A 1,153,433-nucleotide genomic window follows, 5' to 3' on the forward strand; every position below is an offset into this window, starting at 1 on the left:
ATTTGTTGCATAATATTCAAACTATTCCCTGGTTTGAAGTAGGGCTTCTTTGCCTTGGCGCTTTGGAGTATTTGATACAGGTTCAGCACTTCATAGTTAATTTTTTTTGTTTTATATTTTTATACTGTATGCAGGCTGGTATCACCATAGCAAGAAAGTGGCAAGAATGAACACTTCTTTCATGCTGTTCGTCATGTCCTTTAACACTGAGGGGTACTTTGAGAGGGGTTCTCATAAAGCAGGGGGCTCCAAACTTTCTAAATAAAGGGTCAGTTTACTGTCCTTCAGGCTTTAGAGGGGCCAAACTGTGACCAGTGGGCGTAGAAAATGGCTTGGCTAAGTGGGAGTAAGCAATGCCTCAGGCTTGGTGGTCTAAGAGTCTAAAACAATTTACATAGCACCTGTGGTCGGTTAGAGGAGGAATAGTGCCCTATCACTGGTATCTTGTCTGGTGATGCAGCTGGGTGGCCATTCTGGGCTAATCAAAAAGCAGGTTCCTGTTATCCTCTACTGCTTAACTTCTCCTCCACTCTGTTTTTTTTGGGCCACTTTAGCCCTATTCTTTTTGGGAAATAAGATGGCTTGCCAGTTTGGGGCTTGTATTTTTCTTCTCCAACACTTTTGAGAGATACAAACATATAACCTTGGGATTTTACAATCATCTCAGGGTGGCCTTCTATATCCCTTGTGCTTTGGACATATGGAAAATTTTCATGGCATTGCTGCCCTTTCCCTTGGGGACCTCCAACATATCTAGATGCGTGTCTTGATTTAATATAGATCCCTCAATATACTATCAGCTGCCATCCCCCTGAGGAAGACTTAACCAGTCAAAACGCGTCGGTGCTCTGGAGCCATGCATTCAGCATCATTGCGCTTATCTATGCTGTCAATCAATTTTCAGTATTCAATGGATATGTTCTAGTCTTTTTATATACGTGTGTGGTATTTTGTACACTGTCTCTCTGTTCACAAGGGGTTATTTTAATGCTATTCCAATAAACATTGTATTTTAGTCGTTATATCTTTTGGGTATTGTAAAGTCCTCCTTTCCCCCTTTTAGCATTTAATATAAGGAATTATTCTGAGTTGGATTGGTATACAAAAACACAATTGCTGTAGGAATAGCATTCCTTCTTTTAAATCAGGGGGAAGACTGCTGCTCCAGGGACCTGAACATTTTTTTGGGGTAAAAAGTTTAAGATAGCAAAAACAGTTAAAAATATCTAGCACACACTCTACCAATCAATATAGAGGATATGATGAATCCTTATTCTACTTTCAAATCAAAATAAGTTGTATATGCTTGAAGACAGCTTATTTTGTGTACACTGGTTCAATACAACAACCACTGCACACTGCCCTTGTAAGTTTTACATTGATTGAATAGCTGCCATGCTTTATGACAGTCTTACTGGACATTTATTTTTTCTGTTGTTTAGCATTTTGTAGTTGTGTTTTAGCTATGCGGCTCCTTTCTTTTGAGGGGTTTACTGCCTCCCTCCTTTGTATTTTCTCTGGGCTTGGATGAATACCAGGGGGCTTGAGTTAGTAAAGCTTTTAAAGAATGTAGAGGGTAGAGTTGCCCTTTTTATTTCTGCTCTATTCCAGTGTGCCACCCATAACCTATTATATTCAGATTTACAGTATACTAAATATGGAAGTCCTCAGCATACATGTTTAGGAGAAGAGAGAGAGAGTGAGCTAGGACTTTTAGGCACAAACCTCCCTTTTGAGGGTCTGCAAGAGCTTTAAAAAGTATATAGTCATACGATTAGGTTTATTAACATTACATTTGTTAATGCAGTCATATAAACCAGTTGGTAATTATATTCACAAGATTGTCACTGAATAAAAAATATTTATTTGAATTAGTCTTAGCAAAGCTGACTCAGAAATGCAATACTGTTTTTAGCAAGCTGATCCAGATTTGGAAAGATAAAAAAGAAACGTATTAGTATTATTTTTATTCTTGATCTTTTCTTTCTGTAGATATGTAGCAAAACTTGGATATGTGAACATAAATTTGACATGTACTGGAATGTAATCAAAATGTCTAAACTTTATCTAGCATTTTTTGAATCTGTGCTAAACCTGAAGGTTCTGTCTTATCGAGAACACAGATGGGATGACTCTGAAACAGATGGGCCCAAACAGTCTTGGCAATAGACGTGGACTCCTGAAAGATAACATTACTCATTTCTAACACAGTGATACAATGTCATTTTTTAATTGGAAAATTATTGCTCTAAGGTGAGAACAGGATGGGGATAGAAGTCAACTGAGCTTTAAAAAAAAACCTGTGCTACTGCTTAAGGGACAAGCCAAGTCCTGTCCTATAGCCTAGAACTAACCATTCAGAGCTGGTGGTAATTTGCCTGAATTAGAGATAACAGATGGGAACACCCAAACTAATTGGTCCCTAAAATGCTAATTCATAAGATAGCTTATATGACTGACACAGACAGAAGGCTGCACCATCTTGGCTACTGACCAGAATAGACATCCGTGACAACAGCATCACGGGCCACCAACTTAGGCCTTTCTTTGCATTATCCTTTATTATGTATTTGTTATTGGAGTTTCAGTTACATTAAACTGTGTTATATAATTGAGTCCCTGACAAAGTCTACCTGTTACGCCATACTTGTGTCCTAATTAAAATAAATAGTAAATACAGTAAAGAGATAGGAGGCAAGCAGGTGTTTCTGCCATAAATTCCTCTATGTGTCTTCCAGCAGAATAATTAATCCCAGTGACAGGAAGCTATACCCAAAATTTAGACACTTATTTAGTTCGTTTAGACTTGTATACCGTCATCTAGAGATGCACCAATACCAGTTTTTTAAGACTGAGTACGAGTTATCATACTTTTTCTCAAGTACTCGCTGATACCAATTACTGATACCTAGTCTGCGTTCACATATGTGCTCAGTCGATTTGCAGTGTGTTTTCAAGCCCTGTCTGGTGTGACTTAGTTCAGCGGTTCAGGTGCAAATTGTTAAAGTGTATGACATTGGAAATTGCACCTGAACTGGGCCAAAACTCGTATTAAACGCAGTGCAATTTTAAAAAGACGGTTTTCCATTTTCATACACTGTAAAAATTTGCACCTAAATCACTGAACGAAATCGCACTGGACTCTTGAATCAGTTTTAGTATTGGGGCATTTGCATCAGTACAAGTACTTGTGCAAATGCTTGGCATCAGTGCAATGCTGTTGTCATCCATTGTGAACATGGAGTCGAGATGGACTATAGTAGTGGTCTGGATGGTGAATGCTTAGTATCGGCACCGATACCGGTATCGGTGCAACGCTGTTGTCATCCATTGTGAACATGAAGCTGAGATGGACTATAGTGGTGGTCTGAAAGGTGACTGAAGTATATTTTTCTACAAATCCAACAAGACTTTGGTAGGGTAGTGGAGTTTGATTACTCTCAGATTGTCACTTTTTTTTTTTAGCCTTGGCTTGCACAATAGTATAGTACAATATTATAGTGTAAACAATGAAGAAAATATTATATGAAAATAAGTTTACTGGGTATGCCCTGAAAATAAACCTTTTCATCAGATGCAAAGTATAAAAATAAGACCTATTTACAGTGCACTCATACAGTATTTAGACCCCCTTCACTTTTTTCAATTTTGTTATGTTACAGCCTGATATACAGTAGTCTAAATTCATTTTTTTTTCTTAATCTACACTCAGTACCCCATAATGACAAAGTGAAAACAAAATCTTAGAAATGTTTGCAAGTGTATGAAAAAGGATAAACTGAAATATCACTTTGGCATTAGTATACAGACCCTTTGAAATTTAGCTTAAGTGCCCCACATTTTTCTTGATCGTTGCTGAGATGTTTCTGTGAGTCCACCTGTGGTAAATTGCACAAATTGATTGGACATGATTTGGAAAGGCACACACCAGGGCTCTTCCAAGAGCTGGTCACCTGGCCAAACTGAGCAACCGGGGGGGAAGGGCCACAAGAAGAGAGGTTCTCTGGGCTTGGATGAATACCAGGGCACACACCAGGACTCTTCCAAGAGCTGGTCACCTGGCCAAACTGAGCAACCGGGGGGGAAGGGCCATAAGAAGAGAGGTGACCAAGAACCTGATGATCACTCTGACTGCTGAGCTCCAGTGTCGAGATGGTACAAAGATCCGGAAGGTCAACCATCACTGCAAACCTTCACTGATCTGGGCTTTATGGCAGAGTGGCTAGACGGAAGCCTCACCTCAGTGCAAAACACATAAAAGCCAGTTTGGAGTTTGCAAAAAAAGCACCTGAAGGACTCTCAGGCTGAGGAAGATTCTCTGGGCTCATAAAACCAAGACTGAACTGTTTGGCCTGTCTGGGGGAAACCAGGCAGTGCTCATCACTTGCCCAATACCATCCCAACAGTGAAGCACGGTGGTAGCATCACCATGTTGTAGGGGTGTTTTACAACAGCAGGGACTTAGAGACTGGTCTGGGTAAAGGGAAAGCTGAATGGAGTACAAAGTACAGAGATATCCTCAATGAAAACCTATTCCACAGTGCTCAGGACATCAGACTGGGCTGAAGGTCCACCTTCCAACATGGTGATCCTAAGCACACAGCCAAGACAACACAGGAGTGGCTAAGAGACAATTCTGTGAATGCCCTAGAGTAGCCCAGCCAGAGACCTGACTTGAACCCTATTAAACATCTCTGGAGAGACCTAAAAAGGGCTGTTCCCCGGCGGTCCCAATCCAACCTGACTGAGCTTAAAAGGATTTGCAAAGAAGAAGGGCAGAAATTCCCCCAATCCAGGTACGCAAAGCTTGTTGCGTCATACCCAAAAAGAGTCGAGGCTGTAATTACTGAATTACTGCCAAAGATGCTTCAACAAAGTACTGAATAAAGGGTCTGAATACTTAAGTACATGGGATATTCCGTTTTTTCTTTTTAATAAATTCACATCTCTAAAATTCTGTTTTCACTTTGTCATTGCAGGGGTACTGAATGTAGATTATTGAAAAAAAAATGTATTTAAACAACTGTAGTAGCAGGCTGCAACATAACAAAATTGAAAAAGTTATGGGGTCTGAATACTTTAGGAACGCACTGTATATGCATGTTTATATCACAAAATTTCTACTCAGGTGTCTTAAGATTCCCAAAATCCAGGACACCTCGATATAAAAATACCTTGTCTTGCTTAGGTGCTCTGTACCATGTTTGACTAATCACATCCCCAGATATACAGAGAGAGCAGAGTATTTAAAAAACTGAATATGACATCTAATTTCCAAAAATATAAAAAGCACACAAAATTACGTATTTTCAGCTAACTGATGAAAAAAAAATACACTACAGTACATCAATACTAACTTGGGTAACTGTTAACTAATGTACTCTTCAGATTCCCTTTAAAACACTGTGTATAGATGTTGGAAAATGTCTTCCAATTATGAAACTTTGTCTCTTTTTGTTATGTGTATGATGTGCTGTCATCATCAAGTAGTACAAACTGTGGGCACAGATACAATATTTGTGGACTTCACAGCGATACACTGAGTCACTGATTTGGAACAAGTTCTGACATTATTCTAGCTTTCGTGATCTGCCTACTTTTCCAGGTCATTGACTCAAAAAAGTAAAAAAGCCAGAGGGCAGAGGGTTAGCATTACAACCAGATAATCAGCATTTCTAGAAGTCAACAATAGCAGCCTTCATATTTATTCTCTGATCAGTTTCTTTAAATTGTTATATTTAGGAATCATAACAGTTCCTCATTTACAATTATAGCTTGCTTTCCTTCTCAGTTAGACCAAAGTTCATTTTTAAATGGATGAAAATGTAATCTTAAATTTCCACATACAGTAATAGGATGCTCCCCAACAGAAAACACAGATACTGGTCCCAAGCAGTGCCGGGATGAGGTCATACGGTGCCCAGGGCGAAGAGTGTCATTCCTTTGCTCTCCTCCTGCCTCGACTCATGGAGCCAACCTGAGTAAAGGTAACCAATCTGATTTAAAGTGTCATATTGTGCTTTATTTACCATTTAAGTGTGCTTCTGCTCTTGGGGACATTCTCAGGTTTGGAATCCCCTGAAAGCAGCGTGAATATAGGATTGAGAGCTATATTGCTCCTAAATCTCAGTTATTGCTCTTTAGTTGATTACTTGAATATATACTGTTACTGTCTATTATTCTTCCACAGAAATATCGCAGTAAAGACAATTTCTGTGTTTTATCATAACGTGTGTGTTTCTCATTGGTCATTGCACTTACACTATTGCCAGGTGTGCCAGAGGGGACTGAGGCTGTTATTAGGCTTGAGAGGCAGAGTACCGGACTGAACAAACATAAGCAGCTCCTTCGGGGGTATCGCTACACATGGGGGCTCGTCCGGGATATTATCACTACTCTGCAATTAACTCCTCAAGACAGCACCCCTAAAGACACTAAAGATCTGGGCCAAAGAGTAAACATTCTGGATTTGAAGGCAGATCCTAGCTCTGATAGTACCTCTGTTTTGATGGAGTGGAAGAAAGGAGTTCCTGACACCTTAAAGGGGGTTATCCTTCAACTAACGGCAAATGTCAATGCCTTGTTGATCCATCCAGACGGACAAATGTCTAACCCAGGGAGCTCAGGACATATCCAACCAGATCCAGAGACTATCACCTCTATGCCAACTACATCCTCTGAAGACCCTTTTTCCCCTTTAGTATCCGAGTTTGGGAGACTGGTCGAAGGACTCCTCAAGAAGCCAGCTATGCTGACCTATTATGGTTATCACAAGCTACAGTCCTTCTCAGGGAAAGTCCCCACACCCTAAGGAGAGGATGACTTTGACACCTGGATTGACAAAGCTATCCAAGCGGTTGAAGAGTGGGAAGTGACTGACATAGAGAAGAGGCAAACAGTGGTCAAAAGTCTGTGGGCTCCAGCTCTGGATGTGATTAGGAACCTGAAATGGGATAAACCCAGTTGCACTGTTTGGGAGCGCTCAGTGAGGTCTATGGGAGAATTGAAGATGGTGCAGAGTTGATCTATCTCTTTAGCTACACTTATCAGATGGAGGGTGAGAAGATATCAGCCTATGTTGTGCGGCTAGATCAGATTCTGCACCAAGTCACAATAAAGGGTGGAGTGGAAGCCAAAGCCGCAAGTAGAACTCTTATGCGACAAATGCAAAGGGGAGCCCAGCCGCTGGATCCTACCATACTGCAACTTCGAGCCCAGGATCTAAGTGACTCCCTCACCTACTCTAAACTAATGAAGGTCATTAGAGAGGAGGAGATCCTGCAAGAAAACAAGAAGAAGGGCCGAAGGTTGGAATCTGCTGTTGGAGTCAGGGTGGCCAGTACAGTCGACAGTGACTCAGAGACCCAGCTCCAAAAGACTCAGATGTCCCAGTTAAGAGAGATGATGACCGGATCATCAACCCAAGTCGTCAAAGTAAAAATGGCTGCTACCTTCAGGTTGTGCCCAGAAGCAGAACAGCTGGACATCACGTCTGAGATAGCTGCATTGAAGTTACAAATGGTTCAGATGATGGACATGGTAAACATGTTGGCAGCAAAGTTCACAGATTCATCTGATGGGGTGTTGTGGGTCGGAATGTGTCCCCGGACTCGCCTGCTGCACCTGGCCAGAGGCCAACGAGTCAAGACGTCTGTCTAAACTGGGGAGGTGTGGCTCGTTACCAGAGAGTATTACCCACAGAGGGTAAAAGACTGGCGTGGACCACAGAGAGGTGAACCAAGAATGGAGAGAAGGCCTGGGCCTTCAAGAAGAACTTCCACTGAACCTGCAAGGGAACAGTGGAGGGCACCTGCAGTTTATGCTGTCTCAGTGAGAAATTATTCTCAGCCTCCAAGATGTCGACAGAAACAGAATTCCCAATCCCAAGAGGAAGGAAGCAGGAGTCCAGCCATGAAAATCTGCTGTTCTAAATGCTTCCACCAAACCTCCCACTCAGTTGGTAGGCCCTCTGCCTGTAGAGCCTGTTCTGTTGGAAGGAATTTATACAAGAGCTATTCTTGATTCAGGTGCTCAGGTTACCCTGCTGACCAGAGACTTTTATGAGAGGTATTTGTCATACATACCCCTGCAAAAGTTGGAAGATATAGAAATTCAGGGTATTCAGATGGAGGATTACCCTTGTGATGGATATTTGCGGATCAAGTTGTCGTATGATCCATTGAGGACTGGGAAGCCTCAGAACTTTGAGATCCTGGCCATTGTGTGCTCTTGGCCGCCGGGGTCCACAGGAAGTTTGTTGATCATTGGGATCAACACAGATCTGTTAAGGCTGTTGTCAGTTCTTGTTGTCCATAGATGTGATCCCTCACCTTCTCTGTCAGCAGAAAAGTGAAAAGTGTCTCCGTCCTCTACAGTGGATGAAGAGGGATCCACAGCAGAAGTGAAAGAAACTGATCTGCAGGAGGCAGAAACAGTTAAATGGGAAGATGGGGCTAGTGAACCTACCGGGCCTGAACTAAAGGTACAGAAAGGGCGAAGAGTTATGCGCCATCCCCAGAGATCGACCTGTGATCAGAAGCAGTCATACTCACCCACAAAAAAGATTCTTGACATGCCTGACCTGTTCACCACATCCTGTGTCAAAAAATAAGTTTGTTGAGTCATATAATGTTAACAGTTGTTTGTTGTTATGCTAACCTGCTTCTTTCCACGTGTATTCTACAAGCATGTACCAGGTCAAGTACTGTTACTTCCTTTGGAGGATCAAATGTTCTTTGGTGGGGGGAGTGTGTAACGGGTGCCTCACTCTGTCACCCATGACCCCGCCAAGCTAATCGCTGTGATGTACACAGGATTTCCAGCCTGAAAGAGGTAGAGAACTGCCTGTCAGTTCCTGCATGGGCTGTTCACCTCCTCCCTCTCTTCACTGACTCACACAGAGCTGTTCACTCTGCAGCCTCCCATGTGCTCCTATTGGCAGGAGAGGAGCCAATTAAAGACACAGTTACAGCAGCCAATCAGAGGGACTGTACTAAGCTGCAGGAAGCAGCTACAAAGGAGTGTGGAATAGGAAGTCTCTTCACAGAGCGGCCTCACTGGACTGGTGCGGTCTGTCTAGGCTTGTGCCTGGTGCAGGAGCGCACTTGGCACATCGTTACAGTATAAGGTGCAGATGACTACAGTACAGCTATTAGTGACACCGGCTAGCGTGTACTGTGAAGCACACTGCCGGCATTTCACCTGCGCCCCCCCCTCCCTCCAGCAAATTGTACCGCCCAGGGCATCCGCCCCTGCCTTGTACCGGCCCTGGTCCCAAGGCCTTTGTGTGATTATTGAGATGCAATCTCTTATGTCAAGTCAGCTTTGTAGTAAATGAAGAAAGTGCTTGTCTGAAATCCAATAGAGTGAGAACAAATATAGCTTTAACTTCTAGTTACTTTTAGGATGTATGAGTAATAACGTATTTTCTGTAGGATACAGTTGTTGTTACAGTTGTGATTAAAGACATGATTTGATTTACGGGATGATTGGAATGTGGAACAATTTTCTTCCCATTTTTTTTAGCAGCTGATGTCTCCCCAGAGCTAGAATCTGCTAACAAACTAGTGAAGTGTCAAAAGGCAGCTGTGCTGAGATTACACAATCAAGGGTTATTTCAGGCACAATTCCAGCCTAATACGCCACTTGAAGTAAAACTTTCAAATTTGTAAATAACTAAAGTAAAAAAAAAAGACATTCAGTTTAGGGAGGGTAAGTACAAACACTTGTAAACTAATACTCCATCTAATGTTCCTCCTGCACACTGCTGGAAAAGGTTCTCTTTCACAGGAATAAAAGATTCCTAAAAATAAAAATAAAATAAAAGATTATACTCAAAAAGACTTGAGGCTCTAATTGGTGTCAAAGGTGCTTCAACAAAGGAAGGCCAACAGACGTGGTGTATCTGGATTTTGCAAAAGCATTTGACACAGTTCCCCATAAACGTTGACTGTACAAAATAAGGTCCATTGGCATGGACCAAAGGGTGAGTACCTGGATTGAAAACTGGCTACAAGAGAGAGTTCAGAGGGTGGTGATAAATGGGGAGTGGGGTCCCCCAGGGTTCTGTGCTGGGCCCAATCCTATTTATTTTGTTTATAAACAACCTGGAGGATGGGATAAACAGTTCAATCTCTGTATTTGCAGACAATACTAAACAGGGCAATAATTTCTCCGCAGGATGTGGAAACCTTGCAAAAAGACCTGAACAAATGAGGGTGGGCAACTACATGGCAAATGAGGTTTAATGTAGAAAAATGTAAAATAATGCATTTGGGTGGCTAAAATATGAATGCAATCTATACACTGGGAAGAGAACCTCTGGGGAATCTAGGATGGAAAAGGACATGGGGGTCCTAGTAGATGATAGGGCATGCAATGCCAAGCTGCTGCTAACAAAGCAAACAGAATATTGGCATGCATTAAAAAGGGGATCAACTCCAGAGATAAAACGATAATTCTCCCGCTCTACAAGACTCTGGTCCGGCCGCTCCTAGAGTATGCTATCCAGTTCTGGGCACCAGTTCTCAGGAAGGATGTACTGGAAATGGAGCGAGTACAAAGAAGGGCAACAAAGCTAATAAAGGGTCTGGAGGATCTTAGTTATGAGGAAAGTTTGCGAGCACGGAACTTATTCTATCTGGAGAAGAGACGCTTGAGAGGGGATATGATTTCAATTTATAAATACCGTAATGGTGACCCCACAATAGAGATAAAACTTTTTTGCGGAAGGGAGTTTAACAAGACACGTAGCCACTCATTAAAATTAAAGAAAAGAGGTTTAACCTTTAACTACATAGAGGATTCTTTACTGTAAGAGCGGCAAGGATGTGGAATTCCCTTCCACAGGCGGGAGGCGGGAGCAACAATAGTTTCAAAAAACTATTAGATAAGCACCTGAACGACCGCAACATACAGGGATATACAATGTAATACTGACATACAATCACACACATCGGTTGGACTTGATGAACTTGTATCTCTTTTTACCTCACCTACTATGTAACTATTGAGCAAAGGCTGTGAATACTTATGTACATTTTTTTCGTTTATTAATTTTAATAAATTTGCAAATATTTCAAACAAACTTCATTCACATTGTCATTATGGGGTATTGTTTGTAGAATTTTGAGGAAAATAAAGAAATAAGGCTGTAACATAACAAAATGTGGAAAAAGTGAAGTGCTGTGAATATTTTCCGGATGCACTTTATATTCACCTTTCTTTACTGCTTGTCTTAGCTGGGGGGTATAATGCAGAGGAACACTTATTTCTTAAACCCATGACAGCCAATGGTCATCCTGGCTCTTGCCTCAGCCTCAGAACGTGGGCAGCCCTCAACATCAGCATGTGCAAAGCAGGACCAAGACCATCACTGTGAAATGAATGCAAAAGTGAGTCTGGGTAAAAGAGCAGCTACAGAGTGTCTATTCGCACACAACTGACTTGTCTCACACTGTTTGAAGGATAAGGTTGCCTAAGTTTTGGTCCTCTTTAATAGGCAATCAGATGCTCTCACTAAATCACTTTTGTGTGCTCAATATAACTTTAGCTATTGAGCTTACTAACCAGTTCCGGACCAGCCGCCGAAGTTGTACTGCGGCAGGTTGGCTCCCCCGGGTGAGCCGCCGTAACTGTACGTCGGTCCTTTAAGGCTCGGTAGGAGGCGCGCCCGCTCATGACAAAGTGAGAACCAGGATCTGTGTGTGTGAACACACACATCCCGGTTCTCTCAGGGGAGAGGAGAGAGATTGTGTGTTCATACTAAGTATGAACAACAATCTCTCTCCTCCCCTAGTCAGTCCCATCCCTCCTACAGTTAGAACACATCTAGGGAACACAGTTAACCCCTTGATCGCCCCTGGTGTTAACCCCTTCCCTGCCAGTGACATTTATACAGTAATCAGTGCATTTTTATAGCACTGATTGCTGTAAAATTGGCAATGGTCTCAAAAATGTGTCAAAAGTGTCCAATTTGTCCGCCGCAATATCACAGTCCCGATAAAAATCGCAGATTTATTATAGCAAAAAGTAAAATATATTGTGTTTTTTGTCGCTCTTCTTTTGTTTATAGCGCAAAAAATAAAAACCGCAGAGGTGATCAAATACCACCAAAAGAAACCTCTATTTGTGGGAAAAAAGGATATTAATTTTGTTTGGGTACAACGATGCACGACGCAGTGCCGTATCACAAAAAAATGGCCTGGTCATTGAGCAGCCGAATCTTCCGGGGCTGAAGTGGTTAGACAACAGGCTTTTTAGAACCATGCAAGACAAGGTATGTAAAAAAAACATAAAGCTTTTTAATCTACTCTAATCTACCGATTAAAAATGAAATTACAAATAATAATGTGCAATATTTCATAATTTTTGGAGGAAAATTTTTTTTATTAGAGTTTTGCACCGATGTACAGGAGGTAAACACCAAAAGTACAAAAGGTACAAAATGTACAGTTATAAAAGTGCAAAAAGCAAAAATAACAATAGAAGTATCAACATACTGGGGTTGATTTACTAAAGGCCAATAGACTATGCACCTTAGAAAGTGCAATTGCACTCTGCAAGTGCAGCTGCTCCAGAGCTTAGTAAATGGGGTAAAGCTTCACTTTGCAAAGAATATCCAATCACATGCAAGGAAAATAAAAAAAACAGCATTTTTGCTTGCACATGATTGGTTGATGAAAGTCAGCAGAGCTTCTGCTCATTTACTAAGCTCTGGAGCAATTGCTCTTGCAGTGTGCATCTGCACTTTCCAAAGTGCACAGTCTTTTTGCCTTTAGTAAATCAACCCCACAGATGGAACCAAGACTATGTAGTTTGTTTTGGCAAGCTCAACTACCTTACAGTCATTGTTTCATAATCAGAGAAGGAAATATTTTGTAAATGTTTTTTTTTAGTCTGAAGCAAATAAAAATAGAAAAAATAGAACTATGTATACAGTATATATACAGTATCTCAGAAAAGTGAGTACACCCCTCACATTTTTGTAAATATTTTATTATATCTTTTCATGTGACAACACTGAAGAAATGACACTTTGCTACAATGTAAAGTAGTGAGTGTACAGCTTGTATAACAGTGTAAATTTGCTGTCCCCTCAAAATAACTCAACACACAGCCATTAATGTCTAAACTGCTGGCAACAAAAGTGAGTACACCCCTAAGTGAAAATGTCCAAATTGGGCCCAGTTAGCCATTTTCCCTCCCCGGCGTCATGTGACTCTTTAGTTTTTAAAGCTCTCAGGTGTGAATGGGGAGCAGGTGTGTTAAATTTGGTGTTATCACTCTCACTCTCTCATAGTGGTCAATGGAAGTTCAATATGGCACCTCATGGAAAAGAACTATCTGGAAAAAAGAATTGTTGCTTAACATAAAGATGGCCTAGGCTATACGAAGGTTGCCAAGACCCTGAAACTGAGCTTCAGCACGGTGGCCAAGACCATACAGCAATTTAACAGGACAGGTTCCACCCAGAACAGGCCTCGCCATGGTCGACCAAAGAAGTTGAGTGCACGTGCTCAGCGTCATATCCAGAGGTTGTCTTTGGGACATAGACCTATGCGTGTGGCCAGCATGGCTGCAGAGGTTGAAGGGGTGGGGGGTCAGCCTGTCAGTGCTCAGACCATACACGGCACACTGCATCAAATTGGTCAGCATTGCTATCCTCCCAGAAGGAAGCCTCTTCTAAAGATGATGCACAAGAAAGCCCACAAACAGTTTTGAAGAAAAGTAGACTAAGGACATGGATTACTGGAACCATGTCCTGTGGTCTGATGAGACCAAGATAAACGTATTTGGTTCAGATGGTGTCAAGCGTGTGTAGCGGCAACCAGGTGAGGGGTACAAAGACAATTGTGTCTTGCCTACATTCAGGCATGGTAGTGGGAATATCATGGTCTGGGGCTGCATGAGTGCTGCCGGCACTGGGGAGCTACAGTTCATTGAGGGAACCATGAATGCCAACATGTACTGTGACATACTGAAGCAGAGCATGATCCCCTCCCTTCAGGGACTGGGCTGCAGCCCAGTGATGTCATGGAGGAGTGGAAGAGGACTCCAGTGGCAACCTATGAAGCTCTGGTGAACTCCATGCCCAAGAGGGTTAAGACAGTGCTGAAAAATAATGGTGGCCACACAAAATATTGACACTTTGGGCCCAATTTGGACATTTTCACTTAGGGGTGTACTCACTTTTGTTGCCAGTGGTTTAGACATAAATGGCTGTGTGTTGAGTTATTTTGAGGGGACAGCAAATTTACACTGTTATACAAGCTGTACACTGACTACTTTACATTGTAGCAAAGTGTCATTTCTTCAGTGTTGTCACATGAAAAGATATAATACAATATTTACAAAAATGTGAGGGGTGTACTCACTTTTGTGAGATACTGTATATGCATATAAGAAACCACTATAATTCCATTTGAAAGCATTATAAACCTTCCTACCTGCACCTTGTGCTTCCTACCTGCATAAGATGTGCATTGATCGTGTAGTTTCATGGTGTCATTTGTTGTCTTGTACACACCAGGACAGGGCCGTCTTTCCGAGCGGGCACACCTAGGCACAGCCCAGGGGCCCAGGATGGGATGTGTTCTGTCTATCACAGGCGGAGGTAGGGGGCACAGTGAGGCTGCAAGGGGCACAGTGAGTCTGCAATGGGGGCACAGTGAGGCTGCAATGGGGGCACAGTGAGGCTGCATGGGGCACAGTGAGGCTGCAATGGGGACACGGTGAGGCTGCAATGGGGGCACAGTGAGGCTGCAAGGGGCTCAGTGAGGCTGCAATGGGGGCACGATGAGGCTGCAATGTTGGCACAGTGAGGCTGCAAGGGCCACAGTGAGGCTGCAATGGGGGCACAGTGAGGCTGCAAGGGGCACAGTGAGTTTGCAATGGGGGCACGATGAGGCTTCAAGGGGCACAGTGAGGCTGCAATGGGGGCACGGTGAGGCTGTAATGTTGACACGGTGAGGCTGCAATGGGGGCACGGTGAGGCTGCAATGTTGGGCACTGTGAGGCTGCAATGTTGGCACAGTGAGGCTACAATGTTGGGCACAGTGAGGCTGCAATGTTGGGCACAGTGAGGCTGCAATGTTGGGCACAGTGAGGCTGCAATGGGGGCACGGTGAGGCTGCAATGGGGGCATGGTGATGCTGCAATTTTGGCACAGTGAGGCTGCAATTTGGCACAGTGCGGCTGCAATGTTGGGCACAGTAAAGAATTATACTTTAATTCTTGAGAGTAGGTGGGAAAATTGGGACAGGCTTGTAGGGGCCCCAGTGCATTTCTTTGCCCAGGGGCCAATGATGCTGTTAAGATGGCCCTGACACCAGGGGCACAGTGAGGCTGCAATGGGGGCACGGTGAGGCTGCAATGGGGGCACAGTGAGGCTGCAAGGGGCTCAGTGAGGCTGCAAGGGGCTCAGTGAGGCTGCAATGGGGGCATGATGAGGCTGCAATGTTGGCACAGTGAGGCTGCAAGGGGCACAGTGAGTCTGCAATGGGGGCACGGTGAGGCTACAAGGGGCACAGTGAGGCTGCAATGGGGGCACGGTGAGGCTGTAATGTTGACACAGTGAGGCTGCAATGGGGGCACGGTGAGGCTGCAATGTTGGGCACAGTGAGGCTGCAATGTTGGCACAGTGAGGCTACAATGTTGGGCACAGTGAGGCTGCAATGTTGGGCACAGTGAGGCTGCAATGTTGGGCACAGTGAGGCTGCAATGGGGGCACCGTGAGGCTGCAATGGGGGCAAGGTGAGGCTGCAATTTTGGCACAGTGAGGCTGCAATTTGGCACAGTGAGGCTGCAATGTTGGGCACAGTAAAGAATTATACTTTAATTCTTGAGAGTAGGTGCGAAAATTGGGACAGGCTTGTAGGGGCCCCAGTGCATTTCTTTGCCCAGGGGCCAATGATGCTGTTAAATTAAACTAAGGGCAATCAGCGCAAACTATAATATGTATAAAAGAGAAGAAAAATATGCAAGCTGAACACATTAGGATTCACCAACCTAAAAATACAATATTAAAACAAAATAAGTGCAGCGCAAATGATGAAATGTCCACTTCTAGGAAGTACAGGCGACAGCGAGCTATTTATCCTCTGCGGCTCGACGGTAGGATCGTTATCTGTACTGTGCGGAGGAGTCACACTTTTCTACCTACACTCCTTCCTAGATATCAGTCTACTCACCAGTGTGTGCGGAAGGGATGTACAGCACCCTGTTGGCTCCTCCCACCAGCCAATATCTGCCTGCAACAGAGCGAGAAATACAGAGTCCCAGTGAGGATGGAACCAAGGGGTCTAAATAGGCCCCCCCAGGCTCCCATCTAAAAACACTAAGTTAAAGCAGCAACAATATAGAACACTGAAATCAAAAAGTTTTCTTTGTGTGTTTGTTGGGTATATATAGAGGAGTTGATCAACTAGAAAGATGTGCCAGTGGAGGGTATCATCCCTATAGTAAATATATTGCAACAAAAGGATTTGATTATGAAACCCACAGAGCGTTACTATTAACTAGTTGCAGTCTCTATGTGATCATTGGTGGATGTTGATGTTCGGTGCCCTCAAGAGATCCAGGTTGTAATTAGTTCCTGAAGGAACCCAGGCTCTTATGACCTCCTATAATTAAGGGGTCCACCTAGTCTGGTAAGCGCATTTTACTACTGGTTTAGCGATTATTGATGCTTGTGGGAACGACATCAGCATTTTCCTTCCGGGACCAGTGCATTTGTTTCATGAGTTTTAAAGGACATTTCATCATTTGCGCTGCACTTATTTTGTTTTAATAATGATGCTGTAAAGATGGCCCTGACACCAGGGGCGGATCCAGAGTCTAGTCTCGGGAGGGGCACTGCCAGAAAATGTTTTCTTGCGGGCAACTTATCAGGGCAATGGCTGGTGTTGGCGCTTAAATCATCCCGGCACCGTGGTTGTTATGGTGTCAGGATGATTGAAGCATATTATTTATCTTATTACATTGTAATATAGGATGAAATATCCACACTATATGCTCAGTATATGGCAAACACCATCCACCACTTAAAATATATGGAGGCAAGAATGCCCCCCAGATCTTTTAAAATGTTCCCCAGAATTCTAAAACATACCATATACAACTTAGATATTATCACATACTAGAATTCAGGATCCATCTTCATCATATGTTTTTAGATATATTTTTTTCATTTTATCATTCTTTTATACTATGGTTGCCAGAAATAAATATTAAAAATTATCCCCTACCTATACATATCAAACATCCCCCAGCAGGAATTTAATCTCAAATGTTCCATTTATTTCACTCTTTTTTCCTCAATTAATTTTTAATTTTTAATTTTCATTTTCCAATTTTTATTTCGAAGTTATTCTCCAATCCCCACTTTTCACATTTTATTTATTTTTATTTTTATTTCTATTCTTATTTAATCTCATTAAAATTAATTTAATTTCTCATAGTTTTACAACATACTGATTTGGTTCGTAGCACTCATACAATAGCATGGTCCCGAAAAAAACATCATATACCAGGGTTCCACTAAATAGTAAGAATATATACTTACAATTGCATAATCCTTTTAGTAATTTCTTTTTATTTATACAGAGCCTATTCATTTCGCATTTCTATTGTGTAATTTGGCACTTCATATCTAATTTCACAAGCATTTGTTGTGCAATTTGGTACTGCATATTTAATTTTATATGTTATTTCATATTCTATTTTTTATTTTTATTTTTATCAAACCGTTGTTTCTGTACTGTTTTTATAGTGTACCTTGTGCGTGCATAGACATTGAATTCTTTTAGATATATGGGCACCTTTTGACTATTCAACAAACATAACGACATATGGGTTGTGTCACCAATCCGGATGTCAGTCTAATCTCTAGTGGGGAGAAAAAGACTGATAAAACGCAGCCGATCACTGCTGTTTTTTACCCTTTTTGTGAGCGGCTCAGACTTCGGTCTGCAATATCCACACTAAGATGGCCGTTGTATAACACCAGTGCGCAACCACACCAAACACACATCACACTATTTAACCACTTGCTTACTGGGCACTTAAACCCCCCTCCTGCCCAGACCAATTTTCAGCTTTCAGTGCTCTCACACTTTGAATGACAATTACTCAGTCATGCAACGCTGTACCCAAATTATTTTTTTGTCCTTTTTTTCATACACATAGAGCTTTCATTTGGTGGTATTTGATCACCTCTGGGTTTTTTAATTTTTGCGCTATAAATGAAAAAAGACCGAAAATTTTGAAAAAAAATGCTTTTTTCTTCGTTTCTGTGATAAAATTTTGCAAATTAGCAATTTTTCTTCATAAATGTTGGCCACAATTTATACTGCTACATATCTTTGGTAAAAATAACCAAAATTAGTGGGTATTATGTGGTCTGTGTGAAATGTATAGAGTCTACAAGCTATGGTGCAAATCGTAAAAAAAGGATCACATCTGATCACACCTGATGTACTGAGGCCCATCTCATTTCTTGAGACCCTAACAAGCCAGAAAAGTACAAATGCCCCCCAAATGACCCCTTTTTGGAAAGTGCACATTCCAGGGTATTTAGTAAGAGGCATGGTGAGTTATTTGAAGTTGTCATTTTTTCCCACAATTCTTTGCAAATTAAGGTTTTTTTTTTATTTTTTATATTTTTTTCAGAAAATTGTCATTGTAATAGCTTATTTCTCTCACATGGAATGTGCATACCACAAATTACACCCCACAATACATTCGGCTACTCCTCCTGAGTATTACAATACCACATGTGTGGGACTTTTTCACTAACTGGCCACATACAGAGGCCCAACATGCAGGGAGCATCATCAGGTGTTCTAGGAGCATAAATTACACATCTCATTTCTCACCCACCTATTACATTTTTGAAGGCCCTAGAGCACCAGGACAATGAAAACACCCACAAAATGACCACATTTTGGAAAGCTAACACCCCAACGTATAATCTATGAGGCATAATGAGTCTTTTAAACAATTCATTTTTTTCCAGAAGTTTTTGGAAAATGTGGAAAAAAATGAAAACGCATTTTTTTTTTTACACAAGTTGTCTGTTTATAAGATATTTCCAACACATAGCATTTACATAGCAAAAATAACACCCCAAAATACATTCTGCTACTCCTCCTGAGTAAAACAATACCACATGTGTGAGACTTTTACACAGCTTGACCACATACAGAGATCCAACATGCAAGGAACACCATCAGGTGTTCCAGGGACACATAGCATGCACATACCAAGAATTACACCCCAAAATACATTATGCTGAGCAAAGAGAAACAAAAGATTACCTGTGGTTTTAGTAGTACAGTTGTCCACAGGAGGATAGCACTGGTCCAGGCAGCAGGCAGGGACTCGGTCAGCAACAGCGCACACAATTTTTCAGGCAGCAGGCAGAAATACTGTCCATAGTCAGTACAGGCAGCAGGCAGGGATACTGTCCATAGGTCAGTGCAGTGCAGGGTCAGTGCAGGCAGAGATTGTCAGCAGTGCCAAAATATTGGTCTTGGTAGTAGGCAGGAACATGGTCCATGTGCTGTGGTCAGTGCGACAAACAGAGGCATGACGGCAGTAAGTCTTACAGGCAGCAGGCAGAAGTAGGGCCTCGTTCAGGACAGAATGGGGACAGGGGTAGAGGCTTCTCCCACCCAAATCTCTTTGAAGCCTCCGAGTCTCCAGACCCTAATCTAGGAATGAGAAAACAAAGAAAATTGTTTTCTTCATCCAGAAAAACTATTCTGGAGCCCCTCACATATGTGAGACCCTTGTGTTGAATCCCACTAGTCCAGTTGCAGGGTACAAGATCAGTCCAAGAGGCAGGCAAGAGGCATGGTCAAACAGTCCAAGGTCAGTTCCAGATCAGGCAGAGGTATGTACAGAATCGTTAGGCAGAAGCATGGTCGAATAACAGTCCAGGGTCAGTTCCAGATCAGGCAGCGGTATGTACAAAATCGGCAGGCAGAAGCGTGGTCGAATAACAAGCCAGGGTCGGTTACAGAGCAGGCAGTGGCATAAGGGGTATGAAGGCAGGAACTGAGGATTACGTTTACCATCCTTCACTAATAATTTAGTGAAGTATGGTAACGGCGGAAACATTCACCTTTACAGAGGCCTGGTTGGGAAGGACATTGTGCACAATAATAAGATGTGTCTCTTCTGACTCCTGCTCTGGTACACACCTTACATCTTTTTTGACGTCTTTGGCCTGTTGGTTTGGGAGGGAGTTTATCTGGAAAGTGGCGTTCGGAGAGTCGACTAACAACATCTGATCGGATGTTTTCTGGGGGGCCGTTCGGGAATATAAGGGCAGTGTAAATTTCCTCCTGGTAGCCAAGGAAGGGTTGGGGGTTTTGGGTGGAGTTGCGGTAAATGATATAGGAGTTGTATATGGCCAATTGAAAAAAATAAATTGCTACTTTTTTGTACCAATGGTATGTCCTTCTTGTAGCAAGGTATGGTTCCAACATTTGATCGTTGAAGTCGACTCCCCCCATAAACGAATTGTATTCATGGATGCATGTGGGTTTCTGGATGGGGCCATTCCTTCTGGGGATTTCCACATAGGTGTTATTGTGGATAGAAGACAACATATACACATCCCTTCTGTCCCTCCACTTCACTGCCAGAATCTCTTTGTTATGCAGACTTGCCGTTTCTCCTTTTCTCAACTTCTTATTAGCAAGACTTTGAGGAAAGCCCTTCCAATTCTTTTTTACGGTGCCACATACTGGCGTCTTCTTCCGATGAAGGTTGTGGAACAGGGGCAGAGAAGTGTAGAAATTGTCTACATACAGGTGGTATCCTTTGTCGAGTAGGGGGTATATGAGGTCCCAAACAACTTTCCCGCTGGTTCCCAAGTAGTCCGGGCAATTAGGGGGCTGTAGCTGGGTGTCCTTCCCTTCGTACACTATGAAGGAATATGTGTACCCTGTGGCTCGGTCACATAGTTTGTACACCTTCACCCCATAGCGGGCCCTTTTGCTGGGGATAAATTGCTTAATTTTAAGCCTGCCGCTAAATTTCACAAGGGACTCATCCACACATATGTGTTGGCCGGGGGTGAACAGCTGGGGGAATACTTCAGAAAAATAATTTAATATTGGCCGAATTTTGTAAAGCCTGTCATAATTTGGATCATTTCGGGGAGGGCACTGGGTATTGTCGCTGAAATGTAGGAACCTCATTATCATCAGATACCTGGTTCTGGGCAATACCGCAGAGAAGAGCGGCATGTGGTGGAGGGGGTGGGTTGACCAATAGGAACGGAATTCATTTTTTTTGGTGAGCCCCATAGTAAATGTGAGGCCCAAAAAAACCTTGAACTCCTCCACTGTCAGGTCTCTCCACTCATAGGGACGGGCATAATATGATGTGGGATTTTGCAAAATAAATTGCTGTGCATACAGGTTGCACTGGGTAACAATTGACACCAACATGTCCTCCGTAAAAATTAAATTAAAAAAATTAATTGGGGTAAAGTTTTCTGTATCCACCTGGACTCCTGGCTGGGCAGTGAAAGGGGGAACGCTAGCTTCTCCTGAATTAGGAGGAAGCCACAAGGGGTTCTGGAGGGCATAGGGAAGGCTGGCATGGGACCTAACCCTTTGGGGCTGAGGTGACACCCCACTGGTACTTGGCCTTTCTTGCCGAGGTACTGCAGTGCTGGTGGATGCCACTGCCTCCTCACTAGAACGCCTTCATTTGGCGGGCCGAGTTTCTTCCGCCTCTGAGTCTGTTAGTGTTCCGCTACTGAGGACTGGCTCATAATTTACGTCAGAATCCGAATTGGAAAGGGAATCCAAAAAAGAGAGCTCTCCGTTGCTCTCGTCGGCCGTGGAAAGAATGTGGTATGCCTCCTCGGCTGAAAAGCTTTTTTTGGACATGGCTGCTGGTGGTTATGAGATTGCACAGGTGTGTGCTAAGCCTGCACTGATGAGGTGGCACTGATTGATGGCACAGATTGATGGCACAGATGTGCACTGATGAGGCGGCACAGATGGGCACTGATCGCATAGATGGGCACTGATCGCACAGATGGGCACTGATGAGGCGGCACAAATGGGTACTGAGGAAGCAGCACAGATGTGCACTGATTGATTGCACAGATTTACACTAATGAGGCGGCACAGGTGGGCACAGATATGCACTGATGTGGCACTGGTGAGGCGGCACAGATGGGCACTGATAAGGCGGCACAGATGGGCACTGATGAGGCGGCACAGATGTGCAATGATTGCACAGATGTGCACTGAGGCAGCACAAATGGGCACTGATTGGTACAGATGGGCACTGATGAGGTGGCACAGATGGGCACTGATGAGATGGCACCGATGGGCACTGATGAGGTGGCACAGATGGGCACTGATGAGTTGGCACAGATGCGCACTGATTGCACAGATGCGCACTGATGGGCACTAATGGGCACAGACGGGCACTGATGGGCACAGACAGGCACTGATGGGCACTGATGGGCACAGACGGGCACTGATAGGCACAGACAGGCACAAGTGGGCACTGATGCGCACAGGTGGGCACAGATGGCACTAGATGGATGTCACTGTGGGCACTGTTGCGCTTTTTGGGCACACTTTTACTTTCTGTCACAAATTTACTCACAGAAGCTCTCTCTCTCCTCACACGCTGTCTCTGTGTGAGGAGAGAGAGCCGGCAATGAGAGATGATCTCAATTGTTTACATTTCAGATCATCTCTCATTGGAGGCGGCGATCGCGCTGTAAATGGCCGCTGTGATTGGCCGTTTACAGCGATCTGTAATTGGCTGTGTCCAAGGGACACGGCCAACACAGATTTTCCCCGAGGCGCGCTCATGAGAGCGTGCTGGGAACGAGGAAAGGGGACGACGTCAAAAGACGTCGTCCCGGTATTTTAGATCCGCGCTGTTGCCGTCATTTGGCAATGGCCTGGATCTGAAGTGGTTAAGCATAAGAGGTGTAGCAAGATGGATGCCCCAGTAGACATCTGATGACGAAATGCGTAGGGCAGGACTTACGAACGTCTTGCGTCACCTCCGGCTAGACGAACACAGGCTTTTCATGACGGAACTTACTCTTTCTTTCATGCTAAACTTACCTTGTAAAATGTGAGTACAATATCTTATTAGTTATAATAAAGTTTCTACATACGGTTTTACACTATGAGCATTCCTCCTCTCTTTTATGATTAATACATGTAAACCGATAAACAACATTTAAAAGCACAGACTGGAGATATCCAGAGCTGCTACACAGTGGCAGATACTGTGACTGCTCGCACCCCTGCAGGGGAAAGATTATCCGGTGAGTGCAAGCACAATAAGAGCACGTTGTAGAAGCACCATCACCAAGCCTGCACCTGGACAAGAAGTTTCCCATACAATTTTGTTTTCCAAAGAGGGGTTATCCCTCGGAACCATCTAAAAAGACTTCTGAAACAGATGAAATTTTCTTTTCCAAAAAAGCACTGGTTTATAACACATAAGTCACTTTATTATATGTAAGCACAAGTCACTTTGATGTACACCAGCACTTTCCTAAGCACCATTTGCACCTTGTTATTTTCGTATATATGACATGTAATATAGGATTGCGGTGTTCTATTTGAAAAATTAGCACGGTAATTTAAACATAATAATATAATAATAATAACTTACACTAACCTTGGGCAAAATCACGCACAGGAGTGCGGACAGGATTATATACACAAAAAAACTTTTCTTTATTGGTAAACAATTGCCAGAGACTCTAACACAATAAAATTGGATTTTAGGGGCCAAAAAACAAAAATTAGGTACAACACATTCCTATTTTCAATTTATTTATTCACGTATTTGGTTTTGAAACATATTTTGTCAAGAAACTATTATTTATTATTAGCACAACACTAGAACGTATGTTCACATTTTCGCTATTCATACACATTACTTAGGATTTACGCAAATAAGGAGACCACACCAAGCACAAAACGGTGGTTCACCACCAAAAAGTTTCACTCCACAAGGGCAGCACCATATCTACTCCTGCTTTCCATACACATAGAATGAAATAGTTCAACTCACCATAATGCAGAATCAGTGGGAGCCCTGAGCGTGTCCCACCAGATGCGGATTGTCACTTGCCACACCACCTGCCACACGTTGCGGACTGTCACTTACCACCGTCGCCTGCCACCAGATGCGGATTGTCACTTGCCACGTCACCTGCCACAAGTTGCGTACTGAAGGTAAGTACGGATGGTGTGTCTCACGGACCCCCTGAACACAGTCGGAACAAACGACAGTGGATCTCTTATTGCAGCCATACTACTAATAGAGGATTTTGACATGAATCCTGAACCTATTGCTACTGTGAGATCCTTTGTTCATGACTATAAGTCTGATATCTATACCCACCTTAAATCACTATCCAGAGAGTTTAGGACTATATATCCTCCCCACAGGGTGGACCAATATTTGAACCGTCCAGGTTTAATCTAAACCTTTTCAGGGGCCATCCTCTGACGGCGCCATCAGTTACTCTTGCTGCAATATTAACACCCTTGCTTGAATATGATGCCACTCGTCCCATTTTTGAATATAAATCCTCCTATATAATTACCCCTGATGAAAGGAATCTAAAACCTGAAACACATTGGGTACCGCTAGAACTTATCCCGGATGTTGGACACCGGACAATGGAGTGATATTTAATCTATATATGTATCATACAATTTATTGCAAGATACTATATCTTTGTGTTTTTTATTTTTATGGTAATCAAGTCTTTGTCAATGTCTGTTTTCACAATCATCATGTTTAGATGATTTTTTATAGAATCTACATGTTATTTGTACAATAAATTCAGATCTTTTAATCAATTTTCAGTGTCTTTGCCAATTTAAAGTCACACATTTTTTTTTTTGGGGGGGGGGGGTACAAACTATTATTCCAAAACAGACATAGGTTAAAAAGGTTATTTTATTGATACAAAAATCATAAAAAATTTATTAGGGATAATATACCCCTTAAAACCATTGGAGACTCTCAAATATTTAACTAGCTCATTATTCAAACCCCAACACCCCTGAAGGTCGTGATTCCTCCCTCTATGTGTGTATAGTGTAAATATTACTGCTTAGAAACCAAATGACAAAATTAAATAAATTGTAACAATGTTAAGATATCACACTGGGGAGGATGATCACAATCCCGATGCGTTTCGGCTTGTCAGCTTCTTCAACGGCTCAGAGGAGTGCGGTTTCATACAGTTTTAATAATTTTTGTATCAATAAAATAACCTTTTTCAACCTATGTCTTTGTTGGAATAATCATTTTGAAAGGAGGTTGCCAACCCCTTTTTTCTTTTTTTTCTGTATGTTTTTAAGTAGACCATAAATAAAGGCACTTATTGTGAATGTTTTTATCTTTCTCTGTATATAGAATGTACGGTATATTTTTAGCTGTGCATTATGCCATTTGACGTGTACAAAGGTATACAGCTCTAAACCTAGGCATTTTACTGTCATACAGAATGAGCATGTTATTTGTCACTAATCTGATCGACTGCAAGGAGAATTTAAATCAGCTCGGCAGCTAGCTCTCAACAACCGTAGAATTACTGTACTTACTGTAATAGATGGAAAGGAATCCATCTACTGTGGCCATAGAAAACATTATTCATGATGGGGGAAGAAAGTCATCATTTCTTTTTAGAGCACCTATAATGTGAGAAAATAGTTTATTTGCAAAGATATACAGTATGGTTATTTTTACTTTAACACAATTTTGTCTGAGGATCTATAAAGTTTCTGTGAATACATGAAGGCACCATTTTGTTATACCTTGTTTGTCAACCTACCATTTCCTAAAGAGAACTTATAACCAACTTTCTTGTATCAGAAATTGTAGGAACAGGCATAGAAATGTAGCCAGGAACTGGCTAATATTGCCTGCATTATCAGGAGACACTCTGCAGCATTGCTACAGTGAGACTGTTATCTCCTTGTGCTCAGCTCAGACTCTATTGCCCTATACACACGATCGGACATTGATTGGACATTCCGACAACAAAATCCATGGATTTTTTCTGACAGATGTTGGCTCAAACTTGTTTTGCATACACACGGTCGCACAAAGTTGTCGGAATTTCTGAACGCCAAGAACGTGGTCACGTACACCACGTATGACGAGACTATAAAAGGGCAGTTCAGAACCAAGCGCGGCACCCTTTGGGCTCCTTTTGCTAATCTCGTGTTAGTAAAAGTTTGGTGAGAGACGATTCACGCTTTTTCAGACTCATGGTTTTCAGATCGTATTTTTGCTGTTCAGTTTGTGCTTGTGGGTTTGTATCTGGTCTTCAGTGCGTGCAGCGAGTTACCCTTGACTTGTCATTGTGTTCTTGTTCGTTCGTTACTGATTTTCAGGTCGCTCTTCACAGGCCTTGCTGTTCTTCAGTGCGTTCTGTTACTTCATTCTGAGCAGCCGACTGTTTTCTAGCCATGTTGCGTATATGTACTCATCGTAGAGTTCATGCTGTGCGGGGGCTTGGTGTTGGGGTCCTTACTTTGACACAAGTCCAGTCCATGAACAGGGTGGGGAGGAGTTCATGGACCAAGAATTGGTTGCTCCAGCGTGACCAGTTCTGTCACATGCCTTTGCTCCGTGAGATCCTTGAGAATAATCCTGACAATTTAAGGAACTTTCTCAGGATGACGGACCCCGTATTTCACCGTTTGTTGGCTTTGCTGACCCCCTATATCAGCAGGCAGAATACCTGCATGAGGCAAGCCATCACTCTGGAGCAGAGGCTCTGGGGATCATTATCCTGGAGACCTGTTCTGCCATCATCCAGGTCCTGCAGAAGGAATATATTAAGGTAAGATTTTTATCCTTTAACATTACATTTTATTGTATATAATGTTTGCTAAGGTATTGTATTTCTTTCCTCATTCCTTAATTACCATGATTGTAATATGCTGTGAATGTCCCCTTTGTAGTCATGCTGGATTTTTATGTAATTTTTTTTTGTCCTTACATACATATTTGCCTTCACTTACCTCCCCAGAATGTTCTGCTGGGCCTATATTCACCTCATCTAGTCACTTAACAATGTATTTTGTCAGCTCCATAGTAGTGCTTTACCCTAAATACCCCCTAAAATGTTTAAAATTGTGATGTGTGCTTTAAATTCAGGCAGAGTGCCAGAGGCTTGTTTTTTTGGGTCCCAAAATCATTTGGAACCCTCCCCCCAACTGCTAACTCAGCTGATACCAATTCTCTATCTATCCTCAATCCTCTATCTGCTGACTTTGCCAAACCCATAGACACTATACACTCTTTTGTGGTAAGATTTATGGATGAATTCCCCAAAGCATGTAGTGCAAGGGCCTGCCAGAATACTTTCAAATGGTACTGTTTAAAGTTTTTGTATCCTAATATTATCTTGATAGGTAATTGCAGAATGTAAAAATGTGCTCAAATGTGTACAATGTGTATTTATCTCTTTGTATTATGACACTTCTTACCTGTCCATTGGGCTGCCAATAGTGTAAGTAAGGAGGGTCTGGCCAAAGTAATACACATTATTTAGGCATTCATCTCTCAATGAATTGGAGAGGGTTACCTGTCCAACCCCCCCCCCCCCATAAAATTTCTAAAATGGCCCATGAGAGGGGGTGGGGGGAATCTGATAGGTGGACCTTATACCTTTGTCTTTAAATAGTCCCTAAAATAAATGTTATACTGATGTTGGCCAAGAATGTTTGTGTCTAATCTGCTTTCCATGTTTATGGGCAAAATTAATTATTTTTTATTCTTGTTTGACTCCACAGTTTCCTTCCAACCCACAGAAATGGCAGACTGTGGCCTCCCACTTCGCCCAGCGGTGGGGCTTTCCTAACTGCGGAGGGACAATTGATGGCAAACACATCCACATCGTCCCACCACCCAACTCGGGGTCATACTATTACAACTACAAGGGGTTCTGAATCCAGAATTAATCTAAATGAACCAACCCTGACGGGGCTTGAAGCTGGCCATCCTGGCTTGCCCCCCCTGAGTACCTGCGAGGTCCGTCTAAGATACATGGAATACTTTGCGGGTAGGGGGGCCATCAATATGCCAGACAATGTCTGAGCCTTTTTTAAAATAAAAAAAAATGTAACTTAAAAAATATTTGCTTACATTTACTGCTTGTGTTTCTTTTAGCTGACCATGACCTAAATTTGGGCAGTCCTGAAAATGGCGTGATTGTGTAAAATTAAAAAGCACTGTTGGGTGTTATTTACTAAAGGCAAAGACACTTTGCACTACAAGTGCACTTGAGACTGCACTGAAACTGCACTTGTAGTGCAAAGTGGATTTGCCCTTAGAAAATAGCCCCCATTGTCACTGAAAACACCAATTTTCACACAAAAAAAGTTTAGGAGCATTGAAAGAAGAAGCCACACATTTTTGATTCTCAATATTTTTAATCCAAGCACAATCACATGTGCATTTATAAAAGCTTTTTAAAACAAACCAACATGTTTGTTGTATACAATATTTCTAGGTGACATTAATAAAAGTAGAAATGTCCTTTTAAGGTAAAACAGGCATGTTTAAAACCAACAATAAATACACAAATCTGGAACTTACAAAGTTCAACTTTTGTAGAAATTGAAGGCAATATCAGACATGAGTATTTATAAACTGTGTTTGATATTGCGTTCAGATGAGTTGAAGTCACCCCTAGAAAAGCCAAATTTTGAAGATGCACATAAATTGCCGAATGTCAACATGTGCTAGCTGCCATCTCGGGGGATCAAGGGACGTGTTTTGTGGGTGCAACCCCTTCCTCTCAGCTACTTTATTATTGAGGAAGGGGTTGCACCCCCAAAATGCATACATTGATCTCCCGTGATGGCAGATAGCACATGTTGACACAGTGTGTGCATCTTCAAAATTTGATTTTTCGAGAATATTTCAAAAAAGGTCCAAAAAATTTTAGGAAAAAAAAGCCAACTAAATTAGAGATTTTGAGGGGTTTTAAACTCTCCCTAAAACATCATTGATGTTCTTCATTTTTTTTGAACATCATTGATGTTTTGATTGATGTTTTCCAAGTCCCTATTACCCCCCATGATCTCCCCGATCAGGATCTGGGCACTTTCACTGGTGAAATTACCTTCATCCACAACATCACGATCACCTAAAAATATAGAAAAAACAAAAACACCATGTATTTAAATATGCCAGCATCCATCTCTTACCTGAGCCTGTGGTCGCAGACACTCACCTGTTGTGGTGACTATTTCGATAACGTCCCCCTCCTCCTCCTCCTGTTGGCTTTGGGGGATTTCTCCTTCTTCCTGAGGTGGGGGGTCTGTTGTCTCCTCTGATGAGTGGTGTCCTCCGAGTCTTTTCTCCCCTATGTAAAAAAAAAAATAGGTATACTTAGCACACAGATATTTGATGGCAGAAATATGAATATGAAACATTGCTTGGAAGTGGGGTACAATTGTCTGGTCAGAGTTCCAAGATGAATAAATATTTTTTTCCTTTGTCAAGCTTGAATACTAACCTGTTTTGTACAAGCTTCACAGATGGAGTCACCCCTATAGTATACACTGGAGCACCTGTGTGTGCACCTGTTCTGGTGTCCCACACTAGTGCTCCAGCGTCCAGATGTGTAAACAGCTGCTGAGTGTCCTCTCCTTACACAGAATCTAGTTTGCATTTCATTCTAGTTACAAACCCATCTAACAACAAAATTATTTTAAGAGAAGTAGGCTAGCAAAAATTTATTGAAATGCATCTGGCCAAAACATGGTGTTTTCTAGGCCGAACGAACAATGTTTCCTACGAACGAATAATGTGTGCATGAACATGAAAGTTGCCATTTTAAACTGTACAACAGTAAAGAAAAGCAGCAGGTGTGGCTGGATGGTTGTGTTAGATACAGCACCTCATCCCAAAGTGATTGAATAACTAATAGATAAAGGAGCAGGGGATTATAACGGTGCTAGAGTAAAAGGTATGATAATAAGAAAGAGATATAAAATTACAAATATTTTATTTCACAATGAATACACAGATAGAGCAATAAAATAATTTACAACAAAAAAAGCGTAAATATTGCGTGTGACCCAAATGCAGTAGGGTGGGCCAGATGGAGAAGGCCTTTAAAGTAAGGGCTCGGTTTCCTACATGTTTCGCCAAGACATTGGCTTCCTCAGGGAACAAGAGCTCTAATGCAATATCAAAAAAATCTATACATTGGGATACAAAAAACATCATGTAAATAAATAGGAACACTAGAATGGACAGTTATAAATGTTACTAGATAATGGAATGTTGTGGCTGGACACTTTCACACAGGGAGGCAACCGCGTACAAGCCCCTGGGATCCCAAACATACCTGAGCAACAGACACCCAGGGGACGCGTGGCAGGAGGCCCCCGGAAGGGGGGGAGGGCAGGCTGCACCGTATTTGTGCTTGCAGGGGGCACACTTTCTGCACCGTATTTGTGCTTGCCCCTGCAAGCACAAATACGGTGCAGCCTGCCCTCCCCCCTTCCGGGGGCCTCTTGCCGCGCGTCCCCTGGGTGTCTGTTGCTCAGGTATGTTTGGGATCCCGGGGCTTGTACGCGGTTGCCTCCCTGTGTGAGAGTGTCCAGCCACAACATTCCATTATCTAGTAACATTTATAACTGTCCATTCTAGTGTTCCTATTTATTTACATGATGTTTTTTGTATCCCAATGTATAGATTTTTTTGATATTGCATTAGAGCTCTTGTTCCCTGAGGAAGCCAATGTCTTGGCGAAACATGTAGGAAACCGAGCCCTTACTTCAAAGGCCTTCTCCATCTGGCCCACCCTACTGCATTTGGGTCACACGCAATATTTATCCTTTTTTTGTTGTTAATTATTTTATTGCTCTATCTATGTATTTATTGTGAAATAAAATATTTGTAATTTTATATCTCTTTCTTATTATCATACCTTTTACTCTAGCACCGTTATAATTCCCTGCTCCTTTATCTATTAGTAAAGAAAAGCACATGGAGCAGCACGAACGTTATAAAAATAAAGAATAGGAACACAGGACAACTACTTACTTTTTTGCAGCACTCTCCTGATCCTTCTATACTGATTAATTGAGGTTCGACCACCATTTCCGGAGTTGATCTTTGGATCGCCGTACCCCAAAATTCTTTTGCAGACTCTTCACAACTTTCGCCATGATCTTGGCCTTTCTGACATTGGGGTTGGAGCAATTTCCATACTTCCCGCCATAGTCGGCCCTTTCCAGTATGTCGACCATCTCCAACATCTCCCCAAAGGACATATTTGAGGCCTTAAATGTCTCCTCCGGGATTGGGACGTTTCTGGCTCCGAGCTTTCCTCCTCTTCCTCCTCATTGCTGTAATTAGCACGCACCTGCTGTGTCTCCTCCATGTGCTCTTCCCCCACTGCGCCGAACGAGAAGGGACGGGGAATAGACTAGAAAGAACGTCAGGGGTGGGCGGAGTTTCACGCATGCGCAGTGTATATAAAGCGTAACACGCGTGCGTAGTACGTACGATCTGTGAGCGGAGGAAGGAGTATCGGAAGCGCCGATCGTGATAACGAAGGTAACATACTGCTTAGGCCTATATTGGGACAAGATTAGTAGACTTTAGCCTGACATTAGGGTTTGTCTTGTGTATTGCAGATAAAATGGATGGCTTTAATGATCACAACTTCCTTCCCCTGTTCATAGACAAATACAGGGAGCTGCCCTGTCTGTGGCAGGTGAAACATCCACAGTATAATCATAAACAAAAGAGGCAGGCAGTGCTGGAGAAACTGCTGGAGTTGGTGAAGCCGGTGGTCCCCACGGCAACCATCCCCTATTTAAAAGCCAAAATTGGTGGCCTGAGGAGCACTTATCTTAGGGAGCGCAAGAAGGTCCAGGATTCCCAGAGATCCGGTGCTACAGCAGATGACGTTTATGTCCCCAATACCCACCTGAGTGAGTTGGACCATCCTCCTCCTCTTCCTCCTGCCACAACTCCACCACCACAGACACAGTGTGGAAGGAAGCGTGGAAGGAAGACCAGAGAGTGATGGCCTGGGTTCAGTCTGGTCTGACAAAAGATGCAGGCTCTTGTATGACCACAGCCTGGGGACATATATGTCATCTGCTGCTGTTCATGATTATGTTGGACTTGTGGACCAGATTGTACTCCCTTATATATGGACTCCTCGGGCCACCAATTTTGCATGGAAATAGTTGATGTGTGCCCTGGGGGCCAAAGGCTTCACCAATTTCTGCTGTTTCTCTAGCGTTGCCTCCCTCTTTGTTTGGTTATGAGCCCTTAATAAAGGAATTTTTGGTTTGATTTATTATACTCGCCTATGTGTGTTTTCCTTCAAAAAGGACAGTTTGTTTGTGAGGAGGCAGGTACATTTCAAAAATACAATGTGAAATTAACAAGAGACACCAACACCAAGCAATCTCCTTGAGATTAAATAATACAAGATAATAATCGTGTTGTGGTAACTTGACACACAAAACACACCCACAACTATTCTGGAGTAAAAAAAATTAACAAATAAAAAAAGCACAAGATCAGGCTTTAAAAAAATACAAACAAAAAAATAAAAATAAATAAAACATCCCAAAATTATAATTTTTTAGTCAGATGTGACAAATAAAAATATTATATTGATGAAATCACGATAAATAATAAAGAAAGAAGTTTGTGAGAAGTCTGTGTGAATATGAGCAGCAAAACAACTTAATTCTTCTAGCATTATAAAGAAGAAGAGAGTGCGCTGCATTAAACCATTTAAAACATTGCAGCGTGACTAAAGTGCTAGATCCATTCTGAACGCTAATTTTACCAGACCGAGCAGTTCCGTCTCGGAATTTATTCTGAGCATGTGTGGCACTTTGTGCGCCGGAATTGTCCACACACGGTCGGAATTGACGCGATCTGATTTTGTTGTCGGAAAATTATATAGCCTGCTCTCAAATTTTGTGTGTCGAAAATTCCGATGGAAAATGTCCGATAGAGCCCACACACGGTCAGAATTTCCGACAACAAGCTCCGATTGCACATTCTCCGTCGGAAAATCCGACCGTGTGTACATGACATAAGTCATCACATCCTGAAGACAGAGGGAAAGAGAGCTAAGAGTGGAGCAAAGCATCTTGGGACATGTAGTCCAAAAAGCCAAGTTTTACATTCAGTCAGACTGTTATGGACCACAAAGCCCAGCTGGCTGGGGAGTAGAATAGAATGCTGGGAGAGATAATACAAAGCTTGTGTGTGATGGAATCGCTCTCTCGGGACCAAGGCCTGGATCTGCAAGCAGTGACTCGGTGCTAGACTGTGCTGCGGCCGAGTCGCGGCCTGTGTTACAGAGAGGGAGAGTCATCGTGAGAAGGTGTGGGAGTATCCACTGCCAGTTACTTCTGATCGCTCGGCAGCAGCCTGGAAGCCCCTTTTATCACATCCACGTAGGGTTGCCACCTCTTCCCTTTAAAACCGAACACATATTAATTACACAGATTCTGAGGCTAATTTAATGCAGATAAGGCAAGTAAGTTTATTTACCACCTTAATCAGCCACAGAACCTGTGTAATTATAATGTGTTTGGGTTTAAAGGGATGAGGTGGCAACCCTACATCCATGCCAGATCTAGCTGGACAGTAGCGTGATGCGACACAGGGTTAGAGTTGCCACCTCATCCCTTTAAAACAGAACACATATTAATTACACAGGTTCTGTGGCTGATTAAGGTGGTAATTAAACGTCTCAGGGCTCAGTCTGAGGCTGTGGAACTCTGTGTAAGTGGAACTGGTATAAGTGGTGAGTTAAAAACCAGAGGGAGAGTGAACAAGTCTTGCTTTTTGTTTGCTGGGTTGCATTTTTGGGGCTTTTCCTTTTAGTTTTTCAATCACCTTTTTCTGTCACTTTTTAAATAGCTTTTTTTTTTTTCTGGTTTCTTCAGGCTATCAATTAAGGGGGGTGGTTAATTGCTTACAGGTGCTTATATAACTGTGTGTAGGACTCATTCTGAGCGTGCTCAGTCTGAGGCTGTGGAACTCTGTGTAAGTGGAACTGGTATAAGTGGTGAGTTAAAAACCAGAGGTAGAGTGAACAAGTCTTGCTTTTTGTTTGCTGGGTTGCATTTTTGGGGCTTTTCCTTTTAGTTTTTCAATCACCTTTTTCTGTCACTTTTTAAATAGCTTTTTTTTTTTCTGGTTCCTTCAGGCTATCAATTAAGGGGGGTGGTTAATTGCTCACAGGTGCCTATATAACTGTGTGTAGGACTCATTCTGAGCGTGCTCAGTCTGAGTCTGTGGAACTCTGTGTAAGTGGAACTGGTATAAGTGGTGAGTTAAAAAACAGAGTTTAAAACAGGAGGTTATAACAGGGGTCATAGTACCTGTGTAGTGTGAGTACATGAGTGTTTTCTGAGTAGTGTGTGTGGATCGTTAGTACTTGTGTATTGTGTACTGTATACTTGAGTATTGCGAGTGCACGTAGGTCTGCGACTGTTCTGCGATTGCACGTAGGTCTGTGAGTAACTGGGTATTGTCTTGTTGTGTACCTGTGTATTGTCTTGAGTATTAGTGCCAGGAAGCTAGCTGTTAGGTAATTTGGACAGGGTAAAATCCCCAAATCCTCACTAAATTTAATAGGTATGATGCCTGGCGGGTGTGGAGAGGCGACTCTTTGTACATCTTGCTGCATGTATGCGTTCCTTGATCATCCAATCGAGGGCGAATACTGCTGTGCAAAATGTAAGCACATTATTTCCCTGGAAGCCCAGGTTCTGAATCTGGGGAAGCAACTGTCAGCACTGAGAAGTCCCTCCATACTAAAGGAGAGCCAGGAACGTACACGGCAGGTGCCGGCAGGGGCCAGCACAGAGGCGGGTGGAGACAAATAGGTGCAGGCACTAGCAAAGAGTAGATGGGTGACAGTCAGGAGGGGTAGAGGGGGAAGTGCCAGGGAGGCCGATCCAGGACTGGAGCATCCCAATAAGTACGCTCCATTGAGTGACATTGGTGAAACCAGTCAGGGACCAGCACTACTGGAGCTGAGGGACTCTCCTAGCTGCCGGGGGAAGAACTCCTCCAGTGAGAGTGGAGGGGCAGCAAAGGGAAAGGAAAGACAGATTCTGGTGGTAGGGGACTCAATTCTTACAAGGACAGACAGGGCAATCTGTAACCAAGACCTGAAGCGCCGAACAGTATGTTGTCTACCGGGCGCTCGGGTTCGGCACATCACGGATCTTGTGGACAGATAACTGGGAGGGGCTGGGGAAGACCCGGCTGTCATGGTGCACGTTGGCACCAATGACAAAGTCAGAGGCAGATGGAGTGTCCTAAAGAACGAGTTTAGGGACTTAGGAGCTAAATTGAGGAAAAGGACCTCCAAGGTAGTATTCTCAGGAATACTACCGGTACATCGAGCCACACCAGAAAGGCAGAGGGAGATTAGGGAAGTAAACAAGTGGCTGAAGAGCTGGTGTAGCAAGGAGGGGTTTGGGTTCCTGGAGGACTGGGCCGACTTCTCAGTCGGTAACCGGTACTATAGAAGGGACGGACTGCACCTAAATGAGGAGGGTGCAGATCTGCTGGGAATGAAGATGGCCAAAAAGTTAGAGGGGTTTTTAAACTAGGCGATGGGGGGGAGGGTCCAGAGACAGAGATAGCCAGCGTGGAAGATATTCCAGAGGGTAGTATTGGGGGCATTAGTGGTAGGTTAACCAAAGCACAAAAACACAAGGTGAGTATAGTAGCAAGTCCTAGTTGCAATCTTGAAACACCCAATACAAGGACAATATGCGACCGGTCTAAACTATGTGGCATGTTCACCAATGCCAGGAGCATGGCGGACAAGATGGGTGAACTAGAGATACTGTTGTACAAGGAGGATTTGGATTTTGTGGGAATTTCAGAGACCTGGTTCAACAGCTCTCATGATTGGCTGGCAAACATTCAAGGGTATACCGTATACCGCAAGGATAGAGAGGGTAAAAAAGGGGGAGGGGTATGCCTATATATCAAGAATAATGTACAAGCGAATGTGAGAGATGACATCACTGAGGGAGCTAGAGAGGAGGTGGAATCCTTATGGGTAGAGCTCCAAAGGGATGAAGCTAAGGGGAAAATAATACTGGGAGTATGCTATAGGCCCCCTAACCTGAGGGAGGAAGTGGAGACGGATCTCCTATCACAAATTAGATTAGCAGCAAGGATGGGAAGTGTTATCATAATGGGGGATTTTAATTATCCAGACATAGACTGGGCGGAGGGAACCGCGCATTCATTTAAGGCTCGCCAGTTCCTTAATGTCTTGCAGGACAATTTTATGGGTCAGATGGTAGACGCACCAACTAGAAATAAAACATTACTGGATCTACTGATTACCAACAATACAGACCTGATCACGGATGTGGAAATACGGGGCAATTTGGGCAACAGCGATCACAGGTCAATTAGTTTCAGTATAAATAACACAAATAGGAAACATAAAGGGAACACAAAGACACAGAATTTCAAAAGAGCCAACTTCCCTAAACTACAAACCTTGCTAAAAAGCATAAATTGGGATAAAATATTAGGAACAAAGAATACGGAGGAGAGATGGGTTTGCTTTAAGAGCATATTAAATAAGGGCATTAGCCAATGTATCCCATTGGGTAATAAATTTAAAAGAGCGAACAAAAATCCTGGATGGCTTAACTCCAATGAAAAAATGCATATAAAAGCAAAGGAGAAGGCCTTCAAAAAATACAAGGTTGAGGGATCATCCTCAGCATTCAGACTTTATAAAGAATGCAACAAGAAATGTAAGGGTGCAATTAGGACGGCTAAGATAGAACATGAAAGACACATAGCGGAGGAGAGCAAAAAAAATCCCAAGAAATTCTTTAAGTATGTAAACAGTAAAAAAGGGAGGACAGACCATATTGGCCCCATAAAGAATGAGGAAGAACATCTGGTTACAAAGGATGGGGAGATGGCGAAGGTATTGAATTTATTCTTCTCCTCAGTCTTCACGAGTGAATCAGGGGGCTTCAGTAACCAAAACTGCAGTGTTTATCCTCATGACACAACACAGGAAGCACCTCGCTGGTTAACAGAGGACAGAATTAAAATTAGACTTGAGAAACTTAACATTAATAAATCACCGGGACCAGATGGCTTGCATCCGAGGGTACTTAGGGAACTCAGTCAAGTGATTGCCAGACCGTTGTTCCTAATTTTTACAGACAGTCTACTGACTGGAATGTTACCAGCTGATTGGAGAAAAGCCAACGTAGCACCAATATTTAAAAAGGGCCCAAAATACATCCCTGGGAATTACAGACCAGTTAGCCTAACATCAATAGTATGTAAACTCTAGGAGGGGATGATAAGGGACTATATAAGATAATAATAAATAAGATTTTAGTAATAAGAACGATATCATTAGCAGTAATCAGCATGGATTCATGAAGAATCATTCTTGCCAAACCAATCTATTAACCTTCTATGAGGAGGTGAGTTGCCATCTAGATAAAGGAAGGCCCATAGACGTGGTGTATCTGGATTTTGCAAAAGCATTTGACACAGTTCCCATAAACGTTTACTGTATAAAATGAGGTCCGTTGGCATGGACCATAGGGTCAGTACATGGATTGAAAACTGGCTACAAAGGCGAGTTCAGAGGGTGGTGATAAATGGGGAGTACTCGGAATGGTCAGGGGTGGGTAGTGGGGTTCCCCAGGGTTCTGTGCTGGGACCAATCCTATTTAATTTGTTTATAAACGACCTAGTGGATGGGATAAACAGTTCAATCTCTGTATTTGCAGACGATACTAAGCTAAGCAGGGCAATAACTTCTCCGCAGGATGTGGAAACCTTGCAAAAAGACCTGAACAAATTAATGGGGTGGGCGACTACATGGCAAATGAGGTTCAATGTAGAAAAATGTAAACTAATGCATTTGGGTGGCAAAAATATGAATGCGATCTATACACTGGGGGGAGAACCTCTGGGGGAATCTAGGACGGAAAAGGACCTGGGGGTCCTAGTAGATGATAGGCTCAGCAATGGCATGCAATGCCAAGCTGCTGCTAATAAAGCAAACAGAATATTGGCATGCATTAAAAGGGGGATCAACGCAAGAGATAAAACGATAATTCTCCCACTCTACAAGGCTCTGGTCCGGCCGCACCTGGAGTATGCTGTCCAGTTCTGGGCACCAGTCCTCAGGAAGGATGTACTGGAAATGGAGCGAGTACAAAGAAGGGCAACAAAGCTAATAAAGGGTCTGGAGGATCTTAGTTATGAGGAAAGGTTGCAAGCACTGAACTTCTCTCTGGAGAAGAGACGCTTGAGAGGGGATATGATTTCAATTTACAAATACTGTACTGGTGACCCCACAATAGGGATAAAACTTTTTCGCAGAAGAGAGTTTAATAAGACTCGTGGCCACTCATTACAATTAGAAGAAAAGAGGTTTAACCTTAAGCTACGTAGAGGGTTCTTTACTGTAAGAGCGGCAAGGATGTGGAATTCCCTTCCACAGGCGGTGGTCTCAGCGGGGAGCATTGATAGCTTCAAGAAACTATTAGATAATCACCTGAATGACCGCAACATACAGGGATATACAATGCAATACTGACACATAATCACACACATAGGTTGGACTTGATGAACTTGTATCTCTTTTTACCTCACCTACTATGTAACTATGTAACTATGTAAACTCACTTGGTGCCTTATCTGCAATAAATTATTCTCAGAACCTGTGTAATTCATATGTGTTCAGTTTTAAAGGGCAGAGGTGGCAACCCTACACAGGGTCGAGCGCTGTCCCTCAAGCCAGACTCTGCAGAGGCCTGCTGCGGAGCCCTCAAGCCACTCTTCCACACAGAAGGTTGCAGGGATTGGTAAACAGGCAATTGCCCATGCTTTGAACCCTTAAGGACACTGCATGCAGAGACCGTTGCTTCTGTCATTCCACTAAGCTTGCAAGGGGACCCTTGTTACACTCATATCCACACTGAGAAGGAATTTAGTGTGCACCTTGTTTGCCAAGATACATTGTGTACCTTCTAAAGAGCTAGCTGAAGACTCAAGCCTCTGAGAATATTCCCCCCCCACAACAGGTAAAAGAACCATCAGTGCCTACCAAGGCCTACACATTAACCAAGGACTTTTGCTTAGTGTGAATTTAGAGTTTGCGCATTACTGGGACTGTGGTGTCTGGGGATTAAAGGGAGAGGTTTGACAGCAGCCTAGTCACTCCTCTTTCCTTTTTTGGCCTGTAGCCGTAGACTCTGTACAGGGTTAAATTCAGCTAATTTGTATGTTTTGACGTGTTCCCACTACCTATTCCTTAAGTGGCTTTTCCACCAAGTTTATTGATTGTGTCTTACCTGTTGCTTCTTCTTTATTGCTGAACTCATTATCTCTAATCTGCCAGTAAACAAATCTAACTGGTTTACTTTACATGTGTGTGGGCCTTTGTCAGGTCACCTGAGACCAGGTGACAGGTGCACTCCATAGGAGTCGGAAGTGCACTGCTAAGATAATGGACCCTAGGACTGACTGCTGCGGATAGTACCCAGGGAGGTTCAAGAAGCAGGTCTACTGGATCACTAACACAGATCCCAGTAGGAGCTAGAGCATAGATTCCCCAGGGCGTGGAGTCTAAGAGCCAGTAGGTGTTCACCGGAGCCTCTAGTGGTGAGGATGGACTGCGCTGCAGTCTGGCTCCAGGTCGAGGCCCCTAGGGTCTCACAGCTCACGCTCACGGTAGACTACAGGAAAAGGAAGCAGCAGGCTGGAACAACAAGGATAGTAAAGGAATAAGGCAGAGGTCAGGGCAACTAGCAAACAGGAACAACAGAGTACATGCCAAAGGTACAGGGTCACAGACAAACAGGGATAGTCGGGGACACGCCAAAAGGTCAGGGTCACGAGCAGACAGGAATAGTCGGGAACACGCCAAGGTCGGTAACAGAGACAAACGAAGAGCACACGGCAAGCAGGAAACAGGAAGCCAAACACACAATGAATACAAAATGGTTGATCAGCACCGCTGGCTTGCAGTGCACAGGTTAATATAGGGTTCCCTGATAGGGCCTGGGGTGGAGCCAGGTAAGAGTGGCTGACCTGTTAGTCTGAACATATGAGATGAGGTAAGCTGACAGAGAAAGATTACTGCATAACCATGACAGTACCCCCCCTTTTACGAGGCCTCCCCGCCTGGGCCCAGGCTTAAAGGGAAACTCCAGATGAAACCTCAACAGATGAGGTGCAAAGACCTCAGATGCAGTGATCCAAGACCTCTCCTCAGGAACAAACCCTTTCCAATGTACGAGGAACTGAAGAATGCCTCTATGGCGCCGGGAATCCAGAACTTGACTAACCTCGTACTTTAGATTAGCCTTCAGGAAATCAAACGAATGGTGACATAATCCCTCCTCGGGAAAATATAAATCTGACCTATAGCAGATAAACGAGAACAACCACACAACTATAGTGGATTCAACCAAGCACCCCCACCTTCTTACCAGCCACAGACATGCCCTGTGTTTGTTCCCAGTAAATGCCCACCTGATTCAGCAGGAGCCACAGATGTGACAAAATACTTGACACGCCGTGAAATGGTGAGCTCTGGTCTCCTGAAGTTTGATGACCGTCCAGAAAACTATTGGGCCTGGAAGTCATCTTTTCTAAGCAGCACCCAGGACTTAAATCTGACAGACAGGGAAAAGCTTGACCTACTCTCCAAATGGCTCGGACCAGAGTCCACTGAGCAAGCCAAAAGAATCAGGTCAGTACATGTTCATGATGCGACAGCAGGGCTTACAATGGTTGGCAGAGATTGGAAGACTGCCATGGGTAATTGAAGATGCACTTCTGAAGAAAATTGAAAATTATCCAAAAATAACAAACAAAGACAATCAGAAGCTGAGAGAGCTTGGTGACCTACTTTTAGAGCTGGAGGCGGCAAAGGCTGGTGGGTACCTGCCAGGCCTCTCATATTTGGATACAGCACGTGGAGTCAAACCGGTAATCGAGAAGCTTCCTTACAGCTTACAAGAAAGATGAATCATGCAAGCATCAAAATACAAGGAAGATCATCAGGTGACATTTCCACCTTTCTCTTTCCCCGCTAAATTCATTGTGAATCATGCTAAAATACGCAATGACCCAAGCTTCGCCTTTTTGAACGTGGGAGGCTCCACTTCTGTAAAGACAGAGAAACAACCTTCAGTGAACAATAAAGAACGCAGAGCAACAGTGTCTGTACGGAAGACAGAAGTACCGACTGAGTTTGAAGCCAACCAGGATAAAAGGTAAGGAATGCAAATTGAGGACCCAGATAAGCAGTGTCCACTACATAACAAGCCTCATCCACTGAGAAAATCTTGCAGTTTCAGAAGCAAGACAATAGAGGAGCGCAAATCTTATCTTAAGGACAAGCGCATTTGTTTCAGATGCTGTGGTTCAACTCAACATCTTGCTAACTAAAGACTGTGTGAAAACAATTCGGTGGAAAGAATGCAATAATGACAACCATCTGTCTGCTTTACACCCAGGACCAGCACCATGGAAAACAGAGAATCCGGTAACCCAAGAAGATCATGGTGGGGAGCAAAAAGAGAGTGCATTACTAGCAATAACCTCAAAGTGCACTGAGATCTGCACAAACACATTTAGCTCTAGATCATGCTCCAAGATATGTTTAGTCAAGGTGTATCCTGCAGGCCTCAGAGAGAGGGAAATCAGAATGTATACAGTCTTAGATGAACAAAGTAACAGATCTTTGGCAAGAACAGAGTTCTTTGACCTCTTCGGTGACAGAGGAAGTCCAACTCCGTATACTTTGAAGACATGTTCAGGAGTTGTGGAGACATCAGGGAGGAGAGCAAACAACTACATCATTGAGTCATTAGATGGGAAAACGCAGCTGACTCTGCCCACTCTCATAGAATGTGATATGATACCAGATGATAGATCAGAGATATCCACACCTGAAATTGCACGTCACTACCCTCATCTGATGCAAATATCAGACACGATTCCAGCACTGGACTCAGGTGCTGCAATTATTCTTCTACTTGGAAGAGACATACTGAGAGTGCACAAGGTCAGAGAGCAATACAATGGGCCACACAATGCACCATTTGCACAATGTCTTGACCTTGGATGGGTCATCATTGGTGATGTATGTCACAAGCTGGCAAAAGTGAATGTCTACAAAACAAATTCAAAAAATCCAAAGAATAGAAAAATGTTTTTTTAAAATACAAAATACAGTTCACTTAGAAAGCAATAATGAAATGAGTTGATATATAACATACAGAGCATATAATAAATATCACCCACAGCTACAAACCCAATGGGCCATCTCAATTCAAATTGGGCACGGGTTTGGGTTGGCAGCTAAAGTGTACATCCCGACATGTTTCGGAAATAATCGGAGATGTATATATTCCTTCTTCAGGGGAGTTTACACAGTTGGGTAAAGATATTTCTTGTAGCTGATACACAAGTTCCGCGCTCCTGAACTCAATGTGTCACCACTGCGCTCATGAAAAAATGTGTAATAATAACCCCTAAAAGCTGCCAACTTAAATACAAATACATAAATCAATAAAGTGTTTTAAAGAAAAAACTGTGGCGCTGCATATGTAAATCCGAAACAAAACTTCAAAATAATGAGTAAAACAATACATAAATAAATTGTCTAAAAAAAAAAATCTCCACGTGTGAAAGTGTCCAAATATGAATCAAGTACAAAATCCATGCATAGTGATGAAGTCCATATGCCAAGTATAAAAATCTTCTCAAATAATATATATAAATTTCTTCCACCACACCAAATGTGATTGTGTTCCACTCCCTGTTGAAATCGCACTCATCAGAAGAATATGCCTTGCATTCTCATGCTCGGCAGACAAGCTGTTAAAAACCACCAGGGTTTAATCATACCTTGGCTCTCAGCAGCATTCAATAAGGGAGGAAATCCCCACCAGTGGACATGAAATGATAAAAGCTTCTAATAGTGTAATATTGCAAACCATTTATTTTAAAATCAAACAAATCTTCAATTATTGCACTCACATGTTTCACATTGTAAAAGAGCTTGCCAAGAGTTCAGATAGGTAGTCACAGAGCTTAGAGCGATGTGTTGTGATCAAGCGGATGCTATGCGCTAGATATCCCTCCTCGCTGTCTCGCTCACCTCTCCTGTTCGTAACACCGTCTCGTCAGACTCAGAAGCAGCATGAACTCAGACTTAGATTCTCAGTTGGTTGCCGTACAGCCACGCTCCCGACATGTTTCGTCGGTCCAACTTACTCATGGGGTTGGCTGTACGGCATGGCAACCCTCCCCTTTGTACCTCTCCTATCAGCTAATGGCGGAAGCAATACTGGAGCGCATGCGTGTGTCCCGTGTCCCCCGGACCGCAACACAGCGGCTTCATCACTCTCAATATTATAGTAAGAGGTGACATAATCCCTCCTCGGGAAAATATAAATCTGACCTATAGCAGATAAACGAGAACAACCACACAACTATAGTGGATTCAACCAAGCACCCCCACCTTCTTACCAGCCACAGACATGCCCTGTGTTTGTTCCCAGTAAATGCCCACCTGAGGCAGCAGGAGCCACAGATGTGACAAAATACTTGATACGCCGTGAAATGGTGAGCTCTGGTCTCCTGAAGTTTGATGACCGTCCAGAAAACTATTGGGCCTGGAAGTTATCTTTTCTAAGCAGCACCCAGGACTTAAATCTGACAGACAGGGAAAAGCTTGACCTACTCTCCAAATGGCTCGGACCAGAGTCCACTGAGCAAGCCAAAAGAATCAGGTCAGTACATGTTCATGATGCGACAGCAGGGCTTACAATGGTTGGCAGAGATTGGAAGACTGCCATGGGTAAATGAAGATGCACTTCTGAAGAAAATTGAAAATTATCCAAAAATAACAAACAAAGACAATCAGAAGCTGAGAGAGCTTGGTGACCTACTTTTAGAGCTGGAGGCGGCAAAGGCTGGTGGGTACCTGCCAGGCCTCTCATATTTGGATACAGCACGTGGAGTCAAACCGGTAATCGAGAAGCTTCCTTACAGCTTACAAGAAAGATGGATCATGCAAGCATCAAAATACAAGGAAGATCATCAGGTGACATTTCCACCTTTCTCCTTCCTCGCTAAATTCATTGTGAATCAAGCTAAAATACGCAATGACCCAAGCTTCGCCTTTTTGAACGTGGGAGGCTCCACTTCTGTAAAGACAGAGAAACAACCTTCAGTGAACAATAAAGAACGGAGAGCAACAGTGTCTGTACGGAAGACAGAAGTACCGACTGAGTTTGAAGCCAACCAGGATAAAAGGTAAGGAATGCAAATTGAGGACCCAGATAAGCAGTGTCCACTACATAACAAGCCTCATCCACTGAGAAAATGTTGCAGTTTCAGAAGCAAGACAATAGAGGAGCGCAAATCTTATCTTAAGGACAAGCGCATTTGTTTCAGATGCTGTGGTTCAACTCAACATCTTGCTAAAGACTGTGTGAAGACAATTCGGTGCAAAGAATGCAATAATGACAACCATCTGTCTGCTTTACACCCAGGACCAGCACCATGGAAAACAGAGAATCCGGTAACCCAAGAAGATCATGGTGGGGAGCAAAAAGAGAGTGCATTACTAGCAATAACCTCAAAGTGCACTGAGATCTGCACAAACACATTTAGCTCTAGATCATGCTCCAAGATATGTTTAGTCAAGGTGTATCCTGCAGGCCTCAGAGAGAGGGCAATCAGAATGTATACAGTCTTAGATGAACAAAGTAACAGATCTTTGGCAAGAACAGAGTTCTTTGACCTCTTCGGTGACAGAGGAAGTCCAACTCCGTATACTTTGAAGATATGTTCAGGAGTTGTGGAGACATCAGGGAGGAGAGCAAACAACTACATCATTGAGTCATTAGATGGGAAAGCGCAGCTGACTCTGCCCACTCTCATAGAATGTGATATGACACCAGATGATAGATCAGAGATACGCACACCTGAAATTGCATGTCACTACCCTCATCTGATGCAAATATCAGACACTGGACCCAGGTGCTGCAATTATTCTTCTACTTGGAAGAGACATACTGAGAGTGCACAAGGTCAGAGAGCAATACAATGGGCCACACAATGCACCATTTGCACAATGTCTTGACCTTGGATGGGTCATCATTGGTGATGTATGTCACAAGCTGGCAAAAGTGAATGTCTACAAAACAAATTAAAAAAATCCAAAGAATAGAAAAATGTTTTTTTAAAATACAAAATACAGTTCACTTAGAAAGCAATAATGAAATGAGTTGATATATAACATACAGAGCATATAATGAATATCACCCACAGCTACAAACCCAATGGGCCATCTCAATTCAAATTGGGCACGGGTTTGGGTTGGCAGCTAAAGTGTACATCCCGACATGTTTCGGAAATAATCGGATGTATATATTCCTTCTTCAGGGGAGTTTACACAGTTGGGTAAAGATATTTCTTGTAGCTGATACACAAGTTCCGCGCTCCTGAACTCAATGTGTCACCACTGCGCTCATTAAAAAATGTGTAATAATAACCCCTAAAAGCTGCTAATACATAAATCAATAAAGTGTTTTAAAGAAAAAACAGTATGCATATGTAAATCCGTAACAAAACTTCAAAATAATGAGTAAAACAATACATAAATAAATTGTCTAAAAAAAAAAAACCTCCACGTGTGAAAGTGTCCAAATATGAATCAAGTACAAAATCCATGCATAGTGATGAAGTCCATATGCCAAGTATAAAAATCTTCTCAAATAATATAAATAAATATCTTCCACCACACCAAATGTGATTGTGTTCCACTCCCTGTTGAAATCGCACTCATCAGAAGAATATGCCTTGCATTCTCATGCTTGGCAGACAAGCTGTTAAAAACCACCAGGGTTTAATCATATCTCGGCTCTCAGCAGCATTCAATAAGGGAGGAAATCCCCACCAGTGGACATGAAATGATAAAAGCTTCTAATAGTGTAATATTGCAAACCATTTATTTTAAAATCAAACAAATCTTCAATTATTGCACTCACATGTTTCACATTGTAAAAGAGCTTGCCAAGAGTTCAGATAGGTAGTCACAGAGCTTAGAGCGGTGTGTTGTGATCAAGCGGACGCTATGCGCTAGATATCTCTCCTCGCTGTCTCGCTCACCTCTCCTGTTCGTAACACCGTCTCGTCAGACTCAGAAGCAGCATGAACTCAGACTTAGATTCTCAGTTGGTTGCCGTACAGCCACGCTGCCGACATGTTTCGTCGGTCCAACTTACTCATAGGGTTGGCTGTACGGCATGGCAACCCTCCCCTTTGTACCTCTCCTATCAGCTAATGGCGGAAGCGACACTGGAGCGCATGCGCGTGTCCCGTGTCCCCCGGACCACAACACAGCGGCTTCATCACTCTCAATATTATAGTAAGAGGTGTTACCACTCTGCGCAAACTTTAAAATCCAATAAAACATAGATAATGCATGTGACACATCAATAGCTTTCACAAAACGTCCATTAGCTAGGGATAACATTTAATACCGATATATTATAGAACCGAACAAAGCTGTGTATATACAATTTAACTATGATATAGTCGCTCTAAACCTAAGTAAGGCCCAGAATGAACTCATGTATTGCACATCTATGATTTATAAAATATTAGACTAATCATAATAAGAATAGAAAATAAATAAAAATAAAAAAAATAAAATAAAGATAAAAAAAAGGACAGTGGTTGGAGTCAATAGACAGCCCTATAAGCATAATGATGATGAAATTCAGGACAAATATACTAAAAATTGCTGATAAAACAATTGAGATCTAACTCAATGTTTAACCCTCTCGGATAAAGACTCTTTAAAAGAAAGATCCATTTTGTTTCTCTTTGGGACAAATCCCTGATCCGATTGGAACCCCTCCATGATGAAAAACCTGATCAATTCCACAAAATTGAAGTAGAGATGGATCCTGATTATGTCTTTCCTTAAAGTGCAAAGATACACTATGAAATTTGAATCCACTCCTAATATTCGCCAAATGCTCAGCTATCCATACCTTCTAAAGTCGCTTAGTTCTTCCTACGTAATATAACCCACAAGGGCACCACATCAGGTAGACCACATAAGAAGAGTTGCACGTAATGAATTTATCAATCTCAAATACTTCATGATCCGAATTAGTGACATTAGTCAGACCCCTGTTAATTCTATTCACAGTTCTGCAGCAGATACATTTTCTACAAGAGAAAAAACCTTTTAGATCTATTCCAATGGTTCGTTCACTGAGTGGGTCCAGAATCTTTCAAACTACCTGATCCCCAAAGTTGGGGGCCCTTCTGTAGATGAATTTAGGTTTGCTGGGTAAAGCTTCTCCCAAATGTCTATCCCTGCATAAGATATGCCAATGTTTAATAAAAATATTCTCTATCTCCTTATACTGAAAATGGAAATTAGATATGAACCCCCATTGGTGTTGATCATTAGCAGGCTTGGTCTCTTTACTTCCCAAACATTGCTCTCTCGGTATTTGTGCAATTTCTGTGATGATCTTATTCAAACCCTCCTCCCTATATCCTTTCTGCACAAACTTATCCTTCAATGTATCAGCTTGTGTAAAGAAGTCATCTAGTTCAGTACAATTGCATCTGACTCTTAATATTTGTCCATTAGGGATATTCTTAATCCAGGCTGGATGATGCCCACTTTTAATAGACAAATAGCTGTTTCTATCAGTAGGTTTCAAATAAACCTTGGTGCTTAATCTTGTCTCAGCTTCAGTGATGGTAATATCCAGAAAGTTCACACTACTGTCACTGATGGTATGATCCAATACTATATTATTTCCATTAGTATTAAGATGATTTATAAACTGTAACGCAGATTCCTCCGACCCTTCCCATATGATCAGGAGGTCATCAGTGAACCTGCGGTACAGCCTAAGCTGAGGTCTCTCCTGATTGAATACATGTCTATCCTCCCATTCTGCCATGAACAGGTTGGCGAGGCTCGGAGCATACTTAGATCCCATAGCTACGCCAACCTGTTGGGAGAAAAATTGGTCATAGTACCAAAAATAATTGTGCGCCATGCTAAAATCAAGAGCCTTCCCAAGAAAGATCTGCCTATGTGGGATATCATCACGTTTGCTAAAAGCCCAATTTAGCGCCAATAGCGCATCATCGTGTTGTATGATCGTGTATAATGATCGAACATCTGCAGTTATAAGGTAGGTAGTAGCCATTGTGTTTAATCCAATCCCATGCAATAACCGTAGAACATCCATGGTGTTCCTAAGGTAGGCATTTTTGATGCTTGGTTGGAGGAACTTATCCAGGTATTCGCCCAATCTGGCAGTCACTGATCCAATCCCGTTAACAATTGGACGTGCCGGTGGATTATCCACACTTTTATGAATTTTTGGTAGTGTGTATATCACCGGTATTCTGCAAGAACTTGGATTTAAGTATCTACTTTCCTTAGGACTTAGAGCATTATTCCTCAAGCCCCATTGGACTAACAGGTTTAGCTGATCCTTATATGGGGCCGTTGGATCCGAAAGTTAATTTTTTTGTATGTAACCTGGTCTCCCAGCATTTCTGTAAGTTGGTTATGGTAGAAGGATTTATCCATAACCACAACCCCTCCTCCCTTGTCCGCCGGACGGATTATGATATCCTTCTGATCTTCCAAAGATTTAATCCCTTCCCTAATGTAGTCTGGAATCTTTTTTAGGGGTAACTCTTCAATATCGTTGAGTACCAAATTTTTAAAAACTTCGATAAAGTGGTTATTTGAATTTTGAGGGTTGAAAATAGATCTATTACGTAAGCCACTATCAATTCTGTCTGAAACAGGCACTATTTAATTTAGCCAGCTTAATCCGTTTTCTTCTTAAAACCAAATCCTGTAGTTCCCTTCCCACCCTTTTAAAAAACTCCAACTACTCATCCATGTATTTTTGGTCAGTTAAACCATCCTGGGGGGAAACTTCCCATCTCAGACTCCTGAATATCAATCCCTCCTTTTCATAGTGTTCAAATGTGAATATGTCCAACCAGGTCTTGACCTGATTTTCAAGGAGGTTCTCTAGTGCTTTAAACATCCCTGTGTAATCGTCATCATGGTCTAACATTTCCTGATTAGAGGAGAAGACACATTGTGGGTCCATCTGTCTGCTAGATAGAAAATTAATAGCTTTCATGGCTGCAAATGGTTAATAAATGTAAAGATTATGTAGCTGATACACAAGTTCCGCGCTCCTGAACTCAATGTGTCACCACTGCGCTCATGAAAAAAATGTGTAATAATAACCCCTAAAAGCTGCCAAATTAAATACAAATACATAAATCAATAAAGTGTTTTAAAGAAAAAATGCAAGGCATATTCTTCTGGTGAGTGCGATTTCAACAGGGAGTGGAACACAATCACATTTGGTGTGGTGGAAGATATTTATATATATTATTTGAGAAGATTTTTATACTTGGCATATGGACTTCATCACTATGCATGGATTTTGTACTTGCTCTATTTTTGGACACTTTCACACGTGGATGGAGATTTTTTTTATTAGACAATTTATTTATGTATTGTTCTACTCATTATTTTGAAGTTTTATTACGGATTTACATATGCAGCGCCCCTGTTTTTTCTTTAAAACACTTTATTGATTTATGTATTTGTATTTAAGTGGGCAGCTTTTAGGGGTTATTATTATACATTTTTTCATGAGCGCAGTGGTGACACATTGAGTTCAGGAGCGCGGAACTTGTGTATCAGCTACATAATCTTTACATTTATTAACCATTTGCAGCCATGGAAGCTATTAATTTTCTATCTAGCAGACAGATGGACCCACAATGTGTCTTCTCCTCTAATCAGGAAATGACAGACCATGATGACGATTACACAGGAATGTTCAAAGCACTAGAGAACCTCCTTGAAAAACAGGTCAAGACCTGGTGGGACATATTCACATTTGAACACTATGAAAAGGAGGGATTGATATTCAAGAGTCTGACATGGGAAGCTTCCCCCCAGGATGGTTTAACTGACCAAAAATACATGGATGAGTGGTTGGAGTTTTTTAATAGGGTGGGAAGGGAACTACAGGATTTGGTTTTAAGAAGAAAACAGATTAAGCTGGCTAAATTAAATGATAACATCAATTCAATACAGATTAAATTAGAACCTATCAAAGAATCCACACAATTTAAGGAATGAAATGCTAATATGCGGAAAAGGTTAGAAAAAGTGGACAGGGGTGCGCATGCGCGGCGCTCTGTGATGGCTGACTGAACACAGAGCTCCGCACCGCTCCGTCCATTAGGTGCACCCTGCAGCGCTTTTATCAGCCCCCACAACGGCAGACCGGGACCGGAGGGGACCGCGATCACACGGCCACGATTGGATGCCGGTGGGAGCAACAAGGAGAGGACTCAAAGCTCAATTTACAGCGCTCACAGGGGCAGACAAAATTTCCAAGATGGCGGCTGAACGGCCGCCTCACGAGACTCTCACAGGGAGCTCAGGCTCTCATACATGGCGGGACGCTTTGCATGAGGAGGTATGTGGAGTAGCCCCCTCACCCACAACCAGCGAAGGTCCTCTCTCACGGGCCACCACAGTATCCCTCCTGGACCAGACCCTGGATGGGATGCACAAGCTACTGTCCCCCTCAGGCGCCCATCATCCCAGGCCTAATGTCTCATATCAGGAGACAGACCCTCCTGCCCCACAGCCCCAGGACATTACCTTCATATTCTCTAAATTTGAAGAAATGCTGGATAGGGGCCTTGCTCAGACTGCTTCCAGAATCACCTCTGACATTAAGGCGGACCTCCAACTCCTAGGCTCCCGCATTGAAAACACTGAAAACAAAGTTGACGTTACGATCGATCGAGTTAATCAAAACACCGATCGCTTTCAGGATCTGCATGACCAATTTGAGGGCGCCATGGCGAAATTAGATGACCTGGAGAACAGATCCAGAAGACTAAATTTTAGGATCAGGGGTCTGCCTGAGTCCGTCACAGACGTCCCGGATGCAGTCCATTCCCTAATTAAACATCTTATCCCTGACATCCGAAGACACAGATTGGAGCTCAATCGTGCGCATAGGGCACTGGGACCTCCCCTCCAGGATGGCCTGCCACACGACATTGTGGTCAAACCACACTACTACAGTGCCCGTACCACCCCACAGATCCAGCTGATGGGACACCAGATGCAAATCTACGCGGATATCTCACCCTTCACTATCCAGAAAAGGTGGGCGCTCAAACCCCTCCTGACGGTTCTTACACAAAGGAATATCAAGTATTGGTGGCTCTTCCCCTTCAGCCTGAAATTTGATTTCAACGGCAAGCCTTTTCGATTCTCCTCATTCCAAGAAGGTGAACAACTACTGCACAAATTGGGACTTCTTCCGAAGGATCCGCCTTCCCCTATGCAGACCGCATCCTCCGGCATGACCAAACGTCCACCTCCGTCTAGCCCATTGTCCTCTCTCTGGATGACACCCAAAAACAAGAAGGATAAGGAAGGCCTCCCCCCATGATCGTGAGGGAATCCCTCCCTTCCACCATACACTTCCTACTTTTGTTCTGGTCGGAATCCTCCTTGACCCGTGGCATTTATGCCCAACTGACTCTTCTCATTTGTCTGATTTTTTTTTTTTTTTTTGGGACTGTTACTACCCAGGCCGTACTGGCTATTCCCCCTTTCTGAACACCTTGCCATTCTGTGCTGTCTCGGGACTTCCATTGTGCAGGCGTTATTTATTTCCCCTCGCCTTCTACATTTTTCTTTTTTTTAAAAACCCCCCCCCCCTTTTTTTTTTCTCAGAACCTGCACGGACTTCCAACTGGACTTTAGGATCTTTCTGCTCCAAGTGCAGGTCTGAACGACCAGACACGCCTCTAATGACGCTGCCAGAGGGAACTATCATTGCCCCTCTCCCCAAAGTTAGGCTGGGGTCTGGTCGGGCCCAATAGGCTCCTTTCTTCTCCTTCCCCCTCCTCCTTCCCTTCTCCCCCAGTCTGCGCTTCTGACCCAGATATCCTGAGCTAGCGCTTTTGATATTCCCCCCATTCTCCTCTCATCTCCCATTATACCCCTAGTCTCGGTCATTGACTTTTTTTTATTCTATAAGGGACTTTTTTTTTCTGATATATATATTCATATATGTATGTATATATTCTATTTCTGGTTTATTTGGAGATATTAGTTTAGGGTGCGCAGGACGGAGCGGGTCCAATGCGCCTGCTCCCGCACTCGGAGTGGTTAACCATAGTGGTCTTGCTACTCCTGGTTCGGGACTCCCCCCCTCATTGGGGGGTCAAAGTGTTTGTTTCTCTGAGAGGGGTGGTATTGTTCTCACCTCTATCTCGGAGCTCACTTCTCCTTATTTTTCGAACTGTCTTCTTCTTCTTTCCTCTCTTCCTCACCTCTCGACTTTTTCTTGCAGCGACGGATGTGGTCTTGCTCCTTCACGATAAGCAGCTTGAAGTCCTAGTGTTTTCTCCTGAGGCATGCATACTGAGACCGGCCACTACATCAAAGGTAAGTGCTCGGGGATCGCCCGCTTTCTCACTTAAGCTGCTCCATGGCTGACCACTCCTCACAATGACCTGCTCTACGCATTGCCACCCACAACCTTCAGGGACTCAATTCCCCTATGAAACGTAGGAAAGTATTCCAACATTATCACGCACAAAAAATAGATATACTATTCTTACAGGAAACACATTTCCCTAAATCATATTCTCCTTCATTCATTCATGCCAAATTCCCCAGATTTTATTTAGCTAACTCTGACAATAAAACCAAGGGCGTAGGCCTGTTCTTCTCTCGCAGGACTCTATTCTCCCTGGTCTCTGAATTCAAGGACCCGGAGGGTAGATTTTTGTTGGTAAAGGTACGCATTGACAAACAACTTTACATCCTTATTTCATATTATGCGCCAAACCAGGGGCAGGCAAAGTTCTTTAAGTCCCTTTTCCAAACCCTCTCCCCTTTAACTGAAGGCCTAGTCATTTTTGGGGGAGACTCCAACATAGCATTTGATGTGGGAATTGATAAATCACGCCCCCCCCCGGCAAAAACCGGGTACGTCCCACCAGGCAGAGTCTGAATGTGACCAGACAGATTTTCCATCATGGCTTGGTTGATGTCTGGCGGGAAATGAACCCGAAGGCACGGGATTACACGCACTACTCCAACCCGCATCAATCTTTTTCTAGAATAGATCACTTTTTTATTCTTAAACAACATGTTCCACTGATACAAAGGTCAGATATTAAGAACTCTGCCTGATCGGACCATTCCCTTCTCCTAATGACTCTGAATGGAGGTCCGCCTCAACACTCAGGATTCCACTGGAGATTAAACGCTTCCATCCTTAGCAATCCCACTCACGTGTGTGAAATTGAAAAACACATTCAGGAATACTTCCGTTTGAATGACGTGGACTGCATCTCCCCTTCCACCCTGTGGGCATCCCACAAGGCAGCAATCAGGGGTAGCTTAATCCAGATCTCGTCTAGAATTCGCAAAGCTCGCAAATTGGAAATTGATAGGCTGGAAGGGGAGTTTGCATCTCTCAGCTTATTGCACAAATCCAAACCCTCCTCGGACTCCGCAAATAGGCTGGAATCATCCCGCACGGCCCTGAACCTGGCTCTCACTGCAATAGCAGAAAAGAACCTCAGATGGGAGGGGGGTAGGTTTTACTACCAAACTGACAAAATTGGTTCTAGATTAGCCAGACGGTTGACCCCTACAATTAGAACACATGCGCTCCCTAAAATAAAATTAAGTAACGGTTCCCTCACACAGAATCCTAAAAAAATTATGGAAGCCTTTCACAACTTTTATTGCTCTCTATATAGCAAGGTAAAGAAGGAACCCTCCCCAGACATTATAGACTCTTTTCTGGAATCAGTAAAGATCCCACGGATCACGACACAGCATAGGGATGAATTAGAGGCTCCGATCTCAATAGAAGAGGTAGCACGGGTCATTAAAAACCTCAAAAATAATTCAGCTCCGAGCCCAGATGGCTTCTCGGTCCCATATTATAAGCACTTCTCCCCATTACTCTCCCCATACTTGGCTCGATTTTTTAATCAGCTTCGATCTGGTTCGCCCCTTGACAAGGCTTCTAATTCGGCGTTCATAACAGTGATTCCTAAGCCAGGAAAGGACCCCAGTTGCATCTCCAATTATAGGCCTATATCATTACTTAATAATGATCTTAAAATCCTAACAAACATTATAGCGGACAGAATTTCCAACTTCATTGGCCTTTATATACATAGGGATCAAGTGGGCTTTATTCCCGGGCGACAGGGGCCGGATCAGATCAGGAGGGCAATCAACATCGTTTCCTTGTTGGGATCGGGTTGGGACGGGGGCCCCCAACAAAAGGGTTTCCTGCTCTCACTTGGTCTCATGAAGGCATTCGATTCCATCTCCTGGTCCTTTCTGGTCCCTACCCTGCAAAAATGGGGATTTGGTGAAACCTTTATGAACATTATCGGTGTACTCTATTCTTCTCCGGAAGCAAAAATTAAAATGCAGGGATACCACTCGAATTCCTTCCAGATTCTCCGCGGCACGAGACAGGGATGTCCCTTATCTCCTTTAATCTTTGCCTTGATCATCGAGACCCTGGTCATTTCCATCAGAGACAACCCTAACATACAAGGGGTACAATGCGGACCTCATGCGCACAAATGCGCATTGTTCGCTGACGACATCTTATTTTTTATATCTTCACCGCTTACCTCCCTTCCTTCTTTATGCAGGGTGCTGGATGATTTTGGCAAAGTATCGGCACTTACGGTCAATTATTCCAAATCTCTAGCTCTCAACATTAACATACCAGACCAGTTGGTTTCTCAGCTTAAAAACAACTTTAGGTTTATGGACAGAGACAGCGCTCCCCTATTTAGGGATTAACTTGACCGCGACCGTAGACAAACTCTACTCAGCCAACTTTCCTGCGATTTTTCGTAAACTGGAGGATGATTTATCCACATGGGACAAACTGGGCCTTTCCTGGCTAGGCAGGGTGAATTCAGTGAAAATGACCCTTCTGCCCTGCCTCCTGTATCTCTTCAGATCTTTACCTATCCCCATCCCTAAGAACCGTCTACGGAATTTCCAATCGAAAATCATGAAGTTTATATAGGGATCCAAGGGGCATGGAATTGCCAAAGGGACTCTCTTCCACTGTAGAGATCAAGGAGGGGTGGGCGTGCCAAACATACTCTGGTACTATCAAGCAGCACAGCTATCTCAATTATCCACTATATATTCTAAAATTGCTCACCCTGATTGGGTTCATATGGAAAGACAAGCTATTCCTCACTACACTCTAGATTACATACTTTGGTGCGCTACTAAGACCAGACCGGCCATACTTGCACCCACACTTTCTCACTCCTTGACACTATGGGATTCCCTTAGACTCAACTCACACTTGATCTCCCATTGGTGCCCCTTATCCCACATCTTCAGAAATCCCCTTTTCCCGCCTGGTCAAGACATTAAAGCCTTTCAATGGTGGTTAGATAAGGGGCTTTATAGGATTGGCCACTTTGTTCACCCGACAGGCCCCCTCACCTTTTCTTACTGCACCAGTAAACTTTCCGGCGGACTACCTGAACGGACGGACTTGCCTACACACGACCGGACTTTCCGGCAGGCTAGGTCCGCCCGTCTTTCCGACGGACTCTCACCGAAGTTACGGCAGACTTTCAGAATGAACGGACTTGCCCACACACGGACAAGTCCGTTCATTTTGAACGTGACTCGGATACGACGGGACTAGAAAAGGAAGTGAATTTCGCCGCTTTTATTGGCGAGATTGACACCTTGTGAGCCCCGTCGCGGGGCATACCAGGCCCTTAAGTCTGGTATGGATTTTAAAGGGAACCCCCTACACCGAAAAAACGGCATGGGGTCCTCCCTAGAATCCATACCAGACCCCGATCCGAGCACGCAGCCCGGCCGGTCAGGAAAGGGGGTGGGGATGAGAAAGCGCCCCCCCTCCTGAACCATACCAGGCCGCATGCTCTCAACATGGGGGGGTGGGTGCTTTGGCACCCTGCGGGGCCCCCCCACCACAAAGCACCTTGTCTCCATGTTGATGAGGACAAGGGCCTCTTCCCGACAACCCTGGCCGTTGGTTGTTGGGGTCTGCGGGCGGGGGGCTTATCCGAATCCGGGAGCCCCCTTTAATAAGAGGGCCCCCAGATCCCGGCCCCCCACCCTATGTGAATGAGTATGGGGTACATGGTACCCCTACCCATTTACCTAGGGAAAAAGTGTCAATAATAAAACACACTACACAGGTTTTTAAAGTAATTTATTAGACAGCTCCGGGGGGGTCTTCTTCAGGCTTCGGGGGTCTTCTTCTGACTTTGGGGGTCCCTCCGTTTCCTCTTCTCCCGGCGTCCGGTGTTCCAATTCTTCTGCCGGCTCCTCCGCTATCTTCATGCCGCTCTTTTGCCAGCGTGGGCCCGGACTTCTGGCTTCTTGGCTTCTTCTCTTCTTCTCTTCTTCTGATGTTGACACGACGGTCTCTCAGGCTGGAATGCTCTCTGAGTGCTCCGATGTGACTTATAGGTGGAGACCCCGCCCCCTTATGCCATCACAGTCCCTGGGACTGTGACGTTTTAGGGGGCGTGGTCAACATCACCCAGTGACCACGCCCCCCTCGGAAGAAGACCCCCGAAGCCGGAAGAAGACCCCCCCGGAGCTGTCTAATAAATTACTTTAAAAACCTGTGTAGTGTGTTTCATTATTGACACTTTTTCCCTATGTAAATGGGTAGGGGTACCATGTACCCCATACTCATTCACATAGGGTGGGGGGTTGGGATCTGGGGGCCCTCTTATTAAAGGGGATTCCGATAAGCCCCCCGCCCGTAGACCCCGACAACCAACGGCCAGGGTTGTCGGGAAGAGGCCCTTGTCCTCATCAACATGGGGACAAGGTGCTTTGTGGCGGGGGGGCCCCTCCCCCAAAGCACCCACCCCCCATGTTGAGGGCATGTAGCCTGGTACGGTTCAGGAGGGGGGGCGCTCGCTCGTCCCTGGTACGGTTCAGGAGGGGGGGGGCGCTCGTTTGGCACGAACGATATGGGCCCTTCGTGCCAAATTCGAGTGGCGCGTCATGGCCCAAAATTCACTGCGGCATCGCAGTGCATTACTGGCTGATGATTGGCCAAGCATGCACTATGACCTGCATGCTTGGCCAATAACAGCACCGTCTGTACAGAGAGCCGTAATTGGCCAAAGCCAAGGTGGCTTTGGCCAATTATGGCTCAGGGGGTTTAGTACACGCCCCACACTATATAAGGCCGCCTGCACGGTGGCCCTGTGTAGTGTGTTCCGGCGTTGAGAGAGAGATAGATAGAGAGAGAGACAGTGTCATTTGATTTTAGTTAGGTTAGAGTAGGCAGGCAAGTCAATTAGCTGCACTTACAGTGTATTGTGTATATATATATATACATCCTAGGTGTTGTGTATATATATATATATATATATATATATATATATATATATATACTGTATTCAGTTTAGCTAGGTCCGTTCCTGTTATTCTCTTCCTACTACTGACAGGCAGGCAGGTGTTTTTACAGTATTTACAGCTACTTGAAGAAAATTGCTGGTGTTCTTCTGATCCTTTTAGTTCTATTAGCTACAGTATTTACAGTTAGTGTAGTGCGTCCTCTGCACAGTGTGTACCTAAAGCTACCTGAAGAAAATTAGTGTTCTTCTGATCCTATTAGTACAGTACCGCAGGCAGCTGCAGTATTTACAGTTAGTGTAGTGCGTCCTTTGCACAGTGTGTACCTAAAGCTACCTGAAGAAAATTAGTGTTCTTCTGATCCTATTAGTACAGTACCGCAGGCAGCTGCAGTATTTACAAGTTAGTGTAGTGTGTCCTCTGCACGGTGTGCACCTAAAGCTACCTGAAGAAAATTAGTGGTGTTCTTCTGATCCTATTAGTACAGTACTGCAGGCAGCTGCAGTATTTACAAGTTAGTGTAGTGAATCCTCTGCACAGTGTGCACCTAAAGCTACCTGAAGAAAATTAGTGGTGTTCTTCTGATACTATTAGTACAGTACCACAGGCAGCTGTAGTTTACAAGTTAGTGTAGTGCGTCCTTTGCACAGTGTGCACCTAAAGCTACCTGAAGAAAATTAGTGGTGTTCTTCTGATCCTATTAGTACAGTACCACAGGCAGCTGTAGTATTTACAAGTTAGTGTAGTGCGTCCTCTGCACAGTGTGCACCTAAAGCTACCTGAAGAAAATTAGTGGTGTTCTTCTGATCCTATTAATACCACAGGCAGGCAGCTACAGCATTTACAGTTAGTGTAGTGTATCCTTTGCACAGTGTGCACCTAAAGCTACCTGAAGAAAATTTTTGGTGTTCTTCTGAACCTATTAGTACAGTACCACAGACAGCTGTAGTATTTACAAGTTAGTGTAGTGCGTCCTTTGCACAGTGTGCACCTAAAGCTACCCGAAGAAAATTTGTGGTGTTCTTCTGAACCTATTAGTACAGTACCACAGACAGCTGTAGTATTTACAAGTTAGTGTAGTGCGTCCTTTGCACAGTGTGCACCTAAAGCTACCTGAAGAAATTAGTGGTGTTCTTCTGATCCTATTAATACCACAGGCAGGCAGCTACAGCATTTACAGTTAGTGCAGTGCATCCTTTGCACAGTGTGCACCTAAAGCTACCTGAAGAAAATTAGTGGTGTTCTTCTGATCCTATTAGTACAGTACCACAGGCAGCTGCAGTATTTACAAGTTAGTTCAGTGCATCCTCTGCACAGTGTGCACCTAAAGCTACCTGAAGAAAATTAGTGGTGTTCTTCTGATCCTATTAGTACAGTACCACAGGCAGCTGCAGTATTTACAAGTTAGTTCAGTGCATCCTCTGCACAGTGTGCACCTAAAGCTACCTGAAGAAAATTAGTGGTGTTCTTCTGATCCTATTAGTACAGTACCGCAGGCAGCTGCAGTATTTACAAGTTAGTTTAGTGCATCCTCTGCACAGTGTGCACCTAAAGCAACCTAAACAAAATTAGTGGTGTTCTTCTGATCCTATTAGTACAGTACCGCAGGCACCTGCAGTATTTACAAGTTATTGTAGTGCATCCTCTGCACAGTGTGCACCTAAAGCTACCTGAAGAAAATTAGCGGTGTTCTTCTAATCCTATTAGCACAGTACCACAGGCAGCTGTAGTATTTACAAGTTAGTGTAGTGCGTCCTCTGCACAGAGTGCACCTAAAGCTACCTGAAGAAAATTAGTGGTGTTCTTCTGATCCTATTAGTACAGTACCACAGGCAGCTGTAGTATTTACAAGTTAGTGTAGTGCGTCCTCTGCACGGTGTGCACCTAAAGCTACCTGAAGAAAATTAGTGGTGTTCTTCTGATCCTATTAGTACAGTACCTTAGGCAGCTGTAGTATTTACAAGTTAGTGTAGTGCGTCCTCTGCACATTGTGCACCTAAAGCTACCTGAAGAAAATGAATGGTGTTCTTTTGATCCTATTAGTACAGTACCACAGGCAGCTGTAGTATTTACGAGTTAGTTTAGTGTGTCCTCTGCACAGTGTGCACCTAAAGCTACTTAAACAAAATTAGTGGTGTTCTTCTGATCCTATCAGTACAGTACCGCAGGTAGCTGCAGTATTTACAAGTTAGTGTAGTGCGTCCTCTGCACAGTGTGCACCTAAAGCAACCTAACTGATGGGATTAGTCCGTCAGACAATCGGATCGTGCGTGGGGTAGTCCGATCGTTTTTGGGGAAAAAATCAAGGACAGTCTCTCTCCATGTCAGGTGGTCCCTCCAGTCGACTCCAGTCCAAACAGCACTGACAGTCCCAGTCCCGGCTTGCCTTGCTCATGTCCCACAGACCCGCACGCGAAGTTCCAGTCACTCTGCTCGGCTCCCTTGCACCATGACATCACACGACATGCTCAGGTGCCACCTCTGCCAGACCCAGCCCCCTCAGCTGGCACTGCCCGAACACACTGTAGCAGGCTCTCGGATGGTCTCAGCTGGCTCTGGACTGGAACTGCGCATGTTCATTTCCGAGTCAAGTGTTACAGCCATATTTTTAACTGACAAACTTTTCCTGTCACTGGCATTTGCTGGCAGGCGAAAAGTGCAGTTTTTTACTGGCTGCCAGTAAAATTACTGACGGTTGGCAACACTGCTTTACATCAGAGTCCGCAGAGTTCCCCCTTTACATCAGAGTCCGCAGAGTTCCCTTTCACTGTAAGGGGGGACTCTGACATAAAGGATGCTCTGGTGTACGGAGAGGACTCTGATGTAAGGGGGAACACTATGGCCCCTAGTATAAAGGGGAGCTCTGATGTACTGAGTGCTCTGGGAACCCTGATTTACCCTAGCGTACTCAATTAGAGGCAAGAGAGAGAATGGGGGAGGGGTGATACTTCAGTCACAGACAGGGAGGGATGGTGAGCTCACTCACCCCTTGGCAGTCAGCACCTCTCATCCAGATGTATCTGAGGCTGCTGGGCTTCAAATTTCCCATCCCCACTTTCCTTTTTCTGAGGTACAGCGCTGGGGATTGGAGTGTGGGCAGACAAAGAGGGGTAGGGGTGGGAGAAAGGGGTGCAGATCAAGCCCTCTCTCCTTTCCCATCTGTGTGTGTGTGTTTGGGGGGATTGATAGTACTGGCTTTGGGCAGTGTGAAAGAGAGTGTAACAGACACAACTGCAGCCAGCAACCCTGTTGGGAAGCCATAGTCCGGTCTGAATAATGTGTCCGGGTCTCAGACAGTCTGAAACCCGGATGCATGATTCCAAACCCGAACTGTCCGAGTGAATCCCAAACAGGTGGCAACCCTAGGTAAAGAGTGTTGCTGCATCGAGAGGTGCTGTTTAGCTGCCTCTGAATACAGCAAATTATCAGCCCCTGCATGCCCATGTGAATGTAGTGTGAGCTGTAGAAGAGACTGAAGGACAGCAGCCCTCACAATCATTTATGTGCCTGTGTCAGTGAGGTTGAATTATTCCTATTAAGTGATGGCACTGGTATGTTATTCTCTTGCCCTCCAACAGACATGTTCTCTTTCTCTGTCCCCTCCTATAAAGTTATGCTTGTAAACATCTTCCCTGCTTTGGCCCTGGCTTTGACAACTTTTAAATACAGCCTGTTGCTGTGAGGCTCAACTGTGTTCTTCTCCTTGTAAACCGAGACAGAGCCCCATACAGTAGAAGGCAGGATTTACTACAGAGTGGAGGAGAGATGTTCGCAGAAGCAGCTTGATGGGAGGGGGAAGGATTGGAGGCGGGAAGGTGGAAGTAGCAGCATCCTGACACAGACAGTGAGTACTCCGTGCTCAGCCAATCAAGAATCGGCTTAAGCATAGCTGCACATGCAGGAAGATTGGGAAACTGACCTTACTGGAGCTTGTTCCCGCCCACTGACAATTATGGGCGGGAGCATGGTGCCCTGTTTTTTTACACACCCTCCCTTTTGGACAGTTAGTAACTCTGCTCTGGGGGGTTCAGACACCCCAAACCCCCCCTTATCTACGTCCCTGGAGGAGAGGAGAGCTGGTAACTGGCAAGTGTGAAAGGGGACATCTACACTGATAATTAGGGCACTGATCATCAATGTCCTGATTATCAGTGCAGCCCCAACAGTGCCAATTATTGCTGCCTATCAGTGCCGCCTATCAGTGTAGCCTCATCAGTGCCCATCAGTGCAGCCTCATTAGCGCACATCAGTGAAGCAGAAAAATTACCTGTTTGCAAAATTTTATAACAGAAACTTATAACAGAAAAAGAAAAACGTTTTTTTTTAATCAAAATATTTTTGGTCTTTTTTCATTTGTTTAGCAAAAAAAAAAAACAGTGGTAATTTAATACCACCAAAAGAAAGGTCTATTTGTGTGAAAAAAAAAAAGATAAAAATGTCATATGAGTACAGTGTTGCATGTCATTCAAAGTGCAACAGCGCTAGAAGATGAAAATTGGCCTGGGCAGAAAGGTAGTCAAAGTGCCCAGTAGGGAAGTAGTTAATAGCAAAATGCAAGTGCAATGAAATGAATGAAATGCAAAGCACCCCAAAGCTTTGAATTCATTTTACAATAGGCAGACATTTAAAGAGAACCTGCTGTGAACAAAGTTGATGAAAGGGGCTACAAACTTACCTTAAGCTGTAACAAGGTTATTTTTCAGTAAAGTAAAACCAGGTGTTAAAACATTGGTCACTGATCATTGCTGGAGGATTTGGGGCGACAGATTGCCAGATACAACCAGTGTGTCTCTGCCTAAAAAATATCCTAACATTAATCACCAAAAGAAACCAAAACACTTTATCAGAGACAATATAATGGCTTCCACAACAAACAATGGCTTGTCATAGCAACACTGCTCTACATCACTGAAGACCACCTAGTTCTGAGGAAGAGGTGAGGAGGAAGAGGATCCTGTGCATCACATAACTGGCCAGAAGACATGTGCAAAAGGTAAAGTATGTATAAAAAAAAATCTCAAAAAGCCATGGGGGGCAGGAGGATGGTACTGTAATTATGCTTTAAAACAACTGGGCTTTACATTTCTGTGGTAACTCTCCAGGCTATAAGAAGTCATTAAAGTGGAATTAAACTCAATCAACATTAACTATTTTAACCCCTATGCTACTAGCTTTGGTAAAAAAAATAGAAAAGTATAGTATATTCACTTGTTTAAAACTTTTTTTTTAGCTAATTTTGCAATGAAATACAGGAAATTTTAGTTCACACATTTTGCAATACATGTTTAGGCTGGCCAACTGCGTCAAATGAATCCCTCTTATGGCCAATCCTACTCTGCTCTGCCAATGCAAACGCTACAGTCGACACAATGCCAACATTGGGGAAACAGACACAAATTGGGGAAGAGCTGTGGTGTTCTTCTGATCCTATTAGTACAGGTCTGGTCACTGACCTGCAATGCAACAGAAACAAGATATACCTGTGCTCAAATCCCAATAGCTTGTACAGGTATATAATCCATCAGGTGCTAAAGGGGTGTGACCACATCTAACGCTAGAAATTCTGGATAACCCTCTGCACGCTGCTATATACACTTTATAGCAAAATTTGCAATGAAATACAGGGATTTTTAGTTCACACATATTGCAATACATGTTTAAGCTGGCCAACTGCGTCAAAGTAACCCCTCTTATGGCCAGTCCTACTCTGCTCTGTGTCCACTGTAGCATTTGCATTGGCAGAGCAGAGTAGGACTGACCATATGAGACCACTGGCGTATCATATCATACTGTATATCTGTATTTAAAGCACAGCATATTGATTAAGATCATCCTGTGGCAGGGCCAGACTGGGCAGAAAAAACAGCCCTGGAAATAATTTCATAGCAGCCCCAGTGGCAAAGCGTGGGTTGTCAGCACCCAAGGCAAGCGATTTGCTCCCCTAATCTGCAGACATTTAGCGCTCCCCGAGTTCCTTCCACACGTACAGTATTAAACCCCTTATGGTACATTTTAGGATGTACCACGTTACCACTCTCTTTGTTCTCCTTTCTTTCCCTTTTATCTCTCTGTATATCCTAATTTGTTTTGTTTTTTTCCCCCCATCTCTCTCTCCATTTATCTTTCTTGTTCTTTCTCGTATTCTTTCTCACCCGTTTTCTTTGTTCTTTCTCCTCTTTTCCTCTCTCTTTTTATTCCTTCTCTTACTCCTTGTTTTTTTCTCTCTCTCTCACCTCCTTTCTTGCCCCCCTCCCTCTGTCCCTCTTTCTTTCCAGGAAGTGAATGAACATTTATTGCATTATTGAATAAAATGCTAACAATATATATACACACACACATATACATACACACTGTATATATTTACACCTATATGTACTGTATATTGCACCCAATGAATGATTGCCTTTGGGGGAGGGGGGATTCCAATGTGGAATGTGCCTTGGTCATTGCCAATGTGGAATGTGCCTTGGTCATTGCCAATGTGGAATGTGCTTTGGTCATTGCCTATGTGGAATGTGCCTTGGTCATTGCCAATATGGAATTGGCCTTGGTCATTGCCAATATGGAATGGGCCTTGGTCATTGCCAGGGTGGAATGTGCCTTGGTCATTGCCAATGTGGAATGTGTCTTGTGCCTTGGACATACTACAGGAGACGGTCAGAGACTGCAGACATAGTACAGGGGACGGTTAGGGATTGCAGACATTATTGATGCAGGAGATGGTCAGAGACTGCATTTATGGCTGAACTCAGTGTACAGGTATATAGTATCGCAGAGCTGCTCCACTCTATTTAAACCAGCTCTGCAAGATCAAGTCAGTCATTTTCCTTTGAAAGTACAAGCAAGTGACAGAAGACCGCATCACATCCAATTTCCAAAATACAAATTTTCTTACAAAAAGTAAACTGCTCAAGATTAGTGTAGGACAGTAACCAGTTAATGGGTCTGTGAAGCTTTTAGCCTGATCCAGCAGTAAATCCTCCAAAAAAAAAAAAAAAACATCAAACAAACTGTGCACACAGAGGTCTGGCTAAATAGCTGATTATAAGCTAAATAGTTAACAGCCAGGTGTCCCTGGTCTCATAGAATGCTGCTGCAGCGTCTTCCAGAGATGTTATCAGTGTGATCAGGCAATGTGCAGGTCAGGTTAGGCAGATTAAAAAAAAAAAAAGGAACCAGTGAGACAAGATGGGGGGGAGAGGCTGATCGGTAACCTGCACACTGCCTGATCACATAGATATCTGGAAGACGTTGCAGCTGGCCAGCAACATGTAACTGTGCTCCAGACGATCCTGTTCTTTCCATTTAGCCAGAGTTGTGTGTCTTGCAGAACTTGATAGGTCACACTGAGGGACACTTATAGGTAGCACTGATGGGCACTGATAGGCGCACTGATGAGGAGGCACTGACAGGCATTACTGATGGGCACTGATTCCCATCCTTGATGGGCATGGGTTGGCATCCCTGGTGGGCACGAGTTGGCATCCCCGGTGGGCTCTAGTGGGCATTCATTGATGGGTCTGCACTGATAATCAATGTGCTAATTATCAGCACAGACCACCAGTTAGGAGAGCCACCGATCAGCTCTCCTCTACTCGCGCCTTGTCAGTGTGATTAGAGAAAAAGATGATAAACAGCACTTCCTAGTTACGGTGTGATCAGCTGTGATTGGACACAGCTGATCACATGGTAAAGAGCCTACGTCATAGGCTATTTACCGGGATCGGAGATGCGGTGTGTCAGAGCGACACACCACACTACAGATCGCCGCACGCGAGCGGCTTATCCTGCTGGACATCATATGATGCCCAGTCAGGATAATAGAGCCACTCTGCGGCCATCATTCTGCATACGGCGGGCGGAAAGTGGTTACATTTCATTTTTGGCTGGGTGGTAGGCCCAGACTGATTGTGTAGTTTTACACTAGGTCTTTCCCTAAGCTTCAGTTGGGCTGTGAATTCTTACTGATGGCATTTCCTTCAGCCAGCCCAATAGGAGGTTCAGGCCATTGGTGCATTCTGGGGGAGAATATAAATATTTGGGACTGGCCATTTGCTCGTCTCGCTCTCTAACTCCAGGCTGAGGCCTGGGATGGTGCTACTGGATGGAGTTCTGCTGTTAGGCCCCATAGCCTGCATGGGGACTAACAGGTGCTGAATGTGGTCCTGGAGTTGTCCAGCCTAGTGATGGGGAAAGCTATGGACCTGGGCTGACAGTGGTCCTGGAGCTGACCTGCTTGTGATCGAGGAAGTTTTGCCAAGAGGAAGACCCAGGGGGAGGGCCCTTGCTGAAGAGTGCTGTTATGGTTATGGTATCTGGGAACCCATAGTTGGCAACATTGTAAAAAAAAAATGTGGGACACTTTTGTGGCTGTAGGCGGAGCCGTACAATAATTAGGGGGCGGGGCATTCATTTGTAGGCGTGGCTTAGTAAAAATATACAAGTAAAAATATGTGTATTCTAGAAAGTTTAACAATCAGCAGATAAAGATACTCCAAACACCTGGTGTTAGCACTTCAATCATCCCGGCACCATGGTTGTTATGGTGTCAGGATGATTGAAGTGCATTATTTCTATTATTACATTGTAATATAAAATGAAATCATTCAACTCACCATAATGCCGAATCAGTGGGATCCCTGAGCGTGTCACTAGCCACGTCGCCTGCCACCAGCCGTCCGTCCTTGCGTCAGATGTCCCAGCAGAGTTCGTCCTTGCATTAGGTGTCCCCAGCGGAGCCCCCCTTACATCAGATGTCCCCAGCGGAGCCCCCCTCACACCAGGAGTCCCCAGCGGAGCTCACCCTCACATCAGGTGTCCCCGGCAGAGCCCCCCCTCACATCAGGTGTCCCCAGCGGAGCTCCCCCTCACATCAGGTGTCCCCGGCGGAGCTCCCCCTCACATCAGGTGTCCCCGGCGGAGCTCCCCCTCACATCAGGTGTCCCCGGCGGAGCTCCCCCTCACATCAGGTGTCCTCGGCGGTGCCCCCCTTCACATCAGGTGTCCCCAGTGGAGCCCCCCTTGCATCAGGTTTCCCCAATGGAGGCCCCCTTGCATCAGGTGTGTGTCCCAAAGGAGCCCCCCTCACATCAGGAGTCCCACAGAGTTGCCCCCCCCACCTCAGAGGTGTCCTGGTGGTGTCCGGCTAGAACCCCCGCCCCTTTCCATATCAGACAGGAAGACGGCTGGGGGGGTAGACGGAGCTCCTGCGTCGCTGCCCACCCTCCGCCTCACCCCACCTACCCCCCGCTCCGCTGCCAGTCTGATATGGAATGGGGCGGGGGGTAGGCGGGCGAGGCGGGGTGAGGCGGAGCGGGGCGGAGGGTGGGCGGTGACGCAGAAGCTCCGTCTACCCCCTCCCCAGCTGTCTACCTGAACTACATCAAAATGGTGGCCGGCAGAGACATTGTCTCCGCCGGCCGCTGACCTCTAGCGGCGAACCGGATTTCTCGGGACATTTCCCGGGACACCAGAAATTCGGGAATGGCGTTCAAGTCCCGGGAATGTCCCGGGAAATCCGGGACAGTTGGCAAGTATGGGAACCACAAACCTCATTTTCTTACAATAAATCTTTCAAAAGACAAAAGTGACTGGTGCTCAATGTCCTTCTCATTCCCTCATTTTAGCCATGGTCTCAGCCCTGGGGTGAAATGCTAGCCCGCCCCTGTCTCTGGGATGTCATTAGCTTTAAACATTAGCAATAAATTTCAGCAATAACAGAGCTAAAGCATTAGCGACATCATGGACAGGCTATTGGATGTCATATAATGTTTCACCTTACTTTTCTAGGTATGACCCTCATATTTCTAACTTGACAGCACATAGTCAGAGAAGATGTTTGGTTTATTTGGTTGTGATAAAATGAATATAATTTGGACAGAGTGGAAGAGGGTTTGAACCCTTGACAGATTCTAATTGTTGTTGATGCAGCCGTTGGAGGGAGTTTCTGTCACCCCCTGTGTGGTGGTCACCAATGCAAGTGAGGAAAATCTCTCTAATGAGGGAAATGCAAAATATGCACTCCCCGTTACCCGTTTACTATATTTGAGATTTAATATCTCTCAGATATGATCTGGGTTAAATGAGAGTTCTTTGACCATGAGTGAAAGCTTTAACACAATAACAAAAATGTATTGGTTTATAGTAAAGTAGGCCTAGACTAATACACACAATCTATATATTTGTACAGAGAAAGGGTAAAAATCATGTATTACATGAAGGAATACAGAGTTTATTTCGTAACAACTTGCCGACCAGCCGCAGTCATTATACTGCAGCAGGTTAGCACGATCCCATGAGCCGTCATAGCTGTACGTCGGCTCCTTTAAACGAGATAGCAGGCGCGCGCACGCACCGCGGGAGTCACGTGCCTGCACCCGCTGCACTGCAGAGGTGCCAATACTCGTGACCGGTGACCGTGAACACACAAATCCCTGTTCTGTTCTGAGAGGAGATGCAGATCGTGAGTTCCTGATAGCTAGGATCCACAATCTGTTATTTCCTATAGTCAGTCCCCTACCCCTACAGTTAGAGTAAGGGAACACAGTTAACCTCTTGATCACCCCTTAGTGTTAACCCCTTCCCTGCCAGTGACATTTTTACAGTAATCAGTGCCTTTTTATAGCACTGATCGCTGTATGATTGTCAATCATCCCAAAAATGTGTCAAAAGTGTCCGATGTGTCCGCCATAATGTTGCAGTCACGATAAAAATCGCAGATCGCCGCCATTACTAGTATAAAAAAAAAATGCCATAAATCTATCCCCTATTTTGTAGACGCTATAACTTTTAACGCAAACCAATTAATATCAATATACGCTTATTGCGATTTTTATTACCAAAATTATGTAGAAGAATACATATCGGCCTAAACTGAGAAAAACATGTGCTTTTTTTAAAAAATTGGGGATATTTATTATAGCAAAAAGTACAAAATAGTGTGTTTTTTTCAAAATTGTCACTATTTTTTTGTTTATAGCGCAAAAAATAAAAACCACAGAGATGATCAAATACCACCAAAAGAAAGCTCTATTTGTGGGGAAAAAAAGGACATCAATTTTGTTTGGGTACAACATTGCACGACCGCGCAATTGTCAGTTAAAGCAATGCAGTGCCGTATCGCAAAAAGTGCTCTGGTCATTGAGCAGCCAAATCTTCTGGGGCTGAAGTGGTTAAAACATTAATCTACAAACAGTAGGGCAGAAAATACATAAGACCAACATATTAAGATACACGTATATGGGAGATTTCCCATATTTACCATTCCCATAAAGGTTCCATTCATGTGACTGCTCTGCCATAGAGTGTGTGTGTTTCCCTCCTATCTAGTCTGTGTATATCATTACAGGCTGATGCCTCATTGGTTGATATGGCGTGGCTCTGATTGGTGGGCTTCCTTATTCCTGGTTAAGGACTGGCTACATCTCCATTCCCTATACTTTGCATAAGTCAGCCCCTTTTAATGCAAATCCTTGTCCCAGACTATTTTGAGTAGGAAACGTAAGCTTGTAAGTAGATTACATTTTCAGGTAAATGAAGTATAAATTACAGACTGGCCTCCTTTCAGTGCATATCCAAACATGGGATCCTTTGAAGTGAATATGTGTAGAGCAATGAGGTTTGGGTCCCATTGTTTAGATCAGTGGTTCTCAACTCCTGTCCCCAGGACCCACTAACAGGCCAGGTTTACAAGATAACTGAAATACATCACAGGTGATATCATTTGCTGCTCAGTGATTGCAGTATTCTAGTCTTCATCTCCCCAAGGTAATATTTAAAATCTGGCCTGTTGGTGGGTCCTGAGGACTGGAGTTGAGAACCACTGGTTTAGATACATAAACTTAGACACCGAAATGTCTAATCTAACAGACACTTCTGTGAAGCTATGTTGCACGCCCTCCATAGATACAAGCTAAATGAAATATATTCATAATTACAATATTTTATAGCTATTAATGGAGATTTCACTCACAAGGCAACATTCCATACTTTATTGTATGAATATAAACTTTTGTCACCTGCTTAGTGCCTGCTGTGTTAGTTTGTTGATCTACTTTGCAGTCATGTAATCATTAAATAACTGTAAGGTAATTGAATAGACACACATAGCAGGCACTAGGCAGGTGACACATCTATCCATCTGTAGATCACTTACCAGCGCTAGGTGTGTGTCATTCAGTGTAGGTCAGTGTGGGAAGCACACAGTAAATATGCTACAATTACATTGGGGGTTATTTACTAAAAGCAAATCCACTTTGCACTACAAGTGCACTGCAAGTGCACTTGAAAGTACATTGAAAGTGCACTTGGAAGCGCAGTCGCTGTAGATCTGAGGGGGACATGCAAGGAAAGTAAAAAACAGCATTTTAGCTTGCACATGATTAGATGATAAAATCAGCAGAGCTTACCCTCATTTCAGATCTACCCCTCAGATTTACAGCGACTGCACTTCCAAGTGCAATGACAATGTGTTTGCAGAGCGAACACATCCCCCCGAGACGAACGCCTGTGCATCGCACAGGGGCCCTTTCGCCGGCAGACATATCCTCACTCTGCAAACACCTCTCTCTAACTTCAGGAAGTTTTCCACTACCTAACGGATCTCAACCAGTGTCAGTCTGCCCCAGTCAGCTCTTTAGAGCAGGTTGTGGGAGAACTAACACTGGGAGACACTTTGACAATACATATTAAAATGCATTTTCATAAAATTTCCACAACAGTCCCTCCTCTTGTAGACATGTAGACTCTGGTCTTCAGGAAAGATGACCTAGAGGAGGACATGAAGGCCGGTCGTTCTGGGATCCTCTGTCTTGTACGTGAGTTGGGCTTCAGGGCGTTGTCATCTGCTCAGGCTCTGTTCACTCGTTCAATCAGGCAACAGTAGCAATTCTTCACGGCATATAGAAGGAATAGAAACAAAAATAACATGAGTATATATACCCCTACTTCCTTCACCTATGATCCGCTGCAAAATAAAAAATGAAATCCCCAAAGATTCCCAGACCCTTAAAAGGACTTCAACCTTCACTAGCTATAGCTCTTGCTTTGCCTTGCAGGGATCTAAACCTTATCCATATGGGCCTGAACTTTGTCACTAGTATACCCGATCCAGGTATAACGATCTTTTCCTATGGTTTCACAGAAACCCCCCTTGGATATCAACAAATAATCATGGGCCATCTTTTAATAAAAAGGTCTATATTTGCTGTTATTCCTGTGGGAACTTCCTTGTAGCTTCAACAGTTACATGAAACATCCCATCCTCAATGGATGAGAAATTGTTCAATCGTTTCATAAGCTCAAGCCCCCACCGTGTACAAGCAAGAAACCATGCCCAGACCTGGTCGGGGTTGGTGAGCAATCCCCCTACAGCTGTCCCTGCCATTCCTACCTTCTCTTGCGCCATCAGATCCTCACGATCGGCTGCGACATAAGATGCTGGGATGAGTTTCACCCGGACGCATGAACCTTTTGCCTTAGGGGGAATTACCTTATAAGCTGTAGATCTGCATTAATACCAAACTAAAGTTGAAGCACACTTGTGGGCTACCTAGTTGTCCCGATACCCAAACTGGCAAGAACCAGAGCGATTGTTAAAATTATACTTAATTTTACGCTCTAGAAATGTATCATTCTATATATTTTATTCTATTGACAAGTGTCTGTTTGGATTTTACTAGTTTGTCAAAACTCCTCATACCAATATGAACATCACATATAGCATGTACCGCTGTCATTTCTGGGGCACTAGAGCTCGGTGGAGACTCAAAGTAGACCCAACCATGTGTCCTGTTCGCTTTCTTAGCTAGTTGGAAAATACACTTTAAAAAAATAAAGAAAGAAGGATACTCCTCATCCTTTTGTGTAGTTGAGCAGCTTCTTGCAGTGGCTGGCGTGGATCCAATTGTCTCGTCCCTCAAGCTTCTTTACAATGACCCAGTCACCTGGCTGGAAAGAATGTAAACCGGTTATTGTGTCAGGGTCCAGGAGGGACTCATGAACCCTGTGGTGGACCTTTTGAAGTTCATGTTACAGTGACTGCACCCACCCTATCAGCTGAGAATGTACTGTAGGTGACAGCTGCTGAGGAAAGTACAACTCTTGTTTTGGTTGACCTCCAAACAAACCTCATATGGCAATAACCCAGACATGTGGGAACTTAATGACTGTGGTCACTGCATCTTACCATCTGGGGTGTAATACCTGGAACCATTGACAAAAAGGTTCTTATGGGAGCGTCCTTCACCAGATTGCTGATTCAAATTCCATCAAAGAAAGTCGTGGAACCTGTCGTTCCTACTAGGTCACGAACTTGGCTAGAATTAGAGCGGTTAGTATTATTGTTTGAAAATTTGTCATTCTAACCACTATCATCCCCCCTTTTCCTCCTCATTACAAACTGGAGGAAGATATGCAGGGTTTAGAATGGTGCAGAAAAAAACAATGAAAACAGTGAAATAGCTTATGAAACTTTTACCTTCTTAGGTGTGTGTATTTATGCATGTGTACAGCTATCTACATACACCTGCTTTCTATGTACATACATTTTCAGAAACTCCTTGGACTTGAAAAGATACTTATAAACAAAAGTTATTACTCTATCCTTCATATTTAACCTGCAAAGAATGGTAAACAATACAACATTTGTCTACATTGGTAAATTGTCACTGACATTCCTCAAAACCGATAATAACGAAACCTTCTGTAACCCTTACTTTCACGTTCCTACTAAAATACAAAAGCCACGACATGTAAGAGGGCTGTCGCGGTAGGTTCAAACATATTCTTGTTACCACATACAAACATGAGACAAACATTTAGATACAAATGTGGGGGAGATATTTCATAGTTCCCAAAACAAAAAAGAAAAAACAAAACAGCCAGATGGAATGCCACTCTTTTAGCGATAGAAAAAAAATACAATGGGAAAGACACAAGAGCATCTCGGAATCTTGTATGGGCCAGCCACACAAAGTTCAAAAACAGGCATGAGAATTTTAATCCCACAAATGTTTACTACACATCCATCAACTCACTCATCAATACAGATTTCTGAAGCCACAACCGATCTACTTCCAAGGCCTTTTTATTCTGGGGTCTCGTACCTCCAGACATCAAAAGTACCTTCCAAAGGAATACACCTTACTGTACACTCTGACAATATATGCCAATCTTTAAGGGGTCTCATGTCCGGAGCCCCAAACCCAGACCTCATGTACTATGCAGCTGTCTGACTGGTGTGGAGCCTCATTTTTTTTCTCCAACGCATGGATGGCAACATTACCCATGACGATTCCAATCGCTTATGACGGGTCCCTGAGGCACCCTCGCACTTACTTTCGGAGCAGTACTGCCTAGTGACTATTTTTACAGTACTGGCACCCGGCGTATTCCGATTATTATACACGGCCTCCTGGTATGCTAGCGTACTACTGCTCACATTTACATACTCTACAACCATTTATCGACAGCCCTGTAAATGTGTTGTCAGACAAACTACAAAACACCATGAAGATCCTCCGCTATTCAAAACAATCTTATGGCTTCTATCTGTACCTTGATATTACAACAATAACTTGGAGGCCTTCTGTTTGCTCTCTACCCAAAATTGTATTACAGTATAAAACAACTGGAATTAAATTTAAAAATCAAAAATGGTTTTCATCATACTTCCAAACATAAGTCAAAAGACCCCAAGCTCCTCCCAACAACTTCCTGTTGTATGGACAGGAAGAGGGAGGGGGAGGGGAAGCCTTGTTTCATATTATGTCTATCAAGACATTAAAAAATATCTATGGTGCAACAAAAGCCAAAAACTAAAACTCCTGCAAAAAGATGGCTCAAGGAGGTCCACCAAAGCCTTTCTTTTCTACTGCAGGCTATAGACAATTAAAAATAAAAATAACACTCACAGCTAAAAAGTACAAAAACTCAGTTAAAGCTAGTAAATTCACTTAAACCCAAAACTCAATACAAACAAGGCAACGGTTTCACTGAAAAGTATGTAAAAAGTACAAAAACAGCCAATTGAATTCACTCAAAAGGAAACGGTGCCCAGAGACAAGATGCCAAGACCACATGGCTATACACACAAAGGAATTGAAGCAGCTTCCACTCTGGGATGAATCACAGACCAAAAAGCACAAAATCCTTAAACTGCGCCTCTACAAACCAACAACAAACGAACATCAAGCCACAGACACACGGTGAAAATGGCAGACAACAATGGCTGCATGGTGACAACAACAAAAGAAAAGAAAATGGCCGAGGAAAGGCAGGCCAGGACAAAATGGTGCCATTAACACATGAAATGCAGTTGTTGATCCCGCCAAAACAAGATTTCTTCACTAGAAACATAAACTTCTCCCCACAAAACTACACATTTGAGACACCACATGGACACTTACAAACATTTTAGGCTACATACCACTAGAGACCCTGGCCAACCGAACAACACAGGCTCTCCAATCACACAACAACGTTACATAAAACACAAAAAAACATGGCTCAAACATACACTCTTGTTCCAAACAAAGTTCATACACTTTCTGGCATAAGCAACCCAAAGGAACAAGACATTTCAGCAGTGATGCTTGCATGCATGATCTTTTCATCTCAAAACAAAAGAGCTCCCCCCATGCTATTGTCCACAGGGAGTAGCCAACTTTCCCCATTGTAAGTGATGGGACAGCCATGCCTGGCCGCCCCTCCCCCTGCTAAACCTCATAGCACTTACAAACAATCATCAGTTACTTACAAACTGCTCAGTCACACACACATTCCAGGTTGCATCAAATGGGTCCCATAGCAGAGGCAAATAATCCCAATCAATACTGACAAATCATACACAACATACGGTTACTTACACATAACAAACATACAATTAAAATCCCAGCATTATACCAAAAGACGAAAAATGTGTTCTTTTGCAAAGCAGAACCTACCTAACACATCAGACAGCCTACTGATCCGATTGTGAAGGAGGTTCTGTTCACTCTTACCATGGCCCGCCAAAAACTGTCTTGGATATTCCACTATACTCTTGCGCTAATAAGCGCCCATTTCATCTAATGGTATAATACATCTTACCTATCACTCTATTTCCCGCATATCCCCAATGAAACAGACATGACCACAACTTATGTCCTCATCTCAGCACGACTTTCTCCTGAGCAGTGCACTGGCTCTTTTATTCACACACACAAAGGAAGTCACAAACAGGAAGCCCTGCCCCAACAGCCAATCGCTTCCTTCACAGGATGTGACAACACAGTTTGTGAATGTCAACACAGGATATGAGTTTATACAACAAGCAATGACTACTGTTCCTGCCGATGGGAGCTTATCTGCAGGTGTACGTCATGGCACCTCAAATATGTTGATCAGGCATACAGGGGTGACACGAGCGCACATCCGCTGAACCGATAAATTGTTTTTTAGAGAAAACACATCCCTTCGCCGGCAGACATATTCTCACTCTGCAAACACCTCTCTCCAACCTCAGGAAGTTTTCCACTACCTAACGGATCTCAACCAGTGTCAGTCTTCCCTAGTCAGCTCTTCAGAGCGGGTTGCGGAAGAACTAACACTGGGAGACACTATGACAATACATATTAAAATACATCTTCATAAAATTTCCACAACAGAACACCATGGCACACTTAACAATATGAGAACATCTGGGCTGATCGATGCAAGAGGAGGATCTTCCAAATCTCTGTTCAGAACTATTTTGTGTAAGGTTACAAGGGCCAAGCAAAAAAATTCAAATTAAATATGTTTCATGAATTACATGAATCCTCTATTAAAATAAAAGCTATGTGCACCTATATAATTCCCACAACTTTGCAAATCTGATAACTTCTAGAGTTATGTTTTTATGGTAATAAAATCAGTACAAGCACTGAATAACGGATAACATAAACACTTTAATTCCTAATAAATAGTTTTGCATTAGGAGTACCAGTGCAATGCAGCACGCGGACTGCTTTATTTCTCCTGAGTATTGTCAGAATCTCCTCTGTGAAAACAGAACAACTCTGCGGCTTATGGTATTATAGTCGGCTTTGTTATTAACATGGGCAGATTAATCAGTTCTCCACTTTACACATTCATTCAGCCTTTTGCAATGTTTTTTTTGCTTTTTGTTAGACATGCTGACTTCATACTGTTTTTTTTTTTTGCTGTAGTCCTATTGGTTTTATTATTATTATTTTTTTTTTATTAGCACCTAATAAATTCTATGCATTCAATTGATAGCAATGCTCCTAGAAGTGGCAAGATATTATTCTCCAGCTCCTCACACCAGTATTGGCCATCCTTACTTTAATTCCAGCCCTTGCTGCTAGTTTGTAGCTAGGTTTAGATTATTATTATTATATAGGATGTATATAGCGCCAACAGTTTCAGCAGCGCTTTACAACATGAGAGCAGACAGTATAGTTGCAATACAATTCAATACAGAGAGCCCTGCTCGTTAGAGCTTAAAATCTAGGAATGTTAATAAAAGCGCATTTGTGCCTCTGTCACCATTAAATAAAACTGTCTGAGAGATGGATGCAATTCTTAGCTTAGCAGATGGGACTTGTCCTCCCTTCATTGATCCATTAGCTTGGATCAATGAATGGATGACACGGCTGTAAGAGCGGAGCCACACAACTATATGGAATTTAAAAATTCCAGATGCTGGTGGCAAAGGGATACCACGATTCATCTTATGCCCTAGATATGAGTGTAACATGAAACATTGTCAGGAAGGGGGAATTAACCTTTAATTCATGCATAATAGCATGAAATGCTAGAATCAAACACTGTCCATATTTGTTTGAACCTTTTAACAAAATATCTGATCACTTTTAAAGAAAGAAAAATATTGAATTAATATAATATACAGGATTTTTGAAAGACAGGACATCCAGAAAACTTGGAAGTGTTCCTATTACATCCAATTTCACTCCACACTGACTTTCAATAACTAACGAAACTCAACTCACCTGTCTGACAGTAGATACTGTAAATTGCCAATTGGTTAGTGTAAAAAAAGTAATAATGTGTATTGGCTGCTGTAGTACTGTATAACAATGTACTGTTGATGTCCTGAGAATGATGGTGAGTTAGAGCAGAAGAAGAAGCCACATTCTACAAGTTGTGGTAGGACTTTGAACAATAGTAATGCAACACACTGATGATGTGTGAGTAGGAATTAAAGAACTATAGGCAAAACTTTTTTTTTTCATTTTGTAGTACTGAGATTAAATTACACACAGGTGGACTCTATTTACTAATTAGGTTCCTTCTGAAGGCAGTTGGTTCCACTAGATTTTAGTTAGGGGTATCAGAGTAAAGGGGGCTGAATACAAATTCTAAACCACACTTTTCAGATATTTGTAAAAAAAATTTGAAAACCATTTATCATTTTCCTTCCACTTAACAATTATGTGCCACTTTGTGTTTTGCTCTATCACATAAAATCCCAATAAAATACATTTACGTTTTTGGTTGTAACATGACAAAATGTGGAACATTGCAAGGGATGTGAATACTTTTTCAAGGCACTGTAGCTGGGCCCCTGAACATGGACATTCTCCAGACCTTAGGATTCTACCTAGGTTGCCTTGTGGAGAAAAAAAAAATCTATCTTCAGCAGTAGGGATGAGCCGAACACTCCCCTATTCGGTTCGCACCAGAACATGCGAACAGGAAAAAAGTTCGTTCGAACACGGGAACACCGTTAAAGTCTATGGGACACGAACATGAATAATCAAAAGTGCTAATTTTAAAGGCTTATATGCAAGTTATTGTCATAAAAAGTGTTTGGGGACCTGGGTCCTGCCCCAGGGGACATGGATCAATGCAAAAAAAAGTTTTAAAAACGGACGTTTTTTCAGGAGCAGTGATTTTAATAATGCTTAAAGTCAAACAATAAAAGTGTAATATCCCTTTAAATTTCGTACCTGGGGGGTGTCTATAGTATGCCTGTAAAGGGGCGCATGTTTCCTGTGTTTAGAACAGTCTGACAGCAAAATGACATTTTGAAGGAAAAAACTCATTTAAAACTACCTGCGGCTATTGCATTGCCGACAATACACATAGAAGTTCATTGATAAAAAACGCATGGGAATTCCCCAAAGGGGAACCCCGAACCAAAATTAAAAAAAAAAATGACGTGGGAGTCCCCCTAAATTCCATACCAGGCCCTTCAGGTCTGGTATGGATATTAAGGGGGAACCCCGGCCAAAATTTAAAAAAAAAAAATGACGTGGGGTTCCCCCTAAATTCCATACCAGACCCCTCAGGTCTGGTATGGATTTTAAGGGGAACCCCGCGCCAAAAAAAAAAAAAAAAACGGCGTGGGGTCCCCCCAAAAATCCATACCAGACCCTTATCCGAGCACGCAACCTGGCAGGCCACAGGAAAAGAGGGGGGGGGACGAGAGTGTGGCCCCCCCTCCTGAACCGTACCAGGCCACATGCCCTCAACATTGGGAGGGTGCTTTGGGGTAGCCCCCCAAAACACCTTGTCCCCATGTTGATGAGGACAAGGGCCTCATCCCCACAACCCTGGCCGGTGGTTGTGGGGGTCTGCGGGCGGGGGGCTTATTGGAATCTGGAAGCCCCCTTTAACAAGGGGACCCCCAGATCCCGGCCCCCCCTGTGTGAAATGGTAAGGGGGTACAAAAGTACCCCTACCATTTCACTAAAAAAACTGTCAAAAATGTTAAAAATGACAAGAAACAGTTTTTGACAATTCCTTTATTTAAATACTTCTTCTTTCTTCTATCTTCCTTCATCTTCTGGTTCTTCTGGTTCTTCTGGCTCTTCTGGTTCTTCCTCCGGCGTTCTCGTCCAGCATCTCCTCGCGGCGTCTTCTATCTTCTTCTCCTCGGGCCGCTCCGCACCCATGGCATGGGGGGAGGCTCCTGCTCTTCTCTTCATCTTCTTCATCTTCTTCTCTTCTTCTTTTCTTCTCTTCTTCTCTTCTTCATTTTCTTCTCCGGGCCGCTCCGCACCCATGCTGGCATGGAGGGAGACTCCCGCTGTGTGACGGCGCTCCTTGTCTGACAGTTCTTAAATAACGGGGGGCGGGGCCACCCAGTGATCCCGCCCCCCTCTGACGCACGGGACATGACGGGACTTCCCTGTGGCATTCCCCGTGACGTCACAGGGAAGTCCCGTCAAGTCACCGTGCGTCAGAGGGGGGCGGGGTCACCGGGTGGCCCCGCCCCCCGTTATTTAAGAACTGTCAGACGAGGAGCGCCGTTGTTCTGACATATACTGTCCTCCTATCGGATAGTGTCCGCTCCGTACTGCGCAGGCGCAGCGCTTGCGCAGTACGGAGCAGAAGGAGATGCCGAAAATGCCCGAAGTTGATCAGCTGACCATCAGCTGTACACGGCGCTTCGGCACTTGTTAGCGATGGCAGTGTAAGAGGGCCCCTCGCGGGCTCGCTTCGCTCGCCACGCTTCGGGCACGGCCTCGCTGCGCTCGGCAACTATTTATTCTCACTCTATGTCCACTTGGATAGTAGGGAATGAACCTGGACATAGGGTGAGAATAACAGCGCAGGCGCCGTGTACAGCTGATGATCAGCTGTTAAACTTCGAAGACTTTCGGCGTCTCGTTTGTCCTCCGTACTGCGCCTGCGCAGTACAGGGCGGACACTATATGATAGGGGACTGTATTTGACAAGACACCGTCACACAGCGGGAGCCTCCCTCCATGCCAGCATGGCTGCGGAGCGGCCCGGAGAAGAAAATGAAGAAGAGAAGAAAAGAAGAAGAGAAGAAGAGAAGAAGATGAAGAAGAAGAGAAGAGCGGGAGCCTCCCCCCATGGCATGGGTGCGGAGCGGCCCGAGGAGAAGAAGATAGAAGAGGCCGCGGAGCAGATGCTGGACGAGAACGCCGGAGGAAGAACCAGAAGAGCCAGAAGAACCAGAAGATGAAGGAAGATAGAAGAAAGAAAAAGTATTTAAATAAAGGAATTGTCAAAAACTGTCTCTTGTCATTTTTAACATTTTTGACAGTTTTTTAGTGAAATGGTAGGGGTACTTTTGTACCCCCTTACCATTTCACACAGGGGGGGGCCGGGATCTGGGGGTCCCCTTGTTAAAGGGGGCTTCCAGATTCCGATAAGCCCCCCGCCCGCAGACCCCAACAACCACCGGCCAGGGTTGTGGGGATGAGGCCCTTGTCCTCATCCACATGGGGACAAGGTGTTTTGGGGGGCTACCCCAAAGCACCCTCCCAATGTTGAGGGCATGTGGCCTGGTACGGTTCAGGAGGGGGGGGGGCGCACTCTCGTCCCCCCCTCTTTTCCTGCGGCCTGCCAGGTTGCGTGCTCGGATAAGGGTCTGGTATGGATTTTTGGGGGGACCCCACGACGTTTTTTTTTTTTTGGTGCGGGGTTCCCCTTAAAATCCATACCAGACCTGAAGGGTCTGGTATGGAATTTAGGGGGAACCCCACGTCATTTTTTTTTTAAAATTTTGGCCGGGGTTCCCCTTAATATCCATATCAGACCTGAAGGGCCTGGTATGGAATTTAGGGGGACTACCACGTCATTTTTTTTTTTTAATTTTGGTTCGGGGTTCCCCTTTGGGGAATTCCCATGCTGTTTTTATCAATGAACTTCTATGTGTATTGTCGGCAATGCAATAGCCGCGGGTAGTTTTAAATGAGTTTTTTCCTTCAAAATGTCATTTTGCTGTCAGACTGTTCTAAACACAGGAAACATGCGCCCCTTTACAGGCATACTATAGACACCCCCCAGGTACGAAATTTAAAGGGATATTACACTTTTATTGTTTGACTTTAAGCATTATTAAAATCACTGCTCCTGAAAAAACGGCCGTTTTTCAAACTTTTTTTTGCATTGATCCATGTCCCCTGGGGCAGGACCTGGGTCCCCAAACACTTTTTATGACAATAACTTGCATATTAGCCTTTAAAATTAGCACTTTTGATTTCTCCCATAGACTTTTAAAGGGTGTTCCGCGGCATTCGAATTTGCCACGAACACCCCAAATTGTTCGCTGTTCGGCGAACTTGCGAACAGCCAATGTTCGAGTCGAACATGAGTTCGACTCGAACTTGAAGCTCATCCCTATTCAGCAGTGATGATACATTATTAAAATGTCTGACACACCACAACACCGATCTTGGTAAAGAGTCTCTGACAGAGACTCTATACCACATGATCAGCTGTGTCCAATCACAGCTGATCACGGTGTAAACAGGCAGAGCCGTGTATCAGCTTTTCCTTACTCGTGTCTGACAGACGCGAGTAGAGGAGAGCCGATCGGCTGCTCTCCTGACAGGGGGGGTCTGCGCTGATTGATTATCAGCACAGCCCCCCCCCCCAGGATGCCCACCCAGGAACACCATGGGTGCTCACCACTGATGGACACCAGGTATGCCACCCATGGCCACCAGAGATGCCAGTCTGTGCCCAAAAATAATGCCAATCTGTGCCCATCAGTAATGCCTGCCAGTGCCTCCTTTACAGTGATGCCCATGATTGCCACCCATCAGTGTCACCTATCAGTGCCCATCAGTGCAGCCTTTCAGTGCCCATCAGTGTTGCCTATCAGTGCCCATTAATGCCCATCAGTGCCGCATATCAATGCTCATCATCAGTGCCACCTCATTGGTGCCACCTTATCAGTGCCCGTCAGTGCAGCCTCATCAGTTCCCATCAGGGAAGGACAAAACGTACTTATTTACAAAATTTTATAACAAAAAACGAAGAAAAACTTTTTTTTTCAAAATGTTTGGTCTTTTTTTTATTTGTTTAGCAAAAATAAAAACTGCAGAGGTGATCAAATACCACTAAAAGAAAACTCTATTTGTGGGAACATAATGATAAAAATTTCGTTTGGGTACAGTGTAGCATGAGCGTGCAATTTTCATCTAAAAAGCGACAGCGCTGAAATCTGAAAATTGGCCTGGGCAGGAAGGGGGTAAAGTGCCTGGTATTGAAGTGGTTAATGTAGTAGCATCTCTATACAAGACACCTTATATGTCAATCTTACCAGCACAACAATGATAAAATATTGCACCCAACACCACTTCTGATCAATGGCACGTACAATAATTTTACAGTTACGGTTATACGATATGGATTTCACTAAGAACATCAATATAGCTTACACAAATTGCCATCAGTAAAATATGGGTCAGAAACTGGACAAATTGACTCTAAAATTCCACGGAAAGAACTGCACACTGACACTGAGATACCAGACTTTCTCCTGTGACCTAGTTCTTCATCCGGCTGCTTCTGTCATCTCTACTCTTGCCTTTGATACAGTTTGACTTTTCCTTACTGTACGCTCTCCACAGGGATTTGTGAGAAGATCTGTCTTGTTAGTTTGTCTCATCAGCCAATGAACCTGTGTTTTCTGCACTTACAGATGTCATGCTGTGTGTCAGAAGCTGTTGAGAGCAGTGCCTCATGAGGATAGCTATGTTTGATGGTATGATAGTCAGGGATTCATGGTAAATACTGTCTACTTGGCTGTTGTATTCCAATGCTGAATACTTCTAAACATAAACATTTAAGCAAAAGATCCGTAAGGATCCAAACGTTCAACTGTGTTTAACTGCAACTGTGCAGTGACAATGAACTGTAAAAATCATGACAATTTTTTTAACACTTTAAAAAAAGTGTTTTTTATATATATATATATATATATATATATATATATATATATATATATATATATATATATATACATATATACCCTGTTTCCCTGAAAATAAAACCTAGCGTGATTGTCGGTGATGGCTGCAATATAAGCCCTAGCCCCCAAATAAGCCCTAGTTAAAGTCCTTGTGGGTCTTATTTTCAGGGTAGGGCTTATTTTCGGGGAAACAGGGTAGGGCTTATTTGGGGGGTAGGGCTTATATTGCAGCCATCACTGACAATCACGCTAGGTCATATTTTCGGGGAAACGGGGTATATACATATATAAGAGGAAAAAAAAATATATATATATATATATATATATATATATATATATATTTATTTATTTATTTTCTTTTTCTTTTTCTTTCTAGCAGATTAGATCTGTGTAAGATTTAGAGTAACCCTAAGATTATATTTATTAAAAAAAATTTGGAGGACATCTCATGTTTTTGCACACATCATTGGGACAAGTGTAAGATGATGTTTTTTTATGATTCTAATACTGCGCAACTAATGATAAATAATAAAGCTATCCTTGCTGGCCTCTGGAAACCTCTGGCTAAGTAGCAGCTGTTAAAGAGGGTAATAATTAATCTAGCATTGTTATCGCAGAAAAGTCATTACATTTATTTTATACAAAAAGAAACATTTAGGTTACAGCAGTGCAAAGACTGAGGCAATAAGGTTTCTGCCGGGTATCATGGACACATGCACACAATTCTGCAGACTCTGTGACATACCACACATGAAGGAAACAGTTTAGATTAAATAGTAGCATAATTACAATACATAGTCAGGTTTATGATTTAAAAAAATCTGTTTATCAGGCATTGCTGGGCTTTGTAACTAGAAAACTAAAGTTCAAAAGTGTATTGAAATTACCCTGTATGAAATGCTTATTTCTAGAAAAGAAAATGATACAACACTGAAAATATATAACATATCAGTTATATATCAGTGTATAAATGTGTACTATATTAATGTATAAACATTCCAAAAACTGTAAATAACATTGATAAAACCCTGGTATAGTTTCCCTTTACCCTGGTATAGTTTCCCTTTAAAGCCCAGTTGAACACTGTTTATTTATTATTGTAAGGCTACATTTACATTAGCGGCCAGGGGTGGCCACAAGCGAGAATCAATAGTGCCAGGAAGCTAGTTATTAGTGCCAGGAAGCTAGTTGTTAGGTAATTTGGACAGGGTAAAATCCCCAAATCCTCACCAAATTTAATAGGTACGATGCCCGGCGGGTGTGGAGAGGCGACTCTTTGTACATCTTGCCGCATGTATGCGTTCCTTGATCATCCGATCGAGGGCGAATACTGCTGTGCAAAATGTAAGCACATTGTTTCCCTGGAAGCCCAGGTTCTGAATCTGGGGAAGCAACTGTCAGCACTGAGAAGTCCCTCCATACTAAAGGTGAGCCAGGAACGTACACGGCAGGTGCCGGCAGGGGCCAGCACAGAGGCGGGTGGAGACAAAGAGGTGCAGGCACTAGCAAAGAGTAGATGGGTGACAGTCAGGAGGGGTAGAGGGGGAAGTGCCAGGGAGGCCGATCCAGGACTGGAGCATCCCAATAAGTACGCTCCATTGAGTGACATTGGTGTAACCAGTCAGGGACCAGCACTGCTGGAGATGAGGGACTCTCCTAGCTGCCAGGGGAAGAACTCCTCCAGTGAGAGTGGGGGGGCAGCAAAGGGAAAGGAAAGACAGATTCTGGTGGTAGGGGACTCAATTCTTAGAAGGACAGAGAGGGCAATCTGTAACCAAGACCTGAAGCGCCGAACAGTATGTTGTCTACCGGGCGCTCGGGTTCGGCACATCACGGATCTTGTGGACAGATTACTGGGAGGGGCTGGGGAAGACCCGGCTGTCATGGTGCACGTTGGCACCAATGACAAAGTCAGAGGCAGAAGGAGTGTCCTAAAGAACGATTTTAGGGACTTAAGAGCTAAATTGAGGAAAAGGACCTCCAAGGTAGTGTTCTCAGGAATACTACCGGTACATCGAGCCACACCAGAGAGGCAGAGGGAGATTAGGGAAGTAAACAAGTGGCTGAAGAGCTGGTGTAGTAAGGAGGGGTTTGGGTTCCTGGAGGACTGGGCCGACTTCTCAGTCAGTAACCGGTACTATAGAAGGGACGGACTGCACCTAAATGAGGAGGGTGCAGATCTGCTGGGAATGAAGATGGCCAAAAAGTTAGAGGGGTTTTTAAACTAGGCGATGAGGGGGAGGGTCCAGAGACAGTGATAGCCAGCGCGGAAGATATTCCAGAGGGTAGTATTGGGGGCATTAGTGGTAGGTTAACCAAAGCACAAAAACACAAGGTGAGTATAGTAGCAAGTCCAAGTTGCAATCTTGAAACACCCAATACGAGGACAATATGCGACCGGTCTAAACTATGTGGCATGTTCACCAATGCCAGGAGCCTGGCGGACAAGATGGGTGAACTAGAGATACTGTTGTACAAGGAGGATTTGGATTTTGTGGGAATTTCAGAGACCTGGTTCAACAGCTCTCATGATTGGCTGGCAAACATTCAAGGGTATACCCTATACCGCAAGGACAGAGAGGGTAAAAAAGGGGGAGGGGTATGCCTATATATCAAGAATAATGTACAAGTGAATGTGAGAGATGACATCACTGAGGGGGCTAGGGAGGAGGTGGAATCTTTATGGGTAGAGCTCCAAAGGGATGAAGCTAAGGGGAAAATAATACTGGGAGTATGCTATAGGCCCCCTAACCTGAGGGAGGAAGTGGAGACGGATCTCCTATCACAAATTGGATTAGCAGCAAGGATGGGAAGTGTTATCATAATGGGGGATTTTAATTATCCAGACATAGACTGGGCGGAGGGAACCGCGCATTCATTTAAGGCTCGCCAGTTCCTTAGTGTCTTGCAGGACAATTTTATGGGTCAGATGGTAGACGCACCAATTAGAAATAAAACATTACTAGATCTACTGATTACCAACAATACAGACCTGATAACAGATGTGGAAATACGGGGCAATTTAGGTAACAGCGATCACAGGTCAATTAGTTTCAGTATAAATCACACAAATAGGAGACATGAAGGGAACACAAAGACACTGAATTTCAAAAGAGCCAACTTCCCTAAACTACAAACCTTGCTAAAAGACATAAATTGGGATAAAATATTAGGAACAAAGAATACAGAGGAGAGATGGGTCTGCTTTAAGAGCATATTAAATAAGGGCATTAGCCAATGTATCCCATTGGGTAATAAATTTAAAAGAGCAAACAAACATCCTGGATGGCTTAACTCCAATGTAAAAATGCATATAAAAGCAAAGGAGAAGGCCTTCAAAAAATACAAGGTTGAGGGATCATCCACAGCATTCAGAATTTATAAAGAATGCAATAAGAAATGTAAGGGTGCAATTAGGATGGCTAAGATAGAACATGAAAGACACATAGCGGAGGAGAGCAAAAAAAATCCCAAGAAATTCTTTAAGTATGTAAACAGTAAAAAAGGGAGGACAGACCATATTGGCCCCATAAAGAATGAGGAAGGACATCTGGTTACAAAGGATGGGGAGATGGCAAAGGTATTGAATTTATTCTTCTCCTCAGTCTTCACGAGTGAATCGGGGGGCTTCAGTAACCAAAACTGCAGTGTTTATCCTCATGACACAACACAGGAAGCACCTACATGGTTAACAGAGGACGGAATTAAAATTAGACTTGAGAAACTTAACATTAATAAATCACCGGGACCAGATGGCTTGCATCCGAGGGTACTTAGGGAACTCAGTCAGGTGATTGCCAGACCGTTGTTCCTAATTTTTACAGACAGTCTATTGACTGGAATGGTACCAGCTGATTGGAGAAAAGCCAATGTAGCACCAATATTTAAAAAGGGCCTAAAAAACATCCCTGGGAATTACAGACCAGTTAGCCTAACATCAATAGTATGTAAACTCTTGGAGGGGATGATAAGGGACTATATACAAGATTTTAGTAATAAGAATGATATCATTAGCAGTAATCAGCATGGATTCATGAAGAATCGTTCTTGCCAAACCAATCTATTAACCTTCTATGAGGAGGTGAGTTGCCATCTAGATAAAGGAAAGCCCGTAGACGTGGTGTATCTGGATTTTGCAAAAGCATTTGACACAGTTCCCCATAAACGTTTACTGTACAAAATAAGGTGCATTGGCATGGACTATAGGGTGAGTACATGGATTGAAAACTGGCTACAAGGGCGTGTTCAGAGGGTGGTGATAAATGGGGAGTACTCAGAATGGTCAGGGGTGGGTAGTGGGGTTCCCCAGGGTTCTGTGCTGGGACCAATCCTATTTAATTTGTTCATAAACGACCTGGAGGATGGGATAAACAGTTCAATCTCTGTATTTGCAGACGATACTAAGCTAAGCAGGGCAATAACTTCTCCGCAGGATGTGGAAATCTTGCAAAAAGACCTGAACAAATTAATGGGGTGGGCGACTACATGGCAAATGAGGTTCAATGTAGAAAAATGTAAAATAATGCATTTGGGTGGCAAAAATATGAATGCAATCTATACACTGGGGGGAGAACCTCTGGGGGAATCTAGGATGGAAAAGGACCTGGGGGTCCTAGTGGATGATAGGCTCAGCAATGGCATGCAATGCCAAGCTGCTGCTAATAAAGCAAACAGAATATTGGCATGCATTAAAAGGGGGATCAACTGCAGAGATAAAACGATAATTCTCCCGCTCTACAAGACTCTGGTCAGCCCGCACCTGGAGTATGCTGTCCAGTTCTGGGCACCAGTCCTCAGGAGGGACGTACTGGAAATGGAGCGAGTACAAAGAAGGGCAACAAAGCTAATAAAGGGTCTGGAGGATCTTAGTTATGAGGAAAGGTTGCGAGCACTGAACTTATTCTCTCTGGAGAAGAAACGCTTGAGAGGGGATATGATTTCAATTTACAAATACTGTACTGGTGACCCCACAATAGGGATAAAACTTTTTCGCAGAAGTGAGTTTAATAAGACTCGTGGCCACTCATTACAATTAGAAGAAAAGAGGTTTAACCTTAAACTACGTAGAGGGTTCTTTACTGTAAGAGCGGCAAGGATGTGGAATTCCCTTTCACAGGCGGTGGTCTCAGCGGGGAGCATTGATAGCTTCAAGGAACTATTAGATAATCACCTGAATGACCGCAATATACAGAGATATGTAATGTAATACTGACACATAATCACACACATAGGTTGGACTTGATGGACTTGTGTCTTTTTTCAACCTCACCTACTATGTAACTATGTAACTACTAATAGATCTTGCGTGGAGTGGAGTGATGCTTTGTGTGTAAAAAAGCAACAGCTGTCAACAGTGGCTGTCAGATTTGTACCACCACTGTTTGCATGTAATCGTTTAAACTGAGCAGGTATATGGGAATAGAGCCTCTGACCAACCCTCGCTTCTGACAGTGTGGGGATAATTTACTAATACTCTAGAGTGCAAAATCTGGTGTAGCTGTGCATGGTAGCCAATCAGCTTCTAACTTCAGCTTGTTCAGTTAAGCTTTGACAAAAAAATCTGGAAGCTTATTGGCTATCATGCACAGCTGCACCAGGTTTTGCACTTTTCAGTTTTAGTAAATCAACCTCTTAGGCCCCTTTCACACTAAGGGAATTTTCAGGCGTTTTAGCGCTAAAATTACCGCCTAAATACCGCACGAAAAACGCCCCCCATGTATCTCAGTGTAACTTTTCACATTGAGGCGTTGCGCTGGCTGTGCGTTGGAAAAAATCCTGCAAACAGCTTTTTTGGAGCATCTTTTGGGCGCATAAAATAGCGCTGTAAAAACGTCCATACCAATTGAAATGAATGAGAAACGCTGTAAAACCGCGGTAATATCGCTTTAAATCGCCCAGAAACTGTGGGGAAGGTCACATGACCGCATGGTTACATGGTCACATGGTCAGGTTTGCTGACGTTAACGCTTAAAAAACGCTATAACACGATTAAAACGCATGGGCGTTAGCACTATTTTTAACGCTAATGTGGCAAAAACGCTGTAAAACCACACTGATAACGCTCATCGTTTTTACCGCGGTTTTGCAACGCCTCAGTGTGAAAGGGGCCTACGGATGGCGTTTCTTAAGAGTTTTCCGCACAGCTAATCAGCCAGTTTATATACAGTAAATAAATAACAAACAGAAGGAGCTTCTAAATGCAGTAACACAAGACTATTTATTGCCAAAGGATAAAAACACACTTATTAGAAGTAAGAAGGGGAACGGTTCATCATATCCATCACTGTAAAGTTCAGAGATAGGCTGTCCTACAGGTAGTCCGGTGTGTAGCCAGTTGATACGGATCCCAGCCGTTCAGCAGAGGGGGGCCACAAGGAAAACCACCAGAAAGATCTGCCGCGCTGCTGGAACCAACATATCACACCTGTTTTATCAGATAGACCTAAGTTTGCTTATAGAAAAGCCCCCAGTATTAAAAGCAAGCTGGCACCCAGCAAACTTGAAAATAAGCCGCCACCACCACCTGGGCGCCACCTCCTTATCTTCCTGGCCATAATTGGCATGTATCAATGCCATAAGTCCCTCTGTAAAACCTGTCGGTTTGTCCAGCAAGGACAAAAAGAATTCTGCGTTAAGGGCAAGACCTATTCCATAAAGGAGAAAAAAGTGTCCAAAAAACTCTGTTAACATGTGCATTAAATTCTTCTTGAAAAACACAATATGAGATGTGAGTGGTGATTGTGATTCGGGAAGGAATCCTTATGCATTCGGATCAACATAAAAGTGGTAGAAGTGGGTACTCTTACTGGAGGGGGTGGACACAGGTACCATACGGTGGAGTGTCATGCGAGCTTTAGGGATTAAACAATCCCAGGGATACTATGCTGGAAGACGCTGCTGAAAGGTTCCATCCAGGGCCACCGTGGTTGTAGAATGGTGTATGGATCCGCAGCAGGTGGAGGAATGATTCTTAAAGGAGAACGACTTCCGCTCTATATAGGTTCAATTCATGGGAGGAAAAGAAAGTCTCCACATAGGGCATGAATCCGATAAAAAATGATTTTATTTTTTTTAAAAAGTGCCAAAAAATATTTTTTGACAAGCACTGGATAAAACGTGATCACAGAATAAAGATAAAAATTGTGTGGTAACAAGACATCGAAAGCTTCAGCAACCCGACATGTTTCGGACGATGGTCCTTCAACTGGGGCATATAGCTTGATGTCTGGTTCCACGCTATAATATATGTGCACAGAAATCTATGAAATGACAATCAGCTGTGTATAATATTGCTGAGCGAACCCAACAGCCAATCAACAATAAGAGCTGTGTCTGCAGCCTCCACTGCTGACACAGGAAATGGTGTCCTCCAATTGCGACCCTGAAAGCGGTGTCACGTGACCATATTAATGCGCGTGATGTCATCGCGCACCGGCCGCTGCGCTCCACGCCTCTCATTCGTTCAAGGAAGCGGCTTCTGGATGGATAGAGCCAGGGGGTGAGATAACCACACCCACTAGTCACAGAGGGCTGTCATTGCGCACTGACGTGAAGCGCTCAGATGAACACAGCTTCTGGTGTCTACAGAAGAGGGAAACGAGCGCTGTAAGGTGGCAAGAGGAGGAAGAAAACCCATAGAGAGGAAAAAACTAAAACAACTTAGAAGAACATTTATTATATGTGTACTGGATAGGAAATATTCCACTCGCTAGTGCATACAATACATACAAGGAGGGATGTCTCCCATATCTGAACCCAGAGCACAGGTGCACATATGGGCAACATCATAATTGTGCAATTATGTCTTAATCCCTAGATGAAATGGGGAGAACCCATCAGAAGAATACTACTCCAAAATGTGGATATATATGTAAATAGATGGCTATACTGTAATCAGGTGGAATATTAAGTTAATAAACCATGTAAGGTATTAAAGGTGTGGCATTGTGCAAACCTAATACCAAGAAGCAGCAACTAGCAACCGCATATGATAAAGTGCTATCTCCCTAAAGACTGCGCAGATTGGGACTTCAAATGGTAAGGGGAAAGAACACATATTAGGGACTATTTCAGCCTAGTTAAGATTTGTTTATAAACGCATTTATGTCCAATTCCACGTTTAACCCATAGGGGGAGTAGCTTTTCAACTGGTAAATCCAGAATGTGTTGAGCTTCGATACCCCTCTAGTACGTGGACCCCCTCTCCATGATGGGACAAATTTGTCTATAACTTGGAATTTGGAACCCCTAGGGTTCTTATTGTGGAACTGTAAAAAATGCAGAGGGACACTGTGATTAGTACGACCTTTTAAAATAGAGGTGATGTGTTCATTTACCCGGGTACTGAATGTTCTTATAGTACAGCCCACGTACTGCATATTGCAGGGGCACGTAATGAGGTACACTATGTACTGGGTGGTCCATGTAGCAAAGTATCTCATTTGGTAGATGGTAGAAGTGACGGCAGACTGGAAAGATTCAGATTTTTTGTTACCACAAAGGTTATATGTGCACACCCTACATTTTCTGCAAGGATAGTACCCTTTGGTCTCTAGGAAGAAAGATGGCTTAGTAGGTGCTTCAATAACATTGTGGGAGATACGATTCCGTAAGGAAGGAGCCCCTCTAAAGGTGACACCTGCTCTGGTGGGGAGCACTGGGCCTAAAATAGGGTCGTTTTTCAGAATATTCCAATGGCGGTTCAATATTTGTTTGACTTGTTTGTGTTGAACAGAAAATTGGGTAAACAAGGACCACTTGAATTTATCATTAGGGGTTGGCTTAGGTCGCACAGTCGTGAGTGTCTTCCGGTCAATAAGAGCGGTCCTTGTTATTTCTTGGTCTATCTGGGATGGTTGATAGCCTTTTTCCACAAAGCGTTCTTTCAAGAACTTGTTTAACAAAATCTGAGGAATTTGTACAGTTTCTACGGATTCGCAGCAGTTGGCTGTGAGGGGCAGACTCCAGCCAAGGGCCATAATGGCAGCTATCCAGAGGGATATAGCCATTTCTGTCCGTGGGCTTGAAGAAAGTGGTGGTCACAATACGACGGTCAGAAATGGAAATCTCCAGATCCAAAAAATGGATCGAGGTGGTACTTAACTCATATGTAAGAACAATGCCCCTGTCGTTATGGTTGAGGGTGGCCATAAAATCATGGAGGGTTTCCTTGTCGCCTTTCCATAGGAGGAGGATGTCGTCTATATATCTAGCCCATAGGCACAGCTCAGGTCGCTGAGCAGGATAGACGACATCCTCCTCCCACAGGGCCATAAAAAGATTGGCGAGGCTGGGGGCAAACTTAGCCCCCATTGCCACGCCCTTCTTCTGTAAAAAGAATTGGTTGTTATACCAAAAGTAGTTTGTTTGTGTAACAAACTGGAGAAGTTCCATAATATAGCGTTGCTGCGATGACGGAATATTCTCACTGGTATTTAAATAGTGCTCTACGGCTGCCAGGCCTAATTCGTGTGGGATGCAGGTGTACAATGCTGTAACATCCGCGGTCACAAGGATAAGATTATCTTGGTATTCAATACGCTCTAAGCGACGGATGGTGTCACCTGTGTCCTTAAGGTATGATGGGACCTTGCACACAAGGGGTTGGAGGAAAAAATCTAAATAGCGGCCGACTCTGGAAGTTACAGAATCGATACCGCTTATGATAGGTCTGCCGGGGGGGTTTGTGCTATTTTTATGCACCTTTGGAAGATAATACATCCCCGGGATGCGCGGTCCTACCGGAACCAAATAATCCTTCTCTTTTTTGGTCAAAATTCCCCGATGAAAACCACGTGTGACTAAGTCAACTAAATATTTTTTAAAATTCCTAGTTGGGTCTCTTGAAAGGGGCATATAAGTTTTTTCATCACTGAGGATACGACACATCTCCAAATGATAATCCCTTTTATCCAAAATGACCAGACCCCCCCCTTTGTCAGCGGGGCGGATCACAATGTCCTTATGTTCACATAGGGATTTTAAACCGGTCTTAATGTTAGGATTGTCGAATATACGTTTGTCAGGTAACCTTTCCAGGTCACTTAAAACTAGATCACAGAACACTTTAATAGAGGGCGCTGTGGGATTAGGGGGGTTAAACGGGGAAGGGCTCGCTAGCCCAGTGTGAAGGGCCACTTTGCTACTGGTTATATTAGGCATATCTTGTGTACCTTCCGAGCTATTAGGATAGGCTAAAAAGTGTCTCTGTACATTAAGTTTCCTTTTGAATTTTTGGACGTCTATAAAGGTCTCAAATCTATTCAGTTTCTTGGAGGGGGCAAACTTGAGACCCTTATCTAATACATAGAGTTCGGCAGTGGAAAAACTTTTCTGGCTCAGATTAAAAATGCCACTAGTTTTTAATGTCGTCTTCTTTTTCCTGGCCCGCCATCCCCCTCTGGAGCCTCGTTGGCGTCCACTCTTCTTTTGGGCCCAAAAAGTCCCCGGGGAAAATCCTCATTACGTGGGGGGTCTGGATATGCATGATTGTATGTATAGGGTGATCTATCAAGCTGATTGAATTCTCTAGTGTAAGGATCCTCTCTGAGGGGTGAAAATCTATTATGGGTGCGGATAAGAGTACAATATGTGTAATGTTGTTCTGCATAATCCCTCGTGTGATAATCGCGTTGGGGAGATCTGGTGTAATTATGTGGGTCTGGTTGAACATACCCTTTACCCCTCCCCTGGGGGGTGACCCCTCCCTCTCTGGGTATTTCCTTTACCCCTATTAGGATGTTGATAGCCGTATTCGGGAAGGTTGTTAGGAATGTGATTCCTATCACGTGGTCCGTTACGGTTTCTAGGGGTGGTGGGATGCTGAACATTTTTCCGTGCAGTCACATGGGTGTCATGTGCCACAGGAACTGCAGGGGCCATAGCATTGCCCAAATCTAGAGGGGGTGAGATGTCCATCTCCGCCGAACCTGAAGTGTCAGCGGGGGGACCTCCATCTTTTTTCTGCCAGTTAAACACAAGGTTGTTTCTATAGTCATTAGCATCACATGCATATTTTTTTTGTTTTTTGGTAGGTTGGTCCTTTACCTCTTTTTCTAAGTGACTGTTAAGGTTGGCAGAGAGAGAAAGGTACTCAGGTGTGGACTTATGAGGAAGAAGTTTGTCTTTTATTTCCTTGATTTCCTTGTCAATCGACAGCAATCTATTCCTTTTTCTGTCGACAAGGAGACTAATGCCTGCTTCATTGAAGTAGCGAAACCAAGTCTCTACTTCAACCTCATCCTGCTGGGGGTGGATGTCCCACCTTAGGCCTCTGGGGACCCTGCGATCCTTAGAGTATTGTTCCAGGAATGCAATGTCCCATAAGAGATGGATCTCTGAGACCATAAGGTTCTTAAGTCGCATAAATAGATCACCCATTTCTGTGTTGGTGTTTAAAGCGACAAAGACTCTGTCACGGGCATGGCCAGAGCGTGTTTTCCATTGTCTCTGAAGCAGCCCCGGAAATTCTGATGCCAGGTCCATATCTCCGCTGGGGTGACTGAAGTCTGCTATGTTGATCTTGGATCCAGTTGGAGGTTTGGATGTCCCAGACTTCAGACTTCAGGAAGCTTTCCCGCTGCTTGCCACCAATGTCACGGAACGTCCCACACTCCGCTTGAGTGCTTCCGTCATATACCGCTTCCTAAGTTCTGGAACACGAGTCCAATGGATCTGGCTATAGGAACCCCAAGAACTAGACAACACTAGTCTTGGAGTACATCAGAACTACCTTTATTTTGAGATCTCACAGACCTTTATACAGCAGGGATGACTCAAAGCTAACCTAATTAACATGACCTAATTTACTACAAAATGTACCCAGACCAGATGACAGTCTTGTGGGCACCGAGCTTCACACATTAATACAATTAACAATACAAACAACAATCTCCCCCCTCCTCAGCCTAGACCATTCTTCCTGTGCCCAGTGCACTTCCGAAATGTTCAGTAGCCCTTCTCTGAAATCCATGATTTCGTCCACCCGCCGCTCCAAATCACTCCCAAAGTTAGGGTCCCCTGTCAGCTTCACAAACAACAGTCCCAAGCCGCCGTAGCTTAAGCCTTCCGTTGGGCTGTCATCCGCTATCCAGGGACATGCTTGGGATACATGCCACCGGAGGGCTCTGTAGCTCTCATCCAGCTTCATCTCTGCCCAGACCAGCCTGCTTAATTCAGCTGTCTGCTTCTTGTGTGGTTTTTCTCCCAAAAACCGCACCCGCAGTCCGTACTGCGACCAGTACCTTTCCTCGATGGAGGGGAGAACTTTTCCCTGGTGTTGCTGCTCACGGGCTAGCGCTTCCTTCCAGAGTTTGCAGCGAATAGAATCACACCATCCCAGCAGGACCTGCTCCGATACTGGTCCTCTGTGCTGTATCTGCATCTCTCGCAACCTCCTTCTGAATTCCTCATCCATGGCTGCTGGTATCTGTACCTCTCCTCTTCTGCTATCTGGACCTTGGATCCAGATGGAAGTTTGGATGTCCCAGACTTCAGGAAGCTTTCCCGCTGCTTGCCACCAATGTCACGGAACGCCCCACACTCCGCTTGAGTGCTTCCGTCATATACCGCTTCCTAAGTTCTGGAACACGAGTCCAATGGATCTGGCCATAGGAACCCCAAGAACTAGACAACACCAGTCTTGGAGTACATCAGAACTACCTTTATTTTGAGATCTCACAGACCTTTATACAGCAGGGATGACTCAAAGCTAACCTAATTAACATGACCTAATTTACTACAAAATGTACCCAGACCAGATGACAGTCTTGTGGGCACCGAGCTTCACACATTAATACAATTAACAATACAAACAACAATCTCCCCCCTCCTCAGCCTAGACCATTCGTCTATTAGCCAGTGCTGGTGGCTAATGTGATCAGCTCTCTCAATTAACATAAACACATGTTGATAACACCAGCATCTCCTCACAGGATGTGTCCCAGCAGAATGAATCAGTCTTATCAGCAGGGGGCTGCTGGAGGAATCCCCCCTCCCTCTTCAGGAACACAAATATACAGTAAGGAGTCCCCATACAATATATACATGACTGAGTCCGATTAATACAGTTCAGACTGGATTTCTCATTCACCTTAAATGCTAGGGCCCATAATCGGTGGGCAACAGGCTTGCACACAGTCCTCTCCAACAGCCTCCGCTCTGGCCATGCCCGTGACAGACTCCTTCTGTTATAATAGAACGAGTGATACGATATTCAAAAACGTCCATATTGTACTATCGACCAAAGTAAAAGCAGCAACTATAATCCGCTCTTTTTGACCGGAAGACACTCACGACTGTGCGACCTAAGCCAACCCCTAATGATAAATTCAAGTGGTCCCTGTTTACCCAATTTTCTGTTCAACACAAACAAGTCAAACAAATATTGAACCGCCATTGGAATATTCTGAAAAACTACCCTATTCTAGGCCCAGTGCTCCCCACCAGAGCAGGTGTCACCTTTAGAGGGGCTCCTTCCTTACGGAATCATATCTCCCACAATGTTATTGAAGCACCCACTAAGCCATCTTTCTTCCCAGAGACCAAAGGGTACTATCCTTGCAGAAAATGTAGGGTGTGCACATATATCCTTTGTGGTAACAAAAAATCTGAATCTTTCCAGTCTGCCGTCACTTCTACCATCTACCAAATGAGACACTTTGCTACATGCAACACCCAGTACATAGTGTACCTCATTACGTGCCCCTGCAATATGCAGTACGTGGGCCGTACTATAAGAACATTCAGTACCCGGGTAAATGAACATATCACCTCTATTTTAAAAGGTCGTACTAATCACAGTGTCCCTCTGCATTTTTTACAGTTCCACAATGAGAACCCTAGGGGTTCCAAATTCCAAGTTATAGACAAATTTGTCCCATCATGGAGAGGGGGTCCAAGTACTAGGGGGGTATCGAAGCTCAAAACATTCTGGATTTACCAGTTGAAAAACATGGAATGGTACATAAATGCATTTATAAACAAATCTTAACTAGGCTAGAATAGTCCCTAATGTGTGTTTTTTCCCCTTATCATTTGAAGTCCCCATCTGCGCAGTCTTTAGGGAGATAGCACCGTATTATATGCGGTTTCTAGTTGCTGCTTCTTGGTATTAGGTTTGCACAATGCCACACCTTTAATACCTTACATGGTTTATTAAATTATTATTCCACCTGATTACAGTATAGCCATCTATTTACATATATATCCACATTTTGGAGTAGTATTCATCTGATGGGTTCTCCCCATTTCATCTAGGGATTAAGACATAATTGCACAATTATGATGTTGCCCATATGTGCACCTGTGCTCTGGGTTCAGATATGGGAGACATCCCTCCTTGTATGTACTGTATGCACTAGCGAGTGGAATATTTCCTATCTAGTACACATATAATAAATGTTCTTCTAAGTTGTTTTAGTTTTTTCCTCTCTATGGGTTTTCTTCCTCCTCTTGCCACCTTACAGCGCTCGTTTCACTCTTCCGTAGACACCGGAAGCTGTGTACATCTGAGCACTTCACGTTGGTGCGCAATGACAGCCCTCTGTGACTAGTGGGTGTGGTTATCTCACCCCCCGGCTCTATCCATCCAGAAGCTGCTTCCTTGAACGAATGAGAGGCATGGAGCGCAGCGGCCGGTGCGCGATGACGTCACGCGCATTAATACGGTCACATGACACCGCTTTCAGGGTCGCAATTGGAGGACACCATTTCCTGCTATATGCCCCAGTTGAAGGACCATCGTACGAAACATGTCGGGTTGCTGAAGCTTTCGATGTCTTGTTACCACGCAATTTTTATCTTTATTCTGTGATCACGTTTTATCCAGTGCTTGTCAAAAAGTATTTTCTGACACTTTTTTAAAAATAAAATAATTTTTTATCGGATTCATGCCCTATATGGAGACTTTCTTTTCCTCCCATGAATTGAACCTATATGGAGCGGAAGTCGTTCTCCTTTAAGAATCATTCCTCCACCTGCTGTGGATCCATACACCATTCTACAACCACGGTGGCCCTGGATGGAACCTTTCAGCAGCGTCTCCCAGCATAGTATCCCTGGGATTGTTTAATCCCTAAAGCTCGCATGACACTCCACCATATGGTGCCTGTGTCCACCCCCTCCAGTAAGAGTACCCACTTCTACCACTTTTATGTTGATCCGAATGCATAAGGATTCCTTCCCGAATTACAATCACCACTCACATCCCATATTGTGTTTTTCAAGAAGAATTTAATGCACATATTAATGGAGTTTTTTGGACACTTTTAGTTATTTGTGATTGATCATTTTTGCTCAATTTTAGTTCACGAACATTATCTGTTATATTCACTATTTATCTTTATATAGGATGTGAGCACATCATCCTGGCACTTATTATATTTAGCGCTGCATTTTTAATTATTTATACACATTGTTTGATGCTGGCAGCTATTTTTCTCCTTTTTTTGTAATAGCGCAATTATTTATGAGCTTTATTTGTTATCCCATAAAGGAGTTCCACACATGCTCATCTGACTATGTAGTCTATTGCCTTACGTGTCCATGTAGTCTTTTTTTTGTTGGTCGCACCATAAGTTCACTACGCCAGCAATTTGGTGAGCACCGCCGGTACATTACCAAGGGCAAAGACATACATAGTGTACCCAAACATTTTCTGGAACATCACAACAAGTCAACTGAAGGTCTGAGGGTCTGGGTCATTGAGGCCATATCTAGAGATCTCCTCCTGGCCCAGTGATTCCGTAAAACTGTGCCAGAGGCAGACCTACTGGATTTATTCTTGATGTTTTGTCTCCCGGGGGGTTGAATGAGGAGTTATAAATTAACACGCTGCTCTAAATTTCATATACATGGTTTTGATAAATAATTTCTCCCTTTATGTTTTCAGGTTCAGAAACATCTCTAAATACACACATTGTGGGAGAATCACGCCATGCACCTATAACTGTAAGTTTACATAGTATATAGAGTTACACACATAACTATACTATGTACAGGGGTGTTAATTCTGTCTTAATATTGCCAAGTACATTTGTTACTTGCTATCATCAGCATCCTCTGTTGCACATTTGTATGTATAGTATACTACTATTGTCTACACACACACTATATATATGTATATATATATATATATATATATATATATATATATATACACACACACACACACACACACACACACATACATATATGTGCACTCTCTCTCTCTTACGTTGCTTGACATACCATGTGGGATGCCGATTCACTTTATTCCAGCCGGTTCCCAGAGATATATATGTGTGTATTGCTAGTATTTGTAGTTCAGCTGATCCTCTGTTTCCACTCTTATTATCACGTAGAAAGCTGGCCCTTGACCATATGTACGGATGTTGTCCATACATTTATGCTATTATTAAAATCACATGGAATGCTGGTAGTTGTAGTCTTCCCACTTTATGTTCTTTCCCTGGTTTATGTTTTCAGTTTTTTGTCCAGCTGTAATGTTATCTTCATTATTTATTTTTTATTTTTGTTGACGTCACTTCTGGGTCCTGCATTCCAGTAGTGCGGCTGGTCTTCCTGGTGGTTTTCTCAGCGGCTCCCCTCTGCTGGACGGCTGGGATCCGTGTCAACTGGCTGCACACCGGACTACCTGTAGGACTGCCTATCACTCAACTTTACTATGATGGATAGGATGAGCCTTTCCCCTTCTTACTTCTAATAAGTGTGTTTTTATCCTTTGGCAATAAGTCTTGTGTTACTGCACTTAGAAGCGCCTTATGTTTGTTTTTTATTTTCAGCACTCCAGAGATTTGCTTCCATCTTGGAGTGCTGCTCAAGTGCCATCCTAATCATCTGTTGCCTGATCCACACCACCATCCCTGTGGACAATTATCTCTGGTTTGTCCTGTCATCCAGAGTGCCCTTCTTCTCACCACTTTGTATATACAGTAAATGGCCATAGCACAGAGTGCAAATGCATCCAGAGGCTGTGTTTAGCCACCTCTAAACACAGCAAATTATCTGCCCCTGGCAGCCCATGTAAATGTAGCCTTATGCAGTCAGTCTGCATATACAGTAATAAATATGGGACTCTTTTTTATAATTAAGTAATGTGTATAACAGCACCACAACTCTCACTAAAAAACCTAAAAAATCCCAAAACTAAACCGGACAGCAGCTACCCTTATTTTGATTAAATATCAAACTTTATTAGTGTATAGAAAAAGGCAGTTCTACTCCAACCCCTTATTATCCATATCCTCCCCAAATATTATATAATTACGAAATAACAACTTAACTGGCCTGCACAGAGTCCTGACCTCAACCCGATAGGACACTGTTGGGATGAATTACAGCGGAGACTGCGAGCCAGGCCTTCTCATCCAACATCAGTGCCTGACATCATAAATGTGCTTCTGGAAGAATGTCCAAACTTTCCCATAGACACACTTCTAAACCTTGTGGACAGCCTTCCCAAAAGAGTTGAAGCTGTTATAGCTGCAAAGGGTGGGCCAACTCAATATTGAACCCTACGGACTAGGACTGGGATGCCTTTAAAATTCATGTGCATGTAAAGGCAGGCGTCCCAATAAATTGTCAACATAGTGTGTGTGTGTGTCTATATATATATATATATATATATATATATATATATATATATATATATATATATATATATATATATATATTGTGAAGGGGTTAGCTCGGCAGCGGGTGTGCGACCCCCTGGAAGAGTTCACTACACAAAAATTAGGCACAGCAAACAGCAGTGAAGGTGTGGGTTTTTTTTTTACACTATATACAATGGTCAACAACAGCAAAACAAAAAGAAACAGGAAAATAAGTCCTTGCCAACCTGGCCACTTACTACATAAACAGGTTCCCTGGCTATCAGCTAGGTGCAGCCTTGTGCTGCCCCTAGCACCTATCTCCCTGTTAAAGAGGCTTGCCAAACAGGCGTTGTCTCACTGCACAGACAGGGATCACGCTCCTCAGTCTAAACAGGCACAACGCTGGTTCCAGGATGGAGCGACTCCCTAAGCACGCTGGGAGTTCTTGTAGAGGTCTTAATGAGCAAACTTACTTCAGCTGGGCTTATTACCTCTACCCCTGCAAGACTCTCAGCACTTCCCCCTAGTGGTACAAATCTGCATAGAGCCTGAATCTAGGACACACATACCTGCCATGCTGGATGCAACCAGGCGATTTTTACCTGACTGCTGTCACAATATATACTGTATATGTAGCAACTCCTATTTAGGTACTAGGAAAGTTAGACAAATGTTAGTGTTTGTTTTTGACAGGTAAATTTAGCTGCCACACTGTAGTCAGTTAGCATAGTTTGGCTCACTGTATTTAGTAAGCTGCAATTGTTTAGTATTGCCTGATCTGTGTACTCTGCTGCTGCCAGTCCCTCTGTATACAGGCAACTTGAGAAGTTTCTGGATGATAGATGTGGAGCTATGCAGATAGTATCCCAGAGAAACAGGCTCTAAAGGTGGGTTGGGAGACTGTATTTATTCTTAGAGTACACAGAGCTCTGGGTCTTGTCCTAAAGTGGAGGAGTCCATCCTGAGGGGGGCACACTGCCCTTCTCAGGCACAGCCTGCCATTTGGAGGCCTCAGGTGGGCAACAGGAGGGAGGAATGCTGAGGCACTTAGAAGAAGCTGACTGAGGGGTGCTGTCTGCCACAGAACTGTCTGTTATCATTGGAGGGCATCGCTTAGAAGAAGGCATCCATCTGTCCTTGGACCTTGCGAGTGTAGACATTGGAAAGATCTTGTGCTCTAGCCTTCCCTCTGGTGCCTAGTTATAGGTGTAGAATAAGTCTTGCGAGCTATCACATAAATTCCACTAGTGTATCAAAATGTGATATATATACACATGTGTGCCCACACGTTTATATACAAATATCAGCCACTGACACTGTTCAGTCTCATAATGTGCAAAAAATGGCAATATAACAAAAAAGTGTTGCGCTATATCAGTGAATCAATACTAAATATCATGCAATTAATACATACATATAAATCCAGATATCATAAAAATAAAGTGCTATTGTGCTCAAATATTCCATAATATTCTGTGTAAAAACATGCTTAATAGTGACAGTCCATAATGAACAATGTGTTGACAGAATCCATATAAAATATCGTCCTGTCCCCTCCCCAATGCTATTGGATGGCTGGCTCAGCTAATAGAACTAGGAAATTAGAATTAGAACAGGAGTGTTATAGACCCACCCATGCACTCGTTTAATACATGTAGGTTAAATATGAAATAATTTACATTTTACTTGGTTTTATTTTTTATAATAATTTTATATTTGATCGTCCTATATCCCACTTTGGTTTATTTGGGATGTATTTAGATATGGCTGTTATTCCCATTCCATCACCATTGTGCTGGTCCCGTTTATTACGGAGCGCCTATTAAGTTATGCTGAGCATTCATTGGTCACAAATGAGTGGTCACATATGGGCATTTATGTATAGAATTGTTCATATATATATATATATATAGCTTGTATATAACACGTTGTGTGTTATATTAATCAAATAATCAAGGGGTTATGTTCATTTAAGAGTTATTATTATGATTGTTTATTGGGTGTAATGAATGGTGCATATGGGTTTTACCCACTATTGTATAGCAGTTCGTCCATTTCTCTATTTGAAGTTGCATAGAGGACTTAATGTATGTTTAGGATTATGTACTGTATGTATTTGTCATCTGTGTTCTGTATTATTTGGATTAATATGTATTGACATGTATTGTGTGTAAAGGACCTGTGGTGACATTGCTCGGTGTAATACACCGTTCTGATTAGTAGCAAATAGCAGTTGTTGCATGTTGATCACCATTGTTTATAATGTCTTCATTTTCAGGGCTTTGAACTACAACAATTTCCTATATCTATTCGCTGAGCCAACTGTCCAATAGCATTCCCCTGAGGAAGACACATGATTCCCTGTGTCGACACGTGTTGGGGAGGGGACAGGATGGTGTTGGTAGCAGCAGCAACTCTAGTACTGTCTGTGGAGACCACAAAACGGAATCATATCTTCACGGGTTTACACAGTTTTGCCTGTTACAGTTTGGTGCACTGTCAGCACCTTGAATATGTGAGTACCCCTTTTTGTGTTTTTTTTTTGATAAAGGATTTTAAATGGTATTACACTATGCAGTTTGTTTCTTTCTCTATTAGTATGAGGACACCACTCTAGAAGGGTCCAGGACATCTGAGCAGCCTTACCTATAGAGCCCAGGGGTGGTTCATCAGCGTGTTTAGACCAAACTTAATTGTGCGGTCACATGCTTGGAGGTGAGGGCAATCACAAAGGGGGGAGCACGGGAGTGTCGGCACCCACTATTAAGTTTGGAGCACTTTTGCACAAGGATCTTCACTTTATACTTATTTTATATGGATTCTGTCAACACATTGTTCATTATGGACTGTCACCATCACCATTAAGCATGTTTTTACATGGAATGTTATGGAATATTTGAGCACAATAGCATCTTATTTTTATATGATATCTAGATTTATATGTATGTATTAGTTGCATGATATTATGGTGCCTAGTTATAGCCAGCTGTGGTTGACTTGGGAGGGCCTGGGTAGCAGGGTGAATCTGCACCACACGGAGTGATTAGGGTATGCCCAGGCCAAAATTTGCAGAAGCATTGGATATTTGACTTGCATTCATTGTCAAGTGCCACACAAGAAGCACTGAAGTTGTTGAAGTCCAATCTCTCAACAGCTCAGCCTGCTCCCTTATCCTAGAGCACCTGCTCTGGGTTTTCCTTGGAGAGTAGGATACTGGAAGGCTGCCGGATTACTGCTAGAAGGAGGGAGCAGAGGAAGAGGAGTTTGCTTAGAGAAATGCTTTTGCTGAGAACTTTGAAGATAAATTCCACCACAGTGGCTGAAAGCAGTGTGGCACAGAAATAATATAGGTGGTTCTTATTTAAGGATGCCCTATTTGAATAAAGAATTTTTGAATCAAACACATTCATCCATCTATTTCTCCATAAGGTTTTGACCATCCAGATTTTCTATTCCATTGTACATAAGGCCTATTTGAGCCATGATGTATTAAGTATGTGAGCAGCCTATACCCTACAACTCATGATGGTCCCTAGTTTGTGTACAGGTTCTTTGCCTTCTCCAGTGTAGCTACATAGGTTAATGTACTGCTTGTTAAGAATATGTAAATATTTTAATGCTTATTAGCTTGGCCACAGGTTGAGCTAAATTTTTCAGATGTATTTTAGAAGTAGTTCTTAGCTTGTTCCTGTTACAGATTTATCGTATTCTTCTTTCTGAGTGTGAATCAATCAAAGCTCTGGCTTTGTATATTCCAAGTAAAAGAAGCTGATTAGGACTCATTAACATTCGCTCATGTTCCACTTTAAAACACATTGGACTTTCATTCAATATTCCTATATTATGTGCTATAGTAGTTTGTTTTCAAATTAATCTAATCACTAACAACATTCCAAATAGATACATATGGTATTTATTAGTTACAAGACAGTGTTAAACTTGATTTCCATCGTTTACCACATGACTTTTTTCTACAGGCTTGCAGATATGTTTTTCCATGACGCTGAAAGTTAAATGGTAAGAATCATAAACACAAATAGCAAAATGGATCAATGAGCATAATAATAGGGACCTGATAAAGAAAGTGGGGCAGAATTTGCCTTCAGAACACCTGCACTACCTTTTGGAAGAAGGAAGTGGAATTCTAATTGGTAGTCTTTGCTCTATACCCAAATAATGTCAAATATTAAACTTATAATTTTGAGTGCAAGGTACCTTAAACCTCATATCACCCTTAATCTAGGCTCATTGAGGCAAAATGGGTATATGATCCTTCCCTGGCACCACGACAAAGGTATTCCCCGAGAGGCCCCTTGCCTGGCTGGCATCACCCAGTAGCTCATTCCATACCTTCCTCAGGTCTTACAGCAATGAATTCCAGCAGCAGCCCTGGAAGCATATTCCAGCATCTTTTGTTCCCAGAAGATGTTTCCATTGTACGTTAGGAGAAGGAAGAGTCCAAACAATGGCAGCCTTTAAAATCTTTATTGGAACACAGCTGATTACATATTTAAACACTTCAGTCATTCTGAATGATGATGCAATCCTTCACTGCAACCTGTTCTAGCTTGAAGTGCCATACTACACTGATGGCACGATCCTTCAGTTAAAACACATGTCAAACACAAGGCATGTGGGCCAAATACAGTCCACCAGGCCTTGCCATCTCATCCAGTTTTTCGGTTAGAAAATGGTGGAACTCCATTCCCCCAGCTCTGGCTCTCACGCTCCTGCTTCCGGCTGTCACTTGTCAACATAGAAGCCTTCTGTGTTGACAAGGGACAGCTTTGCTCTTAGTGGTTTCCACAACTAACAGATCCCTACACGCACTCATGGTGGGGAAAGATCATGAGAATCTGAGAGATATTTGAGGAAGCTTTGGTTGGTGGTTGGGGTAGCACACTGTGCATCGCGCACCCCTAAACACTGCACTCTGTACACAGCATACTCCTGAACTCTGTACATAACACACACACATCTGAACCCTGCACTCTGCGTAGTGCACCTCTGAACTCTGCACCTATGCATAGGGCACCCCTGGAACTGCCCTCTGTACATAGCACACCCCTGAACCCTAAACTCTATACATAACACACTTCTGAACTCTGCACTCTGTACATAGCACACTTCTAAAGTGTGCACTATGTACGTATTGTAATCTTCAACTTTGCAGTCTGTACATAGCGCGCCCCATATATGAATAGCCCTTTATGCGCAACCATACTGCTGATGTGGGCTGCAATAAAAATTGTGTTTGACACCCCTTAGTTACAATAAGGTGAAAGCAGAGCAGAGACACAAGATTAGGAGCAGTCTATACCTTTAGAGGTTTTGCTAGGGTCCTACATCCCATGCCCAAGGAATGTGACTTATCCCATAAGTCCTGTACTTCTCCTTTCTTGCTTTTCTCCTAATAAGAAGCACTTCCTAGCTATCTATGGCACACCCCACTCACTACTCTAGGGACCTCTAGCTACTATATAGGTACCTACACTGTCTACTCCCACTGCAGCATTCCCAACCCTAACTATGACTAGGTCTAGTGGCCAGTTTGGGGAACTACACCGAGCACCACAATGCACCTATGGTATTACAATCTTAAAATTGGAGTGGAATCCCCCAAGGGGCCAGTTGCATGTAGCACCATGTCCCATTTTGATTTGTTGCACTGTTGTGTGATAAAAGACAATTTTTTAAAAAATTCTTTCTGTACTGGCTGAAGCTCCACTCCAAGCTGAAGCCAAATTTGTGGGCTTTCCTATGGGTGAGCTACAGCCATAACTGTAGCTACGCCTTATCTCTTGCAGTGTTCCAACTTACCCTGCCAACATTGACCATGACTGTGTGCTGAATGATACAGCACCAGCTCTTATTATATATGCATCATCTTCTAAGCAGTGTGGTCGGACAACAGTAGTGAAGGGGGGCACTGCCTGACCACACTGCTCAATATCTACAGCATAGATCAGAATGGGTCCAAGTGCCACAAGCACTTGGTCCCTTGAGGAATTCAGTTTGGATTTTTAGAATGTAGTGATACTTCTTTAACTCCGTCAGCTATTTATCGCATGATAATTTTCTCCTTAAAATGTTTAATTCACAAGCATAAATATTGCTTAAGTGTGCTTTTATGCATGAATGGACATTTTCCCATAAATCATTTTTTTCTCTCAATTAATTAAGCTATAAAGTAGACTTTGTCCACCACTGACAGTAGCTATACTGCCCAGAATTTTGCTATCCAGTAACTTTAAAGTACCATTCCACAACATTACTAAACACAAAACTGTCCTTTTGTGATTAATAAGGTATTCCTTGACCTGTAAAATTGTATACTAGATGTACAATGTTCATTGATGGTGCTTCACAGAACAGAATCATGTGACAAGAGGCTACAGCCTGACTCAGAAAACACATACGAGAGCTTGGTTAAGCCCATGTAAATGTATTACATAAATTATAAAGTAAAGTTGAGTAGACTTTCTGACATTAGCAGAGCTGTGGTGATTCATGAATGACATTAGCAGTTCACTTACTCTTTAAACATAACATTGCTAATGCATGCTACAGTTCTGATAAATTCATGAAATTCTAATAAAAAAAAAAAACTCAGTATGAGCTTCAGCTGGCTTTGCTTTCCACCATCACAAGACTCATGAGAGTGATCTTCAATTAAGAAAATCGCAGTGAGCTAAAGCATGTTACATAGTCCATCTGACCTTGTGCCTGGTACAGTTACTTAATACCATGTCAATAAAAGTATATGTATATTTTGAAAGTTCTAACAGTAATCAATAGTTATGATGAGATACATCAATCTATAAGTTATCTTAAATAGAATGCATCATAAATGCTATCACAAGCTAATGAAATGCTAATGTATACAAAGTGCAAGGTTAATGCGATATTACGGTGTACGCAGGCTGATAAAATGTCTTATAGCTGCATTGAAAAGCTTTGTATCATGGTTTGTAATGATTTAGTACTGGTACCAAAGGAACATTCTCTTTAGCTTTGAAAAAAAAAATATTAAACGTTCATATTAGGTAGAAGGACAATCACACAAAAACGGTGTTTGAGATCTGGATATCACAGCCTCGAAGTCTACTGATTGTGGCAGGAATCTCCAGCAGCGGTTCTGGATTCTGTGATTAGTGTGGGGTTGAAATCTTATTTTTCATCATTTTAATGAGGAAACATTGGGGTTTATTTACTAATGTCAAATCCACTTTGACTACAAGTCCACTTGGAAGTGTAGTTGCTGTAGATCTGAGGGGGACATGCAAGGAAAATGAAAAATAGCATTTTTGCTTGTACATGATTGGATGATACAATCAGCAGAGCTTCTACTCATTTCAGATCTTCCCCTCAGATTTACAGCGACTGTACTTCCAAGTGCACTTGTACTGCAGAGTGGATTTGCCTTTAGTAAAGCAACCCCATTGTCTCCTGGAATTAAGTTTATCCGGTTTCAAAACAGCAGTGTCACCTAGTATTTTCTCAAGTGAAGTCCTGGCATCTGTAGTGATAGTACGTTTCATACTCCCTCTTCCTTTTCGCAGTGCCAACCTATGACCCAATTGAGCTAGATCAGTGGTCTCAACTCCGGTCCTCAGGACCCACTAACAGGCCAGAATTTAAGTATTGGGGAGATGCGGACTAGAATACTGCAATCACTGAGCAGCAAATGATATCACCTGTGATGTATTTCAGTTATCCTGCAAACCTGGCATGTTAGACCCCATTCACACAGGGGCAACACGACTTGCCGGTCGCCTCAGCGAGGCGACCTGCAAACGAATGGCCGGGCGACTTGCAAAACGACTTCTGCATAGAAGTCTATGCAAGTCGCCCCAAGTCGCCCCCGAAGTCGTACAGGAACCTTTTTCTAAGTCGGAGCGACTTGCGTCGCTCCCCTTAGAACGGCTCCATAGTACAGAACGGGAGGCGACTTGTCAGGCGACTAGGTCGCCTGACAAGTCGTCCCTGTGTGAATGGGGTCTTAGGGAGTCCCGAGGACAGGAGTTGAGAACCAATGAGATAGATAATACATAATCTATTACATTTTTTTTATTTTGCAAACAAAGACTTTACCTGTAATGATAGAAATATATAGCAACAATTGCTGACCTTTTCTTTTATAAAATTAGTAGGCTGTGGGTTTGGTATTGACCTCTGCATGCCTCTTCCAGGTTCCAAGCAAATGACCCACTCCCACTATGTAGTTCTGCCTGCAGACGGCTATATGACTGCTACAGCAGATGTAGAGGCATGCGTTTTTTTTTTTTTTTTTTTAATTAAAGTGAAACTAAACTCTAGTTAAAAAAAAAAAAAAATCTATTGAAGCATATATTCTTCTATTTCTTTCAGTCTGCTGCTGTGATTGGACTTCCTGTTAGGGGGTGGCTACATTCATCCTCTATGATCCAACTGTATGTAGGAACGCAGCCACCTCCTCCTGTTTGCTCCTGAGATGGACTATACACAATAGGATTTGTAGCATGTAGAGAGCAGCACAAAATAGAGTACAAAGCCATTAGGTAAGGGATGTGTATGGATTATTTTGGGAGAATACGGATATTGTTTTGACACTTTAAATTGTCCATCTGATGAACACATCAGTTGTTGACTTGCCTATCTGTTTTCATTGTCTTTCCACCATGTGTTCTAAGAGTGGTGCAGTGTGCTCCAAATTCCAGTACTTGTCTAGAACTTTGATTTAAAATTTTGGCACATGCACTTTACAAACGCACGTGAGACACCTTCACAAAATCTGTCTCTGTACGCCAAATGAGAGCTGGTCTTAATTTGCTCCACTTTCGTATAATACGAGTTGTCCCTATTTTATTTAGAATTTGGTGCAGGTGTAGAAGTGGAGCAAATTACTTGAATTTGGTACATGAGTCGCTGTCAGAACCAAAACAGTTGCAGATGTTTTTTCAGTTATGTGCAACACATTAACAAAAGCAATTAACACCAGAAAAGCAGCACAACAGCTTTATTGAATTCCCCCCTACATGCTTACTTTCAGTACATGCAAACCAGCGTTAGTCAACTGGTAGTCAGCACAGCACGGAGCAACTGACAATATCTGAACGCAAAATGGTATAACAACGCCATCCTTCTAATTCATATCTTGACTGACCAGGTACTGTGCCCCAAAAAACTTGAATAGACTTCCAGCTGGTCCAAGTGTTTATTCTGCATGATGCACTCATGTCAGTAAATCAACACATCAGTTAGAATTATTCACATGAACAGTGAAAAGCTGTGAAGCCAGTTGTAACACTTGCTCTGTCCTATGTTAAGGCACCCGACCAGAAGGGTAATGTCAATTTCCTTGTTACAGTCTTAGACTGAAGAATAAATACATTGGTATCTTCCCTCCATTCCCAGCCTACTAATTGTGCTGTAAAGGAGGAGCAGCAGACTGATGAGGCTATCCCTCTGCTCACTACACCTATCATTATGCTCCCTGACAGTAGGGATGAGGTTCGAGTTCACTGCAATTCAGGGTTTGCAGCAAACTTTCCCTGCGGCAAATGAAATGGCCAGATTCTGCCTGTTTGCACCTCTGGGTGCTACTGCAGCCAAAAGTCAGTCATTTAGTCTTAGGATTACAATGGCCACTAAATGACAGCTTCCCCCTGTGTGGGCTGCAAGTGTCTTTTAAGATGCAAGCAGCTGCCCAGTGTCTGCCCTCTAGTCCTATTCTGGAGACAACCCATACATTTGGTATTTTTTTAAACTTTTTTGATAATGCTAAACAGGACAAATAGAGAGGATGAATTTCCCATACAGGGGTACAGACACCAAAAAAAATTGACAGGTGTTCTAATCCCTCACCACTCTGTCCAAAACTAAGAAAAAGTTTTGTCTTTAGGTATACTTTAAGTCTGAGTTCTGCTGTACAGGATATTGCAAGAAGCTGAGATCTAGTCAAATTCAGGCACTAGTTGCATTCAAAAAATACATTTAGCAATGTTTTCATAAATCCATAGTGTATTTTAGGGACATTGGAAAAAAACCCATCCATATTCACCTCGGTGATGATGCGGTTGCCCAGACATCTTAAGTCTCCCGGAAAGTGCGGGAGACTCCCGCATTTCTGAGGTGGCTCCCGCACACCCGCAAGCGCCTCCCGATCTTCCGGGAATGAACGGTGCAGCGGGGGATCAGCTGTGATCGCGATCTCCTTAGTATAGATTTTTAGCTGACAGCCACTTCTCCTTCTCTCCCTCCCGTGGCTGACGGCTAAAAAGCTATGCAGGGAGATCAGTGATCACAGCTGTCCCTCCAGCTGCACCGATCATGCCCAGCTGCTCTGTGTACTCCTCCCCCGACCCCATCCGTGTCCTTCCCGCCCTCTGTTCTCTTCCGCCCCCTCTCGTCCCCCGCAGCCGGCTCCCCTCCTCTCCTATCCAGCCAGCTGTGGGGGGAACTAGTAATAGGACACAGTGCGCGAGATCGCTCCTTTGTCCTGTGATTGCTGAACAGAGTAAACTGTGTTTACTCTGCTCAGTTTATGAATCGACAGGAGCCTCTGCCTCCTGTTCATTCATCTTAAGTGCTGAAAAAGGGACTGGGGAATGTGTCCTCAGTCCCTTTGTCTGTCTTAAAGGGGAGATGTCAAGGGTCTGTTTAGACCCCTGACATCTCACCAAAGCCCCCCAAAAATATAAAAAAACATATTGTAAAAAAAAAAAAGCTAAACAATGAAAACGTGTAAAAAAATAAAAATAAACTACTGACACCACCCTCCCCTGCCCTATCAACACTGTCCACTGCCCCAACCCCCTCCCCCCCAAAAAGCATTGTGAAAAAAAATTAAAAACAAATTAAATTGTAAAAAAATTAATTATTAAGAATAAAAAAAAAAACTACTGACACCGTCCACTGCCAAATACCACCCACTCCCTTCCCCAGAAGCACTGCAAAAAAATATTGAGAAAGTGATTTAAAAAATATTTTGCAGCGGGGTGGGGTTGGGGGGCGTTTGCGGGCATGAAGCGCCCCCTCCCTGAAATTAGTTTTTGCCGGTTGGGATGTCTGAGTTGTCTCATATCAGCTCCAGGACAGAGAACTGAGTGATCACATGACCACTGATCGTTCAGCTCTCGGTCTTCTGACAGTCACTGCCTTCTGCTATGCCCCTTGATGTGGTCACTGGCGCACCAGGTTGGAGAGGGGGCAGGCACAGCTGGCTTCAGCTCTCAGCCGTGTGCCAGGAGCCAGAGCCAGCTGTCAATCAGGCAGCTGGATGGATCCTGACAATATAGTTGGGATCCTTCCAGAGCCTGGAGCGATTCTGTGACATCAGCTGACAGCAGGCTTTATCCCACTACAAACTGACTCTGAGCCAAAGGACAACAAAAGTAAGTGCACTCTCACAACCCAGAAGAGAAGTATGGCTATACTTCTTTTAAATATGCGTCTTGTATATCTGCTTAAAGTTCAGCTTTAAGATAGACCTTTGACTAATTTTGAGCAATTGTTTATACAAGAGCAGAAAACAATACATAGTTTGTTAACTGTATATAAGCTTTTGCTCCCTACTAGTAGTCCCCTTGATGATTTAATATATATGAAAAAATGGGAATTGGAGATAGAGAGGTTGATTTCATTATCAGAATAGGAAAAGGCATTTATCTTGATAAATAAACTTTCTGCTAAACATCAAGAAAGAAAATACAAAATTATGCTAAGGTGGTATCTGTGCCCAGTGGATCTGCATAATATAAATAGGGACAATCCGGAGACATGTTTGAGATGTTTTAAGGATAGGAGGTACAATGGCCCATAATTGGTATTATTGTCCAATGGTGATAGACTTCTGGTCAAAGATATTTTGTATTTATCAGAAGATAACACAATCTAACATACAATTAAGTATTTGTACTTCGGTACTATCAATTATTCCAGGGTCAATGAAATTCATCAAGGGAGACATCTTACACCATATGTTAAAAGCAGCACGGACAATAATAGTTTGAAATTGGTGAAAGGTCCCACAATAACAGAGTGGGTATGTGAGATTTGTACCAATATAATGGTGCGCTATCCAAATGTAATCATATGGTAACCGTACTAAATCATAATATTACTTGCTGCAGTTCAATAGTGGTGATGAGATATTCTATTCCTATATAAAAAATTTAGTGAATATAATAATGCAATCTTATTCAATTTTTAAGTTGCGATCATGAACAATAAAAATTGCAATCCTCCCAATGTCAACCTGTGTAGCATACACACCTCTATATACACATGTAGCATTCATATGCAATAGAGAAATTTGCAACCTTGTGCGATAATTGCAATACTGCGATAATTGCAGTGACAACCTGTAATTTACATAAATCTATATAAAGTGCATCAATATACAATATAGAAATAAAGTGAACCGTGTTTAAAGTGCTCTTGTGCCAGACTAATTCATGCATTAATCTGTGTCCATAAAAATCGCAGCATAAATTCCATTCATAACTACTCCAGTCTTCTGGTGCTCATTGCAGATGATAAAAAAGATGATATAACAGTAAAGTGCTCGTGTCCACTCTTGTTCTCCCCCTTTGGTGTACGCGTCCACCTTAGAGTGTGTGACCTTGCACCTAAGCTCAGTCAAAACACGCTTTTAAACCACCTCTGGGTTTATGGTCAGCTTTTAGATCCTTGGATGGTTGCTTGCAGCAATATTCATATGGAAAACGGAGGAAACGGGATAGTGTATTGCCTTTTTAAAAGATTTAAAACGACAATTTTCCCTATATTAGGGTACTCACATTTAATAGGTGCTATGAGCGCCTCCCCAACATGTGTCGATACCGGGAAATGTCATATCTTCCTCAGGGAGAATTCCCCCTGAGGAAGATACGACATTTCCCGGTATCGACACATGTTGGGGAGGGGACAGGACAGTTTGTGAGACAGTGGAGTGATCTCAGAGTGGGAGAGGACACATCAGCACAACGCCTTTATATTTGTTTAGCTCGATATAGAGTGGTGTGCTCATAGCACCTATTAAATATGAGTAACCTAATATAGGGAATATTGTCATTTTGTTGTATATTTCCTGAATATTTTGTTTAAAATGGAAAATTAATAAAAAAAGAGATTTAAAACAAAGTTCAGCTTTAAATGAATATGATATCATAATTGGTAAAATACCATAGCTTGCTGGGACTGTTGCTTGAATATAACCTTGGTAATTTGCTGGTCTGGCCTTGTTGAAGATCATTGAAGACACTGCAATTTTCCATAAAGACAAGCTTTGGGACAAAGTCATCCTTCACAAAACTCTGATCTGGTCAGATATTGACTACAAGAGGAGGTTGTGCATGATATTATGTTTGGAAAGAGATGGAAAATGATGGATTTCAAAAGCACGTAGAAGATAGTAACACAAAAAAGTCATTACTAAAAGCAGTAACAAATCTAATTTACTCCATCTTGCCATCTGATTAACTGAATAAGCTTTGCAATCTTAAAGTACCAACAAGTTTAAAAACTGACACACACACTTCTACATATTTGTTTACAGAATTTTAATTAAAGGAATTTTGACCAACACATTATACATTCGGAATCCGCTCAAAACTTTTTGTTTGGATTATTCCCTTTAACAATCCCTGAATTTTAGTGATTTGCTTTTGATTTTTGGCTGAAGACAATGAACCAGCTGGAGTTTGTAGGCCCAGTAGGATAATATGGGAAATAAGAAACTGGAAAGTAATCCACACCAAAAAAAATATGTTCTATATTTGAACAGATTTTCATAAGGATATAGATGATAGGCAAAAGTAAGACAACACAAGAGGCAGGGATTTTACGCTGAAAGAAAAGTGAGGACTTTCAGTGCAGTTCTGATTTGACAGGTAGATTTGTAGGCGATTTTCAAGGCATTGCATCTTCATTCACACCATCTTGAAGTTAACAATGGCAGCAGCTTGGCTTAGGAGTGCATTCTGGGTTACAACATGGTCTTAGCGAAGGATCTTTGCCTTTGTTGGTCTCACTTGGTGCATAATTCATAATCGTATTGAATCGGTCACGCTCGTTAAGGATTTTTGTCAAGATGGGTTCCATGTCTTTGGGGATGAACGGCTTTAACAAGTTGTAGTTCTCTGCAGGATCCACATCAAGATCAAACAGGAGAGGTGGGTCATGTTTAGTCAACAGTGCTGTTATGTGGCAGTCTGGATCTGCAGTTGTCTCACTATGAAATGCTCCTTTTGGAACACAATAAAAAAATAAAAATAAATAATAATTATAATAATGTGTAGAATTGACACAACAATTAGAAAATGTGGTATCTAATTTGATTACAAGCACAAGATTTTTTGTAAATATTTTAAATGCCAATTATGTTGTTCATACTTTTAAGACCACTGCCTTTTGTAATGCTTAAGCCAAGGCCAACATTTTGCCCATTTGGCATGGCTTCTTAACGTGGAACTAAATTGAGCTCTATAAACTAAAAAGTAATATTTAATTCTTTTAACATTCAAAGCATGCTCACCCATTCCTCCATGTCTCCATGGTTTATGTTGAGAAATTATTTTAAAAAACATGGTATGGAGATATGCGTGTGTGCTTATTTTTGCTTGGGGTTGGCTTTGTGTATTTTTCTATAAAAGGGGAAGAGGGTGCAATTATTTTCCAAAATACCTGGTTTTAAAGCTACCTCTTTTTACAGACAGTTGACCATTTAGCTGAGATACAGACCTATGATTTATTACAGTTTTACCCCTTTTACCTTTATCTTACTTGTGTCTTCTTTATAAACTACCTTTATCCCTCCTAACAATGCTGCTAATTTTTTGATTAAAAAAAATTACACCATTGGGGACTTCCTCCAGCCCCTTACCCCCTCTCTTCACTATCAGGCAAGCCCCCGCTACCATCCTTCCTCTTCCTTGCTTTCCTCAGTTACCTCTTTTTTCTTTTTCCACTTTCTCACCCATCCTGGCACTCCAGTGAGTGCCATCAGACTCTCTCTTCTCCTCCTTCTTCCAAATTTTACACCTGTGTTTACTACTCACAGTGAAGAGCAACCCATGTTGGTGCACTACGCTAGACATTCTCACTAGATTGTTTTGCAGCACCATGTAATTACCTTTGCTAATGTAACATTCTGACATTGGGATCTCTTTCATATAGTCTCTTTTACCTGTACTTTTGATTTGCTTTATCCTCCATTTACATGGTCTTATAAAGCCTAATCAAACTTTTTGTGAAACAAAAACATTACGCTGCTGTTACCTCAACACTTATGTCCTACTCATTATCATGTAACTTATTCATCCATTGTTCTGGCTCACAAAATGCCCCCTTTAAGTGGATTTTTTATTTAATCCAAAATGGTTTTTATTAGTAATAAAATGAGCATAAAATCAATTCTGACAAAGACATGACATGTACATGTCAGTCTAAGTAATAAAAAAAACATAATTCATGCAAGGCAAATAGGCGGTTCACATTGTATGGGAAGTTGCACTTTACATTGAAATTTTCTCCAGAGACTAGTGAATTGGGTGCAATTTCACTTGGCAAAGAATCCCCAATAATGCTCTAGGGGGAAAAAAATGCATTTTTTGCTAGAACGAGATTGGATGATCGAAACTTCACCTAATTCACTAAGCCCATGGAAAGTCCAACTTCCCTTGCATAGTGGACCATCAAGTTGCCTTTAGTAAGATCAACCTCAATCTCTGCAATATTGCATACACATAAGGAATATATTACACAGGTAATTGGCAACTTATCAAATCACAAATTAAATGAGACCTGATCAAAACCTGTTCACAGCAAATATAGCAAACCTGATTGGTTGAGAAATTATGAAAACCCCGAAAGGGTCATGTGCAATTTGAAATAAAGGGATATTTGGAACTTAGTAGTACCCTTAGCTATAACAGATCACAAATGAGTATATGGCACTGCAGCCTAAGTACATTAGTCCTAAACACAGAAGACTCACTGTTCAAAATCAAGTAGAGATGACATCTAATGCACAGCAAGTAGAAGATTCTGCCTGCCACTTACCCTGAATTTTCTGAAATGTTTTTGGGTAACCTCTACGGTTATAGATCAGATTTTTATTTGGGAACCTTTTAATAACCTCTGCTTTCCATTGCTGCAACGTAGGCACCCCAACTTAGATCCACACCTTGGCTATCAGCTTCTTGGCAGTAAACAATACTACATACAAAAAAGTGCACAGATAAATGTTTAATTCCAAAGTTTCAGGTGGAGGACCCAGCATGCATAGCCGAGGGTACAAAAATACCCAGGAATCATGACATCATGCAAAAAGGTTATTTCCTTCCAGTAAGCCTGTATTCTATGAAAAATGAGCCAGGAGCCCCTTGACACTTCAGGCATAATGGGTTATAAGAATTTATATCTTGCTAACCAAATTTGCTTCAAACAGGTATGCTGAGATATAGATGTGTGAGCTTATCAGTAAGTTTTAGGGTGACTAAACAGTGGCTGGTTAGTCCCAGGTTTCATCATCAATAGAACCTGAATCAGCCTCCCACAAAATCTTTCCATTATAAGCCTGGGCTTGTGTCATGGGATCCTGGAAGGCTGTCGGGAGAAGTTCTAACCAAAGCGGCAGTCAAAACATGATCTACAAGTACAGGGAATTCGGGCCCAAACTGCCTGGTGACCGCATGTCTAATTTGAGGGTATAGGAAGAGCATAGAATTTGATGACTGAAAGGATTCTTGATTCATTGATTAGTCCATACATAACTTTTTTCAGAGACCCTTAAATTAGGTAATCACTGACACTTCATTAAAACTAAAAAAAAAAAAAAAAAAAAAAAAAAAGGGAAATAGCAGTGAACCAATATTTTGATTGGAATTAGCACAAGTCATAAGCAGCTGATGGTCATGGAAAGCTGCCAGACATGTCTGAGTGACTGTCTGCATGTGTACTATTCTATTCACTTGCAATTAAAAATGTGTAGTGACCAGCTGGCAGGCAGTCTCAATACCTACCAACACTGTCCAACAATGTAGTCATGGATTCAAAATAAAGAAGCCTATACTCACCCTGAGTATAGAAGTGAGCCTTGTAGTTCCCCATTCTCAGAGCATAAATGCCTTGATTTGGATCAATACTAGGTGGGTAGTAATAAAAAGTGTTCCTTGGACTCTAAAAAGGAAAAAGATACAAGGAAAAAACATGTTGGCAGAATTCATGTTCACCTAATACTGCATCACATGACTTCAAATCCTAATCGTGGTAATCTAGTAATATGCAAAAGAAAACTAGAAAGGATTATATTAAAGAGTCCCATTATACCTTCTTTCACATCTACTGGAGCTGTCCGGCAATCAGCTCTTTTTGGAAATCAGTACAGAACCTGCTAGCCTACCTTTTTGAGGCGCACATCCCACTTACCCCCATTTTTTTTTATTGGGCTTGTCTCCCCTGAAACTTGCTAAACCCTACAAAAAGTTGTTGCACACTGCCTTATAGCACTTAATTGGAAAAAAGCCACTCCCCCTCTTCAGCTGCCTTATTTGCTAGAATCAAGTATGTAGAATCAATGGAGAAATTAACAGCCAGTACAGGATAAGCTAGAGGCCCATAAATCACATCTGGGAATTGTGGCATCTTAAGGAAGACCAACCTTGATGGCCCCCTATAGTCTTCACCCCCCCTCAGGTCGATGGATCCCCATTGAGGAAATGGGATGTCATGGTAGTCCTCTATCTTTTCCCTGATCTTTTCTTTAAGCCTACTCTGGGTATTTTTCTCATTTTCTATGTCATTTTGTGATACTTTGCACTAACATGCTTAAAGTGGATGTAAACCCGATTCATGAAATTTGAGCTGGGCACATATCTGCAGTGTTTTCTTATCTCTCTTCAAAGCACTATGTCCCGTAGCTGTCTCCTGCTCCGTTCTTCTGTTATCAGCCTGATAACTTCTGACAAGTTCTCCGTCACATATGATAAAAGCAGCCTGAGTTTTGTTTTGGGGAGGATGCTATAATAAGATTAGCAGAGTGCTGAACCATTCAATGACCAGTTCTGAAAGTCTATTTATGAGGAGAGGGTGTGTGCGCCTTTCCTCCAATCAGCTGTCTTGGCTGTATGCCCAGGCTTCACTGCATTGCTGAACAGGAAGAGAAAATCTCCTAACACGATGTGCACTTTCTATATGTGAGGTTTTACATCCACTTAAAGTTGTTAAAGTATGCTGAAGTCATAGCAGTGAGCTTTTCTTTGCTATTTCAACTCTTGCCTATTAGGTATTACAAGTAGTCCATATGTGCCTTATGTTTCCCTTATTAATGGCCTCTGTTAAGGGCCTTTTTTACTGTTCAGGCTTTTTGCTTTTATATGGTTAATGCCAGCCAGCATGTTTTTGTTGTGCTATGATTGTAATTTGTTCACTACATGTATAGTGCCTGTATTTTATCATTTCTTTTTATAAAATGAAACAATGTTAATAAAAATGTTGTTGGAAAAAAAAAAAGGGGGGGAGGAGGAGGAGAAGGAAGAAAGAAGAAGGAAGAAGGAAGAAAAAAAGACCCATTATGGCGGTTTAAGGGAAAAAAAAAAAGGAAGGAGGAGGAAAAAAAAACCCCAGTATGGGCATTTAAATCCTGCATGCATGTTAAGGAATGTAACCCTTGTCTCTACAGAGATTTGCCCTTTGTGTTCCTGTTGAAAAGACTGCCCCTCATATTCTGTTCACATGACACACACACACACACACACACACACTGAGAAAAGTCTCCCCAAAGAACACACATAACCTGGACAGAGGTTCCACCTCTTCCTCAGTGAATCAAAAAGAAAACATATATCAGTGTCAAGATGTTTCAGTATGGCTCAAGTCTGTCTTAAATCACAGAATATCAATTTGCATTTCTACATTTGCTTTGAAACCAGCTAAATGGCAAGTAGAAAGTTATTTGGATAATTAAATGGAAAAGCCAGCCACATTTCTACTGATGAGGAGGCAGTAGGATCTTTGTGTATCACAAATATTGTAAATGTCATTCACTGAACAAAGTTGCAACACTGCTAAAATCCATGAACCTCAAGCTATCATATATATTTTCCTCCCCTTTAAGGAATTACATATTATATTGCATGTATGCCTGACAATTTTATAAAAAAGGACTTAGCATTGCTAAGAATATTCCATCACAGAGGATGGCTCTCTAATATTTTAGATATTGGTACATTACTGTTGAATTCATATATACAGTGCCTTGAAAAAGTATCCACACCCCTTGAAATTTTCCACATTTTGTAATGTTACAACCAAACACGTAAATGTATTTTATTGGGATTTTATGTGACAGACCAACACAAAGTGGCACATAATTTTGAAGTGGAAGGAAAAATGATAATGGTTTTCAACATTTTTACAAATAAATATCTGTAATATAATGTTTCTTCCACTTCACAATTATGTGCCACTTTGTGTTGGTCCATCACATAAAATCCATTTACGCTTTTGGTTGTAACATGACAAATTGTGGAAAATGTCAAGGGGTATGAATAGTTTTTCAAGGCACTGTAAAGGGACTTGGAGCCTACTGTTGAATTAATAAGACAATCCAAATAAAAGCAAACAATAGTGGGAAGCCAGGTAATATGCCTCCATATAATTAAATAAAAAAACAAGTTAGGCACCAACTGTAATTATTTTATGGCATATTGTCTACCTGTCCCAATGTAATGCCACAACTATCCAGGACTGTGCATGCATGGCCTTCCCAAAGATGTATTCCTGCACAACCAGTAACGTTTTCATATGAAGATCAGTATCTCTTGTACTATATATTACTATTATTCATCTGCTATTTGGAATCCACCTAGTATGAATTATACTATTGTTTCAGACTCTGATTTCTTTGCATAAACTGACATTTCAACAGATATTGTAGTAACCTGCAGTTCCCAAGTTTTTCAATTTGTTTTGTTGTGGATTTTTTTTTTGTTAATAACAACTATTACTTAATTTTTTGAAAAGTCTAATAGGAGAATAATTTGTATTAAAATAAGCAAACCACTGAACCAGCTTTTTTTAATAGCTGGCACTGAATAAACCACCCCCATCACATGCCTGTACAATTATGTCTTCTGCAAGAAGCACCATTCAGCTTTACATGTCATGCCTTTGTTCTTATACAAAATTGCTTGAGTTATGCAAAGCCATAATGTGGACATTAGTAGTAATTCAGATTCTTTGTTTGTAGTGGACTAAGTGCAATTTTGTTTGTAGTGGACAAAGAATTTAGGCATCATACACAAAAGCACACTAGTGTTCACATGTTTGGAGTCACCCAGAAATGTTCATGTCTTCTATATAAACTGATACGGATATTCACCAAGGTAACAATTTGCTCAGAAATGATCTAAAATGATAATGTGATAAGATACCTTTAAAGAACAGAGCAGTGGTTACTGATACAAATATTATTTGTGGTCACTTATCCAAATTCATGATGGTCTCACTATGTGGGATGGAAATATGTCTGTGCAACACAATGTACATTGCTGCTGGTAAAAGTACGTTTAGGAGCAGTTGGGCGTTTTTTTTCAGCTGCCCCTGAACTCTCCTCTATGTTATCTTATCAGTACATGTACACAGGGTCGTTTATAGGCTGTTGAGTTTAGAAGCATTTTTTGGTAAGCAAAAAAAAAAAAAAAATGCATTCAGAACAGATGTTCAGAGGCATTTGAAATGCCAAATGCCTGCAACAGCTTGTAAATGCGTGTAAACGCAGTAACTTGCATTTAGCCTTGTTAAGTTTACAGGCTTTTTTCATTTTTGACAATTTAAAAAAAAAAAACAAAAAACACACCACACGCTTCTAAATGCAAATACGGCATGTAAATGCAGCAAATCGGACGTTTTTAAACGTCAGTTACCATCTGTCAAGTTAAATCGTTCAGGAGAGGTTTTAAAACGTCCCGTGTACATTAAGCCTTACAGAGTTAAAGTAGAGTTTAGGCATGTCATGAGTAAGTTTAGGGCATGCCCTCTGAATAACTGTCTAGGTCTTTCTAGTAAAGCAGCGCAGAAACAGAGAAATGAAAGATTTTACAGGTAGGCCATGGCCATTATAATGTGTTTATATATGTGTTTTTTTATGGGGGGGGGGGGATGCTATGAAAAATGACCCACCCTCCCACTTCGCTAAGTGGAAGATTGGGTCTGATAATACAGTTGGCAGTGCCTTCATCCAGGGTGCGACAGAGTGGATTCCCTCCCTGGGAAAACAGAAAGTGATTCAAAACAAAAAAGGAGCTACTACTGCAACCAGCATATAACATTAACCACAAGTATATACTGTACATGCAAACCAGTATGGCAATACAAAGATAAGCAAAGATTAATAATAGTACAGACACTGCCATTAATGTCTAAACAGCTGGCAACAAAAGTGAGTACACCCCTAAGTAAAAATGTCCAAATTTGGCCCAAAGTGTCAATATTTTGTGTGGCCACCATTATTTTACAGCACTGTCTTAACCTTCTTGGGTATGGAGTTCGCCAGAGCTTCACAGGTTGCAGCAAAGTCCAGTTGCAGGGGCCCTTGAGGATGATGTGGCATCTGTTGTGTCAGGGACCTGAAGACCAGATCAACGCTGATGAGGAGATCCCCCTACTGTTGTCCAACCAGCCTGGAACACAGCTCCTTGCACACAGAAGCTAGGGTGCGGCACTGGAACTCGGATTCAGCTTATCTACTCTGTGCTTTAGTCCCTCCCTAGTAGTTTATAATCTGACATGCAACTGGACCGCTATCTACTAGACCCGGCCACTGGATGCCTAACCTGGCTCTAAACTACACTTGTTATCGAGTGTTAAGCTAAAACTAGTTAGTTATAGAATCCCAGATCAGAAGGGAAAGGATTACTTAAAATAACAGGAGCTGCATATAGACTATATTGCAATAAACGGGTTCACCTACTAATATACTGGAACCACTAGTGACCACTACACACAGTAGCACAGACCTAGCCATCTTGTACTGTGCATGTGAGATAACAATAGGACAGGGACTTGTCTGTCATTAGAATTCAAAACAAGAAGTTATGGGCGGCTACAGCTAAACAGCCAAAACACTGGAATGATTATCCAAGAATCTCTGCTTCTGGTCTGGATAAAATACAGTAGTGCAGTAATGCTCCTTTATGTGGACATGTGGTGTCAGCTCGTCTCTTTCTCTACACTTCCACCTTTGGGTTTTTTAAGCCATCCCACCAGAGACAGGAAGTGCGAATACATAGCAAAGTGGCATTAGTAGCCAATTGTATTGGGAAGCAGATCCCTACAAGTGTCTCTCTACTATGGACTAAGGAAAACAAAAAAAATAATTAATAATAATCATCAAGATCGCTGACTTCAGAAATGCTTCCATACAGGGTCATTCCCTCAGCGCAATTTTCAAATTACATCTGGTCTTCTCAGTATGTTGCATGCTAAATATAGATGTAACAGGTTGCTAAAGCTAGAGATAGCCATTGAGGTAACATTTCCTGCAAGGTCACTTCCTTCTTTTACAGACTTCTCATTGCCAGTTTGCCACCTATGTGTAATCCCTGTGGAGAATCTTTTTTGTTTGGTTACAATGTCTATTCTAACATGCATTATTGTCTTAGTACTCGCCATTGCAATTTTAAAACGATGTATTCAGCAAGGGTGTTGTTTCTGGGTGCATCCTTGATGAAAGAAAGAGAAAGTAAGGTACCATTTTGGACCTTGTACAATGACCTTCGTTCTCATCCAGAGAAGTTTTTTTTTACTATTCCCAAATGTCATTTGAAAGGTAATTCAATATATAGTCAGTTTGTTTGCTTGCATGTTTTTTTAGTGGGTAATAAGGATTAGCAAATGTTCAAAGATACATTTCAGTCATGTTGACCCTTTCGTGACCAGATTATTTTTAACCACTTGACCCTCAGGCAAATTTTGTAATTTCTCACATACATGTAAAAATCAGCTTTTTGCTAGAAAATAGATACCAAACATGTCACACTTTAAAATGGTGTACACCCATGGAACGACAACAAAGTTACGATACCTAGAAATCTTTATAGACAACATTTGTTTAAAGGATTTATATAACCAACAGTTTGCACAGCACTTTACAATATAAAGGCAGGCTATACAGTAAAATACAAGAGGGTTAAGAGGGCCCTGCTTATAAGAGCTTACAATCTTGTGTGGGCAAGTGGTACAAAAAAGGTATTGTGAGGGATGAGCTGATGGAAGAATTACAAGTTCGGTTGTTAGGTGGCATAGGCTTCCCTGAAGAGATGAGTTTTCAGGGATCGCCTATAATGTAGGCAGCGTGGGACATAGTTGGACAGATTGAGGTGGCGAGTTCCAGAGGATGGGAGATGATCTATAGAAGTCCTGAAGGCAAGGTAGCAGGAGAAGACAACGGAACTAGAGAGCAGGAAGTCTTGGGAGGAGTGGAGAGGATGGTTTGGGTGATATTTTGAGACAAGATTGGTGATGTAGTTTGGGGCGGAGTTGTGAAAGCCTTTGTATGTTAGTATTTTGAATTTATCCACTTCAATACCTTAGGGCATCATATGACATCCTTGACTTTGTGTGGGGATATCTAAATGATGCCTGCAGCTACAGGCATCATTCAAATATCATTCTTTCCAGCCGGCGATTCTGTGCACGATAAGAATGATCATAGCGGCAGTTCCGCCACCTGATCGTTCTTAAAGGCGACGGGAGGGGACGTTCCCCCCCTCCCGCCGCCATCCGGTGCTTCTACGGCTCTCCCGTGCCATCGGGGGCACAGAGAAAAATTCGTCCGGCGCCGGGTGACGATGATAGAGATTTCAAATGACCACATGGTCACCAGTCATCTCTATGACCGTCGAGGCCCGGGCGCGACGTTATGACATCACGTTCCCGGAAGTAAACAAAGCCACGACCGCGGCTGTCAGTATGAGATCGGTGAATTTTTTTTTTGATCTCATGCTTTCCAGCCTGGAGGAGAGATATGGGGTCTTATTGACCCCGCATCTCTCCATAAAGAGGACCTGCCACAATAGATTCCTATTACAAGGGATGTTTACATTCCTTGTAATAGGAATAAAAGTGATCAAAAAAAAAAATGTAAAAAAAAAAAAAAGTGTAAAAATAAAAAAAAATAATAAAAATGTAAAACACCACTGTCGCAGTAGCTCGCGTTCAGAAGCAAACACATGCATAAGCCACGCCCACATATGTAAACGCTGTTTAAACCACACATGTGAGGTATCGCCGCGTGTGTTAGATTGTGTGCAACAATTCTAGCACTAGACCTCCTCTGTAACTCTAAACTGGTAATCTGTAAAAATTTTCAAAGCGTCGCCTATGGAGATTTTTAAGTACCGAAGTTTGGTGCCATTCCATGAGTGTTCGCAATTTTAAAGCGTGACATGTTAGGTATCTATTTACTCGGCGTAACATCATCTTTCACATTATACAAAAAAATTGGGCTAACTTTACTGTTTTGTTATTTAATTTAATTTTCCAAAAAAAAGGAGTTTGAAAAATTATTGCGCAAATACTGTACAAGATAAAAAGTTGCAATGGCCGCCATTTTATTCCCTAGGGTGTTTGCTAAAAAAACATATATAATGTTTGGGGGTTCTGAGTAATTTTCTAGCAAAAAAATTATGATTTTTACATGTAGGAGAGAAGTGCCAGAATATTGAAGTATTGAAGTGGTTAATTTGCTGGGCAAATGGAAGCCAGTGGAGGGATTGGCAGATAGGGGTGGCATACACTGAGCAGTTGGTAAGGTAGAGGATAAGGTAGAGGAGTCTGGCAGCAGCATTCATATGCATCCATGCATTTGGAGATCCACTTGTTTATATAAACCATCTATTGCACTGTATCATGTTTGCTCCTGCCCAAGATTGTTGCACAGCTCAATCTAAAAGCAGCAAATTTCAACATGTGTGGGCACCTAAACTAATAAAGGATCTAGAAATGATACTGACTTACAACAGATGGCAATATTGAAACTTGCCAGGGTAAACCAATAATAAAAGATACAAAATTTTGTTCATTTAGTAATGGTTTTGGATACAAGATACACTGCTGGTAGCACGTTGAGTATTCATGCATCATAATAACACATCTAACTGGAACCTTTATTATAGTGTTAAACCTGTGGTGAATAGAGCTTACTTCAAACAAAGCTACCAGGCATCTCATATCTTAGGTGTACTGTATACTGGAGAGGTTTGGCAAATTATAATATGCTGGTGCACATAAACTGAAATAATGCTCTATAGTATATTTGCATGTATTTAGAATTACTCACCTTCCCATTTTTAAAAAGCAGTTTACTCAGATCATATCCATCCAATGTGACATTGGGAAGGCTGGCTCCTGCCAAGGTTGCTACTGTGGGCAAAATGTCCAGTGTGCTGGCCAGCTCAGAGGTAACTCCTGCAATGGAATTACACAATGCATTGAATGCTTATAATTTTTTAGGATAAGCCATTTCACATGATCGCAAACTAGTGATGTACCAGAACAGTTAGGTGGGTATTAGATTTAAAAAAAATAAAAATAAAATAATATATTATATATATAGGGCCATTTCACGGCACCCTATGTTGTTACAGGCTAGGGTAGTTGCCATTTGTTTGTACTGTTGGTTATTTGGTGCGGGGCGCACTGGATACCTTTGCTGCCATTGTGCTATTGCTGGGTGTCCGGTGCATCCCTGTGCCTTTCTGGAGGGTTGGGCTCCCCAGGGACACCTGCCCTCAATCTATCCATTATTATATATGGCCTACGATTTTGGAGACTCTCAAAATTTATAGGGTTAGGACTGCAGTACACTAGGGTGCCGTGAGGTGGCGCTACAGCTTATGCATATTTTTGTAAATGTGTGCAAACTAAACCTCTGGTTTCAAAGTGAACGGTTAGACAGGACAATTTGGTTCTTTTGCAGGCTGGCTTGTAAATGAGCTTGGATTTTTCTTTGTTTTTGTTAAAAGATCAAAAATAACACTTCTGCATGAGAATTCAAAAAGATATGCTAATTGTTTATAGGGTAGGAGACGCTGCCCACATCACTAAGGTCAGACAAGCTACATAAGAAGTTACCTTTAATGGGACTTTTTAGGGCAAAGGCTCATTTTGGATAGCAACATGGTTTAATATCATACTTCTGGTATTTCATTTCCTGGTTGATACAGCAAGGTGGCCTAAGATCAGAATTTGGGCTCAAGCCCACCTGCTGTGATATGTGTAATTACAGGCCTCAAAGAGAATAAGAGCTAGATAAGACGGCCCGGGGCTAATAGAGATGATTCATGGACAAACACTGCCCCTAGTGAACAATACAGCATGCTTCCTGGAATGGGCAGACATTTGAAGGACTACATCTTGGCAATATCTATTGGATGGAAGGCAAATGGGGATGGCTATGAGTGGGCCTGTATGTTTTGAGTAAAAAAGGAGCACACACACAGGCAATCTCTCTCTTTCTTCTGATGCTGGTCTTTGTATGAGCCTGCTGGCTCTGCCTTCTTGAGACCTTGCTCTGAATGCTGGCTTGGACCTAAGCCATGCAGCACAGAGCTCTTTCTTTCAACATCTTGAGACCAGCCAAGAAGTCTAGCTAGAGGATGTGATAAGTATATTCTTGTATTGCGTTCTGATTGTAAGCTTTGTAACATTGTAATTCCTTTTAATACTTTTATGTTAGTTTCGTAATTCTGCTGTTTAATATATTCCTATTTTGTTTTTGTAACATTGTTTACTAAGCAGATGTGTTTGGTATATCATTGTGCTTATCAGACTCTTATAGACTAGCTAATTTATGGGGATAGGCAATATACTACATGTATGCAATAGTTATATAGGATATATTAGATTGTATAATATTGCATATATTTCTTCAGCTCCTCAAAAAACAAACAGTTTTGAAAATTAGTACATTTTATTAGAAAAGTTAAAAAGCAGGTAGGAAAGACATGATAAAACCACAATTGATGCAATTACAAACATGGATGCACAAAGCAAGACATACAGTAAACCACTTGCTCTGTCCAGTAATGTATGTGACAGAGGGTACCCAGCGTGTTTCAAGTTACAGCATTGGTCCTCTTCATCAGGGTTCAGTGGTTATGAAAAAAGCGTTGTGTCTATAATCGACAAGAACAAATAATATAAGGATTTATCCTACATTAAATATACATTTGTAAAAGATATTCAAACAGTATACTCACCATACGGTTTGTGTAGAATATCATGGGTATTGTATCATAATAAAAAAACAGGGAATAGTTGCTGCCATAAGCCATTCAGAGAAGTCCAAAGGGTGGAGGCATGCGGCGGATCTGACCAAGACCACCCACAGAGGGCACTCAACTTCAGCCCCAAAGGGGAAAGGCACCACACCAAGGACTGGTGCAACTGGTGTCTCTGAAGAAAAGAGTATCTCTATCTATTATAATAGGTGGATGAAGTAAAATGTAAGCATCCCAACTGTGCTCTGAATTATGGGTTTATTGGTCAGCCACTGTACAGACCTTTGTTGCTTGGTGGACTGAAGCAGTGAAGATGGGATCCTCAGAGTCACACCGTGTGGAGTAGAGTGTTCTTACTAAACATCAATAACACACTATCGGCCTAGAGAGGACAGCATACATATTACTGGGGAGACAGAAAACGAATGGGCATAGCTAAGTGATTGCAGTCCATTTTGTATGGACGGCAACTATTTTCTTTCCTTCAGAGACACCAGTTGTACCAGTCCTTGGTGTGGTGATTTCCCCCTTTGGGGCTGAAGCTGAGTGGTCTTGGTCGGATCTGCCACATGCCTCCACCCTTCGGACTTCTTTGAATGGCTTATGGCAGCAACTATTCCCTGGTTTTTATTATGATGCAATACCCATGATATTATGATGCAATACCCATGATATTCTACCCAAACTTTATGGTCAACATATATTTATATTGTTGTTTGAATATCTTTTTCAAATGTATATTTAATGTAGGATAAATTCTTATATTTGCTCTCGTCAATTAGAGACAACACTTTTTTCATAACCACTTACCCCTGATGAAGAGGATCAATGCTGTAACTTGAAACGCCCTGGGTACCCTCTGTCACATACATTACTGGAGAGAGCAAGTGGTTTACTGTATGTCATGCTTTGTGCACCCATGTTTGTAACCGCATCAATTTAGTTTTTTTCATCACGTCTTTCCTACCTGCTTTTTAACTTTTCTAATAAAAGTTACTTATCTTTAAAACTGTTTTTTGAGGAGCCTTTGCCCTAAAAAGTCCCATTAGAGGAAACTTTTTTCGTAGCTTGTAACACTTCTGTATGAGGCCATTTCCTGTGATTTTCACATGATGGTTTGGTTTGGTTCACATGATGGTTACCTGCTTGTGACACATGTCTGTCTGTGCCAAGGTTAATCATTTTATTTATAAAGCCAACATTGTATCCAGAACTTTATAATGCAGAGAAAAAAATACACAGAGGAACAAAGTAACAAGATAAAAACAAGTGGTAGGGAAGCCCTACTTGCAAAAGTGTACAACAAAAAGACAATCGATAAATAAGACTGAACACAATGCCCTTTTGGTACAGACAGGGATAAGCTGAGAAGCGATCAGTATGGAGCTGTTAAATCTGCAGGTTTTCGAAACATAACTGCAGTGCCAAACATCACTTAACAAGCTTACCAGGGTGCCCCTCACACCAAAATAGCAAGTCTTGGATGGATGCCTAGATAGATCTTAGTTTTATCACAAGCATTCTTTAATTCATTTAGAGATACCTTCCATGCTACACTCCCTGGGGGCCTGTGCCAAGTACAGACATCTCTTAATCAGTAAACAAATCTCTTTTTTTACATTGAAACTAGCTTCAAACTGCATTACCCATCTTAAAATCCTTTATGTGTTTGCAACAGATCTATTTCTTTCTATTTTTATAGGCAAGCTGTACCCAACTTTGTTGTGTATATATATATATATATATCTCATGATCAGTTTTTAAGAGGAACTGCAGTCTGCTTACAATTTATAATAAAAACAATCTTTGCCATTCTGAAGCTTCCCTCCAACCACTTTGCATATTATTTTATATATACTGTGATTCTGTACTTGCCAAATATGCTGCAGAAATCCCCCTCCACTGAGTCTGGCTGCAACCATTTTAACTGTGGGCAGCTGAAGCTGCTTCCTGTTCACTTCCTGGATCCAGGCACACTTCCAGCTCTGCAGCTCTCATTGGCCCTCTTATGACTCACCCCCCTTCCCTTCCTGGCAAACTCTCATGAGAGTGAGAGAGAGAGAGAGAGCTGTGCATGATGTCACACGCCTAGGCATTTTACCAGACAAGAACGAGGAAGTGGGCTGTATAAGGTATTTACTGGCAGAAAAAAAATGTTTTACCATCTAATGTTAAAACAAGGGCAGAGGATTTAATAGATGGAAAGTTGAAAAAATTGACTGAAGGTCCGCTTTAATCTAGATTTGAACAAAGTCTGGCCTAACAAAGGGTTGAATATTCAGAAGCTGGACTTCTCTCATTGTTGGTTTATGACAGGTAGTAAAATCATGCTTTGCTAGTTTTTTTGCCTTCCTCTGAATCAACTGTGGGTATAGGTTTGTGTATATGGGATTGTATTATTTTTATTTTTTTTTTGGTTGAACTAGATGGACTTGTGTCTTTTTTCAACCTGACTATGTAAGCGGCAGTCTTTGTGAAAATTGATATTTGTGTCATTCTCAAAACTTTTGGCCACGACTGTACCTTTATCTGTCTAGTTCCCTTATTTCTGTACTAACTATAAAAGTGTTATTTGTGCTTCCTGTAAAAGTATGAAGTATGCTTGCAGTAATACATTTACTACAGGTGCAGTATACACACCCACAATTCATCTACTGGACTGCTTTCCTCACCCGTTATAACTGAAAGGAGAAGTAGAGTGAAAGCTCCTCTGGTCCTACCTTTCCTAGAGATCACAGGAGTGCACTTAGTTCTGCACTCCTGTTACCTGTATTCAGTCGACAGCGGGCTAAAGTCTACTGTCGGATGAGGTCACTCAGCTGGTCCAGACTCTGGAGAGATCCCGAGGCAGGATGCCTGGACTGGCTAGCTGAGAGTCTGAACCAGTTGCACCCACCCCTCCACAGCTGAGCACACCGGTGCTCAGTGAAGACCCAGAACTGAGCAACCAGCGGTCTTTGACTGCACAGTTTCAGAATTGGATCGATGCTTCATCAACCTAGGAGAGTATAAATTAATGTTTATTTTTTTTTTATTCCAAACTTCTCTTTGAACACTTTAACAAGTGTATACATGTATATCATCTGGAAGAAAATACATCAAAATTACCCTACAAGTAGAATATATCGAATAAACAAGCTTGTGAATATTATGTTTACTGACTAAATTACGATCACATTTGTAAAAGGTGTTGCCACTAAACAAAGAAGAGTTCTCATTCCTTTTTTTATTGCAATGTCCGTTCCTTGGGGGAGGGGGGGGGGGGGGGACAAAAGTAAATGTAGTACTTTGTCCTATCTTCCTATGTGTTGTGGATGGCTAGTCATTTGGTTGGACAGTAGGCCCTCTCTTCGCCATGGCTATCTGACAACGTAGCTAGCAACAAGATGGCTGCATTGATAGCCAGTATATGCCTCCAGTTCTTAACAGTTTTCTCAGGATGAGCCACAGCAAGAGGAATGCTAGAGGAGGTTGTTAGCCGTGCCTCTCTCTGCGTTCCTTTTGCCAGTGCTGGTCTCAGGAGAGTGCTTGGAGCCATCTCTGTGTTAGTTGCACTGACAGATGGCTGTGGGGAAGGGAGAGCGCCCTGCCCGACCACATAGCTAACCATCCACAGCAAATAACAAAAAGTGAGACAAAGTACAACATGTACTTTATCCCCTGGAGGAGAACATTGTAAAATGAAATATATAGTAAATCAAGGTGGTGTTAAGAGCACTGTTCACAGATTAATTTCCTTGTCAAAAGAAGTTTATTGAGTATACAATGTTATAAAGATACATAAAGTAAGTTTACAAGGATCTATAAAGTAAGCTCATTGTTTTACAGTAGGGTTTATATAGGTAAATATCATGAAATTTCAAATATTAAACATTGGGTTCACGTAAACCTAAATTAAAGATATATATCTTTTCCTTAGTTACTTTTGTAGGTATTTAAATGATTTATACCTACTATACATATTGTTTACAAGTAGAGTGTATATAGGTCAAATAAATTCTGATAATGAGCTTTAATCGTAAGGTGGAGAAAAGGAAAGAGAAAAGAAGAAAAAGGGTTGAAAGGTAGAGGTATGGTCCACAAGGTTGTCCCGCTCGTCAGTTTATTATTCTTTTTAGTTCTCTTTGATACCTTAGAATGGGTGTCTCTGTAAGTCATTTAATCTGTTACCATGGCAACAGGACAGAGTCATTGAAGTTTGACAGGAACTGTTGTTTTATCCAAGGATGCCAAAGTTTTTCAAATTTTGGAATTTGATTTTGATCGATGGCTACCATCTTAGCATGGGACATTGTATTATTCATTCTGTGAATTGTTTCTGCTAGTACCAATGTAGGAGATTTCCATGCCTTGGCCACTGTTTGTTTTGCAGCCGTTATTAGTTGGATCATAAGTTTGAATTGAGAGAGTGTTAACCATTCCGGTTTTAGATTAAGTAAAGTTAAATATGGATCTGGTTGTATTATTTTTTAAAATATTTTAGATGCAATCACGAAGACTTCCTTCCAGAAGGTTTGGATTACTGGGCACGTCCACCATATGTGTAAATATGTGCCTATTTCTGGGCATCCTCGAAAACAAAGAGCTGAGGTATTAGGTGAATATTTTGCCACTCTAGCGGGTACAAGGTACCAGCGAGTTAGGACTTTATAATTTGTCTCCAGTGCTAAGATGTTGGGTGAAGATGACTTAGATGTGAGCCATATGTTAGACCAGTCCGTGTCTTCTAAAGTTCGTCCCAGGTCCTCCTCCCACCTCTGAACGTAAGAGGGTCTATTAAGATTTGCTACTCCATATAATTGATTATAAAGTGATGAAATTGTACCTTTAGCAAATGGATCTTTTGTACAGATTGATTCAAAAATGGATAAATGGGATAATGGTGTATCCCCCTTTAGGAATGGTGTATAGAAATTTTTGATTTGGAGATATCTAAATATCTCAGAGTTTGGTAGATCATATTTTTCTCTAAGCGATGGGAATGAAAGGAATGATTTAGATGCTATGAAGTCATTTAGTGTCTGAATGCCTGATGTTGTCCAAGCTTTAAAAGAATTTGGGTAGATCCATGCCGGATAAAAGGCCGGATTTCTGATAAAAGAAAGGAGAGGATTGTGTGGAGATTGTAACTGATATTTGGTTTTTAGTTTATCCCAGAGAGATAAGAAGTGTTTAGTTATGGGATTATCAATTTTAAAGCGGTCTTTAGGATCAAGCCACAATAAATTTGATATTAATAGAGGGTCATTTTCTGAAGCCTCTATAAAATACCCATAATGGGATTTCCTGTTTTGCATGGTATTTGGACAGACTGGCCAAATGTGCTGCTCTGTAGTAGTTAGTAAAATTAGGGTATCCCAGGCCTCCTTTATTTTTGGGAAGATGTAGTGTGTGTATAGGTATACGTGGTTTAGAAGAGCCCCATATAAACGAATTTGCTCTATTTTGTACTATTCTCAAAAAATAGGAAGGAATTGGAATAGGGAGGACTCTGAATAGATAAAGCAATTTGGGTAGAATAGTCATTTTGATTGCATTAATCTTCCCCATCCAGGATAAAGGAAGTTGCGACCATTGTTTTATTAGATTTGTGATCTGTCTTAATACAGGAGGATAATTGGTTGAGAATAAGTCAGAATGAGATGCTGTTAAATGAATTCCAAGATATGGGATTGATTTTTCTGCCCATGTGAATGGGAGTGCAGCCCTAGCCGGGATCAATTCCATGTTTGTGAGTGAAATATTAAGCACTAGGCATTTCTTAGGATTAATCATAAGGCCGGATAGGGCTGCAAATCCATCAGGAGCTGGTATTAAGTTAGGACCAGAGACCTGTGGTGATGATAGAAAAAGTAATATATCGTCTGCAAATATACATAATTTGTGTGTAATACCTCCTACTTCAATGCCAGTTATAGTTTGGTTTGTTCTGATGTATTGGGCCATGGGTTCGAGTATAAGGGCAAATAATAAGGGAGATAATGGGCAACCCTGTCGGGTACCTCTTTCGATATTAAAGGCTTCAGATTTGTATCCATCATATTTTATATAGGCTTTGGGTTTATTATATAATGCTTTGATCCATGTTAAAAAGTGGGGTCCAAAACCCCATTTTTGTAATGAATATTGCATATATTGCCAGGATACTGTGTCAAATGATTCACAGATTAATTTCAACTCAAAAAAGGGGCCCTCAACCTTACCTTGATGCTAGAACTATCATCAAACTCCTGGGAGTATCGCTCATTTTGTTACCTGGTTTTATTGTTCCCTCCCAGTACATTATTGCAGGTTCTCTTAGGCCTCCCTCGTAGGTTGTACTTTTGCCACATTTCAAGAGTCCAGAGGTACCACCCCTCTCCTTGCGCATTGTTTCAGGCCTTGAGAAGAAACAAAGGTTAATCAATACGACTTGTACATATATACAGTAACTTAAATAACTGAGCTTAACAGTCATACTCTCTGCATCCATTATTAATACCCAACAAAGTCATACACATCCTTGGACCACAAGCAAAAATATGACGAGGGACAAATTGGCTTGCCCAGTAGAGTCCAATAGATTCCTTTTCAAACTTAACTGACTCCTATGGACAACACAGATCATCCTTCCCTCACGCATACAGGGTCTGATTTGTGTAAGGTGAAAGCATGATAAAGTGATTAAGACAGTATTTTCTTCAAGTATCCAATCAAATTCTTGAGAAATACCTATTGTTATTAAAATTCAATGTAGGACTAAATGTTAGAAAACAGAAGTATAAGCAGAGTTCCACCCAAAAATGGAACTTCCGCTTTAAGTGAAGGTGACCCCCTGACATGCCACATTTGGCATGTCATTTTTTTTGGGGGGGAGGGAGTGGATACCCTGTTTATAAAAGGCATCCAGCTCCCTCCCTCCCTGTAATCTTCTGGGACACATCACAGGTCCCAGAAGATTGCCCGGCCATTCACTGCGTGCAGCGCGGCTTGCGCAGTAAGAATGCCAGCGCCATGGAGAGGAAGGGGAGAGCAGTGGGGCTTCGTACGCCTGCATCGCTGGACCGTGGGACAGGTGAGAGTGTGGGGTTATTAAAAGTCAGCAGCTACACTTTTTGTAGCTGCTGACTTTTAATTTATTTTTCGGCGGAACATCGCTTTAATTTGTGCTTTAGTAAATCAGGTCCACGGACATTTGTGGCTCACAATCACTGGGTGTGATGTTTTGTAAACCACAAGAGCACTGCTATTACGCTTAAAACATTAGGGCAACTACACTGCTTCCGAGCGATTATTTACGGAGGTCTTTTTGTAAGGAATACTGATCTAGGGGGATCCATCTTAACCTCCATATTTCACAGAATGCCTAAAGTACACTATGTAGGATTGGCTCCCTAATCTGATTTTTGGAGACCTGATGGGACACATTCCAACCCTTTTGGATCCATGATATGGAGATTGTGGGCTGTAATGCCTTGTTGCTTTTACTAAATAACCTATTCATCTACAACCTATTCTATTCTATTTACTAAATAACTTATTCATCATTGTTATTGCTGGTCTTCCTGATGAAGAGGGCCTATAATGCCGCGTACACACGGTCGGACTTTTCGTCTACAAAAGTCCAACGGACGCCGACGGACTAAAGCTGGCTGGTAATCCGATCGTGTGTGGGCTTCTCCGGACTTTCAGCAGACTTTTTCAGCCTCAAATCCGACGGACTTTAGATTTGAAACATGCTTCAAATCTTTACGTCGTAACTACGACGGACCCCGAAATCCGCTCGTCTGTGTGCTAGTCCGACGGACAAAAACCCATGCTAGGGCAGCTATTGGCTACTGGCTATGAACTTCCTTATTTTAGTCCGGTGTACGTCATCACGTACGAATCCGTCGGACTTTTGTGTGGTCGTGTGTAGGCAAGTCCGTTCGTTAGAAAGTCTGCTGCAAGTCCGCCGAAAGTCCGCCGGAAGTCTGTCGGACAGGCTGTCGGACTTTTGTAGACGAAAAGTCCGACCGTGTGTACGCGGCATTATCCTTGAAAAGCGTTAAAGAAATGGCAAGTGACCGATCACGCTACTTCTATTATGGATGATGGGAAGAATAAAATGTAAAAATTGTAGGAGATGACAGTGGTATCTTTAATAGGTTACTATATGCATTTGTGATTTTAAACATATTCATTTTAACACTTGTACAAATAAAATTTGATATTTTGTATACTTTCTTTTTGTTTGGCGGTACCGTTAATGTCCGGATTTTGTTTTGTGCTTAAAGCGGATGTAAACCCTCATTTTTTTTTTTTTTGATGTCATAATGTAGAGTATAGATTTCCTATCATTTGAGCCCAGTCTTGCCACAAAGAGTTAATCCTCTTTTATTGTTCAGTGAGAAAAAACTTGACAAACAGAGAAAAACTTTGTCAAATCCTTCCCCTTGTTGTGAGTGACAGGTGATTAACATATCTCGTGCACTAGCCTAAGACACAGGCATTATTTTTTAATTCCCACCCCCACTCCTTTCTTCAGCAGCTCTGCAAGGATTGGCTATTCCACACCTCAGCATGATTTGGCATGCTGAAGTCATGTGGTTACTTTCCTGTCTTTTCACTGGATTTTAGAGATCATAGCAGAAGTTCAGTGTAAGAAATACACAGGAGAAAATGCATATTGACAAGGGGAGTGTAGAGGTGGGCGGGGAGTCTACTGACATCACGACTCCACCCACCGAGCTCCAGACAACAGACCCACCCACAGAATCTGCAGTTTTTTGGGTCTCATAACAGACAGAGGGGAGACATTTGACAGGTAAAGGTACATGCAGGAGACATGCATATTCTTATAGATAACCCCTATGGCTGTAGTTTAGGAAGGATGACATTGGGTTTACATCCACTTTAAAACATTACTCAGACACATTGGTATATTGTTCATCAAATCAAATGATCCCACCATGTCAAAATACCAGATTCAGGTGTTTCTAGAGTGGCCATAGGAATAAAAAGACACAACGCATCACATTTGTAAACAAGAATAGTCCCCTTCCCTACCCACATGTGTGACTCACCCATTGTCAGAGGTAAAGATGAAAAGTGTGTTGTTTTGAATTCCCAAATCCCACACAGTCTTTAGAAGATCTCCTACTGTTCCATCAAATTCCAGTAATGCGTCACCATATTTTCCTCTTATAGATTGCCCTGTATATCGAGTGCTTGCAAACTGCGGATAATGAGTGTGCTGTGGAAAAAGATCAAAGTTCCAGTGCCTAGGCTGACTATATGGGATATTATGGAGAATGTTACAGTCCCATTGTTCTCATTTTATCCTAGTTGTTTTGAAAGTACATTGATATCTATTTTTTAAAGTGTCATTAAACTAAAATCAAACTGTTAATACATGCTGTATTACATTGTGTACATACTCACTTTGCCACTAGAGTGGGCAGGCTACAGGTAGATTGTGCCCCTTCCTTGCTAACCCCCAAACTGTTCCACCCACATATGCAAAGCGGCATAGGGAATGCCTCGATGCATTCGAAATAAATTTCACATTAGGATTACTAGTCATAGTAGTGTTCACCGATCCTAGTTCTCAAGGACCAGGTGGTATATCCTACCTACTGCAAATTGCATAAAGTGCAGATAATTAAACACACAACATAACTTGTACCAGTTTATATTATTGTTTTAACCTGAACTGTTCACCAGTGACCTGACAGCTAAACAATTTTGCACGTAGATTCAAATGACAGTTCCTATAAAGAATTCGGCCACATGGGTAACGTTCCGGATACAACAGTCACATTGGTGGTGCCTTTTCTGCAAATGTAAAAAGCTTGGAAAGAGGACGGTACCCAAAGTGGGTGCACGGTGGCCAAAAAAATCGACAACGTTTTTGCAAAAGAATCCTTATCAGAGTACAAGGCAAGTAAATTCTTCTTTAGAATTGCTAGAACTTGATGATATTCTTTAGAAAAAAAATGTGGTTACAAAAGTGACAGCTTGATCCTCAGGTGTATTTCTAAATCTGTTGCCAGCTCTACCTCTACTCCCTTTCAAAAGATCTTCCTTGTTTTTATTACTAACCAGTCACATTCATCTCCATATACTTCATCTCTGGAAACCTATTTGTGCTAAATTAGGTGCTAATGATGTTACATTCCTTATAAAGCAAGATCCATTAGAACAATTTCTACATAGAAAATTCTCCAACTGGTATCGGCCTGCTGGTGTTGGAGGGATGACACTTTGTGGCATATTAAGTGACATTACCTTAACAGAGTTTGCAATATGTACAGGAAGGAATATCTCGCATTTCAAAATTACCCTGGTAACATCTTAAAAAAAAAAAAAAAAAATCAATAGTGATAGGATGACATGTGCTAGTAAAGTGAAGATTACATTGACGGTTATTCAAATAGTTCAAAAAAAAAAAAAGCTCTCAAGTGAGCTAGACTCTCCATCCCACACCACCAGAACATCATCAATACAGAGCTCATACCAGTGGATGTGTCTGGTAAAGGGCTTGGTACGAGAGAACAAACACCTCCCACCGCCCCATATACAAATTCGCCATGGAGGGAGAGAATTTGGCACCCATCGACACCCCATAACACTGGATGTAAAAACAGCCGTCAAAGAAAATTATGTGCAAGTAAAAAATCTACACAAAAGTAAGAACTTCTGATGTTTCTGGGAACAGAACTATATTTATACAAATGATATTTGACGACCTGTAGTCCACTGTTGTGGGGAATCAATGAACAGGGAGCTTTAATATCTAGAGTCACCCACAAAAAGTTAGAAATCCAATGTAAAGTCTAAATATAGCCCAGTAATTACAAAACCAGCTGGCTGAAAATGGAAGTCTACCCCCCCAAACACTCTAAAAGTGATCCAATGGCTGCCAAAATTGGGTAGCCCTGAACAGGATAGTCTGATTTGTAGCTCTTAGGCAGATTGTGAAAATCTGGAAACACTGGGTTCTCCACAGAGATCGATACTCTGCGTGTTAAAGGTTAAAACCTCTATTGACTTGCCTCTATGCAAGAGGTTTGACACGGCTATCTTAAAAGATGTAGTGGGTTTAGTTGAAAGGGGAGATAGGTGGTGGGGTCATATACAGTATCTCACAAAAAGTGAGTACACCCCTCACATTTTTTGTAAACATTTTATTATATCTTTTCATATGACAACACTGAAGAAATTACACTTTGCTACAATGTAAAGTAGTCAGTGTGCAGCTTGTATAACAGTGTAAATTTGCTGTCCCCTCAAAAGAACTCAACACACGGCCATTAATGTCTAAACCGCTGGCAACAAAAGTGAGTACACCGTTAAGTGGAAATGTCCAAATTGGGCCCAATTAGCTATTTTCACCCCCCCAAGGTCATGTGACTCGGTGTTCCAAGGTCTCAGGTGTGAATGGGGAGCAGGTGTGTTAAATTTGGTGTTATCGCTCTCACTCTCTCATACTGGTCACTGGAAGTTCAACATGGCGCCTCATGGCAAAGAACTCTCTAAGGATCTGAAAAAAAGAATTGTTGCTCTACATAAAGATGGCCTAGGCTATAACAAGATTACCAAGACGCTGAAACTGAGCTGCAGCACGGTGACCAAGACCATACAGTGGTTTACAGGACAGGTTCCATTCAGAACAGGCCTCCCCATGGTCGACCAAAGAAGTTGAGTGCACGTGCTCAGTGTCATATCTAGAGGTTGGCTTTGGGGAAATAGACGTATGAGTGCTGCCAACATTGCTGCAGAAGTTGAAGGGGTGGGGTGGGGGGTCAGCCTGTCAGTGTTCAGACCATATGCCGCACACTGCATCAAATTGGTCTGCATGGCTGTCGTCCCAGAAGGAAGCCTGTTCTAAATATGAACAAGAAAGCCAGCAAACAGTTTGCTGAAGACAAGCAGACTAAGGACATGGATTACTGGAACCATGTAATGTGGTCTGATGAGACCAAGATAAACTTATTTGGTTTAGATGATGTCAAGCATGTGTGGCACCAACCAGGTGAGGAGTACAAAGACAAGCGTGTCTTGCCTACAGTCAAGCATGGTGGTGGGAGTGTCATGGTTTAGGGCTGCATGAGTGCTGCCGGCACTGGGGAGCTACAGTTCACTGAGGGAACCATGAATGCCAACATGTACTGTGACATACTGAAGCAGAGCATGATCCCCTCCCTTCAGAGACTGGGCCGCAGGGCAGTATTCCAACAAGATAAACGACCCCAAACACACCTCCAAGACAACCACTGCCTTGCTAAAGAAGCTGAAGGTAAAGGTGATGAACTGGCCAAACATGTCTCCAGACCTAAGCCCTATTGAGCATCTGTGGGGCATTCTCAAACGAAAGGTGGAGGAGCGCAAGGTCTCTAGCATCCACCAGCTCCATGGAGCTCATGAAGATTAAGAAGGAGAAGGAGAAGGAGGAGAAGGAGAATTTTTGGGTGTTTTAATCACTAAAACAGTGTAGATGGGACCCTTGGTGTTAATCTATGAACATTTGTGGTGAAGCACAAGTGACAAAACTTTATTATGTATTACTTCATTTTGCGATTTTGTATTATAGGTTTTTGGAAATTTTTTAAGCTGCTCCTAGGGGCGTTAAGAAGTAGGCAAAAAAAAAAAAAAAAAAAAAAAAAAAAGCTAAACGCCCCTGTAAGTTAGCCTACATGTCCATGCACACATAGGCTTTTAGAGACGTTTAGAGGCCAAGGCGTTTAGAAGCAGGGAATAAAAACCACTGCCAGTGTGTTCATGAGCAACGAGCAGCAGAGTTTTGGCAGAAAAATGCTAGACGCTTCTAAATGCGTGAAAATGCATGTTAACATTAGGTGTGGCCACTTTGGCACAGCCTGTGATTTATAGAACCTCCTCCAGTTATCTTGAAGTGAAAGCTATTGTCAGTCAACTTAAAGTGTCACCTACACCATGTTACATAGTTACATAGTAGGTGAGGTCGAAAAGACACAAGTCCATCAAGTCCACCCTAAGTGTGATTATGTGCCAGTATTACATTGTATATCCCTGTATGTTGCGGTCATTCAGGTGCTTATCTAATAGTTTCTTGAAGCTATCGATGCTCCCCGCTGAGACCACCGCCTGTTGAAGGGAATTCCACATCCTTGCCGCTCTTATGCCGCGTACACACGGTCGGACTTTTCGTCTACAAAAGTCCAACGGACGCTGACGGACTAAAGCTGGCTGGTAATCCGATCGTGTGTGGGCTTCTCCGGACTTTCAACGTACTTTTTTAGCCTCAAATCCGACGGACTTTAGATTTGAAACATGCTTCAAATCTTTACGTCGTAACTACGACGGACCCCGAAGTCCGCTCGTCTGTATGCTAGTCCGACGGACAAAAAAACGACGCATGCTCATAAGCAAAAACTAAACGGAAGCACTCGGTCTAGTAAAACTAGTGTTCGTATTGTAGGTAGCACATTCATCACGCTGCAAAATCTGTGATCGTTGAATGCAGCGCATTTTATTTCTTCTTTACGAATGCTCTAAAGAACGAAGGTGTTTTGCTGTTCATAATCAGAGTTCTCCCAAACTGATTTCTGGATTCTTTTTCTCTTTGATCTCATGAATGATATAGTATGCTTTTTAAAAACAATGTTTCCATACTAATAATACTTTTTCCCTTTTTTTTTTTTTAGGTTTGTAAAGTTACCACAAAGAACCCATTATTCTATTTTTTTTTTTCTAGTGATTATTTTTTAGTTTTTAGATAAAGTTAACCCAAAGCACCGTTTTTGGTTATGTAGATTTTTTTATTTTCAAGACTTACCACTTGAACATTATTAACATTAGTAATGTATTTTTGGTGTGTTTTTTTCAAACTCAATGAGATTGTTGTCCCTTGTTAATTTAACATTGTGTGTAAAATCAATGATTTAAAAGAAAACACATAAAGTCTTTTGCTAAACTCAAAAAAGATCCATTTATTCATGGTCAAAATAAAATAAAGAGGAAGTCAACGCTGGCAAAAGTCGGTGTACAAGAAAATTGGGATCTTGCGGAGTCCATATAAGAGGGAGCACAATCTGGTCCAAGAATCCCAGAGATCAACAGCACCAGCAGATGATCTAGATGTCCCCAGACTGTGGTCCTACAACAGCCTGCGTCTTCTGTCAGACCAGACTGAACCCAGGTCATCACTTTCTTCTCTTCCCTGCAGCCTTTCCTCCACGCTGCCCTGCAGCCTTCCCTGTAGCCTTCTTTTGAGGCTGTGGCTCTGGTGTTTCAGTTGTGGCAGGAGGAGGAGGAGGAGGGGGGGCTGCCTCATGTAGTTGGGTGTTTCGTGTTAGCGTGCCCTGCAGCCCCTTATGGATTGTTTCCCCAAATAGGCGCTCACAAATGAGGCGCTGCTCCCAATCCATCTGAAGAAGCCTGCTGGCTAAGTAGCAGCCATAGGATTCTTCCACTTCGTGGGGGCTCCTTAAAAAACGGGTGGCCTCTTGCATGAGGCGCAGGGATGCGTCCTGTGTGACCATCCCCTTCCTGGCCCTTTTTTTGGGAAGGTGGAGGGGAGGCACTTGGGATTCGGTCAGGCTCCTACTGGGCCCAGCCACCTCACTTGGCCCAGCCACCTCACTGGGAGCAGCCACCTCACTGGGAGCAGCCACCTCCTGCCTGACACTGGGCCCAGCCTCCTCCAGGATGATGGTGAATCCGGCCTCCTCCAGGCTGTCCATGGGCCCGGTCTCCTCCTGCCTGCCACTTTCCCCACATTCCTCCTGGATGGACTCATCCTGTGTATAAAAAAAGGACAATAGTTTGAGTATATTTTTTTGGGTTCATCAATGACACACAGTTTGCTTCTCATGAATAGCAAATTCAATGTGAATACATCTCTTTAATAAAAGAGTCTAATCAGACACCCTAATTATTTCAAGCAGGTGCCAAACATATTTAGCCACTACTGTCAATTGATATGTATACACAATTTTGAGTGCAAAATTATTTTAGACAATTATAACATCCAGTTAACATCATTAATATTAGTACAGTAAATATTTGTTAAAATAATTTACCTGACTCCAGATGGTCATATCCGGTTCATCCAGGATGGAAGACCCAGCTTGCTCCTCATCAGCCTCTGCTGGGGTGGAGGGAAGGGTGGAGGGAAAGGTGGAGGGAAGGGTTGAAAGTGATGGCCTGGCTTCATTCTGGTCATCAAGAAAACGGAGTTGATTGTAGTACCACAGCCTGGGTACATAAACATCATCTGCTGATGCTCCTGATCTCCTTGATTCCTGGATCTTCTTATGCTCCCTCTTATACATGTTCCTCAAGACCCCAATTTTCTTGAGCAATGTCTCCATTGTTGCTTCCGGGATGGTCGCCTGGACAAAGGACAGAAGTCTCTCCAGCGTTGACTTCCTCACATGCTTTGCATAATACTGAGGGTGTTTCACCTCCCACAAATTCCTCATCTCTCGATATTTAGAAATAAAAGCTGTAAGGAACTCTGGATCCTTAAATAGGGGATTCATTATATCTGGAAAAGATAAAGTCACAAGACAAAAAACACTTATTATAGGTTTCTGCTAACCCCTCATCATCTTCTCCCTATGTAGGCCTCATCAATCTATCAAGCCATATAGGCCGCTTGCTACAAAGTCATGACCATAAAACCCAAAAAAAAATATATTTAAAATTACCTTCGTTTTGTAACGTCCTGGTCCACTATCACCTACGCACAGAACGTACGTACGACACGTGCGCAAGGGCCCTCTTTATACACTACGCATGTGTGAAACTCCGCCTGCGTCGCCCGCCCCTGACGTTCGAAATTAACTCATGTTCTCCGCCCCCTAATTCTACGCACAGAACGTACGTACGACATGTGCGCAAGGGCCCTCTTTATACACTACGCATGTGTGAAACTCCGCCTGCGTCGCCCGCCCCTGACGTTCAATTTTAACTCATGTTCTCCGCCCATTTTTTGTTACGGCGCGTAGTGGGGTAAATAATGGCGGAGACACCTGATATGTTGACGACCTCAGGTAGTGGAGACAGCCCGGAGGCCGGAACGTCAAGATCTGTGAGGCCTAGATTTAAGGCCTCTAATATGAGTTTTAAAGAGATGGTGGAGATGGTGGCCATTCTTCACAAAGACGACTATGATGGGAAGTATGGGCCGTACGCACGGCCAAATTTGCGCAAGGCCAAAATAATGGCGAAGGTCGTGGACACTTTGCAGGCATCTTTTGGGGTCCAGCGCTCCAGAGATCAACTTAGAAAAAGATGGTCTGACCTGAAACTCAGGGAGCCGGATCAATACAGACGTATCCGGAAAGTTCTTAAAAAAAGTAAGTACTTGTCGTGTTTTTCTCTTGTGTTTATTACCTTGTATACTGCTCCATGTGCTTTTCCTTCCTATACGATTTTTTTGTTCATCGGCTTAAACGATCTTTTACTAAACCTCGTTACATATCTATAGATAGATCGATCTATCTATCTATCTATCTATCTATCTATCTATCTATCTATCTATCTATCTATCTATCTATCTATCTATCCATCTATAGAGATATATATAGAGATAGAGATATATATATCTATAGATATATATAGATATATATCTATATATATATATATATATATATATATATATATATATATATATATATAGAGATAGAGATATATATTAATTATATATAGATAGAGAGAGAGAGAGAGAGAGAGAGAGAGAGAGAGAGAGAGAGAGAGAGAGAGAGAGAGAGAGAGAGAGAGAGAAATATATATAGAGAGAGAGAAATATAGAGATAGGTAGATAGATAGATATAGAAATGTAAAACATTCTTTTGGAATATTTTAAGTTATCTTTTTTTTTTCTTTACATTTAGTTAGATATTTAGAGATTTTGTTCCAGATATAGAGAGAGAGAGAGAGAGATCAAAAGATTATTAACTATATTTTGAGATATTGATATCTAGATATCTATCTATACGATATGTCTTTATAATTTTAAATATTGAGGTAAAATAGGAACTCTACACAAACCACTTCACTACAAATGTTGGAAAATTACTATGTACTAAAATATCTGTGTGCTAAGTAGATTAATAATTTTTTGTTTCACATAGGGGAAAAATCACTCAGCCAACAAGAAGACAGTCCACCCCAAGCCAAACATGATTGGGAAATCAGCCCAAGTCCCACTGAGGATGTGGAGGAAGGAGAGGTGGGCGACATGGGCACCCCACCAGGTGAGTGTGACACACCAGCTTACGGTAATCTATGCATGGCTGCCTTTTGTTTAATGTAATTTGTCTACTCTATTTTAGGGGATCTGGTTGTGCTTGATTCAAGCAACAGTGCCACCCCCGAGGATGTGGAGGAATTATGCTACATGGGCACCCCACCAGGTCAGTGTCTGAGACAACAGCTTTATTATGGTAAGGTAAACTATGTATGTGTGCATATTTCTAAATACATTTTTTGGTTTCATTCCACTTTAGGTACAAGAAGTGACTATTTCACCTCAGAAAGTGCCCAACGGCTAATTGGTCAAATAATGGCCTGGAATAAGGACATTGATGAAATGCGTAATCGGCTGGATCGTATGCAGCAGGAAATGAAGGACATGATTGATGTTTTGGGTCGAATCTAAATGCCCTTTTTGAAACCCCAAAACATCAATCATGTCCTTCATTTCCTGTTTTGCTGACCCCATTCTGGGCCTTCTCTTTATTTTTTTTGGCTGAACAGAAATGGCTGTTTAACCTAATTTAAAAAAGGAGGGCTGTTTCTCGTAAATACCTAAAAAATCCACAAAAAAATAAAACTTGATTTTCTCAAAAACCAAAAAAAAAAAAAAACTTGATTTTAAAAAACACAAAAAAAAAAAAAAAAAATTGATTTAAAAAAAAAAAAAAAAAAAAAATTTGATTTTCTCAAAAACCCAAAAAAAAAAATAAAACTTGATTTAAAAAAACCAAAAAAAAAAAAAAAACTTGATTTGAAAAAAACCAAAAAAAATACTAAACTTGATTTTAAAAAAAAAAACAAAAAAAAAAAAAACTTGATTTTAAAACAAAAAAAAAAAAAATTTGATTTTCTGTAAAACCCCAAAAAAAAAATAAAACTTGATTTAAAAAAACCCAAAAAAAGAAAAAAACTTGATTTGAAAAAAACCAAAAAAAATAAAAAACTTGATTTTAAAAAAAAAAAAAAAAAAAAAAAAAAGCCTGTTTGCGAAAATCAAAAAGCCAAAAATATTTTTTTGTGGATTAGGGAGAAATATTTAAATATAATTATATTTTGCAAAATTATTAAGAGATCATTATATTTTTGTCTATGAACATTTTATACTAAATGCAGAACTGAATGCATAACAACCATTAATAAAAACATCTCCTTATAGGAATTAAATAAATGTGTGGTTTGTTATTTCAATGCTCAGTATCAGTTTGGTTATAATTGTAAAAAAGTTGTTTACAGTGGCAATGGAGCTTATTTAGACATTTAAAATTAAAATACAGTTGGCACTACAACTGCTCGACCATAACCTAGGAGACAGCCCAAAAGAAAGGCAAGCAATAAATATAATGCAAGATTTCATCAATATTTTTTTTATTGTAAAAAATTAAATATCCTGGCCCATTGCAATGGCCCCCCTACCCATAAAATAATTAACATATTTCTGTCTAACTTGACGGGCATTTTGGGGGGCCAAGCCAGTACGGACAGTATCCAGGCCCGTAAGGTTGGCATCTATTTGTCCGGCCTCAGGCCCAACTGTGCCTATATAATTCTGAGAATGTTTGTTTAAAAAGTTGTGCAGAATGCAGCACGATAAAATTATAAAATTAAGTTTGTATTCCGCCAAATTAATGGCTGTTTGAAACAGGCGGAACCGGCTGGCCAGAATTCCAAACGCATTCTCAACCACTCTTCTAGCTCTGGCCAGCCGGAAATTAAAAACCCTCCTCTCCGGGGTGAGGGTTCTTTGGGGGAATGGCCTCATGAGGTGCTTGCTGAGAGCGAAGGCTTCATCGGCAATGAAGACAAAGGGGAGTCCTTCCACGTTATCCGCATCAGGTGGCAATCCCAGGCCACCACTCTGGAGACGCTGGCAGAACTCCGTCTGGGCAAATACTCCTCCATCCGACATCCGGCCATTCTTCCCCACGTCCACATATAAAAATTCATAGTGTGCCGACACCACCGCCATTAAAACAATACTGTGGAACCCCTTATAATTAAAATAGTATGACCCCGAATGGGGTGGTGGCACGATGTGGACATGTTTCCCATCTATAGCCCCTCCACAATTGGGAAAGTCCCAACGGCTGGCAAAATGGGATGCCACAGTCTGCCATTCCTGTGGCGTTGAAGGAAACTGGGGAATCAAACAAGAAAACCAAAATCAATTAATTTGTAAGCTAACATTGCAAGAAAATTAGACAATTAAAAACATTAGTCCCCAGCATCAGTATAACATTAAATAATTTAATTCTTCTGGAATAACTAATATGGAAAGGCACACTTATCAGATTGCTCACCCCCTCTGATGGAACATTGATTACATTTTAGGGGGTTGTGAAATCCCTAAAAAAGATTACTTTTAGGACACGCAGGAATTTAGGGACTAAAAAGGCTACAAGACTGCAGTTGTCGCACTCTGCAGGTGCAGTTGCTAACCAGCTTACAGTAAATGAGGTAATGTAAAAAGGCATTCATGTTGCAAGGAGTACACAATCACAGGCAAGGGCAATTAATGAAAACACTTTGAGGCTTGCATATGATTTGATGATGGAAATCAGCAGAGCTTCTGCTCATTTACTAAAGCACTGGAACAAATGCACTTGTAGAGTGCACATGCATTTAGCAAAGTGCAACATATATTTGCTTTAGACAAATCAACACCACAGAACATTCAAGCAAATTTTTACGAGGGTGGGGGGGGGGGGGGTTGTGAAATCTAGCTAATTGCTAATTAGCAGCACACTATTTGGAGTGAGTTTAGGTGGGGGGGGGGGGGGGTTGTGAAATCTAGCTAATTGCTAATTATAAGCACACTAAATACACTCAAACAAAATACATTCAAAATGAGTAGACTAGGTGGATATGTTCACATCACTGCATGCTGGGGAGGTTATTGAAGGAAAATATACATGCATGATAAAAAATAACAGGAAAAAAATCCAGCATGTGTGAGGATAAAAAGGGGACATTCACACTATATTGCAATGATGGTAAGTAGTGTTTGAAGCAAGAAATACATTACATTATCAAAGATTACATAAAAGAACATGTGATGCTAATAAAAGAAAAATATCTTACCTTAATATAGTCCTTCTGCAGGACCTGGATGATGGCAGAACAGGTCTCTGGGATAATGATACCCAGAGCCTGGGGGGAGATGCCTGTCGAGAACTTAAGGTCCTGCAGGCTTCTCCCTGTCGCCAAGTACCGCAACGTGGCAACTAGCCTCTGCTCCGGAGTGATGGCTTGCCTCATGCAGGTATCCTGCCTGCTGATATAGGGGGTCAGCAAAACCAACAAACGGTCAAAAACGGGGTCCGTCATCCGGAGAATGTTCCTGAAATCCTCAGGATTATTCTCACGGATCTCACGGAGCAAAGGCATGTGACAGAACTGGTCACGCTGAAGCAACCAATTCTTGGTCCATGAACTCCTCCTCGCCCTGTTCATGGACTGGTCTTGGGCTGAAGAATAAACTACAGCACCAAACACATACAATGCACGAGCTCGACGACGAGTACGTACAGGTAACATGGTTTCAAAACGGTCGGCTGGTCAGAACGCACTTAACAGAACGCACTGAAGAACAGCAAGGCCTGTGAAGAACGACCTGAAAATCAGGAACGAGCGGCCAATAAAACAAAGATTTCTCAATGCCAACTGACCAAACGCACTGAAAAGCAGATACAAACCTCACAAGCACAGACTGAACAACAGTTAAAACGAACTGAAAAATACGAGTCTCACAAGCGCGAATCGTCTCTCACCAAACTTCTACTAACACGAGATAAACACGAGATTAGCAGAAGGAGCCCAAAGGGTGTCGTACGGGCTATTGAACTTCCGTTTTATAGTCTCGTTGGACTTGGTGTACGTCACCGCGTACTAGGCTGTCGTACTTTTGTGTGGTCGTGTGTAGGCAAGGCCGTTCGTAAGAAAGTCTGCCGCAAGTCCGCCGAAGGTACGCCGGAAGTATGTCGGACAGGCTGTCGGACTTTTGTAGGTGAAAAGTCCGACCGTGTGTACGCGGCATTACAGTAAAGAACCCTCTACGTAGTTTAAGGTTAAACCTCTTTTCTTCTAATTTTAATGAATGGTCACCAGTCTTGTTAAACTCTCTTCTGCGAAAAAGTTTTATTTCTATTGTAGGGTCACCAGTACGGTATTTGTATATTGAAATCATATCCCCTCTCAAGCGTCTCTTCTCCAGAGAGAATAAGTTCAGTGCTCGCAACCTTTCCTCATAACTAAGATCCTCCAGACCCTTTATTAGCTTTGTTGCCCTTCTTTGTACTCGCTCCATTTCCAGTACATCCTTCCTGAGGACTGGTGCCCAGAACTGGACAGCATACTCTAGGTGCGGCCGGACCAGAGTCTTGTAGAGTGGGAGAATTATCGTTTTATCTCTGGAGTTGATCCCCTTTTTAATGCATGCCAATATTCTGTTTGCTTTGTTAGCAGCAGCTTGGCATTGCATGCCATTGCTGAGCCTATCTACTAGGACCCCCAGGTCCTTTTCCATCCTAGATTCCACCAGAGGTTCTCCCCCCCAGTGTATAGTTTGCATTCATATTTTTGCCACCCAAATGCATTATTTTACATTTTTCTACATTGAACCTCATTTGCCATGTAGTTGCCCACCCCATTAATTTGTTCAGATCTTTTTGCAAGGTTTCCACATCCTGTGGAGAAGTTATTGCCCTGCTTAGCTTAGTATCGTCTGCAAATATAGAGATTGGACTGTTTATCCCATCCTCCAGGTCGTTTATGAACAAATTAAATAGGATTGGTCCCAGCACAGAACCCTGGGGAACCCCACTACCCACCCCTGATCATTCCGAGTACTCCCCATTTATCTCCACCCTCTGAACTCGCCCTTGTAGCCAGTTTTCAATCCATGTACTCAGGGCCGATCCCAGACGGGGTGCACGGGGTGCAGTGCACCCCAGCGCCAGAGAGGTGGGGGCGCTGTAGCGCCAGAGTGCTCCCTTCCCTCCTCCTCCTCCTCTTGTTTGTGTCCTGCGGCGCCTCTCCGCTGGTGTTCTAAGAAGAAAGGCGCCGCTGTATTCAGTGCTCAAGCCCCTCCCTCCTTCAACCAGCCGAAGATAAGAAGGGAGGCAGAGCGACTGGTCTCTGTGTGGAGAGAGACCAGCCGTGCAGTGAGTGATGTCGCGCGCGGGGGGGAGCGGAGCGGTCCGTGCTTACACATTCTCCTCCTCTCTGTGTCTCTCACTCCTGCTGTGTAATCTTCTGTTCTCCACCCGGGCAGGGCGGCTGCACACTCTCCTCTCCAGCTGCCGCCCGGGTGTTTTTATGTACTGTACCCTAATGGAGGGGGGGGGGGTCCTGCCCTGGGGGGTCATTACTAATAGAGGGGGGCTCTGTCCTGGGGGGTCTGTAGTAATGGAGGGGGGGGCTCTGTCCTGGGGGGGGTCTGTACTAATGGAGGGGGGTCCTGTCCTGGGGGGTCTGTAGTAATGGAGGAGGCTCTGTCCTGGGGGGTCTGTAGTAATGGAGGGGGCTCTGTCCTGGGGGGTCTGTACTAATGGAGGGGGGTCCTGTCCTGGGGGGTCTGTACTAATGGAGGGGGCTCTGTCCTGGGGGGTCTGTACTAATGGAGGGGGCTCTGTCCTGGGGGGTCTGTAGTAATGGAGGGGGCTCTGTCCTGGGGGGGTCTGTACTAATGGAGGGGGGTCCTGTCCTGGGGGGTCTGTAGTAATGGAGGGGGCTCTGTCCTGGGGGGTCTGTAGTAATGGAGGGGGGCTCTATCCTGGGGGGTCTGTAGTAATGGAGGGGGCTCTATCCTGGGGGGTCTGTAGTAATGGAGGGGGCTCTATCCTGGGGGGTCTGTAGTAATGGAGGGGGCTCTATCCTGGGGGGTCTGTAGTAATGGAGGGGGCTCTATCCTGGGGGGTCTGTAGTAATGGAGGGGGCTCTGTCCTGGGGGGTCTGTAGTAATGGAGGGGGCTCTGTCCTGGGGGGTCTGTAGTAATGGAGGGGGGGCTCTATCCTGGGGGGTCTGTAGTAATGGAGGGGGCTCTATCCTGGGGGGTCTGTAGTAATGGAGGGGGCTCTATCCTGGGGGGTCTGTAGTAATGGAGGGGGGTCTGTAGTAATGGAGGGGGGCTCTATCCTGGGGGGTCTGTAGTAATGGAGGGGGCTCTATCCTGGGGGATCTGTAGTAATGGAGGGGGCTCTATCCTGGGGGGTCTGTAGTAATGGAGGGGGCTCTGTCCTGGGGGGTCTGTGGTAATGGAGGGGGCTCTACTCTATCCTGGGGGATCTGTAGTAATGGAGGGGGGTCTGTCCTGGGGGGTCTGTAGTAATGGAGGGGGGCTCTATCCTGGGGGGTCTGTAGTAATGGAGGGGGGCTCTATCCTGGGGGGTCTGTAGTAATGGAGGGGGGCTCTATCCTGGGGGGTCTGTAGTAATGGAGGGGGGTCTGTCCTGGGGGGGTCTGTACTAATGGAGGGGGGTCTGTCCTGGGGGGTCTGTAGTAATGGAGGGGGGCTCTATCCTGGGGGGTCTGTAGTAATGGAGGGGGCTCTATCCTGGGGGGTCTGTAGTAATGGAGGGGGCTCTATCCTGGGGGGTCTGTAGTAATGGAGGGGGCTCTGTCCTGGGGGGTCTGTAGTAATGGAGGGGGGTCTGTCCTGGGGGGTCTGTAGTAATGGAGGGGGGCTCTGTCCTGGGGGGTCTGTAGTAATGGAGGGGGGTCCTGCCCTGGGGGGTCTGTAGTAATGGAGGGGGGCTCTGTCCTGGGGGGTCTGTAGTAATGGAGGGGGGTCTGTAGTAATGGAGGGGGGTCTGTCCTGGGGGGTCTGTAGTAATGCAGGGGGGCTCTGTCCTGGGGGGGTCTGTACTAATGGAGGGGGGTCCTGCCCTGGGGGGTCTGTAGTAATGGAGGGGGTCTGTCCTGGGGGGTCTGTAGTAATGGAGGGGGGTCTGTAGTAATGGAGGGGGCTCTGTCCTGGGGGGTCTGTAGTAATGGAGGGGGGCTCTGTCCTGGGGGGTCTGTAGTAATGGAGGGGGGCTCTGTCCTGGGGGGTCTGTAGTATTGGAGGGGGGCTCTGTCCTGGGGGGTCTGTAGTATTGGAGGGGGGCTCTGTCCTGGGGGGTCTGTAGTAATGGAGGGAGGTCTGTCCTGGGGGGTCTGTAGTAATGGAGGGGGGCTCTGTCCTGGGGGGTCTGTAGTAATGGAGGGGGGCTCTGTCCTGGGGGGTCTGTAGTAATGGAGGGGGGCTCTGTCCTGGGGGGTCTGTAGTAATGGAGGGGGGCTCTGTCCTGGGGGGTCTGTAGTAATGGAGGGGGTCTGTCCTGGGGGATCTGTAGTAATGGAGGGGGGCTCTGTCCTGGGGGGTCTGTAGTAATGGAGGGGGGCTCTGTCCTGGGGGGTCTGTACTAATGGAGGGGGTTCTGTCCTGGGGGTCTGTACTAATGGAGGGGGGCTCTGTCCTGGGGGTGTCTGTACTAATGGAGGGGGGTCTGTCCTGGGGGGTCTGTACTAATGGAGGGGGGTCTGTCCTGGGGGGTCTGTACTAATGGAGGGGGGTCTGTCCTGGGGGGTCTGTACTAATGGAGGGGGCTCTGTCCTGGGGGATCTGTACTAATGGAGGGGGGGCTCTGTCTTGGGGGCGTCTGTACTATTGGAGGGGGGTCTGTCCTGGGGGGTCTGTAGTAATGGAGGGGGCTCTGTCCTGGGGGGTCTGTAGTAATGGAGGGGGGTCTGTAGTAATGGAGGGGGGTCTGTCCTGGGGGTCTGTAGTAATGCAGGAGGGCTCTGTCCTGGGGGGGTCTGTACTAATGGAGGGGGGGTCCTGCCCTGGGGGGTCTGTAGTAATGGAGGGGGTCTGTCCTGGGGGGGTCTGTAGTAATAGAGGGGGGGTCTGTAGTAATGGAGGGGGGTCTGTCGTAATGGAGGGGGGTCTGTCCTGGGGGGTCTGTAGTAATGGAGGGGGGCTCTGTCCTGGGGGTCTGTAGTAATGGAGGGGGCTTTGTCCTGGGGGTCTGTAGTAATGGAGGGGGGCTCTGTCCTGGGGGGTCTGTAGTAATGGAGGGGGTCTCTGTCCTGGGGGGTCTGTAGTAATGGAGGGGGGCTCTGTCCTGGGGGGTCTGTAGTAATGGAGGGGGGCTCTGTCCTGGGGGGTCTGTAGTAATGGAGGGGGGCTCTGTCCTGGGGGGTCTGTAGTAATGGAGGGGGGCTCTGTCCTGGGGGGTCTGTAGTAATGGAGGGGGGCTCTGTCCTGGGGGGTCTGTAGTAATGGAGGGGGGCTCTGTCCTGGGGGGTCTGTAGTAATGGAGGGGGGCTCTGTCCTGGGGGGTCTGCAGTAATGGAGGGGGATCTATCCTGGGGGGTCTGTAGTAATGGAGGGGGCTCTATCCTGGGGGGTCTGTAGTAATGGAGGGGGCTCTATCCTGGGGGGTCTGTAGTAATGGAGGGGGGTCTGTCCTGGGGGGTCTGTAGTAATGGAGGGGGGCTCTATCCTGGGGGGTCTGTAGTAATGGAGGGGGCTCTGTCCTGGGGGGTCTGTAGTAATGGAGGGGGGCTCTGTCCTGGGGAGTCTGTAGTAATGGAGGGGGGCTCTGTCCTGGGGGGTCTGTAGTAATGGAGGGAGGTCTGTCCTGGGGGGTCTGTAGTAATGGAGGGGGGCCTGTCCTGGGGGGTCTGTAGTAATGGAGGGGGGCTCTGTCCTGGGGGGTCTGTAGTAATGGAGGGGGGTCTGTCCTGGGGGGTCTGTAGTAATGGAGGGGGGCTCTGTCCTGGGGGGTCTGTACTAATGGAGGGGGGGCTCTGTCCTGGGGGCGTCTGTACTATTGGAGGGGGGTCTGTCCTGGGGGGTCTGTACTAATGGAGGGGGGTCTGTCCTGGGGGGTCTGTACTAATGGAGGGGGGTCTGTCCTGGGGGGTCTGTACTAATGGAGGGGGCTCTGTCCTGGGGGATCTGTACTAATGGAGGGGGCTCTGTCCTGGGGGATCTGTACTAATGGAGGGGGGGCTCTGTCTTGGGGGCGTCTGTACTATTGGAGGGGGGTCTGTCCTGGGGGGTCTGTAGTAATGGAGGGGAGCTCTGTCCTGGGGGGTCTGTAGTAATGGAGGGGGGTCTGTCCTGGGGGTCTGTAGTAATGCAGGAGGGCTCTGTCCTGGGGGGGTCTGTACTAATGGAGGGGGGGTCCTGCCCTGGGGGGTCTGTAGTAATGGAGGGGGTCTGTCCTGGGGGGGTCTGTAGTAATGGAGGGGGTCTGTCCTGGGGGGGTCTGTAGTAATAGAGGGGGGGTCTGTAGTAATGGAGGGGGGTCTGTCCTGGGGGGTCTGTAGTAATGGAGGGGGCTCTGTCCTGGGGGTCTGTAGTAATGGAGGGGGGCTCTGTCCTGGGGGGTCTGTAGTAATGGAGGGGGGCTCTGTCCTGGGGGGTCTGTAGTAATGGAGTGGGGCTCTGTCCTGGGGGGTCTGTAGTAATGGAGTGGGGCTCTGTCCTTGGGGGTCTGTAGTAATGGAGGGGGGGTCTGTAGTAATGGAGGGGGGCTCTGTCCTGGGGGGTCTGTAGTAATGGAGGGAGGTCTGTCCTGGGGGGTCTGTAGTAATGGAGGGGGGCTCTGTCCTGGGGGGTCTGTAGTAATGGAGGGGGGCTCTGTCCTGGGGGGTCTGTAGTAATGGAGGGGGGTCTGTAGTAATGGAGGGGGGTCTGTCCTGGGGGTCTGTAGTAATGCAGGAGGGCTCTGTCCTGGGGGGGTCTGTACTAATGGAGGGGGGGTCCTGCCCTGGGGGGTCTGTAGTAATGGAGGGGGTCTGTCCTGGGGGGGTCTGTAGTAATAGAGGGGGGGTCTGTAGTAATGGAGGGGGGTCTGTCGTAATGGAGGGGGGTCTGTCCTGGGGGGTCTGTAGTAATGGAGGGGGGCTCTGTCCTGGGGGTCTGTAGTAATGGAGGGGGCTTTGTCCTGGGGGTCTGTAGTAATGGAGGGGGGGCTCTGTCCTGGGGGGTCTGTAGTAATGGAGGGGGGCTCTGTCCTGGGGGGTCTGTAGTAATGGAAGGGGGGTCTGTCCTGGGGGGGTCTGTAGTAATGGAGGGGGGGTCTGTCCTGGGGGGTCTGTAGTAATGGAGGGGGGCTCTGTCCTGGGGGGTCTGTAGTAATGGAGGGAGGTCTGTCCTGGGGGGTCTGTAGTAATGGAGGGGGGCTCTGTCCTGGGGGGTCTGTAGTAATGGAGGGGGGCTCTGTCCTGGGGGGTCTGTAGTAATGGAGGGGGGCTCTGTCCTGGGGGGTCTGTAGTAATGGAGGGGGGCTCTGTCCTGGGGGGTCTGTAGTAATGGAGGGGGCTCTGTCCTGGGGGGTCTGTAGTAATGGAGGGGGCTCTATCCTGGGGGGTCTGTAGTAATGGAGGGGGGTCTGTCCTGGGGGGTCTGTAGTAATGGAGGGGGGCTCTATCCTGGGGGGTCTGTAGTAATGGAGGGGGCTCTGTCCTGGGGGGTCTGTAGTAATGGAGGGGGGCTCTGTCCTGGGGGGTCTGTAGTAATGGAGGGGGGCTCTGTCCTGGGGGGTCTGTAGTAATGGAGGGGGGTCTGTCCTGGGGGGTCTGTAGTAATGGAGGGGGGCTCTGTCCTGGGGGGTCGGTAGTAATGGAGGGGGGCTCTGTCCTGGGGGGTCTGTACTAATGGAGGGGGGGCTCTGTCCTGGGGGCGTCTGTACTATTGGAGGGGGGTCTGTCCTGGGGGGTCTGTAGTAATGGAGGGGGGTCTGTACTAATGGAGGGGGGTCTGTCCTGGGGGGTCTGTACTAATGGAGGGGGGTCTGTCCTGGGGGGGTCTGTACTAATGGAGGGGGCTCTGTCCTGGGGGCGTCTGTACTATTGGAGGGGGGTCTGTCCTGGGGGGTCTGTAGTAATGGAGGGGGGCTCTGTCCTGGGGGGTCTGTACTAATGGAGGGGGGTCTGTCCTGGGGGGTCTGTACTAATGGAGGGGGGTCTGTCCTGGGGGGTCTGTACTAATGGAGGGGGGTCTGTCTTGGGGGGGTCTATACTAATGGAGGGGGGGTCTGTCCTGGGGGTCGTTACTAATGGAGGGGGGGTCTGTCCTGGGGGGGGTCTGTACTAATGGAGGGTGGGGTCTGTCCTGGGGGGGTCTGTACTAATGGAGGGGGGTTTTCCTGGGGGGGTCTGCACTGAGTAAGGTCTGTACTGAGGGAGGGGTTTATACTTAGTGCGGGTTCTGCACTGATGGAGGGGGTCTATACTTGGTGGAGGGGGGTCTGTACTGAGGGGCGACTATAGTTGGTGGAAGGGGGGTGACCCCAACCCTAGTGATGCCAATGCAGCTGCGGGCTCTTCTTTCCCCCCTCCTGCGCACGCTGCTGTACTAGTGAGCAGCGCTTGCCAGCACAGCTGCCCACTATGTATCTTCCACTGCCTTCATATACCCAGGAAAGAAACAGAATAGAAAAAGGAGCAGAGAAGAGGATTGTGGGACATGTAGTCCCGAGGACTAGCAGCCCCACTGTAACACGGAAACTGCAGCTCACACAGCATGCTCAGCTAAATGGGAGAGAGAGAGAGAGAGCCAGGAGTCGGGAAAGTTTTCAGGGAAGTACACCCAGGACTCCAGAGGGAGCGGACAGTGCTGAGGGAACACCATCAGAGAGAGTACCCTGCTGACCTGCGCCACCAGAGGGAAAGCCACACAGCCTAGCACCATCCCTGGCAGAGAAAGGAATGGAGTCATTGCCGGAATATAGATCTGGGCTCTACCCAGCGGAGTCAACACGGGCAATTCAGAGTGAGCTGACTCCTGATTAGAGGAACCATCGCTGTATCGCTGGGTCAGGTGAGAGGGCCAATCGGCCATTATCTACTAACGTTCATAGGAAATGCAGTCTCTGATCATCTCCTGTATTGTCTGCAGTCTCTGACCGTCTCCTGTACTATGTCTGCAGTCTCTGACCGTCTCCTGTATTATGTCTGCAGTCTCTGACCGTCTCCTGTATTATGCCTGCAGTCTCTGACCGTCTCCTGTATTATGCCTGCAGTCTCTGACCGTCTCCTGTACTATGTCTGCAGTCTCTGATCGTCTCCTGTACTATGTCTGCAGTCTCTGACCGTCTCCTGTACTATGTCTGCAGTCTCTGATCGTCTGTAGTAATGGAGGGAGGTCTGTCCTGGGGGGTCTGTAGTAATGGAGGGGGGCCTGTCCTGGGGGGTCTGTAGTAATGGAGGGGGGCTCTGTCCTGGGGGGTCTGTAGTAATGGAGGGGGGTCTGTCCTGGGGGGTCTGTAGTAATGGAGGGGGGCTCTGTCCTGGGGGGTCTGTAGTAATGGAGGGGGGCTCTGTCCTGGGGGGTCTGTACTAATGGAGGGGGTTCTGTCCTGGGGGGTCTGTACTAATGGAGGGGGGGCTCTGTCCTGGGGGCATCTGTACTATTGGAGGGGGGTCTGTCCTGGGGGGTCTGTACTAATGGAGGGGGCTCTGTCCTGGGGGTCTGTAGTAATGGAGGGGGGCTCTGTCCTGGAGGGTCTGTAGTAATGGAGGGGGGCTCTGTCCTGGGGGGTCTGTAGTAATGGAGGGGGGCTCTGTCCTGGGGGGTCTGTAGTAATGGAGGGGGGCTCTGTCCTGGGGGGTCTGTAGTAATGGAGGGGGGCTCTGTCCTGGGGGGTCTGTAGTAATGGAGGGGGGCTCTGTCCTGGGGGTCTGTAGTAATGGAGGGGGGTCTGTCCTGGGGGGTCTGTAGTAATGGAGGGGGTCTCTGTCCTGGGGGGTCTGTAGTAATGGAGGGAGGTCTGTCCTGGGGGGTCTGTAGTAATGGAGGGGGGCTCTGTCCTGGGGGGTCTGTAGTAATGGAGGGGGGCTCTATCCTGGGGGGTCTGTAGTAATGGAGGGGGCTCTGTCCTGGGGGGTCTGTAGTAATGGAGGGGGGCTCTGTCCTCGGGGGTCTGTAGTAATGGAGGGGGGCTCTGTCCTGGGGGGTCTGTAGTAATGGAGGGGGGCTCTGTCCTGGGGGGTCTGTGGTAATGGAGTGGGGCTCTGTCCTGGGGGGTCTGTACTAATGGAGGGGGCTCTCTGTCCTGGGGGCGTCTGTACTATTGGAGGGGGGTCTGTCCTGGGGGGTCTGTACTAATGGAGGGGGGTCTGTCCTGGGGGGGTCTGTACTAATGGAGGGGGGTCTGTCCTGGGGGGTCTGTACTAATGGAGGGGGGTCTGTCCTGGGGGGTCTGTACTAATGGAGGGGGGTCTGTCCTGGGGGGGTCTGTACTAATGGAGGGGGCTCTGTCCTGGGGGCGTCTGTACTATTGGAGGGGGGTCTGTCCTGGGGGGTCTGTAGTAATGGAGGGGGGCTCTGTCCTGGGGGGTCTGTACTAATGGAGGGGGGTCTGTCCTGGGGGGTCTGTACTAATGGAGGGGGGTCTGTCTTGGGGGGGTCTATACTAATGGAGGGGGGGTCTGTCCTGGGGGTCATTACTAATGGAGGGGGGTCTGTCCTGGGGGGGGTCTGTACTAATGGAGGGTGGGGTCTGTCCTGGGGGGGTCTGTACTAATGGAGGGGGGTTTTCCTGGGGGGGTCTGCACTGAGTAAGGTCTGTACTGAGGGAGGGGTTTATACTTAGTGCGGGTTCTGTACTGATGGAGAGGGTCTATACTTGGTGGAGGGGGGTCTGTACTGAGGGGCGACTATAATTGGTGGAAGGGGGGTGACCCCAACCCTAGTGATGCCAATGCAGCTGCGGGCTCTTCTTTCCCCCCTCCTGCGCACGCTGCTGTACTAGTGAGCAGCGCTTGCCAGCACAGCTGCCCACTATGTATCTTCCCCTGCCTTCATATACCCAGGGAAGAAACAGAATAGAAAAAGGAGCAGAGAAGAGGATTGTGGGACATGTAGTCCCAAGGACTAGCAGCCCCACTGTAACACGGAAACTGCAGCTCACACAGCATGCTCAGCTAAATGGGAGAGAGAGAGAGAGCCAGGAGTCGGGAAAGTTTTCAGGGAAGTACACCCAGGACTCCAGAGGGAGCGGACAGTGCTGAGGGAACACCATCAGAGAGAGTACCCTGCTGACCTGCGCCACCAGAGGGAAAGCCACACAGCCTAGCACCATCCCTGGCAGAGAAAGGAATGGAGTCATTGCCGGAATATAGATCTGGGCTCTACCCAGCGGACAATTCAGAGTGAGCTGACTCCTGATTAGAGGAACCATCGCTGTATCGCTGGGTCAGGTGAGAGGGCCAATCGGCCATTATCTACTAACGTTCATAGGAAATGCAGTCTCTGATCATCTCCTGTATTGTCTGCAGTCTCTGAACGTCTCCTGTACCATGTCTGCAGTCTCTGACCGTCTCCTGTACCATGTCTGCAGTCTCTGACCGTCTCCTGTACCATGTCTGCAGTCTCTGACCGTCTCCTGTACCATGTCTGCAGTCTCTGACCGTCTCCTGTACCATGTCTGCAGTCTCTGACCGTCTCCTGTACCATGTCTGCAGTCTCTGACCGTCTCCTGTACCATGTCTGCAGTCTCTGACCGTCTCCTGTACCATGTCTGCAGTCTCTGACCGTCTCCTGTACCATGTCTGCAGTCTCTGACCGTCTCCTGTACCATGTCTGCAGTCTCTGACCGTCTCCTGTACTATGTCTGCAGTCTCTGACCGTCTCCTGTACTATGTCTGCAGTCTCTGACCGTCTCCTGTACTATGTCTGCAGTCTCTGACCGTCTCCTGTACTATGTCTGCAGTCTCTGACCGTCTCCTGTACTATGTCTGCAGTCTCTGACCGTCTCCTGTACTATGTCTGCAGTCTCTGACCGTCTCCTGTACTATGTCTGCAGTCTCTGACCGTCTCCTGTACTATGTCTGCAGTCTCTGACCGTCTCCTGTACCATGTCTGCAGTCTCTGACCGTCTCCTGTAGTATGTCTGCAGTCTCTGGTCGTCTCCTGTAGTATGTCTGCAGTCTCTGATCATCTCCTGTAGTATGTCTGCAGTCTTTGATCATCTCTTATATCCTGTCTGCAGTCTCTGATCATCTCCTGTAGTATGTCTGCAGTCTCTGATCATCTCCTGTAGTATGTCTGCAGTCTCTGATCATCTCCTGTAGTATGTCTGCAGTCTCTGATCATCTCCTGTATTATGTCTGCAGTCTCTGATCATCTCCCGTACTATGTCTGCAGTCTCTGACCATCTCCTGTACTATGTCTGCAGTCTCTGACCATCTCCTCTACTATGTCTGCAGTCTCTGATCATCTCCTGTACTATGTCTGCAGTCTCTGATCATCTCCTGTACTATGTCTGCAGTCTCTGATCATCTCCTGTACTATGTCTGCAGTTTCTGATCATCTCCTGTAGTATGTCTGCAGTCTCTGATCATCTCCTGTATTATGTCTGCAGTTTCTGATCATTTCCTGTACTATGTCTGCAGTCTCTGATCATCTCCTGTACTATGTCTGCAGTCTCTGACCATCTTCTGTATTATGTCTGCAGTCTCTGATCATCTCCTGTATTATGTCTGCAGTCTCTAATCATCTCCTGTATTATGTCTGCAGTCTCTGACCATCTTCTGTATTATGTCTGGGGGCTCTTTCTAACAGACTCTCTAACAGAAGCCCTCTCTGTGTGCATCAGAGAGACTCCCCTCCAGGTCTAATTAGTGTACCCTCTTCCTGTATTTTCTTTATTAAAAGATCACAGGAGGATCCCAGGGTAACAAAGACTTCTTAGGGGAGCATCTCTGTGTTTGAGTCGTTGCCATAGAAACATTTGTAAAGGGGAGGAGTTGGTAAGATGACCACACCCATGTGGGGGCGCCAGAAATATTTCTGCACCCAGGCGCCGGTGACCCTAGGATCGGCTCTGCATGTACTCACCCTATGGTCCATGCCAACGGACCTTATTTTGTACAGTAAATGTTTATGGGGAACTGCATCAAATGCTTTTGCAAAAACCAGATACACCACGTCTACGGGCCTTCCTTTATCTAGATGGCAACTCATGTCCTCATAGAAGGTTAGTAGATTGGTTTGGCAAGAACGATTCTTCATGAATCCATGCTGATTACTGCTAATGATACCTTTCTCGTTACTAAAATCTTGTATATAGTCCCTTATCATCCCCTCCAAGAGTTTACATACTATTGATGTTAGGCTAACTGGTAATTCCCAGGGATGTATTTTGGGCTCTTTTTAAATATTAGTGCTACATTGGCTTTTTTCCAATCAGCTGGTACCATTCCAGTCAGTAGACTGTCTGTAAAAATTAGGAACAACGCTCTGGCAATCACTTGACTGAGTTCCCTAAGTACCCTCGGATGCAAGCCATCTGGTCCCGGTGATTTATTAATGTTAAGTTTCTCAAGTCTAATTTTAATTCTGTCCTCTGTTAACCATGGAGGTGCTTCCTGTGTTGTGTCATGAGGATAAACATTGCAGTTTTGGTTACTGAAGCCCCCCGATTCACTCGTGAAGACTGAGGAGAAGAATAAATTCAATACCTTCGCCATCTCCCCATCCTTTGCAACCAGATGCCCTTCCTTATTCTTTATGGGGCCAATATAGTCTGTCCTTCCTTTTTTACTGTTTACATACTTAAAGAATTTCTTGGGATTTTTTTTGCTCTCCTCCGCTATGTGTCTTTCATGTTCTATCTTAGCCGTCCTAATTGCACCCTTAAATTTCTTGTTGCATTCTTTATAAAGTCTGAATGCTGAGGATGATCCCTCAACCTTGTATTTTTTGAAGGCCTTCTACTTTGCTTTTATATGCATTTTTACATTACAAAAAAAAAAAAAAATTTGAAACAGAGATTTGTAATAAGCTTTAACACTTTGTTGCTATTGTTTATTTTGATTCTCTATTTTAAAAAGCCATTTTTTTAATGTAATTTGACCAACACAGCACAAAGCAGCACTGTACAGACACAGATTCATAGTCCTAGACATCCTCTACTGCTATAAAGCATACATCAGCAGAGTACTAGAAACTCCTTCCTCAGATCTTTCCCGGAGCATGGGGAAAAACCTGGGAAACGTCATATGTCTGCTGAACATCAATGGTTAAAAGGAGTTGTAAAGTCTCAAGGATTTTTAACCTTAATGTATTTTGTGCATTAGGGTGAAAGACCCTTGCACAGAGGAGGCAAGTATAACATGTTTGTTATTTAAAAAAACAAAAAAACCCGAATCTCTACAATCACTTTAGGGTAGTCAGATGCTTTTTTTTTTATAAATAAGCTAAATACAGTGTCATGCTCTTTATACATACATAGAAGGGTTAATGGCAAATAAACATTGCATGTTTAGTATCACTTTATCAAAAATATTCAAAACACAAAGAATATAATTTATATGAAAGAAACTAAGTTACACATTGGGACCAAAATTAAAATTGTATCTTCAGTCTGTAGATCCACAATTTTGGTTTTCTCCTATACCCCTGCCTCATATCTTTGTCACTCTCTACGTCTATGTGCCAGTTACATCACTGCAATAGGAAAGCTGATCAGTCAGTTTAAAGCAGAACTTCAAAAGGGGAGGTTCCGCTTATTTGCACTCTCCCCCACCTCTTTGATAATTGGCACTTTGGGGGGTGGGGGTTTCTGACAGGTACACGCTCCCACTTTAGGTGGGATGGCAGCAGTTTGGCCCCCCCTCTTTCCCCTGGCATCCTTCTGCACACATCACAGGTCCCAGAAAACCATGGTACCATTCACAAAGCGCAGTGCACTTGTGCATATGCAGTGGAAAACCGGCTGTGAAGCCCCAAGACTTTACTGTCGGTATTCCCTTAATTAAGATGCCGGCGTCTGGATCTGAAGTCGATTGAAGAATTGGCTCGAGTGAGGACAGCGCTGGAGGCCTGAACACGTATGTGTCCTTATATTAAAAGTAAGCAGCTACAGTATTTGTAGCTGCTGACTTATATTTTTTGGGGGAGGCTGCAGTTTCTCTTTAAGCACATTAAAAATGAAACATAGTAGGGAGCATTAGGATTATGAAAAAAAAAAAATAATAATAATAATAATAATATTATTAATAATAATATTATGTGGGTTTGGCAAAGTGAACTTTATTTTAGAAGGATCAACTAGTCAGTTGTTTTCTACCCAACCATAAAATGCTATAAAAAAAAAAAAAAAAAAAAAAAAAAAGGGAGGGACACTTTCATGGAATATACAATACATAGAGATTTTTCAACGATAGGTTTCCTTATATTGCAGGTATTATGAATAGCAGGCTTCTTCACATATAGAGGGAACCCTATTATAAAGGCTTATGTGACCTTTCTGGCTGCTAGTGTGTGTAAAGCCCCTGCTGCTGTGAATGTATAACATACGTTGGTGAGCGCAAAAGGATTAAAGTGGACATTTCCCCCATTTCACTATAAATCACAACAGCATGCTGATATGAAATCATCTTCCATGCATTAAATTTTTTTTTTGCTTTTACTTCTACTTCTTGGAAAGGCACTGATGATGTAACCAGGGTCTCACAAATGCATCTTGGGGAAGCAAAATCACCAGCGCCTTGCACCTCAGATGATGTGCACTGTCACATGCTCCAGGGGGCAGACCCAAAGTTACAAAGTTAGTCAGGTTGAAAAAAGACACAAGTCCATCCAGTTCAAGCATAAAAATAAAAAATAATATCACACAATCCCATATACACAAGCCTATACCCACAGTTGATCCAGAGGAAGGCAAAAAAACCCAGCAAAGCATGATCCAATTTGCTACAGCAGGGTAAAAAAATTCCTTCCTGATCCCTAAGAGGCAATCAGATTTTCCCTGGATCAACTTTACCTATAAATGTTAGTACCCAGTTATATTTTGTACATTTAGGAAAGAATCCAGGCCTTTTTTTTAAATCTACTGAGCTGGCCAGAACTACCTCTGGAGGGAGTCTATTCCACATTTTCACAGCTCTTACTGTGAAGAAGCCTTTCGGTATTTGGAGATGAAAATAAGATTTTTATAACAGCTTACCTGTAAAATCCTTTTCTTGGAGTACATCAAGGGACACAGAGCCATAGTAGTTACTATGTGGGTTATATAGGCCACCTTTAGGTGATGGACACTGGCACACCCTAAGACAGGAAGTTCACTCCCTATATAACCCCTCCCATTACTGGGAGTACCTCAGTTTTTGTAGCAAAGCATTATACATGTATCGAAGGGGAGGGACCTCTGTGTCCAGTGATGTACTCCAAGAAAATAATTTTACAGGTAAGCTGTTATAAAAATCCCATTTTCTTTATCGTACATCACGGGACACAGAGCCATAATAGTTACTATGTGGGATGTCCCAGAGCAATGCTATCTGAGGGGAGGGAGACACAAACAAAAAGTAGGGCGCCATCAGACCTGAGGACCTATACTGCTGCCTGTAGTACACTGCGCCCAAAGGCAATATCCTCATGCTTTTTTACATCCACCTGATAGAATCTTTAAATATATGGACTGAAGATCAAGTTGCGGCCTTGCAGATTTGAGCCATGGAGGCTTGGTGATGCACTGCCCATGAAGCACTAAGAGCCTTGGTGGAGTGTGCTTTGATTTGAAAAAGGTGGAATCTTCCTCCTCAAACCATAAGCTTGAACAATTACTTGCCGAATCCACTTAGAAATAGTAGATTTTGATGCTGCCTGTCCTTTTTTAGGACCTTCAGGCAACACAAACAAAACATCCGTTTTTCGAACCTGAGCAGTCGCCTTCAAGTAGACTTTGACTACTCTCACTACATCAAGAGAATGTAGCGACTATTCTTCCGTAGAACAGGGTTCTGGAAAAAATGAAGGTAGAACAATATCCTGGTTTAGATTAAAACCTGACACTACCTTCGGTAGAAAGTTAGGATGAGGACGCAATACTACCCTAATCATGTGAATAATTAAATATGGCTCTTTACAAGAAAGAGCAGCCAACTCTGATACCCTTCTTGCAGAAGAAAGGACCAATGGAATATGTCGTATCGGCTCAAAAGGCTGTTTCTGTAATGCCGACAGAACTAAATTCAAGTCCCAAGGGTTCAGGGGTGACCTAACCGGTGGATTAAGCAGCGTTACCCCCTGTATAAAGCTACAAACCAAAGACTGCGAAGAAAGTGGTCGTTGAAACAATACTGATAAGGCCGAGACCTGGCCTTTGATAGTACTCAAGGCCAGCTTCATCTCTAATCCCATTTGCAGAAAGGCAAGGATTCTACTTATGACATAATTTCTGGGATGCCAACCCCTAGATTCACACCAGGAAACATATGCCTTCCAGACTCTATAATATATGACTCTGGAGGCCGGCTTCCTTGCATTAATCTAGTTAGATACCACTGAACCTGACAGCCCACGCTTCTTCAGAATGTGGGTCTCAATAGCCAAACCGTTAAATTTAGCGTTTGTAAGGTAGGATGGAATACCGGACCTTGCGAGAGTAGGTCCGGATGTGGTGGTAGGGTCCATGGGCCCCCTACTGCCATCTTTATGATCTCTGCATACCAAGATCTTCTGGGCCACAAAAATCTGACTTCCCTTCCTGCTTGATCCTGCAAAGAAGTCGTGAAAGCAGCAGAATAGGATGGAATGCATAAATCAGTAAAAACTGATCCCACGGGGCCACCAAGGCATCTGTTCCGCATGCTAGTGGTTCCTTTGTTCTTGACACAAAGTTGTCGATCTTTTTGTTGGATCTGGACGCAAATAGGTCTACGTCCGGGATCCCCCATCTCCGGCATATTGCCAGGTAGATATCGGGGTGAAGGGACCATTCTCCCAGGAACAACTGCTGGGGACTCAAGTAGTCCGCTTGCCAATTTTCTATTCCTGGAATGAAGACTGCCGATAGGCATTGTACATGGTTTTCTACCCAAGTTAGGATATGATTCACCTCTCTCTGGGCCGCGTGCCCCCCTGGTGATTGATATAGGCCCCTGCATTGGCATTGTCGGATTGGATCCTGACGGGACAATTCTGCAACCTTAATGTCCAGGCCCTCAGGGCCAAGCGCGCTGCCCGAATCTCTAGAATGTTGATGGGCAAGGTCCTTTCGGTTCTGGACCATTTCCCTTGGACAGTCGCCTCTTCCTGGACTGCTCCCCAACCCGAAAGGCTGGCATCTGTTGTTACTTTACAGGTAACTGGTAAGAAGGATTTTCCCTTCTGCAGATTTTTGGTTATCCACCACCAACGGAGGCTCCAGCGCACCTTTGGAGGCAGACGCATTGGGAAATCTAGAGCTTGGACGTTCTTGTTCCAAGCCGATAGAATGCTGTTTTGCAGCAGTCTCGAACAAAACTGAGCATAAGGAACGGCATTGAATGAAGCCACCATCTTTCCCAATAACCTCATGAAAAGCTGAATAGAAGAATTCTTCTTTGCTCTGACCATCAGAATCAGCTCCTTTATGGTGCTGATCTTAGCCTGGGGCAAGAATACCCTTTTCTGGGCTGTATCTATGATCAGACCCAAGTATTCTAATCTCCTTGATGGATTTAAAGAAGATTTCTCTAGGTTGAGAATCCAACCTAGGTATTCCAGGTAGTTGACTGTGGTGACCATACTTTGGTCTAAGAGGGCTACCGAGCAGGTCGTCTAGGTAAGCTATAATCGTTATACCTTGAGCCCTTAATCTGGCCAGAGGAGGGGCCAGGACCTTTGTAAACACCGAGGTGCAGTAGCTAGACTGAAAGGCAGAGCTACAAACTGAAAATGGATCTTTTCTACCTCGAAATATAGATATTTCTGGTGAGTGGGGAAAATAGGCACATGCAGGTATGCATCCTTGATGTCGATTGACGCCAGAAGTTCTCCTCCTTGCAGGATGGAGACTACTGATCTGATTGATTCCATGCAAAATGAGCGGATATTTAGGAATCAGTTCAGATCCTTGAGATCTAGAATGGGTCTCACAAATCCATTTGGTTTTGGCACCGTGAAGAGGTTTGAATAAAACCCCAACCCCTGCTCTTCCATGTAAACCGCCATGATCACTGTTTGAGACAAAAGCTGGTCTAATGCTTGAAAGAGAGATTTCTTTTTCTCTGGGTCTTTGGGAACGTTTGATCTGAGAAAACGAGGAGACGGGAGCTCTCAGAACTCTAGTTTGTAACCTGGAGCTATTGTGGAGATTACCCATCTGTCTCGAAACTCCTCCTGCCAGATCCTTGAGAATTGCAGAAGTCTTCCCCCCACTCGAGCAAGCAGGGGAGCCCCTTCATAAAGAGGCTTTAGTATTTTGTTTTGTAGGTTTCCTTCCCCAGGACTTCTTTTGTCTCTGGGGTTGACCCTGAGGTTTACCTCTTGAACCTGACGGCGGAGGCCGTCGTGACTGGCTGGAGGCTGATGCCCCTGGCCCTGGATAAGGAGCCCGTTTAAATGAGGGACGTTTACTCCTTTTTTAACTGGCAAAAAGGGTACTTTTTCCACTTGAAATTTTTTGGATATATTTATCCAAATAGCCGTTCACCCTGGAAAGGAAAACTAACCAGGGGTTTTTTGCATAGTGCTTCGGCTGACCAATTTTTCAACCATAGGATTCTACGCATATGCATCAGCCCAAGCGTAAGGCTTGAAGAATAGAATCTCTCATTGCGTCAATTGCAAAACATAAAGCCCCTGGCAGCCCGGCTAAATCCTGGGCCTGCTGATCAGGGATAACCTTGAGCACCTGTCTCAACTGGTCTTTCAAGGATTGACATACACCAATTGCTGCCACTGGAGGTTGAGTCACTGAACCTGCCAAAGAAAATGCATTTATCAACAGGAATTCCAATTTCTTATCAGTTGGATCCCTAAGCATTTGAGCGTTGCCAACTGGACAAGTCAAACTTTTATTCACAGAGGATATAGCAGCGTCAATTGCTGGTATCTACCACTTTTTAGTGAATTTTTCCTCCATGGGATAAAGTGCTGAAATTTTGAGGAAAAAAAAATGCTTATCTGGATGATCCCACTCAGAATACATAAGCTGTTCCATCAATGAATGGACAGGAAAGGCATGCACAGCTTGAGGAGGCTTTAGCGAACCCAAACAAGAAATGGGCTTACCAACCGACTCCGTTAAGGGTAGCATAAATGTGGAGTGGACCATTTCAGTAAGAGCTTGCACCAGCAATCTTTCAGATTGTCCTTCTGCAAATTGACCCCTCAGAAGAGGAGTCATCGGCCTCTTCATGGTCCCCTGAGGGGAATTCATCTTCTCCCGCCCCCAGTTCCTCTGTTTGAAGGTCCTGGGTAGTAGAAGGGGACCTGTCGTGTTTTCTCCCACTCTGGGAAGATGCAATTAAAGCTGCTAACCTTTCTTCCAATCCCACCAAAGCTGAGGAAAAAACCTCCTCAGTAATATAGACAGGGGCTGCAATGTTGGAAACAGTTGCAACACTTGACGGCCCCGATGGCTCACCCTGACCAGCCACCCCAGATCTCTCAGGGGAGGATGGCATTGTAGAGGTGAGAGTAGGGTCCTCAGAGCCTGAGGGAAACACCTTTGGGCCCTTTTTTGGGGTGTTTACACCTCCCCTTCTGACCATAGTCCAATGCACAAACGCAGAGGTACTGCCAGAAAACAATGCACCCACTGCTGAGAAAAATAGTCCAGCAACTGCCGCAGCTATTTAATGCTCAGCCTGATGCTTAGTAAACGTGCCTTGGGAATGCCTGTGTCACCACTTACATGCCCACATCTGCTCGTGTCCTTCCGTCAGCCTGCAAATGGGGCTTTTTATTATGCACCCGCGCTGTGGACGTTGAGGCACGGCAACGCCGTGCCAAGCTATGCCCCCTCCGTCTTCCTACCGCACCCCCCTCTCTTTTAAAAAAGATCATTTCCCAAGCACGAGCGGGCCTCCGATCCGACGGGATCGGCGTGTATGGGAGCAGGTGGTGGAGAGGAGGAAAGCAGATGAAGAACCGCCGTGCTGAGGTGGTGGAAGAGGGAGCAGAGCGGCATCCGCCGATCGTTCTGGGCTCCCCCTGCCTAATCTGGGAGAGGGGAGAGAAATTCCTGTCCAGGTGGGGGGTGTTTTTAGTAAAAAAAAACCCCTCGAACATCTTACCGGAAGCTTGGGACTGGTTAGCCAGAGGAAGCCTGCAGCTACTGCTGACACAGAGCGAAATATAGGAAACATGAACAAGGTACGTGCTTTTTACAGCCCCCGGTGGCGACTTTAGGCATGGCAACATTTACTACAAGGAGAAAATCCATAAGAAAATGTAAAATTCTTTAGGAATCACCACTTACCTTATCCCGCTGCAGGGATTCTGTGGTAAAACCAAACAGACGCAATCTTCACCCCTCACGGCGGGCTCCGTTAAAAAACCTTTAAGGACCAGGGCCCCTTTTTATTGGGGTTTCACTCTCTTGGACCCGTATAGCACCCCGCCTGGAAGTTTTATGGCTGAAAAAACCAAAGCACTGGATCCCTGGGTTCCAGCTCTCAAAAAAAGAGAAGCGTTATGGGCTAAACCTCATTTCTTCTGCCACGGGGCCCGGGTACCATTCAATTTGGCCTGAAAAGATACTTTGAATGGATTGGGCTGCATAGCTTGCCCCAGCAAAGATTAATCCAGTGGAGCTCAGCACGTAAGGACGTTATTCCACTGCATAGCTTGGTGTCATCTGCAAAGACTGAAATGGTACTTTTAATCCCAGATCCTATATCATTTATAAAGATATTGAAAAGTAAGGGTCCCAACAATGAACCTTGAGGTACACCATTGATAAACTTGGACCATTCAGAGTAAGAATCATTAACCACTACTCTCCAGGAAGTAAAGGGAGATGGATTTATCTGCCCTGAGTGAAATGGGGAAGAAAAGAAAGAGAAGCTATGCAAGAAGTTCTTCTTTGAATTTGACCATCTAAGCGGCATCAATCTGCATTAAGCGACTTTTGAATTCCCACTGACTAGTATAGTGAGAGAAGGAGCTCTGTCATTTTTTCCCCACTTGTTTTTAAAGGCTGCAAATTTTAGGGCTACCAATATTTACCATTTACTAAACAGTGAGCCACTAATCTGGAGGAAGCATGCAAGACAGTTTAGATAGATTGTGGCACCACTGGCTACATTGCTCAAAGTCAGTGATGCCAGGAGCAGGATGAAAATCCCATGGACTGCATCAATGACATCAGCAATATTCCTATTGGAGAAGTAAATTTCTTCAAAGATTCACAAAAACAGAATTAGTCATCATTTAAAGAAATCCTGTGGTCAGAACATTGATTTCAATGATTTTCCATAAAGCTGTATGTGCATTTAACATTTTTTCTGCATGCTATTTACTGGAAAATACCTCCTTTTGTGTAGACATCAAAAAGCCCTGAGACTGCTGCTGAGTGTCGCCATCTTGGAGGTGATGTCAGCAGTCCCAGAGCTGACACTCAAGTAATATTTATTTTTACTCATCCCATTGCGGCAACATAAAAGGTTGTGTAGGGAAGGGAAACAAAATGGCAATGTAGCTAGGCCAGCACAGACAGTAATTATACACTTCCAGCAAAGGAGAGAGCTGTGATGTGCAAGGAAGGATGGGCTGTGCTAGGGAACGGACTCTCCTGGAGTAGTCAAATAGTCTATAAAATGTTCAAAGGCTAATTATAAGTGAAGAAAAAAAAAATCATCTATGGAAAGGAAAAACACAGCAAGTAAACTATTAAAATGTTTGTGTTCTTTTACCTGCAACTTTTTAAGTTGGTCACAAGGTCTCTAAAGCCAGCCATAGACCGTTCAAATCTCAGCCAGTTCAGCAAGAACCATCTGGCCATCTATGGGCAGGCTGAATGTTCCCAAGACAATTCAGGGATCGACTTGGGTACAACCAGCATGTCAGATTTTTAAGATACAAATATTGGTCGCTAGCAATAATCACTGTGCACTGTGTTTTCCCCCCACACTGACTGTTGATGGGAGAATTTAACAATTTTCTTTCCTGCATTCTGTGGTTACAGGTAAGAAAATCGTATCATCTATGACCGGCTTAAGGATAGTGAGGGACAACATATACATTATCCTTCTATTCCTAAGGTGAAATGTGTATATCCATCCTTCTGGATCCCTTTCTTTCTGTACCAGGAAAGGACATTGCTTTTTGACCTTGTTTTATTTCAGAACTCTCCCCAGTGTGAGAACAACACTGAATGCATTGCTTGTTGCTCATAGTACTTTAAGAATAAGTAAAGTGGTGACTCACATGTGCCGCATAGTAGAGGAAGAATGGTTTATTCTGTTCAGCTGCTTTCTGAATAAATGATTTGCTGAACTGCTCATACAGAGGGATGAGTTCAGTAAAGTCCACGGGTTGCTGCAAGATATTCTCATCAATGAACACCGGCAGAAGAGCTTCACCCAAATCACATGTCCCATAACAACGCGTGTCTGGAGGGAAGCATATTAGATTCTGACAGGGGCCCTGCATGTAAAAAAAACATAAATAAAGTATAGGACAGATAGCAAACCTCTGCAGTATATTACTAATATATTTTAAGTTTTATTTTATCTCCAAGTAATTTGGGGCCAAGTCATGGTTTCTTAGGCCTCCATAAACCCCAGCGGAAACCGACTAAAAACTATGGCTCCCCTAAAGTTGAAGTGTAACTTCACTTTTGTTGAGAAAAAAAACATTCCCCTCTGGGTGATCTATGTACAGTGCACGGATTTTATCAAACTTGTTGCCTATTCCTACTTTTCGTTATTCTGAAGAAATCCCTGTGTGCTTGTCAGTATCCATGTGGGAGAGTGTATTTAATGGGAGAATGGGAGTAGTTTCATAATTATCAATCAGCTGTGCACCTGCAAAGCTCTAATGAGGAAAGCTGCTGGGCCTGCATCCCTTTAGACGTGATTTCCTACTGGAAGTATCTCACCAAAAATGCCATTTTTGTTGCAGGGGATGCCTGAAATTTGACTTCTATCTTTGGGCAAACTTATGGGAAAATTGGTGAGCCAATCACATAAGCAGGAAATGATGTTTCGGGGGGGGGGGGGGTCAGTACACATTCTGTGTACAGAACACCTCCAGGTAGCCACATGGAATTTTCAGAAAATTACAGCATTGCAGATTGAAAAGGAAAGATAATTTTAACATTCATTTATTAATAACATTCATTTATGACTTGTATCGCAATTGTATACGCTATAATATTTTTTTCTTTATTTGTTATTTTTTTCCCACAACAGTGGAGTTACCCTTTAACCATAGGTGTCCATCCTAATGCTACCACAAGAAAAACAATAATTCCTCTGAAGTATTCTCAATATTATGGAATATCAAACATTGTGAAATCGCTGATAAGCTTCTAAGCCTTGTCAAGTGGACAAGCCAAGTAACTCATGTATGCAGAACCCTCCCTGGAATAAGAAGCTCCCCCTCCTATTCTAAGGATACAGCCAGAATGTTGAATTTTATCCGACTTGATCTGTTTTGGGGTTAACGTGTCAGAAAATAATAAAGTTATTAGGTTGGTATAACAGTCAACTAACATTTTCAGAAGGAGGTTATCAAGGTTTATCCCCATATCTGATTCATGACTCTTTAGACAAAAATCAAGTCGCTGGCATCTATGAAAAACCAAAATATCAGTTTTGAGCATCCAAACCAGGAAGGAGTCTGAACCCATGTCTGGCTGAACCTGGAAAGAAGCCAACAGTGCTGGCCCAATCAGCTGTGGCCAAGGCATCCCCGGACCTGCAGTTGCACATATGCAAAGGAATGGGAATGTACATGGCCCTATTAAGTCAATGATGTCATGAACATCTCAACCCCTTTTTGAACATGCAGCATGGTGTGGGGAATAACTCAGCAGTAGTCGATTGGCCTAGCACTGAGATTCCTTCTGGGTTTGACCCTTGCCCAAACTCATTCCTTGTCCTACTCCCAACCCATTTTAGCTCTGTGTAGATCCAAGAACACTCACAGGCAAATTCAGCATTGAATTAAAATGTTAAAACCGTTTTAGTGCACCATTACTACTTTGCAATATGCCAGCACTAAGGCACATTGCAGGTTTTCCCTCTCTAATCTTGCTACGTAATAGCAAAACCCACTGCTAATGAATGTGTAAGGCAGGAGTGTCTAACCTTTTAACCTTCCTGGTCCACATTGGAAGAAGAGGAATTGTCTTGGGCCACAAATAAAATACACTAACAATAAAGATAGCTGATGAGCAGAAAAAGTCAGGCATATTACAAGTTAACAATCATGGATATAGATAATGTACCTATTTTTATTATAAAAGTAGAAGAGGGCAACATAAAACTAGTACGATATCTTACACTGTTTTTGATGAACGAAAGCATCAATATCTGGTTTGAAGGAAGTATTAGCAATTGTCAATGAATTCTCAAGGTGCTCATTAGATATTTTGGGCCTAATTTTGCGCTTTGTCTGTTTCATCCTTGAACATAGGGATGAGCCTGATGTTCGAAGCGAACATTATACGGTGTTCATGGCAAATTCGAAAAACCGCGGAACACCGTTCAAGTCTATGGGACACTAACATGAAAAACCAAAAGTGCTAATTTTAAAGGCTTATATGCAAGTTAAATGTAGTAAGTGGATTGCGCTAACTTCTAAAAATGTATTACCACTCCTAAAAAATAAACAAAATATACAAGTGCAAAATAAGACTATCCTAAATAACGTGCTGCTCTGTGCCCACTATTGTGTATCCAAATTTTCTTACAACACATCATAATCCTTATGCAAACCTTACCACTGATGAAAAATACCTTACGGTACTGCCAGCAGCTATTAAAGTGCTAGTGCAAAAAAGTAATAAAAAAATTAAATACGTGCCAATGTTACTCTCTGACCATTAAATCTCAAATGTCAACATATAAGTGTACAACACAGTGCAATATATATCCTCAACATATATGTGTACACCACAGTACACTGAATGTCCTTAGTGAGTTATCACTTCTGTGCAACGTTCCTTCTCAATATAAAGTGCTTCTACTTCCACTGCTTAATGTGACTTCACCACCACCTAATGCAATGGCCACTCACCAGATATATTTAGAATATGCGCCTTTGGTTTATTTATTTAGGATAACCACTCCGTTTATGATGGATCCAGTAGCAGCCTTTCCAAGCAGTATAGTAGTGCCTCTTGCTCTGTTTAGTTCTCATAAAAACATATGGATAGCCATCATAAGTGTAGTATGTAACTCTCATTTGAACTCACATGTTATAGTGCCTCTAAGCCGACACCAAGCTAATCCAGCCATGTGTATGGAGAGCAGAGTCTCAGTTTGTCCCCCCCTCTATTGCTGAGTCTCCTCATGGTGGCGTGCGTTCCGAGCCTCATTTTCGTTAGACCAGAAGTGACAAGGAAAATCTCCCAGCAGCCTCTACGCGTTTCGCAATATCATTTGCGTCATCAGGAAGCTGCTGTGTCTATGCCCCTCCTATCATTTATACCCCTTTTGGTTGTATATTGCCCTATCTGCGTGCCAAACAGCCGGAAACGGCCGTGTCGCAATACCGGAAGTGGTTGAGCTGCCATCTTAACTACTGGATACAATGTCTGCTTTCCCTCAGTATATATCTATTGTTATTAGTTATTATTCATATCCCCGCTGTCCACAATCATTGCCAGCCTGCTCTGTATCACGCATTCTATATACTATATGGGCACCTCCTAACTGTCTACAGGGTTCCCCCATGCACACAGCTGGATCACTTTTACAATCTTAAAAACCCAAACCTATATAGGCTACAAATTCATCTGTCTCTTAACATATCCACAATTTACTATTTAAATTTAATTAAAATTTAGACAACGCAATACTGTAAATGATTACCACTTGATTAATTGATCTTAACTCTTACATACATTTCTGTACCCTGGTATGCCTTGAGGCCTGGTGTCAGGTCCCTGGCATTGTTGTTGCTTTTTCTTTGTTACTATGTTTTATAACTTTGTTGAAAATTAATAAAATCTAATTGAACCATAAATTTAATTAAAATGTAATTAAATCATATAAAAAAAAAAAAAAAAAAAAAAAAAAAAGTACTTTTCAAACCTAATTGCCTTACCCAAACTTAAACTGCTCCTAAAGATCACAGACACGTGCATCAAAAGGAAATAATCAAAATAGAAAAAAAAAAAAAATATATATATATATATATATATATATATATATATATATATATATATATATATATATATATATATATATATATATATATATATATATATATATATATATATATATATATATATAAAAATGAAAAAAAAAATGAAAAAAAACACAAACACAATAAAAAAATACAGATAAATATATCCAATGAAAATAAAAATCAAGATGAAAATGAAAATAAAAAAAATATTAAAATAAAATAAAAATAAAAAACAACAAAAACAAAAATAAAATAAAAAATAGTATTAAAAATGAAATTAAAATAAAATTTAAAAATTTTAATATAAAATAAAATTACTAAAAAGTGCACGAGTCAATAATCTTCTATGAAGCAGTTCACATCTACTTCCACATTCATCCCTTGAGGTCTCATCGTATTTAATCGGAATATCCAGTAGGTTTCATTACGTGATACCTCTCTACGCAAATCAGATTTCTCCAGTCCTGTTCTATTCTATCAATAGCATAAAATTTGAGATGTCGTGGGTCTCTTATGTACATCCCTAAAGTGCTTTGAGACACTGTGATGTTTCCACCCCTTTTTAATGTTTCTCACATGTTCGCCTATTCGAACAGGCAAGGCTCTAGTTGTTCTACCTACATACTGGAGCCCACAACTGCACTCCAGTATGTAGGTAACGTGTGCTACCACATGTTATGAGCTTATCAATTTTAAATTCCCGTTTTGTTGCGTAGGATTGGAATCCTGTGATTTTCCTATTTGTCTTATTTGTAAGCCTGCATGGTTTGCATTTTCCACATCTATAAAAACCTTTATGGTTGAAAAAAGTTGTCATTCTTTTGGGGGGGGGGTTGGGTACATATTTCACAATAATATCCCTTATTCTTTTTGCTTTTCTATAAATGAATGCTGGTTTTGGTGGGAGGATTTGGCTCAGTGCAAATTATCGGCCAATTCTTTTTCACAATCCCTTCTAGTATTCTGTATTGACTATTAAATCCTGAAATGAATGTGACCTTGTCCTTAGTTTTATTTGATCTATTTTTACTTTGTAGTCCCACTAATTATGGGCCTTCCTGGTAGTTTAGTTTTATGTTTGTGGACTTTTGGTACTTAGTATATGATAGTTACTTTGGGTGCATCTGGTAATAAGTACCTACCTTCTTTTTTGTTTAATATTCTATCTGCAATGCCTTTGTTTAAAAATTCTTCCAGATTCCGATAAGCCCCCCGCCTGGTATGGATTTTGGGAGGACCCCAACGCCATTTTTTTTTCAATTATTTTTATCTATATTGCCAGGATCTGACAATTCATTACAGCCGCAAGCAGTTTTAAATGACTTTTCTTCCTTTAGAAATGTCATTTTGCTGTGGTATTGTTCTAAACACAGGAAAAATGTGCTACTTTACAGGCATATTATAGACACCCCCCCAGGCATGATATTTAAAGGAATATTTCATTTTTATTGTTTCACTTTAGGCTTTATTAAAATCACTGCTCCTGACAAAACGGGCATTTTAAAAACTTTTTTTTGCATTGATGCATGTCAGAACCTGGGTCCCCAAACACTTTTTATGGCAATAAGTTGCATAAAAGCCTTTAAAATGAGCACTTGATTTTTCATGTTCGTGTCCCATAGACTTTAACGGTGTTCGCTTGTTCGTACTAATTTTTTGCCTGTTCGCATGTTCTGGGGCGAACCGAACCGGGGTGTGTTCAGCTCACCCCTACTTCAAAATAGTTGCTCACAACTATAGGTGTTGCCAAGAACTGACAACATGAATGAGGTGTGATTGTGAAGAGTGGGATATTATTCTTTGGCAGATAAAACTTTTATAAGGTCCAGTAAAGGGACACTGTCAAGTTTTTCTTCAGCCGCATTCATTCGTTAAAGTGGTTCTAAAGGCAGAAGGTTTTTTTTTTTTATCCTAATGCATTCTATGCATTAAGATAAAAATCCTTCTGTGTGCAGCAGCCCCCCTCATAATTACCTGAGCCCATCTTGATCCAGCGATGTTGCATGAGAGTCTCTGCTGTCCGGAAGTCTCACTCCCGATTGGCTGAGACACACAGCGGGCACCATTGGCTCCCGCTGCTGTCAAAGTCAGTGAGCCAATGAAGAGAAAGAGGGGGCAGGGCGGAACCGCAGCTCTGTGTCTGAATGGACACACAGAGCAGCAACTTGGCATGGGTGCCCCCATAGCAAGCTGCTTGCTGTGGGGATACTCGGCAAGAGGGAGGACCCAGGAGAGCCAGCGAGGGACCCAAGAAGAGGAGGATCTGGGCTGCTCTATGCAAAACCACTGCATAGAGGAAGTAAGCATGACACGTTTGTTATTTTTACAGATGAAAAAAAATAAGACGTTAATATCACGTGTAAACGCGTTTTTACAAAAGATTCCAAAAAAGGTCTATATTTTTAAGTAAGTGTATGATTGTGTTGGGCCGCATTCATAGTTGTCATGGGCTGCAAGTGGGACACCCCTGGTGTAAGCTGTCAGTAATTAACAAACACATATAATCCTAGTAAAGTCTTTACTACACCCCTCTCGCTGTGTGGACACACTCTGACTAGGAGGGTTACAAATAATAGTCACGTCACCTTTCCAGAAGCTTTATACCTGATCGTGGGAATAGGGAACTCCCAAGAAGTGCTGAAACCCTTGTCGAGTTGGCAGGAAAGTCCCATTCAGCCCGAGGCCCAAGTGCCATTTACCTGCCATGGCTGTGACATAACCACGGGACTGTAATACTTCAGCAATGGTGACCTCACTGAGAGGCAAACCTCCAACTGAGCTGGGGTAGAACACACCAGGGTACACTCCAGAACGAGTTTGGAAACGACCTGTCAGGAGGCTAGCTCTAGAGGATAGAGAAAAAAAAAAGGCATTAAAGTAGAACTATAGGTAAAACTTTTTTTTTAATTTTGGATAAAGTAAGAGAGGTTTATAACCCTTGTCAGATTTCTTTTTGCCGTCTGTGTACCATTGCAGGGATTTCTCTTCACTTCCTATCCCATAGCCAAACAGACAGTGAGAGGAAATCCCTGCAAATTAAGGGATTTCCTTGGGGACCCCCAGGTTACCAGAACTAGTGTCCTCATTGGAAGATTTCCCCTCAATTACCTTTCTGTGGAAAACACAACATTCGGGGTTTTCTTTTACATTCGCTGATAATGGTAAACAATACAAAAAGAGGGTGCCTCTCCTTACAGGAGAAGTCCAGCGTGAGCTCGTTTTGCTGGGCTTCTTCTTTGGGTCACAGGAGTGCAATTTGTTTTGCACTTCATCTTCAGCAGAGAGTGGTCCGAAGTCCGCTCTCTGCTGATGTTACACAGATCAATCCATGCACTGCGTCATCCTGACTCTGGAAGTCTGGATCCGCCAGGTGCCTGGACTGATAGGTGTCTCAGACTCTCAGCAAGCCACAGAGACGGCTCCACAGCTCAGTGCTCCCTCCACAGTGCCCCTCCACAGCTCAGTGCTCCAGTGAGCATGGAGGAGCAGAGAAGAGAGCTGCTGATTGACAGTCAGCAGCTCTCTGCTCGGGGAGCTGAGAGAACTGAGCCATCGGCGGCGTTCGTTGGCTCTGTTCTCAGTGCAGAGGCACCGGGGGACCGATGCTGCATCCACCTAGGTAAGTATAATGGGGGGGGGGGCCAAAACACATACTTCTCCTTTAACAGTGGCAGAGACAGCATAAAAAACTGGCAGGCGTTTTAATGCATCTCTACTCTATCCAAAACTAAAAAAAAAAAAAAAAAAAAGGAGGAGGTTTTGCCTTTAGTTATACTTTAAGAAGATGACCATTAAAACAACAGAGAGGAATGAACCAAATCGAAAAGTAGCAAGCAAACTGAGAACTCATACTAAATTGCATAACATCTAAGAACAATACTCTGCTACATTTCCTTTTCTAAGCGGACCTGAAAACATAATATACATAAATGATTTATTACATTATAGCCCTAAAAAATGCTATTCCTATTCTTTCCCATTGTTAAATGAAGGTAGAAAAAAGTTAAAGGGGTTGTAAAGGCAGAAGGTTTTTTAGTTTAAGACAAAAAGCCTTCTGTGTGCAGCACCCTCCCCCCCCCCCCGCCTCCCTCCCAGCCCCCTAATACTTACCTGAGCCCCCTCTCTATCCAGCGATGTCCACGAGTCCCTCGGCCATCCGGGACTCTCTCTCCTGACTGGCTGAGACACAGCAGCGGTGCCATTTGTCCAAGTCAGTTAGCCAATCAGAAGAGAGAGGGGACACACACGGAGCTGCAGCTTGGCTCAGTTGCCCACATAGCAAGCTGCTTGCTGTGGGGGCACTCAATAGGAGTGAGGGGCCAGGAGCAGCGAAGTGGGACCCGTGAAGAGGAAGATCCAGACTGCTCTGTGCAAATCCACTGCACAGAGCAGGTAATCCATTCATATCTGAATCTACTCATATCTGAAACTGTGTAGGCAATTGTTGCCTTTGATATTGCTTGGAATGATTATGCTTGCTTTGTAAATCTCTCCTGAAGATATTGTGAAATAAAGCAAAGAAGTTTTTAAGTGCAGCAACCTCTTGGACTTTTCTTCTATATACGAGGTCAGTGGGAAGACCTGATTGCTGGCACTAAACTGTAAGCAGAGTGCGGTTCTCCTCTACAAGTGAATTGAATATATATATATATATATATATATATATATATATATATATATATATATATATATAAATTTCTAGCAGGAACACAGGGGAATGCACCTCCAGCACTAAATGTATGTAATGGCAAGGGTGCTCTGGTGGGCTGGTGGGTCCATTGATACTGGTTGTTGGGGAATCTATTGTTGCTGGGGGGGATTTGAGGGAGGGTTCCAGTGGTGGCCGCTCCATCAGGGGCGCAGGGGCCCCCCTAATTTCTGCACCTGGCCCCTAATCTACATGCAGGGTGCCAGACACATGGATTTCAATTTTTTTTTTGAAGCACATGATTAGAGCCTGAGGCTCTAATTGGCTTCAAAAAAGGGTGGGCTCGGGGCGAAGAGCACTGTGCCCTGAGCCCACTCAGTTGTGTGGCAATAGCAAATTAACATTCCCTATTATCTTCCTGATTCGCCTACCGGCGAATCAGGAGGCGGGTTCAGGGCGAAGCCGCCGAGGAGACACAGGCCCGCGCCTTAGATGGGGTAAGTACAGGGTTTGTTGATCGACGAGGGAGGGGATTTTGACAGAGCATGGGGGGTTTGAAGGACTGGCCGACGAGGGGGGGGGGGGTGATGGTCAGGTGGCTTGTTTACCGCCCCCCTCCCTCAGAAAATGGGAGCCCCAGCTGCCACTGGAGGGTTCTATTGTTGCTGGGAGGGATCTACTGTTGAGGGAGAGGTATATTTTTGCTGGTTGCTGGCAGATCTATTGTTGCTGGCGGGGTGTTAGGTTTTGGGGGGGATCTGTTGTTGCTGAGGGGACGGGGGTTGTTGCAGAGGGTCTATTGTTGCTGGGTCTAGTGTTGCTTTTGGGGATCTATTGTTGCTGGGGGGGTTCTACTGTTGCCTGGGAGTGGTAGGGTTATTGTTGCTGGTAGGGGGATTTATTTTACTGCTTTTCTTATTAATAATAAAATTCTATACAAAAATTACTTAGGACTACAAGATGATACTTGGTTCTGTTTTATCTAAAAAGAGCAATACTTTACAGACAGAGTCGGTGAGCAACCAACATCCAAAGAAAGCCATTGGTTACCCCATAGAATGATTACCTGGAAGGTGAGCACACGGCTCCGGTGGTGTAGAAGTTTGTAAAGCGCAGTCCTCTAGCGGCCATTGAGTCCAGGTTAGGGGTGTGGGAGGTGGGGTGCCCATAGACACCCAGATCTCCATATCCCATGTCATCAGCAAATATCAGGATGATGTTGGGAGGACTCGAGGAGGGATCAGCAGAGCAGAGCAGGAAGCCGGCCAGGAAAAAGATCCAGGGGGACATGATGAGATCTCCTATGATGCTGGGGATTCTTCTCCTCTCAGCATGCCTGAACAATAAACACAATGCTACAGATCATCCTCAGACATAGAATACAGATCATCCTCAGACATAGAATACAGATCATCCTCATAGATATAGAATACAGATCATCCTCAGACATAGAATACAGATCATCCTCATAGATATAGAATACAGATCATCCTCATAGATATAGAATACAGATCATCCTCATAGATATAGAATACAGATCATCCTCATAGATATAGAATACAGATCATCCTCATAGATATAGAATACAGAGTGCAGGGACTGATCAGAGAGAGGTCAGTAATAGGAGAGAGGAGGGAGTGCTGGGAGATGACACTCAGTACAGTTAAAGAGAAGTGCAGCGATAAAGGAAATACATGGTGCTCACAATAAGTACTGCAGAGAGATGGCAGTATGAGATCAGTGCATGATCAGTGAGATGACATGCTATAGAACCCGTCCCGTTCCCTCTACATACACACACCGATCACACATACATTTAAATCCCCGCACCTCTCTGTTCAACTGCAGCAAGCGTACAGAGGGCTCGGGTCACGTGACGGGGGAAGGCGTGGCGTTAGAGCGGACTGTCACACATAGGCGTGTTATAGATGGCAGGAGGGCGGAGCTCTGTCCTGTCACTCTGCTGAACACACATCCTTGTTGACACATATCTTCTTCATTAATAATAACTACCAGGGACTCGCACTGATCCCTGACTTCACCAGACACGTCTGCAATGTACATGACAGATCTCATATATGGTATACAATGAATAAAGTACAAGCAATGGAAATCTGATCAGATACAAAAGTAGGTACAAAATAAAGTAGAACTAAACGCAAAACTTTTGTTTCCATTTTGGAGAGCGTAATGCCTGGTACACACAATGAGATTATCGGACGAATGATCGTCTTTTTTTTTTTATGCATGCTAGTCTCTTATCGAAAATCAAGAGGTTACTTAACCACTTGCCGACCGGACACTTAAAGAGGAGTTCCCACTAAAAAAAAAAAAAAAATTAAAAGTCAGCAGCTACAAATACTGCAGCTGCTGACTTTTAATAATTGGACACTTACCTGTCCCAGGGTCCAGCAATGCGGGGGATTGAAGACCCGCTCGTCTCTCTGTCCGGCATTGCAACTGTTGGCGCTCGGCGTTGGCTTCACAGCCGGGCACACACTGCACAAATGCGCGAGCGGCACCGCGTGCCGTTATTGGCCGCGCAATCATATGGGATCTGTCACGTGTCCCATATGATTGACAAGAGGGAGGGGGCAGAGCTGAGCCCTTCCTGCGCCGAGGGGAAGTGATGTCACCAGCCCAGGCACTGAAGGAGGCAGACTACTAGGGACCCCCTAGCAACAGGCATTTAGAGGTGAGTAAAAAAAAAAAAAAAAATTCCAATTTTTTTTTTTTTTTTTTTTTTTTAGGCTCATTTATGCATTTTTTTTTGGGGTGGAACACCACTTTAAACCACCCGTCCTAACCAGGCCAATTTTTAGCTTTCGGTGCTCTCACATTTTGAATGACAATTACTCAGTCATGCAATACTGTACTCATATGAAATTTTTGTCCTTTTTTTCACATCACTGGGTTTTTTATTTTTTGCGCTGTAAATGAAAATAGACCGAAAATTTTGTTAAAAAATTCATTTTTCTTCGCTTCTGTTATAAAATTTTGCAAATTTGAAATTTTTCTTCATAAATTTAGGCCAAAAATTATACTGCTACATGTCTTTGGTAAATATAACCAAAATCAGTGTATATTATTTGGTCTTTGTGAAAGTTATAGAGTCCACAAGCTATGGTGCCAATCTCTTAAAATTGATCACACCTGAAGTACTGATGGCCTATCTTATTTCTTGAGACATTAACAAGTCAGAAAAGTACAAATACCCCCCAAATGACCCCTTTTTTGTAAAGTAGACATTCCAAGAGGCATGGTGAGTTTTTTGAAGTTGTAATTTTTTCCCACAATTCTTGGCAAAATTAAGATTTTTTTTTTCTTTTTTTTCTGCAACAATGTCATATTAACAGGTTATTTCTCTCACACAGCATATGTATACTTGCAACTACACCCCAAAACACATTCTGCTACTCCTCCTGAGTATGGTGATACCATATATGTGAGACTTTTACACAGTCTGGCCACATAGAGAGGCTCAATATGCAAGGAGAGCCTTCAGGCATTCTAGGGACATAAATTACATATATAATTTCCAGACTACCCTTACACTTTTGAAGGCCCTGGAGCACCAGGACAATGGAAAAGCCCAAAAATTTTGGAAAGTAAACACCCCAACGTATATTCTATGAGGCAGAATAAGTCTTTTGACTATGCCATTTTTTTCACAAGTTTTTGGAAAATGTGAAAAAAAAATGAAAACACATTTTTATTTATTTATTTATTTTTTTTACACAGTTGTCCATTTATAAGATATTTCTAACATATAGCATGTACATAGCAAAAATGACACCTCAAAATACATTCAGCTACTCATGTGTGAGACTTTTACACGGCCTGGTTACATAAAGCGACCCAACATGCAGGGAGCACCTCCAGATGAGTACTGATGTGGCATGGATGTGACACAGATGAGCACTGATGTGGCACGGATGAGTACTGATGTGGCATGGATGAGTACTGATGTGGCACGGATGAGCACTGATCTGGCAAGGATGAGCACTCATTTGGCATGGATGTGGCACGGATGAGCACTGACGTGGCATGAATGTGGCATGGATGAGCACTGATGTGGCATGGATGAGAACTGATGTGGCATGGATGTGGCACAGATGAGCACTGATGGGCATGGATGAGCACTGATGTGGCACGGATGAGTACTGATGTGGCACAAATGAGTATTGATGTGGCATGGATGTGGCACAATTGAGCACTGATGTGGCATAGATGTGGCATGGATGATTACTGATGTGGCATGGATGAGTGAGGGGGAAGCGAAGGGAAAGCAAAGACAAATTTTGGTGGTAGGGGACTCAATTCTTAGAAGGACAGAGAGGGAAATCTGTAACCAAGACCTGAAGCCCCGAACAGTATGTTGTCTACCGGCGCTCGGGTTCGACACATCACGGATCTTGTGGACAGATTACTGGGAGGGGCTATCTTATTTATGTTGGTCGTACCACTAGGGCTTTGAAGGATCGTATGGAAGAGCACGTGAGGAACATACATAAAGGGTTTGATAAACATTTTCTCTCCGTACATTTTAAAAGGGTGCACAACCAGAGTACGGAAGGTATGAAGTTTTAGGGAATAGAGACACCAAAACGCAACTGGAGAGGCTCTAATTATGTTAGAGAGATTAGTATACGTGAATCCTGGTGGATATACCAGCTCGGCTCTTTATCACCTGGTGGATTGAATAAGGAGTTCGATGTTACATGTTTCCTTAGTAATTTTTAACCTTTTGGTCATTTTTTAGTTAAGTGTTAGTCCATCTGTCATATTGAGTTGTAGATCCACTCCGTATTGATATCTATTTTTCTAGGTGAGATTGTTTTATATGCTGTATCGGCGTACCTGTCCCATTTATACAATGTATAAATGTCTATATTGATTTTATTATATAAATTTGATACATCGAGTTTATTCCGGGTATATAACCTCCACTTAACCTGGAATGGTGGGTTTTTCCCCATTATTTTATGGTTTAGGAGATCCATTTGGGGGTTGTATTATTAACTATTTTATTTTGGGTCAATTTATTATTTATTTTTTATTTTTTATTTCCCATTTAATCTTATTTTATGGATACATGTGTATGTATATACACATATAGACATATTTGTACGCATTTGTCATATTCATTAAGAGACAATTTTTATTATTATTAGTTTTTATTGATGGTAGATTATTTACATTATATAACATATAATATATATTTTTTATTATTTTGTGTTCTCTCTTACACATTAGCGGATGTAATATCTGTCTGGTATTTTAACTGGACACGATTGATAGGTGCAATGCCCTTTTGGGTGAGGATTGAGCATATATTGTATTGCATTAAATTATCATTACAATCCGCATTATCATAAGCATATAGCATGGTGATTTTTTAATGTGGTTTTTATATTGATTCTTTGGCGTTTTTTACCCTGTATTTACCATATATATTTATAAGGTAGATGCCACAAAGTTAAAAAGGAGAGGTGTATAGTTTGTGGGTACCATCATCCTTCAAGAATTGTTTATAGAGGAAGTTGGAGAGGAAATGACCAGGACCAATTAAATCCTACCTCACCCAAAAGAGACGGCTACGGACTATCGCGGTACCTCATGAAAGATACAAAATAAGTAAAATTTCAATTTATTCAAAAATAAACATATTAAAAAATCTATATATGTACAATATAGATTAACAGCAGTATAGTTTAGGACATGTTACAATACAATGTTAATAACAATTTAAAGCGCCCGCATAGGTGAATGAAGGCAGGTTTATTGAATACTTGGGGACGTGAAACTCGACAGTTTCGTGGTCAAGCCGCTTCCTCAGGAGGCGTCCCAGTAAATTTTCTATAAAGTGAAACAGTCAAAATTACAAATACATAGTAATAAAAGATAATATGAAGTAAATAACATGACATTGGAGTAATTAATCAAATTTTGAGAGTACACTCACCAACCACTGCCCCTTCGGGCTTGGACGGCACTTGTGAGACGCCCACAATGGGCGTTCCCCTGGGGGCGAGCAAGGGTTTTTTTTTTGGCAAACTGAACTATTATGTAAAAACAAAAGATATATAATGAGTGTTGGTGTGGGGTGTCAACTGATGGTAGAGTAATAGCCAGCTTAGTGAATAGGGTGGGAAGGCAGTGAGGGAAAGGAAAGGGGGAAGGGGGAAGGGGGGAAGGGAAAGGGAGAGGAAGGGAGGGAGGGGAGGGAGAGGAAAGGGGGGGGTGTTGGAGAAAAGGGGGGGGGGAGAGGGGGAGGAAGACAAGGGGGGAAAAAAGAGCGAGGAGAAAAGAAAGGTAAGATGGGGGAGGGCAAGGAGTGGAAGGGGAGGGAAAAAGGGGGGTGGAAGGGAAAGGGGGAACCAGGGAATGCTCAAAGGGGGGGGGGGGGGGAGGGGGGGGAGAGAGGAGCCAGGCAAGGAGGGGAACAGAGGAAGGGAGGGAAAAAAGGGGAAACAAGGGGGGGGGGAAGGAGGCCAGGGGGGGGACCGAGGGTGGGAGGAGAGGGGGGGGAGGAGAGGAAGAGGAAGAGGGGAAGGGAAAGGGGAAAGGGAAATGGGGGAGGGGGAAAAGATGGAGGGGGGGCCAGGTAGGGAGGAGGGAGGGGGGAAAAGAGAAGAGGAAAGGGGGGGAAGGGAGGGGGGGGGAAGATGGGAGGGGAGACAAGGGGGGAAAAAGGAAAAGGAGAAAAAGAGGGGATAAGGGAGCAGAATAGAGATAGCCCTCCACACTGGTTAGGTTAATAATCATAATGTAGAAATAAGACATCACCCACCAGCACTTAAATGAAAAGTAAAAGTCAGTTGTTGCTGGCACCCAGGGATGAGAGTTGATTCCCAACGACCGTTTTAGAAAAGTACTTCAGCATACATAGGCATACATAGGCTGGAGGGGCCCTTAGAAAGAAAGGTGTAATGTTAAAAACAACTTATTGTTGGGAGATGATGTACCCACGGGGTCCTCCAAGAAAGAGGTACACCGTGGTTTCTACATCATCTAATACAGGGGGGTAAGGGGGAAGATAGAATAACCCCCGCAGTGGCTGGTCACTTACTATAATTGCTGATCGGTCGGGAGCCTCCGGGTGTCCGCCATCCACACAAGGCAGCCATGACGGCTGCCTTATGTACCCCCAACCCGGAAGACGTACGGCGATGTGTGCGTCAGACGCCGTCGTCTCCGGCCCCCTCTCTCCGCTATTGCGCTGTTCCGTGCATGCGCATAGCCCCAATATTGGGGACTAGGGATGAGCCGAACACCCCCCTGTTCGGTTCGCACCAGAACATGCGAACAGGAAAAAAGTTCGTTCGAACATGCGAACACCGTTAAAGTCTATGGGACACGAACATGAATAATCAAAAGTGCTAATTTTAAAGGCTTATATGAAAGTTATTGTCATAAAAAGTGTTTGGGGACCTGGGTCCTGCCCCAGGGGACATGGATCAATGCAAAAAAAAGTTTTAAAAACGGCCGTTTTTTCAGGAGCAGTGATTTTAATAATGCTTAAAGTCAAACAATAAAAGTGTAATATCCCTTTAAATTTCGTACCTGGGGGGTGTCTATAGTATGCCTGTAAAGGGGCACATGTTTCCTGTGTTTAGAACAGTCTGACAGCAAAATGACATTTTGAAGGAAAAAACTCATTTAAAACTACTCGCGGCTATTGCATTGCCGACAATACACATAGAAGTTCATTGATAAAAACGGCATGGGAATTCCCCAAAGGGGAACCCCGAACCAAAATTTAAAAAAAAAAATGACGTGGGAGTCCTCCTAAATTCCATACCAGGCCCTTCAGGTCTGGTATGGATATTAAGGGGAACCCCGGCCAAAATTAAAAAAAAAAAATGACGTGGGGTTCCCCCTAAATTCCATACCAGACCCTTCAGGTCTGGTATGGATTTTAAGGGGAACCCCGCGCCAAAAAAAAAAAAAAACGGCGTGGGGTCCCCCCAAAAATCCATACCAGACCCTTATCCGAGCACGCAACCTGGCAGGCCGCAGGAAAAGAGGGGGGGACGAGAGTGCGGCCCCCCTCCCTCCTGAACCATACCAGGCCACATGCCCTCAACATTGGGAGGGTGCTTTGGGGTAGCCCCCCAAAACACCTTGTCCCCATGTTGATGAGGACAAGGGCCTCATCCCCACAACCCTGGCCGGTGGTTGTGGGGGTCTGCGGGCGGGGGGCTTATTGGAATCTGGAAGCCCCCTTTAACAAGGTGACCCCCAGATCCCGCCCCCCCCCCTGTGTGAAATGGTAAGGGGGTACATAAGTACCCCTACCATTTCACGAAGAAAGTGTCAAAAATGTTAAAAATGACAAGAGACAGTTTTTGACAATTCCTTTATTTAAATGCTTCTTCTTTCTTCTATCTTCCTTCATCTTCTGGTTCTTCTGGTTCTTCTGGCTCTTCTGGTTCTTCCTCCGGCGTTCTCGTCCAGCATCTCCTCCGCGGCGTCTTCTGTCTTCTTCTCCTCGGGCCGCTCCGCACCCATGGCATGGGGGGGAGGCTCCCGCTCTTCTCTTCTTCTTTTCTTCTCTTCTTCTCTTCTTCATTTTCTTCTCCGGGCCGCCCCGCAATCCATGCTGGCATGGAGGGAGGCTCCCGCTGTGTGACGGCGCTCCTCGTCTGACAGTTCTTAAATAACGGGGGGCGGGGCCACCCGTTGACCCCGCCCCCCTCTGACGCACGGTGACTTGACGGGACTTCCCTGTGGAAGCCCCCCCGTTATTTAAGAACTGTCAGACAAGGAGCGCCGTCACACAGTGGGAGCCTCCCTCCATGCCAGCAAGGATTGCGGAGCGGCCCGGAGAGCAAAAGAAGAAAAGAAGAAGAGAAGAAGAGAAGAAAAGAAGAAGAGAAGAGCGGGAGCCTCCCCCCCATGCCATGGGTGCGGAGCGGCCCGAGGAGAAGAAGATAGAAGACGCCGCGGAGGAGATGCTGGACGAGAACGCCGGAGGAAGAACCAGAAGAGCCAGAAGAACCAGAAGAACCAGAAGATGAAGGAAGATAGAAGAAAGAAGAAGCATTTAAATAAAGGAATTGTCAAAAACTGTCTCTTGTCATTTTTAACATTTTTGACACTTTTTTCGTGAAATGGTAGGGGTACTTATGTACCCCCTTACCATTTCACACAGGGGGGGGCCGGGATCTGGGGGTCACCTTGTTAAAGGGGGCTTCCAGATTCCGATAAGCCCTCCGCCCGCAGACCCCCACAACCACCGGCCAGGGTTGTGGGGATGAGGCCCTTGTCCTCATCAACATGGGGACAAGGTGTTTTGGGGGGCTACCCCAAAGCACCCTCCCAATGTTGAGGGCATGTGGCCTGGTACGGTTCAGGAGGGAGGGGGGGCCGCACTCTCGTCCCCCCCTCTTTTCCTGCGGCCTGCCAGGTTGCGTGCTCGGATAAGGGTCTGGTATGGATTTTTGGGGGGACCCCACGCCGTTTTTTTTTTTTTTTTTGGCGCGGGGTTCCCCTTAAAATCCATACCAGACCTGAAGGGTCTGGTATGGAATTTAGGGGGAACCCCACGTCATTTTTTTTTTTAAATTTTGGCCGGGGTTCCCCTTAATATCCATACCAGACCTGAAGGGCCTGGTATGGAATTTAGGGGGACTCCCACGTCATTTTTTTTTTTAAATTTTGGTTCGGGGTTCCCCTTTGGGGAATTCCCATGCCGTTTTTATCAATGAACTTCTATGTGTATTGTCGGCAATGCAATAGCCGCGAGTAGTTTTAAATGAGTTTTTTCCTTCAAAATGTCATTTTGCTGTCAGACTGTTCTAAACACAGGAAACATGCGCCCCTTTACAGGCACACTATAGACACCCCCCAGGTACGAAATTTAAAGGGATATTACACTTTTATTGATTGACTTTAAGCATTATTAAAATCACTGCTCCTGAAAAAACGGCCGTTTTTAAAACTTTTTTTTGCATTGATCCATGTCCCCTGGGGCAGGACCCAGGTCCCCAAACACTTTTTATGACAATAACTTGCATATTAGCCTTTAAAATTAGCACTTTTGATTTCTCCCATAGACTTTTAAAGGGTGTTCCGCGGCATTCGAATTTGCCGCGAACACCCCAAATTGTTCGCTGTTCGGTGAACTTGCGAACAGCCAATGTTCGAGTCGAACATGAGTTCGACTCGAACTCGAAGCTCATCCCTATTGGGGACGCCTGAAACGTCACCTAGGGAAGCAGGGGAAGAGGTCGTCCTTCAAGGGAGGCCCAAACGCTGCTGGAGAGACGCATGCCCGCCACTAGGGGGGAGAATGAACTCCTTTTAATATGTTTTAATATGTATCTATGGAATGTCCGCCACTGAGGTGCGGTATGGTAATTCGTTTCTCCTGAGCTCCGTCCTGGATCATTAGATTTCCTTCATATAAATGCTCTTTAGCGGAGTGACAGGTTGTGATGTAACCCAGCAACGCGCCGCTTCTCGTTGTGGTTATATCCACAACGAATATTTGATAGGGAAGTGTAGCCTATTGCTAGTTAGTCTGAGATCTCTGGCAAAATGGCCGCCGCTATTGTACTTAAGCCATAGAACACCCGTCCAATCATATCTCCCTGATGAAGACACGTGATCCCTGTGTCGAACACGCGTAGGGGAGGGGCCAGGACGGAGTGAGCAGCACTGAACCTAGCTGGAAGAAGCGCATACTATACTACACGCCGACCGGCGGTTTTTATGAAGTCTGTATAGAACGGTGCACTCACGCACCAGGGAAATGTGAGTACCCCCTTGCGGGGAGTGGGTTTATGCTTTAATAAAGAGATTTTTTACAGTATTACACTATATAGTCTCTTTCTATTTATGGCATGGAGCTGCATGGAGCTGCATTGATCCAGGTTGGAGACCACATCTAACTAGCTATATAGAGCCCGGGGGTGGCTCCACAGCGTGTTTTGACACAGCTAGTCACTGTGTCACAAGCTCTAAGGTGAGCGCAACCGCTTTGGGGGGGGTCACCGAGGCACACTGGAGCATGGTTTTGCAGCACTTGGATTAAGCATGCTGGATGACACTTCATTTGGACATTTTAAATGCAATTTTTGGACACGTATATATGCACTTTTTTTGGACATTTTAAATGCAAATTTTGGACACTGATATATGCACTTTTTTGGGTGATTTTCCCACAGATACTTTTTACATGCCTATTTAATTTATATGTGGTTCACTGGGCACTTTTGTGTATTTTTATTCATTATAATTTTTTGTCCTTTACTTATACAATAATATATGCATGTTGCACTTTATTAGGATTTGATATAATTATCACACGAATTTATGTATACATTCACGTATTTATATTTGTTTGCACAGTGCACTTATATGCGATTCCATGATTATATATTGGAAGATTCATACTTAGTTTTATGTGCACATCGCACTTCTATGCGATTTTGTGTAAGCACTTTTTATGATCTTTCAGTTATATATTTTTTTCTGGTATTATAGTCACGTTGAGAAGCTTATATGACAGTGTGATCTACTCTAGCGCAGCACAATCTTGCTTTATAAACATTCAAGGGTATACCCTTTACCGCAAAGATAGAGAGGGTAAAAAAGGGGGAGGGGCATGCCTATATATCAAGAATAATGTACAAGAGATTACATCACTGAGGGAGCTAGGGAGGAGGTGGAATCCTTATTGGTAGAGCTCCAAAGGGATGAAGCTAAGGGGAAAATAATACTGGGAGTATGCTATAGGCCCCCTAACCTGAGGGAGGAAGTGGAGACAGATCTCCTATCACAATTTGGATTAGCAGCAAGGATGGGAAGTGTTATCATAATGGGGGATTTTAACTATCCAGACATAGACTGGGCGGAGGGAACCGCGCATTCATTTAAGGCTCGCCAGTTCCTTAATGTCTTGCAGGACAATTTTATGGGTCAGATGGTAGACGCACCAACTAGAAATAAAACATTACTGGATCTACTGATTACCAACAATACAGACCTGATCACGGATGTGGAAATACGGGGCAATTTAGGTAACAGAGATCACAGGTCAATTAGTTTCAGTATAAATCACACAAATAGGAAACATAAAGGGAATACAAAGACACTGAATTTCAAAAGAGCCAACTGCCCTAAACTACAAACCTTGCTAAAAGGCATAAATTGGGATAAAATATTAGGAACAAAGAATAGAAGAGATGGGTTTGCTTTAAGAGTATATTAAATAAGGGCATTAGCCAATGTATCCCATTGGGTAATAAATTTAAAAGGGCGAACAAAAGTCCTGGATGGCTTAACTCCAATGTAAAAATGCATATAAAAGCAAAGGAGAAGGCCTTCAAAAAATACAAGGTTGAGGGATCATCCTCATCATTCAGACTTTATAAAGAATGTAAGGGTGCAATTAGGACGGCTAAGATAGAACATGAAAGACACATAGCGGAGGAGAGCAAAAAGAATCCCAAGAAATTCTTTAAGTATGTAAACAGTAAAAAAGGGAGGACTGACCATATTGGCCCCATAAAGAATGAGGAAGGACATCTGGTTACAAAGGATGGGGAGATGGCGAAGGTATTGAATTTATTCTTCTCCTCAGTCTTCACGAGTGAATCGGGGGGCTTCAGTAACCAAAACTGCAGTGTTTATCCTCATGACACAACCCAGGAAGCACCTCCATGGTTAACAGAGGACAGAATTAAAATTAGACTTGAGAAACTTAACATTAATAAATCACCGGGACCGGATGGCTTGCATCCGAGGGTACTTAGGGAACTCAGTCAAGTGATTGCCAGACCGTTGTTCCTAATTTTTACAGACAGTCTACTGACTGGAATGGTACCAGCTGATTGGAAAAAAGCCTATGTAGCACCAATATTTAAAAAGGGCCCAAAATACATCCCTGGGAATTACAGACCAGTTAACCTAACATCAATAGTATGTAAACTCTTGGAGAGGATGATAAGGGACTATATACAAGATTTTAGTAATGAGAACGGTATCATTAGCAGTAATCAGCATGGATTCATGAAGAATCGTTCTTCCCAAACCAATCTACTAACCTTCTATGAGGAGGTGAGTTGCCATCTAGATAAAGGAAGGCCCATAGACGTGGTGTATCTGGATTTTGCAAAAGCATTTGACACAGTTCCCCATAAACGTTTACTGTACAAAATAAGGTCCGTTGGCATGGACCATAGGGTGAGTACATGGATTGAAAACTGGCTACAAGGGTGAGTTCAGAGGGTGGTGATAAATGAGGAGTACTCGGAATGGTCAGGGGTGGGTAGTGGGGTTCCCCAGGGTTCTGTGCTGGGACCAATCCTATTTAATTTGCTCATAAACGACCTGGAGGATGGGATAAACAGTTCAATCTCTGTATTTGCAGACGATACTAAGCTAAGCAGGGCAATAACTTCTCCGCAGGATGTGGAAACCTTGCAAAAATATCTGAACAAATATTTTGGGGTGGGCAACTACATGGCAAATGAAGTTCAATGTAGAAAAATGTAAAATAATGCATTTGGGTGGAAAAAATATGAATGCAATCTATACACTGGGGGGAGAACCTCCGGGGGAATCTAGGATGGAAAAGGACCTGGGGGTCCTAGTAGATGATAGGCTCAGCAATGGCATGCAATGCCAAGCTGCTGCTAACAAAGCAAACAGAATATTGGCATGCATTAAAAAGGGGATCAAGTCCAGAGATAAAACGATAATTCTCCCGCTCTACAAGACTCTGGTCCGGCCGCACCTAGAGTATGCTGTCCAGTTCTGGGCACCAGTCCTCAGGAAGGATGTACTGGAAATGGAGCGAGTACAAAGAAGGGCAACAAAGCTAGTAAAGGGTCTGGAGGATCTTAGTTATGAGGAAAGGTTGCGAGCACTGAACTTATTCTCTCTGGAGAAGAGACGCTTGAGAGGGGATATGATTTCAATATACAAATACCGTACTGGTGACCCTACAATAGAAATAAAACGTTTTCGCAGAAGAGAGTCTAACAAGACTCGTGGCCACGTGGGTTTAACCTTAAACTACGTAGAGGGTTCTTTACTGTAAGAGCGGCAAGGATGTGGAATTCCCTTCCACAGGCGGTGGTCTCAGTGGGGAGTATCGATAGCTTCAAGAAACTATTTGATAAGCACCTGAATGACCGCAACATACAGGCATATACAATGTAATACTGACACATAATCACACATAGGTTGGACTTGATGGACTTGTGTCTTTTTTCAACCTTGCCTACTATGTAACTATGAGTACTGATGTGGCACGGATGAGCACTCATTTGGCATGGATGTGGCACAGATGAGCACTGGTGTGACTCAAATGAGTACTGATGTGGCATGGATGTGGCACAATCGAGCACTGATGTGGCATGGATGTGGCACGGATGATCACTGATGTAGCACGGATGATCACTGATGTGGTATGGATGAGTACTGATGTGGCACGGATGAGCACTCATTTGGCATGGATGTGGCACGGATGAGCACTGATGTGGCATGGATGTGGCATGGATGAGCACTGATGTGGCATGGATGAGAACTGATGTGGCACGGATGAGCACTGATGGGCATGGGTGAGCACTGATGTGGCATGGATGTGGCACGGATGAGTACTGATGTGGCACAAATGAGTACTGATGTGGCATGGATGTGGCACGAATGAGCACTGAGGTGGCATGGTTGTGGCACGGATGATCACTGATGTGGCACGGATGAGCACTGATGTGGCATGGATGTGGCACAGATGAGCACTGATGTGACACAGATGAAAACTGATGTTGCATGGATGTGGCACGAATGAGCACTCTTCTTTTTTTAGATAGAGCAGAATTTGGACATAACTAAAGATGGGCCTAACACCCCCCCAGTTCGGTTTGTGACAGAATTCTTGAACATCGCAAAAGTTCGGACCCAATCCATGAACCCCATTGAAGTCTATAGGACCCAAATTTGAAAAATCAAAAGTCCCCATTTTGAAGACTTATATGTAAGTTATTGGCCATAAAAAGGGTATGGAGGCCCAGGTATCGCCCTGGTGAACATGTATCTATGCAAAAAAAAACTTTTAAAAAAGATCATTTTAAAAGGAGCAGTGATCTTAATAAACCTTAAAGTGATACAATAAAGATGAAAAATTCCTTTAAATATAGTGCCTGGGGGGGGGTGTCCCCTTGGTCTGCCTGTAAAGTGACACATCTATACCATGTATAGAACCTGCTGCAGCAAAACTGACATTATAAAGAAAGAAAAATTACATTTAAAATGATTTTCCCTGCAAGCTTTGTTTATTTAGTAAACAATTTAGTGCACTTGGAACAAGATTAGAGATTTTTTGGATAAATTCTGGTGTCTCTTTGGCAGACTTTGAATGAAAATAACAAAGTTTTGCACCACAGTGAGCAAGCCTTATGTGAAGAGAGTCTGGTGTCTCTTTTGCAGACTTTGGATAGAAGTAACAGGTGGTGAAAAATTTGGCTTTGGGTGTTGGTGGTGCCTTCACACTGTAACCTTATAGAGGTACTCTTGATGAAAGCAAGAATTGGCCTTGCTGTAAAAAATTTAAATTTGATGCCCATGTCACACAGTTGCGTAAAGATCGGTCTTTGGGTGTTGGTGGTGCCTTCACCCCGTAACCTTCTAGAGGTACTCAAGCAAGACTTGGCCTTGCTATAAAAAAAATAGAAATTTGATGCACCTGTACAGACAGGTGTGAAAAAATTGGTCCTTGGGTGTTAATTTTGCCCTTGAAACCTATAACAAAAAATTACTTAAAGATAAAATCAACACCCAAAATGCTAGGCAGCCTAGACAGTCTTGCAGAGATTCAAGATCCCAATAACATTTAATCAGCAACATTGGCATCAGGGGCTTGATAGCTGCTGCTAATCCAGGACTGATTCATTTTGACAAATGTCAGCCAGTCAATGGAGTCTTTGGACAGATGCGCTCTTTTATTTGTCACAAAACTTTCAGCAGCACTGAATGCTCATTTGGAGAGCATGCTGGATGCAGGGCAGACTAGCAGCCCAATTGCATACTTGGCAAATTTTAGCCAGCGGTCTATTGCCATGACCCAAAAACCCAGTGGATCGTCTACTAGAAAGCTCTCCATGTCTGTTTTTTCCACTAGATAATCTTCCACCATATGATGCAGATGCTGCCGATGGGATCTTGAAGATAACAGCCCTGGGCGCCAAGGACCGCCAGCCATGCGCGGTCGCGGGCTCGAGAGCCAGAACGGGGACGTGTGTGTGTAAACACACAAATCCCTGTTCTGTGAGGAGAGGAGAGACAGATTTTGTGTTCCTGCTAGCTAGGAACAACGATCTGTCATTCCTCTAGTCAGTCCCAACCCCCTACAGTTAGAACACACACGAGGGAACACAGTTAACCCCTTGATCACCCCCTAGTGTTAACCGCTTCCCTGCCAGTGACATTTACACAGTAATCAGTGCATTTTTATAGCACTGATTGCTGTATGATTGTCAATGGTCCCAAAAATGTGTCAAACGTGTCCGATCTGTCTGCCATAATGTCGCAGTCCCGATAAAAATAGCCGATCACTGCTATTACTAGTAAAAAAAAAATAATAAAAATGCCATAAATCTTTGCCCTATTTTGTAGACGCCATAACTTTTGCGCAAACCAATCAATATACACTTATTGTAATTTTTATTACCAAAAATATTTAGAAGAATACATATCAGCCTAAACTGAGGAAGAAATTAGCTTTTTAAAAAAAAATTGGGGATATTTATTATAGCAAAAAGTACAAAATATTGTGTTTTTTTCAAAACTGTCACTCTCTTTTTGTTTATAGCGCAAAAAATAAAAACTGCAGAGATGATCAAATACCACCAAAAGAAAGCGCTATTTGTGGGAAAAAAATTCTAAAACTTTCCCCTTGTAATGGTGGTCAAGGAGGGTTGCCAACCAATAATGATCCTTCACCTTAATGCTCGGGTCCTTACGCAGGCTTTGAAGAATAAGGGAGCCTGGTAGGGAATCCCTGGTACAAGATAAAAAGAAGATAATAGAAGATCGTGGAGAAATCCCATTGGTGCTGAATTATAGTATCCAGCATAAAAAAATTGAACATATAATCAAAAAGCATCACTTTTACAAGCTGACAATCAGCTAAATAAAATATTACCAAAGAAACCTTGTTTTATTTATAGAAAAGCTCTGACGGTGAGGGACCTGATAGTAAGAAATGTCCCAGACCCTCCTACAAAAACATCCGAATTTTTCGTTTTTTTTTAGGGTAAGGGGTTTTTTCCCTGTATGAGATGTTATGCCTGTATAAATACTAACCAAAAGGGATTTAAGTGCAATACATTTATATCCAACACTACCAAAAATGAATATGAAATAAAGGACTTTATATCATGTCGCACAGAAGGAGTAGTGTACATGCTCGAGTATTCGTGTTCCTTACAATATATTGGAAGAACGAAATGACCATTATGGAAAAGATTAAGGGAACACGTACAAAACATCAAAGCAGGTTTCCCCAAACACAGTGTTTCCCGACATTTTTCTGAATGCCATGAAAAAAAACCCAGAGATTTAAAATTTTGGGCTATCGAGAAATATAAGCCACATTGGAGGGGGAGTCACAAAGTAAGGAAATTAAGTAAAAGTGACTCAAGATGGATATATGAAATTAAGAGTTTTGCACCAGCAGGATTAAATATTGAATTTGATTTGAACTGCTTCATATCCAATTTTTAGAGATAATACTGCAGGAGAGGGGAGGTTACAGTAGTTGGCATTAGCGATGTATTTTAAATAGATCTATACCTTTTTAATTTGTTTTTAAATTTATTTAATTTTAATTTTTCTATCTATTTTTTCTATCTATTTTTTAATATTAAAATTTATTTATTTTGTTATTATAAATGTAATAATCAAATGGTAATTCATGATCATATGTTACCCACTTGGATCTGAAATTATGTCACTATGAATCCCATGTCACTATGGCAACCTGGATGCTCCACGGGGCTATAAAAAATCCTCCACGACTGTCACAAGGCCAGATTCCCTTGAGAAAGTCACATGACCTGTGACGCAATGCGTTGGAAGGAGGAGCCAGTGACGTCACTCCGATGCTCGGAACAGCACGGAGGTGAAGTGAGGAGAAGCACGCTTGAGCTTACGAGCCTGACTGATTAAACACGCTCAGTTATAGCTAGCTACATGTGAGTGAACTTGTTGACACTTATCCGAAAAGTTTGTTTGCCACAGTGTTGCGCGATGAGTTTGTTTTCCTTTCTTCTCGTTCGAGATTAATAGCTTGGGACAACAGTATCAGCTACCTATCGTGGGGAGTGAGAGAAGGATACTTTAGAAGCGAATGAGGAACTTGAAAGGTGGAGTTTTTTCACTATCTAAACCACTGATTGAAAGAACTGATCGGCATATGTATGTGCAGTTTCACAGAGTTTCTCCTACAAAAACATTTCCTGTACCAAGATCTCTTTAACATCTATCAGCAGTGCATTTTGAATCCAATATTTCACCAGCGAGTATTTTATGAGATCAACACATATTTTCTTGTCATTTTTTATATTTTTTTATGTAAAGGTACACATGGAGGTGTTCATTTAACCCATTATATGCATGTGTTTTTCTGGCATGCACATTTACACTATATTTATCAATGTATTCCAAGTCGCACTGTGATATTTTATTTTACTTTGTTCTTTGAAAATAGCGCACTAATTATTCACAATTTTTTATGGTTTTTCAGTGTGGGAGCACTTATATTGGTGCAGTTTTTTTTTTTGAAAGGATAGTTCACGCAAGTTTTTACCATATCAGCGCTCTAGTATTTCAAGTGGAATGTGGCAATACAATGGGACATCTTCGAGAACCGGTCAACCACCATAAGAATAACAGCGTTGCTCTGGGAGTTGAGTAACTCCACAATAAAATCCACAGACAAGTGGGTCCAAGGCCTCATTGGGTATGGGTTGTAGGAGGCCCAATGGAAGGTGTCGTGGTGTTTTACTCTGAGCATACAGGGAACGAGCGGCTACGAAGGTGGTTACATCAGCGAGGAGACTAGGCCACCAGAATTGTTGAGAAATAGACCAGATGAGCTGATTCTTCCCTGGGTGATCAGCTGCCTTGGGAGAATGGTAAGTCTGGAGCAAAGCCATGAGGAGATTCTCAGGGACAAAGCAGCAGTCACAAGGTTTTTCAGGAGGAGAATGGATCAGAGCAGCAAGAATTCTGTCGCCCAAAGTTGAAGTGAGACTATTGCGAACAGAGGCTAGAATGCGATCTGGAGGTATCACAGGAGTAGGAACCAACTCCATCTTGGAGGAGGAGGAAAACTGTCGTGACTGACAATGCATCAGCCCTTACATTCTTAGTACCGGGTATGAAGCTTGACAGTAAAAGAGCCCATCGTGCCCTTCTGGGAGATAAGCGTTTAGCCTCAGACAAGAATGTGAGATTCTTATGGCCAGTCTAAATAAGGACCGGCACAGTGATACCCTCGAGGAGATGCCTCCATTCTTTAGGAACTAAAATGATAGCTACCGATTCTGTGTCTCCAATCTCGTAATTGCATTCTGCGGGAGACAATTTCTTAGAAAAGTAGCCACAAAGATGCATAGCGCTCTCAGAGGTAGGATGTTGCGACAGTCTCAGACGCATCAACCTCAAGAATGAAGGGTAAGGTAGGATCAGGATGTGCCGGAACAGGAGCTGAAACAAGGGCAGCCTTGAGAGACTCAAAGGCTTTAATGGAATCTGGAGACCAATTCTGTTGGTTGCCGTCCTTTCTGGTCATATTAGTCGGGGTTTTGACTAGAGAAGAGAAGCTATGAAAAAATTTCCATTATTAATTGGCAAAGCCAAGAAAACGTTGTAGTGGACATAGAACTATGGGTCGAGGCCACTGTAGAACTGGAGATCATTTCTCTGGGTCCATCGAAAAACCGGCAGTAGAAATGACATAACCCAGAAATTTAACCTGTTCACGATGGAACTCACACTTTTCCAACTTACAATACCATTTATTATCTCTCAACCTCTGTAGCACATGGGAGACATCTGTGTGGTGGCTCTCTAGGGATTTAGAATATATGAAAATATTGTCGAGATAAACCACCACACATTGTTGAAACATATCTCGGAGACCATCATTTATGAATTCCTGAAAAACTGCAGGAGAGTTGCAGAGACCAAACGGCATTACAGGGTATTCGTAATGTCCGGTCCTGGTATTAAACGCAGTTTTTCATTCGTCGCCCTTGCATCGGTCAAATGACTCAGTGATCAACGGAATTGGATAATTGTTCTTAATAGTGATGCAATTGAGACCCCTATGATCGATACAAGGTCTCAGTTCACCACTCTTCTTTTTCACAACGAAGAAGCCAGCACCGGGAGGAGATGAGGATTTGCTGATGAACCCTTGAGGAAGTGAATCGACAACATAGGCCCTCATAGCTTTATTCTCCAACACAGACAAAGGGTAGACCCGGCCACGAGGAGGCATGGCATGGCACCAGGTGGAAGGTCAATTGAGCAATCATAGGACCGGTGTGGAGGCAAACTACCGGCTTGACCTTTGTCAAAGACCTCGCTAAATTTTCTGTACTCCTCTGGCAAGGAGGAGAGTGAAGAGATGCACAAGACTTTAACCACTTTCATGTTTTCCTGCATTGTGGCGACCAGGAAAGAACCTCAGCATGATGCCAATCAAAAGAGGGGTTGTGTCTCTGTAACCAAGGATAACCAATGACCACCGGGTAATGAGGTGAGGAAATGACTTGAAATTGGATTATCTCATGGTTAAGAGCCCCTACGGCCATGGCCAATGAAGCAGTCTCATGAGTCACATGGGAAGGCTGTAAAGGTCTCCCATCAATAGCCTCAATGGCAAGTGGAGTGGCATGAAGCTGCAGTGGAATCGAGTGCTTAGACACAAAGGCACTATCTATGAACAGGCCTGCAGCCCCAGAGCCGACTTGACCCTGTGTATCGATGGACGACTCAGACCAAGAAATGGTAACCGGAACTAGAGGTTTATCCTTCAGAATAACTGGGGATGCAACAACGCCACCTTAGATCTGTCCCCTACAGGACCTCAGGTGCGAGCATTTCCAGGACAGGTGGGACAAGACTTCAAAAATTGACCTACCTGGCCACAATAAAGGCACAATTTCTCCCTCCTCCTAAAGGCCCTCTCCTCCGCAGAGAGACGTGTGAAGCCCAACTGCATGGGTTCTACTTCACAAGTGGACTCGGTACCAGGAGGCATGGGAAATGAGGGAGGCAAGGGTGGGAATGCAAAGCTTGGAGCCAAATGTACAGAAGGCTTCCACAAGCGCCCCTTAAAGGAAGGTCTCTCTTGGAGTCTGGAGTCAATGAGCATAGCAAATGTGCTTAACTTCTCCAGATCCATAGGTATGTCACAGGCTGCTATCTCATCTTTAATGTTATCCGAGACACCATGAGAAAAAGCAGCCACGAGGGCCTCATTGTTCCAAGCAACCTCTGCTGCCAGAGTACTGATTTCAATGGCATAATCGGCATCAGTTCTTGTACTCTGTTTGATGGACATGAGGCTCTTCGCAGCAGAAGTGGGGCAAGGAACGTCAAATACCCACTTAAAGGAAGCCACAAACTCAGGGTAACTCAGGACCATGGGTTTTTGCATCTCCCATAGATGGTTTGCCCTGGCCAAGGCTCTATCAGAAAGCAAAGAAATAATAAAGCCTACTCTGCTTCTGTCTGTGAGGAACGCCTAGGGCAGCATCTCAAAGTGTATCCCAACTTGGGATCACGTATGCGTTCGCTTCTGCACGTGAGCTCGGCAGGACAGGGCGTGTTTTAAAAAAAAAAAAATTTCTTATTTATTTTACCTTTTATTTTTTTATTTTTACACTGTTCTTTTAAAAAAAAATTGTGTCACTTTTATTCCTATTACAAGGAATGTAAACATCCCTTGTAATAGAAAAAAAGCATGACAGGTCCTCTTAAATATGAGATCTGGGGTCAAAAAGAACTCAGATCTCATATTTACAATAAAATGCAATTAAAAAAAAAATGTCATTTGGAAAAAAAGTCCCTTTAAGAGCTATAGGCGGAAGTGACTTTTTGACATCGCTTCCACCCTGCAATGATATGGAGACGGGTGGGGACCATCTTCCCCTCACTCGTCTCCATTCCTAACAGGGAGAAGAACCCAATCGCCTCTGCCGCTACTGACGGCTGCGGTAGGCAGCAGAGGGCACCGGAGCCCTCCCACCGCCGATAAAAGTGTTCTTGCGGCGAATCCACCGCAGAGACCACTTTTATCTGAAAGCGGACCGCCCACTGTAGAAGAGGATAGCCCCCTCAGAACCCATCTATGGATAAACTGTCTGAGAGTTCCTTTCCTCCCCCATATTATTATAAACCCAAATCAAGATCATTTCCCCTGCTTCATGGGAATCCCAATATGTGGGCTTTCACCCAACAGGTAACAAAAGAAATTCAAACTACCACCCGGAAACAGTTCAGTAGACAATTCAATCTTAGTCTCTCACAACGAAAAGCCTTGACCTCTTTAAAGCAAAATGATCAGAAAATCATCAAACCCTCTGATAAAAAAGGAAACATTGTTGTAATGAATCTTGACTAATATAAAATCATGGTAATGGATCTTCTACTGAACCGTTCATGGTATAGACCTATACCTTTAGCGCAGGTGAATTATGCTGAAACCAAATATCGCATTCTGATCGGCCAGGCTTTTACCAAGGGCCTGATTGATCAGAAGACGTTAGAATTTTTACTGTGAAGACTCCCAGACTTCCTACACTATATGCCTTACCTAAGATACACAAAAATGCCAAATCTCCTCCTGGCTGTCCATTTGTATCTAGCAATGGTTGTTTAACTGAACCTGCCAGTAAACTAATAGACGACTACTTATGTCCTCATGTAAAAGTTCTTATATCCAAGATACTGCAGATCTTCTTAGATTTCTGGATGGCATTTGTGTCGCGGAGTGGGCATGGTTTGTGGCCATTGATGTGGAGGCCCTCTACAACTTCATCCCTCACAAATTGGGGGTTGGGGTTGTGGAGGGCTTCCTATCTGAACGCGGCGCAAGGGCCAGTTCCTACAATGAATTTGTTCTAAACCTGTTGCTCTTCGTTCCAACTAACAATATCTCTATTTTTGACCGCTCCCACTACCTCCAGGTGCAGGGCGTGGTGATGGGGACTAAATGTGGGGGGGTGGGGTGGGAGTGAGAGATCTTCTCCTCTGATGAATTTTAAGACTTTTTTGATAAGGTACTAATTTGGCGTCGTTTATTGCTGACATTTTTGTCATCTGGACGGGCACCAGGGATCAGCTTTCTCTCTTTATCGCTAAATTGGAGAACAATTGGTACAATTTAAAATTTACAATGACATGCAATCAAAGGTCAATTAATTTTCTTGACATCTCGATCCTTATGAATTCTGATGGCACGATGGGGTCGTCCCTATTTTGGAATGCCGTTAATACAATATTACACGTGGCAAGTTCTCATCCTAGACCTTTAGTTCAGAGTATCCCATATAGCCAGTACCTCAGATTAAGAAGAAATTGTAGTCATGAAGAGGACATAGAATCTGAGGCTGCAGCCCTAAGGTCCCGTCTTACTGACAGGGGCTATAGTCGCTCTTGCCTAAAAAAAGCCTACTACAGAGCCAAGTCAAAAAATAGGTCAGAGTTGGTACATGCCCAAAAAAGTCCTAAAGATGAACAAAAGGTACGATTGATAACAAGATTTGCAGGGGAACATCAAAAGGTTCGCCATATAATTCAAAAATATTGGCACCTTTTGACCACCGATGATGTGATCTCTAAATATATTAATCCATATCCTCAGATCACTTACAGGAAGTCTAGATCCTTAAAGGATCAACTGGTTCATAGTCACTTGACGGCCAAACTGGGAGGACCCAGTCGCAGGGGGACGGCTCCATGCGGTAGTTGTGAATTCTGTAGATTTCTAATGAACTCTACTGAGCTGGCCCTACCAAATGGAAGCATTTATAAACCTAATTTTTTTGTTAACTGTCAATCAATTGGGGTTGTTTACTACATGAAATTTGAATGTCAAGCATTCTATGTAGGAAATACCAAAAGACCATTTTTTCATAGAATAACAGATCATGTTTTCCTTGTCTAAAAGAAAAGAATGGAAACTCCCATCAGGTGTCTAAAATGAAATTTTTTGCACTTTAACATTTACCAACTCATGATAGAGGTGGTGATCTCGATAGGACTCTCCTTCAGCGGGAGACAAGATGGATTCATTCCCAGGCGGCCACTGTCCATCCAAGCCTGAACAAATCCATCTGCTACAAGCCCTTCCTCTAGACCTAAATTAGCCATGCTCTCCAAATATAATAAACACTGGATTTGCACTTATCATTCTTTTTATAGTTTGAGACAAAATATTTCCAATTTTTTCAATTGGTAATTTTGTTTATTGTAACATGGCTTGGTAATTTGTATTGTGCCCAGATTCCACTTTTGGTCAATTTTGCCGTTTTTTCCTTTTTAATTATCAATCTTTTTTAGGCTCCAGACTTCTTGTCAATTGTGTAAAAAATATTTTTTGTCCCATCTGGTAGACAAAATGAACATAAAATTCTGCATTAAATATTATATATTTATAAATTTTTTCAATTTAGGAATCGTTTTCGGATCTGGTAGCCACAGGGATGCCCAGGGCGTCACTGTCAGTGTCGTCCCTCTGGACCTCACTAGGTGGCGCCATACACCATTAGCTGATTCTGATTCCCTTTAGTTTGGTTGCCTTTACAACTGTTAGGCAACCTCTAATTGTGATATACTATCTAGTCCTGGTCTGGTGTCCTATTTGGCTGATAAATTGCCCTTTTTTCCTTCTTTTGGCTTTGGATGTATTTATACATCCTAGCGTCATTTCCGGCGGTATATGTCTATGTTGATGCTGACATTTCCGGGTTTGGTGTTTTACATCACATCCGGTATGCCGCCATCTTCCGGGCGTCACTTCCGGTTGACACCCCGTGCCGTACTGACATCATTTCCGGTGTGACCTCGGTCGTGCTAATTGGCGCTTACAAAGCGTCCTCACCCTCTTGTTTTGGCGCCAAAGCGGCCATGTGACTCGAGGGTAGAGGGGGGTATAGAAATATCCCATTTTTTGTCTTTATTTGTGGTCCAGCATAGGAGGGGGAGAGATTGATTGGTGAACCTCTGACTTAAGATAATTTTACTCATGCTTGGGGAATTGTGCTCTTGTTGGCCCTCGGGCTTTTGAATATTTAATCATTGATTGGATTTTTTACTATCTTTCTGATTCAGGGGTCATGATTTAATTTTATGAAAGTTCAGAAATCAGTTCATCTTATCTCTTTCATCATCCCTTGTATTCTTATCCATTCCTTTTTGGAATTGGAGGTGAATAAACAACTTTCAAGCCTGGGAACTTCTCAAAGGATTCCTGGTATAGGGTAATAGTTATGGTCATTTTTCCTGGGTTTGGAATTAAAAATGGTTGGGGTATATTTTTTTCCCCATGTCTAATTGTTTCCATCACTCTGCCTTATAGCAATTTTTATTTTTTATTTTTTGGATCATTATCAATGGCTGTACCTTAGATATATCCCCCTCTGTGGCTATACCCGATGATCCGATTTTTCACATCCCTATTACTCTGGAGCCTCAATTTACATTCAAAAAGTTTTTGTACATACAGGCAATCAACATGACCAATTGTGATTCTGGTGCTATGCATTTTGCCAATCCATGAATTCTTTCAAATATGTAAATTTTTGTTATATCTTTGTTAGAATTTTTTTGATTGCCCATTGTTCTATTTTTCTAAAATTTATTTTTATTCTTAGTGCTTACTGTGCCTGATATCAATAAATTCTCCTGAAGAAGCCAATTACCAAGGCGAAACATGTGGAGATGAAATCAGTCTGCACCTGTATCAGTACTGTAATATCAATACTTACCTCTATGGATGTTTGTTTTTAACACTGTTCTAATAAATTTCTACTTTTTTATATATAAGTGATTTTGTTGTAATTGTGCACCCCAAAAATCCCAAATACACCTTCCAAATTTCTATATATTTATTAAGGGATGTGGTGCAGTACTTGTATTGGATGATAAGCAAAATATTTCTTCTCAAGAGGATACCGGGGTTATGGCAGCTAGCTGCTGCCATAACAATGATATTCCTCTTCAAAATAGCGACGTAAAACAAAGGCAGGCATTTAAACTTCTCCACAACTTCATCCCTGACCTCTTGTGTGTTCCTTGGCCTTCATGATGCTGTTTGTTCACTAAGGTTCTCTAACAAACCTCTGAGGGCTTCACAGAACAGCTGCATTTATATTGAGATTAAAGTACACACAGGTGGGTTCTATTTACTAATTAGGAAACTTCTGAAGGCAATTGGTTCCATTAGATTTTAGTTAGGGGTATCGGAGTAAAGGGGGCTGACCACAAATGCACACCACACTTTTCACATATTTATTTGTAAAAGAATTTGGAAAACCGTTTATCATTTTCCTTCCACTTCACAATTTGTGTTGGTCTATCACATAGAATCCCAATAAAATACATTTAAGTTTTTGGTTGTGACATATGACAAAATGTGGAAAATTTCAAGGGGTATGTGTGGGGGAGAAGGGTTAAACATCTCTTGTTCCTCCAAATTCTTTGTGAAGCTCAGCAGATGATTTTCCTCATGGCTACAATTTGTATAAACACTGGCTACTGTTTGTTTAACCTGAGGTCAATGATAACTTATTTTCTGTCTCAGGATACCTGCTTACTGACAGGATAATAATTAATATTACTAATGCTGATCAGAACATGATTACGGAACTTTGACTGTCACAAGTCCTGGAGACTAGCAAGATATGTCATTATGAAAGATGTTATTAGTTGTAATGTTCTGATTGTTTGAGAACCTCTCCCTCCGTTTATTCCCTCCGGTATATAACCCCTGTCTACGCTACCATTAAACCGAACACAGGTTGAAACCGTCTGTCTGTGTGACTTTCTTATCAGCGCGTGTTACCAGGCCTGACTGGGCCTCACTTATCATCCTCGTTGAATACAATCTTACACCAAAAGTTTGGTGGCAGCGGTGGGAGAGCTGTATTTGACTGTCAGTGATGGGTTACTCAAGAGGATAACTTCATATTGTCAGGGGTGGGCTCAGCCTTTCCTTCTCAAAGCTGGCCGCTCAGCTGTCGTCTAATTGCCAGCTCCTTTCTCTCTACAATGACTAACCTGTTGATGATATCCTGCTCATCAGTCCTGCCTACTTACAGCCCAGATGATCTCTGCCTTAGCCTTGGTCACATCTCTAGAGATGCTCTCCTGTGTTCCTGTTAAAGACTTGCTTGGCTGACATTTCTTCTGGTTCCAGATCCTGCTTGCTGTTCTACTACTCTCATCTCTGGCTCCCTGACGTTTTAACTTGTCTGACTATCCGATCAGTTCCTGAACTCCAAACCAATGTTTTGACTACGTTTACTCTGTTTACCTTTTTATTATTATTATTAAACAAGTGTGATTTAACTGTACTTCTGTCTCAGTCTGATTCGTGGTTTCTGACAGTAGGCGAAGGCCATGAATTCAGAAGATGCAGTCAATCCACTTGTTGGTAATATTTTTTACAGATTGGATGAGCAAGATCACCGCATAGATCTGTTTGCCATAGTGTTACAAACGCTCCTGAGTCACACGGCTCACCTGGAATCTCCCACTGTGGCTGCTCCGGTACAACCTGAGTTGCAGGCCGTCCCTGCTGCTGCACCAGTCTCTGTGCAGGCACCTGCCTTGAGTATTACCTCTATAAGAGGCATGTCTGGTTCCGCTTCGCTTCCCCAGCGATTTGGGGGTGATCCAGTTCAATGCAGAGGGTTTCTCAACCAGGTTGAGATATACTTTGAGATGCTGCCCCAGGCGTTTCTCACAGACAGAAGCAAAGTAGGTTTTGTGATATCTTTGCTTTCTGAGAGAGTCTTGGCCTGGGCAAACCCTCTATGGGAGATGCAAAAACCTGTTGTCTTGAGTTACCCTGAAATTGTGCCCTCTTTTAAAAGGCTATTTGACGTTCCTGCACGCTTCGCTTCTGCTGTCAAGTGCCTCATGTCCATCAAACAGAGTACAAGAACTGTTGCCGACTATGCCATTGAATTCCGAACTCTGGCAGCAGAGGTTGCTTGGAACAATGAGGCCCTCGTGGCTGCTTTTTCTCATCGTCTCTCGGATACTATCATGGATGAGATAGCAGCCTGAGATATACCCACTGAGCTGGAGAGGTTGATCACGTTTGCCATCCTCATTGACTCCAGACTCAGAGAAAGACTTTCTTTTAAGGAGCGCTTGTGGAAGCCTCCTGTACATTTGCCTCCGAGCTTTGCAGTCCTACCCTTGCCTCCCTCACCTCCCATGCCTCCTGGTACCGAGTCGGTCTGTGAAGATGAACCCATGCACTTGGGCTTCGCGTGTCTCTCTGAGGATGAGAGAACCCTTAGGAGAAGGGCGAGATTGTGCCTTTATTGTGGCCAGGCAGGTCACTATTTGAAGTCTTGTCCTACCTGTCCTGGGAATGCCTGAACCTTGAGGTCCTGTCACAGACAGACCTTAGGTGGTGTTGTTTTGTCCCCAGTTATCCAGAAGGATAAGCCCCTGGTTTTGGTTACCCTTTCTTGGGCTGAGTCATCCATCGAGATACAGGCTCTAATCAACTCTGGGGCTGCAGGCCTGTTCATTGATGCTGCCTTTGTATCGAAGCACTCGATTCCGCTGCAGCTGCATGACACTCCACTTGCCATTGAGGCTCTTGATGGGAGACCTCTACAGCCTGCCCTTGTGACTCATGAGACGGTTCCGTTGTCCAGGACGTAGGGGCTCTTCACCATGAGATAATCCAATTCCAAGTTATTTCCTCATCTAAATTTCCGCTGGTTATTGGTTATCCTTGGTTACAGAGGCACAACCCCTCTTTGGTTCGGCTCAGTGCTGAGGTTCTCTCCTGGTCGCCACAATGCAGTAAGTCATGCTTCCAGAAGGTAGCCAAGGTCCTGTGCACCTCTTAACTCTCCTCCCTGCCGGAGGAGTACTGCGATTTTAGCGATGTCTTTGACAAAGGTCAAGCTGGTAGGTTGCCTCCACACTGGTCGTATAATTGCGCAATTGACCTTCAACCTGGTGCCATACCCCCACGTGGCCGGGTTTACCCTTTGTCGGTCTTGGAGGATAAGGCCATGGAGGAGTATGTTGCAGACACACTTTCTCGAGGTTTCATCCGCAAATCCTCGTCTCCTGCTGGTGCTGGTTTCTTCTTTGTAAAGAAGAAGAGTGGTGAACTGTGACCTTGTATTGATTAAAGGGGTCTCAATCATTTCATGATTAAGAATGCTTATCCGATTCCATTGATTACAGAGTTATTTGACTGCCTCAAGGGAGCAACGATTTTCACAAAGCTTGATTTGAGAGGTGCATACAATCTCTTGAGGATTAAGGAGGGCAACGAGTGGAAAACTGCATTTAATACCAGAACAGGCCATTATGAGTACCACGTAATGCCTTTTGGCCTTTGTAACACCCTGGCAGTTTTCCAGGAATTTATTAATGATGTCCCCAGAGATTTCTTGCAGTTATGTGTGGTGGTTTATCTCAATGATATCCTCATATTTTCCAAGTTCCTGGAGAGCCACCACACAGATGTCTGTGTGCTTCAGAAACTAAGAGAGAACAATCTCTATTGTAAACTAGAGAAGTGCGAATTCCATCGTGAACAGGTTAAATTCCTGTCATTTCCACTTATGGTTTTTCGATGGACCCAGAGAAACTTTCAGCAGTCCTACAGTGGCCCCAACCAGTGGGTTTACGTCCTCTGCAGCGTTTTCTTGGCTTTGCCAACTATTATCGGAAGTTTATTCGCAACTTTTCATTTCTGGTCAAGCCCATGACTGATATGAGCAGAAAGAACGGTAACTAACAGAGTTGGTCTCCGGAGTCCATTAAAGTCTTTGAGAGCCTCAAGGCTGGCTTTGTTTCTGCTCCTGTGTAAGCACATCCTGATCCTACGTTACCTTTTATCCTTAAGGTTGATGCTTCTGAGACTGGAGTTGGCACCCTTCTGTCTCAACATCCTACCTCTGAGAGCACTATGCATCCTTGTGGCTACTTTTAAAAGAAATTGTCACCTGCGGAGTGCAATTACGAGATTGGTCACAGATAGCTGTTAGCGATCGTTTTAGCCCTGAAAGAATGGAGACATCTCTTCGAAGGTACCACTGTGCCGGATCTCATTCTTACTGACCATAAGAATCTCACCTTCTTGTCTGAGGCTAAACGCCTCTCTCCCAGAAGGGCACGATGGGCTCTTTTCTTGTCTAGTTTCAATTACATTGTCTCATTCTTACCCGATACTAAGAATGTAAGGGCTGACACTTTGTCACGACAATTTTCCTCCACTTCCAAGATGGAGTCGGTTCCGGTTCCTGTGATCCCTCCTGATCATATTCTGGCTATGGTTCGCACCAGTCTCACTACTCCTTTGAGTGACAAAATTCTTGCCGTTCAGGTCCATGCTCCTTCTGAGAAACCTTGTGACCGCTGCTTTTTTCCCGAGAGTCTCCGTACTGCTGTGCTCCAGACTTACCATTCTCCCAAGGCTGTTGGCTCCTCTTGGAAGAATCAACTTTTTTGGGCCATTTCCCAACAATTCTGGTGGCCTAGTCTATGTGCTGATGTAACCGCCTTCGTAACTGCCTGTTCCGTGTGTGCTCAGAGTAAGACTCCACGACACCTTCCAGTGGGCCTCCTACAACCCATACCTAATGGAGAGAGGCCCTGGACCCACCTGTCTATGGATTGCATTGTGGAGTTACCCAACCGATTCTCAAAAATGTCCCATTGTATTCCACTGAAGAAGTTGCCCACTTCTAAGGAACTGGCTTCCATTTTTGCTCGGGAGATCTTTCGCTCACATGGGCTACCCAAAGTGATTGTCTCAGACAGGGGTAGTCAGTTTGTGTCTCCATGCTAACTGCAGATGCCTGCCTGCGCCTTCCTACCAGGTTGAGGACAGGGTCTGGCTGTCACCCCGCAACCTCCAACTTTGTGTTCCCTTGCTGAAGTTCGCACCTCGGTTTATTGGGCCTTTCCGTATTCTTCGCAGGATTAACACAGTGACTTACTCATTAGACCTTCCTTCTAATATAAGTATCTCGAATATATTTCATGTCTCCTTATTAAAACCTTTGGTCTGCAACCGCTTTACCAGCTCGGTGCCTCGTCCTCACCCTGTACAGGTTGAGAACCATGAGGAGTCCATTGTTGACTCCCGTAGGTTCTGTGGGCACATACAGTACCCGATATGGAAAGGGTGCGGTCTGGAGGAACGTTCTTGGGTCTCATCCTCGGACGTACATGCCCCTGTCCTCCTCCAGGATTTCCATAGACATTTTCCCCTCAAGCCTGGTGGTCCTCCGAGGGGCAGGGGTCATTGAGGATGTTATTAGTTGTAATGTTCTGATTGGTTGAGAACCTCTCCCTCCCTTTTTTCCCTCCAGTATATAACCCCTGTCTACGCTGCCATTAAACCGAACACACATTGAAACCGTCTGTCTGTGTATCTTTCTTATCAGTGTGTTACCAGGCCTGACTGGGCCTCACTTATCATCCTAGGGTCGAACACAATCTTACACCAACAGTTTGGTGGCAGCGGTGGGAGAGCTGTATTTGATTGTCAGCGATAAGTTATTTAAGAGGATAATTTCATATTGTCAGGGCTGGGCTCAGCCCTTCTTTCTCAAAGCTGGCTGCTCAGCTGTCGGCTAATTGCCATTTTCTTTCTCTCCACAGTGACTCACCTGTTGATGATATGCTGCTCCTCAGTCCTGCCTACTTAAGCCGTCCAGCCCAGATGTTCTCTGCCTTCGCCTTGGTCACATCTCTAGAGACGCTCTCCTGTGTTCCTGTTAAAGACTTGCTTGGTTGACATTCCTTCTAGCACCAGATCCTGCTTGCTATTCTACTACACTCATCTCTGGCTCCCTGACATTTTGGCTTGTCTGACTATCCGTTCCGGTTCCTGAATTCTGACTATGTTTACTCCCTCCTATCATTTTCAGCCAAGGAAGCAAAGCTGCCATCTTGGCCTCTGTTTAATCCACAACTGCCATGATGCTGCACATATGATCAGTTATGACACCAGCCATTGGATGGTTTCTCAGTTTGGTTGAGAGCACAACCAATGGGAGTGTTACATTTCCGGCACGTGCCAGAAAGGTAACTGTTTTATGGATGGGTTTACTTCCGCTTTAAACAAGTGTGATCTAACTGCACTTCTGTCTCAGTCTGATTCATGGTTTCTGATACATATCCACTTCCGCAAGCGCTCCTTAAAAGATAATCTTTCTCTGAGTCTGGAGTCAATGAGGATGGCAAACGTGATCAACCTCTCCAGCTCAGTGGGTATATCTTGGACTGCTATCTCATCCTTAATGGTATCCGAGAGACCATGAGAAAAAGCAGTCATGAGGGCCTTATTGTTCCAAGCAACCTCTGCTTCCAGAGTATGGAATTCAATGGCGTAGTCGGCAACAGTTCTTGTACACTGTTTGATGGGAAACGCCTGGGGCAGCATCTCAAAGTATATCTCAACCTGGTTGAGAAACCCTCTGCATTGAACTGGATCACCCCCAAATCGCTGGGGAAGTGGAGCGGAACCAGACATGCCTCTTACAGAGGTAATACTGGAGGCGGGTACCCGCACAGAGACTGGCGCAGCAGCAGGGACGGCCTGCAACTCAAGTTGTACCGGGGCAGCCACAGTGGGAGATTCCAGGTGAGCCGTGCGAATCAGGAGCGTTTGTAACGCTATGGCAAACTGATCCATGTGGTGATCTTGCTCATCCAATCTGGAAAAAATATTACCAACAAGTGGATTAACTGTATCTTCTGAGCAGATGCAGCCACCTGTGCCTAAACTTGAGCCTGGACAGAAGCTTGTTGCTGTCAAGGGGCTTGGGGTCTTAGAGCTAATGCAGCTATTTGTATAAGTTCCTCATCTCTAGCCCATGTGGTCGCTGCTGGGAGAGCAGGACATAGAGGACAGTATGCAGGTGGTTCATTCGGGACACCTGAAGCTACCATATGTGAGCGTGTTACCTTTGCCTCTTTTGCATGTAATTGCTCAGGGGTAAAGGTGGGCATTTCAGTCTTCTTAACCTTTCGTATTCTGGGCAATGCTATCTTCTTTTTGGTCTGGCCCAGCCCCTGTTTTAAATGCTCTCTTAGGGTTAAAATGGGAAGGTGATGAGTTACCTTCCCCACATGTTTCGGGTTAAAACGGGAAGGTGATGAGTTACCTTCCCCACATACTTCCCCGAGGACTGATCTGCTCTCCTCCCCAATGGAGGGAGTGAAGACTGTCTTTGTGGATGGCTCCTGCTCTCGCCCCAATGATAACACTTATCACGCTGGCTATGCTGTTGTTCAACTACCTGATATAGTCCTGGAGGCCAAACCAATGCCTTTTCAATCTGCACAAGCAGCAGAAATGATTGCATTAACCAGAGCATGCCATCTTTTTGATGGACAAGAAGTAAACATTTATATTGACTCCAGATATGCCTTCGGGGTCGTACATGACCTTGGAGTCATATGGAAAAGGAGAGGATTTGTTGCAGCAGATGGGAAGGCCATATCTCACTCATCCTTGGTTGATGACTTGCTGGTCTCCATTCACATACCACTAAGGATCGCTATCATTCATTGTAAAGCACGCACACTTGGCACAGACCCAATGCTAAACGAAATGCCCTAGCAGATGTGGTTGCAAAGGCAGCTGCCAGTGCTACTCAGGCTCTAGTACAACTTCCTCCCCTAATGCCCCCCTCCCCTCCCTGGGAACAAGTACTCCAGGATCTCCAGGCTTTTGCAACTAAAGAGGACTTGGACTTCTGTGTTTCACAAGGTTTGGAGCTGGACCCTAATACAGGGCTCATCTCCAAAGAGTGGAGACCAGGCATTCCACAAGGAAGTGCGTCCTTATTCATTTTGCAGTACCATGGTGTGGGACATAGGGGATGGAAGGTCACTGCAGAACTGCTAGCCAAAGATTTTCACATATTGCACCTTCCCTCACTCTGCAGCGTGATGTTGTGGCCATTAACCAGTTCCAGACCAGCCGCCGCAGTTGTACTGCAGCAGGTTGGCTCCCCTGGGCGAGCCGCCGTAACTGTATGGCGGCCCTTTAACATGCTGTAGGAGGCACCCATCCACCCGCAGCATGTGCCGGGATCCGATGCGAGTGCCCGGAGGGCGCACCCCCGATTGCTTGTGACAGAGCAAGTTCTCTCAGGGGAGAGGAGAAAGATCATGTGTTCCTACTAAGTAGGAACACCGATCTCTCTCCTCCCATAAGTCAGTCCCATCCCCCCTAGAACACACCTAGGGAACACAGTTAACCCCTTGATCGCCCCCTAGTGTTAACCCCTTACCTGCCGGGGACATTTATACAGTAATCGGTGCATTTTTATAGCACTGATCGCTGTATAATTGTCATGGGCCTCAAAAATGTGTCAAAAGTGTCCAATTTGTCCACCGCAATATCGCAGTCCCGATAAAAATCGCAGATCACCGCCATTATTAGTAAAAAAAAAAAAAAATAATAAAAATGACATAAATCTATCCCCTATTTTGTAGACGCTATAACTTTTGCGCAAACCAATCAATATACGCCTATTGCGATTTTTTTTACCAAAAATATGTAGAAGAATACATATCGGCCTGAACTGAGGAACAAATTTGTTTTTGTTTTTAAATTTGTGATATTTATTATAGCAAAAAGTAAAATTGTCGCAATTCTTTTGTTTATAGCGCAAACAATAAAAACCTCAGAGGTGATCAAATACCACCAAAAGAAAGCTATATTTGTGGGAAAAAAAAGGTGTCAGTTTTGTTTGGGTACAGTGTCGCACGACCGTGCAATTGTCAGTTAAAGCAACACAGTGCTGTATTGCAAAAAATGGCCTGGTCATTGAGCAGCCAAATCTTCCAGGCCTGAAGTTGTTAAACAGCTGATTCAGAACAGGAAGCAAGAGTACCCCTTTGGACCACCAACAACAGTGATTGCGGTAACCTGAACTGCTGTCTTGACGGAACAAGCCAACACTTGGATCCACGCAAGCAGGGTAAAAAAGATTTCCCCCAGACCTGAGAAGCAAGACACGGGTGAAGGCGGTGAAGCAGGTGTTTTAAAACCTTGCAGAGGGAGTGAAGCAGGTGGTACAGACTCTGAAGAAGTTGTTCTCACTACTCTCGCCCCAGAATTCTGGGAAGACACTCTGTGGACTGATTCTCATAATACTGACAGTCATGGGCGTCTGCAGCAGGGGGCAAGGGGGGTCAAGTGCCCCCCCCCCCCGGAATCGGCAAGGTGACAGTGTGGGCAGTGCCGGCTAAACTGTGCTCGATGGCAGATGAACATGCACATCAGTACACAGTCACAGATCACTACCCAAGTCAGACCTAAAGTGTCCTTGCAGAGCTGCAGTGGGGTGCTGACTGCTGGAACGCTCCATGCGCTCCTACACTCAGCTGAGAAGACATCAGTTACACTTCTCTGTCAGGAGGAGTGAACTCCGCCCCACAGATCATTTCTAGTCCCCGCATCTGACATGATTTCATTCAGAGGCCGGGACAGGAAGAGAGAGAGAGGCACCGCGAGGGAGCGTGCATGTTGCTGGAATTAGGTAAGTGAGCAATGGCAGACAGAGGGGAATATATGTTGCTTAACAGTGTAATGTTGCAGTGACGGTTTTGTGATTGGGGGTTAACTAAGCCATTAGCCAGTAATATGCAGCATGAAGGGGTTAATGTACTGACACTGGCCACTAATTTAGCACAAGGCATTTATGAACACTGCTATTGATCTTTAATGCATTAGTGGCCAGTAGCAGTTAATTAACCCCTTTGTGCTGCATTAGTGGCCAGTGTCAGTGTTAACCTATTCCTGCTGCAATACAAAGGGGTAATTAACACTGCCACTGGCCGCTATTGCATTAGTGATCAATAGCAGTGTTCATTAACCCCTTGAGCTGAATTAGTGGCCAATCTCAGTGTTAATTTAGCTGCTTCATGCTGCATGGTTTTAATTTAGCATATCACCACTCACCATGTATGCTGGGGCTAATATTGCAGCTACTGCACCAACGATGGGGATTATTATTGCAGAAACTGACACCAATATTGGGGATTATAATTGCAGAAACTGACACCAATACTGAATTATTATTGCAGAAACTGACACCAATATTGGGGATTAGTATTGCAGAAACAAAATGTGCCAAATGTGGCAGTGGAAGGGGGAGGGTTATCACGCTTTATGTGATAATGACTAAGCCCCTCCCCATCATGACATAATCGAAAAGGGGCAGAGCATTGATGACCTTAAAATGATGCCCCCCATTGAAAAAAGTTCTGCGGACGCCCATGCTGACAGTGTTTGTGCCCACATGGATCATCACTAACTGCATATACCACAAGGATGACTTGGGCATGATTAGCCCCATCAGTGGCGTATTGCATAATAATGATAGAAGAAGAAGGGAAATTGCTTATAATGATGTTGAAACATTTAATGGGAAAATGTTGCTGCTCAAGTTTAAGTATACTTATGCACAAAGATCAAGATATGATAAATGTTGAGTCTGTAGTAAATTGCACCCTAGCACTGCTAGGATCCCTTTGATAGCCTCCTCTTTGAACATCTCACCCTTTCTTAATGGAACACCTCAAATGTCTCTGATCAACATGTCAGCTGTGTATGATAATTGCACCGTATCTTTCCATGTAATCAGTAAGACTCACCTTCCAGACTGGTGCTTCAGGTTAGGAAATACATCCAGTAAAAACCTGACTGAAACCTACTGAAAACCTGACCTGCACGCTTTGGCCAAATACAGCGCGCTCTGCTGTGAGAGCCATGATTGGCCAAAGGCAGGGTGCCTTTAGCCAATCATGGTTTAGTGTCCACGCCCCACACTATATAAGGCTGCTTACACGGCGGCCATATATAGTGTTATGAATGAGAGAACCTTAGCTAGAGGCAGGTTAGTTAGTGGCATACAGGCAGATTAGTATATATATATATATATATATATATATATATATATATATATATACACACACACATACACACAGTGTAGCCAGTGTAGTGTAGACTATATATACAGTGCAGGCAGTGTATTAATATATATACTTTGGGTCTGGTATAGATTTTAAGGGGAACGCCACGTCAAAATGTAAAAAAAAATATTATTATTATTATTAAAAAATGTATATGAAAATTAAATAAAAGGATAGGGGGGGACAAGCGAGCACCCCCCTCCTGAACCATACCAGGCTGCTTGCCCTCAACATGGGGAGGGTACACCTTGTCCCCACTTTGATGGGGACAAGCCTCATCCCCACAATCCTGGCCCGGTGGTTTGGGGGTTTGCGGGCTGGGGGCTTATTGGAATCTGGAAGCCTCCTTTAACAAGGGGTCCCCCAAATCCCGGCCCCCCCTATGTGAATGGGTATGGGGCAGAGGCATAACTAGAATCTTCAGGGCCCTGGTGCAAGAAACCATGAAGGACCCCCACCAGGGGCGTTGCTAGGTCTACAAAAGATCTCGGGCTAAAGCCCATAGCAGCGAAGTAAAGAAAGTCATACGCTTGGGCGGGCATACACATGTATATAATAAACATGTAACATCAGGATCCTCAGCGAGCCTCCCTACTTACATCAGGGTCCTCAGAGAGCGCCCCTTACATCAGGGTCCCCAGAGAGCCTCCCCTTACATCAGGGTCCCCAGGCAGTTACCCCCCCCTTCCAGAGGTTCATCCTGGACCTGGCTGGTCTCCGCTGTGCACCTTGGACCCCCAGCACATCTCTGTACCCCCCCCCATTGGGGGGAGGTGGAAGGCGGCGACCGGCAGCTCTTTGGTGTCCACGGGCAGCGGGATCTCCCTGGGGCTTGTAGTTCTCTCTCTGACTGTATCCACTGGAGATGGGAGGGGCCTCTGACCCGGGCATGTATCATCAAGAGTGTAGAAGCAGAGCAACTCACTGAAGAGTGAAGCCGATACATGGCCGGGTCAGAGGCCCCTCTCCTCTCCACTGGAACTACAAGCCCCAGGGAGATCCCGCGGTTCGTGGGCACCATACAGCTGCCGCTCACCGCCTCCCACCCCCCCCCTGTATTTTAACGAACAGCCAGGGGTGCAGGGGGAGGTGCCAGGTCTCGGGGCCCCTCCACAGCGGCAGAACGACAGAGCCCAGTCGCAAATGCGACTGCAGCGACCCCTATAGTTCCGCCACTGGTATGGGGTACAGTGTATCCCTACCCATTCACCAAAAAAGTGTCAAAAAATAAAAACCACAATAGACAGTTTTTGACAATACCTTTTTAGAAAAAAAAAAAAGTGCCCCGCAACGTTCTTCCATACTCAATCACGCTGCCTGATGCACCTGAAAAATATATTTTAAAAAAGGGCCGCTATTGAGGATCACCTTTTATTTGTATAGAATTGATCTAATTCATCAGTTTAGTATTTAACAAAAAGCATCTACACTTTGCTAAATTTACAGAAACAGATTATAAAATGTATGCAAGTTATTTTTTACTGATTTTACATCTTTTGGAATGAATGTTTTCACTTGATTCTGTTACCAGTTTATTAATGCTTTGCACTAGATGTGACCTGTTCTGTCACATGCACAATAAGGAGGCACTTGAAGAAAGCTGGGCTGCATGGTAGAGTCACCAGAAGAAAGCCATTACTACGCAAATGCCATAAAGTATCCTGCTTACAATACGCCAAACAGCACAGAGACAAGCCTCAAACCTTCTGGCACAAAGTCATTTGAGTCGAGTGATAAGACCAAAATTGAGCTTTTTGGCCACTACCCTAAACGCTTTATATGGAGAGGAGTCAACAAGGCCTATGATGAAAGGTACACCATTCCTACTGTGAAACACGGTGGTGGATCGCTGATATTTTGGGAATGTGTGAGCTATAAAGGCACAGAAAATTTGGTCAAAATTGATGCCAAGATGAATGCAGTATGTTATAAAAAAATACTGGAGGAACATTAGCCAGGAAGCTGCGCATGGGACGTACTTGGACATTCCAACATGATAATGATCCAAAACACAAGGCCTCGAAAGCTTGTCCTGAAAATGTAATTGTTACTGTTAGGGCTTGTTCACATGCCCTGGCCACCCTTCTAAAAAGCTTTCTTCAGCTTTCTCTCACTTTAAATTTGTTTGGACCAAGCTGGTCCAGACTAACTATTAAAAAACAAAAATAAACTGCGTTTGTGAATGTGATATCTCACTCTAGTGAGATATCATCACAAAAATAGAAATAAATAAAAATAATGTTGCGCTAAGTGTGACAAAAGAAAAACAAAAAGTGAGTCTATGAGTCCCACAGGTGACAAATATAGATGAGTGTCTTGATTGTTGATACACCAGCTGAAATCTTCCACCATGTGATAAACCACCACCAATAAAGGACGTGCTCTTACCAAAGTGCATTGACCACCTATTACGGGGGGTCAAAGAAGGCTTAGTATCTCAAATGCTCCATCGCCATTTGTGAGGCAACATACAGAAGACAGGGAAGATCATTCCAGGCAGCCAATGAGAAAATCACAGGTCCTCTTGCTCCAAGTGGACGCACCAAATGGCATACCCCAGCAAGAAATAAAACGCCACAATAGTGTAAAATCTCAATAAGAGGGCTTTTATTAAAAAGTAATGCACTTACATACCAGCAGATAAAAAAACTGTGTGTGTGTATGAGCACTGAAGCGTTCGTGTGCACTCTAGGCGTGATGACAGGAAGGGATACCTCAGGCCGACCGGTTTTGTCGCTACAAGGACTTCTTCCGGGGCATGCTCCGCGAATCGTTGCATCTCGATGCAGCCGTTCCCGATTCAGCATCAATGAGGAGAATGGCTGCAATCGATTAGCAATTACGTCATCATGCCTCTGCCTCTCTTGGGTTAAAGAACAGCAGTGGTGATTGGTGGCATGGAGCGGGAGCTGGATAAAAAGCCCCCTCCTAGTTGAGCGCTGCCACTGTGACCAAGGAGCCCCGCCTCCCGGCACTGACCTCACCACCCAGCTGCCCATGTTCGGAGCCACACTGACTGGATACTGGATGCCGGACACCTGTCTTCCTCACTCAGCAACCATCCTTTACTGTTATCAGCAGATACCTAACTATAATGACTCAAGTAGTTCTGTCTATGGGGGTGATGTCTCTGATGATGGGGGTACTCTATGTCTCTGGAGGGAGGGGGCTGCCTGTGATGGGGGTCTCTGTATCTCTGGGAGGTTGGCTCATGGCTGTGATGGAGATGTCTGCCGTTTCTCTGGGGGGTGGGGGTCTGTTTTGGGTCGGTGGGGGTTACTGTGATAGTGTGATCTGTCTCTGTGTTGGAATGGGGATCCCTGTCTCTGCGAGTCTGCATTGGAATGAGGGGGGTCCCTGTCTCTGCGGTGGAATGGGGGTTTTCTGTCTCTGTAGGGGAATGGGGGTTCCCTGTCTCTGTGGTGGAATGGTGGTCCCTGTCTCTGTGAGTCTGCAGTGGAATGGGGATCCCTGTCTCTGTGAGTCTGCAGTGGAATGTCGGTCCCTGTCTCTGTGGTGGAATAGAGGATCCCTGTTTGAGGTGGAATGGGGGTTCCCTGTCTCTGCGGTGGAATGGGGGCTCCCTGTCTCTGCGGTGGAATGGGGGTTCCCTGTCTCTGCGGTGGAATGGGGGCTCCCTGTCTCTGCGGTGGAATGGGGGCTCCCTGTCTCTGTGGTGGAATGGGGGCTCCCTGTCTCTGTGGTGGAATGGGGGTTCCCTGTCTCTGCGGTGGGATGGGGGTTCCCTGTCTCTGCGGTGGAATGGGGGTTCCCTGTCTCTGCGGTGGAATGGGGGCTCCCTGTCTCTGTGGTGGAATGGGGGCTTCCTGTCACTGTGGTGGAATGGGGGTTCCCTGTCTCTGTGGTGGAATGGGGATTCCCTGTCTCTGCGATGGAATGGTGGTCACTGTCTTTGTGAGCCTGAAGTGGAATGGGGATCCCTGTCTCTGCGAATCTGCCGTAGAATGGGGGGTTCCTGTCTCTGCCGTGAAATGGGGGTTCCATGTCTCTGCCGTGGAATGGGAGTCCCCTGTCTCTGCGGTGGAATGGGAGTTCCCTGTCTCTGCCGTTGCATGGGGGTTCCCTGTCTCTGCCATGGAATGGTGGTAAGTAAGGGAAGGTTATTACACCTGTAAGGACTATTTTTGTCCCATTGTGAAGATTTATCCTTCACTTCCTGTCCCATAGCCAAAACAGGAAGTGAGAAGAAATCCCTGCAAATTAAAGGAATCTCTTGAGGACCCCCAGTTTACCAGAACTACTATACTTATTGAAAGATTCCTCCTCTATGACTTTTCTGGGGACAACCCAATTTTTTAATTTTTTTTTAACTTTCAATGATAATGGTAAACAGGACAAATAGAGAGGGTGAATCTCTCTTATGGCCACACAGACAGCAATAAACACGGACAGATGTTCTAATCCATCTCCACTCTATCCAAAACCAATATAAAAAAGTTTTGCCTTTAGTTGTACTTTAATTTAAGGTTTAGACATTTATGTTAATGTTTACATTTAATATTTTATTTTATGAAGTAAACTGCACTACTAAAACAGTTTGATACCATGGTATCAAGTCTTGCTGTCTTTACTGTTCAGACTTTACTATATGCAGGGAAGTATCCTTTTTTAAGAGCAGATGAAAATAAAAAATAGTTCTTTAATTTCTGACTGCTTGAATTTTTGGATGAAAAAAAAACATGGGCACTTGGGCAGTAATCGTGATGCATCGCGGAATCTAATCAAATGCAATCACCTCCTTTATGCGATCCCTAGGGGTCAAACACGCCTTTGCACTTAGTGAAAATATGCCTTTAAAGGATCTCCTCCAGATGAAGCCACGTGAGGGGTGGCGAAACTAGTAGAGATGGAGCCTGGCGGTAGACTGATCGACTCAGAGTGAGATTGTTCTCAATTGTATATTCCATGCTTTTTATCGTTTTAATAAATATGAGTTTATTGCTAGCTGGGGTGGAGGCTATATTATTTAACCCCTCAGATACTGCACTATAGGAGGCACTTTTTCCTGTTGTTTTTTTATATGCAATGCTGGTCTTAAAACGTGAAAGGAGTACAGTGGATGAGACCTATGTCAGCCATTGATGGTGTAGTTTGATTAAAGACCATAGAAGATTCCTTTAAAGGCATATTGGCACTAAGTGCAAAGGCGTGTTTGACCCCTAGGGGTCGCATAAAGGAGGTGATCGGCTATTGCATGTGGTGGTGGGAGCACTCAGGATAAAGTTTGTGTTAGAAGAACCATCACTGTGGAGGATTTCTCATGATTGATTTTTGGATTTTTTTGTATTAATTTATTTTTATATTTTTTCACATATTGCATTATCACTGGAAAGTATGTATTTTGGTATAATATTTATGATTGCATTATCATCATTTTAGCGCTATCCCACTTTTAGCTCCCATACTGTTTTTTTGGGACTTTTTTGCATCAATATTTTTTCATATTCTTTATTGGTATTATCACTGGAAAGTTGTATCCTGTTATATTAGTATTGCAGCGCTATCACACTTATATATAGTAATTGTTAACGATCATTGACTTTTTTTTTCATAGTTGAGTCATAGTAAACTGTATTTACTATACTTCAGTTTATGAATGAACGGGAAGCTCTGTACAGAGCTATTCCTGTTCACGCATTCTGTGCAGCTGAGGCTGCAGAGATGGAGACTGAGGTTTCCCAAGACGGAAGGAAGGGGGCCCGCTGCAGGACCATAATAAAAGGTCTCACGATGGGAGTAAATGGGCCCGGGATCAGTGGGATAGGACCCGGCTGGGGGCCAGGGGGGCACTTCACGGTTTCTTGCACCAGGCCCTAAAGGTTCTAGTTACGCCTCTGTGTATTTTCGCGTGTTTATGTGTGCATGGCTTTTGAGCGTAAATGCATTCAAATATTAATTTATTCTGACCATCAGAATATATTTTCGTGCATACATGCGTGTTTACGAGCGTTTAGACGTGTTTATGTACGTACACGCAATTTTCTTTCTGCTCAGAAGCTCCTCTCAACGCGTCTTTTGGTGCATTTTTTTTTTCTACCTTTAAACACTTCTCTTCAAATACGCCTGTATACTCCTACGTGTGCATGGCCACATGGGCTGACAAAGAGGTGCTTTTACAGGCATAAATAAAACACCTGTATAAGTGACTTTTTTTTTATACTCCATGTGCATGAGGCCTTAATGCAAATAAATGAAAGTATCATGGGCCACTAATCAACTGTGTTTTTGCAATTGCCGCAATAAGGATACAATCACCTTTGACTTTGTACTAAAATCATATAAAAGTTGAATAAAATTAGATGTTGTGGGCAATATGTTTTTTTAAGGAAATGAAATATAAGGCCCATTGTATAATGGGTGATGGGTGTAATTTAAACATTTTTTTTTTCTTTTATCTTCACACGTCCATATCCTGTCAGCTGAGTGTGAAATATACAGGGTATTGTAGTTTTTAAGACAAGGAAATGGCTCTGACCACCAGTCTTAGAGGATGTGTCTCTTGCATTGGTTGCCATAGCTCATTCTCATTTGTCTCCTGTTGATGTTCTTTCCTAATTACAGTGAATAACTACTTTGCCTTGTTTAACCCCCTCCACTAATTTAATGTACTTTTATTTGTGGTCTGTGTAAAACAGTTGTAGAGCTCACCCCTTGGGGAGTAGTTATTGAAGTGCTGGTAGCGGAAGTTTTACACGCGTGATCAATGTGTGCAATTAAACCTCAGCAGAAGTATGTGGAGCACTGGCAATGGGGGAGGGTGCTATGCTTTGCTCTCCTCAGCTTTATTACGTGAGGGGCATGTGCCTCTGATATTCTGTTGGATAAGCTAAAATTGTACATATTTTCCAGTTTTTATTGTATGTACAAAAAGTTATTTTAAAGGTCGTAAGGCACAGCATTGTAGAACCTGTGGTTCCTCATTACTACATATATATATACCACTTTATCTATATCTGTATATTTAGTTTATTTATACATAAATAGGCAGGCACCAGCTTTGGAGCCTTTGGTTGCTAGAGCCAGGCAATCCTCATTGTGAAGCACTGTTTTTTGTTTTTTTATGTCGAAGAAAATAGACTTGTGAATTTCAGTTTTACTTTGTGGACTTCTCGGTCTGTGAGTTTGGGAGGATTAACTATGACATGTCTCTGGCAAAAATGTGCCAGTTTCCTCTCTTTTGTGAATGAAGGCAGCAATGGGAATCTAGCAGTGGGCTGATTACACAATGATTTTATTATTTTCTTGCCCCCTTGTTCTTTGTCTTATGACTTGAGATTGTGTTTTGATAGTCATTAAATATTCAGATTTATTTATACAGTATTTGTTGCTTCATTTCAATGTATGCTGGACTTTTAGCCTGTCAAGTGTTTTGGTAAAAATGTGCAGATTTTATATTATAAAAAAAAAAAAGATAGTTGCCCATATACATTTGAAAACCTTTGAATAAAGAGTTATTTGAACTAAAAAAAGATTGTTGCAAAACTCGTTCTTTTAGTCACGACTGCTTCTAAACCAGTGGTTCTCAACCTGGGGGTCGGGACCAACTCGGGGGTCAAATGATTTGCCAGGGGTCACCGAATCCTGGGCTGTTCCTAAAGCCCGCACCACTCTCCCAGCCTTTTTGTGGCCGTCCAGCTGGGCTGTTCTTGGAGCCTGTGGCCATCCAGCTGGGCTGTTCTTGGAGCCCACTCAGCCTTTTCGCAGCCGTCCATTCAGTTCACGGCATGGCTGGGGAGCAGAGACTAGAGGTCAGCTGACTGGTGAGGAATGTAAAGTGGGAGGGGCTGGAGGAGACCCTATCTCCTGATTGCAGCATAGGTGTCACTGCTAGGAGACACCACAAAGTCTGAGACAATGAGTAACACTACCTGTGATTATAGTTGTCATTAAAAGTCCCCACTACAGTTCTCAGATCAGCAGATGACCTTGTTCAAGAGGACCTAAGTTGGCTGATCAGAACTCCCCCCAGCACTACCACTGATCCCATCCCCCCCCCCCAGCACTGCCACTCTTCCCATTCCCCCCACCCCCCACCAAGGAGTAATGCCCCGTACACACTATCGTAAATGCCGCCAGCAAAACTCCGATGAGAGGTTATGGTCGAAAAATGTGACCGTGTGTGCGCTATATGACTTTTGCTGGCGGAATTCTAGCCAGCAAAAGATTGAGAGCAGGTTCTCTATTTTTCGGTCGGAAAAAGTTCCTAACCGAAAATGCATTCATCTGTATGCAATTCAGACGCGCAAAAAATGCGACGAATGCTCAGGAGCATTGAACTTCATTTTCTCGGCTTGTCGTAGTGTTGTGCGTCACAGCATTCTTGACGGTCGAAAGTTCAGAGAACTTTTCTGTGACCATGTGTATGCAAGGCAAGCTTTGAGCGGAATCCCGTCGGAAAAGCCATCATACCTTTTTCCGACCAAAACTCTGATCGTGTGCACGCGGCCTTTGAGAGAAAGAATAAGAGAGCAAGAAAGACGGCTAGAGAGAGGGATGGGGAAAAAAAAGAAATTAGGATAGAGAGAGGTAAAAGGGAAAGAAAGGAGAACAAAGAGAGGAGGACAAACATCCTAAAATGTACCATAATGCCGCGTACACACGATTGAATTTCGGCCTGCAAAAGACCGATGAGAGTTTTTCGGCGGAAAATGCGACCGTGTGTATGCTCCATTGGACTTTTGCTGGCCGAATTCCAGCCAGCAAAAGATTGGGAGCATGTTCTCAATTTTTCGGTCGTGAAAAGTTCCTATCTGAAAATGCGATCGTCTGTGGCAATTCCGATGCGCAAAATTCCTACGCATGCTCGGAAACAATTCAACGCATGCACGGAAGCAATGAACTTCATTTTCTCGGCTTGTCGTAATGTTGTACGTCACCGCGGTCTTGACGGTCGTAAGTTCAGCAAACTTTTGCGTGACCGTGTGTATGCAAGGCAAGCTTGAGCGGAATCCCGACGGAAAAGCCATCATATCTTTTTCCGATGAGAAGTCCGATCGTGTGTACATAAGGGTTTTTATTACTGTACGAGTAGAAAGGAACCAGGAAGCACAAAATGTCCGTGCGTTAGGGGCCAAATTACTTGTCTTGCCTTGGGTGCTGACAACCCACGCTACGAAAATAATTTTACTGTTAGGGTTCCCCAGAACTTGGGAAATTTTATCAAGGGGTCACGGCATTAAAAGGGTTGAAAACCACTGTTCTAAACAAACTAATGCTAAAGCCTGGAAAACTCCTAGACTCTGCCTTACGAAATCTAAAAACAGAATCACACAACCCAGAATTCATGAAAATATTTAGGCCACACTCCAGAATCCCTAAATATACAAAGATATGGCAACCCTGGATAGATAACTATTTCGCACCAGGCTTTGATCCATTGCTTCCAGAGCCCTACCTACCTATCCCCTACCTATCCACCTACTCTCTCCTTTACCAAAACTATCTTTTATTCCCCTTTATTTCTGCTCCCCTAATGTTATTATGTTATGCATGTTGATGGCTACTCTAGGCACTGTAGACTGGGTCACTCGCCATGCACATGGGTTACCTTTATTCGTGTATACTTGAACAAATAAACTGGGGACCTCTGCAGTGCATATCTGCTCCCATTGTAATGGGGAAGGACTGCTCACCGCTTCCTCCTGGAAGAGGCTATTCCACCTGCCACATGTACATACACTAAATTACCAAAAGTATTGGAACGTCTGCTGTTACACGCACATGAACTTTAATGGCATCCCAGTCTTAGTCCACAGGGTTCGATATTGAGTTGGCCCACCCTTTGCAGCTATAACAGCTTCAACTCTTCTGGGAAGGCTGTCCACAAGATTTAGGAGTGTGTCTATGGGAATGTTTGACCATTCTTCCAGAAGCGCATTTGTGAGGTCAGGCACTGATGTGGACGAGAAGGCCTGGCTTGCAGTCTCTGCTCTAATTCATCCCAAAGGTGTTCTATTGGGTTGAGGTCAGGACTCTGCTCAGGCCAGTCAAATTCCTCCACCCCAAACTCACTCATCCATGTCTTTATGGACCTTGCTGTGCACTGGTGCGCAGTCATGTTGAAACAGGAAGGGGCCATCCCCAAACTGTTCCCACAAAGTTGGGAGCATGAAATTGTCCAAAATGTCTTGGTATGCTGACACCTTAAGAGTTCCCTTCACTGGAAGTAAGTATGGGAAAATAGAGAGTGTAGCTGGGACTTTGAATACACTTCTATGTACATTCAGATAAGCATAAGCAAAACGTTGTTTATATAAAAGAGCATACTTTTATTTTATACATTTTAAAAGACCGCAGCATCAAAATAGCTGCATACAATATATTACAATAAACAATCCACTAGTCCTTGGGATGGGTCAACGCGTTTCGTGGCTGCACCGCTTCTTCAGAACCACTCAGGTGTAGTCCGATAGAGAACAATATTGATAATAGTAAAAACAAATCTACAACATAAAAAAGGAAAACACAGATCAAAAATTATATTTATATGCAATGATTCAAACAAAATGATGCTCAAAGCATTGGAGTTTAGGTAAAGACTGGAAGCCGCAATCTGGGTGCCTAAGCTGTGGTGTCCTCCCATCAAAAGACAAGACAGTCATCGGGAAAAGACAGCTGGCAACTCCATAGTCCTCAAGTATTTTATTTTGCCATACCAGTGACTACACAGACAGTGGCAGATGCGTTTCGGTGATAAGCCTTCTTCACAGCACACATGTGAATAATAAAATGAACATATATATATATATATATATACATACAAACATCAAGAATGGTTTTCGCCCCTCCTTCACTTACTAACATATTTGATTGACCAATCAGTGATTAATCACAAAATGTCAGCAGGTGTAATGCTGACAGAAGGATGGTAGGAGATAAGGAGACAATACCTAATACAACACCTGGTGAAAATAAACAGAATAATCCCATGTTGATATACACTGAGCAAAATTATAAATGCAACACTTTTGTGTTTTCCCCTTTTTATATTGACTGAACTCAAAGATCTACAACTTTTTCTATGTACACAAAAGGCCTATTTCTCTCAAATATTGTTCACAAATCTGTCTAAATCTGTGTTAGGGAGCACTTCTCCTTTGCCGAGATAATACATCCACCTTACAGGTGTGGCATATCAAGATGCTGATTAGACAGCATGATTATTGCACAGGTGTGCCTTAGGCTGGCCACAATGAAAGGCCACTCTAAAATGTGCACTTTTACTGTATTATGGGGGGTCGGGGGGGGGGGGGTCCAAAAACCATTCATATCTGGTGTGATCACCATTTGCCTCACGCAGTGCAGCACATCTCCTTCGCATAGAGTTGATCAGGTTGTTGATTGTGGCCTGTTGATTCCTCTTCAATTGCTGTGCAAAGTTGCTGGATATTGGCAGGAACTGGAACACCCTGTCGTATACGCCGATCCAGAGCATCCCAAACATGCTCAATGGGTGACATGTCCGGTGAGTATGCTGGCCATGTAAGAACTGGGATGTTTTCAGCTTCCAGGAATTGTGTACAGATCCTTGCAACATGGGGCTGTGCATTATCATGCTGCAACATGAGGTGATGGTTGTGGGTGAATGGCACAACAATGGGCCTCAGGATCTCGTCACGGTATCTCTGTGCATTAAAAATGCCATCAATAAAATGCACCTGTGTTCGTTGTCCATAGCATACGCCTGTCCATACCATAAACCCACCGTCCCCATGGGTCACTCGATCCACAATGTTGACATCAGCAAAGCGCACACCCACACAACGTCATACACGTTGTCTGCCATCTACCCTGTACAGTGAAAACCGGGATTCATCCGTGAAGAAAACACCTCTCCAAAGTGCCAGACGCCATAGAACGTGAGCATTTGCCCACTCAAGTTGGTTACGATGGCGAACTGCAGTCAGGTCGAGACCCCGATGAGGACGACCAGCATGCAGATGAGCTTCACTGAGACGGTTTCTGACAGTTTGTGCAGAAATTCTTTGGTTATGCAAACTGATTGTTGCAGCAGCTGTCCGAGTGGCTGGTCTTAGATGATCTTGGAGGTAAAGATGCTGGATGTGGAGGTCTTGGGCTGGTGTGGTTACACGTGGTCTGCGGTTGTGAGGCCGATTGGAAGTACTGCCAAATTCTCTGAAACACCTTTGAGGAGGACTCATGATAGAGAATTGAACATTCAATTCAAGGGCAACAGCTCTGGTGGATATTCCTGCAGTCAGCATGCCAATTGCACGTTCCCTCAAAACTTGTGACATCTGTGGCATTGTGCTGTGTTATAAAACTGCACATTTTAGCGTGGCCTTTTATTGTGGTCAGCCTAAGGCACACCTGTGCAATAATCATGCTGTCTAATCAGCATCTTGATATGCCACACCTGTGAGGTGGATGTATTATCTCGGCAAAGAAATGCTCATTAACACAGATTCAGACAGATTTGTGAACAATATTTGAGAGAAATAGCCCTTTTGTATACATAGAAAAAGTCGTAGATCTTTGAGTTCAGCTCATGATAAATAGGGGCAAAGACAAAAGTGTTGCAGTTATAATTTTGCTTAGTGTATATGTCATAGAGAAGAGAAATACATCCAAAGAAAAATGTTTTAAAAATATATGCATAGTCTCTGTTATCAACCCATGTGCAGCTTCAATCCTATGGTACGGTCCATACATAGACGATCTGCTCCAAATTTGGGATAGTTCCTCTCTTGATTGTGCCTCCTTTGTATCTTGGGTTAACGATAATCCCCTTAATTTGAAATTTAGTTCTGACAGCCATAATGATACTATTAATTTCTTAGACATAATGTTAATAGTAGATGCTGTCCAGGGTATCGTAGCTACCCATACATATCTCAAGGAGTGTGCGGGTAACTCACTACTTTTGGCTTCAAGTTGTCACCCTGCACACACCAAATGATCGATTCTGATAGGGGAGTTTACTAGGGCCAGACGCAACTGTTCTACTGAAGAAGCTTTTAATAAAGAATGTAATACTATTACATCAAGGCTTCAGTCACAGCAATATGACAAATGCTGGCCTCAGAGAAAAATAGACATACCCTTCTGGAGAACTCTGGCCTTGAGAGAGTTAAAACTAGTAAAGTTGACGTGAATACCAGGGAGAGTAGTCCGGTCACATTTGTTACCACCTTCTCCTTGGAGTTCAATGAAATTAAAACTATTATACAGAAACATTTACCCATACTCTCCACAGATAATGATTTGGCACCAATTATTACAACAGGCTGTAGATTTTCAAGCCGTCGTGCCAAAACATTAGGTAATATTCTCTTTCCCAGTCTCTGAGTCTGGCAGACACAATAAAACCTGACTTAGCACTGTGGGATCGTACATTTGTGGCAACAACACATGTCGCTTTTGCAGTAGACACTCAAGACAGCATAGGACAGTTGTTTTATGTGCCACTGGACGAGAATTTTCCATCCGTGATTATATAAATTGTGGCACAGACAACGTGGTCTATGCTGTGGAGTGCAGCAAATGCAATCAACAATATGTAGGCTGTACTTCTATATCATTAAGAGCAAGAGTTAGTGAACATTTCCATGGGGCATCTTATAACAATGACAAAAATCTATCTAATGTATCCAAAATTTTAAGTATGAACATGGTAGGAATATGTCATCTTTTTAGTTTATAGGTTTGGAAAGAGTTAAAAACGTTTTCTCGCGTTGGGGATACACACCGCCAACTTTTGTTATGTGAGGTTTGGTGAATATTCAATGGTAAAAAATATGGTGAATATTCAATCTCCAAACGAGAATACCCAAGGGAATGAATCACTGTTACGATGTAGATCTTTTTCTCAAATAGTTTTCGCCTTTTGACGTATGTGTATTTGTATATTACTATGCGTATATTTTTAAAACATTTTTCTATGGATGTATTTCTCTCCTCTATTACATATACTGTATATGTTCATTTTATTATTCACATGTGTGCTGTCACCGAAACACGTCTGCCATTGTCTGTGTACTCACTGGTATGGCAAAATAAAATACTTGAGGACTATGGAGTTGCCAGCTGTCTTTTCTCGATGGATATTTATGTGCAACTATAGTATATTACATCTTGGTCATACACTGGTATAGGTCAGAGCATCATATCAAACCAAGTACAATCATATAGATGTTAGAAACCTGCCTCATGTGTGGTAGTATGGGAAATATATAGTAATGGTCAAAAATAATAATGGAGGGAGCTCTAAACTAAGAGACCAAGCATAACCCCTGAAAAACCCCACAACATAATCCCCCTGCACCAAATGATTTGTACCAGTGCACAAAGCAAGGTCCATAAAGACATGGATGAGCGAGTTTGGGGTGGAGGAACTTGACTGGCCTGCACAGTGTCCTAACCTCAACCCGATAGAACACCTTTGGGATGAATGAGAGTGGAGACTGGGAGCCAGGCCTTCTCATCCGCAACAGTGCCTGACCTCACAAATGCACTTCTGAAAGAATGGTGCGTGTAAAGGCAGGCGTCTCAATACTTTTGGTAAGATAGTGTACTTACAGCCGGCTGCATATAAAACCTTTGTTAAACATGGTAACCACTTGTTGTTTTCTGTACCACATTAACTCTTGTACTCCTGCCTTCATACCCCAATGTGCTTTAACTGACCCATGCTGTAGATCAGGGGTGTCCAACCAGTGGCCCGCGGAGCCCTCTGATGTGGCCCGTGACCCCCTGCTCTGGGATGGCGGGTCAGCAAGCCCTGATCCGCCATCCCAGAGCATGAATATTGTGAATGAAGCTGGTGGTAGAGGAAATAAGCGGCTGAGGAGGGAGCAGAGTCGCATAAGCTGTTGCTTCCTGTATAGTGCTGACTCTTGTCATAGGCGGAGTGATACCAAATGCACTCTGCCTGGGACAGCAACAGCCAGGGATACCTGAGTAGAAGACTATTATTAAAGGTAAGTTTATTGCTAAAATCACATACAAACAACAAGGTAATATGGCACACTCCAGATATGGCTATATATTACTAATAAAAAGGTATAGGGTGGAGAACTGCACTGGGCAGTAAAATAGTGCAATCAAAACAAGTCCACATAAATATGTCCATGTGAGGAGAATAATATGCTGTCCTTGGAAGGCTGCCAGTTCAAAAGTTAGAGACTCTGGAACATAGGGAAGCCAAAGAATAACGCCCTCTAAATGCAGAAAATTAATTAATTTAATGGTTAAAAATAAGCATAGAGACACTCACAAATGAGCAACATTTTCCAGCATGGGTATATAATATGTGTGTTCATCCGCGCTGTCCCGGGCTTGAGGAAGGAGCATGCATGTTCTGATTGCGAAGCACTGCCCGCTGACCCTGTACCCAGAAGTAACGTTGTCACAGATCACAGCTGATTCTCGCTCCAGCTATCTGGAAGCGCTGTGAGCCAACAGTGCAGCCGGTTTGTGGCTAGACAACTGATCACCATCATCAGCCAGTGATGCCAGGCATCACCCCGAGACAGCGCAGATGAACACACATACTATATACCCATGCAGGAAAATGTTGCACGTTTTTGAGTCTCTATGCTTATTTTTAATCATTAAAATAATTAACTTGCTGCATTTAGAGGGTGCTGTTCTTTGTCTTCCTTATTGCTAAAATCACAATGTATATATGTTCTGCAGTGGTTACTGGGCTGCTTTCAAACTGATACGATTACCTGCACTGAGCCATAGACTTCTGTTATTACCTGCGGGTTTGGTGCAGTTTCAGAAAGAAGTAATAGAAGTCTATGGCAAAGAGCAGCTAACCCACAGGAAAGCCACAGGTGCACTGCACTGCACACGCGCCACTCATTGTGGACCAGTTACCAAGTCACTTAAGTGGCCCTCGCTCTTCAAAAAGGTTGGGCACCCCTGCTGTAGACTATGTGTGCCGCTTACTTGCATTATGCCCCTTGAATAACTTCAGACCAGGCAAGGACAAAGTTTCAAATACCGTATATACTCGAGTATAGGTCAATCCGAGTATAAGTTGAGGCCCTAATTTACCACAAAAAACTGGGAAAAACGTATTGACCCGAGTATAAGACGAGCGTGAAAAATGCAGCAGCTACTGTAAATGGAAAAGAGGGTCAACAATGCCCATCTGCAGCTGCATGCATGTGTCCCTGTGTCCTGTGTATTTGTCCCTGTGTATGTGTGCATGTGTCCCTGTGTCCTGTGTATGTGTCCCTGTGTATGTGTGCATGTGTCCTGTGCAGTCTAACGGTGTCCTGTGCATGTGTCCCTGTGTATGTGTCCTGTGTATGTGTCCCTGTGTATGTGTGCATGTGTCCATGTTTCCTGTGTATGTGTCCCTGTGCATGTGTGCATGAGTGCATGTGTCCCTGTGTATGTGTCTCTGTGTATGTGTGCATGTGTCCTGTGTATGTGTCCCTGTGCATGTGTGCATGTGTCCCTGTGTATGTGTGCATGTGTCCTGTGTATGTGTCCCTGTGTATGTGTGCAAGTGTTCCTGTGTCCTGAGTATGTGTCCCTGTACATGTGTCCCTGTGTATGTGTGCATGTGTCCTGTGTATGTGTCCCTGTGTATGTGTGCATGTGTCCCTGTGTCCTGTGTATGTGTCCCTGTGCACGTGTGCATGTGTTCCTGTGTATGTGTGCATGTGTCCTGTGTATGTGTGCATGTGTCCCTGTGTCCTGTGTATGTGTCCCTGTGCATGTGTGCATATGTCCTTGTGAATGTGTGCATGTGTCCTGTGCAGCCTACCTGTGTCCTGTGCATGCCTCCATGTGGCGATCTCCATCCTCTGTGTGCCGCTCTGCACCGATCAGCCTGTGATAATACCATTCTGCGGCCATTCTACTGTTCAAAAGCCACGCCTCCTCCTCTTCTGTGATAGGCAGAACACTCCATTTCCCAGCAGTCAGCGGTCAGCCTATCACGGACATTCTCTCATCCTCATACCACGGACGAGGATGAGAGAATGTCCGTGATAGGCTGTACACTGACTGCTGGGAAATGGAGTTTTCTGCCTATCACAGATGAGGAGGATGCGCGGCTTTTGAACAGTGGACTGGCCGCCGAATGGTAATATCACACGCTGGCCGCCGTCTGCCAGCATGACACGCTGATCATGTAGGTAGATGCCGGTGACTCGAGTATAAGTCGAGGGGGGCACTTTCAACCCAAAAAAAAGGGCTGAAAATCTCGACTTATACTCGAGTATATTTGGTACTTTACTGGGAACTCTCAGCGTAACAGATCCAAAACAAAGCACACAGTCTTTTCCCTAAGCTAATCCCTAACTCAGGCTTGTGGCTGCCCCAGGGTACCGGCACAGGCAAGAGTCCATACAAACCAGATTCCACAGTGGCAGATCTCCAGAACTGGTATCTTCAGGGAGGACTGTAAGTTCCAGCAATCCCTCTTCTGTCTTCTCTGTAAGCAGATGGAGATTACATGCTGTGGCTTGTCTGTGTCTTTCCTTCTCATGCAGATTGTGAGACTAGTCAAAGCCCTCCCCCCTTTTTTTTTTTCAAATAACGTTTTTTATTAAACATATATGCAGGTAGGTAAAGAAGACATTGACACTGTGTTGTACAAGATTCAACGTGCCAGCGACAAAGCTGACAAGCAACCAGCATCAATGAGTAATTATCCAAATATAAAAGAATCGTATCAGGTTCCATATAAAATTCAGTGGTCGACAAGTAGGTTTCAACATGGACCTTAGCATAGTCTAATGAGAAAAAAGGAAAAAGAATACAATAAAGAAAAGAAAGAAAGAATAGGGTGGGAAGGGGGGGGGGAGGGGGAGGCTCGGCCATTGGCTCAAGGCGAATCTTCTCGTCTATGCCATTCTTCCCAGACCTTATCATGTGCCTCCAATCTATCTTGTAATCTAGCTGTCATTTTTTTCCATCAGCTCTATGTCTTTTATTCTGGTGTATAGGTCTGTTTGAGTAGGCGGGTCCCGTCGTTTCCAATAAAGGGCTGTAAGGCATCTCGTGGCTGTCAGGACATGTCTAAGTAGTTTCTTGGAATGTTTAGGTATCTGTAAACCAGAAACTCCAAGAAGAAATGATTTCGGGGTTCTAGGAACCTGCACACCCAACAGGCGAGTTAGTAAAAGCTGGGTCTCCGTCCAAAAAGGCACTATCTTAGGACATGTCCAGTAAATGTGGTACAAGGTCCCCCTATCTCCCTGACACCGCCAGCATCTATCTGAACTGGACGGGTAAATGGCACAGAGAACATCCGGCGTCAGATACCAAAAAAAAAGAATTTTATAGGCATTCTCCTTGTGTCCTCGAGTGTACAAAAACTCTTAGCTGCCTGAGACCAAATCGTCCGCCATGTCGTTTCTGGGATTTCCTCTCCCAATGCCCTCTCCCAGCGAAGCATATATGCATGCTTACCCTGGGTGGTGAAGCAGTAAGAATTTAGCACCCGGTATATGTCTGAAATTAAGCCTCGGCGTGCCGAGCCCTCCAACATCAAGCTCTCAAATAGAGTTGGCGCTGAGAATTGTAGGTTCGGGGCGAACGATTGGGCGTAGTGTCTGATCTGCAGGTACCCATAGAATACCTGGCGGGGTAAGTCAAATTTTTTTTGAAGTTCTATGAATGAGAGCATTCTACGTGTACACGGATGCACCAGATGACCAAAGTGGAATAAATTCCTTGTCGCCCATGGGGAAGACATCTGATGTGTAAGGCCTGCAGGCATTCTGGGATTGTAAAGGAAGGACGTGAGGAGCAATTTCTCCGAGCCCTGCTTATGTACTCTGGATAATTTATACCAGAGTGATCTAAGATGGAGCATGGGTCCCAGGAGCCGGGCCGAGTCCACCTCCACATTTGCATTCCAGAGCAAGCTATTTGGATGTATGGGAGCCATCCATATTTTTTCAATTTCTGTCCATCTATTGTAAGACCGCTGGGGAAACCAGGAGGCCAGGGCACGCAGTTGGGCAGCTTGGTAATATTTGTTTAGGTCAGGAAATGCCAGCCCACCTTCTGAGCGCGCCGCCGTTAAGATTGATTGAGATATTCTATGTCTCCCATAATTCCAAACGAATCGCACTAAATCTGCCTGAAGTTTCCGCAAGTCCCCCTGTGGAATCGGGATAGGAAGTGTTTGGAATAGGTAAAGAAGTTTGGGAAGGATGGTCATTTTTACAGAGGCCACCCTCCCCAAGAGGGAGATATGGTGGGCCTTCCATTTTTTTAACAGATCCCTTATGGACCTGAAAAGGGGAGGAAAGTTGGCTCTATATAAGGTAGTGTAGGAAGGGGTGATCTGTACTCCCAAATATTTCAGGGCTGTTGTCTTCCAGTGGTAGGGAAAGCATTGCTGTAGATGCTGGGTCTCTGCTGGTGGAATATTGATAGGTAAAGCCTCTGATTTAGCCGTGTTTATTTTATAGCCAGAGAGAGAGAGATAAAGGTCGAGGTCAGCATGTAAATTGGGAAGTGATATCCTAGGCTGGGTCAGGGTAAGTATAATGTCATCTGCGAACAGTGCTAATTTAAATTCCCTTCCCCGCACCAGGACCCCGTGTATGTTTGGGTTTCTGCGAACGGAAGCCACCAGAGGCTCAACACATAGCGCAAATAATAGTGGCGAGAGTGGGCACCCCTGACGGGTCCTGTTCGCAATCGGAAAAGCAGATGACAAGGCAAAGGGAGTCTTAACCTGAGATGTGGGATTCGTGTATAGGTGCTGGATGGCCTGTAAAAAAGGGCCCCGGAACCCCATGCATTTCAACGTGGTGAACAGGAATGGCCAGCCAAGGCGGTCAAAAGCCTTTTCGGCATCTAACCCACGAACTAATGTTTCCAAGTTGTCCCTGTTCGCCACGTCTATGAGGTCAATAATCCGTCTTGTATTGTCCCCTGCTTGATGAAGGGGACAAAGCCCACCTGATCCTTATGTATTAAAGAGGGAAGTATCAGGTTCAATTGCAGCGAGAGGAGTTTAGTAAAAATTTTTGGTCAGAGTTTAGAAGTGCGATTGGCCTATAACTGGCACACAATGAAGGATCTTTGTCAGGTTTGGGGATTGACGTGAGGAATGACCTCTGCATGTCTGAGGAATAGGGGTCTGCTGGAGAAAGGCATTAAACAACCTACACAAATGAGGTAGGAGAATCAGGAGAAATGTCTTATAATATTCATAGGGGAGGCCATCTGGACCAGGGGATTTATGTGATGGCATGTTTTTAATGGTCACTGTCAATTCTTCTACCGTTATAGGAGCATTGAGGTAAAGTAAGTCCGACGCCTGAAGCTTGGGAATTTCACTTTCCTCCAAGTTTTGTTGCAAACGATCAGCCAAGTCAGGGGGGAGAGGGTCCTTGTCAGGTCTTTCACTTACCAGACCGGAGAGTCCACTTGGGCAGAGGGTAGGCTCCCTTACGTATCCGACTCGCGGCCCCTGGTAAAGCAGACAGGAGGCACACAAGTGCGGAGTGGTATGAGAGCCTGTGCAGGAGTCTGTATTCTGGAAGCTAGCAGTCTTCAAACAGCAGATGATAGCCAGAGGCACAGGCAACGGATGCTGAGCAGGAGCTAAAGACAGGTCAAGCACAGGCTGGGTTTGGCAACAGGCGGGCAGCGGAGGTACAGGAGGAGCAGGCAGAAGCGAGGTCAAACAAGCCGGGGTCAGATGCAGGCGGAGGTCAGAAGGGTCCAAAAGGCAAGCCGGGTCATCAACAGATCAGGAACGCAGGAACACAGGAACTAGGAACAGGAAACAGAAAACAGGAAACAGGAACTAGGCACGGAGCTGTTGATCAGGCAGCACTGATCAGGGGGAGAGGAAGGCCTAAATAGGCTGATTGGCGCTAAACGCCGCGTCCGTGCGTGCGCCGTTATACACAGGCGCCCTCAAGCCCCCGAGTGTGCCCCCGGACAGCGGCGCGCACACCGGCACCACCAGACCAAAGCATAGTATCGCCCACAGGCGAACACGCGCTAACGCGAATGCGCGTACGCGCCCGGGCACCACCGCGTCCGCCACGGCCAGCCGGAATGTCAACACCAGTGCCCACAGAGGCAGGCACCCGTGCACCCGCAGGAACGTGCGCACCAACGCGCCACGATGCGCGACGACGCCCAATCAGGTAACCTCTCTGACACTCCTGTGGGATCTCGGGGTCATTATATAGGGCTGTATAAAATTCCCCAAAGGCCCGAGCTATTTCTTGAGGGTGTGATAGGAGTGCATCTCTTCTATCTTTTATTTGGTGGGGGGGGGCGTGTGGGAACGCTCTGACAGTTTGCGCGCTAATAGTGAATGGGCTTTGTTGCCTTTGTCATAATAAGTTTGTTTTAATCTAAGGAGTGCCTTCTCTACATGGCCTATTGCTAAGTCTCAGAGGGTAGTCCGTAAGCAAACAATAATTCTGCAATGTTGACTCTAGTTCCAATTTAGAAGGGATATGCTGGAGAAGGAAATTATTTAATTGCCATCTACATGGTTTACGAGTAGGGGTGCCTATTTCTAAGGACAGGTTAAGTTACAGGGGCGTGATCGGACCAGGAAATAGGTAGGATCTGAGCGTCCTTGGTGGCACGAAGGGTGGCATTGTTGCCAAAAAAATAGTCTATACGGGACTGCATGCGGTGGGGGGTGGAAAAAAAGTGTATTGTCTATCTCCCGGATGCAGGGCCCACCATATATCAAATAGGGCATGATGTCTGGTGATTTGGCGAAATAGTTTTGAGTCCCGAGCAGCGCGGGTTTGTGGATCTGTGGGGTTCATTACATGGCGATCTAGACCTACCGAGTGAGATAAATTAAAATCTCCCCCAATTATCAAATATTCATTGGGTGATCTAAACAGTCGCGCAAATACTTTAGATAGGAAATGTATTTGTCGGGTATTAGGGGCATACAGGATACAGATAGTGACCTCTTGTGTTTGCCACTGGCCTTGAAAGATAATGTTGTATCCTCGTGGATCTACAAAAGACTCAGAGCATTTAAATGGGGAACCCTGTTTAAATAGAATAGCATCTCCTGCTCGCTTGCGGGGGCTAAATGCCTGGTAGACCTGAGGGTATTGTCTGGATGCAAAGGTGAAGGCGTCTCCCTTTATTAAAATGCGTTTCCTGTAGCAGGACAACGCCCGCCCCAGAATGCCTGCGTTCTCTCAGCGCAAGATGTCTTTATGTCTTTTTTTATTTGAATTCAGACCATGGACATTAAGTGACATAATCTTAGCCATGGTCGTGGGTGTGTGTGAGCTCAGTAATACTTAGCTTATCCAGTCGCAAGAGTGCCTGGACATCCAGGAAAGAAAGGGACCCATGTGTAGGATACGTCCAGGTGATCATCCAGAACCCATGGTGAGCCAGGGAGAGGGAGGGGGTGGATGGGAGAGAGATAGAGGGAGAGGAGGAAAAAAAGAAGAAAAGAATGGTTAGAAACATAGCAAATAAAAGTAAACATTGCAATGAAGTCCCAAGCAGTTAATACCGCCCGGGATCTATTAAGTTCCAGTAAGTCCCCCCAATCAAAGCCCACAATGAGGACCCAGGCCGGGGGGACATAGAGAACCGTGAGAACAAATATAACGGTACTCAAATACCTTAACCAGGTAAAAAAGGGGAACTTTAGTAAGGTAGTCCTATAGGGGGACTAGTGATCAGAGAAACTACCACCCCAGTAGGGGGTGCCCGATGAACAAAACAAGATAACAGGCATGAGGCCTAAGGGGGGTGCAAATAAGACTGATGAGCAGATCAGGAGAAACTAATGTGACAGTCAACTATTCCTAGGTTTGGTAGACCCTCAGGGAGAGTCCCGGTCTCTGGGGCGTTTAGTTGGAGGAATCTTCTGCCAAACCAATAGGGGTGGCGTTGGTGTTTCCACTAAGTCCCATTCTTGAAGACGGGGAACAGGGATCTCCATAACGTTGCAGAAATTGTCCAGGTCCTCAGGGAAGCGCAACACAGCTGATTTTCCTTGACGACGGGCTGTTAGGCTGAAAGGGAATCCCCATCGGTAGATTATATTGTTTTCTTGTAGTGAAACGACTAGAGTTGGAGGAGTCTGCGTTTCTGCAAAGTAATCAAGAAAGATCAGGGTATAGCTGGATTTGCATGTTTTCATGAACCACCTTCTTGGTGATGCGGGCTTTTCGCATGATATCTTCCTTTAGAGGGAAGTAGTGGACCCTGCATATAACATTGCGGGGTCTGGAGATAGGCCCTTTAGGACGCAGGGCACGGTGGGAACGGTCCATCTCTATGGGTTTATTATTGGTCCCCCAAAAGGAAGATTGCAGGGTCTCGTGGAGATCTTCCGGGCCCTCTGATTCAGGTAGGCCCCTGACTCGGATGTTGTTTCTGCGCCCCCTATTATCCAAATCTTCAATATGGCGCTGCATGTTCCAGAGCATTAGGTGGTGGTCAGCTCCCTGTAGTTGGGTGCGATGCACGGCCACTTTGGTGGGGGGGGGCGTGGATCGCCGTGCTTCCCAGGGCTGCATTTGGGGGTCCTGCGAGTCACCCCACATAGGCATCTGTGAAGGAGAGGGGCGACCGTTTGCTAGCACATCCATGTGGGTCAAGTTCGGGGAGCTGGTCACCTGAGCATAGGACATTGCCTGGCCTGTCCCCCTCTCTGTGGATTTGGGGATACTATGGCGAGATTGTCTCTGTGGCTGGGAAAATCTGGAGCAGGATGATGCACCTGCTGGGGGGTACGTTCCCCAGTTTGCACTGCTGTCAGGGATCCTGAGGCCTGGGCATACTCCGGGTTTGGTAGTGGGGGAAAGTCTCCTGGTTGTAATGAGGGGGTGGGGGATACCGTTCCTCCCGCAGATAAGATCGGGTCTGAGGCCGTGCGCAGCAGTCGTGGGAAGGCCTCAGAGCACTGTGTGTATGTGACTGCAGTGAGGCCTTGTGCTGTGTCCCGGGAGTCATGCTGCAGCCCATCCTGGGATGTGTGGGGTGGAGATGGACTCACCACTCCTGGGTCCTGGTATTGTGATCTGCCTGTCTCCCGATCCAGTGCTGGTGTGCTCTGTGGTAGCAACAGCGGTGGAGAGCTCGGCGGTAGCGGCGGCCTCATGGAGGAGGCGGATGTCGTCGGCGCCATCATGTCTATCCCGTCGTCGGAGATGGAGGGTAGTTTAAAGTACCCTCAGAGGGTCGTAGAGGAGCCGGAGGGTGGTAGGGATGATCCCCTGGGTTTAGAGGATCGTGTTCTCCTGTTTCCACCCAATAACAGGTGCTTAAAATCCCCTTAATAGGCCGTTGGGCTGTGGGCTGGTGGAGAGCTACAAGTTCAGGCTTCCATACAGGGCAGCTTCCGGTCATGCCCCCCCCATTCTCCCCCCTTTTATTATCAGCACAAGGAGGGAGGCAGAGTTCAGCAGAAAATGTGGGAAACTAGATTAACTGTTTTCCTCCTGGCTGTGGCAGAAGCTGTCTCACTAACCAACAATTCAACCTGCTTGCATACAGACATAAACATTTACATCATCAATTTGAGTATCTTTATCAAAAATTGTACAAAAATATGTATGCAAAAAAAAAACAAAAAAAAACAATGCAACTAAATCAACTGCCATTATGTATTGTTAATATTGCATGACTGAAAATGTAACCTGTCGATGCTTCTAAATAAAAATATTGAACAAGAAAAAAGATAACATGTAACAAGCCAAAGGATAATGTGTGGGGGAGAGCCAAACATATCTTTTATATTGTTTTACTAAGCAGTTAAAACAAGGCTTCATACATTCAGCCACTCTCTAGGTGTCAGGACAATAGCTTGGTAACGTAGCACAAACAGGGTTACAACAAATTTTTTAGACAGGGGAAATTTTGAGAGACCTGTGTCCTGGCCTACTGAGCTAAAATTCAGACATACCCAAACAAAGGGCACGCCCCTGTGTGTCTTCCTTCCTATGGAGGGAGAAGTCCTGAGGCTTCTGCCCCAGTATTGGAAGCATCCATCTAGTACTGTAGGTGCTAGATTTCAGGTATGGAATTCGATGCCCCTCACCTCATCCAATCAGAGAATGCTTTGCATTCATTCAGAAAATGCTAAGCATTCTCTGAATGGTGCCCGTGTCCATTGGCTGACCTCCTGTATTCAGAATGCCGCTGGGCAGCCAATTGTCACAGGACCTGGAAGCAAGTGAAGACCACTGGAGTAATGGTGTCTACTACAGTAATTTCCAACTTCCAGGGGCATTGGCCAGGTATGATATGCACATAGTTACATTTGTCCAAGCTGGACCACTGTAACTATGTATAAAATATCCATACCTAAAATTATTCTTTAAAGATCTTTGAAAAAAAAGGAGGAGACATCATTTGTGTCTGAAGGAGAAGAGAGATTGGGTATTAACCCAAAAACAGAAATGTATTATGTTGCAGCTTATTAACAACTCTTTGATGTGGCGACTGTATATCATGTTGCAGCTTACTCATTTTTAGGTGTGGTAGCTGTTTTTAAATAGAAAAGTTAGCCATCTTCCCCAACTGTCCACGGGAATGAAATATCCAATAAAATAGCATTTGTACAATAACAGCCAACTTGATGAATGTCCTTATTCATACTGTAACTACCACTGTTTGCCATTTAGGCCTCTCTTCCTTAGCTGAAGTATCTGCTCAGGTATGGGTAGACAGGCTTGGTACTTCTAATGTTTCAGCTGTTCATCTTATAGAGGTATAAGAAAGGAAATAAATGTAAAAGAAAATAAATAGGGGAAAGGGGGGAATTGATTCCCTCATTCACCTCAGTTGTGTGGTTAGGGGAATCGGCTTAACCCACTGGTTACATGGAAAAAAATGAATCATGTATGGTCTACCAGGTTTACACTCACCCAACATCTTCAAATCAGCCCAAGTCTCATGATCTGGTATTCATGAAACATTATGTCTTTTGGATAGCTTAAAAGAACATGTCATTTTGGGCATTCAGTGCAAAGGGATGGATTCTCTAAATACAACCACCCCTCCCAAAATTAAGCATCCTTGTGAAACTTTCTCACCACTCTGTTAGGAGCCCTCAAAGTATAGGGGACCATGTGACCTTGTGACCTTCTCCCAGACACAACCAATCTCCAAGCCATACACAGAGAAAACCAGAGAGGCACGGGAACAAGAAAGAGATGCTTTGGATCAAATTTTTTAGGCATTATTGAGATATCTTCTGGGATTTGGATGCCCTACTGAAATACCCCTGACAAACACCAAGCAAAGATCTTCACTATGTAGCCCACAATTGGGTGCTGCTCCTTCTGTGCATGTGTGCCACAATCCCAGTTTATTCCAGTAGAGAGATTGTAATCTGCTTTTCACAGATGTTGTCATGAAGATCCTGCCACTAACCGGCGATCCAGGCGCACGGGAACACGGCCACGGGTCCCACTGCGCATGCACGCACATTCACAGGTGCTGTCACGCACAGGCACGCGCGCGCCCACACCCGCTGGTGTCAGGCGGGCTATTTAAACCGGTCTGTCACACTCAATCCCCGCTGTCTGCTCTACAGCATTCCGTGTGCTTTACCTGATCTGATCTGTGTATCCTGTTATCCGACCCGGCTTCCCGTTTGACCATCCTGCTATCCGCCTGCACCAGACCCTCTTGGCTTGCCTGACCATCCCTCTGTGTATACCCTGGTACCTCTGCTGTCCGACCAATACTGACCACCGGCTTGTTGACCTTCCCGCTGTGTATACCAGCATACCAGCACCCAGTCTCCTACCTGCTGTCTGTTCCTGGTTCCAGTCCAGCGTTCCAGGCTCCTACCTGCTGTTGTTCCTGGTTCCAGTCCAGTGTTCCAGGCTCCTACCTGCTGTCTGTTTCTTGGTTCCAGTCCAGCGTTCCAGGCTCCTACCTGCTGTTGTTCCTGGTTCCAGTCCAGCGTTCCGGTCTACTACCTGCCGCTTGTTCCTGGTTCCAGTCCAGCGTTCCAGTCTACTACCTGCCGCTTGTTCCTTGTTCCAGTCCAGCGTTCCAGTCTACTACCTGCCACTTGTTCCTGGTTCCAGTCCAGCGTTCCAGTCTACTACCTGCCGCTTGTTCCTGGTTCCAGTCCAGCGTTCCAGTCTACTACCTGCCGCTTGTTCCTGGTTCCAGTCCAGCGTTCCAGTCTACTACCTGCTGCTTGTTTCTGATTCCGGCCCTGTTCTCCTGTCCGGCTTGCTTACCTGCTGGGTTCCTGGTCCTCCCTGCATTCCAGTCTCAGTCTTCAGTCTTCTCTTCAGCGTCAGGTTCCAGAGGGTGCCACCACTACTGAACTTCCAGTGACTGTTGATCCTGCCAGGCACCCATACCACTCCTCACTCCTGGACCTCTGTTTCCATTCCAGGGGAATGGGAGTGGGAGCTGTAAGGGAGGTCTTTCTCTGCACTTCAGGCTCAAAACCTACCAGGTACGTGACAGATGTCTTCTTGAAATGAATGGAGATTGTTGGGTGAATGCATGGGAGCATGCCCTGACAGTGAAGACTTTTGAAAGGAGGCTGTGTAGTTGTGAGCTGGCCACACAGCAAAGTTATTAATAGAGTAGAGATAGGGATGTGTGCCTTGTCAGGGGTGATGTGGAAGAACACTAAAGACCATTAAAGCCCCGTACGCACTACTAGTATTTTTTTGCTCAATCCAGCATGTTGAACAAAAATAAAAACCTGACAGCTCAGATCGGAGCCTCTCTTCTAACAATCTGATGTTAGTACAGTGATCTCCCCTGCTGTGCTATTGTGTTCTGACAGGGAGGCGCTCCCCCGCCAGAACACTCCAGTCAGTGCTCTCAGCCATTGGCTGAGAGAGCTGACCGGAAGCCGGACGGCAGACCTTTTTTGGACATGACCCGTTCAGCTGGCTTCTGATGGACCGGCTGCCATACACTAGGGACGAATGTCGGTTTGTTTTAGGCTTAAGAATGGGCTTACACTTTAAGAGACCCTGTGTGTTCAAGTAGAAGGTTGGTATCTTTGTATTCAAATGCAAGGCCAGTTATTTGAATGAGTAAAAAGGGAATTTCTTTTCAATACACTTAATTAATAGCCACCTCCCAGAAGATATCGATATAGAAAACCTGAATTAGTACTACATCTCCAACAAGGAACTTGAGAATACATTTTGCTGAAGGCTACTAGTGTTCAGAACAACTTCTGTCCTGTGTTGTCAATGCCAGATGAAATTCCTGGCCAAACTGAACTAATCGTTTACTTTTTCTTTCATTAGCAAATACCATCTTTATTTTGTAGTATACTAAAAGAAAAGAAATCTGTATTTCTCAAAGCCAAACCAAAACCCCAAACCAAAAATGTAATATATTGCAGATTACCAATAATTAGATGTGGTGGCTGCAATCCTTTTCTTTTTTTAGGCTTTTCTCCCTCTGTTTTCACCTGGTGATCTGGCCCCCACTCTGGATGGAGGAGCACAGGGGGCACCTTTGGACAGCAGCATTGTCAGTCTGCGGGGAGGGGAGTGTTGTAAGGACTAACAAATTTAGATAAACTAACAAACTGAAGCCAGACTCCAGCTCACACTGCAGTTACAGCGAGAGGTTTTTTTACCTTTTGATATAAAGGTTTTACATAAATAAATAAAAGCTGATCATTGTACTGTAAGCACCCCTGTCAGTGGTAAATGGTTTCTCTCAACACTGAACACATTTGCAGGACAGTTTGTTCTGTTGAAAAACAACAAACCAACTGGCTGGATCACGAGATGAAGAAAATGAAAGCCTAAAAAAGAAAAAAAATGCAGCCATATGATCTAAGAATTGGTAAGCTGCAATAAAATAAATATTTGCTTCTGAGTTTAATACACTTTAATAGCACAAAGAGGGACACAGAGAGTGAAGTGGTATGGGCTTCACTGTCTGTATGCAGGGCAATTAGGAAATTCTTGTATCCATAGACAATTCCCACCTTTTTTATGCAATTTAGTTGACTGATAGAAGCTGAAAACCATTGCTTCAGCTATGGCCTCAAGCATAAGTTGCTGCAACTTCTTTGCAAGCTTATTTAAATTGCTATTGTAACAGTGAAAGCCACCTTCATCTGATAATGTTCTTCTAAAGTGAAGCTTCCATTACCCCAGCAATTAGTTGTAGGTTGTTTCCCCATTATACATCTGCAGACTCCAAAAATGACTTTGTGTAAGTAGCATAGTCCATAAAATTATGTTTTTTTTTAAATATGTATACAGTATGCATATTTCTCAATAAGATATAATTATAAGGCTTGAAATGGTTGCTTAATAGTTTAATTAGTTCTTATAAACCACTTGCCGACCAGCCGCCGCAGTTGCACTGCGGCAGAATGGCATGGCTGGGCGAAACAACTTTATGTAACCTCGCTTCGCCCTGTGGCCACTAGGGGCGCGCGCGCACCCCCTGCTCGCCCACAGAGCCGATGCGAGTGCCCGGCGGTCGCGATCACCGACGGGCTCCCGTGATCACTCGGGGCACACTGAGAACTGGGATCTGTGTGTAAACACACAGTTTCTGGTTCTCTGAGGGGAGAAGAGACAGATCGCCTGTTCATACAGAGTATGAACAGTGATCTGTCATCTCCCCTACACAGTGCCCCCCCCTTCAGTTAGGACACGCACTAGGGAACACAATTAACCCCTTGATCGCCCCCTAGTGTTAACCCCTTCCATGCCAGTGACATTTTTACAGTAATCAATGCATTTTTATAGCACTGCTTGCTGTATAAATGCCAATGGTCCCAAAAATGTGTCACAATTGTCCGACGTGTCCGCCATAATGTCGCAGTTCGAAGATCGCCGCCATTACTAGTAAAAAACAATTAATAATAAAAATGCCATAAAACTATCCCCTATTTTGTAGACGCTATAACTTTTGCGTAAACCAATCAATATACGCTTATTACGATTTTTTTACCAAAAATATGTAGAAGAATACATATCGGCCTAAACTGAGGAAAAAATAGTTTTTTTATATATTTTTGGGGGATATTTATTGTAGCAAAAAGTGAAAAATATTGCGTTTTTTCAAAATTGTCGCTCTTTTTTTTGTTTATAGCACAAAAAATAAAAACCGCAGAAGTGATCAAATACCACCAAAAGAAAGCTCTATTTGTGGGAAGAAAAGGACATCAATTTTGTTTGGGTGCAACGTTGCATGACCGTGCAATTGTCAGTTAAAGCGACGCAGTGCCGAATCTCAAAAAGTGCTCTTGTTAGGAAGGGGGTAAAATTTTCCAGGGCTGAAGCAGCTAATTTCCAATTATTTCTATTCATTCTTCCATCAGCTCATCCCTCACAGTTATTACCTTTTGTACCACTTGCCCCACCCTATTAGATTGAAAGCTCTTGTGAGCAGGGCCCTCTTAACCCCTATGTATTGTGTTGTAACTGTACTGTCTGCCTTTATATTGTAAAGTGCTGCGCAAATTGTTTTCGCTAGAGAAATACTGTATAATAACTAATAATATTAGCACTTTTTTTAGTGCTCTCTATGTGATGAGTGTTCTTTTTTGTGCAGCAATCCACACACCACAATTGCATCGGTGCATTTGATAACGCCTAAACACATAAATGCGTTCCAACTTGAGTCACAGTACTTTAGATTATCACCTTGATTTGAGTGAATATCAAGACAACAAAACAATCACATGACATGCGGTCCCCGGGTTACAAACAAGTTAGGGTCTGTAGGTTTGTTCTTAAGTTGAATGTGTATGTAAGTCGAAACAGGTACATTTTTTAAGTGTAGCTCCAGCCCAAAAAAATATTTTTAGGTTTTTTGGATAGCATAGGGAAGGGTTAACACCCTTGTAATGTTTGTTTTTCTGCCTGTGCCCCTGTTCAGAAGATTTCACCTCACTTTCTGTCCCAATGACAATTGGATTTTGAAAATTTTGGGTTGTTGTGGAAACAAGCCTTGGTGATAAAGTTTCAGTGGAGGTACCGTTTTCTCCCGGCCACCCATAGAGCAGAGTGGACTTTGTCTGTGTCCGTTCTGCAGAAACTGAGCAGACACCGACCTGTCATCCACCCGCTCTGCTATGATCTGCAGGAGATCAGCGGACAGATCACTTGTTGATCAAAACGGAGTCTGCCCAGTGTGAAAGGGGCCAAAGACTGCTAATGTGCAAGCTACCTTATCTGGTTAACCAAGTGCCCAGAATAATTTGCTGTCTGTATCTGTTCTAATGCATTAAAAAAGGTACCCCCAAATAGTTGAGTCTTATTATAACATTAATTGTTTTTCTTTTTTTTTTTTAAAGTCCCTATCTTACCATATTTCAGTTAGAAGTTGTAGCAAAAAATCTTCTTTCCTGGTATTTATGTTCCCTTAACGAGAGACAGAGATTTATACTAGAAAGACAATTAGTATTCTGCCATGTTGGTTTTGGAAATGGGTGGCATGGTCTGTTTTTTTTTTTTTTTCAGTGGGGCACTGTCACGGACCTAGTTATGTCAGAGGTTATTTTAGTGAATAAAACATTTATGTTTAACATATTCTTTTTAAAGTATTATTATGTAAGACATTGTCCAGTTCTACACACAAAAGGAATTTTATTCCTAAGATCATCATTCTAAGAGGCATATTGATTGTTTCACACTGTACTTCATCTGCTCCACAGAAAAATAATTGGCACACTTTTCTCAATGTAAGCCTGTCAAAACATGTTTTTAATACATTTCCCAAGTTTCACTAACTTTTTACAGTAATGACAGTATAAATTGTAGAAACATGTATTTTTATTGCATGGCAGGTTAGGAAATGAGAGCATAAATCTATGTGAAAGCTTTGGGTAACATCTGCAGTTTTCTACTAATTTGATATATCACCTCCTCTCTTGCCACGAAACTGTATTTAATATGTTCTAGGGAGATTTGAAATAAACACTAACATCCAAACACACAAATTTGCCATGTTAGGCTTAAAATAGTAAACTATTTTATAGGTTGCTGACAAATTGAATCACATGCTTATGCTTGTTATATCTTGTGGGAATTTCAAAAGTAGCATGATATCCTCATTCCTCATTAGTTTTACAGTTCCCTATGTTAAATAAATAAATATATCAATGGGTGTCTATTTGTTTAAAAACAAAAACACCTTTATTAAAAATGAAGAGTATGTTCATGGAAAAATGGCCAAGAATTGTAAGAAACGTGAGTGATTCAGGCCACCAATGATAACCTACAGTAAGGGAAAAAAGTTATAAATTGATTTGCATTTTAATGAGTGAAATAAGTATTTGACTCCTTTGCAAAACATGACTTAGTACTCAATGGCTAAACCCTTGTTGGCAATCACAGAGGTCAGACGTTTCTTGCAATTGGCCACTAGGTTTGCACACATCTCAGGAGGGATTTGTCCTATTCCTCTTTGCAGATCCTCTCCAAGTCAATAAGGTTTCGAGGCTGACGTTTGGTAACTCAAACCTCCACATATTTTCTATGGGATTAAGGTCTGGAAACTGGCTAGGCCACTTTGGGACCTTAATGTGCTTCTTCTTGAGCCACTTCTTTGTTGCCTTGGCCATGTGCTTTGGGTCATTGTCATGCTGGAATACCCATCCACAACCCATTTTCAATGCCCTGGCTGAGAAAAGAAGGTTCTCAACCAAGATTTGACGGTACATGGCCCCGTCCATCGTCCCTTTGATGCAGTGAAGTTGTCCTGTCCTCTTATCAGAAAAACACCCCCAAAGCGTAATGTTTCCACCTCCATGTTTGACGGTGGGGATGGTGTTCTTGGGGTCATAGGCAGCATTCCTCCTCCTCCAAACACGGAGAGTTGAGTTGCTGCCAATGAGCTTGATTTTGTTCTCATATGATCACAGCACTTTCACCAAGTTCTCCTCTGAATCATTCAAATGTTCATTAGCAAACTTCAGATGCCCTGTACATGTGCTTTCCTGAGCAGGGGGACCTTGCGGGCACTGCAGGATTTCAGTCCTTCACAGCGTAGTGTGTTACCAATAATTTTCTTGGTGACTATGGTCCCAGCTGCCTTGAGATCATTGACAAGATTCTCCCGTTTAGTTCTGGGCTGATTCCTCAACGTTCTCATGATCATTGAAACTCCAGGAGGTGAAGGACTGGCAGACTATGACCATAGCCCTCTCCAAATGTTCAAGAAATGTGCTTATATTGGAAAACGCCTATAAGGTATTGTATAGGTGGTATTATATGCCAGCTAGATTGGCCTGCTTTATCCCAACTTACTCTCCTCTTTGCTTCCGGGGATGTTCACAGCAGGGTTCCATGGCGCATATTTGGTGGTCATACCCACGGGCGTGCAGGCTGTGGGTCAGGGTATATACCCTTCTGCGCAACCTGTTCCATACTAATCTCTAAAGGGACCCCTATGAAGCCCTTCTAGGCAAACCAATTGTTGAATTGCTACGCCCGGAACGGCAGCTAGCCCAACATCTCTTTACTGAAACTAAATTGACTATTGAGAGGGCATGGAAAGCGCCCACACTTCGAGGCGGTCAAAAACTGTCTGAATTATGTCATGGTTAATGAGAAGTTGATGACTGTCCTAACAGACACATATGACAAATTTCTCTGAGTTTGGCAACCATGGATTACATACTCTCAGCCTTCCCGGTTTGATAGTGCGTTACTCTCGATGTAAAGCCCCCCTGTATTATGCTACGTATTATGCATTCATTCCACAGGTTTATCAGGACACCAGGCATTACCCTGGTTGGGATGGTTATACTTATACTTAAAATATTATGCTTTCTATATTGTCTTATTTAGTTAAACTTTTTATATAGCATCCACCCCAATAAGTAGATTTTTGATCATGAAATTTAATTTGGAAATGTTAGGTGTGTTGTGAGGACATTGCAGACACCCTATGACCTCTAGAACGCCTCAGAAAGCTATTTCTGGACTTCCATTTAGCTTCCTGGTTTGATGGATCATCACGTTCGAATTCTGCACAATTTTACTGCTCATGTCTCCTTTACATTGTTATAGGTTTTTGGTTTTGCATTGGTATGTCTACCATATACTATAGCCATCTAAATGTTAACCTGAAATGTTGGATTGCATGCTAATAAACCTTTGTAAAAGAAACTCCATGAGGTGAGATTTTGCATGGAGCCCCAGACTGAGGGAGATTGACAGTTATTTTGTGTTTCTTCCATTTGCAAATAATCGCACCAACTGTTGTCACTATCTGACCAAGCTGTTTGGCGTTGGTCTTGTAGCCCGTTACAGCCTTGTGTAGGTCTACAATCTTGTCTCTGACATCCTTGGAAGCTCTTTGGTCTTGGCTCTGGTGGAGAGATTGGAATCTGATTGATTGCTTCTGTGGACAGGTGTCTTTTATACAGGTATCAAGCTAAGATTAGGAGCACTCCCTTTAAGAGAGAGCTCCTAATCTCAGCTTGTTACCTGTATATAATACACCTGGGAGCCAGAAATCTTGCTGATTGATAGGGGATCAAATACTTATTTCACTCAGTAAAATGCAAATCAATTTATAATTTTTTTTTAAATGCTTTTTTTGGGATTTTTTTTGTTGTTATTCTGTCTCTCCCGCTAAAATAAACCTACCATTAAATTTATAGACTGATCATTTCTTTGCCAGTGGGCAAACGTACAAAATCAGCAAGGGATCAAATACTTTTTTCCTCAATGTAGAAATGAAATAATAATTATATATTTTAAAGCAAGGCAATGTTACGTAGTATTTTTTAGCTATAACCTGCCTTTTTCATCATCATTGCTGTATAACCTACCAATCTTTGTAGTAGTAAAAAATTGTTCTCCTTTTTTGTTGACTGGAAAAAATATATTGCAGTCAATTAAAGGTCTTTGTCACAGAAATTCCAAGCGATTTGTAGCCCACTTGATGTGGCTTTTCACAACATTTGAAGTTAGCAACAGAATCAATAATAACTTCAGTAATTATTCATGTTATCCAAATGTAGCTGCTGTTGATTAAGGCACACCAACAATTTGTAGCAGCATTATAGTCAGGTACTACTCGCAACAGTATTGCATTACATAGCCCTCACTGACGAGGAAGGGCTCCCATTTTACCTTCTATCTCTACCTAAATATTTAGCTAATTGTTCCCTTGCATACCAACACAATCATTCAACATTCCAAATCATTTTTAAAAATATGTGTGCTCTAAAAAAAAAAAAAAAAAAACAGATTGTGCAGAGAATGGCCAGGGTTCAAGATGATGCAGGTTATAGATATACTGTATATAGGATAGCTGAAGTGGAAATATGGAATAGCCCTTTTCACATCTGTAGATTCCTGTTGATCAACCTTTCTCAGCCTTTTCACTATGGGGAAAACCTAGAAATAAATGTCAGGTTCCAGGCAACCCCTTCTAAACATTAAAGTAATATATCTACATTCCATGGAACAATGATCACTAAGTTGTAAATGTAATAAATAAAAGAATATACAGTAGGTGGTCAGTAGACATGTGCAGAATATATAAATTGTTTTGCTTAGTTTCGGATAGATTCGGTATGTTACTAATTTAATTTCGTTATGGAATTTGTTTAGTTTGGTTTCGGAATTAGTTTAGTTTTCGTTAATATTCATTTTTTTTCCTTAAAATTTTGTTTAATTTATTCATTTTCTAACAAATTCCAACTTTTCAGAATAATTTGAATTTGGATCGGTCGACAAACGATCGACCGATCCAAATTCTGTGTGAAGAATAGCTGGTTGTTTGATTTGATTGACGGCATTGCCCGGCAGTAGAAAAACATAGAAAAAAACTGCATGCGGTTCTCCACCCCCCCCAGTCCATACCAGGACCTTGGGGTCTGAGATGGATTTTAAGGGGAAATCCACTCAAAAATGTATGAAAAAAAAACAGCGTGGGGTCCCTCCCAAAATCTATAACAGACCCTTATAGGAGCATGCAGCCCAGCAGATCAGAAACCATACCAGGCCACGTGCCCTCAACATGGGGGGGGGGGATGCTTTGGGCAGAGGGTCTCTGCCCCCCTACCCCAAAGCACCTTGTTGATGGGGACAAGGGCCTCATCCCCCTAACCGTGGCCGGTGGTTGTGGGGCTCTGTGAGCAGAGGGCTTATCGGAATCTGGAAACTCCCTTTAACAAGGGGGCCCCCAAATCCCGGCCCTCCCTACATGTGAATGAGTATAGGGTACATAGTACCCCTACCCATTCACCAAAAAAGTTTTAGTTACTATTTCATTCGAAGATTCGGATACAGCCGAATCTCCAAATAACCAGAAATTTGTCCAAACGTATATTCAGACCAAAACGCATTGCACATGTCTAGTGGTCAGTGTGGTGCCTTCTTACACTTGTGGTCAGTAGAAAAGAAAAACATTGGTAATCAGTAGAAAAGTACCCCTTACATCTGAGCTCAGTGGAAAAGTACCCCTTACATCTGTGGTAAGTGGAAAAGTATCCAATTACACTGGAGGTCAGAGGAAAACAATCTTGATCCAGTGAGGTGTATGAGAGCAACTCCTTTCCTGGCTCTCTGCCTCCTTATTGGCTCAAAGATAGCACTAGCTCCCGCTGCTGTCAATCACAGCCAGTGAGGAGGGATCGGGGGGGGGGGCTCGGAAGCAAACATGCACGATTGCCCCCATAGAAAGCGGCTTGCTATGAGGGCACTCAGCAGGCAGAGGAGCCAGGAGTGCCGGCGGAGGGACCTGAGAAGAGGAGGATCTGGTTTTGCACAGAGCAGGTAAGTATAACATGTTTATTATTTTAAAAAAATATACCATTAGTTTCACTTTAAGGAACCCTTAGCAGATTACTTTATGTAGAAGTTTGTTCTCTATTCCTGTTTACCCTGCTCATTCCTCTGTTGGTTTCTCATGGTTTAATTAGGTTATTTATATTAAAGCAATTTTTAACATCGGTTATTTCATTAAATGTCATGTAGCACAGCTGGGAAAAAAAATTACAAGCAGGCCACTCTCCAGATGATTACATTCAGTTTTCTGTCAACTATGTATGCTTAGGGGTCAGTAGAGTTTTGCTGTCGGTCAAGTCAACACAAAGCCTTGGTTAAACAAAATGCTTTAAATGTATTCCAGAATTTATCTACCTTTCCATGATCAGAAATAGAAAGAAAATAGAGGTGTTGCCACTTGGATTAAAGCAGTTGTTTTTTTTTTACTGAAGATAAGGCAAAGAAACCAAACAGCTAAATATTTGCTTTAACTAGTTAAGGACTATAAGGATTTGCCCCCGCTTTAACTGATAATTGCGTGGTCGTGCAACGCTGTACCCAAACAAAATGTATGTCCTTTTTTCCCACAAATAGAGCTTTCTTTTGGTGGTATTTGATCACCTCTGCATTTTTTTTTTTTGCGCTATAAACAAAAAAAGACCTGTATAATAATAATAATACCCAATGCCAAGAAACAGCACACTCACAGTACAGGGCAGTTTCACAGTATTTGGAACTTCAGTCTCCCAATCAACATTGATTATTTTTAATCCTCATGATGCTAGCATTGGTGCAGAAAAAGGAAAGTATATTATATTTACTTGTTTAAACTTTTTGTTTTTTAATGTTACTTTTTTTTTTTAAATGCCACATTTTTCCAATATTTACCATTTTACAGTCTATTATGGTAGAAGGGAGGATACAGAGGGTGGAAGAGCTTACAATCTATTAGGGTATAAGGGAGGATAGAGATTGGGAAATATCTTATAATCTTTTAGGTTATAAGGAAGGAATACACAAGATTGAAGCATTTGTCATCTGTTACAGAGATAGGCAACCTTTTGAGCACAGTGTGCCTAAAAATGTTTTCAAAGAAATTGAGCATGCTGATTTTATAACGAAAAAAATTCAACTTCACACTCTCAATCACAAAAAGGATTTTTTTTTTTATAAAGTAAATGCTGTAAACTACTTGAGTAGTGGGAAATTAACATCCTGCACTTTCACGCCTCAGATCAGCCCCAATTCATGCAACTCCACACCTCAGATCACTGTCCCCCCTGCAAATATGTCCCACCACTGTACTACCCTGCACATCTGCCCCACCACTAATCCCCTGTACATCTGCCCCACCACTAACCCCCTGCACATCTGCCCCAAAACTGTAATACCCTGCACATTTTCCCCACCACTGTAACCCCCTTTCTCATCTGCCCCACCACTGTACCTCCTGCACATCTGTCCCACCTCTGTTCCCCTTGCTCTTCTGCCCCACCACTGTAGCCCCTTGCTCATGTGTTCCACCGATGTACCTCTTTTCTCCTCTGCACCCCTCTGCACATCTGCCCTACCTTTGTACCCCCCCCCCTGCTCCTCTGCTCCACCACTGTACGCCCCTGCTACCCTGTCCCACCAATGTACCTTCATTCTCCTCTTCCCCGCCACTGTACCCCCTGTACATCTTCCATCTGCCCCATCTCTGTACCCCCTGCTCTTCTGCCCAACCACTATAACCCCCTGCTCATCTGTCCCACCAATGCACCTCCCTTCAATTCTGCCCCACTGCTGTACCCTCCTGCTCTTCTGTCCCACCACTGAACCCCTTTCTCATCTGGCCCAACACTGAACCCCCCAACTCATCTGTCCCACCAGTGTAACCACCTGCTCATCTGCCCCATCACTGTAACCCCCTGCACATCTGCCCCACCACTGTAACCCCCTGCACATCTGCCCCACCACTGTAGCCCGCTGCTCATCTGTCCCACCACTGTAGCTCCCCTGCTCATCTGCCCCACCACTGTACCCCCTGCTCATCTGTCCCACCACTGTAGCCCCCCTGCTCTTCTGTCCCACCCCTGTAGCCCCCCTGCTAATCTGGCCCACCCCTGTACCCCCCTGCTCATCTGCCCCACCACTGTACCCCCTGTTCATCTGCCCCACCACTGTACCTCCCTGCTCATATGCCCCACCACTGTACCTCCCTGCTCATCTGCCCCACCACTGTACCCCCCTGCTATTCTGTCCCACCTCTGTAACCCACCTGCTTATCTGCCCCACCAATATTCCCCCTTTCTCATCGGCCCCACCACTGTACCTCCCTGCACATCTGCTTCACCGCCATACCCCCATGCTCTTATGTCTCACCGCTGAGCCATCTTCTCACCTGTCCTAACACTATACTTATCTGTTCATCTGCCCCACCACTGTAACCCCCTGCACATCTGCTCCACCGCTGTACTCCCATGCTCTTCTGTCTCACCACTGAACCATCTTCTTATCTGTCCTAACACTGAATTTATCTGCTCATCTGCCCCACCACTGTAACCCCCTTTCTCATCTGCCCCACCCCTGTACCTCCTGCACATCTGTCCCACCTCTATTCCCTCTGCTCTTCTGCCCCACCACTGTAACCCCCTGCTCATCTCTCCCACCAATGTACATCCTTTCTCCTCTGCCACACCACTGTACCCCCTGTACATCTGCCTCACCTCTGTACCCCCTGCTCTTCTGCCTAACCACTGTAACCCCCTGCTCTTCTGCCTAACCACTGTAACCCCCTGCTCATCTGTCCCACCAATACATCTCCTTTCAGATCTGCCCCACTGCTGTACCCTCCCTGCTCATCTGCCCCATTACTGTACCCCCCTGCTCATCTTGCCCACCACTGTACCCCCTGCTCATCTGCCCCACCACCGTACCCCCCCTGCTCATCTGCCCCACCACTGTACCCCCCGCTCATCTGCCCCACCACTGTACCACCCTGTTCTTCTGTCCCACCACTGTAGCCCCCCTGCTCTTCTGTCCCACCACTGCAGCCCCCCTGCTCATCTGCCCCACCACTGTACCACCCTGCTCTTCTGTCCCACCACTGTAGCCCCCCTGCTCTTCTGTCCCACCACTGTAGCCCCCCTGCTCATCTGCCCCACCACTGTAACCCCCTTTCTCATCTGCCCCACCACTGTACCTCATGCACATCTGTCCCACCTCTGTTCCCCCTGCTCTTCTGCCCCACCACTGTAATCCCCTGCTCATCTCTCCCACCAATGTACCTCCTTTCTCCTCTGCCACACCACTGTACTCCCTGTACATCATCCCACCTCTGTACCCCCTGCTCTTTTGCCTAACCACTGTAACCCCCTGCTCATCTGTCCCACCAATACACCTCCTTTCAGATCTGCCCCACTGCTGTACACTCCCTGCACTTCTGTCCCACCGCTGAACCCCTTTTCTCATCTGCCCCAACACTGAACCCCCCTACTCATCTTTACCACCACTGTAACCCTCTTCTCATCTGGCCCAACACTGAACCCCCCCTGCTGTACCCTCCCTGCACTTCTATCCCACAGCTGAACCCCTTTTCTCATCTGCCCCAACACTGAACCCCCCTACTCATCTTTCCCACCTCTGAACCCCCTTCTCATCCCTCCCACCACTTTACATCCTGCACATCTGCCCCACCACTGTACCCCCTTGCTCTTCTGTTCCACCACTGTAACCCCCCTGCTCATCTGCCCCATCAATGTACCCCTTTTCTCATCCAACCCACCACTGTAACTCCCTGCACATCTGCTCCACCGCCGTATCCCCATGCTCTTCTGTCTCACTACTAAATCACCTTCTCATCTGTCCTGAACCCATCTGCTCATCTGCTCCAGCACTGTAACCTGCTTTCTCATCTGCCCCACCAATGTACCTCCTGCACATCTGCTCCGCCTCTATACCCCCCTGCTCTTCTGCCCTACCACTGTAGCCCCCTGCTCATCTGTCCCACCAATGCACCTCCTTTCATATCTGCCCCACTGCTCTACCCCCCTGCTTTTCTGTTCCACCACTGAACCCCCCGCTCAACTGCCCCAACACTGAACCCCCCTGCTCATCTGTCCCACCACTGAACCCCCCTGTTCATCTTCCCCATCACTGTAGCCCCCTGCTCTTCTGTCCCACTGCTGAACCCCCTTATCTCTTCTAGCACTGTACCTCCCTGCACATCTGCCCCACCGCTGTACCCTCCTGCTCTTCTGTCCCACCTCTGAACCCCTCCTGCTCATTTTCCCCACCGGTGTACGCTCTTCTCATCTATGATATGTGTGATATGCAGTGTGGTGAAAGGAAACAGAGATAATACACATCTACCTGTCCTGGCACAGTCATCCCCACTGATCCACCTCTTGCATCCAGCCCACGTGCTTGTATGTGATGTATGTGATGTATGTGATGTCACATACAAGCATCTGGAATGGATGCGCAATGATGAGTTCCCAGAAGCTCAACAGGAATTCCACAAACTGTCACCTGATTGTGATTTTCTCAATCATGGTGAAATCCCTTCTTTCTGAGATTGGTAGTGGCAACCAAGCGAGTCATCTTCCTCCAGATGGTGGACAGGGCTAGCAATACTGTGATTGGCTAATGACAGTCCTCCTCCTCCTGGAAAAAGGGACCGCCCCCTGCCCCCCCCCCCCAGCAGAATTGTGCTTTATCTCTTCCCCATCACAAAAGCTGACAATCGCAGCTACAGCAAAGTTAGAGAACCAAACAATGTTTCCCATCTTTTACAATGTGTGGGGGCACAGTGCCTCCCCCTCAGTGCAGGTGCGGTGTGGGGAATTCTGAAATTGGAATGCATGAGTGTCTCACTGACACTTCCCTGCGCTGCTCTGCTGATAGGGAGGGAGTCAAGTGCCGGCAAAAGAGGCTTTGCGTGCGGGGGTTGCCTACCCCTGATCTATTAGGATATAAATGATACAAATAAGGTAACATTTTACAATCTTTTAGGTGTAGCACCCTCTACCAGAAGGTAGGTGCTAGTAAGGGTTGTTTTACTAGGTTTGTTTAGCACAGGCAAAATTTAGGCAGGCCTATGCTGCAAGCTAGGCCTGTCTGTTTTGATTCGGGGGCTGGCATAGTTGCCAACATTGTGAAAAAAAAATTTCAGGACGCTTTTTTGGCTGTAGGCAGAGTCTTATTATAATTAGGGGGTGGGGCATGCGTTTATGGGCGTGGCATAGGGGGAAATAAAAATGCGCAGCGCGCTGCGGCGAAAAATTGCCATGGTTTATGCGAAATAGTGGGTGTGGCTTAAATGGGCATGACTCAAAGGGGGTGTGGTTAGAGTCTGAGATGAATGAGGGGGGAGAGGGAAAGGGGGGGAGGGATGGAGGGACAGCAGCCCCAGATCCTACACAACAATATGTGTATTCTAGAAAGTTTAACAAGCAGCAGATAAAGATACTCCAAACACCTGGTGTTAGCACTTCAATCATCCCGGGACCATGGTTGTTATGGTGTCAGGATGATTGAAGTGTATTATTTTTATTATTACATTGTAATATAGAATGAAATCATTCAACTCACCATAATGCTGAATAAGTGGGATCCCTGAGCGTGTCACCTACCACGTTGCCTGCCACCAGCAGAGTCCGTCCTTGCATCAGGTGCCCCCAGTAGAGTCCGTCCTTGCATCAGGTGTCCCCAGCAGAGTCCATCCTTGCATCAGGTGTCCCCAGCAGAGACCGTCTTTGCATCAGGTGTCCCCAGCAGAGTCCGACCTTGCATCAGGTGCCCCCAGCAGAGTCCGTCCTTGCATCAGGTGTCCCCAGCAGAGTCCGTCCTTGCATCAGGTGTCCCCAGCAGAGTCTGTCCTTGCATCAGGTGCCCCCAGCAGAGTCCCTCCCTGCATCAGGTGCCCCCAGCAGAGTCCCTCCCTGCATCAGGTGCCCCCAGCAGAGTCCCTCCCTGCATCAGGTGCCCCCAGCAGAGTCCCTCCTTGCATCAGGTGCCCCCAGCAGAGTCCCTCCTTGCATCAGGTGCCCCCAGCAGAGTCAGTCCTTACACCAGTGTTCCCAGCCTCAGTCCTTACATCAGTGTCCCAGGCAGAGCCATAGTTACCCCCCTGTGCATACTTACCCCCTCCCCCTGTACATAGTTACCCCCTGTACATAGTTACCCCCCCGTGCATAGTTACCCTCCCTGTACATAGTAACCCCCCATGCATTCTTACCCCCCCCTGTACATAGTATCCCCCCCATGCGAAGTGCATAGTTTCCCCCCCTGTGCATAGCTACCCCCCTCCTGTACATAGTTAACCCCCCTTCTGTACATAGTTAACCCCCCTCCTGTACATAGTTAACCCCCCTCCTGTACATAGTTAACCCCCCCTCCTGTACACAGTTAACCCCCCTGCTGTACATAGTTAACCCCCCATACATTACAGTTTACATCGCTGCCTGGGCTTTACACTTTACACTGAGAGAGCAGAAGAAACTCCACGAGTGCCGGCACCGTGTGTTCAGTGGAGAGGGGAGGGGCCGATCCGTGCAGCTAACCCCGGCTTCAGTATTGTGAAGAGAGAAGCCGATTCATTGGTTACACGGATCGAGCCCCCTCCCGTCTCTACTGAGCACAAGGGGAATGACCTAGCGGTGGCGGCGGCAATTTTGTTGGAGCCAGCTGCTGCAAAAGCAAATATTCTCGATTTCCCTGGACAAGAAAGGCAAAATCCCGAATCGGGACGTCAACTGGGTGACGTGAGGAATGGAGTGCTAGACAGCCGCAGGATCACACCCCCATCTTGGGGGGGTGGGATCGCAGGAGGAGGATCGAGAGAGCTCTGAGGGAACATTGCCTTTACACTGTCACTGGCAATGTCTCTGGCAACGCACTACATGCTTTTCTGCAGCTTCTCCATTGAAGTCTATTGAACCAAAAAAGCAAAAAAATCACAATTTTGCATTTAAAAAAGTCCCTGACCCTTTCCAAAAATGCAGTGGCTGAAAAAGCATATATGTCCTGGGTTACTTTTTAAGTAACTCTGGAGTCTTCAGGTGGAAAGGCGAGAAAGAGGGGTTTTCTCAGCTAAGCACACTCTCCTGAATGCATGCTTGAGCTAAGGGAACATAGACTCCAAGAAGTAAATGCTACATGAATCATTTCCCCTACTCAAGATGGCCACAACCAGAAATGCTGGGGGGTTGTTTTTCAAAGTAATTTCATAGCAAAATAAAGCATGGAGACATGGATGGATGGGGGAGTTTGCTTTGAATATTAAAGTTTTTGTAGCCCTAAAAAAATAAAAATATGTATGATCCTGTTCCTTTAAAGCATGTTATACAGCACAGTGCTTGTGCAGTGTAATTTGGCCCTTTCTATCATCTAAAATACCTGGCTGATGCCTGGTGATGCCCTCCCCTCTGTAAACAGACCATGGTATATCATGGCTGCTGAGCCCCTGATACTGTGGTCAGTTTACGTGCCTCCGTCATCCGTTGTCTCTTCACTGTCCCCCTCCCCCCTCCTCCTTGCCTGTCAGCTCCTGTGTGTGAGCCATCTCCTCACCGCCCCTCCCTTGCTGCTGCTGCTATACAATGTATAGTAACTATCTCTACCTAGTAGAATTCTCTCTGTTATTTCCTGTTATATCGCTCAGTGTGTTATATCGAAGTAACACGTGACCGCCCGCCGCTCTCCTCCTCTCTTCCCGGCTGATGTCAGAGGGAACCTCTGTCCCTCCCTCTGTAGTCCTCGGAGCATGGCAGGGGAGCCTGGGATGTCAGCTGACTGCACAGCTCCGCTGATAAATAAGGTATTGAGCCGCATCATTTTTATAAAACAAAGGCACTGAGCAATATAACAGTATATAACAGAGGGGATTCTAATAAGTACAAATAGTGACTTTACAATTGCTTTAACAATGAATAAATAGTTTTTTGGTTTGTGGTGCTCAGATGCAGTGAAGATCTGCTTTAACTGCGGTTCTAAAAATAACACTTGCATTATCAGCTTTGTCTTCCACAGGTACATTATCTCTAGGTGGTAACAGGCCCAGTAGCACTCAGTAGCAGGTTCAGTAACACTCAGTAACAGGTTCAGTAGCACTCATTAACAGGCTCAGTAACTTTCAGTATCTGGTAGAGCGACCACTCCACTTAGGCACAATATGGGTCCCAGCCAAACCCTATCACTGTCCTTAAAGTGATTGTAAAAAAAATTTTTCTTAATAACAAACATGTCATACGTGTCTGCTTTATGTAATGGTTTTGCACGGAGCAGCCCCAATCCTCCTCTTCCTGGGTCCCCCGCTGACGCTCCAGGCTCCTCCCTTCCACCAAGTGCCCCCATGGCAAGCTGCTTGCTAAGGGAGCATTCATGCACGCTCGCTCTTGAGCCGGATCTGTGTGTCCAAAAGACACACAAAGCACAGCTCAGCTCCACTCCCCCCCTCTGTCCTCACTGGCTTCTGCTGCTGTGTCTGAGCCAATGAAGAGGGAGATAGCCAATGCTCTTGTGCACATTGTTGGATCGAGATCGAGCTCAGATAAGTACTTCTGGGGGGGCTGCATACTGAAGTTTTTTTACCCTAATGCATTCTCTCTTTAGGCTTTAAAAGGCACAAGCGTGGTAGAGTACTATAGCAGGTCAGCTGCTACCAGGAGGTTGCAGGCTGTGCAGCAGAATATCCTCAAACACAGCGGACATAGTACAGACTGAGTGGGTCTTACTGGGGCAGCATTTGCTAAAGAGGTAGTGGGCTGGCAGGTGGCTGACATTGTGGTGGCTCAAATGGCCTGGAGCAAGTGGTAGCAGAGGTACTGGAGATCAGTGGTGACTACAACATGCAGCAGCGTCCTCCTACTGGCCCTACTTGCACTGGAACCTTCCCCCGACTCTACTCTGTCCCTGCCAGATGAGGTTCCTCACCCTACGCTATCCAGTCGCAAAATGCATGCTAAGGGCAGCAGTAGCCCAGAACCAGACACTGATGAAATGGAAGTGGTACCTTCAAGAAAGAGGGGGTAATGTAGCTGGGGATGTTAGAGACATTTCAAAACAGTTGGCAGGGCTTGTTACTTTTACCAGCACCCGGTCAGAAGAAAATCCTGTGCTGCAGTCATCCCCCATTCAAGAGGCTCCACCCTTTGAGTCTCTGTCAGAAGACATGAAGGAGTCAGCGTGGTTCACTGATGGTTCAGCCATAGTCGCCTCGTCTGGGCATAAATGGACAGCAGCAGCCTACAAACCAAGTACAGACACAGTCCTGAAGGAGACCGGAATTGGAGGGTCCAGTCAGCATGCAGAGTTGAAAGCTGTAGTGATGACTCCTCAGGAGGATTCTTCTTCCCATGTCACTATCTACACTAACAGCTGGGAGGTTTTTAAAGGACTGACAACTTGGATGCCCACGTGGAAGTCCAAAGAATGGATGATTCATGGAAAGGTGGTGTGGTGGTGTGGGGAGGCAAGGAAGTCTGGGACTACATCTGGAAGGAAGCTCACTCCCGCACCATAAAAGTGGGGCATGTTGATGCACATGAGCCCCTAGTCCCAGACTTTGAGAACTATAACAGAGTTGCAGATGAAATCACCAAAGTGAAGGCAGTTGTGCCAATTGATCCTGTCTTGATGAACTTGGCCAACTGGGCCCACAAGCAATCTGGACATTTGGGGCAGAAAGCAACACATGAATGGGCACAGCAGAGAGGATTGCCTATATCCATGGACATGATAAAGACTGTAATAGAGAACTGTACAGTGTGTGGAGTAGTGCGACAATGGCCATTGCAAAAGTACTCCACCGGGTCAATTAAGAGGGGTAAGAGGCCTGCAGAGATCTGGCAGATTGATTTCATTGGTCCCCTGCACTGGGGAAACAATGGACTGAGATATTGTTGCACTACAGTGGACACCTATTTAGGACTTATGCTTGTTCATCCTTGCAAACGTGCAGATCAATCTGCAATGCTTCAACTGCTCCAGAAACTTGTCGTTGCTTATGGTTGTCCCAAACAAGTCCAAAGTGATAACGGCTCACACTTCACCAGATCAACAGTACAGCAGTGGGCCGAAAATTCTGGAGTGTACTGGTTGTGCCACATCCCATATTATCCACAGGCAGCTGGTTTGATTGAAAGATACAACGGGCTATTGAAGGACCAGATACACAAACATACACCCACACATACAAGGGAAAGGGATCGGGTCCTCACACAGGCAGTCATGTTGTTAAATTCTAGGCCAATAGTCAAAAGCACACCATATGAGAGGATGGTAGGGTCTGGGGAACAGATTCCACAGCTGGAGTGCAGAGTTCAGTATTTATGTAAGGTTCCTGAAAGAACAAGGCTTAACAGATACCATGTTACTGCTTCCCATGACATAGAAACCAAGAGTGACGTATCTGAAGCTGAAGCCTATCTAGGAATGAGAGGGAATCTGGCAGGAAGGTTTGAAGTTATATTTGCATTGGCAGATGAGCTTCAAGACAGTGGCTGGGACTCCGACTGGTTAGTGGATACTTCTCAGCAAGAGTGGAAAGTGAGGCTACATAACATCAGACCTTCCAAAATAAACAGCAGTGATCTTCTGGGAAATTCCAGTATATTCCTCTCCTCCCTATTGATGTTCTTTGGGAGGGTCAGAAGTGGGTACAGGCAGGGGGCAAAGTGTTAGTCAGATATCCAGGCAAGAAGCCATTTAGAGGAGAGATTGTAGCTGAAGGGCTTGGATCTACTGTTTATGTATTATTAGAAGGAACAGATAATCCGCTTTGTTTTCCACTCCACAGGCTGTCTTAGATTTGATCCATAGGAAGACCAGAGAAAAGCGGTTACATGATGGAAAGAATGACGGAAGATCGCAAGAGCTGTGGAGAGCAAGGCCTTTGATGTATTACAAGCCTGGACTTGTTTCTAAAGAACTTTAGAATGGACTTTCTAATTAACTTTTTAGTTGAAGACTGAAACACCTTCTCAACGACAGAAATATGGGAGGTGTTGCATTCAAAGAAAATGAATGTTTAGAATGAGTTTTCTTAGTAATGAAGTGATTTTCTGTATGGAGTCTGAAAGAGAAAAAATCTAGGGCGGAATGTGTTGCGTTTGTTAAAATATGATTTTTTATATTAATCAGACATAACATTACACAATAGTGGTTGCTCATAGATTACTGTCAGGTTTTGGCTTGAGTCAAACAAATGCTGCTGCATACAATGGGTACGTAGATACCATTGTTCTATTCAATTGACAGTTTCAACAGTCCAGTGTTTACACAGCTACAGTAAACAGATATGTTTTCTGTTGTTTGGTAACTATGGTAAAAAGCCTGACGCATAAAAAGGGGGATTCAGGCATAAGCCAGACACACACATTATCATGCTTTAAGATCAGAAGCCACTTATGATACAAGAACGGTGCCTGGTCTCCAGAAGAATCATTGCCAGTGGAGATCACGAACATACAGTAACAGAAGATAAGTAACTTTTAAGTGTATTTGTACTGTTATAGACCATAGGGTGTTCATTTGCCAGGCATTTTGCTTGTTATAAATATCTGTCAGTCTTGTATTGTATTCCTAAGATTGTAATAGTTTTGTATGTAATGCTTTGTATAGTAAAAGCACATTTACACACTGCAGAAGTCTCAGCTTCCTTGCTTATACCACAAAGTAACCTTGCTAGATAGACACAAGCAAAACACTGCTAGGAGAGCATTGTGGTTATGCCACTGGAGGGCAGGCGGAACTTCTACACAAGCCTTCGACATTTCCTACAATGGGAGGTTATTGTTCTGCCAAACGCTGAACAACACAATTAAGCGAATGACAGGAGGAAAAGTCTGGACTGTAGCCACAGACTAGTAAGAGGAAGCCGCCATCCTTCAGTCAAGCCCACTGAATTTCAGAGGGTGCAGGAGGCCAAATCTTATAGGACAGGCTGCAGATTTAATAGATCACAATGGAGGTGTCTCAAAGTTACTTTTGACATGCAATAAGTCCAGAGCAAGCTGCTAAGATGGCTGGAAAGTCTCTTTTAAAGGTGCATCCAGCCAGTCTCTTCCAGTTGAGGCCAGGGGGCCTAAGTGAAGTAGATGATTGTAGCTTCCTTCTGGAGGGCTTGGACAACAATCGCCAAAGACCAGTGGGTCCAGAAGACAGGTGGGTAGACAAGAAGAACAGAGCTCAGCAGGGAAAATGTTTGCAAATTTTTTATACTGCTACAAGGCCATTAAGCCAGTGATGCCAAAAACATAGAATCATCTGGGGGCCTTTCTCCTCAGTTTTTCTAGTACCTAAGGCAGGAGCCTCCTGACCTGTTTCAGTTTGAAGGCATGGAATGTGTTCATATACAGCAAGAGGTTCAAGATGGAGTCTGTGCAGACAGTCACAGGTACAGTTCAGCAGGAGGACCAGTTGGAATCATTTGATCAGCCAACTCATTGTCCCATGTACTGATCAATGCCGAACACCAGAGGCGTGTAGGATTTGCTGTGGCCAGAGGTCACTTCCAGTTGTCTGCCTTTTACAGAATTGGCACAGCCCCAGGAATCTTTTTGAAGATCTTGTTGGCAATGGTGGTACCTTGGGCCAGGTGGCACATGAGGATGTTTCAATTTGCCTTCTTTAGCCTATGAGCTGGGCTGTCTATGGACGAGAAAATCTTTGTGCCTATACAAATTCAACAAGAACTGATATTTTGGACATCACCACTGCGCTTCTTTGGGAGGCATGCCTCTCAGCCCAGGAAATAGGATGATTCTGAAGCCTGATGCCAGTCTCTGGGGCTGGGGAGTCCACAATCTAAAGAAATAAGTGAAAGGCCATTGGAGCGCGGTGAAGCGCAGACTCCCCAAGTATCTTGAATGGAAGAAAGCCTTTTTCTAGCATTGCAAGCCTTTCAAGATTTTGAAGGGGTTGACAACAAGACAGTAGTAGCCTACATTGCCTAGAAAGGGGACACCAAAAGTCTTTTTCTTATTGCATCTTGCAAAGAAACTTTTCATGGGGCAGAGAATCACTTAGTCAGTTAAGGTTGGTCTTCTTGCCAGGGAAGCAAAGCCAATTATTGGTTCGGTTAGGCAGAATATTTTTTACAGCAAGTGCCTCATACCAATATTGGCCCTATAGGACGTTCCAGCAGTAGCTCTCAGGGAGACTTCACTGAACACGCAGCTTCTGATATTTGCAACAGGATACCAATGCAAAGACTCTGTCATACAAGAGGTTCACAGTGCCATGGAAATGTCTGTTTTATCTTTGTCTCTGGTCAAATGAAATCCTTTATGGCAAGGTCAGTAACAGCTCCCCAATCCAATAAGACTACTTTTAATAGCCTGGCTATGGAATAGGCTACACTAGTCCAGGGATTCTCATCTGAGGTTGTTCAGGCCCTGGTGACCAGAAGATCATCCATGAACGCTACATAAGAGACGATATGAAATAAGTCTGTTTTGTCTGCTCAGCAAAAGCTTTCTCTCCTGTGTTCCCTGCTCTAGCCAAAATCCTTGACATTTTACAGTCAGCGCTAGAGGTTGGTCTGGCATACAACTCCATTTAAAGTGGAGTTCCACCTAAAAAAAAAAAAATAATAATAATTAGTGTGCATGAAAGAAAAAAATAAAAAAAACATTTGGAGAAATTTTTTTTTTTTACTCACCTCTTTAATACCTGTTGCTAGGGGGGTCCCTCGTAATCTGCCTCCTTCGGCGCCTGGGCTCCTGACATCACTTCCCTCTGTGCAGGAAGGGAGATCAGCTCTCCCTCTAGGCAATCATCTGGGACACGTGACAGGCCCAGATGATTACACGGCAAGTCACGGCGCGGTTTGCACATGCGCAGTGGGTGCCCGGCTGTGAAGCCACAGCCAGGCGCCCACAGTTTAAATGCCGGCACCACCGAGCAGAGGGGGAGACGAGCGGGGCTTTGTTCCGCCGCATCGCTGGAACCTGGGACAGGTAAGGGTTTCCGATTATTAGAAGTCAGCAGCTGCAGTATTTGTAGCTGCTGACTTTTAATTTTTTTTTAAGCGGAACTCCGCTTTAAGGTACAGATCGCTACCTTATCTTTTCACAGGCTGCAGATGGGTGCAAAAGCCAGTGACCAGATGCTTCTTCCAGATGATGATCCATATGACCTTGAGGAAAATATTTACCTGTATTTTGGTAGTTTAGCAAAAGCACCACAATCAGAATGTGTCAAATACAACAAAAATACGGTTATTAATCATTAGCAGTGTGCATGAGGTCCCAGAAATGGTATCTTCCAAAGTGGTCACCCAATTTAGTACTAAACTGGGGTGAAAGCACATAAATGTGGAAAGGTGGTCTATCATTAGTAATATTTTCCTAGTACAATTCTGGAATAGAATATATATGTCTGCGTCTCATAGTTCTCAATGCATTAAACTTGCAGGTCAAATGGTCCTGTATTTCCACAAATGACAGCAATTACCATTATGTCTTGTATGCAGTATTTCATTAGTTCCAGTTCTACATTATTTTTTTTTTTTGCAAAGGTTTCCTGCACTTGTATGCAATCCTAAATGACCTAGACAGGTTACTAAAATCATTTAGGGTCTATCTCCCTTAAGCCCCGTACACACGTTCAGAATATCGTACAAAAAATACTGCTTTTCAAAGCAATCATACACTAATCTGATCATTAGTACACAGCTGTCGTCCAAAATTTTACAAATGGACAAACATGAAAATTGTTCTCATACGATACCAGATCATACAATTTTTGTTTAATCAGTACAGTTTTCATCCGAAAATACAATACAAATACACTACAACACCTTACATCACTTCTGAATTTTTTTTCTGTCGTATGAAAATTTTCATACTTTAGTAACCTATTTGTTTTCGATATGAAATTTAGCATCCCAAACAAAACGGATGATCATTTGTGTGTACTAGGCTTTAATCTGTGATTTTACATTTGGTTGTAGAATGAAGGATCATTATCACTTTATTAAATTGAGACAGGAAAAAAATTAACTTAAATGGCCAAATAAGTCAAAAGGCACTCAATGTAAGGCTTCTGTGCTATTAAAGAGATGTGCTGGAGTGAAATAACAGGAAACAAATGCAATTAAAAGTGTGATTGCAGTTGAAGGAATGTAGTGTTCTAAACTTGTTTATATCAGGCACAGTTCATTGGTATAGTTGCCCTGCTAGGAAGGGTGCCCCTTCCCAGGGAGGTTTCAGTTATACCAGTAAAATTCAAAAACTGCACAGCATTTAAAACATGAAGGACACATATAACTTATATGTAGTACACTACATAGTATGCTTGATTGATTTATATAAACATACATGCAGAGGAGCAGATATGTGGGAGTTTTTACTGATAATTGATAATCGAACAAATCATAATTTTATTGACACATGATAATATTGCTTGAGTGGCAATTTTAGCACCATTGAAGTGGTTGTAAAGGTAAAAGGTTTTTCTTCTAAAAGTGATTGTAAAGTCTTGTGTTTTTTTTTTCTATAAAAATAACAAACATGTCACACTTACCTCCTCTGTGCAGTGGTTTTGCACAGAGCAGCCCAGATCCTCCTCTTCTGGGGTCTCTCTTGGGCCCTCCCTTTTGTTCAGTGCCCCAAAGCAAGCAGCTTGCTATGGGGGCACCCAAGCCGAGCTGCAGCTCCGTGTGTCCATTCAGACACGGAGGTATGGTTCAGTCCCGCCCCCTCTCTGTCCTGATTGGCTAACTGACTTTGACAGCAGCGGGAGCCAATGGCGCTGCTGTGTCTCAGCCAATCAGGAGGAAGAGTCCCAGATGGCTGAGACACTCGTGGACATCGCTGGCCAGAGTTGGGGCTCAGGTAAGTATTAGGGGAGGGCAAGGGTGACTGCTGCATACAGAAGAAAAAAACTTCTGACTTTACAACCCCTTTAATGCAATCTCTGCATTAACGTAAAAAAAAAATTAATAGTAGTTCCCCCCCATATACTCACCAGAGCCCCATCTTGATCCATCGCTGTGCACATCTGCAGCAGTTCTTCTCCCCTCTCCCCTGTCTCACAGGCTTGGCTGAGAGCCCTTGGCTCCTGCTGCTGTCAGTCAAAACCTGTGAACAGAGAGCAGGGCGAGGGACCAAACCTGGCTGTGTCTCTGAATAGTGCCCCCGTAGCAAGCAGATTCCTATGGCGGCACTTGGCAGGTGGGGGACTCCAGAGGCTGAAGATCAGGGCTGTTCTGTGCAAAACTATTGCACAGTGCAGGTAAGTATGACATGTTTGTTATTTTAATGAAAAAATGTAAAGCTTTAAAACGACTTTAAGTGATGTAACAGTTAAAAAAATGGGTTCTTTGGCAGAAACTATATGGTTGCCACGACCATCAATGACCAGACCAAATAAAAAAAAAAGAGACTTTAACCTTCTGACATCCGGCCGTAGCCGAATGACGGCTACAACGCGGATGTCAATTCCCGGGAGGCCGTCACATGACGGCCTCCCCTTTCCTCGCTCCCTGTGCGCGCTCACGAGCGCGCAACAGGGAAATTCTGTGTTGGCCGTGTCCCTTGGACACAGCCAATCACAGATCTCTGTAAACGGCCAATCACAGCGGCCGTTTACAGCGCGATCGCTGCCTCCAATGAGAGATGATCTGAAATGTAAACAATTGAGATCATCTCTCATTGCCGGCTCTCTCTCCTCACACAGAGACAGCGTGTGAGGAGAGAGAGATCTGTCAGTGATCTGTGAGTGATTACTGTGTGATTTACTGTGCCTACAGTGCCCACAGTGCCCATCATTACAGTGCCCATCATTACAGTGCCCCATCATTACAGTGCCCCATCAGTACAGTGCCCCATCAGTACAGTGCCAATCGGTGCCCACCTGTGCCAATCGGTGCCCACCTGTGCCAATCGGTGATCAGTGTCCAGCTGCACATCTGCACAATCAGTGAACACCTGTGCCACCTCATCAGTGCCCACCTGTGCCACCTCATTAGTGCCCACCTGTGCCACCTCATCAGTGCCCACCTGTACCAACTCATCAGTGCCCACCTGTGCCAATCAGTGCCCATCTGTGCTGCCTCAGTGCACATCTGTGCTGCCTCAGTGCACATCTGTGCAATCAGTGCACATCTGTGCCGCCTCATCAGTGCCATCTGTGCTGCTCCATCTGTGCCGCCCCATCTGTGCCGCCCCATCTGTGCCGCTCCATCTGTGCCGCCCCATCTGTGCCGTCCCATCATTGCCCAGCTGTGCCACCTCATCAATGCACATCTGTGCAATCTCAGTGCACACCTGTTCCACCTCATCAGTGCCCACCTGTGCCGCCTCATCAGTGCCCACCTGTGCCACCTCATCAGTGCCCACCTGTGCCACCTCATCAGTGCACATCTGCACATCTGTTCCACCTCATTAGTGCACATCTGTTCCACCTCATCAGTGCACATCTGTTCCACCTCATCAGTGCCCCTCTGTGCCACCTCAGTGCCCATCTGTGCTCATCAGTGCCGCCTCATCAGTGCCCATCAGTACAGGCTTAGCAACCATGGCCAAAAGAAGCTTTTCCGCCGATGAGGCGTACCAAATACTGTCCCAGGCCGACGAGAGCAACGGGGAGCTCTCTTTTTCGGATTCCCTTTCCGATTCTGAGTTGGACATAAATTATGAGCCAGTCCTCAGTAGTGGAACACTGAATGACTCAGAGGAGGAAGAGATTCGGCCCGCCAAACGAAGGCGTTCTGGTGGGAAGGCAGTGGCATCTACCAGCACCGCAGTCCCATCCACCATCACGGCAGTCCCATCCACCAGCACGGCAGTCCCATCCACCAGCACGGCAGTGCCATCCACCAGCACCGCAGTGCCTCGGCAAGAAAGGCCAAGGACCCAAGCCAGCCTTCCCTATGCCCTGCAGAACCCCTTGTGGCTTCCTCCTAATTCAGGAGAAGCCAACATTCCCCCATTCACTGCCCAGCCAGGAGTCCAGGTGAACATGTAGAATTTTTCCCCAATAGATTTTTTAAATTTATTTTTTACCGAGGACATGCTGTCAAGTATTGTGGCCCAGTGCAACCTTTATGCACAGCAATTCATTGCGAATAATCCAACGTCCTACTATGCCCGTCCCTACGAATGGAGTGACCTAACGGTGGAGGAGTTGAAGGTTTTTTAGGGCTCACATTTAACATGGGACTCACAAAAAAAACACTTTGCTGTCCTATTGGTCAACCCACCCCCTCCAACACATGCCAGCATACTCCAAGGTAATGCCCAGAAACGGATACCTCATGATATTGAGGCTTCTTCATTTCAACGACAATACCCAGTGCCCTCCCCGAAATGACCCAAACTATGATAGACTTTTCAAAATTCGGCCACTTTTAAATTATTTTTCTGCACTATTCCCCCTGCTGTTTACCCCGAACAAAAACATATGTGTGGATGAGTCCCTTGTTAAGTTTAGTGGCAGGCTTAAAATAAAGCAATATATTCCCAATAAAAGGGCCTGCTATGGGGTGAAGGTATACAAATTATGTGACCGAGTCACAGGTTACTTGTATGCCTTCAAAGTGTACGAAGGGAAGGACACCCAACTGCAACCCCCTAATTGCCCAGACTACTTGGGATCAAGCGGGAAAATTGTTTGGGACCTCACATACCCCCTACTGGAGAAAGGCTACCATCTGTACGTAGATAACTTCTACACATCTCTGCCCCTGTTCCACAACCTGCATCGGAAGAAGACGCCTGCATGTGGTACCATCAAAAAGAACCAGAAGGGCTTTCCTCAAAGTCTGGTCAATAAAAAATTGAGAAAAGGAGAAACGGCGAGTCTACGAAACAACGAGATTTTGGCAGTGAAGTGGAGAGACAAAAGAGATGTGTACATGTTGTCTTCAATCCACGATGATACCTTCATGGAAATTCCCAGAAGAAATGGCCCCATACAGAAACCTAAATGCATCTTTGATTACAATTTGTTTATGGGGGGAGTCGACTTGAATGAAAAGATGCTGGAACCGTACCTTGCTACAAGACGGACATACCATTGGTATAAGAAAGTCACAATTTATTTTTTTCATTTGGCCATCTACAATTCTTATGTCATTTATCGTAACTCCACCCAAAACCCCAAACGCTTCCTTGGCTACCAGGAGGAAGTTTTCACTGCCCTTACATTCCCGAACGGCCCCCCAGAAAATATCCGATCAGATGTTCTGAGTCGACTCTCCGAACGCCACTTTCCAGATAAGATCCCTCCCAAACCAACAGGCCAACGACGGCAAAAAAAATGTAAGGTGTGTACCAGAGCTGGATTCAGAAGAGACACATCTTATTATTGTGCACAATGTCCTTCTGAACCAGGCCTCTGCGTAGGTGAATGTTTTCGTCTTTACCATACTTCACTAAATTATTAGTGAAGTATGGTAAACGTAAGCCTCCGTTCCTGCAATTTACCCTCACACCCCTTATGCCACTGCCTCCTCTGTAACTGACCCTGGCTTGTTATTTGACCACGCTTCTGCCTAACGATTCTGTACATACCTCTGCCTGATCTGGAACTGACCCTGGACTGTTATTCGACCATGCTTCTGCCTAACGATTCTGTACATACATCTGCCTGATCTGGAACTGGCCTTGGACTGTTTGACCATGATATTTGCCTGCCTCTTGGACTGATCTTGTACCCTGATACTGGACTAGTGGGATTCAACACAGGGGTCTCACATATGTCAGGGGCTCCAGAATTGTTTTTCTGGATGAAGAAAACAATTTTTTTTGTTTTCTCAATCCTAGATTAGGGTCTGGAGACTCGGAGGCTTCAAAGAGATTTGGGTGGGAGAAGCCTCTACCCCTGTCCCCATTCTGTCCTGAACGAGGCCCTACTTCTGCCTGTAGGACTTACTGCCGTCATGCCTCTGCCTGTTGCACTGACCACACCACATGGACCCGCCTACTACCAGGACCAATATTTTTGGCACTGACAATATCTCTGCCTGCACTGACCCTGGACTTTATATGGACAGTAACCCTGCCTGCTGCCTGGACAATTGTGTTCGCCGCTGCTGACCAAGTCCCTGCCTGCTGCCTGGACCAGTGCTATCCTCCTGTGTACAACTGCGCTACTACAACCACAGGTAATCTTTTTTGTTTACGCTTTGCTCAGAATAATGTATTTTGGGGTGTAATTCTTGGTATGTGCATGCTATGTGTCCCTGGAACACCTGACGGTGTTCCTTGCATGTTGGATCTCTGTATGTGGCCAGGCTGTGTAGAATTCTCACACATGTGGTATCGCCATACTCAGGAGGAGTGGGAGAATGTATTTTGGGGTGTCATTTTTGCTATCCAAATGCTATGTGTTGGAAATATCTTATAAACGGACAACTTTGTGTAAAACAAATGCGTTTTAATTTTTTTTCCACATTTTTCAAAAACTTCTGGAAAAAAATGAACCGTTCAAAAGACTCATTATGCCTCATAGATTATACGTTGGGGTGTTAGCTTTCCAAAATGGGGTCATTTTGTGGGTGTTTCCATTGTCCCGGTGCTCCAGGGCCTTCAAAAGTGTAATAGGTGGTTGAGAAATGTGATGTGTAATTTATGCTCCTAGAACACCTGATGGTGCTCCATGCATGTTGGGCCTCTGTATGTGGCCAGGCAGTGAAAAAGTCCCACACATGTGGTATCGTAATACTCAGGAGGAGTAGCAGAATGTATTTTGGGGTGTCATTTTTGCTATCTAAATGCTATGTGTTGGAAATATCTTATAAACCGACAACTTTTGTGTAAAAAAAAATGCGTTTTCATATTTTTCCACATTTTCCAAAAACTTCTGGAAAAAAAGAAACCATTCAAAAGACTCATTATGCCTCATAGATTATACGTTGGGGTGTTAGCTTTCCAAAATGGGGTCATTTTGTGGGTGTTTCCATTGTCCTGGTGCTCCAGGGCCTTCAAAAGTGTAATAGGTGGTTGAGAAATGTGATGTGTAATTTATGCTCCTAGAACACCTGATGGTGCTCCATGCATGTTGGGCCTCTGTATGTGGCCAGGCAGTGAAAAAGTCACACACATGTGGTATCGTAATACTCAGGAGGAGTAGCAGAATGTATTTTGGGGTGTCATTTGTGGTATACACATGCCATGTGAGAGAAATAAGCTATTACAATGACAATTTTGTGGGGGAAAAAAAAAAAATCTCAATTTTGCAAAGAATTGTGGGGAAAAAATACAACTTCAAATAACTCACCATGCCTCTAACTAAATACATTGAAATGTCTACTTTCCAAAAAGGGGTTATTTGGGGGGATTTGTACTTTCCTGGCTTGTTAGGGTCTCAGGAAATGAGATAGGCCTCAGTACATCAGATGTGATAATTTTTTTATGATTTGCACCATAGCTTGTAGACTCTAAAATTTTCACACAGACCAAATAATTTCAACACATTTTTGGTTATTTTTACCAAAGATATGTAGCAGTATAAATTTTGGCCAAAATTTATGAAGAAAAATTACGAATTTGCAAAATTTTATCACAGAAATTAGGAAAAATGTGTTTTTTTTCAAAATTTTCGGTCTTTTTTTCATTTATAGCGCAAAAAAAAAAAAAACCCAGAGGTGATCAAATACCACCAAAATAAAGCTCTATTTTTATGAAAAAAAGGACAAAAAAATCATTTGGGTACAGTGTTGCATGACTGAGTAATTGTCATTCAAAGTGTGAGAGCACTGAAAAATTGGTCTGGATAGGAGGGGGGTTAAAGTGCCTAGTAAGCAAGTGGTTAAAGGTACAAATAGAACAATGTCTATACTGTTAAAATGATATTGAATAATATCCATTACATTTTTTTCTTTGATAATAAAAAAATATATTTGTACAATATTCATCCACATCTCTGCCTTTCACCCAACATATATGAGATGTCAATGCAAAACAATGCAACAATGTGTATTTATTACAGTCAACTGACAGGAAGGCTGTGCATCTTCTCAATGCATTTTGTGAACAAATTCTCTTCTTCAGTGTCCAAAGTCCAACATGTGTTAAAAAATGGGGAAAATAAAAAAATCGCCACCATCTCTTGTAGATAATCCGTAAGTGCCCTTTGGGTTAGGAACCCCAGAAGAATATCAGGAATGGAATTGCCAATATTAGGTGAATCTCCCACACAGGGTGATCCCAAGAAGAAACCCATTATCTATAAAGCCTCGTACACACGATTCGATTGTTGTACATCCAAGTGCCTGAATTTTGTCAGCGCATGTGCAGGATTTTGTCTAGCATACTGACTATCCGCAAATTGTCGCTCAACAAACACGAATGTAGTGACGTACTATGAGAGTATAAAGAGGAAGTTCATTTCTCAAGCGCCACCCTTTGGGCCCCTTCTGCTAATTTCATGTTAGTAGAAGTTTGGTTAGTGTTAATTCGCACTTTTTTGTTATTTTTATTTGGATGGCAGATAGCATCTCTAATTTAATTTCTGTTGTTTTTTTCTGCTCAATAAAAAAATAGTGTTGAATAATACTTGACTATGTGTTTTTCTTCAAATGACAGTTTGGGAGTAGGCAGTTACAGTACATTAAAAACAACACAATGGAAAATTAACAAGGGACACCAACATAGTTGTATCTTTGATCTTAAAAACTCGGGGATAATGGTGTTGTGGTAACTTCCCCCAACAACCATAATAATAATATTATTTATATCACTACAAAAAAAATGCCTTTTAAAATACCTTTGGCATAACTACATCAGTATCACCAGCAAAGCAGCTTCATTAGCTGCATAACAACATCAGTATCACCAGCAAAGAAGATGAGAATGTGTGCTGCATTTCGACATTTCATCAATTGCATTATCATGAATGTTAAATTCTAGATTATGAACGGTAGTTTACATGACCAAACTCTTCTGTGTCGTTCCTTGATTCCGATCATGCGTGTTTGTACTTTCGACTTTTGTGTGACGATTTCTGTACTGACCATCCAAAAATCAGACGTTGAGTTCACATCCGACAAAAATTTTATAGCCTGCACATTCAGCTTTTGTCTGATAAAAAAGTGAAATCGGCTGCTGAAAGCACCATTCTAACAATCCAAAAATCCGCAGTAAGCTCGTCTTACAATTTTCCAATCTGATTTTTGTATCATGTGTACGAGGCTTAACTGTGAATTGGATCAATTATGATTACATATTGGCAAATCAGGTTTTTATTCTACATTGAACATATCAACTAAAAATCGATGTGTAGCTTTGCCCCTAGAGTATACTTTTAGGCTTTCTATCTCTGTTAATGCTCGGAACATTTTAATGTTGCAGTAATTCTTAGTGTTAATATATAGTAAAAAGGTTACTTGCCATGTTGCTGCCTGAAACCTTGCTTCATTTTTAAGTTTCTTCACTGTTCTTCAATTGCCCCCAACAGACTATGTTATAGAGAATTTGCTGATAATGCAGAGATACTGTAGCAAGGCAAGACCTTTTGGGATTACTTAAGCAGAGGTTGAGAAAATGAATGCTTTACATTGCTATAATATTGGACATGGGATGTCAGTTTGCAGAGTTCACCAATGCAGGGGCAAATTGTTTACTTCTGAGTATGGATTTATATGTTAGTTTAAACACACAATCACACATACATATGCAATTGTTGTAGGGTCATTTTAAGTTTAGAAATTATGTAAACAAATTATTTACTATTTTTCTGTTGAGGTCTATGTCTATAATGTTGTATATTGTATTTCCTTCATCTAACACAATGGTCTCCAAACTGCGGCCCAGAGCCGGATGTGGCCCTTTGCTTGCTTTTATCTGGCCGGCATTACTCCCCCCGCTGTTGCGGACACAATGATGGGGCACTTGGCCTCTCACTGATACAAACAATGAGACACTATTCCTCCCATTGACAACAGCAATGGGACACTATTCCTCCCACTGACACAAAATGATGGGGCACTATTCATTCCACTGACATCAATGATGGGGCACTATTCCACCCACTGACACCAGGACATTCTCTACTCCCACTGGCCAGTCCGCCCCCAGTAAACTTTGAAGGGCAGTAAACTTGCCTTTTGTTTAGAAAGTTTGGAGACCCCTGTTCTAACAAGCTGACCTGTTCTGCAAATATGACTGTACCCACATAGAAAAGCAAATACATCTTATATCCAAAGACAAATAGGAAGCAGTATGGGGACATTTGTCTTCCTTCATTCTAATCACACTGCATTTGGGTGCATAGTACTCCTCCCCCTAAAAATTGTGCTAATTGCATTATATTTATTATATGTATAGCAAATATGCCACATGGGTTTTGTACTTCAGGAGCGCACACCATATGCACTGCCTGGTGCCAGGATGAAAACTCTTCAGCAACTCGGAGGAACTTCAAGCATGGCAAAGTGTAGTACATCACAGATCTTTGTTCATGTAAAGCGCTTTCACTTTTTTGCATGAGCATGGCAGTACACAAGAGTCATAGTTACATAGTTACATAGTAGGTGAGGTTGAAAAAAGACACAAGTCCATCAAGTCCAACCTATGTGTGTGATTATATGTCAGTATTACATTGTATATCCCTGTATGTTGTGGTCGTTCAGGTGCTTATCTAATAGTTTTTTGAAACTATTGATGCCCCCCCGCTGAGACCACCGCCTGTGGAAGGAAATTCCACATCCTGGCCGCACTTACAGTAAAGAACCCTCTACGTAGTTTATGGTTAAACCTCTTTTCTTCTAATTTTAATGAGTGGCCACGTGTCTTGTTAAACTCCCTTTCGCGATAAAGTTTTACCTCTATTGTGGGGTCACCAGTACAGTATTTGTAAATTGAACTCATATCCCCTCTCAAGCGTCTCTTCTCCAGCGAGAATAAGTTCAGTGCTCGCAATCTTTCTTCATAGCTAATATCCTCCAGATCCTTTATTAGCTTTGTTGCCCTTCTTTGTGCATTGCATTGCCATTGCTACGCCTATCATCTACTAGGACCCCCAGGTCCTTTTCCATCCTAGATTCCCCCAGAGGTTCTCCTCCTAGTGTATAGATTGCATTCATATTTGTGCCACCCAAATGCATTATTTTAAATTTTTCTACATTAAACCTCATTTGCCATGTAGTTGCCCACCCCATTAATTTGTTCAGATCTTCTTGCAAGGTTTCCTCATCCTGTGGAGACGTTATTAGCTTAGTATCGTTATTAGCGTAGTATCGTCCGCAAATACAGAGATTGAACTGTTTACCCCATCTTCCAGGTCATTTATGAAAAAATTAAATAGGATTGGTCCCAGCACAGAACCCTGTGGGACCCCACTACCCACCATTTATCACCACCCTCTGAACTCGCCCTTGTAGCCAGGTTTCAATCCATGTACACACCCTATGGTCCATGCCAACAGACCTTATTTTGTACAGTAAACGTTTATGGGGAACTGTGTCAAATGCTTTTGCAAAATCCAGATACATCACGTCTACGGGCCTTCCTTTATATGGATGGCAACTCACCTCCTCATAGGTTAAAAGATTGGTTTGGCAAGAGTGATTCTTCATGAAGCCATGCTGATTACTGCTAATGATACCATTTTCATTACGAAAATCTTGTATATAGACCCTTATCATCCCCTCCAAGAGCTTGCATACTATTGCTGTTAGGCTAACTGGTCTGTAATTCCCAGGGATGTATTTTGGGCCCTTTTAAATATTGGTGTTACATTGGATTTTCTCCAATCTGCTGGTACCATTCCAGTCAGTAGACTGTCAGTAAAAATTAGGAACAATGGTCTGGCAATTACTTGACTGAGTTCCCTAAGTACCCTCGGGTACAAGCCCAAGTCTAATTCTAATTCTGTCCTCTGTTAGCCATGAGGGTACTTCCTGTGACATGTCATGAGGATAAGCACTGCAGTTTTGGTTATTAAAGCCCCCCAATTCGCTTGTGAAGACTGAGGAGAAGGTTAAATTCAATAACTTCGCCATCTCCCCATCCTTTGTAACCAGATGTCCTTCCTCATTCTTTATGGGACCAATATGGTCTGTCCCTTTTTTACTGTTTACATACTTAAAGAATTTCTTGGGATATTTTTTTCTCTACTCTGCTATGTGTCTTTCGTGTTCTCTCTTAGCCGACCTAATTGCACCCTTACATTTCTTGTGGCATTCTTTATAAAGTATGAATGCTGATGATGATCCCTTAACCTTGTATTTTTTGAAGGCCTTCTCCTTTGCTTTTATATGCATCTTTACATTGGAGTTAAGCCATCCAGGACTTTTGTTCACACTTTTAAATTTATTACCCAATGGGATGCACTGGCTAATGTCCTTATTTAATATGCTCTTAAAACGAACACATCTCACCTCCGTGTTCTTTGTTCCTAAGATTTTATCCCAATTGATGCCTGTTAGCAAGGTTCATAGTTTAGGGAAATTGGCTCTTTTGAAATTCAGTGCCTTTGTATTCTCCTTATGTTTCCTATTTGTGTGATTTATACTGAAACCAATTAAACCTGTGATCGCTGTTTCCTAAATTGCCCCGTATTTCCACATCCATGATCAGGTCTGTATTGTTGGCAGGGATGGGCCAAACGGACCCCTGTTTGGTTCGCACCAGAACTTTCGAACACTGCGAAAGTTCCGACCTGAATAACGAACCCCATTAAAGTCAATGGGACCCGAACGTCAAAAATCAAAAGTGCCCATTTTGAAGGCTTATATGCAAGTAATCTGGCATACAATGGTTATAGGGGTCCGGGTCCTGACCTGGGGGACATGTATCAATAAAAAAAGTTTGTGAAAAACGTAATTTTTAAATGAGCAGTGATTTTTGGATTTTTAAAGTGAAGGCATAAAAATGTAAAATTCCTTCCAATATAGTGCCTGGGGGGTCCCCTTAGTCTACCTGTAAAGTGGCAGATCTGTACCATGTCTAGAATATGCTGCAGCAATAATTGAATTTATAAAGCCCAACAAAAATGACATTTTCCCTGCAAGCTGCCTTTATTTTGTTCAGCAACAGCTGGGGAGCCAGTGTGTATGATGAGGCCGCAATGTAGTGCACTGAGGTTTTTTGGATACATTCTGGTGTCACTTTACCTTTGGATAGAAGTAATACGTGGGTAAAAATTGATCTTTGGGTGTCGGTGGCACCTTCCCACCGTAACCCTATAGAGGTACTCTTGATGAAAGCAAGAATTGGCCTTGCTGTAAAAATTGCAATGATATACACCTGTCAAACAGGTGCAGAAAAATTGATCTTTGGGTGTCAGTGGCACCTTCCCACCGTAACCCTATAGAGGTACTCTTGATGAAAGCAAGAATTGGCCTTGCTGTAAAAAATTGCAGTGATATGCACTTGTCAAACAGGCGTAGAAAAATTGGTCTTTGGGTGTTAATTGTGCCCACGAAACCTATACCAAAAACATTCTTCCAGATGAAATGATTGAACACCTTCAAAGCTAGGCAGCCTTGAAGTCCTGCAGAGATTCCACATCCCAAAAAGACTTAATCAAGGGCTTCATAGCTGGTAATACAGGATTGATTCATTTTTATAAAAGTCAAACGGTCCACGGAGTCTTTGGACAGACACGTTCTATAATCAGTAATGAAACCTCCCGCAGCACTGAATGCCCATTGTGAAAGCACGCTGGATGCAAGGCAGCCCAACAACTGAATAGCATACTGGTCAAGTTCTGGCCAGTGGTCTATTCTCATGACCTAGTAAGTCAGTGGATCATCAGCTGGACAGCTCTCCATCTCTGTTTTAGCCCCGAGGTAATCGTCCACCATGTGATGCAGATGCTGCCGATGGGATGTGGAAGTTGACAGCCCTGAGCGCCGAGGACTAAAAAGATTCCGAAATGCCTCACTTAGGCGGATGCATTCTCCAACGCTCCTTTCTTGACCAACAGAAGACTCAAAACTACGTTTTCCAAGACACTGTATCCTACTGGAGTCAGGAAAAACGTTCAATAAAATCCTCTTTAATGTGTCCTCAAGAGATTTTATCTTCTGCACTCTCTGTGGGGACGGGATGAGTTCTGAGACCTTCCCCTTATAACGGTGGTCAAGAAGGGTTTCCAACCAGTAATCATCCTCCAGAAAAACTGTGGGGGCGTGTCCGGACGTTGAGCTGAGGAGACGTGCGGGAGCCCAGCTCCTAAACGACAGAGCAAATCCAGTGCCATCCGCTGCTCTAAACTGGTCCGTTACGGCCACAGAGTGCAGTCTTCTGGCCCCGGACCCCTGCCGCCCTCATCCCGGAGCATATTTGGGTCATTAACGGCTGGATTCCCTGTTTAACTGAGCCTTTCTCCAGGCCGCCGGAGCCCGCCGCCATCTTGGGGCCTGCGGACGGACTGGGGATCCCCGCAGCCTGGACCCACGATCCGGAAGGCAGACGGCCAATCTGTCCATACCGGACGGCCGATCCACCTCTGAGGGCCTCTCGGGATAGCCCAGCAGCACCCAGGGGGTATAGGAGCCCTTCCGACAGCCACCCTCGGCACCTTGCGGCCTACCATTCAGCCGCGGCCTGCGGCCTTGCCTACGGACGATCCCCAGGGACACAGTGAGTAGCCTATTCTACCCATCCACCTACAGCTAAGTCCCCAGAGGGCGTTTACCTACCCGGTTCTCCACCACTGCTTGCCCTGGAGGAATTCTTGTGATTAAAGGCGGCGGAGTTCCCTCGCCCGGCGGCCGTCCACTAGGATACACCGCGGCATCGGCCTACTCCTGGAAGCCGGCGGCCATCTTGGGACTCCATAAATACACCCTGCAGTTTTCCTCTCTTCTCTCTCCTCTCCCTCAACTACACTACCCCCCATAAGGCACCTGGACTTGCAGAGACTGTATCCCTCCTGCGTTGCTGATGGAGAGAGAGGATTGAGCTGCAAATTGGTGTTCTTGTCTAAATAAGTCACAACCTCATCTATAAGACGAATATTATCTAAATAACTCCAAAGTCTCGAGAGGGCGCAATGAGCAAGATGGCGAACGCGCTGTGAAGGAGTTCCCGGTCCGACCCGACATATCCCGGCTTAACAAGCAACCTTCCACACATGGAGATGCGGCATGAGCTCTCATAGACACTACAGCACCAGGGCGACAACAAAAGGGACAAGTAATCCGGAAATACTTCAGAGGAAGGCAAGACCTCTCTCCGGGCGCCATTGTATCGGCACCACGTGCACTCTGTGCGTCCCGAGCTGAGCGCGGCTCCACCATGTCGCAATCCCCCTCACCTACACTCTCTCTGGAGACAAATCCACATATGGGGACCCCAGCTGTATTCCGATCGGGGTCGGCGGACACCCCACACGGCCAACCTCGCTTAGAAGATGACCTCCGCGCTATGCTGCAGGCCCTGCCCACAAGAGCAGACATTGAAAGCCTAATACAGCGAGTGGAAGAAGCTCACAGGAGAGACATACAAGAGGTCAAAACAGAACTGAATACTATCAATACCCGGGTAACCACCGGTGAAAACCTGACCTCTGCCCTGGAAGCACGGGTACTATCCCTGGAGCAAGCACGTGAATCACAGGCTATAGAAGTGCAAGAGATGCAGCTCCATATAGAGGAAATGGAGGACCGCAGCCGCCGCAACAACCTGCGGCTGCGGGGGATCCCTGAGGCCACAGGTTCGGAAGACCTCGCGGAAACAGTAACCGCAATATTCCACAGGCTGCTGGAGACGCCACCACCCATTCTAGAAATCGATCGGGTACATCGCATCCTAGGCCCGAGATCCACGGACCCCGCAAGACCCCGAGACGTGCTTTGCCGCCTACACCGGTATGCTCAGAAAGAAACCATCCTCAGAAAAGCATGGGAAAATGGCGACATCGACTTCGATGGAGCGCACATCCAAATACTACCGGACATTTCCAGAGCGACTCTACAACGCCGGGCTATGCTGAAACCAGCATTGGAAGCAGCTAGAAGTCGAGGCTGCACTTACAGATGGGGATACCCCCTGGCGGTGATAGTCCGCTCCGACGACTCATCATTCACACTGCGTTCCCCGGCAGATCTCCCAGCCTTTTTCACCTTCCTGGGATCTGACCCGGTTCAGGTCCCGAATTGGCTGATGAAGATACCGAGACCGACGGGCCGCACAGGGCTAAACCCGAGTAGACCCATCCAAGCTAACCGTTCCCGGAGTCAGAGGGGTCGCTCTCGAGTCCCTGTCACCAACAGGTCACGTGAGTCATGATCATACTGCCTTTTTAGTTTCTCAAGTTCAATATGCAGGAGTTGATGCTACGACATTTTTAACGATACCCTCCCATGAGTTGCCACTTCTCAGAGGACAGCCCCTTCCAGTTTCGGCTGACGTCTACCATACGTGTGACATACCCCCGGGCCCTGGTAGAAGATAGTCACACCTACATGGGAATATGCCAGACATATTCTACTTCAAGGCTTTTATGTTCACTCCCCCCGGACTTCCGATACGGGGAAACTATTCTATATTGCTGATTGTGAAAGTCTCCCCCGATACAATACCTGACAATATCGGGATACTGTATTGAACCCAACCCATGGCAGACTACACGCTTATGTACCCCCTCCCTTACGAGGATTGACCCATGGAGACGAACTACTACATGGTACAGAACAGCGGTTTACATGTCCTAATAGTCTGACTTCTCTTCTCCTATGTTTTGACTGTCAAGAGAAGAAACGAGCAGTGCCCCATCAAGATGATCAATGGGAACTCCCCACCACGGCCACTACCGGGTAAACATAGACGCTTGTCTCTCTTAAGCTACGATACATTCAGGGGCCGTATATATATATATATATATATATATATATATATATATAGAGAAGAGTAACAGTAGACTGTTGTGAAGGGATATCTGCTAGATACGCTCACTGGGAGGGACGATCGAATGCAATGTTTACCCTGCATATTTTATTTTATTATTTTATTTGATTATGCTTGATTTCCTAAACTTCAACCTCGGGCTTATACTGTTTATGTTAGACAGTTGTAAGGTCTATATTTGACCTTTCTATGTTTTAAGTCGCTTACCTTTTCCGTTTTTTCCATTTTTTCCAATTTATACCACATATGCAGTTGGGAAGTTCATGCTTGCCCACTCCAATATACATAAGAAGAGCCGGGAGGGACACGGGCGGTAACCGGGACACTCCCACGGCCCTTGCTGGACACACTCCCACCTAGGCCCACGCTCGTAACTCAGGCCTCCCTGAAGAGCGTGTAAGCAACATTTTGCTAATTACGTTAGATTCATTACTAGGGGGCTAACCACCCTCTTTTTTCTCCTTTTTCTTTTTTCTTTTTTTTTTTTTTTTTCCTCTCTTTCTTTTCTTCTCTTTTATTCCTTTCTTTTTCTCTTCTTACCCCTACTTTCCTCCCCGCCTCGCTCCCCTAACCCTACTACTTGCCCACTTTCTAAACCCCCCCCCCCCCCAATTCGCAGCGATTATGGACGAACTCCACATCGTCTCGTTGAATGTAAAAGGACTTAACGTCCCTGAAAAACGCTGAATGTTGCAGAATGACATGAAACGTATGAAAGCGGACATCGTGTTACTGCAAGAGACACATTTTAGGGAAAATGCTTTCCCTATTTTAAAAAATAGATTTTACCCGACAGTGTATCACTCCACATACTCAGAAACCAAGTCTAGAGGAGTTTCCATCCAAATTTCAGCTAGAGTCCCATGGTCTCTACTTGACATACGAACAGACCCGATGGGAAGGTACCTCTTCCTTAAAGGCATGATAGGAGAGGTGAAAGTAACCATAGCCAATCTCTATGCTCCAAACTGCCAACAAGATGTTTTCACCAGGAAACACCTTAAACTACTCCAAACTTTTTCAGAAGGCCAGCTCATTATGGGTGGCGATCTTAATACTGCCCTGATCTCATCAGAAGATACTTCGGCGGGGATTTCCTCCACGCCCAGAGGTACACGTAAAATGATACATGCAGCTTTACACGCGGCACAATTGATAGATGTCTGCCGCCTCTGGCACCCAGGAGAAAGGGATTATACATTCTATTCCCAACCACACCATTCCTACTCACGCATAGACTACCTCTTTGTGCCTCATGGACAGTTACAGGCAGTCAGGGGCGCCACTATAGGGTCAATCACGTGGTCTGACCATGCCCCAGTCATGATGAGATATGCTTTGACGGACTTCCACAGGGGACAAAGGAAACCTTGGAGACTTAATGAGAGCCTCCTACAAGACCCGGAGACACTGGCTGACATAACGAGAGAAATCACACATTATTTTCAAGCTAACACATCTTCAGACGGTGACACGGGACTAGTTTGGGAGGCCCACAAGGCAGTGATCCGGGGTGTTCTCATAAAACATGGGGCGAGACTTAAAAAGATGAGGACTGAACAAATGACCTTACTAATCAACAAACTACAGACGCTCGAAACCTCACATAAGCAGAATCAGACTAGACAAATAGGAGCCGAACTTGACACGATTCGTATGCAAATCAAAGACTTACTCCACTTCAAAGCTAAAGCGGCATTACAGATTTCCCGGAAAAAAGTGTATGAGTCAGGAAACAAATGTGGCAGACTGCTAGCACAATCCCTTCGAACACAAAAGTTAGCATCTTATATACCACACGTAACTTCCCCCGAAGGTCAGAAAAGGAGTCTACCCCAACAAATTACAAATGAATTCAAATCTTATTACGAGAAATTATATAACCTACCCACGACACCACAGACACCGGAACAGATGACAGAATACTTAACTAAATCGCTAATGCCCACATTACAGACTGAAACACGAGACATCTTAGAGGAACCTATTACACTGCCAGAGATACAACTAGCAATACGTAACACAAAACCAGGGAAAGCTCCAGGCCCAGACGGCCTGACGACTCAATATTACAAAACATTACTACCATCTCTGGGAAATCACTTATTAAAACTGTTCAATAATCATAGTGAGGGGGACATCTTTCATAGTTCTACACTACAGGCCCAGATATCGGTCATTCCCAAGGAAGGGAAGGACCAGACACAATGTGGGAATTACCGCCCAATTTCCTTACTCAATACAGACCTCAAATTGTTCACCAAAATATTAGCAACCAGATTACAGCTACACTTACCCCAGCTAATACACTTAGACCAAGTGGGATTTGTCCCAACCAGGGAAGCAAGGGACAACACCATTAAAGTCTTGAACCTACTCCACACGGCCAACAACACAAACACTCCAAGCGTCTTTATCAGCACCGACGCCGAAAAGGCGTTTGACCGCGTAAATTGGGCGTTTATGTTTGCAACACTTCGACATGTAGGGATTGGCAATACCATGATGAGATGGATAAAAGCAGTCTACACGACACCGACGGCTAGAGTCAGGGCAAATGGAGTACTATCAGACACGTTCCCGATCACCAATGGGACGAGACAGGGGTGCCCTCTCTCTCCCCTTCTTTTTGCACTATCAATCGAGCCCTTCTTGTGCCACATTAGACTAAACCCCAATATCTCGGGAGTAATGATAAACCAGGCACAATATAAGGTGTCCGCTTACGCGGACGACCTTATGTTTTCTATCACAAACCCAATAACATCACTCCCGAACCTACTCAAGGAATTTGACATATACGGTTCCCTCTCCAATCTGAGGATCAATCTCACCAAATCAGAAGCCATGGGGGTGGGAATACCACACTCAGGGCTTACACTTCTACAATCTAACTTCCACCTAAAATGGACCAACACAGCACTGAAATACCTGGGTACAAGGATCCCCCAAACACTTTCGAAGCTTTACACACTAAACTTCCCGCCACTACTAAAAACAGTCAAATCACTTTTAAATAATTGGAGCAAGGGACTACACTCCTGGTTGGGAAGGTGTAACATACTAAAAATGTCCATACTCCCAAAGTTCCTCTACCTCATGCAGGCCCTGCCAGTAAACATACCCTCATCCTACCTCAAGCAAATACAGTCGACATTCACCGAATTCGTATGGGCCAAACAAAGACCACGACTTTCAAACAAAATACTTGTCCTCCCCAAACAATATGGGGGTCTGGCATTGCCGGATGCCCGTTCTTACTATCAGGCAACTCATTTGGGAAGAATGGTGGATTGGTGTCGTCACCGAGAAACCAAACTATGGGTCCAAATGGAACAAGATCAAAGTACAGTGCCTCTCCAGAGGGTCCCATGGTGTTACTCAAACTTGCCATCGGAGACCAGGAGACACCCTCTAATAGGTGCGACTGCACAAATCTGTGCCAGGCATATCGCACGGGCAACACTAACTTCACCGAATTCCCCTCTATACCCAATACTAGGAAACCCATTATTTACACCGGGCTTGAAGGACACGGTCTTTAGAAACATGGCAGAGTCAGGCCTACACCAAGCGTCTCACTTCAGCTCTGGAAGTCGGTGGAAAACAGCCACAGAACTCTCTGATCCCATGGGCATATTTCGCCTAGACTTTTTGAGGGCATCTCAGTTAAGCCATTTTCTGAAAACACTCCAACCTCCCACGAACGCCCAAATTCTTACCACATTAGAAGAACTTTGTTCCGCCTCGGGGGTAGTACCACACACGCTCTCTCTGATGTACAACCTGTTAAATACACCACCGACAGACTTCGTACCACCGGGCCTACTTAAATGGGAAAGAGACCTAGACTGCAATTTTACCACACCCAAGAGACAACAAATCCTCCGATTCACGCACAAGTCCTCTATCTGCGCCAAAACCCAAGAGACAAACTACAAAATTCTCACTCAGTGGTACAGAACCCCAGCACTGCTACACAAGTTTTTTCCGACGACATCCGACCTCTGCTGGCGATGCCAGACAGAACCAGGGACATTATTGCATATCTTCTGGTCATGTCCCAGACTAGCGAACTTTTGGCAAACAATACGGGAGATAGTAGGTAAATTTACAGATTACAACATCAGTGACGACCCAGCCTTTTTCCTCCTACACGCATCAGACATCCCGATAAAGACTTACAAAAACTCAGTGACCCGACACCTCTTAGACGCAGCTAAAGCCTGCATCCCACTACATTGGAAGTCCACAATACCACCAACCATAGACCTTTGGATGACCAAGGTGGAGGAAATTAAGAGTATGGAGGACCTTATCCACACTGCACAAAACAAACAGGAAAAGTTCTCCAAAACATGGCAGCTGTGGAACATGTTTATATACTCCAGTGAAGGCCAAGCTATGAGAGAAACCTCACTGACTAATTGACCTCTTACTAGGCAATTTTATCTTAACTTCTAAATTTTTGCATAGAGAACAGATAATGACGCTACAGTTACATTTTTGTTACACCTTATTAACACACTCCATGATCGCTGCGAATGCTTCCCTTTACCCCTTTCTCTCCCTTTTCCCTACCCTATCCCCTAGCCCCTCAACCACCCCCCCTTCCTTATCCTTTTCTTTCCTTCTCTTAGTAGGATACTCCTACAATTAAATTGTGGGTAAAAAAAAATAGAAGGGAAGGAGCTCATGGGACTGTACTAACCTAACATGACACATAGTAAGACGCATATAGGTTCCTTTCCAGGGTGGAGAGAAGCCTACACCTATTTTTAGTGACTAATGCATATTGATGTGTTATATAATTGTTATGTTTGCTGTCAATTCTCTGTACATTGTACTGTATCGGTCCATGTGGGCCTCCTTTTCTGTTATAAATAAAAATTTAAAAAGAAAAAGTAATCATCCTCCTCCTTTATGGCATGTAATCTTGGGTCCTTTCGCAGACTTTGAAGCATGAGGTTGCCCATGCACCTCAAATTTGCTGAGGCTTGAGAAGCAGACTCCTTGGGGTCACTCAGGATGACAGCATCTGGAACTTCCTCCTCCCAGCCACGTACTACTCCCAATGGTCCTGGGGTTGGAAAGCCATCGCATACAGATTGATGCATATCTTTCTCTTCTTCGAAGCCTATGAAAGTGCCAGAATCCTCATCCTCCTCTCTCCTCCTGTGTGTTCTGTGACATAGGAATGATGGTGTCTGGATAAAGTGGGCCTTGAGCGGAAAGGAAGTTTTCCTCTTCCTCTTGCTACTCTGGCTCCAGTGCCCTGTCCACAATGGCACGCAGAGTCTGCTCCAGCAGGAACAGAACAGGGATTGTGTCACTGATGCATGCACTGTCATGGCTCACCATCCTTGTGGCCTCCTCAAATAGTGACAATACAGTGCATGCATCCTTAATGATCAGCCATTGGAGTGGGGAAAAAAAGCTGAGGCGGCCTGAGCCTGTCGTTGTGCCGTACTGGCACGAGTACTCATTGACGGCCCTCTGCTGCATGTATAGCCGCTGCAGCATTGACAAAGTCGAGTTCCACCTGGTGGGCATGTCACAAATCATGCGGTTTACGGGCAGGTGGAATTCCCGCTGAATTTCAGCCAACCGAGCACTGGCTGTGTATGACTGCCTGAAATGGTTACAGACTCTTCTGGCCAGCTTTAGCACATCTTGAAACCCTGGGTACGTATTTAGGAAATGCTGCACCACCAGGCATGGCACATGTGTCAACTTTCCCTGTCTAAGGGCGGACAGGAGGTTTGAGCCATTATCGCACACCACCATTCCTGGCTCCAGCTGGCTTGGTGTGAACCACCTCTGGGCCTGTCCCTGCAGAGCTGCAAGCATTTCTGCTCCAGTGTGGTTCCTGTCCCCTAAACACACCATCTGAAGCACTTCATGGCACCTTTTAGCCTGACTCATGGAATAGCCCTTTGAACGCTTAGGGGGTACCTGATGTTCATAGGACAATTCTGAAGAGGAGGACATGGATGTGGCAGAGGAGGGGGTAGAGCTCACAGGTCTGGCATCATCACTACCAGCTGTATGGAGATGTGGGGGCACAACAAGCTGCAGCACCGAGCCCTGTCCTGCATCCTTTCGAGTTGCAAGCAGCGTTACCCAGTGTGCTGTCCCTGCCCATGTTTGCTGGACCATGTGTCAGCAGTAAGGTGAATTTTACAGCTGACTGCCTTGCCCAAAGATGCCAGAATATTCCCTTCCACGTGATGGTAGAGAGATGGAACAGCCTTACGTGAAAAGTAGTAGCGACTGGGAACCTGCCATTGTGGTACAGCACATTGTGCGAATTCATGGAAGGGGGCAGAATCCACCAGGCTGAAAGGCAGAAGTTGGAGAGTCAACAGCTTTGACAAGCTTGCATTTAGACGCTGGGCATGTGGGTGGCAGGAACTGTATTTTTTTTTTCTGCTGCATAAGATGGGGCAGAGAAATTTGCCAGCTACAGTCTACAGCTGGTGGTGTGCTGCTGGCAAATGTCCTGCTAGAACCTGGGGCACCCTGTGCTATACCATCATCCCTGTCAGTGGAGGCTGCTGAGAGGTAATGACTCTGTATAGCAGAGGCAGACTGAAGTGGGTAAGGAGGAGGAGGGACAGATTTGTGCTCCTTTTGTGTTTGTTTTAGGTGCTCTTGCCAACGGGCTGACTGGTTGGACATTAAATGCCTTGTTAAGCATACGGTACCCAAATGGCTGGTGTTTTTGCCACGTTTTATGTGCCTGAGACACAGTTTGCAGATAGCAACAGTGCGATCTGCTGCAGATGTGCTGTAAAAGGCCCAGACAGCTGAGCTTTGGGGAGTGGGCCGGGGGATAACAGCTGCAGAATGTGATGAAATAGGGGTGCTGCTCTCTACTCTTTCTTGATGTCGGCCTCCTTGGGGTTGTGCCGCCTCACCTTCAGTTCCCTCCTCTGCTCTATCTGGCACCCAAGTCACATCAGCGACCTCATCATCACCATCATCATCATCATCTCCATCTCTATGTTCCTGTCATCCTCAACCTCAGAACCAACATCTGAATCCAGTAACGGCTGGGCATCATCAAGCAGCAAGTGGCTGACGCTGAGATCAAATAATGCCCTGTACACACGGTCGGACATTGTTTGGACATTCCGACAACAAAATCCATGGATTTTTTCCGACGGATGTTGGCTCAAACTTGTCTTGCATACACACGATAGCACAAAGTTGTCGGAAAATCTGATCGTTCTGAACGTGGTGACGTAAAGCACGTACGTCGGGACTATAAATGGGGCAGTAGCCAATAGCTTTCATCTCTTAATTTATTCTGAGCATGAATGGCACTTTGTGCGTCGGATTTGTGTACACACGATCAGAATTTAACCGATCAGATTTCGTTGTCGGAAAATTTTATAGCCTGCTCTCAAACTTTGTGTGTCGGAAATTCTGACTGAAAAAATTCCAATGGAGCCCACACACGATCGGAATTTCCGACAACACAATCCGATCGCACTTTTTCCATCGGAAAATCTAACCGTGTGTACAGGGCATAACTCAGCTGACTCCTCCATGGCTGATGTTGGGCCTATGGGAGGAACAGATGTAGACAAGGAGGCAGGTTTATCCACTCTGGCAACTGCAGGGGACTGCACACTTGTCTCTGCTTGCGTGTCAGAGGATGAGGAGGATGAGGAAGGTTTAGTAAGCCAGTTCATCACCTCCTCTGCATGCTGTGGCTGGATAGCATGGGCAAACCCACTAAACAGAGGAAATGATGCCCTGCCTGAGGACTGACCACCACGTCCACCTTTGCCTGTGGACACATTTGTTGCTGGCCCCCTTACAGTGCCAAGGGAACGTCTGCCTCTCGTTGTTGTCCTCCCAGACATTATTGGGAGGGAGGGTGCGGTGCTTATAAGCAAATGTAAAGAAGAAGTGGAAATCTGTATGCAGATGCACTTTAATCAATGTAAAGTGGTGTTTGGTGTACTTTAATTTGAGTACTCACACTCCACAGACACACTCCACGGATACACTATAATATACTGCAATATAATGCACCAAACATACAGTGACGCACAGAACTATATGGCATTAAACTTGCAGTAACGCATACAGAAGTAAATGGCGTTGAACTTGCAGTAATGCACACAGAACTATATGGCGTTAAACCGGCATTAATGCACAAAAAACTATATGGCGTTAAACTGGCAGTAACGCATACAGAACTATATGCCGTTAAACTGGCAGTAACGCACACAGAACTATATGGCTTTAAACTGGTAGTAACGCACACAGAACTATATGGCGTTAAACTGGCAGTAACGCACAAACAACTATATGGCGTTAAACTAGCAGTAATGCACACAGAACTATATGGCGTTAAACTAGCAGTAACTCACACAAAACTATATGGCGTTAAACTGGCAGTAATGCACACAGAAGTAAATAGTGTTAAACTGGCAGTAACGCACAAAAAACTATATGGCGTTAAACTGGCAGTAATGCACACAGAACTATATGGCGTTAAACTGGCATTAATGCACAAAAACTATATGGCGTTAAACTGGCAGTAACGCACACAGAAGTAAATGGCGTTAAACTGGCAGTAACACACACAAAACTATATGGCGTTAAACTGGCAGTAACACACACAGAATTAAATGGTGTTAAACTGGCAGTAACGCACAAAAACCTTTATGGCATTAAACTGTCAGTAACGCATACAGAACTATAAGGCATTAAACTGGCATTAACGCACAAAAACTATATGGCGTTAAACTGGCAGTAACGCACACAGAAGTAAATGGCGTTAAACCAGCAGTTATAAAATCTGAATTAGGGGATTGGCGCTGTTCACTAGTATGAGATAAAGAGATCCACTATAAACAAACTGCTACTCCAAGGAAAACATTTTACCCCAATTATAAATAAATGAAAAATGTAGCACAGTGTAAATGCTGTTAGAAAAATAAAAATAAGTGCTAGGAATGGTCACCAAAATGTGCAGACTACCCAAAGTAAAAAAGAATATAATACATAAAAAAAGAATATAATACATAAAAAAATGGAACTCCAAACAATGAGTGATCGGTCAAGTGTGTGTAGAAAGTGGTTGTCAAAGTCCACTGAGAATGAATGATGTTTATGCAATAAAAAATATAAGTGAGTTATACCTAAAAGTGGGGGCAAACACACTGTTGCCCACTATAAATAAGTGTGTATACTAGTGTAGCCAAATATTAAAAAATTATATTGTTTGGAAAAAATGTGTTGAAAAAAATGAAAAAACACAAAACAAAAATAAAAAACAAAAAAACATAGGAAAAAAACAAAGTCCAGGTACCACAAAATTGTTATCAAAAAGCAACACAAAAACAACAAGTCGTGAATATTAGTTCTGTCGTTCAGTAAAACAGTTCTAGTGCAACAGGCTAGTGCATCTTCAGAGGTTACAGGTAAGTCCGTCCCAATAGTTGTATACTGTCCAGGGTGGAGTCCCCTCTAGTGCCCCCACTCACCAGAGTGCCCAACCCCTGCAGGGGTAATGAGCATGTAGATCCAAATCTGATGATCCAATCGGTCGGTGTCCCCCTCACCACCTTTTATCACTTGTGTCACCAGATCGTTCTCAGAGGACATCCATCCGGAACAGTTATCAATCACATTGTGTTTGAGCAGTTTCTCCTGAGCTTATAGTTCTCCGACGTCTCCCCCACCGGGTCCCGACAAGAGTCCCCGGCCGTCCACCACGTCAACAGGGGAAAAGGGGGGGGTTAATCGTCCATGCGTGTCTTACAAGGAGTCACACCAAGTGGATATCTCCCAAAACTGGGGAGGAGCGTGGGGGCGAGCGAGCGAGACCTGTCTCCAGAGTATGAGTCAGTTGATCAGTCTGATGAAACAGTAGGAACTAAACTTTAGTTCCTACTGTTTCATCAGACTGATCAACTGACTCATACTCTGGAGACAGGTCTCGCTCGCTCGCCCCCACGCTCCTCCCCAGTTTTGGGAGATATCCACTTGGTGTGACTCCTTGTAAGACACGCATGGACGATTAACCCCCCCCTTTTCCCCTGTTGACGTGGTGGACGGCCGGGGACTCTTGTCGGGACCCGGTGGGGGAGACGTCGGAGAACTATAAGCTCAGGAGAAACTGCTCAAACACAATGTGATTGATAACTGTTCCGGATGGATGTCCTCTGAGAACGATCTGGTGACACAAGTGATAAAAGGTGGTGAGGGGGACACCGACCGATTGGATCATCAGATTTGGATCTACATGCTCATTACCCCTGCAGGGGTTGGGCACTCTGGTGAGTGGGGGCACTAGAGGGGACTCCACCCTGGACAGTATACAACTATTGGGACGGACTTACCTGTAACCTCTGAAGATGCACTAGCCTGTTGCACTAGAACTGTTTTACTGAACGACAGAACTAATATTCACGACTTGTTGTTTTTGTGTTGCTTTTTGATAACAATTTTGTGGTACCTGGACTTTGTTTTTTTCCTATGTTTTTTTGTTTTTTATTTTTGTTTTGTGTTTTTTCATTTTTTTCAACACATTTTTTCCAAACAATATAATTTTTTAATATTTGGCTACACTAGTATACACACTTATTTATAGTGGGCAACAGTGTGTTTGCCCCCACTTTTAGGTATAACTCACTTATATTTTTTATTGCATAAACATCATTCATTCTCAGTGGACTTTGACAACCACTTTCTACACACACTTGACCGATCACTCATTGTTTGGAGTTCCATTTTTTTATGTATTATATTCTTTTTTTATGTATTATATTCTTTTTTACTTTGGGTAGTCTGCACATTTTGGTGACCATTCCTAGCACTTATTTTTATTTTTCTAACAGCATTTACACTGTGCTACATTTTTCATTTATTTATAATTGGGGTAAAATGTTTTCCTTGGAGTAGCAGTTTGTTTATAGTGGATCTCTTTATCTCATACTAGTGAACAGCGCCAATCCCCTAATTCAGATTTTATAACTACTGGATCGCACCTTTGGGGCTTTCTTTATCTGGGGGGCTGCAGTTCAGTCACAAGCCCGTCCTAAGCGCAGAACACCACCATATACGTTAAACCAGCAGTAACACACACACAACCATATGGCGTTAAACTGGCAGTAACGCACACAGAAGTAAATGGCGTTAAACTGGCATTAACGCACACAGAAGTAAATGGCGTTAAACTGGCAGTAACGCAATCAAACAGACTGTGTTCAACCGTCAACCATTCAAATCTGACTGTCCCTACTCTAGCTATAAACTAATGTAAAGATTACTGACACGGTCTCACTACACTACACTGAAACCATCTGATCTGTCCCTACTCTAGCTGCACACTATGCAAAGCTGAATGATGGTCCTCCTCACTACACTCACACTATCACTAGACTGACACTAAACTAATATTCTACACTGACAATTGAAGCAAAATAGCACAGTATAGCACACTAACTAACTAATAGCACTAAACATAGCCCTGTTCTATCTCTCTCCATAGCAAAATCACACTGAAAATGGCTGCCATTGAAAGAATACTTTTATACTGTGGGGTGGGAATGAGCCATGATTGAATAAAGTCATGATGACAGTGTCCAATCATGACTCTGACAATGCTCTGTGTCCTGATTGGCTGAAGCTTTCCCTGTTTCAGCCCATCAGGGCTTGCAATGCACTGTTCTGTGCCGCAATGCAGTTCGGAGGGCCGAACAAACGGTCGAATGACCCATTTGTTCGGATGTGCACCGAACGGCCGAACAACGAAAGTTCGGCCCAAACTTATACTCAGGAGAAACGTTCGCCCATCCCTAATTGTTGATAATCAGTAGATCTAGTAACACTTTATTTCTAGTTGGTGAGTCTACCATCTGACCCATGAAATTATCCTGCAAGACATTTAGGAATTGGCGAGCCTTAGACGAATGCGTGGTTCCCTCGGCCCAGTCTATGTCTGGATAATTAAAATCCCCCATTATGGTGACACTTCCCATCCTTGCTGTTAATCCAAATTTTGATAGGAGGTCCACCTCCGCCTTCTGCTTCAGGTTAGGGGGCCTATAGCATACTCCCAGTATTATTTTCCCCTTAGCTTCATCCCTTTGGAATTCTACCCATAAAGATTCCACCTCCTCCCTAGCTCCCTTAGTGATGTCATCTATCACATTCACTTGTACATTATTCTTGATATATAGACATATCCCTCCCCCTTTTTTACCCTCTCTATCCCTCTGATAAAGAGAATACCCTTGAATGGTTGCCAGCCAATCATGAGAGCTGTTAAACCAGCTCTCTGAAATTCCCACAAAATCCAAATTCTCCTCCTACAACAGTATCTCTAGTTCACCCATCTTGTGCGCCATGCTCAAGTTTCTATTTAACCCCACACCATTTTAGACCATGTCTAGCCATTCATCACACTAGGAGCAAACTACATACACGAATGCAACGATGAAATATTCAAATATCCCTCCACAAAGAAAGAGTCTGCCCTTACCAATGGGAGGATGACAAATGAGGTGGACCTGATGAAGAGCATGTCAACTAGCACAGCTGTCATTAATCAAATAAACAAGAGTTGGAACAAAAAACAATATCTATAGCCCCATAATATATATATATATATATATATATATATATATATATATACACAGTGGGGACGGAAAGTGTTCAGACCCTCCTAAATTTTTCACTCTTTGTTATATTGCAGCTATTTGCTAAAATCATTTAAGTTCATTTTTTTTCCGCATTAATGTACACACAGCACCCCATATTGACAGAAAAACACAGAATTGTTGACATTTTTGCAGATTTATTAAAAAAAGAAAAACTGAAATATCACATGGTCCTAAGTATTCAGACCCTTTGCTCAGTATTTAGTAAAAGCACCCTTTTGATCTAATACAGCCATGAGTCTTTTTGGGAATGATGCAACAAGTTTTTCACACCTGGATTTGGGGATCCTCTGCCATTCCTCCTTGCAGATTCTCTCCAGTTCTGTCAGGTTGGATGGTAAACGTTGGTGGACAGCCATTTTTAGGTCTCTCCAGAGATGCTCAATTAGGTTTAAGTCAGGGCTCTGGCTGGGCCATTCAAGAACAGTCATGGAGTTGTTGTGAAGCCACTCTTTCGTTATTTTAGCTGTGTGCTTAGGGTCATTGTCTTGTTGGAAGGTAAACCTTCGGCCCAGTCTGAGGTCCTGAGCACTCTGGAGAAGGTTTTCGTCCAGGATATCCCTGTACTTGGCCGCATTCATCTTTCCCTGGATTGCAACCAGTCGTCCTGTCCCTGCAGCTGAAAAACACCCCCACAGCATGATGCTGCCACCACCATGCTTCACTGTTGGGACTGTATTGGACAGGTGATGAGCAGTGCTGGGTTTTCTACACACATACTGCTTAGAATTAAGGCCAGAAAGTTCTATCTTGGTCTCATCAGACCAAAGAATCTTATTTCTCACCATCTTGGAGTCCTTCAGGTGTTTTTAATAAATCTGCAAAAATGTCAACAATTCTGTGTTTTTCTGTCAATATGGGGTGCTTTGTGTACATTAAATGAGGAACAAAAATGAACTTAAATGATTTTAGCAAATGGCTGCAATATAACAAAGAGTGAAAAATTTAAGGGGGTCTGAATACTTTCCGTCCCCACTGTATATATATATATATATATATATATATATATGTTTTTTTTCTGCCGGAACTTACCGGAACGGAGTTCCGCCACCTCTGGCAGCCCTGTCCTCTCCCTCTTGTCAGTAACACAGAAAAGTAAATGACTCACTTCCTCCACCAGCTTCTGTGTAGTAGTGTCAGGATCCAGGGCACATGATGCTGGATGTTTACAGATGTCCCGGGTCTCGACGCTGCAACCGCCCACATTATTTGTAACTATGGGGCTTGGGGAGGCAGCTTCTTTCTCCACCTGCAGCCAGTTACAACTGTGTGTAGCACAGAGAGGAGCGAAGTGCTGTGAAACTCCTCCTTTGCTCCATGCTACATTGCTAATAGGCAGAGCTACAGGAACGTCACTGTGATGAAATAAAAGCCCGGGCACAACTATCAGAGCCGTGATGGCTGCATTCTGCAAGAGGTGACAGAGCGCTGTGGGGGAGGAGGACAATTTGTGAACAGGTGAGAGAGCTTTTTGTGTGGGGGTGGGAGGTTTTGTGAGAAAGCTGGAAGGAGGGATCTGTGAAAAAGGTGAGAGAGCTGGGGGGAGGGTGGGTATTTGTGAAAGGATAAGAGAGCTGGGGGGAGGGGGATCTGTAAAAAGATGAGAGATTTGTGCAAAGGGGATAGCTGGAAAAGGGGGGATTTGTGCAGAGGTTATAGCAGGGAAGGGTGTTTGCAGATTGTGAAGAGGTGAAAGCTGTGAGGATAAGCTGTAGATGAGGGTGCTGAGGTGAGTTGTGGACTGGGGGTGTAATCTGTGGGGGGAGGGGTGCAGATGTGAGATGTTAATGGGGTACAAAGGTGAGTTGTGGACGGGGTGCTAAGGTGAACTGTGGAAAAAGTGCAGAGTTGAACTGTGGTTGGGGCAGAAGAGGTGGGTTGTGGATGGGGAGGTGTGTAGGTGGGCTGTGGATGTTGGGCACAGAGCTGAGCTGGGGATGGTGCTCAGAGGAAAGCAAAGAGGTGTGCAGAGGCGAGTAATTGATGGTTACTTTGAGGGGTGGAGGATTTTTGCTTGGAGAGGACAAGGGAACTTAGATGGAGTTCAGTAACCAGGAGTATGTCATGTATGGCAGGGTATGCAGGGTGCAACAGTGAAGATTTAGTAAAATTACCTAGTCATAAATGTATGCTGTGCTATACATTACATACCTCTTACAGTCATATGTTACATTAATGGCCCCTGGACAATACTAATGAATTCTGCACTCTGTACAATGAGTTTTACGTTACGTACTCCTGACCCCTGCACACTGTATGCTGGACTGCACATTACACTCTATATTACATATTCCTGACCACTGCACTTTGTACACAGGGTTATATGTTGAATACAGAGTTCAGCAGTGAGGAGTATGTAAGGTACAACACAACTAACAGGGGACAGAGAGAACAAAGAGAACAGGGGTCATGTCTATATAATGTATAGCACAGTATACAGGGTTAGTGGTTAGGAGAGTGTATCATTTGCCTCAGATTATGTATATACTGTGTACATTACATACTCCTGATCATAGTCTCTATGCTGTGCTGTATGGTACATACTGTACCTTTTCATGTTGTGTACTGTACATGTTTATGGCTACTGTACCCTGTATGATAGGCTCTTCTCTGCACTGCACAATAAATACTCCTGAGTCCTGTAATCTGTGTGTTTCACTTTTCTGAACCTTGCGCCTTCTGCGATACACATTTCTGAACCTCGATCACACCCACCATATGGCAACCATGTAATTTTCACCTCTAAAGGAAAGTGTGGCTGGGGTTGTGGGTGTGGTGGGGGCGGGGTTGTGGGTGTGGTTGGGGTGGGGCGTTGGCTGGAGACGGTGAGTTCCAGCACCTATTTTCTGAGAAAAAAAGCCCTGTGTATATATATATATGTGTGTGTATTTGGCCAAACATCCTCTGTAGGAAATTAATATAATATAATATAATATATATATATATATATATATATATATATATATATATATATATATATATATAAATAAATTTCCTACAGAGGATGTTTGGCCAACTCTCCTAAAGTCTTTTCTTCTGGCAGTAGCCTTTTGGCAGAAAAAAATGCCTGGTGCTTGTAAAAAGTGTGTAACGTATTTAGGCTCATTTAGGTGCTCATTTATGTGCATTTAGGCATGTTTACAGGCATCAAGCACTTGGGTATTAAAGTGGTATTAAGGCTTCATTTTAAAAAAAAAATAACAAACATGTTATATTTACCTGCTCTGTGCAGTGGTTTTGCATAGAGCAGCTATGATCCTCTTCTTTTTGGGTCCCCCACCGGCGCTCATGGCTTCTCCCCCTCGAGCAGTGCCCCCAGAGAAAACTGCTTGCCCTGGAGGTCCATAAGACACATCGAGACGCGGCTCAGCCCCACCCCCCTCCTTATTGGCTCACTGGCTGTGATTGACAGGAGTGGGAGCCAATGGCCTCTCGCTGCTGTCTCAGCCAATGAGGACGGAGAGTCCCAGGACAGCCGAGGCTATCCTGAACATCACTGTGTTGGAGGGAGCTCAGGTAAGGATTCATGGAATGCATGAAGGTAAAAATCTTCAGCCTTTAGAACCACTTTAATTTGTTTCATTGACCAGAATAATAATTGATTCTGGCCATTGTAATGAATTAACGGTCAAGCTCTAAACACACATAGCATTAATGCGCATTTACACTCGTTTAGAAGAGTCAAGCCTTTTTTTTCCTGCCAAAACTTTGCTGCTGCTGGACTTACTGGCAGTGAGTTTTTTTCTTGCCTCTAAATGCCTCTGCCTCTAAACTCCTCTAAAAGCCTATGTGTGCAAGTACACATAGGGGACATACTAAAACATTAAATGTAAAAATGGCTTAATGTAGCTTAACGTCTAATAAAGTACCTAAAACTCAATTAATTGCCCCGAAACCTAAGTTTTTAGCTTTCCAAACCTATCCTAGAAGTTTCATGCATTTCGGTGTTCTACAAGGCAAACTAGGGACATTAAGCTTCTTTTTTGGGGAACTTAATGTGGCTTAACATACAAACAAGACATTAAATGTTATCCAATTTCCCCCAAACTTCACACAATCGAAGACTCTATCCATCCAACATTTTCTGAAAATTTCAGCTCATTTGGTAAATCACACCAAAAGTTATTCACATTAAGCTATATTTTACCATGCTAAAACATTTAATGTGAAGAGCTTAATGTAAAAAGAGCTTAATGTACCATAATGTGCCTAAACCTCAATCAATTGGTTTGAAACTTTGCACAGCCTGTTCTCAACTTCCCAAACCTATCCTATAAGTTTCATGCATTTCTGTGTTTCACAAGGCAAATTAGGGACATTAAGCTTAGAGGCAGGAAAAATAAAATGCCAGGTGCCCTTGGGGTGCAGCTGAAAAAATGTCCAGTGTACATGAGGCCAAATAGTAACCAGGTCCAAACTTACTGAACTTTCAAAGTCAGATGACATCAGGCACTGAGACACTGGGATATGAGCAGATATGCTACATTTTTGAAAGTGTCACATAGATTACAAAAGCTCACAACTTTGCCAAGATTGCAATTCCTTTCCTAGCATAATGCATGGAACATTAAAGAGATATATTTAGGAACAAGCTAACCACTTGTATGGGAATCCAGTTGTGTTTATCCATACATGCAGATCTTTAAAAATGTGAATTTAATCTTGACATGATACTTGATAGCCTAGATTGCTAAAATATGTCATCCTAAATAGATCTGAAAAATCCCTGAGAAGTCAGAGATTCTCCCAATCCAATCCAACCTTTTTATGTATTGAACATATCCATATAATTTAAACTGATTACTACTTGGCCAGCTATCAGCCTCCATTATATTTGCTTGTATAATAGTTATTTATTTCATCTTGGAATCTTTGGACTAATGCCTTCACTGTGTGCTGAATTTGTAACATTTATTTGACCTTTTTTCATTCTGGAAGCCAAAACCTGACAGTGTTTTAAAATGAACTGCAACAGTATACTCATTATAAAAGGAAAAGACCAGGGATGAGCCAAATGTACTTGGGTTCAATATAAGGCAGGTTCGGCGAATGTTACTAAAGTTTGAATGCTGAATCCAAAACCCATTAAACCCAAAGGGAGCAGAATGTTAAAAAAACAGTAATGGCTCTTAAAACCAAACATTGCCTCCAGTCCCCCCCATAACCCATTGCTCTCTTTCCTGCGCAACCCTGCGTTCTATCCAGCCTGGACTTCAACATCCCCCTTTAGGATATGGTCCTCCACAAATCTTATTAGAGTGCATAACTTCCAACATGCAAAAATTACCCACAGAAACAGGGCCTAATTTCAGCCCTTTATATCCAACTACTACACACTGGCTCCTCATCCACCCCCTCTTATATCTCCAAATGGGAAAACGACTTGGAACTAACACTAATTGGTGCAGAATGGTCACATATCTGCCATACTGCCAAACAGACCTACTTTATCACTCTCATTAACACCCACTCACGCAGTCCCCGTCAACTCTTTTCTACCTTTACCACTCTTCTTCATCCTCCATTTCCTCCACCAACTAACTTACTCACTGCCCAGGAGATTGTTAATCAGTTCAAAAATAAGATTGAGACAATTCGTCTTTAAATCTCCGCTCTACGGCTATCTCCCTCACTTTACACTCCTTGTCCTCCAACACATTCAATACTTCCCTCTTTTAACCCAGCTACTATAGAGGAAGTCACAACTTTTTTCTAACGCCCACCTAACCTCCTGCCCCCTGGACCCTGTTCCTTCTCAAATACTATGGTCACCTTCTGACTAAAACATTCGCTAGTCACTCCCATACCAAAAAAGGCCTCACTAGACCCCACCAATCTTAACAACCTAAGACCCATCTCTTTACTCCCTTTTGCCTCCAAACTCCTTGAACGCTTAGTCTACAACTGACTGAGCGACCACCTCATTGAGAATAACTTTCTTGATCCCCTTCAGTCTGGATAAAACTCACAAACGACTTACAAACAGCCAAAACCAATGGTCATTATTCCGTACACTAATGTCCTGTACACACGATAGGATTTTCTGAAAAACACTGTTCGATGGGAGCTTGTTGTCAGAAATTCCGACTGTGTGTAGGCTCCATCAGACATTTTCCGTTGGAATTTCCGACAAACGAAATTTGGGATCTGGATCTCAAATTTTCCGACAACAAAATCCGTTGACGGAAATTCCGATTGTGTGTACACAATTCCAACACAAAAAATTCCACGCATGCTCGGAATCAAGCAGAAGAGCCGCACTGGCTATTGAACTTAATTTTTCTCGGCTCGTCGTACGTGTTGTATGTCACCGAGTTCTTGACATTCGGAATTTCCGACAACATTTGTGTGACCATGTGTATGCAAGACAAGTTTGAGCCAACATCCGTCTGAAAAAAATCCACGGTTTTGTCGTTGGAAAATACCTTGGACCTTTCCGCTGCCTTTAAAACAGCTGACCACCCCCTCTTCCTCAAAAAACTCAATTTGCTTGGTCTCCATGGCTGCGTTCTCCGTTGATTCGAATCTTACCTATCTCATCGCACCTTCATTGTCACCTACAACTCGACTTCCTCCTCTCCAACTCCTCTTACCGTTGGGGTCCTCCAAGGTTCTGTCCTTGGACCTCTACTATTCTCAATCTACACGTCCTCCCTGGGTGAGCTGATAGGCTCCCATGGCTTCCACTACCATTTATATGCTGATGACACCCAAATCTATCTCTCTTCCCCTCAGCTCACCCCATCAATCTCCTCACGCATCACTGATTTACTAACAGACATATCAGCCTGGATGTCAAACCACTTCCTCAAACTGAATCTGTCTAAAACTGAGCTCTTAATATTTCCTCCCCCACGTGCCCCTTCCCCTGACTTATCTGTCAAGATCAATGGTGCATCTATCAGTCCATCCCTACATGCCAGGGTGCCAGGGGTAACCCTAGACTCTGAACTGTCCTTTCAGGCCAGCGTACAATCCATGTCCAAATCATGCCACCTTAGCCTCCACAACATTTCCAGAATACGTCCCTTTTTAACTAATGACAACACCAGGCTTCTAATTCACTCCCTGGTTATCTCTCGCCTCGACTACTACAACTCCCTCCTCATTGGATTGCCTTTAGATAGACTATCCCCCCTTCAGTCCATAATGAATACTGCTGCAAGACTCATCCACCTTACCAACCATTCAGTGTCCTCCACCCCTCTCTGCCAATCCCTCCACTGGCTTCCACTCACCCAACGAATAATTTACAAAGCCATCCATAACTCTGCCCCCAGCTACATCACTAACCTAGTCCCAAAATACCAACCAAGCCTCTCTCTTCGGTCCTCCCAAGACCTCCTGCTCTCTAGCTCCCTTGTTAGCTCCTCCCATGCTCCCCTCCAGGATTTCTCCAGAGCTTCTCCCATCCTTTGGAACTCCCTGCCCCAATCTGTCCGACTGTCCCCTAATCTATTCATCTTTAGACAATCCCTGAAAACCCTTTTCTTTAAAGAAGCCTATCCTGCTTCTAACTAACACTGTTTTACTTCCTCCATCAGCTCATCCCCCACAGCTATTAGCTTTTGCATCAATTGACGCTTCCTTTTTAGACTGTAAGCTCTAACGAGCAGGGCCCTCTGATTCCTCTTGTACCAAATTGTAATGTAACGGTAACGTCTGCCTTTATTTTTTTAAACGATGCGCAAATTAAATTTGGTAATGTGATCCTCTCCTGTCAACTGCTTGCCTGGATCTGGTGAACAGGTCAGTATTACCAAAGAGGTGGGGTCTCCCTGACTGTGCTTTCCTGGCATGGCTCCAAAATGTTCTTTTATTCATTATAATTATTGTTATATGTTATAAAAAGATTTATATTGCGCTGTTATAGAGTGTTGCACTTTGAAAAAACAGGAAGACATTACAGTTCATTACAATTTAAGACAACAGAGATAGGAGAAGTTGGCTTTTCTAAAAGGAAGGGGAAAGTGAGGTGATGAGTTGATCACAAATTCAAACATAATTGGTTAGACAGAGGCAGGATGTGCAGGATAGGTGATCCCTGAAGAGATGAGTTTTCAAGGAATGTTTAAACGTAGACATAGTAGGAGATAGCCATACAGGTAGGGAGTTCCAGAGGATAGATAAGAGAGGCTTTGGAGAGGTCCTGGATGCAACCACTGGAGAAGGTGATAAGGGAGCTAGAGAGCTGGAGGTCTTAGGAAGAGCAAGATTACAGTTTGGGTGATATTTTGAGATGAAGCTGGTAATGTAGCTGGGGGCTGAGTTGTGGGTGGCTTTGTATGTTGTTATTAATATTTTGAATCCTGTACACTGGACAATCGGAAGCCAGTGGAAGGATTGGTAGAGAGGGATGGCAGACACTGAGTGGTTGGTAAGAAAGTGGATGAGTCTGGCAGCAACATTCATTATAGACTGAAAGGAGAATAGCCTGTGTGGGGGGGAGTACAACTGTAATAGTTGAGGTGAGAGATAACAAGAGAGGGAATTTTAACTTGGCGGTATATTTGGTTTAGAAAGGGCATATTTTGGAAATGTTTCGGAGGTGAGAGAGGCAATATTTGGACAGTGATTGGATATGGGAATAAAAGAAGAGGTCACCAAGATTACACCTAGCACCTTGGTGTAAGCTGAGGGAAGGATAGGTGTTTTATTGATCTCAAAGGTTGAGCAAGGGGGCACAGGAGTACATAAAGTTGAGAAAGGGGGCACTTGGGTATGTAAAGTTCGGGAAGGGTGTACAGGGGTAAATATTCCTTGTACTCTGAAAGGTGTGCCTGCACACTCAGTGTCCACGTGAAATGAATGACCTGCCACAATGTACAGGCACCTTACTTACAATGGAAGGCAGGTGTGCCTTTCATAGTACAGGGCTGAAGAAGAACAGGCTTCTCTTTTTTTGTCTTTCCCTCAGTTTTACAGTTAGAGAACCTAGGGTCTTTGAATTTTGTCTGCAGGTGGTAACTTCGAATAGGTATTTTAATTTAGTTATAATGAAGTGTTTAGGGATTTGGTTTCTTTTCAATCATGTTTCCTTGCCTTAGTAATTACTGTATATATTCTGGGGAAGTGGAGGGGGATAATTTCAGAGAAGCATACCAAGGCACACTGGGGGATCATAATGGGGGATTTTAATTTTTCAGACATAGACTGGGTGGAGAGAACCACGCATTCATCTAAGGCTCGCCAGTTCCTAAATGTCTTGCAGGGCAATTTTATGGGTCAGATGGTAGACGCACCAACTAAACATAAAGCGTTACTGGATCTACTGATTACCAACAATACAGACCTGATCATGGATGTGGAAATACGGGGCAATTTAGGTAACAGCGATCACAGGTCAATTGGCTTCAGTATAAATCACACAAATAGGAAACATAAAGGGAATACAAAGACACTGAATTTCAAAAGAGCCAGCTTCCCTAAACTATGAACCTTGCTAGAAGGCATAAATTGGGATAAAATCTTAGGAACAAAGAATATGGAGGAGAGATGGGTTTGCTTTAAGAGCATATTAAATAAGGGCATTAGCCAATGCATCCCATTGGGTAATAAATTTAAAAGAGCGAACAAAAGTCCTGGATGGCTTAATTCCAATGTAAAAATGCATATAAAAGCAAAGGAGAAGGCCTTCAAAAAAATACAAGGTTGAGGGATCACCATCTGCATTCTGACTTTATAAAGAATGCAACAAGAAATAAAAGGGTGCAATAAGGACGGCTAAGATAGAACATGAAAGACACATAGCGGAGGAGAGCAAAAAAAAATCCCAAGAAATTCTTTAAGTATGTAAACAGTAAAAAGGGGAAGACAGACCATACTGGCCCCATAAAGAATGAGGAAGGACATCTGGTTACAAAGAATGAGGAGATGGCGAAGGTATTGAATTTATTCTTCTCATCAGTCTTCACGAGGGAATTGGGGGGCTTCAGTAACCAACACTGCATAGTTTATCCTCATGACACATCACAGGAAGCACATCCATGGTTAACAGAGGACAGAATTAAAATTAGACTTGGGAAACTTAACATTAATAAATCACCGTGACCAGATGGCTTGCACCCGAGGGTTCTTAGGGAACTCAGTCAAGTAATTGCCAGTCCATTGTTCCTAATTTTTTCCAACAGTTCCTTACTGGAATGGTACCAGCTGATTGGAGAAAAGCCAATGTAGCACCAATATTTAAAAAGGGCCCAAAATACAACCCTGGGAATTACAGACCAGTTAGCCTAACGTTAATAGTATGTAAACTCTTGGAGGGGATGATAAGGAACTATATACAAGATTATAGTAATGAGAACGGTATCATTAGCAGTAATCAGCATGGATTCATGAAGAATCGTTCTTGCCAAACCTATTAACCTTCTACGAGGAGGTGAGTTGCCATCTAGATAAAGGATGGCCCGTAGATGTGGGGTATCTGGATTTTGCAAAAGCATTTGACACAGTTCCCCATAAACGTTTACTGTACAAAATAAGGTTCGTTGGCATGGACCATAGGGTGAGTACATGGATTGAAAACTGGCTACAAGGGCGAGTTCAGAGGGTGGTGATAAATGGGGAGTACTCGGAATGGTCAGGGTTGGGTAGGGTAGTGGGGTCCCCCAGGGTTCTGTGCTGGGACCAATCCTGTTTAATTTGTTCATAAACGACCTGGAGGATGGGGTAAACAGTTCAATCTCTGTATTTGCGGACAATACTAAGCTAAGCAGTGCAATAACTTCTCCGCAGGATGTGGAAACCTTGCAAAAAGAACTGAACTAATTAATGGGGTGGGCAACTACATGGCAAATGAGGCTCAATGTAGAAAAATGTAAAATAATGCATTTGGGTGGCAAAAATATGAATGCAATCTATACACTGGGGGAGAACCTCTGGTGGAATTTAGGATGGAAAAGGACCTGGGAGTCCTAGTAGATGACAGGCTCAGCAATGGCATGCAATGCCCAGCTTCTGGTAACAAAGCAAACAGAATATTGGCATGTATTAAAAAGGGGATTAATTCCAGAGATAAAATGATAATTCTCCCACTCTACAAGACTCTGGTCCGGCCGCACCTAGAGTATGCTGTCCAGTTTTGGGCACCAGTCCTCAGAAAGAATGTACTGGAAATGGAGCGAGTACAAAGAAGGGCAACAAAGCTAATAAAGGGTCTGGAGGATAAAAGTTATGAGGAAAGGTTGCAAGCACTGAACTTATTCTCTCTGGAGAAGAGACGTTTGAGAGGGGATATGATTTAAATTTACAAATACCATACTGTTGACCCCACAATAGGGATAAAACTTTTTTGTGGAAGGGAGTTTAACAAGACACGTGGCCACTCATTAAAATTAGAAGAAAAGAGGTTTAATCTTAAACTACGTAGAGTGTTCTTTACTATAAGAGCGGCAAGGATGTGGAATTTCCTTCCACAGGCAGTGGTCTCAGCGGGGGGCATTAATAGTTTCAAGAAACTATTAGATAATCACCTGAACGACCACAACATACAGGGATGTACAAGGTAATACTGACATGTAATCACACACATAGGTTGGACTTGATGGACTTTTTTCGACCTCACCTACTATGTAACTATGAGAGCCTTCCCTGGCTTCAGAATTACGCCCATCAACTGTCATATCTCTATACAATTAAAGTTCTCCTAATAACCATTAAAGCTCCATCAAAGAGATTACAGCTGGTAGGTTGGTGCTAAAGTCTGGCTCCTAATAATAAAGTGAAATTGGTTTCTTTCTTTCTTTCTTTCTTTCTTTCTTTCTTTCTTTCTTTCTTTCTTTCTTTCTTTCTTTCTTTCTTTCTTTCTTTCTTTCTTTCTTTCTTTCTTTCTTTCTTTCTTTCTTTCTTTCTTTCTTTCTCTCTTCCTCGATTCCATTGTCTAGATTGGTTATGTTACCAATTTAGATATAATCCGTGCTTTTTAGAATTCTGCTTTACCTTGTGCAACTTGATATGGCTTTATAGTTTATTTCTGTTCTTTTTCATGCATACATAGTATTAAATGATGATCTGTACTTACCAGTTCTACAAGATTACTTGGGTGCTGTGTTTTCCACACAGATTTTTTTTTACAAGGAAACTAATTATTTTATCTACTGAACACAATGTATTTCACCTTTTCACATTAATATTCCAATGGTTGGAAGGATTATTTGCTGGAAAGCTGTGTCTTTATGATTAGAAAGTGGTAAGCCTCCCCAGTGGTATGATTGACTTCAGGGCAGTAAATAACAGCTTAGTAGCTCCTTTAAGGCCATCTGGCACTCTATTGTCTGGCGACAATAGTTTATGTTTGTACAGTTTTTCACTTTAAGTATGTTCTGCTGCTTGAGAAACATCTTTCGCAAAGCTGAGAAGTAATAAATCTTCAGGGGGTTTCTGAATGAATTCCTGGAGTGCATAACATAGCAAAATAAGGAATCATTTATTTGGGCTATTTGAATTAAAGCTGTCTGAATCCACACTGGGAAAATTTCCCGTTCCCCTGTCTTATTCTCAATTGTACAGGAATTGAAAGGAAAACTCTCAAGTTGACACATAAACAACAATAAACATGTCTTTTGTGGCTAGGACAAGGGTTAGAACCTCTGTTTTAATTTTCATTATTGCTTCTGTATACCCACTGGAGAGATTTCACTTCATGTCCAAAACACATGTGTGTCAGGATATAAGAGGATGTCACCACAACAGGACCTGAAAGGTAATCTAATCTCTCCAACAGGAACGTAAGCTGTAATTAAAAAAAACTGTGATGATTCTAGTGCCTTCCAATGCTATCCAACTTTAAAAAGGAGTTGGGTTTTAAATGGATACCTAAATCCCCTTTTACGGTTTTATAGGGGTGCTGGTGATTTACTGGGGATTTTTCCCCCTGGAGTTTTAGGACCAGGTGTCAGTTTCCCCTATAGTTTTTCTTTCTTTGTGGAGTAGAGGGATTCTCTCTGTTTGAGCTGAGTTCTATTCTGGAATTGGCCTTCACCTTTTAGACTGATGGACTCACATTTGCATAAAGCACACTATGATATGATGCAGAATTCACAGTTGACTTGATGATTCCAAGTAGTGATGGGCCGGCATCTCCATCTAGGGATAATTTCCTGCATGAGGATTTCCTGCATTACAACTGTTTGTGCATATTCTTTTGTGGTTACAAATGCTTCTGTCCATCTTGAGAACATGTCTACTATCACAAGTAAATATTCCCGTCTTTTACCTAATTGGGGCATATGGGTGAAGTCAATCTGTAAATGTGTAAATGGTGTGGATGGATATGTAAGGTGTTCATGTTTTGTTCATGTTTTGCCTTGTGTGGATTTCTTGGGTTGTTTCGGATGCGTGTGATGCATCTGGCAACATATGATTTGACCAAAGAGGGAAGACTGGGGATAAAGAGATCATTGTCCAATAATTCACATGTGACCTGCCAGCCTCTGTGCCCTACCCCATGATACTGAGAAATAAATAAAGGTGCACTAGCTACAGGTATACATGGTCTCCCCTCTTGACAGACAAGTCCAGTATCTATGCTTTTCTGCACTCCTGCAATATTCTACTGTTTAATATCTGTGTCTGTAGCATATGTCTGAAGATCTGACAAGGTTTGGTCTAACAGGGGCATTTCAGGTGCAAGTGATGGCATTTGTAAGGTAGCTTCTTGTTTAGAAGCTGCTTCCTTTGCTGCTTTATCAGCTAAGACATTTTCTTTTTAAATATCATCTTAGTTTGTGGTATGTGCCTTGCAATGGAGGATAGTTATAGAACGAGGCAATTTAATCGCTTCCAAAAGGCTGGACACCAATGTTGAATGTGAAATTGATTTGCCATCTGCTGCTACAGTCAGGTCCATAAATATTGGGACATCGACACAATTCTAATCTTTTTGGCTCTATACACCACCACAATGGATTTGAAATGAAACGAACAAGATGTGCTTTAACTGCAGACTTTCAGCTTTAATTTGAGGGTATTTACATCCAAATCAGGTGAACGGTGTAGGAATTACAACAGTTTGTATATGTGTCTCCCACTTTTTAAGGGACCAAAAGTAATGGGACAGATTAACAACCATCCATCAAACTTTCACTTTTTAATACTTGGTTGTAAATCCTTTGCAGTCAATTACAGCCTGAAGTCTGGAACACATAGACATCACCAGACGCTGGGTTTCATCCCTGGTGATGCTCTGCCAGGCCTCTACTGCAACTGTCTTCAGCTCCTGCTTGTTCTTGGGGCATTTTCCCTTCAGTTTTGTCTTCAGCAAGTGAAATGCATGCTCAGATTCATGTCAGGTGATTGACTTGGCCATTGCATAACATTCCACTTCTTTCCCTTAAAAAACTCTTTGGTTGCTTTCGCAGTATGCTTCGGGTCATTGTCCATCTGCACTGTAAAGTGCCGTCCAATGAGTTCTGAAGCATTTTGCTGAATATGAGCAGATAATATTGCCCGAAACACTTCAGAATTTATCCTGCTGCTTTTGTCAGCAGTCACATCATCAATAAATACAAGAGAACCAGTTCCATTGGCAGCCATACATGCCCACGCCATGACACTACCACCACCATGCTTCACTGATGAGGTGGTATGCTTTGTATCATGAGCAGTTCCTTTCCTTCTCCATACTCTTCTCTTCCCATCACTCTGGTACAAGTTGATCTTGGTCTCATCTGTCCATAAGATGTTGTTCCAGAACTGTGAAGGCTTTTTTAGATGTTGTTTGGCAAACTCTAATCTGGCCTTCCTCTTTTTGAGGCTCACCAATGGTTTACATCTTGTGGTGAACCCTCTGTATTCACTCTGATGAAGTCTTCTTTTGATTGTTGACTTTGACACACATACACCTACCTCCTGGAGAGTGTTCTTGATCTGGCCAACTGTTGTGAAGGGCGTTTCTTCACCAGGGAAAGAATTCTTCGGTCATCCACCACAGTTGTTTTCCGTGGTCTTCCGGGTCTTTTGGTGTTGCTGAGCTTACCGGTGCTTTCTTTTTTTTTAAGGATGTTCCAAACAGTTGATTTGGCCTCACCTAATGTTTTTGCTATCTCTCTAATGGGTTAGTTTTGTTTTTTCAGCCTAATGATGGCTTGCTTCACTGATAGTGACAGCTCTTTGGATCTCATATTGAGAGTTGACAGCAACAGATTCCAAATGCAAATAGCACATTTTAAATGAACTCTGGACCTTTTATCTGCTCCTTGTAAATGGGATAATGAGGGAATAACACACACCTGGCCATGGAACAGCTGAGCAGCCACTTGTCCCATTACTTTTGGTCCCTTAAAGAGTGGGAGGCGCATATCCAAACTATTGTAATTCCTACACCGTTCACCTGATTTGGATGTAAATACCCTCAAATTAAAGCTGTAGTTAAAGCACATCTTGTTCATTTAATTTCAAATCCCTTGTGGTGGTGTATAGAGCCAAAAAGATTAGAATTGTGACACTGTCCCAATATTTATGGATCTGACTGTATATCTGTCTGATTATTATTATTATTTGTGGGTATCTGTTTGTATTTGGTTGGTTGTGCACTGTATTGTATCGGAGGTGGTTGTGTTTATTTGTTTCACTTATCTTAATAAATCATAATATTTTCACTTACATACATCTGGGTTCCTCTGTTGCTGTCCACACAGTTCTGGTCACACCTGATACGTGACAGTATACCAAGGCCATCCCTGACCAGAAGTGGCTGCAAAGAGGAACCATCTCGGTTCTGTTGGCTTTGCTGAGATGAATCCTGATGTGATTACTTACTTATTATGCTCTGCTGGCGCCAGAGAGTGGCAAATATCTCCGCCAGACACTGAAAGAGTGGACCAGTGACCAGCTACTAGAGATCATTCGTTTGGCTCACTCCCTGGTTGATCATTTGTTTGGGGATGTGCATCCTTTAATCGAAATGTGTGCTGAGCTAGCCCTGTCCTGTGTTCCAAAGGGCCCTGATGATTTTTCTCCCCCTTTCAGTGTTGATCAGGTGGAATCTCTGGTGTGGCTGTTAGATGATGATTCTGCAGACTTTTTTGAGCGCTATTCAGCTTGTCCTCAACAAATCCTTATAGAATGTATTAACTCAGTACAGGCCCTTATTAGACAGGCAGCATGATAGCCATTCTTTGTCCAACCAGTGCTTTAAGCATGGTCTAATATATTACAGTCAGCCTCAGCCAGCCCACAACAACCCTATTCTGCTACCAGACACCTTCCTGCCCAAATGTCTTCTCTCCCATCACCCATAGCAACCTCACTTTCAGCCCAGTACACTCTGATTCCCACCAAATACCAATACCCTGTTTATACTCTCTGCACCTATCCTGCCTTTAATCCACCTGCCTCTTCTCAGCTGCCCTCAAAAACCCTACAAAAACTTTCCCTAGCCACTGTTCCCTCTTCCCTGCCATATTCCAACCCTCTTCTCCAGTCTGCTTCACCCCTTACCTACAGTCCTGCAGCTATAACTTCAGTAACTAAGCCAAAGAAGAAACGGAAGTTCTTTCCAACTCACACGATCCTGCCAGTAACCCAACCTGCCTCCTCACCAGCCAATTTGCTCCAGACTACTTCCGATGATACTGAACCTAACCCTAACAGCCTTCCGCCTGCTGTCCAGCCTGAAGTTTCCCGGTCTGAAGTTCCGGTGCCCGTTTCCTGGTCTGAAGTTCTGGTGCCTGTTTCCCGGTCTGAAGTTTTAGTGCCCATTTCCCGGCCTGAAGTTCTGGTGCCCATATCCCAGCCTGCTGGGCTGGTCCCCGTTATCTGGTCTGTGAAGCCGGTGCCCGTTGCTCAGCCCGTCTGGCCAGGGCCCGTTGCACAGCCTGTGGGGCCAGTGCCCATTACCCAGCCTGTGGAGCCGGTGCCCGCTACCCAGTCTGCTGAACCGGTGCCTTTCACCCGGCTTGTTAAGCCAGTACCCATCATCCCACTTTCTGAGCCGATGCCCATCACCCAGCTTGCTGAGCCAGTGCTCGTTACCCAGCCTACTGGGCCGGTGCCTGTTACCTAGCTTGTAGGGCCGGTTCCCATTACCCAGCCTGTTGATACGGTGCTCGCTGCCCAGCCAAATGACCCGGAGCCTGCTGCCCTGCCAGATGACCCGGAGCCTGCTACCCTGCCAGATGACCAAGAGCCTGCCACCCTGCCAGACGACCCGGAGCCTGCCACCCTGCCAGATGACCCAGAGCCTGCTGCCCTGCTAGATGACCTGGAGCCTGCTACCCAGCCTGATGTGCCTCTGTGTGCTGCCCAGCCTGATGTGCCTCTGTGTGCTGCCCAGCCTAATGTGCCTCTATCTGCTGCTCAGCTTGATGTGCCTCTGCCTGCTGCCCAGCCTAATGTGCTGCTGCCCAGCCTGACGAGCTCGCTGCCCAGTTTGATGTGCTTACTGCCCAGCCTGATGTGCCTCTGTCTGCTGCCCAGCCTGAAGTGCCTCTGTCTGGTGCCCAGCCTGATGTGCCTCTGTCTGCTGCCCAGCCTGACGTGTCTGCTGCCCAGCCTGATGTGCCTCTGTCCGCTGCCCAGCCTGATGTGCCTCTGTCCGCTGCCCAGCCTGATGTGCCTGCTGCCCAGCCTGATGTGCCGGTGCCTGCTGCCCAGCTTAACGTGCCTGTGCCTGCTGCCCAGCTTGATGTGCCTGTGCCTGCTGCCCAGCCTGATGTGCCCGCTGCCCAGCCTGATTTGCCCGTGCCTGCTGCCCAGCTTGATTTGCCTGCTGCCCAGCCTGGTGTGCTTGTGCCTGCTGCCCAGCCTGATGTGCCTTCTGCCCAGCTTGATTTGCCCGTGCCTGCTGCCCAGCTTGACATGCCCATTGCCCAGCTCGATGTGTCTGCTGTCTACCTCGATGTGACTGTGCCTGTGCCTGCTGCCCAGCTCGATGTGCCTGCTGCCCAGCTCGATGTGCCTGCTGCCCAGCTTGAGGTGCCTGTGCCTGCTGCCCAGCTTGATATACCTCTGCTTGCTACCCAGTTTGAGGTTCCTGTGCCTGCTACCCAGTTTATTGTGCCCACTGTCCAGCTTGATGTGCCCGCCGCCGAGTTAGTTATGTCTATGCCTGCTGCCCAGCTTGAGGTGCCCGTTGCCCAACCTGATGTGTCTGTATCCGCTGCCCAGCTCGATGTTCCCGCTGCCCGGTTTAATGTACCACTGCTCGCTGCCCAGCTTGATGTGTCGCTGCCCGCTGCCCAGCCTGCGGCGCCTCTGCCCGTTGCCCGGTTTAAAGCCATGGACCTTCCACATGACCAGCTCGATGTGACTCGGCCCACGGCCTGGCTTGACGCTTTGAACTTTCTTCATGCCCAGCTTGGTGTGACTCTGCCCATTGCCCGGTTTAAAGCCATGGAACTTCCACATGCCCAGCTTGATGTGACTCTGCCCGGCTTGATGCCTTGGACTTTCTTCTTGCCCAGTTAAATATGCCTCTGCCCACTGCCCGGCTTGATGCCATGGACTTTTCCCAGCAGTGGCTAGTTGGAGCATCCGGAGGCCACACCTTTGAGGGGGGGTACTGTCAGGAAAGGTTTCACCCGCTAATGGCACTGTCTGACAGTTGGCGTGCAATACTGATGTCCACCAGCAGATGTCTGCTGGCAGCCTGGAACTGTCAGGGGAGCTTTCCCCTGTTGGTGGTACTATGTGATCTTTGGGCCGCAGTACTGGTGTCCACCAGCGGGTGGTTCCTGGCAGTGTATAGCCGACATCATCTCCTGCGATCAGGCGTCACCTGAGCCTGATTGCAGGAGATGTGTATAAATACCCAACAAGCACACACACACACCCTGCCTTGGCATCTTCTTTGCACCCTGACCTGACCCTGAGAGCTCTGTACCTGTATCTGAACCTGATCCTGATCCTGTCTGTATACCTGAACCCTGAACCCTGTACCTGAACCTTGTCCCTCCTGTAATCCTGTTACCCTTACCCATGTCCTGCAGCCTTATCCATCCATCCTCTCCTTGTCCGGTTTGTTCCCTGTCCCCATCTGCTGACCTCCCGTTGAGGACCCTTGCCTGGCTACGTTTATGATTCCGGTATTTCCCATTTGTATATACAGTCAGGTCCATAAATATTGGAACATCAAGACAATTCTAATCTTTTTGGCTCTATACACCACCACAATGGATTTGAAATGAAACAAACAAGATGTGCCTTAACTACAGACTTTCAGCTTTAACTTGAGGGTATTTACATCCAAATCAGGTGAACGGTGTAGGAGTTAGTTACAACAGTTTGTATATGTGCCTCCCACTTTTTAAGGGACCAAAAGTAATGGGACAATTGGCTGCTCAGCTGTTCCATGGCCAGGGGTGTGTTATTCCCTCATTATCCCATTTACAAGGAGCAGATAAAAGGTCCAGAGTTAATTTCAAGTGTGCTATTTGCATTTGGAATCTGTTGCTGTCAACTCTCAATATGAGATCCAAAGAGCTGTCAGTCTCAAAAACAGGAAGGCCTCAAAAACAGGAAGGCCAGATTAGAGTTTGCCAAACAACATCTAAAAAAAGCCTTCACAGTTCTGGAACAACATCTTATGGACAGATGAGACCAAGATCAACTTGTACCAGAGTGATGGGAAGAAGAGAGTATGGAGAAGGAAAGGAACTGCTCATGATCCAAAGCATACCACCCAATCAGTGAAGCATGGTGGTGGTAGTGTCATGGCGTGGGCATGTATGGCTGCCAATGGAACTGGTTCTCTTGTATTTATTGATGATGTGACTGCTGACAAAAGCAGCAGGATGAATTCTGAAGTGTTTCGGGCAATATTATCTGCTCATATTCAGTAAAATGCTTCAGAACTCATTGGACGGAGCTTCACAGTACAGATGGACAATAACCCGAAGCATACTGTGAAAGCAACCAAAGAGTTTTTTAAGGGAAAGAAGTGGAATGTTATACAATGACCAAGTCAATCACCTGACCTGAATTCGATTGAGCATGCATTTCACTTGCTGAAGACAAAACTGAAGTGAAAATGCCCCAAGAACAAGCAGGAACTGAAGACAGTTGCAGTAGAGGCCTGGCAGAGCATCACCAGGGATGAAACCCAGCATCTGGTGATGTCTATGCATTCCAGACTTCAGGCTGTAATTGACTGCAAAGGATTTGCAACCAAGTATTAAAAAGTGCAAGCACAACATTTCAAGCACACTTGAAATGAACTTTGGACCTTTTATCTGCTCCTTGTAAATGGGATAATGAGGGAATAACACACCCCTGGCCATGGAACAGCTGAGCAGCCAATTGTCCCATTACTTTTGGTCCCTTAAAAAGTGGGAGGCACATATACAAACTGTTGTAATTCCTACACCGTTCACCTGATTTGGATGTAAATACCCTCAAATTAAAGCTGAAAGTCTGCAGTTAAAGCACATCATGTTCATTTCATTTCAAATCCATTGTGGTGATGTATAGAGCCAAAAAGATTAGAATTGTGTCAATGTCCCAATATTTATGGACCTGACTGTAGATTACTGCTCCTCAATAGTGTTGGGCGAAAGGTTCAGCCTGAGCATGAATTCAGGCCTAACATTGACTGTTCGCCCGTTCAGCGAACACCCGAATTGTCAGGGCGTTTGACTGTTTGTTCTGCCCGCCAAGCGCCCCACAGTGCATTGAAAGCCCTGATTGGCTTAAGCGATTAAGGATTTGCCCAATTAGGTCACAGAACACTGTCAGAGCCATGATTGGAGAAAGTAATGATGACTGTGCCCAATCATGGATCATTGCTCATAGACCCACCCCCCTCTATAAAAGGATCCTTCCCACAGCAGCCATTTGCAATGATACTGAAGTGGAGATAGATAGAACAGTGCTCTGTTCATTGCTATTAGCGAGTTAGTGTGCTAGAGTGAGCTTCTGTAATTCTATTGTGAGTGTAGAGTGTAAGTGTAGTGTGAATATAGTGACAGTGTAGTGTGACCATTTATTTTTACTTTAGTGTCAGTTTAGTGTGAATATATTGATAGTGCAATGTGAGTGTAGTGCAATCGTTCATTTTTACCTTAGTGTCAGTTTAGTGTTTCAGGGCAGGTTTACGGCTGTACATTGAGGCGTGTTAGCGCACATTTAATGCAGTATATTGACGTGCATTAGTGTAGGTTTAATGCACTATATTCAGGTACATTAGTGCATGTTTACTGCAATATATTGACATGCGTTAGTGCACGTTTACTGAATTATATTGAACTGCGTTAGTGCATGTTTACTGCAGTATATTGAGGTGTGTTAGTAAATGTTTACTGTAGTATATTGAATTGTGTTAGTGCATGTTTAATGCAGTATATTAATGTATATTGAAGTGCCTAAGTGCAATTTTATGGCAGTAAATTAAAGTTTTACTACAGTATATTGAATTGCACTAGAGCACTTTTATGGCAGTATATTGAAGTGTGTTTGTGCAGTTTTTATTGCAGTATATTGAATTGCGTTAGTGCACTTTTAGGCCTCATGCCCACAGAGGTTTTAAAAAGCTGCAAAGCTAGTACCGACGCCAGGAAAAAAGCGGCGTTAAAAACGTAATTTTTTCGCATTTTGCATTGGCGTCAATACCCGTTTAGCCACGCTAGCTTTCAGCCACGTTTCTCTGTCTCTATTCAAAATGACTGGTTCCCTATTGCCCTATACACACGACTGGTTTCCCCGTTGGAATAAACTCTGAAGGTTTTTCCGACTGAGTTCTGACGGTATTCCGCTCAAGCTGTCTTGCATACACACGGTCACACCAAATTCCGACCGTCCAGAATGCGGCGACGTACAACACGTACGATGGGACTAGAAAACGGACCTACCTTGATCTCACCGCAGTTGTGGAGCCTCAGGACTGAGAGTCGGGGACCCTGCACCTGATTCGACCGTCTCCTGTGCACAGCGCTTGATCCGGACCCTTCAGGATCTTGAGCCTTTTTGATCCACTGTCGTAAGATGTGTGTCCATCCCAGCTGGACCAGATTGGGCTTCAAATTATATGGACTCCTCAAGCTAACAATTTTATTTTCCACAGACTTGATGTCTTCCCTGGGGGCCAAAAGGCTTTGCAAACTCCAAAAGTTTCTCCAGCGTTGCCTTCCTCTTTATTTTGTTACCCAGAATAAATGGAGATTTTATTTTTCACAAATACCTGCCTATGTGTTTTTCTACAAAAAGGACAGTTTGTTTGTGAGTAGGCAGGTACATTTCAAAATACAATGTCTAATTAACAAGGGACACCAACCAACCTCCTTGAGGTTCAAAAACACAAGACAATAATGTTCTTGTGGAAACTTGACACACACAAAAAAAAAAAAAAATTATGGAGATCACTATAAAATAATTTTTCAATAATACAAAAAACAGGAGATCTTGATGAAAAAAAAAGATGACTATAAAAAATAATTCTAAACATTATTATGGCTTTAAAAAAATAAAAGATTATTCATGAGATCACGAGAAATAATAAAGAAATAAATTTGTCAGAACTCTGTGTGAATATCAGCAGCAAAACAACTTAATTATTCTAGCATTATAAAGCACTTAAAGAATGCGCTGAATTAAAAGATCAAAGAATTTGCAGTGTGAAGAATGTGCTATCTCCATTACGAATGCTAGTTTTACCAGACCGAGCGCTTCCATCTCGCACTTGCTTCAGAGCATACAGACGAGTGTTTTTTCCGATAGTAATTTTTTCCATCTGAAAAATATAGAACATGTTCTCTATCTAAATACGTCAAAATTTTCGATGGAAAAAGTCAGATAGGGCATACACATGGTCGGAATATACGATCAAAAGCTCCCATTGGACTCTTTCTGTCGGAAATTACGGCCGTGTGTATGCGGAATATGGGAGCCCATTGATTTGAATAGAAGTCTCACCAGAAGTCGGATCAAGATGATCCGACTTGCGGTGTGACTTGTGTGCTGAGAATCTTGAAGGGGAGCCCTGACAAAATGTTGCGTGAGGTTCCCCCCAAGATCCATATCTGAGCATGCAGCCCGGCAGGTCAGGAAAGGGGGGGGGGCGAGCGAGCGACCCCCCCTCCTGGACCATATCAGGCCACATGCCCTCAACATGGGGGGTGGGTGCTTTGGGGCAGAGGGGGGCCCCTGCACCCCCCACCCCAAAGCGCCTTGTCCCCATGTTGATGAGAACAAGGGCCTCTTCCCGACAACCCTTGCCTGGTGGTTGTCGGGCTCTGCGGGCGGGTACTTAACATGATATAGAAGCCCCTTTAACAAGGGCCACCCCAGATCACAGCCCCCCACCCTAGGTGAATGAGTATGGGGTACATCATACCCCTACCCATTCACCTAAATAAAAAAGTGTCAAAAATAAACACACTACACAGGTCTTTAAAGTATTTTATTAAAGCAGCTCCGGCTGTTCTCCTCTCTCTCCGCTATATTCTGCTCTTTTGCTGGGTCTTCTCCCCTCTCCAATCCTTCTCCGCTATCTTCTGCTCTTTTGCTGAGTCTTCTGCTCTTTTGCTGGGTCTTCTCCACTCTCCAGTTCTTCTCCTCTCTCCCCGCTATCTTCTGCTCTTTTGCTGGGTCTTCTTCCTCTGTTCTTCTTCTGATGTTGACTCGACGCAATCTCCCGATGTAATGCTGGGTCCGCCGTGTGCAATGACTTATATTGGCATGGGGCGGGGCCACCTGATAACGCAGTTAGATGACACGCCCCTAGTGATGTCATCACCCCATAATGCCCCGAGTGTTGAGTCCATACCCTAGATCAGGGATATGCAATTAGCGGACCTCCAGCTGTTGCAGAACTACAAGTCCCATGAGGCATAGCAAGACTTTGACAGCAACAAGCATGACACTCAGAGGCAGAGGCATGATGGGAGTTGTAGTTTAGCAACAGCTGGAGGTCCGCTAATTGCATATCCCTGCCCTAGATGAAGGGTATGGGCTATAAGTCCATACCCTAGATGAAGCCTATTCAGATGAAACGCGTCGGTTGAAGTGCCGCCATCACTATTGTGCCATCAATTATGCAATGTTTTTCCAATTGACATGTGAGTGTTCAATTTTTATCCTTTTAAAATAAATTTACTTGAAACGTTATCACACTATGTGGATCCCCTTTTTATCCTTTGGGTGTATCGTGTTAGCTGATTTTTCACCTCCTTAAGTGTCCCCATTCTGGCTGTCCAAACATTTGATGTCTATCTGAATACGTTTTGATGCTCCAAGTTGTACCAGGTTTTCGGTATCGGTGTTATCAGGATTGTCGGTGGTCTTCCATCAACCATGGCGTTATGACACCCAAGCCTTTTTGACTTGAAAGGTATAGGCCTTTTCAAGTCCAACCCTTCTGGTAAGCCTTCAACCATTTGGTGGCAGTTTCTTCACAAGATCTCCTCACAAGATTTCTCCACTTATTGATTCTTCACTTATTGATTTGCATTGTTAATTACTGGTTTTCATCTAGTTACGGACATTGTTTATAATCACCGGACCTTTTGGTCTTAATTTATTTTATTTTTTCACGTGGTGGACATTTTTCACAAATGTTATTGATTCACATGTATTTTCATTGGTTTATAAGCGCTGCATAATTTTTTCCCTTTTATTGCAGTATATTGAATTGCGTTAGTGCACTTTTACTGCAATATATTGAAGTGTCTTAGTGCGCTTTTACAGTAGTATATTGAAGTGCATTAGTGCAGTTTTACTGCAATATATTGAATTGCGTTAGTGCACTTTTACGGCAGTATATTGAAGTGCATTTGTGCGTTTTTTTTGCAGTTTATTGAATTGCGTTAGTGTGCTTTTACTGCAGTATATTGAAGTGCCTTAGTGCACTTTTATGGCAGTATACTGAAGTGTGTTAGTGAACTTTTAGTGCTTTCTATTGAAGTGCCTTAATGCACTTTTACGGCAGTATATTAAAGTGCGTTAGTGCAGTTTTACGGCAGTATATTGAACTATGTTAGTGCATGTTTAATGCAGTATATTGAGGTGCGTTAGTGCACATTTGCTGCAGTATATTGAACTGTGTTAGTGTACTTTTACTGCAGTGTATTGAAGTGCGCTAGTGCAGGTTAATGCAGTACATTGAGGTGCGTTCACGTTTACTGCAGTATATTGACGTGCATTAGAGTCCACCGCAGCTGCCAGGACCTTATTCTGCCCCCTTGTTCACAATTACTTCTGCCATAGCCCCAGCATCATGCATGGAGGAGTCAGCTGAGTTATTTAAACGAGATGATGCACAGGCACTGGATTCTGATGTTGGTTCTGAGGTTGAGGAAGGTAGGAACATGAGCCCACAGAGAGGGGAGAACACTGATAAACAACAAATTGGCAGTCATGTTCCCCCAGCCACAGCGTATTGCCAAGTTGGCTCCAGTGATGATGAGGATGGATGGGATAATGATGATGAAGTCACTAACGTGACATGGGTGCAGAGGAGGAAAGTTAGGGTGAGGCACAACCCCAACGAGGCAGCCATCATGGAAGAGTAGAGAGCAGCCACCATATTCCATCACATTGTAGAGCTGTTATCTCCTGGCCCACTTCCCACAGCTCAGCTGTCTGGCCCTTTTTTTTAGCACTGTTGCACTCTACCTTAAGCAGATCAAGCATAATAAAAACACCAGCCATTTGAGTACCACATGCTTGACAAGGCAATGACAATTACACCTCTCACCACTCAGCCCATTGCAAGAGCACCTGAAAGTCACAGAAAAGGGACGCAATTCTGCTTCGCCTCACTCATCACGCTATATTTCATGACCTCTTAGCAGCCTCCACTGACAGGAATGATGGTATAGCGAAGGGTGTCACAGGTCCTTGCAGCACATCTGCCAGCAGCAAACCACCAGCTGTAGACTATAGCAGGCAAATTTCTCTGCCCCAGCTGTTGCAGCAAAAAAAAAATACAATCACTGCCACCCACATGCTCAGCGTCTAAATTCAAGCTTGTCAAAGCTGCTGGCTTTACAACTCCTTTCTGTCTGGTGGATTTTGCTCCCTTCTGTGATTTTGCAGAATGTGCTGTACCATAATGGCAGGTCCCAGTCGATATTTCTTTACACGTAAGGCCATTCCATCTCTCTCTATATCATCACGTGGAAGGCAATGTTTTGGCATCATTGGGCAAAGCAGTCATCTGCAAGGTCCACGTTACTGTTGACACCTGGTCCAGCATGCATGGTCAGGGACGCTATATTTTATTCCCAGCACGCTGGGTAACTCTGCTTGCAACTCGGAAGGATGCAGGACAGGGCTCAGTGCTGCAGCTCGTTTTGCTGCCGCATCTCCATACAGCTGATGGTGATGATAGGAGATTTGCCAGCTCCATCACCTCCTCCTGCACCTCCTACTCCATGCCCTCCTCTGCTGAATTGTCCTATGAACCACCATTAACCCCTAAGCATTCAAGGGGCTATTCAATGAGTCAGGCTAAAAGATGCCATGCAGTGCTTCAGTTGGTCTGTCTAGGGGACAGGAGCCAGACCGGAGCAGAGATTCTTTCAGCTCTGCGGGGACAGGCCCAGAGGTGGTTCACACCACGCCAGCTGGAACCAGGAATGGTGGTGTGCAATAATGGCACTAACCTCTTGTCTGCCCTTAGACAGGGAAAGTTGACATATGTGCCATGCCTGGCACATGTCCTCAATTTTGTGGTGCAGCATTTCTTAAACAGGTTACCCAGGTTTGAAAGATCTGCTAATGTAGGCCAGAAGAGTCTGTAGCCATTTCAGGCGGGCATACGCAGCCATACGCAGTGAGTACCTGTGTTAGTATGGCACAACGACAGGCTCCGGCCCGACTCGACTTTTTTCCCCCACATCAATGGCTGCTGATAAAGGATGCGTGCACTGTACTGTCACCATTTGAGGAGGCCCCAAAGATGGTGAACAGTGACAATGCATGTATCATTGACACAATCCCTGTTGTCACAATACATGGAACAGACCACCAGGCACATTACATGGGGCACACCACATGGGACAGACCATAGGGAACATTCCATGAGACACAATAAATGGGACAGACCACAAGGCACATTATATGGGGCACACCATATGGAACAGAGCACAGGGCATACTACACGGGACAGACCCCAGGGCACATTACATGGGACAGACCATAGGAAACATTATATAGGGCACAATACATGGGACACACCACAGGGAACATTACATGGGACACACCACATAGGACTGACCACAGGGAACATTACATGGGCACAATACATTTGACAGACCACAGGGCACATTACATGGGACACAACACATAGGATAGACCACAGGGAACATTACATGGGACACAATACATGGGACAGACCACAGGGCACACTAATGGGATACACCACATGAACAAGAGCACAGGGCACATTACATGGGGCACACTATTGGGGCAGACTGCAGGGCACAGTGTGGGGGACACAGCTAGGGACATTACTGTACCAGCTTCCTTCTCATGCAAAGGCAATTGTTCTCAGTCCTCTAGTGGTGCGCTGTTCCCCGCTGGCCCCTTCTTCCCTCTATTCCAGATGATGTCATACAAGCAGGCGGTGAAAAGTGCACCACAGTCAGTATCCCTGCCTATCGCTGCATGTATCAGCAGAGGGGAAGTGCTCCACCTGTCAGCTGCCTGCGACTGAAAGGTAGATCACTGAGGAACCCTTAGGGACCTCTCACAGAACCCAAGGGTTCCACGAAACCTTGGTTGAGAAACACAGATATACTGTACATATCTATATGTGTGAGGGCAAGTGTGGTCTACTTTCTCCACTGCAGGTAGCGCTCAACCGCAGTGGCTGTGAAGAGGGAGAGGAAGTCAAGAGGAACATGGTTCCTCTATGGTTTCCTGCCTCACTGGGGCAGTGATTTGGTTGGATGCTGACAGCCCATGTGATTCTGGCAGCCATCTTGGGTCAGGCAAAGTCTAATTAAGACCCTGGCTCCTGAGTTTGGTGCGCATTTGGCATGTGGGTAGTGTAGGGACAGGTCACTCTGTCAAGGACAGTGATAGCGGAAAGGTTCCAGACAAGTAGCCACTCTTCCTGGAAAACTTCCCACTTGGGCTGCATTCTGCCCCTCAAGACAAACACTGTCAGTTCGGCTGAGATCTGATCTGCTACAATCTGTTGTTCATTTGTGCGTGTTCCTGGTTGGGCTACATTCTTGTTGTGAACTGTTATACTCTGAATACAATACAAGTTATTTCTATTGCATCTGGACTGTGTGTATTACTACCACTGTATCACGCTGCACCCATCCACATACAGTATATACACAAACATTTTATTTTATTTTTAGAAAAGTCCGCTGATCAATGTTACAAGACTTAGAAGGCCTGAAGGGCCTAGTCATGAAGCAGTTAAATTATTAATAGAGAAACATTTTTTCTCACTCTGACTAATTTCAAATACAGTAACCAACTGTGAATCAGCTACATTGTAAAGCCTCTTTTACTTTATAGGTTTTGTAACATTTCATTATTGCCATTATTCTAAGAATTTCAAGATTGGATTGGATAGCTATTTATGGGACATGATGATACATTCAGACAAGAAGTAATATAACATGTGGGCTGGTGACATTTTGTGTCAGAATTGTGTTTTATTACAGTAGGTGATCTCTAAAGCAAAAACAATGATTAATAACTACCTATACCACCTTTTCTTGCTACAGTGTAGGTTTGTTCTGATCTGGTTATTCTGAATTATCTGTGACCCACCAGCTAATAAGGAACTGCAAGTCTCAGCATATGTGCTTCCTCAAAACTCCAGCAGGTACAGCATTCAATTTTATATGATATGCACAGTACATACTGCTGCACAGATAATAATATTCAGGCTATGGAGTCTGGTAACAGCTAGGCCTCGTTCACATAGGCGTACTGCAGCTTACACCCAGGCAGTGTTTGCCCGCACGGTGTTGCACAGATGTTCCATGCAACCCCATGCAGACAGTCTTGTTAATGGTTATTGGGACATAGCAGTTGCATGGACAAAGCCACTACTCTCATTTTAACAACCGTGCAGGTATTGGTGCACAGCCCAGAACACATACAGTAGTGTATGCAGTAGTATGCCCGTGTGAACAAGGCCTTAAAGGTAAAATCTATTTTAACTGTCAAAGGATTTGTGATGCTCTGTATCCACTTTTTTATGCAGACATCCTGCCAGACAGCACAGTCAGGTCTTTCATGCAGCAGTAAATTTTATTCAAAAACACTGATCAAAACACACTCCATGCTTGCTGATTAGACAATAAAGGCAAAGAATACTTATGAGGTTATTCCTCTGCTCTACTCTACACCTGTCAGCATGTGTCCCATCCAGGGCCGGCGATAGGGGGGTACAAGCAGTCTGACATAATTGGGCCCCATCAGTTAAGCAGAGGGCAGTGACGGTGCGTCCATTAATGGCGCACGGTCGCCACCCTCTCTGTCACGCCACCCCCATAAGTAAAATGGATACATTCATGCTATGCATGAATGTATCCATGGCCGTTGTAGCCACCTCCTATTCAGGCATCTAGCCCCTTTTCGGACACCGGGGTGCTGAATTACAGTGGCGGGGGGTGTTTTTTGAAGAACCTGATTACAGCCATAGGCTCTAATAGGCTTCAAAAAAGGTGGACTCAGAGTGCAGAGCATTGCGCTTGGAGTCCTACCCAAGTGTGTTAGAAAAGCAAATGAATATTTGCTTTTCTAACACTGAACCGCCTTTCCGCCAATCAGGAAAAGCGGGTCTAATACCCATCACCTAATTGGCTGAAGAAACAGGCATCCCTATTGGACGCCTAGCTGGAATGGAAGAAGAGATGCACGGGAACCATGGAGGATGCAGGAGCCGTCGACTGACCTGCTGCATGTCCCACAGCAATTGATGTTTTCTTTTCAGTATTTTTCTGAATGTTTCAGTTTGTTTGCGCTCCCAAAAATATTTGAGCACCAGCCGCCACTGGCAGGGGGGCCTGGTGGGGAGCTCTCTTGGGCTCTCTCCTCAGTATTCAGGTGGTCATCTAAGGCACTTGAATATCTCCTCCCCAGTGCCCCATGCAGAGTATCAGAAGCCAGGGGGCACATAGCAACTTCTACCCGGACAGTTGGAGGTGGTGGGTGAGGCCAGGGGTGTAGTCACCTCCTTCTCTCACACAGGTGACCACTTCATTCTGACTGATCCAGTAGCTGAAGATGCATCAGGAGGAGGAGCAGAGAGAGGAGCCCTTCAAGTCTTCCATACTGCTCTCTGCCCTGCCATTACATGCTGCTCACTGACTACCCTGCTACTACATACTGCTCGCTGTCCACCCTACCACTACATACTGCCCTACCTTGCCACTACATATTGCTTACTGACAGCCCTGCAACTACATATTGCTCACTGATCACCCTACCACTACATACATCTCTCTGCCTTGCCACTATATACTGCTCACTGACTGGCTGCCCTACCACTATATACATCTCTCTGCCTTGCCATTACATACTGCTCACTTGACTGCCCTACAACTATATACTGCTCACTGCCCTGCTACTATATACTGCTCACTGACTGCCCTGCAACTACATATAGCTCACTGACTTCCTTGATAATATACTCCTCACTGGCTGCCCTACCACTATATACTTATCTCTGCCTTGCCACCACATACTGCTTACTGACTGCCCTACCATATATACTGCTCACTGCCCTGCTACTATATACTGCTCACTGACTGCCCTGCCACTACATATAGCTAACTGACTTCTCTGCCAATATTCTCCTCACTGGCTGCCCTACCACTATATACATCTCTCTTCCTTGCCACTACATACTGCTTACTGACTGCTTCACCAGTACATACTGTACTACCCTGCTACTACACACTCCTCACTGACTACCCTGTCATTACATACTGCCCTACCCTTCCATTACATACTGCTAGCTGACTGCCCTGCCAATACATGCTGCTCACTGACTGCCAAATCACTGACTAGTCCAAATAATTTAGTGGGGAGGAATTTAGAGGGGGGATTATGGTGTAGGGTTTTTTTCAGGGGTTGCGCTTGGCCCCTTAGTTCCAGTGAAGAGAATTTTTAAGGCGTCAGCATGCCAAGACATTTTGGACAATGTCATGCTCCCAGCTTTGTGGGAACAGTTTGGGGATGGCCCCTTCCTGTTCCAACATGACTGCACACGAGTGCACAAAGCAAGATCCATAAAGACATGGATGAGCGAGTTTGGGGTGGAGGAACTTGGCTGGCCTGCACAGATTCCCTACCTCTACCCAACAGAACACCTTTGGGATGAATTAGAGCAGAGACTGTGAGCCATGCCTTCTCATCCAACATCAGTGCCTGACCTCACAAATGCACTTCTGAAAGAATGGTCAAACATTCCCATAGACACACTCCTAAACCTTGTGGATAACCTTTCCAGAAGAGCTGAAGCTGTTATATCTGTAAAGGGTGCACCAACTCAATATTGAACCCTACTGACTAAGACTGGGATGCATTAGCACACAGGTGCAAACATGTTGGTGTGCACGCTAAGCAGTGTATGCATTGGCACATGTGCACGCTCAGCACTGGCACTGCTGCCCAACAGCCACTTGATTGTGACATGAACACATTGCTGAGTGGTCTTCAACTAGTTGCTGTTTACCCTGGGTCCTGACCTGCTACCTTTGCCTTCCCCTGCATGACCTGACATGCCTTTGACCTGTCTTTGGATTCCTGTCTACCTGTTGTGATCTTGACTTGTATCCTGAATCTGCCTCTGCCTTACACTCCTGTACCTCAGTGCCCAACTGTGAACCAAGCTCAGCTTTCATCCTGACTCTACCTCTGTTTTGCATGCCCGTAGCTTTCTGTCTGGCTGTTGGTAACCATTGGCTTGTGTCCTAGCTGTGCTCCTGTCTCCTGATCGAATGTCACTGTATTCGGGCCTCTGGTCCTTGTCGGGTGGTCCACAGTTATCTGTGTCCTGCAGGGACAGTTAGTCTTCAAGCCACTCTGTGTCCTCACACCTACTGTCATCACCACCAGGGACCAGAGGTGCAAAGAAAGCCCCCAGCTTGATATCCACCAGGTATGCAACATTGCCCAGCAGAGTGAAATCCCCTCCACATCTCTTAGGAGCGCCTGCTGCCTTCTTGAATCTGGCTCAAAGAGAAATGGTGTGAGACAGAGATTGTACCTTCTGGATCCTGACTCCTGGGCTACCTAGCCTGACCGACAGCATGCTAGTTCTTCCTCTGCTGCAGGAATTAAAATGTCTTCATTTACTACCTACATCCTTAAGCATGTTTTTAGTAGTTAGAAGCAGTATAAATAAAATACAGATTTCATCAATATAATCACTTACTGTACATTTGTTCTGTTCTACTTGATAAATCATACAAGATTTACAGGTATATTATTCATCAAGTGCAGGACAAGAATACAAAAAGTGGTTAAATTGGTGAACACTGTATTAGTATACCCCAGGTTGGGAATTGCTGTTATGGAAGGTGGGGGTTGTGTTGGGAGGAGGGGGGATATTTGCTTGGGAGCCACTTTGTGGTTTACTTACTTTTGACCTCTGCACTAAACATCCCACTGTTAGCAAACCCATCATTCTGCATATCACATTATACTCACCACTATTAGCTCCACCCTCTACTGTAAATTGAGCATTGCAATTATTTATGGAAATGTGGTGCCAAGGGGTACCTAAATGAAAAAAGGGGTCTTAGGATTTAGTTTAGTTGCTGCCTTAAGATGGCACCTCTGGACCGCCCACCGTGTATATACCTTGCTAATTTGATGTTATACAACAGGGTTATGGCAGCAGGTAGCTGCCATAACCTCGGTATATTTTTACAGAGTGGGCAATCCTCTTTCACATAAAAGTGGTCCCATTGGCAGATTCGCCATGGGATCACTTTTATGGGCAGCGGGAGATGTGCTTCCTGGTCATTTGCGCCACTTACCAGAGAGATCAGCAGCAACGGAAACGATCCGATGAAGTGGTGGGCAGGAAGTCGAGTGAGGGCAAGATGGCCCCCACTCGACTCTATGCCCTTGGAGGACCGGAGCAACATCAAAGGTCACTTCTGCCCTCTGGCCTTAAATGACTCATTTTTTTTGTGAAAAAGTAAAGTGACAGTTTTTAAAAAAAAATTGCTTTTAAGTGTAAATGTGAGATCTCACATTAAAGAGGCCCTGTCCTGCTTATTTCTGTTACAAGGGATGTTTACATTCCTTGTAATTGGAATAAAAGTGATCAATTTTTTTTTTTAAGAGGGACAGTGTAAAAATAAAAAATAAAAGGTAAAATAAATAATAAAAAAATTAAAAAATTGAAAGTGCCCCGTCCCTCCAAGCTTGCGCGTAGAAGCAAACGCATACTCAAGTCGCACCCACATATGTAAACGGTGTTCAAACCGCAGATGTGCGGTATCGCCGTGATCGTAAGAGAGAAATAATACTAGCACTAGACCTCCTCTGTAACTCTAAACAGATAACCTGTAAACATTTTTAAAGTGCCGCCTATGGACATTTTTAAGTACCGTAGTTTGTCGCCATTCCACGAGCATGCACCATTTTAAAGCGTGACATGTTAGGTATCTGTTTACTCTGCGTAATATCATCTTTGACATCATACCAAAAAACTGGGCTAACTTTACTGTTTTATCATTTTTTAATTCAAAAAAGTGTATTTTTTCCCAAAAAATTGCGTTTATAATACAGTGTGACATAAAGTATTGCAATGATCTCCATATTTTATATATATATATATATATATATATATATATATATATATATATATATATATATATATATAGTGTTTGGGGGTTCTAAGTAATTTTCTAGCAAAAAATATTGATTTTAACTTGTAAACAACAAATGTTAGAAATAGGCTTGGTCCTTAAGTGGTTAATGCTGTCCCCGGCAGCAGACAATAATCCCCTTTCCTTGGGTTCCCTTAATTCTCCTGATAGCATAGAAAATAGCCAATATTAATGGGTATAGGGAAATATGAGACTAAAACGTCTTCATCTCATGTAAACTCTGGTGCTTGGCAACTGGCCATTCAGGCACCAGTGCCATCACATCAGGGTGGGAAGAGAGACCTGTGTAAGCTCCAACTTGGATCACTTTTGAGCTTACATAAAATGTATTTTCCATGTTCAAGATAGATAGACGAAGGAGTGAAGAGGGAGTGAAGAGAAGGTAAATTTAAGTAATTGTAGAGGCTGTTTTTTAACTGTATGCTTCCATCCCATTTGTAAATATGGAAAACATAAAACACTACAAATCTGTAAAGTAACACAGTACTAGAACTGCATCTCAAAGTTTAACAATAGTCAGAACTCACCAAATAGTGATTTTTAATCTGTTTGATTGGAAGATTTACATTAAAAGAAAAAGAGTTTGAGTCATTTTTATGTAGCAAGGTCTTTTACCTCTTAATGAGAACCTCCAAGGTCAAAGACAGCTGACATCCTTCAATAGGTGGTGGTTTGTGAGGCATAGTGGGTGCAAAGATGGTGAAAGTCATTGGGCGCCAGACACTTCTTAGATGTAAAAGAGGTTTTATTTCTTTTGACAGTCCTTTTTATATATTTTGGGGGAAAGAGGGTTAGGGCCAGGACACCCTTAGATAATAGTTGCAAACTCAATTGGCAGACTCCGAGACTTCAATAGAAGAACAGCCGTGCAGGGAAAGGCCCCAGGAAGGCACCACTTCTGCACGTGCAGGATTGCTGTCTCCTATGGTAACGGTACTTTAACAGTTCCTAACTCAACATATCAGTTCTTTCAGCTCCACTACAACTGCTCCTTGCAGTTCTTCAATACTGAGCTCCTGGTCTCTCACTAAACCCACTAATTCACTGACTATGAATCCCTTGAGTTCCTCTAGGGTTGGTGGTAATATCCCCTCAAGCATCACCCATGCTTCTCTGCTGGGTCCCTAGCTTGGCACTCCAGATACTCCTCAAGCTTCACCTCTGCTAACTGGCTCAGTCCCTGGCTTGACACACAAGGCTGCTCTGCAAGCATCTCCTCCGCTGGTTGGGACCCTGACTTGATCACCGCCTGAAGTTTCCCGTTTCTCCACCGTGCCCTTCGGAGAGAACCATCACTCTTGGTTGGACTGCAAGCCGCAGTCCATACCCTCTGCTGCCCTCTTACTTCTGGATAGGCCCTCACACAGCCTGGCAGCTAGATGCCCCCGGGATAGGCCCAATCTCCAGCCTAGCAGCCTGGAGCAGACGACACACGTCCACCCAGACAGCAGTCCGGGTGGCACAGAACACAGATGACCTGACCTCACCCGAATATATAGGCTCTCCCAGCAGGCCAAGGGGTTAAAGAAAACCCCTGCCCATTGGCTGGGGCACCCACATACCCATAACCTGACCTTGGGTTGCTCTTCTCATATCTAGTACCACCAAGTGCCCAGCCACCTAGTGGTAGAAGAGAAAAGTACAACAAGGCCAAACTTAGGGAGGAGTCAATGGATCTCTAACAATTTAACTATGGTAGCTACCCCTGACAAGGAATTTGGCGAGGAGCTCCCTGACTAAACCCCAGGGCCCTTAATCTACTTTAGTTATTTTTTATAAATTATTAAGTCGGTAAACTGGTGTTCTATATGGTTTTTTTTGTTTCATACACAGTGTATACAATCTTTGTCCTTTTTATATTATTCCTGAAAAAGGATTCCCAGAGCACTGGATTAGCTAAAAAGACAGCTCAGATGTGACTGGTTGCCCTTTGTCTCTGTCTGAATGAAACTTCAGATGAGCCTTACAATAATACAAGGGGCATTCAAGTCGAACCGGAACTTTTAATTTTACAGGTATAAAAAGGGATGCTAGAATGGTGGTACTACACGGAGTAGTAAGTGGCAAGTTTCTTGTGAATGAAGGCATAAAACCCGCAGATACTGTATCTACAGAAGACTTCAAGCACAGTACTGTGATGAGACGCTCAGCCGCAGTAAGACATTTGAATGATGTAAACATTTCAAAGATGGCTGCACGTCCGCAGGACTGTGTTTAATATTGATTGGATTCAGGGCAAACATTTGCCCCCCCCATGCAAGTTTGCTCTCCACCCCAACAGCCCCAAAATCAAACAAACACACACATAGACTTATGTTTTGAATTGTATTGCAACTGTACTATCTGCAATCATGCTTTAAAGCTCTGCGTGAACTGTTCTATATAGCTACACAAACCCTGTATAATAATAATAACAATAATATCAAAAAACTTTAATAATGTAAACAAAAAGACCTGGTGCACACTAACTGATCAGTCCAGTCTCACTGATAGGTTACTAGAGGTTACTACACATCATTACCGCTCACTGATTGGTTGCTAGAGGTTACTGCACGTTATTACTGCTCAGTGCTCACTGATTGGTTGCTAGAGGTTACTGCACATCATTACCGCTCACTGATTGGTTGCTATAGGTTACTGTGCGTCATTACCACTTATTGGTTGCTAGAGGTTAAAGCACATCATTACAGCTCAGTGATTGGTTGCTAGAGGCTATAGCACATCATTACAGCTCACTGATTGCTTGCTGTAGTTTACAGCACATCAACTCCTCATTGCCTGCACACTATGGTCTGGGTAGCTGAGGGGACCCACAAATGGTCAGATAACTCGTAGAATTTGTTATTAACATAGCAATGAGCAGAGCAGAGCAGGTAGGGACAGAGCCCAATGTGAACAGCATCCCCAAGGATGGGCTGCCAGTAGGGATGAGCCGAACACCCCCCTGTTCGGTTTGCACCAGAACATTCGAACAGGCAAAAAATTTGTTCGAACACCGTTAAAGTCTATGGGACACGAACATGAATAATCAAAAGTGCTAATTTTAAAGGCTTACATGCAAGTTATTGTCATAAAAAGTGTTTGGGGACCCGGGTCCTGCCCCAGGGGACATGGATCAATGCAAAAAAAAGTTTCAAAAACGGCAGTTTTTTCGGGAGCAGTAATTTTAATAATGCTTAAAGTGAAACAATAAAAGTGTAATATCCCTTTAAATTTCGTACCTGGGGGGTGTCTATAGTATACCTGTAAAGGGGCTCATGTTTCCCATGTTTAGAACAGTCTGACAGCAAAATGACATTTCAAAGGAAAAAAAGTCAAAGTCAAACTACTCGCGGCTATTAATGAATTGCTGGTCCGACAATACACATAAAAGTTCATTGATAAAAACGGCATGGGAATTCCCCACAGGGGAACCCTGAACCAAAATTTAAAAAAAAAAATGATGTGGGGGTCCCGCTAAATTCCATACCAGGCCCTTCAGTTCTGGTATGGATATTAAGGGGAACCCCAGCCAAAATTTAAAAAAAAATGGCATGGGGTCCCCCTCAAAATCTATACCAGACCCTTCAGGTCTGGTATGGAATTTAAGGGGAACCCCGCACCAAAATTAAAAAAAAAAATGGCGTGGGGTCCCCCCAAAAATCCATACCAGACCCTTATCCTAGCACGCAACCTGGCAGGCCGCAGGAAAAGAGGGGGGGACGAGAGAGCGCCCCCCCTCCTGAACCGTACCAGGCCACATGCCCTCAACATTGGGAGGGTGCTTTGGGGTAGCCCCCAAAACACCTTTTCCCCATGTTGATGGGGACAAGGGCCTCATCCCCACAACCCTTGCCCGGTGGTTGTGAGGGTCTGAGGGCGGGGGGCTTATCGGAATCTGGAAGCCCCCTTTAACAAGGGGACCCCCAGATCCCGGCCCTCCCCTCTGTGTGAAATGGTAAGGGGGTACAAAAGTACCCCTACCATTTCACAAAAAAAGTGTCAAAAATGTTAAAAATGACAAGAGACAGTTTTTGATAATTCCTTTATTTAAATGCTTCTTCTTTCTTCTATCTTCTATCTTCCTTCGGTTTCTTCCTCCTTCTTCTTCTGGTTCTTCTGGTTCTTCCTCCAGGGTGTTCTCGTCCGGCATCTTCCTCCGCTGCGCCGGCGTCTTCTTCCCTTCATCTTCTGGGCCGATCCGCATCCAGCATGATGGGAGGCTCCCGCTGTGTGATGCTTCTCCTCTTCTGACGGTTCTTAAATAACGGAGGGCGGGGCCACTCGGTGACCCCGCCCCCCTCTGACGCACGGGGACTTCCCTGTGGCATTCCCCGTGACGTCAGAGGGGGCGGACAGGGAAGTCACTGTGCGTCAGAGGGCGGGGTCACCCGGTGGCCCCGCCCTCTGTTATTTAAGAACCATCAAAAGAGGAGAAGCATCACACAGCGGGAGCCTCCCAACATGCTGGATGCGGAGTGGCCCAGAAGACGAAGGGAAGAAGATGCCGGCACCGCGGAGGAAGATGCCGGATGAGAACACCGGAGGAAGAACCAGAAGAACCAGAAGAAGATGAAGATGAAGGAAGAAACCGAAGGAAGATAGAAGAAAGAAGATAGAAGAAAGAAGTTAGAAGAAAGAAGAAGCATTTAAATAAAGGAATTGTCAAAAACTGTCTCTTATCATTTTTAACATTTTTGACACTTTTTTTGTGAAATGGTAGGGGTACATTTGTACCCCCTTACCATTTCACACAGGGGGGAGGGCTGGGATCCGGGGGTCCCCTTGTTAAAGGGGGCTTCCAGATTCCGATAAGCCCCCCGCCCGCAGACCCCCACAACCACCGGGCAGGGGTTGTGGGGATGAGGCTCTTGTACCCATCAACATGGTGACAAGGTGTTTTGGGGGCTACCCCAAAGCACCCTCCCAATGTTGAGGGCATGTGGCCTGGTACGGTTCAGGAGGGGGGGCGCTCTCTCGTCCCCCCCTCTTTTCCTGTGGCCTGCCAGGTTGCGTGCTCGGATAAGGGTCTGGTATGGATTTTTGGGGAGACCCCACGCCATTTTTTTTTTATTTTGGCGCGGGGTTCCCCTTAAAATCCATACCAGACCTGAAGGGTCTGGTATAGATTTTGAGGGGGACCCCATGCCATTTTTTTTTTACATTTTGGCTGGGGTTCCCCTTAATATCCATACCAGACCTGAAGGGCCTGGTATGGAATTTAGGGGGACCCCCCAAGTCATTTTTTTTAAAATTTTGGTTCGGGGTTCCCCAGTGGGGAATTCCCATGCCATTTTTAATAATGAACTTATGTGTATTGTCGGACCGGCAATTCATTAATAGCTGCGAGTAGTTTTAAATTACTTTTTTTCCTTTGAAATGTCATTTTGCTGTCAGACTGTTCTAAACATGGAAAACGTGCGCCCCTTTACAGGCATACTATAGACACCCCCCAGGTATGAAATTTAAAGGGATATTACACTTTTATTGTTTCACTTTTAGCATTATTAAAATCACTGCTCCTGAAAAAAACGGACGTTTTTAAAACTTTTTTTTTGCATTGATCCATGTCCCCTGGGGCAGGACCCAGGTCCCCAAACACTTTTTATGACAATAACTTGCATATAAGCCTTTAAAATTAGCACTTTTGATTTCTCCCATAGACTTTTAGAGGGTGTTCCGCCGCTTTCGAATTTGCCGCGAACACCCCAAATTGTTCGCTGTTCAGCGAACTGGCGAACAGCCGATGTTCGAGTCGAACATGAGTTCGAATGGAACTCGAAGCTCATCCCTAGCTGCCAGGAATAAATGACTAGTTATGCCACCAGCAGTAGAAGGACAGGTCAGGAATAGAGAAGTCATACAGGACTGCTGCAAAGCAGCTGGGTGATGGCTGAAGTCCATGTCCCATGGACTTCAATGCACTGTCCACCCTCTGGGACTACATGTCCCATCATTCCCTTCTGCTATGGGGTGGCGAGCTGGGATTTATTACATGTAGCCAGAGATTTTTTTTCTCACAGAATAGGTGCAGGAACTCACCCTCCCTTGTGGAGAGACATGGAGCAGCTCCAAATAATCTGTGCATTGCACAAGGAGCAAGAGGCACAGAGTATCGCACTCAGTATTGCATGACACACAGGGCTTGGGAGTACTGTGCAGTGCTGAGGTATTTGTACCACACAGGGCACAGAAAAAATCATCACAAGGGGCAGTACATATCCCCTCCAAAAAGTAACCATCTATTGCTCACCTCTACATATGCACACCTCTTTGCTTATCTCTGCACCCCCATCCTCAGTTCACCTCTGTACCCCCCCATCCACAGCTCACCTCTGTATCCTTTGTCCACAGCTCACCTCTGTACTCCCCCATCCACTGCTCACCTCTGTATCCCCCCCATCTACAAGGGACCCCCCCTTCTCTCCACAGTTCTTTCTCACCCATTTGCAGAAGCTTCACAGTGGTGCAACAGAGTGCAGTCTGTGCATATCAGATCTGTAGCATACAGATATAATGCTTCACTTGGCTCTGTGCTACACAAGTGTAACAGGCAGAGGTGGGGGCAAAATTAACACAGAGAGCCGCTCTGCTTCTCTCCCTGTCACAGCTGCTCCAGTCCTGCAGCTCCTGACAGAGGGAGAAGCGAAACAAGCGGGCTCTATTACATGCAACCCTCAGCTGTGCCCCTCTCTTATCATAGTGTGGCCACTTGTGAGAGCTGGTTGAGCAAGTGGGGGGGAACTGTTGTACCCTCTACTCTAGGAAAACTGTGGGCAGTGCAGGGCTCAAGGTGCAGCTTCTTTGGGCCCCACAACAATGACTGGGCCCAGGGCAGCTGCCCCTTTTCCCCCCCCACATTAAAGATGGCCCTGTACGTTCATCAGTGACAATCACCTCTGTGGTGATTCCCAGCCCACAGCAATTATTCCTGTGAACAGTCAGTGTGTGGAACGCCTAATCCTGGATAATCGACGCATAACCTATCAATAAACTACACAAGAGACAAATCTTTTTGTGGGGACGGTGAACACAATCATTCACGAACATCTGCATTCTCGAAAAGTTATCGCACACTGGCTACCAAGACAGATTTCTGCTTTTTGGCACATCATTTCACTCCGGAATCAAAAAGAGCATCAAAGCATTGGAAGCATGCGGACTCACGACCACCAAAAACATTTTGAATAATTGTGTCTGCAGGTAAAGTGATGGCAAGTGTTTTCTGGGTCAAACATGGCATTATTCATGTGGATTTTCTACCCCGTTGTGCCACTACCAACAGTGAATATTACTGTTGTGTTCTGAGTGATGTACATATGCGTCTGTGGAAAAAAATGGCCTTGTTTAATCACTAATGGCTTCCTGTTTCCCCAGGACAACGCACAAGCTCATACTGCTCACCACACTACATGCACATTACAGCAACTCAGCTGGGAGGTTTTGCCACATCCCCCTTACAGACCGGACCTCGCTCGGAGTGATTTCCACCAGTTTAGACCTGTAAAAGAGTTCCTCCAGTCAGCATTTCAGCACTAATGTTGAAGTGAAGCAGGCTGTCCTAGAATGGTTCAGGTGTACTGACAAATCTTTCTTTGCCAAAGCTTTCCAGGCATTAGTTAAACGCTGATATACGTGTATAAATGTAGCAGGGGAGTATGTCAAAAAATAAATGGTTCCCACTCCTTGAAATTTGTTCTTTAATTATATAAACTCAAATGTCTCAGTTTGTTACTTCTGTTTATAGTACAGCTTTAGCTATGGAACCTGTAAACAATAGGCTTTTCTCAACAGGCTAAAATAGATAGATAAAGCATAATAATAATATTTATAAAAATCCAAAATAAAGACATACATTATTTACAAAATCACTCTACATTTAATGAAGGTAAACAAGTTTCAGAGGATGTAAAGAGACCAAATAATTTAAGGTGTATCTAAGCTCAAGATGCAACCACCACATCCAAGGACTCAAAGTTGCAATACATTGCATTTTGTTATTTTGTTTAGTTATCATTTAAGCAATCTCTAATTGCTGGGAATAGTGAATCTTAATTTACAATAACAAAAAAAAAATCCACAGCTTGTATCCTCTCCCTTTAAAAACCCTATAAAAAATGTTCCCTTTAAAAACCCTATAAACACGTTCAGCACATTTCTCAGATACATGCACATACTAACCATCAATGTAAGGTGGCCCTTCACGCACTGAGCATAAATGTACGTTGGCCCTTCTCCCATCGACCACTAATGTAAGGGGGCCCTTCTCCCATTGACCACAAATGTAAGGGGGTCCGCACCACCAATATAAGGGCATCCTTCGCAAACTGACTGCCAATGTAAATGGGCCCTTCTTGCACCGACCATCAATGTAATAGGGTCCCTTCTACCACAGACCACTGGTGTAATGAAGCCCTTCACCCACTGACCAGCAAAGTAAGAAGGCCAACAATGTAAGGGGCATCATCTCCTATGGACCACCAATATAAGAGTGTCCCTCTCAAACTGGCCACCAGTGTAAATGGTCCCCTCTCGCACTACCCATCAATGTAAATGGGGTCCCTTCTACAACTGACCACAAGTGTGAGGAAGACCTTCTCCCACTAACCACCAGTGTAAGGGGGCCTTTTATACACTAACCATCACTGTTACAAGGCACTTCTGCCACTGCTCTGCAATGTAAGGTGGTGTTTTTCCATTGACCTCCAATGTAAGGGGGCAGTTGGACACTTGACTACTAATGTAAGAGAACACTTCTCTTCTGAGTTTCAATATAGGGGAGAACTTCCCCACTAACTAAGAATGTAAGGGGGCATGTCACAGTTTCTACCACTGTACATTTTTTAGGACTTACTTAAAGTAGAAGTACAGTCTAAACCTATTAAAGCTTACACCTGCTTCTACCCCCATTCCAAGCCCCATACTAACTACCCTGAAATGGCAAAATGTGCATACTTATCTAATCTAAGGGCTATCCAGTCAGGTCTGCACTGGCTTCAGGGGAGAGGCGAGAGCAGTGATAACAGCTGTAAAGCCTGGGCTGTGACATCACCCATAGATTTACTAGGGGGCATTCGTTGTCTGGTGTCCCTCCTCTCCCCTGATGACGGTGCTGGGAGACAATCACGTGACCCTTACATTAGGTAAGGATAAACATCTTTCCTTTACAGGGTAGTTAATATAGGGCTTAAAATGAGGGTGGAAGCAGGCTTCAACTTTAACAGTATAGCTATAGACCAGGAAATAGACCAGGAAATAGATGCTGTCTGAGATGATGCCTAAAAAAAAAGGGGGCACCAGCCTTCTGATAAGAGAGTACAATGAAAGAATTGTCATAGTGAGTACTGGCAGAAGCATTAAATACATGTAAATAGTACAATTACACACTCTGTAACATGCCTGCATGTAACTGTAAAGAATATAGCTGAGGCTAAGGCCACTTGGACATGTTCCTCTGATTACGTCAAATGAAAGGCATAGCACGTATATAAGAAACTATGATGGGAAGAATGGTTTCTTTTGTACATAACCAGTCATGCAGGAATCCAGCTGTGCTGTGGTATTTCTTATTAAATATCTACTGATTCAAGGTCAGTTGGAATAAAAGTAAAAATAAACTATGGGTGGTTCCTTTCCAATAATCTTCAGAACAACAGCCTTCCTCATTAAAAGACTGCAAAAATAGTCCAGGCTGAGAATAGAATACATCAGAAAAGACTGCAGGAATACCATTTTGCCAGGAAGTCATAACACAGTGAAAGGAAGGCAGAGCTGATGAGAACTGGAGGAAGTGAATAAACATGTAACGTGATTAAAATTTAAATAACAGCACATTTTTAGTGTCTATGGGGACAGTCCTTGCCAGAGTTGTCACTAGAATGTCTTAGTATTTCAGGGCTTATTTTGCTCTGTGTGCTGCTCTAAGATGTTTGTATTTTTCTGTCTTCAGTGTGCTCTGTCTGTTTAATGTATATGTTATAAATACAAAGTGTTTACTTTCTTTTAGTATGCTTTCTTTTATTTATTTATTTAGGTATTACATGACTTATTTGATTACATTCATACTGTATATATAGTCTATAATATATATTTATATAATTTACATTTAAATGTATTATATTGTTTATTATATTATTATTTATTATATTATTATATATTCAGTTATTGCATTCACTATGTAATAAGCTGCAGGGCTGAGTGAAACACATTGGGGACATGGCCTAGTTGGAGCCCGGGCTGAGGCCATCATGTGATTTGTGACTTTTAAGACTTCCTATCCCTACTCTCAGTAGCATTACCACAGCAGTCAGTCCCCACTGTAACATAGTTTTATTACTTGGTGATCATGCCAGTAATACTTCAAGCTGTCCAGCAAAAGTGGCAGTTAGCGGGTTTAGACAAACCATTGGGGTGCTTACAGTGATCAGCTTTTATACATATAATTAAAACCTACATTTACCTAAAAAAAAAAAATAAAAAATTAAAATAAGCACATGGGACATTACTTGCTATCAGTGTGATGTGTCTCTTGTGCTTCTGTCTCCTCTGATTCCCCCACCACTGCTGTAATCTTCCAGTAGGCTGGGTGTTAAAAGAACTAAGGGCCTGTAACAGGCTCTCATCAAGAGTGCCTGGCTCTGCTCGTCCTTTCCCCCAGCTGCTCCAATCATAGAGCCCGTACTACAGCTTTCATGAATTAAACACCATCTATGAATGGAGGACGGAAAGATGATTGAAAGGTCCTCCCACTCATAGATCATGTTTAATTTAATTGAAAGCTGTAGTATGACTTCTATGAGTGGAGGAAATTGGCAGAAAGGGCAGGCATAGTCAGGCACTCTTGATGAGAGCCCCATAGTTCTTTTAACCCCCAGCCCACTGGAAGATTACAGCAGTGGGGGTGAAGGTGATGGGGGCTTCGGAGGAGAACTGAACTAGAATGACAGAAGCACAATGCACAGTAATGTCCCTTGTGCTTATTTTTTATTTATTTTTTGGTAAACTTAGGCTCTAAAACATTTATCTCAAAAAGGAAAAAAAAAAACTATTGCTGTAACTATTTAAAATGTGTTAGCTGGAGTTAGGCTTTGATTGTCACTTATGTAAAATCCATCTAAATCTATTAGTCCATCTAACACTAACCTCTTCACAGACAATGCTGCTGTCCTAGAGTAGCTAGAGCAGGAAATGAGTCACTGGCTGGATCACTAGGTGAAAATAAAGGGGAAATAAGCCTAAAAAAACCTATTGCAGCCACTACAACTAAGGATTGGTAAGCTGCAATATATTACATTTTTGTTTTTTGGGTTTAGCTACATTTTAAGAAAATCTAGTCAATGCACGTTGCTATACCTTTAAAATTTAGCACGTAAGAAATCACATTAAGAAATGTTAAGTATTTTATTTAATTAAAGGACAGATGTCACCAAAAAGTTTTTTTTTTTTAATTGTCATACTGTCCACACTATCCAGAACCAGAAGTTCAATTATCAAAGGCCATTTAACCACTTCCATACCGGGCCTATTCTGGCACTTCTCTCCTACATGTAAAAATCATCATTTTTTTGCTAGAAAATTACTCAGAACCCCCAAACATTTTATATGTTTTTTTTAGCAGACACCCTAGGGAATAAAATGGCGGTCATTGCAACTTTTAATCTTGCATGGTATTTGCGCAAAAATTTTTCAAACGCCTTTTTTTTGGAAAAAAACGATTTCATGAATTAAAAAATAACAAAACAGTAAAGTTAGCCCAATTGTTTTGTATAATGTGAAAGATGATGTTACGCTGAGTAAATAGATACCTAACATGTCACGCTTTAAAGTTGCGCACACTCATGGAATGGCGCCAAACTTCGGTACTTCAAAGTCTCCATAGACGACGCTTTGAAAATGTTTACAGGTTACCAGTTTAGAGTTACAGAGGAGGTCTAGCACTAGAATTGTTGCACATGCTCTAACGCACGCGGCGATACTTAACATGTGTGGTTTGAACAGCGCTTACATATGTGGGCGGGACTTGCGTGTGCGTTCGCTTCTGAGCGCAAGCTACCAGGGACAGGGGCGTTTTACTTTTTTTTTTATTATTATTATTTTTATTTTGTAATGTAATGTAAACATCCCTTGTAATAGGAATCTATTGTGACAGGTCCTCTTTATGGAGATATGCAGGGTCAATAAGACCCCACATCTCTCCTCCAGGCTGGAAAGCATGAGATCGAGAAAAAAAATTCACAGATCTCATGCTGACAGCCACGATCGCGGCTTTGTTGACATCTAGGAACCCGGGCGTGACATCGTAACGTCGCGCCTGGGCCTCCTACAGTCATAGAGATGACTGTGACCATCTGGTCACCGAAAATCTCTATCGTTGTCATCCGGCGCTGGACGATTTTTTTCTCTGGGCCCCCGATGGCACGGGAGAGCCCGGAGAAGCACCGGATGTCACCTATAAGAACGTTCAAGCTGCCGAACTGCCGTTTTGATCATTCTTATTGTGCACAGAATCGTCAGCTGCAAAGAATGATATCTGAATGATGCCTGTAGCTGCAGGCATCTTTCAGATGTCCCTGCACAAAGTCAAGGACGTCATTTGACTATGTGCGGTAGGGAAGCGGAGTGTTGTAAACCCTTACATATGCCCATTGAAATTACTAGCCTCAGGCAGAGATACTGTAGCTCTAGGCCAGCCTTTTTCAACCAGAGTGCCTAGGCACCCTTGGGTGCCTTCAGGTTTCTTCAAGGGTGCCTTGGCAAAACTCTTAAAAATTGCCCAGAAATTGCATACAAGCCAGGATCAAGCCTGCCTTTCAGTTGCACAAAGCTACAGGTTTTCATTGTGCGCCATTACAACCTTCTAGCCACCAGCATCCTTACAACCATTTAATGTAATTGGTTGATAAGAAGGATGTTGGTGCTGGCACAGCTTCCTTGTTTGCCTCTAAACCCTTTCCATCAGCACTGGGGTCACATTAGCTGAGTGAGGGACATAAACTGAGGGAGAAGAGAAACAGTGGAATACTAGTCAGTACCAGTGTGCAAAGGTATATTTGCTTTGTAAGAATAAATCCCCTCTAATGTTGGGTGTCCTGTGTGTGTGTGGATGTTGCTGCATTATGTAAAACTATTAATTTTTTTTTTTACATTTTAGAATGGGGTGCCTCAAGAGTGTGAATCATTTTAAAGCAGGGGTCTCCAAACTTTTCAAACAAAGGGCCAGTTGACTGTCCTTCGAATATTAGGGAGGTGAATTGTAGCCAGTGGGAGTAGGAAATGTCCTGGGCCCAGCATCAGTGAGAATAAGCATGGTCACAGAGTAGGTGATAAGTAGGAGGAGGAATAGTGCCCCATCAATGGTAGCAGTGGGAGGAATAGTGCCCCATCATTGGTATCAGTGGGAGGAATAGTGTCCCATTATTGGTATTGGTGGGAGGAATAGTGCCACATCAATGGTATTAGTGGGAGGAATAGTGCCCCATCAGTGATACTAGTTGAAGGAATAATGCCCGATTATTAGTCTCAGTTGTAGGAATTATGTCTCACTGGTGCCAGTGGGAAGAATAGTGCCTCATATCATTGGGAGAAAAAGTGCCCCAAGGGCCAGATAAAAGCTAGCAAAGGGCCGCAGTTTGGAGACCACTGTTTTAAAGGGTGCCCTGATTGAAAAAAGGTTGAGAAACACGGCTCTAGGCTTTGTGAGGCCTTAAGCAAAACTTAGACATGAGGCCCCACTCACGCCCATAATGGGAAAATTAAGCTCCAGAGCTCCATAAGTCTTAGGTGAGAAGAGAAAAGGGAAGACACATATGTTGCGAGGAAAAGGTGCTGCTCACCCCGAATAATACAATATGGGAAGGTTCCCCCAATGGGGTTTTTAGACAGCAATATTCAATGATTAGCAAGCAATGTATGTTAAAATGTTTTTATTATATAAGTATATGGTATAAACATGACAATTACGATATGACAATTCAGATATATACTCTGGTAACAAGGACTATTAAAATTCATACACAAGGTGCAAACACAAAATTGTTTATACAACTTGACATATTACATGCATCTGTGCATACACAATTTCTGACGCGTTTCAACCCCTAACACTGGGGTCTTCCTCAGAGGTTTCACGAGGGGTGAGTGTGACAGGACTCTTAACCTGCCTGCGCACAGCAGCGTTTAGGTATCCTGTCACCTCTAATATAAAATCACGCTGTAGAGGCGTAACTAGCACCTTCAGGGCCCCAGTGCCAAAAAACACGAAGGGTCCCCCAGCCCAAGCCCGGGGCCCTTTACTCCCATTGCGGGGCCCTTTATTATTGTCCTACAGCAGGACCCTTTCACATGTTCTTCAGCGGGCCCCTACCTGCCCTTACATTCAAATCCCCCCTTACATCAGAGTTCCCAATATTCCCAGAGCACCCTTTACATCAGAGTTCCCCTTTACAGTAGATCAGAGTCAGCAGGGTTTGCCTTACAGTGCAAGTGGGAACTCAGCAGACCCTGATGTAAAGTGGAACTCTGCGGACCCTGATGTAAAGGGGAATGTTGTGGACTCTGGTGTAAAGGGGAACTCTGGTGTAAGAGGTTCTCTGGTCTCCAGAGCCCCCCCTTTATCAGCGTTTGCAGAGTTCTTCCTTACCTCAGAGTCCAAAGAGTTCCCCTTGCACTGTAACTCTGCTAACTCTGATGTAAGCGGAAACTCTGTGAACTCTGATGTGTGTGTTGGGAGGGGGGCTCTGGTGACCAGACAACCTCTTGCACCAGTGTTCCCCCTTTACACCAGAGTCCACAACATTCCTCCTTACATCAGGGTCTGCAGAATTCCCCTTTACATCAGAGTCTGCAGAGTGAATAAATTAAGGTAAATGGGTTCACTGATGTAATAGGGGAGTGAGGACACTGGTATAAGGGGTACCTTTATATCAGTGCCCCCCCTTACCTTAGGGTTTCTACCTGCCCCTTACATCTGTGACCCCCAATAGAGTGACTGACTGACTGACTGTGTTACGCACTAACCTGTAATTGTCTGCTGGCTTTGGCCCTCCTCTACCCCTTTCTTGCAGATGCTTTCAAATTTGCTGGAAAGGTGCCTAGGCACCATCATGTCACCGACTGCACACTTGACCAGCGGCCCACCAACCCCCCCACACACACACACATTCAAGGCAATCCCCGCTTAAGCAAAAATCCCCACTGAGCCTGAGTCAAACTCAGCATGAGCAGTTTTGGAGTCAGCCGAATAGTACTTGGCTGAGCTTGGTTTAGGCTCCCTGGCAGTTCCGCCACTGCAAATCAGCTGTTCGGCAGCCACAAGGCTTAAGTGATTCAAACGTTTCAAATAGAAAAAAATCTGTAAATTCGCAGAAAATTCTAAAAATTGTGAATACGAATTTTGAATACGACTCCCAAATACGAATTGAACGAATCAACCGAATTGAACGAAACTAAAGAACTAGGTTAACGAGTCGAACTGAAACAAATTTTTTTATCATGCACATGTCTAGCAAAAGGTAGTCCAGCAACCAGTGGTGGTGGGTTTGGAGTCAGACTTCTCTCCTGTGTGATTTGGCCTGGAGCTGCCCAGCATAGGATCCTCTGCAGAAGGCTGTGGTGATACCAGAGCAATCCATGACATATGTGTGGAGGACTATGAAGGGGAGAAATATCCATGGGTATACCCGCAGCACATATTAACCCATTAGGACCCGGATAGAAGGATGTGGTTAATACCAATTACTTGTTGATGCGAGACACTACACAGCTGTAAGGTGAGAGTTTTGTGAGACCACACTTGATGAGAGAATTCATGGAATGTAACATGAACATCATCTTTCACCAATTTTAATTCACATCACCGTCACTCATCTGAAAACACTACCCATTTTTTTCTATTTACTTGGAGGACTTTATATTTGGACCATTTAATATCATTTATTATTTATTGTTTTTTTGGAAGAGACTTTCACTGCCTTTTTACACATTGCTATATTTTTGAAGAGATTGTTATTACACTTTTCATGTGATTGTATGCACCACTTCATTTATTGGTATTTTACCTGCAATTCTATTCATTTATTGATCAATTTGCATCTTTTTTTAAATCTATTTGCATTGTGACACTTTATCATTTCACTAGTCATCATCACACTATCTCATTTCTAGTTTTTATTAAATTTTACCTATTTACTTGATGATCACATTCACGGTCTTTAGTGATATTTATTTTTGCGCAAGACCATTTATTGTTCTTATACTTGGTTTTTGTTTTTGTGAACACCATTAGATTTTGCAGCATTTTTTGATTCATATCACTTTTTGTTATTTAGATACCAGGTATCTTATATTAATTACTCCTAGTAGCGCGAAGGATATACCATTATTTAGTCCAGCAACAAACTGACATAAGGGGGGCGCTGGTAGCTCCTCCCTGCAACGAGTGTCCACGTCGGAGAAGCACTCTCCTTGGTGGACACACATGCGGGCGCGCTCCCGGGTCCTGCTTCTGCGTGTATTCACACAGAAAGTGGGACTCGGCCCTGCCTCCCGGCGCCAATGGCTGCGCTGCTATCAATCTATCCAATCAAGAGCCGAGACAACGGGCAGAGAGGTAGAGCGCGTCTCCGCTGTGGAAACGAACGGGCTCAGGTGAGTAAAACAGGGGGCCGGTCAGTATCAGAAGTTTTTTCACCTTAATACATAGGATGCATTAAGGTGAAAAAACATGAGGGTTTACAACCCCTTTAAGGAAAAGAGTAGAGGGAGAGGTGTTCTGTAGTCAAAGCACAGTTCCTGTGCTAGGGTGGTGTTGCTGCTCCTCCAAAGATACATTGCGATGAGTAAGCATTGTCACCTAGAACAGGAAGTGTAGGATCACTTGGTGGGGAAAATAATAATAATATGGCCAAAACATCTAAGGACTCTTAATCTAAATATATTAACTTTCTGTTATGTGTTAAAATACACTTAACAATGTCTTGTGCCATCTAAGTTCAAGACCAAGGTTTTTTGAATATTACTAGTGTATTTGTTATTGTTTATGAATTACTGTATTTATTGGTGTATAACACGCAATTTTTCACCCTGAAAATCGGGTGCAAATAGCGTGTGTGTGTGTGTTATACTTCAATTTTAGCAGCCTTGAAGGGGACAGGAAGGGGGGAGGGACGAGCGCCGCCAGATTACATACAGTAAGAATCTCCTGTATACATGGCAGCCCATGTAATAGGAAGTCCCGTCTCCTGGGCCGCCATTGGACCACTGTTCTGTCTATCATTGGAGATTCTCACTGTATCTAATCTGTTGGCGCTCATACCGCCCCCCTCCCTGTCCCCTCTAGGCTGCAGATGGGCATCGATCAGACTGCACTGATGGCAATGGTGAGGCTGCTGCATTGAGGCAATGGTGAGGCTGCTGCATTGATGGCAATGGTGAGGCTGCTGCATTGATGGCAATGGTGAGGCTGCTGCATTGATGGCAATGGTGAGGCTGCTGCATTGATGGCAATGGTGAGGCTGCTGCATTGATGGGACTGATGAGGCTGCATTAATGCCACTTGTGAGGCTACAAATGGGCACTGACCCTTATGTTGCTTCAAAGTTCCTTATTTAAAATTTACGTTTTTTTTCCTGAAACTTCCCTCTTAAAATGAATGTGCGTGTTATATACCGATAAATACGGTAGTTAATTTTACTAAAAACTATATTAAAAAACATTAGATGCATAAATCTGTAATGTTGACTATCTTAGTCACTAACACTGTTTTTTGCTTAACCTCCTTAGTGGTAATCCCGAGTGTGGCTCGGGGTCAATTTTCAGTACCAAAAACGGTAACCCCGAGCCACACTTGGGATCGCATTGCAGGATCCAGGCAAAGTTACTTACTTTGTCCCCAGGCTCCTGCGATGTCTCCCCGCTGTGTGTGCGAGCCGTGTCCTCTGTCAAATCTATCACAGTGCCGAGCTCCGTTCCCTGCGAGCATTGCTACGCACAGGGATAGAGAACGGCGCCAAATTCAAAAAGTAAAAAACACACAATACATTCAGTACACTGTAATCTTACAGATTACATTACTGTATCAAATTATTTCTCATCGCTTTTGTCCCTAGTGGTTTGTCCAGTGCCCTGCATGCAGTTTTATATTATAAATACTGTTCTTTATGCCTGGAAACTGGAGATTGTCCATAGTAACCAAAAAGTGTCCCTTTACATCAAAAGCGATTTTAGAAAACCACGATAATAAATTAGAATCACTTGCAGAATTGAGCGATAGTGATTTGTGGGGAAATTTGTCATCAAACACTGAAAGTAATGACAGCGACAATTCTGCAACTGAGCAAATTTCAGTGTTTTTGACTTGATTACATTATTGAATGATTTTTATTTTTATTATATTATTATTTGTTAAAATTATTTATAGTTATTTATTATATTATAATTTATGATTTTGTGTTTCAAACTTTATCATACCCGGGATGTCTACTAGACTCTGGTTTGGACAGATTTAAGTGTGTTATTCCTGAGAATTACAGGCCTACAATATAAAACGCCAAATTTCCATGCAAAACATTGTACTGCTTTGAGCATCAAAAATCTGAAATAATCATACCGCCAGGGAGGTTGAAGGACTATTATATTTGCTATTTTCCTTCTATATATATATATTTTTTTTTGCATTTTGAAAAGAAATGAAAATAGAATTGAAAAATCCCCAAAATCTAATAAGCGGAATACAGATATATTACATTTGTATTACTATGATTAGTGTTTTTAGATTTTGTTTGTTGTTGGCAGTATGTACTTCACTGCAATGTGAATGCAGAATTGTGTGTTCCACATACAACACAAATAGAGTACAGCATGAACCCTCTGTATAGACACACCCAGCTGCATACACAAGTTGTCGGATACACAACAATGGTGTGTGGAATCATCTCCGGGAAACAGGAAGAACAGCTACTTCCTACAGAGGAAATGTGGGGAGGCCAAACACCTCTCTCTTACATTGCTTTGTAAATCCACTCTTGTGTCTCAGCATATCTGTGAACAACACATTCATCGTCCAAGTACATACATTCAGTCACAGCTGGAACTGTACACGAACCTTCAGAACTGCTACCCGGGGATGTAAGGTGAGCATGTGTGGAAGGATCACTTTATACAATAACTTTAGATTGGGATGGTGTTGGAATGGGTATTGTTCTGTGAGGTACAATGGCTAGCTTTTGTGCGAAGAGACTTATTTAAAGAATGCTTATATTGGTTAAACTTTCTGTAGCTAAAAAAATGTTCGGAAATCGTATGTGGACCACAAATGATTTTGGAAAGAGTTTTTAGGATTTTTTTTTTTTTTCGCTTGAATCCTAGAATATGGCTATACATTATGATTAACACAAACCATTGTGTATATCCTCATCCCTTTAGGAAGTCTATCCCCCCTCTAACAACTGGATTATTGCTTTCCCCATCAGCCTATCACCCCCTCAATTATTACCTTCTGTATCACTTGCTTCCCCCAGATCTTAAGCTCTAACGAGCAGGGTCCTTCTAAACCTCTTGTATGGAATTCTTGGTACTATACACATTTTATATTAAAATAATAATATTAATATCATACAGAGGTGTTCTATACTACAACATTTTTTGTAGGAGTTTTTGTCTGGATTGTGGCAAGGAAGTAGATGGTTTCTGGGAAATGTTGATTTTTTTTTATATACTCTCTAGGCCAGGCCAGGGTCAGTGCTCTACGTCAAGCCATGGCTCTCTACTTATGGTACTTTGAATGTGGAGTGCTTTGACATAACTGATTTTTTAAATGATTATTGCCTCTAATAGAACAAACATGTTTGTTTAAAGTCTGGTTTGTGTTGTGTGTGCCATAGTTTGCATATTTTTATGATTTGTGGGCGGTATTACATTATTACTTGTTGTAGAGTCACTCTTAAAAATCTATGGTAAAACTGAATAAGCCCCATAACAGATTTTGAAAGTTATGACAGGTTGAACAGTATCTTTTTTACTCACTAAATGCTTGGATTTGATTGGGACATTAACAGAAATTTGCTAGTGTGAGGCCGTATGGGGAAGTCTTATGCCCTGTACACACGGTCGGACTTTCTGACGGAAAATGTGCGATCGGAGCTTGTTGTCAGAAATTCCAAACATTTGTGGGCTCCATCTGACTTTTTCCATCGGAATTTCCGACACACAAAGTTTGAGAGCTGGCTCTAAAATTTTCCGACAACAAAATCTGTTCGCGTAAATTCCAATCGTGTGTAGACAATTCCGACGCACAAAGTTCCACGCATGCTCTGAATCAAACAGAAGAGCCGCACTGGCTATTGAACTTCATTTTTCTCGGCTCCTCGTACATGTTGTATGTCACCGCGTTCTTGACGTTCGGAATTTCCGACCAACTATGTGTGACCGTGTGTATGCAAGACAAGTTTGAGCCAACATCCGTCAAAAAAATCCGATGGATTTTGTTGTCGGAATGTGTGATCATGTGTACAGGGCATTATGCAGCGTACACACGATCAGACATTCCGACAACAAAATCTTGGATTTATTTCCGATGGATGTTGGCTCAAACTTGTCTTGCATACACACAGTTGCACAAATGTTGTCGGAAATTCCGAATGTCAAGAAAGCGGTGAAGTACAACATGTATGACGACCCGAGAAAAATTTCAGTAGCCAAGAAAAAGTTCAATAGCCAGTGCGGCTCTTCTGCTCGATTCCGAGCATGCGTGGAACTTTGTGTATTGGAATTGTGTACACATGATCGCAATTTCTGACAACGGATTTTTTTGTCGGAAAATTTGAGAACTAGCTCTCAAATTTTTGTTGTCGGAATTTCCGACAACAAATGTCCGATGGAGCCTACATGTCCGATAGATTCTTATGCCACGTACACACAGTCGGAATTTCCGACAACAAGCTCTCATCGAACATTTGTTGTCGGAAATTCCGACTGTGTGAATCCACTGTAGATCAGTACTGTTTGGGATTTAGATTTTGTATTTCATTACCTTTAGATTCTGCATATTGCTTGAGGCCTATACTTCCAGAGTCATTTATATTTTATCTTTACTTCATATCTCACTCTTGTGTTGCTATAAACTCTCTAGCCTGTAGGCTAAAAGGTTAAAATAATATCGACACATGAAATTTAAAAAATCAGGTTTCCATCTGGAAAACTATAAGATCCTTAATACATATGAACCTATAGTATACTGTATCAACATTTAAAGTGGTTGTATAGTATAGAGAAAACATGTCTTTTTAGTTTTGGATACAGTGGATAAGGATTAAAACTTCCTATGTTTTGTTGTCAGTGTCCTGCTGGGGAGTTGTAACTTAAAAGAGAAGTATGGGAATGGGGGGTTTTCTTGAATCATACTTATCTAGGTGGATGCAGCATTGGTCCGATGCTGCATATGTCCCCCACTGGCTTCAAGACTGAGAACTGAGCAATCAAGCACCGCCAAGATCGCTTGGTTCTCAGGGCTCCCTGAGTAGAGAGCTGGTGACAGTCAGTCACTGGCTCTCTGCTCTGTCCCCCCCCCCCCTGCTGGGCTGTGGAGGGGGTGGGAGCGGACGGCTCAGGATTTTTCCTGAGCCTGGACCAGCTCTGTGACATCAGCCGACAGCGGGCTTCAGCCCGCTGTCTGCTGAAATTGGGTCACAGGAGTGCAGAACAAACTGCACTCCTGTGATCCACAGGAGAAGTACAGCCAAACAAGCTTTGGCTGTACTTCTCCTTTAATTTCCTACTCTGGAGCCAAACAGATATTGAAAGGAAATCCCTACAAAGTAAGTTCCCCTGTTATACAGTTGTCACAGGAACAGGTATCCCTCTATTCCTTGGTGACAACTGCAAAAGTTTAGATTTCCAATCATTTTGTGTCGCATTGAAAATGGCCAGGACAAACAGAGAGGGTGACTCTACATAGGGTTTTTATTGGGGGGGTTCTTATCCTACCACACTCCACCTAAAACAAAACAAAAAAGACTCTCATGGTATGTTCTGTATCTGTGGTGTTTTAATAAGCGCTAACATGTACAGACTCTTTCAGAATTAATAATTCAGCAGTGTGATTATTTCCCTCTTAAAATACAGAGCCTAGTTAAAGCAGACCTGGCATAAATGCAAGGTCGGCTTATCTTTTAGACCCCCAGCGAGTAGAAACATCAGTAATGTGCAAGAGCTTTTGCTAAGTTCTGGGATCCTTAGCTTTCTATGGACAAGGCAAGAAGGCCTTGATTATTCTCATCTAGTTACTATGGGTGGAAACCAGGGTATAAGGAAACTTTATTATTAGCTATTAATATAATTATTAGCTGCAAATACTATGGATAAGGCAAAAACACTAAATGAGCACAGATACCCCATTATGACTCATATACTTATGTTTACAGGCGGCCTGTCCTGGGAGATATACACTCACTGGTCACTTTATTAGGTACACCTTGCTAGTACTGCGTTGGACCCCCTTTTGCCTTCAGAACTGCCTTAAACTCCCATGGACGATTTTTACCTATAGGTAAGCCTATAGTAAGACTTACCTATAGGTACAGTAAATCTCCTAATATGCACTGTTTAGGAGATATTTGCATGTGAAGCTGCTGGTGACGTCACCGGCGCATGCGCTCTTGAAGGAACGGCACTGTGCTATGAACAGCGGCTTCAACGTGCATCATTGCAGCTCGTCCAATCAAAGGACCGGAGCCCGCCAACCCGGAAGGAAGACCAGGTGAAGATGGAAGCCCTGTCACCTGTGACAGCGGCCCACTGGAGGGCTTCATTTTAAGGTTAGTTTTACATAATGTACTAGTATGCAATGCATACTAGCACAACATGACTTTGCCTTGCAGGTTTAAAAAAAATGGCGTTTTACTACCGCTTTAATTCTTTGTGGCATACATTCAACAAGGTGTTAAAAACATTTCTCCGAGATTTTGGTTCATACTAACATGATAGCACCACACAGTTGCTGCAGATTTGTCAACTGCACATCCATGATGCAAATCTCCTGTTCCACTGGACTGAGATCTGGTGACTGTGGAGGCCATTGGAGTACAGAGAACTCATTGTCATGTTCAAGAAACAGAGATGATTGGAGCCTTGTGACATGGTGAATAATCCTGCTGGAAGGAGCCATCAGAAGATGAGTACACTGTAGGCATTAAGGGATGGACATGATCAGCAACAATACTCCATGCCATGGCCTAGTAGGCCATGGCATTTAAATGATGCTCAATTGGTACTAAGGGGCCCAAAGTGTGCCAAGAAAAAATCCCCCACCATTACACCACCACCACCAACCTGAACCATTGATACAAGGCAGGATGGATCCATGCTTTCATGTTGTTTATGCCAAATTCTGACCATCTGAATGTTGCATCTGAAATCAAGACTCATCAGACCAGGCAATGTTTTCCAATCTTCCATTTTACAATTTTGGTGAGCCTGTGCCAATTGTATCCTCAGTTTCCAGTTCTTTGCTGACAGAAGTGGCACCCGTTGTGGTCTTCTGCTGCTGTAGCCCATCTGCTTGGAGGTTCGATGTGTTGTGTGTTCAGAGATGGTATTCTGATTGTTTGAAACAAGTGGTTATTTGAGTTACTGTTGCCTTTCTATCATCTCAAACCAATCTGCTCATTCTCCCCTGACCTCTGACAACAACAAGGCTCACTGGAATTTTTCTCTTTATCTGACCATTCTCTGTAAACCCTAGAGATGGTTGTGCGTAAAAATCCCAGTAGATTAGCTGTTTTTTAAATGCTCAGACCAGCCTGTCTGGCACCAACAACCATGCCACATTCAAAGTCACTTAAATCTCCTTTCTTCCCCATTCTGATGCTCCATTTGAACATCAGCAAGTAATCTTTATCACATCTAGATGCCTAAATGTGTCTAGTTGCTGTCATGTGATTGGCTGATTAGCAATTTGTGTTACCAAGCAATTGAACAGGTGTACCTAATAAAGTGAGTGTGAGTGTATGCTGACCAGCCTTTCTCAACCAGGGTTCCTCCTGAGATTGCTGGGTCATTGAGCAGTGATCAATGAAGAATTGATTTCCTACCTAAAATGATCACTTCACCAATGCAAAAGGGAAAACACCAGTGTAAGGGGTTACATCTACAGTACATAGACTGCTAATGTTTTAGGGGGCCTGTGCTGGGAGATATACAGTATGTAGACCAGACTTTCTCATCCAGGGTTCCTCCTGAGATTGCTAGGGGTTCCTTGAGCAGTGAGCTATGAAAAATGGCCACCAATGCAAGAGGGAAATCATCAACTAACTGCCAACATAAGGAATGCATCTACAATGCACACTAATGTTAGGGCACACCATAAATTTCACTATCTACATTTTTTGTTGTTGATATTATTATTGATTTAATTTATTTATTTACTAAAAATAATTTTGTCGTGTACAGGGATTAGGTCTTAAAAATGGTCTGGTCTAGACACCAATGACTCTGGCCATGTTCTGTATTTTAAAACTTTGTTCAGTTTATTCATTATGGTAACATACTGTGAGCTGTAGGTATAATCAGTTTTAGCAGGAGTCCCCCAGAACAGTAACATTATTTTAAGGGTTCCTCAGGGGTAAAAAAGGTTGAGAAAGACCAGTGGTGGCTGGTGCTCAAACTTTTTGGGGGGGCGCAAACAAACTGAAAAAAAACCCCACCAATTGCAGCCTCACTGTGCCCATCAACCGCAGCCACTGTGCCATCAAATGCAGCCACTGTGCTATCAAATGCTCCCACTGTGCCCATCAAATGCCCCCACTGTGCCATCAAATGCTCCCACTGTGCCATCAAATGCTCCCACTGTGCCATCAAATGCTACCACTGTGCCATCAAATGCTACCACTGTGCCATCAAATGCTCCCACTGTGCCATCAAATGCTTCCACTGTGCCATCAAATGCTTCCACTGTGCCATCAAATGCTTCCACTGTGCCATCAAATGCTCCCAATGTGCCATCAATCTCTGCCACTGTGCCATCAAATGCTGCCACTGTGCCCATCAAATGCCCCCACTGTGCCATCAAATGCTCCCACTGTGCCATCAAATGCTTCCACTGTGCCATCAAATGCTCCCAATGTGCCATCAATCTCTGCCACTGTGCCATCAAATGCTGCCACTGTGCCCATCAAATGCCCCCACTGTGCCATCAAATGCTCCCACTGTGCCATCAAATGCTTCCACTGTGCCATCAAATGCTCCCAATGTGCCATCAATCTCTGCCACTGTGCCATCAAATGCTGCCACTGTGCCATCAAATGCTCCCACTGTGCCCATCGAATGCCGCCACTGTGCCCCTCCCCCCCGCCCAGCCTGTCTCGGTGGGGCAGCGGGTGGAGGCGGCGAGCAGTTTCCTCCATGTCCTCGATGTCTTCTCCCATCCTCTCCTCCCATCCTCTCCTATATTTGGACGCCTGATAGGCATCCAATCACAGCGCCTGTCGTTTCAGCCAATCAAGTGACGGGTAACAGACCCGAGCACCTGATTGGCGGAGAGGCGGTTCAGTGTTAGGAAAGCGAATATTCACAGCTGAGTGAACTGCGAGCGCTAAGCATGGCGCTAACTGTTTACCTTTTTTTGACCCCTTTTAGAGCCTATGGCTCTAATCAGGAGCTTCAAGAAAATACCCCGCCGCTGTAATTCAGGCGCCCAGCGCAAGAAAAGGGGCCAGGTGCCTGAATAGGGGGTGGCAGCAGCGGCCGTGGATAGATTCATGCAATGCATGAATCTATCTATTGGTGATAGAGGGGTGGCTGGAGAGAGGGGGCGGCACCAGTGCGCCTTTATGGACGCACCGTCACTGAGAAAGACTGTCATTGCTGATTTCTTCTTCTGAAAACTTAGTCGCTTGACTGTCATTCTGATCCTCTGGTATCATTGTTTTCTGAGCCAATGAACTATTCTAGAACAGGAATGCAGATCAGGAGTTCTGGTGAGCATGTGTCATAAGGATTCCCCCTAGACTCCATACACAATGCACAGGATGTCCATTAGTGTGACTACACACAGCTGGAATTTCAGAAAGAAACAAATGTGTTTTCATATTTTCCCCTGCTTGTCAGATCTTGCTATCCTAAAAATAACACTTAGCCATTGAATTGTTATTTTTTTTCATTATGTAGTAATTGCTTAGATTCATCAGCACTGCTTATAAATAAAATGCCTCCTGGTTTGAAACGGTAATCTATTTTAGCAGTGAAACTAGCAATTACCGTAACACCTTTAGGATAATTGTGTTCTCAGGCAAGCTATGCTTCCTCTGTTCAAAATACTCAGACTGGCCACACATGGCCCAATATAATCAAGCTGCATGCGACAATCGGGCTGTAATTAGTGCGAAGAGATCTTTATTAGAAAATCTCTGTGTCACTGATTGCCAGTCATTCCCCATTTTATTTATTATTAGAAAAAGGAACACACTTTGTTTTAGACATCAATCAATCATTCATCTGTCAATCAGATTGGGGAAAAAAATGAAACTGGCCCTGCAGTGCCCAAGTTGTTCTTATTGTACTATCCATTGTTCTAGGTGAGAGTCCTTTCATCCATTGTTCTAGGTGAGAGTCCTTTCATTGTATGAAAGTAAATGCCAACAAAGCTGTAAGAATATGTTGCACTTAGGATTGAATTGTGCGCCACATCTAGAATCTTGATGAATGTTCAAAGGCCAAGGCTCCCAAAGCTGATATTTCTGTTTTTAGAAGCCTCTGGTGGGTTGAATCCAATTTTTCTTTTTCCCTATAGAGTTTCCTATGTTCTGTGAAATGTAAGGTAGAGAACAATGCAGTAAAAGTGCCCTAGAGTTTGTGGGCAGAGCTGGGAGCACAGGTGCTGCAATTTCTTTAATGGCATCCCAGTCTTATGCCCCGTACATGCGATCGGATTTTCCGACAACAAATGTTGGATGTGAGTGTGTATGCTCCATCGAACATTTGTTGTCGGACTTTCCGCCAACAAATGTTGGCTAGCAGGTTCTTGAATTTTCCACCAACAAATGTTTGTTGTCGGACTTTCCGATTGTGTGTACACAAGTCCGTCGGACAAAAGTCCACGCATGCTCGGAATCAAGTACGAGCCGGAGATATAACTAGCGTTCATAATGGAGATATCACGTACGTCTTGTACGTCTTGTACGTCACTACGTTCATAATTGTTGGCCAACAGTTGTGTGACCGTGTGTATGCAAGACAAGTTGGAGCCAACATCCTTCGAACAAAAATCCACAGTTCTGTTGTCGGAAAGTCCAATCGTGTGTACGGGGCATTAGTCCGTAGGGATCAATATTAAGTTGGCCCACCCTTTGCAGCTATAACAACTTCAACTCTTCTTAGAAGGCTGTCCACAAGGTTTAGGAGTGTGACTATGGGAATGTTTGACCATTCTTCCAGAAGTGCATTTGAAAGGTCAGGCACTGATGTTGGACGGGAAGACCTGGCTCCGCTCTAATTCCTCCCAAAGGTGTTCTATCAGGTTGAGGTCATGACTCTGTGCAGGCCAGTCAAGTTCCTCCACCCTAAACTCACTAATCCATGTCTTTATGGACCTTGCTTTGTGCACTCGTGTGCAGTCATGTTGGAACAGGAAGGGACCACCCCCAAACTGTTCCCACAAAGTTAGGATCATGAAATTGTCCAAAATGTCTTGGTATGCTGACACCTTAAGACTTCCCTTCACTGGAACTAAGGGGCCAACCCCACACCATAATCCCCCCCCCCACCACCACCAAATGATTCGAGCAGTGCACAAAGTAAGGTCCATAAAGACATGGATTAGTGAGTTTAGGGTGGAGGAACTGACCTCAATCCAAAAGAACACCTTTGGGATGAATTAGAGTGGAGACTGCGAGCCAGGCCTTCTCGTCCACATCAGTGCCTGACCTCTCAAATGCGCTTCTGGAAGAATGGTCAAACATTCCCATAGACACACTCCTAAACCTTGTGGACAGCCTTCCCAAAAGAGTTAAAGCTGCAAAGGGTGGGCCAACTCAATATTGAACCCTATGCACTAATGCCCCGTACACACGGTCGGACTTTGTTCGGACATTCCGACAACAAAATCCTAGGATTTTTTCCGACGGATGTTGGCTCAAACTTGTCTTGCATACACACGGTCACACAAAGTTGTCGGAAAATCCGATCATTCTGAACGCAGTGACGTAAAACACGTACGTCGGGACTATAAATGGGGCAGTGGCCAATAGCTTTCATCTCTTTATTTATTCTGAGCATGCGTGGCACTTTGTCCGTCGGATTTGTGTACACATGATCGGAAATCGGCCCCGTACACACGGTCGGATTTTCCGACGGAAAATGTGTGATAGGACCTTGTTGTCGGAAATTCCGACCGTGTGTAGGCTCCATCACACATTTTCCATCAGATTTTCTGACACACAAAGTTTGAGAGAAAGCTATAAAATTTTCCGACAACAAAATCCATTGTCGGAAATTCCGATCGTGTGTACACAAATCCGACGGACAAAGTGCCACGCATGCTCAGAATAAATAAAGAGATGAAAGCTATTGGCCACTGCCCCGTTTATAGTCCCGACGTACGTGTTTTACGTCACTGCGTTCAGAATGATCGGATTTTCCAACAACTTTGTGTGACCGTGTGTATGCAAGACAAGTTTGAGCCAACATCCGTCGGAAAAAATCCTAGGATTTTGTTGTCGGAATGTCCGAACAAAGTCCGACCGTGTGTACGGGGCATAAGACTGGGATGCCCTTAAAGATCATGTGCGTGTAAAGACAGGCGGCTAGAGGGGTGAGTTCCAAATGCTGTGGCTATGATTGTTCACAGTGCAGCAACTTTAGCTTGCCATGTTGCTTTTAGCAGGCAGTAATTGCACCAAAAAAAAAACGTTCAATCTCCTGCGCTTTGAAATGGATTGTGCACTCCTCACTGCCTTCCACAGACTGGGGAATCTGTAGAACAGGAACATGAAATAGACAGAAGGCGCTTAGGCCTAGAGCATTATCCTCAAACAAAGGATTTATTAATATATGAAGGTAGGTAATGTACTCACAAAAAAAGAGCCTGAAGCTTTGAAGAAGAGGAACTACTCGAAATGCGTTAGCCTATGCCTCTACAGGGACAGTCTTATGTGATGTGGAGGGTTTTATGGACTCATGTGTAGGAATAATTAGACATGCTTTTATTATATATTACCTACCTTCGTATATTAATAAAGCCTTTGTTTGAGCGATAATGCGCTAGGCCAATGCGCTTTCTGTCTTTTTTTTTCCAGTAATTGCACTAAGCTTGACCCATTTAAGTGAATGCACACAGTTTCAACATGGTAGATCAGCTGTTTAAGGGTTAAAGCAGGCAGTAAGGAGGCAATAAAACACTTAAACTTTAGGACTGCACAGTCATATTTGCACATGGTGCAAGTGGAGGTAAGCCTATGAAAATGTCTATTTGACTTCATCTAATATTCATCACATCACCTTTAAGTGGATCTTCACCCTTTAAGTGAACTTGGTTCCACGCCATCCCACCTCCCCCCCCCCCCCCTCCGCTGCACATATATCGTGGGATTTTTGTTAATTCGCTTGTTTTTTTTTTAAGATTAGCTTTCGGCCTTGGCTCCATCTTCCATTATTCCCCTGCCTCCTGAGATATGTCATATTCATATGCCAAGAGGTACTGGGAGCTGTACATGTCACCCCATTCACTAACAAAGAGGGGGGGGCGGACCTAGTGGCGTGACATCGAAAGACTGTGCCAGAACCCAGAAGAGCCAGCACAGCCCCTCAACTCCTAATGCTGGATCTGACTGTCTGGGAAAGTATCTAATCTGTATCTAAAAGTGAAAGTATCTAAAAAGTATCTAAGCAGGGGAGAAAAAAGAAGAGGGGGAGGGGTGAAATCCCTCTTTAACAACATTATTTAGAAGACACAGCTGTAGTATAGCATAGCATATGTAGTGTAGCTCTTGGTCCTTGAGCTTTCTGAAAAACAATATCGATTTTTTATAATTAATGTTAAACCCCCAAATTAACCCGATGACTCAGAATGTTTTTCTCATTTTATATCTAGTAGATTGTAGCACAATGGCACCATAATTGTTCTGTCCTTACTTTTGCCTATTAAATAATTTGTTGTGCTCCCTGTAATGCGTCTTCCCTCCATGCAGCTAGCATGTACAGAATGTGTATAACTGCCTTACATAGCAGTTGCTGGAAGGGGAGCTTCCATCCTTTCCTTTTTTACACTTCTCTGACCAATACCAAGCAAGGCTCTATTTTGCAATGGCAAAAGAAATACAAAATAAAAATGAGAACTAGGCATGATAATAAAGTATAAGTATAAGTAAATCCATTCGGTCCACTCCACTTTAAAGCTGAATTCCAGAAATTCAGCTCCTTTGTAAAAAGTGAAGGCACACTATGAGTTAGGTCCAGCGAGGTGCATGACACCTCCTGGGCTTATCTCTATTATTTACATCTGATGGCTATCGCTGTATTTCTGGGAGGTCTAAGCATCTTCAACATTAGAGTTGGGGTAGCTTCTATGCCTGCCCCTCCCCATTCTCCTGCCCAATCACAGAAGCCTTTGTATTATGTAAACAAAATACAAAGGATTCTCTGAATGGCTAGCAGTGGGGAGGGGTGGGTATAGCTGCACTGTGTCTCTTCTCCCACAGTCCCGAGTGTATGCTCCGCTCCGGCAGAGCCATAAATCTGTCAGATATAAATAATAGAGATAAGTTCAGGAGATGTTATGCAGCTACTTCGACTTAGCTCATAGTGTGCCTGTACTTTTGACAAATCTCCTGGAATTCAGTCGTAAGGCTTTGAAATCAGGCATTGTGTAAAAGCTGCGCTGGTATAAATAATTGCTATGAAATAATGCCATTTTAAAATAACATGTGGGATTCAAGTGTCTAAATAATGCTTGTCTACATATTTTTATTTTTAATATTAACAAAAAGGCAAACCTATACAATGATATGGTCTATGATTATAAATGTTTACAGTGTAAATGAGTTCTTTGGTCACAGCATACATAATTTCATAATATCAGCACTGTAATTTCTATACAAACAATATGTAGCACCCTTCTAGTTAAGTGCTAAGAGGTTATAGGTAAATGTACTGTAGTCAGTGGAGCTGGGCTTCATTAATTGGTCTGTTCTGGGCTCTGCAGCTTCAGGCTTTCCTATCTCCCACAGTCTTTCCAGAAAGTACTGGAACATAATGGGTGGAGAGGGTAGAGCCTGGGCTGATCTTGTTTGCAGCCCCTCCAATCCCTGGTCCAGAGAATGGCCAACAGGGGCCTAAGAGGTGTATATAAGGTCTGGGGCATGGAATAGCAGGGTCCTTGGCCTGTTGGAGAGATACCTAGCCTTAGGTAGGTAGTTGCTAGAGTAGGTTTTTTGTGTGTACTGCCCATGCAGGTAAATTTAGGCAGGCGTAGCTGTGAGCTAGGTCTGTTTGTTTTTGATCTTGGGCAGGGGAGAGGTTTTAGTGTAGCAGCAGGTGACTGACATGTGCCTCGGCTCTCTGGCGTCTCCTCTGTTTCCAGTAAGAAGGTTCTGGAAAAGAGGCAGGGCAGAGGGTTGGAGTGACATGGGGTGTGTTTGGGAGCCCAGACCAATCCCCAACTAGGATTGGCAGGGGGCAGGCCTCCTATATATACCCAGGGTCAGCCTGCTGGGGGAAGGAGTTGTCGGGTCGGGTGGAAGAAATGAATGATGGAGTGTTAGACTGTCGTGGCCCTTGAGGGAACCCCCTTTCTGAGGGGGTGGACTCAGGTCTAGAGCTCGGAAGCTGGGTGGGAGCCTCTCTTTACATGGTCATTGAGAGGTGTCCTGGAACAGGTGGAAGACAGTGGGAAGCACGACCAGGAAAGTCACCCAGGAGGGATCTATGCTGGGGTCAGTGAGTGAGAAGCACAGTGAGAAGCTCTGGGAGAGACATGCTAGGATTCGATGTGGAGCCAGAGGGAGAGACTGTGGTGTTGTTAAAGTCAAGTCGCTGCAGCGAGGAGGGTTGGCAGGATTTGCACCGGACCCCTGCAAATGGCTACTAGGAAAATGTTAGGACTTATTCAGAGTGAGGCCTAGCCATGTGCTAATGGTGACAGGAATTTAGAATTGGACAGTAAGAGGAAAGCGAGTGATCTCAAGTAGTGTGCTGGAGGAGATGTGAAGTAGCAGAGACTGTCAATTTAGATTCAACTACCTTTATTTGCACTAAGAAAGATTCATCATTTGGGCATCCCATGTGCCTTTTCCCCATTCAAGTTTAATCTCCTAATAAAAACAACAAAAACAGGTAAAAGACTGTTCATTGACTGGAAAAGATGTCTGGCCTAGCTGGATGATGTGTGGAGCTGAAACACGCAGCGATCCCACGGGGGCACTGCTACATTTTGGAGGTCCCACCGAGATCCATCATCATGGTTAACCTGCTGGCCATTGCCCCTAGCAACGCAGAAAAGGGGGGACTTTTCTTGTCCTGTTGCATAGAGGATTCAACTAGGAAAAACGACTGTGTTTGCCTGAAATTCAGCTTTTACAAGTGCCGTTGTCAATAGCAACCATCCAGGATTGTCAATATTGTTGTTCCTGCTAACCAGTCACCCCAACCAGTGCTGGGGCTAACACTTGTATCTATCCTGCAATTCAGTGACTGTAAAATATGTGCCGTCACCTGAGGCAACCACGGTGGGCAATCGCACCCTTGGATTATAAATATGCCCAGCGCTCTGGTCGGCATGGACATTCCCCACTGGATTACAGAAAACTTGAACTTTACACCAAACTCCTGCTTAAAGATAGTAAAGTGTGCCGGAGAATGTATACTGTTACCCTAGGTGATAGGAAGCAGCCTGGGGTGCCTGCGGGTGGGACTATATTAAGTCAGTCCTTGACAGGGAGGCATTGGCTATTGGCTTTATTGTTGCCATAGGCAACCACTGGACAATACATCTGCTATCAGTCTCTAGTTACTTTGGCGCAGTCAGCGCTGAACAACATGTCTGGGCAAAACCTGCTAGCATCAGCATGCCTGAAAACTCCAGCTTGTTCTACAAGGGGTAAGCACAGCACGGCCAGAATGGAGCTTATCAGTTCCTCAGGCGCCGAGCAGATGGGGAGTTGGAGGGCAGAGCCATGCCCTGGAAGAAACAAACAGGTCCCAGCTAACAGCAGACACCATGAGACAGCTGAAGATGGCAGAGGATAATCGGCTGATGCCCACATTGCAATGGTTACCTCATGTGCAGGAGCGGGCGCTGGTGGATACTGGCTGGAGTTACGTGGTGGCCTCGCCTTGCGGGTGATTGACTGAGCAGAACGGCTGTGTTTGCTCTGCCCTGAGTGGCAGATTCCGAAGGCAGAGGTCACTGCTTGGGCCAGGTGCAGCCATTGTGGGGAACCACTTACCAGGCTGGGACCCATCTAGCAGGAGCCGCAGTACTACACTTTGAACCTGCTCACAGGACTTTGTGTACTGCAGCCGCGGAGAACCCGGATGGCCTGAGAGGGCCAGGGATCACTCCCCAGAGGCGGAGAGGTGTTGCGGCCTAGCGATCCCTCCACGAAGGACATATGTGATGAAGAGGAGGCTGCCGTGACCTGTGGCCTGGCCACTGCACGTGCTAGTGTGACATCCCTGAAGAGCCGGGCAGCTCTAAGTCCCTTGCTGTGCCTCTCCGGAAGGAGCCCATGCTAGAGGGAGGTGTGCCTTCAGGTGAGGTGGATGAGGTAAGCGAGGGCAGGGGCATTCATTGGGGTTCCCCCAGAATACTGGGAGAGTTTGGAGGGACTGTTTGAGTGGTCATCCCCTGAGGAAAGTTCCGAAGAGGAGGAGTGGGGGACAGGACGTTTCTATCCCACAGAGACCCAGTCAGAGGCAGAAGAAGATGCTCAGCCTACAGTATGGACCTCTGTCCCTTACAGCAAACTCTTTGTAAGCTGACCCTCCACTACCCAGACTGGAGCACCCACCTACAGGCAGTGGGTGGTGAGATCCCGGGATTCATGTGTTTTGCCAGGGAAGGGGAAGCCTAAAGAATTAACCAGGTTCTCTCGCTTTCAGAGGGGGATACAGAGAAGGGTTGCTCAAGTGTGCCTGCAATGGATGTCTGGCCTAGCAGGGTGATGTGTGGAGCTGAAACACGCAGCGACCCCACGGGGGCACCACTACACACACACACATATATATATATATATATATATATATATATATATATATATATAGCCAAAAGACAGCTACAGCATGGTACTGTAGTTCTGGGAGGATGTCCATAGATGTCTTCCCAGAACCCAGTCCCCTGCGGTGCGCATCGGGTGCACTCTGTGACCGCTGTGTCCTTCAGACAGGGCCAAACACAGCGGTCTTTTACCATGTTATCATTTGTGTACAATCACAGGTGATCACATGTAAACAGACTTGCAGGTTATTGGCAGTCCTTTCGTCAGACGCTATGTCTGTGTGAAGAAAGGAGAGCCGATAACTGGCAAACCGGTCAGCGCACTGTTTACACTGATATTTAGGGCACTGATCATCAGTGTCCTGATGATCAGTGCAGCCCCATCAGTGCCAATCAGTGCTGCCTATCATTGCCCATCAGTGCTGCTATCAGTGTCCATCAGTGCCACCTATCAGTGCCCATCAGTGCTGCCTCATCAGTGCCCATCAGTGCAGCCTCATCAGTGCAGCCTATCAGTGTTCATCAGTGCAGCCTCATCACCACACATCAGTGAAGACATTTTTTCATAATTTTCTGTCTTTTTTTGCAAAAAATAAAAAATAAACAGTGGTGATTAAATACCACCAAAAGAAATGTCTGTTTCAAAAATTATAAAAATGACATATGGGTACCGTGTTGCATGATGGTGCAATTGTTATTCAAAGTGTGACAATGCTGAAAGCTAAAAATTGGCCTGGGCAGAAAGGGGGTGAAAGTGCCAAATACTGAAGTGGTTAAACCTTTCAAGGCTTTTGGAAAAGCTGTAAGATGGCCTGGTTGATTCTAGCTCAGAAGGGAGCTGAAGGATCATCCACCAATCGCAGGAACAGCTGGGGCAATATCCAGTGAGGCTCATGGTGCAGTGTCAGGAGAACCTAGAAGATAACCAGTGACACAGTGAGTAGGCCTGAGAGAAATCCTGAGAATGTTGTGTTTTCTTTTTAGAAAGACCTGCTAGCCAGGGTTGTTTCCATGGTGGTAGCCCCCTGTGCTGTATTGTTTGCAAGTTCCTACATAGAAAACTCTTCTACCATAGTTAACTATTTGCCAGATAGTGTCCTCAGTCAAGTTTGTTAGTTCTGGGTATCCCAAGGCCCACCTATCCCAACGCCCACCCCACACCCCTATCCAAGTTCTACAAAAGGAAATAAAAGCCATAAAAAAACACAATGATCCTGCTTACTGTGTGAAAGACTGAGTGAAGCTTTGTGCATTTGGCTGCTTTGCACTAAATCGGAATCAGAACCTGGGATAAACAGCAGAACCAGCTCAGAGGCAGCACTACAAATAGTCTGGTGAAAATCTTAAAAACTCTCCATTTATGTTGGGAATTCTGTCTGTCTACTGGCCATCTATTTCCTCAATTTCCTGGATTTCCTGAATTTTTTTTGCAGCTCTCCTCTGCTCTTTACTTTTCATTTCTAAGGACTACATATCCCATAGAACCTTACTACCTGCAAGCAGTGATTCCTGTACTGACTCGACCTCTTGAAACTCTTCCTCTCAGCACCTCTGTAGCTCAAAAGGCAGGCTCTGTGAAATGTGTGATATGGCAGTGACTACTCACACAGCATAGTGTATACATATCAAGGTAGTATGTGTGTGGGGATCTTCACAATATAAGTTTACAAACTTCAAGATTGTTTAGATTAATAGGAGTAGGCTAGAAATAATTTAAATACAATGTGGAGTTTTTTGAAAGGCAGTGTGATTTTTTTAACTCGCTAAGTATTTCTGCAGATTTCACCCTGCTGGCCTCAGTTTTCCTGATTGCCCATTATAGGCAGAGGTTTTCAGTCCCCTTTGAGGTAGCAACCATTTTAGATGAGAAGAATAAATGTGCTAACTGAACTTGGTGGACTACTAATCCCAGCACGTCCGATGCAAATCCTGCCAGCCCTCCTGGCTGCAGCGACTTGACCCTACAACAACCCCACAGTCTCTCCCTCTGGCTCCACATCCAACTCCTGGCATGTCTCTTCCACCGCACACACACAGTCATGATATGTATATCATCCGGTATATGATGCCACCTACTGACCACCAGTCGTTCATCTCACCTGCCAGCCAGCCACCCTCTGCCAGCTTCTACCTTTTCCCCTGTCATCTTCATCCCGCCTGTACCCCACTGCAAGCTTCCTACCACCCCCCTGTCATCTTCATCCCACCTGTACCCCTCTGCCAGCTTCCTACCTATCCCCCTGTCATCTTCATCCCACCTGTACCCCTCTGCCAGCTTCCTACCATCCCGCCTGTCATCTTAATCCCACCTGTACCCCTCTGCCAGCTTCCTACCATGCGTCCGTCCTGGAGAGTGGATCCGTCCTGGAGAGTTGATCTGTCCTGGAGAGTGAATCAGGGAGCTGCTCAGCTGCTGTGCTCCGCATATTGCAGGAGATCCGCAGAGCGTGGCAGAAGGGGAGGAGCCGGAGGAGGAGAGTACATGGAGCCGCAATGCACTGATCCTGGGACCTCGGGAAGTGATTAAGTGGTGAGTCCACCCCCTGGCTGGGGAAAACTATTTGCCGGCATAAACACGGCCCTGGGGACACTGACCGGGGGACATTCGCAACCCACTCCCACACACACAAATTAGGCGGCCCGGGGCCCCTGGGAGCACGAGGCCTTAGGCGACCGCCTAGTTTGCCTAATTAGAGAGCTGCCTCTGGGGACCAGACATCACTTTCTGGCATACGCAAAGGCTTGGGAACGTGCAAGAAATCCCAGATAAGGTAATTCTCCCACTCTCCCCGGGAGTTCTCCACGATGTCCATTATCTGGGAGGGGACATATGGATAGTCCAGAACCCACTCAAGAGCAACCCTTCTCTGTATCTCCCTCTGGAAGCGAGAAAACCTGGGCAATTCTTTAGGCTTCCCCTTTCCTGGTAAGACACATGCATCCTGGGACTTTACCACCCACTTCCTGTAGGTGGGTGTTCTGGTGTGGGTAGTGGAAGGTCGACATTCAAAGAGTCTGCTGCAAGGGATAGGGGTCCATACTCTGGGCTGAGTATTTTCTCCTGCCTCTGACTGGGTCTCTTTGGGATGGGAACCTCCTGTCTCCCACTCCTCCTCTTCGGAACTCTCCTCGGGGGATAACCACTCAAATAGTCCCTCCAAAGACCCAAACTTTTCCAGTATTCTGGGGGAACCCCAATCAATGACCCAACCCGCGCTTACCTCATCCAGCTCACTTGGAGGCACACCTCCCTCTGGCATGGGCTCCTTCCGGAGAGGAACAGCAAGGGACTTAGCGCAGGCCTGCTCTTCAGAGATGTCATCCGGCTCCTGCACACTGGCACGCGCAGTCGCCGGGCCCCTGTCCAGGCCACAGGTCACAACAGCATCCTCTTCGTCACATATGTCCAGTATCTTCGTGAAGGCGTCACCAGGCCGCATCACCTCTCTGCCTCTGGCTGATGATTTCTGGCCCTCTCCGGCCTTCTGAGTCTCCCGCGGCTGCAGCATACAAAGTCCTGAAAGCAGGTTAACTTGGTAATATCTTGACACCTGCTGAACAGATCCCAGCTTCATTAGGGGCTCCCCACAATGGCCACACCGGGCCCAAGCAGTTACTCCCGCCGTTGTGATCCGGCACTTGGGACAGAGTAGACACAGACGCTCCACTCCTTCTATCACCCCCAAGGCGAGCCCTCTGCGAATCTCCAGCTGAACGCCAGTGTCTACCAGTGCCCGCTCCTGCATGTCAGGTAACCACGGCAATGTAGGCATCAGCCGATTACCCTTCGCCATCTTCAGCTGTCTCGTGGTGTCTGCTACTAGTGGGAATGTGCTAGTTTCCTCCAGGGCATGGCTCCACCCCCTAACTCTCCATATGCTCGGCACCTGAGGAACTGATAAGCAGGCTCCATTCTGCACGCACTGAGGTAACCCCTTGTAGGGCAAGCTGGAATTAGCAGGCATGCTGATGCTAGCAGGTTTGGCCCCGACATGTTGTTCGGCGCGAACTGCGCCACAGCAACTTGAGACTGATAGCAGGTGTATTGTCCAATGGTTGCCTATGGCAACAATAACGTCAACTACCAATGCCTCCCTGTAAAAGGACTGACTTAACAAAGTCCCTCCCCCAGGCATACACAATCTTTTTCTCACCCGGGGTAACAGTGAACATTCTCACACACACTTTACTGTCAAGCAGGAGTTTGGAGTAATTTTTCTGTAATCCAGTGATAAATGTCCACGCCATGCAGAGCGCTGGACATATTGGTAATCCATGGGAGCGATCGCCCGCCGTGGTTGCCACGGGTGATGGCACATATTTTACAGTCACTGCATTGCAGGATAGGTACAAGTGTCCGCCCCAGTACGGGTTGAGGTAACTGGGTAACAGGAACAACAATATTGACGAGCCTAGACGGTTGCTATTGACAACGGCAAACACACGGTCTTTTTCCCTGTTTGAATCCTCTATTAAACGGGACAAGCAAAGTCTCCCCTCTTCTGCGTTGCTAGGGGCGACAGCCAGCAGGTTAACCATGAAGGTGGATCTCGGTGGGACATCCAAATGTAGCGATGGCCCCGTGGGGTCGCTGTGTGTTTCTACATCCACACATTTCACCCTGCTGGTCAGACATCCATTTTGGCACACTTTCCCAGACAATGAATAGTTTCTTGCTCGTTTTTGTTGTTTTTATTAGGGGATTAAACTTGGATGGGGAAAAGGGACATGGGATGCCCAGATAGGCCTCACTCTGAATAAGTCCTAACATTTTCCTGATAGCCCATTTCAGGCAGGGGTTTTTAGTCCCCTTTGAGGTAGCAACCATTTTAGATGAGAAGAATAAATGTGCTAACTGCTGAACTTAGTGGACTGCTGATCCCAGCACGTCCGATGCAAATCCTGCCAGCCCTCCTGGCTGTTGGGACTTGACTCTACAGCAACCCCACAGTCTCTCCCTCTGGCTTCACATCCAACTCCTGGCATGTCTCTTCCAGAGCTTTCCGCTGTGCTTTTTACTCACGGACCCCAGCATGGATCCATCCTGAATGACTTTCCTAGACGTGCTCCCAACTGTCCTCTCTCCTGCTCCTGTTCCAGGACACCTCTCAATGACCGTGTAATGAGAGGCTCTCTCCCAGCTTCCGAGCTCCCGGCATGAGGTACATCCCCCCCAGAAAGGGGGTTCCCTCAGACCACGACAGTCTAACACTCCATCATTCAGTTCATCCACCTGACAATACCTCACCCAGCAGGCTGACCATGGGTATATATAGGAGGCCCGCCCCCTGCCAATCCTAGTTGTTGATTGGTCAGGGCTCCTACATGCACCCTATGTCACACCAGCTCTCTGCCCTGCCCCTTTTCCAGAACCTTCTCCCTGGAAACAGAGGAGGCGCCCAAGAGCTGAGGCACATGTCAGTCACCTGCTGCTACACTAAACCACTCCCTTGCCACCAAACAAACAGGCCTAGCTCACAGCATAGGCCTGCCTGAATTTACCTGCGCTGACAGTAAAAAAAAACAAACCCACTACTCTAGCACCTACCTAAAGGTAGAGGGTGCTACATATAGAATTTAGGTAAATTTGTATACCCATAACACGGACCCCTATGCTGAAATATACAATGTTCTGTGGAAACTCTGTGACCATATTTAATCAGTGCACTCAGTGCACTTTTGATGATGTAAGTGTAGGCAGCTAAGTATGCTCTTGAAATATGTGAATTGTCTTACTTTCTAACATACCCCTGCCAAAAACCATACCCCGGTACTTACCATTTACTTTTTTCCAGTGCATTCAAAGTTAGAACACCTTGTCATAGCTGTAATTGCATACTGAAGGATCATAAGCTCAATGATATGGTTTGGGCTCTCTCCTCCAATTAGAAAACTTTTGTTAGAAAAATCATTTGGTACATTCACAGAGCTGTGCAATATGGTAAAGCCTGATTGGCTTCCAATGCTGCCCCCTCCTCTCTCAGATGGAATGATGATGTGCAGGAGGCCATATGACTATTACAAAGGCAGACCAGTTCGCTAGTCAAAAAATGTATTTAGGAATTTTAATGAATGCATACATAAGCGGGGGTCTGTTAGATCTGCCTACACTTACTCCCCAGGCATTGATGCTTGTATACAAATTATCTTGTCATTGTTGATGGTAAGTAATCTTGTAGCCTCTGAACAAGGAACATCTGCTGATAGAATGCCAAGGGCTTTGTTGGGCTGTGTGGTAACAATGTGGCATCTTTGTCAGGTTGCCTTGTATAACTTTCAGGGACAACAAGAGAGCATAATATACTAAATAAACTGTGGTTTAAAAATAAAAAAAATTTGAACTCGTTGCTAATTTATTGTTGTAAACACTTATTGTGGTTTGAAATATTCAGTATATGTATGTGCTACCTCACAGTCTGAAATCAGCAACTATAATTTAAAGAAGAATTCCAGGTATGGCTATTTTATACATAGTTACATTTGTCCAGCTTGGTCTAATGTAACTCTGTATATACAATACCTGGCTGATCCCCCTGGAAGCTGGAAATCACTGAAGTAAACACAGCTACTTCATTGATCTTCTCTAGCTTCTGGGTTCTGTGCTGAGTGGCTGTCCTGCTGCTTGTTAACATAGGAGGTCAGCTGCTTGGCACAGGTGACACTTAGAGACTTCTTTGCACCTTCTGAAACAATGCAAAGTGTTCTGTGACTGGATGAGGTGGAGATTTGGGGAGGTGACATCATCGTAGTGCTGGATCAGCGTTCCTCCGCACCAGAATTGATGGCAGTGATGGGCCTGGATGGGGGTGAGTATATCTGCCTTCACCAGGTAAAGAGGGTAAAAAGTCTATTAGGATGGCCCAGGGGGAAGGGTGAGAGGAGGTAGTTTAAAAAATAATTTTTGTGAAGAAGGACTTTCATTTTATTTTTCATAGTGCAATTGATTTTGACAGTTACATTACTAAAAGATGCCACCACAGGTGAACACTGCAGCCAGATGGTGGCATAGTTAATCTGCAGGCAATTGTTTTTTTTATCAGTGAAGTCACCAGTCTTGTTGTGATTATGTGAGCTGACATAGTGGTCACATGATTTGGAAACCACTCTGATTTGTTGTGGGGGCTATCAGTGATGGCTGTAAGAGGATTGAAAGCAAACATCCATGTGAAGTCTGCTTGCTCTGAAAGGATCTCAGAGTGTCATGCTAGGAGACAGATTGCAGATGGGAAAGGGTAAAGGAAAGCAGGCAGTTCTTGGATCTTTCTGGGGTCTTTAAAAGGTAAGTTTGTAAGAGAATAAAGGTGAGAATAAAGAGTGCAATAATGCCCCTATTGTGGCATCAAAAATAAAAGGCCAGTTTTCCATACAGTACATGAGCGAGCAGCAAGAGACAACATTATGCACAGTAAACTTTGCAGTGTCAGGTAAGTGTATGTGACTTGGCCATTTCTTCTAAAAGAAAGAAATGGCTGAGTGAAAAACTTTATTACAAAAGAGGCTGGGAGGCAATGGTCTTTACTGAGGGGTTCGGCTGGGAAAGAAGATTTAGGGTTGTGGGAGGTGGTCTTTACTGGAGGTGGAGAACTAATGTACCCCCCAATACAATGGGACTTTATAGGTGAACGGAACAATTACATTTAGGTAAAAAATCTTTTATTTATTTAGAAAAAACATAAAAACAGAATATACTAGACAAAAATCTCTACAAAAGTGCTTATGCAATGGATTTTCTTTCATATGATTATTGTATACTTCTATCTATAGACACATGTTTCTCTAGAAGCCTGACATGTTTCAGGACGATGTCCCTTCTTCAGAGGCGTATTGCAGAGAGAAATATTATGTATGTGGAAGATACATTCTGAAAAAACAAATAGGAACAATTTGCATGTTGTAACATTATACATATATTCTGTTTTTATGTTTTTTCTAAATAAATAAAAGATTTTTTTACTTAAATGTAATTGTTCCGTTTGCCTATAAAGTCCCATTGTATTGGGGGGTACATTAGTTCCCTATTTTTAGGGTCTTGTCCTATGCACCTACTTGGGATGTTGGCAACATGTTGAAGGAAATATAATTTACCTTGGGTGGTTCACCTCATCATATTACTGGAGGTGGAGGGGGCATTTGGGTTGTTGAGTGAGGTCTGAACTGGGGTGGATATGGGCTTTGGGTGAGAGATTTGTACTGGCTGAAGGGGTCAATTTTTGGCTCTATTTTGTATGGTGGCCTTTGCGTTACTTATCCTCACCCCTGCACTCTCTGCATTAAAACTGTTTGAACAAGGAAAATGTACTGCTCCAGGTGAGAAGAAGAAGCCTGATGGATCCAGTGGGTGCCCTCCCTGGCTCGCCTCCGTGTACAACAGAAATAGAAGAAATGGCCGCACACCACTATATTGATCCAAGATCCTTTATTAGGACATCCCAAAAGACATTACAGGAACAGAGTGCTTGGTAGACGCGTTTCACACACTTCAGGTGCGCTTAAAAATGACCAATCATTATCATTATTACCAGTGTGTGAAACGTGTCTACCAAGCATTCTGTTCCTGTAGTGTCTTTTGGGAAGTCCTAATAAAGGATCTTGGATCAATATAGTGGTGTGCGGCCATTTCTTCTATTTCTATGCATTACTTACTCCTGACCCCTGCACTCTGTGTTACTTACTCCTGATCCCTGCACTCTCTGCATTACTTACGCCCAACCCCTGCACTCTCTGTGCTACTTACTGCTGACCCCTGCACTCTCTGCATTACTTACTCCTGACCCCTGCACTCTCTGTGTTACTTACTCCTGACCCCTGCACTCTCTGTGTTACTTACTCCTGACCCCTGCACTCTCTGCATTACTTACTTTGGACGACTGAACTTTCTTATGCACTTCTGGTGGGGGAGGGGGGGTTGCAGTTGAGTATGTGTATTCATTTTTTTTTAAAACCTTGTTAGTATGTACATATACTGTTTATGGCCAATTTTTTGGGGTAGAGTGCTTTAAAAACAAGTGCATCTGTAAAACAGGAATTAACTTGTACAGAGTATAGAAAGTATTATACAGTGCCCCTGTTTCAATAAGCCAGGGTTTAACTAGAAATTCAAGCTGAAAGTGTACTTTGCTCACACCACATTTCCAGTCATTATATGCTTTACTTTTATCCTGTTGACTTATAACAGTCTTAGCATCTGATAAGTTTGGAATCAGGTAATGGCAGTAGCAGGAGTGGTGGAGTTCCTGACAACAGATTTATTATGAATTTAACAATTAACGCAAAACTGAATGACAGTTAGTACTTGGATGTCCATGTCTGTCCACCAATATAGTTCAAGTCTATATTCTTGGCTTGTTCTTACATTTTTTTGGTGACTCATGTGCAGGTTGTATAAGGCGTCAAGGTCTCTGGCACTAGTAAGGGATGAGATCCACAAACAGCATAGCCATCAATTAAGGACAGTTCATGTCTAACCCTGTAGTAAGGCCTTTGAACAGAGATTGATTTGTTTTTTGAGTTTGGCCATTTGTTTTGTAGAATGTACTGCATTTGTACTTGTAGTGGGCATGTAGGACAGGCTTGTTTGAACTCAGATGCCATAACAACATCTATATCAGTAAATGCAATAACGTCAACATCCTCATTCTGTGTACTAGGAGCTGCAGGTAAGGGTAACCATGACTAATAAGCAACAGTAACATTTTGCAAACATGGTTTGCATTGTATAGCTAAAGCTTAGTTGCCTTACTGACCATCTTGGTATATGTGTTTCTGCTTGTTTCAGTCCTTTTGTAGTAAGCAGTGTAGGTAAAGGACTGCGGTCACTCTGCAAAGTAAACTGTGGCCCTCACAGGTATGTTCTCCATTTTTCTGTTGCCCAAACACATGCTCAGGCTTCTTTTTCCACAGTAGAATAATTTGATTCTGCTTCTATGAAGGTTGTGTTTTCTCTACCTGCTCTGCATGACATCATATAAAGGACAGCACCTAGGTTTTAAAGTGATTGTAAAGTCTCGTTTTTTTTTTTTTTTTTTTTTAAATAAGAGACATGTTATACTTTCGTCCTCTGTGCAGTTGGTTTTGCACAGAGCAGCCCGGATCCTCCTCTTCTCGGGTCCCTCTTTGCTGGGCCTGGCCCCTCCCTCCTATCACGTGCTCCCACAGTCAGCAGCTTTCTATGGGGGTACTGGAGCTGAGTCACAGCCCCATGTGTCCATTCAGACACGGAGCCCCGCCCCCTCACTCCCTTAATTGGCTGACTGACTTTGATTGATAGCCGTGGGAGCCAATGGCACCACTGCTGTGTCTCAGCCAATCAGGAGGAGTGTCCCAGACGGTTTAGATATTCGTGCACATCGCTGGAGAAAGATGGTGCTCAGGTAAGTATTAGGGGGTATAAAAATTAGAGAGGTGCAGCGCAATAATAAAAGTCCATACACTTTAACATAATATGTTGTCCACCACGTGATAAAAGGGGAGTTTTCAAATGTTGTAGCCAAAGTTCATAGTGAAAAATCCTCCACCGTCAGTATAATGCACTCTTACCGCATAAGATGGACCATTTAAGTGAACAAATGATCAGACACGCTTGTTATCCACATGAGGGGTGAGGAAGGTGAATCGATCCAGCAGCATAGATGGAGAACTTCAGTAACACAGTTGTACATGTTTTCCTTCTATACTGGAAATGCTTAGTCTGATTTTACTGCTCACAGTGTATTAGGAAGTCAGCAAGTCAGATAGAGCCCACTTTGTTTACTTGTTGGACATCCTGCACCAACTAGCCCCTTTCTTCCCATCATGTCTGATGTCTGTCCCTGAGCAGTAAAATGTCTGATCATTTGTTTACTCAAATGGTCCATCTTATCTGGTAAGAGTGCATTATACTGACTGTGGAGGATTTTTCACTATGAACTTTGGCTACAACATTTGAAAACTCCCCTTTTATCACTTGGTGGACAACATATATGTTAAAGTGTATGGACTTTTATTATTGCGCTGCACCTCTCTACTTTTTATATTCATGTATATAGGTGTTGTGGTATGCCTTTTGGTGTTCAGCTTGCAATTGTCGTTTTAGCTATCTTTTCTTATTTGTGTGTGCTGATTGCCTTCTTTTTATAAGTATTAGCGGGTGCTGGGGTGGCTGCTACACACAAAAGGTTTTTATTTCCTAATGCATAGAATGCATTAGGATAAAAAACCTTCTGCCTTTACAACTCCATTAAGTAACAACAGTAGATGGAGAAAGATAACATAATGCTAGTGCTGGACTGCTCACAATGAACTGCCTAACTCCTTCAAAACTCAGCTGGACAGTCTGTAGGGCTGGACTGAAAAAAAATAGCTCTGAAAATAATTTCATACAAGCCCCATAGCATTATTATACCAGCCCAACAGCATAAGGTCATTATTTTCTTGCTCATAAAAGGGAATATATATGAGCAAACTCCTCTCCAGACCCCCCCTCAGAGACTGCCGACATGATAAAAGACAAGAGATGGTCACAGGTTGCGGACATGATACAAGAGATGTCAGAAGCTGTGAACATGATACAAGAGATGCCAGAGGCTGCGGACATGATACAGGAGATGGTTAGAGGCTGTGGACATGATACAGGAGATGTCAGAGGCTGCAGACATGGTACAGTAGATGTTAGAGGCTGCGGACATGATACAGGAGGTGTCAGAGGTTGCAGACATGGTGCAGGGGATGTCAGAGGTTGCGAACATGGTACCGGAAATGTCAGATGTTGCAGACATGGTGCAGAAGATGTCAGAGGCTGTGGACATGGTGCAGGTGGTGGTCAGCGGCTGCAGACATGGTGAAGGTGGTGGTCAGTGGCTGCGGACATGGTGCAGATGGTGGTCAGTGGCTGCAGACATCGTGCAGGTGGTGGTCAGCGGCTGCAAACATGGTGCAGGTGGTGTGACGATGAGGCGCCGGCGCAGCACCAAGACCGAGTGCCTCAGATTCCAAAATGAGGCCAGGTGGCGCCGTTACGTCTCTGGGCATGCTCCAGGCCGAGCATGTACGAGCTTTCCCGAGCCCGGCAGGCTTCGGGAACGGCGCATGTACAGTTGTTCCACAGCAATATTTTTTATGGGCGCCGCTGCCCGTAATGGACACTTACAGGCGGTCGGTTGGCAACACTGAAGTGGCCCTAGAGCAGACAGCCTATAGGGAAATCTCCTGCTATCCCGGTAGGTCAGTCTGGCGGTCTCTGACCAAATTTTGCTTTCTATGAAATAATGTTCACAATAGCTCCACAACTGACCCATAAACCTGCATTTTGAGAAGGAGGAGTAAAGCACAACCATTGTGTAGCACTGCAGAAGCCAGTATGTAATCAGTAAATATGGCTTCCAGCTTCATATTTATTATACAAACTATACATGGAGACAAGGGTTTGAAACAATAGCATAGAAGCTCAAGCTAACCTCTTTTCCATTAATATACAAGGGGCCTTCAAAAAGTTTCTGCACTTTTATATATAACTTAGTTAAAAAATGTGCATAAACTTTTTGAAGAACCCTCGTATATGTAGCAACCCTGAAGCAGAGGTGACAAGCCAAATTTAGTTCTGTCGTTTGGTAATCTACTTTGGCTAATTTGTAATGTCTCACTTGGAATTTCCCCTAAGCTCAGTGTTGCTGCTGTGCCTAGCTGCTGCCAGTAGGTGTCACTGGCACATTTGGCAATAGACAATTGAGCAGCAGTGATGCTAGGTTTTGAATATTTATGTCCCCACTGGCCAATCACTAGGAGGTTTATCACCAGTGGTACATGCTGGGGGAGGATGACCTGGTAAGGATTATTTTCTTCTTAGACTTCAAACTGGAGAGGCGTTTTTAGTTTTGGCTGGCTAGGTCGGAAGTCTGTTTGGGTCTAGCACAACATTCTGAAGCTATCCTGCCTGGTCAAGGTGTCTAGAACCCAAGGTGGAGAGCCAGGGGAAGATCTCCTGCTGGAGGAGGAATGAGTCTGACCCTCAGAGGATCCTGTTACTTACTCCCTTGAAGAGGATGCATGGATGCACCCACTGCCTGGATGTGAAGCTCTGAAGACAGTGCTGGCAGTCTTTGCCCAATTGCCCTTATTTTTGCAATACATTGTGGTCCACAGTCTCTTTACGCACTGTGACAGCAGGAGTGGGGTTGAAGTCTGGGAAACATGTTGTTGGAGGTATCTAAGCCCTAACCCTCTCTTCCTGTGAGCCAGGAGCAAATAAAACATATTTGAAAATACAAAAAGTGACTGTCACCCAATGTTATTTTCAATCCCTCCCTATAGCTATGGATCTACCCTGGGTAATGTCAGCCTGTCCTGGAGCTGGGGGTTGTCAATCCCAATGAGGGTCACTAAAATTGAAAACAAAAAACGCTGAAAAAGACTGTACATTCTCTTTAACTGCTTGGAGATTGCCCATTATACATAAATGGATGGATGGAGAATTTCTAAGGGTGTGATGTTTAAAATGTAATTTTTTAGTGCATGCACCAACACTTTTACTTTCCTCTCACATACCAATCAGTGTATTGAAGGGATGAAAGCTCCCAAATCACAGCCTGGGGCGAACTAGTACCAGTGTCATTTACTCCTCTACTGTCATTCACACCTCTACGGTATATATCAATATCATCTGACATGTATATTAACCCATCACCCCCTTCATCTCCATCTTCCAGCTGTATGACTTGTACTAAGGGCTGGGACAAGGGGAGGGCAAGAGGGGTGACAATGGGCCGTGCCCTGGGTGCAGTGGTTTACTTTACGGATGGGGGTGCCTTCCTTCTATTACAAGCTTGGCAGTTTGGCATCTTTGCCCTGGGCACTGGATGAGCTTGTCCCAGCTTCATGTTTTAAGTCAGTGGTGGTGCGTCCATTAAGGGCGCACGGGAGCTGCCCCCTCTCTCCAGCCACCCCCCTATATGAATAATGGATAGATTCATGCATTGCATGAATCTATCCATGGCCGCCGCCGCCACCCCCTATTCAGGCGTCCGGCCCCTTTTCAGTTACCCGTCGCCTGAATTTCAGTGGTGGCGGTGTATTTTTAAAGCACCTGATTGGAGCCATAGATTCTAACAGGCTTCAAAAAAGGTGAACTCGGAGGGCAAAGCATTGGGCTTGCAGTTCACCCAGATGTGTTAGAAAAGCAAATGAATATTCGCTTTTCTAACACTGAACCGCCTCTCCGCCAATCAGGAAGCGTGGGTGTGTTACCGTCATCTGATTGGCTGAAACGACAGGTACTGTGATTGGATTTTATCAGGAGGAGAGGAGGAGAGGAGACGCATGGAGGATACAGCTCGCCGCTGTCACTCACTACCCCACTGAGATGGGGTAAGTGCTGGGCAGACGGTGAGCGGGGAGTCACAATGGCAACTTTTGATGGGCACAGTGGCGGCATTTGATGGGCACAGTGGCGGTATTTGATGGGCACAGTGGCAGCATTTGATGGGCACAGTTGCAACGTTTGATAGGGCACAGTGGCGGTATTTAATGGGCACAGTGGCCACATTTAATAGGCACAGTGGCAGCAAGTGATGGGCACAGTGGCAGTATTTGATGGGCATAGTGGCAGCATTTGATGGGCACAGTGGCAGCATTTGATGGGCACAGTGGCAGCATTTGATGGACACAATGGCTGCAACTGATGGGCACAGTGGCTGCATTTGATGGGCACAGTGGTGGTATTTGATGGGCACAGTGGCGGCGTTAGATGGGCACAGTGGCTGCAATTGATGGGCACAGTGGCTGCATTTGATGGGCACAGTGGCTGCAATTGATGGGCACAGTGGCTGCAATTGATGAGCGCAGTGGCTGCAATTGATGGGCACAGTTGCTGCAATTGATGGGCACAGTAGCTGAGTTTGATGGACACAGTGGCTGCGTTTGATGGGCACAGTGGCTGCGATTGATGGTACCAGTACCAGTACCAAGAAGCAGTCATAGCTGGCTAAAGGAAGCCTTTTGGCTTTGCTTTTGTATTGGGGCCCGCGGGAGTACACAATAGATTGGATCTCTGATCTTGGTGTCATGGAGGATCCCAGTATACGGCCGTGACCAAAAGTTTTGCGAATGGCACAAATATCATTTTTCACAAAGTCTGGTGCTTCAGTGTTTTTAGATATTTTTGTCAGATGTTACTATGGTATGCTGAAGTATAATTACAAGCATTTCATAAGTGTCAAAGGCTTTTATTGACAATTACATTACGTTTATGCAAAGAATCAATATTTGCACTATTGTCCCTTCTTTTTCAAGACCTTGGCATGCGTCTTGGCATGCTGTCAATCAACTTCTGGGCCACATCCTGACTGATGGCAATCCATTCTTGCATAATAAATGCTTGTAGTTAGTCAGAATTTGTGGGTTTTTTAGTCACCTGCCTCTTGAGGATCGACCACAAGTTCTCAATGGGATTAAGGTCAGGGGAGTTTCCTGTCCATGGACCCAAAACGTGGATGTTTTGTTCCATAAGCCACTTAGTTATCACTTTTGCCTTATGGCAAAGTGCTCCATCATGCTAGAAAAGGCATTGTTCCTCATTAAACTGTTTGTGGATGGTTGAGGGAAGTTGCTCTCAGATGATAGCGCTCACCTTTTCTTCTCCAGACAAGGTTTTTTCCAGATTCCCCAATCAATCGGAAAGAGGATTCATAAGAGAAAATTACTTTAAACTAGTCCTCAGTAGTCCGATCATTGTACCTTTTGCAGAATATCAGTCTGTCTCTGATGTTTTTTCTGGAGAGAAGTGGCTTCTTTGCTGCCCTTCTTGACACCTGGCCATCCTCCAAAAGTCTTCCCCTCACTGTGCAGCCAGATGCACTTATACCTGCCTGCTGCCAATCCTAAGCAAGCTCTGCACTGGTGGTGCCCCAATCCCACAACTGAATTAACTATAATGCCGCGTACACACGGTCGGACTTTTCGACCGGACTGGTCTGACGGACGCCGACGGACCAAATCCAGTGAACAATCCGATCGTGTGTGGGCTTCACCGGACCTTCAGCGGACTTTTCCAGTCGCAAATCTGACGGACTTTAGATTTGGAACATGCTTCAAATCTTTACGTCGTAACTCGGCCGGACCCAGAAATCCGCTCGTCTGTATGCTAGACCGACGGGTAAAAAACAACGCTAGGGCAGCTATTGGCTACTGGCTATCAACTTCCTTATTTTAGTCCAGTGTATGTCATCACGTACGAATGCATCGGACTTTGGTGTGATCCTGTGTAGGCAAGTCCGGTCATTAGAAAGTCCGTAGAAAATCCGCCAAAAGTCCATCGAAAGTCTGTCGAAAGTCTGTCGGACGGACTGTCGGACTTTTGTAGCCGAAAAGTCAGACCGTGTGTACGAGGCATAAGAGACACTCCTGGCGCTTGCTGGACTTTCTTAGATGCCCTGAAGCCTTCTTCATACATGCAGTGGAAATGTTTTTATTGGATTAAGTTCATTTTTATGGCAAAGGTGGACAATTAATTGCAATTCAGCTGATCACTCTTTATAACACTCTGGAGTATATGCAAATTGCCATCATAAAAACTGAGGCAGCAGACTTTGTGAAAATTAATATTTGTGTCAGTCTCAAAACTTTTAGCCATGGCTGTGTATGCTGCTGATGCCTGTCTGTGCAAGCCCAAACCTGCAACACTGCAGTGGAGCCCCAGTTGCAGGCAGGAGTCCCATCTGGAGCTGGAGGCGGTAGAGAAGCTCATTGGTGAGCACAGAGCTGCACTGAAAATGCACATACGCCTCCTGTGGCCACCATGTTTGACTGAACTGCAATGCACAGGGTAGGCTGGCAGAGAAGGATGCAATCTAATACTAGAATGTTGTGTGTGTGTGTGTGTGTGTGTGTGTGGATAGCTTGGGATATACACTCACTTTCACATTCTTCACCTGGGCTCGTATTATGTATTGCTGGAGCTGCACACTGCCCTTATCCTGAAAACCTTCTCTTCTTTCATTCTAACAACTTTTCTCTGCTTAATGCTGCCCCAGTCATTGCTTTTCTTTCATTCATATCCAGTTTGAAAGTGCTTGTTGCAAGTTTGTATCAATTTAGATTGGTGTGTGCATTCATGTGACAAGTCACTGTGCCAGTGACTTAACATTACATTAAAAATGAGGACTGAAAATATGCAGAGTTGGAGGTATAACTAATAGGAACCAATTAGATTAAACATTAAAAAAGAATTTGATTGGTTGCTGTGCGATATAACTGCAATCACGTGATATTTTTTTTTTCTTCTATTTTAATGGATCAGCCCTATACCTATATACAGTATCTCACAAAAGTAAGTACACCCCTCACATTTTTGTAAACCTTTTATTACAGTAAAACCTTGGTTTAAGAGTAACTTGATTTGAGAGCGTTTTGCAAGACAAGCAAAATGTTTTAATAAATTTTGACTTGATATACAAGCAATGTCTAGATATAGAAGTAGCGTCATATCACAACTGGGTATAAAAGAGATGAGAGGTGCCTCTAAGTGTAGCAATATGGTTACATTTAATGAAGGTTCAAGATTTAGAAACTCACATGGTTGATGATTAAAACAGGCACATCTAAGTATGCAGGCATCCGGGGTAAAGCTATCCATAGAGACCCTCCTCCTCACTGCCATTGACGTCACCCCTTCCGCGTTGCGCTCCACGAACGGTTTAGATCACTCTACTGCAGGGTAGTCTTCCCGGTCACGATTGCAGACAGCTTTGCCCCGGATGCCTGCACACTTAGATGTGCCTCTTTTAATCATCAACTATGTGAGTAGCTAAATGTTGTACCTTCATTAAATGTAACCATATTGCTACAATTAGGGGCACCTCTCTTCCCTTTTATACTCTGTAGCTCCTGCTGGATTTTGCTTCTTATCCCCTTGTGGAGGCTTCCATTTGTGGATGGACATTTTATAGTTACACAACCTATCACACTACTATAATCTTTCTATATGGACTATAAACTGAGGGACTTGTGAATAAATGGTTGTTGAACAAATCATTTGAGTTTCCATTATTTTTTTACAGGGAAATTCACTTTGCAAGTGCTTTGAATTACAAGTATGCTTCCGGAACGAATTATGCTCGCAATCCAAAGTTTTACTGCATAACTTTTCATGTGACAACACTGAAAAATGACACCTTGCTACAATGTAAAGTAGTGAGTGTACAGCTAGTATAACAGTGTAAATTTGCTGTTCCCTCAAAATAACTCAACACACAGCCAATAATGTCTAAACCGCTGGCAACAAAAGTGAGCACATCCCTAAGTGAAAATGTCCGAATTGTGCCCAAAGCTTCAATATTTTGTGTGGCCACCATTATTTTCCAGCACTGTCATAATCCTCTTGGGCATGGAGTTTACCAGAGCTTCACAGGTTGCCACTGGAGTCCTCTTCCACTCCTCCATGACGACATTACAGAGCTGGGGGATGTTAGAGACCTCGCGCTCCTCCATCTTCTGTTTGAGGATACTGTATAAGTTATAGATTTAACATGTATCTATAGCTGAATTTAATTTTTTTTTTACTCTGTTATGGGTAGAATAGGGAACAGGCCAATCATGTTCATGGCCATTGTAGTGCTACACCCACAGGAGCTGCTGAGTTTTTGATACGTTCTTTACCAAGCAGTGCAGAGGCAGTCAGGCACACAGCAACAGTCTATTGACTCTGACTTATTAACCTGTGTAGGAGATGTCTTTTTGAAGTTTATTGCTAAATAACTTGTAAAAGGGGAAGAAAATGGGGTATTGGATAGTCCAAAATACCAAAGTACAAATCTTGCAGAGGACACTCTCTGTAGGTGATAGGTGATAGCAGCACTCCCAGCTGTAGACCAGGGGAATGTTAGAGCATGAGTAGAATATGTAAGTAGACTTGATCAATCTAAGTTTCCTGAAGCTGACAACCACAGGATAGGTTTGGACAGTTATTCAGAGCAGACTGGAACAGTCTGAGTTCTTGCAGCTGAAGACCACAAGATGGACAGCACACTAAGCATACTGGGGCAGTATGTAATGTAACACTGCACACGTAGGGGTTGCTGTGTATATACTTCCTACTTGGGCTTATCCCCTTCTTATCTTGCAGCCAGTTGCTAAGAGTTTTCACACAGCTGCCCATCATCTAATCCGCTCGTTTCCAATAATCAATCCAGGGGTTTGGCTTTTTTTTTAAATTTATTGTTGGAACTTGGATAGGAAAAGAGAATAGTGGGATACTCCAACTGGAACTAATTACAATTGAGGACAACTCTCACTCGGCCTCACAGGTTAGTTGTGGTAACAGACTTGCTGTTATACCATACAGCACTTGCATGGGAAGAACAAGTTCTTTGCTTGCTCTGGCAGCAGACTTGATGAAATTGTTTATCTTTAGGACACTCACTACCCACTGACCCTTCTAACTAAAGGGGTGATCCTCACAGGACAGGCCCCATGAAACAGATCTGTACTCACTGACACTGTAGGCCGAACAGATCCTTTCGGAGTTGCAGTTATGCTCAGATTCAGGCCTTCAGGAGCAACCTAAGGCCTAATGGCAGCTTCTCCAGAGGAGGGGCAGCTGCCCCCTCCCTCCGGGACTGCTCTCCGGCCAAAGACCCAGAGCACATGTGCCCTTGGCATATATACAGTCACCCAGCTTGCACTGAGGCACTTTCCTCTGCCAATGGCCAGTGCTGCAACTACTGTATGCCTGTGCTCTCATTTGGCAGGTTTCATCCCACTGTCCAATATGCCCCCCTATTGGACAAGTGTGAAACATTCAGACAGCATGAGCAGCACCTGAACACCATGAGCAGACCCTATCAATAGATCCCTGCTCCGTGGTGGGTAGAGAGCATCCTAATTTACCTGACGGCCTTCCTGGTAAGCCAGAAAAACCCAAAAACTATACTCTCTTCTAGCACCTACCTAGGAGGGTGCTACAGTAACATCTCTGGGACCATAGATAAACTGCAGCTCAGGAGATTTGGCTCAACTGATGAATCCCAGTTGAAGCAAGTCCATGGACTCTATCTGTGGGATGGGAGTAGTCCAATGGCCAGGCAAAAAGGATCCAGGGCTTAGCAGCCCCTGAAGCACATGTTCTCTCTTCTTCCAAAGAACAAGTCTGAACAGGTTCCAAGCTATTTACCCCCTTTCTGACCACCTGCTAGGCACACCTCCCCAGGGATTGTCTAGAGGGTAGTAAATATTCAGGTGAGAGATTTGAATGTCCCTCCCTGAACTCTGGAAGGTTCTCAACAGAGATAGGGGTAATCGATCTGACCACCCGGGAAACTACAAACAGACCCAAACAATCAACAACTGCTTCACAGTTTACAGAGGAGCCACAAAAATAACTAAATTTGCATAACATCCTAGCAACCTAGCTGGGAGGGTGCTACACCATGTTGGGGCATGAAAGGTTTTGGATGAAGTTACCAGGCCCTGGTCCTCGTAAGGCTGAGAACCACTGCTCTGGATCAACTGTGGGTTTAGGATTTTAAGGATGCAAGTTTTTTGCACACTAATTATGTAACATGATATAAACTGGAAATGTTGTCTATACTTTGTCTACATTTTCACATTGTGATTTTAATAATGTAGAACACTGCTTCCTGATACTGATCCAAAAACCCCTGGCTGTAATGGCATGGTGACATGGACACATCCCTCCTCCACATACCTATCCTATCGAGCAGCTGACAGGTAATATTTAGCCTCGCACACAGCTTACATTTCTGCATAATACAACTTCTTTCCATAGTTTCCCAAAACAGAACAGAATGCTCAGATTCCTCCACATCCCCCCTTCTATTAAGTCACACAAATCCTCCGAGCGGCATTCTAGCACATGCATAGCTTTCTTCTCAACACACGCCGCATACACCCACAGATTACACACCCCCCTTCCTAATCATTTCCTTCGCCAGTATTCCTTCCCAACCTCACTCACTTTCTCCAGTGGGTGCCTTTATTACCATCGTTCTTTTTTCAGTGCTCCTCTACCCCCATCCTTTCCATCACCTCTGCTCACACTTTTCACATTCTCTTTCTCTCTCTCTCTCTCCTTCTCTAGCAATCCCCACAACCTTATTACCATGGTGATGTCGCTCTGAGCTCTCTTTCTGAAACTGAAGAGAAGGTAAAAAGAGAGAAGAGAATGAGAGAGAGGTAAGAGAGTACCAGAGAACAGAGTATGGGGAAGAGGGCAGTTGAGGTGGAAGAAAAGGTGGTGGGACAGTATAGGGGCTTGGAGAGGAAAAGGGGCATCTGGGGAGGGTGCAATGTAGGGAAACAGGTAACCTGTAGGACTGATATAGATGAACATGATATGGGTAAGGTATAGATCGGATATTAAAGGAATAGACAACGGAAATTCCTACATGGAGTGCCAGAGGACAGCTTGAACAACATGTGAGAGGCCCAGATGCTCTCCCTCTGTCACATTCTGCAGCCTCCTTTCCCTTGCCTGTCGCTACGCAGGATGCATCTCACACAGGCTTGTCTCTCTTTGTGTCTTCTGTGGTCTGTTTAATAATTTGTGTAAATGAAAAGGTGTCTTATAGTGTCACTGTGCATCATTGTGACTGTTAATGCAGCAGTGTGAGTGGGAAGGTAATTGCGTGGGGCAAGCATGTGTGTGAATGTGTAGGTGTGCAGTATATGTACGCATAAAAATGCACGTCATTGTTCATATTAAATGTGTGATTGCAAGTAGGAACAGTATGTAAATTATATTTTTGTCTGATGTCAAAGCTCCCATTAGATCAAGACAAAGTACTTAGCTAATGTTACTGATATAAAAAATAGACAAATTACTGTGACTGGGGTCATAAAAATGTGGTGGTGACAGTGAAAAGAGATACCCATCATTTGGGGTTAGGGTCAAGCAGTGGAATACGCATTCTTTCTGCCCTAGAGTGATTTTGCTATCATAGGGCTGTGTTTGAATGCTGAATGCTTTAGATGGTAATGATTTGTGATAGGATGTAATTAAGGCTGCTCAGAACGGTACTTCTTTCATGACTTATGCTTATCATATATGCCCCTGGGATCTATATGTGAGCTCTAGATTAACACTCACCTGCTGATTTTCAAAGTTGTACAATGCTGTGGGGGAGTTGCTTGTGAAGTTGCACAGATTTAACATGCCACCTATAGCAAACAACAAACTACAAGAAAGGGCAAAACCAAAAGATAATAGCTTTGAGACATTGTATATAGGGTAAAAACTTAAAATACTGCAATGTCATTGTATTGGGGGGGACTTGTCTCTTGATCAGTTGTTATTTACATAGACACATATATATATATATATAAAATGGCACATGTAGTAATGCTATAACGTCCAAATTCCAAGGAAATTCCAATGTGCTCATTAATGTACTGTACATCCTAAAAAACATATGGCACACCCCCAACTGGCCTGAAGACAGCACTTCTTGGAAAGGCCCGTGCTTCTGCACTTCTGCCGCGGTGGATGTGTGCTGGAAACGGCTTAACAGCATTAAAGTGTTATTCAACTCTAAATTTTTTGAAAAAAATATATTTATATTAGTTAATCTTGTCACTTACATTGTTTGCTGCTTCTTCTTTAAAAGCTTTCTTTCTTCCTGACTTAGCCAGTCTAAGATTTGCTGACCCAGGTTTATTTTTCTAGGTTGGCGGTGTTCCCTTGCAGGGTCCTACCGAGCCAGCCTTTCATGCGCAGTACCTGGAGAGAGACTCCATGCCTGCATTGTGACGCTGCATGTGCTGGCCTTCACAGGCAACCAGAGAGGTCAAAAAGGGGCGCTCATGTGCAGCACAGGCAGATAGAGCAATAGAAGGGTTCATGGCACAGGCAGCTAGAGGACTTGAAGAGATCTGGATGCACAGTGGCACTTGGAGTCATGGGAGATGTAGTCCCAAGGAGGCGGATCATTGAAGTGTATGTACGGTTATAATTGCATGCTCCCTAGCTGGAAGTTTGGGGAAGTGGAACCAAGAATCCTGAAGGCCATGCTTGTGAACACAGCAAATTGTAAGTGTTTCTGCACTGTACTTTTAATTGACCAATTATTGTTCTCAGTTGAATTCAGCTGTATAAAAAAAATAACAAAATTGGAGGCTTTATTGCTACTTTAACTCATGATCTTAACATTGTGATTTATCTGTAGAGCTGTTGCGTAGTTGGGATAGGAAATGGAGTGAGATTTTTACAATGCGACACAGACAGCTAAAAAAAAAAGAAACTGACTTGGGTTTTAAATGGTGGTGTTCATCCAATGCTTATAATTTTGCAGCTAGTTTGGCTTTTAATCTCTGGCTGGGTTCATTGTTAGTTTCTTGCTGAATGAAAGTATATATAATGTCCTATACAGATATGATGAATGTTATTCATATGGTCATTCTTTTATTATAATCTAGGATTTTAGCTCTGCAGCTGTAGTGGCATGGACATAATGTCTAAAGTCAGAAACATTTTTTCATGTATTTGCAACAGCGAGTCCCAGTTTGTTTGAAACTCACGTTTCCTTTCCATCTACAGTCTTGAATAGTAAAAAAGACAAAACATAAAAAAAAATGACTTTTAAGGTGCTAGAAAACTATAATCCTTGAAGAAACCTTTTATAAAATCCAATGTTTAATATTGAATAATACAATAATATAAAATATGCACATAAAATGTTACTTGTTCTATAAGGAGCATTTCCTAAATAAGCTTGCCCTATAAGTCCACTATTCTGTATCACCAATATGTATTCTCAACAAAGATTGAAGAGTTTATTATAGGTATTCTTTGCAGAAACAAGAACAGTTGTCTTTTTTGATGTGTTTTCGCAAATTGCTTCCTCAGGATATCAAGGGAGAAGCGCTTCTGGGGACCTTTTGCTCCCCTTTCTTAGGCCTGTTTCACACGGGATTCAGCTTGTATAAGAACAGTGTAAACAGCAACCTATCACAAAGCATTTGCAGACCTTTCAGCAAGCTTTGTTGAAGCTTTTAAAGTACCATTCAGCTCCAGTTTTTAAATGTTAAACACAGATCACAATGAGAGTGCTGATTGCCACTTTAAGCAAGCTGCTAGCAGGCTTTTCAACAAGCTTTGAGAAGTGATGAAGCCTGCTAGCAGCTTTCTTAAAGTGGCAATCAGCACTCCCATTAAGATTTGTGTTCAACATTTACAAATAGGAGCTGAACGGCACTTGAAATGCTTTAACAAAGCTTGCTGAAAGGTCTGTAAATGCTTTATCAAACCTTGTTGGTCACGCTGGTCTTATCAAAGCTGAAGACTGTGTGAAACAGGCCTAACTGAAGCCTGCGGGTCACACATATTACCAACTTGGAGCAATATGTCATACAAACACTTGCTGCATGCAGCTTAAAGAAATGAGACGAGGGTGATATCTGGCTTTGATGTTGCTTTTAGATGATGTGCTCAACATTAGGGCACAACGAGAAGGAGCATTTCCATCTTGGTAATTGATAGTTAATGCTTTCCAGGAATCTGTACAACTATCAGCCCCTTTTAGTTGCTCTTCCAGCTCTGAATTAGATTTTGGCAGTAATGAGAGGAAAGAAGTAATTACACATTAACTGTATACATCAACATTACTCAGATTATTATAGTATGACCACATTTGCTCAATGATTGCAGGTTTTTGTATCCCTTATAGCTCTCTTGTCCTCGGGTGTAGAGTGCTGGGTGGATCCCTCCTTGTTGTAAGGCTGCTTTCAAGGAGTATTGCTGCAATAGAAATTCCTCCTTGATCTTCTGGGGAAGCAATGTGTGAAATGCATTGAGAAGACTGCTCCCCTTTCAACAAACAATACCTATGTAAATGAACTCTCCAATTTTTTGTGCAAAATACATATTGATGATATAGAGGGGCTGACTTATGGATAAAGCAGTTTTGTAAAATGCCCCTTATATAATGAGCACATTTTTACCTGTATTTTTCATATTTATTTGATATTCAATAGGCAAAAAAAAAATGTTTAGTTTCCTATCATTTGTTTATTTACATAAATTTGTTTTGTTAAATTCCTTTAATCCATTTACTTCAATTTAATTCAATTTAATTTAATTAATTTTCTGAATTTGTTTTGTTTATTCGTATTCAAATCGATTCTAATTTTCGTCTTTCGAATTCAAATTGATTCGAATAGTTTTCAAATCAATTTGAATAGTTTTGAAATTTGAATAGTTTTGAAATTCTGATTCAAAAACTTTTCCAATACTTTTCGAAATCAAACAGTTTTCAAATTCGAATTTGCATAGTTTTCAAATTCAAATAGTTTTTGAATTTGAATAGTTTTCCGATTTCCAAACAGAATAAAATAGAATAGAAAATAAAGGAAAGGAATAGAAAAAATAGAATAGAAAAGAATATAACATAAAATAAAAGAATAGACTATAATAGAGTAAAACAGAACAAAACAGAATAGAAAATAAAAGAATAGAATAGAATGGAATAGAATAGAAACAAATAGAATAGGATAAAAAAAAAAGAATAGAGTAAAATAGAAAGAATATAGCCATCTTCTGAAATGCGAATAGAAAAGAAAAGAATATAATTCAAAAAACAATAGAATAGAAATAATATAACCATTTCCCAAAATTCAAATAGAATAAATTTGAATTTGAATAGAATAGAAATTAATAGATTATAATAGAATATAAAATAACAGAATAGTATAGAAAAAAAACAACAGAATACAGTAGAATTGAATAGAATAGAATAGAAATAATAAAATAATCTTCCTATTCTAATCTATTAATTTCTATTCTATTTAAATTCAAATTGATTCTATTTGAATTTTGGGAAATGGTTATATTCTTTCTATTGTATTCTATTGTTTATTAAATACTATTCTTTTTCTATTTGTTTATTCTATTTTATTCTTTTCTATTCTATTATTTTACTTTCTATTGTATTATATTCTTTTCTCTTCTATCCTATTCTATTCAAATTCGAATGTATTCTATTTGGAATTCAAATTTCAGAAGATGGTTATATTCTTTCTAGTCTAGTCTATTCTATCCTGTTTTTTTCTATACTATTTTATTCTAATTTATTCTTTTCTATTCTATTCAAATTTGAATTGATTCTATTTGAATTTTGGGAAATAGTTATATTCTTTCTATTCTACTCTATTGTTTTTTTCAATTCTATTATTTTCTATTCTGTTATAGTCTATTCTATTCATTTTTTCTATTCTATTCCATTACTTTCTTTTCTTATGTATTCAAATTTGAATTCATCCTATTTGAAATGCGAATTTCAGAAGATGGTTATGTTCTTTCCATTTTTTTCTATTCTTTTTTGTTCTATTCTATTCGCTTCTATTCTATTATATTCTTTTATTTTCTATTCTATTTTTTTCCATTCTATTCCTTTATTTTTTATTCTATTTTATTCTCACTCTATTTTATTAAATTGGAAAACGAATTGAATTTGAAAACTATTCAAACTCGTTAACCATTTGAATTTGAAAACGATTCGAATTTGAAAACTATTCGAAAAAGTTTCTAATTCGAATTTCGTTCCAAATTTTTTTGTTATTTTGGATTCATTTAAATTTAGTACTATTGTAATTCAGAAATTCAAATACATCCAAATTTTCCAAAAAAACTAAATTTGTTTGAATTTTCATTCAGAACTAAACGAACTGCACATGTCTAATATTCAATAATAAAAGATGGGTAGTATAGAAGGTTGTTCAAGGTTTATCTGACACCTTAAAAGTCCCATTTTGAATTGTTTTGGGTTATTTTTTTTTTATTTACTTAGTTATTTATTTATTTTGCTATAAAAGGATGTAATACAGCAAAAATATTTTTGGTAGCATGTACATTTGCAAGAAAAAGTTTAAAAATCATTATATATTTTCCAGGTTTCTAAGGAAATGGATCCTGAAATGTAGATTGATAAATATAGAAAGATGTATTTAATGTAAGTAAACAGACTTAGCCAATTTAGATTGAACATATGAACAAAAATGCATACGCAGAGGTTACCTTTCCTGAAAACTGATACCTGTGCCTAGGTACTGCTATTGCTAATGTACTTTTAAATATACTCATTGCTTTACAGTAATGCCTATCTTTAGGCTTCAAGTCAGAGTCAAATTATAACTCCTGATTTGCTTGATCCAGATGAGTGACTCAGAAAGAACTTAAGCTATTAGATCATTATGATAGTCAGGTAACTAGCATTTTCAGAAGGAGAAGCCAACAACCGCAGCCTCCATATTTCTCATTGTACATGTTTCATTTAAGCTACAATCAAACACAATATGGTCTGCAAAAGTTGAGTGTGGCTTGCCCCCTTCTACCCTCTAAGCTTCTATAATGTGATATTATAGTCTCACTGACAAATAGGGAGGCTTGTAAGATGGGAGGAGTAGAGTAAAGCCTTATTTTTACAGGAATCATGTAGGCTTAAAGCGGTTGTATACCCTATATAATAAGGCTTACCTGTAGGTAAAATGAATATCTCCTAAACCTGCAAGGTTTAGGAGATATTCACTTTGCATGCAGCCACTGATGTCAGTGGCGCATGCACTGTGAATGCCCGGCTGAAGGTCCGGCAGGCGATACCAGGCCTTGCCAGGAGTGACGTCATCGTGACTCCAGTCACTCACAGTGCCGGAGCCGTGAACCCAGAAGAAATGCAGAGGGTAAAATGTCAGCTCCCTCGGTGTGGACCGGGCTGCGATACGGGGACCTCGTTCTGAGGTAAGTATTTCATAATGAGCTAGTATGCGGTGCATACTAGCTCATTATAACTTTGCCTTGCAGGGTTTTTTCTTTTTGTTACATGGGCAACCGCTTTAAGCCTCGTACACACAGGTAGAATATCAGGGGTATTAGCCTGTTCAATGGAAACCAGCCGACATTCAGCTCTTGTGTATGGCAGCCGGTCTGACTGAAGCGGGGGTTGGAAATGCATCCCCCTGCCAGAAAACAATAGCTCGGCAGTGAGATCGCTGTACTAACCTAATCATGGCTGAGGAAATACAGGGCAATTTAGGAAACAGCAATCACAGGTCAATTAGTTTTAGTATAAATCACACAAATAGGAAACATAAGGGGAATACAAAGACACTGAATTTCAAAAGAGCCAACTTTCCTAAACCACGATGCTTGCTAGAAGATAATAACTGGGATAAAATCTTAGGAACAAAGAACAAGGAGGAAAAATGGGTATGCTTTAAGAGCATATTAAATAAGGGCATTAGCCAGTGCATCCCATTGGAAAATACATTTAAAAGTGCTAATAAAAGTCCTGGGTGGCTTAACTCCAATGTAAAAATACATATAAAAGCAAAGGAGAAGCCCTTCAAAAAATACAAGGCTGAGGGATTATCAACAGCATTCCAACTTTACAAAGATTGCAACAAGAAATGTAAGAGTGCAATCAGGGCAGCTAAGATAGAACACAAAAGGCACATAGTGGAGGAAAGTAAAAAAAAAATCCCAAGAAATTCTTTAAGGAAATAAATAGTAAGAAAGGGAGGTCAGATCATATTGGTTCCAAAGAATGATGAAGGGAATCTGGTTACTAAGGATGGAGAGATGGTGAAGGTATTGAATTTATTCTTCTCCTCCATCTTCACGAGGGAAACAGGGAGCTTCAGTAACCAAAACTGCAATGTTTATCCTTATGACACGTCACAGGAAGCACCCTCGTGGCTAACAGAGGACAGAATTAGAAATAGACTTGAAAAACGTAACATTAATAAGTCACCGGGACCAGATGGCTTGCATCCGAGGATATTTAAGGAACTCTGTCAGATATGGGTACTCACCGAGGCCGAGATGCTGAGAGCGGTAACCTTGCGACTAAGCGCACTCCACTCCTGGAGATGGTACAGGGGGTCAAGGCACAAAGAGGCACGAGTCACCAGCAGGCAGGGCAGGTCTTGCGTAAAGGTCACCGGGAAGGAGACAGCTGTGCAGGACTGGAAGAAGCTGAAGCTCAGGGAGGTAGAGGAGCAGCTAGTCCAACAACAGGCCAGGGGTCAAACACCAATGACTGACAAGAGTCTCTTAGATAGGCAGAACAGTCTTGTGCTGGAGACTGATAGCAGGTCTGTAAACAGGCTGATGATTAAATGCTGTAGACTGATAGAAAGTCCGTAAAACAGGCCGAGGGTCAAACACAGGTAACTGGAGGCAAAGTCTGTGAGCAAGCCAGGGGTCAAGCACTGGAGACAAATAGCAGAGTCTGGGAGCAGGCCGAGGGTCAATCACTGGAGACAGGAAGCGATATCCGTAGACAGGCCGAGGGTCAAACACAGGAGGCAAGTAGCGAGGTCCGAGAGGAAAGCCGAAGGTCAGATGCAGGAAGAGATCAGCGCAAGTCAAGGTCAATCCGGGTCACAACGGGTAATCAAGAATCAGGATACAAGCAGGAAACACACAGGAAGCTGAAAGACAAACCAGCACTTTGGACATGGCACAGAGTGGGTTTTATAGGCAGTGGGAGGCTCAGGTTGTGCGTGCGCTATTGCGTACGTGCGTTCGCCGTTCCACTGAATTGCAAACGCACATTAGCCGTTTCGCTGAATTAGCCGTTCTGCTGTATTGTGCCCAGGGATGTGCCAGGGTGCCACTCTACCACGCATGTGCGTAGGAAAGCGGCAATATTGGCGAGGCTGGTACTTGCTTCTTTCCTGACAAACTCAGTCAAGTAATTGCCAGACCATTGTTCCTAATTTTTACGAAGTCTACTGACTGGAATGGTACCAGCTGATTAGAGAAAAACCAATGTAGCACCAATATTTAAAAAAGGGCCAAGATACATCCCTGGGAATTGCAGATCAGTTAGCCTAACATCAATTGTATGCAAGCTCTTGGAGGGGATGATAAGGGATTATATACAAAATTTTAGTAATGACAACAGTATCATTAGCAGTAATCAGAATCTTTCTTGCCGAACCCTCTATGAGGTGAGCTGCCATCTAGATAAAGGAAGGCCCGTAGACGTGGTGTATCGGGATTTTGCAAAAGCATTTGCTACAGTTCCCCATAAATGTTTACTATACAAAGTAGGGTCCGTTTGCATGGACCATAAAGTGAGTACATGAATTGAAAAGTGGCTACAAGGGCGAGTTCAGAGGGTAGTGATAAATGAGGAGTACTCGGAATGGTCTGGGGTGGAAAGTGGGGTCCCCCAGGGTTCTGTCCTGGGACCAATCCTATTTAATTTATTCATAAATGACCTGGAGGATGGGATAAACAGCTCAATCTCTGTATTTGTGGATGATATTAAGCTAAGCAGGGCAATAACTTCTGTGCAGGATGTGGAAACCTTGCAAGAAGATTTGAACAAATTAATGGGGTGGGCAACTACATGGCAAATGAGGTTTAACCACTTGACCACTGGGCACTTAAACCCCCTTAATAACCAGACCAATTTTCAGTTTTCAGTGCTCTCACATTTTGAATGACAATTACTCAGTCATGCAACACTGTACCCAAAACACATTCTGCTATTACTCCCGAGTACGGCGATACCACATGTGTGAGACGTTTACACAGCGTGGCCACATACAGAGGCCCAACATGCACGGAGCACCTTCAGGCGTTCTGGAGTGCCCAGGCCAATTATGACATTTCTCTCCTACATGTAAAAATCATCATTTATTTGCTAGATATTACATAGAACCCCAAAACATTATATATGTTTTTTAGCAAAGACCCTAGAGAATACAATGGCGGTCGTTGCAACTTTTTATCTCACACGGTATTTGCGCAGTAATTTTTCGACCGTGTTTTTTTTGGAAAAAAAAAACAGTTTTGTGCTTTAAAATAAAGTTATTGCGAGTAAATAGATACCTAACATGTCACCCTTCAAAATTGCACACGCTCGTGGAATGGTGCCAAACTTTGCTACTTAAAAATCCCCATAGGTGACGCTTTAAAATTTTTCTGGTTACACATTTTGAGCTACAGAGGAGGTCTAGGGCCCAAATTATTGCGCTCGCTCTACTGATCGCAGCGATACCTCACATGTGTGGTTTGAACATCATTTTCATATGTGGGCGGAACTTACGTATGCGTTCACTTTTGCATGCGAGCACACGGGGGAAAAAAATACATTTTTTTTTATTGTTCATTTTACTTTATTTTAGTATTTTACTATTTATTTTAGTTTGATGCTTTTGTCCAAAAAATAAATTTTTTGGTCACTTTTATTCCTATTACAAGGAATGTAAACATCCTTGTAATAGGAATGTGGCATGAGAGGTCCTTCGATCATAGCGGTGAGTCGGTAGAAGCACCTGAGGGCGACGGGAGGGGGGGGGATGTCCCCTCTCGCCTCCCATAAGAACAATCAAGCAGTGGAACAGCTGCTATGATCATTCCTATGGTGTAGGGAATCGCCGGCTGAAAAAGCTGATATCTGAATGATGCCTGTAGCTGTGGGCATCATTCAGATATCCCCGCACAAAGTCAAGGACATCGTATGACGCATTTTTTTTAGCACAAAGTTGTCCATTTATACAATATTTCTGACACATAGCATGTACATATCAAAAATGACACCCCAAAATAGATTCTCCTTCTCCTCCTGAGTACGGCGATACCACATGTGTGAGACTTCCACAGCCTGGCCACATACAGAGGCCGAGTACAGCCAAGTACGGCTGAGCATGGCAGAGCATGGCTGAGTATGGCTGAGCATGGCTGGGTATGGCTGGGTATGGCAAAGTATGGCAAAGTATGGCTGAGTATCACAGAGTATTGCAGAGTATCACAGAGTATTGCAGAGTATGGCTGGGTATTGCAGAGTATGGCTGGGTATTGCAGAGTATGGCTGGGTGTGGCAGATTATTGCGCGGTATTGCAGGGTATTGAGAGGTATTGCGAGGTATTGCAGAGTATTGCAGAGTATTGCAGCGTATTGCAGGGGATTGCGGAGTATTTCAGGGGATTGCGGAGTATTGCAGGGTATTGCAGGGCATTGTAGAGCATTGCAGGGTATTGCAGGGTATTGTGGAGTATTGCAGAGTATTGCGGGGTATTGCAGAGTATTGCAGAGTATTGCGGGGTACTGCAGAGTATTATGGGGTATTGCAGAATATTGCAGATTATTGCGGGATATTGCAGAGTATTGCAGGGTATTGCAGAGTATGGCTGGGTATGGCAGAGTATGGCTGGGTATGGCAGAGTATGGCTGGGTATTGCAGGGTATTGTGAGGTATTGCGAGGTATTGCAGGGTATTGGGGAGTATTGCAGGGTATTGGGGAGTATTGCAGGGCATTGCAGGGCATTGCAGAATATTGCAGGGTATTGCAGAGTATTGCGGGGTATTGCAGGGTATTGCAGGCTATTGCAGAGTATTGCACAGGGAATTGCAGAGTATTGCACAGGGAATTGCAGAGTATTGCGGGGTATTGCAGAGTATTGCACAGGGAATTGCAGAGTATTGCAGGTTATTGCAGAGCATTGCACATGGAATTGCAGAGTTTTGTACAGGGAATTGCAGAGTATTGCAGGGAATTGCAGAGTATTGCGGGGTATTGCAGGGTATGGCAGAGTATTGCAGGGTATTGCAGGGTATGGCAGAGTATTGCGGGGTATTGCAGAGGGAATTGCAGAGTATTGCACAGCCTGCAATACCCCGCAATACTCTGCCATACCCTGCAATACCCCGCAATACTCTGCCATACCCCGCAATACTCTGCAATACTCTGCCATACCCTGCAATACCCCGCAATACTCTGCCATACCCTGCAATACCCCGCAATACTCTGCCATACCCCGCAATACTCTGCAATACTCTGCCATACCCTGCAATACCCCGCAATACTCTGCCATACCCCGCAATACTCTGCCATACCCTGCAATACCCCGCAATACTCTGCCATACCCCGCAATACTCTGCCATACCCTGCAATACCTCGCAATACTCTGCCATACCCTGCAATACCCCAAAATACTCTGCCATACCCCGCAATACTCTGCCATACCCTGGAATACCCCGCAATACTCTGCCATACCCTGGAATACCCCGCAATACTCTGCCATACCCTGGAATACCCCGCAATACTCTGCCATACCCTGGAATACCCCGCAATACTCTGCCATACCCCGCAATACTCTGCCATACCCTGGAATACCCCACAATACTCTGCCATACCCTGGAATACCCCACAATACTCTGCCATACCCTGCAATACCCCGCAATACTCTGCCATACCCTGCAATACCCCGAAATACTCTGCCATACCCTGCAATACCCTGAAATACCCCGCAATACTCTGCCATACCCCGCAATACTCTGCCATACTCCGCAATACTCTGCCATACTCCGCAATACTCTGCCATACCCCGCAATACTCTGCCATACCCCGCAATACTCTGCCATACCCCGCAATACTCTGCCATACCCTGCAATACTCTGCCATACCCTGGAATACCCCGCAATACTCTGCCATACCCTGCAATACCCTGAAATACCCTGAAATATCCCGCAATACCCAGCCATACTCTGCAATACTCAGTGATACCCAGCCATACTCTGCCATACCCAGCCATGCTCTGCAATACCCCACAAAAATCTGCAATACTCTGCCATAACCCGCAATACTCTGCCATACCCAGCCATACTCTGCCATACCCAGCCATACTCTGCAATACCCAGCCATACTCTGCAATACCCAGCCATACTCTGCAATACTCGGTGATACCCAGCCATACTCTGCAATACCCAGCCATACTCTGCAATACTCGGTGATACCCAGCCATACTCTGCCATACCCAGTCATACTCGGCGATACTCTGCAATACCCAGCCATGCTCAGCCGTACCCAGCCTCTGTATGTGGCCAGGCTGTGGAAGTCTCACACATGTGGTATCGCCGTACTCAGGAATAGTAGGAGAATCTATTTTGGGGTGTCATTTTTGGTATATACATGCTATGTGTTAGAAATATTGTATAAATGGACAACTTTGTGTTAAAAAAAAAAAAAAAGCGTTTTAACCACTTTCCGCCTTCCGTCATACGACGTCCTTGACTTTGTGCGGGGATATCTGAATGATGGTTGCAGCTACAGGCATCATTCAGATATCATCTTTTTCAGCCGGCGATTCCCTACACCATAAGAATGATCGTAGCGGCTGTTCCACTGCTTGATCGTTCTTACGGGAGGCGAGAGGGGACGCCCCCCCTCCCGCCGCCCTCCGGTGCTTCTACCGACTCACCGCTATGATCGAAGCCAGGATCTTTTTTTTTTTTTTTTTTTTTATTTCAGGAACAGCCTAGAGGTGAGATGTGGGGTCTTATTGACCCCATATCTCACTGTAAAGAGGACCTGTCATGCCATATTCCTATTACAAGGGATGTTTACATTCCTTGTAATAGGAATAAAAGTGATCAAAAAATTTTTTTTTTGGGAAAAAAGTGTCAAACTAAAATAAATAAAGTAAAATGAACAATAAAAAAAAATAAAATTTTTTTAAAGCGCCCCTGTCCGTGTGCTCGCATGCAGAAGCGAACGCATACATAAGTCCCGCCCACATATGAAAACGGTGTTCAAACCACACATGTGAGGTATCGCTGCGATCGGTAGAGTGAGAGCAATAATTTTGGCCCTAGACCTCCTCTGTAACTCAAAATTTGTAACCAGTAAAAAATTTTAAAGCGTCGCCTATGGGGATTTTTAAGTGGTGAAGTTTGGCGCCATTCCACAAGCGTGTGCAATTTTGAAAGGTGACATGTTAGGTATCTATTAACTCGGCGTAACTTCATCTTTCATATTATGCAAAAACATTGGGCTAACCTTACTGTTTTGTTTTTTTTTAAAGCAAAAAACAGTTTTTTTTCCAAAAAAAACGCGTTCCAAAAATTGCTGCGCAAATATCGTGCGAGATAAAAAGTTGCAATGACCGCTATTGTATTCTCTAGGGTCTTTGCTAAAAAAACATATATAATGTTTTGGGGTTCTATGTAATTTTCTAGCAAATAAATGATGATTTTTACATGTAGGAGAGAAATGTCAGAATTGGCCTGGGTGCTCCAGAACGCCTGAAGGTGCTCCCCTGCATGTTGGGCCTCTGTATGTGGCCACGCTGTGTAAAAGTCTCACACATGTGGTATCGCCATACTCGGGAGTAATAGCAGAATGTGTTTTGGGGTGTAATTTGTGGTATGCATATGCTGTGTGTGAGAAATAACCTGAAATAACCTGCTAATATGACAATTTTGTGAAAAAAAAAAAAAGAAAAAAAAAAAACTTGATTTTGCAAAGAATTGTGGGAAAAAATGACAACTTCAAAAAACTCATCATGCATCTTTCTAAATACCTTGAAATGTCTTCTTTCCAAAAAGGGGTCATTTGGGGGGTATTTGTACTTTTCTGGCATGTTAGGGTCTCAAGAAATGAGAGCCGTCAGTACTTCAGGTGTGATCAATTTTCAGATATTGGTACCATAGCTTGTGGACGCTATAACTTTCACAAAGACCAAATAATATACACTAATTTGGGTTATTTTTACCAAAGATATGTAGCGGTATAAATTTTGGCCAAAATATATGAAGAAAAATTACTAATTTTCAAAATTTTATAACAGAAACGAAGAAAAATTTATTTTTTTACAGATTTGTCGGTCTTTTTTCTTTTATAGCGCAAAAAATAAAGAACCCAGCGGTGATTAAATACCACCAAAAGAAAGCTCTATTTGTGTGAAAAAAAGGACAAAAAATTCATATAGATACAGTGTTGCATGACTGAGTAATTGTCATTCAAAATGTGAGAGCACCAAAAGCTGAAAATTGGTCTGGTTATTAAGGGGGTTTAAGTGCCCAGTGGTCAAGTGGTTAAAAGGGGATTAACTCCAGAGATAAAACAATAATTCTCCCGCTCTACAAGACTCTGGTCCGGCTGCACCTGGAGTATGCTGTCCAGTTCTGGATACCAGTCCTCAGGAAAGATCTGCTGGAACTATAGAGAGTCCAGAGAAGGGCAACAAAACTAATAAAAGGACTGGAGGACCTAATTATGAGGAAAGGTTACGAGCACTCAACTTGTTCTCTCTGGAGAAGAGACGCTTGAGAGGGGATGTGATGTCAATGTACAAATACCATACTGGTGACCCTACAATAGGGATAAAACTTTTCCGCGAAAGGGATTTTGATAAGACAGGCGGTCATTCACTAAAATTAGAAGAAAGGCGGTTTAACCTTAAACTGCGTAGAGGGTTCTTTACTGTAAGAGCGGTTAGGATGTGGAATTCCCTTCCACAGGTGGTGGATTCTGCACGAAGCATCGAAAATTTCAAAAAACCATTAGATAAGCACCTGAACGACCACAACATACAGGGATATATAATGTAATACTGACATATAATCACACACATACTGTAGGTTGTACTTGATGGACTTGTGTCTTTTTTCAATCTTGCCTACTATGTAACTATGTGACATCGGATTGTTAGTACAGGCTTTCCCGCTTAGCTCTTCTGTTTTTTTTTTTTTTTGTTCAGCCCACTGGGTTGAACGAAAAAGAACGAATACTGTGTACTAGGCTTAAGCCTGTAAGTGGTGTCCCCCTGGGTTCTGTCTGGGCGCATTGCTGCTTGACTTGTTTATAAAGATCATTGAGGTTGGAATTAAAGTGGATGTAAACCCTCACATATACCCACTGAAGTGAACAGCCTCAGATAATAAACAGAGATGAAACAAACTTCCCTATATACTGTAAGTCTTACTTGTATATCTGCTGTCTTCCCCTTTCTACACCCTTTGAAATGTGCAGATCATTGTCATTCTTGTACCACTCTCAGCTACTGGCCTAGGCAATTGTTCACTGTTTTGCGAGTTTGTCTTAATTCTAATTAATTAATATTGTGAAAGAAAAGTGCAGATCGTGTTAAAAATCTTTCATCTTTCTGCAGTACATAGGGAAGTGTGGAGACACTGCACTTACACTGTTTTCCTGTAAATCTCCTGTTTAAGAAGGGCCCACAAATTCTCAATAGGGTTTAGGTCAGGTGAGAAAGGGGGCCATGTCATTATTCTTTCATCTTTAAGGCCTTTACTGGCTAGCCGCGCAGTAGAATACTTCGATGCATACGATAGAGCATTGTCCTGCATAAATATCATGGTTTTCTTGAAAGATGCAGACTTTTTCCTGTACCACTGCTTGAAGAAAGTGTCTTCTAAAACTGTCAGTAGGTTTGGGAGTTGTTTTGAGTCCATCTTCAACCTGAAAAGGTTCAACTAGCTTATCTTTAATAATACCAGCCCATATCATTACCCCACCTCCACCTTGCTGGTATCTGAGTGGAAGTAGAGCTCTGTACCTGTTACTGATCCAGTCACAGGCCCATCCATCTGGTCCCTCAAGAGTCACTCTCATGTCATCAGTCTGTAAAACCTTTGAAAAATCTGTCTTCAGATATTTCTTGGCCTAGTCTTGACATTTCAACATATATGTGTCTTGTTCAGTGGTGGTCGGGTTTCAGGCTTCCTTACCTTGGACTTGTCTCTGAGCACTGAACACACTTCTGGGCAGTCCAAGTAGGTTGCAGTTCTGGAATATGACGGCACCGGAGGATAATGGGTTCCTGGTACTTCATGTTTGATTTTTCTCAAATCTTTGGCAGTTAATTTGCGTTTTTTTTTCCCAACACGTTTTTTGTGACCCTGTGGACTATTTGCAACAAAATGTTTGCTGGTTCTATGATCACGCCCCAATGGCAATTTCCAGAGTGCTGCATCCCTCTAAAAGACTTGCAATTTTTGACTTTTTAAATCTCTTTTTTGGCCCATTTTGCCTGAGGAAAAGATGCTGCCTAATAATTATGCACACCTTATATAGTGTGTTGCTCTCCATAGGCCACACCCGTCTGCATTACACAAATACACATCACCTGCTATGCTTAAATCCAAAAGGCATTTAAGTTTATACAGCTTGGAGTTGGACAATATGCATAAAAATGATTATTTGGTCAAAATACTCACTTGCACAATAATTGTGCACACAGTGTAGTATAACTAAAGGGAGAACTTTTTTTTCCTCTTTTGAACAGAGTAAGAGAGGGTAATACCCATCAGTTTCTTTTTTTGCCATCTGTGGCCCACCTTCTCTTCCTGTTCCACAGCCAAAACAGGAAGTAAGAGGAAATCCTTCCAAAATGAAAAAATCCCTGGTTGTTGTCACAGGGTCACCAGAACTAGTGTGCCTTTTGGAAGAATTACCCCTATTACCGTTCTGTTGTCAAGTTTTGATTTCCTTCTTTCACTTTCAGTGATAACGGTAACCAGGACAAAAAGAGAGGATAACTCACTCTAATGGTGGCATAGACATCAGCAAAAACTGGCAGGTGTTCTAACCCCTCTCCACCGTATCCAATATTAAAAAAGAAAGCTTTGCCCTTTATTATACTTTACTTACAGACCGCCCACCACACATATACTGCGGCAGGGCGGCCCGGCTGCGTGAAACAATGTACCTGTATGCTTCTTCCGGGTCTGGGGCGTGCGCGTGCCGCCGGTGACCCACTCTCATTGTGATTGGACACAGCTGGAGCCAATCAGCAGGTCTGGCGGATGCGATGTCTGCCAGGAACCCGGCAAACGTTTGTAGAGAGGCAGAACGGCAGTCTGCCTATATAAACAAGGCAGATTGCTGTTCTGTCAGTGAGGAAGAGGGAGATCTGTGTTCCTGCTTAGCAAGAGCACAGATCTCCCTCTTCCTCCAGTCAAACCATCCCCCACACAGTTAGCAAGCAGGGGGACACATTTAAGCCTTTGATCGCCCCTGATGTTAATCCCTTCCCTGCCAGTGTTATTTATACAGTGACAGTGCATTTTTTTTAGCACTGATCACTGTATTGGTGTCACTTGTCCCCAAAAAGTGTCACTTAGTGTCAGATCTGTCCGCCGCAAGGTCGCAGTCCTGCAGTCCCGCTAAAAATCACTGATCGCCGCCATTACTAGTAAAAACTATAGTAAAAAATATAAAAAAATAAAAAGTCCATAAATCTATCCCGAAGTTTGTAGACGTGATAACTTTCGCGCAATATACGCTCATTGGAAATTTTTTTATCAGAAATATGAAGCAGAATACATATTGACCAAAACTGATGAAGATATTTGATTTATTACATTTTTTTATTGGATATGTTTTATGGCAAAAAGTAAAAAATATTGTGTTTTTTTCAAAATTGTCAGGAAAAAGCTCTATTTGTGGGGAAAAAAAGGACATCAATTTTGTTTGGGTACAGCGTCGCATGACAGCGCAATTGTCAGTTAAAGCAAGGCAGTGCAGTGTCGCAAAAAATGGCCTGGTCATTAAGGGGGTAAATCCTTCCGGGGGTGAAGTGGTTAAACACTATATAACTATTTAACCTTTAGTTACCTCTATTTCTTGATCTGCTCAAATTTGTTTATATGTGGCTTTCGCACTTCTCTGCCTATGCATTTTTATGTATTTCACAATCATGTAATCAGTTTGAAGTTCCCAGGTTGATGACAAGTTTTCTTTGGCAAATAACACACAATATGTTTACAGTGCTATATTGTTATTAAACAAGTGGTTTAAACAATTAAGGTAATTGATGGGAAAAGTATGCAAGTCAGTGAGAAAATTTCATCTGGAAAACAGACTAATTATTGTCAGGATTTCCAATTAAGTCAAATGTGGATGAGATCTACCTGCTGTTAAAAAAAAAAAAACGCACATATTTGGTTAATTGCTCTTTTTTAGGTAAAATCTATTGACGTGCAAAATAGAATATAGAACACCTGCAAATGATAACATTTAAAGCTGACATAGCATCAGGCATATTCCTTCACGTTCAGTGCATGAATGATAGGTAATGTGTAGGTGTAACGCTTCCAGGTATTTATTATTACAGTGATCACAGGACTCCTCCTAACAATGCCTTCATCTGTTTGTCTCTCCAGAAGGAGAGCATAGTCTTGGTTCAGTCATCACTCAGGGTCGGCATCTACTTCTTGGACTGAGATGCTGGGTCGCAGATGGCACGGTCATGTAAATTCTCATTCCTGTGCAGGTCTTCCCTATTACAATGTTGTAGTCTGATCACTAGAGGGGAGTAGACTGAGGAAATGCTTTCTTCTGTCTGCAGCAGACATATAGGGTGGATTTACTAAAACTGGAGAGTGCAAAATCTGGTGCAGCTGTGCATAGAAACCAAACTGGTTCCTGGTTTTATTGTCAAAGCTTAATTGAACAACCTGAAATTAAAAGCTGATTGGCTACCATGGAGAGCTGCACCAAATTTAACACTCTCCAGTTTTAGTAAATCAGCCACATATGAAATGATCTCAGCCTAGGCAAAGTAATTTGCCTGAAACTCTAGTGCCGCGTACACATGACCGGTTTTGCCGTCGGAATAAACTCCGAAGGTCTCTCCGACGGAATTGCGCTCAAGCTGTCTTGCATACACACGGTCACACCAAAGTCCGACCGCCCAGAACGCGGTGACCTACAACACGTACGACGGGACTAAAAAGAGGAAGTTCAATAGCCAGTAGCCAATAGCTTCCGTCTCGTACTTGCTTCAGAGCTTGCGTCGTTTTTGGTCTGTCGGAACATCAATCAGACGATCGGTTTTCCCGATTAGGAATTGATTCTGTCGGAAATATTTAGAACATGTTCCATTTCTAGGTCCGTCAGAATTTTTGAAAAAAAAAGTCAGATGAGGCATACACAGGATCGAAATAGACGATGAAAAGATTCCGTCTGACTTTTTCTGTTGGACATTCTGCTCATGTGTATGTGCAATTTCAAAAAGGGAGTAGAAAAAGAGAAGAGCACATCTGGCCGTGCCGATACACAGCCAGAATCTCATTACTGCTCAAGGGCAAGCCGGTCTGCTGGCAGTTGAAAGGACTGACTCCGGCTTCTTATCGATCCTCGTGGACTCCGCTACCTGACTGCGCCCCCTTTCTCCCCTTTTTTGGCAGATGTGCTCTCCTCTTTTTCTACTCCCTTTTTGAAATTGCACCATGGTGAACCATATGCCATTTTTTGGCTAGAGGACATTGCACATGTTTTCTACTTATCCTAGAGAGCTTTTTTGACCCATGCAATGAGGTCAACTGAGATGCAAACCCTGTTTAAAGTGGATTCTGATGTGTATCTTGGCTTACCAAAGATAGTCACTCTATAATACAGCTTGCCTCAAACCAGACCCTGAAGAAGGAATTTACCAATTTTAACATATTCCGAAACATGTTGGGATTTCTGAATTCATGTAAATTGCCCGGCCTCCTACCATGAGACCAACCTCATGATTCAGAACTTAGCTGTGGATCTTTGTAGCATGACCATCAGCTTTTGATTTTATTCAAATTTACTATATGTAATTGTACGATTGTAAACCAATACATTATGTATTACTTTTTTACATATGTTTCATACTCTCTTATCTGGTTACATCCCCTGCCCATAAAATCCCTGGGGCACTTCCTTTGTTATTTTCCTGAATTTGGGATGTGGCTTGGGTTCCAGTTCTAAACTTATAGGTAACCTAAACCAATATTTCTTCATGCAGGTACAGGTACATTGCTGAAAGGTCCGCTTCAATACCAGACACTTTCCCCCCTTCCTGCCCAGGCCAATTTTTAGCTTTCAGCGCTGTCACACTTTGAATGATAATTGCGTGGTCATGCAACACTGTATGCAAATGACATTTTTAGCATTTTTTTCACACAAATAGAGCTTTCTTATGGTGGTATTTAATCACCACTCACTTTAAATTTTTTTGCTAAATAAATAAAAAAAAAAAACATGAAAATTCTGAAAAGCAGTGCGTTTTTTTCTTTTTATTATAAAATTCTGCAAATAAATAATCTTTCTTCATAAATTTAGGCCAAAATGTATTTTGCTACATGTCTTTGGTAAAAAACAAAAACCAAATCAGTGTTATTTAGTCTTTAGGTAATTAATAGAGTACAAAAACTATGGCATATATATTTGAAAATCAATCAATCCTGATGTAGTGACAGCCTATCCCATTTCTTGAGAGCTGAAAATGCCAGGACAGTATAAATACCCCACAGTAAAAATGACCCCTTTTTGGAAAGTAGACAGTCCAATGTATTTAGTAGCAGGCATAGTGAGTTTTTTTACTTGGTAATTGTTTTGTTGCAATATTTTGGAAAATGATGAAATCATATAACCAGTGTGGTGGTGATCAGGGACACTGGCTGGTGACAGTATGTATAAAAAAAGAAAACATTTTTTTTCACATTTTTTCACATCCTTTTCGTTTTTCTTTTTTTTCTTTTTTGTATGATTTGTTTTTTGCATACTGTGACCAGAGTAATACACTGTACTACTCTGGGTAGGTGATCAGGATTTTTTTTTTTGTTACACACTATGTTTGCTTATAACAGTGAATATCACTGTTATTAGCAGCCATTTTTTATGAATGACTATTGTGATTAACTGTGATTGGCCACAGCTAATCACATGGTACAAATAGGCTGTGATTATCCCTGACTGTACCATGTGATCACTGTGACTAATCACAGAGATCAACACAATAGTACACGATGATTGATATGAATGGAACCTGTTCATTGTGTACTATTGCTATGTTATCTGCTGTGACTGGTCGCAGCAATCACATGGTACTGGCAGCGGCCCGGTACACTGATCTGCCATCCGCTGTGTAGACACAGCGAGTGACAGATCACTCCGGAGTGCATCCCGTGGAGCACTCGCGAAACGTATTCCTGGGAGGACGGCATATGAAACAGATTCCCCCTCAGCCGTCATTTGTCTATAGGCCGGGCGACAGGCAGTTAAGGATTAATTCCAGGAATGCATATATTTACATTGTTATATTGGTCTAGACCAGCCATTCTCAACCAGGGTTCCTACAGATGTTGCTAGGGTTTTCTTGAGCTGTGGCTGATTGGCCCTTCATTTGATGGTGTATATATAGCCACAGGACCAATACCCCTTGGCAGAGCCAACTGCATGAGATGACAATAATCTTTATGGCTTTCTGTTAGGGTGGCATTCTGACAACCACTGTAAGGAACATTCTTCCCACTGTATATATAGTATACTACTAGATACTAGTATCTATGCTATAGAAATGTTCTGTGAACATTTGTTAAATTTACTCAGCATTATTTTTAGACAAAGTAACAGAGCCAGGCTTTGAGGGGCCCAGAGCAGTTCAGGTTCAGGGGGCTCCTTATACACAGAGTTGGTTTACATTCTCAATGACAGTCACACATTTTTAAAATTCATGACACAACATCATTCTGAGGTCACATGTGCCCACACACGCGCAGTCATGGTACTCTATGTGTGGTTTGCTTGAGCCGCCAAAATTCGTTTTTGAAAAAAAATACAACATACTAGTCCAGAGTTTTAAAGATGATGGCTGGCAAAATATTACTTCAAAAGATACATTTAATAAAAGAAAATAGTTGTTTTATTATACATTTTATATTATTTTATTATTATTTATTTTTTATTACTTTATATATTGTTTGCTATATTGTTTTATATAATTTTTGTACAGAGGAGGTCCCTTCTGTCAGGGAGGCCTGGGGTATAAATCCGGCCCTGCAAAAAAATATTGCCAAAACTTTGTCCTATTTGTGAAGCATAGCCTCTGGACCAGAATGGTGTGTGTCTGCTTTGCTGCCTCAAAGTTTAAACAGTTTGGAGTCACTGAGAAAAGAATAAACTTCAACTCATATCAGGATATTTTTGCTGAATATCAGAGCATCTTATTTTGATCTAAAAACCTACATTTAGTTGGGTTGTGCAACATGACAATGATACCACAATAAAAAGGCTCAGACTTAAGACATTTTGGAATGATCTTTTCAGGGTCCTGACATCAATTTCATTTAAATGATGTGCCATGATCTGAAGCAGTGCATTCAAACAAGACAAAATATAGGAGACAGTTTTCTATATAATCAAGTGGCCAAAATGCTTCCTAACTGCAGGAGAGAACTGATAAGCAGTTAGTTGAGGTTACTGCCAATAAAAATAGGATCTTTTTTTTTTTTTTTTTTTTTTTTTTTTTGAAGGTTTAAGCCATTTGTTTAATAAACCTATGGTAATATGAAATGTTGTATGTGTTTGTTAAGTAAGGCTTGTTATTTTGTGTGGCTTAGATGAAGATCATTTCACATGTTAACAGATGCTAATTATGAAATCTGGGTAATTTTTAAGGTTTCCTTTCTTCACAGGTACAGGTGTATATAAAGAAGGTTTGGGGGTTACGTATTTGTTTTCTGGGATGCTGCTTAAATGTGTGAATGTATAAATGTTAAAACGTATTCTGACCTTATACGTCATATTAATTAAAAAGGATCATTCTTTTTAATAGAGAAAGCTTAGAAATATGTTACATTGCCTTATCCTTATTGAACAAATAGTTAATCAATATCTCTGATGGAAGTATGTGGCCCTCTACCATTATGACATTATAAAGAGAGAATAATAAAAGTCACAGATAGGTTTGACCTGCCCTGTTGAAATAAAAATGTTGCTGTTTTGGTTAACTGCTCAGCATAGAAAAATTCTATTGAAGTGAAATATAACTTTATCAAACGAGATTTGACAAGACCTCAAAAAAAGAGTTGTCAAAATTCAGAGGGCTATAGAAGGATTTCTAACTGTGAGCTTGTTAGTTCATACACTTTCATGGAAATTACATGACAGATAAAAATGCAAGCACCTTGTGGTACCTGAAAAGATTGTACGTGATCCTCAGATTAGTTTTTTTGACCCTTTTGCAGGACACTGGATCATTGCACCAGGCTATATATGAGGGAGCAAATTTACTCCATTTTGAGCTTAAAACTGATCCCTCCCAATGAAAATCCCATAACTTGTACCATAAGTTTGAATTTACTCCAGGGATAAAATGATAATCCTCCCACTTTTTTTAAAACTCTGGCTTGGCCACATTTGGAGTATTCCATCCAGTTCTGGTCACCAATCCTCAGAAATGATCTGCTGGAAGTGGAGAGAGTCCAGAGAAGGGCAACAAAATTAATAAGGGGACTGGAGGACCTCAATTTTGAGGATCGACTACAAGCACTAAACATATTGTTCCTGGAGAAGAGACGCTTGAGAGGAGATATGATAGCACTAAACAAATACCTCAATGGTGATCCCAGCGTAGGAAGAAAATTATTCAGTCTCGGGGAGTGTAATGAGACTGGAGGAGAAGAGGTTTGACCTTAAGCTGCGTAGTGGAGTTTTCATTGTTAGGGTGATAAGGATGTGGAAATCTTTTCCACAATCGGTGGCGGGAGTATTGATAGTTTTAAAAGGCTCTTGGACTTGCATCTTAGTGAACAAAACATACAGGGATATGGGAAATTATTATTGACATTGACACACATACACCTACACAGGTTGAACTAGATGGACTGATGTCTTTACTCAACCTTACCAACTATGAAACTATAAAACTATTTTGGTACATGTAGAAAATGTTTAGACAGAACTGGTTAACAAAACCTCATTCCTATAATGCTCTAGGGCTGCTGTCCTGCCTTAAGACCAGAGAAGCTTGCAAACAATGATAAAACGAATGAATTCCAAATACCAAAGAGAAGTTAGATCATGCAATATTGCAATGATCCAGAATGCAAGTGTAAATCAACAACAGGAGGGTCAAATAGAAAACATTTTTTTTACTTTAACCACTTGCCCACCGGGCAATTTCCAGCACTCCTCTCCTACATGTAAAAATCATAATTTTTTTATATTTTTTTAGCAGAGACTCAGGGGAAAAAAATGGCGGTCATTGCAACTTTTTTTGTCACATGGTATTTGCGCAATTTTTTTGGGGAAAAAAAACACTTTCATAAGTTTAAAAAAAAAAACAGAAATGTTAGCCCAATTTTTATGTATAAGGTGACAGATGATGATACGCCGAGTAAATAGATACTTCACATGTCACAATTTAAAATTGCGCACACTTGTGGTATGGTGCCAAACAGAGTTGGTCTAGTGCTAGAATTATTGCTCTTGCTCTAACATTCGTGGTGATACCTCACATGTGTGGTTTGAACATTGTTTACTTATGTGGGCGTGACCTACATATGCGTTCACTTCTGCATGTGGGGACGGGGGCTCTTTAACCGCTTGCCGACCGTCCACCGCAGTTACACTGCGGCAGAATGGCACAGGCAGGCGAATCGCCGTCATGGTACCATAGACGGCCACTAGTGGGCGCGTGCACGCCCCCTGCTCGCCCACAGAGCCCATGAGTGTGCCCGGCGGTCTCGATCACCACCGGGCTCCTGCGATCCTTCGGGGCACACGGAGAACCGGGAGCTGTGTGTGTACACACAGTTTCCGGTTCTCATAGGGGAGAACTGACAGAGTATGAACAGGCGATCTGTTAGTTTCCCTGCACAGTCCACACCCCCCTTCAGTTAGAACACTTCCTAGGACACACATTAACCCCTTCACTGCCCCCTACTGATCACTGTATTAATGCCAATGGTCCCAAAAATTTGTCAAAATTGGCGGATGTGTCCGCCATAATGTCGCAGTCATGATAAAAATCGCTGATCACCGCCAATACTAGTAAAAAAAAATATTAATAAAAATGCCATAAAACTATCCCCTATTTTGTAGACACTATAACTTTTGCGCAAACAAATCAATATACGCTTAATGCGATTTTTTTTACCAAAGATTTGTAGAAGAATATGTATCGGCCTAAACTGAGGAAAAAAAATGTTTTTTTATATATTTTTGGGGGATATTTATTATAGCAAAAAGTAAAAAATATTGTGTTTTTTTCAAAATTGTCACTCATTTTTTGTTTATGGCGCAAAAAAGAAAAACCGCAGAGGTGATCAAATACCACCAAAAGAAAGCTCTATTTGTGTGGAAAGAAAGGACATCGATTTTGTTTGGGAGCCATATCGCACGACCGCGCAATTGTCAATTAAGAACTATGCAGTGCCGAATCGCAAAAAAGTGCTCTGGTCTTTGGCCAGCCAAATGGTCCAGGGCTGAAGCAGTTAATTTTTTGTTTTGTTTATTTTATTTTATTTATTTATTTATTTTTTTTACACTTTTCCTTTTAAAAAAAAAAAGATCACTTTTGTTCCTATTACATCCCTTGTAATAGGAATGGTGCGTGACATGTCCTCTTTATGGAGAGATGTGGAGTCTATAAGACCCCACATCTCTCCCCTAGGCAGGAAAGGCTGAGATAGAAAAAAAAATGTCATAATCCCAGACTTTCCTGCCGAGTCCTCGGCTTTGTTTACTTCCGCCGGCCTGGACGTGATGTCATAACGTCGCGCCCAAGCCTCTGAGAGTCATAGAGATTGTTTGGGACCATCTGTCCCTCGGAAATCTCTATGGCTAACTTCCGCTGGTGGTGGATTCCTTCTCCCGTTCGCTGATCATACAGGCAACCCAGTAGAAGCATCGGAGGGTGGTGGGAGGGGGGTTGTCCCCTTATACTGCCTGTAAGAATGATCAAGTGGCTGAACAGCCACTATGATTGTTCTTACAGTTAAGGGAATCGCCGGCAGAAAAGATTGATATCTGAATGATGTCTGTAGCTGCAGGCATCATTCAGATATCACCACTGAAAGCCCAGGACGTCATATGATGGCCAGCGGTCGGCAAGTGGCAAATCAGCGTTCTGTATTAAAAACAATAGAAATGCTGTGATATCATATGAAACATTGTAACCAAGCAATATAGCTTGCAATGAAATACATATACATGAAATGGCTATAAACAAGCAAAAAATAATTTATATCATTCTAAAAATAAGAAAGAAACCAGAATGCCTATTCCATACAAAATCATTTATTGCACTTACAAAAATGAATAAACTCAGCTCCCCAATAAAAAAAAAAAAATGTTTAAACCATCGCAGAAGTCTGAAGCTAGTGAAAAGCATTTTCTTAAGGTTCTCACTAATCAGTTTATTCAACAAGTATATTCCATAATTTACTAAATATAAAGTATCAAATGCTTTTCAATCTCCATTATTTCACTATTATTTTTGTAAGATATGCCAATTTAAAAGGTTTTTGTGTTCATTAAGTAAGACTATTAAAGTGTTACTAAACGCATGACCCTGCATTCACTATATCTGGTCTCCCACAGTACACTTAACATGGAAATGCAATTATTTTAGTAAATGTAAACAAAATACCTTTTCTCATCAGCAGTATATAGGAGTCTTGTAACTCCTATCTATCAGTGCCCAGCCGAGCACTGGTAAAGTATGTAGGATTTTCCATTGTCCTCTGACTGTCCTATGGCTGCATGACTCTCTCTGTCTGGTCAGTGCTGATTGCACCCCCCCCCCCCCCCCCAAAAAAAAAAAACCTGTCTAGCAATACACACCAAACTGAGCATGTGCAGAGTGCCCCCAAGGCTCTGTTCTATCAGGAGATGTATTGGGGACTGTGGAAGAAGGAGAGGATCAGAGAAGTCAGAATCAAACAGCCTTTTTACACAATGCAGAGGATTAACCCCTTAGGTTCCGCATTGAGTATAACAAGCATGCTTTACTGCATATAGAGGCTGATTTTACTGTTGTGGGTTTCTTAACACTTGAATTTGTTATGACCCAGATTAGATCACATTTGAGCAGCCAATCACACAGAAATTCCTAAAGTCTCACAATCATTTTTTTTATAATGACAATAAGGTCTTTTTTTTTTAACCTCAGTTTTAAAATATCAAGTATATCACAATTTTATTTGTTTAGTTTAGAAAGTCTCTTACTATTGTTTTCAGGCTTCTTTTTTGTCCTGAGCACACTCCCTATCCTCCACCGATGCACCTCGCTGCTACTAGTATAGAGTGAGCAGTGCCCTTATTTCTGGTCACATGCTCTGCTCTATGTGTGCTACAGTTCTCATAGTGCTGAATGGGTCTGCTTGTAGATATGTAGTCTATCTTGGGGGTGGGCAGGAAAGAGTTTCTAGGTTCACATGCACAAGGGGGCATAAGAACAAATGTAGTCACCCTAGAACAAGTCTGAGAAGAGCAGAAAAAGCTTGCCTTTTAAAAGGTAAAACAACGGAACAGAGAGATAGAAGCTATGTTCCTCTTATATTTAAACATATTTGATACGATTTTATTTTATAAAAAAATGTGAGTTTAGTGTCACTATAGCTTTATTCATTAGGAACAGTTGAAATGCTACTACTTACTTAGGTAAAGCCATGGCAGCAGCAGTAAGTTTTACATATATTTCTGAAAATGATATTCCTTTATAGCTATTTTTCTTGCCACATAATGTTATTTATTTATAATGTGCTAGTTTTTCTGATGCCCTGTACTGTTTAATTAGGGAGTAAATAATGTATGTTCGTCTCATGCGAAAACATAGTAATAGAACATGGAGAAGATCCAGTTCATTGCAGCTTAACAACCCGTGGTGATATTTCCTTTAATATGTCCAATGAAAGCTCATATAAAGGAAATGGTATATTATTGGTACTGTTTTTTTACAAGCCACATTTTACTTTTTTATGTCAAGTGAGAAAAGATAAATCAAATGTGTAGAGAAACAGGAATTTTAGTTTTCAGTTGTCTAACTACTGGGACACATGTCTTGTGTTACGTTACTGTAAAGTTGGACTAGTCAAGATCATTGGAAAACACAGGAAATGGGGAAATCGGTGCACAGTCGAGATTAAATAGGGAATTAGGTTAAGTGAATACAAAGAAAATAGTTGATGTTCCAAGATATCCCTTGTGTATCCCTTTTGTATCCTAGCAACAGTTTATATTGCATAGTGTCTATGCCATGGTTCAATCAGATCATCCACATAGATCAACAAACGTCACCAATTCTGCAATGAAGAGTATTACGCATTTCCTTTCCAGCAGGAATTTGCTATCTGAATGACTAAACAACTGTACAGTTGCTTTAGAGCAGGCATGTCCAAAGTCCGGCCCGCGGGCCAATTGCGGCCCGTGTTCCGGTTTAATACAGCCCCCCTGGTGATTTGGATATATATACCTTTTGTGGCCCCTAGGGCCACAAAAGATATATACCCTATTTATCAGCGCTGCCTCAGGGGGCGGGATGAGTGCTGTCAGATTGTATACAGGAGAATTTCCTGTTTACTCGGCGGCATCTGTAATAAGAAGTCCCGTCTTTTGGGCTGCCATTGGACGACTGTTCTGCCTATAATAGGAGGTGGGACTTTGTATTAAAGAGGCCGCCGAGTAAACAGGAGATTCTCCTGTATGTAATCTGTTGGCACTTGTCCCGCCCCCCTCCCTGTCCCCTCCGAGGCTGCAGATGGGCATTGATTAGGCTGCACTGATGGCAATGGTAAGGCTGCATTTATGGCAATGGTATAGCTGTGTTAATGGCAATGGTGAGGCTGCATTCATGGCAATGGTAAGGCTGCATTCATGGCAATGGTGAGGCTGCATTTGTGGCAATGGTAAGGCTTCATTGATTGCAATGGTAAGGCTCCATTGATTGCAATGGTGAGGCTGCAATGATTGCAATGGTGAGGCTGCACTGATTGCAATGGTGAGGCTGAATTCATGGCAATGGTGAGGCCGCATTTATGGCAATGGTGAGGCTGCATTCATGGCAATGGTGAGGCTGCAGATTGGCACTGATTAGGCTGCATTGATGAGCACTGATAAGGCTGCATTGATGGGCACTGACCCTTATTTTGCTTCACAGTTCTTTATTTAAAATGTTATTTTGTCTTGAAACTTCCCTCTTAAAATGAAGGTGCGTGTTATACGCCAATAAATAAGTTATATCCAAATAGCACGCCCAAGCTCATCCTTAGTCCTGAGCGGTGCTCAGAGATTCATTGGGGCCACAAAATATATATATATATATATATATATATATATATATATATATATATCCAAATAACATGCCCAAGCTCATCTCTTCACCACACACAGCCACAAAGGCAAGAGAATTCTTGTTGGGCAGCGTATTAGTGCTCAGACAAACACACTTAGACCGAATTTTAATGGTTCAAAATGTCAGGCAAAATGCATGTTCACTTCATCAAATCTGGCCCTTGTTGAAAAAAAGTTTGGACACCCCTGCTTTAGAGGAAGAAAATATTGTTCAGTTCAGGTTCCTGTTTATATCATTCTTTCTGTCTGAGAAATTGGTTTAGATGTTGACAGTACCATTTTGGAGGTTATTACATGACCTATATGTAAAGGTATAGCAACCCAGCCTCAGGTTCATTGAATGTTTCTTAACCTTGTAGAACTGGTCTATTAAGACATAGATTTATGACTTACAAAGAAATATTTGTCAGAACAGGCAATATCATACTTGACAACATAATGAAAGGAACGTTTTAAGCAAGCACAGTTCATCAACATCACTTAGAAGTGTCCTTCAACAGTAGAGACTCTTTATGTAGCAAAGTAAATGACCACTGCTCTTTGTGAGTAAGACAGGTCATACACAATTGAAATTGAATTTTCCAACAGGCTAGCTGTACACAAGTCAGTTGATAGACTAGTATACAACAAGCCTGCCCATACATAGTTCAAAATTCACCCCGTTCAACATGGATCCATGTATGGCCGGCTTAAGCCAAAGCTGTGTTCACTTCAACAAACCAATAACATTCTAGTAAAAATCCTGCTTTTTTCATGAACTCTTGCAGGCTTGCTTGTGATTAGGTATTCATAGTGAACACAGGTTCACCTTATTTAGTAACAATCACTGTCGAAAGTCATTATACACTTTGAAAAATGAACACTCGCTTTGCTAAGTAAACACCCTCTATTCCTTTAGTAAATCATCCCTATTATTTTCTTGCTATTTTTAATGTATGCAATCCCCTGAATAAAAGCATGGATGGGTTCCTAATGCAGCATGTGTAACTGTGGTATGGATAGGTGAATTTGCTGTTGCTACCATACACCCTCATTGTTCTGTTGCCTGTTTTTCCATTGCACAATTTATGCCCCATGCACACTGGACGTTTACCCCTTGTGTGTCCAATCCCAAAGTTTTAGTGTTCTCAAGAAGCATGGGTGCAGCTCTCCAGCCCTACTGCCCGCAGCCTGTTAAAGTCTATGGCAGACTGAATTAAATGGAGGCTGGACCCTGGACTGAGTGGTATTAGCATCTAGGGCCCTATGCGTTCAAGGACAGATGCCCAGAATGCAAGTATTCTGCCTTCTAGGCATATGGCCCTGAATACATTGGGCCCCAAAAGTGAGTACCACTAGGTAAAGAGTTCAGCTAGACAGATTTTAACAGCAGTCAGTGGGGCTGGACAGTGCACCTGTGCCTCCCGGATGCACTAAAATGCCAAGTTTGGATGCACACAGGTTTAATGCCCAGTGTGCATGTGGCCTAAAATTATTAGGACAGACAAACCTATTTCCTCTCGTGACATATATTTCTTGATTTATGCGGTTTCTTTTTTTTTTTTTTTTGTAGCAATATATTCTGTACATCTATTTATAGGTAAATATATAGTAATGTAAATTACAGTTTACAACAACTATTCAGCTAAATGAGAATAGAATTCTGTCTTTAATGCAGTCGACCTCTTAAGCATTACAGAGCCTGGAACTGAAACTGGAAATATCCCAAAACCCAAAGCATGTAATTGATCATTTCTTTATCCCAGGTGTTTAGTTTCAGCACCTCATCCATCATTTTATACAGATCCATTTAATTGTATTTCTTTTCCTAACTGGATTTAATGGTGCTGCAAGTAGACTGTACATTCTGTATAACAGCCTCAGAAAAGTCCATTCTATATGCAGGATTGGCAGGGATTGTTGTGAAAGGTGGAATCTCCCTAGCCTTTCTCAACAGATTAGAGCTCTTGGTATTCCTGGCTGTGAAGGGGTGCATTTTTATACAAGCGGACTATACTTTTTGTATATTTGTATTTAAAATGTCATCTTGTGGGATACAGCGGTACACACCTATAATTATTATAGTGTCACACAGAACTTAGGATTTTTGTTTTGTCTGTGGCCTCTTCCATAATGCATGGACCTTCCCCTGTTTCCCAGTTCTCCAGGAAGTGGAAACATAACAGATCTACTGAGCCTTGCCAAGTTTCTTTCTGCAGGAATTGTATTATTAATTAACTTGCTACAATGTATTGGTTAAACGCAGACACCTTGGGGCCTATTTATAAAGAGATTTTGAATCTATTAGATTTAATTTGCCTGAACTCAACAGCAGTGCTGGGTAAATGTCCCATGGTACCCAAAGCAAGGATGCCAAAGTTGTGCTCCCTCTGAGCTGGCATGGATGGAGCTTGCACATCCAAGCATACAGAGGCTGGGCTGGCACAGGGTGCAGAACTCACAGCCACTGTCTACGAGTCCTAGGATTGCCTATCTATGGTCTGTGGAAAACCAGACTGGATGGAGGGAGGTGTTGTCAGGTGGTTAAACTATTGTGTTTTAGTTGTGATAGGCATATAAAAGAAGGGGCAGATTTCAATTAACGTTACCATAACCAAAATCTCTTATTCCATCTGAGAACTGAAATAGTTTATAACTCTTCCAAAGTACAATTTTTAATTTGCAATTTGTCCCTTTTTAAAAATACACTAGAATTGTATTTCTGGTACAAAGCATTTTTAAGTGATACAACTACGAACATACACAAATTCAAAAAGTTATCATACAAATTGATAAGAAAAAATCTGCAAAAAAAAATCAAGGAAAAAGGGGATGAATTGGGTTAATAAAATGTTGTTTATCCAGTTATCTCCAGAGCCATTTTTTTTAGCTGTAGGCATATTCATTGAAATGGTCTGTACAAAAGTGCAGCATATATATATTTTTCTAAAGTGAAGCTATGGGCAAAATTGAAAATGATATACACTTTGGGGCCTATCTATACAGGTGTCATACAGGGCCGTCTTTAGGGCAGGGCAAAAGGGGCAGCTGCCCTGCGCCCTGTCATTGTTGTGGGGCCCAAAGCAGCTGCCTCATACTTGCCAACTATCCCAGTTAAAATTCCCTTGTCCCTTGAAGTGTTAGTCCTGTGCTGTGTCCCGATATCACAGTGTGAAGTGCTGGTACTAATGCTGCCCAGCTCTGCCCTATTGTTGTGTACAGATGTCTAACCTGCAGACCCTGTGTTTACATATAAATAACCGTCATTCATATGTAAATAGCAGCGCATTACTAAGTAAATAGCTGCGGCCAGTGGCATTGATATGTAAATAAAGGCAGCATTCATATGTATATCATGCTCCCCTGCAGTGAGGAGATGATGTGCTGTAACCTCTAGCAACTAATCAGTGAGCCGTAATGTGTGCTGTAACCTCTAGCAACCAGTCAGTAAGCAGTAATGATATGCTGTAACTGCTGGCAACCAATCGCAATTCCTGCCTGATCTGATACAGTAAACTGATTTTAAGTTTATCTGCTATTTATTGTATATCTCAAAGCAGGTGGAGAGTGAAATTGCATTGGGGGGGGGGGGGTTAAGAAAATTTTTGCCCAGGGTCCAATTAATATTAAAGACAGCCCTGGTGTCATATATATATGATGCAGTCTGATAATAGCACTGACATGACAAGTCTTTGTTTTTCTAAGTCCCTTAATAATATAGCTTTATGATATTTTGATCCTGACAGTAGATCCATTATTTTTACTTCCTTTAACAGGTCAAGCTGTCCGGCAAAAGTTTCAGTTACAGAAGATGGGACTAATCATTTAACACATACAACAGTCATATTTTATTCATGTGCAATAAACCTTTTTTCCAAAGGAAAGTGTTAGCTGGAGTTAGACAAAGTCAGTCTAAAATATGCCCATTTACAACTACCCTGTCCACAGGGCAACAACACTGCTGTAAGATTCCAATGCAGAAAGAATGGCTTTGTTACCCTATTAGAGGAAGTGGAAATATTACAGATCTACAACAGGTAATAATGTTATGGGGGACTCAGTAAAACAAAAAAATGTTGTGTTAAAGTAGTTCTAAAGCCTATACATTTTCTACCTTAACCTCCCTGGCAGTAATCCTGAGTGTGGCTCACACACCCGGGATCGCATTGCAGGATACAGGTAACGTTACCTACCTTGTCCCCAGAATCCTGCCACGATGTCCTCCTGCTGTGTCTGTGGGCTGTGTCCTCCGCCCGATGTACTGTGTGCTGGGCTCCGTTCCCTGCAAGCGTCGTGACGCACGGGGACGGAGCCCAGCAGCAAATTCAAAATAGTGAAAAAACATAACACATACTGTAATCTGCAAGATTACATTACTGTATCAAATCATTTCACATCCCTTTTATCCCTAGTGCTTTGCCCAATGCCCTGCCTGCACTTTCTTATTATATATACTGTTCTTTCTGCCTGGAAACTTGAGATTGTCCATGGCAACCAAAAAGTGTTCCTTTATGTCAAAAGTGGTTTTAGACCAGCTAGAAAACAGCGATAATAAATTAGAATAACTAATAAAGCAGAATTGAGCGATAGTGATTCGTGGGGAAATTCGTCATCAGACACTGAAAATGACAGCGACAATTCTGCAACTGAGCAAATTTCTGTGTTTTTGATTTGATTACATTATTGAATAAAATGTATTATTATAATATTATTATTTTTTATAATTATTTATAGTTATTTATTTTATTATAATTTATGATTTTGTGTTTCAAACTTCATCGTACCTGGGCTGTCTACTAGACTTTTGTTTGGACAGATTTAAGTGTGTTATTTCTAAGAATTACAGGCGTACAATATAAAATGCCAAATTTCTATGCAAAACAATGTACTGCTTTCAGCTTCACAAATCTGACATAATCATACCGCAAGGGAGGTTAATACATTCCTTGCATTAAGGTAAAAAATGTTTAGGCATCAGTATCCCCCTCTGTCCCCCCCCCCTTTTACTTACCTGAGCCCTCATTCGATCCAGCACTGTGTACGTCTGCAGCTCTTCTCTCTCCTCACTTCTGGGTCTCGCTGGCTTTCCTGGGGCATCGGGAGCCATTGGCTCCAAGTGCTGTCAATCAAAGTCAGTGATGGGGGAGTGGGGGCAGGGCCGAGTCCTGCTGTCTGTGTCAATGCGCTCGAGAACGAGCACACACAAGTGCCCCCATGGAAAGCAGCTTCCCATGGGGGCAATGGACATAGAGGAGGGGCCAGGAGCGCTGCTGGGGGAAAAGAGAAGGTTCACGGCTGCTCTGTGCAAATCTATTGAACAGAGCAGGTAAGTATAGACATGTTTGTTTTTTTTTTTTTTTTTTTAAATGTTACATACAATCACTTTAATGTTATTGACAAACTGCATCATATATTTCAATTTTGATTTTTAGTTCCACTTTATCAGCTACAACAGTAGCTTTTATTCCCAAATGAAAGCCTAGCAGGACTGGACTGTTACACTGAAAGCTCGGTCCTGCAGATTACACTTGGAGAGTGAATCTCCCTGTGTAACCAGTGGAGCTATACTGTCACTTTTACAGCCGTTCTCTGCTCTGTATATCCAGAGCTAACAGACCTCCTAATACAAAGATGGACTAGCTATCACACTGACCATGAGAGCTTCGATGGATGGATTGGGAGAGTCACAGTACAGGTTTCTTAGAGCTCATATATACTATAAAAAGACACTGATTTACTACAACTGGAAAATGAAAAATCTGGTGCAGCTGTGCACAGTAGCCAATCAGCTTCTACCTTGTTCAATTAAGCTTTGACAAAAAAAAGCATGGAAGCTAATTTTTTTTTTATGCAGCGCTGCACCAAATTTTGCACTCTCCTGTTTTAGTAAATCAACCCCTAGGTGTACATAAGCCACTCCTCCAATGCAATTTTTAGAACTGAGCTGTCAGTTTAACAGGCTGGATTTGCACAGTGCAGGAGATGGCCTGGTGATGCAGGGCCGGAGAGGCTTTTACCTTAGTCGTGCCCCCTTCAGCAAAGTCAACCCTGTTCACCAAATATTGCAGAAGGGGAATATGGAGGGAAAAGTGTCAAATGGGGAATATGCAGTGAATACGTGACTAACAAAAAATCTTACCCTTCTGTGTCAAAAAAAATTCTAATTTCACATGACTGTGAGAAATGATAACAACCTTATTATATAATTTCTAATCAAGTACATTCTTTCTTTTTTTTTTACTATTTTTAATAAAAATTTAAATTTCAACTTTATATTAATGTAAGTTTCTCATTTCTGCCTTTTTCAATTCCATTCTTCATAGCAAGTGATCATTAAAACTCACAGATTAGTGTATATGTCCAGAGCAAGGTTTCAGTGATTCCCCAGGGAAAATGCAATTCCCCTATTAATAAATACAGCGAATCTTTGCTTCACATTACAACACCTCTGGAATTGAATAACCGGGAAAAAGGAGAGTTCACAGATCCAATAAGGAAATTAAGTAAGCTTTACAATCACTCCAGGGAACTGGGGCTGGTATCACCCATCCAGGATTAAATCTGGAGGTAAAAAAGAAATAGTAGCAGCTCTTAGCATGATTCTTAATAGTTACTGACTGGAGTCTTGAACACGAGATGCATTCATCCTGCAGCTGGAAGCTACAGAATGAAGATGTAGGGAAGCCTGGCTGAGGTTTTTTGATGTAGAGGAGATCTATCACAGGACAGATCCCTATAGGATAATATTTTTTGTAACTGTCTTCAAAAACTGTAATCGACTGAGGCATGAATTCGATTTTTGTTTCTTAATAGATTTTTTGTATAATACATTGTGATTAAAAAGTAATGACATTCCAGGTCAGGGCAAAAGGTAGCAACTTGGTTTTCCCTGAAGTAGAATTCTACTTTTATGAAAAAATAATATTACATATATAGTTGCTGCATGGGACATGTTATTAAAAATTGCATTTCCATTTCAATCTGCACCCGTGTAATTTTCTGAAACTGTTAAATTTCGGTTACTTAACATAGTAACATAGTAACCTAGAGGTATTCTGTACACCATTGGTGTACGGAGTGCACCCAGAAATTTCCTGATTGTGTGATTGGCTCTCTGCTTTTCTAAAAAGACTTCACTGCGATATTTCAGGCATCAGCTTCAATGGGATTTTCATGTATACTAAATGGTAAGATATTGTCTCGGGGATGCAGACACTGCAAAGTACCTCATTGGAACACTAATATTTGCTATGGTGGTTATAAAGAAAAGCAGACACATCCATTCAGAAATGAGTCTGGGATGAAAATGATGAAACAAACAGGTATTCTTGCCAAAACAAATTTCTAAATTGCTTACAGTATATGTGAAACGCCTTGTGTTTTTCACAAGAAAACTGGAGTTCAATAAAACAAGCTTTCTGCTAGCCAGATCATGCACGATATGTCCACCATACAAACTTTGCAGTGAAAAGTCATGGGACAGATATAGGGCAAACGTGGTTTTGTGTATATGAATGTCACAAAGTAATTTAGAGACTTCCCTTGCACCAACGTCCCTTGACTGAAAACAGTAGTGACTGGCCAGAATTATAAATATAACTAAAGGCAAAACTTTTTTCTAGTTTTGGATAGAGTGGAGGGAGATTAGAACCCCTGTCAGGGTTTTATTGCTGTCTCTGCCCCTGTTAGGGAGATACACTCTCTCTATTTGTCATGTTTACCATTATCATCGAAAGTGAAAGTAAAAGAAAATCTAAAATTTTTGGTTGTTCTTAAAACAGTAATTGAAGGAAATTCAAACACTAGTTCTGCTGATCCTGATGACAACCAGGGATTCCTTCACATTGGCAGGATTTCCTCTCACTTCATATCTTGGCTATGGGACAGGAAGTGAAGGGAAATCTCCCCAATAGGACACAGATGGAAAAAAATCCCAACAGGGATTATAACCCTCCCTTACTCCAAAATTAATTTTTTTTTATGCCTTTAGTTCCATTTTACCCCATCTAATTGACCTTGTCCCAGGATGGCTTGGAGGACTTCAGCAAGAAGTCCCCTCCTGAACACCTGCCCAGTACTTAAAGTGGAGTTCCACCCACTTTTACAACTCTTCAGCATCCATCGCTAAACTGTGCACTGTAAACAAATTGGATATTTTTAATTTTTTTTTTTCTCAGCACTTACTGTTTATCTGCTGTATTCATTTTTCACTTCCTCCTCCCTGGCCGCGGCCCATCGCATCATTTCCTGTTTGCAATGCCTTCTGGGAAAGGGCGGCAACTTCCTCTGACACTGCCGTTGCTATGGAAACCTGATCTGAAACCTATTACACTGCTTGTGCTGCACTGAGCATGTGCAAGATCTGCAAGGATGAGATCAGGAAGAAATACAGTCTGGCTTCAGATGCCCACACTTAAGATGGCCACGGCCTGCTGCAAGTTTATAAAATAACAAACTACTTCTATAAACTAACAAAACAGACCTTAGTTTACAGACTAACTTTACTAGTATACATTAAGCTTGTGTATTATAGGGGTATTTTTATTTAAAAAGTATAATTTCGGCCGGAACACCACTTTAAGGACAGGTGTCATCATGGCAAGAGTCCCATACCCTCATGGCAAATTTTGTTTTAACATTTGTATTGGCAAATGTGATTCTTGAGAAGAGAAATGCAAAGTAAATTTGGTCAGCTTCTAGCAATGTGGTCTGCTATTCTGTACTAATTATTAATATTACCATTGTGGTAAAAACCATTCAACACCATACAAGCCATGGCAGACAATATGAGCTGAACCAAAAGTAGACCCATTCATATTCAATACAAGCAATCATTATAGTAGCAGGGAACTTCAGGTGCTCAAGTTTTAAGCTTCAGTACAGTGATTTTTAGAGTCCACATATACTACAAAGAAATGCCAAGTGAATATAACCTGATATTATGTTTTACATAATATTTTTTTCTTGACTAAAGTATGTCTTTATATACTAAGGTAAAGCATTTTGTAGTTGCTTATTTGGTTCAGAGACAGCTAGCATGTGCTTTAAAGTATACGGTACCAGGCTATGGACCATTTTCTTTTTCACATTTTAAACATTTTATTGAAAAAATAGTGGTCATGCAAGCAGGGTAAACTAGACAGAGAACAAATATGATAACAGTACTGTTAGTTTTCAGAACCATAAGCATGTGGCAAGATTATTATTATACAGGATTTATAGTGCTTCACAATATAAAGGGGAGAAATACAATTACAATACAGTTCAATACAGAAGGGATAGGAGGACCCTAATCACGAAGCTTACAATCTAAAGGGAGAGGGAGGTTCTACAAAAGAATAATGGATGGGAGAGGCTCTGGAGAAGTCCTGGAGGCGAGCGTGGGAGAAGGTAACAAGGGAGCTAGAGAGGAGGAGGTCTTGGAAGGAGCGGAGAGGACGATATGGGAGATACAGTGCCTTGAAAAAGTATTCATACCCCTTGAAACTTTCCACATTTTGTCATGTTACAACCAAAAACGTAAATGTATTTTATTGGGATTTTATTTGATAGACCAACACAAAGTGGCACATAATTGTGAAGTGGAAGAAAAATGATAAATAGTTTTCAAAATTTTTTACAAAAAAATATCTGAAAAGTGTGGCGTGCATTTGTATTCCGCCCCCCTGAGTCAATACTTTGTAGAACCCCCTTTCGCTGCAATTACAGCTGCAAGTTTTTTTTTGGGTATGTCTCTACCAGCTTTGCACATCTAGAGAGTGAATTTTTTGCTCATTCTTCTTTGCCAAATAGCTCAAGCTCTGTCAGATTGGATGGAGTGCGTCTGTGAACAGCAATTTCCAAGTCTTGCCACAGATTCTCAATTGGATTTAGGTCTGGACTTTGACTGGGCCATTCTAACACATGAATATGCTTTGATCTAAACCATTCCATAGTAGCTCTGGCTGTATGTTTAGATTTGTTGTCCTGCTGGAAGGTGAACCTCCGCCCCAGTCTCAAGTCTTTTGCAGACTCTAACAGGTTTTCTTCTAAGATTGCCCTGTATTCGGCTCCGTCCATCTTCCCATCAATTCTGACCAGCTTCCCTGTCCCTGCTGAAGAAAAGCATCCCCACAACACGATGCTGCCACCACCAACTTTCACAGGATGTGTGTTCAAGATGATATGCAGTGATAGTTTTCCGCCACATATAGCGTTTTGCTTTTAGGCCAAAAAGTTAAATTTTAGTCTCATCTGACCAGAGCACCTTCTTCCACATGTTTGCTGTGTCCTCCACATAGCTTCTCGCAAACTGCAAACGGGACTTCTTATGGCTTTCTTTCAACAATGGCTTTCTTCATGTCACTCTAAAAGGCCAGATTTGTGGAGTGTATGACTAATAGTTGTCCTGTGGACAGATTCTCCCACCTGAGCCGTGGATCTCCTCTAGAGTTACCATGGGCCTCTTGTCTGCTTAATGCTCTCCTTGCCCGGCCTGTCAGTTTAGGTGGAGAGCCATGTCTTGGTAGGTTTGTGGTTGTGGAATACTCTTTCCATTTTCGGATGATGGATTGAACAGTGCTCTGTGAGATGTTCATAGCTTGGGATATTTTTTTATAACCTAACTCTGCTTTAAACTTCTCCACAACTTTATCCTTGACCTGTCTGGTGTGTTCTTTGGCCTTCATGATGCAATTTGTTCACTAAGGTTCTCTGACAAACCTCAGAGGGCTTCACAGAACAGCTGTATTTATACTGACATTAAATTATACAGAGGTGGACTCTAGTTACCAATTAGGTGACTTCTGAAGACAATTGGTTCCACTAGATTTTAGTTAGGGGTATGAGAGTAAAGGGGGCTGAATACAAATGCACGCCACACTTTTCAGATATTTATTTGTAAAAAAAAATTTTAAAACCATTTATCATTTTCCTTCCACTTCACAATTATGTGCCACTTTGTGTTGGTCTGTCACATAAAATCCCAATAAAATATATTTACGTTTTTAGTTGTAACATGACAAAATTTGGAAACTTTCAAGGGGTATGAATACTTTTTCAAGGCACGTTATCTGCAGATGAGGTTGGTGATGTAGCTGGGGGTGATGTTGTGGAAGGCCTTGTATGTTTTGGTTAGTATTTAGAATTTTTAACAATGGGTTAGGGATGTCTGTGAAGAGATTGGCAGAGAGGAGCAGCGGTCATGGATCGGTTAGTAAGGTATATTATTCTAGTAGCAGCATTCATAATAGACTGAAGGGGGAATAGCCTGTGTAAAGGTAGGCCAGTAAGGAGGGAATTGCAGTAGTCAAGGCATGAAAAAACCAAAGAGTGAATAAGTTGTTTTGTGGTGTTGTTAGTAAGAGAGAGGCGAATTCTGCAAATTTTGCAGAGGTTAAGGCAGAAAGATTTAGATAGTGATTGGATGTGGGGGGCTGAAGGAGTGGTCTAGGATTACACCCAGCAACCTGGCATGTGTGGAGAGACTAATGGTTGTGCTTTGATCTCAATGGTAAAGTCATGGGGAGGAGGAAATATTACAAGCTCAGTTTCAGAAAGATTGAGTTTGAGGAAGTTGTGTGACATATACTGCTATGTCGACCAGTAAATTTGTGATACATTAGGAAAGTGATATGTTGAGTTGAGGAGTTAAGAGATAGATGGGTGGTATTGGAAGCCATAGGAGGTTATCGAATGGCCCAGGGAAGAGATATAGAGAAAGAATAGGAGGGGCCCAAGAACAGAGCCTTGGGGTACCCCATGAAAGAGGAAGAGGAGCGGAGGAGATGGTGTTGTATGTGACACTGAAAATGCGCTGAGAGGTAAGAGGAGAACCAGGAAAGAGCAGAGTCATGGGGGCCAAGGGTATGGAGTTTATTGAGGAGGAGTGGGTGGTCAACTGTGTCAAAGACAGCAGAAAGGTCTAAGACTATGAGTATGGAGTACTGGCCGTTGGTTTTAGCAATTAGTAGGTTACTGGTGAGCTTTAGTAGGACAGTTTCAGTGTAATTATGTGGGCGGAAGCCAGACTGTAGTGGATCGAGAAGGTTGCTGTCATTGAGGTAGCAACTTATACGGTTGTGGACAAGGCGTTCAAGAAGCTTGGAGACAAACGGGAGCAGGGAGATGGGTCTTAAGTTATTCAAACAGGTGGCGTCAAGTGAGATTTTTTTAAGTATGGGAGTAACCAGTGCATTATTCAGCAGACAGGGAAAGGTGCAGAAGAAGAGGGAGAGGTTGAAGGTGTGGGTTAGAGAGTTCATGATAGAGCAGGAAGGTGGTTGCAGTAATTGTGAGGGGACAGGGTCCAGGGGACAGGTGATGAGGTGGGCCATGAAAAAGAGTTTGACAACTTCCTCAGTGGAAATAGGGTTGAAGGAGGAAAGTAGTGAGTGTTGTGTTAGACTTGGTGTGTTGGTTGAGGGAGAAAGCTGGATGCTGGTTATTTTATCACAAATTGTGTCAATTTTGTTTTTTGAAATTATTGGCAATCGCCTGGGCAGTAAATAAGTTAGTGGGGGTGAAGTATGATTTGGATTTTAAGTGGAACCCCATGCCAAAAAAGAAGACCCTTATCCAATCATGCAGCCCGCCAGGCCGGGAAAGGGGGGAGGGACGAGCCAGCGCCCACCCCCCCTCCTGAAACATACCGGGCCACAAGCCCTCAACATGGGGGGGGTTGCTTTGGGGCATGTTGATGGGGACAACCCTGGGTGATGGTTGTGGGGTCTGCGGGTGGGGGCCTGGTATGGACCCCATGCTGTTTATTTTCTGAATTTTCTATTGCTGGCATTCTTTTGTTTACATATTAGCTCTTAGCTGGGAAGCCTACTGACAGCTAATGAGTCATTGGTTGTTAAAGACGTGGCGTCTGGCTTCCCGTCCCGCTCCTTAACAACAGTTATTATTTCCTTTGGAGATTCGGATACATCCGAATAACCAAAAATGTATCCGAATTTACATTTGAGCCAAAAAGAATTGTACATGTCTAGATAAGACTTTCCTTGCTGCCCTAATAAGACTGGGGAGGTCTAAGAACATTGAAACCATAAAGCAAAAGAGAAGGCGCACCAGCCTAGTGAATTATGCTTAAAACATAACTTTATTGCATATAGAGTTGGTATATATTATACTCACAAAATGGCAAACTCATCAAAAGCTCATCATATAGAAACAGCAACATGCAGTCCATGATTCATCATATAACATGACAGGACAATTGGACATCCAACAGGTTAAGGCGTTTCGAGGACTTGCCTCTTCCTCAGAGCCAACCAAACTAAAGTGGATTATTTTGTGTGGTCTGATTTTGATTTTATTTTATACGATACGCACATGCGCAAACATTTATATGTTTGACGAGAAAGGGGCATGGGCATATGTTCAGTCACATTTGCCTAGTCATTCAGGGCTTGGGGAAGATGGAACGGGAGGGAGTCCAGAGAAGGGCAACAAATCTGATAACGGGGCTGGGCAATCTCAGTTACAAGGAAGGACTATGAGCATTAAACATATTCTTCCCAGAGAAGAGACCTAGAGCTTAAAAGGTATACAAATATCTCAATGCTGATACTAGCATAGGGAGAAAACTGTTCAGTCTCAGGTCACTCAAGAGGACACGTGGCCACTCAATGAAGTTGAACAAGAACCAATATAACCCTAAACTGCGTAAAGGGTTCTTTACTGTCAGAGCGGTAAGGATGTGGAACTCCCTTCCACAATCTTTGGTTTCAGCTGGGAGTGTCGATAATTTAAAAAAACTCCTAGATGGGCATCTTAGTGAACGCAATATGCAGGAATATGGGAAATGACATTGATATAAACACATACACCCACACAGGTTGAACTGGATGGACTATTGTCTTTGTTCAACTTTACCAACTATGTAACTATATGAAAGTATGTATATGTTAGCAATAAGTTTGCAGCAGAGGTGGCACAAAATGATCACAGACTTCAGTCATCCCAAATGAGTGAAGGTCATTCTCCACCTGAATTGTCATCTCTGCCTAGTAAATGACTTTTACATGGCCAGGGGGGACATGTAAACCTAGAAGAGTGATGGCAGGAAAAGACCGAGGGGTCCATCAAGTCTTTTTTAACATTTAGTCTGAGTATAGATATATGTTTATCCCAAGTATGTTTGAATCTTCTTACTGTTGACTGACTCACTGTCTCTGTGAGTACATCAACAATGTGTAGGTGGCAGTAGTAGGACAGAATTACCTCAGCATTCAGTCATTGTGAATGAACCACTTTGTACATTGTAATCCATAACCCAACATTGTATATCCAATTAACGATCAGTAAAGTACCTGTACATAGCTGGACTTTCAGTGGTTATACCGGTATTATGACTGCAGCCACAGGCATCATCCTGGTACCGTTTTTTAGACCGGGCGGTCAGCTCTCTTGTGATAGCAATCAGAGTGGCTAAGTATTGCAAGCAGCGGGAGGGGACACCCCCCTTCTTCCTTCCGTGGCTTGCTCACGATCTCCTGTCGTTCAACCAGGAGACCCAAGCGACCAGCCGGCACATCTGCCGGCTGGTCGGACAGCCGTGCAAAGCTGGGATCAGCTTTGATCGGCTCTGGGCTATGACCTGACATCATCTGTTTACCCGGATGTCAATGCTGTAATTTTTTTAAAATCAAAAGCATTCAAAGATCTTGGTGTTTTGAATGCTTTTAAGGGCAGAGGAGGGATTTGGGGTCTTATAGGTTAGTAAAGGTCCTGCACACACAAAAACAGTGATCGTCCCACACATGTGAGGTATTGTCGCAAACGTCAGATAACGGCCAGTAATTCTAGCACTAGACCTCCTCTGTAAATCTAAAGTGGTATCCTGTAAAGAATTTTAAAATGTCGCTTATGGATAGTTAAATTTACATGTTTGTTGCCGTTGACAGGTGTGTGCAGTTTTAAAGCGTGGCATGTGCGATATCTATTTACTCAGCATAACATCATCTTTTATATTTTACAAAAAATGTATGTATTGTGTTTTTTTTGCATTACAATTTAAAAAATTACATTTGAAAAATCACATAAAACATTGCAACACCCACAAATTTATTCTAGGGCCTCTGCTTTAACCACCTCCCACCCGGCCACTGCAAATATACGGCCGGGTGGGCGCTTCCTCCTTCTGAGTGGAAGTTCAGGAATGTCCCTCAAAAGGAGGGGGATCCGTGCTTGTGCAGCGGCGCGATCCCAATGCGCTCGTGTCACCCGGACACAGCGCATCTCCGATTGGCAGGAGGGCTCTGTGATTGGCCCTCCTGATCTCATGATGGTTGTGTCCAATCACAGCTGTCAGGTGATGTAAATAGAGAGCCGGTTGCTAGGCGATCGGTTCTCCTCTCCTCACATGGAAGTTGTCAGTGAGGAGAGGAGAGCGGATTGCTGAAGCCAGCCGGTGATCAGTGAGTACGAGCTGTTTATTACAGCTTTTTACACACTGATCACCGGCCCAGTGTCCCCACACAATGTAAACACACAATGTCCCCAAAATAGTGTCCCCAAAACACTGTCCCCACACACATGTCCCCACACATGTTCTCACACAGTAAAAACACCTGTCCCCCACATATGTAGCAGTAAAACCATATGTCCCAATGATCATCTGCACACGTATGTCCGTGATCATCTGCACACATATGTCCATGATCATCTGCACACATATGTCCATGATCATCTGCACACATATGTCCATGATCATCTGCGCACATATGTCCATGATCATCTGCGCACATCTGTACATGATCATCTGCGTACATATGTCCGTGATCACACAAACCAATTATTATACCCTTAACAGGATTTTTTTTTACCAATAACATGTAGCAGAATACATTTTGGCTTAAATTTATGACAAAATTAGATTTTATTGGATTTCTTTTAAAACAGAAAGTAGAAAATATATATATTTTTTAAAATTTCCGCTCTTTTTTTTTGCTTATATCGCAAAAAATAAAAAACTGATTTGTGAATAATACCACCAAAAGAAAGCTCTATTTTTGTGAACAAAATGATAAAAATTTAATTTGGGTACAGTGTTGCATGACCGCACAATTCTTATTGAAATTGCAAGAGAACTGAAAGCTGAAAATTGATCTGGGAAGGAAAGGGGCAAAAGTGCCTAGTAAGTGGTTAAAAAAACATATAATGTTTGGGGGTTCTAACAAATTTTCTATCAAAAATTACAGATTTTTTTACATGTAAACAAGTGTCAGGAAAAGATCTGAAGTGGATATACGTGTAACTAAACCCACAAAACAAAAGTGTAATATATTGTAGCTTACTGATCATTGTCTGTGGTGGTTGCATTAGTTTTCAATTTCTCAAGCTTTTATTCCTTTATTTGCACGTGGCAGTTGGCCAGTGATACACCCCCTGTCTTAGGGTGGCTACATTCACTCTTTTACTGCATCTATGGAGAAGCAATGTAGCCACCATGGACAGCGGCATTGTCAGTCAGTGGAGATGGTGGTGTTGGATGGACTAGTAGATTTATGCCCTGTACACACGATCGGAATTTCCATCAGAAAGATCTTGGATGGTTTTTCCGACGGAATTCCGCTCAACCTTGCCTTGCATACACATGGTCACACAAAAGTTCTCTGAACTTTCGACCGTCAAGAACGCGGTGACGTACAACACTACGACGAGCCGAGAAAACGAAGTTCAATGCTTCCGAGCATGCGTCAAATTGTTTCCCAGCATGCGTAGGAATTTTGCGCGTCGGAATTGCTACAGACGATCGGAATTTCTGCTAGGAACTTTTGAAAAATAGAGAACCTGCTCTAATGCTTTTGCTGGTGGAAATTCTAGCCAGCAAAAGTCCGATGGAGCATACACACGGTTGGAATTTCCAACCAAAAGCTCACATCGGACTTTTTCTGGCGGAATTTCCGATCATGTGTACGGGTCATTAGATGGACTTTAGATTAGTGACTAACAATTTAAAGCCCAACTCCTGCTAAAACTTTTTAGGCAGTGACAACAATGGTATTTTTTTTTTCTTTATGGCATAAAGGTTTTACATAAACGAATAAAGGCTGACCACTGTAAGCACCCTTGTTAGTGGTAAATGGTTTGTCTCAACCCTATAACTGACACTTTTGCTGGGTAGCTTTGTTGATTAAAGGAAGCTGAAAAACAACAGACTTAATGGCCAGATCACCAGGTAATAAATTACGTTACGGGGGGGACTCAGAAAAACAAAGACTGCTGGGTTAATGCTAGTGACAGACTGTCTCAAATATGTATTTTTTTATTTTGGCCAGAGTGTTACATTAGGCTGCATTCACACCTTCCCATTCCACGGATGCATGAAAAACACGCCAAACAATGCATTGCACTTTGCGGTGGCATTATTTCTTAACCACTTGTGGACCGCCCACTGTATATATACTACAGCAGGGTAGCCGCTCTGTGCCAGATCACGTACATAGTACATGATCAGACACTTCCGGGTCTGGGGCACACACTCACCATCGGCTACCCGCTCCTGTTGTGATCACACACAGCAGAAGCCCAGTGGCAGGTACAGTAGACTCGATGTCTGCCGGCAACCACCGATTGTACAGTACACAGGCAGAGGGGCGATTTGCATATGTAAACAAGGCAGATCGCTGTTCTGTCAATAGGGAAGGCATTGCTTCTGTGTTCCTGCAAAGCAGGAACATGGATTAAAGACTTTCCTTTGTAAAAGCATCTCCCCCTCAGTACACAAGCACAGGCTAGGAACACATTTAACCCTTTGATTGCCCCTGATGTTAACCCCTTTCCAGCCAATGTCATTAGTATAGTGACAGTGCATATTTTTAGCACTGATCACTGTATTAGTGGGACTGGTCCACAAAAAGTGTCAGTTAGTGTCCAATCTGTCTGCCGCAATATCGCAGTCCCGCTATAAGTCGCCGTTCACCGCCATTACTAGTAAAAAAAATAAAAAATAAATTTTAAAAAATCTCATAATTTGTAGATGCAATAACTTTTGCGCAAACCAATCAATACACGCTTATTGGGATTTTTAAAAAAAAATATGTAGCAGAATACATATTGGCCTAAATTGATGAAGAAGTTAGATTTTTTTCATTTATTTTTATTGGATGTATTTTATAGCAGAAAGTAAAAAATATTGTTTTTTTTTTTTTTTTTCAAATTGTCTGTATTTTTTTGTTTATAGCGCAAAAAATAAAAACCACAGAGGTGATCAAATACCACCAAAAGAAATCTCTATTTGTGGGGAAAAAAAGGACATACATTTTATTTGGGTACAGTGTCGCACAACTGCGAAATTGTCAGTTAAAGTAACAAAGTGCTGTATCGCAAAAAATGTCCTGGTGATGAAGGGGGGTAAATCTTCTAGAGATCAGGTGATTAACCTGTACATCAGCCGCACGCTGATGTACATCCCTATTTTGAAGGAGGATATTTTTGTTATGGCAGCAGCTAGCTGCCATAACCCTGGTATCCCCATGTTCGGCCGGCAGTCTGCTACAAGATAAAAGTGGTCTCTGCGACGGATTCGCTGCAAGATCACTTTTATCGGCGGCGGGAGAGGGGCCCCCCCTCCCACCACGATCCCGTGCCCTACGCCGCTTACCGGAGCCGTCAGCAGAGGCGGTGGCGCTCGGGTCCATTCCCTAGCTGTGCATGGAGACAAGTGAGGGGAAGATGGCCCCCACCCGTCTCCATGACACTACAGGGAGGAAGCGACGTCAAAAGGTCACTTCCGCCCATAGCTCTTAAAGGGCCATTTTATTTTTTAAATTTTTTTAAATGACAATTTTTTTTTTTTTCCATTTTAGTGTAAATATGAGATCTGAGGTCTTTTTGACCCCAGATCTCGTATTTAAGAGTCATGCTTTTTTTCTATTATAAGGGATGTTTACATTCCTTGTAATAGGAATAAAAGTGACACAATTTTTTTTTAAAAAACAGTGTAAAAATAAAAAATAAAAGGTAAAATAAATAAGAAAAAAAAAATGTAAACACGCCCCGTCCCGCCGAGCTTGCGTGCAGAAGCGAACACATATATGAGTAGCGCTCGCATATGAAAACAGTGTTCAAACCACACATGTGAGGTATCGCCGTGATCGGTAGAGCAATAATTCTAGCCCTAGATCTTCTCTGTAACTTAAAACATGCAACCGGTAGAATTTTTTAAATGTCGCCTATGGAGGTTTTTAAGGGTAAAAGTTTGTCGCCATTCCACGAGCGGGCGCAATTTTGAAGCGTGACATGTTGGGTATCAATTTACTCGGCGTAACATTATCTTTCACAATATAGAAAAAAATTGGGCTAACTTTACTGTTGTCTTATTTTTTAATTAAAAAAAGTGTATTTTTTCAAAAAAAGTGCGCTTGCAAGACCACTGCGCAAATATGGTGTGGCAGAAAGTATTGCAATAACCACCATTTTATTTTCTAGGGTGTTAGGAAAAAAATGTATAATATTTGGGGGTTCTAAGTAATTTTCTAGCAAAAAAAAAAAATGTTGTTAACTTGTAAACACCACATCTAAAAAAGAGGCCCAGTCTTAAAGTGGTTAATGCACGTTTGTCGCGCTTAGGGAAACCCATTCACATAGATGTGCTGCCTATGTTCTCGTGCAACAAACGCGCAAAAAAAAAAAAAAAATGCAAAGAAACGCAATATGACGAGTCATGCAGGTGGGAATGGGGCCTAAGGTGTGTAAATATTAATGAATGTTATTTATTAATGTAAAACACTTAAAAAAAACAGACATAACGTCTAAAAGTACGGATTCCTCCAGATACATATACAAATGCATATTACATATACCCTCATGTAGATTGACTACCCTTTCCCAGCCACTGCTACAGTGTACACATAACCCATCAAGAATACAATACTTTTCAAATCTGAATCAACAGAAAACATACCCAAAGGGAATGTACAGTATATGATATCATATGTTGGCTATAACATATATCCTGGCCACCTACAAATCATGTTACATTCAATAACATGTGATAAAATGTTCGAGACTGCCATCATAAACCAATTTGGTCCTCTGCAGACTTTCTGAATTTTTTTTATTGGTGGAGTAGCGTATTTTAAGTTCACCCCCTCTGGGTCCATACACCTAAATCTGAACTGCTGTTGTAGGGGTTTGGTCTTTGCATCCCAGCCTTGGCAGGTCTTTTGCACCTATGATGTTTGATCTTGTTAGTATGATAATGTAGGAGAGGGGCATCACAAGACACTTGGCCTAGTAGAGCTCCTCTATTGAACTGTATTGTAACTGTACTGTCTGCTCCCATGTTGTAAAGCACTGCGCTAACTGTTGGCGCTATATAAATCCTGTATACTAATAATAATTTTAGGGCAGGAGGTATAACTCCGGTCCTGTCCTGTACATGTTCTTATAGGCAAGACTGGGGGGCAGTGGTCAGGTAAACACATTTATTATTTAACTTTCATTTTTATATGCGCATATAATAAACTTGATATTGTGAAATGCAATACTATACAGCATTCTTATATGAATTACGGTACTTTTTAAAATCAAGTAGAACATTTGGCTAGTTATTTTCTGAAGCGCGCTGTAATTTCAGTAGCTCAATGCTCTGGAATGCTTTATTTCATGTACATACCGTATATCTTTTCTTTAACAAAGTGTTAGTAGGCTCACAACAAAGTAATTGCAACCTGAGGTTACATAATATCCATTTCACTTCCACAAATAGTGCTTCTCAAGTTCTCTGGGGTATTTGTTGCCTTGCATTTGGCTCAGTTGAACTTTTTTCAGTTAGGTGATCACATGCTGTTTTCTATACCCGCAATTGTCCTCTTGTTACGATTTTGGTACATAAACTAACTTTACAGAAACATGCCCAAATGTCTCAAAACATGTTTCACTTAAAATGGAAGAAAAGCTTAATCTAACTATTATAACCCCCCCACCACCACTTATTTTACCCAATCTGTTTAAAAAATATTTATCTACTTAGATATTTTATCGGATTCGGTCCAGTCACATAATATCCCAACTGCGGCTCTCCTGGGCAGGGGGTGGCTGCTGCAGGGGAGAGGAGGAAGTGCCAAAAACGGCTGGGCTGTGGGAGCCTATGGGTGGCATAATGATTCCGGGAATTCCCAGCCATTGTCAAGTGCCCCCTGAGCCAGAGTTGCAGGATCATGTGACCGGCCTGGAGCAGATTAAAAATAGGTAAGTAGACACACCTCTTAGTTAGTCAGGATAGGTAGAAGAAGGGGGAACGGAACATTTTTAAAGCGGTTGTAAACCGCCGATATTCAAAAAACAAAAACCTGCAAGGCAATGGCACAATGTACTAGTATGCGATGCATACTAGCACATTATTAAATCTTCAGCTTGGAACGAAGCCCTCCAGCGCTGTAAGGTCACAGCTGAGAGGGCTGACATGTTCCCCCTGTCTGTCCCCTGGGTTTGCGAGCTCCAGCTATGTAATTGGCCTTAGCCGCGATGACGTCACTCCTGCACATGCACGCGGGAGCTGACGTTTCCGGCATAGGCTCTGAAGGTCCGGCACTGATGGCATCGGTTGCATGCACTCTGAATATCTTCACTGTACCTACAGGTAAGCCTTAGGGCTCATGCACACAGGATGTTTTTACAGCTGTTGTTAGGGGCAGTTGATGTTTTTTTTTAACTGCCTCTAAAAGCCCCTCCACGCACACATAATCTGTCAGAGGCGTTTGGAGGCATAAGCTTTTAGGGGCAGTAGAAAAAAAAATGACAGCCTGTGCTTCCAGAAGCAGCAAAAACGAGCTGTAAAATCGAAAAAACGCCAAAAAAAGTGGCTAAACGCATCAAGGCGCGTTTAGCCGCGTTTGACGTTTTTACTGAAAAATGGCCAAAAACGCTAACACCAAAAAACACGGGAAAAGGTGCAAAAACACAGGAAAAGGTGCAATAATGCTAATGTAACAATGTGGCTAAATGCGGGAAAAACAGGCGTTTTTAACGCCTGCTGTCGGAATTTCTGACAAACAAAATTTGAGATCTGGATCTCAAATTTTCTGACAACAAAATCCGTTGTCGTAAATTCCGATCATATGTACACAATTCCGATGCACAAAGTTCCACGCATGCTCAGAATCAAGCAGAAGAGCCGCACTGGCTATTGAACTTCATTTTTCTCGGCTCGTCATACGTGTTGTACGTCACCGTGTTCTTGACGTTTGGAATTTCCGACAAGACTTGTGTGACCGTGTGTATGCAAGACAAGTTTGAGCCAACATTCGTCGGAAAAAAAACATGGATTTTCTTATCGGAATGTGCGATCTTCTGTACGCGGCATTAGGCTTTTCTTCCATTTTAAATGGGCATTTAGGATTTAAGATACATATTTCACAGTAAATTTATGTTGACTGTGATTAGGTGCTACCATGTAGAAAACATGTCACTTTACGGGTAGCTGCATACGGATTTTAACTAGCATTTTGTATGCCTGATGTAATTTCTCCATGCATGCTTTCCTAAGCCCAAGAAGAGGTGCATGCTGCATACAGCATGCAATACAAGTGAATGGCTGTATGTGGCCATGCTTTTGTAAACGTTATGCCTCTTTGCATGCTCGTCTGAAAGATTTTTCAAACATGAATGTTGCTCTGTTTAGTTTGTGTTTTAGGTGTTAGTATGGCGCTTAGTTTATGGTGCTGTCTGTGTTCCCCTTTTTGGGAATTTTCCTTCACTTCCTGTCTACTTGACAAGTAGGAAGGAACCTCTTTGACAGGGACACAGACAGCATGAAACCAATTTTAATATATCTGAAAGGTGGTTAGAACCTTTGACAGGTTTTATTGCTGTCCCTGTCCACATTGGAGAAATTCCCTCAATTTTTTGTCTAATTTCCACCAAATTCCTGTCCAGGTGAGGGTTGTCTGATAGAACAGCAAGGGAGAAAAATTTTTCTGAAAGGAGAAGCAGAAAGCATTTAAACTTTATGGAGACTCCTGCTCTTTTCCCAAAAAATACTATCTACTTTTTCATCAGACAAGACCTTTTATCCGAGGAGGAGATGATGGCCAAATATGCATATAAAGAAATACATGTTTGACAAAACAATGTTTTGAAAGGATTTAACTATGAAATTTGCTTCTGACTGTGATGTACAATATGTGGTAAAAATATATTGTATTCTTTGTTTTCCAGGAACCAAAGTCCAGACATCTGTGAGCAGAATCTGCGAGAGGTAGAGTCTGCTAATGCATTGTTTAATGTATACTACAAGTATAGTCATTTATACTGTTTGGCAGTTTACCCTAGCAATAGTTGTGGTGACTGTGTTTTTCTCATACTTAGTCCATTAGATCTGTCACTCCCTTGTAGGAAGGTGATTCTAAAAGAAAAGCTAGCAATGCCATCAAGCTATTTCACCTTACTTTTGTCTGTTTACCGATGGTCCCTAAGGATGAATGGACCGTCCGATCAGTAGACATGTGCACTGCCGAAAAATGTGTTCCTTTTCGTTTCATTCGTTTTTTTTTTTTTTTAATTTTCGGATCATTCATTATGATCGAAATTCGTAAATTCATAAATTAAAAAATTTGTAAATTTGAAAATTTGAAAATTTGTACAGTCTCCGTAGCATGTCCACGAGACTCTCTCAAGTTTTTTTGCCGCTCAGGTTCCGGAAAGCATAGGAGGGCCTCACTTCAGCTCCACTCGGCTCCACTCAGCTCCGCTCAGCACCACTCGGCTGTCCTCGGCTATTCTTGGCTCTGCCGGACTCCCTGCCGAAGCTACTCGAGTGCCTCTGTCTCCTCCTGCGGTCCCCGTATCGCAGTTCACCTCAGCTCTCTGGCTCCAGATGTCCGCCGTGTATCCGCAGGGCTTCTTCGGCTGCCTCCTCTGCCCGTGATACTCTCTCCTCCTGGGCTATCCACCGGGGGGGCACCACCACTCTCCTTCCATAGACTTTTCGCCTCCCTCAATCACCTTGTATGGAGCGGGCAACATCCCCCAGAAGAAGGGGACCACCCGAGAACCACAGGGCCAGCACAGGACCCTTCTCTCAGCCACCGGCACTCTGAAAAGGGGAGATCCAAAACGGGCACATAGGACTTGCCGGCTGGGGATTCAAGCCAGGCGGGAGCAGGAAAGGTACTGATCTACTCCATTAGGGGTTTTTTGGAGACATGGAGCTCCTACTGGATGTTCCTGTCCAGCGCCATTACTAGACTCCTCCCTCCTTCCATAATTGCACAGTTATATACAAATTTCAAGGGTTGGTAAATTTAAGTGTGGTATTCTGAAAAATTTGTTAAACAGGTTTTCTTTAATTCGGATATTTGAAAATGAATGGATTTGTTGAAATGAGTTAAACGAATTCGGAACGAAACAAATTGCACATATCTACTGATCAGGTCCACCTGAAAAAAACTGACAGATTCCATAAATCTATGTTGTAATGATTCAAAAGAGAACAAATAAGCTCCCAATGTCTGTTTGGTGCTTATTCCCCCATCCTGCACCACCTTTCATATCCCCCCGCTTTCAAACAGCAAGCTCAACAGTTTGGAAGCTTATTAATCAGTGAGAAGGTGTGTAGCAGTCTTCTGTTTCAGAATTTTCTCTTGAACAGGCTAAAGCAGTATTCCTATCATTAAAGAGCGAGTGCCCCCCAATGGTAGGCTTTCCCGTGAAGGGGGACATCACTACAGCCAGCTATACACACAGTCACCAACACTATGGCTAACATACATAGTTACAGTCTTGAATGCCTGTTACAGAGTTCTGTTGCAAATACGAATTGTATGAAACAGCTAAATGCAGTAAATAATTACCGCTAGGCACTGGCAGCCTTGTTATCTGAACATCATTTGAGTCACACATTTTTATCTCCTTCATTTAAATAGCTGTAATAAATAACCATAAGCATGTATGGTGACACAAAAGACCAAGATATGTAGCTTACTGTATATTAAAGGGAAATGGATATTTATTTACATACTCGACACCTAGAAAATACTTTTTAACCACATACCAGTAGTGGCAGTTGCAAGCTCGTCTGTACCAAATTCAGCTATAGCATCTCCAATGGACTCAGAGTCAATTTTTAAGTAAACCCGGAGACATTGATCTTTTTAAGCTGTAAGCATCAGAAATAAGGATTTACTTTCTTGATTTGTGGCATGCTTTGACATTCTGGAATCAGATCATTTATGTAGTAATCCTATGAGATCTCAAATCAATTTCAGTGAAGCTGTAGATGAAATATTTGACAATCATCTATCCTTTCACTATCCACATGTCTCCCTGTGCTTTCAGCATCCTTACAATATTGTATGTTAATGAGGATGTCTGATATATAATTGTAATATATTGTTGGGGGGGGGGGGGGGGCAGTCATTTCCAGTGCTGGCCCAAGACATAGTGCTGCCTGGGTCCAAAAATAAAATGCTGCCCCTCCCCCTCCAAATACATGTACATAAAGCAAAGAGACATCCCCAAATAGTAAAGAGACAGCCCAATCCAGCAGAGACATCCCCATATATTCAGCAAGAGACATCCCCATATATTTAGCAAAGAGACATTTCCATAAATTCAGCAAAGAGACATTTCCGTAAAGCAAAGTTACATCCCCATATAGTAAAGAGACAGCTCAATACAGCAAAGAGACATCCACATATATTCAGCAAGAGACATTCCCATATATTCAGCAAGAGACATCCCCAAATAGTAAAGAGACAGCCCAATGCAGCAGAGACATCCCCATATATTCAGCAAGAGACATCCCCACATATTTAGCAAAGAGACATTTCCATAAATTCAGCAAAGAGACATTTCCATAAAGCAAAGTTACATCCCCATATAGTAAAGAGACAGCTCAATACAGCAAAGAGACATCCACATATATTCAGCAAGAGACATCCCCATATATTCAGCAAGAGACATCCCCATATATTTAGCAAAGAGACATTTCCATAAATTCAGCAAAGAGACATTTCCATAAATCAAAGTGACATCCCCATATAGTAAAGAGACAAAGAGACATTCACCAAAGAGACATGCCCATATATTCACCAAAGAGACATGCCCAATCCAGCAAAGAGACATGCCCCCTCCAGCAAAGAGACATGCCCCCTCCAGAAAAGAGACATATCCAAAAACATCAGCTCAGCTCACAGGTATAGGAATTGTGCAGCACCATGAAAGCTTCCCCCTTCCTCTACACTGCCACCGACCAACTATGCTCCGATCGAGGCTCAGTGATGCAACATGTGGCGGTGGGTGCTCCTGCTATTGAAGCCTTGGCTGTTCTGGGACCAGGAGAGCTGCTCCAACCCTGGCCCCACCCCGCAGCCCCACCCCCCACAGCCCCACACCCCAGCAGTACAACTTGTAATGCTGGGAAGTGGGGCGGGCTGGGGAGCAGAGCATAATGCAAGGATGACACTGCAGGCTAGAGGGAGGGAGCTTCGGGTCCTCGGGCAGTGCACCCCTCTTACTGCCCCTCTTAAAGTGCCACCTGGGTCCCATGGACCCACCGGGGCCCATTGTAGGCCCGGCCCTGGTCATTTCCTACAGAAAGTATCTCCACTACTTTAAACAAATGCAATATTTAAGAGTCATCACCTGCCTTTCCACCTCTCTAAATGGCACCTGTGCTGGGTGGCCAGTCTTCTGTGTTCACAATGCAAAAGGGCAGGGAATTCCCCCCGCCCACCCAGCATGTGACAAAGGGGCAAGGATAGGGATGCATTCATTGACCCAATATGGCTCCGCCCGGGTCTGCCAGAAGACCCAAGCAACCTGGCCGGAGTCCCAAACAAACCTGGAACCAGCTTCGATTGGGTCTCCGATGTAGTAACCCGGAAACAACATCACAACGTCACTTCCGATTAAGAGATGTTTACATTCCTTCTGACAGCAATAAAAGTGATCAGATTTTTTTTTAAAAGATACAGTGTAATAAATAGATAAATAAATAAATAAGAATTTTTTTGTTTTAAAGCGTCCCCATCCCGGTGTGCTCACGCACCAAAGAAAATTCATATGTAAGTCGTGCCCACAAATGTAAACAGTGTTCAAATCGCACATGTGAGGTATTGCCGAGATCGTCAGAGTGAGAGCAATATTTCTAGCAAAATACCTCCTCTGTAACTCTAAACTGGAGGATTAGGAGATATTTACAGTACCTACAGGTTATATCTAGCATATACGCTTGCGCTGACGTCATCGGCGCATGTGCACTGAGGACAGCTCAATCGTGCTGTTTCTAAAGGGCTTGTGCGGTGACTGGCAGCTCCCGTGCATGGGAGTGACACCGTCACGGCTCTTGCCAATCACAGCGCCGGAGCCCGTGTACCCAGAAATAACTCTGGGAGACATGTAGCTGGTCGCAGCGTTGTACGGGGACCGCTGCAACAGCTTCGATCTAAGGTAAGTATATCATTAAGAGCTAGTATGCTATGCATACTAGCTCATTATGCCTTTGTCCTTTTATTTTGGTTTTAACATTTTTACGTGGTTTAAGCATAACTATATGAAAGTGTAATTATCCTTTAAAGAAAATCTTCATTGAGAGAAATATGTAGACTGCTATAGCTGTCTTCTTTGTAAACATGCCTAACTGACTAGAGGTCCCCCTGCCTTATATATCACTGAATGGGAACAACCATACAAAAAGTGAAGTCACAGACTTTGATCTTCTTACCTATTCCAGGTCAGTAACTCTGAAAGAATTAAAAGTACTGCATTAGCATGACAACTGGGAAAATAGCAATATAGCAATATCAGGAGAGGGCAGCAGTGGCTGCCTCCAAAGACTTAGACCAGACATCCCACCCCCTCCCCCCCAGCACAAAAATACTGCATGTTGTAGATCTGTAAATGTCTTCAAAGTCATATGTACAGCCAAATAAATTTTAGTAAATGTACTTTTGTAGCTGGTTTCCCTGAGGCACCGGTGCTGCGGCCCCATCTCAGAGGTGCACCCTTCGAAGGCTACATCACTGATGCCTTCCAGGGAGTACTCACAAGATCTCGCACATGTGAAAATCTGGGGCAACTTCTTATTATTCAAAAACAAGTCACCCCAGATCAGGTATGGCACATGCACCAGATCAAGCATTGTCACTTGTGGGCGGACACTTAACAAGAAAAAAAGAAGCCATTTACTGATGACATATTCTTTGGACAATGGCAGCCCTGGATATGAGAAGGAGAAAGAATGGTGTATTATCTTTAAAGGCAGATTTTACTGTGGGTTTTCTTACCCTCTAAAGTAATAACTGTTATTAGAGTGAATAGGAGGATTTCAAGGTTTAGTCATGGCAAACAAGGCATATTTTCTCAAAAGTTTGCCGTTTTAATCTACTTCAGGTTTAATCTCTTCAATTAGTTGAACAAAAAACTGTCTGAAGTTCTTAACAAAAAACTGTCTGAAGTTTCTACCTATGGCTAACCCTTCACTACCATCAACAAGTAACAGATTACATAACTACGTCTATAAATACTTGTTATATTTTAGCTCTTTGCTTACAAGCTGTTCATATTTTAGCAAATGTCTTAACACAAAACAGCATAAAATACCATATAAAGTCTCAAAAGCTGCAAAGCACATCTTGTTATGTATGAGTTTTGCAGGGCAAGGGATTGCAGGTGGGTGCTATCAAGGCAGATTCAGTTTCAAACAGTTATTAACCACTTAAAGACCGAGCCTCTTTTTGAGATTTGTTGTTTACAAGTTAAAAACAGTTCTTTTTTTTTTGCTAGAAAATTACTTAGAACCCCCAAACATTATACATTTTTTTTCCAACACCCTAGAGAATAAAATGGCGGTCGTTGCAATACTTTCTGTCACACCGTATTTGCGCAGCGGTCTAATGCCCTGTACACACGGTTGGATTTCCCAACGGAAAATGTGTGATAGGACCTTGTTGTCTGAAATTCCGACCGTGTGTGGGCTCCATCACACATTTTTCATCAGAATTTCCGACACACAAAGTTTGAGAGCTTGCTATAAAATTTTCCGACAACAAAATCCGTTGTCGGAAATTCCGATTGTGTGTACACAAATCCGACGCACAAAGTTCCACGCATGCTCAGAATAAATTAAGAGATGAAAGCTATTGGCTACTGCCCCGTTTATAGTCCCGACGTACGTGTTTTACGTCACCGCGTTCCGAAAGATCAGATTTTCCGACAACTTTGTGTGACCGTGTGTATGCAAGACAAGTTTGAGCCAACATCAGTCGGAAAAAATCCATGGATTTTGTTGTCGGAATGTCCAATCAATGTCCGACCGTGTGTACACTTTTTTTAATTAAAAAATAAGACAACAGTAAAGTTAGCCCTATTCGTGGAATGGCGACAAACTTTTACCCTTAAAAATCTCCATAGATTGCGGCGATACCTCACATGTGTGGTTTAAACACCGTTTTCATATGCGGGCGCTACTCACGTATGCGTTCGCTTCTGCATGTGAGCTCGGCGGGACAGGGCATGTTTAAAAAAAATGTTTATTTCCTTATTTATTTTACCTTTTAATTTTTATTTTTACACTGTTCTTTTAAAAAAATGTGTCACTTTTATTCCTCTTACAAGGAATGTAAACATCCCTTGTAACAGAAAAAAAGCATGACAAGACCTCTTAAATGTGAGATCTTGGGTCAAAAAGACCTCAGATCTAACATTTACATTAAAATAGAATTAAAAAAAATATATATATTTTTTTGTCATTTAAAAAAAAAAAAAGGCCCTTTAAGAGCTATGGGCGGAAGTGACATTTTGACGTTGCTTCCTCCCTGCAATGATATGGAGACGGGTGGGGGCCATCTTCCCCTCACTCGTCTCCGTGTCACACAAAGGACAGCATCCCATCGCCTCTGCCGACGGCTCAAGTAAGCGTCGGAGGACACCGGAGCGCGGTAGGGGGGGGCCCTCTCCCACCGCCGCTAAAAGTGATCTTTCGGTGAATCCGCCACAGAAACCACTATTATCAGAAACCGGACCGCCGGCCGAAGAAGAGGATACCGGGGTTATGGCAGCTAGGTGCTACCATAACAACGATATTCCTCTTCAAAGTTAGGATGTATATCAGCGTGCGCCGGTCTGGAAGTGGTTAAATGCATAACTGGAATAAATATAAAAAGTTGAAATATATGGACAAATGTTTGTGGACATCTGACCACCACATCTATCTATATAGCCAAAAGTATGAACACACTTCAAATTACTTAATGCAGGTGTTTCCAGAGAAGCATACAGTTAGGGCTCGTTTATGTTATGTGCGGTGACTGGCAGTTTTCCGCACTGAATAAACGCAGGTCGCCGTTAGGGCACATAGAAAACAATTGTTTTCTACATGCTCTGTCCACAACACAATGCTAGTGGGATGTGAGGTGCAGTGCGGAAAAGTGCAGCACTGGATGGCACAGCATGTCATCATACTGCAGCGTAACACTCTTTTCTGCCAAAACAAATAAAAGTAAGCTGTGCGATGCAATTAAACGCACATTACACCACTCCCTAACAGAGCTCACACTGATCCAGGTGTGAACCATTCCTTAGTGGTACAGCATACAAAAAATATATTGGACAATTGTGCATTTCCAGCCTAGTGGCAATTGTTTTCGGGAGGCCTTTTTTGTTCCAGCAACACTGTGCCACAAGGCCATGTTCATAAAAGACATAGTTTGTAAAGTTCAATGTGAAGGAACTTAAGTGGCCTGGACAAAGTTCTAACATCAATACAACTAAAGCAAGCCAGGACTTCTCTTCCCATATTAACACGTGACCTCACAAATCCTCTTTTTGATGAATAAACACAAATTCCCAGAGAAACACTCCAAAATGTTGTGGAAAGCCTTCCCATGCTGTTAAGGGGGCCAACTCCACATTAATGGCTGTGGTTTTGGAATGGGGGTGTTCAACAACCCCATATAAATTTGATGTTCAAGTGTCTGCAAATATTTGGAAATATTAACCTGGAGTTAAAGTAGACCTATAGGCAATTTTTTTTTCCATTTAGCGCAAGGGAGGGTATTAACCCCTGTCATATTTTTTTTTTTTTGCATCTGTGCCTCACTGCGGAGATTTCCCATAACCAAACAGGAAGTGTGAGGAAATCCCTGCAAATTAAAGGAATTCCCTGGGGACCCCTAGGCCACCAGAACTGGAACATTTGCCCTCTATTACTCTTCTGGGGACAACCCAAAATTTGGGGGTTTTCTTTTACTTGCACTTTCAATGAAAATGGTAAACATACCAAATAGAGAGGATGAATCTCCCTAACGGGGGGCACAGGCAGCAATTAAAACTGATAGATGTTCAAATCTATCTCTGCTCTATCCAAAATTAAAAAAAAAAAAATTGCCTTTAGTTATACTAATCTTAGAATAATATGGCTTAACTGTATAAAGACAATTATCAGCGGTGAAAGTTATTACTACAGACAGACAGGTCACTCGCCAAAAACTGGACAAGAAGGATAGGCACAGGTTACCATAAGTTTGCTAGTGGAAAAGAAAATGACCAACTAATGAATTTAAGACGTAAGGAAATGGCATAGGGTATATTGGATTTGAACAAAGGCCATATAAATGGTCCAGCTTAACCACTTGCCGACCGCTGCACGCCGATATACGTCAGCACAATGGCAGCGATGGGTAAATGGGCGTACTTGTACATCCCCTTTAATTGGCGGGGCTAGCGGCACCACGCCCAACGCATACAGCGTGACCGTGCCCACGGCAATTGTGTCACGGAGCCGCAGAACGGGAAAGTGCCTATGTAAACAAGGCATTTCCCCGTTCTGCCTTGTGACATGACAGGGATCTACTGCTCCCCGTCATCGGGAGCAGTGATCGCTGTCATGTGAGTGGAAGCCCATCCCCCCCACAGTTAGAATCACTCCCTAGGACACACTTAACCCCTTGATCGCCCCCTAGTGTTTAACCACTTCCCTGCCAATGTCATTTACACAGTAATCAGTGCATTTTTATAGCACTGATCGCTGTATAAATGACAATGGTACCAAAATAGTGTCAAAAGTGTCCGATGTGTCTGCCATAATGTCGCAGTCACGATAAAAATCGCAGATCGCCGCCATTACTAATAAAAAAAAAATAATAATAAAAATGCTGTAAAACTATCCCCTATTTTGTAGATGCTATAACTTTTGGCAAACTAATTAATATACGCTAATTGTGATTTTTTTTTTACCAAAAATATGTAGAAGAATACATATTGGCCTAAACTGAGGAAAAACATTGTTTTTATACATTGTATTTATGGGATATTTATTATAGCAAAAAGTAAAAAATATAGCTTTTTTTCAAAATTTTCGCTCTTTTTTGTTTATAGCACAAAAAATAAAAAAACGCAGAGGTGATCAAATACCACCAAAAGAAAGCTTTATTTGTGGGAAAAAAAGAAGGTAAATTTTGTTTGGGTGCAACGTCGCATGACTGCGCAATTGTCAGTTAAAGCGATGCAGTGCCGAATCGCAAAAAATGGCCTGGTCAGGAAGGGGGTCAAATCTTCTGGGGCTGAAGCAGTTAAAGAGGTTCACTCAAAAGTGACACTTGGGTTTTGTGAGTAAAGTGTGGTCTGTTAACTCACCTGCTGGTTTTTATTTGAAATATCACTTCTGGGTAAAGTGACTCTGTAAGAGCAAACTGTTTTACTAAACAATTTTTAATTGATCGAACTTGCCAAGGACAGGTATAGGAAGCAGCATCTTAAGCTGAAATGCTAAAAACAGTACCGCAACTCAGGGCATTTGGAAAGGACCCAAGAGACAGCCATGTGGCAGTCATGAAGCTGTGCAGTTTACCTGATTCATACAATCTGCAGAATAACAACTTGGATGCAATGGGGTTGATTTATTAAAGAGGAAGTAAACCCTGATGGGTTTTACTTCCTTTCTAGTTCCCTGCAAAGTAAAAGCATAATGTGCCACTTACCTGCAAACGAAGCCCGCCATGTTCCTGCTGGAGGCTGCATCCATCTTCGCCCCTCTTCCTTCCGGGGGCCACGGACTCCAGCTCTGTTACTGGGGGGAGTCGCATGACGTCACACCCGCCAGTCACGGCACTCGCTAGTGAAGAAACGGTACAAAGGGCCGTTTCTCCACAGCGCATGCACCAACAACATCATCGGCGCACTACAAGGTAAATATCTCCTAAACTGTGCACATTTAGGAGATATTTACTGTACCTATAGGTAAACCTTATTATAGGCTTACTTATAGTTACAACTTCCGCATTGGGGGTTTACAACCACTTTAAAGGCAAATAGACTATTCATTTTGTAAGGGAAGTTGCACTTTGCATTGAAATCTTCTCTAGGGATTAGTAAATGAGTGAAGCTCTGCTGACTTCTATCATCCAATCATGAGCAAGAACAATGCTGGTTTTTATTTTCCTTGCACGTGATTGGGTATTGTCTGCAAAGTTAAATTTCACCACATTCACTAAACTCTGCGGATTATTCACTAATAAAGTCCAGCTTTACCTGCAAAGTGAACATCCGATTTACCTTTAGTAAATCAAACCAACTGCCTGAAACAGAGTATAAATCAGACTTTATAAGAATCAGGTAAGTACTGAGACAGAAAGCAAGTGGCCCATGACAACATGGAGAGTGGTACTAAATAGCCCTTAAAATTAATCTAAAGGCATTTTTTTTTTATTAAAGGAGAAGTATGGCCAAAGCTGTTTTGGCTGTACTTCCCCTATGGATCACAGGAGTGCAGTTCATTCTGCACTCTTGTGACCCATTTTCAGCCACCAGCAGGCTAAAGCCCACTTTGGCTGACATCACTCTTTACATTCAAGATCCACCCAGATGAAGGTAGAGAAGGAAGCGCCACCTGAGTGTAGTATTAGAGAAAGCTTTAATGGCACAATATAAGGTCACACTTACAGGAAACAGGAAATACAAAGCTCAACTGTATGTTAATGGTCCATGATGTGGTCCTCGGAACCGGATCCGTTTGTGTTGCAGAGATGTAGGGCTGCAAGCCATTGTAGCTCGGCCTAGAGCATATCCTGTGGCCGTCAGGAGGAAACTGGGGCCCAGCGTGGAACGCATGTGACGTCACGGGTCACGCAATCACTTCCTGGAGCACTTCCGGGGGAGGACTTCCACAGGAGGGAGAGGAGGCTGGATTGGCTACGCACTCGGAGCTACTGCTCCTTCAGTTGGCCTGAAATTAAGTTGTCAGCAATGTGCTATTATATGCCGGCGCCGTGGGACAACAGGTCACAGCGTCGACCAAGAAGCACATCGCTGACATTGGACTGAACGGTGTACAATACATAGATAACCAATTCATACACGTATACAGATATCTAAATTCATATAAAAGAATTACATTTAAAATCATGGAAAGAATTGATCAATTAGTAAGTGAATGATTAGATAATAAATAGTCAATAAATGACAGTGTAGCAATAACTCTTGGTGGAGCTGCTGGTTTAAGCAGGCTTGTTACCTTCACTCTCCTTCCCTCTGTTTTACCGACACCGGGTCTAGGGTTCCGTTGAGTTTACCTCTGGACGATACACGCACCAACACTTGAGTACGTTTTCAATGCTTTATTAAACAATTTACTAAGGAAGTAGCAGGAAAGAGGCAGAAAGGAAACTGCAGAAGAAACTCAAATATCTTCTTGTAAAATTCTTGACAAATATCCTGGTAGAATTTGGATATTATAATGGAATGCGCTCCCCTCGTGGGACACACTCCTTGCACACCTGGATAGGCCTCTCTCACTTGCCTAGCAGCCAGTACGTAGCACGAACAAAAGTCTCTGCCACAGACTTGTTTGGGATAAACCTGTATGATCCTCTGCCACAGGATGTATTGGTTTTCTGCAATGAACGTTAGTCACAGTGCTTGAACCTTTAAGCCAACCCGGCAACACTATGCTGTATAGTTACTTTAGGATACGTCCTCCAACCGAGTCACCAGGCCCTTCTCCAGACCAGCACGCTGCGTGATCCTTCCATGACGGGTCATCCCCTGGAATCTCCTCGGTTGTCCAGCTTCTTCACTCTGGATAGACAGCTCAGGACCATTCCTCGGCTGCTGTGGTAGGCCCCAGACAAGCTTCTGGGCCCACCCCTGCGCCGCAGCGACGTGGGCCTCCGGAACGGTGGACCACGAGATTGCTCTCTAATGCATACCTGTCGGCCAGGAGGGCCAGCAGGTGGCTGTAAAACGACCCTTGAACATGGCATCTGTCCCATAAATACCCTCGCCCAGAATGCATCTCAGAGGACCACCTCCACCGAGTTGTCTCCGGGACAGAAGAGCATCCGTACGCTTCGACACGTTGCCTTTCCAACACTGACCAGTGATAACAGCGACACCCACCGGTCAGTATGGAAACACACACAACCTCAGCCAAGTTGGAACAGAGACAAATCTAACCTTCCTAACAAACAAATTACTAAATTTACCTAACATATGGTAGATCGCAAATCTACCAGCGCTACATACTCCCCCCACTACAATAGACGTTGTCCCCAACGTCTGTCCAAAAACAGTAACAATAACTCCCAAGCCTGGGAGTAGGTATTTGAGTTTCTTATAACTTGGATAGACAAAGAGAGAGGAAAAGACAGTGGAAAGATATTATAAGACTTACATTTATAACACATTATGTTCACATCCGCAAACAAAACCATCCTATGATTGTACACAACCTTACTATCTATCTAGCTGAAAAGCCTCCCAGCTTGATAGGAGATCCAATAATTCCTGAAAAGGAAAACTTATTAAACACACACATATATATACTGTACAATATCAGGAGCAAAGCCTCATTTTTAGAGAAAATGAGCCTCTCTTCCCATCATCTAACATCAGGAAAAAGGAAAAAATCTTAAGGAGTCCATCACTGTAATATGATCTCTTCAAATAAAGAAAAAACCCGGCTAGCAAAAAGAAGTCCTTGGATTTAAAACACTGAACAGAATATGTAGATCTTGACCACGCAGATCTCTTTACGCTGACACTAACTAGCTATCCCAAAGTTCTTTTGTCCAAAGTCACCAATAAAACCGGGGATCTGGCAATGTCAGTGGTTTTCCCGTTTTATCCACGGTGGTGATGAAATAGACAACATCATCTTTTCCGGGCCTGCAAATGACCACTTTGTCGGCATAGATGTGCCGACCGAAGTTCCAGTGCATGAAACATCCACTAAAACGTTCATCCATCTTAACAGAACATCCAGTCTTACGGAAAGGCTTAGGCACAGACAAATAGTCCCAAACAGCTTCACTGTACCAAAGTTCCCGATTAGTTTCAATCACTTACATTATATCCTGGGGCACATAGGGGAACTCCAAACCATACTCGGCAGCTACACTCTTGTTTAACATTCTCTGCAAATGTGCAAGTTTGGGCAAAGATCTGTCTCTCCCCATACCAGGCGGTACACAGGAATCCAATGACTTGCTCACCATAGACCCAGCTGGTGTCTGTAGTGAACTAGCAACTTTTGGCAAAGTCCCAGTAACAGTACTGTGTGGCTCCACACAGGGTGACGTCTTCCCAGAACTCAGGGCTGTCCATTCAGGGAAAGTCATAGCAGAGGCGACATCTTCCCCTTGTGACCATAACAGCTCTAGTGACATAGTCTCAAATAGGTCATCATCCCCGGAAAGATCCGGCATGGATTCTTTTTCCGAATCTCCCAACTCTTCTGCTGGTAGATATTTATTTACAGTCCCAGATACATTCCCCATCAGTGGCTTACCCATTCCTGACGTGGACTCTGGTAGCTCCGGTTCAGGTAACCTCTGGGGTAGGCCTCAACCACGGCCGCGGGAAGCCTTCACATATCCCACCTTCCTTTGAGCAGGTAGAACAGGAGTAGGTGTAGTGGACGCAGAAATCAAAGTAATGTCCCCTGAGAAGACGACAGCAGCAGCGTCTCTTTCCGGAACATTGTCAGCAACAACAGGCAAAGTGGTGGCCTGTCGCTCTCTCTCTGTAGCGGTAGCAGCTTCTACTGTGGTGATACCTATTGCCCAATCCATTCGATAAGCACGGGGCGACGTGGTAGGTTGCTCCACCACAAACAAGTACTCTCCACATTGCGGACATCGGCCAAATGGACGGAGATGCACGGCCAGTCCTTCACATCGGTGGCAGGTCATACCCAGTCCCTCAATATCTCCTGAGGTATACAAGACAAACCTCCCCTGCGGTTTCAAACGAACTCCAGTTTCTGTAAGCAGAGTTCCAGATAGCACAGCATTCATCACGGTGTTTGTAGGGAACATTCTCGGTCCCATGATTGGCTGCATCGCCAGAAAAGTCATGGCCACACTCCGATCCTCTCAGCATGACCACGAGGCCTCTCCTCTCCTCTGGCGCCAAACACATACACATCCCACGCGGTAACTAGTAGGGTAGGCTCCTCCCACCTGTTCCCCTGGTCACGTAGCTCCCGGGCCTTCACTGGCGCCCGCTGTCTACGCATTCAGAAATAAAGTCCTGCAGTTTAACCTTTTCTCTTCCTGAAGGATTTTTTTTTCAAGTCCAGCTCTCTCCGTAAACTCCCAGTAAAACACTTCTCTGGGTTGCGAGAATTGACGGCCAACAAATCCCGGACGACGCCCCCACATGTAGCAATAACTCTCAGCGGAGCTGCTGGTTTAAGCGGGCTTGTTACCTTCACTCTCCTTCCCTCTGTTTTACCGACACCGGGTCTAGGGTTCCGTTGGGTTTACCTCTGGACGATACACGCACCAACACTTGAGTACGTTTTCAATGCTTTATTAAATAATTTACTAAGGAAGTAGCAGGAAAGAGGCAGAAAGGAAACTGCAGAAGAAACTCAAATATCTTCCTGTAAAATTCTTGACAAATGTCCTGTAGAATTTGGATATTATAATGGAATGCGCTCCCCTCGTGGGACACACTCCTTGCACGCCTGGATAGGCCTCTCTCACTTGCCTAGCAGCCAGTACGTAGCACGAACAAAAGTCTCTGCCACAGACTTGTTTGGGATAAACCCGTACGATCCTCTGCCACAGGATGTATTGGTTTTCTGCAATGAACGTGAGTCACAGTGCTTGAAACTTTAAGCCAACCCGGCAACACTATGCTGTATAGTTACTTTACGATACGTCCTCCAACCGAGTCACCAGGCCCCTCTCCAGACCAGCACGCTGTGTGATCCTTCCATGACGGGTCCTCCGCTGGAATCCCCTCAGTTGTCCAGCTTCTTCACTCTGGATAGACAGCTCAGGACCATTCCTCGGCTGCTGTGGTAGGCCCCAGACAAGCTTCTGGGCCCACCCCTGTGCCGCAGCGACCTGGGCCTCCGGAACGGAGGACCACGAGATTGCTCTCTAACGCATACCTGTCGGCCAGGAGGGCCAGCAGGTGGCTGTAAAACGACCCTTGAACATGGCGTCTGTCCCATAAATACCCACGCCCAGAATGCATCTCAGAGGACCACCTCCACCGAGTTGTCTCCGGGACAGAAGAGCATCCATACGCTTCGACACGTTGCCTTTCCAACACTGACCAGTGATAACAGCGACACCCACCGGTCAGTATGGAAACACACACAACGTCAGCCAAGCTGGAACAGAGGCAAATCTAACCTTCCTAACGAACAAATTACTACATTTACCTAACATATGGTAGATCGCAAATCTACCAGCGCTACAACAGCTAATAATCGGCAGTCAATAATTGGCAATTACTAAAAACTGGCAATTACTAAAAACCATAGTACATCCAAGAACTTAAAATAATCCTATTTAAAAAAATCCTATTTAAAAAAAGGGTTTAGCATGCATGTAGGGAAGACAAAAAAAACATGTAGATCGTATGTATGTGTGCCTGCGCACAATAAGTGCACATCACGCATACAAACACGCATAGCTGTACCTGCAAGATAAAACTTAGGATGCCATCCAGCACATAGGCAGTAGACGGTGCAGGTCAATTGCGTAACTAGAACCTTCAGGGCCCCGATGCAAGAAACCATGAAGGCCCCCCTGACCCCGAGACAGGGCCTTTTCCTCCAAGCCCAAGAGCGGAACAACAGGGCCTGGTTGCAACTGGGTGGCTGCGTATAAAGGAATCAATTTCTCCATTTCCGTTGGCTTCTCCTCCTCTCCCTCCTGCAGGCATTTCGTGGCTGCAGGAGGAAAATAGAGAGATTGGTTCCTCTATGTCAGTGTTTCACAATCTTTTTCCAGTCAGGGCACCCTTGAAGTATACCCCTAGGTGAATGGGGCTGCACTGCAACCACCCTGCAACTGTGTGCATTGCATGCAGTTACAGCATAGTGATGACACATTTAAGGGGTTAAAACAGGTGGTCAGGAGGCAACATATTGCCTCTATACCGGCTGTCAAATGCCTCTGAAAAGCGATCTAAACATGAATCACTTTTCAAATTTAATTTGAATGAAATTTCAACAAAATGTGCATACATACTTATAAACACACATACATACACATATATATAAACACACACATACACATATATAAACACACACATACACATATATAAGCATACACATATATAAGCACACACACGTAATACACACACATATACTGTGTGTATATATATATATATATATATATATATATATATATATATATATATATATATATATAAATGCACACACATACACACACACACACACACATATAAAACACACATACAGATAACTTTTTAAAAATCGGCAGTGCTTTACCTTACCTCTTCCTGCCGGGTACTGCACTGTAGGGGGAGACAAAGAGCACAGCACATACTGCTTTCACTTTAGATGTAAAAAAAGTGAAGTTTCCTGCACAGTGCTGATTAGAGTTTGGCTGAGGATCGGTCTCCTTGCGGTTCCTCCTATCGAGGTATACAGGGTGCCCTCAAGGGCCCCCTGCAGCATAGGGCCCGGTCGCCATGGTGACCTCAGCGACCCCTATACTTCCGCCACTGGTGCAGGTACACTTGCTCCTAAAATATATGTATATACAATGCGGACGGAAAGTATTCAGACTTAAAATTTTTCACTCTTTGTTATATTGCAGCCATTTGCTAAAATCATTCATTTTTTCCTCATTAAAGTTCATTTTTTTCCTCATTAATGTACACACAGCACCCCATATTGGCAGAAAAACACAGAATTGTTGACATTTTTGCAGATTAATTAAAAAAGTAAAACTGAAATATCACATGGTCCTAAGTATTCAGACCCTTTGCTGTGACACTTATATATTTAACTCAGGTGCTGTCCATTTCTTCTGATCATCCTTGAGATGGTTCTACACCTTTATTTGAGTCCAGTTGTGTTTGATTATACTGATTGGACTTGATTAGGAAAGCCACACACCTGTCTATATAAGACCTTACAGCTCACAGTGCATGTCAGAGCAAATGAGAATCGTGTGGTCAAAGGAACTGCTTGAAGAGCTCAGAGACAGAATTGTGGCAAGGCACAGATCTGGCCAAGGTTACAAAAAAATTTCTGCTGCACTTAAGGTTCCTAAGAGGACAGTGGCCTCCATAATCCTTAAACGGAAGACGTTTGGGACGACCAGAACCCTTCCTAGAGCTGGCCGTCTGGCCAAACTGAGCTATCGGGGGAGAAGAGCCTTGGTGAGAGAGGTAAAGAAGAACCCAAAGCTCACTGTGGCTGAGCTCTAGAGATGCAGTCGGGAGATGGGAGAAAGTTGTAGAAAGTCAGCCATCATTGCAGCCCTCCACCAGTCGGGGCTTTATGGCAGAGTGGCCCGACGGAAGCCTCTCCTCAGTGCAAGACACATGAAAGCCTGCATGGAGTTTGCTAAAAAACATCTGAAGGACTCCAAGATGGTGAGAAATAAGATTCTCTGGTCTGATAAGACCAAGATAGAACTTTTTGGCCTTAATTCTAAGCGGTATGTGTGGAGAAAACCAGGCACTGCTCATCACCTGTCCAATACAGTCCCAACAGTGAAGCGTGGTGGTGGCAGCATCATGCCGTGGGGGTGTTTTTCAGCTGCAGGGACAGGATGACTGGTTGCAATCGAGGGAAAGATTAATGCGGCCAAGTACAGTGATATCCTGGAAAAAACTTTCTCCAGAGTGCTCAGGACCTCAGACTGGGCCAAAGGTTTACCTTCCAACAAGACAATGACCCTAAGCACACAGCTAAAATAATGAAGGAGTAGCTTCACAACAACTCTGTGACTGAGCAAAGGGTCTGAATACTTAGGACCATGTGATATTTCAGTTTTTCTTTTTTAATAAATGTGCAAAAATGTCAACAATTCTGTGTTTTTCTGTCAATATGGGGTGCTGTGTGTGCATTAATGAGGAAAAAAATGAACTTAAATGATTTTAGCAAATGGCTGCAATATAACAAAGAGTGAAAAATTTAAGGGGGTCCGAATACTTTCAGTCCCCACTGTATATAAGAACTGTCAAAGCGAAAAGACAGCAGTCGTCGGGAGGCTTTCCATGGAGGCAGGGTTTTTTTTTCGTTTTTTTCTATTTTTCTGGTCCTTCGGGCGGCGCGATGGAAGATGGATGTACATTGAGGGACACTTTTTTTTCTTCTTTTTTAATAAATTAATTGCCAAAAACTGTCTCTTGTGGTTTTTACTTTTTGATCCTTTTTTTGGTGAATGGGTAGGGGTACAATGTACCCGATATCCATTCACATAGGGGGGGTTGATTGATACATGTCCCCTAGGGCATTACCCGGGTCCCCACACACTTTTTATGGCAATAACTTGCATATGAGCCTTTAAAATGAGGACTTTTGATTTTTCGTGTTCGTGTCCCATAGACTTTAATAGGGTTTGCATGTTCGCTAGAACTTTTTGCCTGTTCGAGGTGTTCTGGTGCCAACCGAACCAGGGGGGTGTTCGACCTATCCCTACTGTGGGGACACTCAACAGGAGAGAGGGGCCAAGAGCACTGAAGAGGGACCCGAGAAAAGGAGGATCTGGGCTGCTCTGTGCAAAACCACTACACAGGGCCAGTAAGTATAACACGTTTGTTATTTTTAATTAAAAAAAAAAAGCAGACTTTAGTATCACTTTAAGGCCTTTGCCTGGTTTGTGGATGTGAACAGTTTTAATTCCCTTAACACAGTCAACTCAGGGTCTAGCCATCTGATTTTCTGTGCTACAGACTTGAATGTAGATCTCAAACTTCTGTAGTTCCTCAGGCAACCATCAAACTAAGGCCATTGTTAATTAGTTCTCTGTAAATCATGTAATTAGCAAGGAATGCCATATTGGTTCTGTCAGGTCTTGTGACAAGTGTTCCATCACTGTTGCTAGAGATGTTGGCATTGAATACCTGATGTTTATGTGTCAGAGGAAGAAATTAAGTATTGGATGGGTTAAGACCAGGTGTTGGTTTGGCAACCAGAGGTCTCGTGGTATATGTCTCAAGAACCTTGTGACCAGGTTCAGGAGGTTTTGAGGTGATTTAGTGAGGATGATCTGTGACAGCTGATGTTGCCGCATTGAGTGTTAGTAACCTGGAAGGTAGAGAAATGTCTGATAAACTAAGGTGACCAGTGTGGTGGATTGTTGCAGTAGCTAAACAGCAACAGAAGTTGTTACTGAAACAATCAAATCGGTATCTCTTTCTACACATACAGTGTGATCTACTCCAAGTGTTCCCAACACACACGCACTAATTGCATATGATAGCAGTCCCTGCACAGGCTCTGTGATCTTTCCTCATCTGCTCCAGGACTGTCCAGCACACAGTTAGTGTGTCTATGCCTCAATGTAAATATAGCAGTTTTCAGTAATCAAAAGCTAGCTCTACCTGCAAACATTCCATTTCCATGATTTTTCCCCAACTATTCCATGTCTCCTCCACCATACTCTGACAAAAGGTTGCTTGGAAACCTGACTTCTAGGCAGAGCCCCATGATTGGCTGTTCTAAGCCACTTGACCCCAGTTCAGAATCTAGGAAGTGCATTGTTGGTAATCGGTTCCTTTAAATTCTTTATTTATCCAAGGTAACACAACAAAGAAGAAGACAAACAAGCGTAACATATCCAGGATTGCAGCTTCCACCATCATAGCACATCATAAATAATCGGTTGCTTTGGATGGGAATGACCTCATTAGTTTATCACTTTCTCAAACCACAAACAACTTGGATTCAGGTCGAACTCAAGTTCAACCTGAACCCAAAACTCATCCCTCCTGTGAAGTCAACGTCTTTCATTTTTTATGCTGTATGAGATTATGAAGAGCTGGCCAAATCAGATTTTAGTTGGTAATCTGGTAAACCCAGATACGCAACAGTAACTGGAGATCATTGGCAATGAAACTTATCAGCACTTTACTATGAGGCCAGAAAAGAATGTAAAATTTTACAAATGGTGCTATGAACACATCTCAATATACAGTATATCACCTTTTGGGTGGATGTCTTCTTTTAAGTAGAAATAAGTGTTTATTTAAGACATATAATATTGAGGTCTGTATGTTATACAGCTTAGCTTGGTGTAGTTTTTTACATTTCTAACAATAAAAAAACATTTCTGTTGCAAAAGTATTACACGTAATACTGTATAAGGCAGAGATCTCTCTACTCATCACAATGGCACCGATTAACCTTTGCCCCCCAGCAAAACTATTATTAAAACTATTTGTCAGCTTCCCCCATTCAATTCTCTTATATGGCAGAAAGGCTGGGAACTTAGTATTACCAATAATAGAACAAACACCCTAGAGACAATACAAACCTTGCACCGAGGCAGACAATCAAATACACAATGTTATGCTCACCCTTCTATTGGGACAAGCAAAATAGAATATATACAGAAATGTATATAGGACCACAGACAGATTTATCATTTACTTGTGCTTAAAGCGATTGTAAAGGTAAAAAAAAAGAAAAAAAAAAAAACCCAAACACGTCTATACATACCTGGAATGGAATTGCATGGGTGATCGGATCACTGATCCAGTGCTGCTATCCCACCCCCAAGATTACTGGTCCCCTGCCACCCCCCTCTGTTGAGGTCATCCTCTTCTCTCTTCTGAAAGGACCCCAATGCAGCCCATCCAATAGGAAGTGCCCAAGTCAAGCAGGACGAGGGAGCACTCTTGGGGTCTGAAGTAAAAGATCTTTATGGAAATAATTCCTTACAGTAAGAGCTGTGAAAATGTTGAACAGATTTTCATAGCAGCTAGTTCTAGCCAACTCTGTTGATGATTTAAAAAAAAGACTGGAAATGTAAATTGTTGATCCAGGAAGTATCAGATTATCTTTGGTGATCAGGAAGGAATTCTTTTTCTAGTGTAGCAAATTGAACCATGCTTTATAAGTGTTTTGTTGCATTCCTTTGTATCAACTGCAGGTTAAAGCCCATCTCAGGGGAAAGGCTAAAACACTCCCTTGCAGTGGGGTTGACCCCACACTGCTAGGGTTAAATGCTCGTTTAGGTCTAGGGGTAATCAGGGCCGTCTTTAATATTGATTGGACCCTGGGCAAACATTTTCTTGGGCCCCCCTCCCCTCCATGCAATTTCGCTCTCCACCTGCCTGCACACCATGGACTGGGGTGGTGAGAGGACCCATCAATAGACAGAAAACTCCTAAGGATCCTAGAACTCCAGGGATCGGTGGCAGTGCTGGGGGAAGGGGAGGGTGTGACCAATGGCAATGTTGATTTTTTTTACCGACTACCAATATTAAGAGGAGTTTCAACACTGGCCACCAATGTAATAAGGGTTTACACTGATCACTAATGTAATAGAAACACTTACAGTAACCACCAATGTAGGAAGGGGGACCTTCACACAGGCCACTAGCGTAAATAAAAGGGTTGTATACCAAGCCCCAATGTAATGAGAAGATTTACAATGACCACCAATTTAAAGGGGATTTACACTGACCACTAATGTATTAGGAGCATTCACAGTAACCACCAATGTAAGGAGGGATTTACACTGACGACTAATGTAAGGGGGACCTTCACACTGGCCACTAGTGTAAATGAAACAATCCAACAATCCTACACCAAGCTCCAATGTAATGAGAAGATTTACGCTGACCACCAATGTAACTGAAACATTTAACCTGCGTTCACATTTGTGTGTGTTGGGAATGCATGCAAAATCACTTTCCTGAGACCACAGAAACGTGCTGCCCTTTAGCAGATACACAGCAGTGGCATTAATTGTTAATGATACCCTCACGCATCTTCTGACATGTGCTGTGCAAACGTGTGATTTTGAAAAAGTGTTAGGGACTTTCTTCTGCATTTCTAGCACATAGAGCAGCCCATTGAAATAATTGGGCTGCCCTACATCTTTATCCACCCTGTCGGTACACCTTTGCATCCTAAAACTCCTGCTAATGCTGCACCCCAAACCTCTCCCACCCTCTCCACTCCAACCCTCCACACCTTTAACTCTACCTGCCACCTCTGCTTATCTTTGCACCCACCTTCCTCGCCTCTATACATCCGCTCCTTGCTCTCCTGTGCACCCCAAACTGTAATTCCTTCTCTGCCTACCTCTGCACACCCCACATGACTATCCCCCTACCAGTTTGCTTACCTTTGCAGAACAGGCTGATGTTAGGCTGAATTACCACAGTTGCAGGCAGGACTTTCAAGCATGCCCCTTTATCTCCCCAGTGGGCAGCATTCAGTATAGGTAATGGTGGATATGACCTCAGGGGGGCATGATATACATATGAATGCTACCTCTATTTACATATGAATGCCACCGGTCTGCAGCTATTTACATATGAATGCAGTCGCTATTTACATATCAATGCCGGTTATTTACATGTAAACACAGGGTCTGCAGGTGAGTCATCTGTACACAACAATAGGGCAGAGCTGGGCAGCATTAGTAGCAACACTTCACACTGAGATATCGGGATACAGCATGGGACTAAAATTTTAAGGGACAAGGGAATTTAAATCGGGATAGTTGGCAAGTAAGAGGTAGCTGCTTTGGGCCCCACACCAATGATAGGGCCCAGGGCAGCTGCCCCTTTTGTCCTGCCTTAAAGATGGCCCTGGGGGTAATGCAAAACAGCTTTACTTACCTGATCCTCCGGTGCTCTACTCTACTCCCCTGTGCTTCAGCAGTGGACTGTCCCTTGGCATCTTCACATCCAATGCAGGGCTATGGGCTCTGCAGTAGACTTGATGATGTCAGAGTAACTGCGACTGCTGGAACATAGGGGAGAAGAGGCTGCTGGGACCTGCCTTACAGCCTGAAGAGAACCTACAATAGTGGATGATCTTGTAAGTAAAACTGATTTTTGAAACCCCCTATACATAAAAGAACATTTAGCCCTTGCATTGCAGGGACAGCCTCTCTGCAAGGGAGCCATACTTGACCTGAAGTTTGGCTTTAAGAATGATGTTGGATGGGCAATTCTGCGGCTAGCAACAATGGCCAGTGGCAAAACCACTAAAGAGGATGTCTGCCTGTTCCTGTGGAATTGCTCCCTCTATAGCCATATGCAGCAAGATATCTCTCTGTCGCTGGCCTATATGCTGCTGAATCTTGATTACTAGCAATAGGGACAGCATTATGCTGACTTGGCTGCACAAGGAGAAAATCTGTTGGGACTAACCTGTTGCCTCCTAGTGATCCTCCCACTGGGGATTGATTGCTAGTGGAAAAGTCACCCATCATAATTCATATTATGCCAACCTTTTTTTTTTCACATGGACACTCTATTTATTGGGTGATTTATAGATATATACATTTTTCCTGTATTGTTCACTTATAGTTGATTTATATTATTTTATCCATAAATTCTTTGTGTTTTACTTTAAACAGATCAGCGCTGTATAATATAGCATACAGACATCTAAGTGTAAAGGGTAGTGATATACAGCTGCTTTATCTGTATATTCCCAGTGCTTGTGAAAAAATATTGGATTTTTTTGCATTTGTATTTTACAAAATTTCCTTACAGCAGTCAGCAATACATGTGCTCAAATTGTTGACTATGACATTTGCAGATAGAGTGTGGCAACAAAATTGTTTGTGGATGCAGATAGTTGCTATAACAGGCCAAAAACTGTAGGAATCCAGGTACTATTATAACTAGTAGTATGTATGCTAGGTAGGTTCAGACACAGTCTGCTAGATAGTATAAGCACTATGCCAAAGTAACTTAGAATAGAGCTCTGTGCCACTAGGCTGGAATCAACACATAAATCAGCAAAGTCAGCAATAAACAGTGCATATAAGCAATATAACTGCAATGTGAAGAGTAATACTATAATTAGTCTAGACTCTAGAGTGCACTCTAGGAGAATGGCTAGGATATGTTGCAGTGCCTTCTGAGAGATACCTTTTAGCATAGGCACTAAGTAAAGATCTCTGTGTAGCTGATGTAAAAGGGCAGTCTTTAGTCCTAACTCTTTAGCAAGCTTGGGGCCCAAGTGTACCACTGGTGCACATAGGAATAGTCTCAATCAAGCCTGCAAGTAGCAGTAAGGCTACTATATGGCTGTATGGTCAGTTCCTAAAGGGTGCAATCACTCCAGGAGCAGATAGGTAATCCCTACTGCAGCAGCTCACCAGTCCCAGCGATATCATAATCTGGTCACATGAGATCACCATCCTACCACACACTGCAATTAGTCCACTCTCGGCACTCCCAAACCCAGCACTCCAGATCATGCACAGGCCGCCAATATGTAGCAGTGGTTGTGCAAACTGCTTCACTGTGGTGCACTGGTCAGCGATGTGCACTCTCCAGCCCCCCTCATGGCAAGAGGAAGCTGTGTCCTGTACAGCCTTAGAAAATACATCTCTTTCCCCCCCTACTGGCAACATCTCTCTGATAAATGCAGTTCAAAATGTCTTGAACAGCAGAGTCTGTCTCCTCTGGACTACAGTTCCCACAGTGCTGTGCTGCCTGACACAGTCCATTGAACTCTTCCTGCTCAACAGCTCCCACCTCTTGCTGTTATAGCTGTTCACCAGTGCAGCACCATAGGGCAGAAGGTACAGAGAGCAGCTGCAGCTGCAGCCAGGGTTTCTCTCACTTTCCACTCCTAGCCAAGCACCTGGCAACATATATAGGTATTAAACCAAACACACTTGAATGCAGTCAACCCTAACACGTAGCCCAGCCATCCTCAACCAGGGTCCTGCCTAAGGTTTCTCCAGAGGTTGGTACCTCACTTATGATGGTGCCTGCATCATTCCAGAGTCAACGCCACTTGACAGAGCTAGTGGCATGACATCAATGATGTTTCAAGGTACAGTGCCTTGAAAAAGTATTCATACCCCTTGAAAATTTCCACATTTTGTCATGTTATAACCAAAAATGTAAATGTATTTTATTGGAATTTTATGTGATAGACCAACACAGCACATAATTGTCAAGTGGAAGGAAAATGATAAATGGTTTTCAAAATGTTTTACAAATAAATATGTGAAAAATGTGTCGTGCATTTGTATTCAGCCCCCTTTACTCTGATACCCCTAACTAAAATCTAGTGGAGCCAATTGCCTTCAGAAGTCACCTAATTAGTAAATAGAATCCACCTGTGTGTAATTTCATCTGAGTATAAATACAGCTGTTCTATGTGTGGCAGAAAACGAACACTACACATCACCCTGAACACACCATCCCCACCGTGAAACATGGTGGTGGCAGCATCATGTTGTGGTCATGCTTTTCTTCAGCAGAGACAAGGAAGCTGGTCAGAGTTGATGGGAAGATGGCTGGAGCCAAATACAGGGCAATCTTGAAAGAAAACCTGTTAGAGTCTCCAAAAGACTTGAGACTGGGGCAGAGGTTCACCTTCCAGCAGGGCAATGACTCTAAACATACAGCCAGAGCTACAATGGAATGGTTTGGATCAAAGCATATTCATGTGTTAGAATGGCCTAGAGCTATGGGCAAAGATGTCACTCTCTATGGGCAAAGATGTCACTCTCCTAGATGTGCAAAGCTGGTAGAGACATCCCCAAAAAGACTTACAGCTGTAATTGCAGCCAAAGGTGGTTCTACAAAGTATTGACTCAGGGGGGCTGAATACAAATGCACCCCACACTTTTCGCATATTTATTTGTAAAACATTTTGAAAACCATTTATCATTTTCCTTCCACTTCACAATGATGTGCCACTTTGTGTTGATCTATCACATAAAATCCCAATAACATACATTCATGTTTTTGGTTGTAACATGACAAAAATGTGGAAAATTTCAAGGGGTATGAATACTTTTTCAAGGCACTGTAAGTAGCATTTTCCCACTGACGTCTGATGAATTGCAGGGGTTCACTGAGACGTAAAATGTATTTCAAGGGTCCATTATGGGTACAAAGTTTGAGAAAGGTTGCCATAGACAATTTAAAAACAGCAATAAGAATAATCTAATTTATACTCCAATCATCTATTCCTTAAACATCTCTTAAATATATTACCAAAATTAGAGCCTGGACTACCTCTATATTTCAGCATTTATAATTGAATAAAAGTCATATTAGCCTAAAACCAATATACAGAAACAAATCTGTCAGAATATGGTAGCCCGAGTGTTGAGTGATGATTAATCTGGTGCTGTTAGCATTTACCAGTGTATCCTACAGGTGGATTCTCCCAGAACCTACCTCCAGGTTTTGCACTGTGTCCTGTCATAGATAATTAACTTTTATAGAATTGTATTTTCTGGACAATGCACAGTCAGGACAGAAGCTAGGAGGGATTGAAAGAACGATGAAAATTTTAAGAGAAAAGAAAGTAAGCCTAATTTCAGCATTTTTTTTTATAATACATTGGATCAGAGCTAGTATGTGTTTGGAAGGAGACTGTAGACAAAGGTATTAGGGAATGTGGTTCAGATAAAATTAAAACATGTTTTATATGTTGATAGAAACCTTGTGCATGCAAGTGTAACGCTACCCCCGTAGGAGTTGCAGATGCCAGGGTTCCCACTGCTGCACAGCCAAGCACACAACAACTTCAGCTTTCATCCAGACACAGTGAATAGTCCTTGAGATTTGTTATATGTTTTTTATTATGGGAATATAACTTGGGTGGGGATAGGAATTATGCTGCATGTCCCTGCACTGTGCTGTAGTACTCACACGGTCCTCCTCGCTCTCGCTGCTTCTCAGGGAAGACTGCTTTCAAGCTTTTCCCATTGTCAGAATCCTCCCAGGCCAGCACCTAAGCCCCAGCCTGAGGCAGAGCACCCCCCCAAACTAGGGGGTTTGTCTCAAGGGCCACCGACAGCCTCTTCAGCACTGCATCTGACTCATTCCTATTTACCCACTTCCGGACCGCCCACTGTCGTTATACGTCGGTACTTTGAAGGAGGATATCGTTGTTATGGCAGCAGCTAGCTGCCATAACCCCAGTATCCTCTTCTTCAGTCAGCGGTCCGGTTTAAGACAAAAGTGGTCTCTGTGGCGGATTCGCCGCAAGATCACTTTTATAGGCGGCCAGAGAGGGCCCCCCTCCCGCCGGAATCCGGTGCCTTCTGCCGCTTACCGATGCCGTCGGCAGCGGCGGAGGCGATCTGTTCCTTCTAGTGGCCTGACATGGAGACGAGTGAGGGGAAGATGGCCCCCACCCATCTCCATATCATTGCAGGGCAGAAACGACGTCAAAACGTCACTTCCGCCCATAGCTCTCAAAGGGCCATTTTTTTTTTCATTTTTTTTTTTTTTTTAAATCAAAAAAGGTTTTATTGAACATTCACATATTTTCCAACAATAATCAATGTTCAGGTTGCAATTACAGTTACATCATTAATGCCAGTTAGATTCACATACATATATACAGTAATTGTTTCAACTAATCTATCAACTTGTTGCATTTCTCCAGATATCTAGAGTACAACTCTCCCTATTTTCACCATCACAGCCCGCATTATTTGTATTATACAATCTGTCTTGCTCCCCCTCATCCTGTTTAAAGAGATTGCAGGAGTCTAGACATCACAAGCTCTCTCGGGCTTAATCCCGGTGTGTCCAGCCATTTTGACCAGATACGTTCAAACCTACTTGGGCATCCCCTATGTTGGTATATATATTTTTCCCTTATAAGGGTTTGTCCCATGTGTTCCACCCAGGAGCCACTGGTGGGTGGCAGCATAGATTTCCACCCCATTAGGATAAGTTTCCTGGCTTGGAATAGAGCCCTGGAGAACGCAACCCTAACCATCTCCTCCGGGATCTCCTCCTCCAGGGACCCCAACAAACAACACTTAGGATCAGTGGGAACCTTTGTCTGAAATACTCCATTGAGTGTGCCCATCACCTCATTCCAGTACCGATGGAGCTTCGGGCAACGCCATAGGAGGTGAATAAGGTCCCCGTCGTGCTGTCCACAACGGGAACATAAAGGGTCTGCCGCCCTGCCCATCTTGTGTAACTTTTTCGGGGTATAGTGCATTCTCAATGCTATGAACAATTGGGAAACCTTTTGTGCAACATTAAGGGAGCAGGTAGATATGGACTGAAGAGCCTCCTCCCACTGTTCATCTGTGATCTGGCCAAGGTCCCTCTCCCAGGCAGAAGCCGCCTTGCATGGATAAGCCCGCAAGTGTCTTGCTAGTAGCATCTGGTAGCATTGGGATATAATTCCTTTAGTTACACTACTAGACTGCAGTACATGAAACACAGGAGTGGATGACAATATCGACTCACCGGCATCTCCCTGCGCAGCAACAGCATGTCGCAGTTGAAGGTACGAATAAAACCTGTTATCCGGTAAATTAAATTTGGCTTGTAGTTTTGTGAAAGAAAGCAGTTTACCGTCCCTAAATATATGGGAAAGTAGTTTTACCCCGTGCTTACACCATCTAGACCCTTGTTGTAATTTTCCCAGTTCAGTATAGGAGCGGTTGCCCCATATTGGGCTGAAATCCGTGAAGCCTTGTACCCCCTGGAGTTGTCTGACCTTATTCCATATTTTCTGTACAAGTGACAGGGTTGGGGCCTTTTTGTTGGATTTCGCAAACAGTTGTGCCTCAAGGCCCATGGGGATGGTCTCCGCTCCAGAGGCAATCAGCATCATACGCGCGGCTGAGCCCTACGGTTCTGGAGTCATAGAGCCAACCAACTGCTGCAATTGGGACGCTATGTAGTACAACCAGGGGTTGGGAACCGCCAACCCCCCGTTGTCCTTAGACTGCTGCAACTGTTCTAGCTTAATTCTGGGCTGTTTGGTATTCCATAGTAATCTACGAAAAAGGGTGTTTACTATTCTGAAAATTTTTAGAGGAATTACTACCGGTTTATTGTGCAGGAAGTATAACAATTGGGGCATTAAGATCATTTTAATTAAATTGGCCTTGCCCGCCAGGGACATTTTTAAGTTATTCTATGTGTTTATTTTATCTCGAAAACGTGACAGCAAGGGGTATATGTTTTTGGAACAGTAGTCTCCAATCCTGGGCGCTATTTGTATGCCCAGATATTTGAAACTAGTGACCAGAGGGATGGGGCATTGGTCAGGAAGCGCAACCCCATGATCTCCATCCAGCATCATCAGGGCTGACTTGGACCAGTTTATGGTTAACCCGGAGTGGTGACCAAACAATTTTATTATAGACATTGCCTCTGACAATGAATTGCTCGGGTCCCCCAAAAAGAGTAACATGTCGTCTGCGTACAACATTATCTTTTCGTGCAGAGTTCTATATTGAAACCCCTGAATCTGGGCACTTTCTCTTATCAAGGCTGCCAGTGGCTCTATCGTGATCGCAAAGAGCAGCGGGGATAGAGGGCAGCCTTGCCTCGTCCCCCTGCCCAGAGCGAAGGCTTGTGAAACTCTATCCGTCATTCTAATATTGTCCTGAGGAGATGCATACAGTAATCTAATCCATGCTATAAAGCGTTCCACAAAACCAAATTTGTCTAATACTGCCCAAAGATATCTCCAGCTAGCGCTGTCAAAGGCCTTGCTGGCGTCAAGGGACAGCAGTGCTCTTTGACCCACGTTATCTGCTTGCATCTGCATATTGAGGAACAATCTCCTCAAATTTGTGGCTGTGGACTTTTGTGGGATGAAGCCGCCTGGTCTTGGTGTATAATGGAGGAGATGACCCCATTGACCCGGAGCGCCATGACCTTTGCAAGGATCTTTATATCACTCTGGAGTAATGAAATAGGTCTGTAGGAGCCAGGGTCAACCGGATCCTTCCCCTGTTTAAGAAGTAAAATCACATTTGCTCTTGCCATAGATTCAGGGAGTCTGCCTGCATCCAGGCAAGCATTAAATACTTTTAACAGTTCAGGAAGTATCTGTTCACCATATTGAGTAAATACCTCCATAGGAAGGCCATCCCCACCTGGTGCCTTACATGTGGGAAAAGAGCAGGCCGCCGTCTGAAGCTCCTCCAGAGTTATTGGAGCATCCAATTGTTTTTGTGCTGCTGCTGACAGTGAAGGTAAATCAATTTTTGACATATATGCAGCTAGATCTGCATCCGAGTAAGCATCCCTCGACCTATACAGGTCTTCATAGAAGGATGCCAGCTCGGATATAACGACCTCCGGAGAATTGACTACTGTCCCATTGGCAGCCTGAATAGCTCCAATGGCTGGTGACTGTTGTTGTGAACATGCAATTTTTGCAAGTAGGCGGCCCGTCTTTTCCCCCTCCTCATAAAATGCTAACTTCGTGAAGAACCTTTTACGTTCCGCAGTGGAGGATCTCAGCCGGTCAAGGGAGTCCTGGGCCGACGTCCATGCCTCCCTGGCGGAGTCAGTAGGATCAGTTATGTAGGTTAATTCTAATTACTTCACCAAGTCCCCAGCCTGTTCTAACAGGACCGAGGAGTTGTGTTTAACCTGTTGTATTTCCTAAATAAAAATCCCTCTCAGATGTGCCTTAAAGGCCTCCCATTTCAAATGAACATCAGTTAAATGTCGATGTGTTTTAAAAAAAGCCTTGATCTGAGATGCTATTCCCTCCTGTGAAACAAAAAGTTTTAACCAGAAAGCATTCAACTTCCACGGGGCTCTAGGTAAGTTGCTAGGGGGTCTGGTAATTAACCATAAAGCCAGTGGAGAGTGGTCTGACACTCCCCGTGGAAAATATTCCATTTTAGATATGTTACCCACCAGGTTTGGGGTGCCTATGCATAGATCAATACGAGATAGTGATCCATGGGTCTTGGAAAAACAGGAAAATTGCTTGCACCCTGGATTACGATTGCGCCACATATCTGTCCATCCTACCTCTGCAAGTAGACGACTGAGAGCAGTGCCCCGTGCACCCCCGGGGGGCTGTACAGGTGGATGTCTGTCTAGTTTAGGGTCTAGGTAGCAATTAAAGTCACCCATTATTAGTACCGGTATGTCCAGTTTGTTAGCTAAGTAAGAGATTAACAACTGTAATACCTCTCTGGAGAATGGAGGGGGCACATATACAAAGGCTAATATCAAAGTGATTGTATACAGTTTACAGTGCAGAAACACAAATCTACCAGATATATCTATCAAGAAGTCCAACTTCTGGTACACTAGGGCTTTGTGTATCAATACACTCACTCTGCGCGAAAAAGCGGAGTAGGTGGAGTGATAGGCTTTACCGACCCAGGCATATTGTAGGAAGCCAACCGTATCATCCCGCAGGTGAGTTTCCTGCAGGCCAATTATGGCCGGATGAAACTTCCGCAGTCCGGCTGAGATCATAGATCTTTTCAGTGGATCGTTCACTCCCCGAACGTTCCAGGACACTATGGGTGTATCAGACATTGCAAAAATCTAAACCATTTCTTATAAGTGTAACAAGGTCCCGCATTGTTGTGCAGCATACACGGGGATCTCCAGTCCGCAATCCATGCATAAACTGAAGTGGCCAGCTGGCCAGCTGGATCACATGGCATGACGGTGATGCAGTTCAAACAGTGGAGAAGCAATAAAATGTCTTGGAGAAGTTGTATGTTCATTTGCAGAATAAGATGAACCAAGTAATAGGCCTGGAAATAGAAAAGAACCTGTGAAGCAACCCCCACTGACTGCGCCACGCGAAGGGGTATCAAATATTGTGGGGCTCTGTAGGCCCTAACCGTGCCAACAGGGCACAAAAACTCAAGCCATAATAACAGTGGCAACATGGTAAGTTCAGGTGTGGAGCACAATTGCCACCCACCTAAGTGGTTATTCAACAATTGCAGAAAGCTCATAAGATTGAGGTTCCCTCGCTGGTACTTGGTGGTAAGGAAAAGTCCTCTATAAAAGGAGTGTTGAGGACAGTGGAATGTAGGCGCCCTTTATGTTTGCAACAAGTGGATTAAGTAAAGTTATCCTTCCTCATTTTCACGTCTGCGGCGACGCTGGTCTTGTTCGTTTCGGTCCAGCCATCCTGCAGCATCTTGCGCATTTTCAAAGAAATGATTCTGATCTCCAGCTATGATTCGCAACTTGGCAGGAAATAACATCGCATATTTAAGCTGTAATCGTTGCAGCCGTTTTTTAACATCTGCAAATTTGGATCTTCTGCGCTGCACTTCGGCTGAGAAGTCGGGATAAAAGGAGATTTTGGTTCCATTAAACTGCACAGCCCCTTTTCTGTGGCAAGTCGTAACACTACTTCCCGGTCACGATTATTAAGGAGCCTGGCCAGCATCGCTCTAGGGGGGTTTCCGGGTGGGAGAGGTCTTGGCGGCACACAATGTGCCCGCTTCACCGCATACAGGGGAGAGAAGGCCTCTTTACCGAATATTTCCTGTAACCACTCTTCAACGAACACCGTGGGGTCCCTACCCTCCACCTTCTCTGGGAGCCCCACTATGCGAACGTTATTACGTCTCATGCGGTTCTCGATGTCATCAGTCTTTTCAAAGGCCTGGTGTGCATGTTGTGCGGCCCCCCTCACATCTTTGTTTAGATGAGGCATCTAGTCTTCTATGTCACTTACTCTCCCCTCCACTGCCGTGGTTCTCTCCCTGATTTTTTGAATGTCTTGGCGGAGGAGAGAAACAGTCTCCTTCAACCCCCCAAATTTTTCCTTGAGATCATCCACTGAGGCAGTGCATCTGTGGACTGCATGTAAAATTTCACTGAGCGTAGGTTGGGGGCTGTATTCCACTTGCAAATCAAACAGGCCTGGCATAGGATCTGGAACAGACTCCATAATGTCAGTGTCTTCCGGCCTGTCTGTGTCCCCCCTGCCTGCCTGCTCCATGGACACTGCTGGGATCTATGTACTGACCTGTGTGGAGTCTGCAGAGCCTGCCAGCTTCTGTGTGTAGTACAGCATATCCCTGGGCTGGTCTTTGGTCTTAGGGGGTTTCTGTGACTTACCCCCCTGCTCTGTCTTCTTGTCTTGGCCTCGTGGCGTTCTCTGCAGCTGGAAGTCCGGAGCGGCCGGGGCCGTGTATTCACCGCGATTCCCTCGGGTCTTCATGCCCAAAACTGCAGCTGTATCTGTGTCCTGGGGTGTCAGAGAGGTTGTAGGCACCAGGCACTTTAGTTTTAGGGCGCCGGGAACAACGAGGAGAGGATCGTTCAGAGGATCAACAGCGGGAGCTCCGGTGAACAGGTCTGTTCACATGCCGCGCTAGGCCACGCCCCCTTTTTTCATTTTTTTAAATGACAATTTTTTTTTTTTATTGCATTTTAGTGTAAATATGAGATCTGAGGTCTTTTTGACCCCAGACCTCATATTTAAGAGGTCCTGTCATGCTTTTTTCTATTACAAGGGATGTTTACATTCCTTGTAATAGGAATAAAAGTGACACCATTTAAAAAAAAAAAAAAAAAAACAGTGTAAAAAATGTAAAAAAAAAGGTAAAATAAGTAAGAAATTTTTTTTTTAAACACTCCCCCGTCCCAATGAGCTCACGTGCAGAAGCGAACGCATACGTGACTAGCGTCCACATATGAAAATGGTGTTCAAACCACACATGTGAGGTATCGCCGTGATCGGTAGAGTGAGAGCAATAATTCTAGCCCTGGACCTCCTCTGTAACTTAAAAAAGGCAACCTGTAGAATTTTTTAAACATCGCCTATGGAGATTTTTAAGGGTAAAAGTTTATTGCCATTCCACGAGTGGGCGCAGTTTTGAAGTGTGACATGTTGGGTATCAATTTACTCGGCATAACATTATCTTTCACAATATAAAAAATGGGCTAACTTTACTGTTGTCTTATTTTTAATTCTAGAAAGTGTATTTTTTTAAAAAAAGTGCGCTTGTAAGACTGCTGCGCAAATACAGTGTGGCAGAAAGTATTGCAACGACCGCCATTTTATTCTCTAGGGTGTTAGAAAAAAAAAAAGTATAATGTTTGGGGGTTCTAAGCAATTTTCTAGCAAAAAAAAAACAACCTGTTTTTAACTTGTAAACAACAAATCTCAGAAAGAGGCTTGGTCCTTAAGTGGTTAAGGGCTCACTTAGTTCCCTGCCAGGTCCATCTCCTGGGGATTGGCTAAGCACCCCTAAATATACAGAACAGCCCTCCTAGCCTCCGCCCTCTAGTTTCCAGAATGTTCTCCAATTTTCCAGAACCAGGGGGATGCATCGGAGAGCTGTCTATATGAGTCATGCTGCCCTGAACTATAATAACCCTGACGCAATTACAGACTCACTGGTTTAAACATGAATCAGGATATAAATGTCCCTACTCTCACACTAGTAGCACACTAGAGGGTGCTACACACGGTTGGGACAAGCTTTGACCCCTTTATAACCAACCACAAGAGGAGCCCCAGAGATTTCTAAAATTTTACTGAATAAGAAAAATTTCCCCGACGATTCTTATTCTTCAGATCAGTCCATAGAACCTGAGATTAACCACACTGAACAACAATAAATGAAAATGCTTACTTGTAGGATTTTGATAAAGATAAATTTAATTGAAACATATGTCAAAACATAAAAACAAACATACGGCTCCACAATTTCCTACAGCCTCGCCAAAATCAGGCTTTATTGACGAGTAAGCCTAGATGATTCTTCTATATATCAACCTCTGAGTCTGCAAAAGCCACCCCTGGGAAAAGGTCTTGGCCTTCAGCATGCTTGAGGTCATTAATTTACTGGGAGGATTCAATGTTTGTGCAGTGCCTATTGTTCACACAATTTGTTATGTTAGCAGATTTGCTCTCAAGTCACATGGACTAGGTCTGGGGAAAACAGTGTTTATAAGCCTTTCAGTATTGTGCATAAAATGCTAATGCATAATTTATGGCCTCTTATGCAAATACTAAATGTAAATATTTAGAAAATACTGTGTGCTGCTGCATATTATTTTTTGGTCAGTTCTTTCACAGATTTAACACAGTTGTCGTAATGATTTCTTACTCTTACATTTAGGTTGTGTACTGTATCCAGCAGCATGTACTGTAGCGTTTTGCTTTCAAAACTTGATCAGAGCACTTCTCTATATTGACATTACGTTGGCCCCATAGAGGGAAATGTAATGTGTAGCCTTCACTATAGATTGCACTAAGCCTCCTACCTTTCTGCTAACAGTGGGGACATGACGTCACTGTGAACAAGACTTGTGCACAAAAGCCCATCTCAGCACTTAAGCTCCCTGATACTGTTGCTAGTGCAGTCATTTTCCCATCAACATGATTTATAGCAATTAATATGTAGCAAATAAAAAGAGATTTGTAATACATATTTCTGCCTTGTATGTGTGCTGTGCTTGCTGGTTTAAAACTTGGGAATCATTGCCGAATACACATTCGTATTCTGTTTAAACTAAATATGGTCTTACAGGATGGTTGGCACCAAGACACTTGCCCCAGGTCTTCTACTGAATGCCTCGGGTCTCCTTTGAGATGTGGAAATGATACATTCTATGCATTATACAGTTTTGAAACATTATATAATTTTATCTACTTTTTAATCCATCTTATATTTATTTTGTCATCATAAAGTAACATTACAGGTTTTTTTTTAGATTAATTATTTTTTGTTCAGTTAAAAAAAAAAGATATTTGTCTTAGATCTGATCCAAAGTAGACATCATGGTATTTTACCAGCCCCTCAACAGTAATCTGTATTGCCAGAGGTGCCCTTAGGTGCCCTAGGACTCTAGAAATGCGCCTGTCTTATTTTATTTTTTTTATTTTTTATTTTATTTTTTATTTTATTCCAGAATTTAGAAGGACAAATAGCAGAAATATTGCCCTGTACCCTCACAGCGTAAAGAAACCCATTAACATGAGATGACTGCCACCTGATCTGGCATGACAAACAAAATTTGTTAAGTTTATTGGTAGAAGAAAACACCCCAAGCAAATCATTTTCAGGAAGTTTATTTTTTTTTCCTTATTTTTTTTTCTGAGATAGTACTGGTACCTGAGGTGTTTGTACGCTGGATATGCTCATTCAGGGGATATGAGAGCACTAGATCATCATTCATCGATCAAACCTAAAGACGTTCATTAAGGCCCAGTTTACCCTCGAACTGAGCATTTTTGGGTGTTTTTTCAGATTAAAGTTACTTGGCATGAACATGTGAAAAAGATGCACTATGCACATTTTCACATGTTTTTTCACGTGCTCCTGTCGAAGTATATTGGGACCAAAACACGTGAACCCTGCCCCAAAAGAAGTTCATTTACTCTATTAAAAGGGTGCGCTATAGGTTTCAAGTGACGCTAAACTCACGTTTGACTGGGCACCATTGAATATAATGGAATAATGCAATTCCTAGTGCTGAGTGTTAAAACGCCTCTGTTGACGCTTCAAAACGCACTTCAGATAAAGCCTGAGGCCTCAAACCTGCACTGCTGACCACTATATAGTGTCTATGCTGAGCTTTAGTCTGTTCAAAGTCCAGAAATGCTGTGAAGGCCTGGAGAGTTTGCCATCCCTGAAAAAGAGTATACATCAATAACCACCACACCAATTTTTCTTTTGCCTCATGTTGCACTTATTGGTATAGGCATATGGATAGATCATCTCCTTTTTATTGGACAGCTGGTTACAAAATGTTTCTGGCATACTGGAAAGTGTATGAATGTGACCTACAGTCATGCCTTATCCGATACAAGACTCACAATCTGTTAGCTATTCCTGAACTATCACAGTGGTGTACTAATGATACTTTAACGTTGTGTCTTCAAGTCGTCTTTACAAAACTTAAAGCGTATAAAAAGTCTTTTTTTTGGGGGGGGGGGGGGGGGGTTGGCTAGAGTTTTGTAGGTTTAGAACCCCTGTCAGGAGGCTTTGTATGGTTGTCTGTCTCAGCACTAGGGAGATTCGCCCTATCTGTCCTGGTGACCACTGTCACTGAAATAAAGATAAAGGGAAAATCTTCTAATGAGGACAATTGCTCCAGTGACAACTGTCTAAAAACTTATTTACCTCACTTCATAGAGATTTTCTATGTTGTCATTCCAAAACATTAATTAAAAGGTAATTCTCACTGATTAAAAAACTTAGAGGGGTTTTAACCATTCCCTACTCCATCCAAAAAATGGTTTTGGATACACTTTAAGGGATCTATTTATCAGTGTTTTCACCAAAGATTCAGACAACCTCCAGCCAAGATTCACAAATTTTCTAATTGAATCCTATGAAAAAATTGGTGAAAGTTGTGTGAATTTTAGATAAAAACTTTAATAAATAGACCCTTGCTGTTTGGGCACTTTTTTATAGAATGTTATATGTTTTTTTTCATAAACAGTTCCAGTAAAATCTGTAACGCAGCGTGAATTTCTTTCCTGCCACCCCCCAATCGCTCAATTCCCTCATTAACAAAGTCAGTGCCCCTCCCACGGAGCCATTGTGTTCCCCCAGCGGCCGGTGTTCCGAGGAAGCCATTCCTGCCGGGAGAACACAGTGATTATTGCTAGCGCCTATAACTGCTAGCAATAATCATATGTAAGATCCGACAGGGTGGTTGTAAGCAAGCTGATTGATTGTTCAACTTGGGTACAATCAGCCTACATATACATGGTTCAAATGTTGGCTGGTCTATTCAAACCGTCTATGGCTTAAGTTATCTGTTATCTATTTTGGGACCACAAAAGTATGTTAGTATAGACAATTGTGCAATAACTATGACCATCCAGTCAAGTGCCATCACAATAGTGTAAACCGGGTTCAGCAACCCGTAGATCGCGGGCAACCTAACGACCGCCAACAGGTAGACCGTGAAGACGTCCCGCAAATGCGACCTGGTCCTTTCTCTAGAGCGGAGCATGTGCACGCTCACCTAATCCCTGGCTGCAGAGGAAGTCCTGGCCCCTTGCATACGTGCGGTTGTGGGGTGGGGAAAGCCTCGGGAAAAGCCCAGGCGGGTTTGGGCTCTTCTCCGAACATGTCCGATCGCTTTATATTGCTATTGTGCGTCCCACGCCACCAGGCCTCCTCCCCAATCCACGGACACCATGTGGGATGGTAAGAGAGGATTGCCGGGAGGGATCAGCACCACTGCACCTTTCCTGCGCCACCCTGCATTAAGAACTTCTCTGCTCTCCAGCCCTCCTGACACTCAAAGCCCTCCTGACACCCCCCAATACCATACCCTCCTGACACCCCCAGCCCTCCTGACCCCCTTCACAATACCATACCCTCTGCCCCCCCCCCCGCCAATACCATACCCCCCTGACACCCCAGCCCTCCTGACTCCCTAATACCATACCCTCCTGAAACCCCCCAATACCATACCCTCCTGACACCCCCAGCCCTCCTGACCCCCCCCCCACACAATACCATACCCTTCTGACAACCCCAGCCCTCCTAATCCCCCCAATACATACCCTCATGACACCCCAGCCCTCCTGATCCCCCCTAATACCATACCCTCCTGACACCCCAGTGCCATGGCCTCCTGAGACCCCAGCCCTCCGGATCCCCCTGTACTATGCACTCCATATCTCCCAGTACCATACTCTCATGACCCCCCCAGTACCGTGTCTCCCCTGACCCCCCTATACCTTGCCCTCTGACCTCCCTGTACCATGCCCTTCCAATGTCTACCATACATACTACTAACCTCTGTACACCGCCCTACATCCTACCAATCTCTGTACGCCGCCCTACATACTACCGACTTCTGTACGCTGCCCAACATATTACTTACCTCTGTACACTACCCTACCTACTACTGACCTCTGTACACTACCCTACATCCTACTGACCTCTGTACACTGCCCTACATCCCGCTGACCTCTGTACACTGCCCTACATCCCGCTGACCTCTGTACACTGCCCTACATACTACTGACCCATGTACACTGCCCTACATACTACCAACCCCTGTACACTGCCCTACATACTACTGACCTCTGTACATCGCCCTGCAAACTACTTGCATTGGCCAGAACTCAGAGCAGATAGCCAGGCCTGAAATTGGTCAAGAAAATCAGCCTGCAGTACCAAATGTTCTGCTGTTATGATGAACTCCGGCATCAGACTTGTGGGGTGACCAATTACTCGCCAGACATGAAAAAAATTGTGAATGAAAGTTAAGCTAACTCTTAAGGTAGGCTAAGTTTATATTTACAGTGACATTAATTTTAGTAAATTTTTCTAGGTTTTCGATGCTGTCTATACTTTTTATTCCTTAATAAAGAAAAAATTGCTAGTTAATTTGTTTAAAAAAGGGGGCACTACACCCTGGTGACCTTTGATCTCTTCAATATAATATCTCTTCAGGTAAATCTCCATCTCTCAAAGGTTGCCTACCCCTGGTGTAAACAGACTAATAAAACTATTTGCACTTAATTCCTATAGAATATGAGATACCAGTTTTTCCCTGCACAGTTTTTATAACCGGGTCTAAACACACAGAATCCCGTTTTTTACAGAAAGGGCAGATAACAATGTGTGCCTCTGGTGACTGGAGACATGTGACTTTCGAACATGACCGTCTTTTTTTTCAAGTGTACCAGGGTGCCGTAGAGGTTCCTTGATTATTTATACATTCCTCTAAGAGGAACGCTAGAGCTAGATTTGTGTTAAATCATGTATTATTTACTGCATTTAGCTGCCTGTTAACCTTTTATTGCACCGTATGGCTGTTTTCCTGAAATGTGATTAACCATCTTATTTGCTGTTCTACGTGAGTGTCAAAAAGGGGGTTTTATTCTCTCTTGTAATTCCCTGCCCCCTTGATCTCTCATAACTAATATGAAAACTACTGCAGACACAATAATAAAGCTTAACTAAGTCATCAATGAGCCACGTACATTAAGTCATCTACTGTATGTACAGTACGCGTACATTATATTTGAGGAGAAGGTCACATGATAAACTTGTAAAGTAGGCCATACACTTCACACTGTTGCCTAGCAAGTGACCACAAGGCAACTGATAAATCTTTGATTTCTGATTGATCACAAAATAAATATATATATATATATATATATATATATATATATATATATATATATATATATATATATATATATATATATATAAGCATATTACAGGCTGTTGTGATTGTTTATGGCCATGCAGAACTGGTACAGTTTTTTAGCCTGTATTGTTAATTCATGATCATGTGTGTATGCATAACAAAAGGCTAGAGAGAGAGAAAGGACTTTAATAATTAAAAAATACTCATGTTACAGGTCTGCACGTTGTTGTTTCCTGCTAGCTTCTCCATAAATTACCTTTCAACCACCTTGTCTTTCCTGCTATGGTTGTTCTATGTTGTTTATGAACACTGACATTTATGAAATTACATTTATTTGTTGCTTGTTTTTATCTCCTAACCCTACTACATTATTTCTACCCCTCCTTATCGTCATATAGTTCTTCAGGTTGAGCATCATTGCATCCCTCCTCTTCTACTCTTCTGGGCTCGCCACTTGTTTCCCTCCCTACTTGATGCATCATCCACCCACACATCAATACATGTACTACTTTATTCTCTACACTCATTTCTTTTATCCTTTTTACCATTTCAGTAAGGCTCCTTCAAAGCACCATCACTGACCTACAGGGCTCAACATACTAAAAAAAAAAAAAAAAGAAGCATTTTTTTTGCAGTGCAGAGCATTGAAATGCAGCACCCTATAGATACACCTAATAAAAAAAAAAAAAGGAGGAAATATGTTGCACCACAATGCTTTGTTAAATCGCACCGCAATGCATGTCAGCGCATATATGTGTTATGCATGCGCTACAGCATGCATTGAATTTTGAACAAGCCCTAAGACTGCAATCATATCCTATCTTCTTTATGCCTGAAAATCTGAAAATACATTTCTTCATATAATAAATTATTTTGACAAATTCTACAACTTTCCTTGAAAATGCTAAAGTGTCTAAATGGCATCCAGTCTTAGTCCTCAGGGTTCAGTATTAAGTTGGCCCACCCTTTGCAGCTATAACAGCTTCAACTCTTCTGGGAAGGCTGTCCACAAGCTTTAGGAGTGTGTCTATGGGAATGTTTGACCATTCTTCCAGAAGCGCATTTGTGAGGTCAGGCACTGATGTTGGACGAGAAGGCCTGGCTCCCAGTCTCTGCTCTAATTGAACCCAAAGATGTTCTATCGGGTTGAGGTCAGGACTCTGTGAAGGCCAGTCAAGTTCCTCCACCCCAAACTCGCTCATCCATGTCTTTGTGGACCTTGCTTTGTGCACTGGTGTGCAGTCATGCTGGAACATGAAGGGGCCATCCCCAAACTGTTCCCACAAAGTTGGGAGCATGAAATTGTCCACAATGTCCTTGTATGCTGATGCCTTAAGAGTTCCCTTCACTGGAACTAAGGGGCCAAGCCCAACCCCTGAAAAACCACCCCGCACCATAATCCCCCCTCCACCAAATAACTTGGACCAGTGCATAAAGCGAGGTCCACAAAGACATGGATGAATGAGTTTGGGGTGGAGGAACTTGACTTGCCTGCACAGTCCTGACCTCAACCTGATAGAACACCTTTGGGATGAATTAGAGCGGAGATTGCGACCCAGGACTTCTTGTTCACATCAGTGTCTGACCTTACAAACGTGCTTCTGGAAGAATGGTCAAACATTCCCATAGACACACTCCTAAATCTTGTGGACAGCCTTCCCAGAAGAGTTGAAGCTGTTATAGCTGCAAAGGGTGGGCCAACTCAATATCAAACCCTACGGACCAAGACTGGGATGTCATTAAAGTTCATGTGCGTGTAGAGGCAGGCATCCAAATACTTTTGGTAATATAGTGTACATATTTAGCCTTACTAAACAAATGATTTAAACATTCAAGGCTGCTAATATAAAATAAATATGAGATCTTCTAGGACAGTGATGGCGAACCTTGGCACCCCAGATGTTTTGGAACTACATTTCCCATGATGCTCCTACACTCTGCAGTGTACTGGAGCATCATGGGAAATGTAGTTCTAAAACATCTGGGGTGCCAAGGTTCGCCATTACTGTTCTAGGATAATAACATTTGTCTTACTTTTCACTTTTGCGGTGCTTTAACATATGTTACGTCGCACCTTAATGTGTATTGCACTAAGGCAGCACATTCATTTTAAATAGTTTGTCAACGCACCTCAAACTGCCCCAAAGTGGTGGCAAAGGCTGCCACGTGTGTAAACTAAGCTGTAAGGCTGGAATATGTCACTTAAATCTACTAAAAGTTTAGAATTCAGCAGTCCAAGATCTTCCAGATAGTTGACAACTAGAAGAGATTGAACAGCACTGTTACTGCTACGTTCTGTAAGAGTAGGCCTACCAAGATCAGAGCAAGCCATACAATCTTAAAGTGTATTTTTTTTTGTTTGTTTGTTTTTTTCTAGTTTTGAATAGAGTGGGGAACAATTAGAACCCCTATCTGTTTTTTCTTGCTATACAAAGCTCCATTAGATGTTTCCCCAACTTTTTGAACTGGTGATGGAGAGAAATATTGGGAAATCTGCACAGATAGACAGACAGATAGACAAACATCTCACAATGGTTCTAGGCTTCCTCTACTCTAGTAAAAACATATTTCCTGGCACAAACATGGCAGCATGCTTGTGGGTAAGCTCCATCTTCCCTTACCTCATAGGACCAATTAACCAATACATTTACAGTAAGCCCCACCCAGCTGCCTGCATTCTTTTTCCAGTCCTTGCTTCTAACAGAAAATGGTTGTGGCCTCTAGAATTGGTTACTATGGATAGGGATTGAGGAACTTGTACCATCATCCAGAAATCTATGAATAGAGGAATAGAGGGTTAGGAGCCTGGTCCCCAACCAGGCTACCAAAGAAACATGGGGGCAATTGGACTATTGTTAAAAATGATGACAATTCATATATATCACCGACATAATAATGAACCCCGGGTGGGGGGGGGGGGAATCAGTGGGACAATTTGAAAGCAGATAGCACCTCGACTAGTTTCACGGATGGTGGTCGCTTCATCAGGCAGGTATCTGCGAATTAATTAACAAGTAATCAAAACACAATGTAATTGCACAAAAGCATGAACAATGAAGAAACTTTTAATATGATATAATGTATTTTAATACATAAAAGGGAGAAAAAAGAGGGGAGGGAGCAATGCTGCTTATCGTGTCCCAGCAGGCACCGAATGCAGGGCGCCACCAAAGGGTGGGTCCCCCGTGGCGACTCGAGGGAGCTAAGAATTGCATGGGCTGGATTCTGGATAAATAAAATAAAACGAAGGGTAGGTATATTGTGAAGTGATAAGGCCAAAAAGTGCTGGACTGGTGAAAGAATAGTGAAAATGGTGAATGGTGTGGTGGAGAAAGGTAGAAGACAAGATCAAAAAAGTGAAAATGATGTGCTTCTAACAGGATCTGATTCAGGCGCGGTTTACACTGCAGAGTGGCTCACAGCAAGGGTTCGGTGCGTCCCTGTTCACCACTTCAGGTCTAATTTCGGTCTGAATTTTTGGCTGAATTCGGACCTGAAATGGACCAGAAGACGCACAGGACTCCTGTGCAATTTGCTCTGCAGCCGTCCCGGAGTTGTGTGAACCGGCTCCATTGAGAGACAGTCACAATCTCCTGAAATGCGAATTGGATGCAAGGAAATCTGCATCCAATTCGCAATAGTGTGAACCCAGCCTTAAACCTTTTTGTTTTTTACCCTTTACCCTTATAGGACTGATTACGGTCTGCTACCCAAGTTTCTTTCCCACTGTTCAGCTTCTAAAAGTCTCGCTCTGGTGGTCTTGGTGGACAAGCACATTTCTCCCTCAACTTCTGGATACCATGGAGGGGCCAGGATTGGCAGGCAACCCTTCAGTTTATTTGCTGATTTTCCAGTACTTACTTGGTTGTGGTGCAATTTCTCTTCCCTCCCTCATCCATCTGATACCCTTGCTCTGAGTTGTCTTCCTTTTTTTTAACAGTTTCCCTGCAGTGGCTGCCTTTCCGAAATGGTTGCATCTTTGTGAAATGACATTGTTTATGGATTGTGTGGCTGGTCCTCTCCCACTTCCTCTCTGGGTGTCTCCTGCTGTTGGGGGGACTTCTGGTTGTAGTTGGCGTGACTGAAGGCTTAATGGGTGGAGCATATCTCATCTCTGCTAAGGATTAGCAGCCTAATAATCTGGGGCAATGTCTGCATCTACCTGGGTTGATGTAGATGTTATAGCTGCACACCCAGTGTCAGGGGCGTGGCTTAAATTGGTAGCACTATTTACACTCCAGAAGCTATCTGAAGTGTTGCTTTATGGTTTTTAAAGGGAAACCCTTGTTGCTGCACCTTTGCTATGGGTTCCTAGAAGCCTCAAGCTGTGAGAATAGGTATGTTGCAAAGGGTGGTTCAGTGGCCTGCAACAGTTTATTTATGGTACAGCCCACATTAGCATTAATGCTCTCCAAGGGGTTATCTTGCCACTCCTCGCACAGAAGATCTTCCTCAAGCTCAAGGGAGCAGCACGTTAGTCACTGCAGCATCACAGCCATTTCAGTCATCCTTGAGAAAGGAGCTTGTGGTCAACCACAGAAACTGGTGTGCCAATCGTGTTTTGCAAAGGTATCCTGTGACTAGGACCTGGACAGAGCAGATTTGGTCCCTTTGATTAGAAAAACGGCCTCTCAAAACTCTTCTTCATACTACAACAACAAGGTCTTGCACCACAGAAAATAAATGGCGCTCTGACATACCAGAGCTGATGGAGGATATTTGTCAGGAAGTGCTCCCCCTCCAGGTATCATCTGTCATCTCCTCCCGAGATAAAGTTATCCAAACAAAATTATTATACAGGTCCTACTTTACTCCTTGTTTACTCTATAGACTAAAGAGAATTCTGGTCGGGGGTCACGGCCCTTCTTAGCTCCCTCACTCAATTGCCTAATATTTGTAATCCTTTGAGATACTTGCTAGGATACATAGATGATGAAGATATATCTAAGAATGTGCAAACTGTCCTGTTTTATACAAAGAAAAAAATAATTATGCATTGAAAATCTCAATCCCCACCTACTATAGCCTTCTGGCTCAATATAGTCAACCAAACTATACCCTTATACAAATTGACGTATGAGGCCAGAGGATGCCCAACAAAATTTAATATGATTTGGAGCCCGTGGGTTAGTTCAGATTGAGCTATACCACCTGCTCCTTGATTTCTTGAAATACATAAGTTGACTCTTTGTAGTCACACTGGAACTCAGAAGGCAAAAATGAGACTACTCTATTAATATGTACTCACTGATTGGATACCATGTAAATGTACTTTATTAATGATTGAGCACTGTTTGCTCCAATAATGATACATGTAAATTTGTGCATTTGTTTGTATGTAAACAATAAAATTATACTTTAAAAAAAAAAAAAAGAAAAGCGGGGTCTACAAGAAAAACATAATAATAAGACATTGTTATATAAAAGTGGGTACTCACAAAATGCAAATCACAAAAGGCCATAAACACAGTGCATGGACATGCACAGAACACGTGGTACAGCTAACGTGTTTCAGGGGTGCACCCCCTTCCTCAGAGCTGCCCAAGTGCCAGCTACATCAAAACCTGTTACAGCTCCCTCCCTTCACCTTTCCATCCCCCTAGCCCAGCCGACACAAGCTGCATTGGTCTTCTCTGAGGAAGACTTGGAAAAACTTTCTATTGTGGGCTTTGATTTCACACTTGTGCAGCCACTCGTCATAGCCATCAAAGAGGATATTGAATAGGATTGAATAGGGGTTGAAAGAACCTTACAAGGCAGGGACATACTATCCACAACAAAAAAAGGGTCCTCCCTCATTCCCTTTAATGAACAAGACTGGAGAGATGATGATGAACGAATAGAGGAAGGTAGAAAAGCAGCCTTCATTAGCCAAAAACTTCTCAAAAATATACTCACTGAGAGAGGAGGATACTTTCTCTCTAGATTGTGCTCCTCTGGTCAATGCCTCAGTTATGCACCTGGTGTGACATGTCACTTTCCTAATGGATAATGATATCTCGTTTAAGGATTCTCTACACTAGAAGATTGATCTGGATCTAAAAAATATCTATACAACAGCGGGTAGGGCATGCAAGTCAGCAATCATTCTGACATTAGTCGCTAAGAAGGTGGAAGTATGGTCAGACTATACTAAAGCATCCTCAAAGGTGACATTCAGAAGAAGGATATCATTGAGGCTTTAGATGAGTTAAAGTTGACCAGTGATTTCCTACAAGAGGTGGTCATTGATTCTCTGCATTGTGTCAAAATGGTCACTGCTAGATAAGCACTTTGACTCAAGCCCTGGTCAGTAGACCCTTCATCGAAGAATAATTGGTGCAAGATTTCCTTTGACAAATCTGCACTGTTAAAGTGGAGTTCCACCCATTTAAAAGTCAGCAGCTACAAAAAGTGTAGCTGCTGACTTTTAATAATCAGACACTTACTTGTCCCATGGTCCAGCGATGCGGGCTCACACGAAGCCCCGCTCCTCTCCCCCTCCTCTCTGCAGCGCCGGAATTCTAACTGTGGGCGCCTGGCTGTGGACATGTGATGTGTTCCAGAAGATTGCAGGGAGGGAGGGGGAGAGTTGATCTTCCTTCCGGAGCCGCGGCGCCAGGGGAGGAAGTGGGAGCTAGGTGCCTGTAAAAACAGGGTACCCGCTCCCCCCCCCTAAAAAAATTACATGGGTCTGGGAGTGACATGGGTCTGGGAGTGAAAACCCTTAAAGTCCATAAATCTGCCTTGTCAGCTCTGTCAGGTACACATTGAACATCACATGATCTAGTTGACCAATCTGTAGAAGCATGTATGAAGATCTGTCTCTTTTTTTGCATGGGAGCTGTCCTTGGTCCTAGAGGTGTTAGCAGACCCTCTGTTTCATCTAGTAAACTCCTGCTTGAGGACCTAGTAAACTCCTGTTTGAGGTGATCTTCCTTCCAGAGCTGTGGCGCCAGGGGAGGAAGTGGGAGCTAGGTGCCTGTAAAAACAGGGTACCCGCTCCCCCCCCCTAAAAAAATGACATGCCAAATCAGGCATGTCAGGGGGTCACCAACACTTAAAGCGGAAGTTCCATTTTTGGGTGGAACTCTGCTTTAAGAAGCAAGATGGATTTGGTCACTGGGGGTAAATCAGGGCTTGTCTTGCATGACAAAAAGATCCCATAGGCAGCAGCAGTTCTCGGACCAAAGTCAAGCTGGTGATAGGTTCAGCGAGGCCAGATTATACAGGCCAGGAAGAGAGCCCAGGAAGAAGTGGAGTGGCACACAGCCATCATTCCTGAAATTGTCACAATCTAAGACAGCCACCACTTTGAAGCTGCAGAAGCCGTTTTAAGGATTTGCCTGATTAGACTTCAGATTACAGCAGTTCACACAGGTCTTGGTGGAGCATTTCTAGAATCCTTGAATAATGAGAAAAGTTCCATCACCCACCCTTCCAACATGTATGTATCAAGGAAGCTTCCAAAATGTAATCAGAAACTTCACACAATAATGGAGTGTGTCAGGAACCTTCTGCGTCAGTGTACTATTCAGTTGGTTTTCCCAGAAGGGTATTTCCAGGGTTTCTATTCACCTCTCTCCTTCATAGGAAAAATAGCAGGGGACTTATGGTCACTACTGGATTCAAAGGCCCTCAACAAAAGAATCAAGGTGTTGTTTATTCTTGTGGAGTCACTCCCGTTGATAGTGCAGGTCATCCACCCCGGTAATTGGTTCCTTTCAATCGTTGCAAATTTGCATATCCTAATAGATCCACAGTTTCCTAGATTCCCCAGGCTCTCCATCTTTTACACACATTTTCATATTGTAACTCTCCTATTTAGCCTGTCTACTTCTCCAAGGACATTCAACAAGATGCTCTTTCCAGTTATAGCCCTCATCCATCAACAGGGATTTGCAGATCTTCTGGAACACAGATCTGTTGATTCGAACTCTGGAGAAGCTTGGTTGGATCATCAACTGAAAGAATAGCCAATTAGTCCCATAATAAATAATGGTCTTTTTGGAGCAGCTCTGGATACAGTAAATAACTCAGTAGAGCTGCCAGTGCATAAGATTCACTGATTTCGAGAGTTGGCACTATCCACCCATCACCAATCAATGTCGCAATGTCTCAAAGGAATTGTGGCAATGACAAAAGTGATTCCGATGTTCAGATGGGCTCACTGGAACTTCAGGCCATTCCAGATTGAGTTGCTGAGACAGCGGAGGAACACATCAGCACACCTGTTTTACAACTCCCATGAAGAGCTTCATGTTGTGGTTGAAAGAGGCCTGCCTGAGGAATTGCAACAAGCTAGACCCTGGCTGTTGGACCATTGCTACTTCACTTACTTCAGATGCCAGCAAATCAGCTTGGGGTGCCCACATGCAAGATCATCTAGCCCAGGGGAAGTAGGCAAACCATTCAGTCAGGACAAGTGTCAAATGTCCTAGAACTCAGGGAAGCCTTTCAAACCCTGAAGGTCTTTATGCCATACATCACAGGGAGAGCTGTGAAATTACAACTGGACAACAAAAAAGCTATTTCATATATTTGTCATCAAGATGGCACCCACAGGTTCTCCCTGTTGCTTGAAATAACACCAACTATGCTGTGGGTGCAGAGCAGCCTAATGGACCTAATGGACTTGACAGCCACTTACATTTTAGGTCCTTAGGACTCCTTGGTAGACTTCGTGCGTCAGTAAAAAATAGACAGCCACAAATGGTCTCTGAATCTTGGAGTCTTGCATCAGCTATGCAGTCAATGGATACCCAGAAGTAAATCTGATAGTGTCCCAATCCAACACCATGTGCATGTGCTTGCTGGCCAGGGGGAGAGCTCCATCAATGAAGGGAGTGAATGTTCTCTCATACCTGTGTCATAACTCGTACCAAATTAGAGTATGTTTTTCCACTAATCCCAATGATATTCATTGTACTGAACTAAACCAGGTTCTTTCCAGCAGAGGTGATAGCGGACATTCTGGCCACACGTGCCTTTTTTCTCTCTGTCACAGACCTTGGCGATGGAATCTCCAGTCATGCTTCTGCTGCTCTGAGAACCTTTGACATAGTGCCAATTCCTTTACCCCTAGCAGGCTGCACTTAGCAGACTAGAGCACTGAGACTGTTCTCCTCAAGTAATTGAGAAATTGTTTAAAGCTCAAAAGGCAACTACCAGTGCTGTCAATCCTAGAGAATCGGCCAAGTTCATCAGGTTCACCAGTGGCATTTATTATGATCCACTGAATCCAGATTCTCAAATATTCTAGAGCCTCTGCAGCTGGGCTTAGACATGGGTCTGGGAGTGAAGACCCTTAAAGTCCATAAATCTGCCTTGTCAGCTCTGTCAGGTACACATTGAACATCACATGATCTAGTTGACCAATCTGTAGAAGCATGTATGAAGATCTGTCTCTTTTTTTGCATGGGAGCTGTCCTTGGTCCTAGAGGTGTTAGCAGACCCTCTGTTTCATCTAGTAAACTCCTGCTTGTTGTGGAATTTCAGATTAAAGGTGGACTTCTTTATTGTCATAACTACCAACCAAGGAATGTCAAAGTTGCAGGCACAGAACCTGTTTCTTCTTCTATACAAAGAGGTTTTGCAAACCGTGCCCCACTTCAGACCAAAGGTTTGCTTCACATTCCATCTGGCTCAAGATGTGGAGTTTTTATCCTTCTGGGATGTGGACTTAGAGCTTTCTGGATGCACTAGATGAGGGCAGAGTTCTCAGGGTATATGTTAACAAGACTGCAGCATGGAGACAAATGGATAATGTATTTGTGGTTCCATTCAGCTTGAGATATTGACAGCCTAGATTGTAAAAATGACCCAAAAAAACTTGTGCCTCTAAGGAGGTAGATCTCCCAGCAGGACTTAAAACACACAATGCCAGAGCAATGCTGTCTTCCTGGGCAGCCTGCAAGAGTGTTTTATCTGCTGCAGGGAAACAACTTGAACATTGTATGGCACCTTCTTCTCATTATCGGGTAGACCCAGCATCTCTGATGAAGGTCAAATTTGGGAGAGTGGTTTTCCAGTCTTCCTTTTTGTCTAGTTGCCTAATAAAAAAAAAAATTGTCTCACTTTTTTTTCTTTATCCCACAGCCAATCTGCCATTTTTGTGCCCGGAAAACTGGAAAATTGTTTACTTACATAGCAGTAATTTTTCTTTCGATGCACATAAACATGGAGGCATAGCAATCCCACACTCGTTTGCAGCCTACATTATGACTACAATGCTGGCAGGTGGGTAGGGCTTAAACTTATAGGGCAATCAGTCCTATTAAATAAGAGATGGAGTTTACCAGATAGCAGTCCCAAATAGCAGTCATAGAATAGTAAAACAAATGCCATCACAGCCGTGCAAGTCCCCAGTCCAGCAACTAACAGTTGCTGGATATTCTGCTGGCCCAGTGCATGAACAGATCAGACAGTTTCATAATCATATCTGCAGAAATAAATTGACAGGTTCCTAGTTTTTCATATGAATAATTGGCAATCTGTAAGTAGCCTTATATCTCAAAATATTTTCCCTTAAAGTGGAACTTTGCCCTTTATGTCCTCCTCCCATCCTCCTCTAAAACTTCTGTATGTTTTTATATTTTGAGGGTGAGCGGGTACCTAGTTTGGTAGGTAACCCCTTCCAGTCGGATCGCCTAGGCGATTAAACGGGAAGCTTGCCCCCCTGTCCACAGCCCTGGGGTACGACACAGGTCCCAACAGGCTGCAAGACCATTCACTCAGCACAGATTGGGTCACAGCCGACTCCCCACACTGAACATGCTGGTGCCAGGTAACCAAAGACCAGCGAAGAACCAGCCTGGGTAAGGACAGGGCTGTATTCTTGGACAGGTAAGTGTCCTTTTATCAAAAGTCAGCAACTACAGTATTTGTAGCTGCTGACTTTTATTTTTTTTTCTTCAAAAAGGCTGAAGAACCTGTTTAATACTGATTTTCATTTACTTTTCCCCTTTAAAACAGGTGTCAGAGATCACTAGGGTAAGGGCTAAGGATTTGAAGGTATCTTAACTGTATTTGCTCTTGATAACATCAGTTTTTATGAGTCTGTTATAAGAGAAACGCTAAACAATGGTGGTGTTCATGGCAGATTACCATGGAGGAAACCTATCTCCTTCTCAGATTCCATGATCCACATCATTACTGGAACAATGTTCTGTTCACAATCCCAACAAAAGGCTTGTTCTGAAGCAGCCCATTCAAGCGAGACATCCCAAGAATATTCATAAACCTAAAGCTAAAGTGTGGTCTAATCAATTGGCATATTGTGATGAGCCAAAGTAACTCCTAAAAAAAGACTCAATAAAAAAACAGCCACCGAGAGCACCCCACAGAAAATTGATTCATTTGCTTACTAACTCATCTATTAGGATGCTGTCCCCCAAAATATGAAAATAATGCACCAGACTGATATAACCACCAGATAGTCACACTAAAAGGTTTTTTTTTTTTTAGACGGGATGCAGGATACATAGATTTCAATTTATTTATTCCAAAAATCAAATAAAAAAAATACTAAAAAATGTCAGAATCATAAAAAGTTTCCACTACCATCCACTATAATTGTTATGACAGTGTTGCCAAAACACCACCATAATTCTTAACCATTTAAACCACCCTCACCATAGCCATTGCCATAATACCTACCTGCCATGCAGCTCTGGTTGGCAGTTACAAAAAGCATAGTATTGAGGTTTTGCCAATGAAGGAGATGGGAGATATTTCCGATATTTATTTCTTGAATGGTTAAAGTGTTAGTTATTTTTAATGGTCAAACTGGGTGGGCTGGTCTTGCACATAAGTGGCTTAATTTACCCTTTCCATAAAGTCTCTGGGAACTGTTATAACATTGCTCAGGCTGCTCGTGCAGTACATTGATTGCTTCTTCCTGTGCTCTGGAAAGGCACAAGCACCTGTGATGTAAAGTGTATGGGTGGGAGGTGGTCTCGTCAGTCTGAATGTGCAAGCCTGATAGCTGTTTAAACACAATTTTACCACTAATTGGGCTTACATGTAAAGAAAGCATTTATACATACATATTAAGAAACCTAATAGGAACTAAACACATAATAATCACCAAAAGGTACTTGACTGTACCTCTATAGTAACTACAATCCCCCTACTACAATCACTGCAGCCACTCCAAATGCAGGACCCAGTAGTGGAAAGGGTACCATCCCACAATGCAGTACTGGTGGCCAGAGCTATCAAAGACCAGTCCCCAGAAAACTTTTGTCAATCAGCGACTGCAACTAATTAGCTGCAGCCACTGATGAGTGTATTCTGACAGCAGAGGAGTCCGACTGTCAGAATACAATGGCACAGCTGGGAGGATTCCTTTATTCACCTTGCATGTGTAGATAGGGAAATCTGTTCATTTTTTCTTGATAAGCCCTCTGGCTTCTCTGAAGATATCTGTGGCCAGCCTTATTTTCACAGCAATATAGTCTTCTGCAGGGATGAGGTTTGGGCTCGCCGCTACCTTGGCTTAGAGGTGAATCCTGTTTAGATTCATAGTCCTGCCACATATATGTGCAGATTTCCATTAAAGCCATAACACATTGCATGGCCTTTGACCTATGGCCATTAGTCATAAAATGGCCAATAAGGGCTCTTTTAGTTAAACCAGCACCTTCATTATAAAATTACTATGGACTGCCAGGGTATGCTGTCACTAAGGCTGTACATGAAAATCATACTGTTTCAGAACACCAAACACAGCTTTAAGGCATCCACTAAGCATATCATTTAAAGCCCTACTCTGGGCAGCTAAAAAATCCCTTGCAGGAGGATGTGCTTGTGCTGTAAGGGTTAATTGCTTGTTTAGGTCTGGGAGAACAATAAAATACTTACCTTATGCTCTGCCATTCCCCACAACTAGATCCGTCCCTGCAGTCTCTTTTACCTATGCTGTAAAGGTCTAGGATCCTAATGTTATCAAGAACAAAACAGGGCCCATAGCCCTGCATTGGATGTGTTCAGGCAAGGGGGACACTCTACCACCGGAACATGGGGGACCGCTGTCTTCTGGGAAAGTGGAGGATCAAGTAAAGCTACACCTGCATGGGCATTGTACCCCAGTGTGAATAGCAGTGGTGGGATTATGCTGATTCCTGTTGCTGATTTGATACCTGTGAGGGGCTAGCTGCAGGTGCTGAGCCCATACACTTTATTGACAGGTTGCTGGTGGCCACATATAGCTGCTCACAGGTGTAAAAACAGTGGCGGGAATCAGCAGATTTCCGCCATTGTTATTCGCACTGGGGCATGATGCCTGTGCAAATTTAGCCTATAGCTGGCCATACATTATACAATTTTCTTGTCCAATTTTCCTTCAGATTTACCAAAACCATATAATATGAGGTCAAACCTTAACACTTTCAATTTGTATTCAATCAGGCAGGCCATTTCACTACATAGTTGAAGATAAATCTAAAGGAAATTGAGTAAGAAAACTATATAAGGCATGGCCAGCTTAAATACAAGCGAATATACTAATGTGCAAACCAAATAACTATAAATAAAGCTGAGTACCTGCCAACATGAAAAGGTGTTCCCACACAGTGATAATTAAATAAAAATATATATGTGGCGCTCACTCAATGAGCAATAAAATCTTGATAATCTTCAATTGATCATAAAGGGCAAAATACAAAAGTGACAATGCAACAAATGTCCAATAATGTAATCTTCTTGCACCATAAGGTGCCACAGTGTTTAAAGTGACAATGCAATATATAATAAAGGTGTTCAATCAGATAAAGCTCATAAATGAAAGTGCTTGTGTGAAGAAAGATAGAATCCAATAAGTCCATATCATATACAACTTTCACCATCCGTAGTGCGCCAGTGGTTTGCCCCAGCCTCTCACCTAAGATAAAGACCCCTACAGGTCTAGTTGGGCTTGTATGTAATATGTGTCTCCAGGATCCACGCAATGAATTCCTACTCCTGGGACCTCCAATCAGACAGGAAAGGATCTCCACAGATAACAACGATATCTTTAGACAGGTCCTCACTTCCCTCCATATAACGTTTCACATGCAACATAAAGGGATCTCTATGGTGTAGTAGTTCAATAAATTGTTTATTAAAAAAAGCAGTAAACCTACAGTTTAAAATCTGAAAAAACGATTTCACATATAACAGTACTTCCAGTCTAGGCCACAACCGGAAGTGACATCCCCTGACTCCTCCCTACGTGTTGTGTCACTGATCACGTGACTTCATCAAGTGTATCAATAGTTTACTGCTTTTTTTAATAAACAATTTATTGAACTACTACACCATGGTGATCCCTTTATGTTGCATGTGAAACGTTATATGGATGGAAGTGAGGACCTGTTTAACGATATCATTGTTATCCATGGAGATCCTTTCCTGTCTGATTGGAGGTCCCAGCAGTAGGATATAATTGCGTGAACCCTGGAGACAGATATTACATACAAGCCAAACTTGACCTGTAGGGGTCTTTATCTGAGATGAGAGGCTGGGGCAAATCACTGGCGCACTACGGATGGTGGTAGTTGTATATGATCTGGACTTATTGGATTCTATTTTTCTTCACACAAGCACTTTCATTTATGAACTTTATCTGACTGAGCACCTTTAGTATATATTGCATTGTCACTTTAAACACTGTGGCACCTTATGGTTCTGTCATGGTGCACGTTGGCACCAATGACAAAGTCAGAGGCAGATGGAGTGTCCTAAAGAACGATTTTAGGGACTTAGGAGCTAAATTGAGGAAAAGGACCTCTAAGGTAGTATTCTCAGGAATACTACCGGCACATCGAGCCACACCAGAAAGGCAGAGGGAGATTAGGGAAGTAAACAAGTGGCTTAAGAGCTGGTGTAGTAAGGAGGGGTTTGGGTTCCTGGAGGACTGGGCCAACTTCTCAGTCGGTAACCGGTACTATAGAAGGGACGGACTGCACCTAAATGAGGAGGGTGCAGATCTGCTGGGAATGAAGATGGCCAAAACGTTAGAGGGGTTTTTAAACTAGGCGATGAGGGGGAGGGTCCAGAGGCAGAGATAGCCAGCGCGGAAGATATTCCAGAGGGTAGCATTGGGGGCATTAGTGGTAGGTTAACCAAAGCACAAAAACACAAGGTGAGTATAGTAGCAAGTCCTAGTTGCAATCTCGAAACACCCAATACGAGGACAATATGCGACCGGTCTAAACTATGTGGCATGTTCACCAATGCCAGGAGCATGGCGGACAAGATGGGTGAACTAGAGATACTGTTGTACAAGGAGGATTTGGAATTTGTGGGCATTTCAGAGACCTGGTTCAACAGCTCTCATGATTGGCTGGCAAACAATCAAGGGTATACCCTATACCGCAAGGATAGAGAGGGTAAAAAAGGGGGAGGGGTATGCCTATATATCAAGAATAATGTACAAGTGAATGTGAGAGATGACATCACTGAGGGAGCTAGAGAGGAGGTGGAATCCTTATGGGTAGAGCTCCAAAGGGATGAAGCTAAGGGTAAAATAATACTGGGAGTATGCTATAGGCCCCCTAACCTGAGGGAGGAAGTGGAGACAGATCTCCTATCACAATTTGGATTAGCAGCAAGGATGGGAAGTGTTATCATAATGGGAGATTTTAATTATCCAGACATAGACTGGGCGGAGGGAACCGCGCATTCATTTAAGGCTCGCCAGTTCCTTAATGTCTTGCAGGACAATTTTATGGGTCAGATGGTAGACGCACCAACTAGAAATAAAGCATTACTGGATCTACTGATTACCAACAATACAGACCTGATCACGGATGTGGAAATACGGGGCAATTTAGGTAACAGCGATCACAGGTCAATTAGTTTCAGTATAAATCACACAAATAGGAAACATAAAGGGAATACAAAGGCACTGAATTTCAAAAGAGCCAACTTCCCTAAACTACAAACCTTGCTAAAAGGCATAAATTGGGATAAAATATTAGGAACAAAGAATACGGAGGAGAGATGGGTTTGCTTTAAGAGCATATTAAATACGGGCATTAGCCAATGTATCCCATTGGGTAATAAATTTAAAAGAGCGAACAAAAGTCCTGGATGGCTTAACTCCAATGTAAAAATGCATATAAAAGCAAAGGAGAAGGCCTTCAAAAAATACAAGGTTGAGGGATCATCCACAGCATTCAGACTTTATAAAGAATGCAACAAGAAATGTAAGGGTGCAATTAGGACAGCTATGATAGAACATGAAAGACACATAGCGGAGGAGAGCAAAAAAAAATCCCAAGAAATTCTTTAAGTATGTAAACAGTTAAAAAGGGAGGACTGACCATATTGGCCCCATAAAGAATGAGGAAGGACATCTGGTTACAAAGGATGGGGAGATGGCGAAGGTATTGAATTTATTCTTCATGAGTGAATCAGGGGGCTTCAGTAACCAAAACTGCAGTGTTTATCCTCATGACACAACACAGGAAGCACCTCCATGGTTAACAGAGGACAGAATTAAAATTAGACTTGAGGAACTTAACATTAATAAATCACAGGGACCAGATGGCTTGCATCCGAGGGTACTTAGGGAACTCAGTCAAGTGATTGCCAGACCGTTGTTCCTAATTTTTACAGATAGTCTATTGACTGGAATGGTACCAGCTGATTGGAGAAAAGCCAATGTAGCACCAATATTTAAAAAGGGCCCAAAATACATCCCTGGGAATTACAGACCAGTTAGCCTAACATCAATAGTATGTAAACTCTTGGAGGGGATGATAAGGGACTATATACAAGATTTTAGTAATAAGAACGGTATCATTAGCAGTAATCAGCATGGATTCATGAAGAATCGTTCTTGCCAAACCAATCTATTAACCTTCTATGAGGAGGTGAGTTGCCATCTAGATAAAGGAAGGCCCGTAGACGTGGTGTATCTGGATTTTGCAAAAGCATTTGACACAGTTCCCCATAAACGTTTACTGCACAAAATAAGGTCTGTTCGCATGGACCGTAGGGTGAGTACATGGATTGAAAATGGCTAGAAGGGCGAGTTCAGAACGTGGTGATAAATGGGGAGTACTCAGAATGGTCAGGGGTGGGTAGTGGGGTTCCCCAGGGTTCTGTGCTGGGACCAATCCTATTTAATTTGTTCATAAACGATCTGGAGGATGGGATAAACAGTTCAATCTCTGTATTTGCAGATGATACTAAGCTAAGCAGGGCAATAACTTCTCCGCAGGATGTGGAAATCTTGCAAAAAGACCTGAACAAATTAATGGGGTGGGCGACTACATCGAAAATGAGGTTCAATGTAGAAAAATGTAAAATAATGCATTTGGGTGGCAAAAATATGAATGCAATCTATACACTGGGGAGAACCTCTGGGGGAATCTAGGATGGAAAAGGACCTGGGGGTCCTAGTAGATGATAGGCTCAGAAATGGCATGCAATGCCAAGCTGCTGCTAACAAAGCAAACAGAATATTGACATGCATTAAAAAGGGGATCTACTCCAGAAATAAAACGATAATTCTCCCACTCTACAAGGCTCTGGTCCGGCCGCACCTGGAGTATGCTGTCCAGTTCTGGGCACCAGTCCTCAGGAAGGATGAACTGGAAATGGAGCAAGTACAAAGAAGGGCAACAAAGCTAATAAAGGGTCTGGAGAATATTAGTTATAAGGAAACGTTAGGAGCACTGAACTTATTCTCTCTGGAGAAGAGACGCTTGAGAGGGGATATGATTTCAATATACAAATACCGTACTGGTGACCCCACAATAGGGATAAAACTTTTTCGTAGAAGAGAGTCTTTAACAAGACTCGTGGCCACTCATTAAAATTAGAATAAAAGAGGTTTAACCTTAAACTACGTAGAGGGTTCTTTACTGTAAGAGCGGCAAGGATGTGGAATTCCCTTCCACAGGCAGTGGTCTCAGCGGGGAGCATTGATAGCTTCAAGAAACTATTAGATAATCACCTGAATGACCGCAAAATACAGGGATATACAATGTAATACTGACACATAATCACACACATAGGTTGGACTTGATGGACTTGTGTCTTTTTTCAACCTCACCTACTATGTAACTATGTAACTATGTTGTGTGAAGATTATGTTATTGGACATGTGTTGTGTTGTCACTTTTGTAGTTTGCACTTTATGATAAATTGAAGATTATCAAGATTGTATTGCTCATTGAGTGAGTTCCACATATATATGGCCAGCTTAAAGTGGTTGTAAAGTCAGAAAGTTTTTTATCTTAATGCATTCTATGTATTAAGATAAAAAAAAAAACCTTCTGTGTGCAGCAGCCCCTTTCAGCCCCCCTAATACTTACCCGAGCCCATCTCGATCCAGCGATGTTGCAGGAGAGTGGTGGCTGCCTGGGACTCTCCCTCCACATTGGCTGAGATGGCAGAGCAGTGCCATTGGCACTCAGCAGGAGGAAGGGGCCAGGAGCACCAGCAAGGGATTCGAGAAGAGGAGGATCTGGGTTGCTCTTTGCAAAACCACTGTACTGTATGTATGTAAGTACGTTGTAAGTATGTAAGTAAGTTGTTATTTTTAAAGAAAAAAAAAAAACAAAGACTTTACCACTTTAGGTGGTAGTAAAGTAAAAAAAAAAAAGGTTCACCCTGTAAGGCAATATCATAATATGCTAGTATGTACTGCATACTAGCACATTATGAAAGACTAACCCCCAGCGCTGTCACCGCTGCAGAGGCTTCCATCTTAATCTAGTCTTCCTTCTGGGTTCGACCTTCTGACTGGTGGAGCTATGATGACGTCACTCCTGCGCATGCACGCTGGAGTCACGGCAGCGGCACACAGCTCTGAATGAACGGCTCGGGTATGCTGGCCCTTCAGAGCGCATGCGCCCGTGACATCACCGGCTGCTGTTCGCTAGAATATCTCCTAAACGGTGCACGTTTAGGAGATATTCATTTTACCTACAGGGAAGCTTTAATATAAGCTTCCCTGTAGGTAAAAATAATAAAACAGAGTTTACTACCACTTTAAGTGACGTAGTTTCTTCTCTCCCCTAGACAAAATTAGCAATTAACTCTTGCGGTGTGGATGCAGACCCACTTCAAGAGATCATTTAAAATGTTCCCGGAGTTGGGCTTTAAAGCATTTGTATATTTTCAATATCACCATCAAGGCCACATAAAAAAGGCTTGCTCCTCATTGTATGGTATTTTTTAACAAATAATTTTGCATTTCTACCCCATTGCAGCGCCCAGCTTCCTCTGCCTTTTTAGTTACATACATTAGTATGCTTATTAGCTATAAAATTGGTCAGAATTGACTAAAATTTGCCCCTGCAGTCTTCAGTGTGATTGCCTCTTAGTTCAGATTCTCAATGAACCCTTGATAAATCAGACCTGGGTAGATTTGCTCATCTCTAGTCTCAGGTATTATATATTCAATTTTAATTCTTTTTTTTTTTTTTTTTTTTAAGAAATGCTGCATTGAGTGCAATCCTTCCTCTGGCCTGATCTGGCATAGTTTAATGATATACAGTGGGGGTGGCTCATCTTCTAGAATCCTTATTTCACCTCTTTGTATTCAGCGAGGTCTCCTTTAGCTGCTTGAATCCCCCCCCCCCCCCCCCTTTCATACCTGTTACACACTGACTCCCATAGGGCTGCACACCACACACTGCCTGGCACCATATGACAATGGCATGCTGAAAAGCCTATGAGGGGACACAGGTGATGCTCTATACATGGGCTCCAATGAGAAAGATATGTGCCTCCTGGGTGAAGGCATTTATATTAGACCTGTCATCTGGTAGATGATTAAACATCTAATGTTGTAGCATTAGGGGACACTGCCCATCACTCCATTTCTAGGGGACACTGCCCATCACCCCATTTCTAGGGGACACTGCCCATCAACCCAGTTGTTGCAGCATTAGGGGGACACTGCCCATCACCCCAGTTGTTGGGTTCACACCATAAAGACATGATCCCCATTATAATAAGATGTGACATCATCTTGTACATCTGTGTGACATGAGTCCATTGCATCCCTCTTATAGTGCAGCTCCTGTCCTGTCCCTGGTGTCCCCTGTGCTGTCTGATCTGTGTCCATCCATCCATCCATCCATCCATCTTCCATTGCAGTCCATTGGCTGAGTGCTCCATGCAGTCTTTTCTCTCTCTCGGTGATGGAGCTCCCATCCTCCCTATTGGATGGAGATGAGTGTGTGCCATGTAGAATGTGATTGTACTATGTATGGTCGGAGGCGATCTCGGGCAGGTGCCCCCTGGTCCCCCCCCAGCCTAGTCCCCCATCCATCCATCCCTCATCCCCCCGCAGTGCCCCCTCTCACCCCCCTCTCTCTCTCTCTCCTCTCCTCTCTATTAGATGCAGTCTCTCCGCTCCTCCCCCTCTCCTGCTCATGTTGTGTCTCCGGTTCCTGAGCTCCCGGAGCGGACCGGACCCCCCTCACCCAGCCCCCCCCAGGGGCCCCCGAGGGACCTCGGGGCTCCCCGCAAACTCCGATCTCCCGGGGGAGACCCAGGCACCCCGGAGCCAGGAGGAAGATCCCCCCAGACAGCCAGAAGACACCCCGACATCGCAGACTCCCCCGAGCCTCGCATCGCAGACATCTCCAACGGGGAAGACGAAAGGAGCCCCCCATCCTCTACCGACACCCCCACAAGGAACTCCCCCACCGACCCCCCAGGATCGGACACACACCCCCCCGGATCGGACGGAGACCCACCCGGCCGGCGGATGGAAGAGACAGCGGGGAACGCGGTGATCATCAGGATCGGAATCCCGGACCTGCAGCAAACGGTGAGCGACCCTCTATATACTCATCTATACTCTATACACTCATCTATGTATACTGTATATACTCATCTATAGATACTCTATATACTCATCTATACTCTATACACTCATCTATGTATACTGTATACACTCATCTATAGATACTCTATATACTCATCTGTATATACTCTATACACTCATCTATGTATACTGTATACACTCATCTATAGATACTCTATATACTCATCTGTATATACTCTATACACTCATCTATGTATACTGTATACACTCATCTATAGATACTCTATATACTCATCTATATATACTCTATACACTCATCTATGTATACTGTATACACTCATCTATAGATACTCTATATACTCATCTATATATACTCTATACACTCATCTATGTATACTGTATACACTCATCTATAGATACTCTATATACTCATCTATATATACTCTATACACTCATCTATGTATACTGTATACACTCATCTATAGATACTCTATATACTCATCTGTATATACTCTATACACTCATCTATGTATACTGTATACACTCATCTATAGATACTCTATATACTCATCTATATATACTCTATACACTCATCTATGTATACTGTATACACTCATCTATAGATACTCTATATACTCATCTATATATACTCTATACACTCATCTATGTATACTGTATACACTCATCTATAGATACTCTATATACTCATCTGTATATACTCTATACACTCATCTATGTATACTGTATACACTCATCTATAGATACTCTATACACTCATCTATGTATACTGTATACACTCATCTATAGATACTCTATATACTCATCTATAGATACACTCATCTATGTATACTGTATACACTCATCTATAGATACTCTATATACTCATCTATATATACTCTATACACTCATCTATAGATACTCTATATACTCATCTATATATACTCTATACACTCATCTGTATATACTGTATACACTCATCTATATATACTCTATACACTCATCTATATATACTGTATACACTCATCTTTATATACTGTATATACTCATCTATATATACTGTATACACTCATCTATATATACTGTATACACTCATTTATATATACTGTATACACTCATCTATATACCTTGCATACACCCGCTATATACTGTATACACTCATCTATATACCTTGTATACACTCATCTATATACTTTGTATACACCCGCTATATACTGTATACACTCATCTATATACCTTGTATAGACCCGCTACCGGGCATTCATCTGTATATACCCTGAATATACCTTGTATAGACCCGCTACCGGGCATTCATCTGTATATACCCTGTATATACCCTGAATATACCCTGTATAGACCCACTACCGGGCAATCATCTATATAACCCTTGTATACCTTGTATGTACCACTCCGTGCATTCTTCACTATAACCTGTATACACCGATCCAGGCATGCATCTGTATAAACCACCCCGTGCATGTCTATATCTAATCCCTATACCTTATATGTACCTGGACATCCCTACTATGGGGGTATACACTGTATACTGGGCACACACCAGACCTGGACATCACTCCCTACTCTGCATTACTAGGGGGCTGACAATACACCCTATACCTATATACTGTCTATACACTACGGGGGCGACATTCCATACAAGATCAGGACATGTCACATCGGGATACACACAATGTACACCTGTCCTAGGAGCATGGATCATCTTCTGTACCTCCACATGTGTCATTCCAAGCATACGGATAGCAAACCTGCTAGCCTAATATACAGTATCTATCTATCTATCTATCTATCTATCTATCTATCTATCTATCTATCTATCTATCTATCTATCTATCTATCTATCTATCTATCTAATTCCTCTCTCTCTAATGCACCAATGATGTGTCTGAGCTCTCCTGGTATATGAAATACCTGTGCTGGCTGTCTGTAGGCTCCATGTCTCAGTGTATAAATATGTGTTGTAAGATGTGAATATATTGGAGATTTTTGCCCACATTGATTAGCTTACATTGTACATTTCTGTGGCCCATGTTCCCATGTATCCCAGGTGCAGTCTCATGTTGGTTGGGACAGCTATGGCTAGCATGGCATGACTACAGAGGATGGGGGATTCTGTGTGTTTGCAGTGCATGTCCTCATAGAATGGCAAGTGCAGTAGTTAGCAGCAGCTGGCCAAGTTGTGTAGTAGACAGGATTGCTTTGCCAAGAAAGGGAATAGTGCAGTAGACGCCAGATCAGGATGGATCTTATATGCAATGGGGGGATGTGTATGGACACTATGCTGTGTGCCTTCAGATGGGGTGTATATTGCACATGTGTAGAGGGGAAGCCTATCTACATTAGTGGAGAAATGCAGTGCTGGAGATGACAGTGCATTGCCAGCAGGCTGAGGACTGTGATTAACGGTGGTCCTTGCATAAGATTGCAGTGCCTGAACACTGCATAGCTTCCTTCAGAGCTGACAGAGGAAATTTCAATTTATTGGATTTAAGATTATGCTTGTACCAGATCTTTGTTACAGTATAACGTACCAGATCATTGTTACAGTATAACAATTTCAGTGTGACATGTCAGGTGGCCTCAGGTCATGTCTCTTTAGAAAGCACTGCTTGACTCTGAAACTCTGTCTTGCCATGTCACTACTTGCTCGTGTTTCTATAGGTGGCACTGCTCCATCATGGAACTATACAGCAGTCCTTCCATACAAGTCCCTTACAGTGAGTCACCATGCGTGGTGTCATAAGGCAGCAGTGGTACAGCATCATGTTAGTAGTGGTAATGGCACCACTCATATTGAATGTGACAGTTGTGAGAGCCAATAAAAACACAAGGATTTGAGCTCATACAAGTGATCTTCACTAAGGTTTACAGCAGAGCCTGGGATCAGGCTTGACAATTACAAGGATGGTAGATATCTTGGAATGGTGCAATTGTAGCAGAACCAAAGAATAATACATAATGCAGCTAAGTTAATCCGTAGGTAAGTACTATGCCACAATACACCGCCTTGTAAAAAGTGGATGTGGTGTATCTGGATTTTGCAAAAGCATTTAATACAGTCCCCCACAAACACTTAATCTACAAGCTGAAGTCTGTAGGCATGGACCATAGGGTAGGATACCTGGATACCTGGATAGAAAAAATGGCTATTGGGGAATAGAGGATGGGATAAATAGCTCGATCTCACTGTTTGCTGACGACACAAAAATATGTAGGGCAATAACAACACGGCAGGATATAGAAACTTTACTAAATAAAGTGATTGAGTGGGCTACTACATGGCAAATGAGGTTTAATACTGTAACCGTAGGGTAATGCACTTGGGGGATAAAAATATAAACACAAGTTACTCTTTAGAGGGAGAACCCCTAGGGGATTCCAGGATGGAGAAGGATCTAGGGGTCCTAGTAGAAGACAGACTGAGCAATAGCATGCAGTGTCAAGCTGCAGCTTCCAAAGACAGCAGAATATTAGCATCCAATAAAAAGGGAATTTACTCCAGACATAAAACGATTATTTTGCCACTTTATAAAACTCTGGTTTGGCCCCATTTGGAGTATTCTGTCCATTTCTGGTCACCAATCCTCCGAAAGGATGTACCGGAGTTAGAGAGAGTCCAGAGAAGGGCAACTAAATTAATATGGGACTGGAGGACCTCAGTTAAGAGGAACGACTACAAGCACCTAATTTATTCTCACTGTAGATGAGACGCTTGTGAGGGGATATGATAGCGATATACAAATATCTCAATGGAGATCCCAGCATAAATATAAAACTTTTCAGTCCCAGGGATTGTAAGAGGACATGGGACACCACGGAGCGATTTAACCTTAAGCTGCGTAGGGGGTTTTTCACAGTCACGGCGGTAAGGATGTGGAACTCTCTTCTACAATCGGTGGTGTCAGCAGGAAGTATAGATAGTTTTAAAAGACCCTTGGACGTGCATCTTAACGTAAACAATTTAAGGGGATATGGAAAATAATTTTTCTACACACACCTACACAGGTTGAACTGGATGGACTGATGTCTTTATTCGACCTTACCAACTACGTTACTATGTTGCTATGTCCTATTTTCAGCACACAGCACATCAGCGCGTAGGATTCAAGGAAAATTGTCTTGTCTATGTGTTGGGATTATGTTGAGCAAAACTGCCTGGCACAGCCTGATGTACAGTATAAGGTGTAAATGGGCCCAAAAATAACTAAAATACCTGCTATGGCTGTTCAAAATGTGGCACCCTGCCATGTCACCTGAGGATGCCACATTGTAATATCTGCACAGAGACTTATCTAAAAACTCAATTTGTCGGAAGAGGTCAGTGGAGGAATGGTGAGTGCTTTGGCCTGGTGCATCATTCAAGTGACACTGTGTGCTGTATCCACAGGGGTCCTCTTTCTCCATTCTCAAGATGCTGGAGAAAGTCTACAAAGAGGATCAAGGCAACCCCTTTTATTTATTTATTACAAGTTTTTATATAGCCCCAAAATGTACTCATACGCTAAGCGTTCACTTCAAGGAGAACTAAACCCATTGATTTAACAGTTTCAATAAAAAGTCAATTTCCCAACACATACCAGGAATGTAACTGTCACATTGCTTGTGCTCTCAAGCAAACTGTTAAACAATCAAATGTTTGGTGTCATAACTGATAACATGTGCAGCATCATGGCAGTTGAAGATCAAACAGAGGCTAGGATGGCAGCTTCCTTAGCTGAACACAATAGGAGCATACCTCCCAACTTTTTAAGATAGAAACGAGGGACACTTTTTAGCTAAAGTATGTAAGCATAGGACACACCCCCTGCCACGCCCACTTACAGGACAATTAGCCAAAAAATTATTAGTTAAGCCCACAAGTGCTTTTTTTTAACCATTACCATTCCTTTATATTGGCTTTTGAAATTTACAAATGCAGCAATTTAGAAATTGGATAAAAGGTTTTTAGCACTGGGAAACACTTTTTACTTGATAAATAGTGCATTTTATATACAACTCTATAGATCAGACTAAAATGAGGGACAAATGAGGAGGAAAGAGGGACATTGCTCTAAATCAGGGACAGTTGGGAGCTATGTAGGAGGGTTTAGATCTGCCTTCAAGGAGCTTTCAGTTTAAAGAGGAGGTTCCCCCCCCCCCCAGCAAAAAATGAAAAGCCAGCAGCTGCACATACTATAGCTACTGACTTTTAATATTAGGACGCTTACCTGTCCTGGAATCCAGCGATGTCAGCACCCCAGCCGATGTTTCCATCGGCTCTTGGGTGCTGCTGCCACCATCCGTAGTAGGGAAACCTGGCAGTAAAGCCTTGCGGCTTCATAGTCGGTTCCCTACCGCGCATGCCCCTGAATGGCCCTCTGGCGGCGGAAGAAGGAGTGGGGGATGAATTTTCAAGTTATTGTGCCGCGGCATGATATCCCGGAAGTGGGGACAGGTACCTGTCAAAAACAGGCGCCAAATGTGGCAATGGAGGGGGGAGGAGTGAGATAAGTGGAGCTTCCACTTTTGGGTGGAACTCCGATTTAAAGTGCCTATCTTGCATACTAGGCTCAATTTAGACAGGAACCAATTAACATACCTCTTTGGAGTTTTAGCAGTGCTGAACTCCTATTTATCCTGTAACACTGCTTTGACAAGCTGAGTGGTTGCCTGGCAACCAACAATGCCTCAGACTGTTCATAAGGTGTAGACATAAGAGAGGAGGTGATGATCCTCAGCATGCTATGCTTGATCAAGGCTCCAGTCTTTTCCAGTTATGTAGACTTAAAGTTGAACTATACACACCTTGGCTCCAGCGATGCGGCATCCCCAAGCTCCCCGCCTAGCTGCTGACATCTTCAGTCAGCTTGCTTCTGGGTCTCGATTGCCAGCCGCTTTCATTAGCTGGGCAGGAATGGCATCAGATCTGGCATTGCTGAATTTGTACAGTGAGCTGCATGTGCACGGCTCAGTGTACTTAGGGCGGACAGACAGGTAAGTAACTTTAAGGCCTCATGCACACTGGATATTTTTACAGCAACTGTTTTTGGCTTCAGGCATTTTTTCAGCAGCCAGTAAACTCCCCAGCATATTATCTTGTGTGTCCATAGGCTTTTGTCAGCATTTTTTGGCAGGGGAGTTTTCTGGCTGGAAATCCCCCCCCCCCCCCAAGACCTAGTGGGTTTGAAGAGGAGTTTTTCAGCTGTAAAAACTCTCTGATTCTGAAATGCACAGCTATTCGGCATTTATGAGCGTTTTTCAGCCATATGTTGTTGTGGCAGTATAGTTTTGCTAAAAAACACTAATGCAAAAATGCGGCAACACTCAAGTTTTTAACGTGGCATTCTGCTGCTGAAGCTACTGACGTTTTTGTAACGTCCATTGTGCATGACTTCTAATGCAGAAGAGACAAAACATGTCTCATCTGCATTATAATTCCTGCTTGTTCACCTATTTTTAATTGTGGCCTAAGGTTCCACTTTAAGCCCTGGTTCACACTGGAGCGTTTTGACATGCGATTTGACATGTCAAATCGGCAGCAATTGCTGTCAATGGCAACGTCCTAATTGGTGTTGTACCGATTTCAAAAAGTAGTTTTTGTACTACTTTTTGCAATTTCGGGCTGTGATTGACATTGACATCTATGCAGAAACCTGCACGGATGTCTCTGAAATCGCGGCCAAAATCGTGACTGACATGCGGGAGTGAAATCGTGCGAGTTCAGCTGCACAACCTCATTCCCGCAGCTCAATGTGAACCTGGGCTAAAGCAGAACAAAACCCATCAATTTAAAGGGGTTGTAAAGGTAAAAATTTTTTCACCTTAATGCATTCTATGCATTAAGGTGAAAAAACTTTTGACAATACCTCCGCCCCCAGCCCCCCTGTTTTACTTACCTGACACCTCGAATCTTCGCTGCTCGTTCTCGTCATCTCCACTGCAGCTCAGCCTGGTCGCTGATTGGCTGCAGTGGATGGATTGAAAGCAGCGCAGCCATTGGCTCGCGCTGCTGTCAATCACATCCGATGACGCGGCGTGCCGGGGGGCGGGGCCGAGTGATACAGCGAGCGGCTATAGCCGCCGGCTGTATCACGGGAGCGCGCCCGCAAGCACTCACCACCATGCGAGGGAGCTCGCATTAAGGTGGTGAATGCTTGCGGGGAGGAGCTGAAACAGCCGCCGAGGGACCCCAGAAGACCAGGTTCGGGGCCACTCTGTGCAGAACGAGCTGCACAGTGAAGGTAAGTATAACATGTTTGTTATTTTTAAAAAAAAATAATTTTACCTTTACAACCCCTTTAACTGATTCCCAAAACAAGTCATGCCTTAAAGCAGTGGTTCTTAACCCTGTCCTCAAGTACCCCCAACAGGCCATATTTTGGGAATTTCTCTTAGATAAAATAGCTGTCCAAAATACCAGGCCATTGACTCTGATTTAAAGCATCGGTGCAAGGTAAAGGAAAACCTGCAAACATGGCCTGTTGGGGGTACTTGAGAACAGGGTTGAGAACCACTGCCTTAAAGTGATTGTAAAGTCTCATCTTTTTTTTTTTTTTTTTAAATATCAAACATGTTATACTTACCTGCTCTATGTAATGGTTTTGCACAGAGCAGTCTGGATCCTCCTCTTCTATGGTCCCTCTTCTGTGCTCCTGGCCCCTCCCTCCTGTTGAGTGACCCCACACCAAGCTGCTTGCTATGGGGGCACCCAAGCTGAGTCACAGGTCCCTGTGTCCATTCAGACACGGAGCTGCGACCCAGCCTCTCCCCTTCTCTCCTGATTGGCTGACTGATTTTGGTTGACAGCAGCAGGAGCCAATCACATTGCACTGCTGTCTCAGCCAATGAGGAGGGGAGTCCCAAGCAGCATAGACACTCCTGCAACATCGCTGGTTAAAGATCGGCTCAGGTAAGTATTAGAGGGGCTGCTGCACACAGAAGGTTTTTATCTTAATGCATAGAATGCATTAAGATAACAAAAACCTTCTGCCTTTACAATCCCTTTAAACTATAACTGTCATAGTTGCTTGTGCTGTCAACCAGATTAAACGGAAGCTAAAATGACAGCTTCCTTGACTGTGAAGGATAGGAGGGTTTAGTTCCACTTTAACAAGTAAGCATACTTTAACAGTAGAATCATAAGTCCCACATCAATAAAGATGTGATGCAGACCACAGGTCTTGCCGTTAGCTATGTTGCACTTATGGACGAAACCTGTGCGGTACTGGACAGTGTTTTGAGCTTAAATCCAGTATCCTCTGCTGTAGCCTGCATATGCTGGCACCCTTCCATAGAGATGAAGGAAAGGCCTATCCCCATATGTACTAAAACTCTAAACAGTTTTAATGACCTTACTGTAATGTAAGGAGCTCATCACAGGTCTCCCTTTGGGTACATATACCAATAGTTGTTACCTAATGCTATAGATGACAGTTGGTAACTATGCTGTTTAGAGCTGTTATTTCTATTCACATGCTGTAAAAATGTTTTTAGGACAATGCACCCTGTAGAAAGCTATAGTATTCAGAATATAGTTTAGGTTGGTCAGTGTTGTAAAAGATTCTGATTGGTTGCTGTGGGTTACATCTCATGCATTACTTTTCCCAATTTCCGGGCAGCAGTGACACTATGGTCAGTGTGACTCCATTGTGGTGCTGTAATGCCCCCATTATATTTTAAATAGAGGTTTATCACCTTGATACTCTAGATCAAAACGATTTGCTATAAAACTGGATGGTGGTACTTCATTCCAAATAATAGTACATATTAAAGTGTAAGTCCATAAAGTGGGAGAACCTAGTGCCTGGAAATTGAAGTGAAATTGTTCACTGAAGCCTCTTTAGAAACCATCACTTCTGGGACTGTTTCCTCCCCCCTCAGGCTAGGACTGTCAACATAGGTGTGCACAGCCTGTTGCATTAGGGTGTGCACCCCAAAGCTCAAACACACCTTTCTTTGCAGCCTCAGTTGCACTGGACAGTGAATGCACGGGATAGTGCTCTGTGCTGAGCGGCTTCCTGTTCATTCACAAACTGAAGCATAGTAAATACAGTTTACTATACTTCAGTTATGAATGAACACAGTGAGTGAGTGTGTTCACTGTGTTCATTTAGAAAAAAAGGGGGCCAGTAAATGACATATTTACTAGCCCCTTTCCCCACTCTCCATTCTGAAACGTCTTCCGCAGCAGCCAGGGTGAAGAGAGGAGGGAAGCCAGCAGCACGAAAGGGGCGCAACACAAGGGAAAGCCCAGGCAATAGAGGGAATCGGCACCTGTTTAGGATGTGCCAATGCACTTCTGGCACACCCCGTGTCAGTCTTCTGTTTTCTTCCCCTAAGGCCAGGACTTTCTATCTTCTGTTTCCCTTCCCCTTAGGCCAGGACTATCAATCTTCTGTTTCCTCCCCTCAGGCCAGAAAGGTAAATTTTCTGTTTCCCTCCCCCTTAGGCCAGGATTGTCAATCTTCTGCCCCCCCTCAGGTCAGGACTGTCTATCTTCTGTTTCCCTCCCCTTCAGGGCAGGACTGTCAATCTTCTGTTTTCTCCCTTAGGCCAGGACTGTCAATCTTCTGTGTCCCTCCCCCTTAGGCCAGGACTGTTGGTCTTCTGTTTCCTCCCCCTCAGGCCAGGACTGTCAATCTTCTGTTTCCTCCCCCTCAGGCCAGGACTGTAAATCTTCTGCTTCCTCCCCTCAGGCCAGAAAGGTAAATTTTCTGTTTCCCTCCCCCTTAGGCCAGGATTGTCAATCTTCTGCCCCCCCTCAGGTCAGGACTGTCTATCTTCTGTTTCCCTCCCCTTCAGGGCAGGACTGTCAATCTTCTGTTTTCTCCCTTAGGCCAGGACTGTCAATCTTCTGTGTCCCTCCCCCTTAGGCCAGGACTGTCAATCTTCTGTTTCCTCCCTCTCAGGCCAGGACTGTCAATCTTCTGTTTCCTCTCCCTTAGGCCAGGACTGTCGGTCTTCTGTTTCCCTCCCCCTTAGGCCAGGACTGTCAATCTTCTGTTTCCTCCCCATTAGGCCGGGACTGTCAATCTTCTGTTTCCCTCCCCCTCAGGCCAGGACTGTCAATCTTCTGTTTCCCTCCACCATAGACCAGGACTGTCAATCTTCTGCCCCCCCCCAGGCCAGGACTATCTATCTTCTGTTTCCCTCCCCCTTAGGCCAGGACTGTCAATCTTCTGTTTCCTTACCCTCAGGCCAGGACTGTCAATCTTCTGTTTCCCTCCCCTTTAGGCCAGGACTGTCAATCTTCTGTTTCCTCCCCCTTAGGCCAGGACTGTCGGTCTTCTGTTTACTCCCCCTTAGGCCAGGACTGTCAATCTTCTGTTTCCTCCCCCTCAAGCCAGGACTGTCTACCTTCTGTCCCCCCCTCCTCAGGCCAGGACTGTCTATCTTCTGTTTCCTTCCCCCTTAGGCCAGGACTGTCAGTCTTCTGTTTCCCTCCCCCTTAGGTCAGGACTGTTAATCTTCTGTTTCCTCCCCCTCAGGCCAGGACTGTCAATCTTCTGTTTCCTCCCCCTTAGGCCAGGACTGTCGGTCTTCTGTTTCCTCCCCCTTAGGCCAGTACTGTCAATATTCTGTTTCCTCCTCCTTAGGCTGGGACTGTCAATCTTCTGTTTCCCTCCCCCTCAGGCTGGGACTGTCAATCTTCTGTTTCTCTCCTCCATAGGCCAGGACTGTCAATCTTCTGTTCCCCCCCAGGCCAGGACTATCTATCTTCTGTTTCCCTCCCCCTTAGGCCAGGACTGTCAATCTTCTGTTTCCCTCCCCTTTAGGCCAGGACTGTCAATCTTCTGTTTCCTCCCCCTTAGGCCAGGACTGTCAGTCTTCTGTTTCCTCCCCCTTAGGCCAGGACTGTCGGTCTTCTGTTTCCTCCCCCTCAGGCCAGGACTGTCTATCTTCTGTCCCCCCCTCCTCAGGCCAGGACTGTCAATCTTCTGTTTCCCTCCCCCTTAGGCCAGGACTGTTAATCTTCTGTTTCCTCCCCCTCAGGCCATGACTGTCAATCTTCTGTTTCCTCCCCCTTAGGCCAGGACTGTCAATCTTCTGTTTCCTCCTTCTTAGGCCGGGATTGTCAATCTTCTGTTTCCCTCCCCCTCAGGCTGGGACTGTCAGTTTTCTGTTTCCCTCCCCCATAGGCCAGGACTGTCAATCTTTTGTCCCCCCCAGGCCAGGACTGTCTATCTTCTGTCTCCCTCCCCCTTTAGGCCAGGACTGTCAATCTTCTGTTTTCTCCCCCTTTAGGCCAGGACTGACAATCTTCTGTTTCCTCCCCCTTAGGCCAGGACTGTTAATATTCTGTTTCCTCCCCCTTAGGCCAGGACTGTTACTCTTCTGTTTCCTCCCCCATAGGCCAGGACTGTCAATCTTCTGTTTCCTTCCCCCATAGGCCAGGACTGTCAATCTTCTGTCCCCCCCCCCCCCCAGGCCAGGACTGTCTATCTTCTGTTTCCCTCCCCCTTAGGCCAGGACTGTCAACCTTCTGTTTTTTCCTCCCCCTCAGACCAGGACTGTCGGTCTTCTGTTTCCTCCCCCTTAGGCCAGGACTGTCAATCTTCTGCCCCCCCTCCCCAGGCCAGGACTGCCCATCTTCTGTTTCTTCCCTCTAAGGTCAGGAATGTCAATCCTCTGTTTCCCTCGCCCTTAGTCCAAGACTCTCAATCTTCTGTTCTCTCCCCTCAGTGTTTTCTGCTGCTGGCCTCCTCACTGCCAATGGCGTCCCTAGGGGGGGGCCAGAGGGGGCCCTGACCCCCCCAACATTATGCTGTGCCCCACCATGTGCCCCCCCAATTTTTTTTTTTTTTTTTACAAAAAATCAATGTCTAAGAGGGAGAGAGTCCCCAGTCAGCTCCTGCGGGTGATTCCTCCCCCCTCCCTCTGCTTGCTGACACTGCATAATGCGAGCGCTCACACAACCATGGCCGCCCGATCTGCTTCTTCCCCTGCATCCTCATTGGCAGGGAGAAGAGCGAGTTGCAGGAAGGAATCCACCAGGACTCTCAGTTACTGAAAAAACAGACTGATTTCTCCCGTCCTTAGGACAGGAGAACCAGCCTGTAAATTCCAAGAGATGCCAGACCAGAGAAGTCAATAGCAGGGGCAGGACAGCAAGAGGAGGCTGGGAAACCCCACAGTGGCAGAACACCAGGGCCCGGAGGCAAGACAACCTTTGCAACCCTGATAGTTCTCCCACTGGTTTGGATCCTTATATTTTCTTGGTATGCTGGTGACATATATATCTTGTTTTCTGCCACCCTGGGGGACCCCAATACAGTAGGAAGGAAGCTCACTGCAGAACATGTGAAAGGGCCGTTGTGGGGTCGTAGTAAAGGGCCACAGTATATATTTATATATCTATATATCTATATCTATATATCTACATCTATATCTATATATCTATATCTATCATCTATCTATCTATCTATTTATATATATATATATATATATATATATGCATTTTATAGTTGCCCCCCTACTTTTGTCCCTGTCCCCCCATGTGCCCCCCCTAAATATGAAAGCTGGAGACGCCACTGCTCACTGCAGAAGACGGGAATGACAATGGGTTTTGCTGGAGGAACCACAGAGCACTGTGGGTAGAGCAAGGGAGATTGACACTTCAGGAAGTGTCAATCTCTGCAGGTGATCAGTCTTGATCAGAGCAGCAGTCAGTGGCGCAGGGAGCAGGAGTGAAAAGTATTTTATTTATGGGCACAGCATTAAATATATTCACCTTTTCCTGGGAAATAGTTTGTGCAGTCAAGGGATAATAGATAGATAGTAGATATTAAAAACCGTAAGTGTTCGTGTCCTAGCAACAAGGAGGGAAGTGAGCGTTCCTGATTAGGAGTTTTTTTTATCCAGGCTCCTGAGGAGACCCAAATGGCCTACAGGTAAAACAATAAAATGAATGATCATTTTACAAAACTGTACAGTTTTTAATATCTACATGGGCCCTTTGTCTGCATAGGCCCAAGGTGAACTTAGGCTTTAATTATACATTCAGTTCAGAAACAGAGTTGCTGTAATACACACATGTGCTGAACCTAGCAGCAATAATGTGATACCTTCAGCACTGCCTGAAATGAAGTTACACGAGGGACATTGAGGTGACTGGTCACCTTGTGTCCTTACAGCAGGCAGAGGTGACTGGTCTTCTGCACAGGAAGTGCTTGGCTCCCATTGTCTGATTGTATATTTACAATAATGATTACAGAAGGACACATGAGATGTACAATGCAAGGGCACCAGGTTTAAAGATAAGAAATTCACTGCATTAGTATGAAATTCCTTTTATTTCCTGAAGGTGAGCTTTAATGTTCCAGCGAAAGGCCACTTTAAAGCAGAACTAAATTCATCGATTGAACTGTTCTTAGTAGCAGTTATGTTCAGGCATGCCATGAATGATAACTGTCACAGTTAAGCAGTATAGTATATAGTATAGTTAAGCAGGTATCGTTTTTTTTTTTCCCCGTCAGATTGAACATAAAAAAAAAACTGATAGATCCCCCGCATCCACACAAGTCATGTGGATGCAAGAATCTCCCCTGCCTATCTATTTTATTCTGACAGCAGCCCCCCCCCCACCACCACCACCACCACCACCATCAGAATACAATGATCAGCACTGGAGCCATTGACTTCATGCACTAATTGAGTTCTGGTTTTCCAGCATGACCATTTGACAGAAGCTGATTGTTATGCCGGGGTACACACGGCCAAATATCGTCCAAAATCAGCCAGTAAAGTATAAACTTGCCAACATTCAGCCCATGTGTACAGCGCCCTATCCAACAGAAGCAGGTGTCACAACCGGCTTCTGTTGAAGGGGCATGTTGGAAAACCAACATCCGATCAGCAGCAGCCAATGGCTATAAGCACTGACCTGCTCATAGCCTGGGGGGGGCGGTCCCCCTGTCAGAATACAATAGCACAGTGGCAGAGGTTTTTGCACTAACATTGCTTGTGTTAGTACAGCAATCTGTCAGTGTTTTTTTATTCAACTTGCTGGGTTGAACAAAAAAAACCGAATTGTGTGTACCAGGCTTTAAACTGGCTTCTGTTGAACAGACAGCTGTACGCACGTACCTACATTTCGGCCAATTCTTATTGAACCAGATGAAATTTGGTATGTGTGTACCCAGCTTTGCTTTTGCTTTCCACTGAACTGTCAAGCCATCAAATGGCCGATTTCAGAACTGATCACATATGTGGCACCAAGGCAACTGCAGATCAAACAGGGGCTAAGATGGCGGCTTCCTTGGTTGTAAAGGATAGGAAGGTTTAAGTCCACTTTAAGTTCAGTCTTAGGATAAAGGCAGCATACTGTATGTATTCCAAGGTTCCTGGCTCTTGTCTTCTCATGGCTAGCATGTCCCCATTAGTAAGAATAACCCTCAACTAAATGTTTCTTTTCCTAATGGGAACACAGACAGTATAAAACTAACCAAGATTTGGACCCTTCTTCACTCTGTGGAAAGTTTGGTCTGTAGTTCTACTTTAACGCGGCGTCACTATGGTTGGGCAGATGACAGTGATTCTCCAGGTTGGAATTGTGAAGCAATGATTGATTTTAATACTTTAAATGCCGTTCTGGTGGTATGGCTGGTAAAGCTTAAAAATTATATTTAATGTTAGTGCATATTAATGATACTGTAGATGGCAGTGCTTCACTTGGAACTGCAGATTGCAGTGTTTCGATATGTACTTTGCATGGAAAATCATCCCTTTGACGCTTTAGAATTCAGTGATTTATTGCAGTTCTTTCAGCTGCTTTGCTTTTTGCCTTCCCTGTTGCTAGGGTGAATTCATGTACTTTACAAGTGCTAAATATATACATTTCAGGAAAGCTATCTGTTATAGTATGCTTGTGGTGTATGATACGGATTCTGGTTCCACAATTGCAAATCTAAATGCCTATTTTGTGTAATGTGCTCAAATTGGGTAGATTTTTTTAAGTATGTTATAGGTACACAGGAATATATTTTTGAATTAAAAAATCTCATTCTGGTAAACAAGAATTTGGAAGAGTTAATTTTGGCAACCAGCTTTAGAAGAGATGCGGCAATATTTGGTACAGTTGTTAATTAGCGCAAATTGGTATACATTTGCTCCATCAAAAAAGAATGATAGAAGAAAAAAAATACATATGTATGAAGGGTAAATGGGGTGACAGCTACTTGTTAGTGAATGTAATGTTTGGTAAATTATTAATCTATATAAATGGTTCCCTGGAAATTCCAGAGTGAAATTCTATTGGCATCTTTTACAGGTACCCCTAGCATTCCGTGAGTATAGCTGTCGCATGGACCAGGCATAATTAGTTATTATTAAGTTAACTCACATGTAACTCAGAGTTTTCAATAAAAATAATAATAATTCAGATGGTGATTGACAGATATATATATCAGCCATGTTTTTGTTCATGAGAACATCTAATGTATGTTTGCACGTCTAGAATGACCATACCAGTAATGTGTGCAACTGTTGTAAACGCTTCTTTTGGAGGAAGATAGTGGTGCTCAGTAGATCTTTGCAAGTAAGATGTGGGGCATGTACCTTTATTTTCCCATTCATGAAGAAGCCTCTTGTCTGCCTCCAGCCTTGCTGCATACCTTTCAGCCTGTATGAGATACTGGATTTAGACCAGGGGGTCTCCAAACTTCCTAAACAAAGGGCCTGTTTAACGTGTTTCAGACTTTAGGAGGGCCAGACTGTGGCCAGTGGGAATAGAAAATGCCGCAGCATCAATGGGAGTCCACAATGTCTCAGGTTTGGTAGTCAGTGGGATTTTAAAAAATGTGTTCAGTAGGAAGAGGAATAGTGGCACATCACTGGTATTAGTGGAAGGAACATTGCACCATTGTTGGTGTGAGTCGGTGGAGTTATGCTTTATTGTTGGTGTCAATGGGAGGAATAGTGCCCCATTGTTGGTGTCACTGAAAGGAATGGTGCCTCATTGTTTGTGTCAGTAAAAGGAATAATGCCTCAAGGACCAGACAAAGGCAAGCAAGGGGGCCACAGTTTGGAGACCACTGGTTTAGACCCTTCAGCCTGACCCAATAGTTACAATACAATGTTGCTGTTCTCCTCCTGGCCTTTCTGATTACACCCATCTGACATTAAAAGCTGATCTCCAGCTTTTGATGAAGTTTAAAGGGGTTGTAAAGGTAAAAATTTTTTCACCTTAATGCATTCTATGCATTAAGGTGAAAAAACTTCTGACAGAACCGCCGCCCCCAGCCCCCCCGTTTTACTTACCTGACGCCTCGAAAGTCAGCTTCGCGTTCCCGACATCTGTTCCTCCGCTCACCCTGGCCGCTGATTGGCTGCAGTGGATGGATTGAAAGCAGCGCAGCCATTGGCTCGCGCTGCTGTCAATCACATCCGATGACGCGGCGCGCCGGGGGGCGGGGCCGAGTGATACAGCGAGCGGCTATAGCCGCCGGCTGTATCACGGGAGCGCGCCCGCAAGCACTCACCACCGTGCGAGGGAGCTCGCATTAAGGTGGTGAATGCTTGCGGGGAGGAGCTGAAACAGCCGCCGAGGGACCCCAGAAGACGAGGTTCGGGGCCACTCTGTGCAGAACGAGCTGCACAGTGAAGGTAAGTATAACATGTTTGTTATTTTAAAAAAAAAAAAAAAACACCTTTACAAACACTTTAAATGCTTTGTTTGGACCAAGCTATTACTTTCACTATTATGCCCACTGTGTGCATTGTAAAAACTGTATGTAGCCTCAGTTATCTACAGTATACAGCACTATTTTCTGGCAGTGGGATGGCAACCTCGCATTATGCTCCCGGAACAAAATCAAGTTGGGCTGAGTGCTTCTCAACCATTCCATAGAAGCCTTGTATTTTATGACTGAGGGGGAGAGGCAGACAGAGGATGTCACAATCTCCAACTCAACCGTTCAGAGAAAGCTTGGTATTCATTCATAGAATACAAAACTTCTGTGAATGGCTGAGCAGCGTTCAGCCCAGCTCTTATTTTGTTCAAGAAATGGGAAGGGAAGTTCCCATACCACCGCTGTATACTGCATGTAGCTGAGGCTATATATAGTTTATAAAATGCGCTCAGTGGTCACACCTAGTAGTGAAGGTTCTTCCAAATTAGCTATATATATACTTCACTAAACGTTGGGGATCAGCTAAGACTAAGCTTAGGTGAGTGTAATGCGAAGGAGGTGAGCAGGAGCAGAGAGTTTTGTACCTACTTGGAGAGATCACGTTGGAGGGTTTCAGGTATTGCCTCCTCTTGTGTCAGATTGGCTTTTTTGGAAATACAGCATTCTCATTATCTACACTATATAAGCAGTAACCTGGACTGGAAGATTTAAGTTCATACTACATACAGCCCTGACCAAAAGTTTTGAGAATGATACAAATATTAATTTTCAAAGTCTGCTGCTTCAGTGTTTTTAGATCTTTTTGTCAGATGTTACTATAGTATACTGAAGTATAATTACAAGCATTTCATAAGTGTTAAAGGCTTTTATTGACAATTACATTAAGTTTATGAAAAGAGTGTTGACCCTTCTTTTTCAAGACCTCTGCAATTCGCCCTGGCATGCTGTCAATCATCTTTTGGGCCACATCCAGACTGATGGCAGCCCATTCTTGCATAATCAATGCTTGGAGTTTGTCAGAATTTGTGTTTGTGTGTGTGTGTGTGTGTGTGTGTGTGTGTGTGGGGGGGGGTTCACCTGCCTCCTTAGGATTGACTACAAGTTCTCAATAGGATTAAGGTCTGGGGAGTTTCCTGGCCATGGACCCAAACTTTCGAAGTGTTGTTCCCCTAGCTCTGGAGTAGGCAACCTTAAAGAGGCAGAGATCTACCTGGACAACATGGGAGAAGTCAAAGATCACCGGGCGCAGTTTTGCCTCCACACACCTGAAAACTATTTAAAACTCTAAATACCTTACTACCTTGTAGCAATCATGTGCATTGCACCGCAATCATGGGTTTAAATCAGGTGGGGAGGAGGCAACATATCGCCACCTCACCACCTGTCAAACACACTCGGATCGCTTTTCAGGGGAGCAGCAGTGCCTGCTGCACTTGCGAATGAACCCTTATTGTTCTGAGCCCCCTATAAGGCTGCTTTCACACTGATATGCTGTGGTTTACCCACACCATGGGTGCAGCGCAGTGCATCTGCAACTTTTCTGGGTTAGCTGCGCTTTGCCACAGACTTCTAATATATCCTGCAGATGTGGTGCACTTTCTGAAAGTGCACCAAAACTCCTGCATGCAGGATATAATAGAAGTCTATGGCTAAGTGCAGCAAACCCACAGGAAAGCTGCAGGTACACTACACTGCACCTGCGATTTGGGTAAAGAGCAGCACATTAGTGTGAAAGCAGCCCTATATTATTATGCTAAGTGTATTGCTTCACACTGACCTGAAGATCACTTCTTTCCTGCTGCTGGCACCACTCTGGAAACCGCTAGCCGGGATAATAGCTGGACTGCAGTTGGTATCACCCCACATGGGACAGGAGCCAGCACTACAGAGGAGGCATCAGCTTATGAGGCTCTTGCTCACTACTACGACTCCAACTTTACAAGTAGTCCCTCTGCCTTGCAGTCTGTTTGATGCTCTGGAATGGTGGGTCAGAAAGCCCAGACTAGTCACCTGTCCGCAATCTACTGGTTGCTGACCCCCACCCTAGCCTCTTAGTTATCACTTTTGTCTTATGGCAAGGTGCTCCATCATGCTGGAAAATGCATTGTTCATCACCAAACTATTCTTGGATGGTCGGGAGAAGTTGCTCTCGGAGGATGTTTTTGCACCATTCTTTATTCATGACTATGTTCTTAGGCAAAATTGTGGGTGAGCCCACTCCCTTGGCTGAGTAGCAACCCCACACATGAATGGTCTCAAGATACTTTACTTTTGGCATGACACAGGACTGATGGTAGCGCTCACCTTTTCTTCTCCGGACAAGGTTTTTTGCCCCAAACAATCAAAAAGGGGATTCATCAGATAAAATTACTTTACGCCAGGCCTCAGCAGTCCAATCCCTGTACCTTTTGCAGACTATCAGTCTGTCCCTGATGTTTTTCCTGCAGAGAAGTGGCTTCTTTGCTGCCCTTCTTGACACCAGGACATCCTCCAAAAGTCTTCTCCTCACTGTGCGTGCAGATACACTCCAATCCTGCAGCTGAATCAACTGTAGGAGACGGTCCTGGCACTCGCTAGACTTTCTTGGGCACCCTGAAGCCTTCTTCACAACAATTTAACCTCTCTTCTTGAAGTTCTTGATGATCTGATAAATGGTTAATTTAGATGCAATCTTAGTAGCAGCAATATCCTTGCCTGTGAATCCCTTTTTGTGGCAAGCAATGATGACTGCATGTGACTGCACGTGAAGAATGATGATTTCAAGCACCACCTTCCTTTTAAAGCTTCCAGTCTGTTATTCTAACTCAATCAGCATTACAGATTGATTTCCAGCCTTGTTCTCGTCAACACTGACACGTGTTAATGAGAGAATCACTGACATGTCACCTGGTCACTGATCACTGATGTCAGCTGGTCCTTTTGTGGCAGGGCTGAAATGCAGTGGAAATTTTTTTTTTGGGGGATTAAGTTCATTTCCATGGCAAAGAAGGACTTTGCAATTAATTGCAATTGATCTGATCACTCTTCATAACGTTCTGGAGTATATGCAAATTTCCATCATAAAAACTGAGGCAGCAGACTTTGTGAAAATTAATATTTGTGTCATTCGCAAAATCTTTCGTCATTTTGGATACCTGCATAAACTTTTCATATATATAAGTGAATCACATTAAAATATAATAAAAACATTCTTTAGTAGAGGTTACCTTCAAATAAACCACATGTGGAAACAATAAGTAGATTCTGAGATACAGGCAGCTTGAAGCTATTTGAAAAACCTTGACTGCAAAAGTCAAGCTTGGCCCCATTACTCTTGAATCACAAGCCTTCAAGGCAATCAGCAGGGTCCCTTAACACACTAAAGGACCATTCTGGAGGCCTAAGCATTAGAAGGGGACAGGCCAAGGTTGACTTTTACAGGAAAAGTTAAGATTTGCATTTATAGTCAGTTCTTTTATGTCAGTGATTGTATTGATTATTTTGACATGCACTTTGTCACGGTTTGCATTGTTAAGGTTTGTGACAGGTGCCTCGGAAATTCAGAAACGTATTCAGTCTTAACCCCTCATCTTCAGAGCTTATTGTTATTTAGATCAGCCTTTATCAGCCAGCGTTCTGTGGAACCCTAGGCTTTCTCCAGAAGTTACTATGGGTTCCTTGAGCAATAAGCAGTTTCTGCCCCTCAAGTATGCTACCCCTGACACCAGTGATTTTATTAGCTATCTGTAAGAGGGAGATTCTTCCCCCTATCCACAAATCAACCAACTGCCTACATAAATAATACAAGGCATGCCTTCCTTCAAACCCCATGTAGCCTGGTGGCCAGGTAGCACACCTCTGAAATAACCTTACCTGTCATGAGACTCTGGGGTTGATGTACTAAAGGCAAATATTCTGTTTACTTTGCAAGGGAAGCTGAACTTTGCAGGGGTATTTACCCCTAGAGCTTAGCTTAGTGGAATGTGGTGAAATTTTTCTTAGAATACCCAATCACACGCAAGGAAAATTAAAAAAAATAAAGGCATACTTGCTTGCACATGATTGAATGATGGAAGTAAGCAGAGCTTCACCTCATTCATTAGGCTCTGTGGAAAATACCCTTGCAAAATTGACAGCCTGTTACAAAATAAAGGCAAGAAGAATATGAACTGTTCGTCCCCAAATAACATAAATTAGAAAGAAGAGATGTTCCCTTGGGACTTAAACGTAGCATGAAATGTAAAACACATTTGTTAATGTCTAAAAGAGTATACTTTATTGTACAAAAACTTCTAAAAATCATCATGTGGATAATAAAACCTATATGGTAGCTCTGACAAAGCCATGAGCATGATCCCCCATATTAGAATAATTTATCCATCCAAGAACATGTAATAATTATGAAAAATACATATAAAAGCCCCAGCGCATTTCAGTCATTCCATTCCAAGATCTTCTTCATGGAGCCTTGAGAAGAGGGGGCTCTCTAAAGCTCCATTCACACCTGATCGCGGCGTGATTGGGGTGCCATTAAGAAGTAATGGCTTCACAAACGCATCCCGCATTTTGCAGCACCGTGCACCAATCACAGCAAAATCGCAGCGAGATTGGGATGTCATTAGAAGTAATGGCATTGCAAACGCGGGAATTGCGGCTATTCCACCCGTGATCAGGTGTAAATGGAGCCTGATGCCGCGTACACACGATCAGAAATTCCGTCAGAAAAAACTTGGATGGTTTTTCTGACGGAATTCCGCTCAAGCTTGCCTTGCATACACACGGTCACACAAAAGTTCTTTGAACTTTCGACCATCAAAAATGCGGTGATGTACAACACTACGACAAGCCGAGAAAATGAAGTTCAATGCTTCCGAGCATGCGTTGAATTATATCTGAGCATGCGTGATTTTTTGCGCGTCCGAATTGCATACAGACAAACGCATTTTTGCATAGGAACTTTTTCCGACCGAAAAATAGAGAACCTGCTCTCAATCTTTTGCTGGCTGGAATTCTGTGAGCAAAAGTCTGATGGAGCATACACACAATCGTAATTTCTGACCAAAAGCTCACATCCGACATTTGCTGGTGGAATTTCTGATCGTGTGTACGGGGCATAAGAGCCCTTTCACACTGGGGCACGGGCCGCGTTAGTGGTAAAGCACCGCTAGTTTTAGCGGCATTTTACCAGAGCTGTGCTGACGGGAGTGGGGCTGATGGCAACGCTGCTCATTGATTTCAATGGCAAGGGCGGTTTAGGAGCGGTGTATACACCGCTCCCGCACCACCCCAAAGACACTGCTTGCAGAATTTTTTTTTTTGATCCTGCAAGAGCACCGCCCCAGTGTGATAGCACTCTGGCTTCAACACTGGGGAGGCTTGGGAGCCACTTTTCAGGCGCTTTACAGGTGCTATTTTTAGCGCTAAAACGCCTGAAAGGCGCCTTCAGTGTGAAAGGGGTCTTAGTGTTAGATATACAATTAGATGGCATGATATCAAATTTCATTACAGATAACAACAGATTTTTTGTTCTTAATCTTACAAAACTTTCAACTAAGAAACAGTCGTACATCAGAGCATCCTTAAAAACAGCGATATTCACCATGGAATCCTGAGTCGCAGTGGAGGAGGGTGTCATCTAGAGGTACACGGGTGACCACATGAACATCCCAACAGCAGTGGAAGGGGGAGGAGAGCCAAGGGTGGCCACAAAAACCTAAGGGGAGGCCACTACATATAAAAAAATGAAAAAAGTGAAAAAAAAAATGATAAATGTGGGAAAGGGAGATGTCGACCCTGCCCACATTTATCTATTTTTTCAACGACAACCACCAAACCGCGGAATGCAGGTGGACTCACCAACTCCTTATGACCACACACACACATACAGGTTGCTCATGTAATGCTTACGTAAGACTCATTAACCTACGTTGTTGTATACCACCATTCTCATTTTGCTGTCACTCTCCACAAAACCCCCCCTCTTGTGCTGCCAACTAGAGGTGTCAGCACCACTGAACACTGCTCTGTTACCAAGGAATGGCCCCGCAAAGTCCATTGAGGAACTGTTCTCCACTGGTAGTGTTGATCTCATGGGTGTCTTGCAGCTCCTACTAGTTTCTCTTATTGACCTTCACTCATTACAGGACACAGTAGTAACATAACAGCAGGATTTTGGGGGCCATTTCTCTTGAACAAATCAGTGTTTGGTGGTGTGGACAGTGGGAAAGGTTAGTATGTATACCTTTCCTTTGCACTGTTTTTATTTCTGGAGATTTTTACATATATGCCAGTCACTTTAAAGTTGACATATCTGTAAAATTCACATGAATTGATAAGGGAAATGGCAGCATTACCATACACATTAATGTTAAAGATTTTGGGTCAAACTTTCTATACAAAGGGACAATTTTCTGTCCTTCAGAGGGGGCCGGACAGTGTTATTAAAAAAATGCCCTGGCTTCATTGGGACTAAACAGTTTCCCATCATCAGTATTAGTAGGAGGAATAGTGCCCCATGGTTGGTATTAAGGGAAGGAATAGTGCCCCATCGTTGGTGTCAGTGGGAGGAATAGAGCCTCATCGTTGGTATAAGTGGGAGGAATAGTGCCCCATTGTTGGTATCAAGGGAAGGAATAGTGCCTATCATGAGTGCCCTGTTGGTGTCAGCCGGAGGAAAATGCCCCATTGTTGGTGTCAGTGGCAGGGATTATGCCCTACTGTTGGTGTCAATGGGAGGAATAGTGCCTTGTATCAATGGGAGGAATAGTACTTCAAGGGCCAGATAATGGTAACCAAAGGGCTGCAGCTTGGAGACTTCTGTTTTAGTTGATTAGAGTGAATTAAAAGCTTTTTCTTTCACACACCTGAATCAGCCATTCCCACCCTGTCCACAGCCAAGCTCTTCAGTGAGCACTGGAGGGGCAGAGCAGGGAGCAGGAGACGTAAGCCAGCTATAAACGGGTTACATTTTGGCCGGTTCAGCAGCCAAGATTTAGGCTCCATGCACACTGGAGATCATAAACGGATGTTTTTTGGAGTTTGGGCATTTTGTCCTCTGTGTATTTTTATTAAAAACGCCTAACACTAAAAAATGCTCATCAACGCTAGTACAAAACGCTGGCATCCAGAAAAAGCTTTTTTGAGCTCCAGTGTTCATGGAGCCTTACAGTAGATCATCACAAAAGCTAGCAATAATCACTGTGTTCTTCTGGCGGGGATGGCTTCCCCTGCCTACTCACCGGAAGAACAAAATGGCTCAGTGGGAGGTATTCCCTCATTAACATTGACTATGCTGATCGGGGAGTCAAACTATTTTCTTTCCTGCAACCTCTTTCTATGGCTGGCCTGACGGTCAACAGCTCTCTGCTTACTGAAGACCGAGAACCGAATGATCAGTGGTTTTTGATTGCTCAGTTCTTGGTCTTTGAGGCAGCAGAGGGCAGATGCAGCATCCACCTAGGTGAGCATAAAATGTATTTATTTTCAAATTCCCATACTTCTCTTTTTTATTTTTATTTGAGTACATTGTGCAATTACAATACAGGTACCAACAACGATACTCCATCCATTTAATACTTCTCTTTAACAATATCGGGGGGGGGGGGGGGGGGGGGCAGTGGGCAGTTGGTGTTGCTTTGCTCTGTATGGGAAAAGCACAGGTTCCCTTTAAAGTCACAGCTTGAAAGAGATGGAATTCTGTCTTCTAAATCATGATGATATAACATGATTATCAAACATGAACATAACATGATCATTCTGCACCTGGTATAATTTCTGGTATCTTGAAGAATTAATACTGACATTTGGTCACAGCTTGCAATATATAATAATTATTGTCTTGCAGGTGGTTATTATTATTGAACAGCAGACAAGTTATCCCTACAAATGAGAATGAATCTAAAAAGCTTGCAGACATTCGGCAAAGCTAAATACGAAGCAAGGGATAGAGAAAAGCTAGGAACAAGGCAGGCCGGAGGTGTGCGGGAGGGTTATAAGAACTGCAGGATGCTTAGTGCACATAACAATTCAGTACACATTATGCTGCCAGATATATTGTAACTGCTATTCAGCAGGTATAGCAAACTAACATCAGCAACCATTCATCTCACAGGCCACAGTCGGGGAAAGCTTGCTTGTAAGTATCACAGGACTTGTAATCTACCCCTGTAAAGTGGATCTTGACAAAAGCATCATATTTTTCACAATGGGGAAAGAATAGGTTCTTCTATTGCTCTCATCATTAAAGCAATAGTATATGGATGGGGAATTTGTTTTCTTCCAAATCTCTATAAGCTTACAGTACTATGAGAAAGCATTTTATCAGTGTTAGGCAGGTGAACGGTTAGCAAATGCTCTACATATTTTACTTATACCTTTATTATACAAAAGAGAGTTAATATACAAATTTGTTTTCCTATTATTATGCAACTAAATTTGTAAACGGCCACTTAGCATTGGTTCACAAGCAGTCAAACGAAATAAGTGACGTGTTCATATTTATTATATGAGCAGGACTAAGTAGACAAGGAAGGCCCATTATTTTCAAGCAATGCTGCAGATTGAAACAATGCTTTTGAGTATCAGTCCTTATTGAGTCTCATGCGGGGGTCTGCATTCATTACCACACAGAGAGATGTTTCCACATGGGAAAATCTTTGAACCACAAGCACTAATTGTTCTATTCTCTATTGTAAAAAGGGAATAAAAGCTTGACCGTTACATCCGCTCAGCAGACCAGTCAGGGATAAGATTGTGGTTGGTCCCAGGGATCTGGTCCTGCTAGTGAAGACAGACAGGTCCTTTAGTTCTTGCTTAATCAATGTGATGTCTGCCTTTGACCACCCTTATGCTGTAATTATAGTCCTTGTTTATACTTCAATCCTAAGATTGGAAATCATCCAGAAAGTTTGAGGCTGATCAGTAATCTCCAATAGTACAACATTTTGCTGTTCAAGAAATTTGCCTTTGTTCAAGAAATTTGCCTCCTTTGGGAGGCCATGACTGAGAAGCTGGTTTGTCCAACATTTAAGCATAAGAAATTGCTTAGGGGTGTTACGGTTTCTGACCTTCTAATCTAGAGTGCTAGAGCCTCCTCCTTCTTCAGTGGATGTTGGCACTTCCAGGTTTTGCCCAGAGTGTCCCAACCACATTCAATGACATGTTGAATGACCATTACCTCTGTTTAAACTTAATGTTGCTTTGTCACCACACAAACATAGTATCTAAACATGTGTTACCCAAATTTTATATTGCACCCCAGGCTGGTCTCCACTGTATCTGCAGCCCAGCCACTGCTGCACCAGAAAGCCTATGGCCCTGCTGCACCCCAGCATGATCTCCACTGCATCTGCTGCACATTCGTGCGTTTTTGTGCGCAATCGCATGTTTTGTTGCGCATATTTGCTCAATTTTCTGCTCAAATGAAAAAATAAAAAAAAATAAAATAATAATAAGATATGAATACATAAATGTAAACTAAATACAGAAATAACAAAAATCATCATAAATACTAAATAAATAAAATAAATGAATAATATGTAATAATACATAAATAATAATTAACCCCTACCCTTAAAAAATGCTAAATACATTATTATTATTATTATTATTATTAATAATAATAAGAAAAAATAATAATACATAAACACCCAACGCTAAATAAATAAATAAATTACTATTACTATCATAATAATAATGTATTTATTTATTTATTTATTATTTTGTGTTATGCCCCGTACACACGGTCGGATTTTCTGACGGAAAATGTGTGATAGGACCTTGTTGTCGGAAATTCCGACCGTGTGTAGGCTCCATCACACATTTTCCATTGGATTTTCCGACACACAAAGTTTGAGAGCAGGATATAAAATTTTCCGACAACAAAATCCATTGTCGGAAATTCCAATCTTGTGTACACAAATCCGACGGACAAAGTGCCACGCATGCTCAGAATAAATAAAGAGATGAAAGCTATTGGCCACTGCCCCGTTTATAGTCCCGACGTACGTGTTTTACATCACCGCGTTTAGAACGATCGGATTTTCCGACAACTTTGTGTGATCGTGTGTATGCAAGACAAGTTTGAGCCAACATCCGTCGGAAAAAATCCTAGGATTTTGTTGTCGGAATGTCCAAACAAAGTCCAACCGTGTGTACGGGGCATTAGGGTATTTAGCTATGTTTTTTTTTTTTTTTTTAAGGGTTAGAGGTTTAAGTTAGTTTAAGTTATTATTATTTAGTATTAATTTATTAAATTTATTTATTATTAATTGTGTATTATTATTTTTATTTATTTGTGTATTATTTTACATTTATTTTATTAATTTATTATTATTATTACTAGTAGTAGTAGTAGTAACACCCTAACAAAAAAAAATGTTTAATAATATATAATCCTAACCCCAACGCCTAATCCCAATCCTAACCTAACCTAACAAAAGAAATAAAAGCTAATGGAAAAGCTAAAAAAGCAAAAATGCCTAGCAACAAATGATGCAACAGATGATAGTTTTCTCTACTGGCTAATAAAAAAAGCCAAAGCTCAAAAACGCTGTATAAAAACGTGCCAAAATCGCGCATAAAAATGCACAAAAAAACGCTTGAAGATGCTACGCTCAGGTGTGAATGCAGCCTTACTCCTCACAAAGCCATGGACGCTTTTGACGCTCTGAACTATACCTTCCTTGCTGGGCCAGCTTTACAGCCAGATACTGCTAAACCATTCAATATAGATGTTGACACCTCCACTGTGGGCATTGGTGCTGTACTTCTGTAGTTTGTCCGAGGCAGAAAGCGCTCCTGTGCTTTCCTTTCTGAAGAATTTACACTGGCAAAAAAGAATAATGGCATCAGGCATGGTAAGTTGCCCTTCAAGCCCTGAATGAGTGACAGCATGTTCTTGACGAATCTCAACGTCTAATGACTATTTTTACCAATCACAAAACCCTACAATATCTCTTGTCTGCTCAACAGCTCAGTCCTAGGCAAGACTGTCTGTTCCTGTCTTTTTTCTTTTTTGCTTTTGCACTTTACATACAAAAATAGTTTCAGAAAATCTTGAGCAAATGCACCCTCCAGTTTCTTTGTCGCCCCCCGGCAGAGAATTTTTTTCTTAACTGGAGCCCATTCTCCATTGGGCCCACAGCTCCAAACTTATTGGTCATCCAGGGGTCTGCATAGCTTGCCACTCCATTACATTTAGTAAAGCCACCCCATTACATGTAGTAAAATATACTTATTTTTCACCTGTCATTTCGCCAGATTTTTAGAGGTTTTTTTGTGTATATACACAACATGGGCGCTTTTAACCCCTTCTCCCGCTGCTATCGGGGGTTAAAAACCCTCCGCTAGCATCCGAAAGGTGCTGCTTAAACAGCGCTAAAGCACTGCTAAAACAAACAGCGCTTGAGCGCTAATGCTCAGGTGGCCCCAGTGTGAAAGGGGTCTAGTGGTGTTCTAATACCTCTCCACCCTATTCCAAACTGAAAAAAAGGTTTTCCTTTAGTTATACTTTAAGTACAAAATATCTTTATAAATGTCAAATATTGAATGAAAATAGTATCAAAAATCACAAACATATATCAATACCATTCTTCCACAAATAAAAAAGACAACATTGTATTTTTTTTTTTTGGTGGAAGAATGGTATTTATATACATATGTGTTTTTTATACTATTTCCATTCAATATTTGACATTTATAAAGATATTTTGTATTTACTTCATTGAACTTAGTTGTTTTTAATACACCACATGTGTCCTGTGAAAGCAGCTTCCCTTTGGTATTCCAGTCACCTTTTTTCTTTTGTATTAATACATATGCTGCAGGGATCGCACTGACTTGTGAGTTGCATATTTCTACGGTTTGAACCATTTTACCTCTTTATTAGCAATAAAAACTTACAGGGGTTCTAATTCTTCTCCGCTGTATCCATCCCACTGGATATCGTATGAGATAAAATACTGCACGGTTTCGTGAGATAACAACATATTCAGAAAAATACAGCATGCGGTCTTTTAGAAGCGTTTTTTCGCGAATGGCAAAAAAAAAATGTGAAAAGCGATATGCGGTATTTTACCGCATTTTTGTAAAGCGGTAGATACCACTTTGTGAATGGAGCCCAATAAAATTAATATTCCCCAGTAATTTATTTGTGAACATTCTTATCCCTGGACTTTACAACTTTCAATGCTGCTGATACCTGCTCTGTCAGTGCTGCTTTCCCGAACCTCTGGTCTTCACAGGAAAGAGTTAAAGGGGTTGTAAAGGTTCGTGTTTTTTGCATAGGATGCATTAAGGTGAAAAAAACCCTGTCAGTGACTGCCCCCCCCAGCCCCCCGTTTTACTTACCTGAACCCTTGAACTTGTCCTACGGGGACGCGCTCTCTCTCTGCCCGGGGTTCTCGGCTCTTGATTGGATAGATTGATAGCAGCCATTGGCTCCCGCTGCTGTCAATCAAATCCAATGACGTGGGGGGCGGGGCCAAGTCCTGCATTCGGCCTCTATGGATGCCGAATGCTGAACTCAGGAGCGCACCCGCAAGGTAACCCACCGGAGAGCACTTCTCCTAAGGGGTTATCTGATGTGGGGATGAGCCGAGAGAGCCACCGAGGGACCCCAGAAGACCAGGATCGGGGCCACGCTGTGCAAAACAAGCTGCACAGTGGAGGTAAGTATGATATGTTTGTTGTTTAAAAAAAAAAAAAAACATCCTTTAGTGTCACTTTAACAGTGGACAGTGCAGCCTTCAGTCAATCTGCAAGCTTTGGGAAGGGAGGGGGGAGGAGGAAGGAGCAGGGAGTTGAAAAAAAAAACTTACTTGTTTCCCCAATCCATTCAAATGTGTGAGAATGAGCACCTTGCCATCCTTGGCTATGGGGTTGTGTGTTTCTATTGATGCACACAGAAAAGGAAGAAACAACTCTAGTCCCCACAGCCAAGGATGCTGCAAGAGAAAGGTGCCACCCGGAAACAGGAAACCTGGGGCAGCAGTGATGGCAACAGCTTAAACATTAACTAAGGCAAGGATTAAAATATATAGAAGGCGTATACTCAGTTACTAAAAAGTGCTTTAAAAAACAAGGGTTTCCATTGCTCCCACAGCTTCAGTGCCCACTGTACCCGCAGCTTCCATTGCTCCTCAGCTGCAACCACAGTCTGAGCAGCATCCACACCCTCAGTCTCGGCATTTCTGCACCCGCAGTCTCTGGTGCATCCACGGTCTGAGCCTCCTTGTGCCTTTGCTGCACTTACACCTACCTACCTCCAGCTGGCCAGTGCCTCGTACCTCTCTCTTGCTTCAGTTCCTGGTTACCTGGCATCAGCTCTCCTCCGCCTTTGTAGATACCCATTAAATGACCTGGGGTAGCCTGCAGCTAAGCACAAACTCCCATAAGTGGGACTTTAGTTTTGTTCACTATTACAAGTTGTGCAAGGTTTCCATTTCTCATTGATGTTACAATGCCCTTTCAACATTTACATTTCTTCTTTTTAAAGTGGAAAGCAATTTTTTTTAGAGACGGCTGCATAATATGTGGTCCACCTCCACATTACACACTACACAACATACGATAAACAATGCATGCAATACAGGTCGGAAGCTACCATAATATTCTATAAACTGCACCATACTTAATACATTACAATGCACATTAGTTATTCAATATTTCAGTTATATGTCTAAAATCATATACAGTATATTACACACACTGCAAGACGCACAATAAATTTCTCTGTATATGATACATCACACACAAACACACACTGAATGCCACACATTAAACTGCACCTGAATAATACATAACAGACAATATGCTCAATTCAAAGCTTTAAAACACCAAGGTAAGGATCCTTATTTAAAAAAATATATATATTTATTTTTTGATTGAGTCCGATGAGATTTGAAAATGACACTCACATTGCCTAAAGTAAAGATCCTTTTGATAGTGTGAAGCTTTGTGATTTGATCCTCTTTTACCCCACACATTGATCTGAACCTCTAAATGTACACCAGACATGTCTAATGCAAAACTGGTTTTCTGCTTCATTCCATTCGTAAATCACACAGTCCAGATTAGAGGTCGACCGATATGGGTTTTTCTCTGGCCGATGCCGATATTTAGAAATCTCGGTGGCCGATGGCCGATATGTGATGCCGATTTTTTTGGGCCGATATATTTGGCCGACTTTTTTTTTTTCCTTTCTTTTTTCCCTTCATCTCATAAAATCTAACAGTTAGACCCCTTTCACACTGGGGCGTTTTTCAGGCGCTTTTGGGCTAAAAATAGCGCCTGTAAAGTGCCTGTAAAACGCCTCCCCTGCAGTCTCAGTGTGATATCCCGAGTGCTTCCACACTGAGGTGATGCGCTGGCAGGATGTAAAAAAAAGTGCTGCAAACGGCATCTTTGGAGCGGTGTATACCGCTGCTCCACCACTCCTGCCCATTGAAATGAATGCGCACCGCTACCGAAGCGCCTGCAAAGCGTTTTGGCAGCGGCGCTTCAGGGGCGCATTTAACCCCTTCCTCGGCCGCTAGCTGGGTTATAAGCGCCCCGCTAGCAGCCGAATAGCGCCTCTAAAATGACGGTAAAGCGCCGCTAAAACTAGCAGCGTTTTACCATCAACGCATGCCCGCTCCAGTGTGAAAGCAGCCTTAAGTAATACAGAAATTTTTTTTCATTTAAACATTAAACAAAACAAACCTTCAATCAGTTCACTTGTATGTATAATTTAAAAAAAAAAACAAAAAAAAAAAAAAATATCTTAAATAATAAATACACAAAAACAGGTAATCAAAACTTTTGGACGAAAAAAATGGGCTAACTTTACTGCTTAGGTTTTTTTTTTTAATTCATTACTGTATTTTTTTTTTTTTAATTGCGTTTGAAAGACCGCTGCGCAAATACCGTGTGACATAAAATATTGCAACAATCACCATTTTATTCCCTAGGGTCTCTGCTAAAAAATATATATATAATGTTTGGGGGTTCTAAGTGATTTTCTAGCAGAAAATACAGGATTTTTACTTGTAAGCAACAAGTGTCAGAAAAGATTTAGTCTTTAAATGGTTAAACTGAGAACTTCTACACACAGAGTTCAGTCTATTGATAAAAAGAACCTGAAAGATACAATGTATCTTCTTATCAGACTTGGCAGGCTGCCCAGAGGAGGAGAGAATCCTCTCCACAGATAACTTCAGGAAACTTGCATTAACTTCTATTACAGAAGTCATTTGCAAGTCACGGCTGAAGTTATAATCGGCCTTTTTTATCAGCACAATCGGCTGATGCCGATTAAGTAAAATAACGCCAAATATCGGCCGATATATCGGTCGACCTCTAGTCCAGATTCCACCCAACCACATGACAGTCATCTCCTTCTTACCCTTCTCCACTATTTGTAGGTCCTAGCACACCTTCCCTGCCTGTCCTCTTTGTAAAAACAATTAGTGCAAACCAATGAGTCGGGAGTCGGGAGTGTAAGGCTGAGCAGACATACTGGAAGTTTCTTAGGACAACCACATAGAAAGTAGCCATACCATAAGCAATATGTGGACAAGCAAGCTCTACAGTAGTGGTCTCCAAACTGTGGCCCATGGGACAGATGTGGCCCTTTGCTTGCCTTTATCCAGCCCTTGGGGCACTATTCCTTCCACTGACACTAAAAACAGGGCACTATTCCTCCCACTGATACCAATGGTGGAGCATTGGGATGTTGTACCTGCGTAGATAAAAGATTGTTACCTTTTTATAGAAAAAAAAAAATATTTGCTGAGATTAGGCAGTTTCAGCCTGCAAACATATTCTTTATTGCTTGAATTTTAACACATGTGGCCATTTGTCACAAGACATAAGCATTGCCTAAAATTTTTTTGTTGTTTTTGTCCAGCGTGGAACACCAGAAGCAGTGCTAGGCCTTGCATTTAGGTCATTTACAGTTTCTTTGAAAAAAAAAATCATGTGTAGATGTTTTGGCACTGAACTCTCCAACAAAAATCACACTAGGTATACAAACTACCACATTCTTTATGCCATATCCCTTCTTTCCTCTGCTGCAGATTTTTTTTTCCTGATGGCCATGATGTCTTTAACTACAAGTACAAATTGGCAATTGACAACCATTTCCATACTGAATTGATAGAAATGTTTTTACCCAATGCCCACACCCTCTTCCATATGTGTCCCAATGGGAAAGGGATCAAGGCATAGACCAAGTGAATGAACAATAGAAACAGTTCTGGCAGATTTCTGCACATTGTTTGATAAATACTACAGCCATAGCAGCTCAGAAACTGACACACTATTTCAGATTTGGTGGGGTATCCAAAAAAGGCCAGAGTTTGTAATGGTGTCTACCAACTCATTTATAAAGTCCTGGACAAAGGCAAAAGGAAAAATTCATATGTTATACTCCTCAACGTAAAATCCCCAGAATGTACTAATCCTCAATAAAAATGTGTTTTTTTCTGCTTCTAGAAGCAAATAGTGTTATTCTATGTGTCCATGCACACTATTGTAAGCTTCAGCTTCTAGAAGCGAAAACAAAATCATTTTTTGCATTTTTGGGAGCAATTTGCCAGCAGAAAAAAAGCTGACAGCCCCCCAAAGCACAAGGTGCATTGGGGGGAGTGCCAGAGCACCCCCCCCATGTTGAGGGCATGTGGTCTGGTATGGTTCAGGAGGGGGGCTTTCTCGCCCCTCCCCCTTCTCAGGCTGCATGCTCGGATAAGGGTCTAGCATGCTATATTTTTTTAAAATTTTGGTGTGGGGTTCCCCATAATATCCATACCAGACCCGAAAGGCCTGGTTTGGATTGGGGGGAGGCCCCCACACAGTTTTGTTTTTCTCAATTTTTATTTGCTGTCAATTCTTTTCTTTACAGTCAGCTTTCAACTGGGAACAACAACTGTCCCCATGGATAGAGCACTATATGCCCCCCTCCTTAATCTCACTCTCCTCCATATCTCACTCTTCCGAAAGAGTCCTAATTCCCCTCTATGTTTCTCTTCCTAGTATGACTTGACGGTTAATTTTGTTCCTCTAGCCTACATAGTTTTCTTTACACAGCAGCCATAATTTTGCCCATAGAACATCTCAATGATCACCCAACAAGTATTAGATTAACATACAGCATACGGTATCTTGTCCTCTTATGAAAACACTGCATTCCACAATCCAAGTCCAACCGTTTTAAAGGTGAAATGCCAGGTTGCTTCCTTTTTTTTTTTTGCTTTTTTCTAAATGGTGGCATCCAGCGTGTTGCGATTTTAGGTGGCAGTGGTTGGTCACAGCTCCAAAATTAGCATTCATATATGTTTGAACAAAAGGCATACTGGTCTGTTTTTTGGAATGAGCACACTCCTCTGCACAGCTGCAATTCATAACACAATACATATCATCAATGATATCATTCATAACCGTTATTATCTCTCACAGTTGTTGAGGCAGTACTGTGTGCATATTATTGATGAGCTCATTCTATTGTACTGAAAGAGTTCTACATATTTTGTTGTAGAAAGCAGTGTGGGAGAGAGTTTTCACGGACTAGTTACTAACAATTCAATTCAACCAGGGCTTTTTGTTGTATAGTTCATCTCATCATGCTTGAGACTGTGCCTCAAGGTTGTTGGAGTTGTGAAACCCTTACCTAATTTACACTGTTCTTGGTGTGTCATCCTTAGCTTCCACATCTAAATTGATGAAATTTTACAGTGATTTTGATGCTTTCCCTCTTTATAGGCATTAACATGCATGTTTGCTTGACAATTATTTGTAGGAATGATCATTTGGCTGCTTGATATGCAGGCACCCTAAAGCCAGTCAGTTGATTTACTTGGAGGAAGCACTTTAAAGTAGAACTAAAGGCAACTTTTCCATTTTGAATGAAGTACCTACTCCAAAAAGGCATTTTTTTTCTTTTTCCTTTTGGATAAAGCCCTTACTCCAAACAAATAAAATAAAAAAATGACATGTTATAACATCCCTTGAAGTTTATAACCCCTGTAAATGTTTTTTTTCCATCTGTGTCCCATTGTGGAGACTTCCCTTCCTGTCCCATAGCCGAAACAGTCACCAGGGTCACCAGAACTAGTGTCCCCATTAAAAGATTTCCCCTATTCCTGTTCTGCTGACAACTCCCTCTTGGCGACTTTGACTTTTGTTGATAATGTTAAACATGACAAAAATTGGGGACACAGACAGAAGTAAACAACTGACAGGGGTTTTATTCTCTCTGCACTCTATCCAAAACTTAAAAAAAAGTTTTGGCATTAGTTATACTTTCAGACAGATGATTTAGAGTAGGCACAACAGACTCAGGTATAAGGATGGATTGCAGAAGCAATCACCTTCATCCACAGGCTGCAATTTGACAGATATAAACTTTTACTAACCATTATTTAAGTTGTAAGCGGCTCTGCATCATAAAAAACAAAAATTCACAAACCACTACCTTCTTCGGGTCAAATTCCCTGACCACTACCTTCTTCAACTTAGATTCACTGCACTCTCCCCCTTTCTCAACTCAGATTCACTGCCCAGCTGTCTTCAGCTCAAAATCAATGCTCATCACCTTTTCAGCTCAAATGTATTGCCCACCATCTTCTTCAGCTCAAATCCACAGCCCACCATCTTCTTGAGCTTAAATCCATAGTCTGCCACCTTCTTCAGCTTAAATTCACAGCCCACCATCTTCTTCATCTCAAATTCACTGCCTGCCACCTTCTTCAACTCAAATCCACAGCCCACCACCTTCCACATCCTACCACCTTCTTCAACTAAAATTGGACAAGCACTACATTCTTTGACTGCCAACTACATTCTTCAACTCTAATTTACTGGCCACCACCATCTTTAGCTAACATTGACTGCCCAATACCTTCTTTAGTCCAAATTCACTGTATATTATTATTATAGAGGATTTATATAGCGCAAAAGTTTGTGCAGCACTTTACAACATAACGTACATTAACTCTCCTCCCTTCCTCCTACCTGGTGGCATCCTCTATGGCGGCCCTGGGCCTGCAGATGGGATACATATAGTGGGGGGGGGGGTGGGATGTGGGGAGCATTCAGGCGGCAACAGGACATAATTTCTTGTCGTCTGGGGTTAGTATATAGGTTTGCATAGGTCATGACTACTTTTACCACATCTCTAATGATTGGCACAGATCTTTGCTTCATTCAGGTAAGAGGCAAAAATTACATTGAGGTCAGGAGGTAAAGTGACCTTTCAGCATTCATATTGGTAGTTTTTTTCATAGCAAAAAAAAAAAAAAACGTTTTAAACCCTTTTTCTGAAATCCTTAACTGGTCAGATATATAACTTTGGTAAACTTCTGCATTATTGGTTCCTAAACACGATATGATAGCTAGCCAGTGGTGTTTTTCTCATGGATGACCAACGGTCCTCTGATCTCCCACATGCCTCTCACTTTCTAGCATCCTCTTTCCCAGATCATGCTGTCCTTGGGTGAATGTCTGCACTGGCTGAAATGCACACAGGCACAATGTCAGCTTATGATGTCACCTTGGTGGCTAGTTTAAATTCTACTCAGTGTCGGAGCAGATGGTTCCTGTCAGTTTCAATGAGCTTTTGTAACTTGCCTGTTTAGCCTGATTGTTCATCTAGCTTTGAAACAGGCCTTTCCATTGATATGCTTGATTGTATGTCTACCACTTGACCTAACCTTTTCAACACCTATCTGCTGCTTCCCTCGACGACTAATGAACTTTACTATGACACTGCTATGAATTTGCCTTATCTGATTATCAGCTGTCACTAGTGGGGCAAATGAAGGACCCCAAACTAGTAGTTGCTATTCAGCCAATTTCTGCCCACCATGTGGGTGTTATGGTGCACACAAGATACTCCTTGGATTGTACCACAACGTGAGCCCATATCTACTGCTGGCTACAGTGAATGAGGAAAGATTGCGGTCGCAGAATATCACATAAGCAGTCACCCTGACATTTTTCGGTAGAATTTCATGATACAGCTTTAAATTCCTTGGTCTTTCAGTACACTACAAGGCACCCAAAAACCCAAGCTGAGTGCCACTATGTTTACTCTACGCAGTTTCATGGTGTGGATGAGACTTTTGTGTTGCTATGCATTGTTTAACATTCCCTATAGGTAAAGAATTTTGTTCAAGTAATGTCGCAACATCTCAAAAATACGGCCCTTCCTAACCAATGACACCACAAAGTTCCTAATCCACTTCCTGGTTATCTTTCGCTTCAACTACCGCAACTCCCTCCTCATTGGCTTACCTCTACATACAGTAGGCTATCTCTATTCAGTCCATCATGAATGCTGCTGCCAGACATATCCACCGTACAAACCACTCAGTCTGCTAAGTCTGCTGAGTCTGCTACTCCTCTCTGCCAAGCCCTTCATCGGCTTCCACTCACCTAACAAATTCAATTCAAAATACTAACAATAACTTACAAAACCATCCACAATTCTGCCCCCAGCTACATCACTAACCTAGTCTCAAAATACCAACCAAATCGTTCTCTTCGTTCCTTCCAAGACCCCCTGCTCTCTAGTTCCCTTGTCACCTCCTTCTATGCTCGCCTCCAGGACTTCTCCCAAGCCTTTCCCATCCTTTGGAATTTCCTACCCCAATCTGTACGACTATCTCCAACGCTATCCACTTTTAGGCGATCCCTGAAAACGTTTCTCTACAGAAAAGCCTATCCTGCTCCAACCTAACAACTGTACTTTTATTTTCTCCATCAGATCATTCCCCACAGTTATAAATACCTTTTGCATCACTTGACCCTCCCTTTTAGATAGCAAGCTCTAACAAGCACTGCCCTCTGATTCTTCCTGTATTCAATTGTATTGTAATTGTACTATCTTCCCTCATGTTGTGAAGCGTTGCGTTGAAACTGTTGGTGCTATATAAATCCTGTATAATAATAATAATAGTTAACCACTTCACGCAAATCGCCATACCCGTACGTCGGTACTTTGACGCTAAATACCGGGGTTAAAGCAGCACCTAGCTGCCTTAACCCCAGTATTTTCGGGAACGGCGTGTGTTTCTCTTTAGGATAAAAGTGGTCTCCGCGGCAGATAGCGGTAGCGGCGGAGACAATTGCGTCCTCTCCTGTGGATGCCTGGCTGCCGACTGAGGGGAAGATGGCCCCTTCTCGGCTCCATGGCATGGGAGGGCGGAAGTGACGTCAAATGTTACTTCCGTCCATAGCTCTTAAAGAAGAAATGTTTTTTTTTTTTTTTATTGCAGTTTAGTGTAAATATGAGATATGAGGTCTTTTTGACCCCAGATCTCATATTTAAGAGGTCCTGTCATGCTTTTTTTCTATTACAAGTAGGGATGCACCGAATGGGTTTTTTGGTGCCGAAACCAATACCGAAAATGAAAAATACACTAGGCCGAAAGCCGATACCAAAACAGCACCGATACCAAAAGTGACTGTTTTTAAAAATATTTTTATACAGTAGATGGCCAGAGACTGGGGACATGGTACAGGAGATGGTCAGAGACTGAAGACATGATACTGGAGATGGTCAGAGACTGCAGACACATTACAGGAGATGGTCAGAGACTGGGAACATGGTACAGGAGATGGTCAGAGACTGGGGACATGGTACAGGAGATTGTCAGAGACTAGGGACATGGTACAGGAGATTGTCAGAGACTAGGGACATGGTACAGGAGATTGTCAGTGACTGCAGACACATTACAGGAGATGGTCGGAGACTGGGGACATGGTACAGGAGATGGTCAGAGACTGCAGACATGGTACAGGAGATGGTCAGAGACTGCAGACATACTACAGGAGATGGTCAGAGACTGGGACATGGTACAGGAGATGGTCAGAGACTGGGGACATGGTACAGGAGATTGTCAGAGACTAGGGACATGGTACAGGAGATTGTCAGTGACTGCAGACATGATACGGGAGATTTTCAGAGACTGCAGACACATTACAGGAGATGGTCAGAGACTGGGGACATGGTACAGGAGATGGTCATAGACTGCAGACATGATACAGGAGATTGTCAGAGACTGCGGACATTGTAGAGGGGATGGTCAGAGCCTGCGGACATGGTAGAGGAGATGGTCAGAGACTGCAGACATAGTACAGGAGAGGGTCAGAGACTGCGGACATGATACAAGAGATCAATACAGCCTCACCAGTGCCCCATCATGCAGCCTCACCAGTGCCCGTCATGCAGTCCGCGTTTGCCCCACAGATGCAGCCCACATGTGCCCACAAGATGCAGCCTGCCTGTGCCTATAAGATGCAGCCTCACCTGTGCCCATCATGCAGCTTGCCAGTGCCCGTCATGCAGCCTGCCAGTGCCCGTCATGCAGCTTGCCAGTTCCCGAATCAGAGTGGCGATTTCCGTGTGTCATGGAGCTGCATTGGAATTGCCCGGGTCGCAGTAACAATGTCCCGCCTCCTGTAATCACGTCACACTGATTCAATGTCCCACCATTGGATCAGTGTGCCGTCTGTCACAGGGACATTGTTACTGCGGTCTGTGTAGTTAAGCTCCGTGACACAACGGAGATCGCGGCGAGGAGGGAGTCAAAATAAAAAACTAAAAGAAAAATAAATGCTTTTTTTTAAAGTGCCCCGTTCTGACGAGCTCGCGCGCAGAAGCGAACGCATACGTGAGTAGCACCCGCATATGAAAACAGTGTTCAAACCACACATGTGAGGTATCGCCGCGATTGTTAGAGCAAGAGCAATAATTCTAGCCCTAGACCTCCTCTGTAACTCAAAACTGGTAACCTGTAGAGATTTTTAAACATTGCCTATGGAGATTTTTAAGGGTAAAAGTTTGTCGCCATTCCAAGAGCGGGCGCAATTTTGAAGCATGACATGTTGGGTATCAATTTATTTGGCGTAACATTATCTTTCAGAATATAAAAAAAAATGGGCTCACTTTACTGTTGTCTTATTTTTAATTCAAAAAAGTGTATTTTTTTCCAAAAAATGTGCGCATGTAAGACCGCTGCCCAAATACAGTGTGACAGAAAGTATTGCAACAACTGCCATTTTATTCTCTAGTGTGTTAAAATATATATATATAATGTTTGGGGGTTCTAAGTAATTTTCTAGAAAAAAAAAATGATTTTAACTTGTTGTAAACAACAAGTGTAAAAAAGAGGCTCGGGGCTGAAGTGGTTAAGTTAAGCAGGGCAGTGATATCTCTTGAAAAGCAGTGCTCACACACTCATGAATACCACTCTTTTTCATTTTTTTTTTATTCAGTAGACTTTTATCAAGTGCTAATTCTTAGTTATCCCCTAGTGTTCCTTGTCACCTATTTGATGATTGTACAGCAACTCTTGCAGTGATATACTGCTATGTCACTAATACAGTTATGCAGTGATTTTTGAGAAATTAACAGTTTTACAAATAAGAGATATAAAAGAGATTTCTCTATTGATTGTTTAAAAACAAAGGTTCTGATTTGAAAAAAGCAAATAGCAAATAAAAAAAATAATATAGCGACTTGACTTGGCATATACAATTGTGGTTAACGGGGCTTTATTAAAGCATGAATTATAGCGGTGTTCCACTCAAAAATGGAACTCCTGCTTATCTGTCTGTCTCCCCCCCCCCCCTCAGGTGCCCCATTTGGCACCTTTCAGGGGGGAGGGGGGAACAGGTACCTGTTTTTGACAGGTCCCATTCCCCACTTCCAGGAGACTGGGCCGTGGCCCAGTCTCCCGGAAATTCTGCCTCCTCCTCCTTCCTCCACCACCGGACCAATAAGAAAGTGGGTCCATGACTGGGTACTGCTGTTATCCAGTTTTTTACCTGTTACGCTCAGCCTTTTCTGATGTTGCTCTATCTTTGCCAGGTTATTAGGCTCATTAATGTACTTAATACTTCTCTGTTTTTTTGTGTGCTTAGTTCCTTCTCATTATCCTAGGTGGCAGGGTTATAGGGTAGGGCTGCTCTACGGAAGTTAGATTCCTTGCAGTACACTGGACTTTTGTGCTCATGGCTTTATTTCTTCTGACATGCTTTGTAATATTGGATTTTCAAGCATAGTTAGGAGCAGGGGCGTTGCTAAGTCTACAAAAGATCTGGGGCTAGAGCATATAGCAGTGAAGTAAAGAAAGTCATACGCTTGGGCGGATATACACATGTATATAATATATATGTGTGTACAAGTAAAACCTTGGTCTGAGAGAAACTTGGTTTGAGAGTGTTTTGCAAGACAAGCAAAATTTTTTCAGAAATTTTGACTTGATAAACAAGCGATGTCTTGATATACAAGTAGCGTCAAGTCACAACAAGTTACAAGAGAAGACAGGCTCCTCTAAGTGTGGCAATATGGTTACATTTAATGAAGGTACAACATTTAGCAACTCACATCCTCCCAACTCATCATCCTCCGCACCACCATCAACGTCATCCCTTCCGTGCTGCGCTCCACAAGCTCTTCAAGCCTCGCTTTCAGATCGCTCTACTGCAGAGTAGTCTTTCTGGTCACAATTGCAAATTGACAGCGGTGAGAGCCCGCGGATGGTCTATGAGGACCGCTTTACCCCAGATGCCTGCATACTTAGATGTGCCCGTTTTAATCATCAACTGCGTGAGTTGCAAAATGTTGTAGCTTCATTAAATGTAAACAATATTGCTACACTTAGAGGCGCCTCTCTTCTCCTTTATACTCTGTAGCTCCTGATGGATTTTGCTTCTAATCCCCTTGTGGAGGCTTCCATTTGTGGATAGACATTTTATGGTTACACAACCTGGTCACATTGCTATAATCTTTTTATATGGACTATAAACTGAAAGACCTATGAATAAATGGTTGTGGAACGAATCATCTGAGTTTCCATTATTTCTTATGGGAAAATTCACTTTGATATACAAGTGCTTTGGATTACAAGCATGTTTCTGGCACGAATTATGCTCCCAATCCAAGGTTTTACTGTATATATAAAATATCGTTACATATCTGAGTGTGGATCCCATGGTTTGTTATTATTGATATATATATATATATAAAATTAAACAATATTTTCACAATATATCTCACTTCAGAGTTTTCTACTAATGAGATCTGTACCCACATATGTGACTGAGGAATATAGAAACCCAACTATTGGCCACCTTTACCATGTATAAATTAAATACATTTGATATGAGTCCCCAGAGCTGCTCCTCCTTTTGCATTAAATATAAGCCTCCTAAAGTGTCTTCTTTAAATCCACATGTGAAGGGGGAGGCGGGGCACTGGCAGCAGCCAGGTTTAAATGAGAAGCTTCCACACTGGGAGGGAGCAGAGTTAGACAAACTGTGGTTGGTTGGTTGATAGCAAGCAACCAACAACTAAGGAGAGAGTGAGCCGGGAGGTGTGGCAGCAGCCAGCCCAGGACTGCAAGCCAGGAAAGTTCCGCTCTCCACTGAATGCCGGGGGCGGAGTCACATGGCTGGTTGCTAGATGCTCGGCGGTCCTCGCAACCAACCACCGCTGGAATGTCAGTCAATGGCATAGGTGTGCACAGCCTATTGCATTAGGGTGTGCACCCCAAAGCTGAAACACGTGTGTGTGTGTGTGTGTGTATACTGTATATGTATATTTTACATACACACACACTCTTATAAATAAACTGCCCCACATTAGTCTGAAAGCACCCTTATCTCTATATATTCACTTTGTCTGTTAGACGGTCATAATGTTATGGCTGATTGGTGTACAGTGCAAACACTGTTTTCAGCCATCGCATCTGTGATTCACATAGAGAGGAAGGGAAAGGGAGGAAAGAGAGAGGTGGAGTTGTAAACCCTAACTAAATAACATTTAGCTTGCTAATGTCCTGCCTATCATAAGCAGTTATGTAATATAGTTTGGCGCTGAAAGATGTGGTAAACCTATAAAAATATAGGTGTTGCAACCCTGTGCTATCACAGTGCACTCCACAACATGACTAACAATAGGTGTGCAATGTGCATAAAATAACACCAACTTTCATGTGTTATCAAAATAAAAAATATTACTCCACCCAAAACCAACATTCTGTATACAGTATCTCACAAAAGTGAGTACACCCCTCACATTTTTGTAAATATTTTATTATATCTTTTCATGTGACAACACTGAAGAAATGACACTTTGCTACAATGTAATGTAGTGAGTGTACAGCTTGTATAACAATGTAAATTTGCTGTCCCCTCAAAATAACTCAACACACAGTCATTAATGTCTAAACCGCTGGCAACAAAAGTGAGTACACCACTAAGTGAAGATGTCCAAATTGGGCCCAGTTAGCCATTTTCCCTCCCCGGTGACTCATTAGTGTTACAAGGTCTCAGGTATGAATGGGGAGCAGGTGTGTTAAATTTGGTGTTATCACTCTTAAGCCCCGTACACACGGTTGGACATTGATCGGACATTCCGACAACAAAATCCATGGATTTTTTCCGACGGATGTTGGCTCAAACTTGTCTTGCATACACACAGTCACACAAAGTTGTCAGAAAATCCGATCATTCTGAACGCGGTGACGTAAAACACGTATGTCGGGACTGTAAACGGGGCAGTAGCCAATAGCTTTCATCTCTTTATTTATTCTGAGCATGCGTGGCACTTTGTGCGTCGGATTTGTGTACACACGATCGGAAATTCCGACAACGGATTTTGTTGTTGGAAAATTTTATAGCCTACTCTCAAACTTTGTGTGTCGGAAAATCCGATGGAAAATGTGTGATGGAGCCTACACACGGTCGGAATTTCCGACAACAAGGTCCTATCACACATTTTCCGTCGGACCGTGTGTACGGGGCATTACTCTCTCATACTGGTCACTGTACTTTCAACATGGCACTTCATGGCAAAAAACTCTCTGGGGATCTGAAAAAAAGAATTGTTGCTCTATATAAAGATGGCCTAGGCTATAAGAAGATAGCCAAGACCCTGAAACTGAGCTGCTGCACGGTGGCCAAGACCATACAGTGGTTTAATAGGACAGGTTCCACTCAGAGCAGGCCTCGTAATCAACCAAAGAAGTTGAGTGCATGTGCCAGTGTCATATCCAGAGGTTGTCTTTGGGAAATAGATGTATGAGTGCTGCCAGCGTTGCTGCAGAGGTTGAAGGGGTGGGGGGGTCAGCCTGTCAGTGGTCAGACCATGCGTAGCACACTGCATCAAAGTTGTCTGCATGGCTGTTGTCCCAGAAGGAAGCCTCTTCTAAAGATGATGCACAAGAAAGCCCACAAACAGTTTGCTAATGACAAGCCGACTAAGGACATGGATTACATGGATTACTGGAACCATGTCCTGTGGTCTGATGAGACCAAGATAAACTTATTTGGTTCAGATGGTGTCAAGTGTGTGTGGCAGGAACCAGGTGATGAGTACAAAGACAAGTGTGTCTTGCCTACAGTCAAGCATGGTGGTGGGAGTGTCATGGTCTGGGGCGGCATGAGTGCTGCCGCCACTTTGACATACTGAAGCAGAGCATGAAGCAGAGCATATGTGCTTTGACATACTGAAGCAGAGCATGATCCCCTCCCTTCGGAGACTGTGCAGACTGTGCTACTGCAGTGCAGTATACCAACATGATAACGACCCTAAACACACCTCCAAGAATCGTAGGGTAAAGGAGATGGACTGGCCAAGCATGTCTCTAGACCTAAACCCTAGTGAGCATCTGTGGGGCATCCTCAAATGGAAGGTGGAGGAGCGCAAGGTCTCTAACATTCACCAGCTCCGTGATGTCGTCATGGAGGAGTGGAAGAGGACTCCAGTGGCAACCTGTGAAGCTCTGGTGAACTCCATGCCCAAGAGGGTTAAGGCAGTGCTGGAATATAATAGTGGCCACACAAAATATTGACACTTTGGGCCCAATTTGGACATTTTCACATAGGGGTGTACTCACTTTTGTTGCTGGCAGTTTAGACATTAATGGCTGTGTACTGAGTTATTTTTAGGGGAAAATTTACACTGTTATACAAGCTGTACACTTACTACTTAACATTGTAGCTAAGTGTCATTTCTTCAGTGTTGTCACATGAAAAGATATAATAAAATATTTACAAAAATGTGAGGTGTGTACTCACTTTTGGGAGATACTGTATATCTGATATCAGTGTCCACAATAAAGTAGCAGTTCACCCTAATACTAAAATCTGTAAATCTACAGGCATCCACAATCTAAGATTAACCTATCTAGTCCTGTAAAGAAGAAATTGCTTTACATGCCTTTTATAAATCCGATCCCATCCGATATCCAGTGGCGGAAGCTCAGCAGAGGACACGGCCAACAACAGCTGGGAAATGAATAGGAAGTGACGTCACCCTTAGACTTACTATGGGGCTTCCGTTGTCAGCTGCCTCATCTGCATGATCCCACACAGAGAAGCCGCCGCTGACAGCTAAGCATGGGACCGGAACGGGTTTGGAAAAGGTATGTATAGCGATTTCTAACCTAGATAGGTTAGTCTTGGATTGTGGATGCCAGTAGATTTACAGATTTTAGTATTAGGATGCACTTCTACTTTAATTACATGTGCGATACTATTTCTATGTTACTGTAATGTTCCGTACACACGGTTGGACATTGATCAGACATTCCGACAACAAAATCCTAGGATTTTTTCCGACGGATGTTGGCTCAAACTTGTCTTGCATACACACGGTCACACAAAGTTGTCGGAAAATCCGATCATTCTGAACACGGTGACGTAAAACACGTACGTCGGGACTATAAACGGGGCAGTAGCTAATAGCTTTCATCTCTTTATTTATTCTGAGCATGCGTGGAACTTTGTGCGTCTGATTTGTGTACACACGATCGGAAATTCCGACAACGGATTTTTTTGTCGGAAAATTTTATAGCCCGCTCTCAAACTTTGTGGGTCGGAAAATCCGATGGAAAAAGTCCGATGGAGCCCACACACGGTCGGAATTTCCGACAACACGCTCCGATCGCACATTTTCCGTCAGAAAATCCGACCGTGTGTACGGGGCATTAGTCCACCAGTCTCTGGGTTTAACAACATCCTCAAATAAAGTGCTCCACTTAAGTTTAGAAATTCACTTCAAACTCCACCTTATTTCAGTTGCTCCCTTTAGGTATCAGATGTACAGAAATTAAGGTGAGATCACATCTAATACCTAAAGAGCGCAACTGAAAAAAGGTGGAGTTTGAAGTGAATAATACCATTGCAGCTGGATGCACACGTTGGGGTTGACTTACTAAAGGCAAAAAGACTGTGCACTTTGCAGTTGCTCCAGAGCTTAGTAAATGAGCAGAAGCTCTGCTGACTTCCATCCTCCAATCATGTGCAAGCAAAAATGCCCTTTTTTTAATTTTCCTTGCATGTGATTGGATATTCTTTGCAAAGTGAAGCCTTACCTTATTTACTAAGCTCTGGAGCAACTGCACTTTGCAAAGTGCACAGTCTATATGCCATTAGTAAATGAACCCCATTGTGTCCAGCTGTGATCCTTTGCAGGTAATTGCTGGCTGTAGGAACAGCCATGAATAGCTTTGGCCACTGGCAGCCTGTCATTGCATTGTATGGGCTCGGTGGCTGCAGCTATCTGCTACCAGCTGTCAAATCCTGCAGAAGGAATCTATAGCTTTCTGCTACTAGGAATTGCAGCATGGCTAAACGCCAGTGTGAATGTACCTGTAGCTTCCATCAGCTTCCATCAGAAGCCTGTGTGAAAGGTGAATATGAAAACACAACAGCAGCATTGTGAGAGAGGAATAGGCTGTTTCCAGTGGCGGCTGGTGAAGTTTTAGTATGTGGGGGCGCCAGGCCCCTCCCTTCCTTTTTGACCCCTCCCACTTGGTGAAAATGAGCGTGGTTTCAGCAAAATAGTGGGCGTGGCTCTAAGGTGGTGTGGTTAGTGTCTGAGTTGAACGAGGGATGGAGGGAGAGGGAGATCGGGATGGAGGGACAGCTGGCCCAGATCCTACACAACAATAGAAATATGTGTATTCTAGAAAGTTTAACAATCAGCAGATAAAGATACTCCAAACACCTGGTGTTAGCACTTCAATCAACCCAGCACCATGGTTGTTATGGTGTCAGGATGATTGAAGCGCAATATTTCTATTATTACACTGTAATATAAAATGAAATCATTCAACTCACCATAATGCAGAATCAGTGGAAGCCCTGAGCGTGTCACTAGCCACATCGCCTGCCACCAGATGCCATCAGGTGTCCCCAGCGGAGTCCCTCCTTACATCAGGTGCCCCCAGCAGAGTCCCTCCTTATGCCGCGTACACACGGTCGGACTTTTCACCTGCAAAAGTCCGACGGACGCCGCCGGACCAAGTCCGGCGGACAATCCGACCGCGTGTGGTCTCCATCGGACTTCCGACGGACCGTTTCGGGCGGAAATCCGACGTACTTTAGATTTGAAGCCTGCTTCAAATCTTTACTTCGTACCTCCGCCGGACTCAGTTCCTGACGGAAAGCCCGTTCGTCTGTATGCTAGTCCGAAGGACCAGATACGACGGAGGAGCAGGTTACTGCATCTCGCGCTCGCTGCAATAGGAAAAACTAATTTTCCCATTGCGGCGAGCGCGGGGGGCATCCCAGGCCCTTAGGTATGGAACTTTAAGGAGAACCCCCTACGCCGAAAAACCGGCGTGGGGGTCCCCCCAAAATCCATACCAGACCCCGATCCGAGCACGCAGCCCGGCCGGTCAGGAAAGGGGGTGGGGACGAACGAGCGCCCCCCCCCCTCCTGAACCGTACCAGGCCGCATGCCCTCAACATGGGGGGGTGCTTTGGGGGAGGGGGCGCCTTGCGGTGCCCCCCCACCACAAAGCACCTTGTCCCCATGTTGATGAGGACAAGGGCCTCTTCCCGACAACCCTGGCCGTTGGTTGTCGGGGTCTGCGGGCGGGGGGCTTATCGGAATCCGGGAGCCCCCTATAATAAGAGGGCCCCCAGATCCCGGCCCCCCCACCCTATGTGAATGAGTATGGGGTACATGGTACCCCTACCCATTCACCTAGGTAAAAAGTGTCAATAATAAAACACAACACAGGTTTTTAAAATAATTTATTAAACAGCTCCGGGGGGGGTCTTCTTCCGTCTTCGGGGGTCCCTCTGGTTCATCTTCTCCCGGCGTCCGGTTGGTTCTTCTCCGCTCTCCGGCCTCTTCTCCCGGTGTCCCAGGTCTTCGGCCGGCCCCTCCGCTGTCTTCAGGTAGCTCTATTGCCAGCGGAGGTCCGGACTTCTGGGCTTCTTGGCTTCTTGGCTTCTTGTGTTCTCTTCTCTTCTCTTCCCCCAGATGTTGACACGACGCTCTCTCCGGCTGGACTGGTCTCTGAGGGCTGCGTTGTGACTTATATAGGCGGAGACCCCGCCCCCATATGATGTCACAGTCCCTGGGCATGCTGGGACTGTGACGTTTTAGGGGGCGTGGTCGACCACGTGTGGCCGTGTGTAGGCAAGTCCGGCCGTTCAGAAAGTCCGGCGGTAGTCCGCCGGAAGTTTGGCGGCAAGTACGTCGGACCTAGCTTTCTAGAAAGTCCGACCGTGTGTATGTGGCATTACATGCAGCCTGTGTCAAATAAAATGCAGCCTGTGTCACCACCAAATTGCAGCTGCATGTGTCACCACCAAATTGCAGCAGCATGTGTCACCACCAAATTGCAGCTGCCTGTGTCACCAAATTGCAGCAGCCTGTGTCACCACCAAATTGCAGCAGCATGTGTCACCACCAAATTGCAGCAGCACGTGTCACCACCAAATTGCAGCAGCATGTGTCATCAGATTGTAGCAGCATGTGTCACCAAATTGCAGCAGCATGTGTCACCAAATTGCAGCAGCTATGAGTAAGCATCTCTGTATGTGAAACGCGTTAGCTATCGCTATTCTCCTATCGTATCTGATGACTTTTGTTGGATTTTTGGAATAAAGATGACCGTTCTCAGAGTGCAGCAGTCCGGGATTTACTTGCTACCATAGACTTGTGCACAGCTTGCACCTGTTTTTCATTGAGGGTGGAGGTTTTCCTTTACGGTCCACTGAGTTTGGGGAGCGGCATCACCTTTCCTACCAAATTGCAGCAGTGTCACCAAATTGCAGCAGTATGTGTCCCCAAATTGCAGCAGTATGTGTCCCCAAATTGCAGCAGTGTCACCAAATTGCAGCAGTATGTGTCACCAAATTGCAGCAGTGTCACCAAATTGCAGCAGCATGTGTCACCAAATTGCAGCAGTGTCACCAAATTGCAGCAGCATGTGTCACCAAATTGCAGCAGTGTCAACAAATTGCAGCAGTATGTGTCCCCAAATTGCAGCAGTATGTGTCCCCAAATTGCAGCAGTGTCACCAAATTGCAGCAGTATGTGTCCCCTAATTGCAGCAGTGTCACCAAATTGCAGCAGTATGTGTCCCCAAATTGCAGCAGTGTCACCAAATTGCAGCAGTGTGTGTCCCCAAATCGCAGCAGTGTCACCAAATTGCAGCAGTATGTGTCCCCAAATTGCAGCAGTATGTGTCCCCAAATTGCAGCAGTGTCCCCAAATTGCAGCAGTATGTGTCCTCAAATTGCAGCAGTGTCCCCAAATTGCAGCAGTGTCACCATATTGCAGCAGTATGTGTCCCCAAATTGCAGCAGTGTCACCAAATTGCAGCAGTATGTGTCACCAAATTGCAGCAGTGTCCCCAAATTTCAGCAGTATGTGTCCCCAAATTGCAGCAGTGTCCCCAAATTGCAGCAGTATGTCTCCCCAAATTGCAGCAGTATGTGTCCCCAAATTGCAGCAGTATGTGTCCCCTAATTGCAGCAGTATCACCAAATTGCAACAGTATGTGTCCCCAAATTGCAGCAGTGTCACCAAATTGCAGCAGTATGTGTCCCCAAATCGCAGCAGTGTCCCCAAATTGCAGCAGTATGTGTCCCCAAATTGCAGCAGTATGTCTCCCCAAATTGCAGCAGTGTGTGTCACCACCAAACCCCCCTCCCCCTTTACTTACCTTGCTATGTGTTGTCCTCTCCAGCGGTGTCTCCTGTGGAGAGCTCCGTTCTTCTCCCCTAAAACCCTGCAACAGCGTTCTGCAAATGTGTGCGCTGCATTGTGTGGTATCAGCGAGTGTCTGATCATGGGTGTACTTGTTCAAGTATGGTCTTTTTTTTTCTGAACTGTCTGCTGTCTCCCTACAATTCTGAGATTCACAACCAGACATTGTAATGCCGCGTACAGACGATCGGAATTTCCGACAACCAATCCATGGATTTTTTCAGACGGATGTTGGCTCAAACTTATCTTGCATACACATGGTCACACAAATTTTGACGGAAATTCCGAACGTCAAGACCATGGTGGCATACAACACGTACGACGAGCCGAGAAAAATGAAGTTCAATAGCCAGTGCGGCTCTTCTGCTTGATTCCGAGCATTTCGTGGTCCGGAATTGTGTACACACGCTCGGAATTTCTGACAACAATTTGTTGTCAGAAAATTTGAGAACCTGCTCTCAAACAGTTGTTGTCGGGAATTCCAACAGCAAATGTCTGATGGGGCATACACACGGTCGGAATTTCCGACAACAAGGTCACATCGAACATTTGTTGTCGGAAATTCCGACCGTGTGTACAAGGCATTAGAGTTTCTGCAGTGAGAGCATTCCCGTTGCTTTTTGGTCATGCAGATGATCAAGGACCGGCTCACACCAGATGCAGTCCTGTGCTTTTTTATTCTGCATCAAAAAACGGATGGACACTATGTTACATGGATTCCAATGGTCCAAGTTCCCACTTGTGCAGTGCATTCCAGTGCAGCCAACAAAAGTAGAACATGCTGCATTTTTTCTGTATGGAACTACACTTGCATGTGGCAAAAAAACATCAAAAACACACTGGAGCACATTACAAAAAACAAAATGAAACAGAAACTTTGGCAAAAAAAGAAAAAAGCAAGAGGGAAAAAAACACACTGGAATGCATTGAAAAAGCATGTGCTTTCAGAAATGCATCTGGATCACAAAAAAGTGTGGTGTGAACCAGCCCTGAATCTATAACTCAAAACACATACAGTACCTGCAAAACTGTAAAATCTAACTAAGGGAACAGCTTTTAGTAAGCCTGCTTTGCAATGCATAATACCAAGTTTCTCCCCCTCTGAACTTGATTTAGAGGAAGTAATTCCCCCTGCTTTTCCCTGCAAAGTAAAAGCATAATGGGCTAGTATGCATTGCATACTAGCTCATTATGTGGCACTTACCTGCAATCAAAGCCCGCGATGTCCCTGCTCGTGGCCACATCCATCTTCGCCCCTCTTCCTTCCGGGGGCCACGGACTCCAGCTCTGTGACTGGCCAGAGTTGCATGACATCACTCCCGCGCATGCGCGCAGGAGCCATCAGTCACAGCACTTGCTAGTGAAGAAACGGCACGCCGATGACGTCAGCACAAGGGTATATGGTAAATATCTCCTAAACCGTGCGTGTTTAGGAGATATTTACAGTACCTACAGGTAAGCCTTATTATAGGCTTACTTGAAGGTACAAGTGGTGTAACTAGGTTTATAACCACTTTAACTCTGTGTGACCATTCAAAGCATGTAAAGTACTGTACATTGAAATGCATTGAGGTGTTGCACTGTTAAGAAATGTTCTGATTTTTTTTAGAATTTTCACCTTCATATACAGTTTCTGATCAGACTTCTGAAGCACAAAATAAAAAGAGGGGGAGGGAGAGTAAGTGAGGGTGAGAGATTTGGGAGACAGAAGGAAGGATGGAGGAGGGTGGGGGATCGGTCATTGTTTACTCACAGGCTTATCCCCGGAGGCTCAGGCAGAGTGTTCATGTAGAGAAGATAGCTACTATTGCCACCCACACATCCTCTTCACTTGCAATGCACAGCCACGGGAATTGGAGTGAGGGGGAGGGGCGGGAGCAGGAGTAGATCGAGGCTTTCTGATCTCCTGTTTGTGCGGAGGGGTTGGGGGGCGGGACTGCACTGGCTGGGCTCTGTTAGAATGTGACACCTGGTAAGAGACTCGGGGCTATAGCCCCAGTAGCCACCTCCTAGCGACGCCACTTGTTAGGGGTGTCTTTTTGTTCCTTTTTTACTTAAATGCCTAATGCTGTATCGGCAAGACTTTCTCCTTTTGTTCTTTTGAAAAATCATTAAAAAAACAATTGAAAAAAGTTTTTGGCGGATGAGGTGCACTCCTGTTTGAAGTTTGAGCAATCGTCACCTGTTGGACCTTCTCAACACTAAGAAATCGAATAGGTTCTTTCTGGTTCACCCTTTAATATAGGATGTGGTGCTTAAGAACTGGCCGATCACTAGACACTTTTATTAAGGAAGTTTCTCATGGGCAGAAAAAGCACTCTCATACCCAGTAAGAAGAAAGCTAAGGTGTCAGTGACAGAGTCTGCTGCTTCTGGGTTCCAGATGCCATATGTTCCTCCCAGATCTTCACTTCAAAAGGCCCATCCTCCACTCTGTTTTGTCACAACCCCTAGATGTCCAAGTCATCTGGTGCCAAGTCCTCTTCATGATGAAGAGGCACCCCCACTGTAATAAGTGGGGGAGGGGGGCATATTTTGGCTTTTAAGGCCACCTGGGCTCAGATCTATGGATCTGGACATGAGCTTGGAGGGCCAACACTTGCTTTTTGGGCAACCTGAACTTTCAGGTTGATGGGTCTGGGACATCGTGTTTGGGTTAAAGCTTATGTTACCCCTAAATTTATTATTCCATATATGTGTATGTGACTCTATGTAGGAGTGTTTTTCTTGTAGCCTCGTTTATTGCTAGTTCCTTAGCAATACCTCACGATCCTGCTAGTCACTTTTTCTTGCTGTTGCAAACTGACCATGCCAGGTACAGAAGCAGATCCACGCTAGCATGTTAGTCTCAGTGTAAGTCATTACCTCTTGAAGTTACAGGATGCTATGCTGTCTTATGGCTTGGCTGTAACTCTGTAGTTAGTTACATCCACGCCAACCGCCAAGCCCTGTTGTGTTCTGAATGAGTGTGCAGGACACTGCACTGAGTTCTATACACTCTGGTGTGTATGCCTCTCTGTCCACCTCTCAGCCCCGCCTCTTCCTGTCAAGATATGTCAATCATCCCTTCATCCCCAAAACACAGAGAGGGTGGAGACGCCTAGTGCATTATCTTTAGCACTTTATTAAATGGTATGCGAAGGAATAAATTATACTCACAAGCCAAGTGAGCTGATAACATGTACAATGCACAGGATAAAAACGTCCACTATCCAGCTCCAACTGATGAATAGATGACTCTGCCAGCTGACGCGTTTCCGGGAACTGGCCCCCTTCATCAGGGCTTTGACTTAGGCAATAGTCTCCATGGAGCTAAAGAGCTCCTGAGATGTGTTACGTTGGCGCATGACAGAGAGTGTTACTTTTTAGGATCTTGCCATAGCACCTAGAGCAGGGGAAGGAGAAAAAACACTGCAGTCACATGACTGCTGAAAAAATAAAGCAGAAAAGGTAGTTTAACATACTATTTAACATTTTTGCATAAACTGTATGCTTAACTAGTGGGTAAGCTTTGCCATGTTGTTTACATGATGTTTACATGTGTTACAAATACTTTAATTACCATGGCTATGTCGGCTTACAGAAGCCTCCTTTTGTGTTTATTTGAGATATTCTCTTGCCGTTACCTGTACGGTATTTTTTCTAATACCCATCTCTCTGACATGTGCCTATCATGTCAGCAAGATGGGTATCTGGACTGGCAGCCTTAGGCCCCATTTACACTTGTGAATAGGGTCACTACTGATTACGTGCGGGAGACCCAGCGGGAATTCCCAGTGATTAGCTGTAAGTGGCAGCCCCATTTAAAACAATGGGACGCTGACAGTTCCTGCAGATAATCGCAGCCGCTCACATGTAATCGCTCATGGAGTTTATCTTTCCCCTTCCATAGTGCATGGGGAGTGACATAATCTTCAGGCTGACAAGTTTCTGATGCTAGGGGAAAGTTAAGTATATTATCTTATTTTGTTTTCCTCCACTGGGCTTTACCCTAAAGTGTTACTAAACCCAGGACCCTGCATTCACTATATCTGGTCTCCCACAGTACACAGAACATGGACATGCAATTGTTTTAGTAAATAGAAACTGCTAAATACCTTTTCTCATCAGCAGCATACAGCAGTCTTGTGACTTTTATCAGTGTCTGGTTAAAGCTTGTAGGAGGAGTTTTCATTCTCCTCTGATTGTCCTATGAGGCTACAAGACCCCTGACCCTCTGTCTGGACAGTGCTGAATGGCACTGTGCTGTTCACATGCACTTTACCAAGAACAAAAAACTGTCTAGCAATACACAACAAATTGAGCATAAGCAGAGGGCCCCCAAGGCTCTGGTCTATCAGGAGAAGAATTGGGGACAGTGGAAGAAGGGGAGGATCAGAGAACACAGGATCAAACAGCCGTTTTACACAAAATAAGGATTAACCCCTTAGGTTCCACAGTGAGTATGACAAGCATGCTTTAATGCATATACAGACTGATTTTACTGTCATGTGTTTAGTAACACTTCAAATTCTATGCAGGGTTGTACCGATACTGTTTTTTACCAGCAAGTACTAGTACCCATACTTGTGCTCAAGTACTCACTGATACCAATTACCACTACCTTTGCAGTGTGATTTTAGCCCATACAAAATGAATGGAGTCAAATTGTACTGCAAAGAATTGCATGTGATTTGAACAGGAATGCAGTGTGATTCTTGTCCAAATCGCATGCGTTCCCCGCACTGCTCCTGTGTGAACCCAGGCTGAAGTTACTATGACAAGACTGGGTTCACACAGGAGCAGTGGGGGATTCGGACACAAATTGCACAGAATTCCTGTTCAAATCACATGCGATTCATTTTGTATGGGCTCAAATCGCACTGCAAAGGTATCGGTTTTAGGTATCGGAGCATTTGCACGAGTACTTGCAGATGTTTATCAACGGCACCAATAATGGCATCGGTATCGGTGCAACCCTAGCTTTATGTAGTGTTTTAGCAAGGGAGGGGGGTTGTCACATTTAAAGAGGAACTAAACTGTATCTGAACACCACAAACTGAAAACACTATATAATCCATTTTTATTATTCAAGGCAAACTCAAACATCCATCCAAGTCTCCATGCTTTATTTTATTGAAAAGTGAGGCCTCCGCACACCGGACGTTAAAATAACATTATGAAAACGGCAGTAGCTTTGCAGTGAGTTTTTCAATGTTTTTGCAATAGTGTTTTTAGCCTTCATTAGCGTTTTTACCGTTTTCCCGTGTTAGCGTTTTTAAGCAGTTTTTTTACATTTTTTTAAATACATATTTTTTTTTTTTTTCAGTGGATCGAAAACGTTAGCGTGTGCCGCGTTTTTCAGTGTTTATCTGCCTTTCTGGGCGTTTTTTGACGTTAGAGCGTTTTTACAGCTGAAAACAGCTGAAAAACTCCTCTCAGAACCCACTAGTTTTTTTTTTTTTTTCCAGAAATCCCCAGCCAAAAACAGTTAATAACAGCCTATGTGTGCATGGACACATAGGATAACATACTGGAGAGTTTATTGACTGTAGAAAAAAAACATCTGAAGCCAAAAAACAGCCGCTATAAAAACGTCCAAAAACGTCCAGTGTGCGTGAGGCCTGAAAAACAACCCCTTCTTTATTTTTTATCTGTGGCCATCTTGAGTAGGGGCAGATGATTCATGTAGCATTTACTTGGAATTCATCTGCCCTTCGCTCAGGCACGCAAGCAGGAGGAGAAGCTGCAAAAAAATAAAAAATTTTTTTGGATTTAATACCATTTTAAGACGTAGACTTCAGATTTTTTGGGATCTTCGATCACAGTGAAGCTAATGGAACACGGAACACACTTCTATGCAGCTCAATCATTGTTACAATACATTCACATTCTGCAGCTCGGCTCTTCAGTCTCAGGAGACACTCGAAATGTCTTCAGAAAATAATTTAAACTGCGTCGGCTCACCCAGACTTTTGACTGCGTTTAGGACTATTTCATCACACTGGCTGAATTGTTGCAGTTATTTCTAGGTATTGTATATACCTCTTTGTGAATAAAAGTGCTTTTAGTCCCATGGGAGGAAAGTGTTGGTATTGATATGTGTCATCTTTTAGAAGAAAGGTCTGGTGAGTAACAAGCTCGGATACTCAGTTCACTCTCCTAAGATTCAGGTGGATACACTGTGAGTAATCTGTTCCGCTCTTTGCATATCCCTGATCTGTATTTGTGGAGACACCCTGAAGCTGAACTGCTGAATGAACTGATGCAATTGTGCATGCTGCATTATAGCGTTTCTCACTTGCCACCTGTTGCAATGTGTTCCTGTTATATGAACTGTGATTTTTATACCACCTGCCCTGTGCAGAATACAAGACTGCACTGGGTGATATTGTGAACGCTCTGCTCATTCAGAACCCATCAACTGACACAAAATGTAATTACATGAGAGCTAATTTAGCTGTGTGGGATCTGTGCAAACAAATGTGAATATGGACTATAGGTGGGGAAAGTGCAGCTGCTGGATTGGGCTGTTTCTTCTCTATATGGGGGGACGTCTCTTTGCTGGATCGGGCTGTCTCTTTGCTATATGGGGATGTCTCTTTGCTATATGGGGATGTCTCTTTGCTGAATTGGGCTGTCTCTTTGCTATATGGGGATGTCTCTTTGCTGAATTGGGCTGTCTCTTTGCTATATGGGGATGTCTCTTTGCTGGATTGTGCTGTCTCTATGCTATATGGGGGATGTCTCTTTGCTGGATTGGGCTGTCTCTTTGCTGGTTGGAGATGTAGAAAGTAGGTAGAGGCCCTGATAACTCACCCTTTGCTATTTTCAGATGCATACCATCCTGACAAAAGTCATCACTTTACACTTTATACCAAGTGCTCCCATGAAAGAGGAAGTATTTTATATTTTTGGCGAAAATGTATTTTGAGCTATCTTCGTGGCATTTACCTTAAAGAGTTACCTCTGGGTGATCTATGTATAAGGATTTTAACAGACTTTGTTGCAGATTCCTACCTGTTGTTATTCTGAAGGAACAGCTGTTTGCTTGTCTGTGTCCATGTGAACATGTATGGGAGTGGTTTTATAATTATCAGCCATCTGCTACAGCTCTAGGGTTCTAGGGTTCTAATGAGGAAAGTGGCAGGGTCTGCATCCTTCTAGACATGGTTTACTTTTGGGATTATCTCACCAAAAATGACATATTTGTTGCAGTGGATGCTCAAAATCTGATTTGTATCTTAGTGCAGACTTCAGTCAAAATCAATAAGCCAATCGCACAAGCAGGAAATGATATTTCTGGGGGCCATTCTGTACACCATCTGTGTGCAGAAGGCCTCCAGGTAGTCATATTGCTTTGCATTTTACAGAAAATTACAGCGCTGCAGATTGACCCCTCGTTCACGCCCGTGCGACTTGTCATACGATTTGACAGTTTAAAATCGCATGACAAGTCGCACCCTATTTGTGCCTATGGAACAGTTCAAACCGACTTGCACCTACCTCGTTTCCCAAAAAATAAGACCCACCCCAAAAATAAGCGCTACTGTGATTTTCGGGGAGGGCTACAATATAAGCCCTTCCCCGAAAATAAGCCCTAGTTTAAAGTGGATAAAATCCTAAAATGCACTGTATTACAATATTATATAATGTAAACTGTGTATGTTTTTGTAATCTATATGTGATAAATACCCTAGGTACAGCAGGTACTTCGGTGCTCAGCTGATCCCCCGCTGCTCTCCTCTTCTGCCAGCTATCAGCAGGGGATTAAGGGCCCCCCTCCTTCTGCAGTTTTCGGAGTGGGGAAGACCGATCAAGTGGGTCATGGAAGCGCCGAGCGGTGCTATAAGAAGGTATTTATCACATATAGATTACAGAAACATGCATTATTACATAATAATAATACTGTAATACAGTGCATTTTAGGATTTTACAAGCACTTTTACTGGCCATTTGGGATTTCTGACAGACAGGGAGGGAGAAGAGGAGAGAAAATAGCACATGACAAGACCTACCCCAAAAATAAGCCCTACTGCATGCCAAAACAGAGGCTATAACTCAAGATAAAATATCCAACTTTGAGAATATATGGAATACCTGGGTGACTCACTTTTTGCCTTCCGATTTTGATGCTTCCCTACTAAGACCTTAGTAATCTCGATTTATACTTCCACTCTCTGCATTCATGGTATGTGTTTATTACTATGCACTACCCCGGGGACCCCTACTACCTCTCATTTCTTTCTTCCCTATCTATTTTTTCTCCTACCTTAAGATTACTTTTTCTTTTATCTTCTTTCTGTCTTCTACTTTTTCCCCCTATTCTCTCTCTCCTCTTTCAACATGCTCTTTATATAGTTCTAGTAGCAGAACTTTTATTTCCTTGGCTATCATTATACCAACTGTACATGGACTGAAAGTGAGAAATCATGGGACATGTAGTCTGGAAGCAGGACGTCATTTGATGCAACAGTAAGCGCTCAACGATCTTGAAGTTTGGGGAAGTGCTGCAAAAATTAGAACTGGCTGCACAGATTTTGAGTGAGCAAAATACTGATAAAGAGACTGTCAATTGTTAAGCCAGTACAAACGTATCGGAATTTGGACAGTTGTACTCTCTGTTCAACAGAAAGCGGTCTAACGACCAGCTTCTGTCACACGGTCATGGTGGAAAGCCAGCATTTGAGCAGCACTTGCAGCCAATGGCTGCAAGTGCTGAGCTGTGTATTCTGGAGGGTGAAGCACAACCATTATGTAGCACATCAAAGCAAGAATCAAATTCTACGTATATAATAACTGAAATAGGTGTCAGCATATTATATTTATTCTGTCGTTAGAAGAGGCAATTAGGAGGTCATACAATCACCATATATACGTGGTCCATATAGTGAACCTGTTGCAGAGTTGTGCGCTTAACGGGTATTACAAAGGACAAGAGGGACACTCTTCATATCCAGAGGTAAAGAGATTTAACCTCTACATATGGAAAGACTTCTTCACAGTAAGAGGTGTGAAAATGTGGAATAGACTTCCTCAGAAACTAGTTCTGGCCAGCTCAGTATATTTTTTTTAATGAGCTTGATGTATTCCTAAATGCAGAACATATTACAGGATGTTAACATGCATAGGTAATAACACCAGAGATTGTAGACCCGGTGAATATCCAATTGCCTTCGGGGGATCAAGAAAGAGTTTTTCTTTTTTCTGGAGCAAATTAGACCATGGTTTATAGGGGTTTCTTTGACTTTCTCTGAATCAACTGTGTTTTTTGGATCCAGTATATGGAGGTTTTCTGAATATTTTTTTCTATTTATTTATTTTTTCTATTGGTTGTAATAGATGACCTTGTGTCTTTTTGAACCTAACTGTGTAACTATGTAACTATTGTATATATTTAGAAAGAAAAAAATGTATTAAAGCACTGATGTTAACTTAGATCCATTTGTCTAGCTTTAAAATAATATTCTAAAATTTTACACAATTTAAAAAAAAATTGAAAACTAAGAAGACAACATTTACACAAATCTGCGTAGTTTCCCCTTAATGTCTTACCACACCCAAATTGTATAGAAATGTTTTTAGGACTATAGTTGACCACAGAGGTCATAACCGATTAACAAACTTTTGTCTTCCCAGCTACTCATCAAATGTCTATCCAATGCTGATCTCAATGTCAGCTAATTTCGAACAGCTTCCAAATTTGAAACCTTGGCAAGATTTCTTAGGTAGTAGTAGAAAGTGCAGTATCTATTTTGGCAGTGGTGACCCATTCATTAGGGACGCAGGGGCGCCGCCCCCCTAATCCATGCACCCAGCCCCTAATCTACATGCAGGGCGCCGGACGCATTGGATTTCAATAGGGTTTTTTTTTAAACACATGATTAGAGCCTGAGGCTCTAATACGCTTCAAAAAAGGGTGGGCTCTGGGCTTAGAGCCCACACAGTTGTGTAACAATAGCAAATTAATATTCGCTATTGTCTTCCTGCTTCTCTTCCCGGCCAATCAGAAAGCGGGTCGCAAGACCCGATTGGCCGAGAGAAGAAGTGACCGTATTGGCCGCCAAGGAGGAGATGCAGGAGGAAGCAGGCGGTGCTGAACAGGGAGCCTGGCAGCCTTATATCCCATTCATTTCCCGGAGATGTCCTTTCCCTGACCCTCAGGTCTGACAGGAGGGATTTAGGTGTGCGGACTAGGCAGGAACCCCCCCCCCAGAGTGAGCAGAGGGGGTGCAGGGACATCCAGAAGGCTTCAGTCTGCAGTACCATGGGTCCCCACTCACCCCTGACCTGCCCACTGCCACCCTGCCAAGGTGCATGTAGGGTCCCCGGGGGAGGTGAGAGGCTCTGCTGCCAGTCTTATTAGAGAGCCCATAGCCAGCCCAGGGCCAGGATAGGATGCCCAAAGAATGAAGTAACCGTAGTGGAGCCGATATCAGCCCCAGGCTCCAGACTCAGAGCAGCCATGTCCAGGGGGTGAGTAGTACTGGGACAAAAAAATTGAGCACCAGCCACCACTGTATGGTGGGTTTCCAACTTAGTGGGATTGTGTCACAAAGAAGAGGCAATTAGATATGGCAGTCTACAAATGTTCCAAAACCACTGATTTTCTACTGCTGATTTCACATCCATAGCGTCATCAGAAAAAGTCTTCTTTACAACCCTACAAAGATTCATACTTTAATACTACTACTTTAGTACTTTTTAGTAGTATAATCAGCAGATCAGTTTCCCATTCCTGTGCGGGGGGGGTTGATGTCTTGCTAGGATAACTATCACACCACATTCAAACTTGAGTGATTTGATGCGTGTTCCCCGAATTGTTTGAATGCGCAACCTCAAGATTCCCCGTATATTCAATGGTGCCTGTTCACACCAGAGCATTGTGTTTATTACTTGAAGCCTAAAAAAAGTACTTGAAGTGGAATTTCAGGTTACACTTATCTAGCCTTAAAGCGAAACTTCACCCAAAAGGGGAAGTTCTGCTTATTTACGTACATCATCCTCACCCTCTTCTGCCACATTTGCCATTTTTTTTGGGAGGGGGAGCGGGTACCATGTTTTAACAAGTACCCGCTCCCACTTCCAGTCAGATCACCACGGCCATCCGAGCAGAAGTTTGGTCCCCCCCTCCTTCCTCTGCAGCCTTCTGGGACACTTTGGGACGATTCACGCAGTCATGCGCAGTCCACAAGGCTTCACTGCCAGTTCCCTAAGTCAAGATGCCGGCGCATGGATCCAAAGCTGATTGAAGAGTCGGCTCAGGTGAGGACAGTGTGGATCCTTGGACAGGTAAGTGTCTTTATAATAAATGTCAGCAGCTACAGTATTTGGGGACATAGTCGCTGTAAGCCTGTAAGAATGCCAATGGTTGCTATACATGCTTGTGAAGCTGTTATTACATTTTACCATGTGAGGCCATATTTTTCATATATGTTTAAGTAAATGCCTGATATTCCATTTTACACTATGGGAGTGTTTATTATATTTTACTTTTGAGCAATTCTTGGTGGCGCAACTCTTGTTGGCTCTAGTGGAGGAGGCTTGTGGTTTTAAGGGAGTCTTTAATCCCCACAGTGCTTCATGACCATTTATAATATAGTGGTCAACTAGCTCTGGTAAGGGGCTATGCTAGACGTTTGTTTTGGGTATACCTGTACACCATCAAACTGCTGAGCATGGACTGTTCACAGAGGTGTTTTCCTGTCACAGAGTGAGAAGATACTCTCCTTGCCTGTCTTTTTCTTTTATGACATTTTTTTTGGATAGTAGATTTACATATGCTATTCATTTTATAATTTCTATTTATTTTGTTATCTATATTGGTTATCACTTTAGTGTTGCACTTTGATTTCTATAAGCTACAGTATTTGCAGCTGCTGACTTTTAATTTTTTGGGGGGAAACTTGAGCTCTTTTTTTTAAAGCTGTCCTCCTCCCAACACCTATGCTTACTAACCTGTGTAAGAAAGATGTATATACTTAGCTTTTTCAGGAAGTGCTGGTCACGGGGTCCAACTTCCCTGTGTTGGGTACAGAGGAGAGGCGGGAGCGCTGACAATGAATGGGCCATTGAAGCCTTTGGGTGACATCACCACTGGAGGCTTGACCAGCTATTGCCGGGGAGCACTCTTTTTTACCTTGCAGTGTGCTCAATCAACTGTACACTTTCCTGTCAGGATTTTGACAGCTGTGAACCAGAAGTGCTCAGCGTTGAGCACTTTTGGTTCACAATACAGCAGAGGAGATGGGGAAACATATATTCCCCAGGCTCCTCCCACTCACCCCCCTGACAGTAACTATTGCGGTCCCGGTTCCCAGGGGAGCCCCGGAACCAGTGGGAGGGAGGGCAGCATTTGCTGGTCAGGTTAGTGATCGGGCGACTCCACCACAGCGACTCAGATCACTTTTACCTAAAAGCTGAGAGCACACTGATAAGAGCTGGTTCACACCAGATGTAGTCCAGTGCATTTTTATTCTGCTTCAAAAATGCATGGACAGGGTTTATCCTGAATTCTAATGGCCCTAGTTCACATCAGTTAAGTGTGTTCCAGTGGAGGCAACAAAAGTAGAACACGTTGCATTTCTTCTGTATGGAGTGCATCTGGAACGCAGTAAAATGCATTAAGAGTGCACCGGAACACACATATTCTCAATTGAGATGAAGAGAAGGAAGAAAGAAAAAAACACACTGAAACGCATCAAAAACACATTCAAAATGCACATGCAGAAACACATCTGGAGCACGGAAATTGTGGTGTGAACTGGCTTAAATAAAAACACTGGCGGTTGGTTAGAGGGGAGGTTGGGAGAAGGTTGAACCACTTAAAGTCTGTGCACCAGATTATGTATATATATGTGATATGACTCTTCCGGGTAGGGGACTCGCATGCACACCACCGGAGGCTTGCTTCCACTGTGATTACACACAGCGGAGGCTGATTGGCGTGTACACGGTACCAGATGTCCTCCAGCACCCACCAATCGTTAGGCAGAGAGACAGAACTGTGATCTGCCTATGTAAACAATGCAGATCACTGTTCTGACAAGAGGGAAGGGATGGAATTTGTGTCCCTGCACAGCAGGGAATTCATTTTATCACTTCCCCTAGTAAAAACTCCTCCCACAGTGTAGTAAAACACAGGCTAGGAACACAGTTAACCCTTTGATCGTCCCTGATGTTAGCCCCTTCCCAGCCAGTTTCATTAGTACAGTGACAGTGCATATTTTTTGTAGCACCGATCACTGTATTAGTGTCACTGGTCCCCAAAAAGTGTCAAAAGTGTCAGTTATTCTGAATGTCTGCCGCAATATCGCAGTTCTGCTATAAGTCGCTGATCGCCGCCATTACTAGTAAAAAAAAAAAGATAAAAATATCCCATAGTTTGTAGACGCTAAAACTTTTGCGCAGACCAATCAATCATGTAGCAGAATACATATTGGCCAAAATTAAAAATTCAAATTCAAAATTTTTTAATTATTTTTTTTATTTACAATTTTTTTTTATTAGAAAAATGCAAAGGGTGGTACAGAAATAAGATATAATGCAATATTAACATGAGATCTAATGCCCCGTACACAGGAGCGGAATTTCCGTCGGAAAATTCTTGGATTGTTTTTCCGACGGAATTCCACTCAAGCTTGGCTTGCATACACACGGTCACACAAAAGTTCTCTGAACTTTCGACCGTCAAGAACGCGGTGACGTACAACACTACGACAAGCCAAGAAAATTAAGTTCAGTGCTTCCGAGCATACTTGCAAAGTCCAGGAATCCAAGTAGAGAGAGAGAGTATCACCGTTCCAGGTGGGTCAGATCAAGGTAAAAGGCATCTCCTTCAGTCTAGAAGTCCAGGTGCTGGCAATGCTATGGCAGTTAGACATCAAAGAAATTCTGGACAGCTGCACTCCAAAGATATTTGCCTTTATTCAATAAGGTGTCATCCAAAATACTATACTGTATTTTGGATGACACCTTATTGAATAAAGGCAAATATCTTTGGAGTGCGGCTGTCCAGAATTTCTTTGATGTCTAGCTTCCGAGCATGCGTCAAATTGTTTCCGAGCGTGCATGATTTTTTTGCGCGTCCGAATTGCATACAGATGAACGCATTTTCGGATAGAAACTTTTTCCGACCGAAAAATAGAGAACCTGCTCTCAATCTTTTGCTGGCTGGAATTCTGCCAGCAAAAGTCCGATGGAGCATACACACTGTCGCAATTTCCGACCAAAAGCTCTCATCGGACTTTTGCTGGCGGAATTTCTGCTCGTGTGTACGGGGCATTAGTGTACAAATATGTTAGAAATTAGAAGGCAGGACAATGACTGCATAAAAATTGACATATAGAAAATCCAGTATAAGAAGAGATCAATGGTGTCAGGGATAACAATGTTACATAGCAGGAAAAAAAAAAGAAGCATGCTTATCATTATCAACAAAAAGAAAAAAAAGGATGTCTACCTAAATATTTATGGGGGACAGTCGAACATTGAGTGATGATCGAACCAGGGGGACCATTTTTTGTCATAATAAGGCATAGTATGGTATAGACTGTGAAATATCTTTTCAACTCTGTTTATGAAGTCAATGCGGAGTTTAACTTGGGAGAGGTACATATTGGAGTTTTCCAATGAAGGGTTGTCACCCAATGGATGGCAACACAAACTGTATGAATCAATCTCATTTGTAGTGTGGTAACCTCTGGAATTGGACCAAATAATAAACATTGACAAGGAGTGAGGGAGAGTTGAGCCTCTGCTATTTTGGAGGCTAAGGTGTCAAGGTTTCTCCAAAATGGTGCAATGTGTGCGCATTCCCAGAAGAGTTGGTGAAATGTACCCGGTGTAGGACAGCCCCTAAAACACAATGGAGACACTGTTGGAAAAATAGCATGGATTTTAACTGGGGTTTGATACCATCTCGTATCCAGTTTCAGAGCTGTTTCTCTGATGTTAAGAAACCTTGTACACTTCTTCAGATTATCCATACAGTCATTCCAGTTTAGGGTGCCATGCTCCAGTGAGCACTGCGATTCCCATTTGACTCTGTAAGGAAGGGGGTCCGAGGTGATTTGAATTTGATTGTTCAAGTGTGTATAGATTTCAGAGATGAGGCCCTTGCCTCTGGGGTTATGTAGGCAAATATGCTCATAGAGAGATGGTCTTATCATTGTGTCGATTTTACACTGAGAATTATAAAAATATTTGATTTGTAAATAGTGAAATATTTCCTTGTTTGGTGCAAGGTATGTAGATTGGAGAGTTTGAAAGGAGATACACTCTGTGTTCTGCACCAGTTTATGTAGAAAGAGAACATCCACCAGGAGTAATTGGAGAGATTAGTGAGACTCAGGGGGGAAAAGCTGGATCTCCCTGAAAGGCCGATTGTGGAGGGTTGGTAAAGAAAATTTAGTTTTATAGTTTTTCCAAAGCTGGAATGATTGTGCTACTAAGGAATTTAGAGGTTGTAGATTAGACAATGAGACGCCTTTAAACCACAATAGTCTCGATAGGAAATAGGGGCGGATTGAATCAGATTCAAATTTAACCCAGGGTACCTTAGAGTTACTTATGTGCCACTGTGCCAGTTGTGTGAACCTGGAGGCCAGATAATAATGCCACAAGTTTGGTGCAACCAAGCCACCGCTGGTGGTGGAGGAGTACAGCACCTTCTTAGAAAATCTAGGAGGAGAATTTGCCCATATAAAGTTGCATTGAAAGGAGAGAACAAAGGATTTAGTGATCTTCATGGGAAGAGCCCTGAAAAGGTATAATAATTTAGGTAAAAGTGTCATTTTTGCTACAGTCACCCTACCTAGAAATGAAATGTGGTACGATGTCCATACTTTCAGGGTTTGTCTAAGTTTGGTAATCATGGGGAGATAGTTTTTAAGGAATAAAGTATGTAGGTTAAGTGTAAGGTGAATCCCTAGATATGATAGGGAGCTCTGTGACCATTGGAAATCAAAGGATTTTTTAAGTGTTTGGAAACAGGCTTCTGGTATGTTAGAGGGCACCCCTAGATTTTATAAAAATTTTTTTATTGGATATGTTTTATAGCAGAAAGTAAAAATTATCGTTTTTTTTTGTTTTTTTAAATTGTCAGTCTTTTTTTTGTTTATAGCGCAAAAAAGGGGGAAAAAAAGGACATGCATTTTATTTGGGTACAGTGTCGCACGACCGCACAGTTGTCGCAAAAAGTATCCTGGTCATGAAGGGGGGTAAATCTTCTGAGGGTCAAGTGGTTATTATCCTGGCTGTAAAACAAAGAAAAGGAAGAATGAAATCAAACAGCTCATAGAAACCAATCAGATTCAAACCTCCTCTAGAAAATTCCTTTTGGACAGTGACAGTTCGAATGCGATTGGTTGTTCTTAGTAGTTCTTCCCCTTCTTTGGTGCTGACGTATACAGTATACCAGCATAAGCAGCATCGGGTAGGGACCCTTTGCATTACTGTGCTAATTTCTCAGCAGACGTATAGACAGAAGTATTCTAGTTAGGTGCTAGACATGAGAGATGGAGTAGGAATAACATCATTAATTCTTGGTGTAGGGGTTGAGAGGAAGCAAAGATTCAATGAGCTTTTTTTCAAGGTGACAGATGCATTTGTGGAGAAATAAGAGGAAATCTCAGAGAATTTCCTGTGCCTGGCACTCGTACATTTACCCTGGTGGATGGCGGCCAGTGGAAGAGATATGGGGGTGTGGAATCTCTCCACAGTATTGTTCTTTTTCTCCAGCTATGTGTTCATTCCAGGTTCATTTTCCATGTAACTAGCCATTTTCTCTGCAGTTTCCGCCAGTTTAATTTGTTGTTTCATGCAAATTAGCATTCTTTTTTTTTTCTTGAAAAGTGTATTTCAGGTTGTTCTTTTTATTATTTCTTCTTCCCAAGATTGTATATCAATGTTAAGTAGAGTTATTGTTTATGGGTCCTCACATGAAGTGGATGCATAGCTTGTCCAGACTGCACTTATACAGTATAATGTAAAATAGAACTGTAACCAACATAATGTTTTGTGCTGAAAATATTTTTCTTTCTGCTAATTTTGTGAAAAAAAGTGACATAGCTGAAAATGCATTAATCTCTAACCGTAGTAATTGCTTCATAACTGTGGCTGTCAGAGACCAGATAAGTTCCGACTAATGAGCCAAGAGTCATCAGTGCTCCTTACTCCCAGATGTCACCACTGTAACCCCTGTTCCACATCTCTGCTAACATTTGTATTTAGCTGCTGTTAAAGTGGCTTCTACGCCTCTGAAATTAAAAATGAACAAAGCATATCCTTCTATAGTGTGTTCTTGCCTCTATCTAAAGCACCTAGTGTAATATCTGTCTCCTCTCTCCTTCCACTGCTATCTGCATGAGTTCCTTCTGACAGTCTATATGTCGACACCAGTCAATCCTGGGATTCGGCCCTCTCCAGCACACAGCAAGGGGATTGACAGCCTCAAATGTGCATGTTTCCCTATGAGACTGTTTAGAGGGAGGTTTGTCCATTGTCTCCACTCATCCACTCAGGTCTCAAATTACACTCTGTGCTCTAAGCCAGTGGTCTCCAAACTTTGCTTGCTTTTATCTGGCCCTTGGGGTACTATTCCTCCCACTGACACCAACAGAGAGGCACCATTCCTCCCACTGACACTAACAGTGGGGAACCATTCCTCTCACTGACAACAACAATGGGGCTTTTTTTCCTTTCACTGACACCAATGATGGGGCACTACCCCCCCCCCCCCCACTGATACCGATGATGGGGCACTATTCCTTCTTCTGGCTAGGTTATTTTTTAAACTCCTGTTGATGCTGGGAGTATTTTCTACTCCCACTGGCCACTCCAGCCCCCCTAAAGTCTGAAGGACAGTAAACTGGCCCTTTTTTAGAAAGTTTGGAGCTCTATGCTGTGCCAGTGCGTGACATCAGATCTCTACCCCCTGCCTTCTGGAGCTTGGAAATGCTGTGTAAACTGTGCACTTTGAATGGCTGTAGAAGAGAGAGGGCTGCAGATAAACAGGTACAATTTATGTAGAAGGATTTGCTTAATTTCTGTGTATCACCAGAGGCTGGTCACTTCAGTGGGTATATGCAAGGGTTTACAACCACTTTAAACAATGTATGTTCCTTGTGAAAAAACCTGACGTGAGTGCAACCATACATATGCCTTTATTACATTTGTAGCAGACATTTTCTCATATTAAAATATTTCCCAAAGGCTTTAATCTTTCACATTCTGTAAGAACAGTTCCTTAATTTATTGTAATTAAATGATTTAGCTGTGAACTTTTCTCTTCTCCATCACCTGGTGAGGAACATTGCTACAAAATATGGTGTGCTCCTAAGCCACTCTTTGTGACAGACCTAGCCGGGAGAGACTTTTGGAGGGGACTGTATGCTAGCCTCTTGCCGATCGATCGTGGGCCCTGGCATTTGGGGGAACGGTGCTCTTTGTGAGCTGTATGCCTGGGGACCCTTGAGGTGGTATTACTGTGGATTCGGGTCCTGGTCCCCCAGGACACACAGACTCTGGGGACCCTGGATTTGCCATATTGGAATAGTGACTGATTCATACCGTTGGGGCTCCTACTGTTAAATGCTAATGTCATCATTTCCAGCTACCTGTCTGTTGTCTGCTAAAATGTGTATTGTAAATAAGTCTACTATAGGATCTAAGAGTCATTAGATCCCCATTGTTGTTTGTGTTAATTAACTCTGCTATTGTGTGAAGAAGAGTCTATGTTGATTGTGTTTTCTGAACTACAGGACGGCCAGTCTGGCCTAAAGGTCATGTCTGAGTCATCTAGGCTGTCTAAAGGGATTAGTTAATTAGCTCATGTTAATTAGGTTAATTAGGTTACAGCTGTATTGTTACAGTAATATGAGTCGGAGGTATGCACCTCCACTTTTAGTGTATAAAAGAGCCTGTATATTGCAATAAAAGAGATTCCTGTTTGAACTTACATACAGCCTGCCTGGTGTTTGTTCTGAGCTATCACAACTGGGTTAGAACGGCACATAGCTGAAGTTCTAATCCCGGAGCATTGGGTGACCGAACCATCAGACGTTGCAATCTGATTCAATAGCTGCAGAGGAGTGTCGGGAGAGTGGAACCGAGTGAGCAAGGGGCTCGTTACACTTTTATTTAAGCCTGCCCAACATAGTCCGAGGAACAAAATCATTGAGCTATATGGGCTATTAGGGAATCTTTAATTCATGGGAGATTCCTTGTCAACTAAATTTTCTCATTTTAATTCAGAAAAAAAAACAAGATACTGTACTTAGTTTCATCCACCACTAATTGGAGTATCTTCTGTTTGAAGATAACATTAAGGCGAGCCATAGATGAGACAATTTTCTTTCCTTCCACCACCGGTGGATGAAAAGAAAATTACTCTATTCCCACATCAACACATTCAGTGTTGATGGGAGAATAATGCCTTCTGCAGTGCCATTGTGTTATGCTAGTGGGTGAACCCTCCCTGTAAGCAGAGCACGATGATCACTAATGGCTGCCATAGCTGCCTGCAGTGATCGCATGCAAAATATATGACAGGTTGGTTGTACTGAAGTCGAATGATGGATCAACTTCAGTGCAACCAGCTTGCCCAAAGATAGACTGAATCTCGGACAGTTCCTGATAACCCGGCCAAAGTTCAATCTATCTATGATGGGCCTTAAAGTGATTCTTCAGTCCCCACACCACCACAACCTCCCTGATTACTGGGAGGTGGGTTCTGCACATTTTAGATACTCGCCCACCCAGCAGATCCAGTATTGTCCTACTGAGATTCTTTTGTCTTCTGTTACTGCGCAGTCCCATGTCGCCATGTTATTTGCAACCTCATTGAGAGGCTGCCAGCTCTTCTGGGTTCAGCCCGCGATACTCACGGTCATGCACAGCTAGGCCCACCCTCCCTCCTCCTTTTTGTATGAAGGACTATGCCTCCTAGGATATGTGACATGCATATCCCAGGAGGCACATCGAGAACTTTGCACATCAAGGAGTAGCAAGGTAGTGCAGGCAAAGTAAGTATAGGGGCTTCAGAGGGCCTTTGCACGGGAACTGTCACTTTGCCCCTCATGGACAAGGTGACAGTGCCTCTTTAAAGACTGGCTTGCATTGCACAAATTCATATTATTTTATTTATTTTATCTAGAATTTACTTATCATGATAATGTCCCCTGAGATGTAAGTATAGTTCCCTAACACCTGAACATTATTTAACAGTTGTTCCGTGTAAAAGTAGAAAGACTGGCTTACAGTATCGGAGGTGAACCCTGTCATACAGCTACAGATTTATTTTAGCCACAACAGCGCCCAATGATCTTTTATGCACTTCAGTATCAAAGATTACAGACCTAATTTTTGGTGGGACATAAGGCTCCATGCACACTAGCGTTTTTCTAAGCTCCTAGCAGCTGTTATTAACATTTTTTTCTGCTCCTAGAAGCTAAATAGTGTTATCATATGTGTCCATGCACACTACTTTAGGCTGTTAGCATTTTTTGAGCTTCAGCGTCTAGGAGCAGGAAAAAAATATGTTTTTGTAAAGTTTTTTGGAGCATTTTTTCCAGCAGAAAATAATGCTAAATGCTCCTAACAGCTTTTTTCAAGCTTTTTTTTCTTCACAAACTGTAAAAACCCTAATAAAATGTTAATGCTCCTAAAAGCTACAAAGATGCTACTACAAGCTGGTACAAAAACACTATTATCAGCATTTTTCATCCAGCATTTTTTCTAGTTTTTTTTAACTTTTAAAAAACACTAGTGTGCATGGAGCCTAATGCCCCGTACACATGAACCTGAAAGTCAGACAACAAATCGTCTGACTTTTTTTCGCTTGCTCGTTGCAAGTGGAAATTAAATAGGTTACTAAAGTTACGAAAATTCTCAGAATAAAAATTCGGAAGTGATGTAATGTGTTGTAGTGTATTTGTATTGTATGTTCGAACAACAGCTGTACCAATTGAATGGAAATCGTACAATCTGGTATCATACAAGATTTTTTTTTTGGATAATATCGGATGAACTGTCATGATCGGCTCTCGTAAGCTGTGTACCAACGATAAGATTATCATACGATCGCTTTGAAAGCAGTATTTTTCGTACGGTTTTCGGATCATGTGTATGGGCCATTAGGGTCCATGCAAACTAGGGGCAGAAAAAATGACAAAACCTCTGCCAGAAAAAATGGCATAAAAATACTAATAGTGGCTCATATTGCACAAGAGTTTATAAATGTTTTTATGGGCATTTGCTTTTACAAGCGTTTTTCTTTTCCCCAAAACATTCCCCTCTACTTATTTTTCACTATATTCAATGTACACTTGAAAATGCCAAATGCTCATAAACACCGCATTTATGAACATTAAAGCATTTGTTACCCCAACAGTTCATATTCCTGATATGTGCCTGCTGTACCATGCACTTGTATGAAAAGATATTCTGTTCTCTTTGTATTGCTTTATTTGTGTGAAATCCCTGGTGTTTCTGCTAGTCCCTCTGCTTTCCTAGAAAAAACTGACCACCCTGAGCAGGAGAACACACCGTGGTCAGTTCTCTAGCTATGCTGGGAACTTAGTGTACTCTCTCCTCCAATGATCAGACTTGTCCTGACACACCCCTTGCCTACACAGCCTGTCACTGGGAAGCTCAGTGTGCTGCTTCTCCTCCCCCAGCTCTTATGCAGCTGAGAACAGAGGGAATGTGATGACTTTTAAAAAAAGGGAAAAAAGGTGTTTATAATGTTTTTTTATACCTATACAAAAATGTTTTGCCTTTTATTTTATTTTTTTTAACTGAATAAGTTGTTTTACAGGGTTTACAATCACTTTAAGTGTTTTTCTGCCCGAAAGCTCAACTCTCAAAAAGTGTTTTTTTCTGCCTCTAATTCTTCTGAAAATATGCTTGTAAACCCCCTAATCTGCATGGACACATAGGGGTTGATTTACTAAAATGTGAGAGTGCAAAATCTGGTGCATCTGTTCATGGTAGCCAATCAGCTTCTAACTTCAGCTTGTTCAATTAAGCTTTGACAATAAAACCTGGAAGCTGATTGGTTTCTACGCAGAGCTACACCAGATTGTGCACTCTCCAGTTTTGGTAAATCAACCCCACAGGCTAACATACAGCTGATTGTACTGGCTGAAGAAAAAAAATGCAAAATACTTATAAGCAGTATTTTTATTGCCCGGTGTGCATGGACCCTTACATGCCATTCATGGTATAAAGATGGTATGCTGCAAACGCGGTAATCATAACTGTGGCCAGACTAATAAAAAAGGAAACTGGTATGTGCTTAAATTCTCCAATGCTCCTGTTCCCACAGTAGTTTTCCTTACAGTATTTTTTCCTTGCCTCTAGGCTCAGTGGTGTGCACTGAGTCTCAGTACTCTGCTATTTAGCTGTGCTAAATGGTTTGCAAAGTCATATATTTTATATTAATGCATTACAGGTCTCTCCATCTGCCATCATTTTCATTGACCTAAGACCACATCTAAGGTCCTGTGCTATGTGGGCTGAATAATAAAAGCCATTCTTTGTTAAATGGTACCTTGTACACTTAATTCACCGTGGCAAATAACAAGGTACCTAGCATTGGCATTATAAAGAAAAAAGTAACAAGATGACAGGCATTGGCTAAATTGAACCTGTGTTTTGCCAATACTGGGCAAAATAACCTGGATGACTTTGATGCAGGCCTTCACAGATGCATTTGCTTACTTTTCCTTTACTTCCCCACTGCTTTATTCAGAGTGAAAAGTAAACCCTTTGTAAGCTGCAAGCCCCTAAACTCATAGCTTACACAGAGCTATGAACTCCCCGTGTGACGGTGCTAATTCCCCCAGAGCCATTTCATGGAGTGAGTCACATGTTTCTCCATACCCAGAAGTACCAGGTAGTTCATATGTTCTTGGTACTGAATGGTGGAGGGGTGATGAAAACTGAAGCATATGCATATGAGTATATGGGAGAATAGAGTGTTGCTATCCCCTAAATGGACAATGCACGGTTTGCAATGCGATGTACCCTTATGCCCCGTACACACAGTCGGACATTGATCGGAAATTCCGACAACAAAATCCATGGATTTTTTCCGACGGATGTTGGCTCAAACTTGTCTTGCATACACACGGTTGCACAAAGTTGTCGGAAAATCCGATTGTTCTGAATGCGGTGACGTAAAACAGGGAGGAGCGACGTGCTGACGTCACCACCATCCACCGCTGATCCCGGAAGCGACGGGCAGCAGCTGTGAGCCGGCCGGCATTGTTTGTGTACACACGCGATTTTAAAGCTACAACACTGTAAGTGCATTTCTTGTGATTTTTTATTAATAAATGTCAGTATTACGCTATGGAGCTCTTTCTTTTATTCTTGGGATTTGAGTGCCAGTATATCATCCAGCGGACCCCTTGAGAGGTGACCCTTGGAGCCATATTTCTGATAGAGACCCAGTGGCTGGGGGACACAGCCACCTGCACATACGATCTCCTTAAACAAGAGATCAAAAGATCTGTTAAGGGGCAGATCGTTTTGTTTGGTGGAGGAATTTCCCTATCATCACATTCTTCAGGGTGACAACAGTGCATGCTTCACATCAGCAGAAGAGTGGTGTTTTATTTAATACCATTATTATTAATGCTTTTTCATTCTTTACTGGTGAAAGACATTTCCAACAAAGGAACGTTTATGTATGGACCTTGTTTAACATACTAGATGTTTGATTGTATATATACATAAGGAGTAATCTTATATGTCACATATTTGTGGTAACTAATGTGTGTTCCAGGTATCATCATCCCTTTTCCAAATATCATTAATCGTTTTTTTATCATATATAGGTGTACTTGTTATGGTCATATAAATGGTTCATGACCACACTTACTCATTCACAGCAGCGCAGCCTTTCTTTGTATAGTAAAACACGTACGTCTGGACTATAAACGGGGCAGTAGCCAATAGCTTTCGTTTCTTAATTTATTCTGAGCATGTGTGGCACTTTTTGCGTCGGATTTGTGTACACACGATCGGAATTTCCGACAACAGATTTTGTTGTCGGAAAATTTTATAGCAAGCTCTCAAACTTTGTGCGTCGGAAATTCCTATGGAAAATGTGTGATGGAGCCCACACACGGTCGGAATTTCCGACAACAAGGTTCTATCACACATTTTCCGTCGGAAAATCCTATTGTGTGTACAGGGCATTATAGTGGCAAAATGGGTAAGAGGTTTTCACTTTGATATGGTAATCTTGCTCTAGCCTGCTCTTTGCCCTTAACCTCCCTGGCGGTATGATTATTTCGGATTTTAGGTGCTGAAAGCGGTACAATTATTTTGCATGGAAATTAGGCATTTTATATTGTAGGTCTGTAAATCTTAACAATAACACACTTAAATCTGTCCAAACCAGAGTCTAGTAGATATCCCGGGTATGATAAAGTTTGAAACACAAAAACATAAATTATAATATAATAAATAAAAATAAATAATTAAAAAAAATAAAAAAAAATAGTAATAAAATAAATTTCCCCACAATTCACTATCGCTCAATTCTGCAAGTGTTCTAATTTACTATCGCTGTTTTCTAGCTGGTCTAAAGCCACTTTTGACGTAAAGGGACACTTTTTGGTTGCTATGGACAATCTCCAGTTTCCAGGCAGAAAGAACAGTGTATATCATGTAAAACTGCATGCAGGGCATAGGACAAAGCACTGGGGACAAAAGGGATGTGAAATCATTTCATACAGTACTGTAATCTGTAAGATTACAGTACTGTATGTGTTATGATTTTTACTTTTTTTTTAATTTGCCGCCAGGCTCCGCCCCCGTGCGTCGCGCCGCTCGCAGGGAACGGAGCCTGGCACGGAGAGGCTTCGGAGGAGGACGGAGCCCTCGGACACCGCGGGTGACATCGCAGGATCCCGGGGACAAGGTAAGTAACGCCGCCCCAGGATCCTGCAATGCGATCCCGAGTGTGGCTCGGGGTTACCGCTAATGGGACTGAATTTTAACCCCGAACCACACTCGGGAAAACCGCCAGGGAGGCTACACAACAGTAACCCAAGGTACATATTGGTAGAGTTAAAGAGGTGGAGGATGGAGAACATATTTTATATGGTCCCTAATATTTTGAAATACACTTGGACTGCTTCACGGGTCATTGTACATCCATGCATGAACTCTGATTACCCCTCATACCAAATATTCATCTCTGTGTGGAAAGCTGGTCTGCAAGCATATCTCAGGCCCCATTCATATCTCAGCATTTTGTAGCTTAAAGCTCGAAGCTCCCAAACGCTGGGAGTCTCTATAAAGTTGGTTCACATCTTCACTGCACGTCGTCTAAACTCCCGAAACTCAAAAAAGTACTGGAGCTTTTTTTGTAGCTCGAATTGGGCAGATTGGTGCATTTTTTAAGCTTTTTTTGTCCCATAGAAATGCATGGAAACGATTGATTTGAGCGTTTTGGTGCGTTTTGTGGTGTGTTTTTTCAGCATTTTTCTGCTCAAGTGCAATAATTAAATGAAAATTAATTATAATTCATTGCTTAAATTATAAAAATAAATACAAATCCAAACCCTAAGCCCAACCCTAATATTACCTCTAATATTAACCCGTAATCCTAAACCCTAATATTAACCCCTAACCTAAATAAATAAATAAGTAAATAAATAACTTATCTCTAACCATTACAAAAAAATAAAAAAGCAAAAATAAATAAATTAATAAATAAATAAGCAATAATAAATAATGAAAGTGAATAAAAAGCTAAAAAACATAGCAACAAATGATGAAACAGATGATATTTTTCTCTACTGGCTAATTAAAAACTGCCAAAGATCACAAACACTCAAAAACACGCATACAAGCGTTAAAAAATAGCCTGAAAAACACTCAAAAACGCAGTGCTCATGGGTGAATGCATACTCATCTTCAGCCACATGCAAATTGTGAAAACTGTCTCCAAATGCATGATTGCTTGAGTGGGACCATGGAAACAGACAGATATACAACTACAAAACTGAATATTTGTTTTAGAGTTAAAATATTTAACTTATTGTCAATGCCGTTCTCATTTGCTTGTTTGAAATCCCCACACATGTGATGTGGGCTTTTACTTGATTTTGTGTTTGAATGACAACCATTTATCCACTGGGAGTTTCTCTTATTTCTTGTGAAAAATTCAACAAACCTATTGAAACAGAAAATATTTAACCTAAAGCGAAAACTGGCCATAGATGGGTACAATTTTGAACAAAGGAAAAAGAATGTTCTATGAAAGTTTGTTACATAGTTACATAGTAGGTGAGGTTGAAAAAAGACACAAGTCCATCAAGTCCCACCTATGTGTGTGATTATATGTCAGTATTACATTGTATATCCCTGTATGTTACAGTCGATAAGGTGCTTATATAATAGTTTTTGAAACTATCGATTCCCCCTGCTGAGACCAACGCCTGTGGAAGGGAATTCCACATCCTTGCCAGCCTTATGCCCCGTACACACGATAGGATTTTCCGATGGAAAATGTGTGATAGGACCTTGTTGTCGGAAATTCCGACCGTGTGTGGGCTCCATCACACATTTTCCATTGGAATTTCTGACACACAAAGTTTGAGAGCTTGCTATAAAATTTTCCGACAACAAAATCCGTTGTCGGAAATTCTGATCGTGTGTACACAAATCCGACGCAGAAAGTGCCACGCATGCTCAGAATAAATTAAGAGACGAAAGCTATTGGCTACTGCCCCGTTTATAGTCCCGACGTACGTGTTTTACGTCACTGCGTTCAGAACGATCGGATTTGCTGACAACTTTGTGTGACCGTGTGTATGCAAGACAAGTTTGAGCCAACATCCGTCGGAAAAAATCCATGGATTTTGTTGTCGGAATGTCCGATCAATGTCCGACCGTGTGTACAGGGCATTACAGTAAAGAACCCTCTATTTAGTTTAAGGTTAAACCTCTTTTCTTCTAATTTCTTCTAATTTTAATGAGTGGCCACATGTCTTATTAAACTCCCTTCCGCGAAAAAGTTTTATCCCTATTGTGGGGTCACCAGTACAGTATTTGTAAATTGAAATCATATCCCCTTCTCAAGAGTCTCTTCTCCAGAGAGAATAAGTTCAGTGTTTGCAACCTTTCTTCATAACTAATATCCTCCAGACCATTTATTAGCTTTGTTGCCCTTCTCTGTATTTGCTCCATTTCCAGTACATCCTTCCTGAGGACTGGTGCCCAGAACTGGACAGCATACTCCAGGTGAGGCCGGACCAGAGTCTTGTAGAGCGGGAGAATTATAGCTTTATCTCTGGAGTTGATCCCCTTTTTAATGCATGCCAATATTCTGTTTGCTTTGTTAGCAGCAGCTTGGCATTGCATGCTATTGCTGAGCCTATCATCTACTAGGACCCCCTGGTCCTTTTCCATCCTAGATTCCCCCAGAGGTTCTCCCCCCTGTGTATAGATTGCATTCATATTTTTGCCACCCAAATGCATTATTTTAGATTTTTCTACATTAAACCTCATTTGCCATGTAGTTGCCCACCCCTTGCAAGGTTTTCACATCCTGCGAAGAAGTTATTGCCCTGCTTAGCTTAGTATCGTCTGCAAATACAGAGATTGAACTGTTTATCCCATCCTCCAGGTCGTTTATGAACAAATTAAATAGGATTGATCCCAGCACAGAACCCTGGGGGACCCCACTACCCACCCCTGACCATTCCGAGTACTCCCCATTTATCACCACCCTCTGAACTCGCCCTTGTAGCCAGTTTTCAATCCATGTACTCCCCCTATGGTCCATGCCAACGCACCTTATTTTGTACAGTAAACGTTTATGGGGAACTGTGTCAAATGCTTTTGCAAAATCCAGATACACCACGTCTACGGGCCTTCCTTTATCTAGATGGCAACTCACCTCCTCATATTTTATTATTATTATTATTCATTATTTCCTTATGATTCATTGTTTTTCTCACATATTTATTTACTCACTGTTAATTGTTTATTTGTGCAAACCAAGGTCACTAGTGAGTATATTTGAGGATTTCTTACACATTTTTTACACTTATTTACATTATAGATTTATAAAAAGGGGCAGTGCATCTTTTCATTTATTCTTTATTATGTAATATATTGCAGTTTACCAATCATTAGATGTGGTGGCTGCATTTGTTTTCCTATCTAGGCATTTTCCTTGTGTGTTCACCTGGTGATCTGACCAGTACCAGACCTCCTGTATTAGAGTGCCTACATGCTGGATGAAGGAGCACAGGGGGTACCTTTGGACAGCAACATTGTCTATCTGGGAGGGGAGAGTGCTAGATATACCCAGATCAGATTTTTATACACTAACAAGTTGAAGCCAAACTTCAGCTCACACTTAAAGAGGAACTGCAGTCTGCGCACATAATTCGTAATAAAAACATCTTTGCCATTCTGAAGGTTCCCTCCAAGCACTTTGCATATTATTTTATAAATTAGAAAAAACACATCACAAGATTGGTGTAATGTTCAGCGCTAAACCATCTGTTGATTAAGATTAAATAAAAAGCCATGCATCTGCATGCTAGTACATGAAGATGCAACCATGAAAAAGTTTTCAGTAAAAAAAAAAAAAAGGGAAGATAAAATGTGAAAAAATTATATAAAAAATAAATAATAGAAAATATGATGTAAATAAAAGAAACTTAAGTGAAATAAAAAGTTCTGGGGGATGAACTCCTAAAATTGTAGTCTCTGGATGGGTGCTGCAGGGGGAGCGAGACTGCTTCAGGCGCGGGCTGGGGACCCGATCACTGTGGGAAAAAAGAAAAACAAAAAGAAAAACAAAGAGAGGAGAGAGAAGCGCCAAGCCAGTCCTTAAGCAACATACAATTTATTCTGTATATCCAGTTAAAAACACTCAAACTTGCGTGAACAATATTGGGTGCACAATGCTCCGCCCGAAGCATTGCATCTCTGGTCGCGTGACTTCCTCAGGGGTTTCAGTTTTGGATTTAATACCACTTTAAGTCACTGCCTACTGGAAAGACGAATATTTAATTCTTTTACATGTTATTCTTTTATATTGTACAAACAGGGTTCCTTTAAGTGCTGCTGTGCAGGTAACTGCAGTAGGTTGATAACGAGACAGATTTAGGTACAGATTCTAGTTATGTATAAAATACATGTGTACTGGATTATTTGGTGTTTATAAATAATTGCCTGAAGTTTCACTATAATTTTGGTAGATTTTTATAGTAGAAATGTATCATTTAGTAGTTCACAGCGCACACATCATTTTGTAAAGGATCATAACTTCACATTTTATTTTTTGCAGTAGGTGTAAAAAGTGATGCATTTCTATACATGGATTTAGAGGATTGACATTTGTAAGTAACTTAATATGATAGAGTCTCAAAGGCCATTTATTCAAATACATGCCATAGCCAATTATTCAGTTCAATGCCTCAGATAAATGGAGAGGTTACTTTTTTCTTGCATTTTTGCAGACAGAAGACCCAAGCAGCTTACATTAATGTTCACTAAATATGAAAGTCCTTGTGCATGGAAGCATTTCAACACTATGCAGTAGATTTCCCATGTTCTAGTAATATTGTATTCACGGAAATGTAATAATTAACTGGTTCAGTGCCAACATTTTCTGGCATAGGATTCTTAATATTTACATAATTCATCATTCTCATTCCCATGGTTTTCACATGTGAATGTGTGTAAAAATGGGTCATATTACACTTAAAGCAGAACTTTACTCTCACTCTCAAAACATTTACTATTTTTAATCCTTATGCTGCTAGCATTAGTACATAGATAGGAAAGTTTATCATATTTACTCAATTTAAACATTTTCTTTTTAACATGTATTTGTTAACATCCTTGTTTCCATGCCTAGGCAAATGATGTCATACATCCCAGGAGTCTTCAGGATGGGAGGAGGGGTTTCCTCGGTGAAGCACCCCCCCCCCCTGCCTGCATACCTGAGCTAAGGGCAGATGGATTCCAAGACGTTAATGCTACACAAATCATCTGCCCTTACTCAAGATGCCCACAACAAGAAATGCCAAGGGGTGTTTTTTTTTTAAATGATTTCTCTGCAAAATAAAGAATGAAGATATAGATGGATGGGGGAGTTTGCGTTGAATATTAAAAATGAATTAAATAGCGTTTTTTTGGTTTGTGGTGCTCAGATGCAGTGTAGTGTAGTTCTGCTTAGTGAAAAGACTTCCAAGCTCTACACCACCTTGCAAGATTAGTCAAAAAATAAGAAGAAATCCGGAGCCCATAGTAGAAGACTTAAAGACGCCACTACTGCATAAATAACTACTTTAATAGTGTTTCCACGGAAGTTCAAATAATTATTTATAAAGAAAAAAAAAAACAAAAGAAAAAAACGTATCAGCCTCTTATGCAGCTAACATTTAATAAACAAATTTTATTACAAAAATAGAAAATTATAAAGACACAGAACACAGATAACGAACAATAGTATACCTATTAATGGCCAATATACCATTGTCTTTAACTTGTGTGCTCTGTCTTTATTCTACTTTTGTAATAAAAATGTATTGTTAAACGATTGCTGTATAAGATTCAGATACATTTTTTTTTCTTTATAAATATTTATTTGAACTTCCATGGAGGGGGGTTTACCATTCTCTACTCAATCCAAAGTGAATAGTTTTTGGTTAGTAACATATTGTCCTGGTTTCAGTTGCCTGGTTAAAACACTGAATCAAACAGGTATATGAAGCATATAAACAAGAGCCCAAGTGCAACAACATCATATAGTAATCCCACAGAAATGTATTCATTTTATTAAAATAAGATTACAAACACAGTTACCAGCTCTGATAAAGGCAGCAACCCCCCTAAATCTTAATCAGAGCCAATAGGAGGTGGATGTGTATTCCTGAGTGTCCAGAGTTCTAAGCTGTTTCCACCAATGTTGACCATAACAGGTTCACCAGCCATGGGCAGCCTGCATTGCCTGCTTTCTAGTTTTAAATAAGTTTCATCTCATTAATACATTGCTGTGGATATATACAGTATTTATATAGGTGTATTCTGGTTCTCTTTTATGTACAGTTGCTGATCTACCTAGAGAAACTAGGTTAGGACTTTCGGATCTTACCACAAATAGTATTTTCTGGACTTCCTTTTCTGAACTCCATTACGAGGGTGTTTAGCATCATTTTAAGGCAGCAAAAATGTGAATTTTGGCCAGCTGGCCCACTTTACTGTGTCTACCCTAAAACTAAAAATTGAATATGAACGTTCACACTGAAATTCTAAAAAATCATTTGTCAGAGCAATTTTTCTTGCCATCATTGATCAACTAATCTTGTTTGAAAGTCCTTAAAATTTTGTTCAGACCTACTTTTTGAATGAAATCCCAAATATATTAAAAAGATTTCATTACAATATTTACAATTTTGCCTGGATAAAAACTAAATTCACAGTTAGAATTTTGTTTGTTCAATAAAAAATTTCCATGCTCCTTCGTATTTTCACGTCACTACGTTTGAAAATGAACGTCAGTTTCATTTCACTAACCTTTAGAAAACTAAACGAACTTTCTCAAGCAAAATTCTACAGGTGTAAAGGCAAAGGCAGTTATTGGCTGCCTTTGCATGGGATCTTTTTTCCTGATCGGTTTGGTACGGTTTGGTACCGGGGATGCACAGGGTGATGGCGAGCGGAGAATTGACGTTATCTCCGGCCTGGTCAGGGCTGCATTCCCCCCAGCCTTATTTCCCAGGCCAGTGCTTTGGCGTTTCCCTTATATGGGAAACACTACAGAGCTCTTATACCATCACCAGCTCCTGGAGCTTCATGCCATTTACTGATGGGTGCTGGCTCTTATGGGTGGGATACGTGGGGGAGTGTCTTCGGGGGCTCAGAGACTATTTGAGGAGGTGGTGCATTCAGTAGGACTATGATGGTGACATGTGAGACTGAATTGAACACTGTGGATGCTTATGAGCCGTGTCAGCTTGAATCGGTATGTGTCTTCTGAAGGATATCCCCTGGATTGATTTGAATTGGTGCTTTTTTAGAGATGGAGTTTTTCACATTGTGTCTCAACTGTTCTATTGGGACAGTCCAGTTTATAATTGATAGCTGTCTACGAGGCATGTCCACCCTCTGTCTCTTGCAACCCCCCTGTTGTGGCTATGCCCAGTGTATGGACATTGGAAGGTGAGGCTGAGGTATTATCCCGCTGTATGAGCAAACAAAGGTTGGCATCTTGTAGGTCAGAGATATATATTTTTATGCTAATAAGAGTTTTTTTTTGGTATATATAGCAGGAGATTTTAGGATATCAAAGGATATTGTGGCATGATCTGTAGGACCCTTCTCGACCCCCTCATCAGTTGTCTCTCTTTTGCCTCCCCACAGCCTGGGAGGATGTGACCATTTTTCCTTTTGTGATGTGTCCCATTCTGTGAGTATGTGTTTTGTGTCGGTTTCCCTTTGTATTTCATTTTTTTTTCTCCCCTCACCTCTTCTCTCTCCTTCCTGGATAGGTATACTCTGTGATGATCATATGCCGTTATGTACAGAACCTTTGGTATTTACTGTTGTTGTTCTTTTGATTTGTAGATTGAAGTTGTATATGCATAGCATCTGTCATGTTTGAAATGCAGTCCTGAGGAAACGGTGTGACCGTGAAATTCGTAGACTTATCAAGTGACATAAGTTATTTGTCTTTGATGTGGTTTTACTATTTTTGATATTTTGTAACTATTGATATATGAGAAATTTTTTACTATGCCACAATAAAATTTATATTTTAATGTATAGTTTTTTGTGTTGAAACTGGTTGGTCATCCTTGAACACCCTGTGTCCATATATACTTTTTTGCACAAGAAGGCAATCAGTGCTTTTGCCTCCCAGAGAACCTGCCCTGGGCTGGAAATAAAAGGCAAGGTTGAGAGGCCATATTTGCAAAGTATGTTATCTCTGGGTATATTAAAAAAAGATAATGTGTTTTAAAAGGACAGATGCCATTAAACAAAAAAATATCAAAATTGCCAAGGTGGTCATTGTGACTTAGGACTGAAGTTGTCCGTAACATGTAATTGGTTGCAAACTACCGTATTACACCACCTTCTGGTTTCTGTCTCTACTTGGGGTTAATCGGTTTCTGTTTTTGCTGATAAATCTAATCATGTACATATAACATGGCATGTTGCCGACCCTAGAAAAAAAGAAGATATGTTGGAGATAAAAATAATTCGGGTGTTAGATAGACAGACTATTTTTCTGAAAAGGTTTACTTTCCATAAATCTGTGTGGGATGTAGCTCAGTATGGGACTTTTGCCAGTTGCTAAAGTTATGTGGTATCTGAAGCTCTGAGAATCCATTTATTTTTGGAGTGATTGATAGATGGGGGTGCTTAGAGAGCAGTGAATTCTTCCTCCTGTTCTTTCTATGCTACAGAGGCGTTTGAATATGAAGTATGTCATTAAGTCATGATAAGGAGTGGATACTGTGACACACTGTGCTCACTATGGGAGCATTGTATTGGCAATGCTGCTGTTGGTTCAGGTGTGTGGGCGTCTGGAAGTCTTATTCTAATCCGGGTGATCTCTGTGATTCTCTATGCTGAGACATCTCTGACCTGTCTCCACAAACTTCAGAATAATGGATTTTTAGGAGGCAGTTGAATGATGCGATACATGACACTACCTAACATTGATGACTAGGAAAAATAAATAGGAATTAGAATGCATATTTTACCTGTGTTTACATTATGTTAACAAGATCAGGATATTTTTTAAAGCTGATGCTAAAAGCAGAACTAAACTGTACCTGAGCACCACAAACTGAAAACACTTTTTTTTTTTTTTTTGCTGAAAGCAAACTCACCCACCCATCCATGTCTCCATGCTTTATTTTGTTGAGAAGTCACATTGAAAAACACCCCCTACCAATTCTAGCAGTGGCCATCTTGAGTAAGGGCAGATGATTCATATAGAATTTACTTCCTGGCATCCATCTGCCCTTAGTTCATACATGCAGGCAGGTAGCTGAGAAAGCCCCTCCTCCTTCAGATGAAAGAAAAAAACATGCCCATGAAGTCTTCTGGCATGTACACTCTGGCCACTTTATTAAGTATACCTGTTCAATTGCTTGGTAACACAAATTACTAATCAGCCAATCATACAGCAGCAACTCATTTGGGCATCTAGAGGTGGTGAAGACAACATGATACATTTCAAACTGAGCATCAGAATGGGGAAGAAAGGGGATTTAAGTGACTTTGAACGTGGCATGGTTGTTGGTGCCAGACGGGCTGGTCTGAGTATTTGAAAAACTGCTGATCTACTGATATTTTCATGCACAACCATCTCTAGGATTTGCGCTGTGGAATGATAAATTGAATAAAGTGCTGGTGCAATGAGGGGGTATAAACAATAACAAATTGTTAAGTGCTAAAATATCAGGTGAAGATAAAAATAATTCCTATAAACAATGAACATCCAGAATCATAAGTGAAATCTTAATCTTGAAATCAAATAAAATGTACAAATACGTGAATAAACATTTAAAATAACATATCAAGAGTCCAATGTGTGCTTCTGAATAAAAAGTATAAATTAAATCCAGAAAAAAATTCTGTGCCAATCTGACAATTGAAAATGTAATACAAACAATATTGTGACAGTCTGACAGTGATAAGAAAATAAATAATGGATCTTTGACAGATAAATCAGGTAATCCCACGAGTCCTCAAACTGCTCTCAAGGGTAGCGACCTCCTTTCTGCAGTGGTTCTGATAGAACTGTGATTCGGTTCACATGTGCTGCTGGCTTCTCTGTTTATCTAATCTCAAGGCACCCCATTCTAAGATGTTAAAAAAGAAAATAGTTTTACATAATGTAGCTACCTCTACACACATAGGACACCTAGCTTTAGAGGTGATTTTTATAAGGCAATATACCTTTGCATTGTGATACTGACTAGTATTCCTGAGTTTCTCTTCTCCCTCAGTTTCTCAACCTTATTCAGCCAATGTGACCCCAATGATGACAGAGAGGGGTAGGGGAGGGGCAAACAAGGACATGCTCAGGCACTCAACATCCTCCTTATCAACCTATGATGGCATTGGTTGTTAGGAAGCCAGCCACGGGCCCACATGGTGCCCAGGGTTGTAATAAAGCACAATAAAAAACTGAGGCTTTGTGTAACAAATAAAGCAGGCTTGACCCACCCACCAGCTTGTTGACAATTTGTTGGGCAATTATTAGGCATTTTGCACCGCTAAAGAACCCAGAAGGCACCCCAGGGTGCCTCGGCACCTTGGTTGAAAAAGACTGTATACACCATAGTGGGTCTGCTTCCATGTGCAGCTTATGGGGCATCTACTTGACAACAAACTCCCCGAGCATGTTTTGAAGTTAAATTATCCTGTATAGACCAGTCAAGGTGGCTGAAGACGCCAGACCTGGAAGAAAACCAGGAGCTGATGTCAGCAGCGGTGACAGAACATTGAGGGAGACTGCCAACATTGCATTTCCGAAGGAGGGTGCTTTGGGAGATAAGTACCATGCTTGCAAATTATGGCAAGTACCCCTACCAGCCAGAAATATATTGTTTTTCTAAAAGTAGATTTGATTGGCCTGGCTTGCTGTAATCTTCACTTCCCATGGCTAAAATCTTTCTTTCTACTGACTGTGCACAGGCAGCCAATCCCCACAGACTGCTATGTGGCCATTTTCTGTCTACTGTTTCAGGATATGGCCCCATAGAAGTCTATGGGAATTAACGGAACAAGTGTGGACATCAGAAAGATAGATTTATTCTGTGGGATGGATAGATAAAAGCGTGTCAGGAGAAGGAAAAACCCATAAGTACACTTTGAGAGTATACTTTGATTTCTTGAAAACATTTCTGACATACTGCATAAGTATTTTTTGCATTTATCAAACAGATATAACAACACTTTTAATTGTATATTTAATGGAGCGAAAGGTAGAAAATAAGAGAAGTACCGGTATATTGTTATGCCCTGTACACACGGTCGGATTTTCCGACGGAAAATGTGTGATAGGACCTTGTTGTCGGAAATTCCGACCATGTGTGGGCTCCATCACACATTTTCCAATCGGAATTTCGGACACAGAAAGTTTGAGAGCAGGCTATAAAATTTTCCGACAACAAAATCCGTTGTCGGAAATTCCGATCGTGTGTACACAAATCCGATGCACAAAGTGCCACGCATGCTCAGAATAAATTAAGCGACGAAAGCTATTGTCTACTGCCCCGTTTATAGTCCCGACGTACGTGTTTTACGTCACCGCGTTCAGAACAATTGGATTTTCCGACAACTTTGTATCGTTTGTATCCGATCGTGTGTATGCAAGACAAGTTTGAGCCAACATCCGTCTGAAAAAATCCATGGATTTTGTTGTCGGAATGTCCGATCAATGTCCGACCGTGTGTACAGGGCATTACAGTAAAGAACCCTCTATTTAGTTTAAGGTTAAACCTCTTTTCTTCTAATTTCTTCTAATTTTAATGAGTGGCCACGTGTCTTATTAAACTCACATCCGTCTGAAAAAATCCATGGATTTTGTTGTCGGAATGTCCGATCAATGTCCGATCATGTGTACAGGGCATAAGAGTTTACATACATTGTGTACAAGTGTACATCTGGGGCAGACAATGGTAGGTTAAGCCTGCCATAGACGGTGCAGGTTGCAGGAAAGCAAATTGCTTGATTCCCCCATCAAAACAGCTAGTGTTGATGGGGGAGTCCCTCTCACGGAGCTATTGTGTTCTCCCTGTGGGGGGGGGGGGGCACATGCAGCCATCCCAGCCAGCAGAACATACAGTGATTATTGCTAGAGGCTATAGCCGCTGGCAATAAACTTATGAAGATCTGATAGGCTTTGCCCATATATGGTCTGAATCTCGGCCGGTCCTGGCTCAACTGGTTGAGATGTGAACCGCCTATGGCCAACTTTAGGCAGGCCATACACAGTGTGAAATTCTTTCCTGCAACCACGGGTTGCAGGAAAGAAATTCATACAATTCCCCCATCAACACACAGCATGCTGACAGGGTAATCCCTTCTGTTGAGCCATTGTCTGCTCCCAGCTGGGTGGCGGATGGTGGGGGGAGCCATCCCCGCCAGGAGAAGGCAGTGATTATTGCTACAGCTATAGCAGCCGTTTGCGATAATTGCAAGCGAATCCGGCAGGTTGGTTGTACCCAATTTGATCAATTGATCAACTTAGTACACTCAGCCTGCCCATTAATGTTTCCAACCTCGAGACAAATTAAAATATCAGGCACAAAGGAAATGCATTGTTTTCAATGAAACTTCATGAGCCAACCCATAGACTTGCATTGTGAGAAGAAGCAGTGTTGCTGCAAAATAAAAACCAGAGCTGGAGTATGGAATGAGCAAATATGGCTGCCCCGTCCACATATAAAATTACAAATTATACATAGAAATAGGGATTTTTAAAAATTAGCAAACAATAAAATCAACATCAAGTTGCTCACATGTATTTAAAAAATATTAAAACAAAAAAATTCCTTTTAAAGTCCCGGGCACATGACATCATTTTTCTTCTGAGGTTCACTCTTCTAATAATGTGTTTTCAGCCTTTGTTGTCACAGTAGTAGGTCAGAATATGTGTGTCAGGCATGTTAGCCATTTAAAGCATGGTGCTGTGAAGGAATCTCTGTAAAACAGAAGTACAAGCAAAGTTAAAGGGTCTATGTAGAATAACCCTTACACGGTTCTAACAATTCTTTCTTGCAAAGCTTGGCTTGACTTGAAGCACTTGATAGCACCAAATATTGTGAAGTTTTGTACTTGAAAATGTATGAGAGACAAGAATAATAAAAGCTGTGCTAATGTGAAACTGTACTATATCACACTGTACTGTACTTAAAAATGCTGAGAAGCTTCTCACATCTACCAACACTTTAGTCAACACCTTATTTTAGCACCAAGACCTTCATTTGGAACATATAAGAAAAAATGCTGCAAAATGTTATTTTGTTGTGCGTTTTCATAAAATAAATTGTAGGCAAATAATAAATGTAGGTTTTCATAAATAAATGTAGGCAAATAAAAAATCAGCGCTGATAAGATTATGATTAGTTCCAGCTGTTAGCCATGACCCATAGACTTTCACTGGGCACCAGAATGACCCGGAGTTCCTACTTCTTGTCTATAGATCTGTAAGGTATCCTTGCTTCAGTTAGACCCCTTTCACACTGGGGCGCTTTTCAGGCAATTTAGCGCTAAAAATAGCGCCTGTAAAGAGCTTCTCAAGCCACCCCAGTGTGAAAGTCTGAGTGCTTTCACACTGGGGTGGTGCGCTTGCAGGACGGGAAAAAAAGTCCTGCAAGCAGCATCTTTGGGGAAGTGCGGGAGTGGTGTATACACCGCTCCTCCGTGGCCCCTGCCCATTGAATTGAATGGGCAGCACTGCCGAACACGGGCGCTTTTAACCCTTTCCTCGGCTGCTAGCGGGGGTTAAAAGCACCCCGTTAGCATCCGAAAAGCGCCGCTAAAACGCTTTACCGCTACTGCCCACACCACCCCAAGTGTGAAAGGGGTCTTAGCAGACAGATATGAGGTTAAAGTACATACTATGTTAACTGTATTACTTCCAAAAGCATGCGTTATTCTTTTCTGACAGCCCTGTCATTTACACACCTCTGTCGTACTATATTGCCAAGGGAATGGCTTCAGAATTTGCTGGATGATTTGTACAGCTTCCAGGGTGAACTGGCTTCTCTCTAGACAGAAGTAGGGATACTGATTCTGCTTTTTGAGATCAGCCTTGGAGATTGAGAGAGGGCACTGGAAGCTGAAAAGCTGAACCAGGAATTAGGGCTATCTCTCTGCCTGGTTATGAAGTGCAGCAGAGGTTTGTGAATCATACAAGTTGCTGAAATCACAAATCCCTTGGCAAATAAAACAGTTCATGTAATATATATATATATATATATATATATATATATATATATATATATATGGTATACAATTGTGCTTATAAGTTTACATATCCTGGCAGAATTTATGATTTCTTGGCCATTTTTCAGAGAATATGAATGATGACACAAAAACATTTATTTCACCCATGGTTAGTGTTTGGCTGAAGCCTATTAATTTCAATTTCTGTTTACTCTTTTTAAATCATAATGACAAAAGAAACTACCCAAATGACTCTGATCGAAAGTTTACATACCCTGGTGATTTTGGCCTGATAACATGCACACAAGTTGACACAAAGGGGTTTGAATGGCTATTAACCTCCCTGGCGGTATGATTATTTCGGATTTTAGGTGCTGAAAGCGGTTCAATTATTTTGCATGGAAATTTGACGTTTTATATTGTAGGTCTGTAAATCTTAACAATAACACACTTAAATCTGTCCAAACCAGAGTCTAGTAGATATCCCGGGTATGATAAAGTTTGAAACACAAAAACATAAATTATAATATAATAAATAAAAATAAATAATTAAAAAAAATAAAAATAAATAGTAATAAAATAAATTTCCCCACAATTCACTATCGCTCAATTCTGCAAGTGTTCTAATTTACTATCGCTGTTCTCTAGCTGGTCTAAAGCCACTTTTGACGTAAAGGGACACTTTTTGGTTGCTATGGACAATCTCCAGTTTCCAGGCAGAAAGAACAGTGTATATCATGTAAACCTGCATGCAGGGCATGGGCCAAAGCACTGGGGACAAAAGGGATGTGAAATCATTTCATACAGTACTGTAATCTGTAAGATTACAGTACTGTATGTGTTATGATTTTTACTTTTTTTAATTTGCCGCCAGGCTCCGCCCCCGTGCGTCGCGATGCTCGCAGGGAACGGAGCCTGGCAAGGAGAGGCTTCGGAGGAGGACGGAGCCCTCGGACACTGCAGGGGACATCGCAGGATCCCGGGGACAAGGTAAGTAAGGAGGCACCAGGATCCTGCGATGCAATCCCGAGTGTGGCTCGGGGTTACCGCTAATGGTCCTGAATTTTAACCCCGAGCCACACTCGGGAAAACCGCCAGGGAGGTTAAAGTGACACTAAAGGTTCCGTTTTTTTTTTTCTTTAAATAACAAACATGTCATACTTACCTCCACTGTGCAGTTCATTTTGCACAGAGTGGCCCCGATCCATCTCTTCTAGGGTCCCACGGCGGCTCTCGCGGCTCCTCCTCGCAATAGATAACCCCCTCTGGGAAGCTCTCTCCCGTGAGGGTTACCTTGCGGGCGTGCTCCCGTGTCATACACTCGACGTCCATAGCTGCCGAGTGTATGACTCTCCCCTGCCCCCAGGCGCCCGCGTCATTGGATTTGATTGACAGCAGCGGGAGCCAATGGGTGTGCTGCTGTCAATCGTTACAATGAAGAGCCGAGAAGCTGTGGAGAGAGCGACACGGGATCGTGCCCACGGAAATTCGGGGCTCAGGTAAGTAAGATGGGGGGGCTGGGGGGCCAGACACTGCAAGGTGTTTTTTCACATTAGTGCATTAAGGTGAAAAAACACAAGCCTTTATAACCCCTTTAAAGGTAACCATCCTCACCTGTGATCTGTTTGCTTGTAATTAGTGTGTGTGTATAAAAGGTCAATGCGTTTCTGGACTCCTGACAGACCCTTGCATCTTTCATCCAGTGCTGCACTGATGTTTTTGGATTCTGAGTCATGGGGAAAGCAAAAGAGTTGTCAAAGGATCTGTGGGAAAAGGTTGTTGAACTGCATGAAACAGGAAAGGGAAATAAAAAGATACCCAATGAATTGAGAATGCCAATCAGCAGTGTTCAAACTCAAATCAAGAAGTGGAAAATCAAACCACGGTCAGGTAGAACAACTAAAATTTCGTCCATAACTGCCAGGAAAATTGTTCGGGATGCAAAGAAAAACCCACAAATAAATTCAGGTGGAATACAGGACTCTCCAAAAACATGTGGTGTGGCTGTTTCAAGATGCACAATAAGGAGGCACTTGAAGAAAGATGGGCTTTATGGTTGAGTCAGCAGAAGAAAGCCATTACTACGCAAATGGCACAAAGTATCCCGCTTACAAAACAGCACAGAGACAACAAGGCCTATGATGAAAGGTATGAAGGGGGATCGCTAATGTTTTGGGGATGTGTGAGCTACAAAGGCACAGGAAATTTGGTCAAAATTGTTGGCAAGATGAATGCAGTATGTTATCAAAAAATACTGGAGAAACATTTGCATCTATCAGCCAGGAAGCTGCGCATGGGACTTACTTGGACATTCCAACATGGCAATAATTCAAACCACAAGGCCAAGTCGACCTCTCAATGGCTACAGCAGAATAAAGTGAAGGTTCTGGAGTGGCCATCTCAGTCTCCTGACCTCAATATCATTGAGCCACTCTGGGGAGATCTCAAAAGTGCAGTTCATGCAAAAGCCCAATAATTTTCAGAAACTGAAGGCTTTTTGCCAAGAGAAAAGGGCAGCTTTACCATCTGAGAAGATAAAGAGCCTCATCCACAAATATCACAAAAGACTTCAAGCTGTCATTGTATTTAAAGGGGTCAATACACGGTAATAAGAACTGGGGTATGTAAACGTTTGATTAGGGTCATTTGGGTAGTTTCTGTTGCCATTATGATTTAAAAAGAGTAAACACAGTTGATTGATAATAAATGGCTTCAGCCAAACACTAACCATAAATGAAAGAAAAGTTGTTGTGTTGTCATTCATATTTTCTGCAAAATGGCTAAGAAATCATAAATTCTGCCAGGGTATGTAAACGTATGAGCGCGACTGTATATATATATCTATATAGATATATAGATATATATAGCTATATATCTATATAGCTATATAGATATATAGATATGTATAAACAAATAAGTTTAGAAATTAAGTTATGTGTAATAAAATGGAGTGCCACAGAGAAAATGTATTGAACACATGAAGAAAGGGAGGTGCAAAAAAGGCATGGAAAGCCAAGACACCAACTGAAATCTTTCACTAATTAGCAATCCTGCCCCTTGTCAGTGCAAATTAATATCAGCTATAAAAAGGTGTCCAAGGTGTTACACAAGAAACATCTCATGGTGGGTAAAAGCAAAGAGCTCTCTCAAGACCTTTGCAACCTTATTGTTGCAAAACATACTGATGGCATTGGTTACAGAATGTTACAGAAGGATTTCTAAACTTCTGAATGTTTCAGTGAGCACTGTTGGGGCCATAATCCGGAAGTGGAAATAACATTTCACCATAAACCGGCCACAACAAGGTGCTCCTCACAAGATTTCTGACAGAGGAGTGAAAATAATTATCAGAAGAGTTGTCCAAGAGCCAAGGACCACTTGTGGAGAGCTTCAGAAAGACCTGGAATTAGCAGGTACAATTGTTTCAAAGAAAACAATAAGTAATGCTCTCAACCGCCATGGCCTGTATACTCGCTCACCACGCAAGACTCCATTGCTGAAGATAAAGCATGTTGAAGCTTGTTTAAAGTTTGCTGCACAACATTTAGACAAGCCTGTGAAATACTGGAAGAATATAGTCTGGTCAGATGAGTCCAAAATTGAACTTTTTGGATGCCATAATGTATACCATGTTTGGAGGTCAAATGGCACTGCACATCACCCCAAAAACACCCCCATACCAACAGTGAAGTTTGGAGGTGGGAACATCATGGTGTGGGGCTGTTTTTCAGCATACGGTACTGGCAAACTTCATGTCATTGAAGGAAGGATGAATAGAAAAATATACCAAGATATTCTTGATAAAATCTGCTGCCAACTAACAGGATGATGAAGATGAAATGAGGGTGGACATTTCAGAAAGACAATGATCCCAAACATAAAACCAAGGAAACACTCAATTGGTTTCAAAGAAAGAAAATAAAGCTGCTAGCTCGCTGAGAGGCTGAGACGGGTATCAGTCCAGACACCTGGCGGATCCAGACTTTATTGTCGTGATGACGCAATGCCTGGACTGATTCCTGTGACATCAGCAGAGAGTGAACTTCAGCCCGCTCTCTGCTGAAAACAGGTCACAGGAAGGCAAAACAAATTTCACTCTTGTGTCCCATAGGAGAAGCGCAGCCAAATAAGCTCAGGTTGGACTTCTCCTATAAATAAATTTCATTTAGTGTGTTCAATACTTTTTCCCTGTGTCATTCCATTTTTTTTACACATAACTTAATTTCTGAATGTATTTGTTTTGGTTTCTTTGTATGGATTGCATGGGTTGTTACCAAGATGTGGTGAAAATTTAATGTCAATAGCACCTATAGAAACATATTTACCTAGAAAAATGGTGATGTGTTCAATACTTATTTTACCCGCTGTGTATGCATGTCATCTCTGTATTTAGCTATTTGCCTGGAGTGTGAAAATTCTTTGCTTTGCTTTCTAAATCTGTTTTTTGTTTGTTGGACTTTTTCATTGTTCTTCACCAAATGACACAGTATAAGTGTATGAGCTCTTAATTTCATAGTTTGTGTCTTAATATAGCATAAATACACTGTGCACATGGCAAAATCCAATTACACCCCTAACTTGACACTGATATGCTACTCATTCTTTCTTTTTGTTAGCACTCTGTAGAGTTGTTGTTCACAGTCCAAAATAGTCGGCAGGCTGGATGATCTCAATGTGTTTTTTTTTTGAAGCATAGGGTAAAAATTCATGTCTGTAGGCCCGCTTACGCATTTCATCATTGTGGCTTTACTAATAGCTGGCCCCTGCCGACTATTTTTGACTTTGTGTATAATTCTTGACTGACAGGAGCCTGAGTATGAGCACATCATCCCCTGGTTGTAACCTGAGTTTGAGCGGTGTGACTTAGCTTTTGTTTGTGGAGTGGTACCCTTTTGTTTATGTTATTTTGTGATTATCTACTTGGTTTTCCTGGAAAACATACAGATACAGAGGATTAAAACTAGGCCAAATTATGCAGATACCAATTAACCAACCAACCATGATGTCTGTGGGCAGTGGTGTATTTTGGTTTTGTGCTGCCCTAGACAGGCCTAAAATCGGGCACCCCCGCAACAGCAAGTGGCTGCATCTGGGGGAAGGGAGGCAGGAGAGCCAGCCAGCCGCTACACAGCTACACAGAGCAGCCTCCCTCCCCGATCTTCATCCATCCATAGTAAGAGCCGCCAGCCACTACACGGAGCAGACCCCCTCCCCTCTCTTCACCCATCCACTGGGAGAGCCGGGCAGCTGCTACACAAAGTAGCCTCCCCGCTCTTCATCCATCCACATCTCCTGCATTAGCAGCTGCTGCATCCGGCGGGAGAGGGAGGTGGGAGAGAAGGCCAGCAGCTGCATGGAAGGGGCGCCCAGGCAATCAGGAAGGTGGGGGGCACTAAAGGGAGGGTCGGAGGAGCAGAGGGGGGTCTATGTGGACAAACCGATCCCTCTATGGATGCCCTGCAACTCCCAAAGTCGGCGGGAGGGCAGAGGAGGGAAGCCCGCAGCTGCAGGGCATGGGGTTTGCGGGGGTCAGTGCAGCAGGTTGAAGTGGCGCCCCCCTGAAAACTGCTGCCCAAGGCAAATGCCTTATCTGCCTCCCTGTCTGTGGGTGGCTGGAGCAAACTAAAGCACAATAAGTTAGGCCTTTATTAACAATAAAAGATCTTACACGCAAACAGTGTCCCATTGGGAATCGAGCACAAGACCCTGGAACTGTAAGGGAGGGGGATCGTGCACCTGGTTTTGAGACCACTTACATTTGGATCACCTAGACGATCCGAGCGGAAATTTCCAATAGGCTGCAGTACTAATCACTGTATTCTGACAGTGATAGCACAGCAGCAAGGATTTCTCCATCAGGGAGGTACAGGTATGTACAGGGGTCGTCATTGCCTGTGCGGCCCCCTGTACACCTGGATAGGAGGGCAGCGGGGGTGGCCTCATGTAGAGGAACTGATTCCTCCATGTAGCCGCTGAATGCCCACTTTTTCACCTCTCCCTCCCGCAGACATTCAGCAGCTGCAGGAGGGAAATGGAGGGCATTGGTTCCTCCACACGCTGCACCTGCTGCCTCTCTATCACTGTCCTGTTGTCCTGGGCCCCTGTGTGCTACCCTGGCCCCTCCACAGCGCTCCCGGGTTTCTCCCTCCCGCTGGCTGCTACAGGAGATCTGTCAGGATGGAGAGCGGAGAAGGAGCCGGTAAATGTGTCATTTACCGGCTCCTTCCTTGTCCCGATCACTGACTTGGGGCATTCATAGCTGGGGCATGCCTCCGTTTCTGATTGAACGGGAGGCTTTGTACAGAGCTATTCCTGTTCATTTATTCTGTGCAGCTGAGGCTGTAGAGAAAGGGACTGATGAATCTGTCCTCATTACCTTTCTCTGTCTCAAAAGTGAGACATCAGGGGTCTGTTTAGAGCCCTGATATTTCACCAAAGCCCCCCAATGAGGGTCTTAAAAAATATGTAAAATATAATAAAAAATACAATTGTAAAAAAATAATAAATAAAAATAAAACAACAAAAGTAAAAAAACTACTGACACCAGTGGCGGAATTACCAGGCTCACAAAGGTCACACTTGCGAATGGGCTCTGCTGTTCTGCCACCGTGGAGGGCCAGGGGGGCCCTTCTTTGTTTCTTCTAGGTTCTAGTTACCCCTCTGTTCTCCATCCACCTTGTTTGTGGATGGAGGCCCCCTGGATGATTGAAAAAAATTAATAAACTATGGGCAGCCTTATGTTAGCCAAACAAATGCCTCAACAAGAGAGATCTCCCCTGCAGGCTATTGTATTCAGAAAGCTGCCTGTCTGCATACCCGAACAGCGACTCTTTCTGATTGAATGCAGTCACTGCTCAGCTGATAATTTTACACTATGGACAAGTTGAAGAGTCAAAGTAGGTAAATCTACACAAAAAAAGGGGGGGGGGGGTAAACATAAACCTGCAAAACCAAGTAATGCTGCACAATTCCAAAACATTATGATAAATGAGATTCGTGCATAAGCCCAGATAAGCCCAGATATTACCAGTTCTTTATTTAGGAGCACTCTGGATTTCTACCCATTGTCATCCACAACATAAAGAGCAGCACACTATAGCCAGTGTTGAACTCATGACTGATGATGGTGACAACAGAGAGAACACTCAACTGCCCCATGATATTGTTCCCTTGCTGGCTGAATTATCAAGGTTTTACATCTTCAGCTTCTCTGGTGAATAAGATGCAGCATTTTGACTATAAAGGGAACAACACCATAGGTGCAAGTGAGTGCTCTCTTTAGCGATCTATTTGCTGGAAAGTTGCCAACAGCAATAGAATCGCTAATGTGATATGGCCCTAAGGACACCCTTGCTAACTGCCATTTTCCAGTGCAGGTTTGAATATGATTGGCTGCTAAGGGGAATCACTGATTATCTTAGTTTGCCTCCTACCATCCTTTGACAAATGAAACCTACATGGCAGCAGTTGCCTCCAGACATATCCAGGAAGCCTTCTTTTGTTTCTGCTCAATAAATAACCTCCAGTATGTGATTCATATCTGAATAATTGGCTTTACTTTGAATGGAAGTCAGTTGAAAAATGTTCTTTATTTTAATTAGAGTAGATCAATAAAGTGAACCAAACTTTCTGTGATAAATAGAAGTATAAAGTATTTTAAGAATATTAGATACATTTCAATGGAACACGTCTTCGTGACACAGACTCTGCAAATTATATATTGGCTATTGCTTAGGGTTAAAAGTAAGGTGGTGCCATTATCTTTACAAAATTGTGGGTGGGATTCAGGTTATAAAGCTATTGTTATGCTATTTAAATTTAGACCTGAGCGAAGTGAACTCTATTCTACACTTCGGAGAGTGGAAACATTTTCCCCCTACTTTATGAAGATGTAACGAGAGGAACATGTATAGATGTCAGTGTTGCCAGCCTACCAGATTGAAATTTACTGACAAAAAATTTACTGGCACAGCCAAGTTTTTACTGGTGTTTCCAAAAGTTTTAAGTGCACATTTCAATATCTATGCTACAAACAAGTACAATATGCAAATAGCAGTGTGATTTAAGACTTTCCCACCCGGCCTACAGCAGGATCATAGCTGGGTGGTGGCTTTCCCATCCTGACTGGATGTCATATGATGTTCTGTCAGAAAGAGCCGCCTGCGCGGCCCACCATGCCTCTTACTAAATACCTTGGACTGTCTACTTTGCAAAAAGGGGTAATTTGGGGGTATTTGTACTGTCCTGGCATAGGCCGTCGGTACATCAGGATTGATCAGTTTTCAGATATATACCATAGTTTGTGGACTCTACTATACCTTTCCTACAGACTAAATAATATACAATGATTTGGGTTTTTTTCACCAAATAAATGTAGCAGAATACATTTTAGGCTAAATTGATGAAAAACAATTATTTATTTGCAAAATTTTGTAATGGAATTTATTTATCAAAAAATAAAAAAACCCAATGGTGATTAAATACCACTAAAAGAAAGCTCTAGTTGTGTGAACAAAATGATAAAAATTTAGTTTGGGTACAGTGTTGCATGACTGCGCAATTGTCATTCAAAATGTGACAGCGCTGAAAGCTGAAAATTGTCTTGGGCAAGAAGGGGGTAAAAGTGCCCGGTATTGAAATGGTTAAGGTAGATATTAAGGCAAAAAATATATTTCTTATTTTATTTTCGATATAGCAAGTAGCTCAGGTACAGGACTTAGAAGGGCAAGAAATTAAAATGGGCAGGCATACACACATGAAATTGACTCTCACAGTGATACTGACAGCAGTGTGCAGCAGCACAGATGATGATGACACCTAACCGACACGTCCCCTCCTGAGTAACAGTGACAGTCTTTCTCCATGCTCGCTGGTCCCTATCAGTCTACTCCAGTCCAAACAGCACTGACAGTCCCGCTCCTGGGTTGCCTTGCTCCCATCACGCAGACCCGCACAGAAGGATCTGGCCGCTCCACTCGGCTTCCTTGCACCATGACGTCATACGACACACTCAGGCACCGCCTCAGCCAGACCTGCCCCCCGTTGACAGCGTCCAAACACACTGTAGCAGGCACTCAGATAGTCTTGGCTGGCTCTGGATGCGCAGTTCCGATCCAAGCATCATAGCCATATTATTTACTGGCAACCTATTCCTGTCACTGGCATTTACTGGCAGGAGAAATGTGCTGTTTTTTTTACTGACTGACAGTAAAAATACTGACGGTTAGCAACACTAATAGATGCATAGGTGTGTGCAGCCTATTGCATTAGGGTGTGCACCCCAAAGCTCACATACACTTGTGTATGGAAAGAAAGAGAAAGAAAGAAGGGAAAAGGAAGGAAGGAAAGAAAGAAAGAAAGAAAGAAAGAAAGAAAGAAAGAAAGAAAGAAAGAAAGAAAGAAAGAAAGAAAGAAAGAAAGAAAGAAAGAAAGAAAAACATAAAGAAAGAAAGAAAGAAAGAAAAACAGGAAGGAAGGAAGGAAGGAAGGAAGGAAGGAAGGAAGGAAGGAAGGAAGGAAGAAAGAAAGAAAGAAAGAAAGAAAGAAAGAAAGAAAGAAAAACATAAAGAAAGAAAGAAAGAAAAACATAAAGAAAGAAAGAAAGAAAGAAAGAAAAACATGCATCTTTCCTCTTCTGGCTGCTGGCTTTAAACTTCCAGTCCACACACACTGCCAGGGAGTGAGGGCGGGCAGACATAGGAGGAGAGGGCGGGAGGAGGAGCATAACTAGCTTTCTTTTCTCTCCTCTCCTGTCCTGTCCATGGAGAGGACTATCAGCGCAGGTATTGTGGCTCTGAGAGAGAGAGACTCTCAGCTCAGAGCCCTGCAGTCGCTGGGGAGTCACAGTGTGGCCTCTTGGGGCCCCCTCGCCATGGCATCCTCCCCTGGTCTTCATGTATGGGAGCTAACTGCCGGCTAGCTCAGAATGCTTGGAATGTGGGCGGGCACAGGGGGACAGGGGCGTGAGGAGGATCAGATCGAGGCATTCTCCTCTCCTGTTTGTACAGAGGGGTTGAGTGGGGAGGGGCTGTGCTGGCTAGACTCTGACAGATTGTCACAGTCGCTCAGCCATGACAGATGCAGCAAACCTATACTACTGGAGCAGGAGGTGATTAGGGCACACCCGGCATACCCCCTGCACATGCCTATGGATAGATGTTCACTTCAGTAATATTTCCAACAAACATATGACCACCCTCAATTGTAAATAGCTTTGGTAAAGGCAATAGCAGCGCTAAAGACTTTAAAATTGTTCATTGTTCTCTGTGAAATATTTACGTAAGTTTACTCTGTGAATTGGCTGGGTTTCCCAGCTTTGTAAGTGGGCAGTTTTACTGAACACAACAGGTTCGTGACAAATGTGTTCAGCATGGGCAGAACAAACCTGACACTCTTCAGAAAAAGTCAAATTAACCTAACAGGAAGCATTTGTCCTGACAACTTAAATTGTTCTGTTTTCTGGGACTGGCAGGTACACAGCATGCATAGTTCCCATAAGGACAAATTAAAAGTGAAATCCATGCAAACAGCAAAATACACATATGGAAGTTGTGTTACCTGCCAAAGGACTTGTATTTCTGTTCACCCAGCCCTTGCATTTACGCAGACCTTCCAGGCAGCACGGCCAGGCTCCAGGCTGGTGACTGAACTGTGAAGGAGCTGCAACAGACTGATTATCTCTCTGTTCTCTTGTCTTGTCAACACATGTGCATGTACCAAGTGCTGCTTCTCCCTCTCCCAGGTTAAATGCTCCTGAAAATGGATTACAAGAGGAAGAAAACAAATCAGATTTTAGTATTTACAGTAGATTAGTTGCATTTAAAAATGCATTTAAAGCGGAACTCTGTGATAAGCAAATATTGTCCAGATATTTGAGGCATGTGTATTCTTCCTTGATTCTTGTTGTGCTTTGTGTAATCCAGTGAGAAACTTTGCCTCTGTTCATAAACTTCCTGTAATAAAGACCGGTCATGGCTTCTCTCTCTGCTTCTGCAGGGTGACTGGTCTTGTCTCCGCCCACTCCTGTATTCTTTTCTAGTCAGCCTGTAGTGGGGGGAGCTGATGGGTCCCTCTCACAGCTTTGCTCTCGGCACAGGCTATGTACAGCACAGTGATGATATCACTGTTCATTTTAAAAGGTAATATATGAGTTTGCAAAAGTATACAGTACCTTGAAAAAGTATTCACACCCCTTGAACTTTTCTACATTTTGTCATGTTGCAATCCAAAACGTAAATGTATTTTATTAGGATTTTATGTGATAGACCAACACAAAGTGGCACATAATTGTGAAGTGGAAAAAAAATGATAAATGGTTTTCAAATTTTTTTACAAATAAATATGTGAAAAGTGTGGTGTGCATTTGTATTCAGCCCCCCTGAGTCAATACTTTGTAGAACCATCTTTTGCTACAGTTACAGCTGCAAGTCTTTCTGGGGATGTCTCTACCAGCTTTGCACATCCAGAGTGACATTTTGCCTATTCTTCTTTGCAAAATAGCTCAAGCTCCATCAGATTGGATGGAAAGCGTCTGTGAACAGCAATTTTCAAGTCCTGCCACAGATTCTCATATGGATTTAGGTCTGGACTTTGACCGGGCCATTCTAACACATGAATATGCTTTGATTTTAAACCATTCCATTGTAGCTCTGGCTGTATGTTTGGGGTCGTTGTCATGCTGGAAGGTGCTCCTCCGCCCCAGTCTCAAGTTTTTTGCAGACTTTAACAGGTTTTCTTCTAAGATTGCCCTGTATTTGGCTACATTCATCTTCCCATCAACTCTGAACAGCTTCCCTGTCCCTGCTGAAGAAAAGCATCCCTACAACATGATGTTGCCACCACCATGTTTCACAGTGGGGATGGTGTGTTCAGGGTGATGTGCAGTGTTAGTTTTCTGCCACACTTAGCGTTTTGTTTTTAGGCCAAAAGGTTAAATTTTGATCACAACTGACCAGAGCACCTTCTTCCACATGTTTGCTGTGTCCCCCACATGGCTTCCCGCAAACTGCAAAGGGGACATCTTATGGCTTTCTTTCAACAATGGCTTTCTTCTTGCCACTCTTCCATAAAGGGCAGATTTGTCATTCCCAATACAAAGCCAGAGGGAGAATCAATGAACTACAATCACGCTGAGCAGCACCTGTGTGGGCGGAGCCCTGCTCAGCCGTGCGGTTTTGAAAAAGTCCTGGGAGAGAATCCCTGCCCACTATCACAGAGAGGGGAATGCTGGCACCAGGTGGGTGCATAGGAGCATGTTACATGTTATACCTTAAATATGGGTGTAACATGCTCCTAAGGCCCCTTTCACACTGGGGCGGTTTGCAGGCGTTATTGCGCTAAAAATAGCGCCTGCAAACCGACCCAAAACTGCCGCTGCTGTTTCTCCAGTGTGAAAGCCTAAGGGCTTTCACACTGAAGCAGTGCGCTGGCAGGAGAAAAAAAAAACTCCTGCAAACAGCATCTGTGGAGCGGTGAAGGAGCGGTGTATTTACCGCTCCTTCACCGCTCCTGCCCATTGAAATCAATGGGGCAGCGCGGCTATACCGCGGCAATACCGCAGCAATACCGTGGCTGTAGCGGCGCTATGCGAGTGGTTTTAACCCTTTTTCGGCCGACAGCGGGGGTTAAAACCGCACTGCTAGTGGCCGAATACCGCTGCAAAAACGACGGTAAAGCGGCGCTAAAAATAGCGCCGTTTTACCGCCGACGCCCCCACCCCCCCAGTGTGAAAGGTGTGAACCTATCTTTTAAATTGCAGCAAGGCTGTGTGTGGTCCAGACCAGTTTCACTACTCAGCTTGACAGTTGATTGTCAGGCAGAAACCTGTGAGAGAATGACTCAGGGCCGGTTCACACTACAATATGGTGCAGGAAAGGCGTGTTCCATGCACGTTTCCTGACCCACCCTCAAAAGCCATTGCCTTTGCAATCTACTGTGGGTGCCAATTTAATGTTAATGGTATCCTATACGCAGATTGCAAATGCAGTGTGTTTGCAGGCACCAAATTGCATGTTACCGCAGTACCATGCGACTTTGTGTGCATGCATTACTTTCTCCTGGTGTACGGTGCAATTTCAGCCAATTCAAATGAATGGGCTGCAAAATTTCACCGCACGAGAATCACACAGGAACACGTGCCACATTCCTGTGCAATTCAAAGAACTAAACATGTAATTAAGTAAAGCGGAGCTCCAGGCTCCCCTCAAAAAATTAAAAGTCAGCAGCTACTGTACTACTGTAGCTGTTGACTTTTAATATTAGGGCACTTACCTGTCCAGACATCCAGCGGTGTCCTCACCTGAGCCGATTCTTCAATCGGCTATCAGGTGCTGGCGCCGCCATCTTGACTAAGAGAAACCAGCAGTAAAGCCTTGTGGCTTCACAGCTGGTTTCTTACTGCGCATGCGCAAAGTTTTGTGAATGGGCTGGCTGCAGGGGAGGGGGGCCGAAGTGCCCCCCAAAAGATGTCAAATGTGGCAGTGGAGGGGTGGAGGAGGCAGAAAAGCAGAGCTTCCCCTTTTGGGTGCTGAAGGTCCACGATACATGTGAAAAGTTAAAAGAGAAGTATGGGAATTTTTTTGAATCATACTTACCTAGGTGAATGCAGCATCGGGCTGATGCTGCATCTGTCCCATGCCGGCTCTAAGGCTGAGAACTGAGCGATCAAACACTGCTGATTGCTCAGTTCTCAGAGCTCCCTGAGCAGAGAGCTGGTTACTGCCAGTCACCGGCTCTCTGCTCTGCCCCCAAACGCGCTTTGGCTGTACTTCTTCTTTAAAGAGATAACAAAGATTTAAACAAAGATTCATTGAGGAATCTCTAATGAAGTTATATATACAGAACATGCTGTCTATGAAAGTAATTTATCTAACTTCATTGAATATAAATTCAATGAAGTTAGATAAATTACTTTCATAGACAGCATTTACTGTAATTAAGCAAGTACAGTATTCAGACAACATGTACTGCTGCATCTGATTAATGGCTGCCTAAAGCTACATTGTAGATCACTAAGAGCCATTAATAGATCTATTTATACATCTAGTCAAGAGTCCTTGTAGCTTAAAGTGAGTGTAAAAGTTTAAATTATTTTTATTTAAAAAAACAAACATGTTATGCTTACCTGCTCTGTGTAATGGTTTTGCACAGAGCAGCCCCAATCCTCCCCTTCTAAGGTCCCCCGCCAGCGCTCCTGGCTCCTCCTCCCTGCCAAGTGACCCCATAGCAACTCGTTTGCTATGGGGGCACTCATGTGGGCTTGCTCCTGAGCCACGCTCTGTGTATCCATTGACAGAGCGTGGCTCGACCCCACATATCACTCTGCTCATTGACTGTGATTGACAGCAGAAGGAGCCAATGGTTCTCATTAGGACAATGACATTCTTTCCAAAATTGAATGGTAAAAACAAACAAGTAATTTTGAACAGCATTCATCAAGTTATCAAATAAACAAAACTTTTTTTTGTACGATTTTATACAAATATTTGAACTTTTGTTTGAAAAACATGCTTTATCATATGACCAGCTTTATCAGTTATGCAGCTTCTTCACTGTTTGCTGGTCATCTGACTTGTCTAGGAGTACAGCGTCTTGACTGCTGAGAAGCATAGGCTCATTTATCACCAACTACTAAACCAATACTTTACCGCCCAAAAATACACGGAAGCTGACCACTTAAGGACCAGGCCTTTTTCTGACATTTGTTGGTTAACTGGGTGGAGCCTGAGCACTAGGAAGTAAAAATATGTATTTTTGTTATAAAATGACTTAGAACCCCCAAACAGTTTATATTTCAGCAGAGATCATAGAGAATAAAATGGCAGTTGCAATTTTTTATGTAATGCGGTTTTTGTGCAGGGGTTTTTCAAACGCAATTTGAAGAAAAATACACTTTATTGAAATATATATATATATATATATATATATATATATATATATATATATATATATTAGAGCTGCACAATTAATCGTCAAGAATCGTTATCACGATCTTGACTAAAGTGTTTCACAACTCTTTCTATGCAAAGAATTCTCTCTGCTCTTCTGAAGCCACAGCCATCAAAAGAAAGGAAGAAAAAAACTGGGCAGTCTGCCAAGAATCAAAACATTCTTTATCAGTTGAACTTAAGTATAAACATTGTAACAATTTGTCAATGGAATAGACTTTGTGTGTGAGTGAAAAAAGTTTAACCACTTAAACACTAAACCTTTTTCTGACATTTGGTTTCAAGTTAAAATATTTTTTTTCTGCTAGAAAATTACTTAGAACCCCCAAACATTATATATATTTTTTTAGTAGACACCCTAGGGAATAAAATGGTGGTTGTTGCAATATTTTATGTCACACTGTATTTGTGCAGAGGTCTTTCAAATGCAAGTTTTTTTGAAAAAATTACTTTAATGAATAATGAAAAAAACCCAAACTAACCAGTAAAGTTAGTCCATTTTTTTTTTTTGTATAATGTGAAAGATTTTATGTCGCGAGAATCATGAATCGTGATCTTTTTATTCTAAGCAAAAAAATTGTGATTCTCGTTTTGGCCAGAATCGTGCAGCTCTAATATATATATATATATATATATATATATATATATATATATATATATATATATATATATATTTATTATACCCCATTTTTTTTTATATAATATAAAAGATGATGTTATGCCAAGTAAATAGACATGTTTTCTTTCAAATTGCGCGTGCTCCTGGAACGACGCAAAACGACAGTACTTAAAACTCTCTATAGTCGAAGCTTTGAAAATTTTTACAGGTTACCCATTTAGAGGTACAGAGGAGGTGTAGTGCTAGAATTATTGTTCTCACTCAGATGTTCACTGTGATACCTCACATGTGTGGTGCAAACACAGTTTACATATATGGGTATGCCGTAAGTATGCGTTCACTACTGCGTGCGAGCACGTGGGGACGGGGCAACTAAAAAAAATTTTATTTATTACATTTTTACACTGTCCCTTTAAAAGGTGACAGGTCCTCTTTATGAAGAGATGTGGGGCTCTAAAAGAACCGGAAGTGACGTCATGACGTTGCTTTGGTCCTCCAAGGGCATAGAGATGAGCGGCGGCCATCTTGCCATCACTTATCTCTATGGCAAGACACTGCTGGAGATGGTTCCCGGCTTCAGCAATCAGTAACATAAGCCCAGGAGCTACCAGGATATGGCGGGGGGCACCGCCTTTTCTAAAAGTGATTCTGCAGTGAATCTGCCACGGAGACCACTTTTATCACTTTTATATGAAAGACTGACGCCTAAGGGAACAGAAAATACCAGGGTTATGGCATCTAGCTGCAACCATAACCCAGGTATTTAATGTGAAAATAATGATGTATTTTGCCCAGTTAGGCAGACGGCAAGTGATTAACCACTTGCCAACCAGCGAACACAGATATACGTCCTCACTTTGAGGACGGATATCATTGTTATGGCAGCAGCTAGCTGCCATAACCCCAGTATCATCGTATTCGGCGGGCGGTTGGCTACAAGATAAAAGTGGTCTCTGTGGTGGATTCGCCGCATAATCACTTTTATCGGCGGCGGGAGAGGCCCCCCAGCCGTGCTCCGGTGCACTCCGCCGCTTACCGGAGCCGGCGGCGGAGGCAATCCGGTCCTCTCACTAGCTGAGCATGGAGACGAGTGAGGGTTAAGATGGCCCCCATCCATCTCCATGACATTGCAGGGGGGAAGAGATGTCAAAACAACACTTCCGCCCATAGCGCTTAAAGGGCCATTTTTTTTAAATCATTTTTTCAATGACAATTTTTATTTATTATTCTTTTTTATTGCATTTTAGTTTAAATATGAGATCTGAGGTCTTTTTGACCTCAGATCTCATATTTAAGAGGTCCTGTCATGCTTTTTTTTCTATTACAAGGGATGTTTACATTCATGGAATAAAAGTGACACATTTTAACAAAAAAAAAAAAACGGTGTAAAAATAAAAAATAAAAGGTAAAATAAATAAGAAAAAAAAATGTTTTAAATGCACCCCGTCCCAATGAGCTCGCGTGCAGAAGCAAACGCATACGTGAGTAGCGCCCGCATATGAAAACGGTGTTCAAACCACACATGTGAGGTATCGCCGCGATCGGTAGAGTGAGAGCAATAATTCTAGCCCTAGACCTGCTCTGTTACTCAAAACATGCAACCTGTAGAATTTTTTAAACGTTGCCTATGGAGATTTTTAAGGGTAAAATTTTGTCGCCATTCCGCGAGCGGGCGCAATTTTGAAGCCTGAAATGTTGGGTATCTATTTACTCGACGTAACATTATCTTTCACAATCTAAAAAAAAATTGGGCTAACTTTACTGCTGTCTTATTTTTTAATTAAAAAAAGTGTATTTTTTCTAAAGAAAAAAAAGTGCGCTTGTAAGATGGCTGCGCAAATACGGTGTGACAGAAAGTATTGCAACAACCACCATTTTATTCTCTAGGGTGTTAGGAAAAAAATGTGTAATGTTTGAGAGTTCTAAGTAATTTTCTAGCAAAAAAAACAGTTTTTAACTTGTAAACAACAAATCTCAGAAAGAGGCTCGGTCCTTACGTGGTTACGTTGGAAATAGGGTAAGGCCACAGCTTTATTGAACTTTCCAAATGTACCAAACAACAATGCCAGTCACAGTTATACTGTGAGCACCCATAAAACATAAACTCACATAGTCTTAAGAGGCCTGTTCTTACCATCAGTGTCAGACAGGCATTAGACTGACCCCAGAACTTAAAGTGGTAGTAAACTCTGTACTACCACTTGTACCTACAGGTAAGCCTATAATAAGGGTTACCTGTAGGTACTATGAATATCTCCTAAACTTGCACTGTTTAGGAGATATTCAGAGTGCATGCAATCGATGACATCGCCGACGCATGCGCTCTGAAGATCTGGCTTACAGTGCCAGACCTTCAGAGCCCGTGCACCAAACGGCAGCTTCCACGCGCATGTGCAGGAGTGATGTCATTGCGCCCTCGGTCACTCATGTAGCTGGAGGCCGCGAACCTGAAAGGAAGATTGGGGCAAGATGTCAGCCATCTCAGCGGGGACATCGCGGTGCTGGAGGGCTTCGTTCTCAGGTAAGTTTATCATAATGTGCAGTATGCAATGCTATAACATTGCCTTACTGGGATTTTTTTTTTATCACCTGCGGTTTACAATCACTTTAACTTGAGGGCATAGCCCATAAAGCAACATCAATTGCTGCCAAGGTCAAACCGCCAATAAAGATGTGACAAAAAATCACAATGGGCGGGGGATGGTCAACTCTTGTGACAACTAAATCTCCTCAGAACAGTTGGACGTGCCCCAGCATAGCCTTTCCCTAGAGCTCAGGCTCCACCCAGTTACCTCAGGTCTTTGTAGCCAATCCTAAGGGAGCTACTCCTGCCAGCAGTCAAGGGTCCCTTTCCCTTAGAGCCCTTTCACACCGGGCCGCCCATAGCGTCGGCGGTAAAACGCCGCTATTTTTAGCTGTTTTACCGTCGGATTAGCGGCGCATTTCGGCCGCTAGCGGGGCGCTTTTACCCCCCCTAGCGGCCGAGAAAGGGTTAAAACCGCAATAGCGGCGTTTTGCCGGCGGTATCCCAGCGCTGCCCCACTGATTTCAATGGGAAGCAGCGGTGAAGGAGCGGTAAACACACCGCTCCTTCAACGCTCCAAAGAAGCTGCTGGCAGGTCTTTTCCTGACGTCCTGCCAGCTCAGCGCTCCGGTGTGAAAGCCCTCAAGCTTTCACACTGGAGACAATGCTGCAGTTGAGGGCGGATTGCAGGCGCTATTTTTAACGCTATAGTGCATGCAAAACGCCCTCGGTGTGAAAGGGGTCTAAAGGAGGTTCAAGGGACCTTTATTATGTAGTTAAAAGCTTGCAAAGCTGTGGAAACTGGTTTAGGAAATGGTATCAGGTTGTGTTATTGAAAGTAGGTGCTAAAAAAAAAAATATGATTGCTGTGAGCAGCAATCGTATATTTCTGCTGTCTATTACCAATAAAAACACCCCCTGTGAGGAGATTTCAACTTTCTGGTTCACATCTGTGGACATTGTCAGATGCTGTGTTTGCTATTCGATCGCAAATAACAATGTTTGAATGTCAAATGCAGCATTTGACAAGAAAACGTTGGTTGCGTTTGACCTGCTTTCGTCTGCAGTTGGAATTCACCTCACAAGGACATTGAAATGCAGGACAACACATATCAGGTCTAAGGCATCGCAAGCACAGGAAGACAACGCCTGTCAGCATGAGCCCTTTTTTGTACTGGTGATGTCTTGTGTGTATCAGGGTACGACTGGGAGAGGCAATGAAGGGATACAGCATAGAGATAGCAACACTCTTTAGAAAATACTCTATTAAATATTGAAAGCACATAAGCTTCCTCTACTAGAAATGCTCAAAATATTTTCTGATTATATGACAGTGTTGCTGTCATTTTTCCTAACCAGCAATTAAACCTAAACATGAACTCCCTCACTTAAAGTGGACCTGACATCAGACATTTTTTTTTCTATTAAGTGCATGCATGCTAAATAATTGCCAAGTGTAGGGCCTTGTTCACATGGGTGTACTATACCATACGCCCATGTGAGTGTCATATTTGCCTACATGGGAATGCACAGGTGTTCCATGCATCCCTGTGCAGGCCGTCTCAGTGATGTCTATTGAGATGCAGCGGCTGCATGGGCCAATTTGGCAACGGAACGCAGACTGTGTCCGTTCAGCCGCTACGTCCTGATTGACATGAATGGGACTGCCTGGGGGCACATGGAACACCTGTGCATCTCCCTGCGGGCAAACACGGCCATCACATGTGCGTACGCTATAATATGCTTGTGTGAACACGGCCTAACTCTTAGAAGTGTATATTACCTCTCATAGATCAAAGTGCGCTACTTGAAAATGCTTTTGTCTACTTCTCTTTTAAGAAGAACAGAATCAGTGTTCTGGCATTATCCAGATCAGTATCTACTTCATGAACTGAGATGCTTGCTCAGAGATAATACATCCTAATCAAAGAGCCTGTGAAGTTCTTAGCTGTGCTTTCAAATGTCTTGCACAGACCAACTCCCTGCTGCATGTTCTCACCTTGTAATTCAAGCATAAGTTCACCTTTAAAAAAAAAAAAAATGAATGCAGATCTTTTTTGCAGGTAAAAAAAATGTGCATTTATTATTTTTTTTGCTTGGAGACCTGAAAGCATTTCACCCGCGATTATCAGAGCGCTCAACAGCACCATGGTAAATCATTGAGGACTACAAGCTGACAGCCGCAAAGGCTGTCAGTAAAAAGGAAAATCCGGATGGCTGCACTCCAAAATATATTCCTTTATTGAAAAACAGCCCATACAGCAATGGAAATAAAACCCCAAACTGACGCGTTTCACACCACTCTATGGGTGCTTAGTCATAGCCTATGCTATGACTAAGCACCCATAGAGTGGTGTGAAACGTGTCAGATTTTGTGCTTTTATTTCCATTGCTGTTTACTACCTTGTATACTGAGCCGGCACCCTATCCAACAGGGAAGGTGAGATGAAACCATTGCCATCCTGAGCGGTATATTTCTCCTTCTACTTTCCGGATTTAAAGACTGCCAGTACTTGAAGTTTCCCCTTTCACAGAACTCTCTGAAAGAATGACGCCGCCGGTCAGGTGGAGCCCCGCACAATTGTGTTTTTTTTTTTTTAATAGTGACAGCGAGCAGGGGGAGAATATCCCTGGCCTGATGTCACTAGAGGCAGCAGAGCAAGCAGCAGCTGCAGGAGCGGGAACATGTTGTATGTTCCACCCTAAAACGGGTGGAACATGTAACATGTTCCCAAAGGTGAACATATCCTTTAACTTGTGTCTCACTTTGCTACAAAGTTATAATGTTGCAGTTTGATCACTGAGGCAGAGGATACTGCCTGCAGCATACTGATGATATTGATTTACTAAAAGCAAATTAGCTGTTCACTTTGCAAGGGAAGTTGCACTTTGCAAGGGAATTTCCCCCAGAGCTTAATGAATGTGGTGACATTTCACTTTGCAAAGAATGCCTAATCACATGCAAGGGAAGTGAAAAAAAAAAAACACATTTTTGCTTGACCATGATTGGCTGATGGATATCATCAGTGCTTCACCTCATTCGTTGAGCTCTGGGAAAAATTGCCTTGCACAGTGCAATGTCCCTTTCAAAGAGAAGAGTCTTTTTGCCTTTAGTAAATCATCTCCTATATGTTTTAAGTAGATTAGGCAGTTAAAACATATAAATTGTTACATACCGGAGACCTGTTATTAGTCTTGACAGGCACTGCAACACCTCTCTGATGGCAGAATTGCAGGTTCTAACAGTTGCTCATCAATGATTTTGTACAGGTCTAAGAGGGGACACCGTTCTTTGATGAATGAATGCTTATTAACTGTGAAGTGCCATACTTAAACTGCCTGCTCATTATTATGCAGGAGAAACAAAGTGGATATCCGGAGTCCTGTACAAAAGTGTCTTCATATCTTTTAACTATTCAAATGTTTAAGAAGGGATTTGATAAGTCTACGGGTTAAATCAAAAACCATGTTATTGTCTATATGTTAAGTCCTGGTACAAATTAACCATTCTGGCACATGCCATTATAACGCTAGCTGTGTTCATACATCTCTTTATGTTTATCCTACAAAAATCTGACTCAACTCTTTGTCTTTTTTTGTATGGCCCTCAGAAGTGCCTCCGGCTCAATCCTGATGCTCCAGTTTGGGTGTCCAAGCAGCGCATCCTGTGCACTCTCAACCACAGTCTGAAGGACGTTCTGAATTATGGGCTCTTCCAGCCAGCTTTTAATGGCAGAGCTGGGAAATTCCTTGACGAGGAACGGCTGCTACGGGAGTACCCACCTTCTCTGGCCACACCTGTACCCTACCTAGAGGTAAAACTGTGATTTCACTTCTGCTTTTATGTTTTGTAGATGGGAGGATGCAAGATACGGAAATGTATACATATAAGTCTCAGTGTCACCTCTTGAGGTTAGGCCAGTGTTTCTCAAACTTTTTTCAGTCAAGGCACCTTTTAAAATTATGGACAATCTCAAGGCACCCTCCAAAATGGACAGTATTGAAGCGCCCCATTCTATAATGTAAAAATGATTCCGATACTTTTACATAATGCAGCAACATCCTGATACTTTTACATAATGCAGCAACATCAATAAATGTAGGACACCCAACATTAAAGGTGATTTATTCTTCCAAAGCAAATACACTTTTGCAAACTGGTACTGACTAGTATTCCAATGTTTCTATTCTCCCTCAGTTTTTTTTCCATCACTTAGCTAATGATACCCTAAAGCTGATGGAGAGAGGCAAGGGAGGGTCAAACAAGGGTGATATGCAGGCAACTGACCTGCTTATCAACTGATGATGTCATTGGTCCTTGGGAGGTTAGCAGCTAGAAGGTTGTAATGGTGTACAATGAAAACCTGTGGCTTTGTGTAACTAACAGGCAGATTTCATCCACCCACCGTCCTGTATACAGTTTTGGGGCAATTTTTATGCATTTTACCAAGGCACTCCTGTAGAAACCTCAAGGCACCCTAGGGTGCCTGGGCACCTAGGCTGAAAAAGGCTGGGTTAGGCTGTTCTCACATATTAATTTTTAAAGACAACAGATAAAAGTAGCCTCAGTGTTGGAGAGTTTCTTGTCATACTAAAAAGCAAAGGCGTGCAGTTGATGGTGCACAGCGTGATATTAAAGCGTAGGTAAAAATTACTCCCTAAAGCCACCCTATGATTGAATTGTCAGTGGTGTAGTGGTAGCACTCTCGCCTAGCAGTAAGAAGGGTCACTGGTTCGAATCCCAACCACGACACTACCTGCCTGGAGTTTGCATGTTCTCCCTGTGTCTGCGTGGGTTTCCTCCGGGTACTCTGGTTTCCTCCCACACTCCAAAGACATGCTGGTAGGTTAATTAGATCCTATCTAAATTGTCCCTAGTATGTATGAATGTGAGTTAGGGACCTTAGATTGTAAGCTCCTTGAGGGTAGGGACTGATGTGAATGTACAATGTATATGTAAAGCGCTGTGTAAATTGACGGCGCTATATAAGTACCTGAAATAAATAAATCTGGCATTTTTGGCTTTAGCATACCTGCAAGATTTAATGGAGCTCACTGAATGCTTTCACTTGTTAACTGGAACTGCCCACTAAAACCTCCCCCAAGATGTAGACCTGGGGCAGCACAGTGGTGCAGTGGGTAGCACTCTCGCCTAGCAGTAAGAAGGGTCGCTGGTTTGAATCCCGACCACGACACTACCTGCCTGGAGTTTGCATGTTCTCCCTGTGTCTGCGTGGGTTTCCTCCGGGTCCTCCGGTTTCCTCCCACACTCCAAAGACATGCTGGTAGGTTAATTGGATCCTGTCTAAATTGGCCCTAGTATAGGTATGAATGTGAGTTAGGGACCTTAGATTGTAAGCTCCTTGAGGGTATAGGGACTGATGTGAATGTATAATATATATATGTAAAGCGCTGCATAAATTGACAGCGCTATATAAGTACCTGAAATAAATAAATAAATAAATAAATTGTGTGTCTTAGGTCAGGTTCAAGTGTCCTGATCTCTTATGGTACCCACATATCTGGGATTGAATTGCCAAATCAGTTTCATGTGGCATGATACTTTAAGCTGGCCATACATTATACAAGCTTCCTTTATATTTACTAAAAAAACACATTATATGAGGTCAAACCTAAACAACACTTTTAATTTGAATATAATCAGGCAGGCGTTTACACTAAATAGTTGAAGGTAAATCTAAAGGAGATTGTACAAGAATATTGTATAATATATGGTCAACTTAACTCTACACACATGGCTAGATAGGGCAGATTCAGATGTAGGACTGGATCACCTGTCACACATCAACTTTGGTTGGACTGATCTTTTACTGTACACACATATAACCAGATAAAGCAAATTCAAACCCAGGATTGGATCTCTTGTCTCACGTCAGATTCAGGTGGTTGATTCTTTACCGCACACTCATATGACCAGTAAGGCAGAACTATGATTGTCTTGGATCTAGGATATACTGTCTCAGCTCAAATTCAAGTGGCTTGATCTTTTACTGTAGGGGTCTACAAACATTTTAACCACTTCAGCCCCAGAAGAATTTACCCCCTTCCTGACCAGAGCACTTTTTGCGATATGGCACTGCGTTGCTTTAACTGACAATTTTGCGATCGTGCGACGTTACACCCAAACAAAATTGACTTCCTTTTTTTCCCACAAATATTTGATGGTATTTGATCACCTCTGCGGATTTTATTTTTTGCGCTATAAACAAAAAAAGAGCGACAATTTTGAAAAAAAAGCAGTATTTTTTACTTTTTGCTATAATAAATATCCCCCAAAAATATATAACAGTGATCCCGATGACAGGGAGCAGTAGATCCTTGTCATGTCACTAGGCAGGTCATGTCACTTGTTTACATAGGCATCTCCCTGTTCTGCCGCTCTGTGACATGATCGCGGGAAACCAGTGGAAATCGAGGCCGCGGGACCCATGGGCACAGTTACGGAGCACGTGGCGGGCGCGCCCACAATGCCGCGTCTTAAAGGGGACGTATGGGTGCGCCCATTTGCACAGATGTGCCATTGTGCCGACGTATATCGTCGTGCACTGGTCGGCAAGCGGTTAAACAAAGGGACAGTTCTTTGGACTTTATGGGGGCAGACTGTGACCAGTGGGAGTAGAGAAAAGTCCTGGCGTCAGTGGGAGTAAATATTGCCCCATCTTGGGTATTAGGGGTAGAAATAGTGCCCTTTTCGTTGGTGTCAGTGGAATGAACAGTATTCCATTGTTAGTTTCAGTGGGAGGAATAGTGTCTCATTGTTGGTGTCAGTGGGAGGAACAGTGTCCCATTGTTAGTTTCAGTGGGAGGAATAGTCCCCTATTGTTGGTGTCAGTGGGAATAACAGTGTCTATTGTTAGTTTCAATGGGGGGAATAGTGTCCCATTGTTTGTGCCAGTGGGAGGAACGGTGTCCGTTGTTAGTTTCCGTGGGAGGAATAGTGCCCTATTGTTGGTGTCAGGGGGAGGAATAGTGGGGATTGATTTACTAAAACCGGAGAGTGCAAAATCTGATGTAGATGTGCATAGTATCCAATCAGCTTCCAATGCCAGCTTGTTCAATTAAGCTTTGACAATAAAACCTGGAAGCTGATTGGTTTCTATGCAGAGCTGCACCAGATAGTTCACTCTCCAGTTTTAGTAAATCAACCCCAATGTCCCATCATTAGTGTAAGGGAGAAGAATAGTACCCCATTGTTGGTGTCAATGGCAGAAACAGTATCCTATCATTGGTGCCAGTAGGAGGAATAGTGCCCCATTGTTGGTGTCAGTTAGTGCCCCAAAGGCCAAATAAATGCAAACAAAGGGCTGCATCGGGCCCTTGGGCCAGAGTTTGGAGATCACTGTTTTACTGTTTACATATATGACCAGATAGGGTAGATTCAGATCTTCAGAATTAAAACAGAACTACCAAATCATGCAGACAGAAGTAAAATACATTTCTGCTGGATTTTTGTTTTATCTATCCTTGATGTTCAAGTGGTTATTGATTGAGTGAGAAACAGATGGTTCAATCCATTTATGTGCTGATTGCTGGTTGATCAGGGAATTTTTAAACAATCTGGGTAAAAATTGGCCTTTGTATAAATGTCTTTGATGAAACATATGTTTACCTGTTATTGTTTTATTAAGTCCATGAACTAAAAGGCAAGAGGAAATTCACATTAATGAGTAAAAGAGCAATTTTTGTAGTGTATTATCCCATAGCAAAAAATCCAAATGACTTCTCACTTATAAAGGATACTGTACATACCAAAATGTATTGGCTTACTATAGGCTACTACTTGTTTTTACTTACTGTGCTATTTACTTGTACATTGAACTTGGCTTCCAAAAGAAGCCCTTTAAATCAAAGATCATGAAAGATTAACTTGAGTAGTTATAAATGTATCTAGCACACAGTGAAAATTCTAAGATTGGTCTGCTTCCAAAGATAGGGGGTTGACTTAGTTATTTACAGGTTAAGAACAAAGATATACGCAATGCATGAAACTCATCCGAAAAATCAAGTACGCCTGAGGAAAACTGCTTGAGAGAAAACAAAGTTAATAGTACAGAAAATATGATTAGTTCAGATCACTTCACATGAGGAAAAACAGCAAAATCAGAAGGTACCTTACCAAAAAGGAGCACACGTCTGCTGACATCATACAGTGTAACTAGTTGAGTAACTTGCTTTACAAAATTCCTTTTTTTATCATGGCAAAGAAATATGTTGCATAGTACACCACAACAGATGTTCATCAATAAAGCCAATACTCTGCAATTTAGTTCAAGTGCAGAAAGTTTATTGGGAAGGAGTGGGGAAAGTGTAGCGTACTTAACAGCAGAGAGTGGGATTGATATACTAAAACTGGTGTACTCAGAATCTAGTGCAGCTGTGCATGGCAGCCAATCACCTTCTAACTTCAGCTTGTTCAGTTAAGCTTTGGCAATAAAACCTGGAAGCTGATTGGTTACTATGCAGAGCTGCACCAGATTTTGCACTCTCTAGTTTTAGTAAATAACCCCTAGTGTGTCAATGTACTATTCTAACTCTTAACTGACATTTTCTATCCTCAGTTTCGCTATAAAAGAAGAGTTTATACACAAACATTACTGGATGACAAACAGTTTGCAAAACTTCACACCAAAGTAAGTAGAAATAGTAATTTTTAACTTAAGACTTAATGTACAGACATTAATAGAAGTTTCCTTTTATGTATTCTTGCTATGCATGTCTAATTTAGAAGCACCATAGGGGACATTTATAATGGAGTGAGAATATTGTTATCCTTTCCCCACTATATATCGCAGTGTAAAACTGCAGACTTTGTTTTAAGCCCATTCATAAAATGCAGACAGCTGTGAATAATGGAGTTTCTCCTGCTTAAGGCAGCTGTGAGAACTCCGTGATTGGAGAGGGGGTTGGTCACATGACTTTGACAGATTACATGAATAAGGTCTGCTCCTGGCTTTGTTTCTACATTTCCATTCAAAAGCCAGGGAAGTACTAAGAACATTTGAAAAGCACATTACTCAGATTTTTTAAATGTGCTGTATTACTTTTAGACATCTGTATGGCCATGCTTCTACTTTATAAATGGACCCGTGTGTGTTTATTTTTGTTTTCAGTCAGCATCATATAGTGGAAGGGGTGGACAAAAGTGCATGGTGGGGTTTATTTACTAAAGGCAAATAGGCTGTTTATATTGCTATGGGATAAGGGCATTTTCCCTTAGCTTTGTGAATATGGTGAAAAGTCACTGTGCAAAAAACACCCAATTGCATACAAGAGAAAAAAAAAAAAACACAGGTTAATTTACTAAAACTAGAGCGTGCAAAATCTGATCCAGCGGTGCATGGTAGCCAATCAGCTTCTAACTTCAGCTTGTTCAATTAAGCTTTGTCAACAAAACCTGAAAGCTGATTGGTTTCTATGCAGGGCTGCACCAGATTTTGCACTCTCAAGTTTTAGTAAATCAACCCCTATATTTTTACTTACTCATAATTAGATGTTTAACGTTAGCTTCACCTCCTTCTCTGAGCTAAGTAAAAATTCCCTTCAGGATTGAACAGACTATTTGTCTTTAGTAAATCAACCCCAGTGTGTCAGATTTTTGACTGCATATTATCTCCTTTCCCATTGCATATAAAGTACTATTAGTTGTTTGTGTTTGATGAGTTCAGTGGCTTATCATTTTGAAACACTATGTTGCTTTTTTATTAGTGCAGCTTTTCTTTAATAAGGAAAATAGAAATCTCATCTGGGCGCAAGGCAACCATTTTGTGGAATTCAATAGGAAGGCATCCTGTGTAGTAACAGTGTTAGGAATACATGCTTGGAAGATTATATTAATCATATTTTTTATCTACTTCTACAACTGTTAAATGCTGATGAATTCTGTCACTGTGTGGTGGGATACTGGGAATTGGCCATGTTCCAATTTGATTTCCTATGGCATGTGACCCCAAAATACAGTATGTTTGATGTTCTAGTACCTAAATCTATGTATAATAATGGCCATACACTGAAGCTGAGCAAAGAAATCGAACAGATTCCTCCATCAACACTATACAGTTAGGATAGATAAATCTCCCTACATCTGATTGGATGCAGCTGCTATTCGGCCAACAACTTTTGGCCTGCCTTGTTTATTTTATCAAAAGATGTCGGACTGGAGATGGCCATCCATAATCAAATCATTTTTGGCCAGTCCATTAGAAACTGGATGAAATTCCTGGATGTATGGCCAACTTAAGGATCATAACATTTATCTTTGTCAGTTTGTGATGGCTAGCAAACTTATATAGAGACACTTATCTTTTTTTGTGAGTATCCACACTTTACTAGGGGGAAGCATTTCATTAAACCAAGGGTGGGCAACCTGGGGCCTTCCAGCTGTTGTGGAACTTCATTTGCCACGAGACATTGGAAGGCTGGCAGTTACAATTACTCCCAGAGGCATGATGGGATTTGTAGTTCTGCAACAGCTGGAGGGCCCCAGGTTGCCTACCCCTGCAGTAAACAGTATCTTACAATAGCATAAGGTATTATGTAGAAAAAGCAGATGCTGTAGTAAACATAATAAGGTTTTGGAAAGATGGTTAAATGCTCAACTACTGTGTAGGTATGCACACCAACTTAAAGAGGATTTTCACTTGAGAAGGAAAAAATTAGCTGACTTTTATTAAATGGGCACGTATCTGTCCAAGGATCTGGTACCATCCTTACCTGGCTGGTTTTGGCATGTTTAGTGTGGGAAGCCAGCTGTCCCTCCTTGTGGCTTCTCAGCTGGCTTCCCACTGTGCAGGAGGACATAAAGTGGAACTTCCTCTTTTGGGTGAAGTTCTGCTTTAAATATGATCCATCACCAACACTTTTTTCTACACTGCAACTCATTGGCCCTGTCCAAAATTGGACCTCTCAGAGTATACAGACTGATCACATCTTAACACCATGCACACAGATACCAGGTTTATTTGCTTTAAATGCCAGTTCACAGAAGCGCAATGCGTGAACCAGCACCATCCCGGTGCCGGTTCCCCCATTGCATAGAGCTCACAAACAGTTCACACTGCCCTATGCGAACCGCTGCAGGTATATCGCAGTGCGAACTGTTAATTCGGACAGGAATCAGATCGCATGGGTGTGAACACCCATGCGATCCGATTCTGGTGAGGACAAAAAAAAAAAGAGTCCTCCACGATTTTGGTCCAAATGTGATGCAAATTCAGCCATACAATCTGTTTTGCTGAATTCCCATTGCACAGACATCGCATGTGATCTGCACAGCAGTGCGGTGTGAATCACTTGCAATGTCTGACATCGCACAAGTGTGAACCAGTACTAAAAGTCTCTTTATTACAGGAAATGTAAAGCAATCCTAACACATGTCTTTGTAAAATGAGAGTTTAATCCTTTACCCATAGCCTTGTGGTCATGTGTGATGACATCTCTGAATGTTCAATGAGCTTTTAGTAGTTGTCATTCTGTCTTAACTTTACTATGTTGAAATATGTTTGCTTTTATTTTTGCTTTGGAAAATATGAGAAATAACGTTCTATCGGAAAATTTGGGAAGCAAATTATTAAATGTTGTGAGAACAATTTACTATGCTTTTGGGCAATTTGCAAAGCTTCATTTATTTACTCTCTGTGTCTTTCTGGCCAGGTGGCCACCAAACCCCTAATTCCTTTTCTTGGTATATTAGGGACAGAAAGTGAGTTAAAGTCTCACCTCTGGGGTCACTCACCAACAGTAAAAAAAAAAAAAAAAAACACCAAAGGTTTTAACTCTATTCCCATTTTTAAAACCAAAGGAAAAAGCTTTGACTAAAGTTGGGCTTTAACCGTATTCCACCCTAAACTGTAAGTTAACACCCTCCTGGCAAGTTTTCTGTGCCATGAGTGTTAATCAAAGTTCCTCATTTGCAGCTGCAATGCCCTCTGATCTCCAGGAAAAGCTGCAGACTGCTGTGGGGAGACCAGAAGATTTGATCTGGGAAGCAGAAGATTTGATTGGGGACCACACTGAGGGTTTACTGATTAATTTATGGACTTGATTATCCTTCTTTTTGTCACAGCTGCTCATGGTCTGTTTCATGCACAAGTAATCTGGGTGACCATGCTCCCACCACCTTGTCTCCTGCTCATTGGACTTACCTGGCTCATCTTCCCTGATACCCTAGTGCTGAGAGTGAGCCAGGTTCAGAACTGTCAAAATCCCAACACATCTGTCAGTTGTACATGCAGATCAGGGTTTCTCTGTGTGGCAGAGCAGAGATTAGTCTCTTATAGACTCCTGATGTGTGCATAAAGAGGACCACATACAATCACTTAAGGGATTTTCCGCTGTCTTGCAGTAAGGGTAAACAGAAAAAAAGTAGAAATGTGTAAAAAAAAACAAAATAGTAAAATATAATAAAATATTAAAAATTAACCATTTAAAGACCAGGCATTTTCTTGCATTGTTTGTTCACAGGTAACAATCTGTATTTTTTTCTAGAAAAGTACTTAGAACCTCCAAACATTATATATTTTTTTGAAAGCAGTGGCCCTAGAAAATAAATTGGTGGGTTTTGCAATTTTTTATGTCACACAGTAATTGCATAGCGTTTATTCAAATGCAATTTTTGGGAAAAATACAATACATAACCCAACTTTTTTGTAAAATATGAAAGATGATATCACGCTGAGTAAATAGATACCAAGCATGCCACACTTTAAAATTGTGAATGCACGCACAACGGCATCAAATGACGGACATTTTACTATCCATAGGTGATGCTTTAAAAGACTTTTAGAGGTTACCACTTTAGATTTACAGAGGAGGTCTGGTGCTAGAATTACTGCCCATGATCGGATAGAGCTGCACGATTCTGGGAAAAATGAGAATCACGATTTTTTTGCTTAGAATAAAAATCATGATTCTCGGTGTAACATCATCGTTCACATTATACAAAAAAAAAAAAAAAAATGGGCTAACTTTACTGTTTAGTTTTTTTTTTTTTAATTCATTGAAGTGTATTTTTTCTCAAAAAATTGCATTTGAAAGACCGCTGTACAAATACAGTGTGACATAAAATATTGCATTGACCACCATTTTATTCTCTAGGGTCTCTGCTAAAAAAATCTATATAATGTTTGGGGGTTCTACGTAATTTTCTAGCACAAAGTACAGATTTTTAACTTGTAAGCAAGTGTAAGTAAGTGTCAGAAAAAGGCTTAGACCCCTTTCACACTGGGTCGCTTTTGAGGCATTTTAGCCCCTGTAAAGCGCCTGAAAAGCGACTCTCAAGCGCCTCTCAAGCCACCCCAGTGTGAAAGCCTGAGTGCCTGAAGGATGGGGCGGGGCGGTGTGCTTGAAGGTCGGGAAAAGAAGTCCTGCAAGCAGCATCTTTGGGCCGGTGCGGGAGCGGTGTATACACCTCTCCCCGCCCATTAAAATGAATGGGAAGTGCTGCCGAAGCACCTGCAAAGCGATTCGGCAGCACCGCAACACAGGCGCTATTAACCCTTTCTTCAGATGCTAGTGGGGCTTAAAAGCGCCCCACTAGCCGCCGAAAGCGCTGCTATAACATCGATAAAGAGCCGCTAAAAGGAGCGGCGCTTTACCGCTGACGCCCGCACCGCCCCAGTGTGAAAGGGGTCTTAGTCTTTAAGTGGTTAAACTGACCTCATTTACAGACTGAAGTACATCCTTTTGATCTAAAAGAACTAAGGCTCCGTTCCCATCTGAGTCATCCGTTTTGCAGGCGGAATTGCCAAGATTTTTCTTGCGATTCGAAAATAGCGCCAAATTGCAGGACACCCGTGTGATCCTCTTCACTTTCAATGGCACCCCGATCACGCCTGCGATTCGGATTGCTCAAATGGGAAAGGAGCCTAAGTCTCAGTTCACAATGGGGTGGCTCAAAGTCTCCCGACTCTGAAGCCGCCCCCGTACAGTGCAACTTTAGCACGGCTTGCAAATGACTTCTGTAATAGAATTCAATGCAAGTCGCTCTGAAGTCGCCCCCAAATGGTGCGGGGAGACGATGGCACTTTAATTTTTTATTTTTATGATTTATTTATTTTATTTTTACACTGTTGCTTTACCTTTTTTTATCACTTTTATTGCTGTCACAAGAATTGTAAACATCCTTGTGATAGCAATAAGCATGTGACAGGTACTCTTTATGGAGGGTTCTGGGGTCAATAAGACCCCAAATCCTTCCTTTTCACTTGAAAACATTCAAAACACCAGGATCAGCGTTTTTGAATACAATTTTATAAAATGGTGCCATTGACATCCAGGTAAACGAGAAATGTGATGTTGTGTCATCACTTCCAGGCTACCATAGCGGAGAGATCCATGAATGAAAAAACGTCAAGTCCAATTTGCTACCACGGCAGATTGACTTGTAGTTTGAATGAACTGTAAGCGTACTGATCAGCACTCCCATTCACACGCCTACAGGTCAAATACTGTCTGAATGTAGAAATTTATGGGCAGAGAGCTCTAGGCAGTGTGTTCAGGAACCTGGCAATAAACCCACAATCCACTGATCGCTGGTGCAATGTTTGCAGGCTCCTAAGAAAAAAATATAAATACACATTTTACCTGAAAAAGCATGTGCATTTATTACTTTTTTTAAAAGGTGAACTTAAGCCTTTAAACAGGCTCCTTCCTGAACAGAGGGGGCAGAGAAACATAAGTGGATTTAAACACTGTATTAGGGCAGTGGGTTAGCAACTGTTGTACCAAAGGTGGCAAATTATTACTGGGCGCCCTATCATTGTGGCTCTAGCTTTGCTCCAAACATTCTTTTTCTCTTCTCTTTCATTGAACCAACAGTAAAATCATCATGGTACATTCTGTTATATAGAAGGTGTTTCCAGGATTGCTTGTGTGTTATATAACAAGAGACAATTGAGACTGTGGTAAGTGTAGTTTCTAAAGCTAAACTAAAGGCAAACAGCTAAATATATAGTTAAACTACATTTATGGGGGTTGTTACTTGCCAAAGGATTTTTATTTCTGTCCATCCATTTTTGAGATTTACACAGCCCTGCAACACAGCACAGCCCTGCCTGGCAGGGCAGGAGACCTTATTTTACTCTGCTGCACATTAGTAACTCTCACAGGCCTTGCCCCTCTGCCAGTAAAAACAAACGGCAACTGCCCCAACCTATTACTGGCCTTAGCAGCAAGGAGCACATGGAAGGGCGATGCATGTAAAAATAAAACAAAGAAAAATTCCCAGCTCAACTTACCAGCCAGCCTGCAACAAACCAAATTGTCTTGTCTAACAGTTCACATTAAAAACAGGGTTGTAGTCTGCACATATTTGCAAATACATGTGTAGGCTGCAGAGGCCACAACGAGGCACCCCAGTATTATCTGCTTGTGACTGGACAGTGAAAAGAGAAGCAGTACACTGATGAGTTCTTCTATCTGCTACTCTGATCTCTCATCCTATCAGCATGTTTCTTGTTAGCACATAAGCACTGCAAAATATCTGACTGTCTCCTTGTGCTGTTCCCAGTTCTGCTGTAGAGAGATTGCGAGAGGCTGATACCAGGTGAAATGTACTTATTCACACTGCTTGCATTTTTTTTTAATTCAGATTTTATTTTTAAAGTATAACAAATAAACAGTAACAACACAAAAAAAACCCCAAAACATTCAAACAAAGGTCAAATCGCCACTCCAAGCAGTATCAGCATTAGTACATTTGATACATCATCATCTAATTTTCCCAAGATATTCACAGATATTCAAAGAATATTCAGAAATACTCCAGAACAGATAGTATATAAGAAAACTTTTCTGCGTCAGGCCTTCCCCCTTTACTAAAAATATAGCTTTTTACCTTTATACCTATAGTCTTTATTATAGATTTAAATTTAAAATTAGAACGTGATGCATCTATCCACTTTCTCCATATCCTTTCAAACTTCTGAAAGGTGTTGTGTAAGTGTATTTTTCAAACATTGCATATTTATCCATTTCTCGAATCCAGTTTCCAAGGGTAGGAGGGTTGGGTGAAACCCAACGGGAGGCTATCAGCTTACGTGCTATAAAAAGAGATCTCAAAATGGCCATTGTTTGATCACAATCCAGGCTATTAGAATTTACATATCCTAAATGGCGGTATCATATACAGAATTGAGCAAATCCAGCACTTCCTGCCAATACCGAAATAACTTCAGGCCTCTACAAAAGAGGTGCATAAAGGAGCCAAGAGATTGAGCGCATCTTGTGCATTCAGGATTTCTCTCCTGCCTACCCTGTGCAGCAACTCCGGGGTACGATTACGATAAGCCCTATACAAAATAAAAAGTTGAGTCACTCTATGAGTAGAAGATATTGAGGCAAGCTGTACATCCTGTAGTATTTGATCCCATATATCCCCTAGGGCCACGTACATTTCTGCCTCCCATCTTTGCCTCCAACATTTCAGATAACAATCACATATAGACCTTGGTAATGAGGCCCTTGGTAGAATTTGCTCTAACTATACAGTCCAGAATAGGAACAGAAGAAAAGGAGTCTGGGCCGAACCTTGAATCTTCAAAGCATGTCTTAGTTGTAAATATTTGAAAAACCATTTTTGATCTAATATAAATTATTTTAATCATACACAGTACAGAGTTGTTGATAAGTTTTCAAGACCCCATCAGAGTACAGTTGTATCAGGATAGTAATCCCTGCATGTTCCCACCTGGAAAATCCCACCAATTGTAACATTTCTGAAAATGCTATTCGACCATAATAAATCTAGTATAAGCTGAGCAGGGCCGGGACAAGGGGTGGGCAGGAGGGGCGGCTGCCCTGGACGCAATGGTTTATTGCAGGCATGTGGGTGCCCAGACCCTAACCCTAAAAGAAGGGGGGGGGGGCGCAGTTTGGCAACTTTGCCCTAGGCGCTGGATGGCCTTGTCCAGGCACTGAACCTGAGATGCCAATATTTTTTAGTGGACTGCCAGACCTTACATATAAAATATAATGTTAGATAGGTAAATTGATTGAAAGGTGGAATAGTGGAGTCTAAAGCCAACAAAGGATTGCCATTGAAATTGGGATCGCCATGAAAAAAAGAAGTAAGTATATTATAGGAGGATGTGTGCAAACCACCAGCTTCCCAACCTGCAAAATGCTGGAAAGGGGCCACCAGAAAATGCGCTTGCATTTATAAAATGTATTTCATAATGTATTAATGAATATAGAGCTGCATTATTTGTGCCTTTTATATTTTTCTGGAGTTCAGTTCTGAATTGCACCTATGCCCTGACTATGCAGATAAAACTACATATTTTTAATAAGCAGTGCAAGAGCTTTAAAATACGTCTCTAGCTGCTTTAATATGAAGTTGTTTCTTCTCTAAGATTCTGAAGGATATCAAACAAACCTATTAAGAAGGTGGACTGCTAAGATTAAATTTTCTAGGCATAAATAGACATCTAATATGACATGTTTGGTCTTTATCAAATCATAAGTTAATTTCATTCAATAAGTTGTTGGTTGTCAGATGATTAAAGTGTGCCATCTGAGAATAGATATAGATTGGATACTTGGCAATAAGTAAATGTCTTCTGGTGGGGTTTGCTCAGTGACATCCTCTGGAGGGTCAACAAAAAGATGCTGAGATGAATTTCTGAGGGTCAGTGACTCAGGGTGGGAGTGCGATCATCAACATTCTAGTGGCAGCAGCAGATCCTAAACTTCTGTCATCACATTCTGGTAGCAGAGGTGGGATTTGAAACTGCTACTGTAACATATTAGTGGCAGCAGTGGAAAAGAATGTGATGACAGCAGATCCTGTTATTGCCACCAGATTGTGATGGTTGAACGTTGAGCCTCACCCTGCACAGAGATTTTCCAGCTCTCTGTACAACAACTTGGGCACCACAAACAAAGAGTGATTGTCACTGGGGTTGGTAAACTCTGCAGTTAACGCTTTACATACCAAACTATAGCCGCTTCCAGGCCTTTTAATGGAAACACACACGCTTCACAGTATCTGCTGTAGCAAATCAGACCTTTCAGAAATGTCTGTGATACGTGTTGCCATGCCAGAATCAATAAAATAGACTGCTAAAATATGGTAACTTGCTTCAAAGAAGCAGGGATTCCTTAATTTCTTATTTAGAGCATTCGTGAATTTACCTAGCAATTTATGATTTTAGTAAAAGGGAAAAAAACAGTTTAAGAAATATATTTACAGAAAAATAATATAAAAAAAAAAAAAATATATATATATATATATATATATATATATATATATATATATATATATATATATAACAATAGTAAAATAAATGGGATTAAAAATTAAAGGTACTTAGGCAAGTTTCCACGGTCTTCCACGGTCTTCAGTTCTTGTGTCCAGTTCACTTCAGAGTAAGTTTGATTTTGTCACTGGCCCTCAGAAAAGACTCTTAGCATTATGATAGTTCCCGTGAAAAATGAGAGCTGCAGCTGCCAATTGTAGCAGGTTTTTGTTGACCCTCCATAGGGTTTCACTGAGCAAACCTCCACCCAATCAAAAGAGCTGAGGGGTGTGATATAAAGTGTTTTTTGATGCTTCAGATGAGTTATTGACAAGTATCTTATCTGTGTTTGTATTTACATATGGTATTTAAAATACAACAACCAACATAATATTGACATAACATAATACTAAATGGAATTAAATGATTTGATACAGACCAAACAACACAGATGTCTATATCACCAAGCTGCTTTCTGCATAGTATGGCACAGGCACAGGTGGTATCAAACTGATTGTTATGGGATCGCAAGCATCAGGCAATGACTAGCAAACATGCATAGACTAGAATAAAAACAGCCAACACACAAATTTTTGGATTAAAATTGGCCACGGCCTGGTTTATTGGTTTAACCCTTTCATAACTAAGCCTATTTTTGAAATTTGGTGTTTACAAGTTAAAATCCGTATTTTTTGCTAGAAAATTACTTACAACCCCCAAACATTATATATATATATATATTTAGCAGAGAATCTAACGAATAAAATGGAGATTGTTGCAATATTTTATATCACACGGTATTTGTGTTTTAAATGCAAATTTTTGGGAAAAGGAACACTTTCATGAATTTAAAAAAAAAACAAATAGTAAAGTTACCCCAATTTTTTTCTATAATGTGAAAGATGATGTTACGCCGAGTAAATAGATACCAAACATGTCACGCTTTATAATTGCACGCACTCGTGGAATGGCGACAAACTACAGTACCTAAGAATTTCCATAGGCAATGTTTTAAATTTTTTTTACGGTTACCAGCTTAGAGTTACAGAGGAGGTCTAGTGCTAGAATTATTGCTCTTGCTCTGACGATCGCAGCGATACCTCACATGTGTGATTGGAACACCGTTTACATATGCGGGCGCTACTTCCGTATGCATTTTCTTTGCTGCGCGAGCTCGCGGGGACGGGGGCGCTTTAAAAAATTTTTTTTTTCTTATTTATTTTATTTATTTTTATATTTATAAATTGTGTTAAAAAAAAAAAAACTTTTTTTGATGACTTATATTGCTGTCACAAGGAATGTAAACATTCCTTGTGACAGTAATAGGTGGTGACAGGTACTCTTTATGGAAGGATCGGGGGTCTAAAAGACCCCCGATCCCCCCTTTGCACTTCAGAGTATTCAGATTGCCGAAAACGGCGATTCTGAATACTGTGTATTTTTTTTAAATCGGCACCATTGGCAGCCAAGTAAACGGGAAGTGACATCATGACGTCGCTTCCGCGTTTACAATTAGAAGGCTGGAACGAAGCCGCCCACAGCTTCGTTCCAGACCGCCCCCAGCCGCCGGAGACAGCTGGTTGGTCACCGGGCCTCCCGATCGAATGGGAGGCCCGGTAAGGGTGGCGGGAGGGGGGGACGTCCCCTCCCGCTGCTCCGGCATAACAGCCGAGCAGCTTTTAGCCGCATCGGTTGTTATACTCGGGTAGCCGATCGCCCGCGCCTGTAAAAAACGGTACCGGGATGATGCCTGCAGCTGCGGGCATCATCCTGGTATAACCCTGGAAAGCCGAGTACGCACATCTGCATATGCTCAGCGGGAAGGGGTTAAACAAAATATTTCATTAAAACGTCAACTTTATTCACATCAAATAATTTTTTCACCAGAATTACTCATAAATAAACCATTCTCAGCCCAGCCATTCAGACTCGAGCTGACTCAGCATTCATCTTGAACCATTTTCCTACATCTCCCCTTTGATTTACTACACCAAAGGGAGCCACCACATAAACCAACCGCGATGGGGTGGGTGTAGGGAGAGGAGCTCCTTGTGCTGGGTCTACTCTGGCGACTGGCAGAAATCCCTGGAAAAGCAGCTCCTTAAATAGGCCTAAAAGGCCTTCTAGAAGGTTCTGAAAGGTCATCTGACCTTAACTGGCCAATCCCTACCTGACCTACTAACCTTCCAGAACCTTCTTAGTCACATGACCCTAACTCACTAGTTAGAATGAGCCATATTAAAAACCCTATATTAATGTCTAAAATGCTGACACCGCAATCACATGAGGTAAAAGGGGGCCTAAGAACGCTTCCACCTTTTTTCCCCACATTCTTTTAAAGCAGAACTCCGGGAATTTAAAAAAACCCCAATTAGTACAACCCCCCTCACACACACATACACACAAAACACTAAACATTTATTACATTTGTGAAATTTCTTACCGTTTAAGAGATATGTCTGATTGAATTTTCAGGAAGTCAGCTTTGTAAATCGAAAATTGCATCATTTTCTCTGGCAGGGAGGATCTCTTAGAAGAGTGATTGCATCATATCCTCTTCTCTCTCTCTAACTTTAATCAGCCTACATTTCCCATGAATCCTTGGGATTGGAGTGAATGTGGGAGGTACACTAGGCTTGTACATGTAAATGTGAACTCACCCACTTCAACATAAATCCCACCCCTCATTCTGCAGCCAGCAAGCCATACATAACACACAGTATGATAGGTTGCAGCCTTATAAATGCAAAGCATTTTAATATAAATGCATATTAATATAATATTAATTGAATGCATTTAATAAATAAATGTAAATTAAATTAATACATTTAATGCATTTAATATAAATGCAAACCAGTGCAGCTTATCAGTGTCTACCAGTGCCGAATGACAGAGACCACCATGTCAGGGACCACCAGTCAGGTAACAACAGTGCCGCTTGTCAGGGACCACCATGTCAGGGACCACCAGTGCCGCTTGTCAGGGACCACCAGTCAGGTACCAACAGTGCCGCTTGTCAGGGACCACCAGTCAGGTAACAACAGTGCCGCTTGTCAGGGACCACCATGTCAGGGACCACCAGTGCCGCTTGTCAGGGACCACCAGTCAGGTAACAACAGTGCCGCTTGTCAGGGACCACCATGTCAGGGACCACCAGTGCCGCTTGTCAGGGACCACCATGTCAGGGACCACCAGTGCCGCTTGTCATGGACCACCATTTCAGGGACCACCAGTGCCTCTTGTCAGGGACCACCATGTCATGGACCACCATGTCAAAGACCACCAGTGCCGAATGTCAGGGACTACCAGTCCCGCTTGTCAGGGACCACCATATCAGGGACCACCAGTGCCACTTGTCAGGGACCACCATGTCAGGGACTACCAGTGCCACTTGTCAGGACCACCATGTCAGGGACCACCAGTGCCACTTGTAAGGGACCACCATGTCAGAGATCACCAGTGCCGCTTGTCAGGGACCACCATGTCAGGGACCACCAGTGCCACTTGTCAGGACCACCATGTCAGGGACCACCAGTGCCACTTGTAAGGGACCACCATGTCAGAGATCACCAGTGCCGCTTGTCAGGGACCACCATGTCAGGGACCACCAGTGCCACTTGTTAGTCAGCGGTTAGTCAGCCCCCCCCGGTTAGTCAGCGGCAACCCCCCCCCCGGGGGACATTTGGGACATCAAAGCTTCGCACTTACCCCACCTAGAAAGCGGGCGGGCATCGTGTTCGGCACCTGTCCTCCTCCTCTTGTGGTGTGGATCACGGCACCCCCTCCTCCTCCTCCTAGGTGTCCAATAGGATCGCCTGACCTTTCAACCAATCGGGAAACGGGTATCAGACCCGCAAATATTTATTTGCTTTTATTAACAAACCTGGGTGGGCTCCAAGTGCAATGCTCTGCTCTCCGAGCCCACCCTATTTTGAAGCCTATTAGAGCCTATGGTTCTAAGGCCCCCCGCCACCCCCTATTTACAGCGGCGGGGGGCCTTAGAACCATAGGCTCTAATAGGCTTCAAAATAGGGCCATTGATAGATTCATGCTATGCATGAATCTATACATTACTCATATAGGGGGTGGCGTGGATAGAGGGGGCGGTGTCCATAGGCCCTTAATGGACGGGCCGCCCCTGCTGTTTAGGTAGGGCTGTTTTAAAAGTCTCTGGATTTCCAGTCTCTCCTAAGTACTATTTATGATAGACAATGCTTATTAACAGGCTGTGCAGATCCTGGAATGTTTTAACAGAATTTATGATGGCCTGCTTTGTGTATCAAGCTCAACTCTGCTCTAGTGTAGGGCTGTTTAATCTTCAGATTTGTTTAATATTTAGTATCGGATTTAAATTTAAACTTTTTGCTGCTCGATCCTCAGTTTTGGCTCACCAGACCTGATTATCGTCACATGCATGATCTTGGCACATGCTCACTTTATTATTTAATTTTGGAGTAGTGTTATTTGTGACTTAAGAGTGTTCGTATATCCCATATTTCACTCTACTGGTTTACATTTATAGCCTGTTCTTTTATCAGTAATGTGCACCATAGTAGTTTACATTAATCTCCTAAAAATTGATTTCCATATAAACCATTGTTTAGGGAACAGCAAAGATCATGTAGCCATGCAATGAACAAATGAGCCTAAAGGCTTCAAGAAAATATGGTGCTTAATTGCATGCATGGGTTCACTGTAGAATTAACCCCCCACACGCAGCCACATTTCTCATAAGAATAGGTAATTAAACTAAATCAGACTGGAAGATTCAAAGGATTACGCCCACACAGCAATTCAGTCATATAGAAAATTTGCTGAAATGCCTGCAACAACAACACGTCTCACCTGTGTACATGGACCGGACTGTGGCTAATTGAGAGTCTTAAATCAAAATGATTATGAAAGAGATTATTTTTCTCAGGAAAGTATTTCTTGAATGTTCCCCCAAGTTTGTTCATTCACTTTACATAATCTCATAGAACATTGATTTGACCATTCAGCACTTTTAACACTGTGACTGTGTAACCAGATCTCCTTGTGGATATCCTTACAGCAGGTAGAAGCCACTATAAACAATGAAAGGCACTAAAGTATTTAAGAGGCATTTTTTAAAAATAAATAAACTTACCAGTCAGAGTTACATTTAATTTAAATAATTGTATAGTGGTTACATGAATCCATTAAAGTTTGGACATATTGATGTTGTAATAAGATCTGCAGACAATAAAGTTTTTATTGAACGATACACTACTATAAAAAAATAATATGCAAATAATAATAGAAGAAGCACTAAATAATCTAGCAATACACCGCACACAAGAAAAAAATAAAAATAAAAAATATATTAAAAAAAGTTATAAAATATATCCATAGTAATTCACGAAAAACTGTTTGTAGAGAGAGAGAGATTGCAATTAGATCTGGCACCACAAAAATTGTGCACTCTCCACTATAAATTGGGCACGGACTTAATCAAGATATATGGCTCCCAAGATGAATGTAAGGTCTCCCTCAATTGTAAACAATTCCCAGCGCTATATTCTTTAAGATAAAAACAGTGATCCAGTTTTACTGCGGCAGAATGGCACGGGTAGGCGAAACAACGTTACCTTACAGCGGCCGCAACGATCGGATTAATTTCAGAACCGATCAGTCTCCAGGCCAATGACTTCTGGCCTGGACCTGCTGATCGTTTTTGACGAATGAAATGCTTCCCCTGCCTGTAAGTGTAAACACAGGCAGGGGAAGTGATGTTTTATCTCCCTCTCTGGAATTATTTTCCGTTCCAGAGAGAGGAGAAAGGACATCCAAACGTGAGTTGCACCAACACTACACAGGCACACATTTCAACCCCCGATCGCCCCCCCCCCCAGTTAACCCCTTCACTCCCTGTCCCTGTCACATATTTTCCTTTGATCACTGTACTGGTGTCATTTCTGACAGTAATCAGCATTAGGGTACTTAGTAGTAGGCCCAGATAGGTCTAGGGACCCCCCCTAAACCCCCCTAATAAAGGTTTAATCCCTTGATCACCCCCTGTCACCAGGGATCACCGTATAACGCCAGGGCACCCGCCGTACATTACCTAATAAAAGGTTTAACCCCCTGATCACTCGGCGGGTGATATCAGTTAGGTTTTAGCATCACTTAGATATCTTCAGCCATAATCCAGCTAAACCACGAACGAATATATATGAATTGTGGTCAGAAAATGGTTATAAGGAAATAATTTTAAAACTTTTTTTGCCATTGTAATTAAATCGTAGCTGGCTGCAGAATAAACTGAAAAGCCAAATTATAATAACATTCATTTACAATATTGAATTTGTAAACTGATACCTGTTTTATCAGTTTGTTTTAACTGAAATTGTATTACCTTTCATTTCTTACAATTCCTATACAGATACTCCTCATTTAACGACTATTTATCAACCGCTCGGACTTACGACCAGCTCTCCCGATCCGAATGACGCGCTGTATATCATTGTATTGTGCAGTACAGTACAGAATTTTCATTTGTTTTCTGTACTTATGCAAATTAAAACAACGTTATTGAGCTGGAGTTTTGTGTTTAGACCTTTTTTTCACAATATAGTACAGTACAGTAGTTAAGAATGCTTAAAATATTGATTACTCGTTTAACGACTTAGTCGTTGGAATGGAACCTGGTCGTTAAGTGAGGAGAGCCTGTATATACCAAATAATATACCAAATACTTTTTACAGAGAAAGTATGTTTTTTTCAGAAAGAAAGTTGGTGTTATAGTGTTACCAGTTTGCAAGTGAATAGTGCTTAGCAAAGTTCTCTCTATGGCTGATGTCAGCCAAGTTATCCAATGCGACACGATCGCTAATAGATCATTTGCCTTTTCTAATGAAGTCACTCTTTCATGGACAGACTGGCGAAATGTTGCTCTCTCTGTGCTTCTTCACTAGCAAGTAAGATACAGCACTGTTCCAGACCAGTAAGACAGTCAAAGAAGCACTGGCAACTTCTAGACTTGCAAGTGTTGTCAGATGAAGGAAAACTTCAAACAAGATTAAAAGCTCTGGCAAGGCGTCTCCCCACACAGCGAAGGCTTCCCTTGATGGGCACCTAACAGTAGCTCAAACCATAGAAATACAGAAAGAATTGTCAGACCGAAACCAGACAAAAGAATCCATAATCATTTTAATTGCTGATAAGAAAGTCATATAAAACAGCTAATGTGTTTTGGGAGCAACGCCACCCCCCTTATCAGGGCTCAAACGTGGATGCTTGGATGGATATTAGAACCAGTTTTTAACTCTCCTTATGGTGTGAAAAGTTGACAGCCATTGCTGAGCAGTAGTAGTTGGTTTTATCAACAATAAATATTATCTTTGACTCTTTTATCCAATTTTGGTCTGGCACTCCTTACTGTACTTCTACAGTAAGGCAATAAATCCATTAAAAAATAGCTGTTCCAACCTGGCTTTTCTGCCACTGGCAACAGGTATCTCATCTGACACGACCATTAAGTTTAGTTTTATACTGCAAAATAATGTTATTCCCTGGTAGCAAACACGGATTGTTTAATAAGATCATTTATCTATGGGTATGAATTTTACCTAGGATTCGTATACATAACAGGCAAGCTGTTTTTTTTTTATTTAGCTTTTATTTTAGTGCACCTTAGGGCTATTTTACTATGTTAAGCATATACAGAAAACATTCAACTTGGTTTACTTCATTTTAATATGTGGATTATTATCTCTGGTATAAATTTAACATAGAACAATACAAGTAAAAAATAGCTCATAAGACTAAACAATTCCAATCAGTGGAAAACAGGCAAGGAAGGAAATCAAAGTCTCTAGAGTCAAGGAGGAGATGGTGTGAAAAATTATTACTGATTTGAAAGGGGCGTTTCTGGTGACATAAAATTCTTTTTACTTTCTTTGGTGTAATCACTGAGTACAGTTCAGTATAATTGTTGTATACAAAATATTAGAATTTTTTTTTTCAGCGGTTTATAATGGGGGTGGGAAGCACTTTGAATTTAGAGCTTTTTTTAGCACATATTTAATTCTAAAAAATGCAGATCTATTTTCTACATGGTTTACAAACTTTACCTATCTTACGATGCTGTCAATTAGCACATTAATATTTACACCGCAAGTCACTATGCATTATCATATTTAATTTTATTTTATTGAGCTTTACATGGAGGCCCTTATAAATGTTTTAAAGGTCTATATAATACAACTTTTCTAAACGAATTGACTGAAGAATTTTTAGGCAGTTCTAAATAAATTAAGACAATGGGGGAAATGTACTAAAACCAGCTTCCAGGTTTCATTGTCAAAGCTTAACCACTTTGAATGAAAATTGCGCAGTCATGAAACACTGTGCCCATATAAAATTATTATCATTTTTTCAAACAAATAGAGCTTTCTTTTGGAGGCATTTAATCATCGCTGAGTTTTTAATTGTTTGCTAAACAAACAAAAAAAACAAAAATTTAAAAAAAACTAAAACTTTTTTAGTTTCTGTAATAAAATTTTGCAAATAGGTAATTTTTCTCCTTCACTGATGAGGTGCTATTGATGGGCACTGATGAGGTGGCACTAATGGGCACTTATGAGGCTGCACTGATATGCAACACTGATAGGTGGTACTGATAGGTGGCACTAATGGCACTGATAGGCAGCACTGATGGGCAGTGATCAGTGCCCTGATTATCAGTGTAAATGTCCCCTGTCACATTTGTTGGTTACCAGCTCTCCTTTCCTCACACTGTGACAGAGCACAAGGAAAGTACTGCTGATAACCAGCAAGTCTGTTTACATTGTGATCAGCTGTGATTGGACACAGCTTATCACATTTTAATAGGCTGCTGTGATTAGCCCTTTACCGCGATCACAGAGCATGCCAGAATGTAAACCACAGGGGTCGTGGTTCAGGGAGGACATCCATGGATACCCTCCTGGAACAACTGAGTTGCGCTGTAGCCGTCTTTCGGCTATAGCGCGGTATGAAGTAGTTAATTGAACAAGCTGAATTTAGAAGCTGATTGGCTACCATGCACAGCTGTACCAGGTTCTGAGTGCTCCAGTTTTAGTAAATCTCCCCCAACGTGTATTCTTTATATTAGCTAATGGCAAGTTAGTCAAAAAATTTTCAAACGAGCAATCTGATTTGAACAGTAGGTTTACAGAAATGGCAAAGAACACTACCTTCAAAAGCCTATACATACGACATGGCTTTTTAAAGACTTGTTTGTTTAGGCTCATGCTAATAGAACAGCACATACAATTTGTGATAATTGTTTCCTGTTCCTCCTCCAGCGTTTTCCTGATTATTTCTTCCCACTTGTGCTCAGATTAGGACTTGTATTGTCATGGACTATTAATCGTAGGTGAGAAAAAGGAAAAAACTGTGCTCTGATTTATTGCTGCTTCAAGCATTGTGTTATTCTCCCTGATGTATTATGTGGTTACATGCAGTTATATGGGTAATGATTGGCATCTAGAATGACGGCATAATGCTCCAGCAAATAATGCTTCAGTAACTAAAATGCATTGAATAATACATGGGAAATGTAGTCAAAAAGAGCATTGTGCATGAGTATGGTATACAAGCAATTGTGGTAAAGAGAGAAACAAGTGAAGTCATAGAGTAGTCAGAACTGCCAATCTGCATACAGTATGTATGATAAATTATTAAGCCATTGGATTAACGTCACAGCCAGGCAGCAAGCATTTTAGGAGGGGCGATTCACAATTCCAACCTGCATATTTCTGTTGACAGTTTTCTAATAATGTAGCTTTCTGAATTCCCTAATCTTGCTCAACGGAGCTTCTAATTTAACGTCTCTATTATTTCTAATATGTGATGCACACTACAGGCATACCCCACTTTTAAGTACACAATGGGGTTTATTTACTAAAGCTAGAAAGTAAAAATCAGGCTCACTTCTGTATAGAAACCGATGAGCTTCCAGGTTTTATTACCAAAGTTTCATTGAACAAGCTGGGGTTAAAAGCTCATTGGTTTCTATGCAGATGTGAGCCTGATTTTGCACTTTCTAGCTTTAGTAAATAAACCCCATTGTGTACTTAAAAGTGGGGTATGCCTGTATTTATATCGATAGGGGGGTGGGGTTGAATAAAATTCTGTTTTGGAAAGGGCTGACATCACTGGTGATGGAATACTAGACATTCCAATTGATAGGCTTACATTTATTTTCAAGTGTCAGAATTCGATAAGACTTGACTGCAGGTACCTCGACACGTACAGTGGATATAAAAAGTCTACACACCCTTGCTAAAATGTCAGGTTTCTGTGATGTAAAAAAATGAGACAAAGATAAATAATTTCAGAACTTTTTCCACCTTCAATGTGACCTATAAACTGTACAACTCAATTGAACAACAACATGAAATCTTTTAGGGGATCAGCATGGCACATCTTGACTTGGCAATATTTGCCCATTCTTCTTTGCAAAACACTCCAAATCTGTCAGACTGCGAGGGCATCTCCTGTTCACAGCCCTCTTCAGATCACCCCACAGATTTTCAATCAGATTCAGGTCTGAGCTCTGGCTGGGCCATGCCAAAACAATAATCTTCTTCTGGTGAAGCCATTCCTTTGTTGATTTGGATATATACTTGGGATCGTTGTCTTGCTGAAAGATGAAGTTCTTCCCTTATGTTCAGCTTTCTAGCAGAAGCCTGAAGGTTTTGTGCCAATATTGACTGGTATTTGGAATTGTTCATAATTCCCTCTACCTTTGCTAAGGCCCCTGTTCCAGCTGAAAAAAAACATGGAAAAAGTTCTGAAATTATTTATCTTTGTCTCTTTTTTTACATCACAGAAAGCTGACATTTTAACAGGGGTGTATAGACTTTTTATATCCATTGTATATAGCTTCTTTTAAAAGCAATCCCGAATCCACATATCTTAAGGCTTTTTAATGAAGGAATTAGTGACCTGAACCTGTTTTGCCTGCCCCTTTCTGATGCTTGTGCTTCACTACTGGCTAGTTAGACCACCTATTATTCGTGCAAGCCAACAAAGCACCAGCAGCAGAAGGCGGTGGGCTAAACACCAAGCCAGAGAGGATAGGGTCTCATTCTCCATTAGAAAGCACTCCTGGATTTGGGACTTCTGAGGTTCCCTGGAAGGAAGCTGGATACATGTTCAGACACCTTAAAGTGCATTATAGGATCAGCAGGTTAATAAGCAAAGCCAAGTGACAGATACACTTTAAAAGGTATCAGCAGTCCATTAATCAACAAATCTTTCTGTTTTAGGGGTCGGTTTACCCCAGAATCGCACAGGAACCTGGTGTGCTTTCTTTTGTGATTCCTGTATGTTTACCTGCACTTAAATTTTCACCCCAGTTGTTTTAATGATCTGAAATCACGCCGGATCGCAGAAAAAGTAGCGCATGCACTACTTTAAAAAAGCGTGGTGCACCAAATCGCTTGGTACTGCAGTGCCATGCGAACAAGTACCCACAAACGCACTGCATTTGTTATGTGCATTTGAGGTGCCATTAACAATGTATTCAGATTGCAAAAGTAGTGCATTTTGAACGTGGTATGGAAAACATGAAACACCTCTTTCCCGCACCACGTTCTAGTGTGAACCAGCCGTAAGGCTTGCTTCACATTTGAGCTGGTCAGTGGGACCTGCAGAGATGCTTAGGAGATGCGTAGGGATGCCATTAATCTTAATGGCGACCCCATGCACTGAAAACTGTTGCATGGTTTTTCCCATAAAGGGAACTGCACTGTACTATATCATTTCCCTGCGGACGCATTTTTTGGAAAAAGTGCAGGGACCTTTTAAATTCATTTTTTTTCTTATTAATCTTCACTAGGTACCCCATAATGACAAAGTTAAAATTGAATTTTAGAAATGTCTGTGAATTTACTAAAAAGAAAAAAACTGAAATTTCACATGTACTTAAAGAGAATGTAAACTCACTTCATGAAATTTGAGCTGGGCACATATATCTGCAGTGTTTTATTATCTCTCTCCAAAGCCCTATGTCCTGTAGCTTTCTCCTGCTCCATTCTTCTGTTATCAGCCTGATAACTTCTGACTAGTTCTCCGACAACTGAGATAAAAGCAGCCTGAGTTTTGTGTTGGGGAGAATGCTATAAATAGATTAGCATAGAGCTGAACGATTCAACAAACAGCTCTGAAAGTCTCTACCTATAAGCAGAGGGGGTATCCGCCTTTCCGCCAATCAGCTGTCTTAGCTGTATGCCCAGACTTCCTGCAGTGCTGAACAGGAAGAGAAAATCTCCTAACACAATCTGAACTTTCTAAAGAATATACACTATAAAGCAGAATACGGCAGATATACATGTAAAACTTATGTAGGGAGATTTGTTTCCTCCCAGTGTCTCATCTGAGGCTGTTCACTTCACTGGGTATATGTGAGGGTTTACATCCACTTTAAGTATTCAGACCCTTTACTCAGTACTTTGTTGAAGCACCTGGTAGCAATTACAGCCTTGAATCTTTTTTGGGAACTGATGAACAAAGCTGCACCGCTGCTGCATAAACTTAAAGAAAGTGTACGAATCGGTGTTAGCACCCAAATGAGGAAGTAACCACCCATTCATCAGTATGCCCAATCTATCCTTTTGAAAAATAGATAAATGTTTCAAAATTAGTTTTCTTTCAAATAAATACAACTCACATATTGGTTCTTCCTAGTAAAACATTCAAAAATGTACAAAAATAATGAATAAGACATATATAATGCTGTAGAACAAGAGTATAGGCCTATTGTAAGCAGCCCTAGCAGGTGCATTTGAGTATTGTATGTTATACGAAAATGTTTCCAATGCTTTTTTTATAGCATGTTTTGTTGACATTTTTTTATTTTCTATTCCATCATACCTTGTGCATTGAGTTGCCCTGGTAATTCTGAGCACATGTGCAGTATGCTGGATAATTTGTGGTGCATGTGCAGTAGGGTGTTTATTGCAGGAAGCTTCCTGGAATGCTGCAACAGGGATACGTGACTGTGGGTAACTGCGACTACATCATTCTCTCCTAGGTGAGAATGTAGAAGCTCCAGTGGTTTTAGATAAAAAATAATAATTTTTTTTTTTTTTTTTTAAGTAATAAAAGGGGGGAACGAGCAACATTATATAAAGTAGTAAAGAATTGGAACTAAAGTGTATCCAAACACCACAAACTGAAAATGCTATTGAACTAATTTTTAAAATTTAAAGCAAACACATCCATCAATCCATGTCTCCCTGCTTTATTGTGTTGAGAAATCACTTTGAAAAACGCACCCCTAGAATTTCTAGCTGTGGCCAACTTGTGTAAGGGTGGATGATTCATATAGCATTTACTTCTTGGAATCCATCTGCTCTTAGGCCCCTTTCACACTGGGCGGGGGCTGAGTCGGTGGTAAAGCAGCGCTATATTTAGCGGCACTTTACCGTTGTTTTAGCGGCCGTATTTGGCCGCTGGCAGGGCGGTTTTAACCCCCGCTATCGGCCGAAAAAGGGTTAAAACCGCCTGCAAAGCGCCACTGCAGCAGCGCTATGCCGGCGGTATAGCCGCACTGCCCCATTGATTTCAGTGGGCAGGAGCGGTGAAGGAGCGGTGTATACACCGCTCCTTCACCACTCCAAAGATGCTGCTAGCAGGACTTTTTTTGGCGTCCTGCCAGCGCATGGCTCCAGTGTGAAAGCCCTCGGGGCTTTCACATTGGAGAGACAGCAGCAGCTGTTTCAGAGCGCTTTGCAGGTGCTATTTTTAGAGCTGTAGCGCCTGCAAAGCGCCTCAGTGTGGAAGGGGCCTTAGGCGTGCTGGCATGAGGGTGCGCTTAGCTAAAAAAGCCCCTCCTCCGCTGCTCCAGATACTGTAAAAGAAAAAAATATGCCCATGAAGACTCCTGGGGTGTATGACATCATTTTGGCCTAGGCCAGAAACCAGGAAGCAACTCAAAAATGTGAAAAAAAAAGGTTAAAACAAGAAAATATAATATATATTCCTTTATAGTTAGTAATGCCAGCAGCATTAGGATTAAAAACAGTTAATGTTGGTTTAGAGAGCTTAATTTTGCTTTAAGTGATAAAGAGGATTTTTATAAAAGTCATATTTTATCTGGTAAGGTAAATATATGTGGGGACGCTGAAGGCATTGTCTGTCTTGATAAGTGTGCAGTGTTGTCAATGTGACAAAGATCTATAAGGTTCCAGTCCCCCATGGGTTTGTCAGCTGGTGGATCATATTAGATGAAAGGCTCTACAGCTTTTCCATGATCCCATTCAACATCAAATAGTCCCTATAGATTGCTTATTTTAATGTTCTTTTTTCTGTTTTTTTATTGCGTAGGGGAATCTAAAGAAATTCATGGAGTATGTTCAGTGTTTAAATGTTGAGAAGGTGAGCAGGCTGCTGGAGAGGGGTCTGGATCCCAACTATCAAGATCCAGATACAGGAGGTAAGTGGAGTTTAGATCACACGTAATGAAATCCAATGTAGATTTTTTCAGATGTAATGCAGTTTTGAAAAATGCATAACATATCGTCATTGTGTTTAATTATAATGTATATTAGTAAAACATGGGTGCCTTTAAATCATTTAAATATATGCAGTTCCATGCCGTGGACTTCAAAAATGATGCAGGAGTTTCTGAGCACTGAAGCACACATGCATGCATGGTTCATTGAATTTAATGGCACCACTTGTTACAATGCATAAAAAAGTTTATCACCTATGCCATTGTTTAAACAAAGTTATGTGAATAACACCAAGTGAGGAAAATCAGAGCAATCCAGGTGGGATGTTTTTTCTGCATAAATCAATCCTAATCTCAGCTCCACCCAAAATGTGATTTTTGTAGTTCCAGCTAGAGGAGAATTAAAATCTCTGTCAGGTTCTTAATGCCATCTTTGTGCCAATGGTGGAGTTTTCTTCTTCATTTTATGTCCCAGTAGTATGTAGTATCAATATCTTCTAAATGTAGATGTGTGCAAATGTTCTCCCCCTCCACTCGCCTCCGTACCCCCTGGCATCTAATCCCTGAGCTGGCTGGAAATGCTCTCCTCCCATTGTTCATTTGTCCCTTCCTAACATTAAATATATTTATATTAAATTCAAAAGATTTTATTGTTTGATTTCATTAAAACACATAATCCCGATTTACTCTGCATTCAAGAAACACATCCTATGGGACATAAGATTTTATCACTTATATATGTAAACGATCACCTTGCAAAAAAAACCCTATTCAGTTTAAAATAAAAATGAAAGGCAAACATTTGTGTATAGACATAAAAAATGTTAAAAATACTAGGGGTGCACTGAATGGAAATTTTGGTGCCGAAACCGATACCGAAAATGAAGGATGCACTAGGCCGAAAACCGATACCGAAAATGACAGTTTTTACAAAATATTTCTATTTTTATATATATTTTTATTTTGTTCAACTTTTTAATTAATATCATCAATTTAAATTGATATTAATTTATTGTTTGGCACCTTTAGTGCAAGAAAGGTCAAGAAAAATGCAGTCTGCAGTCTCTAGCCATCTCTTGTATCATGTCTGCAATCTCTTACTTAAACACATTGCTAATAGAATTAGCAAAATTTCCATTCGATGAACCTCTAGCAGATATGATACAGAAGATGGTCAGAGACTGCAGACATGATACAAGAGATCAATGCAGCTTCACCAGTGTCCATCAAATGCAGCCTACTTGTGCCCAGCAGCCTCACCAGTGCCGTCATATGCAGCCTGCCTGTGCCCAGCAGCCTCACCAGTGCCCATCATATGCAGCCTCACCAGGGCCCATCATATGCAGCCTGCCTGTGCCCAGCAACCTCACCAGTGCCCATCATATGCAGCCTCCCAGTGCCCAGCAGCCTCACCAGTGCCCGTCATACGCAGCCTGCCTGTGCCCAGCAGCCTCACCAGTGCCCATCATATGCAGCCTGCCTGTGCCCAGCAGCCCCACCAGTGCCCATCATATGCAGCCCCACAAGTGCCCAGCAGCCTCACTAGTGCCCATCATATGCAACCTGCCTGTGCCCAACAGCCTCACCAGTACCCGTCATATGCAGCCTGCCTGTGCCCAGCAGCCTCATTATTGTGCATCATAAGCAGCTTGCCTGTGCCCGGATCAGCGGGTCACGGAACAGGGTTTGAATTGCCCGGGCCGTAGTAACAATGTCATGCCTCCTGTGATCACGTCACACTTATTCAATGTCCTGCCATTGGATCAGTGTGCCGTCTATCACAGGAGGTGGGACATTGTTACCACGGCCCGGACAATTCAGCTCAGTGACACATGGAGACCACGGCGAGGAGAGGAGGAGGGAGTTGAGGAGGAGGGAGTGAAGGACTGGGGCGCACCAGGGTGACACTCCCTTTCGATATCGCCTTTTTTTGCTATGAAAAAACACCGTTTTTGGACGATAATCTTCACCGTCTGAAATTTCGGTGCACCTCTAATAAATACCCTTTTCCCTTTTTTTTATAAGTGATCACATATCCTCTGTTCTCAGCTGCATAAGAGCTAGGGAGGAGAAACAGAAGCCACTGATCTTCCTAGTGAAAGACTGTGCAGGGGGTGGGGGGTCAAGAGAAGTCTGATCATTGGAGGAGAGCAGGCTGAGTTCCCAGCATAGCTATAGAGCTGACTGCAGTGTTTACTTCTGCTTAGTGTGGTCAGTTTTTAATAGGAAAGCAGAGGGAATGACAGGAGCACCAGGGATTTCACACAAAGGAAGAAATACAAAGAAAACAGGATACTTTTTTATTCAAGTGCAGTGGAATAGCATCCTTACAGGAGGTCTTCAACTTACAAGCCGACCTAAATGCACTGTTTAATTGGGCAACTATGTGGCAAATGTGGTTTAATGTTGATAAATGTAAAGTTATGCAATTAGAGGCTAAAAATATGCATGCATCATACATACTAGGGGGAGTACAACTTTGGGAATCAATGGTGGAGAAGGATCTGGGTGTTCTGGTAGATCATAAGCTTAATAATAGAATGTAATGCCAAGCTGTGGTTTCCAAAGCGAACAAAGTTCTTTCTTGTATTAAGAGCGGTATAAACTGCGGAGAGAGAGGTATCGTTTTGCCCCTGTACTTATCATTAGTAAGACCTCATCTGAAATATGCAGTTCAGTTTTGGGCACCAGTTGACAAAAAGGATATTGGGGGACTGAAGAAAATGCAGAGAAGGTCAACCAAACTGATAAAAGGCATGGAGGAGCTCAGCTATGAGGAAAGATTAGAGGAACTGAATTTATTTTCTCTAGAGAAGAGGAGATTAGGACTTGTATAAATATATAAGGGGTCCATATAGTGAACTTGATGTTGAGTTATTCACTTTAAGGTCATCACAGAGGACAAGGGGCCATTCTTTATGTCTAGAGGAAAAGAGATTTAATCTCCAAATATGGAAAGGTTTCTTCACAGCAAGAGCTGTGAAAATGTGGAATAGACCCCCTCCAGACATGGTTCTGGCCAGCTCAGTAGATTGCCTTAAAAAAGGCCTGGATTCTTTCCTAAATGTACATAATATAACTGGATACTAATATTTATAGGTAAAGTTGATCGAGGGAATATCCGATTGGCTCTCGGGGTATCAGGAAGGAAATTGTTTTTCCTGCTGGAGCAAATTGGTTTTTTTTACTTTTTATCTCCCCTTTATTGGTTAAACTAGATAGACTTTTTTCAACCAGACTAACTATGTAACTTTGTAAGTACATGGTACAGCAGGCAAATATCAGGAATGTGAAATGTTGGGTTTACATACTCTTTAAAATATATTGAGTGTCCTGAGGTTTCCATGCCACTTACCCCAGCTATGTTACAGGGTATCTCCAGTGCTGTATCTTGGCAGAGGCCAACAAGGCCCAGGCCTAGGGCGCAACTTCTGGCTTCCTCACGAAAAGAGTCCCCACTGGCTTGCGCTACACTTTTAGTGTAGCACCAGTCTTATGCAGCAGACTGGGTCGGGGCAGGGTCCAGGAACCAAATCAGTCTGGCGCCCCCATAAAGTTGCCTCATTGCTGCCTGCCGGTATGATAATATCGGTCGGTGAGGACGTTTGGAAAGACCGCTGGCCGCACTTAATACAACTGGTCTGGCGGCCGCCAAAACTAAGTGTGTCACTGTAGCCTAATGTTCTATCTACCCTCCTCTGTGGCATCCATGGGAGGAAGTTACGATATGTAACTTCCTCCTGGACTCTGTCAATAGCGCGAAGAAGAGAAGAGGGAAGCTGGAGCCCCCAGGTATGGCATCACTTCAATATAATTCATTTAAATCCTTTAAACATCCTTGTGCTTGCTTGAGCGAGCATATTAAATTGCATATGATGGCAATAATATTTTGGACCTGCTCACCTCACAATGTCACTGAATTGGTAGGATTACTCCTATCTTATAAGATATTTGGACATGTGTTTGCTGCCACTGATTATTTCACTTATTTATATAATGACTAGGGACTTCCTGGTCATTATACAAATAAGTGAAATAATCCTACAATTACAATCAGTGGCAGCAAACACAAGGGCAAATATCTTACAAGATAAGAGTAATCTTACTAATCCAGTGGCATAGTACTGCACTGATGGCCACTGATGAGGCTGCACTGATGAGGCAGCACTGATGGCCACTGATGAGGCTGCACTGATGAGGCAGCACTGATGGCCACTGATGAGGCTGCACTGATGAGGCACCACTAATGGCCACTGATGAGGCTGCACTGATGAGGCAGCACTGATGGCCACTGATGAGGCTGCACTGATGAGGCAGCACTGATGGCCACTGATGAGGCTGCACTGATGAGGCAGCACTGATGGCTACCGATGGGGCTGCACTAATGAGGCAGCACTAATGGCCACTGATGAGGCTGCACTGATGGCCACTGATGATGCTGCACTGATGAGGCAGCACTGATGGCCAATGATGAGGTGACAATGATGAGGCTGCACTAATAAGGCAGCACTGATATGCTGCACTGATGGGCACTGATGGGGCTGTACTGATGGGCACTGATGAGGCTGCACTGGGGGCGGGTCTTATACAGAAAGGGGTGTGGCCTTGACAGGAAGGGGTGGGCCATATTTAAATTAGGGGGTGCATGAGTTTAGTCATACCTAGGGCAGCACAAAACCTAAATACACTTCTGGGTATCTCTCTTGGTCCATAGAAGTTTACCTTTTGACTAGTGGTTTATGGGTGGTTCCTGACTGTGGAGGCAGATACCTTATGCTACACATTTTGCTTTTTCACTTTCCCCACCTCCTGGAGACCGTATATCTACTTTCTGTTGTCCAGGAATCATTGCTTAGTGGGTTAGCAGACAAACCTTACAATTGCCTACCTGACCAGCTCTTATTATTGGCAACTTCAATTTAATACAGAAGAATTATACCCTAACACATCCATACAGTGTATACATACCATCAAATTCATATAATCTTCTGTGTGAAATAGTGAGAGAATAGTCTCTGATGCATCTCTAAAATCTTACCTTATGCTTATTGTATTTTCTGCATTACATAATCAGCCAAATCTACTGAATTAATAGGCAGACCTTACAATCACTATAAAACTGTTTATTAGGTAATTTATGTAATGTTTGAAAACTGTTAACATCTAGTCCAGTGGTGGTCAACGTGAAAATAATAGAGGGCATCAAGATCGGCCCCAGACACTTAAAGAGGGCCACATAATTTCAGTGCATTTTTACACCTCAACTGCCAAACGTTTTTCTCCTGCTGCACTTTTTGCAGTGTGTCACAATGCACACTGAAGATGTTGGCGTATAATAACCCCAAGCATTGGTGTCAGTCAGTGCAATAATGACCCTCAACATTTGTGTCAGTGGACTCAATATTAACCCCCAACATCGGTGTCAGTGGATTTAAAAACATCCCCCAACATCAGTTTCAGTGGAAACAGTAGTAACTCCCAGCATTGGTGTCAGTGGACACAATAATTGCTCCCAGCACTGTCAGTACTAGTAACCCCACTTCCACATTGGTTATCGTTGGCAGTAAAATTTAACCCCCCTGCATTGGTGGTCACTGGCAGTGAAATTTAACCACCCCCCCTACACACACACACACACACACACACACACACACACACACACAGTGTTGGTCAGTGAAAGTGAACATTAATTACCCACACCGCCCTGCACTGGTGGTCATTGCAGTGACAGTTAACCCCATAATCCTCCCCACTAATGGTGATCATGGCAGTAAAAGCTAACTCCCCTTTCTTCCCCCCTCACATTGGTGGTCGTGGCAGTGAAAATGAGCCCCCCGCCCCCCCTTCCTGCATTGGGGGGTCATGGCAGTGAAAATTAACCCCTCCATTGGTGGTCTTGGCAGCGAAAGTTAAAGTGTTTGTTACCCCAGCATTTCATATGTGCCTGCTGTACCATGTACTTGTCGGAAAAAGTATCCTGTTCTCTTTGTATTGCTTCCTTTGTGTAAAATCCCTAGTGTTCCTGTTTGATTTTTCTTATTAAAAACTGACCACCCTAAGCAGGAGAACACATCGTGGTCAGTTCTCTAGCCTGCTCTCCTCCAATGATCATGCTTATCCTGACCCCCCCCCCCCACCGCACAGCCTTTCACTGGGAGGCTCAGTGTTTTGTTATTTCTCCTCTCCCAGCTCTTATGCAGCTGAGAACAGAGGGAATGTTATCAATTATAAAAGAAGGGAAAAAAGGTATTTATAATGTTTTTTTTATATCTATACCCTACTATTTTAAACTGAATGAATTGTTTTACAAGGTGATCGTTTACGATCAATTTAACTCCCGCGTTGTTGATCACTTACCTGTCACACACTCCTGTGCCATTCTCTCTCTCCCAGGTTAGGACTTTACTCGTACTATGTGAAGAGATCACTTAGTACAGTCTCTCTTTCAATGCTAGGTGCTGAAACACAGAGCGTGTCCCAGCGCCTGTCACCCCACTGCCACTTTGCTATCTGTATGGTTGCACGCAGAAGACCTGGGCACCAAGGATCTAGTCGGTTATATAGGGTTACAAAACAAAACATTATTTTTTTTTATTTACATAAAAGCAGTTAATAGCATTTGTTGTTGTGGCCTTGCTAATTTCTTCATCACTGCTTTCTGTATTAGTGGCTGATGTAACACATTGTCACCATAGGACAGGTTGTAAAGTATAGTAGTGGGATCATTTCTAAATATGAATGGGATTTTCCTGTGATTTGTCCCCGGCAGAATGCCCTCTCACGCTTGCTTCTCAGCTGGAGGGAGGAGCAGATATGGTGAAAATCCTACGAAGTGGAGGTGCACACCTTGACTTTAGAACACGCGAAGGGCTAACGGCTCTGCACAAAGCGGTGCGATACCGCAACCATGCCGTACTGATGGTGAGTGGGGGTTTAGATTGGTGATGTTTTTAACATAGAAAAAAGAAATGTATGCATAGTTAAGATAATGGCTTGGTCCTTTTGTGCTAAGAAATGACGATTCCTATATACATGTGAAAGAATATGATAATTGGTATGGAAATCAAGCATCTTTCTACAACATCTTTCTGGAAGCTCATTTTTTCAATAAACCTTATGGGTTGACACTGCAGAGTGTGGCTTCATTCTCTGCTTTACTATCTTTCTACAATGATTCAGGACTTTACCTGTCTATGTAATTGGAATGTGAAAATGTAGGTGATACTTCTCATTTTTTTTTAACCTAATATATATTGTCAGATGCCTGAACTGATGAGACCATGCTGGACAAAAACCTGAATACTATTATAGATTACCAAAATATATTGAATTAGCCTAGGCATGCCCAATATTTTCACTGTCCTGTTTCTGGTATGTATGGTTAATATGATACAATACTCTACCCATAGTCTATATAGGATAAAATACCTTTAGCCAATAAATACATTTTTTTTTTTTTGTCATTATAATGTACTTGAAGTGTTACTAAACCCACAACAGTAAATTCAGTCCATATATGCAGTAAAACATGCTTGTTATACTCACTTTGGAACCCAAGGGGTTAATCCTCTGCATTATGTAAAAAGGCTGTTTGATCCTGTCGTCTCTGATCAGTCCCCAATCTGCTGATAGAACAGAGCCTTGGGGGCACTCTGCACATGCTCAGTTTGGTGTGTATTGGTAGAGAGTTTTTTTTTCTTGGGAGAGTGCATGTGATTAGCTCGCAGCCAATCAGCACTGTCCAGACAGAGGTTCAGGGGTCCTGCAGCCTCATAGGACAATCAGGGGAGAAAGAAAACTCCTCCTACAAGCTTTAACCAGACATTGATAGAAGTCACAAGACTGCTCTAACTGCTGATGAGAAAGGGTATTTAGCAGTTTATATTTACTAAAACTATTGCATTTCCATGTTCTGTGTACTGTGGGAGACCAGATATAGTGAATGCAGGGTCCTGGTTTTAGTAACACTTTATTACTATGTAGTAATTTCTCTTGTATATAAACTTGTATGTCTACTTAGAGTGTATATGACTTCTTTTCTTGCAACCTTCTCTCCTTACCATTTTTCTCTGTTCATCTGGTACTCAGACCCTCTTGGACTTAGGTGCTTCTCCAGACTATAAGGACAGCCGTGGCCTGACACCACTCTATCACAGCGCAATGGTGGGAGGAGATCCATACTGTTGTGAACTTCTGCTCAGAGACTATGCCAACCTTGGCTGTGAAGATGAGAATGGTTGGCAGGAGATTCACCAGGTGAGACATAGTACTACACATTTTCTGGGGAGGAAGTATAGCATGGAACATCCTTTGGATTCAAAATTGTGTGCACTTAACACACATCGTTTAGAGGTTAGTACTAATGTACACCTATGCCCTGAACTATAGACCAGGGACGTGCGGTGAGGTCAGTGGCTGGTGAGGCACTGGCTAGTATCAGAGCCAGATACACACAGGTTACATACGCTGTAAAATGTTAAAGCGAGAGCAATAATTCTAGCACTAGACCTCCTCTGTAACTCTAAACATGTAACCTTTAAAAAATTTGAAAGCTTCACCTATGGAGATTTTTAATATAGTTTGGTGCCATTCCACAAGTGTGCGCAATTTTAAAGCGTGACATGTTAGGTATCTATTTACTCAGTGTAACATCATCTTTCATAGTATACAAAAAAAAATCAGGCTTACTGTAGTATTTTTTTGTTTGGTTTTTATTCATGAAACGGTTTCTTCCAAAAAAAAAAAAAGCGTTTGAAAAATTGCTGCGCAAATACTGTGTAACATAAATAGTTGCAATGACCACCATTTTATTCCCTAGGGTGTCTGCTAAAACAATATATATAATGTTTGGGGGTTCTGAGTTATTTTCTAGCAAAAAAATTATGATTTTTACATGTAGGAGAGAAGTTGGCCTGGGTGGCAAGGGGTTAATTACCATACGTACCGTATATACTCGAGTATAAGTCGATCCGAGTATAAGTCGAGGCCCCTAATTTACCACAGAAAACTGGGAAAAACTTATTGACCCGAGTATAAGACGAGGGTGACAAATGCAGCAGCTACTGTAAGTGGAAAAAGAGGGTCAACAATGCCCATCTGCAGCTGCATGCCTCCCTGTGTCCTGTGCAGCCTACCTGTATCCTGTGCATGTGTCCTGTACATGTGCATGTGTCCTGTGTCCTGTACATGTGCATGTGGCCTGTGTCCTGTACATGTGTATGTGTCCTGTGCATGTGTCCTGTACATGTGTCCTGTACATGTGTATGTGTCCCTGTGTCCTGTACATGTGTATGTGTCCCTGTGTCCTGTACATGTGTATGTGTCCCTGTGTCCTGTACATGTGCATGTGTCCTGTGTCCTGTACATGTGCATGTGTCCTGTGTTCTGTACATGTGTATGTGTCCTGTGCATGTGTCCTGTACATGTGTATGTGTCCTGTACATGTGTATGTGTCCCTGTGTCCTGTACATGTGTCCTGTACATGTGTATGTGTCCCTGTTTCCTGTAAATGTGTATGTGTCCCTGTGTCCTGTGCATGTGTCCTGTGCATGTGTCCTGTGTCCTGTACATGTGTCCTGTGTCCTGTACATGCATATGTACCCTGTGTGCATGTGTCCTGTGTCCCTGTGCAGCCTACCTGTGTCCTGTGCAACCTCCCTGTGGCGATCTCCATCCTCCCTGTGGCGATCTCCATCCTCCGATCAGCGTGTAATAATACACTTCGGCGGCCATTCCACTGTTCAAAAGCCGTGCCTCCTCCTCGTCTGTAATAGGCAGAACACTCAGCAGTCAGCCTATCACGGACATTCTCTCATTCTCATACCACGGACAAGGATGAGAGAATGTCCGTGATAGGCTGTACACTGACTGCTGGGAAATGGAGTGTTCAGCCTATCACAGACGAGCAGGAGATGCGGCTTTTGAAAGCTGGAATAGCCTCCGAACGGTATTATCACACGCCGGCCGCCGTCTGCCTGCATGACACGCTGATCATGCAGACAGACGGCGGTGAATCGCGTATAAGTCGAGGGGGGCACTTTCAGCCCAAAAAAAAGGGCTGAAAATTTTGACTTATACTCGAGTATATACGGTAAGTAATATACAAATAATTATTATATATTATTTTTAAGGTAATTTACTATATTTTCAAAAACTGTACTCAAGCAGCTGGCTTAACGGACAAATTACTGAAGTTTTTCAGTTTTTCACAGTAAATAGATAATTAGTAAATTATTAACTTATAACATATAGCATAATAATATATGATTAAGCTTGTACCTTTTCAGCAGCAGTAGATTCTCATTCTCCTTCTTAACTGTGTGAGAAAAACATGGGTAAATCTTATACACATAAACACATTTTTTCCTTCTAGTTAGGTGGGCTGGAAGGAAGTATTTGTCTTAGGCCCCCTTTCACACTTGTGTGACTTCAAAGTCGCGCGATTTTACTGAGATTTTGCTGCGATTTTACCGGGATTTTGCCACGATTTGGGAGCAGTACTACTTTGTACGACTTTGCCACAACTTTGGCATTAACTATTCTCAGCTTGTGCTTACAAAGTCGTACTGAGATCGTGTCTATATTATTCAGGTACGATTTGCATGCTACTTGAGGGTTTAACATTGAGGTCTATGGACATCAGCTCCGCATGGAAGTTGGACCAAAGTAGTGCAGGGACTACTTTGAAGTCGGCACGACTCAAAGTCGTGCCAATATGTATGGTAGTCATTGAAAATCATGGAGAATGACTTGTCATATGATTTTGCAGTACGTATAAGTGTGAAAGGGGCCTTAGACACATGCCCCCTTCTATGACACTGCAGCATTTTTATTGGACAGCTTGGGCCAATGGTACTTGGTCGAAGACTCCAAGCTGTCCATTGAGCTTTCTTTTACTGGTATTTAAAGCAGTTGTATACCTGCTGACTTTTTTTTTTTTCCTACACCTGTAAGGGAAAAGGCATAATGAGCTAGTATGCACTGCATACTAGCTCATTATGAGATACTTACCTTAGAACGAGGCGCCGGCATCTCACCCTGTCCACGCCGAGGGAGCTGACATTTCCCTTCGGCGTGTCTTCCGGGTATCGCGGCTCCAGCGCTGTGAGTGGCCGGAGCAGCGATGTCGTCACTCCCGCCCGTGCGCGCGGGAGACATTTTTCCGGCAAGGTCCGGCGGCTGCCGGGCTTTCAGCCGAGAATCCCCTGTGCGCATGCGCCGCTGCAGTCAGCGGCTCATTGCGAGGGGAATATCTCCTAAACCGTACAGGTTTAGGAGATATTTTTTTTACCTACAGGTAAGCCTTATTATAGGCTTACCTGTAGGTAAAAGTTTAAAAAATAGATATACAACCGCTTTAATCACCACTGGGTATTTTATTTTTTATTATATAAATGAAAAAAGACCGAACATTTTGAAAAAAAAAAAAATGTTTTCTAATTTCTCTTATAAAACATAACGAAAAAAAAAAAAATTCTTCATAAATTGAGAAATGTATTCTGCTGCTCCCAATAAGTATATATTAATTGGTTTGTGCGAAAGTTATATCGTCTACGAACTATGATATATAAACTGAAATTTACGCAGCTATAGACGCTATACTGTGATAGCTTATAGTGGGACTGTGATAGGGTGGCGGCCAATCTAGTGCTAAGAGACACTGGGGTCAATTCAATATGAGTTAAATAATGGGCAATAAAATGTGGTAACATAGCGCTTGCGGTTAATCAGTTTTTATAGTGCAATTCGCTAAGAATTTTGCATTAAATTACGAATGCGGTATTTGTTCGATTGAGTGGTAAATACTAAATTTTTCACCTGATAATTTACCTCATTGAGCTGGTTGCTAAGGAGTGGGCCAGGAAGCCGGCCGCCGAGTCCTTAACAACGGATGACTCATCAGCTGTCAGCAGGTTCCCCGCTGACAGTTAAATGTTAAAAAAACATACTGTCAATTAAAAATTCTGAAAATAAAACAGAGTGGGGTCCCCCCAAATGCATACCAGGCCCTTTGGGTCTGGTATGGATTTTAAGGGAACCCAGCGTGGCGTCGCCATCGTGACTGACGATGTATCTACATCGGGGACATTTTTTAAATTTTTTAGTAAAGGAATTGTCAAAACTTTTGTACTGTCTTTTATTCTTTTACAGTTTTTTTTGGTGAATGGGTTGGGGTATGGGCTATGTACCCCATACTCATTAACCGGGGGGGGGGGCTAGGATTTGGGGGAACCCACTGACAGCTGATGAGTCATCTGTTGTTAAGGACTCGGCAGCCAGGTTCCCGGCCTGCTCCTTAGCAACCAGGCTGTTTCTGACAAATACTGCATGTGATACCGCCAGCAAGACCCTGGTGATAAATATTGCATGTTTTTTTTATTCTTGGTTCTGTTTGTGAATTGGACTTAAGAGCTTACCGCATGTTTTTTTGATGATATTTACCGGCACATTTTTTATTTTGCGGTAAATACCACATAATCGCTATTTTTTAAATTTTTTTGGTGAATTGGACTTTATTTACCGCATGCAATACTTTATGCAAATTAGTCACATGACCATATTATTACATGTGGTAAACGTTACTGAATTGACCTCATAATCTGGGAGGGTCACTAACTGACACTGACATCGCTAGTGACACTGCTCTTATGCACACAGAGTTCTGTGTGTTTGCACACACAAAACTTTGTGTGTGATTGGACACAAAAACAATAACAAGCCCTCACTGACCTCTCTAGCTGCTTGTGCTGTGAAGTAATTAATTGTTAAAAATCACAACAAAGATTCTAAAGTCAGGTTGCAGTCAGTTTCTAGCTTACAAACCCGGCTGTTTGTTTATATTAGAGGGGTTGCAGGCTGCCAAGATTTTGCTCTCTACCAAAAATGGGTAAGATTTCAGTGCCTTTGTTGTGAACTAATATTTATAACTACAGAAGTTATAAGGGCTTGTTTTAAAGTTATTTTACTGCTTGTTTAGAATATGTTAATACTTTAGTGTGCAAAGGTTTTGGACAGGTTAAAGCTGAACTCTGGAAAACTAAAAAGTCCTCCCTTGCAGTAGCTTATTGCTGTTTTATGCCTAGGGGACCGAAAAATCTGTTCTACTTACCTGATCCTCTGCTCCCCAAGGCTCCTCTCTGCTGCTAGACCAGTCCCCACAGCCTTTTCCCCCCTACACACTGCCGGTCTACAGTCCTCTGACGTCTTCAAGTCTGATTCCGGGAACAATTTCCAGCATTGGACTTGAAGACACAGAGGGACAATCCACTGTCTGAGCAGAGGGGGGCACCGTTCGCTGGGGGAATGGAGGCTCAGGTTAGTAAAAGTGCTTTTCTTGTCCCCTAGACGAGTGGTGGTCAACTTGAAAATTATAGAGAGCATCAAGTGCCCCTAACACTTCCAGAGGGCCTTGCAATAGCAGAGCATTTTTTGCATCTCAAGGCCCACATTGCTGCATTTTTTTAAGAGTATTATAATAACCCCCAGCAATAATAACCCCCAGCATCGGTGTCAGTGAACACAATAATAACAGCAAGCATCAGTGTCAGTAAACAAAATAATAATCCCCAGTAACGGTGTCAATGAACACAATAATAACTTCCAGCATCGATGTCAGTAAATGCATTTACAACCCCCCAACATCAGTTTTAGTGGACACAATAATAACTCCCAGCTTTGGTGTCAGCAAATTAAGTAATAACCCTCATCATCTGTTTCAGTGGACATAATAATAATCCTCAACATTATTGTAATTGAAAACAATAATGACCCCCAGAATCAGTGTCAGTGCACACATTAATAAACCCCAGCATCGATGTTAGTGAACACAATAATAACCCCAGCATCAGTGTCAGGCAATACAATAACCCCCAACACGGGTTTCAGTGGATACAATGATAACCCCCAGTATTGGCTTGAGTGAATACAATAATAACCCCCAGCATCTGTGTTAGTGAATGCAATAACTCCCAGCATCTGTCTCGGTGGACCTATTAATAACCCCCAACATCAGTTTCAGTGAACACAATAATAATTTCCAGCATCAGCACTGGTGTCAGTACGATTAACTCCACTCCACATTGGTGGTCACTGGCAATAAAATGTGACCCCCACACACACACACACACTTTGGTGGTCTGGTGGTCACTAGCAGTGAAATTTACCCCCCCCCATTGGTAATCAGTGCCTGTGAAAGGTAACCCCCCAACCCCCCACCCACATTGGTGGTCATGGCTGTGAAAGATAACCCCCCCATTGATTGTTATGGCAGTAAGTGTATACCCCCCCCAATTATCCCCCATTGTTGATTACTTACCTATCACATGCTCCCATGCCGCTCTCACTCTCTACCCAGGCTGGGACTTTAATTGTACCGTGTGAGCCCGGTGCTCTCCAGCACCCCAATGTCACTTTGCTATCTGTACGGTGTTCAATAGCCACACATGCAGAAGGCCAGTGGGCCTACACTAAATGAGCAGTTAAAAAGTTGACTTTTTTGTTTTTGAGAGATCAGCTTTAAATTATCAAATTAGAAGGGAAGATGCTAAATAGCAATATAAGGATTTTAAAGTGGAAGTCCAGTCAAATACCATCTAAGCTTAAACCTGCTTCCACCCCTGTCACCGGGACCCTACTTCCCCTGATTGCCCTACTGTTCCCCAGCACCAGCCCTACAAGTGTTTGCGCCAAGTGTCACTTTGGGTGTGGAGTCACTTTGGGTGTGGTTGTACTCCATTGTTCTGTTGTGTCTGTCGGCCTTGGGAGAAAAGTATATTATGGGATGTATGTCTAGGTGGAGAGGGGGAATTCCAAGGGAGGGGAGGAGTGTCCCTGAGTTGTATATCTGTTGTTACATGTGTTTGAATAAAGAGTCTGATGTTTTTCACCCTACACTGAGTTACGGCTAGTGACTGGGTGGGCTAAAGAGTCTTGGCAGAGGAAGCATTTACAGTGGACATAGTCCTGGTGAGGACAGAGGTCCATTACAACTGGTTGGCAGCAGCAGGATGAGAACACTCAAGATGGCTGATGAAAGTCTGCACGCAAGGAGCACTGAGGCCCCAGAGTATAACCATTGGACAGCAAGCAGTCTCCAAGAAAGAGCCAGAACATTGGGTCTCAACCACAGGGGACTGAATAAGGACCAGCTGGTCTAGTTGCTGAAGGAAACCACAGATGGGGGTCAGGCACTTCCCAGCAAAGACAGACCAGAGCCTCCCAGCCCAAGCAGCAGGAGCCCTTGGATTGTCTGGTACGAGGAAAAGATAGCCATTCTCGGGAAGGATACCACCACTGAAAGAAAGCTTGCAGCCATTGAAAAGGCACAAAAAAGACAAAAGTAATGGGAGACTGCAAAAAACCAAGCCACTGCCCCTGTGTCTCTCCCTGCAGTACGGGAGACCCAAAGAATTTCCAGGAAGGACTTTAAGCCCTACAAAGACAATATGGGGGATGTGGTGGGTTCTTTCAGGACTTTGAACATCAATGCGACCTACTGGGGGTCCCACCCTCAGACTGGACCCGCCATGTAGTAGGACTGCTAAAGGGGGGGGCGCTGAGGCTTATCAAATGATAGACCCTCTCAAGAAATGTAGCTATGAGGACCTAAAACGGGCAGTACTGGACTATTATGCTGTATCGCCAGAGGCGTATCGGGCCCAGTTCCAGACTACTACCCCTCGGGTCCCCGAGACCTTCTTTAAAATGTTTGCGCACAAGCTGTCCGTAGCATGCTGCCGATGGCTGGAAGGGGAGAAGGCCAGCTCCCCTGAGGAGATCATACAGGCTGTCCTGAAGGAACAATTATTTTTCAAGTGCCCCCCTGATCTCCAACAGCGAGTGCGGGAGCGAAAACCTGCCACCCTAGAATAAGCTGCATCTTTAGAGGATGAGTCCCTCTTGATCAACACACAATGGCGGAAGCCCCCCTGCCGAGGCACCCCGAGTTCCCAGGGTGTTCACAGTTCCCTGAATTGTCGGGTGAACCCCCAGGCAGCACCAACCCCTCGGGTCCTGCTACCACACCATCCAATCTCCCTACAGCTGACTGCAAGACCCACCTTGGAAAGGCGCTGATTTGACTGTGGGCAGCCTGGTCACTATCAGGCCAGCTGCCCTGCCAGAACCAAGACTCTCGGACCTACCCCTGGCATGCCAGTACATTATGTGGATCTGTACCAAGCTCCCGAGGAACTGCCGCCACCCCCTCCAGATTGGTGTTCCTCTTCTGTTGACTGGGATAACCTTAAAGGAGTATTTGGCCTACAACCTGCTGAGGCATCTACATCACTTCCCCAAGGAAAGCACCTACAAGAGGTCACCGTGGACGGTCAAAAGGTGGTGGGATTCCGAGATTCGGGTGCGTTCCTCACTATTGTGGACCCACAAGTTGTGCGCCAAGGCACTCTCCAGCCTGGCCCAGGAATAGTGATCAAACTGGCAGACGGCACCAAACGCTTCATTCCCCTTGCTACTGTCACCCTAGACTATGGACTGGGGCCCAAGCGCTGTGATGTAGGAGTAATGGGAGGATCACTTGCAGATATGCTTCTTGGGAATGATGTCAGTGACCTCCAGTGTCACTTTGTCTGGGCCTTGACGCGAAATCAAGCCCGCCAGGAAGCCACCCAGCGGAGGGAGCTCCAGCACCTGGATGGAAATCTGTTGCCTGCAGTGAGTGACCCTTCCCCAACGCCTGTCACTAGTGGAGTAACCTGGAATCGAGACCAGTTTAAACAGGACTTGGCCACTGACCCTGCTCTGACGGGCTTTTGGACCCAAGTAGGGCTGCCAGGTTCGGGAGCAGGTGACAGTTTATGTCCGATCTGATTCAGTCCCTTTGGCAGACCTGTGTAGTGAGGGACATCTGGACCACCCCCTATCACTCCCAAACCAATGGACTGTGTGAGCGTTTCAACGGGACCCTGAAGGCCATGCTATGTGCCAGGAACCAGACTGGGAACGGTACCTCCCCCACCTTCTCTTCGCCTACCGGGAGGTCCTACAGGAATCTACTGGGTTTTCCCCCGTTTGAGCTGCTGTATTGGATGAAGGTTCGAGGCCCCCTGTTCTTGCTGAAAGAATACTGGGAGGGCCAACTACATGATATGGGGTTCCGGTGGTCCCCTATGTCCTAGAACTGTGTGAACGAATGGGCCAACTTGCTGGGCTCATGGCGGACCATCTCAAGGCTGCCCAAACCCGCCAAAAGAAGTGGTATGACCGCAAAGCTCGCACCCGCAAGTTTGCCGAGAGCCAACAGGTCCTAATGATAGTCCCAAATCCCCAAAACAAATTACAATCTACATAGGAGGGACCCTTTTCGAATCATCAAGAAGTTAAATGAGACCAACTATGTTCTCGTGCTGGATGATCGGGGGAAGCGACAAAAGACCGTGCGCGTCAATATGATCAAGGAATACCATGACAGAAACCTTCCCGTCCTGGCGGTATGCCCCCTGCCCCCTGAAGAAGACGACAAAGTCGTGCTTGATCTCCTGGAGGTAGCGTGCCACTCGGATGACGTACATTGAAAAGGAGTGCCTGGCTATAGTATGGGCCTTGAAAAAACTGCAACCCTATTTATACTTGTATTTGTATTATATGTATTTGCAGGGAGTTCACCATTCTCTCGGACCACAATCCCCTCATCTGGCTGAATCGGGTCCCAGGGGATAACAACCGCCTGCTAAGGTGGAGTTTGGCCTTACAACCGTACAACTTCACTATTCAGTACCAAAGGGGGAGCCAACAACAAAATGCAGTTGGGCTCTCCTGTCAACAAGATTCCCAGTAAAGTCCAGCAACCCACAAGTGCCTCTAGGGTAGCCTGTTGAGGTTCCCCTTTTGGCACTCATAAAGTGGAGGGGGGAGGAGTTGTCAGGGGGACACTACTTCCCCTGATTGCCCTAGTGTACCCAGCACCAGCCCTACAAGTGTTTGCTCCAAGTGTCACTGTGACTGGAGTTACTTTGGGTGTGGTTACATTCCATTGTTCTGTTGTGTCTGGAATTCGTCCAGCAGCCCCTCCCTGCTGATAAGACTGTTTACTGATTAGAAGTTTGAATACACCTGACCTGTGTGTCTATTGTTATTGGACAGTTTACCCCGTCCTGAATCCATGGGGGGGGGGGGTGTCCCTGAGTTGTATGTCTGTTGTTACATGTGTTTGAATAAAGAGTCTGATTTTTTTCACCCTACACTGAGTTAGGGCTAGTGACTGGGTGGGCTAAAGGGTCTTGGATCGTGTGGTACTGGGCAGAGGGAACATATTCAATGGACATAGTATTGTTGAGGACAGAGGTCCGTTGCAACCCCTATTCTAAGCCCTATACTAACTAGCCTGTAAAGGAAAGCTGTCTATTCTTACCTATCCTGAAGGCCTAAAGGTCCGTTCACATGATCTCTCCAGCGCTGGCTTCAGTGAGGAGGAGAGATCGCCAACAATGGCTGCAGTGCCTGAGCGGTGACATCACCCATGACCTTACTTTGAGGCATCTGTTGTCGGCTGTCCCTCTACACTGAAATGGTGATGGGAGCAGATCATGTGACTGGACCGGAGTGCCCTCAGACTAGGTAAGTATACACATCTTTACAGGGTAGTTAGTATAGGGCTTAGAATGGGGATAGGAGCAGGTTTAGGCTTAGACGGCATTTGACTGGATTTCTTCTTAAAGCATTTAGAGGGTAGATTCAGTACAGATGTAGAGCAATGCTTTATTTACATCCACCACTTTTCCACAGCACGTTGATAGAAGGAGCAAAAAATTTTACATTTTTACCAAACTTTTTATGCATTTTTCAATGGCAGCATATTCTTTAGATCTATCATCAGTTTACATCAGTGTGTTTTTCACAAAATAAATTGACCAGAAGCACAGGTATTTGCTTATTTGTACAATATAGATTGAAAGCTGAGCTCCAGGAAATTTTTCAATTCTGCTCTATATGAAAAACCTCTAATGATGATAATGACGGTGATAATTCCAGGTCCTGCTTGCTGCTGTGTAGTGTAAAAATTGTAAGCATTTCCCCTTTTATGACAAATTCTGACCATATTTTGCTAAATCCAATTATTTTCTGGGATTGTCAGCACCATCTAGTGCAAATATTGCAATATTTTTTCTGATTGAGGTATTTCAGGAAAAATATGACATTATGGCCACTAGATGGAGCTGATAATCATATGAAATAAACAGATGATGCAAAATACGGTCAGAATTTGTCATGGATGGGCAGTTGTCTGTCACATTTATCCAACAATATTTTTTATAAGTGTTGCTTGTAAACATATAAAGCCAGGAACAAATATTAATGCACCTTTTATAAAAATGTGTTTTTAGTAGAATGCACATTACCACAGATACATGCTGCTGGTGCTGTATTTTATTTAGGGATTAGGCAAATAGAAGCCAGTAGATGAATAGTATACTGTACCTAATTAGTCATGTGCCCTGGAAGTCCTAACTATCTTCAAACTTCCTGTGTGCACAGGCGTGCCGTTATGGACATGTTCAACATCTGGAGCATCTTCTGTTTTATGGAGCAGATATGAGAGCACAGAATGCATCTGGGAACAGCGCTCTGCACCTTTGTGCACTCTACAACCAGGTAATACGACTTCCTATATAGCTTGGTAACATTTGAATGTAAAGAGCTGATTGGAACTGCTGGGACTAAGTGACCCATATTTTACTATTCCTACACTATTGAATTATGTTAATTAAAGCTGAGTACAGTATCTGAAGGGATAATTATCATTGCATAAATGCTTTTAGAAAACACACGGGTGTATTTATTAATTATTCAACAGGAAATTCAAGGTGGGCCATGCCATCATTTATTTACCTATTACATTAAAAAGTCCAGTCCAGGGAGAGGACTTAAAAAAGGGTTATTTTCACCCCAAATGTTATCACGGCTTCCATCTCCATCTGTACAGTGACATTTTTTTTGGGTACTCATTTGCTATATTATATCGTTTTTTTGTACTTGATGTCTCCCAGTTGCCTCTTCAGTCTTTATTCTTCTTCAGTATCTTCAGTCATCAAATTAATGTATAGTGCAACTGAGTAGTTGTGAATTACATTCTGGGCAGAGCTACTGTTATTTAAGTGTTTGTAATGCCAATGATTTAATAATACACTTTTGAAATACTGTATCTAAGGGTCACATTTTTTTTTTTTTTTTTTTACACATAGGCGCTCTGTTGTGTTCACTGTCCATGAACTGATCTTTGCTAAACCGAAACAGAGTGCAATTTTGTAACATCTGTGCCCAGTTCAGTTTTTGACAATGGACTGTGGCAGACCTTTAATGACTCTATGGGATTGACCTACTAAAACTGGAGAGTGCAAAATCTGGTGCAGCTCTGCATAGAAACCAATCGGCTTCAAACTTCAGCTTGTTCAATTGAGCTTTGGTTTCTATGCAGAGCTGCACCAGATTTTGCACTTCCAGATTTAGTAAATATACCCCAATGGGTGGCCGGATATACGCTGAGCAAAATTATAAATGCAACACTTTTGTGTTTGCCCCTATTTATCACAAGCTGAACTCAATGATCTACGACTTTTTTTATGTACACAAAAGGCCTATTTCTCTCAAATATTGTTCACAAATCTGTCTAAATCTGTGTTAGTGAGCTCTTCTCCTTTGCCGAGATAATCCATCCACCTCACAGGTGTGGCATATCAAGCTGCTGATTAGACAGCATGATTATTGCATAGGTGTGCCTTATGCCGCGTACACACGAGCGGACTTTACGGCAGACTTTGCCCGGCGGACTTTTCAACGGACTTTATGACAGACTTTCTGAATGAACGGACTTGCCTACACACAATCCACCAAAGTCCGTCGAATTCATACGTGATGACGTACGACCGGACTAAAACAAGGAAGTTCATAGCCAGTAGCCAATAGCTGCCCTAGCCTCGGTTTTTGTCCATTGGACTAGCATACAGACGAGCGGACTTTTCGACCGGACTCAAGTCCGCCGGATAGATTTGAAACATGTTTCAAATCTAAGTCTGTCAAACTTTTGATAAAACAAAGCCTGCTGGAGCCCACACACGATCGAATTGTCTGACGAAATCCAGTACGCTAAGTATGCCGTAAAGTCCGATCGTGTGTACGCGGCATAAGGCTGGCACACCTAATGTAAGTTTTTTTTTCTTTATATTCTTCAATAAACATTTATTTTGAACATAGTGTAGAGAAATTCTGTGACAAATGCATATAGCGTGGGCAGTGCACTATGTAGGTGGGGCTTTGTGTGGGTGTGGCTTGAGTGTGGTTTATATTGTGGTTACATTCAAGGTGGACAGACTAATTAATTATTAAAAATTCTTTCCTATTTTACCTCAGTCATTCCAAGTGAACTTCCACCATCTTTGGCTATTTTTTAACACTGCAGCTCAAAAAAAAGCTGCTTTTACAGGCATCTGAGCTTTTATTTCAGCTTAAAGAAGCTTGTACTTTTTTGGGCTCTTTTGCACATTTTTAATGAGCTTCTTTGAGCTTTTCTGAGCGTAATGCCGCATACACATGAGCGGACTTTACGGCAGACTTTGCCCGGCGGACTTTTCTACGGACTTTATGACGGACTTTCTGAATGAACGGACTTGCCTACACACAATCCACCAAAGTCCGTCGAATTCATACGTGATGACGTACGACCGGAATAAAACAAGGAAGTTCATAGCCAGTAGTCAATAGCTGCCCTAGCGTGGCTTTTTGTCCGTCGAACTAGCATACAGACGAGCGGACTTTTCGACCGGACTCGAGTTCGACAGATTGATTTAAAACATGTTTCAAATCTAAGTCCCTCCAACTTTTGAGAAAACAAAGTCCGCAGGAGCCCACACACGATCGAATTGTCCGACAAAATCCCATCCGCCGGGCAAAGTCTGCCGTAAAGTCCGCTCGTATGCCTGTAAACTCCTGAAAAAGCCATAGTGTGCATGAACACATTGGCTAACATAGAGGGGAGTTTCCAGGCACAAAAAGTGAGAGCTTGAAAAAGCTCGAAAGCCTGTAGGAACAGCTTCTTTTAGATTCTTTGAGATGTAGTATGCATGAGCCCTAACAGTTATATTTCTTTGCTTTGTAAATAACTTCACCAGGCCTAATAATAGCACTATCGTTTTAATGCCATATTTAACAGGATAAATAATAGAATAAAATGTATGCTTTAAATATCTAGTAACACTAGTAAAACTACAAAAACAAATATTTTTCATTTTTTTCACTTTGAAATAATGGCCAGTACAGTAATCTTTGGAAAACAACATCACCAAGAGAAAACATTGCTTACAGGGGCTGAAGCACATAAAATTCATGACTAGGTATGGAATTGTAGATTCTTTTCACTGATGGAAAAGGTGAAAGTACTCACAGAAACAAAAACATCTGACAAATGAGCCTTGGTCTTTCCAAATCCTAGGTTCTTTCCTGATTGACTGACTGACTTGTATTGACAGCCGCAGGAGCCAATGGTGCTGCTGCTGTGTCTCAGTCAATCAGAAGGCGTGTCCCGGACGGCTTAGACATTACTGGAGAGAGATGGGGCTCAGGTAAGTATTAGGGGGTGCTGGGGTGGCAGTTACACACAAAAAATTTTTCATCTTAATGCATAGAATGCATTGAGATAAAAAAACCTTCTGTCTTTACAACTCCTTAAAAGTTGAATTAAAGTTTGAATTTTTTTTATTTTTTAGATAGCATAAGGCAGCGTTATATTCCCTGTCAGGTATTGGGAAGATTTCTCTTCACTTCCTGTCCTATTGCCAAACAGGAAGTGATACGAAAACCCTCCAAAGTGAGGAAATCTCTAGTTGGCACCTTTGTTACCAGAACCTCTGTCCCCAGTGGAGGATTTCCCATCCATTACAATTCCTGAGACAATTCTAAATTTGACATTTTCTTTTACTTTGAATGATAATGATAAACGGGACCAATAGAGTAGATGGATCTCTCTAAGGCTGGATTCACACCTATGCATTTTTAGTGCTTTTTGCATTTTGCAGATTTGCACTACAGAACGTGTTCCATAGGAAACCATGTTGCATGGACTGCAGTGCAAATCTGCAAAATGCAAAAAGCACTAAAAATGCATAGGTGTGAATCCAGCCTAACGGGGACACAGATTGCAATAAACCTCGCAGGTGCTCTTATCCTTCTCATGCTGTCCAAAATTTTTTTTTAAGTTTTCCCTTTAGTTATACTTTTAAGTTTATACTTTACCCTTCATAAATGAGGACGTAAAGGAACCATGGAGATGTTGCCCAAAGCACAATCTGTATTGATCCTAATGGAAAACAATCTGATACTTTCAGTCTGTGTGTTTCCAGTGAACACTTTTGCTATTTTGCTTTTTAAGGTTGTAGTGCAGTAGTGTCAAATTAAATCTCACCTCGGGCCACATCAGCATTATGGTTGCCCTCAAGGGGCCAATTGTATCTGTAAGACTAGATGTCCAGAGCACCCCCCATCCCCTTACATCGGATGTCAAGAGCCCCCTCCCTCTCTTACATCACAGTGCACTCCCCTTACCTTGTGCTGCTGCCGGGAAGAAGCTGGGGGCTATATTTGACCCATGGGCCTTGTGTTTCACTCAAGTGTTGTAGTGAGTGGATCTTCAAACTACATTGTCATGGTATGTTTGGGCTATTTATGAATTGCTACATGGTAAAAGTAGATTTCTCTTGAGTTTCACAATGAACATTTAAAGGTGTAGAATAAAAAAAATAGTCATCTGTTAGCAGTAAACAAGAGGTAATAGGCCCATCTTAAAGTGGAGTTTCCCCCCCCAACAAAAAATTAAAAGTCAGTAGCTACAAATACTGTAGCTGCTGACTTTTAATATTAGGACACTTACCTGTCCAGGTACCCCAGCCGATTTTCTGATCGGCTGTCTGGTGCTGCAGCCGCCATTCGTGGTAAGGGAAGCCCAGCCGGTTCCCTACTGTGCATGCGCTTTCTAACTGGCCCGACGATGAAGGAAGGAGGAGGGGGGCTGAGGTCGCCATGGCGCAGTCTCCTGGAAGTGAGTGACAGGTACCTGTACCCGTTCCCCCCCCCTCCCCCTGCCGAAAGGTGCCAAATTTGGCACTGGAGGGGTGGAAGAGGCAGATAATTTTTGGCTGGAACTCTGCTTTAAGATCGTATTCTGCTTAGTACCTCCTGTTATGCAATATTTGGTTGCTTTCATGGCAGTCTGTCAAACCATTGCTTTCTGGACTAAGCACATGGCCTAAGATCCTAGCTCCATCCTTATGGTTAAAAAATATGGAGATAATGGTGCTTCTAAGTGCAGTATGCACTTAGAGGATTACAGGATTACAGAGTAAACAGGCTCATTAATGTATGAAGTCCTCTTGAGATGGTCTTTCCTGTCACTTTACCAACCAGCAGCTGCAGGAACTGAGGGTCTGGAGGAGCAAGATGGCAAAACTGGTTTTGAAGAAGGAGCCTTTGAGAATGCTCTGAAAGTAGTCACCACCCCCCTGCTGACGTCACTTCTGCTTCCTGTGTTCCACAGTGGTTTCAGTTTCAATGCGGCGGCCATCTTGCTCCTCCAGACCCTCAGTTCCTGCAGCTGCTGGTCGGTACAGTGACAGGGAAGACCATCTCAGGAGGACTTCATACATTGATAAACCTGTTTACTCTGTAATCCTGTAAGTGTTTTTTACCGTTGCCTTTTAATAAAATTGCTGACATACTGCACTTAGAAGCACCTTTCTCTATATCTTTGTCTATCCAGAGCATGCTTTTCTCCTGTAAATGCTGCTTGAGTGCCCGTCAGCTTGCTATCCTGCTATCTTGGATGATCCTGAATGTATATAGCACCTGGAGGACTCTTCTAGCACTAGCGCTCCTACTTACCATTATCCATCCTAATGGTTGCAACAGTCCACAGTTGACTTGACCCCTTAACAGTGGCCTTACGCTACTGCATGAATGGTTTGGCACATTCACTTTGCCATATTTCCAAGATAAGTCTTGTCTCCATCCGCATGTGCAGAATCCTTTGGCTCAAATGCTGGTTAGCAGAACTCCCATGTAAGAAATGCCTTAGGCCCCATTCACACTTGCAGATGTGGTCGTTAGCGATTACATGCAGGAGACCCAGCGGGGGGTCCTAGGATATTAGTTGTGAGCGAAAGCCCCATTGAAATTAATGAAAGGCTGACAGCTCCCACAGCTAATCATGGCCACTTGCATGTAATCGCTCATGAAGCGATTACTTGTGAATTATCGGTCCTGGAAGCAAACAGTCTGCTTCCAGGGCCAATCATCCACAGGTAACCACTCCAATAGTGATGACATGCTAACAGCCGTAATTAGCTGCAGAAACTGTCAGCATCTTATTGCTTTCAATGGGGCTTCTGCCCGCAGCTAATCACTGGGAACCCTTGTTGGTCTCTTACATGTAATCGCTAATAGGCCCCATTTGCAAGTGCGAACACCTTTTGAAAGTGAATATCTGTTTGGCCTCTCCTTGGATAAGTGCATAAAGTAGATAACTGTGGGCAACAGTACTCTTCTCCAGTGGTAAAAGGAAGGCTCATTCTTCTAGAAGTAGAACTTCTGTTCCTGAGGTTGGATATGTTTCATTTTGTGTCTCTCATGTGCCAAAAGAGAAGCGCTTTCAAGGGATCTACACAAACCTCTTTACAAATCCCAAACCAAATGGAGGAGCTTGGGCCATTCTGAATCTAAATACTCTCAATGTATGGGTTCAGAAGTTGCACATGGAAACAGCCAGGAACAGTAAAAACAAGGAATGCTCTGAAGGTTATGTATACATCACATACATGAGCAGCGAAGGCTAGGAACAGTCATAAACATACTGTATATGCACTCATAAAATCATATTAATCTAATTTGGCTGTTATTTTTAACATGGAAACAGATACCAATGCTATAAATTATTCTACATGCATAGAGCCTGACATCATTTACGTAACTGACTCCTTGCATCAGCCCTGGACCAAAGCCACAGAAGCATGTACTTGTCCTAAAGCTCAAAAGACATTAACTCTATGTCAGAAGAAGGTTATACCTGTCACGTACTAGTGAAAGAGCCTGACATGATGAGGAAGGCCTCCTTTACACCTCTGGCTCGAGGCCCCTGATAGAGTGGACAGATGGTGCAGTAGCACAGATTGACACAAATGCCTGTTGGTCTTGCTAGCAGTGGAGCCCAGCAGGGTATCCAGGCTAAGCAGAGGAGAGAAGACCAAGGACCACAGCGGAGCAGGGTAGCAAGGTAGTGGCAGGTAAGCAGTAAGCAGGAGAAGGCCAGCACTGGCAACAGCAGACAGACGAGACATAGGCTGGTAGCAGACAATTGGTGAGCAGGCACTAACGGATTGTAGGCAGCCACTTGCAACAGTAGGACAGCAGCAGAGGCAGGTAACCCGGGTCAGACACTGATAAGCAGATTAGATACAGGTGCACAGGCAGAAGTATAGTTGAGGTACAGGCCAGAGTCAGTAACAGATCAGCGATACAGAGGCAATGGAAGCAGACAGAAGTGGAAGTCAGGAGACAAGCTGGAGTCAGTGCAGACGGAGTTCAAGAATGGTTAAGACAAGCCGGGTCAGTAACTGGAATCAGATGGAGAGTAACAGGTTGCAGGTTGCATGGGAATGCTGTAGACAGGACAGCACTGATCCAAAGCACTGGCTCAGTTGGCGCTTGGCACCATCGTTGGCGACAGATGCACATATGTGCGCATGCAAGAGCATGTGCGTATTTCCTAAGAGCCATGTATAGGGCAGTGAGCTGGCCTACGACTGCGCACAGGGATCCGCCAGGGAGGCAATCTTGCTTGCTGGCATGCCTTTCCTGACGAGAAATCTATTGCTTCTAAATTATGAGATTAGGCACTGAAGGTGCTTTGTCTGAACAAATGTTCTCCTTACTAGCATCTTTACTGTTGGGCAGCAATCACAATTCCTAAAGATGATCGTGGTGGGGAGAGTACACAGTAGTGTGACAGTACTATACATGAGAGCGTCATAGCCATGGACTCTCGGTCAGACCCAGGGCACACAGCAAGAGATGTGGGCATGTGCCCCAGCCCAGCGCTGGTGATGCCACTGCATATCATGGGAATCTCATGAATTTTGTACCCAGATATGCTTAGTTCTGTCAGCCTAGTTATTTTGTTTTTTGTATGATTGCAGACTGTTCATTCTAGTGTTTAGGGCCATAGGAAACGTATAATGTACAACCCAAAGCAAATGTGCAATGAAAGTCCTAAATGTGACATTTATTGCCTGGTGAATAGCATATATTATACACTGTATATTATTCTGATGTCAGTAAAAAGGTAATACTAGCTGTGTGTGTCAGTAAATGTATATTAACACGATCTGGTTTAGTAGAGATGCCAGTCTCCAATAGTCGCAAAGAAAGGCAGGAAATGCAGCATCTTTTTTAAGGTTCATTTGATACTTAATATTGTGGTTGGATGCTTAAGATTGCGTTTGTATCGCTGTACATGCAGTCTAATTTTTGTGATAGCAGTGCCCCTTATTCTTATTCCCACCTGTTGAAGTGGTGCTCTTTTCTCTTTTATCTGCCCAGATAGGCCTGTATTAAACCAGACTGAGGATGGATAGTAACAAAGAATAATCTGATCGTTATATTGATCCTTCCATAACACTGCAGCCAAATTGTGACATATACAGTTTGAGCTACAATACAGCAAAAGCTACAGGAACATATCTCCTGCTTTGCTTTATATTCTCATATATGCCTTTTCCATGTTTATCATAGGTAATTGTGTTTTAAATAGATTTATAAAAATAAAATCAGAAATCATCATTTTTTTGACAAGAGAAGGGAATTTGTCATACATAGAGGCACACATTAAGTAGATGCAAAATTAACCTATTTACAAATGAGTAAGTAGGCTGTCCTTAACTCCGACCCTTTGGCAAGCCCTGGGGTCTTTATGTTTTTTTACGCAACTAAATTTATAAGACAGAAGGGAAATATACATTGTTACATAGTTGGTAAGGTTGAATAAAGACAACAGTCCATCCAGTTCAACCCTGTGTAGGTTTGTGTGTGTAGAAAAATCATTTCCCATATCCCTGTATATTGTTTTCGTTAAGATGCACGTCCAAGAGTCTTTTAAAACTATCCATACTTCCTGCCGACACCACCAATTGTAGAAGAGAGTTCCACATCCTTACCGCTCTGACAGTGAAACACCTCCTACGCAGCTTAAGGTTAAATCGCTTCTCTTCCAGTCTAATCGTTTGGCCCTGTGTCTTCCTACACTTTCTGGGACTGAAAAGTTTCATTCTTACTCTGGGATCACCATTGAGATATTTGTATATCGCTATCATATCTCCTCTCAAGTGTCTCTTCTCCAGGGAGAATAAATTTAGCGCTTGTAGTCGTTCCTCATAATTGAGTTCCTCCAGTCCCCATATTCATTTAGTTGCCCTTCTCTGGACTCTCTCTAGCTCCAGCCCATTCTTTCTGAGGATTGGTGACCAGAACTGAATGGAATATTCTAGATGCGGCCGAACCAAAGTAGTTTAAAGTGGGAGAATTATAGTTTTATCTCTGGAGTAAATTCCCTTCTTAACCACTTCAATACAGTGCATTTTCACCCCCTTCCTGCCCAAGCCATTTTTCAGCTTTCAGCGCTGTCGCAATTTGAATGACAATTGCGCGGTCATACAACACTGTACCCAGATTAAATTGTTATAATTTTTTCCCTACAAATAGAGCTTTCTTTTGGTGGTATTTGATCACCTCTGCTGTTTTTTTTTTTGTGCTATAAACAAAAGAAGAGTGACAAGTTTGAAAAAAAAACACAATATTTTTTACTTTTTGCGATAATAAATATCCAATTTTTTTTTTCTTTAAACACATTTTTTCCTCAGTTTAGGCCGATATGTATTCTTCTACATATTTTTGGTAAAAAAAATCGCAATAAGCGTATATTGATTGGTTTGCGCAAAAGTTATAGCGTCTATAAAATAGGGGATAGATTTATAATATTTTTATTATTTATTTTTTTTTTTTACTGGTAATGGCGGCGATCTGCGATTTTAATTGTGACTGCAATATTGCGGCGGACATATCGGACACTTTTGACACATTTTTGGGACCATTCACATTTATACAGCGATCTGTGCTATAAAAATGCACTGATTACTATATAAATGTGACTGGCAGGGAAGGGGTTAACACTAGGTGGTGATCGAGGGGTTAACTGTGTTTGCTAGGGAGTGTTTCTAACTGTAGGGGGAGGAGACTCACTAGGGGAGGAGACCGATCGGTGTTCCTCTGTACTGGGAACATACCATCGGTCTCCTCTCCTCTGACAGGACCGCAGATCTGTGTGTTTACACACACAGATCCACGGTCCTGCTGTGTTACCGGCAATCGCGGGTGCCCGGCGGACATCGCGGCCGCCGGGCACGCGCACCAGGTGCCCAGTGACATGGCGGGCGCGCGCCCCCTGGTGGGCCGGGAAAGCGAGGCCGTCATATGACGCCCGCCTGCAATGAGAGCTGCACTGACTAGCTGTCAATTGACAGCCAGCGGTCAGCAAGCAGTTAATGCATGCTAATATTCTGCTGGCTTTGGTAGTCGCAGCTTGGCACTGCATGCTATTGCTCAGTCTGTCTTCAACTAGGACCCCTAGATCCTTCTCCATCCTGGCATCCCCTAAGGGTTCTCCCACAAATGAGTAACTTGTGTTTATATTTTTACCCCCCAAATTCATTACCTTACACTTTTCAATGTTAAACTTCATTTGCCATGCTGTAGCCCACTCCATTAATTTATTCAGCTCCTCTTGTAAAGATTCTATATCCTGCTGTGTTGTTATTGCCCTACATATTTTTGTGTCCTCAGCAAACACTGAAATTGAGCTATTTATCCCACCCTCTATATAATTTATAAATAATATAAACAGAATTGGTCCCAGGACAGAGCCTTGGGGTACCCCACTATTCACTTTAGACCATTTTGAGTATACGTTATTTATCACAAACCTTTGGACACGCCCCTGTAGCCAGTTTTCTATCCAAGAACAAACCTTATGGGCCATGCATTGCCTGCAGACCCCAGCTTGTAGATTAAGTGTTTGTGGGGGACTGTATCAAATGCTTTTGCAAAATCCAGATACACCACATCCACCGGCTTACCTTTGTCCAGGTGGCAGCTCACTTCTTTGTAGAATGTTAATAGGTTGGTTTGGCAAGAACGATCTTTTGTAAACCCATGCCGATTACAGCTAATTACAGCAAATTCTTGGATATGGTTTCTTATCATCCCCTCAAATAGTTTACAAACTACCGACATTAGACTGACAAGCCTATATTTCCCTGGAATGAATCTCTTCCCTTTTTTGAATATTGGTACCACATGGGCCTTTCGTCAATCAGCTGGTACCAGTCCTGTCAGTATGCTGTCTATGAAGATTAGATAGTGGTCTGACTATAACCTGACTGAGTTTTTTAGTTACTCTTAGGTGTAAGCCATCTGGTGATTTATTTATGTTGAGCTTCTATAATCCTTTCTGGACTCCGGCCTCTGTTAGCTACAAGAGTAGATGCTGTGGCATGTTGCTAACAATACAGTCATGATTGTTATACCACCCCCTTTCCTGTGTGATGATTGAGGAGAAGAATGCATTTAGTACAGCTGCCTTCTCCTTGTCATCTGTAACCACCTTCCCTTCCTCGTCCTTTATGGGGCCTATGTGTTCCAACCTCGCCTTTTTACTGTTAATATATTTTTAAAAATTCTTGGGATTATTTTTACTCTCCTCCGCAATGTGCCACTCATTGCGTTCTTACACTTCTTATTGCTTTCCTTGTAATGTTGGAATGCTGACACTGACCCCTCCTCTTTGCCGCTTTGTACTTTTTTTTTGTCCTTAAATATCTGAGAAGTATTTTTTTATACTAATAATAGTGCTTTTACACCTTTGTGTGCCCATCAGAGGTAATCTTGTACTTCCTGTCCTTGACACAAGTAAAGAGAACTCTCCTTAGTGAGGATACAGACAGTAATACAGATTTGACTGGAGTGCTATTTTAATCTAAATGAAATTAAATTTAATTATAAATTGATTGGGACTGTAAAATTTCAAGGATGTACTCTTTTTAATGCTAAGTGTTTTAGGCAGTGATTACATTAGAATCAAAGTGACAGCCTGCTCAGTTTAATAGGTATTCCATACCTCCCCTTAAATTTGGTTTCACTAATATAGGAATAAGATGCAGGAGTGTTACCTGTAAGGTGAAGATCTTGTCTCAGATGGCATCTTCAAATATTGAAACCATCTATCTAATGGTTCCATAGTTATTTGCTGCCAGATTGTGAAGGGCTCTGAAAAGAAAGTTTCTAATAGATTCAGTGCTGAAAGAAATATATGGTAGGGATACAGTATTTCCAATCACCTAGGATGGATTTCTGCCTTGAGAGCCAGTCTGGGCCGTGACTTAACTTCCAGTTATCTCATCAGTGTTGTCCTGCCTGGGGCTCTTCTAATCTCTTGTGGATGCCGCTGATACAACACTTCTGGGGATCTCATGGAGAAACAGAGCTTCCAGTGTACACCAGGTAACAGAGACGGCTCACTTTGGCATTGTTTCTTTATGTTCCCTGGCAGGGGAAGACTTTGTTCATTTGAGCACACATAGCCTCAGAACTTAACCCATTCAGTTTTCTAAGGGATAATAAAAGCCTTTTACAATTTTACATATTGTTTGGAGTTTATAATAAACCATGAACCTTGGCCAAGTTTCGGCAGTGTATGAGAAAAGTATACTACAAAATACTAACAGTGTTTACCGTTGCATACTGTGGTTTTTCTTTTCCTGGTTTAAAGTGTATTTCCACTTTTGCAGGCAAACATCTGTTTATCGCTTACTTGTTTTCATACATACAGCATAACTTAAAGTGATTGTAACCCAAATAACAAAAATAAAATAACAAACATGTTATATTTACCTGCAATCATTTTGCACAGAGCAGCCCTAATCCTCTGCTTCTGGGATCTCCTGCCAGCTCTTCTGCTGAGTGCCCCCATAGCAAGCAACTTGCTATGGAGCCACTTGTGTTGGCTCAATCCTGAGCCGCGCTCTGTGTGTCCATTGGCATACAGAGCACAGCTCAGCCCCACCCACCGTTCTCTGCTTACTAGCTGTAATTGACAGCTGCAGAAGCAAATGGTTGAACTTTAATGGCATCCCAGTCTTAGCCCGAAGGGTTCAATATTGAGTTTGCCCACCCTTTGCAGCTATAACAGCTTCAACTCTTCTGGGAAGGCGGTCCACAAGTTTTAGGCGTGTGTCTATGGGAATGTTTGACCATTCTTTCAGGAGGCGCGTTTGTGAGGTCAGGCACTTATGTTGGACGAGAAGGACTGGTTTGCAGTCTCCACTCTAATTCTTCCCAAAGATATTCTATCGGGTCGAGGTCAGGACTCTATGCAGGCCAGTCAAACCCCAAACTCGCTCATCCATGTCTTTAAGGACCTTGCTTTGTGCACTGGTGTGCACTCATGTTGGAACAGGAAGGGGCCATCCCCAAACTGTTCCCACAAAGTTGGGAGCATGACATTTTCCAAAATGTCTTGGTATGCTGACGCCTTAAGAGTTCCCTTCACTGGAACTAAGGAGCCAAGCCCAACCCCTGGAGAAAATGAAAAAAACCCACACCATAATCCCCCCTCCACCAAATGATTTGAACCAGTGCATAAAGCAAGGTCCATAAAGACATGGATGAGTGAGTCTGGGGTGGAGAAACTTGACTGGCCTGCATAGAATCCTGACCTCAACCCGATAGACCACCTTTGGGATGAATTAGAGAAGAAACTTTGAGCCAGGCCTTCTCATACAACTTCAGTGCCTGTGTAAATAAAAGGCAGGCTTGATCCACCTGCTGCTTTATATATGATTTTTGGGCAATTTTTAGGCATTTTGCCAAGGCACCCTGGAGAAACCTCAAGATTTTTGACCAATTTTTAGGCATTTTGTCCAGGCACCCTGGTGCCTTGAGGTTTCTCCAGAGGTGTATTGGCAAAATGCCTACAAAGTGCCCAAAAATCATATACAAAGCAGCAGATGGATCAAGCCTGTCTTTTATTTACACAAAGCCACAGGTTTTCATTGTGTACCATTACGAACTGCTAGCCACCAGCATCCTAACAATCGATGACATCATCGGTTGATAAGGAGGATGTCGGTCATCTGCATAGCATCATTGTTTGATTCTCCGCTGTCCCTCTCTGTCAGTGCTGGGGTCACATTAGCTGAGTGATGGCAAAAAACTGAGGAAGAAGAGAAACATTGGAATACTAGTCCAGTGTGCAAAAGTGTATTAGATTTGGATGAATAAATCACGTCTAATTTGGGGTGTCCTACGTGTGTGGATGTTGATGCATTATGTAAAATTATTAGAATAGCTTTTTACATTTTTGAATGGGGTGCCTCAGGGCTATCCATAATTTTAACCACTTGCCGACCGCTGCACGCCGATATACGTCGGCACAATGGCAGCGGTTGGCAAATGGGCGTACCTGTACGTCCCCTTTAAGAGCCGGGGATAGCAGGCACGCGCGCGCGCCACTGGAGGTCGAGTCCACCGGTCTCCCGGAAATCGTGTAATGGAGCCTCAGAACGGGGAAGTGCCTATGTAAACAAGGCACTTCCCCGTTCTGTCTTGTGATATGACAGAGATCACTGCTCCCTGTCATCGGGAGCAGTGATCGTTGTCATGTGACTAGTAGCCCATCCCCCCACAGTTAGAATCACTCCCTAGGACACACATAAACCCGTCATCGCCCCCCTAGTGGTTAACCCCTTCACTGCCAGTGTCATTTACACAGCAAGCAGTGCATTGTTATAGCACTGATCGCTGTATAAATGACAATGGTCCCAAAATAGTGTCTAAAGTGTCCGATGTGTCCGCTAAAATGTCGCAGTCATGATAAAAATCGCAGATCGCCCCCATTACTAATAAAAAAAAATAAAAATAAAAATGCCATATCCCCTATTTTGTAGACGCTATAACTTTTGCGCAAACCAATCAATATACGGTTAATGCGATTTTTTTTTTACCAAAAATATGTAGAAGAATACAGAACATCAACTCAGTTGGCAACTTAACCATTGGACTTGACCCTCATGTCCTCCTCCTCGGCATTTGTGATACTATCACCACAAACACACACAAAAGACTACTAATTTTCTGTGCCTCATTTTATGCCAGGAAGGCCATCTTAACTAAATGGAGGCAGCCTGAGCCCCCACAGTGGAGAGCTCTCATAGACTCTACCCTCCCCCTCTATAAGCTAACAGCCGTAAATGCCCTAAAAATTTTGAGAAGATATGGGGTGCTTGGGCCAAAAACTAAAAACCATTACCAACACAAGGTCCCCATCTTATCTCAAACTGACTGTGAAGAGGTCTTGGTACAGGTCCCCCCCCCCTCACCCCCCAAGGGAACCCCCTCAATGCTATTACTGTAAGTATATCTGCGATATTGTATGAATATGTATACAGGGGGTCCCCGGGTTACAAACAAGTTAGGGACTGTAGGTTTGTTCTTAAGTTGAATCTGTTTGTAAGTCGGAACAGGTCCTTTTTTTAAGTGTAGCTCCAGCCAAAAAAACTATTTTTAAGCTTTCTGGATAGCATAGGGAAGGGTTAACACCCCTGTAACATTTGTTTTGCTGTGTGTGCCCCTGTTCAGAAGATTTCACCTCCCTTTCTGTCCCAATGACAATTGGATTTTGAAAATTTTGGGTTGTTGTGGAAACAAGGATTAGTGATAAAGCATCAGTGGAGGTACCTTTTTCCCATAATAGCTCTTACAGGAGTGAATTTCCCTTCCTAGGGGTAGATTTGCTCTCACTTCCTGTTGTCTCCCTCCGTTTGTAAGTAGGAGTCGTTTGTAAGTCGGATGTTTGTAACTAGGGGACCCCCTGTACATGTAAAATATCCTTTTTTTTGGATAGAGATAGCCCTAACATCTCTCTCACAGCGGATTTATTCCTGACACAATATACTAGGAAACACATGTAATTAATCTCTATACTACTATGCCTTAAATCATGATGTAATTTACGTTATTATATAACGTTTTTATGTTTATAATTGTATCGTACATGGAAACCTGTCTCCCGTTGGAGATGAATAAAAACTTTTCTGTTAAAAAAAAAAATATGTAGAAGAATACATATCACTCTAAACAGAGGAAAAATTATTATTTTTTATATATTTTTGGGGGATATTTATTATAGCAAAAAGTTAAAAATAATGCGTTTTTTTTTTCAAAATTGTCGCTCTTTTTTTGTAAATAAAAACTGCAGAGGTGATCAAATACCACCAAAAGAAAGCTCTATTTGTGGGAAAAAAAGGACGTCAATTTTGTTTGGGAGCCACGTCGCACGATCGCACAATTGTCAGTTAAAGCAACGCCATGCCGAATCGCAAAAAGTGCTCTGTTCAAGAAGGGGGTAAAATCTTCCGGAGCTGAAGTGGTTAAAGGGTGCCTTGAGACTGCCCATAATTTCAAATGGTACCTTGAAATGTCCATAATTTTAAAGGGTGCTTTGACTGAAAAAAAGTTGAGAAACACTGCCCTAGAGAATAAAATTGTGGGAGTTACATATTTTTATGTCACACTATATTTGCGTAGCAGCTTTTCAAACACAATGTTTAAAAAAAAAAAATACACTTTAATGAATTTTAATGTACAAAAACACAATATAATACCCAATTGTTTGGTAAGATATAAAGAATGATGCTACACCGAGTAAATAGATACACATGTCATGCTTTAAAATTGCATTCGCCCGTGGAATTGCACCAAATTTCAGTACCTAAAAATCTTCATAGGCAATGCTTTAAAAGCCTTTACAAGTTACCAGTTTAGTGTTAAACAGGAAGTCTGGTACTAAAGTTATTGCTGTTGCTCTGACGTTCACGGCGATACCTCACATTTGTGGTGCAATCGCCTTTTACATATGTATGCGGGACCTACATGCACGTTTGCATTTGTGCGTGATAATGGGCAAACAGGGGCGCTTAAAATTTTTTAATTTTGTTATTTTTTTATTAAACTTTTTTTTTTTTAACACCTTTAACTTTTTTTTTTTATCAACTTTATTGCTATTACAAGGCATGAACAACATCCTCATTGTTCAACTTGCTGGCTGCTTCTAAAGTACCATGCACAGGCCCCAGCCATACAGAATGATTGACCTGACACCTCTGGGCCACATTCATAAAGTTAGGAATAGAAACAGCCATTATTCTCTATAGATTGGCAACTACTTTTGTTAAATGGAAATTATAACGGTTTTGTACATGTTTTCATTCTTTATTTATTGTAGTCTTGGCTAAAAAAATATTGTCTTCAAACTTCTTTTTCTTTTAGTCAGGTAATTAGAAAATATTGCATATCAACCATTTAAAGGATAACTACAGCTTCGGTTTTTACCACTTCAGCCCCGGAAGGATTTGCCCCTGTAATGACCAGCACATTTTTTGTGATACGGCACTGCGACGCTTTAACTGACAATTGCGCGGTCGTGCGACGTTGTACCCAAATAAAATTGACGTCCTTTTTTTCCCACAAATAGAGCTTTCTTTTGGTGGTATTTGATCATCTTTGCGGTTTTTATTTCTTGCACTATAAACAAAAAAGTCAGACAATTTTGAAAAAAAAAAATATATTTTTTACTTTTTGCTATAATAAATATCCCAAAAAAAAAAAAAAATGTTAAAAACAAATTTCTTCATCAGTTTAGGCCAATATATATTCTTCTACATATTTTTGGTAAAAAAAAATGCAGTAAGCATATATTGATTGGTTTGCGCAAAAGTTATAGCTTCTACAAAATAGGGGATAGATTTATGGAATTTTTATGGCATTTTAATTTTTTTTACTCGTAATGGTGGTGATCTGCAATTTTTAGCGGGACTGTGACGTTGAACAGATTGGACACTTTTGACACTTTTTTGGGACTATTGACAGTTATACAGCGACAAGTGCTATAAAAATTCACTGATTACTGCATAAATGTCAGTGGTAGGGAAGGGGTTAACACTAGGGGGCGATCAAGGGGTTTAATGTGTTCTTTAGGGAATAACTGTGGGGGGATGGGACTAACTGGGGGAGGAGACATATCGATGTTCGCAATTACTACGAACAGCAGATATGTCTCTTCTCTCCTGTCAGAACGAGCAATGTGTGTTTACATACACAAATCCCCGTTCTGGCTCTCGTGCCCACAATCGTGCATCGGGTCCCCCGCCGTGCAGCGTGCCTGCTATGGCTCTTAAAGGAGCCTCAGTACGGGTATGGCGATTCGCAGGACGGTCACATTGCCGTCGTATATCTATAGGAGCTGGTTGGCAAGTGGTTAAAAAAACAAAAAACAAACATGTTATACTTACCTCCTCTGTGCAGTTGGTTTTACACAGAGTGGCCCCAATCCTCCTCATCTGGGGTCCCTCAGCAGCGCTCTTGGCTCCTCCTTTTCTCGAGTGCCCTGTTGGAGAGCTGCTCTCCCTCGGGGCACTCATGCGGGCACGCTCCCGTGTCCTGCTGCTGCTTCTATTGACACAGACAGCAGGACTCAGCCCCGCCCCCCAGCCACCACGTCATTGGATTTGATTGACAGCAGCGGGAGCCAATGACTGTGCTGCTATCAATCTATCTAATCAGGACCCGAGACACTGGCTGGAGCTGGTGTGCTCGTCCCCGTTGTGGGAAAGACTGCGCTCAGGTAAGTAAAAGGGGGGCTCTAGCGGGCTGCTGCATGACAGGAGGTTTTACCTTACCTTACCTTACCTTAATGCATAGGTGAAAAGCCTCAAGTGTTTACAACCCCTTTAAGGACCTAGGACATACCTCACATGTCCTTAAAGTGGTATTAAAAGTATATATATATATATTTTTTAATAACAAACATGTTATACCTACTTGCTCTATGCAGTAGTTTTACATAGAGCAGCCCCGATCCTCCTCTTCGGGTTCCCCTCTGGTGCTCCTGGCTCCTCCCCCGTGACCAGTGCCCCTAATGGCAAGCCCCCACACTTTCCTCATTGGCTCACTAGCTGTGATTGACAGTAGTGGGAGCCAATGACTCCTGCTGCTGTGTCTCAGCCAATGAAGAGAAAGAGACCCAGGACAGCTGAGACTCCCATGCAGATGGCTGGATCAAGAGGTAAGTATTGGGGGGGGGGGGCAGCACACAGAATGCATGAAGGTAAAAAACCATTAGCCTTTAGAATCACTTTAAAAGAAAAGTTTCGTATTCTTTTTGGAAACCATTACCTAGGTGGGTGCTGCATCGGTCCAATGCTGCATCTGTCCCTCATAGGCTCTAAGAGACTGAGAGCCGAGCGATCAAACACTGCTGAAAGCTCAGTTCTCACTGCTCCGTGAGCAGAGAGCTGGTGACTATCAGTGGGAGAGGCTGGCTCAGGCTTTGAGCGCATCACTGAGAGGCTGAGCCAGGTATCAGTCAAGGCTCTTGGGTGGATCCTCCATATAGTCATGATCTTTCCCCAGCCTGGACTGGCTCTTTGACGTAACCCGCTGTCAGCTGAAAACAGGTCACAGGAGTGCAGTTCGAACTACACTCCTGTGATCTATAGAAGTACAGCCATAGAAGCTTTGGCTGTACTTCTCCTTTAGATAACTCCCAACCCTTGCATGTAACCGCTGGCATCTGCTGTCAGTATGACAATCAGGGTCCTGATCTGCGTAGCAGTGCAACTATTGGCAGCTGTTACAGCTCCAATCAGGAGTTTTTGCTCAGTGCTTTTCAGATTGAAAAAAAAATGAGTACATTGTAGTTTTTAGGGCACTACTCAAGGAGCAGCTACTTTGTGTTCTTTTTTTTGTCCCCCTGCTCTTCTAAGCTATTTTTTACACCAAATTAGGAAAAATGTATTCTGTTTGTTGTTTTTGCTCTTTATCTTTTTTTTATTATTATTACTATTTGTACGTTACGTGATAAAAAAAAAAATAAACAAATACCCTTTTTTCATTTGTAAATAACTTCGCTAAAAACACAAATGCTCTTATTTCACTTGTAAATAACTTTGCTAAAAGCACAAATGGCCTTATTTAATTTGTAAATAACTTTGCTATGCTTTGCACCCAAAATGTCCTTATTGATATCATGGTACCAAAAAAAAAAAAAAATTACAGAAAATTACCACTTGATTGCTGCAATAACACTTGTCAAAATTATCACTTATCAAATTATAAAAAAAATTGAAAATACATTTTCCCTTTAAAATATATAAAAAGTTAAATAACTCTTGAAAGACCAAATACCACCAAAAGAAAATCTTTCCTGACGCCAACATGGCAGCATAAAACCACATGTTTGATGCCATGAATTGGTGTCAGGAAAGAAGAATTATGGGTAAGTATGATACATTTTGCTGTTTTCCTGGTGCCAACATGACAGCATACAGTATAAGTTGCAATATGGTGTCATGGATTGGCACCAGGAAAGGAAAATTATTGGTAAGTATGATAAAATTTTGTGCTGTCTCAATTCTGTATTTTAAATAGTAATAAATATATTGCTGAATTAATGTTCCCATTTGAAAATGACTCTGGAGTTTAACATGATATTAAAGGTTTATTTTTTTTAAGTTAAAAATAAATAATACTTACCCATAGCTCCCAACTGTCCCTGATTTGGAACAAATTCCCTCTTTCCTCCTCATTTTTCCCTTATTTTAGTCTGATCTATATAGTTGTACGAAAAATTCACTTTTTAGCTTTCAAAAAGTATTTCCCAGTGCTAAACCTTTCATCCAATTTCTGAATTGCTGCATTTGTAAATTTTAAAAGCCAGTATAAAGAAATAGTAGTGGTTAAAGAAAAAGCACTTGTAGGTTTAAAGGAGTTGTGAAGTCTCATGGTTTTTAACCTTAATGCATTCTATGTGCTGTGCTGCAGCTGCCCCCCAGAGCCCCCCTTTTTCTTACCTGAACTGTCCCGGGTCCTCATTGGATAGCCATTGGCTCCCACTGCTGTCAATCAAATCCAGTGACTTGGGAGCTGGGGGTGGGGCCGAGTCCTGCTGTCTGTCAATGGATGAAGCAGCAGGACTTGGGAGCGTGCCCACGCAGGTGCCCCCATGGAATGCGGCTCTCCGTGGCAGCACTCATTAAAGAGGAGGAGCCAGCAGCGCTGCTGGTGAACCCCAGAAAAGGAGGATAGGGACCACTCTGTGCAAAACCCTTGCACAGAGCAGGTAAGTATGACATGTTTGTTATTTAAAAAAAAAAAAAGAACTGTTATAATCACTTTAATGAATCATTTTTTTGAACAGTTCTTCTTTAACGGGGTGTGGCAGGGGGTGTGTCTTATGCCTACATACATTTGCTAATAGGTGTCCCTCATTCCCATTTCAGAAAGTTGGGAGGTATGCTTACCTGCTCAGTGCAGTGATATTGCACAGAAATGCCATTTTCCTCCTCTTCTGGCAGGCCTCCGCTGGCAATGTCTCCTCCTGGTGCCTCCTTCAGCAAGCCGGGGTGCTAAGGAGGCACTGGTGTTTGAACAACAGCAGCAGGAGCCTATGGCCTTTGTTTGTGAGGGGAACAGTACTCTCAGTTTCTCCTGTGAAAACAGGAAGTGCAGAGAATTAATTAAGGTAAAAGAATATTTAGAATTTAGAACCACTTTAAAGGTGTTGTAAAGGCAGAAGGTTTTAACCTTCTGTGTATAGCAGCCTCCCCAGCACCCCCTAATACTTACCTGAGCCCCATCTCTCTCCAGTGATGTCCACGAGTGTCTTAGCCGTCCGGGACTCGCCTTTTGATTGGCTGAGTCAGTTAGCCAATCAGAGGAGAGAGGGGACGGGGCTGGGTCGGGCTCCGTGTCTGACTGGACACACTGAATTGAAGCTCAGCTCGGCTGCCCCCATAGCAAGCTGCTTGTTGTGGGGGCACTCAACAGGAGGGAGGGGCCAGGAGCAGTGAAGAGGGACCCGAGAAGAGGAGGATCCAGACTGCTCTGTGCAAAACCAACTGCACAGAGCAGGTAAGTATAACCCTTTCATGACTTATGCCGCGTACACACGAGCGGACTTTCTATCCTACTTGGTCCGGCACACTTTCCGACGGACTTTGTCCGCCAGGTGCGCCGGACTTTAAAACGGACGGACTTGCCCACACACGCCGGGACTTTCCGGCGGGCTAAGTCCGCCCGTCTTTCCGACGGACTTTCGCCGGAGTTCCGGCGGACTTTCAGAATGAACGGACTTGCCCACACACGGACAAGTCCGTTCATTTTGAACGTGACTCAGGTGCGACGGGACTAGAAAAGGATGTCAATCTTGCCGCTTTTATCGGCGAGATTGACACCTTACTAGCCCCGTCGCGGGGCATACCAGGCCCTTAGGTCTGGTATGGATTATAAAGGGGAACCCCGCTACGCCGAAAAAACGGCGTGGGGTCCCCCTAAAATCCATACCAGACCCCGATCCGAGCACGCAGCCTGGCCGGTCAGGAAAGGGGGCGGGGACGAGCGAGCGCCCCCCCCTCCTGAACCGTACCAAGCCGCATGCCCTCAACATGGGGGGTGGGTGCTTTGGGGGAGGGGGGCGCCCTGCGCCCCCCCCCCAAAGCACCTTGTCCCCATGTTGATGAGGACAAGGGCCTCTTCCCGACAACCCTGGCCGTTGGTTGTCGGGGTCTGCGGGCGGGGGCTTATCGGAATCTGGGAGCCCCCTTTAATAAGGGGGCCCCCAGATCCCGGCCCCCCACCCTATGTAAATGAGTATGGGGTACATGGTACCCCTACCCATTTACCTAGGAAAAAAGTGTAAGTAATAAAACACACTACACAGGTTTTTAAAATATTTTATTAAACAGCTCCGGGGGGGGGGATCTTCCTCCGGCTTCGGGGGTCTTCTTCCGGCTTCGGGGGTCCCTCCGCTTCATCTTCTCCCGGTGTCCGGTTGGTTCTTCTCCGCTCTCCGGCCTCTTCTCCCGGTGTCGCAGGTCTTCGGCCGGCCCCTCCGCTGTCTTCATGTAGCTCTATTGCGAGCGGAGGTCCGGACTTCTGGGCTTCTTGGCTTCTTGGCTTCTCTTCTCTTCTCTTCTCTTCTCTTCTCCCAGATGTTGACACGACGCTCTCTCCGGCTGGACTGGTCTCTGAGGGCTGCGTTGTGACTTATATAGGCGGAGACCCCGCCCCCATATGATGTCACAGTCCCTGGGCATGCTGGGACTGTGACGTTTTAGGGGGCGTGGTCGACCACGCCCCCTAAAACGTCACAGTCCCAGCATGCCCAGGGACTGTGACATCATATGGGGGCGGGGTCTCCGCCTATATAAGTCACAACGCAGCCCTCAGAGACCAGTCCAGCCGGAGAGAGCGTCGTGTCAACATCTGGGAGAAGAGAAGAGAAGAGAAGCCAAGAAGCCAAGAAGCCCAGAAGTCCGGACCTCCGCTCGCAATAGAGCTACATGAAGACAGCGGAGGGGCCGGCCGAAGACCTGCGACACCGGGAGAAGAGGCCGGAGAGCGGAGAAGAACCAACCGGATGCCGGGAGAAGATGAAGCGGAGGGACCCCCGAAGCCGGAAGAAGACCCCCGAAGCCGGAGGAAGATCCCCCCCCCCGGAGCTGTTTAATAAAATATTTTAAAAACCTGTGTAGTGTGTTTTATTACTTACACTTTTTTCCTAGGTAAATGGGTAGGGGTACCATGTACCCCATACTCATTTACATAGGGTGGGGGGCCGGGATCTGGGGGCCCCCTTATTAAAGGGGGCTCCCAGATTCCGATAAGCCCCCGCCCGCAGACCCCGACAACCAACGGCCAGGGTTGTCGGGAAGAGGCCCTTGTCCTCATCAACATGGGGACAAGGTGCTTTGGGGGGGGGGGGGCGCAGGGCGGCGGAGGTGGCGGGAGGGGGGGACGTCCTCTCCCGCTTCTCCGGTATAACAGCCGAGCATCTTTTAGCCACATCGGTTGTTATCCCTGGAAAGCCGATCGCTGGCTCTAAAAAACGGTACCGGTATGATGCCTGCAGCTGCGGGCATCATCCCGGTATAACCCCCGAAAGACTTTACAATTACTTTAACTATATTCAGTAATAGTAAATGGTATTCTATCCAGCCAGCAGGTGGAGATCTAGGCTTCTTTTCACATGTGAAGCATTGTATCACTTTCAGCTGTGCTAAAAGAAGACCACTGTTTACAGAACTCATGTGAGCAGTAATGTCTGAGTCTTAAAGTGGTTGTAAAGGCAGAAGGTTTTTTTATCTTAATGCATTCTATGCATTAAGATAAAAAGCCTTCGGTGGGCAGCAGCCCCTCTCAGCCCCCCTAACACTTACTTGAGGTCCCTCTCTGTCCAGCGATGTCCACGAGTGTGTCAGCCCTCCAAGATTCTCCCTCCTGTCAATCAAAGTCAGCTAGCCAATCAGGAGAGAAGAGGGGGCGGGGCTCCATGTCTGAATGGACACAGGGAGCTGTGACTTGGCTCGGGTGCCCCTATAGCAAGCTGCTTGATGTGGGGGCACTGAACAGGAGGGAGGGGGCAGGAGCACAGAAGAGAGACCCAAGAAGAGGAGGATCTGGGCTGCTCTGTGCAAGTCCACTGCACAGAGTAGGTAACATGTTTGTTATTTTTATAGGAAAAAAAACGAGACCTTCCAATCACTTTAGGGTTTTATTCAGACAAAAGAACATGGGCAGATCTAGGGGGGTGCTGATGTGGCCCCCCCCCCCCCCAGATTTCAATTGCGCCCCCCTAAGCAAAACCTAACTACATGCATAGTGTGCATGGGCAGAGTTGCCAGCTGTCGATCAGAAGAAGCTGTCAGGGCGGGGCTTGATGCACCTGTGATGGCGGAGTGTCTTTAGCATTCTCCCCATAGCCAGCTAGCACACTCCTCCCCCCTTCCTGCACACACTGGACAGGAGAGAAGAGAGATATTGATTTTCTCCACCTCCTCCCATACCTCTGTGTCTGCCCCGCCCACACTCCCATCCCTGGCCAGTGCTGTGCCTGAGAAAGAGGTGTGAGCTCAAAATTTGAAGCACTGCAGGTGGCAGATCCATCTGGCTGTATGATTGATGATGCCGATGTCTGTGCCTGCAGAGCCCAGCCTGGGGTGAGTGAGCTCTGCACTATGACTATCTCCCTCCCTCCTCTCCCCTATCTAGCACTTAGGGACAACTGAACTCTGGTGTAAGGGGGACCATGACAGATTCTGATGTAAGGGAGAACTCAGCCAGATTCTGATGTAAGGGAGAACTCAGCCAGATTCTGATGTAAGGGAGAACTCAGCCAGATTCTGATGTAAGGGGGGGACTCAGCTAGGCTCTGATCTAAGGAGGTACTCAGCCGGGCTCTGATGTAAGGGGGAACTTCACCGGGCTCTGATGTAAGGAGGTACTCAGCCAGGCTCTGATATAAGGGCGGACTTCACCGGGCTCTGATGTAAGGGCGGACTCCACCAGGTTCTGATGTAAGGGGAGACTCAGCCAGATTCTGATGTAAGGGGAGACTCTACCAGGTTCTGATGTAAGGGGAACTCTGCCAGCTTTTGTTGTAAGGGGGGACTCTACCAGGCTCTGATGTAAGAGGAACTCCGCCAGGCTCTGATGTAATGGGGGACTCCACTAGATTCTGATGTAAGGGGGGACTCAGCCAGGCTCTGATGTAAGGGGGGACTCCGCTAGATTCTGATGTAAGGGGGGACTCAGCCAGGCTCTGATGTAAGGGGAGACTACGTTAGATTCTGATATAAGAGGGGACTCCGCCAGACTCCAATGTAAGGGGTGACTCTGCCAGATTCTGATGTAAGGGGGGACTCCGCCAGGCTCTAGTGTAAGGGGGGACTCCGCCAGGCTCTGGTGTAAGGGGGGACTCCGCCAGGCTCTGGTGTAAGGGGGAACTCCGCCAGATTCTGATGTAAGAGGGGACTCCAACAGACTCTGATGTAAGGGGGCACTCTGCTGTGAGGTGGAACTCTGATGTAAGAGATTATTTTACGGACTCTAATGTAAGGGGGGACTCTGCAGACTCTGTTGTAAGGTGGTGGAATTTGATGTGAGGGAGGACTCAGCCAGATTCTGATGTAAGGGAGAACTCAGCCAGATTCTGATGTAAGGGGGGGACTCAGCTAGGCTCTGATCTAAGGAGGTACTCAGCCGGGCTCTGATGTAAGGGGGAACTTCACCGGCTCTGATGTAAGGAGGTACTCAGCCAGGCTCTGATATAAGGGCGGACTTCACCGGGCTCTGATGTAAGGGCGGACTCCACCAGGCTCTGACGTAAGGGGAGACTCAGCCAGATTCTGATGTAAGGGGAGACTCTACCAGGCTCTGATGTAAGGGGAACTCTGCCAGCTTTTGTTGTAAGGGGGTTCTCTACCAGGCTCTGATGTAAGAGGAACTCCGCCAGGCTCTGATGTAATGGGGGACTCCACTAGATTCTGATGTAAGGGGGGACTCAGCCAGGCTCTGATGTAAGGGGGCACTCCGCTAGATTCTGATGTAAGGGGGGACTCAGCCAGGCTCTGATGTAAGGGGAGACTACATTAGATTCTGATGTAAGGGGGGACTCAGCCAGGCTCTGATGTAAGGGGGCACTCCACTAGATTCTGATGTAAGGGGGGACTCAGCCAGGCTCTGATGTAAGGGGAGACTACGTTAGATTCTGATGTAAGAGGGGACTCCGCCAGACTCCAATGTAAGGGGAGACTCTGCCAGATTCTGATGTAAGGGGGGACTCCGCCAGGCTCTAGTGTAAGGGGGGACTCCACCAGGCTCTGGTGTAAGGGGGGACTCCGCCAGGCTCTGGTGTAAGGGGGAACTCCGCCAGATTCTGATGTAAGAGGGGACTCCAACAGACTCTGATGTAAGGGGGCACTCTGCTGTGAGGTGGGACTCTGATGTAAGAGATTATTTTACGGACTCTAATGTAAGGGGGGACTCTGCAGACTCTGTTGTAAGGTGGTGGAATTTGATGTGAGGGAGGACTCTGATGTGAATGTGGCTCTCATCCTGACTGCTGCACTCTGTATGTTGTTTTGTATGTTACTTACGCCTGTCCTCTGTACTTTTTACATTATGCCATACATAGACCTGGACCATGGATCGAAACTCACAAGGTCCCTGCTGAACTGAATCAATTTTGATCCAAGTATGGCCACCTAAGACAAAAATATCATTTTTCTGTGCATAAAAACACATTTAATGGAAACATTTTGTTAAAAAAAATTTCCTTTGTCCAGAGGTTCATTTGTGTCTGTGAGACTGAGACTGTCAGTTGTGGCACAATAATTAGTATTTTGTGTGTGCTCTATGTGCTCTATGTCTTTCATAATCCTAGTCTTGCTCACATTTTGTGATGCTGTCTTGACTTTTAAATTGTAAAGTCAGGCAGATTACTTGTAATGAGAATTGTTAATGCTTATATAGTGCTTATACTGTTTGATGGCTAAGTTTGCCTTTAGGAACCTATTATATGTCCTCTGTCCTGCTGACTCCCTGTACACTGCCATACTGACCCCTCTAAACCCCCCGCTAATTTCCCGTTCTCTGCCATACTGACTCCTGTTCTCCATCCTGCTGATCCCTGTAATCTCTCTGCTGCCCACCCATTCTCTGCCCTGCTGACCCCTGTACACTGCCCTGCTGATCTCTCATTCTCTGCTCTGTTGACATTTTTTAATGCAACCCCACATCAGACCAGCTGGATCTGGCCCTGCAAAAGAAGCTGTAAAGCGAGCCACACCTATTGGGCTTTCTCATTATCTAACCTTTAATGTTCTGGAAATTTTGAAATGCTTTGTTTACTCTATTTCTTTATTTGTAAAGCATATTCAAAAAGTATATATATATATATGTTTTTTTTTTTTTTTGCCCAGCCCAGTATATTTACAAAGCATCAGTATATTTGAGGGCATAACAGTTAGTCAATAAGTCTTTAAGGTCTTGTACCGGTAGGTAATAAAATTGTAGTAAAAACTTGACAAAAAGGAGCTTCACTGGCCCACTGGTGGTCAGTCACGTGGTCTCTGCAGAATATAACTGGCAAGCTGTTTTGCTGCAAGCCTTTTAACATAAATGTAACAATATTTGAGTAAAATTCCATTTAACCACTTTAGCTCTGGCACCTGAATATTACATGTGTAGATTACTTATGCCACAACTTTGTAACAAATTAAGATAATGAAATAATACATATTTTTTTATTTGGGGCAAATAAGACTATATTTTGGCAATATTGTCTTGCAAAAATTATTTTATTTTCCACACAGTCTATCAGCAAAAAGTTGTAACAATATGAAAAAAATAAGGGCACTTCATACTCATGACTACTTGGGTTATGCTACCACCTTTATGTGATTGGTGATTTCTGGCCTATTCTGACTACCCTTGCTAAGGTAGCCTATGGCTAGAAGGTCAAAAGGGACTGTAGCTGGACCCTCATGCAAGAGAAGGGATGTTGGGAAGCTACCGTTTAGTGCTGGATCCTGCTGGCCGCAATCTATAGGGTGCTATGTATGTAGTGACCATGCTGGTAGGGTGCTTTACAGGTCCAAGGCAGCAATCCCTGCAAAAGTCTAGTCTCTAAAGGTCCTATGGAGTGTACTTACTGTGAGAGGTGAAGACTAGACCTTCCGACCCTTTAGCATTGACTGCAGAGTGCCTCTGAAAAAGGTTTGAAGCATGTGGCAATCTTTTCAAAGAGTGTTCCTTGTGCATTGGTGTAATGCAGGCTGGATTTCGCATGCAATGCTACAAACTGCAGTAGTGGTGTTCAAAAGGGATGTACCAGCACAGCTTTCATCTGCAATTATGTCATCACAGTACAAACTAACCTGAGGTTCCCACTTCTGGAGTCCTCTTCTCCTATAGCCATCTTTTCCTCTACACTCTGTTGTGCAGGAAGTGATCTATGCCAATTGGGCTCAGCAGTTCCCCATGAAGGAGAAATTCCACAAGTTATGTAGATCTCTTGCTTCTTCCTACTTGAATATGACCCTGAGGATCCTGGTGAATGAGGTCCCGGTCTTCAAGGATGCCACACATAAATCATTAGAGGCCCTCCTTAGGGTAACCTCCTCTTTGGTAGCCTGTGGATGGAGTTTAGCAAGCCTGGGTAATGCATATGGTCCATTCCAGAGAAGCAGACCCAGGGGATCCTGCAATCTGGCAGTTCTTGGAAGATTTTCCAAAAGCATTGGGTTTCTCAGTGGATGCCTTGGAAGACTGTATAATGCAGCTTTTCTGGGTGGCCACCACATCTGTCCACATGAGAAGGATCCTATGGCTCAAGTGTTGGTCATTAAAGCTTCACTTTAAGTAGTAAATCAAGAGGCCATCCTCATTTACATTGGAGGATCACCACTTTGTATTGTTTGTAGCACTGCCTTTTGGCCTGTCTAGGGCCCCAAGATTGTTTACCAAGGTGTTGGCTCCTGTTCCAGTGACCCGCTCCTTAGGGAGCAAGAAACTCAACCTCCAGGGAGGTGTACCAACATGCAGGCCTTATTTAATCCATGACTCTATGTCATGGTACATATGTTGGCCTTTCTCCAGTCTGGTGTGAAGATGTCTGGCTTTAAATGTCATCAAAGGGCAAATCTCGGCCTTGGTCATTCTGTGTCAAAGACCTATAGCATCTGATTTCTCATTAAAAGCTTTTTACAGGGTTTCATACAGATTATTCTACCTTTACGGCCCCTTGTTGCAAGGTTGTATTTTGGGTGCAATTACTTTGACATGCAGGGTATTGGAGTTGACTGCACCTTTCTGCAAGAAACCATTCCTGGTTCCTCACCAGATGGTACTGAGGCCTCAGTCCTCTTTTTCTAATTAAGGGGGTTTCTTCCTTCCAGCTGAATTAGGACATTGTTGTCATTTGTTTGTCCTAATCCTAAGGATAAGATGCTTTACTTTTTCGTTGTTTTTTGAGCTCTTCAAATTTATTTGAAGACTATTGCTTTATATAGACAGTCCCTGTCGAGTCCATGTTTGTTCTAGCTCAGGGTCCTTGAAAGGGTCAGGATGCCTCTCAAACCACTATTTTTAGGTGGATGCAGTCAGTGCTTCCTGGGCAATTCAGCATCCAGCTTCTGTTATTCACATTAGTAAGGCAGCTAACTGGCCATCTCTGCACATGTTTTACCACGTAAGTGTACATACATCTGCGGATGTCAGTTTTGGGTCAGGGGACTTTGCAGCCAGTTTTATAATGGGGTTCCCCCGTGTCTGTTTTGGGTTTTAGGCCTATTGGCCTTGCTTCTGCATTGGCCACCCCTCGGCCATGTTTGGTGCTTTGGGACATCCCAAGTATTGCTGAATATGAAGTGCCCTGTATCCTGTGATGTACAGTATCTTTAGGAAATTAAGATTTTTGCTTTACCTGTAAAATCCTTTTCTAAGAGTAAATCACATAGGGATCCCTCCACCCTCTTTCCTCATTGCTTGCTACAAAACTGAGCCTTAGCTAAGCTGAGAGAGGTTATGCCTGGGCAGAGAATTCCTGTTTTTTTGGCCATTAACCTGAAGGTGGAAACATTACCAAGTAGTCAGGAATATGAAGTGCTCTGTGTGCTATGATGTACTCCAAGAAAATAATTTTACATGAAAACCAAACATCCTAATATTTTATTCTATAATTTGTCCCTTTTTTTGTATTCAGTATTTATTAGAGATTTACTAATGTTTACAAAAACAGGTAAACAAGTCAAAGTCACAAATAAAAAACAAAATGAAAATATACAAAAAACAAAAAACATTTGGTTACTCAGGCCACCCATGGGGTAAGAGTCCACATTCAGGGTAATGGTATGGTACAGGGTTACATTCGACACTTGTCTAGGACAGAGTGTAGGAATCAGACATCAACAAGCTTACCATTGTAAGATAGAAGTAATTTGTCCCATTTGGAAAACAATTGGAAACATTCAGCAGGAAAAAAAATAGCTAAGTTTTTTAGGGCTGATTAACTAAGGGTCATTATGCAGTTAAATAGAACTAACATTTTATTTAATTTTTACTTGTAAGGTTGTTTTACCTGATGTCACATGCAGGTCAATGATCACGCCTTTTCTCTACATATAAATGAAAGAGTAAATACAGCGTAACAGTTATTACATTGTATTTCCTCAATTAGACTTGCAGACTATTTGCAAGTATTATTTTACATAGGAGCAGCTGCATTGCAATGCAGATGAGGGACACCAAGTCCCGTCTTACCCATTGCTGCTCCAAGGATTTGACAGCTCTGAACCCGAAAGTGCTCAAAGCTGAGGGCTTCTGGGTTTATTCAGCTTAGGGGAAAGCAGTGAACTCATACTTTCTATTGTGATTCCCCAAACGTTATTCCTCAGCTCATAGCAGGGTAAGGTAAGCCCAGGAACACTGGGGGGGGGGGCGTTGGGTTGGATCAGGAGAGAGGGCAGGTTGTGCAGGGCTTATTTTCCTGGAGCCTGCCAAAATGTGTCTGGTGATGCACCTGGCAAAATACCCCTGGGGAGAACATTCCAGATGGTGCTGGATCCTCTTCCACTGTCACATAGAAGTGAATAAGGCTTACTTTTATCTAGCTGTCAATCAGCACACAGTAAATGTTTTTTTTTAGCAAGTAGTTAAATGGGGGACCAAAGAATTGCTCTTGAACTTGGCTCATTGAGTACTCTGCCACTGGAGAGATGGAGGCCCAGAACAAGCAGCCAACAAAAACTCTACGGCAGTCTGTAGGTGCTGAGAGAACAGAAAGGATCAATCAATATCCAATCAGCAGACTGGGAATGTGTTTCTGTCTAGTGTTCTGTAAATTTGTACAGTACAACTCACACAGAGTGGGAATCCCCTGTGTTAGCAGTACCTCAATGTTATAATGTTTTTAAAATGAAATCATTATGATTCAAGGTAAATATTGTGCATCTGTTATCTTAATGTCTGAAAGAAAAACTGTCTGAATTGTCAAAATAAATTCTTTTTTTTTCAAACCATTTCTAAAAAGACAACAATAAGCTTTCCTTTCAGACTCCCTTGTAAATGAAGCCAGTAGGCAGTAGTGTTTGTCCTAAACTGACTCTTTCTTTGTCTACTCCTCATAGGAGAGCTGCGCTCGGGTTCTTCTTTTCCGTGGAGCAAGTAAAGAAATTCGGAACTTTAACAACCAAACAGCGTTCCAGGTAAGGGCAGGTATTCCTAACCTCATAGGTGTACCTAACCTCATACAAACTTCAGCTGAGTTTGAAAACTGCTGTATATTAGGATTATTGGCATTTGCACTGGGAAGGAAACCGTTTGAAAATGTTGGTAATGTCTGTACAGCTGCAAAAGTTGTGGTGTTCTCTCTTCCTGAATGTGCCTTAGATATTGGATAAGTCACATGTATACATTATGTACAGTATCTCACAAAAGTGAGTACACCCCTCACATTTTTGTAAATATTTTATTATATCTTTTCATGTGACAACACTGAAGAAATTACACTTTGCTACAATGTAAAGTAGTGAGTGTACAGCTTGTATAACAGTGTCAATTTACTGTCCCCTCAAAATAACTCAACACACAGCCATTAATGTCTAAACCGCTGGCAACAAAAGTGAGTACACCCCTAAGTGAAAATGTCCAAATTGGGCCCGATTAGCCATTTTCCCTCCCCGGTGTCATGTGACTATTACAAGGTCTCAGGTGTGAATGGGGAGCAGGTGTGTTAAATTTGGTGTTATCGCTCTCACTCTCTCATACTGGTCACTGGAAGTTCAACATGGCACCTCATGGCAAAAAATTCTCTGAGGATCTGAAAAAAAGAATGGTTGCACTACATAAAGATGGCCTAGGCTATAAGAAGATTGCCAAGACCCAAAAACTGAGCTGCAGCATGGCGGCCAAGACCATACAGCGATTTAACAGGACAGGTTCCACTCAGAACAGGCCTCGCCATGGTCGACCAAAGAAGTTGAGTGCACGTTCTCAGTGTCATATCCAGAGGTTGTCTTTGGGAAATAGACGTATGAGTGCTGCCAGCATTTCTGCAGAGGTTGAAGGGGTGGGGGTCAGCCTGTCAATGCTCAGACTATATGTCGCACACTGCATCAAATTGGTCTGCATGGCTGTCATCCCAGAAGGAAGCCTCTTATAAAGATGATGCACAAGAAAGCCCACAAACAGTTTGCTGAAGACAAGCAGACTAAGGACATGGATTACTGGAACCATGCCCTGTGGTCTGATGAGACCAAGATAAACTTATATGGTTCAGATGGTGTCAAGCATGTGTGGCGGCAACGAGGTGAGGAGTACAAAGGCAAGTGTGTCTTGTCTACAGTCAAGAATGGTGGTGAGAGTGTCATGGTCTGGGGCTGCATGAGTGCTGCCGACACTGGGGTGCTACAGTTCATTGAGGGAACCATGAATGCCAACATGTACTGTGACATACTGAAGCAGAGCATGATCCCCTCCCTTCAGAGACTGGGCCACAGGGCAGTATTCCAACATGATAATGACCCCAACACACACCTCCAAAACTACCACTGCCTTGCTAAAGAAGCTGAGGGTAAAGAAGAAGATAATGGACTGGCCAAGCATGTCTCCAGACCTAAACTCTATTGAGCATCTGTGGGGCATCCTGAAACAGAAGGTGGAGGAGCGCGAGATCTCTACCATCCACCAGCTCCGTGATGTCATCATGAAGGAGTGGAAGAGGACTCCAGTGGCCACCTGTGAAGCTCTGGTGAACTCCATGCCCAAGAGGGTTAAGACAGTACTGGAAAATAATGGTTGCTACACAAAATGTTGACACTATGGGCCCAATTTAGACATTTTCACTTAGGAGTGTACTCACTTTTGTTGCCAGAGGTTTAGACATTAATGGCTGTGTGCTGAGTTATTTTGAGGAGGCAGCAAATGTATACTGTTATACAAGCTGTACACTCACTACTTTACATTGTAGCAAAGTGTCATTTCTTCAGTGTTGTCACTTGAAAAGATAGAATAAAATATTTACAAAAATGTGAGGGGTGTACTAACTTTTGTGAGATACTGTATGTATATTACTTAGAATGCTTATATACAGTACATGTGTCTGTGTAGGAGTTGCCAATATATTTTCACTGCTAAATTGTAATAAAAAATAAATTTCCTGGTAAATCTAGAATAATATATTTTATACTTGGAAGAGAATGTTTTGTTGCGCAGATAATAATAATAGTATGATGAGTGTGTGGGTGAAAGGGTAACACTCCAGGTTGTTACAAGGACACCCATGCTGTCTCTGTGATGAGGAGATAATCTATGCCTATCTAGATTATCCTGTATTAATCTGGATTACTGTCAGCCTGGTGTCAAACCCCTCCCTTACTATCACCATCTGTTGGGACACAACATCATATTTCACATTCACTGTTTACTTATATATCCGTGCTGCAGTAATTTTGAAGCAGGCATGATTTTGTAAAGTATTTCAGTTCCAGTTATATGGCATAGAGGGTAAGAGATCTGTACAGAGAACTGACTTAAGAATGAGAATGGTAGATTTGTGTTTGTACATCTACAACATTTATTCCACGGTTTTCACATAATGTCCATGCCATGCAACAAGCGGGTGTTTGGTTGAGCTTTTCTTTAGCGTCCTTCTTAATGATATTGCACAGATATTGCAATACAGATATAGCACAGATATTTTAAGCCCCTGGCTGAGCATAGAGTAGACTTTGAATCCTTCTACTGTAACTGAATGCATAGTACTCTGGTCACGTGTTCCATATGCTATCAGCACCAGGAGGGGGTCTGGTAGTTTTTGGTGCAAGCAGTGCTGAGAACCGGTTTGCATGTATAGTGCAGCTGCCCAGAGTTTTTCAAAGTGACAGAATATCCTCCACACTTAATCATTCTATTAACACTTAATTCACCCCTAACCGAACATTTACACTTAATCATCCACTAATGCAAGTTTGGTGTCAAATGGCCAACTGCTGCTAGGGATCCTGTGGCTGGCAATGTGTCAATGTGGCAATTTATATTAGCAGCAATGCTAAAGATAGGCTTATGTGTTAACGGCTTACTTTACAAAAACTAAAGATGGGCTGGTCACTGCACAATATGCAGTATCAATGTACAGGCAGTCCCGAGTTACAAAAATCCGACATACATACAACTCATACTTACAAAGCGGAGGGAGATAACAGGAATTGAGAAGTAATCTACCTCTAGGAAGGAAAATTCACTCCTGTAATGCCCCGTACACACGGTCGGACTTTGTTCGGACATTCCGACAACAAAATCCTAGGATTTTTTCCGACGGATGTTGGCTCAAACTTGTCTTGCATACACACGGTCACACAAAGTTGTCGCAAAATCCGATCGTTCTGAACGCGGTGACGTAAAACACGTAAGTCGGGACTATAAACGGGGCAGTGGCCAATAGCTTTCATCCCTTTATTTATTCTGAGCATGTGTGGCACTTTGTCCGTCGGATTTGTGTACACACGATCGGAAATTCCGACAATGGATTTTGTTGTCAGAAAATTTTATATCCTGCTCTCAAACTTTGTGGGTCGGAAAATCCGACCGTGTGTACGGGGCATAAGAGTTATCATGGGAAAAATGTGTGTCCTCTGAAGCTTTATCACCAATCCTTGTTTCCACAACCCAAAATTTTCAAAATCCAATTGTCATAGGGACAGAGAGTGAAGTGAAATCTTCTGAACATGGACACAGACAGCAAAACAAACACTTACAGGGGTATTAACCCTTCCCTATGCTACCCCCCCCCCGCCTGACTGCTCTGTGTCAGTGCCTTCCCCCTCCCCTCCTGCTGCTGAAATAACATTTATTGTTTTATATAATCCTCTGTTTCTCGTTGTGCTAGGTGCTCCTGTTTCTGTGATTTAAAAAAAAAATGCTGTCTATACCTGATTTCAGATCGCCGTTCGGCGCTCAAGTGACAGGCTGGCTCTCTCCTCCTCTCGTCCCCACTGATGTCAGTGTGGGAATCTCAGCCCCGCCCGCTCTAGATGTCAGATCGAGAGGGGAGAGAAGTGGCCGGTTACGTGAGCGCCGAGCGGTGCTCTGAAATCAGGTATAGACAGCATTTGCATTTATAACACACAGAGACAGCACCACCTAGCATAACGAGACTCAGAGGATTATAAAAAAATGTCACAGTGGGTTAACAACCACTTTAAGAACAAACCTACAGAACCCATCCTGTTTGTAACTGCCCGTATTGTAGTTTTTTTAAACACCTAATATTTACTTATTTTCATTATTATTTATGACTTCAGAATGCTTTCTTCCCGGTAACCACTGTGCCTAATTGCTGGCCCAAAAACATTCCTCTGTTGTTGCCCATTTGACCATGGAAAGTAAATAATGTCCTTTTGCCTCCTGATACTGTACATGGACATGCTTGTCATTTTAAACATCATTTTCGTTATGCCCTGTATGTTCAAGGGTAGATAAGGAATGGATTACTTAGATTCTTTCTGAAATATTAACAATTTTTTTTTTAAATTGTGCTAATACAAGAGACAACTAAGTTATGGGTGGACACCAGCATGTTATATTAATCACTAAGTTAGGTCATCCACAGATATGACTCCATAACACAAGTGATTTCATATTACAACATTTTATGTGCTAAGCTCAGGGTCATGTAGGGTTTCCTACTTTCAGCTGTTGGAGCACTTGTCATTGCACACAGCAATGTTTAAACTTTTTTCAAAGTCTTTCTATTAGTTGATGTTTTGTTGGACTTACCCATTAGCTAAACCAGGTTAAGGATTATGGCAAGTCCCGGTGTTGTGGAGGTGTTTTAGAGATGTACAGACATCTGCCTGTCTGTTTTTCTTTGTGAGAATATGACTAGCTAAAGATATCCATAGACATTAGATGAGTTCCCTTATGCAATCATTTTGTAATGTCTAGGAGTTACCTGCAAACCTAGCTGGCAGAGACTCATCTGGGTGAAAAGGGAAAAGTTTCAGTCTAATAAGACTGCAATAGAAGTGTCTACAGTGTGCATCCCTCCTCTCTCTTTAGGCCTGTAAAAAAAAAATGTATGTACTCCTAACTCAAAATATACCTTCTCTTGCTCCCAACCTTGCCAAATCTCAAAATTCCTTTTTTTGCTGCTGTGATTTAACTTTCTGTTAGAGGATGGCTATGTTTAATTTTGATGGTCCCATTGTAAGTAGAAACATAGCCACCCTCAGTGAACAGTGTCAGTCAGTAGAGCAGTGGACAGTGTCAGTAGGGCAGTGGATGGTGTGTGGACAGTGTCAGTAGCACAGTGGATGGTGTCAGTAGGGCAGATGATGGTGTCAGTAAGGCAGTGGACAGTGTCAGTAAGGCAGTGGATGGTGTCAGTAGGACAGTAGATGGTGTCAGTAGGGCAGAGCTTGGTGTTAGTAGGGCAGTGGACAATGTCAGCAGTTTTTTTTATTTTTATTATGTTATTGTTTTATTTTTGAAATTTTGTTTTTTAATTATTTTTTTCAATTTTATTTTTTATTCTTATTTACAATTTGTTTTAGCAGCCCTGTTAAGGGGGTCTTTGGTGAAATATCAGGGGTCTAAACAGTTCTCTGATGTCTGAGGCAGAGAAAGGAGATTGAAGACACACTCCTCAACCTCCATCTCTGAAGCCTCACAGCAAGAAATGATTTAGTGAAAAATGGATTACAGGACCAATAATTAGTTATTGTGTATGAATAATTTTTAGAGAATAAAGATATTGTTTAGTGTCACTATGTTGTTGCAGGCTAGCAAAGATACCTACTGGTGGCTGTATAGATCATGCCTGTAAATGCGACTGCATTCAAGTGCCTATTCCCAGACTAATGCCGCGTACACGGTTGGATTTTCCGATGGGAAATGTTTGATGTGAGCCTATTGGCTGAATGTCTGACCGTGTGTATGCTCCATCGAACATTTGTTGTCGGACTTTCTGCCAACAAATGCTGGCTAACAGGTTCTCAAATTTTCCACCAACAAAACTTTGTTGTCGGAATTTCTGATCGTGTGAACACAAGTCTGTCGCACAAAAGTTCACGCATGCTCGGAATCATGTACGAGCCGGATAAGCTCGGTCTGGTAAAACTAGCGTTCGCAATGGAGATATCACATGACTATTGAACTTCCTTTTTATCTGCTCGTCGTACGTCTTGTACATCACCACGTTCCCACTTTTGTAATTGTTGGCCAACATTTGTGTGACCGTGTGTACAAAAGACAGGTTGGAGCCAACAACCTTCGAACAAAAATCCACGGTTTTGTTGTCGGAAAGTCCGATCGTGTGTACGTGGCATTAGACTACACAGATGGCTGAACGGACCCATTGTTATCCACCTGACAACAAAGTGCTCAGTTTTGGGTTGGCTTGCACTTTAAACTTGTGCAGGTTTAATATAATTACTATCTGATTTTTCTAGATCTAGATCCCTCTGTGCTTTATAATTAATGAAAGGTGTACAGGAAATTGTGCAGAGCTTGCTGAGGGGGAGAGGAAAGGACAAAAGATACAGAAAGTGTGGGATGAATGGGGGCTGACAAGCTGAAAGTGTTTTATTAGAAAACAAACATTACTATATATATACATATAAATAAATAGTATAGAATGTATGCTGTATGATTTAAGCTTTATAGATTTATTGAGACTTCTATTACATCTTTGCACCTTTGTAGACGGTGCATTAACTTGTATTAATCTTGGTTTAGTAAATGTCGGTGATTTCCCTGTGCTTATCGTTAGGAGAGAGGTGGATTCCAAATGACAGAGTGGGAAACTATACCTATGTATATTATTTTCTCAAATGAAATTCTGCCACTATAGAATACACTGCACCTCCTCGCAGTTTAATTTTGACTGCAAGCAATATTTAGATCTAAACATCTCATGATTGAAAGTCAGATATATTTTTTTCTGAAGATTTGTATTTGCATTATGAGGCTCCGTTCTTTACCTTTAGGATCCCTTGCACACAGGGGCATCCAGCTGCTGTGCATCCCTCCTAGCATTTTAGTGAGCCTTGGAGGGACAGGTGCATAGTCTAACCCTGCTGCCTACAGTCCGCCAAAGTCTATGGCAGGCTGTGGCTGGACAGGGCTGAACCCTGTATGGACTGGTACACGTGTTTAGGGCCCTATGTGTTCACCTGTCCCTCCCAGGGATACTAAAACGCCAGGAGGGATGCACAGTAGCTAGACACCTCCTTCCACAATGAGGCCTAAGTAGATCTTTCACAAAGACATGCATTTTAAAGAGGAAGTAAAGTCTCCCACTCTGATGATTCTTTTCATTTAGTCCATTATAATAAGTAATTATCAAACTATAGCCACTGTAATCCAGCCCAAATCGCATATTACTTACTGTTTAAAGAAACTTTAAAAAACTTGTTTCCAGGGGTAAGGCAGCGCCATCTTAAGTATTAATATAAAAAACGTGAGCAGCGCTACAAACAGTGAATAACATATATGGAAATATGTATATGCAAACGGTCAAAGGATCCCTAATGGACCCAAAGAAATATTCAAAGTTAGCAATATAGGTGCCAAAAAACATAAAAGGGTGGTAAAAATGAGTCCCAACAATAAAGAACATGAATGTAATATTAAACAGTCCGTGAGAAAAAACATCCAAAATTGTTCAGAACAAATAAAAGTGAGGTTATTCGATCACACAGACACCAACATGTGAGGAGATCCGCCACCGTATGTACTATACGCTTACCAGATGGCAAGCTTTGGCAAGCTTGTATGGTTACCTGATAATCTATAGCTGGTAACGTCACACCACGGCTTTCCGGTGAGGGGCCAAGAAAAAACAGGGTAGCTCCATCCAACCCGACAGTCTCCTCTGCTTCCTTTTCCAGCAAGGTCACCTCTGTTCGTCGTACCTCATGGAACTTCCTGTCTTTATCTAATATCACTTCCTGTTTGTACAGGAATTTGTACTTTAAATTTGCATGCGCCCGTGAAATGGAACTTTAGTACCTCATATTTTCCATAGGTGATGCTTTGAAAAAAAAAACCTATAGGTCATCAGTCTAGTGTTATGAAGGAGGTCTGGTGCTAGAATTATTGCTCTCATTCCAGCGTGCACGGTGATGTGTAACATGTATCGCAATCGTTTTCAGGTGTAGGCGCCCTGACGCATGAGTTTACATTTGTATGTGCGAATATGTGGGGGGGGGGGGGTTATTTGCTTGGGAACTTTGATGTTTTATAATTAAAAACTTTTTTTTTTTTTTTACATGACGTTTTTTTCATCACATAGGGGACAAAGAGTCCCCTATGTGATGATTGTTTTGGTGACAGGTTCTCTTTAATGAGACATCCAGGGTCTCCCCTGTGCTCCACTGAATGTAATGCAATGCACATCGCACTGCATTACATTTTTTTCCCAGTCTTGATGGATGGGCAAACTGTCAATAGGGACCCGGAAGTGACGTCATACACATCACTTCTGGGTCAGCAACAAAAAGGGGAGGAGAGCAGACCTGTGTCCGCTCTCCTCCCTCCCTGCTACCTGGTGGCACCCACTATGCTGGTCCCGGGGCCACAGATGAGCATGCGGAGAATAAAAACATTTTTTCACTCTCCCCACCCTGCATTTTTTTTTAACCCATACCTTAGTGGTGGTAAGATCGGCATATATTAGATACTCATCCACCCAGCGGATCCAGCCCTGTCTAGCAGAGATCCCCCTCTCACTCCCATGCTACCATGTCTTGCTGTGACGTCATCGAGAGGCTGCCGGCTGTCTCCGATTCAGCCGGAGTGTCTCTTGATGATGCTCTGCTAGGCCCACCCCCACCTCTTTTACTCAGTGAAAGGCTTTGCCTATTGGGATATGTGACATTCATATGCCGAGAGCTAAAGGGAAAACAGGGCACGTCGTTCGACTAGCGAATTATGTGCACGGGGGGGGGGGTCGGTCGGACAAACTCATTAAAAATAGTAAAAGTAACAAAAAAAAAAGTCCCTAATCGGGCAGAGGAGCGAGAGGGGTGGAGAGGAGGGATGATGCCGTGGAGGGTGAAGGTCCGCTTTAACATTTACATAATTGACCAAACTCTTTCCAGTTTTTCAACCCAAAAAAATAACAATTACCCATACACTACCAATGTTTACAAGCAATAAAAATGTATATTACAATTAACAGTGTAGACATAAACATTTAGGCCTTATTCATACGTTAGTGTTGTTTTAACTCACTGAACGCATGTTTTGTGTGTTTGAGCACTCAGTTGACATTCATTCAGAATGCCACCCAGCACACCTTCCCCTATGCACCTGTGTTGCACTACCATATGCTGTGGTGCACTACGCTGGTAATAGTGCATGCACCTTTTTTTGGTGTGTTTGGTGAAAGGCTGCTTTAACACAGCACAAGTCTAGCATATTATGGGTTATCATGCCAGAAAGATGTAAATTGCCTCTATGTAGGAGCTTCTGGTAATAAAGAAAGGTCACTGCTGCTGTCACTCTTTGTACAGGGTGACGTGTCATCTGTCACTCTGCTCCTGTATTTGCTCTGGCTGCCTCTGCTGGCCTACTGGCTGGCTAGCTGTTTGGTTTGAGATCTGACCAGGTTGGCTGGTTTGTGTTCTGGCATGGCTTACTGGTGTGTGTCCTTGTGTACTTGGTTGAGTTAAGTTCTGGCCTGGCTGGCCTGAATTCAGCTTGTCAGAGACGTATACATTTTGGTCAGGAGTAAATAATGTGGAGCTCAGAGGACAGTAGTATGTAACACAGAGTGCAGGGGTCAGTAGTATGTGACACGGAGTGCAGCGGTCAGGGGTAAGGAATGTGGACTGCAGAGGTCAGAAGTGTATATTGCAGAGTTCAGAGGTCAGGAGTAAGTAACAGACTGCAGGGGTCACAAGTATGTAATGTAGGGTACAGGGGTCAGGAGTATGTACACAGATTGCAGGAGTCAGAGTACTGTATGTAATACAGAGTGCAGGAGTTAGTCATAATAATTCAGAATGGTGGAGTCAGTGGTAAATAATACAAAGTGCAGGGGTCTGGTGCAAGAAATGCAGAGTTCACAGGACAGTAAACAATAAAGCAAAGTTCAGAAGTCAGGATTAGGTACCTCAGAGTGCATGGGTCAGTAGTATGTAATGCAGCGTGCAGGGGTCAATAGTCAGTAATGCAAAGTGCTAAGATAATTAGTAAATAATGCAAGTAATGCAGAGTTCAGAGGTCAGTAGTAAGTAATGCAAAGTTTAGAGGTCACTAATAAGTAATGCTAAGGTTAGCAATCAGGATTAGGTAACTCAGAGTGCAGGAGTCAGTAGTAAATAATGCAGAGTGTAGGGGTCTGGAGCAAGCAATGCAGAGTTCAGAGGTCTATAGTAAGTAATGCTGAGGTCAGTAATAAGTAAAGCAAAGTTCAAAAGTCTAGAGTAACAGAGTTCATGGGTCAATAGTAAGTAATGCAGAATGCAGGGGTCAATCATAACTAATGTAGAGTTCAGGGGTCAGTAGTAAGTAATGCATAGTTCACTGGTGTCAGAAACCATGAATCAGACCAAGACAGAAGTGCAGTTAAAATCACACTTGTTTAATAATAAAAATAGTAAAAGATAAGATAAAAGGGGTGTACTCACTTTTGTTGCCAGCGGTTTTGACATTAATGGCTGAGTTTTGAGTTATTTTGAGAGGACAGCAAATTTACACTGTTATACAAGCTGTACACTCACTACTTTACATTGTAGCAAAGTGTAATTTCTTCAGTGTTGTCACATGAAAAGATATAATAAAATATTTACCAAAATGTGAGGGGTGTACTCACTTTTGTGAGATACTGTAGCTGCAACAAATCTCAGAGGACATCGTTGATAAATTCCTGGAACATTGCCAGAGCGTTGCAAAGGCCAAATGGCATTACAAGGTACTCATAATGGCCTCTTCTGGTATTGGTTTTCCATTCGTCGCCCTCCTTGATCCTCACGAGATTGTATGCTCCTCTCAAATCCAGCTTTGTGAAAACCGTTACTTCCTTGAGGCGGTCTAATAACTCCGTAATCAACGGAATTGGATAATCATTCTTAATCGTGAAACGATTGAGACCCCTATAATCAATACAAGGTATTCTCCTTCACAAAAAAGAAACCAGCACCATCGGGAGACGAGGACTTGCGGATGAATCCTCGAGAAAGTGCGTCTGCAACATACTCCTCCATGGCCTTATCCTCCGAAACCGACAAAACCTGGCCACGAGGCGGTATGGCACCAGGTTGAAGGTCAATTGCGCAATTATATGACCGGTGTGAAGGTAAACTACCGGCTTGACCTTTGTCAAAGACATCGTTAAAATTGCGGTACTCCTCCCGCAGGGAGGAGAGTGAAGAGGTGCATAGGACCTTAGCCACATTCTGGAAACATGTCTTGCTGTATTTTGGTGACCAGGAGAGGAGAGAACCTCAGCATGAAGCCAATCAAAAGAGGGGTTGTGCCTCTGTAACCAGGGATAACCAATAACCAGCGGTACTTGGGTGAGGAAGTAACTTGGAATTGGATTATCTCATGGTGAAGAGCCCCTACAGCCAAGGACAACGGAACAGTCTCATGAGTCACATGGGCAGGCTGTAAAGGTCTCCCGTCAAGTGCCTCAATGGCAAGTGGAGTGGCACAAAGCTGCAGCGGATTTGAGTGCTTAGATACAAAGGCAGCATCAATGAACAGGCCTGCAGCCCCAGAGTCGATTAGAGCCTGTGTCTCAACGGCTGAGTCAGACCAATAAAGGATAACCGGAACCAGAGGCTTATCCTTCTGGATAACTGGGGACGAAACAACGCCACCTGTCTGTCCGCTACAGGACCTTAAGGTTCGGGTAGGACAAGACTTCAAAAAATGACCTGCCTGGCCACAATAAAGGCACAATTTCCCCCTCCTCCTAAAGGTTCTCTCATTCGCAGAGAGATGTGTGAAGCCCAAGTGCATGGGTTCATCTTCACGGACCGATTCGGTACCAGGAGGAATGGGAGGTGAGGGAGGCAAGTGTGGGACCGCAAAGCTCGGAGCTAAATGTACAGGAGGTTTCTGCAAGCGCTCCTTAAAAGAGAGTCTTTCTCTGAGTCTGGAGTCAATGAGGATGGCAAAGGTGATCAACTTCTCCAGCTCAGTGGGTATATCTCGGGCTGCTATCTCATCTTTTTTTTTTGACAGAAAAGTGCTATCTCATCTTTGATGGTATTCAAGAGACCATGAGAAAAAGCAGCCACGAGAGCCTCATTATTCCACGCAACCTCTGCTGCCACAATACGGAATTCAATGGTGTAATCAGCAACAGTTCTCGTACTCTGTTTGATGGACATGAGGCACTTGGCAGCAGAAGCGGAGCATGCGGGAAGTCAAATACCCTTTTAAAGGAAGAAACAAACTCTGGGTAACTCAGGACAATGAGTTTTTGCATTTCCCATAGTGGGTTTGCCCAGGCCAAGGCTCTCCCAGAAAGCAAAGATATCACAAAACCTACTTTGTTTCTATCCGTGGGAAATGCCTGGGGCAGCATCTCGAAGTATGTCTCAACCTGATTTAGAAACCCTCTGCATTAAACTGGATCGCCCCCAAATCGCTGGGGAAGCGGAGCGGAACCAGATATACCTCTTATAGAGATAATATTTGAAACGGGTGCCTGCACAGAGACTGGAGCAGCAGAAGGGACGGCCTGCAACACAGGTTGTACCAGAGCAGCCACAGTGGGAGATTCCAGGTGAGCTGTGCAATTCAGGAGCGTCTGTAATGCTATGGCAAACTGATCTATACGGTGATCCTGCTCATCCAATCTGGTAAAAATATTACCAACAAGTGGATTGACTGCATCTTCTGAATTCATGGCCTTCGTCTACTGTCAGAAACCATGAATCAGACCGAGACAGAAGTGCAGTTAAAATCACACTTTTTTAATAATAATAATAGTAAAATGTAAACAGAGCAACGTAGTCAAATCATAGCCAGAGTTTGGTAACGGATAGTCAGACAAGCCAGGATGTCAGGGAGCCAGAGATCAGTGTACTTCAGGACAGGCCAGGAAATCAGGAATCCAGAGAATCAGCGTAGTGGAACAGAGAGCAGGATCAGGAACCAGAGGGGACATCAGCCAAGCACGTCTTCTACAGGTACACAGTCTCTGGATGTGTTGACCAAGGCGAAGGCAGAAAGGAATTGAACTGAACAGCTTAAGTAGCCAGCAGGAGTGACGAACAGGATATCATCATCAGGTGAGTCACTGTGGAAAAGATTGGAGCTGGCAATTAACCGTCAGCTGAGCGGCCTGATCTGAGAAGGAAGGGCTGAGCCCAGCCCTGACAAGGGGTCAGTAGTAAGTAATGCAGAATGCAGGGGTCTGTCGTAAGCAATGCAGAATACAGTTGAAGTGCATTGTTTCTATTGTTACATTCTAATATATAATGAAGTGGTTCAACTCACCATAATGCAGAATCAGTGGCAGCCCTGGGTGTGTCACTTGCCACCGTCGCCTGTCACCAGATGCAGCATGTCACTTGCCACCGTCACCTGCCACTAGATGTTGATTGTCCCTTGCTATGTCGCCTGCCACCAGATGTGGATTGTCACTTGCCACATCACCTGCCACCAGATGTGGATTGTCACTTGCCACCATTTGCAGGTTGTCACTTGCCACGTCACCTGCCACCATTTGCAGATTGTCACTTGCCACGTTACCTGCCACTATTTACAGATTGTCACTTGCTATATTACCTGCCACCTGATGCGGATTGTCACTTGCCACCAGATGTGGGTTGTCACTTGCCATGTCGCCTGGCACCAGATGTGGATTGTCACTTGCCAACTGATGTGGATTGTCATTTTCCATGCCAGCCAATGTCACCAAATGTGCATTGTTGCTGCATTGGGGGCAGGCTGGCAGCACTGGTCCATTTAGTGAGGGCAGGAGATCGGTGATGCGGGGCGGACAGTGAGAGATGATGTCATCTCGCTGCTCCCCGCGGCACATCTGACATTCAAGAGGCCTGCACTGTGTGGGCGGAAGAGTGCTGATGTGTGGCGGGCAGTGAGAGATGATGTCATCTCACTGCTCCCCACCGCCCCTTGCTCCCACATTGAAGAGGCCTGGCTGTAAGGGCGGAAGAGTGGTGATGTGGAGTGGGCGGAGAGATATGATGTCATCTCTGCTCGTCTGCCCGCTTGCTTCTCTCCTCTCATCCGCCTCTCATGCAGCTTGCCTGCCATAGCCACGGCCCGCTGGTTAGGCAGGGACCCTGCGGCAAGAGACTCAGGGCTATGGGCCCCAGATTCGGAGCAGTAGCCCCAATAGCCATCCCCTAGCGACGCCACTGGTGCAGGAGGTAGTACCGGGGGAGTTCTGTGTGCAGACAGAGCTACACAGTGAAGCTGAGCATCTGCAGGAAGAGAGAACTGCCTGAGAAGTGTCAGGTGAGGTCAGAAGTTGACATGACAGGGTTGCAATCTACGTGTTAGATGGCTGAGATTGGTGACTGAGCGTTGTCACCCTATAGCAGGAAGTATGTTAAGCACAGGATTACCAGTTTTACCAGAAGAGAAAGAAAAAAGACAAAAAAAACCCCTAACACAGCCAATAAATCTAAGGAGTCATAAGATGCAATATATTGCGTTTGTTTTGGGCTTAGGTACACTTTCATTTTTATTTGACTGTTCCCAACACTTGAGAATTAAAGGCCATTGTCCATCCTTTACATTCTTTGATGCTTGCCTACTTGAGCTGAGACCTAGGCAGTTTTATGCTCTGTGCTCTTATGTTATAGGTGTCCAATATGTGGTAATTGTTAAGACAATATTAGCCCAGTTTGTGTGATCTTACTAAGGTATAATTTTAGTAGGGGATCAGGTGACCTCTAGAGGTAGAATTGGCACATTGCATTAGATGCAGGGATCACTTAAAAGCAAGACTGTTTTACAAGAAGTGTTTTATTATATGTACACTCAGTTAAATACTGTCTGTTCTTGTTTTATGCATCTATGCACATTTTGTAAATTTAGATGTTGCTTGAAACATGTAAATTGGGTGCACCTAGCCTTTTATCAAATTTACTTATAGCGTTGAATGTGTAAAACAGGTGCACATGGGTAAATTTACACATTTATATTATATGAAGGGTAGTCTTTTGCAGTATGGGTTTCAAGCTCAGTTGGGATTGAAGAGACTGTTTAAAAAGAACAGGTGTTAATTTTATATGGATACTGCTGCCATTGCACTTTACTTTTTGAAGATAATATTTAAGAGCTGTCATGCTCTTCTTCTACAATGACAACTCTTTAAGTCACTGACCTGAAAGGAATATGTGGCCTTTAAAGTTGGAATGCCAAACTTGCATCTAGATGAGGGAGTCAGTGGTAAATTCAGAGGATAAGCACCACAGCCCAGGAATTCACAAAGTTTGGAAATTGTTGGCAAGGACAGCATTTATAATATCTATTGTAGCAGGTTTGTGTTCAATTAAAATAGGATAAGAGGTTCTGGGTTGACTGGCTAAAGCAGGGGTTCCCATCCGCCCTCTGATGTGGCCTGTGACCTCCTGCTCTGGGGTGACAGGTCAGCACGCCCAGATCGCAGGTTCCTGACCCGCCATCCCAGAGATTCAGTGTTCTGAATGGAACCTGCACTAGAGGAATCAAGGCTGCGGAGGGAACAGAGCCGCATAAGCCAATGCTTCCTGTATAGAGTGATACCAATTACACTCCGTCTGGGAAAGCGACAGCCAGCAATACCTGTAGAAAGTGAGATTCCTGAATGAAAGAATATTATTAAAGGTCAGTTTATATTCTATAATCGCAGTGTACAGTATATATGGGCATTATACTTCTGCAGTGGTCACTGGGCTGCTTTCAAACTGATCCACAAGTGCACCGCAGTGCACCTGCAGGTTACCTACACTGAGCCATAGACTTCTGTTATTACCTGTGGGTTTGGTATGCTTTATGAAAGTGCATCACAACTGCAGGATATAATAGAAGTCTATGGCAAAGTACAACTAACCCGCAGGAAAGCCACAGGTGCACTGTGCTGCATCCACTGTGCAGGTAAACCACAGCACATCAGTATGAAAGCAGCCCTAGGCCCCTTTCAGACAATCAATCGGATTGAGTTTGCCTGTTCATTTTTCAGGGAGACCCAACTGGTCCCTCCAGTCACCTCTGTGGAGCAGCAGATGTAAACGGACTTGTGTCCATTTACACCCGCCTACCTCCAATCCGATCCGCTAAAAAAAACACAGGCGGATCTGTCCCCTTCCATCTGGGTGGATCGGATTGGAGGGCCCATAGAGTAGAGTGGGCTGTGTCCGTGTCTGCTCTGCATATGCAGAGTGGACACGGACCTGTCATTTGCCTGCTCTGCTCATTGTGGCCTGCAACTGGCTACCAAGCCTTAAGTGGCCCTCGCTCTTCACCCCTGGGCTAAAGGCATATAGGCTGTTAACTTTGCAAGTGAACTTTCCCATAGCTTAGTGCAGTGGTCTCCAAACTGCAGCCCAGGGGCCAGATGTAGCCCTTTGCTTGCCTCTATCTGGCCCTTAGGGCACTGTTCCATCCACAACTGCCACTAATGATGGGGTGCGATGGATGCACCATTACTCCCATTGACACTAATGATGGGGTGCGAATGATGCACCATTGCTCCCATTGACACCAATGATGTGGTGCTATTCCTCCCACTGTTACCAACCATGGGGCATTATTATTACCACTAAAACCAATGATGGGACATTTTCTATTCTGACTCCCCACAGTCTGGCCCCACTAAAGTCTGAAGGACAGTAACCTGGTCCTTTGTTTAGAAAGTTTGGAGACCCCTGGTTTAGTGAATGGGTTGAAGCTCTTGCTGACTTCTGTCATCCAATCACATGCGAGCAAAAATACTGCTTTTTTATTTTCCTAGCACATGATTGAATATTCTTTGCAGAGTCTATTTTCACCAGATCACAAAGATGGGGGGGAACATAACCTTGCAAAGTGAACATTCCCTTGCAAAGTGAACAGCCTATTTGCCTTTAGTAAATCAACCCCATTGACTGAGATGTTTTACATCCAGATTTACAGGAAGGCATATTTCTTTTTTGTACAGAGTCAATATTTTTACACATCATTAGAGATGGCATTGTATTCAGCTCCCAGAAGTGTTTCCTGTGGAGATATTCTAAGCTCGGTTTTGTTAACAGTATTTGGTTGAAAAAGCAAAAATAAAGTAATTTGCATATTAGGTTGAGAGGATTTTTTTTCCTAAAACAAATCTCTTTAATATATCCAGCTATGCCAAGCAACTTTCGAAATAAACCCCTTATGCCACGTACACACGAGCTGACTTTTCAACCGGACTGGTCCGACGGTCTATCCAACAGATTTTCAGCGGACTCCCGACGGACTTTCCTAACGAACTTACCTGCACATGATCACACCAAAGTCCGACAGGTTCGTACGTGATGACGTACGACCGGACTAAAATAAGGAAGTTGATAGCCAGTAGCCAATAGCTGCCCTAGCGTCGGTTTTTGTCCGTCGGACTAGCATACAGACGAGCGGATTTTTCGACTGGACTCAAGTCTGTCAGAAAGATTTGAAACATGTTTTATTTCTAGGCCGTCGGACTTTTGGGAAAAAAAAGTCCGCTGGAGCCCACACACGATCGAATTGTCCGACGGAGTCCGGTCCGACGGATCAAGTCTGCCGGAAAGTCTGCACGTGTGTACACGGCATTACCCCTGCCTTTGCTTTGATTAGCCCATTATAAACCTTGATTTTACATTTATGACCCATAGTTTGTTGATAATGCACCAATCTAAGACACTTATCCAAAATGTCTGAGACCATTTTTGATTTAAAACACACAAAATTGATAAATGGTAAGGTGCATATCTTATTTCGATACAGTGCACTTTTTTAAAAGCTGAAAGAAAAATGCAAGAATCAAGGTATAATCTCACAGTCAATCTGTCACCTAATCTCTTTCTGTGCTCCTTTTTTTAAACTGAATTGATATGCAGTAAATTTAATAATCCCCTTCACTGAGTGAAAACAAGAATGTATCTGCTTCACATGCCTGTCAGATTTAAAGTGTTAATAATCCCACAACAGTAAAATCAGTCTGTATATGCAGTAAAGTGTGCTTGTTATACTCACTGTGGAACCTAAGGGGTTAATCCTCTGCATTATTTAAAAAGGCTGTTTGATCCTGTCTTCTATGATCCACCCCTTCTTCCACACTCCCCAAACCAGTGTTTCTCAACTCCAGTCCTCAAGGCGCCCCAACAGGTCAGGTTTTCAGGATTTCCATTAGATGAAACGGCTGTGGTAATGACTAAGGCAGTGAAGCTGATTAAATCACCTGTGCAAAATAATGGAGATCCTGAAAACATGACCTGTTGGGGCGCCTTGAGGACTGGAGTTGAGAAACACTGCCCCAAACCATCTCCTGATAGAACAGATGCTCAGTTTGATGTGTATTGCTACAGAGTTTTTTCTTCGGAAAGTGCATGTGATCAGCACAGGGCCAATCAACACCATTCATAGAGAGGGCCAGGGGTCCTGCAGCCTCATAGGAAAATCAAATGAGAATGAAAACTCCTCCTACGAGCTTTAACCAGTGTTTCGCTGGACACTAATAGAAGTCACAAGACTGCTCTAAATGCTGATGATAAAAGATATTTAGCAGTTTATATTTACTAAAACGATTGCATTTCCATGTTCTGTGTACTGTGGGAGACCAGATATAGTGAATGCAGGGTCCAGGGTTTAGTAACACTTTAATAACAGGTTTTCCTTATCAGGAACCTTAAAAAATGTTTCAGTGGGCTGCAGTCAATAGATGTTACAACAGGTAGAAGCAATAGCAAACACCAGAAGTTGTGCTGGTGCTACGGTGGAGGTCAGGGACCTGGCTGTTCTGTAGGAAAGGGGTACCTGGATCATGAAACTAGCTAGAGTTATGAATCCTGTTGGTAGATAAACAGTATATATATATATATATATATATATATATATATATATTATATATATTATATATAAACTCAAAACACACAATTTAGAAATAGTCAGGGGCATGTTTTTTTTCTGCACAATGGCTTGTCTGGAGTTCAGCTTTATTATCTCTATTATATCTCTGTAATATCTCTATTATAAAATGATAAAATGTAATATCACTTTTGGAATACAATGGTTTCTAAATGATAACATTCACTTTGTATCTGTAGCACCTGGATAACCTACATTTACCAGTTAAATACATATACACGCTTATTTGTATGCTAATAATATTACAATATATTGTGGCAATTTACTAAACGTAAGATGTAATGCAATTTTTGGAATAATGCACTTTCTAAGTGACAGCACCCACAATACTATCTATATATAATTTGGATATTCTTTGTAAATCCTTGGGTTTAGTCTGAACTGTCTGTGCTTTTCTTTCATTACAGGTTGCAATTATTGCAGGAAACTTTGAACTTGCAGAAATCATCAAAACCCACAAAGAATCCGACATTGGTAAGCGACAGAAAACAACACCACACTTTTTTTGCATATAGTTTCACAAAAGAATTTCACTGCGTGTGCATGGGACTGTACAATTACAACAGCCTGGTGCCTTCCTTTGTGCAAAAATACATTTCTACTGAGCTCTAGTCATGAAATATATAAATAAGTGCAGCGCTATACTTTTATATCGTGAATTGACAATTGTGCATATCAACATAGAGAAATCCTAAAATAGTGAAAGTCCATTTTCTATAAATCAAAGTCCATGTGTTTGTGAAAACATGGAAATCACCACGTGAATGTATGACTGAAATAATAATTAAGCAATCCCCAAGGTAGTGGAGGCGTACCGTAGATTTTGGACCTAAAAATAGCATATGCTACATAGGTCAACATAAGCATTTATTGCCCAATGGCAATGGTACACAGGATCAGTACCAAGGGAAAGTCAACGGTCCTGGAAACTTGCTCAGGGATTATGTGCAAAAACCACACTTGTGCAGATACCACCACCCATATGAATGGAGGCTTACCAAAAGGTTGGGACCCAAAACAGCATATGCTGGATGAGTCAAACAGGCTGGGAATTGCCCACTGGCAATGGAGAGGAGATCCCAAAGATACACTGGAGAAGAAGTCCTGGGGGTGCCTCACCGGGGTACTTCCTCCACGCGGAAATTAAGGATATCCTCGAACATGCCCCACCTGAGGGGTGGCGGGGGCTCCTTCCTCCCAGCCCCAGCTCCACTTCCCAGGTCTCGCTTACCTGCCTGGGCGCAACCTAACCCGACAGCTAGCGCTGCTTACAACCGCCGAGTCACCACCCAACCAAAGCACCGCCCAGACCCAGCAACCGCTGTGTACCATTGCCATTGGGCAATAAATGCTTATGTTGACCTATGTAGCATATGCTATTTTTAGGTCCAAAATCTACGGTACGCCTCCACTACCTTGGGGATTGCTTAATTATTATTTCAGTCATACATTCACGTGGTGATTTCCATGTTTTCACAAACAAATGGACTTTGATTTATAGAAAATGGACTTTCACTATTTTAGGATTTCTCTGTGTTGATATGCACAATTGTCAATTCACGATATAAAAGTATAGCGCTGCACTTATTTATATATTTCATGGTTTACAGCAAAAATTCTATTTGCAGTGTTAGCAGCTTACACATTTGAGTTAGCGCGAAGGTATTTATTTTCCTTTGAGCTCTAGTCATTACAGAAGTTTGTTAAACCCAGCAGAAAAACGGTCTGGGTAATTCTGCAACACTTTTTAGAACCCCGTGGTGCCTCCACGCGACAAATGTCGGTGGTGGCTCCAAATTCATGCCCCTGTTAGAAACAGGTAAGTGAATTTGGGACAAGCACAAACACACCATCACCCCCTCCCCTCTGTACCTGTTATTGGTTGGCAAGGATACCATTGGCTTAAAGCAGAATTAAACCAATTGATTTAACGGTTTTAAAAAACTTACATTCCTTGCATTCAGGAAATGCTAACATTTACTTGTTCTCTGAACCAAATTGTCAAACGATCAAATGGCCAGTGTCATAATTGATCAAATGTGCAGCATCATGGCAGTTGCAGGTCAAAAAGAGGCTAAGATGGCAGCTTCCTTGGTTGAAAAGAATAGAAGGGTTTAGTTCCGCTTTAACACTGGACAGGCTACTAGAAACCAGTAATGCTGACAGTGGGTGGAGCTGAGGTTCCCTTTCGTGTGCACTCCCCTTGTGAATAACATCAGGCGGTGGGTTGATCCATAGCCAATAGACAGCCTATTATTGGTTATAGAATCTGCCCACTGCCTTCTGCCAATAACAGGGAGAGAGTGAACCTAACTGAGAACCTCAGCATGTCCATCAGACTCTGCCCCCTCTCAGCTTCACTGGTAGCTGGAAGCCTGTCAACTGTTAAACCAACTACATCCTTGTCAACCAATGACAGGTGGGGATGGGAGGGGGTAGTGGAGGTAGATATGCCGCCCTGCTACACAGCATACAGAAACAGGTATACTGCCTGTCTCTATACGCCAACTGAGTTGGTCCTAATTACCTTTAGGCTCTGTTCACATCTAGGCGTTGCTATTTTACAGGCGTTTTTCGGGCATTTTTTCAGGTGTTTTTTCTGGCATTTTTGTTGAGTTATTGCAGAGTTTTTGTACGGGTGTTTTCATGGTTAAAAGGTCATCAATGTAAAAGCAGTAAAACGCCTACAATCTACCAAAAAAGAAGCTCATGTACTTTTTTGCGGAGACAGGCGTTTTGCTTTAAGCGACAGAACACTCAGATGTAAACAGGGGCCATTGAAATGAATGGGATTTGTCCTCTTGGGCATTTTTAGAGCTGAGGCTTAGAGCAGAAAAACGCTCAAAAATGCCTAGGTGTGAACAGAGCATTCTGTTTTGTTACCTAGGAACTGGAGGTAGTTCCTTGATGCAGCCATAATTCAAATTTTGTAAAAGTCGTAGTATTAAGAGCTACCTGAATCTCTTGAATGTTTTAGTAAAGCTGCTGAAACTAGTGGCAGAGCTTTTCTGAATCTGGTGCATTACTTTTTTAAAGCGCTATACTGCCAGAAAAGTGATGCAAATGCTTTACAGAATCCCCATCAATGCAGTTTCTTTAAAGATAAAAACAATAGCATTAAAAAGTCCAACACATCTGTCCTTAAAATGCCATAGCAGCGCTCATGTCAGTTCATCATCACGTGACAAGCTTTTATATGATTCCACATAAAAGAAAAAAAAATGACAAACTGACTTCTTTAAGTAGGTGAAGCTTTTGTTACAGTGATTCTGGTTGTTGTGACTCATGCACTACATACCCAGAATGCCACCACGTGAGTAAGACTCCCCTTAGGGCATACACTCACCAGATATTACTATTTCATGCGCCTTAAGGTAAACTTTTGTTGTCATTCCGAAGGCATCCACTAATTCTGTTAGGATTCTATTAGGATGGAGGTATAGATGGCTCCAATACAGCGGGATCATATGAAAAAAAAAAAATTGTCACATAGCGTAATCCTGTTTATCAAAATTTTATTGTAGCCAATAACCCCCATACATAAACTACGTACTAGCTTGTTAAAACAATAGAGCAGTATAAAGGAAAAATGTAGCGTAGTCACCGGTCCTGCTGTGTAGGAAGCCGCCTGTATCAAACGAACAGTCACGCTGATTCCTTCCTGGTGGTTCCCAGCTGACCGTGGCACGCAAACGTCACTTCCGGTCATCGTGGAGATCAATGCAGTTTCTTTGGTTCTTTCGAAGAACTAAAAAGGCTGCTTGGATAAGCAGCAAAATGTCTTTAATATAATGGAGCAAAGCCAGTTGAATGTGCCTAAATACTTCTAGCTAATAGTTATGTAGAATGCATTACCATAAATGTATTTATTGTAGTTTGGTTTTCCCCATTATTTCCTGTCTCTATAATTCATACATTTCTCCTTTTTTTTTGTCTACTTCAGTGCCTTTTCGGGAAACTCCAACTTACACAAAGCGTAGACGTGTTGTGAGCTGTGTGGGTCTCTCATCCCCGCGTTTTCTGCAGCGTTCTGCAAGTGATAACAACCTCAATTCAGATGGAGCACATTACTCTCCAGTGCCCTCGCTTCGCGGTCTACCCCCACAGTTGCTCTCCCAGGGACCTGAAGTCTCCGGCGGCGCAGCAGTGGGGGATAGTAGCCTTGCGAGCACTGCCAGCTCCCGCAGCACACACAGCCGCTCTCCATCATTACATCGCGCAAGAGAAGAGAGGGATAGCGACAGCCACACACTTCGAAGAGGGCGAGTAAAGAGCAGGTGAGGGACAATATACAGTCTAGTTTATACTTTGCCACAGAAAAATGGAATTGTCTACTACTAGATTAGAGCATAAAGCAATTTTAAAATGTTTGAAAAGCAAAGGTAATACTGAGCTGTAATGACAGGTAAAGCCGGCCATTGACGGTTCGAACCATGTATGGGCAGGCTGAATGTACCCAAGTTGATCAATTAATTAAATTGGGTACAACCAGCCTGACAGATTTTACATGTGGTTATTGTTAGTGGCTGTTATAGCCGTTAGCAATAATCACTTTGTTCTCCCGGTGGGGGTGGCTTCCCCTACAAACCCCCTGCAAACCCCCCACCTTCCCCCGCCGGGAGAACACAATGGCTCAGCGGGAGGCATTCCCCTATTAACACTGTCTGTGTTGATGAGGGAATCGAGTGAATTTCTTTCCTGCTATCAATTTCGTACCGTCTATGGCTGGCCTTAAAGTAAACATGTCGAAAACATGGACTGGACAATTTGGACAGCATACAATAAAAATTCTGACTAGAGATTATCTTTAATGAAAACAGCATGTCAATAGATACAGAGATATAAGCAGCTAAAGCTGTATACACTTAACCTGTAAAAGTTGAGCTTTGTTCCGCCCTTCTCACCATAGTCCTTCAGACATAATTCCCCACCCAGTAGCCATAAGTGACTTCGTACAGTTGCGCATAGAAAGCAATAGCTGTACGCAAGTATACACTAGTACTTGCATGACCACATGAGTATGGACGTGTGACTCTGGATGCAGACTGCATCCAGGGGTGTGTACATCTGTATGCGCGTGCACGTTTGCACTGATACCCATGTAGAGGTGCAGACAACCATCACTTCTACGTGCTGCTGTGCAAAGCACCCATGGTTCCTGGGTGGGAAAATAATTCCAAATTTTATGTCATATAGCCCCAGGAGCCTGTGTGCATAAGGTCCTAAAAGGCGGGAATGGGCAGGGCAAAGCTTTACTATTACCGGAAATGTTAAAGTTTGCAAATAATTTCAGATACTTTTATCTCTAAATATGCTGATTATTTTTACTTTTTTACTGTTGTCACTAAAGGTAAACTCTGTTTTGCAGTTTTTCATGGTATGCGTATTCTAAATTGCCCAGTTTTATGATTGCTATACTCAGAAATAAAAAGTCTTTATGTATTTGTTCTGACAAGCGAAGAACTCTGATGTGTTCGGACTAGGATCAGATCCCAAGTGTGGGAGCCCACCAGGAAGCTGTCACCTGTACTAAGCCAAACACCTGTAGCCAGGGCATGGGGCATGTATACATTCGGCTACAGGGTGGAGAATAATTGTAGATGCTTGGCCCCTATAGGTGACAGCTTCCTGGTGGGCTCACACACATAAGTTTGGATCCTAGTCCAAATACACCCAATCTCATCACTGGTCCTGATTCTCCTCAAGCATCCCCCTTTTCTGTGCATTTCTTTTCCATTCTTACTGACCATAATTATATATATATATATATATATATTCATTCACATCTGCACCTGTAATGAAAAGCTGCAACAAACCAATTAAGACCATTATGCGCCTGAAATGTATGCAAATGCAATCCTGTTGTAGGAGGCAGTGTGGGCAGTAGACAGATAAAGCATACAGGTGATAGAGATTGTAGCAAGTGAAAGGGTTAGTAGAGTTGGATGCAAAGAGGTTCTGCTAGCAAAATCTGAGACAGGCACATGTGCGTGCTTCTGAGGTACGGTTCACAATAGTGTGGGCCGTGCGTTCCAGTTGTGGGTGTGGGAATCGCATCAATTCCTGCACACCCGTTTTCAACCGCATCCGAATCGCACTGCTATTGCGAGACACAGGGCTACCATTCATTCTGAATGGCACCCCCATGCATCTCAGCCCGCATTATTTTTTAAAAGGTGCATGCGGTACAGAAAACGTGGGCCCCAAGGCCCACACTAGTGTGAAATCTAAACTGTCATTTTTTTAACATTTTTAATAATTTTTAAATTTTTTTATACAATTTTCTTATTCTACCTTCAACTATGTAGTACAAGGGCCTTCCCAATTGCATACAAATTGAAAGTATTTAGGTTTACCTCATATTATATGGTTTTGGTACATCTAAAGGAAAATTGTGCTAGAAAATTGTATAATACATGGCCAGCCTTACCGTTCTAGCATAAACAGGGTAACATTACATGAACCAGCAGAGGCAAAGAGCTCACAGTTTCCATTATTGTAGGAACCTGTTTACAGACATCTGACTCTATTCCCATGAATGTCCGTTTCTGTGTTTGAGCTCCTGAGTGCATTGTGTATACTGCAAGTGTACACCAGAGGTAATTGTCAGCACGTACCTACACATTCGCCCTCAAATAAATCTCTAAATGACATTTTAGACACTACAGCAGGAGCAGAAGAGGTCAGATGGTTTTGGACACAATGCCAGACACCGGATTCTGTGCCCTCAGAGTAAGAGAATCTTATGTGATGCTGGTATTGAGAAAATACTTGATGCTTGCAGTGTTACTCTGTAAATGTTATCATTAAAATTATTGATTATATTATATTATATTACGGCTTGACTGGACAGTTACTTTGAAATTAAAAGAAAAAGAGTTTCATGTATTGAATTTCATAGTGCTGGAAAAAAACCCAAATCAATAGACAGGACAGGAGATGCAATAACTGCTTCTCCAGGCGTATGTAGCACACAGTTGTAGTTGTTCATTATAGAAAAGATGTGCTCGTGCTTTGCTGAATACTAGAAACTTACTATTAGAGCTGAAGTTCAGAACATTTTTTAGGTGGTATACACCACCAAACACTTTGTAATGGTGTCTATCTTATACCCTGCAGGCTGCTGTGCCATGTGAAAATCTTTCCTTCATGCCACTGGATACTACCCAGAGCAGGGAACTGCTTCATACCCTGTCTGCCATTCACAAAACTCTAATGCCCTGTACACACGGTCGGACATTGATCGGACATTCCAGCAACAAAATCCATGGATTTTTTCTGACGGATGTTGGCTCAAACTTGTCTTGCATACAGACGGTCACACAAAGTTGTCGGAAAATCCGATCGTTCTGAACACAGTGACGTAAAACACGTACGTCAGGACTATAAAAGGGGCAGTAGCCAATAGCTTTCATCTCTTAATTTATTCTGAGCATGCGTGGCACTTTGTGCGTCGGATTTGTGTACACACGATCGGAATTTCCGACAACGGATTTTGTCGGAAAATTTTATAGTAAGCTCTCAAACTTTGTGTGTCGGAAATTCCTATGGAAAATGTGTGATGGAGCCTACACACGGTCGGAATTTCCGACAACAAGGTCCTATCACACATTTTCCATCAGAAAATCCTATCGTGTGTATAGGGCATTGGTATTATTGTCCCACAATGCACGGCATTCTGTGAATGGAGGAGGAATTCATGAATGTCAAGAGCTTCCCTGCCCATTCACAGAATGCAGTGTAATGTGGGACAATAATAATGCAATTTCTGAGAATGGCAGTGGGGGCAGGAAGGGTTAGATGAGCAACGCAAGTCTGTCGCTCTTGCAGCCATTGCAGATGTTAACCCCTGTATCACTGGAAGATTGCCACTCTGTGCTGTATCTAGCGGCATGAAGGAAGGATTTTTACATGATTTTTACATGATGCAAAAGCACGCAGGACATGAGGTACACACCATTACAGGTAATTATTGTGTTTGGTGCTATGCCCATACAATACGAATATTTATAAACTTCAGCATAGGCCTCATTGGGCGCTGAGACCCATAGTCCATGAATGGGTCGCGTGTTTATGCAGCTGAAGCCTCCAGGTGCATGAAGGAAGTCCATTCAAGTCTATGGGAATGCAGCGGCTGCATGGGCACAGTTGCTCATCCCAATTTGATAGGCGTGCAGTTGTGGGTAAGCAGTCCTAAACGCAGACAGCTGCTGCATACCCATGGACTTGAATGGGCTGCCTACACACAGCACCTGGTGACTCAAGGCACATAAACACACGGCCTGTTTGTGGACTACAAGACTCAGCTTCTGTGTTAATGAGGCCTTAAGTAAGAGAACCCTGCATTATGATCACATACTGTATTTGTAAAGAATATCCTGTTTATCTAAAAACATCAAGAGAGGTGTCTATGTCCCTGTCTAGCTCCTAACCCATACAAGGTCAGAATTGTGTAATTTAGAGCTTAGGAGCTGCCGTATTAGATTAGAATCACAGTAAAAGCTGCCTGCAGTGGCGTTGCTTTGGGGGTGCGGGGGGTGTGGTGCGCACCCGAGTGACACCCGCCAGATGGGTGACACCATCAGGGCCAGTGCCAGCATAAGGTCCGTCAATGCCATCGCTGCCACTGCTATGCAAACATGGCATCCCCGGCACCACAGACAGGAGCAATGGCGAGGATGCCGCGTTTGGCATAGCGATGACTTTCAGAGACTCCAGCAGTGCCGCCCACTGGAACACAATGCCTGGTGGGGGAGAATGGGTTAGCAGAGGCAGGGACCTGGGACAGGTTGAGGCAGGGACTCAGCTGAAGTAGAGTGCTGGCTTGCTGGTGCTCAGGGCTCGGGATGGAGGGAGGGGAGGGTCGTCTCAGGCACCAGCTGTTTGCAGTAGAGACCATGTTGCTCCAAACTTTTCCTATGACTCGCAGATCCCAGCTCCTCACTGCAGCCCCGCCAGCTGCCCGATTCCTGGGCACCCTGTGACACTGCTCCATGGGTCTCATCATGCAGGGGGCTGGGATCTAGGGCCACCGAGTAACTACCCATCTCCTAGATCACCTGTGTTGCCCATCCCCACCTCACCTTTGCTTTTTTACCCTGTGCCGGTGGAATGCGATCACCACCATCACTGCCACACTTGGGGGTTCTAAATGAGTTCTGTCATTTTAGGGTATCACCCTCCCTTTAAAATCAGTGCACCCCCCCCCCCCCCCCTACCCTTCCAATTGCCTCCTTTCCTAGGAAGGGTGATCATGGTGAAAGTTCTGACATACACCTGTCAGTGGCAGCAATGTGCTTAGCCAGAATCTGTCTGCCATGGGAAAAAATTATTGGGGGGGGGGGGGGGGTGATGCCATGTTTTCCAGCACTAGGTGACATCAACCCTAGTGACGCCACTGGCTGTCTGAAGGCTTTTGAGGTTACAAACTAATTGAGGTCTGTGTAGCAGATATAATCAGCATTTTAGGAAGATTTAAAAATACATCTGTCTGATCAGTTTGGCATTTTCTTCAGTGCTAGGAATGGAATGTTATGGAAGGGTCCAGACCTTTTCCACTGGACCAGTGGACTCCAAACTATGGTCTGTGGGCCGAATGTGGCCCTTTGCTTACCTTTATCTGGTCCTTGGGGCACTGTTCTTTCCACAGATATGGGGTACTATTCCTCCCAGTGATACCAATGATGGGGCACTATTCTTCTCACTGATAGCAATGATGGGGCACTATTACTCTCACTGACACCACTGACTGGACCGGAATGACTGCAAAATAGTGTTTAGAGTTGGTTAGGTTTTGCCTTTACACTGTAAAAAATATTGTGCTGGGTCTACTCAAAAAAATTGAGGCAACTATTTGCATCAGCTTTTTAAGTACTGTCAACTAAACTTATTTTTGTCTGACTCATTAGACTTTTCATGTTTTCAACTTTGTTGTTTCAAGTAAAGCCAACTCAATTTTTTTTCAGTTTATAGACCATAGTGTTTTAAGTTAGGAATACATACCTTACCTTGCCTGGAGCTATAGTTTTAAGTAAAGCCAACTCAATTTTTCCAGTTTATAGACCATAGGTTTAAGTAAAGCCAACTAGATGTTTCCAGTTTATAGACCATAGGTTTAAGTAAAGCCAACTCAGTTTCTAGAAAAATTTAAGTTAGGAACACATACATTACCTTATTTATTTATATATAAGCGCTTTACATATACATGGTACATTCACTTCACTCCCTTACCTCAAGGAGCTTTCAATCTATGATCCCTAACTCACATTCATACACATACTAGGGCCAATTTACACAGGAGCCAATTACCCTACCAGCATGTCTTTGGAGTGTGGGAGGAAACCTACACAGGCACAGAGTAGAACATGCAAACTGCAGACAGGTAGTGTCGTGGTCAGGATTTGAACCAGCATCCCTTTTGCTGCTAGGTGAAAGTGCTAACCGCTACACCACCATGCTGCCCTATTACTTAGTTTTAAGTTTAAAAAACAAATGTATTCATCAGTTTAGGCTGATATATATTCTTCTACATATTTTTGGTAAAAAAATCGCAATAGGCGTATATTGATTGGTTTGTGCAAAAGTTGTCCCGTCTACAAACTATGGGATAGATTTAGGGACTTTTATTTTTTTCTATTGTTTTTACTGGTAATCTGTGATTTTTAGCAGCACTGCGACATTGCTGCGGACAAATTTGACCCCAAATCACACTTTTGGGGACCAGTGACATTATTACATTGATCAGTGCTATAAAAATGCACTGATCAATGTATAAATAACACTAACAGGGAAGGAGTTAACACTAGGGGACAATCAAGGGGTTAGGTGTGTTCCCTGGGTGTGTTCTAACTGTAGGGGGGATGGGCTACCAGGAACATGACAGAGATGGCTGTTTCCGATCACTGGGAACAGAAGATCTCCGACTTGTCATCTGGCAGAACAGGAAATCGTCTCTCTATACCACAATCATGGGTCGCCAGCGGACATCGAGTCTGCCGGACCCGTGGGCATGCTCCCGCGGCACGCAGGGGGTGCGCACCTCCACTATCTCCTGTGCAAAGACCGACGTACACCTACAGCGGTTTATGCAGGAGAACCGACCTTCTGCAGTATAATGACGGTGGTTGGTTGGCAAGCAGTTAAAATGTGAACATTTGAAGATAGATTCCCCACATAGCTCTAAAAAGATCTTCTGAAAAACTTCAAAGGTATATTTTAGGTTTTCAGGGTAGCTCAGGCTAAAAGCATAAATGAGTCCCATAATCATTCTTTTTGATACAAAATGAGAGTGCTGAATGAAAAAAAATACACTGTACCAATATACTTGTTTTTTCTGGCAATGCAGCATAAATATGGTATATTTGTTTTTGAAAAGTAAAAACATAGTGCAAAGTGGGCGGGGCTTTAGGTTACATAATCTAACGTTGAATATCCAATATCTCAGAAACCAAACAGAAATTTTGTTTTCGTGGTACAAATCAGCACAAAAGGCAGCACAAATTGTATAATTGTTTTTAAAATGTAATAAAATGTGGTGCAAAATGGGAGAGGTTTCATCAACTATAATGTGCAATATCTCCAAACCAAACCATCACATGCGTTCGTTTTTGCAGCACAAATCGGCACAGATGCAGTGCAAATGAATGCTATATTTTTTTTTTAATTTTAATAACATTGGGTGCAAAGTGGGCGGGGCTTGATGTTACATAATCTGAATTTAAATTCCAATATCTCAAAAACCGAATCGGCTGAAACATTCATTTTTGTGGCACAAAATAGTTTTTAAGCTTAACAGCTAGCGGTCCCTCATCCTGCATCTTGGTTGCGTTCTGCCACATGCAGTAAGCGCAAACTTTGCATGCGCACAAGTGAGTTGTCTCAATAGGTGTATACAATGGACTTATGTCCATTTATTATAAATATATTCATCTGCAAATAAAACATTTTGTATGGTATGTTAAGCAACATTTAAAGCATGTGAATGATAATTTGTTCAATGTTCACTCTTACCTTTCATGGGCATTGCATGGCTTTGTAGTGACTTGGAAAAATTCTTGTCACTGGTGTCGCTCTTTTGTCCTGATGGGCCTCAAATGTATGGGAACTGACTTGTGCAGGCTTTCAAAGTTCCAAAAGATGTCAAACTCTTTAAAATACACAGCATCAAAACTCTTACGTTTGCACGTTTGGCAAACATATGCGTCCCGCAATTTCAGTCAAATGAAAATATTATTTTTTTAAGTAAATGTAACTCAATTAAAATATGGAAATGCACATACCTTAAAAGTTTTGTCTAGATTACTCAATATTATACATTATTTTTGTAAATGTAAAAGGTGTGTTTTAAGAACTAATGAAAATTAAGTAAGGTACTTAAAATGTCAAAGTAAATTAATTAACATTTATTTTTATGTTAAAAATTATAAAATGTTTATGTTAAAATTACAAGCCAACAGAATCAGTTTTATCAGTGTACTTCCACTTTAATTTCAGTGGGTCTGGGTAAAAAAATGTGAGGGCAAGGACAATAAATCTACACTGCTGACATAAAGCAGGGTTGGGGGGGGGGGGGGGGGGGGTCTGTGTGACTACAGACAATTCTGATGTGTTCAGGGCACTACCTGCGTGGGGCTTGTATGTTCTCCCTGTGATTGCATGGGTTTCCCTTGGGTGCTCTGGTTTCCTCCCCCACTCCAAAGACGTGCTGGTAGATTGATTGGCTACTCTATAAATTGGCGCTAGTATGTGTATGTATGCATGTGAGGAAGGTGCCTTAGATTGATGGGAGTGACCAAATGGAAAAGGCGCTATATAAAATCTTGTAATAAACACTTTCCAATAATAGTCTCCCTAATGTGGCCCTCTCCTGCCCCCCAAGCTCCATAGCAGCCACACGGGCTGCTATGGCTATAGTTATGCCACTGCCTCTATACATTCAGCAAAATCTCTTGTCATTTAGTCTTTTTTTTTCTTTTTTGTACAACTTTTTCATTTAAAAAAGAGGAAAGTGTGCGAGGCAATCTTATTTAAATGGGGTCTGTTCAGGCAATTAACACAATACTGATTTAACCTATATTAAATTGGACAGTACTTGTTAGTCTAAGGCCCCTTTCACATCAGTGGACCGATTGGGTCCACCTTTCCCTTTTTTAGGCAGACCCAATAGGACCACCCATTGCTTTCTATGGAGTGACGGATGTCAGCGGACATGTGTCTGCTGACACCCATCGGCATCTGATCCAATCCAGTCCACTAAAAGCAGACGGATGGGGATACATTCGCCATCCACCCAGCAGATTGGTTTGGATGACAGTTGGATAGAAACGGGCAGGAAGTCCATTTCCATCCCAACTCCCCATAGAGAACAGCAGGCTGTGTCCCTGTCCGCTCTGCATAGAGGAGTGGACACAGACCTGTCATCCTCCTGCTCAGCGGGGATCAGCAGAGAGATACCCCACTGAGCAGGCAGATCTGCTTGATGTATTCTGCTCCGTCTGAAAGGGGCCTAAAGGTTCTGGATCAGGCATCAATCCATTGTTCATGTGGGGGCAGCAGCCCACAGCACTGAGTGCATCCAGGGAAACAGCAGTCAGACGGGAACACGTTGGTTCTTGGCCAGTAAATTAGGCCTTAGCCATACGGACATTCAGGAGCTTGTGTGTGCTTAAGTGTAAAATCACTGGCACTTTCCTGTGCTTGGGGAACCACATACAGCCGGCAATAAAAGTGACTGGTGGTATGTGTCTGTAGCTCAGGTAAACACTGATTGTTTTTGCATTTAATGTCCGTTCTCTTTTTGTGGTGCTATTGTAAAATGCTGTTCCCTCTTATGGCTTCCCCAGGACCCTGCACACACGCCATGCAGATTTGTATTGCTTGTGTTTATTATTATTTATAAGCTTTATTATTATTTTTGTCTTGTTTGGATACTGAAGCTGATCCGGGATATTAAACCAAGTCTCTCCTTTGCCAATTTTTGCAGAAACCACTGCCAAATATAAACTATTCCATTTATAAACAACTCACCAATGCAAAATCCATGAACAAAAACTGTTCAAATCTCTCCCCCGAGACCCAGTTATTTCCCTACTGGGGGCCACCATCCTGCCTCTCACAAAGGATAGAGGCGGTGAAGCCAGACTGTCAATCACAGCCCACACATCAATTATCCTTTCTGCATAGGTCAACAGTAAGGTGGAGTGGTTGTAAACGGAGGGCTTCGCTGTTAACTTTGACAACAAAATCAATATTTGAATATCAGTAACAGTGCTGTTTATTTTCCTGCATGTTTTGGGGAAAGAAACAGAAACATTTGAAGCATCTGATGCAGCAGATTATGCCTCTTTGCCTGGAGAATGGAAAGGTTCAATTCATTGTATCTCCCTTCAAAAAGGCATAATTATAATGCTAAAATGTCAACAAAATACTGCTAAAACATTTAACAGTACCCTCCCCCAGACTGACAATGCTGCTGTCTGCTGTGTGTCTTAAGCTCCTTCATCCAGAGTTGTGTCTCATTAATACAAGAGGTGTGTTACTGGCCAGATCACCGGGTGAAAAGAGAGGGGAAAAAGCCAAAGAAAAGAAAACTGATTCAGCCACTACATCTAATGATTGGTAAGCTGCCATGTAAAATACGTTTTTGGTTTTGGGTATAATACCGCTTAACCACTTCCCACTCAGCCTATTGTCAAATGACGGTTGGGCAAGTCATTCGTTGTTCGGAGTGGACGTCATATTACTTCGTCCCAGAACGTGCCTAGCGTGCACCCCATGGCTGCATTGCAGAGTGGTCTGTCACTGACACAGCCAATGACTTATCAGCGTATCGGCCCAATGCCAGTACCATGTGATCTGCTGTGACAAATCACAGCAGATCACATGACAATTGCAAACAATAAATGGCTTCCTTTCATGGTCACAGTGATCACATGGTACAGAGAGGGCCAATCACAGCCCATCTGTACTATGTGATTAGCTGTAGCCAATCACAGCTAATCACAACAATACACAGTTCACAGAATCAGTTTCATTTAGTAAAAATGGTTGCTTATACATTTTATGTGTAAAAAAAAAATCCTGATCACTTCCCCAGAGTAGTACAGTGTTACTATGTTTTTGGGGTTTTTTTACATACTGTCACCGATCACATACTGTCACCCGTTATATGATAAAGCTGTACTGCACTGGTGACAGTATGTAAAAAAAAAATGTGAAAAAAACTTTTTTTAATTTCTTTATTTTCAAACAATTTGTGACAAAAAAATTACAGCTTAAAAAAACTCACCGTGCCTCTTACTAAGTACCTTGGACTGTCTGCTTTCCAAAAAGGGGTAATTTGGGGGATATTTGTACTGTTATGGCACTTTTGGGCCTTTAAGAAATGGAATAGGTCGTCAGTACATCAGGACTGATCAATTTGCTGATATACAGTGGGGACGGAAAGTATTCAGACCCCCTTAAATTTTTCCATCTTTGTTATATTGCAGCCATTTGCTAAAATCATTTAAGTTCATTTTTTCCTCATTAATGTACACACAGCACCCCATATTGACAGAAAAACACAGAATTGTTGACATTTTGCAGATTTATTAAAAAAGAAAAACTGAAATATCACATGGTCCTAAGTATTCAGACCCTTTGCTGTGATACTCATATATTTAACTCAGGTGCTGTCCATTTCTTCTGATCGTCCTTAAGATGGTTCTACACCTTCATTTGAGTCCAGCTGTGTTTGATCATACTGATTGGTCTTGATTAGGAAAGCCACACACCTGTCTATATAAGACCTTACAGCTCACAGTGCATGTCAGAGCAAATGAGAATCATGAGGTCAAAGGAACTGCCTGAAGAGCTCAGAGACAGAATTGTGGCAAGGCACAGATCTGGCCAAAGTTACAAAAAAAATTCTGCTGCACTTAAGGTTCCTAAGAGCACAGTGGCCTCCATAATCCTTAAATGGAAGACGTTTGGGACGATCAGAACCCTTCCTAGAGCTGGCTGTCCGGCCAAACTGAGCTATCGGGGGAGAAGAGCCTTGGTGAGACAGCTAAAATAATTAAGTAGTGGCTTCACAACAATTCCGTGACTGTTCTTGAATGGCCCAGCCAGAGCCCTGACTTAAACCCAATTGAGCATCTCTGGAGAGACCTAAAAATGGCTGTCCACCAACGTTTACCATCCAACCTGACAGAACTGGAGAGGATCTCCAAGGAGGAATGACAGAGGATCCCCAAATCTAGGTGTGAAAAACTTGCATCTTTCCCAAAAGGACTCATGGCTGTATTAGATCAAAAGGGTGCTTCTACTAAATTCCGAGAAAAGGGTCTGAATACTTAGGACCATGTGATGTTTCAGTTTTTCTTTTTTAATAAATCTGCAAAAATGTCAACAATTCTGTGTTTTTCTGTCAATATGGGGTGCTGTGTGTACATTAATGAGGAAAAAAATGAACTTAAATGATTTTAGCAAATGGCTGCAATATAACAAAGAATGAAAAATTTAAGGGGGTCTGAATACTTTCCATCCCCACTATATATACAGTATATATTATAGTTTGTGGACTCTATAACTTTCCTACAGACTAAATAATAAACACTGATTTGGGTTACTTTCACCAAAAAAATGCAGCAGAATACATTTTGGCCATATTTATGAAGGAAGATTATTTATTTGCAAAATTTTATAACAGAAACAAAGAAAATGCTTTTTTTTTCTAAATTTTTGGTCTTTTTTAATTTATTTAGCAAAAAAAAAACCCAGTGGTGATTAAATACCACCAAAAGAAAGTTCTATTTGTGTGAAGAAATTGATTAAAATATCATATGGATAAAGTATTGCATGACCGCGCAATTTTCATTAAAAGTGTGACAGCGCTGAAAGCTGAAAATTGGCCTGGGCAGGACTGTATTGAAGTGGTTAATATAAAGGGATCGTTGTCATCAAGCCTTTTTGCAACCTCTGCTATTTTTATGAATTAATTTTGTATCTGCCTGCTTCCCGCTGTGTTTGGTTGGTCCCTGGGGATGTAAAAGTTATTGGGAGAAGCCTTAGAACAAGTGACAGGGGTCATGACTGTTAAAACGCATCAGAATTGGCAAGATGCCTGAAGCTGAGCCCAGTTCATGAAGGATTCGCATGTAATCAATATCAAGAAGCTCGGTGTATAATAATTTTTTTAACCCTTTAAAAATATTAATAAAAAGTAAAATTGTTAAACCAGGGAGTTGTAAAATGTATGCAATTCAGGAGCTAGTTTAGACCCCCGCTGAAGCATGCAAATACATTTAAAGGAATCATATCCTGAATACAGAAAAAAACCTTTTATCTCGCTGTAGATCAGGCCTCCCCGATTTTTTTAACACAGAAGTAGTGCGATTGCCCACCACCTTGATCCCTTCTTCCACTTCCCAAAGATCATGCACAAAAAGACAACTTTTCCTGCAAGTTGATTCTTCTGCGTTGTTGGGCGCAGACCCCATTTTACAGTGCTCAGGCTTGCGTCTGGTTGATTAACCATTGAGCACTGCCGTGTGGGAGGGCAGGGTAACTTTGTTATATACTGAACTACTCTTAAGTTAAGGCATTAAAGTGTGCCTAGTATGCAGTTCAGAGGACTTTTTTTTTATTTACATTTTTTATTTTTGGCTGGTTTGTTGAAGACAGATTTACTTTCAAGGGGATCTGGACTCAGGCAGCCTATCCTTTACACACTGTGAGACAAGTTGATTTTAAAATGACCAGGTATTTCTATGCCTTGACTCAGATGGCACCATCATTATAATCTAGTAATCAGAAGCAGGAGTGGGTGGGGCATGCCATACTAAGTCCTAATAGCTCCTGATAGCCTGGTGTTCTTCTGCTTTGCTTTGTCAAATTAAACTTTAGTAATAGACAGCCAAATGTCAGAAAGGAAATATAGGTGCAGTCAAAAGTCACCCTTAGAGGGTCCTAACTTAGACATGGTGTGGGGAGTCTTTCACAAGGAAATAGGTGCCTCCAATATTGTCCTTGGGAGTCGGGCACCATAGAGTATACATTGCAAAATTGTGTCACTAGAGCAGACTACAAACGCATGATGATCTATGTTCCCACCCATGAGCAGGCCACTCTAGTGGTGCCGTTTTGGACTTGCACTTGTACAGTGTGACTTGAGTTGGAGCCTGCACACTGCAAAGTTTATTCTATGCTGCCTGGCTCCTGGGAGAGTGCTGGACATGACAGGGGATGAAAAGGGGGAGGGTGGTGAAGTAAGACGCTGGATGTGGGGGAAACCAGGTGCAACCACCAAGAAAAAAAATGAGGTATAATCTTTTTTAAGCATACTGCAGCCACACTTATTACCCTGCAATCTGTGAGTTACTTGCTCCTAAACTGACCCCTGAACTCTGTGAATTACTTAATCCTGACCTCTCTGTGGTCTTTAAAGTGATACTAAAGTCTCTTTTTTTTTTTAGTTAAAAATAAAAAACATATCATATTTACCTGCTCTGTGCATTGGATTTGCACAGATCAGCCTGGATCCTCTTCTTCTTGGGTCCCTCTTCGGTGCTCGTACCCCTCCCTCCTGTTGAGTGCCCCAAAGCAAGCAGCTTGCTATGGGGGCACCCGAGCCCAGCTGCAGCTTCCTGTGTCCATTCAGACACGGAGCCACAGCTGGCCCCACCACACCCCCTTTCTCTCCTCATTTGCTGACTGACATTTATTGATAGCAGCGGGAGCCAATGGTGCCCCTCTGCTGTCTCAGCCAATGAGGAGGGAAGTCCTGGGCAGCCAAGACACTCTTACAACATCGCTGGATCTAGGTGGGGCTCAGGTAAGTACTGTATCAGGGGGGCTGCTGCACACAGAACCCTTTTTATCTTAATGCAAAGGATGCATTAAGAAAAAAAACCTTCTGCCTTTACAATCACTTTAATCCTGACCCCTAAACTCTGTGCATGACTTACTCCTGAACTCTTACTTAATCCTAAACTCTGGACTCTGTGTAGTACTTAATCCTGATTCCTGAATTCTGTGTTACTTAATCCTGACCCCTAAGATCTGTGTGTTACTTAATCCTGGCCCCTTAACTCTTTGTGTTACCTAATTCTAAACATTGCACTCTGTACGTTACTTAATTCTGCCCCTGTACTCTGTGTGTTATCTAACCCAGAACCTTGAGCTCTGTGTGTTACTTTATCCTGGCTCCTTAACTATTTGTGTTACTTAAGTCTGACCATCTCACTCTGTGCGTTACTTAATCCTGACCCCTGAACTCTGCATTACCTAATCCTGACCCCCTACACTCTATGCTTTACACTTTCTTGACCCTTGTCAGCATAGGCACAGGTTTCATTTAACCATACCCCTTTAAGCCCTGCCCACTGTCCAATTTCATCACACCCACAATTTTCTCATGGTGCTCAATGTATTTTGTTTTTATACCTTGAATGTTTGACTCTTGTTTCAAATGTCTAAGAAAAATTGTTTAAAGGCGTCTAACAAATTGGGGCATGATTTTGTGGCTGTAGTTAACAATGGATGTGGTCAGTAGAGTATCCCATGGATTTAATATTAAAATCTGTTAATTTTACTATTAATAAAAGACCTAACCTCCTACCTCACTAACCACTAGGAGAAATTCAGAAGAATGTAAGTACCTTTGATTGACTTAAGAAATTCCTGACTCTTTAAAACTTTATTGATATCATCTGAGCCTAGAGACAAAGGGACCACCAGGTAGAGGGAGATCATTGGGAGTTTTAGTTATAAGCAATGTGCAGAAAGAACAACTAGGCATAAGCATATCCCCACCACCTGTAGTAGATGTCAAGTCTTGTACATTCTAGCTTACCCAACTTGGACATGCCTTACACTAACCTGTGAACTCGCCCTTCAACACTTCCTTTTTCCTTCTTCTCTCAACATCCCCCAATACATATATATATATATATATATATATATATATATATATATATATATATATATATATATATATATATATATACATATACATAGTGCCTTGAAAAAGTGTTCATACCTGTTCTTTTAATTTTTCAACATTTTGTCATGTTACAACCAAAAACAGTACTGTAAATTATATAAAAATATATACCACGCTGTCTATAAAATAAAAAACTAAAGCAGCCAGCACAGCAGTGGATAAAGTTGCAAAAATGACAAATTGGGTGAAATGTGCAGCGCTTATGTGATCATATAAACCATAACTAGGCATTACAGGCCAGTGCTACTTCATAAATACTTTCCACATATCTCCCCCCTGTGCTGGCGGGGATGTGGGGAGAGTGCAACCCACGCCCACATCTGGTGGTTCTGCCCGCTGATACAACCATTCTGGTTGACTATCCTTTACTGGATTAAAGAGATCCAAGGATCTGAGGTTCCTAATGATCCGTTAGTTGTACTATTACATTGTACAGGCAAATCAGTAGGTGCATATAAGAAATCTATAACTCCTCACCTCCTTAATGCTGCTAAAGCACTTATCCCCAGATTCTGGAAACAAAAAAATATACCTACTTTACGCCAATGGCTAATGGAAGTTGATCGTACATATTATATGGAAGATCTTACCTTCTCGCTTAGGAATAAATCCGATTATGTAAAAAAAGTATGGTCCTGCTGGTTTGCCTTTAAATACAAATCTGCATTTGCGGAAATTATGTCACATCCTAAGTACACTGTTTTAGATGGTGAATATTGCATAATAGGAGTCCGGACTGAGGCAACCCCCCCCCCCCCCCATCCTTTCCCCCTCCACCCCCACTATTTTTTCTTCTACTCTCTCTATATTCTCTTTCTGTTATTTATTTGTAGTTAGGTTTGAGATTTTTAATGGTACTTTGTCTGCATATGGTTGTTATATAACCAAGACACCACTGCTCATATTAAAACCAAATAAGGGAGGATGATTTTACTACTGACTAGCTAGTTAAATTTTTGAATACTTTTTGTAACGATAGTAGCTACAGAAATTTGACTAAGTTAAGCAGGATGTTGGTGCTTTTTGTTCAATACCCATTTAATTGCTTGACGAAATAAGGCATAATATGTTTGTCCACCCATCTGCATTTTCCTTGTATCGTATGTTGTACACTGTACCATTTATTTCTATTTCCTTTTTCTTAATAAAAAATAATTAAACAAAAAATAAACCATAACTAATAATATGAGTACAAAAAATGTGAATAATAAATGATGTGCTCAAAAATACTCCAAGCAGTCCTCTATTATGACATGTGATGGCTATAAACAGAGGAACTTGGACGTGTGATATCCAAAAAAAGAAAAAAGTCAGTGACAAGCTTCAATCATGTGTGATGATAATCCTCAACCACATGTGGATATAATATAGTGACAGTCTTTAACTTCAAATATATATGATGTAATAACAGTTGATAGTAGATCCACCACCAAAGACACCAGAAGCTGCTTACAAGAGGGATTGAACTCAAATAGGTGTACACCTAGTGAGTCAATCAAGCTTTGTGGTATAATATACCAAGGGGATCAGATGCTCTATCCAGATATGACCTCCAGATGGACCTCCGAACAGGTGTAAGGTATGGATGGACTCAGTAGATATAGGCAGTCAGCCCCACCTTTAAAAGAAAGAGGAAGGCATATAGCGTAACTTCGTATGGAAATTTTAATACATGAAAAGCAAAGGAAATACACTCACGTGTTTAGCAGTAAAATCAAGTGCTTGTATAAAAGAAGACAGTGGTCTCAGCATATCCTCCCGACGCGTTTCGACTTAGAAGTCATCATCTCACTATATTATACCCACATGTAGTTGAGGATTATCATCACACACGATTGAAGCTTGTCACTGACTTTTTTCTTTTTTGGACATCACACGTCCAAGTTCCTATGTTTATAGACATCACATGTCATATTAGAGGACTGCTTGGAGTATTTTTGAGCACATCATTTATTATTCACGTTTTTTGTACTCATATTATTAGTTATGGTTTATATGATCAAATAAGCGCTGCACATTTCACCCAATATGTTACAACCAAAAACCTAAATGTATTTCCATGAGTTGGAATGCTGAGAGATCTTCCATACGTTTTTTATATACAGGACAAGCTACCATTCTTGGTCATAGTAAGTCTCAGTGCTTGGCTAACAGGGTCCACTTTATAAGAATCCATCCATTTAAAATAATAATGATGTTTTCTTTGTTGTGTTTTCTCACCACAGTAACCATTTTGTTGTGGCTTTTTTGCTGTAAAAGGGATGATCAAGTTCCAGCATACCCCAGCCTCTTACTTTCCTTTGACTGCTTTGTCCTCAGAAAAGATACCTTTATTGTTCCTAAAATAACTTCTAAGCAACATACAATTTTGTGAAATGATGCAACACCAGTGAATATAACAAAAAAAAATACAAAAAATAAAAAATAAACAGTGTTCAATGTGCCAACCCTGAAGTCTCTCTTAAATAAAAGTCCATATATATTCAGATAAAAAAGATCTTTCACCATCCAGCAATTTTCCAAATTTTTACGAATAATTATCTACAAAGTGTGGCGTGTATTTGTATTCTGCCTCCTTTACTCTGATACCCCTAACTAAAATCTAGTGGAACCAATTGCCTTCAGAAGTCACCTAATTAGTAAATAGTGTCCACCTGTGTGTAATTTAATCTCAGTATAAATACAGCTGTACTGTGAAGCTCTCGGAGGTTTGTTAGAGAACCTTAGTGAACAAAAAGCATCAGCAAAGGAACACACCAGACAGGTCAGGGATAAAGTTGTGGGGAAGTTTAAAGCAGGGTTAGGTTATAAAACAATTTTCCAAGCTTTGAACAGCTCACGGAGCACTGTTCAGTCCATCATCGAAATAGAAAGAGTATATCACAACTACAAACCTACCAAGACATGGGCGTCCACCGAAACTGACAGGCCGGGCAAGGAGTGCATTCATCAAATAAGCAGCCAAGAAGCCCATGGTTACTGTAGAGATCCACAGTTCAGGTGAGAAAATCTGTCCACAGGAAAACTATAAGTCGTGCACTCCACAAATCTGGCCTTTATGGAAGAGTGGCAAGAAGAAAGCCATTGTTGAAAAAAAGCCATAAGAAACCATGTGGGGGACACAGCAAACATGTGGAAGAAGGTGCTCCGGCCAAATGAGATCAAAATGGAACTTTTTGGCCTAAAAGCAAAACGCTATGTGACTGAAAACTAACACTGCACGTCACCCTGAACACACCATGCCCACCATGAAACATGGTGGTGGAAGCATCATGTTGTGGGGATGCTTTTCTTCAGCAGGGCCAGGAAAGCTGGTCAGAGTTGATGGGAAGATGGATGGAGCCAAATACAGGGCAATCTTAGTAGAAAACCTGTTATGCCGCATACACACGACCAGTTTTGCCGTCGGAATAAACTCCGAAGGTTTCTCCGACGGAACGCTGACGGAATTCCATTCAAGCGGTCTTGCCTACACACGGTCAAACCAAAGTCCGACCAAAGTCCGACCGTCCAGAACGCAGTGACGTACAGCACATACGACGGAACTAGAAAAAGGAAGTTCAATAGCCAGTAGCCAATAGCTTCCGTCTCGTACTTGCTTCAGAGCATGCGTCATTTTTGGTCCATCAGAAATATTTAGAACATGTTCCATTTCTAGGTCCATCAGAATTTTTGAAAAAAAAAGTCTGATGAGGCATACACATGATTGGAATAGACGATGAAAAGATTCCTTCGGACTTTTTCTGTCGGACATTCTGCTCGTGTGTACGCGGCTTTAGACTCCATAAAAGACTTGAGACTTGGGAGGAGGTTTACCTTCCAGCAAGACAACGACCCTAAACATATAGCCAGAGCTGCAATGGAATGCTTTAGATCAAAGCATATTCATATGTTAGGATGGTCCAGTCAAAGTCCAGACCTAAATCTAATTGAAAATCTGTGGCAAGACTTGAAAATTGCTGTTCACAGATGCTCTCTCCATCCAATCTGACAGAGCTTCAGCTATTTTGCAAAGAAGAATGGGCTAAAATGTCACTCTCCAGATGTGCAAAGCTGGTAGAGACATCCCCAAAAAGACTTGCAGCGGTAATTGCAGCAAAAGGTGGTTCTACAAAGTATTGACTCGGGGGGCTGAATACAAATGCACACTACACTTTTCAGATATTTATTTGTAAAAAATATAGAAAACCATTTATCATTTTACTTCCACTTCACAATTATGTGCCACTTTGTGTGGGCCTTTAAAATCCCAATAAAATATATGTAAATCCCAATAAAATATTTTTTGGTTGTAACATGACAAAATGTGGAAAATTTCAAGGGGTATGAAGACTTTTTTAAGGCACTGTGTATATATAGATATATCTATATATAGATATATCTATATATAAATCTATATATATCTATACATATACAGTATCTCACAAAAGTGAGTACACCCCTCACATTTTTGTAAATATTTTATTATATCTTTTCATGTGACAACACTGATGGGTTTACTTAACCACTTCAATACCAGGCACTTAGACACCTTCCCGCCCAGACCAATTTTCAGCTTTCAGCGCTGTCGCAATTTGAATGACAATTGCGCGGTCATGCTACACTGTACCCAAACAAATTTTTTATCATTTTGTTCCCACAAATAGAGCTTTCTTTTGGTGGTATTTGATCACCTCTGCGGTTTTTATTTTTTGTGCAACAAATAAAAAAAGACCGAAAATTTTGAAAAAAAACAAGTTTTTCTTTGTTTCTGTTAAAACTTTTTTGTAAATAAGTACGTTTTCTTCTTCAATGATGGGCACTGATATGGCTGCACTGACGGGCACTGACGGGCACTGATACGGTGGCACTGATGGGCACCGATGAGGTGGCACCAATGAGGTGGCACTGATGAGGTGGCACTGATGGGCACTGATGATGGGCACTGATAGGCGGCACTGATGGGCACTGATAGGCGGCACTGATGGGCACTGATAGGTGGCACTGGTATGCGGCACTGATGGGCACTCATAGGTGGCACAGATGGGCACTTATAGGCGGCACTGATGGGCACTCATAGGTGGCATTGATGGGCACTCATAGGTGGCATTGATGGTTACTTATGGGTGGCACTGATAGTTGGCACAGATGGGCATGGATGGGCACTGATAGATGGGCACTGATGCGCACGGATGGGCACTGACAGGTGGCATGAATGGACACTGATGGGTGGCACTGATGGCACTGCTTGTTTGCAGTGATGCCCCTAAGGGTGGCATTGCTGGGCATCACTGCAACATAATGGTGCCAATCAGTGCCCATTTGTGGGCACTGATTGGCACAGGTTTGGCACACTGGGCACATGTGGATGGCCATGGGGTACATACCTGGCCATCCACATGTTGCCCCTTCCCTGGTGGTCCTAGTGGCGATCCCTGGTGGTCCAGTGTGGTGATCTGCGGGGGGGCTGCGCTGATAAACAATCAGCGCAGACCCCCCCTGCCAGGAGAGCCGCCGATCGGCTCTCCTCTAATCGCGTCTGTCAGACGCGAGTGAGGAAGAGCCGGTCAACGGCTCTTCCTATTGACAGCGTGATCAGCCGTGATTGGACACGGCTGATCACGTGGTAAAGAGCCTCCGCCGGAGGCTTTTTACCAAGATCAGTGTAGCGGTGTGTCAGACTGACACACCGCTCCACCGATCGCCGCGATGCGCGCCCCCGAGGGCGCGCTGCGGCATGTTATCCTGCTGGACGTCATATGACGTCCAGTCAGGATAACAGAACCACTTCCCGGACGTCAATCCGCTATAGGGTGGGCGGGAAGTGGTTAATCTTCGTTTCCCTGCAAAGGTAAAGCATAATGGGCTACTATGCATTGCATAGCAGCCCATTATGTGTCACTTACCTGACACAGGAGCCTGCGATGTCACCGCTGTCCCCTCTGCTACAGAGCGTTCATCTTCTTTCCGGGTATCGTGGCTCTGGCGCTGTGATTGGGCGGAGCCATGATGACATCATGCGCATGGGAGCCACCACTAACGGTATATCGCCGTTAGCAGCAGCATGCTCAGTGCGCCAGTGCGCCGCTGTCTACGGCGCCGGTGCCTGTCTTTTTGCAAATATCTCCTAAACCGTGTAAGTTTAGGAGATATTTCTTGGACCTACAGGTAAGCCTTAATCTAGGCTTACCTGTAGGTCAAAGTGGTCTGTAAGGGTTTATCAGTTTTCAGTATGTCAAAGTACATGTTGGCATTCATGGTTCCCTCAATGAACTGTAGCTCCCCAGTGCCGGCAGCACTCATTCAGCCCCAGACCATGAAACTCCCACCACCATGCTTGACTGTAGGCAACAACACACCTGTCTTTGTACTCCTCTCCTGATTGCCGTAACACGCGCTTGACATCATCTGAACCAAATAAGATTATCTTGGTATCATCAGACCACGTCCTTAGTCTGCTTGTCTTCAGCAAACTTTTGTGGGCTTTCTTGCGCATTATCTTTAGAAGAGGCTTCCTTCTGGGATGACAGCCATGCAGACCAATTTGATGCAGTGTGTGGCGTATGGTCTGAGCACTGACAGGCTGACCCCCCACCCCTTCAACCTCTGTAGCAATGCTGGCAGCACTCGTACATCTATTTCCCAAAGACAACCTATGGATATGACGAGCACGTGCACTCAACCATGGTGAGGCCTGTTCTGAGTGGAACCTGTCTGGTTAAACTGCTGTATGGTCTTGGCCACCATGCTGCAGCTCAGTTTCAGGGTCTTGGCAATATTCTTATAGCCTAGGCCATCTTTATGTAGAGCAACAATTCTTTTTTTCAGATCCTCAGTAAATTCTTTGCCATGAGGTGCCATGTTGAACTTCCAGTGACCAGTATGAGAAAGTGACATGACACCTGGGAGGGAAAATGGCTAATTGGGCCCAATTTGGACATTTTTACTTAGGGGTGTACTCACTTTTGTTGCCAGCAGTTTAGACATTCATGGCTGTGTGTTGAGTTATTTTGAGAGGGCAGCAAATTTACAGTGTTATACAAGCTGTACGCTCACTACTTTACAACGTAGCAAAGTGTAATTTCTTCAGTGTTGTCACATGAAAAGATATAATAAAATATATACAAAAATGTGAGTGGTGTACTCACTTTTGTGAGATACTGTTTATATATATATATATATATATATATATATATATATATATATATATATATACACACACACAAAGTTGTGCTCATAAGTTTACATACCCTAGCAGAATTTCTTGGCCATTTTTCAGAGAATATGAATGATAACACAAAAACATTTCTTTCACTCATGGTTAGTGTTTGGCTGAAGTCATTTATTATCAATCAACTGTGTTTACTCTTTTTAAATCATAATGACAACAGAAATTACCCAAATGACCCTGATCAAAAGTTTACATACCCTGGTGATTTTGGCCTGATAACATGCACACAAGTTGACACAAAGCGGTTTGAATGGCTATTTAGGCCGGGTTTACACTGGTGCGACACGAAACTCATCCTACTTTGGATCCGACTTTGCCCTGTGACTTGAAGCCGACATCCGACTTTCAATAAACAGGGATCCGACTTGGATATCTGCCAATACCAGGCACTATGTTTGGTATGAATCTTGAGGGGGAACTCCACACCAAATTTTAAATAAAAAAACGGCATGGGTTCCCCCTTAAAGGGCATACCAGGCCCTTCGGTCTGGTATGGATATTAAGGTGAACCTCCTACACCAAAAAAACGGCGTGGGGGTCCCCCAAAATCCATATCAGACCCTTATCCGAGCACGCAGCCCAGCCGGTCAGTAAGGGGGGTGGGGACAAGTGAGTGCCCCCTCCTGAGCCGTACCAGGCCACATGCCCTCAACATGGGGGGTGGGTGCTTTGAGGCAGGGGGGCGCCCTGCGGCCCCCACCCCAAAGCACCTTGTTCCCATATTGATGAGGACAAGGGCCTCCTCCTGACAACCCTGGCCATTGGTTGTCGGGGTCTGCAGGCGGGGGACTTATAGGAATCCGGGAGCCCCCTTTAATAAGGGGGCCCCCAGATCCTGGCCCCCCACCCTATGTGAACAAGTATAGGGTATATCGTACCCCTACCCATTCACCTGGGCGAAAAAAAGTGTCAATTAAAAAAACACACTAGATAGGTAATTTATTAGGCAGCTCTGGGGGTCTCTTCCGACTTGGGGGGTCTCTTCCTTCTCCGCTCTCTCCGGCCTCTTCTCTGCGCTCTACGGCCTCTTCTCCCACTCTCCAGTGTCTTCTGCTGGGCTCCTCCGCTATCTTCTGCTCTTTTGCCGCTCTTTTGCTAGCGTTGGCTCGATCTTCTCCATCGTCTTCTTCCCTCCGGTCTTCTTTCTGATGTTGACACAACGCTCTCTCCCGCTGTAATGCCGTGTGCGCGGTGCGCAACGACTTATATAGGCATGGGCCGTGGTCACGGGTGATGTCATCTGGTGACCCCGCCCCTTCATGCCCCGGCAGTGACGTCATAAGGGGCGGGGTCACTGGATGACATCACCCGGTGACCACGCCTCATGCCTATATAAGCAGTTGTACACCGCGCACACGGCATTACAGCGAGAGAGAGAGTCGTGTCAACATCGGAAGGAGACTGGAGGGAAGCAGACGATGGAGAAGACCGGGCCAACACTAGCAAAAGAGCAGGCAAAAGAGCAGAAGATAGCGGAGGAGCCCGGCAGAAGACACCGGAGAGCGGGAGAAGAACCGGAGACCGGGAGAAGAGGCCGGAGAGAGCAGAGAGGTCGGAAAAGACAACCCAAGTTGGAAGAGACCCCTGGAGCTGCCTAATAAATTACTTTAAAAGCCGGTCTAGTGTTTTTTTTTGTTTTTTTTTTTTATTGACACTTCCCCCCCCAGGTGAATGGTACATACTCATTCACATAGGGTGGGGGGCCAGGATCTGGGGGCCCCTTATTAAAGGGGGCTCCCGGATTCCGATAAGCTCCCCACCCGCAGACCCCGACAACCAATGGCCAGGGTTGCGGGAGGAGGCCCTTGTCTTCATCAACATGGGAACAAGGTGCTTTGGGGCAGGGGGGCTGCAGGGCGCCCCCTGCCCCAAAGCACCCACCCCTCATGTTGAGGGCATGTGGCCTGGTACGGTTTAAGAGGAGGGGGGCACTCATTCATCTCCACCCCCTTTCCTGACCCGCCGGGCTGCGTGCTCAGATAAGGGTCTAGTATGGATTTTGGGGGGACCCCCATGCCGTTTTTTGGCGTAGGGGGTTCCCCTTAAAATCCATACCAGACCGAAGGGCCTGGTATGCTTTTGAAGGGGGAACCCATGCCGGTTTTTATTTAACCACTTCCTGCCCGGCCTATAGCAGAATGACGTCCGGGCGGTGGTTCAGTTATCCTGACTGGGCGTCATATGACATCCTTCAGGATAACAGCCACCACGCGCCCGTGGGGGTGCGCATCGCAGCAATCGGTGGTGCAGTGTGTCAGTCTGACACACCGCTACACCGATCTCAGTAAAGAGCCTCCAACGGAGGCTCTTTACCACGAGATCAGCCGTGTCCAATCACGGCTGATCACAGTGTAAACAGGAAGAGCCGGTGATCGGCTTTTCCTCACTCGCTTTTGACGGATGCGAGTAGAGGAGAGCCAATCGGCGGCTCTCCTGATTGTTTATCAGCGCAGCCCCCCCACAGATTTCCACCCAGGACCACCATCATGCCGCCCAGGACCACCAGGGAAGGGGGCAACATGTGGATGGCCAGGTATGTACACCATGACCATCCACATATGAAAACATTTGCACAATACATGCCAATCAGTGCCCACAAATGGGCACTGACTGGCAACATTATGGTCCAGCTAAAAAAAGTGATGTCCAGCAATGCCACCCATCAGTGTCATCAGTGCCACCCATCAGTGTCATCAGTGCCACCTCTCAGTGCCCATCCATGGCCATCAGTGCCCATCTATCAGTGACCATCAGTGCCCATCTGTGCCACCTATCAGTGTCACCCATAAGTACCCATCAGTGCCACCCATAAGTACCCATCAGTGCCGCCTATGAGTGCCCATAAGTGCCGACTATGAGTGCCCATCAGTACCACATATCAGTGCCGCCTATCAGTGCCCATCAGTGCCGCCTATCAGTGCCCATCAGTGCCACCTAATAGTGCCCGCCATCAGTGCCCATCTGTGCCACCTATCAGTGCCACCCATAACACATCACACGTCACGCGTCATGAGCTCCCAAAAGGTAACCATCCGCACCTGTGATCAGTTTGCTTGTAATTAGCATGTGTGTATAAAAGGTCAATGAGTTTCTGGACTCCTGAGAGACCCTTGAAACTTCCAGTGCTGCACTGAGGTTTCTGGATTCTGAGTCATGGGGAAAGCAAAAGAATTGTCAAAGAAGCTGCGGGAAAAGGTAGTTAAACTGTATAAAACAGGAAAGGGATATAAAAAGATATCCAAGGAATTGAGAATGGCAATCAGCAGTCTTCGAACGCTAATCAGGAAGTGGAAAATGAGTGGTTCTGTTGAAACCAAACCACGGTCAGGTAGACCAACTAAAATTTCAGCCACAACTGCCAGGAAAATTGTTCGAGATTCAAAGAAAAACCCACAAATAAATTTAGGTGAAATACAGGACTCTCTGAAAACATGTGGTATGGCTGTTTCAAGATGCACAATAAGGAGGCACTTGAAGTAGGATGGGCTGAAGAAAGCCATCACTATGCAAATGCCACAAAGTATCCTGCTTACAATACACCAAACAGCACAGAGACAAGCCTTCTGGCACAAAGTCATTTGGAGTGATGAGACCAAAATTGAGCTTTTTGGCCACAACCATAAACGCTACATTTGGAGAGGAGTCAACAAGGCCGATGATGAAAGGTACATCATTCCTACTGTGAAGCACGGACGAACGTGCGCATGGGAGGAACTTGGACATTCCAACATGACAATGATCCATAACACAAGGCCAAGTCGACCTGCCATTGGCTACTGCACAATAAAGTGAAGGTTCTGGAGTGGCCACCTCAGTCTCCTGGCCTCAATATCATTGAGCCACTCTGGGGAGATCTCAAACATGCAGTTTATGCAAGACAGCCCAATAATTTACAGGAACTGGAGGCTTTTTGCCAAGAGAAATGGGCAGCTTTACCATCTGAGAAGATAAAGAGCCTCATTCACAAATACCACAAAAGACTTCAAGCTGTCATTGATGTTAAAGGGGGCAATACACGGTATTAAGAACTGGGGTATGTAAACTTTTGATTGATTGATTGATAATAAATGGCTTCAGCCAAACACTAACCATGAGTGAAAGAAAATTTTTTGTGTTATCATTCATATTCTCTGAAAAATGGCCAAGAAATCATAAATTCTGTAAGGGTATGTAAACTTATGAGCATATATATATATATATATATATATATATATATATATATATATATACACACACACTTTTTTTCACCTCCCTGTCTTGCGCTCCCTTCCCTTTTCCCAGTGTACCACCTCTACCCTCTCCACCCCACACAACACTCAAAATTTTACGCCCCTTCACCTTCCTCCATCATTCTCCCACCATCCGCACACACTGTCATCCAAACTCTTCCCTTCAACCTAGGTTTAAACTTTCAAAACACAAGAGAATTTTTTTCTATAGGAGGAGTACTGGTCCAGCTACTCAAATCTACTATTAAATGTTACTATTACCCAATTGTTTCTTATTTGGTTTGTTCATTGACGTGTAACCATTCAGTTGAATACTCTGTATCTTAACATTTGTTACTGGACTTTGTAACCTCTGAAATATTATAAACAAAGAATAAATATTCTATAATGACTTCCACAAAGTCTCTGTTTGCATAAAAATAGGCATGCACTCCCCCATGTGACACTGCCCAGGCCTGCTAATAAATAGTTGAGGCACTGGGTATGACATTATAGGAAAGCATGGGGGATGCTTAGGGGCAGAAATAACATTTCTGTAGCCTTTTCTTTTGCAGAAGGACTTCGGGGCCAATAGTAAATGTGGGTTGGGTGGTTGCTGAGACCACTACTGCAGTAATATAGATTTGGACATTGCTTACCTCTAGTTTGTAATGTTCAAGTGGTTTCAGCAACAAACACCTCCTTCAGTCATTCTCTGTTTGGACCTGAAACATGAATAAGGAGGATTCCTCTTGGATAGGATGGGGAAACCTCTTTGCTGTCTGATGTCAGGTTCATTTTATAAACTATGAGCAAATTTTGAGTATTACAATGTTATCTATCTATCTATCTATCTATCTATCTATCTATCTATCTATCTATCTATCTATCTATCTATCTATCTATCTATCTATCTATCTATCTATCTATCGTAAATAAGTGTTAAAATACAAGAACCAAGAAATTATTTTTGCACAGAAGGCCCCTTGGAAACTTTATTTAATCTTCATTAAAAGGATTCTAAAACTTCAGGAGGCTCTAAATAGCACCTAGCAGCAGCAGGATTATGTTGAAGCTGAAGCTACCTGCTGCCACTGTTAGCTTTTAAATGTTATAGTCACAAGTTTGCTGAACTTGATAACCATATTGTTTTTCTGGTGGAAACAAAATTGCCCTTTGTTTTTAAGATAGTCTAACCAAGATTAGGTGTTCCTGTACAGATCCCTACGCATCAGGCTCCCTTTACACCTAGGCGATTTGAATCGTGGGTGGAATCGCAGTGATTATGCCCACGATTACAGAATTGGCAAAATGCGGGCGGGACGCACCCCTTAAAGGCACCCCAAACATGTTGTGACTTTGCCACGGTTGTCGAGCGACAATGCGCAAAAATCGCAACGCTAAATGCTCCTGGCTCTGTGTCAAGATTTGGTATATGAGCTTCATTGAAGGGTTTTTGGAGCGAAGGGAGGCCCATTCACATGAATGGTGCCACTCCAAAAATGCTCCACAAAAAAACACAAAAATCTACACCCAGGTGTAAATGGAGCCTTAGGGAAATCCTAGTCATATCTTTTCTGGGTAGAAACCAGCTCATTGCAATTAATGTATAGAATACAAAAAGACTGTTTTGGCCATGAAAATATATTGTTGCGTATCACAAATGTATTCTTCATTATATGATTTAAGAGAGTTAGCTTTGTTCAATAAAACAAGAAAAAATATTGTTAGCTTTATAAGATGATGTAGATTACCTTCTGTCAGAGCCTGACAGAACTGTTGCCATGGGGAGGTAGGGTTGCCACCTTTTCTTGCAGCCAAACCCAAACACTTTAGCAACGCATGGCATGGCATGGCTCATGGGATTTTAAAAGACCTGGGGCACCTTTAGGTGCTCCAGTGGGAGTAGTAATGTGGCACAGGATTCTGCTGGGAACAGTGGGTGTGGCCAAATTGCATTAACAATGGGAGGGGTTTAAAGGAGGGGTTTAAAGGGGCATGATTAAATAAAATAAAAGGATTCTTGCATAAAATATGCTTAGATTGCTGTGCCACAAGTAAGAGTCTCACAGACGTGTATACACATCAACACAATCATAGAAAAACAAAACAAAAAAAAAACTCTTCCATTACATATGATTTTGTGTACCCTGAAAATGGTCACAGAGCTAATATTTTTTATGAGCCTACCTTAAAGAAGACCTTCAATAAAATAGTCACAGACTGCTTGGCAGCCAGCAACTGTTAAGACAATGAACACTTTGGTGAGAAGTATGTAATGTACAATATAGTGCAGGAGTGCGTAATGTACAATTTAGAATGTATAATGCAGGACTGCCTAATTTGGGGGGGGATAGGGTAGTACCCTGGTGTATACTGTATTCTCCTGGAGGGGGCGTGGATCCCCTGGTAAGTACACAACCCGGTAGGTCACACAGGGTTCGGTAGGTGCTCTCGGTCTCGTGGGCTGTATAATGTTCGGTCCCCTGGCAGTTCCCAGTTTGGTGAGTACATGTCTCTCCTGGAATGCCGTGCCAACCGCTCAAATGATCCCGACACACCTCCATTGTGTCCACACTCGCTTCTGAGTGTCCAGGCCCCTTGAATATGTGGTAGAAAGGTGTGGGCTCTTCCCGTGAGTCTGATGTGGCCAGTAATGGCTTGTCGGTGCCAAGTGTCAATTCCAGGCAGCATGCTGAAGGAACTCCAACATGCAGAGGTGATGGTCATCTCAGCAGAGTCCAGTTTGAAACCCTGGCTGGTGGGTGCGCAATGTGGTGCTGAGGATTGCCCTTTTTATGCTATGTTGTTGGAAAGGAGCCTGGCTGAATGAACAGATGGTGTAAGGTATTGAGTGAGAATATTTAAGCTGTGCATGATGCATAAGCCTAGGCTCGGTGGGTGGGCAATGCTGCCACTACTGCTGACCTCCCCCGTCCTCAGTCACTGGTCTGGCAGGTGGAAAGTTTGACGGCTTCTGGCAGGACACTCAGTTCACATGACAGAACCCCCTCCTCCCATCAGCAGCACATCTCCCTTCTTACTCTGAAATCCTCCAGCAAAGTCAGAAGCAGGGAACTTCCATCTCTCTATTTGCATCTGCATACTCCGAAGAATCAGTCCTAAAAGCTGCAGATAGGACATCTAACATGTATGGAGTGCTCCTCTGTAGAAGACAACTGGCCCCAGATAAAATCATAGTGCCTCCGCATCAGGACTGAGTGCCCTCTAAACCCTGGCTGGTGGCCATTAACTCATTCAGTGTGTCCTCTTATTCATTCCTCTGGCAACCCTATTTAGGGAGCCTGAATAATGTGTCTGGGTTTCAAACACACTGAGACCTAGACACATAATTCAAAACCGGGGCTGTCTGGGTGAATCCTGGACAGGTCGCAACCCCATGGAGAGGCAATAGGTTGCAGTGCCTCCCCAAAATAATGTATCCCCCTACATGTCCTTCTTATAGCTTTTCTAGTTTATTTTTATTTTTATTTACAATGCCCCCATCTGATCAGTGTCTGGAACCAACTATGGTGCCTAACAGGCTATAAAGTGACAGCACTCTGTATTCTTTTAAAATGTTGTTATTTCTAAAGTTAAAGCCAGCATTTTAATCCACAATTAGGGTTTTCAGTCTCTACCTGGTGGAGAGGACTCACTGGTGTTGCTCTGTTGTTCTGAACTTAAATCAGCAACTGGCATCTGTGGCTTGTCTTCACTAGTGATGTGCATATTTACAATGCGAAAAATGAGTTGGAATGCTGAGAGATCTTCCATAAGTTTTGTATATACAGGACAAGCTACCATACAGTACTTCTTGGTCATAGTAAGTCTTTGCTTGGCTAACAGGGTCCACTTTATAAGAATCCATCCATTTAAAATAATAATGACGTTTTCTTTGACGTGTTTTCTCACCAAAGTAACCATTTTGTTGTGGCTTTTTTGCCTGCTTTGTCCTCAGAAAAGATACCTTTACTGTTCCTAAAAATAACTTCTAAACAACATACAATTTTGTGAAATGATGCAGCACCAGTGAATATAACAGAAAAAATACAAAAAATAAAAAATAAACAGTGTTCAATGTGTCAAACGTGAAATCTCTCTTAAATCAAAGTCCATATATATTCAGATAAAAAGATCTTCCACCATTCAGCAGATCCTTGTAGTGTAACAAAAACGCAGAGTGCCACCACCTTAATCAAATGCACTCTCACCAGACCATCAGCTGTAACAGGTACAGCAAACACAGGATGTTTCTCAGGCAAAGATCAGGTGTATGCACTTCCAGTCCAGAATCATTCCTCTTGGGCAGCAGCAAAATGCAACTTCCACTAGAACAGATAGAGCTCACCAAGGAGCCAACATAAAGACAGTAATAGTGAAGTAGTTTAATTTAAGGTTTATTGTAGAACAGAGCCAGTCAATCAATCAGAACAATGTGACAGGGAAAAAACTCACTGAGAGATCCAGGATCGTGCAGCGGCATGACGTCAGCACTGGGATACTTCTAAACAACAGTTTTAGCACATTAAAGTAAACATACAAAGCCAATAAATACTACACTGTGAAGACTTCAAATGGCTCCCGGTGAGCTTTATTTACTACAGCTACATCTGGATCAGTGGCGACTGGTGCTCAAAATTTTTGGGGGGGTGCAAACAAACTGAAAAAAAAACCCATCAATTACAGCCACTGTGCCATCAAACGCAGCTACTGTGCTCATCAATTGCCACCACTGTGCCATCAAACGCAGCCACTGTGCCCATCAAGCATAGCCACTGTGCCCATCAAGCGCAGCCACTGTGCCCATCAAACACAGCCACTGTGCCCATCAAACGCAGCCACTGTGCCCATCAAGCGCAGCCACCGTGCTCATCAAACGCAGCCACTGTGCCCATCAAACGCAGCCACTGTGCCATCAAATGCTGCCACTGTGCCATCAAAGCAGCCACTGTGCCCATCAAACGCAGCCACTGTGCCATCAAAGGCAGCCACTGTGCCCATCAAGCGCAGCCACTGTGCCATCAAATGCAGCTACTGTACCCATCAATTGCTGCCAGTGTGCCCATCAATTGCCGCTACTGTGCCCTATCAACTGCTGCCAGTGTACCCATCAATTGCCGCTACTGTGCCCCATCAAATGCTGCCAGCGTGCCCATCAATTGTCGCTACTGTGCCCCATCAAATGCTGCCAGTGTGCATCACCCGGCACTTACCTGTCTCGCAGCGGGTCAGCGGCGGTGTCCTGCACGCTCCTCAATGTCTTCTTCCGTCCTCTCTATCAGGTGTCCAATCACAGCGCCTGACGTATCAGCCAATCAGGTGACAGCTAACAGACCCAAGCACCTGGCTGAGAGGCGGTTCAGTGTTAGCAAAGCAATATCCTTTGCTTTGCTAAAGGATAATTTTCAATAATTGAAAACTGTCCTGTTACAGTATTGGTCAGGGGAGAAATGCCCCCTTACATTGGTGGTTGATAGACGACCTGCCTTGCTGTCCAGTGCAGCTGAGGCTGTAGAGAAAGGGCCTGGGGATTCTCTGTCCTCAGTCCCTTTCTCTGTCTCAAAAGTGATACTTAAGGGGTATGTTTAGACCCCTGATATTTCACCAAAGCCCCCCAACAGGGCTCCTAAAAAAAATATTATTAAAAAATAATAATAATAATATTGTAAAAAAAAATACAAAAATAAAATTGTAAAAAATAACAAAAAAATACAGTAATAAAAACAAAAACAACTACTGACACTGTTCTCTGTCCTACTGACAAAGTCCACTACCCCATTGACACCATCCACTGCCTTACTGACACCGTCCTCTGCCCTACCGACACTGGCCACACACCATCCACCTCCCTACTGACACTATCCACACACCACCCACTTCCCTATTGACACCATCCACTGCCCTATCCACACACCGTCCACCTCCCTACTGACACTGTACACACACTGTCCACTTCCCTACTGACACTGTCCACTGCTCTACTGATTGCCACTGTCCGCTTTTAAGGTAGTGCAAGTTTATAGTGACATTTGTTTTATTATATATACTATATTTTTTTTATAAGTTTTCCATACTATTTAGTTAGGTCTTGCTAGGTAATTTCTGAAAAACAAAAAAGGGTGCCGAACCTCTGTGATCTTTGATCTCTTTCATGTTGTTCAGGTAGATTTCTGCCTCTCAAAGGTTGCCTACCCCTGCATTTCAGTAGTGGTGAAAGTAGATGAGGATCAATCCACCACTGCTCAAGAAAACTCTAGCAATCTCTATAGGAATTGTAGGGTCCCGGGGGAACCCAGGTTGAGAAAAACTGATCTAGATTGTCATATTTTAACACTGAACTCAGAATAGGGCTGTAGATTTGGTTTAAGCATAGAGCAAACATCTTTTCTTCATTGTACAGTGGAGCACACAGGATCTTTGGTCATAACCAAGGGTTAAAAGCAGCTACCTTCAGATGATTGGACACTGGTAAAAAAAGCGCTGCAGGGACATCTTCTCTATAATTCTTCCCACTCCAAGCTATCCTCAGTTTGTTGCTATTGTCCTTCGGTGATGGACCTTCTCTCCTGAGTAAACTTTCCCCCATGTGCTGGGGTTTTGTTCTGCAAGATTCTTCTGTCAAGCTGTAGCTCCTCCATCACCACTGCAGCTTTCACATGCATCTTTCCATATCAGTTTACTCTTCATCTGAGCCTAGACTGTACTCAGACCCAGCCTAGAAGAGGATGTGAACTCGGCCTGAAATGTCTCTGTGGGCACTGGATCCTGTGTGGTTGTTCACCTTGGCATGTTGTGCATTGTATTGAGCTAACCGCAGGGTGTTATACAGGTCCAGAGTCATGGTCCATCAGCAGGTTGAGTCCTGTCTCTAAAGACCCTTTGGGGGTATGCCCATCCCTTTAAAGCTGTGTGTGCTGGCTTTGATCCCATGGAGCTAGTGGAGTGCAGTCTCTTCTTTAATTCTGTGTTTCAGCTGTGGAGTGGGAGAGCCAGTCTATTAAAATTTGGTGCCATTTTTGGGCAAGAATGCAGGCTCCTTGCCTTCCTTTGGGATCACCCACTCAGACTCAGCTGACGACTTGAGTAGAAATGATAGTCTCTCTCCACAGGGTCCTAGTTCTGTTCTGATTCTCTGCCCTTCTCTGGGGGTTCATTTGGCCTCCAGGCACAAAACTTTCCTCCTTTTTGACTACAGAGGATTTCTCTGCTACCATGTCTCACTTTTTGGGTAGGATCTTGGTCTTGTTGAAACACATTGATCACAGGGGTCACAAACGACCCCTTCAGCTTACCTTTCAGGAGCAGTTTCTGACTTTTCTCTTGCTACTGCTGCCTGAGGAGGATGGGGGGCGAGAAAGAGGAAGATGAGTATTAAACTTCCACAGCATTGGACTCAGAGTCTCCTTAGCTAAAGGATAGCCTAAAGCATGGTCCTTATTGATGGGGGGCATTCCTGTCTTGTGTTAAATCACCCTAAGGCAAGCCATAGAATAATACATTTTCTTTCCTTCCACCATGAGAATGTCTCCTGCCTGCAGCGCTATTGTGTTCTGCTGGCAGGGAGGGGGAGCAGTGAGCCTACCCAACCAGCAGAATACAATGATTACTGCTAGCAGCTATAGCCACTGCAGTAATTGCATGTAGAAAAATCTGAAAGGCTGGTTGTATCCAAGTCAATCAATGGATTGACTTAGGTACAATCAGCCTACCCATACATTAATCTAACATGGGCTACCCTGAAACCGCCCAGACCTTTCCTGTTTACTTGCTCTTAGATTCAGTGTAATGTAGCAACTGGCCTCACACAAAAAAGATTTTCACACCTCCCAAACGCATAAAAAGTGCTTAGCAATATCCTTTAGAGGAGGGGTTCATGAAAAAGAAGGCTCCATTCTTGTTGTGGCCCCAGCCATCTCTTGCTTTAACAAAAGCTTAACAGTCCCTGTTGATATAAGCCCTCTTTAAGGCCTTGTTCACCCTCACTGGTCCCGCCATGCAACCTGTAGTCACATCCATGGCTGTCTGTTAGATCCTGGCTCTTTGAACTAAATGCATGTCCCGTGACACTGGATCCATTTTAACCAATCTCTCCATCCTCTGGGCTCTTGGTCCACCCTTCTGCTTCTCAGCCGCTGACTTTATTGACATGGCTGTTGAATCCCAGGTCCTGAGGAGCAGGAGTCGGATTCAATCATCCCTATGCTCTTGAAGGCTAGGAGTTAAGTTCTCACAAAGTCTACCACCACACCTGGATAGCCTGTTTTGTGTGGAGTAAGGCTAGGAAACTCCATCATAGGAAGTACTACTTAAGTGCATTCTGTCTTTTTCTCAGTCTGGTCAGGACCAGCATCTGTACTTAAAATGATTGTAAACTATCACCTTGTAAAACAATTAATTCAGTTTAATAGAAATGAAAGGCAAATCATTTGTGTATAGAAATTAAAAAAAAAAAACATTATAAATACCTGTTTTTCCCTTTTTTTATAAGTGATCACATTCCCTCCGTTTCCTCTGTTCTCAGCTGCATAAGAGCTGAGGGGAGGAGCAGCAAGAGTAAACTGAGCTTCCCAGTGAATGGCAGTCCAAGGGAGGCATGTCAGGACAAGTCTGATCATTGGAGGAGAGCAGGCTGAGTTGCCAGCACAGCTGAAGAACTGACCACAGTGTGCTCTCCTGCTTAGTGTGGTCAGTTTTTAATAGGAAGGCAGAGGGACTGTCGGGAACACTAGAGATTTCACACAAAGGAAACAATTCAAAGAGAACAGAATACTTTTTCATACAAGTACATGGTACAGCAAGCACATATCAAGAATATGAAATGTTGGGGTAACAAACATTTTAAATGCCATTAAGGGAAACATTTTTAGTTACCAGCCTGGTTCTCTTTGCCCTTCAGAGGTCGTCCTTTGTACCTTTGTCGTCCTTTGTACCTTATGTGATCTTATACACGAGGTTGCTTATTTTAATGGGCTGCCCTACAGACGCCTTTGAGCTTCAATCTTCGGGTATATTTACCATACATTTTTCCACATTTGTTGCACTTCTTGCTTGCCACGTTTGGGGTGCCATTAGCAAATGGTGACAATTAATTACACAGCAAGTGCCACATGCATTTTCATGTGTTGCATGAACACACAGAAAATTCATGTCACGTTTGCAGTGCCATTAATTGTTTATGGCACGCCAAACGCCCCAAGCAAGAAGCATTATTGTGAATGCAGGCTCAAGAACATGTGTCATGTTCTGTACTCCAAAAAGTATTTTACAGGTCAAGAATCCTATTTTCTCTGCCTGCCATATGTTTAAGCCTTGTTCACACATGCTCCAGCTTCTATTAGAGCAGTATTTCAGCAAGTTTTTCTGAAATATTTGCAAAGCTTTGGCGAGCCTCCAGCAACTTTGCTTAAACCTTTAAAAAACCCTTCAGCTCCAGTTTGAAATGATCAAACTGATGTTAATGGGAGTGTAAACTATTACTTTGAACAAGCTGCTAGCATGTTTCTGTGAGCTTTAGTGCTACTTGAAGCTTGTTGAAAGCCTGCTGAAACCCGCTAGTTACCTATTTAAAGTGACAGTCTGCATTCACATTATATTTAACATTGCCAAAAGCTTTAGAACTGCTTTGCAAAAGCTTGCTGTACACGCAGATCTTATACAAACTAAAGTCTGTGTGAACAAGGAACTGTTTCTGGATGAATTAGAGCATTTGGACATGTTATATGATTTTATAAATCACAGTCTATTGCCTCTGGGGCTGATTCTGAGGCCCCACATTTTTTTTTCCTTTTATAGCAGTTCTCTTTATTAGGGTAACTTCTGTGCAGGTGTTACAGTTTTATGCAATAAGTCATGTAGGAGTTACCATTCCAAGCCTCTACCACTACAAAGCACAACAGAAAAGGAGAAGCTGAAGGCTTCCCCCTGCAAGGCAATATCATAATTTGCTAGTATGCACCGCATACCAACACATTATGAAAGACTTAGGCCTCATGTACACTGCTGCTGCTAAACGGATGTTTAGGAGCAGTTGGGCATTTTTTCCAACTGCTTCTGAACTCTCCTCTATGTTATCTTATCAGTACATGTACACAGGGTTGTTTCTAAGCAGTTGAGTTTAGAGGCTTTTTTTGGCATGCAAAAAAATGGGTTATGAAGCTAAGTTTAGAGGCATTTCAAGCTCTAAGCGCTTCTAAACGTGGTAACTCGTGTTTAGCCACGTTTCGTTTACAGATTTTTTAAATTTTTGGCTATTTTGAAAAAAATAATTACTTTTTTTTTTAAACGCTTCTAAACGAAAACACGGCAAAACGTGTCAAGACGCCATTGAACGCAGCATGTAAACATGGCAAAACGGACGTTTTAATTGTGGGTTACTATCTGTTAAGTTAAATTGTTCAGGAGAGGTTGTAAAAACGTCCCGTGTACATAAAGCCTAACCTAAAACGAAGCCCTCCAGTGGTGCGCTATCACTGCTGCAGAAGCTTCCATCTTCACCCCGTCTTCCTTCCGTGTTTAGCCATCTGACTGTCCGAGCCACGATGATGTCGGTCCCATGCACTGGAATCTCGGGCCACGGCACCAGCTCTGGCGGAACAGGTATGACATCACCGGCTGCTGCTTGCTAGAATATCTCCTTAACAGTGCACGTTTAGGAGATATTCATTTTACCTACAGGTAAGCTTTATTATAAGCTTACCTGTAGGTAAAAACAAAAAAAAACAAAGTTTACTACCTCTTTAAAAACAAAATTGTTTATCCCATAAAACATCTTTTTGTGAATGAAAAAGAGACATACACTATGTATCACATAAAGATAAAATATCGGCTGACATAAGCAAAGTCCCATATTATTAATCTGTGGTGGTATTTGATATATATTTTGGGATGATGCCCTCAGGATACCATCAATATACTATTTGACTATAAAAGAAACACTGATGATGTCATTCATCTCAGTACATTTTTATTTAGCCATAAAAGCAACACAGCTTATCCCTGCCCAGAGACCACCCCCTCTGAGAGATGATATTACTTTTAGGGCTAAATAAAAATTTGCTGAGCCAAGTGACATCATCCGTGTGCAGCTCCACCTTATCTGTATTTGTATGCAGTCTTTGTGCATCCCCATAAACTACTTTTAACTTTATTTAAGTTTGAGTTGTGATGGAATATGCAGTTAAGTTTTGGGCACCAGTTCTCCAAAAGGATATCGGGGAACTGGAGAAAGTGCAGAGAAGAGCAACCAAACTGATAAGAGGCATGGAGGAGCTCAGCTAAAAGGAAAGATTAGAGGAACTGAATGTATTTTCTCTAGAGAAAAGGAGATTAAGGGGGGATATAATCAAAATGTATAAATACATAAGTGGTCCATATAGTGAACTTGGTGTTGAGTTATTCACTTTAAGGTCATCACAGAGGACAAGGGGGCACTCTTTACATCTAGAGGAAAAGAGATTTAATCTCCAAATACGGAAAGGTTTCTTCACAGTAAAAGCTGTGAAAATGTGGAATAGACTCCCTCCAGAGGTGGTTCTGGCCAGCTCAGTAGATTGCTTTAAAAAAGGCCTGGATTCTTTCCTGAATGTACATAATATAACTGGGTACTAACATTTATAGGTAAAGTTGATCCAGGGAAAATCCGATTGCCTCTTCGGGGATCAGGAAGGAATTTTTTCCCCTGCTGTAGCAAATTGGCTTATACTTTGCTGGGGTTTTTTCGCCTTCCTCTGGATCAAATGTGGGTGAAGGATTGTGTATATGGGATTGTATGATTTTTTTCTTTTTTTTTTGGTTGACCTAGATGGACTTGTGCCTTTTTTCAACCTGATTAACTATGTAACTATCCTAAGGAGAGGAAAAGTTAAAATAGCCAGCCACACATGATTCATACAAATGAGACGATTCCCACTGCGCTATTGTATTCTGACAGCGGGGAAACTTCCCCACAGTCTGAATACAATAATCAGTTTTGCCAACTATAGCCAGCAGCCCTGATCATTTGACACAAATCTGAAAGGCTGGTTGTACATAAGTCGATCGACAGATCAGCTTGTGTACAACCAACTTGCTCATACATAGGCCGAATTTTCAGCAGACGAATTCCGATCAAAGTATGGCTGGCTTAAGACAACCTTAACAATAAAATAAAATAGATTTCTAGACACCAGTGCTTTGGGAATAGGGTCAAACCAACCAATTCAAATATCAAAATAGCTACGAAATTATCTATCGGGGCAATTCTGGTTTTGCTGACCATATTACATGATTTTGCAGTACATCATCCAGATGGCAGCCACTGAGATACAACATATTAACCGGTACAGTAGGAAAGCACCATCCCCAAACCAGGAATTGTTCTGATAACATGAACCACATACAAAATAAAATATAATTCTTTGTCAAATAATGGCAGATTATATACAGGTGGATGTTAATTTTGCTACCTCCACTGGAAAAGGGAAAAGTAAATCAAATCAAAGCTGGCCTATACAACTCAAGCTATGCCACCCACTGCTAACAATGTGACCTATCAAATATATCCCACCCTCATCATAGCAGAAGCTTTATCCCTGCTTCCCCCTGCTGTGAAAGGCCCAATCATTATATGCTAATGTGCCTGTTAAGTACTGCATGCTTAGTTTTAGTTAGGTAGGCCATTATTATTTGTGCTTATCAATAAATATATGCAGGCGTTTAAAAAATATTAGTAATAGTAAGTCCCACTTACGTTCTGTAATCTAAAGACAAACATGGCTAATATAGTCAATTTATTAATGGTAGTGTTGCCAGGGGTACTACAGGAAACATTGGCATGGGACTGAAACATTCTGTTGTAAGACCCAGGGGCAACCGAGTACCGTGGTCCTGCATGCCCTAAGGAAAACAGGGGCTGTGATAAGCAAGAGAAACACCGGACAGCTTTGGTGCCTTACCTGCATCAGGCTGTTTATTAAAACTAGTCATTAGAAAAGGTGCATTTGTTTTCTTTTTCTGACTTTTTTCTTTTTTAAACCTGAGATCTTTTCACTAACACATTCCCTGTCCCAAGAGGACAACACTTATTCACGGTGCTGTATCTATATAGGAGCAGCGTTATCACTCTAAGACGGGACTTCAGAACGTTTCACCCTCTCCTCTTTTCCATAATATGGGAGGTAATGTTTTTTTAGTTCACAGAGATACTGTGACTGAGAACAATGTGATAAGATTGTAGCACAAGCAAAAAGTCCAGGACATTATCAGCTCACAAGATTTCTGTCATATTCAAACAAATAGAACAAAATTCATTCATAGGTATCATTTTGCAGACTAAAAAAGAACAAATAACGCAAGTTCCTTGTTATGGTTTGCAAACACTTAAAAAAGCAGACACCCACAGAGCTGATGTTATCACCACTCCAATAGCAATGTACTGCGTGGGATATGTTCAGATAACTCTTCAAAGGGGGAGAACTTGCTGTGCATTTGTGACTACTAGCAAGAACCCTCCAGTTGCGAAGTCCTAGAGAGTGCACATACAGTCTTGTTCACAGGATCAGGATTTGTGTTGTGCCAACCCATATGTTGGAACCTGGTCAATAATTATGAATATCTATCCACAAGGAGAGCTATTGAAATACCTCAAGAGGTAGCACAGGGGCTAGATTCCGGCGATTATAAACCATGGACTAGGAACAGAGCAGGGCCATACCTACAGGGGTCGCAGGTGTCACAATTGTTGCCCCCCTGTACATGGTGGGGCAGTTGCATACAGAGGAACCGATCTCTCCATTTTCCTTCTGCGGCTGAATGCCTGCTTCTCCTCTCCCTCCCGCAGGCATTCAGTGGCAGGAAGAAAATGGAGAGTTCAGTTCCTCTATATACAGCCACTCTGCTGTTTCTCCTAGCCACCTTCTTTCTGCTGCCCCCTGTGTGCTCTTCTGCCCCCCTGTGCTCTATTTGAACCCCCCTCCTGTGCTCTTTCCTCGCACCTACCCTGTCAGGATGCTGTCAGGATGGAGAGTGGAGAAGGGGCCGGTAAATGTGTAATTTACCAGTCCCTTCCTTGTCTTAATGAATAGAGTAAGTGATCCGTACGGATCAATGATCTATTCATTCATAACTGAGAAATGGTAAACTGTGATTGTGAATGAATGGAAAGCTCTGTAGAGAGCTATTCCTGGCCATTCATTCTATGCAGTTGAGGCTGCAGAGAAGGAGATTGAGGGCTGTGTTTTCAATCTCCTTTCATTGTCTCAAAGATGGAACATCAGAGGTCTGTTTAGATCCCTGATATTTCACCAAAGCCCCCTAATGGGGTTCCTAAAAACATTGTAAAAAATCATTAAAAAATAAAATTGTAAAAAAAAAAAAATAAAATAAAAAACTATTAACCCCAGTGGTGGAACTACCAGGGTCACAAGGGATGCACTTGCGACTGGGCCCTGGCATTCCAGGCTCAAAGGGGAGGGCCCCAGCCAGGGGTCAGGGGGGCCAACCATGGTTTCTTGCACCGGGGCCCTAAAGGATCTAGTTGCGCCACTGGAACAGAGTACTGTTTCATACTATTCCCTGAAAATCTTGGCCCGTGGTTGCCAGAATTGCATCCAATGTTTCATGGCATCTTAAATGTTTTTGCCTAACTTTGACATCTTTGCCTTCTAAGGATATAAATCCAAGTTTCTTTGTGGATTTTAGTTTATTGTTTGCAGTAAAGGGTAATTAGCATATGCATTGTGACTTATTGTCCACATGCCTAGTGCAGACCATTTAGAATCCGATGTCTTCAGACAAGGTTTTCTTCTCACAGACACGTAAAAACAATGCATCCTCAATGTCAATCATCTTATGACATTCTACTCAATAGAAACACACTAAAAGGCAGTTATTATGCTTTAGGCAAATTAAGTTTTAAATTGACTTTGAATTTATTATTTGATAATGGAACTTCGAATGCACCTTTCAGTTCTGACATCATATCACGGTTAACTTTCCAGTCCTTCATTTTTGTGAATTGGTTATCTCCAAAATGTGTGCTTAAAGGTTTTCAGGCGTTTTAGCACTTGACATAGCCTCTAAAAAGCACCTAAAAACTGCCTCTCATTCTGGGCAATGAGTGCTTTCACACTCGGGCAGTGTGCTTGCGGGATGTTAGGAAAAGTCCTGCAAGCAGCATCTTTGTGGCGGCTTGAAAGCCCTATAAATAGCGCTCCCAAAACTCCCCTGCACATTGAATGGCAGACAATGAATGGGCAGCGCTTCCAAAGTGCCTTAAAAGCGATTAGAAAGCGCCACAAGATGGAACTTTTTACCTTTTTTTAAAGCAAAAATACGTCCCGCTAGCGGTCCTGAAAAGCGCCGCAAAAGCAAAAACAACCAGCACTTTAGCGCTGTTTTAGCAGCGCTGTAGTGTGCAAGGGGTCTAAGTTTCAGTGATTAAGGCAGAACCTAGGAATAACAGCTTAATACACAGTGTAAAGTTTGGGGGTTGTTTAGCTCAAGTGTAGCACCCGCTAGCGAGAACAGTCCACACAGATGATTCCTTTTCAGGGCTTTTTTGGCCCAGTTTTATTAAAGAAAATCAAAGTTCCAGAAATGAAAAAAAAAGTAGTTTCCCTCGCAGGGGGTTTTCACCATCAGCTTTAAATAAAAGGATATTTAGCCTCCTGGCTTACACATGCAGCATTGCAAACAAAATACCGAGCCACCTGGCTCTCTTCAGCAGCAGATGCACCACTGCTCAGGCTCCCACATGGAGCTCTCCTGACTACTGTCAGCGACCTCAGACTCAGGTCTCTGGCTTTTACCTTACAGCCTGCGCTCTCTGGATTCTTCAGTGCACACCTGCACTCTCTGGATACTTCAGTGCACACCTGCACTCTCTGGATACTTCAGTGCACACCTGCACTCTCTGGGTTCTCCCTTGCAAGCCTGGACTCCTGGAGACCTCCTGTCTCTCTGGGTGGAGCCCAGAATCATGGTCCTGACTCTGCTATCAGGCCCACACACACCTGAACAATCAGTGTGCCGGTGAGTCCCAAAACCTGGACCCCGGATCTCTAAGAAATCCCCAGGCTCCAGGTCCCAAAATGGACCTTACTAAATAATGAGGAAACTGAAAAGCCAGTTTCCTCTCAAACAAGCAAATACCCTGGAGCCCCTCAACCTGCCTGGTTGAGAATCCTGGACCAATACACTGGTGGGGTACCACACTATCACAACAGTTTAAATGCACTTTTACCTATCTGCCAGAATATTTGTAGCTCTATTTAGCTACCCTTGTGATTCTAATGTTGGAAGGATAACAGCATGTAATGTTAAGTAGCTTTTTATATTGTGAACTATATATATATATATGCATTATATCTTTCTATCCAGCAGGTGGCACTGCAGTGTTATAATGTGTATTCTATGGTAATGTATTTAGAGGAAGTACCTTTATTCCTAAGTGTGTGTAGTTGTATCCTCCTGTTTCCTGTTCCATGATAAAGACATGCTTTGATATCCTCCATAAAAGTAAAGGTATACTCTGCATACAAAAAGCTTCCAGCACACGATTCAAAAACCTGCTAACAGGTTATGGGTCCAGGCACATCCAGGCATTGGAGAAGATACTACAAGCAGCAGCAAACCCAGAGGCACCCAGCAGGCACTAGAAAGAGAATTCTGCAAGACAGTGAGTACATCGAGTTTGTGAATACTGTATGCAAGCAGCTGAAAGATGGCAAGCTGTTCAGATGTGAAGTTTGCAATTTCAAGGCTGAACAATTCCAATTACCAGCTGTGGAAGTTTGAACTAGAAATTATTCTAGGCAAGGATGACTTGTGGCAAGTGCTGAATACAGACAGACCCACAGACAGAGAGACGGAGGCATGGGACAGAAAGGATAGGCAAGCAAAAGCGACTATAAGCTTGCCAGTGGAAGATGACCAGCTTATCCACATAAGAACAGAAAAATGGCCAAAGGTATGTGAGACTAGAAGAAGGCCAGCAAATGTGTAACCACGTGAATGCTATTCTAGAGATCATATAGCAGCTATGCGCGATCAGAGAGGACATCAAAGATAACCATACTGTTGCCTTGCTCCTCTGCAGCCTTCCAGAGACATATAATGCTCTTATTAATGCTTTAGAAATCAGACCCGAACAGGAGCTGACACTGGAATATGTTAAAAGGAAATTAATTGATGAATATGACAGAAGGAAGGAAAATAAGCACCGTGATCACAAAGCTCTTAAGATGTACAAAGGCACAAAGCACAACAAAGAAAGCAGAGCCTTTTTTCGCTGTAAAAGGACTCGTCACTTAAAAAAGGACTGATCTATCTGAAAAGCCGAGCAGCGAAAGCTAGAGCTATCCACAAAAGAAAGAGTCAAAGCAGCCACAAAGGAAACTGCGAACACATCATACTGGGGAGAAGCAGTCATGAGTGCAACCTACCTACAGAACAGACTACTTACAGAACCGACAGTCAATAAAAGTACTCCATTCGAAATGTGGCATGGATCAAAGCCTAGCTTAGGGCACATCAGAGTGTTAGGATGTAAAGCATATATCTATTTTAGTAGTGAAAAGCTAGTAGGGTATAGCGAGCAAACAAAGGTTTACAGAATCCTACACCCAAAGACTGACAAAGTGACAATAAGCCATAGTGTTTTGATGAGAGCCCATAATGAAAACACCAATCCATGAAAGCTATGAAGGGAATATGCCCAACAAACCAGAAGTAAAGGTCAATCAAAGCAAACCTGTGCAGGAGTCAGAACAAGAGGTGGAACTCACAATGCCTAAATCAAGTTCCCCACCAGATCCTGCTGAACTGCCTGAATCCAGAAAAACCATTACAAAGGGCATACCAACCAGCAAGCTGTCATACACTGTCAAAACACACAGCATGCATCCTGGGAAGACATAGAAAAACTGCCAAAACATGAAGCCAAAAGGGGAGAAAAGCAGCAGAAGAATTAAAGTCACTTCAAGAAAATAAAACCTGGACACTTACAGAGCTCCTTCCTAAACTATAGGAAGTAAGTGGACTTTTAAAGTAAAATCAGACGCAGAAGGGAATATCCACAAATACAAAGCCAGATAAGTTGCCAAGGGTTACTCATTGTAATTGGTGACAATTACAATGAAACATTCGCTCCCGTCGTAAAATACTCCACTATCAGAGCACTTCTTAGCGTTGAAGCCGGGAAGAGCATGCAAGTCAAACACCTAGATGTTAAACCTGCTTTCCTATATGGAGACATTAAGGAAGATCTCTATATGGAGCAACCACCAGGGTTTGAGCAAGGAGACAACTTACTTCTCAAGAAGTAAAGCAGACCCCTGTCCCTACTCCAGAAATCAAGAAGACAGATGAATATACATCCTAATCTATGTCGATGACATTAGAACTTATTTTGAAGAAGAAGGGGATTACAAACAGACAGTTCACAACCTGAAAGAAAATTTTGAAATCAAAGAGCTAGAGAACATTAGCTACTATCTGGGAATCCAAATAGAGAGAAGAAGATGTAAGTTATCTTCTCAACCAATTTCAGAAAATCCCTGAAATCTTGGAACAATTTCATATTCAGGATACAAAGGAAGTGAAAACTCCTGTGGAACCAGGCTATCAAAAGAGCACTGAAGCAGAAAACTTGCCACTCAATAATGACATGTATCGCAGAGCAATCGGTAAGCTTGTGACTGTGACAAGACCAGACATAGCCGCAGCAGTGGGCATACTGTGCAGGAAAGTCTCAGCTCCCTGTCAGCATGACTGGAACGCAGTGAAGAGAGTGATGCAGTACCTCAAAGGAACAATTCAGATGAAGTTACAGTTACCATCAACATGCAATCCAAAACGGGTCGGCTACGTGGATGCTTGTCAAGAAGTGATATGGATTTGTCAATATTTTGTGGACATTGGGAGAGACATGTCAAAACCAATTCCCATTTTTGAAGACAACCAGGGATGTACAAAGCCTACGCAATCAGCAAGGGTCAATCCCAGGACCAAACACATTGATGTCAAGTATCACCTACTCAGGGACAATCAAGTGCAAGATGTTATTGACATTCAATACTGTCCATCAGAGGAGATGACTGCTGATGCAATCACCAAGCCTTTGTCGAAGGAACGTCATAATTATTTCCAGAAGAAGCTGAATATAATTTGACAAAGCACATACTATTGAGAAGGGGTGTTGGAAGGACAACAGCATGTAATGTAAAGTAACTTTTTTTATTGTGAACTATATATATATGCATTATACCTTTCTATCCAGCAGGTGGCACTGCAGTGTTATAATGTGTATTTTATGGTAATGTATTTAGAGGAAGTACCTTCATTCCTAAGTGTGTATAGTTGTATCCTCCTGTTTCCTGTTCCATGATAAAGACATTTTGATATTCTCCATGAAAGTAAAGGTATACTCTGCAAACAACAAACTTTCAGCGGATGATTCAATAACCTGCTAACATCTAAGACACCTACTATTAAATACTGTAGATGTAGAACACTCTCCAGGTATGCAGCCATGGCACAGCCTCAGGTGTGACCCTATCTCTGAAGAATTATTTTGTGAGTGGGATGTACTTTTCAGTCCTATCACAGCAGCCATGCAGCCACGCAGGCTGGGCCTCCCGAAAAGGGGGGCCTTTTTTTGCCACGCTAAACATTCAATAAATCATCACTGTCATATGACAGTGTATAAACATAATAAGACAACAAAATATAGTATATCATCAAGTGAATCCAATAAATTATAATAGTCCAATGAACAAAATGAGAAATTCCAGTGCTCTGTTGAAACCCAATATATGCATCCAATGTGGTCATGAATGACAAGACCAAAACGTGATTCACCCAGGTGCGCATCCACCATATAGTATAAAGTGGCTTCTGGACAGATTTTTGAACGATTTTTGGCCTAGTGTATGGCCACCATAAGAGTGGTCAGCCAATCCAGCTGGATTAGCTGACTGCAAAAATATGTATTTAGCCTCATATAAAATTCCGTTGCTGTAGATAACCAAAGTACTTTGCTTCTGATCAGACTTTGAAAAAGTCCAAGCAATTTAGAGAAGATTTCAGGAGTCATGTTAGCAGTCAACAGAACGTCTAAAGGAGTTAGAAGTATAGTTTGCCAGTGACAATTAAAAAACTCAGGGAACTAAGGAAACAGCCAGTAAGCTGTCTACCTGGTTTCTGGGGTTTCTATACAGTTCTACCATACCTAACAGGCCAAGAATAGCCTACATATGGCTAATCTGTACGTATGTTTCTCATTTCTGTTATATTTGTGACCTAAGTTTTCCCTTTTGACAAATCAAATTTTTTTTATAGCTTTTGCAGGTTTTATAGAACAAAGCTCCTGCATCTACAGACAAAATGGCCACTGGAATCACCTAATAGCTACAGTTCAAGAATTTAAAGAGAACCAATCACAATTAATTTATTCAAGAATATGATTATTCAGCTCTAAATTATTATAGTTGTGAGGACTTAGATCTACATTTTCTATGTTAATTAGCTTTAACCTCCTTAGTCAGTTTTGTTTAAGTTTGACCCTTCAACTTGGGTGTCAAGGGCTAGAGGCCATGTCAGGAATGACAGTTAGTTCCCCATTCTAATGCCTAACTTCACACATTGTCTTCAGTGACTCAGACTCAGACAAAGTAATACCAAATAAGGCTATACTGAAAATAGAAATCTTTCAAGTCTCCACAATTGAGATCTAACATTGAACATTCTGATGCTTGCATATTCCCAGTTGTGATTGATTCTTTTTAATGTGCTCAGCTGTACAAGATATGTATGCAGATGCCAGCTTGTAACTTGTTAACACTGGTTGCTATAGCAGCATAATAATTGTTATTTGGCGTGACATTATACAGATAACATATGTTCTGATCCTGTAAACAACTTTCAGATCTTGGTTAAATGCTTATTTGGTCCTCTTTCTGAATTCTAAACACAAGCCTGCTACTTAGTTTTAGTTTTAATCATGAGTGTAAATAAAGTAGGCACTGGTCTTATTTCTCCAGGAGATATACGTTTGTAGGATACTGCATTATATGCACAATGGACAGTGTCTTTAATAATCACAAACTTCACAATGATGGTTTTATAGCTTCTGGAAATTGGCATGGGAGTTTTAGTGTCACAATTTTCAGCACACAAATTTTATTAATACATTTTATTAATTAATACATTTCAAATTTTTTCCCATTTGAAAAAAAAATCTTATTTCAACGTTACAGTTTTTTTTCACACCCACAGTGGGCAAAAACAAACCACCAAAGTGAACCAAAACAAGTGCATGTGAACAAACACAAAAACTAGGGTGTGTCAAATGGTCCCCTCCCGAAGAGGACTGAGTGGGGTGCTTTCCTGAAGGGAGACCCCCTAAGGCAGGGTAGGAAAGAACTTAATGGCCACACATGCGTCTCCTAGACTTTAGGGCAAGCATGATAACCCACACCCTACAGTTAGTGAGTGAAATGGGAAAAGTTGACACAAAAAAAAGTACAGTGACAGTGAAAAAAAAATAAAAAATGCCAAAGTGTAATACTATGGCTAGGCCTTGTGTTCTGGTTACACTTACCTAACCATAAACCTTACCCTTAAATTTAAACCTTAAAGTAAACCTGTGTTGCACCTAGCAGCACATACTCACCTTCTGTTAAGTCACTAAGAGTGTAGAGAGGAAGCCCTGTGTACATAGTTACATAGTTACATAGTAGGTGAGGTTGAAAAAAGACACAAGTCCATCAAGTCCAACCTTAGTGTGTGATTATGTGTCAGTATTACATTGTATATCCCTGTATGTTGCAGTCATTAAGGTGCTTTTCTAATAGTTTCTTGAAGCTATCAATGCTCCCCGCTGAGACCACCGCCTGTGGAAGGGAATTCCACATCCTTGCCGCTCTTACAGTAAAGAACCCTCTACGTAGTTTAAGGTTAAACCTCTTTTCTTCTAATTTTAATGAGTGGCCACGAGTCTTGTTAAACTCTCTTCTGCGAAAAAGTTTTAACCCTATTGTGGGGTCACCAGTCCGGTATTTGTAAATTGAAATCATATCCCCTCTCAAGCGTCTCTTCTCCAGAGAGAATAAGTTCGGTGCTTGCAACCTTTCCTCATAACTAAGATCCTCCAGACCTTTTATTAGCTTTGTTGCCCTTCTTTGTACTCGCTCCATTTCCAGTACATCCTTCCTGAGGCCTGGTGCCCAGAACTGGACCGCATACTCTAGGTGCGGCCGGACCAGAGTCTTGTAGAGCGGGAGAATTATCGTTTTATCTCTGGAGTTGATCCCCCTTTTAATGCATGCCAATATTCTGTTTGCTTTGTTAGCAGCAGCTTGGCATTGCATGCCATTGCTGAGCCGATCATCTACTAGGACCCCCAGGTCCTTTTCCATCCTAGATTCCCCCAGAGGTTCTCCCCCCAGTGTATAGATTGCATTCATATTTTTGCCACCCAAATGCATTATTTTACATTTTTCTACATTGAACCTCATTTGCCATGTAGTCGCCCACCCCATTAATTTGTTCAGGTCTTTTTGCAAGGTTTCCACGTCCTGTGGAGAAGTTATTGCCCTGCTTAGCTTAGTATCGTCTGCAAATACAGAGATTGAACTGTTTATCCCATCCTCTAGATCGTTTATGAACAAATTAAATAGGATTGGTCCCAGCACAGAACCCTGGGGAACCCCACTACCCACCCCTGACCATTCCGAGTACTCCCCATTTATCACCACCCTCTGAACTCGCCCTTGTAGCCAGTTTTCAATCCATGTACTCACCCTATGGTCCATGCCAATGGACCTTATCTTGTACAGTAAACGTTTATGGGGAACTGTGTCAAATGCTTTTGCAAAATCCAGATACACCACGTCTACGGGCCCTTCTTTATCTAGATGGCAACTCACCTCCTCATAGAAGGTTAATAGATTGGTTTGGCAAGAACGATTCTTCATGAATCCATGCTGATTACTGCTAATGATACCGTTCTTATTACTAAAATCTTGTATATAGTCCCTTATCATCCCCTCCAAGAGTTTACATACTATTGATGTTAGGCTAACTGGTCTGTAATTCCCAGGGATGTATTTTGGGCCCTTTTTAAATATTGGTGCTACATTGGCTTTTCTCCAATCAGCTGGTACCCTTCCAGTCAGTAGACTATCTGTAAAAATTAGGAACAACGGTCTGGCAATCACTTGACTGAGTTCCCTAAGTACCCTTGGATGCAAGCCATCTGGTCCCGGTGATTTATTAATGTTAAGTTTCTCAAGTCTAATTTTAATTCCGTCCTCTGTTAACCATGGAGGTGCTTCCTGTGTTGTGTCATGAGGATAAACACTGCAGTTTTGGTTACTGAAGCCCCCTGATTCACTCGTGAAGACTGAGGAGAAGAATAAATTCAATACCTTTGCCATCTCCCCATCCTTTGTAACCAGATGTCCTTCCTCATTCTTTATGGGGCCAATATGGTCTGTCCTCCCTTTTTTACTGTTTACATACTTAAAGAATTTCTTGGGATTTTTTTTGCTCTCCTCCGCTATGTGTCTTTCATGTTCTATCTTAGCCGTCCTAATTGCACCCTTACATTTCCTGTTGCATTCTTTATAAAGTCTGAATGCTAAAGATGATCCCTCAACCTTGTATTTTTTGAAGGCCTTCTGCTTTGCTTTTATATGCATTTTTACATTGGAGTTAAGCCATCCAGGACTTTTGTTCGCTCTTTTAAATTTATTACCCAATGGGATACATTGGCTAATGCCCTTATTTAATATGCTCTTAAAGCAAACCCATTTCTCCTCCGTATTCTTTGTTCCTAATATTTTATCCCAGTTTATGCCTTTTAGCAAGGTTTGTAGTTTAGGGAAGTTGGCTCTTTTGAAATTCAGTGTCTTTGTATTCCCTTTATGTTTCCTATTTGTGTGATTTATACTGAAACTAATTGACCTGTGATCGCTGTTACCTAAATTGCCCCGTATTTCCACATCCGTGATCAGGTCTGTATTGTTGGTAATCAGTAGATCCAGTAATGTTTTATTTCTAGTTGGTGCGTCTACCATCTGATCCATAAAATTGTCCTGCAAGACATTAAGGAATTGGCGAGCCTTAAATGAATGCGCGGTTCCCTCCACCCAGTCTATGTCTGGATAATTAAAATCCCCCATTATGATAACACTTCCCATCCTTGCTGCTAATCCAATTTGTGATAGGAGAGCTGTCTCCACTTCCTCCCTCAGGTTAGGGGGCCTATAGCATACTCCCAGTATTATTTTCCCCTTAGCTTCATCCCTTTGGAGCTCTACCCATAAGGATTCCACCTCCTCCCTAGCTCCCTTAGTGATGTCATCTCTCACATTCACTTATACATTATTCTTGATATATAGGCATACCCCTCCCCCTTTTTTACCCTCCCTATCCTTGCCGTAAAGGGTATACCCTTGAATGTTTGCCAGCCAATCATGAGAGCTGTTGAACCAGGTCTCTGAAATTCCCACAAAATCCAAATCCTCCTCGTACAACAGTATCTCTAGTTCACCCATCTTGTCTGCCATGCTCCTGGCATTGGTGAACATGCCACATAGTTTAGACCGGTCGCATATTGTCCTCGTATTAGGTGTTTCGAGATTGCAACTAGGACTTGCTACTATACTCACCTTGTGTTTTTGTGCTTTGGTTAACCTGCCACTAATGCCCCCAATACTACCCTCTGGAATATCTTCCGCGCTGGCTATCTCTGCCTCTGGACCCTCCCCCCCATCGCCTAGTTTAAAAACCCCTCTAACTTTTTGGCCATCTTCATTCCCAGCAGATCTGCACCCTCCTCATTTAGGTGCAGTCCGTCCCTTCTATGGTACCGGTTACCGACTGAGAAGTCGGCCCAGTCCTCCAGGAACCCAAACCCCTCCTTACTACACCAGCTCTTCAGCCACTTGTTTACTTCTCTAATCTCCCTCTTCCTTTCTGGTGTGGCTCGATGTACCGGTAATATTCCTGAGAATACTACCTTGGAGGTCCTTTTCCTCAATTTAGCTCCTAAGTCCCTAAAATCGTTCTTTAGGACACTCCATCTGCCTCTGACTTTGTCATTGGTGCCAACGTGCACCATGACAGCCGGGTCTTCCCCAGCCCCTCCCAGTAATCTGTCCACAAGATCCGTGATGTGCCGAACCCGAGCGCCCGGTAGACAACATACTGTTCGGTGCTTCAGGTCTTGGTTACAGATTGCCCTCTCTGTCCTTCTAAGAATTGAGTCCCCTACCACCTGAATCTGTCTTTCCTTTCCCTTTGCTGCCCCCCCACTCTCACTGGAGGAGTTCTTCCCCCGGCAGCTAGGAGAGTCCCTCAGCTCCAGCAGTGCTGGTCCCTGACTGGATTCACCCATGTCACTCAAAGTAGCGTACTTATTGGGATGCTCCAGTCCTGGATCGGCCTCCCTGGCACTTCCCCCTCTACCCCTCCTGACTGTCACCCATCTACTCTTTGCTAGTGCCTGCACCTCTTTGTCTCCACCCGCCTCTGTGCTGGCCCCTGCCGGCACCTGCCGTGTAATCTCCATGTCTCTGGACACAAGGCTGGGGACTCCTTTTTCAACCCCCATGTGACAGGGATGGACAAATCAGAAAACAGCAATCCTCTGGGAGGATGGAGAGTGAGCCATATGCTCTCCCATAGCTAGAACTGCCAGATATTTCTCTTCACTACTGTAGTAGGAGAGGCAGAGAAGGGGTCCATCTGGGTAAGGAGGAAAGTTAAGTGAACCTGTCAAAGATTCACTTTAACCTTTAACGTGACCCATCATTTAACACTACTGACATTAACCTTAAACTTTAGGCAACATTATACTACCACAGCAATAGATACTTTATGTGCTCAGGGTTTACTACTCTTAAAGTATAAATGGCATACTGTATATAAAAAGCTGAATTTATTCTCTCTTGAGAAGAGGAGATTAAGGGGGGATATGATCAACATATATAATATACTAACATTTATAGGTAAAGTTGATCCAGGGAATATCTGATTGCCTCTCGAGGGAATCCGGAAGGAAGTTTTTCCCCTGCTGGAGCAAACTGCATCATGCTTTGCTGTTTTTTTTTTTTACCTTCCTCCGGATCAACTGTGGGTATAGGATTGTGTATATGGGATTGTATGATTTTTTTTTCCTTTTATTGGTTAAACTAGATGGACTTGTGTCTTTTTCAACCAGACTAACTATGTAACTATTTACAGTGCACAAAACTATATTGATCCATGTAACGTAACACCTTTAAAAAGCTTGTGTCAAGGTATATCATGCACTGCACCACCTCATTCTTCTTTTTAATATCTATCTATCAGCATGCACATATCACCCTCACTCCAACCCTCTCCCTACTATGGCACCCATCATCTCCTGCATTTGCTGCATCCACATGCTGACATAAACACCAGGGCCACTAGACACGTGCGCTCATGCACATCACACTCCCATCTTGCCTTCCTCGCCCTCCTCCTTCTCCTATTCTCAGGTGACATTTCTCCTAATCCTGGTCCGCCATTTTCCAACTGCAAGCCACATATCCAATACCCCTCCCCCTCTGGCAACCACCGCAATCCACTCAGTTTAATTTCTATCCCCCTGCTTCCTCAAAGCTGCCCACCAATCTCATGAGTCCTTTGGAATGCCCGCTCCATCTGTAACAAGCTAACAACTGTACATGACCTCTTCATCTCTCATGGCTTTAACATACTCGCCATAACAGAAACCTGGCTTCAAAATTTTGACTCAGCTTCTCCTGCTGCCCTCTCCCATGGTGGTCTCCATTGGACTCACTCCCCCAGACCCAACAGACAGAAAGGAGGTGGAGTTGGCTTCCTTCTATCCCCACAAAGCACCTTCCAAATCCTTCCTGTCCCACCCTCTCTATCTCTCTCTTCTTTCGAGATGCACTGTATTCGTCTGTTTTCTTCCATTTCACTGAGAATTGCAGCAATTTATCGGCCTCCTGGGCCGGTATTGCGCATTCTTGATGACTTTGCTGCCTGGCTACCCTACTTTCTCTCCTCTGAAATACCCACTATTATTCTTGGTGACTTCAACATTCCTGTCAATGTTAACAGCCCAACTACAGCTAAACTTCTTGACTTAACCTCATCTTTTGACCTAACCCAATGGACACATACTTCCACTCACTCCAATGGTAATACCCTTGATCTTGTACTCTCCCATCTCTGCAACCCTGGCAACCTCACCAACACCCCCTTTCCTCTTTCTGATCACAACCTCATTACTTTCACTGTATCCTTGCCTCCAACCACCCATCCCTCCAAGCAGCAAACAATTACTTGTAGAAACCTTCGCCACTTTAACCCTTCTCTTCTCTATTCTGCTACTGACCACCTATATGACATAATCTCTCCCTTGTCCTGTCCTGACCTGGCCACCTTTGTCTACAACAGTTCACTCTCATCATCACTAGATGCACTTGCTCCTCTAACCACACGCAGAATCAGGCCCCGACCGTTACAACCCTGGCAAACTGACAACACTAGAAATCTCAAGAGACATCGCCGTGCTCTTGAACGACTGTGGCGTAAAACCAAATGCCTGCAAGACTTCACCCTATATAAATCTGCCCTTCTAAAATACAATTCATGCCTCCATGCTGCCAAACAAGCCTACTTTGTCTCTCTTTTTAATTCCTTGTCATTCAGTCCCCGTCGGCTCTTCTCAACCTTTAACTCTCTGCTTCGGCCCCCAACCCCTCTACCCACTAACTCACTCACTGCCCAAGAGATTGCCAATCACTTCAAAGACAAGATTGATGCAATTCGTGAGGATACCTCTACTGTGCGTACATCTTCCCCGCCCAACATACCTTGCCTAACAGCACATTCAACACTCTCCTCTTTTGAATTGGCTACTACTGAAGAGGTTAAAAAACTTTTCTCAGATGCCCACTTAACCAATTGTCCCCTGGATCCTCTTCCCTCACAACTACTACGGTCACCCTCTTCTTCTATCCTATGCTCCCTCACTCACATCTTCAATCTCTCCCTCTCTAGTGGCACCTTCCCCTCCCCTCTAAAACATGCACAGATCAACCCCCTTCTTCAAAAAGCCCTCACTGGACCCTACCAACCTGAACAACTTAAGACCCATCTCATTGCTCCCATTCACCTCTAAACTTCTAGAAAGCTTAGTCTACAACCGTCTTAGCTCCTACCTCAGTGAAAATAACCTCCTTGACCCTTTACAGTCTGGCTTTCGCTCACAGCACTCCACAGAAACTACCTTACTAAAACTCACTAACGATTTACTAACTGCTAAAACCAACAGCCAGTACTCCATACTCCTACTACTTGACCTCTCTGCGTCCTTTGATACTGTTGACCACCCGCTCCTTCTCAATAAACTACATTCCCTTGGCCTCCGAGATTCTGCTCTATCCTGGTTCTCTGCCTATTTATCACAGCGCTCCTTCAGTGTCACCTACAACTCTGTCTCCTCCTCTCCATTGCCCCTTTCTGTGGGGGTCCCCCAAGGCTCTGTTCTTGGACCCCTTCTCTTCTCTATCTACACCTCCTCCCTTGGTCACTTGATAACCACCCACAGCTTCCAGTACCACTTATACGCAGATGACACCCAAATCTATCTGTCTACTCCTCACCTCACTCCTTCAGTCTCCTCTCGCATTACTAACTTACTAACTGACACATCAACATGGATGTCACACCACTTCCTTAAACTAAATCTCTCTAAAACTGAGCTATTAATATTCCCCCCGCCCGTGCCCCCCTCTACGACTTTTCCATCAAAATCAACAATGCAACCATCAGTCCCTCCCCTCACGCCAGGGTACTAGGTGTAATCCTAGACTCTGACTTGTCATTTCAGCCTCAAATCCAATTGTTGTCAAAAGTTTGTAGAATTCACCTCTGTAACATCTCTAAAATTCGCCCCTTTTTAACAAATGAAACCACCAAGCTCCTCATTCACTCCCTTGTTATCTCTCACCTTGACTATTTCAACTCCCTTCTCATTGGCCTGCCTCTCCATAGGCTATCCCCTCTCCAGTCTATCATGAATGCTGCTGCCAGACTTATCCACCTTACCAACTGCTCAGTGTCTGCCAACCCTCTCCTCCAATCCCTTCACTGGCTCTCAATCACCCAGCGAATTAAATTCAAAATACTAACCACAACATACAAAGCCATTCACAACTCTGCTCCGAGTTACATCACCAATCTTATCTCCAAATATCACCCAAATCGTCCTCTTCGCTCTTCTCAAGACCTCCTACTCTCAAGCCCTCTCATCTCCTCCTCTCATGCTCGTCTCCAGGATTTCTCCAGAGCCTCTCCCATCCTCTGGAACTCGCTACCTCCACCTGTCCGGCTATCCCCTACTCTTGCTACCTTCAGGCGATCCCTGAAAACTCATCTCTTCAGGAAAGCCTATAACGTCTCTAACTAATCTTTTAGCACTTCCATCAGCTCATTCCCCACAGTTACAACCTTTTGTACCACCTGCCCCACCCTATTAGATTGTAAGCTCTTCTGAGCAGGGCCCTCTTAATCCTCTTGTATCTTATTGTATTATAACTGTATTGTCCCCCTTTTATATTGTAAAGCGCTGCGTAAACTGTTGGCGCTATATAAATCCTGTATAATAATAATAATAATAATAATAATATCTGTTGTGCTGTCCCAGAAGGGGCCAATGGAAATACAGTAGGCATGTTCTTTCATAAAAGTACAGAGCCTGCCAGCCCCAGACACAGTTCCAAGCACACCATCTAATATAGACTCAGTCTAGGGGGGTGTCTTTTTGTGGATTTATTGAAAAATTCAAACAAGTGAGAGGGAAGGGGGTGCAGGATACTCCAAAAAATGTCAGCAACAAATATCAGGAGGACAAACTTTAAGCAGAATCCTTTAGCAGCAGTCTTTACTGGGGTGGTGGGGAGGTGGGGTAGAAGGGGATGGCCAGCTAATCTAGGATTCTATGCGAGCAGTCCGAGTCCTTTTAGCAACCTCTGGCACTTACTTACCCAAGCACATGTACACCTGGAATCCTAGTTCAAGTTCCTATTCACAATGCCCAAGGACAGATGTCTCCCATTCCAGCTGTGTGATACTCTTCAGTGAGGGAGAGAAGGATCCTTCTCCAGACTAGCCTCCACAGGTGATTCCCTCCAGCAAATGTAATTTAATCAGATCTCCTTCAGACCCTCAGCCATACATATGATGCCCAAAAGCAACTCTTCTCAGAAAACACATTAGCTGCCTTGAAAGGGCAACAGCCCCAGGTGTGCAGGGTCATTATATACTCAGGACAGAGGATAGCTCAGAGCTCCCAGTTTGGAGACAGTTTACAGTTTGGAGGCCACTCCCGGTGTGGGAGACGGGAGGTCTCACCCAGGGTTAGGGGCCCCAGCCAGAAGCCACGAGACAGAGGTCTCATCTGTGTCAGGAGAACCATAGGCCAGAGGTGGGCCATGCAGCAGGGCACTGTTACCAAAGGGTAGAGAGCCAAGTGTTCCAGGAGAGCTGGACAACACAGGGGGACAACACAAGGGACTGGTATGAGGAGCAACAGTGCTGCCAGGTGGCTCTGTATTTTCGTTTGTGCACATTATGTGGATGAAACCCCTAAGTAAGCAACTGATGTACATGTAATCTTTCAGTTTATTGAAAACAAGTGGACTGCCATGCCCTAAAAATACAGTTTTGTACTTGTGCAATTCATTGCAAATGCACCTACTGCTTGAGTTTAATCACCCCAGTCCTAAAATATATACAGCAACTCACAAAAGTGAGTACACCCCTCACGTTTTTTTAAATATTTTATTAAACCTTTTCAGGTGACAACACTGAGGAAATGACACTTTACTACAATGTAAAGTAGTGAGTGTACAGCTTTTATAACAGTGTAAATTTGCTGTCCCCTCAAAATAACTCAACATATAGTCATTAATGTCTAAACCACTGGCAACAAACGTGAGTACACCCCTAGGTGAAAATGTCCAAATTGGGCCCAAAGTGTCAATATTTTGTGTGGCTACCATTATTTTCCAGCACTGCCTTAACCCTCTTGGGCATGGAGTTCCCCAGAGCTTCACAGGTTGCCACTGGAGTCCTCTTCCACTCCTCCATGACAGCATCACGGAGCTGGTGGATTATAGAGACCTTGCGTTCCTCCACCTTCTGTTTGAGGATGCCCCACAGATGCTCAATAAGGTTTAGATCTGAAGACATGCTTGGCCAGTCCAACACCTTTACCCTCAGCTTCTTTAGCAAGGCAGTGGTCGTCTTGGGGGTGTGTTTGGGGTCGTTATCATGTTGGAATACTGCTCTGCGGCACAGTTGCGGCACAGTCTCCGAAGGGAGGGGATCATGCTCTGCTTTAGTATGTCACAGTGCATGTTGTTATTTATGGTTCCCTCAAGAACTGTAGCAGACCATGACACTCCCACCACCATGTTTGACTGTAGGCAGGACACAATTGTCTTTGTACTACTCACCTGACTGACACCATCTGAACCAAATGGGCAAAAATCCCAGTGGTAAGATGTGGCAAGCTCATAGAGACTTATTCAAAGCGACTTGCAGCTGTGATAGCTGTAAAAGGTGGCTCTACAAAGTATCGACTTTAGGGACGTGAATCGTTATGCACATTGACTTTTTCTGTTATTTTGTCCTATTTGTTGTTTGCTTCACAATAAAAAAAAAAATCTTCAAAGTTGTGGGCATGTTCTGTAAATTAAATGATGCAAATCCTCAAACAATCCATGGTAATTCCAGGCTGTGAGGCAACAAAACACGAAAAAGGCCAAGGGGGGGTAAATACTTTTGCAAGGCACTGTATATAGATATATGTATATATATCTATATACAGTGGAACCTTGGATTGCGAGTAACGCGGTTAATGAGCGTTCCGCAATACGAGCACTGTTGTCTCGCAAAACGAGCACTATTCAGGCCAAAGCGGTGTGCAGAACCGTTATTGTCCTGAGGTGGGGGGGGGGGGGCGCCAGAGCCGAGCCGAGTGGAACGTCACGTTCGGAAATGCACGGAAAGACCGGAGTACAGCACGGCTGACCTCGGCAAATTTCGGGTAAGAAGTCATTTCAAGATTTACCGAGGTCAGCCGAAGTGTATTCGGGCCTTTTCGTCCGTTTCTGAGGCTCTCCGGCGCCCCCCCACCTCTGGCCGCATGTGGTATTGCATCCTATTGAAGTCAATGCGGAATGAATTATTTTCGTTTCTATTGACTTCAGTGGGCAAACTCGCTTTGATATGCTAGTACTTTGGATTACGAGCATACTCCTGGAACGGATTATGCTCGTAATCCGAGGTTCCACTGTATATATATCTAGATATATCTATATATATCTAGATATATATATAGAGAGATATATATTTTTTATATATGTATATATATATATATATATATATATATATATATATATATATATATGCGCTGTATGTATATTCAGTGGAATTCCTTGTAACAGTAAAGTTAGCCCAATTTTTTTGCATAATGTGAAATATGAAGTTGCACCGAGTAAATAGAAACCTAACATGTCACGCTTCAAAATTGCAAACGCTCGTGGAATGGTGGCAAACTTCTGTACTTAAAAATCCCCATAGGCCATGCTTTAAAAAATGTTACTGGTTACATGTTTTGAGTTACAGAGGAGGTCTAGGGCTAGAATTATTGCTCTCGCTCTAACGTTCGCGGCGACACCTCACATGTGTGCTTTCAACACCGTTTTCATATGTGGGCGGGACTTACGTATGCGTTCGCTTCTGCGTGCGAGCAGCACACGGGGACAGGGGCACTTTAATTTTTTTTTATTATTGTTAATTTTACTTTAAAAAAATTTAATTTGATACTTAAAAAAAAAAAAAAAAATGTGATCACTTTTAATCCTATTATAAGGAATGTAAACATCCCTTGTAATAGGAATATGGCATGATCGGACCTCTTTACAGTGAGATGTGGGGTCAATAAGACCCCACATCTCACCTCTAGGCTGGGAAGCCTAAAATCGAAAAAAAAAAGTTCACGGCTTTCCAGCCGAGGCGCCGCCGTTTTTTTTAATGCAGAGGCCGGGCGTGACGTCACCCACTGGCACACATCTTGTCCTGTTGCTTCGTTCCCGCCAAATGATAGGCCTGATGGATGGCTGCTCATACAAATTTGATACTGTGTATTCCCTACTCATTCACATGGAGGAAGGCAGTGTCCGGGAGCCCCTTTCTGTAAAAACAGACCCCCACAACGGCCTAGTCAGGGTTGTGGGGAGGAGGCCCTTTTCTTCATAAGCATTGCGACAAGGGGCTTTGCCAGGTGGGTCCTTTCCTGATAAGGTAACCTCCCATATTAGGGCATGTGGCCTAGGATTGTTTTGGGGAGGGGGTGCACGCTCCACCTTTTCCTTGTCTTACAGTCTGCATGCTCAAATAAGTTTCCGGTATAGACTTTTGTGGAGGACCTCATGCTTTATTTTCTGATTTTTGTGTGGGGATCTGCCTTAAAATTCATACCAAACATGAAGGGCCTGCCTGCATAGCTATTTGTTAATTGAAATTGTGTGTAAATTTGTTCTGTGCGAATGGTGCAATCCTAAATGTTCTTAGGCTATATTCTCTGCAAGTTAACTCTGGATACCCATGCTCAATAGTGAGACTAAAATACACCCTGTGTTTTAAGGCAGCTACTGTTATACTGTACAGTGTTATATTAAACATCAGAGTTTTTTTTATTTTTGATTGTTTTATTTTTTACCATATTTCTTTTATTTATTTTATTATTTGTAATTTTTTTTACAATGTTTTTAGGAGGCCCGTTGGGGGGCTTTGGAGAAATATCAGGGGTTTAAACAAACCTCTGATGTTCCACCTCTGATGTTCCACCTTTGAGACAGAGAAAGGAGATTGAGGACGCAGCCCTCAATCTTCATCTTTGAAGCCTCAGCTGCACAGAATGAATGGACAAGAATAGCTCTGTACAGAGCTTCCCATTCATTCACAAACTGAAACATAGTAAACACAGTTCACCATGCCTTAGTTATGAATGAACTGAACTCGGTACTGATCACTGACTCTATTAATTCAGACAAGGGAGAGGCCAGAAAATGACACATTTAATGCCCCTTCCCGCTCTCCATCCTGACAGCAGCCCCAGCAGCAGCTGGCAGGAGGGCGAAAGCCAGCAGAGCTGCAGGGGATGGGGGGGGGGCAGGAGAGAGCACAGAGAGGCCAGTAAAGAGCATAGGGGGACAGGAGAGCACACAAGCAGGCAACAGAAAGAAGCTGGATTGGAGGAGCAGTGGGGGGCAGTTGCTTACAGCGGAACCAATCCCCTCCATTTTCCTCCTGCAGCCGCTGAATGCTTGTGGGAAGGAGAGAAGGAGAAGCGGGAGGAAAATGGAGAGATCAGTTCCTCTATATGCAGCCACCACGCCGCTCCTCCTATCCATTTGTACAGGGGGGCTTTATGGTGTAATTGTGATCACTCCGCTGACAAAAGTGACATACTATAGTGCTTCAAAGAAAAACATGCTTCAACAAATGAACGTTGCACAGCGCACACGAACTGAATGACCCCTTGTTTTTAGCAAGCGAGTCCAAAAGGCTTGTGTGTATAAGACCAGGAATAAATAGCTGTCAGTTCCTCTATGACTCTCCCTTCAGCTCTATGATAAGTATACAGCTTTGCCCTATAAACTGCATCTCAATACAGTTTTTCTCCACATGGCTAATACAAAGAAGAGGAACCCGGCATAGTGAAAGTATGTTTTTTAAAAACAAACTACAAGTACTACACTTACATTAAAAGACACTGTCACCAGCCTGTAATAAACTTGACAATCACCCTCATCCAAGATGGCCGCTGAGCACTTTCTGTTTCCGATGTGACATCAGCCAGAAGTACTGTCCAACACGTTTCGTCATCAAAAATTTACATCCTCAGGAGGTAGAAAGCTGGATGGAGCTGATGAAAATTCTTATTTTCTTTGATACTCTGCGCCATCTAGTGGCCATAATGCAGCATTTTCCCCATTGACACATTTGATTTGCAGAACTTCTGTGATTTTGCCTTATTTGCACAGAACAAATTTACATGGATTTTTGATGGGCAAACAGCTATTCAAATTCTCTTTTATAAATGCACCACTTTGTATTTGAGAAGAAATAAATTAGCTACTATTGCTAAGATCCGTGTATAAAAGTCTTCTTTCCTGGCTTCCATATAGATTTTCTGGATTGCTAAGTCTGTTGAACAGGAACAAGTATGCAGCAAATGAGGTGAAGACTTTACTTAGGTCAGCATGCTTGTCCTGGTTCATTTGCCTAAAAAATGATTGAAGCCAGAGAATTAGCACAAAGGCAACTTTTTTGAAGGAGCTCAGTGATGGTAGGTTATACAGTGCCTTGAAAAAGTATTTATACCCCTTTAAATTTTCCAGATTTTGTCATGTTACAACCAAAAACATATTTGTATTTTAATTGGCTTTTATGTGATAGGCCAACACAAACTGGCACATAATTGTGAAGTGGAAGGAAAATGATAAACGGTTTTCAAATTTTTTTTACAAATAAACACCTGAAAAGTGTGGAGTGCATTTGTATTCAGGCCCCCTGAGTTAATACTTTGTAGAAACTCCTTTTGCTGCAATTACAGCTGCAAATCTACCAGCTTTGCACATCTAGAGAGTGACATTTTTGCCCATTCTTCTTTGCAAAATAGCTCAAGCTTTGTCAGATTGGATGAAGAACAGCTGTGAATAGCAATTTTCAAGTCTTGCCACAGATTCTCAATTAGATTTAGGTCTGGAGTTTGACTGGGCCATTCTAAAGCCGCGTACACATGAGCGGAATGTCCGACAGAAAAAGTCTGACGGAAGCTTTTCATCTTATATTCCGATCATGTGTGTGCCTCATCTGACTTTTTTTTTCGAAAATTCCGACGGACCTAGAAATAGAACATGTTGTAAATATTTCCAATGGAACCTGTTCCTATCGAGAAAGCCGCTCGTCTGTATGCTGTTCCGACTGACCAAAAACGACACATGCTCTGAAGCAAGTATGAGACGGAAGCTGTTGGCTACTGGCTATTGCACTTCCTTTATCTAGTCCCATCGTACGTGCTGTACGCACCGTGTTCTGGACGATCGGACTTTGATTGGACTTTGGTTTCACCGTGTGTAGGCAAGACCGCTTGAATGGAATTCCGTCGGAGTTCCAGCGGAGAAACCTTCGGAGTTTATTCCGACGGCAAAACCGGTCGTGTGCACGCGGCATAACTTATGAATATGCTTTGATCTAAACCTTTAGCTCTGGCTGTATGTTTAGGGTCGTTGTTCTGCTGGAAGGTGAACCTCTACCCCAGACTCAAGTCTTTTGCAGACTCTTACAGGTTTTCTTCTAAGATTGCCCTGTATTTGGCTCCATCCATCTTCCCATCAAATCTGACCAGTTTCCCTGTCCCTGCTGAAGAAAAACATCCCCAAAACATGATGCTACCACCATAATGTTTCATGGTGGGGATGGTGTGTTCAGGGTGATGTGCAGTGTTCATTTTCCGCCACACATAGCATTTTGCTTTTAGGCCAAAAAGCTCAATTTTGATCTCATATGACCACAGCACCTTCTTCCGCGTGTTTGCTGTGTCCCCCACATGGCTTATCGCAAACTGCAAACAGGACTTCTTATGAATTTCTTTCAACAATGGCTTTCTTTTTGCTACTTTTCCATAAAGGTTTGGAGTGCACGACTAATAGTTGTCCCGTGGACAGATTCTTCCACCTGAGCTGTGAATCTCTGCAGCTCCTCCAGAGTTACCATGGGCCTCTTGGCTGCTTCTCTGATTAATGCTCTCCTTGCCTGGCCTGTCAGTTTAAGTGGACTGCCATGTCTTGGTAGGTTTGCAGCTGTGCCATACTCTTTCCATTTTCAGATGATGGATTGAACAGTGCTCCGTGAGATGTTCAAAGCTTGGGATATTTTTTTATAACCTAACCCTGCTTTAAACTTCACAACTTTATCCCTGACCTGTCTGGTTGTGTTCTTTGGCCTTTATAATGCTGTTTGTTTACTAAGGTTCTTTAACAAACCTCTAAGGGCTTCACAAAACAGCTGCATTTATACTGAGATTAAGTTTCACACAGGTGGACTCTATTTACTACTTAGGTGACTTCTGAAGGCGATTGGTTTCACTAGATTTTAATTAGGGGTATCAGAGTAAAGGAGGTTGAATACAAATGCATGTCACACTTTCAGATATTTATTTGTAAAAAAATTTGAAAACCATTTATCATTTTCCTTCCACTTCACAATTATGTGCCACTTTGTGTTGGGCTATCACATAGAATCCCAATAAAATACATTTACGTTTTTGGTTGTAACGTGACAAAATGTGGAAGATTTCAAGGGGTGTGAATACTTTTTCAAGGCACTGTATAATTATTTTAATGAAGAAGGAAACATATTTTTTAAAGAGGAACTATGGCCTTATAATAAATGTGTGTTGTGTGTGTGTATATATATATACACTATATTACCAAAAGTATTGGGGTGCCTGCCTTTACATGCACATGAACTTTAATGACATCCCAGTCTTAATATAGTCTATGGGAATGTTTGATAATTCTTCCAGAAGTGCATTTGTGAGGTCAGGCACTTTTGTGGACGAGAAGACCTGGCTTGCAGTCTCTGCTCTAATTCATACCAAAGGTGTTCTATCAGGTTGAGGTCAGGAATCTGTGCAGGCCAGTCAAGTTCCTCCACTCCAAACTTGCTCATCCATGTCTTTATGGACCTTGCTTTGTGCACTGGTCCAAATCATTTGTTGGAGGGGGGATTATGGTGTAGGGTTATTTTTCAGGGGTTGTGCTTGGCCCCTTAGTTCCAGTGAAGGGAACTCTTAAGGTGTCAGCATCCCAAGACATTTTGGACAATTTCATGATCCCAACTTTGTGGATGGCCCCTTTCTGTTCCAACATGACTGCGCATTAGTGTACAAAGCAGGGTCCATAAAGACATAGATTGGTGGGATTGGGGTGGAGAAAATTGACTGGCCTGCACAGAGTTCTGACCTTAACCCGATAGAACACCTTTGGATGAATTAGAGCAGAGACTGCGAGCCAGGCCTTCTTGTCCACATCAGTGCCTGAACTCACAAATGTGCTTCTGGAAGAATAATCAAAAATTCCCATAGACACACTAAACCTTGTGGACAGCCTTCCCAGAAGAGTTAAAGCTGTTATAGCTGCAAAGGGTGGGCCAACTCCATATTAAACCCTAATGACTAAGACTGGGATAGCATTAAAGTTTATGTGCGTGTAAAGGCAGGCATCCCAAAACTTTTGGTAATACAGTATATATATATTGATAATAGCCCAGCATAAACTACGCTGCAGGTTGAATGAGTCCTGCTACAATAATCCAGTTTATATATAGTGTCACAAAGACTAACTATGTTTGCTGTTACATAGACTGAACTGTAGCATAAACTATTATGCCCCGTACACACGGTCGGATTTTCCGATGGAAAATATGTGATAGGACCTTGTTGTCGGAAATTCCGACCGTGTGTAGGCTCCATCACACATTTTCCATCAGATTTTCCGACACACAAAGTTTGAGAGCAGGATATAAAATTTTCTGACAACAAAATCCGTTGTCGGAAATTCCGATTGTGTGTACACAAATCCGACGTACAAAGTGCCACACATGCTCAGAATAAATAAAGAGATGAAAGCTATTGGCCACTGCCCCGTTTATAGTCCCGACGTACGTGTTTTACGTCACCGCGTTTAGAACGATCTGATTTTCCAACAACTTTGTGTGACCGTGTGTATGCAAGACAAGTTTGTGCCAACATCCGTCGGAAAAAATCCATGGATTTTGTTGTCGGAATGTCCGAACAAAGTCCGACCGTGTGTACAGGGCATTATAGTGTTGGGTGCATTTATGGTCTTTCATTCTCTTAACAATATTGTAGATTGGTAAAGTTACATTACTGTCTATTTAGAGAAGGACTGTGTTCAAATATGTAGGAGGCAGCTTGCTATCTACAATAACAGGTATATGTCATTGTTCTATGGTGCAACAATATTTTTTTTTCCAAGGTAGTCAGTGAGTCTAATATGGAGTGGTCTCTCTGTTTATAACCAAACAGTCTCTTTCACTGTCACACATTTTGCATTAATATTCAGCTCCCATCACACTCTCTCTGCAGTAATTCAAAATCTGTCAGGCAGTAGAGAGAGGAGGGAGAGAGTGAAAGTGAGAAGGAGGGAGGGAAGGAAGGAAAAGAGAGGGCAAGAGAGAAGGGACAAAATGAAAGGATGTAGTAAGAAAGCTAGACATAAGAGGGGAGAGATTACTGTAAAACCACTCAGATTTTTCTTTTAAACTTAGATTTTTTTTCTTAGAACCTAGGGCTGTTGACACTATAAAGGGAAACAATAAAAAATAATATGGTCCCACAAAAGATAATTGAAGGTAATAGGGTCACTAGAAAACATTTGGGAATGTTTAAAATGTTTGGGAGGGAAATGTGGAAATATGGAAAATTGAATATCAATAAGGGTGACCATATAAGTGCCTGAACAAAAATAAAAATAAGGATGGAATGCAAAAAATCAGGAAGACAAATGCAACCTTTCTAAATTGTGAAGAGTTCTGGATATTGAATAAAAAACATGATATATTGTGAGAGATTAATCAGGGAGGAATAGCTGTGAGAGCGAGGCCAAAGAGATACGAGTGGTGATACAAAATGAAGGGCTGCCTATTGATCAAGGTGAAGATTGGTGAGTGGGGGGCGGAGGTGAGCAGGTCTGGGTATTGTAGAATGCTAGGGGGAGAGAGAAGCATGAATGGACAACCCCCCCCTTCTCCTCCCCTTGTCCTCCCTCGCTCTCCCCCTCCTCTCCTGCTGACAGTTTAACTGAAACGGCAAAAGAACAGGGAGAACTGCAGACAGCCGTGCTTTCCATCATTCTCTTCATCTATCCCTTTTTACAGTCCTTTCATCCCTCAATCCCCTTCCCTCCTTCTTTCCTTCCATCCTCCTTGTGTTCCCATACTGCTTGCATCTGTGTATCTTTATTTATCTCCCTGTCCATCTCTCATCAGCCCTCTTCCACTACCCTTTCTTCTACCTTGTGGATTCTTACTCTTTATCATTCTGATCCACAGTGTTCTGTTCATGTGCCCTTCTCTAGCTCTTTTCTGTGCCCTTCTCACAATCGCCTTGTCTATATCCTCCATCTTACCTTATCGTATATATCACCCCTTTGCCTTGTTGCTTTCCTTCTCTGACCTCATTTTCTATCACTGTTTTGGATTTGCTGAGGTTGGGAGGGAGGGGAGAGGTGATTTAAGGGCAAACAGAGTACAAGATCACCCTCATCAAGGTGGGGGCTTTCAGTACAGGAGAGCCAAGCTTGATAAGAGATTGTTGAAGTCAGAATGAATTGGGGGGAGTGTTTGAGGCCTGCTATGGAGACCTGGTGGCCCACAACAAGCAACAAGGGTCACTGTCCACCTCAGAGTTGAAATGTCAGTTAGACTGTGGGGTAGTTATGAGCTACCAACCTCCCAAATGGCACGCCCACCTGCACTCAGCACCATCACCTATGTGTTTGTTTACAGCCCCGGGCCCCTGGATATGAGGAGCACCGGCCCTAGGGGGCCCAAAAGGAAACTGTACAGCGCTGTTCCTGGAAGAACGTTCATAGCAGTGAAGTCATACGAACCTCAAGGACCTGGGGAGATCCAGCTCAACAGAGGGGAGAGAGTGAAGGGTAAGTGTAAGGTTCAAACTGTTGCGTTTTGGTAAACCATGGTATACAGAAATTTAAAAGAAAGAAGAAAGTGATTGGAGAATGCGATGCACATAATTGTTGGTATTCCTTTTTTTATAGTACTGACACATAGCTACACTAGACACATGCCATTAAAATCTCTGACTGTCCACCTAAAGTATAACTCAATTTGCTTGGCAAATTTAATACTGTAAAGCAGTGCTTTAGGCAATCGGCTCTTGAAGTTATCTTTGTGTCCAGTGTCCAATGAGAAATGTTTAATAGATGTCACAAGGATATTGTAGGCACCTTTATATGTTGATTTGCATAGAGTCACCATATTCCAAAGCATGTCTAATCAGTGTTTTTTGGCCCATATGCAACCCCCTCCTTATTTGCAGCCCTCAGCTGGGTAAAGGTTTAAAATTACTGAGGCCCCAGCTGAGCTCCAGCTGATGAAGTGTACACTATCCCACTTAAGTTTGCATTTGAATACTTAAAGTGATATTAAATCCTAAAGCAAATTTAAGCTATACATTAAATATTTAAAATGTTGCAGCTTACAATTTTTAATATGTGGTGGTTGTAATTGCTTTTTTTTTCAGCCTATTTTCCTTTATTTTCACCTGTTGATCCAGCCAGTAAGTCTGTTTTTCTTCAACTCCCTTTAATGCATCAAGCTGTTTGGTAAAAGTGGGAGTTAGAGGGTTGAAACAAACCATTTAACAATGACAGGGGTGCTTACAATGGTCAACTTTAATTCATTTAGTTAAAACCATTATCCCAAAAGGAAAAAAAAACAGTTGCTACAGTTGTTAAAAAAGTGGAAATTTGGGTTTAATTTGTTAGTCAAGTCTATCCAAAAATTTGCTGGTGCAGCTAACACAGCCCTACCCCGTCTTGACGATGCTGCTTTCTAAAAATGTCTCTTGTCTCATCGCTCTTCCATCCAGAGCAGAGACACCCTAAGACAGGAAGTGTATTCCCAGCAGAATCACCAGGTAAAAGTAAATGAAAAAGCCTAAAAAAAAAAAAAACTTGCAGTGCCTTGCAAAAGTATTCACAACCCTTGGCTTTTTACCTATTTTGTTACATTACAGCCCTTAGTTTAATGTTTTTTTAATCCGAATTATATGTGATCAGAACACAATAGTCTAAGTTGGTGAAGTAAAATTAAAAAAATATATACATAAAACTATTTTTCAGAAATAAAATACTGATAATGGGCATGTGCGTATGTATTCACCCCTTTGTTATGAAGCCCATAAAAAGCTCTGGTACAATCAATTACCTTCAGAAGTCACATAATTAGTGAAATGATGTCCACCTGTGTGCAATCTAAGTGTCACATGATCTGTCAATACATATACACACCTTTTTGAAAGGCCCCAGAGGCTGCAACACCTAAGCAGGAGGCACCACTAACCAAACACTGCCATGAAGACCAAGGAACTCTCCAAACAAGTAAGGGACAATGTTGTTGAGAAGTACAAGTCAGGGTTTGGTTATAAAAAAAAATATCCAAATCTTTGATGATCCCTAAGAGCACCATCAAATCCATCATAACCAAATGGAAAGAACATGGCACAACAGCAAACCTGCCAAGAGACGGCCGCATGCCAAAACTCACAGGCCGGGCAAGGAGGGCATTAATCAGAGGTGCAGCACAGAGACTGGAGTATCTGTACATAGGACGAGAATAAGCCGTACGCTTCATAGAGTTGGGCTTTATGGCAGAGTGGCCAGAAGAAACTATTACTTTCAGCAAAAAACAAAATGGCACATTTTAAGTTTGCGAAAAGGCATGTGGGAGACTCCCAATATGTATAGAGGAAGGTGCTCTGGTCTGATGAGACTAAAATTTAACTTTTTGGCCATCAAAGAAAATGCTATGTCTGGCGCAAACCCAACACATCACATCGACCAAAGAACACCATCCCCACAGTGAAACATGGTGGTGGCAACATATTTATGCACATTGCCTTTTTCTGTTACTTTGTCGTATTTGTTGTTTGCTTCACAATAAAAAAAAATCTTCAAAGTTATGGGCATGTTCTGTAAATTAAATTATGCAAATCCTCAAACAATCCATGTTAATTCCAGGTTGTGAGGCAACAAAACACAAAAAATGCCAAGGGGCATGAATACTTTTGCAAGTCACTGTATGCAGCTACCACATTCAGGAAATGTTTTATGGCTCTTTTCTATGGGTTAAAATGTTGTAAGTTGCAGTTATTACTATAACATTCATTGAAAATATATATTATACGTTTTTTTTCTGGAATTAGGTGGTGTGGCATTAAGACCTCTTTCACACTGAAGACGCTTTACAGGCGTTTTAGCGCTAAAAATAGCGCCTGTAAAGCGCCTGTAAACTGCTTCCCCTGTCTCCCCAGTGCTTTCACACTGGGACGGTGCACTTGAAGGATGGAAAAAAAAGTCCTGCAAGACCACCCCTGCCATTGAAATCAATGGGCAGCGCTGCCGAAGCACCTGTTGTAGAGTATTTGGAAGTATTTACAACAGGCCCTGCCCCCAGGGAAGCTTACCATAGTGCTATGTGCAGTACTTACACTGATGTCAGTTTGAGAAGTAGGAAGCTTACTATAAGGACTGTTCTTACCATGAGGCTACAAAAGGATCTAGTTTTAGGCAGCAGCCTCTAAGGTCAGCATTAGGTCAATTTCTTATTTTCCCTCAAGGCCCCCAACTGCCTTTTGCTATTACTAAAACAAATGTGTATTCTTTCACTGTTTTGCTATCTTCCGTAGTAGCAAAAAAAAAAAAAAAGAAACCCAGTCTGGTGGGGATTGGGGCCTAATTTAAATGCTATCCTAAGAGCTAAAGAATTAAAATCTGCTGCATATCTGTATTTTTTAATGGGCTGTGAATAAATACCTATATAGAGAACATGTAGTTTTCATGTAAAATACACACGGGTGGCATTTACCAGGCAGCATTACTACAATAGGCTCATTTCACAAAGCTTCAACACAAGTATCAAGATTGTGAAAAAACAATCCCCTGCACTAAAGATACTAATTTGTGATTATGCCTGCCGCTGCTGTACATGACATAAGTCAAAACATAGAAAAAAGAGTATGAGTACCACAGCGCTAACAGCATGAATAAATACAAAAAAGTGCAACTGTAGTGCATACAAGTGAAAAATTAATCCAAAAAAACTAAAAATATATGCTTGATATATTTTGGGGGGTTTTTTGGATTAATTTTGCACTTCATTTTGTATGCACTACAGTTGCACTTTAATGTATTTATTCAGGCTGTCAGCGCTGTGGTACGCATACCCTTTTTTCCAAGTGTCAAAATTGCTGAAACCAATGTACCCATATGGCTGATTATACAATACTTCAAATGGCAAATAAAAAAATATATATATTGATAATCAATGCTGGTAGCATTGATGATGAATCGCCTAATAGATCATGAATCATATATCCAATCGATACAAAGGATGACATCGCTTTCCAAATGAATAGACAGTGAACCAAATGTTGTAAAATAAGTAATCCACAAATCAAACTTCACAATATGAAATAATCCACGTGTATGTGCTCAGAGTTCATAACAGTTCCCTCTCCTTTATGTGTAAAAAAGTGCTGATAGTTTGAAGAACTCCCAAGCCAGATAAATCCAAGCAGAGGGACAATCCTAAAGATAGAAGCACCACACTACACTCACCAGATTGTATTGACCCCTTGTTTTACCAAGCAAGTCAACAACAGCCCTTTATATATCCACTCCTGCTTTTCTGTAGTTCTCTTCCTCTTTAAATAGTTTCCACAAATTGAACACTGGTAGTATATGATCCGGCCATATTCTCAACAAGTGGCATGAATTAGGGAAGACAAGAGGGCTCCATATAGTAAAAGCACCATTTTTTAAAGTATAACATTGTAAAAAGTTGCACTTACACAATAAATAGTATCAATAGCCTTGTACACATGTCATGCCTCCTCCAAGATGGACACTGCAGCTTATCAACAGGAACTGAATGTGATGTCACCAGAAGTTACTGCCCAACATGTTTTGGCATAAAAATGTGACATCCTCAGGAGCCTCCTGAGGACGTCACATTTTTCTGATGAAACATGTTGGACGTTAACTTCTGGTGACATCACATTCAGTTCCTGTTGGTAAGCTAGGGTGACCGTCTTGGAGAAGGCATAACGTGTGAGGATGTCACATTATTATGATGTTGGGCAGTAACTTCCAGTGACATCAAATCCGGTTCCTGTTTGTAAGCTATGGTGCCCATCTTGGAGGAGGCATGACGTGTGAGAATGTCACATTTTTATGACGAAACATGTTGGGAGTAACTTCCAGTGACATCAAATCCAGTTCCTGTTGGTAAGCTATGGTGACCATCTTGGAGGAGGCATGACATGTGTACAAGGTTATTGATACTGTTTATTGTGTAAGTGCAATTTTTTTATGGTTTAATAAATGGTACTTTTATTATATGGAGCCCTCTTTTCTTCCTTAATTCATGCCACTTGTTGAGAATTCAGTCAGATCATATACTACAAGTGTGGAAGTTGTGGAAACTATTTAAAGAGGAGAGCTGCAGAGAAGCAGGAGTGGATGTATAAAGAGCTGTTGTTGACTCACTTGGTAAAACAAGGGGTCAATATGATCTGATGAGTGGAGTGTGTTACCTCTATCTTTAGGATTTTTCCTCTGCTTGGATACATCTGGCTTGGGAGTTCTTCACACTATCAGCACTTTTTTGCACAGAAAGAAGCGAGAAGTGTTATGAACACTGAGCACATACACGTGTGGATTATTTCATATTATGTAATTTGCTTTGTGGATTACTTATTTTACCACCTTTGGTTCACTGTTTATTAGTTTGAAAAGCGATATCATCCCTTGTATCAAGGGGATATATGGTTCATGAACAAGTATAAAGATGTTTATTTCAGCCACAAAACTATAATTTTCCATCTTCATTGGACTCAGCTAAAAATACCTGTTACTTTTTTTAAAATAATAGTCGATATAAGTGACAAACTTGGATTCCGCTCCAGGCCTGGTCTGAAATCATATTTGGCTGAACCTTGAAGTCAGCTGTCAGTGCTGGGCCAATGAACTGTAAATGAGGATGTGGATGACCTTGCCCCGTAGCTGCATGTACACAAAGGAGCAGAGATGCTTATGACATCTTTGACCTAATATGACCACATGGTCAAATTAGGTCAGTCTCATTGTCCAGGAAAGACAGTTGCTTTCCACGTTCACCAAGCCCAAGTTTGGGTCAAATCGAAGCTCGTCAATAATTTTTATCCTGGCGTGTTCACCTTATATATGTAGCTGAACATAGTAAAATGTACAAAGACCCTGTAGCAAGCAATACAATGCTGTCACTTTGCTTGAATACAGTGTAAGCAAGTCAAAATCAGTAGAGGTATAATAAGTTAATATATACAATTTATTACTATCTTTTTTTTTTGCTATGTCCTGCCTTACAGTATCAAACTTGTTTGAAAGATGGAGTTATGTTTTAAACTGTAAATCATGTGCACCTCCATAGCACACATAAGCAGGTGTGCCGAAATCTGTTGAGGACCAAAATTAACATTGCTGTTGTTACCTACACCAGGATTTTTAGAGACACTGCATGACTTCTAGTATTTTAACAGAGATGTTTGGTGTGTGTATTAGAGAAGCCACGTCCTCTCTACTTTGAGGTATGTGTATCACAGGGTCCCCTTGCTGCCAAGGTGTCTTTTTTACAGAAGTTCCCTGCCTCTGAGGTGTATGTATAACAGATGTCCCTCCCCCACTGCCTCTGATGTGTGTGTTACAGAAGCCTGATCATCTCCCAGTTCTGAAGTGTGTGTAAAATGGAAGCTTATCTGCTATGGTATGTGTGCATCGCTATCCAGTCTGCTTGACACCTCCAAAATGAATATGTGGACACTAAACTACTTGTCAGGAGGACAATTTTAGCTACAGCCTCGGCCTTTGAGGTGATTACTATGAATTCTTCACACATTTCAGGTTATGTATTCGCATGTGTGTTGGCCATGTATTGCAGGACTTAGTTATGCACATGCCTCAGGTGGCTTATTGTTAGCAAGTACTTAAAGCATATGTATCTGCAAAACTAAAATGTAATAATTTGGAGCTTACCGGTCCTTGGATGTGGCAGCTTCATTTTCTTTTTAGGGCCCCTTTTCCTTTATTTTCACCTGGTGGTCTGGACAGTAAGTCTGTTATTTTTCAACCTTCTTTAAAAGAGAAGTCTGGCCTAAACTCTAACTCTAATACTTCTCTTCTGGGTCACAGGAGTGCACTTATTACTGCAATTATGTGACCCAAATTCAGCCAACAGCAAGCTAAAGCCCGGCCCAGGCTCTGCAGAGATCCCAACAATAAAGTTTTGATACACCCATATTCCTGACCGGCAGCTGGCTCAGCCTGTCAGTGCACCGCTGAGACCCTAAGCCAGCCACTCCTGGCACCTCCACAGCCTGGCGCTCAAGTAAATAATAAAAGAACAGAGCAAAGAGTCAGTGGATGATAGTCTTTACTCAGTGAAAACCAAGAACTGAGCCATCAGTGGTCATGTGTTTGTTCAGTTCTTGGGTTTAGAGGTGGTGGGGGACAGATGCAGCATTGGACCGATGCTATAGCTATATAGATGTGTATGTATGTTTATTTTTTTGCTATCCCACCCTTCTCTTTTTACTAAGCTGTCCAGTGAAAGTGGCAGATAGAGGGTTAAGACAAACCATTTAACACTCACAGGGCTGGTTAAGGTGATCAGCTTTTATTAAAGCCCATCATCAAGATTTAGACAAATTCTGCAAGGGATAGCAACCCATTATGTCTAGGAGTGCCGGAATAAGGAGTAATACCTAATTCTCTGCTCTGGTAGGCTCCCTCAATCCATACAAGTCCAGTGCTGCCGCCTCTCTAAGGTGCTCACAGCCACGGTCATTCTCCAGCCTACTCAACATACAATACAGGGTCAATAACCCTACATTGTATGTGATGAAGCCAAGGGACCTCCTGCACACCAGAGAACCAGAGGGAGAGAAGGAGAGCACCCCAGTGGGGGTAAGAAAAGCAATACAGCCTCTTCAGCTCCCCCTAGACCAGGTATCTCCAAACTTTCAAAACAATGGGCCAGTTTGCTGCCCTTCAAACTTTAAGGGGGCTGGACTGTGGCCAGTGGAAGTAGACAATTCCCTTGCATTGGTAGGAGTAAACAATGCCATAGGCTTGGTGGTCAGTGGGAGGAAAAAAATTACATCATTGGTGTCAGTGGGAGTAAAAGTGCCCCATCATTGGTGTCAGTGGGAAAATGTAGTTCCCCATCTCTGGTGTCAGTGGGAGGAATTGTACCCGAATGTTGGTGTCAGTGGGAGGAATAGTGCCTCATATCAGTGGAAAGAATAGTGACCCAAGGGCCAAATAAAGGCAAGCAAAAGGCCCGCAGGTGGTAGTTTGGAGACTCTTGCCCTAGACTTAATGAGCATTTAACCCTTGCAGTGCTAGGAGGGGAGGTCAACTTGCAAGGGTAAATTTTGTCTAGTTCCTGGAGTTGGACTTTTATTTAATTTAGTTAAAACTTTTATCCCAAAAGGAAAATAAGCATGCTTCTGTAACCGCTTAAAAAGAGTTAGCTGGAGTTTGTCTTCAAAGTAGAACCATAGAAATAGGTGTCTGCTGCGCTAAATAACACTAATACTGAAAAAATAATAACAGAACAAGCAGCCGGCACAATATTGGTGAACAACAATGATGCAATATATATAAAATAGTTGCAGCGCTAAGAAATCTCCATAAAGCCCTTCTGATCATCAATTGAAAATGATAATGGTATAGTCCATAGGGTATAGTAGGAAAGCATATAAGAGAAGATCACCACCACCGGCACCCAGACAAACTGCCTTTTACCCTCCTCTTTGGACCCTTGTTACAGGGGTCAAATAAGCATTGCATAGAAGAGGAAAACCTCAATCAGCCATAAATGACCGGACACCAGCAGATATAGCAGACTGGAAACAGGATGGATAACACTCTCCACACTCGATCCCCGTTATCACAACGTTGAATCCATGTACATAGTTTTGCCCATGTAATAGAAGTAAATGCGCCTCATATTGCAGTAAGCTTTATAAAAATACTTTATTTATAAAAAGTTACTATATTGCACTCACATGCTCTAGATGAAAAACAGGCACTGAATAGTGGCTTAAAATGCCAGCAAGATGGCAGCCACGTCCCGGAATACACTCTCATCACGTTGCATAACAAGCTCCTCCCTACGCGCTTCGTCATATGTTTGACGTCGTCAGGGTCATGGCTTAGCGTTCATAGAGGTGGATTATATAAGCGGGACGTCAAGATCAGGGTGGAAATTGAATGCGTTCCACACACCAGAGGCAGCCAGCGGAAGCGAAACCACTCAGACCAACCCCTGACTGGAACATCACTTCAGCCTCAATAATCAAATTGCCTGAGTGAGCAAACTTAAGTTAAAAAAGTTAGATTACCAACTTACTATCAGAACTCCTTTGGGCATACTGATAGCAACCAGTTTGGGAACAGTGGTGATTAAAACGGAACGGAATTAGAGACAATATACCGGAAGACAGCGCCATCTTGTGGACTAAAGCCAAATTACAAGTAAAAAAACAGTAAAATACATTACAATTAGTTCATGCATGATAAATAAACAAATTCTATAAGTGTCATTCAAGAGTACACTAACTTAAAAGTAATTCAAGGGAAAAAACAACCCATAATAAAGGAAAAAAAAGCAAAAAAAAAACAGCAAGAACAATAGCAACACCAAAAATTAAAATAAACAAAGTATAAAATTTGAAAACATGATGAAGAAACCCTATGCAATACTAATGAATGCATTAACATCCCACTCTACATTCTGACCGAATGAACTATAGCTCTTAGCCTTATAGATCCACTCAGTTTCAAGCCTGGACACACCCCTAGTCATGTGACTCCCTCTCCAATTACCCGTAAATTTGTCAACCCCCAGAAACAAAGTTCCTTTGGGGTTTTGATTATGACAAAGATCATAATGTTTAGAGAGGCTGTGCTTGGGGAAGCCATTTTTAATTTTCACAATGTGTTCCTTCAGCCGGACTTGGAGCATACGGACCGTCCAGCCTATATATTCCAGCCCACATTGACACCTGATGAGACTACATGCTTGCTGGTACAAGTGATAAACGATTTAATGGAAAAAAACCTCCTGAGTAGAATTTGATCGAAAAGTTGAAAAAAATGAAAAAAAGATACCCTATTGGAGGGATCTATAACGTTAGGTGCTACTTGGAGCCTTAAAGGGGGGCCCCTCTGTACATCACCATAGGACGCTCTGGGAGAACTGGTCCTAGAACCCTGTTATTCCGTAACACATTCCACTGCTTATATAGAATTTATTTTATAGCATATTGTTGAGTAGAATAAGTAGTAAAAAATGCATGCTGAAAGGCCTCACTGGGTTCTTTAATTCTAGTGACCAACAACTAATTTCTATCCTTCTCATTAGCACATAAAAGTGCTTGATCCAACTCACAAGGGGCATAACCTTTTTCCAGAAACCTTTCCTTAAGAGGAGAGGCTTCTCTCAGGAAATCATCAAGATTAGTGCAATTTCGTTTGAGCCTCAAAAATTGACTAACCAGAACAGATCTGAGCCAGGCTGGATGGTGACAGGCTCAGCTGTCAGTGCAGTGCCTGATACCTCTATCATTGTTAAGATCCATCATAAAGCCATCAAGGGAAGACTGGTCCCCATCCCATATGAGGAAGACATCATCTATATACCTCCTCCACAGAACCAACTCCGGTCTAGGTATACTATAGATGACGTCCTCCTCCTACAGCAGTGAGATCATCCAAATTCAAGAAGTGCTTAACCGCTTCCCAACCATCCTGGTGTGACGTGATAGTATATAAGGATGACACATCTGCAGTGGCAAAAATGTAGCCATCCTTCCACTCAACATCTATAAGCAGGTTAATAACTTGCATGGAATCCCACAGGAATGAAGGTGTTTTGACCACTAGCGGTTGCTAGTGGTCAATCCTTGATGGATTTATGATGGATCTTAACAACAATGATAGAGGTATCAGGCTCCAACATGAGTCTAGTGATGTTGAAGTTAATTTCCTTGACTTGAGAATAAGGGTGGTGGAGGGATTGATTATTACCTCCACTTACTTTAAGGAGACTGACCCGAACAGATTTATCAGCACTGACAGCTGTTACCATCCAGCCTGGCTCAGATCTGTTCCGGTTAGTCAATTTTTGAGGCTCAAACGAAATTGCACTAATCATGATGATTTCCTGAGAGAAGCCTCTGCCCTTAGGGAAAGGTTTTTGGAAAAATGTTATGCCCCTTGTGAGTTGGAAGGAGAAGGATAGAAATGAGTTGTTGGTCCCTAGAATTAAAGAACCCAGTGAGGCCTTTCAGCATGCATTTTTTACTACTTATTATACTCAACAATATGCCATAAAACAAATTCTATACAAGCATTGGAATGTGTTACGGAATGACAGGGTTCTAGGACCAGTTCTCCCAGAGCATCCTATGGTGATGTTCAGAGGGGCCCCCCTTTGAGGCTCCATGTAGCACCTAACATTATAGATCCCCTTAATAGGGTATCTTTTTTTCATAACGTAGGGGGTTTCTTCCCTTGTAGGAAGTGCTCTGTCTGTAATATTGACATACAGGGGAGAAGAAAAACTGAAACTTTTCAATCAAATTCTACTCAAGAGGTTTTTTTCCATTAAATCGTTTATCACTTGTACCAGCAAGCTTGTAGTATCATCAGGTGTCCGTGTGGGCTGGAATATATAGGCTGGACAGTCCGTATGCTCCAAGTCTGGCTGAAGGAACACATTGTGAATATTAAAAATGGCTTCCCCAAGCACAGCCTCTTCAAACATTATGATCTTTGTCATAATCAAAACCCCAAGGGAACTTTGTTTCTGGGGGTTGACAAATTTACGGGTAATTGGAGAGGGAGTCACATGACTAGGGGTGTGTCCAAGCTTGAAACTGAGTGGATCTATAAGGATAAGACCTACAGTCCATTCGGTCAGAATGTAGAGTGGGATGTGAATGCATTCATTAGTATTGCATAGGGTTACCTCATCATGTTTTCAAATTTTATACTTTGTTTATTTTAATTTTTGGTGGTGGTATTGTTCTTGCTGTTTTTTTTTCCTTTATTATGGGTTGTTTTTCCCTTGAATTACTTTTAAGTTAGTGTACTCTTGAATGACACTTATAGAATTTGTTTATTTATCATACATGAACTAATTGTAATGTATGTTACTGTTTTTTACTTGTAATTTGGCTTTAGTCCACAAGATGGCGCTGTCTTCTGGCATATTGTCTCTAATTCCGTTCCGTTTTAATCACCACTGTTCCCTAACTGGTTGCTATCAGTATGCCCAAAGGAGTTCTGATAGTAAGTTGGTAGTCTAACTTTTTTAACTTAAGTTTGCTCACTCAGGCAATTTGATTATTGAGGCTGAAGTAATGTTCCTGTCGGGGGTTGGTCTGAGTGGTTTCGCTTTTGTTGGCTGCCTATGATGTGTAGACCACATTCAATTTCCGCCCTGATCTTGACACCCCGCTTATATAATCCATCTCTACGAATGCTAAGCCACGCCCCTGATGTCAAATGTATAACGAAACACGTAGGGAGGAGTTTGTGACACAATGTGACGAGAGTGTATGCCGGGACGCGGCGGCCATCTTGCTGGTGGTTTAAGCCACTATTCAGTGCCTGTTTTTCATCTAGAGCATGTGAGTGCAATATAGCATCTTTTTATAAATAAAGTATTTTTATAAAGCTTACTGCACTATGAGGCACATTTACTTCTATTACATGGGCCAAACTATGTACATGGATTCAACGTTGTGATACCGGGGATCGAGTGTGGAGAGTGTTATCCATCCTGCTTCCAGTCTGCTATATCTGCTGGTGTCCAGCTGTTCATGGCTGATTGAGGTTTTCCTCTTCTATGCAATTCTTTTTTGACCCCTGTAAAAAGGGTCCAAAAAGGAGGGTAAGAGGCAGTTTGTCTGGGTGCCGGTGGTGGTGATCCTCTCTTTCCTACTATACCCTATGGACTATACCATTATCATTTTCAATTCCAAAGTAGAACCATAGACAAAACTTTTATTTTTTCCACTTTGGATAGAGGGTTTATAGAAAGAGGGGTTACAACCCCTGTTATATAGTTAATCTGGTTGAGAACAGACACAAGTCTATCCAGAACCTGTCAGTTATTTTTGCCATCTGTGTCCCATTGGGGAGATTTCCTTTCACTTCCTGTGCCATAGCCAGGAAGTGAACACTTCACGTCCTGTGCCATAGCCAAACAGGAAGTGAGAGGAAAGCCCTCCAACTTAGGGAGATCTCTTGGGGCCTCCTATGCCACCAGAACCAGTGTTCTTATTGAAGGATTTCCCCTCTATTACTGTTCTGGGGACAACCCAAATTTGGGATTTTCTTTCACTTTCAATGATAATGGTAAACAGGACAAATACAGAGAGCAAATCTCCAGACAGAGGTAGCAATAAAAATCTTACAGGTATTCTAATCTACCTCCACTCTGTCCAAAACTAAGAAAAAAAATTGCCTCTAGTTATAATTTATTTGTTTGTCTGACTATACCTACTAGTCTGTTTAACATGACCCTCTCCACAGGTTGACAGTGCTGCTGTCCAAAACTATGGAGCTGCATTGCTTCTGTAGAGATATACAGTGGAGGAGTGAGTGTAGCCCCCCTAAAACAAGAGTTTTTGTCTTGCTGAAGCACCAGATGAAAATAAAGGACCCCCCCCCCCCCCTCAGAAAAAAAATGCAGCTTACATTTGCTAAAATGCTATATACTATATTTTTGTGTTTAGGTTCAGAAACGCTTTCATTTGTTTACGCCATCTTAGGAGTATCCACTTCATTGACTGTCTTGATTCACAGACTTAGTCAGATTTTATAAAAGTGATTGATTAGAATATATAAATGATAGGTTTTCTTATTACATACAACACACTATAACAGATGTTCCCTATGTCTACTCTGTAGTAGAAAAGAAAGTTGTGTAGGTGCCTGTTATTGACTAGAGAATGGTTATGACCACATTTGCTTGGTTTAGATGCTTTATGCTTGATCAATTAGTTGTGCTTGTTGTGTCTGCATTCTGTGCATTTTGTGAAGCTTTGGTTTCATTTTATTTATTATTTGCAACTATTTTAAGGTGGTTTTCTTTTTTTTCTTTTTACTAATGGTATACCAAGTATGGCTTTTAAATGTGAGATGTTCTTTATTGGGATGATTGGAATATTGTGAGTTTGTTGTTGAATGTTTATGTCTTTTCATCTCTCATGCTTTGTCTCATTGGCTGTTTTATTCTCCACGCTCCATTGCAGATGCTCTCGTTCATAACGTAGGTAACTATCACTCTTTTTTCCACGTGGACAGTGACACCCATCCTATCTGTATTTACCTCACTACTCCTTGTCTTTGCCCCATCTAAGTGTGTTCCCTTTCCCTTTTAATTTCCCTTATTATGGAAATATCCAAGGATATGAAAGGGGAATTCCCATGTCCTAGTATGGAGGGGTCCACCTCCTGCAGCCATCTTGTAAGTAAATGTAGGAACTCCATATTTCTGTTGTTTATAGTGTTTGGCAGAAGTCCATTCATGGCAATACAATAGTTCTTTTAGTAGGAATTATTGTATTTTATGTTCACCAGGTATGGGATTTTACCAGTATCTGTAATTATATGTTTCTTCTTTTATTGTGATTGTCATTAAGGTGGTAATAACTTTATTCACTATGTGTTGTCTATTATATACACCAGTAAATTTTCCACTGTCTTTCATTTTCTTGTATAAGTAAAACTCCAAGCAAACAGCCAAAACATATATGTACACTGGTTTGCCTGCCAAAGGATTTAAAGAAGTATTAAACCCAAAAGCAAACATTTATTATATTGCATCTTTCTTCTTTGATGTGATGGCTGTGTTTGTTTCCTTCTTTCTTCTATTTTCATCTGGTGATCCAGCCAGCAAGTCTGTTTTTCACAGCACAAACTCTCCGGAAGAATGTATCAATTTACATGGATGAGACAAACCACTCAACACTGGCAGGGGTGATTCAAATGATCAGCTTTTAATTATTTATACAAAACCTTTATCCCAAAAGGAAAAAAACTGTTTGCTGTAACTGATTATAAAGTGTGAGCTGGAGTTTGGCTTCAATTTGTTAGTGGTTCTAAATCTGCTAATACATTTAACATTGCCCCCCCCCCCCAAACTGACAATGGTGCTGTCTGCTGTACCTCCCCTGCTCATTCCTCCAGAGTGGTGTCTCACTAATACTGGAGGTGTACTACTGGCCAGATCACCAGGTGAAAACAGAGGGGGAAAAGCCAAAACCAAAGAAAATTGATGCAGCCACCAGATCTAATGATTGGTAAGCTGCAATGTATTACGTTTTCACTTTTGGGTTTAATATCGCTTTAAAAATCATGAAAGCCAGTTTTGTGATTCACATACCACTGCTGCTCATATTGCAAAATGACTTGGATTATCTTTGAGGCTCTCTTTATCAACTGTCTGCTTATTAGACATTGAATTAGCAGTGTTATGAAGCTGGCTGTGCAGTGTAAGGCTAGGTTCACATCTATGCAGGTTGCGGTTGATACGTTTTTCCAGCACGCTTTGCGATTTTTTTTTGCTATTAGGAAAGTATGACAGTTCTGTTCATGTAGTGCGACTTTAATGTGACTTTACACTCTGTGGCAATCAAGTAGCATCAAAGTCGCAACAAAGTAGAGCAGGAACCTTTATATGTCCAAAGTCACATGTTAGGGTTTAGTGCTAGGGTTAGGGTTAAGGGCTAGGGGTTAAATGTTAGAGTCAGTGGTAATCATTAGGGTTAGCAGTAATCATTAGGGTTAGTGGTAATTGTTAAGGTTGGCGTTCTAACCCTAAGTCCTCATGCACACGGACGTTTTTACAGCTGCTTTTTTGAGCTTTTTTTGCAGCTTAAAAAGGCCTGTCTATGTTAGTCTATGGCTTCATGCCCACCTAGGTGTTTTTGAGCTGCAAGTGGCATAGGCGTTTTTAAGCTGTAAAAAAAACCCAGGACCAGTGGGTTCTGAGAGACGTTTTTCAGCTGTAAAAACGCTCTAACGCTGAAAAACGCTGAAAAACGCTCAAAAACGTCATTCACCAACGTTTTTTAACGTTTTTGATCCATTGAAAAAAAAAAAAAAAATAAAGAATTTGAAAAAAAAAAAAACGCTAAAAAACGATAACGTGGAAAAACGCTCAAAAACGCTCAAAAACGCTATTGCAAAAAAGCTGAAAAAAGTTAAAAAAAATCACTGCAAAGATACTGGCGTTTTCATAACGTTATTTTAACAGCCTGTGTGCACATGAGGGCTAACTCTTAACTCTATCTCTAACCCTAACTTAACCACTTCAGCCCCAGAAGGATTTACCCACTTCCTGACCAGACCATTTTTTGCGATACAGCACTGCATCTCTTTAACTGACAATTGCGATGTCGTGCGACGTTGCACCCACGCGAAATTGATGTCCTTTTTTCCCCACAAATAGAGCTTTCTTTTGGTGGTATTTGATCACCTCTGTGGTTTTTATTTTTTGTGCTATAAACAAAAAAAGAGAACGACAATTTTGAAAAAAAAAAACAATATTTTTTACTTTTTGCTGTAATAAATACCCCCCCAAAAAAACAACATTCTTCATCAGTTTTGGCCAATATGTAATCTTCTACATATTTTTGGTAAAAAAAAATCGCAATAATCGTATATTGATTAGTTTGCGCAAACGTTATAGTGTCTACAAAATAGGGGATATATTTATGTCATTTTGAATATACATTTTTCTTTTTACTAGTAATGACGGTGATCAGCGATTTTTAGCTGGACTGCGACATTGTGGCGGACAGATCGGACACTTTTGACACTTTTTTGTGACCATTGACATTTATACAGTGATCAGAGCTAAAAAATAGCCACTGATTACTGTATAAAATGTCACTGGCAGGGAAGAGGTTAACACTAGGGGGCGATCAAGGGGTTAAGTGTTCCCTAGGGAGGTGTTTCTAAATGTGAGGGGACTGACAAAAAGTACACAGAGATCCCTGTTCCTGATCACTAGGAACAGTAGATCTCTCTCTACTTCCCTGACAGAATGGGGATCTGTCTGTTTACATTGACAGATCCCCATTCTGGCTCTCTAAGGAGCGATCGCAGGTCGCCAGCAGACATCGTGGCCACCGGCCACACGCTTTGGGTCCCACGTTGGGCTGCAAGCGCGCATGCTCCCTATAGCTCTTGAAGTGGCCAACGTACACCTACGGCGGTTTGAGCAGCCGTGCCAACCTGCCGCAGTATAATGACGGTGGCTGGTCGCAAACGGTTAATCTCTAACCCTAACTCTAACCAAAATCCTAAGGCTAACATCTAACCCTAGCCCTTAGCTCTAACCCCAACATTTAACCTTAACTCTAGTCCTTAACCCCAACATTTAACCCTAACTCTAGCCCTTAACACTAACATTTAACCCTAACTCTAGCCCTTAACCCTAACCATAACATTTAACACTAACTCTAGTCCTTAACACTAACATTTAACACTAACTCTAGTCCTTAACACTAACATTTAACCCTAATTCTAGCCCTTAACACTAACCATAACATTTAACACTAACTCTAGTCCTTAACCCTAACCATAACATTTAACCCTAACTTTAGCCCTTAAAGCTGAAGTAAAGTAAAAAAAAAAAAGCCATGATGATGTCACTCTTGCACATGCATGCTGGAGTCATACTTTATACCACAGAGCTCTGAAGGAATTGCACAGGTATGCCGTTCCTTCAGAGCGCATGTGCTGGTGACATCACCGGCTACAGGGACACTGAATATTTCCTAAACGGTGCACGTTTAGGAGATATTCCATGTACCTACAGGTAAGCTTTATTATCAGCTTAACTGTAGGTAGAAGTGTTCAGGGGGACTTTACTATCACTTTAACCCTAGCCCTAACATTTATCCCTAACTCTAGCCCTTACCCCTAACCCTAGCGTGCAACTTTGAGCACATAAAGGCTTCTGCACTACTTTGATTCTACTTGAGTGCCAGAGAGTGTAAAGTCGCATCAAAGTCACACTTTATGAACAGAGCTGTCATACTTTCCTATTAGCTGAAAAAAACCTACAAAAGGCATCAAAAAATGCAACACTTGAGTTTTTGGTGCAGGTCATTGAAGTCTATTACACACAAAACACAATCTGCTGTGGGAAGAAAAGTCCCTGACCCGTTCCACAAAAAAAACATCAGCTCTAAACGCACAGATGTGAACCAGATCTATAGGAAACCATGATAAATAGACTGTAGTGCGTTTCTGCAAAATGCACTAAAAAATGCATACGTGTGAACTAGGTGTAAAGGAAGATTGCAAATTATAACACTGGGGAAACTCTATATTTACTTATATTCTTGGAAGTAAACTTGTGGATACGGTGTAACTTAAAATAATTAATTTCTGAAGTTGGGCCAAAGCAAAGGCTTCATTTTAGCCATGGTAAATAGATGTTAGAAGCCACAGTTGGTTTTTAAAGTTAGCATTTGACTGCATGCTGCGAATAACACCAACACCATTTCCTGCTATGTGTGTTATTGGTCCTCAAACAGATGCGTTGTAGCATGTGTTGGCATTGTTTTTCCATTGATAAATTCTTGATATTGTTTCCTCTATCAGTTGATGATTTTTGGTTTTGGACAATACAATAAAAACTATGAAATGATTCACCTTTGACATTAGGGGAATAGTGTGTAGTATTCCGTAAACTTGTTTGTGAGAATATATCTTAGGTTTTTCCAGGAACAGCAAAGGTGTCCATGTATACTGATCTGCTTTTGCTATGCTTTGCTGATTCTTCTGTGCATTGAGACTGGATTTCTCTTGAGATGCACTGGAACTATAGGGTCTATGTGTCAGATTGACATACGTGATAAAATAACAACCTTACAGTCCATTGCACAGGTTATTGACCCTCTATAGTATTTTACTGCAGGTGTGTTCAAGTGGAAGCTGCACAACAACTGTGATGAAGTGGCAAGATTTTAAGATCATTTGAACTCAGTATAATTATATTATTTTTCTCTAGTATTGTGATGAAATGGTTACATGGCAACCAGTAATGCGGGCGAACGTCATAAAATACACACAGACTAAAGGCCAGCCAGTTTTTTATGAACATTTTTTTTTAATGTTTGTTTTCCCCAATCTAGTTTTCCCTATTTTGTGAAGTGAAACAAATAAATAATTCTACCTGTGACTGTTGAAGGCCACTCTTCAGCTTACGCTAGTTTTATTAATGTCCCCTGCAGCCCTGTATTTGCTGTAGCTGTCAAGGGCACAAGCCAGTGGATGTGGAACATAGCCTCTGGTGTAAATCTCTCTAGCTGCTATGACAGGGAAAAAGTAGAGCTGCACGATTCTGGCCAAAATGAGAATCACAATTTTTTTGCTTAGAATAAAGATCACGATTCTCGCGGCGTAACATCTTTCACATTATACAAAAAAATTAGGCTAACTTTACTGTTTAGTTTTTTTTAATTCATTAAAGTGTATTTTTAAAAAAAAAATGCATTTGAAAGACTGCTGCCCAAATACAGTGTGACACAGGGGCGGACTGACCATTCGGGCTTTCGGGCACTGCCCGAGGGCCCAAGGCCACTAGGGGGCCCCATCAGGGTGGACAGCCTCAGTAAAACCAGGGTCAATATGTAAAAAATTTGCGCTTTTTTACATCTGTCCCTGAAATGTCCCTTACAGACATAATTTTGATGTAAGAATCCCGAGATTGTAGCTGCCCCGCCTCTCCACTGCCTCCTCAGCCAATGGGAACACAGTGTACCTTCCCCCTTCTTCAGCACGGCTTATTTGAGATATGAGCAGGAGATGCCCACAGCTGGTGGAGAGGAGAGGGAGAAGGGAGGGGACACAGCCTACAGTGTGGGACAGACTGTTGCCCGATAGAAGGTAAGCTAACTGAGCTGAATGTATTCTTATCAGTGGTTTACCATGGTGAGCAGGAGGAGGATGTGTTTCCTCTAGCATGGCTCCTCCTGTCTCTGAAGCAGTAAGATCGTGTGAGGAGAAGTGCATTGCTTCTGGAGGAAAGACATGTTTTAAATGTCTATCCCAATCTCTACTACACCTCCCTACTCATTACCTGCCCACCAATACTCAGGCACAGTCCCCCTCCCCTGCATTACCACTTCCTGTGTCTGTGAGCTGCTGGGGTACTACAAGTCCCAGCATGCCAGGAGATGGAGGCAGCAGTGTGTTCCATCAGGCTGATTTTTGGGTGAAAAGTGCTGGTGTGTGTATACTGTGTGTCTGTTTTGTATAGTGTGTGTGCATACTGTGTATATGTATACTGAATGCATGTATGTATGTATGTGTGACTGTGTGTGCGTCTGTGTGTATACTGTGCATGCGTGTGTGTGTGTACTGTGCATGCGTGTGTGTGTACTGTGCGCGCATCTGTGTGTACTGTGCATGTGTGCATACTGTGCGTGCATCTGTGTGTACTATGCATGCGTATACTGTGCATGCGTGTGTGCGGGTGTACCCTGCGTGCGGGTGTATTGTGCATGCGTGCGTGTGTGTGTACTGTGCGTGTGTGTGTGTACACTGTATGATCCATGTGTGCCCACTGCCGTTCAACAGAAGTCGATCTAACAATCCCAATGCCCTTGTTGCCGTTCAGAGGCAGCTAAATGGTGAACTGCTGAGCTTGACCTCGGATCAGGTAGCAGGGAAGGTCTGGGTACACACCTGTGCAGTGATATCATGGCACACATCAAGCATGGCTTTTATTCACATGCCTCATTGCCAGATATGAGGCCAACCACAGCAGTTCACTATTCTGCTGGCTCTACAACTGCACATGCGCAGTTCAGAGTCTGCAACATGTGGATTTTTTTAAAAAGCCTTTTCCCACCAGCTGCCTACCACACCAAGCACTAAGGTGCAAAGGTATGTGTAAGGGGATACTGATGGAAGGTGGCACACTGGGGGCTGTGCTGTAAGGTGGCACACTGCGGGCTGTGCCGTACGGTGGCACACTGGGGGCTGTGCCATTGGGTGGCACACTGGGGGCTGTGCCGTAGGATGACACACTGGGGGCTGTGCCGTAAGGTGCCATTCTGGGGGCTGTGCCGTAGGGTGCCATTCTGGGGGCTGTGCCACTCTCAGGGCTCTGCCATAGGGTGGCACACCGGGGCTCTGCCGTAAGGTGGCACACTGGGGGCTCTGCCGTGAGGTGGCACTCTGGCATAGGGTGGGACTCTGCAGACTGTGATATATAGGGAGAATGTTGGGACTTTGATGTAAGGGAGGACTCTGATGTGAGCGTGGTGCTCATCCTTACTGCTGTACTCTATATGTTGTTTTGTTTGTTACTCCTGACCAACATACTCTGTACATTATACTGTACATAGACCTGACCAAGGTGTTCAATGTCTTAACAGTTGCTAGTTTTAATTAAGTTCTTCTGTAAGGTCGCCTCAGTAAGACAAAAATATCCTTTTTTTTTGTGCATAAAAAAACATATGTGATGGAAACATTTTATTTTAAAAACAAATGATCCTGACTGAGATTTATTTGTGTCTGTCTGTGAGATTATCAGTTGCAACTATCAGTTGGTCTGTGGTATGTTTACATCGTATACAGCAGGTGCAGATTCTGTTCAATCCTTCTTTAAGACTCTCCCACTGGCCATGCCCATTGTTCACCATGGTCCACTATGCGTTCCGCAGGTCATCATCTCCCTCGTAGGGGTCCCAGTGCAGTATTTTGCCCGGGGCCCATGATGTTGATAAGGTGGAACTGCCCATGAGAGGCTCCTGGTGCCTTTACTGGGTCACCTGCCACTCTGCATGTTGCCGAGCTTGGTGCCCCTCCCCTAAAAAAGATGTCTGCTGCGTGGCGGCCATTTGTAAGCCTGGGGGCCCCATAATCTCTTAATGCCTGGGGCCCCATAAGTTGTCAGTCCGCCCCTGGTGTGTCATAAAATATTGCAACAACCACCATTTTATTCCCTGGGGTCTCTGCTAAAAAATATATATATATATATAATGTTTGGGAGTAATTTTCTAGGAAAAAATAATGATTTTAACTTGAAACCAGCAAATGTAAGAAAAAGGTGTAGTGTTAAGTGGTTAAACTTCCCTCATTTATACACCGAAGTATATTCCTTTGATCTAAAGGACAAATCGTTACAATGTTTATACTTAGTTCCAGAGGCTGAAGAATGTTATGATACTTGGCAGACTGCCCAGTTTTTTTTTTTTTTTTTTTTACGGCTGTCGGCTTCAGCAGAGCAGAGAGAATTCTCTGCATAGAAAAAATCGGGAAAATACTTTGTCAAGATCGCAAGGGGGAAAAAAATTGCGATAACAATTCCTAACGAATAATCGTGAAGCTCTAGGAGATAGAATGCTTAGAGGCCAAAGGTATGAACTCTAGCAGGAATGTGGCCAAAGCCTTGGCATTATATCAGATAGCTCATAGACTTTGTCATTCCTGTGCTGAGACATCCAGTGATGTGATACGAATATGACTAAAAGAACAACAACAAAGCCCTATTTGTAGGGTTTTGTGTACACTGTGTCAGAACTTGCATGACAGCTCTTTAAAAAAAAAATTGTAAACACATAGTTTTTAACCACTTCAGCCCCGGATGAATTTATCCCCTTAATGACCAAGCCATTTTTTGCAATACGGCACTGCGTCGCTTTAACTGACAATTGCACAGTCCTTTTTTCCCCACAAATAGAACTTTCTTTTGGTGGTATTTTAGCACCTCTGCGGTTTTTATTTTTTGCGATATAAACAAAAAAAAAAGCAACAATTTTGAAAAAAAAAAAACAATATTTTTTTACTTTCTGCTATAATACATATCCAAAAAGAAAATATAAAGAAACTAATTTATTCATCAGTTTAGGCCAATATGTATTCTGCTACATATTTTTGGTAAAAAAAAAAAATCGCAAATTTGCATATATTGATTGGTTTGCGCAAAAGTTATAGCGTTTACAAAATGGGGAAAGATTTAGGAACTTTTTATTTTTTTATTGTTTTTACTAGTAATGGCGGCGATCTGCGATTTTTAGCGGAACTGCGACATTGCGGCGGACACATCTGACCCTAAGTGACACTTTTTGGTGACCAGTGACACCAATACAGTGATCAGTGCTAAAAAAATGCACTGATCACTGTATAAATGACACTGGCAGGGAAGGGGTTAACACTAGGGGGCGATCAAGGGGTTAAGTGTTTCTTAGGGAGGTGTATCTAACTGTATGGGGAACAGACTGACTGGGAGAAGAGAGAGGTCGCTGTTCCTGATCACTAGAAACAGCTGATCTCTCTCTCCTCCCTGTCAAAATGAGTATCCGCCTTGTTTACAAAGGCAGATCCCCGTTCTGCCTCTCTTTCCTGTGATTGCGGGTGGCTGGCGTATGCAAATGCTAGTGCATGGGCCGACTTACCGGTACGTCGATTTGCGCAGGGGAGCCAACCTGCCACAGTAAATCTGCGGCAGCTGGTTGGGGAGTGGTTAAATAACAGATTGATGTCTACCTGCTCTGTGCAACATAATTACACAGAGCTGCGCTCTTGGCTCCCCCTCTTCTATCCATGTCCATGTTTGGTATTGTCCATATACACACAGACAGCGCAGCTCAGCCCCTGCCCCGTGCTCTCTTGTCACAGGATTTGGCTGACAGCCAATGGCTCCCATTGCCTCAGCAAAACCTGTGAGACCAGGAAGTGAGAGAAGAGAGCCGCTGCAGATGGGCACAGCTCTAGAACGAGTGGGGACCCAGGTAAGTATCGAAGTAGTGAGGGGGTGATTCTTTTAGCTAAACATTTTTTACCTTAATGCAAAAAAATGCATTAAGGTAAAAATGTTTAGGCTTTAGAACCACTTTAAGTTGCTATTTTGGCCATACCATGTTTTGTATCCACCTTTCTATACTTTTAAGTACGGTATATCTAAAGGCTCATGTGTAGTAGTCCAAACAGGTCTCGAATCCAGGTACTTCAAGTTTGTGATTAAAAAACCTTATATACTGTATATATATAAAAAAAACGTTTATACTTTTCTTGAGTCAACCAAAACCTCCTTTGTTTGTGTCTCACACACTCCCCACCCAGACACTGCAGCTCAGCGAGGGAGGGTTATCAGCAGCACATTCAGTACTGACAATCCAAAAAGCAATTAGAATTAGTCATGGTCAGGTACTTATTGACAAGCTGCAGGCTTAAAAATCAGCAGTGACAATGCTGATAGCCACAGACCATGCAGCATAGTTACATAGTTGGTCAGGTTGAAAAAAAGAAAAGTGCATCTTGTTCGACTAATAGAAAAAAATAAATAGAAAACCTCTAAATACACAATCCTATACCCACAGTTTAACCGCAGGATCAAATTCTCACCCCACTGTAGTGTAAGCAGCCACAGCCTACATGATGGATAGCACTGCTTTGAATTTATTAGCAGGGAAGCATTCTTGTCTTCCTATCACAGGAAGATGCAGGAGGTGGACTTCATCGGCAAGGTCAACAGGTATTTGTTGGACTTTGCAGGGGGACTAAAGGAAAATGGTAAGTGCAAATACACTTAGAATTAAGTGCTGCATATTGGAAATTTCTGTCAAACAGTGCCTAAAGATAAGGTGATATACTTAAACAAATGACACATAGCATCGACACAGTGTATTGATTCTCATAATCTAAAATAATCCACATTTGTCATATAGGAAAAGTACCCCGCTTTACATCAGTACCCCCAGAGTGTCACCTTACATCAGTGCCCCCAGAGTGTCACCTTACATCAGTGCCCACAGAGTGCCACCTTACATCAGTGTCCCCAGAGTTCCACCTTACATCAGTGTCACTAGAGGTCCACCTTACTGTACATCAGTGTACCCAGAGTGCCATCTTAATCAGTGTCCCCAGAGTGCCCCCCTTACATCAGTGCCCTGTTAAATCAGAGCCCCCAGAGTGTCACCTTACATTAGTACCCCCATACATCAGAGTGTCACCTTAAATCATTGCTCCCTTACATCAGTGCCCCCTCACATATACCCTTTCACCTTGGTCCTTGGTGTGACAGGTGCCTGGCAGGAAAAGACTTAAAAAAAAAATACACTTGTCGCTGGCTCTGAACTGCTGGCAGGGCCAAAACTAGGGGGGGCAGGGGGGCACCTGCCCTGGATGATGCATCTAGGGGGGTGCTGCCAGGGGTGCCACCCCCACCCGCACTGTGAACTGATGCTCCAAGGGTGTCACTGCCACCCGATCAAGTGTAATGGACAGGCAGGTCTTCCTCCTAGTTCTGCCTTTTCTGCGTGAGGCATTCCAGAGAAGGGGAGGCTTCAAAGGAGGTCCTGATCTGGGAGGGTGGTGCGGAGGAGGCCCTGGGCTGGGGGGGTGCAGTGGAGGCCCTGGACTGGGGGGGTGCAGTGAAGGCCCTGGGCTGAGGGGGTGCAGAAGAGGCCCCAGATTGGAAGGAGGGGGATGGAGGAGGCCCTGGGCTGATGGGGAATGCGGAGGAAAATTTGGACTGGGGAGTGTGGAAGAGGCCCTGGGCTGGGGGGTGCAGAGGAGGCCCTGACCTGGGGGGGCGCAGAGGAGGCCCTGGTCTTGGGGGATGCAGAGGAGGTCCTGGGCTGGGGGGTGCAGAGGAGGAACTGGACTGGGGGGTGCAGAGGAGGCCCTGGTCTAGGGGTGCAGAGGGAGGGGCTAGAGTGAGGGGGTGCAGAGGCCCTGGACTAAGAGGGGAGTACACAGGAGGCCCTTAACTGGGGGGTGCAGAGGAGGCCCTGGACTGGGGGATGCAAAGGAGGCCCTGGACTAGGAGGGGAGTACACCGGAGGCCCTGGACTGGGGGGTGTAGACGTGCCCTGGACTGGAAAAGTGTGGTTGACCTGGATTCGGAGAGCAGGGTGCAGAGGAGGCTCTTAAGTTGGGGTGGGCTGTAAAGGAGGCCTTCGACTGGGAGAGGAGTGCAGAGGAGGCCATTGACTAGGAAATGGTGGTTGGTGTGGCAAAGGCCCCTGGATGATGGGGTACAAGGGAGATACTGGACTAGGTGAGGGGGTGCCTGAAGAGCCAGAGACTGACAGCCACCAGCTCTCTGCTTAGGGAGCACTGAGAACTGAGTGATCGGTGGTGTTTGATTACTCGCTTCTCAGCCTTAGAGCCGGCAGGGGACAGATGCAGCATCCACCTGGGTAAGTATGATTCATTAAATTCCCATACTTCTCTTTTAATTACCCTACATCTCCTCTTTCCTGTTATCTGGCCCACATTACAATTAGGCCTCATGTGCATGGAGCATATGCGTCCATGCCCAGTGTGATGGCCGTGTACCACATGGGGATACTTGGTGTTCTGTGCATCCCTGTTCCGGCAGTCCAGTCAAAGTCAATTTGGACGCAACAGCTGCATGGACATAGTCGAATATCAAAATTTGACATGCAAAGCAGGAAGGGATGCATGTATCCAAACACACAGTGTCTACATTCAGATCTGTGCACCCACTTCTATAGGTGAAGCTCTCTGGAGGATGCAGATGCAGCAAAAAGTGGCTTAGCATACAGGACCTGACTCAGCACCTGTATGAAAGAGCCCTTAGGGGAATTTATCTAGAGCAGACAGAATTTGGAACAGCTATGCATGGCAACCAATCAGATCATAGCTTTTATTTTTAAAGTTGAACAAGCCGAAGATAGAAGCTGACTGGTTGCCATGCACAGCTGTTCCAAATTTTGACTGCACCAGTTTTGATAAATTCTCCTCACTGTGTTTTACATTTCTTACTCCTGACTACTGCATTCTAAGTTCAGCAGATTGTTTGTTAAAGTGGTTGTAAAGGCATGAAGGTAAAAAACCTTCTGTGTGCAGCAGCCCCCCCAGCCCCACCTAATTCTTACCTGAGCCCAATCCAGCGATGTCCACGAGAGCCTTGGCTGTCCGGGGACTCGCACTCCTGATTGGCTTTTGGCAGCAGAGGGAGCCACTGGCTCACACTGCTGTCAATCACAGTCAGTGAGCCAATCATAAGACGGAAGAAGCGGGGTCGAGCCGTGGCTCTGTATGTGAAGGGACACACAGAGCCGTGGCTCGGGAGTGCGCCTGCATTGGTGCCCCCATAGCAAGCTGCTTGCTGTGGGGGCACCCAGAAAGAGGGTAGGGCCAGGGGTACCGACAAGTTGACCCAAGAAGAGGAGGATCAGAGTTGCTCTGTGCAAAACTACTACACAGAGCAGGTAAGCATAACATGTTTATTGTTTTGAAAAAAACAAGACTTCAATATCACTTTAAGGTAGCTGTGTGTATTAAAGCATATGCAATAGAACAGTTTTATTTTATTAAAATGAGTATACTGAGATTTATACTGTCTGCTACATACTCGCTTGTGGCACAGTCATTAAAGCATATTGCTCTTTAAGCCCCTCCCACTCCCACTGATGATGCAATCTGACCACACCCACAGTTTTGCCGTGGTGCCGCTATATTGCCACATACCATTTTATTGGAGGGGTGCAAAAAATTGTCCAGCCCCGGATGCCAGATGTGCTAGCTACACCACTGACTGCTGGCAGTCGAATGGTGAACTGCTTACTGGGTCGGCCTCAGATTGGGCAATGGGAAGTGTGAATAAAAGCCACGCCTGATGTGTGCTATGATGTCACCACGTAGGCATGCACGCAGATCCTCCCCCCGATGCCCAATCTGAGGCAGAGCTTCACAATTCACCATTTGGCTGGCATCGGAACTGCTCACGCGCAGTTAAGGGCCGACGACAAACTGATTTTTTGCAGGCACTTTTCTCCTCTCTAAGGGCATTTATGGACATGAGAAAAGTGCCAGTTTTTTTACAAACTGTCCGTAAATGTACGGACGGTTGGCAACACATATTTGAAGGACAGGGTTTAACCCATACCCTTTTTTTAAATTGGAGTGTTTGCTGGAGCAATTAGGGAGAGCTGATGGTTCTGTGTAGAAAGAGCTACTGTGTTTTTATTATTTTTATTTTTTATTTGGTATTGGTACATATCCCCCATGAAAATGTCAGCTTCCCATGCCTTTTGTTTGACAATAGCTTGTTTATTAGCCCTACAAATGAATACCAAGATCTGTCCCTCAGAGATTTCAATGGGGTTAGCCACAAAGTTTGGCTAAACTGTTCACAAACTAAACACAGGCAGATTCAGTCTTCCCTACTTCAGACATGGGATCCAAGTCTTCTTCTGATGTCTCAGGTTCCTTTACTTATGTGGGTTTTGCATTGTGTGAAAAGGAAATAGCACCCTTAAGGAGGACAATTGATAATCAGTGCAGCAATACAAAAGGTGACTCTAATTTGACAGCTTCTGCTAGGTCCATACATAGGTTCCAGCATAACCTCCAAAAGAGGTTTTAGTCCCTCAGCCAGTAATCAATCAATGTACTAAGTAAGGGTGCCCATAGACATAATAGAATGATGGGTCACGCCAAGGCATCTGTCACTTCAGAGCTCTCCCTTGACAGGAACTTTTAGTTTAGTATAACAAGTAGCAGTTGGTCACATTTGCCCGGACATTTTTACAGCTTATCCAAGTAACTTCTTCAGTTTTAATGAGTTTCAGGAAGATACCCCAGCATGTATATCCACATGGATAGAACAGTCACCTTAATCTAATCACCATGGAATGCGTCAAGGCAGATGATTGATTGTCCAAGAACAGGACATGAGGTGGGAAAGTTGTGGAACCACCCTGGTCTAATTACATAACTCCATCCTTTAGTGTTAGAAAGTCTGTGATGGAGAATAACATATGCAAAATAGTGGTCCATCTAAAGTTACAGTGGTTTAAAAATGCCACTGAAAGATATGTTTCCGCTAAATTAACATTCAGTAATGTGCATGTATCAAATAATCACTGTGACAGTAATCATAGTGCTTTTTTCTATACGCATATTTCTATTCCTATCGGATCATTTATTTCTGATGGAAAATGTCTCTTTCAATTTTGTTGTAATAAAACAAAAAATAATTTGTGGCATAGTTTGTCATATTTTGTCATCATATTCTACTGTAATTACAAAACTAAAATTCCTTTTTTATTTGTATATGGTGCCAGAAAGATGACCTATTTGTCTAAGACAGATAGCATTACCTTCAGTTAGGTGGGATAATGAAAAAATAAAACCAGATAGAATATTGCATCTCCAAAGCCTGAAATCTGCTATGGGGATTAAGAAGGGGATAAATGCTCTAGTTATTAAGCAGTTAAATGCCTGTTAGTAAATGCACTGTCAAAGTATTCTGGATGAAGCTGTTATAAAAAGAAAGAAAAGGAAATATATATAGTGTAATAAGCCATCTAAATAAATAGATAGGACACAATGAAGTGAATGAACACTTTTAAACTAATGCATTTTGGCATTGACAGCTGATGTTTAAATTTAGTATCTATATGATGTGCATTATATTCTTAGTGTTGATATTGCAGGGGGAATCTGTATTTACAGGGATAGGTGACACATGGGGCATACAGTTTATAAATAGAATTATAAAGAGTCTGTAAATTCTATTTACTCCCTAAGCCAAGTTTATCCAGGATATGTTCAGTTTCACATACAAATACATTCAGTGAGATTAGCAGACACGGTATTGAGTGGACATATATTAAAGAATCTTGTCTTTCGTGTAGAAGTTCTTCTTTATTTATTTTTTGTGTTTTTTTATACCCATACAGTTATTATGTTTGTTTATTAAGCAGTTTCAAGTCAGGTAATCAGCAGTAGTCATCCAAATTTCCCATCAGAGTTTCCAGTGCAGAAAAAATACATTTATTAAGCCATAAAAACTTTATTTTAAAACTATTATGCTGGCTATAGATGCCTTGCCATCTATAAAAATGTGTATAATACTAGTTATTTCTATTATTTACAAGTAATGAAAGGTCAGTTATGGATGTGCAAAATATGTTATACTATTCAAGGAACCATTCACAGGACAGGATTGCTTTTGTCAATCGAAACTGCATTGGCAAATGCTATTTGGAATCTGATTGACTATGAGGAGGTGAGTTGCCATCTAGATAAAGGAAGGCCCGTAGACGTGGTGTATCTGGATTTTGCAAAAGCATTTGACACAGTTCCCCATAATGTTTACTGTACGAAATCAGGTCCGTTGGCATGGACCATAGGGTGAGTACATGGATTGAAACCTGGCTACAAGGGCGAGTTCAGAGGGTGGTGATAAATGGGGAGTAATCAGAATGGTCAGGGGTGGGTAGTGGGGTTCCCCAGGGTTCTGTGCTGGGACCAATCCTATTTAATTTGTTCATAAATGACCTGGTGGATGGGATAAACAGTCCAATCTCTGTATTTGCAGACGATACTAAGCTAAGCAGGGCGAAAACTTCTCCGCAGGATGTGGAAACCTTACAAAAAGATCTGAACAAATTAATGGGGTGGGCAATTACATGGCAAATGAGGTTCAATGTAAAAAAATGTAAAATAATGCATTTGGGTGGCAAACATATGAATGCAATCTATACACTGGGGGGAGAACCTCTGGGGGAATCTAGGATGGAAAAGGACCTGGGGGTCCTAGTAGATGATAGGCTCTGCAATGGCATGCAATGCCAAGCTGCTGCTAACAAAGCAAACAAAATATTGGCACGTATTAAAAGGGGGATCAACTCCAGAGATAAAACAATAATTCTCCCACTCTACAAGGCTCTGGTCCGGCCGCACCTAGAGTATGCTGTCCAGTTCTGGGCACCAGTCCTCAGGAAGGATGTACTGGAAGGGCAACAAAGAAGGGCAACAAAGCTAATAGAGGGTCTGGTGGATCTTAGTTATGAGGAAAGGTTGCGAGCACTGAACTTATTCTCTCTGGAGAAGAGACGCTTGAGAAGGGATATGATTCCAATATACAAATACCGTACCGGTGACCCCACAATAGAAATAAAACTTCTTCGCAGAAGAGAGTTTAACAAGACTCGTGGCCACTCATTAAAATTAGAAGAAAAGAGGTTTAACCTTAAACTACGTAGAGGGTTCTTTACTGTAAGAGCGGCAGGGATGTGGAAATCCCTTCCACAGGCGGTGGTCTCAGCGGGGAGCATCGATAGCTTCAAGAAACTATTAGATAAGCACCTGAATGACCGCAACATACAGGGATATACAATGTAATACTGACACATAATTACACATAGGTTGGACTTGATGGACTTGTGTCTTTTTTCAACCTCACCTACTGTGTAACTATGTAACTATGTAACTATGTGACTGTTGTGGCCAGACTATTTGGGGTTCCTTTTCTTATATTTTTAATAAGCCTTAGTTCCATGGGCAGTTTTCATTGGGCCAGGAGGTCCTATTACCTCTCAACTTTTCCTAATAGGATTAATATAACCCTGTGTCTGCTCTGGAACAAACAAGACGGAACAAATGTACCCTGGTCAAAGTTAGCTGTGGGTACAAGCTGTGAGTAAGCGTCTTTGTGCCTTCGAGGCTTCCTATTGGTCATATTCTGTTGACCATCCAGCCCTCTGTTTCCTGGTCTATATTTGTCTTTCTGTAAATGCTTATATGGTAACTGGAGATACCATAGTATAAAAAAGTCGATGAAATTACCTTAGACCTGAGATTAGGCATCCATACCTCACTCTGTAGCTAGAATAGTGACAATTATGTATATTTTGAGCCAACAGCTACATCGTTTATAGTTCAACCTCATCACCTCCGCACTGGTAAGGTTACTTTCTCCTCTGTTGTTGTTCCTACTTCCAGAGTCTGAAAGATGTTAAGATGGTAGCACTTTGCAATGCTATAGAGTTTGGCTGGTTTACAGTGCTAGCTATCCAACTCACAAGCTAATCTGAGGTGTGCAGAAGACTATGCCAAGTCAAGAGATAAACAATTATTTTATTGTTTAAAGTGCAGTGCTAAAGGGTAGATCTTCAGTCAGGTTACAGATGTTATCTTATGTTCCCACTGGGGAGGGTCACCTTACTTCCGCTGCCATGACAGGGTGAGGAAAAAAACTTTCCACAGTGTGTGGAAATCTCACCTTTTACAGCTAACTTTAGTAGAGATGCCCCATTAGGAGATTTCCCCTCAAAAGTCAGTGATGAGATGTTCTCTAATAGTACCCTACATGTTGTATATAGGTTAATGTACAATGTATTTGCAGACATACAATACATGCAAAAAATAACATACAGCTCAATTTGTTGACATGTTTCTGTAATGTGAGAGTGCTGTTTTGGGTTCGGGCAAGGCTTGGGTGTCATTGTATATTCAGCTAAATGGACTTTTCAGACAGTCTCCCTTGGGGCAACAGACATTCGTTTACATGTTGTCATTAGTGTTTGGCTTATTTTAGTGGTTAGGTTAAGAGTTTGGGTGGAGAGGTGGGGTAAGTGTTCAGAGAACACATTGGGAATTTGGTTTAATGTTTTGGGAGAGGTTAAGTGTTTATGGGAGGTTCAGTGTCCGGCCCCCTCCTTCTCCCTCCTCCTTCCCCTTCTGCTGGGCCAGTAGGAGAGTCCAGTGCGCTGCGCGCATGCGCAGTAGGGACCCGACTGTGAAGCCACAAGGCTTCACTGCTGGGTGCCCTTAGCGGCAGTGGCGGCAGTAGCACCCGAAAGCCGATGGAAACATTGGCTGGGGTACCAACATCACTGGATTCTGGGACAGGTAAGCGTCCTAATATTAATACTGCTGACTTTAAATATTTCAAGGAGGAGGATGGAACGCCGCTTTAAGTGTAGGGGTTAAACTGTTGGACATCATAGCTAGGTAAAAAAAAAAACAGCAGTGTTATTGAAGCTGGTTCTCAGTGCCAGCAGCCCCACACTGAGAATTACCAGCAGCAAACTTCCGATGCTGCAAACAAATGCACCAGCACTGCTTTTTCTTCCTCACCATAGTGGATACTTCATAAAAATATATGTGAAAGTTTCACTAAGGTTAAAGTGTAAGGTCATCTTTTCAGAAAAAAATGAAAAGATGAACTAACACCCCCTTCACCCCCCATACTCGATGCACTTACCTCTGTGGGTGATTCAGTTTCTTCATCCACGCAGCCTGGTACCGTGGTCCTGGAGTTTGAAAACCATGCTGTTCTTCTTCTTCATTCCCTAGAGACACCAGATCAGAGTGGTTCTGATGGTAAGCACCACAACTCTGATCTTGGTGTCTCTAAGGAAAAGAAAAGGAAGAACATCGCAGTTTTCCAACTCCAGGACCACCATACTGGGCTGCATGGATAGTGAAACTGTATCACCCAAGGAGGTAAGTGCAGTGGGGTCCAGGGGAGGTGGAGAGGGTATACAGTGTTAGTTCTAGATGAACTATCCCTTTAAAGGTTATCAGGTTAGAAAGAAGCTGTATGGACCTAATACATCTGTGCCATTTTGAAAATTATTTCCCTGTCAGATTCTGGAGCCCAGAAAATTGCAATCTTACACTATTCCACTCCAGAAAGAAGGTTCCCTTTGACGTACATTTTAGTGTGTGCTGGTTATGGTCAAACATGATATGTTAAAGATACCAGTTATTGTCTTCTTTATAAGTGTTCTATAGAATTATGCTAACATGTTTATTGACTGCTGTCACACATGGTCATAACAAGCAAATAACTTTCTTTGTCTGCCTTTTTGGTACTGAATGCCACTAGACAGTTTTTGCAGATCATTTATAAAAAGATAGCAATATTATAATAGTTTTTAGAGTATCATATCCTCAGAGATCCTGTGAAACGCCGTGCAGCTTGCAGAGGTCAATACATAACATAGCTTAATGGCACAGGTTTAGCATCCAGGGTTTATGGAGAAACAATTTACCTTTACTTGGTATAAACATAAAAACAAGAGGAAGGCAATGATATTCTTCACTGGTTCCATACAAGGAGTACTTACCAAAGTGTATTTCAGTAGTAGCTTTCACTGCTTTATCTGTTTTGGGATATACCTCATCCATCTATGACCCTTCTCCAGCTTAATAGTGACACCTAGGAACTATGCTGGGTACAGTACATATAGAAGCTAGTATGACAAATCTGTACTATAAAGAAACGGTCCAACTCACAATAACCATGGAACAATGGTATTGCACCTATTCTTTCTCAATTATCCATGTCAATATTTACAATTTTTAGACTATTGAAATTTTTTTATATGGCATAAAATTAATTTGGTTGTTAAGTCAGATATTGCAGCCCCTCTGCAATAACAAGATGTATTACACAGTGTGTGTGTTTTTTTTTTTCAATTTCGGCAGCTAAACACCTTTTTTCATATTGTGATGTGCGGAAATGTGATCGCCCACCGCTCTCCTTCCCCGATCTACGGAGTACAGTAGGAGAGACTGAGTTTCCCCTCTGACATCAGCCAAACACATACTGTGTAGTATAACTTGTTATTGCAGAGGGGCTGGCAGAAAATGAAATCACTAACTTATTAAAAATAGGGGCAGGAGGGGAGGGGCGGATAGGAGATGGCTCACTACACAGACTCTGGAGTGGAGGGAGGGAGAAAGGGAAAGAGGATAGCAGCGGGATGATGGAGGTATGTAACCTGACCATGGTATCATGGATCAGCAGCCATGTTTACCGTGGTCAGCACACTAAGGGGGACACAGAAGCAGGCAGGATCAACCAGGTATATTACAACTTTTCTATTACATAGAAAGGGACAAATGACACAGCAGAAGCACTATATTGTTTAAAGTGGTTGTAAACCCAAGAAAAAAAAACTGCAAGACAAAGGCATAATGAGCTAGTATGCATAGCATACTAGCTCATTATGAATTACTTACCTGAGATCGAAGCCCCCACAGCCATCCTCGTACACCCTTCTGGTGACCGACATCGCTCCCGGAGTTATGTGCCGTTGCTTCAGTTTGCTTCAGTGCGCATGTGCTGATGACGTCGGCACATGCAAATACAGGGGATATCTCCTAAACCGTTCAGGTTTAGGAGATATCCAGGGTGGCTACAGGTAAGCCTTTTTTTAGGCTTACCTGTAGCAAAAAGTGTGTTGTAAGGGTTTACAACCACTTTAACAGGCTTTAAAGGACCAGTTTTTATTTTTTATTTTTTTTTTATTTTAGAGTTACATCCACAAAAAAGAGTAAAGAAATGTTTGTAGCAGCTGGAAGTTAAAGATCAAAATCAAGAAAGAGAATAGATCAGGTGGCTATTTATCTAACAAATGTGAAATGTATAACTTACATTATACAGTTATTCCACAAAATGTTTTATTTATTTTATTCATTATTACACATACTTATATAGTGCTGCCAACTTATGCAGCACTTTACATATATATATGGTACATTCACATCAGTCCCTGCCTTCAAAGAGCTTAAAATCTAAGGTCCCTAACTCACATTCATACATGCTCATAGTAGGTCTAATTTGGACAGGACCCTTTTAACCTACCAGCATGTCCTTGGAGTGTGGGAAGAAACCAGAGTACCCAGAGAAAACCCACGCAGGCATGGGGAGAACATGCAAAATCAATGCAGGTTGTGTCTTGAACCGACAACACTAGCGCCGCGAGGTAGAAGTGCTAACCACTTTTCCACTGTGCTGCCCAGTTTCAAATAATTACGGTCTCTGGTGCTTTTTAACCCAATGTAGCAGCTTTCATTGTGCCAAGGCTAAACTTCAATCAGCATTTCTTTGCTGTACAGCTTTAAAATGCTGGGCAAGGACTTGTGGGGAAAAAAAGCGCTGGGTAAGGACATGTGTGAAGTGACAATCAGTGGCAGAACTTACATAGTTACATAGTTAGTCAGGTTTAAAAAAGACACAAGTCCATTCAGTTCAACCTTAAAAACAATAAATAAAGAAAATAAAAAATATCGTACAATCCAATATACCCAATTTTATACCCTCAGTTAATCCAGAGGAAGGCAAAAAACCCCAGCAGAGCATGCTCCAATTTGCTACAGCAGGGGAAAAAATTCCTTCCTGATCCCCCAAGAGGCAATCGGATTTTCCCTGGATCAACTTTACCTATAAATGTTATTACCCAGTTATATTATGTACATTTAGGAAAGTATCCTGGCCTTTCTTAAAGCAATCTACTGAGCTGGCCAGAACCACCTCTGGCGGGAGTCTAACTTGGATCTACACATTGAGGATGAGTTAATTAGCAGTGTTAATTGGTAGGTTGTCTATCAGTTTGGACAAGCTATATATTTATGTATTTATTTTTTTTTGGTCAGCTAGGGATCCAAGGATAAAGGCACCACATCCCAAAATTGAATAGTAATTTTAGAAGTACAAAAGCGGGATTTTTAGGGTGCAAACAAATATATATCAATATACAAAACAGTATAAAATCAAATAAGCTTTATTATTATGTTTTACAAAATTAAAAACACTTTGTTTTAATAAAAACCATTAAAGACAAATTCATGCGGTCTTATGCCGCGTACACACAAGCGGGAATTTCCGACAGAAAGAGTCCGATGGGAGCTTTACATTGTATATTCCGACCATGTGTATGCCCCATCGGACTTTTTCTGTCGAAAATTCAAACTGACTTAGACTATATTTTTCCAACGGAACAAATTACTATCGGAAAAAACACTTGTCTGTATGCTGTTCCGACGCACCAAAAACGACACATGCTCTGAAGCAAGTACGAGACGGAAGCTATTGGCTACTGGCTATTGAACTTCCGTTTCTAGTCCCGTCAAACGTGTTATACGTCACCGCGTTCTGGATGGTCAGAATTTGATGTGACCGTGTGTATGCAAGACAGCTTGAGTGGAATTCCATCGGAACTACATCATGAAAAACCTTCAGAGTTTATTCCGACGGCAAAACCGGTCGTGTGTACAGGGCATTATTGTATTTACAGTGGTTTCCGCTCAACATGTTTCACCATAAAGTGGCTTCTTCAGGAGCCTCATGAAGCCCTGTACAGGGTATCACCTGAATGCAAGTAGGATTCATATGAACACTAAAGATGTTGACACCCAGTGGGCTGCAGTTTGGGGGTATTGGTGTGTCATAGGAGGAGTACAGCCCATTAAAGAGAAAGTAAACTGTGTCAAATGTTCTTTTTTTTTTTTTTAAAACCCTGCAAAGTAAAGGCATAATGTACTAGTATGTGATGCATACTAGCATATTATGAAATACTTACCTTAGACTGAAGCCCTGCTTTGCAGCGCTGTGAGCTCTGACAGATGCTTCCATCTTCACCCGGTTTTCCTTCTGAGCTTGCGTCCTCCGGCCGACTGGACGTCACTCCCGCACATGCGCACGATAGTCACAGACCGCAGCAAGGATCTCTGAAGCGACGCCACGGGTATACGGTTTCTTCAGAGCACATGCGCCAGTGACATCACCGGCTGCATTAGGTGTAAATATCTCATAAACTGTGCAGGCTTAGGAGATATTCATAGTACCTGCAGGTAAGCTTTATTACAGGCTTACCTGTAGGTACAGGTTTACAGAATAGGTTTACAACCTCTTTAAGGCCTCTTTCACACGGACGATCCGTATGTCCGTTTTTCATCCTTCCGTTTTCGGATGAAAAACGGACATACATTCATCCCTATGGAGCGTCGGATGTCAGCGGTGACATGTCCGCTGACATCCGACCCCGCTCCGATCCGAAAAGTGTAGCGGAGGAAAAACCTACTTTTCCATCCGTTTTCGGATCGGATTGGGTGACGACGGACACTACGGTCCGTCATCATCCGATCCCCCCATAGGGTTGAGCGGCGCTCTGACAGGTCCGTCGCTGCACAGCGTGCAGCGATGCACCTGTCATCTTCCTGCTCAGCGGGGATCGGCGGAGCGATCCCCGCTGAGCCAGCGGATGTTCACGGGGCGGATCATCACTGATCCGCCCCGTGAGAAAGAGGCCTTAAGGACATGTCTCAGGTGGACAGCTGATAAGGCCCTTGTCACTTATTGGAGTTTGAGAGTTGCACACTGATGTAGGCTTGCATCAACCATCCCTTACATTTCTTAACATTTGGGACTTTTCTGTGATTGGTGGATACTGCAGCCGGAGATTTTTTCAAACTTTTTCAAAAAGATTGTTTGAATCCTAAAAATCCCGCTTTTGTACTTCTAAAATTACTAAGCTATAAGCTATATATTACTAAGCTAAGCTATTTACTAGTAAACAGATATGATATTGCAGTTTTAAAGATTTCTTTAAGAACAAATTATGCTATTTACTGTATATATTGGCTAAAATAAAAAAATCTATACTATGATTATATATATTTAGGTAACCTGTGCACACTGTTAAAAAAAAAAACATTTGGTCACACAAAGACTTTATGTAATTTCTTAAAACAGGTTTCTTCCCTTTTTCACATTCCTTCTTCACAGTTATGGGTCAGGAGGGACAGATACAAGGTGGGCATGAGAAAAGAATAGGAGGCTTAAGTGGCTTTACCAGTTGTATTGCCACTTCCTTTTAGATCAGCACTATTGCCACTTCACAGTAGGAACATTCTTTTTTTTTTTTTATATTCTGATTTCAGTTTCGCCAGTGATTTACGGTACCAGGCCACTTACAAGTTTCCCCAGGAAACATATGCAGGGAAGTAAGCATTTTTGCCTTCAGGTATGTTTTGCTGAGGCTTCTCATGTTATGGCATTTAGGTGGTGTGAAAGGTTGTCAAAAGAATTTGCCCCCTGACTATCATGTTGATGACTGCTGGATAACATGGATAGCGAAACTCCAAAACTGGATTTCCAAGATTATACTGTAGCTATTAGAGTGGAAAAGTAGAGCTGACAGAATATGTCATGTCTTCGGATGGTTACTTAGGCAGCTTTACTTAGCCTGTCCATTTACAGTTAGAAACAAAATATTAGTAAAAATTAAATGCGGCCTTTTACTTATGTTATTCTTGAAAAAATGCAATGTCAGTCAAGTTCACTCAAATTGGTGACAATTCACGGAATCTTTGGATAGTTTTTTTTTTTGTGACCATCAAATCAACTTGCCAGTATATTTTGGTCTCTGGAAAGAAGCAGAACCACCCAGTGGAAACCCACTAAAAGACAGGCATTACATTCAATCTGCAGGACAGTACAGATTAACCACTTAGCCACTTAACCACTTTCTCTCCGGAAGAATTACCCCCTTTCCTGTCCAGGTCATTTCTTGCCATACAGCACTGTGTTACTTTATACTGACAATTGCGCGGTCATGCGATGCTGTACCCAAACAAAATTGATGTCCTTTTTTTACCCACAAATAGAGCTTTCTTTTGGTGGTATTTGATCACCTCTGCGTTTTTTTTGCGCTTTAAACAAAAAAGACAGACAATTTTGAAAAAAAAACAATATTTTTTACTTTCTGCTATAAATCACATCCAAAAAAAATTGAAAAAAAAAAACAAATGTCTTCATTAGTTTAGGTCAATATGTATTCTGCTACATAGTGTTAGTAAAAAAAAATCCCAATAAGCGTATATTTTTTTTTTTTTATTATCATAGGAAAACCGGCCCAAAAACAGTAAAAAAAAAAATTTAAATCTAGCTGTATATTTCTTCTTACTACCTGCCACCTAAGAACAACCCAAAATAAATTCTGCTCCTGACAATTGCAGCAATATGTATGTTAATTGTTGTATGTACCTGTAGTACAGCCCAAAAACAAAAACAATCCTACCTAAAACTGACCCTCATACTAATTAGAAAATGCTTTTTAAAAAAAGCCTTCCCAAAATATACTGACCATGACCTTGGACTTTGCCCCTTACTTGACCCAAACACTAACTAACCCTGGCACTGACCTAGATCGAACCTTGTTATGGCTATTTTTTATTTATTTATTTTAAATTTTATTATTATTATTATTATTATTATTATTGTTTTTTTTTTTTGTTTGTTTTCTTTTACACACACACACACACACTTGTTTTTTTTTCTTTTTTTCTTTCAGCAAGGAGAGAGAGAGAGAGAGATACAATGTGTCTTGCCCCTCCATTCACAGAGAGAGAGAAAAACACAGGGGCTGGCTTCACAGTGACTGATCACTGTGATAGCCTTTTAGAGGCTATCATAGCGATCAGGTGACCCGGAACCGGGAGTTTGGGGTACCGATCGTTAGCACAATCCCAATGAGACCCCGGTCTCTGTGCTGGGGTCATGCTTTGTGGCACGTTCCTAGCACAAAGACAGATATGCGACCCCATGGAAAAAGCCCAGTCCAGTGAGGCCGCATATCTGTGTACTGACGGCGTGATGGGGTTAAACTGTATATTTAGGTGATTGCAAAATATATTAACTCGTCCAAAACAACCTTAGAATAATAAAAGAAATTAGTATACCAAGTGTATACATTATTAAACAATACTGTGATACACTATATAATTAGTCAACATATTATATAACAATAATCAGTACTGGTAGTAAATATAAGTAGCATTTATCTATTATATGGTCAAATACCAATTGCAAGATAGTAAACTAAGCAGAAATAGGCAAAGAATGTAAAAAGAAGCATTGATAGAGCAGGAAAAGAGCAAAGACAACTGTGCTAAAAAAGTCAATCATTATTCCACCTTATCCTATGCATGGAATGTCTGCTGAAGTGTGGGCACGGCATACTTGGTTTTTGTGTCCAGAAAGAACCCTGTGTTTTATGGAATGTTGTTAGTAGAGTATGAAGTAATCTAAATTTAAATTAATAGGGTTAAATGTTGGAAGGTGAAGTCTCTGTAACTTTCATTGTCACTATTTAGGAAAATCAAATATTTGTCCATATAGGTGTGTTCATACCATCTGTGTCTTGAGCGCTTTGAAGAAAAATGGTTTAGTTGTTGGGTTATATAAAAAATGTTTGCGAGTAGAGAAGTTAGGTAATTACTTATTTGATGTCACAAACTACAGCAAGTAAAGATATTCAGGTGTAGATACCACTGGCTTGTGTTGCGAGCTGCAGGCGCCATGACAGGCCGGACACTACTGTATAAAAAAAAAAAAAAAATGGCATGCACTGTTTGTGTAGCTTTTTTCTTTTTAAGTCACCCAATATTCTGCACCACTGCGCATGATGTCATTGTCTTTCCAGGAAGATTCTTGGGGAATGCAGAGCAGGCCAAATCCAAATCCAGTCCATTGCATGATCATCTTCTCTAGAGATTTGGAGTACTCTGTATTTCTCAGGATCTTGCAGGAAGGAGTGCAATGTCATTGGTGTAAGATCTGGATTAGGTAAGTATAAAATCTTAGCTTTTATTTACAGGTACAATTTTGTAATTACTATAGCCATCCATTTCACTTTGGGAAGGTCCCCAGACAGTAAAAGTGGACCTTGTATTTTACTGCAAGGTTCATTTTAATCAGTACCTTTGCTTCAACCTCATTACATCAAATAATGATATCCAGAAAATCCAAATGTCATTTCTAAATCATGGTTTTATTATAATATGTACATGTGTTTTGTACTGTGTAGAGCTATCATTGGTAAACCTTGAACCAGGGAGGTAGTGCTACAAAGCTATAAGCGATAGTGAGTTATGGCATTCTGTAGGTATATTCTTGTATTCCCAGTTTCCATCACTTTCAGAAATCATCAGATATTTTCCTGTACTGTGCATTGTTCTGTAAGCTTTCTTTTCTTTTTCCTTCACCTCCTCCCCAATTCTGATTGTATACTGTAATTAAATAGTTCACCTTCTATTAATAAGTCAATATTTATTACAGTTACATGTTACAGCAGCACCTAAATTGTTTGTCTATGGAATGTTTAGTCTGTGCTTTAAGTGGACTTGTCACCAACCTGGGCATTTCAAATTGAGAGTTCAATGAAAACATGCATAACTAGGGTTTTCCTTTAGTTGTCAATTCAGTGGGTAGATCCAGATATCTAGTTAGCTGAAATTTAAATCAGAGGTCCCCAGCCCCCGGGCCGCAGAGTGCTACCAGTCCATGGCCTGTTAATAACCGGGCCACACAGCAGGAGGTGAATGGTGACCCTGGTCCGAACAGGACTATCATGGCCCACGGTCGCCGCTCACCTCCTTCTGTGCGGCCTTGCCACTTAGCCTGCGTGTCCTCTCTCGGGTCTCCTGCACTGAACAGAAAGCGGGAGTCTTTTCATATTACCAATCCCCCACTTGTTAACATGATAAGTTGGGCAGGTCCCGCCCTCTGTCCATAAACATTAAACGGTCATGTAACAAATGTACCTTGGTGGATGCATAGCACCATGTTTGACTTCTGTCCAGGGCGAAGTTGCATTTTACTTAAAAAATGTTTAAAAATGTTTCAATGTGGGTATCAGGAAAAAAGCTATACTCTACACATCAGTGTTTGTAGCAGGTTCCTTCAAGCCACACATAATTTTAAAAGTTTTGATAATTTTTAGAATTTTTTGACAGATGACCCTGGAAATGTTAGTAGTAACGGAATAATTGTTATGCCCTGTACACGCGATCGGATTTTCCGACAACAAATGTTGGATGTGAGTTTGTTGGCGGAAAGTCCGACCGTGTGTATGCTTCATCGAACATTTGTTGTCGAACTTTCCACCAACAAATGTTGGCTAGCAGGTTCTCAAATTTTCCGCCAACAAATGTTTGTTGTCGGACTTTCCGATCGTGTGTACACAAGTCAGTCGGACAAAAGTCCACGCATGCTCGGAATCAAGTACGAGCCAGAGATATAACTAGCGTTCGCAATGGAGATATCACGTATGTCTTGTTAGTCACTGCGTTCGTAATTGTTGGCCAACATTTGTGTGATCGTGTGTATGCAAGAGAAGTTGGAGCCAACATCCTTCGAACAAAAATCCACGGTTTTGTTGTCGGAAAGTCTGATCATGTGTACAGGGCATTAGAGTTTGATTCAGTCAAACACAAAATTTGTATGTCTATTTTTCTTTACAGACTTGGTAATACGCTCCCGTTTTCTCTGTGTTGTGCTGATCAGCTGTCTCTATTTTCCTGTTGATATCAGTTTAGGAATACTCAGGGACATTATTTATCTAAGTACTGAAAGTAAGAACAGTTGATGTTATTGATAACATCAAATCAGAATCCTCATTATTATTATCCACACGGTACAGATAGAGTAAAAGGTGATTTTTATTGGTTGCTGCAGGCAACAAAATGTATTCTTTTTTCTCAAACACTTTTTGAAATAAGACCTATTCTCTTGTAAATAATATGAACGAAGTTAAGTTGCAAGGGGGCAAACATTATTTTTTGTAAGAAGGCATCAATAGAGGGTTCATATTCTCTGTAAAGTAAGGCATACAACTAGCATCTGCAGTTGTGCTTTTTCTTGAAAATGCTAGTAAGATTGTAGAATAGATCAATCCATACAGTGACTAAAAACATAGTCACAGTTTGTCCACCTTTTCTGTGTACTAATTTTAAAATGTGTTTGTTAAACTTTTCTAATGTGCTGCGTACATACCAAAGTGTGTTTAATACAAGCACCATTTATGTTCTTGATTTTTTTATTAAATAAAAAAAACAAAAAACTGAAAAAACATGATCTGTGTATTTCCAACATAACTACAACTTTCATTTTACTCTATTTTTTTATGCCATAAAAATGTTTTTTTTTTTTCATTGCCAGTACTACATTTTTCAGGCTGCTGAAAACTATAGGTGCATCTCAAAAATTAGAATATCATCAAAAAAATAATTTATTTCAGTAATTCAATTCAAAAAGTGAAGCTCATATATTTTATACAGTAGATTAATTACACACAGAGTGATATATAACGGGAACTGTGATGTAAAGGTGTACTCTGGCCATTGGCTTACGGCTAGTGAAAACCCAAAGTTCAGTATCTCAGAAAATTTGAATATTACATAAGACCAATAAAAAAGGATTTTTAATACAGAAATGTTGGCTTACTGAAAAGTATGTCCATGTACAGTGTAGTATGCAGTCAATACTTGGTTGGGGCTCCTTTTGCACGAATTACTGCATCAATGCGGTATGGCATGGAGGCGATCAGCCTGTGGCACTGCTGAGGTGTTATAGAAGCCCAGGTTGCTTTGATAGTGGCCTTCTGCTCATCAGCATTGTTGGGTCTGGTGTCTCTCATCTTCCTCTTGAAAATACCCCACAGATTCTGTATGGGGTTTAGGTCAGGGGAGTTTGCTGGCCAATCAAACAGGGATATCATGATCATTAAATTCAGTATTGGTACTTTTGGCAGTGTGGCCAGGTGCCAAGTCCTGAATGAATGAAATCCGCATTTCCATAAAGCTGGTCAGCAGAGGGAAGCATAAAGTGCTATAGAATTTCCTGGTAGAGGGCTGCGCTGACTTTGGACTTGATAAAACACAGTGGACCAACACCAGTAGATGACATGGCTCCCCAAATCAGCACTGACTGTGATAACTTCACACTGGACCTCATGCAACTTGGATTCTGTGCCTCTCCACTCTTAATCCAGACTCTGGGACTTTGATTTTCAAATGAAATGCAAAATTTACTTTCATCCGAAGCAGCAGTAGCAGTCCAGTCCTTTTTCTCCTTAGCCCAGGTAAGACGCTTCTGATGTCTCAGGTTCAGGATTGGCTTGACACAAGGAATGTGACAGTTGTAGCTCATGTCCTGGATATGTCTGTGTGTGGTGGCTCTTGAAGCACTGAAACCAGCCGTAGTCCACTGCTTGAGAATCTCCCCCAAATTCTTGAATGGCCTTTGCTTCACAATCCTATCAAGGCTGCGGTTAGCCTGTTGCTTGTGCACCTTTTTCTACCACACATTTTCCCTCCACTTAACTTTCCATTAATATGCTTGGATACAGAACTCTGTGAACAACCAGCTTCATTAGAAATTACCTTTTGTGACTTACCCTCCTTGTGGAGAGTGTCAGTGACTGTCTTCTGAACAACTGTCAAGTCGGCACCAGGATTTCAACTGTCAAGTCTTCACCATGATTGTGTAAACTACTGAAACAGACTGAGAACCCATGTAAGCGGAGTTTCAGCCTCAAAAAAGTTTTTTTTAAAAGTCAGCCGCTACAAATACTGTAGCAGCTGACTTTCAATAAGGGCACTTACCTGTCCAGGGAGCCTGCGATGTCGCCCCCCCCCCCCCCCGAGGCCGATTTGGCTGGGGTGCAGGCGCCGCCATTGCAACTAAGAGAAACTGGCAGTGGAGCCTTCAGGCTTTCCTACTGTACATGCACGAGTCACGTGACGCTTTCTGAATGGCCCCATCCTCCTCTGGGACACACACAGGTCCCAGAAGGCAGCGGGGGGAAGGAGGAGGGCTCGAGGCAGAAGAGGAAATTACGTACCTCGCCACGAGACTGGGACGGAAGTACACCTTTGTACTTCATAAAAAGTAAAAAAAAAAGAAAAAAAATATATCTAAAAACGACAGGTGGAGGGGGTGGTCTTTAGTTTAAGACCTAGTAGTAAAGTTGGGTGGAACTCCGCTTTAAAGGCTCAGGGAAACCTTACAGGTGTTTTGAGTTAATTAGCTGATTAGAGTGTAACACCGTGAGTCTTCAATATTCAACTTTTTCACAATATTCTAATTTTCTGAGATACTCAATTTTGGGGTTTCACTAGCTGTAAGCCATAATCATCAAAATTAAAAGAAAGGAATGCTTGAAATAAATAACTCTTAACTTTTTGATGATATTCAAACTTTTTTAAATGCACCTGTATATTCTAATGTTTTTGAAGACTGACCTTATGAGTCAATTGCAATGAGCGATTGATGGGTTTGCAATAAAAAAGAGGCAGCTCATTTTTTTTGTTTTTTTTTACTTTCTCAGTTATATATCCTATCTTTAACCGCTTGCCGAGCAGCCGCCGCAGTTACACTGCGGCAACATGGCTCGGCTGCGTGAATCGGTGTCATGTTATGCCGCTTTTATATTTGGTCGCCGGAGGCGCGCGCGCTCGCCCCCCGCTCGCCCATGGAGCCGATGTGAGTGCCCGGCGGTTGCGATCACTGCCGGGCTCCTGCGATCGGTTGGGGCACATGGAGAACCGAGATCTGTGTGTGTAAACACACAGATCCCAGTTCTCTGAGGGGAGAACAGTCTGTTCATACAGAGTATGAACAGCGATCTGTCATCTCCCCTACACAGTCCCCTCCCCCCTTCAGTTAGAACACAAAATAGGGAACACATTAAACCCTTGATCGCCCCCTAGTGGTTAACCCCTTCACTGCCAGTGACATTTTTACAGTAATCAATGCATTTTTATAGCACTGATCGCACTGTAAAACTGGCAATAGTCCCAAAAATGTGTCAAAATTGTCCGATGTGTCCGTCATAGTCCCGATAAAAATTGCAGATCGCCACCATTACTAGTAAAAAAAATAAAAATAAATAAAAATGCCATAAAACTATCCCCTATTTTGTAGACGCTATAACTTTTGCACAAAGCAATCAATATACGCTTATTGCGATTTTTTTTACCAAAAATATATAGAAGAATACATATTGGCCTAAACTGAGGAAAAAAACGTTTTTTTATATATTTTTGGGGGATATTTATTATAGCAAAAAGTAAAATATATTGCGTTTTTTTCAAAATTGTCGCTTTTTTTTTGTTTATAGCACAAAAAATAAAAACTGCAGAGATGATCAAATACCACCAAAAGGAAGCTCTATTTGTGGGGAAAAAAAGGATGCCACAATGAATATAGATGAATTAATAGCCTGATTAAGCTGCCACTTTGAAAAAATCCAACAATAAAAATACATCTACCATAATAGCCTATACAGTATATAGTGACGCTAAAGTAATTAACATAAACTATAAACATAAGCAAATAAGTAAATAATTCAAACAGAAGAATATATAAATCCAAAAAAGTTCACAAAGTCCTCAAAAATCAAAATCAAAAATCAAATGTTTAATAATATGGTTGTCAACAAAGGATCCTGCTTGACACACTCATCCACCACACCACATGTAGATTGTGACACCGCTCCCCTATAGGTGTCAACTCACCTGATATTATTGCCTCACACTCTCATGTACGACAAATATGCGTCAACCCCTTAAGAGTTAAAGTTTTTCACCTCAATCTCCAATCCTTAGTGGTAATCTCACAGACAATCCACGTGTATAAAACAAAAAGTGCTCCAATAGTGCAGTAACATTTAACCAAATTTATTAAATATTATTAAAACCTTCAAACAATGCACTCACGTTATGTACATAGTACACACACATGTATTATAAATCTCATACAGCAGCATTAGAATGGCATAGTGCGGTCACAGCGGACCCAGCGTATGATAGGCAGTATATCACCCACACCAAAATCGTTTCTGCCTGAACGTCACATCCGGTCTTGGTTGCCGTACAGCCACATCCCACGTCCTTTCTGTTGACAACCATATTACTGAACATTTGATTTTCAATTTTTATTTTTGAGGACTTTATGAACTTTTTTGGATTCATACATTTTTTTCTGTTTGAATTATTCACGTATTCACTGGGTGATGTTTATAGTTTATGTTAATTACTTTATCACTATATACTGTATAGGCTATCACGGTAGATATATTTTTATATATCCTATCTTGTTCAGAAAAAATCTGCTCTTTTGATTAGTGCCAGAAGGAGGCAGCTTTGAGCATTAGTTCCCATGTTCCTCAACAGATCAGGCTAGAATGTTGGATGGAAGAATAAGACATCTCCAAAATGTACAAATTCACCTTGCTTTATAGAAGAGATATTTTTGTATGCTAACAGTGCTGAATCGTATATGAAACATGGATCAAAATTTAGAAAAAGTCTTTAAACTCAAGTTAAAAAAAAAAGATGTTTTTTTTTGTTTGCCAAAAGTTGGTAAAACTGGAGCTGCCTCCGTATTACTGTGAGTCCTTCAATTGCTCGCACTCATAAGTTCACTTTTGAAAAAGCCCTTCAATTCTCACAAACGAATCATCATTTCTTCTCACTTATGTCATTCACACGTACCAGATCATCTTTGGTGCTGGTCCCTGCTGTGTTTAGTTGGCGGTGGCTTTATGCCACCCAGCCCTGACTTTTTTAATTGCACACATACAGTAGATTCTTAAGCTTTATTTTATTTTTAAAAGATTCCTTTCTGCATCTAGTGGAATTATCAAATTTTTGTGGTTGTGTCTGTTAATAAGAGTTTTGTTGGCATACTCAGAGACCAGTGAAAACATTGAGGCACACTATCAATATTCATGAGTCATGTAATACATTTTTTTCCTGAAATATATTGCTTACACATTGTTGGTGAATAATGCATTTTATTTACTGCATTTATAATATCTTAGCCACAAGTTTCTTGTTTGACCCTTTAACTTTAGATTTGATAAGATATGTACAAAAAAAGATTGAACTGAGTTACTAATTGTTTCTCTTTTACAGTGCTGAGTATCGGTGAAGGCGGATTTTGGGAGGGTTCGGTGAAGGGACGGAGTGGTTGGTTTCCAGCAGATTGTGTGGAAGAAGTGCAAATGAGGCAGCCAGATCCAAGACAAGGTACGAGACTAGCTAATAAAGACTTGCAGGCAAAGATCGTGTGCACATTTAGTGCTAGTTCACACCAGACGCAGTTCTGTTCAGTTCCGTGCGCTTTTTTTTGCACTAAAAATGCATGCACAGTGTTTTCCATGTATTCCAATGGCTCTAGTTCGCACCATGCAGTCAGTTTCCGGTGCAGAAACTGACCAAAAACTGACTGCATAGTGTGAACTAGAGCCATTGGAATACATGGAAAACACTGTGCATGCATTTTGTGCAGAAAAAAAGCGCACAGAACTGAACGGAACTGCGTCTGGTTTGAACTAGCACTTAGGTTACGCTGTACACGGCAGGGTTTTTTTTTCAGCATCTACTTTCAAGGACAATTTTATGTTCAGTATGAGTAACTTTTTTAGATATTTATTACAGGTACAGTGTCTTGAAAAAGTATTCATACCCCTAGAAATTTTCCACATTTTCTCATGTTACAACCAAAAATGTAAATGTATTTTATTGCCATTTTATGTGATAGACCAACACAAAGCGGCACATAAGTGTGAAGTGGAAGGAAAATGATAAATGGTTTTAATTTTTTTTACAAATAAATATGTGAAAAGTGTGGCATGCATTTGTATTCAGCCCCGAGTCAATACTTTGTAGAACCACCTTTCGCTGCAATTACAGCTGCAAGTCTTGTTGGGGATGTTTCTACCAGCTTTGCACATCTAGAGAGTGACATTTTGCCCATTCTTTTTGCAAAATAACTCAAGCTCTGTCTTATCAGATGGAGAGCGTCTGTGAACAGCAATTTTCAAGTCTTGCCACAAATTCTCAATTGGATTTACGTCTGGACTTTGACTGGGCCATTCTAACACATGAATAGGCTATAAACCATTCCATTGTAGCTCTGGCTGTATGTCTAGGGTCGTTGTCCTACTGGAAGGTGAACCTCCGCCCCAAGTCTTTTGCAGAATCTAATGCAGCATACACACAGGTGGAATTTCCAACCGGACTGGTCCGACTGACTTTCCGACGGACTTTTGACAGACTTCCGACTGACTTTTTTTACGAAGAGACTTGCCTACACACGACCGGACTTTCTGGCGGACCTAGTTCCCGACGGAGTTATGGCGGACTTTCCAAATGAACGGACTTGCCCACACACGAACAAGTCCGTTCATTTTGAACGTGACTCGGGTACGACGGGACTAGAAAAGGAAGTCAATCTCGCTGCTTTTATCGGCGAGATTGACACCTTGCGAGCCCCGTCGCGGGGCATGCCAGGCCCTTAGGTCTGGTATGGATTTTAAGGGGAACCCCCTACGCTGAAAAAACGGCATGGGGATCCCCCCAAAATCCATACCAGACCCCTATCCGAGCATGCAGCCCAGCCGGTCAGAAAAGGGGGTGGGGACCAGCGAATGCCCCTCCTCCTGACCCGTACCAGGCCGCATGCTCTCAACATGGGGGTGTGGGTGCTTTGGGGGAGGGGGGCGCCCTGCGGCCCCCCCACCCCAAAGCACCTTGTCCCCATGTTGATGAGGACAAGGACCTCTTCCCGACAACCCTGGCCGTTGGTTGTCGGGGTCTACGGGCGGATGGCTTATCGGAATCCGGGAGCCCTCTTTAATAAAGGGGCCCCCAGATCCCGGCCCCCCACCCTATGTGAATGAGTATGGGGTACATCGTACCCCTACCCATTAACCTAGGGAAAAAAGTGTCAATAAAAAAAACACACTACACAGGTTTTTAAAGTAATTTATTAGACAGCTCCGGGGATCTTCTTCCGACTTCGGGGGTCTTCTTCTGACTTCACCGCTGTCTCCGGCCTCTTCTCCAGGTGTCCGGTTCCTCTCCCGCTCTCCGGCCTCTTCTCCCGGTGTTCGACCTCTTGTCCCGGTGTCCGGTTCTTCTGCCGGCTCCTCCTCTATTTTCTGCCGCTCTTTTGCTAGCGGTGGCCCAGACTTCTGCATCGTCTTCTTCCCTCTTTCCTTCTTCCAATGTTGACATGACGCTCTCTCCCGCTGTAATGCTGTGTGAGCGGTGCACGTTGACTTATATAGGCAGTGACCCCGCCTATTAAAATCCATACCAGACCTAAGGGACATCGTCGCCTCCCCCTCGCGCTCGCTGCAATAGGAAATTTTTTTTTCCTATTGCAGCGAGCGCGAGATGCAGTACCCTGCCCTTGCGTCGTACCTGGTCCGTCGGACCAGCATACAGACGAACGGGCTTTCCGTTAGGAACTGAGTCCGGCGGAGTTACGACGTAAAGATTTGCTGTAGGTTTCAATCTAAAGTCCTCCGGATTTCCGACCGAAACGGTACGTCGGAAGTCCAATGCAGACCACACACGGTCGGATTGTCCGCCGGATTCGGTCCGTCGGACCAGTCCGTTCGGAAAGTCCGCCCGTGTGTATACGGCATAACAGGTTTTCTTCTAAGATTGCCCTGTATTTGGCTCCATCCATCTTCCCATCAACTCTGACCAGCTTCCCTATCCCTGCTGATGAAAAGCATGCTGCCACCACCACCATGTTTCACGGTGGGGATGGTGTGTTCAGGGTGATGTGCAGTGTTAGTTTTCCACCGTACAGAGCGTTTTGCTTTTAGACCAAAAAGTTCAATTTTGGTCTCATCTGACCAGAGCACCTTCTTCTCCATGTTTGCTGTGTCCCTCACATGGCTTCTCACAACCTGCAAATGGGAATTCTTATGGCTTTCTTTCAACAATGACTTTCTTCTTGCCACTCTTCCATTAAGGCCAGATTTGTGGAGTTCATAACTAATAGTTGTCCTGTGGACAGATTCTCCCACCTGAGCTATGGATCCCTGCAGCTCCTCCAGAGTTACCATGGGCCTCTTGGATGGTTCCCTGGTTAATGCTCTGCTTGCCTGGACTGTCAGTTTAGGTGGAGGGCCATGTCTTGGTAGGTTTGCAGTTGTGCCATTTTGGGATGATGGATTGAACAGTGCTCTGTGAGATGTTCAAAGCTTGGAATATTTTTTTATAGCCTAACCCTGCTTTAAACTTCTCCACAACGTTATCCCTGAGCTGTTTGGTGTGTTCCTTGGCCTTCACGATGCTGTTTGTTCACTAAGGTTCTCTAACAAAGCTCTGAGGGCTTCACAGAACAGCTGTATTTATACTGAGATTAAATTACACAAAGGTTAACTCTATTTACTAATTAGGTGACTTCTGAATGCAATTGGTTTCACTAGATTTTAGTTAGGGGTATCAGATAGGGATGGGCGAACGGTACGGCCTGAGTGTAAATTCTGGCCGAACTTTCGTTGTTCGGATGTTTGGAGAACAAACGGGTCATTTGAACCGTTTGTTCACCCCCTGAACCGAACACAATGCATTGTGCGTTACTGCCAGTTTAACGCCATATAGTTCTGTGTGCATTACTGCCAGTTTAACGCCATATAGATTTGTGAGTTACTGCCAGGCCAGTTTAACGCCATATAGTTTTGTGCGTTACTGCAAGTTTAACGCCATTTACTTCTGTGTGCGTTACTGCCAGTTTAAGGCCATTTACTTCTGTGTGAGTTACTGCAAGTTTAACGCCTTATAGTTTGTGCGTTACTGCCAGTTAACGCCATATAGTTCTGTGTGCGTTACTGCCAGTTTAACGCCATGTAGTTTTGTGTGCGTTACTGCCAGTTTAACGCCATATAGTTTTGTGCATTACTGCAAGTTTAACGCCATTTACCATTGTGTGCATTATGCCGCGTACACACGAGCGGACTTTTCGACTGGACTGGTCCGACGGACTTTCGGCGGACTTCTGATGGACTTTCCGAACAAACGGACTTGCCTACACAGGATCACACCAAAGTCAGACGGATTCGTAAATAAGGAAGTTGATAGCCAGTAGCCAATAGCTGCCGTAGCGTTGGTTTTCGTCCGTCGGACTAGCATACAGACGAGCAGACTTTTCAACTGGACTCGAGTTCGTCGGAAAGATTTAAAACATGTTCCAAATCTAAAGTCCGTCAGATTTTCGACCGAAAAAGTCCGCTGCAGGTCCGATGAAGCCCACGCACAGTCTAATTGTCCGCCGAACTTGGTCCGTCGGACCAGTCCGGTCGAAAAGTCTGCTCGTGTGTACACGGCATTACTGACAGTTAAACGCCATTTAATTCTGTGTGCGTTACTGCAAGTTTAACGCCATATAGTTTTGTGCGTTACTGCCAGTTTAACGTCATATAGTTCTGTGTGCGTTACTGCCAGTTTAACACCATATAGTTCTGTGTGCGTTACTGCCAGTTTAACGCCATATAGTTTTGTATGCATTACTGCTATTTTAACAGCATATACTTTTGTGCATTACTGCCAGTTTAACGCCATATAGTTTTGTGCGTCACTGACTGTTTAACGCCATATAGTTCTGTTTGCATTACTGCCAGTTTAACGCCATATAGTTTTGTGTGTGTTACTGCCAGTTTAATGCCATATAGTTCTGTGTGCGTTACTGCCAGTTTAACGCCATATAGTTCTGTGTGCGTTACTGCCAGTTTAACGCCATATAGTTTTGTGTGCGTTACTGCCAGTTTAACGCCATATAGTTTAACGCCATATCGTTTTCTGCATTATTGCAAGTTTAACGCCATTTACTTCTGTGTGCGTTACTGCCAGTTCAACACCATTTACTTCTTTGTGCGTTACTGCACATTTAACTCCATATAGTTTTGTGCGTTACTGCAAGTCTAACGCCATTCACTTCTGTGTGCGTTACTGCAAGTTTAACACCATATAGTTCTGTGTGTCACTTGTATATTGCAGTATATTATAGTGTATTCATGGAGTGTGTCTGTGTAGCGTGAGTACTGAAATTAAAGTGCACCAAATACCACTTTACATTGATTAAAGTGCATCTAGGTACAGCTTTCCACTTCTTCTTTATATTTGCTTTTAAGCACTGCCCCCTCACTCCCAATAATGTCTGGGAGGACAACAAAGAGAGGCAGATGTTCCCTTGGCACTGTAAGGGGGCCAGCAACAAATGTGTCCACAGGCAAAGGTGGACGTGGTAGTCATTCCTCAGGCAGGACATCCAGCCACAGCATGCAGAGGAGGTGGTGGACTGGCTTACTAAGCCTTCCTCATCCTCCTCATCCTCTGTCACACAAGCAGAGACAAATTTGCATTCCCCTGCAGTTGCCAGAGTGGATAAACCTGCCTCCTTGTCCACATCTATTCCTGCTATAGTCCCAACATCAGCCATGGAGGAGTCAGCTGAGTTATTTGACCACAGAATCAGCCACTTGCTCCTTGATGATGCCCAGCCATTACTGGATTCAGATGTTGGTTCTGAGGTCGAGGTTGACAAGAACATGAGCCTAGAGAGAGGGGAGAACACTGGCAGACAAATTGGCATTCATGTTCCCTCAGCCTCAGCGTATTGCCAAGTTGTCTCCAGTGTTAATAATGAGGATGGAGATGATGATGATGATGAGGTCACTGATGCGATTTGGATGCCAGATAGAGCAGAGGAGGAAACTGAAGGTGAGGTGGCACAACCCCAAAGCGGCCAACATCAAGAAAGAGTAGAGAGCAGCCACCCTATTCCATCACATTCTGTAGCTGTTATCTCCCGGCCCACACCCCAAAGCTTAGCTGTCTGGGCCTTTTTCAGCACATCTGCAGCAGATCACACTATTGCTATTTGCAAACTGTGTCTCAGGCCCATCAAACGTGGTAAAAACACCAGCCATTTGGGTACCACATGCTTAACAAGGCATTTAACGTCCAACCACTCAGCCCATTGGCAAGAGCACCTAAAAGCCTCACAAAAGGGGCACAAATCTGTCCCTCCTCCTCCTCCTTACCCACTTCAGTCTGCCCCTGCTAGACCATGCTATGCCCCTGCTCTGCCCCTGCTATTAACTCTCAGCAGCCTCCACTGACAGGGATGATGGTATAGCACAAGGTGTTCCAGGTCCTAGGAGCACATCTGTCAGCAGCACACCACCAGCTGTAGACTATAGCCCACAAATGTCTCTGCACCATCTGCTGCAGCAGTAAGAAAATACAGTCCCTGTCACCCACATGCCCAATGTCTAAATACAATCTTGTCAAAGCTGTTGGCTCTCCAACTTCTGCCTTTCAGCCTGGTGGATTCTGCCCCCTTCCATGAATTCGCACAGTGTGCTGTACCACAATGTCAGGTTCCCAATCGCTACTACTTTTCACGCAAGGCCGTTCTATCTCTCTACCATCACATGGAAGGAAATGTTCTGGTATGGTTGGCCAAGGCAGTCAGCCGTAAAATCCACCTTACTGCTGACACGTGGTCCAGCAAGCATGGGCCGGGACAATATATTTTGTTTACAGCACACTGGGTAACGCTGCTTGCAACACGAAAGGATGCAGGGCTAGGTGCTGCAGCTTGCTCTGCCCCCACATCTCCATACAGCTGGTGGTGATGATACCAGGCCTGTGAGCTCTACCCCCTTCTCCTCTGCCACCTCCATCCCCTCCTCTGCAGAATTGTCCTATAAACATCAGGTACCCCCTAAGCAATCAGAGGGCTAGTCCATGAGTCAGGCTAAAAGGTGCCATGCAGTGCTTCAGCTGGTGTGTTTAGGGGACAGGAACCACACCAGAACAGAGATTCTTGCAGCTCTGTAGGGACAGGCCCATAGGTGGGTCACACCATGCCAGCTGGAGCCAGGAATAGTGGTGAGCGATAATGGCTCAAACCTCCTGTCCGCCCTTAGACAGGCAAAGTTGACACATGTGCTATGCCTGGTGGTGCAGCATTTCCTAAATATGTACCCAGGGTTGCAAGATGTGCTAAAGCTGGCCAGAAGAGTCTGTAGCCATTTCAGGTGGTCATACACAGCCAGTGCTCAGTTGGCTGAAATTCAGCGGGAATTCCACCTGCCTGTAAAACTGCCTGATTTGTGACATGCACACCAGGTGGATCTCAACTTTGGCAATGCTGCAGGGGCTATACATGCAGAAGAGGGTCGTCAATGAGTACCTGTGCGAGTATGGCACAACGACAGGCTCAGGCCACCTCAACATTTTCCCCCATGCCAATGGCTGATCATTAAGGATGCATGCACTGTATTGTCACCATTTGAGGAGGCCACAAGGATAGTGAGCCGTGACAGTGGCACAATCCCTGTTGTGTTCCTGCTGGAGCAGACTCTGCGTGGCATTATGGACAGGGCACTGGAGGCAGAGCAGAAGGAGGAAGAGGAAGACCTCCTTTCCTCTCAAGGCCCACTTTATCCAGACTCCATCATTCCTATGTCACAGAACACACAGGAGGAGCGAGGGGAGGAGGATGAGGAGGAGGATTCTGGCACTTTCATAGGCTTCGAAGAAGAGGAAGACATGCATCAATCTGTAAGTGATGGCTTTCCAACCCCAGGACCCTTGGCAGCAGTATGTGGCTGGGAGGAGGAAGTTCCAGATGCTGTCATCCTGAATGACCCCGAGGAATCTGCTTCTCAAGCCTCGGCAAATTTGAGGCGCATGGGCAACCTCATGCTTCAAAGCCTGCGAAAGGACCCAAGAATACGTGGCATACAGGAAAAGGATGATTACTGGTTGGCAACCCTCCTTGACCACTGTTATAAGGGGAAGGTCTCAGAACTCATCCCGTCCCCACAGAGAGTGCAGAAGATAACATCTCTTGAGGACACGTTAAAGAGGCTTTTATTGAGCGTTTTTCCTGACTCCAGTAGGTTACAGTGTCATGCAAAACGTAGTTTTGAGTCTTCTGTTGGTCAAAAGAGGAGCGTTGGAGAAGGCGTCCGCCTAAGTGAGATATTTTGGAATTTTTTTAGTCCTCACCACCCAGGGCTGTCAGCTTCCACATCCCATCGGCAGTGTCTACATCACATGGTGGACAATTACCTTGGGGCCAAAACAGAGATGGAGACGATCCACTGACTTACTGGGTCATGAGAATAGACCACTGGCCAGAACTTGCCCAGTATGCTATTGAGTTGTTGAGCTGCCCTGCATCCAGAGTGCTTTCAGAATGGCCATTCAGTGCCGCAGGAAGTTTCGTTACTGATCATAGAACGCGTCTGTCCACAGACTCCGTGGAGCGTTTGACTTTTATAAAAATGAATCAGTCCTGGATTACCAGCTATGAAGCCCCTGATGTTGATGTCACTGGTTAAGTCTTTTTGGGATGTGGAATCTCTGCAGGACTTTGAGGCTGCCTAGCTTTGAGGGTGTTCAAACATTTCATTTGGAAGAATGTTTTTGGCATAGGTTTCATGGGCACAATTAACACCCAAAGACCAATTTTTCAGCACCTGTTTGACAGATGAATATCACTGCAATTTTTTTTGCCTTCATCAAGAGCACCTCTATAGGTTTACGGGGCCCCCGACACCCAGAGAGTAATTTTTCTGCACCTGTTTGACAGGTGCATATTATTGCAATTTTTAAAAGCAAGGCCAATTGTTGCTTTTATCAAGGGTACCTCTATAGGGTTGTGGTGGGAAGGCGCCACTAACACCCAAAGACCAATTTTTACTCGGCCGTTACTTCTATTCAAAGTCAAAGTGACACCAGAATGTATTCAAAAAATCTCTAATCTTGTTCCCAGTGCACTACATTGTGGCCTCATCATACACACTGGCTCCCCAGCTGTTGCTGAGCAAAATAAAGGCAGCTTGCAGGGGAAATGTCATTTTTTGGGGCTTTTTAAATGCAATTATTGCTGCAGCAGATTCTAGACATGGTACAGCAGATCTGCCACTTTACAGGTAGACTAAGGGGACCCCCCCCCCCTATAACTATAATGGAAGGAATTTTTCATTTTTATGTTTTCACTTTAAAAATAAAAAAAATCACTGCTCATTTTAATATTAAGTTTTGTCACAAAAATTTTTTTTATTGATACATGTCCCCCAGGGCAGGACCTGGACCCCTATAACCATTGTATGCCCAATTACTTGCATATAAGCCATCAAAATGGGACAATTTTTGCCGTTCGGGTCACTCTGACTTTAATGGGGTTCGTTATTCGGGGTCTGAACTTTCGCAGCGTTCGAAAGTTCTGGTGCGAACCGAACAGGGGTCCATTCGGCCCATCCCTAGTATCAGAGTAGAGGGGGCTGAATACAAATGCACGCCACATTTTTCAGATTTTTATTTGTAAAAAAATTTGACCGTTTATCATTTTTCTTCCTCTTCATTATGTGCCACTTTGTTTTGGTCTATCACATAAAATAACAAAAAAAATACATTTACGCTTTTGGTTGTAATATGACAAAATGTGGATAATTTCAAGGGGTATGAATACTTTTTAAAGGCACTGTATATAGTACAGTTAATGTGTACAGTGCTTTACATATATATTTTTACATTCGCATCAGCTGGCAGTGCTGATCGGTGTGTTCTGATGGTGGGGAAGTTTTGCCACTATCAGAACACAATAGCTCAGTGGGAGTGATTTCCCCATCTACCTCGAATGTGTGGATGGGAAAATCAGGTCATTTTTTTTTTCATTTTGTTTAAAAAAAAAAAAAAATCATCTATGGGCTGCCTGACTCACATTCATGAACATACATGAACTGTGGTCAGTTTAGAAGGGGGCCACATAACTTACAAGCATGTCTGTGGAGTGTGGGAGGAAATCGGACTACCCAGAGGAAACAAGGAGAAGATGCAAACTCCATGCAGGTAATTTCAGGGTTGGGATTCAAACCAACAGCTCGACTGCTGCCAGGTAGAAGCACTAATGACTAAACTATGTTTCCTGCCATATTTAATAGAATATAAAAGAAAAAAAATGTTTGCTAAGAAAATCTAAGAAGCAGGATCCACGGGAAACAAATCAATGCCCACACAAAATCCGTCTTTTCAGTTTTTTTAAATCATAGCATAGCTTGTACATACAACAAATTAAGTAACTTTGGCCTTGCAAGAACAGCATGAGAGCCAACAGAAGTGAATTAAGCTCAGAGTATTGTAAGCTGTAGGATTAATCAGTTTAAGTGGACCTATCATTTAGTTTGCTTGATTCACCTCTGTTGATAGATGCAGTTTAAGAAGAACTTGCTAGTAATTTTCTGAATAGTTTTGTTTAGTTCATATCACCTGAAATTAAATCTTCAAAAACTGTGCTTAGACATGCAGCAGTTGATTAATTAGCCAAATTTTCTTTTCTAATGCCGTGTACACACGGGCAGACTTTTCGACCGGACTGGTCCGACGGACCAAATCCGGCAGACAATCCGACCGTGTGTGGGCTCCATCAGACCTTCAGCGGACTTTTTCGGTCAAAAATCTGACGGACTTTAGATTTGAAACATGTTTCAAATCTTTCCGATGGACTCGTGTCCGGTTGAAAAATCTGCTTGTCTGCATGCTAGTCTGACAGACGAAAACCCACGCTAGGGCAGCTATTGGTTACTGGCTATCAACTTCCTTATTTTAGTCCGATCCTACGTCATCACGTACGAATCCGTTGAACTTTGGTGTGATCGTGTGTAGGCAAGTCCGTTCGTTCGGAAGTCCGTCAAAAGTCCGTCGGAAAGTCCGTCGGACCAGTCCGGTCGAAAAGTGTACGCAGCATTAGTTGTAAAGTATTGCAGCTTACTAGTCCTTGTATACAGTGTCTGCATTTGCTTTCTTTTTACAATGTTTTCCTTTATTTTCACGCGGTAATCCTGCCAATAACACACTTCCTGTTATAGGCTGACAATGCTCACTGAACTGTAACTATGGAGGAGCAGTGTTGTAATTCTATGACAGGAATTGTGTTAGTAGTACAGAACACCTCCTCCTGTCCTCTATTTTGTTGAAATAACACCACAGAATGCACAACACAGCACTAGATTTCTGGCAGGTATTTTTGTATTTATCACACATATAAAAAAAAAAAAAAATAAACACTTTCTAAGTGTATATTGAATGGACCAAAAGGGAACAAATATGAAAATCCTATTGTTAGATTTTACATACACTTGTCTGGAAGTGTAATTCTGGGAATGGCTATTTTAAAATCTTTCTGGTGTGTCCAGGCAGATAGCTCTTTTTGCTAAACAAAAGTTTTAAAGATGTTGATCTTCTGCTGCTGAATGCTGCAGTAACATCATGCTGAGACAGCTACATTTTGTTCTGTCATACAGTGGCTTGTTTCTCATGTGACAGATTTCTTTTTGATCTCCCTATAAAATGCTACTTGTTGACTTTAATTCTTAATCAATGACTTCAACACATTTTTTGACCCAGTGACCTTGAAATAGCATGTAGAAAATAAGGCCATCTGCTCTGCATACATCTTTCATGTCACTTGCCTAGAACTGAAAACATTGGGTCATTGTGACAACCAGACAGCTGGCATTTTCAGATAGCAATGGCAGCTTCTAGGTTTCTAGAAACAAATTCTCCTAGTTTTTCTCCTAGTTGTTTTTTTGACAATTAGTTTTTTCTTCTGATTTTTATATCAAGATACGACTGCTTGTGGCTCTGAGCTATCTAGCAGTTACTGAATTGGTACCCATCAATGTTATACTTTGAGGAACAAACCTGGACCCCACTCTGTGGGGCTTGCCTGTGATGTTTTCTTCAGGCATGGATCCTGTGTTAGGTGCTCACTTTGGCATGAAGTTCGACATGTATAGTTAGCTGCAGGGTATGATACAGGTCCAGGGCCCTGGTCCACCTCTATTGTTCTCAGACTCTGAAGACCCTTTCGGGGGTATGCTGACCATGACCTATAACGGGCCCAGCATTGTGGATAAGGTAAGACAGGGTTTCCTTATATTTTCGATGGGTTTCTGGCTACTAGCACATGATGCCTTTATTGTGATACATTATGTTTTTAATTGTCTCTAAAGTTTTCAGCTCCATAATTTTTACTTAATTTTAAATTTGGCATTTTTCCCCCATCCAGACTTAGGGGTCAATTCACTAAGAGTTAAATAATGGACAAAAAAGTGGTAAAATAACGCTTGTGGTAAATCAGTTGTGAAAGTGCAATTCACTAAGAATTTTGCGTTAAATACCGAATGCGGTATTTGTACGATTTAGCAATACTTACCGCATTATTTATTGCAGTAATTTACCGCATTGAGCTGGTTGCTAAGGAGCGGGTCGGGAAGCCAGCCGACACGTCCTTAACAACAGATGACTCATGATAGCAGAGTGTAAAAGAAAGATGCCAACAATGCAATTAAAAATGATGAGAAAAAAAAACAGCATGGGGCCCCCCAATGCATACCAGACCCTTGTTATGGGTTTTAAGGGCCCCCCTTATCGGAGCATGCAGCCCAGCAGGTCAAGAAAGGGAGGGGAGCCTGAACCATTCCTGCTGCCTTCTTCTACAGAGACACATCATCTCCTGCATTGCAGACACTCACACCCGTTCATTCCTTATCCCATTCTGTGAATGACTAAACAGGGAACCCCTCATTTTGGGGCTCATAAGTACAAGTGAGCTGGGAAAAAAGGCAGAACAGCACGCATTCTGAAACTCAGAACACTACTCGAGTGGTAGCTGTTTCTCTGTCCTAGAGAAATCTCCTATCATGACACAAATTCCTCGCGGGTGGCAACCATGCTGCCTATCTGACAAAAGCAGAGTTCTAAAACATTTTGTCTAAGGTCTTTGGAAAATTTTTGGCTGGCCTGGAACCTTTGGTTTCCATGGGCCAAAAGTGCTACAGTGACAGCGACAGGATACATATATTATATAAGCTGCAAGGATTTTCCAAACAGGAATTTTGTGACCCACAAGCTATGGCTTCTTGTCCAATTCCCTCCACTGTGATTGATGCAGTGCAAATGAATCTTGCCTATCAGAACCTGACTCTCCACAGCCAAAGCAAGCCTTTATAGCCACAAAGAGACTGACTAAATCACCCATCGCATAACTTAAAACAAATTGTGCACAAAATGAGGATTGGCCTAATCTTTAAATTATATTAACTCCCAACAATTTTACTGAAATCTATTCTATAGAAAAGATATTTAGGAAAAAAATGGGCTGTCCCAGTGGTAGATTTGCTTTTTTATGTCTATTTGCCGTACTATTGTACTTAAATTCTCTAAACAGATTTCTTTGTGTACCAAAATTCCATATGGAATCAGCAAAACTTGTCATTGCTTCTCTCAGACAAAGAGAATTTCTGGTATTAGTAGATAACAAGATGTCTATCTACACATCCCCATTTTCCCCACACAGCAACTCTTTCTGCATTTTGCTGTGGGAAACCAAAACTTCCAATTTGTGTCATTACTATTCGGACCCTCCTCTACACCCGGGGTGTTTACAAAAGTGCTTGCCTGACTTCTTAATCTTCTGTGAACCCGGGGCATTCATATCACAGGGTACTTGGACAACCTTCTGCTGAGGGACTTCTCAGCCACAAACTTGTCTGCAACCCCAGAGCACCCAATAAGAAGATAGAATGCGACTGGTCTAAACTACATGGTATGTTAATCAATGGCAGGAGTCTGGTGGACAAGATGGGAGAACTAGAGCTACTGTTGTACGAGGAGGATTTAGATTTTGTAGGAATTTCAGAGACTTGGTTCGACAGCTCTCATGATTGGCTGGAAGCCATTCAAGGGTATTTCCTATATCGCAGGGATAGAGAGGGTAAAAAAGGGGGAAGGGTATGCCTGTATATCAAAAATGATGTACAAATGGGGGTGGAATCCTTATGGGTAGAGCTGCAAAGGGAGGAAACTAAGGGGAAAGTAATACTGGGAGTATGCTAAAGGCCCCCTAACCAGAGGGGAGAGGTGGAGGCGGACCTCCTATCACAATTTAGATTAGAGGCAAGAATGGGGAGTGTCATTATAATGGGGGATTTTAATTATCCAGACAGCGGTGGAAGGAAACCGGGCATTCATCTAAGGCTCGCTAGTTCCTAAATGCAGGACAATTTAATGAGTCAGATGGTAAATGCACCAACTAGAAACAAAGCGTTACTAGACTTACTGACTACCAACAATACAGACCTGATCACTGATGTGGAAATACAGGGCAATTTAGGAAACAGCGATCCCAGGTCAATTCGTTTTAGTATAAATCACACAAATAAGAAACATAAGGCGAATATAAAGACACTGAATTTCAAAAGAGCCAACTTTCCTAAATTTACGATCCTTGCTAGAAGATAATAATTGGGTTAACATCTTAAGAACAAAGAACATGGAGGAAAAATGGGTATGCTTTAAGAGCATATTAAATAAGGCCATTAGCCAGTGCATCCCAATGAGAAACACATTTAACCTCCCTGGCGGTATGATTATTTCGGATTTTAGGTGCTGAAAGCGGTACAATTATTTTGCATGGAAATTTGGCGTTTTATATTGTAGGTCTGTAAATCTTAACAATAACACACTTAAATCTGTCCAAACCAGAGTCTAGTAGATATCCTGGGTATGATAAAGATTGAAACACAAAAACATAAATTATAATATAATAAATAAAAATAAATAATTAAAAAAAATAAAAATAAATAGTAATAAAATAAATTTCCCCACGATTCACTATCGCTCAATTCTGCAAGTGTTCTAATTTACTATCGCTGTTTTCTAGCTGGTCTAAAGCCACTTTTGACGTAAAGGGACACTTTTTGGTTGCTATGGACAATCTCCAGTTTCCAGGCAGAAAGAATAGTATATATCATATAAAACTGCATGCAGAGCATGGGCCAAAGCACTGGGGACAAAAGGGAAGTGAAATCATTTCATACAGTACTGTAATCTGTAAGATTACAGTACTGTATGTGTTATGATTTTGACTTTTTTTTTAATTTGCCGCCAGGCTCCGCCCCCCTGCGTCGCGACGCTCGCAGGGAACGGAGCCTGGCACGGAGAGGCTTCGGAGGAGGACGGAGCCCTCGGACACTGCAGGGGACATCGAAGGATCCCGGGGACAAGGTAAGTAAGGAGGCACCAGGATCCTGCGATGTAATCCCGAGTGTGGCTCATGGTTACCGCTAATGGTCCTGAATTTTAACCCCGAGCCACACTCGGGAAAACCGCCAAGGAGGCTACAAGAGCTAATAAAAGTCCTGGGTGGATTAACTCCAACATAAAAATGCATATAAGAGCAGAGGAGAAAGCCTTCAAAAAAATACAAGGCTGAGGGATCATCATCCGCATTCAAACTTTACAAAGAATGTAACAAGAAATGTAAGGGTTCAATCAGGGCGGCTAAGATAGAACACAAAAGGCATATAGCGGAGGAGATTAAAAAAAATCCCAAGAAATTCTTTAAGTACATAAATAGTAAGAAATGGAGGTCAGATCATATTGGTCCCATAAAGAATGATGGTTACTAAGGATTGAGAGATGGCGAAGGTATTGAATTTATTCTTCTCCTCAGTCTTCACGAGGGAATCGGGGGCTTCAGTAACCAAAACTGCAAAGTTTATCCTCATAACATGTTACAGGAAGCACCCTCATGGCTAACAGAGGACAGAATTAGAAATAGACTTGAAAAACTTAACATTAATAAGTCGCCGGGGCCAGATGGCTTACACCTGTGGGTCTTTAAGGAACTCAGTCAAGTAATTGCCAGACCTTTGTTCGTAATTTTACGAACAGTCTACTGACTGGAATGGTACCAGATGATTGGAGAAAAGCCAATGTATCACCAATTATTAAAAAAGGGCTAAGATACATCCCTGGGAATTACAGACCAGTTAGCCTAACATCAATTGTATGCAAGCTCTTGGAGGGGATAATAAGGGACTATATACAAGATTTTAGTAATGACAACAGTATCATTAGCAGTAATCAGCATAGATTCACGAAGATTCGTTCTTGCCAAACCAATCTACCTTCTATGAGGAGGTAAGCTGCCATCTAGATAAAGGAAGGACCGTAGAGGTGGTGTATCTGGATTTTGCAATAGCATTTGATACAGTTCCCCATAAACATTTACTGTACAAAGTAAGGTCAGTTGGCATGGACCATAGGGGGAGTACATGGATTGAAAACTGGCTACAGGGGCGAGTTCAGAGGGTAGTGATACTTAGGGGAGTACTCGGAATGGTCCGGGGTGGAAAGTGGGGTCCCCCAGGGTTCTGTTCTATTTAATTTATTCATAAGCGACCTGGAGGATGGGATAAACAGCTCAATCTCTGTATTTGCGGGCCATACTAAGCTAAGTAGGGCAATAACTTCTCCATAGGATGTGGAAACTTTGCAAGAAGATCTGAACAAATTAATGAGGTGGACAACTACCTGGCAAATGAGGTTTAATGTAGAAAAATGTAAATGAATGCATTTGGGTGGCAAAAATATGAATGTAATCTACTCACTAGGGGGAGATCCTCTGGGGGAATCCAGGATGGAAAAGGACCTGGGAGTCCTAGTAGATGACAGGCTCAGCAATGGCATGCAATGCCAAGCTGTTGCAAGCAAAGCAAATAGAATATTGGCATGTATTAAAAAGGGGATTAACTCCAGAGATAAAACTATAATTCTGCCACTCTACAAAACTCTGGTCCGGCTGCACCTGGAGTATGCTGTCCAGTTCTGGGCACCAGTCCTCAGGAATGAGGTGCTGGAACTGGAGAGAGTCCAGAGAAGGGCAACAAAACTAATAAAGGGACTAGAGGACCTTAGTTATGAGGAACGGTTTTGAGCACTGAACGTATTCTCTCTGGAGAAGAGACACTTGAGAGGGGATATGATTTCAATGTACAAATACCGTACTGGTGACCCCACAATAGGCATAAAGCTTTTCCATGAAAGGGAATTTAATAAGACACGTGGCCATTCACTAAGATTAGAAGAGAAGCGGTTTAACCTTAAACTGCGTAGAGGGTTCTTTACTGTAAGAGCGTTTAGGATGTGGAATTCTCTCCACAGGCAGTGGTTTCAGCGGGGAGCATCGATAATTTAAAAAAAACTATTAGATAGGCACCTGAGCGACCACAACATACAGGGATATACAGTGTAATACTGACATAAAATCACACACATAGGTTGGACTTGATGGACTTTTTTTAACCTCACCTACTATGTAGCTATGTAACATCCAAAGAATAATTAATTTCCTTCAAACCTTGGGCTAGTTAATCAACTTCAAAAGTCTGCCCTCGAGTCCTCTCACTGTCTTAAGAGTTTTCCTTCCTCCAGAATTTTAAGAAGATTACTGCTTTAAAGAGGAGTTTCACCCTTCCCCTCCCAAAAAAAAAGTCAGCAGCTACAAATACTGTAGATGCTGACTTTTAATATAAGTACACTTATCTGTCCAGGGATCCAGTGATGTCTGCACTCAAGCTCATTCTTCAGTTGACTTCGGGAGTAGGCATCAGCATCTTCACTAAGGGAAATCAGCAGTGAATCCTTCAGGCTTCACAGCCAGTTCCCTACTGCACATGCGCAAGTCGCGCAGCGCTTTGCAAATGGTCCTGCTGTCTTCTGGGACCTGTGTGTCCCAGAAGGCAGTGGGGGGAAAGAGAAGGGGCTGGACATACTCGTAGATTGCCACGGCGACCTTACACAGAAGTGGGAATGGGTACCTGTCAAAATCAGGTACCCCCCCCAAAAAAAAAGTGCTAAATGTGGCAGTGGAGGGGGGGGGAGTGGAGCTCCACTTTAAGGTCTCACACATGGAAGCCGAGCTGCCCTAAGAGAAAGAAATTTGATCCTCTCCTGGTTGAAAATTCACACTCCAGCTTTTTCTTTTCTCTTTCGTCCACATCGCTGGTGTGCACAATTGGCAGGCAGACTTTCTAAGTCACCAGTGCCTAGACCCAGGGGAGTGGTCTCTGCACCCCAAGATCTTCTAGAATCTTTTTCGATAGTGGAGAAAACCAAATGTGGACATCCTGGCCTTCAGGTTCTAGAACAAACAAAAGAGATTTGGCCCAGAAGGGTGTGGTACCCAGACACACTGAAATGAATGGGAGGCAGTTTTCAGGCGTTATTCAGAGGCTATTTCTCCGACAGAAGCTGGCAAAATGGCTTGTGTTGAACAGGATGGCATACACATGGGTCGAATGTCAGACGGTTTTTATTGAACCGCCGATGTCTCCCAACGGGGCTTAACCCTTGTCTTTTTCTATCCCAACTATGCCCCTGACCCTAGAGTGGGAGAGGGATAGGTTTACATTAACATTTTTCTACTCTGTCCAAAGCCAGATGTTATAGCTAGAGTTGGGCTTGAATACCATATTTCTAGAAATGAGTTACTTATTACCAGTAGTTTAGACCCCTTTCACACAGAGCCGCAGGTGCGTTAGTGCTAAAGCGTCGCTCGTTTTAGTGGCGCTTTAGAGTTGTTTAAGCGGCGCTTTTTGCCTGCTGGCGGAGCACTTTTATTCCCAAAGAAGGGGTTAAAAACTCCCGTGTTGCGGCGCTTTTCAGGCACTTTGGAAGCGCTGCCCATTCATTTCAATGGGCAGGGCGTTTTGGGAGCGGTGTATACACCGCTCCCAAAGCGCCCCAAAGATGCAGCTTGCAAGACTTTTCCTAACGTCCCGCAAGCGCACCACCCCAGTGTGAAAAGACACACTGAAATGAATGGGAGGCAGTTTTCAGGCGTTATTCAGAGGCTATTTCTAGAGCTAAAACGCCTGAAAACCGCCTCAGTGTGAAAGGGGTAGTGAAACGCATCTGTTTCTCACAATTTAACAGTTGACTACCACATCTGCTTGTTAGCAGGGATAGCCAACATACATGTGAGAATAGCAGGCAACCAGAATTAAGTAGGTGTTTGGACAAATTACTATGGAAACTGTTGTCAATGCTGGACTTGCTATTGTTTCAAATATACTCTTGCACTGAAGAAGTAAAGATGTTCAGTTGGGTTCTAAAGTCTTTTAAGTGACCCGCCATGTGAAAGCAATGTGATCATTTCTTAACAAGATACTTCTGTGAGTTTTTCATACATAACAGACCCTGATCTATCTTTCAGAAACCCGTGAAGATCGGACAAAGCGTCTATTCAGGCACTACACAGTTGGCTCATATGATTCTTTCACTTCCCACAGGTAATATATTGATTCCATTAGTCTGCTCATGCATATATAAAAATGTATGGTAAAAAGAATTAACCAATGAAGAATGTAACATCTTCATCTTCTACGTAAGTAGTTAATAGTAGACAACTAAATTACAGTAATACCTTGGATTGCGAGTAACACGGTTTACAATACAAGCTACTATTTTAAAAAAAAAATCCTGTCTCGGTTTGCGAGCGTTGCCTCGCAAGACGAGCAGGATTCAAGCCTCTGGGGTGTGCAGTACCGCATTTGGCCAGAGGTGCGGGGGCCCCGGTGACACTCGGAGCCTCTCGGCGGCACTTAGAAACACTTGGAAACACATCATCGCTGAGTGTCTCTGAGCCTCTCCGAGTGTTTCCGAGTGCATCCAAGTGGTCTCCGAGTGTTTCCGAGTGTCTCTGGCACCCCCCACCTCTGGCCACATGTGGTACTGCAAACAATAGCAGTGGCTGTGGAATGGATTATCTGAGTTTCCATTATTTTCTATGGGGAAACTCGCTTCGATATACGAATGCTTTGGATTACAAGCATTCTTCTAGAATGAATTATGCTCATAATCCAAGGTACCACTGTATAGGTGCTTTTCTGTAATTACAGAACTCCAATTATAACAAAAAAAGACAGATTAGGTCCTGTAATATTTGTCATACTAATGTCCTGGGTTTCTGCATATAAGGCACACTTTGTGTCACTTGGTGCAGACTTCAGTAGGGAATACACTCTATTGGGCTGGCTATGCTGGCTAATGTCATAGTATATTTAATATTTGAAGGAAATGTGGGACAGAATGGATTTTTAATATTGTAAGGAGGGATAGTGCTTTAACCGTAAGAGAGCTATTATTAGTTTGCACTGCTGCTTACAGCTATATAGCCTTGGGTTAAATTCAACTGGAGTACCACATGCAACAGATCTAGTGCTTTCATTCCTGTGCTTGTTAGTGTGGTTATAGACCTAAATGGGTCTAAATAACATATCTGATACATAACTGTAAGCACAATCCAGTACCTGCCACCTTAAAGACACCTGTCATGAAAAAAATCCATAGGCTGCGGTTGCTGACCTCCTTCTGAAAAGGCTAATTGCCTAGCTACCTCTGATTCTGTTCTGACCTGAAAGAATGTCACAAGTAAAGTCAGGACTCCTGATCTACACAATTATTCTGGGATAGTGACTCAAAAAATATTGAAGCTAAAAGATCAGCATTACAGTCAAATGCACATAATACACTGGTACTATATAACTGTCTATTGTATGTTACCCTCAGATTTAAAATGCATCCATGGTAGAGGTGCAGACTGCTGAATAAACTGGGTTGTTACCAAAAAGAAAGTTTATGTATAAATGTATTGAGTTAACATTTGAGAGTATACTTCAGCATGGCAGAGAGTTAATGAAATATAGTGCTTGTGTCTAAGTGGATGATTATGCACATTATTTACCAGCAAAATCAGTTATTTGAGCAGTGGCAGATTTCACTTTTACCTCTTTTGCTCATTTTTGCAGTGATTATGTCATCCAAGAGAAAGTTGCCCGGTTGCAGAAGAGAGAATTGGAAGGATTTGGCTTTGTGTTACGTGGAGCAAAAGGTACTTCTGCTGACGTGCTATTTTGCTTGGTTGTTATCTCCTGTACAACACTGCCATAGTGCTTATAGATCAGGTTTTCTCAACCTTTTTAACATGAAGGAACCCTTGAAGTAACATTACAGTCTCAGGGAACTCCTGCTAATATTTTTTTACGTATATCTACTGTACATGGTACATTTGCATGAGGGTCATTGGGAAAAATGCTCCTTACATTTGTGGTCATTGGAAAGAATCCTGCTATTATAGGTACACTATATTACCAAAAGTATTGGAACACGTGCCTTTACACGCACATGAACTTTAATAGTTTCCCAGTCTTAGTTCAGAGTGTTTATTATTGAGTTTGCCCACTATTTGCAGCTATAACAGCTTCAACACTTCTGGGAAGGCTGTCCACAAGATTTAGAAGTGGGTCTATGGGAATGTTTGACCATTCTTCCAGAAGCGCATTTGTGAGGTCAGGCACTGATGTGGACGAGAAGATCGGTCTCACAGTCTCCTCTCTAATTCATGCCAAAGGTGTTCTATTGGGTTGAGGTCAGGACTCCACCCCAAACTCGCTCATCCATGTCTTTATGGACCTTGTTTGTGCACTTCTGCGCAGTCATGTTGGAACAGGCAGGGGTCATCCCCAAACTGTTCCCACAAAGTTGGGAGTATAAAATTGTCCTAAATGTCTTGGTATGCTGACGCCTTAATAGTTCCCTTCACTGGAACTAAGGGGCCAAGCCCAACCGCTAAAAATCAACCCCACACCATAATCCCCCCTCCACCAAATGATTTGGACCAGTGCAACAAAGCAAGTTCCTTAAAGAAATGAATGAGCGGGTTTGGGGTGGAGGAACTTGACTGGTCTGCACAGAGTCCTGACCTCAAGCCGATAGAACACCTTTGGGATGAATTAGAGCGGAGTCAGGCCTTCTTGTCCACAACAGTGCCTGACCTCACAAATGCGCTTCTGGAAGAATGGTCAAACATTCCCATAGACACACTCTTAAACCTTGTGGACAGATCGGAGTCCTAATACTTTTGGTAATATAGTGCAGCTAAAAAGATCATTGTTGTCAATGGTTACTTATCTGTGAGGCAGAAATTTCTCACTGCTCTAGTAACCCTGACTAACCTCTCATGGAACCATGGTTGAGAAAGGCTGTTGAGAAAAGCTTGCTAGAAAGCCTCAATCACAAGTTGATGCTAGACTGTAACACTTGCTTATAACAGATTTACAGCACTGGTGATGGCATTTTGAATGGTTTAGTGAGTTAGTGTTAATTTTCTTTAATAGCTGTACATTATGTATGTGTATATGTCATCACTGCCTTGCACAATTAACACAAACATAATGCAATCCTATGAAAGTATCATTAAATAACACTGAGTCACGCTGCTAACATAAAGCTAATCAATATGACTCTTCTTACAGCAGAGACACCGATTGAGGAGTTCACACCTACACCAGCTTTCCCTGCTCTGCAGTATCTGGAGTCTGTGGATGTGGATGGTGTGGCATGGAGAGCAGGCCTTAGGACAGGTGACTTCCTAATTGAGGTGTGTGGAATCAGCAAAAATGTATAATACTGCACTACCGCATTTAATCATAGAACATGGAGTGAGAGAGGGGAGGTAACAAGACTTTAACGGTGTTATGAATAGAAGGAGTATGAAAGGACAATTGCACAATCAATAAAATTTATTATTTTAATACAAAGATAAAAAACATGAGGAAATTAAACCATCCATATCACGAATTGCAAGTTTCATTAAAAGGCACATATACCAACACTACCACTCAACATGTTTCGCTTTTTTAAGCTTCTTCAGGAGATTCAGGTAGAATGTATAATATGCTACGGATCAAAAAAGACAGGAATGAGACCTCATGTTGGTTGTTTTGATCAAAAGAAGAAAACAAACAAGTCAATACTGTAATGCTGGCATAACATAAGTATGCAAGTAATCAAAGAGTACAATAGTGGCCAAATAGGGCAAATATACAAAAAATATATTAATGTGAGAAGAGATGAATCTTTCCCAGGCTGCATAAAATTGTATACAAAAACGGGATTTAAGTTGGAATATTGTACGTCCCATATATGTTCAAAGTGCCCCGCCCAGAAGTTTGCTTTCTTGTGGTCGCAGGAGGAAATGAATTTAGAAACAAAAAGAGGGGAACAAGAAGGTACGTGGAAGAGGAATTAGGTATCAATTAATGATATTCAAAAGCTATCAAAAATAAACACAAAGGAAAATTAAAAAAACTAAGGTTAATGACATAAGAGTTACCTCAAGTGCATACTGATAAGGTTGAATAAATATTAAAGACCTGCTGGTCACTGGTCAAGTCCAAAAGGGGATATACATCTAGGGAATGTCCAGCTGGAGTATGAAAGAAACATCTACAGCTAGACCCACTTAGTATAGATAGCACTATTCAGGTGGTGCTCATAACTAGGAAATCTAAAGAGTCATAAAAACAAAAAGCAAACACTAAGTATCAAGATAAGTACATAACTGAATCTGGTATTTTACGGAACAGATGCAGAGCAGTAGCTTACCTGCGTTGAAAAGGCTCAGATGTATAGAGAGAGGTGGGAGAGATGTTCACACTCCCACTCACAAGGCGTCTCTGACAGATCGTTGCGGCTGATGGTCGCATTGATATATTCCTCCCGTCCCGGCGGCATCTGACATCACCGCCGGGACACGGACGTGAAAAGAAGATGCCCACGCGCATGCGCCAGGTCTCAAAAGCGGCGCACAGTATGTGAAGCTATCAGCGTCAGAAACCAACACACCATTTTGATTTAGGGAAAATGGTCCAGATGCGCAAGTCAGGGACTAAAACTTCCAGGGCTCCAGTCAGCTGAATGATTGATTATACACACAGCTTGACTGGTGCCCGGGGCGTCCGTACGGCCACCAGAAAAACAAAACCAAAAGAGGGAATGCAAACAGAGAAGCAATACATAAGGGACTTTTTCACATGTTAAAGCACTGTCAATATAAATAATACATAAAGTACAAATATAGTAGAAAATAATTTTTAATTTAATTTGCAGCCCAGAGAGAGTTCAAGTATGCCCACATATTGAAAAGGAAATATACAAGTACATAGCACAAAAATATCCAAAACCTCACAACAGTCATTTAACTTTGCCAGACATTGAATACATTACATATAGAAAATAAATCAAGCAAAAGAAAAACAAACCAAAACAAAGGGGAAAAAAGAAAAGGAGTCAGAAAAATCATTAGACAAAAGGTTTAAAGCTAAAAGCATCATTTAGACCAGGATACTTTAGGGCAGATAGATCACGTATTCAGCGTGTCTCGCGCTGTAATAGTGTTTTGTCATAGTCACCACCTCTTTCACCTGGGGGGATATGCTCCAAAGCAAAAAAAGTGCATTTTGGAGCAGTGAAAATTGTGAAACAGGCCCATATGGTGGCTTATCGGTGTCTCCATTTTCTGTTTCGATACAAGGGAAACATGGTCCCTAATGCGGTGGGAAAATGGTCGCTTGGTTTTTCCCACGTAAAAAGCCTCACATTCATGCAGCATTACATACACGACTCCAATTGATTTGCAAGTTGCCGTAAATTTGGGTTTGTATAAACGACCATTTGGGAAGGTAATCTGTCGTGCGGCATGAATGTAACGACAGAATTTGCATTTGTGACAAGGTCTTGTACCTTTAGCCTCCTTAGAAATTCCTGTCTGAGAGGTATAGTGACTATGTACAAAGTTATCCCAAAGAGATTGGTATCTTCTGAAGGTGATCTCTGGGTGTTTCTTAAGATGTTTTGATACATTGTCATCTCCCATCAGGAGATACCAATGTTTTTGCATGATGTCACGCACTTGATGGTGCTGACCCGAGAAACAAGTAATCAGCCTGACCCCTGGTTTAGGTTTGACAGGTTTAGAATCATGAATTAGAGAAATTCTATTTCGTTTTTTTGCCCTAATGTAATCTTTTTAAGACATTTATTACTGTATCTATGTTGGTTTAGACGTAGTTGCAACGCTTTTGCTTCCTTTTCAAAGGATACGTTTGAGTCTCAAGTATTGCCCATATGGCACACTGGGTATAAGGGAAGCAGGATGGGAACTGGCAGCATGGAACAAAGAATTTCCTGCAGATGGTTTGCGGAAAAGGGTTGATCCAATGCTGCCATCGTTGTGGACCAATATTTGGATGTCCAGAAAGGTTAATTTCTGCTGATTTAATTCAAAAGTTAATTTTAGATTGTAGTGGTTACTCTTAAGGCTGTCCAAAAATACAAGGTTCCTGTCCAGACAAAAAAGATGTCATCGATGAAGCACCTCCAAACAGGTATTTGCTCAAAAGATGACAGCATGTCATCTCTAAAGAATAGATCACGCTCCCACCCCCCCAGATACAGGTTGGCATAGGAGGGGGCACACTTGGTCCCCATAGGCACCCCCTGTATCTGGAGGTAGTGGGAGCCTCCAAACAAGAAAATATTGTTAGTCAAAATTAATCTGAGTAAATCCAAAATAAATTGGTTGTATAGTTTGGGCGCATCATTGTTTTCGGAATTGAAGCCCCCCCCAAACGCCACCCCCAATTCATGGGGGATGGAGTTGTAGAGGGCTTCTACATCCAGCGCAACCAACCAAGATCCCTTTCGAATAGTGATTCCATCTAGGGTTCAGAGGAGATCACTGGTGTCCTGGAGATAGGACACGAGGCTCTCCACATGAGGTCTGAGAAAATCATCAATGAGTTGGCTGGCTCTCTCGGTGAGGCAGCCATTGCCAGAAACTATGGGACGTCCAGGAGGGTTAGTGGAGTTTTTATGGATCTTTGGAAGTGCATATAGTGTCGATGTTCGCGGTGACACATTAAGGAATTCCCAGGTTTTTTAATTGATCAAGCCTTGGTGGTAGGCTCAACCAATAAGTTGCCGATAAGGAATTGCAGTTAGCTTAACGTGGCTTGCTGGCATTTTTTGATACCATTCTCGATTCTGCATGACAGCCAGAACCATAGATTCGTATTGATAATTGTCCATCACAACCAAATTGCCTCCCTTATCTAAAGGTTTTATAATCAGATTTTTATTCTGTAATTGGGGGGTGGCGGTTGTGGGGGGCTTCATTTCTGAAAACAATGATGCAGTCATCTTTTGAGCAAATACCTGTTTGGAAGCGCTTCATCAATGACATCTTTTTTGTCTGGACAGAAACCAGGGACAATCTCCTTGTATTTTTGGACAGCCTTAAGAGTAACCACTACAATCTAAAATTCACTTTTGAATTAAATCAGCAGAAATTAACCTTTCTGGACATCCAAATATTGGTCCACAACGATGGCAGCATTGGATCAACCCTTTTCCACAAACCATCTGCGGGAAATTCTTTGCTTCATGCTGCCAGTTCCCATCCTGCTTCCCTTATACCCAGTGTGCCCTATGGGCAATACTTGAGACTCAAACGTAACTGCAGTGAAGACAGTTACTTTGAAAAGGAAGCAAAAGCGTTGCAGCTACGTCTAAAACAATGTGGATACAGTAATAAATGTCTTAAAAAGGCTCACATTAGGGCAAAAAACGAAAATAGAATCTCTCTAATACATGACTCTAAACCTGTGAAACCTAATCGAGGGGTCAGGCTGATTACTCATTTCTCGGGTCTGCACCGTCAGGTGCGTGACATCATGCAAAAGCATTGGTATCTCCTGATGGGAGATGACAGTGTATCAAATCATCTTAAGAAACACCCAGAGACCACCTTCAGAAGATCCTGATCTCTTAGGGATAACTTTGTACATAGTCACTACACCTCTCAGACAGGAATTTCTAAGGAGGCTAAAGGTACAAGACCTTGTCACAAATGCAACTTCTGTCGTTACATTCATGCTGCATGACAGATTACCCTCCCAGATGGGCGTTTATACAAACCCAAATTTACGGCAACTTATCCGTATGCACGTGAGGTAACTCTTATGTCATTAGCCTTAGTTTTTTTCAATTTTCCTTTGTGTTTATTTTTGATACTTTTTTAATATCATTAATTGATACCTAATTCCTCTTCCACGTACCTTCTTGTTCCAATCTTCAGGAACATTTGTTTTTAAATTCATTTCCTCCTGCAACCACAAGAAAGCAAACTTCTGGGCGGGGCACTTTGAACATATATGAGACGTACGATATTCTATCTTAAATCCCATTTTTGTATACAGTTTTATGCAGCCTGGGTAAGATTCATGTATTCCCACATTAACATATATTTTTTTGTATTTTTGCCCTATTTGACCACTATTGTACTCTTTGATTACTTGCATACTTACAGTATGTTATGCCAACATTACAGTATTGACTTGTTTGTTTTCTTCTTTTGATCAACACAACAAACATGAGGTCTCCTTCCTGTCTTGTCATCAGCAGCATATTATACATTCTACCTGATTCTCCTGAAGAAGCTTAAAAAAGCGAAACATGTTGAGTGATAGTGTTGGTATATGTGCCTTTTAATGGAACTTACAATTCGTGATATGGATGGTTTAATTTCCTCGTGTTATTTATCTTTGTAATAAAATTATTAATTGTATTGATTGTGCAATTGTCCTTTCATACTCCTTCTATTCATAACACCGTTAAAGTCCCAGGGTTTGTTACCCCCCTTCCCTCACTCCATGTTCTAGATAATAATTGGAATGTTGGTATTTAATCTGACTTCTTTACCTTACCATTCTTTTGCTTTTGATCATACATTATGTCTGTATCCTCCATATGTCAGTTCTGCATTTCTTCTTTATCTTACATTCCTGAAAAATTTAGTAGATATGGGACTTTTTACTAATGACTTCCTATTTTATGTTTACACCCAAATTATTTTGTTTTACATTTTACATGATCAACATAAGCAATGTGATAGTAAAGTGTGGAAGAAAAAAAAACATCCCCCTGAAAGTTAATGTCATATGGTTCTAGTATGCATCGCATACTAGCACATTATGAGAGATTTATATTAAAATAAAGCCCTCAAGCTGAATGGTGTTACTGCTGACAGGTCTTTCATCTTCACCCAGTCTTCTTTCCAGGTTCATATGAATGGCCGAGCTGCGATGACATCACTCCTACGCATTCGTATGGGAGCCATGATCGCGGGGCAGCGCTCTGGCATACTCAATATGCTGCCCCTCAGAGCACAGTGTGCATGCGCCTGTGATGTCACCTGCTGCAGAAATTGAGAACATCTCCTAAACAGTGTATGATTAGGAGATATTCCTTGTACCTTGTACCTCCTATGATGTACCCATATCCATGATTGTCTTACATTGGTGCAAGTTTAGCAGCATGTTGGGGGTACACAGTAAGTGGTATTGATGAGTTGAAATGTTGTCAGAATCAGTAACCATCCAAAATAATATAAATTGTATTACTGTACAAGATTTTTAAAGTGTGCTTTGTATAAGATTTTATGTAATATGTGTAGATTGATAAAACTTTTTTAATGGGGTAAGCATTATAACATTCTTTTATGTGCTTTATTCCCAGGTGAATGGTGTCAATGTAGTGAAGGTTGGCCATAAGCAAGTGGTAAATCTGATTCGCCAGGGAGGGGGCATCTTGAGTATGAAGGTTGTGTCTGTGAGTCGTAAACCAGAAAGTGAAGAGGCTATGCGTAGGAGGGGTAGGTGTACATTCCAAGGCCTAATTTGTTCCTACCTGGTTTTGAGAAGAAAATGTGTTATGGCTGCTCTTAAACTTGAAACAAAACTGTGCTGTTTCTATTGAAGCTGTGTAGATTTAGGCTTTTTGTAGTAAAATGCAAATCTAAATGTGAATTTATTGATCTTGCATGGGAAAATTGGATTTCTTGTCAACGGACTGGAAATGAGTTTCAAGACTGCTGAGTATGCTCTTTACAACAGTGTTCTCAGATTATCTTGTAGCCACAGCAGGTTTTTATTGTTTTACATATGCTCTGGAGGGCCATGCTGTTAAAAGTTATTTTGAACTTGGTTATACATGGGATGAGGATTATATTCCGTGAAAAACAATTAAGATAGATGAATCCCTTGAAGAAAAAAAAAATTGGACAGAAAGTCGTTTGCCTGGATTATAAATCTTCTGTTGATTTCACCTTGAAGAATGAGTGCCTTGTTCACAGGTTATGACCTGTTCATATGTCAGCCAATGGCATAAATGAATGACTTGTATATCTCAGCCTATTACCCTACCATAAGGAAAAAATAAAATGCTTGTTCTTGGATTTGTAATGTAAGCAAGGTTATGTATGTAAATATCTTATGTTTCAAGCTGAAAATGCCGTACTTCACAATCTTCACAGTACTTCAGTGGATGGTGTTTTTCTACTCGTGTGCATAACCTAATTGATCTCTTTCTCATTGCTCCCAAAGACGTACTCTGTAGATACCCCTTTTCCACTGGGGTTTTTTTCAGGCACCTGAAAAAATGCCTCTTCTGCAGTCCCAGTGTGAAAGCCTAAGTGCTTTCACACTGGGGCGGTACACTTACAGGACGTTAGAAAAAGTCCTGCAAGCAGCATCTTTGGGGCAGTTTGCGAGCTGTGTATACACCGCTCCTCCACCGCCCCTGCCCATTGGAAAGCATGGGCAGCGCTGTTGAAGGGGTTAAAAGCGCCCTGCTCCCACCCGAATAGCGGTCGCCAAAGCGCCACTATAACAGCAGTAAAGTGCAATTAAGACTAGCGACGGTTTACCGCTACTACCCCCACCGCCCCAGTGTGAAAGGGCATCAATAATGAATGTAAGCAACATAATACACTTTTTTGTATTTTTATCAATCTGGTGTGTAATTCGCCTATTTTGCCACAACTAAAGTCCCATAATTACTGTATTGTCTCTTCATCCCTGGAAGTTTCTTTAGAAGATAGAGGATCTCTATTTTTCACATATATGCAGAGTTGTCCGTATAACATATAATAATGACTTTCATCTTCATATTTACTATGTTTGAATAAAAATAAATCTTTTGTTGACTGGACTGAAGTTATGACATAAATAGCATCTTTTTTGTGTATCTAAACCCAAAAACAAAAATGTAATATATTGCATCTGGTTTAGTACTAGGAATTCATATTACAATGCTCATAAATTACATCCCTTACATTAATTAGTTCTGACAGATATCTATGATTATCACAAATGTGTGAAGTTCATTCCTTTCATGTTTAAACATCAACTGTAGAAACTTAATCTTATACATCTAATAAAAATGCTGTGTTACTACTTTCTAATAGGGGAATAGTATGTAAATGCTGCTGCTTGCAATTATCAGAGTCTATACAAATGCCAGAATTTATTAAGAAAAAAAAAAGTAGCCAATGACATAGTAGCAGAGTTGACCATTTTTTATTGTATTTCATGAAAACATGTGGTAGTATTCAATAAACTGGATGAAGCATTTTATATCATTCTTTTTTATATGTATGTATCTTTTTGAATGACCTTATAATAAGAAGAATTAGGTGTACATGGAAGAAACGCTAGTAACGTTGGCCCTAGGGAAATAAAAACTGGGCTAGATTTTATCCCTTTATCAAGGACCTGTAGCTTGAGTGAATGTGCACCTACAAGGGAGCCTTTTCTATGAATAGTCAGAAGCAAATTGGGGCAATTGACCAATTTCAAAATTAATTACGATAAATTGGAAATGTTACCTATCAATATCCCTGGGGAACTTTCCTCTCTTTTGTGCCAATCCTACTCATTCATATTGTGAACTGAGTATCTAAAACACTATCCACATCTTTCTAAAAGGTTATATGACCCTAACTACATGGCCCTTCTTGACAGAGTAAATTCAGAACTCCGCATGTGGTATCCCCTTACTTGGCTGGGGATAATAAATGTCATTAAAATGACTGTCCTTCCATATTTTATTTACCTATTACATACTTTTCTGATCCCCCTCCCTTGGTCCTTCTTCTGGCGTATGAGACGACTGTTTTTGACATTTGTGTTACACAGGAAGAACCCCAGATTAGCGTACATGCTATTTTGTAGATTGAAAATGGATGGTGGTCTGGGCCTCCCTGACATAGCTTTATAATATAAAGCGATGGTTCTGATAAGCATAACCAATTGGCATCGTAATAAGCTATGGGTGCTGTTAAAAAAAAGGGGGGGGGGGGGGGGCTTTTGCTGGCAGACCATGGATCCCGGCCACACATAATAGTCTTTCAGGCTGGACATTACCTCACACAATAACGATTTTAACTGTCTGGGATAGACTGAATGCAAATGGGGGGCTGGCCCCAAAGACTTCTCCTTTGGCTCAGTCAGGGAGTTTCCTCTGATTCACACTGGGGGAGGATGTGTGTTTCTTTAGAATGTGGGGGAAATACAGGAACTTGTGCTAAGTTTGTGCTTACTGCCAAATTGCTACCCTTGGAAACTTTGAGAAATGCATTAGGGACTTTCCTATGGATCTCTGGAAATACCAAGAACTCTCTGACTTCAGCTGGAAATTAACCCCTAAACAACGTGTGAAGTACAATCCTTCAACATTTGAGTCTTTATGCGCTACTGTCCCAGATACAAGACTACTCCTTTCCCAGCTGTATGAACTATTACTGGGGTTCTCTGCTACACAGCCCCCATACTTTATTAGAGAATGGGAGAAAGAACTTGAGACTGCCGGAGCATGTTACATGTTACACCCTACATATGGGTGTAACGTATAGCATGCTCCCAAAAGAGAACTTATTCTTTAAGTTATACAAGAACCCTTCACTTACTTAAAGACGAACTCCAGCTTTTGTTAGACTTTACATAGTTAGTTTGGGCTATTCAAGCAATGAATACAAAGCTCCCTCTGATTGGCTGAGTTAGAGATTGTGACATCATCAGCCCGCCTATCTGACTCAGTTAATCAGAGGAAGCTTTGTATTCATTTGCTAGAATACATTGCTTTCTCTGAATGGCTGAGCGCCGTTCATATAGACTCTACTGTGTTCCGGGTATGAGATAGGAAGTCTCGGCTTGAACCCGGAACACAGTGCGGTATGCTCTTTGTAGCCTCAGCTACATACAGTTTAAATTGCACATCCATCGGCCCCACACGTTAGTGAGGAACATAGTTTGTTTGTGCCAAGCTGGCCTAACAAACTGTGCAAAGTCTAACAAAAGCTGGAGTTCAGCTTTTAACCACTTCAGCCCCGGAAGGTTTTACCCCCTTCCTGACCAGAGCACTTTTTACAATTTGGCACTGCGTCGCTTTAACTGCTAATTGCGCGGCCATGCAGTGTTGTACCCAAACAAAATTTGTGTCCTTTTTTCCCACAAATAGAGCCTTCTTTTGATGGTATTTGATCACCTCTGCGGTTTTTATTTTTTGCGCTATAAACAGGAAAAGACCAAAAATTTTGAAAAAAAATGATATTTTCTACTTTTTGTTATAAAAAAAATCCAGTAAACTCAATTTTAGTCATACATTTAGGCCAAAATGTATTCAGCCACATGTCTTTGGTAAAAAAAGGTCAATAAGTGTATATTTATTGGTTTGCGCAAAAGTTTTACGTCTACAAACTAGGGTACATTTTCCGGAATTTACACAGCTTTTAGTTTATGACTGCCTATCTCATTTCTTGAGGTGCTAAAATGGCAGGGCAGTGCAAACCCCCCCCCCCCCAATGACCCCATTTTGGAAAGTAGACACCCCAAGGAAATTGCTGAGAGGCATGTTGAGCCCATTGAATATTTTATTTTTTTGTCCCAAGTGATTGAATATTGACAAAAAAATATATATATATATATATATTTTACAAAAAGTTGTCACTAAATGATATACTGCCCATACATGCCATGGTTATATGCGGAATTGCACCCCAAAATACATTTTGCTGCTTCTCCTGAGTATGGAGATACCACATGTGTGGGACTTTTTGGGAGCCTAGCCGCGTATGGGGCCTCCGAAAACCAATCACCACCTTCAGGATTTCTAAGGACGTAAATTTTTTATTTCACTCCTCACTACCTATTACAGTTTTGAAGGTCATAAAATGCCCACATGGCACAAAACCCCCCAAATGACCCCATTTTGGAAAGTAGACACCCCAAGCTATTTGCTGAGAGGCATGTTGAGTCCATGGAATATTTTATATTTTGCCACAAGTTGCGGGAAAATTACAAACTTTTTTTTTTTTGCACAAAGTTTTCACTAAATGATATATTGCTCAAACATGCCATGGGCATATGTGGAATTACACCCCAAAATACATTCTGTTGCTTCTCCTGAGTATGGGGATACCACATGTGTGGGACTTTTTGGGAGCCTACGGGGCCCCGGAAACCAAGCACCGCCTTCAGGATTTGTAAGGTCGTAAATTTTGATTTCACTCCTCACTACCTATCACAGTTTTGAAGTCCATAAAACGCCCAGATGGCACACAACCCTCCCAAATGACTCAATTTTGGAAAATAGACACCCCAAGCTATTTGCTAAGAGGCAGGTTGAGTCTATGGAATATTTTATATTTTGCCACAAGTTGCGGGAAAATGACAAACTTTTTTCTTTTTTTTTTTGCACAAAGTTGTCACTAAATGATATATTGCTCAAACATGCCATGAGCATAATACATTCTGCTGCTTCTCCTGAGTACGGGGATACCACATGTGTGGGACTTTTTGGGAGCCTAGCTGTGGATGGGGCCCCGAAAACCAATCACCGCCTTCAGGATTTCTAAGGCCGCGTACACACGGTCGGACTTTTCGACCGGACTGGTCCAACAGACTTTCCAGCAGACTTTCGACAGACTTTTGACGGACTTCTGATGGACTTTTTAACAAACGGACTTGCCTACACACGATCACACCAAAGTCCGACGGATTTGTACGTGATGATGTACACCAGACTAACATAAGGAAGTTGATAGCCAGTAGCCAATAGCTGCCCTAGCGTCGTTTTTTGTCCGTCGGACTAGCATACAGACGAGCGGACTTCTGGATCCGGCGGAGTTACAACCTAAAGATTTGAAGAATGTTCCAAATCTAAAGTCTGTCAGATTTGCGACTGGAAAAGTCAGCTGAAGGTCCGGTGAAGCCCACACACGATCGGATTGTCCGCCAGATTTGGTCCGTCGGCGTCCGGTCGAAAAGTTAGACCTGCATAAGGGCGTAAATCTTTTATTTCACTCCTTACTACCTATCACAGTTTCAAAGGCCATAAAATGCCAAGATGGCACAAACCCCCCCAAATGACACCATTTTGGAAAGTAGACACCCCAAGCTATTTGCTGAGAGGCATGGTGAGTATTTTGCAGCTCTCATTTGTTTTTGAAAATGAAGAAAGAAAAGAAAAATGTGTTTTTTTTTTCCTTTTTTCAATTCTCAAAACTTTGTGACAAAAAGCGAGGTCTGCAAAATACTCACCATACCTCTCAGCAAATACGGTAGCTTGGGGTGTGTACTTTCCAAAATGGGGTCATTTGGGGGGAGGGGGGTTGTGCCATCTGGGCATTCCATGGCCTCTGAAACTGTAAGTATAAGACAATGTTGCGCTACTAGTGATGCAATTTATAAAATAGAATAATAAAGCATAAACAGTATAGTGGACTGCACAGATAAGTGAGAAAATAAAAAATATGAATGCAGCGCTAATGTGTAACAAAGTGATAAAGTAAAGTGTCACTGTAATAGGGCGTACACACGGTCGGACTTTGTTCGGACATTCCGACAACAAAATCCTAGGATTTTTTCCGACGGATGTTGGCTCAAACTTGTCTTGCATACACACGGTCACACAAAGTTGTCGGAAAATCTGATCGTTCTAAACGCGGTGACGTAAAACATGTACATCGGGACTATAAACGGGGCAGTGGCCAATAGCTTTCATCTCTTTATTTATTCTGAGCATGCGTGGCACTTTGTCCGTCGGATTTGTGTACACACGATCGGAATTTCCGACAACGGATTTTGTTGTCGGAAAATTTTATCTCCTGCTCTCCAACTTTGTGTGTCGGAAAATCCGATGGAAAATGTCCGATGGAGCCCACACACGGTCGGAATTTCCGACAACATGCTCCGATCGGACATTTTCCATCGGAAAATCCGACCGTGTGTACGGGGCATAAGTGTAAAGCTGATGGTGACTCATAGGTCCAACACCAGCGTGAACAATATACAACATAAGCAAATCAAAAAGTATGTCAAGTAAAAAAGTGATAGGTGAAATGTCCATAAAAGACAGCAAAAAAACTGCAAAAAAAAAAAAAAAACTGCAACAAAAACTGTCCGTGGTGAGCCAAAAAAACAGGAGGTTCCTCACTGGATAAAATGAAGTCCCATGTGTAGATGTTGCATGAAGATGGTAACTAATCGACCACTATATGTAACAGGAATAACCTCTTCATAAGATATTTTGCAGCATAAAGATGGAAATGATTGAAGAAATGGGTACTCTTACCATGAGAAGTGGACACACTCACCATACGGCAGTGAGTCAATCAGGCATTTGGATTCATCAATCCAGCAGATGTTTGATGGAAGAAGCCAGTGTGGAAATACACCTCCATAATTTCATCCAAAGCCATGATAAACAAATGTTGTAGCTAGGACCCCCAAGCCAGCGGGCTCGAACTCCCATGGAGTGGTCACACTTGATGAGATGTGCGGACTCCAGATGATATCACATCAGACCATGAAAAAAAGGAAAGAAGAAAAAGACCTCCACATAGTGCGTGAATCCAAAAAATAAAAATTTATTAAAAAATGCCAAAGCTCAACAGTACAATCCACCTAGTCGGGTGGGTACAAGAAGTGATCACATATAAAAAGTAAAAACCAGTATCGCGTGGTTTCAAAAAGCACAAAGGCTTAGCAATCCGACATGTTTCGGACAAAAGTCCTTCAACTGGGGCATAAAACCTAGTGTTAAGCACCATGCTATATAAAGACCCTAAAATTAACAAAACCGCGGTTCAGCTGAAAGTGCTGACACTGGGCAGGTATGATCATGATCATTAGATCATCTAAGCACACACCTTCCTCGTCGGATGGTCATGTGACTATATGGGCCAATCACAGCCATAAAACACTCTCCATGCATGATCACATGTACGACACTGCCGTAGCAACGTCATCGCGCACTAGTGTTTGCGCTCCAAGCCTCCTTCTCATTGCAGGCATCAGCCTGTGAGCTGACAGGGCTAGGGGTGAGATAACCACACCCACTCTCCCAATATGGGCAGAAGCGTCATCACAATCTGGAAAAACAGCGCTCGTAACCTAATAGCCACTCCTATAACAGGAGAGGCATTTACAGGGTTGGCTCAGCAGCGGCACATAGGAGGATGAAAGAAGAGGATGCCTATAGTCACAGACCAAACCTAAATACAAAACAGCGGTGTGAGGATCCGAAACTGTGATAGGCAGTGAGGAGTGAAATCAAAAATTTACACCCTTAGAAACCCTGAAGGTGGTGCTTGGTTTTCGGGGTCCTGTAGGTGGCTAGGCTCCCAAAAAAGTCTCACACATGTGGTATCCCTGTACTCAGGAGAAGCAACAGAATGTATTTTGGGGTGTAATTTTACATATGCCATGGCATGTTTGAGCAATATATCATTTAGTGACAACTTTGTGCAAAAAAAAAAAAAATTGTCTTTTTCCCGCAACTTGTGTCACAATATAAAATATTCCATGGACTCGACATGCCTCTCAGAAAATAGCTTGGGGTGTCTACTTTCCAAAATGGGGTCATTTTTGGGCGGTTTTGAACTGTCCTGGCATTTTATGCACAACATTAGAAGCTTATGTCACACATCACCCACTCTTCTAACCACTAGAAGACAAAGCCCTTTCTGACACTTTTTGTTTACATGAAAAAAAAAATTTTTTTTGCAAGAAATTTACTTTGAACTCCCAAACATTATATATATTTTTAAAGCAAAGGCCCTACAGATTAAAATGGTGGGTGTTTGATTTTCTTTTTCACACAGTATTTGCGCAGCGATTTTTCAAAGGCATTTTTTTGGGAAAAAACACACTTTTTAAAGTTTTAATGCACTAAAACACACTATTTGCCCAAATGTTTGATGAAATAAAAAAGATGATCTTAGGCCGAGTACATGGATACCAAACATGACATGCTTTAAAATTGCGCACAAACGTGCAGTGGCGACAAACTACATACATTTTTAAAAGCCTTTAAAAGCCTTTACAGGTTACCACTTTAGATTTACAGAGGAGGTCTACTGCTACTCTACTTCCCTCGATCTTACCTTCGCGGTGATACCTCACATGCATGGTGCAATTGCTGTTTACATTTGACGCCAGTCCGGCGCTGGCGTTCGCCTTTGCGTGAGAGCAGGGGGGGACAGGGGTGCTTTTTTTTTTCTTTCTTTCTTTTTTTTATTTTTTTGCTTTTTTTATCTTATTTTTAAACTGTTCCTTTCATTTTTTTTTTTTTTATCATTTTTATTGTTATCTCAGGGAATTTAAATATCCCCTATGATAGCAATAGGTAGTGACAGGTACTCTTTTTTGAAAAAATTGGGGTCTATTAGACCCTAGATCTCTCCTCTGCCCTCAAAGCATCTGACCACACCAAGATCGGTGTGATAAAATGCTTTCCCAATTTCCCAATGGCGCTGTTTACATCCGGCAAAATCTAAGTCATGAAATGCTTGTAGCTTCCAGTTTCTTAGGCCATAGAGATGATTGGAGCCATTCTGGTCTCTGATCAGCCCTATGGTCAGCTGGCCGAATCACCGGCTGCATTCTCAGGTTCCCTGTTGGGACAGGAGAGCCAGAGAAAACCATGGAAGACGGTGGGGGGGACATTAGCCGCTAGGATTGCTTTTACATGAAAGCCGACCGTTGGCTGAAAAGAATGACACCAAGATGATACCTAAACCTGCAGGCATCATCCTGGTATAACCACTCAAACTCCAGCAACATACCAGTACGTTGCTGGTCCTTGTTGGGCATATATTGTAATTTTTTTGTCATGCAGCCTGTGGGCTGAAGGAAAAAAAGAGATTGATCTGTGGGTGTGCCCACCATTAGAATACCTCCCTTCATCCACCCACTTCTAATGATGGGCATACATGCACCATTTATATATGCCGAAGCATGGGGGCATCCACCCCAAAAGTTAGGAGCAAATGGCTCCTCCGCCCTTGCTGCCCCCATGCTTTGGCATATATGCTCTTTTTTTTAACTGTGGTGGTGAAATCACCCCCTACAGCGCTGGAGTCACGGGTTTATGTATCGTGGGAGCAAAAGCTGTTGCTGTCAAGATAAATAAATCTGCGCTGCAACTGAATGGCGTACCTGCTAAGCAAATGATGGTTAACAATAAAACAAAGTAACATTACAGTATAACAGTAAGACTTACCATACCTGCAAAGCAAATACAAAAAAAAATAGTAAAAAAATAAAACATTTTTTAACGCAACCTGTGCCTAAAATATATATATGCCGAAGAATGGGGGCATCCACCCGCAAAAGGTAGGAGCAAATCGCTCCTCTGCCCCTGCTGCCCCCATGCTTGGGCATATATGCTCTTTTTTTAACTGTGGTGGTGAAATCACCTTCAACAGCCCTGGAGTCACGGCTTTATGGGAGCAAACGCTGTTGCTGTCAAGATAAATAAATCCGCGCTGCAGCTGAATGGCGTACCTGAAAACAAAAAAAATGGTTAACAATAAAACACAGTAAACAGGAAAGTATAAAAAATTACATACCTGAAAAGCAAACATGATAAAACATAACAATAAAACATTGCAGAATAGAATACAGTAAAAAAGAGCAGAACAATAGAGAGAGAATAGAGAGAGAGAGAACAATAAAATGACAACTATTTATGTTTTTTTTATTATATATTTTTTTTTTACTTTTTTTTTTTTTTTTTTACATTTTTGTTATAACTGTAACTTTCGTAACTGTAACCAGTTCCAGGTTCGGGTCTCCCAAAATGCAATGGCATCTTGGGAGACCCTGTGAAAGTGTGCCTAGTCTGTGCAATGCTGTACCGTATGCTAAAACTCAACTAGTGTATGGTAGCACTCAAAACATTCACCAATGCAAAGATCAGGATTGTCAGGACAGGAGGGACAATAATAGCGGGTGTCACGTCTATATCCGCGTTTTCTACAGACACGGCATTTTCTTTGAGGGGCTCGTTGGGTAGGGGTACTCAGGAGGACATAAGAAAAATGCCTCTCATGCAGCCGACTTACTGCATTTGGTTGGGGAAGGTGAGGTGGAGCACCGTCAGGAAACAGAAGGGCTCTGACGATCTCTTCCTGGAATTTAAGGAAGGATCCAGTCCGTCCTGAAGCTCTGTATAGCACATGAGCATTCAGCAAAGCCAATTGAAACAAGTATACAGACACTTTTTTTATACCAGTGTCTGGCCTTACGGGCAACTAGGTACGGCGCCAACAACTGGTCATTGAGGTCCACCCCTCCCATATTTTGGTTATATTTGTGGACACAGAGGGGTTTTTCCACAACACCAGTCGCTGTAGTAATTTGGACAGTCGTGTCTGCATGAAGGGAGGTAAGAACTAAAACATTCTTATTATTCCTCCACTTCATAGTGAGCAAGTTGAAGCAGGCTCTCTTCACCAGCCTAAGACGGGAATCTACAAGCCGCTGGGGAAAGCCCCGGCGATTAGATCGCACGGTGCCACATGCTCCAATCTGATGATCAAACAAGTGACTAAAAAGCGGCACGCTCGTGTAATAATTGTCCACATTGTCCTTTCCGAATAAGGGTGACACCAATTCCCACACAATCTTGTCAGCGCTTCCTATGTAGTCAGGGCAGTTTGTCGGCTCTACGTGACTATTTCTTCCCTCATAAACCATAAAACTACATGTATAGCCTGTGGCCCTGTCACAGAGCTTATACATCTTGACCCCGTATCTGGCACGCTTGCTGGTAAGGTACTGTTTGAATGACAAGCGGCCAGAAAACTTAATCAGGGACTCATCAACACAGACAACTTGATGGGGAGTAAACAAGTCTGTAAAACGCTGGTTGAAGTGGTTTACGAGGGGCCGAATTTTGTAGAGCCGATCATATCCAGGGTCTCCACGAGGACAACAGAGTTCATTGTGGTTGAAGTGCATGAACCGCAAAATCTGCTTGTATCGTGCCCTGGCCATGGAAGCAGAGAATACGGGCATATTGTGAATTGGGTCAGTGGACCAATATGACCACAACTCACTCTTTTTGGTTATGTTATGCCCATGAGGAGGGATAGGCCCAGAAAGATCTTAAATTGTGCTAGATTTCCCTAAGCTCCTGTGTCATCCATGTGGCTCCAGCCTCCAGGTACTGTCAATTTTTTAATCCAAGTCTCTGCATGACCATCAATTGACTGCTGTATGCCTTGGCGAACATTTAATAATTTTTTTATCATTAATAAAAAGTTTTTACTTTGCCTCTGAGGGTCCTATTTATGTCTGCTGATCAGCGCTGTTCACCCCTTTGATTATATTTCGCACAAAGCGCATCCTCTGGAAGGTACATTTTGAATACTTTAATCTAATGCTGGCCATACACTATACGTAAAATCGGTTGAACCCATTTTTGAAAACTGAACATTCGGCCGTGAGAGTAAACGATAGTGCCATCATGTAGTGACCGATAAATCGTTCAGTGGACATAAATTAATTAATTTTTTTGTTTGTTTTTTTACAAATACCTAGCGCAAACATGTTCGGACAGGAAACACATTAAGCTTTCAATTTATCATTCATTCGGCAGAAAATTTCCAAACTTGTCCTTCGTTTTTTCGGCTCAAAAATGTCCCAACGATTATCGATTTTGTGCCCATTAACTGGACAAAAAATGAACGAACTGTCTAAATGACCGAATTTTGGCTGATTTTTCGTATAGTGTATGGCCAGCATAATCCCACCTACAAATTTTCCTAAAGTTGCTGTCTACAGTGTATTGTCACAGATCTGGATATCATGGCTTAGAGCATATAAGCAATTTTTCACTGTACAAATGACTTTGCCATGTATTTATTCTGTCGCCAATTCTTCAGGAACTTGTGAGACAGTTTGCTTGAGAGATACAATGTATGACAATGAACGATTTTCTGTCTTCTGATAATTTTTTCTACTACACACTAAATTTCAATAAAAATTTGATTATAAAAATTTTTTTTAAAAAAAGAATTCATTGCTAAGGTTCAGCATTTCAGTACTCTAGCAGTTAGTGACATCTTTAGCCTTATATTTGCAGTTCCTAAAACCTTGGCAACCAATAAGAAATAATCTTTATCTAACCCGAACACAATAAACTGAAATCTGGTTGCTAGGAATTTCTGTACTTTGTGCAGTGTAACAGCAGTGCTCCTAATGATTAATGACTACATTCTATGAAAATCTGATATAGCTTAATGGTGATATGAGAATGTTATTTTATGCTGGATTATATAGACATTTTTAAGGGAAATCAAGTTTGTAATATTTTTAAGATAGTAGTAAGCAAAGAAGAAATTCAGTTAATGACAGAAAAACACATGTGTGCATTAAGTAAAATTTACATGCGTTCGTGTTGCAGTAAAACAAACTTATAAATGTACAAGTAGGTAATTCATTACAGATACTCATCATCTGCAGTAAGTAGAGGGATACATAAATAATGTATCTCTAAAGCAGCTATTATATAGCAACAGTTTTTTGACTATGGAATAGTAGAGTATTTGTACTGTGTTAGCTTTTGACATTACACCGAGTTTGGATTTAAGTGATACAATTTTTTGGCTAATTTAAGTTATTAAAAATGCAAGCTTTTAGGGTAACTTAGATCCCTTCTTCAAAACGTATAAAGCCTTAAGAAGGGGTCAAATTGTCCTGAAAGCTTGCATCTATAGTAACTTAAATTAACCATTACTGTGAAATATTAGGGTACCTCCAACAGCCTGGTTTGTTTCCACCAAATGTGGCTGTATTGCTGAAATTATCTTTGTTACTTAAAAGTTTACCTATTACGATTAACATATTTCACTTGTTTCTGGCTTCAGCATTTTGTATTTAGGATGAATTCTTTTCATTCCATTTACCTCAAGGAAACTGACATGGCTGTAAATATAAGTGCAAATTCATTATAACTTAGTATTTATTTATTTTGAAAACATTTCTGCTTTCCTATTACATCCGTTTTGTCTAAAGGATGCAACTCATAAATGCTTAATTTTTCTTTTAGTAACAGTATTTTGGCATTCATGATATGGTATGTACCTGGATAGAAACCTGGTTACAGGAGCGCATCCAGAGAATAGTGATTAATGACATATTTTCTGAAGTGGCTAGAGTTGTGAGTGGTGTGCCCAAGGGCTCTGTTCTGGAACCAGTTCTGTTTATAAAGTTCATATTTAGTATTAAAGTTCATATTTAGTTCATAAACTATATAGATTTTGGAGTAAGTAGTTCAATCTCAGTGCTTGCTGTTGATACAAAGCTAAGCAGGGCAACAACTTCACAACAGGATGTGACATCTTTACGAGAAGACCCAGTTAAATTAGAAGGATGGACAGGTAAATGGCAGATGAGGTTTAATACTGAGAAATGTAAAATAATGCACTTGAGAACTAAAATAATGAATGCAAGTCCCTCGCTAGGGGGAAAACCTTTGGGGGAATCGAGGATGGAAAAGATTCTGAGGGTCCTAGTAGATCACAGACTGGGCAAAAGTATGCAGTGCCAAGCTGCAGCAAGCAAACTAACAGACCATTATCATATGTTAAAAAAAGTATTTAGGGGATAAAACTATAATTCTACCAATTTACAAAACTCTGGTTCAGCCACATCTTGAATATGCAGTACAGTTTTGGTCACCAATCTTCAGGAAGGATGACTTTGAACTGGATAGAATCCTGAGAAGGGCAACAAAGCTAATAAGAGCTGGAGGATCACAGTTATGACTGCAAAAATTAAACGTATTGTCTATGGAGAAGAGGCTCTGAAGAGCAAATTTGTTCACAATATACAAATTCTTAAATGGTGACCCAAGGTAGCAGATGCACCATGGCAACAGCAAATCTTAATAGAGGTTAAGATTGTATTGTTTTCAGTTTTAAAGGATGGGGGGATTTTGTTTCTCTTTAAAGCATTTGCATTCTGAGTTTGTGATTCAAAAGTACTTAAGTCAGACACAATCAGGCAACTAGCATTTTTTAGGTAGGCCAGCAAAGACAGCCCCCCTACTTTCCTCAAATAGAGTAATATCCTCATGCAGAGATATGTTGGCCAAAGACAATGAAAACATTAGTGTAGTAATGTGAGTTATTGTTTAGTCTCTTTGGATACCAAGGAACTGAACAATAACTATTTTACAACATCATGTATCAAAGTTTATTATTAACAAAGTCTTTTGATGGACCTTCTCTCCATGTGTAAACACAATAAATGCCCCTCCTGCCTATGTAAAAAATAGCCTGTCATTTACACACAAAATGTGTGCTAATCATAGTATAAGATCAGACTCTTAGGCATTAAAGTCCTTGCCTGTCCAAGCAGATTTTTTTAGCCAGCATCATACAACATAGAAAAAAACAACATGTCCAAGAGCATGAATGTTGAATGTTTATCAGTAGGTATGACTGTGTGGTAATCTGTAATTCTGCTGCAAAGAATAAAAAGTGCATGAATTTTCACATTTTTCTAATGCTAAATCTGAGGTTAACCATAGGGGTCCAATTATTCCTCCTACTCACATAATTGTTGCTCTTCAACAGACCTGTCTGTCCATGTGCAAGAACCTCAGAGGTCTGCTCTTTACATTGCTTTCTCTAGTTGTTTGCTTGTCTTCTATTCATCACTATAAAAGAAACAGCTAAACTGAGTCAACGGGTATAGATTGGTTATGAATCCATTGTCTCTAATTGTTTTTGGCACTGACTGTTATCATGTTATGCACATGGTGAAGTACTTAGATTTAGGAATACATTTGATACCTCAGATTTTTTTTTTTTTTACTGAATTGTATTATTTGAGGCTTTTGGATAACATACAAGGACATATTCATTCATACAGAAAGGGATAAGGAGAGAGCTCTACTTAGCCGTGTCACTCGAGGTGTTAAAATGATCACACTGCAGTTTGTTTCCATTATTTTGTAATGACTAGCAAGGATTAGCTGGTAATATCAATGTACCTCTTTTGTAGACAGAAGCTCCACGTGGATTCTATTGTGTTTTTGGTTCAGGGGGAAATTGAAAGGGAAATGTTGATTCATAATTTTTAAATGTTATGCTGTACCACAAATCAGCATGCTTAAAGGAATCTGCCACAAACCTGGGCACTTCAAACAGTATACGATGAAAAAATGCAAAAGCAGAGAAAAACCACCAGACAAAACGATTAGTGAATCCAAAGATATTGGTTATTTTATGCAAATCCTAACTTTTCCTGGCAGAGTTAAGTCTTACTCTTCGTCCTTTATCGGAGTAGACAGATATGCTGAGCAAGAGGGAGCTTGGGAAGTGGGAGAGGCCAGGGCCAAGCCTAACTTTAACATGAAAAGTCAGTATTTGCATATACAGTTGTGTTTATAAGTTTAAATACCCTGGCAGAATTTATGATTTCTTGGCCATTTTTCAGAGAATATGAATGATAACACAAAAACTTTTCTTTCACTCATGGTTAGTGTTTGGCTGAAGCCATTTATTATCAATCAACTGTGTTTACTCTTTTTAAATCATAAACAGAACAGAAACTACCCAAATGACTCAGATCAAAAGTTCACATACCCCAGTTCTTAATACAGTGTATTACCCCCTTTAACATCAATGACAGCTTGAAGCCTGTTGTGGTATTTGTAGATGGGGCTCTTTATCTTCTCAGGTGGTAAAACTGCCCATTCCTCTTGGCAAAAAGCCTCCAGTTCCTGTAAATTCTTGGGCTGTCTTGCATAAACTGCATGTTTGAGATCTCCCCAGAGTGGCTCAATGATATTGAGGTCAGGAGACTGAGATGGCCACTCCAGAACCTTCACTTTATTCTGCTGTAGCCAATGATAGGATGACTTGGCCTTGTGTTTTGGATTATTGTCATGTTGGAATGTCCAAGTACGTCCCATGCGCAGCTTCCTTGCTGATGAATGCAAATGTTCCTCCAGTATTTTTCCATTGAAGTATTATGTGGGTATGCTCTTTGTTATCGTGGTTCAGTCTTTGTCTAGTCCTGCTCGTAGCCTTGATCTTTTTATGTTATATAGATAATGGCCTTCCTGTGTTTAAGCTTAAGTACTAAGATCTCTCCTAATTGTTCTACAGTAACTGTTTAGATTCAAATATATGACTTTCTAGGACCAATTGGAATCGAAATGGAGGGTACATGGGATATCCAGACAGTTTCTAGTAGTGAGATTTCCTTTTACTTCCTGTCCCATATCCAACAACAGTAAGTGAGAGGAAATCCTTCCAAAGTACCAGAATCCCTTGTTATCTTCACAGTCACCAGAACTAGTGTCCCTATTGGTTGTTTCCCCTCTATTTCTGTTCTGGTGATAACTGAACAAATAAAGCGGGTGAATATCCCCAATGAGGACACAGACAACAATAAAAAAAAATGACAGGTGTTCCTTTTTGAAAGACAGGTTCCTGCGGCCTGGGAAATAAAACTGCTTAAATGAGCACCTAACCCCTGCAGTGCAGGGGCAGCTCCACTGCAATGGGGCATGTTTTCCTTTCCCTGGAGATGTACTTTAAAATGTGGTTTAGTGGGTTAGATGCCCTGTAGATTGTAAATACTTTCACCTGTAAACATTCCAGATCATGCTCCAAACTTACATGTGCTCCAATGTCATTTCTGCTGTGCATCTGACACTTTTCTGGGTGTTGACTCATTTTATTTATTTTTTGTTTTTTTTGCTTTTTTATGTTTGCGTGTGTGTTGTTTTTGGTGCTTTTATATATTTATTTAAATTATTACTGATCATTTTTAAGAATTCCTTATCTGGCCACTTATTTTTCTGTATTACACTGGTGAACTTGGCAAAACACTAGTAACCAGTGGCGGACGGTCCACAAGGGGCGCAGAAGTGCCGCTCCCCACAGCCCACACCATCTGTGTGGCCATGTACTGTGTGGGGTGCCGGACCAACAGGTCTCTACCTGGTCTGTCACCCCCTCACAAGCACATGACCACAGCCCGAGGCCCCAATTGGCCAGGTTTATATTGTCCTCTGGGCGCAGAGCACTGCGCCTTGAGCCCTCCCACCCTGCGATACCAGCGAATTGGCATCTGGCTTCCTGCCAATCAGTACAGGAGGCGAGGACTAAGTCAATGCAGAACCAGGCGCCGGGCACCAGGGGAACTGCTGGCTGCTGGATGGCTCTGCCCGTAGGGTGAGTGCGGAGTCCAAAGTCCCTGATTTTTTGTATTAATAGTACTTACCAGGGGATAGACATCTTCTACATTATCTGTTAAAAAATGAAAACCTTATGATGTGTGAGAGCGTACATAAATTACTGTTACTTTTTTCTTGCACCTGCAGTAAAGCAAAAACAGAGAGTGTGATTTATTTTTTGTATCTTAGCTAGATTTCTTTGTTACTGTAGGGAGCTGGAAGGGCCCAACCGCTACCCCCACCCCCCCACCAAAATGCTCCAGTACCAGCCACCACTGCTAGCAACAGTTCCATTTTGTAGGACACCCGCTACTTTTTCACCAACAATTTAATTGTATAGTTATTAGAAAAACTGAAATCAGATAGTGGTACTGTAGTCAGGATAGTATCTACTTTATATACAGAGCTACCACTGCACTATACAATCCACAAGTAGAGAACTTGCACTGAGAGAGAGGAAATGGTTGCATGTTACTTGAGCTGCAGCCCTGTCATTGTCAGTATTTATTAGTCCTGGCCCCTTCACATTTTAGATCCTCATTTGACTTTACCTACAGTTTTTCTGGATAAACACAAATAAAATGCCCAGTGTGAAAGATCATTTTAAATGTTCTGCTTGTGTGATGGGCCCTGTTAACTTCCCACATTAGGGGTGAGTGAAAGGCGTCATGGTAAATGTAATGCTTGTTCTGTATGGCATTTACACATTGGTTGCCCTCACATTGATTTTAAACCAGTCTCATGAGCCATTTGTGACTCTTAGTTCCCTAAGGTTTGCTCGCAGCAGCCTTTCTGAAGGTGCACAGCTTTGAATTTCACATCTATCTATATATATAGCAACTGTAAAATTAATTTCCTTAAAGCATTTGAGGAATACTGTCCCTCATGCATGTCAATTTATAGGAGGCATTAATAAACATTATGAAAGCTCTATAATTACTTACAGTAGTTAAGTTGGTTAAAAAAGACATATTTACATTAAATCCAACCTCCAGAAAAATAGAAAAAGATCTGTATTGTCAGAAGCCCTAGCTGATTCAAGGAACATTTTATAAAGCTTGATTTAACAGGGGAAATTTAGCAAATTCCTGGATCAAAATTCTGTCAGAGCATGCACAATGGAAAAATGTTCCAATACCACCACAGGCCTAAGTTTAATTCACACATGCTGCCATCATTGCCATCTTCTGTCTCCTTGAGCACAACTGACCACCATTAACACCTCTTTCAAACAATGCTGCTCTGGCACAGATAACATCTGCTCCCACAATGGTAAGCCTGCTACCATTACCTTTTCATACTGGGGCCATTGCTGTTGTTCTTTGTAATGGCACCTAATTTTTTGCAGCTGTTTTACAGTTGCAAATACTGTGAATGTTTTGTAAGCAAGATCCACACTGTGCTTTGCAGGATTCTTTCTGTCAGGTTGCAGTGTTTGGGCACTATTAAAACCCTGAATATACAAATAAAAATACTATCAAAAATATGTATAAATGTAAATCAAATGTGAAATTGTTATATAGGTTCTTAGAAATTATACTTATGTATTATTTTTTGGCTGAAAAGCCAACTCTCTGTCTCCAAATGCTACTTTTTTCAAAAAGAATGAAATTCTGTTCAGCCAATATGTACAATTCCTATAATCTTGGTGCACAAAATTACAATTTCATTTACAATTTCTGGTTAAAATAAGCTACCTCTCCGCCTCTAAAGTGGACTCTACAGTATCTGCCACAAATTTTTTAAATATATTTCTACCAAACAAGATTTTTTTGGGGTTTTTTTATGATATCTGCCCACTCTTTCCCTCAAAAATAGTGGCCTGTCCAAAAAGGTATAAATTGAATTGTAAAATGCAATCTGCTTGTTCTCCCTCTCTCTCTCTTTTTCTCACAGAAATAGTGGACAGTCTAAAATGGATTAAAATTTTGTAGCAAATCTGTAAAAATTTTTACTTCAATCTGTGAAAAAAGGAGCCTATTTTTTATTGCAAAATGCAATTTGCCTACCCTCTCCTAATAAATTGTGAAGTTAACAATCAAGGGTTCAAAATTATGGTGCAAAGCTGTATGCTTCTTCAAACTCCAGTGAAGAAAAGTCTATTTTTAAATTGTAGATGCCATTGGTCTACTCAATCAGGGAATTGCAGCTGTTCTGTACAAGCCTTATAACTCTAATGCAAACGGTATGCCTTTTCAATGTTCTGTATCCAAAAAAGACACCATTGTTTATTTCCAGATGCAATTTCCCTGCTCAATCACTCAGAAATGGTGACTTATCAAAACTGCTGACTAGCTGTGGTACAAAGCTGTATGATTTTTCCATCTTTATTGTCCAAAAAATGACACACGTTTATAAATTCCAGGCTCGGTTTTCCTGCTCAGTCACTCAGACATTGTGGCCCGTCCATAGAGGCAGTGTTCAAAAGAAGACACTTTTTTAATTTATGTTTTCTTACTCCCTCAAATAAGTATCAATAAAAGTTTAAAAGATGTCTTACAAAACTGTACGATTTCTCAAACTTAGAAAATACGCAATTTTTTTACATGAAAGCACCCTGCTCTCTCCCTCTGAAATAGTGGCATATGAGAAAGGCTTCAAAAGGCTGCAAATATGTACATTTTTTCCATCTTCAGTCTCAAAATAGACATTCTTATTTTTCATTATTTCATTAGCTTATGCTTGCTCTCTTCCTTTGACATATAGAAGGAAAAGGAGTATGTATTGTTTAGCAAATCAGTACATTTCTTCTGGCTTGTGCCTCTAAGAAAGCATTCTCTAAATTTGATTTCATGATAAAACCTGCTTAGTCTAGCCATCTTTTATTGCAGCCTAGTAAAAATGCTTATACAGTGGGGAAAATTATTATTTGATCCTCTGCAGATGTTGCCCACTTACAAAGAAATGAAGGGTCTATAATTTTTTATTATAGGTGTATTTTAAATGATAGAGGCAGAATATCAACCAAAAATCAATAAAAAAAACATGAAACAAATGTTAATAAATTGAGTTGCAGTTCAGTGAGTAAAACAAGTATTTGATCCCCAAGCAAAACATGACTTAGTACTTGGTGCAGAAACCCTTGTTGGCAAGCACATGGGTAAGATGTTTCTTGTAGTTGTTGACCAGGTTTGCACACAACTCAGGAGGGATTTTGGGCCACTCTTCTTTATAGATCTTCTCTAAATCCTTAAGGTTTCTTGGCTGTTGCTTGGCAACTTAAAGTTTTAGCTCCCTCCATACATTTTTTATAGGATTAAGGTCTGGAGACTGGCTAGGCCACTCCGTGAACTGAATGTGGTTCTTCTTGAGCCACTCCTTTGTTGCCTTGGCAGTAAGTTTTGGATCATTGTCATGCTGGAAGACCTATCCATGACCCATCTTCAGTGTTCTGGCTGTGGGAAGAAGGTTTTACAATACATGGCCCTGTTCATTGGCCCCTCAATGCGGCAAAGTCAGCCTATACCTTTAGCAGAGAGACAGCCCCAAAGCATAATGTTTCCACCTCCATGATGGTGAGTTTGAATGGAAGAAAGAGATTCTGTGCACAGGTGTATATTATACACATAACGAGTTGTTAGGAGCACCTTCTTGAATTGACAGGACTGGGTACTGCATGAGCACATACTGTAGCCAGTCTGTGTGAGCCAGAATTTTTGTTGGTTGGAAGGGGATCAAATACTTATTTTACTCACTGAACTGCAACTCAATTTATAACATTTGTATTGTGTTTTTTCTGGATTTTTGGTTGATATTCTGTCTCTATCGTTTAAAATACACCTATGATAAAATTTATAGAACCTTCATTTCTTTGTAAGTGCGCAAACTTACAAAATCTACAGGGGATCAAATAATTGTTTTCCCCACTGTATGGTGTGCAGCGCAACCAAGCCATATATGAAATATTTGGCTTTTGACTGTGACATTACAAACAGACTTTTTTTCCAAAATAAATATGCCTCATCTTCTCCTCTAACATAGTGATCAAGTACAAATGTTGCATAATGTGGAATGCATCTCTAGAATATTTATGGATGCTGTGTTTAAAATATCATAATTGTTTGCTTGAAAAATATTGACTCATCTCTCTTTACATTGCTGCCCAAGGCCCCAATAAAGCTGCTTACACGCTCCAGTCATTGTGTGAGAATTTTAGCTTTTGTCTCTGAAATACTGTGATTTTTTTTCTTTGGCCAAACAACTGACTAAGCTCTCGACTGTGGGTTTGTGCTATGCTGCACTCTAGGTTGACAATTTGTTAAACTTTGTATATAATACAGTGTGTTACTGAAAAGAAGATCAGCACAAGCTATGTTATGTGACTTCTTTTGCAACTACTTGGCATTTTTATAGCCTTAACTTAATTTTTTTCCAATGCATGTACCTTTCCAAAGATTTTAGCTCGCTTGCTGCTACCAAAACTCAATTCTGTCCTGTCACTGCTTAACAAAAAATCAGTTTCTTTTGCAAAAACTAAAGCCCCACACACACGGGCAGAATGCTGGTACAAAAATCACCAGATGATATGTCGGCTGGCTTCTGTCAGACATGCATGCTGGAAAACCAGCAGCTAACCGACTCCCAATCAGCGCTCTCAGCCAATGGCAGAAAGCACTGATCAGAGTGTTCTGGTGGGGGGAGCCGTCCCCCCGTCAGAAGACAACAGCTCAGCGGGGGAGATCGGTGAACTAACCTCACATGGGAGCTGTCAGGTTTTTTTTCGTGCAACCTGATGTAGTGTAGTTTGTACAAGGCTTAGCTAATAAAAATTATTTTGGGATAAAAATCAGTTATATTGGGTTGCTGCTTCTGTATGTAAGCCAATGAATAATGTAAAAGTAAAGTAAATTAACACGCATGCAATTTATGTGATGCCAGAATACAATGTAGCTGATGCTGTCCCTGAGAATCGTAACATTCTGTAATTCCACATACGGCTTTAAAGCGTTTGTTACCCCAAAACTTCATATTCCTGATATGTGCCTGCTGTACTATGTCTAAAATTATAAATTAACTTGCGTAGAGCGCTACCCAGAATTGGTGAACCTACCCCCTATTAAACTCTGTGATTAATATTAATGTGTAAACCAAGTAATTCCTAGTAATCAACAATATATAAATGAATAATACATAAGTACTTCATTGAAAAGTCAGTGATATTAAATCTTCATTATTGTCAAATAAAGTTATCCATCATGCAATAATGCCAAAGTGCTGTAGATTCAAATAAAGTGCAGTTCATGCTTCCCTTCAGTATGTCCACTCACTCACCAGCTGCTATGTACCCTCAAAGACAGGAGTCAAATGCGCTTTCTAAGTATCCTGGGTCTGCTGGTCCATGTTGTCCTCCTCACTAGCTTGGCTCCTCAGTAAAGTGCTCATGCATATGTGTGGATAAAATGGCAAAAGAGATCTACATAGTGTAATTCCATTTATTAACAAAAATCAACAGGTTAAAAACATATCCACTCACATTTTTATGATGGTATACAAGCATAAAAAAACAAAACCGGTTTTCTTTTTATCATCGGTCGGATATGACGTCATCACCTGTGATCACCTGTTGTGGTTGGCCCCTCCCACAGGGCGTTATCAAAGAACCTTGACACACTAACCCCACAAGATACTTGGCAAATCCTGCACCCTATCGTCAAGAATTTTACCTTTTCCTCACCCTCACACCAAAATTAATTCAAGATCGTTTACTTTTTTCACTATCATTTAGGCCTAACATTTTTCCAGACAGTGACTAGAAGTGGGTGGGAAGTTGTACTGGGTATATGCTGATGGTTGGGGTTAGCGAGATATGATGGATACATGCTGTAAGTGGGAGTAGGTGTGATGTGCTGGATGCCTGCTCTGTGTGTGTGCTGCTGCATCCAACATATTCCCCCCACTTTCACAGGAGGGATAGAGATGTGCTGGAGACATTCTATGAGGGGAAGGAGGGTGGGATGGTGTGCCACCTTCTCTGGCTGACGGCACTTGTAGTTCATTCTTTCACAGGAAACTGAATGAATGATGCAGCTGTGTGTGGTAAAACATGTACGGGTGGAACATATACCATGTTCCAAAAGGTGAACTTAGCCTTTAACCTTTAATTTTATTTTCAATAATTTTTATTAGTTTTGTAGGTACATAAGCAGTAAACATTCAATACAAGAAAAATTGGGGGGGGGGACGTTTCGTATACAAAATGCAAAATAACATCACAACATGGCCAGCAAGGACCAAGAATCATTAAAATAATATGAGGCATGTCTCAAGATACCGAATGGGTTATACAATCGAAAAAATAAAGGAAAATTAGATCAGCAAACCAAGTCAATCCTTTCAAGAGTCTAGATCAGTATTATAAGCTTGTTGATGGATAAAGGAGCATCTGGTCATATTATCATTAAGCTAATGGAGAGGCGAACAGGAGGAAGCACCCCCACCCACCCCTAAAGGGATCAAGCTGTGGGCAAGGGGTCTCCCTCCCCCCCAGCTCACCAGACACCAGACCAAAGCCACCTCTAAGAAGCTGATGTGCTAACAATTATTAAATGGAAATAACAATTCAGGTTTGGCTAGATCATAGAACATTCGCTATGAAACAGTGGGAAGAGAGGTTGGAAAACAGAAGATAGAAGAGAAGGAGAAAAGAAGAGAGAAGGGAATAATTGAGAAATGGGAAGTTCCATTAGGGTCACTCAGAGCTCCATCAAGTGGAGGAGATAACGCCTGGATATAAGGGGACATGGCAGTATTTGGCCCAGGGTTCCCAGGTAAGTTCAAATGTCCGGGTTTTATCTTGTATGATTCTGACTATTTTCTCTTGTGCCATGATCCAGGATATTTTATGCTTCACCGCTGTGATAGGAACCGTAGTTTTTTTCCAACGGGCAGCTATTGTAATTTTGGTGCCCAAAAGGATAAAGAAAATCAGATTTTGCGTATATTTATCAACCTTGCTCACTTTAAGGTTGAGGAGTGCTATGTCTGGTGTTTGGGGGACCTTAACAGACGTTACTTTGCGTATCAGAGAGAATACTTTGACTTTGACTCCTTATACGAGAGCAGGACCACCATATGTGATACATTGTTCCTATATGATTACAGTTTCGGAAGCACAGCGGGGAGGCATCCGGGTAAATCTTTGCAAGAAGGGAGGGAACTCTGTACCATCGGATTATTATCTTAAGGCTGGCTTCAACTAGAGATATATTCAATATACCTTTAAACGAGCGTTGAAAGCAGGAAAACCACTTGTCCTGATCCCAGGAAATATTAAGATCACTTTCCCAAGATAGGGCGTAGGGAGGTTTAGCCGTGCCTGAGGCAAGAGAGGAATAAATGATGGAGATCCCGCCCCTCTGATCCGTGGCGTCTGAACACCATGATTCATAGCTCGTAACCTGAGGAGGATCTGGTTTATTAGGCCAAATGGAATGGAGGAAGTGTAGTAATTGTGTGTATCTGAAGCGCTCAGAGGGAGGCATCTCAAGTTTACTTGTGCAGAATGCTATAGATATGGGGTCTGTAGATGTGAAATAATTTCCAATTCTAGACCTTTATTAAGCCACCAGCTAAATGCTAAGATGTTCATTCCTGGCAAAAAGTCAGGATTATGGAATATATGTGTTAGTGGTCGAAGAGTAGAGATCAGGGATGGGTTTTTATGTAATTGATCGCACAGAGCCAATGAGTGGGAAAGAGTGGGAGATAATATGGGGGGTCTAAGCTTAGCAGGAGACCATAGTAAGAAGCCAATGGTGTGGAGAGGGACTGCTTGGCGTTCCATTGAGACCCAATCAGGTTTGCGGCCCTGTGAGTATACAGTGGAGATCTGGGCCAGCTGAGCGGCTTGGTAGTACCACCAAATGTTAGGTAAGGCTAAACCCCCTTGTGATTTAAGTCTAAATAGAATGTGTTTCGAACATCGTCTTCCCTTGGATCCCCAAATAAATTGTAGAATTTTGGATTGCAAAGCATGTAATTATGATTTCCGAATTGGAATAGGTAAAGACCTGAAAAAATAAAGTAGGCGAGGGAGGAGGGTCATTTTGATTGCATTAATACGACCTAGCCAAGATAAATTATGCTTAGCCCAGTTGGTAAGGTCTAAAGACATTTTATAAAAGATGGGCGGATATTTGGAGGAGTATAAGGAATCTATACTGGAGGAGAGATTAACCCCTAAATAAGGAACGGACATTGAGCTCCAGGAGAAAGGGAAATGGTTTTGTAGGTTACCTAGTAGGTTAGGGGGAACCGTGATGTTTAGCGCTAGTGATTTGGAGACATTTACGCGAAGGCCTGAGATTTCACTGCATTTGTCAAGCAGGGAGAAAATGTTGGGGGTTGAGATCAGGGGAGATGTTACAAATAAGAGCAAGTCAATAGCAAATAGAGCACATTTGTGTTCTTGTTTACCACAAAACACCCCCCTAATGTCCGGATGAGATCTGATAGCAATGGCCAAGGTCTCGATTGCTATAGCAAAAAGGAGGGGGGAAGTGGGCAACCTTGCCTAGTGCCTTTTTCTATAGTGAGGGGTTCAGAGTAGCAGCCCTGGAGTCTAACCTGTGCACAGAGTACAGGGCTTGTAGGGTTCCTAGAAAGTGTGGACCAAAGCCCCATCTCTCCAACACACTGAATAAGTATGGCCATGTTACTGTATCAAAAGCTTTTTGGAGGTCGATCGATAACAAGAATCCTTCCTGCCGGGAACCTCCATCCCAATGGGAATTAAGGATGAATATGATGTCCACTGCTCTCCTTATCTGGTCAGGTCCCTGTCTCCCCGGGATAAAGCCCACCTGGTCCTTATGAATATACAGAGCTTATGAATATACAGAGAATTTTTGGTAGTAACCAACAGAAAATCCATCTGGTCCCGGGGCTGAATTTTGTTTAAGCTGCTTTATCACCTTGAGGACTTCCGATTCAGTAATCGGGTCATCTAGGAGGTCAGAATGTTCCGAGGATAGTTTTGGGAGAGGGACATTGTTCAGAAATTCCGCTATGGGAGGCTGAGTTCCTGAATGCTCAATTTTATATAGCGAGGTGTAAAATTCATGGAATGTTTCCATGATGCGGCATGGGTTTTGTGTGAGCTTCCCCGTCTGAGATCGTATTTTGAGGAAAGTATGGGAGCGAGTCCGAGGGGAAAGTTTTGCTGCTAATTTGGCTCCTATTTTGTCAGCCTGGTAGTAAAATGAAGCTCCTGACCATCTTAGGTGTTTCTCAGCCTCAATGGTGAGTGCAAGATTTAGCGACGTCCGAATTGACTCCAGGGATTCTAAAGACTCCCTAGTGGGGTGTCGTTTATGTGCCTTACTCAATGATTGATATTCCCTATTAAGGTTGCTGATGTCTACTTTACGTACTTTTTTAAGTCATGAGGTAATTTGGATAATCTTTCCTCTAATAACTGCTTTGTGGGCTGCCCACAATGTTTCTGGAGAGACTTCATCATTATTGTTTAAGCGGAAGTATTCTTGAATTTCCTGTGTAATAATCGTACATTGGACTGGGTCGCTTAATAGCCCTTCATTAAGGCGCCAAATGAATTTTTTGCAAGGGTTGTGGGAGTGTTGCATGTATAATAGAACCATGGAGTGGTCCGAGATGGAGGTGTCTCTGATGACTGCTTTAACAGCTGAAGGGATGTTGTGGGTATGGATAAAAATATGATCAATTCTAGTGTACAGGTGGGTGGGGGGCAGAGTAGTGAGTATAATCTTTGGATCTAGGGTTTAATTCTCTCCAGATGTCCACCAGGCCCAAGGAATACAACGTGGAGGCTATCTTGGTGCTCTGTTTCAGAGGTTTCCTTGATTGAGAAGGGCCTGACCTCGATTTGTCAAGGGAGAGATCGAAGGGGAGATTCGTGTCTCCACCCATGATTATTTTCCCCTCTAGCAGCAGGTCTAATGTGGACATCATAGAGGAAAAAAAAGAAACTTGGCCTTTGTTTGGGGTGATACAAATGAGTACTGGATACCCTCAATGGAGCCTTTTACTAATAGATATCTGCCTGCTTGATCACGTATGATATCGGTTGGAGAGAATTTCAGGTGTTTTGCAAAACATATGGCTACACCTTTAGTTTTATTGTCTGCTTTGGATAGATAAAATTGGGGATAGTTCCCATGCAAAAAGGAAGGGTTATATGATGACAGGAAATGTGTTTCCTGTAATAATAGAACCTCAACCTTTTGTGATTTATAGAGGTTAAACAGTTTTCGTCTCTTAACTGGGGAATTTATCCCTTGAACGTTGTGTGTAGCGATACAAATGGGAGAAGATGTATGGGTGTCAGAAACCACGGATCAGAGGGGGGGATATACGCATCTTCCCATAGACTCTTACCTTTATCTTCAGATGAGGGTTATATGTCACAACCACTGATACCTGGGGATTTTGATGATGTATCTGCAGGCGTTGTGAAAAGTGTCTAAATGACCCTATGGAGAAGTGAGAAAGGAGAAGATAGGAAGTAAAAGAGGCCGAACCTGAGGAAGAGAGACACGACAAGTCAAGAACACTGAGTGTAACTATGAAACAAGCAATAAAATTACAACATATGTAGAACCTAAGTTTCCTTGCAGGAGAGTGAGGCAACATGCCACCCCCCCCCCCACGTTTTTCCCAGAAAAAGGAACCCCAAACAGAGGGGTTGTTATGCAGTCTCCAAGTGGGGGAAAATGCCACTCCGAGACAAGTGGAGGCGAAGTGCTGCCGCTCCAGCCATTCTGCCAAGAAAAATAGAAAAATGTTTTGGAGGAAAAAGAAAACAATAACTCCAGGGGAAAAAAAAAAGGGGGGAAGAGGGGGTTGGCAGTCAGTAACGAACAGGGAATCAGGGATGTGGGGAAAAATGTCATTCTAACGCCGTAGTATGTGGGTCAGATCCGAACCCAGCAAGATCGGTAATGGTGACATACAGAGTCAATGACCCAAAAGCTGACGGTGAAGTCTCAAAAGTGGGAAAAAGGTTTGATTGCAGATTTCTCGTTAAGGTGGGCGACCATCTTTAGATCTCTTAGCTTGTTGCTTGTACCACAGGGGTTTGATGGGACTCATGGGTGGAGGTCTTTTCGCTGAGATTGGGGTCCTGGGGTCCAGAGCTGGAGCAGAAGAAGGAGTGAGGGATATGAGGCCCAGTTGAAGGATCAGACGTTCTCCATCTGCAAATTTGTGAAGCCGTAAGATTTGTTCAAGTAGGTAAATTTAAGGCGAAGGGGAAACGACCATCTGTAAATGATCGATTTTTAAAACAGGATTTGCAAGAGTGGTTTTAAGGATCTCCGTTTTTGTATTGTATAAGGAGAAAGGTCGGCAAATACTTGAATGGGGTGTCCTTGTATGAAAAGGTTTTCTGCTTCCCTGGCTTTATGCATGACCTCCTCTTTAACTCTGAAAAAGTGAGGTTTCACCACTATGTCTCTGGGCAGACCGTCTTGGCGAGGTGGTTGGAGAGCCCGGACCAACTCCAGCCGGTAATCTGGTATGTCAGGAATCAGATTTTTAATGAATGAACGAACGATTTTGTCGGTTTCCTTGAACGACTCAGGAAGGCCTCTCAGTCTGAAATTATGTCTGCGCAATCTATTTTTGAGATCGTCAATTTTTGAGAACGCTATGTCTAGCTGTTCATGTAGTTCTTGGATCCTGTCAGTATTTTGATTGGCAATGGCAACTGTTTGATCGGTCTTGGCTTCAATCGCCTCAGTTCTGGCTTCCAGGTGATGCAGGTCGTCCTGTATCGTGGATGTAATTTGTGAAGCAGTATGGGCCAGACCTCTGGAGTGCATTTTAGAGAAAGTCTCCATTAAAGATGAAAAGTCTGTGGGGATACAGGTGGGAGAACCAGCATGAGCTCCTGGATGGTCTGGAGTGTTAATGAAATCATCCATTGGGGTAGGGGGGGACCATCTAGAGTCCTGCCAATCAGGGATTCCGTATTTGAGGGGGATAATAGCATGTCTTGAAGGTTACTCACTGTTGGGAGAAGCGATCCCTCTGTGTGTGAGTCTTGGGCTGGAGAATTCGCCATGGATTCCTCTGTATTCTGTGCTGGGCCTCGTGGAGGGATGGCAGCCGCCATTTTGGCCGGGGTCGGAGGTCCGGAGTTGAGATGTCGGGATAAATCCCCTCTAGCAGAGCCCCCGATCATGCAGGGGGGACCCTGGAGTCTTAGGGGAGAGATGTGGGGGCCTGATTGGCGAAATCCTCCGCTGTTGATCGCTGTGGCAGAGAACGCAGGCTGGAGCGGTGCGGAGCTCTCAGAACATGCGACTGTTTTTGGAGCTGCCGCGCATGCGCCTCTAACCTTTAATTTTAAAGTTATACCAGTTGGATTGCTTTGAAAAATAAGTGTAAATGCACCAAATGTGTTTTTAGCATAGATTAAACAAATTTAACATAAGATAATCATTATTACTCAGATTTACATTATATAAAACACCTGTGATATGCTTGGCATTGTATGAGATTTAGGTATGGATAAGTGCAGCGCTAGTTATGTACAAGAGGTGAGGGTGTATTTATATATATCTATTTTCTGTGATGATGCGGTACATTAGTGGCAATGATGACATCTGTCTGGCTCTTCATAGCGAGGCTTGGCTGTTAATGTTAGAACCATATGCCCCTCCGCTGACTGGTTTGTGGACGGAATGTAACTGGCAGTGATAACATCCGTTCGTCTCCCCCATAGCGAGGCTTGGTTGTCATCGTTGTAATCATATGCCGTCCGCCGATTGGTCTGTGAGCGGAAGTTATGACATCTAGCCTCGTTTTCACAAAGAGGCTTGAATGTTGGATTTTTTTTTATATAGTTTGCTGCTACAGATTGCTTGATCATAATTACAATGGATGCCGTTCATTTATACATGTGGTGTCTTCGCTATATATGGTTTATTTATTGCCTTTTGGTTCGGCAGCTGAATCAATTAACTACCTTATGCAATTGCTTTCCGCAATTGAAACGAAAGTGACATCGTGCGGAGCTTTTTCCGGCGTCATGTACATTTTGGGGTCACCATTTCTATTTAGCGGTGTAGATTTAGGGGGGTCCATACCTCAGATGACGACTGGTTAGTCGAAACGCGTCATCTGGACCTTCTTACACACATCGCTCTTGTACCTGTATCCAATCATGATAAGCCTATTTACGTTCTTCGAAATGTGAGTGTTCATTTTAACATTATAATAAATACTACTTTTTTAAACGGTATCACACTATACAAGCTTTTTTTCTCATTCTATGACGCTTGTCACGTGGTACCAAGCCTCTGTCATCTACATAAAGTTGTGAGGTCCATATTCCATATCCCATTGATGTTTTGACCTGTGATGCTGATCAACCGATGTGGATCCAGGATACCAGCTGCATCCATTTGGTTTATGAAACCTAACAAACCTTTAATGACTTGGGTGGTATAAGCCTCTCCAAGCCATTACAATCTGGTAAGCCTCCTCCTATCTATGGTGGTGGTGTTTCTGGCTATCTTTTCATCTCGAGGGTCACACCTGTGGTTGGATTTCTACATATGTTTGCTGGATCATATATACATATTTGGACTTTTTGAATTGTGCATTTATGCTTTGGACTGTTCATTTATCTATTAAGGCGTAGGCACATATTAGCACAGTTAAATTCATTTACTCACATGCAGTGGATTTAACAGTATTGTTTTGAGTTACTACATTTCAAAGGTGTTCATACATTGTGATATTTATAAATACACCCTCACCTGTTGTACATAACTAGCGCTGCACCATACCTACATTATTGCTTTTTTCTACAGCTGTGTTGGCTGCTAGTTTGTAAATCTTTTTCACAGCGCAGTATTTTTTTCCATTTTTTTACATTGTATGAGATTTACCTACAGTTGTGCTCATAAGTTTACACACCCTGGCAGAATTTATGATTTCTTGGCCATTTTTCAGAGAATATGAATGATAACACAAAAAAACATTTTCACTCATGGTTAGTGTTTGGCTGAAGCCATTTATTATCAATCAACAGTGTTTACTCTTTTTAAATCATAATGAAAACAGAAACTACCCAAATGACCCTGATCACAATTTTATATACCCCAGTTCTTAATACTGTATTGACCCCTTTAACATCAATGGCAGCTTAAAGTCTTTTGTGGGGTTTTTGGATGAGGCTCTTTATCTTCTCAGATTTTAAAGCTGTCCATTCCTCTTGGAAAAAGCCTCCAGTTTCTATAAATTCTGGGCTTGCATGAACTGCATGTTTGAGATCTTCCCAGAGTAGCTCAATGATATTGAGGTCAGGAGACTGAGATGGCCACTCCATAACTTTCACTTTATTCTGCTGTAGCCAATGACAGGTCGACTTGGCCTTGTGTTTTGGATCATTGTCATGTTAGACAGTCCAAGTACGTTCCATGCGCAGCTTCCTGGCTGATGAATGCAAATGTTCCTCCAATATTTTTTGATAACATACTGCATTCATCATCAATTTTGACCAAATTTCCTGTGCCTTTGTAGCTCACACATCCCTAAACATCAGCGATCCACCTCCGTGTTTCACAGTAGGAATGGTGTACCTTTCCTCATAGGCCTTGTTAACTCCTCTCCAAATGAAGCGTTTATGGTTGTGGCCAAAAAGCTCAGTTTTGGTCTCATTACTTCAAATTACTGTACCAGAAGGTTTGAGGCTTGTCTCTGTGCTGTTTGGCATATTGTAAGTTGGATACTTTGTGGCATTTGCGTAGTAATGGCTTTCTCCTGGCGACACGACCATGTAGCCCATCTTTCTTCAAGTGCCTCCTTATTGTGCATTTTGAAACAGCCACACCACATGTTTTCAGAGAGTCCTGTACTTCCCCTGAAGTTATTTGTGGGTTTTTCTTTGTATCCCGAACAAGTTTCCTGGCAGTTGTGGCTGGAATTTCAGTTGGCCTACCTGACCATAGTTTGGTTTCAACAGAACCCCTAATTTTCCACTTCTTGAATTCCTTGGATACCTTTTTATATCCCTTTCCTGTTTTATACAGTTCAACTACCTTTTCCTGCAGATCCTTTGACAATTCTTTTGCTTTCCCCATGACCCAGAATCCAGAAACATCAGTGCAGCTCTGGATGAAAGAGCCCCTTGGGACATGACGTGCTGCTACACACTGCCAGCCAGATGAGTACATTCAGTGCTGTTTTGTAGCCTTTCCAAGTCCCTTGGTTTTCAAGTTCCTTTTGGGTCCACATTCTGGTCCTTTTGTTCCCTCTGTGACCCCCAGTTGCTTGTGGTCCCGACTTGCATTGTTAGCCTCTGGGGAGACGGCGGTGGGACCTTCGCCCCCATTTTCTGGGTGAACTGGGCTAGAAGTATTGCCTGGGAGTGGAGACACAGTCAATCTACTGTGTACAAAGATATTAAGAACGAACGAGCATCTAAAAAATGTAAAGGAGATTCTAACACCTCTTTCTCTGACAATACCAACTACGCACCGGCTTCAACGCATGAACATGAATCATCGAAGGTCTGTACTTCCATAAAGACAGCTCCCCTGAAGAAGCCTGATCTATGGGCAAAACATGTCGGGATTCTCTATTATGCTGTCCTGTTTAACATCCTAATATCAGTATTGTACATGCCTGTGTCATTTGTTTTTATATCTTTTTTGTTTTGCTCCTCAAAATAATAAATAAATCTTTTTTTTACTGAATATATTTGACAATATATTTTTGCACCACCTAAAATCCCCACTCCACTTTCCTATTGTTTCTATGTCAATTTGGGGATTGGTGCTATTATCTAGCTGTACTCTCCACGACCAATTACCTGTTCATCTGGATGAAAGATGCAAGGGTCTGCCAGGAGTCCAGAAACTCATTGACCTTATATACACACACACTAATTACAAGCAAACAGATCACAGGTGAGGCTGGTTACCTTTAATAGCCATTCAAACCCCATTGTGTCAACGTGTGTGCATGTTATCAGGCCAAAATCACCAGGGTATGTAAACTTTTGATCGGGGTCATTTGGATAGTTTCTGTTTTCATTATGATTGAAAAAGAGTAAACACAGTTGATTGATAATAAATGGCTTCAGCCAAACCTTAACTATGAGTGAAAGAAAAGTTTTTGTGTTATCATTCATATTCTCTGAAAAATGACCAAGAAATCATAAATTCTGCCAGGGTATGTAAACTTATGAGCACAACTGTATATGTCCAGAGCAGCAACATTTATTTGCAATGCTCTATATAAACTACCATCCTGCAGTAAGTTTACAAGTTATTGAATGCATTTTGTAGTTGCTGAAATTGCATTACACTAATCAGGTGAATGGTAATTGAAACTCCTATTGTTATCATTATCCTGGCCTATTCAGCCCTTTTACATAAGGAACTGGGTTTTTGTATCTTCAATAATATTAAGGAAAAGCAATGTACTCCAGTAGGTAATCAGTTTGTAAACTGTTATGTAATTCCATTTATACATCAGCAGCATCACAAACGAATTCTACAAGATCATAATTCATACACTCATCACCTCCCTACCTAAATTAATGTTCAAACCCCAGTCATGTTTTCAGTCACAGCACCCTTTAAAAGTATAAAAAATCTTGAGTAACTACAGTTTGAAATGTAAAAATTAGGGCTGGGGAAATTAAAGATTAAGTCCTCGATTAATCAGTGATTTTTTTGATCGATCAAAAACCTTTTGATCGGTACTCACCTCTCCGCCGGCTTCCGGGTCTTCAGGGAGTTCCATCGGAGATCCAGTGATGTCACGGACATCGACGTCACCGGACTCCTCCCCCCTTCCCCAAGTGCCTCCGTCTGCTAACGAAGGGAAGGGGGGAAGAGTCCAGTGACATCGATGTCCGTGGCGTTACCGGACAGCCTGGACAGTGATGGTAAATATGGAGGTGGTTAACTGGGATCATTCAGTGATCTAAGTGTAGGTTAATTTGCTAACCTCCGTTTTTAACATTGTTGTCCTTAGAGGCCGATAAGCTGTGATATTTTTGTCCTGTGGATCGGCTTCTGCTGTTGCCATGATGGCGGCGCTTGCTTTTGATTGACGCGGTACCAAGTAGAAGCTCCCATTCCAGAAACAGAGGATCCTCTGATGTGGTGGAAACTTAATAACCATTGTTTTCCTGTCCTAAGCAGTTTTGTGCAGACACTTCTTTGTGTACCGGCAACATCTGTTCCGTGCGAAAGACTGTTCAGTTCTTCAGGGTATATCGTCAATAAAATGCGATCATGTCTGCTTCCAGAAAATGTAAACACTCTGGTATCTCTGCGTGACTGGCTAAAGTGATGCCTACTTGCCTACTATAAAGTGACAGACAGTCAATATATTAGATAAGTTTTATACTTAAAGTTAAACTACATTTCTATGATTTTCTTAAAGTTTAATTTAAAAAATTACGTCAGTGCTACAGTTTGAATTTAAAACGTATTTGTGTTAACTGTGAAGTTAAGTCATGGATTGTGGAAACTAACTAGTGTCGGGTGATTGTATATTGTGTATACCACATTTACCACTGACTAATGCAGAGTTGCAATGCAAGGAGATCAGCTAAAAGTAGTTGGATCTGTATATGTGTTATAATTCATCGAAATTAGTCATTTTAATCAGTAACAGCCCTAGTAAAAAATTGTAATGGTTACTTATGATTGGGAAACCTGAACCTGGGATGATGCACACGACTGCCTTGATGAACCTCCCCCTCACATCAGAGGTCCCCCTATCACATAAGAGCCCCCTTCACATAAGATATCCCCTTTATGTCAGAGTGCCCCCATCACAACAAAGTCCCTCCATACACCAGAGGCGCCCGTTATTTCACAGTCCCCTATCACAGAGTTAGAGTCCCCTCATCACATCAGAGCCACCTCTGTGCATGATAGCTCCCCCTTCACATCGAGGTATATCCATCACAAAGTCTCTCCATCACATCAGAGTCCACCATTAGGACTGAGTTTCCCTCTCCCCATCTCTGATCCAGGGCACACTGGGTTTCATGTTTGTGGCACCTCGGAGGAAACCGAATGGTATCCCAGGGTGTCATGGCACCTTGGTTGAAAAATACTGGTCTAAGATCTTCCCTTTGCTCCAAAAACTACCCTTATGCCGCATACACACGAGCGGAATTTCCGTCAGAAAAATCTTGGACCGTTTTTCGGGTGGAATTCCGCTCAAGCTTGCCTTGCATACACACGATCACACAAAAGTTCTCTGAACTTTGGACTGTCAAGAACGCGGTGACGTACAACACTACGACGACCTGAGAAAATGAAGTTTAATGCTTCCAAGCATGCGTCGAAGTGTTTCGAGCATGCTTGATTTTTTGCGCGTCCGAATTGCATACAGACGAACGCATTTTCGGATAGGAACTTTTTCCGACCGAAAAATAGAGAACCTGCTCTCAATCTTTTGCTGGCTGGAACCTCTCATCGGAGTTTTGTTGGTGGCATTTCCGATCGTGTGTACAGGGCATAAGGAAGTAAATAGCTAGTTGACCTATTCTCCAGGAATCTAGAACCCAGAGATGAATGAATGTATTGAGAGGTTTGAGTGAAATGAAATATTTCAACTTGAGGAACATCAAATTGCTGCTGATTAAGGTAAATTAACATATTTAACAGAACTTAGATAAAACTATAAAATTATTTATTTAAAAAAATCTATTTTTGATTTAGCATGATATATCTTATGAATAATGCCAGATTTAGAAACAAAATTCCCTTTGTTGGTAACAAAATGTATATTTCAAAATAAAGCTCTTAAAGATTATTCCATGCTTTACTAGCTCATCCAAATATAAAGGGATCCCCAACAGAGCTGTGAAGTAAAGCAATACCTCATAAAATGATTATTAGGCCAAGGAAAAAAATATCAAAACAGTGATACTATGGAACCATAACTACGTCTACTTATTTTTGGAATTTGTGTGGATACAAGAGTTAAGATTGCTGGACTTATTCCGCGCACACACTAGCGTATTTTCCGTCGGAAAAAACTTGGATGGCTTTTCCGACGGAATTCCGCTCAAGCTTGCCTTGCATACACACGGTCACACAAAAGTTCTCTGAACTTTCGGCCGTCAAGAACGCGGTGACGTACAACACTACGACGAGCCAAGAAAATGTAGTTCAATGCTTCCGAGCATGCATCGAATTGTTTCCGAGCATGCGTAGGAGTTTTGCACGTCGGAATTTGTACAGACGATCGCATTTTCGGATAGGAACTTTTTCCGACTGAAAAATTGAGAACCTGCTCTCAATCTTTTGCTGGCGGGCCAAACTTCCAATCGTGCGTACGCGGCATTAGGGTGCAGTGTGACTTTTCCTTAAGATAAATTGTATAATCATCGAGTACATGTACGTGTAATAATAACTAGACCATTTGCAAGAAAGACTTCTCGCCATGCTTGCTTAAAAGTGCAGGGATCTGCTGCATTGTCTCTATTTATTTTAGAGTGATAAATAATAGAAGTTTCAAACTACTTTTTGACTATTTCTATACTAGCCTGTGTAAAGCCTTTCCTTACCAGGCAGTTTGCTGTGATAGTTTGTCTGACAATTACTCAATAATCGTGGAACACTGCATGAAAACAAAATGATATAATTTTTGAGACAGATCTTTTATTTGGTGGCATTTAACCTCTTCACACACATATAGTATTGTGAAAAAGTTTTAGGCGGTTGTTTTTTGTTTTTTTTAATCAATTTACAAAATGCAAAGAGAGAATAGAAGAAAAACTGAAATCAAATCAATATTTGGTGTGACTACCCTTTGGTTTCAAACCAGCATCAGTTCTTAAACTTGCACACTTTGTATGCTTGCACAAAGTGAGGGATTTCGTAGGATGTATGATTAACCAATTATACCAAGCAGGCGCTAAAGATCATCAATTTCATATTTTGGTTAAAACACAGTCATTAACCACTCCAGCCCCTGAAGGATTTGCCCCCTTAATGATCAGGCCATTTTTTGCAATACGCCACTGTATCGCTTTAACGGACAATTGAGCGGTTGTGCGACTCTGTACCCAAACAAAATTGATGTCCTTTTTTTCCACAAACAGAGCTTTCTTTTGGTGGTATTTGATCACGTCTGCGGTTTTTTGTTTTTGCGCTATAAACAAAGAGCGACAATTTTGAAAAAAAATAAAACTATTTTTACTTTTTGCTATAATACATATCCAAAAAAACACATTTATTCATCAGTTTAGGCCAATATATATTCTTCTACATATTTTTGGGAAAAATATCACAATAGGTGTATATTGATTAGTTTGCGCAAAAGTTATCGAGTCTACAAACTATGGGATAGATTTAGGGACTTTTATTTTTTTTTATATAATCAAGAGGGGGAATGATATGTGTATGTTCTAATGAGTGTTATGTGTGTATAAATATACATACACACACAATAGTACATGGGTGTATTGCATGTGTCAAAAAAGGGGAAGAAAACATTTTTTTAAAATTGTTTTTACTAGTAATGGCGGACAAATCTGACCCCAAATGACACTTTTTGGGGACCAGTGACATTATTAAATTGATCAGTGCTATGGAAATGCACTGATCACTGTAAAAATGACACTGGCAGGGAAGGGGTTAACACCTAGGCGTTGTTCCCTAGGGGTTGTTCCCCAGGCAGGTTCTAACTGTAGGGGGGATGGGCTCACTGGGACATGACAGAGATCACTGTTCCTGATCACTGGGAACAGAAGATCTCTGACATGTCCCCTGTCAGAACAGGGATCCGCCTTGTTTACAATGGCAGATCCCCGTTCTGCCTCTATACTAGGCGATCGCGGGTCGTCGACGGACAACGAGTCCGCCCGACCTGCGGGCACATTCCCGCCCGCAACTGTGCCTGCGCATTGCTGCCAATCTGCTGCAGTATATCTGCGTGAGCTGGTCGGCAAGTGGTTAACTGAAACAGAAACAACTGTGTAGGAGGCTTAAAAATAGGTGAGGAACAGCCAAACTCTGCTACTCAGGTGAGGTTGTGGAAGACCGTTTCATGTCACAGGTCATACACCATGGCAAGACTGAGCACAGCAACAAGACACAAGATAGTTATACTACATCAGCAAGGTCTCTCCCAGGCAAAGATTTCAAAACAGCCTGAGGTTTCAAGATGTGCTGTTCAAGCTCTTTTAAGAAGCAAAAAGACACGGGCAACGTTGAGGACCATAGACACAATGGTTGGCCAAGGAAACTTAATGCATCAGATTAAAGACACATCATTCTAATCTGAATACACCACTCTCTTAAAAGTCATACCTGTGCAAAAAACATGACATTTCAAATGAACATATGTGTGTCACTGGCGCAAAATGTTAAATGGAAAATACTTATATAGTGTTTTAAACCTGTAAGCCTTAGATACCTGAAAAATCGATAACTGCTATAAAAAAATAAAAAATCGGTTGCTGCAATCAAAAAGTTCACCAATAAGTGAAAAACTAAAACTAAAAATTGAATTTGTGTTGACTGCGCTACTCTAATCTGAATACACCACTCTCTTAAAAGTCATACCTGTGCAAAAAACATTACAAAAAATATATGCTTAAACCATATACTTTAAAAGTCCTTTAACTTATATTAATTGTTATTTATTAGACCTACGTATAAGCAAAACAATTTATATTTAATTACAAAAAAAAACACCAGAAAAACATAAACTTTTATTTTAATAAAAAATGAATGAAAAAAATATGAAAAAATATTCAAAAATGAATAAAAATAAAAATAATATTAAAAAATAAATTAAAAAATATAAAAATAAAATAAATAATAAAAATAAAATTAAAAATAAAAATAATAAAAAATAAAAAATGAAAAATGAAATAAAAAATAAAATAAAAATAAAAAAAAATAATAATTAAAAAAAATATATATTAATAGAAAATAATAAAAATAAAAATAAAGAATAAAAAAAAAAAAAAATATATATATATATATATATATATATATATATATATATATATATATATAAATGAATCAAAACATATACATAAAGTGCCTAGTAAACCTCTATGAAACAGTTCACGTCAAGTTCAACATTCAACCCCAATGGCCTCATTTTATTTAATTTGAATATCCAGTCTCATTTTTTGACACCTCCCTTCGCATATTCAAGTTCCTCCAGTTTTGTTCTATCCCGTAGAACTTCAAATGTTGGGGATCCCTTCTATGTACATCCCTAAAGTGTTTCGACACGCTGTGGTGTTTGAACCCTTTCTTTAGGTTTCTGACATGTTCCCCTGTTCTTGCCGAGAGTGCCCTTGTAGTTCTGCCTACGTACTGCAGTCCGCAATTACATTCTAACACGTAGGTAACGTGGGTACTGCAACACGTAATTAATCGTATCTATTATAGCCCATATCCACAAATCTTTCAATCAAAATATTAGTTTGTGTGAAAAAATCTTCTATCAGGTCACAATTGTGTCTAATCCTAATGAATTGGTCCTTGGGTATGGCCTTCTTCCACTGAGGGTGGTGGCAGCTTCTTATTGGTATATAACCGCTTTGATCGGTTTCTTTAAAATGCGTTCTAGTACTTAGTTTGTTTATATTTTTAAAAAACTTCTAAATCGAAGAATTTTATACTGTCCTGATCGATATTGGCAGTGAATTTTATTCCATATTGGTTCACACCTATATGTTTAACAAACTGATCTAATTTTTCCCGACTGCCTTTCCAGACGATCAGGATGTCATCAATTAATCTTTTATATAACAGCAAGTGTGGCCAACATCTTCCAAAGAGATCTCTTCCTCCTTCCACTTATTAAGGAAGATGTTGGCCACACTTGGTGCATATTTATTCCCCATTCCCCCCCCCCCTTAATCTGTCTGTAGTAGCTGTGATTATACCAAAAAAAGTTATTACCCATGGCCATTCTGAGTCCTTCCAATATAAATCTCCTTTGTTTTAATCTCAATTCTGACAGGTTTTTCATTGCCCATGCCACTGCTGCCAGGGCATCTGTTTGTTTGATGTTAGTGTACAACGACTCCACATCCGATGTTACTAGTAATGTGGAGTCGTCTACATGGATCTTAGAGAATTGATTACATCTTTACTATCCTTAATAAAGGCTTTACCCTTCCCTGCCATTGGTTGGAGGAATACATCCAGGTACTCACCTAACCTGGAGTGTACTGATCCAATACCACTAATTATGGGCCTACCCGGTGGTTTTGTTTTATTTTTGTGGATCTTGGGAACTTAATATATTACTGGGACTTTTGGTGCTTCAGGTAATAAATATCTCCCCTCCTTCTTATTAATAATTCTATCCACAATGCCCTTATTCAAAAATTGTTTTCATTTAGATTTTAATTCTTTATTTGGGTGCTTTTTTAGTAGTTGGTATGTGCTAGTGTCTGCTACCAATCTGTCTAATTCTGTATTATAGTCTTTTTTTGTCAGAATTACTACCCCCCTCCCTTATCAGCGGGTCTTACCACTATATTCTTTCATTTTTCTAATTTCTTAATGCCTTGCCATATTCTATCATTTTTGGGATTTTCTGGTTCAATATTCTTGATTTCTTTCTCTACCATTCTTTTAAATACATCAATGTGTTGATTAGTACTAGATTTGGAATTGAATGCGGACTTATTCCTCAATTGGCTATGTTTGTATATTGTATTACCCTGTTGTGTAATAAAATATTCTCTCCCTTTTCTAAAAAATTGGTTCTTTAGATTGAGTTTTCTAATAAATTTTTGTAGGTCTATAAATGCTTCAAATTGATTAAAAGGTTTGCTGGGTGCGTATTTTATTCCACCGTCTAATACCAATAGTTCCTCCTTGATTGAAAGGAAATAGTTATAGAAAGGAAATCAAATAGTTCCTCTTTGATTGAAAGATTTGTGGATAATGGCTATAATAGATACGATTTAGAGTACACCCGTGAAAAAGTTGGAAATATGGATAGGTAGATTATATTAAAAAATAAAAGTAGGGAACAAAACCAAAAGGATAAAATACCATTTATAACGGGATTCAATAAACAGTATAAAGCATTGGAAGGAATTATTAAGAAAAATTGGCCCATAATTAGCAATGACCCACAGTTGAATAAAGTTTTGCAATCAAAACCGACATTTATATACAGAAGGGCAAAAAGGATTAGAGATCAAATAGTAAAGAATGTACCTGACCCCCCAAAGAAGATGTCAACTTTTTTTTTAGCCAGAAGGGATTTTTTAGATGTGGCAAATGCAAGCCCTGCAGGCTCACTAATAGGGAAGGAAGAAAGATAACAGGTTTTCAGTCCAATTCAACTAAACAAAAATATACGATCAATAAATTAACTACGTGTTGCAGTACCCACGTTACCTACCTGTTAGAATGTAGTTGCGGACTGCAGTATGTAGGCAGAACTACAAGGGCACTCTCGGTAAGAATAGGGGAACATGTCAGAAACATAAAGAAAGGGTTCAAACACCACAGCATGTCGAAACATTTTAGGGATGTACATAGAAGGGATCCTCAACATTTGAAGTTCTATGGGATAGACAAAATAGAACAAAACTGGAGGAACTTAAATATGCGAAGGGAGGTGTCAAAAAATGAGACTTACTGGATATTCAAATTAAATACAATGAGGCCATTGGGGTTGAATGTTGAACTTGACGTGAACTGTTTCATAGAGGATTACTAGGCACTTTATGTATATGTTTTTATTCATTTTTATATATATATATTTTTATTTTATTCTTTATTTTTATTTTTATTATTTTCTATTATTATTTTTTTTATTATTTTTTTATTATTTTTATTTATTTATTTTTTTTATTTCATTTTTTATTATTTTTATTTTTAATTTTATTTTTATTTTCATTTTTTATTTTATTTTTATATTTTTTTAATTTATTTTTTATTAAAATAAAAGTTTATGTTTTTTGGGGGTTTTTTTTGTAATTAAATATATATTGTTTTGCTTATATGTAGGTATAATAAATAGCAATTAATATAAGTTTAGGGATTTTTAAAGTTTTAAATTTACATAAAGATATTAAGAGTGTAATTTTGTTGTTATTAAATTTGTAAAAGCTTCTCCAGCCGTTTCAGATGGGTGACCCCGGCGAGAAAAAGGAACTAATTACACCTTAGTCAAGTTATTAATAAGGGAGAGCGCTAAACAAACAAACAAGTTTGGGGGGCCTATGCAAATTATAATAGATTAGGTGTGGGCAAATAACCATAGTTAAAATGGCGGCGAATTAACTTCCGGTAGAAAACTACCGATTGGCTTAAATAACAAGCTTAAGGTATAAATAGCTCGTACTAATGAGCCAAAAAAGATCCTGTCCCCCTTTCCAACAAGCTGGACTGGTCAAATGAACATCTGTTGATGGAGAAGAATTTGGATGGAGCCTAGTGACAGTTTAAAACACTCTGGGGACAATGAGTGATGGAGAGGGGGGGCTATATTTGAGTCTTATTGAATTCCAGTCAGTTCTACTGTTTATACATCTGAGGTGCTTTTTCACGCAGCTTCTCCATTGTTTTGGTACAACGTATATTCCCATCTGTGGGTATTGTATTGTGATTGTATGTACCATTTCTCACTGTTTGTAACCTTAAAGTATATAACCTGACTTGCCAACTAATAGTGGCAGAATGCAAACTGAGCTTTGGACATTTGACCAAGTGCTGGCCATTTTTATGTTTCAAATAAAACTGATTTAAACATTTTTTTCTGTATTAGACGCTCACATAAATATATACTTTCATTTTACATCAGCTAAATACATTCAAGGTGCAAAAAATCACAATATGGTCAAATTCAAACAGTTGGTTTTCCTTAACAAGCAGTCAGAACCTGAGTCCTGCTCTGTAGCTGCATGCAGTTGACAGACTTTGGAAAGATAAGGAACTGTAGTGCTCCTTTCACACGAGGCGGACTCCGCTTCCATGGAGTCCGCCTCTGTCCGCCGTCTCAGTGGGAGATCAGTCTGTTGATCTCCACTGAGCCGGTGGATGGCAGGTCCCTCTCTGCTCACTGAGCGGGGAGGGGCTTGTCAGGCGCCGCTGCTGCCTATGGAGGGATCGGATGAAAACGGACAGCATGTCCGTTTTCATCAGCTCTCACCTGATCCGATCCGCCAGCGACGGACCTGGACGTAGGGCCATCCGTCTGCTTTTAGCAGATCGGACGGGGTCGGATGTCAGCGGACATGTCTTCGCTGACATCTGTCGCTCCATAGGCTAACATGGAGCGCCCGTTCAGGTCCGCCGTCAAAACTGACAGGCGGAACGGTCCGATCATGTGAAAGGGGCCTAAGACATTGAACATGTGCTACATGTAATGAATATTGATGCATTTGCTTAAGTGATTTAAACTGAAAGTTTGAGTGGGCATAAAAGGTGGTTCCATTTTGCTAGTTTGGGCAAAGAAAAGCATTGTCCACAGGATCTTGCCAAATATTGAAAACATGCACTGAATTTTCTTTTCTGAAGTTTATTTTCTAAAGTGTCTGTCTCTCACTCTCGTTCTCTCGTTCTCTCGTTCTCTCTCTCTCTCTCTCTCTCTCTCTCTCTCTCTCTCTCTCTCTCTCTCTCTCTCTCCATACAGTATCTAACAAAAGTGAGTACAGAAATTAATGGCTGTGTTGAGTTATTTTGAGGGGACAGCAAATTTACACTGTTATACAAGCTGTACGCTCACTACTTTACATTGTAGCAAAGTTTCATTTCTTCAGTGTTGTCACATTATTATTATTATACAGGATTTATATAGCGCCCACAGTTTACGCAGCGCTTTACAACATTAGGGCAGCTAGTACAATTACAATACAATTCAATACAGGGGGGAATCAGAGAGCCCTGCTCCTTAGAGCTTACAATCTAGGAGGGAAGGTCAAGTTATACAAAAGGGTAATAGCTGTGGGGGATGAGCTGATGGAGAAAATAGTGCAGTTGTTAGATGGCTGAAGAGGAAGGTTTTCAGGGATCGCCTAAAAGTCAATAAATGTGGAGACAGTCTGACATCTTGGGGTAGTGAATTCCAGAGGATGGGCGAGGCTCGGGAGAAGTCCTGGAGGCGGATATGGGAGGAGGTGATGACGGAGCTAGAGAGCAGGAGGTCTTGGGAGGAACGAAGAGGGTGATTAGGTTGGTATTTTGAGACTGGGCTAGTGATGTAGCTGGGGGCAGAGTTGTGGATGGCTTTGTAACTAATTGTTAGTATTTTGAATTTTATTTGTTGGGTGAGTGGCAGCCAATGGAGGGATTGGCAGTAGGGGGGTAGCAGACACTAAGCGGTTTGTAAGGTAGATGAGTCTGGCAGCAGCATTCATGATGGACTGAAAGGGGATAATCTATTTAAAGGTAAGCCAATGAGGAGGGAGTTGCAGTAATCAAGAGATAACCAGGGCGTGAATCAGGAGCTTTGTGGTTTCATTGGTTAGAAAGGGAAGTAGTTTAGAGATGTTGCGGTGGTTGAGGCCGCAAGCTTTGGAAAGTGATTGGATGTGGGGCCGAAAGGAGAGTTCAGAGTCCAGGATAACACCTAGCACCCTGACATGTGGGGACCTGTGGATGGTTGTGCCATTGCTCTTAACAGAGAAGTCAGGGGAAGAGGCACGTGGGGGAGGAAATATTATAAGCTCGGTTTTGGACAAGTTGATTTTGAGGAAGTGGTGTGACATCCATACAGATATGTCTGTTAGTAAGTAGTGAGGCGTGAGGAGACTGATGGAGTGAGTTTAGGGGTGGAGAAAAAGACATGAAAGATATAATAAAATATTTACAAAAATGTGAGGGGTGTACTCACTTTTGTGAGATACTGTGTGTATATATATATATATATATATATATATATATATATATATATATATATATATATATATATGTATAAATATACAGTGCCTTGAAAAAGTATTCATACCCCTTGAAATTTTCCACATTTTGTCATGTTACAACCAAAAAAGTATTTTATTGGGATTTTATGTGATGGACCAACACAGAGTGGCACATAATTGTGAAGTGGAAGGAAAATGATAAATGCTTTTCACATTTTTTTACATATAAATATCTGAAAACTGTGGCGTGCATTTGTATTCCGCTCCCCTGAGTCAATACTTTGTAGAACCACATTTTGCTGCAATTACAGCTGCAAGTCTTTTTGGGCTTCTCTCTACCAGCTTTGCACCTAGAGAGTGAAATTTTTGCCCATTTGTCTCTGCAAAATAGCTCAAGCTCTGTCAGATTGCATGGAGAGCTTCTGAGAACAGCAATTTTTGCTTTGATCTAAACCATTCCATTGTAGCTCTGTCTGTATGTTTAGTCGTTGTCCTGCTGGAAGGTGAACCTCTGCCCCATTCTTAAGACTTTTGCAGACTCTAACAAGTTTTCTTCTAAGATTGCCATGTATTTGGCTCCATCCATCTTCCCATAAACTCTGACCAGCTTCCCTGCCCCTGCTGAAGAAAAGCATCCCCACAACATGATGCTGCAACCACCATGCTTCACGGTGGGGATGGTGTGTTCAGGATGATGTGCATTGTTAGTTTTCCACCAACTGTAGCGTTTTGCCTTTAGGTTAAAATTTTTGGTCTCAACTGACCAGAGTACCTTCTTCCACATGTTTGCTGTCCCCCACATGGCTTCTTGCAAAGTGCAAATGCGCCTTCTTATGGATTTCTTTCAACAATGGCTTTCTTCTTGCCACTCTTCCATAAAGGCCAGATTTGTGGAGTGCATGACTAATAGTTGTCCTGTGGACAGATTCTCCCACCTGAGCTGCGGATCTCTGCAGCTCCTCCAGAGTTACCATGGGCCTCTTGGCTGCTTCTCTGATTAATGCTCTCCTTGCCCAGCCTGTCAGTTTAGATGGATGGCCATGTCTTGGTAGGTCTGCAGTTGTGCAATACTCTTCCCATTTTCGGATTATGATTTGAACAGTGCTCCATTAGATGTTCAAAGCTTAGGATATTTTTTTTATAACCTAACCCTGCTTTAAACTTCTCCCCAACTTTATCTCTGACCTGTCTGGTGTGTTCCTTGGTCTTCATGATGCTGTTTGTTCACTAAGGTTTTCTAATAAACCTCTGAGAGCTTCACAGAACAGCTGTATTTATACTAAGATTAAATTACACACAGGTGGACTCTATTTACTAATTAGGTGACTTTTGATGGCGATTGGTTCCACTAGATTTTAGTTAGTTGTATCGGAGTAAAGGGGGCTGATTACAAATGCATGCCACACTTTTCACATATTTATTTGTAAAAAAAAAATGAAAACCATTTATCATTTTCCTTCCACTTCACAATTATGTGCCACTTTGTGTTGGTTTATCACATAAAATCCCAATAAAATACATTTACGTTTTTGGTTGTAACAAAATGTGCAAAATTTCAAGGGGTATAAATACTTTCTCAAGGCACTCTATATACACACAATTATACCTCATCAGCCTATATAGTTTTCAGAGCCTTTTACAATATGCATACAACTGGCAAAATAATCTGGTCTCATTTTAGAGCAAGATCTCTTCCACTTTATGTTTAGTATCTTATTATTGGTAAATTTTATTGCATTCTTTTTGCTTCCCATTTCATGGCAATTTTTGCATTTTGGATTACAAATTAAATTATTTGGAGGCGTTTAATTTTTTTTTTCTGTAATCTCTACATAGCTCAGTCTTTTTGTCTCTGCATAGTGTGAGCTCTTAACTCTCACTGTCTCTTTGTGGCATAGCCTGTCTCTCTCCCTCCCTCTGAAGCGTGAAGCGAGGGTTGCCATGGCAACGCAGCAAGAACAGAGAACTGCATCCCAGAGCATTGAGAATAGAGGGAGGGAGAGACAGCAAGAGAAGATGACCATAAAGAGAGACAGAGTGAATGGATTAAGAAAGATAGAAGTTAAAGAGTAATAGATAGGGAGAAATAGATGAATGATAACATAGAGCAGAGTAGAAAGCAGCTGGCAGTAAGCACTACTGAGACCGCAGCTACTACAGGAGACACTGAATTTGTATTACAGGAATCTGTTGCTATAGATAGATAAATGCTAGTGAAGATGTCCTAAGTAGCTTCAGTGCAATCTTCACCCTATATGGCTGTGCCAGGGATCTTGGTGATAGGCCTCAAGAATGAAATCACGGTGCAGGGTTGGGAAGCTGCTGGCGCAGTGCGACCCCTCATCTCGGGAGTATGATGAGATGGTTGTGGAAAAACGCCGGCTCTTTCCGGATCCTCGCCGCCTGCTGGATAAGACATGTAAGGTCACTTCTCTTTTTCTTCCAGCTCCCCCACCTCCAAAGAGAGCACCCAGCACCACACTCACCCTACGATCCAAGTCCATGACAGCTGAGCTGGAGGAATTGGGTAAGTCTGGATGAACTATGACTGGGCATAATGTTTCTGAGCACTTTAATAAAGCACAGATAAAAGTGACTAGGAAATACAGAATAACATGTGAATTTAATATTTCTACAAAGACCAATAACTTGTATGGACTAATACATTTAACTCTGTCTGCAGAACAGACTCAATAGCATATGGGTGAATTACATAGCCCCGAGGGCAAGACATGAGAACTGGCTGTTTGTATGCTTGTATGCTTTGATTACACTCAATAGAAAGAAATCTGATGGGTAAAGAAGAGTGGCAAGGTGTTGAACTGTTCAGTTTCATATATAAAATATTAATTTCTTGCATGGAGATGTATACATATAAAGTATATACTTGGAGATCATTTATAACAATTTCATAAGAGATTTTTTACAAAATCCATATGCCTCCACACTACAAATGACTATATAGATAGTAGTCAATGATTCAGTGAAAGTTTTTAACGTGTAATTTTGTGGGAGGTTTTTAAACCTTTTTGCATGGCATTTTTAACATCATACTCAAGTAAATTTTTGTTTCTATGTCAACATGTTTGTCTTATCTAAGTCTTTGCATCCAGTGAATTTGTTTGTTCATTGTTTGCTGTTTATAGTGTCTACAGGCTGTTTATAGTGGTTACTATTATTATTATACAGGATTTATATAGCGCCAGCAGTTTATGCAGCGCTTTACAATGTAGAAGGGGGACAGTACAATTACAATACAGTTCAGTACAGAAGGAATAGGAGGGCCCTGCTAATGGAGCTTACAATCTAAAGGGAGGGGGAGGTGGTACAAAAGGTAATCAATGCGGGGCATGATCTGATAGAGGTGATTTGGGTACAGTTCTTAGGTAGAGATGGGAAAGGCTTCCCTGAACAAGTGAGTTTTCAGGGATCAACTAAAGGTGAACAGGGTAGGAGCTGACTGGACATACTGGAGCGGGCAGTTCCAGAGGATGGGAGAGGCTCTGGAAAAGTCCTGGAGGCTATCATAGTGATATAGATAGTAATATAGATATAGTAAAATATCTAGTGTTGAAAAATGCTAGACAAATGTTTTATTATACTGGTAGGAAATAAGGTAAAAAATAAATCTGATAGAGCTTAAATTTGTTACCTTTATTCCCTATGTCAGTGATGGCGAACCTTGGCACACCAGATGTTTTGGAACTACATTTCCCATGATGCTCATGCACTCTGCAGTGTAGTTGAGCATCATGGGAAATGTAGTTCCAAAATATCTGGAGTGCCAAGGTTCGCCATCACTGCCCTATGTGCTGCCTTAACTTACCCTAATCTAACTATCTAGGCCATACTGTAACTGGTGAGGCTGAAAGTTACTATTAGAGTAATATGATACACAAATAACATGTAATAATAATAACAACAACCTGAATAAACTAAATAGTATAAAATTTAGGTCCCCATGCAGACACTGCAATGCGCAACATTCCCAGTGTACTGAATGCTAATCGTGCATTGATATATGCTTGGAGTTATTGAAGAAATAAAGTTATTTGCTCTACAACCATCTGTTACTGGTTTCATACTTGCAGAACGACTTGATGAGATATTGGTGGCTTCTGATCCCTCTTTAAGACCAGAGATTGCCGAGGCTGACTCCAGAGCTGCTACAGTCAAACAGCGACCCACAAGCAGACGCATCACCCCAGCTGAGATAAATGTAAGAAATTGTACATACTGCTACTTTTATTTATTTTCATCATGCATTCTCTATTCGCAATGCATTTTAAATATGGAATAGGAAAAGTGAAGAAAGAGGTTTTCGTTATAACAGCATTTTAGATTTTGCATTGTCTGTAGTATGTTCTTTATAACAGAATTTTAAAGTTTTCATTGTTTACAGTATGCTCTTCATAACAGCATCTTGATTTTGTATTGTTTGCAGTATAGCTAACAGAACCTGGAACTAGTTTCAGAAATGTTATACTGTGTACTTTTTAATTAATCACCCTGATGTTCAGTTTGTGAGAGTTTGGTGAAATACTGCATATTTTTTGCAGGAGCTCAATCACTTGAGATATTTTGAGCTGTCTGCTTTTCTTACAGTCACTACTAGAAAGACAGGGGATTTCCCCACATGCAATATCACAGATCGCCAGTGAAAAGCCTCATTTTTCCCTTCACCATGGCATGTCTCGGACCAAGTCTGTTGGTAAGTAACAAAGCATAAAATTTCACACACTAATAACTGTAGTGGAATATGTGCAATATACTATCAGTATAGCATACTGTGATTGTAGTGTATATACATTTCTGCCAGTGTTAACAGTCAAGGCTTTTACATAGTAAATTAATTATTATCCACAGCCATATTGCTATGAATGTCTTATTTATGGTCCTAGTCACTGAATTGGTTAAATAATGCCCTGCTTGTGAAATAGCGCAATATATTTACGGTTGCCTCTTTTCCTTTTAAATGTAGTTAGAAATAGTTCTTTATTCCAAATATGGTCTCACAGTTTAGGATTTACTGCAAAGACTAGTATGTTATCTGTTTTGGGGCCAAAACGTTTTCTTTTGGTTTACCATAGAGCGGAAAAGAGCCAGAATCTCTGGCAGGTTTGTTTTGTTTTGCTGTCTGTTTCCTTGTTGTAATGATTTTCCCTAATTTCTTGTTGTTCCACTGCAAGAGGAAGTGAGCAGAATCTCTCTAAGGCTTCTTTCACACGGACGAACCATCTATCCGTTTTTCTTCCATCCGTCAACAGACGACAATGCATTCCTATGGGCAAACGTTTGACCATCCGTTACCATCCGTTAACCTCCGCTTCCAATTTTATCAGTTTTTTTAACATACAAGGCTACGTCCAGATCCGTGAAAACAGATATTAACTGACGTTAACGGACAATGTCCGTCAACGTCCGATCAGTTAAGATCCGTTTTGAAGAAATAATTTTTTTTTGTTTATCTGTGAACTCAACCTACGACCCAGGCAGTAGTTTGACAACAGGAAGTACATCCCCAGTACATCCCCAGTACATGCCCAAGGAGAAACATGGCAAGAGATGTCTCCCATGAGGAGCTTATAAACCTGGTGCACGAAAGGACAAAGGAAGGACACAGCAAGGACAAGTCACTCACTGAAAACTGCAATGCAGCATGGGGGGAGCAATGCTTTCTGGGTAATTTCCTTAAAGGCACAGAAACTGCTGTACACGGATCAAAACAGATACAAAAACGGATGAAAAAATGTATGTAAACGTGTACATTAACGGATGAAAACAGATATTAACGGAACGGAAGACGGATGAAGATGAATGAATGACGGATAAGAACTAATACGTTTTTAATGTGGCTAAACTGATGGTGCCCGTGTGAATGAGGCCTTACAGGGTCACAGACAGCAGTTAAAACACTTTTATTAGTTGAGGAAAGATTAGAGCCTTAATGGTAAAGGTTTTTGTTACTGTCTGGGCTCCTGTTGGTGATCCTTACTTCCAGCAGATTAATAGACAACAATATACAGTATAACAAAATGTTACTTTGTATGGCAGGTTATTCCTGGTGTTTTGGGTGCTTTTCTTCTTTTGCTGTACTGTATATTAAAAAAATATATACATATACATTATGTTATGATTAAAAAAAACTGTTCAAAGAACAGGAGTGGGGTAAGGTAACTATAACCAATCCAGTTTGAGTGTTCATCAACTTAAGACAAGAATATTTTATGCCTTTTGCATTTTTGCACATTGCTCTGTTTGACTTCCCTGGCTCACACTAATGCGATGTGGGAAACACACAAGATTCTCTGCGTTTCCGTGCATCACATCGTACTGCAGAGCAATCGCACAGTGTCGCTATCTGCTGCGGGTGTCAATGTTAGATTACCAACACCCCGAAACAAATTGCAAACGAAGTGCGATTGCCAGAATCGCATCGCATGGGTGGGAATTCAGGTCAGCTCAGGCTGGCTCAGATCGCACCGCACAGACATCGCGATTCCTGTTCGAATTACATGCAGTGTTTTCCGTGCGCACCCAGACTCAAACAAAATTCATTGTCTTGCATGAGTTGCATTTGCAAAACAACTTGAATGATACAAAGAAATATACACTTGCTTATAACTGTGCAAAGGTTTTAACTATGTGTCTCTTATTAGGTGAAGATGAAAAGCTGTCAGATTCATTCCTTGATGGACGTTTTCCACGCAGCACCTCCATGCAGGATTCTTTAAGGGAAGGTCCAATAATACCACCACCTCCTCAAAAAACTGCTCCCCCACCTCCATCCCCATATTACTTTGACACAGGACCACCACCTGCTTTCTCTCCACCGCCACCCCCAGGTAGAGGGTATGATACTGTGCATTCTAGTTTTAAACCAGGTTATGAAGCCAGGCTTCATGGCCTTCAGCATGGAATGGGATCTGCAGAGCTCTTAAGTATGGATCGTGCCCTTCCTACTCCTGATCGCCAAAAGCGTGCTCGTTCCATGATTATTCTTCAAGATACGTCTCACCTCCCTGTGGAACCAACAGGTATTCCTCGGCCTGGCCCATCACCTACCCCTCCAGAGAAATTAAAACGTAGAAGCCGGCCTATGGATAATCCTTATGCTAATATGGGTCTGTTTGCACCAATGAAGCCTCAACGCAAAAAAAGTCCACTTGTGAAACAGCTCCAAGTGGAGGATGCCCAAGAGCGAGCTGCATTAGCCATGGCTGGGGGTTATTCCCGCGATCCCTCACCATCACGACGCAGCCCACGACAAAGCATGATGGAATTGGGAACTGCACACCATGATCCACTTGGTAGTCCTTTTGCAACAGCACTTGCAGGAGTAATGAAGGATCGTGAGCGACGGCTGGATGAGAAGCGTAAATCCACAGTCTTCCTTTCGGTCGGAGCATTGGAGGGAACACCACCTTCCCCAGATCTCCCCTCCCTACAACCTTCACGCTCTGTTGATGAGCGGTTACTGGGGAGTCGTGATGTTCTTCTACCATCTCCAGGTTCTTCACTAAAGTCACTAATGTACAGTAGTCCCCATTCTACATTCATTCACCCCTTAACTGGTAAGCCCCTTGATCCCAACTCTCCTCTTGCACTTGCGCTGGCCGCAAGGGAACGTGCACTTTCTGCCCAGGCACCATCTCCCCCTCCTCCAAGGACACCCACTCCGGTAAGGAGTCCAGATTCAGACAGAGCTCCTCCACTCTTTCTGGAAATTCAAACCAAAGAGGGGGAGATGGGAATAGAATTAGAAGGATCAGCGTCACCCATATACAGTCCTTCAGGGGCACCATTAAAGGGCCAGTGGGGCACCCCCCGAAGAAGGGATGGGGAAACTCGTGCAGAGAAAAGTCCAGAACGACCAGAATTTAAAGCAGAGGAAAGGAAACCTATGATTTTAAGTATAGTTGACACATCTCAGCAGAAGACAGCAGGGCTTATAATGGTGCATGCTACCAGCAATGGAACCGACGATAAAGAACAGGAGCCACCAGCTACTACTGACCAGCAAGAAGCTACACAGCCCCAAGATACTGAAGAGAAGGCCCCCTCAAGCTCTTCTTCTGATAAAACACTTGGGCAGGGAAGCTCAGAGGAGGAAGTTGAACCATATGGGGCCAATTTGCCACCAGCCATGCTGTCCTCTAGTGATGAGGAAACTAGAGAAGAATTAGCAAAAATTGGACTATTGCCTCCTCCTGATGCTTTTGCCAATGGAGTCCTTGTCACCAAACCTGGCACCCCCATCAGCCAATTGACTCGGCCTGGTACTTTGGCTGTGCCATCTGCCAAGCAAGCTAGTAGTGTACCACCCTCAGGGAAGACTTCTGATGCCCCACTGCCCCATCCAGAGTCAGCTACTGACTCAGGTGTGGAAGAAGTGGACACCAGGAGCTCGAGTGACCACCATCTGGAGACCACGAGCACCATCTCAACTGTGTCCAGCATGTCCACTCTATCCTCAGAGAGTGGGGAGCCCACTGACACCTACACCTCGTACGCTGACGGTCAAACTTTTATACTCGAGAAGCCACCAGTGCCTCCAAAGCCCAAACTCAAGTCTCAACTGATGAAGGGCACCGTGACCTTCAGGGACCCCCTGCTCAAGCAGTCCTCAGACAGTGAGCTCATTGCCCAGCAGCAACTTGCAGCGGGCCGTCCGCGCTACCTCTTTCAGAGAAGATCTAAGCTATGGGGAGATCCAGTGGAGAGTCGGCCCCTTTCCCATGGGGGACCTGTTGAAATAGAAAAGCCGTCTATAATTGGAGAGATAAGTTCCCGACTTCAGCTGCTAAACAAGGATACGCGGTCACTGGGGGAGGAGCCATCAATTCCGGGGATGGACCCCGGCAAGAAATCTCCAGTGGTGGCGGCTCGGTAAGAATTGGGAAAATATTAGATTGAAAGGGGTGGGAATAGAGCATTTTGATTATTTATTTACATATCCTGTAAGTAGTGCAGCACTGTTTTGATTTAAGGGAATAGATCATAGGCTTAGTTTTTGAAAAAGTTATAGATATTAACTATAAAATGTTGTAGAATAAGGAAAAAGCATTAAAGTTATCACTAAAGCAATGGAGGGAAGATAATATAGGCTACAGAATAGCAATTCCGCACTGTCAAACACTTTTCAAAGTGTTATATGTCAGTCTTTCCATTACGGTATAACATTGTGCCGGCGGTGGTGTCCTTCATCTTTTACATCCTCCCTTTGGGATATAACATTGTTTTTTGCTTTTTTTTAAAGAAAACGTTTTTTATGTTACCATTTATCTTATGCCCTTATATATATAGTATTTCTTATCAACATTATACAGCGTGCTATTATAAGCCCCCACTAAAATATACTTGATTTATTAAACATTACTCTTCCCCTTTAGGTAAGATGTGCTGTACTTTTGTAAATTAAATCCTGTTCCTCACTTACTTTATAATTGATACATATAATGTTCTAAAAATATAAAAACCTCTTACTACTTTTATATGTGGAATCACAGCTCTCTCACTACCACTGTGAATGTCTTCTTGGTGTTCCTTATGTTATTGTAGTGCTTATTACACTTCCTGGTTCAACCAACAAAATGGAGTATGCTTATCAATGCTTTCACCCAAGATTCACACAACTTTCGCTGAAGATTCACGTTTTCATTCATGATTCCATTGGAAAAATGTGTAAATCCTGGGTTAAATTTGTGTGAATCGTAGGTGAAATTTTGGTTAATATACCCCTACTTATTCTTAGGTCATAATTTTTTTTTTTCCTAGTGAGATATGCAGTTTGCCTAATACGAAGGTTAGTGAGATAGTATGAGGTTGATTTACAAAAGGCAAATATATGGAGCATTTTGCAAGTGCAGTGCTCCAGAGCTTAGTAAATGAGGTGGAGCTTCACTTTGCAAAGAATACCCAATCACATGCAAGAAAAAAAAAAACAGAACATGATTTACTAACTTCTGGAACAACTGTACTTGCAGAGTGCAAAGTCTATTTGCCTTTAGTAAATCAACCCCTTTGTCCCCTTTTACACTGCCAGCGTTATTCAGGCGCTACAGCGCTAAAAATAGCGCCTGTATAGCACCTGGGTTAAAACCGCGCCGCTAAAACGAAGGTAAAGCGGCGCTAAAAATAGTGCCGCTTTACCGCCGATGCCCCCCCCGGCTCGCTGTGAAAGCCCTCTTTGTGTCTGACTGTTAATAAGGTGCATGGTTGGTGAGCTGGACAAGCCACAACTGGCTTTTATGTGTTATAGCTCATATCATCTAATTTAAAATCAGCTTTTAATTGGCTGATTTGAGTTGTTGAAGTACACTGGTTGCTTTAAAATGCAGCACTTTGTTATTAAATTACATGCAGTTGTTATGAAGCATCAACAAAAATAATTTTTAGCAAAAAAAGCAAAAAAGCCTGTCAACACAGCCCCTTTTGGAAGTTCTCCATAAGGGGCTGTGTTGACAGGCTTTTTTGCTTTTTTTTCCTAAAAATTATTTTTGCCTGTCAACACAGCCCCTTATGGAGAACTTCCATAAGGGACTGTGTTGACAGGCTTTTTTGCTTTAAATCGGAGCTCTAGGCTCCTTCAAAAAAAATAAAAAGCCAGCAGCTAAAAATATGGTAGCTGCTGACTTTTAATATTAGGACACTTACCTGTCCACAACTCCAGCGGTGTCTTCCGAATTTTCAATCGGCTCTCGGGTGCTGCTGCCGCCATCCCGCGTAGGGGAAACCGGCAGTGAAGCCCTGTGGCTTCACAACCAGTTCCCTACTACGCATGCGTGGAGCACGCTGCGCTTTGTGAAAGGGCAGGTGGCGGGGGAATGAGGAGGGGGGCCGAACTTCCGGATGAGTTTGCCACAGCAAAGTCATCCGGAAGTGGGAGCGGGTACCTGTCAAAACCAGGTACCCACTCCCCCCAAAAGGTGCCAAATGTGGCAGCGGAAGGGGGGAGGAGGCAAATAAGCGGAGTTTCCCCTTTTAAACATGTTTTAAATTCCCATATAACTCTATGGGAAGGCAAAACCTACTTGAAGTTGGTTAGAAGGAATTCAACTGCAGGTCAGATGTACCTGTCAATAAATTCTGAATTCTGATATCTCAGAAGTGTCTGAAACTGGTTCCAAGCCCAAAGTGCAGTGACACACACCCTAATGTGCATAGTATAGCCTAATTAAGGGTTTGGTTGTATTAACAACTAAAATGAAATATGAATTCTGTGAAACAAGCCACAGCAAACATTCAAATATATGTGGAAATACCTAATAAGACATAGTGGCCCCTATTATTTTATAGTGCCCAGAGCTTTACATTGCATTAAACTTCTGAGAGTGATAAGGCCTCCTGTGATTTTACAGACTTCTTTTGGCCGCACTTCAAATTGAGGTTTTTGGACCCCTCCCACGCTTTTGCTAGCAAGACATTTTGTTATTCCTGACATCAGGCTATTATCATAATGCATCATTGCTGTTCTTAGGCCCATCTAAACAATTTCTTCTTCATGTAGAGCTCTGAAAGGGGACAATTCCTAGTATTCCTGACTTTGGTAGATTCTAAGTAGCTTCTAAAAGCTTGATATAGAAACATTTACTAAATATCCATCTGCTTCTTCTACATTGAACATTACCTGAACCTTTTTAAAATGTTTTGACTCATACATTTGTAGACTTTGAAGATAATGTCATTCCTTATAATAGAAAGGAAAAAAAAGCATCTAGTTCAACAAATTATATTCACGTTATTTACTTTTATGACTTGAAACACATTAATTCAGCATTTGCTTCCTTGTTGGTAAATGCATACATATAGTGTAATCAACCTGACTAAAAGATATTACCACTTTTAGCATATAATAAAATGCTGTACTTGTAATTTACAGTTAAAAAGGGTCATTGTCAGTTATGCCCAAGTGATCTTTCAATTTAAACAAGTCTAAGTAATAGTCCATATCTTGTTTAAGATGAGCAAAAGTGGTGAGCACACAAGAGTAAATCAGTGACTTATAATAGGCAAATGTTAAACATCCTATCCTGCCAAGCTACCTTCATTCCATCAATCAAGCTAGAATGTATTTCTAGTGATTTGAATTTTGTAGGTAAGATAAGGGATTTAACTTTTATGATAAATGCATCTTCCATTTGAGAGTGTCAGGGTATGCATAAAAAAGATGAATTGTTTTCGGAAGTAGAAAAGGTGGCAGATCAGGCCAAACTGTGCAAAACAGACAAAGTATTAAAGGACAAGTTTGCAAATAATATAAACCCCCAGCCCCCCTCCAAAGCCACATAAGCCACATTAAGCTGATCAGTCCTCATCCCCAAAGAGGCATACTTATCTGCTTCAGTGATGGCAGCCTCCCTTGTTTACATCCAAGCCAGTAAAATCTAGTACTGGGCTACCTAACATTAAATAGACTTAAATGGACATTGCTCCAGCCTATACAGCCTATTCAAGTCTATAGAATATAATTGCGCGGGCTGACCAGTAGTAGCTTTTAATCTGCCAGGAAGTAAAGAATACAGGAGACCCTGAAACATTTATGGTGTTTTCTACTTTCTACACCATTACCATGGATAAGAACAATATAGCATTTAAAATGTATTAAAGAAATAGGTACACACAAAAGAGCTCAGAAAAATGTATATCTAGTACTGTACAAATTAACGAACTATAAGTTTAAATAAAACATAATAAATTAACTTAAAGTGTCCATCTAGCCAAAAATATGTTATTGGTTCTGGATAGAGTGGGAAAGGGTTAGAACCCTTGTTGATATAAAATATATATATATATATATATATATATATATATATATATATATATATATATATATATATATATATATATATATAATATAAAACTGTGCTATCTGGGGCTCTGTTAAAGCTTCCCCCCCTTTCTGTCCTGGTGACAATGATTTCTACCAGACTGGAAGTGAGGGGAAAATCTCCCAGCAGCAACAAAGACAGAAATAAAACCATTTTTAATAAAACCATTTTAAAGTAGAGTAGAGGAAAGCTGGATCCCTTATCTGCTTTTTATTAGGAAATCTCACTAATTGAGCCTCAGAGAGTAATAGAACCCCAACAGTTGTTCTAATCCTTCCCACTTACATCCAAAACTGTAAAAAAAATGTTTTAACTGGACATAAACTTTCATTATAGAAGAACTCTGTGAATCATTTAACAATAGTGTTTAAGGAGGTAAGAGAAATATGTAAGTTCCTCTTTTCTTTTTTTTTTTTCATTCTCTGCAGCTCACCACTGCCTGCATGCTTCTGGGCTTAGTAATCATCGCTTCATTATTTAAAAAACTGGGTATCCTAGAAATGGTGCTTAGACTTTCCTATTGTCATTGGAGGGCTACATCCCCAGACTAATAATGCAAACATAAACCTTCTATAGATAGAACTTTAAATGTCCTTCCAATGAACACAAACATGATCCAAAAATGTATGAAAATGTTGAAATACATGTCTTTATTCAAAACATTTTAAGAAGAACATCCGTTTGTTTAGAAAGCTACAGTTTGATCAATACATATAATCTACCACAGATCTCTCATTTAAGAGACACAGAGTTTGTTGAGCATTGAGATCTTCTGATCTCAATAGTAGATCTCACTCAGAATAAGTTGGTAGCTGCCCCATCAAACAAATATATCTTTAAAATCAGAGAAGGCTGATTTGAGGATATGCAGGCTCAATCCCACCAGCCCATGGTAGGACCACCAATCATGAAGGGGGGAGAAAAAAAAGGGGGGGGGGGTTTGGATACACTGTGAGAAAGACAGACTTGGGACTTTCCTGTGCAAATGGCATTTCAGACCTATAAGAGGATGTGGTAACATATCTGCCTATACTAAGCTGGCCCCATCTATGACTTTGGATTTCTATAGCCTATCTATCTCCACTCATCTTACTCGCACAGTTGTGACGTATACTTGGTTATAACCCACAGTGTCACTCACCTCTCTTATTATTTGTAAGGGCAATCCCCCCTTTTTCTTTTTCTCCTTCCCCCTTCATGATTGGTGATCCTCCCACGGGCCGGTGGGATTGAGCCTGCATATCCTCACATCAGCCTCCTTTGATTTCAAAGATATATTTGTTTGATGGGGCACTCACCAACTCATTCTGAGTGAGATATATTTTTGTCCGCATGAGAGATCCAAGGTCCTGATGAAATGGCCTCTGTCTGTAAAATGCGTCGACCAAATCTGTATTTACTCAAAAGATCTCCATGCTCAACAAACTCTGCGTCTCTCAAATTAGAGATCTGTGGTAGATTCTATGTATTGATCAGATGGTAGCTTTCTAAACAAATGGGTGCTGATCTTAAAATGTTTTGAATAAAGACATGTATTTAACATTTTAATACAGTTTTGGATCATGTTTGTGTTCATTGGATGGACATTTAAAGTCCTATCTATAGAAGGTTTATGCTCGCTGCATTATTTAAGTTGCAAAAGTCAGACACAGATTTTTTTGAGTACAAACACTTTATACTATTGTACCGGAATGGGACTCCAGTGGGCAGCAGATGAAATGCAGGAGAAAGGAGATTTTGCAGCAATGATTTTTGAGTAGGGTATCACTGTGGTTAGTGTAATTTAAAGATTATTCTTAACCAGATTCTGCTGTTTCACTTTTAGTGTTTAGAAGGTGGCGATAATTAAGACTTTAATCACTTTTAATATACTTTATTTGCAACATGTAAATAAAGCCCTGCTCCTATCTTGACAAATCTCATATCTACTAGGCTTTAAGCCTTTAAAATAACAACCAGTAGGGTGTTGAAACATATATGTCAAGAATGTTATAAATATAAAACTAATTGCTAATTAAAGTCAGCTGTGATTGATAAAGGACTTTAACCAGCTTGTATATACCCCTTCATCACCAGGACATTTTTTCTGTTTTCTTTGATGCAATAGTTTGATTGACAGTTACTTAGCCATGCAACAACTGTACCCAAATTAATTTTATATTATTTTGTTTGACAGATAGAGCTTTTATGTTGGTATTTATAACCACAGTTTATTTTTTATTTTGTATTTTACAAAGAAGAAAATGTCCCAAAACTTTGAAAAAACTGTGGGAGTGGGGTGTCATACTCAGGATCGGCATTGTGTGCATGCCACACATGTGCATGCATATTTACAAAAAATACATTTTTAGACATTCTGTTAAAATAGAAGGTGCCCAAATGGAGGTTTTACAATGGCCAATCATGGGGTGTTGAATGAATCTATTTAGGAAATGTGCCAAGGAAGTGAACACAAACCAGTAAATTTATGTTACCTGTTAGTTAAGTGCCCTTTTATTGACTGGACTGGTTACTAAATGACAGTGGTCCTAATGTCCCATAAGTGCCAGTCACCCTGGCTGACCTCAGAGACAGTATTTTGTGCCATTTCACAACCCAGCACATCCATGGAACGTATGATATTACAGCAGAACCAATCCCAACATCCCTTGCTCTTGACAAAATGTTCATCTCCACTCTGCAAAGAATGACAGGTGCTCTTTAAACATTTTTAGACTTTTCATGATACAAAAGACATCTGCATTTTTTGGGTTGATTGGCAAAATTGTATCCTTCTTTGATATGATATCTATAAAACTGGGCAAGTGTAGGAACATCTGAAGGTATATAATCAAGTTCGCTTTTTTCTAATTGGTTAGGGCAGTGTTTCTCAACCTTTTTTAAGTCAAGGCACCCTTTAAAGCTCTGCACAATCTGGAGGCACTCCATTCCAAAATGTAAAAAATAAACTAATAGCTTTACATAATGCAGCAACATACACACATGTAGGACACCCAACATTACAGGTGATTTATTCTTCTAAAGCAAATACACAGTTTTCCACAGTGTTCTATGCTGTTGTAAACAATATTCTCTGTCAGTTTCTCTCCATCACTAATGTGGATTGATAGGTTTGTATCACATCAGGATGGAACTGTGGATACAAAAAATAGTAGGGAGGGTGCCACGTCCTAACTTAATTGAAAAACTGAATATGGACAATATCATTGACTTTATAGGCACAGAGTACACACAATTTGATAAAAAGTTTTTTTTGATTTATTACAGAATTTGATTAAAATAGCATATTGTAACATAGCACAATACAAATATTGCCTAAAGAATATATGTAACACCACCATAACCACCAAGACCCGTTCCTAGTAGGCGTGAGGCGTCCAAATGGAACAATAGCCAAAATCCAATTGGGCTGGGTGTAGGTAAATGTGGTATTATAACGCTTTACAGCACGCATTAGTGCTTCCTCAGGAGCTTAGGCAGATGTTCTAAATGAACAGAAATAAATAATAAATCATACATGTAACAAATAACTGTAAATACAGTCATACTGGTGTCAAACCTGGCATTGATGATCAACCCTCGAGCTAGCGCAAAACCACCCATAACCCACACTGAAGTAACACAGGAGCAAACCGCAAATATGGAGACACACATATACAGTATCTCACAAAAGTGAGTACCAATTGGCCTAAAGTGTCAATATTTTGTGTGGCCACCATTATTTTCCACCACTGGAGTCCTCTTCCACTCCTCCATGATGACATCACAGAGCTGGTGGATATTAGAGACCTTGCTCTCCTCCACCTTCCGTTTGAGGATGCCCCACAGATGCTCAATAGGGTTTAGGTCTAAAGACATGCTTGGCCAGTCTATCACCTTTACCCTCAGCTTCTTTAGCAAGGCAGTGGTCATCTTTAAGGTGTGTTTGGGGTCGTTATCATGTTGGAATACTGCCCTGCGGCCCAGTCTCCAAAGGGAGGGGATCATGCTCTGCTTCAGTATGTCACAATACATGTTGGCATTCATGGTTCCCTCAATGAACTGTATCTCCCCAGTGCCAGCAGCACTCATGCAGCCCCAGACCATGACACTCCCACCACCATGCTTGACTGTAGGCAAGACACACTTGTCTTTGTACTCTTCACCTGGTTGTCGTCACACACGCTTGACACCATCTGAACCAAATAAGTTTATCTTGGTCTCATCAGACCACAGGACATGGTTCCAGTAATCCATGTCCTTAGTCTGCTTGTCTTCAGCAAACTGTTTGTGGGCTTTCTTGTGCATCATCTTTAGAAGAGGCTTCCTTCTGGGACGACAGCCATGCAGACCAATTTGTTGCAGTGTGTGGCATATGGTCTGAGCACTGAATGGCTGACCCCCCACCACTTCAACCTCTGCAGCAATGCTGGCAGCACTCATACTTCTATTTCACAAAGACAAGCAATCTCTGGATATGACGCTGAGCTCGTGTACTCAACTTCTTTAGTTGACCATGGCAAGGCCTGTTCTGAGTGGAACCTGTGCTGTTAAACCGCTGTATGGTCTTGGCCACCGTGCTGCAGCTCAGTTTCAGGGTCTTGCCAATCTTCTTATAGCCTAGGCCACCTTTATGTAGATTAACAACTTTTTTTTTCAGATCCTCAGAGAGTTCTTTGCCATGAGGTGCCATGTTGAACTTCCGGTAACCAGTATGAGAGAGTGAGAGCGATAACACCAAATTTAACACACCTGCTCCCCATTCACACCTGAGACCTGGTAACACTAATGAGTCACATGACATTGGGGAAAGAAAATGGCCCAATTTGGTCAATTTCACTTAGGGGTGTACTCAATTTTGTTGCCAGCGGTTTAGACATTAATGGCTGTGTTTTGAGTTATTTTGAGGGGACAGCAAATTTAGACTGTTATACAAGCTGTAAACTCACTACTAGCAAAGTGTAATTTCTTCAGTGTTGTCACATGAAAAGATATAATAAAATATTTACAAAAATGTGAGGGGTGTACTCACTTTTGTGAGATACTGTACACAAGTAACTGCCACCTAACCAATGTGACATAATCTGCCACAAATGTGGTACCATTAATGAGGTATTATCAAAATTAACAATAAAATTCAAACTTGATACAAAGTAAAAGGGTATTGTGCTATTTTATAATATGTTTATATTTTAATCAAATACTGTAATAAAGCAAAACAACTTTTATCAAATTCTGTGTACTCTATGCCTATAAAGTCCATGATATTGTCCATATTCAGTTTTCCAACTCAGCTAATGTGACCCCATTGCTGATGGGAAGGGGCAGGGAAGCTGCAATCAAGGATGCTGTGCAGGTGCACAACGTCGTCATCCAACGACGTCATTGGTTGTTAGGCTGTCGACGGCTAGAAGGTTGTAATGGTGCACAATGAAAACCTGTGGCTCTGTGTAACTAAAAGGCAGGCTTCATCTACCAACTGGCTTGTATACAATTGGGAAATTTCTAGGCATTTTGCCAAGGCACCCCTGAAGAAACCTGAAGGCACCCAGGTTGAAAAAAGCTGGGTTAGGGTATGCAGATACTTTGCATCAGTATGATCACCATATGGGCTGTTTTAACACATGGTGACCATGTTTTTTTTGTCAAAGCTTAACTAAACAAGCTGAAGATAGAAGCTGATTGGCTACCATGCACAGCCGCACCAGATTTTGCACTTTCCAGTTTTAGTAAATAAACCCCACAGTTTTGAGGTTTTTTACAATGGTGTGGTATTAATGTGATTAATTAGCAATCAGTTTTTATATTTCTAATGTAAGCATTTTGGATACATATACAGTGCCTTGAAAAAGTATTGACCCCCCCTTGGCTTTTTACCTATTTTGTTACATTACAGCCTTTAGTTCAATGTTTTTTTAATCTGAATTATATGTGATGGATCAGAACACAATAGTCTAAGTTTTTTATTTCTGAAATATACATAAGACTATATTTCAGAAATAAAAAACGTATAATTGGCATGTGCGTATATATTCACCCCCTTTGTTATGAAGCCCATAAAAAGCTCTGATGCAACCAATTACCTTCAGAAGTCACATAATTAGTGAAATGATGTCCACCTGTGTGCAATATAAGTGTCACATGATCTGTCATTACATATACACACCTTTTTGAAAGGCCCCAGAGGCTGCAACACCTAAGCAAGAGGCACCACTATCCAAACACTGCCATGAAGACCAAGGAACTCTCCAAACAAGTAAGGGACAATGTTGTTGAGAAGTACAAGTCAGCGGGGTTATAAAAAAATATCCAAATCTTTGATGATCCCTAGGAGTATCATCAAATCTATCATAACCAAATGGAAAGAACATGGCACAACAGCAAACCTGCCAAGAGACGTCCACACACCAAAACAAAAATTACTTTCAGCAAAAAATAAAATGGCACGTTTTGAGTTTGCGAAAAGACATGTGGGAGACTCCCAAAATGTATGGAGGAAGGTGCTCTGGTCTGATGAGACTAAAATTGAACTTTTTGGCCATCAAAGAAAATGCTATGTCTGGCGCAAACCAGACACATCATATCACCCAAAGAACACCATCCCCACAATGAAACATGGTGGTGGCAGCATCATGCTGTGGGGGATGTTTTTGGAGGGACTGGGCAACTGGTCAGAGTTGAGGGAAACATGGATGGTGCTAAACACAGGGATATTCTTGAGCAAAACCTGTACCACTCTGTGTGTGATTTGAGGCTAGAACGGAGGTTCACCTTCCAGCAGGACAATGACCCCAAACACACTGCTAAAGCAACACTTGAGTGCTTTAAGGGGAAACATGCAAATGTGTTGGAATGGCCTAGTCAAAGCCCAAACCTCAATCCAATAGAAAATCTGTGGTCAGACTTAAAGATTGCTGTTCATAAGCGCAAACCATCCAAGTTGCAGGAGCTGGTGCAGTTTTGCAAGGAGGAATGGGCAAAAATCCCAGTGGTAAAATGTGGCAAGCTCATAGAAACTTATCCAAAGTGACTTGGAGCTGTCATAGCTGCAAAAGGTGGCTCTACAAAGTATTGACTTTAGGGGGGTGAATAGTTATGCACATTGACTGTTTCTGTTATTTTGTCTTATTTGTTGTTTTCTTCACAATAAAAACATCTTCAAAGTTGTGGGCATGTTCTGTAAATTAAATGATGCAAATCCTCAAACAATCCATGTTAATTCTAGGTTGTGAGGCAACAAAATCCGAAAAATGCCAAGGGAGGTGAATACTTTTGCAAGGCTCTGTATACTAGTGATTTTTTTGCCAGTCGATGATAGGCAACAAGACATGTATCTTTTCATATGATTAAGAAACAGAATGTGCTTAATTTGATGCTGTACTCCAGTGTCTGGAAAGCCTGTCAGGTGACGTGGAACAGATTCATTGCTAATTTCTTTGTGTGGGAGGCGTGCAATACTTCCGACAATGTTACTGAGAGCTGTGTACTGACATCCCGCTGCACAGACTTTTATCTGATAGGAGGTTAGCAATTTATCTTTCAAAGGCATTTAGAGAACTTTTGATCCTGTTCTAATTATCTGACTTGTTCCAATCTTTTATTCATAATATTACTTATAGTTGTTATTATCTTTAGTAGGGATAGGCGAACGGTTCGGCCTGAGCATAAGTTCGGGCTGAACTTTGGTTGTTCAGACATTCGGCGAACAACAAACATTATGTGGTATTCGTGGCAAATTCGAAAGCCGCAGAACCCTGTTAAAGTCTTTGGGACACTAACATGAAAAACCAAAAGTGCTCATTTTAAAGGCTTTTATGCAAGTTATTGTCATAAAAAGTGTTTGGGGACCTGGGTCCTGCCCCAGGGGACATGTATCAATCAATGCAAAAAAAGTTTTAAAAACAGCCTTTTTTTGGGAGCAGTGATTTTAATAATGCTTGAAGTGAAACAATAAAAATGAAATATTCCTTCAAATATCGTGCCTGGGGGGGGGGGGGGGTTGTCTATAGTATGCCTGTAAAGTGGCATACTTTTCCCATGTTTAGAACAGTACCACAGCTAAATGACATTTGTAAAGGAAAAAAGTAATTTAAAACTGATTGTGGCTGTAATGAATTGTCAGATTTCGGCAATATAGATAAGACTCATTGAAAAAAATGGCATGGGTTTTCACCGCAGTCCATTACCAGGTCCTTTAGGTCTGGTATGAATATTAAGAGGAACCCTGAACCAAAAATGTAAAAAAAATTGCGTGGGGGTCCCCCCAAAATCCATAAGGCCCTTCAGGTCTGGTATGTATTTTAAAGAGAACCCTGATCCAAAATGAAAGAAAAATGGCGTAGGGCCCCCCAAAATCCTTACCAGACCCTTATCCAAGCACGCAACCTGGCTGGCCACAGGAAAAGAAGGGGGGACGAGAGAGCGCCCCCCCTCCTGAACCGTACCAGGCCACATGCCCTCAACATGGGGAGGGTGCTTTGGAGTAGCCCCCAAAGCACCTTGTCCCCATGTTGATGGGGACAAGGGCCTCATCCCCACAACCCTTGCCCGGTAGTTGTGGGGGTCTGCGGGGGGGGGCTTATCGGAATCTGGAAGGGAGGCTCCCGCTGAGTGACACTTCTTCACGATGACAGCTGTTATAAAGCTGAGGGCGGGGCCACTCCATGACATAAATGGGCGATCCCTCCTTCCTCTGACATCACTCGGCGGGAGCCTCCCATGGAGGCGGAGCTGTTGTGGCTTTTTTTTTCTTTTTTTTTCGGTCCATCAGGTGGCGTGAGATGGATCTACTTTGCGGGACATTTTTATTTTTTTATTTTTTAATAAAGGACTTGTCCCAAAGTGTCCCCAAACACTTTTTTTTTACAATAGCTTGCATATAAGCCTTTAAAATTAGCACGTTTGATTTTTCATGTTCGTGTCCCTTAGACTTTAACGGTGTTCATCCAAATTTTTTGACTATTCGGCAACTTCTGGTGCGAACCGAACTGGGGGGGGGTGTTCGGCTCATCCTTAATCTTTACTAAAGATTTCTTGGCCTATTAGCGATGTTAATGATACATGATGGCTCAGGATTGGAAAGCATGATAATTAGGGCTAGATTTCCATCACTGCCATCTATAGACATACTATCTTTGATACCCCAAGCAAACCAACTACCCTCTGCTAGGATCACATCTTTTACAAAAAGCATTTTCTTGACTTATTGCTACTAACCTGTAATGTAATCTTGTGACTGATGATGGGGTAAAATGTGTAGTCAGACTGATTTACTAAAGAAATTGAGACTGATTTGACCCCACTAACGATTAGAAAATCGAACGTTCTTAAAATTAATTTTTTTTTTTTGAAGGAAGACATTGTTTTTTTTAACCGCTTCAGCCCCGGAAGAATTTACCCCCTTCCTGACCAGAGCACTTTTTGCGATTCGGCACTGCATCGCTTTTCACCTCTGCGGTTTTTATTTTTTGCGCTATAAACAAAAAAATAGCGACAATTTTGAAAAAAACACATTATTTTTTACTTTTTGCTATAATAAATATCCCCCAAAAATATTTTAAAAAAGATTTTTTTTCCTCAGTTTAGGCCGATACCTATTCTTCTACATATTTTTAGTTAAAAAAAAGTCGCAAAGCGTTTATTGATTGGTTTGCGCAAAAGTTATAGTGTTTACAAAATAGGGGATAATTTTATGGCATTTTATTAATATATTTTTTTTTTACTAGTAATGGCGGAGATCAGCGATTTTTACCGTGACTGCGACATTATGGCGGACACATCGGACATGTTTGACACATTTTTGGGACCATTGTCATTTATACAGCAATCAGTGCTATACAAATGCACTGATTCCTGTGTAAATGACACTGGCAGTGAAGGGGTTAACCACTAGGTGGCAGTGTAGGGGTTAGGTATGTCCTGGGGAATGTTTCTAACTGTGGGGGGGCGTGGCTACGTGCGACGCATCACTGATCTCTGTTCCCGATCACAGGGAGCAGAGATCAGTGACACTGTCACTAGGCAGAACGGGGAGATGCTGTTTACATTAGCATCTCCCCGTTCTTCCTCTCCGTGAGGTGATCGTGGGTATCCCTGCGGCGATCGAGTCCGCAGGACCCGCAACCCGACTCACGGAGCTAGCGGGCACGCAATGGCATGGAGGCAAATTTAAAGGGCAATACGGGTGCGCCCATTTGCCCAGCAGTGCCATTCTGCCGACGTACATCGGCGTGCGCCGGTCGGGAACTGGTTAAATAAAAAAATTTGATCTCTGAGTCTGATGATATTTACCAGATTCACCCTTTAATAGTATATATCCTCTAATAGCATATACAGTATATCTCTCCTCTAATAGTACATACAGTAGACCTCTCATCTAATAGTATATACAGTATATCTCTCATCTAATAGAATACAGTATATCTCTTCTAATAGTATATAGAGTATATCTCTTCTGTCTGCTGTTATTCTCAGAGTGGATTAGAGATTTTGCTCCCTAACCATATAGTTGGTTATTTATATTTACCACTGCAGAGAGATATTTAAGAATAAATTGCCTTTTTTAAAACTTTACATATTAACTAAATTATACGCCACACTTTTTTAAAGGTTATTAACTGATTAATCGAAACAATAATCGGCCAACTAATCGATTATGAAAATAATCGTTAGTTGCAGCCCTAATTAACATTCAATGTAATTATCCAATCATGGGAAAAGCATATTTCTGTTTACTAATATTATCTGCACATAATTGGATAATTGGAATGAATATTCACAGTTTCTTTTTCAAAGAGTCTCAACATCTTTAGTAAACCAGCCTCAATAACTATACAGGGAAAATTTTTCTCCCCCTGTAAATACAGACTGGCTATGCCTTATGGTAAATCGAACCCTGATGTTAAAGCATTTACTCTCTCAATCAACATTAAATATTTGTAATCCTCATGCTGCTAGCCTTAGTAAATAGATAGGAAGGTAAATTATATTAACTTTTTATTACTTTTTTTTTTTACATTTCTTCAGTTGTTTCCTAGTTTTTTGCTTAGGCCAAAATTATGTCACACATCCCAGGAATATTTATGGCATTTTTTTACATTTATTTTGAGGAGGGGAGGAAGGACTTTCTCAGCTAAGCACACCCTCCTGCCTTAATGCCTGCCCTAAGGGCAGATGAATTCTAGGAAGTAAATACTACATGAATCATCTGCCCTCCCTTAAGATGACTGCAGCTAGAAATGCTAGTATGGAGACATGGATGGATAGGGGGGTTTGCTTTAAATATGAAAAATGAAGTAAACTGTGCTTAGCGATTGTGCTGCTCAGCTACAGTTAGGTTCTGCTTTAATGAAATAAGAGAAATGAATAAAACATATCTACAATGCACAATGTGGTCACGTATAATGATGCTTATTATTGCATTTAACATACTTGTAGTCGTAGATACAAATTTCATAAGAAGACAGTTCTTGCAAACCTAAATCAAAAATGTCTTAATACTTTTAATAAGGATGTGGTACACCCCTTCACTTGTTCTCATTTTTTACCAGCTGCTGTATTCCCTCTGAAAACCATTACTAATCAGCTATTCATGAAGTTTAAACAAAACAGCTTCAGAGCTGCTGGAGCAGAGTGAGCATTCTGATTTTTTTTTTGTTCAACAGATTTTGGGCTCTGAAACCCACTAAAAGCAACATTTCTGCTGCCCTAAAATCCACATCATAAAGGGCACCTAAAGTGCCTTCAATGTTGTGTACCATTATTTTCAATAATATAATTCCCATCTATGCATTTTCTTGCAATTTATTGCATGTCTTCTATAAGGATTAAAGTGATACTAAAATTAGTTTTTTTTTTTTTTTTCTTTAAAAATAACAAACATGTTATACTTACCTGCTCTGTGCAGTAGTTTTGCACAGAGCAGCCTGGAGCCTCCTCTTCTCAGGCCCTTTTCAGGTGCTCCTGGCTCCTCCCTCCTGCTAAGTGCCCCCACAGCAAGCATCTTACTATGGGGGAACCCGAGCCAAGCCACAGCTCATCCATTCAGACATGGAGCCATGGTTCAGCCCGGCCTCTCTCTCTCCTCATTGGCTAACCGACTTTGATTGACAGCAGCAGGCGCCAATGGTGCCGCTGCTGTTTTTCAGCCAATCAGGAGGGAGAGGCACTCGTGCACATTGTTGGATCAAGATGGGGCTCGGGTAAGTATTAGGGGGCCTGAGGGGGGCTGCTGCACACAGAAGGTTTTTTTATCTTATTGCATAGAATGCATTAAGATAAAAAGCCTTCCGCCTTTAGACCCACTTTAATAGGACAATATGTAAAATACTGGCAAACACAAAAAGCAAGCTTCCTTTCTAAAACACAAAAAAATAAAATACATAAAACATATCATATTTATTTTTAAAATGCACTGCAATACACAGCGACATTAATTTATTATTACATATTTTAGAAGAAATTGAACCTCATTTAAAGTATGTAAAGCAAGCAATTAGCTGAAGGCCAGCATTTCACAAGAACTAGAAATCTTATTTATATTGTGTTTGAGAATAGCTACTGTGAGGACATCTCAGGTGCTATAAAATGCCAACTTCTGATACCTGCGTGGAGTACGATTTCAAATGCTGGGTGTGCTTGCCAGAATGCCCTCCAGTTAAGAGAATTTTATAGTGCCCAGAAAGAGCCATTATGTACAATTTTGATGTTCTCCCATCTAGAATGGTGGCAAGAGCACACAAGTCTAGTCATTCCAATACATATAATCCACCCATGTAGGGCACATAGTAATGTTGAGTTTGTCTTTTAAAGATAGCATTTGGTACTTCTCTGGTGTTTTAATTTATTTAGTTTTAATAAGCAGAATTTAATTGCTACTATTTGAAAAAGAGAGAATATACTGAGAATGAATAGACAAAGAAGGTGCAAATTGGGCTAGTACATGGGAAAAAAGTAAGAACAAAGTTCTGTTTTTGGACTGTTTTTGGCAACCAGCTATAGTCCAGAATCTCGAGGTTTAGGCTAGACATGAGCAGCTTATTTGACCTAAAAGGTGTTAAAACACCAGTCAGAAAACAGCATTTATGTTTAAACATAGTAATTCATGAAAACAGTAAATATTAATTAATAGGCATAGATAGTACTGCAGAAATCTGTAGGATAAGTAACGTGTTTGGGATGTCATCATCCTTAGGAACACGTAAGAACAACAGGTAAGGTGATCGTGGTGATATGGCTAAAGCAATATACTTTGATACTGTAATAGAGTAAGGGCCTATCACACCTCCCCCACTGATCCACAAACGGTGGAAATGTGAAGACCGAAAGTAGAAATATAAACTGCCTGGCTGTGCATCAAGTATCCATATTAGTTCAGGTCAGGGGAATATTTAGTAGAGTATTTACTTTAAAATGTGTCCAAGACTGTTGAGAGTGGGTTGAATTTATTGTTTTATAGCCTGAGTCTTTTACAGGCTTTGCTTGAATAAATATATAGATTTTTTCTTTTGATAGACAAATATATGGGAGCAAAAAAGAAATTGAATGACAAGCACCAGTAGTCTGAAGTAGACAGTACATATAAATACCAGCAAAATGGTAATCCCTGTATATACATTGAGGGGTGGTTGAACTGGGCAGAGGAAAGATCCTAAATTACATATTTTTTAAGGTCAGGTAGGTTAGTTTAAGCTTCAGGATTTATGAAATATGCCATTTTATGGGGAAATTCAACTGCCAGATGAGCCTACCTACTTCAAAGATGGCTTGGTGCAACAAGAACTTGTATATGTGTCCAGTCATAATGCTAGACCCAATATAGTAGGTTTTAGTGAAATATAACATACTGTGATATTCACATAGCTACTGAATTAGGAATCCATGGGACTAATTTCAATAACTTACTGTCATCTTCCCAGTAAAAGATAGGTAAAATTGATTAGTATTAGGTGTATTAAGGACAGTCAATAGTCCTTTTTCACTCTTGGAAAGGAGATTGTTATTCTATGCCACTGAGACATAGCCATTAAAAAAAGGAAGCTTAAAGCAAACCTATGCTATAGAAATATTGCTGACTTCACCTTTTGAAAACACCAGTTGGCTGTTGTTCTAATCCAAAGGCTTTAATATTTTGAAGTCACTTACCTGGAACAAATATGCAGATTGGAAGTTACTTTCTGTTGCTTGTTTAGTATCAAGCGTCAGAAAGTATTGAGGCCAGAGAAGGCCAGGCAATTGTTAGTTTGGCAATTGGTAGTTTAAGAAGGCCATGTTATCCACCCAGTATAGGCTTCTTTGAAGCAGACGTAATGTCGTGCATATACATTGAGCAAACATAAAAGAAAACAGCATTCCAAAAAATTTAAGATGACAATTATCCTGACAACAATTTGAGGTTTATATGGCACAGACCCACACACACAGACATCACCTGGTAAAAATTTTGGGGAGTAGCTAATAGACAGGTGTCAGGAACCATAAACCAGGCACAGACAGAAAATGCAGTTAAAATCACACCTTTAATAAAATAGCAAAACATAACAGTTCAAGAACATAATCAAAAACTGAAGTCAGAGTTTGGATGCCGGAGCGGGTAATGAGACAAGCTGTGTTCAGGAAGCAAGGAATAAGTGTATTAAGGAGCAAAACAAGTATCAGAACAAAAGTCAGCCAGGCCAAGTCATACACATAAACACACTGGAGACCATAGACCACGCAAGGGCACAGAGGAAATGAGCAAAGCTGTTTAAACAGCCAAAAGGGGTTGGCTGTAGGGTGGACTAATGAGGCAGGTAATATTAACCAGGTGAGTCACTGTGGAAACCACACGTGGCTGGTAATTTACCGACAGCTGAGCAGCCTCTGTACACTGAAATAAAAGAGCTGCTGATAAATAGCAGGAGCCCAGCTCTGACAACAGGTTAGAAAACTTTGTCCATGCAACTCGGAAAAAAAAGAAACCTTGTGGTGCTGCAACCCCTGAATTTGTGTTCGCTGAAACAGGTGCTATGCCAGTATATACGCTGTACATACTGTAGACAGACATAAGAAAACTAAGAAATCCGACACCAACTTGACTTATGATAAAACAGTTCAAGCTTTATTCAGTATCCATCAAGACATAAAAGTATCCATCATATAAAAGAATTGATGTGTTTCTGCCCCCACTGTAGGGTCTTAGTCATAAATATATCAAGTCGGTGCCGGATTTCCCAGTTTCCCTATATTTTCCATGCAGCATCGTCCCAGAATTAGTTCTACCTGCCATAGGTTGATTTATGCTTGATATGAATTCTAATTCTTTTGAAAGCCAAGGGCAAGGATAATATGCATCAAGGCAGCTTTACTAAGATAGGCTTTCATGATTCTCCTTAGCTACAAATGACGGCCCTGATCACGTGATGGCTGTGTTCAATCACAGCCATCACAATGTAAACAGAGACGCGTGTCTCTGTGACAGTTCTCCCCACCAAGCTCAGTGAGAGCTCATTGCGGGGGGAGCTGGAGAATCTGCAGCTCTGTGACAGCTCTCTGTGTAAGGATGATTTTACACAGAGAGCTGTCACAGATCCTCCCACAAACAGTACACCAAGCACCACTGCCCCCCTGTCCCCATACACATGTCAGTGTCCCCATAAAACATCTGTCACAGTACACAAAACATCTGTCTGTCCCCATCACATTTGTCACAGTGCACAAAACATCTGTCTGTCCCCCAGACACAGACCAAATAATATACACTGATATGGGTTATTTTTACCAAAGAAATGTAGCAGTATAATCTTTGGTCAAAATTTATGAAGATAAATTACTTATTTGCAAAATTTTATAACAGAAACGAAGAAAAATGCATTTTTAAAAAAACCATTACGGTCTTTTTTCATTTGTAGCGTAAAAAATAACCCCAGTAGTTATTAAATACCACCAAAAAAAGCTCTATTTGTGTGGAAAAAAATGATAAAACTTTCATATGGATACAGTGTTGCATGACCGCGCAATTGTTATTCAAATTGTGACAGTGCTGAAAGCTGAAAATTGGTCTGGTAAGGAAGGGTGTGAAAGTGCCCAGTATTGAAGTGGTTAACAATGGCACAGACAGCAATAAAAACTGACAAGGGTTCTAATCTCTCTCCACTACACCAAATTTTTGCCTTTAGTTATACTTTAAGATTTAATGTTACTGTTTATACTTTTAGCGAAATTGTGTTTGAAGCTTCTAGCAAACAGCAGTAGCTGGATTGAAGTGCTATTTAATTCATTTTTAATATTCAAAGCAAACTCACCCATCAATCCGTGTCCCCATGCTTTATTTTGTTGAGAAATCACCCCCCTAGTATTTCTAGCCGCAGCCATCTTGAGTAAGGGCAGATGATTCATGTAGCATTTACCTCCCAGAGTCCATCTGCTCTTAGGTTAAGCATGCAGGCAGGATGTTGTGCTTAGCTGAGAAAGCCCCTTCTCCTCTCCTTCAGATGACAGAAAAAAAAAGCCCATGAAGACTCATGAGGTGTATATCATCAATTTGGCCTAGGCCAGAAATCAAGAAGCAACTGAAGAAATATATATATAAAAAAAAAGTTTAAAACAAATAAACATAATATATCTTACTGCTATCTGTTTACTAATACTACCAGCATAATACGGATTAAAAATAGTAAATGTTGATTGAGAGAGTAAAGTTCCGCTTTAAGACTTACTGGAAGTTTGAGGTTTGAACCTAGACTGCAAGTCCACATTAGCAATGTTAATCAGACCCAGTGTCAAGAAATATTTGTAGCCTGTGATATGTGTCACAATGCTAGTCTAGAGGTGTCACAAGTATTTATGTGTAGCAGGAAACCTCAGTGACATGCATTCACATATGTGAAATATATTTTAATGGTAAATGAAAAGGCTGTTGATAGAAGCAAGACAAATGTAATTTAAGTGATTGTCTTGATTTAGGTAGCAAGCTTTCAGAACTACTTGTGTCAGTTTGCCAGGCATGGTGTACACATAGCAAATAATATGTCATATTTGTATATCCATGGAACATCAGGTCAGATATATGATTATCCATAGCCATTAGATATGGAGGGCCAGACAAGTCTGTGTCAAAAAGGTTTGCAAGAGAACAGAATATACAGTTTGATTTGCTTAGTACAGAGCTAGAGCGCAGAGGTTTTAGATCTGAATGGGGTGTATTTTTCTATATAGTCCCCAGAAAAGTGTTGTCAGCAGTACTTATCGCTATGCTCATGCCACTTTTAAACAAAACACATTGTGGGCATTAATTAAATTCAATGTTGCTATTACTTTCGATGTCTAAGGCAATTAAATTCATACACTGAGCAAATTTCTTTCCTGCATGGAAATTTGCTCCATTCCCCCACCAACGCAGACCGTGCTGATGCAGGAAACCCTCCTGCCAGGCCATTGTTTTCTCCTGGGGTGGGGGGGGGGGGGCGGAGTGAGTAGTAGAAGCCATCCCTGAAAATTGCAAGAGAGTCCGGCAGGCTGGTTCTACCAAAGTTGATTGATCGATCAACTTGGTACATTCAGACTGCCCATTAACAGTTCGAATCCCGGACGGTTCCTGCTGAACTTGCCAAGATTCGAACCGTGTATGGCTGACCTAAGCAAGGTTTTACTTCTGGTAACCCCAGCCTAAACCCCCTACTGCCAACTACCAACGAGAAGGAAAACATAATCTCTCATCTGCTCATTCTGGGAGCAAGTAAACAGTTTTTCAGAAGAAGACAAATTATCTTGATTCATCTTGCAGCTTGGGAGGGCCTCCAATGGTTTCAGCATACACCTAGCATGGAAAAAAAAGATAGGGGAAGTTGCTTGTCTTGGTGCAAAGTTAATGATTGTTCAGTGTCTGCTCTGAGGTGTTACAGGTTTATACCACATTGCAAGCTAGATTTAAGAATTTGTGACGTACACAAGTTCAGTCTAAAGAAGAAAGATAAATACAACCATACATTTTTGAGGTTAGAGAGCTCATGTGTCCTTTATGATAACTGAATACACCATTTGTACACAGTCAGGAGGCACACTTTTTAGTGGGCTTACCTTTTAATGTCCCACTCAGTACTGTACATCTTTATGTAGCATGTAAGTGCGTTTGTGTTAATAGACTGCAAAACACTACAGTGTCTCATCTAGACTAGTGTTTCTCAACTTTTTTCAGTCAAGGCATCCTTTAAAATGTACAATCTTGAGGCACCCCATTCTAAAATTAAAAAAAAAAAATAGTCTTACAGCAGCAACATTCACACACATAGGACACCCAATGTTAGAGGCGATTTATTCTTCTAAATCAAATACACCTTTGCTCACTGGTACTCACTAGTATTCCAGTGTTTCTCCTCTCCCTCCCTCAGCTAATGTGACCCCAGTGCTAAAGGAGAGGGGCAGGGGAGGGGCAACCAGGTATGCTGTGTGGGCGCCCCATGTCCTCCTTATCAACTTAAGAAGTCATTGGTTGTTAATATGTCAGCAGCTGAAATTTTGTAATGGTGCACAATGAAAACCTGTGGCTTTGTGTAACTAAAAGGCTAGCTTCACCTACCCGCTGGTTTGTATACAATTTTTGAGCAATATTTAGGCACTTTGTCAAGGTACACCTGAAGAAACCTGAAGGTACCCTGGTTGAAAAATGTTGATCTAGACAACTGTCCACTATTGACTACATGCAAAACATTAAGCAATGAGTAACGTATAGTGACATAATATGGAGGGTAATACAAGCTATACACACAACATATTTAAATGAAAAAATAGTGGCACTAATGTCACAGTATTAAAGTGAAACAAATGCTAAAACAATTTCAATAAGACCATAACATAAACTACAAATTGAAAAATAAAAAGGTGAAAAAGCAGTTTCAATTAAAGTCTGTAAAGGTGATGAATTCCAAGTGATTAAACCAGTGACAAATCTTCTAATACTCAAAATGAACTTCTTTTCACCACACCGTATGTTGCAGTGATTCCGCTCCCTTTAAGAAATTCACTCATCAAATTTAAATGCCTTGCATTCTTATGCTCGGCATCAACACTTTTAAACCCACCAGGGTTAACAGTACTTCTGATATCCGACCGTGCACAACAGAAGAGGATTGCTCCACATGTGAATGAAAAAAGTGCTTCCAATAGTGTAATAACGTAAAAAACATTTATTGTAAAAAGCAAAATCTTCAACCATTAACCTCCCTGGCGGTATGATTATTTCAAATTTTAGGTACTGAAAGTGGTACCATTATTTTGCACAGAAATTTGGCGTTTTATATTGTAGGCCTGTAATTATTAGGAATAATTCACTTAAATCTGTCCAAACAAGAGTCTAGTAGACATCCCGGGTATGATAACGTTTGAAAAACTAAATAAAAAATTATAATATAATAAATAACTATAAATAATTATAACAAATAATAATATAATAATAATAAAAATTATTCAATAATGTAATCAAATCAAAAACACTGAAATTTGCTCAGTTGCAGAATTGTCGCTTTCGTTACTTTTAGTGTTTGGTGACGGATTTCCCCACAAATCACTATCCCTCAATTCTGCGAGTGAATCTAATTTACTATCGCTGTTTTCTAGCTGGTCTAAAGCCACTTTTGATGTAAAGGGACAGTTTTGGTTGCTATGGACAATCTCCAGTTTCCAGGCAGAAAGAACAGTTTATATAATATAAAACTGCATGCAGGACACTGGGGAGACCACTAGGGACAAAGGGGATGTGTAATTATTTGAAACAGTACTGTAATCTGTAAGATTACAGTATACTGTATCTATACTGTGTGTTTTACTTTTTGAATTTGCCGCCAAACTCCGTCCCCGTGCGTCGCAACGCTCGCAGGGAACGGAACTCGGCACTGTGAATCGAGAGAGACATGGCGGCTCGCCAATCACAGCGGGGAGACATCGCAGGATCCAGGCGACAAGGTAAGTAAACTCTTCCTGGATCCTGCGATGAAATCCCGAGTCTGGCTCAGGGATACCGCTTTTGGTATTTAAAATCCACCCCGAGCCAGATTTAGGAATACTGCCAGGGGGGTTAAACTCACATCAATTCAATCACAAAAAAGCATCAAAGGCAAACTCCTGTTAGCGAACTGTAGCGGTGTATTGTGATTACGGTGGACACACGATGCAGCCTCTATATCTCACCCTCACTAACTAACTCATCAGTATCGATACGTCACATCAGGGATGTGTTTTAATATAATACATCAGATGTGGGTGTGGCGCTATTCTGGTGTCAAGCAAGGTACCATACCCCGATGCTTATCACCTGCTAATAGACCAGTGTGAGGTTTTTGGGATGACTTGAATTCCCAAAACACTTTATTCCGAAAAAACAAAACCATAAATAATATTAATAAAATACATGAAAATATTGCGTGAATGATTTCCTTCAGATAGTGGCTGACTAATCCTGCTCACCATCTACCAAGTGGTACTACTTAGCAAAGTGTACAATTGTTACATACATTCATCAAAATGTCGATGAGGGAGGGGGAGGGGGGGGGAGGAGAGGGGGGGGTGGAGGAAAAATGGAGGGGAAGGGAGAAGAAGGAATATGAGGTCCAGGCAGTGATAAAGTGACTTGTGCTCAGAAAGAAGAACATAAAAAAGAATGGGTGCCCATAGCGTAAAAACGTTTAAAACTTTTATTCAAAGATAAATAGAATGGTACTCACATTATGAAAATGTCAATATAGCATGAAAGATATATGTTAACTTAAACATGATCCGGCAAGCCAGAGACTGCTGCACAGTGGCACAAACTGTGACCGCGCAATACCCCTGCAGGGGTGACAGTATCCGGTAAGTGTTTGCACAGTAGGAGCACGTTTTAAAGGCACAGTCACAAAAGCACCCTGGAAGAAGAAGATTGTTTTTCACAATATTGTTTTACCAAGAGGAAAAAGTTTGCAGGCACAGCATAACCTGGGCCTTTCGAATTTGGACTATTTGAAACAATATTTGTTTTTTTGTTTTTTGGATCACCACCTGTTTCTGAGCACAAGTCACTTTATCACTGCCTGGACCTCATATTCCTTCTTCTCCCTTCCCTTCCATTTTTCCTCCACCCCCCCCCCCCCCTCTCCTTCCCCCCCTCCCTCGTGGACATTTTGATGAATGTATGTAACAATTGTACACTTTGCTAAGTAGTACCACTTGGTAGATGGTGAGCAGGATTAGTCAGCCACTATCTGAAGGAAATCATTCACGCAATATTTTCATGTATTTTATTAATATTATTTATGGTTTTGTTTTTTCGGGATAAAGTGTTTTGGGAATTCAAGTCATCCCAAAAACCTCACACTGGTCTATTAGCAGGTGATAAGCATAGAGGTATGGTACCTTGCTTGACACCAGAATAGCGCCACACCGACATCTGACTTTCTTCCAGCACAGCTTTTTCCACCTAGGTGGCAATTGCATCTGTGGAGGCAGCAATTCTGAGCTGTAGTTGCATTTATCTCCACTGCGCGGATTCACCATTACTCTTCTATAATATAATACATTAGTAATACATTTTGATTGTTAGAAGATTTGTCACTGGTTTAATCACTTGGAATTCATCACCTTTATGGACTTTAATTGAAACTCCTTTTTCACCTTTTTATTTTTCAATTTGTAGTTTATGTTATTTGTTTATTTTGTTTGCATTTTGTTTGCATTTGTTTCACTTTAATACAGTGACATTAAGAGCCCATTCACACAGAGGCAACACGACTTCCAGCACGACTTTGGGAGGCAACTTGGACACGACTTGAGTATGAATCACAGCACGACTTGGGGCAACTTACAACACAACTTGAAGTCGCTCCAGGACAGGGAACTTTACAAGTGGCCAATCAGAGCTTATCAGCTGTGTGTGAGAAGGAGGGGGCTGGCTGTTTAGTGGAGGAAATTACTTTCTGTTTCTTTTCTGCTTCCTGTAAAGTTGCCTCAGTATGAACAGTGATCAGACTTGGAGGCAACTTCCATTGAAATCAATGGGTACAAGTTGCCTTCAAGTCGGATTGAAGTAGTACAGGAACCTTTTCTGAAGTCGGAGCAACTGCAGCAGTGTGCATTAAGACAGATCCATTCACTTACATTGATTTTTTCGTGTAGCGCGACTTGAGGCGACTAGGGGCGACTTGAAGTCGGATCCAAAGTTGCCCCTGTGTGAATGGGCTCTAACGCCACTATTTTTTCATTTAACCGCTAAGCCACCGCCCACCGTCATGACGGCTGGATGAGGCTTCTGTTGTTCTGGGAGGACGTCATATGACGTCCTCGCCTTCCCGAGCCACTAGGGTGCCCGCTGCGTCGCTCGGGACCCGGTGCGCGTGCCCGGCGGCCGCGATGTCCGCCGGGCACCCGCGATTGCCGGGTAACAGAGCAGGAGCGTGGATCTGTGCATGTAAACACAGATCCACGTCCTGTCAGAGAGGAGAGGAGACCGCTGGCGTGTCCCTTGTACATAGGGACAGCGATCGGTCACCTCCCCCAGTCAGTCCCCTCCCCCCACAGTTAGAATCACCTCCTTAGGTCATACATTAACCCCTCGAGCGCCCCCTAGTGTTAACCCCTTCCCTGCCAGTCACATTTACACAGTAATCAATGCAATTTTATAGCATTGATCGCTGTATAAATGTGAATGGTCCCAAAAATGTGTCAAAAGTGTCCGATGTGTCCGCCGCAATATCGCAGTCACAATAAAAATTGCAGATCGCCGCCATTACTAGTAAAAAATAAATAAATAATAAAAATGCTATAAATCTATCCCCTATTTTGTAGACGCTATAACTTTTGCGCAAACCAATCAATATACGCTTATCGCAAATTTTTTTTACCAAAAATATGTAGAAGAATACATAATGGCCTAAACTGAGGAAAAAATTTGTTAAAAAAAAAAAAAAATGGATATTTATTATAGCAAAAAGTAAAAAATATTGTGTTTTTTCAAAATTGTCCCTCTTCTTTTGTTTATAGCGCAATAAATAAAAACCGCAGAGGTGACCACCAAAAGAAAGCTCTATTTGTGGGGAAAAAATGATAAAAATTTCATTAGGGTGCAGTGTAACATGACCGCGCAATTGTCATTCAAAGTGCGACAGCGCTGAAAACTGAAAAATGGCTTGGGCAGGAAGGGGGTTAAAGTGCCCTGTATTGAGGTGGTTAAATACGTTTACATTTCACTTTAAGTGGCAGCTCTAGTGTAGTTTATTTGAATGAGCGCAGTGGTGGAACATCAAGCATAGGTGCGTGGGACTTGCTGACCAACAGTTGGATATACACACAAGATACCAGGATGTTACTGCCCACATGGAAAGACTCAGTGTTATTAAAGCGGAACTACACTGTATCTTAGCACCAGAGACTAAAAAACGCTATTTAATTCATTTTTAATATTCAGAGCAAACTCACCCATCCTTCCATGTCTCCATCCATGCTTTATTTTGCTAAGAAATGACTTTGAAAAACATTTCCTAGCAATTCTGGCCATGGCCATTTTGAGTAAGGGCAGATGATTAATGTAGCATTTACATCCTGGAATCCTTCTGCCCATAGCTCCAGATTGCAGGCAGGAGGGTTTGCTTAGCTGAGAAAAACCATCATCCCCTCCTGAAGACTGCTGGGATATACTGCATCATTTGCCAAGGCCTAGAAACCAGAAAGTAACCGAATAAATGTAAAATAGTCAATGTTGACTGAGAGAGTGAAGTTCCATTTTAAGAAAGTCTTTTCCTGCTTACGGAGAAACTGAGGAAGGACCTATGCAGAGATGATGTTAGCAGTTCTCCTTAACATGAGGTTGTCATCTGTCAATGTAAGGCAAAGCAACAGGGTCAGTTAGAATCTCCAAAGCCAGCAAAACATCCCCCGACTGTAAAATACTTTATCTAAAGGCCCATTGCCTTGGGATTGCATTTATAGATATACTTTTTTCTAGATAAAAAATGTGATAGTTGTCCTTAAGCCCACGTTCACATTGGGCTGATTTGGCATGCGATTTGACATGTCAAATCGCATGCCAAATCGTCAGCTTTTGCCGGCAATGACACTGTCCAAATCAGTGTGACGCCAACTTTGTGGTGCCGCACTGATTCCCAAAAGTAGTTCCTGTACTACTTTTGGTGACTTCAGGGGCAATTTAAATAGACATCTGAGCAGGAACCCGCACAGATGTCTGTCAAATCGACCCCGAAGTCAGAACGCGTTGCCAGTTTGAAATCGTGCAAGTTCAGCTGAACTTACGCGATTTCAAACCTGCATCAATGTGAACCTGGGCTTAAACTGATTGAATAATTTCAAAGTTTAGGGTCCAGCTGCAGAAGCTAAACTGCACTGCATGGTGTGCTACACTGTATGCAAAGTATAACATGCTGAGCTCTATTTCTGCATCTTACATCCGTTTGTAAAGCTAATCTGTGTAAATTATCTTTAGAGAATAGAGAATAGTTTATAATGATGAGTCATGCTATCTACCAGATGCACAAATTTAATACATGAAGCTAATTAGTATACCATATTGGTATAGAGGATGGCAAGTTTAGCATACAGCTGTATGCAGCACCATATCCATATCTAATATGCAAAGATACAAACAGACCCATGCTTTTTACCTTTCAGTCTCAAAGTTGTTCCCATCCCCTCTGTCACTGCCATGTTTTCATGCCTCAACTTACTGTATCTTTTCTTTTACAACCTAAGAAGGAGTAAAATGATCATTTTGGATGAAGCAGATTACAGAGTTTATAGTACAACTAATGTATTTCTCTGGACCTGTAGGAGTCCAAGTGGATGGACTGGTCTTAAACCAATAGTGTTGATGACTGACCTGCAAGAGTTCAGATAAATATAGTAAATTCATATTTCTAGATAAGATTGCCATCTGACCTAGAAAAGTGGGTCAGATTACATTGTATATTAACCACTTCAGCCCCGGAAGGATTTACCCCCTTCCTGACCAGTGCGTTTTTTGCGATTCGGCACTGCGTCGCTTTAACTGACAATTGCGCGGTCGTGCGACGTGGCTCCCAAACAAAATTGACGTCCTTTTTTTCCCACAAATAGAGCTTTCTTTTGGTGGTATTTGATCACCTCTGCGATTTTTATTTTTTGCTGTATAAACAAAAATAGAGCGTCAATTTTCAAAAAACGCATTATTTTTTACATTTTGCTATAATAAATATCCCCCAAAAATATATAAAAAAAATTTTTTCCAAGTTTAGGCAGATACGTATTCTTCTACATATTTTTGGTAAAAAAAAATCGCAATAAGCGTTTATTGATTGGTTTGTGCAAAATAATTTTTAATAATTTTTTTTTTACTAGTAATGGCGGCGATCAGCGATTTTTATTGTGACTGCGACATTATGGCGGACATGTCGGACATTTCTGACACATTTTTGGGACCATTGTCATTTATACAGCAATCAGTGCTATTAAAATGCACTGATTCCTGTGTAAATGACACTGGCAGTGAAGGGGTTAACCACTAGGGGGCGGGGAGGGGCTAAGTCAGTACTAGGGATGTGTTCTAAATGTAGGGGGGATGAGCTGTGTGTGACATCACTGATCTCTGCTCCCGATGACAGGGAGCAGAGATCAGTGACACTGTCACTAGGTAGAACGGGGAGATGCTGTTTACATCAGCATCTCCCCGTTCGTCCTCTCCGTGAGGCGATCACGGGTATCCCCGCGGACATCGAGTCCGCGGGACCCACGACCTGACTCACGGAGCTCGCGGCAGGCGTGCGCGCGCACGGCGGGAGATTCAAAGTAACGTACAGGTGCGTTACTTTGCGCAGCCACGCCATTCTGCCGACGTATATCTTACAGGCAAGCGGTTAATAAATGCTTAGCTGGAGTGAAGTACTGTAAAAGCCCAGGAATAAACCCAAGTTTAGCCTATAACGAAGAATAGTATTTCCAAGTTGCATTGCCTGAAAAAAATGTGGGGTTAATTTAGGGGTTTTAAAATTTGAAAACTTTTACAAGCAGTGGCTAAATATTCAGGATCTGACCCTTGTGAAATCTTTCCATTTGCTGTATAATCTTGACTATATAGCTTTTATAGCTCTTACACTTGGGATATTGTTTATAAAACTTTCACCAAACATTCATTGCTGAGTAAATCATTTTCCTTTCAAGCACATGCCCAAGGAAGATTCACCTGCAGTAAATATTTGATGAACGTCGGCTTAATCTTTACAAAATCTGCAGCTGATTCAGCTCCCTTCCTGTGTCATTTAGTAGGATAAATAACTGTTTTCAATACTCATTTTAAAGTAATGTATTATAGAAGCCATGCCAGAGACATAACATAGTGCAGATTAGATTCTGTTCAGCTGGGCACAGTTTCTGTCTTTTATAGCCAAGTATTTAACCAGAATCAATGCACCAAGTTTTCATAGTGATCCAGCAGAAAATGCCAGATCAGTCCTCCTGTGTATTAGGAATGAAACCTGTACCTTCATTTCAAACATTATTCTATTTTTTATTTACCTGGAAAATATAGAAATGAGGAAAGGGCCAAAAAAAGACTGGGCATGGTGCTTCACTCTCATTTCCTTAGACCTCACACAGTGCACAGCATAGACCTAATCCAGTGCCTGCAGATAAACATTGGCAGATCATCAGTGTGGACATGCTAATACTAATCCTTTTTGTTGGCTTAGAAAAAGAACAAATGCATGACTGAAACCATTGATAAGGGATTAGTGCAAATAACAAAATGTTCCAAACGTTACTATTTTGTGACATTTACATTATTAAATCGATGTAAGTTGTGACAGCTCATGGTGTTTGCATTATTATAGGAAATTGATGGCTCTCATTTGCAGACACCAACATTTGGGTTATTGAACTGTCCAGTTACCAATAAAACTGAATTTATCAACCTCTAAATAGCTTTCTGCTATTGTCTGACACACAACCTGCAACCTTATATTCTAGGACAGTAAAATACCTATTCGGCATCAGTGTGAGTGAGGTAATGACCTTTCTACTAATATACAGATTGTAAGTCAGACAATGGCAGCTTCCAGAAGATGAATATTTACCTTACCTTAAATACAGGTATGTGATTTTCATTAACTAAGGCAGACTATGGGTTGAGAGAAAGAAAATTGCTCAATACCTCCATCAACACAATGTACATGGAGTATTCCCACCTGCTGCACTACTGAATTCTGACAGCTAGAGGTTTCCCAGCCATCAGAATGCAATGATCACTACTGGCTGCTGGCAGTGATTGGGCGAAAAAACCTGAAAGGCTGATTGTACTGAATTCGATCAGTGCAACCAGCCTGCCCATAGATGGATTGAATTTCATCCGGTTCCTGCTGAACTGCTCGAATTTCGATCCTTCTATGGCCAGCTTAGAAACTGTGTATTCAATGAATGATATATCTGCTCCTTTAGAATCATGATAGGTTGCCCATAAACCAATCAGCAGCAAAACTTTTTTTTAGTTTTGGATAATCAAGTAAGGAAGAGTTAGCATCTTTGTCATTTTTTTCCCTAGTTTTGCCTTTGCTGAGGATATTTCTCATCACATACCATCCTGGTGACGCTCATCACAATGACAGGAAATCTCTCCAATGGGGGACAGAAAAAACTGACAGAGGTGCTAAATGTTTTCCACTCTATTCAAAACTTAAAAATGTGGTCAGAGTTGGTCTTAAATACCTTGTAGTCAGTAATAACAAGATGGAAATTATATTTAATCCATTCTGGCATTCAGAAAAACAGTTAGCAAAGGTTAGTAAGCTCAGACACCCTAATATATTATACACTGATCAGCCATATCTTTATAACTAGCATTATGCCTTTAGTTCTATTGCCTTCTTCACGTTACCATTGTAGTTGTAGTTATACATGGTAAAGTTAGCATCTAATATGATTAAATAGTGACTACTATATAAAAAAAGCTATACATTTCAGGCTTCTGTAAAAGCTAAAAAAATGTCATTAATATTTTTAGCTGCTGCACCTGTATACCCCCTTATGGGCCAAATCTTTTTTTTTTCTTTTGCAGCGTGGCCCTAAAACTTTATCATTACTTAAAGTGGTTCTAAAGGCAGACAATTTGTTTTACCTTAATGCATTCTGTGTTCTCCTCATTTCCTTAAACACAGCAGAGGAAGCAAATGGCTGCTGCTGCTGTCAATCACAGCTAGTGAGGTAGGAACGGGGGGCGGGACTGAGCCGTGCTCTGTGTGTCTTATCAACACACAGAGCTATCTCGGGAGCGAGCACACATGAGTGTCCCCGTAGCAAAAGGCTTGCTATGGGGGCACTCAGCAAGGAGAAGGGGCCAGGACCGCCAAGGGGGTACCCGAGAAGAGGAGAATCACGGTGGTCCTGTGCAAAACCATTGCACAGAGCAAGTAAATATAACACATTTGTTATTTTATAAAAATAAAAATTTTGACTTTACAATTACTTTAAGATACATATATTGTTTTTTTTTCACTATGCAATCATATGCAAAAAGGTATAACAAAATGAAAAAAAGCACACTTCTTTCTAGTTTGACCAGTGTTAATCATAAAACAACTAGTGTTACTGTGTACTAAAATGTTTAATTTTTTATACATGTCCTGGTTATAGGGACATTAAAATTTTGTTTTTGGTTGCAAAGCATGGTGAAGTTATGTACACATGAAACAAAGGCTTTTTTTTTTTTTTTTTATTCAATTTTGCCTATACTTTTAATGCCATGCAAAAAAATCTAAGCAAACAAAAAAAAATATTAGAGGTAAACATATTTCAAAAACATCTGAAAAATAATGTTTAATAGAAACTACGAAATTAATATTTCTTGTAAGATTGCCTTCACTGATATCATGTGCAGATCAAAGAGAATCCTCCTGATATGCACATAGAGGAACTGGTGTTCCTTTAGTAGTGGCTGAACAACTGCATCATGAAAAATGATCAGGGTGTCTGCAACTGGTTAACAGGTGATGAAACATTTAAATGTATTTAGCTCCACTGGTACTAAAGCAGCTCTAGATATCATTGCAAGCTCCGTATGTAACTCCAAAGGGTAAATATACATGCAAAAAATAAATTCAAAGACAGAGTGAATTGGAAAGCTCCGATAATTTAAAAAAGATTTAAAAAAGGGATATAATTGTACGTAAAATAAAGTGATCAGACCGTATCACCAAGACAAATCATCCTGAGTAATGCCACATCATGTAAACAGATTCTGAAACACTCTTGCTAAGTTGCTGTCAGTAGGAGTGGATGCAAGCCTGAGGTGCTCACTAGGAAAACCGTCCTTCCTTTTGGTTCTCCAAGTGTTCACCTAAGGGCTCATGCACACTACAGCTCAAATGAGCTGAAAGAAGCGGCTCCTACAGGCTTTTGAGCTCTTTCGGGCTCTTATTTTTTTTGCCTAGAAACACCCCTCCCTATTAACCAATGTGTCCATGCACTCTAGGGCTTTTTCAGGCATATGCTCCTACAGGCAAAACCCCACCACCACCATCACCAAACTTGCGTTTTTGAGAGGAGCTAGTGCCCCACAGAGCTCAAACACACGTGAAGACGTGCATAAACGCGCAAAAATGTTTGTTGCTTTTTGCTTTGTTAATACAGTGGTTAAGACAATACTAAAGGAAACGGTGAAAAGAGAGCCTCACCTGCAGTAATTACTAGGGACCATGCAGCTTATAGATAAGGGAACTTTATTACACAAAAATATCAAATGGTAATACAGAAAATACCAGAAAAAAATCCAATCAACAACACCTCAGTAAAAAATTAATTAAAATAGACACGTTGTCTGATCAAGGTGCAGCTGTGTCATGAAAAATCCACACAAATACATATGTCAACATAACATCCCTGGGGTAATAAAGCATAGTGAAAGTCACTGTTGAAACACCATAGATTTATTTATTTATTTATTTATTTCAGGTACTTATATAGCGCCGTCAATTTACGCAGCGCTTTACATATACATTGTACATTCACATCAGTCCCTACCCTCAAGGAGCTTACAATCTAAGGTCCCTAACTCACATTCATACATACTAGGGACAATTTAGACAGGATCCAATTAACCTACCAGCATGTCTTTGGAGTGTGGGAGGAAACCGGAGTACCCGGAGGAAACCCACGCAGGCACAGGGAGAACATGCAAACTCCAGGCAGGTAGTGTCTTGGTTGGGATTCGAACCAGCAACCCTTCTTACTGCTAGGCGAAAGTGCTAGATAAGGAATATTCCCACAGTTTACGGGATGGTTGAGCAAAAATGGGGGCTCTGTGAGTGCAGCAAGGGGGGAAGCAAGTTTTTCCTATGACCACCATGGATAGCAACTCCAGGCACTAACGTGCTGTATGTAGTGCAAGTATGTATCCCAAGTCCAGAGTTTTCCACAGGAGGGTGAAGCTGTGAAGTAGTGATGCAGTAAGGTCAAATATAATTAACACTGTAACAGTGGTTAGGATATCAGTCCAGCGTATAGCATTGCATATTGTTCTCAGTGTGACCAGTGTTCACTGCAGTACAAAAAGACACAGCATAAGAGTACAGTGCATGGACCAATAGGTCCGCTCACAAAGCCTGGAAGCAGTGTGGACTTGCGTGGATACTGGCTGTAGCTTTCCCGCCCGCACATCCGTTGGATTTGAATCAGGGATGTGGCCGTGTTGCCGGTCAGGCACTAGGTCAGCGGCGGGTGCAGTATTATGGGATCCGGTCTCGTAACGGTCTCAGCGTCCCTTAGTTAAAATGAATGCCGTGGTACTCGCAGATTCCCGTGAGCATGTGCGAGCTAGCAAGCCAACATCGATGGTGAAGAAGAAGAGGCTCAAGCTGATTGGGCAAAACTAGTCGGTTGTCACGACACCACGTGAATGACGCACTGACGTCACCATCGATGTCGGCTTGCTAGCCTGCACATGCTCACAGGAATCTGCGAGTACTACGGCATTCATTTTAACTAAGGGACACTGAGAACTGGTTGTAAAGTTTAAGTTCTTTTACAGGAAAATTTACAATTAAATGTTTTATACAGTCTAGGGATAGACACGTGCTACATGGCCTATGTTATGCAGTACCTAAAGTGTTACTAAACCCAGGACCCTGAATTCACTATATCTGGTCTCCCACATTATTTTAGTAAATTTAAATACCTTTTCTCATCAGCAGTATATAGCAGTCTTGAGACCTTTATCAGTGTCCAGCCGAGCACTGGTTAAAGCTTGTAGGAGGAGTTTTCATTCTCCTCTGACTGTCCTAAGAGGCTGCATGACCCTCTGCCTGGACAGTGGTGATTGGCCTCTGAACATGCACCCCCCCCCAAAAAAAAAAAAAAAACACTCTCTAGCAATACACATCAAACTGAGCATGTTCAGAGTGCCTCATAGGGCTCTGTTCTATCAGCAGATAGATTGGGGACAGTGGAAGAAGGGGAGGATCAGAGAAGACAGGATTAAACAGCCTTTTTACACAATACTGAGGATTAACCCCTTAGGTTCCACAGTAAGTATAACAAGCATGCTTTACTGCATATACAGACTGATTTTTTTTTTTTGTGAGTTTAGTAACACTTTAACAAAGGCAGATAGCTTTTAATTACATACCATTTGCAAGCTGTGAAGGATATGGCAAATTGGAGCAGACACTTTGCAGCTCTCTTTCTCTCTTCCCACTGCAATGTCAGAACACAGGTGCCAAATGGACAGATAAAGTGTTCATTTAGGAAGCCTGGCCCTGCATGTCATTTCCCTTTGCAGTATTATGCTTGCTATAAAGTGACAGCTTCACTTATATTATTTTATTATTATATCACTTATATTATATTAATACGCATAATGATGACAATTTAAAATCTTGAAATGTTAACACTGGAGTAACTAAACTATTGAGGACCAACCTACCCTATACAGTGCCTGATAAAAATATATAGGTCCTTATATTAATCATCATTAATATTGGTATTGTACTAAATACCTTTACTACAGTTTAGCTCCCATAAAGTCTTAGCGGTCGTAATAGCTTAACGTGCAAGTTGTAGCATTTTACTAAAGTCATTGCAATAAGACCCACTGCAGTTGATTTAATCCCATTGCATAATACTTAAAGAATTTATTTTTTTCTTTTATTTCCACATTAGTTTACAAAGATATTTAGTCTAGTGCATTTAAAAGACCAATAGCAAATTGTAGGACCATTTTGGAATATTTTAGTAGATTTTCTCACATTGTATCTATATCTGTGTTAATAAAGCAATAATAAACTGACATCAGTAGGTACATTCACATCCACAATGTACCCATTATACACATAATAATGAATGGACAAGTTGGGTGAACAGAGATGATCTGTGTGTCATTTGATAGCCTGCTATAGTGCCTTGGACATACAGTAATGATATAAGCAGTAGATGGGGGTCCAAGGGATGGCCCACCACCATTGTACATTTATTAGCAAAATAATTAAAGCTGAACTCCAGCTTTTGATACACTTTACATAGTTTGTATGAGCCAAGCTGGCCCAAACGAACTATGTCACTCACTAACATGTGAGGCCACTGGATGTGCTGTATAAACTGTATATAAGTGAGGCTACATACAGCATACTGCACTGTGTTCCGGGTTCGAGCCAAGACTACCTGGCTCATACCCAGAACACAATAGAGTGTATCTGATTGGTGCTCAGCCACTCAGAGAAAGAGATGTATTCTAGCAAATAATGCAGTTACCGCTTTGTGACATCATCTGCCTCTTTGACTCAGCTAATCAGAGGAAGCTTTGTATTCAATGCTAAAATACATCACTTTCTCTGACTGACTGGCTGGCTGATAAGATAGACTCTATTGTGTTCCGGGTATGAGACTCGAACACAGTGCTGTATGCTGTACATAGCCTCAGCTACATATAGTTTATACCACACATCCAGTGGCCTCACATGTTAGTGGGGGACATAGTTTGTTTGGGCCAACTTGGCCCAAACAAACTATGTAAAGTGTATCAAAAGCTGGCGTTAAGCTTTAAGGTCCATTTTTGTAGCTTAAAATAAAAATATTTACAAAAAATGAAAACTTTCTATAAAATGAATGTGTAAATGCATTATACATTTAGGCCTCATGCACACTGGACATTTGCCCAGTTCTTCTGAATGCCTTTCTGAACATCACATGCTTTTAGGTGCTTAAGGCTTTTTTTTTCTGCCCAAACACTCCTCTCCTGAATGCGATTTTGGTGCTTTCAGATTTCTGCCCCTAAATGCTTCTGCGTCTAATCGCTTGTAAGCACCTATGTGTTTATGGACACCGGCTAACATAGAGGGCTGTTTAGAGGCAGGAAAAAAACATAAAGCACCTGTAAAACTGGACTTGTTTTTAGCTGCAGTGTGCAATAGGACTTAAAAGTAAAAGAATTACCTTGTTGATAGTCATAAGTATAAGGAAAGTTAATATGTATCCTCTGTATGATTGTTTTGTTATGTGTGTGATGGCTGATCATAACCATCTTGCCTGATAGTAGTTTGGTTAATAACTCCTCTGGCCAGTTTGAGAGGAGACTGTCGTTTATTTCGTTGTTCTGGGTTCTGCAATGTTAACATCTCTCTCTTCCATCCCATCTCTCATTCCATGTCCTCTATCTCTGTCTTGCTATACTTCCTTTTTTTTTTTTTTTCTTTCTCTCCCAACTGTAACTTTGTCCCTGACTTGCCCTGTATATCTCCCTCCCTACTCCCAATGTTCTTTTCTTTTTTATCTTTATATCTCTTTCTATTCTCTCTGCTCATATTGCATGTTGATACGTCTCAGACACTCAGATGTTCGGAGTCTTGGCTCATTGTGTAAGTCTTTGCATGCAGCCACCAATCAGCGGCAGGCTCTGTCTGTATGTCTGTCTTCCTCCTTGACCTATCTTGTGACTTTTCCTTCTCGGAGGTCAGTGGAGTAATATCTGGAAGTCTGTTTATTTTTTTTTGTTCTTACCCTTTCCCTCAAAGGCAGCAAACATGTAAGAGAAAAATGTCATCCATTTATGTATTTAAAAAGAAGATCTTCAGGATCAGCCTTTCATTTATATACTCCTCATATTTATAATTTATTAATACCTCATACAATAGCTTATATAAATAGATCCAACAGGCCATGTCCAAGTATTTACCTATGTGAAAGCATGGTCATGGGCTTATGTACATACCAGTGATAAGGGTTGTGTATGTACAGTATTTTCTAGAAAATCTAATTGTTCCAGATATTTACTACAGTATGATGTAAGTTACATTGAAGGAACCTATGTTTGTATTGATATATCTGTGTGCCCTATGTATACAAATTATATTTGCTGCCATCCTTCTCTTCCCTTTTCACTTCTTTCTCATAGGCTCACAGTTACTAAACGGTGGTAAGTGTAATTCTTCATAACAAACAAAATATCAGCACCGCCTAAATTATACACAGGTATACAAAGTCAAACATTCAGTTGGGCTTATTACTAAAGGCAAATAGGCTGTTAACTTTGAAAGAGATTTTCCCTTGGCTTAGTTAATGTAGTAAAAATGTACTTTGCAGCAAATACCCAACCATGTTCCAGGAGAAAAAACTACATTTTTGCTTGTAATTGACTGGATAATGGAAGTCAGCTAAGCTTCACCTCATTCACTAAGCTGAGGGAGATTCCCTTGCAAAGCGAACAGCCTATTTGTCTTAGTAAATCAACCACCGTGGGTTCAACAGAGCCCCATTTAATGTTGCTGACATGTTAGGCTGAAAGTCATCATTTAGCAATAGTTATTAATTAACATATTAAACTAAACTACCTTTGTAAGCTACTCTTATACACAAATGGCTGTATTCATTTTGTTTTACCCTTACATATTTAAAGCTGAACTCCTGACAAACAGCTAAATTCACAATATACATATATGTGAACTGCTTTATCGGAAAGGCCCCTTTCACACATGCAGACTGTTTGTTTCATCAGTTCACTTTATTTCAAAGAAAAAATGTATGTACAAGTTTGTTTGTCACCGGTTTGCCATCAGTTTTTACATCAGTTTTGTACATCTGCCAGCTAGAGTCCTTAATCACTTGAGTCTCAGAGCCATTCTTTCATTCAAAAACGGACCGTTTGTTTACATCTGTTTTTCGTCCGTTTTTCATCTGAACCATTTTTTTAGCGGAAAAAAATAGGGTTTTGATCCGTTCCAAAAAATGGATGTTGACGGAAGTGGATGTAAACAGATGTAAATGGATGATCATCCATTTACATCTGTTTTTCCTTTGAGATGCATTGATGTCTGTTTTTCATCTGTCAACGAATGGATGAAAAACAGCATGTGTGAAAGGGCCCTAAAGTATTTTTTAGTTTTGTGTAGTTGGTTTTGTGATCCATACATAGCTACCAGACAGGATAGTCAAGCACAGCCAAGTCCTTAATCTCCATTGTGTCAGTAGTTAACCTATTCAAGAACAACTCTTATCCTGCTTACTGGACACTGACAACTACACTGATAAGCTCATCACTCTGTTCTCTCTTAGGGCCCTTTCACATGTGCTGTCTGATCAGGTCCGCCTGTCAGTTTTTTGGGGGGACTTGATCGAACCTTGCAGTCTCCCCTATGGAGCTGACATCTGTTGCTATCCAATCCGATCCTGCCCGCAAAATCCAGACGGATGGTGGTCCTGTTTTCCATCTGTCTGTCAGATCGGCTAGGATCGGATGAAAACGGACAGGCAGTGCCTTTCCATCCGATTTTCCCATAGAGCAGAGAACGGGACTGTGTCAATGTCCACTCTGCATAGTCATCCACCTGCTCAGCGGGGATCAGTGGAGCGAGACCCCGATGAGCAAGCAGAATCCATTCTACAGAGCCGCCCGTGCGAAAGGGGCCTTAGGGTCCTTTACACATGCAGTTCGTTCATTTCATCAGTTCAGTGACATTTTCTATGAAAAAACGGATGAAGTTTACATCGGTTGCTCAACAGTTTCTCATCAGCTGCTCATCAGTTTCTCATCAGTTTTTTTACATCCACTACCAATGCAGGAACGGATGCAAAAACGGACCGTTTGTCTGTTTACATACCTTTTTCGTCCCATTTTTTTTTAACGGAACAAAAATAGGGCTTTGATCTGTTTCAAAAAACAGATGTTGACGAAAGCGGATGTAAACTGTTGCAAATGGATGATCATCTGTTGACATCTGTTTTTCCATAGAGATGCATTGATGTCCATTTATCATCTGTCAACAGATTGATGAAAAACAGACAAACGGTCCGCATGTGTGAAAGGGGCCTTAGTGTCAAATGTGGAACTGGCATCTCTCCTGTTCCCTCCCTGCACATGAGCAGTACAAAAGAGACTGACTGGCTTCTAAAACTGACCCTCCCTCTCCAGTCTGCCCTGTAATTATTTCTTCCTTAATACATAACTGCATTCATTGGTGTTTTTTATCCACCTGGATTTCAGCCTTTAAATATATTCTTTCTGTAACTAAAAAAAACTGATGACATTGTCAATGGAGGGTTCTACAGCAGGGATACTTTGTCCATTGTATGACATGTTCTGTGTGAGATAAAAGGTAGTGAGCTTGAGTAGTAATGGGTGACAAGGGATGTTAGTGGCAAGGGAACATTCATGAGTAAACAAGAGACTTCATGAGGACTAGAGAGTAGTCAGACATATCCATCCACCTTTAAGGTAGAACATTTTAAGAACGTTCCTAGCACATTTATGTAAATGTTAAAGGCTATGAGGAAACAGGAGAGATGCCAGTTCCACATTTCAATGGGGACAGAAATAGTGATTGAGACAGGTTTTCTAACCTGCTCAATTGATGAGAACTGTCAACCAGTGGTCTTTGCAAGATATGAAATAGTCACCTATTACAGTCAATTATCAGGCAACTGTCATCTCATGTCTACAGACTGTTTAGGAGTTATAATAGACAGTAGAAAATGCTTTGTAATGGAAAATCATACTTCCTATAAGAATTTTAGATTTTGTAACAAATGCAGCTCACCATGGAGCTTTTAATCATTATTTTGAAGTGCTTATGTTGAAATGCTTCAAATCTAATGCAATACGTCAGAAGAGTTAAAAGAACAGTGTGAGTAATGTTTTAATAGGAATATCAGAGTTTCCTCTTCTTTTGTTGACCTTTTTTAATATAAATATGGATAAAGAAAGATATGGTGAACTTTCATCATGCATCATTTCTTATTCTGCCACATGGCTCATCATTTGTAATGGTCACCACTCTTCCCTTGACAAACATCATTGTCCCTCATCGCTCATAATTTATCATTCTCATGTTTTTGTCATTAGAGGATGATGAATGATTATCTTTGAGTCTACTAAGTAACATAGATAAGCACTAATAAGCAAAGTTAGAGGTGATCTTTCAACTTGATCGTGTTTAGTTATATAGAACAAGGTACCTCATGTATTATCTAAAATACTTAGCAATTGGCTTTCCAGAAAAAAAAAAAACGCCATTTATTTTTTATTTCTACAGATTATTTTGTTGTTATATATTTAATTGTTTGTCCTTGCATGGAGAATGAATGGGATTTGGATGTGCACTTGGCTGTAAATTAATCTAACCTCTACATATAATATTGTAGAAAACACCTCATATATACTTCATGCTTTGTTTTCGTCTTCTGTCTTTATTTTTAGCACACCAGTTTGTACGATTCTTGCATATTTGGTGTTGATATGTTGTCTGCTCTGTAGCCTCCATGACAATGGCATGCTAATTTCTGACAAAACTACAGTCGTTTCATATCTATTACTTTATAATAAATGGTAAAATATGATTTCATACATCTAATACTTACAGTACTGCCGTTTAGTAACTGCCACGCCACTGCTCTTATGAGTTTCTCTAACACTTACCTTGAATAGCTCACTGTGTCACACTGACCTTAATCCACTTTTTCAATAGCTTATTTCATTCACAAGTATCTTCATTCACTTTTCCTGAGGACAGGGTCTTAGAGATACTTGAAAGGATATGGTGTTAAGAAATTTAGAAGATTTTAACTCATTTTACTTTATTTCTTCCTCTTGCTCACTCTTTTTCTCTTGTCTCTTAAATTACACTCATAATTCCTATCCCTGTCATCTTTTCTACAACTTTTCTGGTCTGTACCCCTTTTCCATTTCTACCCAATTCAATATATTTACTTTTGTTTTTCCAAATACTGTTCTAACCTACCTCTGTTTGCACTTGTATTATCTAATCATTCCCTTCCTTTTTCTTTTGTCTCTCTCCCTGTCTGTTCTTCACATGTATTTTCTTTGTTACATTAACATTTTTTTGCATTGTGCACATGGCCCTTGTTTTCCTTTTCCTCTTGTCTTCTTTTCACTCTGTTTATTTAATTTTTATTTTCAAATTTTCTTTTTCCTACTTCCTGCTTTGTCCTCTCTGCTCCCTTTCCTTATATGTTCTCTTTCCCTATCACAGCTTGTTCAGCAGTCTTGGAGAGCTGCACACTATTTCCCAGCGCAGCTATGGAACTTCCTACACCGTGCGTCCAGGGACCAGACACCCCTTGACTCGACGGGCACCTAGCCCTGTGCCACCTTCCTCTGAGAGGGTGGAGCCCCTGGGTGGGGCACGTTCCTACACCCTTACACCTCCTACCATCCTGAAGTCCTCCAGTCTCTCAGTTCCTCACGAGCCTAAGGAAGTGCGCTTTGTGGTAAGGAGTGTCAGTGCCCGGAGTCGTTCTCCTTCCCCGTCTTCTGGGCATCCCATGCACACTTCTCGTCCATTCCTGCAGAAGCCCCTTTCCCTTTGGAATAAATATGATGTTGGTGACTGGCTAGAGAGTTTGAACCTTGCAGAACACCGGCTCAAGTTCCAGGACAATGAAATAGAGGGCTCACATCTACCTGCGCTTACCAAGGACGATTTTGTAGAGCTGGGAGTAACCCGTGTGGGTCATCGCATGAACATCGAGCGTGCCCTCCGCCAACTCAGCACCAGCTGACCCGGTCAGGAGCTGCGGTCCCATCTACCGGGAGGGCAACTCCGCACCGCTGCGGGGGGAGGAATCCCTTTACATACACACAAGGACAGTCACTTCTCAGAATACTTAAAATACCCATCTGAAGACACACATAAACCTGGACACCTAGAGCAAACACACTGTCTTGCACATAGTGAGAAAGGTTCACACTGTGCGGAACCCACTAAAAGTGGAACACAGTGCTGTTCACACACACATACTGTAACTATAACTTGTGCTAGTATGATCACATTTAGCCTGTCACATGCAGATACACTCACTTTAACACATACTGATACACAAACGTTGACTCACACCATGACAGATGGAAAACACTGTATACTGTCTGATAAATCAGATGCACAGTGATGAAATACACACTGTCATATTCAGTAAGCTCTGCACATACAAACACAAACTCCTCTCCTTGTGCGGTGCAGTGGGGCCCAGTAATTGATCCCTCCCTCCCTCTTTCTCTGTGCCATAGAGGGGAGGTGGGATCAGTCACGGGGTCCCAAGGCCAGGCCACTGTGTGTTAATGCCACCTTTTTTTTATTATACATGGATAAAGGGATCGCAGTCAGACAGAGATATCAGTCTGCAGGGGAACGGGGTTGAGCTGCACACCTCCCATAAGAAGATCTAACTCAAATCCTGGAGAAAATCCATGGATTGGGCTGGAAGAGGCCGCAGATTCCAGCCGCCGCCACTGTGGGACGCTTTTTATGCATCTTTTTAATTAGCTATATATTTGAAGAAAAAAAGGACTTAACCTATATATATCTCATATAAATATATATCTATATATATATCTATATACAAGACACCCTCTCACTGGACTTTTTATATACAGCAGATCTGGGGGTATATAGAGGTATACGCGGATCCCGTAATACCTCAATTGGGGTTTCAAGTTTTATTTGATTATTTTTTATTTTATTTTTATTGGAGGTTATGAATGTTTTTACAATAAACCCCTCACCATGCCACCAGCATTCTTTAGAATGAAACATGCATTTCTTTATTGGGGTCACATCTTGCGAGGGATAATCATTATTTTGGTTTGTTTTAAAGGCTTCTCATTTTGTTCTAATGTCATATTTATTTGCACATGGGTATTCATTAAAACTGGGCCATCCATATAACATGGTGGAAGATTGTCCTTAAGTTGTGACTTTTATGTATGACTGTTCTGGGATATTTCCTATTGTGTTCTTGCTAAGTTCCATCTTTTCTTTCCTGTAATATTCCATAGGGGTTACTGCTTATTCTGGCATTTGAGGTGAGTTTTTCTTCTGGTTATATTTGGTTAATGATTTAATTGGTTGGACATTTTAGTTAAAATTGGGATCACATTTGGATATATGGTTTTCATTTAATTTGGAAATATGTTGACTTACTCCAGACTTTTGTCTATTCAGGTGTTCAGAAATAGCAATTATTTCCTCACATTGCTTTTTATGGTTTAGCCGGAGAAAGAATAGACCCCATCAAAGCCCTCTGAAATGTTGTACATTTTTCCTAACAAATATCACTAATACTTTCCCTCTCAGTTTAGTGTTGTCCCAGAACAAGTGGGGCCTGCAGTGGATTGTAGTAAATGTCACTGCATGCAAGGTCAGTCTTCTCCTGCAGCCCCTTGTATATTGTCATTTATGGGACCATTGACTGGAGAGTTGGGGATCACTGAGCCGGCTGAGTCCTCTCATGTACTGTGCCCCAGTGCACCTGAGAATGGATGACCCAAGGGTGACCAACCTGGATCCAGTGTGCCTTATTGCCATGATAATCGCTTCAGGTCCCTAGTGGGGAGAAGCAATCTGAAGTTATCCCATTTCCTGCAGTGCCTTATCGCCATTGTGGAGCTTAGACAAGACCCTCTGACTGTGCTACTCTAGCAGCTGCCCACTAAGCAGACTAATTTACAGTACCCCAGATGGAGCGATGGCTGCTGCTTATCTGACTGGATCTCAACATCCTGATCCCTACACCCCTGTGGAGCCTCATGGACAGGGTTGTGTATCCAGTTACCTGTTTGGCAGAGGGATGTCAAGGAGCCAGGTTTTTAAGGCCACATGCTTCTGCAAGGAGAGACAGGACAATAAATTTAACTTTGTGTCATTTACCATGCTTCCCATACTGTCTCCAATATACTAATTATAGGTTTCCATAATAATAATGTACAGAATTTGCCAAGTGTCATCTGCATATGTACATTGATATAGGATCATTATACAAAAATGGCTAATCTGCGTAAAATTCATATGAAAACCTAACAGGAAAATTTATAAATAGCCACACATAAGTTCCTAGCCTCTTTTGGAAATGGAAAGGCATTCTTTCTGTCTCAGATGATGAATACATTTTTCCTGCTCTCCCGTGCACCACTAACAGCCTGGCCTCACAATATACTGGTCAGATACACCTGGAAGCATGCAGGAAGACATAAAAAAATATTTCACAGTATATATACAGATGAGGTTTAATTACAAGAAACTGAGAGAAAATGTTTTATCAGTTCAGTTGAATGAAGACCATCCTTAACAAAACTGTAAAATTACATCTCTGAAAACAAAATTATAAACTTTCACCACCACCAAACTGAATCCTAAATAAATCCTAGAATCATAGAGGAAAATGCTCTGAAATAAGTACTAAAGACAACAAAACTTACACACAAATTACAAAAACATCAGAAAATACCCTTAAAGTACAAAATACAATCTTTAAAATGAACCAAATTACACGTGTTTGAAGAGATGTTGAAATTTTCTGATAAATATCAATTTTTCAAAAATGAATATTAAAAGCATGAGTATAATTGCCAAATAAATATGATCAAATAAACATTCTATACATTTATTTCTAGGAACAGATTATTGTTCAAATATCCATATGTATATAGACCCCCATTTACTCTGTAAACACCACCGAAAGCCATCCATTTTTATATATATATATATATATATATATATATATATATATATAATTTTTTTGGTTTGCTAAACATAAAACTTTTATACTATTTTAGGCACCATAACCCAGTATTACACATCATTCGTCTAGATACATCTGTGTGTAGCTTCCCATTGGTTTCCACCAGAATGTTCCTCTCTTCTTTTTCCGGCTTTGCCTAAGCTTGAATGGGAGGGACCGGTATTAATATCTGGTTGGGGGGACTGGGTTTCTGCCATGGGGTAAATATCATCTGGTGCTAATAAGAGGGGGTGTGGTTTAATCCACCCCTCTCGTATCTTAATGTTTTTAAGGCTTTCATACAGAGTGTGTGTTTCCCACAGAGCACTGCACAGCTACTGGGCGTTGAATGTCTTGTCAGTGGACCTAGGACTAGGGAGAAGTGGATATGGTTTTGTCAGACTAATGGCTATAAACATGATTGCTTCAATAACAGGAGGATCTCTGTTCAGTTTTTGCTTCTCCAAGTTATTCTACACTGGTTGTATTGAATGAATTGCATGAGCATTATATTGTGTCGTGGGACTTTATGACCAAAGAAAATATAATAGGACTGCTAGCAGCAGGGCATACTAGAAGGTTGTAAACAATTATTTTTAATACATTTTAATTTTATTTTATTTTGGCTCCTATTGGTAAGTGTGGCCAAATTAGTGAAGGAATCTAGATCAAAAAACCTGATCTTACAGTTTACCATACTCATGACGATTACCTTACCATAATCATGTAACGTAGAAGTACCCACAATTCTTGGACACATCCGTGTCATTTACCTGAATATCATATATGCCCATCATATATTGATATGAGCACAACTAAAGGATCACTTTTTGTTACTATTGAAACATTAAGTTGAAATTAAATATTATTATGTTATATTTCAGATAAGTGCTAACAAAATTTCTACGTTTCAGGGCCGAAACTTCAAAACAAATATTAATGTTTTTGGGGCTTTCTTTAGTCCATCTAAAACATGGGTACTTAACCTGTGGCCCTCCAGCTGTTGTGGAACTACAATTCCCAGGAGGAATTGCAAGCCGCTAACAGTTACAAGCATGAATCCCATATGCAGTTAGTTCCGCAACAGCTGGAGGGCCACAGGTTGAGCACCCATGATCTAAAACATGCTTTAAGTTCCCTCAAAGTCTTTAATGCTGCTTTAACCATATTCTTTATGCCATCAGTTCCAAATTTCTTGTTATTTATACTTGTTTCCATGTTGTTTAACATTACGTCACCTTTTCCACTCATAGTTTTAGTATTGACATTAAACAAGAGAAATGCTCCAAGTAATAATATTACAAGTAATAATAGGGGGGTTACACAAGAATGTGTCCCTTACCTTTATTCCAGTGACTGTTCAATTCTATTGACAGACACATCAAGACTCTGGACAACTGATTTCAGCAAGAGTCTTTCTTTAAATCAGCCTAGTGGAAAAGCAGTACTAAGGCTAAAATTATGAGTGGAGAACCACTTTAACTGGTGTAATTAAATTTTAACCCTCACCTGCTTTGCCAATCCTAACTCACTAAGGTACTAGCTAGAAAAACAAATCTTAAAATACCTTTGATAGAAATGACACTTTGGCTCTTTCCAGGGATCAGTAATGTGCCAAGATTGGGAGGCTCAGGAAGTGCCATCCAGTCTAGGGCTTTGCCTGTAATTTCATGGTCTTCTTTGTCAGGCAACCAATGACATTTTGGTCATATGTCCAGGTAGTCCACAATGCTGTTTTCTTAAGAAAAAAAACATATTTTTATCAGTCAGGACCAAAATGGATTAGAATTTGCATAGCAAACAAGGGTTATAATTTGAGTGGAGGCCACAAGCCATATGTGTTCTGACATTATCCAGACTTACTTTTGTAAGTAATGGAGCATAAACTGGAAGTAAAAAATAACATACATAAAATAATGATGAGCTTTGAAAAAAATATATCTGTAATGATTCAGGCAGTTAATATTTGTATTGAATTGTGTTACTCAGCCAGCTTGCTAAGAAATAGATGACGCAGACTACACCAAATAGCTAAAAAAGAAAAAAATGTTTTGCATGCTGATACCTAAAAAAAATGTAAAATGTTTAACCATTTTGATGTCAGGCCCTGTAGGCAGGTCAATCACCGGTGATATAGATGCTTCATTATCATTGATGATATGTCAGTACATATAAATCTTTTAGTTTAACCCAGAACAAGAGTAAATCTAAAATATTTATATTCATGCAATGTTTTGTTTTTGAGCTTAATAAAACCATACAGGTCTATGAGGTCTTTAGTTCTAAGTAAAACACTTCATGTTGATGAACTCCATATTGCACTGATATACCCACTTTTGTGGTTTGCACTAAAAAAATATAGACATCTCATTTTATTTGGTGTCAAGTAGTCTCATGCAAGAAATAAAAGAAAGAAAAGGAGAAAACATGATGCTGGATCATTTACTGTTCAAGCCCAATATACCACACAGTAATGACACCCTGTGACATATTTAACATTTTAAACCATGTAGTTGTACCAGCACAAGAATCCTTTTAATATGAATTAAGATCCCGACATGAAATTGTATGTTTGAAAGCATCGGCCACACATTAGTTACTGGTACTCATGGTAAGAAACCGAAGTTTAAGAACAGTTTGCCTGCTAAATCAGCAGTTGCAAAGTGGGCATCACTCTGAGGTCTGTTAAGCTCAATAAAATCAGCCCACTATTTCAAAGTGCTCAAAGACAGATAGTAAGGTTTGTATATGTAATGATTTTCCCATTTATACTCGCAAAATAAAACTCGGTGCACTTCCACTGTGTGATAGTGGGGATGAATGTGTGTATGAAAATCTGTTGGTGGTCATTTAAGATAATGTGCCCTTGGAGGTTCTGTGATTTTTGTTAGGTACAGGGTATAACATTCTACTACAGTATGTTTGTGAGAGTGGGGAATGATAGTGAGAGTATATGTTTTGTGTCACTGGAAACACATTCAGTGGGATTTAGTAAGAAATCGTATTTCAAAATAGGAGTTTATAGGTTTGAAAAATTCACAATTTAACAAATGTAATTAATACTTTGTGAATGTCCTTTACATTTTTGTGCACAGAAATGTTGAGTATCAGTGACAGAGCCAAATGTCTGTCGGCGAAATCACCTGGTGCTAACATAGTTGATTAACATCCAATTTATGTGTATATTGTGAATTTTGCTAACGATTTACAATCTGTGTTTTTTTTTTTGGTTTTTTTTTAGAAACAAAGCTTTTTTTTATTATTTGCTAATAATTGCGAAAGATGTCATGAACCATCTTAGCAACTTTTGACAATGTTTGCACATAGTCTGCATATGATTACCCCTTTACGATATTTTATTAAATCCCATATTGTGCAAGGATGATGATTGTGCTGAGTGAAGTGATTAAGAAAAGGCTTGTAAGTACTGTCAAACAATAACCTTACTGTCATCCAATACTTAGAGATATGGTATGTCTGTGGCTTCAACTGAGTTTTGGTAAAGCCTCACATATTATTAATAGCACTTAATAGAGGCCTAGGGAGAATCCTGTTGCTACAGTAAAAAAAAAAAAAAAAAAAGGGTATTCTTATTGGCCACACTATGAAAATGTTTGATGACTTTGTGGAAACATTCTAAGTATGGAAAAAATGCTGAATGAAATCACACTGGGGTATTCCAACTAGGTGCTCATTCTTGATGTGACAAGTGTTGAGTTTGAAGGCCATGAAAGTGCACTCTCTAGATATTGGTGGTGGCTTAGGAATTTGTCCTTTTTATGTTGGAATTAGGTGGTCTTTATTTTGGTGGTGATTCTAAGGGCGGGGTATTTGGGTTACTTCTCTAAACCCTGCATAGCGTGTTATATGTGTGCTGGATGACGTAATAAATTTATAAGAAAAGCAATCTGAGTAATTGTCTTTATTTAAAAAACATGTGAAAATATATAAACTAAATATATGTGCTTGCGCTAATGGTGTATCCAGAAAAATATATAATACAAAATGCAGCTGCTATTCACAAAGTGCTTATCACTTGGGAAACATATGAATATAAATATATGAATATAAATATAGCGCTCGCAAACACAATGGGTGAAAATACAATAGATGATGAACAAAACAAAGTCCAAATAAAGTGACTAAAGGTGCTCCAATCCAAAGTGAAGGAAATATAGGGTGCTTCAGAAATATTCAGGTGTGCAACACCCCCTCCTGTATCCCCACTCACCAGATCAGAACGACCCCCAGCTTTTCAGTCTGGTGGGTCACTAAAAGCTTGGTAAAGATATCCTGGGATGGCGGATATGGTGTCAGATCATCAGGTCCAGAATTCCTTTTATGAAGTTTCTCAGCCAGAGAACAGGTACCCAGAAGTAAAAAAGAATGGAACTGATAGTGAAGTACTATTAAAAAATGTTTTATTGTAAAAGGGAGTGGGTACTTACAAAAAGAAAGATCAAACAAGCCTCAAACATGGAGCTTTGAGTGTAAAAATGCTGTTCCTGGCGTGCGTTCCACGGGACCGGAAGTGACGTCAGTGATACTGGAAAATAGTGTCAACATTTCGCCCTCCCACAGGGCGTCATCAAGGACCAAGGAGGTCCTTGATGATGCCCTGTGGGAGGGCAAAATGTTGACGCTATTTCCGATATCACTGACGTTACTTCCGGTCCCGTGCAACGCACGCCAGGAACAGCGTTTTTACACTCAAAGCTCCATGTTTGAGGCTTGTTTGATCTTACTTTTTGTAAGTACCCACTCCCTTTTACAATAAAACCTTTTTTTAAATGGTACTTCACTATCAGTTTCATTCTTTTTTACGTCTGGGTACCTGTTCTCTGGCTGAGAAACTTCATAAAGGAATTCTGGACCTGATGATCTGACACCATATCCGCCATCCCAGGATATCTTTACCAAGCTTTAAGTGACCCACCAGACTGAAAAACTGGGGGTCGTTCTGATCTGGTGAGTGGAGATACATGAGGGGGTGTTACACACCTAATTATTTCTGAAGCACCTTATACTTCCTTCACTGTGGATTGGAGCACCTTTAGTCACTTTATTTGGACTTTGTTTTGTTCATCATCTATTGTATTTTTACCCATTGTGTTTGCGAGCGCTATATTATAATCATATATTTATATTCATTTATTTAAAAAACAGTTTTATACTTCATAAGATCATATAATCAGAAAAATCATTATATCATATCAGGCTAATTTGTAGGGACTATCATCTCATGAAGCTTATAATTTATCCAAAGAAGAACCTGGACATCCAGATGCCACACGGTTAGTATACTTGAGTCTAAAAAAAACAGGTGCAAGATTTGAAGAATATACCAAATTCTGGGTCATTTTATAGAAAGTGTAAGGACCATCTGCTAGTATCTCTTTTAAAATGTTGCAAAGCAAACCTTCCATTCACCTTTTAAAACAGAAGAAGTTACAAACAACAACACATTATACAGACAATAGAAGTTTTTGTCACAATTTGTCATGTTACAACCAAAAACGTCAATGTATTTTATTGGGATTTTATATGATAGACCAACACAAAGTGGCACATAATTGTGAAGTGGAAGGAAAATAATAAATGATTTTCAAACTTTTTTTACAAATAAATATGTGCAAAGTGTGGCGTGTATTTGTATTCAGCCCCCCTGAGTCAATACTCTGTAGAATCACCTTTTGTTGCAATTACAGCTGCAAGTCATTTTGGGAAAGTCTCTACAGGCTTTGCACATCTAGAGAGTAAAATTTTTGCCTATTCTTCTTTGCAAAATAGCTCAAGCTCTGTCAGATTGGATGGAGAGCATCTGTGAACAGCAATTTTCAAGTCTTGCCACAGATTCTTAATTGGATTTAGGTCTGGACTTTGACCTTGGCCATTCTAACACATGAATATGCTTTGATCTAAACCATTCCATTGTAGCTCTGGCTTTATGTTTAGTATCCTTGTCCTGCTGGAAGGTGAACCTCCTCCCCAGTCTCAAGTCTTTTGCAGACTCTAACAGGTTTTTTCTAAGATTGCCCTGTATTTGGCCCCATCCATCTTCCCATCAACTCTGACCAGCTTCCCTGTCCCTGTTGAAGAAAAGCATCCCCACAACATGATGCTGCCACCACCATGTTTCACAGTAGGGATGGTGTGTTCAGGGTGATGTGCAGTGTTAGTTTTCCGCCACACATAGCATTTTGCTTTTAGGCCAAAAAGTTCAATATTGGTTTCATCTGACCAGAGTACCTTCTTCCACATGTTTGCTGTGTCCCCCACATGGCTGCTCGCAAACTGCAAACAGGACTTCCTATGGCTTTCTTTCAACAATGACTTTCTTCTTGCCACTCCTCCATAAAGGCCATATTTGTGGAGAGCATAACTAATAGTTGTCCTGTGGACAAATTCTCCCACCTGAGCTGTGGATCTCTGCAGCTCCTACAGAGTTACCATGGGCTGCTTGGCTGCTTCTCTGATGAATGCTCTCCTTGCCTGGCCTGTCAGTTTAGGTGGACGGCCATGTCCTAGTAGATTTGCAGCTGTGCCATACTCTTTCCATTTTCCTGTGATGGATTGAACAGTGCTCCGTGAGATGTTCAAAGCTTGGGATATTTTATTATAACCTAACCCTGCTTTAAACTTCTCCAAAACTTTATCCCTGACCTGTCTGGTGTTTTCCTTGGCCTTCATGATGCTGTTTGTTCACTAAAGTTCGCTAACAAACCTCGAAGGGTTTCACAGAACAGATGTATTTATACTGAGATTAAATTACACACAGGTGCACTCTATTTACTACTTAGGTGACTTCTGAAGGCAATTGGTTCTACTAGATTTTAGTTAGGGGTATCGGAGTAAAAGGGGCTGAATACAAATGCACGCCACACTTTTCACATATTTATTTGTAAAAAAATGTTGAAAACCTTTTATCATTTTCCTTTAACTTCACAATTATATGCCACTTTGTGTTGGTCTATCACATAAAATCCCAATAAAATACAATTACATTTTTTGGTTGTAACGTGACAAAATGAGCAAAATTTCAAGGCACTGTATAGTATGCAATGTGTTAAATCATCCCTCTGGTATTCTTATAAATCTTTAATACCAATTAATCTATTTTATTTTAAAGCCTGATTTCCTTGATTCCAGTCTAATTTGTTTATGTTTGATACTGTACAACGTGCTTGATATTTCACACAAATTTAGGGAGCAGGATAATGTCAAACCCATTTGGATCTGCATTATTTCAGCCCTGAAACCTGTATGCAGTGTTGTGACCTAAAAATATGGCCAAAAATGTACTTTGTGTTCAGTCTTAAAAATGGATAACAACCTAAGTTCATGTGTGCGATATACACACACACAAGTTGATTCACTAAAACTGGAGAGTGCAAAATCTGGTGCAGTTTTGCATGGTAGCCAATCAGCTTCCAACTTCAGCTTGTTTAATTATGATTTAACAAAAAAAAAAATGGAAGCTAATTGGTTTCTATTCAGAGCTGCACCAGATTTTGCCATCTCCAGTTTTAGTAAATCAACTCCACAGGTTGAACCGGATGGAGTTTATTCAATCTTACCAAATATGTAACTATGTAACTTTTTCCATTTATTTATGTTTATGTCTTTATTATTTCAGCTAATAAATTATATTTAAAAGATATACTCTAGTCTACTATAGACTTAGTAATTAAAGACATCACTGTTGAGTAGTTGAGAACAATGTGCCAAGTCTTAAAATTGGATAACAACCTATGTGCTTGTGTGCGACATGCGCAACACACCCATCCACACACACAGGTTGACCCGAATGGACTTTTTCTAACTTTACCAAATATGCAACTATGTAACTATTTCCATTTTTTATGTTCACTTGTTTATTGATTCAGCTACTAAATTATATTTAAAAGTTATATTCTTGGAAAATTAGGTTAAAATCCCCTACAGCTGCATACATTAGACTTAGCAATTAAAGACATCACCGTTCAGCGGATATTATGTCATCACTCATTAAGGTAGCTGTTTTTGGACTCCTATAGCATAAAGTGGTAAACTTTTACTTTTAAGTAGGTGCTAAATGGTGGTTATATTAGTATTCTATTATTTTTTTCTCTCATTCTCCATCAAAAATTCTTCCAAAGAGAAATGCCAATGCATCTTTCATAAACGGAAAGCTCATACATTACAGCTTTGTTCATTTCTGTTATCAATATAGAAAATAATAAAATGTCAAAGGTTACTATTGGGTTTGTATGTGGTGTAAAACCCAAAGCATGCACATTTATAAGCTTATGTACACAAAAGGGTTGATTTTTTTTTTTTTAAAGGTATAATTTTATTGTTTACATAACAACAAACAGGTACGAAACAGTGCTCAATCATCAATGAAGTACAGTTACATGGTATCCAGCTAGTGCGTACAGATTAATAGAGGTGTCTCATTGTTACCTTCTAAGCTCCAGTATGATGACAAAGAGTCAGCTATTATTTTTCAAGAACTCAAGGAGCGGGTGGTATAGTGCGATCTGAACTAACGCAGGGCTTCCAAATCTTATGAATTTTTTTTGGGCAACCTCTGGCCTCATATGTCAATTTGTATAAAGGTATAGCTTGATTCACTATAGTGAGCCAGAAGGCTATAGTAGGTGGGGATTGGGATTTCCAATGCATAGTGATCATTTTCTTTGCATAGAACAGGATAATTCGAAGAAAAGTTTGCACATTCTTAGATATACCATCATCATCTATATATCCTGCCAAGAATCTCAAGGTGTTACAGATGTTAGGCAGCTGAGTGAGGGAGCTGATAAGGGCCATGACCCCCGACCAGAATTTCCTAATTGGCGGGCACTCCCACATTAAATGGAAAAATGTGCCATCAGCCATGCCACATCTGGAACATGTTGCAGTGGGTAGTCTCTTTAATCTATAGAGTAAACAAGGAGTAAAGTAGGACCTGTATAATAATTTGGTTTGAATAACTTTATCATGGGAAGAGATGACAGACGATACCTGGAGGGGAAGCACTTCTCGCCAAACATCCTCCGTCAGCTCAGGTATGTCAGAGCGCCATTTATTTTCTGTGGTGTTCATCCTAGTTGTAGTATAAAGAAGGGTTTTGTAGTACGTGGAAACAAGTTTGGTGTGAGAAGGGTCAGTTAATAAACCTTCAAGTGGGGAGGGTTGAATATAGATGTTTCGAAGGCCATGCTGTGTCACAGCAGTATGGCGTATCTGCAGATAATGGAAATAGGCTGTAGGAGGAAGGCCGTAGATCCTGCAAAAATCAGCAAAGGATCGAAAAGTGTTCACTATAAATAAGTGGGAAATTATTTTAACCTCCCGTTTGAACCAGAACCCGGAAAAATTCTGGTAGACCTGGGTTGCCCCATAATTTATTTATTTTATTTATTTCAGTTACTTATATAGCGCCATCAATTTACGCAGCGCTTTACATATACATTGTACATTCACATCAGTCCCTACCCTCAAGGAGCTTACAATCTAAGGTCCCTAACTCACATTCATACATACTAGGGACAATTTTTAGACAGGATCCAGTTAACCTACCAGCATGTCTTTGGAGTGTGGGAGGAAACTGGAGTACCCGGAGGAAACCCACGCAGGCACAGGGAGAACATGCAAACTCCAGGCAGGTAGTGTCGTGGTTGGGATTCGAACCAGCGACCCTTCTTGCTGCCAGGTGAAAGTGCTACCCACTACACCACTGTGCGGCCCCGATAATGGAGCATTGGGGGAATACGTGATATGTGTATTGGATAGCAGTAGCTTCGAAAGCTTGAATATCTGTAGGGTCATGGAGAGAACTTTCGTACACTCCCGTCCCCTAATGGACAGGCGATGTATTCGATTTTGGAGTGATTCATAGGAAGTGAGGATGGCTGCCTCCAATGATGTAGCTGCATTGTTCTCCTCGGGTTAGAACTACCAGTGTGCATGAGCCAGCTGGGAGGCCACATAGTAAGTTTGGAGGCAAGGATGGGTATCCCAATACCTAAATAGCGAAAGGTGTGAACAATCTGCAGATGGTAGTGAAATTGAGTTGGCTTGGTCTAGCATAAACAACAAGGTTTTGTTCCAGTTTACCTGGAAGCCAGAAATTTGTCCCAGTTTACCTGGAAGCCAGAAAAGTGCCCAAAGCACCGAATAATATCCAGTAGAGTAGAGAGTTATGACTGGGGGTCTGCTAAATATATCAGCATGTCGTCCACATATAAGGACACCTGTTCTTCCAGGCCCCCAATCATCAGTCCCACAACTACCCCACTAGATGTGATCAGTGTTGACAGTGGCTCTATTGCCAATGCAAATAGTAGTGGCAACAGAGGGCACCCCGGTCTGGTGTCTCTGCTTATCATGAAGAGGTCGGAGACAGTTGTATTTACTCTCAATCTAGCTGTAGGTTTGTGATATAATAATTGAACCCATTTAATAAATGTGTGACCAAATCCAAATTTTGCCAAGACTTCCTGTAGATATGGCCATTCAACCGAATCAAAGGTTTTATGAGCATCCAGGGCTAAAACAGCCCTGGAGCCCATTGAGTCATGAGTGGCCTGCATGTTGGTAAAGAGCCGTCGTAAATTAATTGAAGTAGATCTTCCAGGGATAAATACCATCTGATCCACTCCAGTGACAGTAGTAATGACTGTATTTAATTTCTGGGCAGGTACTTTGGCTAAAATTTTTATATCCAAGTTAATTAGGGAGATCGGTCGTTATGATTCGCAGAGAAGATGGTCCTTGTGAGGTTTGGGGATAAGGACAATTAGCGCCTCAGACATAGAGAGCGGTAGCTGTCCTGTCTTCAGGGCATAGTTATATACCCTGAGTAGATGTGGGACCAGTAGCTTTATAATCTGTCTAATCCTGGTGTCTTAACCACTTGCTGACCGCCGCACGAACATTTACGTCGGCAGAATGGCACGGACAGGCAAATGGGCATACAGGTACGTCCCTTTAAATTTGCCGCCGTGACTCGATGTCCGTGGGGATACCCGCAATCGTCTCACAGAGAGGAAGAACGAGGAAATGCTGATGTAAACCAGCATTTCCCCGTTCTGCCTAGTGACACTGATCACAGCTCCCTCTGATCGGGAGCGGTGATCAATGCCGTGTCACACGTAGCCCATCCCCCCACAGTTAGAATCACTCCCTAGGACACAATTAACCCCTGCAGCGCACCCTCCTGGTTAACCCCTTCACTGCCAGTCACATTTACACAGTAATCAATGCATTTTTAACCGCACTGATCGCTGTATAAATGTGAATGGTCCCAAAATACCGCCAAAAGTGTCCGATCTGTCCGCCATAATGTCGCAGTCACGATAAAAATCGCTGATCGCCGCCATTACTAGTAAAAAAAAAAAATTATTAATAAAAATGCCATAAAACTAGCCCCTATTTTGTAGACGCTATAACTTTTGCGCAAACCAATCAATAAACGCTTATTGTGATTTTTTTTTACCAAAAAATATGTAGAATAAAAGAAAAGTAAAAAAGTAAAGTAGAAAAGTAAAGAATATGTATCGGCCTAAACTAAGGAAAAATATTTTTTTATATATATTTTTTGGGGATATTTATTATAGCAAAAAGTAAAAAATATTGCTTTTTTTTCAAAATTGTCGCTCTTTTTTTGTTTATAGTGCAAAAAATAAAAACCGCAGAGGTGATCAAATACCACCAAAAGAAAGCTCTGTTTGTGGGGAAAAAAGGACATCAATTTTGTTTGGGAGCCACGTCGCACGACCGCCCTATTGTCAGTTAAAGCGACGCAGTGCCGAATCGCAAAAAACGCTCTGGTCTTTGGCCAACCAAATGGTTCGGGACTTAAGTGGTTAAACAGTAAACGTAAATAATCACTAAACAGCAAACATCTCCCTCAGCGTTCATGAATCTGTTAAAATAAACAGGTCACAGACCCTTCAGCTGCTGCCATTAAGTGAGTTAAGAAGTAAAAAATATGTCTACACACCCTAAGGAGATACAGCGCTAAACTCTTGTAACAATCCCAGAAAGATATTAATTTTAAACACATAATAATATATAAATCCAGCACAATGTCCTTATTATAAACAAGAATTAAAAAGTCTTAAAAAGTCTCTGTAGAGTAATCAGCTGTAACAAAATAACCAACAGTGCATGGGGGAGTTTTTAAAAAAATTGTAATTATAATGAATTCCTCGGAATCTTTATCACTTCACCACACCACGTGGAACAGGGCTCCCTTGAGATTTTACACTCACCAAAAATCAGGTGAAAATCAGCCTTAAACTCCACAAATATGCGGCCTTCCTCCTCTGGTCATGGTACGGACTACCTCTTTAGCTTCTAACGTAATTTCCCCAGTATTAGGTCTGTATGGGTTCACACTGTGTTCTATCCTGGAATGGCAGACTCCAATAGATTGCTACTGGATCCCAAGCTTATCAGCAATTATGCCCAAAAGATAAAGAAGCCCTCATAGCATAATTCCGTTTTAAACAGTTTTTAATTAAACCCCAAATCCCCCCTTACATATTGCACAAATATAGGATTAAAATGAGCATGTAAACAGCAGCCTGCCTGCCTGGTGTCACTGCACCGCTCCTAGTATGGAAAGGATCGCAGCGATGCCTGGGTTGAGCTCCACGAGAGTAGACAAGCTGAGTGGCCGTGTAGCTTCAACCTAACGTGTATCATCGTAGATTTCATCAGAGGGTGTGGCTACATGGCACGGCTCACTCTATTTATGGGCTGTCTTCAGGTAATTTAACCCTCTGACTGCCTCCAATTTCAATCAGTGCAGAGATCACTCTCATCACCTTTCATAGTTATCTAATTGCTCTATACTCATAATGTGTGTAGTTTGGTCACCATACATTGCTTTAATACATCCACCAAATCTGATATACACTTTGATAATAAAATGTAAAAACGATATAATATGTTCTAATGTCTTTGGATGGATCCATGGAAGAGTTCGTGCTTCATGTTTAGCGCATCAAAACCACTACAATATATAACTGGGTATACCTTCTCCATGAATTTCAACAATCCATTTGATATATTATCTCATTCTAAATGTTTTATATGAATCCATCGAAAACATAAATACAGAATAAAACATAAAAAATACATAATTAAAAACATCTATAATTCATAATTAAAATTTTAAAATTTAAAAATATTTTAAAAATCCAAACGGTCACTATTCAATAATTGATGTACTGCAAACCCTATACATTTATATGTAAAGCCAAAATAATAAAACTCTATATTAATAGTCACTAATGAAGCAGTTTAAATCCAGTTCATACCTTTTGAACTCAAAGTGTCAGTCAAAAAAATCCATTTAGTCTCGCATTTTGACAGTTCCCTGACTCTATTTTCACCTATGTGTGTATCATTACACTTTAGGCATAATGCCCTGTACACACGGTCGGACTTTCCGACGGAAAATGTGCGTTCGGAGCTTGTCGGAAATTCCGACCGTGTGTAGGCTCCATCGGACTTTTTCCATCGGAATTTCCAACACACAAAGTTTGAGAGCTGGATCTAAAATTTTCCGACAACAAAATCCGTTTGCGTAAATTCCAATCGTGTGTAGACAATTCCAACGTACATAGTGCCACACATGCTCAGAATCAAGCAGAAGAGCGGCACTGGCTATTGAACTTAATTTTTCTCGGCTCATCGTACGTGTTGTAAGTCACCGCATTCTTGACGTTCGGAATTACCGACCAACTTTGTGTATGCAAGACAAGTTTGAGCCAACATCCGTCGGAAAAATTCCATTGGATTTTGTTGTCGGAATGTGCGATCATGTGTACAGGGCATAAGCCTAACAGAGACCCTGCAGGCCTGAACTTTTGGGGTATTGATAGGACCAAACCTCTTTGACGAGGTGAAAATAAAGTCAAGGAACTGTCAAAATGCGAGACTAAATGGATTTTTTTTTACTGACACTTTGAGTCCAAAAGGTATGAACATTGAGCTGGATTTAAACTGCTCCATTAGTGAGAATTAATATAGGTTTTTATTATTTTGGCTTTACATATAAATAAATGGGGTTTGCAGTACATCAATTATTGAATAGTGACCGTTTGGATTTTTAAAATATTTTTAAATTTTAAATTTTTAATTATTGAATTATAGATGTTTTTAATTATATATTTTTTATGTTTTATTTGGTATTTATGTTTTGGATGGATTCATATAAGACATTCAGAATGAGAAAATATATCAAATTGTTGGAATTCATGGAGAAGGTGTATCCAGTTATATATTGTGGTGGTTTTGATGAGCTAAACATGAAGCACAAACTCATACATCGATCTATCCAAAGACATTAGAACATATCATATAGTTTGCACATTTTAATATCAAAGTTTTTCACGTTTGGTGGATGTATTAAATCAATGTATGGTGGCAATCTACACACATTATGAGTATAGACCAATTAGATAACTATGAAAGGTGATGAGAGTGATCTCTGCACTGATTGAAATTGGAGGCAGTCGGACGGTTAAATTACCTGAAGACAGCCCATAAATAGAGTGAGCCATGCCATGTAGGAACGCCCTCTGACGAAATCTACGATGATACTCGTTAGGGTGAAGCTACACGGCCACTCAGCTTGTCTACCCTCGTGGAGCTCAACCCGGGCATCGCCGTGATCCTTTCAATACTAGGAGCGGTGGAGTGGCAGGCAGCTGTTTACATGTTCGTTTTTAATCCTATATTTGTAAGTGCAATATGTAAGGGGGGATTTGGGGTTTAATTAAAAACTGTTTAAAACGGAATTCATCGGACGTTAAAGGGGCATCTAGCAAAGAAACCTGAGAATCTAGCAATTTTGGACGTGAGATATTCTGCAAATAATTATCTAATTCCACAATAGTATAGTGGGCCCTGGTGGAGTAGAGAGTAGAGTAGAATGTAACGAAAGCCTCCACTACTTCCTTCGTCTGTTCCACTATTATGCCCTCCGAGTTCTTAATTCTGGGGATGTTGCATGGCTGATAGTCAGGCCTAGACAGGTAAGCTAGCAGGCGACTATTTTTGTTGCCAAATTCGAAGAGTCGCTGATTTTGATACAAAAGTTTTTTCTGGGTTCGTTCAAGTAATACCATGTCTAACTCTCTGGCCTTGTGCCGCCAGATAGCTTGTGTCTCGGGCATAGGGGATGCGGAGTAGGCAGCCTCCGCCCCTCAAAGCTCCCCCTCCACATCCACCAGTCTGGAATGAGTCGCCTTGTGGGCTTGCCCTATAGCCGCAGCAAAAGAGCCACGCATGGTAGCCTTGAAGGCATCCCAGACCACAGGGATGGATGCAGTCTGCATATTGGTGGCCCAGTAAGAGTTCATATCAGCCATTCCCCGGTCTGTGACAGCCTAGTCCGCCAGCCATAGCGGGCTCAGCCACCACACCAGGAAGGAGGGCTACACTCCCAGATCAAGGTCCACCAACAGGGGAGAGTGATCAGACACCGCCCTAGGGAAGTATCTGATGTCACTCACAATGCTAAGTAAATCAGAGGATAGCAGACATAAATCAATATGTGATAATGTACCATGAGAATCAAATTGACAGGAGTATTCCCTCAGATCCGAATGTTTCCATCTCCAGGCTTCTACTAGGTCAAATTGGGTCAAATATGTGCCTAAAGGAGTGGGAGTACAGTAGAGCATTAAAATCTGTCAAGAGAGTTGTCAAGGACCGTATTATAATCTCCGGCTATCAATAAAGGGCCTTCTGCAATTTTCAGGATGGAAGTGGGTACGCAATCAAAGAATTGTTTGGTAAGGGGTGGTGGGGTGTATAGGCTAATTACTGTGTATGGTTTACCAAGGAGTTCTAGCACCACAATTACGTAGCAGCCACCGGGATCTAAGTTAATATGCTTGAGAGTGACAGGAGCTGATTTAGCTATGAGAATGGATGTGCCCCAAGAATATGTGGAGTAAGTGGAGTGTATGGCGTAAGCTATTTTCGCTCTCTTGAGAGCCATTACTCTGGAGCCATGTAGATGAATTTCCTGGAGAAGGATCACATGCGGATTGTGTCATGCCAGGTACTCAGACATCGATGATTGTTTAACCTTGTAGTTAAGCCCCCTAACATTCCATGAGATCACATGTAGTTTAGACATAACCATGTAATGTATACCATAAAGAAGGATATTTCCTATAATGCATGTGATTAACCATATTTTAGAAACCTGCGACCCTAACATAGTATGAGTCACTAAAACAATACGTATATAAGAAGGAACAGTATTTCTATCACATCTGTAGACTGGATACCATGTTGATCGATCCTGCCAAAGACCTTGGAGGAAAAAAAACACAAAAGGTAAAAAAAGGAGGAGCATGTCCCAAAAACAAGGGGAACAGGTAAAACATCCCTAACCCTACCGGCCCCCAATCCCAAAAACTTGGGGGCTTTGATCCCAAAAACAAAACTGTAAAGCATGGGGGGCATGGTGTAGTTCCTCAACCAACAAACCGTGGTGGGTGGCGATAAAGTTCGCAACAGCTGGGCTCCAACTGTGTCTGCAGGTTAAATTATGGTAAGTGACCCGGGCCCTACAAGGGTATGTCTCTTACCTCAGTAGGATATTATTCATAAAAAGACTGCAACAGTTGTCCGGGAGTATTCTTGTCTGGTTAGTGGATGGCAGCAAGACATAAAGATTCATCATCCACTCGGGTGAGAAGTATCAGAAATAGAGAACATGAACAAGCAAACGTTCCCTGTGAATAATTATGCGGAGTGGTGCAGATGAGTAAAGAAGGGGGGGAGGCTGTGATGAAGGATAACCACAGGTCAGCGAGGCGGGGATCTCCGGTGCTGGTGTCGCTGATCAAGAGGTTCAAGGGTATCCACCCAGTGGGCTGCTTTTTTCGGATCTGTGAAGAAGTAGGCCTTTCCTTTATGAATGATCCTCAGTCGTGCAGGATATAGCATGCTATAGGGTAGTTGGAGGTCTCGCAGTCTCCTTTTAATGTCCAGGAAAGTAGCCCTCTGTTTTTGCATAGCTACTGAGAAGTCAGGGAAGATAGTAATCCCATTGCCATTGAAGAATATTCAGCCCTTTGCTCGCGCAGCCCTGAGAACAGCTTCCCTGTCCCTGAAGTGTAGTAGTTTGATGAGCATGGCATGTGGCGGTGCCCCAATAGGTAATGGGTGCAGGGAAACTCTATGTGCTCTTTATTTGGCAAACAGTGAAGAGAAGGTGGAGAGGCCAAAAGTAGATATCAACCACCATTTCATGAAAGCCTCAGGGGTCGTGCCTTCTGAACCCTCTGGAAAGCCCAAAAAATGCAGATTATTATGCCTCAGGTGGTCCTCCATATCCGTTAACTTATCAGTGGTATAATCTTGGTTTTGGTGTACCTATGCGTTATTCTGCATTGGTCACCCTATGGCTGAGATTAAGCATATCTTGTTTCAGGAAAGACAGATTTGATCTGATAGCGTCTGTCTGAGTGGTATAACCCCACCCACTCCACAAGCTTCCAGTTTTTGTGTCTTTTAGCGGTGCACGCCTTCTATTGGAGAAGACATTTTTTTCTACCTTTCACCAGTTTACCTTATCTTTGACCAACTGATCTTTCTATCAAGATCTAACTGCTTGTTGCCTTACGGCTCCTTAGAAGTTTCTGAATTGGTTACCCTCAATGTACAGAATATTTAGGGAAACATGCTCGGAGCCCATAACAGCAGGGCAGCCTGTAATGTTTGCTTCAGGCACTGGATCCTGCATTTAGCACTCATCTTATAGGGCGGCACAGTGATGTAGTGGGTAGCACTTTCTCCTAGCAGTAAAAATGGTCGCTGGTTGGAATCCCAACCATGACACTACCTGCCTGGCGTTTGCATGTTCTCTCTGTGCCTGCGTGGTTTTCCTTCGGGTACTCTGGTTTCCTCCCACACTCCAAAGACATGCTGGTAGGTTAACTGGCTTCTGTCCAAAAATTGTCCCTAGTATATGAATGCAAGTTTGGGACCTTGTATTGTGGGCACCCTAAGGGTAGGGACCGATGTGAGTATGCAATGTATGTGTGGAGCACTGCGTAAATTGACGGCACTATATGGGTACCTTAAATAAATAATAATATAATAGATGAGCATCTTAATGAGACACAATGTACAGGGATAGGGACAATTGTAGGCACGCACCCACACTCACTCAGGTTGAACTGGATGGACTGGTGTCGTTATTCAACCTTTCTAACTATGTTACCTTGGTATGTGGCATTATGCCCATCATACCAGGTAAAACCTGGACCCTGAATGGGACAAATGAGTTGTGGACAGGGTAAGACAGGGCTTCCCTGTACCTTTACATACCTTTTCCTGGCTGCCCAAATCATGTTGGCTATTTCCTAGATAGGCGATAGACACTACACTATATTTTTTTTATCCGGCAAGACACCACTGTGCTAAGCACACAGGCAGTTTGGAGGGCACAGGTTATGGGGCTCTCTATACTTATATGTTTTTACCCTGTTTACTATTATCCTGTTTTCTCTGCCTTATAGGTAATGTTTACCTATATAAAAATTAGCATTTTTTTCTTCCACTTCACTACTGGAAGTTTAAATTTGGCTAGCAACATATTGCTAAGATTCCTAACTGCACTTCCAGCCAACGACTCAAGCTGATTGTTTATTGTCTCACCTCTTAGCTGATACAAAGACAAAGCCATGGGAGCTCAGTTAGCCTGTGGGTTATTGTGATTCCTTCATATTGGATATGTTGAACCCACTCCATCCATTCGATGAGTACCCTGCAGGCTCAGCTCTTCAATTGGAGCACACTGGATAAATAGCAGGAATTCTGAGGAAACCCTCACTACTTCTCAGACTGATAGCAGTTCAGTTGTTCTCAAGCAAGATCTTACAAAGACAGCACTCCAGACCCCTAATTCGGGCTCCCTCACAGACAAGCAAGATGTGGCCTGTCTGACTAAAGCACAATTTTTTGCCACTATGTCTGATTTATTGCCGAATCAGTGGGTACTAAGACCTGTAAATGCTCTTTTGCCTCTTCACCCCCTGATTATCTTCAGTCACTACAACCTGAACTGCTTGGTCTACTTCCATTTGCAAAAGGAAAGGATACTGAGGTTTTAGAAGAGTCGACATATGATTTTTCACCACCAGAATTTCACAAAATTACTTCAGCTTCTTGCCACATGCTGGCTTTTGTGGGCTCTAGTCCATTCTCTGGATATATCTTCCTCTTATTCCTCACGTATTCTTCCAAGCAAGAAAAATATGTTTTTTTCTAGAAAGTATCTTCCTATTCTGGCTCATGTCATCTGAGTAAAAGAGATGGACTGTTTCCACTGTGGATCCAGCCAGTGTCTCCCTATTCTATGGGCCTCTCCTCCCTCCACATGTGATCTGTAGATACCTCAGCATTTGTCTGCCCATCTCTCATCTCAAACACATTCAATTATGTGACTGTTCTGCAGATTTTCACCTAGAGACCCTCAGCATCTCTAATCCCCTTGTATTTGTTAGACACATTCCAACCTCTAGGTTGGGTGTCCTTCCATCTCGGGGGCATGCAGATCCCTCCCCCTATACTTTGTAATTTATCCTGTGATGATAGCTGAACCATATACTAGATATTGTTCCCATTATTAATCCAGCAACTTCTTCCATAGGACTCATAAGACAGTATTTGATCCCCTGCTGGTTTTGTATGCTTGCCCACTGACAAAGAAATGATCAGTCGATAATTTTATTGGTAGGTTTATTTTAACAGTGAGAGACAGAATAACAACAACAAAATCCAGAAAAACAAATTTCAAAAAAGTTATAAATTAATTTGCATTTTAATGAGTGAAATAAGCATTTGATCCCCTATTAATCAGCAAGGTTTCTGGCACCCAGGTGTCTTCTATAAAGGTAACGTGCTGAGATTAGGAGCACTCTCTTAAAGGGAGTGTTCCTAATCTCAGCTTGTTACCTGTATAAAAGACACCTGTCCACAGAAGCAATCAATTAATCAGATTCCAATCTCTCCACCATCGCCAAGACCAAAGAGCTCTCCAAGGATGTCAGGGACAAGATTGTAGACCTACACAAGGATGGAATGGGCTATAAGACCATCGCCAAGCAGCTTGGTGATGGGGGACAACAGTTGGTGCGATTATTCACAAATGGAAGAAACAAAAAATAATTCTCAATCTCCCTTGGTCTGGGGCTCCATGCAAAATTTCTTCTTGTGGAGTTTCAATGATCATGAGAACGGTGAGGAATCAACCCAGATCTACACTGGAGAATCTTGTCAATGATCTTAAGGCAGCTGGGACCATAGTCACCAAATAAACAATTGGTAACACACTACACCATGAAGGACTGAAATTCTGCAGCGCCGGCAAGGTCTACCTGCTCAAGAAAGCATATTTACAGGCCCATCTGAAGATTGCTAATGAACATCTGAATGATTCAGAGGAGAACTGGGTGAAAGTCATGTGGTCGGATGAGACCAAAATAGAGCTCTTTGGCATCAACTAAACTCGCTGTGTTTGGAGGAGGAAGAATGCTGCCTGTGATCCCAAGAACACCATCCCCACCATCAAACATGGAGGTGGAAACATTATACTTTGGGGGTGTTTTTCTGCTAAGGGGACAGGACAACTTCACTGCATCAAAGGGACGATGGATGGGGGCTATGAACCATCAAATCTTGGATGAAAACCTCCTTCCCTCAGCCAGGGTATTGAAAATGGGTTGTGGATGGGTATTCCAGCATGACAATGACCCAAAGCACACGGCCAAAGCAACAAAGGAGTGGCTCGAGAAGAAGCACATTAAGGTCCTGGAGTGGCCTAGCCAGTCTCCAGACCTTAATCCCATAGAAAATATGTAGAGGGAGCTGAAGGTTCGAGTTAACAAACATCAGCCTCGAAACCTTAATGACTTGGAGAGGATCTGCAAAGAGGAGTGTGACAAAATCCCTCCTGAGATGTGTGCAAACCTGGTGGCCAACTACAAGAAATGTCTGACCTCTATGATTGCCAACAAGGGTTTTGCCACCAAGTACTAAGTCATGTTTTGCGAAGGGGTCAAATACTTATTTCACTCATTAAAATGCAAATCAATTTATACCTTTTTTGAAATGCGTTTTTCTGGATATTTTTGTTATTATTCTGTCTTTCACTGGTAAGATAAACCTACCATTAAAATTATAGACCGATCATTTCTTTGTCAGTGGGCAAATGTACAAAATTAGCAGAGGATCAAATACTTTTTTCCTTCACTGTAGGTCATGTACTATATGATTAAGACAATAGAAATGTTGACGTACCTGTAAATTCTATATCTTGCAGTACAGTACAGGACACAGGTCCCTCATAGAGTGGGTGGGATCATATGTATATACTGGAGGGCGGTTCCCAGCAAAGTTTTTGTGTCCAGTGTCCAATCACCCAAAAGTACAGGCATATAACATATGGGCTAAGAAACAACTCCTTTGTGCTATCCTATACTAAAAGATATGGATCTTACAGGTACAGTATGTCAAGATTCCTATTTTTTTCGCCCCACTACGAAGATTTCTCCCTACTTCCTTTCCCTCATGCTCATACAAGAGATTGGTATACTGTTTTCCCAGAGACAGAAATCACATGCAGTAAAAAAAAATATTGTGAAAAGTTCTAACCCTTCCACACTGTACTACAAATTATATGTTGTTTTTGTCTGGGTCAATGTTGGAGAGATGTAGCAAAAAAAAGCTGAGAGATAAGAATCACTCTTTCCAAAATAAAAAACTAGTTGGGCATTGAAAAAAAGGAATCTTCCTGGTACATGGTACCTTTCTGGTACCTTTTGCCTGTTTTTAATGATGTTTGTATTAAGTCACATTAAAGGGGAGGTCCAGCCCCCCCCCCACAAAAAATTAATGGTGTGCAGCTATAAATACTGCAGCTGCTGACTTTTTATATATGGACACTTACCTGTCCAGTGAGCGATGTCGGCACCGCAGCCGATGTTCTGATCGGCTGTCGGTGTAGCCACCTCTTTCCTGGTAAGGGAACCCACAGTGAAGCCTTTCAGCTTAACAGGCGGTTCCCTACTGCGCATGTGCGAAGCGCGCCACGCTTTCTAATTGGTGTGGCGGTGGAGGAAGGAGGAGGGGGCCGAACTTCAGGAGAACAGGCCTCGGCCCGATCTCCTGGAAGTGGAGAATGGTACCTGTCAAAAACAGGTACCCATTCCCTCCTCCCCCCTGAAAGGTGCCAAATGTGGCACCAGAGGGGGGAGGAGACGGATAAGCCAAAGTTCCACTTTTGAGTGGAACTCCGCTTTAAGTAATACATTATCTCATGTATTATTTGCCTAATTCATATTTTAAATATATTTAAAAGGGAAAAAATTGGTTTATTATATATTCCTGAAATACTCCTGTCTACTCTTGGCTTTGACTATACATAGTATAGCAATAACTGCAATAACTTTTTTTGAGCAGATAGTTGTATGCAAATAAAAAAAATAAAAGTAGGACATTGACATGGGATAAATCTTATATCATTAAATTGTTCTGGTATTTCATTTTTATTTAAAGTGTACCTACAGGCATTTTTTTTTCATTTTGGATAGAGTGCGAGTTATAACCCCTGTCAGTTTTTTGCCATCTGTGTCCCATAAGGGAGATTTCCCTTAAGTTCTGGCCCCATAGCCAAAACAGGAAGTAAGAAGAAATCCCTCCAAAGTGAGGGAACCCAGCGTGTCACCAGGGTCACCAGAACTAGTGTTCCGATTGGAAGATGCCCCCTCTATTACTGTTCTGGTGTGTTAGAGAATGTCTGAAGGATTAATTTAGTCAGCTAAATTGATAGTTTAATCGATTGATGAACCACAGTGCCTCCAAAACAAAAATAATTTATAAAAATAATTTAACTGACTTAATCATTCTGAGTTATTTTGCCAAGCAAAAATCTTTAAATAACACAATAAGATTTGTTTAAGTATAGACTGCACACTTATCAAAAATAAATTATTTATTTACAATAAGTCACTTACAAACACCTCTAACAGTTTGATTAATAGGTTGACATATACATTATATTATGCAATGAATTGCTAAAGCCTTGGTATATATGTTGGATTAAACTAAATATTTAATTTCCCCTATTGTAGATATACTAACTTGTTTCTATAAAATTTGGCAGATAATAATCTGTGTTTGACTTACTTAACCAGTGAACATGCTGCAGCCGTATTTCCAGGTGAAGTCCATCTAAAGGTATGCCAATATGGCCAATTAAAATGACCAAATATCTAATGGGGTAGCAAATCGGCTAGCACAAAATATTTGCACACAGAAAAATCAATAATAGATATGGAAAATATGTTACCCTTCCACAAATAGGTGTAGGCTTTAAAATGGTTATTGGCCAGGCTCTCCTAAGATGGCTGCCAACTAATGGGTGTATTTTGTCTTCCCTGGAATGGCGTCTAGTTATGCTGAAGCTGTGTGTCCTGGCTTGGTAAAGTGTCAGATTATGAGATGTGATAATTCTCTGTAGATGATGGAGCTGTGATCTTTTCTGGATGGTGAAGTCTCTCCTAATGCCCTGAAGTGTCCTGATGATGCAACCCCTGCCTGCCACCTGACTTGCTATTTTATCTAGTTGTAAACGATACATTCATAAAACTTTTGATAAACCTGGCCCAGAAGGTGTAACTTTCTCTCTGATTGGTGGGGCAGTATAATCATCAATCCTGTGTTTACTTACGTATTAGCTCACTTGGCCACCAGATGGCACCCTAGGACCAGAATTGTCTAGCCTGAGTTTTCCAGGGGAAATGGATCTGGATTCTTATATTAACAAAACTTTCTATGATAAATAAATCATTTTTTATGAAGGATTCACTCTGTTTGCTGGCCTGAAAAACAAAAAATGCATTTGAGAGTCTGGTATCATTCTAATTTGTGGTAGCAGTGTTTAAATGGAAACATTTTTTAAACTATAAAGAGGTGTAGTTTTATCTATATCAGCCTATAATTAAAATAATTATGATACATATAAGGAAAAAAAATGATTTGCATACTTAAACCACTACTTGATTATGGCTACACTATAACACGCATATATAAAATAATGATTCTGAACAAACAAACATTACTATTGTAAGCTTAATAAATTCTTTTTAGATAATATGATGTTTCATCCTGGATATATATACATCTAGATTAACAAGTGTATTGATATATATAAATTTATTTTAGTCTTTTCCTAAAACGTCCCAAGTATATCAAGTTATATACAACTCATGAACTCTTGTTATTTCTTTTTAGAAGGTTGGCTTTTCCAAATGTCTTTCATTTCAGTGAATAGCCAGTTGTGTATGCAAGGTTCATTTGTCCTGCTAATCAGTACAATAGAGAGAAGATAGTTTGTGTATCTTGTCCTAGAATGCTGGCCTTGTCCACAATAGCATGTTTGTGATCTGAAGGTTCTCGTAAACACAGAGGTATAGTTTGAATTAGTGCTGCAACTAACGATTATTTTCATAATCGATTAGTTGGGCGATTATTGTTTCGATTAATTGATTAATCGGTTAATAACCTTAAAAAAAAGTGTGGTGTATAATTTAGTTAATATGAAAAAGTTTAAAAAAAGGCAATTTATTCCTAAATATCTCTATTGCAATGGTAAATATAAATAACCAACTATATGGTTAGGGAGCAAAATATCTAATCTACTCTGAGAATAACAGACAGAAGAGATATACTTTATATACTATTAGAGGAGATATACTGTATAAACTATTAGAGGAAATATATACTGTATATACTATTAGAGGAGAGATATACTGTGCATACTATTAGAGGAGATATACTGTACATACTATTAAAGGGTGAATCTGGTAAATATCATCAGACTCAGAGATCAAATTTTTTTATTTAAAAAAAAAACAATGTCTTCCTTAACCACTTGCCGACCGCCGCACGACTATATACGTCGACAGAGCGGCACGGGCAGGCAAAAGGACGTGTATGTACGTCCTTGCCTGCCCGCGGGTGGGGGGTCCGATCGGACCCCCCCCCGGTGCCTGCGGCGGTCGGCAAATCTCCCCCGGCGATCGGAGGTGAGGGGGAGGCCATCCATTCGTGGCCCCCCCCTCGCGATCGCTCTCAGCCAATGGGATCATTTCCCTGCCTCTGTATTGTACACAGAGGCAGAGGAAATGATGTCATCTCTCCTCGGCTCGGTATTTTCCGTTCCGGGCCGAGGAGAGAAGACTGCAATGTAAGTGCACAACACACACACACACAGTAGAACATGCCAGGCACACTAAACACCCCGATCCCCCCCCCCGATCGCCCCCCGATCCCCCCCCTGTCACAAACTGACACCAAGCAGGTTTTTTTTTTTTTTTTTTTTTTTTTTTCTGATTACTGTATTGGTGTCAGTTTGTGACAGTTACAGTGTCAGGGCAGTGAGTGTTAGGCCCCCTGTAGGTCTAGGGTACCCCCCTAACCCCCCCTAATAAAGTTTTAACCCCTTGATCACCCCCTGTCACCAGTGTCGCTAAGCGATCATTTTTCTGATCGCTGTATTAGTGTCGCTGGTGATGCTAGTTAGGGACGTAAATATTTAGGTTCGCCGTCAGAGTTTTATAGCGACAGGGACCCCCATATACTATCTAATAAATGTTTTAACCCCTTGATTGCCCCCTAGTTAACCCTTTCACCACTGATCACTGTATAACCGTTACGGGTGACGCTGGTTAGTTTGTTTATTTTTTATAATGTCAGGGCACCCGCCGTTTATTACCGAATAAAGATTTAGCCCCCTGATCGCCCGGCGGTGATATGCGTCGCCCCAGGCAGCATCAGATAAGCGCCAGTACCACTAACACCCACGCACGCAGCATACGCCTCCCTTAGTGGTATAGTATCTGTACAGATCAATATCTGATCCGATCAGATCTATACTAGCGTCCCCAGCAGTTTAGGGTTCCCAAAAACACAGTGTTAGCGGGATCAGCCCAGATACCTGCTAGCACCTGCGTTTTGCCCCTCCGCCCAGCTCGGCCCAGCCCACCCAAGTGCAGTATCGATCGATCACTGTCACTTACAAAACACTAAACGCATAACTGCAGCGTTCGCAGAGTCAGGCCTGATCCCTGCGATCGCTAACAGTTTTTTTTGTAGCGTTTTGGTGAACTGGCAAGCACCAGCCCCAGGCAGCGTCAGGTTAGTGCCAGTAGCGCTAACACCCACGCACGCACCGTACACCTCCCTTAGTGGTATAGTATCTGTACAGATCAATATCTGATCCGATCAGATCTATACTAGCGTCCCCAGCAGTTTAGGGTTCCCAAAAACACAGTGTTAGCGGGATCAACCCAGATACCTGCTAGCAACTGCGTTTTACCCCTCCGCCCGGCCCAGCCCAGCCCACCCAAGTGCAGTATCGATCGATCACTGTCACTTACAAAACACTAAACGCATAACTGCAGCGTTCGCAGAGTCAGGCCTGATCCCTGCGATCGCTAACAGTTTTTTTTGTAGCGTTTTGGTGAACTGGCAAGCACCAGCCCCAGGCAGCGTCAGGTTAGTGCCAGTAGCGCTAACACCCACGCACGCACTGTACACCTCCCTTAGTGGTATAGTATCTGAACTGATCAATATCTGATCCGATCAGATCTATACTGGCGTCCCCAGCAGTTTAGGGTTCCCAAAAACGCAGTGTTAGCGGGATCAGCCCAGATACCTGCTAGCACCTGCGTTTTGCCCCTCCGCCCGGCCCAGCCCAGCCCACCCAAGTGCAGTATCGATCGATCACTGTCACTTACAAAACACTAAATGCATAACTGCAGCGTTCGCAGAGTCAGGCCTGATCCCTGCGATCGTTTACAGTTTTTTTGGTAGCGTTTTGGTGAACTGGCAAGCGCCAGCGGCCTAGTACACCCCGGTCGTAGTCAAACCAGCACTGCAGTAACACTTGGTGACGTGGCGAGTCCCATAAGTGCAGTTCAAGCTGGTGAGGTGGCAAGCACAAATAGTGTCCCGCTGCCACCAAGAAGACAAACACAGGCCCGTCATGCCCATAGTGCCCTTCCTGGTGCATTCGCCAATCCTAATTGGGAACCCACCACTTCTGCAGCGCCCGTACTTCCCCCATTCACATCCCCAACCAAATGCAGTCGGCTGCATGAGAGGCATTTTTATGTCCTCCCGAGTACCCCTACCCAACGAACCCCCCCAAAAAAGATGTTGTGTCTGCAGCAAGCGCGGATATAGGCGTGACACCCGCTATTATTGTCCCTCCTGTCCTGACAATCCTGGTCTTTGCATTGGTGAATGTTTTGAACGCTACCATTCACTAGCTGAGTATTAGCGTAGGGTACAGCATTCCACAGACTAGGCACACTTTCACAGGGTCTCCCAAGATGCCATCGCATTTTGAGAGACCCGAACCTGGAACCGGTTACAGTTATAAAAGTTACAGTTACAAAAAAAGTGTAAAAAAAAAAAAAAATAAAAAAACACAAACAAAAATATAAAATAAAAAATAATAGTTGTCGTTTTATTGTTCTCTCTCTCTTTATTCTCTCTCTATTGTTCTGCTCTTTTTTACTGTATTCTATTCTGCAATGTTTTATTGTTATTATGTTTTATCATGTTTGTTTTTCAGGTATGTAATTATTTATACTTTACCGTTTACTGTGCTTTATTGTTAACCATTTTTTTGTCTTCAGGTACAGCATTCACGACTTTGAGTGGTTATACCAGAATGATGCTTGCAGGTTTAGGTATCATCTTGGTATCATTCTTTTCAGCCAGCGGTCGGCTTTCATGTAGAAGCAATCCTAGTGGCTAATTAGCCTCTAGACTGCTTTTACAAGCAGTGGGAGAGAATGCCCCCCCCCCCCACCGTCTTCCGTGTTTTTCTCTGGCTCTCCTGTCTCAACAGGGAACCTGAGAATGCAGCCGGTGATTCAGCCAGCTGACCATAGAGCTGATCAGAGACCAGAGTGGCTCCAAACATCTCTATGGCCTAAGAAACCGGAAGCTACGAGCATTTTATGACTTAGATTTCGCCGGATGTAAATAGCGCCATTGGGAAATTGGGAAAGCATTTTATCATACCTATCTTGGTGTGGTCAGATGCTTTGAGGGCAGAGGAGAAATCTAGGGTCTAATAGACCCCAATTTTTTCAAAAAAGAGTACCTGTCACTACCTATTGCTATCATAGGGGATATTTACATTCCCTGAGATAACAATAAAAATGATTAAAAAAAAAAAAAATGAAAGGAACAGTTTTAAAATAAGATAAAAAAGCAAAAAAATAATAAAGAAAAAAAAAAAAAAAAAAGCACCCCTGTCCCCCCTGCTCTCGCGCTAAGGCGAACGCAAGCGTCGGTCTGGCATCAAATGTAAACAGCAATTGCACCATGCATGTGAGGTATCACCGCGACGGTCAGATCGAGGGCAGTAATTTTAGCAGTAGACCTCCTCTGTAAATCTAAAGTGGTAACCTGTAAAGGCTTTTAAAGGCTTTTAAAAATGTATTTATTTTGTTGTCACTGCACGTTTGTGCGCAATTGTAAAGCATGTCATGTTTGGTATCCATGTACTCGGCCTAAGATCATCTTTTTTATTTCATCAAACATTTGGGCAATATAGTGTGTTTTAGTGCATTAAAATGTAAAAAAGTGTGTTTTTTCCCCAAAAAATGCGTTTGAAAAATCGCTGCGCAAATACTGTGTGAAAAAAAAAAATTAAACACCCACCATTTTAATCTGTAGGGCATTTGCTTTAAAAAAATATATAATGTGTGGGGGTTCAAAGTAATTTTCTTGCAAAAAAAAATAATTTTTTCATGTAATCAAAAAGTGTCAGAAAGGGCTTTGTCTTCAAGTGGTTAGAAGAGTGGATGATGTGTGACATAAGCTTCTAAATGTTGTGCATAAAATGCCAGGACAGTTCAAACCCCCCCCAAATGACCCCATTTTGGAAAGTAGACACCCCAAGCTATTTGCTGAGAGGCATGTCGAGTCCATGGAATATTTTATATTGTGACACAAGTTGCGGGAAAGAGACAAATTATTATTTTTTTTTTTTTTTTTTGCACAAAGTTGTCACTAAATGATATATTGCTCAAACATGCAATGGGAATATGTGAAATTACACCCCAAAATACATTCTGTTGCTTCTCCTGAGTACGGGGATACCACATGTGTGAGACTTTTTGGGAGCCTAGCCACGTATGGGACCCCGAAAACCAAGCACCGCCTTCAGGCTTTCTAAGGGCGTAAATTTTTGATTTCACTCTTCACTGCCTATCACAGTCTCGGAGGCCATGGAATGCCCAGGTGGCACAAACCCCCCCCAAATGACCCCATTTTGGAAAGTAGACACCCCAAGCTATTTGCTGAGAGGTATAGTGAGTATTTTGCAGACCTCACTTTTTGTCACAAAGTTTTGAAAATTAAAAAAAGAAAAAAAAAATTTTTTTTTTTGTCTTTCTTCATTTTCAAAAACAAATGAGAGCTGCAAAATACTCACCATGCCTCTCAGCAAATAGCTTGGGGTGTCTACTTTCCAAAATGGGGTCATTTGGGGGGGGTTTGTGCCACCTGGGCATTCCATGGCCTCCGAAACTGTGATAGGCAGTGAAGAGTGAAATCAAAAATGTACACCCTTAGAAATCCTGAAGGCGGTGATTGGTTTTCGGGGTCCCGTACGCGGCTAGGCTCCTAAAAAGTCCCACACATGTGGTATCCCCGTACTCAAGAGAAGCAGCAGAATGTATTTTGGGGTGCAATTCCACATATGCCCATGACCTGTGTGAGCAATATATCATTTAGTGACAACTTTGTGCAAAAAAAAAAAAAAAAAAAAAAAAAATTGTCACTTTCCCGCAACTTGTGTCAAAATATAAAATATTCCATGGACTCAACATGCCTCTCAGCAAATAGCTTGGGGTGTCTACTTTCCAAAATGGGGTCATTTGGGGGGGGTTTGTGCCATCTGGGCATTTTATGGCCTTCAAAACTGTGATAGGTAGTGAGGAGTAAAATCAAAAATGTACGCCCTTAGAAATCCTGAAGGCAGTGATTGGTTTTCGGGGCCCCGTATGCGGCTAGGCTCCCAAAAAGTCCCACACATGTGGTATCCCCATACTCAGGAGAAGCAGCTAAATGTATTTTGGGGTGCAATTCCACATATGCCCATGGCCTGTGTGAGCAATATATCATTTAGTGACAACTTTTTGTAATTTTTTTTTTTTTTTTTTCATTATTCAATCACTTGGGACAAAAAAAATGAATATTCAATGGGCTCAACATGCCTCTCAGCAATTTCCTTGGGGTGTCTACTTTCCAAAATGGGGTCATTTGTGGGGGTTTTGTACTGCCCTGTCATTTTAGCACCTCAAGAAATGACATAGGCAGTCATAAATTAAAGACTGTGTAAATTCCAGAAAATGTACCCTAGTTTGTAGGCGCTATAACTTTTGCGCAAACCAATAAATATACACTTATTGACATTTTTTTTACCAAAGACATGTGGCCAAATACATTTTGGCCTAAATGTATGACTAAAATTGAGTTTATTGGATTTTTTTTAGAACAAAAAGTAGAAAATATCATTTTTTTTCAAAATTTTCGGTCTTTTTCCGTGTATAGCGCAAAAAATAAAAACGGCAGAGGTGATCAAATACCATCAAAAGAAAGCTCTATTTGTGGGAAGAAAAGGACGCAAATTTCGTTTGGTTACAGCATTGCATGACCGCGCAATTAGCAGTTAAAGCGACGCAGTGCCAAATTGTAAAAAGTGCTCTGGTCAGGAAGGGGGTAAATCCTTCCGGGGCTGAAGTGGTTAAAAAAACAAATGCCATTTTAAGAACGTTCGTTCGATTTTCTATTCGTTAGTGGGGTCAAAACGATGTTCATTTTCAACCACAGTGATGGGAAAATTTGGAAGTAATAGAAAACTTCTTGATCAAAGGAATTTTCAGATAGTGTATGTGGTTTTCGTTCAGAAATTACATTCATTTTAAAAACAGAATGTTAAAAACAAGTGACAATCATAAACATTCTTTAATTCAAAGATTTTTTCGTCTGAATATTCTCGTCTGAAAATTGATTCATGTGGCCAGCATAAGGCTCGGTACACACCTATGCAGTTTGCTTTTGATCAGTGCTTTTTGCTGCCGGGTACGCCTGACCCTGGCAGGGACCACAACTCCATTGTCAGAGCTATCTGTCAGGGTGCCACTGCTGACTACAGGATCATATTCTGAGCCTGAATCTGACAGATAAGTGACTTCCTCTTCACTATCTGTCATGCTCAGAACGTGTAGGCCTCTTCAATGGTGTACCTTTGATTTGGCATTTTGGTTTCTAAATTTACTGGTACACTAGTGAGACTCACAGGAAAAAGAGCTCCCAACTGTCAGCAACTGATTCAAACGCTACCAAAAAAACTTTTATCATTCGCAGGGATCAGGCCTGTAACTGATACTGCACTTGGGTGGGCTGGGCCGGGCGGAGGGGCTAAATGCAGGTGCTAGCAGGTATCTGGGCTGATCCTGCTAACACTGCATTTTTGGGAACCCTAAACTACTGGGGATGCTAGTGATCAGATAAGATATCGATCCGTTCAGACACTATACTACTAAGGGAGGTGTATGGTGCGTGCGTGGGTGTTAGCACACTGGCACTAATATGATGCTGCCTGGGGCGATGCAGACCCTGACTGATGCTAAAACCTAACTGATATCACCCGCCGGGCGATCAGGGGGTTAAACCTTTATTGGGTAATATACGGCGGGTGCCCTGATGCTATAAAAAACAAACTAACCAACCAGCATCACCCGTAACACTAATACGATGATCACTGGTGACAGGGGGTGAAAGGGTTAACTAGGGGGCCTACTTGAATTATAATATAGCAGGGGTGACACCAACAGTATAGGACTAGCACACCTAACCAGTCTTCTAGAACCTGAAATAGAACTACTTAGGTGAGAGATGTGTAAAAAAAAAAAAAAAAATTTATTTATTTAGGTCTTATAAACAGAAACAAAAAAGCTAAATCCAAGGACACGTGCAAGATGTTGCATATCGCAAAATCCCTTTTAAACTTCCCATACCAAACCAAAACCTCTGATTCTTTATATAGTGGATGATAGACAGATTTATTGAGCTTGAAAACCATGCATATTTTTCTCACCAGCCATTGAAAGAAGAAGAGAAAATGATTGTCCTGTATGTATTGTGTTAGAATTATTATTAGAATAAAGGCAAAACTGGTGATTAGTACTTTGTTTCTGTTTGACTTTTTTTGGGCAAAGCTTCCAAAGTTACACATATTAAACCACTGTGTAATTATTCTAACACAATAATAAGAAGGCTTATCGAAAGAAGAGTTCTGCCCAGATCTTCACGTGCTATTTTCTGGTCTCTATTATTTACTGACTTGCCGTAACCTACATCTGTTTGCATGAATGAGCAGAAGGTATTTGAAAATATTTAGGACATGGTACTAAAAGCCTAGCTGTGCAAAGCATACAAACTCTTAGCAGTTTACAGCAAGAAAAACGAATTTACCAATGTGGCTTGTTTAAAGACTTTGGAAGCTTTGGCCAAAAATGTCAAGCAGAAAGAAAAGTCATCAGTATTGCCCTTATTCTCTTTGCCCCATTAATCATTTACCATGACTTGTTCTGCACTGTAAATATTTGTACCTAATTTGTGGCTGAGGACAATACATAGAAGCTTTACTGGAGCTAAATTAATAAATGGAACCCAGCGTATTTGAGTTTTGTGATATAACATCTTCAAATCTGATTGACTTTTTACAGTATATATGTACACTATATTACCAAAAGTATTGAGATGCCTGCCTTTACGCGCACGTGAACTTTAATGGCATCTCAGTCTAATGGCGCGTACACACGATCGGACATTCCATTAACAAAATCCTAGATTTATTTCCGATGGATGTTGACTCAAACTTGTCTTGCATACACACGGTCGCACAAATGTTGTCGGAAATTCCGAACGTCAAGAACGCGGTGACGTACAACATGTATGTTGAGCCGAGAAAAATTAAGTTAAAATGAATGGCCAGTGCGGCTCTTCTGCTTGATTCCGAGCATGCGTGGAATTTTGTGCGTTGGAATTGTGTACACACGATCGGAATTTCCGACGACGGATTTTGTTGTCAGAAAATTTGAGATCCAGCTCTCAAATTTTTGCTGTCGGAAATTCCGACAACAAATGTCCGATGGAGCCTACACACGGTCAGAATTTCCAACAACAAGCTCACATCGAACATTTGTTGTCGGAAATTCCGACCGTGTGTACGTGGCATTAGTCCGTAGGGTTCAATAACCCACCCTTAACAGCTATAACAGCTTCAACTCTTCTGGGAAGGCTGTACACAAAGTTTAGGAATGTGTCTATGGGAATGTTTGACCATTCTTCTAGAAACGCATTTGTGAAGTCAGGCACTGATATGGATGAGAAGGCATGGCTTGCAGTCTTTACAAATTCATCCCAAAGGTGTTCTATCAGATTGAGGTCAGGACTCTGTGCAGGCCAGTCAAGTTCCTCCACCCCAAACTCACTCATCCATGTCTTTATGGACCTTGCTTTGTGCACTGGTCCAAATCATTTGGTGGAGGGGGGATTATGGTTTGGGGTTGTTTTTCAGGGCTTGGCCATTAAAGGGAACTCTTAAGGCATCAGCATACCAAGACATTTTGGACAATGTTACGCTCCCAACTTTGTGGGAACAGTTTGGGGACAGCGCCTTCCTGTTCCAACATGACTGCTCACCATTGCACAAAGCAAGATCCATAAAGACATGGATGAGCGAGTTTGAGGTGAAGGAACTTGACTGGCCTTCACAGATTCCCGACCTCAACCCGATAGAACACCTTTGAGATGAATTTGTGTGGAGACTGCAAGCCAGGCCTTCTCTTCCACATCAGTGCCTGACCTCATAAATGGGCTTCTGGAAGAATGGTCAAACATTCTCATAGACACACTCCTAAACCTTGTGGACAGCCTTCCCTGAAGAGTTGAAGCTGTTATAGCAGCAAAGGGTGGCCCAACTCAATTTTGAACCCTACAGACTAAGACTGGGATGCCATTAAAGTTCATGTGTGTGCAGGGGTGTATCGTGAAATGAGTGGGCCCATGTGCAAGATAAAAAGTGGACCCTAGGCACAGAAGAAAAAATACGGCGAGCAAAGTGCGGCGTGGTGGAAAAATAGGCGTGGCTTAAATTGCGCTAAATGTTGGGTGTGGCTAAATGGGTTGTGGTTTAATGGAGCCTGAGATGACTTACATAGTGCAGAATGCAGTAATGTTAAATAGGGAATGTACAGTGAGGAGTGTATGGTGGTGGGTAGTATGTGCAGACGAGGAGTGGGATGTGTTTGGTGGTGGATAGATTGTGCAGGAGAGGAGTGGGATGTGTTTGGTGGTGGTAGCTTGTGCAGGAGAGGAGTGGGGTGTGTTTGGTGGTGGATAGATTGTGCAGGAGAGGAGTGGGGTGTGTTTGGGTGGTGGGTAGTATGTGCAGGAGAGAAGTGGGGTGTGTTTGGTGGTGGATAGATTGTGCAGGAGAGGAGTGGGATGTGTTTGGTGGTGGATAGATTGTGCAGGAGAGGAGTGGGATGTGTTTGGGTGGTGGGTAGTATGTGCAGGAGAGAAGTTGGGTGTGTTTGGTGGAGGGTAGTATGTGCAGGAGAGGAGTGCGGAGTGTATAAAGGTGGGTAGTATGTGCAGGGAGAGGGGTATGGAGTGTATGGAGATGAGTAGTATGTGCAGGAGAGGAGTGCGGAGTGTACAGCAGTGGGTAGTTTGTGCAGGGAGAGGAGTGTGGAGTGTATGGTGGTGGGTATTATGCAAACACAATAGAAATCTCTCCTGCGCTCAGGTGTCTGGTTCCTCAATATGTGGTGTGACCAACTTCATACAGTAGTATCTGCCGTCTTGCAGCCCTCCTCAGAATAATGGGTATTCACAGGCTAAAGAAAAAAGAGAAAAGGAAGGCGCACCGACCTAGTGCATTACCACTGGTAAAGCTTTATTTAAAGCATAAAACAGCAAGATGTATACTCACAAACGAGCATGGATAACAGGCATTAGCAATGTTACAGGTTCGCAGTTCTGAACATCGACAAGTCAGGACCTGATGTCAATTGGATATAGCGATGGCTGACACGTTTCAGGGGAGAACCCCCATCCTCAGAGCCTAAGCGGGCAATTGCCTGCTTAGGCTCTGAGGAAGGGGGTTCTCCCCTGAAACATGACTTACAAGACTTGATGCATAGACCCTGGACCAAATGGCGCCACCTTGGATAGGACACTTGCCCCCTAGTGTTCCCATATAAACCCACCCACACCCATGTTAGGCTCCAGTTTTTTGTGCTCCAGTGCTAGTGTCTATAGGTGATAGATGCCTGCTCCTTTTGAAGAAAAGTGTCCTACTGTTTATCACCAGATTTATTTTACCTTCTTCAATTGACACTTCTATAAAGATCAGTCAAAAAACCTTCATGAAATAGGTGATCGACAAGAAAACATACAGACATATATGAACTATCTTGAGAATAAAGAAGAGGAGAGGGCAAGAAATATACGTAGAAATTATGTCTTGAAACAGGTCGATAAGTGTAACTCATTCCTGGACATAAAATGGCAGTGCATATTGTGATCAATATCCTAAAAATTTGTTCATTGTTGACCAGGGGTATGCCTGTGGCGATCTGTTAGTGCAGGGAGGGAAAAACAAAGGCCAACCCCAACAGGGGGGGCTTCCCTCTCTACAGCTAGCCACTATGACCATAAATCCAGTTGGTGCAAAAAAAAAAAATTGAAAAGCAGAAGAACCTCAACCGAGTAACAAGGAGACATTAAATGGTAGAAAGACAAGGAATAGTAAGATAGAAAGAGGGAAGAGATTGAGAGAGGAGAAAGAAAAGAGAGGGGGAGGGTGGGGAAGGGGTGTAGAGCACACATGCGGTTCGAAGTAGGGTCTTTAATTCTGCACCGAGCAAGCCTTGTCCAGGTCGAGCCACCTCCATAGGGAGCAGAGGTGGGGGGGGTTCACGGGGCATTAGTGCCACTGTCCATACGAGATCTGAGGGATGGTTCAGCTAGCTCTAGCAGTGCCAGATCTAAGCTGGAGGTTACCTGCCCAGGGTCAGCCACATAGTCTGTCCAGGGTCCCCATGTGATGTTAAAGTGTTCCACAGTACCTCTACAAGTCACTATCCAGTGTTCGGCCTCTCTAATATTGTTTACTTTTTTAATCCATTCTTCCCTTGAGGGAAATCTGGACTGCTTCCAATAGATTGGGAGTAGACGTCTAGCCGCATTTAAGAGGTGTGGTAGTGTGCTTTTTTTGTATCTACTAATCGGAATCTGGGGGACATGTAGAAGGAAGTGGGTCGGTGACAAGGGGACATCTAGGTCTAGGATTTCTTTTATTTGGGATTTAATGTCTGCCCAATATGGTTTCATCTTGGGGCACTCCCACCAAATGTGTAGGAGTGTGCCTTTATGGCCGCATTCCCTCCAGCACTGATCCGATACCGAGGGGTATATACGCGCTAGATCAGCCGAAACTCTGTACCAGCGCGACAGAATTTTGAAATTAGTTTCTTGTGTTTTAGATTCCAGACAGCTGGAGTGAGTGAGCTGGTAGACGTGTATCAGCTGAGCCGCAGAGAAATCTAATTTTAGGTCTCTCTCCCATGCCCGTATGTAAGCTGGTCTAGTGACTTGGGTGGTGGAGCTTAGTAGGCGGTACATTTCTGAGATCATGTGAGGGATCGGTTCTTCCTCTACGAAGAGGCATTAAAAGTGCGTGAGAGAGGAAATGTCCCTTATAGATAGGCCGTGGACCTCGAAAAAATGGTGGAGCTGTCTATATCTTCAGAAATTCATTTGGTAGCCGCTGTGTCTAGTCTGCAGGGATACGAAGATCAATAGTTTACCATTTCTCATCAGCTTTCCACAACTGGCGTTGCCATCATCTACCCAAGGGCCAAAAAAGGCCATTTTCTCGCCTGGTGGGAACCACAAGAATCCCCCCAATGGGGCCAGCAGGCACATGGGAGGGGATAAATTTAAGGCCGGATTTATCCGGTCCCAAATTGAAAAAACATTAGCGAGGAGGTAGTATCTGACAGTCCTCTATGTTCCCGGGACAGCCACGGTGCATAGCCTAAGTTCCTCCCTGCCAAACATTTTTCCAAGCAGACCCAAAGCTTGGATTGGGTGTGGAAGCACCAGTTGAGGATCCTCTGAAGAGCGATAGCCCTATAGTATCCCAGAATATCTGGATCCCTAGGCCACCTGCCTGTTTGGAGCGCCTTAGCACCCTCAGAGCCATTCTGGATTTCCGTGCATTCCACACAAACCCAGTTAGCATACTAGTCATCTAGGTAAAGAAGTTTCTGGGCAGGGGGACTGGTATCATCTGTAGGAAAAAGAGCATGCGTGGCAGAATGTTCATTTTTATTATGTTAATGCGACCTAACCACGTAAAGGCGGTCTTGGTCCATTGGGAAAGATCCTTCTTGACTGCTTCAAGTAAGGGGAGATAATTTGCGGCATAGAGGGTGTCAAAACGGTCTGTTAATCTCATGGCTAAATATCTAATGGAGGACTTGGCCCAGTAAAGGGAAAGACGGCTTGTAGGCTATTTGTCAATGAGGGGGGCAGGTGGATAGGTAGAATCTCCGACTTAGAGAAGTTAATCTTAAAATTGGAGAGCATCCCAAATTGCTTTAGTTCCTGCATCAGGTTCGGCAGTGAGATTAGAGGCTCCGAAAGGTGGAAGAGCACATCGTCTGCATATACCGACAGTTTGTGTTCAGTGTTTCCCACCTTCAGGCCCTTTATGTCCGCATTCGCTCTTACAGTGCATAACAGCGGCTCTAGTACAAGGGCGAAGAGGAGGGGGGAAAGGGGGCACCCCTGTCTCGTGCCATTCCTGATTGGGAACTGGGGGAGAGCACTCCATTTACTTTGACCTGCGTGCAAGGACTGGAGTATAGGGCCATAATTGAGGTCAGCGTGCGCATTCCTTTCCCTTTGGTCTCCAACACCGCCTTTAAGTATGACCAATCTACGCGGTCGAAAGCCTTTTCGGCATCGGTTGAAAGATTTATGATGGATGAGTTGGATGGCTCTTATGGAGTTGTCCCTCGCCCCCCTCCCTGTAATAAACCCAGTTTGGTCAGGGTAATCTGGGGCATAAGACGCCCAAGCCTAATCGCCAGAATTTTTGCTAGAATTTTAACGTTGACGTTAAGGAGGGATATAGGGCGATAACTTTGTGGAATCATTGGGTCTTTACCCTCCTTTGGCAATACTGTGATATGAGCTAAAAGCGCCTCAGGGGGGATGGGGGTCCCCTCTGCGATGGAGTTGAAACAGTTACACAAGGGGGGTGCTAAGAGGGGCAAGAAGGCCTTATAAGATGACCCCGTATACCCATCTGGTCTGGGGCTCTTCCCTTTAGGCAGGGACTTCACTATCGATTCTATCTCCCTGAGGGTAATTGGTAGCTCCAGGTCTGCGCATTGGTCTGCATTCAGGGGTGTGACGCCAGCTGAGGCTAAATAGTCTTGGATGGCCGCCGATTTAGGTGCCTGAGTGTCTAGGGGTTGATCAGGGCTCAGGTTGTAGAGTTGAGTATAGTATTCCTGAAACCCTGAGGCAATTTTAGAGGACTGGACTGTAATGTTACCAGATGGGGAACAAAGCTTTTGTATATAAGTCTGAGCATATTTCTTGCGAAGGGCCCTTGCGAGCATGCGGCCACATTTGTTGCCATACTCATAATATTTGTGAGACATGTACCTGGCTTGCTTACGTGTTTGCCTATCCAGCAAACGCAAGAACAGTTCCCTCAGGTCGGTCAACCTCTTCAATGCCTCAGGGTCTCCACTTCGCTTATGTTTAAGTTCTGCCTCCTGAAGGGCGTCAAGTACCTTTACAAAATCTGCTTGACGCATTTTTTTGAGTTTGGAGCCTAAGGATATCAATTCTCCCCTTATTACTGCCTTATGAGCCTCCCACACTATACCCACACTGAGGCCATCTACGGCATTTTCACCTTGGCCGTCACTGCAGTATCGTCCAACAGGTTGTCATTCAACCTCCATGTCCAGGCCCTACGAGTGCTGGATGGAAGTTTGAAGGCCACCCCTACTGGTGCGTGGTTGGACAAGGTAATGTTCCCAATGGACGCAGACTGCAGGATATCCAGCATGGGGCGGTCAACATAAATGTGGTCTATGCGAATATATATGTCATGGACGGTTGAGTAATAGCTGAAGTCCCTACCCGAGGGGTGAAGGACCCTCCAGCTATCGAGTAGGAGGTGCGTCTGAATGGACTTATGGAAATGTTTAAGGAAAGCATAAGAGCACGAGGGTCGGGAGCTAGAGGTGTCGAGTATGGGGTCTGGGCTGACACTGAAGTCCCCTCCGAGGACCACAAAGCCTTCCTTAAATTCAGTCAGTAATTCAAGGGTAGTATCTATGAAAGTTATTTGATTAGTGTTGGGTACATAAATCGTGGCGAATGTATACATCCTTCCGGCGATAGTACCTTTCAAGAAGATGTAGCGGCCCTGTGAGTCTATTTTGCTGCTTGTAAGCTGGAAGGAGCAGGTTTTATGAATCGCAATTGTAGTCCCCTTGGACTTCGAGGTAGGGGAGGCACTGTGGAACCATTGATTGTATAGGAACCAGGAGCCACATCTGTAGTGCCATGTAAAGGAAAAGGTTCCATCTGGGGTGGTCTCCATGGCCGGACATGAGTGCCACATCACATGGGTCAGTCTAAAAAGGGGGAGGGTTCGGTAAATGGAGACAGGGCCTCCCCATACTAACTAGGAAAGAGAACGATTACCACCGGATTATCCAAGAAAGGCATCAGCATCAGTCCCGGGTAGTTCAGGGGCCTACTGGAGGATCATGATTCGGGTGTTGTCTGTCCCTCTTGCGTTTTTTTGCGTAGCTGTCGAGCATGGTTGAGGAAGTTTTATCCCAGGGGCGTCGGGTGGGCCTCTCCAGTCTGGGAAATCCATGGGATCCAGTCCAAGGGAGGAGCGAATCTGTGGGAGGTCACCTTTGTTGCGTAGGGTGACCTGTCTTCCATCTTTAGTCACCTGCAAAAAGAAGGGGAAGCCCCAGCGGTAAGGCAGTCCGGCTTCCTGGATCACAGTCAGGAGCGGGCGGAAAACCCTGCGCTGCATGAGGGTGCGCCTGGAGATGTCCTGATAGAAGAATAGGCGTGCACCATCAAAGTCAGAAAAAAAGGGCTTGCCGTGCATTTTCTGCATAATCCGGTCCTTAAGAGTGTATTTGTGGAGTTTACAAATTATGTCTCTAGGGTTGTCCACATCCTGAGACGGGGGTTGTAGAGCTCTATGTGCTCTATGTCCCCGCCATCGCCATTTTCAGTGTGGACGGGTGCTCGCTATGCCGGCCGGCTGTTTGCTGTACTTTTTTTACTTATGTGAGTTTTCTATCTTATTCCATTAAATCATTTTTTGCCAGTATTACACTATGGCCAGTTTCTTTTTATCCACATGCTTGTGAGATGTCAATTTGGGGTCCTTGCTATATCCCTCGACTTATGCTGTAAGCAGTCCAGTACGCCAGTTGGATCTTTTATACTGAGACGGAACACAAGCTGTTGTTGGCTTGCCTTGCGGTAAGCGCATTATTTGCATGTTGGTGGATCACGGAGTGTGGTGTCTCTCTCATCTTCACTGCTGAGTTTGATTGCATTCACTCAAGGGTTTTTCTTTTGCTGTATTCTTATGCACTTGTGTAAGTTTTCTATCTTTTTCTATTCAAATCATTTTGCCAGTATTACACTATGGTCAGTTTCTTTTTATTTACATGTCTATGAGATGGAAGTCTGGTGTCCTCATTACATCCTTTCAGCCATGGTGTATGCAATTTAAGTGTACCTTCTGGATTCTCTATACCAAGACGAGATACAGGCTGTTGTTCGCTTGCCTTGTGGTAAGCGCAATAATTGTGTGTTTGCGGATACTGTATGGGGTGTCACTCATATTTTCACCATTGACTCTGGTCGGGTTTACCCTAGGGTCTCTTTTGGACTGATTTCAGATCATTACTTCACATTTGATTTTCATCTATTATATATGGACACTTATTTTTGATTCATAGATATTATATATGGACACTTATTTTTGATTCATGGGTATATGTATAGACCCATACATTTTTCTATATTTCAATTTTTATTTTTTAATGTTTTGTATACATATATGTACTTTCTAACGGAAGCTTTCAAGATTACTTCACGTGTTTCATTAATAATTTAGCGCGGTTATTTCTCTTTTTTATTTGTCCTGATATTAGCCCTCCTGCTGCGATTTTCAACATCATCTAGTTGACACAGTAAGGTCTCAATTTGCTGGTCTTGCATGTGGCATTTAGATTGCAGCAGAGCAATAGTGGGGAGAACCTCTTCAAGTTTCTCTTCTAGGGATTCCACCCTGTTTCCCAGATGTGAGGTATCAGCTTTTAGCTGGGCGATGTCCTTGCTTGTGAAGCGTTCTAGAGCCTCTCTAGTGGGGAGGGACATAATATGGTGCCTGATGTCATCATCTCCAAGGTAGTCAGATACCTCAGAGCGGTCATCTGGGTTGGCGGAGGCTGGAGATGATCTAAACTGGTCCCCGGACACTGATAGACTTGGGGCGGGAAGAAGAGGGTCACCGGGGCGGGGAAGACAAGGAGACACTACCGGCTGGGGGAGGGGATCTCACTATCAACTTCCTGGCTTCTGCGGATTTGCTTTTCCCCCGTCTTGGGTTACCTATCGCCGCCTGTGACCGGGGGAGGCTCTGGAGGAGCAGAGAGAGAGCATCATTGCTGCACATGGGCACAGCCCTGAATCGAGAAAAGTGACATGAAGCCGTGCTGGTACCCTTTTCTCCACCATTTGTTGATGACATCTGACAAGACGCACTTCTCAGAACCAGTGGTTACTAAGCCTTTCTGACTTGTCTGGCGTACACCATTTCAGGTCAATTTGTTCCGGTAAGCCTCCTCTACTTCTGGTGTTGGCCCCGGCACTGATGTACAACCTATGCACACTTGTGGTCTTCTTTGTACCCACTCGCCAGATCTGGTGTAATCATCCATCTGTGAATTTGGGAGTTTCTTTCCACCATCTGGCCATTCATCACCCCCATAGAACTCTGCTGACGTTCTCTTCACTATTTTTCTACACATTTTTATATATTCAATATGGACTGTTGTGCTTTATGATTTTTTATTTGTTTGATGTTTGGTTTATGGAACCAGCACGGGTTTCTACTAATCACTGGCACATCTGACAACTAAGTTTTATTATTGTTTGTTTTATTTTTCATGTGATCAACACTGTTTATTTGGCATTATCCATATTATGGTCATACATGTCTTGGTAGTATTCACTATTTTTATATGCACCTATGTATTGTGATACACACGTTTGTGTATGTATAATATAGTGCTACACTTTTATTTTTTATGTATTCCTTTGCCTTGAGTCTATAGGTGTGTTGGCTGCTATTTTATCTTTTTTTGGCTTAAACGCAGCGCTGTGCTTAATTTTTATTTTCACAGTTCAGGAGTGCACTACGCACAGTACAGAGTTCAGGAGTGATCTATGCACAGTGTGCAGAGTTAAGGAGTGCGTTATGCACAGAGTGCGGAGTTCAGGAGTGTGCTATGCACAGTGGAGAATTCAGAAATGTGCTATGCACAGAGCACAGGGTTCACTAGTGGGCTACGCACAGTGCAGAATGCAGGAGTGCGCTACGCACAGAGTGGAAAATGCAGAAGTGTGCTATGCACAGAGTGTAGAATGCAGGAGTGTGCTATGCACAGAGTGCAGAGTTCAAAAGCATGCTACACACAGAGTGCAGAGTTCAGGCCTCTGTGTTTACAAGTGACAGTGGTAAGCACAGAGCCAGTGACAGAGGTAGCGGACCCCCGTTCTGCCATGTTTTGACTGAGAAATAGCCCTGACTCTTACCAGGGAGAGTAGAATATAAAAATTCAATATAAAACAATCTTATGTACACATAGTTTAGCACCGCTCTAACTGTGAAAACCTCCAAATATGCGTGTTGGTTACAGGTACCTTCACTCCAGGTGCCAGGTTCAGACGGCCTCCTACTCATCACAAACTCAGAATACGGATATATGGAAAGAACCTGCAAAGAACCATGGAAAGAACCCGCACTCTGGAATCCATCCAAATTCTTTATTCGATAATCACCAAGTACAAAGTAACTGCTAACATCTTTTGGCGAAGAGCATTGTTCACAGCATAGTTCTTGTACTATGCTGTGAACAAGGCTCTTCACCGAAACATGATAGCAGTTACTTTGAGTATGTATAATTTTACATACAATTTACTTGCTGGGTGCATGAGTGGTGGGCAGAAGGTTATGCTGTTGTAAATTGCTCAGATGTCTGAAGATAGTTAGGTCAAGCTTGTGCCTTATGTGCTTCGTCATCATCAGCTCACACAGCAGTTTCATGAGGAGGTGTCACTGGCCATCGTCACTATCCCTGCACTGCTTTGCCATGATCCATGTGACCACCACCTTTCCGTTTCTGACATTCTGCATTAAAAGTAAGTGGGCAGTAGTAGGGAATGCCAAAAAATCAGGGCATCAAAGCTCATGCAGTGAAGGGGGTCAAATACATTGCCTAAATAGGGGCCCCTGCTCCTCTAGATATGGCACTGCCTAAACTTAAACATTAATATAGAGCTCTGATTATAGTCTTCCTGAGATTGAGAAATAAACAGTAATAATAATGCTGAAATAACTTTTCTGATCACATGAATTTTGCTTCCTGCATTGAATGTTTCAGCAAATTCCTGAATAGGAGCTGCCATGTCCTTAAATTATGACCTGTGCGCTGGTTATAGCCCACTGCTTGTCAATAACGGATCATGCAGTAAGTAGACCAGGTGCGGCCCCCAACATGTCCAAAAAGCCACACAATAGAATTTTGTACTTAAATTACAGACAAACGGAAGATAGATAAACAAACAGATAAACATATTGAATTTTGCACACCTAAGAGCATGCAATTTATTGGAGTGGTGTAAAAATAGCATTATATTATAACTTTAATCTGTAGCAGGTGCTCTCTTGTGAACAATTTGCTCAGTACAAGACTATAACAGGGAAAAACAAAATCCATAAAAGCTAAATAAGCTAACCTAGAAAGATGGGAAAGGCATCAATTTTGGGAAATATTTCAGAATGATAATGTCAAGAAGACTTCTGGGCAATCATATTTTCTGCCAGCTTTTCTAAATTAGAGAACAGACTGGAGCAAGTACAACGTAGCTGTGCAGAGAGATTTTTCACCAGAAAGCAATTTGCAACAAACTAATCAAGAACAGAACCAGGAAGACTTTTGTAGAGATGTGGGATATTTCCCTTCATTAGACAATTAATAGTACTATCATTCATTGACTTGACAAAAGGAAACTCTTCTTCAAAGTCCCACTTTATCACAGGGGTACTACTGTTGTTAACATCAAATTGAAATGGGTTTGTTATTAGAATCATGAAGGTTCCATGTCAGATTAGCCAAGGAAGAAAACTGTTTTTCAAAATTAACTCTGAATTATAGTTACTTATTTTGAGGCATCAATCTCTTCCTGAGAGACATCGGAGTTGTAATTAAAGCTGAACTCAGGGACAAGCAAATATTGGGTGCCATTCACAAAGCGGTAACTCACCACATCCGAGTATCCGAGCATTCACTAAAAAACGCTACTACAATACCGCATGAGTTATTTTATGAAGTCATACAGTATTTTAGTAGAGAAAGCCTGTGGTCCTTACCACAGGCTGTCACTAGCTGGTTGTTAGGGAGTGGGCAGCCACCGGCGTCCTTAACAACCAGTAACTGTCATGGTTTTAAGGAGCGGGCAGCCGCCATGTCCTTAACAACTGATGATTTAGCTGTCAGCGGGGTGGCCGGCTGGCAGTTGAAAGGAAAAAAAACAATTGCCAACAATTAAAAAAAACAGGAAAAAACAGCATGGGGTCGCCCCCAAATCTATACCAGGCCCTTTGGGTCTGGTGTGGATTTTGAAGGGAACCCCCATGCCAAATTTCTTTAAAAGGGGATCTGGAGTCCCCCCCAAAATCCATACCAGACCCTTTTCCAAGCATGCAGCCTGGCAGGTCAGGAGAGGGAGGGGACAAACAAGCCCCCCCCCCCCCGAACCATACCAGGCCACATGCCCTCAACATGGCGTGGTGCTTTGGAGCAGGGTGGTTGGGATGTGGCCAGCACTTACGAGGCTAGTGAGCAAATAATTGGCAAGCCATTGTTTACATTTTAATGGCGCCAGCGCTGTGATATAGCTGTGATATAACTGGTGTTGGAAGCAACAGAGTCTTTCCTCTACCACTCAGCAGGCCACACATTGGAGACCTGTGTCAGGGGAGTACAGCCTGAAAGCTGGCCTTCTTATTGCTCACCAGAGCGAGCCACTGTATGCAGAGTGGCTGGAATGCAATGTATCTTAGTCATATGGTCAATGGAGGAGCAGTGTGGGAAATATAGCATATTCAAAAGCAAGAAACCCCTGAACACCAATGCTGGGTGAGCTTTTGGAATCCTATATATAAGCAAAGGAAATAGTGGACCTGGGCACCACACAAAGAATCACCCCCCCTTAAATTCATGAATATTAAGTGAGGGAATATATATACAGTTGTACTCATAAGTTTACATACCCTGGCAGAATTTATGATTTCTTGGCCATTTTTCAGAAAATATGAATGATAACACAAACACTTTTCTTTCACTCATGGTTAGTATTTGGCTGAAGCCATGTATTATCAACTGTGTTTACTCTTTTTAAATCATAATGAAAACAGAAACTACCCAAATGACCCTGATCAAAAGTTTACATACCCCAGTTCTTAATACCGTGTATTGTTCTCTTTAACATCAATGACAGCTTGAAGTCTTTTGTGGTATTTGTGGATGAGGATGAGGCTCTTTATCTTCTCAGATGGTAAAGCTGCCAATTCCTCTTGGCAAAAAACCTCCAGTTCCTGTAAATTCTTGGACTGTCTTGCATGAACTGCGTTTGAGATCTCCCCAGAGTGGCTCAATGATATTGAGGTCAGGAGACTGAGATGGCCACTCCAGAACCTTCACTTTATTCTGCTGTAGCCAATGAGAGGTCGACTTGGCCTTTTTTTTTTGATCATTGTCATGTTGGAATGTCCAAGTACGTCCCATGCGCAGCTTCCTGGCTGATGAATGCAAATGTTCCTCCAGTATTTTTTTATAACATACTGCATTCATCTTGCCATCAATTTTGACCAAATTTCCTGTGCCTTTGTAGCTCACACGTCTCCAAACATCATGACTCCTCTCTAAATGTAGCGTTTATGGTTGTGGCCAAAAAGCTCATTTTTGGTCTCATCACTCCAAATGACTTTGTGCTTGAAGGTTTGAGGCTTGTCTCTGTGCTGTTTGGCATATTGTAAGCGGCATTCTTTGTGGCATTTGCGTAGTAATGGCCTCCTTATTGTGCATCTTGAAACAGCCACACCACATGTTTTAAGAGTCCTGTTTTTCACCTGAAGTTATTTGTGGGTTTTTCTTTGCATCCTGAACAATTTTCCTGGCAGTTGTGGCTGAAATTTTAGTTGGTTTACCTGACCGTGGTTTGGTTTCAACAGAACCCCTCATTTTCCACTTCTTGATTAGAGTTTGAACACTGCTGATTGGCATTCTCAATTCCTTTGATATCTTTTTATATCCCTTTCCTGTTTTATACAGTTCAACTACCTTTTCCCGCAGATCCTTTGACAATTCTTTTGCTTTCCCCATGACTCAGAATCCAGAAATGTCAGTGCAGCACTGGATGAAAGATGCAAGGGTCTGTCAGGAGTCCAGAAACTCAGTGACCTTTTGTACACGCACACTAATTACAAGCAAACAGATCACAGGTGAGGATGTTACCTTTAATAGCCTGTTAAACCGCTTTGTGTCAACTTGTGTGCATGTTAACAGGCCAAAATCACCATGTAAACTTTTGATCAGGGTCATTTGGGTAGTTTCTATTTTCATTATGATTTAAAAAAGAGTAAACACAGTTGATTGATAATTAACATAAAGGGCTTCAGCCAAACACTAACCATGAGTGAAAGAAAAGTTTTTGTGTTATCATTTATATTCTCTGAAAAATGGCGAAGAAATCATAAATTCTGCCAGGGTATGTAAACTTATGAGCACAACTATATATACTGTATGTGTATATATATATATATATATATATATATATATATATATAGGATTTCCTAACCCTCTAACACCAAAGATGGGAAACAATTCCTCCCACTAACACAAATGACTGGGTACTATTCCTACCAGACACCAATAATAGGACACTACTCCCCCAATGACCACTGGGGCATTTAGAACTCCCGTTGAACACTCACACCGGTGCCTTTATGTGTCCTCTTGACCACTGTTATTGTCACTGGGGCGTTGGGGTCATCGAAGGTAAAGCCCCGCTATTTTTAGCGGGACTTTACCATTGTTTTAGCGGCACTTTTTGGCCGCTAATGGGCACTTTAACCCCCACTAGAGGTTAAAAAAGGGTTAAAAGCGCCTGCAAAGCGCTGCTTCCAAAGTGATTTGGTGACGCTGCCCATTGATTTCAATGGTCAGGGGTGCTCTAGGAGCAGTGTATACACCGCTCCTAAAGCACCTCAAAGATGCTGCTTGCAGGACTTTTTTTAACGTCCCGCAAGCGCACCGCTCCTGTGTGAAAGCACTCGGGCATTCACACTGGAGTGACAGGAAAGGCGCTTTACAGGCGCTATTTTTAGCGCTATAGCGCCTGTAAAGCGTCTCAGTGTGAAATTGGCCTTAGGGTATTTGTTACTCCTAAACACCACCAATGCTGGGGCATTTTTTGCCCTTGTTCGTGCTGGGAGTATCATCCCAATGATACTGAGGCACTTTTTACTCCCACTAACAACTATTCATTGTTCAGAGACTTTTTTTTTTAATTGCCATTGTCCTGTGGTGCTGGGCTAAGTTTTACTCCTACTGACCCTCTAAACTGGATGAACAATATTCCAGTATGCTGGATTTTTTTTTTTCATATTTGTCATAGCTTGCAAAATAGCAAAGGACTTGTAATAAATGCCCATTACCACCAGATGGCAGTTTAGGTGCAGTGTATCTTCCATGTTAGCAGTCACATTACTGATTTTTGTAGGGTAATTTACCCATATAAGTTAAAATAACATATTTAGAGCAGCAGGAAATATTTTAGAAAAGGTAAACAAAATATATTGCACTACATATTCATATGCCATCTGGAATTCTGATCTCTGGCCATCTGAAGATAGCAGTTTTAAAACAAGCAAAACTGTGAATGGGCAAGGCTGAGTATATTACAAATGATTACAGATAAAGGGGATGATAGCAGTATGTGAAGAAAAGTGAAAAAGGTGGACAGTTTTGTGCAGGAGAATAGTGCTTATGAAGGTGGACATTATTTTCAAGAGAAGGTATGATGCTGGACAAGCTTGCGCAGGAGAGGGGTGCCATACCCCTGACTCTTTGCGATCGCAACGAGGGACACTTATTAGCAATAGTATGTAGGCATAGGACACACCCCCTGCCACGCCACTAAAAGGAGAATTATACAAAATAAAGATTAGTTAAACCCACAAATGTTTTTTTTTTTTTACCATTACTATTCCTTTATGATGACTTTTGAACTCTTCCAATGCAGCAGTTTAGAAATTGGATGAAAGGTTTAGCACTGGGAAACACTTTTTGAAGGATAAATAGTGTATTTTATATACAACTATATAGATCAGACCAAAATGAGGGACAAATGAGGAAAGAGGGATAGAGGAACTTTGTTCCAAATCAGGGGCAGTCCCTCGAAATCAGGGACAGTTGGGAGCTATGGGTGTGCAGAGGGCATGATCTGAGGCAGTATTTGGAGGGGAGTGCATAGGGTATGATGCTGGACATATCTAGTAGTGTTAGTCACATTCAACATGACACGTTCGGTAATGCTGAAGACATTTCGTAGGTTGTCCAAGCCACATCTTCAATTCTAATGATTGTCAGGAAAATACCCAGAATTTATATCCACCCATGTAGCACCAACACCTTCATCCAAATCAGGGGCAGTCCCTTGAAATCAGGGACAGTTGGGAGCTATGGGTGTGCAGAGGGCATGATCTGAGGCAGTATTTGGAGGGGATTACCATGAAATGGCAGATGTTATTGTCTAAAGACAGGATGGGAGGTATGAAATTGTGGAACCACTCTATTATTATTATTATACAGGATTTATATAGCGCCAACAGTTTACGCAGCGCTTTACAATATAAAAAGGAGACAATACAGTTACAATACAATAAAAGACAAGAGGATTAAGAGGGCCCTGCTTAGGAGAGCTTACAATCTAATAGGGTGGGGCAGGTGGTAAAAAAGGTTGTAACTGTGGGGAATGAGCTGATGGAAGTGGTAGGAGATTAGTTGGAGACGTGATAGGCTTTCCTGAAGAGATGAGTTTATAGGGATCGCCTGAAGGTAGCAAGAGTAGGGGATAGCCGGACCAGTGGAGGTAGCGAGTTCCAGAGGATGGGAGAGGCTCTGGAGAAATCCTGGAGACGAGCATGGGAGGAGGAGACGAGGGAGCTTGAGAGTAGGAGCTCTTGAGATGAGCGGAGAGAACGATTTGGGTGATATTTGGAGACAAGTTTGGTGATGTAGCTCGGGGCAGAGTTGTGAATGGCTTTGTATGATCAGCAACTTATAAAATAGGACTGCGGTAGTGTGGCGGAATATCCGACACTAACTGACGCTGGGTGGGAACTGACACTGATATCACCAGTGACACATATACAGTGATAAGTGCTAATAACATGCACTGCCACTGTACTGACACTTGCTGGGAAGGGGGTTAACAGCTAGGGCAATCAAGGGATTAAATGTGTGACCAACAATGTTTACTGGGTGTGCTATTTTTACTAAGCAATGTGCCGGTTTATACTTCCTACTTTGCAGGGAGAGAAAACGGCACATCTCTGACACAGAGCTTTTTTCTGTCATTTGCTCAGCTGATCGACAGGTTCCAGCCATATATCATTGACTGGGACCCTTTGATCGGCTTGTGCTGTAGCAAATGGCATAAGAGCTGGAGTGTGATTGTGTCCCCTACCGGGGAATAAAAAATCATGTACACCACCCTGCCACAGCATAACTGCGGTGGGGGGTCCTGAAAATTGGTGCACACAGAATCTGGTGCAGCTCTGCATAGCAACCAATCAGCTTCCAGGTTTTATTGCCAAAGCTTAATTGAACAAGCTGAAGTTAGAAGCTGATTGGTTAGTGTGCACAGCTGCAAAAGATTCTGTGTGCACTAGTTTTAGTAAATCTCCCCCATGGCGTCAATGTCCCCCACCCCTGTTCAATGATGGTTGTTCTAGTTTGAAATTGATAGTCTCTTTCAAGCCTCTTGTGAACAAATCTTGAGTCCTGACCTATAGATTTGCCCTCCTATGTTGGGACATTTGTTTTTGTGAAGTTGCCTCGTTTCCCCAATATACAGGTCCTTACACTGCATATACCAAGTTACTTCACTTGCCTCCATGACATCGAGTAGGGGAGTGTGTAAATAGCACAGAGCAGCTATGGAGGTTGTGGCATGGTATTTCAATGTAAAATCCCCCTTGTGATAAAAAAATAGGCATTCAGTAGACAGAAGTATCACCTCCTGTCTACCTGTGGCGTGGCTCTAAAGTACGATCTTAAGATGTCCACCGTGGTTCGCTTTTTACAGCCTGCTACCCATGTGAAAGAAGCAGAAGAGCAGGAGGTGGTCTCCTGGAAGGCAAAGTATTATGGTACCAATGCAAACATATTCTGATCAGCCATAACATTACGACCTTCCACCTAATATTGGGTAGGTCCCTCTTTTTCCAACATAGCCTTGACCTGTCTAGGCATGGACTCCCCTAAATCTCTGAAGGTATGCTGTGGTATCTGGCACCAAGATGTTATTAGTAGACCACTGCGTCCTCCAGCTTGCCTTCTTCTCTTACTACATCCTAGAGTAATCTTTGCCCAGGTAAGTGATGCACACACACCTGGCCATCCACATGATGTAAAAGGTGATTCTTTAGACCAGGCCACCTTCTTCCATTGCTACACGGTCCAGTTCTGATGCTCATTTGCCCATTGTAGGCACTTTTGACTGTCATTGGTTAGCATGAGCACCCTGACCAGTCTGTTGCTACGCAGTCCCACACACAACAAACTGTGATGCACTGCATGTTCTAAAATCCTTCCATCAGAAGCAGCATCAACGAACCTTGGCCAACCATGACTCTGTCACAGTTTCACCAATTTTCCTTCCTTGGACCACTTTTGGTAGGTCCTGACCACTGCAGACCAAGAACATCCCACAAGAGTTGATGTTTTGGAGTTGCTCTGAGTCAGTTCTTACCCCAGCCATTACAATTTGGTCCTTGTCAAAAGTTACTCCAATCCTTACACTTGCCCATTTTTTCTGCTTTTAACATATGAACTTCAGGACAACGTGTTCATTTGCTGCCTAATACATCCCACTAACGTTCTGATGCCATTGTGATGAGACAATCAGTGTTATTCACTTTACCTAGCTGTGTCTATATTGTTATGGCTGTTTATTTGTTAAAATTCTAACCCAATCACTTGCAGCTTACAGCTGTCAATGCTGCTAGCTCTCTTAGTGCTGCCTCCCTAAATTTCCAGTCTTCACAGAAAAAAGTTAACAGTGGACCATTCAGTTTGGAGTAGGTCTGTTAGTTTGGAGAAGGGAAGAGCAGGGGGGTGGCCTGCCACCCTTGGCTACAAGGCTGTTTGTTTCTATGTATGCACACAGTGTAGGGAGACACAACTCTAGTCCCTGCATGCAAGGGTGGCTTCATTGGATAATTCAAGAGAAAAGAGTCAATCTAAAGCAGAAAACCCAGGATAGTGGTCATGGCACCAGCTTAAACTGGAACTAAGGGTTTAATATCACTTGAATTTGTAATGCAAAAGGCTGCTATGCTCAAAGATGACTTGACTGTGATACAGGCTAGATCCATAAACTTGAGATTTGTACTATTTTGAAGCATCTACACTAAATTACCAAAAGTATTGGGACACTTGCCTTTACACGCACATGAACTTTAATGGCATCCCAGTCTTAGCCCGTAGGGTTCAATATTGCGTTGGCCCACCCTTTGCAGCTATAACAGCTTCAACTCTGCAAGCTAGGTCTTCTCGTCCACATCAGTGCCTAACCTCACAATTGCACTTCTGAAAGAATGGTCAAACATTACCATAGACACACTCCTAATGCCGCGTACACACGGTCGGACTTTTCGTCTACAAAAGTCCAACGGACGCCGACGGACTAAAGCTGGCTGGTAATCCGATCGTGTGTGGGCTTCTCCGGACTTTCAGCAGACTTTTTCAGTCTGAAATCCGACGGACTTTAGATTTGAAACATGCTTCAAATCTTTACGTCGTAACTACGACGGACCCCGAAATCCGCTCGTCTGTGTGCTAGTCCGACGGACAAAAACCCATGCTAGGGCAGCTATTGGCTACTGGCTATGAACTTCCTTATTTTAGTCCGGTGTACGTCATCACGTACGAATCCGTCGGACTTTTGTGTGGTCGTGTGTAGGCAAGTCCGTTCGTTAGAAAGTCTGCTGCAAGTCCGCCGAAAGTCCGCCGGAAGTCCGCCGGAAGTCTGTCGGACAGGCTGTCGGACTTTTGTAGACGAAAAGTCCGACCGTGTGTACGCGGCATAAGCCTTGTGGACAGCCTTCCCAGAAGAGCTGAAGCTGTTATAGCTGCAAAGGGTGGGCCAACTCAATATTGAATCCTATGGACTAAGACTGGGATGCCATTAAAGTTCATGTTCGTGTAAAGGCAGGTCTCCCAATACTTTTGGTAATATAGTGTATTTGGAGATAATGGTGGACAAAAGTTGTTACAAAACAATGCTCTCCTTCCTATTTGATATTTATTCAGAACAAGTTGATGGCAAGAACATGTTGCAGAATTTTCCAGGATCTAGTCAAAGTACGCCATCCATTATTTTTATTGAATTTCATATTGAACCACAAAGATGGCTTTGCCTGGGATACAGAAGCACAGTGGGGGCTTCCGCTGCTATGAATTATTTTCAGATTCTTGTAAGAAAGTAGTGCTATGGTCCTGGGTTATGTACTGCACAGAAGACATCTATACAGCAAAAAGTGAAGTCCAATTATAATCATAAGCAGGCAGCAGATCCCCATTATAGGTTGGGGTAATAGGCATATGTCATGCTGCACATGCCAAGAGATCCAGGGGTCAATTCACATGCGATGCAAGTGTCACATGCCTATTTGCATAAATTGTTGCATGAGACAATTCAGGAATAAAAAAATGCAAAATGTGAGACAAATATCTACAAGCCTAATTAAACCCAATTCACTGAAAAAAAGATGTGTTATTTCTCTTATGGTACAGACATTCAATATTTTAGGAATGTGGAAAATAGCAATCAGAGGAACTCTGCACTGGCCAGTAAGTTTTCATAGTATCACTATTCTTAAGCTGGCTATAGCTGGATAAATATGTGTCCAGTTCATCAGGGACAGGCTGAATTTCAATCCATCTGCTATTGCTATCATCAAACCTTGATCTAACGGATGACTTCTGTCAAAAGGGCTTGTTGGAAAAACTTTCTCGATCAGCGGCTGCAGCTGCTGATCAATATATTTCAACAGCGAAGGAGGATCAGTGAGGAGGATTCCTCTATCCACCTTGCTTGTGTGGATGGTGGAATGTCTTTGTTTCTTTAGACCCCTTTCACACTGAGGCAATTTTCAGGCATTTTAGTGCTAGAAATAGCTCATGTAAAGCACCTGAAAACTGCCTCCCATTCATTCCAGTGTGAGCTTTCACACTGGGGCGGTGCGCTTGTAAGATGTTAGGAAAAGTCTTGCAAGCAGCATCTTTAGGGTGGGTTGGGAGTGCTGTATTTAGCGCTCCCAAAATGCCCTGCACCTTGAAATGAATGGTCAGCGCTTTCAAAGCACCTGAAAAGCGATTCGGAAGTACCGCAACATGGGTGCTCTTAACTCCTTCTTTGGGGTTAACAGGGCCCCGCTAGCGGCTGAAAAGCGCTGCTTAAACAGCGCTAAATCGCTGCTAAAATGAGTGACGCTTTAGCGCTAACACGGCCACGGCCCCAGTGTGAAAGGGGTCTTACTATTCAGCCCGCTGGCTGAACAAAAAGCAATGATCCAGCTATGGCCAGCCTTAAAAAAAAAATTAATTTGTTAAATAAGACATGTTTTACTCAATTAACTACTTTTGAGATAAATACAGCATGAGGTACTTTAAGGCACAAATTCATGCAGTTAAAGTGGAACTTTAGTCAGAAAATTAAGTCCTGCTTGACCACTTCAGACTGACCCCTTTTGCAGATATAGCTATGTAAAACATTTAAAATAAGTGCCTATACTCTTTAAAATTCAGTAATTCACTGTCTCACCCTGCTCTGCACATGCTCAGTTGCTCTTTATTTTTTGGCACTGCCGAAAATGTAGAGGCCTATCCGCTGACAGCCTAAGGATTTACTGCTGCTCAGGGGCTCTGGTCTTCAGCAAAATGGCAGGCCCCAGCAAAAAGAAACAGGAGCAATGCTGGAGGCAATTTATATAGCACACAATAATTTTGGTAGCATAATTATTAATGTGTGATTAGAATAATAGTGCACTAATCCTTACAAAATGTGAATCAATTGGAATACATAAAAAAAAAAAACACATATGGTATTGTGTGAATAGATGGTATCATATATAAAAAGACACCAAATATAAATAATGTTGAAAAAATTTGCAAATATATACAAAAGTCCACATGCAATCCAAGATTGTTATGCAAATTCTTCTGTGATAGATGTAAATTAGTTCACTCCAGGATCCGTGCCATACATTAATATTACAAGTGTGTGATTTGAAAAATAGGTTATCACCACCATCTCTGAGTGCAATGCCTGCTCACCTCATTGATAGACCCCCTTTGGTCAAATAACGCTTTAGTGATGTAAGTAGGAGATCAATCACATAGGAAAGGACCATCCACTGTTAATTAATGGATCCTGTATATTCTGCACACCTTGGAACCCACTCCTTAGGGTTAGATGCTCAAAGCAAACGAAATGCAGCACTCCCTGAATCCCACAGGTGAACATCACTCTGAATAATGTCTTCTGTAATGATTTCCCACTGCAGCTTATTGCTTCTTCTTTAAGATATCTGGCTGAGGATTCACTACTCTGAATAGCTCCTCCGCTTAACTTGATATGCTTCCTTTGGGGTATTGGTTCTTTAAGGTCAACACCTACACCACCTTCCTTATGACCCGCATACCAACATCCTTTCGGTACTTGGACGTATTAGAAACTGTGGTCCTTGAATTTACAGTATAAGTTCCTCTCTCGGCTCCTCTAGGTTTGCACTCCCTTTGCTCTCTCTCCCAATCAATAGTCCACGTTCTACTCACAGAAAGTCGATCACCCAGGTTTTCATCTGCCGCTTTGCTCCTACTTCCTCCTTTTCTTGACCGGCACCTCCCTGCATGGGAGCGTCCGGTGGTTCCTTGTCGACTACATGCTGACTCCTTATCCAGGGCCTAGGCTCTCGGTCCACCCTGGATCCTCTTCCGCCACCAGGGCTTCGGGATCTCTGAACTCCCGGGCCTCTGGGCCTAACTTGTGGATTCTGAAACCAGAACTGTATCTGCGAACCCCTCCCAGAGCATGTGACCCCCCCCTTTTTATGTGAGACCTCCCCTTGACCGAAGAATTACCATCCAGGCCTAGCAAAGAACACAGGCCTGGACAAATTTACCTGTCTCTATATCCTACTCTATCAAAAAAATACCATAAAGCACCTACCTAACGGTAGAGGGTGCTACATATGGTACCATCTCACACAATACCATATGTGTTTTTTTGTGTATTCCAATAAACTCACATTTTGTAAGGATTGGAGCACTATTATTCTTATCACATATTCACAATTGGGGTTAGATCACTATTGAATAGTTGCAGCTGCTCCATATAATCACAATTATTTCTTCTTACATAGCAGCGCTTGGGTAATTTCACTATATTATAATTATTCACGTAGAATGTATGTTCCTTGCTAAAACACATTATATTTTATCAAGTTGTTATGGATAAAGTTCAGTTTTAACTAGTAGTGAATTGACCCCCAGTATCTTTCATTAAAATGCACACAGTAGCAGATCTTTCCAGTCCAGAGCTGAAATCACCATTCTTCTTTTAGTGCCTAGTCACTCACTTCAATATATTCTTACAGATAATGGTGGTATCCTATACAGGGAGGATTGTATGTATTGCGTATAACAGCATCAGTTCTTCTGTGGGCTCCATCCAATTCTTGTTTTAGATGTCAACTGTTCCCATTTCACACCTCTGAAGAAGCAGAATCTGTTTAGAATGTTTTTATTATATCCCCATAAATTGATTAAAATATTCTACTGGCATTTACATTTAGCATACAATGTTTAAAGTGTATCAACAAAAATGTCATATATTGCAGTTTACCAGTTCTTGGTTGTGGTGGCTCCATTAGTTTTTTTTTATCAACTTCCTATTCTTTATTTTCAACTAGTACAACTAGTGTGACATTTTTGTACCACTTTAATTTAGATTAACTAGAACTTCCATTGAAAGAATTTATATATGTCCCCTTATTTAGGTTAACTCAGGGTATAAACATACCCAGGGACACTGGTAAGGCAGTACAGCCAGCCCTCCTGTACTGGGCCCAGGCCCCATCAGTTGAAAAGGGGGGCTCCGGCACTTGCTGAGGACAGCCGTACTGCCTTACTGCAGACACTGATTCTCTTCTGGGGGGGATCAGTTCTAGCATCCGTGCCCTCATCCTCCTGCTTTCCGGGCCCCCCTGTGCGCCGATATTTCAATGCAGCATTGCCGGCTTCCTATCTCTCCACCACCAGAAGCTGCTGCGGGCACACCAGAGGATGTTTCAGGATGAAGAGGCTGGGGGTAGGGGCTGGTAAAGACGTCATATAATATTGATTTTAGTGTATTTTTAGCAAAAATATAATTTGGTATTTTGTGTGTGTGTGTGTGTGGGGGGGTCTGTTAGGTGAGCAGTATGGGGCCCCAGTGATTTCTAACCGCAGCCCTGTACACACCACATTGCGTGTGTTAATACATGCACGTGTTGTAACATGCTGGTGTGCGTTAAAGCAGTCTTTTGAGTAGGAGTGAATTAGGTTATGTGCGTTCACAGGTGTTTGAGTGCATTTGCACGCGTTGCGTTGCACTGCGCTGAAGAATAGTAGTGCCTGCTGTACTTATTTTCATCGTTTGGCAAAAACAACACGATTGTGTGAATTGCATTCATAGGGAACCATTCTTTTTTTTATTGCCATGTGCTGGGAATGTGTTTACTAATGCATCCCAGGAAATCTCATGTAGGTAAACCCTTATGCTGTCTGAGGATGGCTCTAAGTCCTGACATTTAGAGGTGAGAGGTCACCTGAGGTCTATAAATCAGGGATATGCAATTAGCGGACCTCCAGCTTTTGCAAAACTACAAGTCCCATCATGCCTCTGGGTGTCATGCTTGTGGCTGTCAGTCTTGCTATGCCTCATGGGACTTGTAGTTCTGCCCACCTGCTTGATGTTCTGCTGACCCGCTAAAGAGGAGTCAAGAGAAATGTGAGAGCTACATTATTCTCTGCTTGATGCTATTATATGCTTTAATTAGTAATAGAAAGATGGCATGATTTATCAGCATGAATTCAGGAAGTTGATAGGTCAGCAGCTGTCCTCAGTGGGTCTCTCAACTCTGACCCTTAGTTGAAAGGGCCTTCCTTATCCAACCTTATTAAAGCGGAGGTCCGCCCACCCCATGAAAAATTTAAAGTCAACAGCTACAAATACAGCTGCTGCTGACTTTTAATATATGGACACTTACCTTTCGGCTTCACGCTCGGTTCCGTACTATACATGCGCGAAGTGCGCTGCGCATTCCAATTGGTCCGGTGGCGGAGAAAGGAGGAGGGGGCCAGACTTCTGACATACCTCACCGCAGCAAGGTCCAATGGAAGTGGGGACAGGGTATCTGTCAAAAACAGATCCCCATCCCCCCCTCCCTCCTGAAAGGTGCCACCTGAGGGGAGAGGAGACAAATAAGTGGAAGTTCCACTTTTGGGGTAAATATAAATCTTTCAAAGGTAAAGCTTCAAAAATATAATAACTAAAGTTTAAATTTTCAGATTCTTGAATCTGACTAAATGTGACTAAATGAATTCCGGCACTTCACGTGTTAGAGTAGAGTATGCAGGGATGACCAACTATCATAGTTACAAGGGCATCATTTAGATTATATTATGGAAGCATTTTTTAAATTAACTTTTCCTATATTCTGCTTATGCTCAGTAGGTCGCAGCAGCCACTTAGGCTTGCGGCCCACTATTAGAACCTTTGGTAACTCTAATGGTCTGTTTGCCCTGAGGTCCTGGCATCCACCCAGTGCACAAAGCAGCAGATGTACTGATGCTTCTGTTATCTTTGCAGCATGACATCTCCCTCTGGCTGTCTTGCAGTGACATAGGTCACATATGCTCTTTCATTCAAACAGTATGCTGGAATTGCAGCAGGTGACAAATTTAGTAGCATCGGAAGGAAGCATGTTGTAGAAGCCAAGAAATACTTTTAGAACATTACTACTGTCAAACCTTAAAAGATGACAGCCAAATGGTGACTATCATGTCCCTCCAGGCACTTTACCACTTTTGCAGATATGTTATGTATGGTATTCTTTGTCTTTTTAGAGAGCCAAGCATATACAGAATGTATGCTCAGTTGCTGATGAGATATTTTCCTTAAGATTGAAGCTCATATGTGAATATCGTGCATATTTGTGATTCCATGTAATGTGCATTTTGTACCACTCACTCACAAAACATTAAACACCAGAAATGCAGCTCATTTTTTATTGTATGCTGAAAGGAAAATAAATGAGCCATGACATGAAAAAGATATATCCCATTATCAAGTGCGATTGAATGTCATGCCTTTCCTCTGCAGCTGACAAATTCAGTCTTTGGGTTCTAGACAGTGCAGATCCTCGGGTTTTCTAACAAGAACATAGACCTCATTTAAAAAAAATATTCCATAAAAACTGTGTTGCCTAAAGCCACCTATCCAATGTTAGCTTTCTGATTCCCAATATCAGGTAAAATCTTGGGTCCTATTTATTAAAGCAGATCCTCACTGCATATGAGCCATACAAACCAAAAACACTATTTAATTCATTTTTTAATATTCAAAGCAAACTCCCCCATTTATCCTTGTCTCCATGCTTTAATTTGTTGAGAAATCACTTTGAAAAACACCCCCCAGCATTTCTGGCCATGGCCATCTTGAGTAAGGGCCTTCACTTCCTGAAATTCATCCTGCCCTTAGCTTAAGCTTCCATGAAGGAGAGTGTGCTTAACTGAGAAAACCTCCTCCTCTCTACCCCTTCTGAAGACTCCTGGGATGTATGACATAATTTGCATAGGCAAGAAACCAGGAAGTAACTAAAGAAATATAGCAAAAAAAATGAAAACAAGTAAATATGATATACTTTCCTATTTATTTACTAATTCTAGCAGCATGGGGGTTAAAAATAATCAATCTTGATCGGGAGATTGAAGTTCCACTTTAAGATTTCAAATTGTTAATTGCTGCTTTTTGCCCCTTTTTATTTCCCCTTCCAGAATTGACCAGAAGGTTTATTACTTCAATTCATTTGTTCAGCACTTGTGGTATGGTGGTATACACCATCACTTCTAATACAAGCCTATCACTAGTTAGAGTCTGTTTTCATGCCTTTCTTAAACTTTTCCCAAAATGTTCTTTACCAAAAATTAAAAGCCACTTCAAATTAAATTCAACAACTACTTACAAAGCCATCTACAACTCTGCCCCCAGCTACATCATTAGCCTAGTCTCAAAATACCAACCTAATCGTTCTCTTCGTTCCTCTCAAGACCTCCTGCTCTCTAGCTCCCTGGTCACCAACTCCCATGCTCGCCTCCAGGACTTTTCCAGAGCCTCTCCAATCCTATGGAACTCGATAACCCAATCTGTCCGATTATCTCCTACTCTATTAGCTTTTAGACGATCCCTACAAACCCTCCTTTTACAGAGAAGCCTATCCTACAGACATCTAACAACTGTATGTCTATTTTCTACATCAGCTCATCCTCCACAGTTATTACCTTTTGTTTCACTTGACCCTCCCTTCTAGATTGTAAGCTCCAACAAGCAGGGCCCTCTGATTCCTCTTGTATTGAATTGTATTGTAACTGTACTGTCTGCCCTCGTGTTGTAAAGCGCTGTGCAAACTGTTGGTGCTATATAAATCCTGTGTAATAATAATAATAATTTTCTTGTAGTGTGCTGGCCTGTAAAACCTGATTTAGTCTCCAACCTCTTTATTAAGAGGTCTTGAAAGATCAAATAATATTGGTGACTGTGCATAACAACAACAGTTCTTATTTTCAGACACTTTTTGTAAGTGAGGTCCTCTTTATTTTATGCTATGTAGATATGCATGTTCTGCTCTGAGCATTTCACATGAGCCAACACTGCAGATACTGACGCTCTATGCAAACACTTGACCTAGGACTTTACCTCGTCAGATAAAACGTTCCTACACAAAATACCTCAGCAAGTTAATGATTGTTTTACACAAAGAAAATGTTGATTCTCCCTTAACAACAAACCTATTCCATGAATGTTTTTCCATGATATTCGTGTTATGACTTTATTGGATTTTCCGTAGCATCCACTCGAGCATCACCTGTTGAAATAGTGAGGGTATAGTCTCTATAGTGTCTACATTATCTTCATGCTGTACAGTCTGAATCTTCATGCCATTAACCCCTTCACTGCAGACTTGGCATAGAAAGGTCAGTGTCAGAACAACAGTAGGAGACAACAGGTAGGTTCTGATACACAAATGGGAGGAACAAAGCAGAAAGCCGCTGATCACTAGCATGTGAGGGAGACAGTTATCAAATGCTACGCTGATCATAACTAACGGAAGCTGGGCTCCTCCAAAAAGCTCAATATGCCCCATCTCAAATGACAACTAAAATATAATGCTTTTCTTTGCAAATACACCAGCTATCACACACGACTGTAACAGCACAGAATACACTGTAATGGCAGACGCTGTTACTCTCAGCATCATTAACAACTTTGAGCAGACATGAGCAAGAAATTGATCAAGAAATTGATCATTTCATAAATAGTCTTCTACCCCATCATCAAGGAGAGCTGTCTTCTACCCCATCATCAAGGAGAGCTGTCCCCTAGATTATAAAGCCACCAGAGGGCCTTTGGGAGGTTGGTTGGCCACACAAGAATGAGATTCAATTTACATTTACGAAACAACAGAGTTTAGCTATGGGAAGCAGAAATGACTAGGAGGTATTTGCTTTTATTGGAAAGAGATGCCCCTGGAGTAGATAAAGGAGATGAGCCTTGGCCTACTGCCAAGACCAATTATCCACGTATCAGATAATGTAGGAGGGTTAGAGTAATGAGCTGCAGTTTTGTCCAATTGTGTATGTTAAAAAAAGACACATCTGCACATTACCAGAGAAACTGCCCGGGTGACTGCTTAAGAAGCTCTGTAGAGGTTCATATACATGCTCTCAAGGTGTGCTCTAGAAAGGAAGCCAACATCAAACTTTCCGCTGATCTGCAGCGAGGCATTAGATAAAGTGAAGTGTGCAGCAAGGATTGTGGGTCATTTCAGGTGCTCTGCTGGTCTGGAGTCCAAAAGAGTAAACTCAATGCTCCCCAGTCTCTAATATATGAGCTGTCCTGTTTAGACGCTCTGCATGATCATTTAAGGAAGTTGTTAACCCAACATGCTCTACTGCCTGAAGCAATTATTCTGAGAGGCACCGCAAACTTGATCAGAAGTTAATGCAAGCAAATTTACAGCAGGTGGGAGAGTAAAGTGAGAAGAAATAGGAGGGTTACAGGAGTTTCTCTGCAGTTTGCTGTAGGAAAGGGGTTAATGTGAGATGTCCTGTACCAATGAACTGATATAGTTCTGTGGCTGGGGGATGTCAGGGATCATGCAGGCTCATTGCCTCTGGTGTCCTGGCTGGGTGATGATGACATTGAGACTTGTTTATATATTTATACCCCAAGAATCCCACCCTTAATATCTACAACCCCTTGGTTACTCCAAGTAAATATCTTCTGTGGGGCAACTGAACTCCACGTGTTCCTGGTAGAATTCTTGGAAAGCTCGTCTAGAAAGAGGAAAAAAAGGAAAAGCGGTGATCACACAGATCTCACATTCTGATTGTGGCACTTATCAAACATCAAAGAGAAGACACGGTTTTTATCTGGCAACTGGCGTCTCTGAGAGGTTCTATTCATAGATGTTATAAATAAAACTGCATTTTTAACATTTGTTCTATAGTAAATATCCATTTTATAAGTAGCACCTATTTATAAATCAGCTTCAGCTAACCAATGTCCAGTTATTAACAATGATAATATTTGAGCAAATGTATACTGAAGAAAAAATTTACCAGTTTAAACGTTCATTTTTTTTTTTTTTGCCAAAAATTTCATTTTTTTTGTCTCAAAGCTAAGGTAATCTATTATTTTTAGCAGATCAATCATGAAGCAGGAGCTTTTCTCCTTTTCATCAATCTGTATTTTTCATCATTGTTTATACTAAACTTTAATATCACATCTCTCTAGTCAATCATTTCCAAATTTACATTAACTTGTGGAAGAATTAGGTGAATTTAAATAAATTGTTTTGCTATCCTTTATAAATGGCCACCCTATATGTTTACCGGCAGGAGCTCAATCTTATGCGAAAAATCAGTGCAATCCATCAGTAGATTACTGTGTCTGCAGCAGTGGCAAATTGTAATTATCACTAATTGGCTAGTGTATCCTGTCATCTGCACAAACACATGCAATCCTGGAAGCAATGGTAATGGAAAACATGGTCATTATTGTGACCAGTCCACATATTGGTAAAAATGAACAGCAGTATATTAGTAGTAAACACTACATGTTTACTCAGTCTTTCATTCTGTATTAAACTCACCCCACACATTCGGCTACACGTCGCATTGAATCCTGGGAAACAAAGACATGGCACGCAAATCGATTGAGGACAGGATGTTTTGTGATGAAGCCAAAATAGCTGTAACAGCAAATGCAAAACAGATTAAAAAGATGTAAATATCACATACAGTACATAAAAAGTGTGCCTCAATAAAATAATAAAATATTACTTAGCGTAAAGGTGCCATCATCCCAGTGATAGCAATATTGGAAGGATAGGGTCTAGCCCTATTGTGCCCCCCCAGCATAAAAGAAGGAAATGGACTATCTCGGTACCCAGGAAGTAACAAGAAATGTAATAAAAAAAAATTACATTTTATTTATACAAAATGTGTTAAAAAGGGGAAAGACGCATACCCATATGTATGAATATAAGCAGTAAGTCTATTGTCTCTCTTTGGTTCTTTTTCCTGTTCTTTTCCATTTTCCATCCACCCCCCCCTTTTTCTTTTCCCTCAACTTTTTCCTCTTTTCCTTCCCCTTCCCTGTGCTTTTACCTCTATGCCTCCCCCCCTTTCTTTCCTTGGTTTCCCTCCTCTCCATCCCTGGTTCCCTCTTTTATTCCCCACCCAACCCGCCCCCTTCTTTTTTCTCCCCTCCCCTCCTTTTTTCCCCTCCTTTCTATCCTTAAGACTCTGAGTTTCTACACCAATGCTGCGTACACACGGTCGGACTTTTCAGCTACAAAAGTCCGACAGCCCGTCCGACAGACTTTCGACAGACTTTCGACGGACTTTTGGCGGACTTTCAGCAGACTTTCTAAGGACTGGACTTGCCTACACACAAAAGTCAGACGGATTTGTACGTGATGACGTACACCGGACTAAAATAAGGAAGTTGATAGCCAGTAGCCAATAGCTGCCCTAGCGTGGGTTTTTGTCCGTCGGACTAGCATACAGACGAGTGGATTTCTGGGTCCGGCGGAGTTACGACGTAAAGATTTGAAGCATGTTCCAAATCTAAAGTCTGTCAGATTTGCGACTGGAAAAGTCTGCTGAAGGTTCGGTGAAGCCCACACACAATCGGATTGTCTGCCGGATTTGGTCTGTCGGCGTCCAGTCAAAAAGTCCGACCGTGTGTACGCGGCACAAGAGATATGTGCTGCTTATAAAATACAACCCTTTTTTTTACCTATAGATACGTGTGCCTGTGGTTGCCCCCCCCCTGTCCGTCGTAGGGCAGTACCCTCGGGCGCCTTTACCGTTGTTGCTGTCACTGGCTGCTGGTTACCTTGGGTAAGCAACACAATGACCATAATAAAAAAAAAACTTTTCCCCCCTTTCTATTTTGGCAATACTGAATATTACATTATTTGCAAAAGTCTGTTATAATTTATTGTCTTTACCCTAGATGATAGTAATTACCCCTCCTGAAGAAGCGGTTGTTACTGCGAAACACGTAGAGGATTGACTATATATCAAGATTAATCACATCTTGTGCCCTCAACATCATCTGAGGACAGTATGCTACCAGCAAAAACCAATTTGAAAAAGATTGCTTTTATTCATACATATGAATATGTGTCTTTCTGCTTTTTAACAAATGTTGTATAAATAAATGTTTTAATTACATTTGTTGTTACATCCTGGGGGCACAATAGGGGTAGCCCCTAGCTTTCCAATAAAAATATTGCATACAAATGAACTGCAATGATCTTCATAATATTCTTCCCACTAAAAGTTAAATAAAATAATTTAAAAACAGACAAGCACCTAAAAACCAAGAAATAAGTAACCAATATAAAAATAACAAAATGAGAGAAACATCCCCCTTGAACTGTCCTTTTGTTATGACTGTGTGCTTTTAGTTATTTTATTTGTGAGAAGGAAAACACTGACCATGCTTTTGCCTATAACTAACATTTGCCCAAATCTAATCTAAGAGGTGCACATATCCCAGTTCCTAAAATCATGTAATTTCTCACCAGCTGTTACGTGGATGACAACCACAAAAGGAAATATTCTTCATCTGGAAGAAATGACTGCAGCGCTCATCCTGCAGAATAACAAATCAGAACGATATAAGACAGAAGATCTCGACAATCAGTTGTACAGTAAATCTGTTCATAGAACTGCAAGCACTGGAAATAACATCTAGTCCCTTAATTTCCATTGAAAATATTCTCTGCAATTGTTTGCATCTCTCAAATGGTTCTAAAAGTGTTAAATTGGCTACACAGGGGCCAGTGCAGTAAGCATAATGTATGTGGAGTTTTAAATATTGCACTTTATTTACTATTTTTCCAATTTAAAAAGTTTTTTGAATTCACTATCAGTTTTAATGCACAGAACAGCTAAATGTACTACGATTGATTTATATGTAAAAGGTGGAGATAAAATTACATTTTAAGCAAAAAACACAGATATTAAATGCAAAAAAAATGTCAAAGAGTGTCATCATGTTTGTATAGTACAATATAGTATTGGGTTTACTTCAGTCAAAAATAGCACCCTCATATGAGCAATACAATCCCCTTGTCATGCTGCTTTACATGATCATATTTATAAAATTTTTTGAACTCGCGCTAGTGATACATAAATGCGTATAGAGTGATAAAGCATTGTTTAGGAACTAAATGCAAATGCAAATGATTATATATCCTGTAAAAGAATATGTGCAATATACAATAAAATTGACAAAAAAGCTGCAATGAATGTGCAAAAAAAGGATAAAAAACGGAAAAAAAACTTCTCCTTCTCCTCAGACCTGGGCCGCTCTCCCTTCTATTACCGCCCTAGAAGGGAGAGTGGCCCAGGTCTGAGGAGAAGCGGACCGGGAACGGTGAGAGGGTTACATCACTTTGCTGAGAGCCGGTTTTCCGTGGATTCATCCCTCCTTGTCAAGGTCCCTGAGCTCCATCCCAGCTATCCATCTTGGCTTTGTGGTGGTCCGGAATATTAAGATTCAGCTTACTCAGACCCTTTGTAACGGGGGGTCATGGGTTTCTGGTAAGCAGCCAGTCACTCTCTATATGGTGGTGGACCCAGGCACTTGTGTTGTCAAGACCCTCACTTTTAATCTTGGACTTGGGTGTTCACATATGGACTAAATACTTTTTTTTTCCTTTTTTTGCACATTCATTGCAGCTTTTTGTCAATTTTATTGTATATTGCACATATTCTTTTACAGGATATGTGATCATTTGCATTTAGTTCCTAAACGATGCTTTATCACTCTATACGCATTTATGTATCACTAGCGCGAGTTCAAAAAATTTTATAAATATTTATGTTGTGTGTTTGTAACATCTAGGAAATTGCAGCTCTTGTTTTCTTATTTATATTCATTTGTCACTTCTATTTGGAATTTTGATTTTACTGATGCGCAGTTTACCCCCTTTTTTATTTTTTTACATGATCATAGCACTATACATCTGCAGTAGATGACATTTCCAGTCACTGGCAATCCAGTGATTGTGTTCTATAGCTGCCTGCAAAACCTCTTATTGGTTTACCATGGATGAGGGTGATACCCTGAGTGGTCACCTGCTCTAATACCCCATATCATCAAGTGTGCAATGCATATTTACTATATTGTACATAGTATAGTAATGTTAAAGTAGAACTAATCCCAACAATTTAACAATTTTTCCAGAGCAGGTAAATTCAAGGCAAGCCCTGGATGATAACTGACAAAATCTCACCCCTGTCCTGCCCCAACCTAGTCACTTCTGTCTACAAAACTTCATTGTCATCCACCCTGGACACACTGGCCCCCCTCACTACACACAGAATCTGGCCACCGACCCCTACAACCTTGGCAAAGAGATGACACCAGACTTCTGAAAAAACATAGCCACACTCTTGAGCGCCTGTGGCGTAAGTCTAAGTCACACAAATCTGCCCTCCAAAAATAAAATTCCTGGTCCTCACTGCCAAGCAGACCTATTTTATCACTCTCATTAAGAGCTTCCCGTCCCTGTCAACTCTTCTAACCTTTAACTCTCTACTTCGTCCTCCACTGCCTCCACCCACTAACTCAGTCACTCCTGTGGAGATTGCCACTTGAAACATAAGATTATTACAATTCATGAGGAGATCTCCACTGTACAGATACCTTCTCCACTTAATACTCCATGTCCACAGGTACAATCGTTACTTCCCTCATTCAACCCCACCATTATAAATGAGGTTGCTAAACTTCTTTCTAACATTAAGATAATCACCTGCCCCCTGGACCCTGTTCCCTCACAAATGCTATGCTCACCCTCTGGCTCTGTCCTACACTTTCTAACTTACATATTCAACCTCTCCCTCTCTTTTGGCATCTTCCCCAACTCTCTGAAACATGCACTGGTCACCCCGATATTTAAAAAGCTCTCACTGGACTCCACCATTCTTAACAACCTATGCCCCATCTCCTTGCTCCCCTTTTTAACCAAACTCCTTGAACGTTTGGTCTACAACCGAATGAGCAACCACCTTACCAAGAATAACCTCTTGATCCTCTACAGCAGGGGTCTTCAAACTACGGCCCTCCAGTTGTTCAGGAACTACAATTCCCATCATGCCCTAGTCATGTCTGTGAATGTCAGAGCTTTACAATGCCTCATGGGACGTGTAGTTGTGTAACAGCTGGAGGGCCGTAGTTTGAGGATCCCTGCTCTACAGTGTGGATTTCTCCCTTTACATTCCACAAAAACTCCTCTCCTAAAACTCATACTCTACTAACGGCCAAAGCCAAAGGACACTATTCTGTACTCCTACTCCTGGACCTTTCTGCTGCCTTTGATATGATTGACCACCCCTTCCTCCTCAAAAGACTCCATGCCTTTGGTCTCCATGACTGTACTGTACTCTTTACTGGTTCTCATCCTACCTATCCAAACGCACCTTTAGCGTTACTTACAATTCTACTTCCTCCTCTCCTCTTCCTTTCTCTGTATGGCTGGCTTTAGCCAAAATTACAAGTTCATATAATTATAATTAACGTGGAACTAAACCCCCCAAAGTTCTGTTGTTGGACCTCTCCAATTCTATTCTTGATCTACACCTTCTCCCTGGGTCAGCTGATAGCCTCCCATGGCTTCTAATACCACTGACGACACGCAAATTTATCTCTCTACCCCTCAGCTCATGCCTTCAGTTTCCTCGCGTATCACAAATTTACTAACAGACATAGACTAGATATCACACCACTTCCTTAAACTCATTCTATCCAAAACTGAGCTCATAATTGTCCCCTCTTTGTCAAGATTGATGGCAATTAGCTCATTCTCACATGCCAAGGTTCTAGGTGTAATCCTGAACTCTGAACTATCCTTTCGACCCCATGTTCAACTACTGTCCAAATCTTGCCACATCAACCTCCGCAACATCTCCAAAATATGCCCCTTTGTAACTGGTGACACCACAAAGCTCCTAGTTCACTCCCTGGTAATCTTTTGCCTCAATGACTGCAACTCCCGTCTCATTGGCTTACCTTTACATAGGCTATACCCCCTTCAGTCCATCATGAATGCTGCTGCCAGACTCATCCACCTTACCAACCGCTCGGTGTCTGCTACTATTCAAAATACTAACAATAATTTACAAAGCCATCCACATCACTAGTCTAGTCTCAAAATACCAACTTAATCGGTCTTTCCAAGTCCCCCTGCTCTCTAGCTCTCTCATCATCTTCTCCCATGCTCACCTCCAGGACTTTTCCAGAGCCTATATGATCCTATGGAACTCCCTACTCCAATATGTCCGATTATCCCTTACTATATTTGCTTTTAGACGATCCCTGAAAACCTTCCTCTTCAGAGAAGACTATTCTGCCCACACCTAACATCTGTACTTTTATTTTCTCTATCAGCTCATCCCCCACAGCTATTACCTTTGTATCACTTGACCCTCCCTCCTAGATTGTAAGCTCTAACTAGCAGGGCCCTCTGACTCTTCCTGTATTGAATTGTATTGTAATTGTACTGTCTTCGCCCATGTGTTAAGGCGCTGCGAAAAAGGTTGTCGCTATATAAATCCTGTATAATAATAATTATTATAATAATAATAACTGGCACATTTGCTTCGGCTCTCAACCTGTCAAGCCATCAAATGGCTGGTGTCATAACTGATCACATGTGCAGTATGGAAACTGCAGATCAAACAGAGGCTAAAATGGCAGCTTCTGTGGCTGTAAAGGATAGGAGGGTTTAGTTCCACGTTAATTATAATTCTATGAACTTGTAATTTTGGCTAAAGCCAGCCATACATGGATCACAATTCAGCTGGTTCAGCAGGGACCAGCCAAATTTCAATCCATGTAAAGGTAGGGTGGTTGTACAGAGTTTGATCTACCAATTGACTTCTGTACAACCACCCTATCAGATTTTTGCACTCAATTAGTGTATTCTGAACGCGGGAAGTCTCCCCACTGCCAGCATATAAAGGGACAGCTGAAGAATTCCCCCATCCACCTTGAATGTGTGGATAGAGAAATCAAGCCTTTTTTCTTTCCTTCAACCTGCTGGCTTAACAAAAAAATGAATCATCTATGGGCTGCCTAAGCCATTTAATATGTACCATTGTGGCCTTCCCCATAACAGTTCATATGAGATGTCTTGTGTTCTGGCCCATTTCTGTACACCTCAGAAACTATGCAAATTGCAAGGATTGGAAGCAATAAGGAAATAAAGTTTTTATACTCCTAACCCAATATTAAAGTTGTTTCAAATGTAAAAAAAATATTTTTTACCTCTGGCCTGTCATTTCCTCTTAGGATGAGTTTTACACCACGTGGGCAAATCTCCAGTTCACAGCTGGCTGGCGGTCGCAGGTGTACTGTCAGTTTCCTTGCAGTTGCAATCTGATTGTACAATAAGAAATAGCACACAGCAGTTCATCACAGTTGTTGGTATTTTAAACCTTAACAATCACGTCATACAGTGGAAGCAGGTATTAATGGATAAGTTCACCTTCATGAAAAAAAATAATAAATGCACAGGAAAAAACATGCATTATTACATGTTTACATTGTATTGTTACATGTTACACTGTAAATACGGGTGTAACATGTTCTAAATGGTAAACATAGCCTTTTAATCAATATTCAGCCTCTCATTTCACTCTGTCCTAGTACCATCATGCAGTATACTTTGCTGTCACCTGTTTGCAGTCAGTCCATAGACTACATTCGTGCGTGAGTATTAGTACATGCCACAGAAATTAAGGCTTCCCTAATGAAAATAATCATCTTAAAAGTGATAGTTTTATCCTGTTTTGCAAATAAGGAGCTCATATTCATCCTGTATTTAGAGAGTATGGAAACCCAACATTTCATTTTCCTTATATGTGTCTGCTGTACCATGTACTTGTATGAAAAAAGTATCCTGTTCTCTTTGTATTGCTTCCTTTGTGTGAAATCCCTGGTGTTCCTGCCAGTTCCTCTGTTTTCCTATTAAAAACTGACCACACTAAGCAAGAGAACACATTGTGGCTCATTCTCTAGCTGTGAACTCAGCCTGCTCTCCTCCAATGAACAGACTTGTCCTGCCACACCCCTCTTGCACAGCCTTTTACTGGGAAGCTCAGGGGGCTGATGCTTCTCCTCCCCTAGCTCTTATGCAGCTGAGAACAGAGGGAATGCGATCACTTATAAAAAAGGGGAAAAAAGGTATTTATAATTTTTTTTTTATATATCTACTGTATGCTAATGTTTTGCCTTTCATATCTATTTCAAACTGAATGGGTTGTTTTACAAGGTGATCGTTTACAATCACTTCAAGATTGTCTGAAAGATGCCTTCAGTATAAAAGAGTCTTACCTTCTGCATAGCTGCACAGAGAATACCATTGCCTTGATGATGTGGAACCTCCACTGAACCCAAAAACTGCACATCAAACATCTGGACCCAGGGAGAATTTCCTTTGAGAACTGCAGGGTAATTAAAAAAAGTTTATTGTTGATAATTTTCTGGCATTAAAGAAAACCCATAAAGAGAAAAAAGGCTGCCTCCCTATGAAAATGCTATGTGCATGGCTGCGTCTGGCTTCAATACTTTCCTGATTTGCTTTTTTTGTTCCAGGTCAGTGACTCACAAAAGCACTGAATACACTTATACAGCAATGACAGCCACCGTATTTCTCTCAATACAGATTCCCTTTAATAGTTTTAGAAAAGTTGCAACAAAAGCAGCTATGCTTAAACATTTGCCTAATAAACTAAAAAAAAAAAGCAATAGTATTTTAGGCAAACGTGATACCACTAAAAGTAAGTATGCACAAGAGACTGGTCTAAAGACAGGCAAGAGCAGCAGAGGCTGTTGTTCCCCATTTTGTGAATACGGAAAGAGGAATCCTCATATTTCTGGTTCTCATTCTCTTTCATCTGGCATCATGAGTACTATAAGATTTATGTGTACTATGTTTGTATGGAAAATATGATTTTTGTACTCACCGTAAAATCCTTTCCTTGGAGTCCATTGAGGGACACAGGAAGTCTTTCACTTTTGAGTTATACTGCTGCCTACATGAGGAATGGACACTAGCAAACAAAAAAACAAACTGCAGGCCAGCTCAGAATAATCCCTCCTACTTTATCATACCTCAGTTTTGTAGAAAGCAATACCGAGAGCATGATTAACCACTTCAGCTCCAGAAGTTTTTACCCCTTTATGACCAGGCCATTTTTTGCTATGCGACACTGCACTATTTTAACTGACAATTGCGTGATCATGCAACACTGTACTCAAACGAAATTTAAATCATTTTTTTTCACACAAATATAGCTTTCTTTCGGTGGCATTTGGTCACCTCTGGGTTTTTATTTCTTTGATTATATAAACAAAAAAATTGACAATTAAAAAAACAAAAACAATATTTTCTACTTTCTGCTTTAAAATATATCCCATAAAAAAATTAAATCTCTTAAGAAATTTTAGCCAAAATGTATTCCACTACGTCTTTGGTAAAAAAAAATCCCAATAAGTGTATATTGATCGATTTGTGTGAAAGTTATTGCATCTAGAAACTATGGGATATATACTGGAATTTTTTTTTTTTTATACTAGTAATGGTGATGATTAGCGACTTATAGCAGGACGGCATGCAATCTGACACTAACCAACACTTTGTGGCGACTAACTGCCACTGACATCACCAGTGACATTATTAAAGTGAATAGTGCCAATAACACTGGGCAGGAAGGGGCCTACATCTAGGACGATCAAGGGGTTAAATATGTGCCTAACAAGTGTTTATGTGTGTGCTGCTTTTACTGGGGATCTAGTTGCTTAGCAATGAATTAAAAAGCAATGAGATCCCCTGTCACTGAACACAGCTCTGTGTTGTTTAGACTCACAGAGCTGTGTTGGGGGAAGATCAGAGTTGGACCGCCGGATGCCGGCGGTCAGTCACTGGCCAGGACCCAGTGATGGGCATGTGTTGTGACGAATGACAGAACAGCTGTGCAGGTGGGCACACGCCCTCAACCTGGTAATGCAAAAAATGTGGTCGGCAAGTGGAGAGACCTGTGTCACTCAATGGACTCCAAAAAAAGGATTTTATGACAAGCACTAAAACAAAAATTCTATTTTCTCTTTCAACTAATGAGGAACACACAAATATTTTTACCTTTAGGAACTTCAAAGGCAGTTCCACTGAGTAGTGGGCAATGAAACAAACACAAACAGGGCCATAAAAACAACTAGGAGAACTAGGGACTGCCTGCAGCTCTAAAAGTGGCCTGAAGGACTTTATGTCCAAAGCTGGCATCCAGGGCTGCCATTAGAAATCATGGGGGGCATGCACAATCTGCCTTACAGGCCGCCAGCCCTGAAAATCTCAAAACAATATTTTCACAAAAGATACACGAAAATCAATATCAATGGACTTAAACATGACATAACTTACCATAACTTACACAATTCCTGCTAAATCTAAACAATAAAACTGCATTGAGTTAATAAATAAAGTTCTGTGTGTAAACGAGGTCTTGGGGCTCATTTACATAGATGCTGTGTCCTTTAGAGTGGGAATCAGTTTTTTTCTTTAATGTGGCTATTGCTGTGTTGAGGCAGCTTATGTTATGCTATGAGGGCACAGCAGCTGTCCGAACGCATCCGCACATCCATACAATTTTTTTTCAACGCCATTGAGAGGGGGCTTGGGTGATATATCAGGGTGGGTGATATATCAGGGTCTAAATAGATCCCTGACATCTCACCTTTGAGAAAGAGAAAGGAATTGAAGACACAGATCCTTCAATTCCTTTCTCTGCAGCCTCAGTTGCACTGAAGATGAATGAACAGGATACAGAGGCTCCTGTTCATTCATAAACTGAAGCAGAGTAAACACAGTTTTGAATGTACACAGGAGTGATCGGTATCGGAACACAGGGGGGAAATCAGATGTGGGCAGAACACGGAGAGGGATTGGTGCGGTGGGGCAGGGGGACAATTACAGAACAATGAACTGTGTCTGTGTCTCTCCCTCCAGCAGCTGAAAGCTGGCAGTAGGATGAGGGGGAGAAACTGGCTTTCAGCTACTGTAGGGAGAGACACAGTGTATAGGGTTCTTTACTGTAAGAGCGGCAAGGATGTGGAATTCCCTTCCACAGGCGGTGGTCTCAGCGGGGAGCATTGATAGCTTCAAGAAACTATTAGATAATCACCTGAATGACCGCAATATACAGGGATATGTAATGTAATACTGACACATAATCACACACATAGGTTGGACTTGATGGACTTGTGTCTTTTTTCAACCTCACCTACTATGTAACTATGTAACTATTCTGTAATTGTCTTCCCATCCTTCTGCACCAATCCCCGGCTGTCCAGACCCCCCTGTGTGTCCAGGCCCCCTACAGGAGGTCCGGTGGTACCCCTCTGTTGGCAGCTCTGCTGGCTTCAGATGAGGCCTCAATGTCCACCTGGTAGAATTAGAGAATGTGTGAAAAGAAGACCATGTGGTAGCCTTACAGATCTGGGAAACATTATCTTCATACTGAACAGCCAAAGAAGCACTCACTAATCTAGTAGAAATTGCCTTGCCTTGACAGAAAAGGGTGGAATCTGATCCTTGAGACTATAATCATGGATGATGGCCTGTCTGAGACACCAAAAAATGGTGGAAGAAGAAGCCAGTGACTGAGACATATACTATCAAGGCTCAAACCACATTCATACAGTGTAGTGAAATTTCCTTGGGGTGAACTGGAGCAGGACAAAGGCACAAAAGAATGATGTCCTGGCTGAACTGAAAGGCAGAGACTACCTTAGATAAGAAGTAAGTCCTAGGCCTCAACACCACATTGTTCCTATGTAAAACCCAAAAAGATTCCTTAAAATTATAAGGCCACCAGTTCAGGCACTCCTCTTAAAGAGGTAATGTCTATGAGAAATACCAACTTGTCGGTAAGAGTACAGAGAAGAATGCCTCTAATGGGTTTGAAACACGGTTTTTGAAGTGCAGAGAGAACCATGAAATCACACAGGATTGAAAAGGGGGAGCTACATGGGAGACTCCCTGTATAAAGGTTCTAATAAAGGAGTGAGAGGCCAATGGTCCCTGAAATAAGTTAGCAAGAGCATAAACCTGATCTTTGATAGTACTGAAAACCAAACACAGGTCCAGGCCCCAACTGTAGAAAGGAGAGGGTCTTATCAGGTCATAGTACAACATCTGCATGCTCGGGGTTTGGAGCAATGAGGATCACCAGAACGCTCTCCATCTTGATCCTGGGAAGCAGATGAGGAAGAAATTTTAGGGTGATGGAAAGGCATAAATCAGGGTGTACTGTTTCCAGAGAGTCACCTGAACATACACAAGAGGATCCCTGTGTCTAGGTACAAACGTGCAGTTTTTTGTTGAACCTAAAGGCCAGGAATGCTGCTTCTGGCCTCTATCTCTAGAGCCATGGCAAGACCTCTGGTTCCTCCATGATGATTGATGTACACCACTGTTGCGACTGATTGGATAACTTTAAAGCAAATCGCCAGGATGATGATCAGGAGACTAGATTCATCAGATGACCAAGTCCCCTGGTCTAAAAGGATTCCAGGACACCACACAGTCGGATTTCTGAACCACAAAACCAGAGACAACCTGGTCCTTGGTGCCAAACAAATTAGTCTGTCTGGGAACCCGGACTGATGTGTCCCACAATGACAAAATGTCATCAAATGTAGAGGTCTGGAGTGAAACTGGGCAAATAGGACTGCCCCAAAGGGGGTTGCCCTCAGACTCTGGACTCTCATTTAAAAGCCAAGAGTCGGATAAGTACAAATCTGGGAAAGTTTGAAGCTTCTCCTGAAGGAGAAACACTCTGACCTGTATCTGGGTTAAGGATCTGAACTGTTGTAACATCTGAATGGTTAAAGCCACATTGTCCGACAGAGCCTTCCCTGACTGTTCCCTCAACAGGAGGTCATCTAAATATCCCACAATGGGGATGCCAGTAGAGTGCCAGTAGAATTAGTACTAGGGCCAGCACTTTGGTGAACAGCAGAGGTGTAGTCAAGAGGCAGAATAAAAGGACCAACAAATTGAAAGGGCAGGGAACCCACAGCAAATTCTGGAAATAGCACTGGTAGAAGCAACAGGCTAATCCTCTAATTTTAGAGAGGTGAGCACTGTTGAGCGGAAACTGTCTATTTTAACTAGGGAGTTATAGCAGTAGACTGACTTCTCAGAAGCATGCTCAGCAGTCAAAGACTGGAACGATCCAGAGAAAGAGTTTCTGCAGCAATGGCTCAGAACTTGCTATAGCCATGGGTAAATCACACAGAAATTCTGCAGGAAAAGCACAGAAACTGGCTTGTAGCCTACGCAGTCAAAGTCAGTAAATAACTGGGTGATTGGAGTCATAAAATTTGCATGATAATAGTAAAAATCTCAGCAGAAAGGGCAGAAAAAAATGGCAACACTCATCTAAGCAAAGAAAAACTCTGAAGATGGAATAGACTCTGGTATGTGCAGGTAACATTATTCCAGTCTGAAGATGTCAGCTGCTTTAGTGGGTGTGCTGCAGTCTAGGTAAATATGATACAGTATCTCACAAAAGTGAGTACACCCCTCACATTTTTGTAAATATTGGCACTTTGCTACAGTGTAAAATAGTGATTGTACAGCTTGTATAACAGTGTCAACAATTTGCTGTCCCCTCAAAATAACTCAACACACAGCTATTAATTTCTAAACCACTGGCAACAAAAGTCAGTACACCCCTAAGTGAAAATGTCCAAATTGGGCCCAATTAGCCATTTTCCCTCCCGGCGTCATGTGACTCATTAGTGTTACAAGGTCTCAGGTGTGAATGGGGAGCAGGTGTGTTACATTTGGTGTTATAGCTCTCACTCTCCCATACTGATCTCTGAAAGTTCAACATGGCACCTCATGGCAAAGAACTATCTGAGGACCTGAAAAAAAGAATTGTTGCTCTACATAAAGATGGCCTAGTCTATAAGAAGATTGCCAAAACCCTGAAACTGAGCTGCAGCACGGTGGCCAAGACCATACAGTGGTTTAACAGGACAGGTTCCACTCAGAACAGGCCTTGTCATGGTCGACCAAAGAAGTTGAGTGCACATGCTCAGCGTCATATCCAGAGGTTGTCTTTGGGAAATAGACGTATGATTGCTGCAGAGGTTGAAGCGGTGGGGGGGCCAGCCTTACAGTGCTCAGACCATACGCTGCACATTACATCAAATTGGTCTGCATGGCTGTCATCCCAGAAGGAAGCATCTTCTAAAGATGATGCACAAGAAAGCCCGCACACAGTTTGCTCAAGACAAGCAGACTAAAGACATGGATTACTGGAACTATGTCCTGTGGTCTGATGAAACCAAGATAAACTTATTTAGGTTAGATAGTGTCAAGTGTGTGTGTGGCGGCAACCAAGTGAGGAGTACAAAGACAAGTGTGTCTTGCCTACAGTCAAGCATGGTGGTGGGAGTGCCATGGTCTGGGGCTGCATGAGTGCTGCCGGCAGTGGAGAGCTACAGTTCATTGAGGGAAACATGAATGCCAACATGTACTGTGACATACTGAAGCACAGCATGATCCCCTCTCTTCAGAGACTGGGCCGCAGGTCAGTATTTCAACATGATAACGACCCCAAACACACCTCCAAGATGACCACTGCCTTGCTAAAGAAGCTGAGGGTAAAGGTGATGGACTGGCCAAGCATGTATCCAGACCTAAACCCTATTGAGCATCTGTGGGGCATCCTCAATCAGGAGATGGAGGAGTGCAAGGTCTCTAACATCCACCAGCTCTGTGATGTCATCATGGAGGAGTGGAAGAGGACTCCAGTGGCAACCTGTGAAGCTCTGGTGAACTCCATGCCTAAGAGGGTTAAGGCATTGCTGGAAAACTGGAAAAAAATGGTGGCCACACAAAATATTGACACTTTGGGCCCAATTTGGACATTTTCACTTAGGGGTGTACTCACATTTATTGCCAGCGGTTTAGACATTAATGGCTGTGTGTTGAGTTATTTTGAGGGGACAGCAAATTTACACTGTTATACAAGCTGTATACCCACTACTTTACATTGCAGCAAAGTGTCATTTCTTCAGTGTTGTCACATGAAAAGATATAATAACAAATTTACAAAAATGTGAAGGGTGTACTCACTTTTGTGAGATACTGTAGCTCCTGGCACTTGGCCTGACTGGCCTACTTGCAAAAGAGTTATTAGAGACAAAGCAAGAGTCTGGAAAGTGCCCTACATGGAACCCAATGCCAGAGGTCACTTCCAGGATACCCCTGTCCAGTTCAATGGGGGTCCAGACACAGCACACCAAAAGTCAAGTTGAGGATGGCCACACCAGAACACTGCAAATAAAGACTCCAGCTCCAGCAGTGATGTAGAGAAGAGTCTTAAATGAAGGGGAAAAAAACGTGCTAGAAAAAATAGGTTAGTCATTCCCACAGAACAGCTGAAGAAATGATGTCCATCCTCCTAGGACACTGCAGCAGTAAAACATGAAGGTGAAAGACTTCCTGTGTCCCTCAATGAACGAAAAATAAATGGATTTTGAGATCAAGCATAATATAATGTATATTTTAGTGAAAATAAATTGGAGCTGATTTACAAAAGGAAGGTAGGAAATTTTAATGACTGTTCAGGTAGCTTAGCGAATAGAATGAATCTGTTCTGTTTTGTTTTAGCTGTTAACATTATTCATGCTAGGGTATTTGAACTGTTTCACCTTCTACATATTGACTTTCACTGTTTATATTTTTCTACCTAAGGTCTTATAAAATAGTCTAAGTGACTCTCTACAGCCAGCATCAGGCCCTGGCAATACCAGCTTTATCATAATGTGGGTTTTTTGCGTCATTTCAGACTGCCGAGAAAAAAAGAGGATTAGCAAGACACAAGCAATGTGGGTAGTGCTACCAAGCAGGAAACAGAGCCTGTGTGTGTAATGGGCAAATATGGGTGCCTCTCACATATATGTTTATTTATAAATTACATATACAAACATTTGTTTAATAAAAAAACACATGAATAAGATTATGTAAGAAGAGTCAGTGAAAAAAAATTCGTCGGTAGTTCGACTGGCAGAGGCGCCTGATGTGGTGTAGACACGAGTCATCTGCTTTAGTAAAACATACAATTACTTTATTTCACCAAATAAAATGCGTTTTGTGGCTTTAAATTGCCACTTCCTTCTACATGTGATCCATCTAGATGACATCATTGCCACAAACTCTGCTCTCCATCTAGTGGCTGCTAAACAGTATTTCTCAAGTGGCGCACACCACCAGCTAAATCTAGCCACCAATTTTATCACCTTGATCTGAGGAAGTGGCAATTTAAAGCTACAAAATACTTTTTATTCGGTAATATAAAGTAATTGGATGTTTTACTAAAGTAGATGACTCATGCCTATCCTTTGAATAACCACATCAAGCATCTCTGCCAATTAAACTACTAATGTGCTTTTTTTTCACTGACTCTTCTTACCTATCCGTTCACCCACCTGAGAACACCACAAAGCACCCATGATGGGAATGCTGGAGACACAGAGAGTGACCACACCAATCCTGCGTGGAGGTTTTCTCCACCAACACACTAGAAAGGCTGCATGTTTCCCCCTTGCTGGGTGATCACAGCCTCAACAGTTTTAAGTCAATTTTGACCTTTTGTCCCTTTATTGTGGAAACATTTTGTTTCTGAATTTATTTACTACACTAAAAGGGCTCTCCTATCTCCTGCTCTTTTCTTTTCAGGTGGACACCCTGAGCTATAGCAGGGACCACTGGACAGCTCCCCAGGATTGTTCGGTCTGCAATCTACCACCACACTCTAGACTTTAGGAATAAGATTATGTATACTATGCACGCCACTTTAACTTGTTAAAAAATAAAAAAAGGCTGCAGCTCTATGTTGCTTACCAACATTCTCTTTTACAGGACAGACAACCTCATGGGCATAAAATGAAGGAAAAATGCCTCTCTCTCCTGTTCTCATGTTATAGCCATGACACCAAGAACCATCCTCACATTCCACTAATAACGGGTCATCAACATCCAGTTCAAGCTCATCTTCATGACGAGGAATAAACCTGAGTAGCAGGGACACAAAAAGCAGAAGTCAAAACTATGTGGCTAGTGTAAGGGCCTGTGTCGGCGGGCTTTTGTTCACTTCAAGCGGGCTTTGCATTTCCATAAAAGTCTATGGGAACGCAAAACCTGCTTGCAGCAGGTCAAATCCATATCAAAAGGTGGTTATTTGCAAGTCACATAAATTCTGAATAATCTCAAATACGGCTCAAACTGATGCCATCGACACAAGCTCTTAGGGACTTGCAAATGAATCATTGTTTTTTTACTTACCATTTATAGCTACCATTTGTGAAACAATTAATTAAATAATTAAGCAATTAATACTCTAAAACGAATATGTAACAATTACTATACTAGTACCTAAGGCCTCATTCACACGAGGCGGACTCCGTTTCCATGGAGCCCGCCTCGGTCCGCCAGCTCAGCGGGAGACCTCTCCGTTCATCTCTGCTGAGCCGGCGGATGACAGGTCCCTATCTGCTCACTGAGCGGGGAGGGGCTTGTCAGGCGCCGCTGCTGCCTATGGAAGGATCGGATGAAAACGGACAGCATGTCCGTTTTCATCAGATCTCACCCACCAGCGACGGATCTGGACGTAGGGCCATCCGTCTGTTTTCAGCGGATCGGACCGGGTCGGATGTCAGCGAACATGTCTCTGCTGACATCCGTCGCTCCATAGGCTAACATGGAGCAGGAACAGGTCCGCCTGAACAGTCCGATCTGTGAAAGGGGCCTAAGGGAGATATTTGACTTTGGGTCTAATCAATGGAAACAGGAGGCAGAAAATATACTATGCTGTATGTACTGCACTGGCTGAATGGGCACTGACAGCTCATCGCTCATGGAGGGAAGTACAACAGGGGGATGGGGTGGGGAGTGTGTACGGTGTTAGATTTCTGAAATGGGGAACTTCCATAAAGGAAGAATATATCTTTGCATTTCAGTGTGCGGCATTCCTGTTGTTGGTACAATGAAATCAAATTCCAGCTTTCACTTTCAAATCTTCATTATAAGATTTCGCTAACATTGGTTAGACAGATAACACAGACATATTTTCAAGAGTTTTTACAAATCGGTCCCCTTGTACTTAGAATTTTGTATTATGATAACCATAATGTCCATCAGTGAGATTACTAATATCAAAAAGTTAATTTACAAGCCATTCTAGTTTAAACTCCAACAAGCTGAGATGCCGTGACAGTGTTTGCAGAGTTTAATGAACCATATGGGCTGTGCACCTGAAGTGTACATGGACACAAGTTAATTGTTTAACTGAATAATTAATTGGCTGAATGATCAGACAGAAAATAACTTTAAGCCCTGGTTCACATTGATGCTACTTTGAAATTGCGCTACTTCACTTGAAGTAGCGCGATTTCAAAGTAGCAAGGTCAGCACGATTTCAACTGCTACTTGATAAACATCTGTGTGGCTTTATGCACAGATGTCTATTGATGGCGCACCTGAAATCGGCAAAAGTAGTGCAGGAACTACTTTTGCAAATTGGTGCGGGCGCCGCAAAATCGATGTTGCGCCGATTGGAACAGTGCCATTGCTTCCAATAGGCTGCAACTTGTCATGCCATTTGATCTCTCAAGTCGCATGACAAATCGCTCCAATGTGATCTTAGGCTAACTTGCGGTTTACTGAACAGTTGCAAGTTAGAAGCAATAATACAAAACTATTTCAGGATGGCAAAGAGCATGCGTACAATGCTAAATAATACAAAGCAGATCATAAAAGCTGCACAAAGCTGGACTCTTCACAGCAATGTCTCTGTGACTCAGAGTATAGCCTCTATAACATTCTATAACAACAGAAAATCTAGCTGTGGATCACTACTTAGGTATAATAGTTCAGAACACAAACATCTACTTGTGATTAACCTCATAAACAACATTCCTCTCAGGGTTCCAGGGTAGCTTCAGTAATACAGGTGAATAGCTGGAGGGATCCAAGGACCAAGGGTGAACCCAATGGAACTGCCACACTCTGGTAGCAATTAGGGAAGTGCTCCCCACAGTAACTGGGTATTTCCAGAAAAGCCTTCACGCTCGTTCTGACAATGGAGAGCTGCTCACTTGGCCAGATCATTTGCCAAGCTACATTTGCCTCATTAGGTGTAGTCTTTATGAGTTGTTGAGGGAGAGAAGATAAGGTATTTGTCATCCCTGTGAGTGTCTAGGAACCCAAGGAGTTGTAGGAAATGGAATTAAAGAGACTAGCGCCTGCATCTAAGCTTGGTAAGTAACAGTCTATTGTACTCTACCCCATTTGAACTTGCTGTCCCCTGGTATCTTTGCAGACCATTCTACACCATTTGGGGGACCGTCTTGGTCAAGAGATAGTACTGCCACCACAAACTTGGAAAAATGGTCCAGCATAACTAGAATGTGAAGGTATACGTCTTCTGACATGTTGAGAGAAAGAATTTCGATGATCATTACTTCCAGTGGACCATGTGTGTGCCATGTCAGAAGTGGAATTTGGGTCTCAGTACCCTTTGACAATGAACAGACCACACAGTGTGAACAGGATTTTTTTTTACACCAATGGAAGAGACCCACACACTTGTAAATGTTTTGTGGATATCTCAGTGTATGGTTTCTCAAGTTTAGCTGTTTGAAGATACAACAATGGAATGTTACCCAGCCAAATCTTAAACTTGGCTTCTGCCAGGTACTCAGCAAAGTGTTGTATGATTGCTCACACCAAGGCCAAGAGCTCCAGCTTAAAGAAGCTGATGTTTGCAGGGTTCCTTTTGGTTGCATTTAGGCTTTCACTGGCATAGGTGATGATCTTCTCCTGGCTGCCTTGTACTTATGAGAGGCCCTGAGTACTGGCATTGGTTCTTAGCAAGTAGTGAGCAAGCATGGCAAGCATGGGGGCCAACATAAACTGCTGCTTAAAAAAGTCAAACACCTCCTGTTGTGCCAAACCTTATTGCACTTTCATCCAACAACCTTTAGGCCTACCTGTAGGAGCTTTGAATCATGGCAGAGTGATGGGCATAGTGCTTGATGAGATGCTTAGAGTTTACCACTAATCCCACTCTCGCGCTCAGGTGTGGCCAACCAAAAAAAGATCCGAACCAGTATTGAAGCCTTCACTATATCAGGGTTTTTGCAGCTACCCCTTTAATTGTCTGAACAAGGACTGTGGACAATCTAATGAAAAAAACACAAACCAGGGAAGCACATGCTCTAGTGAAATGAACTTCTTGATGCACCCATAGGGGGCTGTGCATGTTGCCATAGTTATGACGTTATAACTATGGCAACCACACAGTCTCCTTCGGGTGAACGCTGCTCTATTGAATGTTTGCTGGTCCTCCATATTCCCGGTGGCTGCCAAACATATACCACTGTTGTGGCCGACTCTCTGCTCTTCCTTCTTCCTTGCACTAGGGCATGCGCTTCCATGTTTTTTTTTTGTTTTTTTATGATTATGATATCCTGCCAGTCCCAAAAAAGTAATGATCATTGGGGGCCTACATTACTGTATGACTGTCAGAAACCATGAAATCAGACTGAGACAGAAGTAAAGTTAAATCACACTTGTTTAATAATAAAAGTAAATAGAACAAAACGTAGTCAAAACATAGCCAGAGTTCAGGAACGGAACGGATAGTCAGACAAGCCAAACATCAGGGAGCCGGAGATGAGCGTAGTAAAACAGCAAGCAGGATCTGGAGCAAGAAGGGATGTCAGCCATGCAAGTCTTTTAACAGGAATGCAGGAGAGCATACTGAATGGCTTAAGTAGGCAGGACTGACTAGCAGAATATCATCAACAGCTGAGTAACTGTGGAGAGATAGGAGCTGGCAATTAGCCGACAGCTGAGCGGCCAGCTCTGAGAAGGAAGGGCTGAGCCCAGCCGTGACAGTACCCCCTCCTCAACGACCCCTCCCCCTCGGAGGACCACCAGGCTTGAGGGGAAAACGTCTATGGAAATCACGGAGCAGGACAGGGGCATATACGTCTGAGGATGAGACCCAAGAGCGTTCCTCCGGACCATACCCCTTCCAATGCACCAGGTACTGTATGCACCCATGGAACTACGGGAGTCAACAATGAACTGTACTCCATACCCCTCATGGTTCTCAACCTGTACAGTGTGAGGGCGTGGCACCGAGGTGGTAAAGTGTTTGCAGACCAAAGGTTTTAATAAAGAGACATGAAGTACATTCGAAAATGATAGAAGGAAGGTCTAATGCGTAAGCCACTGGGTTAATCCTGCGAAGAATATGGAAAGGCCCAATAAACCGAGGTGCAAACTTCAGTGAGGGAACACAAAGTCGGAGGTTGTGAGATGACAACCAGACCCTGTCCCTAACCTGGTAGGAAGGTGCGTGCAGGCGTCTGCGGTCAGCATGGAGTCTGTACCTATCATTAGCATGTCACAAAGCCTTCTGGACTTGTGCCCAAGTGGAACGAAGACCACAGAGATGCTCCTCTAACACAGGAATACTCTGCAGAACAAATGAGTCAGGCAACATGGAAGGTTGGAAACCATAGTTCGCCATAAACGGGGAATACTCTGCGGAACAAATGAGTCAGGCAACATGGAAGGTTGGAAACCATAGTTCGCCATAAACGGGGACAATCGGGAAGCAGAATTCAAGGCACTAATGTGAGCAAACTCTGCCCACAGTAATAGGTCTGACCAGTTGTTATGATGGTCAGAAATATAGCAACGTAGGAATTGCTCCAAGGACTGATTGGCTTGTTCTGCGGCCCCATTAGACTGCGGGTGATATGCAGAGGAAAAAGCAAGCTGATTTCCCAACTGTGCACAAAAGGCTCGCCAGAACCAGGACACAAACTGACTACCCCTGTCCGAAACACTCACCTTGGGTAGCCCATGTAAGTGAAAGATCTCCCGAGCAAAATGGAAGCTAGTTCCTTAGAAGTGGGCAACTTCTTAAGTGGAATACAATGAGACCTTTTTGAGAACCGGTCAACCACCATAAGGATAACTATGTTGCCTTGGGAGTTGGGTAACTCCATTGACAGGTGGGTCCAGGGCCTCTCTCCATTGGGTATGGGTTGTAGGAGGCCCACTGGAAGATGTTGTGGAGTCTTACTTTGAGCACACACGGAACAGGCAGCTAGGAAGGCAGTTACATCAGCAAGTAGACTAGGCCACCAGAATTGTTGGGAAATGGCGCAAAAGAGTTGATTCTTCCCAGGGGGGCCAGCAGCATTGGAAGAATGGTAGGTCTGGAGCACGGCAGTATGGAGACTCTCTGGGACAAAGCAACGGTCACAAGGTTTCTCAGGAGGAGCATAGACCTGAGCAGCAAGAATTTTGTCACCCAAAAGAGAAGTGAGACTGGTGTGAACCGTTGCCAGAATATGATCAGGAGGAATCACAGGAACTGGAATTGACTCCAACTTGGAAGTGGAGGAAAATTGTCGTGACAAGGCGTCAGCCCTTACATTCTTAGTACCGATAAGAATGAGACAATGTAATTGAAACCTGACAAGAAAAGAGCCCATTGTGCCCTTCTGGGAGAGAGGCATTTAGCCTCAGACAAGAATGTTAGAGTCTTATGGTTAGTAAGAATGAAAACCTGCACAGTGGTACCTTCGAGGAGATGTCTCCATTCTTTCAGGGCTAAAATGATCAACAACAGCTCTCTGTCACCAATCTCGTAATTGCACTCTGCAGGTGACATTTTCTTAGAAAAATAGCCACAAGGATGCAAAGCGCTCTCAGAGGTAGGACGTTGAGACAGAAGGGATGTCAGCCAAGCAAGTCTTTTAACAGGAATGCAGGAGAGGGTCTCTGTGATGTTGACTAAGGCGAAGGCAGAGATCCACTGGGCTGAACGGCTTAAGTAGGCAGGACTGACAAGCAGGATGTCATCAAGCTGAGTAACTGTGGATAGGAGCTGGCAATTAGCTGACAGCTGAGCGGCCAGCTCTGAGAAGGAAGGGCTGAGCCCAGCCCAGACAATGACTATTACTTTCTCAGGATTAGAGAGTGTGTCTTATCTAGAGATGATATCGTCCTAGGAACTCAATGTCACATTTAAATAGATGACATTTCTTGGGTTTGAGCTCATTCTGGTGTAGCCAGGCCAACACAGCATTTAAGTGTGTAAGATGGATTTTCAAACGTAGAAGAAAACAACACTACCTCATATAGATAGATCAGGATAATATCCAGGTTTATGTCCCCATGGCAGAGTTGAATTGTCTTCTGGAATGTGGAAGGCATGTCGTTCAGCCTAAAGGGGATCTTTTTGAACTGGCACAACCCCATAGGAATAATGAAAGCTGGTCTGCCTTGGTGGCAGGGATCTGCCAATACCCACTGATGATATTGATTATAGAGAAAAATGTGGCCTATCCAAGGGGAGCAAAAAATTCCTCAACACTTGGAAGAGGATAGGAATTCCTTGTGGTTACATTCAAATGTCTATAGTCCACACAAAAGTGGAGTGTGCCTTTTTTCTTCCCCACTAAGACAATTGAAGCTGTCCATGCGCTCTTACTTGCTTTGATCATTCCTTGTTGCATCATCTGATTTAGCATCAGCTAGACTTCCTGATAGAGGTGTGAAGGTATTCTCTCCTGTGGGTATCTCATGTTCAGTCCCATAGCTACGGCCCAGGTCATAGTTTTCCAGGTAGATCACTTCTGGTCACTTATCCAGCAGATGCCTTACTGCTTCCAATGAAGTAGTTAGCTGTAGGAATGAAAGCATTTGCTCTCCTGCCACTCTCAGTAAATGACTGCTAACCACTGAGTCATATTCACTATTACCACATAGCGACAACCAGGAAAATCTCTGAGCTCATGAGCTCATTGTGTCCCCCCTTGGGGAACACCCACACCTGTGATTATGGCCAGCTCTACCACTGCTGTCACAGGGAGAAGGCAAAGTGGAAAAGTGTCTTGGTGCTACAGATCCTAGCTAGTTACCATACCTATCCGGATCACTGTAAGCATCCTGGCAACAACTGGAGCCAAGTCTGAGGGCAAAGCTTCCACAAGGACAGTGAAGCCTTGAAATGTCTCTTCTGCAGTAAAATAACCCTACTTGCCTGCATGCAGTCTTCTATTGAATGTACACTTAGTGTACATTCTGGCACTGATCCTGTGTGCTTGGATGACTGAACACCTGTGCATGCGCAGGAGAGACATGGTCCTGCACCGGCCAATGAAGACAGCACAGCCTAACACCTTGAAGAAGTTGGGTAGAAGATGCTGGCACAGGGCTCCATTGAAGGAAAGGTAAGTATCATGGACTTTAGTTCAACTTTAAGGGTTATGTGGTAAGGAAACTAAAGGCTTGTGTTAAGGGTAAGGTATTAAGTGTTCAGTGAGTGGATTGTTACATTTTAGAGGGTGCTCTAGTGCAGGGGATACTAGCAGTTAGAAAAAAAACTGAGCAGTTACAGTAGTCACTGCACTGGAAGCCTTGTGCTAAGAAATTTCTGGTACCAGAATGCACCAGAAGTTATCAGCTGGCAAGATATCTGGCAAAGTCAACAGGTATTTTATCAAACAGATGTTAAAAAAAAACACTTTAATGTTATATTTAACAGAATAAATTAGACCAAATGAAAGAAGATCATGGCAGATTTAGTTTTTTTGTTTTTCTCCTGCCCACACTGCACCACTATCCAAGAAAAAAACCTTTGATACAGCTAAGGCACTGTGAGACAATAAGGGCATAGCTCTGGAAAGAGAAGTATCCAGACTGCAGTTAGAATTTACTAGCAGAATCACTGGACTTCCTAGACACACAGAGAAGTTACCTGTAGGTACCACACAATATTTTTATTCGGAATGGTTTGGGCATGAGACAAGTTCACAAGAAGCATCCAGCTCATCATGCCCTTATAGGTTGATTAAAATGTTATTAGGACCAAAACTGAAATAACAAAGCATTAGGCAGTTGTTTCCTTGTACAACCAAACAACATTCCACTAAAAGCAAGAATGTCTCACCTGAAAACAGCTCGGTGTGTCTGTTCTCGCTCTTCTCCATTTAATACACAAGAGAATAGTCCAAATGATTCAGTGCCTATGGAAAACACCGAAAAAAACATTGGCAATTTGGGAAATAGAAACCTGTAAGGCCAAGTTCACAGACAGTTTAAAAGGCATTTTCTTTGCCTGCTTTCACATTGACCCAAACATTATGTGATTCAAGAGGAATGATAGACAGAAATACATCTGCCTATCCTCAGGCCCATTCTTGTGCCTCTAACACCAGTCAGTCCTGCGCATGTGCTGTGTAATACTTTATTTTCTCCTTAAAGACAATGGTTAGAAGCACGTGTTATTGCTTAAAAGGAAACCCAATGTAGCCCAGTCACTGCAAATGATGCTGAAAGTGGGCAAATCCCTTTTAGAAATCAGGCATTACCATCCTTGCTGTAGTGAATGTGATTTATGTCTTTATGATACTCCTGTAGCAGTTTTAGGCTTACATTATAAATGCCAATATTTAAGTAGTTGCATTTAAGTAGTACACAAATTTTGTTATGCAGGAGAGTGGGGGAGCTAGATAATGTACTGGTTTTAATGGTTATCTAAAATGTATCATCTTGTTAAAGAGAATGGTCTTGTTTAAAGTGGTTGTAAAGGCTGATGTTTTTTTACCTTCATGCATTGTATGCATAAAGGTAAAAAATCTTCAATGTGCAGCTCCCTCCTCAGCCCCCCTAATACTTACCTAAGCCTAATCTCGATCCAGCGACCTGCGCGAGACCGGAGGTTCACCCAGGTCTCTCCTACCCGACTGGCCGAGATGCAACAGCAGGAGCCATTTGCTCCTGCTGCTGTCAATCACAGCCAGTGAGGCGGGAGTCAGGGGCAGGGCTGAGCCATGGTCTCTGTGTCTTATGGACGCAGAGAGCCATCTCGGGAGCGAGCACGCACAAGTGCCCCCACAGCAAGTAGCTTGCTATGGTGGCACTCAACAAGGGGGAGGGGCACAGTGTGCTGGCGGGGGACCTGAGAAGAGGAGGATCAGGGCTGCTCTGTGCAAAACCATTGCACAGAGCAGGCAAGTATAACATGTTTTTCTTTTTTTTTTATATAAATTTTTTTCCTTTACAATTACTTTAACAGTAATTTTTTCAACTTTCCATCTAATAAATCTTCTGCCCTTGTCGTTTTAACTTTGAATAGTAAAACATTTTTTTTTCTGCCAGTAAATACCTTATACGGCCCACTTCCTGTTTCTTGTCTGGTAAAAAGCCTAGGCTTATGACATCATGCACGGCTCTCTCTCTCACTCTCGTGAGAGATTGCCAGGAAGGGAGGGGGATGAGTCATAAGAGGGCCAATGAGAGCTGCAGAGCTGGAGGTGTGCCTCGGTGTGTCTGTGTAAACCCAGGAAGTGAACAGGCAGCAGCTTCAGCTGCCCACAGTTAAAATGGCTGTAGCCAGACTCAGTGGAGGGAGATTTCTGCAGCAAATTTGGCAAGTACGGAATCACAGTATACTGTATATAAAATACTATGCAAAGTAGTTGGAGGGAAGCTTCAGAATAGCAAAGCTGTTTTTATTACAAATTATGTGAGCAGACTGCAGTTCCTCTTTAAGGCCTAAGTTACGTGTGATAGGTTTCAATATTTTATATCATCCCAGAACATTGCTGTAACATCAAAATCTTCTACAACCTAACTTTTGAATCTTGGCAGAAAGAGGTGGGGCTTGGCAAGTGTAAGTTGACAGGGCTTAAAGGAGATCTATCATTATATTTTTTGTGTTACAGTTCTACCCCCCATGGGACAAAGCTTTTTGTCCCTTGTTACTAAGTGCCAACTATAGTTCTGAGGTCCGACCTGCTCCCCTCTCCTCCTGCCATGGCCAAATAGACAACAACTTTGAGAGAGACGGCTGATTCATAAGTGCAGGTTGTCTTTGCTGTGAACACTTTCCATAAACAAGCAGTGAGAAGAGTAATGCAGAGAGAGGGGGATATGTCAGGCTCTGCATTCCTCTTGCTGCTGCTGCTTGTCCATGGAAAGTGTTCACAGCCAAGATAAGCTGCATTTATGAGTCAGCGATCTAATTCAAAGCTATTGTTGACATTGCCACGGAAGGGGGGGAGGGGGCAGGTCAGACCCCATGACTATGGTTAGAAAGCACTTAGCAAAGTACTACATGCACTTTGTCCCACACATACAGAACTGTAAGAAAAATTTTAAATTGTAGATCTTCTTAAATCTGCACAAAAGGGAGGGTCAAAGCCAACTGCCAGCCAAAGTGTTTTTTAGGTTTGGATAGTGCTGGCAAAGTTTAGAACCTTTGTCAGGTTTTATTTTTCTATGCATTTATTTCTTCAGGGACAAGAGAGCAAGATGTGAAGGGAAATCAGTCTTACAGAGAAAACTAACAATGGCTAAGACGTCCTTATGCGGAACACTTTTGCAACTTGTTAAATTTTCACTAACCCCTGCATCATCACATTACTTTTCACAGGATGTCATAAGAACAGGAATTACAAGAAAACCTCCCCAATGAGAGCACAGACAACTATAAAACCTGACAAAGGTTATAACTTTTCCACATCTTGTTAACAACTGCTATAGCAGAAGGCTGGCTTTAATATTGCCAGGCCATAACATACAAAACCTCTTTAACTAAAAGATACACAGTCTGAAGTGAAGAAACCCATAAAACCCAATATGATATATTGTCCTGATTGACTTGACTAAAGAAAACCAAAATTAGAATTTGTATAAAGTCACATTTTGCTTCATTAGATAGCTTAATGAATCTGCAGGACATAAAAACAGCACAATGACCAGTGGACCACCACGGCAGTGCTACTCGCTGTTTCTGCTGTGAACCGGTAGCTTGGATCTGGTGGCTTATGCCTAGCTCTACAGTAAAATTTAAGGGAAAAAAGTGTGAAAGGATAACAAGTACTCATATAAGTTGGGCAGCAGTATTTTTTATATGCAAAAAAAAAACTTACTTGATGACCGTGATGTGCTGTTTACAAAGACATTGAGGAACTTCTTGGAAAAAGGCATGTTGGGCTCCGGTGATGAGTCTTCTGATGAAGATTCGTGTTCTTGAACTTCAACTTCATCTCCAAATTCATCTTCCTCCAAATCACAATTATCACAAGCTCTCAAGAGGTCACTACCATCACTTAATATTGAAGTACATCTCTGAAGGCTAACCAGTTCCAGCTGAGTGTGCTCATCCACAACCAGTGTGTATTTCATTGAATCATAAGCCAAAGAGTCATCCAGAAGCCGTGGTTCAGCTGTATGGTTCTCCATAAAAGACTCTTCTTCCATGCAATTCTGGTAGGGAGAACCCTTCAGGCTTCTGTAGTAAGAAATGTCTTCATCATCTTCAACAGAATATTCTAGGTTAAAGCCACGGTTAGTTTTAGCTGTCGAAATGTCCATTGTTGGCTGATTTTGGTCCAGTTCTGGACAGAGATCATCACAAAGATCATTATCTTCCAGAATTCCAGAATCCAAGTCACGGTCAATATCCCAGCCATCCCTTTGTTCCTGTAAAATTTCTTCTGTCCTAGACCAAGGTTTCTTTTCAATTTGATGCCCCGGAGATTGAGAACGACATTTAGCTGTATGAGATAATCCCTCCAGATGGAGGGGAAGTCCTTCAAAGATTGGAGTAACTGTGTCACGTGAATCATGTAGGACATACAAACCAGGGCCATTTTCTTCTCTACCATGATGGCTCAGGGAGTGTTGCAAAGTCTCCATATCCACCAGCTCTATGCTTTGTTGTTCTTCGGCCATTTCTTTTGGGGAATCATTGGGGGTGGAAAGATCACAATCTATCTCTTGCCCAACAGTCTCATGATCTAACTCAGAGGCAGGAGAAAGGGTGTCACAAGATGGGCTTGTCTGCCTCTGAAGGCATTCATCTGGGCAGGTTATAGGATATGAACCTTCAGAAATCATCTTATTAACCAGATTACTAAGTAGCCAAGGGGAATCTGAATCTTCACTCAAATCAGCTTCAGATTCTGAGTCTGAGTCATACTCACTGTTTACATCTGTCTCTGGCAGTATCTTGGGACCAACTGGTAAGTAAAAGGATCTTCGAATACTTTCCAGACTACGTTCTTTAATTTCATCAGCTTCCGCCTCGCCCAAACTTTCTTCATTTACGTGCCATGTACTGTATTTCTCTTCAGGCTTCATTATTATAGGACCTCTCTCATCTTCCTTGTCAAGTAAAATAGAGTCTTTTAGACCTTGAAGGCCTACCTCTCCCACGGGATCTGGTTCTGGATCAGAGGTTGGGGAACTAGCCTCTTCAATGGAGTTGGTGAGGTGAGAGGACCGCCCACTGCTTGACTCGCTAGTCAAATCAAGCTCTGTTTCTGATATTGATGAGATCATGTTGCCCACAAGCCTTCCACCTTCACAAGCAAAAGCTGCTTCTATTTCTCCTTCTATATCTGAATCAGAGCCAGGAGAGCTTAGATCCTGGATGCTGTGTCCAGGTGGCATAAATCGATTTCTACTGGTGAGATCTGCCTCAATACCAGGATCTGAAGATGGAGATGTAGTTTCATTGGAAGAATTGGATGGATGACCCCTTGTGCTCTCTCTCTGATCAGGACTTAGATCCTCCACATTCTCTTGGGGTGGTGTAGATACCCCAAATTCATGACCTGAATGCCATAAGTCAACATGGCTGGAATGGTGATTGCTTTCAGGTGCTAACCTAGACACGTCAATGTCTTCTTCTCTTTCCAGCTCTGTTTCATTGTTGTCAGCTTCTTTGTGAGAGTCAATGTCGCATTGAGTAACCTGAGTATGGGATACCAGTTCTGTAGATTTAAGAAGATTTATGAATGCATAATTTTATAGAGGAAACACTAAATATACACTGAGATATGAAAAATAGGGAAAGAATTTCTGGAAATGACACGCATGCAGACTGCAGTTTTGTTCAAATAGCTAGAGATATGTCCAAGCAAAAGAAGATATGGTATTAGGGAAGAGATGTGTCATCACAGAAAGAGGAAAAATGATCAATCCATCCGAAGCTGACTGACTTTCTTATTACAGAGGACAGATTCTCCTCTATATTAAAGATGCAGTAAAACAACACAAATGAGGAACACCATGAAAGTAGTAATAGATACACATGCAAAGAGTCTAACGCTCTCACCGGTCTCATTTCTCTCAGGATCTGCCCAGCTGTCACTCTGAGAAATTAATCCACCGTTGTTGTTAAGTGTGTCCTGAGATTTAGAGAATAGAATATCTCAATCCAATAAACTGCAAACTGTACCTACCACATTCATATATTTATATATACACATATATAAACTGAGACATAGCTTCTAAATGTCTTCGTATAGTCATTGTTAATTAAGTGTTTCTCTTTACAACTTCCCTTATTAGCTTCCTGCTCATTTGACTATTAATCGTCGTGTGTTGATACTGATTCCTTGTCCAGTGCAGAGACAAATTAGGGCAGATTGGGTAGAAAGGTAGAAGCTTTGACACCCCACTCCATTCCAAAGAAGCCATCTCATATGCATTATCTCTACTGGCAAGGATGATCTCATCCAGTGGTGTAGCCTGGGGGCAGCCGGTGTGGTCGCCCTGGATGCAACATTTTGAGGGGCACAGATAGGGCCGGTGCTAAGGTTTTAGGGTGGCAGCATGGGAGGGGAGCGGTAAAATCAAAATCCCCAGCCACTTGCTGGGGATTTGGATTTTTTAAATACCTGTCCCCCCAGCAGGCGAACTAAAATCTCTGTGCTGCGCCCAGTAGGAGAGAGGGCGCAGCATGGAGGTTTTAGTTTACCTGCTGTTTAGCTGCTGTCACCAAGAAAACAGGTGGAATGGATTCAAGCATGCAGAGGAGGGCGGAGTGGTGGGCAGATCTTGATCCCGAGTGTGTGCAGACAGTGAGTGTCACGCTGTGCAGGAATCAGGCTGGGGTTCCCGGCGGAGGAGGAGGTCAGGGTGGAGGAGGCTTCCTGCTGGTTGCTGAAGCTGCCTCCACCACTGGAGGTCCTGCTGGAGATATTCAGCTAACCCTGCTGCAGGACCTGTGAGATGTGGGGGGATTGTGTGTGTGATGGGGAGGGGGGTATCTGGGGGGTGTGATCAGAGTGGAGGGATCTGGTGGGGTATGTGGAGGTGTGATCAGAGTGGAGGTATCTGGAGGTGTGATCAGAGCTGAGTGGTGGGGTGGGAGATCTGGGTATGTACACAGAGTGGGGGGATCTGGAGGTGTGATTAGAGTGGAGGGATGGGTGACCTGGGGGTGTGATCAGATTGGAGGGATCTAGTAAGCGATCTGGTGGTATGATCGGAGTAGAGGGAAATCTGGGGGTGTGATCAGGGTGGAAGAATCTGAGGGGGGGGGGAATCTGGAGCTGTGATCACAATGAAGGGATCTGAGGGGTATCTGGGGGGGTGATTAGAGTGGGTGGGTATCTGGGGGTGTGATCACGGTGGGGGTATCTAGGGGGTGTGATCCGAGTGGGGGGATCTGGAATGTGTGATCAGAGTGAGGGGAGGTATCTGGGGGTTTCATCAGGGTGGGGGTATCTAAAAGTCCATGGGTTAGGGGGCGCAAAATTACTTGCCTTGCCCTAGGTGCTGACAACCCATGCTACGCCACTGGTCTCATCAGACACCACCTGTCTACAAGTGCATCCTCTTTTGTGAAGTGACAGGCATGTGCACACCCCATCGCTAGTGTCCTCATTTATTACAGAAGCAAGTAGGTTGTAGCTGGACACAAACGTCCTGCTTAGGTTGCATTATGAATGATCTGGCTCTGTTCCAGTTGGCAAGCTAGAGGTAGAACTGATCAAGGAGGCTACAAAGCTGAATCAGGGAATAGGCTTCTCAACTGCCAGACTGTGCAGAGTAGCAGTGATGTGTGAGTGTCAATTTTTGACTTAATAAATGCATAGTAATAATGAGGCAATATCACTGCTTGGTAGTTAGGCTTCTGTATCAGGTACACTTAATGCCTTTGCAAAATATAATTATCATCCGAAAAGGGATGTGAAGCCCTGCATAAAGCCATCAGTTCATTCTGTAATTTCTTAATATTTATTGAGAGGGAAAGCAGCATCCTAGATAATCATATTTCTTACATCTGACTCAATCTTAAAAACAATTCAAAGTTATTATTATTATTATTTTTGCTAATAAAGTAGATTAATCTTTCATATCAGATTTCATCAGAGTTCTTGCCTACTGACAAATTGTTTGTAGTGATAAAAATATTAGTGCCAATAAAGGAAAAATATAGTGAATACTCTCAAAATGTGATTACCTCTCTTCCATTTAGCATTGTAAAGGGAATATATCTGCTTTCACAGCTATTGGTCTTAAAGTCATTATAAATGTGATTTTGGTTTCTGGCCTAGGTATTATGTAAGCATTTGTGAACATATTTTGCAATTCGTACTTCAATTTCTATGAATTTTGCAATATCTTATAGAGTGCATAAAAGCCTACTTTTTATGCCATTTCTCAGTTAATGTACATAAGCTTATATTACCTAAATTAATTTAAAAAGTATCTGCTTTCATCAATATGTTGACAATATGCAGTTGTATCTGTCTGTATCATCTGATGTCTGTAGGTCCATTATATCCTTGTTTCACTGCATGGATGACATTAACGTGTGAGGGTCACAAAATCTTTCAACTAAACAACGAAGTGTTTTGGGTTCTTGGAAAAAATGATATAATGGTTTATTCAAACTCCTTAAACACGTATGAATATTTTAGGAAGTTAGTAATCAGGAATCATTTTTAGCAAAGGATCATATTAGTAATATCAGAATAATGGATGGTGTGTGATATTCCTTCTACTGCTATTAGATTGCACTACTGTATTGTTCATTTATGTGGACTACATTAAAACATACAAGTTTAGAATGGTCCTACTGCTATTATTCTTCAAGTAATGGTAAAAGATTTATAAAAAAATATATTATCAAATTAATTATTAAAATTATTAATGAATTATTTAAAAAAAATCCTAAATTGCTTTACTGGTCAGTTGTTTAGGAATGTATTACCATATATACTCGAGTATAAGCTGACCCGAATATAAGCCGAGGAACCTAATTTTACCACAAAAAACTGGGAAAACTTATTGACTCGAGTATAAGCCTAGGGTGAGAAATGCGCAGCTACTGTAAGTGGAAAAGAGGGTCAACAATGCCCATTTGCAGCCTCACTGTGTCCATTTGCATGCCTCACTGTGCCCATTTGCAGCCATAGTTCCCCCGAACTTCAAACTCAGTAGTTAAGGGTTCCTAGATGCCCCCTAGCAGCAGCCAAAATTTGGGGTCTCTGGACCCCAAGGGTCCTGAAATGACATTGCTGCAGATGGACACAGTTGACCAACTTTGGGGCCCCGTATCTCGGGGCCACTTGGTGCTAGGAACCCCAAATTTGATGTGCAAACCCAGTGGAACTAGCACTACAACATATTCAATAGCTGGGATTCCTAGCACCAAGTGGCCCCGAGATACGGGTGCCCCAAAATCGGTTCTGAAAATGTCAAGCACTTTTCTGCAGCAGAGAATGACATTTTCTGCACCAAATGTGGGACCCCATATCTTGGGGCCACTTGGTGCTAGGAACCCCAGCTGGATATGTTGTAGTGCTAGTTCCATTTGGTTTGCACACCAAATTTGGGGTTCCGAGCACCAAGTGGTCCCGAGATACGGGGCCCCAAAGTCGGTTCGGAAAATGTCATTCTTTGCACCAGAAAAGTGCTTGACTCGAGTATAAGCTGAGGGGGGCACTTTCAGCACAAAAAAATGTGCTGAAAAATTCAGCTTATACTCGAGTATATACAGTATTTATTTTGCGCGGTCTTGTCCCTTTCTCTCTCTGAGTAAAATGTTTGTTAGGTGACTGAAAATCATATCAGTGGTTATTGCTAAAACTCTAACATAAGTAGCATGAATCTGTAACTATAGCCAAAAGCTCTGCAATGCTCTTAATATTTGAAAATAGGCTTTTTTGGTGGTTTCTACATGTTCAAAAGCCAAAAGGTAAAAAAAAAAAATAAAAAAAAACAGGTTGACCAGGATTAATGCTAAAGAAGAATTAAAGCTATGGCATTTTTGTCCAGCTTGGAGATTGGCCACTTGGTGTGAGCACCCATTAGAGATCACTTTGCTTTTTCTCAATGAATGCAAAGTAGTCTCTGATTGGATGAAGTGGAGAGGTGAGGAAGTGCTTTGCATTCTCTAAATGGTGCCCTTGTCCAGCAGCAGACCCCCTGTGTTCAGAATGCAGCTGGGCAGCCACTCGGCATGGGGCCCAGAAGCTAATGGAGATCACTGCAGTGAAAGAAAGCAAAACCTTGCTTTGACCAAGATGCCCGTCTTCACACAGAAACACAGCGTTAAACTATATGTGCTGAGTGGGAGAACGCTATACTGGTAAAGAGTCCTTCTCCTTCTCCCTGACTTTTTTGGCAAGGGGGCACAGCTTCTAGATATCACCTTTCTTTTAAACAGTAATGCTTAAAAAAAAAAAAAAAAAAAGAGAGAAAACTACATTATGAGCAGGTGAATGCCCAGGGTTTGGATTCAGGGTACATTCATAAACTTAAAATCTATTGAAGTCAGTGTTAAAAAATAGTACTGGCCATTTCTAGGCTAATAGGCAAGGGGTTGTGAATTTGCACAGGGGAACTGGGAACTGAGCTGGGGAACATGTTCCAAAGCAAAATATTTTATTAAAATTCAGTTTTGTTTGATGGGGAGAAGCAATTTTAATAATGTTTAAAGGACAAATAAAAATGCAAACTTCCTTTAAATAACACGCCCTTACCTGCCTGTGAAGTAGCACATCTGTATAATGATGAATATAACCTTTAAAAAAAAGGCTGCTTTATTCTGATTGTAAACAGAGATTCCCTTAATTTATACTAGACTAATGCCGCGTCCACACGAGCGGACTTCTCGTCGGGCTGAACTCCGAAGGACTTTTCAACGGAGTTCCGACGAAACGGACTTGCCTACACACGATCCCACCAAAGTCCGATCGTTTCTAACGTGATGACGTACAACTGGACTAGAAAAGGAAGTTAAAAAGTTAGTAGCCAACAGCCTTGCGTCGTTTTTGGTCCATAGGACTAGCATACAGATGAACTTTTTTTTTTAAAGGAATCGAGTCCATCGGAAAGATTTGAAACATGTTCTATTTCTAAGGTCCGTCAGATTTTTCGACAGAAAAGGTCAGATGAAGCCCACACACGATCGGATTGTCCGACAGATTCGTACCTTCTGACATCTTCTCCCGGAAAGTCCGCTCGTATGTACGCGGCATTATCCTACATGATGTTAATATGGGACCTCTTGCAAAAAGGAAAATAATGGCATGCTGTTCCCTCTAAAAAAACATACCAGCCCTTATTTGAGCATGCAGCTTGGCTGGTCAGGAAAGTGGGAAGGGAGGTAGACAAGCATGCGCCCCTCCCATCCTGAACCATACTAGGCCAAATGCACTCAACACAGGGAGGGTCCCTTACCAGAGGCAACCTTCTAGCAAAGCACCTTGTCCTCATGTTGATGAGGACAAGGTCCCATTCCCACAACCCTGGTCTGGGGTTTGTTGGGTTTGTGGGCAGGGGGCTTATTGGAATTTCGAAGCTCCCTTTAAAAATGAATACCCTATACTTGTCAATGATATCGCCGGGGATGCTTCACCCCATTGTTTTCATTCTGCGTTGGGGAACAGGAGTTGTTATGTGCGGTGAGTTGCCAGGAGTGGATTGTGTCAGCAATTGGCGTTTTTGTTTCCGGCTATTCGGCAGGCGTTGGTCATCATTATTGGCAAGCATCTGCATTGCTGAACAATGTGATTGACAATGGATTTACATTGTGGGATATTTTTTTTGGGTGTTTTAATTTTAATTAAAGGACTTGTCAAAAAGTGTGTGTTTTATTTGTTATTTACTTTTTTTTTTGTGTAAATTATGACTTTTCTGAAGACGCCCAGTGGGAGGGGCGAAACACGTTAAATGAGCACGTCCTAGTGTATCACATCGGCAGCTGGAACGCACGCTGAGGCGGCGGCCATTACCTCTCTATATGCTCTATTTTAACTACTGAATTATAAGTGCACTTTGAGATATATTTTTACCACTTCCGGACAGCCGCCGCAGTTTTACTGCGGCAGGTTGGCTCGACTGGGCAAATTGACATTACCTTAAGTCACTCTTCCTTTTGGTCACTAGGGGCGCGCGATGAACGCCGGGCACCTGCGATCGCTCGCGACAAAGAGAGATCTGGGATCTGTGTGTGTAAACACACAAATCCCAGTTCTTTCAGGGGAGTAGGGACAGATTGTGTGTTCATACTAAGTATGAATACCAATCTCTCTCTCCTCCTAGACAGTCCCATCCCCCCTACAGTTAGAACACAGTGAAGGAACACAGTTAACCCCTTTATCGCCCCCTATTGTTAACCCCTTCCCTGCCAGTGACATTTATACAGTAATCAGTGCATTTTATAGCACTGATCGCTGTTTAATTGTCAGTGGTCCCAAAAATGTGTCAAAAGTGTCCAATTTGTCCACCGCAATATTGCAGTCCCGATAAAAATCGCAGATCGCCGCCATTACTAGTAAAAAAAAAAAAAAAATAATAATAAAAATGCCATAAATCTATCCCCTATTTTCTAGACGCTATAACTTTTGCGCAAACCAATCAATATATACTTGCGATTTTTTTTACCAAACATATGTAGAAAAATTTTTTTTTTTTTTTTAAATGTGGGATATTTATTATAGCAAAAGTAAAAGATATTGTGATTTTTTCAAAATTGACACTCTTCTTTAGTTTATAGCACAAAGAATAAAAACTGCAGAGGTGATCAAATACCACCAAAAGAAAGCTTTGTTTGTGGGAAAAAAAGGATGTCAATTTTTTTGGGGTACAGTGTCGCACAGCCGCACAATTGTCAGTTAAAGCGGTGCAGTGCCGTATCGCAAAAAATTACCTGGTCATTGAGCAGCCAAATCTTCCAGGGCTGAAGTGGTTAAATCTAATAAAGTGGTTTTACACTATGGAAAAATCTTCTGTGATTTCATGGCATGGACTAACGAATGGGAATTTTTTATGAGATATGGAGGAGTGAAGGAGAAACGTTGAATTAACAACTTATCCAGTGATAACACAGGGGGTGTTCCCTTAACGCTCTGGTCCTGACATTTTCTGGTGAGTGGGGACAAAAGAGGGGAGCACAGCACCATGGATTTAGCACCTTATGAAATTAATAAGTTTTTTGCATCAGCACTTTGAGGATGGCACCTTTTCTACTTTTTTAGTCCATTTCTGAAGAGCTTAATATATTGTTGGACTTTAATGTTATTGTGTCTAGAGGGTTTGTTAAGAGGCAGCGCTGTGTATATTTGTGTAGTTGCCATAAGGGTTCTTTTAGTATCTTTCCACAGCAGCAGCCCTAATACATAGTATCGTATTGCACTTTATTTAATTATTCTTTCATTTATTTTGCAGTGGCATTTTGAGGATTCCACGTTGCACTTTAATTTACATTGGCACTTTGAGAATTGCACTTATTATTGATTTAAAGATAGTAAAGTGCACAGAAGGAATTTAAAGGGGCAGTGCTGTATATATATATATATATATATATATATATATATATATATATATATATATATATATTTATTTTTTTTTTAGTTGTTATATAACAATATTGTTACACTGCATTTATGAATGTAGAGAATAACAGCAGTAACACAGTTCAATCACACAGAAGTCACTTTAGAGCTCTTGCAACACAGATTGGAATCTTGGCTGTCAAAGTGACTACTGGAACTCAATAGTTACACTTGCCAGAATGGGTATGGCAAAGGTAATGAATGCATGGAGTACACTAGGTACAGCTCCGCTACTTTACAAGAAAGGATTTCTTTACTGAAGCATATTGTTACATGTTACAATAACAGTTAGGATCACCACCCCAGTTTTACAGGGCTGTCCTTTATGCCCAAGGTCTTAAATAAGTCTGTATATGGTAATTATATTACTGCCATTATTGCTACCAGTCTTATATGTGCTGCTAAATTATCTCTGCTACTTTTCTATAGCAAACTTTAAGTAATATTGTAAGATTATATATTCTAAATAGGACTACCCATTTTTATCAAGTCATCCTGTGATACAAAATCTCAACTGCAGTCAAAACCTTTTGTCTTTATGTTTAACTAGAGTGGGAAAGTGTTTGACCCTGCTGCCAGGTCTGTTTTTCTATGTACCCATTAGGAGATTTCTCCTTAGTTCCTTTCCTAGAGACTTCCATAGCAATGCTTTGAGATGAACTTCCTATTTTCATCTCTGAGTGCATTATAGTCCTTCGGAGAATCAACCAGGGGAATGACAGTGTCACTGGCTCCATACTGGATTCTCCATAAGAACAGGCTTTAAAGGAATACTACTTCAAATGAAAATAATGACACAGTGATCACATGCTGTGCCACTGTTAACATTAAGTGAGATGAATAAAACTGAGTATAGTTAAAAACTGGTAACTGCTAGTGCTCGTATAACATTAATGACAATAGTGACATATTTTGGGAACAGAACGTGGCAATGGTCACCATATGGAGGAATGGTTTCATTTTTAAAGTGAGAAAACATCTTTATCTACCTGACTCCATCATACTAAAACAGGCCTGTACAGCATGGACAACCAGTGGTTTTAGAACAGTCATTATTTATAAAAAAATGTCTCAAATAAATCAACTCCCTTGATTATACTAAAGCCATAATACCGCATAATACCTCAGAGGCAATTAATCAGCTTGTCACTTTTAGTGGAAAAACTGGAAGACCTTTTCTTTGTATATGAGCCGTTCTGAAATGTGGAAAAGTATTTTTTTCAGATCCCTGCTAGACTGCTGGTAGATTCTTACTTAAGTGGCTTGAAGAACTTCTATTGGCTTCTTTTGGTTAAGCATGAAGCCAAAAAGGAAATACCAGCAGCTAAACAGGGACGTGCGGTGAGGTCAGTGGCTGGTGAGGCACTGGCTAGTATCAGAGCCAGACACACACAGGTTACATACGCCGCAAACGTTAAAGCGAGAGCAATAATTCTAGCACTAGACCTCTTCTGTAACTCTAAACATGTAACCTGTAAAAAATTTTAAAGCTTCACCTACGGAGACAGGGCCATACATAATTTTTTTCCTTGGGGGGGGGGTTCAGGTCTTTTAAACTTAAAGGCATTATTTACACTTTTATGTTGGGGGAGGTATGGTAAAAACATGTGACAGCAGAGTAGGGCCATGAGACTTTGCAATGCAGCGCAGCAAAAATTATCCCCATTCAACTGAATAGAACGCAATGCACGCAGTTGTGGTGCGGTAGTGTACTCATTAGTACAGCAAGCTCCTCCTAAGCTCCCTTTTTTTTTTTTCCTTCAGCCCGCTGGTTTGAACTAAAAAAAGCTTACCATGTGAACCAGGCTTTAGATCTAATTCATATGTTCTAAATGGCCATGGATTGGCAAATATACCATGAATACCTACAGCCAGGATCCCAGATGTTTCCAATTTTTGTCAGCTGCTCAGGCTGTCAACCTGAGTGATGGGCTGAAAAGAGCCACTGCTGTTAACATGTATCTGCACATCCAGTGGTCCCCATGTTTAAGCTCCAGGGGACAAAGCAAAACTGGGGTGTGGCCTGGCGGGAACCCATGCTGAGGTCTCTCCCATCACTACTACATTACCATAGGACTCCGTGGATGTGTGCACCAGGGATTTTTTTCTCTCTTCCCTTCAGTGACTACAGGAGCTGGTATGAGCTCCATCCCTTGCCGGGACTCCTGCAGCACATTCGTTAGCATCTACATTACTCCCCAAATTGATTAAGCCTGAGCGACACACTAACAAACCGTGGGTCACAGTGGTTACCTGCTGTTAGGGACAAATTTCTGACCCTGGATGCAAAGAGATTTTATCCACGGGCAAAAATGTATCCCTACCTGCAGGTAACCACTGGATGTGCAGATACAGGTGGATACATGTTTACAGCAGCAGACAGCCTTGGCTCTTTTCAGCCCATCACTCAGGTGTACAGGCTGAGCAGAGATTATAAAATCTGATCCCGGGTGCAGGTATTTGCAGTATACTTGCTGCACCATGGTCATGTAGGATACTGTATCTCACAAAACTGAGTACACCCCTCACATTTTGGTAAATATTTTATTACATCTTTTCATGTGACAACACTGAAGAAATGACACTTTGCTACAATGTAAAGTAGTGAGTGTACAGCTTGTATAACAGTGTAAATTTACTGTCCCCTCAAAATAACTCAACACACAGCCATTAATGTCTAAACCGCTGGAAACAAAAGTGAGTACACCCTTAAGTGAAAATGTCCAAATTGGGCCCAAAGTGTCAATATTATGTGTGGCCGCCATTATTTTCCAGCACTGCCTTAACCCTCTTGGGCATAGAGTTCACCAGAGCTTCACAGGTTGCCACTGGAGTCCTCGTCCACTCCTCCATGACGACATCACATTTACATTTACATTGTAGCAAAGTGTCATTTCTTCAGTGTTGTCACATGAAAAGATATAATAAAATATTTACAAAAATGTGAGGGGTGTACTCACTTTTGTGAGATACTGTATATGAATGCGACCCAAGACTGGATTTTAGCTAACCTTACTGCACAAGTTGAGCAGGTGCAAGGGGCAACATATTGTGGTAGGCAGTAAATTCAGTGATTTATTTAAACCTTAAAAAAATGTGTCCTAAGAAATTTTATGAAATGTTTTAAGAGATGAAAAAATAAAAAATATTGTGCACTGCCTACCACAGGGTGGTGGCCTTTGCACCTGGTCAATATGGTTGGCTTTCATTCAGTCTTAAACTGTAGCAAACCCAGCTTTTGTACTTGTACCTACAAGTAAGCCTATAATAACATCTATCTGTAGATATAGTGACTATCTCCTAAACTTGTGGTGTTTAGGAGATAGTCACATGGAAAGCAGCTGGTGATGTCACTGGTGCATGCGCTCTGAAGGGACGGCATACTGCTTGGTTGTACTTCTCCTGGGGAGGCGTGCATGTCATTTTGCACTTTTGTGACCCATTTTTAGCTGACAGCCAGCTATAGCCCACTGTCAGCTGACATCACAGGTCCAGGCTGTGAAAAGATTCTAACTTTAAAGTCAGGATTCACCCAGATGCCTGGACCAGCAACTTGCTCAGCCTCTCAGTGAGCCGCAGAGACCCTGAGCCAGCCGCTCCTTGGGGGAGGGAGGCAGAGTCAGGGACTGACAGCCAACACTCTTGGCTCACTGAAGGCTGACATCTGAGTGATCAGCGGTCTTTGATCGCTCTGTTGTTGGGCTTTGAAGCAGCAGGGGACAGATGCAACATTGGATTGATGCTCCATCCACCTAGTTAAGTATAATTTAAAAAAAAACATCTCTTTTAAAGGAAAAAAATCCCCTTCTCCCTCCTAAGAACCCTCTATCCCCAAGCAAAGATTCCCACTGTCAAATATCCCCCCAAAAATAAAACCCCCAGTCTCTAAACCGACCCACCAAAGCAAAAATATCTCCCTCGGTCAATACCCTCTCCCCCAGCAAAGATTCCTAATTATGAAGAAAAGCTCCCTTCATCCAATCAAACTCACTCCCAGAAGCAAATCAATGCCATTAACCACCCCCTGTACACTTCTCTACAAGAAACTCTCCCCTTCTCCAAAAGCAAACCCACCCCCTTTCCTTAACCCCTCACCAAAAGAAACTCCCCCAGACTGGAATTCTTACTTCCTCCTTCCTAAAACAGAAAATTGATGCCTCCCCACTTACCAGACCTCAGATTCAGCACGGCTCAGAAGTAGGAAAACTTCTGCATCCCCAGTCTCCCTTCGGCTGTGTCATATGATACCTCCAGGAGGAGTCTAGGAGTTCCCTCAACTGTGCACTGTCAATTGCTGGCATCTGAGACCTTGCAGTAATTTCATGCTTTTCAGGGGGGACACCTTATTAAACTGAGGGGATGGGGCACAATAGAAGGGGGGCTGGCTGCTGCAATCCAAAACTCTGATTGCTTCTACTGTGCTGATGCTGAGGCTAAACAGCAGGGACACTGTCTGGGCATTTTGCCAGAATGCCCTGGGGGGGGAGGGTTTGAACACCCCTGACCCCCCCCTTATCTATGCCCCTGTACGGAGATTTTTAAGTACCGAAGTTTGCCGCCATTCCACAAGTGTGTGCAATTTCAAAGCGTGACATGTTAGGTATCTATTTATTTTGCGCAACATTATCTTTCACATTACAAAAAATCGGGCTAACTTTAGTGGTTTTTTTTATACTCATGAAACAGTTTTTTTCCCAAAAAAACTTTTTTTAAAAATTGCTGAGCAAATACCATGTAACATAAAAAGTTGCAACGATCACCATTTTATTCCCTAGGATGTCTGCTAAAAAAAGATATATAATGTTTGGGGGTTCTGAGTAATTTTCTAGCAAAAAAATGATGATGAGTGAAGTGTTAGAATTGGCCTGGGTGGCAAGTGGTTAATTACCATAAGTAAGTAATCTACAAATAATTATTATATATTGTTTTTTGAGATAATTTACTATATTTTCAAAAACTGTACTCAAGCAGGTGGCTTAACGGACAAATTACTGAAGTTTGAAGTTATAACTTCAAACCAGTAATTTCACAGTAAATAGATAAATAATAAATGATTGTTATAACATATAGCATATAAATATATGATTTAGCTAAAACAGTACCTTTTCAGCAGGCAGCAGATTCTCATTCTCCCTCTTAACTGTGTGAGAAAACCATGGGATTGTGAGTAAATCTTATACCCATAAACCCATGCTTTTTCCTTCTAGTTAAGAGGGCTGGCCTTTACCATTGGTCCAAGGCTCCAAGCTGTCCATTAAGCTCAGTGCTTCTGACAAGAAGTGAGAGGCACTGTGAACTCACCCTCTCAGTCTGCTGCAGAGTGTGCCAGCTTATATTTAAACTGGCCGCTCTGTACGTAGCTTCTGACAGGCTGCACCAGAAGCCCCGTATCTCTGAAACTATAGGTGGCAGGAGCCCCAAATTTTGACCAGTGGTGGGGTAGGACTTCAATTACCTAAACCCCCCCCCCCCCAATATTCCCACCCCCCAGATTCCTGTGCTACGATCCTCGAAGCTTCATGGGTTTTTTTTGGGGGGGGGGTTATGATCATGGCAGGTGCCTCCCCTGACTGCACGTCCCTGAGCTAAACCCAGGGAATTTAAAAGGCCAAAACCCTGTTAAGAAAAATGCCATTCTGGAGTGCTAAATCTGTTATCAATACTATACAGGATTATACAGTTCATATGTAATGTCAATATGCAGTATATTATAATCCTATCACCTAAATGTAAAGACTCCCTTTTAATGTACTCATTGTATTCAGTGATTGCGCTAACCATATTTATATGTCTTCCCGACTTTATCATATCCTTCTGTTCCTCAAATTCACATATTTGTAACCTCACCTGGGTTCGAGGGACACTAAGTCTCAGAGTGCATGGCCTGTTTTTCAGTAAATCTTCAGGTGGAAGAGGAGACGGACTTGGTGATGGAGGCGACTCATCTTGTTTGCTATCTTCTTGAGGCTGGATTTCCTCCTCTTCCTCCTCTTCCTCTTCATCGTCTTCCTCATCAATCATTTCAAATTCCTGGAAATCCTCCTGAAAGGTGCAGATAGCACGGGAAGGATCGCATCTTCCAAAACCAAGTCCTTCCTACAAAGGGAAAAATGGTTGCATTATGGTTTTACACCTTTCAAGCTGAATAAATCTAAGCAAAATAGTAGCTATTCAAAAGTGAAAAGGCAGCAATGCAATTGCAAAATGTTCACAGATAATCAAACTCTGATGTTCAGTTCACATTAAAGATGGTTAAGCTTAATATATTTCCATTAAATGGATGCCTTAACACTGTAACCCAAAACATATGCAATATAAAACAGTTAAAGTGTATGTAAATCCTAGATCTGTTTATTTTTCAGTATGCTTAGCATAATATCTTATTGTATACCGTTTTCTTAAACAAATAATTTTTGTGAATCAATTGCAAGCTTTCTTAAATGGAGATCCTGCCAGTAAGAGCACTTCCTGTTGCAAGCTGACAACACTTAGCCACTGCCTCACATCTAGAAGCAGCGCTGTCAGCATTATGTGCAACTTCCTTCTGTTGGCCATTGGGCTAGCTATATGATAGATCAGATAGCCACAAACAAGTGGCTGAAGAGCTGGTGTAGTAAGGAGGGGTTTGGGTTCCTGGAGGACTGGGCCGACTTCCCAGTCGATAACTGGTACTATAGAAGGGCCGGACTGCACCTAAATGAGGAGGGTGCAGATCTGCTGGGAATGAAGATGGCCAAAAAGTTAGAGGGGTTTTTAAACTAGGCGATGGGGTGGAGGGTCCAGAGGTAGAGATAGTCAGCGTGGAAGATATTCCAGAGGGTAGTATTGGGGGCATTAGTGGTAGGTTGACCAAAGCACAAAAACACAAGGTAAGTATGGTAGCAAGTCCTAGTTGCAATCTCGAAACACCCAATACGAGGACAATATGCGACCGGTCTAAACTATGTGGCATGTTCACCAATGCCAGGAGCATGGCGGACAAGATGGGTGAACTAGAGATACTGTTGTACGAGGAGGATTTTGTGGGAATTTCAGACACCTGGTTCAACAGCTCTCACGATTGGCTGGCAAACATTCAAGGATATACCCTTTACCGCAAAGATAGAGAGGGTAAAAAAGGGGGAGGGGTATGCCTATATATCAAGAATAATGTACAAGTGAATGTGAGAGATGACATCACTGAGGGAGCTAGGGAAGAGGTGGAATCCTTATGGGTAGAGCTCCAAAGGGATGAAGCTAAGGGGAAATAATACTGGGAGTAGGCTATAGGCCCCCTAACCTGAGGGAGGAAGTGGAGACAGATCTCCTATTACAATTTGGATTAGCAGCAAGGATGGGAAGTGTTATCATAATGGGGGAATTTAACTATCCAAACACAGACTGGGCGGAGGGAACCGCGCATTCATTTAAGGCTCGACAGTTCCTTAATGTCTTGCAGGACAATTTTATGGGTCAGATGGTAGACGCACCAACTAGAAATAAAACATTACTGGATCTACTGATTACCAACAATACAGACCTGATCACGGATGTGGAAATACGGGGCAATTTAGGTAACAGAGATCACAGGTCAATTAGTTTCAGTATAAATCACACAAATAGGAAACATAAAGGGAATACAAAGACACTGAATTTCAAAAGAGCCAACTTTCCTAAACTACGAACCTTGCTAAAAGGCATACATTGGGATAAAATATTAGGAACAAAGAATACGGAGGAGAGATGGGTTTGCTTTAAGAGTATATTAAATAAGGGCATTAGCCAATGTATCCCATTGGGTAATAAATTTAAAAGGGCGAACAAAAGTCCTGGATGGCTTAACTCCAATGTAAAAATGCATATAAAAGCAAAGGAGAAGGCCTTCAAAAAATACAAGGTTGAGGGATCATCCTCAGCATTCAGACTTTATAAAGAATGCAACAAGAAATGTAAGGGTGCAATTAGGACGGCTAAGATAGAACATGAAAGACACATAGCGGAGGAGAGCAAAAAAAAATCCTAGGAAATTCTTTAAGTATGTAAACAGTAAAAAAGGGAGGACTGACCATATTGACCCCATAAAGAATGAGGAAGGACATCTGGTTACAAAGGATGGGGAGATGGCGAAGGTATTGAATTTATTCTTCTCCTCAGTCTTCACGAGTGAATCGGGGGGCTTCAGTAACCAAAACTGCAGTGTTTATCCTCATGACACAGCACAGGAAGCACCTCCATGGTTAACAGAGGACAGAATTAAAATTAGACTTGAGAAACTTAACATTAATAAATCACCAGGACCTGATGGCTTGCATCCGAGGGTACTTAGGGAACTCAGTCAAGTGATTGCCAGACCATTGTTCCTAATTTTTACAGGCAGTCTACTGACTAGAATGGTACCAGCTGATTGGAAAAAAGCCAATGTAGCACCAATATTTAAAAAGGGCCCAAAATACATCCCTGGGAATTACAGACCAGTTAGCCTAACATCAATAGTATGTAAACTCTTGGAGGGGATGATAAGGACTTTATACAAGATTTTAGTAATGAGAACGGTATCATTAGCAGTAATCAGCATGGATTCATGAAGAATCGTTCTTGCCAAACCAATCTACTAACCTTCTATAAGGAGGTGAGTTGCCATCTAGATAAAGGAAGGCCCGTAGACGTGGTGTATCTGGATTTTGCAAAAGCATTTGACACAGTTCCCCATAAACGTTTACTGTACAAAATAAGGTCCGTTGGCATGGACCATAGGGTGAGTACATGGATTGAAAACTAGCTACAAGGGAGAGTTCAGAGGGTGGTGATAAATGGGGAGTACTCGGAATGGTCAGGGGTGGGTAGTGGGTTTCCCCACGGTTCTGTGGTGGGACCAATCCTATTTAATTTGTTCATAAACGACCTGGAGAATGGCGTAACCAGTTCAATCTCTGTATTTGCAGACGATACTAAGCTAAGCAGGGCAATAACTTCTCTGCAGGATGTGGAAACCTTGCAAAAAGATCTGAACAAATTAATGGGGTGGGCAACTACATGGCAGATAAGGTTCAATGTAGAAAAATGTAAAATAATGCATTTGGGTGGCAAAAATATGAATGCAATCTATACACTGGGGGAGAACCTCTTGGGGAATCTAGGATGTAAAAGGACCTGGGGGTCCTAGTAGATAGGCTCAGCAATGGCATGCAATGCCAATCTGCTGCTAACAAAGCAAACAGAATATTGGCATGCATTAAAAAGGGGATCAACTCCAGAGATAAAACGATAATTCTCCCACTCTACAAGACTCTGGTCCGGCCGCACCTTGAGTATGCTGTCCAGTTCTGGGCACCAGTCCTCAGGAAGGATGTACTGGAAATGGAGAGAGTACAAGGAAGGGCAACAAAGCTAATAAAGGGTCTGGAGGATCTTAGTTATGAGGAAAGGTTGCGAGTACTGAACTTATTCTCTCTGGAGAAGAGACGCTTGAGAGGGGATATGATTTCAATATACAAATACCGTACTGGTGACCCTACAATAGAAATAAAACTTTTTCGCAGAAGAGAGTTTAACAAAGCTTGTGGCCACTCATTCAAATTAGAAGAAAAGAGGTTTAACCTTAAACTACGTAGAGGGTTCTTTACTGTAAGAGCGGCAAGGATGTGGAATTCCCTTCCACAGGCGGTGATCTCAGCGGGGAGCATCGATAGTTTCAAGAAACTATTAGATAAGCACCTAAATGAACGCAACATACAGGGATATACAATGTAATACTGACACATAAACACACATAGGTTGGACTTGATGGACTTGTGTCTTTTTTCAACCTCGCCTACTATGTAACTAAGATAGGCAACCCATCATCCAACTGAAGGAGCTTGCATGGCAAGCTTAGTGTTGTCAGCTTGCAACTGGGAGTGTTGTTACTGGCACAATCTTCTTCAAGTTAGAAATTTTGCAACAGATTCACAAAAATTATTTTGTTTTAAAAAATTGCATACAGTGATCCATGATGCCAACCATACTAAAATAGAATTGGGTTTATATACACAAACTCCGTAGAAGAAAATGTGAGTCACACTGTGTATGAATCAACAAAAGAATACCCACAAAAGTATGTAGGAGAGTATAATCCCAAATATGGCAACAATTCCTATAAGGAATAGCTGAATATGGGGTAGCTATGGCTCAGATATGCATGCTGTTGCTATAAATGTTTTTATATTTTAATATCAGAATATTTTCTAGAATGATATAATCGGACAGCAGTGTTGTACTCAATTTACTGTAATACCATAATAATACTCAATGTATTATGTATTTTATATAAAACCTGTGGAAATTTGAAAAGAAATCTCAGATTTTAATTTGTTCTATTTGAATGCTGCTTTCAATAACGTTTGCCCATAAATATACATTTTAAAAGAAAATAGAATTATTAGTTACTAATTGCAATTGTATTTAACATACAGTACCTCAGAGAACTGTGGCATAAACCACAATTTGCCATTCCTTAAAATGAAAAAATCTTCCCAGAGGAAAATAGTTTGTGGGACAATCATTTAACGGTCGTTACTGTTCCTGGAAATCAAGGACAGTTATCAAGTATGCAAACATGTTCCTGGAGATAATGCTTCTAAGGAGACTTTGACATGAATCACCCAAAATTCTGTCTGCGCTCACTTTAATGGTTTTATTTAAGAACAATCCCTTGCTAACAGTATTCTCTTTGGTTGCCAGTACTGTCAGTTCAAAAAATATGCCAGTTGGGATTCCTCCAGTTTTTTGGTAGAAGACATCTAGAATGTTTTCTTTAACCTTGCTACATCCTATTCTATGCTATCCTTCCTAATCTATATATATGATATATACTGTATATAGATGATGAAAAGATTGAAATTCCCTGTTTTCCCTGGGGATTCTGCCAGTGTTTCCTTTGAGTGCTCAGTGTGTATAGAGTCCTGATCTGAGCTGTTGGCCTCAACCAGCTGGTCCCAATACATAAAGATTCACAGCCCTGACAGGTTGCTCACAGGACTGGTGGGTTTCAATCTATTCTCAATGTGTATTATAAAGAGAGATTTAATGTAGTAGGAAGTCACATGCTTGACATGTTGGGGCCCCAGCACATACACATGCTGTTCACTTATCAGTGTCCAGACCCTGGCAGAGGTCTTCTTTTTTATAACAGTAACACTAGTATATTTACAACCTTAAGCCTAGTACACACGATGAGAAAACCGGATGCAAAAAAATGCTTTTAGAAGTGATTGTGCGATAATCTGAACGTTAGTACACAGCTTTCGAGAGCCGATCACGACAGTTCATGCAAAATTATCAGAAGGGACAAACACGAAAATTTTTCTCGAAACGATACCAGAACATACAATTTTTGTTTAACCACTTCCGTATCGCTGCACGCCGATATACGTCCTAACTTTGAAGGACGCATAACCCTGGTATCCTCTTCTTCGGCCGGCGGTCCGGTTTCCGATAATAGAAGTCTCTGCGGCGGCCCCCCTCTCCTGCCGCACTCCGGTGCCCTCCGCCGCTTACTGGAGCCATCGGCAGTGGTGGAGGCGATCGGATCCTTTTTCTTGTTGGGTATGGAGACGAGTGAGGAGAAGATGGCCACCACCCGTCTCCATACCATTGCAGGGCGGAAGCAATGTCAAAACGTCACTTCCGCCCATAGATCTTAAAGAGCCATTTTTTTTTCTCAAATGGCAAAAAAAAATTTTAATTGCATTTTAGTGTAAATATGAGATCTGAGGTATTTTTGACCCCAGATCTCATATTTAAGAGGTCCTGTCATGCTTTTTTTCTATTAATAGGAAAAGTGACACAATTTTTTTTTTTTTAAAGAACAGTGTAAAAATAAAAGGTAAAATAAATAAACATTTTAAACGAACACCGTCCCGCCAAGCTCGCATGCAGAAGAGAACGCATACGTGAGTAGCGCCAGCATATGATCGCCGCGATTGGTAGAGCGAGAGCAATAATTCTAGCCCTAGACCTTCTCTGTAACTCAAAACATGCAACCTGTAGAATTTTTTAAATGCCGCCTATGGAGATTTTTAAGGGTACAAGTTTGTCGCCATTCCATGAGCAGGCGCAATTTTGAAGCGTGACATGTTGGGTATCAACTTACTCGGCATAACATTATCTTTCACAATATAAAAAAAATTGGGCTAACTTTACTTTAAAAATCAGTTTTAGTACGATGACTGAATAGGAAGGGGTTGAGAGCCAGCAGCTATGATAGCATTTACTTTGACTTCAGTCTGCTGAGTCCCTAGCTGTATGTTCAATAAATTCTGTATTGAAAGGAAATATCAGTTATTTTCATTGTGCAAGGAATTGTCAGAAACATTTGCACCAGGTATATTATACTGTGCTCAGCTTTATTTGACAAATCTCCATTAAACCAGTTCTATGTAGTCATATGGTGGTTCTTCATTAATGACGATATATAACTGTTAGTACTCAGAACTACTTAGTAACCACTGAATAAAACCCTTCAACTGGAATTATCAGAGAAATGCCATCTGTTGATGGTAGTAGATGTGCTGATGAAAGCAGAAGATTGTGGGTAAGGCAGTTTTAAAGATTGAGAAGTGCAGCAATCAGCGAACAGATTTAAAGGACCAGTAAAGTATTACAGAGCAAGTAATGACATTTACAAACATACAGTATATGAATGGCTGCCTATGTAAGAGTCTGCTCAGTGTCATTGCTATATAAATTATTGATTGAATATTTCCCATTTGAAATATAATATTTTTGTGAAATTTTTTTTTTATATATTTTTATATATTTTTTATTGTATTTTATTTTTTAAATACCACGTGGTTTTATACAATATGGAAATAATTTAGATGCTCTCCTAAAATATTTAAATGTATTATTTTGGCACTATTTCAATATCTGCGCAGAATCACTTTATTATTTATTTCATTTATCAGTGGTTTGTGTCACACTAATAGATGTTGCTGCATTTATTTATGCACTTTCACCTTCAAATTGTTTATGAATATTTTGCACTCATCCATAGTAGCGCGAAGGCACTTTGTTCACTGCTCAGTGTCAGGTTTGACCATAGCAGGGAATGATACCGCGTACAACATTATGTACTTGGCATGCACAGTATAGGGATTTTCTAGCAAGCACATTGGATAACCTTTTCAACTCATCCCATACCTTGTGTCAGATGTGTCATGTCACATATAGCATGCATCTACCGCTACTGATATCTGAACTATTCCTATCACCTTAAAAAAATGCATTTTGAGCAGCCATTGCACTTGCTCTGTGTAATTAAGTAGGCCAATCAAAGGTAAAATATCCATAAAAACTGTAAGATATAGTATTTGGCAATAACATTACATTTTGCTATATCTTTAGCTTTTTGTGTATAGCATACACCTGAAAGGTTAAAGAGGAACTCTGGAAAAAGTGATTTTTTAAAAAGAAAATTACCAATAAAGTCTGTAACATGTGTGGCTGCTACTGCGTTAGGGAACACTTTTCTCTTTCATTTAGCTCAACAGTGGCGGCTGGTGAGTTTTTTTGGGGGGAATGGCAAACAACCACCCCCCAGTTGTTCAGTCGGCGGCACCCCTCCCCCCAACACTTACCCCACCTAGGTTGCAAGTTCCTATAGGCGTCGGGCAGCGGCCGGGTTGTGGGCTCCTAGGGGCGGGTTGCGAGCTCCTACGGGCGGCGGGTTGTAGGCTCTTATGAGCGGTGGGTAGCGGCTCCTGTATCCTCTCCTCCTCTTCTTCATCACGGCGGCTTCAGCCGTGCGGCTCCTCCCTCCTCCTAGGCGTCCAATAGGATCGCCTGTCCTTTCTGCCAATCGGGTGAAGGGTCTCAAGACCCTCTTCCTGATTGGCCTGGAGTAGGATCAGTGTGGTGATAGCGAATATTCATTCGCTATTGTCACACAAATAGGTGGGATCGGTGCGCAGTGCTCTGCACCCCGAGCCTACCCTTTTTTGAAGCCTATTAGAGCCTCTGGCTTTAATCACGAGCTTCAAAAAAACACACCCTCGCCATTGGAATCCATGCGTCTGGCGCCCTGCATGTAGAGTTAGTAAAAAGACACTAGTCTATCCAGTTCAAATCACAGGAAAAAAAAAACACACACGCACAAACCTCCATATACACAATGCAATACCCACAGTTGATTCAGAGGAATAAAAAAAAAAAAACAATAAAGCATGATCCAATTTGCTCTAGCAGGGGAAGAAAATTCCTTCCTGATCCCCCAACAGGCAATCGGATATTCACTGGGCAACCTTACCTAGAAATATTAGTATCCAGTTATATGTTGTGCATTTAGGTAAGAATCCAGGCCTTTTTTAAAGCAAACTACTGAGCTGGCCAGAACTAGCTCTTGAGGGAGTCTATTTCATATTTTTACAGCTCTTACTGTGAAGAAGCCTTTCCATATTTGGAGATTAAATCTCTTTTTCTCCAGACATAAAGAGTGGCCCCTTGTCCTCTGTGATGACCTTAAAGTGAATAACTCAACACCAAGTTCACTATATGGACCCCTTATATATTTATACATGGTGATCATATCCCCCCTTAATCTCCTCTTCCCAAGAGAAAATAAATTCAGTTCCTCTAATCTTTCCTCATAGCTGAGTTCCTCCATGCCTCTTATCTGTTTGGTTTCCTTTCTCTTCACTTTCTCCAGTTCCCCATGTGAACTGCTATCTGTCTACCTCTGCTGATGGTCATCAGTCAGCATTGCTGCTAGTTCTCTCTGAAAAATACAGAACATTCCCTCTACTCCATGATATTCTGTAATCCTAAAAGACTTCCTGTCCTAAGGTGACAAGGCTGATCCCCCATAGATACAGTGGGGTAAGTGAACATTGTCACCCTAGGACCGGAATTGTGTTACTGGCAAGATCACTGGGTTAAAATATAGGCAAAGTCATTTTGGAAGTCTGACCCACATTTTATTTTATGCTGGTTTACTATTGTACCATCTCTGTTCCTCATTCTCTTTTTCTACTTAAAATACTTTTTATATGCTGATGGTTCCATCGTGTCTCAAAGGTCAAATTTCAGGATCCATCACTTGTCACTTACAGTATGCAGGTTTTTTTGATGTCCTAACATATTTGTGGACCTTGTCTATATCCTATTTCTTATCTACTGTATGCTTTGCATTTATGTTTGCCCTTGTAATTTTTTTCTTGAAAATAATACAAATATATTCAAATATAAAATAGAGGCAAAAAAAATAATAAAAAGGGAAAACAAATGCAGCCACCACAAGGACTGCTGAGCAGCAATATATTAAAGCCCCGTTAAACCTTCTGTATCTATTATGGTAAAGCAGTCAGGCATATAAATGAATGAATATGCCTTCTTTGTTTTTTTCCATGCTATCTGGTGCAGCAAGGGTTACAACACTCTGTGCTGGCAGTTCATTAGCGATTTTGATCAATGTTCTCACACAAAAGCAGCGACTTGGATCTCCAGTGGTCCGACATGCCCCCCTGCACACTGCTCCAATCAACAGCACTGATGTTGGACATAACTAATGTGGTTTAAAAAAAAAAGTAGGTATTATTGGTGCTAACTGCCAGGACTTTCACAGTGATCTCTTTCCACTGAGAAATGATCAAATGTGTGCTTAAATGTTGCCCAATTTGAACAAATTGCATTGGCTTATATTGTAGAATTCTTCCATTGTGGGGTAAATGATGTCTATAGACATTTAAGACCTTAATTCTGGATTTATGTGTGAATTGTCACTTTCCTGACATTCAATCTATTTTATTTTCATATATATTAAGATGTCTGCTGAAAAAGTTAACTTCACATTTTCTATCATAGCATTTCAAATCCTTTAATCACTGCTTGTGATAAGCTGATTAAAGTAATCTGCTCAAGCAAAAAATTGATTCTGATATTCTGACAAAAAGAACTTGAAGCTAATTAATTTAAAAGTGCACTAGCTGAGCCGGATAAACTAGGACTACAGTAATTACTTGTAGCTTCAAACATCTGATAACTACTGTATGTAGTATGTAGATGACCTTCACAATTAGTAATTGTATATAGCCAAAAATCACACTGCAATGCAGGAAACATCTGAGGACAAGTCTATGGAAATCCCCCTATCCATAGCTGGGAGTTTATTAGTAGTATATAGTAGTGTGGCTATACACACTGACAGTTTTTTAAGGAGTCGGCAACAATGCTTATCTTTATGATTAGTTATATGTTCGACTCGAACATCGGGTGTTTGCCCGTTCACTGAATACCGAACATCATGGGGCGTTCGCTGGAAATTCGAGCACCCGTGGAACACGCCATAATGAACGGCGAGACCGTCAATGCACTGCGAGATTGCAGTGCATTGACGGCTGCTGATTGGCCAAAGCATGCACCTGACCTGCATGCTTGGGCCAATCATGGTGCGCTCTGCTGTGAGAGCCATGATTGGCCAAAGGCAGGGTGCCTTTGGCCAATCATGGCTCAGGGGGCTGAGTCCATGCCCCACACTATGTAAGGCTACTTACATGGCAGCCGTACATAGTTTTATGAATGAGACAGCAAAATGACATTCGTAAAGGAAAAAATGTCATTTAAAACTGCTCACAGCTGTATTGTATTGTAGGATCCTGGCAATATAGATGAAAATCATTGAAAAAAACAGCATGTGTCTCCCCCCCAGTCCATTATCAGGCCCTTTGGGTCTGGTATGGATATTAAGGGGAACCCTGCACCCAAATTTAAAAAAAATAATTTTTGCCTGGGGGTCCCCCCAAAATCTGGATGGATATTAAGGGGAACCCTACGCCAAAATTAAAAAAAGGCGTAGGGGACCCCCAAAATCCATACCAAACCCTTATCCGAGCACACAACCTGGCAGGCTGCAGGAAAAGAGCGGGGATGAGAGAGCGCCCCCCTCCTGAACCGTACCAGGCCACATGCCCTCAACATGGGGAGGGTGCTTTGGGGTCTGCGGGCGGGGGGCTTATCGGAATCTGGAAGCCCCCTTTAACAAGGGAACCCCCAGATCCCAGCCCCCCTATGTGAATGGGTATGGTGTAAATTGTACCCCTACACATTCACCAAAAAAAGTGTCGAAATGTTAAATATGACAAGAGACAATTTGGGACAAGTCCTTTATTAAAAAAAAAAAACTGCCCCGCGATGTCCATTCATCTTCAATCACAGCATCCGATGACCCGATTAAAAAAAAAAAGGAAAAAACTCCACCTCTATGGGAGGCTCCCGCTGACTGAAGCCTTTTCAAGATGACAGCTGTTATATAGCTGAGGCAGGGTCACCCGGTGATGTAAACGGGTGACTGCGCCCCTCTCTGACATTACGTGACGTCACATAACTTCAGGGGGGTCACCTATTTACGTAATTTGGTGGCCCCGCCCTCAGCTGTATAAGAGCTGTCATAGCGAAGAGGCTTCAGTCAGCAGGAGCCTCTCATGGAGGCGGAGTTTTTTCAGTTTTTTTTTTTATCGGGTCGCCAGACGCTGTGATCAAAGATGAATGGACATCACGGGACAGTTTTTTTTTTTTTTAATAAATCTCTCTTGTCATTTTTAACATTTTGACACTTTTTTGGTGAATGGGTAGGGGTACAATGTACCCCTACCCATTCACATGGGGGGCGGCATCTGGGGGTCCCCTTGTTAAAGGGGGCTTCCAGATTCCGATAAGCCCCCCACCCGCAGACTCCCACAACCACAGGGCAAGGGTTGTGGGAATGAGGCTCTTTTCCCCATGGCTTTGGGGGCGACCCCAAAGCATGTTACCCATGTTGAGGGCATGTGGTCTGGTATGGTTCAGGGGTGACACTCTCGTCTCGTCCCCCCCTCTTTTCCTGCGGCCTGCCAGGTTGCGTGCTCAGATAAGGGTCTGTTATGGATTTTGGGGGGGCCCTTACGCCATTTTTTTTTTAAAATTGTCTCGGGGTTCCTCTTTAAATCCATACCACACCTGAAGGGCCTGGTATGGATTTTTGGGGGGACCCCTTCGCCATTTGTTTTTTAAATTTTGGCGCAGGGTTCCCCTTAATATGCATACCAGACCTGAAGGACCTGGTATGGATTTTGGGGGGACCTCCATGCATTTTTTTTTTATTTGGGTGTGGGGTTTCCCTTAATATCCATACCAGATCCAAAGGGCCTGGTAATGGACTGTGGTGGGGAACTAATGCCGTTTTTTTCAATGATTTTTATCTATATTACCGGGACCCGATGATACATTACAGCTGCGAGCAGTTTTAAATGACTTTTTTACCTTTAGAAATGTCATTTTGCTGTGGTACTGTTCTAAACAGGGGAAAATTGCGCTACTTTACAGGCATACTAAGGATACCCCCCAGGCACGATATTTAAAGGAATATTTCATTTTTATTGTTTCACTTTAAGCAGTATTAAAATCACTACTCCTGAAAAAACATCAGTTTTTAAAACTTTTTTTTTTGCATTGATACATGTCCCCCTGGGGCAGGACCTGGTCCCCAAACACTTTTTATGGCAATAACTTGCATATAAGCCTTTAAAATTAGCACTTTTGAGTTTTCATGTTCGTGTCCCACAGCCTTTAACGGTGTTTGCATGCTCGTACAAATTTCTTGCCTGTTCGCAAGTTCTGGTGCGAACCGAACTGGGAGGCGTTCAGCTCAACCCTATTTATGATAATAAAAACTGAAACCATTTCCAAAAACATGTTCTGAGTCTAAAATAAATAAGTGTATTATCCCGTGCTATCTCAGAAAAATCACAAACTCTACATGTGACAGCTGCAAACCAAATAATTGTGTTCCCACAACTCAAAAAAGTGTAAATCCGATGTATATTATAGTGTATATTGGTTACAATTATCTAAATTATTTAAATCATCATAAGTGAATCACAAAAACATAATCCTTCAAGGGTTAAAATAAACCATTAAATATTCATCCAATAACAATTAATTCAAAGTAAAGTTCATAGATATTAATACATTCTTCAATCTTCAAACAAGGTGCTCCTTAGTTTTAAACCTTCTGCAACTTTCACTGTACGGGTCTATAAATGTATGCATGTGCAGCAATCCCCGTCACCTATTCACCACTGCGCTCACTGTATATTAGACCTGTAATAGGTCCAACATTGCCTTCCCCAGCTGGGGAGTACTTCATAATTCGGACAGCTGATCGGTATCCTCTCTGAGTTTCACTATATACTTTTAAGTGGACTGTATGGAAAAGACTCCTCCACCGCCCCTCGATTAAAATGAACATGCTCCCATTGCGTAGTGGTTTGGTTTTTTTTTTAATTTATTCTTTATTTATCAAAATTATCATACACCAAATAAAAGGCAAAGGGGGAGGCAACATAAACATTGTATACTCCCATCCAACATATTGTGGGTATCTATTACAGTAACGAAAAAAGAGAAAAAACTCCCTCCTCTCCTCCTTCACCACCCATTGCGTAGTGTTTTAAACACATACAATGTATTGAAAGCATTCACTTACATTAAAATTAGAGACAATGCCTTTGTTCCCTACTTCCAGTGGGGCTGTGGCTCCCGTATACCCCTGATGCACAACGTCACCCGATTCCACCCAACACGTATCGTCACTACCACATGACTTCCTCAGGGACCCCTGAAGTACTAAGTCTAGGTTTAAGCTTTTGTCCTAAGATGAAAACTGATGGCTTTGAGGTAGTAAAAGACTTCAATTTGTTTGCACGTAGGCTTACATAAATATCTCTATGATGATGAAAGGAAAAAGAATAAACAGGAAAAAATTGAAAAAGAACAATGGAAAGGCTTCACGGTCAGGGATTTCATGGTTCTCAAGGGCCTAATGGATTTACTCAGTGAAAATGAAATGGCGAAGGGAGACTCCCTTGAGGGGGGTTTCCCCTGAGAATGATCCGGAGTTCTCCTCTCACACACAGTCTCCTATTCTACCACCAAAAATAAAGAAAACATCTACTAAATTCCCTCCGCTACAAACCAATCCAAATATTTGTACATTTTTATCCCAAACAACATCGCAAATTAAGCGTCTGGACCTCAGTAGTCCACCCCGGAATAATATATCATCACAGCAGTAGCAGGCAATAGGCAGACTACAGAGCGATGAGAGCTTAACCATTAAGATGGCTGATAAGGGAAGAAACTTGGTGACGATGGATACACCTATGTATAAATGCATGTGTCTTGATATTCTCTCTAATAAAGATTGGTATGAGAGAATCCAAGAGGGGAAGATCTTGGATTTTAATAATGAATTTGATACACTTACTGGTGATACATATAGAAATGGGATTATTGACAAAGATGTCTATGAGGCCCTTTAAATCGCATATGCCAGAGTTACATCTTTCTATGCATTACCAAAAACACATAAGGATTTGAGAAGTCCACTGGGCCAGCCTATTATCTCAGGAATTGGGGTGAAAACAGAGAAAGAGAGTCATCTGGTAGATGCCTTCTTGTGCCCTCATGTTCTGAGTCTCCCTTCCTATACTCAGGATACTATAAACCTTTTAAGGAAATTACACAATGTTACAATGCTACCTAACAGCATCCTAGTAACTATTGATGTAGAGGCTCTCTATTGTAGTATCCCCCATAACTTAGGTGTTCATACAATAGGGTCGTTTTTGAATGAGAAAGGATTATCAGCTCAACCCTATAATACCTTTGTCTTGCGAATTTTACATGACATTCTCACCAAGAATGTTTTCACCTTTGACGGCTCCCACTACCTCCAGGTGCAGGGGGTTGCGATGGGGACGTTCTGTGCCGCATCATATGCCAACCTGTAACTGGGGGGATGGGAGCAGGATCTATTTGCTGATGAGTCTGCCTCTATATACCTGTCCAGCATAATATGCTGGTGCAGGTATATAGATGATTTTTTTTGGTATGGAATTCTGATAGGACAGTGTTGCAGGAGTTTATGGGATATGGCTGTAAATAGATTTAATTTAAATTTCACTATGCAATATGATAATTTCACATTGCCATTTCTTGATTTGAACATATTCAAGCAGCCAGATGGCACTTTGGGCACATCCTTATTTAAGAAAGCCCACCACTGCAAACACTATACTCCATGCAGATAGCACCCACCCACAACCTCTAATTAGGAATATACCCTACTCGCAATATTTACAAATTAAAAACTGTTCTACTGAGGAACAGTTTTAGAAGGAGGCAAAACTACTGAGGTCCAGATTGTTGTTAAAGGGCTATGCCAAAACCACCCTAAAGAAAGCCTATAACAAAGCAAAACAGAAAGACAGACATTATATGTTGTTTGTGAAAAAAGAAATCAAGAAAATAGAGATCATTAGGATCCTCACCACATTGTCTAGTCTTCACCGAGTTGTGGAAGATGCCATACGTAAATATTGGCACCTCCTAACTGGTGATCCTATACTACAAAAATATAATAAAGAATATCCACAGCTGACCTATAGGAAAGGTAGATCATTTAGGGACTGGCTGGTCCATAGCCATTTTCAGGAAAACTCTCCAGTAGCAGACAATAGTAAGGGCTATCAGGAACCTAGACCAGAATTTATTTTCTGTAAAAGGTATATAGTCGATGTCCTCCTCCTATGGGATGGGGATTTTGAATCTCTAGATGATTTTATGTCCATGCTGAATAGTAATGATAGAGGCATTGTCTTGCAACATGAGGCTAGTAAATCCGAGATTAATTTACTAGATCTGAAACTTAGAATTGTTGATGGTGGTATTATCACATCAACTTATTTTAAAGAGACAGATAGGAATGGATATATCAATACTAAGAGCTGTCACCATAAAGCTTGGTTGAAGTTTTTTTCTAAAAGACCATTTCTGAGGTTGTGGAGGAATTGCACCAACCAAGATGACTTTTTGCATGAAACCTCTCTCCTTAAAATAAATTTTTTAGAGAAAGGCTATGAGGTTGATGAAGTAGAAGGAGCATTTAAAATGGCCCTAGATAAAAATAGAGATGATTTGTTAATATCAAAGTCTAAGAATCATGATGATAGCTTTAAGTTTGCTTTCCTTACCACATATTCGAATCAGCACTATGTGATTAAAAGAATTATACAGAGGCATTGGAGAGTTTTGCAGGGTGATAGGGTTTTGGGGCCGAACCTTCCTTGTACTACGCTCTTGTGATGATACATGAGTTGACACATGAGATACAGCATGTTGCACGGATCTCTGACATATGTTAAAGTATTGATTTCTGTAACTTTTTTTGTATAGGCCAAATTTCTTTGCTGCCAAGATATTAAGGTCCCGAGGAAGTGATTATGCAAAACACGTCGACCTCTTGGAACATTTTGGAAAGACATGTTGGTTTTTGGCAGATATTGTCCTATGTCACATGAATGTATGTTTTATTAACTTTTTCTTTTATCATTTTGTAATAAATATTTTTATTTTATCATAACAAATGTAGCGTCCTTCTCTTGGTACCAGTAAAGTTCAACATTTTCCAGTTTTTTTCTACATATTTCTAACATACTTTTTATATAGCTCTATTTTGTTCTTGAACGTATTTACATACTAAATATTTTGTTGTTTTTTAAGCTAGCGCCCCCATCGAGGATAGCTGCCTAAAAAATAAAGACGGACATGAGGCTCTGTTCATTTATTTCCAAAGGAAGCCACAGACACATTTCTATAGATATATGTTCAGTCAATTGTCTGACAGGAAGCATATGCCTGTCATTATACACAAAGGAGGCATTGACACCTAGTCTAAAAAAGGATACAGCAAAATATATGATAATGAAAAAAAAAAAAAAAATTAAAGATAAATTAAGATAAATAATGCAAAAAAATAAAAAAAATTAAACTTGGCCTGAGTAAAAGATGTTTAATATGCATCTTTTACAAAATTTAATTTTGCAAAGTGTGATTACTTAATACATTACTGTTAATACCAGCACTGAGCAATTTCTTCATAAAGCTCCATTATTACCTTGTCACAGTGATCTGAGTCATAGTTCAGTCCAATTCCACAGTCATCTGTAATTTCTGACAAATCTTCGTCATCAAATTCTTCCAAACTGATATCTTGCGATGGCCTAATGCAAAAAAACAGCGACATGAAAAACCACAAGCTAAAGTAAAATGGCACTGGTGGATACAAGTACAAATGCATTTTTTTACAAAATACTGTTGTTGCGGCACTAAACAACACTCTACGTGTTAAAATCCTCCTGATATATTGGTGTTTTATATAAAGAACTGGTGAAATGTTTCAGAATAAGGTGTCACTCATTTTTCTAATTTTACCAATATTAGTCAGGAGGAAAATTACAATAGAAAAGAATGGACAAGGATACACACTGACAGAGTTTTTTAATGAGTCATCAACAATGCTTATGTTTATGAAAATAAAAACTGAAACCATTTCCAAAAACTTGTTCTGAGTCTAGTCTGATATCTCTAAATATCAGGATGTCACTATATATTTATGTGAATTTTGAGGTGCATATCTTATAATTTCTTATAATAAATACTTTCTGCATTTCTAAGTATTGCTTATATGCCAAGCCAATCTTTTATTACTTTACTTGGGAATGGATGAAATAAATTGGAATAAATTGGTACATATAAGAACAGAAATACCGTGTCGCAGAAACATATGCTAGAACATATGTGGAAGTAAGAATTAACTGTTACAGCTACTGTATATAACTGCACATGTGGTATTACTGTCAAAATAAATAAACTGTCAAATAATATAATCAACCATGGAAACAAATAACAAAACAGATTAATCCTTGAGCTGGCAATACTTGTTTTTTTGTTTTTTTTCAGCTAGCCAGCTGAACAAAAAAACTGAACCAATTTCCCCATCCACACACACCGTGTCATTGTATTCTGATAGCGGCACCCCCCTCCATTAGAATACACTGATCAGCGATGCAGCCAATTGGCTGTATGCGCTGATTACGCGAAAATATACCAACAAGCCTGTTTGTAAAAAGCAGATCGATAGATCGACTTCAGTCCTGCTTAACCAGCCAAATTTCGATCCATGTATGGCCAGCTTTACTATATATAAACTATACTATATTATTATAACAATAATAAAAAAGAAAGGTGATTAAATAGCACCTCATGCAATAAAGGTCACTCACTTACCAAATACATTTTACTACAATGGGATTTCTACAAGTTCTTCATTAAAAACTTATAGATCACAATAAATAAAATCAGGAGTTTTTATTTGAGGAATGTTAACAATAAATGCGCTAATTGCAGAAGCATCCCTGTTCCAAACACTAATCTGACCCTCATCAATAACTGATGGCATTAATAAAAGTGGTGGGAAGTTGTGGAAGTCCTCTTCCTCACTGCCCATATAACCATGGATCTGCTGAGCTGAGGATATGATATATTTTGAAGAACCTGACCAGTTTCTTCAACAGTACGGATTCCAAATTCCAAACCACTTGGTTTTACTGGATGGATTTTACTTTAAAAGACTCCTCTTTGGTTTACTACCACCTAACACTTCCCACACTCCTCCCCCCCCTTATTGCCAAACTGATACTCATAACTGTCCCTTTAGCCCTTTGACCAGTCAGATTCATAGATATGGAGAGAAAGGCGCTTCTAAGTGCAGTATGTCAGCACTTTTATTAAAAGGCAATGGTTAAAAACACTTACAGGATTACAAAGTAAACAGGCTCATTACCCCCCCCTCCTTTCCCTCCCAGTCCCACCCTTCTCCCCCCCCCTTCCCCTCCCCCCCATCTCCAAGACCTTCTCAACTAATATTCCTGGAACCTATTATCTTTGATCTCATCTCCTAATGTGATGTAATTCAACACCTCTGTACTTCTTTATACTGTTTCAAGATGTCGCTGATTCGTCTTGTGACAACTCATGCGACAATATTTCTGTGTACAACTGTGTATATGTATCGCTTGTATTGTAAAAATTGAATAAACATTTCTTTCTTGTTAAAAACAAAAACAGGCTCATCAATGTATGGAGTCCTCCTGAGATGGTCTTTCCCTGTCACTGTGCTGACCAGCAGCTGCAAGAACCAAGGGTCTGGAGGAGCAAGATGGCTGCCGCACTTCCTAAAACCAACGTGGAACACCGTAGGGAGGTGACTAGTTTCGGAGCATGCTCAAAGGCTCCTTCTTCAAAACCTGAACCCCAAAATGGTAAGCCAGCTTAGAAGCACCTTTCTCTGCATTTCTTTGTCTATCCAGAGCCTGCTTCTCTCCTGTGTTGCTCGAGTGCCTGTCAGCCTGCTATCCTGCTACCTTGGATGATCCTGAATGTATATAGCACCTGGAGGACTCTTCTAGCAGAAGCGCTCCTACTTGCCATTCTCCAGATTCAGATTACTTTTTACATAGTTACATAGTAGGTGAGGTTAAAAAAAACACAAGTCCAACCTATGTGTGTTATTATATGTGAGTATTACATTGTATATCCCTGTATGTTGCAGTCGTTCAGGTGCTTATCTAATTGTTTTTGTAAACTATTGATGCCCCCCGCTGAAACCAACACCTGTGGAAGGGAATTCCACATCCTTTTCGCTCTTACAGTAAAGAACCCTCTACGCAGTTTAAGGTAAACCTCTTTTCTTCTAATTTTAGTGAGTGGCCACGAGTCTTATTAAACTCCCTTCTACAAAAAAAATTTATTCCTATTGTGGGGTCACCAGTATGGTATTTGTCAATTGAAATCATATCCCCTCTCAAGTGTCTCTTCTCCAGAGAGAATAAGTTCAGTGCTCGCAACCTTTCTTCATAATTAATATCCTTCAGACCCATTATTAGCTTTGTTGCCCTTCTTTGTACTCGCTCCATTGCCAGTACATCCTTCCTAAGGACTGGTGCCCAGAACTGGACAGCATACTCCAGGTGAGGCCGGACCAAAGACTTGTAGAGTGGGAGAATTATCACTTTATCCCTGGAGTTAATCCCCTTTTTAATGCATGCCAATATTCTGTTTGCTTTGTTAGCAGCAGCTTGGCATTGCATGCCATTGCTGAGCCTATCATCTACTAAGACCCCCAGGTACTTTTCCATCCTAGATTCCCCCCAGAGGTTCACCCCCTAGTGAGTACCGTATATACTACGTCTACGGGCCTTCCTTTATCTACATGGCAGCTCACCTCCGCTATGTGTCTTTCGTGTTCTATCTTAGCCGCCCTAATTGCACCCTTACATATCATGTCTTTGTAAAGTCTGAATGCTGATGATGATCCCTCAGCCTTGTATGTCTTGAAGGCCTTCTCCTTTGCTTTTATATACATTTTTACATTAGAGTTAAGCCATCCAGGACTTTTGTTTGCTCTTTTAAATTTAATCCCAAGGGAAATTATTCAACTTCCCCCTATTTTTTACCTCTCCCTATTCCCTGCCCCAACCTTACCTCCACATCACCCCTAGTATCCTCCCCACTTTTTTTTCACCTTAGTGGTGGGGCGCGTGGCTCTTCCTGTCTAGCTAGTCTCCTTGTACCGCTACTTGTGTCCCTTCCCACCCACCCTAGCCCTGACCCCCTGCCTCCACTGTCCCTATCTACCAGTCTTACTTTGGTTATTTCTTGGTGACCACTTACTGCTCACACTTTACCACTTCATGCATTAACTTGATATTTCTCCATGTTATTGAACTGTTAATTCCATTGTTACCTGTATATTTGATGCCTATGGCCGTTACACATGATGTCAACTGTATTTATTCCTAATGCTATTTCAATACATAAAGAATGTGTAAAAAGTTGAAGGAAAAAGAAATTGGGATTTAAAATGAGTCCTAATATTTCAGAACTTTTGATTTTCCACTTTTTTTTTTTTTAGAAAACCCTGCAGTCTTAAGAATTTTACAAATATGAAACCAGCAGACGTTGCAAGATTTTAAAATGGTCATTTTAATTGCTTGTGTGCTTTTTTTTCTTTTTTTACTTTACTGCATAACATGTTATCCATTGACCATGGAAAGAATGTATATGTCAATACAGGAAAAAGCAAGCTATTATGTAACCACTCTGGAGAAAAACACACCAAACATAGACAGAGCTAAAGAAGAAAAGACACCCAATTACCAACTAGACATGAAAAACAAATGCATGTAGTAAAGCGAGAGATTAGTCTGTGCAGACAGAACACTTTGATCTCAGACAAGAAGCAGCAGCCACAAAACAGAGGATATTTGTAAACCTAAATAATGCTGTGTATGACAGCACAGGTACAAGAAGAAAAAAGGTGTGATTTCATACTGTCTGATGTTTTTATGATGTGCAAACTAAAATATCCCCATCATTTTGCATCATTATCTGTCGCACTTAGCCTGCACTAAGCTTGTCATTGGAAACATATTTTAATTCCCTACCGAGATCCATCTTTGAGCTGCAAGGAGGAGACAGAACATGAAAGCATCTGAGACCTGGCAAACACAGTGTGTGCTAGAGCAGCAGAAAACAACGTATGCACCACATACTGTATATGATTTCTAAACGCCTCGCTGTACACTCATAAATAATATACTTGATCGGTTTCTATAGCAGGAAATAATAAATTCATATTTTGGGCAAAATGCCTATTTTTTCTGTTTTCGGGTAAATTTAGCTATTCTCAGAATGCTTCTTGCAAATCTTTTCTTTTAGACTGGGTTCACACTTATGCAAATTGAATGCCGGCTTCCCTGCATCCAATTCACATAACAGGAGACTGTGACTGGCTCTCAATGGAGCCGTTTCCCACAGCTCCGCCTTGGTCTGCATTGGAAAAGGGTCCTGTATGTCTCTAGCTCTGTTCCAGGTGCGAATTTGGGCAAAAATTCGGACCCGATTTCACCCGAATCAGTGTAAATAAGAAAATGTGAAACTGCGCTAATATATATAAATGACAGTTGATCATCATAAAGTGCAAAGAAAGACCATGTGAATATATGGAGCATATATATAGTTGATCTTAAAAAATGTATTAAACACATGTAATAAAGTGCATAATCGTGTGCATTAGTGCAAATCTTTGAGACATATTAAAAGTCCATATAATGAATGCGATGACCACCCAAAGTGCTGAAAAATGTTGTAGGTTTGTTGATAATATGAAGTGTCAGATCCACCATCACCAAATCTAGAGATTGACTGCTTACCAGAGACCCATGACCCCCCGCTACAGAGGGTCTGGGTAAGCTGTTAAGGAATATCACTCCGGACCACCATCAAACCCAGATAGCTCCATTATGTTAAAAGGTTGGGGGCCTCGATATCAAATGGATCAGTGGCAGGTCATCAAACCCGAGGAGTAAAATCTTGAGCTTTCTTTGTCGCTCTCCACCTCGATGTCATCGTTATCGCTCATGCTTTCATCCACCGGAGCAGGCGGTGTTCCGTATACGGGGAAAACAGGATGACTCTTCACTGAACAATGACCAGGAAAAAAACAACACACCATCCAGACCCGAGGAAATCACCCCGAAGAGGCAGGAAGGAGGACAACCTCTCTGCGCTCAGGAAAACAGATCACCGGAAGCCACACGTGACTACTCACTAGCAGAGTCTCTGCTTCCTGTCCTCGGCGCGGGGGGGCTGCCGGGAAATGTAGTCCTTCATGGCCAGGGTGCCCGAATCAGTGTACAAGGTTGCACCGGACCCCCTGCTGGGACCTATGGCTGCATCAGTGTGAACCCAGCCATGGAATCAGAAGAGGTACAAATGTAATTCAATCCAAGCCTTTTTATTAAACATAAAAATCAGCTGCATCTGAGGCTGTTTTCAAAGCTCACCATACACATTACAAGCTTAGTGTACAACCACCAGCAACTATGTAGTGCTATGGACTGCCTGACTGGAGACAGGTTGATTGGATAATAAGTACACCCTCACATTACATGGTTTGGATACATCTATGGATTGCACAATCTGATTTTAACATGTATAGTGGGCTTATGTTGAGTGCTCAGGGAGAGCAGAAGGGGCACCTGTTAGCTAGACCACTCGTCCTATTAGCAAGGGAAAGCCATTCTTTTTTTCTCTGCCAATCAAGCATATTTCTCCCTGCCAACCAAACATGTTTAGTGCGATAAGGTAAGAACTCTTATGCCCCGTACCCAGGTCGGATTTTCCGAAGGAAAATGTGTGATAGGACCTTGTTGTCGGAAATTCCGACCGTGTGTAGGCTCCATCACACATTTTCCATCGGATTTTAGGACACACAAAGTTTGAGAGCAGGATATAAAATTTTCCGACAACAAAATCCGTTGTCGGAAATTCCGATCGTGTGTACACAAATTCGACGGACAAAGTGCCACACATGCTCAGAATAAATAAAAAAAAAAGAGATGAAAGCTATTGGCCACTGCCCCGTTTATAGTCCCGACGTACGTGTTTTACGTCACCGCGTTTAGAACGATCAGATTTTCCGACAACTTTGTGTGACCGTGTGTACGCAAGACAAGTTTGAGCCAACATCCGTCAGAAAAAATCCTAGGATTTTGTTGTCGGAATGTCCGAATAAAGTCCGACCGTGTGTACGGGGCATTAGTCTGTATATATTGTAGGTGGCTATCTGTCAGCTTTTGCCTTATTTTTCTTTTTTTATCTCCAATAAAGTTTTTATTAAAGAAAAACAAAACATCACAAAGCAGTACATGTTCCAGAGTATGCACATCATAAATACATAGATAGAATACAATGGTTCCAATTACCGTCACATATTTTACGGCTCATACTCAGTTGGCCATAATCTCTACACCGCTATTGAATTCCATCCTGGAAACATAGACTCAGTAATGTCATCTGAACTATCGGCAGCCAATGGTACATCAAATAAGTAGGCGGTCTAAAATGTATTCTACAGGAGAAAGTCCTGGGGTATGTAGCCAAGGGGACCACAATTTAGCAAATTTGCACAAGCATCCTTGGCAGCCTTCCAGTGTCTGAAAATCAACTTATGGGCCTGGAAGAGAGCTCTACTTATTGCTTGTTTGAGAATGTCTTCAATTGGAACATCATCCAAAATACAAATTGCCTTATTTTTCTTAATTTGCCAAATGCAAATTAGATGAGTACTGAGGGTGGTCCAACATGGCAACAAGATTTAGTTCTAGAGTCTGGAAGAAAAAGAAGTGAGGAGGCGTTCCCAAGAGCAGGCATCCAGTTACAATAGTGGGGTGAACATACCCAGGAGAAATAATCCTTCCAGCCTTTGGGGCCATTGGTATACTCAGAGCCAGAACAAGGGATGGGCAAGAAGGGTAGCCACACAAGGCACAGCAGTGGGAGGGGGGAGGGGTCTTCACTGCACACAAGCTCTAGATCAGTGGCTAGTAAACAGAGCTAGGCCGCAGCATCTTGTCTTCTCTGACAGCTACTGCTGCCACACTGTGCTCCAACATGCCCACTCTCCACCCAATCTGCCCACAGCCGAAACAAATAACACTGTACATGGGCAACTAGAAAGCAAGCAACTGGCCATGCATGTGCAGTCCACACTTTATGTCAACCATGGACTGGCAATGCAAAGGGACAGAGAACAGGCACAAGGAGGGGCGGAACACCTATTAAATGGCATGCATTAGGAGTGGTGGAGAGGGGCGCAGTACCACATCTTTGCCCTGGGAACTGGACGAAACTGTCCCGGTACTAGGTATACTGTACTAAAAGCAAGCCAGTAGATTTCCCACAATTTTAGCATACTTGTTGTCACATCTTATCTAAAAAGCTAAATCATGTATAAGGTATTGAAAACCAAGGAGCTTGACAGGGCATGCTGGGACTTGTAGTTTTACGGTAATTGTAGATCTAGTAGTTTCTTATCCTTGGTATTTTATTCTTTTTAAATTTGGAACTTATGATAAAAACCATCATTCAGCCATTATTCCATTTCAATATATACTTAATCTGGTACCATTGGCAAAATTCTGACATTTGTCCTGTAACACTTCAAATTAAACTGTCATAATTTAGACTTTTACTAAAAGGTATCTGACATCATGCTTTCTTATCTATTAAATGGTACCTTTGGTAACATTGCCAAGATTCTAGCAATGGCACCACTGATAACTTTGGCATGGATAGGTCTTCTGTTACAATTAATTGGTCTAGCCTAATTATTTCTGGTGTGTGTCTGTGTGGGGATCCACATAGAGGGATGTTTAGGGTACCATTAATGCCTGGACTGGTTTTAAGGTGTCAAAGTATTTGTGCTCCTAGGCTCCTAATAAATCAATCCTGCCTTGATTGTGCCTGTGATGACTCATCTATGAACATACTGGAATGACCACTCTATTTTATCAATAGAAATCAATGAGTCTCATTATAATTAATCAAGCAAAAAGCTGTAAGCCAGTCATGTCAGCCTTTGTCTGGTGGGCTATACTTCACTATGTGAACATCAATGAGAACCTATGGATTCAACCTAACACCATCCATTAACAACTCTAACACACTGGACAAATGCACTTTAAATCCCAAAAAATTTAAAAATTCACCCTCGTAGTGGGGCTCCCCTGCAATCCTAGAGTAAAAGTGGTTGTAAAGGCATATAGCCTTTTGCATTAACGTAAAAAAAAAGTTCCAGTTGCTGTTCTCCCTCCCTAAATACTTACCAGAGTCCTGTTTCGATACAGAGTTATGCCCTGCTTTTTCCTCCATCTGCATTCACAAGCTTGGCTGAGAGCAGCGGGAGCCATTGGCTCCTGCTGCTGTCAGTCAAATATTGTTAGGTGGGAGTGGGGGGATGGCTGAGCCACACTTTGCATGTCTAGTGATGCACACAACCTGGCTCAGGAGTGAGCCCACACATCTGCCTGCATAGAAAGCAACTTGCTATGGGGGCAGACACAACAAGAGGAGCCAAGAGTGCCAGCGGGGGGACCCCAGAAGAGGAGGTTCTGGGCCACGCTGTGCAATACCATTGGACTAAACAGGTAAGTATAACATGGTTATTATTTTAAGAAAAAAAAGAACCTTAAAAAATGCTTTGATTGTTAATTTAGTCTATAGACAAAGGTTTAAGGAGAAAATACCTCACTCCTCGCGCCAGCAGGCTCCCTCCAGCACTGTGGCCAGTCCTCCACAACCCCTCTTTAAGCTGCAACTGTCTCCGTTCACATTCCAGCCTCATAAACATACAATACAGGGTTAATGCCCCAGACTGGGGGGATGGGTAAGTGATACAGCTTGTTCTGCAAGATATACCTCAACTCCCCTAGACATAGCGAGCATTGGATTTTTTATTTTCATAGAGTTGGGCTTTCAGATGGAAACCATTTCCTATTCTCTTCCTTTGATAATAAAACCACACACAGATTGATTTCCCTTCCTTGTGATAGGTTAATAATTAATTAACTGTTTATAAAGCATGCATTAAGCTAAATTCACAAGGACTTTTTTCTTTTTTTCAGTTGTTATTTTTATGATACTGCATCTTACATCACTCATATCTCTAACACGGCTCAACTCACAAAGGTGCATAACATGCTTTAACCTCCTAAGCGGTATTCCAGATTGTGGCTCGGGGTGAATTTTCATTACCAAAAGTGGTAACCCTGAGCCAGACTCGGGATTGCATCGAAGGATCAAGGCAAAGTTACTCACCTTGTCCCCAGGATCTTGTGATGTCTCCCCGCTGTGTGCGCGAGCTGTGTACTCCGCTCGATCTATCACAGTGCCGAGCTCCGTTCTCTGTGAGCATCATGACGCACGTGGGAGGATCCCGGCGCCAAATTCAAAAAGTGAAAAACACATAAAACATACAGTACACTGTAATCGTACAGATTACATTACCGTATCAAATTATTTCACCTGCCTTTTGTCCCTAATGCTTTTTCCAGTGCCCTGCATGCAGTTTTATATTATATATACTGTTCTTTCTGCCTGGAAACTGGAGATTGTCCATAGCAACCAAAAAGTATCTCTTTACGTCAAAAGTGGTTTTAAACCAGCTAGAAAACAGCGATAGTAAATTAGAATTACTTGCAGAATTGAGCGATAGTGATTTGTGGGGATATTAGTCATCAAACACTGAAAGTAACGACAGCGACAATTCTGCAACTGAGCAAATTTCAATATTTTTGATTTGATTACATTATTGAATGAATGTTATTATTATTATTTGTTATAATTATTTATTAGAGTATAATTTATGATTTTGTGTTTCAAACTTTATCATACCTGGGATGTCTACTAGACTCTTGTTTGGACAGATTTAAGTGTGTTATTACTAAGAATTACAGGCCTACAATATAAAACGCCAAATTTCTATGCAAAACAATGTACCGCTTTCAGCATCAAAAATATGACATAATCTTACTGCCAGGGAGGTTAAATTAGCCTGTAAACAGGAGGGATGAGCTGGGGCATGTTCAGATCCTAGTCCAAACTCACCTGAGCCACCCAATGAGAAAGCTGTCACTGTACTGACCAACCACACGCGTCCGAGGCATTTCCTGGCTCACGGTCACATGTATACATGCCCCTCGAATACGTGCAACTGCAAGACGAGGAGTGCCATGGCCATAGATAATAGGCCCAGTGAAGTGACAACTTTCTGACGGCCTTGCTCCGGCGGGTTCAGACTACGATCTGAACACACCACAGCACATACCTAGTAAACAGTGATGTCTTAAAGCTGAACACCAGCCTTATTTACAGTCTTGCATAGTTGTACAGGCTTATCTGATTTCACTGCAGACTGTAAGCAAAAGTCGACCCAAGTCTCATTTCCTATCTGGAGGACATCCAGCACCATCTTTACCTTCTTCCCAAGTTGAACTGTCCCTTACCCACATATTTTATTCATTAAATTTCAGTTATTTCATTCATAGATGCTCAGCTCACACGTGGGCTGCACTTGTTCCTGCTATTTTAAAGAAGCAGCACCGAGAAGCACAGAGACCCAGTAATGACATTGGTGGGTTTAAAAAAAGGTGCATAATGAAACAGAAAAAATTGCGGCCTGCCTGCAGAGTCTTAGAAATCCTACCAGGACAGCCTGGCCCCTGTATTGCAAAATACCTTCTCGGATGCACCATAACTATGCTAGATGCGGTTGTCATAGTCCCCGGTAGGGTAATCAGGTAGGAATGTGGAAGAATGTTCCTCTTACCATCCTATTTAACTTTTGAACATGGACTCCAAGATTGTGACAAAGATATTGGTGACCAAACTTTTTTTTTTGGGGGGGAGGGGGCAAGTCTTCTTTAAAGCAGAGGTTCACACAAAAATTGAACCTCCGCTTTTCGGAACCCTCCCTCCCTCCGGTGTCACATTTGGTACCTTTCAGGGGGGAGGGGGGTGCAGATACCTGTCTAAGACAGGTATTTGTACCCACTTCCGGTATAGACTCCCATGGGAGTCTATGCCTCTTCCTGTCACACGGGTCCCAGGAGATAGCGGGGACCAGTTAGGAAGCACAGCGCGACTCGCGCATGTGCAGTAGGGAAGCGGGAAGTGAAGCCACAACGCTTCACTTCCTGATTCCTTTACAGAGAATGGCGGCTGCAGCTGCCGAGGATCGATGGGACGGTTCAGCCTCGGGTGCCAATACCGCTGGATTCGGGGACAGGTGAGTGTCCTTATTTTAAAAGTCAGCAGCTGCAGTATTTGTAGCTGCTGACTTTTAAAAAGAAAAATTTTGCGGGACTCCCTGTTTAATTTTTTTTTTTCTGTTACATTTCCCCCAGACTAAATGAGTATCCTATTCTGAAGGGGGGCAAACCACATGTCGATTTTTTTGAACTGAGTACAGCTTTAAATTTTCATTTCATGCAGAAAAATAATTACTAACTAGTCATAGGATAAAATATGAATGAAAGTGAAAGGAATTGATGGTGCTACATGGGTACCTTAAATATATATATAAAAAAAAAAATAATAATAATAATATAGTGGATGAGCATATTGATGGGGTGCAATATGCGGGGATGGGGACAATTGTGGGTGCTCAATCAGGTAGAAGTGGATGGACTGATGTCTTTATTCAACCTTACTAACTATGTAACTATGTAACTATGTAACATATTCTACCAAACTGAGCCTATGACAAGGCGAGTTTAAGGGATTCATTTCTTAAGCGCCTGTTCACATTAGAAGCGGCACGACTTGCAGGTCGCCTCACCGAGGCGACCTGCACACGACTGCCGCGGCGACTTGCAAGACGACTTCTGTATAGAAGTCTATGCAAGTCGCCCCCAAAGTAGTACAGGAACCTTTCTTCTAAGTCGGAGCGACTTGCGTCGATCCGATTAGAACGGTTCCATTGTACAGAACGGGAGGCGACTTGTCAGGCGGCTAGGTCGCCTGACAAGTCGCCCCCGTGTGAACCGGCTCTTAGTGTGCGTTGTATTTAAAATTGTACATATCGGTAAATATCAGCTGTTTTCTTTACCTGTTATCCTATTCTGGTCCTATCTTGACTTTTACAGTGGTGTATATAACCTCAGCTAACTATATCTCTGGATCTATTCATCATTTTGACATGCTGTTTTTACTGTAGTTTGCGTATGCATTGTTTCATCATACACCCTGTTGTAATTGCCTAGGTTTGAGATACATTAAGACTGAGTTAGGAAAGCAAAGGCTTTATGCTGGGAACACAAGGGCTCAGGATTACCACTTCTCACAGGAAAATACAAACAAACTAGGCCAAAAATAGGTGCTGTCCTTGTGGACAGCAATTATATGCGCTGCTGTAAGAAAAGTACACAAGCTGAATATTTTATTCATTTATTATTAGTAGCAATGTGTAAAAGAAAACAAAAAAAAAAAAATTATTGACCAAACAATAAAAATAGATCAATCAGGGAAGCTGACAGGATGGATAGAGTAAAACACATGGCTAGAGTCACAGCCAAAAGCTTGCTATCATGCGATCAGTAAAAGCAGCATGATATAATGTAAATACATGTCATAATATGAAAAAAATAATACAATTAAGTCAGGTTCCATTTGTATTAAGAGTGTCCTGACAGCTAGGCCTGAATTGCCAGACTCTTTGGTTCCCGTGGTCCACCTCTACTTTGACAAGTGAAATTACATCCCGGGAGGACATTATTGATAGCTTTGTTCCATTCAGCCTAAGAGAGCAATAAAGGAATCCTTCCATTTTCATGTCAGCATTTTCCTACTATGTTCTAGTATGGTTTATATCTGCCTATGTTCACTCAAAGAGCCATCAAGCAGCCTTTTGGAGACAACAGAAATTTAAATTTGGAAAATATGAAATATAGCCCTGATAGTATTGCTATAAGAATAGGTTCTTTGTGAAATCTGATATTTGAAACATACGCAGTTGCAGGATCACAATATTTAAGGGGAGAGTAAGGAACTCTGTAATGTCCACAAAGCGGTTGGTTGTCTCTGGAACTCACAGTGTTGTCTAGGCATGTATCTGTTGCCTTGCCTTTTCTAGCTCCCTCTGTTACAAATTAGCAATGTTTTGTATTGTTTAACAGAACATATCATTAGTAAAGTCAATGGCAAGGGAGGGCAACCCCCGGCACATGAAGCCTCTTTTGCCAGCACTCGACTCCCTCCCCATCAGCAGAGCAGCGCAGGGAAGTGTCAGTGAGACACTAATGCATTCCAATCTCAGAGTTACCCACGCTGCACCTGCACTGAGGGGGAGACACTGTGCCCCCACACATTGTAAAAGATGGGAAACATTGTTTGGTTCTCTAACTTTGCTGTAGCTGCGATCGTCAGCTTTTGTGATGGGGAAGAGATTGGGTGCAGTTCTGCTAGGGGGGTCCTCTTCCTCCTGTTTCCAGGAGGAGGATGACTGTCTTGGCCACTGCTAAAGCCAATCACAGTCCTGCTAGCCCCGTCCACCATCTGGAGGAAGATGACTTGCTTGGTTGTCATTACCAATCTCAGAAAGAAGGGATTTCACTGTGACTGAGAAAACCCCAATCAGCTGACAGTTTATTGAATTACTGTTGAGCTTCTGGGAACCTTGTTGAAATTATTCCTGAACCTTTGCGTCACTTACTACTGAACCCCTGCACTCTGTGTCCCTTTAAGCCACAGTCTGTATTCGGGGCAATGAAAATCATACCCAACCACTTTTTCTCAGCTGCGGGGGCCCAACTTATGATCCTGCACACAGGCCCACTGCTTTTAGAAAATGCCCCTGACCTGAGCTCATCATTGTGCATCCATTCCATATGCTGGTATGTGACATCACTTACAGGCACGTGGGCTGGAAGACAGAGGTGGATCAGCGAGGATAAGTGTGCCAGGACAGGTAGATGTGTCTCATCTCTGCTTCCTTTTACCACTCTGCATATCACGCATATCATAGATGAGAAGAGGGTACAGCGGTGGAGCAGATGAGCAGGAGGGTACAGCAGTGGGGAAAATGAGCAGGAGGGGTTCAGAGGTGGAACAGAAGACCAGGAGGGTACATTGCATCACATCACATGCAGATGTGCAGGGAGGTACAGTGGTGAAAGAGATAAGAAGGGGGTTCAGCAGTGGGACAGAAGAGCAGGGGGGTACAGTGATGGGCCAAATGAGCAGGGGGGTTCAGTGTTGGGCCAGATGAGCAGGGGGTTTCAGTGTTGGGGCAGAAAAGCAGGGCGTAGAGCAGTGGGGCAGATGTGAAAGGAGGTGTATTGGTGGGGCAGATGAGCGGGGGTTACAGTGGTGGGGCAGGAGAGCAGGGGGAACAGTGCTGGGGCAGGAGAGCAGGGGGAACAGAGGTGGGGCAGAAGAGCAGGGGGGTACAGAGGTGAGACAGATGTGCAGGAGGTACATTGGTGGGGCAGATGAGAAAGCAGGTTACAGTGGTGCGGCAGATGAGCATGGGTTTGGTGTTAGGACAGATAAGAAGGTGATTCAGTATTGAGACAGAAGAGCATGGTTGGAGCAGATGTGCAGGGGGGTACAGTGGTAGGGCAGAAGAGAAAAGGGGTACATTGATGGGGCAGAAGAGCAGGGGGGTTACAGTGGTGGGACAGAAGAGCAAGCGGGTACAGTGGTGGGGCAGATGTGCAGGAGGTACTGTGGTGGGAGGAGAAGGGGGTACAGCGGTGGGACCGAAAAACGGGATACAGTGAAGTGGCAGATGAGCAGGGGGTTACAGTGGTGGGACAGATAAGCAGGGGGGGTTCAGTGGTGCGACAGATGAGCAGGGGGTTACAGCGGTGGGGCAGAGGAGCAGGGGGGTACAGAGGTGGGGCAGATGTGCAGAGGAGAAAAGAGGTACATCGGTGGAACACAGGAGCAGAGGGTTACAGTGGTGGGGCAGAAGAGCAGAGGTAACAGAGGTGGGATAGATGTACAGGAGGTACAGTCGTGGGGCAGATGAGAAAGGGGGTTAGAGTGGTGGGGCAGATGAACAGATAAGTTCAGTGTTAGGACAGATGAGAAGATGGTTCAGTGGTGGAGCAGATGTGCATGAAGGTACAGTGATGGGGCAGATGAGAAAGGGGGAACATTGGTGGGGCAGGTGAGCAGGGGTTACAGTGGTGTGGGACAGAAGAGCAGGGTGGTACAGTGGTGGGGCAGATGTAAAGGGGGTACAGAGGTGGGGCAGATGTGCAGGGTAGTACAGTGGTGGGACATATGTGCAGGGGGTTACAGTGGTGGGGCAGATGAGAAAGGGGGTACATTGGTGTTGCAGATGAGCAGGGTAGTACATTGGTGGGGCAGATGAGCAGGGGGTACAGTGGTGGGGCAGATGAGCAGGGGGGTACAGTGGTGGGGCAGATGTGCAAAGGGTTACAGTGGTGGGGCAGATGTGCAGGGGGTTACAGTGGTGGGGCAGATGGCCAGGGGAGTACAGTGGTGAAACAGATTTGCAGCGGGGACAGTGATCTGAGATGTGAAGGTGCATGAATTGGGGCTCATCTGAGGTGTGGAGTTGCAGGAATTGGGGCTGATCTGAGGCGTGAGAGTGTAGGATGTTAATTTCTCACTACTAAAGTAGTTTACACTATTTACTTTATAAAAAATCCTTTTCGTGATTGAGAGTGTGAAGTTGACATTTTTTTGGTATAAAATCAGCACACTCAATTTCTTTGAAAACATTTTTCGCCACACTGGTCTATTGTAAGATGTGATCACATAATATAATAAATGGTCTCAGACATGACATGTTTGTTATATCTAAATTCTATAGACAAGAAGTTGAAAGATACAGAAAGAATAGCATAAGAGAAAAAAACAAATACCATTCAAGAATAGATGGTCAGTTATCTCTGATCAATGTCTACATATCATATTGTGAGATGGAAAGGAATTCAGAAAGGTACACATTTAATAAACAGATACATATTCCAAATTATGGTTATTTTTCCTAAACTTAGCACTGGTAGGGCCCCCAAAAGATAGAGCATGGTTGCAGCACACCCCTAAAACCTGCACTCTGTACACAGCACACCCCTGAACTCTGCACTCTGTATATAACGCACTCCTGATCCCTGCACTCTGTACCTAGTGCACTCCTGAACTCTGTACGTAACACAGTCTTGAACACTGCACTCTGTACATAGCACACCCCAGATACAACCATACTGCTGATGTGGCCCATGATGAAACTGAGTTTGACACCCCTGCCCTAAACACATTACCACCATCACCTCAAAATGTGTTTGGTCGTGTGGCGATGCCCAAGTCTGATCATTGGACATCCAAGTCCTTGACTTGAGTAGTTACAGTGGTTCAGGTAATTTTATACACTTACAGCCATATAGGTTTTTGTAAGTATGTTTTTATTATTTTATTATGAAATGGCATTTAGAGTAATACGCAAGGCTGCTGCACCTTTCCTGTTATTTTGCTTTTTAGAGCTCAAGAATTCCCTGGTTAGAAGGTTACAGCATAGCCTTAAAGTGGGAGTAAACTCCCATCTCTGACTTTTACCTATGGGTAAGCCTATATTAAGGCTTACCTATAGGTACTATAAATATCTCCTAAACATGCACCGTTTAGGAGATATTTACTGTATATGCAGCCAGTGACGTCATCAGCGCACCACCCGGTGCCGTTCCTTCAGAGTCCTGTGCCGTAAATGGCCCCCTCGCGCATGCATGGGAGTGAAGTCATCATGCCTCTGGCCAGTCACATGCCTGGAGTCCACAGACCCGGAAGGAAAACGGGTGAAGATGAATGCGGCCTCCAGCGGTGACAGTGCATTGCTGGAGGGCTTCATTTTCAGGTAAGTTTCACATAATGTACTAGTATGCGATGCATACTAGCACATTATGACATTGTAAAAAAAGTGTGTAGCGCCAAAGATATGAATATGAATAGTCAATCAATATAAAATAAAAAGCCCTCAATTAATAAATGCAACCTTCCATGATAGGAGCAGAAAGGCATATGTGAAAAGTCCAGCAAGAGGATAAAGACTTGTTAGAAAATCCAGTGCATCAATGAAGAGAAAACATCTCTAACACCTCTTGAAGTGAACATAGGTTTTTAAACAAAGTGCTCAGAGATCCAACACCGCATCCCAGTGAAAAGGACACTCATCAGAGATGATGGCTGCCATTACAACAGCATGTAGGCCTTGGATAAGTGTCTGTCACCCGGTCACCCAGTGAAAAGTAAACCCAGTGAGTCTGTCCAGCCACACTCCACATCAGGTTCTAACTAAAATAAAGCTCACCAGGAGCCAGAAGTATTCTTTCTCATGGTGTAGTAGTTTTAATAAAGGTGCAAGTACACATAAAAACAAAAAAGTTGCATAAAATCCTTACATTGAAAGCCGTTGCCGACCCGGAATCGAGCAGCGGCATGACCAGGGCACTAGTATCTCCTCCCCCATGCGTTATGTCCAATGGGATGTTTTCAAGACATTATAACATTACCTTTCAGGTCAGAAAATAAACAGCCTCACCCAGCCGAGTATTTAAGTATTTACTGACATGGAACTGAAGATTCTGGCCATCAAGTCCTGTTCCAGAACTGTTTTTTACACCACTTTAGCAGTTATGCTGTGTTTCTCCTTGTTTGGCTCAGAATATCTGAATCTAGGGGAATGCACTTGTTTCTAGTGGAATACACTTACTATGTATAGTACACAGTGGGGGATATTTACTAAACTTGGTGCACTCAGAATCTGGTAAAGCTGTGCATAGTAACAAATCAACTTCTAATTTCAGCTTGTTTAATTAATCTTTGACTAGAAGCTGATTGGTTTCTATGCAGAACCGCACCAGATTTTGCATGCTTCAGTTTTAGTACATAACTCCCAGTAAGCAATAAACATTCACAGGGCAATATTATGCCAATTGTTCTTTTTTATAATTAGTGGTTCATTCAAAGTGCAAAAATGGAAGCCACTCATTTGAACATGATGTAAAGGACAAACAAATATTAAAGCTTTGTGTGGCTCCACTCATGGAGAGTTCATCTTCCCTGCATTTACTGGAATGCCCTTATTACATCACTCAGAGGACTGCATTGTCTAAATCCCCCAGGCCTACTTCACTGAGTAGATGGAGCTGAAAGGCCATCAGTCTTGTGCGACAGTACAAGACCATTCCCATTCAGTAAAATACGAATACAAAAACAATCACGCTGTCTACACAGCAAATGTAATTAAGTCAGATGACATGCACGCCCTACAACAGAGAAGCAGCCGCCAGATTTTCCACCAGCTTTTCAATTTCCTATTTTAGCAACAGATAGAATAATAGATAGCCAAATCCATAATCCGCTTTCTCATATCAATAGACTGTATTCCACATGGAGAACCCATCGATAGTGGTGCAGCAAGCACTTCTGCAGAGATGTGACTTATACTTATTAGTTAATAAATAATGCAAATTGAAATTAGATCGGATTTACCCCTGGTAGCACAAATGTTATGTAAAGAACTGCCCTGTCTGACCCATATGCTTCTCTTGCTTTAACTGAGTCCTAAACTACCTAGAGGATATGATTATTTTTCCAGATAGGAGCTAGGGGACTTCATTTGGCTTTCCATTTCCTCAAACCACTAAACCATAGAAAATTGACACCGTGGAGCTGAGAACAAAGACACAAGTTAAAATCTCACTACTCATATTCCATAGTCCAAACAGATCACATTTCCTGTATTAAGAAAGAAAGGGATCTAGTTGCATACAAATGACGGAGGGGCGAATATCTGGAAGATTAACAGATAATATTTACCTCAGACACTACTGTCAAGCATATCTTCTAGGTAGTATACTGTATACCAAGTAGTGTCCACAGTGACCATTCTAGAGTAGGGTCATAGGTGTGCTTTATGTGGTACTGGATTACACAGGACACCAAAATCCAAACTCATCACATTTAATTTATTAAACAAGGAAACTAATATTGTTACATACAAATGAATGAGGGGGAAATAATTACTGATATATTTTACAGTTCAAGAAAATCCTTGTACTAAGTAGTATATACCCTAATATCTACTTTATGGTTCACCTACTAAGCATAAACCTAGCTTCTGTATAGACATACAATGTAGTACATTGAAGTGTCTTCCAGTTACCAAATCGTACACATTCTACCTTTCTCCATCTGGTCAAGTAATGGTAAATAGTTACAGACACAGTTCACCAGCTATGATATTCCGGGTTTGGGTGTATGCTGTTGGGCTCTTCTATCTCTATGAGACTTCAATAGTGAGGTCTACCTTCCAGAATTGCTGATTGTATCATTTCTCATCTTGCTGTCTTAGGGCCTTTGTCCACGGGGTTTTTGTTCTCATGAGAGCGGTTTTATATTCCTATAAACGTCTAGGGTAAAACAACACCCACTTGAAATAGGTCAAAAGTGTATCAGAAGGAGCTTAACTGCATCTGTCAATTAATACCGAATGATTTCAAACTGAAGTCAACCTGATGCCATTGACACATGTCCAAAGCCCGAAGACGCAGGCCTTTTATGTCACCTCTTCAAAAAGGGGCTAGAGCTGGTGGTTGAAACTAAGAAAAGAATATACAGTAGATCTAAGCATAAGAGAAGCGACTGGGTAGGTCAACCTTCTTCATCTCCTCCTAACATGACTGCTTTAAAAAATATCCTTATTTACATTAATAAAACTAATGTAAAGCTAAACTTGCAAAAACGTAATGTTCATATTATCTGAATAAATGTGTAAAGATTCTGGTTTTGTTGGCATTATATAATTTAGGTACCTTGCAAATCAAAAAAATACATAGTACTTGTTTAAATACGGGGCTGTTCTTAGCTAAGCAGGGTACTATGAGGTTTTTTATTAATTTTAAAAGTTCTATAAAATAAACGTTCTATTACTTACCTTTATATTACTGCAGTTGGGAGAGCACAAGGCTCATTGGGGTAGAGTGATCAAGTTACCTCTGGCAAATACATTTTAAAAAAGCCTAAATACCAAAAGACTGAACCTTTGTGAAGTCTACAGGACCAAAATATTTATAAGGCTAAAGTTCATAATTAACAGAACAAAAAGTTATTTTTACGTTTCATATACAATGCTGTGAAAAAGTATTTGCCCCCTTTCTGATTTTTTTTTGCATATTTGTAACACTTAAATGACTCAGATCATCAAACTAATCTTTTATTACACAAAGATAACACGAGTAAATAAAAAATGCAACTTTTAAATTATGGTTTCATTTATTAAGGCAAAAAAGCTGTCCAAACATGCCTGGCTTTATGTAAAAAAGCAATTGCCCCCTAAACCTAATAACTGGTTGTGCCACCCTTGGTGGCAACAACTGCAATCAAGCGTTTGCGATAACTGGCAATGAGTCTTTCAAGTTGATGTGGAGCAATTTTGGCCCACTCTTCTTTGCAGAATTCAGCCACATTGGAGGGTTTTCCAGCATCCAGTCTGTGTAAGGTCATGATACAGCATCTCAATTGGATTTAAGTCCGGGCTTTGACTAGGCCACTCAAAAACCTAAATTTTACTTTGTTTGAACCATTTGGAGGTGGACTTACTGTTGTTTGGGATCATTGTCCTGCTGCATAACGCAAGTGCACATGAGCTTGAGGTCACAAACTGATGGCCGGACATTCTCCTTTAGGATTTTCTGGTAGAGCTCAGAATTCATGGTTCCATCAATTATGGTTAGTCGTCTAGGTCCTGAAGCTGCAAAGCAGCCCCAGACCATCACGCTACCACCACCATGTCTGACTGTTGGTATAATGTTCTTGTTATGACATGTTGTATTCGTTTTATGCCAGATGTAACGGGACGCACACCTTCCAAAAAGTTACATTTCTGTCTCATCGGTCCAGAGAATATTTGCCTAAAAGTCTTGGGGATAATCAAAATGTTTTTTGGTAAATGTAAGATAAGCATTTGTGTTCTTTTGGTCAGAAGCGGCTTTGGCCTTGGAACTCTCCCATGGATGCCATTTTTTCTCAGTCTCTTTCTTATTGTTGAATCATGAACACTGATTTTACCTGAGGCAAATGAGGCCTGCAGTTCTTTAGACGTTGTTCTGGGTTCTTTTAAGACCTTCTGGATGAGTCGTTGTCATGCTCTAGGAGTCATTTTTGTAGGCCGGCCACTCCTGGGAAGGTTCACCACTGTTCCAAGTTATCTCCATTTGGGGATAATGGCTCTCCCCATGGTTCACTGAAGTTCCAAAGCCTTAGGACACTTCCATACTGAGCCGTACCGGGCGTCGGCGGTAAAGCGCCGCTATTTTTAGCGGCACTTTACCATCGTTTTAGCGGTGCTTTTCACCTGCTAGCGGGGTGCTTTTAACCCTCGCTAGCGGGCGAAAAATGGTTAAAAGCGCCGGCAAAGCGCAGCTGTAGTGGTGCTTCGGCGGCGCTACCCATTGATTTCAATGGGCAGGGTGTGCTTTAGGAGCGGTGTATACACCGCTCTTAAAGCGCCTAAAATAAGCTGCTTGCAGGACTTTTTTGAGCATCCTGCCAGTGCACCGCTCCAGTGTGAAAGCCCTCGAGCTTTCACACTGGAGTGACAGGAGAGGCACTTTACAGGCGCTATTTTTAGCGCTATGGCGCCTGTAAAGCGTCTCAGTGTCAAAGTAGCCTTAGAAATGGCTTTGAAACTCTTCCTAGACCTATACATGTCAATTGTTTCTAATGTTTCTAATATACATGTCAATTGTTTCTAATGTTTCTAATCCGTTCTTGAATTTTTTTAGATTGTGGCATGATGTGTGGCTTTTTGTGATGTTAGCGTTAGCTTCACTTTGTCAGGTAGCTTCTATATATGTTATTTCTTGATTCAATAAATCTGGCAGTAGTCAGGCCTGGGTGTGGCAAGTGAAATTTAACTCAGCTTTCCAAAAAATTGTGGTTAATCACAGTTCATTCGGGATTCAGCATGGGAGGGGGCAAGTACAGTTTTTTTCCCTTAATAAATGAAATAATAATTTAAAAACTGCACCTTGGATTTATTTGGGTTATCTTTGTGTCATGTTAAAATTTGTTTGACGATCTGAATCATTTAAGTGTGAGAAATATGCAAAAAACAAAAAATCAGGAAGGCGGCAAATACTTTTTCTCAGCACTGTATGTTGTGTTTATGGTAATATAAAGGGGTTGATCTACTGAAATGTTCACGGGGCGGTTGGTGATGGGAATATTCATGGAGTCAATCCTCCGCACTCCATATCAGTGTCCCCATCATTAGAGGTTCCCATCAGTGTATCCATCATTAGTGGTCCCCCATCAGTGTCCCCATCATTAGAGATCCCTCTATCAGTTCCCCCCACGTAAGAGATCTCCCATCAGTGTCCCCATCATTCGAGCTCCCTCCATTAGTGCCCCCCTCATTAAAGGTCCCTCCATCGGTTTCCCCTTCATTAGAGGCCCCTCACCAGTGTCCCCATCATTAGAGGGCCCCCATCAGTGTCCCCATCACTAGAGGTCCCTCATCAGTGACCCTCACATTAAATTCCCTTACCAAAGACTGGATGGGAGGCAGGGAGCCGGGACCCAGTAGCTGGATCTCTGTGAGCGGGACTTAGCGAGCGGGACTCGATGGGCGGGATTTGATGAGCTTGGGATAGACACAGTGCAGCAGCCAGGTCTGGGGGAGGAAGGTCAGATAACTTCCCGTCCACTAAATGCTGGGGTAGACCTACCACGTGGTTGGTTGCTAGATGCCAGGCGGCCCTAGAAACCAACCACTAATGCTGGCAGCAGTGGGCGGGAGGTGGGACTGCAGCAGCGGAGTAACAGACGAATCATTAACAACACTGCTTGTGATGCCAGGGCCCCCTACATGTGGCTGATCCCCCCAATGGTGGCCCTGTCACTCCTCTGGCAGATGTGACCTGGGTGCGGTCCACACCCCCCACACCTCCATAGTGACACCACTGGGAGCAAGATGTGATCTGTCTCTGCCAGCACCTGAATACAGGAGACTGGGAGCAGAGCCGATCTGTTATGTTAATAAATGTTGCTGTAATGCTTCAAAATTATTGCCCCTCCCCCCAGGGCTGTCTTAATGAGTGGGCACACCTGGGCACTGCCCAGGGGCCACCGCTGCATGGGGGGCCCCTGCACTTTCCTCAAAGCAGCTGGTCCTTGAGCCCATGGTTCCCCTGAAATTGGGGGCCCCACGATGGCACTGAGAGTGATGGATACACAGGGGAGGCAGACTGGCAGCAGTGCGCCGTGCTGTGCAGAACGATACCTATTATTTCACAGTCAGCAGGGAGGGGCAGGGAAGTAGTTATGCTCTGCCCCCGCCCCATGCAGCTTGAATGCTCGGGACTTGAAGGCTGCGGGGTAAGAGCTGGAGTGGGGACTGCTGAGTCGGCAGCACTGAGAGCCCACCTGCGGAAGTAGCATGGTGGATGGTGTCATGGTGAGCCCAGCTGTCCAGCACTGTTTGCACCAAAGGGCTTGGAATGCCCAGAGGGATGCTCCCTCCTCCGCCCCTTCTTCTGCCTGCTTGATTGGTATAGGTGAGTCCAGTGCTGGAGGTGGGCACATAGCCAAAAGTTTACATGCACTGTATCTCCACTGGAAAAGGGGGTACCACATGGATGGGGGAAAACAATGCTTGGGGGGGATCTGGGGTGTATAGGGGGTAGCAATGCTTGGGGTAGCTTGGGTGGCTATAGTGCTAGAGGTATAAGATGTAGAAAGGCCACAGTGTAGGGGGTATCAGGGATGTAGTGGGGTCACAATACAAGGGGTATCTTATGGTATATGGTAACAGTGCTGGCGGGAATATCTCAGGTGTAGAGGGGTCAGAGTGCTGGGGGGATATCTAGGGTGTATAGGGCTCAGAGTGCTGGAGGGATATCTGGGATGTAGAGGGGTCAGAGTGCTGGGGGGATATCTGGGGTGTAGAGGGGTCAGAGTGCTGGGGGGCATCTGGGATGTAGAGGGGTCAGAGTGCTGGGGGATATCTGGGATGCAGAGGGGTCAGAGTGCTGGGGGGATATCTGGGGTGTAGAGGGGTCAGAGTGCTGGGGGGATATATAGGATGTAGAGGGGTCAGAGTGCTGGGGGGATATCTGGGGTGTAGAGGGGTCAGAGTGCTGGGGGGATATCTGGGGTGTAGAGGGGTCAGAGTGCTGGGGGGATATCTGGGATGTAGAGGGGTCAGAGTGCTGAGGGGATATCTGGGATGTAGAGGGGTCAGAGTGCTGAGGGGATATTTGGGGTGTGGAGGGGTCAGAGTGCTGGGGGGATATCTGGGATGTAGAGGGGTCAGAGTGCTGGGGAGATATCTGGGGTGTGGAGGGGTCAGAGTGCTGAGGGGGATATCTGGGGTGTAGAGGGGTCAGAGTGCTGGGGGGATATCTGAGGTTACGCTGCAACTAACGATTATTTTCATAATCGATTAGTTGGCCGATTAATGTTTCGATTAATCGATTAATCGGTTGATAAGCTTAAAAAAAAAAAAGTGTTGTGTATAATTTAGTTAATATGTAAAGTTTTAAAAAAAGGCAATTTATTCTTAAATATCTCTATGCAGTGGTAAATATAAATAACTATATGGTTAGGGAGCAAAATATCTAATCCACTCTGAGAATAACAGACAGAAGAGATATAATGTATATACAATTAGATGAGATATACTGTATATACTATTAGAGGAGAGATATACTGTATATGCTATTAGAGGATATATACTATTAAAAAAGGGTGAATCTGGTAAATATCATCAGACTCAGAGATCAATTTTTTTTTATTTAAAAAACAATGTCTTCCTTCAAAAAAAATGGCATTTTAAGAACATTTGTTCAATTTTTTAATTGTTAGTGGGGTCAAATTGACGTTCATTTTCAACCATGGTGACAATTTGTAAATAGAAAACTTCTTGGTCAAAGGAATTTTCAGACGGTGTATGTGGTATTCATTCATTTTAAAAACAGAATGTTAAAAACAAGTGAAAATTTCAAACATTCTTTCATTCAGCGAATGTACAAAGATTTTTCGTCTGAATATTCTCTTCTGAAAATTGATCCGTGTGGCCAGCATAAGGCTCGGTGCACACCTATGCAGTTTGCTTTTGATATGTTTCTGCAGTGCTTTTTGCTGTGCGTTTTGATTTTTGCGCACGTGATTTTGCTGCAATTTGCATTTTTTTGCATTTTTTGGCCCAATTTGTTGTTGGGCAGATTAAAAAACACAAATTGCTACAAAAACGCATTACATGCTTTTCTGCAGCTTTTCCATTGAAGTGTATTGAACCAAAAAAGCACCGTTTTACATAAAAAAAAGTCCCTGAACCTTTCGAAATACGCAGCAGCTGAAAAAAAGCATAGATGTGAACGTGTCCCATAGGAAACCATGTAAATGAACTGCAGTGCGTTTCTGCAAAAAGCACCAAAAAACACACAGATGTGAACCACGTCTAAGACGTTTAGTAACATAATGGGGGTTAAAAAAAAAATAAAATTAGCCCTTTATAGTACAAAAAAAGCAAATAATCTCTATTGTAAGGGGTTCATTATTTTACTGTAGAACTGTGAGAGTAACATTTACAGTAGCGATTATTTGCTCTTTTTGTACTATAAAAGGCTCAATTTAATTTTTTTTAACCCTATTATGTTACTGGCCGATTAATCGATTATGAAAATAGTAATCGATTATTTTCATAATCGATTAGTTGTCGATTAATCGATTAGTTGTTTCAGCCTAGTATAGAAGATATATTATATGCACAGGACAGCTTTGTTACTTTATGTATGTAGTATTTTCCCACTATTTCTTTGCTGTACAGAATGACTGTTCATGTAGTTAATGTGGAGCTCCACCCAAAAGGGGAAGCTCCACTTGTGTGCCTCCTACCTACTCAATGTCTGTTTACCTGCGCTGTCTCCATTCTAGGGGCCCCAGAGCATTACATTTCCCAGGGGCCCATGATGCTAGGACGGCCCTGCCTCCCCCAAATTGGCACCTAAAACTATGTTGCACCAAAAAGAAGGCATAATTCTGACAACATTACTGAAAAAATGTAAGTTGATCATTATACTTCTTCCATCCTCTCTACCATAGTTCAGATGAAATACAATATCAAAATGTGGGAGATTTAATATGTGCTATTAATAGATTATAGATGTGTTCCTAAGTGCAAAACATAATCAGTAATACTCCACTCTATTAAAAAGAATAATGTTCCTCAGGAAGCAGAGAAGTAGCAATGTATGTATATGCAACATCAGACTTTTTAAACTTGCCTCTGAACTGACTTTATTCACTAGAGAGTTCTCTCTCCTCTTAGAATGTATCAATAATATATGACTCTACAGAGCAATACTGCAGAGGGACATGTACAATCTTGTGTACTCTGCCACTAAATATACATATACATGGACCTGCAGTGTGAGAAGTGGGTCTGAAAAGTTAAAGTGGAAGACGAGCCTACCTATAACTATTTAAAATCTGTGTACTTACCTATTTTTAATTTACTGCAGTCCCTTCACGTGTTCCCGCAGCTCTGGCTCCCCTGTGTCAGTGAGCAGCTGCTGCAGGAGAAAAGAGGGAGCATCAACAATGGCTGGGCCATGGGAGCTTATGGGTGAGGTCAGGCTCAGGGAATTCACAGCAGTTGTCAAGTGCTACCTTACACAGGGAAGAGCTGCTGATTCACATGACCGGACTGGAGTAAGTACACAGCTTCTTTTTTTATATACAAGGTGGGCAGGGTAGTTATGAAGAGGGAGGAGGAATTTTTTTAAAAATAGATATACCGTATATACTTGAGTATAAGCCGACCCGAATATAAGCCGAGGCACCTAATTTTACCACAAAAAACTGGGAAAACTTATTGACTCGAGTATAAGCCTAGGGTGAGAAATGCGCAGCTACTGTAAGCACTACAACATATCCAAAGCTACTGGGCTTGCACACCAAATTTGGGGTTCCTAGCATCAAGTGGTCCCAAGATACGGGGCCCCAAAGTCGGAAAATGTAATTCTTTGCACCAGAAAAGTGCTTGACTCGAGTATAAGCCGAGGGGGGCACTTTCAGTACAAAAAAATGTGCTGAAAAACTCGGCTTATACTCGAGTATATATGGTAGTTAGGCTTTTCTTACATTTTAAAAGTAATTACTGCATATGCAGAACCCTGAAAATCTACCTTTTCTTCAATTCCTCCTCTTCTGTGTCTTAAGCCTAATGCTGCGTACACACGAGCGAAAATTCCGCCAGCAAAAGTCCGATGTGAGCTTTTGGTCGGAAATTCCGACCGTGTGTATGCTCCATCGGACTATTGTTGGTGGTATTTCCGCCAGCAAAAGATTGAGAGCAGGTTCTCTATTTTTCCATTGGAAAAATTCACCTATCGGAAATTCAGTTCGTCTGTATGCAATTCCGATGCGCAAAAAAACACACATGCTCGGAAACAATTCGACGCATGCTCAGAAGCATTGAACTTCATTTTCTTGGCTCGTCATAGTGTTGTACGTCACCGCGTTCTTGACGGTCGAAAGTTCAGAGAACTTTTGTGTGACCGTGTGTATGCAAGGCAAGCTTGAGCGGAATTCCGTCGGAAAAACCATCCAAGATTTTTCCAACGGAAATTCCGCTCGTGTGTACGGGGCATAATAGCTGAATTTCTGCTTTGTGGGATTATCTTATTACCCCACCAGCCATCAAGGAGGCAACTCTTCCATGCAGAAGCAAAGCCTTCTACTCTACTAAGATGACCGACTCAATACAGAGACATAAGGGGTCATTTTACCAAAGGCAAATAGGCTGCTCATTTTGCACAGGAATTTTCCCTTAGCTTAGTAATTGAGGCAAAACGTTGTTGACTTTTATCATTCAATTATGTGCAAACAATAATACTGTTTTTTTTCCTTGCATGCGATTGAGTATTTTTTGCCTAGTAAATTTTCATCACATTCACCAGGCTAAGGGAAAATTCCCTTGTGAAGTCAACAGTTTATTTGTCTTTTGTAAACAGCCCACAGTGAAGAACAAGGCATGGCACAGAAATAGAAAAAAAAAGATCAGATAGAAGAGACAACACTGGTAGCTAGCTAGTCTCTTGCCCTCTGCTTTAAAAGGTCAAGCCCTCGTATACAACTCCAAATGTTGGTATGTATATTGCAGAGCTGCCCGATCAATCGTCAAAAATCGTTATCGCGATTTTTTCCCCATTGCGATCTTGACAAAGGGTTTCCCGATCTTCCCGATCTTTGGTATGCAGAGAATTTTCTCTCTGCTCTCAGCCATCAAAAGTCAAAGTCTGGGCAGTCTGCCAAGTTTTAAAACATTCTATCGGAATGTTAAGTCTAAACATTGTATCAATTTGTCTTTTACATCAAAGGAATGGACTTCTGTATGTAAATTAGGAAGTTTAACCACTTAAACGGTAAACCTTTTTCTGACAGCTGTTGTTTTCAAGTTAAAATCATTTTTTTTTTTTTTTGCTAGAAATTGCTAGACATTACTTAGAACCCCCAAACATTATATTTTTTTTTAGTAGAGACCCTAGAGAATAAAATGGTGGTTGTTGCAATATTTTATGTTACACTGTATTTGCGCAGCAGTCTTTCAAATGCATTTTTTTGGGGAAAAATTACTGTAATGAATAAAAAAAACAAAAGTAACGAGCAAAGTTAGCCCAAAATTGTAAAATGTGAAAGATTTTACGCTGCGAGAATCATGATCTTTATTCTAAGCAAAAAAATAGTGATTCTCATTTTGGCCAGAATCGTGCAGCTGTAGTATAATGCTAAGAAACTGACCCATTACTGATGAGTACCTGGCTTCCCTAGACTGAAAACGACCCCAAATCTCCCCACGATAAGTCATTTCTTTACCAAAAAATGTTATTGGAAGGAAAACAACATGGCAAGTACATAAATATAGCCATGATGGTCAAAAGACAGACATAACACACCCACACAGGGGTGGATAAGAACATTCCAAGACAAATAAGCTTATATAACTTTAAGAAAATGGGAACGTAGGAGGGACCTGATCAACAGAAAATTAAGGCAGACGTATAATGTAGAAAAATCTACAGCAATGTCCCATTGTGGTCGACCAAAGGGGGTAGACAAGAAACATTCATTAACAGGCCCAGCAGGCAGATGACAAACGAGTATTGTAAAAAGGGGAAGGGGTCCGGTGGCTCAAAGTTGGCGGTAATAAAGGGGGGAAAAACAGTGAGTAGTGGTGAAGGGATCCCTAGAGCCAAGAGAGAAAGGATGGGGGGGGGGAGAAGGGGCCTTGCCACGAGGGACAACAACCTTCATTCCCAAAAGCAAGGACTAAATAGGGGGACTACAAGCATAAACTCTCAGATCTCCCCATGATAAGTATTTAAAGAGGAAGTAAACCCTGATGGGTTTACTTCCTCTTTGTTTCCCTGCAAAGGTAAAGCATAATGGGCTACTATGCAACGCATAGTAGCTTATTATGTGTCACTTACCTGACACAGGAGCCTGCCATGTCACCGCTGTCCCCTCTTCCATGAAGCGTCCATCTTCTTTCCGGGTATCCTGGCTCCGGCGCTGTGATTGGCCGGAGCCACGATGACATCACTCCCGCGCATGCGCAGGGAGCCGCCACTAACGGCATATCGCTGTTAGCAGCGGCATGCTCAGTGCGCCTGCGTGCCGCTGTCTACGGCGCATGCGCCATAGATATCGGTGCCTGTCTTTTTGCAAATATCTCCTAAACCGTGTAGGTTTAGGAGATATTTCTTGGACCTACAGGTAAGCCTTAATCTAGGCTTACCTGTAGGTCAAAGTGGTCTGTAAGGGTTTACAACCACTTTAACCAAATAACAGACTGATAAGAATAACATCCTCTTTTCCTTTAGTATTCTCACCATCTGCAATCGCAGTTACCAACTCATTCCTTTAATGACTGAAATACATGAGGCACACAGGGTATGTCGCTGATCCAAGTGAGGCACTGACCAAATCTAGTAAGCCGCAGAACCTGCATCATTTAATTATATCAATAATTGGGGATAAGTGGGCAACCCTATATATAACCCCCTTAAAATAATAATGGCTGACAGGCTTTCCTCCAGTAAATAAGTGCCTCCTGCTCAAAATTTTTACACTAATATAAACATTTTTATACGATTCCAAAAGCGCAAGCCTCAATTCTGAAAGTGTACAACACAGACCCATTAATGGAGTGCCATTGCTATGTCCCAGCTTGTACAAAACACTGTACTGCTACTATATGCACCAATCAAAGCACATGAATTGTCATTCCTACGCACAGAAGAATGATCATTTATATAGATGCTGCAATTTATTTTTCAAAACGTATTTACAATTCAGTCTTTAATTTTGTTTTCCCATGTTTCCTCACTGAAATCGAACAAAATGGTCAATTGATCAACACTATATTTTAAAATACATACATATCTTGCCACATTTCTACCGCTGAAAGAATGAACATTCCTTTCCTAATAAATATTTATTAGGGTTGTCCCGATACCACTTTTTTAAGACCGAGTACAAGTACCGATACTTTTTTCAAGTAGTTGCCGATACCGATAACCAATACTTTTTTAATGTCATGTGACAGTTTGACTGCTGGGCACTGATAGGTGGCACTGACTGATGGCTGGCACTGATGGCTGGAAGTGATAGATGGCACTGACTGATGGGCACTGATAGGCAGCACTTATGGGCACTGATAGGTGGCACCGACAGCTGGCACTGACTGATGGGCACTGATAGATGGTACTGACAGATGGGCACTGATAGATGGCACTGATAGGCAACACGTTTGGGCACTGATAGATGACACTGATAGGTAGCACTTATGGGCACTGACGGCTGGCACTGATAGATGGCACTGACTGATGGGCACTGATAGGTGGCACTTATGGGCACTGATAGATGGCACTTATTTGCACTGATAGGTGGCACTGACAGGTGGCTGGCAGTGATGGCTGACACTGATGGCTGGCACTGACTGATGGGCACTGATAGGTGGCACTGATAGATGGCACTGATAGGCGGCACTTATGGGCACTGATAGATGGCACTGGTAGGTGGCACTTATGGGCACTCATAGATGGCACTGATAGGCAGTACTTATGGGCACTGATAGGTGGCACTTATGGGCACTGATAGATGGCATTGATAGGCGGCACTTATGGGCACTGATAGGCTGCACTTATGGGCAGGTACTGTTGGGCACTAAAATGCAGCACTAATTGGCAATTGCATAATAAATTACATGAATGATGAGAGGCAAGGAAGGATTTTGTAATGCTATATAGCATTGCAAAATCCTTCCTTGCCTCTCATCATTCATGTCACTTAACATCTAGTAAGTATCCTGCGATGCCCATCTTGGTACGCCTTGCACTCGGCTGCAGTAAGCCAGCAGCAGACATCTTGTTAAACCCAACCCCAATTAGCTTCTAGGTTTTATTATCAACATTGAATTAAACAAGCCGAAGTTAGAAGAAGCTGATTGGTTACTACTACTTGCTGCAGCAGATGCTGTGTGTACCAGTATAAGTAAATATCCCCCATGTCTTTAAGACATGAATGAAGTCAAAGGGCCTAATAATCTGATATGTGTGGCGTAGATAGTGGAAAAGAAATTTACTTTGGGAATATGATTTTATATGTTATTTTTACGAATATTGTTTTAGTCATGATAATCTATTTCATTGCAGTAATTCTTGGGTTTAGGCCTAAAGCAGAACTAAACCCTCTTATACTTTTCAGCCAAAGAAGCTGCCATCTTAGCCTCTGTTTGATCTGCAATTGCCATGATGCTGCACATGTGATCAGTTATGACACTGGCCATTGAAGGTTTTACAGTTTGATTGAGTGCACAAGCAAATGTGACAGTTAGCATTTCCTACATGCGGGGAATGTAACTGTTTTTTGAAACTGGTAAATTGATGGGTTTAGTTTCACTTTAAAGCAGAACTTTACCCATAACAACTTGATAACAAATTATTTTCTTAAGTAAGGAACATACATTCCACATTAATAATTATGCTACCAAAATAGTGTATGCTGTAAAGTTCCTCCAGCATTGCTCCTTTTTCTTTCTGCTGGAGGCTGCCATTCTGCTGAAGCCCAGAACCCCAGCAGTAAATCATAAAGCGGAACTAAACCCATCGATTTAACGGTTTCAAAAAACAGTTTCATTCCTGGATTGCTAACTGTAACATTTGCTTGTGTCCTCAACCAAACTGTTAAACCATCAAATGGCTGGTGTCATAACTGATCACATGTGTAGCACCATGGCAGTTTCAGATCAAACTGAAGCAGCTTCATGGCTGTAAAGGATAGGAGGGTTTTTTGGTTTTTTTTTTTTTAGCCGGCTGGGTGATCAAAAAAAAAAGATCCATCTATGACCAGCTTTAGCATTCTGGGGTTAGGTTTAGGGTGATGGTTTGAAGGTCGAGGTTAGGCTTACAGATGTTAAGCAATACATTATAGACTACAGGTTAACTGTTAGGATGAATTTTTCAATGAGGTTTAGGGATTTTGTTATGCTAAAGGTCAGGTTTAAAGGGATAGTTTGTGATAAAAGGTCAGTTTGAAATATACAGTTATGCCCCATACACATGGTCGGATTTTCCGACGGAAAATGTGTGATAGGACCTTGTTGTCGGAAATTCCGACCGTGTGTAGGCTCCATCACACATTTTCCATCAGATTTTCCGACACACAAAGTTTGAGAGCAGGCTATAAAATTTTCCGACAACAAAATCCGTTGTTGGAATTTCCGATCGTGTGTACACAAATCCGACGCACAAAGTGCCACGCATGCTCAGAAAAAATAAAGAGATGAAAGCTATTGGGCACTGCCCCGTTTATAGTCCCGACGTACGTGTTTTATGTCACCGCGTTCAGAATGATCGGATTTTCCGACAACTTTGTGTGACCGTGTGTATGCAAGACAAGTTTGAGCCAACATCCGTCGGAAAAAATTCTAGGATTTTGTTGTCGGAATGTCCGATCAATGTCCGACCGTGTGTACGGGGCATTAAAGCGGAAGTAAACCCAACGATTTAATCATTTAAAAAAACAGTTACATTCCCGGCATGCTGGAAATGCTAACTGTCAAACTGATTGTGCTCTCAACTAGAGCTGCACGATTCTGGCCAAAATGAGAATCACAATTTTTTTGCTTAGAATAAAAAGATCACGATTCTCGTGGCGTAAAATCTTTCACATTGTACAAATAAAAATTGGGCTAACTTTACTGGTTAGTTTTTTCTTTAATTCATTAAAGTGTAATTTTTTTCCTAAAAAAAATTGCATTTGAACGACTGCTGCGCAAATACAGTGTGACATAAAATATTGCAACAATCACCATTTTATTCTCTAGGGTCTCTACTAAAAAAAATATATATATAATGTTTGGGGGGTCTAAGTAATTCTCTAGCAAAAAAAATGATTTTAACTTGAAACCAACAAATGTCAGAAAAAGGTTTAGTGTTTAAGTGGTTAAACTTCCCTCATTTACACATCAAAGTGTATTCCTGTGCTCAGAATTCAGCTATTAGGTTAATAGTAAATTTTCTATAACACATTTGGAATTACATTTTTTTTATTATTATTTTGCAATTTAGTTGATGCTAGAACATCCCGCAACCTAAGACACTGTGCCCAATTTTAATTACCAAAGATAAAATCTACTTTCTGTTAAAACCATTTAAAATCGATAACTGAACCTGGCCTGAATAATTCTCTGCAGTGCCAAGCCAAGCTCAACAACTTGATTCTATCACTTCTTAGAGAACTACATTTTATCACACAGAGTATTTGCTTGTGCAAAATAATTGTGTTGCAATGTTTATAAGGTTTAGTTGGCTTCATCGTTGGTAATTCCACCACTAATAGTTACACTGGGCCTTTCACCATCCACCCCACCCCTGCATAGATCATATAATACATGCCGGTATAGACTGTATACTGTACAATGTGGTGACATTAAATGTTCCTGATGGTTCATGCGGTTATAGGTACGGTTTGCTGTAAATGCAGCTTTTTGTTCTCATCCTATAATACAAGGACTGTACATTAGTGCTGCAATGCTGTATAAGCTTTGGATATTGCTGTTAATGGTGTGCTTAGGCTTACCATACAAAATAACTATTATTATTGGAATTTATTCTCTCTTGAAAAGAGGAGATTAAGGGGGGATATGATCACCATGTATAAATATATAAGGGGTCCATATAGTGAACTTGGTGTTGAGTTATTCACTTTACTGTCAACACTGAGGACAAGGGGGCACTCTTTACATCTAGAGGAAAAGAGTTTTCATCTCCAAATACGGAAAGGTTTCTTTACAGTAAGAGCTGTGAAATGTGGAATAGACTCCCTCCAGAGGTGGTTCTGGCCAGCTCAGTAGATTGCTTTAAGAAAGGCCTGGATACGTTCCTAAATGTACATAATATAACTGGGTACTAAAAATTTTGGGGGAAAGTTGATCCAGGGAAAATCTGATTGCCGTTCTTGGGGGATCAAGAAGGAATATGTTCCCCTGCTGTAGCAAATTGGATCATGCTTTGCTGGGGGTTTTCGCCTTCCTCTGGACCAACTGTGGGTATAGGATTGTGTATATGGGATTGTACGATATTATTTTTAATTTATTTATTTTTATGGTTGAATTAGATGGACTTGTGTCTTTTTTCAACCTGATTAACTATGTAATTATGGGATGCACTAGAAAGAAGTTTTTGATCTCCCTTTAACAATAATAAAAACAAAACCTTATGTTATTCAATCCACCAATAACCAAATTCTGGCTGAGATGACAACATACATTTAAAACACAACAAGGCCCTCCCTGACGTGCTGCTACATGTCTCATTCATTACTATTCATGCCCATCAAAGTGGTTGCTGTGTATATAATTATTCTATACAAATATCTTTTGGCACATGACCTACATATAGCACTGTGATCAGTACACAAAACACACTATGCCATGTTACATGCTGAATTTATTATGTACATAGTTATTGGAAGATCTTCATTTAAATTAATGAGATGGGAAAGTTCCCACCTCACAGCACTGCAGGTATCCATGGTTGTCACTTTCTCAGAAAGCCGGGGTTTTATACAGTTTACCAGGTACATAGTAAGATAGATAAAAGACAATTAAATAGATATTTTGGTGCAATATACATACAGACACTAGCAAAATATAGAAAATGCTTATAAAGAGATGGATAGCTCAGAGCTCTCTCATATTGCCCTGTATGAGGCGGATAATCCTTTATATGCAGCCCTGATGGAATAGCATACGGGGAATTTGTATGTGAAGCATTGTCTAATGCAATGGAGCTCTGCTCATTACAGTGCAGGAGCCATGTCTGCTTATGAAAGCTTGATGCAATATGGCTGCGAATGTTGTTTATATCTCAGCCTACTATGTCAGTCTATGATTTCTCCTGTTATGTGGATTGTTTTTTTAGCATCAAACAGGACAGTATACAGCAGCCACTCTCCACTAGGGTTCTGGGGAACATTAGGGTTCCTCCAGAGGACATTAGTGGGTTCCTTGACCTGTAAGCTGAGTGATCTCCCATCTGATGGTGCATGCATAGTTCCAGGGCCAATGCCACTTGGCAAAGCCAGCAGCATAATACTTATGGTTTGTAAGATTGGCCTTTGGATCACTATTTTAAGGAAGGAGGGGTGGGGGGGCATCCTTCCCACTGGCCATCAAAGTAAAGAGGGCATCCTTTCCACTGGCCATCAAGGTAAGGGAGGCATTCTTCCTACTGACCACCAATGTAAGGAGGACATTCTTCCTACTGACCACCAATGTAAGGAGGCCATTCTTCCTACTGACCATCAATGTAGGGAGGGCATTCTTCCCACTGGCCATCAATGTAAGAAGGGCATTCTTCCCACTGACTATCGATGTAAAGAGGGCATTCTTCCCACTGACCATCAATATAAGGGACATTCTGCCCACTGACCATCAATGTAAGGAGGGCATTCTTCCCACTGACCATCGAAGTAAGGAGGGCATTTTTCCCACTGACCATCAATGTAAGGGACATTCTGCCCACTGACCATCAATGTAAGGAGGGCATTTTTCCCACTGACCATCAATGTAAGGGGCGATCTTCCACTGGCCACCAATGTAAAGATGGTATTCTTCCCACTGACCATCAATGTAAGGAGAGCATTCTTCCCACTGACCGACAATGTAAGGAGGGCATTCTTCCCACTGGCCACCAATGTAAGGAGGGCATTCTTCCCACTGACCATCAATGTAAGGGACATTCTTCCCACTGACCATTAATGTAAGGAGGGCATTCTTCCCACTGACCATCAATGTAAGGGGCATTCTTCCCACTGACCATCAATGTAAGGGGCATTCTTCCTACTGACCATCAATGTAAGGAGCATTCTCCCCACTGACCACCAATGTAAGAGAGGCATTCTTGCCACTGACCACCAATGTAAGTGGTATTCTTCTGGCCAACCCTAAAAGGGTTTCCACCAAAGGCCCCTGATGTTAGTCTGGAGCACATTGTCCTTAAGGCCACCCACGTAAGGGGGGGCATTCTTCCCAGTGGCCACTCCTACAAGAAGGACCACCAATAAAAGTGGGGGGGGGGGCATTCTTCCTACTGACCACAAATGCAAGGGGGCATTCTTGCTACTGACCACCAATGTAAGGGGTATTCTCCTGGCCAACCCTATAAGGGTTTCTACCTAAGGCCCCCAATGTTAGGCTGGTGAACATTCTACTCACTGGCCATCTCTACAAGGAAGAAATTGTTCTTAAGGCCACCAACGTAAGGGGGGGGGGGGGATTCTTCCTTCTGACCACCACTACAAGGGGGGCATTGTTTCTAAGGAGACCAATGTAAGGGGGGTGGGGATTCTTCCCACTGGCCACTAAAGTTAAGGGTCATTCTTCCTACTAACCAACAAAGTAAGATGATATATTCTTCCCACTTGTCACCCCTATAAGGGGAGCATTCTACTTAAGGCCACTGATGTAAAGGGGGGGGGGGCATTCTCCTCACTTACCACCAATGTAAAAGGGGCAAAGGCCATCAATGTAAGTGTGTGTGTGTGTGGGGGGGGGGGGGTCGACATTCTTCCTACTGACCACCACTACAAGGGGGTAATTGTTCCTAAGGAAGGGCACCAATGTAAGGGGTCAATCTTCCCACCAATGTAAGGGGGGCAATCTTCCCACCAATGTAAGGGGGGCAATCTTCCCACCAATGTAAGGGGGGCATTTTTCCTACCAATGTAAGGGGGGCATTCTTCCCACCAATGTAAGGGGGGCATTCTTCCCACCAATGTAAGGGGGGCATTCTTCCCACCAATGTAAGGGGGGCAATCTTCCCACCAATGTAAGGGGGGCAATCTTCCCACCAATGTAAAGGGGGGCATTCTTCCTACTAATGTAAGGGCGCAATCTTCCCACCAATGTAAGGGGGCAATCTTCCCACCAATGTAAGGGGGGCATTCTTCCTACCAATGTAAGGGGGCATTCTTCCCACCAACGTAAGGGGGCATTCTTCTCTCCAATATAGGGGGGGGGGGGGCATTGTTTGGATGAATATTGGTTTATTGGAGAGTGTGGTACACCTGGTGTAGATGATGTTCCCCCCAATGATGGTCAGTAGTCTTCTCCATGTGTCCCCCCATAGCCCCCCATCTCTTCTCACCTGCAGCCCGGGGGGGAGAGGGAGTGGAAGGTGGAGAGAGAAAACATCTCAGCTCGATCCGCCATCTTCAGCCGGAGAGGTGATGAGACACACCCCGGTGTAGGGAGGACAGGACGGGGCCCCGGATGGGGTGACCCCCCCGGTACACAGATAGGAGGAGGAGGCGGGTGATGGACGGAGGACGGAGCGGGGACAGCGCCCAATGACGGCGGATTGCAGACACTCAGATCCGGGCGATCATCCTCTCTATGGACGGGTCTCCTCTCCTGCTCCTCCGGATTCCGGGCGATGAGTCGCTCCGATGTCCCCCCCGGTTCTTCTCCTCGGATGGGGACGGCTCGCTGCGGCGGCTTTGATGCAGTCACATCCAGGAGAGACTGCACAAGCTGGGAGCCAATACACAGGGCGGGGGAGGGGAGAGCAGGGGGAGAGGGGAGGGCTATGGATGGAGGAAGGACTGGAGAGGTAGTGCAGGCAACGGTACACTCTGCCCATCCACTACAATGGAGAGCGGGCGGGCGGGGAGGGAACTGTCCAGCCGATGGTGCTGAAATGGCGCTGCCGGGAGCCCAGCCTATGTACGGGCAGAGTCACCAGCTATGGCCGGATCCTGCGCCACCACCATCCATCACATGACGTCATCACCTTGCTTATTAATCCTCATCACCACTAATCACATCCCGGATTGTTCTTCTTCTTAGATTAAAACACACCGATGTAGGTCATGGAGCAGATGTTCTCTCCCAGACCTCCCCGGCTCCCTACTATTCTATAACAGGTCTTTATGATAGGGATCTACACCAATAAACAGTATGAACACCTACCTCATAGTGGGTAGGTCCCCCTTTTGCTGCCAAAACAGCCCTGAACCCTGGAAGCAAGGACCTCCTGGAAGTTGTGAGGTGCGGCTTCCACGGATCAGACTTGTTTTTCCAGCACAGATGCTCCATGGATTTAGATCTGTAGAATTTGGAGGCCGAGTCAACACCTCAAACTGGTTGTGTTCCTCAAACTATTCTTGAACTGTTTAAGCCAGGCATGTCCAAAGTCCGGCCCACGGTCCGGTTTTATACGGCCCCCACTTGCAATATGCTTTTATCACTTTTGTGGCCCCAAAGCTCCGCAGAGGGTAAGGATGAGCTCGTTTTTTTTAAATAAATATATATTCTCTTATCTTCTGACAAATCCCCGAGCACCTCTCACTGTAAGGATGAGCAGGGCGTGTTGCTGGGGTGTTGTCCAAAGGCCGTTGGGAAGCCGACAGCGCGGAGCGCCAATAAGACGCACTAAGTCATTTCCCGGTCCACAGCTGCAGAGCTCTCACTGTCTCAGTGCCTAGGATTGGCGGCAGTGATTGGCGGCGGTGCTGCGCGCTGTCAGCGTCCTAGCGGGCTCAGGAACATCGGCTTGTGAACACACCCGAGGTCATCCTTGCAGTGAGAGGCACTCTGGGATTTCTCAGGGGATAATAAGATAAGTCAAACTAGTCAACTAGCATTTCACCTAGTTTTATCAAACCTTTCAGGATCCAGTAGTCTTTGCAAGTGTCTTGGTGGTACTGCAGCACCCTGTGTGTGGATGGAGCTGCTTGGAACTTGTGAACTTATTGCCTTGAAATTTTCAGGTTCAGATATGGATACTGACAAGCATGGAACTGCCCACAATGCCACAAGTGTTTAAAAATGCAAAGCAACTTTTAATGAAGTTTTTTTTTGTTTTTGTTTTTTTAACGTGCCTACACACTCAATCCAAGTGACAACTTTTAGACACATTTCTCAGGTTAACCAGATCTTATGGACATGTATTGAGAGGCCACTAACTGACATTCTCAGCTCTGACAGTCTTGCAGTACAGCCAATAGCCCGGTACATACTGCTAGATTTTTTTATATATTTAATTTGCCTTTAATTTTAATGGTTCAAAGAATGTCAGGCAAAATGGTCGACCCTCGCGCATGTTCACTTCATCAAATCTGGCCCTCTTTGAAAAAAGTTTGGACACCCCTGGTTTAAATAGTGTGACAGGGTGCATTATCCTGCTAAAAGAGGCCACAGTCATCAGAGGATACCATTTGCATGAAGGGGTGTACTTAGTCAGCAACAAGGTGGTAGGTGGTATATTACCTAGTTGGTAAGTTTTTTGAAGAAGGGGAGTTGCCTCCACTAAGGATATTTATAAGTAGGGGTAGGTACCATCATCCATGTTATATAGACAAAAAGAGGTAACCCCAGGTTCTTTTTGCACATAGTTGGTAAGGTTGAATAAAGACACTAAAAATGTATAAAAAATGTGCCTGCACAACATAAACTCTCTTTATCTGTGTATTCTTAAGTATTGTGAAAATTTCATATACAGGTGCATCTCATAAAATTAGAACATCATCAAAAAGTTCATTTATTTCAGAAATTCAATTAAAAAAGTGAAACTCATATATTTTACATAGAAACGTTACACACAGAGTGATATATTTCAAGCATTTTTCTTTTAATTTTGATAAGTATTGCTTACAGCTAGTGAAAACCCCAAATTCAGTATCTCAGAAAATTAGAATATTACATAAGACCAATAAAAAAAGGATTTTTAATATAGAAATGTTGGCTTACTGAAAAGTATGTCTATGTACAGTATAGTATGCACTCAGTACTTGGTCAGGGCTCCTTTTGCATGAATGACTGTATCAATGCGGTATGGCATGGAGGTGATCAGCCTGTGGCACTGCTGAGGTGTTATGGATCCCAGGTGTTTGTTGATAATGGCTTTCAGCCCATCTGCATTGTTGGGTCTGGTGTCTCTCATTTTCCTCTTGACAATACCCCACAGATTCTGCATGGGGTTTAGGTCAGGCAGGTTTTCTGGTCAATCAAACACAATGATACCATGATCATTAAACCAGATATTGTACTTTTGGCAGTCTGGGCAGGTACCAAGTCCTGCTAGAAAATGAAATCAGCATCTCCATAAAGCTGGTCAGCAGAGGGAAGCATAAGGTGTTCTAGAATTACCTGGTAGAGCTGCGTGGACTTTGGACACCTATTGCACAGGTATGCTTCACTTTTATTATCATGTTGAAAGTGGTTCTGAGAAATGCCATACAACCAGTGAAGAGAAGTATGTAGACTGGAAGTAGCTGCAAGAGATCCGCAGTGCTGATATGTAACAAACAATAAATAGACTTGGTGGTCAACATAAAAAAAGAACAAGTTTATTCTCACAACATAAATGGCACATAATTAGTGTCCATGGAGTCCAATAAAAAAAGAACACTATTTAAAACATAACACTATTAATATCAAACTACAGTTGCATATAATTAAAGTCCTGTGACCAAGTAGGGATTTGACGTTCATCCTGCATGTATTGCAATTGGGCACTAGGATGCTGTGAGCCATGAGCTGCATGTTGTGAGTGTTGTGTTAATGACTGAGATGGAGGTGAATCAGATTCTGTAAGAATCGTTTTTCTTGTTAACTTACCTCTAACCCCTTTGTTCAGCATCTCAAGCATTAATATTTCGGCAATTTGTCGTTGTTCCTCTGACATGCTTCTCATCTTGTTTGCTGTTATAATGCCCAAACCGCCAAATACATCTGTTTTCTTTTGAAGAGCAGCGCTTGCCTTGGTCAGAAAAGATGAAGTGGCATCCTCAAGTCTCTTCCTCTTCTGAGGCCTAGCAACAGGTGTTATTAAAGTGGTCATAGTTGTGATCGAAGTTGTCACCGGTGTGTTCGGAGTGGACACATTCAAGTCTTCTGGTGATTCATTTGTCTGTGGTATTCTCTAGTAAATGAAAAAAGGAAGTTTATAGTATTGCAAAAAATCCAGTTCATATTCACATTAACCTCTTCAGATCCGCGCTATTGCCAAATGACGGCAACAGCGCAGACCTACATTGCCGGGACGACGTCTATTGATGTCGTCCCGTGCACGAGCGGTCTGCGCGCCCCGCAGGGCGCGCGCGACGCGCTCAGTGATCAGCAAGTCTGTGAGACTCGCCTGATCACAGATCAGAGTAAGGGGTCGGTCCCGACCCCTTACCACATGATCAGCTGTCAGCCAATGACAGCTGATCATGTGATGTAAACAGAGCCGGTAATCGGCTATTTTTTTCTCCTCGCTCTGACAGCGTGAGGAGGAAAAAAAAGCTGATCACCGGCAGCCGTGAGAGGGACATCATCCCGATCACGGCAGTCATCTGCCCCCTGCCAGTGACACCTAGCAATAGGCAGCAGTGCCGCCTACCAGTGCCCACCAGCGTCACCCATCAGTGCCCACAGTGCCATCCATCAGTGCCCACAGTGCCATTCATCAGTGCCCACAGTGTCATCCATCAGTGCCCACAGTGCCACCCATCAGTGCCCATAGTGCCACCCATCAGCGCCCACATCAGTGCCACAACAGTGCTGCACATCAGTGCCACCTATCAGTGCCCATCAGTGTCACCTACCAGTGCCCATAAGTGCCGCCCATCACTGCCTATCAGTGCCACTCATCAGTGCCCCCCATCAGTGCCGCCCATCAGTGCCCCACATCAGTGGTACCTATCAGTGCCCATCAGTACCACCTATCCGTGCCACCCATCAGTGCCACCCATCAGTGGCCATCAGTGCCGCCTTATCTGTGCCCATCAGTACCGCCTTATCTGTCCCCATCAGTGCTGCCTTAACTGTGCCTATCAGTGTCGCCTTAACTGTGCCTATCAATGCCGCCTTAACTATGCCTATCCATGCCCATCAGTGCAGCCTATCAGTGCCCACCAGTGCCGCCTCATCAGCGCATCTCAATGAAGGAGAAAAATTACCTGTTTGCAAAATTTTATAACAAACTATGAAACATGATTTTTTTTTTTTTCAAAATTTTCCATCTTTTTTTGTTTGTTTAGCAAAAAATAAAAATCCCAGCTGTGATTAAATACCACCAAAAGAAAGCTCTATTTGTGGGAAAAAAATGATAAAAATTTCATTTGGGTACAGTGTTGTATGACCGCGCAATTGTCATTCAAAGTGCGACAGCGCTGAAAGCTAAAAATTGGTCTGGGCAGGAGGGGGGTTTAAGTGCCCAGTAAGCAAGTGGTTAAACCCCAAACATTGATGTTACATGAAAACATACCATGCAAGAATTAGTTGTGAGAAAACATCTGAAAAGCCAACAATTCGTTAATAATACCTCTGTCTGTGGTATGTCCTCTGTGTCCTCAATCTGTATTTCAGGAGACATTGAGTGTTCCAAAGCCACAGAGGTGGATGGTAGAGTATAGGAGGTAGAAGGAAGAGTAGATATTGATGATCTGGCATCTACTTAATCTGTGAGGAATCTCAGGCTTTGAAAGTACCAGAGTCTGGGAACATATCATCTGCTCCTGCTCCAGATCTTTGTGATTCAATAATCTTATTGAGTTCCCTCTTAAAAACAGTTCTTAGGTTAGCAATTTAATTGTGTTTGCACATTTCAACAAGTTTATTGTGGGCCTCATGCCTTTTATTATGGTTGGAGTACTCTTTAGATTTTGTCTTCCACAAGCAGGGCATCGGCCTGTACAGTTCAATGAATTGTGTTAAGAATTCTGGGCAGGTAAACTTGTCAGCCATTTTGCCTGCAAAATAAAATGTAAATATTCAAAATAATAATTCCTATCTTTTATCAGTCCTACATACACATAATGCTATCACCTCACAATATGCACACATTTCTGCCAATAAACAAGGCCTTCAATTACACTGAATGTATACAAATAAAAAACTACTATTGCAATTGAATAAAGAAACAAGGATTAAAAATATGTTTGAAATATACCTACGTTCGCGTGGAAATAGCTTTTATGGGCGGTGAAAACTAGTGCCCTTGTCTCACATCAACGAATGCTCCAACGTTCAATCGGTATGTTGTACACTGCTCATGCGTACATTGCCCCGCCCCTTTCTGACAAATCACCTACGGTGTAAACGTGCAATCTAGCTGACGCCTGCGACACAGCCACGAGTCCTCACCTGCAGCATGGAGAAAATAGTGGACGTGGAGGGCAGGAAGGCACATAGTGCCAGACCTGGACACAAAACCAAAGCAACTCCAATGTCGAGAAGTGAAATGCTGGACATGGTCTATGTTCTTGAGAAGAATGATTAGGATGGCAAACTGGAGAACTATGAAAAGCCCAACAGAAGGAAGGACATCATCGTGGATAAAGTAATTTTATTGCTAAAGAAGAAACATGATGTAGAAAGATCCAAGTATAAGTTAAGGAAGCGGTGGTCCGACCTAAAGCATCGTGAAAAAGAACAACTTGAACAGATTCATAAAACTATTAAAAACAGTAAGTAAAACAAAAGATAAAAATATATTTATTGCATATTATAATGTTTTTGTTTGGCTTATGGAAATCCATAAACTGAATACATTGTATGTTTTCTTTACAGGGCAAATAATAAAAATAAGATCTAAAAAAATCACAACATCAAAGGCCAGTGGTCCTTTTTCTATTTGCTTTTGTTCCCCAACTTGAAATGGGCAGTAAGGCCGAGGCTGTGTTCTAGCTCCATGTGGTGACTGCTCGTTTTTGCTCTGCAAGAGAGAAGAGGAGCCCTTCTTGGGCCACAATGTGGACCTCTAGTATTGATGGATCTTCCATCTGTAGCACTGACTTATTAATTTGTTAATCAGAATCATTGTTATGCATTGTTTATGAATTAAACATAAAACACATATTCTTAACCAATATGCAGCAGCATGAAAATAGAACTGTAGCTTTTTGTAAGGTCTGTGGATCGAAGAATAAGTGAGGTCTAAACACATGAACATTGTTTATTCTTAACAAATAATAGTATAAAGAGCATCTGCTTCAGCTGATCGCGGGCGTTTACCACGTGATCGCTCCGTCAAATGACGGAGCGATCACATGTAAACAAACCGGCATGATTTCCGGTTCCTCCCTCCCCTCTCCACTCACACTGGACGGAGAGGGGAGGGAGGAACCAGAAATCATGAGATCAGTGGCAGCAGCGCTGTGGGCTAGATGTGTAGTGCCCACAGCGCTGCTCTGTGACAGATCCACCCATCCATCCATTCTCAGCCATGCATACCCATCCATACTCTGCATACCCAGCCATGCATACCCATCCATACTCTGCATACCCAGCCATGCATACCCATTCATACTCTGCATACCCAGCCATGCATACCCATCCATACTCTGCATACCCAGCCATGCATACCCATTCATACTTTGCATACCCATCCATACTCTGCATACCCATCTATGCTCAGCATACCCATCCATAATCGGCATACCCATCAATACTCAGCATAACCATCCATCCATGCTCACCCATCCATGCTCAGCATACCCATCCATACTCTGCATACCTATCCATCCATCCATGCTCAGCATACACATCCATACTCGGCATATCCATCCAAACTCTGCATACCCATCCATCCATCCATGCTCAGCATACCCATCCATACTCGGCATACTCATCCATACTCGGCATACCCATCCATACTCGGCATACTCATCCATACTCGGCATACCCATCCATACTCGGCATACCCATCCATACTCGGCATACCCATCCATCCATCCATGCTCAGCATACCCATCCATACTCGGCATATCCATTCATACTCTGCATACCCATCCATCCATCCATGCTCAGCATACCCATCCATACTCGGCATACCCATCCATACTCGGCATACTCATCCATACTCGGCATACCCATCCATACTCTGCATACCCATCCATCCATCCATGCTCAGCACATCCATCCATGCTCGGCATACCCATCCATACTCGGCATATCCATCCATACTCTGCATACCCATCCATCCGTACTCGGCATACCCATCTGTACTCGGCATACCCATCCGTACTCGGCATACCCATCCGTACTCGGCATACTCATCCATCCATGCTCACCCATCCATGCTCAGCATACCCATCCATACTCTGCATACCCATCCATACTCTGCATACCCATCCATTCTCAGCATACCCATCCATACTCGGCATACCTATCCATACTCGGCATACCCATCCATACTCGGCATAATCATCCATCCATCCATGCTCACCCATCCATGCTCAGCATACCCATCCATACTCTGCATACTAGGGTTGTCCCGATACCGATACTAGTATCGGTATCGGCACCGATACCAAGCATTTGCCCAAGTACTTGTACTCGGGCAAATGCTCCCGATGCTTCCACCGATACCTTGACTGTCAGCGGTGATCGGCGCGTGGGGGAGTTACAAGCTTCTCCCCCCGCGGCTTTCAGCTGCTTTAGTGACATACAGCGGTGATCGGTGCTTGTAACTCCCCCACACACGATCATCGCTGACTGTCACCTCATCCCCCTTAGTCCCCCTCCGTTCCTCTGTCCCCCTCCGCTGTCCTGCTCCGTTGCTTTGTCCCCCTCCGTTCCTCTGTCCCCCTCCGCTGTCCTGCTCCATTGCTTTGTCCCCCTCCGTTCCTCTGTCCCCCTCCGCTGTCCTGCTCCGTTGCTCTGTCCCCCTCCGTTCCTCTGTCCCCCTCCGCTGTCCTGCTCCGTTGCTCTGTCCCCCTCCGTTCCTCTGTCCCCCTCCGCTGTCCTGCTCCGTTGCTTTGTCCCCCTCCGTTCCTCTGACCCCCTCCGCTGTCCTCCTTCTTTGCTCTGTCCCCCTCCGTTGCTCTGTCCCCCTCCGCTGTCCCCATCTGTTCCGGCTTTCCGCTGTCCCCCTCTCTCTTCCTCTGTCCCCTCCGTTCTGCTGTCTCTCCGCTGTGTGAATGGACAGAGTCAGCTGACTCTGTCTATTCACATAACTGAAACATTGTAATCACCTGTGATTACGATGTGTCAGTTTATGAATGGAGAGGAGCCGCTGTCTTCTCTCCATTCATTGTCAGTGCAGCTGAGGCTGCAGAGAAAGGGACTGGGGAATCTCTATCCTCGGTCTCTTTCTCTGTCTCAAGGGGGAGATATCAGAGGTCTGTTAAGACCCCTGATATCTCACCAAAGCCCCCCAACAGGGCTGATTAAAAAAAAAAAACACACACATAGTGCAATAAAGAATAAAAAAAAATTAAATTGTAAAAAATAATAAATGTAAATGAATAAAAAAACACACACACACCGTTCACTCCCCCCCCTAAAAAAAAAAAAAAAAACACTGTCACGTGACATTAAAAAAAAGTATCAGTAATCGGTATCGGCGAGTACTTGAAAAAAGTATCGGTACTTGTACTCTGTCCTAAAAAGTGGTATCGGGACAACCCTACTGCATACCTATCCATACTCAGCATACCCATCCATACTCTACATACCCATCCATCCATCCATCCATGCTCAGCATACCCATCCATACTCGGCATATCCATCCATACTCTGCATACCCATCCATCCATCCATACTCGGCATACTCATCCATACTCGACATACTCATCCATACTTGGCATACCCACCCATACTCGGCATACCCATCCATACTCTGCATACTCATCCATCCATCCATGCTCATCCATCCATGTTTAGCATACCCATCCATACTCTGCATACCCATCCATCCATCCATGCTCACCCATCCATATTCTGCATACCCATCCATACTCACCCATCCATACTCAGTATACTCATCCATCAATCCATGCTCACCCATCCATACTCAGCATACTAATCCATCCATACTCAGCATACTCATCCATCCATCCATGCTCACCCATCCATACTCAGCATACTCATCCATCCATGCTCACCCATCCATACTCATCCATACTCAGCATACTCATCCATCCATCCATGCTCAGCCATCCATCCTCAGCAATACTCATCCATCCATCCATCCATGCTCAGCCATCCCATCCACCCCCATCCATAATTAGAGGGGATTAGCTGGCCTCATATATCAAAGCAAATATGATATAGAAAATAAGTACCATCATCCGAATTTAATTGAGACAGAAAAATCGGGAGCAGGGACCCCAACTCCGAGCTCTCCAGGGGGGAGGTGCAAGCGGACTATCTCGGTACAGGTAGAAGGGGATAGACAGCAGAAGTAATAGACATGTATATAAAAAACACAATTTTATTTATCCATCCATAATTAGCCATACCCATCCATACTCAGTCATACCAAGCAATACTCAGCCGTACCCAGCCATACCCAGGCCATACTCAGCTGTACCCAGCCATACCCAGCCATACTCAGTCGTACCCAGCCATATTCAGCCATACCCAGTCGTACTCAGTCGTACCCAGCCATACTCAGCCATACCCAGCCATCCCATCTATACCCAGCCATACTCAGCCGTACCCATTCGTACTCAGCCGTACCCGGCCATACTCATTTATGCTCTTCCATCCCCATCCATGGCTCATCCCTCCCCATTCATGCTCATCCATGCCACATCAGTTATAATCCATGCCACATCCATGCCACTACAGTGCCTCACAAAAGTGTAATAGGTAGTCAAATTAGATTTGAAACTTATGTCCCTAGAACAGCTGATAATGCTCCCTTCATGTTGGTCCTCTCTATGAGGCTACGCTGTGGAAAAGTCTCCCACATGTGATATTGCCGTACTCAGGAGGAGTAGGAGAATCTCTTTTGGGGTGTAATTTTTGGTATGTACATGCTATGTGTTAGAAACATTGTGTAAATGGACAACGTTGCGTTTTCATTTTCTTTACACATTTTCCAATAACTTGTAGAAAAAAATGACATGTTCAAAAGATTTGATATGTCTCATAGATTGTACATTGGGTTGTTTTCTTTCCAAAATGGGGTAATTTTTTGGGCGTTTCCATTGTCCTGGTTCTCCAGGGCCTTCAAAAGTGTAAGAGGTAGCCAAGAAATTATATGTGTAATTTATACTCCAAGAACGCCTGATGGCGCTCCCTGCATGTTGGACCTCTGTATGTGGCCACACTGTGTAAAAGTCTCACACATGTGGTATTGCCGTACTCAGGAGGAATAGTAGAATGTGTTTTGGGGTGTAATTTGTGGTATGCATATGCTGTGTGTGAGAAATAACCTGCTAATATAACAATTTTGTAAAAAAGAAAAAAAGAAAAAAAAATCTTGATTTTGCAAAGAATTGTGGGAAAAAAATACAACTTCAAAAAACTCACCATGCCTCTTACTAAACACCTTAGAATATCTACTTTCCAAAAAGGGGTCAGTTAGGGGGTATTTGTACTTTCCTTGCTTGTTAGGGTCTCAAGAAATTAGTTAGGCCGTCAGTACTTCAGGTGTGATCAATTATTAGAGATTGGCACCATAGCTTGTGGACTCTATAACTTTCACAAAGACTAAATAATATACACCAATTTGGGTTATTTTTACCAAATATATGTATAAATGTTGGCCAAAATATATGAAGAAAAATTACTGAATTGCAAAATTTTATAACAAAAACTAAGAAAAATGCATTTTTTTACAGAATTTTCGGTCTTTTTTCTTTTATAGAGCAAAAAATAAAGAACCCGGCGGTGATTAAGTACCACCAAAAGAAAGCTCTATTTGTGTGAAAAAAAGGACAAACATTTCATATAGGTACAGTGTTGTATGTCTGAGTAATTGTCATTCAAAATGTGAGAGCACTGAAAGCCGAAAATTGGTCTGGTTATTAAGGGGGTTTAAGTGCCCAGTGGTCAAGTGGTTAAAAAGAAAACAAAAACTAGAAAAAGAAAATATGAAAAGAGAATAATTTTATTAATATATGGTCTATTTTTTATATATTATGGATTATGGTAACATACTAGCTAGGAGGACTAGGGGGACCCTTAAAGACACTCACCCACCCATGTCTATCCACCCTGCTGTTAAAAGATGGTTTCTAATTATTTTATAATTAAATATGCATAAAGAGGACTGATAAGTAGTAAGTGATTCAGCCCAGCAATATAAACTTGGTAACATCAATTGTGGTGGCCTGATAATCTTCTAAACTCCACATTCTACAGTTAGTAAGAATAAACAGTCATATATCATAAAATGTATACCATTGGTCGATAAAAGTTATACATTGAGAAAACCTTCCATATGTTATACAATATGTTTGTCCATTTTCCAAATGTCACATGCCTGGATGGGGAAACTCAACATGGCGAGGCCAGCCTTTTTTACTGCTCCAATATAAACACCCCTGGATAGGAGGACAGGGAGTGTAAAGACAAGCAAGAGTGTCCGTTATCAATTATTATTTGTGGGGTGATGGTGGGGTGCAGGCAATTTCTGAGAAGAAGTCAGGAACAAGCTGGGATCAACAATGGGTGGGCGAGATGGTACCACATCAGCACGGAGAGACAGAGTCAGGAACAGGCTGGGTGAGCAACCTGCAGACAGCGAGGTACTGAAGTGTAAGACAGAAGATGGAGTCAGTGGAGGAGCCAGGGACAGTATACAAGCAGATGAGCAGATAATAGGAGTTGCAGATGAGTCAAGGAACAATCTGAATCGGTAAGGGGAATCAGGGCCAGATTGTGGAATCATTGGAAACATGTACTGTATACTGCTGAAGACCTCTCAACACCGAGGGCTGGCAGGCAGTGTTAATTTTGACGTCAAATTTCGATATCGTTTTAGTCATATTTTAGTCTTTTTGACTAAATTGCCATTTTAGTTTTAGTCGTATTTTAGTCATCTGCATTGTTTGTTTTAGTCATATTTTGGTCGACTAAAATCTCCAGTACATTTTAGTCGGCCAAAATCTTCAGTATCATAAACAAACAAAAATATTGCTTTTTGACAAATAGAAGTGCGACTTTAAAATAAAAAAAAAAAACTGTAAACTCTATTGACTGCAATGCCATTGCACATATTACCAGAATATGAAATCTTTAACAGTTCTCTAATAATAATGAAAACAAGCATCAAGTAACAAACAAAAAGAAGTGACCATCAACAATGATTGAATAATCCCTTTCACCCAGCGCACATAGAAAAAATAAAAATGATGTACAGTATCTCACAAAAGTGAGTAGATCCCTCACATTTTTGTAAATATTTTATTATATCTTTTCATGTGACAACACTGAAGAAATTACACTTTGCTACAATATAAAGTAGTGAGTGCACAGCTTGTTTAACAGTGTAAATTTGCTGTCCCCTCAAAATAACTCAACACACAGCCATTAATGTCTAAACCGCTGGCAACAAAAGTGAGTACACTCCTAAGTGAAAATGTCCAAATTGGGCTCAATTAGCCATTTTCCCTCCCCGGTGTCATGTAACTTGTTTGTGTTACAAGGTCTCAGGTGTGTTTGGGGAACAGGTGTTAAATTTGGTGTTATCGCTCTCACTCTCTCATACTGGTCAGTGACAGTTCAACATGGCACCTCGTGGCAAAGAACTCTCTGAGGATCTGAAAAAAAGAATTGTTGCTCTACATAAAGATGGCCTAGGCTATAAGACGATTGCAAAGACCCTGAAATTGAGCTGCAGCATGGCGGCCAAGACCATACAGCGGTTTAACAAAACAGGTTCCTCTCAGAACAGACTTCGCCATGATCGACCAAATAAGTTGAGTGCACATGCTCAGCGTCATATCCAGAGGTTGCCTTTGGGAAATAGACATATGAGTGCTGCCAGCATTGCTGCAGAGGTTAAAGGGGTGGGGGCTCAGCCTGTCAGTACTCAGACCATACGCCACACACTGCATCATGCAAATGCAGTGCCCCCACTGCTCCTCCTATACAGCTTCTTTCTGCTGCCCCCCTGTGTGCTCTCCAGCCCCCTTGTACTTTTTCCTGGCCCCACTGTGCTCTCTCCTGGCCCCTCCCCTTTTCCCCACAGCTCCACAAAGTTCCCCCCTACCCTCTCCTGCCGGCTGCTGCAGGGTATCTATCAGGAGGAAGCCTTTTCTGAATGGAGAGTCAGTGATCCATTCTGATAACAGACTCAGTCCATTCATAACTGAAACATAGCAAACTGTATTTACTATGCTTCAGTTTGCGAATGAAGGGGCAGCTCTATACAGAGCAATTCCTGTCCATTCATTCTGTGCAGCTGAGGCTGTGTTCTCAATCTCTTTCTCGGTCTCAAAGGTAAAACATCATAGGTCTGCTTAGACCCCTGATATCTCACCAAAGCACCCCAACGGGGCTCTTACAAAAAATATTTGTAAAAAATTTAAATTAAAAAAATAAATAAATAAATAAATGGTAGAAAAATAAAATAAGGATAAAAAAAAAACAGACGCCAGTGCCAGAACTACCAGGGTCACAAACAGCGCATTTGCGACCAGGCCTTGGCGTTTCCGCCCCCGGGCTCGGAGGGAAGGGCCCCAGCTGGAGGTCAGGGGGGCCCTTCAGGGTTTCATGCACCAGGGCCCTGAAGGCTCTAATTATGCCACTGGTCCCTACTAACAAAACAGAAACCATCTGATTGATTTCTATGGGTTACTGACCTTGGAAAACAATTGTACTGTACCATTGGCTTATTTACCATGGTGACAGTCTTCTGTACCTTGCAACTCAAAGAGTCGTATACATCAAGTGGACTTAGTTCCCACATAAATTCAAACTTCACTCCAAGTCTGATGCTAATTCATGGCTAAAAAAAAAAGTAACTTCAGTTCATAGTAAGAACATGTTAATCCGTAAAATACAAAGGTTTTTTGTTTTATAATTTGTAGTGCAGATTTCAGATTAAACTTTCTTTTTTTAAATGTCATGTCAACTGCCTACACAGTGAAAGAAGTATTTCAGCATCTTGACTGACTGCAGGTTACAGTTACAATATTAGGGGCTTCGGAGTACTGAATGTGGAATTTTCCTGCATTCACATGGTATTTATTCATAGATTTTTACAGTGGTATAATTTATTACCCATATACTTAGAATCAGAAATTATAACAGTACACACAGTGGGTATAGAAAAGAATCACCTCCCTTCATAATAATAATCACCTTTTGTTGCTTTGCAGCCTGAAATGAAGACAGACACAGTTTTTGTTTTATCCAGCTGTATTTACTAGTGCAACTTAACATTCAAGTGAAAGATATAACATCAACATGTCATACATTTAACTACTTCAGCCCTGGAAGGTTTGGCTGCTCAATCACCAGGCGACGCTGTACGCAAACAAAATTTACGTCCTTTTTTTCCCACAAATAGAGCTTTCTTTTGGTGGTATTTGACCACCTCCGTGTTTTTTTTTTTTTTTTTTTTTTTTTTTGCGCTATAAACAAAAGAAAAGTGATAATTTTGAAAAAAAAAACACATCTTTTACTTTTTGCAACAATAAATGTCTCACTTTTTTTTCAAAAAAACAAATTTTTTCATCAGTTTAGGCTGATATGTATTCTTCTACATATTTTTGGTAAAAAAAAAAAAAAAATAACAATAAGCGTATATTGGATTGGTTTGCGCAAAAGTTATAGGGTCTACAAAATAGGGGATAGATTTATAGCATTTTTAATTATTAATTTTTTTTTTTTTACTAGCAATGGCAGTGATCTGCAACTTTTATCGGGACTGCGATATTGTGGCGGACAAATTGGACACTTTTGACACATTTTTGGGGCCATTGACAATTATACAGCGATCAGTGCTATAAAATCGCACTGATTACTGTATAAATGTCACTGGCAGGGAAGGGTTTAACACTAGGGGGCGATCAAGGGGTTAACTGTTACCTAGGTGTGTTCTAACTGTAGGGGGATGGGACTGACTAGGGGAAGAGAGAGATCTGTGTTCATACTTTGTATGAACGCACGATCTGTTTCCTCTCCCCTGAAAGAACCGGGATTTGTGTGTTTACACACAGAGATCCCAGTTCTCGCTCTGTCACAAGCTATCGCCCGCATTGCGCGTGCCGGGAACTCACTTCGGGTCCGGGCGTGCGCGCGCCCCTAGTGTCCAAAAGGCGAATCGACGTAAGGTTACGTTGTTTCGCCCAGCTGTGCCATTCTGCCGCAGTAAAACTGTGGCGGCTAGTCGGCAAGCAGTTAAAAAAAAATACAATCAAAAACAATCACTGAATTGGAAAAAAGGATCAACCCCCTGTTTTGCTTGCGTCTATCTAGCAAGGTTACTTTGCGGTATAAGCAAGGAAGCTGAGACCTCTGCAGTGTGTAAATGTGCTTTTACTATACAAAAATGCTGTACATACAAACCTATTACGATATTAGGAATACATATCAAGACTGACAGATATCTATAACAAGCAAAATGTCTAGCAAATAAACAACCTATGGCCTATAACAGTAGAAATACGCTTAAAAGTTACTTAGCTCCAGTTACTGTGTTTGTAATCTCCATTGACAACGATTCTTCTGGAGATCAGGCACCTTCTTGCATGATGAGTGGCTTTTGGTGTTAATCCATGTTGAAGGTTCTCTTCCGCTTATACCTGACAATCCCTTTTATATGTCTCAGTTTGTTGATAATGGTTACAAACTTGTTTACCTTAACAACCAACTAACAGAAAGACATCTCTCATTCTTTCAGTTTGAGAGACCCTCTCTTACCCATTTACTGTAGCTATAGAGACAATAGGCTGTTCAAACTGTCAATTGAATACAATGGTATCTATGTTCCCATTGTATCCAACAGCATTTGTTTGAGAAGTTCGGTGTCTGTTAAACCAGAATGCTATGAGTCTTATAGAAAAATGATATTTTATATCAAATGCAAGACACCCCCTTATGTCAATATTTTGTTGGAGCATATTTTTCTTTACAGAATTTAGTCTGTTGGGATATGTCTCTACTAACACATCTAGACTTTGCCGTGTTTGCCCACTCTTTTTTGCAGAACTGCTCAAGTTCAGTTAAATTTAATGGTGACCGCTTGTGGACTGCAGTCTTCAAGTCATTCCACAGATTTTCAATGGGGTTTAAGTCTGGGCTCTGAGTAGGCCATGCAGGGACATTTACCTCTTTCTCCTTCAACCACTGCGTGGTCATTTTTGCTGTGTGCTTTGGGTCATTGTCATGTTGGAAGGTAATCCTTCTTCCTATTGACAACTTTCTGGTAGAGGGCAGCAGATTTTTCTCAAGAATTTGATATTTGGTATTTTGCCCCATCCATATTTCTTCTATCCTGACACGTTCTCCAGTCCCTGCTGCAGAGAAACACCCCCATAACAGGATATTTCCACCTCCATGCTTTACTGTAGGAATGGTGTTATTTGGATGGTGAACTGCATTGGATTTTCTGCCAGACATATCCTTTGGTGTTGAGGTCAAATAATTCAATTTTAGTCTCATGTGACTACCTTAAACGCACCTTGAAGGTTCTGAGGCCATGTGGAAAAAGGTGTTATGGTCAAATGAGACTAAAATTTAATTATTTGGTCTCAACATCAAACAATATGACTACTGGAAATCCAATACAGCTCACAAATGGTAGGCCTTCAAAGTGGGTTGGGTGCCCACAGCGTAACAGAGATAACGTTGACATGCTGGAAGAATGTGGAGATGCAAAGAAGAGTGGGCAAATTTTGCAAAGTCTAGATGTGCAAAGTTAGTAGAGACATATCCCAACAGACTAAATGCTGTAATTAAAGCAAAAGGTGGTTCAACAAAATACTAACATAAGGGGGTGATCCTTTTTCCAACTCAGTGGTTCTGTTTTTGAATCTTTTAAACTTTTTATGACATGTTGGTGTTATATCTTTCACTTGGATGTTATAAGTTGCACTGAGTAAAAGCACCTGGATAAAACAAAAACCATGTCTGTCTTTACTGCAGCCTGCAAAGCAAAAAAAAAAGATTAGTTAAAAGGGGGGTGATTTTTTTCTATACACACTGCAGTGGCAGAACTACCAGGGTCATCATGGCAGTTGGGACAGTATACACTGACTGTGCCTGAGTGAGCACTCACTGTTACTGGCACAGCGTTCCGCCCATTTCTGCAAGCGGATCCATGTCCGGATGGGGAAACTGGAGTGGAGGAGAAAGTCAGATGATCAGCTGACAGGCCAGTCCAGGGAAGGGGGGGGCTCTCCCCTTTGTGAGCTGATGTGAAGACAGAGTCCCCATGTCGGGAGGGGCATTACTGGAGGCACTGTGAAGTCAGACTGATCCCACTGCCACTGATCCCATCCCCCCACCACCATGCATCTGCCACTGATCCCATCCTCCCACCACCATCCCTCTGCCACTGCTTCCATCGTCCCACCACCATCCCTCTGCCACTGATCCCATCCTCCCACCACCATCCCTCTGCCACTGATCCCGTCCTCCCACCACCATCCCTCTGCCACTAATCCCGTCCTCCCACCACCATCCCTCTGCCACTGATCCCTTCCCCCACCACCACCATCACTCTGGCACTGATCCCATCTCCCCACCACCATCTCTCTGCCACTGATCCCACCCCCCTGCCACTGATACCATCTCCCCACCACCATTCCTCTGCCACTGATCCCATCCTCCCACCACCATTCCTCTGCCACTGATCCCATCCCTCTGCCACTGATCTCATACCCCCACCACCATTCCTCTGCGACTGATCCCATCCCCCTGCCACTGATCCCATCCCCCACCACCATTCCTCTGCCACTGATCCCATCCCCCCACCACTGTCCCTCTGCCATTGATCCCATCTCCCCACCATCCCTCTGCCAATGTTCCCATCCCCCACAACCATCCCTCTGCCACTGATCCCATCCCTTCTCCACCATCCCTCTGCCACTGATTCCATCCCTTCTGCACCATCCCTCTGCCACTGATTCTATCCCCCCATCACCACCGATTCCACCCCCCGCCCACCACTGCCACTGATCCCATCCCCCCACCATCATCGCTTCCATCCCCACCCACCACCAATCCTACCCCCGCCCACCACCACCACCGATCCTACCCCCCACCGATCCCATCATCCCCACCACCACTAATCCGACCACCACCACTGATCCCATCTCCCCCACCACTACTGCCACTGATCCCAAGTAGACACTCAGAAAGATTTAAGGGGGTACTACAGAGGCATTAAAGGGACACTCTGCAGGTACTGTTTTAGTACCTCCAAAGTCCCCCCCTATTTCTTTCAGAGTGCTCCTTTACATCCTCCAAAATGCCCCCTAGTAATAGTAAGGTCAATAGTAAGGTCAGTGGCAGAACTACCAGGGTCTCAAAGGTTGCACTTGTGACAGGGCCCTGGCGTTCCACCACCATGTGGGGGCCTTAAGATGGCAGGAGGGGGCCCACTGCACAGCAGGAGAAAGGGCCCTGGGATGGAGTCAGGGGGGCCCTGAAGTTTGTAGTTACACTTCTGATCCACTGTATTCTGTAAAAGAGGTCTAATCCCCTTTAAGGGTACCGGCATATACTAAAATGCCTGCCAGATGAGCACTCACTAGCTGCTGAACAAACCTTCTTGTAAAAGAGAGTTGCACAAACATTGCCTATTCCTGGGTTGAGAACAGTAGATGAGGCTGGAGCATGGAGTTCTGCAAGACTAGAGTCCTTTCTATCTCCCCTGCTGCAGTCCAACTTCTGATACCTCCTTGATGGTTGATATACGCCACTGCTGTGGCATTGTCCAACTGAATTTTGATCAGGTAACCCTCTAAGTCAGGGTTTCCCAACCAGGGTTCCTCCAAAGTTTGCTAGGTGTCCCTTAAGCAATGAGCAATTTCTGCCTCTCAGATAATTTTCCACTGACACCATTGATCATTTTAGCTATCTGTAAGGGGGTAATTCTTTCTAATGACCACAAGGGTAAGGGGCATTCTTCTCATTGACCATCACACTAATGTATCATGAGTTGTAGATATAATAATTATTAGCAGGGGTTCCCTGAAACCAGAAAGTTAATTCATGGGTTCCTCTGTGTTGGAAAGGTTGAGAAAGGTTGCTATAGGTGGAATGTCAAGTACTGGGGGGAAGCCAGTCACTCAGCTCCATAGTATTGATCGGATGATGGGACTATTCTAATGTTTAAGACCCCTGCATTAAAAGAGTGCTTATGAGTCCTCCCCAGCCCGCAAAGCTGGCATTCGTTGTAAAAGGTTAATCCAAGAGAGCGGGAGGAGCATTTCCCAGACTGAATCGATTTGTCCCACGATGACAGAATGTTGTACTGAAACGATCTGGAGTGAAATCGAGGAAATATAACTGCTTTGAAGGATGCTACCATCAAGCCCAGAACTCCAATCCAAAATCAGAGATGAATGGCTCCTGGACTGTAAAGTTTAGGTTTGGGTAGGGAGAGTCAGAAGTTTTCCATTAGGGAAAAAAAAAAAAAAAACTTTCAGCTGGATTGAATCCAGGATAAGGTCCAAAAATTCCATTCTATAGGATGCAACCAAACTGTTTTAAGGTCTGGACTGTCTACATCACATTGTCAGTCAGTATTGAGATGATCATTCCCTCAAAAGGTTTTCTTGATATCTGAAAATAGGAATACCCTGGGAGCATAGGAAGACAATCATTGAGGCTAGAACCTTGGTGAACACTTGAGGTGTGGATGAAAGACCAAATGGTAGGTAGAGATGGGCCAAACGACCCCCTGTTCAGTTCGCAGCAGAACTTTCGAACATCGCAAACGTTCAGAACTGAATAACGATCCCCATTGTAGTCTAGGGGACTCAAACTAGAAAAATTAAAAGTACCCATTTTGAAGGCTTAGATGCAAGTAATTGGGCATACCATTGTTATGGGGGCCCGGGTACTGCCCTGGGGGACATGTATCGATGAAAAAAAGTTTGTAAAAAACATTTTTAAATGAGCAGTGATTTACCGATGCTTAAAGTGAAACCATAAAAATAAGAAATAACAATAAAACTGAAAAATTCCTTTAATCCTTTAATCTAATTTCCAGCTTTCAGTGCTCTCACACTTTGAATGATGATTGCGTGGTCATGCAACACTGTACCCATATTACATTTTTATCATTATCTTCACACAAATAGAGCTTTCTTTTGGTGGTATTTAATCACCACTAGGTTTTTATCTTTTGCTAAAAAAAATACACATTTTAATTATTGGTGATGTTATATACCGATCTTTTATCTGTTTTGTGCAATAAAATTCTGTTTTTTATGTATTTCTGTGTTCAATCGTTTGCCTTTAGACCCCTTTCACACTGGAGGTGTTTTTCATGTGCTTTAGCACTAAAAGTAGCACCTGTAAAGAGCCTGAAAAATGCCTCATCTGCAGTCCTAGTGTGAAAGCCCAAGTGCGTTCATACTGGGGTGCTGCACTGGCAGGACATTAAAAAAGTCCAGCAAGTAGCATCTTTGAGGCAGTGGAGAAGCGGTGTATACCAAGGGGAATCCACATCCTGAAAACTCAGGAAGACTCCTGATGACACGTGAGATCACTTCCGGGGCAGGAGCAGTACAACGGTGTCCCCATAGACATGAATGGGCAAAGATAGATGGAAGAAAATAAATAAAATACATTTTTCATAAATTTAATTAAAAAAAAACAAAAAATTCTCTAACAAAACTTGACCATCAAGAAATAGTAAATTGATAAAAAAAAAGAAAAAAAAACATAATAATTTATAAAAAAAAAAAAATAAATGTTTTATTGCAAAGAATTTTACACAGCGATAAAATAATGATTCCCCAATGTATAACAATTCATTAAAAGCACTGATCCCTGGAGTACATGAAAGCCAACCCTACAAAAAAATTCTTTAAAACTTTGTTGCTATAGTAATTGGTAATCAATAGCAGCTAGTCGTTAAGAACAATGGTAAATTCAAGTAAAATTTTTGAATAATAATAATATATAAATATGAATATAAAAATAAAGAAAAATTAAAATACAGATAAAAATGTGCACAAATACTTGGATGAAAAAGAAGAAAAGAAACCAAAGAAACAGGACATGTTGGTATAATGAGCTCCTGGAAGGGCACCCACATGAAGGCAAAAACGGAATAAAAACAAAAGGGGGAAGAGGACTGAGGGGTCACATAAGAGTCTGAACATCCAACCCCACATTCAGGCCCCTAGGCAATAAGGCTCCTAATCGATGTATCCAAAAAGTTTCTCTTTTACAAAGTCTCCGAAAGTGCCTGCCAGTGTCGGCATCCTCACCCATAACTTCCAAGACAAGTAGCCTAAGACCAGATGGATTATGTTCATGTTTATGCAAAAAATGTAATGGTAGTGAATGGTTGTCGACACTTTTGAGTATTTTCCTTTTATGCTCCCCAAACCGTGTGCGTAAAGCCCGGATGGTGCGGCCTACGTAAAGAAGGCCACAGGGGTATTGTCAGAGAGGTTACCTGGTTGGGCGTCGGTGCGCGCCGGGGCGCGTTGGTGCGCGCGTTCCTGTGTGTGCTGGGGCGCGTGCTTCTGGGGGCACTGGCGTGTCTGATCCAGCTGGCCATGGTGTGCCCGGTGGTGCCCGGGCGCACACGTACGCGTTAGCGCGCATCCGCCTATGGGCATTGGGATGAGTGTGCCCGGTGGTGCAGGTGTGGGGGGGCACGCTCGGCCACGTGCGGACGCGCGGGCGTCTGTGCGTATCGGCGCGCGGGCGTCTGTGCGCATCGGCGCGCGCACGTGCATGGCGTTTGGCGCCAATCAGCCTATTTAGGCTTGCTGCAATCTCTGTTCAGTGCTGCCTGATCAACAGCTCTTGTGCCAAGTTCCATGATCCTCTCTGTGTTCCTGAAGTTCTGATCTGTTACGACCCGGCTTGCCTATTGGACCTCCCTGACTGCTGCCTGAATCTGACCCCGGCTTGTTTGACCCCGCTTTTGCTTGCTTCTCTTGTACTTCTGCTGCCAGCCTGTTGCCGACTTCTGCCTGTGTGTGACCAGTCTAAACAGCTCCTGCTCAGCATCTGTTTCTAGTGTTCCTGAATACTACCTGCTGTTCGGAGAACCACCTCTCTTCCGGCATCCGGATCCTTACACCAGGCCCTCATACCACTCCGCACTCGTGGGCTTCCTGTCTGCTCTATCAGGGGTCCTGAGTCGGATACGTAAGGAAGCCTACCCTCTGCCCAAGCGGACTCACCGGTCTGGTAAGTGGGAGACCTGACAGTATCAGGCAGCCATGACCGAGTCCGGGCAGGGGGCCTCCCCCATGGATGAACTCTGTAGGCACCTAGCGGGCCTCACCCAGGCAGTCAAAAGCCTACAAGAAGGCTATACCAGATTGGAGGGACGGGTCCAGGCTCTCTCAGCATCTCCTCAAGGAACAGCATCTGCTGGGCCTTCCGCAGCACCCTCTGTAGTAATGCTCCCTCCGGAGCCCATGGTACCCACACCCGAAAAGTTCTCTGGTGAACGTTGCAAATACCGGGCATTCCCCAACGCATGTGAGTTCTATTTTGCATTACAATCCCGCACGTTTTCCCTGGAGGCCACAAAAGTGGGTTTCGTCATATCACTACTGACCGGCGAGCCTCAAACTTGGGCTTACCGTCTACTGGAGCAAAAATCCAGGTCCCTGGATTCCTTGGATGACCTCTTCCTAGCGATGTCTCAGCTATATGAGGACCCCCAACTAACGGCCACTGCTGAGGCCGCTTTGCACTCCCTGCAGCAAGGTCGCAGAGCGGCCGAAGATTACGCCGTAGAGTTTAGACGTTGGAGCTCTGATACAGAGTGGAATGACGCTGCCCTGCGTCACCAATTTCGGATGGGGTTATACGACCCCCTCAAAGATGAACTGGCACGTGTTGGGATACCCCAGACGCTGGATGAGCTCATAAACTTGTCAATCCAGATTGACCGCCACCTGAGAGAGAGACGTTCAGAAAGGTCCGTTAGCCACCCACGTCCCACTTGGATGCTGTCCAATTTCCTCCCGCCTCTTCTGCTCCAGCCACAGAAGCTCCAGAACCCATTCAGCTTGGTCTGCTCCATCCATCCCTTACCCCGGAAGAAAAGGCGCGCAGACGTACTCACAATTTATGTCTGTACTGCGAGGAGAACAAGGACATTTGTGAGGGCTTGCCCCCAACAAGAAACATAAGTGCCTGCTGTCCTCTTCTTTATGTGCACCTGTCTTACCCAGATCTGGTAATCATTTGACACTCTCTGTTATGTTACAGCTTCCTGGAAGGAACATCCCAGTGCCAGTCATTATTGATTCGGGAGCATGCAGTGGCTTCATTGACCGGACCTTCGTTGATAACCATGGTATTCCTCTCCAACCCAAGGCCCAGGGACTTGCAGTATTCCTAGCAGACGGTTCCACCCTCAGCTCCGGTCCAGTTACCCAGGAGACTGTTACTTTACTGGCCACCATAGGCCCAGAACACCAGGAACTCTTACGCTTGGATGTCATCTCCTCTCCTCTCTTTCCAATCATCCTAGGAATGCCTTGGCTGCAGGCTCACAATCCCAGCATTGACTGGTCCACAGGAAAAATTCAATTTCTCTCCAATTACTGCAAACAACACTGTCTACATGGAACACCCATAACACCATCCCAGTGTCTTTGTTTGGACTCTGACACCAAGCTTTGTCAATCCCTTCCCGAGCCCTACCGGGACTTCCTGGATGTTTTCAGCAAGAAGGGGGCAGAGACTCTCCCAGTACACAGGCCTTACAACTGACCAATAGAACTCTTACCCGGAACTGAAGTTCCCTTCTGAAGGATTTTTCCTTTAACTGAGCAGGAGCTGGGCACCCTGAAGTCCTATATTGATGAAAACCTGAAGAAGGGATTCATTCGCCCCTCCACATCTCCAGCAGGTGCGGGCATCTTCTTTGTTGAGAAGAAGGATCACTCCCTACGTCCCTGTATCGACTACCGGGAATTAAATAAAATTACCATTAAAAACAGATATCCGCTACCCTTAGTACCTGAACTGTTTCAAAGATTAGGGACCGCTACACCAAGTTGGATCTCCGCGGAGCTTACAATTTGATTCGCATAAGAAAGGGGGATGAGTGGAAGACGGCTTTTCGTACTCGATTCGGGCACTTCGAGTATCTCGTCATGCCCTTTGGCCTGTGTAATGCGCCAGCCACCTTCCAACACTTCGTCAATGATGTTTTCCGTGACTTTCTGGACCTGTATGTCATAGTCTATTTGGACGATATTCTGGTTTTCTCCGTTTCACTGATCGACCACCGTAGACACGTACGAAATGTACTTACCCGACTCAGGCAACATGGGTTCTATGCCAAACTCGAAAAATGCGAGTTTGAGCTCCAATCTATTCAGTTTCTGGGCCTGGTCATCTCTCCCGAGGGTATCAAGATGGACCCTCAAAAAGTATGCACTATCCTGGAATGGCCTGCACCTGTAGATAAGAAAGGAGTACAGCGCTTTATTGGCTTCGACAATTTCTATAGGAAGTTTATCAAAGGATTTTCTTCGATAATTACCCCCATCACTGAGCTCATCAGACAAGGGACCCGGTTTTGCTGGACTCCTAAGGCGCAGCTGGCCTTCGAAGAACTCAAGGCTCTGTTTACCTCAGCCACCACTCTTAAGCATCCCAATCCAGCCCTACCTTTCGTATTAGAAGTTGACACATCCAAAATTGCTGTAGGAGCTGTGCTCTCGCAAAGGCAAGGCGCCAAAGCCCTCCTGTACCCTGTGGGGTTTTCCTAACGTAAACGCTCATCTTCAGAAAGGAATTATGACGTGGGAGATCGGGAACTTCTGGCCATTAAAGCAGCTTTAGAAGAATGGCGTTATCTTCTGGAGGGTGCTGCTCACCCCATTTTGGTCTACACAGACCATAAGAATTTAGAATACCTGAGAACGGCTAAGAGACTAAAACCTCGGCAGGCCAGATGGGCACTTTTTTTTTCCCGATTCCAATTCCACATCACCTACAGACCCGGATCCAAGAATGTCAAGTCTGACGCACTCTCTCGCATGTTCCGCGACTCAGAAAAAGCCCTACCTCCAGACACCATCCTCCCTTCTGGGAATTTCCTGCTTCTTCAAGAAGATCTTCTCTCAAATTAGACGGGCCTCTATGCAGGGCCGATCCTAGGGTCACCGGCGCCTGGGTGCAGAAATATTTCTGGCGCCCCCACATGGGCGTGGTCATCTTACCAACTCCTCCCCTTTACAAATGTTTCTATGGCAATGACTCAAACACAGAGATGCTCTCCTAATAACTCTTTGTTACCCTAGGATCCTCCCATGATCTTTTAACAATAAAAAAAAAAATACAGGAAGAGCGTACACTAATGAGACCTGGAGGGGAGTCTCTCTGATGCACACAAAGAGGGCTTCTGTTAGAGAGTCTGTTAGAAAGAACCCCCAGACATAGTATAGGAGATGATCAGAGACTGCAGATATAGTACAGGAGATGATCAGAGACTGCAGACATAGTACAGGAGATGGTCAGAGACTGCAGACGTAGTACAGGAGATGGTCAGAGACTGCAGACATAGTACAGGAGATGATCAGAGACTGCAGACATAATACAGGAGATGATCAGAGACTGCAGACATGATACAAGAGATGGTCAGAGACTGCAGACATGATACAGGAGATGATCAGAGACTGCAGACATAGTACAGGAGATGGTCAGAGACTGCAGACATAGTACAGGAGATGATCAGAGACTGCAGACATAATACAGGAGATGATCAGGGACTGCAGACATGATACAGGAGATGATCAGAGACTGCAGACATGATACAAGAGATGGTCAGAGACTGCAGACATGATACAGGAGATGATCAGAGATTGCAGACATAGTACAGGAGATGGTCAGAGACTGCAGACATGATACAGGAGATGATCAGAGACTGCAGACATGATACAGGAGATGATCAGAGACTGCAGACATGATACAAGAGATGGTCAGAGACTGCAGACATGATACAGGAGATGATCAGAGACTGCAGACATAGTACAGGAGATGGTCAGAGACTGCAGACATGATACAGGAGATGGTCAGAGACTGCAGACATGATACAGGAGATGATCAGAGACTGCAGATATTGTACAGGAGATGATCAGAGACTGCAGACATAGTACAGGAGATGATCAGAGATTGCAGACATAATACAGGAGATGATCAGAGACTGCAGACATAGTACAGAAGATGATCAGAGACTGCAGACATAGTACAGGAGATGATCAGAGATTGCTGACATAATACAGGAGATGGTCAGAGACTGCAGACGTGATACAGGAGATGATCAGAGACTGCAGACATGATACAAGAGATGGTCAGAGACTGCAGACATGATACAGGAGATGATCAGAGACTGCAGACATGATACAAGAGATGGTCAGAGACAGCAGACATGATACAGGAGATGATCAGAGTCTGCAGACATGATACAGGAGATGATCAGAGTCTGCAGACATGATACAGGAGATGGTCAGAGACTGCAGACATGATACAGGAGATGATCAGAGACTGCAGACATAGCACAGGAGATGGTCAGAGATTGCAGACATGATACAGGAGATGGTCAGAGACTGCAGACATGATACAGGAGATGATCAGAGACTGCAGACATGATACAGGAGATGATCAGAGACTGCAGATATTGTACAGGAGATGATCAGAGACTGCAGACATAGTACAGGAGATGATCAGAGATTGCAGACATAATACAGGAGATGATCAGAGACTGCAGACATAGTACAGGAGATGATCAGAGACTGCAGACATAGTACAGGAGATGATCAGAGACTGCAGACATAGTACAGGAGATGGTCAGAGACTGCAGACATAGTACAGGAGATGATCAGAGATTGCAGACATAGTACAGGAGATGATCAGAGACTGCAGACATAGTACAGGAGATGATCAGAGACTGCAGACATAGTACAGGAGATGATCAGAGACTGCAGACATAGTACAGGAGATGGTCAGAGACTGCAGACATGATACAGAAGATGATCAGAGACTGCAGACATGATACAGGAGATGGTCAGAGACTGCAGACATAGTACAGGAGATGATCAGAGATTGCAGACATAGTACAGGACATGATCAGAGACTGCAGACATAGTACAGGACATGATCAGAGACTGCAGACATAGTACAGGACATGATCAGAGACTGCAGACATAGTACAGGAGATGATCAGAGATTGCAGACATAATACAGGAGATGGTCAGAGACTGCAGACATAATACAGGAGATGATCAGAGACTGCAGACATAGTATATATTGGCCGATCGGCCCTCTCACCTGACCCAGCGATACAGCAACGGTTCCTCTGATCAGGAGTCAGCTCACTCTGAATTGCCCATGGTGACTCCGCTGTATTCCTGCAATGACTCCATTCCTTTCAATGCCAGCGATGGCGCTAGGCTGTGTGGCTTTCCCTCTGGTGGTGCAGGGCAGCAGGGTTCTCTCTCTGATGGTGTTCTCTCAGCACTGTCCTCTCCCTCTGGAGTCCTGGGTGTACTTCCCTGAAAACTTTCCCAGGCTCCTGTCTCTCTCTCTCTCTCTCTTTCCCATTCAGCTGAGCATGTTGTGTGGGCTGCAGTTTCCGTGTTACAGTGGGGCTGCCAGTTCTCGGGACTATATGTCCCACAATCCTCTTCTCTGCTCCTTTTTTCTTTTCCATTAGTACAGACCCCCCCATTAGTACAGACCCCCCTCCATTAGTACAGACCCCCATATTAGTACAGACCCCACCATTAGTACAGACCCCCCCTCCATTAGTACAGACCCCATTAGTACAGACCCCCCTCCATTAGTACAGACCCCACCTCCATTAGTACAGACCCCCTCATTAGTACAGACCCCCCCATTAGTACAGACCCCCCAGGACAGACCCCCCTCCATTAGTAAAGACCCCATATTAGTAAAGACCCCCCCTCCATTAGTACAGACCCCATTAGTACAGACCCCCCCTCCATTAGTACAGACCCCATTAGTACAGACCCCCCCTCCATTAGTACAGACCCCCCTCCATTAGTACAGACCCCCCCTCCATTAGTACAGACCCCATTAGTACAGACCCCCTCTCCATTAGTACAGACCCCCCAGGACAGACCCCCTCTCCATTAGTACAGACCCCCTCTCCATTAGTACAGACCCCCCTCCATTAGTACACACCCCCCAGGACAGACCCCCCTCCATTAGTACAGACCCCCCAGGACAGACCCCCCTCCATTAGTACAGACCCCCCAGGACAGACTCCCACTCCATTAGTACAGACCCCCCAGGACAGACCCCCCTCCATTAGTAGAGACCCCCATATTAGTACAGACCCCTCCATTAGTACAGACCCCCCCTCCATTAGTACAGACCCCATTAGTAAAGACCCCCTCTCCATTAGTACAGACCCCATTAGTACAGACCCCCCCATTATTAGTACAGCCCCCTCCATTAGTACAGCGCCCCCTCCATTAGTAGAGATCCCCATATTAGTAAAGACCCCCCCTCCGTTAGTACAGACCCCATTAGTACAGACCCCCCCTCCATTAGTACAGACCCCATTAGTACAGACCCCCCCTCCATTAGTACAGATCCCCCTCCATTAGTACAGACCCCCCCTCCATTAGTACAGACCCCCTCTCCATTAGTACAGACCCCCAAGACAGACCCCCTCTCCATTAGTACAGACCCCCTCTCCATTAGTACAGACCCCCTCTCCATTAGTACAGACCCCCCTCCATTAGTACAGACCCCCCAGGACAGACCCCCCTCCATTAATACAGACCCCCCAGGACAGACCCCCTCTCCATTAGTACAGACCCCCCAGGACAGACCCCCCTCCATTAGTAGAGACCCCCATATTAGTACAGACCCCACCATTAGTACAGACCTGCCCCTCCATTAGTACAGACCCCATTAGTACAGACCCCATTAGTACAGACCCCCTCTCCATTAGTACAGACCCCATTAGTACAGACCCCCCCATTATTAGTACAGCCCCCTCCATTAGTACAGCGCCCCCTCCATTAGTACAGCCCCCCTCCATTAGTACAGCCCCCCTCCATTAGTACAGCCCCCCCTGCACTAGTACAGCCCCTCTCCACTAGTACAGCCCCCCCTCCATTAGTACAGCCCCCCTCCATTAGTACAGCCCCCCTCCATTAGTACAGCCCCCCCTGCACTAGTACAGCGCCCCCTCCATTAGTACAGCGCCCCCTCCATTAGTACAGCCCCCCCTCCATTAGTGCAGCCCCCCCTCCATTAGTACAGCCCCCCCTCCATTAGTACAGCCCCCCCCTCCATTAGTACAGCCCCCCTCCATTAGTACAGCGTCCCCTCCATTAGTACAGCCCCCCCCTCCATTAGGGTACATATATACACCCGCGCGGCAGCTGAAGAGGAGAGAACAGTGTGCAGCCAGCCGCGCCGCCCGGGTGAAGAGCAGAGGAGTTTAAAGCAGGCAGGAGTGGGAGACACAGAGCAGAATGTGTCTGGCACATACCGCTCCTCCGCTCCCTCCCCCCCGCGCGACATCACTGTGCGGCTGGTCTCTCTCCACGCAGAGACCAGCCGCTCAGGAGGGAGGGGCTTGAGCAACACACACAGCGGCTGCGGCGCCTTTCTTCTTTTAACACCGGCGGAGAGCGCCGCCGGACGCAATCAAGAGGAGGAGGAGGAGGGAAGGGAGCACTCCGGCGCTTCAGCGCCCCCACCTCTCTGGCGCCTGGGTGCACTGCACCCCGTGCACCCCGTCTAGGACCGGCCCTGCCTCTATGGGGATGACACCACCTGCTGAAGCTTGTGCCAAAGACGGGCTGTTTTGGCATGAAAACAAAATTGTGGTGCCTGAGGAGCTAAAAGTACAGGTGTTAGAACTTTGCCATGACCATAAGTTGGCCGGACGAAAAACAATCAACCTAGTACAACGTACCTTCTGGTGGCCTCATCTTGTTAAGGATTGCAAGGAGTATGTTGATTCTTGTAATACCTGTGCCAGAAGCAAGAACAGCCGGGCGAGGGCGTGGGGTCTATTAAAACCTTTACAGGTCCCAGAGAGGCCGTGGAACATGATTTCAATGGACTTTATCGTTGAACTGCCCCCATCAGACGGTCTTTCCTCCATCTTTGTTGTGGTAGATAGGCTGTCCAAGATGGCCCATTTCCTTCCCATGAAGGGTACCCCCTCGGCTATGGAAACAGCTACTATCTTCATCAAAGAAATGATCAGATTACACGGAGTACCAACGAACATAGTTTCTGACCGAGGTGTCCAGTTCACCTCCAGATTCTGGAAAGCTCCTTGGAAATCGAATTAGCGTTCTCCTCAGCCTATCATCCCCAGTCAAATGGGCAAACTGAAAAGATGAATCAGACTCTGGAGCAATATCTCCGCTGTTTTTCTGCATTCTCCCAGGATGATTGGGCCTCCCTGCTCCCTATCATGGAGTTTTCATACAACAACAACTCCTTGCACTCAGCTACCAATCAGACACCATTCTATGCCAACTATGGCTTCCATCCGTCCTTTTAGCCTGGGTCAATACCCAAATGCTCTGTTCCTGCAGTATCCGAAACCTTGGATTTCTTTTCAACAAACAATAAACTACTACAGGATACCATGGCCAAAGCTCAGAATACTACAAGAGGATGTTCGACAGGAAGAGGCGTGGAGAGCTTGTTTTGGAACCTGGCAACCCAGTATGGTTATCCACCGCTAACCTGAAATTGGCATGTCCGTCCAGAAAACTAGGCCCTAAGTTCTTGGGTCCTTTCTTGGTAAGGAGGAAAATTAACAACCTGGCCTACAAACTTGACCTGCCTAACTCTCTGAAAGTACATCCAGTCTTCCACGTGTCTCTTTTGAAACCGGTTACTCCCAATTCTTTTGTTGGCCATAGTGTCGTCCACCCAAGCCTATCCTAGTTAACAGCAAGGAGGAGTTTGAAGTGGAAGCAATTTTAGATTGCAGAAGAAGGCGCAACCAAACCCAATACCTCATAAAGTGTAAGGGCTATGGGCCTGAAGACAACTCGTGGGAGCCAGAAAGCAACTTGCATGCCAGAGAGCTCTTGCAAGCATTCAAAGATTCACATGCCTCCAAGTTGGCCCAGCTGGGCATCCGGAGTCTGCCCTTGAGGAGGGGGCACTGTCAGAGAGGTTACCTGGTTGGGCGTCGGTGCGCGCGGGGGCGCGTTGGTGCGCCTGTTCCTGTGTGTGCTGGGGCGCGTGCTTCTGGGGGCACTGGCGTGTCTGATCCAGCTGACCATGGTGTGCACGGTGGTGCCCGGGCGCGTACGCGTTAGTGCGCGTCCGCCTATGGGCATTGGGATGCGTGTGCCTGATAGTGCTGGTGTGCACGCCGGTGTCCGGGGGTGCGCTCGGGCGCGTGCGGGCGCCCGGGCGTCTGTGCGTATCGGTGCGCGCACGTGCGCGGCGTTTGCCGCCAATCAGCCTATTTAGGCTTGCTGCAATCTCTGTTCAGTGCTGCCTGATCAACAGCTCTTGTGCCAAGTTCCATGATCCTCTCTGTGTTCCTGTGTTCCTGAAGTTCTGATCTGGTAAGACCCGGCTTGCCTATTGGACCTCCCTGACTGCTGCCTGAACCTGACCCCGGCTTGTTTGACCCCGCTTTTGCTTGCTCCTCTTGTACTTCTGCTGCCAGCCCGTTGCCGACATCTGCCTGTGTGTGACCAGTCTAAACAGCTCCTGCTCAGCATCTGTTTCTAGTGTTCCTGAATACTACCTGCTGTTTGGAGAACCACCTCTCTTCCGGCATCCGGATCCTTACACCAGGCCCTCATACCACTCCGCACTCGTGGGCTTCCTGTCTGCTCTATCAGGGGTCCCGAGTCGGATACGTAAGGGAGCCTACCCTCTGCCCAAGCGGACTCACCGGTCTGGTAAGTGGGAGACCTGACAGGCATATAAGACAATATACTACAAATTGTGAACCACATTTGATGAATTGCCGAATGGCATGGGTTTGGCCATCACTACCTGTAACCTGCTTCTTCCTATGCCACATGTATTGGCATGCCCCACAGTTGGGGACGCCGCACTTAAAACTACCCTTTTGGTCAAATAAACTGCTCCAACATTGGTTGGCCACAGTTTTGGGTTTACGAACTCTGCTTGGAGCAATGCGTCCCCTTAAGTTCTTGGGTCTACGGAAAATTACATTCGGTCATTTTGGAATAATATTGGTCAAACAAGGATCTTGGTGAAGAATACCCCAATATTTTTCTATGATCCGCTTAATAGGGAAGGCCTTGTTTGTGTACCAAGTGTTAAAAGTCACATCAGAATGGCTGCAAGTACCAGTATTTTCCTTGACTGAGCCATTCCCATCATATTTGGTACACCCCACTTCATGCTGGGAATTCACCTTCCTAGCGTGATCAGGGTATTTCAGCCTATATTTGATGTGTGCATCCTCAACGGTGGCAGGATCATAGCCCTTTTCCAAAAATCTTTTACTCAGTACACTGCTCTGTTCATCATAATCTTTTAGACGAGAGCAGGTCCTTTGGAGCCGGCAAAACTGACCAAGAGGTACGTTTTTGATCCATTGGGGGTGATGATTGCTGCGGGCATGAAGGTATGAATTACATGCTGATGGTTTGAAATGGGTACGAGAAAAAAAATGCATGATTCATCATCCACCATCAGTTCAAGGTCTAAAAATACCAACTTCTGTCTATCCAGCACACTCCCCCCGCAGCCACTTCAGGCATGTAGAGGTGGGACATGGATTGACCCAATTATCAATCCTGCATCCCCTTTTGCTTATGTGTTCCTACACTTGTATTCATTTGACTAAATATAAATGAATGTGCAATATATCATGGCTTCAAATGAATTATCATTATTTGTGTATTTATGATGGAGTTTGTTTTGTTTTTGGTTATAGGTTTTTGATATGGATTCCAGGTCATACAAATTCTTTGGTCGCCTTGCATGAAGTGTACGTTTAAGATCTCCCCAGAATGGCTTGATGATATTAAGGTCAGGAGACCGTGGTGGCCACTCCAGGACCTTCACCTTTTTTTGTTGCAACCACTGGAGAGTCAACTTGGTCTTGTGCCTAGGGTTATTGTTGTGCTGAAAAATCCAAGAACGTCCCATGAGCAGCTTTCGTGCAGAATAATGCAAATTGTCTGCCAGTATTTTCTGATAAAATTCATCTTGCCATCAATTATCATAGGGTACCCCATGCCTTTAGCGCTCACACACCCCCTGAAGACATCGGTGAGCCACCACCATGCTTCATGCTGAGGATGGTATTCTTGTCGCTATAGGCCTTGTTTATCCCTCTCCAAACATAGTGCTTATGGTTGGGACCATAAAGCTTTATTTTGGTCTGGTCACTTCAGATTACAGTGTGTCAGAAGCTGCGAGGCGTGTCAAGGTGTTGTCGGGTATATTGTAACCAGACTTTTTTGTGGCATTGGTGCAGTACAGGCTTCTTTCTGCCAACTCGTCCATGCAGCTCATTATTATTCAAGTATTGTTGTATTGTGCTCCTTGAAACAACCACAGCATCTTTTTTTAGAGCAGTCTGCATTTCTCCTGAGGTCACATGTGGGTTTTTCTTTGTATTCCGAACAATTATTCTGGCAGTTGCAGCTGCAATCTTTCTTGGTCTAGCTGACCTTGGCATCAAGAGATCCCCAAATTTTCCACTTCTTCATAGGTGATTGAACAGTACTGACTAGCATTTTCAAGGCTTTGGATATCTTTTTATATCCTTTTCCATCATTATAAAGTTCCATTACCTCGTTACGCAGGTATTTTGCCAGTTCTTTTCTGCTCCCCATGGCTCAGTAACTATCCTGCTTAGTGAATCCGCATTAAAGCTAATAAGCTCATTGACTATTTATAAACAGACACTAATAGCAATTTAAAAAAGCCACAGATGTGGGAAATTAACCATTAATTGCCATTTTAACCCGTGTGTGTCAACTTGTGTGTCTGTACCAGGGCCAAACATTCCAGGATTTGTAAACTTTTGATCAGGGCCATTTGGGTGGTTTCTGTTATCATTTTGATTTAAAAGGAGCCAAACAACTATGTGATAATAAATGGCTACAATAATGTTTGGGGGTTTAGCTTTAGTGTAGAGCGCATCGGTAAGTGGAGACCACGCCAGTTGTGCTGTTTGAGGGCTTGTTGGCCTACAATCTAGGTGTCCACGCAGGGGGTTTCCACCTTTAACACAAAACGATCTTCAGCCTCCTGGCTCTTTTCTGAAGCCCCGCGGCTCAAACTTTGTGCCTCAGTCTTCCTGACCATGTAATAGGGTCCCTGTATGCACAAGAAAACACTGTACCTCAGTTAGCACTCTTTCTTCCACAGCTTTACTGCTGCTCCGCTTGGGCCCTCTGTTCCATCAGACTGCG

General features: G+C 42.7%; 3 protein-coding genes across 8 annotated transcripts; 1 reads left to right on the plus strand and 2 right to left on the minus strand.

The window, feature by feature from the left end:
- Window positions 1-113,424: 113,424 nt before the first annotated feature.
- ARSA (arylsulfatase A) lies at window positions 113,425-181,000 on the minus strand. 3 transcript variants are annotated; one of them, XM_073619223.1, is made up of 9 exons: window positions 180,916-181,000; window positions 180,152-180,421; window positions 177,042-177,282; window positions 170,505-170,723; window positions 136,206-136,375; window positions 133,417-133,541; window positions 125,220-125,347; window positions 116,956-117,058; window positions 113,425-114,123 (listed from the first exon to the last, which is right to left on the minus strand). In XM_073619223.1, exons 2-9 carry the CDS (start codon window positions 180,373-180,375, stop codon window positions 113,825-113,827), a joined length of 1,509 nt encoding a protein of 502 aa, XP_073475324.1. In that variant the 5' UTR covers window positions 180,376-180,421; window positions 180,916-181,000; the 3' UTR covers window positions 113,425-113,824. The 3 variants fall into 3 exon arrangements, with proteins under 3 accessions (XP_073475324.1, XP_073475322.1, XP_073475325.1); XM_073619221.1 differs by having other exon boundaries at window positions 180,900-180,994; XM_073619224.1 differs by lacking the exon at window positions 180,916-181,000 and adding an exon at window positions 180,791-180,811.
- A 168,184-nt stretch (window positions 181,001-349,184) lies between these two features.
- Window positions 349,185-955,032, plus strand: SHANK3 (SH3 and multiple ankyrin repeat domains 3). Of its 4 annotated transcripts, XM_073619228.1 has the most exons (24): window positions 385,313-385,551; window positions 438,365-438,404; window positions 498,759-499,193; window positions 609,422-609,625; window positions 614,390-614,461; window positions 638,402-638,510; window positions 645,298-645,449; window positions 646,617-646,784; window positions 658,020-658,136; window positions 689,654-689,731; window positions 708,989-709,055; window positions 712,525-712,858; window positions 780,637-780,788; window positions 828,270-828,383; window positions 847,237-847,312; window positions 848,831-848,913; window positions 850,337-850,461; window positions 856,440-856,575; window positions 904,511-904,591; window positions 906,156-906,283; window positions 906,670-906,775; window positions 908,724-910,953; window positions 948,666-948,697; window positions 953,324-953,546. In XM_073619228.1, exons 1-24 carry the CDS (start codon window positions 385,541-385,543, stop codon window positions 953,413-953,415), a joined length of 5,142 nt encoding a protein of 1,713 aa, XP_073475329.1. In that variant the 5' UTR covers window positions 385,313-385,540; the 3' UTR covers window positions 953,416-953,546. The 4 variants fall into 4 exon arrangements, with proteins under 4 accessions (XP_073475327.1, XP_073475326.1, XP_073475329.1 ...); XM_073619226.1 differs by lacking the exons at window positions 385,313-385,551; window positions 948,666-948,697 and adding an exon at window positions 349,185-349,321 and having other exon boundaries at window positions 953,324-955,032; XM_073619225.1 differs by lacking the exon at window positions 948,666-948,697 and having other exon boundaries at window positions 385,312-385,551; window positions 953,324-955,032.
- Window positions 955,033-1,016,000: 60,968 nt separating this feature from the next.
- Window positions 1,016,001-1,118,762, minus strand: MAPK8IP2 (mitogen-activated protein kinase 8 interacting protein 2). Its single transcript, XM_073619229.1, has 12 exons — window positions 1,118,318-1,118,762; window positions 1,080,286-1,080,391; window positions 1,063,188-1,063,436; window positions 1,049,822-1,049,894; window positions 1,047,630-1,049,477; window positions 1,044,644-1,044,719; window positions 1,036,510-1,036,679; window positions 1,027,926-1,028,035; window positions 1,026,858-1,026,968; window positions 1,022,104-1,022,174; window positions 1,020,160-1,020,258; window positions 1,016,001-1,019,341 (listed from the first exon to the last, which is right to left on the minus strand). Exons 1-12 carry the CDS (start codon window positions 1,118,380-1,118,382, stop codon window positions 1,019,269-1,019,271), a joined length of 3,051 nt encoding a protein of 1,016 aa, XP_073475330.1. The 5' UTR covers window positions 1,118,383-1,118,762; the 3' UTR covers window positions 1,016,001-1,019,268.
- Between the last annotated feature and the right edge of the window lie 34,671 nt (window positions 1,118,763-1,153,433).

The sequence above is a fragment of the Aquarana catesbeiana genome, linkage group LG03 (genome assembly GCF_042186555.1).
Source record: "Aquarana catesbeiana isolate 2022-GZ linkage group LG03, ASM4218655v1, whole genome shotgun sequence".
NCBI classification, from domain to species: domain Eukaryota; kingdom Metazoa; phylum Chordata; class Amphibia; order Anura; family Ranidae; genus Aquarana; species Aquarana catesbeiana.

Coding starts and splice junctions, on each gene's coding strand:
- ARSA (XM_073619221.1), bottom strand. Junction 125,348..133,416: donor GGAGGGAACAATAAAACCAG/GTAACAAAATGA, acceptor ATTCCATTGCAG/GAGTTACCTCTGAGCTGGCC. Junction 114,124..116,955: donor GGCTCACTTCTATACTCAGG/GTGAGTATAGGC, acceptor GTGTTCCAAAAG/GAGCATTTCATAGTGAGACA.
- SHANK3 (XM_073619225.1), top strand. Junction 828,384..847,236: donor GCAGCCAGATCCAAGACAAG/GTACGAGACTAG, acceptor TCTATCTTTCAG/AAACCCGTGAAGATCGGACA. Junction 848,914..850,336: donor TGTGTTACGTGGAGCAAAAG/GTACTTCTGCTG, acceptor CTCTTCTTACAG/CAGAGACACCGATTGAGGAG.
- MAPK8IP2 (XM_073619229.1), bottom strand. CDS start 1,118,382: ATGGCGGATCGAGCTGAGATGTTTTCTCTCTCCACCTTCCACTCCCTC. Junction 1,049,478..1,049,821: donor TCCTGAGAGAAATGAGACCG/GTGAGAGCGTTA, acceptor TTAAATCTACAG/AACTGGTATCCCATACTCAG. Junction 1,019,342..1,020,159: donor CGTGTAGCCGAATGTGTGGG/GTGAGTTTAATA, acceptor TCCTCTTTCTAG/ACGAGCTTTCCAAGAATTCT.